General features: G+C 39.3%; 30 protein-coding genes and 3 non-coding genes across 48 annotated transcripts; 13 read left to right on the top strand and 20 right to left on the bottom strand.

Moving 5' to 3' along the window:
- Nucleotides 1-14179: 14179 nt before the first annotated feature.
- Nucleotides 14180-37817, bottom strand: LOC126376513 (uncharacterized). The gene is made up of 12 exons (XM_050023956.1): nt 37565-37817; nt 31208-31395; nt 27918-28008; nt 27375-27485; nt 26376-26479; nt 25266-25459; nt 24484-24604; nt 19034-19169; nt 17687-18293; nt 17222-17353; nt 16481-16662; nt 14180-16105 (listed from the first exon to the last, which is right to left on the bottom strand). The coding sequence occupies exons 1-12, from the start codon at nt 37691-37693 to the stop codon at nt 15923-15925; spliced, it is 2178 nt and encodes a 725-aa protein (XP_049879913.1). The 5' UTR covers nt 37694-37817; the 3' UTR covers nt 14180-15922.
- Nucleotides 37818-61105: 23288 nt separating this feature from the next.
- On the top strand, nt 61106-61178 carry Trnav-aac (transfer RNA valine (anticodon AAC)). Its single transcript has one exon. It is a non-coding gene; the product is annotated as a tRNA-Val (tRNA).
- Nucleotides 61179-101026: 39848 nt separating this feature from the next.
- On the bottom strand, nt 101027-101098 carry Trnas-cga (transfer RNA serine (anticodon CGA)). Its single transcript has one exon. It is a non-coding gene; the product is annotated as a tRNA-Ser (tRNA).
- Nucleotides 101099-104993: 3895 nt separating this feature from the next.
- On the bottom strand, nt 104994-135520 carry LOC126376680 (CCAAT/enhancer-binding protein-like). The gene is made up of 2 exons (XM_050024230.1): nt 134495-135520; nt 104994-107689 (listed from the first exon to the last, which is right to left on the bottom strand). The coding sequence occupies exon 1, from the start codon at nt 135338-135340 to the stop codon at nt 134501-134503; it is 840 nt and encodes a 279-aa protein (XP_049880187.1). The 5' UTR covers nt 135341-135520; the 3' UTR covers nt 104994-107689; nt 134495-134500.
- A 41626-nt stretch (nt 135521-177146) lies between these two features.
- On the top strand, nt 177147-279253 carry LOC126376541 (uncharacterized). Its single transcript, XM_050024007.1, has 11 exons — nt 177147-177194; nt 262890-262960; nt 267941-268137; nt 270664-270827; nt 271665-271815; nt 272606-272828; nt 274558-274729; nt 275498-275612; nt 276221-276395; nt 276459-276685; nt 277492-279253. The coding sequence occupies exons 1-11, from the start codon at nt 177187-177189 to the stop codon at nt 277750-277752; spliced, it is 1764 nt and encodes a 587-aa protein (XP_049879964.1). The 5' UTR covers nt 177147-177186; the 3' UTR covers nt 277753-279253.
- Trnal-caa (transfer RNA leucine (anticodon CAA)) lies at nt 192160-192231 on the top strand. The gene has a single exon. It is a non-coding gene; the product is annotated as a tRNA-Leu (tRNA).
- A 2251-nt stretch (nt 279254-281504) lies between the features above and the next one.
- LOC126376526 (long-chain fatty acid transport protein 1-like) lies at nt 281505-303899 on the bottom strand. 2 transcript variants are annotated; one of them, XM_050023978.1, is made up of 12 exons: nt 303801-303899; nt 299377-299626; nt 288537-288687; nt 288063-288300; nt 287138-287369; nt 286399-286600; nt 285825-286017; nt 284952-285030; nt 284494-284567; nt 283844-284039; nt 283362-283452; nt 281505-283232 (listed from the first exon to the last, which is right to left on the bottom strand). In XM_050023978.1, exons 2-12 carry the CDS (start codon nt 299589-299591, stop codon nt 282921-282923), a joined length of 1983 nt encoding a protein of 660 aa, XP_049879935.1. In that variant the 5' UTR covers nt 299592-299626; nt 303801-303899; the 3' UTR covers nt 281505-282920. The 2 variants fall into 2 exon arrangements, with proteins under 2 accessions (XP_049879935.1, XP_049879934.1); XM_050023977.1 differs by having other exon boundaries at nt 303704-303846.
- A 7476-nt stretch (nt 303900-311375) lies between these two features.
- On the bottom strand, nt 311376-324469 carry LOC126376580 (facilitated trehalose transporter Tret1-1-like). The gene is made up of 9 exons (XM_050024065.1): nt 324389-324469; nt 320967-321196; nt 320282-320432; nt 319460-319629; nt 317986-318094; nt 316169-316255; nt 314494-314711; nt 313929-314111; nt 311376-312071 (listed from the first exon to the last, which is right to left on the bottom strand). The coding sequence occupies exons 1-9, from the start codon at nt 324423-324425 to the stop codon at nt 311838-311840; spliced, it is 1419 nt and encodes a 472-aa protein (XP_049880022.1). The 5' UTR covers nt 324426-324469; the 3' UTR covers nt 311376-311837.
- Nucleotides 324470-332881: 8412 nt separating this feature from the next.
- On the bottom strand, nt 332882-342669 carry LOC126376581 (facilitated trehalose transporter Tret1-like). The gene is made up of 9 exons (XM_050024066.1): nt 342533-342669; nt 340273-340502; nt 339051-339201; nt 338089-338258; nt 337447-337558; nt 335701-335781; nt 334471-334688; nt 333718-333900; nt 332882-333130 (listed from the first exon to the last, which is right to left on the bottom strand). Exons 1-9 carry the CDS (start codon nt 342567-342569, stop codon nt 332906-332908), a joined length of 1407 nt encoding a protein of 468 aa, XP_049880023.1. The 5' UTR covers nt 342570-342669; the 3' UTR covers nt 332882-332905.
- A 4922-nt stretch (nt 342670-347591) lies between these two features.
- Nucleotides 347592-363574, bottom strand: LOC126376563 (facilitated trehalose transporter Tret1-2 homolog). The gene is made up of 9 exons (XM_050024036.1): nt 363245-363574; nt 359543-359772; nt 359251-359425; nt 358845-358990; nt 358046-358157; nt 351321-351413; nt 350102-350319; nt 348982-349164; nt 347592-348451 (listed from the first exon to the last, which is right to left on the bottom strand). Exons 1-9 carry the CDS (start codon nt 363345-363347, stop codon nt 348212-348214), a joined length of 1500 nt encoding a protein of 499 aa, XP_049879993.1. The 5' UTR covers nt 363348-363574; the 3' UTR covers nt 347592-348211.
- Nucleotides 363575-365825: 2251 nt separating this feature from the next.
- Nucleotides 365826-379384, bottom strand: LOC126376506 (glycosylphosphatidylinositol anchor attachment 1 protein). The gene is made up of 12 exons (XM_050023945.1): nt 378989-379384; nt 378211-378330; nt 375922-376081; nt 375046-375336; nt 374449-374563; nt 373231-373321; nt 372352-372595; nt 371163-371576; nt 370431-370594; nt 369263-369381; nt 368310-368490; nt 365826-366042 (listed from the first exon to the last, which is right to left on the bottom strand). The coding sequence occupies exons 1-12, from the start codon at nt 379235-379237 to the stop codon at nt 365947-365949; spliced, it is 2244 nt and encodes a 747-aa protein (XP_049879902.1). The 5' UTR covers nt 379238-379384; the 3' UTR covers nt 365826-365946.
- A 241-nt stretch (nt 379385-379625) lies between these two features.
- LOC126376853 (facilitated trehalose transporter Tret1-2 homolog) lies at nt 379626-393748 on the bottom strand. Its single transcript, XM_050024404.1, has 8 exons — nt 393543-393748; nt 391712-391938; nt 390591-390917; nt 389781-389886; nt 388817-388915; nt 382454-382671; nt 380896-381078; nt 379626-379865 (listed from the first exon to the last, which is right to left on the bottom strand). Exons 1-8 carry the CDS (start codon nt 393580-393582, stop codon nt 379626-379628), a joined length of 1440 nt encoding a protein of 479 aa, XP_049880361.1. The 5' UTR covers nt 393583-393748.
- Nucleotides 393749-397466: 3718 nt separating this feature from the next.
- Nucleotides 397467-401587, bottom strand: LOC126376583 (facilitated trehalose transporter Tret1-like). Its single transcript, XM_050024069.1, has 7 exons — nt 401294-401587; nt 400751-400980; nt 400092-400415; nt 399622-399754; nt 398937-399154; nt 398186-398380; nt 397467-397710 (listed from the first exon to the last, which is right to left on the bottom strand). The coding sequence occupies exons 1-7, from the start codon at nt 401367-401369 to the stop codon at nt 397489-397491; spliced, it is 1398 nt and encodes a 465-aa protein (XP_049880026.1). The 5' UTR covers nt 401370-401587; the 3' UTR covers nt 397467-397488.
- A 784-nt stretch (nt 401588-402371) lies between these two features.
- Nucleotides 402372-420031, top strand: LOC126376852 (trypsin-7-like). The gene is made up of 9 exons (XM_050024403.1): nt 402372-402378; nt 402898-402933; nt 416118-416298; nt 417379-417456; nt 417609-417753; nt 418248-418361; nt 418812-418973; nt 419509-419634; nt 419882-420031. The coding sequence occupies exons 1-9, from the start codon at nt 402372-402374 to the stop codon at nt 419990-419992; spliced, it is 960 nt and encodes a 319-aa protein (XP_049880360.1). The 3' UTR covers nt 419993-420031.
- A 1293-nt stretch (nt 420032-421324) lies between these two features.
- On the top strand, nt 421325-437488 carry LOC126376573 (reticulon-4-interacting protein 1, mitochondrial-like). Its single transcript, XM_050024054.1, has 13 exons — nt 421325-421386; nt 421602-421681; nt 422471-422551; nt 426488-426653; nt 427486-427656; nt 428403-428543; nt 429421-429535; nt 430041-430169; nt 431300-431421; nt 432018-432174; nt 433488-433608; nt 434752-434871; nt 435235-437488. The coding sequence occupies exons 2-13, from the start codon at nt 421634-421636 to the stop codon at nt 435319-435321; spliced, it is 1458 nt and encodes a 485-aa protein (XP_049880011.1). The 5' UTR covers nt 421325-421386; nt 421602-421633; the 3' UTR covers nt 435322-437488.
- Nucleotides 437489-438653: 1165 nt separating this feature from the next.
- Nucleotides 438654-472913, bottom strand: LOC126376495 (protein EFR3 homolog cmp44E). Of its 4 annotated transcripts, none has more exons than XM_050023920.1 (21): nt 469786-469832; nt 466398-466711; nt 463805-464009; nt 462416-462566; nt 461370-461522; nt 460756-460854; nt 459329-459483; nt 458633-458711; nt 456935-457091; nt 456223-456293; nt 455793-455981; nt 454286-454458; nt 452786-452889; nt 452274-452394; nt 451432-451567; nt 449999-450115; nt 449247-449364; nt 447364-447455; nt 445231-445392; nt 444040-444183; nt 438654-442195 (listed from the first exon to the last, which is right to left on the bottom strand). In XM_050023920.1, exons 2-20 carry the CDS (start codon nt 466462-466464, stop codon nt 444040-444042), a joined length of 2493 nt encoding a protein of 830 aa, XP_049879877.1. In that variant the 5' UTR covers nt 466465-466711; nt 469786-469832; the 3' UTR covers nt 438654-442195. The 4 variants fall into 4 exon arrangements, with proteins under 4 accessions (XP_049879877.1, XP_049879878.1, XP_049879879.1 ...); XM_050023921.1 differs by lacking the exon at nt 469786-469832 and adding an exon at nt 467432-467458; XM_050023922.1 differs by lacking the exon at nt 469786-469832 and adding an exon at nt 467347-467365.
- On the bottom strand, nt 471198-472705 carry LOC126376610 (cyclin-L1). Its single transcript, XM_050024105.1, has one exon. The coding sequence runs from the start codon at nt 472496-472498 to the stop codon at nt 471248-471250; it is 1251 nt and encodes a 416-aa protein (XP_049880062.1). The 5' UTR covers nt 472499-472705; the 3' UTR covers nt 471198-471247.
- Nucleotides 472914-475679: 2766 nt separating the features above from the next.
- On the top strand, nt 475680-573697 carry LOC126376462 (uncharacterized). The gene is made up of 13 exons (XM_050023833.1): nt 475680-475974; nt 495662-495686; nt 525159-525242; nt 526146-526409; nt 546180-548932; nt 549328-549455; nt 549966-550319; nt 551233-551413; nt 568109-568246; nt 568560-568861; nt 569840-570061; nt 570598-570701; nt 571084-573697. The coding sequence occupies exons 4-13, from the start codon at nt 526244-526246 to the stop codon at nt 571644-571646; spliced, it is 4911 nt and encodes a 1636-aa protein (XP_049879790.1). The 5' UTR covers nt 475680-475974; nt 495662-495686; nt 525159-525242; nt 526146-526243; the 3' UTR covers nt 571647-573697.
- Nucleotides 573698-574231: 534 nt separating this feature from the next.
- LOC126376663 (DNA polymerase III PolC-type-like) lies at nt 574232-575883 on the top strand. The gene has a single exon (XM_050024210.1). It carries the CDS (start codon nt 574488-574490, stop codon nt 575439-575441), a length of 954 nt encoding a protein of 317 aa, XP_049880167.1. The 5' UTR covers nt 574232-574487; the 3' UTR covers nt 575442-575883.
- A 323-nt stretch (nt 575884-576206) lies between these two features.
- LOC126376499 (NF-X1-type zinc finger protein NFXL1) lies at nt 576207-579569 on the bottom strand. Its single transcript, XM_050023930.1, has one exon. It carries the CDS (start codon nt 579451-579453, stop codon nt 576982-576984), a length of 2472 nt encoding a protein of 823 aa, XP_049879887.1. The 5' UTR covers nt 579454-579569; the 3' UTR covers nt 576207-576981.
- Nucleotides 579570-580098: 529 nt separating this feature from the next.
- On the top strand, nt 580099-581502 carry LOC126376672 (three-prime repair exonuclease 1-like). The gene has a single exon (XM_050024221.1). It carries the CDS (start codon nt 580425-580427, stop codon nt 581322-581324), a length of 900 nt encoding a protein of 299 aa, XP_049880178.1. The 5' UTR covers nt 580099-580424; the 3' UTR covers nt 581325-581502.
- A 3214-nt stretch (nt 581503-584716) lies between these two features.
- LOC126376851 (uncharacterized) lies at nt 584717-590437 on the bottom strand. The gene has a single exon (XM_050024402.1). The coding sequence runs from the start codon at nt 590435-590437 to the stop codon at nt 584717-584719; it is 5721 nt and encodes a 1906-aa protein (XP_049880359.1).
- A 1205-nt stretch (nt 590438-591642) lies between these two features.
- LOC126376850 (transmembrane protein 234 homolog) lies at nt 591643-594957 on the top strand. The gene is made up of 3 exons (XM_050024401.1): nt 591643-591822; nt 593460-593595; nt 594890-594957. The coding sequence occupies exons 1-3, from the start codon at nt 591643-591645 to the stop codon at nt 594955-594957; spliced, it is 384 nt and encodes a 127-aa protein (XP_049880358.1).
- A 2529-nt stretch (nt 594958-597486) lies between these two features.
- On the bottom strand, nt 597487-845977 carry LOC126376756 (uncharacterized). Its single transcript, XM_050024326.1, has 28 exons — nt 845675-845977; nt 770793-770958; nt 763308-763512; nt 752605-752780; nt 751271-751401; nt 750429-750600; nt 740244-740381; nt 714182-714399; nt 712705-712802; nt 711738-711852; nt 710983-711102; nt 709139-709351; nt 708597-708703; nt 707607-707725; nt 706976-707064; nt 706349-706466; nt 704718-704815; nt 702575-702716; nt 701629-701740; nt 623920-624036; nt 621171-621285; nt 619886-619987; nt 619257-619577; nt 618460-618816; nt 601034-603387; nt 600153-600392; nt 599192-599848; nt 597487-597931 (listed from the first exon to the last, which is right to left on the bottom strand). The coding sequence occupies exons 2-28, from the start codon at nt 770946-770948 to the stop codon at nt 597726-597728; spliced, it is 6996 nt and encodes a 2331-aa protein (XP_049880283.1). The 5' UTR covers nt 770949-770958; nt 845675-845977; the 3' UTR covers nt 597487-597725.
- A 2111-nt stretch (nt 845978-848088) lies between these two features.
- On the bottom strand, nt 848089-876742 carry LOC126376567 (E3 ubiquitin-protein ligase MYLIP). Its single transcript, XM_050024045.1, has 6 exons — nt 876411-876742; nt 854695-855455; nt 852805-853021; nt 850583-850765; nt 849639-849763; nt 848089-849110 (listed from the first exon to the last, which is right to left on the bottom strand). Exons 1-6 carry the CDS (start codon nt 876492-876494, stop codon nt 849011-849013), a joined length of 1470 nt encoding a protein of 489 aa, XP_049880002.1. The 5' UTR covers nt 876495-876742; the 3' UTR covers nt 848089-849010.
- Nucleotides 876743-877707: 965 nt separating this feature from the next.
- Nucleotides 877708-882438, top strand: LOC126376737 (V-type proton ATPase subunit G). Its single transcript, XM_050024300.1, has 4 exons — nt 877708-877885; nt 880413-880513; nt 881154-881252; nt 881744-882438. Exons 1-4 carry the CDS (start codon nt 877804-877806, stop codon nt 881813-881815), a joined length of 354 nt encoding a protein of 117 aa, XP_049880257.1. The 5' UTR covers nt 877708-877803; the 3' UTR covers nt 881816-882438.
- Nucleotides 882439-883174: 736 nt separating this feature from the next.
- Nucleotides 883175-889859, bottom strand: LOC126376849 (trypsin-7-like). Its single transcript, XM_050024400.1, has 8 exons — nt 889730-889859; nt 889013-889147; nt 887250-887427; nt 886656-886749; nt 886222-886413; nt 885324-885412; nt 884329-884392; nt 883175-883333 (listed from the first exon to the last, which is right to left on the bottom strand). The coding sequence occupies exons 1-8, from the start codon at nt 889857-889859 to the stop codon at nt 883175-883177; spliced, it is 1041 nt and encodes a 346-aa protein (XP_049880357.1).
- Nucleotides 889860-903226: 13367 nt separating this feature from the next.
- Nucleotides 903227-905363, bottom strand: LOC126376848 (cytochrome c oxidase subunit 4 isoform 2, mitochondrial-like). Its single transcript, XM_050024399.1, has 4 exons — nt 905175-905363; nt 904278-904470; nt 903790-903920; nt 903227-903253 (listed from the first exon to the last, which is right to left on the bottom strand). Exons 1-4 carry the CDS (start codon nt 905361-905363, stop codon nt 903227-903229), a joined length of 540 nt encoding a protein of 179 aa, XP_049880356.1.
- Nucleotides 905364-907375: 2012 nt separating this feature from the next.
- Nucleotides 907376-909860, bottom strand: LOC126376847 (cytochrome c oxidase subunit 4 isoform 1, mitochondrial-like). The gene is made up of 4 exons (XM_050024397.1): nt 909663-909860; nt 909206-909398; nt 908282-908412; nt 907376-907393 (listed from the first exon to the last, which is right to left on the bottom strand). The coding sequence occupies exons 1-4, from the start codon at nt 909858-909860 to the stop codon at nt 907376-907378; spliced, it is 540 nt and encodes a 179-aa protein (XP_049880354.1).
- Nucleotides 909861-910573: 713 nt separating this feature from the next.
- LOC126376846 (cytochrome c oxidase subunit 4 isoform 1, mitochondrial-like) lies at nt 910574-912605 on the top strand. The gene is made up of 3 exons (XM_050024396.1): nt 910574-910759; nt 911607-911799; nt 912457-912605. Exons 1-3 carry the CDS (start codon nt 910574-910576, stop codon nt 912603-912605), a joined length of 528 nt encoding a protein of 175 aa, XP_049880353.1.
- Nucleotides 912606-916403: 3798 nt separating this feature from the next.
- On the top strand, nt 916404-920636 carry LOC126376716 (cytochrome c oxidase subunit 4 isoform 1, mitochondrial-like). The gene is made up of 4 exons (XM_050024271.1): nt 916404-916635; nt 917502-917694; nt 919069-919199; nt 919946-920636. Exons 1-4 carry the CDS (start codon nt 916453-916455, stop codon nt 919946-919948), a joined length of 510 nt encoding a protein of 169 aa, XP_049880228.1. The 5' UTR covers nt 916404-916452; the 3' UTR covers nt 919949-920636.
- A 40233-nt stretch (nt 920637-960869) lies between these two features.
- On the top strand, nt 960870-966135 carry LOC126376713 (cytochrome c oxidase subunit 4 isoform 1, mitochondrial-like). Its single transcript, XM_050024269.1, has 6 exons — nt 960870-960959; nt 962273-962360; nt 962961-963074; nt 964461-964653; nt 965086-965230; nt 966014-966135. The coding sequence occupies exons 2-5, from the start codon at nt 962277-962279 to the stop codon at nt 965217-965219; spliced, it is 525 nt and encodes a 174-aa protein (XP_049880226.1). The 5' UTR covers nt 960870-960959; nt 962273-962276; the 3' UTR covers nt 965220-965230; nt 966014-966135.
- Nucleotides 966136-966997: 862 nt separating this feature from the next.
- On the bottom strand, nt 966998-1114234 carry LOC126376484 (inactive dipeptidyl peptidase 10). Of its 12 annotated transcripts, XR_007567723.1 has the most exons (19): nt 1114046-1114221; nt 1110295-1110799; nt 1042977-1043184; nt 998704-998798; nt 988089-988216; nt 982621-982784; nt 981270-981487; nt 979989-980091; nt 978755-978876; nt 978367-978620; nt 977512-977677; nt 976837-976980; nt 975776-975916; nt 974908-974999; nt 974365-974559; nt 973697-973857; nt 973038-973243; nt 969294-972757; nt 966998-967525 (listed from the first exon to the last, which is right to left on the bottom strand). XR_007567723.1 is itself a non-coding variant. In XM_050023886.1 (18 exons), the coding sequence occupies exons 2-18, from the start codon at nt 1110562-1110564 to the stop codon at nt 972608-972610; spliced, it is 2817 nt and encodes a 938-aa protein (XP_049879843.1). In that variant the 5' UTR covers nt 1110565-1110799; nt 1114046-1114234; the 3' UTR covers nt 966998-972607. The 12 variants fall into 12 exon arrangements, 11 of the variants coding, with proteins under 11 accessions (XP_049879843.1, XP_049879851.1, XP_049879845.1 ...); XM_050023886.1 differs by having other exon boundaries at nt 966998-972757; nt 1114046-1114234; XM_050023894.1 differs by having other exon boundaries at nt 966998-972757; nt 1114157-1114231.
- Between the last annotated feature and the right edge of the window lie 8317 nt (nt 1114235-1122551).

The raw sequence follows: 1122551 nt of genomic DNA, 5'->3' as shown, positions 1-1122551 counted from the left end.
AATTTTATTTTAAGTTATATCCGTCATTTTCATATCCGTCGAAAAGGAAAGGGACGGATGATTCACAGCTCTTAATTTTAGGAAGAATGAGTAAATGAATGTGTCGGGTTATTGACTGATGTAAAATTTTTAGACGGTTGGTTTAGATTTGTGCTTAAAATTGACGTGTGTTCCATAAATTTTATGCTTGTCAATTACCCGTCCCTTTCCTTTTCGGCGGATAAGAAAATGACAGATATAACTTAAAATAAAATTAGATGGTATTTACAGGAATTAGCACCAGTGATAGGTCTTCGTTCGATAGGTCTCCCATAATACCAGCGCCGCGGCCCGTGCTAAGCACGTGTCACGGCATTATGCTGAGGGAGATCCTTTTTTTATTTTGGGCGCCTCCATTGTGTATTTAATGTCTGTATTATTTGTCTTCTTGTCTTTGTTTTCTTTTTTTGTTCTATTTTTTTTTATTTCCTGTAATGTAAGTTTGTAAATGTGGCGTCCAATATGGAAATAAATATTTTCTTTCTTTCTTTCTTTCTTTCTTTCTTTCTTTCTTTCTTTCTTTCTTTCTTTCTTTCTTTCTTTCTTTCTTTCTTTCTTTCTTTCTTTCTTTCTTTCTTTCTTTCTTTCTTTCTTTCTTTCTTTCTTTCTTTCTTGATTTTTACCGTTTTCACTCCTTTTTCTTCTGTCGTATGGGCTGTGAGATCTATGAACGACATCATCAACACTGGTGTCGTAATGCGTGTTAGACGGCTTGCACGTCAATGTCGCCTGGTAGATACAAACCTTTAAAGCTAATGCGTTCCTTTTTTCAGATACTTATTCTGACGCTTGATTTGTTTATTCATCAGCTGATTTACATACAATCTCTCCTTGAATATAGTAAATTTATTGAAAATTTCATGGTAACTATACTGGCAAGAATGTTATGTTTTTTCTAATAGTATAAAAAAATATATTTGATTTCATCTACTTTACAGGCTTTACTGCCAATGATGCAAATAGAAATAATAATAACAGCAAAGATGATTTTCCAGCAAATACAAATTGGTTACGAATGCGAGAGATTCTACACGTCCATGGAAAGTACTCAGGCTGTTTGTTTGCTACTGATAAACCACGGAAAATGCTCAGGTAACCGAGGAACATGGGTATCCAAAATCATAATCAGTTTTATGGACATGTTTTAATGCAGTAACAAATATGGCTCCCTTACGTCCATGTTTTCAAAGAATTGTGAATATTTAAATGGACTTACGAATGTTAACTCTAACATTTATGAAATTAAGTTTTTATTTTTTATTCATTGGGAAGAAAACGTACAAAAAATATATTATAGACAGCGGTGCTCATTTCGACGGAAAGTTACTTATTTTGCGATGTCATTCTTTTCGTGCAAGAAGACAGAACCTGTAATTCTAGAATTGTCAACTTTGTTCCGTAAGATGGCTTTTTCATCTACTCAGAATTGATTCAGTTCAGAGAGAATAAATAAACATATAAAATTAACTGGGAAATAAAAAAATAATAATAATAGTAACTCCAACTGTTTAATAGGCCTGAGATATGGAACAACATAAAAATAATCATCATCATCATCAGCCCATTAACGTCCCCACTGCTGGGGTACGGGCCTTCCCTATGGATGGATAGGGAGATCGCGCCTTAAACCAACGCGGGCCCAGTGCGGATTGATGGTTACTAACGACTGCTAATGCAGCCGGGACCAACGGCTTAACGTGCCTTCCGAAGCACGGAGGAGCTCGAGATGAAAACTTTTTTTTTTGTGGTCACCCATCCTATGACCGGCCTTTGCGAAAGTTGCTTAACTTTAACAATCGCAGACCGAGCGCGTTAACCGCTGCGCCACCGAGCTCCTCACATAATAATACATATAATATATTAATAAGGCAGCAATAAAAATTCTTTATTTATTTTCAGTGGAAATGCGAAGAATTTGCAAGAATCTTCTGCGTCTATATGAAGCGAGATTTAGTAAAGTTTCCGCATGTGGCGTATTTGACGTTGACGTCATTTTGCTTTTGAGATTGATTCAAGAACTTGCTGCGTACACGGTGGTACTGTTACAGTTTGCTCTAGAAAAATAAGGATTTAGAAGAAGGATTAAACTAACGGGCTTGCACCACTTTGAATACCTACGAGCTACCTTGCAAAGGAAAATCAATCCACGTGATACTCCAAAAACAACACAGCCCCAATAGGCTACTTTCCAACTAGTCAAATCAGTTACTTTTTACTAAATGTCAAAACGCGAAATTACAATGGAATTTGTATGAAAAGGCACACTCTGACGTCATAGAAAACCGTGATAAAATGCGTACTTATTATATTACTTTTTCTCGATTAAAGTTCATAAAAAAGTTACATTGAAAAAAGAAAATGTCTTTCGTTAGTTTTAGATCTGTCTTTATTTAGTAATCAGAATGTCATAATTTATCTTGAACCTTGAAAAAATAGGCTATGACGTCTGTCAGCTGCTACAAAAGCCGCACCGACGTGTGGTCGTCGATAAAACCTTCACGCTTATTTGGTTGGGTTAAGTCAAACACTTGGGTTTTTGTTGCCCAAAAAGTGCACAACACACACAACACAGTCAACACAGTCACACACACACACACAGTCACAGTCAGTCGTAATACAGTCAACTCAAAATTGACGAAGGACGTAATATACGATCCCGACGACCTGATTTCTCCAGCCATAGAGGCAGCCAATCAGCTCACGACACCGAACACAGGACCCCGATACCGACCCCACCGGGGCGGCGCGGTCGACGATTTACCTTAATAAGTGCTTATTGACCCACTAGGGTCGATTAATTCTCTCAAATATTTTTCCTCTTAGACGACGCCCTGAGCCGAGGTTCGCGCCCAACTGGGCACCCTCAGGCCTGTTGTCTTAAAAGTTGTAGTGGTGAGAGCCTTTAGCGCTCCCCATTTGTCTGGCCATACTTGGCTTTAACGCCATCTCTGGCAAATCTACGATAAGTCAGGTGAAAAAAAAACTGAAAAATGAGAATCGTTACATCGCATAGCAACATACTTTCAAGAAATTTCATTCCAGTACCTATTATTTAGATACCTACTTAATGACTTGTTTTCCTATTGGGGCAGTATAAAATATTATCTTTACCTACTAACATTAAAGTAAGTAATTGAAATAAGTAATTTTAATTCCTTACTCGAAAAAAATGTTTAGTTTAAAAAAATACTTGATAGAAAACAAACAATTATTATTTTTTACTGATTAATAAATATTTTTATTTTAGAATTTGGAAAAGTCGGTACGGAAAATGAAGACACTAAAAAATAATGAAGTTCTTTTGAGTAACAAATTAGAAAAAGATTTCTTAAATATATTTTTTCCACTTGAAATATTTCAGTTGCTTTTTTTACAAAACAAATATGTGATTCGGGATAATTTTATTACGCCTAAAAGACCATTGGATAATCTTATATTATGTATTGGTGTCGCTTGTGTAATTATTATCTATATGCATACTTATATACGAGTTTTACTTTTAATCTGCCCTAACTTTCAAATGCCATATATATGCACATTTCAATCATTTGATTTATTTTTTTATGCGACCATAGAGATAATTATTTTCATCTATCTATACTATAATAAATCTGTAGAGAGGTCAATTCTGTACATTAAATATATTTTCAAAATAACTATCAGGGGGTGATTAGTGATCGATACTGATGCCAAAAATGCAATCAGTAAAATTTTTGTCTGTCTGTCTGTCTGTCTGTCTGTCTGTCTGTCTGTCTGTCTGTCTGTCTGTCTGTCTGTCTGTCTGTCTGTATGTTCCTTATAGAAACAAAAACTACTGGACGGATTTTAATGAAACTTGGTACAATTATTCTTCATACTCCTGGGCAGGTAATAGTATACTTTTCATCACGCTACAATCAATAGGAGCAGAGTAGTTAAGGGAAATTTTGGGAAAACGGGAGAAGTTACTCTATTTTTTAAGCTTCCGTCGCGTGAGCAGCCTTAATGGTTAAAGTTACATAGAAATCATGTATGACGGAAATATCTTCTAAATATGTAATCTAAATATATAAAAGGAGAAACTGACTGACTGACATATCAAAGCACAGCCTAAATGGCTAAACGTAGGCACTTGAAATTTGGAAGAGACGTAGCTTAGGTACCGTAGAGGTGCACTAAGAAAGGAATTCCCGGAAATTCCACGGGAACGGGAATTAGCGGGAAAATCCTTTTGTATGAAAAATCTAAAACACTCAAATTAGACGTTTGAAATTTGGCATGCAGGTACCTTAGGTACCATAGAGGTGCACTAAGAAAGGAATTCCCAAAATTCCCACGGGAACGGGAATTAGCGGGAAAATCCTTTTGTATGAAAAATCTAAAACACTCAAATTAGACGTTTGAAATTTGGCATGCAGGTACCTTAGGTACCGTAGAGGTGCACTAAGAAAGGAATTCCCGGAAATCCCACGGGAACGGGAATTAGCGGGAAAATCCTTTTGTATGAAAAATCTAAAACACTCAAATTAGACGTTTGAAATTTGGCATGCAGGTACCTTAGGTACCGTAGAGGTGCACTAAGAAAGGAATTCCCGGAAATCCCACGGAAACGGGTATTAGCGGGAAAATCCTTTTGTATGAAAAATCTAAAACACTCAAATTAGACGTTTGAAATTTGGCATGCAGGTACCTTAGGTACCGTAGAGGTGCACTAAGAAAGAAATTCTCGAAATTCCCACGGGAACGGGAATTAGTGGGAAAATTATTTTGTATGGAAAATCTAAACCACTCAAGTTAGACGTTTGAAATTTGGCATGCAGGTACCTTAGGTACCGTAGAGGTGCATTAAGAAAGGAATTCCCGAAATTCCCACGGGAACGGGAATTAGCGGGAAAATCCTTTTGTATGAAACATCTAAAACACTCAAATTAGACGTTTGAAATTTGGCATGCAGGTACCTTAGGTACCTTAGAGGTGCACTAAGAAAAGAATTCTCGAAATTCCCACGGGAACGGGAATTAGCGGGAAAATCCTTTTGTATGAAAAATCTAAACCACTCAAGTTAGACGTTTGAAATTTGACATGCAGGTACCTTAGTAAACTTAAAGCTTAGTTGCAACAAGATATTGCAAAATTCCTAGGGGAACGGGTGTTAGCGGGAAAAAACATTTGTATAAAAAAATCTAATCTAATCTAAACTTCTAAATATATAAAAGGAGAAACTGACTGACTGACATATCCTGACATATCAACGCACAGACTAAACGGCTAAACGTAGGCACTTGAAATTTGGAAGAGACCGCGTAGCTTAGGTACCGTAAAGGTGCACTAAGAAAGGAATTCCCGGAAATCCCATGGGAACAGGAATTAGCGGGGAAATCCTTTTGTATGAAAAATCTAAACCACTCAAGTTAGACGTTTGAAATTTGGCATGCAGGTACCTTAGTAAACTTAAAGCTTAGTTGCAACAAGGTATTGCAAAATTCCCACGGGAACGGGAGTTAGCGGGAAAAAACATTTGTATGAAAAAATCTAAACCGCGTAAGATACGAGTAGATGTTTTTAATCTAGCATGCATGCATACCTAAGTTTAGTTATGGCTGTATTTTGAAAAATGGGAGTTAGCGGGGAAAAAATGTCGTATGAAAAAATCTAAACTGCATAAGTTAGATGCTTGAAATTTGACATACACTCCCACACACACAAAGATCTCTCTTTTATAACACGCTACGCGGACGAAGTCGCGGGCAAAAGCTAGTTTTAAATATACGATTAAGTAGCATGTCTGTTTTATTCATGTTGAAATTACAAGATATTTATAAATTCACAAAACATAAAGATAATGGATTAAATTTTAGAAAATGGAATTGGATTTATTTAATACTGGAAATTACCTATACTACATTTTTAACAGCTTATTATTACTTTTGTTTTAACATTTTTAGCTTAGTTGCTGTATCGACGTTATATTATTATTTAAATATAATATTGCCTCTTCGATTTATTTATTATTTAAGATGTAGAATAGATTTATTGGTGGATATATTAAATGAAGAGTTGAATAGGGAAAACATGACTTCTCAAACGAAATTCAAGGAATGTTTTAAATGCTTTACGGATATTATTAAAGCTTTTAATTTGTGCAAGGCACAGTATCAAACAATTGTAAGTATACTTTAGTCTTATTATTGCATTCGACGCGTTGCTCGGTATTTATGTGTATTAAAATAAAAATGGAATTACCTTATTAGTGGCTACAACATGTGCTGAGGCAAGGATTATTAGTATGGAAATGATTGTGGCCAATAAAAATATTTATCGATAAAATGCATTTTTACCTAATTGTATATTACCTGTTTAAATAAGTATATTTTGTGTAAAGTGCGTGAATATTTTGTCACTATCATAATATTTAAATTTTGTCAGTAATATTATATATCTATTTATATTATAAGTATCAGTGAGTAAGTAAATGAATGGAAATTCAACCAAAGACTCATACTTATTTATTAATTACTTACTTACTTTTACTTTATACTTATTGCCCTTCCCACATAACATGTACCATAACAATTCATCAATACTTACCCAATTCTTTATTATGACAGTTACAGACAAACATAAGTAGCACAAAGGTGACTTTATTGCTATACAGAAATTTCTTCCAAGCAACCAACATAATATATATTTAACAACACACTTGTAATTTAGAAATAGAAATGTTTTATTGCGACCATGTGTTTTAATACGAATAACTTTTTAGGTGTTTATTTTTGCGATGGATATATTTATTCATCACATAATCAACATGCGATCTCTCATTGAGTTTACTGAAAAAATGGGCTTTAGTATGGTAAGAGTTATTTGTAATATCTACTAAGCAGTAATATTCCTTCTCCATCGCCCTCGATGGAAAGTCCCTACTTTCCAGGGTCATCACCACATCATTAACTTAAGCAACGCTTTTGTCGGTGTAGCATTCTCAATTCTTGTCTATCAAAGACCAATTCCTTCACCTCACACCCTTACTTCATAAGACACACACCAAGCGGGTTTTTCCAGGCTACGTTCCCCAAAAATAATATAGATGGCGCTGTAGAGCTTTAACGTGTTGAATACTATTTTCCCGGGTCTCACTAATCATCATCATCAGCCCATTAACGTCTCCATTGCTGGGGCACGGGCCTTCCCTATGGATGGATAGGGAGATCGGGCCTTAAACCATCACGCGGGCCCAGTGCGGATTGATGGTTATTAACGACTGCTAATGCAGCCGGGACCAACGGCTTAACGTGCCTTCCAAAGCACGGAGTAGCTCGAGATGAAAACTTTTTTTTGTGGTCACCCATCCTATGACCGGCCTTTGCGAAAGTTGCTTTACTTCAACAATTGCAGACCCAGCGCGTTAACCGCTGCGCCACCGAGCTCCTCTCACTACTCGGGTACATATTTTTCAAGAAATACAGTGTAATGGCAGAAGTACATTATAAAAATAGTTGTTGCTTAATATTTGGATCATATTATGTATAAGGCCGCCTGTTGTACCACCTAACAGGGGGGTTAATAGCAGGATAATAACAGGATTAAAAAATGCCCATATAAAAGTAAGTGCGCAATGCAAACAAATATCAAATAGCAATATTGCTTTCTCAGATGAATTGCTTCGATGTGGCCATTTTAACCACCCTGTTTATAATTATGTATTTTTAATGTTTGCTTAAAGAGCAATAAATAATTTTTGTATTGTATTACAATAATGTCCGGCAGTGGGCGTCGTACGGCTGATGATGATGTATTTAGAATTATTTTGCTACCTATATTGCTTCTATTTATTTTGATCAGAATAATAATAGGTAGACGATGTAGTTGTGCCTGGGTTTAATATAAAGGGTCATCATTTTATGATATATGAAAATATATGAAAAATGGAAGATGCATAAGTCTGTTATCCATGAAATGGTTAAACGGTTTTTGTATTTATTGTTTTTGAGGAGCTCGGTGGCGCAGCGGTAAACGCGCTCGGTCTGCGATTGTTGAAGTTAAGCAACTTTCGCAAAAGGCCGGTCATAGGATGGGTGACCACAAAAAAAAATTAATCTCGAGTTCATCCGTGCTTCGGAAGGCACGTTAAACCGTTGGTCCCGGCTGCATTAGCAGTCGTTATTAACCATCAATCCGCACTGGGCCCGCGTGACGGTCTAAGTCCCGATCTCCCTATCCATCCATAGGGAAGGCCCGTGCCCCAGCTGTGGGGACGTTAATGGGCTGATGATGATGATGATTGTTTTTGAGGAACGTAGCCTGGATAGTCCCTTGTTATTATTTTGGTTATGAGCTGACGACGTTGTGGATTTTCATCAGTGATTGGATATACGGGTGCTTATTTACCCAGTATGAATAGCAATATTGAATTGAAAAGAACCCGAAGACAGTTCCTCAGCATCCTCGGGTTGGGGATTGACCAAACCGAAAGCTAAAAAATAATAAAAAAAGAAAAAAAAAAGAAATAAAAGAACACCGTTTTCCAGGCATCAACATCAGCAGCACAAATAGGAATATTAATAACTTTGAAGGTTATTTATATGCAAATACAGATTGGATACGAATGCGAGAGATTCTATTTGGCCATGGAAAATGCTCAGACCGCTTGCGTCCTCGTCGCAAACCACGATAACTGTTCAGGTTGGTACTTAATTTTATATGTGGATGATGTTCGATCTACTACATACATTCATAAACTCACGCCTATTTCCCACCGGGGTAACCAGAGACTATAGAATTCCATTTGCTTCGATCCTGACACACTTCTCTTGCTTCCTTTATATTCATCAATCGCTTCATACACGCACGCCGATTCAAAGCCGGCCGGTGTACGGTCTACTAATGACTTACAATTCAAGACTTCAAGTCATAATGTATTGGGGCGTGATTACTTATCTATAGATACATGACAGCGCTTCGGGCGAAGTTGCTATTATGTAACATCAGTCAGACCACAGACCACAGTCAAGAAGATAGCGCTACAATTGGTTTTAGAGAATTACATATCTGATTGTGAGGGTCTTTGTGCGAATCGACTAATACTTTTTTTAATGGGTTGTTTCGCACCACTGTGGTAAAAGCAGTGCGAATTGCCCCAGCGATCTTTTGAAAAGGGTCGATTCGGACCACATCGAACATTTTTTGGGGGTGCCAAACTCAAGAAGAAGAAGAAGAGAAGAAGAGTTCAAGAAGAGTTTTCTTTGTCGATTGCCACCACGGTCCGACCCGATTATGTGTCGATTTTTTTTTTACGAAATTCTTTATTACTTTTTCAGTGGAAATGCGAAGAATTTGCAAGAACATTCGGCGTTTATACAAAAGTAGTTTTAGTAAAATTTCAGCATGTGGACTTTTTGACGTTGACGGCGTTTTTTTGTTAAAATTTTATGAAGAAATCGCTACGTATACTGTGATTCTGTTACAATTTGCTTTAGCAAACAGCATTTGGAACAAAGGGTAGATAAAACCTCATCATTATGAATGTATGTTATATTTTAATACCTGTATAATCATAAATTAACATAAGTATATGTGTTAATTTCACGAGTTTAAAATAATAAATTAGTACTTACTTAATTATTATTTTATTACCGTTTATTTATTATTTTATAGTTTTATCTGGCTTTGTAGTAAAAACAGCATACAGTACTCCTTCCCTTTCTCTTTTGTTTTGTGTTTTTGTATTTCCTGCCTGTACAATAAAGTATTTATTAGTTACCTATGTTATATTTTAATACCTGTATAATCATAAATTAACATAAAAGTATATGTGTTAATTTTACGAGTTTAAAATAATAAATGAGTACTTACTTAATTATTATCTTATTACCGTTTTTAATAACAAACCACCGTTACCGTTTTAAGCTTCATTTTTTTGTTTTTTTTTGGTGGTAATTCACCTCACGACCCTCACGATACAAGAAGAGAATATTACCGTTTTTTAATATAAAATCTATCTTCAAACTCCAATAAAAATATATAATGTTAAAATCCACTAAAGCATTTTCTCAAACATGGTGAACTGTTTACTTTTATTGACTCTTAATTCAATATTTGGTTCACCTGTCATCAGTTTCAATATTTCTCATGTAAATATTAAATACCACAAAAGCTTGGTTCATAAGTTAATTAAATTATCAATTATAGCTCGACCATTTTGATTTATTCTTGCCTTACTGGTCACTACTGTTGATACCTGTTTAAAAATATTATTCGAAATTATTAACTAAGAAAAATATAAAAAAAATATTTGATTTACAAAATTTTATTTAAATTCCAATATGAATTTTCCATTGAATAACGAGGTTCTTCTCAATAACATAATAGAAAAGGATTTCCTAAATATAATATTTCCTCTTGAAGTAATTCAATGGATATTTTTGCAAAATACGTATTTCATACGAGACAATTTTATAACATCAAAAGGATTTAAAGAAAATATATTTTCATTTTTTGGAATTACGTTTGTCCTAATAATATATTTTTATACGTATACGACATACTTACACCAATTTTGTTTCAAATTAAAACTGCCTTCAAATTGTGCAATACACTATTTAACTGATGCAATCTTTTCTTTACTTATTATTATTTACAATTTCTTCGCAAATCTAATAATGAGTAATAAATATGTAATATTTATATTAAAATTACAAAATGTATACAAATTTACAAAAGCCAAAGACAACGGGTATACATTTACTTTAGGAAACTGGTGTTATGTAACAGCTGATTTATTGTTTTATTTTATTATATTAATTATACAATTGCATATTGGTGTTTATCACTTCATACCTTTGGATTGTGTAGTGTATATGTATACAAATATAAATATAATTTTATTGATAAGATTTATAATATATTTGAGAAATAGGGTGGTTTTATGGGCACAAATGTTGAAAGAAGAACACGAGATGGGTGGTATTGAGGCTCTGCGTTGTAAAGAGTTCTATCAATGTTACAAGGATATATTGGAAGCGTATAGCTTGTATAAAAAACTGTATCAAGTAAGGGTGAGTACAAAAAAAAATTTTCTTTTAAAATATTTTATTTAAAGGCTTTTAAACGAAGTGTGTTATGCCAGTTCCTTCGATCAAAATTGTGGAACGCTTCAAGATTTTGCATGTTATCCTTGAAACTTATTAAGTAAATTATACATATTTGTATAATTTACTATAGCTTTGTAGTAAACACAGCATACTCCTTCGCTTTCTCTTTTGTTTTGTGTTATTGTATTTCCTGCCTGTACAATAAAGTATTTATTAGTTACCTATGTTGTATTTTAATACCAGGGGGGTTAAAATGGCCACATCGAAGCAATTTGTCTAAAAAAGCAATATTGCATCAAACTCTTCGTTACGATGTTAACACCCTGTTTTTGATTTGTTTCAGATAATTTTTCACATTGTAATTGTATTCTGCCATCATCTAATACTCTTTCAAACTGCTATAGAATACAGCGGCTACGGGTCACGCCTTGTAGATGTGAGTACTCCATTTTTAAAAATCTTAAATTTTATGACAGCCTCTGTGGTCTAGTGGTTAGAGTATCAGGCTCACGATCTGGATGTCCAGGTTCATTTCCCGAAGAAGACATTGTCGAGATCACTTTGTGAGACTGTACTTTCGGTAATTGCTTGAATCACCTGATTGTCCGAAAAAGTGAAATGCTTCGGAGGGACGTTGGTGCCGGCTATTAGCCGTGAAAACACTTCATCAACCCGCAGTGGAGCGTGTTGGAGTATGCTCCATACTCCGGTTGAGGTGAGGCCCCTGTGCCCAGCAGTGAGACGGTTTAGGACTGCGCTGGTTTCGAACCTGCGACCTCAAAGTGAGAGGCAAGCGTTCTACCAACTGGCTCACTCACTAGCAGGTAACCCATTATAATGGCCCATCATTTTTCAGGTTCTTTTGTCATCACTGTTGCATCTGGATGTATCAGTAACAGTCAAGCTCCTCTTCCAACAGATTAAAATATGTTGCGAATGTGCTGAGTTCTACAGGGGCATAGAACATATTCAGACGCTCTGCTTAGAGTATATCGAACAGGAGAATACTACAGGTAATATAGAGTGTAAGTGACATCTTAACGAAAACTTTGAGGGATTCAAGCCATTATTCTGAGTTGATATCAAGTGGAATTTTCCGTCACAAAAGTATGAAACGGGAAATAATTTAACAATACAATATACTCTCGGCATAACTCCGTCGCCGTCACTTCACTTTATTTCGCGAATCTCGAACACAGCACGAAACACCCTGCACCCTAGCACTACATTAACACTGCGCGTAACACTGCACTTGACACTGCTTAAAACACTGTCCTTGACTTTCACTTTTCCACTTCTTGCTCCGATCACTTTAGAAACTGAACTGGCTCTACTCGCTCTTCCCGCTCTTTATAAACCCTATGGTCTCTAACTAGAATGGTCGACTCTTTTCCCGAATAATCACGGATGGAATCTCCTTTACCATTCTAGTAAAGAAAGACAAGGACGCGGCTATGCGTCAGAAAAGAGAAAGAAGGATTACGGTGACATTCCAGAACTCTCTGCGGGCTTAGCACCGTAAGCGTGCGACTCTTTCTCGCCTCGAGATACGTCACACGTCACTCTCTCACAGTACTGCACAGAAAGAGACAGATGATCTCTGTCGTGGCGAGAAAGAGTCGTGTGCTTACGGTGCTTTTCATCATCCGAACATCCGTTTTGCTTTTTTAGTAATTGTTTTGTGAACATTTTAAATGATGTTATTGTCTTGTTTGTGTGTGTGGTGTCCTTTTATAATAATAAAAAATCTATTAAATTCTATTTTTTTACGCCTATTTCGTAAACAGAGACCACATAATTCCACCTGACACACCACTTTAGCGCCTGCCACTCTCGTATCAAAATCTGCATGCAAAAAATTACTGCTATCTCCCTTTATTTTACAGATGAAATGAAGAGACTGTGTAAGAACATCCGTCGTGTACACAGAGCTAGTTTTGCAAAAGTGAGTGCCTGTGGTTTGTTCAACATAGAAGCGAGTTTACTGCTGAGTATACTGCAGGAACTCACCGTCTATATCGTAGTGTTACTGCAGTGTGCGTTGTTACCTTCTTTAGAAGACACGTAAGTCACAGCCCGGACACGCTATACAGTAAAAATCTTGTCGTCCTGCCTGCTTGTCCTTCTTGTCATCCTTCTTATCACCCTTCTTGTCATCCTTCTCATTCTTGTTCTTCTTGCCCTTATCCTTCTTGTCATCCTTCTCGTTCTTGTTCTTCTTGCCCTTATCCTTCTTGTCATCCTTCTTGTTCTTGTTCTTCTTGCCCTTATCCTTCTTGTCATCCTTCTTGTTCTTGTTCTTCTTGCCCTTATCCTTCTTGTCATCCTTCTTTTCTTGTTCTTCTTGCCCTTATCCTTCTTGTCATCCTTCTTGTTCTTGTCCTTCTTGCCCTTATCCTTCTTGTCATCCTTCTCATTCTTGTTCTTCTTGCCGTTATCCTTCTTGTCATCCTTCTCATTCTTGTTCTTCTTGCCCTTATCCTTCTTGTCATCCTTCTTATCACCCTTCTTGCCTTTATCCTTCTTAGTAACATAATTATACATCATTGATTCTTAACTATGTGCCGCTTATAACGGCGTAAGATCTAGATAGGCTGCTCTTTTTTATATTTAAATTCTCTTTTTTATTTGACGAACCTAGAAATCAACTTGTAACTTAATATTAAAATAAAATTAATACCCGCATTAGATTTGAATTAACGTATACATACATAAACTGCCTATATACGTCCCACTGCTGGGCACAGGCCTCCCCTCAATCAACCGGAGGGGGTATGGAGCATACTCCACCACGCTGATAATTAACGTATATCTAATCTATATTTAGTATTAGTATGTTGTTTTGTACTCTTTATTTGAAGATTGTCAGTCCACGGTTTTCACTGTTCCGCTGTTAGTCCTCTAAACCTCAAAGAACTTTAAGGACATACTTTGACAGGTGTTTTACTGTTGCTGTGGGTGATTGAGCCCATTCGCGCTTGTAAGAACTTTATAAGGTTATTTTAGAGTGTCTTAGAAATAAAAAAAATAAGTATAATAAAAAAATGTTAATGTAAAGAAAAAGCTTTCAATGTTTGCATAGGTACTTTATTACTAATATTTACAACTTATAGTATACCTAATTTTTTTGTACATAGGTACCTACCTAATTATTGTAATTTCAATCACTCTGTCACTTAACGTAATGGACAGTCATGAGCAATATAATGTACCCACTTTAGGACTCTGTCGCACTAACATATTTGACATTTAGTGAGACTTACAGTTCAGTTTGTCAAAAAAGTTAATGTGACATGTTACCAAAGTGTATACATATTAATGCTCGTGACCGTACCAAGGTATATTTTATGACATTTAATAAAAGTAATCGTAAATGCTTAATAAAGATTTACATTATATCTCGTTAGTAAATTAAACGAAAAAAGTGAAATTAAGAAAGCGTTTTTTTTACAAATTTCAACTAAATTTCGATGGCAATAACTAACAAACAAGATGCGGTGGTTCAGAGTGTAGTCGGCTTGCTTCTCAAACGGGGAGCGCCAGTTCGATCCCAGGTACCAGACTTGCACCAATAAATGTTAATTTATCTTAAGTGCAATCACCAAGCCGACCATTGCAGACGGCGATATAGCTCACCATCTATCATTTTGGTCTAATATAAAACTTGGTGAAACTTGGGTACTCATGATCTGGGTTCATCGTGTAATAAATGTACCTCTGACTACAACCTAGACACTTCATACTATAAGAGCGACCATAGTACACCCTAAACTACAAGGCCCTTTGCTTCCCTGCGTGTACGTCTCTTCCCGGTGCGCGGGCGGCAGGGTTCAGCCTACAGCGTTCAGTTCCGCAACGTCGAGCGGCGCTACCGCGTGACCTATTGACATTTTTGTAAATTCTTAAGTTATTCGAAATAAACTAAGTGAATACAAGTTCTCGGTGTTTCTCTTAAAATACAAACAACCTCGTTTTACACAGACACCACACATTGACGTTATCGTATACGCACATCTGTGTGTGTGACGTCTGACACCATACAACTCAAGTTTAAACTATGTTCGAGGGGATGAGGTAAACCTAACTTAGACGGTGTTGGGGCGCGGTGAGTTGCCGTACTACACGTAGTATTATTCCTTATTCTATGCTCTGACTGGACTGTTCTGATTCGCCATTGGGTAATGGCGAATGTAGTCCTGAGCTTATGTTTTGTAATTTTAGTGCTACATTGTTTTTATGCGTGCTCCGAAACAACCGATATCATCTGCTTCAAGTAACATTGTCAAGCAAAATCTTGGATCGTAGACGCGAGGAAAAGCCGAGAATGACATGGTTAGACAAATAAAGGGAACGAAGGTGGCGATGGTTAAAGAGCTATTTCGTATGATCAGGGACAGACATACAGTCCATAAGCTGATTGCCAACCTCTAGTACACAATAAGACACGTCAAGAAGAAGAAGATTACTTTCTATCCTCTCGACTAATTGGTGGCTATTTTGGTAAACAAAACTATATTGTATTCTGATGGTTCACAAAATAATGCTGTTCTTCACTGATGACGGGTGCAGGACAGAGATAAAGCTATTTATAACTAAATTAAAAATTAAGTTGGTGTCTTCAGGAATCAGTAGCATTGGTTAGCCTGCACATTGCGCGGGTTTACTTGGATGAATTGCTTTCTTTCCCCTAAGTGCCCCAAGTGACCGAATTTCCAAATCGCGGTATGGCTTCGCCAGGAACAGACTCAAGATAGGAGTAACTCGTAGAATAAGGAGACGATCTTCGGATTCATCAAGGAACAGCATAGAATGGATCACTTCTCATTTGCCTTCTCAACACAGCTAAGTATTTTGAAGTTTCTCCCGAACATCTCTCCGTCTCCCAAGGTCTGTGGTAGAGGCTGGTTGAGGGTCTCCGGGAGGAAGAGAGAGGTCACTCCCCCCATCATGCTGAGCACGCCCATGATGATCAGGGGGAGAGATCGAGCGTACACCGCCTGTATAAAAAAAATGCGTTGAGAGGAAAAGGATTTAGAGTATGGACTCAATCACTATTACAGAACACATAAGGTAGATTTTTGCTATGTTAATTTTAAAAATCTGATGACGTCATCAGCAAATTTTGGTGGATCACGTCACTGTGTGTGTTATTCGATTTTTTAAATTAAATTGAAAGAAAATCGCCCTTGTCATCTCTGCGACAGTGATTTTAATTCAATATAAAACTGAAAATTCTAACAACGTGGAAGAATTTTGATTTGCCGGCATCTTTAATGTGTGATAGGAGTAGTAACTGCTATTAACGAAGAATGAAATTCAATAAAATCAAAAAATCTTTACATATACTCTGTTAGTAAATTAAAGGAACATACCAAATGCACAATATAAGGGCAAGCCAGCAAGCCAAGCCCGCATATGAACGAGGCTGCTCCCATGGCTTGAGCCCTCACCACAGTTGGCAACAGCTCTCCAATGAACACGTAGAATACTGCAAACGAAGCCGCGGCACATAATCTGCCTAGCATGGCCAGAGTGACTGTCACCCAAGGCATATCTGAAAAGAGATAGGGTTTTTTTATTAGGCTGGATTGTGTCTTCTTCTCCCTTCTTCTCCCTCACTTCTCCCTGTCCTGAGTGATCTCTCTCCTATCTCAAATATAGTGTCCAGGTCGAATAGCGAAGTTATTGGTTAATATTTGAATCATCATCGTCTTCTATCAACTCGCACCATCCTACTGACTGTTGGCTTATGGGCCTCCTCCATTTTGCACCACATTTTCCAACGCTGTAGTCACCTCATCCACAATCTTCCAGATAAGCGTTGAGGTGATCACACTATCTCTCACGGGGTCTGCCATGACCTCTGTACCCATCTTGAGCTTGAGGCACCGAGTGAGTAACTCAAAAGGTATTCATTATATTGTCTAAACGAATGTACTAGTTGAAATCCAAGCACAGGTTTGCGCAATGCAATGCAAATGCTATGTTTTATATTATATATTTGTTATTTGTTTTGTATTTGTTACTGTGGTGTCCCTTTATAATAAACGTTTCTTTCTTTCTTTCTTTCAATGCTACAATAATTCAACAAAATAATAATTGAAATACAATACCTTCAGGAACCAAGGCACAGCTAAGGCAAGCTACACCTCCAATACAGGTGAAGATGCAGAGAACCCATCGTCTGCCAAACCGTTCCATGCATCGCCACGCGATGAAGTAGGATGGAAGCTCTACAATACCTCCTGAGAAGCAGAAAACAATATAATATATTACATTCATTATTGTGGTCAGTTTAAGTACTAGGGCAGAGTCGAAGTGCATCGTAGCGTCCATCCAAATCTTATTATTCCAAATTCTACCTTAAATTTCACAGCGTTCACATTACTTCTGTGTGAATTCGCGCAAACCAATCATCTTCTTCGGAATTCACTTTATTTTTTCTCAAATAGATGGACTAAAAAAGTACCTTGACGATTTAAAGCTTATTTACGATTAACTACTAGGTACATCTTCCACAACCTTCCATTTTCTATGATCTCTTTGTATTTTTATCAAATAATATAAAATAAACTCACCTATAAAGAAAGCTAAATAGTCATTCACACCTAAATTAGAACTGTTGTAACTTAAACTATTATACACAACACCTAATGCAACCCAATCGAAAGTCAATAGTAAAAACTTCCTCCTTATATTCGGGTATCTAAATACATCTAGCGGAGATGCTTTGCAGTCTCCTTCAGAATTCTGATCATCCATTTTCTTATTCTCAATAACATCCTCCCCATCTTCCTTAATAAATATCCTTGTAACTAACTGTATAGATTTTCTTCTTAAAGTATTAGGAGGTGACCTAGAATAAGGTTCAGTTTGAGTAGATTTCTGTTGCAAATCTGAATTCAAATGAGATTCTTCACTAGATACATCTTCTTCTTCTTTATTCTTCAATCTGGATTTCTTATTTACGATTTCGGCTACTTCTAGAGCGAGAATCCTTTCGAGACTCTCTTGTCTGTTGTCCTCGACTTCCGTTATCTTTGTAAGATCCGGCTTAAAAGATATCATGTTGCTTATTCTTCTGTCCATGTATTCGTCTTTCTCTGGCTCTGGGTAACCGGATATATGACCATTTACGTTCAGCATAGTTATTTCAGCTTCTGCATCTTCTTCTTTGATCTTTTTCTGCAAACCAACATTAAATACACTCAAATGAAGTCTTATCCGATTTATATTAACGTAAGTCCAAAATCTGACAAACAAAGTAAAAGTCAAAGTATAAGAGAGGGCAGCAGTGACTGTCAGTACTATTCAGAGGCGGAGGACATTCTTTTTGACGTGACTTGTAGATTTGCCGCAGATGGCATTAACTACTTGGCCGGACAAATGGCGAGGCGGAAGGCAAAAAGGTAACCTCTGCCCTATTATTTTCCTAAAGAAGTAGCATGGATAATTCCACACAGACAAAAAAAATGTGAGGTGGGTTTTAAATTAGTGATGATAAAGTCCAAAATGGTACAAAGGTTATTTAAATTCATTTTACTAACAATATATGATAGAAAAAGACCACAATGAAGATTCTTTTTCAGAAATGATCTAAAACTAATTATCCTTTATAGAAAGGATCATCATAATATAACATAACATAAGCAGCCTATATACATCCCACTGCTGGGTACAGGCGTCCCCTCCATCAATCGGAGGGGGTATGGAGCATACTCCACCACGCTGCTCCAATGCGGGTTGGTGGAGGTGTTTTTACGGCTAATAGCCGGAACCAACGGCTTAACGTGCCCTCCGAAGCACGGAATCATCTTACTTTTTCAGACAATCAGGTGATCATAATATTAACATACAAAAACATTTACCTATATTTACCTATAAATGCAGCCAATTTTGATTTAAAACGCCATAATAAAACTTACATGCAACTCCAGAAGGAATCCTCTGGGCAAATCTATGCCATTCTTCTTGGCAATGTCCCGTAAAACCTTCTCTGCCTCAGCTATCCTGCCTCGACCCACCAACCATCTTGGTGATTCCGGTATCAACCAGTAGTATCTGGAACCATTACATCTGTATCATTGAATTTCTATGACTAAACAATCTATATACGTCCTATATACGTCCCACTACTGGGCACAGGCCTCCCCTCAATCAACCGGAGGGGGGTAAGGAGCATACTCCACCACGCTGCTCCAATGCGGGTTGGTGGAGATGTTTTTATGACTAATAGCCGAGACCAACGGCTTAACGGCTTAACTTCAGTTGCGTCGCGAGCGCGTAAGCAAATGGTTTGTTTTTGTGCGTGACGGTGTGTATCGGGGATTTAAAAATGTCCTCTGTGGTTAAATGTGCGAACTGCAATGTGGTGATTAACGAAGTGTTGGCCTTCGTTCATAATAAAATAGCTGTGATGGATGATGATAGTATAAGCAGGATTTGTGCGAGTGCTTTTTCCGAAAGTGACATTTTAACGGCGAAAAATTTGTTGTTCGAGTCCTTGCCGACAACAAAACGTAAGATAAAGCGTAGAAAAGCGGGGAAAAATATTAGAGATATAGACGACATCATCTGCTTGATCCGCGGCTCCGACCCCGAGGATTTTCCTGTCTTCGTGGCTCGCGACCTCGAGAAGTTACCCCCGGTTTTGTTCGACCATGTCGACGTGACTAGGCTTTTGAAAGATATTGTTAAGCTAAGGCAAGATCTCGATATTATGAAAGAAGATTATGCTACGGTAAAGCAGATGGATCAGTTAAGAAACGAGTTTCATGGTCTTTCATCGGGAAGGTGCAATGTAAACACCAGAAGAAGAGGTGCATTTGTCACTAGTCTTGCAAGCTATGAGTGCGATAGTGGGCCCATGGGATTGCCACAAGCATGCAATGAAGGCTTTAGTGAATGCCACCAACAAACTACATTGGAATCTATGCCAAAATCTAGTAGCATTCCCAATCAAATATCAGAGGGTAGTAACGAAACTTCATCGCAACAAAACACAAGCGATCTAACGGTCGAACGGCGGGACGCGGCTGCGATGACTCACGCCACCGGCCAGCTGATCGAGTCGCTTGCGAATTCTCCGCCCGATGCACCGATAACCGGTCTGGCTGCTTGTACCACAACGCCGCACCGCGCGCGCCCGCTACCACCACCACCACGCGACTCGGTTATGGGACACACGGTCGGCAAGAATGGATCCGGCCCTGCTACACCTAGTCGGAAAACGGTGGCGGAAATTGTTCGGGAAGGAGAATGGAGGACACAGGCTCCGAGTGACCAGTGGGTTACGGTCCAAAAGAAAAGGCTAAGAAACCGTTTTGTTGGAAATCGAGGAAAAGCTATTCCTGAGCCTGGAAATAATTTTGTGGCAGCGGAAACTAAGGTTCCCATGTATATTTATAATGTCGCGAAGGGTGTGTCCGTGTGTGACATCCATAGTTATATTATGAAGAAAAGTAATATCGATGTCAAAGTTGAAAAAATGGATATGAAGCTAGTTAAGGATTACGAATCGTACAAAATATACATACCTAAACGTTCTTTAGAAATTTTCTTAAGTGATGATTTCTGGCCACAAGGGGTAGCCTATCGTCGATTTATAAACGTAAACAGACGTAATAAGGAGAATGTCCGTATGACTGGCGAGAACATAAAAACGCTCAAGTTATGAGTAATATAAATTTGATAAGTTTTAACTGCAAAAACGTGATGAGATCGGTGGAGTGTATACGGAAACTCTGTCGCTCAGCTGATGTTGTGGCGTTGCAAGAGACTTGGCTGTTGCCCCACGACCTTGGGTATCTGGCTACGATAGACGACGACTTCGCTTGCACGGGTACCTCGGCAGTGGACACCACGGCGGGGGTCTTACGCGGTAGGCCCTACGGCGGAGTTGCCCTTCTGTGGAGGAAGGCTGCGCTTCCGACGGTGACGGTAGTGAAGTGCAATAGTGTTCGCCTCCCTCGCTCTCGCCTCGAATACAGCTCAGTGATCGTTCCATTCTGATATTCTCTGTGTATATGCCTACTGACTCTAACGAAAACTTAGTGGAGTTCACTGAGTGTCTTGGTGAAATGACAGCCATAATTGACAGTCATAACGTGGAGTCCGTATTTATGTTAGGGGACTATAATGCGCACCCCGGTGAGTCATTTGCTACTGAACTATTAACTTTTTGTGCGGAACAATCGTGGTCGTGTGTAGACTTGGAACTGTTGCCACCGGATAGTCATACGTTTGTCAGTGACGCGCACGGCAGCCAGCGCTGGCTCGATCACTGCCTTGTGACTAGTGCTGCTCGGCATTCTGTGGCCGCAGCAGAGATATTATATGATACCTATTGGTCTGATCACTACCCTATATCTGTAATATGCAATTTTAACTTAGTAAAGCCTAAGATCAGTATACCTACTGTAAATGTAGACAAAATAATGTGGGGTGATCGCGACTTAAATCAGGTGTCGAAATTTGAAAAGATGTGTCACACTAAACTTCGTGAAATTGATTTTCCCTTAGAGTTAAGTAATTGTTCAGATAAAATGTGTTGCGACAAAAGCCACAAATTACTGTTAGATAACATGTATGATGAAATTATCTGTATACTGTCGGAGGCTGCTGTATGTAGTTGTAATGTAACCGAAAGGCGTGGAAAAAAATACATTACCGGGTGGAATAGGTACGTCCGCGAAGCTCACGGGAAGGCGCGGCTGTGTTTTCAGGTTTGGTTGTATGGGGGTAAGCCCAGGGCTGGCCGGCTTTATAATGATATGTGTGAAACCAGGCGCGTTTTTAAATCCAAATTAAAATGGTGTCAGAATAATGAACGACAGATAAAAATGGATATTATGGCGGAGCTTCACTCAAAAAAGAAATTCGGTCAGTTCTGGAAAAATACTAATAGAATGACTCATAAGCCGGGCCTCCCCGTCAGCGTGGCTGGAATTCATGATTCTGGCGAAATCGCCAATATGTTCTCCCGCCATTTCAGAGTGGACTCGCCCCTTGGTCCGGCGCGGCAGGCGCTCGATGCTGAGGAATGTAGTGTGCGTACTGTTAAATTTACTGCGAAGGAAGTGCGCGCGGTGATTAAAGGCATGGTGAGGGGCAAGTCCCCGGGGCACGATAGCCTCAGCATCGAGCACCTGCAGCACGCAGGTGTTCACCTGCCTAGGGTGCTTTCTATGTTTTTTACCCTGTGTTTAGGTCACTCCCATATGCCCGAGAATCTTATGCGTACTGTAGTTGTACCAATCATCAAAAATAAAACTGGTGATTCATCAGATGTGAACAACTATAGACCGATCTCTCTGGCCACAGTGGTCGCCAAAGTGTTTGACAGTCTGCTTGGTCAGCATCTGAATAAAAACGTGTCGTTAAACGACGCACAGTTTGGCTTTAGACCTGGTCTTTCTACCGAGAGTGCTATACTGTGCCTGAAGCAGACTGTGCAATACTACACGAGTAGAAGGACCCCAGTGTATGCATGCTACCTTGATTTGTCGAAAGCGTTCGACCTCGTGTCATACGATATTCTATGGAGTAAATTAAGGGATGAAACTGGATTACCTGGGGAGATTGTACAATTGTTTATGTATTGGTACAAAAATCAGAGAAACTTTGTAAGATGGGCAGGTTCTCTCTCGGAGGGGTACGTTTTGGAGTGTGGGGTGAGGCAGGGGGGGCTAACCTCTCCCACACTTTTCAGCCTGTATGTCAACCGACTGGTCGATGAACTCAGTAGTACCGGCATAGGGTGTCATATAGACGGAGTATGCGTGAATAATATCAGCTACGCTGACGATATGGTGCTGCTGAGCCCATCGATTGGTGCCCTCCGAAGACTCCTGAAAATTTGCGAGTCCTACGCGGTGGCTCATGGGCTCAAATACAATGCAAAAAAGAGCGAGGTAATGATTTTCAGACCGGATAACAATCGTTACACTTTGAGTCCGAATTTCGTTTTATGTGGTACAGCTCTAAATCATGTTGAGCAATTTAAGTATTTGGGCCACTGGGTCACCCAGGATCTTAAGGATAGGGTGGATATAGAGAGAGAGCGCAGGGCGCTGTCTGTCCGATGCAACATGTTGGCCCGCAGGTTTGCGCGGTGTACGGGGACTGTCAAAACTGCGCTATTTAAAGCGTACTGTCAGTCCTTTTACACCTGTAGCCTGTGGGTTAACTATACGCAGCGGACATACAGCGACCTGCGCGTGCAGTATAATAACGCGTTCCGGGTGCTGATGGGACTGCCGCGCTACTGCAGTGCCTCCGCGATGTTCGCTGCGGCTAACACGGACGGATTTGCAGCCATCATGCGAAAGCGGTGCGCTTCCATCCTGCGCCGCACGCGCGACAGTCCCAACACCATCCTGCGCGCGCTAGTTGACCGGTGGGACTCTCCGATGCTGGCTCGCTGGATTCGGCTGCACGCAGTCGTATGATTGGCCGCCAGCGTCGGGGAGTCCATCCGGACTTGCCATTTTTAATATATTTGTATGTTACTAACACTAGTTTTGTAAGCTTGCAATTTTACTAACAAATATGGATGTAATCAATGTGGATGAGTCCGAAATAAATGATTATTATTATATTATTATTATTAACGTGCCCTCCGAAGCACAAAATCATCTTACTTTTTCGGACAATCAGGTGATTCAAGCCTGAAAAGTCCTTACCAAACAAAGGACAATCTCACAAAGTGATTTCGACAATGTCCCCATCGGGAATCGAACCCGGACCTCCAGATCGTGAGCCTAACGCTCTAACCACTAGACCACGGAGGCTGTTATCATAATGTACTAGGGATCACACCACACCGCATATCACAAAAATCACTTGTGTTTCGAACTCATCATAATAATAGTGTCACATGTTTTCAAAGTTAGTTTATTAGTATAAACAGAAATAACAATTACAATTTATAGTTTGTATTAGGTCATGGCGCAATGGTAAAAATTGACACTCATCATAATCAAAACTAATTAGTGACTGACTCATCTACTCAAATTTAGATAAGACTCATTTCAATTTGTAACATCATAACGAGGATATTTAACAGAAACATGCATGATCGACATAATCATTTTCTATATTGTGGGTTGTGAACCTCATCAACCTTAAGCTTTTCAGGTCAGGGTTATTATTGAGCCGCCAAAGGCCCCTGTAATGACTACGCAGGAACCGGGACCAACGCCTTAACTTCCCTTCTGAATCACGGATCTTCTTACTTTCGGATAATCACGGCTCACAAAGAGATTTTATTGTGATGTCACCACCAGGATTCGAACCCAGGTCTTCCGGATCAAGAGCCCAACGTTCAACCACCGGACCATGGAGGCAGTTATACCGTCTTAATGAAGAAACATACCCATAGAGAAGAATAAAAGGCAAGCTGGTTGCAAGAGACAAGTGGTACCAATCTCTCAGAGCGTACGCCAGCAAGGCGAGCAGGCACATACCAGTCGCAAACAGCATGCCCACTACTATGCCTGAAAATTAAAAAATAATAGATATTTTAGGTACTGATCATTTTAGACTACGGCTTGTCGATGAAAGGTTTGTACCCAATTCTAAAAAAACATGTTCTAGAGACAATTTTAAGATGTAGTATTGTCCATCGATAGTTGTAAAAAAAAAACAACAGTAGTAAACTAACTAAAAGTATCGAACTATTGCAAGGACTAATAGTGAGAATTGTGTGACAATACTGATCTAAATGAGCCTTCGGTAAGACTAAAGGACTAATAAAAAAGAATATAGATGATTTTCAAGGTCTACTATCGATGCTTAGGCAAAACTAATGTAAAATATTTTTTTCTACTACAATTTCAAGCTCCTTACTAGTTCGACCAAGCGAAACACTTGGCACTTGGCCTATAAAGAAGCTCCTTTCTTACATACTTTTATAAAAATATCACACAAAAAACATAAGAAAATAAATGGTACTAACCACAGCCTTACTGCTAAAGTATCAATTGATAATAATAATAATTCTTTATTTACCAATCAAGCATACAAACAACAGTAAAGATGACAACAATCTACAATATAGTGACATTTTGTTGCATCCAGTTGAAAAGAAAAATACGTACAATTTCATCCAAAGAAGCTTTATCTTTACCCAAATATGAAAAGAAAACCTTTACTTACCAGCGTAAGTCCTCTTAGCGGGAGGCATGAGTTCCAAAGCCAATATAAACGGCAGCTGATACAGAGCAGGGAAGAAGAGTCCCCCAGCCACCCTAAACGCAGCGTAGCTCCAATAAGTGGTGGGGAATGACGCTGCAATCGCTAGTGGTACTTCCAAAAGAATCATCAGAAGAATTGTTGGTCTTCGGCCGTAGCTGTAAGAATTAAAGACAAAAATTAAACTGACACTGACAACGAGTCTTTGGTCTTTCATTCGTAACAGGACTTGTACGCAATTGTACGGTCCGTAAAGATATTTATAATATATTTAAATTCTTCTTCTAACAGAACAATACAGCAACCATTAAAATATGGAAAGTACAGGGTTATTTCTCATTATTCTTCTGGCATTCTACTTATCACGTTGGTCTAACAGAAAGTTCAGGTGAAGCATGGGTACTCAAATGGGTTACAGAAGTGTTCATCTTACGATGGATGTACCTCTGAGTAGCCCAATTGGGAGAATAGTCGTAAGATTGTGTTATGTAAATAATCTTTAGGGTCTAACTACACAATTTCCCAATCGAGAAACTTTAACCTGATTGTCAGAAATATCATAATCCGTGCTTCGGAAACTAATTACGGTATGTATGGAGTCCTTAGATGTCCGGACTTCTGGAGCCTTTTGCGGCTTAATAAAAACTTTGGCACCAGGGTTGGTGAGATCGATCACAATAATAATAATAATATGGTCGGAAGGCAAGAGGTAAACCACTGCCCTATTTGAAATATACTAACACATTGACTCTACATTTAGATTAAATTGTCTTAAGGTTTACTTCGGGCCCACGCACTTCTTCCAAAAGTCCGGGTCTCCGTAGTCTCGAGATATGGAAACGACATACAATAATAATAATATAACACTTCTACTGCACTCACATTTACAAGACATTTACAGGACAACTTATAATAAGGTGAGCAAACGCGGCCTTATCGCTTCCAAGCAACCTTCTGCAGGTATAACAGCATCATCTGTTTATTAGGCCTCATCCGTATCATTCAGATCATTATGCGGCAACCAGTGGTCATCTGTAACATGCTGTGAATGAGTATGTTTAAGTAACGTCTTACCGATCTGACATCCAGCCAAAGAACAGGTTCCCGAAGATGGAGCCCACCCAGAAGAGAGTGTTGCTGGTTCGCGGCAGCCACTCCTTATCACAGACCAGGGAGAACTGGAACCAAAAACAAAATCGTTTATTTTGCACGTAATAATAATGAAACACTTCATTGCACACAAGGAACATAAAGTAGATACAACACAAACAACATAAGGAAATGAATGGTACAAAAGGCGGCCGTATTATTTTCAACGTAAGATCCTATATTCTAACATCACTTCGGAACATGACAATATTATGCTGACGAGAATAAGTGACGTGTAAAACTTTTCACCTCATAAGTTTTTTTAAATATATTTTTTTGGGGTGCCCATATTTCTGATACAGTGGTAAGAGCGTTTAGCTCTTGATCGGAAAGTCTTCAGACACTGAGTTCAATAGCTAATGCGCACACTGTTTGTGAGTTTGTCTCTAGCTTAATTATTAGGACATTGTAAGTTAAATCACCTGATTTCGGAATTATGTTAATTATTAAGTACGTCATGTTAATTAATGTTAAGGATGCCGAATAAATACTTTTTCTTTTCTTTCTTTCTGATTGTTTAAAAAAATAAATGTGCCTTGATGATCCCAGGTACTATATAGATTATGTGCATGACCTAATAAAATGAACTGTATTTCCTGCTAGTTAGAAAATCATATTGTCAGTCGCTTCTGTGCAATACCAGACCTGTCAAATAATCAGGTAGACTTAATCATCATCTCCCTAGCGCTATTCCGTTTCCACAGGGTCCGCTTACCGAACCTGAAGATTTGACAGGTCTGGTTTTTTACAGAAAGCGACTGCTTGACTGACTTTCCAACCCGCGGAGCTAAAAACAGCTTAATATAGGTTAGGTCACATACCTCCGAAACGCATTTCTTGGGTATCAGGTGATGTTAGTAGACCATGAAATATACCGGACAAAGGCTAAGGAGACGGTGATGAGAAGACTATAGAAATACTCACTTCAGTAACAAGGGTTCTCGTATAATGTTCAGTGTTGAACCTCCAACCGTGTGCACATGGAGTTGGCTCCGGACTCCTGACCGCCAGTATTGCTTCCTTCACCTTTGAGATCTGAAACATGGAGCATAATCAACTTCTTTGCCAATTAGTTGGTCTTCTTCTATCGTGTGAGTTGTGAATTACTAACATCCTCCTGATGTAAGTAAGTGGTCGTTACATGAGCCATATGGGCCCTTTGGCGGCGCAATAATAACGCTGACACCAGGGTTGATGAGGTTGGTAATTCACCTCACAACCCACACGATAGAAGAAGAAGACACATGGATCTCTAAAGGAGTGGAGAGAGATGTATAGTGTATATACCTACACCCACTCTTCGCCAGCTAGAGAGCGAGCATGTTGCCATTAACCGGGCAAAAAATCTGAAAACCACGTGATATAAATTATCTACTTAAAGCAATACGGGCCTCCGCGGTTGATCATATATGATCCGTCTAAGATCTGAAGTGAAAACCTGAGGGGTTTTCCTTCTAGACTACTAACCTGTTCTTTCCTCTCATTTTCCCCAACAGCCGGCACCAGTTGACGTATCTTCACCATCCGGAGTGCACCACCTTCCCGTACTAACTCTGACCTATGGACAAATTCAAATTCAAAATTCATTCTAGTATTTATAAGCAAAATTAATTCAGTTATTTCGGAAACTATTATGTTCGTAACAGAAAGCTTAAGCTAGTATTGGTAACAGACTCAAAAGACGACAACATAAAAATAAGCTACATGAGACAGGCCCGAATCACCGAAGCCGCGGGTAGCTATTAAACAGCGTGCAATCGCACCCAGCGGCTCAGCAGCGGCAAGTCGTATCCGGGTGAGAGCCTTCAGCGCTCCCCATTTGTCCGGCCAAGCTACAATAAGTCACGTCAAAAAAAAGGCAAGTCGTACCGGTACACCAAAAAAAAATTAAACAAAATTTGGCACAAGCACACACCGATTTGGTCGTTATAGACGGCGATACGGCTCACCATCTAACGCATTGGTAGAACAGAAATCTTGATGAGACGTGGGTACTTTGTTCATTGTGCGATGAATGTAGATTTCACTAGCACATTTGGGAATATAATCGCGAGCTCATATGGCGTTAGTATACTTAGTAGTCATTGGTATCTTCCCGGGATCTCGTGAAAATCCCCCTACTCCCAGTGGTCTTATCGAGAAGTAAGTCTATTGGGATGGAAATTCCTAGTACTTACTTCAACTGGTAAGACTACTCGGTAAGACTACTGGGAATAGGGGTAAAAATCGACATGGATTTTGTCGTCTCTTGATTACCCGTGACTTTGCCCAGATTACGGAGTAATTTATGTATGTATGTGTTATTAAATAGAACGCCTAGTTCAGTATAATTCGAGGTAACAATTAAATCCTGTCAAAGTACGGAAGCCAGTTTGGTGACCATGGAATGGAAGAAAGCGGTTGGATACAAGTACAAGCAAATAATTCAACTTCAATTTTTTACTCCAGTCCACGCAATCTTTACGTTACACGGAGCTCCGCGATAGCATATTGAAATAATAACTTAAAATAAAATTAGATGGTGTATACAGTAATCAGCACCAGTATGTATTTATGTTTGTATGTATGTCAAATACTGAGAATTATTGAGGACAGAAGAGGCAAGATGATTGGACACCTAATAAGACACGACGAATTTATTGAAACATCATAGAAAGAAAGCTAGAAGGAAAGAGAGGAGAGGGGAAGACCAAAAAGAGCTTACATGGAACAGATTAAAGAAAAGGTTAACGTCGTGTCTTATAGGGAAGTCGAGGAATTGGCCTTTGATAGACTGGAATGGAAAATGCTGCACCGACAAGAGTGTGGCTCTTGAATTGGTGATGTACAGGAATCAGCACCAGTATGTATTTATGTTTGTATGTATTTTGCATATATGAGCAAATCTTTGAACATGTGCTGTTGTTTTCAAAAACAAGACTTCATTAGCACCTATCTCCGCACTACATGACGAAAGTGCATTATATGTATGTGTACACAGAACTGGTTTACATTCAACGTGCGTCATTTTGTTCAGTCAATCATGTCTTGGTTCACGTATACAATATCACTAGCGACTGCCCGTGGCTCTGTGCGTGTGTCTTTAATAATTATAAATACATTTTATTAGTATTTATAATTACAACGTTTTTTATTTGCTCCTAGAACAGCATAGAATGACCAGAAAAGCATAGAAGCAACAGAACAGCATAGAATCACCAGAACAGCATAGAAGCGCCAGAACAGCATAGAAGCACAAGCACAGCATAGAATCACCAGCACAGCATGGAATCACCAGAGAAGCATAGAATCACTAGCACAGCATAGAATCACCAAAACAGCATAGAATCACCAAAGCAGCATAGAATCACCAAAGCAGCACAGAAGCACCAGAACAGCACAGAAGTACTAGAACAACATAGAAGCACCAGAACAGCATAGAAGCAATTATTATTTCATACTGAATTATTATTTATTACAGACTAAAAGCAACAGACAAAATTTATTGCCTTTAATGTAGGTCGTTTGATTTTACGTTCCTACACCGAAATGCAATTTACTGATGGATTCTATGAATAGCAACTTGTAATGCGAACGGCCTGCGTGGTTCAGCGGTTGAGCGATGGACTCACGATACGAAGGTCTCGGATTCGAATTCCGGCAGGGACTTATCATAAAAAGTATTTTGTGACACCTAGTTTAGATAGGACATTGCAGTCTGATCACCGGATTGTCCGAAAGTAAGATGATTCATGTTCAGTGAGCACGTTAAATAACTTTTAATTATGTAGTCGTTAAAAGAGCCTTATTATGGGCTTCTGGTGGCTCTATAGTAACCCTGACACCAGAGTTAATGAGGTTGGTCGTTGATATTTTCCATTCCATACTTTTGCGACGGAATATTCCACTTGATATTAACTCAGAATCATGGCCTGAATCATCCACCTCAGTATTCGTTATGATCCGGGTTTCGGAAGATATGTTAAGCAGTCAGTCCTATCTACTATTTACTAAGGTAAGTACGTAGTAGTTACATGAGCCATGTCAGGGGCCTTTGACGGCTCAATAACAAAGCTGACACCAGATTTGATAAGGTCAAACATTAAACCTTTTACCATTTTCTCCAAGAAGATGATTTTGCGGCACGCTGGGTGGTGAGGATCCTTCGTTCTCATAATATTATGGTATCCCGACGTGCCGGCAGAGTAGGGAAATGATTGGTGATGACGATGATAAAGTAGAAGCAACAGCAAGCAGGAATATATACAGTTTATTAAAAACACTTCACAAACAGGATAGGAATATACATAGTTCACAATATTACACATTTCACAAAAGAATCAAGACTTAGGAATTAGAGGGCACGGCCCTAAACAGTATAATATACTTGTTGTTTTAATGAAGGTCGGGGATGCAGTGAGTCAAAAGAGAGTAAAATGAAAGGAAATGCGAATGGAATGGAATGAGAATTTCGTAATTTAAAATGATGATGGACAGAACAAAAGGCCAGTATGTGCAGAGTTTGTACTCTGCTACAATTTCTCTGTGATTCCGACTCTGATTTCTGTATTTTACGACATGCCAGCTGAACATGTTCTATGTGTTTTATTCGCTCCAGTATGGAAGCTTGTTTTATGAGCAAACCAATATTAGCATTATAGACGACGATACGGCTCACCCCCTATCACGTTGGTCTAACAGAAAGCTCGGTAAGGTGTCTTGCGATCGATGTACCTCTGATTACCCCAAATAGGATATAGTCTTATATATTAGCTTACCTTTCATCAACATAATCACTAAGCGCAGCATACAGCGCTCTAGGATCTACAGCGTATGTCAGACATTCTTCATACACTCCATGCGATCCTGGTACCGTCAGGTTGCGTAGAAAGTGGTCAGGGAGCCCTAGGACTTCAAGCTCTGGTGGTGGGGCGCACCAGTGTTCTGGTGTAGCGTTCGTGAAGACCTGAAAGAGTTTAGACAGAAGATATTAGTAAAGACAACATTTTCTTTAACATAACATAAGCTCGTGAGCTTACGAATCTAATCGAGGAAATCCCAATTGTGGTAACCAGAAGTACATCCATCGCAAGATGAACGTTAGGCCAACGTGATAGGCGGTCACAACATAACACGACGAAACATTTTTTTCATGCTTCACAAGGACAGTTCTTCTTGACCATTAATGTGATCCAACCATGAAGCATTTGCAGATTCATGGTTGGATCACAAATGTATGGCATGTGCTCAGCAGACAAGATATGTGTTTTCGGAGGTATGTGACTTAACCTGCATCGGGCTGATATTCCCTTCGTGGGTTGGAAGGTCAGACAAGCATTCGCTTCTGTATTAAACAAGACATGTTTTCTCAAGAACAAGACCTGTCAAATCTTCAGGATAGGTAAGCAGACCCTGTCAAAACGGGATAACGCTAAGGAGATGATGAGTTGATCACCTATTGGCATACGATCCATCGCAACAGTATTAGGTGTCTGCAAGTTGTCATCTGATTACTTATGGCTTTGCCTGCACCATTAAGGATAACGTTAAAACTCTGAGGTGTTTTTTTTTTGACGTGACTTATTGTAGATTTGCCGCAGATGGCATTAACTACTTGGCCGGACAAATGGGGAGCGCTGAAGGCTCTCACCCGGTACAACGTTTATGACAACAGGCCTGAGGGTGCCCAGTTGGGCGCGAGCCTCGACTCAGGACGTCGTCTGGGAGAAAAAATATTTGAAAGAATTAATCAACCCTAGTGGGTCGATAGCGATAAGCGCTGATTGAGGGAAATCGTCGACCACGCTGGCGGTATCGGTATCGGGGTCCTGAAGTGTTTGGTGTCGCGAGCTGATTGGCCGCCTCTATGACTAGAGTAATCGGGTCGTCGGGATCGTATATTACGTCCTTCGAACGCTGATACTTTTCAGCACCGTCCCTAAGCGGGACGTATTCGGAAGCCGCAACTACCTCTCTGAGATGCGTTCTTATATCTTGATACTTGGAGCTCTACCCACGTCGATATGAATTACGGCGTGTTATGTTTGTTTGTATCTTGTCATCATGTTTTATAATAAACAACTCAGATACGAAACAGGATTCTTAAGATTTAAATACGTGTTGGCAATTTCAAAAAAGGAACGTCACGTCACTTTTTAAGAGAAAAACGTTTTGGCGGGTGTTCCGTCTGCGACTTCGAGGAAAGAAAAACAAGTGAAGACGATTATTGTCGAGAGAAGCAAAAACTGAAAGACTTTTTGTTGTATTCTTTAGTATAATATTTCTTATTACAATTTGTAGTAATAATATTTGGTTACCGTAATAAGAGTGATATTTGTGGTACTTAACATTTTACTGATTAAAACTGGGTATGTTACTAATATTTACGTTTTATTGTAGAGTTAGCTAACATACGTAAATTGTTCTATAAAGTATTCTAGTAAACAACAACTTATTCCTTGTCAACTGTCTATCTACCTGCCAAACTGTCATGTTCGCTTACCATGTCTAAAATCATATCGCGTTTGATCTACTTTTTGTTTATCTTAAGACAAATCGTTTACAATTCGAGAATCTTGGCAAGTTTCCCGATTTGTAGAAACTGTTATTAATTTGTTACTTGCTACTCGACCGCGACTTCTGTTGAAGACAAGAAAATTTTACCCGTGGAAAGTGGGTAAGTATTTTAATGTCGTCATTGGAAAGTAGGTAGGTCCTATAATTTCGTCACTAGATAGTAGCTAATAACTCTAATTCCGTTATTGGTAAGTAGTTAGATACTCTAAAGTCGTCACTGGAAAGTAGGTAGGTCCTTTAATTTCGTCACTGGAAGGTAACGGCCTCTGTGGTTCAGAGGTTGAGCGTTGTGCTCACGATCCGGAGGTCCCGGGTTCGAATCCCGGTAGGGACAAATCACAAAAATCACTTTGTGATCCCTAGTTTGGTAAGGACATTACAGGCTGATCACCTGATTGTTCGAAAGGCACGTTAAGCCGATGGTTCCGGTTACTACTTACTGATGTAAGTATGTAGTCGTTACGTGAGTCATGTCAGGGGCCTATGGCGGCTCAATAATAACCCTGACACCAGGGTTGATGGGGTTGGTAATCCACCTCACAACCCACACGATAGAAGAAGACTGGAATGTAGGTAAGTTGTTTAATTTCGTTTCTGGAAGTTCACCTACCCTCTTATGGTCTATAATCACGTCTGTGTCAGGAAAGAGGTAGGTAGAGGTGTATAGAGTACACACCTACTACTCCCCAGCTATGCTTAAGTCCCATAGGGGGCCACCCTATTGCCATAAAAGTTGGGGCATGAAGGAAACGATTATATTTATTTACCTTTATTTATTTAAAAACGTTTTATAATTTTCTACATTTCCTTTTTTAAAACAACCGTCCATTTCCCTGTCATTCCGCAATCCTCTCTTCTCTCTCGCTCACTCCTCACTCTCTTTTTCACACACCTTTGCGTTACGCCTACCATTCCTACGCTCGGCGGGCACATGTTAAAAAAACCACGTGATATCAATTATGTATGATTCCAACATGGTTTCATTCTCATATTTTCTTTTAATCTTTATTTATTTTAGGGGTTTTTATCTATGTAGACATGCCAACCCCATTTAGTGGTTTAAAGCTCGTGCGGGTCTATAATTCTTATGCAATTTTCATCCAAACTGGTAAGTTTGCAGAAGGACAAACATACAGGCACACAATATTCGTACGTAAAGAAACAAAAACGTTAAAATTATAACAGCATTTTTTTATCGGAATTATTTATTGTGAAAATTTTAATAAAGTGGATAGATGTAAAAAATTATAAAGTGAAATCTTTAGAAACAAACTTTTTGAACTGAAGCCAAAGACATAGCAAAGGCAGTCAAAACAAGACGAACAAAGAACTAGCCAAGTGTGTTTCGGACATCTGTGGACGTTATATCCTCGTAAAGCCGAGGTTTCCAGACACAATAGTAAAACAATAAAATAAACAAAATGATCAATATACATAAACTAAATAAACATGACCTTAAAAATCAACTACAAAAGTGGCTACTTAAATCTAAGTTATGATGATACGGAGAAAATAATAACTTTTTAGTCCTGATCCAAATGCCTACAAAACTAACATACAAGTTAAGCAGGCACGCACACACACATACACACACACACTCACACTCACACACACACACAAACATACATACACACATACATACAAACACCCATCCAAACATTTTAACATTTTAACCCAACAACAGCATAAACTTGTAAGTTAATAACAAGCTTACGGATGAACACTGCCTCCTAAGACACAGGTTCCCCTAGTTTAGAAGGCAGGAAAGCATTGACTATGTATAACTTCAACTTATATTGTTTCTTTGTGTAACTTGTTAAAAATGTTTTTTGTAAATAAATATATTTTATTATTATTATTTATTATTATTAATGGAGTTTGGATTTTAAAAGGACTGTCGGCGTTACAACTATAAGATGTGTGTGTGGATCATATGGGACTTAAAGATATCTGCCGAAGAGCTAGTATTTGGTTACTTACGATATTGCAATCTGATCACCCGACTGTCCGAAAGTATGAAGCCACGTGCCTCCGTGGTCTAGTGGTTAGAGCGTTAGGCTCACGATCTGGAGGTCCGGGTTCGATTCCCGATGGGGACATTGTCGAAATCACTTTGTGAGACTGTCCTTTGTTTGGTAAGGACTTTTCAGGCTTGAATCACCTGACTGTCCGAAAAAGTAAGCTGATTCCGTGCTTCGGAGGGCACGTTAAGCCGTTGGTCCCGGCTATTAGCCGTAAAAACACCTCCACCAACCCGCATTGGAGCAGCGTGGTGGAGTATGCTCCATACCACCTCCGGTTGATTGAGGGGAGGCCTGTGCCCAGCAGTGGGACGTATATAGGCTGTTTATGTTGTGTGTTGTGTATCGACGCTAGATCGTCATAGAACCTAAGTAGCATTTTATAGGTTAGGCCGTCCCAGTGAGCTACCCACTACGTTCTGCTAATCCTATCGCTGTTAACGCACGTAAGATACAAATCTCAAATCAGTATTCAATGTCGTGACTATGGGTTCAGCTCAACCTTTTCAATGCATTTCCATTTATTTACATGAATGAAATCTTAGTCAAGAGGCAGAATTTGCATGTCAAAGGGCTATTTAGAACATGTACTTCTGAGAATCAGAAGTCAAGTACAGAAACTGTACGGTACTCAGATCTTTGCCTGCTTTAACATAGAAAAAGAAATAAATATACTGACGGTCGCAAGTCAATATATTTATGAAAACATTATGTATGTACGTAAAATGTATCTCTCCTTCCGAGAAACTGTGAAAGGCATACTTACAAGGAATAAAAATAAAATTGATATTCAAAATTCTAGATTAAGTAAATTAAATTCATCTTCTTTGGGGTTATGTATACGTTTTTACAATAAAGTATCAGATAATATTTTAAATTTGTCAGAAAATAAATTTAAAGCTCATGTGAAGCTTACTTTATATAAAAAAAGTTTATTATAAGATTAATGATTACATAAATGATAAAAATGTCTGGTATTGAATGTGTTCCTCTAGTTATTAAATAACTTGTAATGTATACCCTCATTGATTTAAAAGCTATATTGCTGTTGCAGTTTCTTGTCATTTCTTCTCCTCCGCCATAAAACCTTGCGAAATGACGTTAATTCAAAAATGTTGCATTGACCCGTCGCGTGTTCGAATCACTTTGTGGTCCCTAGTTTGATTAGGACATTACAGGCTGATCACCTGATTGTCCGAAAGTATGACGATCTGTGCTTCGGAAGACACGTTAAGCTGTTGGTCCCGGTTACTATTTATTGATGTAAGTGAGTAAACGTTACATTAGCCATGTCAGGGGCCTTTGGCGGCTCAATCACCAGGGTTGATGAGGCTGGTATTCCACCTCACAACCTACACGATAAGAAGGAGACTGATATAACTAGTTGGAAACTGGAAATTAGCCTATTATTTAAGAAGCTGCAAGTGTAGTCTTTTAATTAATTGGTGCACTCCCCACCCCACTTGGGATTACAGGCGTGATTATATAAGGCACAGATTAATTTGTCTCGAACGAAAATAGTAGACTATAATCCGTTTAACGGAAGATAATTTGATTGATTAACAAAATATTATATTGTGAATAACACCTTACCTATTTCCCATTTTGGATTTAAATCCTTTAATCTCATGAGTCATGGTATTATAATTAATATTTTCATGTAATTATCTCGTACTATCTCTTTATTGGGGGCTCGATCTTCCGTTGAATGATAGATTGTAATGATAACTTATTTGCGTGACTGTTATTAGTAGAATTTCTTTGACCAGCATTCTTTTCTTGGTTGGGTAATGGTGGATCCAGGTCCCTGTTTTATAAAGCTGACAATTCGATATTCAAAAAATTACAAAATTGTAGATTTGTCGCGCTTAGACTGTTTAATAAAGGTAACAAATATGACAAAAATCGCATGTGAAAACGTGACATATTTGTCATTTAAAACCGCGTTAATAAAACTCGACATATGTCAAAAAAAAACAGTCAAATTATTACGTCACGACATTATGTGGACTTGTCGGATTGTCAACTTCGACAGGCCAGAAGGTGCCCAGGTACAGTCATGAGCAATATAATGTACCCACTTTACGACTCTGTCGCACTAACATATTTGACATTTAGTGAGACTTACAGTTCAATTTGTCAATAAAGTTAATGTGACATGGTACTAAAGTGTATACATAATTATTAATGCTCGTGACCGTATGTGCTGTCATTTTATATTCTGAGAGATGTCGGTTGGGACATAGTAGCAAATTCAGTATACAACATACAAAAACATTATTTATTATACTTATAGGATTTTAGTGAGATCGTAACGAATACCGATCGGAATGATTCAGACCATGATTCTGAGTTAATATCGGACAATCCGGTGATCAGCCTGCAATGTCCTAATCAAATTAGGTGTCACAATTTTATTTTTGTGATAAATCGCCGTGGATTCGAAATCGGGACCTCCGGATCGTGACCCCTACACTCAATAACTTGACCACAGAGACCCTTACAACAGAAGTCAAATAAGAAAATAACCAATCTTACCTGAGAAAATACGAGGAAGGAAGTAGGTATGGCAGCCAAACCACAAAGCAGGTAAAAGAGTATAGTATGCCAGTGACCCTTGGAGGTGGCCACAGTAGCCGCCTCATCCAACTCTCTCGTCCAGGTCATGGTCAGATCATATTATGACCACGAATTGACGACTCGATCATCTTCTTATGATCACGAATTTAAAAATCGCTCCAAGATTCATTGGATGTGGTAATGCTGGCTGGTACATTATTCTTTATTTAAAAAGATTGTTGTTGACGCCAAAGAAGAAAAAAAAAATGTTGAATTTATATTGAGAATTATTTAGTTAGTTCACAATTTGAATTCGTTCTGTTTTCGTTTTTTGAAGTATTCGTTTTTCAAGTATTCTTTTGTTTTGCACAGTTCACTATTTAAAATCTTTATAAATTTCTATTTTGACGTCTTCGTTTTTGAAGTTCAAGTTTTGTAGCTTTTCACTTCCACATTCAAACTTCACAAATAATTGTAGTTTCTTAAGTTTGTTCACTTACAATCCACTTGATATAATATTACTAGACTATTAGCCTAGAATAATTAATAGTTTAGTTTTATGATCTCCAATAGTTCACTTTTATGTTAGATATCTATCTACAAAAACATTTAAATTAATCATAATTATAAATAATTAATTTAAATAATTATTTACTATATTTATTAATATACTGTTTATATTTTTCTATTTAATTATATTTTCTATCTAAAAATGTACATATTCAAAATTATATTATATTATATATTCTCCATAAATTTTTAAAAATCGAACACTTTTCAAACTGTCACTTCCCACAAAAGTCACTAAAGCCAAAGGTTTTTTTAAATACCATTTCACTGCCGTTAAAAAATATTATGAAATATTACGAACTGTATTTTTATATTCTGTTATTTACATATAATATACGCGCGTCCGTTCGTAACAATGTCAAATGTATACTGGAGTAACTGGCGTGCCTTCACGCATCCTTTGGGGGTATAACATGGCGAAATTAAATAGCCACTCCATTGGTATCAAATATTATTGTTAGAGTACTTTTCAATTTTGCAGAGTTTGCATGATAAAGTATTCTGTCTGTGTAGCGGTACCGTTGGAGCTCATTTCGAACTCGTTTTAAATATTTTTTTATATTTTTAAACCGACAAAGAGTACTTAAGTTGGTACCTACTTAATAGTATTTTATGCAACAGTTGTATAAGAAGGGTCAAAAAATGCGAGTGGCGTGAGTTGCGATGTGAGCCTTGGCGAACATCGCAATAAGAGACGCCACGAGCATTTTTTGACCTAGTTATACAACGTTGCATACAATACTTTTTCTACGACGACGTTATTTTAAATGAAACAAAAATTATACAAAGAAAAATTTTATTTATAAAAATTATTTTCCAACGCGCGGGAAAATGGCGGCAAATGTATACTTTTTTTTATAGTATATCTATGGCACCAAACAAAGTAAAGGTGCCAGTTTCCAGGTCAAAAAAAAAAAAACAACAACAATGCTTTTTTGGCGACATTATAGTACAGTTACACTTTGTAAACAATGCTTTTATAGGCCATAGAGCGTACACTTTTTCAAAGAGTTTAATTATGTATGTACTTATATTAGACTTTTTGGTTATTTAAATGCCAGATTAAAGTAGAGGAGTAGAAAAATTATATTATCATTTTCCTCACGGCCTCTGTGGTCCAGTGGTTTGAGCGTTGGGCTCACGATCCGGAGGTTCCGGGTTCAAATCCCGGTGGGTACATATCACAAAAATCACTTTGTGATCCCTAGTTTGGTTAGGACATTACTGATTGTCCGAAAGAAAGATGATCCGTGTTTCGGAAGGCACGTTAAGCTGTTGGTCCCGGTTATTACTTACTGATGTAAGTAACTAGTCGTTATATAAGCCATGTCAGGGGCCTTTGGTGGTTCAATAGTAACCCTGACATCAGGGTTGATGAGGCTGGTAATCCACCTAACAACCCACACGATAGGAGATATTTTCCTAGTATCGACCTCCGATCACGCTGCCCTTAGGGACCGAAGTGGGGGATAATTTTAAAGTGACTTCCGAGTGAGATCGAAGTGACTTGCAATAGTTCTAGCCACATTTAATTACTATCAGGTGTATTAACTTTTGGGTGTGTACTTTTACAATTTACATTATATTAGCATAATTATTCATAATGGAATAAATACATAAACATTAATAGATATGTACAGTCATGAGCAATATAATGTACCCACTTTAGGACTCTGTCGCACTAACATATTTGATATTTAGTGAGACTTACAGTTCAATTTGTCAAAAAAGTTAATGTGACATGGTACCAAAGTGTATACATATTAATGCTCGTGACCGTACAATGTGTTACTACCGCGACAGAGTTCGTAATCTCACGACCGTAGGCACAAAACGTAATATGTAATGATTACGTGAAAATTTTGGATGCAACTACGTTTTCGTTTTACCCGACTGCGGTGAAGCAAAAAGGAGGGTTATGTGTTTGACCGCTATCTATATATGTATGTGAGTATGCACGTCTGTTCCACCCTAACTTCTAAACCAACTGTCAGAATTTAACAAATGAGGTGTCATAAGAAGCGTCTAGATTGTCCGGTGGTTATAGGCTATGTGACGTCACGGTAAATTCAAAATGGCGCCCTCTGAAAGACATAAAGTGAAGACGAAAAACATTTCTTTTTTCTAATGGTAGTGTGTTGGTATCAAATGAAAGGGCTTAATTTGCACATTACAAATATGTACATATTAAAAGCTATTACTTGCGGGTTTTCTTGCGGCGCATTTACTCGATAATTATATTGAATTGATAACATGACTGCTCAGACATGTTCCAGGTAGGTTTTATCTCTAAATCTTGCCTATCAAGAGCGAGTTATCTTAATAAATAAGACCCTAAAATAACATAAAAATACAAGTTTCATAATTATTATAATGGTTGAGGACCTCGGTGGCGCAGAGGTAAACGCGCTCGGTCTGCGATTGTTGAAGTTAAGCAACTTTCGCAAAGGCCGGTCATAGGATGGGTGACCACAAAAAAAAAATGTTTTCATCTCGAGCTCCTTCGTGCTTCGGAAGCCACGTTAAGCCGTTGGTCCCGGCTGCATTAGCAGTCGTTAATAACCATCAATCCGCACTGGGCCCGCGTGATGGTTTAGGCCCGATCTCCCTATCCATCCATAGGGAAGGCCCGTGCCCCATTAGTGGGGACGTTACTGGGCTGATGATGGTGATGATGGTGTCCTGGAGACCTATAACACAGGGTACCCTAGTTTAGGCTCCAGCCTCTACAAATATTATTAATGTTCATGTTATAAAATGATTGTAAACTAGTATAAGGACAATGTTATTTGTAGAGGAAATAAATATATTACTTACTTACTATGAGCCACAAGTAATCAAAGACAACTTGCAGCCACTGTTGATACGAAGTCCTAAGACCCACCCCATTTGGATTACGGGCGTGAGTTTATGTATGTATGTATGTACTTACTATGATCTATACTTATAATAAATCTGTAGAGAGGTCAATTCTGTACATTAAATATTTTTTCAAAATAACTATCAGGGGGTGATAAGTGATCGATACTGATGCCAAAAATGCAATCAGTAAAATTTTTGTCTGTCTGTCTGTCTGTCTGTATGTTCCTTATAGAAACAAAAACTACTGGACGGATTTTAATGAAACTTGGTACAATTATTCTTCACACTCCTGGACAGGTTATAGTATACTTTTCATCACGCTACAATCAATAGGAGCAGAGTAGTGAAGGGAAATCCTTTTGTATGAAAAATCTAAACCAATCAAGTTAGACGTTTGAAATTTGGCATGCAGGTACCTTAGATACCGTAGAGGTGCACTAAGAAAGGAATTCCCGAAATTCCTACGGGAACGGGAATTAGCGGGAAAATCCTTTTGTATGAAAAATCTAAACCAATCAAGTTAGACGTTTGAAATTTGGCATGCAGGTACCTTAGATACCGTAGAGGTGCACTAAGAAAGGAATTCCCGAAATTCCCACGGGAACGGGAATTAGCGGAAAAATCCTTTTGTATGAAAAATCTAAACCATTCAAGTTAGATGTTTGAAATTTGTCATGCAGGTACCTTAGATACCGTAGAGGTGTACTAAGAAAGGAATTCCCGAAATTCCCACGGGAACGGGAATTAGCGGGAAAATCCTTTTGTATGAAAAATCTAAACCACTCAAGTTAGACGTTTGAAATTTGGCATGCAGGTACCATAGGTACCGTAGAGGTGCACTAAGAAAGGAATTCCCGAAATTCCTACGGGAACGGGAATTAGCGGGAAAATCCTTTTGTATGAAAAATCTAAACCAATCAAGTTAGACGTTTGAAATTTGGCATGCAGGTACCTTAGATACCGTAGAGGTGCACTAAGAAAGGAATTCCCGAAATTCCTACGGGAACGGGAATTAGCGGGAAAATCCTTTTGTATGAAAAATCTAAACCACTCAAGTTAGACGTTTGAAATTTGTCATGCAGGTACCTTAGGTACCGTGGAGGTGCATTAAGAAAAGAATTCCCGAAATTCCCACGGGAACAGGAATTGACGGGATAATCCTTTTGTATGAAAAATCTAAACCATTCAAGTTAGATGTTTGAAATTTGGCACGCAGGCACCTTAGATACCGTAGAGGTGCACTAAGAAAGGAATTCCCGAAATTCCCACGGGAACGGGAATTAGCGGGAAAATCCTTTTGTATGAAAAATCTAAACCACTCAAGTTAGACGTTTGAAATTTGGCATGCAGGTACTTTAGTAAACTTAAAGCTTAGTTGCAACAGGATATTACTAAATTCCCACGGGAACGGTAGTTAGCGGGAAAAAACATTTGTATGAAAAAATCAAATCTAAATAAAAGGAGAAACTGACTGACTCAGTGACTGACATATCAACGCATAGCCTGAACGGCTAAACGTAGGCATTTGAAATTTGGAAGAGACATAGCTTAGGTACCGTAGAGGTGCACTAAGAAAGGAATTCCCGGAATTCCCACGGGATGGAAATTAGCGGGAAAATCCTTTTGTATGAAAAATCTAAACCGCTTAAGTTAGACGCTTGAAATTTGGCATGCAGGTACCTTAGTTAACTTAAAGCTTAGTTGCAACAGGATATTGCAAAATTCCCACGGAAACGGGAGTTAGCGGGAAAAAAACATTTGTATGAAAAAATCGAAACCGCGTAAGATAGATGTTTTCAATTCAATTAAATTAAATTATTTATTGCATTCCATGTAGTACAATGGGGTGTTACATAGGCATAGGAACTAAAACATGGACCCTGTGGGGCACAGCAACGTTGAAGGGAAGAGAGGAAGTGTGTATTAAAATTAAAACTCAATGAACAATCAATTAAAAAAAAATCAATTCAATCTAGCATGCATGCATACCTTAGTAAATATAAAGTTTATTTTTGGCTGTATTTTGTAAAATGGGAGTTATTGGGAAAAACATTGTATGAAAAAATCTAAACTGCATAAGTTAGATGCTTGAAATTTGATATGCACTCCCACACACACAAAGATCTCTCTCTTATATAACACGCCACGCGGACGAAGTCGCGGGCAAAAGCTAGTGATGAATATAATGGTGGTGGTGTAAAATCGAATAACTACTAACTAACTCGTATAGCTATACGAGTACGTATGGGTGTTAGTGACACCGTAACGATTACTGGAGGGGTTGACTCAGACCATGATTCTGAATTGACATCAAGTGAAATTTCCTGTCTGAAAAATCATGAGAATGTTATTGTTTTTTCTTTAATCCTTTTCAGAATTCTATAGCCTCTGCCTACCCCAGTGGGAAATAGGTGTGAGTTTATGTATGTGTCTCTCTCTCTTAATTTAAGAGCTGCGCTCTTGTCGGTGGAGTAATCGCCATTACTCCATAGATAGGGCGTGTAGAACGGTGGTTGCCCCAATCGCCTTCCGTTCCGCAGTACACCGACCAACTTCTCAATCGGTGATGTTCTAGCTAGAGCCCTACCAGAATCCATTTTCTCGGCCTCCAGCCAGTACAGTAGTATGTATGTGTAGGTAACAAAAAAGTATTATCAGAAAATCGATCGGAAAAGTGATAAGGATTTAACTGGCGCAGATTTTATCGATATTGTCTTGTGATTCTAAATCTTGATTGATATCTAAGGAATTTATTTTGAGTGTTTGTCAGTCTTGCTTATATAGAGGCCTCTTGTAGATAAGTGGATCTGATATTAATATATCGTAATATTCACACTTAGGTACCTTCTTTACATTATTTACGTTATATTTTGTGTTACAATTATTCTTCTTCTATCGTGTGGGTTGTGAGGTGAATTACCAACCTCATCAACCCTGGTGGCAGGGTTATTATTGAGCCAAAGGCCCCTGACATGGCTCATGTAACGGCTACTTACTTACGTCAGTAAGTAGTAACCGGGATCAACGGCTTAACGTGCCTTCCGAAGCACGGATCGTCTTACTTTTTGGACTATCAGGTGATTAGCCTGTAATTTCCTAACCAAACTAGGGATCACAAAGTGATTTTCGTTGTTGTCTTCACCAGTATCCATGGGCAAGGGTTCCACGTCATACCCTGTAGGTCTGGGTCCCTATCCGAACTCAGCCACCATCTCACTCCGGCCTACTATAGAAAGAGGTCACTCCCGCCCTTGTTGCATTGGTACCAACAGTACTGACAGCTACTGCTGCCCTCTGTCAGTGTCCAGGTTACAGTCCCTGTGACTCGTTTTGTAACTATCGCCAACTAATCTTACTCGACACCGGCACAAGAGTGCGGTGACTGTCCACATCCTTACGGACAGACAAGCGAGCAACTCCGGATGTTGAACTATAATTTAGAGGTCCAGCCAATTCACCGACCCTCCATTCATAGGTTACAACACGTACGTAACTATTATTTATTTGCTTAAAGTCGTAAATTCATTTAAATAATATTAGCATTGATTTACCACTACCGTAGATACAGCGCTTGATACAAAAATGCGGCGAAAACTTGACACTTGTTTAACTATACATACATAAACAGCCTATATACGTCCCACTGCTGGGCACAGGCCTCCCCTCAATCAACCGGAGGGGGTACGGAGCATACTCCACCACGCTGCTTCAATGCGGGTTGGTGGTGGTGTTTTTACGGCTAATAGCCGGGACCAACGGCTTAACGTGCCCTCCGAAGCACGGAATAATCTTACTTTTTCGGACAATCAGGTGATTCAAGCCTGAAAAGTCCTTACCAAACAAAGGACAGTCTCACAAAGTGATTTCGACAATGTCCCCATCGGGAATCGAACCCGGACCTCCAGATCGTGAGCCTAACGCTCTAATCAGTAGACCACGGAGGCTGTTTAACTATACATTCGTGTCAAATTAAGAAAGTACGCATCGTCTTATTACGTATATTAGCGCTTGGTGCTTCGTAACGCGGTCGGGTTATATTATACTGCGATTTGCCGGAAGTACTTGTTTTAGTGTATTTTAAATTAAAATAATAATTTTGGTGGGTTTTACCCCGACCCCGCCGGCGTGGTCGACGATTTCCCTCATTCAGCGCTTATCGCTATCGACCTACTAGGGTCGATTAATGCTTTCAAATATTTTTCCTCTCAGACGACCCCCTGAGCCGAGGTTCGCGCCCAAATGGGCACCCTCAGGCCTGTTGTCTTAAACGTTGTACCGGGTGAGAGCCTTCAGCGCTCCCCATTTGTCCGGCCAAGTAGTTAATGCCATCTGCGGCAAATCTACAATAAGTCACGTAAAAAAAAAGGTGGGTTTTACTGCGAAAATTAAAATGTTTATATTGTGATAACATACACAATGTCATTACTTATTAGAAATATGATGTTCCATACTTCTTTTTTCGCTTTGAGCTTCAATTTTTGTAAGTTTTTACCATGCACAACCGCGTGTTGCAAGTTCGGCGCCTAATCGCGCACTGTGGTAAAGTACTGTCAACGTCACTATATTAACAGTAACTTTGCGTCCCACTTTTTGAGCGCTGATGTTCAATCTACGGTTGTAGTAAATCTATGAATATTAAGTTCAAATTAAGATAAATACACACAGTGTGTCGGGAGGTGTGCGGGACGGGGAGAGATAATTCGCAAGAAACTGTGCCGTGCCGGATTTCCATACAAAACAGAAGGTACAGTTTCGAACCATTAAATAAACAATTAATACTACGTATATAAGAGTGACAGCGGTGAAGGAAAACATCGTGAGGAAACCCATATTCCCGAGAAATGCATTCCGGAGTTATGTGACCTAACCTATATTGGGCTGGATTTCTTCGCGGGTTGGAAGGTCAGACAGGTAGTCGCTTCTGTAAAAAAACGGACCTGTCAAATCTTCAGGTTAGGTAAGCGGACCCTGTGAAAAAGTTATAATGCTATGACCCTTAAACAACGAAATATACAATTCAAAACATTTTTTTGCCGCGCAAGAATGCATTAAGCTTGTTATTAAAACCAATATATTATAATAAGATTATAATCTTTAAACTGGTTATAGTCGCCATTACAATCAATAATGTTGTTTATTTTTTTGCCAGAAATAAATTCTTGAACGAGTTTATTCGTATATTTAAGTTCCGTAAACCAGCTAGAATACTTCTAAAAGGTTTGTAAAATAGATATACATAACATAACAAACATAAACACTAAACAGCCTATATACGTCACTGCAGGGCACAGGCCTCCCCTCAATCAACCGGAGGGGGTATGGAGCATACTCCACCACGCTGCTCCACTGCGGGTTGGTGGAGGTGTTTTTACGCCTAATGGCCTGTATGTGATCTAACCTGTATTGTAATGGTTTTCCCTTCGCGAGATGGAAAGTCAGACAGGCAGACGCTTCTGTAAAAAACCGGACCTGTCAAATCTTCAGGTTAGGTAAGCGGACCCTGTGAAAAACGGGATAATGCTAGAGAGATGATGATGTGACAATACATACATACATACATAAACTCACGCCCGTAATCCCAAATGGGGTGGGCAGAGCCACAAGTAATCAAAGACAACTTGCAGCCACTGTTGATACGAAGTCCTAAGATGGATATGATGAACCTTATGGTGATAAGGGATCAGCCTATCGCCCATAACATTAGTCCATCATGTTAGAGGACGCAATCCCTCTGTCGGTTTTTACGACATGCCCGGGAAGAGAAGCAGCTGAACGTGTTCTATGTTTTTTTATTTGCTCCCAGAACAGCATAGAAGCAATGTGACAAAGACGTACATATTTATAGTTGGGCATTAGCCATACTATTAAGAATAATTGAGACATTCTTCTTCTTCTCACTTCAGCCGCCAAAGGCCCCTGACATGACTCATGTAACGACTACGTACCTACGGTCACGAGTACTAATATGTATACACTTTGAAACCATGTCACATTAACTTTTTTGACAAATTCAACCGTAAGTCTCATTAAATATCAAATATGATAGTGCGACAGGGTTCTAAGGTGGGTAAATGATATTGCTCATGACTATACTCACATCAGTAAGTAGTAACCGGGACCAACGGCTTAACGTGCCTTCCAAACACGAATCTGACTTTCGAACTTTCGAACAATCAGGTGATCAGCCTGTGATGTCCTAACCAATCAAAAAGTATTTTTTCTGATATTTCCCACCGGGATTCGAACCCGAGATCTCCGAAACGTGAGCCTAATGCTTAACCACTGGACTGTAGAGGCCGTTGGTTTTGAGACATTGATTAATGTCTATCTATATAAAACAGATTTCGACGCGTGTCAGTACATTTATCATCATTGGGCTGTATCTACTCGTATGTATGACGCAACACCAGTAAACATATTATGTAACATAAACTCACGCCTATATCCCAATTGAGGTAGGCAGAGCTACATCCATCACAAGAAGAACTAAGTACCCACACCTCACCGAGCTTTCTGTTAGACCAACGTGATAGGTGGTGAGCGGTATCGGCGTCTCATCATCATCAGCCCATTAACGTCCCCACTGCTGGGGCACGGGCCTTCCCTATGGATGGATAGGGAGATCGGGCCTTAAAGCATCACGCGGGCCCAGTGCGGATTGATGGTTATTAACGACTGCTAATGCAGCTGGGACCAACGGCTTAACGTGCCTTCCGAAGCACAGAAGAGCTCGAGATGAAAACTTTTTTTTGTGGTCCCCCATCCTATGACCGGCCTTTGCGAAAGTTGCTTAACTTCAACAATCGCAGACCGAGCGCGTTTACCGCTGCGCCAACGAGCTCCTCATAATCGCCGCCCATAATGGTCGAACCAACCGCGGTATTAATAACTCATTGGTACAAGTCCGGTATCGGGATTCGAACCGATACTCTCCGTTTGAGAAGCAAGCCACGACCACAGTTACTAGCATAAACATTAACATAACATAAACTGCCTATATACGTCCCACTGCTGGGCACAGGCCTCCCCTCAATCAACCGGAATATGGAGCATACTCCACCACGCTGCTCCACTGCGGGTTGGTGGAGGTGTTTTTACGGCTAATAGCCGGGACCAACGGCTTAACGTGCCCTCCGAAGCACGGAATCATCTTACTTTTTCGGACAATCAGGTGATTCAAGCCTGAAAAGTCCTTACCAAACAAAGGACAGTCTCACAAAGTGATTTCGACAATGTCCCCATCGGGAATTGAACCCGGACCTCCAGATCGTGAGCCTAACGCTCTAACCACTAGACCACGGAGGCTGTCATATTATGTAGTAATATGAGTATTCGACCTTTGTGCAATGGTTAGACACCTTGACCGCTGCGCTAAGAGGCCCCGGGTTCGATTCCCAGTCGTATCTTCCTCTTCTTTTGTCGTGTGGGTTGTGAGGTGGATTACCAACCCCATCAAGCCAAAAATAGTAAACAATAAAGATACCCCCCCCCCCCCTGTGTACATCCTAGTAGCAATAAGTAGTAGAGGGATTAGGAATGCAAAGAATGAAAGATGACGAATGAAAGTGCGAGAGGCATAAATGCGAGAACTGGTATGGTAATAGAGGACTGGTATGGATGTGTTCGGAGAGTAGGGCCCTATTGCGGGCAAATAGACAATCAGAATTGTCGGTAGATACGTATGCTGATGTAAAATGTCCCTGCCTTTCCTGTACGGTAGGGGGAATAAAAAAAAAACATCAAGCCTGGTGTTAGGGTTACTATTGAGTCGCCAAAGGCCCCTGACATGGCGATGTAACGACTACTAACTTACAACAGTAAGTAGTAACCGGGACCAACGGCCTTGCAATCGAAAAAACAAATCTGACTCGAACGGGACTTGAACTCGCAGCTCTTGTCAAGCCGGGACGAGCGTGTTAACCATTACACCACTGGGTCCTCCTCCTGTCCATGCGAAATTCTTCCGATCTTTTTTTTTTTTTTATTGTTAAATTGGTAAGTACAATTTTATTTCCTACAATATTAACCCGCCAAACTGTTACGTTTGATGGCGATCTATGGATCGTCATTAAGCCGACGCCGACGCCATCTGTCTATAATATTGAGTACTACCATTTCTTTTTTATCATGGAGATGATCGCGGTATGTCTCCGTTGTAAGTAAGTAAAGGTGTAATAAAAACCTCCCCAGCTCCAGTTGATAGTGGTGGCAGGAGAAGCTCAGCCGACAAGGAGCAGCTACCAGTAAATAAGCTGCATCAAAGAGCTGCAAGCTGGTACGGTCCCGAGTGCTAATATGTATACACTTTGAAACCGTGTCACTTTAACTTTTTCGACAAATTAAACCGCAAGTCTCATTAAATGTCAAATATGATAGTGCGACAAGGTTTTAAAGTGGGTACAAGATATTGCTCATGACTGTACAGCATCAAGAAAGCAGCAAAGACGCCGTCCAAAACTGCTATGTGTGCTTACTGGTCTACGTACTTAAACATGATGCTCATGGATGAAGAACAACCTACCTTATGGTAAATATTATAATATTTATTCAAACACAATATTTGTATTGATGTTTGACATGTTTTATACGACCTTAAACAAATAAAACCAAAAAGCTTGTATTGTTTACTTCTTACACATTTTTAGAAGAAGGCCTGGGCTTACATACCGCGGTCATAAACAGCCTATATACGTCCCACTGCTGGGCACAGGCCTTTCTTCAAATAACCGGAGGGGGTATGGAGCATACTCCACCACGCTGCTCCACTGCGGGTTGGTGAAAGTTTTTTTACGGCTAATAGCCGGGACCAACAGGTCAACGTGTCCTCCGAAGCACGGAATCATCTTACTTTTTCACACAATCAGGTGATTCAAGCTTGAAAAGTCCTTACCAAACAAAGGACAGTCTCACAAAGTGATTTCGACAATGTCCCCATCGGGAAACGAACCCGGACCTCCAGATCGTAAGCCTAACGCTCTAACCACTAGACCACTGAGGCTGTGTATGTGTAATAAATAAATTAATAAAAAAAACTCGGGATAATGTGTTATAATATAGGTAAATAATGCAAATAATCTGTAATTCATCGGTGCATTGAATTGTCAGCATATTGGTTCGTAGAGACACGCTTCATCAACTCTGTAAAGGTCTCGTATGCTCCGCTGGTTACCCTACATGGTTCTTCATGACAGGTTGGCTTATTTACACTATTAGCTTATGACACTACGCCCATAATCCTTAATAGGGCAGCCAGAGCCACAAGTAATCAGAAACAACTTGCAGCTACTGATGTCTTCTATCGTGTGGGTTGTGAGGTGAATTACCAACCTCATCAACCCTGGTGTCAGGGTTATTATTGAGCCGCCAAAGGCCCCTGACAGGGCTCATTTAACGACTACTTACATCAGTAAGTAGTACCCGGGACCAACGGCTTAACGTGCCGAAGCACGGATCATCTTACTCGGACAATCAGGTGATTAACCTGTAATGTCCTCACCAAACTAGGGATCACAAAGTGATTTTTGTGATATGTCCCCACCGGGATTCGAACCTGGGACCTCCGGATCGTGAGCCCAACGCTCAACCCCTGGACCACGGAGGCAGTTACAGATGTGAAAGGCTAAGATGGATATGATGAACTTTAAGGTGAAAAGGGATCAGCCTATTGTCCATCATATTAGATAGGACATAATCATTGTGTCGGATTTTACGACATGGCCAGGAAGATAAGCAGCTGAACGTGATCTGTGTTTCTAGTGTAGAAGTTACCTATGACAAGCTTGGTACACGCACGGATTTCACTGTGCAATAAAGTATTTAACACATAAAATAACGGGTTCTTACCGCGGTTAAAGCAGAGATATGATATCGTCACTGGAAAGGCAATATTACGTAAGCGCCAAAAGGCCATTTCGAGAAAAAGCCGTTTAAAGTTTCATTTTTTCGTTTTTTTATCATAACTTTTTACCCAATTATCCAATTTAGATGATGTCAAGGTAAGGTTACATTGTTTTTTAATTTTCTATGTCCAGCAATACATATCATAACAGTTGGATTGCTATTTTAGGATATAGTGGCGCTTACGTAAAAATGACTTCAGTTTACAGTAAAGCAAATTTACTTAACCGCCATCTGGTTAAAATATTAATTGGAAACAAAATTACTTACAGCTCTTACGACAATGCATACGAGAACGACAATATTTCTTTAAATATAACAATACTGTAATGTTAGCGGAGTAAAAGTTACTGTAACGACTTTTACACATCTGCTCTCATTATGTAAAAATTGCCTAAAAAGTGATCGATTGATTATGTCAGTTCACCAAAAATTCTTTAAAGTAAGTTTTTGTAATATCTTACATGGGTAAAAAAAACGTAAGAGACAAATAATTATTCTTAATACCTCCTTAAACTACTTATTACTTCAATTGATTTATAAAAATGGCTATTAAAATACTAAAGTGCCAGAAATAAAGTTACACAAAATATAAATAATAGCGTATAAACCGTTATATGTATGTAAAAGTTTCTTTTTAATCGGTTTTATTTAGCTCAACCCGTACGGTATTTATTTGGGTCAAAAATAGAAATAGAAAAAGTACCCTAGTCAAGTCTCTGGAAGGGCTATGTATTTAGGAATTAGATTGTAATAAATTATCTATAGTTAAACAGTTTTATTTAATGTGCAGTGAAAACTAGAAAATAAATAAATAGTTACTTACCTATCAACCTACGTAGGTGGTCCCGGTCATTACTATCTCTGATGATAGTGGTCGTCATAACATGAACCATGTCAGCGGCCGAAAGGCGGTTCATAAAAGAACACTAACACCAGGGTTTGCTTGGTAGGTAAACTAAGCAGCCCACACCATAACAAGCAGGTATTTTGAACTTCTAGTTCAGGAATATTTTAGTACTAGGCAGAATAGCTTTTAAGCATATTAGACTGAAATAAAAACGTGGGGCCCCTCTTAAATCCTACCTATGGCAGAGCATATCTTTATACTTTGGTAGATCATGAGATAGGCGTTCGTCGGTGAAGCTCCCACGGCTAGTTATTGATTGTCAAAATCTCCAGTTACGATTATAGTAAGTCAATGCAATCCAAACTTAGTATAGTAGAAAGTAGTACAGGAATAGATAATGGGCCCCACGTTTTTATTCTATTAGCTAGCTGTTCTGCCTAGTACTAAAATATTTCTTAACTAGAAATTCAAAATACCTACTTGCGCTATTAAAATATCGGTTATGAAAGCATTAAATCAATACATATTTTAGAAAAGCTTCTACTTTTTACGCAAACGACGTTACTACATAGTATAAGGCACGCCTTTTAAGTTTTGTCGTTTGAAGAAAAAAATCTATCAATCAATTCTTATAGTAAGTACATTTTATTGTTTTTCAAAGAATTTTAATTTACTTTTCCATTCGCTCGAACCAGTTATTCACTCCAAAGTAGAGGTGTTCAAAATGGCTGACTTAAAAGCGTTGGCCGCTTCTTCACCGCACAGGAACCTTCGACCGCGAAGAGTCTTCTTAATTTTAGGAAATGTAAAGAAATCATTGGGGCTTAGGTCAGGACTGTATGGAGGATGGTCAAGAATTTCTACGTTTTCCTGTTTCAAACACTCAATCGTTTGACGAGCGGTGTGTGAGCTTACGTTATCATGGTGCAGGATGATGCATCGCTTTGAGTTTGATTTTTGAAGTTCGGCGATGACTTGTGGTAAACAAATTGTGGTATACCAATCCGCATTAACCGTCCTACGATCTTCAAGTGCAATTGTCACAACATGACCGATTTTCGCCACGAAGGTAGCCACCATCTTATTTGAAGTGCTTCGAGAGCGAACAATTTTAGTCGGCTTTGACTCGTCTTGGAAGGCCCAAACTGTAGATTGTTGTTTGGAATCAGGATCGTAGGCATAAATCCAAGATTCGTCACCACTGATAATGTCGTACACGTGATTTGACTCTCCTCGGTTGCACCTCTGAAGAGTTTTCTTACACCATCTGATGCGGGCCGCCTTATGATCGTCAGAAAGCAAATGCGGGATCCAACGGAAAACTAGTTTTCTTACACCAAGTGCCTCATACAATATCTTTTGAATGGTTGTCTCTGAAATGCCTAATAACGCCTCCATCTCTCGGTATGTCACATGACGATTTTCGAGGATAAGTTGTCTCACAGCGGATTTTGGACGTCCTTCACGAGATTTGTGACTGATTGTGGTATGTCCATGCTCGAATTCTAAAAACCAGCGTTCGATGATCCGCAGACATGGCACTTCATCGCAGAATACAGATGTTAACTCTTCGAATCACTGAAGTCGCGTTAGGCCTCTTCGAAAGTTATAGAAAATTATTGCACGGACATTTTCCTTTGTAAGATTCATTTTCGGACGTGACCTGACAGATTCTAACCAACGCTGTGATTAAACAATTGCATTAATCCTAATGCTTTCAATTGTTTCGATATTCTAAATTCCAACAAATTTTAATTTTGAGTTCTAAATTCAAAATTGGCACCAAATATGCAAACGACAGAATTTAAAATGCATAACAAAGTCGCTTTTTCTCTCCCTATATCCCTATGTACGCTTAAATCTTTAAAATTACGCAACGGATGTTGATGCGGTTTTCTGTAATAGATAGAGTGATTCAAGAGAAAGGTTTATATATGTATAATAACATCCAATAAATAGTGGAGAAATACTATTATTTTTGAGGTTTTTAATGTGATGTCGTAAATAATTTCATTTTTTCCTCAGCATTGCACCCGAGCGAAGCCGGGCGGGTCGCTAATCAATTCTAAAATAGTTTTACTTTTAGAACTATTGTTAAATAATTACTTCATGGGAAACTTACTGCTAGCCCACAAACTTGCTTAATAACAGCATAAAAATGCGAAGGAAAATTTACGTATACGCCTTACTTATTCTAAATACTGTAAGTCAAAATTACTTATACGCCATTCACTGCATAAACATGCTAAGACATTTTTTCTTATACGCCTTACTTATTTTAAAAGCTGTAGATAAAAATGACTTATACATAGTTTAATTTTTATTTTCAGTAGTCCAAAATTACTAATAAAATGACACTTTTCAAACTATAGAATGCCAAATTTACTTAAAGTTAATATGTAGTTATTATATAGGAACACAATATTACTTATACACCAGCCACGAAAAATACACCAAAATCTTGTCGTTTAAGAAACTGGAACTGAAAAAAATCAACTATTTTTAAATTTACGTAAGCGCCAAAAAAGTGCTCGTATCGCAATGCTACCCAGACAGATCGACGCAGCATGAAACGCTGATTCCGAATATATAAAAAACCCAAAATACCTATTTTGGCGCTTACGTAATTTTGCCTTTCCAGTGACGATATAATATCGGGAGTCTCATATGCCTGCTTTAAACGCGGTAAGAACCCGTTATCATGTGTTTTAATTATGATAATAACCGCGTTTACTTAAAACAATGAATAAAGTATTTGTTATGTTATTATAATAAAATCCACTCGTTTACTTAATATGATATTTATTCACCACTTTACCATTCAAAATTCACAAAAGAACAGCATCTGTAATTGCAATAAAACTCTTGTGATTTGATTTGATTTTGTAACAATGCGTCTCCTCACTTTTAAAATGACGACCGCCATATTTTATCCAAACAGTCTTGCCAATTCTTAACTACCAAATGTGCGAATTTTATTTTACCTAGTGTTACCATCTTAAACGTACAATTTCCTTAAAGTGATGTCTATTAAAATAGTTTATTATATTTATGTTTTTTTTATTTACGTAATGAGTAAAGAACCTAACATTATGAATAAATGAATTATGAATGTTGAATTTGAATATGTTAATATTATGATACTGTATTATGTAGATAAGTATTAAATTAAATTAATAACACTTTTTGCTACATTTTTTATTTAAGTTAATATTTACGGCTACGACGTACATACGAGCCCCTGTGAGCCGCTGGGTACGGTCACGAGCATTAATATGTATACACTTTGGTACCATATCACATTAACTTTTTTGACAAATTGAACTGTAAGTCTCACTAAATGTCAAATATGTTAGTGCGACAGAGTCCTAAAGTAGGTACATTATATTGCTCATGACTGTACTTTTGCTCGCGGTTACATAGCTGCCCGCGGCATCGGTAACTCGGGCCTGTCCCAAGTTGCTTTTTTTATGTTAATCTGTTACTAATACTCTTCAGCTTTCTGATACTAACAAAATATAGACTAGATCCCGAAATAAATATTTTGTATTTGATTATTTATTAGTTATTTTTTATCCAGACGACATCGTATCAACAGTGGCTGCAAGTTATCTTTGATTACTTGTGGCTCTGCCCATCCCATTAGGGATTACGGGCGTGAGTTTATGTATGTATGTATGTTATTTTTTAGTTAATTTTAGCTGTCTATAACTATCTGTAAAAAAATAATGTTGCATTCCGAAGCGGTTAGTCAGGTACTATTTAAGATCTGTATATATTCTTATTTTTTTATGCTATTTATAATATTTATCGTGTCAGTGTGCCTTTAATGGTCACAGTTTAAAGACATACTCAAAGTATATTTGTTTTAGGTACGTGCTTGAGTTTGCATTTGTATTTGAGTTTTCAAATCCCAGCACTGACTGACAATGATTTTGCAATTCATGTTAGGGTCATGAATCTCTCTGCGCTCAGCGGTGAAGGAAAACATCGTGAGGAAACCCACATTCCCGGGAAATGCCGGGAGCTGACCTAATCTGTATTGGGCTGGTTTTGAAAGTCAGACAGGCAGTCGCTTCTGTAAAAAACCGGTCTTATCAAATCTTCTGGTTAGTGCGGACCCTGTGAAAAACGTGATAATCTTTTTTTCAGTGATATCTAATTGAGTCGTGTATTATGTTCAAGATACATTAAGAAATTCGTATTACTAAATAAAGACAGATCCGAAACTAACGATTTTTTTTTCTATTTAACTTACTTAAGAATTTTAATCAAGAAAAACGTAATAATAAGTCCGACATTTTGTCACGTTTTTCTATGACGTCACAGTGTGCTTTTTCATACAAATTCCATAGTAAGTAATTTCATGTTTACAGTAAAAAGTAACTGATTTGACTAGTTGGAAATCAGCATGCTTCTTCTGCCTAACCCAACATTCACTAACGTACTTCAGCGTTGGGACAAGTACTGCGTTGCACGTTGTACCCTGTAGTAATATTTTTTAGTAACTTCTGTGCTCCTTCTATCGTGTGGAATTTTATGATTTGACGTTTAGTAAAAAGTAACTGATTTGAGTAGTTAGAAACTAGCCTATTCTTTCCTTTACTGTCAGCCGAGAGAAGCATTGCAAACAGCTCAGGAACCAGAATGCAACGTTGCATCAATTATGATCAATTTGCATCCATTAACCAATCGAACTGCATGCGGAACCATTTGTCTACAATGACGAATGATCGCAAGCGGTCAGCGTTTCATACATACATACAGGACCCCTATTTTCTTTATTTATGTCCCTCGGTAGTTCTATACGAATACAAACGATTTTCTATACAGGTAATACAAAATCGTTTCATGCGGAAAGCCACGGGAGCTCCGTGGTTCCTTCGCAATCAAAATCTGCACATTGACCCTAGGCTGCACATTGAACCATTGCCCAATGGCTCAAGTTAGCTTCAAAACGTTTTTTCGATTATGCTCCTCACCACCCAAATCCCCTGGTTAGTTGCAGCTTCCGAATACATACTGAAAAGTATCGGCGTCCGAAGAACGTAATATACGATCCCGACGACCCGATTACTCTAGCCATAGAGGCGGCCAATCAGCTCGCGACACCAAACACTAAAACACTTTAATGTCGTACGGCATCTTGCTGTGGGGTCATGCTGCAGATATGAACAGCATTTTTGTTCTGCAAAAGCGAGCCATTCGGGCGATTTACAAATTGGGACCCAAGATGTCACTTAGAAATAAATTTAAAGAAATTAATATTTTAACTTTGGCATCACAATATATCTTTGAAAACTTAATATATGTAAAAAAACATATACGATTATTTGCAAAAAATAGCGATCGGCACATTGTTAATACCAGGAATAAAAATAAACTTGCTTTACAAGTCAGTCGATTACATAAGATTACTAAATCTTTTAAGGGGCAATGTATACGTTTTTACAATAAGATTCCCATTGACATTCAGAATTTGCCTTTCAACTGTTTTAAGACAGTAGTTAAACAAAAACTTTACAAAAAAGGTTATTATAAAGTTAGTGATTATTTAGAAGATATGAATGCATGCGATTAACTGTCTGAGAACTGATATTAGGCAGCTAAATTACTCAATTGTATACCAATATTTTATGTTTTATGTTTATTTTTATTTTTTTAAAGAACGTCTAGGGCCCTGTGCCGAGGTTTTTCTTGCAGCTTCTTTTCCCCGGCTATACAGGTTGTGAGAAGCTGCAGTAGTTTTAGGCGGATGAGACGTTCGTTATGTAAAATTGACGATTCAAAGTGTAACTATGTTACCTACTGAATAAAGATATTTTTGAATTTGAATTTGAAAACCCCGATACCGACCCCGCCGGCGTGGTCCCACTAGGGTCGATTAATTCTTTCAAATATTCTTCCTCTCAGACGACGCCCTGAGCCGAGGTTCGCGCCCAGCTGGGCATCCTCAGGCCTGTTGTCTTACATTAATATAAATATGTCACGTAAAATAAATAGGATGACGGGTTAAATGGTACATATCCTATCATTGCCACAAATCACGCAAGGCTCGAATTCAAATCGTTTTATTTGCGTCCTAAATTATGCACGGAATTTGTACACAGGTATTTTTTATTAAAAAATCTTTTTAATTCTGGCCACCACATTGTAGCCAAACGTCAACCTGTTGCTTTGTTATTTACCATTAGGGTGACCATACACATTCTGAAGGTCTAACGATTTCCGGGACAAATAAAAAAGTCTTAGGCGCCTGTACAGTCATGAGCAATATAATGTACACACTTTAGGACTCTGTCGCACTAATATATTAGACATTTAGTGAGACTTACAGTTCAATTTGTCAAAAAAAGTTAATGTGACATGGTACCAAAGTGTATACATATTAATGCTCGTGACCGTACGGGCCGTAGTTTACAGCTCGCACAGTCTTGAAGTTAGTTGTGGTTAAGTTGTAGTTCTATCAGTTTGATAGGGGAGTGCACGGAAGTTAAGTTCAAAGGAAACACATACGTATTGTCACTTTCGATGTTTATTGCACACTAATCACACGATACAAGTAAATGCGCGACCACGGAAAATATGTCGCCGAGTCCGCAGAAATATGTTAAGGTATTGTACCGTACAGTGCCTTAACTCATCATCCCCGTAGCATTATTCCGTGGAGCTTACACATAGTTGGCGAGTGCACTAGACAGCTCTGCCTACCCTTTCAGGAATATAGGCGTTATGCTATGTTATCATCATTATCCCGTTTTTCACAGTGTCCGCTTACCTAAACTGAAGATTTGACAGGTCCGGTTTTTTACAGAAGCAACTGCCTGTGACCTTCCAACCCGCGAGGGGAAAACCAGCCCAATACAGGTTATGTCACTTACCTCCGAGTGCGGTTTGTCGTAGTGAGTTTGGTGCGAGATCAGATGATTCCGAATATTCCGATATCAAATACGTAAACAAGCGGCAAAGAAAGAGGGTAGGCAGATATGTCTGCCCGTAGAAAATTATAGATCTATCTACTCCACTCCAATCTCATCAGTCATCCCGAGATCATGGCACTTGCAACAGTGTCGAAATATCGGGAGTCTCATATCCCTGATTTAAACGCGGTAAGAACCCGTCATTATGTGTTTTAATTGTGATAATAACCGCGTAAACCTAAAACAATTTTAAAATACTTATCAAAAATCTGTGATATAGCGAATTACGGTATTTTTTTAATATAGGTAACTCTTGTAAAGGCTTGGGTGGTACGTTAAATTAATTTATATACCCAGATAGCGGCAAAGACACCACTAATTAAAGACTTAAAGACATCTCTATGAAAATGTCCGGGAAATGTCCCATTGATCTTGAATGTATGGCAACCCTATTCAACGTGCGCAACAGTGGCCGGTGTATCGATCGATCATCCTGTCAGCGATCAAGATAACATGCGTGTACACATACTTACGCGCTGGCCCCTTCGACGGGATGTTAAGGGACCTTATTGCCCCTAGTACTTAACTATAATCGTTACTAAATTTTGTACCGGGTGAGAGCCCTCAGCGCTCCCCATTTGTCCGGCCAAGTAGTTAATGCCATCATAAATCATAAACAGCCTATTATATGTACCACTATTGGGCAACCTTTGGGTTTGGAGCATACTCCGCCACGCTGCTCCACTGCGGGTTGGTGAAGATGTTTATACGGCTAATAGCCAACGGACCAGCGGCTTAACGTGCCTTCTGAAGCACGGATTATCTCACTTTTTTCGGACATTCAGGTGATTCAAGCAAACAAACAAACAAAGTGATATTGACAATGTCCCCATCAGGAATCGAACCCGGCCCTCCAGATCGTGAGCCTAACACTCTAACTACTAGACCACGAGGCTGTTGGTTAATGCCATTTGTGAATCTACAAACGGTTATTAGCCGTAGCATTCACCAACCCGCATTGGAGCTGCGTGGTGGAGTATGCTCCATACCCCTCCGGTCCATTGAGGGGCGGCCTGTGCCCAGCAGTGGGACGTATTAGGCTGCTTATGTGGCTCAGAGTCCAATTAAAATCCAAACCCCATAGATACCTATTGTATATGGAAATCTGGGCCGCAGGCTATGTGAGATAATTATAAGATTACTATGTGGGTCTAGATAGGTCCACATAGTTACGCACCGTCAAAAGGATCTGTCTGACGACAACTGTCACCTTTAACGGCTCGGTAGATGCGCGTGCGCCGGTGACGTCACACACACGTCAGCGGTGCTCATTGCACTTGTAGGGTACTTTAGTCTTATTATAATATACACACATATAAGTTCACGACTATATCCCAATTGGGGTAGGCAAACGTACGATAAGCTGCAAAAGTCCAATCAGTTTCTTGCAAAGTAATAAATTCACTGGTTGCACTTAAGACCTCGGGCCGCGCGCGGCACGAATTATATTGAGCGCTTCAACCAATAAACGATACGAATGCTATCTATCGTCTCTATCTAACTCGATATAATTCGCGCAGCGCGCGGCGCGGTTGTCATACAGACCCGGCTGGTTACATTATCGTCTCTGTAATAGACCAAAACCACCTATAAAAACACAAATTTTATAGTTATGACAATAATGGTTCATAACTTCACCACTGTTTACAAATAATTCGCTGGGCACAGTGACTGAACTTTTACTTTTTGATTGTAGGTACATCCATCGCAAGATGAACTAAGTAACCACACCTCACAGCTTTATCACCACAGATCAGTTAGACCATTGTGATAGGTGGTGAGTGAAAACTGCATTTGCGATGAATTAATAACTCATTGGTGCAATTCATAAAAACCGACAATGGGATTGCTTCGTTTTTTGTCGTGACTTGTGACAGAATATTACCTAGCCGGACAAATATGGAGAGCGCTGAAGGCTCTCACCCGATACAAAATTTAGGACAACAGACTTGAGGGTGCCTAGTTGGGCGCGAACCTCGGCTCAGGGCGTCCGTCGGCGTCCTCTAAGAGGATTTATACTTGAAAGAATTAATCTACCTTAGTGCCGATAGCGATAAGGCAAATACCCGGAATCGACGTTTGGACTAAATGAAGTCGGTTAAAAATAGGAACCTTTTTGTATTTTTATGTTCTCGCAAATAAATTGATTTGATTTGAAAAAAGAACACGATCAGCTGTCTTATAATTGATATCGTAAAAACATCATAAGCATCTTTTTTTTTATTACATTTTGATGCGTATAAAAAACGTAATATGTATTATTTAAATTAATTATAACTGTAACACAACCAACAGCAAGTGAGTTATGTATAATAATGATATCACTGTACTTTAACCATTATTTCAAACAGGCAGGCATCGGTTTCCGTGGTGTAGCGGTTATCACATCTGCCTAACACGCAGAAGGCCCCCGGTTCGATCCCGGGCGGAAACATGGCTTTTTGTAATTTTTTCATTCACTTTTCTTTCATTTTATTTCTATCAACACGCTTTTTCTTCTTGTATCTTCGTTTAATTCAAATTATAATATTTTTATTGTCTTTAATTAAATAATTATGATTTTCAATATTCTGTAATAAGTTATTTACTGCCATCTGTTGACTTTTATGTGAACTACATACACGACATAGGTTGCAGAAACACTACATGACGAGCTTATTTTCTACTCAGCACTAGATGGCGCTACTACATATTATTGTATAGTACATCTACTTGTCACTAGATGGAGGAACTAGTATAATTCCAATGACTTAATTTACCTGTGGCTGTAACTTTTACTTATTAAAATTAATTAAATAGTGTTATGTTTAAACCACCCACGGTTGAGTAATTTAATTTCTATAGTAAAGTAGGAAGAAAAAGAATACGAAAGTGAGACACCACCTTGAGTAAATTATATAATTATTTGCCTATAGTACCCACTAATATATGCTAAATAGCCCAATATACATAAGATCACGCCTATTTACCGTTGGGGTAGGAGAGATGGCTCATCTTATTTGGAAGTTTATTGCGACAAAAAAGAGTGTTTCCGTTGATGTCTTTTATATACATAACAGTAGCTCACAACTGTATAAGCGTTACCCTTATCCTTCCGATGGATGTACCTCTGACTACCCCAATTGGGATGCCGCAAAGGGTAAGCGTATTTCTATTAATAATAAAATTATGTCTCGGGTCTATGGAGTCCCGGACTTTTGGAAGGCGCGCGTGGGGCCGAAGCCAACACGTAGAGACCCCTTAAGACAAATTAAATATAATAAAATGTTTTATTATTAATCAGTCATCATCATCAGCCGTACGACGCCCACTGCTGGGCATAGGCCTCCCCCAAGGATCTCCAAAACGATCGGTCCTGCGCTGCCCGCATCCAGCGTCTTCCCGCGACCTTCACCAGATCGTCGGTCCGCCTTGTAGCGGGCCTACCCACTGAGCGTCGTCCGACACGTGGTCGCCATTCCAGAACCCTTCCGCCCCAGCGGCCATCGGTATCAGTATCATCATCAGGCATTAATCAGTCAATGAATGGAATTAGTTCAGAGACATCGATTTCAGTATCACTGACTTCTCACTTATCGGACAAGCACTTATTTTTATTTTTCAATAAGATTTTCAATGTTAATGTCTGATTGGCGAAGAGCCCTAACATACGTAACATAAACAGGCTATATACGTCCCACTGCTGGGCACAGGCCTCCCCTCAACCGGAGGGTGTATGGAGCATACTCCACCATGCTGCTAATGTCATTATTATTATTATTAGCCCACTTGTTATAAAAATTCGAATCTAATTTAACGTTAATTAATAAGGAATAATACTACGTACGTATGGAACGGCAACTCGCCGCTCCCATCTAGCTTTACCAGCCTCCCCCCCCTCGGTTTAGGTTTGAATCATAATGACGTCAGACATCACACACACACACACACACACACACACACACACACACACACACACACACAGATGCGGTGTAAAACGAGGTATTTTTTATGAAGACGTATCCAATTGACAGACAAAGGTTGCTTTTTTTTTAAAAAAACATTAAAACATCACAAAAACATATCAGATATTAAACTCCCGACTATATCCCAATGGGGTAGTCAGAGGTATATCCATCGTAAGATGAACTAAGTATTCACCTAACACACCAAAAAACAATGAAAAATATACCTAAATTGTCCCCCAAGTACTAGGACTAAATAAATCTCTAATACGTTCACGCTAAGTAGGTACGTTCATGAGCATCATGTACCCTCTTTAGAACCCTGTCGCATTAACATATTTGACATTTAATAAGGCTTACAGTTCAATTTGTCAAAAACGTTAATGTGATATGGTACTAAAGCATGGTCATAATAATGTTTCTGGTTATACCTTCCATCCCTTTTCCTTGCAAATCAAAGGCCTTCGCTTATCAGTCATATGGAGGGGTTCTTTGCTTTTTTATCACTATCAGTCAAAGTAAAGGCTAGATTTAGCACTAGGTACCTAAACAGTGTATTTACCTCTGAATATAAGCGCACGGTAGAGCGGTGACAAACATAACATAACATAACAAATACTTTATTGCACAAACAGGAAAAAACAAAAAACAAAACAAAAGAGAAATAGAATTAGTACAATAGGCGCCCTTATTGCTAAGTAGCAATCTCTTCCAGGCAACCAAACAAAGACAAAGACAAAGTTCTCGAAAACGCAATTCTTTTATTTTATTAATTTGAAAGAAAGAAAGTATTTATTATTATAGGACGCGACAGTAACAATATAAACACAGTAGGAAAAAAAAACTTACACAAAATCACATATTAACAGAAACATAAAAGGAACAGAAAAAAAAATTAATATCTTTTTTTTCGTTATTTGTTACTCGACAAAATCGAGGTGTATGTTTGACCGCTATGTATTTATGTATATGTAAGAAGAAATTAGGTATATTTCTCCGAAATTCTTCCAAATAGCGATACTTAGGAGATAGCCCAGTTGGTAGAACACTTGTCTCTCACTTTGAGGTCGCTGGTTCGAATCCAGCATAGGCCTAATCCAATGATTATCGAATTTAAAGCACATAGTAACGGGTTCTTACCGCGTTTAAATGGGGATACGAGACTCCCGATATTTCGACACTGTTGCAAGTGCCATGATTACGGGATGACTCATGTTATGTGCTTTAATTATGATAATAACCGCGTAAACTTAAATCAATGATTATCGAATTTGTTTTCGAATTTATGTTTGGATCATAAATGATTATCACGTACTTAACATCGTGAGGAAACCCACGTATCCGAGAAATGCATTTTCGGAGGTATGTGACCTATGCTGTATTGGGCTGGTTTTCCCTTCGCGGGTTGAATGGTCAGACAGGCAGTCGCTTCTGTATAAAACCGGACCTGTTAAATCTTTAGGTTAGTTAAGAAGACGGACTCTGTGGAAAACGGGATAAAGCTAGGGAGATGATGATATTGTTAATCCCATACGTTACACCTTCAATAAGTTCAACGACATAATGGTGCTAATTCCTGTAAATACCATCTAATTTTATTTTAAGTTATATCTGTCATTTTCTCTTCTTCTTCTATCGTGTGGATTGTGAGGTGAATTACCAACCCCATCAACCCTGGTGTCAGAGTAATTACTGAGCCGCCATAGCCCCCTGACATGACACCTCCAAATTTTACTTTAAGTTATACCTGTCATTTTCTTATCCACCGAAAAGGAAAGGGACGGGTAATCGACAAGCATAAAATTTATGGAACACACAAATCTAAATCAACCGTCTTTAAATTGGCTAATAACCCGACTAAATTAAGTTTTCATACCGGCGAGATACATTTTTGATTCGCCCGGGTTACTCATTAATTTACTCATTCTTCCTAAAATTAAGAGCTGTCAAGCATCCGTCCCTTTCCTTTTCGGCGGATAAGAAAATGACAGGTATAACTTAAAGTAAATTATGTCTGCAGGAATCGGGGCCATTATACTTATTAGAACTTGTCAACGTGTTTCAACATTCATGTTCGCAATGATTTCTTTATGCACCGTTGCACTTTTATCAGACATTGCATTTTTATCGTCCATTGATCTGCGAGTTTTTTTTCCTGAAAATGCGCGTACGATAACGGATGATAAACATTTGCAATAGCAAAGTTACTCATTTATCATGCAATATATCTTTTTATTTTATTTTTCCTGATTCATAACCTATCATGTTGGTGTAACAGTAAATAAACACATAACATAAAACATACATAAACTGCCTATATACGTCCCACTGCTGGGCACAGGCCTCCCCTCAATCAACCGGAGAGGGTATGGAGCATACTCCACCACGCTGCTCCACTGCGGGTTGGCGTGAAGCTATGTTATGCCCAGCAGTGGGACAGTGTGCTTGTTACCTCAGAAGTAGGTTGGTGACATAACGGTGGCCAGGAAACGCTACAGTATTCTGATTCTTCTCATTTTGCACGGGTTGCGCAAGCGCACTTTTAAGTCTCTATTATACAGCCTGTTCTGTTTTATAATGGTCTTTTATAAGAGTTGAACAATACTAAGAGAAAATATTAAAGAATATAAATATACTTTAAAAAAGTTATTGTTTTGTTTTTGTGTGTGGCGTCCTTTTACAATAAACTACTTCTAAAATTATTTTTGCTTCTACGCTGTTCTGGGAGCAAATAAAAAACATAGAAAACGTTCAGCTGCTTGTCTTCCCGGGCATGTCGTAAAAACCGACAGAGGGATTGTGTCCTCCAACATGATGGACTAATGTTATGGGCGATAGGCTGATCACTTATCACCATAAGGTTCATCATATCCAGCTTACGACATCGTATCAACAGTGGCTGCAAGTTGTCTTTGATTACTTGTGGCTCTGCCCACCCCAGTAGGGATTACGGGCGTGAGTTTATGTATGTATGTATGTAATATTATTTTACTCACACTTTTCACACACATTTCAGTCTTCACACAATCCATCCACACTTTCTTAGCAAATGCTTAAATAAATTTAAACGACCGATAAATTCAACTACACGCCATAATGGTTACCAGGTTGCTAGCCAATTAGACACAATCAACCACCTAAAAAAAGAACGCTAAACATAAAAACCCAATTTAAAATCGCAGCACAATTACATTTTCAATAACAACAACAAAAAAAAGACTATCGCGTGCAATAATCAGCCTGTACATAGCTTAGTTTCGCGTTCCGGTCTACTTCACCACTTATGTAACCCCCTGTAGATGTGGCAACTGGTTTCCATCTGTAACGGTCAAAAAGCGAGGGTTTCTCCACTGGATACCCAGTGGAGAAGGGGTGGAGAATGATGATGGAGTTTGTTTATGTAGTTAATTTTGTTTTACTGCAAATAAATTATTCTCATTATCCCGTTTTTCACAGGGTCCGCTTACCTAAACTGAAGATTTGACAGGTCCGGTTTTTTACAGAAGCGACTGCCTGTCTGACCTTCCAACCCGCCAAGGGAAAACCTGTCCAATACAGGTTAGGTTATCTCCGAAAATGCAATCGGGAATATGGATATCCTCACGATGTTTTCCTTCACCGCTGAGCACGTGATAATCATTTATGAAACATAAATTCGAAAACAAATTCTATAATCATTGGTTTAGGCCTGTGCTGGATTCGAACCTGCGACCTCAAAATGAGAGGCGAGCGTTCTACCAACTGGGCTACCACGGCTCACAAATAACTTATTGAAATTGAAAAATATTATGCCGCAGATGGCATTAACTACTTGGCCGGCCAAATGGGGAGCGCTGAAGGCTCTCACCCGGTACAACGTTTAAGACAACAGGCCTGAGGGTGCCCAGTTGGGCGCGAACCTCGGCTCAGGGCGTCGTCTGAGAGGAAAAATATTTGAAAGAATTAATCAACCCTAGTGGGTCGATAGCGATAAGCGCTGAATGAGGGAAATCGTCGACCACGCCGGCGGGGTCGGTATCGGGGTCCTGAAGTGTTTGGTGTCGCGAGCTGATTGGCTGCCTCTATGGCTAGAGTAATCGGGTCGTAATGAAATTATACGTATCCTATAAAATCCATCCAAATCGTTGGTGGTCAATTTGAATGACTAATTTAAAAGGAAATAATTCTTTAATTACATTGTATTTTACTTGAAACGCTATACGATATCATCATTTTACATCCATTGTCACATGATGTGTCCATAATTATGGAATGTGCTGATTTGGACAAGTGAGTGTTCATTCATGAGAACGTTATTTATGGAACTAGCGACCCGCCCCGGCTTCGCTCGGGTGCAATGCTGAGGAAAAAAAACGAAATTATTTACGACATCGCATTGAAAACCTCAAAAATAACAGTATTTCTCCACTATTTAATGGATGTTAATATACATATAAACCTTCCTCTTGAATCACTCTATCTATTAAAAAAACCGCATCAAAATCTGTTGCGTAGTTTTAAAGATTTAAGCATACATAGGGATATAGGGGCAGAAAAAACGACTTTGTTTTATACTATGTAGTGATATATACGTATATAATTGTGGCCATCTTAGAATTGATCATTCGATCGATTATAATAATCAATCAACTTTTAAATATAATCAACACCAGCGGTATATTACTAATTTTACGATATAATTGCCAACGTTTGGCCATATCATAAAGTAATCATGCATTTAGTTGTTCATATCGTTAAAATATTGTGTTCATTGATTTGGCCAAACTACATCATGATGTGGCCAACGAATGATATTTTATTTCATGAAATATGACCATTTCATAAAATGGTAAGATCTGGCCACGACGTATACACACCAATTCTTCGCCAGCTATGTTCAAGCCCCGTGTAATAGCGGCGAGCCTATTGCTATTAACCAAGCACAAATCCTGAATACCAATGGGGGCTTTCCAGGCCAGGTTCCTTAACAAATATACAGATGGCGCTTTACAACGTTACGTTACATAAGAACGTTTCTTTTATACACGGCTCAACACTAAGTTCTTCTTCTCATCGTATGGGTAGTGACGTGGAATACCAGCCCCATCAACCCTGGTGACAGGGTCATGATTGTAATGATTACTCACTTGCATCAGTAAATAGTAACCAGGACCACGCTTAACGTGCCTTCCGAAGCACGGATCATTTTACTTCCGGACAATCAGGTGATCAGCCTGTAGTGTCCTAACCAAACTAGGGAACACATAGTGATTTTTGTGACATGCCCCAACCGGGATACCGGGGTCATGCAGTTGCAGTTGGTTGGAGAGATTTCCGCGGGAGGCTGCGCCGGCGCCGGTCGGCGACCGCGGCCTTGCACGTGCACTGAGTATACACGCACTGCTATTTGGATATAATTTTCCATCCAAGTAAATAACTTAGACCTAGAAATTTAAAGCTCATGTGAAGGTCACTTTATGATAAATAGCTCACTATAGACTTAATGATTGATCATAAATGATTATCACGTGCTCAGCGGTGAAGGAGACATCGTGAGGAAACCCACATTCCCGAGAAATACATTTTCGTAGGTATGTGACCTAACCTGTATTGGGCTGGATTTCCCTTCGCGGATCGGTAGGTCAGACAGGTACTCGCTTCTGTGAAAAACCGGACCTGTCAAATCTTCAGGTTTGGTAATCGGACTCTGTGAAAAACGGGATAATGCTAGAGAGGTGATGATAAGGTTAATGATAAAAATGCCTGGTATCGAATGTGTTCCTGTAGTTATTAAATAACTTATAATGTATATTGTATACCTACATTGATTTGATAGATGTGTTGCTGTTGCAGTTTCTTGTCACTTCTTCTCCTCAGCATTGGCGTACCGGTAAAAAAAAGAAAAGAAAGGAAAACATGAAACAGTGGGACTAGAGCCCTGTGCTGGGAGGTTTTCTGGCCACGTCTTTCCCTCAGCGTTACAGATTCCGATGTGGTAGTAGTTTTACAGCTAGTTACATAATATGTAATTTAATTTTTTTGACGTTCAAAGCCAATTTTGAAAAATAAATATTTTTCAATTTTTTTTTGACCGGTACGACTCGCCGCTGCTGAACCGCTGGGTGCGATTGCACGCTGTTACATAGCTGCCCGCGGCTTCGGTGATTCGGGCCTGTCCCATGTAGCTTATTTTTATGTTGTCGTCTTTCAAATCTGTTGCTTATACTAGGTTAAGCTTTTTGTTACTAACAAAATATGGATGAGTTTCCGAAATAAATATCTTGAATTAGAATTACTAGAAAAAGATCAATATTCAATCTGCGTCACCCAGTGTCTGTACTTGCGCGTGCGTCGGTCGGTGCGTTGACACCGCGGATGCAGTTTTCGGTGATTGAAGTCGCGTTCAGATCTGACAGGCATTTACCATGAACATTTATGTATCTTTGAATAGAATAGTGGAAATTGACAGTAATATGATTAAACGTGGGTACCAATGGGCCACTGGACATAAAGACCTCCGTGGTCCAGTGGTTAAGCGTTAGGCTCACGATCTGGAGGTTTCGCGTTCGATTCCCGGTGGGGATATATCACAAAAATTACTTTGTGGTCCCTAGTTTGGTTAGGACATTACTGGCTGATCACCGCATTGTCCGAAAGTAAGATGATCCGTGCTTCGGAAGGCACGTTAAGCCATTGGTCCTGGTTACTACTTACTGATGTATTAAGTAAGTAATCGTTACATGAGCCATGTCAGGGGCCTTTGGCGGCTCAATAGTAACCCTGACACCAGGGTTGATGAGGTTGGTACTCCGCCTCACAACCCACACGATAGAAGAAGACTCTCTCCGTTCCCTACCAGCGCTGAGCTAGGTTTACCTCACCCCCTCGGTCTTACTTCACTCTTCAATCGTATAGGCGATTCAGACGTTACACACACAGATGCGCGTGTACGATAACGTCAATGTTTAGTACTCGAGTGGGACAGATATTGGTAGGGGAGCCCTGAAAACCCAAACTCCTCCGATTGATTGAGGGGAGGCCTGTGCCCAGCAGTGGGGCGTATATAGGCTGTTTATGTTTATGTATTCTCATCTGACTGTCTTCCCTCATTTGTCTATATAACCTGTCAGTCAACAGCCAGTGCAAGGACCGGTCCTTCACCTCGGTGAAAGTAAGGCGTTTCGTTCGTTCACTTTTCGGGAACCGGATGGCGTGGAGTCGACCGGGAGTTAGTGTTTGAAAAATATTTGACAACTTTATTTATTTTAATTTTAAAACCATAATTCATCTTAGGTACTTGAATTTCATAAACTCATAATGATAGAATAGTGTTTAGTGGAAGGTGCAATATTTATATACCTTTTTAGAAAAAAATAAATTAATTTCTATTTTAATTCTGTCTAAAAATGTTTCACGGATGTAAATTTATACGATAAAACGCACTAAGTACTTATAATAATATAATATAGTTATAGTACATGGAAGAGTTTTATTTATTTAAAACTAAAAATTTTTTCCTAAAACTAGTGCATGAATAATCTATTTTTTTTCTGTATTTATCTGATAGCATAAAGATTTGAATACAGGTAATAAGGACCTAAAAAAATGGGTTTTATGTGATTTTACATGTATAAAAGCAGTTATGTACAAATCGGCAAACATTTTTTTTTTAAAAAGTAATTTCCTTTTGAAACAAAAAAGTACTAAAGTCATCTCCACGTCATTCCTTGTGCCAAACCTCAAGGTGAGTCGGAAGAAAGCTTGGAAAGCGACAGTGGAATGCCCGCGTCCCATCCCGTGCCTCCAGGGCTTCGGATGAAAATGAATAAAAGATGATACTTTTTTTAGGAAATGCATTCAAATTGGTCGTTACTTTTTTTTTTCAAAGGGAAATTAGAGGGTTTTTTCGCCGTGCGTCTGTTGGTTTTGATTTATGAAGTTGGTAAAGACTATCTGAAGTTTATAAGCGCTAATAGCCATTGTTTTTGAAAACTAATCGTAAGGAGCTCGGTGGCGCAGCGGTAAACGCGCTCGGTCTGCGATTGTTGAAGTTAAGCAACTTTCCGATCTCAAGTCGAGGTTGCATTCCCTAATCGTAAGCCAAAGGCTCTAAGCACTAGACCGCGGATGCTGTATATGTTATGGGATACAATTTATCTGGGCTTAATTACTGTACCTCAGCAATTGCTCATCATTCCGATCCTTGGTTTAGACCATGGTATAAAAAGACCAGGTATGCTCAATCCTGTGACAAGCCGCCGTTGCTAGACCTTGATGACGTAAGTGTTACCATTAAATTGGTATAGATCTCCAACATTCCAAGGACGTAAATTTTATTATTGATAATTAAGAGAATTAAGTACTGACTAAGGTATTTAATGACTACTATTTTTCACATATATAAAAATCATTAAAACTGTGCGTAATTCTTTTACTAGAAGTACAAAATTAAAAACATGGGACGTGGGTAATTTATTTTTTACGAAATGGCAACACGTCAGCTGGGCTAACTTTGAAATGTTAGCTGTCACTTTTGAGCATACCTGGTTTTCTTATACCATGGTTGAGACTACGATAAAACTGTGATGAAACGAATGGCCTCTTGGTTACATCACTAACAATGCACGGAAGATATGAAAATAGGTGTTATTTACCTGAGAAGTAGGGCTATCGATTAGATTCCTGTTTGGTTTCCATGATAACCTTGTTCGGAGAACGCATGCCATCGCCTTGTCACAGGTTCCTATCCCGTCTCTAACTATAAACCACAGAATTTGACTTCTATCGTGTGGGTTGTGAGGTGAATTACCAACCCCGTCAACCCTGGTATCAGGGTTACTATTGAGCCGCCAAAGGCCCCTGATATTGCTCATGTAACGACTACTTACATCAGTAAGTAGTAACCGGGACCAACAGCTTAACGTGCCTTCCGAAGCACGGATCATCTTACTTTCGGACAATCAAGTGATCAGCCTGTAATGTCCTAACCAAACTAGGGATCACAAAGTGATGTTTGTGATATGTCCCCACCGGGATTTGAACCCGGGACCTTCGGATCGTGAGCCCAACGTTAATTTGACTTTAAAAGGTTGAATTCATGTTTGAATCATAGATAATTGATATCAAGAAAAGAAAGAAAGAAAGAAAGAAACATTTATTATTTAACACAGGACAGAAACCACACGGAAATCAATAAGTAGTATCACGGGGTTTTCAGGACTTGTCCCCGGTTAATTGAAATAAGCTCGGCCCAAGAGCCCAACTAAAGATACTTAAACATAGCTGGCGCTGAGTGGGTGTACTTTGCACCTCTGCCTACCCCTTCGGGAGTACAGGCGTGATGCTATGTCGATTTTACGTGATGATTTTTAACGTCATCCATAAATAGGTACTAATTTAATTGATCACTTCCTCTTGTTGAGTATAGCAATTGATTGCTTTAGGTACATAATTTCATTGTTTGTCTTCAATTAGTAATGTAAATGTATGCAAATTGGAATTTTATAGATTACCCGGTCGTTTGTTACCCGACAGGGGCGAAGCAAAAAGGAGGGTTATGTGTTTGACCGCTGTCTCCCCAGACACTTCATACAAAAAGTCTCATTTTCCACAGAGAATACACGTTGACGTTATCGTTAACGCGCATCTTTGTTTGACGTTAGACGCCTTACGATAGAAGACTAAACTATGTCCAAGAGGGGGTGAGGTAAACCTAGCTCAGCTGCTGGTGAGGAGCGGAGAGTTGCCGTTCTATACTTAGCATTATTTCTGATACTAAGATGATCCGTGCTTCGGAAGACACTTAAAGCCGTTGGTCCCGGTTACTACTACTGATGTAAGTGAGTAATCGTTACATGAGCCATGTCAGGGGCCTTTGGCGGCTCCATCATAACCCTGACACCATGGTTGCTGAGGTTGGTAATCCACCTCACAACCCACACGACAGAAGAAAAGATTTCCACGTGATATTAACTCAGAATCATGATCGGAATCATCCATTTTAGTATTCGTTACAATGTCACTAACTTCGCATTGTATTTTTAAAACTTACAAAATATAAGTGATTTATAAATCGTGGTTTTCTTTCATCGTTTCTACCACACCTCGGCCCTTCAGCCCAACAGAAGTTGTACATGGTTACAAAAAAAAATGTGACTCTGGCCACTCCATTAGGGATAACTGTCGTGACTATACTTATGTGTGTATGTATGTAAATTCGCACTCACCGCACTCATACGGCACAGAAGTACCAGGGGCCCATAAACTTAATAGAAATTCTTTAACCAACTCACTGGGAACAATCCCACGAGATCGCTCGCATTGGCTCATTGTGTGACCTACGAACCAATTTCTTGTTATCCCTGTCCCTTTCTCATTGTTGTGCAAAGTATATGTTAGACAGAGACAGCATGTGTGCAATTAATTTCGCTGGGAAGTGTTGACTGACTATTAATTTCAGTTTTTAGGTTTGAGGTTTTTCGTACTTTTAGCTAGAAGGTATTTTTTAAGGGATCGGTTTTATTGCGAAATATTGCGTTACTCCTTTTATAGTTATGTACTTACCATAGGTTCATCTTCTTCTGTCGCGTGGGTTGTGATGTGGAGTACCAACCCCATCAACCCTGGTGTGAAGGTTACTATTGAGCCGCCAAAGGCCCCTGACGTGGCTCATGTAATGACTACTTACTTACATCAGTAAGTAGTAACCGGGACCAGCGGCTTAACGCGCCTTCCGAAGCACGGATCATCTTACTTTCGGACAATCAAGTGATCAGCCTGTAATGACATAACCAAACTAGGGACCATCGGGAATAGAACCCAGGACCTCCGGATCGTGAGCCCAACGCTTAACCACTGAACTCATTGGATCTCATTGTACAACTTCTGTTGGGATGAAGGGCTGGTATGTGGTGGAAACACGATGAAAGAAAACCACGATTTATTGGTAGCATTATCACTTATATTTTACAAGTTTTTATATAAAAAAAAAGATGACAGCTACATAGAAGGTTGTGAACACTTATCCATCCTAGGTCTTCAATACCAAGTTGGGCAAATTTTCTTCTGGTGACCTTTAGCTCTGCCTAGAATAGAATAGAATAGAAATAGTTTATTATGAAATTATGCCTACTAGAGTGAGTCTGTATAAATTTCTAAACAAAGCGTAAAAAGATGTAAACATGGCGAACCAATTCCTTACTTTCTAACCCGCTCCGTTTAAGGCTCGCAAAAATGTTCCACGACCATTTAAAGTTAAAGACCAAACCCATACAGAGATCGTGTCAAAGTGATTTCATAACTAACTTGGATCCATCATAAAGCTCTGAATCTCCAGGCGGAACCTACCAGGACTCCATAAACGAAAGGGTCTCAAGACCAACTAGATTTCAAGCAAAACTATCCTTAAAGCACAACAGAAAAAGTACCAAGATTCCTCAACTGACGACGACACACTTTCGTCTTTAGTCATCTACGATTCTCAAAGAGACACGGTTCTAAACGAAACTTTTCTTTCAGACAAAACTAGTTTTACTTAAAGCCTGTCTAAAGTAGAATTTAGCTTGAAGTGTGTACGGTCGATGAGTAGGTGGCATAGCAACCAGGTTGCCCTACAACGGAAAGTGAAAGTGTGCTCGCGGTGGAGGGGCGTTCGGCGCACGAGTCGAATGTAAATGCGGATTTGGGCGTTTGACAAAACGCTTCGTGTTATTGTCATAGTATAGTGAGGAAGATTATTTTTACAATAGATTAAGACCACGAAATATATAAGAGCGATTATTCTTATTAGAACTAGACAGACATCACGCCCTAAAGTCCTGTAGGGGTCACCAGTGTAACAAGTCGTTCTTCTTCTGTCGTGTGGATTGTGAGGTGAATTACCAACCCCATCAACCCTGGTGACAGGGTTATTACTGAGCCGCCATAGGCCTCTGTCATGACTCATGTAACGACTACGTAGTTACATTAGTAAGTAATAACCGGGACCAACGGCTTAACGTGCCTTCCGAAGCACGGATCTTTTTACTTTTTGGACAGGTGATTTTTGATGAGGTGATCAGCCTGTAATGTCCTAACCAAACTAGGGATCACAAAGTGATTCTTCTGATTTGTCCCCACCGGGATTCACAACGCTTAATCACTGAACCACGGAGGCCGTTAAACCAAGTCGTTAAAAGACTAATTCTTCTGCTTCTTATATCGTTTGGGCAGGAAGGTGGATGACCAGCGTTATATCTCTACCTCACACCCTGATAAGGCTCTCTTTAGTCTACGTAAACAAGTAAGGGAGTTGGAAAATCAGACAGGCAGTCGCATCTGTAAAAAACCGGATTTGTCAAATTTGTAGGTTTGGTAAGCGGTCCCTGCAAAAAACAGGGGGGTTAAAAAGACCACATCGAAGCAATTTATCTCATCATCATCATCATCAGCCCATCAACGTCACCACTGCTGGGGCACGGGCCTTCCCTATAGATGGATAGGGAGATCGGGCCTTAAACCATCACGCGGCGCGGGCCCAGTGCGGATTGATGGTTATTAACGACTGCTAATGCAGCCGGGACCAACGGCTTAACGTGCCATCCGAAGCACGGAGGAGCTCGACATGAAAACTTTTTTTTGTGGTCACCCATCCTATGACCGGCCTTTGCGAAAGTTGCTTAACTTCTACAATCGCACACCGAGCGCGTTTACCGCTGCGCCACCGAGCTCCTCACAATTGGTGGCACAATTTATCTAAAAATGCAATATTACTATTTGACATTTCTTGTCATTGCGCACTTAATTTTATATGCTCAAATGTCAAATTTCAATATTGTTTTTTAGATGAATTGCTTATAAGTGACTTTAGCCCCCGAGAATAATGCTAGGGAGAAGCCTGGTATTAAATGTGTTACTCTAGTTATCAAATAACTTGTGTATACCTATATTGATTTAAAAGATGTGTTGCTGTTGCAGTTTCTTGTCATTTCTTCTCGTTTTGCGAAAAGACGTTAATTCAAAAATGTTAAGTTGACCTTCAACAAGTTTGTCTATGATAATAACGCTTAATAAAATTATTCTGAATTAATTAATGATGATCATGGTACATAGATTTTGCCAAATTTATTAATTTGACAAGTGTGTGTCATTAGCGACCACGCGTGTGTGGTAAGCGGACACAGTGAAAAACGGGATAATGCTAGGGGTGAGGGGTGGGGGGGAGAGTATGTCTCACTCGCACGCCCGAGGTATGGTGGCACATGGTAAGAATAACATTTTTATACGGAGTCACAGCCGGACACTTCATACAAACAACCTCGTTTTACACAGACACTACACATTGACGTTATCGTACACGCGCATCTGTGTGTGTGACGTCTAACGCCGTACGATTCAAATCTAATCTATGTTCGAGGGGGGGGGGTGAGGTAAACCTAGCTCAGACGCTGGTGGGGAGCGGAGAGTTGCCCTTCTATACGTAGTATTGTTCCTTATTCTATGACGTAGTGTCCAAGCTGTGCTAGAAGATAGCTCGAGTATTTCCCTTTTTTTTACTAGTATCAAGAAACTGCATCTCTCTATAATTTACAGTCTAAACTATTCAAATCCATTTGAAAGGAATTAAACACTACACTTCCAATATGCAAATGAATTTCGCGAGCAATCCTCAGAATTTCCCAAAGGAATAAAACTAGAATTCTCAATTAAATGAAGAGGGTCTTAATAACAAAGACGATGTTTTCCGATGTAGGGCTGGCAGAGGAAGACCTAGAAGGACGTACATTCACCAAATTGGAGATGCTAGAAAAGGTTCAGTACGATCTACTCTGAACCGGCGTGCGTGTATGAAACGATCGATGAACGTGGACGAAGCAAGGGAAATGTGTCAGGATCGAAGCAAATAGAATTCCATATCGTCTGCTTATCCCGTCGAGCAATAGTCGTGAGTTTATGTACGTAAGCATGTTTTGCGACGTAAAGAGACTAAATATGAGAACTTAATTCGATTATTTAACGTCTAAATTTACATATACACACTAAATAAAAAGAAGTAGATAAGAGAAAAGGACAAAATGAAAAAAAAGAAAGTTAAAGTATTTTATGTATGATCTATCTAAATACTTAGTTTCAGATTACGATGACCAATCTCGTCAACCCTGGTGTCAGGGTTATTATAGATCCGCCAAAGGCCCCTGACATGGCTACGTACTTACATCAGAGTAAGTGTTAGTAACTTACTGATACTAATACTAGGTTATCCTTCCTTTATTACATGGGCCATGTTAAGGTGTCTTTATCTCATTAATAACTTTGACACCGTGGTTGCTGAAGTTGGTCATCCACCTTACAACCAGAAGAAGAAGTCTCTTAGTCAAAATGAGAAGCATAGTTATCAAATAACAGAAGTACTTAGAAACAATCAAATAAAATTAACAGAGGCTTCAGCTGAAGTTGCAAACGATTACGACAAATTTTAATGACTTACATACATTTTTATCACTGTTACAGTCGATTTTCATAACCGTTGGCAACTTGGCAAATGATATTATTCTTCTTGTCTCAGATCATACACAAATTAGTCATAAATATTTACGACAAGTGCATTATTCTACACACATTTTTTTATGTCGTAACAATTGCCAATATTTCTCTAATACTCTCTCGATGAGTCATCAAAAGAATCATTCCATGATAATAATATATCCATAGCGTTATGTAATGACGTATGCGTTATGGGGTGAGAGCCTTTAGCGCTCCCCATTTGTCCGGCCAAGTAATTAATGCCATCTGCGGCAAATCTACAATAAGTCACGTCATAAAAAAATAATATCTCGTGTTATACAGGGTCCGTTTAATAACCTCAAGATTTGACATGTCCGGTTTTTTTACAAAAGCGACTGCCTGTCTGACCTTCCAACCCGCGAAGGGAAGCCAGCCCCGCCAGCACCGCGCAGCTTAGAGCATAGTATAAGGAATATTACAACTCTCCGCTTTCCACCAGCGGCTTATGCCCCTCGGTCTTATCGTATGGACGTCAGACGTCACACACACAGATGCGTAAAATGAGGTAATTTGTATGAAGTGACCGGGTGAACCTAGAAGTTAGGTCACATACCTCCGAAACGTCATCATTCAATGATAATGATTTACGCAATGTATTCTAAGATCCGCTGGAGATTTTCTGGTCAAGTTTTGGAGGAAAGCCGTGTCCCACTTTGAAGGGGTGAGTCAGATAAAAACCCGTTATGATGGCCGAGTGTCACAACGTGGTGCAATGATTGTGAAGAGGTTCATGGTTGAACTTATTGAAAAGTTAAAAATGCCAAGTGCGAGTCGGTCTCGCGCACCGTACCATTCATTAAGTGAAATCTTTTTTTGATAGGTAACGATCATAGGCCTTAAATATTTGTTTTATTTTAATTTTATTACTTAAAGAATTCTTCTGATGACATCATCAGAAATTTGCAACTTAATAAAACAAAAATCGACCTTATTAAGAAATTATTTAGATACTTAATATTATTATAATCAAGCAGATATTTATTTAATTTATTTATTTTGAGGAAGACTTACGGCCATATACATTTTCTAACATAATAGCCAGACAATAACTAAAGGCTAATTACAAGTCTCCACCTAATAGTGGCTAAGTTATTTAACCTTTTACAATCATAAGAATCAAGAATTAAGTAAGTAAGTTAAAGCAGGTTAAGTAAGGTAGGTACAAACACTTGACGTTCTCAAACTAGGGCTAAAAAGTCAGGGCTAATAAGTCACTTGTGTCTCAAAGAAAGTTTTCGCAATTTTTTGTCGCATCATGGATACTTTGGAACAAAACAAGTCTAGATCTAGATATCAGGTATAGAACTGTAACTCTCCGCTCCCCACCAGCGGCTGAGCTAGGTTTACCTCACCCCGCTCGGTGTTACTGTCTTCATTAGTATGGGCGTCTGATTTCACACACAAAAATTTGCATGTACGATAACATCAGTGTGTGCTGTCTGTGCAAAACGAGTTTTTTTTTGTATGAAGTGTCCGGGGTGTCTCAAAAGCCACTGTATAATAACGGTGTGACACACGCCCATGTCGGCGTCGTGTCATACAAGCCGGATCCAGGATGCGCAAGCGACTGCTCTTGCTTTCGTTCGCTTTCTTCGAAACAACTTTTGAGCCAAAATAAAAATGACCGTGACATCATTTTTTAATATTAATAACTGCGTTTTGGGAATTTGGCGACCACTTGACCAGTGTGTAGGTTCAAAGTATGTTGGTTGCAATCCGTCACTGGAAAACATCTCCCGTAAGACCTGGGGCCTGTTTTATAAAACTTACAATTGTAAATTACAACGACAATTTGATGTTCATTACGTAGCTAATATGAAACTGCAAAATATTTGTGATCACAAACTCCGCAATGTACATCAAATTGTCATTGTAATTTACAATTGTAAGTTTTATTAAACAGGACCCAGCGCTGCGGCCTGCGCGGGTCGTCCTCCACACCTTAATGTTATTAACAGTAAATGTGCAGGTATTCTTGAATAATTACTGCCGGGGAGCCGTAGTAGCTCAGTTGGTAGAACGTTTGCCTCTCACTTTGAGGTCGCAGATTCGAACCCAGCACAGGCCTATACCAATAACTGCAGAATTTATTTTGGAATTCATGTTTGGACCATAAATGATTATCACTTGCTCCCCACAGAGGTATGTGACTTAACCTGTATTGGGCTAGTTTTCCCTTCGCGGGTTGGAAGGTCAGACAGGCAGTCGCTTCTGTAAAAAACCGGACCTGTCAAATCTTCAGGTTAGGTAAGCGGACTCTGTGAAAAACGGGATAATGCTAGGGAGATGATGGTTGTTGATTATTTATTCATGCCTTTTTGTTATGTTTAAGTTTGTATTGAGGAGCTCGGTGGCGCAGCGGTAAACGCGCTCGGTCTGCGATTGTTGAAGTTAAGCAAATCGCAAAGGCCGGTCATAGGATGGGTAACCACAAAAAAAAAGTTTTCATCTCGAGCTCCTCCGTGCTTCGGAAGGCACGTTAAGCCGTTGGTCCTGGCTGCATTAGCAGTCATTAATAACCATCAATCCGCACTGGGCCCGCGTGATGGTTTAAGGCCCGATCTCCCTATCCATCCATAGGGAAGGCTCGTGCCCCAGCAGTGGGGACGTTAATGGGCCGATCATGATGATGATGAAGTTTGTATTATGGCATTCTTAACAGAAAAAATAATTTTCTTTCTCCAAGGTATAGTCCTGTTCGGAGAATGTGTTATGTAATAGGGGACGGGCTTATTGCTATTAACAAGGGACAAATGTTGGAAGTCATATGATATCGCGCAATGATCAAATCAAATACACTGTAATGCATAGAAATTTTAATAATCAGAAATGAATGAAAACAACTTCATCGTCATTGCTAATTGTAGGATCCTCCATTCTTATCTACATACATACATACATAAACAGCCTATATACGTCCCACTGTTGGGCACAGGCCTCCCCTCAATCAACCGGAGGGTGTATGGAGCATACTCCACCACGCTGCTCCACTGCGGGTTGGTGGAGGTGTTTTTACGGCTAATAGCCGGGACCAACGGCTTAACGTGCCCTCCGAAGCACGGAATCATCTTACTTTTTCGGACAATCAGGTGATTAAGCCTGGAAAGTCCTTATCAAACAAACGACAATCTCACAAAGTGATTTCGACAATGCCCCCATCGGGAATCGAACCCGGACCTCCAGATCGTGAGCCTAACGCTCTAACCACTAAACCACGGAGGCTGTTTTCCATTCTTGTCTCTCAAAGGCCAATTCTTTCATTTCTTTATAAGACACGACATTCACCTTCTCTTTAATCTGTTCCATGTTAGCTCTTCTTGGTCTTACCTTTCCTCTCTTTCCTTGTAGCTTCCCTTCTATGATGTTTTTAATAAATTCGTTGTGTCTTATTACATGTCCAATCTTCCAATCCAATCCAACATATCCAATCTTGCCTCTTCTCTCCTCAATAACTCAACTCAAACAAAAAGTACATCTTAGAAAGGCGACCTACACAGCTTCTCAATAAATGTTTCTTGTTTCTTGTTTCTTCTTGTTTCTTGACCTTTCCTCTAGAGCGATTATTTATGATCCAAACATGAAACTAAACTGACAAAGTCGAATTCAGTGGAACCCGAGCTGGAATTCAAAGCAGTGACCTCTCAGTGTGCGTTGTTCCAACTAGGCTCCAACGGCTATAGGTATATCCACCACCATCACCAGCCCATTAACGTCCCCACTGCAGGGGCACGGGCCTTCCCAATGGATGGATAGGGAGATCGGGCCTTAAACCACCACGCGGGCCCAGTGCGGATTGGTGGTTATTAACGACTGCTAATGCAACCGGGACCAACGGCTTAACGTGCCTTCCGAAGCACGGAGGAGCTCGAATGAAAACTTTTTTTTCTTTTTTTTTTTGTGGTCAACCATCCTATGATCGGCCTTTGCGAAAGTTGCTTAACTTCAACAATCGCAGACCGAGCGCGATTACCGCTGCGCCACCGAGCTCCTCATAGGTATATACATTCACCAAACTAAACCTATCAAATCCACCAGAAATTCGGTAACCCCAAACCCCTGAAACGTGGGCCACAAAAACAATTGCGTTACATAACTTTGCAAAGTCGGTCAACTCTTGCGCAAGAGAGAAAGGTTGCATAAGATGCTGCCTTAGAGCGAGACGAGATGACGACTTGCGCCATACCAGTGAGTGGCTTGCGAATTTGTAGACTGGACAGCGTTTTGAGAGGGGAAATGGAGGGAAACTTTTTACCTACATTGATAATGAAAATAGGTGTCTGTAGCTTACATTGATTTTTACCGGCTTAAAAAAGGAAGTTAATACGTTAATGTTTAGAGGGGCACGTAGCATTTATAAAAGAGGGTTTTTCTTTTAGTATAAATAAAATTAAGTGACTAATTTTGTAAATTTGGCCGGACAAATGGAAAAAAAACTCTTTTCTGTCATATTTCAAACACGCTCAGTTAAAATCTCAGCAGTTATAACCATGGTGGTGTAGTCACAGTAGTTCTTTGGTTCACCGGCTTTCTTTACAAATAGTTCGATACCGGACTTGCACCAATGAGTTATTAATTTATCTTAAGTGCAGTTTTCACTAATACAGTTGGCTCGACCGTTATAGACGGCGAGCCTTCAGCGCTCCCCATTTGTCTGGCCAAGTAGTTAATGCCATCTACGGCAAATCTACAATAAGTCACGTAAAAAAAAAGAAACGTTATAGACGGCGATAAGGCTCGCCATCCATTACGTGGAACTAACAGAAAGCTCCGTGAAGAGTAGGTGCTTAGTTCATCTTGTGATGGACGTATCTCTGACTACCCCAATGGTGATATATTCCTGAGTTTATATGTATGTACGATGTTTAGTCTGCAAGGAATACTTACTAAGTTTGTTTAAAATGAAAGAAAAGTGGCTGGAAAATATTGGTTTAAAAATATTATAGATAAGCAGAATCTAGCTAAAAATATTGTCTGGTGAACTTAGGCCTCCCCCTCTCCTGCATGATTCTCGACGAAGCAGTGAGTGTGATGAAAGTAACGAATGATTGATAAAATAATATTCCTACGTGCATTATCTTCGTAACGCAACAAGATAAAACAAATTGAAAATTATGCAATTTATAGAAGTCGATAAATCATGTAGTAAAAAAAAGTTATGTAATTATTTTTTTTATCCATAATTAAAAACAAAATACGAAAAAACGCAATTTAACACGTCAACTCAACAAAGTGCTTTACAGAAACTTTACCTTTTTAACCTACTTTTTTATTTTTCTTATTTAACTTTATTTTAAGGTACAAAAATCAAAAGAGATTTATTGCAATTTTAAAGTACAAAAAAGATGTCATAGGTACATAGGATCAAGGTTTTATAGTTAACTATATGAAATCTTACTTCTCGTATTTTTTTGTTGCTCTCATACATTTTGTCTTTAAAAAAAAAACGAATTTTAATAAAGAAAAATATACCTAATAAAGTCCGATATTTTATCACGTGTTTTGTCTTTTGTCAGTTGCCTGTCTGTTTCAATAACACATCAATCAATTTATATTACATAATATCCACCAAGTAGGTGGCACCAACCTTAAGTCTAAACCACCCTCTGAGAGACAAAAGAACATTGTACCTACTGTCGCGTCTACCTAGCTTAATCTTTTCGATCAAAAGAGGGGATGAATGTAGGTTGCTCAGAGGCTTTGTTCCCCTTACCATTTCCCACCACTGGCATCTGGTTACTGGTTAAGCAGTTTTAACCGGTTACCGTAGTTTGGTCCGATATCCGAAATATACATGTAAAAAAGTAAATCTAGTTTCAGCACGGTTTGTTATTGGATAGGACTTTCGCACTTTCGAATTTCGCACGGGTAGAGTGAGGTGGCGGTATAATGGTTAACACGCTCGTCCCGGCTTGACAACAGCTGTGGGTTCAAGTCCCGTGCGTGTCAAAAAAAATTCGATGCAATTTTATTCACAATTTTTAAAGGAAAAATAATCTACTTAGATGCAAAACATCCGGCTTAAAAATTACACGCGTTAGTCCGTCTGTACAATTATTTTTGACTGGCAAGTAAGTATTTATTAAATGTAATGTTATATATTTGCAGGTCAATTTAAAAATAACCTCACACGAATAGACATACAAAACGTGAGAATATTTATATAACAAGAATAACAACGTTAAAAAAACGGTTGCCATGGTTACGCAATTTTCGCATGGCTTTTTAAGGTCACAGATTAAAAAAGTGGAAAAACGACTTACTATGTCAGTGGGTGAAAGTCAAATTAATTTCTTATCTGTGTTGTTTCATTCTTGTTTTTTATTCCACTTTTCTTTTCATGTTTATGCGGTGTAAGGCACCCGCCAACTCGCTGTGGACCTGGGGAGTATGGATGGATAAACTATTAGCTTAACGTAAAAAAAAGCGGCAACTGATGGAGGAAATATAATAAGAATTATGAACATATACATACATATATAAAATCACGCCTATTTGCCACCGGGGTAAGCAGATAATACATAATATGATGAATGTGGAGGAAGCAAGAGAAGTGTGTCAGGATCGAAGCAAATGGAATTCTATAGTCTCTGCTTACCCCGGTGGGAAATAGGCGTGAGTTTATGTATGTATGTATGTAGTTCAGAAATATTTTAGTACTAGGCAGAATAGCTTTTAAGTATTAGACTAAAATAAAAACGTGGTCAATTTTCAGATCAATCTGACACCAGGAGGGTACATACTTAAATAAAATAATACCGTTTAATAAAAAAAAAATTGTCATCTTTAGATCTGTCTTTATTTATTAATCATAATTTCGTAATTTATCTTCCATTCTATAATATTGGATAGGATACTTAATTTTTTATTTAGAATAATACAATAAAAAGCGATTAGAATAAAATAAAATGTAAAAAAAAAACAGAATATACGCAAAAAATAGAAAGAATATGTGTCGCTGTTGCAGTTTCTTGTCATTTCTTCTCATCGGCCATATACAAGAACACTTTGGAAGTGACAGATTCAAAAATGTTGAATTGACCTTCAACAAGTTTATCCATGATAAAATACGTTACATAATTGATTCTAATTCTAAAGAAAGCGTCGAAAAAAAATGTGATTTATTCCAGCGTCGTGGCCCACGCCGCGACTTCAATCAATCAATCAATAATACTTTATTGCACAACAACATATACAAAGGACATAAAAATACGAATAAAACATAAGCACAATAGGCGGCCTTATTGCTAAATAGCAATTTCTGCCAGGCAACCTTAGGGTGAAAGAAGATTATTCATTGGAGCACGGGCTGGTGCAATAAACATATAATAATACATAACGAAAAAATAAAAATAAAAATATGAATAATAAATAATATATACTTATCTAAAGAAATAATATAAAAAATACATACATATATACATACACGCATACACGCGACTTATGCTGAGCCCTTTTATTCCGAACTCCACCGCAGATGATCGGGCCGTCAGTGCGTTGCATTTAGAATACTTAGTTTTATTATTATTGTTTTTATGATTATGATTTCCTTTTCTTTTTATTTTGGATATTTATTTTTTTGTCTGTGTACTTATTGATTTCCGTGTGGTTTCTGTCCTGTGTTAAATGTAATGTACCTGTCTGTCTGTGTCTGTGATGTCCGGAAGTAATAAATGTTTCTTTCTTTCTTTCTTTCAAAACCAGGGTTTTATTAGATAGGCGTCTTTATTTAGTAATCACAATTTCGTAATTAATCTTTGACCTAGGAAACAACCCAATTGTAAGCACCACTGGCTCTATAACGAAAATAATTAAAAACACCATTACATAATGGTTCTCACCCACTGACACTCAGTTGTATCACTTGCACAGTTTTAGTTTATACTGGGTCGACCTTAATATTGTTATGCATCATTATGTGAGCTAGGGTTTAAGAAAGAAAGAAAGAAAGAAACATTTATTTATTATTTAGGACACCACAGCCACGAATTACATATATATACATTATAATGACATCACATCAGAAGTCAACGCACACACGAAATATTTTCTATATAGAAACATGGAAAACGAACACAGAAACTTATACCTAAATTAAAATGTGACGTCATGTCGGCTTACCCATGTGTAGTGGATGGTATCCCGTATAAAAGGTCCTCACTCAGCTTATGCCGCGGCGCGAGCCGCGACGCTGGTATTCTGTTTAACAGCCTCCGTGGTCTAGTGGTTAGAGCGTTAGGCTCAAGATCTGGAGGTCCGGGTTCGATTCCCGATGGGGACACGGTCGAAATAACTTTGTGAGACTGTCCTTTGTTTGGTAAGGACTTTTCAGGCTTGGATCACCTGATTGTTCGAAGAAGTAAGATGATTCCGTGCTTCGGAGGGCACGTTAAGCCGTTAGTCCCGGCTATTAGCCGTAAAAACACCTCCACCAACCCGCATTGGAGCAGCGTGGTGGAGTATGTTCCATACACCCTCCGGTTGATTGAGGGAAGGCCTGTGCCCAGCAGTGGGGTATATAGGCTGTTTATGTATTATGTGAGCTAGGAACACGAGAGCTTAGTAATTAACCGACTTTGAAAGAAGGAGTTTATGAATTGGAAGCGAATAAAAGAATAGAAAATGTTCCACTGCTTATAATACATAACATTAAATAGTTAATGATACTAATGTTACAATTTGAAAAGCTTCCTTCTCTCTTTTAAATTTCTATTTCGTTGTGCCCGAAAGGGACTGTGATGTGAAAGTCACAAAAAACCGGACCTGTCAATTTTTCAGGTTAGGTAAGCGGACCCTGTGAAACAAGGGGATAATGCTAGGGAAGGCCGGTCATAGGATGGGTGACCACAAAAAAAAAAATAAGTTCATCTCGAGCTCCCCCGTGCTTTGGAAGGCACGTTAAGCCGTTGGTCCCGGCTGCATTAGCAGTCGTTAATAACCACCAATCCGCACTGGGCCCGCGTGGTGGTTTAAGGCCCGATCTCCCTATCCATCCATAGGAAAGGCCCGTGCCCCAGCAGTGGGGACGTTAATGGGCTGATGATGATGATGATCCTAAGTAATAAAGTTCATTCAATTATTTGTGTGGGGTTTTATTCGAATTGTCAGCGCTCCCTACAGGGCCCGCACCTTTATAGACGGCGATACGTCTCACCTATCACGTTGGTCTAACAGAAAGCTCGGTGATGTGTGGGTACTTAGATCATCTTGCGATGGATGGACCCTTGACTACCCCAGTTGGGATAAAGTCATGAGGTTATGTAGGTTAATCCCTATCCATCCATAGGAAAGGCCCGTGCTCCAGCAGTGGGGACGTTAATGGGCTGGTGATGATGCTAGGGAGATAATGAATTCTATAATGCCAAATTTAATGGCCTTTGGCGTAAGATTATGTATGTTATAATGATAGAAGGAACACAGACTGTGTGTCAGTAGGTGAAAGACATTGTGCAATAGTTTTAATTACATGCGCACCCGCACAACAAACTTTGCCACGTTTTTTAGGTTATCACATTATGTAACTTGTTTATTATAAAATGTATATTAAAAGTTCGTATTGGTTTAGTTTTAATTTTCTCGTTTTATTATTGTGATGTGACAGAAATGAAAGGCTTAATTTTTTTATAGTTTTTATAGTTGGATGTGGGTGTCGCCTTCTGTAAATAACCAAGACATCGACCCCGCCGGCGTGGTACGACTTCCCTCAGCGCCGCGCCGGATTTCCATACAAAAGAGAAGGTACAATTTCGAACCATAGAACTTCATCGGTGAAGGAAAACATCGTGAGGAAACCCATATTCCCGAGAAATGCATTTCAGAGGTATGTGAACTCACCTATATTGGGCTAGATTTCCTTTCGCGGGTTGGAAGGTCAGACAGGCAGTCGCTTCTGTAAAAATCCGGACCTGTCAAATTTCCAGGTTAGATAAGCGGACCCTGTGATGGGATAATTCTAGGGAGATGATGCTTATCGATATTGGGTCACTAGGGTTGGATAAATCTTTCAAACATAATCCCCTCAGTCGACGCCCTGAGCCGAGACTCGCGCACATCTTTGCATCCTCAGACCTGAGGAGTTAAAATGGCCACATCGAAGCAATTCATCTAAGAAAACAATATTGCTATTTGACATTTTGCGCATAAAAGTAAGTGCGCATTACAAACAAATGTCCAATAGCAATATTGCTTTCTTAGATGAATTGCTTCGATTTGGCCATTTCAACCCCCCTATTGTTTTAAATTTTGTACCGGGTGAGAGCCCTCAGCGCTCCCCATTTGTCCGGCCAAGTAGTAAAAGACGCGTACGATGCGGAAGAATTTTGGTTGCCTTTAACATAATACTTACCTATAAATTCAATCAACTTCTTCTAGCGTGTGGATTGTAAACCACTTCGATTACCAACCCCAACCCTGACGTCAGGGTTATTACTCAGCCGCAATAAGCGTCTGACATGTCTCATGTAACGACTACTTACACTTATATTACTCCCCTCAATCAACCGGAGGGGGTGTGCAGTATACTCCTTTTTTTGACGTGACTTATTGTAGATTTGCCGCAGATGGCATTAACTACTTGGCCGGACAAATGGCTCCCTAGTTTGCTTAGGATATTACTGGCTGATCACCTGATTGTCCGAAAGTAAGATGATCCGTGCTTCGTAAGGCACGTTAAGCCGTTGGTCCCGGTTACTACTTACTGATGTAAGTAAGTGGTTGTTATATGAGCCATGTCAAGGGCCTTTGGCGGCTCAATAGTAACCCTGACACCAGGGTTGATGGGGTTGGTAATCCACCTCACAACCCACACGATAGAAGAGAAGAATGTTCTCTATCCCGTTCTCGCTCTAACAATATAACAGTGTCGAAGCGTAGATCACTGAAAGTGTATTTTCCCGCGGCGCGGCTGCGCGCACGCGGGTGAACGATCGCGAGCATCATCCGCGCGGGAGTTTATTGCTGTGCGCAAAGGGCTCGGCTGGGTTTAATGAACTTTATTTTTACATACTACTAAGTAGGAAAATTACTACAATAAAAGAAGTAAGTAGACATACCCACTAGGCAGGTACTTCAAAAAGTACTTAGTACAAGTTAGCCATACTTCACCATCAGTTTTAGTTGACAGAACGATTAGTTTTGACAGCTGTCAAAATATGTCATTTTCTCGTTAATTGTTTCTTAATTGCTTTAATACTTCAGTTCTGTTTTCAAATGAATCGTTAAAATGCATTTTTTCTAATCATTGATTGAATAAGTTAAGTTCACATTAAGACATTTCTATCTACCCTGAAAGTACCATAGCGCTATGAAACACAATTTTCAAAAGCACACGAATAAAAGGCCAGCCCTCCAAACACGTGTCCCTCCTATCTCTATGACCTACTTACACACACAAACACACAAAAGTGTGTGAATGTGCGCGTGGGCAGCGTAAGAATACACTGCATTCGTATGCATTCGACCGAAGTTTTTGTGTGTGAATGTGTGTGTGTGTGTGTGAGTAAAATTTGGAGTAAACACTATGCGTGTTTGCGTTTATCTATGATGGTCTAGGATAGGAGATTAGTGATGTTAAGTATTCGTATTTTTTTTTTTGGATTTCACTTTTTTCGGGGATATAAGATGCTACCGGATGTTGCTTTCGAACAATACTCGTAAGCTTATTTGTCATCACTAATTTAAAAGCCACGCTCTTGTCTGTGTAGCATCCGCCATGCTACTTTTTATGGAAAAATAAGGCAGTGGTTTCCCTCTTACCTTCCGCCCCGCAGTACTCTGGCTGACGCGAGTGGAATGGCGCCCAGATTAGTCTATTTCAAAGCCGTACTAGGACCTTGCGCTCTGAATAGTACTGACAGTTACTTACTGCTGCCCTCTGTCAGGTTCCAGGTTACAGTCCCTGTGACGCGCCCCTTCCGTCCTGCATAGCTTCCATCTTTCACCTCTGCAACCTGTAACCTGTAATATACATAATGTAGTCGCTGACGGCGCTAACTGAAATTATGGCGAATCTGATTTGCACCTTTTGCTATTAACATATCAACCGCACCAGGCTAGTTAACACACAAGGGTTGACGGGGTTGGTAATCCACCTCACAACCCACACGACAGAAGAAGAAACCTGGTGTCAGGGTTATTATTGAGCCGCCAAAGGCCCCTGACATGGCATTGCATGGTATGCAATGTTGATTTTAATTTAAATTAAAAGGAATGTACAAATATATCTTCGACCAATAAACGAGATGAATGCTATCTACGTGGATAGACGCCGAACGGCTATTGGTTATCATCTCGATATAATTCGCTCCGCGCGCGGCACGGTTGCTATACCGCCAGGGCTATACTTAACCGGATACTAAACATAATACCTACATCACTATGCTACTTTTGTGCGTATATGTTTTTGGAACTACCAACTCTTTTGATAAAACTTTTTGTGTATGTGTGTGTGTGTTTATGTTTTCCTTTTAATGCGTTGCCGTGGGCGCGACTTTATTAAAAAGTACAAAAGATATATTTATAAGTTAAAAAGATACTACCTATTTATTTACTTTTGGTTAAATAGGTACTCGATTTCCACAGTTATTAAGGGTAACATTACCACGATACGTTGTCAATCTCACCGCCTATCACGCTGGTCTAACAGAAAGCTCGGTGATGTGTGGGTACTTGAACTTGCGATGGATGTACCCCTGACTACCCCAGTTGGGATAAAGTCATGAGGTTATGTTATATCGTTGAAAATAAGAACATATGGTTCAATTTAAATAACTTTCCCGATAAGAGGCGGCTGTAAAATGAACGGCAATAAAATTGGTGTAACCGCAATTTATAGCAAACACAATGACTTCATATTATTATTATAAAAATAATTGAAAATATAATAATAAGTAGGTATTTTATTCCAACTTACACCTGTCATTTTCCTATCCACCGAAGTGGAAAGGGACAGATGATCGACAGGCATAAAATTTATATACTTACGTCAAATTTTATGTAGAAATTTAAACAACCCTTTCAAATTTATACATTGGCCAATAACCCGAGAGAATTCAGTTGCCAGCACATCTCACGGGATGCATATAAGTGAGATGCCTATTTGATTCGATCGGGTTATTCATTCGTTCACTCATTCATTTTTTAATTAACAGTTGTCAAGCATCCATCCCTTTTCTTTTGGATAAGAAAATGAAGGGTATAACTTAAAATAAAACTGCTCACAACCATGTTGCTGCCTTGCTGTCCTATTGCATCGGCTAGATAGGTGGCCCATCCAGTGAGTGGCGAGTCACCGCCTGCTCTTTGTATCTTTGTTATTATCATTGGTCGAGCAGGCGCCATAGTCCCCTATAGCTCCAGTATCCCGGTCCACAAACCCCCAACCCAATAGCCTCTGCCCCACGCACGCCTTATAAGATCACGCGTATATTTGATGATGATGATGATCTCCGACCGATTTCGGCCATGGCGACCCATTCGACTCCCAGTCTGCACGACGCTGATGCGCCCGATGATGGCTTATGTAGGCTATCTTCACAGTGAACTCCCGCGCACAGTGAGGGCATAATATGCCTGTATGCAAAGTAGAAACCTAAACGCATTTGCTCAGAAGCCGTCAAATACATTTCTAATTTAATATCGATGCAATAAATAAACAAACCGGAGTTTCTCTAACCGCGACGTCCCATTTAACCGAGCAGTTAAAAATAACCGCAGCATTCCTGCCAGAGATACTGTTTTGCCAAACATTTAACCCTGATGTTGAATATTTTAAACAGTTCAATTTTACATGGGGTTTAGTAATACCATGAGGAGCTCGGTGGCGAAGCGGTAAACGCGCTCGGTCTGCGATTGTTGAAGTTAAGCAACTTTCGCAAAGGCCGGTCATAGGATGGGTGACCACAAAAAAAAATGTTTTCATCTCGAGCTCCTTCGTGCTTCGGAAGGCACGTTAAGCCGTTGGTCCCGGCTGCATTAGCAGTCGTTAATAACTATCAATCCGCACTGGGCCCGCGTGATGGTTAAAGGCCTCCCTATCCATCCATAGGGAAGGCCCGTGCCCCAGCAGTGGGGACGTTTATGGGCTGATGATGAATACCATAGAGTAAAGAACTAAATAAATAGAACGGAAACTCTTCGCCCCGCACCGATTCGTATCGGAGCTGACCTCACCCCTTTGAATCTTACATGGCTGGAAACTGCTTAGGAGAAAGGGAGAGAGCACGCGCGGACTGTCTCGCTTGCATTTACACGTTAGATGGCACACGGTAAAAAATAGTTTTTTTTTTGGTATGGAGTACCCGGAGTGTGGATTCAACGAGTCAACCTGATGATTTTTGATCTTGGTTTTCTTTTTGTTTTGTTTTTTTTTTTCTTTTTTTCTGTGTATTAATTTCCGTGTGGTGTCTTTCCTGTGTTGAATGTAATGTACCTGTCTGTCTGTGTCTGTGATGTCCCGAAGATAAACGATTTTTTCTTTCTTTCTTTCTTTCTTTAATTAACAGCTGTCAAACATCCGTCCCTTTCTTTTTCAACGGCAGCTATAACATGAAATTAAATTTCGAGTTGGACGCAGCAGCAAGGGCTACATAGAAATATATACGAGAGTACCAGGCGAGCATAGCATAATAGGAGGATATTTTCGAAGTAAATCAATAAAGCTGGTGTGAGCAAAGACGGTATACACTAACATCCATACAGTCAGGTTACGATCGCGGCCCGCTTACTGTAGGTACGTCCGGCGAAACTGTTTATAGGGCTGCTGCGCTGAGAAATCACATTAAAAGTTTATAAATGAGAATCAAACAAGCCAGGAGTTGACATACATAATTAAATTAAAAAAAAATCTGACTCGGGCAGGACTTGTACCCGCAGCTCTTGTCAAGCCGGGACGGCTTGTTAACCACTACACCACCGGATCCTCCTCCTGTCCACGCTCGTCCCAGCTTGACAAGAACTGCGGGTTCAAGTCAATTATTTCGATTTCATTTACTCTTTGTGAGTTTGGCTAAGCACGGGTGCTATAAAAATAAAATTATGAGAATCACCCCAATACCGACCCCGCCGGCGCGGTCGACGATTTCCCTCAATCAGCGCTTATCGCTGTCGACCCTAGCGGGTCGATTAATTCTTTCAAATATTTTTTCCTCTCAGACGACGCCCTGAGCCGAGGTTCGCGCCCAACTGGGCACCCTCAGGCCTGTTGTCTTAAACGTTGTACCGGGTGAGAGCCTTCAGTGGTTTATCAACCTCATCAACCAGGGTTGCTATTGAGCCGCCAAAGGCCCCTGATATGACTCATGTAACGACTACTTACTTAAGTAAGCCATTCTATACGTACGTTGTATTATTCTTAATATGATTCTGTTTCATTAATTACTTAAGACTCAGCCCACCGCTTTAAGACTACAGAAAGTTTTATGTGTGTACGACTAATTTACGAGTATTCAAAACGTAAACTTCTGCAGCCCTGCACGCGGAGTGCAAGTGCAGCGTATATTTATATCGGCCCAAATTCTAAAGTGGGATGCGTTAGTGGGGCAGCCCTGCGCTTCTCCGAGCTTCTGCATTCTATGCGCTCCTGGTAACTACGACTCTGCATAGCTACCTGGTACTTGCTTTATTTCCCTCTCCGTTTGTCCGGACGGGTAGTGAATGTTAACCAAATCAAACCTTTAATGTGTTATGTCAGAAAGAAACAGAAAATGTAGATAAAAGATGAAGTAAAGGAAAGATCTAACAGAAAGCCCGGTGAAGGATGGGTACTTAGTTCATCATCTTGGATATATTCAACTGTTTAATTTTGGCGTAGTACAATACAATACAATACAAAAACTCTTTATTACACTTAAATCATATTAAAAATACATTAGGTATTATAATTAGATTGGTAGTACAACAGGCGGCCTTATTGCTAACGTAGCAATCTCTACCAGGCAACCATTAGGTATAGGAAATGAATTTAATAAAAAGTATAGTGAGATAGACAGTGCAAAATAAAAAGTTAAAAAATAGCGCGTTGCGTAGTAGGTAGGTACAATATAGTTATATATTTTATCATCGTAAAAGTCAAAATGGAAATTGTGTCCGTTCTAGACTGTTCAATCTACTATTGAGCCGCCAAAGGCCCTTGAAGTGACTATGTAGGTACATAATAAATTAAGTAAATAATAGCCGGGACTGCTAAACATGCTCTCAGGAGCACGGAACATCTTACTTATCTTGACAATCGAGTGATCAGCCTACAACGTCCAAACCAACCTAGGGATGTCAAAGTGATAATGTGATAATAGTAAATACCACATTTACGCGGATGATCTACAACTTTACATCCCGGTTGGAAGTGATAACGTTGATGGAGCCATTGAATCTCTTAATCAGGAATTGGACAGAATATTTAGTTGGAGCCAAAAAAACTGCCTGGTTTTAAATGCCACCAAGTCCAAATTTATGATTATAGGTATAAAGCAACAAACTAGTATTATAGAAGCTGCAAAGCCTAATGTATCAATAAAGGGTACATCTCTTGATCACGTATCCGAGGCACGCAATCTCGGTTTAAATTTCGATTCACAGTTGAGATTTCATAGTCATGTGGTCGAAGTGGCACGAAATTGTTTTTATAGGCTAAAAGTTCTGTACCAAATCAGACCATTTGTCAACACGGATATAAGAATTATGCTCTGTGAAACACTGATTTTGTCAAAATTGAACTTCGGTTTCACTGTTTACGGGCCTTGTTTATATGGAAAATCTGAAAAAATCATTCAGCGTGTTCAGAATGCCTGTGCACGTTTCTGTTTTCCGATTCCTCCTCGTACTCATATAACGCCTTTTCTCAACAATTCTAATTTGCTAAATATGCATCATCGTTTAAGTTTATATTTTGCTTGTCAACTGCACGATATTATTAAGTTTCAAGAACCTCAATACCTCTTTAAAAAACTCTTGTGGCGCAAATCTGCGAGGTCTTGCTCAATAGTGATGCATCTGCCGCGACATAGGACTGCCGCTTTTCGTGGAGGTTTCAGTTACCGATCTAATAAATGTTGGAACGATATTCCACCGCCCCTTCGGAAGCTTACTTCCAAAATTACTTTTAAGGTGAAATATAAGGAATATCTTCTTAATATTCAGAAAAACGTCGGTAACTGAACTTTATACTTATTTCATAATTATGTTATATACATCTACTTGTCATATATAATTTATGAATCTCTCTCGTTATCTGTTTATCTGTGGCTTTTATTTTACACATCTGTTTATTTGTCGTATCTATTATGTATACTTTAACCCCTTGGCATACTATCTACCTTTGACTAATACTTTCATATTTTTCGTAACCCCTTAATTCATATATTTTCTTCATAATTAAATTTGCTTATTTTCTTATTTATTGTAAGTAAATCCCGACACTTTTTGTTGGCACGATAGTTCAAAGTATTTATAAGCGTAACTTAGGTACTGGCAGAATATCAGTGTTGCTAAGAGTGGTATTTCTACTATCCTTCGCAACAACATGCTGAGTCAGTCCCTTTTCCCTGGCAGTGTATTTTTGATTTGTATACTTATCTTTATCTTCTCTACTATTGTACTGCACTGTTTTGGGAATAAAGTTATTCTATTCTATTCTATTCTATTATGTTCCCAACGGAATTCGATCCTGGGACCTTCGGATCGTGACACCAACGCTCAATCTTTTCTTCTTTAACAATCATTTTCGATAGAACTTTGTTTTATCTTCATAGGCCATATCTTCGTATCTGTTTGTTTTAGGTTATTTAATATTCAGATTAGTATATGTTAGGTAGCTTTTACTTTAACTCCTAATCTTGTCCATTCTGGTTCAGTCTGGTTATTATTCATACTATCAACTTACGCAAATAACGGTCGCGTTCGCATTTACAAGTACTTTCCCTTTCAGTAGAAGCTCGTCTTGTCTGTTGCCATTACTTAAGCTTCCACTGACTTATGTTACCCTGGTACATCATACCTAGCGTAAAGTAAATACTTACATAGAACATGACTTTAAAAGCCAATTTGTTTACTTTTTATCAATCATATATATCTGTCTTAGAACTACTTATCTACCTAGGGCAAGTCCGGGAGAGGATAACTAGTCGAAAAAAATGCAACCGTTTACGGCCTCAGATCGTGTTTCGAGGTTTTATTTTTTAATCCTACATTAACAAGCACCTATTTAACTTAGGGATAACGGACAGCCCACTTTGCAGAGGCTGTCTGGATGCAGAAGAAACTGCCCCCCATGTAATCCTGGAATGCACGAGAGTGTCAGCACAACGGGTAAAAATCCTCAAAGGAATGGGGTCGCTCCGCGAAGCCTGTGATAACCCCAGGAGGAAGGAGATAGGTTGGCTTACGGAGTCAACAATTACACGCATGATGGGCCACCTTAGAGTCTAAATGCGGAAAACAGAGCCCACTAACAGAACATAACATAACATAACATAACATAACATAACATAACATAACATAACATAACATAACATAACATAACATAACATAACATAACATAACATAACATAACATAACATAACATAACATAACATAACATAACATAACATAACATAACATAACATAACATAACATAACATAACATAACATAACATAACATAACATAACATAACATAACATAACATAACATAACATAACATAACATAACATAACATAACATAACATAACATAACATAACATAACATAACATAACATAACATAACATAACATAACATAACATAACATAACATAACATAACATAACATAACATAACATAACATAACATAACATAACATAACATAACATAACATAACATAACATAATCCTACATTAAAAGGATTGAACATTCATTCCAGCAATTACCAACCACATCAACCCTCTGGTGTCAGGGTTACTATTGAACCACCAAAGGGCCCTGACCCCTGACTCGCATGTATATGTAAGTGCGCACTACAAACAAATGTCAAATAGCAAAATTGCTTTTTAGTTGAATTGCTTCGATGTGGCCATTTTAACCCCCCTGTTGTCTCAGCACTCCCCATTTGTCCGGCCATTCTTCTTCTTCTATCGTATGGGTTGTGATGTAGATTACCAACCTCATCAACCCTAGTGTCAGGGTTATTATTGAGCTGCCAAAGGCCCCTGACATAGCTCATGTAACGACTACTAACTTACATCTTAGTAGTAACCGGGACCAACGTCTAACATGCGCGAAGCACGGATCATCTTACTTTCGGACCAAACTAGGGATCACAAAGTGATTTGTGTGATATGTCTCCCGGGATTCGAACCCGGGACCTTCTCTGATCGTGAGCCCATCGCACAACTACTGAACCACGGATACTATTTGTCATTACTCAATAACTTTATTGCATTATAACAGCTTGACTACCTACACAGTGAAACAGCAACAGAAAAATGTATTCCACAAAATCGTATGCAGGTGTGAGTATAAAGACCACATAGGTAGGTACATACTTACGTTGCACTTTCAATAAAATCGCTTTATCGAGTTATTCGATCTACGTCGTACCAGTATCACATGACTTAGTGTATTTTTGAGGTGTTATACAAATATTTGCCTTTACTTTTGGTTCCATACAACACCATTAACCCGGCCCCAGGGGGACAGAATCACTTTGTGATCCCTAGTTCGGTTAGGACATTACAGGCTGGTCACCTGAGTAAGATGATGGCCGAATGAGGAAGGCATGTTAAGCCGTTGGTTCCGGTTACTATTTGCTGATGTAAGTACGTAGTCGGCTTTTGACGGCTCAATAATAACCCTGACACCAGGGTTGATGAGACTTACTGATGTAAGTAAGTAGTCGTTACATGAGCTTATGTCAGGGGCCTTTGGCGGCTCAATAATAACCCTGACACCAGGGTTAATGAGGTTGGTAATTCACCTCACAACCCACACGATAGAGAAGAAGAAGGCAGAGCCCATGGAATTTCGGTTAATATGATCCTGACGCACTGGTTTCGCTTTTATTCACATCAAAATCTTAACGCATGCTAATAGATACGGGATAGAAGAGTCTATGATGGTCGGGCCAACTGTGTTAGTGAAAACTGCGCTTAAGGTAAATCAATAACTCATTGGTGCAAGTATGATGGTCAAACGTGATCCCTACAATCTATCTATCTACTCAGCCAGTATCCACCCACTGCTGGGTACAGGCCTCCTATCTTTCACGCCATCCTTTCCGGTCCTGTGCAAGTCTCATCCATACATACAATGTGGCAAACGGCCTCCGTGGTCCAGTGGTTGAGCGTTGGGCTCACGATCCGGAGGTCCTGGGTTCGATTCCCGGTGGGGACATATCACAAAAAATACTTTGTGATCCCTAGTTTGGTTAGGACATTACAGGCTGATCACCTGATTGTCCGAAAGTGAAACGATCCGTGCTTCGGAAGGCACGTTAAGCCGTTGGTCCCGGTTACTACTTACTGATGTAAGTACGTAGTCGTTATATGAGTCATGTCAGGGGCCTTTGGTAGCTCAATAGTAACCCTGACACCAGGGTTGATGAGGTTGGTAATTCACGTGACAACCCACACGATAGAAGAAGAATGTGGAAATGGCATACCTCATAATGTCATCCGACCACCGGGCTGGTGGTCTGCCTCGATATCGCATATCCCTTGTCCACCATTCAGTAATCTGTTGTCTTCCCGTCTTGCCAAGTGTCCTGCACATCTCCACTTAAGTCTAGCCCTACAATAACCAAGTAAAAAAAGAAGAAGTTCTTGTCAGGGTCCATCTTGTCTGAGGTCACTAATTAAGTAATCATTAATCAATCACGATAAGCCACATCCAAGGAAGTGAAGAACTAGGAAATGTTCATGACAAACCTTGCTTGCTGCAATAATAGTTCATAAACTAAAACAATGGGTCCTTCAGGTTTTTTCCTCTGCTGCGCACGCGATCGACAAGGTGACGTCACGTGGAAACTTCGATCATCTCGCTATCAGTCGTAGTAACTGAGGTAATTATACGTTGTAGTAAAATAGAATAGAATAGAATATGTTTATTTATCAAAAAACTTAAACATGTATACATTACTGCCGGACCCCGCACCAGGGAAACCCTGTATCGCGGAGGTCCTGAACATTTGTTATTACCAAACACTTTTAAATAAACCGGCGAGCTAGTCTTACATAACAATACTATTATAACATAATAATGTACAATTTAGAATAAACAAAAGTAAGTAATAGAAAACAATAAAAAAGTTATTTTTATATGGCACATTTCACGACAAAGAAGAAGATAAAAGTACAATAAAAAATAATAAAAAAAAAACATGCAAATGCATGTTGACTTCGACTTTATGAGTATGATGATCTGGTTCCCAGGATTTGTGCCCAGGTTCAGGTATTTTTATTTGGACTCTGTTTGATTTTATTATTTATTTATTTGTACACAACAGAAAGAAACACACAACGGAATCAGACGGTAGAGGTAAGCTTATCTCCAAAAAAGAGATTACTTCCAGCTGACCTACGTGATAAGGAGACATGCAGTGTATAATACAAATTTTCATCACAGCACAGTTTTTTGTCAATCAAAATATTTCTCATACAATTAAAGAACACACTACAGTAATAATAAGGTCGATTTTTCTCAACTTCGTCGGCGTGTGACTGAGCTTTGATGACAGTATTTTTTCAATCAGTATCCCCCGTGAGCATTATCCCGTATTTCACAGGGTCCGCTTACCTAACCTGAAGATATGACAGATCCGGTTTTTTACATAAGCGACTGCTTGTCTAACCTTCAATGTTTCCTCACGATATTTTCTTTCACCGCTGAGCACGTGGTAAACTTTTATGATCCAAACATGAATTCGAAAACAAATTCGACAATCATTGGTTTAGACCTGTGCTGGATTCGAACCTGCGACCTCAAAATGAGAGGCAAGCGATCTACGAACTGGGCTATCACGGCTTGAAAATTACGTATCTTAAGGTGATGTAATTATTTTGCACATAAATTGCACAGAAGGGTTTTTGTTTGTTTCCAATTAGGTTTGCGTGCTATAGTAGACCAATGATTACCTATTTATGACTTAAAGATCATGGTTATAAAGTAATTAATATCGAGGAAGTAATGAAAACAAGTAACTAACACCCGTATTCGAAGATCTTAACTCGAAACTTACCTCACTCGACTCGCCTTCTCCGGGTGAGAGCCGTCAACGCTGCCCATTTGTCCGGCCAAGTAGTAAATGCCATTTGCGGCAAATCTACAATAAGTCAATAATAAAAGAGTCGCCTTCAGTTGAGCATATTGGTATTGTAAGTTGACATTTACGTATGTTTCGACTTGAGGGCTTTACTCACTGGAGTCGACCATGTCATACTGCCATCATACACACATACATAAATAGCCTATATTGTCCAACTGCTGGGCACAGACCTCCCCTCAATCAACCGGAGGGGGTATGGAGCATATTCCACCACGCTGCTCCACTGCGAGTTGGTGGATTATTTTTACGGCTAATAGCCGGGACCAACGGCTTAACATAACTTATTTTTTCAGACAATCAGGTGATTCAAGCCTGTAATGTCCTTACCAAACAAAGGACATTCTCACAAAGTGATTTCGACAATGTCCTTATTCGAAATCGAACTCGGACCTCCAGATCGTGAGCATAACGCTCTAACCACTAGACCACGGAGGCTGTTACTGCCAACATAATAGTTCGAAAATAATTACGTCATGCGTAGGCAACCTCACTGGAGTAGACTCGAGTTAAGGTTGAGCCGACGTCTAAGAATACCGAAGTCTTCCTTAAGGTCCCCTCAACTGAGGAAGGGTTCGAGAAAGGTTCCAGTTAACAAGCCAGAATAGGTCAGTCATGATTCCTGAAGACAAGTTTAGACAAGATTTTTTCTATTATAGTAGGTTCTACTGGTTCACGTTTGACCACAATGATTATCTTCTGTTAGCCAGCCCTCGCGGCACAGCAACTCCGCCGCGCGTTATATCGAGAGCTTCGACCAAGCCATACGACGTTTATCTACATGGTAGCATTCGCTATGTCTATTGGTGGAATTACTTGAGGTTATATCTATGCTGCTATGCTGCTATCTATCTGTGCTTCTATGCTGTTCTGGGAGCATATAAAAAACATAGAACACGTTCAGCTGCTTCTCTTCCCGGGCATGTCGTAAAAACCGACAGAGGGATTGTGTCATCTAACATGATGGACTAATGTTATGGGCGATAGGCTGATCCCTTATCACCATAAGGTTCATCATATCCATCTTTGGACTTCGTATCAACAGTGGCTGCAAGTTGTCTTTGATTACTTGTGGCTCTGCCCACCCCATTAGGGATTACGGGCGTGAGTTTATGTATGTATATCTATCAATCTTTCACCAATCATGTCGTGACTCATGCTTCAGAGAAAAATCTACCTTATTATTGCACTGTATTTCTTATTTGTGGGTCACTGTGTCCAAGACTAAGCTATTTTAAGGAAAGAATTGTACCTACTTTTTTGGCAATAAAATTATTATTATTATTATTTATATACTGACTGGTCTTCTTCTTCTATCGTGTGGATTGAGAGGTACATTACCAACCTCATCAACCCTGGTGTCAGGGTTATTATTGAGCCGCCAAAGGCCCCTGACATGGCTCATGTAACGACTACTTACTTAAATCATTAAGTAGTAACCGGGACCAACGGCTTAACGTGCCTTCCGAAGCACGGATCATCTTACTTTTTTGGACAATCAGGTGATCAGCCTGTAATGTCCTAACCAAACTAGGGATCACAAAGTGATTTTTGTGATATGTCCCCACCGGGATTCGAACCCGGGACCTCCGGATCTCGAGCCCAACGCTCAACCACTGGACCACGGAGGTCGTCGTACTGACTGGTAAAATAAACCCATAAAGTCGTGGTAGCCCAGTTGGTAGAACGCTTGCCTCTCTGCATTTGGATCACATAAATGTATGTTGTATAATTATGTTGCTATATTGCTTTTTAATCAGAAAAATAATTAGTGCAAGATGTAATTGTGCCTGGGTGTAATAAAAATGGTTATCATTTATACCAAAAAACAAATTCTGTCTGCTATGAAATTAGAAGGGTAAACAAAGAAAAATCTGTACAGCGCTATCTATATATTATTGTCTTTGAGGGACGTAGCCTGGAAAGTCATTGAATGATGAAAATAGTTTCTACATCAGCACCTCGACCCCACAGCAAAATACCGTAAGACATTATGCCGTGGAAGTAGCTGAAGTAGACAAGTCTAGCAGTGGGTACATCTGTGAGTTGATCCTTCTGACGGCATACGCTGCTGAACTTAGCTTGCCCGCTAGTGATACAATGTGTGGGCCCCATTGAAGTTTTGAAACTACAGTAATTCCTAAGAAAACGTTATGTTAAACAAATACTAGTTTCTCGTCGTTAATTTACAACACATCTGGGAAGGTAAGCAGCTGAACAGGATCTATCTTTTTATCCGTTCCCAGTCTTAGAATGTGACATAATTATAATGAAGAAAAATAATGACGCATATAAATATAAATAACAGCCTCCGTGGTCTAGTAGTTAGAGCGTTAGGCTCACGATCTGGAGGTCCGGGTTCGATTCCCGATGGGGATATTGTCGAAATCACTTTGTGAGACTGTCCTTTGTTTGGTAAGGACTTTTCATGCTTGAATCACCTGATTGTCCGAAAAAGTAAGATGATTCCGTGCTTCGGAGGGCACGTTAATATCACCAACCCGCATTGGAGCAGCGTGGTGGAGTATGTTCCATACCCCCTCCGATTGATTGAGGGGAGGCCTGTGCCCAGCAGTGGGACGTATATGGGCTGTTTATGTATGTATGTAAAGTGAATTACAGCGTCAGAATACATTTCTTTGTCTCTTTCGCGCTAGACTAAACTCTATCTTTCTGTCCTGCTCACACGAAATAGTATTAGTGGGTACGTTTCTATGCGTATAATAGTGCAGATTGATTGTAAGATATAAATAAATGTCTGTCAAGGTGGTCAGGGAGACAATGCTGGTATTTTGAGTGCCATGTCTCTGCCAATCTTCGTCTGCCAATCGTCAGGTGGATGGGCGATGATTCACCAACTGTTGGGCGAGTTGTTTGGCCAATGTGTGTTGGAGTTGGTCGATTGGGCTTGCTGGTTTCAAATAGAACTTGTAGATCAGTTTTTCCAGGAATATCCAGCATTTTGGACTTTTAGAGGCCCTGTGCAACCACAATATACTTAGAAGGGTAGCGATTGTGTTAAGGTGGGTTTAGACCAAACGAACATAGAAACAGATCGTTTTTTTCTAGTTCCTATTCTTGCTACGAAATGGTGTTCCGTTTCTGTTGCTCTTTTTAGTGCTGTTTAGAGTCATACCTCAGGGGGAGAGCCTAACCTTCAGCGCTCCCCATTTGTCCGGCCAAGTAGTTAATGCCATCGTTTTAAGTTTACGCGGTTATTATCATAATTAAAACACATAATAACGGGTTCTTACCGCGTTTAAATGGGGATATGAGACTCTCTGGGAGTCTCACCAACCCGCGTTTAAATGGGGATATGAGACTCATTTCATTTCCCATTTAAACGCGGTAAGAACCCGTTATTATGTGTTTTAATTAAGTTAATGCCATCTGCGGCAAATCTACAATAAACCAAGTCAAAAAAATGTGATTTCCGTCATTCAGCGCGCTCTGTCGCGGGGCCACCACCTCCAATTCAGTTGAAGACGATATAGTTTAAGGTACATACTGGCCCCGATTCCTGCAGACACCTCCTAATTTTACTTTAAGCTATACCTGTCATTTTCTTATCCGCCGAAAAGGAAAGGGACGGATGATTGACAGCTCTTAATTTTAGGAAGAATGAGTAAATGAATAACCCGGGCGCATCAAAAAGGTATCTCGCTGGTATGCAAACCGTTTGACGTGTGCTGTCAAAAATTATGTCTGGTTACTGGCCAATATACATTTTTTAGACGGCTGTTTTAGATTTGTGCTTAAAATTGACGTGTGTTCCATACATTTTATGCTTGTCGATAACCCGTCCCTTTCCTTTTCGGCGGATAAGAAAATGACAGATATAACTTAAAATAAAATTAGATGGTGTTTATAGGAAATAGCACTACTACGTACATAGTGTACGTAAAAAGATTTTATGTGTACGTGCTATAGTATGAAATAAAACAACTACTTAATTAAAGTACCCCGCTATAGAGCATACTTTCCAGCGGAGCAACTCAGTTTGCATACTTCGAGATGTTTTCTTCGAATAAATTGAAGTTTAGATGGATGTACGGTCATGAGTACTAATATATAACCATACAACCATGTCACATTAAGTTTTTTGACAAATTATACCGTAAGTCTCATTAAATGTCAAATATGATAGTGCGACAGGGTTCTAAAGTGGGTACATCATATTGCTCATGACTGTACGTACTACGTACATAGTGTAGGTACGTGAAAATATTTTATGCGTACGTGCTACTAGTAAGAAAGAAAATAACGAATCAAACCAGCCCATTAGGTCGATTAATTCCGTCAAATATAATCCTCTAAGGTGACGCTGTGAGCCGAGGTTTGCATCTAACTAGACACCATCAGATTTGAGGGGCTAAAAAAGCTACATATCGAAGCAATTCATTAAAAAAAGCAATATTGCAATTTGACATTTGCGCATGTGAAAGTAAGTGCGCACTGCAAACAAATGTCAAATAGCAAAATTGCTTTTTTAGATGAATTGCTTCGATGTGGCCTTTTTAACCCCCTGTTGTCTTGTGTACTAGGAAGAGCCCTCAGCGCTCCCCATTTGCCCGGCCAAATTGTGACTGCCACGTGCTGCGAATATACGACAAGTCATCGGAATCGTTTATGTAGGAGATAGTAGACTCATTTTTATTTTATTTTATTTCGTTTAATTTCATTTTTATTAATAATATTAATTTTATTTGACTTTATATATAATTTAATTTTAATTTATCTAATCTAATCTGATGTACTTATACTTATAATTATGGATATTAATCTGAAATAAATAATTTGAATTTGAATTGCAATTAGATATTTCCTCCCAGGCCTACAGATACGAGTATGATTAGAGTAAGTTTTGGCACTGCGCTAGGTTCAGCTTTATAATAATCACGACAGTCATCGACGGAGCATGCAGTTTACATCTTTAATACTGACTCTATTTATATACAGGGTGTTAGTAACACCGTGCCGAATACTGAAGGGGATGATTCAGCTTGTGATTTTGAGTTAATATCAAGTTATTCCTATTTAGTTGGACATTGCAGTTGTACCACGGGTCTGGAGGGATGATAGTTTCCCTTTTTTGAAGTACTTACCTATTTTTTTATTTTTGACATAGCTGGCGGGGAGTCGGTATATACCTCCACCTACCCCTTCGGGAATATATACGTACGTTATGTGTTTTTACATGACTTATTGTAGATTTGACTCAGACAGTATTAACTACGTCTGAGGCAAACATATAATGCCTCAGATGTAGTTAATACAATCTAAGTACAACAAGTCACGTCAAAAAAAGGAAACCTATTATGCTTGAGAAATAGCTGTCTTCGTAATGACAAACACAAAATAAATAAATATATATATCCTAGCCGATTTGGCCACAGCGACTACTGCTTCTCATGGTAACTCCTTTGTTAGGGTTAGGAGCTTTGCTGGAAGGGTATTATGTATATAATAATAATGGAAATGGTAATAAAAAACAAGATTTTTTATATTAAATAGGTATATATTAAATTTAATTGCACCTAAAACATCGGAATAATCGGATGCCTAACCTCTTAGCACTAACATTATTGTCAGAAACGTTTGCAAGGCGTTATTATGAAATATACAGGATTTTCAAGCAAAAATATACATAATGTTACCAAGTTGAAAAATAATACGAGAAACATATCTGAGAACCGACTTGAATTTTCGTTTGTTTACACGTTTGAGTAAAATCTACAATAATTAAATATACAGCTTTGTATATTTTTTTCGGAAGTGTAAATTATAACATTTAATTTTAATATTTTTTTTACATAAATTTTTAACAGTCGGTGTACTAGATAACTTTCTTAGTTTTTTTTTAATAAAACGGCGCAAAATACGCATGTAAGTCTTTGGCTCAGAAATAAGAGAAAGATTTGATCTCATAGCACCATCTGGACGACGTAGAAAAGAAAAAAACAAATATAATTTAATAAAAAACAACAATAAACAAATGCTAAGGAGTTCGAATCTTGAAACTATGTTTCTAATGGCCTATTAAACAGTTCATTTATACAAAATAGTACTTTATTATCATATAAATTGTATACATATTCTTTTACCTTATGATAATAATATGAATGACAAAACGAATATTTTTAGTAAAATATGTATTTTTCTGTATTTTATATTTAAGTAGTGAAAAATATATAAATAGTAGAAATAACAGTATACACTTTTATAAACGCAGGTAAATATGGGACGGAGTATCCAAGCGACTATTTCTCTATATTATGACTTCTACATGTTCAAACGTAAAATATTTTTCAGAACACTTTAAGTTTTGTAAAATGTATTTTTTTTGTAAAATATACACACTTTTATCGTTGTAAATATATTTACCATTTGTAAAGCTGTGCAGAAGTCATTTTCTTATTCTCTATTACAGTGTAGGATTCCATCTGGTAACTATAATGTTTCTTGACCCGTTTTACAATTGCCAGCCCTTAATTAGTTATTTTTATATTTATTGTAAAATAAATCAATTTTAGTATTTATTTCATTTGAATGAGGCGGTATCCACATTATGTTATTTTAACATATTTATTTAGAATGATTATTAACATTTAGCGGTACAATGTACTTAAAAATAAAAAATCCCAATGTGGACTTGGCTTTAACACTTCGTGGCGTGACGGTTGGCACCTTTCTTTTTAAAATAAAATTATTTTTTAAGCAGCCTTAACCCGTGCTTGTAGCTTCCGTATATCAATTAAGTAGCTTTTAACATACATCAATATTTAAACATACTTTTAACATAAATAACTCCTTGTACTTTCCATCCGTTACAATAAAAACAATGATTTTATCATATCTTTTAATTTAAAACTCCTTCTAAACCTTAACATAACGTAGACAAGAAAAATATCTAACAAAAATTAATAAAGGTACTTGTTTAGGAATAAAAATTTTAGAAATCAACAAAAATAATTATTAATTGTAACCCATATCAGTAACACTACGCTTAGCGTTAGAATTAAAGTATTTTTTATTTACATAAATCATATTCTCCATTAAAGAAATAATTAACATTCAACAAAGAATTATTTGATAGTAAAGTCATAAAGTTATATATATAAATATCGGAAAGTTATTTCGAAGTGACAATTTATGAAATACATTTGAAGATGATATTTTAAAATTATTTTGCAGACTTCAAAGAGTATTTCGGAAACATGAGAGAGTAAAAAGAGAGAATTATTTAATTCTAAATCATTCGATTAATAACTGATCCGAAATTATATACAACCAATTTACATTATAATTACAATAAGAACTAATATGTTACGCTATATTTTACAATAACTAAAATAATTATCTTAACAAGAACACGAAATAAAAATGTTGAAAATGTTTAATTTCAGTTATTTTTCTGTATTTTGATATGAATCAGTCAATTTGGCCAATGTGTTTAATGAATATTGAATGGTTCTAGCGTTTTCTATAACATTTACAAAAATAACTTACTGAAAGAGGATGAGAATTTGAATGTATGATAAATTCAAAATGTCATATATAATTTATTTAAAAATGAATTCATGTTATTTTTCATGATTGATCGATGAAAGGTCTTATCTACAGCAGCCTTTTAGTTTAAAGTTAGACCTTATGATGCTTAATTTAAAGGACATTTTCGAGACACAATGGCAGTGACAATGTGAGCTATAGCGATACCAAGCCGCGTCTTTTGAGATCACTTCTTTGCAGCCAGGAGTCGCTTCATCAGATTTCAAAGGTCATCACAAGGGAGTAGAAAAGAGAATGACACTGTCCCATTCTTTCAGTAGCGATTTCGCATACTGCCTTCCTTTTCCCATTTTCCTTTTATAATTAAACACATTTTTATGAAGTACGTATTATCATGTTTCATGAAATATCAATGATTTATTTACTTTAAATGCCATCTTACATTCTTTACATTTTTCCGATGACCATCATTCAAATTAATTCATTCATTTTTCAAATGGTCATCTAACAGTCGCATCCTCTTTTCTACAAATCTGATTCCGTAAATTCAATCTTAACAACTAAACTATCCGTGTATTATTAATATTATAAAAGTAAACTGTAAAAATCACAAAGTAATTTTGCTAACTAAGCTTACTGTACGTAAAGAGGTGTCACTATATTTGATAATGTTAATGCACAGTTATCACTCGCTGACTTCTCAGTGGCTCCATCTGGAACAATAAAAGGAAAAACTTAAAACGATACAAAATATTCCAAATTACACAAAATAATATTACAGGACTTTAATTCTTATCGAAGAAATTAGGCGGAGCCGTGTAAAAACAGTGGACACCTTTACCCAGGCTTCGAGAATAGAATCAAGTAAACTAACTTCAATAAATCAGTTATTATGAACTCACTAGCAACTGAGCTTATATTCAATGCCAAAGAACTAAATGAAGAAATTACGCAAAGGACAAACTCAGTTTTAAAAAAATATGTATTTAACATATATGAAATAAGGAAGCAACAGAATCATATTGTCATGTTTTTATGTTTTAATAGTGGAACGGTAATGATGGAAATGATTAGAAGGTAAACAAATACGAATTTACTCATGCAAGATATTGTACCGAAACAAAAACATTCAAATCAGAAAACCACTAACAACAACTACAGTAGTCCCATTTTACCAACATCTACCGCTCCTAGACCAGACTGTCTAATTTCGCAACAGAGGAGGCACGAACTAAAAAATTCACGGTCCGGCAAACTATGTCAGAGTCTGAGAGCCGTTGCATCACCGCGGAAGCACACCACGACATACTTTCACAGATTATGCAACGCCAAAACGCTGCTTACATAACGGACCCAAAGACCCAATGTCCTACAAATTACGTCATAATTTTTTTGACAGTTGAAGTTGAATGTTAGGTAAGTGGGACGTGCGAAATGTCAGTTAATTGAATCTATTCACGGTTTTGAGGAAAAGATTTTGATGAAAAGACCGGTTGCGGTCAATCGGTAGATTTAAGCACAGCAGCTGTTGCATCTGCCTTTGGCAATCGATAACTGTTAAATGCTGTGGTACTTACTTCACTTATCGAAATCAGTAAGACACAAAAGATTACGAAATACGCCGTTTGACCTTGAAAATTTTAAGTTCGTACGGGTTGAAATATAATAATGACATGTCTGGGCTTTTCTGTTTTTATTTTCGTTACAATAGAAAATTGGTTATTTTACATTTTAAGGCTAAATTGAAGTGGCCTACATGAAATTCATCCAAAAGACTGGAAAACGATATTCGTTTTCAAGAAAGACCGTAAAAGTGATAAAAAATGTATTTTTCATCAGGATGACTTTTCATGAGCAACATGTCGCTTGCACCAATCGCAGATTGTATTTTGACCCAACTGCGGCGAAGCAAACATGAGGGTTATAAATTTATGATTCCCTGACCAGAGACACTTCGAACATGACATTCGAGATATTCGACCCATCGATTTTTACTCTAACCTTAAGGCGATAACATAGATAAGCAATAACAGCCAGATCTGACAAATTCAAAGTAAAATTTGCATCATCTCCCATCATACAAGATTCCTCAATCCGTTGCGGTACATTACGTTAGAGTGGCTTTCGATTTCTTGCGGTAATACTACGATGACCGCATCTAACGTCTGACCTTTACCATCTGCCGATACGATCTAAGAACCTTAAAGAATCAACCATGGATAATAAACGTGCAGAAGAAGTAATTGAAATAAAAGACGATATCGTAAAGGCTAGTTTATGCAAGTTTATGTTGATTCTTTGTAAACTCTAATGCACCTGTACCTACTGTACTTTGGAAAATATCCAAAATCATTTTTTATTTTAATACCTGGTGCAAGATATTTGTGGGAATTGCTTTAGAAGTAGTATAGACATTACCTCCTACTTCAAGGCATTATTGCCACAACACTGTCTCTAGAAGTTTCGAGTGCGTTCGACTGATAACTAGGTTGTAAGACGACCTTAAAACTATCAACATTTTACTTAAGTAAGTAGATTTATTATAAAAACACTATTTATATTCCGAACCATACCAATACCAAAAAAGCCAAAAACACTGCCTATTATTATATGTTCATAACGAGACATTCCTAAAAGTATTTGCAGATTACCTCCTGCCTCTTTAACATGTCCAACAAACAAAAATAAATCTAAGTATTTTGCATCCGACTCAATATTCCCTACAAAAAAAACGAAATCTAAAAAGCTCATTATCATCAGTGCGCGGGAGTGCATTGCCATGCGTTTGGGGTCTAGAGTTCGATGAACTCGGGGCCGAGTGTATTTTTTCTAGTTCTATGATTTCTCTCTCGTTGGAAGTCAAAGCCCTCAGGAGTTTGACTCGCGAGCGTTTAAAACTTTTTGTTTTTTTTTCGTTTTGGGAAAATTTGGTCCACGTGGATGAAAGGAATAATGCGATGATATTTTTAATTATAAGGAAAGGATTTTGTCTAAGTAGTTTAATAAATATAATTTTAAATAAAGGTAAAAGCATTTACGAAAATATTTTTATATTTTATAATGAAAAATGTTATTACACCGTCTTAGTATTTTATTTAAAATTTATTTTATAACTTTTTATAGGTAATTTATTAATCCATAATTTTGAAATTTTCATTTGTTTCATTTATTTAAATTAAATTAAAGTCTCATTTATCCCAAATTATATGTGCCTAATTTTTTTTACATAAAATAAACTTAGCTTAAAAATTAAAGCGACAAAATTTCAATTTAAAAATAAAATGTATAAAAGTACTCTCTTCGACCTCGCCATACAAAAAGTAACGCTCCATAGAATAGGTTCAGTAACCCCGGTGCAGTGTGATTTTTTTATAGCTCCTCTCTACCAAGATAGGTTCATAGTACGATACTCCGACCTTGAAAATGTAATAGCTTGAAATAGATTTTTTTTTTGATCGCAGGAAAAGAAAAAGCTAATTTTAATGGTTTTCTTCTTAATTTGTCGTTATCCAACGAAAATAGATCTACATATAGAATAGGTGATGTATAGACAGTATAGAGTACAAAAAAATATTTAGGTACCTAAATCAATATTCTAAAAATGATATAAAAAATGTTACAAAAAGATTATGCTTATGTATTTTTCATTTGCTAATTGCTATGGAATACTTTGCGAAGTAAGTAAGCAATTCAATATTTCATAGCAAATGAAAACAAATGTTTAATCTAATTTTAAACTATACAAATGTTTTTAATAAATATTACCAAATATAATATACGCTTTAATTATACACCCAAAAGAAAAACTTCGAAAAAGTACCTAAAAAGCTTAATTTTTTCGAAGTTTATTGAAACAGAAGCTACTTTAGTCTATTTGTTAGTTTACTTTCATTTCATTTTTTTTATTTTTTTTTATCTATAACTGAACGTGCATTACTATGTTGTCAATACATTCAACTTTTACATAGAGCTATAAACACGAAAGAAAGTAGAAAAACATTGGATGAGGCTTATAAAGAAAAGAAAGATTTTCAACTTTTATTTTTAACTATAACGAAGATCAGGTAAACCTTTCGAGATCAAAACCTACTTAGACTACCTAGTTTTACTCCTAAAACCGAGATTTGGTATTAATTAGAGCTTTTCCTCCAATAAAATCCCAATTTACAAAACCAGAACTATCAATAAACATACCAATCTCCACAAAATTACAATAAAAAAATAATTAAAAGCAATACTAAATACATTCCCAACATTATACAATTACCGATTGTCATTAACACCAAACAAAACCACTTATGCAACTGAATGTAACTGACATTGGCGCATCGCATACTTCCTACATCCCGATCGGTGCAAGTGCATCGTACGGTGACGTAATAGAATCCCAAATGTGGGCCAAATTAATAAAAAAACGCCACGCCTACTACTACGGCAGCTCACACACACGAGTGCGCAGTGAAAGTGCGTTGAGATCGACGCCTGCGCATGTAGTCCCCGCGATGTTGGCATTCGACGCTCGAACGCCGTAGCGGGCAGACGTCCTTACAAAATTTTATCTCTAATTTCAAAAACTAAAATTTTTTTCAGATCTTTGAATATGGAACGCGTATTTTAAATCTGATGTAACATAATGCTCTGTAGATGTTTTTAATCAAACACATTAATCTGTAGTATAATATTTTTGAAAGTAGAACTAAAAACCGAAATGTAAAGCAAATATGATTTTGCATAGAGAAAGAGTTCAACGCACGTGCAAAATGCTGATTTGATTATCATTTAAAAACAGCATGTGCTTTGTAAGTTTCATATTAGCCTATAAACACATTCGTAGTTATTTTCTGTGACCCCAATTTTACTGATGGAAAGTTATGATAAAAAATAGTTGTCTCTATTCGTTACGTTATACATTTAGCATTGTTAGAGGCCTAAATCGTATGCGCTTTTTCCGCATATTTTAACTGTCTATGCTTATCAGTATATGTTAAAAATAGTTTTAAATATAATCACTCGTTTGCTTGTTTATCAAACATCGCGCTTTTACTCTTTACGGTGTGGAAAAGGAGGAAGTTGTAAAAAGGCAAAGTGGACTTGTGAGGATCGTAGATCGTAGTAAATCAAATTCCGTGGGGTCTGCCTACCCCAATGGTGTTCGTCCTCTGGCCTCCGTGGTCCAGTGGTAGAGCGTTGGGCTCACGATCCGGAGGTCCTGGGTTCGATTCCCGGTCGGAACATATCACAAAAATTACTTTGAGGTCCCTAGTTTGGTTAGGACATTACAGGCTGATCACCTGATTGTCCGAAAGTAAGACGATCCGTGCTTCGGAAGGCACGTTGAGCCGTTGGTCCCGGTTACTACTTACTGATGTAAGTACGTAGTCGTTATATGAGTCATGTCAGGTGCCTTTGGCGGCTCAATAGTTATCCTGACAGCAGGGTTGATGAGGTTGGTAATTCACCTCACAACCCACACGATAGAAGAAGAATGGTGTTCGGTTCTTGGTGTGTGTGGACTGTAGTAGATGGTGAGAGGTCGAGGTTTCTGGTTCCAATAGCAGCAAAACACCAGATTGTTACTTGTCACTATTTAATGCCAGCTATCTGTACAATATTGCCATGCAAAAAATATTATTTACTTTACACTTGTGTTGCCAGCAATAAAGTCATATATATACTTATATATTTTTTAAACGGTTTTATATGTAGATATAATTATTATAATGTATTTAATATATTGCACCTCTTTTTATTCTTCCGCAGTTACTCTAATACTACCTCTGGGTTGGCTGGAAGAGATCTCTCTTAGAGATAAGTCCACCCTTGTAAACGTCCATTTCTTGTTTGTGATGTAACTAGTTGTTAAGTGCAATAAAGTATATATAAATGGATGACAGACAAGATTTTAATGTATGTTAACAAATACATAGGTACATAAACTCACTCCCATAATCCCTTATGGGTTGGGCAGAATCACAAGTAATCAAAGACAACTTGCCACTGTTGATACGAAGTCCTAAGAAGGATACTATGAACTTTATGGTGTCAAGGGATCAGCCTATCGCCCATAACAACGAGAGACTTTCCAGGCTACTTTCACCAAAAACAATATAGATGACTGACTTTCGAAAGTTCCTTTAATGTTTATACAGGGTGTTAGTGACATCGTAACGAAAACTTTGAGGGGTGGTTCAGGCCATGATTCTGAGTTGATATCAAGTAGAAATTTCCGTCGCAAAAGTATGGATTGAAAAATAATTAAAAAGAAAAGAAAAATTTTCATGAATTTTTTGACACGAAATTCCACTTGATATCAACTCAGAATCATGGTCTGAACCATCCCCCTCAGTATTCGTTACGGTGTCACTAACACCCATACCTACTTGTATGGCTACCGTATGTACTTGTGTGGGGTGTAAGTGACATCGTAACGAATACTGAGGGGGATGATTCAGCTGATTATTCTGAGTTAATGTCAAGTGGAATTTTCCATCGCAAAAGTATAGAAATGAAAATAATTTTAAAAAACTAAAAAAAAACATGAATTTTGCGACGGAAAAATCCACTTGATATCGACTCAGAATCATGGTCTGAATCATCCCTCAAAGTTTTCGTTACGATGTCACTAACACCCTGTATAGATGACTGACTTTCGAAAGTTCCTTTAATGTATATTTTGATATCTTTAATTATATGTAGTACCTATGTGATATAAGTTCTCCCTTTTCATAGTAGCCTACCTTTTACCTACCTTATATGACTGTGTAATATTTTAATATCATTAACGGCCTATATACGTTTCTGGAGGGAGTATGGAGCATACTCCACCACGCTGCTCCACTGCGGGTTAGCTTAGGTTTTTAACGGCTAATAGCCGGGAACAATTGCTTTAAGTGTCCTCCTCACAAAATGATTTCGACAATGTCCCCACCGGGAATCGAACCCGGTACTTCAGATCGTGAGCCTAACGCTCTAACCACTAGACCACGGCTGTTGTAATATTGTTCCTACATAATTATATTCACCTATACCCTTTTCTGGTTTTGAAATGGATAGAAAATTCTAGAACGAAATTTTTATTACTAGCCGATTGTATATATTGTAATCACCTAATTATTTTCAAGGAAAAACCGGACCTACATTCAGATATGTCAATATCGTACCCATATATATCAATAGGTACTAGGTACTTCAGATCGATAACAGCAGGTAGGTATGTACTAGGTACAAACGTGGGAAATAACAGAACAAACAACACTGAACGAGATAAAAAGAATGAATCAATCCCTTCTGTTGTCCCATTATCGGTGAATCAACCAGTAGATATTGTCGTACTTTTAAATATAGAACGAAACACGTGTTCAAACTCTGTTCTTTTGATTCCTATAATCTTATGAACGCCTGGTACTTTAGTGTGAAGCTTCAATGGCGTCCCCTTCCCACTTGTCAATAAAATGGCGAGTATCCTACTTAGTTTGACTTCTTACAAACCTATGTGTTCCTAGTACAAATGTATGTACTTGCTAGTACCGTTTTATTTGGTATACGAAGTTATATTCGCCTAGTACTGTTTCAAAGAAACGAGACGGAATCGCTTGGGAGTCGCCTTATATAACTAGAAGTTACGTCTCTTGCGAACTTATGTTCTCCTGGTACTTCTAGTAGGATCGTAGTTGTAGTTCTAGTGAAGTTTGTTAATTGTTATAGAATAACTAGTGAGACAAGAAGTGATTTGCCATGTAAGTACTTAATTAAGAGACTTTTTGTAATTATTTATTTTTAGTTTGGTACAATAAAGTGTATTTGTATTGTATTGTATTGTATTGACTTTTAATCCGTATTTTTTAATCTTTATTTAGGGTACTTTTTAAGTATTTTAGGAAAAAAACTATCGTTTTTACCTACGTTTTTACATATTTGCGAAAAAGCACCAACAGAAAAAACCAAAGTCAATAAAAACTCGTTCGGGGTTCACACGATAGATGACCAAAAAGTTTTTAATTATAATATATATTTTTTTAATGTAATGTGTATTTTGTGAGTGTGTTTCCCTTGGGTAGCTATGCTTATTATTAGTCCATTTTGCGGTAGATGATGGATGGATAGTAACTTTGACTACCCCATTTGGGATATAGGCGTGAGCTTATGTAATATAATTTTACATAAAAAGGAAAGCGGCCTACTTTGTGAATGGGTTACGGAAAACATAAAAAAGATAAAGGAGTTAAGTACTTTCTATAGGCACAGTGTTTCTTTACAATGTTTGTTGAGCACTTGAACAGGAAAGAATGTGAAAAGAAAGATAAGATAAATGATTCGTGTACTCCGAGATAAATTAGAATGAAGTGCTTAGATTAACATCACGGTGGTAGACTTACGGGGTAAGTTGTGGAACTTACGACCCCCAAAGACTTTTAAGTTATTGAAAAAAATCTTAGGTTGAGATCCAAATGCGTCATTTTTTTCTAACATAACATAGCCCACTGGATACAGGCCACCCTTCGATCAACCGGTAGGGGTATGGAGCATACTCCAACAAGCTACTCCACTGCAGGTTAGTGGAGTTTGAGCTATTGTCCGGGAATAACGACTTCATTTGCCTTCCGAAACACGTTGAGCTTTAACCAAGCTCCTATCGTACATAATTGTTGTCTACAAACCAAGCTCAAATCTACAAAATTGCTCTTGCCCAAATATATACATATACATACATGCATAAGATTACGCCTATTTCCCGTTAGGGTAGGCAGAGGCCACGGAGTTCCACTTACTTTTATTTTTTATTTTATTTTATTTGGGGAGCTTTCAGCTAAATTTACAAAGTTACATACTAACTTAATATCTAAAAGCCATTAACAAGCTTCCACAGATTGAAACTACTACTACTATGCTTACATGTTTTTTTTGCATGCTTTTGCTTCTATGTGTTCTCGCAAAGAAATTGATTTGATTTGATTTGATTTACACACCACTTTCGCTTCTTTCTTTTATTTCACTTTCATTAAAACCTTTAAAACATCCTGAATCAAGGGGGTTACAATGGCCACGTCAAAGCAATTCATCTAAGAAAGCAATATTGCTATTTGACATTTGTTTGCCTTGCGCACTTACTTTTATTTGCGCAAATGTCACGATACTGATCGCGGTATGTACGGTCACGAGCATAATGTATACACTTTGGTACCATGTCACATTAACTTTTTTGACAAATTGAACTGTAAGTCTCACTAAATGTCAAATATGTTAGTGCGACAGAGTCCTAATGTGGGTACATTATATTGCTCATGACTGTACACCTAGGCCTTCCTCTTCCAACCCTACTACTTACACCCGCATCACAAATCTTTGCCTACTTGTTTCCAATTAAAAAAAAAATGTATAGACATCTCTCAATCGCTAATATCAGATACGATGTTTGTTTGTTTGTCTACAGATAACAGATTTGTGTCACTGTTATCGCGTCCTACATACTTGAGGGTTTAGAGGGCCTAATCAAGAGTCCTTATCGGAAAAAATATCTATCCGTTCATAGAAAAATAGTAAAGGTTAAAAAATCTGTTTGTATATGCATGGGCCCTGGTTCCTTCAGACACCTCCTAATTTTACTTTAAGTTATACCTGTCATTTTCTTATCCGCCGAAAAGGAAAGAGACGGATGATTGACAGCTCTTAATTTTAGGAAGAATGAGTAAATGACAGAATAACCTGGGCGAATCAAAAAGGTATCTCGCTGGTATGGAAACCGTTTGACGTGTTGTTGTCACCTTAATTCTGTCTAAATTTTTTTCAGGGTTGTTTTAGATTTGTGCTTAAAATTTGCTTAAAATTGACGTGGGTTCCATAAGTTTTATGCCTGACGATTTCCCGTCCTTTTCTTTTTCAGCGGATAAGAAAAAGACAGGTATAACTTAAAATAAAAGCACATGACGCCTGCAGGAATTAGCACCATTAATACGTAAGTGTCGATTAGAACTTTAATAGTTATGGCGTTTATTCGTAAATTAAACTGTTCTAAATTTGATTTTTGTGCTCAGTTGGGCTCAAACCTCAGCACATAAGCTCACGACAATATCCCGTTTGGGGTAGTCAGAGGTACGATAAGGTACAAAAGTCCAATAAGTTTCTTGCAAAATAATAAATTAACTGGTTGCACATAAGACCTCCTGGTTACATATCGTTTTTGTAATAGACCAAAAACACCTACAAAAACATAAATTTTATAATTATGACAACTTATGGTTCATAATTTCACCACTGTTTACAAATAATTCGCTGGGTTCAGTGTCTGCAGTTTTGCTCTTTGATTGTACATTCATCGCAAAATGAACTAAGGGTGGTATTAATAAACTAATCTCAGCTGAGACTGCCCTCAAGATCATGCTCAAGTTCCTGTTTTTATATGAGAACTGTCACATTGACATGATCTTTTGGGCAGTCTCGAAGCTGATATTAGTTTATTAATACCACCCTAAGTACGGTCACGAGCATTAATATGTATACACTTTGGTACCATGTCACATTAACTTTTTTGACAAATTGAACTGTAAGTCTCACTAAATGTCAAATATGTTAGTGCGAAAGAGTCCTAAAGTGGGTACATTATATTGCTCATGACTGTACCCACACCTCACCGAGCTTTCTGTTAGACACACATCCAGAAGATAAATAAAACATAGGAAAACTAAGATAGCAGACCGCGTCAGGGGCGACAACTAATCTATGAAAAAAAAAGATAAAAATGCGACATAGACAGATAATCTGAGGAATTATTTTATGGAGAAATTACGAAAGACCTCAAATGTGATTAGATAAATCAATAACTATTGTTGTAGTGCATTCATTTATTTCTCTAGTAACAACATATTAGCATGACGCGTGTATCCCCAAAGGGGTAGGTAGAGTAGTATAGTAGTATATAATAATATACAGGGTGTTAGTGACATCGTAACGATTACTAAGGGGGATTAAGACCATGATTAGACGTGGAATTGCCTGTCGGAAAATTCATAAAAATGTTAATAGTTTTACTTTCATTATTTTCAGTTCCATACTTTTGCGAACGAAAATTCCACTTGTATCAACTCAGAATCATGCCTGGTCTGAATCATCCCTCAAAGTTTTTGTTACGATATCACTAACACCCTGTATATGTACTATAGTATCGACAGTATTGATTGGTCTTGCAATAGTCAGAAGCAATACTATCCTATCGATATGCAACAGTGCTTGGAACAATTTGACGAAAAAGATGTTTTCTGACGCCCAAGTGACAGAATTTTTCGTTACGATGTCACTAACACTCTGTGTGTGTGTGTATCAGAAATAATTTCAGCGGGCCTAGCCTTCCCGCCGCGACAGAGATCGTCTGTCTCTTTCTGTGCAGTACTGTGAGAGAGTGACGGGTGACGTATGTCGAGGCGAGAAACAGTCGCGCGCTTACGGCGCTAAGCCCGCAGGTAATCTCAACTCAGGCAAGATGACGTAATACGAAAGAGGCCTGTCTTGAAAAGTTGAAACTTTAGAACTCACGTTAAAAACACATTTTATTACTAACCACCGCCCGTCCATGTGACTGGTCAGTCACAGTCACAGTAGCAAGCCAAGTCACATTTAACACGTCAACGTGACAAAAAGCATGGTAACAACGTGTTTTTTACGCAACAAAATCACAAAAGTCGCGGAGACTTCCGTGGTTGTGAAGCTCCAAATATGTCGAAAACAAATGAATAACAAAATTGTTTGCCTAAAAAAAGTTACTGAAGTAAATACGTAATTGAGCGACACAAAAGTTTCGAAAGGGTCCTCATGCCCTTACGTACTCTAGTAATATTAAAGCTGACAATTGATTTGACTTTGCAATAAAGTCTTACGCAATATCCAGCTTTCGGGAATTACCTCACTTTAAATTATACATAAAAATCACACCCACAATTTTTTGGACAGAAAAATAGCAACTTTTTGAACGGCGACATCCCTAGAACCTACCCATATGATATATTTTTAAATACATACATAAATTCACGCTCGCCCTAACGGGGTGGGCAGAGCCGCAAATAATCAAGACAACTTGCAACCAAGTCCTAAGATGAATACGTCGAAACTAGAAGATATTTCGAGTTTTAAATCGACACACCTGATATCATAATTATGTAGGTATATCTTACCAAATAAACCTTTAAAATACCAAAGCAAAATTAGTTTTGTCATTTCACTGAACCAATTTAGGGATTTGTTCAATTCACTAGATTTGTTTAGGGAAAAGATAAAATCGTGTTGTTATTTTAACATCCTCCGTGATTTGATCAAATCCCTTAGGGAATTGATCAAATCCCCGTTTTTATCATATCCCTGCGACATATAAATTATTTACTAAATACTTTACGACATAGTTGAGATTAAAAATAAAGTTTTTATTTTCGGTAGCCATAGTTACAACACTATTTTAAAACTGAACTCGGAAATGCAATGATTTTAATTCGGAAATTGAATATACATATTAATATTCAAATTAGATAAGCAAACAGGTGAGCTATATTATTTATATTCGACCTTGTACTTAATACTGTGTCACTAACCTCAGGTTATTGACCAAGATTTAGTGCCTACACGTAAAATCAGGTTTAGGATTGAATGAAAAAGTGATCCTATAAGGGTTCTTACCTTTTGAGGTTCGGAACCCAAAAAAAATAAATAAAAAGTTCTTGCCCGTAGGTCGGTTATTAGGTATGTGGGCTTGCCACCTAGCCCAAAAAAAGCATTGCTACATACATACATAAACTCACGTCTATTTCCCACCGGAGTAAGCAGAGACTATAGAATTCCATTTGCTTCGATCCTGACACACCTTCTCTTGCTTCCTCCACATCCATCAATCGCTTCATACACGCACGCCGGTTCAGAGTAGATCGTATTAAAACTTTTCTAAGGACATCTCCAATTTGGTCAATGCATGGTTAAAAATATAATTTTATCCTGGTAACCAAAATCGCGGTCACACGATATTGTAAAACATTGTACAAGGTTTGTACTATATCAGTCTTCCTGTACTTTATCAGTTTATTCGAACGCGACATGCTTCTAATTATTTATGAATGAATTACTATTCTGTACGTATTTATTTTAATAACGTAATTATTTGGCATACGATTCGATTTTTAAGTTTAAATAGCTGTCTTAAATAGTTTAACAGCCTCCGTGATTAGAGCGTTAGGCTCACGATCTGGAGGTCCGGGTTCGATTCCCGATGGGAACATTGTCGAAATCACTTTGTGAGACTGTCCTTTGTTTGGTAAGGACTTTTCAGGCTTGAATCGCCTGATTGTCCGAAAAAGTAAGATGATTCCGTGCTTCGGAGGGCACGTTAAGCCGTTGGTCCCGGCTATTAGCCGGAAAAACACCTCCACCAACCCGCAGTGGAGCAGCGTGGTGGAGTATGCTCCATACCCCCTCCGGTTGATTGAGGGGAGGCCTGTGCCCAGCAGTGGGACGTATATAGGCAGTTTATGTATATGTTAGCTGTCTTAAATCTCCGGTTCTACCTGAAGAATAGGCTAGTTTCAAGGGTTAAAAAGGCCACATTGAAGCAATTCATCTAAAAAAGCAATATTGCTATTTGACATCGCGAGTCGGGTGCAATACAGGTAACATATGTAATTTCTCACTTCTGACTTATCAAGGGAAATCGAAAGAAAGGAGGAGGAGAAAAAAAAGTAAGGAAGGGAAGGTGGAGGGGGGATGAAATCGTAATTGTGCACTCTTTATATCCACATCTCCAACGGCCTCAGTGATCGAGTGGTTGAGCGTTAGGCTCACGATCCGGAAGTCCCGGGTTCGAATCACGGTGGGGACTAAAAAAATACTTTGTGGTCCCTAGTTAGGTTAGGACATTACTGGCTGATCACCAGATTGTCCGAAAGTAAGATGATCCGTGCTTCGGAAGGCACGATAAGCCGTTGGTCCCGGTTACTACTTACTGATGTAAGTAAGTAGTCGTTATATAAGCCATGTCAGGGGCCTTTGGCGGCTCAGGCAGTAACACTGACACCAGGGTTAATGAGGTTGGTAATCCACCTCACAACCCACACGATAGAAGAAGATCTCCCTAGCGTTATCCCGTTTCCACAGGGTCCGCTTACCTGACCTGAATATTTGACAGGTCCGGTTTGTAACAGAAGCGACTGCCTGTCTGACCTTTTAACCCGCGAAGGGAAAACCAGCACAATACAGGTTAGGTCACATCGGAGGTAAAACGTATTTCTCAGGCACACATACACGCATATGGCAATGCATGCATGCATGGCATGGCGTTGGCATGGAGTGGTACTGGCATGGAATGGTAATGTGCACTCTTTATGACCACAAAAAACTTTTTACTCGAAAACGCCTGGACCGATTTAGAAAATTCTATATTCAAAAGGGTATAATTTCCAGGTGGTCCCGTTGCCAGCATGTCATGATGTGATGATGGAAGAGAGATCTTTTATTAATGATAGTATCCATTTAGAGATACAGGCGTGGTACTAAGTTTATGATTGTAATAGGAGGTACCTAAAGTGCTTTGGTTGGTTTCCAACTAGTCAAATCAGTTACTTTTTACTAAACGTCAAAACACGAAATTACTATGGAATTTGTATGAAAAAGCACACTGTGACGTCATAGAGAAACGTGATAAAATGTCTGACTTATTTCTTATATTTATTTATTATATTTATTTATTATATTTATTTATTATATTTTTATTGACTTATTTATTATATTTACATATTATATTATTACGTTTTTCTTGATAAAAATCATAAATAATTTAAATAGAAAAAGAAATTGGTTAGGTTTAGATATGTCTTTATTTAGTAATCGGAATTTCATAATTTATCTTGAACTTAATACACGACCCAATTGAATTATTGCGAAATGCTCGCGGCTAAATTCACATGTTTCAAGCGCGAGTAAAAGGTTAAAAAAATCACATGGTAAACAAAAACAACAAAGAATTTCTTTTACTTTGCGAACCTCGCCTACAACCGCGTGATGCCGCCATCTTGGAACCAACGTGACCAAAGCTCCCGCCCCTTGTCAGCATACTCAGTAAGTATAGAAAAAAAAACTCGGAATTTACGTTTGTTAACCCTTGAAACCTTAAAAATGAAGGTTACTTTTTAATAGGAGGACGTACGTTGACCAAATTGGAGATGTCCTTAGAAAAGGTTCAGTAAGATCTACTCTGAACCGGCGTGCGTGTATGAAACGATTGATGAATATGGAGGAAGCAAGAAAAGTGAGGATTGAAGCCAATGGAATTCTATAGTCTCTGCTTACCCCGGAGGGAAAAGGCGTGAGTTTATGTATGTATATAGTAATAGTAACGATTATTTTATTCATACTTCCTTACTTGTTTTTTGAAACTGGTAATCTACGGCATAAGATAAAAAGCTACCCTTGCGCTGGTTAAATCCTTGGTTTACTTAACTTGCAATAAGTATAAAATTATCTTGATTGTGATTAATTGTGGCTCTGCTCGTCCCATTAGGGATCACACGCGCGAGCTGTATGTGTTTAGATGCATATACAGGGTGTTAGTTCAGACCAGGATTCTGAATTCTGAATGAATATCAAGTGGAAAGTGGTTTAGAAAATTTAGTAAAAAAAAATGTTTTTCTTTTTTATTAATTTCAGTTTCATACTTTTGCGATGGAAAATTCCACTTGATATCAAGTCAGAATAATGGTATGAATCATCCCTCGTAGTTTTCGTTACGATGTCACTAACACCCAGTTTATGTGTTAGTACAAATGTATGGAGTACAGTCATGAGCAATATCATGTACCCACTTTAGAACCCTGTCGCATTATCATATTTGACATTTAAAGAGACTTACGATTTAATTTGTCAAAAAAGTAAATGTGACATGGTTTCAAAGTGTATACATATTAGTTCTAGTGACCGTACGTATGTCCGTTAGGCAGTCTAGCAAACCTCTCCAACTTGACCTCTCCCAACAGGGCCGAAACAAAAGAATGTTTTAAAAAAAATAAACAACCAAAGTGTCGTCACAGATTTCCCCGAAACTTTCCAACGGTTGCTCCTGTGGACGGCATTATGCAATGAATAGCCAAACGAAAAAAACAAGAGTCCACTCACGTTGCAGAATAATGAGGCGGAAAGGAGTAAAAAACTTGGGTGGTCCCGTTTTAGTAAAAACTTTTTTTTATTAGCTTATGTTGGATGGCAAAACGAGGTTGAGGTAAATATTACTATGTCAAAAAAGCTTGTTATATAACTCTCTCGATAACAGAAAATGTGTTTTGACAGCTGTCAAATTAATCTTACACTAATATGTATTTTAACAGTTTGCTCTACGGCTATTACGTTGGTCTAACAGAAAGCTAAGCGTTGGTCTAAGGTGAGGTGTGAGTACTTAATTCATCTTGCGATTGATGTACCTCTGACTACCCCAATTTGAAAGTAGTCGTGAGCTTAAGTTATTTTAATGCTTACATTTATCAAACAATTCTCATAGACCCATGAAAACAACAATATATTCGAACCTAGCAGACAATTTGTGTAGACACGTAGACTGAAAGATCATCCGCCAGCCATCACGCAAATCGGCCAAGGTTCAAGTCCGGTACAGACAATTTGAACATGATGACTAGAACTAAGCGATCAACACTGGAATTTCAATAATCTATTATCATTAAGTTAATGGTAGATTTTATAGAAAAATAATAGTGAGGAACAAGAAACCATAAAACCTTATTGGAATTTACTTGAGACCCTAAACTGAACGTTACGAAAACGAACGAAAATAGAATCAGCTTAAATGACCGCGATTCAGTTTTTAACTGTCAATTGGAATCGAAAACTCGCCTTTCACTAACTCAACTCGGGTTAACACCATGAGTCCTCTAAACCCTGAAGTCTAATATACGATTCTACATATAAAGTTATGAAACTTTCTAAGTTCAATTGGACATTGAATTTAGAAAATTGTTATTCCAATGCTGCCAACCATCATGTTGTCATTTCTAATGTCAAATTTTGACAATGAACTTGAAAGTCCGAATCCATTGCGGACTTTTCAAACATTATTTCATTGCATTGTACATCAACTTTTTACATACATTTTACACTTTTATAAATAATTTCAGCAATGTCGTCGAATCGACTTCGAAAAGTAGATAAATTAGTATTTTTTTTTCCAATATTTAAATTGGACATTTAATCCACAAATAAAAGATATGTGTCAACTCATGACTATATACCCTAATGGGTCAGTCAGAGGCTATACGCGCGGAGTATACGTCGACATTCTCTCGCATGACATAAGACTGACTCACATACTGACTTCTTGCGAAACTAGCATTCTACGTTTTTTTTTTTCTCCTAGTCCAGAAAGAAGACATTACCATCATCACAAGGGACTTAAACGTCGTTTAAATAATATACATATTTGTATTCGAGAATACAGGCGTGTTATGTTAAAATGAAATGAAATTTATTCACATGGTATTTAGGTTACAAACAGCTGTTATATAATTTCATTAAGTATCACTTAATACATAAGCATACACACAGATTATTAAAAAACAATAACAAATAATAATATCTATTTTACAAATATTCTACACACTTGTAAAAATGTATATATATTTTACTAAATAAATCTTTCAGTGTAGTCGATATTTTTCTACCTCATTAAAATTCTTGCCGCATATAGTACAACGCCGTCCAAAAAACACAAAAGGCATATTAACGAAAAAGTGAAAGTGACTCGCGCACACACTCACTCCCTTACACACACTTAAACATCACTTTACACACAAACTCACACACATAAAGCTTCTTAAAGTGAATCATTGTTAGTGGGCGTATTATTTATAATGTCCTTGTCAAGATATGTAAATTTTATCTGTCAATGAACGACAGAACGGGAAACTCAAGCTAGTTTTGTTTGTTTATTTTAATTTGTTTCCGCTTGTCTTCTGTTTTAGGGTTCCGTAGTCCGTCGAAGATGTGTATCATATCCTGGTGGAGTGCGTCCGGAACGAATCTTTTAGGAGACAAATTTATAATAATAATTTATTTGTGGAGGTAGGAGGCTGCAATTGTGCTCTGGCAGATCCGCTTAGCGAGGACGCCAGATCACTTTACAAATTGGTAAAATTAGGTATTGGAAATAGAATGGCTACTGAATAAATTGTCAATTATATTAATAAGCTTCTATCATGTAAAATAATTCCTATTTACTGTTTAATTACGAGGACGACATGGTCGTTATTCTTGTACCAAGTCCTTTATTAAATAAAAGATATAAAAAAAGGGTTCCGTAGCTGGGAATCTTTATATTCTGCATTTGTTTGTCACAGTTCCTTTGCTCACTCAATATTACACTTATCGTGACGTCATGTTTACAAAACTTGCTTGTGGAATGAACTTCTGTTAACGCGCGTGGCGTAATTTTCCCCTTTTCATTTGCGGGAAATATGAAAGTATGAATTTATGTATAATGTATTTTATATTATTTTTATTTATATATTTTATGCTAGTAGGTAGTTGTTTGTTTGAGGAGCTCGGTGGCGCAGCGGTAAATGCGCTCGGTCTGCGATTGTTAAAGTTAAGCGACTTTCGCAAAGGCCGGTCATAGGATGGGTGACCACAGAAAAAAAAAGTTTTCATCTCGAGCTCCTCCGTGCTTCGGAAGGCACGTTCAGTCGTTGGTCCCGGCTGCATTAGCAGTCGTTATAACCACCAATCCGCACGGGGCCGCGTGGTGGTTTAAGGCCCGATCTCCCTATCCATCCATAGGGAAGGCCCGTGCCCCAGCAGTGGGGACGTTAATGGGCTGGTGATGATGATGATGAGGTAGTTGTTTGCCTTTTGTAAGTATTTATTTTATACTAGATGTTGCACCGCCGAGCACTCAATTATGATGTTTCTTTTTTTACCACTGGTTACCTGGAAGAAATTGCTGCTTAACAATAAGGGTAAGATTGTACTGTATCTTTCGTGTACGTTTTGAGTAAAACTTGTTTTGTATGTTAAAGTATATTTGTATGAAATTACTTATTAAGTCCAATGTCGAAAATCTTAAAAACAAACCACAGAAGAAAATAGAAAGACTGCCTAGCATTCTATGATTCATAACAGTAATAGGTAGCAATGAATCAATTAGATAATCCCTATAATTAGTGCAAAACCAAATGATTTCTGAGTACTGTTGATTGTACATGCAACTGACGTCAAACGGACATGCTAGTTAGACTAACGATTGTAATATGCATTAAAGAAATTATAAGATTTAAATGTAAACTAGCGACCCGCCCCGGCTTCGCTCGGGGGCAATGCTGAGGAAAAAATGAAATTATTTACGACATCACATTAAAAACCTCAAATATAACAGTATTTCTCCACTATTTAATGGATGTTATGATACATATAAATCTTCCTCTTGAATCACTCTATCTATAAAAAAAACCGCATCAAAATCCATTGCGTAGTTTCAAAGATTTAAGCGTACATAGGGATATAGGGACAGAAAAAGCCTTTGTTTTATACAAAGTAGTGATGAATTGACCAAATTGGTGATGTCCTTAAGGTTCGGTTTCATCATCACCAGCCCATTAACGTCCCCACTGCTGGGGCACGGGCCTTCCCTATGGATGGATAGGGAGATCGGGCCTTAAACCACCACGCGGGCCCAGTGCGGATTGGTGGTTATTAACGACTGCTAATGCAGCCGGGACCAACGGCTTAACGTGCCTTCCGAAGCACGGAGGAGCTCGAGATGAAATTTTTTTTTGTGGTCACCCATCCCATGACCGGCCTTTGCGAAAGTTGCTTAACTTCAACAATCGCAGACCGAGCGCGTTTACCGCTGCGCCACCGAGCTCCTCGAAGGTTCGGTTTATCTATTCCGAACTGCTATGAGTGTATGAAACGATAAAACAATCGAACCGATTCCACCTGCACCTTTCCTCTAACAAACAACACGTCGCATGTAAGGATTCCATCCATAAATGGTGGACATTCCTCCGAACCGCTGGATTCGCTTCCTTCTTCATTTTGCGAACTTCCAAAGGATGGAATTCGCTTCCTGTGTGTTCCTCGATAGATATAATTTGATTTTCAAGGCAAAAGTGAAGGCACTATATGAGTTTGCGTGTTCCACCTTAGACCACATCGCTGCTTTAAACCAGGCTCGTGGATCGGCGTGGATAAATGCACTCAAATCTTTTAATAAAAAGAAATATCCTAGAATATTTTCGACTTTTCTCAAATACAGGTACAACTCATGTGTGTCGACAACTTACTTATGTTTTAACAGAATATCTGTACTGGATACTGGTGGAGAATCCACCCTCACATGTTATAAGTTCAGATAACACTAAAACGAACATAAACACAGTAAAATATGTGCATTTTATCTATCTGTGTTCTAGTACTATAATAGACCATAAAAAGAAAACAAACCTGTCGTAGAAATAAGAAAAGAAGAAAAAAGACAATTACAAAAAGAACCCCAATTGAAAAATAACGTGAATTTAGAAAACAGTAATATCAAAATAGTTCTTAATGAAAGCGAACTATTAAAACCACGTGTTCAAAGGTTTAACGACGCCCCAAATTTAGAAAACCGGTAGCATCGAAAACTCATTGTTAAAAACCAATATATACATACATACATACATAAAACTGCTAATATCAACAATCGGAAACATAAAGTAGGACATCAGAAGCGAAAATTTCGCTGTGGCTGAACCAAAAGAGACTGTAGACACTGACAATAGAGCAGACAATGGTAAGGCTGGAACTGTCGATGAAAATGAAAGTTGCAAACTGACAGTTTGGCGAATGAATTTGAATGCCAATTCGCGATCCGGTTTTGAGAAAAGTTTTTTCGCTATAGAGCCTATACTAAAGTGTTTCGAATGATGATAACGGTGTGGTGATTGAGTGGGTACCTAGTTGATGAATGAAAGGACGTCGTGCTTCAAGTGATGAATGATGTAAATGGATAGATCACGCAGATTTTTTTATCACTGTGAAAATAATTATTTGAATACATAACACATAAACAGCCTATATACGTCAGGCCTATGTACGTATGTGGGCACAGGCCTCCATTCGGAGGGGGTATGGAGCATACTCCACCACGCTCTCCACTGCGGGTTAGTGGAGATGTTTGGATTAGTAGCCCGGGACCAACGGCTTAGCGTGCCTTCCGAAGCACGGAATTAATCAGGTGATACAAGCCTGCAATGTCCTTAGCAAAGAAAGGACAGTCTCACAAAGTGATTTCGACAATGTCCCCATCGGAAATCAAACCCGGACCTCCAGATCGTGAGCCCAATGCTCTAACCACTAGACTACGGAGGCTGTGCATTCATTTGATTAAAATGCAAAATATCTGTTATTCGTTTAAACACTAGCAGTGTTATTACAAAACGAAGAGTAAAAAATAAACTTCACACACATACATAAACTCACGCCTATTTCCCACCGGGGTAAGCAGATAAAAGATAAACTAGGTTTGAAAGAATAATCCACGTTACGGAAAAAATCCCGCAGCCGCGGCGCTACTGTCGCGGATTCTACATAGAATTATTATGACTTGTCAATTAGTTTCACTAAAATCCGTCGAGTTTTTTCGTGGCGTGGATTTTATTATTACAAACTTACTTTGTCTTAGACTAGATTTGTAAATAAAAGGTTTGTAGGTGCCGATGTTTCTTTTTATTCTTCTGTTAGATTTATATGTCAAATCCTAACGCACATGTAATTTTGACACAGACCTGTCTTGGTGATTAGTAACATTTGTAATGTTTGAATACAGAATGCTCGAAGGTCATGGTTACTAGCTGATTTCGCTTTACCATATCCACATCTCGGTTTTTCTTTATCGTTTGTGTATGAGACAAAAATTTTTTTTTTCTCAGCAGTCCCGAAAGGAGTAGGACACGTAATTACGTAACCCTGCGCTGATTCATTTAGAAAACGGCCAACTAGGTCGAGTACCTGAATTCATTTGATTGTAATCATAATCAGTAATAATATAATCAGATTATGCAACCAATTGGTTGTAGGTTCGACAAAGGCAAAGTTCTCATTTATTTCCTCACCCAAAGTTGACTTATAATGACACTGTAAGTTTTTGTGCCAGAATTTATCCATAGTTCTCAACGCCAGCCCATTAACGTCCCCACTGCTGGGGCACGGGCCTTCCCTATGGATGGACAGGGAGATCGGGCCTTAAACCACCACGCGGGCCCAGTGCGGAATGGTGGTTATTAACGACTGCTAATGCAGCCGGTACCAACGGCTTAACGTGCCTTCCGAAGCACGAAGGAGCTCGAGATGGAAACTTTTATTTTTTGTGGTCACCCATCCTATGACCGGCCTTTGCGAAAGTTGCTTAACTTCAACAATCACAGACCGAGTGCGTTTACCGCTGCGCCAGCCACCGAGTTCCTCGATAGTCCTATCAATAGTCCGGTAACAGTCATTATAAGTATAACGTACAAAACCCTAAAAAGCCTTTTTGTTTTAATAATTACAAATTGAATTATTATTTAATTGTTATAATTGGCTGTGTAATAGTGATTATTTTATACAATACAAATACACTTTATTGCACCAAAATAAAAAGAAATAATTACAAAAAGACTCTTAACTAAGTAAATGGCAAATGGCGGCCTTATCGCTTAAAGCGATTTCTTCCAGACAACAATTTTATATTTTTTTTTTTTGTAATTGTTTTAGTGGAAATTTGATATGATGTTGTCTTTTTTTGTGTGTGGCGCCCTTTTATAATTAACTATTTCTATTCTATTCTATTCTGATTATTACAAGAAAAAGGCTTTTAGGGCTTTGTACGTTACATTTGCAATTATTGTTGCCGGACTATCGATAATTTGACTATCAATAGTAAAGTTGACCTTAAAAATCATCTTCTGTCGTGTGGGTTTTGAGGTGGATTACCAATCTTATCAAACCTGGTGTCAGGCTTATTATTGACCCGCCAAAGGCGCCTGACATGACTCATGTAACGACTACTTACTTAAGTACATCAATAAGTAGTAACTAGGGCCAACGGCATAACGTGCCTTCCGAAGCACGGATCATCTTACTTTCGGAAAATCAGATGATCAGCCCATAATGTCCTAACTAAATTAGGGATCACAAGCTGATTTTTGTGATATGTCCCCACTAGGATTCGAACCCGGACCTCCGGATCATGAGTCCAACGCTCAACCACTGTACCACAGAGGCCGTTATACTATCGATAGTATTGCTTCTGACTATCGATAATATTAGTAGTTTAAACCCATTGATTGACAGGGTGTTAGCGACATCGTAACGAATACTGAGGGGAATTTTCCATCGGAAAAGTATAAAATTAAAAGTAATTAAAAAATAATAATAATAATTTGCAACGAAAAATTCCACTTGATATTAACTCAGAACTATGAACTGAATCATCCCCCTCAGTATAATATATATGTACTGCAGTATCGACAGTATTGATTGATCTTGCAATAGTCAGAAGCAATACTATCCTATCGATACGCAACAGTGCTTGAATCAAATTGACGAAAAAGATGTTTTCTGACACCCGAGTGACCATTCTGATCTTATTACGTCACAATTTTTTACTCTTCCTTTCCAATACGGGCTTAGGAACAATTTGCTATCTCGCTCTGTCGGAAAGTCGGTAGCTGCATAAACTTAACGCGGAACGTTTTTCATACGAAAAATAAAAAAAAATCAATTGCGTCTTTTTGGTGAATATTTTTTAAAAATAGATTTTTACTGGACATATTTTCGTCAGCAAATCGTTGCGAGAAGTAGCTAAGTACTGTTATTTATATTTAAGAACCTTTCGATTTAAGTTATTACACTGTTGCCTACAATTCATGGCTCGTAAGTAGCTGTTATAAATATTAAAAGTTGAGCATTACAGATATCCGCTTTACTTTCAATATTGATATCAATAATAATTCAACTAAGTACAACGTTTATTTTCACTTTCTTACACATTACGATATTCCGATCACATCAATCGTAATTCGAAAGTGATAGTGCTCGAATTCGATTGCACGTCGCGTCGTAAACACTTGAAGTCCCACGTTTCATATGAATACCTATGCTAACTACGAGACTTTATGAACTCTCGTTTACTTTTTTTAATTCACTATCTGTTACCAGGTCCCTTACTTTACAAATAGCTTCAGTATTAACGACGGGACTTCGTGAAATGTAGTCGCCGTCAGTAGGAGTTTCACGGTTGTTAATATTAATGAGGTTAATTATAAACCTTATGGTAAGGTAAGAAGGACCAGCGACGACAACTTGGTAAACAAAGGAGCATGCTTCGAGTCACGTTGGCTTCTCTTGAAAAGTTCTGAGAATTTTAACATTCATGCTCACGTAATACAAATTAAATGATTTAAGCCTTTATGGCGAGTACCCGAGGAAAGAAATTTATCTAAAAAACAATCAAGCGGGTGTAAATGACACTGTTAAGGTCGGCAGAGGAAGCACTAGGCAAATATCTATAATGTGATCAATAAACTAAGACTCTAAATCGGAAAGCAATGAAGATTACAATGAGTGAGGTGGTAAAAGTATTGGGTCAGGATCGTAGCAAATAGAATTCCGTGGCCTATGGCTACCCAAAATCAAAATTGGTCATTCGTCATTAATACTGGAGATAATTTCAAAAAACTGTAATAATTTCTGTATTTTGGTCAATTTTCAACTTTAAAAAAATACACATAACGATATAAAACTATCATTGCAGGAAGTAAAGTGACCTACTAAAATTATATAACTTGATTGTGTTACTTAACAGTCGCAACTGGAAATGAATCAAAGTGCTACTAAGTGTAGTCAGTAAGCGCATTGTAGGTATAAGAAGTATAAGAAGCTAAAAAGTAGAAAAAATCAATACACTAGCAAATCTATCTTTCTAAAGATAGGTCAGGTTAAAAGTGAGAGTGAAACTGGCAATGCCTGAAGATGTTGATTAGAGCGAAAGAAGAGTAGAATTCCATCTCAATTGAAAATAGGTAAGCTGATAAATTAAACTAACCGAGGGGACACAATGCAAAAGTGAAACGAAAAATGAGAAAGAAAATCTACATAGAAATGATTATTTACAATGAAATGATTACTAACAATAATTCTAATAATGAGAATGATGAAGTACTTTAACCTAACAATGATAAAAAGAAAAACAGAAAGTACTTCAAAATCTAAACGTGACCGTATTATTGAAAACCACGTGGCAATTGAATCATTAAGTAAAGCAACAATTATAAATTATTATTACAACAATTGCAATTTCATAATACAACATCCGATTCCTTACAACGTGACATTCAGAACTTGTTTCATTACTTGCTGATAAACTGCTTGGTAGCTTAAATGCTAGATAAGTGTTTGATAGTAGTACTGCCTCCGTGGTCCAGTGGTTGAGCCTTGGGCTCACGATCCGGAGGCCCCGGATTCGAATCCCGGTGGCATATCACAAAAGTCACTTTGTGCTCCCTAGTTTGGTTAGGACATTACAGGCTGATCACCTGATTGTCCGAAAGTAAGACGACCCGTGCTTTAGAAGACTTAGAAGTCATTGGTCCCGGTTACCACTTACTAATGTAAGTATGTAGTCGTTATATGAGCCATGTCAGGGGCCTATGGCGCCTCAATAATAACGCCAACGATAACAAAACAACCCACACGATAGAAGAAGAAAAACAGAATACAATAACGAAGTTTAAGTAGATTTGTCTTAGCACGTTTCTTATAGTTAATAGATCCTTAATGTTTGCGGACCCCTAACTAGTTACGTAATTCGTCACAAGCCTGAAGTTAAAGAAGTTGGTACATTTTTTACTATAGGTTCTTATTAAAGCAGAATTTGACTTGATGGTAAATGACGATGCATCATCAGGTATCAGGTAGGACACACATGCAGCAAAGTAAAAGTTCTATGGATTAGGAATAGGTAAAAAATAAAAACCTTCCATGTTGAAAAGCAAAAGAACTGCGTGGGAACAAGGAACTTTAAAAAAAATGTTTTACTTAATGAAGACGGTGATATAATTAGGTATAATGTTAATAAGGTTAAATTGAGGTTCATTAGTACTGGTTTGACGGGACTTTCGAATTGTGACGTCAAGCTCACACTACGCTAGGGTGCTCACTTTAATGTTGAATGGCATAGACAGACAAGCACAATCACGTCTACAATTCCTAACCAGGTAGGCAGAAACACAGGTCACCTGGGTTCAATTTGGAACCACATTTGGTGTTGCAAGTCTAAAGATGAATACGACGACAAGTTAACAGCCCATCGCCAATATGTAAAATCATAGTTAACAGCTTTTTTTCGTGACCTACGACAGTAAATTTACTGCATATGGCATAAAGAAATTGCCCGGCAAAATGAGGAGCGCTAAATGTTGTTACGAATATTTTGATACAAAGCAAAGTTTTAACCTAAATATAAAGAAAAATAACGGAAAGCATACAATTAAGGTGCACTTAAAGCTGAAGCGCAAGATAAGTGAAAATTCTAAAAAAAAGATGACCTAAAATGTTACAGCAATTCCATATCGGATATACTTAAATGAAAAGAAGTCACAGCGTTAGAAAATGCATAGTTTAGCAGAAGGGATATTAAGGACATGGACAGAGAATACAGGAACACAATTTCTACAAAAGTTTCATTTAAACGACCAGAAGAGAACCTAAAGCGAACGTAGGACATTTTTTTTCCTATCATAACAAAATATTGTTACAAACGCTAAATTAACTTACAGAGCTCCTAAATAACAAGATGATGCAACGAATGTCCTTATTAACAAATTCTCTACCTACCCTGATAACGCCACGTGTCTACATTTATATGGCACTGCAGTAAGACTTCATAACGACCTATTTCGTAATATAAAAACTGACTAGTCTCATATGACTTAAAATATTTTTGTATTGTTGCGATCAATTTGAATCGTATTTCTTTCGATTACGAAATAGGTATTTAAAAGAAAAAAACAACCAAATTACCTATTAGTATGTCGACTTGACGCATCTATCTATTTGGGTTACTATTCTTGCTTATATAACTTATAAACAAGATTAAATATTGGACAACAAAATGATAGATGACATGACCCCAGCGTAATTTGAACGCGATGAAGTTTAATTTAAAATCTGTCATTGACGAATTATCAACAGATAATCTACATGAAGTGTCAAACCACTTACGAGGATATGAAGAACAACCGGAATCTATTTAAAACTTAACAAACAAGTGCATTGATCTACTAACCTATAAACAATTTACGAATGTAACGAAAACTCCATCTAAAATAGCAAAAAGGAATCACTTTTCAATTGTCGCTTGCGAATTGCGCAATGGGCTCGTAAAAAACCCTTTTCCACCATGTGATTTACGACTTTCACACACACATATACGGTGCACTACAATGTTGAGTGTGGTGACACACATAGACACTTACCTACAGTCAAAGTGTGTGATCCTGTCCATGCGGCGCTCCAAGTTGCAGCATCGATCGACACAACTCAGTGATCTCCGGATGGTTCAAGTTAATCAGATGCACGTACATCTGCTTATGAAGACTCAGCTCCCCTGACACCGCTTCCAACCTCTTCAACAACGCGTCTTTCTCCCTTAACAACGTTTTTACCTTTTCCTCAACCTCTCTTGAACGCACTTTAGCTTTTTCTCTGGACTTTCGCACCGCTATATTATTGCGCTCGCGTCTTCGTCTGTACTCGTCTGTGCCTTTGTCTATGGCTTTGCCTGAGGATCGCCTCGCTGGAGCGGGTTTGTGTTTCAAAAGCGGAGGAAGTAAGGGAGCACCTAGAGGCGGAAGCGGCGTGAACCCTCCCCCGTAAGGTCCACCGACTCCGACAGGTGGCTGCGGGTTGTACTGGCCTGTGTATTGAGCACATGTGACTGAGCGTCTGAAGTCATGTGGTTCCGGGGGTTCCTCCTTTATCGGTGGCGCCTGCTCGTGTCCTGAGTTTGCAGGGACGGGAGCAGCGTACGACGCTCCAGAATGCACCGGCTGGGGCATGTAGGCTAGCGTCGTGCGCGCAAACGGCCGGGGCTGAGGAGACCGGCCGCCAGGAAGTATCTCCTGGAACAGGGCCATCGTCTCCTCGCCCCTGAATTGATCCTCGATGAGGTGTTGTAAGTCCAAGCTGATCTCCTGTCCATTGAGCTCGTCGAGGTCCGGTGGCGGGAAGGGGGCTCGCTTGTCCTCGGCCGCCTTCTTGAGGTCTGGCTGCGGCGGCGGTGGCGGCGCAGCGGCCGCATCGTACATCTGCGGGGACTCCATTCCGCCGCCCGGGCCGAGAACGGGCCCTGCGGCGCCGCCGGCCCGAGTCTCCACTTCAGAGCACTGAGTCGCCGTCACTTAACACTCGCGCGGTGGCGGGCGGTAGTCTCGCACTGCACTGTACTCGCGTGGTATCACGTGGATGCGTGTGGACAGCGGCGCGCGTGCGCTCGCTTCGGCGGTCGGTCGCGGACTGGCGGCAGCGCGCGCCGCGGCAAGGTTGCCGGAAGGAAGCGCTGAACACTGAAAGTTCACTGGTAAAAGTTTTGTTTTAGGGGCGGATAAGATAAACGCGCAGACGTGTCGGTTGGGGTTTTGTGTTTTGGATTCAGGCATGCTGTATGCTGTAGGTATGTGTTCACGTGTGGACATGTCGCGTGAGGGGATGTCACGTGTTGTCAATTTTGATTTATTATTTTATATGATTTAGGTATTGATCGAATAAAGATTTTGATAAAAGATACACTGCAGTAGGTTAAGTACCTATTTTCCTTTTATAAAGATTAAATTTTTTTTAGAAAATAATAAATATTGGCAGTTAGAATTTTCTTCTTTATTTAATATTTAAAATTCTTTAGAAATATTCAAATTAGATTTGGTTGGTTTTATTTAGTTCAAATATTTTCAGAATAGTATATACTTACCTAATGTAATAAAAAAGTTAAAAAAAAACAGAAAGTATAATAATAATAATATTTTGTTTTTTTTACTAACTATTAGGTAGAAGGTTAGGAACCTATAAGCATCCGTGATAGTACTATTGCCTAATAGTACCTAATAACAGTTTCTAACCTATCTACTCGCACCCTTAAAAAAGTTACTTTTGAATAAAACCAAAAATTCGAAATTCAAAATTTTCCAACACATTCTTTCATCTCCACCAAAAAGGAAAAGGAGCAACAGCGTATGGTTTTCACACGTGACAAATGTGTAAAAAAAATCGATATCGTCACGAACTATGCAATCGATCTTTTAATCGATATTATTATCGATAACAGATTATAAATGTTGAGATGCGGCATGGACAGACGTGAGCAATCAGTCGTGCATGTGACGAAAATTTTTATTTTTTTCAAATATCAAGTATATCACGTGTCTGATTGCCAGATTAGAAAAATAATAAATACTTAAAAGAGTGATTTTGTAATAAGTAGATGTTAGGGTGTTAAGAATGCGAGGAGCTCGGTGGCGCAGCGGTAAACGCGCTCAGTCTGCGATTGTTGAAGTTAAGCAACTTTCGCAAAGGCCGGTCATAGGATGGGTGACCACCAAAAAGTTTTCATCTCGAGCTCCTCCGTGCTTCGGAAGGCACGTTAAGCCGTTGGTCCAGGTTGCATTAGCAGTCGTTAATAACCATCAATCCGCACTGGGCCCGCGTGGTGGTTTAAGGCCCGATCTCCCTATCCATCCATAGAGAAGGCCCGTGCCCCAGCAGTGGGGACGTTAATGGGCTGGTGATGATGATGATTTTGCGACGGAATATTCCACACATCAATTCAGAATCATGAGCTGAATCGTCACTAATACCCTGTATTTATGATATTAATTATGTTGTATGTAGTATTCTTATTGATTTAAGTACACACAACTAATCACAAGAGTAATTCAGACTATACCCCTCTGCCTACCCATTTGGGGATACAGGCGTACAGCTGCTATATTATGATTTATGTTATCCTGTCAATGAACTTTAGACACTTCAAGAATAAATGTTATTGTAAAAATGCGCGTGCAGTTTTATTATTATTTAGTTTGCATTTATTGTTATTTGCTGACTAAACTAAAACATTTTAAAATAAGTGCGTAATTAAAAATGTATGATTTCACTGGAAGTTAAAGTTAGGTAGTGAAATAAATATCTACCTAATCTGCGCCTCCGGTTTATTGAGGGGAGCATCGATAGTTTTCAAACTCTGGAGCATAGCCATACTATCGACAGCATCGATAGTTTTGAAACTATGGAGCGTAGCCATACTATCAAAAACATCAATAGTTTTGAAACTGTGGAGCATGGCCATACTATTGACAGTACCGATAGTTTTGAAACTGTGGAGCATAGCCATACTATCGACAGCATCGATAGTTTTCAAAGTGTGGAGCACAGCCATACTATCGACAGCATCGATAGTACTGAACCCACATTCCCGAGAAATGCATTTTCGGAGGTATGTGACCTAACTTGTAGGGTTTTCCCTTCGCTGTATCATCATCTCCCATTTCTAACAAGGTCCATTTAACCTGAAGATTTGACAGCGACTGCCTGTCTGACCTTCCAACCCGCGAAGGGAAAACCAGCCCAATACAGGTCAATACAGGTCACATACCCTCGAAGCGGGGTCTTCTTGTCGTCGTATTGTCGTATGACGATAGTATTGAATAAACTGAGCTATCGACACCATTACGTACTATGATATCGACATCGATGCTATCGAAAACTTTCAAGGTCAACTATCGAGCAGCAAGCAACACTAGCGATAGTATTGGCTATATGACGATAGTATTGATCTCAAAAGTATCGCTACTATCGATAGGGCTATCAACACTATCGAAAACTTTGAAGGTCAACCTATCAATAGTTAATTTACAAAATATTAAATTATATCCATTATAGACGGCGATACGGCTCACCACCTATGACGATGGTCTAAGAAAGCTCGGTGACGTGTGGGTACTTAGTTCATCTTGCGATGGATGTACCTCTGACTAGACTTATGTCTCATCATCATTAATTTAAGAGCCACGCTCTTGTCGGTGTAGCATTCTCCATTCATGTCTATCAAAGGCCAATTCTTCAACTTCCTTATAATACACGACATTCGCCTTTTCTTAAATCTGTTCCGTGTAAGCTTTTCTTGATCTTCCCCTTCCTCTTTTCCTTCTATCTTCCTTTCTATGATGTTTTTAATAATTTCGTCGTGTCTTATTAAGTGTCCATTATGTATGTAAGTAGCTATGTTGATTTTGTTTTCTTACAAAGTCACATGTAATATAATATTTCCTAAACACGTGCTGGATAGTAACTAATACCATTCAGTAACGAATTATTAGTAAGCTGATTTTGTCACTTGATATGAATCGGATATACCTACATGGTATAGGTACTTGAGTTCAAATTCAAAATCAAAACAATCTATATTCAGTAGGTAACACAGTTACACTTTGAATCGTTATTTTTTACCTAACGAACGCCTCATCCGTCTTTTGTGCGGCGTCTTTTGCGCTGCTTTCTTGATGCTGTACCAGCTTGCAGCTCTTTGATGCAGCTTATTTCCTGGTAGCTGCTCCTTGTCGGCTCAGCTTCCTTCCTGCTACCACTGTCAACCGAGATGGGGAGGTTTTTATTACACCTTTACTTATTTTAAATGCTTAACAAATGAGCAGTGGCCTTGAATCCCTGAAATGAACCCTTACGATTCAAAAAGTTCAAATACCTATTTATACTTCTGTATTACTGATTTACAATAATAATTTATAATAGATTGATATTTATATGCTTTTATGGTTTTGAGATGAATAAATTCCAGTAAAACCTATTACTTACTTTTATTTCACGTTTACTATCGTCTTCTTTATGTTACAACATTACAATATAACTATAGTATCACTCATCGTCACCCTAGCGATATCCCATTTTATACCATTGTTTGAGGTTTACGCAGTTATTATCATAATTAAAACACCAATCCAATTTCATCAGTCGTCCCGTGATCATGGCACTTGCAACAGTGTTGAAATATCGGGAGTCTCATAGCCCTGATTAACGCGGTAAGAACCCTTATGAAGAAGCTATTATGTGTTTTAATTAAACCATTTTCACAGGGTCCGCTTACCTACGACTTTTACAGAAGACTGCCCGTCTGACCTTACTACCCGCGAAGGGACAACCATCCTAATAAAGATTAGATCATTCTTCGGGAATATCCACATTCTTGAGTTTCCTTATAATGTTTTCCTTCGCCTGAATGGTGAAATAAACATTTATGATCCGAAAATGAATTCAAAAATCATTGGTTTCAGGCCCGTGCTGGATTCGTACCTGCGACACAGTGAGTGTCAAACGTTCTTCGAACTAGGCTACTACGGCTTCTTGAGTATTGGCCACTGAAAACTGTTATTTATTTATGGTGATCCTGAACAATGATGAATTTGTTGGCAACCTTATCCCAAACATGTATTGAAAATATATACATACATAGCGGTCAAACACATAACCCACCTTTTTGCTTCGCTTCAGTCGGATTGTAAAAGAAAGAAAGATATTGCTATATAATGCAAGACAAAAAAACGTATAATTTCTTAAGTTGAATAACCTAACACCCAGTCTAATGTACTTAAATGTTTTTTTGAACTAATCGACCAGGAACCCAGAAACAAAATTAGGCTTAACTACCAGGATAGCAGAAGTCAGAAGTAGTCAAGACAAGCCAGACATTCGGTCATAGCGCAGTATAACATCGCGAAGTCGGTGGTACACTTCACAGGCCCTAGTATCGTGGAGGGGGTGCGGTGAGCGGGTGTGACGCAACTCCTGCGCACTATACTGTTGAGTCGGAGAATTGGCGCGCTTTTGCACTTTATTCCAATTTCGCTTTTATTTCAATTTTGCTAAACTAGAAGAAAATAAAGTGAGTTGTTTATGTATGTTTTATATTTACGTTTTATATATTTATAAATTAATTAATTAACATAACATAAGCTCATGACTGTATCCCAATTGAGGTAGTCAGAGGTACAACCATCGCGAGATGAAATAAGTACCAACACAGTTACACCTACAGTTTACAACACAGTCACACCTACAGTTTTGTTAATTGCATAAAGTCACAAAAAATAAAATGATTTTAATTTATTCAGAAATAATAATAATAAATAACAGAATGTAAATCCACTACAGGCTTCGTCAGTACCAACATTCATATTAAAAAAAATAAGGGAAAGCATATTCAAATCACACATAATAAAATCCGCAGAAGTTTCGTCAAAAATGGTTTTTGTTTTTTTTTGTTTCTGTCATCAAAAATGATTTTTGTTTTTGTTTCTGTTGTTGTTTTTGGTGGTGTAATGATTAACACTTCACCAAGATTTCTGTTAAAAGAAATAAAAATACATACATACATACATACATAAACTCACACCTATTTCCCACCGGGGTAAGCAGAGACTATAGAATTCCATTTGCTTCGATCCTGACACACTTCTCATGCTTCCTCCACATTCATTCATCAATCGCTTCATACACGCACGCCGGTTCAGAGTAGATCGTATTAAACCTTTTCTAAGGACATCTCCAATTTGGTCATCGTAAGTCCTTCTCGGTCTTCCTCTGCCAGCCCTACCATCAACTTTTGCTTTATATACAGCTTTTGCAATTCTATTATCCTTCATCCGCTCTACGTGTCCAAACCAACCTAACATTACCTTCTCAATCTTAGTCACTATATCGTTTTTTACACCACATCTCTGTCTTATCACACTGTTTCTCACTCTATCACTCAACTTCACAATCACAACTTCACAAAAGAAATAAAAAAAAAATAATCGAATAATAATCGCGATCAAATCCAGGATGTTTTGAAGAACGCCAGATCAAGAGTACTCTAAACCTGCAAGCGTGTTACGATATAGATACGTATATTTGCAGGACGACATGCATCATTCATCACTCTACCTTTATCCCGTTTTTCACAGGGTCCACTTACCTAACCTGAAGATTTGACAGGTCCGGTTTTTTACAGAAGCGACTGCCTGTCTGACTTTCCAACCCGCGAAAGGAAAACCAGCCCAATACAAGTTAGGTCACATACCTCCGAAAATGCATTTCTCGGGAATGTGGGTTTCTTTACGATGTTTTCCTTCACCACTGAGCACAGGTAACATTGGTTCGCAAAATCCACTTTCGATTTCATTTCGCACTGGCCAATCTTAACCGGTGCTATGTCGCAGTGACTGGGTAAGTAGGTAAGCGACAGCAGAAAGTGGTTGTGATGCAACCGCGCCGCTAACCCAGTCAGCGTGCCGTACCAGACGGTCACCGTCCACCACCACCTACCATCTACCACCACCTACCGTCGGATGGCTACGGAAAATTAGTTCATAGGATTTATAACGTACATTGGTACGAATATCACGTGGTTTTTAACATTTGTGCTTGGTTAATGGCAATAGGCTCGCGCCCTATTCAAGCTTTTCGAATTCAAAAATATCTTTATGCAGTAGGTAACATCTTATAGGCTAGATTAGGTAACACACTTTGACACCACCCCTGTATCTCCAAAGAGGTCTATAGAACGTACATTCACTCATTGTCGCCTATGTTTCATCATCATCATCATTGGCCTTACACGCCTGTTTCAGACGATTTATGACGTCATTGCCTCGAAGAAATGCACTTTGTTAATGCTTATGTTTAAGTCCCATTTAATAGGCTCGATTCAGTAGGTAACATAGTTACAATTTGAATCGTCATTTTTTACATAAATAACGTCTCATCCGCCTAAAACTACTGCAGCTTCTCACAACATGTATAGCCGGGGAAAAGAAGCTGCAAGAAAAACCTCGGCACAGAGCCCTATACGTTCTTTAAAAAAAACGTAAATATTATTATACAATTTTTGTAATTTGGCTTCCTAATATCAATTCCCAGACAGTTAATCCCATGCATTCATTCTTCTGAATAAACACTGCTTAACATTATAATAACCTTTTCCTCATTATAATAATAATCTTAAAGGAGTCCTAGTACGACTTTGAAAGTGACTAGTCTGGGCGTTATTCTCTTCGCGTCAGACAGAGTACTGCGGGGCAGAAGGCAAGAGGGAAACCACTGCCCTATTTTTCCCTAAAAAGTAGCATGGAGAATGCTACACCGACAAGAGCGTGGCTCTTAAATTAGTGATGAAAAAGTAACTGATTTGACTAGTTGAAAACTAGCCTATGCACTACAATACAAACAACGGCTCAAAGGATTTTTCTTTCTCGAAAAATAAATAGAGATATTTGTACAACTGTCAAACTTAATTCGTTATAGCTTAGTAGACTAACTACTAAGACTAAATTAAATACTAAGCTGAGTGAGGACCTTTTATACGGGACACCATCCACTACACATGGGTAAGCCGACATGACGTCACATTTAATTTAGGTATAAGTTTCTGTGTTCTTTTTCCATGTTTCTATATAGAAAATATTTCGTGTGTGCGTTGACTTTTGATCCCGATACCGACCCCGCCGGCGTGGTCGACGATTTCCCTCATTCAGCGCTTATTGCTATCGACCCACTAGGGTCGATTAATTCTTTCAAATATTTTTCCTCTCAGACGACGCCCTGAGCCGAGGTTCGCGCCCAACTGGGCACCCTCAGGCCTGTTGTCTTAAACGTTGTACCGGGTGAGAGCCTTCAGCGCTCCCCATTTGTCCGGCCAAGTAGTTAATGCCATCTGCGGCAAATCTACAATAAGTCACGTCAAAAATAAAAAAGTTGACTTTGATGTGATGTCATTATAATGTATATTATATGTAATCCGTGTCTGTGGTGTCCTAAATAATATGTATCTTTCTTTCTTTCTTACTTACGACGTAGGGTCACAGGTTTGAATCCCGATTCGGGCTCTACTGAATTTGACTACCTATATGAGTTTGTTTTAATTTTTATGTTCATTTTTAAAATAATGTCTAGTGCCTTGTGTCGAGGTTTTTCTTACAGCTTCTTTTCCCCGGCTATACCGGGTGTGAGAAGCTCCAGTAGTTTTAGGCGGATGAAACGTTCGTTATGTAAAAATGTCTTTTCAAAGTGTAACTATGATTTAAACATAGCCGGCAATGAGTGAGTGTACATTCTATACACCTCTATGTCTACTACACCTCTTTGGAGATACAGGGGTGGTGTTGTTATAATTCAAATTCAAAATTCAAATTCAAAAATATCTTTATTCAGTAGGTAACATAGTTACACTTTGAATCGTCAATTTTTACACAACGAACGTCTCATCCGCCTAAAACTACTGCAGCTTCTCACAACCTGTATAGCCGGGGAAAAGAAGCTGCAAGAAAAACCTCGCCACAGGGCCCTAGACGTTCTTAAAAAAATATAATATTATGCCAAACTTAAATAAAACTAAGTTTGATTCTACCAGAATAGGTTGTCGGACAAAATATCCACCTAACTTAACCAAACCAGACTTTAACCATAATTCAAACTCAAAACGTCGGTTTAAACTCGGTATCTAGGCGTCGAGGTACCAGGGCGTCATGAGCTAACGTTACGCAACCGTCCCACTCTCACTTTCGCGAGTTGAGGCCGCGAGCTTTGTGCCGGTCTAATCATCCGTAGTCGGCGACCTACTATATGCTGCTACTAAGCTATGCTTGCCTGGTACTTTCGGATGGCTGGGATTAGTTCCGTGGGCCTTCGCGCTGTGTGGGTTCCGGGATGGGCAGGAACTCAGAATGGCATAGATTGTTCTGCATAACCAAGTTACATTAAAGTATATTTGATGCATAAATATTTAATAAATATTATCTAAAAAGGGAGGGTCTAAAATGCCATATTAATAAAACAATTATTGATATTTGACATTTTTATGTGCTCAAAATGAATTGCTTCTAAAATTTATTTTAAAGCCCCAGATTGTAAATAATAACCCATTTGCAGGGCATAGGCATTTTCTTTTCGATCGGAAGAGTTAGTCCTAAGCTATTCCACAGAATTCCACTGCTGGCTATTACTTTGTTTCATTTTTAAATGGCTTCAAAAACCACGGATTTTCTTTTTATATTCGTTTGTGGGCTGAAATGAAAATAATTTGATCTGTTTATTTTTCAATAAACGGATCAAATTATTTGTTAATGGAATGCCTGTGTGAAGAAATTCAAATTTGGATTAATTTATATCTTTTCTTTATTTAGTGATACCATTTTTGAAATTAATTTATTTTACTCTTAATTCTATCATCGTGTTTTGCCAACCAACTTATTCCAAAATCATCTTCTTTACCTAGGTTAGGTACCTATTTCAGCATTCTAAACTCTACCTTCATACAATGGTTAAGGTACGTAATCCAAAACCCATTTATCCGATTGCATGGAAACACAAAAGGAGTGTTGTTTCAAACTAAACGCTCGACAAATTCTCGTTTCAGAAACATTTCCGACAATGCGACTCCGCGCTAGAAAAGGAAAGGGACATGCCGAGGAATAGACATCCCACGACTGAATAGGACGACGACTTCCGTAGTCCAGTGGTTGAGCGTTCGGCTCACGATCCGAAGGTCCCGGGTTCGAATCCCGGTGGGGACATATCACAAAAAAATCACTTTGTGATCCCTAGTTTGGTTAGGACATTACAGGCTAATCACTTAATTGTCCAAAAAGTAAGATGATCTGTGCTTCGGGAGGCACGTTAATCCGTTGGTCCTGGTTATTACTTAATGATGTAAGTAAGCAGTCGTTACATGAGCCATGTCAGGGGCCTTTGGCGGCCCTAACCCTGACACCATGGTTGATGAAGTTTGTAATTCACCTCACAACCCACACGATAGAAGAAGACTGAATAGGTACTTACATACTACAAAAATATATTTATTATTATCGTACACCATACAAATCGTAATTGGTATCGTAATCGGCATCGTAATCGGTATCGTAATCGATATCGTAATCGGTATTGTAATCGTTATCGTATCGTACATCTTCTCCAAAATATTTATATCAACTTGCAATAGAGAAGAGCTCAATCAATTTCGGACTAACGGAAATGATCCCGGTTATTCATGTCATTGATATTATTTGTCCAATAATTAATTTAATATTAAATTACTTGTGATTTTGGCATTAAACTAAAGCCTAGGTATCAAATTGGAAAGACCGTTTAATATTTTGACTAGTTTATGGTTTCCATCCTTAAGTAATATAATAAAAACGATCGTATGTTCTTTTCCAAGTTCTAATGTATCTAATTTTATTAAAATTGGTTAAGCAGAATGTGAAAGTTATGTACGCCGTAATTGTCATATTCATCATTTATATCCCTAGCATTACCCCGTTTTCCACAGGGTTCGCTTACCTAACCTGAAGATTTGACAGGTCCGGTTTTTACAGAAGCGACAGCCTGTCTGACCTTCCAACCTGCGAAGGGAAAACCAGCCCAATACAGGTTTAGTTACATAACTCCGAAAATGCATTTCTCGGGAACGTGGGTTTCCTCACGATGTTTTAACTTCACCGCTGGGCACATGATAATCTTTTATGATCCAAACATGAATTCGAAAACAAATTCGACAATCATTGGTTTAGACCTGTGCTGGATTTGAACCTGCGACCTCAAAGTGAGAGGCAAGCGTTCTACCAACTGGGCTACCACGGCTCATAGTAATTGTCATATTATACTAGTTAAAATACCGTTAGGTACCTATTGTTTACATAATGTTATTTATATGTGATGTGGTTGTATGTGACTTTAATGAATAAATAAGTAGTTTTAGTGTGAAATCGTATCAAACAGACAGACAGCATTACTTTCGCATTCATGTTTTGTAAGTTTGTATTGTGGTGGCCATCACAGAAATAAATCTTTTTTGTCTTTTAATTTCTTTTTGATGGAGTTAAGTCACTTATAAAACTTACTTTTGCCTATCCACCGCGAACAGATCTCTGTAAAAGGCAGTACTGGGAAATACCATCCCTACCCGCGTGGGCTATCGACACACTTTCGCCGTGCGCCCGCGCCGCGCCGCCGCCGCCGAGTCAAATTTAAATGCTGTTCGAATGATATAACACTGACTAGATGGTTTGAACTGAACTATTTTAAAAGGTTTACTTCAAGGTTTAATATATCCTACACGTAAAGGTAGCTAGAAATAGCTATCTTAGCAATAAGAACGCCTTCTGTTCCAATTGTTTATACGTGATGGCTTAAGTAATGTGTTTTTTTTTTATGTGCAATAACAAGTTATTGTATTGTAAAGTCGCCGGTATGTCGGTATTCGACAGACTTCACTTCGGGGAGTGTGCCCGCGATCTACACGAACTCATTCCACCATCCCACTTTTTATCTTCGGACTTCCAGACGTACGGCCGGGTTCCATCCCTATTTCGTGGATATCCCAACTATTCGCACAAAGCGCTTCGCATCGTCCTTCATTATGCGCACTGCTAGGGAGTAGATTTCTCTGCTATCTTCTGTATTTCCGAATGCATATAACCCGGGTGCTTTCAAGGCCAGAGTGAACAGGCACCTTCTGGGCGAGCTCGCTCCATATTAGGCCTCGTCAATGCCTTCAGGCAAGTCTGGGGCCAAGAGCAAACCCATCAAATGTAAAAAGGGAACCTTTTCTAAACGTAATGGCTAATGGGGTGAACAGAGCCGCAAGTAATCAGAAGACTTCATACCAAGTCCTGAGATGGATATGATATACCATATGGTGTCAAGGGATCATCCTCTCGTTCATTTAACGGCGTCTGTGGTCGAGTGGTTGAGAGTTGGGTTCACGATCCTGAGGTCTCGGGTTCGAATCCCTTTAAGATCCTTAGTATGGTTAGCGAACTATATTCAATACGGGTAAAACTTGAGACCACTGGGGGATAAAAAATCAGTTTGAAATTTCGAACCTGACGTAAGTACTTATTTCTTTTTTAAAAGCAAGAAAGAAAAGTACTAATTTTCGAATTCGTATTTCTAATTTTAAACGTTTTTATTTTATTTTCTTGGATGATGCTCCCGAAATTCAAAATTTCGAATTCTTAAATCTAATTTTAAACGCTTTTCATTTTCTTTATTTTTAAATGCATGAATGTCGTCTTGGAAAAAATCCGAAATTAGAATTTTCGAATTCGAAATTCTAATTTGAATTTTTTATTGTTCTGTTTATTTTTTTTAAGAGCATGGAAGATGATCCGTCGCTCATAATACCTGTAATGTTATGGCGCCTTACGTACTACAAGAGAACTACTTCAAGTTTTGATGTCACTATACTATTCAAGGCCGTTTACAATAGCCGGGTCAGTGGGTACGAACTATTGACCAATTTCTATTCTATACCGCAGTCGTTTAATTCTACAACTATAGTATTGTTCATATGGTAATCAGTGTCTGGTGTTAATAACCCGATTTGACTTTGTTTTTTTTTTTCTCCTACAAGTAAAAGTGATCAATTTAAATTATTAGGCAGATAGAGCGGATGCGTAGCCCAGTTGAAAGAATGCTTGATATTCACAGTGAGGTCGCAGGTTCAAATCTAGAACGGTCTTAGACCAATAATTTTCGGAAAAGTTTTCGTATTCATATTGGACTGTAAATGAATATCACGCGCTCAGCGGTGAAAGAAGACATCGTGAAGAAACCCACATTTCCGAGAAATATGTTTTGTAGGTATCTGGTGGTAAATAATATAGCCTCGCCTTTCGATGTGATCTAGGGTGGTTCACGCTTACCTAGCAAATGCCTATTCACTCGTTGAAGATTTTATCTTCCATAATAACGATAAAATAATCATTTTATTATTGACTAATAGAAAGCTAGGTGAGGTGTGGTTACATAGTTCATACATACATACATAAACTCACGCCTATTACCCACCGGGGTAAGCAGAGACTATGGAATTCCATTTGCTTCGATCCTGACACACTTCTCTTGCTTCATCATCATCAATCGCTTCATACACGCACGCCGGTTCAGAGTAGATCGCACTAAACCTTTTCTAAGGACATCATTTCATCATCATTTTCGTAGCTCCGGATTTACCTGACTACCCCAATTGGGATAGTAGTCGTGAACTTATGTTATGTTATAATACAAAAGAATACGTGTCCGCTTAATGGCAATAGGCTCGCCCTCTATTACACACACTCACACACACACACACACACACACACACACACACACACACACACACACACACACACACACACACACACACACACACACACAAACACACATAAACAGCCTATATACCTCCCACTGCTGGGCACAGGCCTCCCCTCAATCAACCGGAGGGGGTATGGAGCATACTCCACCACGCTGCTCCAATGCGGGTTGGTGGAGGTGTTTTTACGGCTAATAGCCGGGACCAACGGCTTAACGTGCCGAAGCACTCTTTCTTTTCATCATCTTACTTTTTCGGACAATCAGGTGATTCAAGCTTGAAAAGTCCTTACCAAACATAGGACAGTCTCACAAAGTGATTTCGACAATGTCACCTTCGGGAATCGAACCCGGACCTCCAGATCGTGAGCCTAACGCTCTAACTACTAGACCACGGAGGTCCTATATTATATGGGACTTAAACATAGCTGGCGAGGAGTGCGTATACTATACACCTCTGCCTACCCCTCATAGGACACAGGCGTGATGTTATGTTATTGTCTGGTTTTTGTGTGTGGCGTCCTTTTATAATAAACAACTTCTGTTTTGTTCTAAAACTACTTTACTAGCAATAGGCTAGTATCCAACTAGTCAAATCAGTTACTTTTTACTAAACGTCAAAACATAAAATTACTACGGCATAATTTGTATGAAAAACCACACTGTGACGTCATAGAAAAACGTGATAAAATGTCGGAGTTATTATTACTTGAAGAATTTCTTGAAGAAAATATTTTTCATAACTTTTAGACCTGTCCTTATTTAGAAGTCAGAATTACATAATTTATTTTGAACGTAGTAGGTACGGTCACGAGTACTAATACGTATACATTTTGAAACCATGTCACATTAATTTTTTTGACAAATTAATCCGTAAGTCTATTTAAATGTCAAAATATGATAGTGCGACAGGGTTCTAAAGTGGGTAAGTACATCATATTGCTCATGACTGTACACGACCCAATTCTACCCCGAAAGCAAACCTTTATTTAACTACACGATAATATTACGTCATTACCATCAACTTCGCACCTCAACCAAACAGAACCCTGCCATACTCCACTCCGCCATAGAGTTATCAACCAGACATCTCACTCACACACAAGGAGTGTGTGACCTAAAAATTGTAACCAAAAGATGCAAACAATCTTTTAAAGTTTCGATACCAGGGCCGCATTTAGAAGTAAAGATATTTTTCCATTATGTCACACCCCGGACACTTTATACTAACAACCTCGTTTTACACAGAAACCACACATTGACGTTAATGGTGCTAATTCCTGTAAATACCATCTAATTTTATTTTAAGTTATATCTGTCAGTTTCTTATCCGCCGAAAAGGAAAGGGACGGGTAATCTACAAGCATAAAATTTATGGAACACACGTCAATTTTAAGCACAAATCTAAACCAACCGTCTAAAAATTTTACATCCGTCAATAACCCGACACAGTTAAGTAGACAGCACGACAAACGGATTGCATACCAGCGACGTACCTTTTGATTCGCCCGGGTTATTCATTCAGTCACTCATTCTTCCTAAAATTAAGAGCTGTGAATCATCCGTCCCTTTTCTTTTCGATGGATATGAAAATGACGGATATAACTTAAAATAAAATTAGGCGGTGTCTGCAGGAATCGGGGCCATTGTATAAGCGCATCTGTGTGTGTGACGTCTGACACCGTGCGATTCAAGTCTAAACTAAGTTCGAGGGGGGGTGAGGTAAGCCTAGCTCAGACGCTGGTGGGGAGCAGAGAGTTGCCGTTCTATACGTAGTATTATTCTTTTGTAACTGTGACTGAGCGTTGAGCCCTGAAAGATCTGAAGGTTCCGGGTCCGAATCCCTGTGGGGACATATCATCATCACCAGCCCATTAACGTCCCCACTGCTGGGGAACGGGCCTTCCCTATGGATGGATAGGGAGATTGGGCCTTAATCTTTCGAACGCCGGAACGCGGATCTCGACCAGACACAATGTAAAATCTATTGTGTCTGGTATCTCGGCATATGAGAGGTTAAACCACCACGCGGGCCCAGTGCGGATTGGTGGTTATTAACGACTGCTAATGCAGCCGGGACCAACGGCTTAACGTGCCTTCCGAAGCACGGACATATCACAAAACTCATTTTAACAGCCCGTTCTGTTAAGATTACAGGCTGATCATCCACTTATCTGAAATTAAGATGGTTCGTGCTTCGGAAGGCAGTCCCGGTTACTATTTACTGATGTATGTACGTTGTCCTTATAACTCGAAAAATATTTTCATTCAATTGGTAACATATTTGCAAAAATGCACCTAGCTTTGTAAATGAACGGCCTCCGCGGTCCAGTGGTTGAGCGTTGGGCTCACGATCCGGAGGTCCCGGGTTCGAATCCCGGTGGGGACATACCACAAAAATCACTTTGTGATCCCTAGTTTGGTTAGGACATTACAGGCTGATCACCTGATTGTCCGAAAGTAAGACAATCCGTGCTTCGGAAGGCACGTTAAGCCGTTGGTTCCGGTTACTACTTACTGATGTAAGTACGTAGTCGTTACATGAGTCATGTGAGGGGCCTTTAGCGGCTTAATAATAACCCTGACACCAGGGTTGATGAGGTTGGTAAACACGTCACAAACCACACGATTCGGAGTCAAGATAATTCAAATATCCTTTTTTTTATTCTATCTATACCCCACATGTCTTATATCGTTTACAGATTATCATTCCCTATCGCCGTCCCTGTATCTTTCTATAAGTATCTGGCGACCTAAATAAGGGATTGCAACATAGGGCCGGGCACACACTGGCATCTTGTCTATGTGTGTGTCTGTGTGAGTGCGTGTGCGCATTTCTTCAGTTTATAATTGGAAGATCACTGGAAATTCGGCCCTTGAGTGGTATGGTTGTGTTGGTAAAAAGAAACTGCAACTTATCTTCGTAGTTTTACTTATTTCTGAAGGCACGTTAAGTCGTTGGTCCGGTTACTACTTGCTGATGTAAGTACGTATCAAATGGAACGATCCCTAGTTTGGTTAGGACATTACAGGCTGATCACCTGATTGTCCGAAAGTAAGATGATCCGTGTTTAGGAAGGCACGTTAAGCCCTTGGTACCTGTTACTACTTGATGATGTAAGTACGTAGTCGTTACATGAGTTATGTTAGGGTCTTTTGGCGGCTCAATAATAACCCTGACACTAAAGTTGATGAGGTTGGTATTTCCACCTCTTTTTCCCAAGAAGAAAAGTAGAAGAATGAATCACGGATTCCACATATCTTACGCAGAATTTTCAAGATTTATATCAAATGCATTAATTTCATGGTTTCAATCTTAAGTTTAATAAGGTTTTCGACCCGAGATAAACAGACTAAAACAGATTTGGTATTACGTTTGCTTTATAATGAATGTTGAATAATGTTAGATAATTGCTACATACAACTTACGTTATCCATACTATAATTATTCGCCCAACTGGGCACCCTCAGGCCTGTTGTCTTAAACGTTGTACCGGGTGAGAGCCTTCAGCGCTCCCCATTTGTCCGGCCAAGTAGTTAATGCCATCTGCGGCAAATCTACAATAAGTCACGTCAAAAAAAAAAAACTATAATTATTATAAATGGGAAAGTGTATGTGTGTCTGTCTGTTTGTCGGCGAAACGGGGCGACGAACTGACGTGATTTTTTTTATATGGATGTAAATGAAGGGATGGAGAGTGACATAGGCTACTTTTTGTCTCTTTCTAACCCCCCACTTCCCTAAAATGGGAAGTTTGTATTGAGTGTTAATGATCGTGACATATGTCATTTGTGGGACGTGGAACGTCACTACAAGGGGGCAGCGGGAGGCGAGGAACAACGCACCCGGCCGTAACGGGCGCGTGAAAATGACGACTTTATACTCAATTTGTAATTTCTCTCTTATTTAATTCATTATAAATATGTGAAGTTGTTACTGGCGCTTTTACTTTATGAAGAACCCCAAACCACCTGTCTCATCGGCATAAGAAGCTGCGGCAGCGACTCTTCCCTGCGGGACTGGAGCGAGAGGAGAGCGTCGGCAGAGCGGTCGAGGCGGGCCTTAACATTGAGCATTCCTCAATTTTCAAGTTAGAAAGCTAAAATTGGTACGCGGACTATTTGTGACTAACAAAAAAATCGTGTAAGTATATTTTTTTGGAGTTCTACCTAAGTTTTATATGAGACTGTTCGCAGTTTCCAATCACCTTATTTTTGGACTATCATGAGATTCAAGCCTGCAATGTCCTTACCAAAGAAAGGACAGTCTCACAAAGAAATTTCGACAATGTCCGCATCGAGAATCGAAACTGGACCTTTAGATCGTGAGGCCACAGTCTAACCACTAGACCACAGAGACTGTCAAGTTAGGTATTTATATATGTATAACCTAGTTATATAATTATTAAAAAAATACGTATTTTTCTAATGACACATAGACGCTCACTAACGCGTTAATTACCAGGTTAACATAGAATAAAGATGGCTATGGGAAACATTCGTAGCATTCACACTATGCGTTTGTGTAACTGAGAAAATATGTCAAATGGAATCCTATTTATGTGCTCAGTCTATTTATATTCTCCTGGTACTGATGCGGAATTCTGTATGGAAAATGAGAGGTCTTTTAAGCAGTCTCTTTTGTCCGGGCTAGTAGTACTTAAATGTCATAAATCCCGTCAAAAAAGAAAAAATAACAGCTGTTTTTTTTACTAACTAAATTCAAATTCAATAATATTATTCAGTAAGTAACATAGTTACACTTTGAATCGTCAATTTTTACATAATGAATGTCTCATCCACATAAAACTACTGCAGCTTCTCACAACGTGTATAGTCGAGGAAAAGAAGCTGCCAGAAAAACATCCGCGCAGGGCCCTAGATGTTCTTAAAAAAAAAAACACAGAATATACAATCAGTAAATTGGGTTCCTAGACAGTTAATCCCATGCATTCATATTTTTTTTTGATGTGATATATTGTAGATTTGCCGCAGATGGCATTAACTACTTGGCCGGACAAATGGGGAGCGCTGAGGGCTCTCACACGGAACAAAATTTAAGACAACAGGCCTGAGGGTGCCCAGTTGGGTGCGAATCTCGGGCTCAGAGCGTCGTCTGAGAGGAAGAATATTTGAAAGAATTAATCGACTCGAGCGGGTCGATAGCGATAAGCGCTGTATGAGGGACATCGTCGACCACGCCGGCGGGGTCGGTATCGGGGTTCTGAAGTGTTCGGTGTTGCGAGCTGATTGGCCGCCTCTATGGCTAGAGTAAGGGACGCCGATATTTATACTTTTCAGTACCGTATCGACACTTTTCAGCACCGTCCATACAGTTAATCCAATGCATTAATATCTTCTAAATAATATAGTTAGTGACTGGTCATTAGAGCGAATAGGCGAGCTTGTTTGACCATAGTCCACGTAATAACTTACCATCAGGTAAGATTGTGGTCAGACGCAACTTTAAAAAGAATCGTTTTATTTTGCGACGTGTCTTCTATAACAAAGTTGAAATGTTACCGTGTTAATGCATTCCTAAATGCATAAAACGCTACTCACCCATTTGTATCTCATTGACCGACTCAACCGCTCGGAAAGTTTTGTTTAGTCCAATAAAAAGTAAATAAACATTGAAGACAAAAATAGAACCAATCTATGAAGTCATAGATGAATTGGCAGAGATGATAAATTGCTTGTCTACTCAAAATTCAAAAATATCTGTATTCAATTGGTAACACTTTGAAACGTCATTTACATAATTATTTATGTCGATCGTTTCTTACGCCAAACTGTATCTTTATTAACTGAGTTATAGGTTCTAACGCCCTCTGTGGTTCAGTGGTTGAGCGTTATGCTCACGTCCCGGAGGTCCCGGGTTCGAATCCCGGTGGGAACAAATCACAAAAACACTTTTTGATCCCTAGTTAGGTTAGGACACTACAGGCTGATCACCTGATAGTCCAAAAAGTAAGATGATCCGTGCTTCGGAAGGCACGTTAAGCCGTTGGTCACGGTTATTACTTACTGATGTAAGTACGTAGTCTTTACATGAGTCATGTCAGGGGCCTTTGGCGGCTCAGTAATAACCCTGACACCAGGGTTGATAGGGTTGGTAATCCACCTCACAATCCACACGATAGAGAAGAAGGAGATTGGTTCTAACTCCAAATCAACGGGGCAGATATTAAAATTTGACACACATAAAATTTATGAAACGCAATTTTTAGGCGGAAAAAATAACCTTCTCAAAATTTTACAGCGTCCAAAAAATAAGTTGTCAGCACACGCCAAACGGGTTGCATACCAGCGAGATGCCTATTTGATTCACCCGGATTATTCAATCTTTTAACTTCTTCTCTTCGTGTGGGTTGTGAGGTGCATAACCGACCCAAAAAAAGCTAAATTCACGGTAACCCATTCAAAAACTGTTCCTATCATCCTTTGTTTTACATTGTTCAACCACTTTCGATCGAGAAGCCAATCTATCACTTTCAACTGTAACAAATGTGACGTCACACACATAATAAATATATTATTAATTAAATCAAATCAAATATTCTTTATTTATCACAACGACATAATTATAGTGAAATCGTAACTAATATAAGGGGGATGATTCCGCTCATGATTCAAGTTTATATCAAGTGGAATTTTCCGTCGCAAAAGCACTGAACTTGTGGTTTGAATCATTTGTCAAAGTTTCGGTTACGATGTCAATAACAACCTGTATAATGAAAAAATAAAAAACACACATGAATATTACACCACTCTATAGCACTCTCTTCCAGGCGACCAGAGGCAAGCAAAAGCATTCAAAGTTGCAGGAAAATTCAGTTATTTTGTGAATCAATTCGTAAATTATATTGCCCCATGCAGAAAATGGAGCGAAATGGTCATTTGACACAGAAACCGAGGTGCTTACATAATGTATATAAAATTGGTTTGCTTTGCCAGTGGTTCCGGAGGACCGCGTTATGCAAAAATAAATCAAGATAAATTGATAAATATATATACGGTGTTAGTGACACCGTAACGGAAACTTTGGCGGATGATTCAGACCATGATTCTGAGTTAATATCAAGTGGTATTTTCAGTCGCAAAGTATGAAACTGAAAACTTTTCGGCGGATAAGAAAATGACAGATATAACTTAAAATAAAATTAGAGCCAATTACGATGAATGTAGAAGTATAGATAAGCTCTTTAATTTGTATTGAGTGTTTAAGGCAACGGGCGGAAGGCAAGAGGGAAACCACTGCCCTATTTTTCCCTAAAAAAGTAGCATGGAAATGCTGCACCGACAAGAGCGTGGCTCTTAAATTGATGATGATGTTTAAGCTCGCCAACAAACTGTTTTGCAGTTTGGCGAAACATATTTTTTTGTAAAACTGGAGTGTATTTTTTTGAAAAAATTAATGAAATAAAAAAATATTCTGATTTCTGATTTCATAATAATATGACTTAGTCATTACCGCATAACGCCATGCCAATCTACCGCAATACTTACATAATGTTAAAGTTATTTTTGTCAACTAACCGTTCTACTCCACTTGTCCGGTAAAGAATAGAGCCTCAATTGGCGACTTCGAAATGTCCACAAAACATCCAGATGTTTTTTTTATAAAATACAAAGTACAGAAGCCATGGTTGCCCAGTTGGAAGAACGCTCGACTCCCCAAACCGAAACCCAGCACCGAAACCAATGATTTTTGAAATTGTTTTCGTATCCCATCTCAGATTCTAAACCAATGAAGCGACTTTATGAGTTTGAATTCATGTTTAGATCATAGATAATCGATATCAAGGTCTAATGCCCGGTTAATGGGACGACTCAGCAATAACCCTGACACCAGGGTTCATGAGGTTGGTGTTACACCTCACAATCCACTCGATAAGGAGGAGGAGAAGGGAAGACTAGGCCCCAAATACACGGGAATTAAACATAGCCGGTGAGGAGATGGTGTGTGATATAATATACCATCTCTGCCAACGGCCTCCGTGGTCCGGTGGTTGAGCGTTGGTCTCACAATCCGGAGACCCCAGGTTCGTATTCCGGTGGGGACATGTCACAAAAATTACTTTGTCCTCCCTAGTTTGGTTAGGACATTACAGGCTGATCACCTGATTGTCCGAAAGTAAGATGATCCGTGCTTCGGAAGACACGTTAATCCGTTGGTCCCGGTTACGACTTACTGATGTAAGTTAGTAATCCAGGAGTTATGTCAGGGGCCTTTGGTGGCTCAATAATAACCCTGACACCAGGGTTGATGGGGTTGGTAATTGATCTCACAACTCACACGATAGAAGAGAAATAGCTGGCGAGGAGATTGTGTCTGTTATCATGAACTATACATCTCTGCCTACCCCATCGGGGATACAGGCGTGATGCTTTGTGTGAAGAGATTTTTAATAAGGTGTCACGTAACAAGTTTATTTTCCGTGCTATAACGAGGTATCCAAATAGTTCAAGTAAAAAAGGTCCTAAAGGTGATGAAGCGTAACTTTTAGGTAATAGATTATTTTCAGTCTAGATTCAAAATAGTCGTTTCTATTGGTTACGTATGACAAAGAAAAAACACAGTTTTTTTTTAACTGAAAATCAGATTAGAAAAAAAACCACGCATATTTTTAAAAATTAATTTACCGCTTTTTAGCTTCAGTTTGGCAAAACGTTATGTTACGCCTCTATGGTCTAGTGGTTAGAGCATTGGGCTAGCGATCTAGTCCGAGTACGATTCCCGATGGAGACACTGTGTAAAATCACTTTGTGAGTCTGTCTTTTATTTGGCTGGCACATTACAAGCTGACTCACTGATTATTAGTTATCTTATTTTAAAGGTCATTCCGTGCTTCGGAAGGTACGTTAAGCCATTGGTCCCGGGTAATTAGCTAGAGTATGCTGCATATTCCATTCGTCTGATTGAGGAGAGGCCTGTGCCCAGACATGGGACGTTTAAAGACTGTTTATGTATGGCTTTCGATATTTATACAGATAATGAAGAATCTTTTCTTTAAAGATAAGAAATGCATACCTTTGTATGTATACCAGTTAGCTCAAAAATATATTCCAATTGGGGTAGGCAGAGGTCGCTGTTAGACCAACGTGGTGGTGAGCCGTATCGCCGTCTATAATGGTCAATAATTATATTATAATATTCAATATTCATGATTAGCGAGTTACCTATATTATTTTTTTCCTTTGTAAGGTGATGCCGCTGAGTAATATTGTTATTAATTAATTTATTTACCTACGTCAGTACGCACATTCCTAGCATCCTATGAGCGCCTGGTACCTCCATTGCATAACATCAAGTAATTTTAATTAGTACAAGCAATTTTTATAGTTGTTGTCAAGTTATCTATAATAATATCTCATGTTGAATGTCTTGTGGACGTGTTTGGTAGTTTTTTTTTATTCGCATGACCGAATATAGGTTGAAAATGTAGATTAATAAACGCAGTAAAATTGAAATTTGAAATGATGTTTTATACATGTGCTGCCATCTATGGGTGAATAGCTTAACTATGAAAAAACATTTTTAGACGTTGCTGTTGGTGTATTTTTGGTGTAACGTTATTATGTTTTCATAATTATGAAAACATTAAAATGTTTTTCTACTCCTCTACTTTAATCTGGCATTTAAATAACCAAAAAGTCTAATTATAAGTACATACATAATTAAACTCTTTGAAAAAGTGTACGCTCTATGGCCTATAAAAGCATTGTTTACAAAGTGTAACTGTACTATAATGTCGCCAAAAAAGCATTGTTGTTGTTTTTTTTTTATGACCTGGAAACTGGCACCTTTACTTTGTTTGGTGCCATAGATATACTATAAAAAAAAGTATACATTTGCCGCCATTTTCCCGCGCGTTGGAAAATAAATTGGAAAATTTTTGTGTTTCGTTTAAAATTACGTCGTCGTAGAAAAAGTATTGTATGCAACGTTGTATAACTAGGTCAAAAAATGCTCGTGGCGTCTCTTATTGCGATGTTCGCCAAGGCTCACATCGCAACTCACGCCACTCGCATTTTTTGACCCTTCTTATACAACTGTTGCATAAAATACTATTAAAATAGAGAGGTAAAGTATTAAATTAAGAAGTTGAATTCGAGTTTATTGCTTTTCTTACTATTCAAAATGTTTTTTTTTTTACGGCGACATCTATCGTCGAGTAGCAAAAGCGCTTAACGCGATTACACGCGTGTCGAAGCCATAGTTCTTGTATAAATCAGCAGATGGCGCTTATACGACGTGGTTCACATACATTTCAACAGATGGCGCTTTCTTAAATTGAAAGATTGCTTTTGTTATTTTACGTTACTTCAGTTCATAAGTTTTACCTATTTACGGTAGGAGGATTACGACTTCGTACCTAACTACTAATTTATGTTATAAATTAAATAAACTTAGAATTTCGCGTATCCTAAATCTAATGATAAGTAATCTTGGAGCAAAATTAAAATGCAGCAAAGCGAAAACAAGTAAAAAAGAAATTACAAACTGATAATAAATTTATTCAATCCTCGGTTACGTACGCGATTAAAGTGTCGATGCTAATGTCCTTCTCACCACTTCCCTCTACCGTTCGGAAGTCGGGAAACTCTCCGCTGGTCCTTCCCATCATCACCTCTTGGAGGGCAAGTGTCCTTAACAACTTTTCTGACTCGTTATTCTCGCCATCCTCTAAAATCCTCTCGTTTATTTGATTTGAGAGGTTTATCTCATCCATAGTTCTATCGTCTAAGTTACTTTGGCTGCTAATGTTCACTTCTGTACGGCGAAAATTCTTCCTCATGTTAAACCCCGCTTGTTTCAATTTCTTTTTTGCCAATTCTATGAAAGAAGGCGATTTTAAGGTCTCCCGAAGCCAATTCTTGATTTTATTCTTCTTATCTTCTACTCTAGCTTTGAATCTGTTGACGTAATAGATCTAATTAGAACACGCTAGCCTCCAACTAGTCAAATCAGTTACGTGAAAACACGAAATTGTTATGGAATTTGTTTGAAAACGCACACTGTGACGTCATAGAAAAACGTGAAAAGATGTCGGACTTATTTTTACGTATTTCTTGATGAAAATTCAATAATAAGTTAAATAGAAAAAAAAATGAAAATAATGATTGTCGTCAGTTTTAGATCTATCTTTATTTAGTAATTAGGATTTCATCCACCCGACTGCGGCAAAGCAAAAAGAGGGTTATGTATTTGACCGCTATGTGTGTATGTGTATCCACGTCTTTTACAACTTAACTTCTAAACCATTTCACTTCAATCACTTGATTGTAGCTTCTACTCCTATCTCTGCCGCACCATTAAAATGTGGAACGGGTTGCCGGCTCAAGTGTTCCCTCCTTCTTACAATATGGGGTCCTTTAAGCGAAGCGTGAAGAAGCACCTAGTAGGCCAGTATGGTAGTCGCAACTGATTCAAAACTGACTCATGGCGTTGCTTTTCAGTTGCTACTGCACTTAGGGCTTCTTTATGTTTACCATCAGGCATAGTTGAGCCAATATACTTGGCCAATATATATGTGGGATATAGAAATAACACGGGATATTTTAAATACTTTTCTCCTTATATTTTAACAAAATCCTCTAAACCGTCAACGCACCATAGACTAACCTTTCTTACTTTTTAAACTGCCTTACGTCCCATTCATTAACCATCCTCCTTTCATACCATAAACAATCAAATTCCCATTACTCATTCCATTCCATTCCTTCCATAGTATTCTCACTTTCCTACATATACAGGGTGTTAGTGACATCGTAACGAATACTCAGAGGGTAGATTCAGACCATGATTCTGAGTTAATATCAAGTGGAATTTTCCGTCGCAAAATTCATGTTATTTTTTTAGTTTTTTAAAATTATTTTCAATTCTATACTTTTGCGATGGAAAATTCCACTTGATATTAACTCAGAATAATCAGCCGAATCATCCCTCTCAGTATTCGTTACGATGTCACTTACACCCCATACAAGTACATACAGTAGCCATACAAGTAGGTATGGGTGTTAGTGACACTGTAACAAATACTGAAGGGGATGATTCAGACCATGATTCTGAGTCGATATCAAGTGGAATTTCCTGTCGGGGAAGTCATGAAAATTTTAGAGCTTATTCAAATTATTTTCCGTTCCATACTTTTGCGACGGAAAATTCCACTTGATATTAACTCAGAATTATGGCCAGAATCATCCCTCAAAGTTTTCGTTACGATGTTACGAACACCCTGTATATATATAAAAAAAAAACTTACTTCTGCAACTCTCGCTCCCTCAACCTTGCCTTCTGTATCTTCTCTCTCAGTTCCGGGACAGAGTTTGCCTCATTCTTGGTGATGGTGCGTTCCACCCAGTCGGTGACCTCTGAGACCCGGCTGTAGACCCCAGGCGACCGTGGGTCGCCGCACTGCTTACCCCCGAACGAGACTATGCCGAGCAGTACGCCGTCTCTCACAGCCGGGCCGCCAGAATCATGCTGGAAGTGAATAAAAACATCATCGTCATCATCAGCCAATTTACATTTTTTTTTTATTGTTAAATTGGTAAGTACAATTTTATTTCTTACAATATTAACCCGCCAAACTGTTACGTTTGATGGCGAGATGCGCTTATCTAATAAACATAAATTTGCTGGGGCACGGGCCTTCCCTGTGGATGGATAGGGAGATCGGGCCTTAAACCATCACGCGGGCCCAGTGCGGATTAATGGTTATTAACGACTGCTAATGCAGCCGGGACCAACGGCTTAACGTGCCTTCCGAAGCACGGAGGAGCTCGAGATGAAAACTTTTTTTTTGTGGTCACCCATTCTATGACCGGCCTTTGCGAAAGTTGCTTAACTTCAACAATCGCAGACCGAGCGCATTAACCGCTGCGCCACTGAGCTCCTCAGAATAAAAAAATACATCACGCCAATCCCAGATAAAATTTAGGGCACAGCTGAAAATCAGCGTTGTGGTACTCCCTCAATGTCGGAGTGTCACAATATATTGCTGAGCTGACGTCCCTTTTTAGAAATAAGGTTTAATTACTATGTTCACTCCTACTGTGTACCAATACCTACTTATATCCTAATTATATTCTATTCTATTGTATAAACCGGTTCGGAAAACGTGTGACTAATATTTTAGCGAAGGATCGAATCGCGGCTCTTGTCGGTGTAGCATTTTCCATTCCAGTCTATCAAAGGCCAATTCCTTGACTTCCCTATAAGACACGACGTTAACTTTTTCTTTAATCATAATACTAACTTCAAAACCACTAAATTCGACTTTATGATTTTGACTTCATGTTTGGATCTTTTTCTATCATGCGGGTTGTGAGGTGGAGTACCAACCTCATCAACCCTGGTGTCAGGGTTACTATTGAGCCACCAAAGGCCCCTGACATTGCTCATGTAACGACTTACTTACATCAGTAAGTAGTAACCGGGACCAACGGCTTAACGTGCTTTCCGAAACAAGGATCATCTTACTTTCGGACAATCAAGTGATCAGCTTGCAACGTCCTAACCAAACTAGGGACCACAAAGTAATTTTTGTGATATCTCCTCACCGGGAATCGAACCCGGGACCTCCGGAAGTCGAAATCACTTTGTGAGACTGTCCTTTGTTTGGTAAGGACATTGCAGGCTTGAATCACATGATTGTCAGAAAATGTAAGACGATTCCGTGCTGCGGAAGGCACGCTAAGCCGTTGGTTCCGGGCTACTAGCCCAAACATCAACCCGCAGTGGAGCAGCGTGGTGGAGTATGCCCCATACCCCCTCCGGTTGATTGAGGGGAGGCGTGTGCCCAGCAGTGGGACGTATATAGGCTGTTTATGTTATGTTTATATTAGTATTATGATGTCTACTTACATTGCAAGCGTCTTTCCCGCCAGTCGCGTACCCAGCGCATAACATACGAGGCGTGATGTAGAAACGGTACGATTTCTGACAGTCATCCAGCCTCATCACCGGTACGGGTACGAATCGGAGACGATCCGGGATGTGGCCGTACCCGGATTCCTGGAGACATTAAAACATAAATCTACGTTAAGTGGAAATATAGATAAAGGTGCCACTCGCCACTCCTCCGTGCCGTGCACATGCTTAATGCACTCCTTGCATCAGCACCAGAGTGTGATCTGTTTGTGAGTGAGTGGACGTATGTGTGTCGCGAGTGTATGAGGTTCTGCGAGATGATGAATGATGTGTGAAAATTTTCTTCTATCGTGTGGGTTGTGAGGCGAATTACCAACCTCATCAACCCTGGTGTCAGGGTTACGGTTACGGTTACGGTTACGGTTGAGCCGCCAAAGGCCCCTGACATGACTCATTTATAACGACTACGTACTTACACAGTAAGTAGTAACCGGGACCAACGGCTTAACGTGCCTTCCGAAGCACGGATCGTCTTACTTTCGGACAATCAGGTGATCAGCCTGTAATGTCCTAACCAAACTAGGGACCACAAAGTAATTTTTGTGATATGTCCCCACTGGGAATCGAACCCAGGACCTCCAGATCGTGAGCACAACGCTCAACCACTGGACCACGGAGGCCGTTATGACGTTATGTTACGGATGGGATGTGTGAAAATTAAATATGTTTTTACATTGTTTAAACTTAAGTTTCATATGTTTTTTATTATACTGTTTATATTTAAAGTTTCACGGCGCATTGGCGCTTCTGCACTGTAAAGTCGCGAAATGTAAATAAATAAATAAATAATAATGGTGCTAATTCCTGTAGACACCATCTAATTTTATTTTAAGTTATATCTGTCATTTTCTTATCCGCCGAAAAGGAAAGGGACGGGTAATCGACAAGCATACAATTTATGGAACACACGTCAATTTTATGCACAAATCTAAAACAACCGGCTAAAAATTTTATATTGGCCAATAACCCGCATGTTATGCCCGCATTATGTTGACAGCACACGTCAAACGGTTTGCATGCCACCGAGATACCTTTTTGATTCGTCCGGGTTATTAGTTAATTTACTCATTCTTCCTAAATTAAGAGCTGTCAATCATCCGTCCCTTTCCCTTTCGGTGGATAAGAAAATAACAGGTATAACTTTAAGTAAAATAAAGAGGTGTCTGCAGGAATCGGGGCCATTGACTCAGAATCGTGGTCTGAATCATCCCCCTCAGTATTCGTTACAATATCACTATTATGTATATTTTTAGTGGGTACCTACTAGATTTGTTTAATATGGTTTATGTATACGGCCTCCGTGGTCCATTGGTTGAGCGTTGGGCTCACGATCCGGAGGTCCCAGGTTCGAATGCCGGTGGGGACATATCACAAAAATCACTTTGTGACCCCTAGTTTGGTTAGAACGTTACAAGCTGATAACCTGATTGTCCGAAAGTAAGATGACCCGTGTTTCGGAAGGCACGTTAAGCCGTTGGTCCCGGTTACTACTTACTCACTTACTCACTCGTAAGTACCTCGTTACATGAGTCATGTCAGGGGCCTTTGGTGGCTCAATAGTAACCCTGACACCAGGGTTGACGGGGTTAGTAATCCACCTCACAGCTAATTAAAAAGTGATATCCAACTCACATCAGTGCTTCCCCATCCAGTGACGATGAGGATATCATCCTCCTTAATGACGTAGTCCTTAGAGGGTAGGTTGAGAACTGCGATGTTCCTGCCGATGGGCATGGGCCGGTCCAAGCGGAGCAAAGAGAAGTCGAAATCTGCTGACCCTGGGACGTATTCCGTGGGGAAGAATACCTGGTGAACACATAACATAAACTCACTACTTATATCCCTTAACCCCGATACCAATCCCGCAAAAATTATGATTTTTTTGTGCTTTATATAAATTATTTTATGCTCCATATTTTTTCGACGCGACCACTTGATAGTATACTCTTACCTTCATTCATTCCTGACACAAGTATTTTTAAGTACTTAATGGGAAGACTTATTTACATATTGTAATGTTGATTTGGGTTTTTTTTTACCTTGTTGACCCTCGCCTGGTACCCCCCACGGTTGTGGAAGGAGCTGCCAGCTCTAACTATGAAAGGCACCAGCTTCTTCTTATCACCATCTACGGCCCTGAAACATAATTACTGTGGAATTTGATTTGTATTTAAAAATGATACAAAAATGACTTATCTAAAAATATCTGGCAATAAAAAAACAAAAAACCCTTTCTGCTCTCTCCTGGTTTGAATTTGTGTCTTTTTTATTTTAAAGCACTTACCTGTACTTACTTTAAGGAAAGTAATAAAAAGAACCAAAATTACTCACGATTCTAGACAATGTCCAGCGGTGAGCACCCATTGTTCGTCAATGATGGACCCTCCACACCAGTGCTTGCCATTCCTGGATATCGCCACATTGTACGGGTACATGCTGATACTGGTTTCCATGCCTCCAACGATACGGCGGACTGCGTAGGACCTGAATGCCCAGGCGATTTGCTTCTCGTCCTGTGTCTCAGGAAACACTGAAAAGTGTGGATTCATTCGGAAACCTATTAAAGATTAGCAGCTGTTGGTAAACCTATTTGAAGTTTTGTATTTAACCCGTTTTTGCAGGGTCCGTCTAACCTAACCTAACCTTTTGACAAGTCTGGTCTTTTACAGATATGACTGCCTATCTGACCTTTCAATTCGAAGAGAATACCAGCCCAATGCAGATTGGTCTCATACCTCCGAAAAGCATTTCTCGGGAATAAAGGTTTTCTCAAGATTTTTTCCTTCAACGCTCAGCACGTGATAATTAAACATGAAATCGGAAATCTTTGTTTTAGGATCGTGCCGGAAATCGAACCTGCGACCTCACAGTAGTTAATAAGCGTTCTTCCAACTGGTCTACCACGACTTGACCACGACTCTTATGGCATCATCCGGCCGAGTAAGGATGACAAGCGTGAGTTATGTTGTGTATGTTGAATAGGTACATACTGTATTGTCCTATGACATGACTCTTCGGGGGAAAGTCAAGCTCTTCAGGAAATTTAACTTAAATCAGCAAAGTTTTGATAAATTTTATCTATCACTGATCATTACTAACCTGGATATTCTCTCTCGTCATTGGTGATCTTATATCTGGTAGAAGTTTCATCGTTTCTAAACTTGTACTTTTCTTCTAAAAGCAGTTTTATATCTTCTTCATCATGTGCGCCTTTCACGCTTTCTTCTTTCATCTGTCGACCATGAATCCTTATCGGCTTTGGTTGTGGATACACTTGTGCTACAGGCTTATCCAGAGTTTCAATCTTCAACGGTGGTATGTTGTAACCTTTAATTGGCGATAAATTATATCGTCTATTTGTCGCTTCGTCTTCGTCATCTTCTAATGAAGTGTGTACTGCTACTTCTAAGTTATATATCTTAGCACATAAATTCAATAGAACTAACACCTCAGTCCAAAACCTCAGCGCACTTCGACTCTGTATAGACATATCCGGTAAAGTTGAAATTAATATTTTTTATTTCATGTTTCGTGAGAGGTTTTCGGATTTCGTTTCGAATAAAATAGTTTATTGGTGATTTTTATTGGCTCGTAAAGTTAGGATAGGGTTTGCGGAAATCTCGTTTGTTGAACATAAATTGGCAAGATTGCTGTGATAGCAAAATACCGAGCTAAAACTTTAAGGAATCTAATCAGTAACTTCGTAAAAAAAAATCTCGGAATTTATTTTGTTTACGTGACTTTTTGGAGATTTGGCTTAAACGTCATTTTCTATTTGGTCGGACAGATGGTTTAAAGTAATGTGTGGATTGTGGACTCGTCTAGTGGGTTTTGTTAATCTTCTAATTGTTTAAGTCTAAATTTTTTATCTATTATTTGAGGCTAGAGGTGTCATTAAAATTTCAGATTTGTATTAGTGGAGTTCCTTCTCTTGAATGAATTTTCTCTTGATGAATGTGGAATTCCTTATCTTCATGAATCTTCTCCCGATGAATGTGGAGGAAGCAAGAAGTGCGTCGGGATCTAAGCAAAAGGAATTCCATAGTCTCCGCTTATCCCGGTGGAAAAAGGCGTGAGTTTATATAATATGTATGTATGTATTTCCTCATCTTCTATTATGGGTTCATCAGTTTATATAGGCTACTTTCTGAAGACAACTCTACAAATTGGTCGGCGTTGTGCCGGGTGAGAGCTTTCAGTGCTCCCCATGTGTCTGGCCAAGTAGTTAATGCCATCTGCGGCAAATCTACAATAAGTCACGTCAAAAAAAAAAAACGTTGGCGTTGCACGTAACGGTAGACATCATTGGTACATACAGACTACTTGGCCAGAAAAATGAGAAGCACTAATGGCTTTCACAACTTTGACTTTTCCATGATGTATGACGAAGCCTTCGTCATTGATCGAATGGAGTCTAGAAAATCTATTTAAGAGGATGTACTTTTTAACATCTGCATAACCCAGCAGATGCAGAGGACTACTACTGAAAAAAGAAAAAAATGAAGCTCCACTTTCTGTAATTTATGAAGACAAGCAACAGAGACATTCAGCAGCCTTGCCCTTGACGTTGACCAGACTGCACGTGATGGCCAGCATGCTGAAGCTGAGCAGCTTCAGCATGAGATCAGTGAGGATTCCAGGACAGTTGGCCTTCCCGCAGCAGAGGTAGCACACCAGCCACTCGAGGCCTGCATCATCAGATAATTGTACTAGGAACGCATCGGCATTGGTCGATATGTAGCACTGGATGTGCTTCCAAATGTAGCGAAGAGACAGTTCTAGGATGCAGAATGCTACTGGGATCTGAAACAATACATACGCCCAACCAATCAACGGCCTCCGTGGTCCAGTGGTTGAGCGTTGGGCTCACGATCCGGAGGTCCCGGGTTCGAATCCCGGTGAGGACATATCACAAAAAACACTTTGTGATCCCTAGTTTGGTTAGGACATTACTGGCTGATCACCAGATTATCCGAAAGATGATCCGTGCTTCGGAAGGCACGTTAAGCCGTTGGTCCCGGTCGTTACATGAGCCATGTCAGGGGCCTTTGGCGGCTCAATAATAACCCTGACACCAGGGTTGATGAGGTCGGTAGGTACTCCACCTCACAACCCACACGATAGACGAATAAGACTAATCAACAATTATTTATTGCACATATTATTATAACATAGAACAGTGAGAACAGCAGCAGCAATTTCTGCCAGGCAACCTTAGGGTGAAAGAAGACAATGTGAAGTGAAAGAGGAGAATGTATTGGATTGAGGAGTGGAATTCTCTGCCGTTTTCTGTAGTTCCGAATGCATATAACCCGGGTGCTTTCAAGGCCAGAGTGAAGAGACACCTTCTGGGCTGGGACCATCAAAGGTAAAAAAAAGATTATACGTACGTACATAAATTCACGACCGTAATCCCTATCGAGATGGGCAGAGTCACTTACCTCTAGCAGAAGACAGAGTATTGAACACTTTCTCCAAAAAGAGAAAGGGAAGAGGTTCAGTTGACCCACAAGTAGAGATATACTTATAAGGTACACCAGGAGGGCTGCAAGGTTCTTATGGTCAAGGAAACTGCCTGGAAAGGATATAAAAAGGATTTAGTCCACTGCTGGGCACAGACACAGTACACCTACTTCTCGCCTATGTTAGTCCCATTGTAATAGAACGAACCTATTGCTATGTAAAAAAGCATTACCTTCAAGAATTAACGAGATATCATTCACTATTAGCGACAGTGCTATGGCTATTGACTGTAAACTGGTCATGTCTTAGAATAAAATGGTAAAATATAAATAAAAATATTCCAAAGAAAGCAACAACTGGATGTCAGAAACTTACATAGTGTCAAATCGGAATATTTTTCTTTTGCCCTTTTGAGGAGAACATTTTTCTTTCTGATTTGTGGTCAAAGAGAATATACCTACTTTTTTATGGTTTTGGTTTTCCCCGAAGGACAAGGCAAAGGAAACTATGCCCATATAGCCATGTCTTATGTATTTTTTTTCTTGATAATGATTAATGAAATGATGAATGGTGATGACGATGAATGATGAAACCTAAGCCCCCACCCTTGGAGCAGACTCCTACTCCGAACCGCAAACGAATTAACTCAAAATTCCGCATAAACTTTCGAGTTATGAAGCGGCTTGTTGGCACGAAGCGAAAATAGATAGGTACACTTTGTTTATTGAATATTCCGATATAATAACACTATCGCGAATGTTTTCCGACTAACTTACTGCGATCATTAACCACAAAACACCACTTCGTATTAATTATTTAGATTATTCAATGAAGAAAGCAACTATCCCGTTCCCGTTCCCGCCAAAAAGCCGAATATACTTACATTATATATATTTTAAGTCACTCTATGGTCAAATCAGTGTAAAAACTGCCCATTTCTCCCATCAGGTGTTGCTACTGTTGAGTGTTCTCAAATTTTGACAGTTCCTAGTATAGTATGAGTAAACATACATATTTTTTTGATTATATTTTAACACTATATAACCTTTTACGCTGAGTTTAACTGCAAAATCTTCTTTATTAATAATAATCTTCTATTAAATATATATATATGTGGGATGGGGCATGAAGAAAACGATTACTATTTCTAATAAACTTTGTTTATTTTGCAACGTTGTATGAGTTTTTACTTTTCCGTTATTCAAAAACACCCGTTCGCCATATCTCTGTCATTCTGCAACCCTTTTCTCTCTCGCTCACTCGTCGCTCTCTTTCACACACTTTGCGTTACGTTTCATTCAGCCTATCATTCCTACACTCGGCCATCCTGCTCTCAGTCTGTCCTCAGACTGACACATTCTGATATTACATTTAATAACAACTTTTATACACAAATAACTACTACTTGACAAACATCTTTGTTGTAAATGAAATAATAAAATCAATAACTTTTTGAACAAACTTTAGAAATAATTATCTGTTAAACTTAACATCACTACTTACACTATCTTTAAACACACTGTAGAAATAATATGATATCTTAAACTACCCCTTAACATCTTATTACAACATACCTACTAGAAAAAAAAAACAAAATAAGTAACTTAAACACCTGAACCTTGAAATAAAATTAACTAAATAAAGACACTATCAAATAACACCATTCTGGATCATAGTCACTTCGTTTATAGTCTTTTTCAGAGTACCAACCAGGTCTCCTTCTTCAAACATCCGTATTTTCTTTCTCTTTCTGTCAAATGCCCTTTCATTTTCTTCGTGTACCTTTCGTAGTCCTCCTATGTACTTCTGTCTTTTCTTCCTGTTAAATATCTTATTGTCTTCCTCTTGTACTTTTAGTTTTAGCACCTTATCTTGTACACTTTTGTCCATGCATTCTTTCTTGTTATTTTTATCAAACAATTGACAACATTCCAGATTCTGTTTTATCTTCATAGGCCTGTAGTTGTCAGTCACTTCTGGTACTACTGGAACTTCGGTAACCTGTTGCTCATCACGGGCAGGTAGACACCGTAAAGTCAACTTATTATCATGTGGCATAATCTTAATATCACCAGCATCAATCACAACTGTAGTATTAGCCAGAAAAGGTTGTCCTAAAATGGCCTGATACGGTATAGCAGTGTCCGGTATTACGTGGAACACCACATCAAAAGCATACCCGTCCATTTCCATACTAGTTGTCAACTTGCCATGAGAATACACCTTTGTAGAACCAACTCCTGATATTGTCATATTTTCATCTTCACAACACTTTAGTCCGAGCTTAGAATACGTATCACTCGTTATGAGATTAATGTCACTGCCGGTATCGATCAAACATTGTACTTCTTCTTCACAAATGCGCGATAATTTAAGCGATTTATTCGAAAGTCCACTTTTGAAAACACTAAGTACCGTTGCCGCCTTTGACGTCTGATTTGACGTTGACATTTCTTCATTCGTGTCCGCGTGACTTCGTTCATTCCATTCATTCGCGATCGGAGCGCCCTCTTGCGACTGCACGTATAAAGCTTGCCTATGGAATTCACGCCCACCATCATGGCGACTTGTCGAAGCCGTAGAATTTGTCACGTGATTTATCTTGCAATCTCTGCTTATGTGGCCGAAACTATTGCACTTAAAGCACTTCACGCCTTTCGGACACGCAATAGCCCCATGATCTTGATCGCCGCACTTATAACAATGCTGCCCCTTCACAGATTTTTTACTTTCAAATCGATCCATGCTTGTAGACATCCTTTGGTTTCCTTCACCTTCATAACGTTTCTTCATCTTCTCTTTCATAGTTTCATACAACATTAACTTCTCTTTCAATGCACCATACGTAACTACACCGTACAAAATAGCTTTGTTCATTTCATGATCGGTAATTCCGTCAATTATGTACTGAATGGCTACATAATCCGGGAATTTCGCCCTACGGCCCAATTCTTTCATAGTCAGCATGTACTGATAGTATGTCTCGTTCTTGCGCTTTTTCCGTGCACTCATAATCTCGTGCATTTCCTTACAATTTTCTATGGAGTCTGGAAATTCCTTTTGTAACGCATTCTTCAGTTCTTCATATGATTTAAACGGTTTTTCGGACCTCAACCATAGCTCCGCGGTACCAACCAATGATCGTCGCGCTATAATTAACTTCTGCTGCGCGGTCCATGAGAATATCTCGGCGTTATCTTCAATATCCTGCGCCCATTTAGCGGATGAATAGGTTTTATCTTCGGCGCTAAACTTCGGAATAACATCGGCCATTGTACACAAATTCCCCGTACTCATAAATGTAAATTCACCTCTTTCTTCTTTCGTCTTCAACATCTTTCGTCTTATTTCTTCTTTTATTTTCTTATTACTTCGCAAAACACCTTTAATGCTCAGTAAACACCTTTAATACGTCGTAAATCTTCTTTTCATCTTAAATTTTCATAACCTTTTTCCGTCTCGTGCCTGGTAATCTTCTTCAAACTTGGTAATCGTCAACTATATGCCCATCCCGGACGAGCCCCCAAAAATTGTGGGATGGGGCATGAAGAAAACGATTACTATTTCTAATAAACTTTGTTTATTTTGCAACGTTGTATGAGTTTTTACTTTTCCGTTATTCAAAAACACCCGTTCGCCATATCTCTGTCATTCTGCAACCCTTTTCTCTCTCGCTCACTCGTCGCTCTCTTTCACACACTTTGCGTTACGTTTCATTCAGCCTATCATTCCTACATATATATATATATATATATACTAATATTTGTTCCCTAAAGATCGGAAAGAAGAAAACTTAGAAAATCAATGCGAATGAAAAATTAGTGACAGTGAAAGAAGAGCGAAGTATTTTTACAAAAAAAATGGAGATGGAGGACTATACTTTCTTTGACATACATTTACACGGGTTCAATAACCTAATTATCATCCCCCTACCATTATCCTGTTTCTCACAGGGTCCGCTTACTTAAGCTGAAGATTTGACAGGTCCGGTTTTTTACAGAAGCGACTGCCTGTCTGACCTTCCAACCCGCGAAGGGAAAACCAGCCCAGTACAGGTTAGGTCACATACCGAGAATCGGAATGGGAATTGGAATCGGGAACAATAACAAATCATATTGAATGGCCGATATAGTTTTTGTTGTTAGTAGGGTGGTTCCTACTACCGGGCAAGTTACAGTCAGTATATACAGGGTGGCCCAGAAGTTCAGGTTCAAAATAACCGTAAATAATTGATGAACATACATGGGGGTGTTTCTGGTAGCTAATGAGCCCCTCTTTCTAATTTTTCATTTTGAACCTGAACTTCTGGGCCATCCTGTATATAGCATTAAGGCTTGTCATAATGCATGTTTAAACAGTTCCTGACCGTTCCATCCACCTAATTGATGTTTAGAAACCCCCGGAGAGAAATGCCATAGAACAATAATAACAGTATACCACATACAAGATACTAACACTTATAATGCTTAGTCATTAGCTTAGTATAACGACCTCCGTGGTCCAGGCTCACGATCCGGAGGTCCTGGGTTCGATTCCCGATGGGGACATATCACAAAAATTACTTTGTGGTCCCTAGTTTGGTTAGCACATTACTGGCTGATCACCAGATTGTTCGAAAGTAAAATGATCCGTGCTTCGGAAGGCACGTTAAGCCGTTGGTTCCGGTTACTACTTACTGAATCTGTGTGTGTGACGTCTGACGCCATGCGATTCAAGTCGAAACTATGTTCGAGGGGGTGAGGTAAACCTAGCTCAGCTCCTGGTGGGGAGCGGTGTGTTGCCGTTCTAAACGTAGTATTATTCCTTATTCTATGCTACTGTATCGATTACTCTGTGACTTGCCTTCTAATGGATCGCAATTAGCTCTCACTTTTTGCATTAGATAATAAAACAAAACAGCACAGACAAGTTATTTTTGGTATTTTGTAAACGTGATTATTGACCACAGTTATACGGCGATACGCAAGCACAAGTAATAGCCTTAAGAAAGTTATATTAATTGTTGTGTGTTTGTACTGTTGATGTTGCATCATCATCATCAGCCCATTAATATCCCCACTGCTGGGGCACGGGCCTTCCCTATGGATGGATAGAGAGATCGAGCCTTATACCACCACGCGGGCCCAGTGCGGATTGATGGTTATTAACGACTGCTAATGCAGCTGGGACCAACGGCTTAACGTGCCTTCCGAAGCACGGAGGAGCTCGAAATGAAAACTTTTTTTTGTAGTCACCCATCCTATGACCGGCATTTGCGAAAGTTGCTTAACTTCAACAATCGCAGACCGAGCGCGTTTACCGCTACGCCACCGAGCTCCTCGCCAAATCCAATCAAATATACTTTATTGCACACAAACAGGGGGGTTAAAATGGCCACATCTAAAAAAGTACGAATGTCAATCCATGTAAGTGTAAGTAACGGAGGTAAGTGAAGGCCGACGTAGTAGATGGATTGATACTGTCACAAACATCAATATGACACACAACAGCAAGAAAGCTTGGACCACCATTAGGAAGCTCACTAATGAAGCACCGCCACCTATGTCACCCAGCCAAGTCACAGCCGATCAGATTGCTCATCAACTCCTTCTAAATGGCAAACCCCCTCGTCGGCTTAGCAGAGTTCCGAAGGCAAGCCAATCCACAACTCCGAATGATTCCATAAGCAGGCCTTTCCTTTTAGGAGAAATTACAAAAGTCATCAGGGAACTGAAGTGTGGCAAAGCCTCTGGGGTTGACAACATATCTGTCGAACAGATAAAGAACTTAGGCCCTGTTGCTGTGTCGTGGTTGCTTCAGATGTTTAATGAGTGCCTGATCACTGCTAAGATTCCTAGTATCTGGAGGAAATCCAGGATAATAGCAATCCCAAAGCCAGGCAAACCTGCAGACGACCCAAAAAGCTACCGACCCATTTCACTTCTTTGCCACACCTACAAGCTGTTCGAGAGACTTCTTCTGACTCGTCTCTCCGGTTTCGTAGACCCTAAATTGATTCCGGAGCAAGCGGGTTTCAGGCCCGGTAAGTCTTGTTGTAATCAGACTTTGAAACTTACTCAACATATTGAGGATGGTTTCGAGGCTGGAAAGGTAACAGGCGCTGTCTTTGTCGATCTCTCAGCAGCTTATGACACTGTTAATCTTAAGCGCCTGCTTTGGAAGGTAGGAAATATGACCGGGGACCGCGATTTTGTGAGGATCCTTAGCGAGCTCCTCCATAATCGGAGGTATCAGGTCAGCTTACGCTCACATAAAAGTCGCTGGCGCTCTCAGAAGAACGGTCTACCTCAAGGCAGTGTACTCGCCCCGCTGCTGTTCAATATTTATACGAACGACCAGCCTTCAACTGCAAACACATCCCGCTTTCTCTATGCTGACGACTTGGCCCTGACTTCCCAATCACAATCCTTTGAGGAGGTTGAAGCAAACTTGACCACTGCGCTTGGTGTGCTAAGTGGTTACTATGAACAGAACGCTTTGAAGCCAAATCCCTCTAAAACTCAGTCGTGCGCCTTCCATCTCCGCAACAGACAAGCGGGCCGTCAGCTCAACATTTGTTGGCTTGGGACTCCAGTTGCCCACACCAATTTCCCGAAATATCTTGGCGTAACGCTCGATAGATCTCTAACGTTCAAGAAGAATTGTGAAAGCGTTAGGCATAAAGTCACGGCCCGCAACAACCTTCTCCATAAGCTAACATCAACGGAGTGGGGAGCTTCGCCTCAAGTTCTGCGAACAACTGGTCTGGCTTTATGTTTTTCAGCCGGCGAATATGCGTCTCCTGTGTGGAGCCGCTCCGCCCACACAAAGCTAGTGGATGCAGCCTTAAACGAAACATGCCGGATTATCACTGGTTGTCTCAAACCGACCCCGGTACAGATGCTGTATCCACTGGCTGGAATTGCGCCACCAGATGTTCGCAGAACGGTTGCAAGCTCAGTTGAAAGGGCTAAGCTTGAACTGGACTCTCGCCACCCTATGCATAAGTACCCCACAGTGCATCAAAGGCTCAAGAGCCGTAATAGCTTTTTGAAGGCTGTCGAACCGGCTGAGTGTGAGGCTTCCCAAGCCAGATGCAGTCTTTGGCGCAGGACGGCGACGCTACCTACTCCATTTGTCCCCCTCTCGGAGAACCTTCCACCGGGTTATGAGCTGACCAGGCCGACCTGGAAATCTTTAAATAGACTCCGCACACAGGTTGGCCGAAGTAAAGATAACCTGTCCAGGTGGGGTTTTCTCATCGGGTCGGATCTGAGCTGCGTGTGTGGTGTTACGCCACAGACTATGGCTCATCTGATAACTTGCCCCGCGTGCCCTGATACCTGCACGCGAGAGGGGCTGATGAGTGCCACCGAGGATGCTGTTCGAGTGGCGGAATACTGGGCTGAAGAAATCTAATGCCATCGAAACGACAAGAAGAAGAAGAATCCATGTAAGAAAGAAATATTGCTATTTGACACTTAATTAAAACATATAATAACGGGTTCTTACCGCGTTTAAAATAGGGATATGAGACTCCCTAGCTATGCGCGATCTTCGGTTTAGGTCATCGTCTGGGAGGATCATAGTTGAGAGAATCGACCCCTGGTGAGCCGTTACCTAAAATCTCTTCTCCCTAGCATTGACCCATTTTCCACAGAGTCTGCTTACCTAACCTGAAGAATTGACAGGTCCGGTTTTTTACAGAAGCGACTGCCTGTCTGACCTTCCAACCCGCGAAGGGAAAACCAGCCCAATAAAGGTTATCTCCGAAAATGCATTTCTTCGGAATGTGGGTTTCCTCACGATGTTTTTCTTCACCGCTGAGAACGTGATAATAATAAGCCGCATATTATATTATGGATATTTTACAAAAGTATAGTAAGAACGAATATAATTATATTCTCAGTCCGGTTGCAATATCTTAAGTACCTATCCTGTAATACGACTACAATAAAAATACTCATTCTGTGTACGTAAGTGTAATATCTTCTATGAAATTACGTTAGTAGAAGTGTCAACAGAAATAGGTCGGGTAATCGTACGTTTCTCATCTGAAGTGATTGGGGTTGCCAGATTATGAAGAAAAAAATATCAAAAAGAAAAAAAAAATGGCCCTGATTCCTGCAGACACCTTTTAATTTTATTTTAAGTTATACCTGTCATTTTCTTAGTTAAACGCTGCGCAAAGGGTTATTGTGTAAAAATATAACCTAAACAATAAGTTTGTTTACTCAAATAGTACGGGGAACTCTGAAAATTTAAGAACACTCAACAATAGCGACACCTGATGGGAGAAATAGGCAATTTTTATCTTCATTTTACTGCTAGACAAAAGCCTCTTTCCGCTTTTCATAATAAATAAAAATATTATCAATAATCTGGCAACACTGGCTGGGCAACTGTTGCTGGGCGCGACGCGCGGGGGCCAATCGCTGAGTATTGGAAACTGACGGTATCTATATAGAGCTGCTGATGCCTTTACAGGGGAATTATTTTTAGGGGGACATCACAGGCTGATCATCTGATTGTCCGAAAGTAAGATGATCCGTGTTTAGGAAGGCACGTTAAGCCGTTGGTCCGGTTACTACTTACTGATGTAAGTAAGTAGTAGCTACATGCGCCAAGTCAGGGGCCTTTGGTTCAATAGTAACCCTGACACCAGGGTTGATGAGGTTGGTACTCCACCTCACAACCCACACGATAGAAGAAGAGGGGAATTATCCTCGTTACTAGTATCATAATAATCATCAGCCTGATAACTTCTTTGTTCCCATAAGTAAAATAAAAAGGGGTAATATCATTATTGTTATCACTATAACTATGTATATATCAAGACTCAATAATTAAACAATGGTACTAATTACTATGTATAACTATAATACTGTCAAGTGTAGTGAGTTTCACAAAACCTCATTTACTCTATGAAGTGAGTTGTAAAATAATTGTAGAAAATTATTAAATATTTCGAAAAAATAAACATTATATTTCTGTAACATTTTTTTCATTGGTAAAAAAATCCTAATATTGCCGTAAAACATTTTTTTTTTGACGTGACTTATTGTAGATTTGCCGCAGATGGCATTAACTACTTGGCCGGACAAATGAGGAGCGCTAGATAGGAATATGTGTGCATAGTTTATGTAATTATTTTGTTTTACGGCAAAATAATTATTTTGTTTTACGGCAAAATAATTACATAAACTATGCACACATATTCCTATCTTCTTTATATACTAATTATTTCACAATACAACAAAATTTTAATGTGGAAGTGGAACATTAACATTAAGAATTAAAAAAAACAGTATTTTTTTTTGGTAATACCCGCATTTATTATTTTTCTGATAACCCTTTCGATATATGAAATTGCGAAGTGTGTTATAATACCTACGTACATAATTAAGGGTAATTCTTAAATAAGAGTGAAAACTGGTAGGAGCTGTAAATACTTTCTTTCTTCTTCTTATATTCACCAAAAACATATTCTGAAAGTGGTAACAACAGCTCTAGCTCAATCCGTTAAATCCACCCCCGACCAACAGGCGTCAGTCTAATCGGGGCTTTTGCGGCGAAAGCACGCCCGCATCGCGCTATACGCCACGCGGCATGCACAGGTGAGTGTCTTAACACTTACATTAAATTTACCTAATAAATCATTAACTTAATACTTAAAATTCAAAAAATACGAGGATTTTACTGATAGTTTTTACTAAATTGAAGGTGAAAAGTACTAGGCGTCTAGGACACGTAAGGATGTAAGTAATATCCTTTGGAAAGGACGATTTCCCCAATAGAATTTGACGCGAGAACTTTCGGATCGTTTGTGTGAGTTGTTGTGTAGCTCTGCGACCCTGGTAGTTGAATTTGCATCCTTCGAGTCTAAATACAACTGTTGATAGAAGATGAGCGATGTAATTTGGTGTGAAGAAATGATTTTTGTGAAATCAACAAAACATAACATACATTATGCCTGCATCACCGTAGGGGTAGGCAGGTGTATAGTTTATACACCCAGTTCTCGCCACCTATGTTTAAGCCCCGCCTATTGCTATTCAACGAGCACGTGTAATTGTCTTTATGATTATACTTACTTAAATTTAAATTCGTATTAAAATAATTTTATGTTAAAAAATAAAATAAATAAATAAAATGTCTTTATTAATTAAAACAGAGTTACAATTTTATTCTACATGGTGATGACTCCTTTTAGAGTACAAAGTCTGTGTTAAGAGGCATCGCTCTTCACTCCCAGTTAGATCTAATAATCTGAGTGGCATAGTTTTATTTTTACATTTTATTCAGAACTTTTAATAAGTCTTATCTTATCTAATTACTACTGTGTGTGTTTGTGTGAGTGTATGTGTGTGTGTGTGTGTGTGTTGTGGGTGTGTGAGCGCGTGAGTGTGTGCTTGCGTGTGTGTTTAATCCATCACCTACTATTATTGAAGTAAGGATTCGAACTCATCGTGGGTTTGGTTAAATGTGTTAAATGGAGAATAAGATTATTCTATTGCAATTATTTTTTTTGAAATTATACTTAACATAACATAAACAGCCTCTATACGGACTCTCAATCAACCAGAGGGAGTATGGTAAATTATACTTATTTATAATTTGCAAGATAACATTACGGTTCTGGACGTATTCAGCCATTTTTTTATGTCATTATAATCTGAATAGGTACAAAATTGGAAAAGTTGCACGAATAATGTGGTACGCAAGTACTTCATACTAAAAAAAATAAAGTACGTTTTTTAATAGTAAGTAATAATTTTATTATTTTCCAATTTTTGCTCAACAAAACGCGGATTTCATTAAATTTTAAATTAGTTTTTGGAACATTAAATTATAAGAATAAAATACTTCATAAAATGTTTTTTATTTTATTGCTAATACCTACTCGTACTTAATATTTTTCAGTTGAGTTACTTAATCGTTACGAAACATAAATTTACGAGATGTTCCGATTTCAAATGAGAAGTGTATGAACTTGTTATAGACAACAAAATAATGCAATATGTTTGTTTGACTGTGTTTTGTAACACAATATATTCCTCATGCGTGACTCTATTCCCTATAGGTTACTTGACAACCTAGTCAAATGAGATAGACTAAATAATATATAGGTATATATATAGGCGAATTCGAGTCAACTCGCTGGTAAGGATAACTTAGATTTGAATTTCAGAATTGATATCACGTGGTTTCCAAAACTTATGCCCGGTTAATGGCACAAGAAGAGGAAAGAAGAGACAAGGTGATCGGACTCCTAATAAGACACGACGACTTTATTATTATCATCATAAAAGGGAAGATAGAAGGAAAGAGAGAAAGAGGAAAACCAAGATGAATTAACATGGAACAAAAAAAAAGAAGGCGAACGTCGTGTCTTTTGGATTCAAATTCAATTTCAAAAATATCTTTATTCAGTAGATAACATAGTTACACTTTGAATCGTCATTTTTTAAAATAGAATATAAATAATTTATTATAAGAGGATACGCCACACACAAAAACAAGACAATAACATCATTTAAAATTTTCACAAAACAATTACAAAAAAAGGTTTTGTATTTTGTTTTTTCCTGTTTGTGCAATAAAGTATTTGTTATGTTATATTATGTTAAACGGGTGTTCGTCGAAATGAACATAAGGTGGTGGACGTCCTGAGATAAAAGGGCCTCACTCAGCACAAGTCGCGGCGTGAACCACGACGCTGGTATTATGTGGACCCTTTTACATAACGAACGTCTCATCTGCAGCTTCTCACAACCTAATGATGTCAAATAATCGGCTTACGATAGACAAGAATGGAGAATGCTACACCGACAAGAGCATGGCTCTTAAATTAATGATGATGAATGGTAATAGGCTCACTCCCTATTACATGGGACTTAAGCATAGCTGGTGATGAGTTTATTATTATTATTGCGTATGGCAGACAAAAATAAAATATCCTGCGTAGATCAAATATCCAGCTTAAGCTCCCTTAACCAAGTCTCTGCTGCATCCGTCATACAATGCAGCGCGGCTATACCTGGGAACTGGCGCAGAGGGCACTCGTTCACTATGTGAGATATGGTTTGATCCGAGTGACCACCATACCAGACCACCATACGGTCTGAACAATATTTTTTATTCTCTCGTAACAAAACAAGGGAATTTTCTAGCTCTTAAAAAGCAGGAAAAGTCATCTCATTTATTTCCCTCTTAGCGATAAGAGTGTACCATTGTGGTCGGTCGTCAGCTGTCAGAATTCACAAGTCTCTCCTGCTAAGTTTAAGTCAGAAATCTCAGGTCTGCCTACCCCTTCGGGAATATAGGTGTGATGTTTGAATAAATGTTTTCTCTCTCTCTCTCTCTTATGATTTTGTTTAAATGCCAGACTAGGATAACAACCGCGTAGGAGTCATAAAAACACAAATTGCATGCAAAGTATCATTCAGCACATTAGTTTATTAAGTCTCAGAGCAATTATGAAGGTAGTTAACGTTAACTACTAACACCTCTATAGTTTCATCACACCCTGGTGCTCCTGTTAATAACTTAGACAATTTCGTGAGTTTAAAGTGAGGATAAAGTGGGTTTTCAGTGCGATTAACAAAGTACGTGTTTGTTTTATCATTATATTATTTCCTTTGTAAGTCTGGCTATTTTTATATTTTTTAATCTTTCTACAGAATTTGAACTTTTTAAATCCAGTGGTTAATATTACAAGCAATCTACTATCTTCGCCTTAGAAGCATTCTAGCTAAACATTTAGATCACAATTTTTTCGACTCGATTTTTGTAGCCCAGTTGGTAGAACGCTTGCCTTTTACTTTGAGATCGACGTTTTCCCTCATTCGGCGCTTATCGCTATCGGCCCACTAGGGTCGATTAGTTCTTTTAAATATAATCCTCTCATTCTCAGATAACGCCTTGAGGTTCGTGCCCAACTAGGCACCCTCAGGCCTGTTTTTTAAATTTTGTACCGGTTGAGAGCCCTCAGCGCTACCTGTCATGATTTTAACAAATTTAAATTAAACCTGTTATGGTTATAGTAATTTTAATCAAATGTCACGATTTTATGTCACAACGGAATAGCAACGTCAAACGGGATTATTATGAAGTTGGTAACAATTATATGACAGTGGTGCCACCATTCGTTAACGTTCAAGGGTGGTTTCAAAGATTGGATCGGCGGGAAGCGGGTCATTCGGAAGACGACCACCGAAGGAATCAGACGTATGGTGACTTCAAGTTACTGAGTACCGATCTCTAGCAGAGCGGGACTCCACCATATTAGTCGAGACGACATTATTATCACATTCCCAAGTAGTTAATGCCATCTGCGGCAAATTTAATAAGGCACGTCAAAAAAGATTCTCCTGTCATTTGCGTTGTGTGGTGGATTACCAACCTTATTAACCCTGGTGTCAGGGTTATCATTGAGCCGCCAAAGGCCCCTGACATGACTCATGTAACGACTACATACTTACATTAGTAAGTAGTAACCGGGACCAACTGCTTAACGTGCTGTAATGTTCTAACCAACCTAGGGAACATAAAGTGATTTTTGTCATATGTCCCCGCCGAAATTCGAACGCGGGACCCCCGGATCGTGAGCCCAACGCACGACCACTGGACCACAGAGGCCGTTAGGGGGGTAGGTTGATAGATTGGTGCAGAAAAAGCAATATAAGTTTTGCCTGACTTGATTTTGCATTTGGACAGCTAATGTATGTTTGCAGTTCTAAACCTAAACTTTATTCAGAAAGCAATTCCGTTCGCATCTGTCTGAAAGTCTAGGACACTAAATTTAACACAACAACATAAACTTTATATGCACACATAAACTTCTGTCCGCCCTCTACAACCGTGGTTTGTTTAGTATTACATACTCACATATTAGGTATTTATTATACAGTGTGTTAGTGACATCGTAACGAAAACTTTAAGGGTGATTCAGACCATGATTTTTAGTTAATATACAATACAATACATAACATAACATAACATAAATAGCCTATATACGTCCCACTGCTGGGCACAGGCCTCCTCTCAATCAACCGGAGATGGTATGGAGCATACTCCACCACGCTGCTCCACTGCGGGTTGGTGGAGGTGTTTTTACGGCTAATAGCCGGGACCAACGGCTTAACGTGCCCTCCGAAGCACGGAATCAACTTACTTTTTCGGACAATCAGGTGATTCAAGCCTGAAAGTCCTTACCAAACAAAGGACAGTCTCACAAAGTGATTTCCACAATGTCCCCATAGGGAATCGAACCCGGACCTCCAGATCGTGAGCCTAGCGCTCTAACCACTAGACCACCGAGGCAGTCATTACCTTATGTTATGTTATTAATAACCATTATTAGAAATGTTGGTAATTGTATTGGAATTGTTACTATTACAGCTTTTATATTTCTCGTGCTAAAGAGGATTACATTTGTGTCAGCGTTTTAATTAGTAGTTGTTTACAAAGTGTCACTAAACTAAATTAAAGTGGACATAAGCCAACACGAATTTATATAACAACATAACACATACAAACATAACATCATCATCATCACTAGCCCATTAACGTCCCCACTGCTGGGGCACGGGCCTTCCCTATGGATGGATAGGGAGATCGGGCCTTAAACCACCACGCGGGCCCAGTGCGGATTGGTGGTTATTAACGACTGCTAATGCAGCCGGGATCAACGGCTTAACGTGCCTTCCGAAGCACGGAGGAGCTCGAGATGATTTTTTTTTGTGGTCATCCATCCTATGACCGGCCTTTGCGAAAGTTGCTTAACTTCAACAATCGCAGACCGAGCGCGTTAACCGCTGCGCCACCGAGCTCCCAAAAACATAACATACTTAACACAAATAAAGACAATAAAACAACAGAAAAAAGTACTGCAAACAATAATAATATAAATCATATCTTCCACAATGAATTGTCGTAATACCAAAGAAAGGCTCTAAAGGAAAAAGTATCAGGCATTTTTGTCTCGTGGACTTTTATTTAGGAAAATGGACTTTAATTTCAGAAGATAAAGGACGAAATTTTCCGCTTTTAGCGTTATGAAAGGCGAAATGTTTTCTTGCGAAAGCGGAGACCGATTCACAAAGCGAAGATAATGGTGAAGAAGCAATACTGAATTACGTTTGCTGTTTATTGTGGCCCTGTTTGGAGAATGCGTGACCAGTATAAGAAAACCAATGGGCTTAGCACCGTAAGCGCGCGACTCTTTCTCGCCTCGACATACATCACCCGTCACTCTCTCACAGTACTGCACAGAAAGAGATAGATGATCTCTGTCGCGGCGAGAAAGAGTCGCGTGCTTACGGTGCTAAGCCCGCTGGTATACTCAAAACTGACAGCTAGCATTTCAAGGTTAGCCCAGCTGACGTCATCCGACCCTGCGTTGCCATTTCGTAAAAAATAAATTACCCACGTCCAATGTTATTAATTTACTTTTCAAGGAAATTTTGAACTTTTAGTAAAATATTTAGGTACAGTTTTAATGATTTTTATATATGTGACAAATAATAGTCATTAAATACGTTAGTCAGCAATTCTCTTAATTTTCAATAATAAAATTTACGTCCTTGGAATGTTGGAGATACCAATTGAATGGTAACATTTACGTCATCAAAGGGCTAGCAATGGCGGCTTGTCATAGGATTGATTTTTTTTGACGTGACTTATTGTAGATTTGCCGCAGATGGCATTAACTACTTGGCCGGACAAATGGGGAGCGCTGAAGGCTCTCACCCTATACAACGTTTAAGACAACAGGCCTGAGGGTGCCCAGTTGGGCGCGAACCTCGGCTCAGGGCGTCGTCTGAGAGGGAAAATATTTGAAAGAATTAATCGACCCTGGCGGGTCGATAGCGATAAGCGCTGAATGAGAGAAATCGTCGACCACGCCGGCGGGGTCGGTATCGCGGTCCTCATAGGATTCAGCATACCTGGTCTTCTTATAGGTAAATCCCCTCCGGGTTTCAAACCTAGGATCCGCGAATCGTGAGCCCAACGCTCAACCACTAGACCATAGAGGTTTTATGATTTGTTGGTACAATAATCATGAAATGCCGGTTTATATTAGGACTAACTCCATAGAGGGTTGTTTCTGTCATTAAGCAAATTGCCCAAATTTGCGGTCATTTGTTTCCATTTACTAAATTTTATGTGACTACTGATGATTTATGCGTTATTTAGATGTTACATGTACACACATACCTAGGACGAGTTGGTATTTAATTATTTCGAACATCTACAGAGTGTTAGTGACATCGTAAAGAAAACTTTGAGCGATGATTCAGGCCATGATTCTGAGTAAATATGAAGTGGAATTTATCGTCGAGACGTCGGGATTCACACACAAGCGACAGTAAAAAGTTGTTAACTATTTGTTTTATAAATGAATAAGTAAAGTATTTTTGGTGTTTCCCTTGGGTAGCTAGGCTTATTAACTGAAATAAAGAGAAATCCTACAATCAAGCTCATAAAGTCATATGATTGTATCTTGGAGGCCTTTTTATCAGAACCTACGAGCAGAGAATCATATTTGATTTATGCTTTCATTCACAACAGCATCACATCTTAGGCTGTTGTGGGTGGGGGCATGAATTAAATATGATTTTTTATCAGTTTTAGTCAGTCTTGATCGATGGGGCTGGCATAACAAATTTTGTTAAAAGCCCTTAAGTAAATAAAAGACCAAAAAAAAGTCATATGATGAAGATTGTATGAAGAGGTGGAAAAAAGAGATAAATTATGGGAAGAGATCTTATATAGAAAGTAGCAAGTGGCTCAAAAACCTTATTAAAAAAACAAGGTCAAAAATGGCGAACAAAATCTCCTTAGCAATTTCCGGTTACATCACAAAGAGTACCAGGGCGTCAAAGGTTTTAAGAGGTCAGCCGTTCGTACCGCGGCCACTTGAGATTGAGATACTTTCAACTTGAACGCGAGCGCCTGCGGTTTTAGAAAAGCAAGAAGCTTTCAAATCAACTAAGTACTCACGCTTCGCCAATTCTTCGCTATGTTAGACCAACGCGATAGATGGTGAGCCGTATCATCGTTTATAATGGTGGAGACAGCTAGTCTCATGTTACCTATAATGAATAAAGATAATTTTGAGTTTAAGTGCTCAGCAGCGAAGGAAAACATCGTAAGGAAACCCACATTCCCGAGAAATGCATTTTCCGAGGTATGTGACCTAACCTGTCATCATCATCATCAGCCCATTACCGTCCCCACTGCTGGGGCACGGGCCTTCCCTATGGATGGATAGGGAGATCGGGCCTTAAACCACCACGCGGGCCCAGTGCGGATTGGTGGTTATTAACGACTGCTAATGCAGCCGGGATCAACGGCTTAACGTGCCTTCCGAAGCACGGAGGAGCTCGAGATGATTTTTTTTTGTGGTCATCCATCCTATGACCGGCCTTTGCGAAAGTTGCTTAACTTCAACAATCGCAGACCGAGCGCGTTAACCGCTGCGCCACCGAGCTCCCAAAAACATAACATACTTAACACAAATAAAGACAATAAAACAACAGAAAAAAGTACTGCAAACAATAATAATATAAATCATATCTTCCACAATGAATTGTCGTAATACCAAAGAAAGGCTCTAAAGGAAAAAGTATCAGGCATTTTTGTCTCGTGGACTTTTATTTAGGAAAATGGACTTTAATTTCAGAAGATAAAGGACGAAATTTTCCGCTTTTAGCGTTATGAAAGGCGAAATGTTTTCTTGCGAAAGCGGAGACCGATTCACAAAGCGAAGATAATGGTGAAGAAGCAATACTGAATTACGTTTGCTGTTTATTGTGGCCCTGTTTGGAGAATGCGTGACCAGTATAAGAAAACCAATGGGCTTAGCACCGTAAGCGCGCGACTCTTTCTCGCCTCGACATACATCACCCGTCACTCTCTCACAGTACTGCACAGAAAGAGATAGATGATCTCTGTCGCGGCGAGAAAGAGTCGCGTGCTTACGGTGCTAAGCCCGCTGGTATACTCAAAACTGACAGCTAGCATTTCAAGGTTAGCCCAGCTGACGTCATCCGACCCTGCGTTGCCATTTCGTAAAAAATAAATTACCCACGTCCAATGTTATTAATTTACTTTTCAAGGAAATTTTGAACTTTTAGTAAAATATTTAGGTACAGTTTTAATGATTTTTATATATGTGACAAATAATAGTCATTAAATACGTTAGTCAGCAATTCTCTTAATTTTCAATAATAAAATTTACGTCCTTGGAATGTTGGAGATACCAATTGAATGGTAACATTTACGTCATCAAAGGGCTAGCAATGGCGGCTTGTCATAGGATTGATTTTTTTTTTGACGTGACTTATTGTAGATTTGCCGCAGATGGCATTAACTACTTGGCCGGACAAATGGGGAGCGCTGAAGGCTCTCACCCGATACAACGTTTAAGACAACAGGCCTGAGGGTGCCCAGTTGGGCGCGAACCTCGGCTCAGGGCGTCGTCTGAGAGGAAAAATATTTGAAAGAATTAATCGACCCTAGCGGGTCGATAGCGATAAGCGCTGAATGAGGGAAATCGTCGACCACGCCGGCGGGGTCGGTATCGGGGTCCTAATAGGATTGAGCATACCTGGTCTTCTTATAGGTAAATCCCCTCCGGGTTTCAAACCTAGGATCCGCGAATCGTGAGCCCAACGCTCAACCACTAGACCATAGAGGTTTTATGATTTGTTGGTACAATAATCATGAAATGCCGGTTTATATTAGGACTAACTCCATAGAGGGTTATTTCTGTCATTAAGCAAATTTGCCCAAATTTGCGGTCATTTGTTTCTATTTACTAAATTTTATATGACTACTGATGATTTATGCGTTATTTAGATGTTACATGTACACACATACCTAGGACAAGTTGGTATTTAATTATTTCGAACACCTACAGAGTGTTAGTGACATCGTAACGAAAACTTTGAGCGAATTGGGCTGCTTCAGGCCATGATTCTGAGTAAATATGAAGTGGAATTTATCGTCGAGACGTCGGGATTCACACACAAGCGACAGTAAAAAGTTTTTAACTATTTGTTTTTTAAATGAATAAAGTCTTCTTGGTGTGTTTCCCTTGGGTAGCTAGGCTTATTAACTGAAATAAAGAGAAATTCTACAATCAAGCTCATAAAGTCATATAATTGTATCTTGGAGGCCTTTTTATCAGAACCTACGAGCAGAGAATCATATTTGATTTATGCTTTCATTCACAACAGCATCACATCTTAGGCTGTTGTGGGTGGGGGCATGAATTAAATATGATTTTGTATCAGTTTTAGTCAGTCTTGATCGATGGGGCTGGCATAACAAATTTTGTTAAAAGCCCTTAAGTAAATAAAAGACCAAAAAAAAGACATATGATGAAGATTGTATGAAGAGGTGGAAAAAAGAGATAAATTATGGGAAGAGATCTCATATAGAAAGTAGCAAGTGGCTCAAAAATCTTATTAAAAAAACAAGGTCAAAAATGGCGAACAAAATCTCCTTAGCAATTTCCGGTTACATCACAAAGAGTACCAGGGCGTCAAAGGTTTTAAGAGGTCAGCCGTTCGTACCGCGGCCACTTGAGATTGAGATACTTTCAACTTGAACGCGAGCGCCTGCGGTTTTAGAAAAGCAAGAAGCTTTCAAATCAACTAAGTACTCACGCTTCGCCACGCTTTATGTTAGACCAACGCGATAGGTGGTGAGCCGTATCATCGTTTATAATGGTGGAGACAGCTAGTCTCATGTTACCTATAATGAATAAAGATAATTTTGAGTTTAAGTGCTTGGCGGCGAAGGAAAACATCGTAAGGAAACCCACATTCCCGAGAAATGCATTTTCGGAGGTATGTGACCTAACCTGTCATCATCATCATCAGCCCATTACCGTCCCCACTGCTGGGGCACGGGCCTTCCGTATGGATGGATAGGGAGATCGGGCCTTAAACACGCGGGCCCAGTGCGGATTGGTGGTTATTAACGACTGCTAATGCAGCCGGGACCAACGGCTTAACGTGCCTTCCGAAGCATGGAGGAGCTCGATATGAAAACTTTTTTTTGTGGTCACCCACCCATTCAAAAGTTGCTTAACTTCAACAATCGCAGACCGAGCACGTTTACCGCTGCGCCACCGAGCTCTCTGCGCCACCGAGCTCTCTCCTAACCTAACCTGTATTGGGCTGATATTTCCTTCGCGGAAGGTCAGACAGGCAGTCGCTTCTGTAAAAACCCGGACCTGTCAAATCTTCAGGTTAGGTAAACGGACCCCGTGAAAATGGCAGGGAGATAATGAATGTTGGTTCCCGAATGGTTACTCCCATAAGTGACTTATTGTCTAACCAGGCGCCATTACGATTCATTCATCTGTGAGAAAGAAAGAAAGAAAATCATTTATTTTAGAAATAAGTAGGTGGTACACAGAATAGAATAGTGAACAAAATACTGAATTAAACCTTATCTCTAAAAAGGGACGTCAGCTCAGCAAGATGTTGTGACACTCCGACATTGACGGAGTGCCACAACGCTGATTTTCAACTGAGCCACAAAAAATACTAAAATATAATCATCAATATAATGCTTACCCACGGTGGGAAATAGGCGTGAGTTTATGTATGTATGTATGTAATATAATGACGTCATCATTATTATTAAAAGCGGCAAATTGTCTTCTGATTACGTGTAGCTCTGTCAAACCGATTAGGGATTACGGTCGAGAGTTTGTCTAGCATAAAGTGCCTATCACAAACTTAGATTATAAAACAATCTTCGACTAACTTTGAACATTCTAGGTCACCCTCACAGATTATAGAAGCAAGGGAGATATGCCCTCAGTAATAAATTGAACGAGTCCGCATGTCGACTGTTAACTCACGTCGGCGTGTGAAGCGGCCGCACTAAGACATTTCTGGCTGGACACAAGCACTTGTTATGGTTGCGCGATACCAAAGAAGCAATGAATGACGTGGAAAGCCTCTGTGCGGGACTGGACAGATTCGGGATTGAACAGATTCTGCATTCGGCAGATTCTGAATTCGACAGATTAGTGGATTGGGTACTTTCTTGGTTTCGACGGATTAGTACAGTTGTTAAAAAAAAAAACAAATCTGTCCAATCCCGAATCTGCCGCATTTGGAATTAAAAATGTTTTAGAAAGATGTTTTTTTCTTTACTAACTAACAAATTATAGAATTATCTACTTACTCAAGCGTTCTAAGCAATCGAATACCCTGAAACTTATTTTTGAAAACTTGATTTTTTTTTAGTAACTTTAAATCCCGTTGCATCTCTTTACAATAAATTTGTGCTTTTTTTTGTTTTCTGCCTAGGAAACGTTCTCGAGTTGCATAATACGATCGTTGCGTCAGTAAAACGTTTCGTTTTGTGCATATTTTGGCCCCACCGACTCTACTCCCGCGGCAACTCGCTACCTATTAAGAACTCTCTGGTTACCCTCTATACTTGTTCCCCAAGTCTTAAGTGTTTGACACTGAACGATCGCCTGACCTCAGAAACTCTTGACACCCTGGTACCTACTTAGGATGTAACAGGCAATTGCTTACAGAGATAAGCTTCGCAAAAACAGCATCAATACCTATTACATAATAACATAAACCGCCCATATTCGTCCCAATGCTGGGCACACGCCTTTCAAGGTTAGCCCAGCTGACGTTATCCCTCCCTACGTTGCATTTCGTAAAAAATAAATTACCCACGACCAATGTTATTATATTAACATTGCAAGGAAATTTTTAACATTTAATAAAAGAGTTAAATACTTACAGTTTTAATGATTTTTATATATGTGATAAGTAATAGTAATTAAATACATTAGTCAGTAATTCGCTTAATTTTCAATCAATCAATCAAAAAAAAAAAACAGCAGTGATAAAATTTACGTGCTTGGAATGTTGGAGATACCAATGTAATGGTAACACAGTGGTAACACTTACGTCATCAATGGGCTAGTAATTAGTGTTGCCGCTCGATAGTGCCCTATCGATAGTTTTCGATCGAACTATCGATAGTTTACCAAAAAACGATAGTTTCGATAATTAATCGATAGTATCGATAGCTCTTTTTTGGCGATACTATTGATAAGCAACGATAGTATCGATACTATCGATAGTATCGATAGTTAAAAGATGAAAAACTATCGATAGTATCGATAGTATTGATTGTTGAAAAACAAAAAACTATCAATACTATCGATAGTATCGCTCTTCGATATTGCGCAAGCTATCGATACTATCGATAGTATCGATACTATCGTTGCTTATCAATAGTATCGCCAAAAAAGAGGAGATACTATCGATAGGCCTATCGGTTGGGTAGATGATTTTGGCTGTTTACTATCGATAGTAAAACTATCGATTTTTCGGCAACACTACTAGTAATGGCGGCTTGTCATAGGATTGAGCATAACTGGTTTTCTTATAGCATGGTTCCAACACATCATCATCATCACCAGCCCATTAACGTCCCCACTGCTGGGGCACGGGCCTTCCCTATGGATGGATAGGGAGATCGGGCCTTAAACCACCACGCGGGCCCAGTGCGGATTGGTGGTTATTAACGACTGCTAATGCAGCCGGGGCCAACGGCTTAACGTGCCTTCCGAAGCACGGAGGAGCTCGAGATGAAAACTATTTTTTTCACCCATCCTATGACCGGCCTTTGCGAAAGTTGCTTAACTTCAACAATCGCAGACCGAGCGCGTTTACCGCTGCGCCACCGAGCTCCTCATTCCAATTGGCATTGACTCCAGTGAGTAAAGTCCTCAAGTCGAGGACGTAAATGTCATCTTAAAATACCAAAATTCTCAACTGAGGCAAGTCGGGTGAAGGAAGAGTCGAGTTTATATATTAGAATATGGATAACGGCCTCCGTGCTCCAGTGGTTGAGCGTTGGGCTCACGATCCGGAGGTCCTGGGTTCGATTCCCGGTGGGGACATATCACAAGAATTACTTTGTGGTCCCTAGTTTGGTTAGGACATTACAGGCTGATCACCTGGTTGTCCGAAAGTAAGACGATCCGTGCTTCGGAAGGCTCGTTAAGCCGTTGGTCCCGGCTACTACTTATTGATGTAAGAACGTAGTCGTTATATGAGTCATGTCAGGGGCCTTTGCCGGCTCAATAGTAACCCTGACACCAGGGTTGATGAAGTTGGTAATTTACCTCACAACCCACAAGAGAATATGGATGTTAGAATTATTTCACGCAACTTAAAACTGTAATGATATCAGACCAATTTAGATAATTATAAAGAAAAGACATACGTATTTCTCATTTAGACTTATTTTTAAGTCGTAACGACATAACGCAGTTTTTTCATACAAATTACATAAATAAACTTCTCAGTCTAGCAAAGTTTATTTCGAGCGTAAATCTCAAAGCTGTTAAGCCATATATCACTGAGTCAAGCGTGCCCCGTGATACTTAAACTACTTTGTATTCTTTGCTTGCGAAAGTGGAAATCCTCTTTCTTTGTAAAAGAGCTCTTGACTGTATGATGCTGGAATTCAATAGGCTATATGATCTAGTACAATCATAAAAACATTTACTAACGTACAGGATGTTAGTTACATCGTAACGAATACTCAGGGGGATGATTCAGACCACGATTCTGAGTTAATATCAAGTGGAATTTTCCGTTGCAAAATTCATGATTTCTTTTTAGTTTTTTTTTAATTATTTTTAATTAAGTATGTACTTTTGCGATGGAAAATCTCACTTGATATTAACTAAGAATAATGAGGTAAATCATCCCTCTCAGTATTCGTTACGATGTCACTTACACCCCGTACAAGTACATACAGGTAGCCATACAAGTAGGTATGGGTGTTAGTGACATCGTAACAAATATTTAGGGGAATGATTCAAACTATGATTCTGAGTTGTTATGAAATGGAATTTCCTGTCGGAAAATTCATGTACATTTTTAGTGTTTTTTTATTAATTTCAGTTTTATCGTGTAAAGGCTGTTTAATTTTGATATTATATTATCAGTTCTATACTTTTGCGACGGAAAATTCCAATTGATATCAACTCAGAATTATGGCCTGAATCATCCCTCGAAGTTTTCATTACAATGTCAATAACATTAATATGGATGTGATGTGTTTTTGATCTAAAATAAACATTTTTTTTTAAAGATCTCCTATAACACTGATACACTACGTCATAAAAACGTCTTTATCTGAAGAAAAAAAAACGTTTCGTCTCGTCATAAAAGTAGAGTAACAAAAATTGTCCTACGTCATAAAGTATGAGTAGATCCGCAGAACTTGTATGAAGTAGGTACCTTTCCTATAAAGCCGCAGTGTCAAAGCTTTCAAAGCCAAAGCGAAACCCAAAGCGAAAGAAGCGAAAGTTTGCAATCCATTCGTCACTCTTACTTACGAAACAAACAAACATAGAGAGCTACAAACATGTACAAGTACAAATATGTATACACTTTGAAACCATGTCACATTAACTTTTTTGACAAATTAAACCGTAAGTCTCATTAAATGTCAAATACGATAGTGCGACTAGGGTTATAAACTGGGTACCTATATGATATAACAGCCTCCGTGGTCTAGTGGTTAGAGCGTTAGACTCAAGATCTGGAGGTCCGGGTTCGATTCCCGATGGGGACATTGTCGAAATCACTTTGTGAGACTGCCCTTTGTTTGGTAAGGACTTTTCAGGCTTGAATCACCTGATTGTCCGAAAAAGTAAGATGATTCCGTGCTTCGGAAGGCACGTTAAGTCGTTGGTTCCGGCTATTAGCCGTAAAAACACCTCCACCAACCCGCAGTGGAGCAGCGTGGTGGAGTATGCTCCATACCCCCTCCGGTTGATTGAGGGGAGGCCTGTGCCCAGCAGTGGGACGTATATAGGCAGTTTATGTATGTATACAATGTATATGATATTGGTACATGTTATAGACATAATAAAACGTAATTAAAACACATAACATCGGGTTCTTACCGCGTTAAAATCAGGGTAATAACCCTTTTATTAATTATGATACGTCCATAAACTCACGCCTATTTACCACCGGGGTAAGCAGAGACTATGGAATTCCATTTGCTTTGATCCTGACATACTTCTCCTTATTCATCAATCATTTCATACACGCACGCCAGTTTAGAGTAGATTTTACTGAACTTTTTCTAAGGACACCTCCAATTTGGTCATTGTATGTCTTTCTAGGGCTTCCTCTAATTAACTAATAATTAAACAATGTATAATAAAACTTGTATTATAGAAGGTGATACAGCTTGCCTCCTATCACGTAGGTCTAACAGAAAGCTCAGTGAGGTGTGGGTATTTACTTTATCTCTGACTACCCCAATTGGGATGTAGTCGTGGGCTTAGGTATATATGTTACATCAGGTTTTACTGATGATACGTCTGCCCCAACCTTTATCTTTATTCTCCGATCATCTGCAGGATGATATTGGAGCTGGCCCGCACTCTGCGCACCAGAGACGTACCAGGCGGGCGCGCATAATTGGCGCTTTTCTAATCACTTAGTTCATCTTGCGATGGATGTAACTCATACTACCCCAACTAGGATTTTTTGTGCTTATGTTATGTTATGAACCATATAGTTTACAATTTTCCATTGCGAAAAGTAAGAGCTGAAGTGATCGAAAGTGTTTTCAACTTTCGAGATTGGTGTAAGGAGAAAATCCGCCCTTGGGTAGAGGACCACTGTTTTATCCAAACAATCCAATCCAATCTATTTACCCAATTTCCGGACGCCCTTACCAGGGTGCCAGAATCCATAAGAAGGTCTATTGATCAATAGTACTTCTAAACTTTTGATTATACAGGGTGTTAGTGACATCGTAACGAAAACTGTGAGGGATAATTCAGACCATGATTCTGAGTTGATATCAAGTGGAATTTTCCGTCCCAAAAGTAAGGATCTGAAAATAGTTAAAAAACACACTAAAATGTTCATGAATTTTCCACAGGAAATTCCACTTGATATCAACTCAGTATCATGGTCTGAATCATCACCCTCAGTATTCGTTACGATGTCACTAACACCCAAGCTCATTATTCTGAATTAATATCAAGTGGAATTTTCCATCGCAAAATTATTTAAAAAATCATGAATTTTGCGACGGAAAATACCATTTGATATTAATTGAGAATCATGGTTTGAATCATCTCCCTTATAGTATTCGTTACAATGTCACTAAAGGCCTGTATACTACTTAGGTACTTATTATTCGGAGTAAGTATATCCAGGATGTTTTAAAGAAAGGCCTGATCAAAAATTGTGCGTTAGGATCGTTGTTGGAGGCGGTGTTAGCTGCACTTAAATAAAACTTCTTCGTGATGTGGCTATCAGCGGTCTGTATTAGATAAACTAGAATTTAACAAAATTTACGTTAGTTAAAGATGTAAGGAAAACATGATTCGTCGGTAAAGTCTGTGGCGTAAATCCTTTTATATTGCCAGAGAAAATAATGTTATAGTAAAAATTTATTATGACATTAATGTTGCCAACATACGTTTTTTTAGGCGATTGTAGATTTGTTGCAGATGGCATGAACTACTTGGGGACCGCTGAGGACTCTCACCCGGTACGAAATTTAAGACAACAGGCCTGAGGGTGCCCAGTAAACAGTCGTAGTATGTGCATCTTACATTATTTTTCTTTTATTTCCGATCGGCGTGGGTTGAAAATCAGTGTTGCCCTCTGGGTAAATTTTCACTGAACCCTGGCCTTTTTTGGTGAACTGCGGCACCCATATAACCTTTATGTCTTCCAACTACTTAAATATTAATGTTAATGTGTGTATATTTTAATGTTGTAAATGTATATGTGTGTCGTAGATTTTACCTAAATAAACTTTTTTATTATTATTATTATTATTTTTTATTTTATTTTCTATGTCTAGCAAAACTTTAATAACATGAATTGCTAATTTCTTGCACTAAGTTGTTCAAGATACAGGTTGTGAGAAGCTGCAGTAGTTTTAGGCGGATGCGACGTTCGTTATGTAAAAAATAACGATTCGAAGTATAACTATGTTACCTATTGAATAAATATATTTTTGAATTTGATTTTTCTCCTGACTCGTGGCTTTGCCTACCCGTTTGTGTCGAGCCATCACTATAATAGTCACTTAATAAATTACAAGACACACATTCGTTCGTTCCATCAACCTTGTACAACAAAAATAACAGTTACGAGGCCGTAGTAACTAGTAAATTATTCACTAACTAGTATAAGGGTTTGTCCACACCACCACGTTACGATATCATTAACGACGTGACCCGCATGTTGGCATGCCGTGTTCCGTTGTCTTCTTCTTATCGTGTGGGTTGTGAGGTGGAATACCAGCCTCATCAACCCTAGTGTCAGGGTTATGATTGAGCCACTAAAGGCCCCGGACATGGCTCATGTAACAATTATAATTGTATATTGAAATTTTCACGTAAATGCTTCCCTTATATATCCCTCTATAACTGAAAGCAATGATTCGCGGCCGCGCGCCGCTCCGCTCGCATCGCATCGCCTCTGCCTCTGTGGTCCAGTGGTTAAACGTTGGACTCACGATCCGGAGGCCCCGGGTTCGAACCCGGTGGGGAGATATCACCAAAATCACTTTGTGATCCCTATTTTGGTTAGGACATTACAGGCTGATCACCTGATTGTCGGACAGTAAGATGATCCGTGCTTCGGAAGACACGTTAAGCCGTTGGTCCCGGTTACTATTTAGATAGATAAAAACATTTATTTGGTCTACAGACACACATGCATACATAAAGAAAAAGATTAGATACAGACAACCAATCAACAGAGACGAAGCTCTGTATTAAACACGCCAGGTATGCATGTGTGCTGCAGCAGCGCAAATCGGTCATAGCGCAGCGCAAGTTTTTGCTCTCACGAACAAAACGCTGATTTTCAGCTACAACACGGCTGGAGAAATCCTGATTTACTGATGTAAGTGAGTAATCGTTACATGAGCCATGTCAAGGGCCTTTGGCGGCTCAGTCATAACCCTGACACCAGGGTTGACGAGGCTGGTATTCCACCTTACAGCCCAAACGATCGTTGCGACGCCGTAACGCTGTGATATGGCCAAGCCTTTACAACTGTTATTGAATTTTAAAAGGCCAGTTAATTAGGTTTCGGTCTACATATTGTGTTCTTTTTATGAAGTTCTTGGAAAGTTTCTTCGTGTAATGACTCTGCTATGTTTTAATAAGAAATGCCTTAAGTACAGAAAGAAAAAAAAAACATTAATTTGCGTAATTTATTTTCACACCAGTAAGAACATCACTCACAAAAGAACTACTTTCAGCGAGTAAAAGGTTTTTTTTATGAAGACAGGCGCACGTTCGACCGCCATCCGACAAGATGAAAAGTGGCGAGAGGACGCGTGCTCTAAAAAATACCTTTCTTTTTTGGCTGAACAAAAGTTGGCTACTAAGGACCTTATCACACTAGGACACCATGGTTGCGCAACCAAGGTATTTTTTTGGATTTGGCACCCCTAAATTGTCTTAAATTTTGTATCAGGTGAGAGCCCTCAGTGCTCCCCATTTGTCCGGCCAAGTAGTTCATGTTATTTGCGGCAAATCTAGAATAAGTGACGTAAAAAAAGCAACCAAGCTGCTTCGCCTGTATTTTTTCTAATAGGCTAATTTCCAACTAGTCAAATCAGTTACTTTTTACTAAACGTCAAAACACGAAATATTTATGTTATGTTATGTCTGTTTGAATTCGGAACACGGAGTGTGGTTCCAAATTTGAATTCTCTATAACAACCTCTCCCATCTCTCTTGCACGCCGGAACCGGAAGTAACCCGTCATGGAATAATGCAATAACGTCTTTGCCTTTGTTTGTGTTAATATTCCCTTTTGAAAGAACTCTCGCTTCATAACTTTGTATGCAAATGTTTCTCGTTGTGAGTGTATTTGCGAGAGGTTCTGATAGTGTCTTTATGCTCTAGACAGGGAATAAAAATAACATTTATCAATCTCTTGTGAACTCATATTTCTGTACCTTCAGTGAATAGTACTACAAGTCCAAAATTCGTGTTTTGAGAAAATCGAATTTAAAATTAGTTTGCATCCGCAATCTTTGAATGCTTACATATCTTCTCGCCTTGTGGTTGTCTGGAAGAAATCTCTTTAAGCGATAAGGCCGCCATTTTCCGTGTAAGTCTCTTTTGTAATTATTTTATTTTATTTTGGTGCTATAAAGTATCATTACCATCTCCCTAGCATTGTCCCGTTTTTGACAGGGTCGGCTTACCTAACGCGCAATAAAGTATATTTGTATTAAAGATAAAAAATAAAAAAAAATAAAAAAAGAAAAAAAAAGCCTAAAATCATTACAAAAACACAATCTCCACGATTGACTGAGCAAAATACTGTGGAGGCTGATATCCGCACATGGAAATGGCGGCGGATTGGTCATGTCCTTAGAAGACCTGTGGAACACCCGTTCCGACGAGCTCTGACCTGGTGTGCGCGTGGAAGACAGGAGACGGCCCAAAGAGACCTGGCGACGCTCGGTTGACTGGGAATTAAAAACTCGGCATGTCATGGGATCACGCTACAGAGACTTCAAAAGATCGCGAGGAGTGGAAACCTGTCAATCCAGCCCTACATCCCAACAGGGTATAAGAAGATTAGAAGAATAAGGAGACTAGATACGTATTACTATTTACCTAAGAAGACTGTTACTATCGCTTTTCGAAATCGTAAAGCAACTTGGCTAAGGCGCTAAATTTGCTTTCAACTTTAAACGGGTGAATATCAAAATGTGCCAAGTTTGGTGGCGAACTTTCACATTATTTTTTCGTCTTCTTCTTTGCGAGTCGATGGCGATCGAAGCTAAATTTTTGCTGATCAATAATTGGCCACGCTTACGGCATTGTCAGTGGCTTCGTACAGGTCTTTAATAGTGCCGGTGTTAGGGCACTTAGGAAAGAAAGAAAGAAAGAAAAAATTTAGGAAATATAAATATATTTTGTAGGACAGCACAAAAGGTGAGCCATAGTTTGTGGTGATACTCCACACTCGCAATCATCGCAATTGACAACCAAAAATTGGATTCCGACATTAAAAAGATTCAAAAAGATCCTGGGTTCCGAAGAATCCATAAGGATCCTTTCTCATGTCGGAACCCAATTTTGCACGAAAAAAATTATATGAAAGTTCGCCACCAAACTTGACATTTTGATATTCACCCAAACACAGTGTTTCTTGACTTTCAATTGCACAGACGAAAACAACAATGCATTTAACAATAAAATGCAAATTCCCTCCGCTCCAAGTGGACGGAAATGTGAGAGAGAAATGCATACGAAAATATACGTACTTGAAAAATTAAATGAATATTCATATTGAACGAAGAGAAAATCTATGTTCCTGTAACAGCGCTTGAGAGCGAACGTTCTTTTACATAACATAATATAGCATCATCCCATACCCTCGTACCCACTCCTCTTTTTTTTGACGTGACTTATTGTAGATTTGCCGCAGATGGCATTAACTACTTGGCCGGACAAATGGAAAGCGCTGAAGGCTCTCACCCGGTACAACGTGTAAGACAACAGGCCTGAGGGTGCCCAGTTGGGCGCGAACCTCGGCTCAGGGCGTAGTCTGAGAGGAAAAATATTTGAAAGAATTAATCGACCCTAGTGGGTCGATAGCCATAAGCGCTAATTGAGGGAAATCGTCGACCACGCTGGCGGGGTCGGTTATGATTTTGCAGTTAAATGCTGCGGAAAGAATTATTCAATCAATCAATCAAATATACTTTATTGCACAGAACTAAAATTTCAACAAACAGACATAACACATGAATACAGTACAATTTGAGCGGCCTTATTGCTCTAGAGCAATTTCTTCCAGGCAACCAACAAAAGGAAACAAACATTTACAACTTGTAAAAGTAAAACTAAAGTTAATATAATAAATACTCTATACTATACGTACATATATTAATAAATACTCAATTTAATATAATCCATATATACTAAAAATATACCTAACCATAATCTAAAGAAAACTATAATAATAAATAATAGACTATACACACACATACAGGTATTGAAATAAATAAAATACATCATACATAATAGTAATATCCTAAGAATATCCACATAAGGATTCAAAATGAGCTCGCAACTGGTTTTTGAAGCTCTGAAGAGAGTTAGCGACTCTGATGGAAGCAGGTAAGGAGTTCCATAATTATTATGTAAAAATATAACCAAAGTAATTAGTATGGGGAACTCAACATTTAAGAACACTCAACAGTAGCGACACCTGATGGAAGAAATAGGAGTTTTTATCCTCTTAGGGCTATAATGCGCAATGTGATAAAATTTTATCACCGACATTCTTATCGATTCTGACGATATAGTTGTCGTTTTGGCGATAGGTGCTAATATTTGAACCTAAATAAGTCATTTCGTTCTGTCAAAATACGAACAAAATCACGTATACACATGTTAGGGGAAAAAACTTATCGATTTCGATAAAATTTATTGAATCATTATCATGTATTATGTTAGCACTGCTGATCGCGATTATAATAATATTATAAACTTTATTCGTGCTCGCTGGCTCTCAGATTTTAGTCCACAGGGATGATTTATAGCCACCGGGATGATGTCACGTTGTGGACAAAACGGGAGAGAGCTATGTGTTATTTTGTGAAAACTTGTAATGGTTTTAAATACAAGCTACCGTCTGTGACTTTGTCTACGTTTTATTTTTAAAGCTCGAAAGTTTGACAATCAATAGTTGTCATTGAGGGATTTGGGCTTGCTCAAAAAACAGTTTACTTCTGAAACACTTGTTTTATTTTATTTTTCACCGAGCACAATAATTTTACTCTAGCATCGTCTACCAAAATCCGCCATCGTCTCCCTCTCCCCTTACCTTCCCTTCTCACTCCTTCTATCACTCTCTCACTCATTCACACTCCTTCACTCAATAATAACCCTGACACCAAGGTTGATGGGGTTGGTAATACACCTCACAACCCACACGATAGAAGAAGAATAGTTTATCGATAGGCGAGTATGCATGAATCAAATCAAATCAAATCAAATATACTTTGTTGCACAGAACTTAATATCAACAAAATTAAAACACATAATAACGGGTTCTTACCGCGTTTAAATGGGGATATGAGACTCCCGATATTTCGACACTCATATCCCCATTTAAACGCGGTAAGAACCCGTTATTATGTGTTTTAATTATGATAATAACCGCGTAAACTTAAAACAATGTTAATATCAACAATCAGACATAACAAAAAGGCTTTGATGAGAGTGGAAGAAACGAAAGTGGTGTGCCAAGATTGTAGTGAGTGGAATTCCATAGTCTCTGCCGGGCGAAGAGTTACCGTTCTATACGAAGTATGTACTCTATGTCCGTGGACTCGACCGTCCCAAAATGGCCTCGTCATATTAACTGTCACTTTACATTTTCTCCACATAACAACAATATAACAGGCCCTTGTCAAACAACAATATAACAATATACCTAATATATTTTCAGATAACGATCTTTATATAAAGCGAAGGTTGGTGGTAGGGCTGGCAGAGGAATACCTAGAAGGACGTATTGACCTATCAACAAGCATAAAATTTACGGAACACACGTCAATTTTAAGCGCAAATCTAAAACAACCCTATAAAATTTTACATTGGTCAATAACCCGACAGAATTAAGTTAACAGCACACGTCAAACGGTTTGCATACCAGCGAGATACTCAGAGAGGAATCGAACCTGGACCTCCAAAGCGTGAGTCTGGCGGTCTAACCACTAGACTACAGAGGCTTATTAATAGATAACATAAAATTACAGCGAATGTTGCAAATTAATGGACAGTTGCATTTTGTTTCCATCAATTTGCTTGAATAAAGTTTCAAAAGTGATTCGAGCGCCATCTCTTCTTATTGAAGGAGCTAAAATTACTATACCTAATGAAAAGCTCATTTTTGTTAGCTTCTAAATCGCGGCTGAATATTCGTTTATTACGAGTATGTTACTGTAAGAATTCGAACTTCGAACAGTTATAACAAAACATTTTTGATTAATAAGTTTCCTTTCTTTTGTTTCAGGTAAGAATTGAACACAGTTATAATTTATGTACTTAAACAGAATTTCTTAACATCTTTCGTAAAGGTAAGTTGGTATCTACTTGATATAGAACATAAAAAAAACACCTTCAAAATATTGTTTTAACGTATTTGTTACCTACCAGTATAAAGTGTCAATTAAGTACTTAAAAAAAGCGGCCAAGTGGGAGTCGGACTCGCCCATGAAGGGTTCCGTAGCAGCAAGTAACTTAATATTGTTACGGAAGTGGGTATCGGGATTGGAAGGAAACTCACTGAGTCCAAGGAGAAACGAATTTATTCACTATACACACGGTTCAGCTTCCGCACAGCACAGTCACCGTCACTTCACTATATTTCGCGACACTCGAACACAGCACGGAACACGACACTAGTACTGCACCAAAACTGCGCTAAACACTGCACTTAACACTGTACTTTACACTGCTTGAAACACTGTTCTTTCTTCACTTCCACTTTTTCCTTACTTCCACGTTTTCACTTCTTGCTCCGATCGCTTTAGGAACTGAACTGCTCTCCGTGCTCTTTTCACTCCTTATATATCCTATGGTCTTGTACTAGAACTCCTTTATCGAATAATCTCGGGTGGAATCTCCCTGAGCATTCTAGTAAAGAAAAACAAGGACGCTGCTATGCGACAGAAAAGGATGCCGCTAAAAAGAAGAATTTACGATGACATTCCAGAACTCTCTGGTTGCGGTGTTTGTTTATGCGACGTGACATTGTCAATCTGTCACAATATAAAAGTTCTTGTAGTTCGTTGTAACTCTGATCGATGTTTTAATGTAAATTGCGATTTTTGATTTATGACGTTTTAAAAGAAAACTACTTAATAAATCTCGTACAAATAACAAAACTTACTTTAATCTATTTTTGTGTAAAAAATATTAATGCGGTTTACAGAATACATCTACTTCCCAAGTTTTAACAGTATAGAAAAAATAATAATAATAAATAACTTTATGTAAAAAAGCCTTTTATAAGATTAATGATTACCTAAATGATAAATATGTCTGGTATTAAATGTGTTCCTCTAGTTATTAAATAACTTGTAATGTACCCTCATTGATTTAAAAGATGTGTTGCTGTTGCAGTTTCTTGTCATTTCTTCTCCTCAGCCATAACACCTTGCGAAATGACGTAAATTCAAAAATGTTACATTGACCTTCAACAAGTTTATCCATGATAATTACGTTGAATAAATGATTCTGATTCTGATAAAAAAGTTTATTAAGGTAAAATCTACGACACACATAATTATACATTTACAACATAAAGCATAAGCATAGCTCGTAGCTTTAGTATAGCTCGTATAGTTTCGGAAAAAAGTGGCTGTGACATACGGACGGACGGACAGACATGACGAATCCATAAAGGAAAAGTTTTTGCCATTTGGCTACGGAACCCTAAAAACCTCATCTTACAAAGCAACGAATTTGAAAAATTGGATTTTGTTTATCAATCAATGATTATACATTGTTTTAAGTTTACGCGGTTATTATCATAATTAAAACACATAATAACGGGTTCTTACCGCGTTTAAAGCAGGGTTTTGAGACTCCCGATATTTCGACATCGTTGCAAATGCCATGTGTTTCAATCAATGATTGTTTTTTCGTCTCAACACTAAAATAGCCTTTGAAATTCACGCTCTCAAACAAAACTAAATCAATACTTCATCAAAGTACTGAACGTAAAACATTTTAATCGCGTTCAATTCGCTATATTGCAGAGATGAACAACAAAATAAGATAAACTCCCGTAAAGTCCCGTATAACAACCGGCATTCTCTTCAGCTTTACCAAGCGCTAGTGTTGTTCCGTCGGATACACCAAAGTAAAAGATCTGGGGGGTTAAAATGGCGACATCGAAGCAATTCACCTAATGGTGGCCATACACCATCCTTCCTATCGTCCAATCGGCATGACGCGATCGATTGGATCAAATCGAATTGACCGTATGTGGGCGTGGATTGGCATGTCCAATCGCGTCATGCCGATTGGACGATAGGAAGGATGGTGTATGGCCACCATAAGTTATGGAGTAATCTATATTTCTTGATAATTCATTTCTGACTAAATTTCTCTGCGTCCTTAGTGAATGTGGGCGCAAGTTGATATTGAAGTTTATTTTCTGTCGATGCATGTAGTAGTAATAGGATTGTTCGTTCATGTTTTATGCGATTGTTCATGAGGAATGGTGACCACCACCAGGCATAATTATTTTTACTAATTTTTCGTTTGTTTCCTACTTCGATCATAATATACATTATCGAAGGTTTTCTATGTACAATTAATTGTAAACTATGTGATACCTTTACGTTTCATATGTAACCCGAGGCATCTGTAATTGGCTTTCTTGTTACTTAAAATATTATGTCACTACTATGTATACTATATAAGCTGTTGATTACCTGAACAATAAATAAATAAAGCAGTATTTATTGCTATTTGACAGTTGTTAGCATTGCGCACTTACTTTTATATGCGCTATCTTTTTCGTGACTTATTGTAGATTTGCCAATCGTATGACGTCAGACGTCACACACACAGATGCGAGTGTACGATAACGTCAATGTGTAGTGTCTGTGTAAAAGGAGATGTTTTGTATGAAGTATCCGGGGTTGTTACTTGGCGATCTGTTGTTCAACAATGAGCCAATTTGAGGTCTGACTTTTGATAAGTAATACATAAACAAGCGGCCAAGAAAGAGAGTAGACAGATATGTCTGCCCGTAGCAAATTATGGATTACTCCACTCCAATCTCATCAGTCATCCCGTGATCATGGCACTTGAAACAGTGTCGAAATATCGGGAGTCTCATACCCCTGCTTTAAACGCGGTAAGAACCCTTTATTATGTGTTTTAATTTTGATAAGTAATACGAAATTCGTAATAAAACGGGACCCATGCAATGGTCTTTGTAGCGGCGCAGGGTGGATATCTCGTGCATGAGAATTTCCCAGCACTAGTTGTAGCCTAAATCTTTCCATTCCTCTTTCGGATGGAATTTATAAAATCCCTCTCCGAATTCCCGTGAAAAAGATGGCCTTTGACAAACTTTACGGCTTCTAAAGTACTATTTAAAGATGCCTCGAGTTCATATGTTTTGTAGCAAAATAATAGTCATTGTGGTCACCGGCTTGCTTCTCAAACGGTGAGGGCCGGTTCGAACCCCGGTCATGTACCCACTTTAGAACCTTGTCGCACTATCATATTTGACATTTAATGAGATTTGCGGTTTCATTTGCAAAAAAGTTAATGTGACATGGTTTCAAAGTGTATACATATTAGTACTCGTGAGCGTACAGGATTTGCACCAATGAGTTAATTTATCTTGAGCAGTTCACTAACAGTTGGCTTGATGATTATATCCGGCGATACGGCTCACCACCTATCACGCTGGTCTAACAGAAACTTCAGTGAAGTGTGAGTACTTAGTTCATCTTGCGATAGATATTCAGACTACCACAATTGGGATATAGTCACATATCTATATATGTCAAATAACGTAAGCTAGTGTTGTGACGTTTATGAGCATAGTTATGTACATAACATACATAAACTGCCTATATACGTCCCACTGCTGAGCACAGGCCTCCTCTCAATCAACCGGAGAAGGTATGGAGCATACTCCACCACGCTGCTCCACTACGTAACTACGTAGTGGAGCAACGTGTTACTGATACATAACTATGTATCAGTCGTTATTAGATCGAGCGATTCTTTATTAGTAAGTAGTGGTTACATGAGACATCAGGGGCCTTTGGCGGCTCAATAGTAAACCTGACACCAGGGTTGATGAGGTTGGTAATCCACCTCACAACCCACACGATAGGAGAAGACCGGGCTTTTAAATTCTATTCATATTCAAATCGAATAACAAGGATATATTTTATCTGATATTTTATTCAGCGAATGAAAATGAAAATTCACAGCTCCTTTACTTGAAAAGTTTCATAAACGTGTTTTAAGTTTATGATTAGAGTTGTAGTGTAGATGAGTAGTATCGATAGTTTATCGATATCTTCTGTATTTTTAAATAGTTACAATTATAAAGAGATAAAACATATTTAACGTACCTACGTAACTCCCACATCTCACTCGCCTCAGACAGAGTACTGCGAGGCGGAAGGCAAGAGGGAAACCACTGCCCTATTTTTCCCTAAAAAGTAGAATGGAGAATGCTACACCGACAAGAGCGTGACTCTTAAATTAGTGATGACATAAACATAATAGCCTCGGTGGTCTAATGGTTAGAGTATTGGGAAACTGGAGGTTCGGGTTTGATTCTCGACGGGGTCATTGTCAAAATCACTTTGTGGGACTGTCCTTAGTTCAGTAAGAACATTACAGACTTGAATCATCTGATTGTCCGAAAACGTAAGATGATTATCTACGTGCTGGCAAAAGCTAGTAGAATATATATCTATTCTATAAACTATCGATACTTTACCAACTCTAGTTAATACCCTCAAATGACCGGGTATTTCAGTTCGTCTTATTTCTAGGATGGAAAACATTAATTGGAAACTTTCCTTATTCTCTTTCATTGAAAGTTCGAAGAGAAATGAAAGCGTTATCTGAAACATGTTCATTGTTTCTAGTTTCTTCTCTAGGGTTCCATTTCATTGGAGTATTGGATTTCCTTAGAACCCTATCTCACTTGGACACCATGGTTGCGAACCATCGTATAATTGATCAGGATCCGGTTGCTAGAAACCCTTTTTTTCGATGTGATTTATTGTAGATTTGATAGATAGATAGATAAAATCTTTATTTACGTTAGACGTTACATTAACTTCTTAATATTAAAATTTGAACATATATGAAACGTAAGACTTAAAACTAAAAGAGGTACTAGCACATACAGGGTGCATATTATTATAGCATTACCTATTTGGCCGGACAAATGGGGAGCGCTAAGTGCTCTCACGCGGTAAACAAATTTAGACAACAGGCCTGAGGGTGCTCTGTTGAGCGCTTGTACTTGGAATGATAACAAAATGTAGATAAAGCGCGAAATGAGGGTATGCTTTAACCAGAAATTCCCCGCATTTGGCTCGGAGTTCTGTCCACCTCAATCAAAGAACAAACACACATTGCCAGCAATAAAGTTTTCATTACGTTTTGTGTTAGCAGGGCTTTAGAAACGGCGGGAAACTGGAAACTAGACACGTGAAACAAGTGAAATCTAGTTTTTACCCGACTGCGGCGAATCACAAAAGGGTTATGTGTTTGGTTTCATAAGTAAAGGTACATAAAGTAGTAGTAGGCTCAGTACAATCTACTCTGAACCGGCGTGCGTGTATGAAACGATTGATGAACGTGGAAGAGCAAGAGAAGTGTGTCAGGATCGAAGAAATCAGAAATCCGAATCATTTATTCAACGTAACATTTTTAAATTTACGTCATTTCGCAAGGTGTTATGGCTGAGGAGAAGAAATGACAAGAAACTGCAACAGCAACACATCTTTTAAAAAACCAATGGTACACATAGAGGAACATATTCAATACCAGACATTTTTACCATTTAGGTAGTCATTAATCTTATAATAAGCTTTTTTACGTAAAGTAAGCTTCACATGAGCTTTAAATTTATTTTATGTACCGACACTTCACCGACCTTTCTGTTGAACCATTCACTCAGACTGTTTTACGCTGCCATATCACATTCCACATTTATATTTCGAATTAATCAAGGTAATATCTGCTTGGATATTTCTCGAATTGATCACGTTTAGCGAATATATTAATATCCATCGCGTGCGCCATTTGCGAGCATGGATCTAATACAAATGAGCAAGACCAATAAAATATACGGCTTTCATCTGAGATGTATTGAACAGGTTTTATTTGTTATTGGCAATATACAGGGTGCTCGTGACATCGTGACGAAAACTTTGAAGGATAATTCATACCATTATTCTAAGTTATCAAGTGGCATTTTCGCAAAAGTATGGACCTGAAAATTATTTAAAAATACACTTATCGTGAATTTTCCGACAGGAAATTCCACTTGATATCAACACAGAATTATGGTCTGAATTATCCCCCTCAGTTTTCATTACGATGTCACTAACACCCTATAGAATTTAAAGATCCCGATATTGCGCGATCTTGTCTAATTTTTCGGGATCAATCCCGAAGCATAATATTTATGACGAGATCCCATTCGAGATTGACGGGATTGGGCTAATCTCCTTGAGTTATACTTTTTGTTTTAAAAAAATTGAATTATTAAGTTAGTAATATTGCAGAATAAATTACATATATTCTTTAAATTAACCTCACTATCACAAACATGCAGTTTTCATCGTTTTCAGTAGAAGCTCAAATGTAGGCGGCAGCACTGTTGAATATCCTATATTTTGCAGATAAACGCTGCGCAAAGAGTTATAATATAAATACATATATAACCAAAACAATATGTTTATGTACTCATAGATAGTATGGGGAACTGTCAAAATTTGTCAAAAAAGGAAAACTCAACAGTAGCGACACCTGATGGGAGAAATAGGCAGCTTTTAAAACACACACACACATTTACATATACAATGCAAATATACTTTATTGTACACAACATACAAAACAAATGACAATGGGCACTTTTGTATGAAACTTGGTCCAAGAACCTCCACTGATGAGACTTATATGTAATGAAAGCTTATGCTTTCCCTATGATTCTGGCAAAGTTCTATCAGATTCTGTCCCGGGGTTCTTTTTTTACGGCCATGTTTGTCCTGGCTAAAAATGTGATAAAATACAGTGGGAGCTAAAATCGACTCAAGATTTGTTGCTGGATAACTAAGTCTACATAAATAATTATGTATCATATTGTATATCATTTTAAAGAGGATCTTTTCCAAAATCCGAAACATAAAAAAAAAACAAAAAAAAAAACTTTTTGTAAGCGAATTATAGTCAATTTATATCTGCAGCGCCATTGTTTCTCGGTAGCTAAGTTCAAGTTTCATGCCTTTTACCCCTTCCAAAAGTATCTTACCGATTTTTTTTATATTGCTTCCGGAATTTGATCTGAGTGATAATAACAAGAAAAATAAATAAACACCTCTCCGATAGAGACCGGCTAAGCTATTGCCTATTGCAAGAAATCGTCATCATTAGCAAGTCATTACGGTATTGCATATATGCTTATCAGCAACTTGGAACTTGTTCCAAGAACCTCCACTGGTGAGACTTGCAAGTAATGATAGCTTATACTTGTCCTATGATTCTGGCAAAGTTCTATCAAACTCTGTCCTAGGATTTTTTTACGGCCATGTTTGTCCTGAGTGTACAGTAGTGGACTGCAAAATCACCTCAGGATTTGTTGTCGAAAAACTATTTAACTAAGTCTATATACATAATTATATATCATAATGTATATTAATTTTAAAGGGGAAGGTTATCAGAATCAGAAACACAAATAAAAAAAAATGCATTATGTAAACGACTTTTAGCCAACTCACGTCCGTAGCACCATTTTTCTCAGCAGCTACGTACGAGTTTCGCGCCTTCCAAGCTTTCCAAAGGAGCCCAATCATTTTTTCCTTCTTCTGATATTGCATTCTTAACCTGACAAGTGACAACAAAGAAAAAAAATAAAAAAAATAAGAAGAAATAAAATAGATACCATTCCGATAGAGGCCGCGTAAGCTATGGACCTATTGCAAGATAACGTACTTAAAGGCTAGTCATTATAATCCAACAGACATAACATGATTAGAATGCGGCGGGACGGAAATGTAGTACATCGCCTTATGCGAAAGAGAGGAAATATGTGTCTCTTTAACACTAACAGTATACAGCTTAGTACGAGAGAAACAAGAAATAAGTCATTCTAATCAAGATGCAATACAATGACTCTATTGGATACAAAAGAAACACATTTATTAAACAAGTTCAGGCAATAACTGGTGCAAAAGGCGGCTTTATTGCCAAGGTAGCAATTACTACCAGGCAACCTTACATTTACGATACGTTTGTTGTACCATTCGGCATTGTTTATAAGACAAGATATAAGCCTGGATTAATAATAATAATAATAATAATTAATTAATTAATTAATTATTATTATTATTATTATTATAAGCCTGGATTAATAAAACAAGATTGTTGTGAAAGAAAACATACTACATTTGCGTCCTCCCGCATTCTAATCATGTTACGTCTGTTGGATTATAATGACTAGCCTTTGAGTACGTTATCTTGCAATAGGTCCATAGCTTACGCGGCCTCTATCGGAATGGTATCTATTTTATTTCTTGTTGTTGTCACTTGTCAGGTTAAGAATGCAATATCAGAAGAAGGAAAAAATGATTGGGCTTCTTTGGAAAGGTTGGAAGGCGCGAAACTCGTACGTAGCTGCTGAGAAAAATGGTGCTACGGACGTGAGTTGGCGTTTACAAAACGAAAAGTCGTTTACATACTTAATGCATTTTTTTTTATTTGTGTTTCTGATTCTGATAACCTTCCCCTTTAAAATTGATATACATTATGATATATAATTATGTATATAGACTTAGTTAAATAGTTTTTCGACAACAAATCCTGAGGTGATTTTGCAGTCCACTACTGTACACTCAGGACAAACATGGCCGTAAAAAAGCCCTAGGACAGAGTTTGATAGAACTTTGCCAGAATCATAGGACAAGTATAAGCTATCATTACATGCAAGTCTCATCAGTGGAGGTTCTTGGACCAAGTTCCAAGTTGCTGATAAGCTTATAATATGCAATACCGTAATGACTTGCTAATGATGACGATTTCTTGCAATAGGCAATAGCTTAGCCGGTCTCTATCGGAAAGGTGTTTATTTATTTTTCTTGTTATTATCACTCAGATCAAATTCCGGAAGCAATATAAAAAAAATCGGTAAGATACTTTTGGAAGGGGTAAAAGGCATGAAACTTGAACTTAGCTACCGAGAAACAATGGCGCTGCAGATATAAATTGTCTATAATTTCGCTTACAAAAAGTTTTTTTTTGTTTTTTTTTTATGTTTCGGTTTCTGGAAAAGATCCTCTTTAAAATGATATACAATATGATACGTAATTATTTATGTAGACTTAGTTATCCAGCAACAAATCTTGAGCCGATTTTAGCTCCCACTGTATTTTATCACATTTTTAGCCAGGACAAACATGGCCGTAAAAAAAGAACCCCGGGACAGAATCTGATAGAACTTTGCCAGAATCATAGAGAAAGCATAAGCTTTCATTACATATAAGTCTTATCAGTGGAGGTTCTTGGACCAGATTCGCCCATTCTCCTTTACACAGATGATGATATATACATATATTGACTTGTTTCTTGTTTGAGTCAATGCGACGTGGTTTTAATGGACTTAATGTGTTATGTTTTTAATGTTCCTGACCGTACACCGACACGGGTGAAAAAAGACGTCCACTATACTTAGATAGACAGACAGAATTAACCCCTTTGTAACGTTGAGAAGGGTACAAATAAAGCGTTTTCTTTGCGTCCTGTTTTCTTGCAATCAACCTAGCTCAGCCGCTGGAGGGGAGCGGAGAGTTGCCGTTCTGTACGTAGCATAAGTGTACAGGCTGTTAGTGACATCGTAACAAAAACTTTGAGTGGTAATTTTGATCATGCTTCTGAGTTTATATCTGGTCCCAGCTGCATTAGCAGTCGTTAATAACCATCAATCCGCACTGGGCCCGCGTGATGGTTTAAGGCCCGATCTCCCTATCCATCCATAGAGAAGGCCCGTGCCCCAGCAGTGGGGACGTTAATGGGCTGATGATGATGATGTCTGGTATTGAATGTGTTCCTCTAGTTATTAAATAATCTGTAATGTATACCCTCATTGATTTAAAAGATGTGTTGTTGTTGCAGTTTCTTGTCATTTCTTCTCCTGCCATAGCACTTTGTGAAATGACGTGAATTGAAAAATGTTACATTGACTTTCAACAAGTTTAACCAAGATAAATTACATTGAATAAATGTAGGAAAGTGAGCATACTATGTAAGGATAATGAATGGAAATTTGATTGTTTATGGTATGAAAGGAGGATGGTTAATGAATGGGACGTAAGGCAGTTTTAAAAAGTAAGAAAGGGGAGTCTTTGGTGGGATGTTGGTCGGGTGAGAGGATTTTGGTTTTAATATAAGGTGTGAGTAAAATAAAAGGAGTAAAATATCATCATCATCATCATCATCAGCCCATTAACGTCCCCACTGCTGGGGCACGGGCCTTCCATATGGATGGATAGGGAGATCGGGCCTTAAACCACCACGCGGGCCCAGTGCGGATTGGTGGTTATTAACGACTGCTAATGCAGCCGGGACCAACGGCTTAACGTGCCTTCCGAAGCACGGAGGAGCTCGAGATGAAAACTTTTTTTTGTGGTCACCCATCCTATGACCGGCCTTTGCGAAAGTTGCTTAACTTCAACAATCGCAGACCGAGCGCGTTTACCGCTGCGCCAACTAGCTCCTCAAGTAAGGAGTAAAATATATCATGTGTTATTTCTATATCCCACATAAATGATTCTGATTTCTGATATACATATAAAATTAAATCGCTTCCAGTCTAGCAAAGACGGATTGCATGTTTGTGCAATAACTCTGTTATAAACAACGTTGCATGCAATCCAGAGCATATTGGATTACTGCCTGGAGTGTATCCAGGATCTAATAACCTTGATTTTCCTTTGACGATGCAAAATGTACGCTAAAGTCGACATAGGGACTAGTGGTATTGAAAGAGCTTGCATCATGTATCAAAAGAGCTTGCTCTAAGCTTGTTGATTGGAGACTATCGACTATATGGAGCAAAGAAGCTTATTCTTTCAAAGAGTGCGTACTATTAATGTAAACGACAGACGAACATTTTTTATGGATTTTATACTTTTTATAAATTATATACAATCTCCTTAGTTTATAATAATTTCTATGTTTTATTCTTCTTTACGGTAAGATTGTCTTTTGTTTTTTCTCTTGTACTTTCGCTGTCCCCAAGATCAGTCGTTCAGTTTTTATGTTATTTATTTTTGCTTTTCTTTCATGTATTTTCTTTCCTTTTATACACATCATACATAAACTCACGCCTATTTCCCACCGGGGTAAGCAGAGACTATAGAATTCCATTTGCTTCGATCCTGACACTCCCCCAATCCACCTTTCTTTCTTATCCGCCGAAAAGGAAAGGGACGGGTAATCGATAAGCATAAAATTTATGGAACACACGTCAATTTTAAGCATAAATCTTAAACAACCGTCTAAAAAAATTACATTGGCCAATAACCCGATAGAATTATGTTGACAGCACACGTCAAACGGTTTGCATACCAGTGAGATACCTTTTTAATTCGCCCTTTCTAAAATTGAGAGCTGTCAATCATCCGTCAATCAGACAGGTATAACTTAAAGTAAAATTAGGAGGTGTCTGCAGGAATCGGGGCCAATATATCTTTCTATGCGGAATGTCGTGTCGGAATCGCATTGACAATCTCAAGTTTAAGTCGATAGTTTTGAAATATTCAGTAGATAAAAGTAGAGCGACTTCTATGCGTTAAACTGAGCTCTACTTTCCGGGTAACTATGTCGTAAAAACCGAAAAAGCTGCCCACTGTCCTGTGAAAAATCGGCGAATCAGTGATGCATCTAGCCCGTTGGAAGATCGTTTGACTCTCAACTTGAGGTCGCAGTTTCGAATCCCCGCACTGCCACAATGATTTTCGAATTTGACATTGCGTTTGGATCATGAAGAAAAACATCTATATTTCAATATTTCAATATTCTTTATTTACATACTATGATGGTGTACAAGTTTTTAAGTAACATGTATGAGTTTCACATCATAGAACCTTTCAAGCACAACAAAATAGAAGCTTAAAAGAGAGGAGGAAGCTTTTCAAATAGTAACATCAGTATCATTAAGGTATTCACTAGTGCTATAGTAACATTTATTAATGAGAAGTTCTTTTATATTTTTAATAAAGATTTTGTCACTTTTTTCTTCTTTTAATATGTTAGGCAGTTTATTATAAATTTTGATGGACATCACATATGGGCTACAAGAATGTAGGAAATGATGAAACCCACATTAACGAGAAATGCTTCGGACGTATATGACCTAATCTGTATTGGGTTGGTTTCCCTTGGCCGGTCTTCTTCTTATCGTGTCGATGGCAAACTTGACAACAAGTATGGCGCTATCTGCAGCGCTCATCAGATCCTCCTGCGTGCAGGTGTTTGGGCACGCAGGACACGATGTAAGATGTTCCATCGTTTGGGGAACAGTGCCGCACTTGCACTTTAAGTCCGAGCCATCCGAGAAACCCCACCTGAACAAATTGCCCTTACTTCGGCCCACCTGAGTCCGAAGTCTATTTAGAGACTTCCAGGTAAGCCAAGGCAAATCAAAACCTGGCGGAGGTTGAAAATTATGTCATGTTATTGTTCCAGCTTTAGTGGAATCCACAGAGCACGGAAGCACGCGCTGCTTGGCCGATACTACAAAGAAACAGCGTGTAGGAGGCGTAAGCTTGTTATAACAAGACGTTAACCAGATACCTCTGACTCTGTAGTCCAGTGGTTAAGCGTTAGGCTCACGATCCGGAGCCCCCGGGTTCGAATGTCCGGTGGGGATATAACACGAAAATTACTTTGTGATATCTATCTATCTTTGGATAGGACATTACAGGCTGATCACCTGATTATCCGAAAGTAAGATAATCTGTGCTTCGAAAAGCACGTTAAGCCGTTAGTCCCGGTTACTACTCACTGATGTAAGTAAATAGCCGTTACACGATCATCAGCCTCTATTCTCAGTAGTTCCTTTAGCAGTTCCTCTGAAGGAACTACTGAGCATTCTTTGGGGGGGAGCCGGAACAAGGCGAGATGGCGCTGTGTTCAATACTACACAAAAAAGCTATAAAACGGATCCCCTGTAACTAATCCGGAGGCTGAAAGAAACGGCACTACATTGGCGGCTCAATAATAACCCTGACACCAGGACCAACGCCTCCAAACAGAAAAATACAAAATCCTTGGCCGGTTGTAAGGTCAGACAGGCAGTCGCTTCTATAAAAAACCGGACCTGTCAAATTTTTAGGTTATGTAAACGGCCTCTTGAAAACGAGAAAACGCTAGGGAGATGCATAATTTCGTATGAACAGTCATGAGCAATATAATGTACCCACTTTAGGACTCTGTCGCACTAACATATTTGACATTTTGTGAGACTTACAGTTCAATTTGTCAAAAAGTTAATGTGACATGGTACCAAAGTGTATACATATTAATGCTCGTGACCGAACAGTTGCAAGTTCTCATTATTTGTGCATCTGCCTACCCCATTTGTAGTCTGCATAACATATGTACAACAAAGGTACCATTATGGCGACAGGTTAAAATAATATGTCTTTTTTAATCCCCAACATACATACATACACAACTCACGCCCGTAATCCCTAATGGGGTGGGCAGAGCCACAAGTAATCAAAGACAACTTGCAGCCACTGTTGATACGATGTCGTAAGCTGGATAATGATGAACCTTATAGTGATAAGGGATCAGCCTATCGCCTATAACATTAGTCCATCATGTTAGAGGACACAATCTCTTTGTCGGTTTTTACGACATGCCCGGGAAGACAAGCAGCTGAACGTTTTCTATGTTTTTTTATTTGCTCCCAGAGCAGCATAGAAGCTCTCCCCAATGAACATGAAAATATTTAAATACCTACCTACCTAATTCTCAAAACGCAAAGCTAAACTTTGGGCTCTCGCTGTGAAAGTATTTAATTTACCTACACACGGTTACGGCGACTCATACATAACTTGCTACAACTATTAACGTCACAAAACCATGCAGTATATCTGTTGGCAACACTGTACATTTCCAGCATGCGTGTAAAGTAACGTCGTACGTTGCGAGAGAAATTCAATATAGCTGTTGGTTAGCCTCCGTGGTCTAGTGGTTAGAGCGTCAGGCTCACGATTTGGAGCTCCGGGTTCGATTCCCGATGGGGACATGGTCGAAATCACTTTGTGAGACTTTCCTTTGTTTGGTAAGGACTTTTCAGGCTTGAATCACCTGATTGTCTGAAAAAGTAAGATGATTCCGTGCTTCGGAGGGCACGTTAAGCTGTTGGTAAAAACACGTTCACCAACCCGCAGTGGAGCAGCGTGGTGAAGTATGCTTCATATCCCCTCCGGTTTATTGAGGGGAGGCTTGTGCCCAGCAGTGGGACGCATATAGGCTGTTTATGTGAGGTGAGCAGAGACTATGGAATTCCATTTTGCTTCTATCCTGACACACTTCTCTTGCTTCCTCCACATTTTTGGCTGCTCTGTTATAGACTAGACTGTTATAGAAATAGACTGCTCTGTTCACCCCAAATTATAATAAAGGTTTTAAAAGCTAAAACCAAACTACGGAAAAATCAAAGTCAAAAAAGTATGAAATAAGAAAATATTTGTCTGATATTCTTTCGAACAGTGATGTCTGTGATTTTTCCGAAGTCGGGTTTCAGTTTAAAATCTTATATTTTATTTCTCAGTGTGGCCAATAGACTGTATTTTCTCTCGCCGTCATCTATTACATGTCACAGGCACCGAGCGTAATAAACCGGGTAATTGATCGCTTCTTCTTTTAATTAATGGCGGCGCCGCGCTGCGCCCAATTTGCATTTAATGACAAACAGTTACTTTTTTTTAAATAGGCCCGCGTTTGACCACAATCTCACCTAATGGTAAGTGACGATGTGATCTAGGGTAGATCACGCTTACCTATCAAATGCCTATTCACTCTAGCCTTGAAGACTCCCAGATTATAACGAGTTGGAAAATCAGACGACGGCAGACAGTTCCACTATGTTTCCACTGTTCGGTTCAATTTGGTCAATGTACGACCTTCAACAAGTTTATCCATGATAATAACGTTGAATAACTGATTCTGATTTCTGATTTCTCTAGACAGTGCAATTCAAATTCAAATTCAAAAATATCTTTATTCAGTAGGTAACATAGTTACACTTTGAATCGTCAATTTTTACATTACGAACGTCTCATCCGCCTAAAACTACTGCAGCTTCTTACAACCTGTATAGCCGGGGAAAAGAAGCTGCAAGAAAAACCTCGGCACAGGGCCCTAGACGTTCTTTAAAAAATAAATAAATAAGTAAACATAAAATATTGTTATACAATTGAGTAATTTAGCTGCCTAATATCAATTCTCAAGACAGTTAATTCTATCCATTTATATCTTCTAAATGCAAATTCTGAATGTCAATGGGAATCTTATTGTAAAAACGTATACATTGGCCCTTAAAAGATTTAGTAATCTTATGTAATTGACTGACTTGTAAAGCAAGTTTATTTTTATTCCGGGTATTAACAATGTGCCGATCGCTATTTTTTGCAAATAATCCTATATATGTTTTTTACATATATTAAGTTTTCAAAGATATATTGTGATGCCAAAGTTAAAATACTAATTTCTTTAAATTTATTTCTAAGTAACATCTTGGGTCCCAATTTGTAAATGAGGATCGCATTATGTGCCCAAAGAAACTCAAGGCTCTCCTGTCATGTGCTATACTATAGCAGCGTAATATGCATCAACACACCCATAGCTGACAGTATTTCGTCCATAAAATCCTCTGTAACTATTCAGTTGTATTCGAATGAACGGCAAGCGATAAATACGGGGAATTTATTCGACAGAATCCAATAAAATCAATTCGAATCAAATCAATGACCGGCGCTTGTTAGTAATGTTTGAATTCATTTGAATAGACCGAGATTGGATGTCAATATAATTAATTACATACTCTTTTAATTACGAACATTAGTGATTTATTACTTATTGGTCCTTATTTCTGTAAACACTACCTAATTTTATTTTAAGTTATATCTGTCATTTTTTTATCCGCCGAAAAGGAAAGGGACGGGTAATAGACAAGCATAAAGTTTATGGAACACACGTCAATTTTAAGCACAAATCTAAAACAACCGTCTAATAATTTTACACTGGCCAATAACCCGACAGAATTATGTTGACAGCACACGTCAAACGGTTTGCATACCAGCGAGATACCTTTTTGTTTCGCCCGAGTTATTCATTCATTTACTCATTCTTCCTAAAATTAAGAGCTGTTAATCATCCGTTCCTTTCCTTTTCGGCGGATAAGAAATTGACAGGTATAACTTAAAGTAAAATTAGGAGGTGTCTCCAGAAATCGGGGCCATTACCTGTATTACGTGAGGAAACCCAAATTCCCGAGAAATGCGTTTCGGAGGTGTGTGACCTAACCTGTATTGGACTGGTTTTCCCTTCGCGGATTGGAAGGTCAGACAGGCGTTTCTGTAAACACCGGACCTATCAAATTCTCAAGCTACCATGGTGTCCTAGTGAAATAGGGCCCTTAGCTTCGACTTTTGGTAGATATACAGAAACATAAACAACCTATATACGTCCCACTGCTCCCCTCAATCAACCGGAGGGGGTATGGAGCATACTCCACTACGCTGCTCCACTGCGGATTGGTGGAGGTGATTTACGGCTAATAGCCAAGAACACTTTACATGAGACAGCAGGGTTGATGAGGCTGGTATTCCACATCACAACCCATACGATAAGAAGACCATAAGGTTACGATGTAATATTCAGCCCACAATACTTCAGCAACAGAACAAAGAAAACAGATTAAAGAAAAGGTTAACGTCGTGTCTTATAGTGAAGTCAAGGAATTGGCCTTTGATAGACTGGAATGGAAAATGCTGCACCGACAAGAGCGTGGCTCTTAAATTGATGATGATGAATACTTCAACAGACTTAGCTAAGTACGTGTATTGAATAGCATGCAATTATACCGTGACAGGTTGAATGGAAATGAAATTGATGAGATTGTTAAATTGAACGTTGCTACGCTGCATTGAACCTGTTAATTATGAAGCCTCATTAAGGGTTTACGGTCTTTGTTTAATAGGCAAGAGGGAAACCTAGTCAAATGAGACACTTATACGAGACGGTTTTTACGAGACTTATTTTAGATTTGCCGAATTAACATAAAATAACAAATACTTTATTGCACAAACACACACATATAGGTATACACTATATACATACACATATACACATAGATTAATACTTGGCGGGAAATTTTAATAATACAATATTTTTGACTAATTTGATTAATTTATTTTTCCAGCCTATACCCTTTATTCAATTCAATTCAATTCTTTATTCATAATAAATATTACACGTCAACAAATATTACGATGAGTAGGTACGCAATTATAAATTACGTTACAATATTTCAATATTACATCACAATAAAATCATAATAATTATACAAATTACATCGCCATATTGTCGTCATCCTAATTTTATGTTATTGAGAAACTCTGTTAAGTCATAATAGGCTTTAAAATGAACCAAATAATGTTTTAATTTATTTCCGAAGCATGCGTCGCTGGGTGCACCCCTGATATCACTGGGTTATGTTGTGTAATATCGAGGCACAATACGATTAAATTAAATTTCCACGCGAAGTGTGATTTCAGTAATTCTGATTCGTTGAACACAAATATCTAGGTGTAAGTACCTATATGGATATGCCGGTGAATTTAAATTGAATGCGGTAAATTATATTCACTTATTAATTGAAATTCGCGCGCGGGTCGAGCGATCGGCGTTCATACATGGAGCTACAATATTTACGACAGGAATAAAAAATGTTAAAAAAGCGCTCTAACCATCTTTTTCTTATCATGTGGGTTGTGAAGTGGAATACCAACCTCATCAACCCTGGTTTCAGGGTTATTAAAGGTCCCTGACATACTACTTACTGATGTAAGCATGTGTAATACACACGACTACCTTTTTTTTTTTTTTTTTTGACGTGACTTATTGTAGATTTGCCGCAGATGGCATTATTAACTACTTGGCCGGACAAATGGGGAGCGCTGAAGGCTCTCACCCGGTACAACGTTTAAGACAACAGGCCTGAGGGTGCCCAGTTGGGCGCGAACCTCGGCTCAGGGCGTCGTCTGAGAGGAAAAATATTTGAAAGAATTAATCGACCCCAGTGGGTCGATAGCGATAAGCGCTGAATGAGGGAAATCGTCGACCACGCCGGCGGGGTCGGTATCGGGGTCCTAAGTAGTAACCGGGACCAGCGGCTTAACGTGCCTTCTTCACGGATCATCTTATTCTCGGACAATCAGGTGATCACCCTGTAATGTCCTAACCAAACTAGGGACCATAATGTGATTTTTGTGATATGTCCCCACCGGGATTCGAACCCGGAGCCTCCGGATCGTGAGCCCAACGCTCAACCACTGGACTACGGAGTCCAATGTACTTACTTAAATGGTTAATAGATGGCTAGATAAATAAATTAATCAAAATAGTCAAAAATATTTTATAATTATTTTTTCCCGCCAAGTATTAATGTAATGTATATGTATGTATTTATATGTGTGTGTTTTCCTGTTTGTGCCATTTGTATTTGTTATGTCGTGTTATGTCATAATACGGCAAATTTAGAATAAGTCTCGTAAAAACCGTCTCGTAAAAGTGTCTTAAACCCGGGACCTCCGGATCGTGAGTCTAACGCTCAACCATTAGACCACGGAAGTCGTTAGAAGACATTGGCCCCGATTCCTGCAGACATCGCCTAATTTTATTTTAAGTTATATCCGTCATTTTCATATCCGTCGAAAAGGAAAGGGACGGATGATTCACAGCTCTTAATTTTAGGAAGAATAAGTAAATGAATGAATAACCCGGGCGAATCAAAAAGGTACGTCGCTGGTATGCAATCCGTTTGACGTGCTGTCTACTTAACTGTGTCGGGTTATTGAGTGATGTAAAATTTTTAGACGGTTGGTTTAGATTTGTGTTTAAAATTGTCGTGTGTTCCATAAATTTTATGCTTGTCGATTACCCGTCCCTTTCCTTTTCGGGGGATAAGAAAATGACCGATATAACTTAAAATAAAATTAGATGGTATTTACAGGAATTAGCACCATTATAATGATAAGTAATATGATATGTGTGTATGTGTATATTCTTTGTAAATAAATGATTTCTGATTTAATAGTTTATTTAATACAAACTTAGCAGAATCATTTATTTATTGACATGTCATTTTTACCCACGACGGAACGGAGCAGGTAGGTATATGCGTTTAGGGTGAGAGATGTTTGTGTGTGCGTTTGTGCAAAGAATTGTTACTAATTATCTTCTAAACTAATAATCCGATTTTGATGCGGTTTTCAATAACGGGTTTGTTAATAAAGAAATTTCAATTGGTCACGCATTAGGAAAAATTGCGAACGTAAGTTTTACGGCTATGCCACACAGAGAGTACTTTAAACATGGAAGAATACTAAAACTACAATTAGATATATTTTTTTGTATTTTGTAAATATAAAATTTAACTATGACAAATAAACTTTAACTATTTAACTATGACAATAAATTTAATAAAGATGACAATTTAATTAATGTCACAACACTATTAGTTGGGGCTTTTCGGCGGGAAACGGGAACGGGACAGTTGCTTTCTTCATTGAGTAATCTAAATAATTAATACGAAGTGGTGTTTTGTGGTTAATGATCGCATTAAGTTAGTCGGAAGACATTCGCGAGTGTTATTATATTGGAGTATTCAATAAACAAAGTGTATCTGCCTATTTTCGCTTCGTGCCGGGAAGCCGCTTCATAACTCAAAAGTTTATGCGGACTTTTGAGTTAATTCGTTTGGGGTTCGGAGTAGGAGTCTACTCCGAGGGTGGGGGCTTAGGTTTCATCATCATCACCTTTCATCATTTCATTAATCATCAAGAAAAAAAATACGTAAGACATGGCTGTATGGGCATAGTTCCCTTTGCCTTACCCTTCGGGGAAAAACAAAACAAAAAAGCTATTAGTTGGGGGTATCGTTTGATTTTAACAGACCCAGCTAATATGAAACTGCAAAATATTCGTGATCACACACTCCGCAATGTACCTCAAATTGTCATTGTAATTTACAATTGTAAGTTTTATTAAACAGGCCCCTGGAGTATTGCGTGGGTCCGAAGCGGACATGTCTATGGCAATAGATGGAAGTCAGAAGCGCTCAACCTTGGCAACCATTATAACTGTCTGGCCAAACGCAACTTCTAACTTCAACATTGTTATAAAAGTAGAGCAACGATGTGGATAATAGCCATATACCCTTCAACTGGTGAGGGGAACTTTATGCGCGTAGCATTAGGGTGAATTTAGTTTGTACCATAATTATAACGCGGAAAATCAATCGGAGAATTGCCTCTTACTATGCTCACAAAAAAAGCGTCTTCTAAACTTTTTTAGTACTTTACTTACGCATGACGACCACTGTGGTCCAGTGGTTGAGTATTGGGCTCACGTTCCCGAGGTCTTAGTTTCGAATCTCGACAGAGACATAACACATAAATCACTTTGTGATCCCTAGCTTCGTAAGTAGTAGTAAGATTCGTGCTAGGTACTTACTTAAGTAAGTTATTAGAGCCATGTGAGGGGCTTTTGTCGGCCCAACAATAACCCTGACACTAGAGTGGCTGGGGTTGGTCATCCATCATAAAACACAGAAGACGGGCTTCGTTTTCGATTCGCTTCGTGCAACTACACCCCGGACACTCCATACAGAACACTTCGTTTAACACAAACACTACACATTGATGTTACGAGCATCCTACACGCACATGTGTGTGTATAACGTCTGACAAAGACCGCGTGAGGTAAATCTAGCTTAGACACTGCGATGGTGAGCGGAGAGCTGCCGTTCTATACGTAGTATTATTCCTTATTCTATGATATCCGTGGTCTCCGTGGTCTAGTGGTAAGAGCGTTAGGCTCACGATCTGGAGGTCCGGGTTCGATTCCCGATGGGGACATTGTCGAAATCACTTTGTGAGACTGTCCTTTGTTTGGTAAGGACTTTTCAGGCTTGAATCACCTGATTGTCCGAAAAAGTAAATTGATTCCGTGCTTCGGAGGGCACGTTAAGCCGTTGGTCCCGGCTATTAGCCGTAAAAACACCTCCACCAACCCGCAGTGGAGCAGCGTGGTGGAGTATGCTCCATACCCTCTCCGGTTGATTGAGAGGAGGCCTGTGCCCAGCAGTGGGACGTATATAGGCTATTTCTTTTTTCTTTTTTTTTTTCTATGATATGAGCGAGGAGTGAGACAGGGAGACGTCATCTCTCCGAAACTGTTCACTGCTGCATTGGAGGATATCTTCAAGCTTCTGGATCGGAAAGGATTTGGCATTAACATCAACGGCGAGAACCTGACGCACCTTCGATTTGCCGATGATATAGTCCCGATAGCTGAGACCCTGGAAGATCGGAACACCATGCTCGAGCATCTCAGTAACGCATCCCCACGAGTGGGTCTTAGCATGAACATGGCAAAGACAAAAATTATGTCCAACAACAATGTCGCACCCACTCCAGTTCAGGTTGGGAACGTTACACTCGAAGTTGTAGACCAGTACATTTACCTAGGACAAATAGTCCAGTTAGGTAAGATGTAATATAGAAGCAAATAAATACATACATAAACTCACGCCTATTTGCCACCGGGGTCAGCAGAGACCATGGAACTCCTTTGCATTGATCCTAACACGCTTCTATTGCTTCCTCCACATTCATCAATCTCATACACGCACGCCGGTCAAGAGTAGAGATCCTAACCTGTTCTAAGGATGTAATATAGTAAGTAAATGTGTATTTATTTTAATGCCTGGCCATGATTAAGCATTTTACTTTACAAAGAAAATATTAGTTCCAAATGCGGATCTTACAGCCATTCTCGCCAAATAGCCGTCATTAAGTAATCATGGTAATGTGCTTTAAGGTGCAAAGTAATAAGGTACAAAGTAACAAACACAGCGTAGTCGCCACAGATCGTAGAAACAAGGTAGATATGCCCTCAGCACTAAATTGCGCATATCCGCATTTCGCCTGTTTACTCACGTTGGCGTGTGAAGCGGTCGCACCAAGACTGGGTATTAGTGACATCGTAATGAATACTAAGGGGGGAAATTCAGTTCATGATTCTGAGCTAATATCAAGTGGAATTTTCCGTCGCAAAATTCATGTAATTTTTCTGTTATTTTAATCATTTTCAATTCCACAAGTTCCACCTGATATTAACTCAGAATTATGAGCTGAATCATCACCCTCATTATTCGTTACGATGTCACTTACCGTAAAAGTACGGTCACGAGCATTATAGTCCGGCAATCTCGTGCGCGACCCTCCTGCGGGGCAACAGACGGTGGCGGGGACGGGGTAGCTAAGATGTCAGCGGGTAGCAGGTGGTGTAGCGGGGAAGGGAAACGCGTGCATCTGCGCGTCAAGTACGGCAGTCTCGGCCGCGCAGCCGAAGCGGCAACACGTGCTTGATAATCTGTACTACTTTGAGGGCGACGCACACGAGATTAATATCTGAGGATGAGTAAGGCTATCTCAAGACAACTTAAGGAGGTTGTACATAAATAATTAATGAGCAAAACACGGAGAAATCAAAGAGAAGTGACGAAGAATATCAAACGGAGAGTGAAAATGAAAGCGATATGGAAATTGATTTATAATAAAACAATCTATTAATATTTTAGTTTTCCTAATAATTGGTCCTCAAGCATAATAATTATGAGATTAAACGAACTTACCTGTAAGTGAAGTTCTATCTCAATTATACGAAGCTCCTTGTTCGAGAGGTTTTTAACAGTGTAGTCTACGTCTTATGCTCCAGCATCGTCACAATTTTCAAAGCTCATATCCAAAGCTAAAAAAAAAAAAGTTAGTTTCCCGCTTCCTGAACGCAGCTGTCAACTAATGTCATTATGTTTAAAGCATGTTTCATGGACAACTCCATCACCTGTGGAAGCTTTAGGGCGGGATATTAAAATTGAAGGGAGGGAGTCCTCTCGAACAAGGAGCTTCGTATAATTGAGATAGAACTTCACTTACAGGTAAGTTCGTTTAATCTCATAATTATACTCGCTCCTTGTTCGAGAGGTTTTTAACAGTGTAGATGTTCAAAGTTTAGTTGGGAATGAAACATTTAAATTGAAACGAGTACCAATAATATGATTATTCATTAATGAATAAAGTACATTGTTATCACGAAAGCTAATTAAGCTGCCCGTGACTTTAATCCCAATAAAGGCAGTCAGAGGCACAGCCGTCGCCTGATAAACTCAGCGCGGCGTTCCACCAAACGTTTTGATATTATCATGTAAAAAACAATAAGAATAATAACTGTTCGCTAAACAAGTTTCACCAGTTCTCAAGAATGGAATCGATATTATGTATGTTATATATAGTTATACTATACTGTACTAGAATAGATACATAGTTCTAAATAATAAAGTTGAAGTTGAGCAAGTACATTAAATACCTATTTCACATTACTATCAATTTCACAACAAAAGAACTACACAAGAACAAATTTCTGAATGAGCTCAACATCAAGATTGGCTATAAGAGCCTCACAGGGACCTCACCATAGAGCACATTTCCGAAGCTCTTGAACAACAACGATAGTTATAGTCGAAAGGACTGTGAGACTTCATCATATAGTATAACACTCATTTTTCATTGGCATACCAAGGGCTACAATAATTATCAAAGTTACACATTATTTGTTTACATACATAAAAGAAGAAGAAATACATAAAGAAGAACGGGTAATGACGAGGGCACCCAGACACAAGATTGATTGTAACATCCTGTGCTAAGTTGGCAATTGTTGTCGACATTGAGTAGTTAAATGAATCTTAAGACAACATGTCAAATTGATTAGAGAAAATACAAATATAAGTGCAAGTAAGAATTTCGATACATTTATTCAAATGACATTTTTCATTAAAATATTCAGAACCACTGAACTAAACTTTCCTCTTTATTATAAGATATTGTTAAATGAGGCTGAAAGTATAAAGAGGGGAAGTGCATTTACATTATGTACTTGTGTGATAATTATCTTCGGAATAATTAACATTTTGTTTTTATTAAAATAGATTACCTGAGCCCACGTTATTGTGTATTACCTAATATCGACCATATGGGCTTGGTAATAATATTTAGTATATTTATTTATGTGGTAATAATAAATATAACTTGTTGTAGAATTTTTTCCTATTCCTCTACTATGCAACCTTTCACCCACCAATCAGATGATAGAACAACGTACACACAACACATTAACACACGTAACATTGTTTACGCAGCTATCTCTTTAGTGTAATAATTATTGAATTTGTTTTTAGGGCAGTAATAGTAACGTCCTATTATTTACTGGAAAAAATAAATAAATGAATAAAACATATTTTACCTTTAGGTATGCAGTTACATATAAGGATAACATTTATTTATTAATTATCGGTCGTGTAGTTATATTATCATCGTTCGTAAAAATCATCCTTTCCTTTAACCTAACTTAACATGATCCTGTTGTTTGCACAGGGATTCACTTCTCGTACCCATCCTGAAGATTTAATATGTCAGGTTATTTAGTGAAGGGACCTGCCTGATTTACGTTACAACACTAACCGAAAAATAGTATAAACATATATTTATCATGAAAATATTATTGTTACGTCTCCACTGCAGTTTGGTTCCGATTGATTAAGTGGTTATTGTTGTAATTTTTATATTAATTGTAAACTGTGTTTTGGGCTGATCAGCAACAACATAATAAATCTACAACAACATAATTTAGAGAAAACGCTAATGGTGATGTAAGTTATATGTTACTAATGAACTATTTTTCCTTCCTTTTCACCTATGAGTTAATAATAAAAAGGGCAACTATTCTATCTAACCGAACTAGGTATCAATATTTTACAATTTCGAATGTAATCACCCGTTATGTTTAACCCTATTGTCTAAGATGTTTATGTACACTTTGTATCATGATATGTTGTGAAGGAAATAAATATTTTTTTTTTTTTTTTTTTTTTTTTTTTTTTTTTTTTTTTTAATACTTGAAGGAAATTTTCATTGAAGTTATAATATTATCAGGTAGGTACCCCAATTTATACTGAGATTAGTATTGTTATTCCTGATTAACAAAGACAGGATTTGAATCCCATGTCTTAATGATAATGCTAAAACTTTTAGTGATAGACATTCGGAATTAATTTTACCAGAATTTTGAAAAATATATTTGCTTGTGCAAATTTTCACATTATAACTTTATAGGGAATTCTTCCTCCTCATGAGGTACTATTCTTAAACGGCCTTGCTGCCTGGGCCACTGTTGATACTAATGGCTGTGAGACTGCTAATACATCTGGTTGTAGCTCTGCTACTACTGCTGGCTGTAGGGCTGCTGGTACTGCTGGTTGTAGCACTGCTGATCATGACTGGTTGCATCACTGCTTTTATTGCTGGCTGTGGGGCGGCCTGCTGATACTGTTCCTTGTGGGCTTTCTGTTCATGCTGTTGGCTGTGGGGCTGCCTGCTGATACTGTTGTCTCTGTTCCACAGATCCTGTTGCTATCTCGTTTACTCACTCTTCGGGCAATGTTATTCATTATTATTTATGTGCTATTTGAATTTTATGATGTTGGTTGAAAGAATTTAATAGCAGTATTCTCTAACCATGTCTTGTGTACAGTTATCTCTTTTGAAAGTAATCTCTGACATTACATACTATTAATACTTTGATTTCTAGCACAGTTGAGGTTGATTAATAGAACAGAGGCTTTTAGGTTTTGAATTGTCGGTTATTTCTTCAGAATTTGTACTCTCATTATTTTATAATAATCAATTTGACATCTATTAGTCTATTGTTTCTCAGCATTAGTCTAATCTTGAGTTTCAACATGGGTAGGTAAGCCCCGACAATTCAATGGTTTATCTTCGATTCCTCAAGTGACAAACCAAACATGGAAATAAAAGTATAAAAAATAGTTGGTCTATGTTCTAGCTATCTAATAGCGTTTAGCAAAAGGCGATACTTGTAGTGGTAGCTTTATGTTATTTGAGTTGATACCATCAAGTCCATTGTCTATCCTCTAAGTGATAGCTCTAGGTATGGAAATGAGAAATAGGTATATAGCGCTTGCCAATGACGACCATAATCGTGGTAGCTCTTATATTAATAGGGTTCATACCATCAAGTCCATTGTCTATCCTCTAAGTGATAGCTCTAAGTATGGAAATGAGAAATAGGTATGTTAGCGCTTGTCAATGGCGACTTTCTTAGTGGTAGCTCTTACATTCATTGTGTTGATACCTTCGAGTCCATTGTCTATCCTCTAAGTGATAGCTCTAAGTATGGAAATGAGAAATAGGTATATAGCGCTTGCCAATGCCGACCATAATCGTGGTAGCTCTTATGTTAATATGGTTCATACCATCAAGTCCATTGTCTATCCTCTAAGTGATAGCTCTAAGTATGGAAATGAGAAATAGGTATGTTAGCGCTTGTCAATGGCGACTTTCTTAGTGGTAGCTCTTACATTCATTGTGTTGATACCTTCGAGTCCATTGTCTATCCTCTAAGTGATAGCTCTAGGCATGGAAATGATAAATAGGTATATTAGCGCTTGGCAATGGCGACCTTCCTGGTGGTAGATCTTTTGTTAATTAGGTTGATACCATCAAGTCCATTGTCTATCCTCTAAGTGATAGCTCTAAGTATGGAAATGAGAAATAGGTATGTTAGCGCTTGTCAGTGGCGACCTTCCTAGTGGTAGCTCTTATGTTCATTGCATTGATACCTTCAAGTCTATTGTCTATCCTCTAAGTGATAGCTCTAGGTATGGAAATGACAAATAGGTATATTATCGCTTATCAATGGCGACCTTCCTAATGGTAGCTCTTATGTGCATTGTGCCTTTAAGTCCATTGTCTATCCTCTAAGTGATAGCTCTAGGTATGGAAATGTAAAATAGGTATATTAGCGCTTAGAAATGGCAAACTTCCTAGTGATAGCTTTTATGTACATTAAGTTGGTACCATCAAATCCACTGTCCATCCGCTAAATGATAGCTGTATATTTATATTTGTGTATATTTGCGCTTTGCAACAGTCTTAGTGGTTGATTTTTATGTTAATAGGGTTGATACATCAAGTCCATTGTCTATCCTCTATTGTGATAGCTCTAAAAGGAAACAAATAGTCTGTCTATTCTCTAGTCAGACAGTTCACTACTAGTGCTTAACTAGGTGACTCTCCAAGTGGTGTTCTCTTGTTGGTTAGGTTGGTACCAATAATCATCACCCATACGTTGGAAGCTTGAATTATAATAAGATTAGAGTAATTTGGAAGAAATTGCTTACTATAATAAGGCTATCTTTTGCCTGTACTCTCTTAACACTCTTTCTGTTTTTATTGTTAGGGTATATTATCATCATCTTATATTGTAAGTATCATTCGGAGAAGATAACATTATTAACACCACTTAACAGAGACTGTGAGAAGGGATTATGTACTGTTATAATATATATAATATCATTTTTAAGTATGGTTATCTTGTAGTAAACCAATTATAATCCTCTAAATGTTTTAAGTGTTATCTTGAATAAGTTATGTATCTTGTCTACCAATGGTGTAGATGACCTCTGTGATATTGAGTACTACTGTGTCATAGGTACTTCTTGATGAACAGGGTAAACATGAAGTGCTTCTGTCATCTAATTATCTGAACTTGTCAAATTATATCCGAGTTAATTATTTACTTTTATATGCCATTCTGCGGTTATATTTCACTGGTTCTCTTTGTTTTATAATAAAACTGCTCATTTCATTCGCTGATAGTAAGTTATCAACCGCAACATAAGCCAAGAACACGAATTACAAAAAGAAACAAAAAAATTTTTTATTATTTTTTTTTTTTTGACAGATGAAAATAAAAACGCGGCAATCAGGGACTGAAGACAAGGCTTAGGCCTATTTTGATCGTGATTTTCGAATATTAAATTACTAAAGTCAAGACTGTATAGTCCTCAGATCTTTGCCTGCCTTATATAAGGCGAATTTAAACAACATCAACATCGGAATAAAGTATAACTTTTAAATCACTGTTATAACACGAACACGATACAATTTTAATATTATTATTTTTTCTGTTAATAAAACTAGTTACTTTTATTAGTAATAAGTACCAACTTAAGTTACTTCTTCGAATGTTAGGATTATAAAATTATAACCTCAAAAAAAGTAATTTGTTTTCGACAATAAAAGGAATTCAATTGAATTGATCATAATTATATCTTCTCTTGTTTTAGTAGATGGATAATGTTAAGACTTACCAGTTTAATCCACATTTTGTTTTATCAAAAAGAACTTACGCTCGTCTTCATCCACATTTTTTCTTTGGTACTGTTTCTAGCTTTTTTAGAGAAAAAAGCACTTGATTATGTAAGTAACAGATTTTTCGCACTATATCAATCATGTTTTTGTATTAAATATTAGTTTTCAATTAGTTTATTTACGGAGGCGAAGTGACGCGCCGGTGCACAAAAACCGTAATGACATTAGTTGACAGCTGCGTTCAGGAAGCGGGAAACTAACTTTTTTTTTTTAGCTTTGGATATGAGCTTTGAAAATTGTGACGATGCTGGAGCATAAGACGTAGACTACACTGTTAAAAACCTCTCGAACAAGGAGCGAGTATAATAAAAATAAAATAAAATAGTTCTATCTTTTTATTCACTCCTACATATATTACGTCACAAGTAAGTACAACTCTATTTTAATGAGAGACTGACCAAAGAAAGGCGACTGTTATTTCGCGACGCTAGAAACAGAGCCAGTCAACACAACTTTCAATACTGTTGGATCCGAAACGGCGCGATATACGTCCGCAAAGGAGACAAGAAACCTGCTACCCACATTAAAAACGCTGAGGATCTGGACCATAAGGTTGGCCCGCGTGCAGTTGTGTCACCTAATTAGGGTTACTTTTTTACTACTATATGTTCTATTCCAATTATGTCGATTTTTAATTCTTACTATAAACATACTTCACACACACACCTTACAATACACTTCTACAAACTATCCAGCCTTCATTCACCCTAAACGAATACATCATCTTACTCACACATACACACCTCTCAAAATGTACTCAAACTCCACAAAACCCACTTTGTACGCACAGAATGAACAAAATACTTATACAACGCTTTCATTCCCGCTACTACGTCCACGGGTAAGTCATCATTGCACTACTAATCTTCGATTCCCTAGAACCACAACAAGTTTTATTATCAAAGCTTCTATGTATCTGTTATACCTGACATTCTATCACCAACATATCTTTTGTATACGACTTTTTAAACCTCCATAACAAATGGCTAGAATCAACAATGATTTTTTAAACAATATTGATAATCATTTCTCGATTGAATGTCGGGTAATAAATTCACTGGAAGATTGCAAACCAGCTTTGGGGGATAACTATTACTTTAAAGTGTTGACATTTAACGTGCGTAGTATTCAGCGTAACTTTAATCACTTCTTAGTGGCTCTTCATCGCTTAAACATACAGTTTGATGTAATCATTTTAACTGAATGTTGGCTAGCGGGAGGAGCAATTGTCGGTCAAATTCCAGGCTATAAGTCATATGCTACATTGATAAATCAAAATAAGTGTGGAGGAGTGGTCGCGTACATTAGAAATGATTGGAGCGCTATAGTCACAGAGCCAAAATTTGAAGAAGCCGAATGTCTTAATATTAAATTGTCTGAATCTCTAACAATACTAGGCATTTATCGCTCACCGTCATTTAAAGAAACTAAACTCTTCTTTAACTCACTTAGCTCTACATTAAAATCCCTTGAAAACTCCACAGTAATACTAACAGGTGACATTAATATAAATATTTTAAACATAGAGACTCAAAACGATAACGCTGCTCCCGAATACTTATGTTTATTGGCCGAAGCTGGGTTAATTCCAGCTATTACTGAACCGACAAGAAACGCTTCATGCCTTGACCATATTTTTATGACGGACAAGCCATGCAAATCTTTAGGAATCGTGTGTAAAACGGATATAACAGATCACAATTTCGTTATCTTAGGAACAGATAACAGGAACAAAAGGCATAAAAAACTTGACAAAGTCATTCATAGAATTGATTTCTCAGCAGTTGCTTCAGAACTCAATAACACAGACTGGTCTGGTGTGACAGACGCTCAAGAAGTAAATATTGCTGTAGATATTTTCAACGAAACAGTAACGCAATCGATAGCTAAGCACACTACTACAAACCGTCTAAGACGATCTCAAGTCATACTAAAACCCTGGATCACACCTGGTTTAGTTAGGTGCATGCAACATCGTGACAAACTCCACCTAGATTTGAGGAAACATCCAAACGACATAACGCGCAAATTAGTCTATACTAGATATAGAAACTATTTGACAAAACTATTACATAAACTTAAAAACGAATATGAGGCAGGTGAATTAGAGCGAAACAGAAATAATCCGAAAGGCTTATGGAAAGTCATTCAGAACATCAGTCAACGCCCCTCTAAAACCAATGCATCCGTTGATCTCTTATCTGCCAAGCCAAATGCTAAGGAGTCCCTAAACTTTTGTAATGAATATTTCGCTAACGTTGGTAAAACTTTAGCTAGTAAACTACTTCATAAACTTGGTAAAAGTCAAGATTTCCTAGTAAACAGTACTAAAAAGAATAATGTAATCGACGGGTCACTGTTTATGCAACCAACAAACGAAGTTGAAGTTGAGAGCTTAATCCTAAAACTAAGTAATGATAGTGCCCCCGGTATCGATGGACTCAGCCCTGCGCTAATCAAAGCGATCAGGCAAGCCATAATTCCATCACTGACACACATTTTCAATTTAAGCATTTCATCCGGTGTTTTTCCACAAAAATGGAAACTAGCCGCTGTTGTACCCATTCACAAAAACGGCCCAAAGAACTTACCTTCAAATTATAGACCAATTTCTCTCCTTAGCATTATCTCTAAATTACTTGAAAAAATAGTTAACAAGCGCCTCGTCAATTTTCTGGAAAAACACAAAATTATTTCTGACCATCAGTACGGCTTTCGCAGAGGTAGGTCTACCGAGAGTGCTGTCGAGTCCTTGGTTAGATCAATCTGTAAATACCTTGACAGTGGTCAAAAATGCGTGGGAGTGTTTCTCGATCTAGCTAAGGCCTTCGACACCGTATCTGTGCCAATACTTTTAAAAAAATTAGAGCTCGTGGGAATTAGAGGCCATCCACTATCGTGGTTTGAAAGCTATCTTATAGATCGGCGCCAATGTGTGAAAATTTACGAAAACATCAGTAACGAACTCCCGATAGAATTTGGCGTTCCTCAAGGTAGTGTGCTGGGCCCTACTCTTTTTCAGCTCTATATTAACGACATAGTCTCTAGTCATCTTGATTCCAGCGTAGATATTATATGCTATGCCGATGACACTGCTCTTTTATTCCACGGTCAGTCGTGGTCTACTGCTCTCGGAAGCGCTAATCAGGGCCTAGCTAAAGTAAAAAACTGGTTAAATAACAATTTGCTCACCCTAAATACTCAAAAAACTAAATTCATTTGCTTCCATAAGACCAAAGTGACTAATCCAAGCTTAATAACTAACTTAAAAATTCATACTACTTGTTCCGACTCCATACAATGTCACTGTGAAGAAATTGAAAGAGTAGAAAACATCAAATACCTTGGGGTGCATATCGACCAAAACCTATGCTTTAGCCATCATATAACACAATTAGGAGGAAGAGTTAGAAAACAGATTTACGTCATGAAACTCTTAAGAAACTCTGCAGATTTAAAAATACTACGAATGATTTACCAATCCCTGTGCGAATCCGTTATAGCATATTGCAATAGCGTATGGGGTGGAAAGGGTGTCACAAAAATGTTAGAGCTTGAACGAGCGCAGAGATCAGTTCTGAAGGTGATGCTGAAGAAGTCATATCTTTACCCTACAGACATACTATATGCAGAGGCAGGGGTACTAAATGTACGTCAACTTTTTATACTAAAATCTACTCTTACGATGCACCGTAAAGTTATTACTTCTCAAGACTACAATGACCTACTAGATAAACGCACAGTCCGACTCTCATTACCTCAAGTAAAATCCTCGTTCGCAAGACAACTCCCGGAGTTCATGCAGGCTGCTATATACAACAGGGTAGTAAATATATGCAATATTAAACTTTGCAATGCATACCAGGCCAAAACAAGAGTTCGTCAGTGGTTGTCAACGCTATCTTACTTACGAACAGAAGCAATCATAAAGCCTCTATCGTAATACTCATCTCTGTGGTCACCCACACACACACTGACACGCACACACACACACACACACACACACACACACACACACACACACACACACACACACACACAAATGCACACACACACACACACACACACACACACACATACACACACACACACACAAACATACACCTTCTTCACATACCCATACTACACTGTTAAAGTCCCTAATTATACTTATTGTTATATTGTCTTTTGTAATTTTAATTCTTGTTTTTTATTTTGAATTTTATTTCTGATCTCTATAATTGTAAGATTTTAAAGATTCCTAGAGTTTAAGATACTTACATGTTTAATTCCTGATCTCTTTAAATTTAAAATGTATCATTATCATTATGTTCCTATTATTCTTTAATTCAATGTATATAGGTACCTGAGTCTCCACCGGACTTCGTATTTTTAATCTTTACGCAAAAAATTGTTATACCATAGGGCTACTGCGATACAGGGGAAACCCTAGTGCAGGACCCGCTATTAACTTGTGTTAATTTTACTTTATTTGGTAAATAAATATTTTTTAATTTTTTTTTTTTAATTTTTTTTTTTAACTTATTGCAAGATTTATCCTGGCACACTTCTCTACGTGTGCAGCCGTGTTCTAGAATGTCAAAAGGATGACGCGCTACCCCGTCCCCGCCACCGTCTGTCGCCCCGCAGGAGGGTCGCGCACGAGATTGCCGGACTATAATTATGTATACACCTTGGTACCACGTCACATTAACTTTTTTGACAAATTGAACTGTAAGTCTCACTAAATGTCAAATATGTTAGTGCGACAGAGTCCTAAAGTGTGTACATTATATTGCTCATGACTATACGTATGGGTGTTTGTGACACCGTAACGAATACTGAGGGGGATGATTCAGGTCATGACTCTGAGTTGATATCAATAGGAATGTCCAGTCGGAAAAACGAGACAATTTTGTGTTTTTTTTTTCAATTATTTTCAGTTCTATACTTTATTGTAGAATTATGTTGCTACCTATATTATTATTATTATTTGTGTGTCTTTTTCATATCTCGGGCCTATGGAGGCCCGGACTTTTGGAAGGCTTCCGTGGGGCCGAAGTAATTATTATTAATAGCCTTCAATGTCCCACTGCAGGGCAAAGGCCTCTCTTCCCTTCTTCCACTCCTCCCTGTCCCCAGTTTGCTCGCGCCACCGTTTCGAGAAGCGGTCTAGCTCGTCGCGCCATCTTTTCCGTGGCCTCCCCCGACGTCTGATAGCATTTGCAGGAACCCACTCTGTAGCTTTTTACCTATATTGCTTCTCTTAATTTTGATCAGAATAATAATGGGTGGACGATGTGTTGTGCCTGAGTGTAATCACAAGGGTCATTTATAGCTAAAAACAAAGATAAAAAATCCATGAAATTAGAAGGTCAAACCAAGGTGGACCGACGATCTGGTCGAAGGTCGCGGGAAGCCGCTGGATGCGGGCTGCGCAGGACCGATCGTCGTGGAGATCCTTGGGGGAGGCCTATGCCCAGCAGTGGGCGTCGTACGGCTGATGATGATGAGAAGTTCAAACGAAGGCAACTTACTACAGCGCCATCTATATATTTTTTTGGCGAACGTAGCCTGTAAAGTCCTTCATAATTCCGGCACCTACTTACCTCCTCTGTGTGGTATGGTCTTTACTCAAATGCCTCAACACAAAGTTTCGGTCAAACGCCTTCTCTTATCGCCTTCCCTTCCGAGAAACGCCGTTAAGTAATCATACAAATGTCCCATAATAAGTCAGAAGCTAAGTTAAGACATGCCCTACTTAGTAGCGACTTCACGAGCTGAAGTTGTGCTTTGGTAGAGGCTGGGATAAAAATCACGCCTGTATCCCCGAAAGGCTAGGCAGAGAATACAAAGAAAGAAAAAAAAACACATAAGAAACCATGTTATATTTTTCCGTAACCAATAATTATGTTATTTTTATTCGTAATTAAAAACTATAGGCATAGAATAAGAAATACATACGAATGAACGGCAACGAACGAACCGTAACCGTACCATACCACCGTACCGTTGGTTTTACGCACAGAACGGTAACTCTCCGCTCCCCACCAGCGGCTGAGCTAGGTTTACCTCACCCCCCTCGTAGTTATTGCACATAATAAACACAACACTAAAACTATTACAAATGTGACAAGAGAAGTAAAATCGGCGGCCTTATTGCTAAATAGCAATTTCTTCCAGGCAACCATAGGACCTTTTTTTTTTTCCTTACTCTTACTTTAGTTTTCGATGGTATGCGCGTTAAACAGATGATCAGCCTACAATACGATGTTCTAGCCAAACTAAAGATATAAAAACCTTTTTTTTTTAACGGCCTCTGGAGGTTGCCCTGTACGCCGAGTACAGGACCGCCTGCAGTGCCCTCCAGACGGCCATATCACGAGCCAAACAGGATTCCTGGGAGGAGTGGCTTGCCATCCTAAGCCGGGACCCCTGGGGCAGAACATATCGGGCAGTAAGGCGGAAGCTCCGGCCCTGGGCTCCACCACTCACCACAACTCTCGAACCCCAGTTGGTTGAGAGCGTGGTGCAAACGCTGTTTCCAAAGATATAAAACCTAACCTAACTCTCAACCACTGGACCAAGGAGGCGCATCTCATAACACGAAATAACTCACAAAGAGAAAATTAAATCAAATTTAATCTGACTCGGACGGGACTTGAAGCCGCAGCTCCATCAATGCAGACTCAGATTCAAGTCCCTTCCGAGTCAGATTATTTTTCGATTTAATTTTCTCTTTGTGAGTTTCCCTAAGCACGGGTACTTATTTGTTTATTGCGTTCCCCTGTTCCGTGTTTTGTCTTGCTATAAAAAACAAAAATACCCGACATAAATTATCTTCATCATCACCAGCCCATTAACGTCCCCACTGCTGGGGCACGGGCCTTCCCTATGGATGGATAGGGAGATCGGGCTTTAAACCACCACGCGGGCCCAGTGCGGATTGGTGGTTATTAACGACTGCTAATGCAGCCGGGACCAACGACTTAACGTGCCTTCCGAAGCACGGAGGAGCTCGAGATGAAAACTTTTTTTTATGACCGGCATTTGCGAAAGTTGCTTAACTTCAACAATCGCAGACCGAGCGCGTTTACCGCTGCGCCACCGAGCTCCTCTTTTCTTTTTACGAAATAAATTATGTTAAGGGACACAAAATCACACCGAAAAACACCAAGCAAAGTAAACAGTTTAAACAAATATTTGGCCTATTGGGAATAGACCCGGGGCCTTTAAGGAAGGGATAAGTGAAAAACTTCTGTCTCTGTACATATTCAAAATGTTTTATCTGACCTTTTACATTAAAGGCCCCAGATGTATTTGTATAACACTCCTTTTAACGGCTGTTACTGAATAAGTTATTATTTTACAACCCGTGGTTTCCAGTAGACACACTTATTTCAAACAGCCTCCCAGATGTGGTTAAGAGGTTGTGGGTTGAGAAGTGGATTACCAACCTCATCAACTCTGGTGTCCGGGTTACTATTGACCCGCCAAAAGCCCCTGACATGACTCATGTAACGACTACTTACTTACATCAGTAAGTAGTAACCGGGACCAACGGCTTAAGTGCCTTCCGAAGCACGCATCATCTTACTTTCGGACAATCAGGTGATCAGCCTGTAATGTCCTAACCAAACTAGGGATCACAAAGTGATTTTTGTGATATTTCCCCACTTGGATTCGAGCCCGAGACCTACGGATTGTGAGCCTAATTCTTAACCACTGGACCACAGAGGCCGTTATCCAGTGGTTGATACGTCAGCGACGGTTTATCAATCCTGACATACGTTCTCTTAGAAGCGGCTATATACAAGCAATGGTGAATTAGTAATGCCAACGCGATCGATATGCGGTAGCGTAATTATAGATGGCCTATAAATACACTGAGGTTCATAATTATCATGGGTGATACATCGAACGGGCGAACTTTCCGTTACACCAATGTGTAGGTAGTAGTATATAATTTCGTTCATTTAAATACCTGCGACATGCATTTCCGAAGCAAAAGAAAACTAAAAAAGTGGTCCGCGGTTTCAGTATAGAAAAACTTGACTTTTAACTAAAGCCTGAAGTCATGGGAACCATGAATAAATTAGTAATAAGCAACATAATGTACGCGAATAGGAACCATGTTCAGCCGGCATGCAAACTGCATTGCCTACACACATACATTCACCACAAACACATACCACCGATATACAAGCAGTTTCGCAGCTTATACAAGTATTTGCATTCTTCTATCGTGCGGATTTATTTACGGCCTCCGTGGTCCAGTGGCTAAGCGTTGGGCTCACGATTTGGAGGCCCCAGGTTCGAATTCAGGTAGGGACATATCACAAAAATCACTTTGCGATCCCTAGTTTGATTAGGACATTACAGACTGATCACCTGGTTGTCCGAAAGTAAGATGATTCGTGCTTCGGAAGGCACGTTAAGCCGTTGGTCCCGGTTACTACTTACTGATGTAAGCGAGTAATTGTTACATGAGCAATGTCACCTTTGGCGGTTCAATAATAACCCTGTCACCAGAATTGATGAGGCTGGTTTTCCACTTCCAACCCACACGATAAGAAGAATTGTGTGGATTGTGAGGTGAATTAACAATCTCAGCAGCTCTGGTGTCAGGATTAGTACCTTTTGTTTAACGTTGGTAAATGCATTACGCGTACCACTTTTATTTTGTTGTGTACGAAAGGGTCTGTGATGTGAAAGTCATATGTAACTTACAAACTTGTACACCATCATAGTATGCAAATAAAGAGATTTAATATAGATCATCCACCTCATAGCCCACACCTTAGAAGAAGACATCCATCATCATCATTTGATTGATTGATTGATTGAAGACATCATCAGTAATGCAAATTTAAAATAATGAAGACCTACCACACTGTAGTTATATAATGTTCACAATAGCTGCGTACCACTATGGAACCCAGATGTTCTATAGGTTGACCAAGCCAGACAATATGTGACTTTATATAAAAGACCTAAAGTGAATAGTTCTTTGTCTGCAGTCTAGAATGCGTTGTTTCCAGTACCGATAAAACCTTCAGAACATTGTGTGGAAATTGCAATTGCTGTAGCTATTCCAAAGCGAATTGTTTGGTTTTAAACGAAACTTCGTTAGAAGGGTCTTTTTTATTTGACTTTTTCGATTATTGGCGAGGTCGACGGTTTCCTTCCTTCGTAACTTACCGCTATTGGCAAGCTCTGTCTTCCGAATACATCCAACTTAGGGACTGTGCCGAAAAGTATCGGCGCCCGAAGGACGTAATATACGATCCCGATGACCCTATTACTCTAGCCATAGAGGCGGGCAATCAGCTCGCGACAACAAACACTTCAGCACCCCGATACCGATACCCGATACCCCGCCGGCGTGGTCGACGATTTTCCACATTTAACGCTTATAAAAAACTATAGAGAACCGGAGAGGAAATATGATTGGCCACCTGATACGACACGATTCATTTATAACAAACATTATAGAAGGAAAAATTGAAGGGAAGAGAGGAAGGGCTAGACCTAGGATAACATTTATGAAACAAATAAAAGAGAAGGTGCAGGTCGTGTCGTATCCGGAGGTGAAGGTTTTGGCGGGAAGAAGAGAGGAATGGCGATTACTCCACCGACAAGAGCGCAGCTCTTAAATAGAGATAGAGAGAGAGAACGCTTATCGCTATCGATCTTTTAGGGTCGTAATCCTCTCAGACCACGCCCTGAGCCGAGGTTCGAGCCCAACTGGGCGCCCTCTATTGTCTTAAATTTTGTACCGGATGAGAGCCCTCAGCGCTCCCCATTTGTCCGGCCAAGTAGTTAATTCCATTTGCGGCAAGTCACGTCTAAACAAGGTTCAGACATCGTCAACTTCAATCTGCCAGCAAAAATAACCGACTTCTCTCAAAGAATTCAAAATAAGTAAATTCAAGTAACTATACCGACTATCTTTCTCTCTCTAACCTTGAAATAATAGATGAGTCAGTATTCTTAATTTTCCAGGATTTGCTCAAAGACTCCAACCGTGTCCAGAGAGGTAGCATGCTTTTTTTTGACGATACTTATTGTAGATTAACCGCAAATGGCATTAACTACTTGGCCGGACAAATGGGGAGCGCTGAGGGCTCTCACCCGGTACAAAATTTAAGTCAACAGGCCTGAGGGTGCCCAGTAGGGCGCGAGCCTCAGCTCAGGGCGTCTTATTTTTACTGAGTTCGATTCCTCAACGCTCTCGATTCGTCTGGTCTGAAGCAAAATAGACCAATGAAAATAAAGAATTACTATTCCTTTTTTACATTGACACACAAACTGTTCGGTTTAAAACCGAACTTCGTTAGAAAACTCGTCTTTTTGCTGGCACTTTTGATTGGAGTGGTAAAATTGAGTTTGAAGCAAAAACAAGGTGATTAACGCCAACACAGAATGTGGTGGAAAAATGTTACTCGTTATTCAAAAAACTGGTCAAGTACGAGTCGAAATAATGCATCAAAATTATCATACTTACACATAATATTTTTTATGTGTGTCACTCTTCATCTTCTGATGTGGATTGTATTGTACACGGAATAGAAAAAAGAAGAAGGAAAGGCCCTAACACGCATTTTGAATGAGAACCGCTATCGCCGGTTCGATCCTACTCTCTTTTGCTACTACTCCTGCAAACAGATACCAACGATAGCTCTACTGCTTCTCAAATTCCATAGCCACTTTACCATAATGCAAATGCAAATGTTGTGTGCACCTATGGCTTATGTAACAGCCTAATTCCTGATGTACTTAACTTTTATTTTATTTAATGTTTTATCATACAAGCTGTTGGTGTACCATTTTTATAAATACTTAAATGAATAAATAATGTGTATTTTATGTGATAGTATGCAATTTTATCAAAACTTTTCATAAGATACATCCCATATACATCCCACTGCTGGACACAGGCCTTTCCTCAATCAACTGGAGGGGATATACATATAGCATACTCCACCACGCTGCTCTACTGCGGGTTGATGGAAGGCTTCTTCGTAAAGACGTCAAAACAAAGAAGATTTAATAACCAATTCTCAGTAACCGGATTAGAATGGAGATTAATTCGCATTATTTCCGTTAAGAGCTCCGGTCTATTGTCCTTCACGCTATTATTCTATTCGATTTGAGTTGAACCATTCGATTCTGTACCGAAAATGTGCTGGCTCTATGGTTATTGGCATGGAAACTAATGGCCCCGATTCCTGCAGACACCTCCTAATTTTACTTTAAGTTATACCTGACATTTTCTTATCCGCCGAAAAGGATAGGGATGGATGATTCACAGCTCTTAATTTTAGGAAGAATGAGTGAATGAATGAATAACGAAGAAGGCAGACCCCACCATCAGATGGGAATAATAAATGCCAAGGAGAGAGAGAGAGGGAGAGAGTGAATGAATGAATAACCCGGGCGAATCGAAAAGGTATCTCGCTGGTATGCAAACCATTTGACGTGTGCTGTCAACATAATTCTGTCGGGTTATTGGGCAATGTAAAATTTTTAGACAGTTGTTTTAAATTTGTGCTTAAAATTGACGTGTGTTCCATAAATTTTATGCTTGTCGATTGCCGGTCCCTTTCCTTTTCGGCGGATAAGAAAATGACAGATATAACTTAAAATAAAATTAGATTGTGTTTACAGGAATTAGCACCATTGTGCTCCTAGGTGTACAAACAGTTAAAGTTATTTCAATATTAGGACTTCAAAAGAGGCAAATTTTTGAAAAGAGGTGCGTTGAGCTCTACCGCTGTGGGTGGAGGTGGTGGCCCGGAGTCCCGACATGTCGGCAGAGTAGGACGACAGGAGTAGGTAGTAGTAGTGACACAGGAGTCGAACAGCAAACAGTTTATTAATTGGCACTTCACAAACAGGAACTTAGGTCCACAGGATACGGCGTACTTTAAACGCGCAGACGACGCGCAGATTACGCGCGTATACGCGATTCGATCGCAAACTTGTAACCTTGTAACCGCGTATACTGCAGCGATAGAGTTTGTATCGCTTCAAACGCGCGAATACGCAGTTCATGCGCGCGCTTGTATCATCAATGTAAACGCAATAATCAGCGTCTACGGCGCCGAAGACGCGCGTTCCAAAAACGCGTGGCTATTGCGCGTTTAAAATACGCCGTGTGCTATAGGCCTTAAAGTCACAGTTGAACGATAATATATAGAATACAATATAAGAGGTAAGATATAATTACTTTCAAAAAACTAAAACAAAGCAGGAGAATTTTGTAAACCTCATCATCATCAGCCGTATGACGCCCACTGCTGGGCATAGGCCTCCCCCAAGGATCTCCACGACGATCGGTCCTGCGCTGCCCGCATCCAGCGGCTTCCCGCGACCTTCACCAGATCGTCGGTCCACCTTGTAGCGGGCCTACCCACTGAGCGTCGTCCGACACGTGGTCGCCATTCCAGAACCAGAACAGGGGATGTAAGGGGCTCCAAACGACACCTTTCGGAGCCCAAGCCAACCTCTCCTGCACGCGGTACATCCTGCTATTCAACGAAAGAGGTTCTGGCGACCCACCAACACGCACTGGACCAGCGCGGTGGGCTTATGGTCCAAACCCCCCCCCCCCCAACATGACCTCTACACATGTAAACCTAAAATTAATTTATTATTATTTTAATTAATTGTGTTTTGTTAAATGAATTGTATCTTTTTGTTTTTTAATATAGGTAAAAGGTAAGCCTAGCTCAGCCGCTGGTGGGGAGCGGAAAGTTGCTGTTCTGTATTATTCTTTATTCTATGATTACTGTCAGTCTACACACGTAAATAAATCATTGTGAAAAAAATAAAAGTGACTTTAGCGTAGTTTAATATTGCTGCATAATGCAATATGCAGTTTTAATTGTGTTTTGCTAATTAAAAACCTCATTCATAATTTTATGCGCTGCAAGTTATTAATAGCCCCCTAGGCGTTTGGTAACAATATAAAGCTTTCACAGCTTTTATACAAGGTACCTAGTGCAATTTAAGTTGAAACATGGTTACCTATTCTTGTGCAAGTTTTTGTTTCATAATACCGTTATTTATTGTCACATATAAACATAAACAGCCTATAGACGTCCCACAGCTGGGCATAGGTCACCCCTCAAATCAACATGTATGGAGCATACTCCACTGCAGGTTGGTGGAGATGTTTCACAACGTTGTTGTATACCAATGTGTTTTACGCTTAATAGTCGGTATATAGTGTCCTCCGAAACACGAAATCATCTTACTTTTTGGGACAATCACTTGATTCAAGCATGCTATGTACATACTTACCAAATAAAGGACAGTCTCACAATTATCCCCATCGGCAATCGAACCCGGACCTCTAAATCGTGAGCCGAATGCTCTAACCACTAGACCATGGAGGCTGTCTAGTTGTTACTTATTTTTTTAGTGATGTGATTTATTGTGGGTTTCAGATTTTTCGATGTAATTTTCTCTTTGTGGATGTATCATCGATTCGTATCCAGTAAAAGGCATCCAGTCATGTAGTAAACATTGACCAAAAGTCACAAACAAAATATTGCTACCAGCGCGTTCCGCTCTACAAACTTTTATTCGACACAAACCTTACGTACCGCGAAATTAATTTGCGAATAAAATTGCGAATTTTTCAATAACTATAAAATCTTGCAGCTTATGATTAGTTTTCTCGCAAACTTTATATAAGTTGCTATGAAATCTAATCCTCAGAGTGATAATATATATTTTTGAACTAAGTACGGTCACGAGCATTAATAATGTATACACTATGGTACCACGTCACATTAGCTTTTTTGACAAATTGAACTGTAAGTCTCACTAAATGTCAAATATGTTAGTGCGACAGAGTCCTAACTATAAAGAATTCTTTCAAACTTTGAAGTATTGTACAGTCATGAGCAATATAATGTTGGGTACATTATATTGCTCATGACTGTACAATACTTCAAAGTTTGAAAGAATTTTTTTTTCTTTATAGTTGGTTGAAAAATTTTGATACGTATACTTATAAAATTTATTTTCTTACGAGGTACACACCCCGGACAGACTAGGGGCGGAGAGTTACCGTTCTAACGTAGTATTATACTATCAAATTAAAAAATATATCGTCTGGTCATCATCACTAATTTAAGAGCCACAAGTATTTTTCCACCCAAACTTTATAGAACAACACGTGGAAGAATCAAACTTTGATATTCTGTTAATCACCTAGATAAACAAAAATGCTCAGAAATAGAAGATTTATTATGCAACTATAAATAAATCTCTTTAATTTGTTCCATGTAAACTCTTCTCGGTTCCCCTTCCTTTCCTTATGTCATCTGGTATTTTATTGTAAAATTGTATACATAACAGATTTGTGACTCCATCCACACGAGTACCAGGAAACCATAATCTATTAGGAGCGGAACATGCATCTTCACATGGTCCGTGTTAACTGTCAGCTGAATACGGCACGTTGAGTTACGACATTCAATGTAGTTTAGCTGAAGTCAGCTTTAGGTGCTAACACAAAATAGCTTTTCTAAGCTATTAAAAGTTAAACATTTTTGAAATTATATTGTAAATGAAAGTGAGGAAAGTAGTTAAGTTATCATTAATTATGTATTTTCCTTGTTAACCAAGTTTCAAACGATTTCGAAAAGTGATAGTGATAAAAATGTATGGGGTTGGCATAAGATGACGTCAGTTGACTTGGTAATCCCATGTGTTTTTGTACCGTATATATTTTTTTTCGGAACGTCTCGTCCGCCTAAAACTACTGCTTATATGTATACATATTATCTACTTGGTAACAATCACAACTAATAAATCGTTGAAAACTATACAAAGTTATTGTACAAGGATATCGGCACGATCGTGTTATTCTACTGAAATTATAAAGGATTTGACGAGGTGTCTTTACTTAAAAGGTAAGTAACTAGGAAAATAATAAGAGGAAAATCAATTGTAAGTATTTGTCTTTTTAAACCAAATCATAAATAAAAAGAATAGGTCTAACACTACTACTAAAAACAACCAACTGAAAAGTATAAGAAAACAGCAAAACAGTGTTTACCATAACTGTACTATAACATCAAAACTCGCTCGACGTAGAGGGGAAAATAAGGCCACTCGCCGTAAAGAGACACGCTATTAGCAAGGGTCGCCGTTCGGAGAGTCGCTGTCAACGCTACAATTCCGTAGTATAGACGTCTTTTCATAACCTATATAGCCGAGGAAAAAAAGCTGCAAGAAAAACCTAGGTCCTAGATATTCTTGAAAAAAAAAAACGACAGAATAACAACTTAAAACGACCAGCCCTCCTATTTAAGTGAAAAACAGCTCTCACTAAGAAAAAAGGGTCAATAATGTAGATACTGGGATAACATAAATCAAGAGGTAATGTGTCAGGGTAAATCGAGGCCCGGCCGTAAGTCAGGCGTACGTGGCCAAGATACATGTTACTACTGGGAACGAACGGCTCGAGTGATATGAGATCTTCGAGTGGCTCATGTGCGCCTGGTACCTCGAGTTTGTAATTGAAAATTAAACTCGCTTTCACGTCTCATATCCGTAATGGGGTGAGGCAGAACCACTAATTACAAGTTTATCTTGCGACTTTTCATACGAACTCCACTGATGGACCATAAATAATTATGGTGATTGCCTATTGTTATAATGGTCCATTATGGTTATGAGATTAGCCACAATGCTTTACTTTAAGACTTATTTTACGAATTTTATTTATGAAATTAAGTAATAATGAGTTTGACAGGATTTCATTGATGACGTCATAAATCTTACAAGAGCCACACGCTCTTGTCGGTATACGAGTAGCTTTTTTTTGACGTGACTTATTGTAGATTTGCCGCAGATGGCATTAACTACTTGGCCGGACAAATGGGGAGCGCTGAAGGCTCTCACCCGGTACAACGTTTAAGACAACAGGCCTGAGGGTGCCCAGTTGGGCGCGAACCTCGGCTCAGGGCGTCAGGGCATCAGGTCTGAGAGGAAAAATATTTAAAAGAATTAATCGACCCTAGTGGGTCGATAGCGATAAGTGCTGAATGAGGGAAATCGTCGACCACGCCGGCGGGGTCGGTACCGGAGTCCTGAACGAGTAGCATTCTCTATTCATGTCTATCAAAGGCCAATCCTTTCACTTCCTTATAAGACACGACATTCACCTTCTCTTTCATTTGTTCCATGTAAGCTCTTCTTGGCTTAGTTATCACAATGATAAAAAATAAAACCATACACAAAGAACAATAAAGTCGAAGATTTCACCTAATAAATGTATGGCTTAGCAGCGGATTTAGTAAACGGAGCTAAATGCGATTAAGCCAAGTCGTAAGTCAACCCGCCTTAGCGACGAGGCTATTGCTTTGGCAAGCTTCTAAATACTTGTTCGGTTCCTAACAGATTATGGGTTCCTGGTACTTCAATTGAATTAGATTCCAATCGACATGAATTTGAACAGTTTGGGATGAATTGTGGGATAGGGCATGATGGAAACGATTATATTTCTTCATCATCATCATCATCATCATCATCATCAGCCCAATAACGTCCCCACTACTGGGGCACGGGCCTTCCCTATGGATGGATAAGGAGATCGGGCCTTAAACCATCACGTGGGCCCAGTGCGGATTGATGGTTATTAACGACTGCTAATGCAGCCGGGACCAACGGCTTAACGTGCCTTCCGAAGCACGGAGGAGCTCGATATGAAACTTTTTTTTGTGGTCACCCATCCTATGACCGGCCTTTTATTCATATTTCTTTTTTTCTTTATATTTCTTCAATCCTTGTTTATTAAAAACATTTTCCCTTTTAAAACAACCGACCGCCATTTCCCTGTCATTCCGCAATCCTTTCTTTTCTCTCGCTCTCTCTTTCACACACCTTTACGTTACGTTTCGTTCAGCCTACCATTCCTACACTCGGCCATCCTGCTCTCAGTCTGTCCTCAGACTAACACAGTAAAGGAGATAGGAATGCATAGAAATAACCGTCTGGAAACCTAATATTAATCCTCTTCATCTTGATAATCTATCTACTCCTTTTTCTTCCATAGTATATGTAGTAGTTTAAGTAGTGATATTTATTTATTATAACAATTATAATTATGTGTATTATTATTATGTAGTTTATGTAGTCGAAAGTGTATTTATTTTTATATGTACAAGTATTCCCATGCTGCACTATCCCGCTATATTACATAATATTCAATATCTCCTATACTTAAAGGTTGACTGGAAGGGATTGCTACTTAGCAATAAGGCCGCCTATTGTACTAATTCTATTTCTCTTTTGTTTTGTATTTTGTTTTTTCCTGTTTGTGCAATAAAGTATTTGTTATGTTATGTTATTAATTTATAGGCAGCCAAATTACTGAAATTATTTTGAAAACCAAAAACATATTATTAAAAATAAGGAAACGGTTTATTAAATCATATATTTGGAGCATTGCACTCTATGGAAGTGAAACGTGGACTATGACACAGAGAGACAGAGAGAGATTGGAAGCGTTTGAGATGTGGTGTTGGCGAAGGATGGAGGGTATAAGCTGGACTGAAATGGTGTCAAATGAAAAAGTGCTGGAAAGAGTTGAAGAAAAGAGAACCATATTGAAGACTATAGAGAACCGGAGAGGAAATATGATTGGCCACCTGATACGACACGATTCATTTATAACAAACATTATAGAAGGAAAAATTGAAGGGAAGAGAGGAAGGGGTAGACCTAGGATAACATTTATGAAACAAATAAAAGAGAAGGTGCAGGTCGTGTCGTATCGGGAGGTGAAGGTTTTGGCGTGAAGAAGAGAGGAATGGCGGTTACTCCACCGACAAGAGCGCAGCTCTTAAATAGAGAGAGAGATTTTTTAAGTATATCTAAAGTCATGTGCCGAGGTTTTTCTTGCAGCTACTTTTCCTCGGTTGAGAGAAGCTGCAGTAGTTTTAGGCGCATGAGACGTTCGGTAAAAAAATACTTAAACAATAAGTTGATGCCTGTAATATTCTAACCAAACTAGGGATCAGAAAGTGATACATTACCCACCGGAGGCCGTCTTTTCTTCATGGTTATTTTCAAGGTCACACAGCAACTATTGCTTGCGTGTCGTTACATTATTCAAGCTACCACCTACCACTACCCACCACCAGTGCCGCATTTAAGCGCAAATTGAAGTTTAAAAGAGAGAAGGAAGCTTTTCAAATAGTGACATCAGTATCATTAAGGTATTCACTAGTGCTGTAGTAACATTTAATAAAAGTAAGATGATCCGTGCGACGGAAGGCACCTCCGAAAATTGCATTTCTCGGTAATATGGGTTTCCTCACGATGTTTACTTTCACTTCGTGATAATCATTTATGATCCAAACACGACCTAACCGCCATTTAATAAAGAAAATTAATGAGTTTTTGATATTATGTTGACGCAGTAACTAATTTCAATATATTGAATATTAATGGGTTGGGAATTGAAATTATAATTACGATGAAATATTTGGACCGAACTTAATCAAATTACGGCGCTTGATTTAAATGATAATAGGTATTGGGTAAGAGAGGAGAGCTGTACCCAGCAGTAGGTGGATACAGGCTGAGTAGATAGTAGTAGTAGATAGGTATTAGGACTGTGACTGTGTTTATAGGGAGAGAGAAATTTTATTTTAAGACGGGTATACCGTCATTTTCTTATGCGCAGGAAAGGAAAGGGACGGATAATTGACAACTGTTACTGATAATTGTTTTGTTTAAGTTTTTTGTATAATTTTTAGGGGTCTGGCTGAAAATCGGCGTCGTCGGCTCCATGTGGGTCGATACGACATTAGCCGAGCTAGTACCCTTTTTAGTTTTAAGTCTTACATTTCATATTATGTTGAAATTTTAATATTAAGAAGTTAATGTAACGTCTTAAACCTAAATAATGATTTTATATATCTATATGTCAATTTTGAATCAATGAGTGAATGAATGATTAACCGGGATTAAAAGTATTATCGCTACCATTATGTTAATGAGTTATATATTAATTTACTGCCTCCATAGTGGCGTGACAGGCTCACAAACTAGAGGTCCCAAGTCTGAATCCCAGTGGGAAATCTATTACCACATTCATACTCATAACTTTCATCACAATTCAAGCACTAAAAACCAAACATCGGAAAATTGGATAACGATGATCTAAACCCAATAAATCGGGCAAAACGACGTGAAAGATGGATGCTCTGTACGTAAGCAGGACGCATATAGTGAACATGATTAATTTACGAGCGGTGTGGAAAATGTAGCCATAGAAAAAAAAATGCTACGTTCTTCTTATCGTGTGGGTTATGAGGTGGAATACCAAGGCTGATATTAGTGAGAAATCGTTACATGAGCCATGTCAGGGGCCTTAGGCGGCTCACGATCTGGAGGTCCCGGGTTCGACTCCCGGTGGGGATATGTCCCCACAAAAATTACTTTGTGGTCACTAGTTTAGTTAGAAAATTACAGGCTGATCACCAGATTGCCCGAAAGTAAGACGATCCGTGCTTCGGAAGGCACGTTAAGCCGTTGGTCCCGGTTACTACTTACTTATTTAAGTAGTCGTTACATGAGCCATGTCAGGGGCCTTTGGCGGCTCACGATATGGAGGTCCCGGGTTCGACTCCCGGTGGGGACATATCACAAAAATTACTTTGTGGTCACTAGTTTAGTTAGGAAATTTCAGGCTGATCACCTGATTGCCCGAAAGTAAGACGATCCGTGGTTCGGAAGGCACGTTAAGCCGTTGGTCCCGGTTACTACTTACTTATTTAAGTAAGTAGTCGTTACATGAGCTATGTCAGGGGCCTTTGGCGGCTCAATAGTAATCTTTGTATATAGAATAGTAATCGTTGATGAGGTTGGTACTCCACCTCACAACCCACACGATAAAAGAAGGGAGTCAGTCAGTGAGTGACAAAATCGTGGTATAAATCATTAAAATCTGAAGTATAGTAGCTATACATGTGTTTAACAAGACTATTACTATTTATTTTTATTTATAAAAAAGGTACACCAACAGCTTATATAATAAAACATTAAATAAAATAAAAGTTACATCAGGAATTAGACTGTTACATAAGCCAATTATAGGTGCACACAACATTTGCAATGTACATGTTGCAAACATGTTGCATGTTGTTGTTGTTGTTGTTGGTGTTGTTGTGTATGTTGTTGTTGTGTGTGTATGTGTGTTGTATGTGGTGGACTACTGCTATAATGCACTGCAATATATCCTGAGAACTTAGTTTATCTGGTATAATCCAAACCTGAGCTAAAAGGGTTAAAAAAATCGACGAAATGCTTCGAGAAAAGGTAGGTAGTGCCCTGGCGTTGCGCTTCGCTTTGCTCGCCTTGGCGCCCAGATCAGCCCGAAGTTGTAAAATAGCTTATTCTGGGGGTTAAAAATGCCACGTCGAAACAATTCGTTTAAAAAAGCAATATTGCAATTTGACATTTGCGTATATAAAAGTAAGCGCGCAATACCAACAAATGTCAAATAGCCATATTGCTTTTTTAGATGAATTGCTTCGATGTGGCCATTTTAACCCCCCTGATCTCACTGGCTGTCTCTATTCTTGAAATAGATCCCGAAACGAGATATATACCTACCTACGTATAAACAATCCGCCTTACTAGTCATATCTGAAAGTGTTTTCAGATATTCTAGGCTCAGGCTAGCTCAGACTCTATTCCAATCACATTTCAGTGTTACGTACATCGAAACAAGTTTGTTTCCTAATATTTATCAGTACTTTACATGGATTGGTTAGGTTCCACCAGTTTTTATAATGCTCACTTTTTTAGGCAGTTGGTAGAACCCTTGCCTTTGAGGTCGCAGGTTCGAATCCAGCGCAGGGCTAGACCAATGATTGTCGAATTTGTTTTCGAATTCACGTTTGGATCATAAATGATTATCACGTGCTCAGCGGTGAAAAAAATATCTCGAGGAAACCCACATTCCCGAGAAATGCATTATGTGACCTAATCCGTATTTAGGTTGAATTCCACCTTACAACGATAGAAGAAAAAATATCTATGATCCATACATGAATTCAAACTCATAAAGTCGGATTCAGTGGTTCAGAACTCGACCCGGGATTCAAACCTGTAACATTACGATGTAAGTCATACGTTCTCCGAACAGGGCTATTGCGTAAATGTATGTAGGTACCTATGTACATTACATTCCTTTTCATTCCGTGAAGACACTAGTTACAAAACCCTCGCAAGGTTTCACCAAATAAAAACCTTTGCACAAGCGATTAGCACCTAGAAAACAGCGAGTTTCTCTGCTGAGTTATCGCCTCCAAAAATGCATGGTTTCAGCCAAAATTCCAGCAATATATCAGCTAGACAGTGCATGTCTGATGCAGCGATAAAGCCTCATTTAGGCCTGCACGCGCGAACACACGACAGCGTTGTGGGCCTTCACTGTCAGCGAATAGGGACCAAATATCTATACAATTGAGGTAATTAAAACACATAATAACGGGTTCTTACCGCGTTTAAAGTAGGGATATGAGACTCCTGATATTTCGACACTGTTGCAAGTGCCATGATCACGAGATAATAATAACCGCGTAAACTATATCACAATTGAGGTAGTCAGAGGTCAACATTAACCTAGCATTATTTCGTTTTCTACAGGGTCCGCTTAAATAACCTGAACATTTGACAGGTCCGGTTTTTTACAGAAGATAGATAGATAGATAAAATACTTTATTGAGCACAATGGACACAAAATACAGAGATAATGACAACATATACAGAAAAGCACAACAGGCGGCCTTATTGCTCATGCAGCAATTTCTTCCAGGCAACCAACTAAGCGACTAGGCAGTCGAAGTAAAAAACCGGACCTGTCAAATCTTCAGGTTTACGCAAGCGGACTCTGTGAAAAAAGGGATGGCGAATATTGTTAAACCCCGAGAGAGTGTTTATATTTTATTTATTTATTAATTGAGGCATTATACGAATTGAATTATTATGTAAAAGTTGCGTAAGGAAAAGTGCTGACAGAAAATAATGCCATATTGAATTATGGCAACCACTTTGTTTTTCACGATACGAATGATACGACTGCCTTGCCAGTGTTGCAATAAATTATTTATTGCTATCGTAAATATTTAAGTGACAAGAAAGGAGGAAAAGGCGAACTTATGAGATTCGAAGTCATACAGGGTGTTAGAGACACCGTACCGAATATTGAGGGGTACCTACACCTCCACGAGATTTCGCAATTTTATATGCGCAAATGTCAAATTGAAATTTTGTAGTATGTAGCCCTGCATAGCATAAGTTTACGACTAAATTGGGGTAGTCAGGGGTACAACCATCTCAAGATGAACTAAGTACCCACACCTCCCCGAGCTTTCTGTTAGACCAACGTGATAGGCGGTTACCCGTATCGCCGTCTATTTACCAAACTCCGAAGGCGGTATCGATGAGTATTCCCAACTCGCAAGTCAATATGGTACAGAAGTTACGCCAGAGCCCCTAGAGGTCCAGTGAATACTATCGTCAGTAAACACATTACTAAACCAGGCGGTGTTAATACTCTATGGAACTTGCCTACGTGAACGGTTAGGTAGTAAAGTTCGAACTTCATTCCATATTCTGAATAGACAAGAACTTCTCTCGTGCTGGTTGCTAGAACCTTCATTAAACCTGATATCAGGATTACTATTGAGCTGCCAAAGGCCCCTGACATGGGTCAACTTAAATAAGGTTTATTACTTAAGTAAGTAGTAGTCCAACTGCTTAACGTGCCCTCCGAAGCACGGATCGTCTTACATTCGGATAAACAGGTGATAAGCGTGCAAAGTCATAACCAAATTAGGGACCACAAAATGATTTTGTCCCCACCGGGATTCGAACCCGGGACCCCCGAATCGTGAGCCCAATGCTCAACTCAACTGGACCACTGAGAGTGGGCGGGCAGGGCAGAGCCACAAATAATCAGAAGACATGACGTCTTGATATTTATGCATTTATAATATGATGATAAGTAACATTGTGTGTTACACTGTTTCATGAATTATTTTAAAAAGGACAAAATTCTCAAAACCCTAAGCCATTCAATCAAATTCAATCAAATCCAGGACGTTTTAAAGAAAGGCCAGGTCAAGAGTAATATACTCTAAACCGGCGAGCATGCATGAACTCTTTCATCAGGAGAGTCTTTGGTCTCTCTTTTCCCTGTCACGGAAGCATTGACTATTTTGAATGAAGTTTCAAAGTTTGTCAATATAGACCTGTTTTTTCCCCTATAAGTAAATAAAATTGTTCATTCTGCGTATGTGTATTTGACTATGTAGTTAATTTGATGACTAACTTGAATTATGTTACCTACTTTGTTTATTGATCTCTGATTATGTTATTAATATTAATTATAATTTGTTTAGACTGAAATGACTTTGACTAATGTATTAATTTAATAATTTATAGGTAATTGGTTAATTTTTGAATTTTTATTCGTTATTATGTTGACTAAATTGTCTTATATGCAATGATATCGATTTGGGATTGAATCCTGTAATGATACCATTTATTGTAAAATGTAAATGTGAATAAATGAAATATTTAGTATTTAGTATCAGAGTGGAAGAAGAGTGCAGTGTCAGGATCGTGGTAAATGGAATGTCATGGTCTCTGCGTGTTAAATCCCTTGGCTGATTCACGACATGCCCGAGAAGACCACTAAACGCTTCCTAAGTTTCTAAAAAGTTCTAACTTAACAAATTAGGTCTACTTATATAAAATAAAAATGTCCTTAGAAAAGGTTCAGTACGATCTATTCTGAACCCACGTGCGTGTGTGAAACGCTTGATGAATGTGGAGGAAGCAAGAGAAGTGTGTCAGGATCAAAGCAAATGGAGTTCAGCAGTGAGAAATAGGCGTTTTGGATTTGCTTCGGCAAATGGAATTCAGCAGTGGGAAATATGTACGTATAAAATAAAAATTCAATCCGTCTAAATGGATTGTTAAACAAAGACCTTAGTAATAAAATTAAGAATATTAAAACTCGTTTGATCAAACAGAAGTTTTTTCATTAAGTCTGTCCTCTAGGAGGACACAAAGAGGGCGGGCCGAGAGGACAGTTGTTTACAGTACCTAGATCCCTCCCGTTCCCTCTGGCCTCACATGCTCATTAGAGGGTGGCTGTATTGCTCTCTCGTTGCTAATTAACATTATTATGTACTTAGCTGCAGTTGAAAGTCACACTAATAATTTTAAATGTGAAAGTAACTATGTAGTTCTGACTGTTCAAATTCAAATTAACGGCCTCTGTGGTCCAGCGGTTGAGCGCTGAGCTCACGATCCGGAGGCCCTGGGTTCCAATCCCGGCGGGGACATATCACAAAAAATACTTTGTGATCCCTAGTTTGGTTAGAGTCCCTGGTTTGTGAAGAAGAAGTACATAGACCGTTTTTAAAAAAGTACATAGACCGTTGGTGAAAATATGCGAGACCTACGCAGAGGCTCATGGGCTCAGATACAATGCATCCAAAAGCGAGTTCATGGTGTTTAATACAGGTGCTAAAAGCTACCAAAACGTGCCTGATATAACGTTATGTGGCTCTCCATTGAAAAAAGTGGATAAGGTGAGGTACCCAGATACATTGGATCTCTGATAATTTGTCCGATAATGTAGACATAGAAAGGGAGCGCAGGGCGCTGTCTGTTCGCTGTAACATGTTGGTCCGCAGATTTTCGCGTTGTAGTGAACAAGTAAAGGCGACGCTTTTCAAAGCGTTCTGCCAGTCGTTCTATACGTGCGGTCTGTGGGTCAGCTTTACGCAGCGAACTTATGGAGCTCTGCGTGTTCAATATAATAACGCATTCAGGATGCTGTTCGGACTGCTGCGTTATTGCAGCGCCTCATTAATGTTTGCAGAGGCGCAAATTAATTGCTTCTATACCATCATGAGGAAACGTTGCGCCTCCTTACTGCGCCGCGTGCGCGCCAGCTCGAACAGTATCCTGAGTGTGTTAGCAGACCGGTGGGACTCCCCGCTGCTGAAGCGCTGGATGCAGCTGCACGCTGCTGTGCCAAGGGTCGCGCGTGTGTATTAGCTTAAGTTGTATAAGTTGTTACTAACATTAGAATATAAGTTGTTTGTTACTAACATATATGGATACAGTCCGAATTAAATAATTTGAATTTGAATTTAGCCCGGAAATCACCTCCTAAGGGGATGAAAGATAAAAAAATGTTTGTAAGTTCTTTGCAGTATTAGGCTAGTTTCCAACTAGTCAAATCAACAAATCATTTGTATAAAAAAGCACACTGTTCCGTCATAGAAAAACGTGATAAAATGTCTGACTTATTTACATTTTTCTTGATAAAAATCATAAATAAGTTAAATAGAAAAAAGAAAATGTCTGTAATTTCTTTGTGACAGTTTTAGATCTGTCTATGTTTAGTATTAATGAGACTTTCATAATTTAGATTTGGTCTAGGATACTAACGCCGTCTACATTTTATTTAGAAGATTAGGCATATCAGCAAGTATAGAAACAGCTCCTCGGTTACATAATACATAACCTCAATTTCGGGGCATCTATTTGGCTCGTCATTAGAAGACCCAGTCGGCTGGAAACGTCGTTAAATTGAGTAATTTCATTCTCGTTACGTACTTGACTACGCTTTGATTGAGCTCAGTTGACTGAGTTTTGGCCACGTCGATATAAATGTAATTCGGTACAATTTTAGACCAAGAAAGAAAATATCAAGTATTTTATTTTATCAAGAAACAAAATTAGAAATAAATTTCGTTTACATAATGACCATCAATTTAAGAGTCAAGCTTTTGTCGGTGTAGCATTCTCCATTTTTGTCTATTAAGGGCCAATTCTTTGACTTCCTTATAAGACACGACGATCCCCTTTTCTTTAATAAAAAAAACGTAGTCATTAAAACCGTATTAATTTATACATTATAGAAATGTAATTATCGGGATAGCGCTAGGAGAAGATGATAAAATAATTTGATTATCTCCCTAGCGTTATCCCGTTTCTCACAGGGTACGCTTATCTAACCTGAAGATTTGACAGGTCCGGAGTTTTTACTAAAGCGACTGTCTGCCTGACCTTCTAACCCGCGAAGGAAAAGCAGCACAATTCAAGTTAGATCACATACCTCGGACGCATTTCTCGGGAATGTAGGTTTCCTCGCGATGTTTTCCTTCACCGCTTCACTGTCACATTGATGAAAAATAAAACGAAACGCAAAGACGAAGATTTCACCTATTAAAGCCAGCACATACAGGTTCTAGGTAGGTTCGGAACATATTATGACTGAGCAGAAAAAGCGGCGCAAGAAAGTCGTCAAACCCGCGGGTTTCTTTTTAAATTTATTTGATTAAAAAGAAAACCTATAAGTTCACTCCCGAGCTTCAGTCAATTATGTATAGACGGATTTATTCTGTTTGATCATTATAATACAGGGTGTTAGTGACATCGTAACCAAAATTTAGAGGGCTGATGGAGCCCATAACCTCGTAACGTCGAAGCATATTACGATTTCGAAGTAATAAACGACGGTGGTACCTTGAAAAGGACCAAATTTTTGTAGTCGTAAAGGCCGAGCACTTCAAGTACAAATTTTAAAGTGTTAGAGTTATCCGATTGGGTTCAAATTAAGTGGAGACCTATGTAAGGATGAATAGAAGACATTTTTGAAAAAATTACGTTTTTTTTTAGTTCTTCTAGAAGGACTCCCGGTTTAAGTCACTACTTTTAGTAAAATCTGAAAAATATTATTATTATAAAGGGTTATGTATTTTTTCATTAACATACATACCTATTTGTACGTCATAAATATGTGTATATTCTTACATATTTAAATATAAAATAAGTAACGAGTTTTAGTTTTTATGATGTAGTTTGTGATTAGTCCCTCTGGAAGTACATTACGTTTTTATTATTAGGAAAGGAATTAATTCATGGTGTCAGTTTGGATCATCATTAGAAGGCAAAAGGAAATAAAATGAAGACGGTAGTTTTTTTTTTTAATAATAAGATCACGTAAGCAAGTCAGTCTATATCGGTATGATTTAATCACATATAACAATTTAAAAAAGTATTTGAAAAATATCTGGACATGATACCTAAAGTCCCTTGCAAAGGACTAAAAAAGTTTGCTTTTATATTGCTAACGATATAGATACGAAATTGATAAAATAACTAAGTCATGTTGTTGATTATTATATTACCTGCGATTTCTGAAAATAATGTGTGTGAAAAACTACGAAATTCGATTAATAACTTGAGTTGTTTTTGACCTCTTCGCCGTGTGCGCACCATCTTTACCAATAAAATGACAAATTACGACAAGTGATACATATTTCTTTTTTATTAAAGCCACCTATTCACGAAATTGAATGAACTAGTTCATAGACAAAATACTTTTTTTCTCAATCGGCGCAAAGGTTTGAATTAAATTGACAGGCAAAATTTTGGTACTTTTAAAAGTACCTTCGTTGATTATTAGAACAAACTATTTCAAAACCTTCGGCCTTTATGACTACAATTATTTGGTCCTTCTCAGAGGACCCCAGGGCTTACGAGGATAATTCTAAATTGATATCAAGTGGAATTTTCCGTTGCAAAAGTATGGAACTGAAAATAATAAAAAAAAACACAATCAATTTTATGAATTTTCCAAGAAGAAATTACACTTGATATCAACTCAGAATCGTGGTCTGAATCATCCCCTTCAGTATTCGTTACAGTGTCACTAACACCCATACATACTTGTATGGCTACTTGTACGGTCACGAGCATTAATATGTATACACTTTGGCACCATGTCACATTAACTTTTTTGACAAATTGAACTGTAAGTCTCACTAAATGTCAAATATGTTAGTGTGAAAGAGTCCTAAAGTGGGTACATTATATTGCTCATGACTGTACTGGGTGTAAGTGACTTCGTAACGAAAACGAAGAGGGATGATTCAGCTCATTATTCTGAGTTAATATCAAGTGTAATTTTCCATCGCAAATGTAAAGAATTAAAAAAAAAACTCAAAAAAGTAATTAATTTTGCGATGGAAAATTCCACATGATATTAATTATTAACTCAGAATCATGGTCTGAATCATCCCCCTCAGTATTCGTTGCAATGTCACTATCACCCTGTGTACTCAGGAAATCAGAAATCAGAATCATTTATTCAACATAATAAAAGTCAATTAAAAACATTTTTGAATTCACATCATTTGGCAAGGTCTGCCCACCTCATTAAGGATTACCTACGGACGTGTGGTTAGTGACTTCGTAACAAATACCGAGGGGGATGATTCAGACCATGATTCTTAGTTAATATCAAGTGCGGGTTTCTACTTATCGATGTAAGTGGTCGTTACATGGGCCATGTCAGCCTCTGGCGGCTCAACAATAACCCTGACACCATGGTTGAAGGTTTGTAATTCACCTTAAAACCCACACGTTAGAAGAAGAATATCAAGTGGAATTTTCTTGTCGGAAAAATTTATGAAAATTTTGTGTTTTTTTATAACTCTTCTCTTTAATTTCTTTTTTACTTTTTCTTTATAAAATTCTTCTTTTTTTATTATTTATTCTTAAATTAAAACTATTTAATTAAATTTATTCATCTATACTTATAATAAATCTGTAGAGAGGTCAATTCTGTACATTAAATATTTTTTCAAAATAACTATCAGGGGGTGATAAGTGATCGATACTGATGCCAAAAATGCAATCAGTAAAATTTTTGTCTGTCTGTCTGTCTGTCTGTCTGTCTGTCTGTCTGTCTGTCTGTCTGTATGTTCCTTATAGAAACAAAAACTACTGGACGGATTTTAATGAAACTTGGTACAATTATTCTTCACACTCCTGGACAGGTCATAGTATACTTTTCATCACGCTACAATCAATAGGAGCAGAGTAGTGAAGGGAAATCCTTTTGTATGAAAAACCTAAACCACTCAAGTTAGACGTTTGAAATTTGGCATGAAGGTACCTTAGATACCGTAGAGGTGCACTAAGAAAGGAATTCCCGAAATTCCTACGGGAACAGGAATTAGCGGGAAAATCCTTTTGTATGAAAAATCTAAACCACTCAAGTTAGACTTTTGAAATTTGGCATGCAGGTACCTTAGATAACGTAGAGGTGCACTAAGAAAGGAATTCCCGAAATTCCCACGGGAACGGGAATTAGCGGAAAAATATTTTTGTATGAAAAATCTAAACCATTCAAGTTAGATGTTTGAAATTTGTCATGCAGGTACCTTAGATACCGTAGAGGTGTACTAAGAAAGGAATTCCCGAAATTCCCACGGGAACGGGAATTAGCGGGAAAATCCTTTTGTATGAAAAATCTAAACCACTCAAGTTAGACGTTTGAAATTTGGCATGCAGGTACCATAGGTACCGTAGAGGTGCACTAAGAAAGGAATTCCCAAAATTCTCACGGGAACGGGAATTAGCGGGAAATACCTTTTGTATGAAAAATCTAAACCACTCAAGTTAGACATTTGAAATTTAGCATGCAGATACCTTAGGTACCGTGGAGGTGCACTAAGAAAGGAATTCCCGAAATTCTCACGAGAACGGGAATTAGCGGGAAAATCCTTTTGTATGAAAAATCTAAACCATTCAAGTTTTGACGTTTGAAATTTGTCATGCAGGTACCTTAGGTACCGTGGAGGTGCACTAAGAAAGGAATTCCCGAAATTCCCACGGGAACGGGAATTAACGGGAAAATCCTTTTGTATGAAAAATCTAAACCATTCAAGTAAGATGTTTAAAATTTGGCACGCAGGTACCTTAGACACCGTAGAGGTGTACTAAGAAAGGAATTCCCGAAATTCCCACGGGAACGGGAATTAGCGGGTAAATCCTTTTGTATGAAAAATCTAAACCACTCAAGTTAGACGTTTGAAATTTGGCATGCAGGTACCATAGGTACCGTAGAGGTGCACTAAGAAAGGAATTCCCAAAATTCTCACGGGAACGGGAATTAGCGGGAAATACCTTTTGTATGAAAAATCTAAACCACTCAAGTTAGACATTTGAAATTTAGCATGCAGATACCTTAGGTACCGTGGAGGTGCACTAAGAAAGGAATTCCCGAAATTCTCACGAGAACGGGAATTAGCGGGAAAATCCTTTTGTATGAAAAATCTAAACCATTCAAGTTAGACGTTTGAAATTTGTCATGCAGGTACCTTAGGTACCGTGGAGGTGCACTAAGAAAGGAATTCCCGAAATTCCCACGGGAACGGGAATTAACGGGAAAATCCTTTTGTATGAAAAATCTAAACCATTCAAGTAAGATGTTTAAAATTTGGCACGCAGGTACCTTAGACACCGTAGAGGTGTACTAAGAAAGGAATTCCCGAAATTCCCACGGGAACGGGAATTAGCGGGAAAATCCTTTTGTATGAAAAATCTAAACCACTCAAGTTAGACGTTTGAAATTTGGCATGCAGGTACTTTAGAAACTTAAAGCTTAGTTGCAACAGAATATTACAAAATTCCCACGGGAACGGTAGTTAGCGGGAAAAAACATTTGTATGAAAAAATCAAATCTAAATAAAAGGAGAAACTGACTGACTCAGTGACTGACATATCAACGCATAGCCTGAACGGCTAAATGTAGGCATTTGAAATTTGGAAGGGACATAGCTTAGGTACCGTAGAGGTGCACTAAGAAAGGAATTCCCGGAATTCCCACGGGAACGGAAATTAGCGGGAAAATCCTTTTGTATGAAAAATCTAAACCGCTTAAGTTAGACGCTTGAAATTTGGCATGCAGGTACCTTAGTTAACTTAAACCTTAGTTGCAACAGGATATTGCAAAATTCCCACGGAAACGGGAGTTAGCGGGAAAAAAACATTTGTATGAAAAAATCGAAACCGCGTAAGATAGATGTTTTCAATTCAATTCAATTAAATTATTTATTGCATTCCATGTAGTACAATGGGGTGTTACATAGGCATAGGAACTAAAACATGGACCCTGTAGGGCACAGCAACGTTGAAGGGAAGAGAGGAAGTGTGTATTAAAATTAAAACTCAATGAACAATCAATTAAAAAAAAATCAATTCAATCAATTGATTCAATCTAGCATGCATGCATACCTTAGTAAATATAAAGTATATTTTTGGCTGTATTTTGAAAAATGGGAGTTATTGGGAAAAAAATTGTATGAAAAAATCTAAACTGCATAAGTTAGATGCTTGAAATTTGATATGCACTCCCACACACACAAAGATCTCTCTCTTATATAACACGCCACGCGGACGAAGTCGCGGGCAAAAGCTAGTAAATAATAAACAAAACAGAACGTAAATCCACCACAGGCTTGGTCACTCTTTTGTGTTTTTTTTTTTAATTATTAGTAGTATTAGTAGTAGTATTAGTTTTTAAATTATAGTTTGTGTTTTTTAAATTATTTTGCGAAAATTCCACTTGATATCAACTCAGAATTATAGTTTGAATCATCTCTCCAAGTTTTAGTTACGATGTCACTAACACCCTGTATGCGTTTAATGTGGTAAGTAAACCAGTATTTATCGCGTACGTTGTTTACAGAGTAATAATTCGCCTCCGCATAACTCATGAAAATTTAATGAAATCCGTTAAAATGAATGAGAGCCGTTTTGTCTAACTGGTGTTTCTCGTTAGCAATTTGCTGTAATAGAGGTCTGTGCTCTGCCATAAAGGGTCGTTAACTGGATGATGTTGTTTTGGTTGAGATAATAATAAATTTTATTTTTATTTTTTATACGTTTGGCCGTTTAGGCTGTGCGTTGATATGTCAGTCAGTGAGTCAGTCAGTTTCTCCTTTTACACAGGGTGTTAGTGACATCGTAACGAAAACTTTGAGGGATGATTCAGGCCATAATTCTGAGTTGATATCAAGTGGAATTTTCCGTCGCAAAAGTATGGAACGGAAAATAATTTAAATAAGCTCTAAGATTTTTATGACTTCTCCGACAGGAAATTCCATTTGATATCGACTCAGAATCACGGTCTGAATCATCCCCTTCAGTATTCGTTACAGTGTCACTAACACCCATACTTACTTGTATGGCTACTGTATGTTCTTGTATGGGGTGTAAGTGACATCGTAACGAATACTGAGAGGGATGATTCAGCTGATTATTCTGAGTTAATATCAAGTGGAATTTTCCATCGCAAAAGTATAGACTTGAAAATAATAAAAAAAAAACTAAAAAAATAACATGAATTTTGCGACGGAAAATTCCACTTGATATTAATTCAGAATCATGGTCTGAATCATCCCTCTCAGTATTCGTTACGATGTCACTAACACCCTGTATATTTAGATGCCATGGCCGCAGATGGTCGGGCCTTCAGCTCGCCCCATACAAGGTAGAGGACCCAACATTGTCATCTCTCCTCTTAATGCGTAGGTTGTTGTCCTCACAGGAATTCAAAGCCATAACAAAAACAGGATGTGCAACTAAGCAACGGTTGACATTTTAAGAACAGACCGCCTCCGTAGACGAGGCTACCTTTTTAATTAAGCTAGTAATAAGTTCAAATTCTATTGTAGAGCTCCGTCGATCAAACGCACTTATAGGTTAAGTTTAGTTTTTCAAAAAGGTCAACAACTACCACGACATTTGACATACATACATAAACTCACGCCTATTTCCCACCGGGGTAAGCAGAGACTATAGAATTCCATTTGCTTCGATCCTGACACACTTCTCTTGCTTCCTACACATTCATCAATCGCTTCATAGACGCACGCCGGTTCAGGGTAGAAAAACCTTAGAAAAGGTTTAATACGATCTTTTCTAATTATAGGTGACAACGGCATGAAATGGACTTACAGCAAAGATAAACTAGCCTGAATCTAATTGTACAAAAGAAAAGCAAAAAAGTAAAATGTAGCAAATGAATCTATGCTTCTATGCTGTTCAGGGAGCAAATAAAAAACATAGAAAACGTTCAGCTGCTTGTCTTCCCGGGCATGTCGTAAAAACCGCCAGAGGGATTGCGTCCTCTAACATGATGGACTAATGTTATGGGCGATAGGCTGATCCCTTATCACCATAAGGTTCATCATATCCAGCTTACGACATCGTATCAACAGTGGCTGCAAGTTGTCTTTGATTACTTGTGGCTCTGCCCACCCCGTTAGGGATTACGGGCGTGAGTTTATGTATGTATGTATATAGTAAGTGAATGTATATATGTGTGTATTATTTTCGTTAAATGAAGCAGTAAACAAAAAAATTATGTACTACCTTTTTTCTTTTATTTTTCTTCCAATAATCGTACTCCAATAATAACATTACGAGGTATTCACGGTTAATAACAGACACGTGTTACGAAAGCGAAGTGAAGTGTGAACCAATTTGAGGAAGCGTAGGAAGGAATAAGCTTGTATTGCTCTCTGAATCGATAATAGGAAAACAATGGTGCTAATTCCCGTAAACACCATCTAATTTTACCTTAAGTTATACCTATCATTTTCTTATCCGCCGAAAAGGAAAGGGACGGGTAATCGACAAGCATAAAATTTATGGAACACACGTCAATTTTAAGCATAAATCTGAAACAACCGTCTAAAAATTTTACATTCACGAATAACCCGCCAGAATTATGTTGGCAGCACACGTCAAACGGTTTGCATACCAGCGAGATACCTTTTTGATTCGCCCGGGTAATTCATTTTATTAGTCGGGTGACACAGCTGAGTCCTCCTTTTCTTAAAACTCTCTTTAATATCCAATGCAAAGCTTAAGGACCTACCAGGCGCACAGAAATACAAAGGGATTCCAATGTAAATCAGCGCTATTTGTTTCAGGAACCGAATCGAGAGAACCGCGTCCAAGCGATGGCGGGGCTCCGTGAGGCGGATCGTCGCCGCTACCATTTGTGAGTACTGTTTCTTTAACTCTTATTTTATTTATGACAGCCTGGTAATTTTATTTAAGTGTTTGTTACGAATACCCAAATTTAAACGGTTTTCCGATCACATAAAAACTTTTCTCGTTTGAACTCAATATACATCAATGCGGAAAAATTTAAACTCGGGCGGAATTCAAACCCGGGACTTGTCAGACTGTTTATTTAACCTATAGATAAATAAACATGAAGCTGGGTAAATAATCAATAATAATATTATAAAATTATAATTAAGTATGACAAGTAATGGCCTCCGTGGTCCAGTGGTTGAGCGTTGGGCTCACGATCCGGAGACCCCGGGTTCGAATCCCGGTGGGGACATATCATAAAAATCACTTTGTGATCCCTAGTTTGGTAAGAACATTACAGGCTGATCACCCGATTGTGCGAAAGTAAGATGATCCGTACTTCGGAAGGCACTTTAAGCCGTTGTTCCCGGTTACTACTTACTGATGTGTATGTAGTAGTTACATGAGCCATATCAGGGGCCTTTGGGGGCTCAGTAATAACCCTGACACCAAGGTTGATGAGGTTGGTATTCCACCTCACAACCCACACGATAAGAAGAAGATTATGATAAGTGGATGGTTAAATTTAGATATCATATGGCGGGTTTGTGTCGCATTAAAGTTCTTGCACAATATTTCATATTGTTTAGTTTTTCGTAAAACTGTGGTCCTGTGGTAACAGTGACTAGCTTGAACTTATAGCTGAACTTATATAGACGGCAATACGGCTCACCACCTATCACGTTGGTTTAACAGAAGACTTTGGGAAGAAGCTCCAACAGAAGGTGTGGGTACTTAGTTCATCTTACGATAGATGTACCTCTGACTACCCCAATTGGGATGTCATCATCATCATCATCAGCCCATTAACGTCCCCACTGCTGGGGCACGGGTCTTCCCTATGGATGGATAGGAAGATCGGGCCTTAAACCATCACGCGGGCCCAGTGCGGATTGATGGTTATTAACGACTGCTAATGCAGCCGGAATCAACGGCTTAACGTGCCTTCCGAAGCACGGAGGAGGTCGCGATAAAAACTTTTTTTTTTTTGTGGTCACCCATCCTATGACCGGCCTTTGCGAAAGTTGCTTAACTTCAACAATCGCAGACCGAGCGCGTTTACCGCTGCGCCACCGAGCTCCTCAATTGGGATTTAGTCGTCAGCTTATGTTTTATATTAGAAAAAGATGGCAACCATCAGGGCCCATCAAACCGCAAGTACCAGGCTGTCATAACCTAACAAGAAGGCAATGAAGTGTAATAGCCGCAATAAAGTTCCATTCACAGAATAATATCCGACACAAACGGAATTGCTTCGGAACATAAAGATGAATAAAAACGATTTGAATGAGAATTCTGCAGATTCACTCGTAATGTCGGTCTTGAGGTTTCAATTTCTACTTTCGACAGCTGCACTCGAATGGTTAGAAGTTATTGAACGTCATTTGTCATTCCTTTAGAAAGATATATTGTTAGTGACATCGTACCGTTGCGTTGTTTCATTTCCATTCTTCTGTCGTGTGGGTTAATGAGGTTGGTGTTCCACCTCAAAACCTCATCAACCCTGGTGTCAGGGTTATGATTGAGCCGCCAAAGGCCCCTGACATGACTCATGTAACGACTACATATTTATATTGACGGTTTTCAATAAAATATACATTTTTAAATTTAGGTTCTATGCAGCTTCTGAAAATAATTAAAAAACAAGTAAAAAAATATCCAAGAATTTTCCGACAGGAAATTCCACTTGATAATAATTCTAGTTTTTATCCTCATTGTATTTTATATTAGCTTTACTTGAAAAGTAAAACGAATCCATCAGCCGACGATGAACCGCGGGTACCAGGCTTTCATACCCTCACAAGAGGGTAATAAAAAGTAACTGCCTCAATCAAGCTGGATTCACAGATGCTAGCGGATGTAACGACCGCACGATGGTTTAATACAAAGTGATTAAAACGTTGAATAGGAAATTAGGTATGCAAAGGAAAAGACGCTTCCTCAATTTAGCAATGTGGGTAGACACACTCAGAGTAACCTCCATCACAAGATGAACTAAGTACCTTTTATATCAACTCAGAATCATGAGCTGAATTATCCTTTAAAGTTTTCGTTACTATGTCAGTAACACCATGTTTGTATAACTGCTTATACGTCGATCTCCTTTTTAAATTGCTAACGTTGCTAATAGCGAGCAAAACAAAATTCTGCTCCAGAAATTCTGGGTTATGTAGCAAATGTGTAGCAAAATAGAGACATTGTAGCTATAATATCTACGCGAGCGTAGCAAACTGCGTAGCGCTGCTACGACGTTAATGGCTCTGTAAAATGAACAAAGTTGAAATCTTTAATGCTGTTTTCAAAGAAGTTCTGTCAACAAGCTACATGTGAAAAGCAAAAACACATTTTATTTTAAGTATAACATAAATAAAATTTATGAAACAAATAAAAGAAAAGGTGCAGGTCGTGTCGTATCAGGAGATGAAGGATTTGGCGGGAAGAAGAGAGAAATGGCGATTACTCCACCGACATGAGCGCAGCTCTTAAATAAAGAGAGAGAGATAACATAAATATTAAGTTAACATAAATAAATATGAATTCAAACTCAACATTCATTTTATTCTTCTTCTTCTATCGTGCGGGTTGTGAGGTGGATGACGAATCTCATCAACCCTGGTATCAGGAATATTATTGAGCCGCCAAAGGCCCCTGACATGGTGCATGTAACGACTACATACTTACATTAGTAAGTAACTGGGACCAATGCAGAAACACGGAACATCTTACTTTGGGAAATTCGGGTGATCAGCCTGTAATGTCCTAGCCAAACTTGGGATCACAAATAGATTTTTGTGATATATTCCCACCGGGATTCTGGGACCCATTGGACGCGGCCGTTATTTTTTATTTATTTATTTTAATAATATATTTATGTGTATTGTTTTTTGGTCGAAATCATTTTATGAAACTGTCCTTTGTTTGGTAAAGACTTTTCAGGCTTGAATCACCTGATTGTCTGAAAAAGTAAGATGATTCCGTGCTTTGGAAGGCACGTTGAGCCATTAATCCCGGCTATTATCCGTAAAAACATCTCCACCAACCCGCAGTGGAGCAGCCTGGTGGAGTATGTTCTATACCCCGTCCGGTTGATTGATGGGAGGCCTGTGCCCAGCAGTGGGACGTATATAAGCTGTTTATGTATGTGTGTATATAATTAATTATTAAAAAAAACACATAGTCGGTGTGGGTTGAAAATCAGTGTTGCCCTCTGGGTAAATTTTCACTGAACCCTGGCCTTTTTTGGTGAGCTTCGGCACCCATATACCTTTATGTTTTCCAACTAAATATTAATGTGTGTATATTTTAATGTTATAAAAGTATATGTGTGTCGTAGGTTTTACCTAAATAAACTTTTTATAATTATTATTTGTATGTCGTTTCCATATCTCGGGACTATGGAGTCCCGGACTTTTGGAAGGTGTGCGTGGGGCCGAAGCCAACACGTAAAGGCCCCTTAAGACAATTTAATATAATTGTGATGTGACACCAACCGGCGATTATCCCTGTATGCACTATGGGAGTGCACCCAAAGACAATCCCCGGTTCGTGTAGGACTATTGCAGATTATGGGAACAAAGGGAATGGGAAGGAGATGGGGGGATTATGGGGAAGGGGAAGGGTTTATTATTATTATTATTAAAGTCATAGGTGTAGCTTAAAAGTCCAATAAGGAATTCGAACCCGAGACACTACGTGATATCTAAGTCACCCATTATCCGGACTATCACGAATTCTTAAGATTCTTACTTTAACTTTACCTCAATCGAAGAACTAAAATAAATCAAGGTTGAAATCGAGTCGATTGGAAATTCAGGTCGCGTTAAATAAATGTTGGATTCCTTTTGCCTCTCAGTCGCCTTGTATGCTTCGCCGATCAAAGTCATTAAGACTTCAAAAGGGGCTCATCAAACTATGCTGAAACGAGTTATAGCGCTAATTTCGTTTACTAATTTCAGTGGTAGTTAGGATCAGTGATTTCGTATTTAGAATCATACAGAATAAGCTTGGAATAACGGCCTCCGTAGTCCAGTGGTTCAGCGTTGGGCTCACGATCCGGAGGTCCCGGGTTCGAATCCCGGTGGGGAAATATCACTACAATCACTTTGTGATCCCCAATTTGGTTAGGACGTTACAGGCTGATCACCTGATTGTCCGAAAGCAAGATGATCCGTGCTTCGAAAGGCACGTTAAGCCGTTGGTCCCGGTTACTACTTACTGATGTAAGTAAGTAGTCGTTACATGAGTCATGTCAGGGGCCTTTGGCAGTTCAATAGTAACCCTGACACCAGGGTTGATGGAGTTGGTAATCCACCTGATCAACCCACACGAGAGAAGAAACTTGGAATCGGGTTATTGTAGAAAGGTAACCATAGTGTTTATTGCACCTGAAGACTGATGGTCCTGTTGTAAAAACTCTTTAATAGTAAGGACCCTGGCTACTTTTCTTTTTCAATTGTTCTTCCTTGTACTCTAGTCTCATCTGCCTCAAAGTTAAGCAATGGAAAACCATTGCCTACATTCCATTTGCACATATAATATCGCACATATTTTGCCTGCATTACATTCGCGCATATAAAAGTAAGTGTGCAACCTCAACAAACATCAAAAAGCAATATTGCTTTTTAGATGATTTGCTCAAACAAAGAGAAAAATCTGATTCGTTCGGGACTTGAACCCGCAGCTCTTGTCAAGCCGGGAGAAGCGTAATAACCGTTACACCACCGGGTCCTCCTCCTGTGAAATTCTTTTGATCTATGTCTCGTCATCAATCCGAGTGCTATAAAAACAAAAATCATGATAAATACGTTGAATAAATGATTCTGATTTCTCAGAAGAATCTACAGGAAATGATAAGTATTTCGAATTGTGTTCTCTTCTTCAGATAACCTTTCCTGCTTCACACACGGCTGCAGCACTGGCTGGGTGTCCGGGGTACTAGGAGATGAGGCGCTGACTGGAGGCGCGTGGCTGGCCGCGCTGCCGTGTCTGGTGGCTCTACCAGCTGCACCGTTCTTCGCTGTGCTGGCTGACGCTAGAGGCAGGAAGGCTGGCGCTCTGTGCGTGTGTGTAAGCTTTATTGTAAGTATCCGGGAATACCTGGAATGTGACGCTCGAACGACAGATTCCATTTACCCCGATAACAGTCAATGCCAACAAATTGAAGAGCTGAAGTACCAAGTACTAATTGAAGTCCTAGGTCCGACTCCTGATGTGAAAAATCACTTTGTGAAACTATGCCTTGGTCACCAATCACTTTGGTCTAACAAAAATCTTGGTTAATTGCGGGTACCTACTTAAATAATCCAAAATGATGGATGTACCTTTGACTACCGTAATTTGGGAACATAGTCATGTGCTTATGTTATGTGACTAAGAACTATTGTTAAAGCTATCCTTCATAATACTTAATGCTTCGGGAAACACGTTAATCTGTTGTTCCTACAGAATAGAAGAAACAGGTTGAAAAGGCCTTAACGCGTGTGATGCTCCCTGGCCGGACCACTATTTAGTACGCAATTGCGAATGAACTCAATACGCGCTACATAATGTCTACTTTCATCTGCATACCAAGAAAAAAATAGTACGGCAAAGAGTTAAAAGAAAAATGATATTATTTGTGGTGCGGCCAGAGAGCAATGCTCCCCAGCCGGACCACTGTGAATCTCAGAAATTACGTTATGTAGTCAAGCAATGAGGGTATGAAAAAATAGACCTAAAATTCTACTCCTTACGTTTTTACTCTGATCCTCGAATCTTGTCTAGATTAGAGTCAATTAAAAGTTGAATGTGGTCCGGCTGTAGAGGATTCTCTGCAGCCAACAAATTTTATGGTACAAAGCTTACCAGATTTATTTATGCATTGAAATAAAAGTATAACATTTCTACTTTCTACTGACGTCACTTTTTTGGAATAAAAACTAACATTTATTTAATTATGATCAAAAGTAAGGTGTCCGGCCAATGAGTATCTGATTTAAAAACATATTTTTCAGTTTATGAGACGATAAACATGTTTCACGCCTATTATCTGAATCTAAACAAAACATTTTACAATAAAGGTCTTACTACAACCCTTAGAAAGCCTTAGTTTTACTTAAAATAACAATTAATAATGTTAGGATACAAACATGTTCTAAACGCCTGACAAAATATTAATAGCTTTGCATTTTTATTTCGAAGCTTCTGTATAACTGTCTGTTACCGGCCTCTGCAGACCAAACGGTTGCTTTAAAAATTTTACTTTTGCCATGAGAGCGGTTACCATAACACTTATTCTGTAAGTTTAGTCTCCTAGCACTCACCGTTTGGTCTGCAGAGGCCGGTTACAGACAGTTATACAGACAGACGAACAGATATCGGAAGCTTCGAAATAAAAATGCAAAGCTATTAATATTTTGTCAGGCGTTTAGAACATGTTTGTATCCTAACATTATTAATTGTTATTTTAAGTAAAACTAAGGCTTTCTAAGGGTTGTAGTAAGACCTTTATTGTAAAATGTTTTGTTTAGATTCAGATAATACACGTGAAACATGTTTATCGTCTCATAAACTGAAAAATATGTTTTTAAATCAGATACTCATTGGCCGGACACCTTACTTTTGATCATAATTAAATAAATGTTAGGTTTTATTCCAAAAAAGTGACGTCAGTAGAAAGTAGAAATGTTATACTTTTATTTCAATGCATAAATAAATCTGGTAAGCTTTGTACCATAAAATTTGTTGGCTGCAGAGAATCCTCTACAGCCGGACCACATTCAACTTTTAATTGACTCTAATCTAGACAAGATTCGAGGATCAGAGTAAAAACGTAAGGAGTAGAATTTTAGGTCTATTTTTTCATACCCTCATTGCTTGACTACATAACGTAATTTCTGAGATTCACAGTGGTCCGGCTGGGGAGCATTGCTCTCTGGCCGCACCACAAATAATATCATTTTTCTTTTAACTCTTTGCCGTACTATTTTTTTCTTGGTATGCAGATGAAAGTAGACATTATGTAGCGCATATTGAGTTCATTCGCAATTGCGTACTAAATAGTGGTCCGGCCAGGGAGCATCACACCTTAACGCGCATTTTGTATAAGGACCGCTGTCGCCAGTTCAACCCCACTCTCTTTTACTACTACTCCTGCAAACAGATAACTACGATAGCTCTACTGCTTCTCAAATTCCATTGCCACTACCGGCAATTATATATTACATGTTATCACATGTAATTTTTATCATTACTTTTCGTAAGATACTGCATACATAAGCTGTCCTATGATAAGGAGGGATCACCTTGCATGATAGTCGATATTAGATTTTTATCCCTGCAGGTTATAAAGCACAAGACGACATTTTAATATAAGTATCGTGGAACTCCGTGCGTCTTAAAGTTTGAACTATTTGCTCATACTTGTGTAGTAGGCGTTTCGCGCTCTCTTGACCTTTCCAGCCTCATTCTTTTATTCTTTAGTTGTTCCTATTTGTGGAAGATTCATACTAACTAACATTCCTCATAATGTGAGCCGTGTCAGAAACTTTTAGCGTCTCAATAGCTCTTATATCAGGTTCACTCAATTTATCACAGATGAGTTAATACTCCCCATAAACATTCCAGCTGAGCTGTTCCCTCGCAGCATGGTGCGGGCCGCGCGGCGTGTGGGCGGCGCGAGCGGCGGCGGGCGCGGGCGGCGCGGGCGCATTAGCGCTGGCGCCACTCTACTGCGCAGAGATCGCGCCACGGACCCGGGGGCTGGCGGCCATGCCGGCTTTGGCTTGCAGGTTACTTTTTTTGGCAGCCTGTTGTCACACTTCAGACACTACACATTAACGTTATCGTACACGCGCATCTGAGTGTGTGACGTCTGACGCTATACGATTGAATACTTAATTAGAATTGTTACTATTATATTTGTACAAAATTTTCCTACACCTAAAGGTTGCCTAGAAGAAATTGCTGCATGAGCAATAAGGCCGCCTGTTGTGCCTCTCTGTATCTGTTGTCCTTATTTCTGTATCTTGTGTCCATTGTGCTCAATAAAGTATTTTATCTATCTATCTGTCTAATTGTTGCTTGATATTTGAATCAAGAATTATAAAGGGCAGTTCGCGCTATTTATAAGCTGCGTTGTCGGGACTCTTTGAGGGAGCTGTTTAAAGAAATAAATATACTGACGGTTTCGCAGTTTCTTGTCATTTCGTTACATTGACCTTCAACAAGTTTATCCATGATAATTACGTTGAATAAATGATTCTGATTCTGATTCTGAATATTGCTACTCTTTATGTTGTGGTGGAAGATGTTAATTGTTATGTTAACCACGGCTCCTTGGCTGACTTTGAATCATTATCATCTTTGTTATCTATCACCAATACCAGTATCACCATCTCCGAAGCGGCGCCACATTGCGACTTGTTTGCGAGTTGGTGAGAGCGATTGAGTGTGTGATGCTTGCCAGTAGGCCAATATTTGAACCAATAGTTCTGTTATATAATTTGTTTTATTTTTAAGTGTTTTATATTATGTGGAAACTTGTTTAAGACAGTATGGATTTTTGTTTTTGTAATGTAGTAAATGAATAAATAAATTTATAACAAAACATGTTTCCAATTTTACAGCAGTGGCATTCTATTCGCATACGCAGCGGGAGGTATGCTGTCTGCGCATGGTCTTTCGTTGTCGATGGCGGTGCCACCAGCTGTTTTACTGGTGTCTCTGCTCTGGTTGCCCGAGACTCCCTCCTTCCTCATCAGCGTTGGGAGGATGCAGGTTTGTTGTTCTTAAATGAATGAGCGAATTAACGCTTTACTCCATATACGGGGTGTTCGTGACATCGTAACGAAAACTTTTAGGGATGATTCAGACCATGATTCTGAGTTGTCATCGAGTGGAATTTTCGGTCGCAAAAGTATAACACTGAATATAATAATAAAAAAAAAACACTTAAATGCAAGATAGCTGGCGAGGAGTGGATATATACCATACCCCTCTGTCTACCCTTTCGGGAACATAGGTGTGATGTTATGTTATTAAAAGGTTTTCTTTAAAATTAGTTTCAAATTCACGAAAGAAGTAATTTGCAATCTTGATGACTCTAGCCAACTAGAGACGAATTGTTGCGTTGACAGCGACTATCCGAACGGCGATTCCCGCTACGGCGAGTCTGTTTATGGCAAGTCGCTTGACATCTGGTCTGTCATTTACATGTACAGTTCAAAACACAACATATGAGACTGAGCCGTGTGTGCCGATGTTTTTGGTCACTTAGAGTATTACTATAAGGCCACCTTGAATGTCCCTAACCATTGGACATTCTGGATGTTGCTAACTATTTGATTCTAACTGTACCTGATTTTCTGTGTCTTTGATGTTCTGGGGGTCTAAAAAGGCCACATAAAAACAATTCATCTAAAAAAGCAATATTGCTATTTGATATTTGTTTGCATTGCGCACTTACCTTTATGTGCGCAAATGTCAAAGTGCAATATTGTTTTTTTTAGATTACTTTGTGCTGTGTCTTTCAATAATAAACGTTTCTTTCTTTCTTTAAAATTTCCAGGATGCAGCCAAAGTAATGTGCTGGTTCGACGGGTCTGACTTCCAAGAGGACCTGACAGACGTGATTGAGCAGCAGGAGGTCCGTATCAGGACCTCTGACGGCTATGGGAGGAAAGACATGCGGCGGCAGGACTCCGACACCTTCCAACCCATGCTGAAGAGAGTCAGTGGACTTGACTCCACTTCTGATCGGAGGAGTGAGCAGTCCGCTTGCAGGGAACTTTGTAAGTACCTCTACTTCATATTAAGCTTCTGTATTCTAGTGGTTAGAGCGTTGATCTCTCGAGCTGGAAAGCCCAGGTTCGATTCCCGGTGGTGACAGTTCAGAAAAATCACTTTGTGATTCCTAGTCGCGGCCGCGGTCGCGGGAAGCCGCTAGATGCGGGCAGCGCAGGACCGATCGTCGTGGAGATCCATAGGGGAGGCCTATGCCCAGCAGTGGGCGTCGTACGGCTGATGATGATGATTCCTAGGATGGTTAGTACATTACAGGCTGATCACCCTATTGTCCGAAATGTCTTGATTTATTTCCTCATCAACCCAGGATTCAGGGTTATTATTGAGCCGCCAAAGGCCCTGACATGACTCATGTAAACGACTACATACTTACATCAGGAAGAATTAACCAGGAGCAATGCCTTAACGTGCCTTCCGGATCATATTACTTTCTGACGATCAGGTGTCCAGTAGCCTGCAGGGTCCTAACCAAACTAGGGATCACAAAGTGTTATATTATCCCCACCGAGATTCGAACCAGGGTCATCAGGATCATGAGCACAACGCTCAACCTCTGGAGCACGGAGACCGTTATTTTATTTGAATGGGTATATTTTCCCTTCCTCTTTCTATTTTTCGCGGTCCTGAGCGTACTCCGGCCAATTCAGCCTTTGTCCAGCAGTGGGATCTTGTAGGCTAGATTAGATTAGATTAAGTATATTTCATGTACAATGAACATAGAACTCGTATAACAAATAGCAACCGATATCAAAGTGTCCGTGGCACATCTTGTCACAAGCAACGGCGTGTAAAGACTCTGTAGAACCGATATTGCACTTCATTTGAACAGCCATAACATCTTACTTTGAGGGAACGAACTTATACTATCTCATCTCCCTAGCATTATTCCGATTTTTCACAGGGTCCGCTTACCTAGCCTGAAGAATTGACAGGTCCGGTATCTACAAAACCAACCTATCTACCACTAAAACTGAACTTAACTAAACCTGAACCACAGATCATAATAATATAATACTAACGTACAGATGCCTCATGTCATACAACAATACCCTTCTAATTCGGGCAATTATTCAAGCTATTTTACGTTTTCACAATGACCACTAGATGTCGCTAGAACTCGCTAGCCGAACTGAACTTATACTAATTAAAGCACATAATAACGGGTTCTTACCGCGTTTAAATGGGGATATGAGACTCCCGATATTTCGACACTGTTGCAAGTGCCATTATCACGGGATGACTGATGAGATTGGAGTGGAGTAGGTAGATCCATAATTTTCTACGGGCAGACATATCTGTCTACCCTCTTTCTCTGCCGCTTGTTTATGTTTTTGATACCGGAATGTTCGGAACCATCTGAACTCGCACGAAACTCACTACGACAAACCGCACTCACTGTGTCCTCACGTTTTTTCACCACATTAGGCCGTTTCAAGCTTTTTACAACACCTACTACTGGATTCCACATACTCGACAACTTGAACCCGTCTTCCCTATTGAAATTTTTATGTTTTCTGATTTCAATAGCCTCTTTTACGAGTCTGGGGATGTAATGACGTTCTGTCGATAATATTTGTGGATTGTTAAACTCGATCCAGTGGTTAGGGCCCGACATATGTCATACAACAATACCCTTCTAATTCGGGCAATTATTCAAGCTATTTTACGTTTTCACAATGACCACTAGATGTGACAATGAATGTTTGGTTTATCCAGTCCGTCACAGGCGCTCACGCCGCGCGCTGCTGTCGTGCGTGGTGGTGGTGTGTGCGGCGGCCGGCAGCGGCGCGGGCGCAGTCAACAGCTTCGCGGCCGCCGTGCTGCGACACTCCGCGCACACGGTGCCGCATCTCAACCTCACTGTCTATAACTATACTATTTATAACGGGTAAGTAAGTGGGTAGGTGGTAAGTCTTTGATGACAGTGGAATAAGCGATAGTCATGTGTCAGAATCGCAGTAAGTGGAACTCCGTGATCTCTGCCCATCCCAAAGGGAAATAGGCGTAATCTTATGTACGTGTAGGTACATAAGATGACTATACACTATACGTTTATTTATGCCTATCCCTTCGGGGATAGTCTTCTTCTTCTATCGTATGGGTTCTGCGGTGGATGACCAACCTCATCAACCCTGGTGTCAGGGTTATTATTAAGCCGCCAAAGGCCCCTGACGTGACTCAAGTGACGACTACGTACTTACATCACTAAGTAGTAACCTGGACCAACGGTTTAACTTGCCTTCCGAAGGACTGATTATTTATCCTACTTCTGGACAATCAGGTGATCAGCCTGCAATTTCCTAACCATACTAGGGACCACAAAGTGATTTTTCCCCACCGGGATTCGAACCCGGGACCGTCGGATCGTGAGCTCAGCGCTCAACCACTGGACCACAAAGGCCTCTCTTTGTGGACCACGGAGGCCGTTCGGGGATAGTTAGTAGCTATTTTCCGTAATTGTTTTAGGTTTAAGTACGCGGTTATTATCATAATTAAAACACATAATAACGGGTTCTTACCGCGTTTAAATCAGGGATATGAGACTCCCAATATTTCGACACTGTTGCAAGTCACGATCACGGGATGACAGTCTTCCCGTGATCATGGCACTTGCAACCCGTTATTATGTGTTTTAATTATTTTCCGTAATTTGCAGGACTACTCCTCGGGCCCTGTTTGAGACATCAGAAGCTGGCTCCATGTTGTGTGGGACGGCGTTGGTGCTTGGTGCTGCTGTAGCCACTGTTACTGTGGACAAACTTGGCAGAAAGGTACGTAGGTACAGTCAAAAGATATACAGATGCGTAAAAGATATGTTAGTGACCCCGTAACGAATACTGAGGGGGACGATTCAGCTCATGATTCAAGTGATTTCCGTCGCAAAATTCATGTTACACCCCGTACAAATACAGGTAGCCATACGAGTGCGGGCGTACGTATGGGTGGGAGGCCCCAGACTTACCCGAAGGCATTGACAAGGCCTAAGATGGAGCGAGCTAAATAACATAAATATTCTTGCAATTCGCAACATCTTTACGAATTTACGTTTAAATTATACTAAAATATTCGGCTATTAGTTACTACTAAAGACACAATCACAAGTTATCGGATAACATTGTGTGATATTGGCTTTAGAAAAAAAAAATTGCTCGCGAAACTTGCTTTAAAGTCGTAAGACTGAATGTCCTTTTAAAAGTCGGCCCAACGGCTTAACGTGCCTTTCGAAGCACGGAGGAGCTCGAGATGAAAACTCTTTTCTTGCTTAACTTCAACAATCGTAGACCGAGCGCGTTTACCGCTGCGCCACCGAGCTCCTCAACTAACTGTTTAACTATTATGTCTCAAACGCCTGATGAATCAAACATTTTTTTTTCTCCAGATGCTACTCCTGTGGTCTTGCTCAGGCATTGCCTGTTGCCTGGCCATTCTGGGCGTCTACTGCGACCCTCGCCTCCGCCTACAGTCCCTATACTCCCACCGCCTATGGCCTTACAAAAGATCCACCATCAAGGACAGAACTCTTGACAACCTCAACTTGACATACCAGGATACCAGTAACGAAGCAGAGATGCGAAACCTTGCAGGATTCTTGAAGAATGCTTCGGATTATGACTTAGCTAAGAATGTATCTAATGGTGATATTGGAAAGCCGTGGTATAGGATTGGCGTGAAAAATGATAGTTCTGGAGTCAATGATGTTACGATGTCAAAACACGAGAGGAGCGAAGAAGACGACGCGATGATTTGGGCGCCCGTTACGCTACTTTCCATGGTGTTGTTTTTGTACAACATTGGATTGGGATCAGTGCCTTATGTGCTTATATCGGAATTGTTTTCTATCAATGTAAGTATCTGGAATGGTCCGTCTATTGTTTGAGGTTTACGCGGTTATTATCATAATCAAAACACATAATACCGGGAGCGTCATATCCCTGAATCTAACGTGGGAAGAACCCGGTATTGTGTTTTAATTATGGTGCATCCATTCTAGTTCGGTTCATATTTTTGATAGAAGTTTTCTTTGTATTTTAAATTTCCTTAAAACCAGCACCAATTCAAATTAGTGCAAAACTTATCTATTCCTTCAAATGTATATGAAATCTGATGAAAGTGGGAGATACTTTCGATTTGTGGTGGTATTCTCTTGATTGAAATCAGAAATCAGAATCATTTATTCAACGTAATTATCATGGATAAACTTGTTGAAGGTCAATGTAACATTTTTGAATTTACGTCATTTCGCAAGGTGTTATGGCTGAGGAGAAGAAATGACAAGAAACTGCAACAGCAACACATCTTTTAAAAACCAATGAGGATATACATTACAAGTTATTTAATAACTAGAGGAACACATTCAATACCAGACATTTTTATCATTTAGGTAGTCATTAATCTTATAATAAGCTTTTTTACATAAAGTAAGCTTCACGTCAGCTTTAAATTTATTGTCTGACAAATTTAAAATATTATCTGGTATTTTATTGTAAAATTGATTTATGTTATTCTATAAAGATGTTTTATGCAGCGCTTTATTGTACAAGGAAAGGGTTGCTTGCTTCACAATTTTATAATTCAACTTTGGTTTCAAATGTTTTCGAATCTGTTTGACAAAATAAACCAATTGGAATTCCTCATTCCTTTTGCTTCCAGGTCCGCAGTCTAGCCTCAAGCTTACTTATCTCCTGGATGTGGCTCAGCAATTTCCTTCTTCTACGCTACTATGGCCCTATGGCCGTCTCGCTCGGACTTCACAGCGTCTACTATATATCTGCCTCTGTCACACTCCTGGGCGCCGCATACATATACTTCGTAATACCAGAGACAAAAGGAAAATCTCAAGGGCAAATACAGGAAGAGCTAGATAGGCCACTAATAGGCAAGAAAAAGAGGAAGACAGAAGAAACGCGATGACAGTCGTTAGCAGGTATACTGATGGTGTTCATACTGTTTTAAATGTCGACGTGTGAATCGTTTGCCGTGTTCTGTGGCCCTGGGGGTCAAAAAGGCCGCAATGAAGCAATTTACCTAAAAAGCAATATTGCTATTTGTCATTTCTTGAAATTGCACACATACTGTTATATGTGCAAATGTCAAACTACAATTTGAGATGAATTGCCTTTATGTGGCCTATTTAGACACCCTGGTATCTGGTGCCGAGTTACGTAATAAGAGTGTCAAAGAGAACGCCAATTTTTTCTAGTGGAAACCAATATGACAGTTTTGAGTGTGAGGTCTTTTGTCGATATTCTGAAACGGTTACTTTCAGCTGTCACGATTTTAATATAAGCCTTTACTCACTATTGAGTAAACTCCGACAGGAACCCCCCCTTCATTTTTGTGGAAAAAGATTATCGTCGTAAACAGCATATTAGAAATATTTTTGGCATTCCATCATTGGTGATTGTATCATTTAATTTATCTTGGATCCCTTTTTTTGGGTGCATTATCGTAAATACTGATGTTCTGATAAATATTACAATAATATATCTCTATCTCTTTTGCTCCTCTCTATCTTTAAGAATACTAATATCAAAATGAAACTTTGTGACTTAAAGAAATCAATAGAAAAGTATTTATTAAGCAATTGTGTCCATAACATATCGTAACATAAGGACAGAGAGTCTAAAAGGCTACATTGAAGCAATTCATCTAAAAAACCTAAACTGCAATTTTACTTTTCATAAAAGTAAGTGCGCGATGACAACAATTTTCAAATAGCAATTTTGCTTTTTATATGAATTGCTTCTTCAAACCCCCAGATTTATCTTTCGAAAACATTTCAAAAATGCTCAACTTCAGGAGTTTGAAAGAAGAATGATTGTATAACAAAATGAATGTATAGTATATATATTTATATATGTGTTGATATGATAAAATTACGTATTTATAGCCCCAAAATTATAACACCAATAATATTATTCCTAGTTAGTAAAGTATTACCAAAATATGGTAATAAAAAAGAAGAATGGCAACCCTGCGTTGTTAATTTCAAAGAACTACGTAACTGGGTAATAAATGGAAATGATACTAGAGAAAATATTTACATACTTACTTACTTTCTGATGCTGATTTCAATATATCTGTATATCTAATTTTATTTTAAGTTATACCTGTCATTTTCTTATCCACCGAAAGAGAAAGAGACGGACCATTAACACCTGTTAATTTTAAAATTAATAACCCGTGGAATAAAATAGACATCTCGCTAATGTGCAACCCGTTTGACGTGTGCACTTAATTTTGTCGGGTTATTATTAACATGTAGGCGGTCTATCACCCGTCTCTTTCCCTTTCAGCTGATAAGAAAATGACAGGTATAACTTAAAATAAATTTAGATGGTGTATTCTAGAATCAGCACCAATATATTATCAATATTTTCTCTAAACTTTAAATCAAATAGTGACTGCAGAAGATTGGCCTTATTTTTGGTCAGGTTTTAAAAATGAAATGTTAATTAGACTGTTAATAATAAGATTCGAAATACGTGGGTCGATTTATATCAAGTAGATAGTTAATATATTATACCGTATTAAATGCGTATAGGTAGCCATACAAGTAGGTACGGGTGTTAGTGACACCGTAATGAAAACTAAGTTGGATGACTCAGGCCATTATTCTGAGTTGATATCAAGTGGAATTTCCTGTCGGAAAATTCATGAAAATTTTACTGTTGTTTTAATTATTTTCAGTTCCATACTTTGCGACGGAAGATTCTGCTTGATATCAACATACAATCATGGTCTGAATCACCCATCAAAATTTTCGTTACGTTGATATCACGCTGTATTATTATGATCAACGATATTTATTTTTGATTTCTAAATAAGCACAGAAAATCATCATCTTATTTTTGATCTTTTTAATAACAATCGAAATTATATCAATAATATCATGTACCTATTTACCTGCATATTTTTTGAAAATTTTAAATTACTAATGAAAGTTAATAAAGAGCGAATAAATAGACCCACAAAATGAATGTATAAAATGTACCTTGAAAAGTACATTATTTTTTGTGTTATAATGTTACCACAAACTAAGATTTGTATTTAATAGTGTCATAGAATAAAGAGTCTAACTCTAACTTTAGTCTTAAATGGCTAATTCCTGCAGACGCCATCTAATTTTATTTTAAGTTATATCTGTCATTTTATTCATTTCCGTTGGAAAAGAAAGGGGCAGGTAATCGACAGGCATAAAGTTTATGGAACACACGTCAATTTTAAGCACAAATCTAAAACAACCGTCTAAAAATTTTACATTGGCCAATAACCCGATAGAATTAAGTTGACAGTACACGTCAAACGGTTTGCATACCAGCGAGATACCTTTTTGATTCGCCCGGGTTTTTCATTCATTTACTCATTCTTCCTAAAATTAAGAGCCGTCCCTTTCCTTTTTGGCGGATAAGAAAATGACAGGTATAACTTTAAGTAAAATTAGGAGGTGTCTGCAGGAATCGGGGCTATTGTCTTGCTAATTTATGGCAATCTGGGAGATAGTGTGGGATGTGCTCAAGCCGTTTTTGGTTATCTTAATAATGATATAATGGAGTTGGAAGCTGTCGCAGTGATACTTCTGGTGAAGAACTAAATTTTGAAGAAGAAGATTGTGAAGTAACTTGTTAGTCACAACTTTACATTAGTTGCTGCTGCTGCCAATATCACAAACTCAATAAAGATGTGTTCCATTCCTTAGTTGTACCGTAAACTTAAGGTTAATATATTTTTAGAATGTAGTTTGAACAATTTCGATGGAAAAGCTATTTTTGCGAAAGACTATGAACAAATGGATTCTTTTATTAATATTGCACAATTTGGACAATTACTTGTACAAATAGTAAGTACAGAATAGATAGGTTAGATAGTACTTTGTATAGCCAAAGTTACAATTATTGAATGTGTTATGTTTTGTATGGAGAATTACAAAGCTTTAAATGTGAAAATTGTTTGTGTCGTTATTTATTTCCTAAAGTGTTTCACAATTTGAATCTACCACAGACCCAAACCTATGATTTTTAAAATTGTTTTCATGTTCATATTTGGATCATAAATATTCATAAATGATTATCATCATCATCATTAATTTAAGAGCCACGTTCTTGTCGGTGTAGCATTCTCCGTGCAACGTTTTTAGGGCAGTGGTTTCCCTCTGGCCTTCCACTCCAAATAAAAACAATAAGAAAATGATTAATTAAAGTAAAAAATAGTAATAATAATTTTAATATAAATGATTATCATGTTAACCATATACCCGATTTTTTTTTCGTTGTAGTGTTGTAGTTTTAGAGGTAAGTATATGAACTGAAGACCAGACAGACAGTTGATTTTACAGCGGACCCTGCGAGAACGGAATAGCACAACGAAGATGATGATGAGATAGTCCACATTTTGTAAAAAAAACTAACAAAAGAGTAACATGAAATTATGGAAGAGTTGGTAAATCTATTTTAAAGGGTGTCTCTAAATCTTAAAGAAAATAGTGACTTCAAATACTTATCCACCCAATACCGCTAAATGAAAAAAAATGCCTAAGCGATAAGGAAGTATAGGCATGGTACAAAGAGCGATAGTGATAGTGATAAAGCGATAGTGAGTGCGAGCGATCCTTGTTTTAGATTCTAACATCTAATCTTGCTATTTGGAGAACAAAAACACACAAGCCCATTATCAAATGGTTTATTATTTAAACCTAATAAAAATAATATGTTACATTATCCCTAAGTGATATATCACAATTTCATATTGAAATATAGTTACATTTTTCCTTAACAAATATACACAACGACACAGTACTACTTAATGAAAGCATCAAAAAGTGTAGAACTACACATGTTTCTTTCTTCTAACAAAAAAATCTATACAAATGAACATGAATATACCAAATAAAAAAGCGGTCACAGAATACGTCCTTGTGCAACTATGAAATTGATGAATTCGTTTTATTTTAAAATAGATAACAGATTTCACTCATGATACATTTTAATATCCTTTTACTACAAAATAAAAAATCTACATCAATAATTAATCCATAAATGGATATGATTGACAGTTGCAACAATAAAATATCGTTAATATTATCATGAACGATAATTATCCAATATTTTTTTTTATTAAGATCATTTTTATATTTTTACAAAATAAGAATGCGAATTTTTATCTGTGTATTACAAGACTCGAAACACGGGCGGCCATGAGTCTCGTGTGACGTCACATATCACAAAATAAACAAAAAACTATCTGTCAGGTTTCAAGTTATACTGTTTCAGCACATTTTACGTTTTGCGATGTTAATAAACAATTTGCTAAGACATTTACTGGTTGTAATTCTGCACATAGGCAGGGTACATGTCTTTTAGCTTGTCATTTACAAGATACCAGTGAAAAATATAAATAAACCAATATAACTAAACTTTAGTCTCAAATATTAGACAGTTTTCTCGTTTTGAACTGAACTGAACTGTGACGTCACTGGGAAAAATGTCACGTGCCCAACCAATTTGGCGGGAAATTTGAGATAAATAAAGAAAATCATGTTTTTTCTATTATTATTATAAAATAAAAAATTCTAAGAGGTATAAAATACCCATCTGATAACTCAAGTAGCCAGCGTCTAACCATATTCTATCAAATGCATTTGAATGGTTTGATTGGAATCAATTTATTTGAGGGCTTTTTGAGCCCTTTCTTCTCCTCAACCACAACCATGTCTCAAAGCTATAGTAATTGATATCATTCTAGTATTCAGCTAAAAATAGAGCCATGTCAGAGGCCTTTGGCGGCTCAATAATAACCCTGATACCAGGGTTGATGGAGTTGGTATTACACCTCACAACCCACACGATAAGAAGAAGAAGAAGAAGAAGCTAAAAATAGAATCTTACATTTCATTGAGAGTTTTGCTATGACCCTTTTATTTTTTGTTTTCTTTTTCTTCTAAATGTAGCATAGTTTGAATTTGGAATCTATCACGATTTTGTCAATTTCTCCTAGTCTTCGAATTATAACTACTAGTTTGCTGTTGAGTAGCTGCACTCATATTTTTTTCTACCTATCCATCTTTACTTCTTTGGCAAGAATCACAGTCTAATAACACCCTTTGATATATCTTCATATACTTTCTCAGTCAAAGGAACATATTCTCCGGATTTCGGGTCCAAAAAGTACATAGGATCGTTGTGAATGGTTGGATTGAAACCTTGCTCCAGTAGTTCCTTCTTTTTGAGCTTGAATGTGGCAGTTAGTGGCGGTTCTGGGAGGATTCTCACGAAGAGAGGTCTGGCGTATGCCGGGAGGGCGGACCTTAAGCCCTTGGCCAAGACTTGAAGGTCAAGCTTCTTCTCAGGATCAGCTATAGCCGCTGTACCGGCTTTGCCTTCAATGTTTGGTATCTGTATAATACAAACATGTAATTAGAAATATTACAATACTCTCGAAGAACATTTTGTTAAGATTTTCCTTCTTTTAGTTCTTTGGTTGTTTTAGTGAAGAGGAATATACAATACAATCATGAAACTTACCGACACACCGTAGACCACAGCATCTTTGAGTCCTACCAGAGAACTGATAACACCTTCAACTTCCGCTGTCGAAACGTTTTCTCCACGCCATCTGTATAATAAAACATACGTATGAACCAATGCATACAAAATAAATGTATTTTTGGCAAAGTATTATATTACATTAATGTCAAAATAAAATTCAAATTACCGCATTAGAAAGTTTGATAACTTCATATCTTTCTTCTGTTTTATTTACTTTCTTTCTTTCGACTTGAATTACGGAAGTAGATTGAACTTCCTAAGTGCAGATTTCACTAACACAGTTAGATCGACCATTATAGACTTTGGTCTAACAAAGCTCGGTGAAGTGTGGGTACTTAGGTCATCTAATGTACCTATGACCACCCTAAATGGGATGGTTTTATGTTTTTTTTTACCTTTTTTATGTTCTTTCTTTTTCATTGAATTTTCTTTCAAACTACCAGGCAAACATAACACACCTAAATGTATCTCCAGTGCGATCCTTGAAGTAGAAATAACCGAAGTGGTCCATGACGAGAATGTCGCCAGTGTTGAAGTAACAGTCACCTTCGGCCCGAACGTTGCGGACCATCTTCTTCTCGGAAGCAGTTTTGTCAGCGTACCCTGCGAAGGTCAAAATTGCCTTCCTGGCATCGATTTTGCCGAGAAGTAGACCTGCAAGATATGATAATTATCAGAATCAAAACACTTACAAAACTTACTCTTGAAATTTCTGAGTGGGTGGACACATTCTGAAGTCGTTACACAATAGAATTTGTGCATGTACGTTTAATTGATGAATAATTATGACGAACCGTATAGCGACAGGTCAGGTGATCTATTTTATAGTCAATAATCTTAGAGAAAGACTCAATTCCTAAGTCGATGCCTACGATGTTCTCGAGGGCTTATTGCTATCGACCCACTATGATCGTTTAATTCTTTTAAATATAATCCTCGTAGACGATGCCCTAAGCCGAGGTTTGAGCACAACCGGGTACCCTCAGGCCTACCGTTTTGAACTTGTACCGGGCGCAAACCCATTTTTCCGGACAAGTCACTTCAAATATAAATAACTTTCCGAAGTTAAGCGCAGATATAGTAACTTATCAAATTATGTTTAACTTACCTGGTTCCCAAGGTCCGCAAGTGATGCACCTACCGTTACTGTCTCTTAATATTTCACCAGTAACTTCATCACATCTGAAAACAACATTTTAAGAGTAAAGTCTTGTCAATATGTATAGTCGTTTAAACGACCATAACAGTGCTACAACACAGTTGTAGCCAAAATTAACTAGGATGAAAGCCAGGATAACCAGGATAAATCTTTTACAGACAGTCTCTCTAGCAGCTTTCTTTCCTTTTCTCATGTGGGCTGTGAGATCAATAACTGACTTTATCAACCCTGGTGTCAGGGTTATTATTTAGCCGCCAAAAGCCTCAACGGCTGAACGCATTGTACTTTCTTTTTACTCTCGGTCTAGCTCAAAAGGAACAAGTAGATAGTATTTTGATAAAATGTTTTTGTGAACTTATTACTTATGTGGAAAAATATTAGGTAGCGATATGGTGTACGATACTCACTTGACTAGAGTTAGAGGATATATGGACGATACTAATCTACTCAGGAAACCGATGGCACCCACTTTTGAATCCAAATTTACTGTAAAAGAGAAACGCAACATTTAAATAACCAAAACAGTAATTTTAAAACAGTAGATATGATCTTCTGAAGGTCGCGGGAAAACGTTAAACGAGAATAGCAAAGGATTGATCATTGTGGCAAGCCTTAGGGGAGGCCTAAGTGGACGATTTCAGGCTGATGATGATGAGACAACAATGTGAAAATTACATGTTAACGCATGTTAATTACACTGTATTCCAACTGTGATTATAATGAAACCAGCCATCCAACTACTTTTAATGCTTTGATGTACTATTTTTTTTTGGTGTACACGGGAAGGTAGAGATTAGGTAGATTTTAAGAATAAGAATAAGAATAAAATAAATTTGACCTTTATTGATGTAATTAGAAATAGGGTACTGAATAGTGCTTCAGCCAGGGAGAATCAAACGGGTCCTGTAGCTATTGTAGACGATATAGCACATTATATTGCAATTACTATAAATTCGTTAAAGAACAAGTGAAATGCAGACAGACAAATTTCCTTTTGCACATCAACAGAACATAAGGAGCAATTACAAAATGACAGCAGAAGTAAAATCGGCGGCTTTCCTTTTTTCCCTTTAAATTTCTTCTAGCCTTCCGAATGAAAGAGATTTTTTATAACTTTTTTTTTATATCAAAATATGGAAATAGAAACGGGAAGCAACGATAATAAAAATATTACAGAATCTATTTTTGACAGCATAAGTGACTTAAAGAAGACTTAAAATAATTCTATAGACAATTTTAGAATGAATTAAATAAAACCAATCGTCCATAAAAAAACTTACTGAGATTACTATTCCCTTCAGTAGCTCCATAGAACTCAACGACGTTTTTGATTTTGAACCGTTCCACGAACTCTTCCCATATCTGCGGCCTTAGTCCATTGCCCAAAATAGTGTGGACCTTGTGGGCTTTGTCGTTGGCACCAGGTGGCACCGAGAGGAGGTAGCGGCACATTTCGCCGATGTATTGAGTCGCCTGAGAAAATAAAAAGCTTCGATAGGTTATGTCAGCCTGGTACTTCAGAGTTGGGATCCAAAATCATTAAAATATGAATATCCATGCCTGTATGAGGAAAAGGGAGGAACGCCTTTCCAAACGTGTCACTGGTTCGAATCCCAGCTCGGGCTTTGAACCACTGAGTTCGATTATATGAATTAGACTACATGTTTGGATCATAGATTCCAGATCACGTGATTTCTGGGCAATACGAGTAGGCTCGCCTCCTATTACGTTATAAAAACTTCTTTTTGCCTTTCTATGCAGTAACGAATCACTGAAGCAAGTAATGCCGTCTTTTAACACTGAAATATCAGGTACCACAAAGTACCAGGCAAGCATAACCGCTGCAGTACTTACCGTACATTCATACTTCGCCGCGTCGTTCCAATAGTTTGACGCTGAGAACTTCTTCCTCAACACCACAGTGCAGCCCAAAACCAGCGCCTGACCAGCTCCTAAGACTCCTCCAGCTGTGTGGTGGAGGGGTAGTGGATCGTAGATCACGTCCTCCGGGCTTAGTCGCGCTGATGTATGTGCTCCTAGTGGTATCAGGAGGTATCTGGGGAAGGGAATTTGGAAAATCATAAAATATACATCGAAAATATAATCTAATGTAGCCTATAATTATGTCACTGTAAAAGCCTCTTGTTCCTGTTTCCATTTTTCGCGATCCTGTGAGTACTCCGGCCAATCCCTCCGGCAAGCGTCGAAATCGTCACGCCGTCTCTTTCAAGGTTGCACATTATTTCATAAACTTATTTAATTAAGAATAATTCAAGTCTTTTTTGCCGCGGCGAATTGAATCATATATATTTATTATAGCATTAACACAGAACAGTGGAACTTCAAACACCTGTGGTCAATATCATTACCGTGACCGCAAAAATATCCTAGAATCTTTTGTCTTTTTGCAAATATCCAGTTTCAAATTACGCGAGTTGGCGACATGCGGTTCTAAGTGGATATTTGCTAAAAGATTTCTGATGTTCGAAGATTCACCCAGAAGATCTAGTAATACACCTTACGCATCGGTGAACGCCTCGTGAACAAGGTCTAATCTCTATGGTAGGTGATTGGTCTAAACAATGTAACTTACCTGACATTTGGTATAACAGCAGCTTTAGGAAATCCGGTAGTACCACTAGTGTAAATATACATCAAAGTGTCCCTTGATTTCCCTGGAACAACATCAAAATGCTCCGGAGTCATCTCATTGAGTTCCATAGCCAGAGGAGCAGCGTCTTGGATTATCTGTGCTGATGGTCTTTCTGGAGAGTTGAATTGAAACAAAGGTATGTCCGGGATATCTTTCTGGATCTCCTTTATGGCTGGAAAGATAGAAAATAGCATAAGCATGATCTTTTAGATCTTATTAAAACCGTTAAAAATAACAGTGTTAGCATGAAATTCATGATCATATTTTTCACAAGCAGCTGCCAACTGCGTTCTTCCCAACCCCACGGCGCATGAGTTGTGTCTGAAAGTATGCCTCATATTCAATATGCTTCCTATCTAAAGGTTGCCTGGAAGAGAATGCTATTTAGCAATAAGACCTTGTACTCTTTCCGTATCTCCTTTATTTTGTATTTCTGTATTTCCTGAGCGTGCAATAAAGTATTTGTTATGACATGTTATATTCTTGAGTACCTATTCACTAATTACGCTACTTCTGATCAACATATCACACATAACCTGTTGTGGTGGTAGATTATAGTTTTAGAATGAAACTAAAATTGGGTTTTCACTCTCAATAATAGTTTTTCCTTATGCCACACACAAAACCCGGGTTCTTATCGCGTTAAAATCTCTCTACTCCAAGTTCATCAGTCATCCCGTGACCATGGCATTTGTAGCGGTGTTGAAATATCGGGAGTCTCATTGCCTTGATTTTAACGCGGTAAGAAGCCGGTATTGTGTATTTTAATAGTTATCTGGTGATCCTGATCCTACATTGAAAATAAACGATTTCTATAAAATGTAAGAGAAACATCATGCGTTATCATTCAAGACTCTAAACTCACCATCACTCAACTCATCTCCAAAGACAACAGCCTTACACCCAGCGATCCTGAGACAATGAATCAGCTGAGCGCCCCTCAGGTTGGTGTTAACCAAGGCAGTGACAACCCTCAACTTAGCCAGACCTAGCCAGAGGAACACATACTCTGGCTGAGTTTCCATGAAGAGAGCTATAACTTCTCCGCTTTTGAAGCCTTGACGCTTGAAGTAGAGGGCTATTCTGTCGCTGAATTCCTCTCCCTGTAGAAGAAGTAAGAAGGATTATGGTGATTATGTTGGTGCTACTGAATAGAAACGGGCGGAATCAATTTACTTTTTCAGACAATCAGGTGATTCAGCCTGCAATGCCCTAGCCAAACACACAGTCTCACAAACTGTATCGACAATGTCCCCGAATATGAACCCGGACCTCCAGATCGTGAGTCTAACAAATAACACTCTAACCACTAGATTATAGAAGCTGCTTAAGTACCTACCTCTCCAAAAGTCATAGAGCGATCGCCCATGATGAAAGCTTTCTTGTCAGGAGTCATCCTCGCCAGTTCTGCGAACCTGGTGACCACGGTGGTGCCTGTCTTCTCCCACATCCAGATCCGGAACATCGTCTTCAAAAGAACGCGAAGACCTCTGTAAAAGATTTTATAACTTCTTTAAACTGTCTACTTAAACATATTTGAAAGAATTATTTGTCCCTAGTGGACCATTAGCAAAAGCGCCGAATAAGGGAAATAGTCAACCACGCCGGCGGGGTCGGCAATATTTTTCTGAAAATCTTTACGAAACATAAACATGATAAACACGAAGTGGTCGCCTCGAAATCGGTCGGAGATCATCATCATCACCATATATAACCAGCAGTAGTTTTAGATGGATGGAACGTTCGTTATAGAAAAATTGAAATCAGAAATCATTTATTCGCTTAGGATAGGTAGGTACAAAAATTAAAAAGTTCAAAAATTCACTAATACTATAAAAACTATTAGTAACGTCGCTAAACTAAACTAAAATAAATTAAATTAGTAGTATTAGTTGACGATTCAAAGTGTGATTAAAATAGTCCTACCTACTAAGATATTATTGAATTTGAATTTTGAATTACCGTGCGGTTCATCACTTATGTCTTACGCATCATGAAATACGAGTAGGTACGGCAAAAACAATGGGCATTTTATCTACCATAGACATAAATATACTCGTAAGATAATGATTGACCTGTGGAGTTTATCGGTTATTTATGTTTATGATTGTTGTGCCAAGGGTCCTCGTTTGAAATTAACAAAAGATAATATTTTTTTTGTTGTAGGTAATTGTGTAATATGAGAGGAAGGGAAAGACCAAGAAGAGCTTATGGAACAGACTAAAGAGAAGGCGAACGTCGTGTCTTATAAGAAAGTGAAGGAATTGGTCTTTGATAGACAAGAATGGAGAATGCTACACCGACAAGAGCGTGGCTCTTTAATTAGTGATGTGTTATAGGTAATTGTGTGTTAAGACATGTACTGGCTACACTCCTTGAACACAACTCAAACTCAAAAATATCTTTATAAATTTGTTCATGTGTCTATGGTCTCGGGTTTTTCGGCGGGAAACGGGAACGGGACAGTTGCTTTCTTCATTGAGTAATCTAAATAATTAATACGAAGTGGTGTTTTGTGGTTAATGATCGCATTAAGTTAGTCGGAAGACATTCGCGAGTGTTATTATATTGGAGTATTCAATAAACAAAGTGTATCTGCCTATTTTCGCTTCGTGCCGGGAAGCCGCTTCATAACTCAAAAGTTTATGCGGACTTTTGAGTTAATTCGTTTGGGGTTCGGAGTAGGAGTCTACTCCGAGGGTGGGGGCTTAGGTTTCATCATCATCACCTTTCATCATTTCATTAATCATCAAGAAAAAAAATACGTCAGACATGGCTGTATGGGCATAGTTCCCTTTGCCTTACCCTTCGGGGAAAACCAAAACAAAAAAAAATGTCTATGGTCTCACATTATAATTGTAACATGTATGGAAGGCTTTATATTATTTAATAATATTTTTTGACACTGGCAATGCCTTTAAAGACCACAGACAAATTGTCTGCCCTTCCTCTCTCTCTGCTCGACCACCGTCCATGACGGTTACTTCGTCCGTTTACTATACTTTGTGACACTGACTTGTTTGTAACACTGACATTATTATTGTGACAAGTGTACTGTTGTTCTTGAGGAATAAAATATACATTTGGTGTGAATCAGCTGTTTTCAATTCTCTACCGCATTGCTAATGGTGCTAATCACAGCCGCTGCCGATCTACGTCCTCCATCAGTAGTAAGTAGTAGCGGGGCGGAAGGCAAGAGGGAACCCACTGCCCTATTTTTCCCTAAAACAGTAGCATGGGAAATGCTACCGACAGGAGCATAGCTCCATTATGATGAACATAGTAACACTTTGAATCGTTAATTTTTACATAAAACATATTTATCCGCCTAGAACTACTGCAGCTTCTCACAATCCGTATAGCCGAGGAAAAATATTGTCCTTTTTCTTGATGCGACTTGTTATAGATTTGCCGCAAATGGCATTACCTGCTTGGCTGGACAAATGGGGAGCACTAATGACTGTCACCCGGTGCTGTTGTGTTATGTTTGATACTATGGAAGTTTTCTATGATTCGTGTAAATGTAGAGTACTACTATATATACACTTTGAAACCATGTCACATTAACTTTTTTGACAAATTAAACCGTGAGTCTCATTAAATGTCAAATATGATAGTGCGACAGGGTTCTAAAGTGGGTACATAATACTATTATTAAAAAAGCAATATAATGTACCCGCTTTAGGACTCTGTCGCACTAACATATTTGACATTTAGTGAGACTTACAGTTCAATTTGTCAAAAAAGTTAATGTGACATGGTACCAAAGTGTAAACATATTAATGCTCGTACATACTAAGATAAGAACCCATGCAGACACGCGTAGTCCCCTGGTAAACAATTTGCAAGTACCAGGGGACGAGCAAAGGCCAAGGTCTTTAAATAACGACGCCTATATAGAGTGGCGTGATCTGACAATGGGTAATGCGCCGCGTCCTGCCTACGACATGTAGTGTACTAGAGTTGGTACTAGGGCGTTAGAAGAAAGCAAGTGTTTGTAAAATACCTTTGGGAATCCGTGATAGCCCTGTGCTCGTATTTTTGTATCTATTCCTGAAAATATATACCTGTCTCATCTTGCTAATGACTAGTTTTGATGTGCTACGTGAAATGGATATACGAGTACATACATCTAGTTTCACACGCGAATTGAAAACGTACGATTCAAAAATACGGTTCCATATCGGAAAACGCGTGACTTACCTCACATGGTCATGGATTTAAATCCCGAATTAGGCTATAAACTACTGAATTCGACTTTTGAGTGTATAATCACGTTTATATCCCCGAAGGGGTAGGCAGAGGTCTCGCCAGCTATATTTCAGTCCCATGCACGCTATCACAACTATAACGGTTTTATTACATCAAAGGCAATTTTAATTGACCATTTTTCTTTCTCACGTATTTCTAGAAGTTTCTATTGTACCTAGTAAGGTCTAGTATATTTCCATCCAGAATTTACTCCTTGAAAGTTAAACGGTTTCTCATATAAGTGCACCGGACGCGACCCATTGATAACAGGAGATCAGCGACGAGGTGTCGCCGACTGACTGGCAATTGGGATGATTGACTGCCCAGCCTCACCGTTGCATAATGGAGGTTATGTGTATTCATGTTGCCCTGGTACTTTCTGTAAGATTCTATGCGGCAGCCATTACACGTTTCGAAGTAGTTGGCAGGATAATTACAATATAAGAATGTCAATAATGAAACAAATATTTACAAACAACTTGGACGCGGGATGGTGCAACAAGAAATAAATACCTAAAAGTACCTAAAAGTATAAATAAAGAGTTAATACATAATATATATGTCGGAGTTAGTTATGAATTAAGAAGAGAAATTGATCAAATCGGAAAATAAAATGAAGTTACATCACTACCGTCATGAAGTTGCATCGCTCCGACGTCAGGTGGCCTACGGCCAGAGCTGCGTGAAGTCGGAGAGTCACCACAGAGTCGTCGTGTCGAGCGGACGTGCACTGCCGTTCTAGTCAGACAGTCTACCGCGAACCATCGTCATGAGCGGACGTGTCGAATAATTACGAGGAGTGCTATAGTCGCTCACCTATAACTTGTAGGGACGTCAAGAAAGTGTGATCGGAAAAGAGTACCTAGCAAGTACGTTCACATGTCCCGATGATTCGGTCCGAATATAGGAACCATGGGTGGTGGAGGGCAAGTAGAGGGCGAGTAGCCCCTTCGCGCTAACGTCCTTATGCGCGCTAGATAACGAGAGACTGTGTAACCGTTACGAATACCGTGACGTTGCCGTGAGTGTGTACCTTATGCTGTGACTTTATTTAATCGTGATACAAAAACTATGTGGAAGTAAATAAAATGATTGTGATACTGATGACGGCCATTATTGTCTTCTAACGCCCACCCTCCATTCTGATGATGATGTTACGACACCCACTGTTACGACATCAGAAGCGGGATTAGTGGACTTGGATGAAGACAACGTGATGCGACGTTCACAACAAGACAAAGCAAGTTTCGATTATCACAATCAGAAGAAGATTATGATGATTGTCACATTCGTGTGACCACGTGATGAAAATGACATGCCTGAATTTGGAGATGGAACTGACTTTGAATTGAACTGGACCTTGTTAATGATCGGCATCACTACATGCCGTAAGATATGATGGCGTGAACATCACAATATTTCCATAATGTTTGCAGTCGTGTTTGGAAATTATGGTACCTCAACTTGAAAACTGTTATTACGGTGAGTCGTTTTCATACTGGAACCTTATTGTTATTGAATTCATTGCTATGTGAATTTTCGTTTCTAATAATGAGGAAATTGATTTAAAATTAACTTGGAAATTACTATTTCCCTTTGTTTAAAAAGAAAATTTACGAGACATATTGTGTCAATCCGTGTCAGTCATACCGCGTTTTCCAATCTGTTTTCATCATCGTCAAATCAATGTATTTTGGTCCATAAAATATTTCGAATTGGTGTGGACACGTTTAACCTGCGTGGTTAAAGTTGTATTTTCTCACTCCAAGCAAAAAGAAATTAATCATGACATGATAATTAAGTCTCGTTTAATAACGTGTTTTGTAATCTACCGTCATTCATCAAATGTTTCAATATTCTTTATTTGTAATCTTTTAAACCGATTGAAAGAAAGTCATGTGAATACGATAATACAGTGAATTCTTTTGTTTCATGTCATAACTTGCCACGTGGTTCGGCAACTGGTGGATTGCAAGCGGCGATGTAAGTGGTGCGGGCTGAGCTGTAGCCGTGCAAAGTGACGACATCATGGCAGCACGTTGTATACCAGCCGGACTTGCTGTGCTATTGAAGACCTAAACCATGTCACAAGACCAGTGGTTGATCTTTTATTGGAAATTCTTATAAGTCCCGGTGAGTCGTATCTGTTTTACCTGATTTGAAAGATGGGAAATTTTAATAGAATACAAACGAATATAGTGCACAAAGTTCTCTTTTGTTAACTTTAGTTAAATTGGAAATCGTAATGAAGTGAAGTAAACATTGCGAAGTAAAATGATTTGGATTATGATTACTTAAATGAAATAGGCTTAGAAAATGCCCGAAACAATAAATCATTAGTGAGAAAATTGGAGCAAAACATTCTAAATAATGATAATACTGAATTGGTAATTGTTTAAGTGCGGTAATATTTCCTCGAGGTGTTGGTCGCTACATTGGGACTTAATGACTTGTGTGTGTGTGAGAGAGAGAGAGCCAGGGTGCTCTGTCGTTTTGTGGTCGTGGACCATGGTGGCCATCCCGGGAGGGGATGATGTGACTCATGACTGTTTTGTAGCGTAACGGCAGTTTGGGGAGGAATATTACAGCCTGTTGTGCTTTGCAGTAGATGTGTAATGTTGGTTGATTTAATTGAGCAATGAAAGCTATGATTGACCTGTTTCGGAGCAACTCTGATAGGAAGCTGCGCACTTGTAGTGTTCGGGGCTGCAGCCACTTTTGTGCTGCTCGTCTTAGAAACTACAGGTATGCGGTCGAGGCCTGGATGTCGTGTTGACTTTGTATTTGGTCATGACATTGTACCTGAATCTAAGTCAAGTTGACCTCCGGTAGAATTAGTCGAACTGCACAAATTAGAAATTAGTGATATAAAAGAAATTGTGTAACGCATTGACCACTATTCTACCAACTAAAATGTAAAGTTTGTGTGCTAGCTGTGTTGAGATATCGTCACTTGGTATAAGTGGCATGAGTTGCTGTCGCTCGATTTAGGTGGCAGTAACGACTGTGTTGGGATATCGTCACTTGGTGTAAGTGGCATGAGTTGCTGTCGCTCGATTTAGGTGGCAGCAACGACTGTGTTGAGATATCGTCACTTGGTGTAAGTGGCATGAGTTGCTGTCGCTCGATTTAGGTGGCAGTGACGACTGTGTTGAGATATCGTCACTTGGTGTAAGTGGCATGAGTTGCTGTCGCTCGATTTAGGTGGCAGTGACGACTGTGTTGAGATATCGTCACTTGGTGTAAGTGGCATGAGTTGCTGTCGCTCGATTTAGGTGGCAGTGACGACTGTGTTGAGATATCGTCACTTGGTGTAAGTGGCATGAGTTGCTACCGCTCGATTTAGGTGGTAGTGACGCCTGGTTGTGAGATATCGTCACTCAGTAGAGTGGCATGAGTTGCTACCGCTCGATTTAGGTGGTAGTGACGCCTGGTTTTGAGATATCGTCGCTCAGTAGAGTGGCATGAGTTACTATCGCTCGTTTAGGTGATAGTAACGACCGATGTGTAAAGAGTAATTGGATTTTCAAGTTTGGTTGTTTATAGTGTGTGAATACTGGTCAATGGTCCGTGTATTGTTAGTTGATGATTAATCATGATGTAATGTGAGCTCGTGTAGAGTCACAAGTAGAGCTCGTGTAGAGTCACAAGTAGAGCTCGTGTAGAGTCACAAGTAGAGCTCGTGTAGAGTCGCAAGTAGAGCTCATGTAGAGTCCTTTATAGAGTCTCATGTTAGGTCAGGAATGACCGAGCGAACTTGGATACTGTGCTGTGGTATATTGTTTCAGATTAACACACGAGGACGTGTGTCACGCAGGATGGCCGTGTCGGAGTTAGTTATGAATTAAGAAGAGAAATTGATCAAATCGGAAAATAAAATGAAGTTACATCACTACCGTCATGAAGTTGCATCGCTCCGACGTCAGGTGGCCTACGGCCAGAGCTGCGTGAAGTCGGAGAGTCACCACAGAGTCGTCGTGTCGAGCGGACGTGCACTGCCGTTCTAGTCAGACAGTCTACCGCGAACCATCGTCATGAGCGGACGTGTCGAATAATTACGAGGAGTGCTATAGTCGCTCACCTATAACTTGTAGGGACGTCAAGAAAGTGTGATCGGAAAAGAGTACCTAGCAAGTACGTTCACATGTCCCGATGATTCGGTCCGAATATAGGAACCATGGGTGGTGGAGGGCAAGTAGAGGGCGAGTAGCCCCTTCGCGCTAACGTCCTTATGCGCGCTAGATAACGAGAGACTGTGTAACCGTTACGAATACCGTGACGTTGCCGTGAGTGTGTACCTTATGCTGTGACTTTATTTAATCGTGATACAAAAACTATGTGGAAGTAAATAAAATGATTGTGATACTGATGACGGCCATTATTGTCTTCTAACGCCCACCCTCCATTCTGATGATGATGTTACGACACCCACTGTTACGACATATAGTATATAATAAATACTTTATATGTACATATATGTATGTATTATGTGATTTAAATTATGTCATTTATTCCTTATTTATATATAATATCTACTTACGTATGGATTTAATTCGTATTTGCGTTGCAAGTTGCATTGTATTTAAGATGCAAGTGTATGCAGATTCACACTTTGCCATTGACCTTTAAATTCCATTTTTATGAAAAAATAAGCAATAAATATTATGTTGACCTAACAATAACAAAGGTTGCCGAGAATATACGTTATTTGTTTTAGTTTAGGTACAATTTATTCAGAATCAGAATCAGAATCAATTCAACGTAATCATCATGGATAAACTTGTTGAAGGTCAATGTAACATTTTTGAATTTACGTCATTTCGCAAGGTGTTATGGCTGAGGAGAAGAAATGACAAGAAACTACAACAGCAACACATCTTTTAAATCAATAAGGGTACATTACAAGTTATTTAATAACTAGAGGAACACATTCAATACCATTATTATATTACTTGTCTTATCGTTTGTTATGCTTAGTTTTTTTGTATATATCGTTTTTAATCTTTGTAGTAAACACATTTATAAACAGCCTATGATAATATGCCAGTGATATGAAACACACATCAATTTTAGGCAGAACTTTTAAAAACCCTTCCAAATTTATATATTGGCCAATAACCCGACAGAATTACTCACGATCCGGAGGCTCACGATCCGGAGGTCCTGGGTTCGATTGCCGGTGGGGACATATCACAAAAATTACTATGTGGTCCCTAGTTTGGTTAGGACATTACTGGCTGATCACCACATTGTCCGAAAGTAAGATGATCCGTGCTTCGGAAGGCACGTTAAGCCGTTAGTCCCGGTTACTACTTACTGATGTAAGTAAGTAGTCGTTACATGAGCCATGTCAGGGGCCTTTGGCGGCTCAATAGTAACCCTGATACACACGATCTTAGCGAGTCTCAATTTATGTTTAGATCATAGACAAGTAATTGATATCATGTGGTTTCAAGGATTTGTGGTCGGTTAGTAGAAATAGGATCGCGCCCTATTATATGGAACTTATAAATAGCTGACGAGGTGTGGATGTATACAGGGTGTTAGTTACATCGTAACGAATTCTGAGGGGGTTGAGTCAGACTATGATTCTGAGTTAATATCAAGTGGAATTTTCAGTCGTAAAAATCGTGTTGTTTTGTGTATTTTTTTAATTAAGTATTTTCAATTCTTTACTTATGCGATGGAAAATTCCACGTGATATTAAATTTAAGTACACTTTTACTACAACTTTAAGTAACAAAGTACAGAAATGGAAATAATTTAAAAAAACACAAAAACAAAATGATTTTTGCGACGGAAAATTCCATTTGTTATCAACTCAGAATCATGGTCTGAATCATTCCCTTCAATATTCGTTACGATGGCACTAACACCCTGTATAGTCATAGCAACATGGTCACGGTATACTATAGGTACATCTCTGCCCACCCCTAAGTGTACAAATGATAATGGCGGACTTTGCTCTGTTGACATGTACCAGGGCACAATGAACGGCCAGTATGTACGGATATGCGACACCAAGTGACCTTTGCCCGCGAGGAATTCACTCATCGCTCACTACTGTACTCATTCAATAAACATTATTATCTGTATACGCTTGTTGTAGTAAATACGAGTAAGTGGATTGAGATTATGCATAGAGCTAAGGACAGCTCGGTGTTAGGTTTACCGACCACGACGAAGCTGCTTCTATCGTGTGGGTTGAGGCGGCCTCATCAACATCTTAGAGTGGAAGGGGATGTACCTCCTAGTGGTCCACCCTGGGCAACGGCATCACCTGACTCCCCAGTCAGTGATGACGGCTGAATGATCACCCTGCAGAGTGGTAGGGCCCGTAAGGCTTGCTACCACCCTCTCACTAAAGTCCAGCGCCATGTAGCTTGCTGCGTTCCGTCGCGTGTATGAGAGAGCCAGTGCCTTTCTGGGTAAGCTCGTTCCACCGTCCATCTCTTCTTCTTCTCGTGGAAGAATGAATTCAAGAGCAAACCCATCTTAATTAAAAAAAACCCTCAGGGTTACTATTGAGCCACCATAGGTCCCTGACATGGCTCGTTTATCGACTACTCACTTACATCAGTAAGTAGTAACCGGGACCGACAGCTTAACGTGCAATCCGAAGCACGGATCATCTTACTTTAGGACAATCAGGTGATCATCCTGTAATGTCGTAACCAAACTAGGGATCACAAAGTATTTTTTGTGATATGTCCCCACCGAAAATCGAACCCAGGACCGGATCGTGAGCCTCCGGATCGTAAGTAATTCTGTCGGATTATTGACCAATATATAAAGGAAGGGTTTTTAAAAGTCCTGCCTAAAATTAATGTGTGTTTCATAAATTTTATGCCTGTCGATTAGCCGTCCCTCTTCTTTTCAGCGGATAAGAAAATGACAGGTATAACTTAAAATACATAGGTCGCCGGTTCAGATCCTACCAGCCAGATCTCTGCCTGGTGTGTAGAGGATGGTAAAAAATACAGCGACTTTGAGTTAACCACGTTATATTATTAATAATATTACGAAAAAGAAAGGGACGGATGATTGTCAACAAGTTAATTTTAAAACGAATGAATAACCCGAGCGAATAAAATAGGCGAGATCACTGGTATTGTAATCCGTTTGACGTGATGTCTACTTAACTCTGTCAGGTTATTGGTTGATGTAAAAGTTTTAGACGGTTGTATTAGATTTGTGCTTAAAATGGACGTGTGTTCCATAAATTTTATGCTTGTTGATTACCCGTCCCTTTCTTTTCCAAAGGATAAGAAAAGGACAGGTATAACTTAAAATAAGATTGCGTCTGCAGGAATTAGCACCATTGTCATTGTAAATATGCGGAATAGGCATATTTTTCAAATAGTTGCGACAAATCGGAACCCGGTTTCTGTTTCCGACGACTGTTTATTCAACAAAACGAACAATAGTGAACTCTGTATCGTTCACGAGGACTGGCCAATGTTTAGTGTTTTGTGGAATATGTTTTTGTTTAAGTTATTAATGGCCCCGATTCCCGCAGACAACTCCTAATTTTATTTTAAGTTATACCCGTCATTTTCTTATCCGCTAGAAAGGAAAAGGACGGATGATTGGCAACTGTTAATTTTATAACGAATGGGTTAATGAATGAATAACCCGAGCAAATCAAAAGTGCTGTTAACTAAATTCAGTCGGGTTATTGGCCAATGTAAATGTATAGAGCGTTGTTTTATATTTCTGCCTAAAATTGACGCGTTTCGTAAATTTTATGCCTGACGATTACCCGTCCCTTTGCGCTTTGTTTGTTTTGCACACTGACTTTTGTAACGTTTAGCTTTACAAAAGACAAAACTTTGACTAAAATTTGACACAAATTTGACAAAAACTTGGTAAATAGTGATCAGGTCTAGCCTATGGCGCTACCATAGTGATGAGGAACATGTACTCACAGCAAATCCCGTCTAAAGGTCTTCTTCCATATATAAACCCACTGGTATCTGTCTCCGGTCATCAAATAAGCAGCTAGGAGAGCCACGGCGCCCATAAGCGTAGTGGAGCCTCGCGTCAGCCATCCTAGTGCTGCACACGTTACTCCTATGGAGGTCAGTATCGTCCCTCTCTTTCTCTCTGCCTCCTCGAAACGAACTTCTACTTTTCCTGTCATCCTGGTACTTTCAGAGGCGCATACTTTGGGCTAATCTGGAAGAAACATACAAAATAAATCTTCTTCTATCGTGTGGGTTGTGAGGTCCATTGCCAACCTCATCAACCGGTACTACTTACTGTTGTAAGTAAGTAGTCGTTACATGAGTCATGTCAGGGGCCTTTAGCGGCTCAATAGTAACCCCACCAGGGTTGATGAGGTTGGTAATCCACCTTACAACCCACACGAGAGAAGAAGAAGATTAATCGCTTCATACACGCACGCTGGTTCTGAGTAGATCGAGAGAGAAACAGAGTAGTAGTAAGATAACTTATTTCATCATCAGCCCATTAACGTCCCCACTGCTGGGGCACGGGCCTTCCCTATGGATGGATAGGGAGATCGGGCCTTAAACCACCACGCGGGCCCAGTGCGGATAGTGGTTATTAACGACTGCTAATGCAACCGGGACCAACGGCTTAACGTGCCTTCCGAAGCACGGAGGAGCTCGAGATTAAAACTTTTTTTTTGTGGTCACCCATCCTATGACTGGCCATTGCGAAAGTTGCTTAACCTCAACAATCACAGACCGAGCGCGTTTACAGCTGCGTTTCTTATTAACTCACTTGTTTATATTACACTTAACACAAATGTGGCCATTTAAACTGATAACGTAATTGTTATTATATTGATAAAGATGATATAGGCTTTGGAAGAATGAATTACATTTTTACATAATGTTGATAACAGTCTAGTTTTGGTATTTACAATCACTTTAGGTATTATACGCACATTGTTTATAAAAGATAATCGAGTTATTGCTTCTAAGACACGCAGCAAAGTCAAAGAAAGAAGGTGTAGCCAAAAAACTAGTAACTAGTAATACAGGGTGTTAGTGACATCGTAACGAATACTAAAGGGAATGATTCAGACCATGATTCTGAGTTAATATCAAGTGAATTTTCCGTTGTAAAATTCATGTTTTCTTATTAGTTATTAAATAATTCTCAATTCTATAGTTTTGCGTTAGAAAAATTCAATAGACATCAACACAGAATTATGGTCTAAATCATCCCTTAAAATTTTCGTTACGATGTCACTAACCAATCAAGTAACATTCACTTTAGCTCAGCGTTTTCCAAATTTAGTTCCGTGGAGCCCTTAGCAAAGTCACCTATTTTTACAAATAAAAAATTAGAAAGTAACATTGCACACACTTAAGAAACATAAACTCAGGCCTATTTACAATCGGGGTACCTAAGCTTGTATTTCCATTTGATATGGAGTTCCTTAAAATACAAAATGTATGGTGAGGGTTCCATCATCTTAAAAATTTGGGAACCTCCGTTTTAGCTTATATCAAATCCATACATTTTCGTCCGCTTTAGTGTAGCATTGGCCCCGATTCCTGCAGACACCTCCTAATTTTACTTTAAGTTATACCTGTCATTCTCTTATCCGCCGGAAAGGAAAGGGACTCTTAATTTTACGAAGAATGAGTAAATGAATAACCCAGGCGAATCAAAATGGAATCTCGCTAGCATGCAAACCGTTTGACGTGTGCTGTCAACATAAATTCTATGGGGTTACTGGCTAATGTAAAATTTTTAGACGGTTGTTTGGATTTGTGCTTAAAATTGACGTGTGTTCCATAAATTTTATGCTTGTCGTTTACCCGTCCCTTTCCGTTTCGGCGGATAAGAAAATGACAGATATAACTTAAAATAAAATTAGATGGTGTTTACAGGAATTAGCACCGTTAACCATCTAAGCCGTCTGTTCTTGTAACCTCAAGATAAACTTCTATTGCGATTCACTTTAGGACGCCGACGTTAAACGTCAAACATAAATATTTCTCTAGGACTTCGGTAATTATTTAGCCATATTTTTTCATTTTCGACTTTCAAATCAATAGAGGTATACAACACAAGTTATTAAACTAGAGAAACACATTTAATGCCAGGCATTTTTAACATTTAGGTAATCATTAATCTTCTAATAAGCTTTCTTATATAAAGTAAGCTTCACATGAGCTTTAAATTTAATTCTGACTTTAATTCAAATTACTGTCTGGTTGTACAAACATATACATAACCCCAAAAATGATGAATTAAATTGGGTCGTCCCCTACCCCTATATCCATCCACATTCATACTCATAACTTTCCTCGTTACATGTCTTTCATCCCTTCTCATCATCTAAATATATAAAAGGAGACACTGACTGACTCACTGTCTGACATATCAACGCACAGCCTAAACGGCTAAACGTAGGCACTTGAAATTTGGGAGGGCCGTAGCTTAGGTACCGTAGTGATGCACTAAGAAAGGAATTCCCGAAATTCCCACGGGAAAATCCTTTTGTATGAAAAATTGAAACCACTCAAGTTAGACGCTTGAAATTTGGCATGCAGGTACCTTAGGAAACTTAAAGCTTAGTTGCAACAGGACATAGCAAAATTCCCAAGGGAACGGGAGTTAGCGGGAAAAAAATGTCGTATGAAAAAATCTAAACTGCATAAGTTAGATGCTTGAAATTTGACATGCACTCCCACACACACAAAGATCTCTTTTTTATAACACGCCACGCGGACGAAGTCGCGGGCAAAAGCTAGTACCTTATGATGATGATGATCTCTCTACTTGACAACCTAGTCAAATGAGATACTTTTTCTCTCTCTCTCTCTCTCTCTCTTTTTTTAAGAGCTGCGCTCTTGTCAGTGGAGTAATCGCCATTACTCTATAGATAGGGCGTGTAGAACGGGTGTAGGGTGTGTAGATACTTTTTACAATAAGTTTTCTTTGGAGTTTGTATGGAAATACTGTCCTGTGACGTCATCAATAAAAGCGGTCAAACGTACTCATTGTTACTTAATTGATAAGTCATTAAAAATCGAAAATAAGTTGAAGTTTTTGACCATCTTAGACCGGCTTCTATTTCAAATTCAAATATTTATTGCATTCCATGTAGTACAATGGGGTGTTACATAGGCATAGGAACTAAAACATGGACCCTGTAGGGCACTGCAACGTTGAAGGGAAGAGAGGAAGTGTGTATTAAAATTAAAACTTATCATTTAAAAATTCGCATATTCGCTATTTCTAGATTAGCATTTCAAAATTTATCTTTGACCCAGTCAAATACCCTATTATACCATGCTAACCTCAATTTCGCAGTACCCGGTGCTTTTTTAAACTTCCTCTTATATAATTATATTCATCTTGTACATTCTACAAGAAAAAAAATGTTCCAAAAAAAACATAAATATTACAATTGCATTTATAAACATAAATGATCATTACTAACCAATAGACCGTTAAAGGAGGGGTTCTGTGAGAAGGATGCGGGAATGCGGTATGCGGGTTCAATACCATGGCAGGGTTATGTTTAATTAAACACATCTTTGGTGTGATCAGTGAGGTGCAGTTACGGACGGCCTCCGTGGTCCAGTGGTTGAGCGTTGGGCTCACGATCTGGAGGTCCCGGGTTCGATTCCCGGTGGGGATATATCACAAAAATCACTTCGTTATCCCTAGTTTGGTTAGAACATTATAGGCTGATCACCTGATTGTCCAAAAGAAAGATGATCCTTCGGAAGGAACATTAAGCCGTTGGTCCCGGTTACTACTTACTAATGTAAGTAAGTAGTCGTTACATGAGCCATGTCAGGGGCCTTTGGCGGCTCAATAGTAACCACGACACCAGGGTTGATGAGGTTGGTAATTCACCTCACAATCCACACGATAGAAGAAGATAACACACAAAATCAGAACACATACAGAACATATCAAAATCTACAAAAAACCTCGCGATACCAGGATTTTTGTAGATTTTGACATGTTCTGTAACATTGTAGGAAAGTGAGAATACTATGGAAGGATAATGAATCGGAATTTGATTGTTTATGGTATGAATGGAGGATGGTTAATGAATGGGACGTAAGGCAGTTTTAAAAAGTAAGAAAGGCGAGTCTATGGTGGGAGGTCTGTCGGGTTAGAGGAAGGGAAGAATATTGTTTTGATTTTTTTGACCCCCTCAGTAATCGTTACGATGTCACTAACACCCTGTATGTGAATGTCCTTTGCTCTTCCTTATTAAATCAACGACCTAAATAATAAAAAAAAATAACTCACAGAAACATTTACACAACTACCAGGCACACATGAGCTTACAAGACAATCAACCCAAGTCAATACTCAAGTCTGTTAGGAAAAACAACGAAAACTTTACCTTAAAAAGTAACGTTAGAATCAAAACACATAACGTTATAAGTTTACAAACACGGCACACTGTGACTGTACTATGGTAGAGAGGAGACTGAGTGGCAAGGCTAACTAGTTAGTCAATGCAGCCAATCATAAGCTATAGGGATGGGAAGTGGTGTACGTAATAGGTTAGTTAAAATACTATTAGTTCTTTCAGCCTAAGGTTGCTTGGAAAAAATTGCTATTTAGCAATAATGCCGCCGATTGTGCTTCTGTTGTCGGTTTTGTAATTGTTTTTAGTGTTGTGTTCTTTGATGGCATTCAGATTTCTTCAGCCCAGTATTTTGCCACCCGGACAGCATTTTCGGTGGCATTCATCAGCTCCTCTCGCGTACAGGTATCAGGGCACGCGGGGTCAGATGTAAGATGAGCCATAGTCTGTGGCATAACACCACACACGCAGCTCAGGTCCAATCCGTTGAGAAAACCCCACTTGGACAAACCTGTAAAGTAACGGAAGTAAGTAAGAAACGGTTGGCCGAAGTAAGAATCCACCATAACTATCTTTACTTCGGCCAACCATAGTTGTAGTAACAGTGCTGTGTTTATATGTGAAATAAAGCGTGTGTATGTGCGAGCATCTTTTCCAATAAGATTGGCTATATAAGCCACATGCGAGCACATGAACGTCGGAGTTGAAGCAGTCGCCGTAGCCGAAATCGGCTGGATCACATCATCATCATCATCATCATCATCAATCCCTTGATAGTGCTATTCGAAGAACGCGTGACTTACATCGTAATATCACGGGTTCGAATCCCGGTTTGGGGTTTAAACCACTGAATTTGACTTTGGATTATGGATAATCTATATAGTGTTTCCAGGATCTGTGCCCGGTTAATGGCATTAGGCTCGCCCCCTATTACATGGGACTTAAACATAGCTAGTGAGAAGTGGGTGTTTATACTATACACCTCTGCCTACCCCTATGGGGACACAGGCGTGATGTTAAGTTATATTGGTTAAAGTTACGCGTACTGCTACTTTTTCGCTTGACATGACTGTATTCTTTTTTTTTTTTTTTTTGACGTGACTTAAAAAAAAAAAACGTGAAAAAAAAAAAAAAAAAAAAAAAATGACTGTATTCTAATGTCAAGGTTTTATTATGTACTTATTATTGAGCCGCTAAAGACCCCTGACGTGAATCATATAACAAGTACGTCGTCACTTCAGTTTGTTGTTGTGTTGGTTTTTGTCATAACGAGACTCTGATATTTTAACTACTTATAAATTGCTGATTATTTTTTTGTCGTGACCTTTGAGCCCGCATAAATTTATCAATCTAGGTACGTGGTAGCCGAATAACTTAGTATTAAAAAGTAACTATTACAAAAGTAGCAGTGACATATTGCCCATCACTACTCCATCCCTCCTCCAGTGTCACAGTTATTGCCGGCCAACGGCACCGGCGCGTGCGCATATCACCACACTGCACCTTATGCTTACTAAAATAAGGCTTATTTTATATCTTTCTTGTGTATCTGTTTACTATAGTTATCAGTATACTACCTATATGTAGCGTTGTTATTATTTTTTTACTTATGGAGATAAATTCTGTTTGTTTCTATATATAATATAAGATTACGCTCCTAATCGCTAATGGGGTGGGCAGACCACAAGTAATTCAATTCAATTCAATTATTTATTGCATTCATTAATTGAAGACAACTTGCAGCCACTTTTGATACGGAGTCCTAAGGCTGCGTTTCCATTGACGCGGAGCTGTGCGGAGATGAGCGGAGATGTGCAGGAATCGACCAATCACCGTGAGGGAGAGAGTGACAGAGCGTCTTCGTTTTTCGCACTCTCAAACGCTGTGATTGGTCAAATCCGCACATCTCCGCTCTTCTCCGCCTATCTCTGCGTCAGTGGAAACCCGGCCTAAGAAGGATATAAATCGGCCTATCGCCCATGCGTTGCGGAAAATTCCACTTGATATCTAATCAGAATCATGGTCTGAATCATCCCCCTAAGTATTCGTTACGATGTCACTAACACCCTGTATAAAATTTTCTAACGTAGAACCCTTTCCCAGGGATACAGGTAAGCACCTCGACGGTTGCCGAGGTGGAGATGGGAGCCATCCGTACGGAAATACAGGACGGATGGGGCAAATCACAGGGACTGTAACCTGACAGAACGCAGCAGTAACTGTCAGTACTATTCAGAGGCGGAGGACAGGAGCCCTAGTACGGCGTTGAAATAGACTACTCTAGGCGCAATCCCACTCGCGTCTGACAGAGTATTACGGGGCGGAAGGCAAAAGGGAAACCACTGCTTTATTTTTCCCTAAAAAGTAGCATGAAAGAAGAAGAAAGTAGCAGACGTAAGAGCGTGGCTCTTACATTAGTGATGATGATGATGATGATTGATAAGTAGCAATCACATAACAAAACGACACAACACGTTGAAGACGATCTATGTTTTTTTATTTATGTCTATCTTAGTTATGGTTTTATTTTAAGTTTTATCCAAAGCATAAAAAACATTTCACACGGCAAAAACACATAGGTAATTAATTAAAAAAGGAATAAAACACCTAATTGCTAAGAAAATTATAATTATTTAAATAGTAAAAAAAACAATAACAATTATTATTAACAAAACAACTTAATTTGTCTCAACAATATTTACTGCTAAAGTAATATTATTTGTACAATCATAAATACCTACAAAGCAATACAAACTAAGTAATTAATACTTCTCTCTCGTGTGGGTTAATAGGACAATGACCCTCTTCATCAACCCGAAAATAAGTTGCAGTTGCTGAGGTTGGTAATCCACCCCACAACCCACACGATAATAGAAAAGAGAAGAATAATACCTCTGTTCAGGAACATTCTAGATTAACATAGCCGTGACTAATTAAAGGTTGGATTATCTCATGGTATAAGAAAACATGTGGGCTTAGCACCGTAAGCGCGCGACTCTTTCTCGCCTCGACATACGTCACCCGTCACTCTCTCACAGTACTGCTCTAATAGAGACAAATGATCTCTAACCGAATGTGTTCCTCTAGTTATTAAAAACTTGTAATGTATACCCTCATTGGTTTTTAAAAGATGTGTTGCTGTTGCAGTCTCTTGTCATTTCTTCTCCTCATCCATAACACCTTGCGAAATGACGTAAATTCAAAAATGTTACATTGACTTTCAACAAGTTTATCCATGATAATTTTATTACGTTGAATAAATGATTCTGATTTATGATTCATATTTGGATCAGAGTTAAGATCCAAATATGAATTCATAACATAATAATAATGCCCCCACGCACGCCTTCCAAAAGTCCGGGACTCCATAGTCCCGAGATATGGAAAAGACATACAAATAATAATAATAACTACACGAACCGGGGATTGTCTTTGGGTGTACTCACATAGTGTTACAGGGATAATCGCCGGTTGGTGTCACATCACATTTAGATTAAACTGTCTTAAGGGGCCTCTACGTGTTGGCTTCGGCCCCACGCACGCCAAATCCGGCACTCCATAGGCCCGAGATATGGAAACGACACACAAATAATAATAAAAAAGTTTATTTAGGTAAAACCTACGACACACATAACATCAATATATAATAGAATAGAATAGAATAGAGTAGAGTAGAGTAGAGTAGAGTAGAGTAGAGTAGAGTAGAGTAGAGTAGAGTAGAGTAGAGTAGAGTAGAGTAGAATAGAGTAGAATAGAATAGAATAGAATAGAATAGAATAGAATAGAATAGAATAGAATAGAATAGAATAGAATAGAATAGAATAGAATAGAATAGAATAGAATAGAATAGAATAGAATAGAATAGAATAGAATAGAATAGAATAGAATAGAATAGAATAGAATAGAATAGAATAGAATAGAATAGAATAGAATAGAATAGAATAGAATAGAATAGAATAGAATAGAATAGAATAGAATAGAATAGAATAGAATAGAATAGAATAGAATAGAATAGAATAGAATAGAATAGAATAGAATAGAATAGAATAGAATAGAATAGAATAGAATAGAATAGAATAGAATAGAATAGAATAGAATAGAATAGAATAGAATAGAATAGAATAGAATAGAATAGAATAGAATAGAATAGAATAGAATAGAATAGAATAGAATAGAATAGAATAGAATAGAATAGAATAGAATAGAATAGAATAGAATAGAATAGAATAGAATAGAATAGAATAGAATAGAATAGAATAGAATAGAATAGAATAGAATCACTTTATTCCCAAAACAGTGCAGTACAATAGTAGAGAAGATAAAGATAAGTATACAAATCAAAAATACACTGCCAGGGAAAAGGGACTGACTCAACATGTTGTTGCGAAGGATAGTAGCAACACTGATATTCTGCCAGTACCTAAGTTACGCTTAGGTATAAATACTTTGAACTATCGTGCCAACAAAAAGTGTCGGGATTTACTTACAATAAATAAGAAAATAAGCAAATATAATTATGAAGAAAATATATGAATTAAGGGGATTACGAAAAATATGAAAGTATTAGTCAAAGGTAGATAGTATGCCAAGGGGTTAAAGTATACATAATAGATACGACAAATAAACAGATGTGTAAAATAAAAGCCACAGATAAACAGATAACGAGAGAGATTCATAAACAAATATTCATAATATCAATTATCTAATTGATATCAATTATGTGGATTGTCACGTCTTATAATTATTATCATAATAAAGATAATTGATATCACGTGGTTTCTAAGGTTTATGGCAATTGGCTCACTCCCTATTACATTGAAACTTAAACATAGCTGGCGAAGAGTGGGTGTATACTGTTCCTACCCCTCTGCCTACCCCTTCGTGAATACAGGCGTGATGCCAATTTATGTTAGGTTATCTAAAATAAAAAAATATCATCTGCACTTTAAAATACCAGACACAATAACTAAACAATGGAGCTTTGATTTTAAAAGGACATTCGGTTTTAGACTTTAATCTCGCCAAAAATAATTTGACATTGGCCTTAAAATCTCATTGTATGCTAATCTTTTTCTGATTTCTTTTTTTTTAAACTACGTGCATCTTAATAAGTTAATATAATTATCTAAATCTGTTTTTAAACCTTCGCTTGTCACTACGCACAGGTTTCCAAACGTGAGCTTCTAGGAACACAACATCGAATGCTAAACTAGAAATAGAAACCTATAAAAAATAATCAAAAATAAATAATCCAAGTTTTTGCAAATGTTTGTTTCCTTTTGGTGGTTGCCTGGAAGAAATTGCTCTAGAGCAATAAGGCCGCCCAAATTGTACTGTTTTCATGTGTTATGTCTGATTGTTGAAATTTTAGTTCTGTGCAATAAAGTATATTTGATTTGATTTGATTTGAAAAATGGATCTCACATACATACATAAACTCACGCCGATTTCCCACCGGGGTAAGCAGAGACTATAGAATCCCATTTGCTTCGATCCTGACACACTTATCTTGCTTATTTCACATTCATCAATCGCTTCATACACGCACGCCGGAAAATAGAAATGGATCTCAGTTTTCCTTAATTATAACTACTTACCTATTTACGAATTTTAATCTAGAATTTAGTAACAATAAGAAGGATGATAGAGGAGCTCGGTGGCGCAGCGGTAAACGCGCTCGGTCTGCGATTGTTGAAGTAAAGCAACAATCTATCTCTAAATATTCCTTCCCATTCCTCAACTTTCTACTCCAAGTCTTTCACGGTGCAAGCTGTCCGATTGTGGAATTCTCTGCCTGAAAGCATTAGAAGAGCTTCGTCATTGGAGTCCTTTAAACGGCAAGTCAAGGCGCATTTCCTTACCTCTATTTCCTCTTCATCTTCATAATCTATCTACTCCTTTTCTTCCATAGTATATGTAGTAGTTTAAGTAGTGATATTTATTTATTATAACAATTATAATTATGTGTATTATTATTATGTAGTTTATGTAGTCAAAAGTGTATTTATTTTTATATGCACAAGTATTCCCATGCTGCACTATCCCGCTATATTACCTAATATTCAATATCTCCTATACTTAAAGGTTGCCTGGAAGAGATTGCTACTTAGCAATAAGGCCGCCTATTGTACTAATTCTATTTCTCTTTTTGTATTTTGTTTTTTCCTGTTTGTGCAATAAAGTATTTGTTATGTTATGTTATGTTTCGCAGAGGCCGGTCATAGATTGGGTGACCACAAAAAAAAAAGTTTTCGTCGCGAGCTATCCGTGCTTCGGAAGGCACGTTAAGCCGTTGGTCCCGGCTGCATTAGCAGTCGTTAATAACCACCAATCCGCACTGGGCCCGCGTGGTGGTTTAAGCCCCGATCTCCCTATCCATCCATAGGGAAGGCCCGTGCCCCAGCAGTGGGGACGTTAATGGGCTGATGATGATGAAGAAGGATGTTTGTTTGTGTCTATTGATGACGTTGAGACACAATATTTTCATAAAAATCCACAGAAATACACATAATTATCGTTTTTACATAAGTATCATAAAAGGCAATCCAACCACCAAGAACCACGGTCGGTAATCCACCTCACAACCCACACGATAAGAAAAAGAAGATGATAAAAGCTAATAGCCGTGGTGGCTATTAAAGTTTGAATATGTATTTATTCGAATCCCGGTAATAGGCCACTGAACCACTGAATGCGACTTTATGAGTTTGAATTCATGTTTGGATTACTTTTGATCATAATTATTATTATTTAATTTTTTTATGGCAAAAATTCCGTTATTATTCGTATGATTTTAACCTACAACAATCAGTTCACAGATATCGACTTATTTTCTATCAGTATTTGGGCTAAAGTCGCAAGTATTCCAATCATTGAATGCAGGATCAACAGGGTTCAGATTTTAAGGCGGCTGATATTTATGTATATTATATCGTATGTATCTATGTTCATATACTATACATATACATATATATACTTATAGTAGCACACGTAAACACGCATCATGCAAACACACACACACACACACACACACACACACAAACACGCACGCACGCACGCACACACACACACACACACACACGTTACTTTTAGCTTGATAAGTTTATAAAAATTGTTAGCTGTGTTTACCTTTAATTGGTTACGCATTTAGAATAACACCTATGTTTGTTGAATAAGCGTAGTAATAATGTTGTAACTGTTGGCAAACCTAATAAATTAAAAAAATATATAATCGATATCACTTGGTTTCCAGGATTTGTGACCGGTTATTAGCTATACGCTCGCCTTATTACTCGACTTATACATAGCTGGCGAGGACTGGATGTGTGCTACCACCTCTTTAGACGCCATGTTAAGTCATGTTTCTATTTTGACCAAATTAACGGCATTTTGCTGTGGGGTCATGCTGCAGATGTCAACAGCATTTTTGTTCTGCAAAAGCGAGCCATTCGGGCGATTTACAAATTGGGACCCAAGATGTCACTTAGAAATAAATTTAAAGAAATTAGTATGTTAACTTTGGCATCACAATATATCTTTGAAAACTTAATATATGTAAAAAAACATATAGGATTATTTGCAAAAAATAGCACATTGTTAATACCCGGAATAAAAATAAACTTGCTTTACAAGTCAGTCGATTACATAAGATTACTAAATCTTTTAAGGGGCAATGTATACGTTTTTACAATAAGATTCCCATTGACATTCAGAATTTGCCTTTCAACTGTTTTAAGACAGTAGTTAAACAAAAACTTTACAAAAAAGGTTATTATAAAGTTTGTGATTATTTAGAAGATATGAATGCATGGGATTAACTGTCTGAAAACTGATATTAGGCAGCTAAATTACTTAATTGTATACCAATATTTTATGTTTTTTTTTTTTAAAGAACGTCTAGGGCCCTGTGCCGAGGTTTTTCTTGCAGCTTCTTTTCCCCGGCTATACAGGTTGTGAGAAGCTGCAGTAGTTTTAGGCGGATGAGACGTTCGTTATGTAAAATTGACGATTCAAAGTGTAACTATGTTACCTATTGAATAAAGATATTTTTGAATTTGAATATCATCTAGCCTACTTCTCTCCTCGTCTTCTGACTAGTACTAGCTGAACAGCATCAACGGGAAGACCTTTAGTCTCAGGTTGGTAGAAATAAGAGTAGACGGCAGTGAGGAGGCAAAATGCGCCAAACATGTAGAACACTGGGCCCAGCCCGATAATAGACACTAGCGGGTTGAAGATGAACAAGATGATGAAGCAACACAGCCAGCTCCACTGGATGATGAACATCGATAACACGCTCTTAACCTGGAACAAATAATTTCGTGTTATTGAAGTATATAAAGGTTGTTATGTTTACAAGGCATGGTAAATATGATGAAGATATAAAGGGTGTTAGTGACATCGTAACGAAAACTTTGAGGGATGATTCAGACTATAATTCTGAGATGATATCAAATGGAATTTTCCGTCGCAAAAGTATGGAACAGAAAATAATTTTTAAAACACCCATACCTACTAGTACGGCTATCTGTATGCACTTGTATGGGGTGTAAGTGACATCGTAACGAATACTGAGAGGGTTGATTCAGCTGATTATTCCGAGTGATATCAAGTGGAATTTGCCATCGCAAAAGTATAGAATTTAAAAAAACTAAAAATAAACATGAATTTTGCGACGGAAAATTCCACTTGATATTAACTCAGAATCATGGTCTGAATCATCCCCCTCGGTATTCGATACGATGTCACTAACACCCTGTATAAATAAGACTAAAATTGGGTAATTCAGTGAATGGGGCAATGCATGCAGTTGTTAGTAGCCAATGTATCTCAAGATGCGAGGATGGCTGTTCACAATGCAGTACTTGTCCCAACGCTGAAGTACGGTAGTGAATGTTAGGTATGGCAGAAGAAGCGTGAAAGTAGGATTAATGCCGTAGAAATGAAGTCGTTTCGTAGGATCTCCGGTGTCAAATTGAGTGATAGAGTGAGAAACAGTGTGGTAAGAGAGAGGTGTGGTGTAAAAGACGATACAGTGTCTCAGATGGAAAAGGGAATGATAAGCTGGTTTGGACACGTAGAGCGGATGAAGTATAATCGGATTAGGAAAGCAGTATATAAAGCGAAGGTTGGTGGTGGGGCTGGCAGAGGAAGACCTAGAAGGACGTACATTGACATTGATTGAAAAGGTTCAGTACGATCTGCTCTGAACCGGCGTGCGTGTATGAAACGATTGATGAACATGGAGGATACAAGAGAAGTGCGTCAAGATTGATGCAAATGGAATTCCATAGCCTCTGCTTACCCCGGTGGGAAATAGGCGTGAGTTAATGAATGTATGTGTATTTATAAAGGGTATTTGTGGCAGAAACGGAAAAAAGTTTACTTGATTGTACTAAAAACGATGGTTGGTGTTTTTCTCGTCGGAATGTTTGATTAAGATTTTGAGTTTTTGCTGGGCCGCAATGTAAATTTTGGGCGTGGGTGGGATTACATTTTATAATTCTGCTATTGAGTTGAACAAACAGGATGTTAGGATCTCTTTTTTACAAGATTTTATGGTTTAAGTACTAATTTTAATGTTAATTAGGAATAATTTTATACAATGGTTTTAGGTAAACGTATTGTTTTTTCATTCATCAACAAAAACCAGGCCTGGAGAATTAAAATGGCCATATCAAAGCAATTCATCTAAGAGTCAAATAGCAATATTGCTATTTGACATATGTTTGTTTTGCGCACTTACTTTTTTTCTTAGATGAATTGCTTCGATGTGGTCATTTGAACCCCCCTGTTAAGAAGAATACAGAAAGCTGAATCCGTGAGTGTTTTTCTCTTTAATTTCATTTATTTAATATTTGGGAGACCAACAGCTCTTAAAATAACATACTTAAAAACTAAGCCAATAACAGGTTTTCACCTATGTAACCCTTAACCCTTTTTCTTTTCTTTAAATTGGCTGTTTTAAGGATTCTTCCTTTCCTTTCATTTCTTTCTTTCACATATTTGTTTTTTCTTATTTTATATTTTGCAATTAATGTGTATCATACACATATACGATCTACAATAAGGTGAAAAAAAAACCTAACAAAAAAAAGCTTAACAACTTGAGCTCGTCTTCCTATCTAAGTACCAGGCGAGCATAAACACGAAGAGCCTCACCTCAGGAAGAAACACGTCCGTAATGAGGACATACGCGACAGTGCCGGCTCCAAGAGTGTAGGTGACGGTGAACAGATAGAGAAACATTGCGGTGACCCAGTGTGGTGCCCAGTGAAGGTGCAGCTGGGTTCCTAGCATCACGCAGCACAAGCCTGATGCGATTGAGGAGTAGATGACGAGCGGCTGGAAAGAATAAAAATATTATCTTTTGAATACAAATTCAAAATTCATTCTGTGTGAGTTTGAATTCATGTTTGGATGATAGACAATTTATATCACGTGGTTTCCAGTATTTGTGCCCGATTATTGGGAAAGGGCTGGCCTCCTATTATATGGGACTTAAACATAGCTGGCGAAGAGTGGATGTATATACTACACACCTATGCCTACCCCTCTGGGGTTACACGCGTGATGCTATATGTGCGTGACGGAAGAAGATTGTCTGCCCTTCTGTCCTTTCATCAGTTTTTATAGGCATTCACTACTTGGCTAGACAAATGACGAGCGCAGAGCTCACGATTCTGTAATCAAAGTACCAGGAGGGCATAGATTAAAAGAAGCTCACCCGCCGGCCAGCGACATCGCTTAGGTACCCAGCGATCAACCCAGCGGCTCCGGTGACGAACGCTTGCAGCACACTGCAAGCTATCGACGACATAGTCGGTACTGCTTCTTCAAACAACGGAACAGCGTAAACTTGTACCACCAGAAGACCTTGGAAGGTGCTTAACGTGATTATTGCAAGAGTCAGGTATGTGGCTACGCGAGTCGACCGGGATGTTTCTAGAATGTGAAGAGATTAAAGTTAGTCAGTAGTAGGCTGAGCTGTAATCCACCTACGGGGTCCACAGGTGGCGGATAGTGGAACGGCCATCACATATGATGGTTAGCTGCGAATATAAAAACAAGCCGTCTCCGAACAAACATCGACAGGATTAGCAGAACGTAGTAGGTAGTTCACTGGGACGGGCTAACCTATAAAATGCTACTTAGGTTGTAAACGCGGTAAGAACTCGTTATTATGTGCTTTAATTATTCTACTTAGGTTCTATGACGATCTTGTGACGTAGCGAGTAGGCGCTGCTACTTCAAAAGCGCACCCCTGATGCCGGGCAGCAGCGGTATAAGTACTAGTTGGAGGCTGAGGAAATGGATTCTAGTAGGGCTCTACCTAGAACATCACCGATTGAGAAATTGGTCGGTGTGCTGCGAAACGGAAGGCGATTGGGGCAACCACCGTTCTACACGCCCTATCCATGGAGTAATGAAGGCGATTACTCCACCAACAAGAGCGCAGCTCTTAAATAAAGAGAGAGAGAGAAAGTTATTTGGCTTTTTACAAGTTACATAAACGGCCTTTAACGTCCCAATGCTAGGCACGAGCCTCCCCTCAATCAACCGGAGTATGGAGCATAATCCACCACGCTGCTCTACAGCTCGTTGAAAGAGGTATTTTACGGCTAATAACTTAACATGCCTTCCGAAGCACGGAATCATCTTAATTTATCGGACAATCAGGTCAGGTGATTCACGCCTGCAATGTCGTTACAAAATAAAGGACAGTCTTATAAAGTGATTACGACAATATCTCTATCGGGAATCGAACCTGGACCTCCAGATCGAGACCCCAACGGTCTCAGCACTAGACCACGGCGGCTGTTTTTATTTACAGATTACCATAGAATAAAAAATAATACCACAGGTAGAACGGACACTCTCCTGCATTCATCGCTAGATGAACTAAGTCCTCCCAGCTCACCGAGTTTTCTGTTAGACCAACGTGATAGGTGGAGAGCCGTATCGCCGTCTATAATGGTCGAGCCAACTTCCGTGTGTCGGTTTATATTTATTTACCAATATTTTATGTTTATTTTTAATTTTTTTTTAACACTTTCACGGACAGAGACCATGAGTCATTGATGGTTCATATTAGGTAATATGACACGTTCTGTCCTTGAAAGTGTTAAAGAACGTCTAGGGCCCTGTGCCGAGGTTTTTCTTGCAGCTTCTTTTCCCCGGCTATACAGGTTGTGAGAAGCTGCAGTAGTTTTAGGCGGATGAGACGTTCGTTATGTAAAAATTGACGATTCAAAGTGTAACTATGTTACCTACTGAATAAAGATATTTTTGAATTTGAATTTGAATATGCCTTCCTTCTTTTTGTATTATTTCTAATAATAAACACTTTTTTTTAATTATTAATAATGTTATGAAAAATTAAATGATGTTTTCATACGTACTTATGAACTGCCAAAAAGTCAGCTTTTCTGGTGATTTGTCTTCCTCCTTTTCTGCCATTTTCAGTTTTTCCTCTTCAGGACTTACAACTGCAAAACGAAAGTAAACAAGTCTAAAATCTTACGTAGAACACACAAACTCACGCCCGCAACCCCTAATGGGGTGGGCAGAGCCACACATACACTAACTACTTGGCCGGACAAATGGGGAGCGCTGAAGGCTCTCACCCGGTACAACGTTTAAGACAACAGGCCTGAGGATGCCCAAATGGGCGCAAACCTCGGCTCATATTTGAAAGAATTAATCGACCGTAATGGGTCGATAGCGATAAGCGCTAATTGAGGTAAATCGTCGACCACGCCGGCGGGGTCGGTATTGGGGTCCTAATTATATTCCTTATTCTTCTTATCGTGTGGGTTGTGAGGTGGAATACCAGCTCGTCATATTCTATGGTATAGACATTAAAGCTTAAATACTTTGACATTGTGATAAAAAAAATGCATTGCGGCGAGGCCGGCAGGCGTGGGAAAATGTCAAAGTGAGGTGTATAATTCGATTCCGTGATGACTAGTTAAATGAACAATAAATTCTATGAAAAAGTATCAATCGTAAGATATAAATAAAAAACCAGACAAGTGTGAGTCAGAGAGTGCACTGAGGGTTCAGTGTCCAGAAAACTTCATAACTCAGCACCACCCAAAAGTATAATGTCCTATGTACACGACATGATTTCAAGACAGTGCAGAGTGAGAGTACGAGTATCCCTTGGTGGTCTAACCCTAACTCAGTTTGTAGAGAACTAAATTATATACAGGGTGTTAGCGAAATCGTAGCGAATACTCAGAGGAGTGATTCAGACCATGATTCTGAGTTACTATCAAGTGGAATTTTCCATCGCAACATTCATGATTTTTTTTTTATTATTTTCAATTCTATACTTTTGTGATGAAAAATTCCACTTGATATTAACTCAGACTAGTGAGCTGAATCATCACTCTCAGTATTCATTACAATGTCACTTACACCCCATACAACTATATACAGGTAGCCATACAAGTAGGTAGTTGATATCAAGTGGAATTTTTCGTCGCGAAACTATAAAACGAAAATACTTTAAAAACACACTAAAACTTTTAGGAATTTTCCGACAAGAAATTCCACTTGATATCAACTCAGAATTATGGTGTCACTAACACCCATACCTATTTGTATGGCTACCGTATGTACTTGTATGGGGTGTAAGTGACAACATAACGAATACTAAGGGGGACAATTCAGCTGATTATTCTGAGTTAATATCAAGTGGAATTTGTCATCGCAAAAGTATAAAATAGTGTTGTTGAACTTGTGATGTCTTCTAGATTAGATAAAAAGATATGCTAGGTAGGGATATCTATCCATTCTGACCCGGCTATGGTTAGCCTTAAGGTTTGTCTATTTAGTTAAGTATGTACTTGTTACATGAGTCGTGTCAGGGGCCTTTGGCGGCCAAAAATAACATTGAACCAGCTGGGCTAAGGCCCAACGTGGTTAAACTTTATCGGGGTTATTTTCTTCTGACGATATGTCGTTTTGTCGATTTGTGGTAAGATAACTATCCAAAAAGGGCATGTCGTTCTATAAAAATATCATAACGTAATTTTTTTTTATGATTAATGACGTCATCCAATGATCTCACAAGCCACACGAGAAAAGACCATTTTGGCGCGGAACCTTAAAAGTGATCAGCATTGGTTGATTGTGTTCAATTTGTCAGGCAATGGTATCTGAAGCACTTTGTCAACAAAAAGTGTAAATTTACAGTACATAATTATGTTACCTTGCTCCAAATCAGGGTTGAACGCTCGTCGCAACGCCTCCATCTCTTGCATCACTTTTTTCGACTCCACACTCACTCTCCGATAGAATGCTATAGACTTCTTTGCTTCCTGTAAGCGAGAAATTGAAATCACCTAAACAACACTTCTTCTATCGTGTGGGTTGTGAGGTGGAGTACCAACCTCATCAACCCTGGTGTCAGGGTTACTATTGAGCCGCCAAAGGCCCCTGACATGACTCGTGTAACGACTACTAACTTACATCAGTAAGAAATATCGGCACCAAGAGCTTAACGTGCCTTCCGAAGCACGGATCATCTTACTTTCGGACAATCAGGTGATGAGCCTATAATATCCTAACCAAACTATGGATCACAAAGTGATTTTTGTGATATGTCTCCACCGGGATTTGAAACCGGGACCTCCGGATCGTGAGTATAAAGCTCACGACTGCATTGTTTGAGGTTTATTACCGGGTTTAGGAGCCGGGGTAGCCCAGTAGGTAGAACGCTTGCCTCTCACTTTGAGGTCGCAAGTTTGAATCTAGCACAGGCCTAAACCAGTGATTGTCGAATTTGTTTTCAAATTTATGTTTGGATCATAAATGATTATCACGTGCTCAGCGGTGAAGGAAAACAGGCTCATTAATAACCCTGACACCAGAGTTGATGAGGTTGGTAATCCACCTCACAACCCACACGTTAGAAGAGAGAAGATGACACAAATATTATGTAACAGTCTGCAATGTAAGTGTAATGTTATTTAGAACGTCCTAATTTAAACAGTCAGATAAACAAATCGAGGTAAATGACCTAATACTTAAACAAATGGATTTCCCAAACAAACAATTGATGTGTTTTATCATGTTGATTTTGACAGTAGGTAAGCACTTAGGTATCCGTTGCAAATTGTTAAAGGACATTTAATTACGTCTTACATAATTTTGATGAAAATTTGTCCTGTTAGCGAATAAAATACATAGAATGCGTTCAGTGCTTATCTTCTCGAGCAAGTCGTAAAGAGAGAAGAGTAGCGGGTTCAAATCCTATTAAGGTTCCAAAAAAATCAAAATTGTTTCGTATCGTACGCACTGTCAGAATTTTCAGTTTCACTGTTTTTTGTTGTCACTATCACATAAAAGAGAAGGGGGTTTAAAAAGACCACATCAAATCTCCATCATCATCTCCCTAGCATTATCCCGTTTTCACAGGGTCCGCTGACCTAACCTTAAGATTTGACAAGTTCGGTTTTTTACAGCAGCGACTGCCTGTCATTAGGAAAACCGCATTCATTTCGGAGGTATGTGACCTAACCTGTATTGGGCTGACATAAGGGAAAGCCTTCCCTTCGCGGGTTGAAAGGATAGACAGGCAGTCGCTTCGGTAAAAACCGGACCTGTCAAATCTTCAGGTTAGGTAAACGGACCCTGTGAAACACGGGATAATGCTAGGGATATGATGATGATATTATCCTTACCTCTGGCATTCCCCTCTTCAAGAAGTAGGTAGGCGTCTCCTTCAAGAAGCCCAGGATGATCACTCCGACAACTGATATACCCAGACAAGAGTACACCGTCATCTTGTACTCCAGGTTGCCTCCCAGCATGTAGACTATCATCAGACCCGTGGAGTAGAATACTATGGATACTGAAACATCATAATTGATATCATTATCATAGGGTAACAGAAGTAATGGCCATATCTCACTAGAATACCAGAGTGGCCAACATTGACATATACATTTGCATAGCGCAACTTTATTTCTTTCTTTCAACCACCAAGACACCAGGGTCCATAGCGAATTTGCAATCGATTATGACAATCGACAGTGACCTTGATAAAAAAGTATGAGATTAAGGTGAAGTTAATCTTTCGAAATATTTGCAATTTGCCTAAAGCCCCTGATCAACAGTACCAGAAGAGTACTCCAAACCGCCTCGCCGAAACTAAAGCTTTTAAACGGTCTATTACCCCATGTTGGACCTCGAGTTTTCGGTTACATTATTGGGATATTCAAGAAAATTGTATTTTTTTTAAATACGAACGCATCACAAGGCATTCTAAGTTTTTTCTTTCCTATATTTCAGTATAAAAAAACTGATCATAGTACCCGGCTAGCTACAGGTTGGTAGTATGACTAGGGATCGATGATCCAACAGTGTTACTTTGGAACCTCCATAAATGCAGTGCGCTAGCACGTTCTGGGTCACCGCCATCTATTGCATATGGGCGGAACTAGCTGGTCAATTGGTAGAGTCCGCCATGCAACTTTAAAAAAGAAAGCAGTATCACAACTCACCAGTAGTCATGGTGCCTCTAACAGTTTCCTGGCAGAACTCGCTGACGTACACTCGTACAATCAGCATCGAAGAAGCACCAAGGCCTGATATGAAGATTGCTGTCAGGATCATCTCAACTTGTGTGGTGAATGCTATGAAGCCCCAGGCGGTCTGAAATTGTTTTCGTTCTTGTATAAATACCATGTTCATCGTCATGTAGTTGGATCAGTATCTGACGACAAAGATTCTTACCTAAATAAAGAGCCTATACACGTCCCACCCGTCTGTCAGTCTGTCAGTCTGTGAAGACCGTAATTAAGTTGTAAATTAATAAATACTAAACTGCTGCTACTACTGCAGCTGCTGCAATACTTATGTGTTCCCTTGAAGCTGTTAAAAGATTAAGCTTCTAAATCAACACAATCTAAAGATACGATTTCTAACATCTCGCAGGGAATCAGAACCTAGAAGGTACTTCTCATAGTCCAAAATTCATAAAATATGGTATGAAAGAGCTTACAGCATAAGTAAAGAAAAAACCCGAAAAACGGTAAATTGTTGTTCCATCACGAAAATAAGTAGTTTTTTGCAATTACAAACTCGCTCTATCAATATAGAAACTATATTTTCCTTCATAATTTACGTCAATTTGAACGGAACCTTCTGTGCGCGAGTCCGGTGAACTTGACCGGCGATTTTACTTACAGCGTAACTCAAAGCAGAAAGGATCATGCAGTACTTCCTCCCAATCACATCTAGTAGGTATCCAGCTATGGGAGTACTGATGAGAGCCCCGATGGAGGAGAGGCTCCCGAAGAGCGCCAGCTCAGTCTCCGTCATGGGCCGGTGCAGAGTAGTGTTGCCAGACTCGAACAGCTTCAGCGTACAAGATGGCCACCCCATGATCAGGCCCATGTTCAGCGATGTGTAGCATACTGGAATGAGGTGCAGTTGTCAAATACACCACCTCAACCATAGCCTACAACTTTAGCTTTTTTTAGTCTCATCAAAATTTTCATAGCGATATTCTCACCGGTTGGAGCTCTTTTAACCAACTGGCTTTTGAAAACATCTTCAAGTTGCTTGCGGTATGTTCACTTAATAAGACACGACGAATTTATTAAAAAACATCATGGAAGGAAAGAGAGGAAAGGGAAGACTAAGAAGAGTTTACATGGTAAAAAATGAAGAGAAGCGAACATCGTGTCTTATAATTCCTTAAGAGCCAAATATTGAGAGTTACTGAGGTCAGAAGAGGCAAGATTATTGGCGAGTTTATTGAAAAACATTATAGAAGGAAAGAGAGGAAGGGAAAAACCAAGAAGAGGTTACATGGAACAGATTAAAGAGGAGGCGAAGTTGTGTCTTTTAAGGAAGTCAAAGAATTGGTATTTGATAGACAAGAATAGAGAATGCTACACCGACAAGAGCGTGGCTCTTAAATTGATGATGATGATAAACGATTCGGATACTAGCGAAGAAAACTTAATTTGAATTTAGTTTGATTGTTTTAAAAATAGTGCTGGCCTTAACTTACGATAAGTATAAGAATTGTGTCAGTCAGAATTGGCATCGTTTTAGGAAGATTTGGAAAACGAAGGCTTCGGTAAACGTATTATACCGCGGACAAATTAAGGATGTTCTCGTAAGCCAGGTCAAATGAGATTTATCAGGTGACTGTTCCTGGAGGTTCCTGGCTTTTATTCCCAGATGCTTTTTTTGACGCGACGTATTTTAGGTTAGCCTATCGTTAACTACTTGGCCGGACGTATGGGGCGTGCTGAGAGCTCTTACCCAGTCGGGAGACTCTTAAGTACTTTATGAAGGTGACAACCCTGGTTTTGTCTTGAATTTGAACATTGTACCTGTTGGGCTTGTTAGGTTTATTTAAATTCTTGTTAATAAAATGAAAATATTTGCATGAGTATAAAAAAAAAATTGATAAGTAACAAGTTTGGCATCAAAACTAGTTTTGACTGGTTTTGCTGGTAAATGTTCATATTTAGACTTCCATAACTAGGGATGATCAATATTCTTGTTTCTTCAACATCGATTTTTTACATGTCGATGGTACATCGATGTTTACATCCCTAATTTAAGAGCCACGCTCTTGTCGGTGTAGCATTCTCCATTCTTGTCTATCAAAGACCAATTCCTTAACTTCCTTATAAGACACGACGTTCGCCTTCTCTTTAATTTGTTCCATGTAAGCTCTTCGAGCACATCGATGTTTTGAGAATAAAATATCGATACTATTGACAGCCCTTTCGATAGTCGATAACAGTTAAAATTAAAATAGTTAAACTTCTTTTTAATAGTCATTAATCAATATGACTTTTGTCACTTGTCAAAGCTATTTTTTTACAGGGTGTGCCCAAAAATACTGGAAATGTATTTTTTATACTAAGTATTGTATTTTAGATGTCTATAAAGACATTTAATAAATGTAATAAACACTTATTTGCTACCGAAAAAATCTACGTATCATAGATCGATACTTTTGAATCGATGTTTTTCAAATATCGATCACCCCTACTTCCATATTCAAAATAAAAAAAGAAATAGTTATTCACGTCATTATCAAAACAATCCCTACTTAAATTGTTAGAAGTTAATTTCACAGTTATTATTGATTCTATATTCTATGACATTTCGCAGAAATTTGAACTTAACGTAACGTAAACTCACAAGTATATCTCAATGGGGTAATCAGAGGTTCATCCTTTGCAAGATGAAAGTGTTCGTGTGTTCAGAGTTCGCCACAAAGATAATGTTTACATTGTTTTTGTTTGTTTGAAGGTGCAGGTCGTGTCGTATCAGGAGTTGAAGGATTTGGCGGGAAGAAGAGAGGAATGGCGATTACTCCACCGACAAGAGCGCAGCTCTCAAATAAAGAGAGAGGGATATTGTTTACAGAACAGGATATCAAGATTTAACACAACACAACATATAGCATAGAGTATAGGGCTGTATAATACATATATAGTATATATAGTATAGAGGTGTATAAAAATATATAGGATACACACCCACTCTTCGCCAGCTATGTTTAAGTCCCATGTATTAGGGGGGAGCCCTATTGCCATTAACCGGGCACAAATCCTGGAAATCAAGATACATAGCAGATGTCGAAGATGATGGTGTTGTTTCATTTAGTTCATGAAAATATAATGTAATCTTTATCGTTCTGTTATCTTTATTATGCAGTCTGTAGTTTTTAGATAAATAGCCTTAAAAAGAAATAAATAAGACCGTTTTTTAAGTGCTATTAATGGAAACTCTTCCGCATCGTACACGCTCTCCGAATGTTCAGATTTATAATGAATTATAATATCTAACATGGAACAGAGAAAGTCGATTTTTGATTTGTTAATTTGAAAAATTCGGATACCATCTCGATGGACATTACGCGGAAATAGCCTTAAAAAGAAATAAGACCGCTTTTTAAGTGTCATTAATGAAAACTATTCCTCATTCATCCTCCTATAGGAATAGGAGGATTCCATATAAAGAATTATAATCAGTATCATGGAACAGAGAAAGTCGTTTTTCGATTTGTTAATTTGAAAAATTCGGACACCAACCTTAGTGATGATTACGCGCCAGATTCTTCTAATGACGTCACTAGAATTATCAAATGAACAAAACAAAAATCGACCTCTGTTTTTAAAAATGATGCGGACGTATTTTTATCTAAGTACCTACTTTCAGTTTTATAAAATACCTCCTGTTTTTTTTTATTTAATTTTTGTATGTTTGGCTCGCATGGCAAACAGGCTAACGCCAAATAGTTTTTTTTTTTTTAGGTAAACGGGTACGATGACATCTACTGGATCCACTCAAAACCTAAACTTTTTTGACGTGACTTTTTGTAGATTTTCCACAGATCGCATTGACTACTTGGCCGAGCAAATGGGGAGCGTTGAGGGATCTCACCCGGTACAAAATTTAAGACAACAGGCCTGAGGGTGCCCAGTTGGGCGCGAACCTCGGCTCTAACCTAAACCATAAACAGAACCAGTCAAACACACCCGAAAATTTTCATCGAAATCGGTCGAGTAACTTTTTAATTTTTGCGAAGCTGACGCACAGCTGAGTTTTTATTTTAAAATCGATTTAAAACTTACCTATAGACGTACACAAAGCTTGAAAAACCAGACTCATTTTATAATTATTTGATGCTAATTTTAGATTTTAGAAGACGCGTTTCGCCCGTCGATACAATGACGCTACTGATCTACTATCACGCCAGACTATGATAATATAGAGTATAAAACAAACAATGAGGTTTGTGGCTAGTATATCACGACTGATCTGTTAAGGACTGTGACATTTCTTTTTTCATCATTACGTTTTTAGGAATATCATCATCATCATCAACCCATTAACGTCCCCACTGCTGGGGCACGGGCCTTCCCTATGGATGGATAGGGAGATCGGGCCTTAAACCATCACGCGGGCCCAGTGCGAATTGATGGTTATTAACGACTGCTAATGCAGCCGGGACCAACGGCTTAACGTGCCTTCCGAAGCACGGAGACGCTCGAGAATTAACACGCTTTAGGAATATAATATCAATCAATCAATCAATAATACTTTATTGCACAACGACATATACAAAATGACATAAACATACGAATAAAAATAAGCACAATAGGCGGACTTATTGCTAAACAGCGATTTCTGCCAGGCAACCTCAGGGTGAAAGAGGTTTATGTATTGGAGCACGGGATGGTGCAATAAACATATTTTAATTATACCAACATAACTAAAAAAATACCGTTAATAAAAATATATACTTCTATAAATATACACGCATTTATATACACATACTCACATACGGCCGGCCGAAGGGTATTTTTTCCTAAAAAAATAGTAGGACGAAAAATGCTTCACCGACAATTAAATTAGTGATGTGATGTATCGATACACTGTGCAGTATTATTTTACTTTATGTAAAAAAGCTTATTATAAGATTAATGATTACCTAAATGGTAAAATTGTCTGGTATTGAATGTGTTCCTCTAGTTATTAAATAATCTGTAATGTATACCCTCATTGATTTAAAAGATGTGTTGCTGTTGCAGTTTCTTGTCATTTCTTCTCCTCAGCCATAACACCTTGCGAAATGACGTAAATTCAAAAATGTTACATTGACCTTCAACAAGTTTATCCATGATAATTACGTTGAATAAATGATTCTGATTTCTGATTTCCAATCGATAGAGATGATTTTCAAAACCAAAATCAACAATATGTTTCATACCCCCTCCGATTCAATGAGGGGAGGCCTGTGCTCAGTGACTGTTTATGTTTTATTAAAACTAGCTGCAAAATCTTTCGGTTGCGCGTGACTCTGCTCACCCCATTTGGGATTACAGTCGTGAGTTTATTGTACAAGAGTTCTTTCTACACTGGTTGTTATTTTCAATTTTAGATGTGACTTCTTTACCCGTTCAATGTTCTAGACAAATAATTATATTTACTGCCGAAATATTATTACACTTACCTTCTGGCAGATAAAAGCTTGGACACACTAAACGCAAGGCAGAAGCAGCACAGTTTGAATATTTACCTCTCTCTACTTCTTATCTACCTTAGAGTTTATTTTTCTATATTTTATCGTGTAGGTTGTGAGATGAATTACCTACCTCATCAACCCTAGTGTCAGGATTATTGAGCCGTCAAAGGCCCCTGACCTGGTTCATGTAACGATTACTCACTTACATCAGTGAGTAGTAACCGGGACCACCGACTTGACGTGCCTTCCGAAGCACGGATCATCTTACTTTCAGACAAACAGGTGATCAACCTGTAATGTCCTAACCAAACTGGGGTTCACAAAGATGATTTTTGTGATATGTCGCCACCGGGATTCGAACCCGGGACCTCCGGATCGCGAGCTTAACGCTCAATCACTGGACCACAGAGGCCGAACCTTAGACTGAAAACCAGCTTTTTAAAAAACCACCTTCTGATGTGTATACGATTTCTAAATATTATATTTTTGATTTATATTCACTGTAATCTTGTAGACCACTGGAATGCTTCTCAAAAAAAAAGATAATGCGGATCCGCTTACTCAAACCGTATAGCGTCTGAACTGCTTTTGGTGTGCCGAAGCCTTAAGTCAAACAGTAGGAAGTGATACAGGATGTACGAAAGTCATCAAAGATTCCATGGACGCTCGTCGGTTACGATAAGTTACGTAAAATAAAATCAAAGTATTGCTTACTTTGATTTTATTTTACGTAACTTGTCGTAACGTAAAATAAAATCAAAGTATTGCTTACTTTGATTTTATTTTACGTAACTTATCGTAACGTATCGTAATAAAATCAAAGTATTGCTTACTTTGATTTTATTTTACGTAACTTATCGTAACCGACGAGCGTCCATGGAATCTTTGATGACAGTGAAGGAAGCGATGGTGGTGTGTCAAGATACGTAGTAAGGGAAACTCCGTAGACTCTGCCTATCCCGACGGGAAATAGGCGTGATTTTTCCGGCCAAGTAGTTAATGCCATCTGCGGAAAATCTACAATTATTATTATTAAATTCTTTATTCAAGTTACTAGGACTCATAATTTGTTAATAACAAAACTTATATACTAGGTTAGTAGATCAAGGAACTCAAGGAAATTAATACGGGAGAGTTGAGCGCGACTCATCGCCTCGCCACACCCCCAGCAATAGCACAGCAGCGAGACATGTACACACAGTCCAACCTGCTAGCCAACATCGCCAGGATGCTGCTGGAACTAGCCCGTATCCTGCGCACCAGGGACGCGCATCTTTTGCGCATTGTGTCGTAGAAGCAATCAACGCGCGCTTCAGCGAACATCCCTGACGCGCTACGAAAACGAGGCAACCCCAACAGCACCCTGTAGTCACGTCAAAAAAAAGGCGTAATTTATTGTAAATTTTGTCGTATGTAGCATTAACTACTTGGCCGGAGTTACCTATCTATATGGGCAAAAGGTTCTTAACCCTAACCTTACCGTAAAGCAAAGAATACGGATAAGACGGTAACTCTCCGCCCAGCACCAATTTGTAGCGGACGTGACCTCACCCCCTCTGAGTCATACTTTAGTCTAAAAGGCCGTAAGCTGATAAGGAGTAAGGGAGCGCGCGCAGATTGTCTGTCGCTCGCACGGGCCTGGGCACACGATAACAATGAGATTTATTTATGTATGGAGCGTCCGGAGTGAGCTTTCAATAATTATGAGATTAAACGAACTTACCTGTAAGTGAAGTTCTATCTCAATTATTTATTTATTTTATTGGAAGACCAACAGCTAATATTACAAAATAATAGTTCATACTAAAAAACAAACAGCCATTTACAGGTCCTCACCAATAGACACAACTTGACTAAAAAGAAAAATGCTATAAAGAGCACTTACAAAATAGGTAAACAAGAAATAATAATAATAATGTAATTAATATGGTAGAACACAATGCAAAAAGTTATTGATTTATTCAACGAAGAAACTCTGACTTAAGAGACGCCTTGCCGCAGTGCAACTAGTATTAAAAAGGTCAATGTCTAGATCACCTGCCAGTCTGTTGAAATTCCTACTCGCACGCCACATATAGGTAGGTATTATACGAAGCTCCTTGTTCGAGACGGGACTCCCTCCCTTCAATTTTAATATCCCGCCCTAAAGTATCCACAGATACATATAGACAGAGGTGATGGAGTTGTCCATGAAACATGCTTTAAACATAATGACATTAGTTGACAGGTGTGTTCAGGAACCGGGAAACGAATCTATTTTTTTTAGCTTTGGGATATGAGCTTTGAAAATTGTGACGATGCTGGAGCATAGGACGTAGACTAAGTGTAGTGTAGTGTAGTGTAGTTACAGTGGTAAACCGTCTCAAACAAGAAGCGAGTATAATAAGTCACACAGCACCAACACCTTCCCTATTCGGCGGATAAGAAAATGAATATAACTTAAAATAAAATTAGATGTGTAATTTGTGTCTCCGCGCCACGTTAGGCATCCACCTGGTAGATCGTATGCCAAACGTCGAAATTCGGCAACGCACTACAGTCGAAGATGTTGATTACGAATCGCTAGGCTTAAGTGAAGATGGGCAGGACACTTCGCAAGACTTGACAACAGATGGACTAAGGCTGTTACTGTTTTCACCTTCTCAGACGCAGTGATGTCTGAGAAGGAAGCGGCGGAGAGAGAGCGGGAAAACTCCGCTGACTCACTCCCGATGCGCCGCAGACGACCAGGAAGGCGGCGCCAGGCGCACCTGGTCACTATTGACCGTGCGCCGCCTTAACGGGGACCTGTGGGCGGTGGTCGGGGGACCGCCGTCCACAACATAGGTCCCGTGCCGTAGGGCTCCCCAAGTGTTCCGGGCAGCCCTCGGCGGAGGGGGAGGCGCTTGACGCGCTTCCATGGGCGCTGGGCCCGTAAGGGCATCCGCCGGCGGGGACACGGTTGTGTGCAATTGCGTTCCCGTGTCCTCGCCACATGGCGGCAAGGAGGAACACCGTTGGGTTTTAGTGGGTATACAGGGTGGCGACCCCCGGGGAGTCCCACATAACCACGTCGTCCCCCTGGGCGGCGTGGTATGCGTAAAGCATTTCCCAACGTTAAAAAAAAAAGGCTGTTACTGTTTTTTTCTACTCCTCTACTTTAATCTGGCATTTAAATAACCAAAAAGTCTAATATAAGTACATACATAATTAAACTCTTTGAGAAGAAAAAGGGTCCGAAACCGTAATACGAAAGACACTTAGTCGACGAACGCAATATCGAATGAATTCGTAAACGACAGTCTGTAGTTCGAATGGTTGCTTAATCGACGAACGGAATATCGAATGAACATTTCAACGACACATTGCAGTGCGAATGGTTGCTAAGTCGACTAACTGAATATCGAATGAACTACAAATCGAACTACTATCGGCCGATATCACGCATTTTCGATTTATGTAGAAAATGAATGTAATTTTTCTCTCTGTATTCTTCTTTTTTCGTTGGTTTACTTTTTACGTTCATAAATAAAAATACTCATCTGTGGAATAGAAACTAAATAGGTTGGTTTTATTGTAAACTCATTCAATTTATGGTTTAAATATTTAAATGAAAAAGCGTGATATCGGCCGATAGTAGTTCGATTTGTAGTTCATTCGATATTCAGTTAGTCGACTTAGCAACCATTCGCACTGCAATGTGTCGTTGAAATGTTCATTCGATATTCCGTTCGTCGATTAAGCAACCATTCGAACTACAGACTGTCGTTTACGAATTCATTCGATATTGCGTTCGTCGACTAAGTGTCTTTCGTATTACGGTTTCGGACCCACTGTACGCTCTATGGCCTATAAAAGCATTGTTTACAAAGTGTAACTGTACTATAATGTCGCCAAAAAGCATTGTTGTTGTTTTTTTTTTTTTTTTGACCTGGAAACTGGCACCTTTACTTTGTTTGGTGCCATAGATATACTATAAAAAAAAGTATACATTTGCCGCCATTTTCCCGCGCGTTGGAAAATAAATTGGAAATTTTTTGTGTTTCGTTTAAAATTACGTCGTCGTAGAAAAAGTATTGTATGCAACGTTGTATAACTAGGTCAAAAAATGCTCGTGGCGTCTCTTATTGCGATGTTCGCCAAGGCTCACATCGCAACTCACGCCACTCGCATTTTTTGACCCTTCTTATACAACTGTTGCATAAAATACTATAATTACATTTTTGTATGCCAAAAGAAGTCTCCGTTTTGCAATGTTAATTTACAGAATATTTTTTACCGTTGATGGGTTTGCTCTTTTATTTATTTATTTATTTATTTGTTCATATAAAGTATAGTACAGTGCAATACATTGTTTCATAGGCTAATAACATATTTATAACAGGTAAGGTAATAAGCCTCTGCAGCCGAACTAGGTGAAACCTGTATCTCAGCATGCAGCGCCTGTTCCCAACGGATAATAACAACTTAGCCAAATACATTGTCCTTATTTAGTACATACTTGTATAGGTATATAACAATTAAACATTTGAAAAGGAAGATGAAAGGTGTGCGTGTGTGTGAGTGTGTGTGTGTGTGTGTGTGTGTGTGTGTGTGTGTGTGTGTGTGTGTGTGAGGTATATGCTCAATGAACTACAACAGCGCACGAAATTTATAATATACACCATTATCTGGTCAACGAATGACATTGAGCACAGCTTCTGTGCTTTCATAATCCAGGCTTATTAACCACGAAGTAATTTTCTTTTTACATTCTATACTATTCAGGGAGTATATTTGAAGTTCTCTATTAACTCTGTTGTAAAGAAAGGAACCTAGGAAAGCATAAAACTTCTGAATAAAGGAAGTGCGTGCAAAGCATGTTTGCTTACATACAAGATCCTTGCGTCTTTTAGGTGGAACTTTGGGGTCGAAAGTCAGCTCTTGATGCTTTTTCATAATAATATGTAATATAAAAAGCTGCCGAATTGTCAAAACTTCACAACCACTATAAAGCTGATTTGTTGGGAAGAGGTACGGACGAAAGGTTGATACTTTGAGAATAGCCCTTTGGGCCCTTTCCATTCTTATTAAAGTTGTTTTCGGAGCACCTCCCCATGAGCCAATACAGTAGGTGCAAAGAGATTGACAGATCGCATAATAAATTTGTTTCAGAAGAGAAAAGTTCATTACGTGCCTAAGAGTTTTAAAAATGAATATTAATTTGCGAAGTCTACTACTCAAAAGATTAATATGTTCCCTGAAACTGAGGTTGTGGTCCAGAACTACCCCCAGGTATTTAATAGAAGAAGTTTGCATTATAGGTTTACAAGCGCATTGATTTTCAGCAAAACAGGTGTGGGCAAAAATGTTAGTAGCATCTAGTGAAATGGAGGAATATATTGAAAATGTTATGAATTTTGTTTTTTCCGTGTTCAGTGTTAGAGCATTATTGTAAAGCCACTCGGATACTATATGCAAGCCTTGTTGTGCCATTTTTGTAACCTCATTCCATGAACTAGCTGAGAACAATAACGCCGTGTCGTCTGCGTATGCGATAATTTTAGACCTTAATTTTGACCCCAGACTCGAAGGCAAGATTTTCATTTTGATTTCGTATCACACTGTAACACTATAAGTAGTCACTGAAATTAAATATTATTTAAGTACGATGTATTCAGAGTGTGTACATAGATTGATAAAACTATTTTGTAATTGTTGTCGGCTGATAACTATGACATAAGTATAAATAAGATATTATATACACTACATAAGATATATCTACACTACATAAGATATGTCTACACTACTTAAGATATATTTATACTGCTATTATGCCTGCTATTTGTTTACCTATAGTTATACAATTAATTGCATTTTATTTGATTTGATTTCTATTTTTACCAAACCACGTGCAAAATAAATATTAACAACAACATAACATCGCACCTGCAACCCCGAAGGGGTTAGCGGAGATGTATAATAGTATATACACCCAGTGGCTGAGCCAGGCTTACCTCAGCCCCAAAATCTGCGCCGTAATCTAAGTAAAGCCTTAGCCATGGCTTTTGCTGAACTGCAAGCGTTTCTGCATTATTTATTCAATTGGTAATTACTACCACTAAACAAAGTATGTATTTCTTCCGAATATTTTTTTGTCTTTCCTTCTATCTTTATTTCAATGAATTAATTTGGATACTTACAGTGTTTACCAATCTTTCTTTCTTAAATAAATGAAACTGATAACTTTAAGTAACAACACTTTAATATTTACAACAAAATATGATAATATTACCTATTATATACTTAATTATTGTTAGGTACCTAGTAAAGTTCTGTAGTGACCTTTAGGTATTGATAAAGGTCAGATCAGGTAAGGGAATGGGTAATTGATTACCCATTGAAGGACTTACCAGATTGCGTTCCTCAAAAAGAATATAGATTCGTAGATAACAGATATTTGCATCTTTTATCCTTGTTTTTAAGAATAAATGATGACCCTTTTTATTCACAAAAATCATTTTTTGATCCCTAGTTTGGTTAGGACATTACAGGCTGATCACCTGATTGTCCGAAAGTAAGATGATCCGTGCTTCGGAAGGCACGTTAACTGATGACTGATGTTAGTTAGTTAGTAGTCGTTACATGAGCCAGGTCAGGGGCCTTTGGCAGCTTAATAGTAACACTGACACCAGGGTTGATGGGGTTGGTAATCCACCTCACAACCCACACGACATAACAAGAAGACCCTTTTTATTACACCCAGACACAATACACCTTCCACCCATTATTATTCTAATCTAAATAAAGAGAAGCAATATAGGTAGCAACATAATTATTTTTGTCCTTTTGAACCTGGCCTTTTGTGGTGAGCTGCGGCACCCATAAACCTTTATGTTTTCCAACTAAATATTAATGTGTGTATATTTTAATGTCGTAAATGTATGTGTGTGGGTTTTACTTAAATAAACGTTTTTATTACTATTTTTTATTATTAATATTTATTTACCCAAGTAATGAAGGAAATAGGTAATTATCACGTTAAATCTTGACAGAGCTATCTACATTCCTTTTGGGGAACGTAACCTGGAAAATCCCCTTAACACCCCCCCCCCCCCAACCCCCTCCCTTAAACCCCCCCTTAAATCTCAAAATCTCCTTAAAATTATCGTTTCTTGACGAAATGCGCCTGTATCTGGTCGACAGGCAATCCCTTGGTCTCGGGCAAGTATACTACAGAGAAGACTGTGGATATTGCACACACTCCAGCGAACAAGTAGAACACAGGGCCCAGACCGATGGCGGACACCAGCGGGTTGAAGATGAACAAGATGATGAAGTTGCAAAACCACGCCCACTCGATCACGAACATTGACATGAAGCTCTTTACCTGAAAAGGAAAGATTTGTTTTTTTTTTAACTTTTTAATCATTTTTTCGGACAAACACACATTTTCAGGGTATTAGTGAGGGTGATGATTCAGACCATGATTCTGAGTTAATATAAGTATTAATGACGGCCTCCTTGGTCGTCCTAAGTTTTGTTTTTTTAAATATACTTATCACGGTCTGTTGTTTTTTTTTATAAAATGTCAGTTTTCGTTAAATATTAAAATCAGTATATAATATTTCTGGCTTGTCGATCTTTTCAAACATCAAGTGGAATTTTCTGTCAAGGTCATGTATTTCTTGTGTTTTTTTTTTTATTTTGAGTTCCATAATTTTGCGACGAGAAATTCCATTTGATATCAACTCAGAATCATGGTCTGAATCATCCCTCAAAGTTTTCGATACGATGTCACTAACACCCTGTTATGTTATTTACTAAACACAATTTAACAACATTATACTTAACCTAAGAATTAAAAAAAAAAACACAGAATACTCGTATATATAATATAACATACCCGCTGCCCCGCCCAAATGCACAGTCCAGCGTAAAAAGGTACCAGACAACCATAACCGAACAGGAGCTTACCTCAGGCAAGAACACTTCAGCCACCAGCAAGAAAGGCACGGTGCCTGGTCCTAAAGAGTAGACCGTGGTGAACAGGTAGATGACGACTGCGGTGACCCAGTGTGGTGCCCAGTGGAGGTGCAGCTGGGAGCCTAGTACCACGCAGCACAAGCCTGATGCGAAGGAAGAGTAGATCAGCAGAGGCTGGAAATAAAGGGCTGAATTTGTATTGGTCGGAAGATAGCATATATAGCATATACTTGGATCGGATGACATCCAGATTTTCGACCCGACCGGGAATCGAACCTATGTCTGCTCATTACAGGAAGGCGCTATTAGCTCCCACCAACATCGGCATTCACTACTTGGCTCGACAAATGGGGAGCGATGAGGATCTTTCTTCCAGATGAGTTATAAATGCATATAAAAGTACCAGGACATCATAACTGCAAAGGACTTCACCCGTCTTCCAGCGAAGTCAATGAACCCAGCAATCTAATCGTCACTTCTGCCAATAATAATACACTGCATGCTGTCGGCGATGCATTCGACACGCCTCTTTGAACAAGGGTTCAGCGTATACTTGGATTGGATATAACATCCAGATTCGACCCGACCAGGAATCGAATCATATCTAGTCATTACAGGAAGGAGCTATTTAGCTCTCACCAACATCGGCATTCGCTACTTGGCTCGACAAATGGGGAGCGAAAGCCAGATGGGTTATAATCGCATATAAAAGTACCAGGACATCATAACTGCAAAGGACCTCACCCGTCTCCCAGCGAAGTCAGTCAGATACGCGGCAATGAACCCAGCAATAATCGTCACTAATGCCAACAACACACTGCACACAGTCGAAGATATGTTTGGCACTGCCTCTTGGAACAAAGGTTCAGCGTACACTTGGAGTACCACTAAACCCTGGAAGACTGCTGCTGTGATCAGGGTCAGTGTTACGAACATCGCTTGACGAGTAGATCGGGATTTTTCTGGGAAAATACAAACCATAATTATTAAGTCGCCTTAAAATGAAAACCAAGATGCGCTTTTTTGAAAAATGCCATTCGGATGTGATTTTTGTGACAAAACGACTCTATAGATATGTTAGTTAGGTAAAATTCTTGACTCTCAGTTGGTCGCTCGAATCCCAGCATAAGCCTAATCCAATGATTTTCGAATTCATATTTGGATCATAAATTATTATCACGTGCTCAGTGGTGAAGGAAAACATCCGTGATGAAACCCACATTCCCGAGAAATGCATTTCGGAGATATGTGACCTAACCTATTGGGCTGATACGTATTCCCATCGTGGGTTAAAAGATCAGATAGGCAGACACTTCTGTAAAAAAACCGAACGTGTCAAATCTTCAGACATTTTGTTGGCGCACTCACTTTTGTAAGCGCAAATGTCAAATTGCAATATTTTCTTTTTTTAGACGAATAGGCTAGTTTCCAATTGGTTTCCAACTAGTCAAATCAGTTACTTTTTACTAAACGGCTTTTTTTTTTTTGACGTGACTTATTGTAGATTTGCCGCAGATGGCATTAACTACTTGGCCGGACAAATGGGGAGCGCTGAAGGCTCTCACCCGGTACAACGTTTAAGACAACAGGCCTGAGGGTGCCCAGTTGGGCGCGAACCTCGGCTCAGGGCGTCGTCTGAGAGGAAAAATATTTGAAAGAATTAATCGACCCTGATGGGTCGTTACTAAACTCGCTCGTTACTAAACGTCAAAACACGAAATTATTAAGGAAATTGTATGAAAAAGCACACTGTGACGTCACAGAAAAACGTCATAAAATGTCGAACTTATTAGTTTTAGTTTTTTGATTAAAATTGATAAGCTAGTTAAATAGAAAAAGTAAACTATTTTACGTCAGTTTTAGATCTGTCTTTATTTAGTAATCAGAATTTCATAATTTATCTTGAACCTAGTTCATGAGCCAATTGTTTCGATGTGGCCTATTAACGCCCCAGTAATAAAGAAAGCAACTTACTAACGAATTGCCATAAGGATGGCTTTTCAGTCTCGACGGGTTTTTCATCCACTTTCAACTTTTCTTCTTCTGGAGTTGTATCTGTAAAAATAAAAGTTATCATAATAAATTAAACAAAACATAACAGCCTCCGTGGTCTATTAGCCTCCGTGGTCTAAAAGCCTCCGTGGTCTAGTGGTTAGAGCGTTAGGCTCACGATCTGAAGGTCCGGGTTCGATTCCCAATGGGGACATTGTCGAAATCTCTTTGTGAGATTGTCCTTTGTTTGGTAGGTAAGGACTTTTCAGGCTTGAATCACATGATAGTCCGAAAAAGTAAGATGATTCCGTGCTTCGGAGGGCACGTTTAGCCGTTGGTCCCGGCTATTAGCCGTAAAAAACACACCTCCACCAACCCGCAGTGGAGCAGCGTGGTGGAGTATGCTCCATACCCCCTCCGGTTGATTGAGGGGAGGTCTGTGCCCACCAGTGGGACGTATATAGGCTGTTTATGTTATAACAAAAGCTCACGACCGACTATATCTCAATTGGGGTAGGCAGAGGTACATCCATCGCAAAATGAACTAAGTACCTACACCTCACCGAGCTTTATGTTAGACCAATCGCCATCTAATAATGGTCGAACCAACTATGTTAGTGGAAACTGCACATAAGATTAATTAATAACTCATTGGTACAAGTCTAGTACCGAGATTCGAAGCAGCGCTCCCCTGTTGAGAAGCAAGCCATTGTACCACAAGAACATATATTGACTATCAAATAAGACAAATAATTTGAAAAAGAAATCAAATATCAAGTATGTACGCATATATTTCTTTCCTTTAAAACAGGTCTGCCTGCCGTTTTAGTAATAGCAAAAGCGACGCAAGTGCACTTTTCAATACAAATATTTCAGGATATTCCCCACTGACTAATTTAAGATAGATAGTTTTGTTTCACCTTGTTTACAACTTCAACAATTATGTCTTGTCATATCTTTTAATAATTTAATAACCGTGTCTTATAATATATGTATCTATCTACTCTGATCTACTCTCTTTAAAACGATTTAACACAAGATTTAAGTTTTACAGCATCTGATAACACTAAGATCATTACGAAAAATGTTACTTCATCGTTACCGTACAGAATTTATTGTTTTATTGAATCATAAATATTTTATCTTTTTTATTTAGTTTTATCTAATATTTTTTTTGTAACGTATTTTGGCGTTGTAGAATATGCCTTTGGTTTTGTTCCTTTTCAACAGGTCCCTGCCGCGGGAGTGGGTGCCTCTTACTTCAGTAAGCTGGAGTGAGATGGTGGCTGAGTTTGTATAGGGACCCAGACCTACGGGGTATAACGTAGAACCCTTGCCCTTACGGGTGTAGACCTCAACGGATGCAGAGGCGGAGACTAGAACCATCGATACGGCAATGCAGGACGGAAGGGGCAAAATAAATTTGGAACCTGACAGAGGGCTGTAGTAACTGTCAGTACTATTTAGAGGCGGAGGACAGGAGTCCTAGTGCGGGTTTAAAATAGACTACTCTGGACGCCATCCCACTCGCGTCAGACAGAGTAGGTACTGCAGGACGAAAGGCAAGAGGAAAACAACTGCCTTATTTTTCTCTCACAAATTGCAATTTAAGAGCCACACTCCTTTCTGTGTAGCATTATCTGTGCTACTTTTTAGGAAAAAATAGGGCAGTGGTTACCCTCTCGCCTTCCACCCAAAAAAAGCTAGTCATAAGTAAAAAAAACTCACTCTCTTCATCCAAGTCTGGGTTGAAAGCCCGTCGAAGCTTCTCCATCTCCTGAAGGACCTCTTTAGAATCCACCATCGCGTTTCTGTAGAACGCGAACGATTTAGCTGCTTCCTGTGAGAAATAAAGAAATTGTTCATGAATAATTTCTGAGTAGTCTATTGTAAAGCCGTACTAGGACTCATGTCCTCCGCCTCTGAATAGTACTGACAGTTACTGCAGCCCTCCGTCAGGTTCCAGGTTACAGTCCCTGTGAGTCGCCTCTTCCGTCCTGCTTTGTCGTACTGATGGCTCCCATCTCCACCTCTGCAGCCGTTGAGGTCGTCACCCGTATCCCCGAGCGAGGATTCTACGTTATACCCCTTAGATCTGGGTCCCTATCCGAACTCAGCCACCATCTTACTCCGGCCTACTGAAGTAAGAGGCGCCCACCCCCGTGGCCAGGACGCGACGAACAGGAATTGCCCCAGTGGAGGGCAGAGAAGATGACTCTATCCCCACTGGGGCCGGGTTAATGGTCTTCTATGACAACAAAACCAAAAATGTAGAGGGTATCATCATCCATCATTGACTTTATACGTCTGTTTCAGACGATTTATGAGGGTATAAACGCCTTATTTTAGTTACAAAACATCAGAACTCACCTGATCCAATCCTTTAATCATAAGGAACATGGGCGTCTCCTTCAAAGCCGTCAGCAGCAGCAGCCCCACAACTGACAGCGACATGCACACATACACCATGGTCTTGTACTCCAGGATGCCGCCCAGCAGGTAAGACAGGAGCATGCCGATCGCGTAGAAGACCATTGAGCCTGCGAATCATATCATAGGCTAACTATATCCTAAAGTAGTCAGAGTACTAATACACAGTTTGGAACCATGTCACATTTACTTTTTTGACAAATTAAACAGTAAGCCTCATTAAATGTCAAATATGATAGTAAGACAGGGTTCCAAAGTGGGTGTACATCATGACTGTACATCTATCTCAAGATGAACTGAAACCAGTGCAGTGAGGTATTTTGTCTTGCAATGGATGTGTCACTGACTAGCCCTTTAAGTACATTAATTATTTTTTTAACGGGATTTCCAGGATTTGTGCGCGGTTAGTGGCAAAAGGTAGACTCACTCCCAGTTACATACATTCATACATAAACAGCCTGTATACGTCACACTGCTGGGCACAGGCCTCCCCTCAATAAACCTGAGAGGGTATGGAACATAATTATTTCACCACGCTGCTCCAATGCGGGTTGGTGGAGGTATTTTTACGGCTAATAGCCGGGACCAACGGCTTAACGTGCCCTCCGAAGCACGGAATCATCTTACCTTTTCAGACAATCAGGTGATTCAAGCCTGAAAAGTCCTTACCAAACAAAGTCTCACAAAGTGATTTCGACAATGTCCCCATCGGGAATCGAATCCGGACTCCCAGATCGTGAGCCTAAAGCTCTAACCACTAGATCACGGAGGCTGTTACCGCCACCTCCAATTACATGGTACTTAAACATGGGCGAAGAGTGAATACATACTAAATACGAGTACACCTCTGCCAACTCATTCTGGAATACATGATGCTTTTATGTTGTTCTTTTTAAACTTACCTGACGTCATGGCCCCCCGTATAGACTCCTGGCAGATCTCCCCTATAAAGACTGGGACGATGAGAACCACCGCGCCACCGACGCCGCAGAGGAAGATGGAGAATAGTACCACCTCCACTTGACTGCAAAACGCTATCAGACTCCAAGACATCTGTTGAAAAGAAATAAGATAGATAAGAAATCAGGCAAAAAACGAAAGGAAACGAAAAACGAAAGGTTAACATCGTGTCTTATAGGGAAGTCAAGGAATTGGCCTTTGATAGACTGGAATCAAAAATGCTACACCGACAAGAGCGTGGCTCTCAAGAAATCAGAATGATTTCTTCAACGTTATTATCATGGGAGAGTCACTGTGATTTTGTAGTTCACTGGCTTACCGGGTTGCCCAAATCGTTTTCACAAACACAGTTGGCTCGACAATTATAGACGGCGATACGGCTCACTACCTATCACGTTGGTCCAACAGAAATTTCGGTGAGGTGTGGGTACTTAGTTCATCTTGCGATGGATGTAACTCTGAGTACTAATTGAGATATAGTTGTGAGCTTATGTTATGTTATGATCAGTAAGCGTTCTTCTTCTTCTAATTCCCTTCCTTTCTTTCCTTCCTTGGTCCTTTTATGTTGGAATGTAGGGCTCGAATAACAGATTTCCACTCCTTGCGATCTTTTCTAACCTTTCTAGCTCGCTCCCATGATATGCTGAGAGTTTTTAATCCCCGGTCAACCGAGCGTCACCAGGTCTCTTTGGATCGCCTCCTTTTGCGTTTTCCACACGCACTCCAGGCCGGAGCTCGTCGGGACGGGTGATTCACAGGACTTCTAAGGACATGGCCAATCCACCGCCATTTCCGTGTGCGGATATCAGCCTCCACAGCATTTTGCCCAGTCAATCGTGGAGATTGTGTTTTGTGTTTGTAATAATTTTAAGCCAGAAGATCTTTAATACAAATATACTTTATTGCACCAAATAAAAACCGGACCTGTCAAATTTTCAGGATAGGTTAGCAGACCCTGTGCGGATGATAATTTATTGTACCAAAAAAAAAGAACATAACTACAAAAGAGACTAGGTATACGGCAAATGGCGGCCTTATCGCTTAAAGCGATTTCTTCCAGACAACATAAGGTGAGGAGATATGTAATAGTGCGGATATTAGGCTCCGCAGTTAGCTTCTGGATAAAACCAAACTACCAGGGGCACATAGTCCCAGGTTACTCACAACATGAGTAGCAGCGGAGGCAACAGCGCAGTACTTCCTGCCCACCCTGTCCAGCATGAAGCCAGTGAGCGGGGTGCTGATCAGGGCGCCGATGCAGGAGAGGCTGCCGAATAGAGACAACTCCCCATCAGACATGGGCCGCGAGAGTGTCGTGTTGGCTGACTGGAATAAGTTGAGGGTACACGAGGGCCAGGCAAACATGATTCCCATCGTCATGCAGATGTAGCAGGCTGGGGACAAAAAACACAGCATCACATACCGTCACATTTGTATCCCCGAAGGAGTAGACAGATCTGTATAGTACAGGTGTATAACATATCATAAACAGCCTATATACGTTCCACTGAGCACAGGCCTCCCCTCAATCACCCGGAGGGTTTCCGGAGCATATTCCGCCAAGCTGCTCCACTGCGGGTTGGTGGAGGCATTTGGGCTAGCAGCTCGGGACGAACGGCTTAACGTGCCTCCCAATGCACGGTGGTCCATGTCAACTAGGTGTATCAGCCTGCAGTGTCCTTACCAAATAAATTACAGTCTCACAAAGTGATTTACAAATTGCCTTTTTTTGACGTGACTTATTGTAACTGACGAGCAACCATGAAGTTTTTGATGAGAGTCGAAGAAGAGATGGTGCGCTGTGTCCAGATCAAGAGAAAAGAGAGAGATAGAGAGAGAGAGAGAGAGAGGGAGAGGGAGAGTGAGTAAGTAAAATTTCGTGGCCTCTGCCTATCCCAACGGGAAATAGGCGTAATCTAATGATGTGTGTGATTTATAGCAGATTTGTCGCATATGGTATTAACTACTTAACTGGACAAATGGGTAGCGCTGAGGGTTCTCACCCGGTACAAAATTTAAGACAACAGACCTGAGCGCCAGTTGGGCGCGATCCTCGGCTCAGGGTGTCGATAATATCTACATTGTGGAACGGCAACAAAGTTATTGAGTTAGCGGGATTATGTGAGAGACGCCAGTTCATAATACCTTAGTTGACTTTCATACATGCCCTTGATGATAAGGAGATGAACACAATACATGTATTGTCTACCAGTCGTGCAGATAAATTTTAATAAACGGTAGTGTATATATTATAATAAACACTTAATGCACACAGTGTTGGCACAGTTCTTCATGTCACATTGTGATGTCAATGACTGACCTTATCAACCCTGGTGTCAAGGTTCTAGCTATCTATTCAGTGTCCACCCACTGCTGGGTATAGGCCTCCTCTCTTTCACGCCATCCTTTCCGGTCCTGAGCAAGTCTCATCCACTGCTTTCCGGCGTACCTCACAATGTCACCCGACCACCAGGCTGGTGGTCTGCCTCGATATCACATACCATCCCTTGGCCACCATTCAGTAACAAGGCAAAGGCCTCTCCTTCATCCTTCTTCACAGTTTTCAGCGAACTGCCAATCGCGCCATCTTTTTCGGGGTCTACCTCGTTTCCGATATCTATCCAGCTAACATGCGCAACGCGAACGTGATAAAATAATGTCACAGTTATTTTATCGATTCTGACGATATCATCTTCATCATCATCAGCCCATTAACGTCCTCACTGCTGGGGCACGGGCCTTCCCCGTGGATGGATAGGGAGACGATATAGGTATCTCGTTTTGTCGACAGAGGTATCCTTTTTTTTTAGTTTTGTTGTCGTGACTAATTGTAGATTTGCCGCAGATGGCATTAACTACTTGGCCGGACAAATGAGGAGCGCTGAGGGCTTCTCATAAAATTTAAGTCAACAAGCCTGAGGGTGCTCAGTTGGGCGCGAACCTCGGCTCAGGGCGTCGTCTGAGAGGAAGAATATTTGAAAGAATTAATCGTCCCTAGAGGGTCGATAGCGATAAGCGCTGAATGAGAGAAATCGTCGACCACACCGGCGGGGTCGGTATCGGGGTTCTGAAGTGTTTGGTGTCACGAGCTGATTGGCCGCCTCTATGACTAGAGTAATCGGGTCGTCGGGATCGTATATTACGTCCTTCGGACGCCGACAGATACTTTTCAGTACCAGCCCTGAACGGGATGTATTCGGAAGCCGTAACTATCAGGGGATTTGGGTGGCAGCAGAGCAGAATCAAAAACACATAGAGGTATTCACACACAAGGTTTTGTTGAAGAAAATGTGATTTTTCAAAGAGCCGCTTCGTGCTTTCCTTTACCCATCTCTTCTTCTGTCATGTGGGTTGTGAGGTGGAGTATCAACCTCATCAACCCACTACCTACCTGGTTTGGTTTCTACATATTATTATTATTTACCTATTCCAGTCCCGAGCACTTGATTAAGGATCCCCATTTTTGTTCTCTTTTCTTTCTTTTAATTAAAGAAAAGAAACTATCCACTTTTTAATTCACTCTTCCTGGGCCCATGAGATGTCGAAGACAACTGAACTGGTGTTTTCTGATCCACTATCAAGTAGTAAGATAATGTAAAGTACTATACAAACATAATATAATGGTAATATTGCAGTATGTATAAGATTATGATGGCAAACACGGGATTGATACGTACATAATGATTTCTAGTACCGGCACTACCATTTTTATTATATACTACCTGTTCTTTGCGACTCCGTTTGCATACAGCTGGTGTAGGTAACCCCTATAGCACGGGACCCTTTTTTCGCATAATGTTGTTTATCCTATTTTAATTAGGCATAACCGGTTAGGCATATTTTTTTGTCATAATCGTCTTTTGGCATAATGGTTACTTGTCATACTGTTTTACTTAGCATAATGCTTGTTAAGCCTAATGGTGTTTGCCCTATTCTTGTAGGTTTATAGTAGGTTAGGGTGCAACGGGGTGGCCCTTGGGCCACCCCTAGGCCGCCAACATGTTTATTTACATAGGTATGATGCTATTTATGCTTAAAGTGTTTATGCTTTATTATATTATGTGTAAATAGTTATACTCAATGCCTTTTCTGCGTAACGATTATTAGGAATATTAAATATATGTAATGAAAATAAATGACATAAAATATTATGCAACAAAATAGGGAACCCTACAGCACACCCCAAACACTTCACATAAAACACCTTGTTTTACACAGCCACTACATTGACATTAACGTACACGTGCATCTGTGTGTGTGACGTCTGACGCCCGTATGATAGAAGACTAAAGTAAGACCGAGGGGTAAACCTAGCTCAGCAGTTGGTGGGGAGCGGAGAGTTGCCGTTCTATACATAGTATTATTCCTTATTCTTTGTAGTGATGTATTTTTTGGGTTGATTTATTGTAGATTTGCCCCAAAACTCATTGGCCGTAAAGAGATATCGCGTTATTTATTATGTACATATATTTATAAGTAAGTAGGTAGTTAAAAAAATACCAGATTAAGATCTGTTTACCTACTTACTTTTGTGCTAATTTTCATCCAAATTAGTAGAATGGTTTAGCCGTGTTAAGGTTAGTAATCGTTACATGAGCCATGTCAGGGGCCTTTGGCGGCTCAATAATAACCCTGACACCAGGGTTGATGAGGTAGGTAATTCACCACACAAGCCAAACGATAGAAGAGAGTTAAGAATAGACAAATAGACATAAGATAGTCTTTGGCATTTAGATAATTTGGACTTCGCGTGTATTGTTTATTGTGATGCAATGTTTTTTTTTTTATATGAGACGTAAGTACGTACTCTATGTTATATAATAATCTGCTATGGATACCTAATCCTGTCACTAAAAGTTCCATCAAAATTAAGCCACTAGTACCTTTCCATGAGTTTTATACCAGGTACGGTCACGAGTACTAATATGTATACACTTTGAAACCATGTCACATTAAGTTCTTTGACACATTAAAACGTAAGTCGCATTAAATGTCAAATATGATAATGTGACAAGGTTCTAAAGTGTGTACATGATATTGTTCATGACTGTACATGATTGCTGTCGATCTAAACCAGTACATAGGAACGTCTGTCGACTTTATTTTTATTCTTTTTTGGGGAGCTTACAGCTAAATCAACAATGTTACATACTAACTTAATATCTAAAAGCCATTAACAAGCTTCCACAGATTGTAAAAAAAGAAACAATTTTTTACAATAATGATTCTAAGACCTTATGCAAATGGAAAAAAATCATTTAAAATAAGAATATCTAATTAATAGAGGAAACGAAGTCTCTAAACGGCGTCCGTGGTCCAGAAACGGCCTCGTAGTCCAGTGGTTGAGCGTTGGGCTCATGATCCGGTGGTCCCGGGTTCGAATCCCGGTGGGGATATATCACAAAAATCACTTTGTGATCCCTAGTTTGGTTAGGACATTACAGGCGAAGACGGTCCGTGCTTCGGATGGCACGTTATACCGTTGGTCCCGGTTACAACTTACTGATGTAAGTAGTAGTTACATGAGTCATGTCAGGGGCCTTAGGCGGCTCAATAGTAACCCTGACGCCAGGGTTGATGAGGTTGGTAATTCACCTCACAACCCACACGATAGAATAAGAAGAACAATTTCATTTTTAGCACCTCAAATGAGAGAGAAAAATAGGGCAGTGGTTTCCCTCTTGCCTTCCGCCCCGCAGTACTCTGTCTGACGCGAGTGGGATGGCGCTCAGAGTAGTCTATTACAAAGCCGTACTAGGACTCCTGTCCTCCGCCTCTGAATAGTACTGACTGATGATTCAGACCACGATTCTGAATTAATATCAAATGGATTTTCCTGTTGGAAAATTCATTAAATATTAGTGTCTTTTGAATTATTTTCAGTTCCATACTTTTGCGAAAGAAGATTCTAATTGATATCAATTCATAATCATGGTCTAAACCATGTTTGATGACACTAACATCCTGTATAAGTGATTTGCAAATACTTTCACATTGTATGTAAGCAGCATTCTTTAAAGTCAATGTATCTACTTAATTATCTATTATTTGTTTATGCTGTTATAAAGCATGTGTGTTGATAATTAACTTAATATAATAATTTCAGAGAACAGCTCTTGTCAACACTACAGTATGATAAAACTGCGTTTTACAATCCATTTTTTGCAAAGGTATTTCAAACTATTGCACAACTTAATTAAAACACATAATAACGGGTTCTTACCGCGTTTAAATGGGGATATGCGGTAAGAACCCGTTATTATGTGTTTTAATTATGATAATAACCGCGTAAACTTAAAACAATGTATTGCACAACTTACCTACCTAAATAAGCGAATAGTTTAGTGCCCGATTGCGTAAAATTTACGTAATTTATTTTAAGTAATAACGACCTCCGTGGTCTAATGGTTAAGCGCTGGGGTAGGTCAATCCGGAGATCCCGGGTTATATCTCGGTGGGGACATATCACAAAAATTACTTTGTGGTCCCTAGTTTGGGTGATCACCAGATTGTCCGAAAGTAAGATGACCCTTGCTTCGGAAGGCACGTTAACCCGTTGGTCCCGGTTACTACTTACTGTTGTAAGTACTTAAGTAGTCGTTCATGTCAGGGGCCTTTGGCGGCTTAGTACCTCAGACCAGGGTTGATGAGGTTGGTACTCCACGTCACAACCCACACGATAGAAGAAGAAGTAAGTTTGTCATTATTTAATATAGTTAGTATTATCTTAGACCTATGAAGTTTCGAACTTTTGGAAAGCGTGTGTGGGGCCGAAGCCAACACGTAAGGCCCCTTAAGACCACTTAACCAACAAAAACATTTTAATGTAAAATGATGAGAAAACCACTCCAGCACAAATAGCAATCACTGCAGCAATGCAATTCGAATCCAGCACAGACCTAAACCAATGATTGTCGAATTTGTTTTCGAATTCATGTTTGGATCATAAATGATTACTACGTGTTCAATCGTGAGGAAACCCACATTCCCGAGAAATGCATTTTCAAAAAGGTATGTGACCTAACTTGTATTGGGCTAGTTTTCCCTTCGCGGATTGAAAGTTCAGACAGGCAGTCGCTTCTATAAAAAACCGGACGCGTCAAATCTTCAAGTTAGGTAAGCGGACCCTGTGAAAAACATGGGAGATATTCTTTATATGGTTTTGTGTGTGTGGTTAATCTTAAAGGCCTATGTTGAGATGGTTAACTAATCTTAATTTTATTTACAATCACTGATTACTTGTGTTTGTTTGTAGATAAATCAGATATCATCATGTCCCTGATAAGACGAAAATGTCAGGTTGTGGAGTTTGTAAGAGAACGTACATACTTAAAATGTTTTAGCGGAGTTGTGGCGGACCCAACCAGCTGGCCATCTAGTTGGGTCCGCCACAGAGTGTAAGATAGTATGTTCTAACTATATTGGTACGTTTGAACGCGACTTCTGCGATTAGGACTTTATCCTAGTGCAGGAGTTACAGCTAATCTTGTAAGAATGTTGAATAACAGTTGAAATATGTACGGTCACGAGCATTAATATGTATACACTTTGGTACCATGTCACATTAACTTTTTTGACAAATTGTACTGTAAGTCTCACTAAATGTCAAACATGTTAGTGCGACAGAGTCCTAAAGTGGGTACATCATATTGCTCATGACTGTACCAATACTTTGTCTGAAGATGATTGTTTGTAAATAGTTATAAGTAATGTTTCTGAACTTACGATTTTCTATCTAACTCTTAACTCCTCTTTGGTCCAGTGAAGGGTTGATCGTTGGGCTCTCGATTCGGATATCCCAGGTTCAGAACTTGGGGACATATCACAAAAGCTACTTTATGATCCTTAGTTTGGTTAGGACATTGCAGGCTGATCAGCCGATTGTCCGAAAGTAAGATGATCCGTGCTACGGAAGGCACGTTAATCCGTTGCTGCCGGTTACAACTTACTGATGTAAGTATAGTATGGAATCCCCTGCATAGGGATTCCTAAATAAAATAAATAAATAGAAAAAAATAAAAAATATATTATTATTAGTAAATTTTGCATAAATTTGAGACTCCTAGCAGTTGTAGTTTCAGAGATTTCGTGATGAGTGAGTCAGTCAGTTAGTCACTTTTTGCTTTTATTAAGAGATTAATTGACGGCGTCAGTGATCCAGTGGTATCGGGTTCGAATCCTGTTGGCGACATATCACACAAAGCACTTTGTGATCCCTAGTTTGTTTAGGACATTACAGGCTGATCACCCGATTGTCCCAAAATAAGATCATCCGTTCTTCGAAGGACTCGTTGAGCAGTCGGAGCTACGATTTACTTAAGTAAGTATGTAGTCGTTACATGAGCCATGTCTTTGGGCCTTTGGCTGTTCAATAGTAACCTTCACACCAGAGCTGATGAGGTCGGTCATAATCACAACACACAGTAGAGAAGAAGAAGAATAATACAAAGATATACTTAAAACAATATATTTTTATACTTTCACGTAACATACAATTTATTGATTATTAATTTAGCAAATGCATTAAGAGTTTTATTTAATAACATAATATTAAATAATGTACGTAAAACATTTGTGCTGACTCCTGTATTTAAATTTATTTTAAGTTATACCTCTCATTTTCTTATCCACTGAAAAAGAAAGGGACCAGCATAAATTTTATGAAACACACATACAGGCAATCTAAAATTTTACGTAGGCCAATAACCTAATAGAATTAAGTTGACAGACCTATTTGATTCGCCTGGGTTATTCATTCACGAATAAGAAAATTACAGGTATAACTTAAAATAAAATTAGGAGGTGTCTTCAGTAATCGGAGCCATTTTTTATTACCTACTTAATTAAAACATAACCTTAACTCTTCATACATAATTAGACAGTTATCACAATTTATGTACTATTAGTTAAATTATCCTAATAATACAGTTTATTCTTGTGTAGGAATGAATATTCTCTATTCCCCGTTGTAAGTTAGCAACCAAAGGTTAAGACATCATAAACAAACAAAATCATCTTAAATCTAAGTATAATTTCATACATCACAGCGGAAGATAGCCGACTAAAATACCAGGGCACCATAAAAACTTAAGAAGTATTTCTACTAGTACTTCTGTGCTCGTTGCCTCTTAAGAAACAACCCTTGGATGACGTCAACGGGCAGACCATTAGTCTCAGGCAGGTAGAATATGGAGTAGATGGAGGTGAAGAGACAGACTCCAGCGAACAAGTAGAACACTGGGCCCAGACCGATGGCGGACACCAGCGGGGTAAAGATGAACAAGATGACGAAGTTGCAGAACCATGCCCATTCGACTACCATCATTGTCATGAAGCTCTTGACCTGGAATCAAGCAACCTTCATTATGGATCATACTGCACCTGGCTTCTCCGCTGTAGGTTGGTGGAGGTGTTTTACGGCTCATAGCCGAGACCAACAGCATCTCCTTGGCACTGTCTTCTTTTCGTCAATGGAAAGGTAAGGCTGTATGAGATGTACTGTGATGATGGAATGAAATCCATCATCATCATCATGTGATGGTGATGTGGATAGATGAGCTATCGATACTATATATAATACAGGTTGTTAGTGACATCGTAACGGATACTGAGGGGGATCATTCAGCTCATGATTCTGAGGTGATATCAAGTGGAAATTCCTGGCGGCAAATTTTGGTGTCTTTTTAATTACTTTCAGTTCCTTTTATTACGGAAAATTCCACATGATATCGACTCAGAATCATGGTCTGAGCCATCCGTCAAAGCTTTCGTTACGATGTCACTAATAGATATAGTATAGATGATTTTCCAATCAAATATCGATTGTCAAACTATCGATAGTTCGGATACCGTACCATAAAGCATAACTCTTACCTCAGGCAAGAAGATTTCAGCAGTAAACACGTATGGCACGGTACCTCCACCCAGGGTGTAGGTTATAGCAAACATGTATATGGCAACGGCGGTAACCCAGTGTGGAGCCCAGCTAAGGTGTAGCTGTGAGCCCAGGATCACACAGCAGACCATGGCTGCTATCGACGAGTAGATGATGAGGGGCTGGAGGGAAATGCAAATAATTGTTTTAAACACAGACATGTATGCATACATTTGTTAAAAAAAGAATCTGGGTCAACCGATGGAGACTAAGAAAGAAACAGGTGTTGGGACCCTAATAAAAAATAATAATAATAAAAAGTTTATTTAGGTAAAATCTACGACACACATATACATTTACAACATTAAAATATACACACATTCATATTTAGTTGGAAAACATAAAGGTATATGGGTGCCGCAGCTCACCAAAAAAGGCCAGGGTTCAGTGAAAATTTACCCAGAGGGCAACACTGATTTCCCTCGCTATATAATTTTATTTTTTACCTTTGATGGGTTTGCTCTTGGCCCCATACTTGCTAAAAGGCATTGACGAGGCATTAGATGGAGCGAGCTTGCCCAGAAGGCGCCTGTTCGCTCTGACCTTGAAAGCACTCGGGTTATATGCATTTGGAAATACAGAAAACGGCAAAGAATTATCAGCGACAACATTTGGTGATCGAAATGTTTGTTTGTCATAGATAACTTAAGCTAAATGAGCTTTACACCTTTTTGCCACTACTTGAAGGTCTAGAGAACTTACAGACAATAAAAAATATTATAAACCCGTCCTATTTTCTCCAGAAGAAGCAAGAGAAGTGTGTCAGGATCGAAGCAAAGGGAATTCTATAGTCTCTGCTTACCCCGGTGGGAAATAGGCGTGAGTTTATGTATGTATGTATGTATGTATTTTCTCCAGAGTTACTCTGGGTCTGAAGCTATTCACAACTATTAGAAACAAGTGTTTTAAATGATTATTTACGTTTATTTATAGCATAAAATACTCTATACATTCGCTACTTGGCTCGTCAAATGGGGAGCGAAGAGGATCCGTCTGCCAGATGAGTTATAAACACATATAAAAGTACCAGGACATCAAAGCAACTGCAAAGAACCTCACCCGTCTCCCAATGATATCAGTCAGATACGCTCCAAGAAACCCGAAGACAACCGTCACAATAGCCAGTAACACGCTGCACACCGTAGGGGACATATTTGGGACCGCTTCTTCAAATAATGGCTCGGCATACACTTGAACTACCACCAGACCTTGGAATAAGGATGCCGTCATCAGGACCAGGGAAACCACGATTGCTTTGCGTGTTGATTGAGATTTTTCTGAAATATATAGGTATAAATAAGTACATAAAATAATTAAAAATAAATTATCTATACAGGGTGTAAGTGACATCGTAACGAATACTGAGTGGGATGATTCAGACCATGATTCTGAGTTGACATCAAGTGAAATTTCCTGTCGGAATTTTTTTGTCGGAAATCGGAAGAAAATTTTAGTGTTTTTGTTTAATTATTTTCAGTTCCATTCTTTCCCGGTGAAAACTTTGAGGGATAATTCGAAACATGATTCTGAGTTGATATCAAATGTTATTTGTCGTCGTAAAAGTATGGAAGGGAAAATAATTTAATTAAACACTCAAATTTTCATGATTTTTTCGACATGGAATTCCACTTGATATCAACTTCTGAGTCGATAGTCTGAATTATCATCCAACGTTTTCGTTACGATATCACTAACACCCATACGTACCCGTACAGCTACCTGTACGTACTTGTACATGGTGTAAGTGACATCGAAACGAATACTGAGGGGGATGATTCGGCTCATGATTCTGAGTTAATATCAAGTGGAATTTTCCATCACAAAAGTATATACTTAATTGGAAATAATTTTAGAAAACATAAATAAATCATGAATTTTTCGGCGGAAAATTACACTTGATAATGACTCAGAGTCATGAGCTGAATCATACCCCTCAGTATTCGTTACGATGTCACTAACATTTATGATAGAGAAAATTTTCATAAATGGAAGTAAGGGAACATTTCTGCTAGACATTATCCTAAAATATTTCGTGCGCTTTGTCCCCTTCCCCCTTAACAGTTTACGACCGTTCCCCAGTAAGTCCCAGAGGGGGTGAGATCGACGCCCGATACGAATTGGAGCAGGACGGAGAGTCACCGTTCTATACGTAGTATTATTTTATATTCTATGGTCTAATCTTGTTAAATAAATAATCAAAAACAGATTTTTGAAGCGGATGTAACTGGTTCTTCCAATTGGACTACCACGGCTTGGTAAAAAACCGGCAATTACTTACTGATAAAATTGAATAAAGATAATCTTTCTTTTTCCTCTTTCTGTTCTGTATCTTTGAGTTCAGGCTTCAGTTTTTGTTCTTCTGGTGACAGTTCTGAAAGAAAAAACCTTTAATTACCACATAACATAGCCTCATGTATCCTCGAAGGGGTAGAAGGGTATAACGTACACCCAGTCTTCGCCAGCTATGTTTTAAGTCCCATGTAATAGGGGCGAATCTGCTATTAACTCGGCACAAGAATCCTATTGAGGACAAAAACTGCCTATTATTCCCATCAGGTGTCGCCACGGTTGAATGTTCTAAATCCCAATACTATTTGAGTAAACAAACATATTGTTTGGTTTTATTTTTACACTATAACACTTTTGTGCAGCGTTTAACTTCAAAATCATACTTTTTATTTATTCCCTAAAGATCGGAAGGAAGGTATCTTAGAAAAACTCTTAAAACCGCCTTTTTCCAACTGGCTGGTTTTCTTTTTCGTAACTCATTCTTCAGACGGGATACACTCCAAGTTGCTCCACATTTTATAGCAATTTATCACGAAATAGCTGGACTGTATGGAGAACTGTCAAAATTTTGAACACTCAACATTGCTGCCGCCTACATTTAAGCATCTAGTTTTTATTCCCATCATCTACAATCGAAACATGAATTTAAACTCACGAGATTCGAACCCATTTACGATGTAAATGATTCGAAAGCGTTCTGCGAAGGTGCCATCTCGAAACATTAAACTTCTTCATCTTCAAAGAAGTGTTTCTTCTTAGAAGAAACATTAATTGTTGTTCATTAATAGAATGTCCAGCGATATTAATAAATGGATTATTTCCCGTTTGGCTATGATTAGAACAAGGATAAAATCTATGGATAGCCACAAGATAATTTTATGGATTTTCCTATTACGTAGGTACTAGGTATTTTTCTTGTATATCACTTTCTTACGTGCTATAATTAGATATGAATACTATAGTAGTAGTAGTAGGTACATCCCCGATGCGGTTTCATCAACCTTCACAGTGTGACGCGATGCGTGTGATTACCTATACAGTGTCAGTGACATCGTAACGAATACTGAGTGGGATGATTCAGACCATGATTCTGAGTTGATATCAAGTGGAATTTCCTTTCGGAAAATTTTAGTGCTTTTTAAATTATTTTCAGTTCCATTCTTTCCCTGTATTTTCCCTTCTCATCATCATTGGCCACAGCATCTATCGTAGATGATTGTTGCAGCACTTGTGAGTCTACGGGTTCCCGCAGCGCCGCCGATGGCTATAGAGCCCTATAGCAGCGCGGCATTTCTTGCCACATCGTTCGCACACAAAACGCGACCAAGACTTTTTTGCTTCAGGTTTTCCAGCCAGTCATCGTCATGTCTTGAAGTCCCGACGTTAATATCATGGCGCCATTCAGGTCTCATTTCGGCGTGCTTCTCCCACCCATCCGTCTGAATACCGAAGCTGTTCATGTCCCGCTTGCAGGAGTCCTTAAATCGTAAGGATGGACGCCCTACAGGTCTTTTTACGCCCGCTATCTGGCTCAACATTACTTGACGCGGTAGTCTATCAGGGTCCATGCGATGTACGTGACCAAGCCAGCGAAGTCTCCTCTGCTTCAACATCGCAGTCATGCTGCAGCAGCGCGTTTTAGATAAGACTACCTCGTTACTAACTTTATCTTGCCAAGTGACTCCAAGTATAGTTCTCAGGCAGCGCATGTGGAAAGCATTTAGTTTGCGTTCTTGTTTTGCGTATGTAGTCCACGTTTCTGAGGCGTACAGCAATATACTCAGGACGCAGGTCTGATGAACAAGCACTTTGGTGTTAGTAGTAAGCTTACAGTTCCTCCATACACGTGCAAAAAGCTTTCCAAATACAGTTGACGCTTTGCCAATCCGAGTATCTATCTCCTTGTCATTCGGTATTTTCCCTTCTATGGTGTTTTAATTCATTCATCGTGTCTTATTAAATGTCCAATCATCTTGCCCTCAATAACTTCTGTCTTCAATAACTCTCAATATTTGCCTCTTTTCCCTTACTCTTACTGGCAGTTCCTCACTAGTAACCCTATCAGTTCAACTTATTCTTTCCATACTATCCCAATTTTTTTCTAGTATAGTAAATAATAGCCTATGTTACTCAAGGATAATACATAACATAAACAGCCTATACGTCCCACTGCTGGGCACAGGCTTCCCCTCAATCAACCGGAGGGGGTATGGAGCATACTCCACCACGCTGCTCCAATGCGGGTTGGTGGAGGTGTTTTTACGACTAATAGCCGGGACCAACGGCTTAACGTGCTCTCAGAAACACGGAATCATCTTACTTTTTCGGACAATCAGGTGATTCAAGCCTGAAAAGTCCTTACCAAACAAAGGACAGTCTCACAAAGTGATTTCAACAATGTCCCCATCGGCAATTGAACCCGGACCTCCAGATCGTAAGCCTTACGCTCTAACCACTAGACCACGGAGGCTGTTCTGAGTATGTGTGTGTTGGCTCAGGGATAATGTAGCATTCTAATGGTTCGAGAATTTTACAAATCGGTTCTTTGGTTTTGAGTTTATTCAGTATAAACGCAAATACTAATCTTTCCTCTTTATAATAATATTAGCATAAATGGTATCGATTTTCCGCAAAACCCATTAACTACTTGGCCGGAAAAGATTTATCTAACGCACTTAGAAATAATTCCAGCTATGGATGTTCTCCATGATGAAGCAAGAGAACTGTGTCAGGATCGATGTAAAGAGAATCCCATACCCCGGTGGAAAATAGGCGTAAGTTTATGTATGTGTGGATGGATGTTATGTTCTCCTAAAATCAAAATTTTACAGTACTGTCAACTGTTTTAAGACAGTAGTAAAACAAAAACTTTACAAAAAAGGTTATTATAAAGTTAGTGATTATTTAGAAGATATGAATGCATGGGATTAACTGTCTGAGAACTGATATTAGGCAGCTAAATTACTCAATTGTATACCAATATTTTATGTTTATTTTTTTAAAGAACGACTAGGGCCCTGTGCCGAGGTTTTTCTTGCAGCTTCTTTTCCCCGGCTATACAGGTTGTGAGAAGCTGCTGTAGTTTTAGGCGGATGAGACGTTCGTTATGTAAAATTGACGATTCAAAGTGTAACTATGTTACCTATTGAATAAATATATTTTTGAATTTGAATTTGAGCAATAGGTACTGTAAAATTTTGATTGTAGGAGAACATGACAACGTTGTAAAACTTTACACTAGCACAATTTTTATATTTGTTGAGATAATCTTATGTGAGATACATACACTTAAGTAATTTGATAAAGAAATGTTTATTTCGGTGATAAAATGTGTTTCGCATTATATTTTTACTGCAAATCTCTCTATCTTCTACCATTGTTATCATGTTCCGGATTATATGAGACTGTAAATCTTCTAGTTTCCTATGTCCCACTGTTGAGCATGGATCTCCCTCCAATTCTACCACTACTCACAAAATAGATTATGTACGTGTGCGCAAATAATATCACTGCTTTTGTGTGGGTTGTCAGATCAATAACGTCCTCATCAACCCTGGTGTCAGGGTTACTATTGAGTCAATGGCCCCTGACATGGCTCATGTAACGACTACATACTTACTTAAGTAAATAGTAGCCGAGACTGACTGTTTAACGTGTCCTCCGAGTCACGGAATCATATTTTTTCGGATAATCGGGCGATCAGACTGCAGTGTCCTAACCAAGCTAGGGCTTTTTGTGCCCACCGGGAATCGAACCCGGGACCTCGGATCGTGAACCCAACGCTCAACCACTGGACCAAGGAGGTCGTCCACGGAGTGTTACTAATGAGGAAGTGCTAGTGGGGACATATCACAAATATTACTTTGTGGTCCCTAGTCTGGTTAGGACATTACTGGCTGATCACCTGATTGTCCGAAAGTAAGATGATCCATGCTTCGGAAGGCACGTTAAGCCGTTGGTCCCGGTTACTACTTACTGATGTAAGTAAGTAGTCGTTACATGAGTCGTATCAGGGGCCTTTGGCGGCTCAATAGTAACCCTGACACCAGGGTTGATGAGGTTGGTACTCCACCTCACAACACTTTCTATCCATTCAAGAATTACATTAGAAAATATTCTGAACTTTTCAAAGCTGTTTGCGCTAAAGCTAAATCGAATTTTTTGACGAACAAGATTAAAAGCGCAGATAATAAAACTAAAACTACATGGTCAGTGATTAATATTGAAACTTGTAAAGCAAAACCCCGAGATAATGAATTTGTGCTTAACACACCTCGTGGTCTTACTAAGTCTGATGCAGAAGTTGCGCAAGAATTTTTAGATTACTTTAGTAATATTCCAATTGAAACTACAAAATCTCTTAACTCTTCTTCGCTACTTTCAGCTCAGATACTTAAGAAACATGTGCCTCTCTGTGAATTAGAATTTAAATTTAAGTATATAACTCCGCACACTATTGTAAAAACCTTTAGAGAAATCAAAGTAAAAAAAACAGAGGACTTGTTTGGGATGAGTGTGAAAGCCTTTACAGCCGCCATTGATACACTAGCTCCATATCTAGCTGTTACTTTCAATATGTGTATTGACAAGGGTATGTTTCCTGATTTGATGAAGCAAAGTAAAATTGTACCGTTATATAAATCCGGTGACAAAAAAGATCCTGGAAATTATAGACCTGTTGCTATATTACCCGTTTTTAGTAAAATTTTCGAAAAAATTGTACTGCATCAATTGCTCTTACATTTTAACCAAACTAAGGTGCTACACGAGCAACAGTTTGGTTTCACAAAGGGTCGTTCGACAAGTGACGCGGGAGTTGCTCTCATGAGACATATCTTCGCAGCCTGGGAGCAACGCCAAGATGCTATAGGAGTTTTTTGCGACCTCTCAAAAGCTTTTGACTGTGTGGATCATGAAACTTTGCTTCTCAAATTAGAACACTACGGTATTAAAAGTAAAGAATTGGAATTTATGCGATCTTATTTGTCTGGTAGATCACAAAAGGTTCAAATAAATAATACAGAATCTTTCGGCTCTGAAGTCAAGATAGGTGTTCCGCAGGGCTCCATTCTCGGGCCATTTTTGTTTTTAGTTTATGTTAATGACTTGGCCCACATGGTGGAGGGTCAGAACTTGTCAAATATCGTACTTTTTGCGGACGATACTTCCCTTATTTTTAAAACAGACAGACGAAAGCCCAACAATGACCATATAAATCACGCCCTTTGCCAGATCCACCACTGGTTTACAATAAATAACCTAGTTTTGAATGGAAAGAAAACAAAATGTATTAAATTCAGTTTACCTAATGTAAATTCTGCTGATTGTGATATACTTCTAAATAACCAGAAACTAGACTTTGTTAAAAATACAGTTTTTCTGGGATTAAATATTGATGATAGACTCAAATGGGACACACATATTAAATCATTATCAGGTAGACTTAGCTCAGCTGCATTTGCAGTCAAAAGGATTAGAGAACTGACTGACGTGACGACTGCAAGATTGGTATATTTTAGCTACTTCCATAGTATTATGTCGTATGGTATTTTGCTTTGGGGTAGAGCAGCTGATATTGAAACCGTTTTTATTCTACAAAAAAGGGCAATCAGATCTATCTACAAACTGAGATGCCGCGATTCTCTCAGAGAATTTTTTAAAGAGATTTCCATTATGACTGTACCTTGTCAATACATATATATGAACATTATGTATGTTAGGAAAAATTTACACTTATATTTAAGAAACTGTGATAAGCACAAATACAACCTAAGGAATAAGAACAAATTAGTAGTTCCTAGTTCCAGACTATCCAAAATTAGCACATCATTTGTAGCGCTGTGTGTGCGATACTATAATAAGATACCAGAAGATGTACTAGGCCTTTCGGGAAACATGTTTAAGAATGTTATAAAAACTACTTTAATCAGTAAAGCTTATTATAAAGTAGGAGACTATCTTAAAGATAATAATATTAAATGGATTACTTCAGCTCAACACAAGAAAGACAAGAATGTTTGCAATAAAAACTTGGCCCTAAAATACTGAATTTGAAATAACTTTGTAAGTGGATTAAAAAGGATTGTGAAACACTTGATGATATTTGAACAGTAGAGTACTTTTTTTTTATATCCAGGCGGAGGATTTTTGAGCTTCTTTATATAAGTGGTGCATGCTCGCCTCGAAATGTTCGTGTACGCGGTGGCGTCCGGAAGTCGGGTCGCACCTTTCCCTCAAAAATGTGCGAAGGGAGCGATGGCTGGCTTTCGCGTCAACTCGTGATCGGGTGCTGCGTATGTGGACAGGCCTGCTTCTGTCAGGGAGCTCATAGAACACTGTTTCTGTGATAAAGTCACATAAACTCTTTATGTTTCACTTTCCTTCCACCGACTGTAATTGGAATACCATTGTATTTAAGTCTATAAATTATGTAATACAAACTGGATTAAAAGAAAAGAAAGGAAAACATGAAACAGTAGGACTAGGGCCCTGTGCTGGGAGGTTTTCTGGCCACGTCTTTCCCTCAGCGTTACAGATTCCGATGTGGTAGTAGTTTTACAGCTAGTTACATAATATGTAATTTAATTATGTTTGACGTTCAAAAAGCGCCAACTTTGTAAGCCAATTTTGAAAAATAAATATTTTTGAATTTTGAATTTTTTTTATTCTTTCCATCCTCCACTAACTAGTAAATAATATAGTAATTATAACTACCATCCTCTTCTATGATAGGGTTGAAAGCTCGTCGTAACGCGTTCATCTCTTCTAACACCACTTTGGAGTCAACTGCAGCATGGCGGTAGTAAGCGAAGGATTTTGCTGCCTCCTGTAATTGAAACCTTATAATGTTAATCATCATCTTCTTAGCATTATCCCGTTTTTCACAGGGTCCGCTTACAGAAGCTACTGCCTGTCTGACCTTACAACCCGCGAAGGTAAAACCAGCCCCATACGTTAAGTCACATACCTCTGAAAATGCATTCCTCTGGAATTTAGCTTTCCTCATGATGTTTTCCTTCACCGCTGAGCACGTGATAATCATTTATGATCGAAACATGAATGTGAAACCAAATTCGACAATCATTGGTTTAGGCCTGTGCTGGATTCGAACCTGCGACCTCAAAGTGAGAGGCAAGCGTTCTACCAACTGGGCTACCACGGTTCAAATATTATTATATTAATAAATAGATTATATTAATAAGAAACAATTTGAAATTCTCAGTTAACGGAGTGTCACCAGATCTCTTTGACCAGGGTTTTCCACGCACACAGCAGTCACATCAGAAGTCAGCTACTTTTCGGCTAATATAATAGCCTGGACGGGAATCATCTTACTTTTTCGGACAATTAGGTGATTCAAGCCAGCAAAGTCCACAATTCGCAGTGGAAAGTGGTGGAGTATTCTCCATACCCCCTCCTGGTAATTGAGGGGAGACTTGTGCCTCCAGCGGGATGTCTATAGGTCAAGTTATGCTGGTCTTTAACATGACGTGACCAGTACAGATAAACTGACCTCTTCCATTCCCTTCTTCATGTAGTAAAGTGGAGTCTCCCTGATGATACTTAGCAGTACCACTCCCAGCACGCTCATCGATAAACACACGTACACCATCATCTTGTACTCCAGCAGTCCTCCCAGCACATATGAAACCAACATGCCTGGAAAAAGAATCAAGAACGAGTCGAGATAAGTAGTACTTTAGTCTCCAATAGCATGGGCTCCCCACCAGCGGCTGAGCCAGGTTTACCTCACCCCTCGACGGTCTTACTTTAGTCTTCAATCGTATGGGCTTCAAACGCTGCGCTGAGGGTTCTCACCCAGTACAAAATTTATGACAGCAGTTGGGCGCGAACCTCGGCTCAGGGCGTTGTCTGTGGGAAGTATGTTTGAAAGAATTAATCGAAAAGAGAAAACTCACCGAAAGCATAGAAGATCATCATGCCAGCAGTCATGGAGCCCCGGATGGATTCCTGGCAGATCTCGCTGGTCAACATGGGCACTATGAGGAAGCCAGACCCTCCGACACCGGACATGAACACGGCAGTGAGTACCACCTCCACTTGGCTGCTGGCAGCTATCATCGCCCATGCTATCTGGAAGAAGAGATAGGGTAAATGACAATTTATTCAAATATTATCGTAACGTTATCCCGTTTTTCATAGGTTTCTTTTCTTTCTTTTTTCATTTCTTTCTCTAAGTTCTCAACTTACCACTTGAGTCAAAGAAGCAACGATGATGCAGCTCTTTCGGCCGACAATATCGAGCATATAACCGGTGAAAGGAGTGCTGGTGAGCGCCCCGATGGAAGAGAGGCTCCCGAAGAGCGCCAGCTCAGTCTCCGTCATTGGCCGGTGAAGGGTAGTGTTGCCAGACTCGAATATCTTCAGCGTACAAGATGGCCAGGTGAAGATCACACCGATTGTCATGCAGAGGTAGCATGCTGGAAGAAAGCGGATACATTACAGCACTTTACTTTCACACCCGAATTGAGATTGAGATTAAAAAAAAAAGAAAGGAAAACATGAAACAGTAGGACTAGGGCCCTGTGCTGGGAGGTTTTCTGGCCACGTCTTTTCCTCAGCGTTACAGATTCCGATGTGGTAGTAGTTTTACAGCTAGTTAATTATGTAATTTAATTTTTGACGTTCAAAAAGCGCTAACTTAGCCAATTTTGAAAAATACATATTTCTGTTGTTTTTTTTTTTTGAGAATACTCAGGTTCGAATATCCAGTCATCAAATATCGGAATATCAGGTCCGTTTATTTATAAACATAAAAAGTAATAAAAAGTAAGTAAGTAAGTAGTGATTTTATTTAATGTTTTATTATATAAGCTGTTGGTGTACCTTTTTTATAAATAAATAAATAAATAAAAACACAGTCGAGACCCTTTTAGCGGCAAACGAAGAGATCGAGAGAGATAACCGGAGTGACCGAAAGGGAAGAGTAATTCGGATACACAATTGTTATGAAGAAAAAAGAAGAAAAACACAAACAATGCGCGCGGCTTATGTATCGGCACTCAAACCGATCAAAACGTGTCTCAAACGGTTACAGATGATTTTTTATATCGGATATCCGATAGTTTCGGTTACGGTTACGGACCTCCCTAACATCCCTGGTAATAAGCCTTTTCAGGTGCCGATAAGCACTATTAATGTTTCTACGTGCAGATTAACTAGTTAGTTAGCCACATCACTACTCCTTCAGGCTGGAGGGCAATTCATGTCATAAGACAAGTGACAGAGAGTACTTAAAGCGGTTAATCCAAACATTCCACGCATGCGTAGAACGCATGCTACAGAAGATAATTATTAATAATAACTGACGTCATCATGTTACCTTTCCTCCAATAAATAAGTAGTTAGGTACAATTATCCTTGTGGTCTATAAAATAAGTCGGTAAACTTTGCATTTATTTAATTAAGACGATCATTTTCCTTGAATAAATTGTCGAATGAAAACCCATTGTAGAGTAAGTAGATACTTCATCATCATCAACCCATTAACGTCCCCATTGCTGGGGCACGGGCCTTCCCTATGGGTGGATAGGGAGATCGGGCCTTAAACCATCACGCGGGCCTAGTGCGGATTGATGGTTATTAACGACTGCTAATGCAGCCGGGACCAACGGCTAAATGTGCCTTCCCAAGCACGGAGGAGCTCGAGATGAAAACTTTTTTTTGTGGTCACCCATCCTATAACCGGCCTTTGCGAAAGTTGCTTAATTTCAACAATCGCAGACCGAGCGCGTTAACCGATAACCACCGAGCTCCTCAAGTAGATACTTAAGTACCTATAAGTATTACCGCCTGGTCACTACTTCTGTTCCGTGCTTCAGATTCAAAAAATATCTTTCTCTTTTGAATTATTCAGTAGGTAATATAATATATTAAGGAGTCTGCCCACTACACCGTATCATACCATGACCGTAATAGGAATGTGTCAGGCAAAAAAATATTCTTTGTATAGAAAAGCATGATACTATGTCCACTAGACCGTTCCGTTACCGACTCGCACCGTCGCGTGCCATGCACGGAGCGTTGATTATTGTCGGCGAGAATATTTTGCCGGTGCCGATACGCTCCGCGCATGGCACGTGACGTTGCCAGTTAATCTTATAATAGACATACCTATTTTATTATTTTAAAACTTGAAACCACTCCCCAGACGTCCAGGCATTACCGATACACATGCTATAATGAAACGGCTTTCTATGAATAGTCATACAAATTACGGGTGGGCAACATACGGGTTGCATACGGACACCATACCGGCATCATACGGGCATTATTAAACGCCGTCGACTCGTTTCAGTGGGCAAAGCAAGCCGTATCGTATTACCTTCCGTGCTTGATACGTTCATAGCACAGTCATGGTATGATACGGTGTAGTGGGCAGACTCCTTTATATGTTGAATTATCAATAAGGGGCTTTCCAGGCTTAGGTCACCAAAAACAAAAGATCCATATTATTATTATGTCTGTTATCCATAAAATTAGAAGGTTACACGAAGGAAAGTTTGTACAGCTCCATCTATATTGTTTTTGAGGAACATAGACCCGGAAAGGCCCTCTGTTAACGCCTAGCATGTGTGTGTGCCTGCTACGCGTACTACACAGCGCACGCACACCACGACAGCAAGACGACGCGCGGCGCGGCCGCCGTCGATTCCGCACTTCATTCGCGGCGACCTCATATACAACTTGTCTGTTACCTATTTGTAATATTACCGGGTGAGAGCCTTCAGCGCTCCCCATTTGTCCGGCCAAGTAGTTAATGCCATCTGCGGCAAATCTACAATAAGTCACGAGAAAAAAAAAAAAAATATTTGTAATAAATTTGTATGAATTTGAAGAAATTCTTTAACTCAACGATCCTGACCGCCACCACCGCTGCAGCAGACGTCCAGTTCTTAACCTCTCATCTGCCGGAACGCGGATCTCGACCAGACACAATGTAAAATCTATTGTGTCTGGTATCTCGGCAGATGAGAGGTTAAGACCCTCATTTTTACGTACCTAACGAACGCCTCATCCACCTAAAATTACTGCAGCTTCTCATCACAACCTATACTCGTATTTAGCCAAAAGAAGCTGCAAGAAAAGCCCTAAGCGCTTCTTCTTCTATCGTGTGGGTTGTGAGGTGAATTACCAACCTCAACACCCTGGTGTCAGGATTACTCTTGAGCCGTTAATGGCCCCTGACATGACTCATGTAACAACTACGTACTTACATCAATAAGTAGTAACTGAATTGTATAATAATATTTTATGTTTGTTTTTAAGCGCCTAGGTCCCGAGTTCGATTCCCGGTGGGGACAATCACCAAAATTACTTTGTGGTCCCTAGTTTGGTTAGGACATTACTGGCTGATCACTTAATTGTCCGAAAGTAAGATGATCCGTGCTTCGGAAGGCACGTTAAGCCGTTGGTCCCGGCTATTAGCCGTAAAAACACCTCCACTAGCCCGCAGTGGAGCAGCGTGGTGGAGTATGCTCCATACCCCCTCCGGTTGGTTGAGGGGAGGCCTGTGCCCAGCAGTGGGACGTATATACATAGATAGTTTATGTTATGTTATATACAGTACGTGCACCCACTCCTCGTTAACTATGTACCATGTAATAGGAGGTCAAAGTGCCATTAACCGGGCACAAACCTGAAAACTACATGATGTTAAAAGGCTTATAGATCCAAACATGAATTGAAGCTTATAAAGTCGAATTCAGTGGTTTGGAGCTCGAACCAATATGTGCAAAATTTGCACAAAAAATGTTTATGAAGAAATGGTGAAAATTATGTGATGTTAAAAGGCTAGATTACTAGAAGCTTATAAAGTCGAATTCAGTGGTTTGGAGCCAATGTGCAAAATTTGCACAAAAAAGTTTATGAAGAAATGGTATGGGTACTTACCCGCAATAGTGCTGATAACTTGAATGAAAATACCCATTTTAAAACCACACACGTTCACTTGTATGATTGAATTTGTACAATCTTTCACCATGCCTATCCACATTCACACTGAACCATAATTATCTGAATAATTGTAGCAAAACTTAAATAAGATAAACACAATTCGTACCAGGCAAACATAATTATGAAAGAGTTCTTATTTGGATTATATTGTACAAACAGCTATTATAAATGGGTTTTTTTAATTAACTAATTTGCGTTAGTTCTGCTATCCTGGTAGAATTTTTGCTATTTTAGTATTAGTCTCGAAACATGTATGGTCGTATGCATGTTTTGAAACCTTGTGGTGGAATATTCATGTTTTCCTAATGTTAGTGAGTGTGCGGAGACATAGTAAGTACCTATAAGAAGTAAAATGAATCATAGGTATTATGAGATGCCATTTTATTAACAAGTTTTCCCACAATTTCCTTATATTATTAAATAGATGAATACCTACAATATTTACATACATAAATGCATGAACATCCCACGCCCGTATTGCATACAGGGGTGGGCAGATCTACGTTTAATTATAAGCCACACCTGCAGGTGACTCTCACTGTGAGGTCGCAGGTTCGAAACCCAGCACGAGCCTAAACCAACGATTTTCGAATTTGATTTCGTATTCATGTTTGGAATAGGAATGTATACAAGTGATAGAGCGGTAGGAATGTGAATAATAAAAAAACATAACAGGTTCAGCTGCTTGTTTTCTTGGGCAAATTCAAATTCAAAAATATCATTATTCAGTAGGTAACATAGTTACACTTTGAATCGTCAATTTTTACATAACGAACGTCTCATCCGCCTAAAACTACTGCGGCTTCTCACAACCTGTATAGCCGGGGAAAAGAAGCTGCAAGAAAATCCTCGGCACAGGGCCCTAGACGTTCTTCAAAGAACGGGCATGTCGGAAAATACGACATGATGGATAATTTGTTATAGGCTATAGGCTGATCCCTTGCACCTTGTTCATCATATCCATCTTAAGACTTTGTATCAACAGTGTTTGCAAGTTGTCTCTGATTACTTGTGGCTCTGCCCACCCCATTAGGTGTTACGGGCGCGAGTTTGAAATAATGCTATTCAGTGCGGTAATGCGGCGAGCGTTATGGGCACCTTTGCACCACCGGGAATGGTCAGGGCCTGGTTATTTATGGACTAAGATTTTTTAATAATTTTATTGATAAATTGTATATTTATTAAGACTAGCTTTTGCCCGCGACTTCGTCCGCGTGGCGTGTTATAAAAGAGAGATCTTTTGTGTGTGTGGGAGTGCATGTCAAATTTCAAGCATCTAACTTATGCAGTTTAGATTTTTTCATACAACATTTTTTTACTAAGGTATGCATGCAAGCTAGATTGAAAACATCTACTCGTATCTTACGCGGTTTAGATTTTTTTCATACAAATGTTTTTTCCCGATAACTCCCGTTCCCCTGGGAATTTTGCAATACCCTGTTGCAACTAAGCTTTAAGTTTACTAAGGTACTTGCATGCCAAATTTCAAGCGTCTAACTTAAGTGGTTAAGATTTTTCATACAAAAGGATTTTCCCGCTAATTCCCGTTCCCGTGGGAATTCCTTTCTTAGTGCATCACTACGGTACCTAAGCTACGTCCCTTTCAAATTTCAAGTGCCTACGTTTAACCGTTAAGCCTGGGCGTTGATATGTCAGTTTCTCCTTTTATATATTTTGATTTGACTATTAAAAAGTAAAGAAATAGATTGAAATAATGATATAATTATCAACAATGACTTTTGTATAGTTATGTGTGTAAAAAGGTAAATAATACTTATATGTGTAATTAAGATTGTGGTGTGGCTACAGCTTAAGATTATAAGCACAAATTATTTTATTACCCCGAATACATGTGACGAATGAAGTTGTAAAAAATTGCGTATTAAAGATTAGGTGCGCTAATATTACAATAACTCACTCGTCATTTAAATGCCCTGCAAACGTGTTTAGGTATAAAACTATCTTTAGATTTTGCAATTAAGAATCCAAGAAGAATTGTTTTGAGGAACGAATCCTGGAAAGCAAAAATATTCAGTAAGTAGGTAACTTTAAATTGTCATTTTTTACATAACGGTCTCCGTGGTCCAGTGGTTGATCGTTGGGCTCACGATCCGGAGGTCCCGGGTTCGTATCCCGGTGGGGACATATCACAAAAAACACTTTGTGATCCCTAGTTTGGTTAGGACATTACAGGCTGATCACCTGATTGTCCGAAAGTATGATGATCCGTGCTTCGGAAGGCACGTTAAGCCGTTGGTCCCGGCTTACTGATGTAAGTAAGTAGTTGTTACATGAGCGATTACTCCACCGACAAGAGCGCAGCTCTTAAATTAAGAGAGAGAGAGGCGGAAATAAAACTCTTCTAGTTTTTCCAATTTAAAAATCCGACCCCCGCACGTACACTCTTCAACCGCCATCACACTCTTCCCGTCCCTTTCGCACACCCCTCTCTTTCTTCCACGTTCCATTCAACTTACGTTCCATTCCCACATTTATTTATTAAAAAAAGACAACAGCGTAAAAAGTCTTTAATTTATTTGTTCAAGTCTTTGGAATGACACACAAATGCATTAGTCGATAAGTGTTATCGAAATAAAAACATAATCACAACATAAATTAACCAATTTTTGACGCGACGTCTAAGCTTCTACTCTGTTGCACAGGATCTGCCAGAATATAATCCAAGTGGGTAGAAATACTGCCGTCGCTACGTTGAATAACCAGTTGCCGTAGATCTGTAAAAAACATTATCAGTCATTTAAGAGCCACGTTCTTTTCGGTGTAGCAGTCTCCGTGCTACTTTTTAGGGAAAAATACGGCAGTGGTTTCCCTCTTATAATGTATCTCTCCTTTCGAGAAACTGTGAAAGGCATACTTACAATACAAGAAATAAAAATAAAATTGCTATTCAAAATTCTAGATTAAGTAAGTAAATTAAATTCATCTTTTTTGGGGTTATGTATACGTTTTTACAATAAAATACCAGATAATATTTTAAATTTGTCAGAAAATAAATTTAAAGCTCATGTGAAGCTTACTTTATGTAAAAAAGATTATTATAAGATTAATGACTACCTAAATGATAAAAATGTCTGGTATTGAGTGTGTTCCTCTGGTCATTAAATTTTGGTTTTTAAAAGATGTGTTGCTGTTGCAGTTTCTTGTCATTTCTTCTCCTCAGCCATAACACCTTGCGAAATGACGTAAATTCAAAAATGTTACATTGACCTTTTACAAGTTTATCCATGATAATTACGTTGAATAAATGATTCTGATTCTGATTCTTGCCTTCCGCCCCGCAGTACTCTGTCTGACGCGAGTAGGATGGCGTTCAGAGTAGTCTATTTCAAAACCGTATTAGGACTCCTGTCCTCCGTCTCTCAATAGTACTGACAATCACTGCTGCTCTCTGTCAATAAGGCCTACTGAAGTACAAGGCAAGGATGCGCCGAACAGGAATTGCCCCAGTGGAGAGCAGAGAAGATGACTCTATCCCCCCTGAGGCCGGGTTAATCATTCATCAAACAATAGTCATAAATAACCAGCGAGCGACCACTGAGAGGTCCGTACCAACTGTCATAAGTTAACAAAGATAGCAATCATCTCTGGAAGGCTTTGAAAACTTTGCCGTTGAAAAACTATTATCTATATATCGTGATTAGTTTACAAAAAGAAGAAAGAGATATGTGTCAGTATCGAAGTAAAGGGAATTCCATAGTCTCTGCTTACCTCGGTGGGAAATAGGCGTGAGTTTATGAATGTATGTAATTTACAAAAACGAATATTAAAGTGGCTCTAAGAAGTGAAAAAGTGAAAGTAAAGAAAAAGTGGAAGTGAAGGACAGTGTTAAGTGCAGTGTCAAGTGCAGTGTTAAGCGCAGTGTTAAGCGCAGTGTTCGTGCAGTGCTAGTGTAGTGTTTGGAGCTGTGTTCGAATGTCGCAAAATAAAGTGAAGTGACGGAGACGGAGTGTTGTTTTATTTACTCTTGACTTGAGTGAGTCTCTACTCATCACATTAGGGATTCTAGGCATGATTCTATGGTATGTACCCTACGTACGGAAATACTTCGCGAGTCCAACTCACACTTAGCCGTTTTTCACTTCCAAAAACACTGCAAGCATTATGGAAGTACCAGGCGCGCATACCGAGCAGAGAGATGTATATACTCCTATGTACCCGCGCGAGTCCAACTTACACTTGGCCCGTTTTTCCCTTCCAAAAACACTGCAAGCATTATGAAACTACCAGGCGCGCATAGTGACCAGAGAGATGAATGTACCCCTACGTACCCGCGAGTCCAACTCACACTTGACCGTTTTTCCCTTCCAAAAAACACTGCAAGTATTATGAAAGTACCAGGCGCGCATAGTGACCAGAGAGATGTATGTACCCCTACGTACCCGCGAGTCCAACTCACACTTGACCGTTTTTCCCTTCCAAAAAACACTGCAAGTATTATGAAAGTACCAGGCGCGCATAGTGACCAGAGAGATGTATGTACCCCTACGTACCCGCGAGTCCAACTCACACTTGACCGTTTTTCCCTTCCAAAAAACACTGCAAGTATTATGAAAGTACCAGGCGCGCATAGTGACCAGAGAGATGTATGTAACCCTACGTACCCGCGAGTCCAACTCACACTTGGCCCGTTTTTCCCTTCCAAAAACACTGCAAGCATTATGAAACTACCAGGCGCGCATAGTGACCAGAGAGATGAATGTACCCCTACGTACCCGCGACTCCCACTCACACTTGGCCCGTTTTTCCCTTCCAAAAAACACTGCAAGTATTATGAAAGTACCAGGCGCGCATAGTGACCAGAGAGATGTATGTAACCCTACGTACCCGGGAGTCCAAGTCACACTTGGCCTGTTTTTCCAATCCAAAGTATTATGAAAGGACCAGGCGCGCATACTACCCAGAGAGTATGTATGTACTCCTATGTTTTTTCCCTTCCAAAAACACTACAAGCATTATGAAAGTACCAGGCGCGCATACTGACCAGGGAGTCGACGATGGCGAACATGACGGCCTGCATGGCGGCGTCGAGCCCGCGACCGGCGCAGTCCAGCCACTCTTCCTCAGGGAACAACACACGCCCGTACGCCACTAGCGCGATGGTTGTTATACTTAGCGGCTGGAGGAGGAGGCAGAACACGCGCTTCAAGAACAGGATTATTTGGCTGAAACAATATTTAAAAACAACTTTTTTTAAAAAAAAGATCATTTAAAAAACATTTTTTTTTAAATCTAAGTTGACACAGATCATGCGCTCGATTCTGCTGCGTACGTGTAAAATGTGGCATGTGATTTCCTCCGAGGTTGCCCCTCTGCGCTTTGATATGGGATTCTTCAAAAAAGGCTCAAGGTCGGCAAGACGCAGTGGAGCAGCGTGGAGTATGCTCCATAGCCACTCTGGTTGATTCAGGGGAGACTTGTGCCCAGCAGTGGGACGTATATAGGCTGTTTATGACATTATGACAAGGTCGGGAACATGCAGGCCTCTCAACTCTCAGCCTGTTTGCCGTCCCAACCCTACAAAAAGCGTTTGCCAGACAAATTATTAGTGACTACCTGGTGATCCAGTGACTGAGCGTTGGGCTTACCATCCGGAGGCCTGGTTCGCTTCCCTGTACGGGCTCTAAACCACTGAATTCATGACTTTACTTTTGAATTCCTGTCCACCTTTTGGGTATACAGGTGTGATTGCTATTTATATATTTATTAATTACAACATATTCTCACCGCCAATTTACTGTATGTAAATGTATGCTATGATCAAAATCCCAATTCAAAAATATCTTTATTCAGTAGGTAACATAGTTACACTTTGTAAACTACATACTGCAGTTTCTCATAACCTGTATAAGCTGGGAAAAGTAGCTAAAAGAAAAACCTCGGCACATTGCCCTAGACGTTCTTTTCTTATTATGTTTTGTTGTATAGTGATCTCACCTCTTCCTGTCAGTATGCTGTGGTGGCTGTGCCACCAGCGCGAGGGGGGTGTACAGCGCCGCGGCCGCCAGCCCCAGCGGGAAGTTATGCATGCCCACCGTGAGGCACGCGGTCGACACCTGAACACAAACATTTACATTACGACGCCGAAGAACACAGATACATGTAGGATATAGAAATAACACGGGATATTTTCAATATTTTTACTCCTTTTAACAAACAAAATCCTCTAACGCGACCGACATCGCACTGTAGCGGACCCAACTAGTTGGCCACCTAGTTCCGCTCACATGCAACAGATGGCGCCACATTCAATAATGCAGTCTTCAAGCAGTCGTGAAACGCGATATCGAAGTTTACACAGCAAGACGCATATATACAACTTCCAACACAACACTGTTGGATCGTCGATCCCTAGTCACACTACCAACTTGTGGCTAGCGGGGTACTATGCTCAGTTCGGTACCCCGAAAACATCCTTTGGCGGCAGCACACCCTCGCCGCTAAAGCACCATAGACCCCGCCTTTCTTACTTTTTAAAACTGCCTTACGTCCTATTCATTAACCATCCTCCTTTCATACCATAAACAATCAAATTCCCATTCATTATCCTTCCATAGTATTCTCACTTTTCTACATACATTCTGATCAGTCTCATAGAATAAGGAATGATACTACGTATAGAACGGCAACTCTCCGCTCCCCACCAGCGTCTGTACTAAGTTTACATTACCAGCTCCCAAAAAACAGCCCAAAATAAATGGCTCAATAATTTGTAATTAAAGCACATAATAACGGGTTTATTTTTTCGTGAAAAAAACGTGAGGACACAGTGAGTGCGGTTTGTCGTAGTGAGTTTGGTGCGAGTTCAGATGGTTCCGAACATTCCGATATCAAAAACATAAACAAGCGGCAAAGAAAGAGGGTAGACAGATATGTCTGCCCGTAGAAAATTATGGATCTACCTACTCCACTCCAATCTCATCAGTCATCCCGTGATCATGGCACTTGCAACAGTGTCGAAATATCGGGAGTCTCATATCCCCATTTAAACGCGGTAAGAACCCGTTATTATGTGCTTTAATTATGATAATAACCGCGTAAACTTAAAATCAATAATTTGTGGTGGCGTCCTGAAATAAAGGACCTCACTCAGAATAATCCTTACCTCGACTAATACCAAAATGTTCACTAACGCCATCTCCTCGGTACTCATGCGGCCCGCGCGCAGCAGTCTCGGTAGGAACGGAGTAACTATGGCCAACAGTACGGAGATTGCTACCAGACCATAGTACACCGCCACTTCTGAGAGCAGGTCAAAGTATTGGGACCCTGAAAAGGAAATATGCATAATTATTCATAGATAACATTTAGATGAAAAGATGGCGTACCGTTTATATGTTTGAAAAACATTCACACACACCACAGCCTCCGTAGTCTAGTGGTTAGAGCGTTAGGCTCACGATCTGGAGGTCAGACTAACAAAGTGATTTCGACAATATCCCCATCGGGAATCGAACCCGGATCTCTAACCACTAGACCATGGAGGCTGTGGTGTGTGTGAATGTTTTTCAAACATTATAAACGGTACGCCATCTGTACAACATTCGTTCGCGCCCAACTGGACACCCTCAGGCCTGTTGTCTTAAATTTTGCACCGGGTGAGAGCCGTCAGCGCTCCCCATTTGACCGCCCAAGTAGTTAATAACATATGCAGCAAATCTGCGATAAGTCACGTAATAAATTGACTACATAAGCAGGCGTGGCCATAAACCTTCAAAAGAGAACTGGAATTAAAAATTAAAAAGTGACAACTCATTTGTCAAATTCTGACAACTGGCTTAGAAGTTAAAAGGGAACAGACGTACATACATTCATTACACAACAGTAAGCAACTTACCAATTTGGCTCAACAACAGCGGCGAATTCATAACACCATAACCAATCAAATGCACAAGCAGATAATTCGCGCCGATATTAACAATACTCATTCTTGACTCTTCTAACTTCTTTGTTTTCTTATGTTTTTTCTCTTTCTTCGCTTTGTTCGATGCTTCTTTCGCTTCCTTATCGCCTAGTACTTTTGGTTCGGATTTCTTGCGGTGTCTAAGGGTTGTCTCTTGGGTTTGTTCTACAACTTCTTCGTTGTCATTATCCCCTGGTACTTCGGACTCGGAGGTCTTCGCTTTTCGCTTCGGTTGTTCGTCTATCTGTTTGTCCTCTTCATCGGCGTCCTGTTGTATGCTCACCCAAAGAGCTAACGCCCGGATTAACATCGCTACGCAGAGCAAACAGAGAGACGGCATGTATTGGCCTGAAACAGAAAAAAAAACAGGTCAAGTATGAGGCTCGCGCACCGGCCTCCGTGGCCCAGTGGTTGAGCGTTCTGCTCACGATCCTGAGGTCCCGGGTTCGAATCCCGCTGGGAACTAATCACTCCGTGATCCCCAGTTTGGTTAGGACATTGCAGGCTGATCATCTGATTGTCCAGAAGTAAGATGATCCGTGCTTCGGAAGGCACGTTAAGTCGTTGGTCCCGGTTGGTAGTAGGTTACTACTTACGTAGTAAGTAGTAGTAGGTTACTACTTACGTAGTAAGTAGTAACCTACGTGTAAATACGTAGTCGTTACATGAGTCACGTCAGGGACCTTTGGCGGCTCAATAATAACCCTGACACCAGGGTTGATGAGGTTGGTCATCCACCTCACAACCCACACGATAGAAGAAGATCGCGGGTGTCGACGTTTTGCCTTTGCTGTTGAAAAACTATTATCTCCAAACATCGGAATAGGTCCCGATTAGTTTACCAACTGCAAATAAGTTTGTAATCGCAAAAACATATTATACAGGGTGTTAGTGACATCGTAACGAAAACTTAGAGGGATGATTCAGACCATGATTCTGAGTTGATATCAAGTGGAATTTCCTGACAAAAATTCATGAAAATTTTTGGTTTTTTTTTAAATTATTTTCCGATCCATACTTTTGCGACGGAAAATTCCTCTTGATATCAACTCAGAATCATGGTCTGAATCATCCCTCCAAGTTTTCGTTACGATGTCACTAACACCCTGTGTAATAAACTCACCAATAGAAATGAACCTATTAGTAGCCGCTAGCAAATAAAAGAAGTAGCTCTGGTGGAACCGCTCTAATAAGTTGTTCAGACTGCGCAGTATACTCTCCAGCGCGACACCAAGGCGGTAGAAGTTAGCAGGAGAAAGAGAGTTCACTTTAGGAGGTGTCCCAGCCATGTCGTTGGCGCTCCGCCCCTCCAGAGTGACTGCTTCTATACCGAAGCGGTGGAACAATCCGTGGTTGCCGTTTGGTACCTGAAAAAAACTGACTTCATCACATACGGTCACAAGTACTAATATGTTTACACTTTGAAACCATGTCACATTAAGTTTTTTGACAAACTAATCCATAAGTCTCATTAAATGTCAAATATGATAGTGCGACAGGGTTCCAAAGTGGGTACATGATATTGTTCATGACTGTACATGTAGGGTGGTGGAGTAAAAATAAAATGACTTCAACTTTTTCTTTAATTTTCTTTAAAAAACAGAACACCAACAGCCTCCGTGGTCCAGTGGTTGAGCGTTGGGCTCACGATCCGGAGGTCCTAGGTTCGAATCCTGGTGGGGACGTCACATAAATCACTTCGTGATCTCTAGTTTGGTTAGGACATTACAGGCTGATCACCTCGTCCGAAAGTAAGACGATCCGTGCATCGGAAGGCACGTTAAGCCGTTGGTCCCGACTTACTGATGTAAGTACGCGCTCGTTACATGAGTCATGTCTTTGGCGGCTCAATAGTAACCCTGACATCAGGGTTGATGAGGTTGGTAATCCTCACAACGCACACGAAAGAAGAGTGTCTAACCGCCGCCATCTTCCTTCCCCTTCCTCTCTGCCTCTCATACTCCCACAGGACACGTTCATAAAAAAAAGCATGTCCACTTACCCCAGCAATTTGTGTGGACACCATACCCAGCATGGTCCAGATGCCGTTCATCCATTCCTCCATCTTATTGCGGGTTCGAATCCAGGAGTAACTGGAAATAGTACATTATTACTAGTGTTTTTCCGAATATCCGTATACGTATCCGTATCCGCGGATATCCGAGATAAAAGAAAAATCTGTATCCGTATCCGTGTCCGTTACTTTTCACGCGGATCTTTTACGGATCTTTTTCAGGTGATTAAGTAGAATTATTAAATAAAAAACTATAAAATTCCATTCAGATTGTTTTTATTTCCTAAAATCAAATATTTGGCACCTTTATATTGCAAACATTTAGATAGATAGATCTTTATAATGAAAGCAAGATAAAATATCACTTTTGTAACAATGAAATAACTAAAACTTTAATCTTTTTTTTTAAGAAAATAAACATCCGTATCTGTATCCGTATCCGCGGATCTTTACACTAAATATCCGTATTCAGGTCCGTATCCGCGGATATGCATTTTTAACGATCCGGCACATCACTAATTATTACACAAGTGAGCTATGTTGGTACTGAGGGACTCTTCAGGCTATGTTCCTTAAAATAAATATAGATGGAGCTGTACAGATTCCTTCCTTCTAATTTCATGGATAACAAACATATTATTATGCATCTTTGAGGAGAAGAAGAGCTTACATGGAACAGATTAAAGAAAAGGTTAACGTCGTGTCTTATAGGGAAGTCAAGGAATTGGCCTTTGATAGACTGGAATGGAAAATGCTACACCGACAAGAGCGTGGCTCTTAAATTGATGATGATGACAGATATGCGTGTACCATAACGTCAATGTGTAGTGTCTGAGTTAAACGAGGTGGTTTGTATGAAGTATTTGTTTGTAGTAGAGGAGCTCGGTGGCGCAGCGGTAAACGCGCTCGGTCTGCGATTGTTGAAGTTAAGCAACTTTCGCAAAGGCCGGTCACAGGATGGGTGACCACAAAAAAAAAGTTTTCATCTCGAGCTCCTCCGTGCTTCGGAAGGCACGTTAAGCCGTTGGTCCCGGCTGCATTAGCAGTCGTTAATAACCATCAATCCGCACTGGGCCCGCGTGATGGTTTAAGGCCCGATCTCCCTATCCATCCATAGGGAAGGCCCGTGCCCCAGCAGTGGGGACGTTACAAACAACTTACAACTAAATATTAGATATATCCATTTGACAATGGATCACAACATACCTGTTCTTGTAAGAGTGATGGATCCCAGATTTAACACACAGCTTGTGAACTAAGTTGACAAGATCCAAATTGGGTAATTGTCCGTTCAATCCTTCTACTTTCACTTCTATGTACTCTGTAATATTAAGAACAATATACAGGGTGTTAGTGACATTGTAACGAATACTGAGGGGGATGATTCAGACCATGATTCTGTGTTAATTTCAATTGGAAGTTCATGTCCGAAAATTCATGATTTTTTGTATTTTTTAATTATTTTCAGTTTCATACTTTTGCGACGGAAAATTCCACTTTAGGATCATGGTCCGAGTCATCCCTCAAAGTTTTTGTTACGATGTCACTAACACGCTGTATATTACAAAAATCACATCATGTAAAAAGAAAACATATTTCATTATAAATACAAAGACACTTTATTGCACCAAAATAAAAAGAAATAATTACAAAAAGACTCTTAAATGACTCTTTTCTTTTTTTTTTAATTTTTAGGGTTCCAACCTCAAAAGGAGAAACGGAACCCTTATAGGATCATTTTGTTGTCCAAAAATTATTAACATTTAATTATGAAAATTATTTTCCAAGATATAAGAAACTTACTGATTTTAGGATCATGGATCTCCAAATTAATCGCCGCTTGAATAGACCCAGATCTTCCTTTCAATTTGCCAGGATCCAAGCACTTCTGGTGTTCGTTACTCCATCCGAATCCCGCTAACATTTGCTCCAACTTCTTGCCCGTGGTACCAGGCTTCCAGAAGCTGCCAAGGCTAGAGTAGAAGGTTTCCGTGTCGCTCTGCAAGCCGTGGTAAGCTTCCAACCACGCCTGCATTCCTAGTTGTTCGTGTTCCGTTACTAGGAATATTATGTCCTTCGCCCAGTATTTTTGAGCTGTAATCGAAGTAATTCAAAATTCAAATTCAAAAATATCTTTATTCAGTAAGTAACATAGTTACACTTTGAATCGTCGATTTTTACATAACGAACGTCTCATCAGCCTAAAACTACTGCTTTATTTATTAAGGACAATGCTCAAAATGTGTGTATGAAAAACCCATAATCTATGCGCTATAAAATCAGTAAAAGTAACACTGATTAAATCCATGAGGATTAGAAATTATGTGACAAAATGTAAAACAATATACTCGAAATGTATGGACGATATAACCAAATCATCGCCAGTCACGGCATTCAATGGAACACTGACGCAAGATCAAAGATCGAACAAATCCCAAGTTAATGTTCCTGCCTGTAGGCCGGGCCGCCTCGTGGGAAAACAATACAATACAATACAATACAAATACACTTTATTGCACCAAAATAAAAAGAAATAATTACAAAAAGTCTCTTAACTACAACAATACAATAAGTACATTTAGGCCTTCCTCTTCCAACCCTACAACTTACACCCATATCGCAAATCTTCAAAATATCACACTCACAATATGCATAGTAATAAGAAATCCAGTAACTCACGTCTGGCAAACTGCGCAAACGCAAGCATGAGGGCGATGCCGGCAGCGGTGCCCTTCTGGTGTGAGCCGAGGGGCCGGTACGGAGCACTCACTACTAGCGCCTCGAGGGACGAGGTGCGCGGGGCCCGCAGTATTCCGTATACGTTCGTGCCTTTGAACACCTGACGGAGATTTCAAATTGAGAGTTCAAAAATAAATAAATAAATAAATAACGTAACATAGCAACACGCCCAGTCATGAGCCGTTCCCGGAAATGTTCCCAAAGTGAAAATGTTCCCGTTGTAAAAACTCTTTCATAGTAAAGATTGCATTTTTGACTATATCTAGTAAACTTTAACTTGCTTTTCTTTTTCAAATTGTTCTTTCTTGTTATCTAGGGGGTTAAAAAGGCCACATCGAAACGATTCATCTAAAAAACAATATTGCAAAGAAGAAGAAGAAGTAAGTTCGCGATTATGGAATGCAATCCCGACTCGAGATCTCTAATTCGAGATCCCGCGGGATTTCGAAATTTTTGGGATCTCGTCTAGTTCATAAAAAAATATCGTTAGGATAGCTGAACACGATGAAAACTGCTTGTTTGTGATGGTGAGTTTAATTACAACAAAATATTTTTTAAAGAAAACAAAACCTCAATTCTTCAATATTACTAGGAAAATAAATTAGTTTTCTTTGGAAATCAGCATAATCAAAACAAAAAGTATAACTCAAGGAGATTTAATTAAAGCACATAATAACGGGTTCTTACCGCGTTTAAATGGGGATATGAGACTCCCGATATTTCGACACCCGATATATTTTTTATGATAATAACCGCGTAAACTTAAAACAATGTATCAAGGAGATTTGCCCAATCCCGTCAATCTCGAATGGGATCTCGTCATATTATTATGCTTCGGGATTGAATCCGAAAAATTTGACGAGATCTCGCGAGATCGGGATCCCATGCATCCCCATGCACAATGCAAACAAATGTCAAATAGCAATATTGCTTTTTTAGATGAATTGCTTCAATGTGGCCTTTTTAACCCCCTGGTCTTATATACCTAAAGGGTAAGTAATAAAGCTCTTTTTACATAACGACGATATAGTGACTGGGATTGAGAAGGGAATGTTAGGTTGGTTTGGACACGTTGAGCGGATGAAGGATAATAGAATTGCAAAAGCGGTATATAAAGCGAAAGTTGATGGTAGGGCTGGCAGAGGAAGACCGAGAAGCACTTACGATGATCAAATTGGAGATGTCCATAGAAAAGGTTCAATACGATCTACTCTGAACCGGCGTGCGTGTATGAAGCGATTGATGAATGTGGAGGAAGCAAGAGAAGTGTGTCAGGATCGAAGCAAATGGAATTCTATAGTCTCTGCTTACCCCGGTGGGAAATAGGCGTGAGTTTATGTATGTATGTATGTTTTACATAACTTTTGGGAAAATTCCCAGGAACAGCACATCACTGACCATGCATGTATATACACACACACCTCGCCAGCTATGTGTAAGGCCCATGTAATAGGGGAGGAGAGGAAATGAAAAATGACTAATTAAATACACCTTGTTAGTAATCCATATTTGGACAAGCAAAGCCACAAGAATCCAGTGAGTTCTGCACTGATATACTATAGTGTCCACTCAAACAATAGACAAATCATAATAATATGTTATCTTGGTATATAAACGTCACAGCAGTTAGAATTCTAATAACATATAAAACGGAGTGCTCAAATCAATAGTGTGAGCACCTTGGTTCACTCGCACGAACGAACTTCACGAGTACCTTGGAATGAGGAAAGTTAAGCAAGAAATTGCCACCACTACAAGGCTATACAGAGATCGAATTACTCATCACCAAAACAAAATGGCCCGGAGTTTAAGTGACAACCACTATACTATGAGACGCCTCAAAAGGACGCACATATGGGATAACATACAGTAGCACCTTAATGAAGGCAGCCTTCTAATGAGGGGGCCTGTCCTGCATGCTAATAAAACCAAACCATCAAAACTGCTTATGGTCAGTCGATCGATCGCATGCTTGGGCACAAAAATGAAAAAAAAAAAGAATTCTAATAACATATAATATTCTAACAGCTATACACTTTGATTTGCTTCGTATTTTCCTGCTCCTTTTATCTGCAAACTGTTGCAAGACTTTAACTAGATTTTATACATTTGTTAGAAACCCTCCATCACTTTTAGTGCCCAAGAACATTCATTCCCTTGAGCCTCTTCACCCTGTTGCTGGTTTCCAACAGCATGGTTGCTAAAGGGGTACTTTCTGTTGATACATACCTGACCTTGTCCAAGTGGGTAGTTTAGAGTGAAGTTGTGCGTGTAGACCTCCAGATGCAGCTGTGACATCTTGCCCACCAGCCAGGGTATGGGCATCTCATCCATATCATTGTATTTATCCTGGAATTCAATCGCATCATTAGAATTTCAAATAATTTACTCAAAGTATGCTCCATAACCGGAGGGCCGGTTTAGGGGAGGTCTGTGCTCAGCAGTGGGATGTATATATGCCATTTATGCCATTTTACTTGTCATGAGTTTTATTAAAAATGTCAAGTAAGTAAATTGATAAACAAATCTAGCTAGTCTGAAAATTGTTTAAATGTTAAATTCTACAAATGCAAGTGTTTTTTTTTATAGTATCATCATCATTTCCCTAGCATTATCCCGTTTTTCACAGGGTCCGCTTACCTAACCTGAAGATTTGACAGGTCCGGTTTTTTACAGAAGCGACTGCCTGTCTGACCTTCCAACCCGCGAAGGGAAAACCAACCCAATACATGTTAGGTCACATACCACTACAATGTGGGTTTCCTCACAATGTTTTCCTTCACCACTGTGCACAAGATAATCATTTAGCATCCAAACATTAATTCGAAAACAAATTCGACAATCATTCGCTGGATTCGAACCTGGGTTTATTCTACCAACTGGGCTACCACGGTTTTTATTAGTATGTTATACTTAACCAAGCAAAAAAGTGGTAGTTTATCAGTTCAAGGGCAAAACCACTACATTATAATTATATTGTTCACATTGTAATGTTTTCTTAACTTACCTCAAGTTCTTGCAAGAATTCATTGTAAAACTGCTTAGCAGCTTGTTCGCCGTTAAACTCATTCGTTACCAGGCCGGGAAGCAACGCATTTTCAGAGAAATACGTCTCGTTGTTAAACTCTCGATGTCCTAACATAACAAACCATATCAGGGCACCAATATAGCACAGGAAGCAAAGAGGTCCATGTATTTTCTTCAGCACCCGCACCCATTTTACCGATCCGTATTCAGGGTCCGATAAAAGACCCATTTTTGACTATATCTAGTAATCTTTAACTAAAATACTGTTGGAGAAGGTTTTATTGTTTCTTACTCATAGGTTTTTAGCTCATTTTTTATGAAAAACAATGCATTTTCGATAGAAAAATGTGGAAACCGCACCGAATTTTATCTTTGTTTTGACAGCTAAATGTCAAAGTCAAATTGTTTATTTTATTTGGCTTGCTAAGCAAAGAGCATTAGCGCATTCAGCCTTTGAATAACGTTAGTTTTTTTGAATTAGTTTCTTTGAATGTTATTTTTCTGTAATTCACGCATAAACTTCGGTGATTAGCAGTGATCAAAAGCTCTTTTTTTTGACCATTTTTATTTCATCCAAAAATTTAAACACAAGAAAACAATAAAAAATAAATATAATTTCAACCGTTGCAATTAAATAATCCTTTCGCGTACATTTCTTGTATCTCCTCAACAGTTCTTCCTTTAGTTTCCTTCATGGTGAGGAACGCTAAGAGTCCGGTCGCAGCACAAATGAAGGAGAACATGAGGAACGTGCCATCTAGTCCGAGGAGATCCACTGTAGGCGAGAACAAGGCCAGAACCACGAAATTAGCTATGCACATGGCGCTGGACACTATCATCGATGTCAGGCTTTTCATCTGTAACAAGAAACGCAAAAACTTCTTCTTCTTCTATCGTGTGGATTGTGAGGTGGATTACCAACCCCATCAACCCTGGTGTCAGGGTTACTATTGAGCCGCCAAAGGCCCCTGACATGGCTCATGTAACGACTACTAACTTACACCAGTAAGTAGTAACCGGGACCAACGGCTTAACGTGCCTTCCGAAGCGCGGATCATCTTACTTTCGGACAATCGGGTGATCAGCCTGTAATGTCCTAACCAAACTAGGGACCACAAAGTATTTTTTTTGTGATATGTCCCCACCGGGAATCGAACCCGGGACCTCCGGATCGTGAGCCCAACGCTCGAACCACTGGACCACGGAGGCCGTCACGTCACGCAAAAACTACTTAGTACTTAATAAAAATATGAACTGCTTCGCATGGCGTACCTACTGATGCATGGGTTAATGCTTTACCTTTAAACTAAAGACTGCATAATTTTCGCAAAAGCTTAGTACCCAGACCCAGAGTTTTCTGTTAGACCAACTTTAGTGATAGGGTGGGGAGCCGTATCGCCGTCTATTATAATGATTGAGCCAACTGTGTTAGTGGAAACTGCACTTAAGATAAATTTATAACTCATCCTTTTGTAGGCAGGGGCATCAATGAGTGAGTACCTAAAACATACCTAAATAGCCTAATACTTAATATACTTACTTCATTATGTCCCACTGCTGATAAAAATCCTGCGTCAAGTTTTTTTTTTCGTTCATTACGAAGCTTACTTTATGTAAAAAAGCTTACCTACTTGTTATAAGATTAATGATTACTTAAATGATAAAAATGTCTGGTATTGAATGTGTTCCTCTAGTTATTAAATAACTTGTAATGTAATGTCATTGATTTAAAAGATGTGTTGCTGTTGCAGTTTCTTGTCATTTCTTCTCCTCAGCCATAACACCTTGCGAAATGACGTAATTTCAAAAATCTTACATTGACCTACAACAAGTTTATCCACGACAATTACGTTGAATAAATGATTCTGATTTCTGACTGTTTATCACCTTAGGCACAAAGGACTCTGACAACTGCACGAAGGGTACATTAGCCACCCCCAGCTGGAAGCAGCTGCAATAAGCCAGAACGGCGCCCGGCACCATCCACTGCGGACCCCAGGACCAGCGGACGAGAGATGCTAGAACTCCGAGGAATAACGCTGATGTTAGTGCTGAGGTTATCATGAGGATCTGGAATGAAGTCAAGAAAATCAGGGCATATAGGTGCAACTACTTACACACATCTATAAGTATTCATACGCAATCTTGCGCACACACACACCCTTTCCCACAAGCATACATTTCACATTCACTGATAGTCTTTACGTTATTATGTTATTTGTGTTTCCTTCTGATTGTACAAATGAATCATCTAAGTACTAATATTATCTGGTATAAGAGAGGAAACACGTGCCTCGCACACCAGCAGTGCTTATGAACTTTTGATTGTGTAACTGAGTCGCTGTAATATCACTGTACCTAATGCTTAGGTACTTACTGGAAATACTACAACGTTCTACTCCTTTATTTAAGTAGTAATTAGAGGATAGCTGTTATTGGCTTTGGTTTAGTTAGTAACATTGTAAAACATTTAGATTAAGCATATGTTGTTATCCCAAATAAACATAAATAAATAAATAAATTGTAATACCATAGGTTTAGGATGCACAAGATAAATAAATAAAGACAAATTAACGCCGGTACCAAAAAATAAATGAACTTAATCTTCTTTAGATTCCTACCTTGAAAATAATCCTTACCGCCCCCCCCTGCACCCCCTTCCTCTACCCTACCCCTGATGCCGGGCAGCAGCGGTATCAGTACACACATACACATAGGTAGGTACACTTTCCCATTTGTAATATTAGTATGGACGGTGGGGACTGTGGGGACATACCACAAAAATTACTAGTTTGGTTAGGACATAACAGGCTGATCACCTGATTGACCAAAAGTAAGATGATCCGTGCTTCGGAAGGCACGTTAAGCCGTTGGCATCGGTTACTACTTACTCAAGTAAATATGTAGTCGTTAATTATGAGCCATGACAGGGTCCTTTGGCGGCTAAATAGCAACCCTGACACCAGGGTTGATGGGTTAGTAATCCACCTTACAACTCACACGATAGAAGAAGATCTAGTATCCCCATCCCATCTACCACCATATAGGTAGTCAGTCTCGGGCTCTGGGCTTGCAGTCACCCACCAACCCGACCTTGATATCCACCTCAGATATTACCTCAGAGATATTAACCAAGATATTAACTCAGAATCCTATCCTGATATCATAATCATTGTATGAAGTTGTTACATGAGTCATGTCAGGGGCCTTCGGCTCAGTAATAACCCTGACACCAGGGTTGATGAGGTTGGTATTCCACTTCACAACCCACACGATAAGAAGAAGATAGCCTGAATCACCCCCCTTAGGAATCGTTACGATTTCACTAACACCCTGTATATCCCAATGGGGGGGGGGACAATCAGTCAGAGTTATCGTTCTATACGTAGTATTATTATTATTCATCACGTTCGTTCAATGCAGCGGAAGACCTAAATCTACTTGCCCTCCTTTGCAGGAACCCGCCGACTACAGTGGACAGCAGGCTGCCTGCTGCGAAGGCGACGCTCAGTATGATGGAGCACATGTGAGGCGACAGCGCAGGCGCAGCTCTCGTGAACAGCGGGCCCGCGTATGCCTGGACCGCTATCGTACCGCCGAACACCAATAATACAGCATTCGTGGTTGTCAGGAAAACTGCGCGTTGATTTGACTTTGATGTGCCTAGAAATATCATAAGTTCACGACTTCTTGACTTATTGAAGATTTGCCGCAGATGGCATTAACTACTTGGCCGGACAAATGGGGAGCGCTGAAGGCTCTCACCCGGTACAACGTTTAAGACAACAGGCCTGAGGGTGCCCAGTTGGGCGCGAACCTCGGCTCAGGGCGTCGTCTGAGAGGAAAAATATTTGAAAGAATTAATCGACCCTAATGGGTCGATAGCGATAAGCGCTGAATGAGGGAAATCGTCGACTACGCCGGCGGGGTTGGTATCGGGGCCCTATATACTGGGTGTTAGTGACATCGTAACGAATACTGAGAGGGATGATTCAGACCATGATTCTGAGTTAATATCTAGTGGAATTTTCCGTCGCAAAATTCATGAAATTTTGAGTTTTGTTTTTAATTATTTTCAATTCCATATTGTGCTTTTAGCTGCATAGAACCCAAATTTCAATAAAAAAAACAATAATGACAAATTATCGAAAATTTTCGATGTAATGGAGACAACAGCTGCTCGAACGGGTCAACGGCCACACGCACCGCGCCGCGCGCCCCGCTCCGCACGCCCCGCTCCGCGCGCCCCGCGCCGCACGCCAGCGGCGCGGCGGCGGCGCGGCCTACAAAGTAGGCACTACGAACCGATCCTATTTCTTTCTCTGTCTATCGTAAATTATAAATTTATTTTATTCTTATTCTTAACCCAGTTACTCCTGAAACTATTTATGGTCTCCGGATTTCGTAATTTTTCAATACGTGTTTTATTGTGGTGCCAAAGTCTTCGTAAAAATAGTGAATAAAATCTATCTCTTCTGGGAAAGCGGGAAAATCATGGCCGTTTAAACGCCCAGTAGGAATATCCACTACTAACATACACAAGGAACTATAGCTGTATTAAAATACAATTTAAGTTTTCTTGCGCACTTTTATTTGCAATATAAACATTTTAACTGTAATATGATAATATTTCTACTATTCGGCAGTGTGATATGTAAGAAAACATGCTTTGGGGTGCAGAGAAACAGTACATTTTTTACAAAAATAATTAGTTTTTTTCTTGCATACAGCACACCTCAGCTGATTTTCTTTATATTCCACCAGATGGTCCATTCTGTCATAACGGGACGTTTTACGATAATTTCTTGACATTGGACGTGGACCACGCTTTTCCGTTTTTTGATACGTCTCCAGAATTCTCCAGTAAGCTTCTTGCTACCGCCCCGCGATAAGTCAGATGATAATATTCGCCACTATCAGCCTTGTACGACTGCCAAGCATTGTGAACAGCCATGTCGAGGCAATGACACAGCAATGGAAAATACCATTTATCCCCCCTGATGCTGGTCCTATATTTTGGTCAGCTCAATCTCGATTTATTGCCTTTCTGGGAATCTATGTGCATTGTGACGGTTCCTTCACTGATATTTTTGATTACGTGGCACTGTCACGGCTATAAGAGGTGTATCACATTCGGTAGGTGCAGTGACATTTGATATAATCTGTTCCGGGGGATCCGCAGCTTCATCAATAGATACAATGCCTGTACATCTTCTTTTGGCTATCGTAGACAAAGGCAATTCATGTTCAATGTCAAAAGATTCGTCGTCTGAATATATCAGGTCCGCTTGAGCTTTCAGCTGAGAACCTGAAAAACCCAACAATTTGAATCAATATATAAAAACTAATAAATAACTGTGTAATGGTAATAAATGTATTATGAACAAATGTATAACTATTTCGCTTACTAGCTTACCTAGAAGATTATGCCAAGTTACAACTTCTTCGCCTCCAGAATCCTCATCAGTTACATCAGCGTTCGCATTTCAGGTGGTAAAATAGCTACGCCACTTGGCAATTGATCGTTATCGTCAATACACTCCAGATCTTCGATAATTTCAATCAATCTCAACGGTTTCATATATCGCGGCCTGGAAAACATAACAGACGTTGATTCTCCTACTGGGCGTTTAAACGACCATAAACTTTCAAGATCAAAATTGATATAAAAAACTCTTGTAAGATACTTTATTTTCCATTTATTGACTAATATGTACTTACGTCTCAATAAAGCTATAAGTAATAAACAATAATATCTCGAAAAACTAATAAAAACTTACCTCTTAGAAGCCATATTTCGAAATATTTTATTAACTGTCACTTAAAACCGCAAAATTAATTGAAAATAGGCACACAAATAGCATAAACAAGTTACTGTCATGAAGCTTAATTAACACTAAGGAGAATAACGCAGAGATAACTAGGGTAGAAAACATTAATTCTACAAATAATCGAGGGTAGATTTGATAAGTATTGGCGGGCGTTTATAAGGCCAGTAGGGGAATCTGGGTTAAATGGACGGATAATCAACAGGCATAAAATTTATGGAATACACGTCAATTTTAAGCAGAAATCTAAAACAACCGACAGAATTAAGTTACCAGCGAGATACCTTTTTGATTCGACCGGGTTATTCATTCATTTACTCATAGGAATCAGGGCCATTATCTACCTAAAACAGTTGAAACAGTAAATAATTGTATTCTTTGTTGTCGTAGAATAACTAACAACCAACTAACACAACCACCACAGATTAGGTAATTAGTTACCTACTATGTCAACCATCCACCAACTTAGTATGTAAGTACCTACGCAAAACCTCGCTACACAAAAATCGAGCGAGATCGCGTCTAGAATTGGGCGGACACTCCGCCAGAGTGTTGCCTATCGATATTCTATCGATACCTAGTTAAAAAAAAAACTATAGTAGGTACCTATCGATAGATCTTTTAGATCAATACCCATTATTGTTACAAAGCAAGACCTATCGGTACTATCGCTAGTATCGATCTAAATGTACTATCACTACTTTCGATAGTTTAGACAATTTTCAAGTTCAACAATTGATAAATAATCTACCTATCGATAGTTCGGCAACTCCGCCGCGTAGGCAATGTCGGCATGTTCAAAGAAAAAAATTGTCCGAGAGGAGTGATCTTATTTTTCTTGTTACATGTTGGTACCGTACCGAGGTACTAAGTACTAAGTTATTCGTGGTTTTAAGTCTCATTGTTAAATCATCAGTAAAGAACTAATTAAACCTATCCTGTTCTGTGTACAATATTCATGTAACGGCTACGTGCTTACATAAGTACCTAGTAGACGGGAGCAACGACTTAACGTACCTTCCGAAGCACGGATCATTTTACTTTCGGACAATCAGGTGATCAGCCGGTAACGTCCCAACCAAAGGCCTTATAAACAGATTTTTGTGATATGTCCCCACCGGAATACGAACCCGGACCCTCCGCATCCCATCGCTCAACCACTGGACCACATAGGCCAAGAAGGTTCTAAGACATAATTAAACGATCCTGGGACGCAAGACCTCCGAGTTAGGGCTTGTTTGATCTGTCTTGATGGATACTCGGACGTGAATAGCCTCACGGATCAAGGGCAACGCGCGCCAATAAAGTAGGCATTACGAACAGATACTAGGTATTTCTTTGAGTTGATAGGTATCAAGTGAAGTTTCCTGTCGCCAAATTCATAAAAAAAATAGATTTTTTTCAGTCCCATATTGTGTTTTAAGCTGCATAGAACGCACATTTAAAATAAACAAATAAAAATTACTAATTATTAAATTTTATCAATGTCATCAATAATAATAATAACGTATCTACAACTTCAGCTATGCGCAGGTGAATAGCCGGCGCACGGGTCAAGGGCAACGCTCGCCAATAAAGTAGGCATACGAACAGATACTATTTCTTTCTCTGTCACTTGCACCATAAACATACTTCTCTCTCTCTAGTCGTCGCGTCGGCTCGACTCGGCCGCGGCCGGTGCGTCGTCGGCGCCCTTATGGCCTGTCCACATCACCACGGCACGACGTCGTCGCCGTGGAACGGTGCGGTGCCGTGGCGCGGCGCGTTGCCGTAACGTGGGAATTTACGTTGCCGTACCGTAAAAATGTACCTCAGGGCCTGTCCACATCACCACGGCACGACGTCGTCGCCGTGGAACGGTGCGGTGCCGTGGCGCGGCACGTTGCCGTAACGTGGGAATTTACGTTGCCGTACCGTAAAAATGTACCTCACGACACCGCAAAGTTACACACACAACAGAAGCAGAATACGTTTTGTGCGGTCCATATCTACAACGAGACTGTTATTTATTTGGTGAAGAATGTACCGAAAGTTTACAAGGCACGGCAACGTGTAACTTTGCGGTGTCGTGAGGTACATTTTTACGGTACGGCAACGTAAATTCCCACGTTACGGCAACGTGCCGCGCCACGGCACCGCACCGTTCCACGGCGACGACGTCGTGCCGTGGTGATGTGGACAGGCCCTCACGACACCGCAAAGTTACACGTTGCCGTGCCTTGTAAACTTTCGGTACATTCTTCACCAAATAAATAACAGTCTCGTTGTAGATATGACCGCACAAAACGTATTCTGCTTCTGTTGTGTGTGTAACTTTGCGGTGTCGTGAGGTACATTTTTACGGTACGGCAACGTAAATTCCCACGTTACGGCAACGTGCCGCGCCACGGCACCGCACCGTTCCACGGCGACGACGTCGTGCCGTGGTGATGTGGACAGGCCCTTAGTCGGCGCCTTTGATGCTTTGCGCTAACGCCGCCGCCGCGCGCTTCCGCTCAGTCGAATACTAAGCTTGACCCGAATCGCGTGATGTTTTTCGAGGACATTTTTTTCGTGTTTGTGAGTGTTTGTTTCATTCTGTAAATGAGTAGTGTCGACTATGATGATAGATCATAGACCATTTACTGCGCAAAAGTATGGAAGATTGTTGATGTTTATTAAAGAGCAAGGTGTTGTGTTTGTGAGTGCGTGTGATACCTACCTACCGCGGAGGAAACGCGATGTTGCATACCTACGTGACGTGACATGTTCTAGGGTACCTACCTAGGTACTTCATCCGAAGGAATAACAATTAAGGTAAGGCAAGAGTAGGGTTTTTATTGTTAATAAGTTAGGAACGTTTTAATAACTGGTAGGTAGGTACTGTGCGTGAAAAATCGTGGCAGTAGGTGTTCTACTTCAACAAACAACATTTTTAAACGTTGAACCACTACTAAGCATCTAAATACAAGAGAATGAAAACTCCTACCTAGATATCAACATCGTATCTCGCACGCGTAACGTAGCCGCGCGTAAGTTTAGCGTCTGTGTGGTGCGTTGTTCGACTTACATTGCGGCACAGTAAAAATTGAAAATCTTAATTAAACATTTGCGACAAGAAAAACACACACCGTCGTTTTTAGTACAATAAAATAGGCGTTCCATTTTTTTTTTCGTTACGATGTCACTAACACCCTATACCCTAAGCTCACGACTAGGTATACAGGATGTTAGTGACATCGTAACGAAAACTTTGAGGGATGATTCAGCCCATGATTCTGAGTTGATATCAAGTGGAATTTTCCGTCGCAAAACTATGGAACGGAAAATACTTAGGTAATTAAAAAAAACTAAAAAAAAATATTAATTTTGCGACGGAAATTTCCATTTGATATTAACTCAGAATCATGGTCTGAATCACCCCCCTTAGTAGGTAATCGTTACGATGTCACTAACATATACAGATATGATTTTATCTAACAATGCCTAGATTTTATTCAATTATATGTTCAAGCAGTCCTGAATATAAATTGAGACAAAATATGTTTACTTGAGGAGCTCGGTGGCGCAGCGGTAAACGCGCTCGGTCTGCGATTGTTGACGTAAAGCAACTTTCGCAGAGGCCGGTCATAGGATGGGTGACCACAAAAAAAAAAGTTTTCATCTCGAGCTCCTCCGTGCTTCGGAAGGCACGGTAAGCCGTTGGTCCCGGCTGCATTAGCAGTCGTTAATAACCACCAATCCGCACTGGGCCCGCGTGGTGGTTTAAGGCCCGATCTCCCTATCCATCCATAGGGAAGGCCCGTGCCCCAACAGTGGGGACGTTTATGGGCTGATGATGATGATGATGATGTTTACTTAAGTATGTACCTGAATTGAAACTAGCAAATTGATGTTTTGTTAGGTAACAAATATCACATTCAATTTCAGAAACGCGCTTACGTGGTTTTCATTCTTTGACTATATAATGACTGTATTTATGTGTGTTCACAAATACTTACATAGCAACCTCCAAGCACTGATATCTTTTTCATGAGTTTTATATCCTTCGTCAAATTTTTCATCGTTCAGTTTCAATGTTTCTCTAACGGGTCCGGAAACTGAAATTACTTTTTGTCATTAAATAAATATGAATAAAGAATTAAATTAGTAGACTTATGTTAACAAAACGAATCATGCGTCATTTTGTTAACTTGTGTCAATTCTATAACTACTTATTAGGTACTTCCGCCGAGGTCCGTGTTGCTCTATGACTTACTTACATATTTTAATTCCATGTCTTATGTCATAGAATAAGGAATAATACTACTATAGAACGGGAACTCTCCGCTCCCCACCAGCGCTGAACTAGGTATACGTTACCGTCCCTAACCGAACATAGTTTAGGCGATTCTCACACTGCCCCGCATGATGCAGCGTCGCGTGGCTGCATGTTCTTCCGTTGCTTGTAAGTATCTCCGTTATGTATAGAAAACACGCACAGTCTAACACACAGAAAATGCATCCACGCGCGTTCATGCGGATCACGCGCGTACAAGCGGAGAAACATGCACCCCCGCGCGTATGTGCGGGGCGAGACGCAAGGTATGGCACACCGAATCCCGCAGTGCCGCGCGTGATTTTGGAACGGCTTTGAATGAAATGAGAGCCGCCGTGCGTTAATCTACATAACGCCCCTACGCGCGTGAGTGCGTAAAAAACCCGCACGATGATGCAGATCTGCACTCCCGCAGATATGCGCGTAGGTGCGTCGACACGCAACATGCAGCTTGATGCGGGGCAGTGTGAGAATCGCCTTAGACTTGAATTGTTTGGTGTCAGACATCACACACATATGCGCGTGTACGATAACGCCAATGTGTAGGTAGTGTCTGTGTAAAACGAGGTTGTTTGTATGAAGTGTCCGGTGTGTGGTCATGTAACGTGTAAATAAATAATTTATGGCAATATATTGGTTCTACTCACCGGTATTTGTATTGCTATTCTGTCCTTTCAAGTAAGCAAGTTCATCCAAAATATCCGGTGTAGTGTAGGACTCACCACGATAGAACTTCAAAGATTTTAAAGCTTCCTGAAAAGTTTTGAATCACATATACTTATGTATACATGATGTACTAGTGACACCGTAACAAAGACTTTAGGGGATGATTTAGATCATTATCTTCTTCTTTGCGAGTCGATGGCGATCGAAACTAAATTTTTACTGACCAATCGTCAATATCATACCGGGGATGTGAGGTCTTATTTGGGATACGTCGCGGTGTCTCCTGGACGCATAAAATGTCACAGTTATTTGTGAGACAAAGTTCGGACAGGATCTAGATCATTATTATCGAGGTAAATAACTTCTGGTGGTATGCATTGGTGGTGGTAAATGGATGGTGCTCCAAATCTCCTCCGGGACGCATATATGGAGCATACTCCACCAAGCTACTCTGGGAGGGGAGGCCTCCTGTGTTATGTTGTAATAACTTGAGTGGATGAAGCGAAAGTGGATCAAGATTGTAGTAAGTGACATTCCCTAGTCTCTGCCTACCCCAACGGGAAATAGGCGTGATCATTATGTATACAGGGTGTTAGTGACATCGTAATGAATACTGAGGGGGATGATTCAGACCATGATTCTGAATTGACATCAAGTGGAATTTTCCGTCGCAAAAGTATTGAATTGAGAATAATTTAAAAAGAAGAATCATTGTCTGAATCATCCTCCACAGTATTCGTTACGGTGTCACCAACACTGTATGTACTTAATAGTAACTTCGTAATACCAACCTTTTCTCTTCCATGCTGCAGTAAAAACGCCGGAGTCTCCTTCAAGATGGTAACTATTAGCACCACCCACAACACACTCCATGTCAAATTCAGATAATTAATCAGCTGATAACTCAACAACCAGCCAGTGACATAAGATACTAGGGTGCCAAAGCAGTATGTGAACATCAATGTAGTAGTCATAGGTCCTTTTAGGTTGTCTTGACAGATTTCGCTGACAAATGCCAGACAACCTATGAAGTGGGCCCCACCCGCTACGCCGATTATAAATCGGCCTATCAGTAGTAGAATTACATTTTTGGCTGTTGCTTGTATTGACCAGGCTAACTGAAAAAAAATAGTAGTAAGTAGTTTAACAATGGATGAGACTTGCACAGGACCGGTGATCAGAATTAAGTCACAGACGCAGACCGAAGCGGCGATACAGTTCAATCGTGAATCAATCGGCGTGTTCCCACCCTACCTCCGGCAAGCCGGCAACCGAACTACGTCACCACTTCTGTCTAATCCACCGTCCGATATACTGCGTTTTCACATAACGTAGATGTAAATGTCTCATAATTTATTATAACCAGTATTATTGTGAAAAGTTTATTAGAGTGCTTTATATCATACTTGAGCGTTATCATTTATCGCCACCCAGAAGAAGCCCATACATTCGTGATAACCATACACACATACCTACATCTTCAAGCTAAGAATTCATACATTCATTGTTCAGAGGAAGTCAATCCAGCAGATGGTCAGGATTTAAGGAACCACATCCACCAATCAACCGGAAAGGATGGCGTGAAAGAGAGGAGGCCTATACCCAGCAGTGGGTGGATACAGGCTGAGTAGATAGATAGAAGTATCTACTTAATGAAAAATGCAAGTATAATACGGCCAAGTACTTAATGTCATTTGCGGCACGTTAAGCCGTTGGTCCCGGCTACTATTTACCGATGTAAGTAAGTAGTCGTTACATGAGCCATGTCAACGGCCTTTGGCGGCTCAATAATAACCCTGACAACAGGGCTGATGGGATCGGTAATCCACCTCACAACCCACACGATAGAAAAGTATAAGACGTCGATACAGGTATATGCATTTGTGTAAATATGAAAGTTAAAGAAACTTACAACGAAACACAATCCACAGAGTAACTCCGTGTTTTTCCTTCCAATGTGATCGCAGATACATCCAACGACCAGGGTGGACAGAAGGCTTCCTAACATGGGAAGGGATCCGACCAGGTTGCCTTCATACTTGCTGATGGTCCCAATGGGGCTCTGCTCTCCCTCTAACACCGTCAGTGCGTAGGAAGGCCACGCCACACTGTAGCCTGTGAAGAAGTTCCCAACTGATACTGCAATTAAAAAAGTGTTCCTCAATGTCTTGAACAGCTCCGTGGTCTAGTGGTTAGAGCGTTGGGCTTACGATCGGGAGGACCGGTTCGATTCTCGATGGGAATATTGTCGAAATTGCGTTGTGAAACTGTCCTTTATTTGGTAAGGACATTGAAAACTTGAATCTTGATTTTCCCTGAAAACTTTTAAACCAAATGTCAATTACGATAGTGCGACAGGATTCTAAGGTGGTATTGCTCATGACTGTACAATAGCCTGGACTAACGGCTGAACGTATCGCCTCCGCCTTATCTTACTTTTTCGGAAAATAAAGTCTTTATTTTCAGCCGTTAGTCCCGGCTATTGTACAGTCATGAGCAATACCACTTTAGAATCCTGTCGCACTATCGTAATTGACATTTAATGAGACTTACGGTTTAATTTGTCTAAAAAGTTAATGTGACATGGTTTCAAACTGACACTGTACTTATACATAATTTAGTGACCGTACTAACTGACAACAGTTTTGTTTTTGACGTGACTTATTGTAGTTTTGCCGGACAAATGGGTAGGCTAAAGGCTCTCACCCGATACAACGTTCAAGACAACAGGCTTGAGGGTGCCCAGTTGGGCGCGTTCCTCGGCTCAGGGCGTCATCTGAGAGGGAAAATATTTGAAAGAATTAATCGACCCCAGGGGGTCGATAGCGATAAGCGCTGATTGAGGGAAATCGTCGACCACGTGAGAACTATAGAATCGCTTCCTTATCCTAACCTCTCTCAGCGCAGCTACTCATCCTTACTCATCTTTGGTGGAAACGCAACTTAATTCCTTATTCTTAAATGAAAAACCTAGAATGAAGACCTAAAAGGACGTACGATAAGATGCAAAAGTCCAATCAGTTTCTTGTAAAGTAATAAATTAACTGGTAGCACTTGAGACCTCCTGGTTACATGTCGTTTCTGTAATAGACCAAAAGCACCTACAAAAACAATGGTGCATAATTTCACCACTGTTTACATAATTCGCTGAGCTCAGTGACTGCACATTTGCTCTTTGATTGTAAATTGACCAAATTGGAGATGTCCTTAGAAAAGGTTCAGTATGATGTATTCTGAACCGGCGTGCATGAAACGATTGATGAATGCGGAAGAAGCAAGAGAAGTGTGTCAGGACGAAGCAAATGGAATTCTATAGTCTCTGCTTCTGTGAGTTTATGTATTTATCCTTAAATGAGCTTTTTTTTTGACGTGACTTACTGTAGGTTTGCCGCAGATGGCATTAACTACTTGGCCGGACAAATGGGGAGCGCTGAAGGCTCTCACCCGGTACAACGTTTAAGACAACAGGCCTGAGGGTGTCCAGTTGGGCGCGAACCTCGGCTCAGGGCGTCGTCTGAGAGGAAAAATATTTGAAAGAATTAATAGACCCTAGTGGGTCGATAGCGATAAGCGCTGAATGAGGGAAATCGTTGACCAAGCCGGCGGGGTCGGTATCGGGGACCTGAAGTGTTTGGTGTCGCGAGCTGATTGGCTGCCTCTATGGCTAGAGTAATCGGGTCGTCGGGATCGTATATTACGTCCTTCGGACGCGCCTTAAATGAGCAAAGTATTTGTAAACTTACTAATTGTCATAGCCACAAATTGTGTTATTACTCCCTTCATCTTGAAACTGTTATTATAACGTGACTTATTCGCGACTTGTCTCAAACGACATTCACTAATTGGCCGTACAAAACTCGATACCGTTCACGACAGTCATATTTACTAAAAAACTGAAAATCACTAACTGTCGAAATACTGTAAAGAGCGACTGAATCGTAATCTTCGGTTCATGATAATAATTATCTTATTTACTTTTGAGAACAGGAGTCTTAAGTAAATAATGTTGGTACAAATATTATGTGATCTCACTATAAACATACTTACATATATAGCCGTGGTAGCCCAGTTGGTAGAACGCTTGCCTCTCACTTTGAGGTCGCAGGTTCGAATCCAGCACAGGCCTAAACCAATTACTGTCGAATTTGTTTTCGAATTCATGTTTGGATCATAAATGATTATCACGTGCTCAGCGGTGAAGGAAAACATCGTGCGGAAACCCACATTCTCGAGAAATGCATGTTCGGGGTATGTGACCGAACCTGTATTGGGCTAGTTTTCCCTTCGCGGGTTGGAAGGTCAGACAGGCAGTCGCTTCTGTAAAGAACCGGACCTGTCAAATCTTCAGGTTAGGTAAGCGGACCCCTGTGAAAAACGGGATAATGCTAGGGAGACGATGACTATAAATATACCTATGACGATACCAATGATTGGTGTGCGTCAAGCTAGCGGCCTCAAAAAAAAAAAGGGCACGAAAAAATAATTTGACCATACCAAAAATTAGTACTCTTATTGAAAAAAATAGTACCTGTTGTAAAAAAAATAGTACCATCACGGTTCTGGATTTATAGCCATGTTTTATTGCACTTGCTAGCTTGACGGTGAGCGAAATTTGGCGAGAGTTAACGACAAGGTCTTTCGCTTTGATTTAAATAAATATTTTCAAAACGTCAAGCTAGCGGGATCAAAGAACTGCCTTTATAACTTTGGAACCGTTGAAGTACTAATTTCGGTATTTTGCAGGGGGTGAGTACTATTTCGGTACTATTTTTGGCGTTTAAATATCTAAAGTCTAATTTTTGGTATGGTCAAATTATTTTTCGTGCCCATTTTTTTTTTTGAGGCCGCTAGCTTGACGCACACAATGATTGGACATTAATTTTGGCATAATATAAGATGAACATCGTGATATGCGTGATGAGATGGCGGTCCAAAAAGGTCCCATTAATGTAATTCATCTAAACATTGTTTGAGGTTTACGCGGTTTTTATCATAATTAAAACACATAAAGTCTTATATCCCTGATAATAACGCGATAAGAATCCAGTACTATATGCTTTAATTAATTTGTCTAAAAACCAAATTACTTAACTATTTTACAATTGTTGAGATTGCACACTTAAGTATTTTTAAATGTGCGTAAAATGTCAAATTGCTTTGAACTTAAGTACATGAAAAGTGGTTACAAATTGTCTTCTGATTACTTTGTGTCGTGTTTTTGTAGTGTATTGGTATTATGCGCAGGCGCACTAGTCGTGTAGGTACATGTTATGTTACCTACTTATAATTACCTATTCTTTGTTCTGAGCTTCACAGGTTAATATTGCGTTTGCGTTTTAGAGATAGACGTAGACGAAGAGTAGCTTGTCTGTCGTTCTTTTATAGGAAACACTTCGGCATAGAATAAGGAATAATACTACATATAGAACGGCATCTCTCCGCGCCCCTTGGACCCCGATACCGACCCCGCCGGCGTGGTCGACGATTTCCCTCATTCAGCGCTTATCGCTATCGACCCACTAGGGTCGATTAATTCTTTCAAATATTTTTCCTCTCAGACGACGCCCTGAGCCGAGGTTCGCGCCCAACTGGGCACCCTCAGGCCTGTTGTCTTAAACGTTGTACCGGGTGAGAGCCTTCAGCGCTCCCCATTTGTCCGGCCAAGTAGTTAATGCCATCTGCGGCAAATCTACAATAAGTCACGTCAAAAAAAAAAAAAAAATCTCCGCGCCCCACCAGCGTCTGAGCTATTGTTACCCAAACCTCCCTCGAACAGTTTAGTCTTCAATCATATGGCGTAAAACGTCACACATACAGATATGCGTGTACCATAACGTCAATGTGTAGTGTCTGAGTTAAACGAGGTGCTTTGTATGAAGTATTTGTTTGTAGTAGAGGAGCTCGGTGGCGCAGCGGTAAACGCGCTCGGTCTGCGATTGTTGAAGTTAAGCAACTTTCGCAAAGGCCGGTCATAGGATGGGTGACCACAAAAAAAAAGTTTTCATCTCGAGCTCCTCCGTGATTCGGAAGGCACGTTAATCCGTTGGTCCCGGCTGCATTAGCAGTCGTTAATAACCATCAATCCGCACTGGGCCCGCGTGATGGTTTAAGGCCCGATTTCCCTATCCATCCATATGGTAGGCCCGTGCTCCAGCAGTGGGGACGTTAATGGGCTGATGATGATGTTATGTTAAGTGACCGGGGTTGATTTCGGTGAGTGTGCTAAAGAACGCGTGGTAATTCCACCCACTCCATTCCATCTAAGGACAACTAACTAATCATAATCAACTAAGGATATGTTACCACCAATCCGCACTAAACGTTTCGCCTCTTACTTTTTGATGCAAATAAAATCTAAAAAAATAAATAAATTTTAAACAAATAAAAAAAATATAAATAATAAATTAATATAATAAATTAATATTATTATTAATTATTATTATTTTATTTATTTTAAATAAATTTTTGATTTATTTTTGGTGCTATTGTTGATAGCTGATAAAGAGAGACTTTTATGAGCATCCATCTATTAATGTACCCTTTTCAAAAGCAAATAAAGAGTATTTCTATTTCTAATAGTGAAGGCTTGGAACTGCCTGCCGGCGTTTGTTTTTGCAACTCGTTACGAGTATAATCTGGGAGTTTTCAAGGCTAGAGTAAATAGGCATTTGTAGGGTTGTTTATTAGGTAGGCGTGTTCCACCCTAGACCACATTGTCACTTACCATCAGGTGAGATTGTGGTCAAACGCAAGCCTATATTAAAAAAAAAGAAAGGTAAATCGCCTTTCATATTTCATTCTCTATGTTTCAACATTGCTTTTCTATAAAACGATTTATGCGCACGGTAGAGTGCTAGACAAGTTTTAACAATACTTATGTAATATCGGGAGTCTCATATCCCCATTTAAATGCGGTAAGAAGCCGTTATTATGTGCTTTAATTATAATACTTATGTAAGTTTACATATTAATATTAATATTCGCACGCAGTATGGTTGAGTGATGGACTTTTATTGATATAATGTATATTTAAGAACTTTTGTACCACTCTAGAGCGAATAAATTTCATTTCATTTCATTTCATAGAAACCTACCTATCCACTTTTATTTTCTTTAGAAAAAATATATTAATAATAATATAGTTCTTTATTATAGTTCTTTATTGATTTAATTGTTTTTTGTTTTACCCAAATCTTGCCTGGAAGAAATTGCGACCTTAGCAATTAGGCCGCCTTTCTTACTGTTGTTTAGTTTGTACCTCAGTTCATCTAAAAATCAATATTGTAATTTGACATTAAAATTTGGGCGAATAAAAGAAATTGCGCAATAAAATGTCAAATAGCAAATATTGTTTTTTAGGTAAATTGCTTTGATGTGGCCTTCGTAACCCCCCTTGTAGTTCCCGTGTTATATGTTCATTCTGTACAATAAAGTATTGTTATCAAATGTTTGATTACCATCATCGATTTGAAAAAACAAACCATTGATGTCTTGATGATTCTCCCAAGCCATTGATTTTTTTCATAGAACAGGTATTTTGTTAAGATATCATCATCAATCAGCCCGTATTATCCCGCAGGGTATAGGCCTCCTCCATTTTGCTCCACTTTTTCTGGTACTGGATGGTGGTTGTTATAATGCAGGTGATAAAAATTAAACCAACAAAATAGCATGCCAAATAAACTCTATTCATTTATTTCTGAATTTGGCTTCGATTTCTTCAACACTTTTCCCCTTCGTCTCCGGCAGAAGTACCAGGGCAATACAGAAGCCGAGGCAGTTGATTGCGCCGAAGAAGAAGAATGTGGTGTGCATCCCCACAGCATTGGATATAGGTGCATATGCTAGCAACTGGAGGAAATTCACGAACCACGAGTAAGCAACGATGAAACCCAGTACTTGGGCTCTTATCTGGAAAAGATTAAAAAGTTACTTTGATTTATGGCCATGTAGAACATGAAATATGTCGTGATAGGAAAGATTGAGTGTTGGCAACATCCAACAAATTATATTTTTTTTACTTTTTAATGCATAAAATGGCAATAAGTACCTTTTTTCTCTCTTCTTCTTCTATGATCAACCAAATGTAAGAAACGTATAATTTTTATGTGTCTAATTAATTTATAATATTACTTAGTCAACTCAAAGTCGCTGTATTTTTTACCTCTATACACCAGGCAGAGCACATCAACATCTCTGTGCGACAGTGAGATTTCGTGATTTCGTGAGGTTTTTTTATTGACGTGACTTATTGTAGATTTGCCGCAGATGTCATTAACTACTTGGGCGCACAAAAGGATTTCGTGAGTGAGTGAGTGACCTTTCACTTTTATACAGATATAAAGATTGTTGTTAGGCTGTTTGATTATTAAATTATTATATTTACCTGGAAATTAAACATCTCGGACATCATAATATAAGGCACGGGTCCAGCCCCTGCTGCGTACGAAGCTACACTTAACATCATCATTACAACAGGCAACCACCAGAGCACCGTACTGCCCTGGTGCTGCACCAAAATTATGGCACCCATGCCGACCATGGAACACATCATGGATGCCAGACTTAGGGCTAGGAGAGGCTGGAACAAAGAAAATAAGGGGTTTTATAAGACATGTCAGTATGGTAGCTTTGAAGTAAGTGTTTCTTCTGCGTAAACAGACAAATACGCCCCACTGGTGGACACAAGTCTCGCCTCAAATAACCAGAGGATGAATAAGAACAGTATACTCTTCCACGCTAGCCCAGTGCAGGTTATTTGAGGTGTTTGGGCTGATATCAGATATCAACACTTTACACGCCGTCTGAAGCACGTTTAACAATCTGGTTTTTCAGACAATCAGGCGATTTAGACAGTCTTATAAATTAATTTCGTCAATGTTCCTATTAAAACAATCTCAGTCCTCAAGACTAAGAGCCCAATGCTCTCACCACCAAACTACGGAGGCTTATTTGACAAAAATAGGCTAAAAGTTTAATCAGCCACGCGTATAATATAGCCTTTCAGAGATACAATAATTGCTAAGATCACCAACATCATCATCGATGACTGACCTTGGTTTTAGAATTGTTGAGCCACCAAAGGCCTCTGATACAACACCAGTCCTTCGCTAAGTCCAAAAGCAAGTCCGTCTCACCTTTCTCCCAAGCCTCTCCACGCAGCTCATAGACAGAAGAGCCGCTACGATCATGACCGCTGGGAAGCTCAGGGTCTGCATCTCAGGGCTGAAGGTTACCCCTGAAGACGCCAGCAAGGCGTTCGCGTACGTCAAGATGGTGAAGCAGCCGTTAGTGGAACATACGGTCATGATTGCGCCCATCAAGAGGATCTCGCGACGCCATGCTTGGTTTTTAACTGGAAATGAGAAAGGACGATTGAAAATGGGTCAAGCGGCTTGGTCAAATTTCGATTTCGCCACTCGCTATTGTATCTCCCGCAAATCGAGACGTATTACATTGATTCAGATAGGTCGTACGTTACCGATTGCACAGATTTAAACGTTTGGAACTTAGCCAGACCCTCTGGTAACGACACGAAGATAATACCAGAATGGTCTACTTCTTATAACATTGAGCACGGTTCTAAATATGTCAAGAATTATCTATCAAGTGGCAGAAAAGTAGAGCCACAAATCGGGTGATGCAGATTCGAGTTAAACACAACAGATAAAATTTGTGTATTTTAAGAAGTTGTTTTGATTCGTTTTAGTAAAAACATATTAGGCTCTAACATTTCGCAATTCCAAAAGAAGTTATATGTAAGGAAGGAAAGAGTGAAGAAAAATGTCTGACAAAGTTTTCCGGCGCTTAAATGATACTCACACATGCTTAAAAACGAAATACTAGGGAGATCTTGAAAGTAAAGTTTATCATTGTTCATGACTATAACTTCGTTCTGGATAGTTTTGTCGTCCTCGCTGACCCCGCGTAACCAGGATAAAACAAGGGTTGCTTCCTGCAAACAGAATAAATAAGAGATTAAGTATTTTATACTGAAAAAATGAGACTTATAAATACTTTACTGCACATAAAAAAATCAAACTGAATGAAATAGTTTAACTATACCAATTAATATCATTATCGTTAGGTACCTGGAAAGTTTTACAGAAGTTTTGAAAATCAGTGAATTCGAAGAATGTTATGCGCCTTTTCGATTTTTTACTTTGCCGCTTGCTCCAATTATGGCAAGTAAAATTACCATTTTTCAATGTTCCCATGACAATTCCAGATTACGAAATTATTGTACTAACATCTATTACTAAAATATAGCCAAAGGAAAATGAGATGCAAACCTCAGTCCTTCCAACTTTTATCAGGAACGCAGGAGATTCAGGAGCCTTTAACATCAGCACGATTGTCATAATGGGTAGCCAGGACACGATCCACAGCACCTTGAAATACTCCACGTACGCTCCAAGTGCATACATGGTGAGAATGCCAATATTTTGACACATCATGAGTAGAGAGCCTGTGAGGCCCCTGATGTCGTCTTGGCTAATCTCATTGACGTAGATGGGGATGACGATGAAGCAGCCTCCGGCTGCGAGGCCGCTGCAGACACGCGCCGCGATCAGGGTAGCAGTGTTCGCAGACGAGAACTTTATTAGCCAGCATATCTGGAAGATTCAAAATTATTTGTTAGCTGTAGTTTCAGTCAATTAAAAGAAAAAATAGGGGTGAGATGTGCCATCATAATGTAGGATAATTACTGATGCAAGAGAAGACCATCTCTTGATGAATCATGGAAGACAAAGTTTATTTGGACTGAGATACACAACATTACAAGAACATCATAACCTCTAACGCTAAGTAAGTAGTTGGCCTTCGCAGAGCTGTTATATCTACTATACATTTATGTAGCCCTTGGTGGTTTAATAAAATCTCTAACACCCGGAATGGTGATCATCGATCTTACATCCCACATTTCATAAGAAGAAAAGCAAAGACTTACTGCTTGGAACACGGCAATAGCAATCACACTAATCTTTCTGCCAAACTTATCAGTCATGTACGAATATAAGGGCACTCCAGCTACAGCGGCGAGACAGACTATGCTGGCAATCCAAGAGATTTCGGAGTCTTCCAGAGCGTGACCAGTCGGAGAGTCTTCCGATTGCAGGACCTTCGTCATGGGAGACACCCAGCCCGCCTGGAGGCCGTAGGTCATGAGGGTGGTATTGGCTGGAATTGAAAAGAACGTTGTGTTACTCTGGTGAAACAAAAGAATTACCCCAGTCGAAAACAGTTGAGACCCGTTATAATGAATTAAACTTTTCTGATTATTTTAAGTATTTATTTGTTGTCTGGTGGCAACAATTTGCCAGATGTCAAGGTTTTTAATGAAACTAGCGCAAATAAAGAAACAGAACTTGTTTAAGTATTTGAAAAGTTAAATCTTGAATACAATTGAATTTCATTTATGTTCCATATGGTAAATTAAAATCGTAGAGAAATTTTGCAAAAGTGCCCAAAATCATGAAAACATCAAACTCACCTAAAATAGCCACAAACCATTGTCGGTACGTATGCCCTTTTTTAGGCTGGGATAAGTTGCCTTTAGTTGCATTCATATTGCTGTTTTAGTTGCTGTTTTCAACTTTATTAACACTGCACTCAACGACAAAACTATCCAAGAACTCACTTCTTGATCAATCTTAACCACGCATAACTACTATTGATGTATTTTGTATAAGTCCTTGCTTATCCGCGGAAGAACTCTCGCGCTGCAATTGCACGTGTTGCGTTTTTCCCCATTCTTACAGTTACTTTGTGGTGTCTATTGTGTATGTCTTCCCTCTTATATATCTGAGACTGGGAGGTATCAGTAGCATCAGATAGGTATATCAAATATTTAATTTTAATAAGATTTTCTTTAGGGTTAGCGTCTGTGTTTGTTTCTTGATTTGTATCAATGAAGATTCTTTCTGATTCTTCGATTATGTTGGTACCTTCTAGGTTGTTTTTGGCTTTGTTATTTGATAATGATGAACATTCTCCTTCTTCTTTTCTGCGACCCCAGTCAAAGTTATTGTTGACCCTCGAAAAGCCCTCAACTAAAGGTTTTTAGCCGTTGATCCCGGTTACTACTTACTGTTGTAAGTACGTAGTCGTTACATGAGTCATGTCAGGGGCCTATGGCGGCTCAATAATAACCCTGACACCAGGGTTGATGGGGTTAGTAATCCACCTCATAACCCACACGATAGAAGAAGGGTTTTTAATATCTTCCTTAAATTTATATAGAATATTTGATAGTTATGAGCCTAGAAACAAGTTCTCTTATAAGTTTTGAAGCTATTAGAGTATTTTTTTCTGTGAGCTAGATCTTTGACTTTTAGAAAATTTTCGATTGTTGTCTTAGGAAATAGGATCTGATGATGATATTTTGTAGCTTAATATTAATCAGGGATGTAGTTACTACCTATTCCAGCAGGGATTATTCAAATCAAAACGCTTTGTTAATTGTGTATTTTTTAATGAAGTTCAGCCCTAACGAGCAAATACAAATTATTACCTTAAAATAGTAACAACGTGTTTAAGTTTGATAGAAATTTATTTCGTCACGTATTTGCATGGCCGGTACGCAAATAGATATTTGCTCTGCGCAATTATTTTACAAACAGACAATAACTCACAGGGCATAACGCGTCTGTCGACAGAAAATAAACAAACGCTTTTATAGGATTATAATTTGTTTGTATTCCATGAGTGATATAAGATTGCGACGAATCAAATACGCAAAAGTTAAATGTTCACAAATATTTGTTAAAAATAATCTCAAATGTGTCAGACGTGAAGAGTCACGTTACCATTGTAGAAATTGTTTTATTATTCTTCAACCGTTCCATCGCATATTATTTTAAAGGCAAATTACAATAAGTGATTATTTATATAAATACTTACATGCTAAATCGATGCGTTATCAAGGGTCATATCAAATTATGTGCAGAAGGCTTTAGAAATAAGTAAAGGCACACAAAGGCTTGGTTTTATCTTTGCGTTTATAACTTTGATTTGATTAGCTTCTATGTTGATGAAATGTTTTGACTGCACTGTGTCTGGGTCTCATTGTTGTGTGCATCGATTTCCGTGGTCCAGTGGTTGAGTGTTTGGCTCACGACACGGAGGCCCCAGGTTCGAACCCCGATGGGGATATATCACAAAAATCAGTTTGTGAGCCCAGATTTGATTAGGACATCGGCTGATCACCCCATTGTCCAAAAGCAAGGTGATCCATGCTTCGGAAGCCTTTGGTCTCGTTTACTACTTACTGATGTAAGTATGCTGTCGTTACACGAGCCATGTCAGGGCTCTTTGGCGGCTCAGTAATAACCCTGACACCAGTGTTGATGAGGTTGGTATTCCACCTCACAACCCACATGATAAGAAGAAGATTGTTGTGTGTAAGCACATATTGCTAAGTTTCAAAGTACCTATATGGCCGTGTGTGAAAAATATAACATTAAAAATAATTATCATTTACTTACTTACATTAAAAGTGTTAGTGTTCAACTTGGTTGACGACACTACCGTGCCCTTTGCTTATATTTTGCAAATTATACGCATGCGTACTCCCTTCGGTTGAGGGGTGACCCGTGCCCAGCAGTGGGAGGTAGGCACATAGGCTGTTTATGTGTTTTATGTGTGTATGCGGATGGGACGGTTAAGTTACTTACCTAACCTAACCTATCTAATATTAAACCTAAGGGTGGTATTAATAAACTAATCTCAGCTGAGACTGCCCTCAAGATCATGCTCAAGTCCCTGATTTAGAATAGAATAGAATAGAAATTGTTTATTATAAAAGGACGCCACACACAAAGACAAGACAATAATAATAAATAAATAAATAAATAAATAAATAAAATCATTTTATTTCAGGCATGTAACCCATATTTACATTAGAAATTAAATTAAAATTACAATTCAAAAATTAAAATTCCAAAATCAACAAAATACAATGGTAAAATTAAATTAAGTTAAAACTAAATCAAAATTAGAAAAATACTCAATTAAATACAATACAATACAATAATTTTATTTCAGACCATGTGTCCATAATTGTTAGTAACAGTATAAACTTATATACATACTATGTTAGTGGCAAAAAAAAAAAATTACAATAAAATAACCTCACCTCCGTATGTGTAGCTGCACCCAATGACGCAGCATCGGTGAGTCATACCGGCCTGCAAACACATTCAGAAGGCTGTTGGTGCTAGCGCGAAGCCGAAAAAGAAGGGAGGCGCATCGTTTTCTCATAATTGCGTAGAAGTCATCCGTTTGCGCCTCCGCGAACATCCCGGACGCGCTGCAACGCCACGGTAGCCCCAACAGGATCCTGAATGCGTTATTATATTGCACACGCAACTCGCTGTATCTCCGCTGCGTGTAGCTGGCCCATAAGGCGCACGAGTAGAAGGATTGGCAGTAAGCTTTAAAAAGCGTAATCTTCACTGCCTTCCCACATCGCACGAACCTACGGGCCAGCATATTACAGCGGACAGCCAGCGACCTGCGTTCACGCTCTATGTCACTGTTGTCGGAGAGGTCGTCAGTAACCCAATGGCCCAAGTATTTAAATTTAGATACCCTGGAAACGGGGGCGCCACAAAGGAAGACATCAGGGAAATCGTCTCTTGTTTTGGCCTGAGGCTTGAAAACCATCATTTCACTCTTCCTAACATTATACTTGAGCCCCTGGGCCGCCGCGTAAGATTCGCAAATAGTGATAAGTTTCCTGAGGGCCTCAATCGATGGGCTCAACAGCACCATGTCGTCGGCGTAGCTGATGTTATTCAAGCACGTTCCGTCAATGTGACATCCAACATGTGTGCTGCTGAGCTCACCGACCAACCCGTCCATGTAAAGGTTGAACAGCCGGGGCGAGGTCAACCCACCCTGTCGCACCCCGCAATTCAACCTGTACACATCCGACTGCGCCCCTGCCCACCTAACACTATTCTTTTGATTGCCGTACCAAAACCGCAGAAGTGACGTCAGTTCATGAGGCACTGTAGTGTCTTCCCATAGCTTACGCCATAACACATCATAAGAGACTAGATCGAATGCCTTCGACAAGTCCAAAAAGCAGGCAAATACCGGGGTTTTCCTCGCAGTGTAGTACTGTACAGTTTGCTTGAGGCACAATATGGCGGTCTCAGTCGATAAGCCAGGTCGGAAACCAAACTGGGCATCATGCAAAGTAATGTTCTTAGCCAGCTGTTTATCAAGCAAACTGTCCAGAACCTTAGCCACCACGGTAGCAAGCGATATAGGCCTGTAGTTGGACACGTCGGAGGCATCCCCCGTCCTGTCTTTAATGATCGGAACCACTAGTGTGTACATAAGGTCCTGTGGCAGGTAATGGTGACTCAGACACAAATTAAAAAGTAAAGAGAGCACTCTCGGTAAATGCGGCCCAGCATGCCTCAGGTGCTCGATACTAAGGTCGTCGTACCCTGGAGACTTTCCTCGTACCATTTTGCTAATAACAGATGATACTTGATTAGCTGAAAAACGAGTTGTGATTTTGTGTACTTCGACCCCTACATCGAGCCCCCGAGGCACGCCCGGCAATGGAGACTCCACTTTAAAGCGCTGTCGAAACAGATTGGCTATTTCGCCGGGCTCACTTACACCAGCCACACTCACCGGGAGACTCGATTTCACATTTAACTTATTAGTCGACTTCCAAAACTTCCCGAATTGTTTCTTTGAATGATTTTCAGCTAATATGTCCATCCTTATTTGCTGTTCATTATTTTGACAAAATTTTAATTTAGATTTGAAAGTCCTTCTTGTACTACACATGTTTTCGTATAGAGGTCCACAAGTGGGAGCACCATATGTAAGCCAAGTTTGATAGCACAATCTAGCCTCCCTGTGAGCGCCACTGACGTGCTTATTCCAGCCAGTAATGTATTTACGGCGTTTGACATAGTCACTACCGATATACGTACACCGGGCGCCCCCCACCATAACTGACACTATTTCATTATACATTTTATCCAACAACAAACAATGGTCTATACTAGAACACGTATTATAAGAACAGTTCCTACATTCTATCGGAAAGTCTATAAGTCGTAATTTAGAATTACAATATTCATAATATTCTTTAATCTGCACTTTGTCACGTTCACCCCAGCGCACCTTATTACAAGGCAGTCGCGTTGTCGACAATTTAGGATTAATCACATTAACATTACATTCAAACAGAACCGGATAATGATCGGATGTACTCAGACCGTATAACACTGACGCCTTCACAACTAGGTTCTTCGCCGCACTTGTCACTATACAGTGATCTAACCAACGCTTCACACCTCTCGCTTGACACACAAACGTATGGGGGGTACAATAACATCACTTATTTTTTTTACAAAACAATTACAAAAAGCATAGAAGGATGTTCATTACAATGATCATAAGGTGGTGGACGTCCTGAGATAAAAGGGCCTCACTCAGCACAAGTCGCGGCGTGAACCACGACGCTGGTATTATATAAGAATAGGCTAGTTTCCAACTAGTCAAATCAGTTACTTTTTACTAAACGTCAAAACACGAAATTACTATGGAATTTGTATGAAAAAGCACTCTGTGACGTCATAGAAAAACGTGACAAAATGTCGGACTTATTATTACGTTTTTCTTGATTAAAATTCATAAATAAGTTTAATAGAAAAAAGAAAATGTTTTTCGTTAATTTTAGATGTGTCTTTATTTAGTAATCAGAATTTCATAATTTATCTTGAACCTAGTACACGACCCAATTGTCAGATTGACATGATCTTGAGGGCAGTCTCGAATCTGAGATTAGTTTATCAATACCACCCTAAGTTACCTAGGTAATTAGGGAATTTCCAGGCTAAGTTCACGAAAAACAATATAGATGGCGTTGTACAGCTTTAACGCCATAATTACCTATTTTCTCATTTCTCGGGTACATAATTATTCCAAAATACAATTTAATAGCAGAAGCATAATAAAAATAATTGTTGCTTGATATTTGGATCATATTTTCTATTGTATAGAATTATGCTGCTATTATGTTGCTTCTATGCTGTTCTGGGAGCAAATAAAAAACATAGAACACGTTCAGCTGCTTGTCTTCCCGGGCATGTCGTAAAAACCGACAGAGGGATTGCGTCCTCTAACATGATGGACTAATGTTATGGGCGATAGGCTGATCCCTTATCACCATAAGGTTCATCATATCCATCTTAGGACTTCGTATCAACAGTGGCTGCAAGTTGTCTTTGATTACTTGTGGCTCTGCCCACCCCATTTGGGATTACGGGCGTGAGTTTATGTATGTATGTATAGAATTATGCTACAACCTATAAACAAAGATAAAAGATGCATATGTCTGTTATCCATGAAATTAGAAGGTTAAACGAAGGAAATCTGTACAGCGCCATCAATATTAGTTTAGAGAAACGTAACCTACAAAGTCCCTAATTTAAATATTGCAAAGATTTTTACACTTAACAAAGCTCAAATATCCTTGTACATTTTTTTTGTCGTCATTTATTGTAGATTTGCCGTTGGCCGGATTACTCCTTGTTATAAATTATACCCAAATTAAATGTAAGTTAAGTTTTTTTTTATAAAAAGAATATTTACCATAAATCTAAAAAACGTACATAACCTGTATTTTTTTATTCTACATTTTTACATGGAACAGATTAAGAAAAGTTTAACGTCGTGTCTTATAGGGAAGTCAAGGAATTGGCCTTTGATAGACTGGAATGGAAAATGCTATACCGACAAGAGCGTGGCTCTAAAATTGATGATGATGATGATGATGACATTTATACTATATATATTATCTATCATCTTCACAGGGTTGGCAGAATCGTCACGCAACATACTGTAAAAGCACATCCCAGACACTCCATACAAAAAAAAAATGTGTAACCTAACGCGTATGTGTGAGCGAGACACATTCCGCGCGCTGTCTCCCTTACTCTAAAGACTAAAGTAAGACCCAGAGGGGCTGACGGCGCCCGATACGAATTGGTGCGGGGGGAAGAGTTACCATTCTATACGTAAGTATGTAGCATTACTCTTTATTCTGCGGTTAAAGTATATTAAGCAGCTGTGTGTCCAACCAAGCTCTCACGACCAACGAGGATATACGACTGAAGACAGTCGGACTGGGGTTGCTGATGCAATCGCTGGACACCCACCCTGACGTGATGCCCCATAGGCCGTCTTCCGCAACCACAGGTGCTCCGGAGTCCGGCTGAAAGAGACAAAACATAGGTATATACAATCACGCCAGGAATCCCTAATCCGTAAACAATCAAAGACAACCTGCAGCCACGTTGATAGGAAGTCATAAGAAAGATAATGATGAACCTTATGGTCACAATGACAAGGATCAGCCGTCCGAAGGAACCGTCCAGGAGGAAGGAAGGAAGGAAGGTCCGCATTATTAGAAAGAACGCAGTCTCTCTGCCGTATCTTACTTGCCCTGTGACATGCCCGAAAAGAGAAGCAACTGAACGTGTTGTATGCTTCTATTCCTCTCAGTCGCGCCTTCATCTAAATGTTGCTTTTTTTGACTAAACGCCTTCTCACTTCTTTAATCCTATTATCCCCTACTGGACTGGATTAAATTTCTCACAATCGTCAGCACCCTCAGTATCTAGCAGCCTTTTAATTTACTATTCATTTGAGGATCCCTAGGGGTTAAAAAGGCCACACGCAATTGATAGAATGGAACATAAATTGTTTGTTGTAAAAGAACGCCACTATGGTGGATGTTCGTCGGAATGAACACTAATATTTTCATTTAAAAACGAATACTGCCTTTTGATATCATCAGGGGAGCTATTTGACATTTGTTTGCATTGCGCACTTACTTTTATATGCGCAAATATCAAATTGCAATATTGCTTTTTTAGATGAATTTCTTCGATGTGGCCATTTTAACCCCCCAGTGCGCACTTACTTTTAGGTATACCCTAAATTATGTGCACAAATGTCAATGATATTGCTTTTCAGAAGAATTGCTTTAATCCATAAGGTTCATGTAACCGCGGCACCAACTCACCATACAAACGCTGTGATGTGTGACGAACGGCTTCAAGCAGAGAGTAGAGTCGTCCAGAGAGGTGTTCCTCATTTGCATCACGACGAGACATTTGTCCCGGGGGATCAGTCTTTGTGTAGACACCCTCATGCTGTTCTGTTTTATACGCTCCTGGGCTGTTGTCGGTAGGACTTTGCCGTTGACCTAAGGACAGAGAAGAAAAACTATCCAAAATAACTCAGGTACATACAATCACGCCAGGAAACCCTAATCCGTAAACAATCAAAGACAACCTGCAGCCAGGGTTGATACGAAGTCATAAGATGGACATGATGAACCTTATGGTCACAATGAGAAGGGTCATCTCATAGACCCAGTCCGTTATGTTAGAAAGAACACAGTCTCTCTGCCGGATCTTACTTGTCCTGTGACATGCCCGAAAAGAGAAGCAACTGAACGTGTTGTAAGCTTCTATTCCTCTCAGTCGCGCCTTCATCTAAATGTATGCTGTTAACCATGACGCAGGTGAAGTAGCGTTTATACGACTGCAGACGGTCGCGCCACCATAATGTCCTAGTGAGATAGGGCGCTACATTGTATGGACTGTGGAGAGATGGTCAGCCCGTCGCGTTGCTCATAATGGACTTAAAAAGGACTCAATCCTTCGGTCGGCGTTTACGCCATACCCAGGTAGATAAGCAGCTGAACGCATTCTATAATTTTATTCGCGTCTAATCCGGCGAAGGAACCAATTCTCTGTTTCTTCTTCCACCTCTTCGAAAGTCCCATATTTCCCTAGCTTTCAATAAATCAGTAGCACAAGATGTGCACGCCTTAATGAGCTTTTATCTTTCTGTTTTTTTCCAGACTTTATTCGTTAGTTCAGCGACGATAAACATCGTGATACTCGTGTTACGTGATCTAAGCCCCATCGCCTCGCGACGACAAACACTATGTCTGAATGAAGGACGTTTGTTACGATGGTGTTCTTTTTTTTGCGGGTAGGTACATGATATACAATCAGACAGGCAGTCGCTTCTTTAAAAAAGGACCTTTCAAATCTTCAGGAACTTTAGGTTTGTCAGGTTCAGGTTCCTTAGAAACCTTAGATTCCTGAAGATTTGACAGGTCCTTTTTTTTCCTCATGGAAAGCTAGTAGCATAATGTTTCCAATACTCACAATAAGTCTAGGCCAGTAAGTCGTCATAAACTTAGCACTGATGACCCTCGTTCTGATTTTGGACAACCCAATTGGCCTGATGAAGTCTGTATAGTCCACTGGTTGAGCCATCCTTAATAGAGCCAAGTCGAAGTTTGGTTGTCCATAGATGTATGATGGGTGGATCTCCACTCGCTTAAGAGGAACTAACGTGCCTCCTTTCTTGCAATCCACGGAGCCCAGACGTGCTCTCAGGAGTTTTATGGATTCTCTTACGCTGAAATGAATGGAAGGAATGAAAAAAGTGCTTGGAAATAATACGGGATGGAAATACATTGTAAAGGAAGATACTCCACACACGTCCAACTCAAAAAATATTATTATCATGCAACAAATTCGCAACTTATCCCGCCAAAAGGGTGGGGGGGGGGGGGGGGGGGGGTATTGCGGGAACTTGGCCCGCGCACTGCCATGCGCTTAGATACCTATGTAAATGTCCGAACAATCTCAAACTCACTTGAGACAGAATTAAAAACATAAAGTGACCTCCTCCAACCCGCAGTGGAGCAGCGTGGTGGAGTATGCTCCATACCTCCTCCGGCTGATTGAGGGGAGGCCGGTGCCCAGCAGTGGGACGTATATAGGTATGATTTATGATATAGGTATGGTATAGGTGATATAGGTATGGTATACTGTTTATGATATATGATTATGACACTCCATTTCATTCTGTCACTGTCGATTGTCATAATCGTTTGCAACTTGGCTAAGGCTGTTCACTAGCCAAAAAACTCCGTTTTCTTAACGTGACAACAGGCCTGAGGGAGCCCAGTTGGGCGCGGACTCGCTCACGGCGTCGTTTGAGAGGATAATATTTGAAAGATTTAATCGACCATAGTGCGTCGATAGCGATAAGTGCTGAATGAGGGAAACCGCCGACCACGCCGGCGGGGTCGGCATCGGGGTTTTGAAGTGTTTGTTGTCCGTGACTATAATCCTACGAGAGCTAAAAGCAGCTTACTTATAGAACTCTCCAGCAGAGCTAAGAATCCATCTCTTGTCCACCAGGGCACCAGTAGCGTAGTGGGCCCCCTTCCTCTGAATGGAGACAGAGAAGGGATAATTGATGAGGGTTGTGGAGGAGCGGTCCTCTTCACTCTTCTCAGCGTGCGGAGGGTTCCTGCAGGGTATCTTGCCCGTGTAGTTTAGTGCTGTGGATGAAAAACATGATCTTCCTGAAGTCATGGCTTGCATCGTAGTGACTGAATTCGACTTTATGAGTTTGAATTTATGTTTAGATCATATCCCGTTTCAAGGGTTTAAAAAAAAATCTTTTATAAATCTCAGTACAGTGGTTAGAGCGTTAGGCTCACGATCTGGAGGTCCGGGTTCGATTCCCGATGGGGACATTGTAGAAATCACTTTGTGAGACTGTCCTTTGTTTGGTAAGGACTTTTCAGGCTTGAATCACCTGATTGTCTGAAAAAGTAAGATGATTCCGTGCTTCGGAGGGCACGTTAAGCCGTTGGTCCCGGATATTAGCCGTAAAAACACCTCCACCAACCCGCATTGGAGCAGCGTGGTGGAGTATGCTCCATACCCCCTCCGGTTGATTGAGGGGAGGCCTGTGCCCAGCAGTGGGACGTATATGGGCTGTTTATGTTATGTTATGTAAAACTCAGTACAAGCGGCACGGATTCCATGTCCCATGTGTCGCGAATTACAACGAATGATAATCTAAGTGTAGATAAATGTCGTATGGCTATTGGTCGAAGCCCTCGATACATACAATAAATAATAAATAAAAAAATCGCGCAGAATCCGTGCTTATCCTGATGAACTACCAAGATTGTCAAAGAATGTGTGGAGCGCCATCTGCGTTTTTATTTGTACTGCCTATATTCTTTATTTGGAAACCATCAATAAAAATTAGAATAACACTTTAATTATTTTAGTAAATAAGGTTAAGTAAATAAACCAAGAAGCTGGCTCTACCAGGATTTCCTGTGTGCTCATAATAGAAATGAAGACAAACAAACGTAATAGAATCGACATTAGTTACACGCAGTAACAGGTAGCGGAAAAAATACTCAAAACTTGTGTTAAAATAGCTTTAAAGGAGAGTATTTTATTTGAAAGAACTAATCGTCTCTAGTGGGCCCATAGCGATAAACGCTGAATGAAATCGTTGACCACGCCGGCGGGGTCGATATCGGCCGCCTCTATGACTAGAGTAGTTATTATCTTACCATTCTTTTCCATCTCTTTGTATTGTTCTGTGACGTCAGAATCGCTTCTTCCACTAAAAGTGACGGTTGACTCCGTAGCGTTCACGATTGTTGCTTCAATCTTTTTCGAGCACTTTGTCACCACCTCATTGCTAACCGACTCTGAATCTTCGTCACTATATTCATTAGGATCCTTCCCATAATCCTGTTGGCTATTTAATCCGCTAACTAAAACTAAAATATGTATAAAAACAACTAAAAACTGACACATCTTAGCGCTTGACTGTAAAATTACTATCTCAACATTATTTCACTAAAAGAGTATTTCACTCGTAACCATATGGTCAGACTAAAATTGCTTGTAACAAATGCAGGTGTTAAGTATTCGTTTCGAACAATAGAATAATATTACATACCTAAATAGAAGAGTTTGGTATAGAACAATGAAAGAAATGCAGTCGAACAATGAAATTATTGTAGTTCCAACGACACGAAAATAGGAAAAATAAGTGTGTGAAAGAAAATGTTCACACAATTGTTCTATCTTTACACCTATTTTGTTAATGAGAATAAGACAAAATAATATAAGTAAGAATTCATAATATTACCATATTAATCGTAATCCATCTTAGGACTTCGTATCAACAGTGGCATGCGGGGTCAGTGTTCCCAAGAATGTACTCAGGGGGGTTAAATTCAAATTCAATGTCAAATAATAATGTCCATAGAAAAAATAAATAATAATAAACACGAAATAAGTACAAAAATTGTTAAAAAATAAAAGTACAAATACATAAAAATTATAAACAAGAAATTAAAATTAAAAATCATTAATAAAATTTACGTATCAATAAAAAAAAAACAAAAACACAAAATCAACATTAAATTAGATGCCTGATGAACATTTAAAAAAAGGCCGCATCGAAGCAATTCATCTATGCTTTGATGTGACCATTTTAACCCCCCAGTTCAGAGTAGAAAACACAGCATACTACTACACCATCATGGCTAGTTTATAGGTACCTAATATTACATCCGTAACCCCTAACGGGGTGGGCAGAGCCACATGTAATCAGATGCCCGACATCCTGCACAGTGATGCCTGGAATGTTCCCACTTTGGGAATAAATAATATCTTTATTGCAAGTAACCGTTGAATCCCGAAAAAAATTCCCGGTAGTAAAAAAGCGCAAAACTTACATAACAAGAAGTTTATTGCCTAAATTTAAGAAAGCAATCTCTTAATTTTACTTTAAGTTATACCTGTCATTTTCTTATCCGCCGAAAAGGAAAGGGACGGATGATTGACAGCTCTTAATTTTAGGAAGAATGAGTAAATAAATGAATAACCCGGGCGAATTTTTAGACGGTTGTTTTAGATTTGTGCTTAAAATTGACGTGTGTTCCATAAATTTTATGCTTGTCGATTACCCGTCCCTTTCCTTTTCGGCGGATAAGAAAATGACAGATATAACCTAAAATAAAATTAGATGGTATTTACAGGAATTAGCACCAATATCGCTATTTGACATTTGTTTGCATTGCGCACTTACTTTTATACGCGCAAATGTCAAATTGCAATATTGCTTTCTTAGATGAATTGCTTCGATGTGGCCATTTTAAACCCCCTGGTTGCAGGTTTGAAAGGTTGGTGGCCCTTTACCAATGAATAAGATTTTGCGTTCAGAAATGAAATTCAGTCCACTAAAACGAGTATAATAACAACAGTTAATTTAAAAAAAAACTTGACATAACAACATAACATAAGCTCATGACTTTGGGGTAGTCAGAGGTACATCCATCGAAAGATGAACTAAGTACCCACACATCACCGAGCTTTCTATTAGACCAACGCGAAAGGTGGTGAGCCGTATCGCCGTCTATAATGGTCGAGGTCTAGCCATTAGAATTTGCGTTCAAAACATTTCAAAACATTCTATACAAAACAAGTAATAATTATAAATGAAAATATGCGTAGAAAGGGAGCCAAGTTCTATTCCAACAAAAAATACAGGCGTAGAGAAGGTTGGACAAAATCGAATAAAAAAGTACAATACAATACAATACAATACAAAGACTCTTTATTGCACTTGAATCACATTAAAAATACATTAGTATTATAATTAAATTGGTAGTACAACAGGCGGCCTTATTGCTAAGGTAGCAATCTCTTCCAGGCAACCTACTAAAGTACTTATATTTTATTAGACACAAAATTAATTATAAATATAATTTCAGTACAAAGGCAGTTTCTTCAGTTTCAATTTCAGTACAGTCAATAAATTAAAAAAAAAATTTCAGCAATATCATGTACCCACTTTAGGACCCTGTCTCACTATCATATTTGACATTTAATGAGACTTACGGTTTAATTTGTCAAAAAAGTTAATGTGACATGGTTTCAAAGTGTATACATATTAGTACTCGTGACCGTACAAGGGCGCAGTGCTAAGTCAGTTTCTTGCAGGCAATCATCGGCCATAAAAATTTGGGTCGTTTCTTGGTCGATTTTCTAACGAGTATGAGTTATTTCCTGTAGCAATTTAGCATTTCTCTCCAACTCTGATGTAAGTATGTTTTATAAATTACCCCATTGAAATTACACAACAGTATTAAACAATCTTTGCTGCTTTTCCCAAGCGAAAACAAAGATTAGAAACGTATAAGCTTTCCGTCATTTTGAACGTTTTTTCACAAAGTCGACTGCGTTTTTATTTTAACGGAAATAATTATGAACATTTTTAGATGACTCGGCCGAATAATGAGTCGATCCAAAAGTTGTTTAGTCTTTTTTTTATTTTTAACTAGTTTAAGTGTTTATAATGTTGACAGTGGTAAGATTTTCTATTGCAATTTTAAGTAGAACAAACAAAAAACCTAAAATGTCTTCTCTCGTACCTATGGGTTGTGAACTCAATGACCGATCTCATCAACCCAAATCAAATGGTGTCAGGGTTACTATTGACCCGCCACAGCCCTCTGACATGGCTCATGTAACGACTAACGTATTTACACCAGTAGTAACCGGGATCAACAGCTGAACGTGCCTTCTGAAGCACGGATAAGCCTGTAATGTCCTGACCAAACTAGGGATCAGAAAGTGTTTATTTGTAATATGTCCTCACCGGGATTCGAACTCGGGACCTCCAGATCGCGAGCTCAATGCTCAACCATTGAACCACGGAGGTCGGAAGGCGTTACATGACATACATTTATATACTATAACCAGAGTTATACACTCGCCCTGAGTTATTGAGGTTGGTCATCCACCTCACAACCCACACAATAGAAGAAGAAGAATATAAAAGGTGTTAGTAACACCGTAACGAATACTGAGGGGGATGATTCAACTCATAATTGCGAGATAATATCAAATGGAATTGTCCGTCGCGTATTATTATTTTCAATTCTAAAGTTACCTTTACCATAATTAGCTGAATCATCCCCATCAGAATTCGTTACAAGTACGAGTACGTATGGGGGATATTGACATCGTAACGAATACTGAGGGAGAAAATTCTAGACATGATATTGAGTTGGTATTAAGTGGAATTTCCTGTCGGAAAATTCATGAAAAATTTTGTATTTTTTAAATTATTTTAATCTCATACTTTCATACTTTTACGACGGAAAATTGCATTTGATATCAACTCAGAATCATAGTCTGAATGATCCCTCAAAGTTTTCGTTACGATGTCACTAACACCCTGTTTATTTTATGGTTCATTCTTTAACATTTGAATGACGTAATATGACATTTATTGAGGACGTCCACACGTCCCGTACGTCCGTCGGTGAGGATATTTTTTTATCATAATATTTAAGCAAAAAAAAAAACAGCATTAAATCCACCACTAACACCTTGTATTATATTATATCTTATTTACAGCTGGCATAGTAAGTACACCACAACAACATCGGTCGACGTCTGCGACGACGTCCAGAGCGGACCTGGAATGCGAGTTCCCACCTAAAATGGAGGAAGACCTCACTCATATAAGACGAAAGAGATTGACCACCGAGACTGGACTGGTTTGTCTTGAAGACTATCCGTTTACTGTTTCAATAAGGTAACTTCTTTTTAATTACTTAGTCCATTACTTGTTATCTCTGTCTTTGTCTGGATTATGTAAGAAAGAAAGAAAGTATTTATTATTCATAAATTTATTTATAGCATTTAAATACAATTTGTCACTTATAAATTAAAATTACTATTAATTAAAACATTTTAAATTATTGAACAAACACTGCAGGTCAGTCTAAAATACTGCCCCCTCTCGTACCCGGTTCAAAGTTGGCCTTCATTCATTTATTATTAGAGGATGCCACAGTAACAATACAAAAACAGTAGAAAAAAAAACTTACACAATATCACATACACATTTGACGAAACTTTTGTGGATTTATGGTTTATTCTTGTTTTTAGTTCCTTTTTGACGAAGCCTGTGGTGGATTTAATAAATATATGATAAAAAAAATATCACATATTAATAGGAACGGAAAAAAAATGCAAAATATTGGTCGTAACAGTCATGTAGCGGTGGTGGACGTCCTCAATAAATGTATATACAGGTGACATCTTAACGAATACTGAGGGGCATGATTCAGACCATGATTCTGAGTTGATATCAAGTGGAATTTTCTGTCGCAAATATTTTTTTTTTTTAGTTTTTTTTTTTTAATATTTTCAATTCTATAATTTTGCGATAGAAAACTCCACTTGATATCAACTCAGAATTGTAGTCTGAATCATCCCTCAAAGTTTTCGTTACGATGTCACTAACATCTTGTATAATCTTATGGTACATTCCAGACTGACCATGACTGACTGTCCATGTTTTAATTAAGTACGTCGGTCACGAGCATTAATATGTATACACTTTGGTACCATGTCACATTAACTTTTTTGACAAATTGAACCGTAAGTCTCACTAAATTTCAAATATGTTAGTGCGACAGAGTCCTAAATTGGGTACATTATATTTCTCATGACTGTAAGTAATGTATTTTAAACACGAGCCTCCGCGGACCGGATTTTAATTAATTTCAGGTGCATTGTAGCATTTTCGCCAAGTCTAGAAACATAATTTCCTTTCTCGCTGTATGAAAGCTATGAGTTTCTAACAACATTAATATGTTTTTTTTATCAGATTACATGGTAAGCACTGGTGTGGTGGTGCGATAGTTGGAAAGCAATGGGTTTTGACAGCAGCTCAATGCTTTGACTAGTAAGTTATTTTTCTGTCTTTTCAACGACTTGTCGAACACCTAACTTAGCTGATGCTTCTTAAAACTAAAATGTTGTGTAAGTACATTTTTTTAGGACCACATACTTATGTAGCTGTTTAAAACATTTTTTTTTTAATACTTTCTTTCGCAGTGTAACCAAGGAGGAAGTATCCGTGCGCATGGGATCAGTATTTAGAGACTTCGGCGGCAGAATACTCTCTGTGATCGATCTCAAACGACATCCAGATTACAGAATGGATCAGTACTATCCTGAACACAATTTGGCTATGATCAAGGTACAGGGGGGTTAAAATGGCCACATCCAAGCAATTCATCTAAACAAGCAATAATGCTATTTGACATTTGTTTGCATTGCGCACTTTGCGCAAATGTCAAATTTCAAAATTGCTTTTTAAGATGAATTGCTTCGATGTGGCCATTTTAACCTCCCAGTTGTCCACATGTCGCCTGGTATTAGTGAACGAGCCCATAATGTGCAGATGGTCAATTTTTTTTTAACTAGTTGTCGCTCGTTACTGGAAATAGGAATGTCAAAATCACGCCTTATTAATGTTAAATAGCATTTTTTCCCTAAGCTTGCATTATAAAAATGCCACCTCAGCAATAAAACCTGAAAAGTCCTTACCAAACAAAGGACAGTCTCACAAAGCGATTTCGACCATGTCTCCATCGGGAATCGAACCCGGACCTCCAGATCGTGAGCCTGACGCTCTAACCACTAGACCAGAGGCTCCTTTCATATAATATTTGAATTCTAAAATGTCTGCAGGTAAACATCCCTATAACGCCGTCAAGCCGCATGCAGCCTGTAGCAGTGGCAGTAGCTGATGCAGACATGCCACCTGTGTTTGGAGAAACCATTGTTACTGGTTTTGGATCTGTGGTAATGCCAACTGTTTAGCATATATATATACCAACTTTTGCTACTTGTTGTTCTCTAGCCATAGAGGCAGCCAATCAGCTCGCGACACCAAACACTTCAGGACCCCGATACCGACCCCGCCGGCGCGGTCGACGATTTCCCTCATTCAGCGCTTATCGCTATCGATCCACTAGGGTCGATTAATTCTTTCAAATATTTTTCTTCTCAGACAACGCCCTGACCCGAGGTCCGCGCCTAACTGGGCACCCTCAGGCCCTTAAATGTTATACCGGGTGAGAGCCTTCAGCGCTCCCCATTTGTCCGGCCAAGTAGTTAATGCCATCTGCGGCAAATCTACAATAATCACGTCAAAATTGATGTATGCTGAATTTGATGATTAAGGACAACCAATTAACCAGTATGATGTGAATTATGTACTTTTAAAGAGTTTTATACCACTTTCTCCCACAGGTGTCTGGTCAAATTCGTGAGGGTGAGAACCAAGAGCTTCGGCGCATGATCGTCCGAGAAATTCCACGATCCGAATGCAGACTGATCTACGGAAGCGACTACCATCTCCAACACGATCACATGTGCCTTCAGAGCATTGTCAAAGGCATCGCTTTGTGTGCTGTTAGTATTCGATTTATAAATTGGTTAATTATTTATAAAACGATAATTCATCATCAATTTAAGAGCCACGCTCTTGTCGGTGCAGCAGTTTCCATGCTACTTTTTTAGGGAAAAATAAGGCAGTGGTTTCCCTCTTGCCTTCCGCCCCGCAGTTTTCTGTCTGACGCAAGTGGGATGGCGCCCAGAGTAGTCTATTACAAAGCCATACTAGGACTCCTGTCCTCCGCCTCTGAATAGTACTGACAGTTACTGCTGCCCTCTGTCAAGATCCAGGTTACAGTCCCTGTGACGAAAACGATAATTAAGATTAAAAAAATCTATGTAGGTACTTAGTGAAATAAACAGTAGTAATCCAAGTTATGTAGACTGTTTTTAACAACATTGTAATTAGGTACGAACCTCTTTCTATAAATTAAAGCCACAGTATCAAGCTTGGTGTTATATCTACCACATCAGCAGTAGAAAGCAGTGAATTTCGATTATACTATGTTAATATATATTAAATATACCTGATAAAAAAGCACAATATCCACAGGGCGACATTGGCGATCCAGCTGTGCATTTTAGCGGGATGAATCGAGCGGGTACATTATATGGCATCGCTCTTTTCTCTGGAACCGAAGAGTGTGCTTACAAGTCCAAACCAGGGGTTTTTGCTAAGGTATTTACTATACTTTGTCCTATTAGGTATTACTAAAATGAGCTGTGACTTCGAGAAGTGAATTGTTTTTGTATTTATTACGCTTAAAGCTTTCGGTCAAGCTTGAATTTGTCTTATACTCTCCCTTCCTACTCCAAAGTATTTTCCGATTCCTCTTTGCGATATCTTTCTACTCTTTCCCAAAAGCACCCATTTCTTGGCCTGCTTCTACCTTTGCGTATATTTTTAATCTTATCGAAATTTTCAGGTATCATACAGTAGAACGTGGATTGACAAAGTTCTCAACGATAGTGACCACGAAGCGGTGGAGAGTGCAGACAGCGGTGACAATGCTATACCACTGGAATTAGACAAATAAATTGTACACAATGGCAACATTATTACTGTAATATTATAATATAAGACATATAAAAAAAAAATGGTTTATTTTTTGAGAACTTGGTGCATGTCAAATATAGAACATCGTGCACGATTTTCAAAGTATTTCTTTTGTAAGGTCTAATAAGAAACTCTTAAGATATTTTTGTTCCAAACTAAGTAAGTATTAATTACGTTTTTACATAAACAGCCTACACACGTCCCACTGCTGAGCACAGGCCTCCCCTCAATCAACCGGAGGGGGTATGGAGCATACTCCAACACGCTGCTCCACTGCGGGTTGGTGGATGTGTTTTTACGGCTAATAGCCGGTACCAACGGCTTAACGTGCCCTCCGAAGCACGGAATCATCTTACTTTTTCGGACAATCAGGTGATTCAAGCCTGAAAAGTCCTTACTCACAAAGTGATTTCGACAAAGTCCCCATCGGGAATCGAACCCGGACCTCCAGATCGTGAGCCTAACGCTCTAACCACTAGACCACCGAGGCTGTTATGAGGCGATGTCTAAGAATATAATTATCAATTTCACTTCAGTAAGCTAGAGTGAGAAAGTGGCTGAGTTTGGATAGGGACCCAGACCTACGGGGTATAATGTAGAACCAACCATTGCCTTTTTTGAATTGTGAAGACCTCAACGGTTGCCGCAACGAAGCAACGAAGGCGGAGATGGGAGCCATCGGTACGGCAATGTAGGACGGAAGGGGCAAGTCACCGGAACTGTAACCTGGAACCTGACAGAACGCAGCCGTAACTGTCAGTACTACTATTCAGAGGCAGAGGATAGGAGTCCTAATACGGCTTTGAAATAAACTACTCTGGGCACTATCCCACTCGCGTCAGGCAAAGTACTGCGAGGCGGAATGCAAGAGGTAGCATGGAAAATGCTACACCGACAAGAGCGTCGCTGTTGAATTAATGATGATGATGATGTATAGAATTTTGTTGCTACCTATATTGCTTCTCTTTATTTTAATCAATTTAATAATGGGTGGACGATGTGTTGTACCTGGGTCATAGAGCAACACGGATTGAATAACAAGGGTCATCTTTTATACCCAAAACAAAGATGAATATGTCTAATATCCATGCTGTACAGCGCCATCTACATTTTTTTTTTGGGAACGTAGTCTGGAAATTCTAGTATTATGTGTGCGTTATTCACGTGATTTCCAAACAGTGTTTTTTACTTAACATAATAATACTACTTAATAACGACAGTAAATGAAACGTTGACATCAAAATAACGATGTTATATAATTATAACGTTATTTCTACGCCAACATTGCATCAAAAACACACCTAGCAGTCAGCTGACATTTATAAACGTCACTGTCAAAATCGTTCGAACGAAAAGGGGTTATGTTTGGATAAGGTAAAAATGACTTTTATTGTAATATTTCTCAGTATTTTCATACAAAACGCACATAAAATAACCTTTAAATCGTTTCAGCTTAGTATTATTTCCATTGAAAGTTTAATAACCGACTTTGAATGACATATCGGTCTATTTTAGGAGTGCCCGTATTTAGGACGAATTCCGTCCAAAGGTTAAAGTTTTCTTGCGAATTAATTGTCAGTATGGTTTAGGCTGGACCCCTAGTACCTCGTGGTGCCCTGATATGGATGAACTGAAGCTAAGAGCCGGCGAAAAATTCGATGCTTTACAAGTAAGTAACTGCTATTAGGTTATGTTGTCCTAGTACTTTCGCGCGCGCGTTTCGTTCCTTCACATTCGTTTTATTTGACAAAACAAACCTTTTTATATACAAACTGCTTTTTTTCTCATGACCCAAACGTCATTGGCATCATTGCCCTATTTAGTACTGTAATGACCCTGAACTTACATAATAAGTTTAAAATAGTTTCATTACTACTACAACTAAAACTCAAGTGCATCTGTTGCATTGATTTTATGCTTTCAATACATTTGCCAAATAATAAACTTGTCATTATGAATTATGTTTAACAATTCCAATAAGACTTTCCTCAAACCCACACATATCTAAATTAAATTCATGTCCTGGAAATCATGTCGTGATGTGAAGTATCAATAACTCAAACATGAATTCAAAGTCATAAAGTAAAATTCAGTGCTGCATGCAAAAACCTATATCACAGGTTAAATATAAACCAAGTTATAGTATATAAAAGATTGTTTGTCTTCTGTTTGTTTGGGATAATCTGGAGGGTAAGAACTTCTCCGAAAAAACTAAATAGGATAAAAAACATTTCGACAAACCAGTCCTCTATTTAGTCCTCTAGTAGATTTTAATTTCCAAATGACACAAAATTGTCTGTACTGACGGGGTATGTAGTCTTTTGCATAAATATATATATTTTTTTAAATCCTTAATTTTTTTATCTGTCTTTCACTCAGGACAGGCTAAGATCACAGACCATACTGCCGCGTTATCAGTAATTAGGTTAAATTATTTATTATATAATTTTTTTTCAAGGAAGCAGCAAAATCCGCTGCAGGTAGTAGCAAATCCAGAGTCCAGGACATCGTAAACCAAACTGTGGATGCGTTCAGAAAGGTAAATAAAGTTATACCTAACTATACAGGGCATTATTTAATGTCACTAAAGGTGAACGCGCATTTAGACGCACCCCAGTACCCGCACGCGGTGAAGTTATCGCATTTTATAAATCTTTTTATGACATAGTATGCAACATTGCGCACCTACCCGAGCCGCACGACCCGCACGACCCGCATTTTGCCGCAAAATGCTATGATTTCTGCTCCTGTGGCGCGTCTAGGTGCGTGTTCAACTTAACACACCATCACCATCTTAACATTCATTCATAAACAGCCTATACAGGGTGTTAGTGACATCATACCAAATATTGAGGGACACAGGTAGCCAAACGGGTACAGTCATGAGCAATATAGTGTACCCACTTTAGGACTCTGTCGCACTAACATATTTGACATTTAGTGAGACTTACAGTTCAATTTGTCAAAAAAGTTAATGTGACATGGTACCAAAGTGTATACATATTATTGCTCGTGACCGTACGTACTTGTACGCGGTGTAAGTAACGTCGTAACGAATTCTGAGGGTGGGGCGGGGGAGGGGGGATTCAGCTCATGGTCCATCGCAAATGTATAGAATGGAATATAATTAAGCGCAAGCCTCCCCTCAATTAACACACCCTCGTTATATGCAAATAAAGAATATTGAACACAGTTGGTTCATTGTAGACACCGATTCAGCACTTATCACGTTGGTCTAACAGAAATCTTGGTGAAGCGTGGTGTCTTGCGCCGTTTAAACTAAAGTTAGACCCAGCAGAGGGGGTGAGGTAAATCTTGCTCGGCACCAATCCGACTTGGTGCGGAGCGGAGGGTGTCCGTTCTATATCATCGTCTCGTAGGAAAAACCACGTAAGTGCTTTTTTGAAAAGTCATATTCATATAGAATTTTCCTCACAAAAAACCTCAATTTCTGTCAATTAATTTCAATTCGCGTAAAAATTGAGTCCTCAATTTTTTACCTGGATTACCTAAAAGTGGCTTGTCTTTCGCGTGGTTTTGTTAAGAAAAATCACATCTGAAAGTGATTTTTCTAGCAGGCGCTTACGAGGTTATCACTAGAAGGCGACCATACAGTCATCATCATCATCATCATCATTGTCAGCCGTACGACGCCCACTGCTAGGCATAGGCCTCCCCCAAGGATCTCCACAACGATCGGTCCTGCGCTGCCCGCATCCAGCAGCTTCCCGCGACCTTCACCAGATCGTCGGTCCACCATGTAGCGGGCCTACCCACTGAGTCACTGACCATACTGTATTAGGGTGAATATCAAAATGTGCCAAGTTTGGTGGCGAACTGTCATAATTTTTTCGTGAAAAATTGGGATCCAAAAGGATCCTTTTTATGTCGGAACCGAGGATCCTTTAGGATCTATTTCATGTCGGAACCCAATTTTTCACGAAAAAATACTATGAAATTTCGCCACCAGACTTGAAATTTTGATATTCACCCATTACGTAGTAATTACCTAATCTGTGGTATTATTCTTGTTTGTGCCAGAATTACCTGTGCTACAGATTCAAGCTGCGGCAGAACTTTTTCTTTTTGGCTGTACAGGTTACCATTCAATATATTATGTAGTTCGAAACTTTAGGAGTCCAGACAAAAGGCGGAAAAATTTGCACCCGTATTCTAAAATGTTAACTCCAAACTTCCTCCATTCGACTCGGCCTCCGCTGAGCATTTCGGTAATTTAAGTTGACATCTTTTTTTACCTTTGATGGGTTTGCTCTTGGCCCCAGACTTGCCTGAAGGCATTGACGAGGCCTAAGATGGAGAGAACATCTATATCCTCATCATCATGTCCCTAGCATTATCCCGTTTTTCATATGGTCCGCTTACCTAACCTGAAAATATATCAGGCCCGGTTTTTCACAGAAGCGACTGCCTGTCTGACCTTCCAACCCGCGAAAGGAAAACCAGCCCAATACAGGTTAGGTCACATACCTTCGGAAATGCAAAATTCAATTAATTAAAAAAAATATTCTCGGGAATGTGTGTGTTATATAGATGTTTTTGACATAAAATATATATCCTCGTCTATGAGCATGTCATACTGCCAACATAATAATACGGAAATAATGACGTCTTTTCTGCACTCAACCTCACTGAAATAAACTCGAATACCAATTTTGAGCTGAGTTCAAGGTGTTCCTTATGGTTGGCTCAACCGATGGAGTCAAAGAATGTTTGAGTTAACATATTAGAAAACGGGTGTTGATATTTATCCTCGTTCATTAGTTAATATTCAAAAGTATTAGCCCAGTTTTGAATGAAGACGCCGTAATTCGTAGCATAAATCCGTAATTAGGTACTTATCCCATTTATGTAATTATTATACGTAGCTATATCACGTAAAAACCTGGGGGATTAAAAAGGCCATATCTAAGCAATTCGTCTAAAAAAAGCAATATTGCAATTTGACATTTGCGCATATATAAAAGTAAGTGCGCAATGCAGTCAAATGTCATCATCATCATCAATTTAAGAGCCACGCTCTTGTCGGTGTAGCATTTTCCATTCCAGTCTATCAAAGGCCAATTCCTTGACTTCCCTATAAGACACGACGTTAACCTTTTCTTTAATCTGTTCCATGTAAGCTCTTCTTGGTCTTCCCCTTCCTCTCTTTCCTTCTAGCTTTCCTTCTATGATGTTTTTAATGAATTCGTCGTGTCTTATTAGGTGTCCAATCATCTTGCCTCTTCTGTCCTCAATAATTCTCAGTATTTGTCTCTTTTCCCTTACTCTTACTAGCACTACCTCATTTGTAACCCTTTCTGTCCAACTTATTCTTTCCATCCTCCTCCAACACCACATTTCAAAGGCCTCGAGTCTCTCTCTGTCCTCAAATGTCAAGTAGCAATATTGCTTTCTTAGATGAATTGCTTCAATGTGGCCTTTTTAACCCCCTTGTTCAAAATAAAGTAGGTATGTGTTATTAGAAATATAGCTTAGTTTTGTAGAGGTGATGGTTTCAATAACTTGTCATCATCATCATTAATTCAAGAGCCATGCTCTTGTCGGTGTAGTATTCTCCATCCTTGTCTATCAAAGGCCAATTCTTTGACTATAATTTTCTTATAGGACACGACGTTCACCTTCTCTTTAATCTGTTCCATGTAATGTGTTCCTGTTCCCTTCTATGATGTTTTTAATAAATTCATCGTGTCCAATCATCTTGCCTCTTCTCAATAACTTGTAAACTTGTACATATCACAAAAATTACATTTGTGATAGAGATCACAAATGTAATTTTTGTTTTCACAAAATCCTAACAAAACTAGAGAGTTTGGTTAGGATTTTGCAGGCTGATCACCCGATTGTTCGAAAGTAAGATTATCCGTGCTTCGAAAGGCAGATTAAACCGTTGGTCCCGGTTAGTACTTACTAATGTACGTAGTCGTTACATGAGCCAGGACAGCGGCCTTTGGCGGCCTGATAATAACCTTGACACCAAGGTTGCTCAGGTTGGTTATCCACCTCTCAACCCACACGATAGAGGATAGATAACTTGTAAAGTCAATTACCGACTTTACCAATGACAAAGGCTTTTGACATTGCTTGCTCGTGTAATAGACTTTTTAGCGTAAACCTATGTAAGTAAATAATAATATCACAGATAATAAAATATCTACTAATATTCTTCATGACGTCAATTTACCTACTGTCATGTTTGGTTTAATTAAATAATCTTTTGTTCTCATGAAGACTAGGTCATTTAAGTACGTGCGACATAAATGCGTTTGTGCATATTTCGGTCGTACCAGCATTTCTGGCCAAGTAGTTAATTAAAACACATAATAACGGGTTCCTACCGCGTTTAAAGCAGAGATATGTGGGATTTGAACCTGGAGCCTCAGGATCGTCAGATCAACGCTCAACCACTGGACCACAGAGGCCGTTGTACCTAACAGTATGTATGGATAACTTCTAGGTTCGTGAAGCATTCCACGAGATATGGCACCACGAGTTTATAGCGGAGAGTAGGGCGCGGGCGGGGGTGTGGGCGAGAGAGGCTATACGACGGGTGAAGGAAGGCGCGCCGCCATTGTCGCCCGTCCTGCTCTATGAGGAGCTTGTCGCACTGTTCAAGGACCGAGGTAAGCATCCATAGTTAGACTGCCTATTACTACTATTTGCCTATCACGACTATGTCCCACTCACCCACTCTGGCCCACTCTGTGAGACTGCCCCTTGGTAAGGACATTACAGGCTTGAATCACCTGATTGTTCGAAGAAATGAAATGAAATATTCTACACACATAATACATTCTTTCAATTATACACTTAAAACTAAATCCTGTTATTTGTGTATTCAGAGCCAGAGTTTTAACTGCTACGCGAAACTTATTGAGTTCACAGTCTTTGAAAGTATCCGGTAATTTATTAAATATTATTATACACTTTATGTATGTGCGTAAAAATGTATCTCTCCTTCCGAGAAACTGAGAAAGGCATACTTACAATACAAGGAATAAAAATAAAATTGTTGTTCAAAATTCTAGATTAAGTAAATTAAATTCATCTTTTTTGGGGTTATGTATACGTTTTTACAATAAAATACCAGATAATATTTTAAATTTGTCAGAGAACAAATTTAAAGCTCACGTGAAGCTTACTTTATGTAAAAAAGCCTATTATAAGATTAATGATTACCTAAATGATAAAAATGTCTGGTATTAAATGTGTTCCTCTAGTTATTAAATAACTTGTAATGTACCCTCATTGATTTAAAAGATGTGTTGCTGTTGCAGTTTCTTGTCATTTCTTCTCCTCAGCCATAACACCTTGCGAAATGACGTAAATTCAAATATGTTACATTGACCTTCAACAAGTTTATCCATGATAATTACGTTGAATAAATGATTCTGATTCTGATTCTGATTTTGTTTTGTTCTATTGGGATGTAAAGTTGTAATATCCCTTCCGCAGTATGGCGCCGCAGTATGATAATATTCGTGTGCGGCGCGGCGCTGGGCGGCGGCGCGGGGCTGGCGCTGGGGCTGCGGCTGGCGGCGCGGGCGCCCGCGGGGCCGCATGCGCGGGCGCTGCACACGCACGCGGACCACAGCGTCATACTGGTCGAGGACGCCGTGGCGCCGGGTGAGTGCAGGCTGGAGGACGCTCACGTATAGAACGGCAACTCTCCGCTCCCCACCAGCGTCTGAGCTAGATTTACCTCACCCCCTCGGTCTTACTTTAGTCTTCAATCGTATGGCGTCAGACGTCACACATACAGGTGCGCGTGTACGATAACGTCAACTAGTGTCTGTGTATAACGAGGTGATTTCTATGAAGTGACCGGGGTATGACTGGGTACCAGTTGACGAGCTAATTCCGCCTATAACCAACAGATGGCGATTCATTCAATGCAAGCCTAGAACGCGCTAACGAAACTCCAAATTTAAATTCAAAAATATCCTTATTCTGTAGGTAACATAATACACTTTGTATATAACGGACCTCTCATTGGACGTGTATGAAATGATTGAAGAATGTGGGGGCAGCAAGAGAAGTGTCTTACGATCGAAGCAAATGGTGCACTGTGGGACACCAGAGTTGTGGAGTTAAATAAGAGACGTGTTTCTTCTAAGACGGTCGTTTATTGTCTGCCTGTTAATGTGGTATATAACATAGAGAGATATAGAGCACTTGCATATAATATAGGTGTGGAGGTACACACTACAATGGAATTCCATAGTCTCGGCTTACCCCGGTGGGAAATAGGCGTGAGTTTATGTATGTACAGAACTTAACGTACATGTATTTACAGCACGGCTCGGACGCTTTTTGAGTGTGAGTCTGTTTGTTTACGTCAGTGCTCTTACGCATCTTCTCCTTGGTAACAGGTGCGGCAGCGGGGGAAGTCCTAATCCGGGTGCAGGCTTTCAGCGTGTGTCCTGTAGACCGCTGGGTGCTCCGTGGACGGGGGTCCATGCTGCGGTCCTTGCTCACCAGGACACAGCTCACTGTCGGACGGGCCTTCGCTGGTGAGTACACCAGAGATACCATAGGCTGATGACAAATAGTTTTATAAAGAAGGAAGGAAGTCCAGTAGTTAAGCACTGGTCTCAAGATCGGAAGGTCCCAGGTTCGAATCCCGGTGGGGACATATCAGATTATCCACGTTACAACCCGCACTACAGAAAAAGAAGTAAAGAAGATAAGGATGTTGTGTTGTGAAGAGTCAGAAAAACATTCGTCATGCAGCAAAGACGGATCAACGCTGTTGATATTGACTGCCCCCTTTCAACCGTCTCTCTAGCATTATCCCGTTGTTTTATAGATGCGACTGTCTGTCTGACCTTCCAACCCGCGAAGGGAAAACCAGCCAAAACGCATATCTCGGTAGTGCGGGTTTTCTCACTATGTTTTCTTCACCGTTAAACTTGATTACAGCTTTTTATTCCCAACTATCTGAGCTCTACCAGGCAATGGAGCAGCATAGTAGAGTATGCTTCATAACTCCTCCGGTTGATTAAGGGAAGACATGTGCCCAGCAGTTTATTATGCTGCAAAATAAATAAAGGAATCTGATCTGAAATATTGAATTGGAAAAATGTGGTGTAAATGATATAAATGATAATTATTGGAAATGTTTATGTAACAATATTTCCATGCTATTGTTGATAGCTGATAAGGAGAGACTTTTATGAGCATCCATCTATTAATGTACCCTTTTCAAAAGCAAATAAAGAGTATTTCTATTTCTATTTTCTGACCAATGTGATCTGGCTCACCACCTATCACGCTGGTCTAACAGAAAGCTCGGTGGGGTTTGTACTTAGTTCATCTTGCGATGGATGTACCTCTGACTACCTAATTGGGATATAGGCGTGAGCTTATCTGAATCTGGTGTTTCCACAGGAGTGGTCCTGGATGTGGGGCATGGTGTGAGTGAGTTGGAGTTGGGTGACGAGGTGTGGGGATGCGTCAGTGAGTGGAGTGGGGGAGCTGCCAGTGAGCTGCTTACTGTTAGAAGGTGAGTACTCACGGCCACGAGTACTAATATGTATACACTTTGAAACCATGTCACATTAACTTTTTTGACAAATTAAACCGTAAGTATCAACAGTGGCTGCAAGTTGTCTTTGATTACTCGTGGCTCTGCCCAACCCATTAGGGATTACGGGCGTGCGCAGAGCCACAAGACATCTAAGACCTGCAGCCACTGTTGATACGAAATCCTATGATGGATTTAATGAACTTTATGGTGACAAAACACCATAAAAACCAGAAGGGGTATACCCCTTAAGGAAAACTTTTATGAAACAAATAAAAGAGAAGGTCGTCTCGTATCAGGAGGTGAAGGATTTGGCGGAGAGAAGAGAGGAATGACGATTACTCCACCGACAAGAGCACAGCTCTTAAATTAAGAGAGAGATGGTGACAAGGGATCAGACTATCGCCCATAGCAATTAGACACAATTCTTCTGTAGAGATTTTTCAAATATTTTTTTTATTGTTAAGCATCCTTTCCATATTAGCACGCGAGTCAGCAAGCGACCTCGAACGCTGGCAGCGGATAGTGCGGCGTCTTTGCCCTGGGCGGGCACCGTCGCACTGTCAGCGCTCGAACGATTGAAGTTCTCACCTGACTGCTGTAAGGGAAAGAGGTAAGGTTTTTCCCAAATTCCCGAGAAATGCATTTTCGGAGGACCAGCTCGGCGAGGTGTGGGTACAGTTCATGTTGCGAAGATGTACCACTGACTAACCAAATATATGGGTAATCATATTAATTCCAGTTTCCGAGAAATGCATTTTCGGAGGACCTAACCTGTATTGGGCTGGTTTTCCCTTCGCGGATTGGAAGATCAGACAGGCAGTCGCTTCTGTAAAAACCGGACCTATCAAATCTTCAGGTTAGGAAAGCGGACCCTGTGAAAAACGGGATAATGCTAGGAAGTTGATGAAATGCCTACCGTATATACTGTGGAACCCCTCGGGTGTTCATATCACCGCCGTAATGCCAAAGCAGTAGGGACGCCTTCGCATTCTTCCCCGGCTTGGCGGCGATTGCCCATATCTTGGGCACTATTTCGTGGGGGAACTCTCTAGCATAGAACAAGGAATAATACTACGTATAGAACGGCAACTCTCCGCTCCCCACCAGCGGCTGAGACAGGTTTACCTCCTAGCACTCCCACAGTTTAGTCTTCAACCGTACAGCACACAGACGCGCGTGTACGATAACGTCAATGTGTGATGTCTGTGTAAAATGTGGTTGTTTTTATGAAGTGTCAGGGGTGTGTCTATATGTAGCGTCTTCCCGTTTACACAGGGTCCGCTTATCTAACCTGAAGATTTGACAGGTCCGGTTTTTTACAGAATCGACTGCCTGTCTGACCTTCCAACCTGATATTTTGACGAGTAATAATCAGACAAAAAGTTAGTGATTATTTAGAAGATATGAATGCATGGGATTAACTGTCTGAGAACTGATATTAGGCAGCTAAATTACTCAATTGTATAACAATATTTCATGTTTATTTTTTTTAAAAGAACGTCTAGGGCCCTGTGTCGAGGCTTTTCTTGCAGCTTCTTTTCCCCGGCTGTACGGGTTGTGAGAAGCTGCAGTAGTTTTAGGCGGATGAGACGTTCGTTATGTAAAAATTGACGATTCAAAGTGTAACTATGTTACCTACTGAATAAAGATATATTTGCATTTGAGACACAACGCTTCTCCGTCTCATTTCATTAGCTTACCATTACCCTATTACATCATCATCATTGTCTTGTGTGTCAGGGTGGCGATATCAGGTGCGTCCAGCGGCGAGGGCTGCGTGCTCATCCAGCTGCTTAGCTCGTGGGGCGCGCACCTCACCGTACTGGCGCCGAGACACGCTGCACTCACCCTACAAGACTTAGGTATGACAAGGTTTTACAGTTCATTGGCTGTTGCGTTTCGGAAGGCACGTCAAGCCGTTGGTGTCGGCTATTAGCCACAAAACACCTCCACGAACCCGCAGTGTAGCAGCGTGGTGGAGTAAAGAAACAAAGAAACATTTATTATTTTCGGACACCACAAACACAGACAGACAGGTTACATTACAGTTAACATTATATTACATTATTTTTGGACAGCAACCACACGGAAAATAATATAAAAAAAGAACACTGGAAGTCATATCTCTGGCTTAGCCTATCTCTTATCGCCCTGTTTAGCCAAGTGTCCTGCCCATTTATACTTAAATCTTCAACTGTGTTGTGGTGTGTGCACCACCTGTTAAATTGGTCTAATACATAGTTCGGTGAGGTGTGGGTACTTAATTCATCTTGTGATGGATGTACCTCTGACAATCCAAATTGAGATATAGTCTTGAGTTTACGTTATGTTATGTTTCAGCTGTGCACCTTATTACCCCTTTAGAGATTATTAGCAACATCTAAGGACATCGCTTTTAAACTTTCCGTCTGTTAATCCAACTTTTGCCCAAGCCGTCTCATGTTTTGCACGTTCCCAGGTGCGCAGGAGTTCGTGGACATAGACGGCGACGCGGCGCTGTCGTCGTGGTTGCCGCTGGAGGCGCAGGCGGCGCGTGCCGGCCCCTGGGACGCCGTGCTGGCGGCCGGCGCCGCGGGCCCGCCGCACAGCCCGCGCCACACGCAGGCGCTGCTCAAGTTAGTCACATATTACACCCACCCGCATAAACAGATTTGTCGATCCTTAGCAATCCTTCAAGACGTCGGCCATATCTATATCATCATCATCAGCCGTACGACTCCCACTGCTGGGCATAGGCCTCCCCCAAGGATCTCCACGTCGATCGGTCCTGCGCTGCCCGCATCCAGCGACTTCCCGCGACCTTCACCAGATCGTCGGTCCACCTTGTAGCGGGCCTACCCACTGAGCGTCGTCCGACACGTGGTTGCCACATAGCGAGGAGAACCGATGGCCGCTGGGGCGGAAAGGTTCTAGAATGGCGATATTTATATCATCATCACTAATTTAAGAGTCGCGCTCTTTTCGATGTAGCATTTTCCATGCTACTTTTTTAGGGACAAATAGGGCAGTGGTTTCCCTCTTACCTTCCGCCCCGTAGTACTCTGTCTGACGCGAGTGCGATGGCGCCCAGAGTAATCTATTTCAAAGCGGTACTAGGACTCCTGTCCTCCGCCTCTGAATAGTACTGTTACTGCTACCCTCTGTCAGGTTCCAGGTTGCAATCCCTGTGACTTGCCTTTCCTTCCTGCATTGCCGTACCGATGGCTCCCATCTCCGTCTAGGGGCTTATAGTGGCTCAGTCATAAACCCTGACACCAGGGTTGATGAGGTCGATACCTACCTCACAATCTACACGATAGAAGAAGATACTTTATGTTGCTATTTTGAAGACTATTTTCTTTTGTAAGCTGTTGGTTTAGCATGTAATAAGTCTTCTTCTTAACTTGTGGGTTGTTAGGTGCAATACCAGCCTCATCAACCCTGGTGTCAGGGTTATTATTGAACCGCCAAAAGCCCCTGACATGACTCGTGTAACGACTACATACTTACATCAGTAAGTAGTCACCGGGACCAACGGCTTAACGTGTCTTCCGAAGCACAGATCATGTTACTTTCGGACAATCAGGTTATCAGCCTAGTCCTAACCAAACTAGGGATCGCAAAGTGATTTTTGTGACATGTCCCCACCGGGATTCATTCGGGGCCTCGAAGCATCATCATCATCAGCCCATTAACGTCCCCACTGCTGGGGCCTTCCCTATGGATGGATAGGGAGATCGGGCCTTAAACCATCACGCGGGCCCAGTGCGGATTGATGGTTATTAACGACTGCTAATGCAGCCGGGACCACCGGCTTAACGTGCCTTCCGAAGCACGGAGGAGCTCGAGATGAAAACTTTTTTTTTGTGCTCACCCATCCTCTGACCGGCCTTTGCGAAAGTTTTCCTCGCCTCGAAGCATGTAATAAGTAAATTAATATCTTCACCAGAGCAACAGCGCCCCGCAACGCCATCCTGGACCTGAGGCCGCTGGCGCTGGTCTCAGACCGGCTGCCCACACCCTTCGCGTTCATATTCGCCGCCTCCTTCTACACCTACAGGTTGTTGAGGGTAAGTCGATGTCAATTACAATAGGGTAATTTCCAACAGAGGGTGTATAGTGAACAAGCCACACAGCATTGACGGAGCGGTCTGTAACAACAAGATGAGATAGGACAAAAGGTCACACTTAAATTCAAATTCAAATTATTTAATTCGGACTGTATCCATATATGTTAGTAACAAACAACTTATATTCTAATGTTAGTAACAACTTATACAACTTAAGCTAATACACACGCGCGACCCTTGGCACAGTAGCGTGCAGCTGCATCCAGCGCTTCAGCAGCGGGGAGTCCCACCGGTCTGCTAACACACTCAGGATACTGTTCGAGCTGGCGCGCACGCGGCGCAGCAAGGAGGCGCAACGTTTCCTCATGATGGTATAGAAGCAATTAATTTGCGCCTCTGCAAACATTAATGAGGCGCTGCAATAACGCGGCAGTCCGAACAGCATCCTGAATGCGTTATTATATTGAACACGCAGAGCTCCATAAGTTCGCTGCGTAAAGCTGACCCACAGACCGCACGTGTAGAACGACTGGCAGAACGCTTTGAAAAGCGTCGCCTTTACTTGTTCACTACAACGCGAAAATCTGCAACTTAAGCAATACAGTAGTTTCTAACTAGTCAAATCAGTTGCTTTTTACTAAACGTCAAAACACGAAATTACCATGGAGTTTGTACGAAAAAGCAACCTGTGACGTCATAGACTAAATTTATAAATAAGGTAAATAGAAAAAGGAAACGTTTTTTGTCACCTTTAGACGTAAAATATCAAGATATTTCAAAATATCAAGTTTATTTTACAATCCACGCACCACAATGTAAACTTTATAAACGTTCAGGAGGAAGAGGTAGGTCTCAATATTATACGTATGATTATGTAGCAGAATTTAAATTTATTTTAGTCGTATTCTTATATATAGACAATAAAAACGCTGGCTCTGAAAATAGAAAATAACTATTATTTGAAAGAAAGAGAGTTCCATTAGGAATAGAAGAGCGGCGGACAATTTAAGCAAGAGTTAATTAAGCTACAGTGATACTGACGTGTCTTTATTTAGTAATCTGAATTTTATAACTTATCTCTCACCCAGTCAAATACCCTATTTCTCATAATGTATTTTTCGCAAAATGATTTTGCTTGTGCAGTGGGTTGTGGGCGGCGGCACGCATACAGACTGGCTGGAAGACAAATACAGACTGACAGCGGGACTGGATACGCTGCGGCAGCTAGTTGACTCCGGACACGTCGCGCCCGTCTTGGACAAGGTATTTTTTTTTATTTATACTTTGTTTGAGGTTATTATCATTAAATTCGTCAGAAAATAAATTTAAAGCTCATGTGAAGCTTACTTTATGTAAAAAAGCTTATGAGGGTATACCCTCATTGGTTTTTAAAAGATGTGTTGCTGTTGCAGTTTCTTGTCATTGCTTCTCCTCAGCCATAATTAATACCTTACGAAATGACGTAAATTCAAAAATGTTACATTGACCTTTAACAAGTTTATCCATGATAATTATTCTGATTTCTGAAGTCAAACACATAATAACTTTTATGTGGCCTTAACGCTAAAACCGATCTCTTCCAGACAACCTTCGGTAAAGTATTATAATTGTTTCCTATATTTCCAGGTATATCTCCCTCAAGACTTCGAGAGTGCGCTAGCCCACGCGTGCAGCGAAGACGCGATAGGCACTACGGTGATTCGGTTCCCTTAGTATACGATCTAGTCTAAATTAAAGCTCAAATACTAACCTATATCATAGAGTAAGGAATAACACTACGTATAGAGCGGCAACTCTCCACTCCCCACCAGCGGCTGAGCTAGGTTTACCTCACCCCCTCGGTTTTACTTTAGCCTTTAATCGTATGGCGTCAGACGTCACACACTCAGATGCGCGTGTACAGTCATGAGCAATATAATGTACCCACTTTAGGACTCTGTCGCACTACATTTTTGACATTTAGTGAGACTTACAGTTCAAGTTGTCAAAAAAGTTAATGTGACATGGTACCAAAGTGTATACATATTAATGCTCGTGACCGTACGATAACGTCAATGTGTGGTGTTGTGTAAAACGAGGTTGTTTGAATGAAGTGTCCGGGTGTGTTTAAGTCTTAAATGGCCGTAAGGAGTAAGGGAGAGCGTGCGTCTCGCTCGCACTTACGTGTTAGGCAACGCATGGTACAAATGAGATTTTTGTATGGAGTTTCTGGGTATAGTAGTACGGTCACGAGCATTAATATGTATACACTTTGGTACCATGTCATATTAACTTATCTGACATATTGAACTGTAAGTCTCACTAAATGTCAAATATGTTAGTGCGACAGAGTCCTAAAGTGGGTACATTATATTGCTCATGACTGTACGTAGCTATGGGTTTTCAAAACACTATTAGGTAAAATTAAAACTTGACGGCCAGATTATATACTTTATTGAGTAACAAATAAAGTTTGATATATTAAAAAATAATTTGTATCAAATATACAACTTTCTAAGATAATTATCTATCTTCTAATCTGCTAAACATAATAGAAAATGTTTATGTATATTAGGATAAATGAAGTCAAACCTTGTGTAAGAACTTAAGTATTTTCATACATACATAAAACATGAAGAGCCTATATATGTCCCACTGCTGGGCACACGCCTCCCCTCAATCAACCGGAAGGGGTCTGGAGCATACTCCACTACGCTGCTCCAAGCAGTAGCTAAACGGAAACTTAAAAAAAAAATATTTTGTTTATTCTATACAAGGTGTTAGCGACATCGTAACGAAAACTTTGAGGGATGATTCAGAACATGATTCTGAGTTGATATCAAGTGGAATTTTCCGTCGCAAAAATACGGAACAGAAAATAATTAAAAAAAAAAAATGAAGTTTTTGATAGGAAATTTCCACTTGATATTAACTCAAAATTATGGTCTGAATCATCCCCTCTTCGTTACGATGCCACTAACACCCTGTATATAACAGATATTTATTAAATATTTAAATTTTTTTTTGTCAGTTACCACCCATCAGCCGTCACAAATGTAATAAAATCAAAGACTGTACCAAATTAATTGTAAATCCACAGATCTGTAAATAGTGTACATAGATATATTGAACTTTATAAAAAATACTAGCAGTGGCGTAGCATACACGGAACCCAGGGCCCTTAGCTAAGAATAGTTACACAGCAGAGACCACATAATTCCACTTACTACGATCTTGAATCTTGACACATCATTTTCTTCCACTCTCATTAGAACAGCGCAATCTAGCGCATTTCTCTATGAATCTGAAAGTAACCTATGTTATTACTTGTTAGTACCACTAGATGTCGCTGTAACATTTTCATACAACTGAACAATCATAATTAAAACACATAATAACGGGTTCTTACCGCGTTTAAATGGGGATATGAGACTCCCGATATTTCGACACTGTTGCAAGTGCCATGATCACGGGATGACTGATCCCCATTTAAACGCGGTAAGAACCCGTTATTATGTGTTTTAATTATGATAATAACCGCGTAAACTTAAAACAATGTATAAACTGAACAATCACCATCTTGTTACGGCTACGCTACCTTTTATTTTCCGCTCCCGTTTTATTACAACTCCTAGAAAATCTACCCAAAATACAACGAGGTGAAATACCTCATATTGAATGAATTTGAATGGTAGGGGCCTAAATTTTATAGTCCGAAAGCCGTAAATCTCCTAGCTATGCCACTGTTAACTAGGTGCTCATAATATATATGTATAAAAAATGTACATAGTTTAACAAAAAGCAGTGTCACTTGTCCGAACTGTCAGAATATATGTAACTAATGTATAATTGTAGATAGGTAATTATATAGTGTTATTTTAAAATAAATTGTTGTTGTAAATCTTGTTATTTTATTTACATGCCTACAAGAAGTTAAGTCTATATCACTATGTGTGGCCACAAGCTTTGATATGAAGAACTACAGGTTCAAAGGATTGCACTTTCCTATGCTTCTATCCTTTTCCATTATTCAGAACCGTCATTTGCTAGAGCGAGAGAGAGCGACCGTTTCTTAACCTCGTATCCACTAGGCAACAATTAACGCGCAAGTCGCGCAACACGTAATGCTCAACATGAACGGCAACGTTGCACAACAGCGCGCGACGTTGCCAGCTGAAGCGCAACATGTCGCGCGGGTTGTTGTTTGTTTAGAGACAGTGTTGCCAACTTAGTGGATTTTCCATTAGATCTGGTGGTTTAGACATGTGGTTAGACAGGTGGAAAAAATATTAGTTTTAGTGGTTAGTGGATTTTTTAGTGGATCAGAGTCCTTCCAGTTAGCGGTAAGTGACGAATTTAACCACCGAATATGGTTTATGAGTTACTTGAGCGAAAGAACCAATATGATGTTTATTTATTAGTAATACATACAATTAGTTTCATATTGAGTAAGATCAAGATGCTTAAGCCATAAGTACACCCAAAAGTTTCGTGATTGTTGGTTACGTGACCCAGTTTTAAAGGATTGGTTGCAAATAGTCGAAAACACTGGTGGTCCAGTTGCTAAGTGAAAATTATGTGATATATTATTAAGGAATCATTATTAATAATAATTGAATAATTTACCCTGTCTCTAGCACGTCTTTACCTACGACGCGGCGCTAAAGAGGGGGAAAAAACAACCCACGATCTCATTGCACTGATTCGGCTTTGGGTTATCTAGTGAAATTCTGGTGGTTTCAGAGACCACTCAGTTTTAGTGGTTTCTGGTGGTTTGCACGGCCGCATTTGGTGGGCTGGTAAAAATAAAGTTGGCGACACTGTTTAGAGAGCATCGTTAGTTGAGCAGCAGTTGTTGTCGAGTGGAGACGTGACGCACAACAACACTAGTTCCTCTGGCTACATGTTGTCGACAAGGGACTTGTATTAGATGCGTAGACAGACAACGTTGTGAAACAAAAGTTCCGAGCTAAATTTCAACATGTCGCGCGCCAAATGTTGCTATGTGGAAAACGCGGCTGTATTCACTCACACTTCGGCATTTTTATAGAAATAAAATACTCACATCTTCAGAACTACATTTATTAACATTAACCACAACCTAACATAATTATAGATAGAATAACATTAAGTACAACAAAATAACAGGATCGTTTCGATACTATGAAATACATTTAGGTAAGGTATCCATCCCCTTTACATTCATATCCTACCGCGTTTAGGAATGCGACCCAGGCAACGATTAATCGATTTTTATATGGTAAAAACAATCGATTCATTCCCAAAAATGTCACATCCCTAATCGCGTTACCAATAATTAATAAACAAGCAGTTAACGTGTAACAACATAAGTTCACGACTATATCCCAACAGGGTAGATAGAGGTTCAACCATCGCGAGATGAACTAAGTACCCTCACCTCACCGAGCTTTCTGTTAGACCACCGTTTGAGCCAACTGTGTTAGTGAAAACTGTACTTAGGATAAATTAATAACTCATTAGTGCAAGTAAAGGACCAGGATTCGAACCGGCTCTTCCCGTTTGAGAAACAAGCCGGTATACCACAGGACCACAATGGCTAACAAGTAGTTGGGGGCCGTCCGTTAATCATGTGATGTTTTTTTGTCATTTTTAAACCCGCCCCCTGGCGATACATGGTGAGGTTCAAGACTACCCCCCCATACCAATATCACGTGTATTTTTAGTACCTACCAAAATAATTGCACGAGCCGACTTTTCGGTTCGTAAAATAAATACTCGTGATATATTATTACACCCCCCCACCCCCTTATGATATTTCGTGATTTTTTCATAGATTTTCCCCCCCTCTCGAGCCTCGCATGATTAATGGACGGCCCCTTGACAGATAAGTAAAATATTTTCAAATAGTTATACATCTTGTTTATTTTTTATTAGTAAGCCGGAAATTGTATACAAGTATTTATTTGTGTATTTAAATATCAACTTGAATTAACCATCATCCCTCTAACATTATCCCGTTTTTCACAGGGTCTGCTTACCTAAGCTGACGATTTGACAGGTCCGGTTTTTTACAGAAGCGACTGCCTGTCTGACCTTCCAACCCGCGAAGGCAAAACCAGCCCAATGTAGGTTAGGACACACCACATACCTACGAAAATACAGGGGCACTTGAATTAATATGATTACTCATATTAATTGGCTAGTCAGTGGTAATATGAACTAAGTACCCACACCTTCCCGAGCTATCTGTTAGACCGACGTGGTAGTGTGGTAAGCCGTATCGCCGTCTATAATGATTTCCGCAATTAATTTTGATCGCTGAAAGAGTCCATCAGCTGCTATATTTAAAAAAAATACTCCCTTTACACTTTCTATAAATACTTATACACAGTTTACAAAACAATTCAATGATATTTATAACCACCATCCTATATAACAAATATTATCACAATATTAAAGAAAATATCGGTTACATTTTTTTAATATTTATATTTTATTTATTGTATTATATTGAATATTATTGTTGCAATGTCATTTTTAAATGTCTTTAATAATACCATTTTATTATGTATTCTACAAAAGTCAGCAATTTTATTATTGAAGTCAATTGACGAAAAACATTATTTGGAATATCGAATAGGTATGAAGTTTTATATCAATGATGTAGGCTTTTGTCCCGCTGAATTAACAAAAAAACTATTTACCGGTGTTTTATGAGTCGTTAAATTTCAAAACTCGAACTTTTAATTTTTTTAAATTATGGATCGATTTTCTACCTATAATTTTTATGTATTTTTCGGTATTGTAGTATTTTTTTATGTGTAATATTATAGGGGAGGCCTTTGCTTAGCAGTGGGATCACACAGGCTAATAATAATAATTATTATTATTATAGTTTGCTTTTAGACAGTGAGACAAATGCCTTATATATAGTATTAGAAGCTTAAATATTGAAGATATAAATTTTTATCCAGTAAAATAGAATAAACTAGGCGTTTTTCACTACAGATTTCATAAGTATTTTCAACAAACAATATTTTTAAATAGTAATTAATCATAAATGATGCAACATTTAATCAATTGGCCCCTAAATTATTAATACAAAGAGATTCTAACCAAATCGATACCAATAAGTCAATTAAAACATAAGGAATTGGAATGTTTTGTCATTATTCAGCATAACATAACGAAGCATCACGCTTGCATCCCGGAAGGAGTAGGCAGAGGTGTATGTAGTATAGACACCCACTCATCGTCAACTGGGGGTATCTTTAGGGTCAAACCGTGGTATAAGACAACCAGGTATGCTCAAAACTGACAGCTAGCATTTCAAGGTTAGCTCAGCTAACGTCATCCCACCCTGCGTTGCCAAATAAAAAATAAACCCATTGTTAAAAAATAAACCCACGGTCAATGTATTTAATTTACTTTGAAATGAGATTTTGTACTTTTAGTAAAAGATTTACGTACAGTTTTAATGATTTTTATATACGTGACAAATAATAGTAATTAAATACATTAGTCAGTAATTCACTTAATTTTCAATAATAAAATTTACGTCCTTGGAATATTAGAGATACCTATTTAATGGTAACACTTACGTCATCAATGGGCTAGCAATGGCGGCTTGTCATAGGATTGAGCATACCTGGTCTTCTTATACCATGGGTCAAACCACATCGTCGTCACACTTTACTATACTTCTATCCTTTTCTGTTACTCAGAACTGTCATTTGCTAGAGCGAGAGAGAGCGATCGCATAAGGCAGAATGGACGAGGCGATAGCACGCGTATGCAGTATAGATTGCATTGCTTCTTCTTCTATCGTATGGGTTGTGAGGTGAATTATCAACCCTGGTGTCAGGGTTATTATTGATTGCTCAATAAATAATAAATACGTTTATGTCATGAAAAGCACAAATAAGTCTGAATACATCCCGCTTAGAGACGGTTCTGAAAGTATCGGCGCCCGAAGGAAGTAATATACGATCCCGACGACCTGATTACTCTAGCCATAGAGGCGGCCAATCAGCTCGCGACAATGAACACTTCAAGACCGCCGGCGTGGTTGTCGACTATTTCCTCATCCAGCGCGCATCGCTACCGACTATTAGGGTCGATTAATGCTTTCAAATACCATCCTCTCAGACGACGCCTTGAGCCGAGGTTCGCGTTCAACTGGGCACCCTCAAACAACAGTCCTATGTTTTGTACCGAATTAGAGCCCTGAGCGCTCCCCATTTGTCCGGCCAATTAGTTAATGCCATCTGCGGCATGTCTGCATTAAGTCACGTCAAAAAAATCTCACAGTATGGTAGGTATTTGTGTGAAATATGCTTTCTATCAGTACAAGTTTCACCTCTATACCTCTTAAAGTCACACCATCTTGTTAAAAAATGTGCTTTTTTGTTGACAGATGTGATTCGACCCTTAAGCGGTAAGAATGGGGCTGTTACTTGCAGTGTCTCGGGTGTAACAAAATTTTACAGTCAAAGTTAGTACATATAACAGCAAACATTAAGTACTACTGGGATAATATTTAGTAACAATTGCATTAGCGAAGGCAGTTGTGGCGCGCTACTTCCGAATATGGAAGCCTCTACGTGTTTGCGAGTTGAGAGTAAGGCTGGAAAAGAAATAAATAAGTTATCAGTATATACGTAATATGTCGAGGAGCTCGGTGGCGCAGCGGTAAACGCGCTCGGTCTGCGATTGTTGAAGTTAAGCAACTTTCGCAAAGGCCGGTCATAGGATGGGTGACCAAAAAAAAAAGTTTTATCTCGAGCTCCTCCGTGCTTCGGAAGGCACGTTAAGCGGTTGGCCCCGGATGCATTGGCAGTCGTTAATAACCATCAATCCGCACTGGGCCCGCGTGATGGTTTAAGGCCCGATCTCCCTATCCATCCATAGGGAAGGCCCGTGCCAGCAGTGGGGACGGTAATGGGCTGGTGATGATGATATAATATGTTGTGTATGGCCAAAGAAAACGATGCATCAAAACTTTCATATGGAGTACAGTAGTGTTGCCGAATAATCGATGTCTCTTTGTTTTTTTTTTAATAAAATAGGCTCGCGTTTGATCACAATCTCACCTGATGGTAAGTGACGATGTGATCTAGGGTAGATCACGCTTACCTATCAAATGCCTATTCACTCTAGCCTTGAAGACTCCCAGATTATAACGAGTTGGAAAAACAGACAACGGCAGACAGTTCCAGTCCTTTGCTGTTTGCACTAAAAAGGAAGAGGCGAAACGTTTAGTGCGGATTAGTGGTATATCCACAACATAAGGATGGAATGCCTGCTGATGGAATGGAGTTATTATAGATTAATCGATTATTTATACACGTGGTCAAGTTTGGTGGCGACTGTCATATAATTTTTTCGTGAAAAATTGGGAAAATTGGGAATTGAAAAATTCCTTTTTCATGTCGGAACCGAGGATCCTTTTGGATCTTTTTCATCTCGGAACCCAATTTTTCACGAAAAAATAATATGAAATTTCGCCACCAAACTTGACATTTTGATATTCACCCACATACATACATACATAAACTCACGCCCGTATTCCCCGAAGGGGTTGACAGAACTACAAATAATCAACTATTTGCAGCCACTTTTGATACATAGTCCTAAAGTGGATAATGATAAACCGTATGATGATAGGGGATCAGCCTATCGCTCTTACAGATGATCCATCATGTTCGACAGGACGCTGTCCCTTTGTCGCCTTTTACGACATGGACGGGAAGATAGGCAGCTGAACGCATTCTATGTTTTTTTCTTTACTCCCAGTCCAGCAGAGGAGTTCATCGATTATTAATCGATTATTTACCCCATTATGTACTAAAGAACACGCTCTCTCTGCCGCTTTAAAATACAAATATACTTTATTGCACGAAACTGAAAGAAAACAATTACAAAAGAGACTTCACTAGGTACATGGCTAATAGCGACCTTATCGCTTAGAGCAATTTCTTCCAGACAACCATCATCCCGCTAGCATTATCCCGTTTTCACAGGGTCCGCTTACCTAACCTGCAGATTTGACAAGTCCGGTTGTTTACAGAAGCGACCGCCTGTCTGATCTTCCAACCCGCGAAGGGAAAACCAGCAAAATGCAAGTTAGGTCACATGTATGTAGGAAAGTGAGAATACTATGGAAGGATAAAGAATGGGAATTTGATTGTTTATGGTATGAAAGGAGGATGGTTAATGAATGGGACGTAAGGCAGTTTTAAAAAGGAAGAAAGGCGAGTCGATGGTGCGATGTCGGTCGGGTTAGAGAATTTTGCTAAAATATAAAAGGAAGGAGTAAAGATATTTAAAATATCCCGCGTTATTTCTATATCCCACATGTATACCTCCGAAAATGAATTTCTCGGGAATGTGGGTTTCCTCACGATGTTTTCTTTCACCGCTGAGTACGTGATGATCATTTATGATGCAAAACAAAATGAATGAACTCACCTAATAGAGGAAGAGCTCCGGGAAATACTTGGACTGGCTGTGCTGGAAGGGCTTGTGGGATGGCGAGCACGCGCCCGACGCGGGCAGCAGCGGCTCCTCCTGGATCGAGTTGAAGATCTCCTCCAGCTTGTCCTTGATCTCATACTGGAACAGTTGTAATAAAAGTTATTATAAATACATACAAAAACTAACGCCTATTTCCCACCGCGGTAAGCAGACTATAGAATTCCATTTGCTTCGATCCTGACACACTTCTCTTGCTTCCTCCACATTCATCAATCGCTTCACACACGCCGGTTCAGAGTAGATCGTACTAAACCTTTTCTAAGGACATCTCCAGTAAGTCTACATTGACCAAATTGGAGATGTCCTTGTAGGTTATTATAAACTTAGTGATTATTTAGAAGATATGAATGTATGGGCCTCCACCAACCTCCGTGGTCTAATAGTTAGAGCGAGCTCACGATCTGGTGGTCCTGGTTCGATTCTCGATGGGGACATTGTCGAAACCACCTTGTGGGTCTGTCCTTTGGTAAGGACTTTCAGGTTTGTATCGCTTGTCGAAACCACCTTGTGGGACCGTCCTTTGTTTGGTAAGGACTTTCAGGTTTGTATCGCCTGATTGTCTGATGAACTAAGATGATTCTGACGTGACGTGAGTCAATCTGTCAGTGGCTTTTATATACAGGATGTTAGTGACACCGTACTGAATATATAGGTGATGATTCAACTCATGATTCTGAGTTAATATCAAGTGGAATTTTCTACTCAACGGGACGACGTCACTAACACTCGGTATATAGATAAAATCTTTATCTTATCAAATCAAATCAAACTCACTTCATTGCACAGAACACTTGAATATGCTTTATTGCTCTAGAGCAATTCCTCTTCAATATGCCGGTTCCTCAATATGCCAGAATCGTGCCCTAAGCTTCTTCGGACATATTATGCGGTCTCCGAAGCACAGTCTGAAGAAGCAGACCATCGTTGGGCAAATGGATGGCAAACGTGCGCGAGGAAGGGCGCCTACGAGGTGCTCTGACATCCAGAAGAAGACGGTGGGCGATAGCATATAGAGGGCGGTCCACCATACATAAAACCATAACCTGTGGTCGCTATCCTCAGCAGTGAGGGAACGACGAAGAAGATGAGAATATTAATAAGACGTTAGGCAGATAACGAGCTCACCTTGGGCTGCGTGAGGTGCAGCAGCTGGTCGAAGGGCGCGGTCCTGAAGGCGTTGTTGAGCGTGGCGGCGCGGCGCTCGCTCTCGCGGCGCTCCGCCTCGCTGGGGCCCGTGGCCGCGCGCCGCAGCGCCTCCAGGCTCACCGTCTCCGCCTGCGTCTGGTGCTGCACACGGCACGGTGAGCGACACACGGGCAACATTCACGTAGGGGTACAAAACGACAAGATGGGAGAGGAAAAAACCCCACATAAAAAATTGTGAAAGCGATTGGGAATAAACTAAGAGAATGGCTTGTTGAATGTGCTTTTCATGACATAAACGTATTCTATAATCATCAATATAAGTATGTACTAACTATAAGTAAAGAAATGTATAAGAAAGTAATGTAGTCACAGAGACTACATTATATACTTGAATAATAATGTATCCGAGCAATGAGAAAATAGGTAATTATCACGTGAAATCTGTACAGCGCCATCTGTATTTTTTGGGGAACTAAACCTGGAAAATCCCTCATTACACCCAGTATAGCCTCCGTGGTCTAGTGGTTAGAGCGTTAGGCTCACGATCTGGAGGTCCGGGTTCGATTCCCGATGGGGACATTGTCGAAATCACTTTGTGAGACTGTCCTTTGTTTGGTAAGGACTTTTCAGGCTTGAATCACCTGATTGTCCGAAAAAGTAAGATGATTCCGTGCTTCGGAGGGCACGTTAAGCCGTTGGTCCCGGCTATTAGCCGTAAAAACACCTCCACCAACCCGCAGTGGAGCAGCGTGGTGGAGTATGCTCCATACCCCCTCCGGTTGATTGAGGGGAGGCCTGTACCCAGCAGTGGGACGTATATAGGCAGTTTATGTACACCCAGTATAACATACCTAGAGCCTAACTAACCCAGAGCACACTACAAAATCTCTAGTAATTATAAATAGTACCGGAAGAGTCACAGACTTCCTCCGACTGTCATCGACTGTGGTCGGCGAGCGCGCGTCCTGCATGATCAGACCCCACTGCCAGAACTCATTGTCGGTTTTCTAGACAGGATAGGAATGGGATTAAAGGAGGTTTTGGTGAGGAAGGGTTTCATGTTTGTATGAGAGTTTTGGTCTAGTATTATCCCTAAAGCCTTACTCTAATTTTAAAAATAAATAAGCATTTTGTTTCAAAATGCAGTTTTCGATATAAGAATACAAGATGGTAGATTTTGACTATTATTTTTTATTTGATTATACTTATTATGGGGATTTTTTAATTCAAATCATGTAGCTTCATTTAACTGTACTTACATATAGGTAATTGAAATATATATATATGTAATAATTGACTATTCAAAGAGTAACTAACTGTGTTACCAATTGAATAAAGATATTTTTTTAAGTTAATTATATAGACATATTTTTTGTCGAACGTCTCATCCGCCTAAAATTACTGCAGCTTCACATAACTTGTATGGCAGGGGAAAATTAGCAAGAAAAATTTCAGCACAGCCCTAGACGTTCTTAAAAAAAAAACAACAAAAAAGTTTTGACGTGACGACTCTATGGTTACAGATCTACAAGAATAAGAAACAATCATATTACATAGACTGCAAAGTTGTTAGAGGAGGGCCTGTGATTCTTGTTGTATTTCTCAACGAATTTGCGGTACTCTTCGTCTAGATCGTCCAGTTGTACCGCCGGCTAGGATGAAACATGGGGAGGAAAGAGGTTAGGTTAGGGAGAGGCCAAACTATCGCCGCCAAGACACGGACGGATAAAGGTACGAGTTGGCAGCGGACGACATGAGGCAGCAGCGGACGACGTGTCGCAGAGACGTTATGTGGTTGTGTGCTACTTTAAGCCGTTGGTCCCGGTTACTACTTACTGATGTAAGTACGTAGTCGTTACATGAATCATGCCAGGGGCCTATGGCGGCTCAATAGTAACCCTGACACCAGGGTTGATGAGGTTGGTAATCCACCTCACAACCCACACGAGAGAAGAAGAAGAAGAAGACTGTAGCTCACACCTGGTCTTCTTATACCATGCCTTATTGTAGATTTACCGCAAATGATATTAACTATTTGACCGGCCAAAGCCCCCGTAGCGTTCCGTAATACAGTAAAAAATACACCAAATATGATTGTATGTTCCAGCTTACCCTCTGCACCCCCGGGGAGCTGTTAGCGCTGTCGAGCTCAGCGACGGTGCCCTGCGGGATGTCGGCCAAGCTGTCGCGGCCCTGGGTCGCTCCTGCAATGCAAAAAAAAAACATAATTCAATAGATAAACAGAAAGAAAGAAAAATATTCGGCATAACATAAATAAACATAACTTACTTAAAGGTAATTAAATAGGTCACCAAACGAATTGTCCTTTCCAAAGTGAATGTCTTTTTGAACTATTCAAATTACTTATGACATAAAATCAAAAATAAAATTCTTGAAAAATAACAATACGTCACAAATACAAACTTAAAAACTAACCCCCCTCACTGTTCCCGGAGCAAAGGTGCCCACACAACACTAGCAACACTAGCCGCATTTCCGCGCTGAATGGCAATGGCCAGCCTTTGGACCAGGCACGAGCCGGAGCGGGGGTAATTAAATTACTTAATAATTATTATACTTAATGCCGAAACGGCTTCAGCTCAGCAAATGTCACAGCCTAGCTGTAGCTAGACTATGACCACACCCCGGACACTTCATACAAACAACCTCGTTTAACACAGACACCACACAGTTTAGTTAGGTATAAGTATTTATATTTTTGAACTTTTTTTTATTTTGCACTGTCTATCCCGCTACACATTTTATTAAATTCATTTCCTTATACCTAAAGGTTGCCTGGAAGAGATTGCTACCTTAGCAATAAGGCCGCCTGTTGTACTACCTATCTCATTACAATACCTAATGTATTTTTAATATGATTTTAGTGCAATAAAGAGTTTTTGTATTGTATTGTACTGAAGGAATAATACTACGTATAGAACGGCAACTCTCCACTCCCCACCAGCGGCTGAGCTAGGTTTACCTCACCCCCTCGAACATAGTTTAGACTTGAATCGTATGGTGTCAGACGTCACACACACATGCGCGTGTACGATAACGTCAATGTGTGGCGTCTGTTTAAAACGAGGTTGTTTTTATGAAGTGTCCGGGGTGTGACGACAGAAAGAGTTATAGGGTAGGGTTAAGTAAATTAAATTCATCTTTTTTGGGGTAATGTATACGTTTTTATGTAACTTGTCAGAGAATAAATTTAAAGCTCACGTGAAGCTTACTTTAAAAAAGCTTATTATAAGATTAATGATTACCTAAATGATAAAAATGTCCGGTATTGAATGTGTTCCTCTAGTTATTAAATAACTTGTAACCCTCATTGATTTTAAAGATGTGTTGCTGTTGCAGTTTCTTGTCATTTCTTCTCCTCAGCCATAACACCTTGTGAAATGACGTAAATTCAAAAATGTTACATTGACCTTCAACAAAGAAAAGAAAGAAAGAGGATAGACAGATATGTCTGCCCGTAGAAAATTATGGATCCACCTACTCCACTCCAATCTCATCAGTCATCCCGTCACTTGCAACAGTGTCGAAATATCGGGAGTCTCATATCCCTATTTTAAACGCGGTAAGAACCCGTTATTATGTGTTTTAATTATGACCTTCAACAAGTTATCCATGATCATCATCATCATCAGCCCGTTAACGTCCCCACAGCTGGGGCACGGGCCTTCCCTATGGATGGATAGGGAGACCGGGCCTTAAACCACCACGCGGGCCCAGTGCGGATTGATGGTTATTAACGACTGCTAATGCAGCCGGGACAAACGGCTTAACGTGCCTTCCGAAGCACGGAGGGGCTCGAGATAAAAAAACTTTTTTTGTGGGCACCCATCCTATGACCGGCCTTTGCGAAAGTTGCTTAACTTCAACAGTCGCAGACCGAGCGCGTTTACCGCTGCGCCAACGAGCTCCTCTCTTATCCATGATAATTACGTTGAATAAATGATTCTGATTCTGATTGTGTATGTATATCTCACCGGCTTCCACCCAGCTGTGGCGGTGCTGCATCCCCAGCCCGCCGCTGGCGTAGGGCGAGGGCGACTGCAGCCGCGCCGCCTCCACGCCGCTGGCCTTCAGCATCTCACACAGCGCCAGCTGCGGGCGGACAACCATCGTTAAGACAATTGGCTTGTGTACGGTCACGAGCATTTATACACTTTGGTACCATGTCACATTAACTTTTTTGACAAATGGAACTGTAAGTCTCACCAAATGTCAAATATGTTAGTGCGACAGAGTCCTAAAGTGGGTGCATTATATTGCTCATGACTGTACTAGGTTCAAGATAAATTATGAAATTCTGTTTACTAAATAAAGACATATCTAAATCTAACGAAAAACATTTTCTTTTTTCTATTTAACTTATTTATAAATTTTAATCAAGAGCTGGAGTAGCCCAGTTGGTAGGACGCTCGCCTCTCACTTTGAGGTCGCAGGTTCGAATCCAGCACAGGCCTAAACCAATGATTGTCGAATTTGTTTTCGAATTCATATTTGGATCATAAATTATTATCAACTGCTCAGCGATGAAGGAAATCATCGTGAGGAAAGTCACATTCCCGAGAAATGCATTTCCGGAAGTATATGACTTAACTTGGACTGGTTTTCCATTCGCGGGTTGGAAGGTCAGATAGGTAATCTTCAGGCTACGTAAGCGGACCCTGACGAAATAATGCTAGGGAGATGATGGTCTACTGCTAGTCTAGAAGACCCCTCAGCGTATGGTCACCTGATCGATCATGAGGTAGGGCAGCTTGGAGGGCATCTTGGCGGCCGTGACGTGCTCGTAGTCCTCCAGCAGCGGCGGCACCATGTGGCCACCCTCGTCGCGGCGGGCTTGTATTATCTGGAAGGAAACATTTTAGATTAGTACATTAAAGTTTGCTCGGGGAGGAGCTCGTAAGCGCAGCGGCGATTGTTGAAGTTAAGCAACTTTCGCAAAGGCCGGTTTCATTTCATTTCGTGCTTCGGAAGGCACGTTAAGCTGTTGGTCCCGGCTGCATTAGCAGTCGTTAATAACCATCAATCCGCACTGGGCCCGCGTGATGGTTTAATTCCCGATCTCCCTATCCATCCATAGGGAAGGCCCGTGCCCCAGCAGTGGGGACGTTAATGGGCTGATGATGTCGTGCCCGGTGGTCGGATGACATTATGAGGTATGCCGGAAAGCAATGAATGAGACTTGCACAGAACCGGAAAGGATGGCGTGAAAGAGAGGTAGCCTATACCCATCAGTGGGTGGATACAGGCTGAGTAGATAGACATAAAGTTCAGAAGTTAAGTTGGACAAGGGGGTCAGGAGCACTGATGGGCCATTCCCCGGAATGTACCCACTTTGAGAAAACTTATGTAAAATTATTACCTAACCTTTAGACAAATAAGACTAGAGTACAAGAAAGAACAATTTGAAAAAGAAAAGCAGCCAGTGTCTTTACTATTAAAGAGTTTTTACTACAGGAACATTACGTGGTAGCCCATTTGGAAGAACGCTTGCCTCTCACTTTGAGGTCGCAGGTTCGAATCCAGCACAGGCCTAAACCAATGACTGTCGAATTTGTTTTCGAATTCATGTTTACTTTTCATCCCGAGAAACGCATTTTCGGAGGTATGTGATGACACATACATACATACATAAACTCACGCCCGTAATCCCTAATGGGGTGGGCAGAGTCACAAGTAATCAAAGACAACTTGCAGCCACTGTTGATACGATGTCGTAAGCTGGATATGAACCTTATGGTGATAAGGGATCAGCCTATCGCCCATAACATTAGTCCACCATGTTAGATGACACAATCCCTCTGTCGGTTTTTACGACATGCCCGGAAGACAAGCAGCTGAACTTTTCTATGTTTTTTATTTGCTCCCAGAACAGCATAGAAGTATGTGATGACCTAACCTATATTGGGCTGGTTTCCCCTTCGCGGGTTGGAAGGTCAGGCAGACAGACGCTTCTGTAAAAAACCGAATCTGTCAAATCTTCAGGTTAGGTAAGTGGACCCTGTGAAAAACGGGATAATGCTAGGTAGATGATGACTACAGGAACATTCCCACTTTGGGAAAATTCCCGGGAACGGCACATACTGGTCAAGAGCTGTGATACAGTGGAGGTCAAGCTGGATAAAGGGGTCAGGAGTTATGATACCGTGAAGATCTTATTACCTTATGGAAGTAGTCAGCCAGCCTGGGCAGCATGCAGACGTGCGGCAGCAGCGCGGCCAGGGCGATGGCGATGCTGTGCACCTGGCACTGCTGAGCTACTGAGAGCACGGGGTTCGATATCGCTGACTGCTGGATACTGTGGACAAGATGTAACATAACATAAGTAACCACTAAATTCGACTTTATGAGTTTGAATTCATGTTTGGATCATAGATAATTGATATCACGTAGTTTCCAGGTGTTTTTCGTTTTCCAGGTTTTTTTGTTTCCAGGATTGAATTCAGCTCATGTGAAGCTAACTTTATGTATAAAAGGTTATTATAAGATTAATAATTACCTAAATTGCTTCTATGCTGTTCTGGGAGCAAATAAAAAACATAGAACACGTTCAGCTGCTTGTCTTCCTGGGCATGTCGTAAAAACCGACAGAGGGATTGTGTCCTCTAACATGATGGACTAATGTTATGGGCGATAGACTGATCCCTTATCACCATAAGGTTCATCATATCCAGCTTACGACATCGTATCAAGTGGCTGCAAGTTGTCTTTGATTACTTGTGGCTCTGCCTACCCCATTAGGGATTACGGGCGTGAGTTTATGTATGTATATGTATGTATGTAATTACCTAAATGATAAAAATGACAGAACCACACGGCTTTTTTATTGTTATCCGAATCATCAGTGAGAAATATTTTAAAATTAAAAGTGTCAATTCGGCCACTGTATGTGTTTATGTGTGGAATGCGTGTGTGAAATGTGTGTAAAGTGTGTGTAAAATGTGTGTGAAGTGTGTATGAAATGTGTGTGAAGTGTGTGTGAAATGTGTGTGTGTGTAACTTACGCCAGCACCAGCTGCAGCATGTCGCAGACGGTCTCCTCGGAGGCTAGCTCTATGAACAGCAGCGCGAGGGTCGTGTAGATCGCTTCGATGTTTTCAACAGTGTTCGATTCCAGTTGCAGACCTGGAAATGAGTTACATTCAACATGTATCGCTGTTCCACCGTCTAAAAAAACCTGTTGTTTAATATGGAGTTGGCAATAGGCTCGCCCCCTATTACAGGGGACTTAAACATATCTGGCGACGAGTGGGTGTTTACAGGCTGTTAGAGAAATCGCGGAATTTACATCAAGTGGAATTTTCCATCGCAAAAAGTATAGAATTGAAAATAATTTTAAAAAACTAAAAAAAAAACACGATTTTGCGACGGAAAATTCCACTTGATATCAATTCAGAATAATGGTCTCAATCATCCCTCAATGTTTTCGTTACGATGTCACTAACACCCTGTATACTGTACATCTCTGTCTACCTTCGGGGATACAAAAGTGATGCTATATTATGTTATGACTTACCTTCATACAGCGAGCTGAAGATGGCGTATCCATGCTTGCTGATGAATATCAGGTCAGGTCGAGAGCACTTCTCTACCGTCAGGCCAAGCTCGGCGTAGTCCACACTGCAACGGAAATTACGCTATCAAACAATTTATCGTTATAAATATGGTATAAGAAAACCAGGTATGCTCAATCCTATGACAAGCCGCCATTGCTAGCCCATTGATGACGTAAGTGTTACCATTCAATTAGTATCTCCAACATTCCAAGGACGTAAATTTTATTATTGAAAATTAAGTGAATTACTGACTAATGTATTTAATTAATATTATTTGTCACATATATAAAAATCATTAAAACCTTTTACTAAAAGTTTCCTCAAAATTTCCTTGCAAAGTAAATTAAAAACATTGGACGTGGGTAATTTATGGCAACGTAGGGTCGGATGACGTCAGCTGGGCTAACCTCGAAATGCTAGCTGTCAGTTTTGAGCAAACCTGGTCTTTATACCATGTTTATAATCATAACCGAAGTCTACGCGGAGAAAGTCGCGGGCAGAAAGCTAGTGTTTTATCAAAAAAAAAATGAGTTTATTACCAGAAATAATACAAATAGAGAGAAGGCATATGTTTGAAGTAGGGTAATAAATATAAGTTTTACTAAATGAACAGAGGTTCCCAAACTAGGCGGATCTTGTATCTTGGGGTTTCCCAAGTTTCCCGTGGACAATGAGAGTACAAGTAAGTTTGGCGCAAAATTTGCCAACGAAAATAATAACCACAGTAAACTCAAAATATAAAATTTGTTGGGGATGCCGGGATATTTCTTCTATATGTTTCTCATTAAAACTCGATATTACTTATTGTTCTTTTATTATAATACTTCTTCTTAAAAATCTTACAACCACGTTCTATAATATTTTCCAGAGAGAGAGCAAAACCAAAGACAATCACTTTTTTTTATATTATAGAAGTAAAGTGCCATAAAGTACAGCCTATATAATTTAAAGGTTTTGGATGAGTGGACATTGGTCTCAACAAAATTGAATAAGAATAGGTTACATCTCAGTGTTGGAGTGTGGGTATGTAAGTTGTGTGCGTGAGTGAGGTTGCTTATGAAAGTGTGTGAGGGTGAGTGTGTAAGTGTCGTTCATACAAGTGTTGAGAGAGATAAAGATAATTGGAGAACTTAAAGTGTGAGGACGGATAAAAGACTCAGTGAGAATAAAGTCACGATTGTTTTTTATGTATTTGAGAGTGGATTCCCTAGGGTCGACTAATCGTGTTAAATATAATGCCCTCAATCGACCCTGAGTCGACGATCGCGTACAACTGGGCACCCTCAGGCCTGTCTTAAATTTTGTACCTGGTCTTCTTCTTCTATCGTGTGGGTTGTGAGGTGGAGTACCTCATCAACCCTCGCGTACCTGGTGATAGCCCTCAGCGTTTCCCATTTGTTCGGCATATTAATTCCATCTGCGACAATCTGTGTACGAGATATTGCCAAATAATAACTCACGTGGGAGTGGTGAGATGGCAAGCGTTCCCTCGCCTGTCGAGCAAGGTATGCAGGATCCTCTGCAGCAGCAGTCGCGTGCTGGGCTCCCCGGCGCCTGATAAGCGAAGGAGAGACTCCAGGAACGCTGCCGGGAACGCCTTGCTGAGCTCTGTGGTCTTGTAGGTTGTCCCCACCTGGAAAATGAAGGTAGGAATTATTTCATGTCGGCTGTAAGATAGGGGCACATCGTGATCATTAATTTAAGAGCCACGCTCTTGTCAGTGTAGCATTCTCCATTCCTGTCTATCAAAGGCCAATTCTTTCACTTCCTTACAAGACACGACGTTCACCTTCTCTTTAATCTGTTCCATGTAAGCTCTTGGTCTTCCCCTTCCTATCTTTCGTAGTAGCTTCCCTTCTATGATGTTTTTAATAAATTCGTCGTGTCATATTAAGCTTCCTACCAAAAATGATAAATCTATATGGGCGATAGGCTGATCCCCTATCACCATACGGTTCATCATTATCCATCTTAGAACTATGTATCAAAAGTGGCTGCAAATAGTCTTCTGATTATTTGTGGCTCTGCCCATCCCTTCGGGGATCAAGGACGTCCTCAGTAACTCTCAATATTTGCCTCTTTTCCCTTACTCTTACTACTACTCGCAGTTCCTATTAGTAAACCTTTTTAAGGTAAGGGCACATATCACAAAAAATACTTTGTGATTACTAGGATCCCTTACAATTAGGATCGGGAAACCGGTGGGGGGGGATAAGGAATATCTCACTTTGAGTCTAGACTCACAGGTCCAACTACTTACTACTTAGCAATAATGCCGTCTATTGTACTCTGTCTATTTCTCTTTTGTTTTGTATTTTAGTACTTTCCACGTGAGCAAAAAAGTAATTTGTTGTTATGTTGACCGTTGTAATCGGTGACTAGTTTACCGCTCTAATAACTCCACAGATATTAGAATGACACTCCCACCAGTGTTTATGACGTCGGCCATTGACCTTGCAACTTATACGAGAGAAGAATACCTTGAGCAGTGACTAAAGCAAAATGCTCTGCAGGGCGTCGGCTCATTATCTTCTTCTGGCTCATTTATTAGTATAGCACATTTTGTTAAGTGCTGATTTTGAGAAATGCTCGTTTTGAAAAGTGCTCATTTTTAGAAATACGACAAAGGCATTTCAAAAGTACTTGTTTTTAAAGTGCTCATTTTGAAAAGTTCTTTAATTGAAAAATGCCTATTATGAAAAGTATGAATCGCATCCTGAAAAGTACCGAACACACTGTGATATACATACTTATGAATAATAAATGTAATTCCGTTGACCAACGCGCACCCGCCGCTCACTTCTTACCTGACACTCGTGACGTGCGGACGTGCCTTTTGAGCTGAGGGCTTACTTACTGATTACAAATATCTGTCTCATTTACCTACGTGTACCTGCTATGATAGCCTAGTTTATCCAAGTTTTCGTTACGATGTCACTAACACCCTGTATACTATTATAAGCTCACCTTGAGCAATGACTTGAGCAGTATGCTCTGCAGCATGGCGTCGGCTCGCGTTATCTTCTTCTGGCTCGGGATCTTGCTCACGATGAACATCATGATATCTATCTTCTGGAAGTCCGGCAAGTGGTCCGCGAACTCGCCCAGAGCGTTTATCAAAGCTTCCTGGTACAGCTTCTCGTCGGTTTCTTTTTGCTGGAAAGAACAAAGTAAATGAATGACAATCTTAATACCTCTTTACCATGCATAACATAAATGAAAGTGTAACATAAAAGCAGTTTATAAAAAAAAATCTAAGTTAAAATAAAGTTTAGTATCCACTGAAGTAGTTTAGAGATAGTCGAATAAATGTTATAAAACTCTGTACTAGTTTTGTAGATTATTTGGGTTTAAAAAACTCGACAAAAAGCGTTTTAAATTTAAAAAAAATAGTTACCTCGGAATCTCTAGCAACAGATGCCCGTAAGTTGGTCAGCAAGTTGTTGATAATTTCGAGTACTGACGGACCTGAAATGAAAAAAAATATATTAACAACTTTAAACACTGCTATACATCTCTGCCTACCCCTTCAGGGATACAGCCACGATGCTATGTTATGCTGTTTTTATGTATATTAACAATTTAAAATTTAAGTAAATCGTTATTGCTGGGCTTCCGTATATACTTCATAGGTTGATGGATGACAATGCTCCTTTTAAAATGCACGTTTTGTGAGTGCTCATTTCGAGAAATGCTTTTTTCGAAAAGTGCTCATTTTGAGAAATAAAAAGATAATTGCTTATTTGCGAAGTTTTCATTGTGAAATGCTCATTTTGAAAAGTTCTTTATTTGAAAAAAAAAATATATATTTTTTTGTGGTAAGTTCTTATATAACTGTATGCTGTGTGCTATTAATAAATCTAATAACTAGAATGTAAGTTAGAACGTAAGTATTGCAGTGCCTTTGCAGGGTCCATGTGCACTGGATATTACTGTACCTATAAGAACAAAAGTTCTTATGCACATTGGAGCAATAAATCATTTATATGTACGATCACGTATACACTTTGAACCCATGTCACATTAACTTTTTAAATGTCAAATTTGATAGTGCGACAGGGTTCTAAAGTGGGAACTTGATATTGGTCAAGACTCATGAGTGCACCGACCGACGCTGTCCCCCGCGGCGATGGCCACGATGTTGCTGAGCACGGCGGCGCGCGCGGCGCGCACGCGCGTGCGGGCGCGTGCGTCCCCCGCGCCGCCCGCCGCGCCCGCGTCCAGGTGCTGCATCAGCGCCTCCACCACGCTGTACGAGTACTGCGCCTGGGGGGCGCAAACACGCATACATTAAACACACGCCTATTTCATATACATATTCCACAACTATTTGGAAGGTAGTCAGTTGAGCACGAACCTCGGCTCAGCGGGCTTAGCACCGTAAGCACGCGACTCTTTCTCGCCGCGACAGAGATCATCTATCTCTTTCTGTGCAGTACTGTGAGAGAGTGATGGGTGACGTATGTCGAGGCGAGAAAGAATCGCGCGCTTACGGTGCTAAGCCCGCAGGGCGTCGTCCGAGAGTATTATATTTGAAAGAATAAATCGATCCTAGTGGGTCGACAGCGGTTAGTGCTGGCTGAATGAGGGAAATCATCGACCACGCCGACAAGTCGGTATCGGGGTCTAGAAGTGTTTATTGTGGCGAGCTGATTGGTCGCCCGTATAGCTAGAGCTATTTCCTACTTCGATAAACAGAAACTATACAGAATATACAAGGTGTTAGTGACATCGTAACGAATACTAAGAGAGATGATTCACACCATGATTCTGAATTGATATCAAGTGGATATTCCTACCGGAAAATTCATTAAAATTTTAGTGTTTTATTAAATTATTTTCAGTTCCATATTATTGCAATGAAAAATTCCACTTGATATCAACTCAGAATCATGGTCTGAATCCTCCCTCAAAGTTATCGTTACGATGTCACTAACATCCTGAATAGTGCTTTACTTGTTCTTCAAAGCACAGATCATCTTACTTTCGAACAATCGTGTGATCAGCCGGCAATGTCACAAACAAACTAGGGATTGAACTCAGGAAAGTCAGATCAAGAGTCAAGCGCTCTTACCACGAGACAGAGGCCGTTATCACTACATAGTATAAACCAAAGTTGCTTTTTCTGTCCCTATATCCCTCATCATCATCAGCCGTATGACGCCCACTGCTGGGCATAGGCCTCCCCCAAGGATCTCCACGACGATCGGTCCTGCGCTGCCCGCATCCAGCGGCTTCCCGCGACCTTCACCAGATCGTCGGTCCACCTTGTAGCGGGCTTACCCACTGAGCGTCGTCCGACACTTGGTCGCCACTCCAGAACCTTTCCGCCCCATCGGCCATCGGTTCTCCTCGCTATGTGTCCTGCCCACTGCCACTTCAGCTTTGCAATTCTCCGAGCTATGTCGGTGACTTTAGTTCTCCTGCGGATCTCCTCATTTCTGATTCGATCGAGCAGGGAAATACCGAGCATAGCTCTCTCCATTGCCCGCTGAGCGACACCGAGCCTCCTCACGAGACCCATAGTAAGCGGCCACGTCTCACTGCCGTAGGTCATCACTGGCAACACGCACTGGTCAAAGACTATATCCCTATGTACGCTTAAATCTCTAAATCTAAGCAACGGATTTTGACGCGGTTTTTTTTAATAGATAGAGTGATTCAAGAGGAAGGTTTATATGTATCATAACATCCATTAAATAGTGGAGAAATACTTTTAAATAAATAATTTCATTTTATCCTCAGCATTGCACCCGAGCGAAGCCGGGGCGAGTCGCTAGTTAAAGATTAAAATAGTCAATATTTACCTGAATGGAAAACATGATGATCTTAAACACGTGTACGGCAAAATCATTCGGCACCCACAGCTCGTGACGGTCGAAGTGGCTGGAACAATACAATAATACTGATAACATTAACATCATAGTATGCAAATAAAGAATATTGAATATCTATCACAAGATAAACCAACACACACACAAACACACACACACACACACACACACACTTGCAACAGTGTCGAAATATCGGGAGTCTCATATCCCCATTTAAACGCGGTAAGAACCCGTTATTATGTGCTTTAATTAAGATAAACCAAGTACCTACACCTCACCGAGCTCTCTGTAAGACCAACGTGATAGGTGGTGAGCCGCATCGCCGTCATTATAGACGGCCACCACCGAGTCAACGAGTCGAGCCAACTGCGATGACCTCACGTTAACAGCGGCTGTTAAAATATATGTCAAGCAAGTGATACAGACCGTGATACTGAAATGCTGAATTGATATCTCATGAAATATTATAAAACTCATGAAAATTTTAGTTTTCTTTGCACTTGACATTAACTCAGAGTCACGAGCTCTATAACCCCCCCCCCCCCCCCCCCCCCGTTATTCGTTATGACGTCACTTACATCCCACAGCTTCCTGTACGTACTTTTGGTACGTGCGAGTGTTAGTGACAGCATGAAAATGTCCCTTAGTATTCGTCACGGCGTCACTCACGTGAGCACGGGCCGCAGCACGCTGCGGATGTGTCCGAAGGAGGCGCGGCCCACCAGCTCCCGCAGGCAGGCCTCCGCCAGCCGCGGCGGTGCCTCCTCGTCTCCGTCGCGGGCGTCCGCGTCCATACACGACACTGTCTCGTACTTCTCAGCCGTCTGCGATAACAAGGACTAGCTGCACCTCTTTTTTCTATCGTGTGGGGCCAACCTCATCAGACCCTGGTGTCAGTTATTGTGCCGCCAAAGGACCCTGACGTGCCTTCCGAAAGACGGATCATCTTTTGGACAATTAGGTGATCAGCCTATAAAAGTGTAAAACTGGACTATTGGAAAATTGTTGGAGCGATGGTAAATTCTACTGTATTATATTGTTACTGTGGCGTCCTCTAAGAATAAACAAAAAAAAATCTGTTATCCAAATAATGAGGAACTACACTTCCTAGTGTATGAGAATCCATTACTTTGGTAATCCGGCATCAAACTTACAAATATACTGAGCTAAACTATACTTGCTTTTGCCCGCGGCTTCGATCGCGTTAAATTAGGCGTAACACGATTCCCCTTTTCTAAATCCAAAATTGACGTTAGTTGGGACGGAATATAAATCGGAAGTCTTTTCGTGTGTTTGATTGATCGAACTTATGGTAATGAAAGCATTGAGCTGTTTGAGTAGAAGAGAAAAATGATTTTATAAGAATCCGTGGCATGATTTGCATAAAAATAGTTAGGTGACGTTACGTTTCGCATTCGAATGGAAATAAGTATTTAAGTGCACTTCTTTGAATATGGATAATGATTACTCGAGAAATAAATTAAATATGTTAAGCGTAAATTTCAATAACGTTGCAATCGTGCGTGATTAATTAAAATAAAAACAAACAGACTTTCGATGTGGTAAAAAAGTAATTAAGCAAACACACGGATTAATTGGAAATTGAGAAACTCCAACATAGAAAGCAATTTAAACTGTATAAGCGACCCACCTCACACATAACATGTAATTACCTAAACAAGAAAATCAATCTCAACGAAGTAGGTCAACAAATACTTGAAACGGTTGAAAATTTCTTGGTACTTGGTGGTTCGTTTGGTGCTCAGGGAGGCGGAACAAAGACGTGAGAACGAGCCGCTCGCGAGCAGATTGGGTGACTGCGAGCAATAATGTTGGTGGCAAACTGTTTGATCGGGCTGTGTGCTACGACTGTGGCTTACACTTCCTTGGGGAGCGCACACGGGCGATTGGACGATTACAACGTTTTTCTTGCCTCAAGACGTATGAAATAATCATCCCTTCAACAATCTCGACTTAGAAAATCGTGCCAATTCGTCGCTCCGTTTTGCCGTGAAAGACGGACAAACAAACAGACACACACATACCCTTTCGCATTTACAATATTAGTATGGATTGCACTCAAATGTGTAACTTACCTGCATGTTGTAGAGAAGCGAGGGCACTATCTTGTCCATATGCTGCGCTTCCCAGATGTTCTCCACTAGATCATCAGACACCGTCTTTCTGATCACACCCTGAAACAAAATATGAAGAATGTTTTACGTAGGTTTTCGTCCTCTCGTATATTCGTCATTAGGGGGGTTAAAGTGGCCACATCGAAGCAATACATCAAAGATAGCAATATTGCTATTTGAAATTTGTTTGCATTGCGCACTTACTTATGCGCAAATATAGATAATTGATATCACGCGGTTTCCAGGATTTGTGCCCGGTTAATGGCATTAGGCGCGCCACCTATTTATTACATGGTACTTAAACCGTAGTGTAAGGAATAATACTAAGCATAGAAAGACACCCCCCCGATATAGTTTAGACTTCAATCGTATGGGCGTCACACAACAGGCGCGCGTGTAAGATGACGTCAATGTGTGGCGTCTGTGTAAAACGAGGTTGTTTGTATGAAGTTACTCTCAGGAATAAATAATAGACAGAGGAAATAAAGGAATAAACAGAGGTATATTACTATATATCGGGAGATACACGCGTGATGCCTTTTATATTTTAATTTGTAGATAAACTATAAGAATACCTGCAACCCCTGTATCCCGGCCAACCGTATCTTGTCCCTAGTGGCCCTGTCGGCGTGGTTGCTGTGGCACATGGCTGAGAACTTGCTCACGAAGAAGTCGTAGCGGCGGTGGTACGACGGCGTGTCCTCTTCTATGTTCGCGAAACGGACAAACTGGAAGCAGAGTACAATTATTATTTCCCAACACACTTCATTGTCTCCCTAGCGTTACCCCGTATTCACAGTACCTACTGAAGAATAATTATATTGTGGCGGACCCAACTAGTTGACCACCTAGTTCCGCCCAAATGCAACAGATGGCGCCACATTCAATAATGCAGTCTTCAAGCAGTCGTGAAACGCGATATCGAAGTTTACACAGCAAGACGCTTATATACAACTTCCAACATAACACCGTTGGATAGTTGATCCCTAGTCACACTATCAACTTGTGGCTAGCGGGGTGATCAGTTCGGTACCCCGAAAACATCCTTTGGCGGCAGCACACCCTCGCCGCCAAAATAATATTGAATTTTTCGTTTGTTGTTGAAGCCTTTGGTTTTGGTGTCATACTTCTTCTCTGCCCCCCACTGAGGCAATTCCTGTTCAGCTCGGGCGCTTCTTACTTCAGTAGGCCGGTGAAAAATGGTGGCTGAGTTCGAATAGGGACCCAGACCTACGGGGTATAACGTAGAACCCTTGCCCGGGGATACGGGTGAAGACCTCAACGGTTGAGGCGGAGATGGGAGCCATCGGTACTGCCGTACGGATGCATTGCCATGCAGGACGAAAGAGGCGAGTCACAGGGACTGTAACCTGGAAACTGACAGCAGCAGTAACTGTCAGTACTATTCAGAGGTGGAGAACAGGAGTCCTAGTACGGCTTTGAAATAGACTACTCTGGGCGCCATCCCACTCGCGTCAGACTGAGTACTGCAGGGCAGAACGCAAGAGGGAAACCACTGCCCTATTTTTCCCTAATAAGTAGCGTGGAGGATGCTACACCGACAAGAGCCCACGCTCTTAAATTAGTGATAATGTTTGTTGTATGCTTATGTTATACTCACACTCTGGGTGGCAAGGATCTGAAGTTGAGGGTCGGTGGACTCGAGCAGCTTCTGCACCATCTTGAGGAAGCTCTCCACGAACAGGTTGAGGGTCTGCGAGTGGCACGCCAGTAGAAGCTGGTCCATCGCCTCCATTGCTATTATCACAAACCTGAAGAAAGGGGTGTCAGGAGTTACTGGTGCTGACAGACACAAAGCCATGGTAGTCCAATGCGGTACATTGTCAGAACATAACATATGCTTACGACTATATCTATATATTTTCCACTTGATATCAAGTCAGAATTATGGTCTGAATCATTCCCCTCAGTATTCGTTACGATATCACTAACACCCTGTATTATATCATCATGTCGTCCAAACCGTATCCGGCGACGGCGACTCCTTAATATCCATCCTGAGTCGTTGTTGTGGTGGGCTCTGATGTGGCTGGCGAAACCGAACTTCGATTTGAAGATCCGGTCACACGGCACACAATAAAGCTGGCCTAACGAATTGAGTGTGTAGCTATAGAAGGGTTTCGGTATTATTTACATAGCGGTCAAACACATAACCCTCCTTTCTGCTTCGCCGCAGTCGGGTAATAATTTAGGGATTGCGTGCATGACTTTATGTTATCTATACACTATAGATAACTATAAAAGACTGCATTTATTCTACGGTTCCATAGATATGGTATCTTTACGCAATCGATAGTATTAATCTTAAGTGGATACTTATAGGTTTATTACTTCCGTACATGACATATAAGAAAGACTCCTATTAATAAAAATAAAATAAAATGCATTTATTTCAGGTAGGTACCCATATTGTAAGATATAATTATGTCCCATATATTAAAATTAAAAGTTATTACAATGAAAAAAATAATAATAATGAAATAAAGTTAAAAATTATTAAAATCAAAACTTAAAATTAAAATCATATTTATTAAAATAAAAATATAATTAATATTGAGTTAAAAATAAATATAATAATAAAATCTATTACATGGAACTTAGAAATAGCTGATGAGGAGTGGGTGTATGTACCACGGAATAGAATTTGAATCCAGAAGTAAGTTCGATGTTGTTTTGTTTTGATTCTGCTAAAAGTGTTTTCTAACCTCCCAGTAGTCCAATACAGGGTGTTAGTGACAACGTAACGAAAATTTTAGGGATGATTCAGTTACTATCAGGGTTACTATCAAGTGGAATTTTTCGTCGCAAAAGTATGGAACTGACAATAATTAAAAAAGAAGACAACAAAAACCATGAATTTTCCGACAGAAAATTCCACTTGATATCAACTTAGAATCATGGTCTGAATCATCCCCGTCAGCATTCGTTACAATGTCACTAACACCCTGTATATAAATAAGATCGAAATAATGTGCTTATCAACACTTACCCATGCCGTCTCCTGTAAATATCTCTAGAAGCCTTCTGGAAGAGGTATTCTCCAATCCTGTCGAGCTTCTCAGGACTGGAGAGCGAGTAGAAGATGAGCTTCTCCATGTTGGACTTGACCAGGCCATCTTGCGGGGACGCGGGGAAGATGTTGTCCACGAGACGCTTGTAGCGTGGGCGCAGCGCGCTGCAGCAACCGCAACAACCTGGAAGAATGGAGAATATTGTTAAAAACATATTTATTTTATAGTCCATCCACGTATATTCAAACAATAAAGACTATTTGGGTGGATAATATCATCATCATCAGCCCTTTAACGTCCCCACTGCTGGGGCACGGGCCTTCCCTATGGATGGATAGGACGATCGGGCCTTAAACCATCACGCGGGCCCAGTGCGGATTGATGGTTATTAACGACTGCTAATGCACCCGGGACCAACGGCTTAACGTGCCTTCCGAAGCACGGAGGAGCTCGAGATGAAAACTTTTTTTTTCTGGTCACCCATCCTATGACCGGCCGTTGCGAAAGTTGCTTAACTTCAACAATCGCAGACCGACCGCGTTTACCGATGCGCCACCGAGCTCCTCATGGGTGGATAATATATTGCGAGGCGATAGTTGATTGAATTGATACAGATAAATAATGTTTAAGTTCATGTGGTCAGTCATTGGATGGGAGGCCGTTTAGTAAGTAGTACACAAAATTCAGCTTCGTCGTCAATAAGTCCAGTTAGAGGCCTTCAGGAGGCTTAGGGTTCGCACTTTCCTATGCTTCTATCCTTTGCCGTAACTTAGAACCGTCATTTGCCAGAGGTTAGGTTATCCGGAAAAGGTGATGCAGCAGTGGGTTGATGCGGGCTGATTGATAATGTAATCATTATCAATCAGCAACGTGAAGGCACTTTTAATAGGTGCGTATTCAAAACATTATACTACCTCAATATGGTCTAATGATTTCCGTCAATACGCCTCATTGATTGTTTAGGGACCAAATAGGTACATTCGCACTAGAATGATGCTAATAAATTGAAATGGTCTTTCAAAAGTCAACGACTCTATGTGCCACCCAACACGTGTCGAGGGAGCAGCAGATACAAATATACTTTATTGGACCAAAATAAAAGGAAATATTTACAAAAGAGAGGATTTCTTTAGACAACCATAAGGCGAAGAAATATGTAAAAGATATGCATGAAGCAGATATGTGATATGAGGGAGCAACATAACATACTGCTTATATACGTCCCACTGCTGGGCACAGGCCTCCCCTCAATCAACCGGTAGGGGTCTGGAGTATACTCCACCACGCTGCTGTACAGCGGGTTGGTGGAGGTGTTTTTTACAGCTGGGACCAACGGTACACTCCGAAGCACGGAATCATCTTACTTTTTCGGACAATCAGATGATTCAAGCCTGCAATGTCCTTACCAAACAAAGGACAGCCTCACAAAGTGATTTCGATAATTTCCCCATCGGGAATCGAACCCCGACCTCCAATCGTGAGCCCAACGCTCTAGCACTAAGGAGACCGTAACATACCTATCTAAAGCGTGTAACTAACATGGGCCGCCTGAAACATGAACGCTTCTAAGTTTATCTTTCCGTTTTATATCGTTTATGGGTCCAATTATAATTGACGCCGATTAGATACTGCTCTCGTAAACTGAAGTCGTATTGGTCAATTATAAATTACCAGTCATGGGTCAGTTTGGTGGCGCAGAGAGGCAACGTGAAAGTATTCTGTGGACCTCGATGTGGTGAGGAAATTTTTTATTTATAGATTTTTATTATTATTTTCCATACTCCCTCCAGTTAATTAAGAATTCAAATTCAAAAATATCTTTATTCAGTAGGTAACATAGTTACACTTTGAATCGTCAATTTTACATAACGAACGTCTCATCCGCCTAAAACTACTGCATGGTATGTGCCCAGCAGTAGGAAGTATATAGACTGTTTATGTTATGCGACTTGAACACATTTAAGTCGTATCTTGTAAGGGAAGAATTGGCCTTTGGCCTTTGATAGACAAGAATGGAGTATGCTACACCGACAAGAGCGTGGCTTTTAAAGTAGTGAAAATCTGCAAACAAACTAAAAACAAAAAAAAAACACCTTCGTTCGTTTTCGTTTCGTACTAATAAATACTTTCTTTCTTTCAAATCCGTGGTCTCTACCCACCCCAACGGAAAATAGGCGTGTTTTTTTTTTATAATATAGGCTCACGTTTGACCATGATCTCACTTGATGGTAAGTGACGATGTGGTCTAGAGTGGGATCTAGCATTGAAGACTGCAAGATTATAACGAGTTGGAAAAACAGACTACAGCAGGCAGTTCCAATCCTTCGCTGTTCATCAAAAAGGAAGAGCGAAACTACGAGAGGCCCTTATGTTCGTATGTTTGTTTAAAATTCATAAATATCTTTATTCAGTAGGTAAAATAGTTACACTTTGATTTGTCATTTTTTACATAACGAACGTCTCGTCCGCCTAAAACTACTGCAGCTTCTCACAACCTGTATAGCCGGGGAAAAGAAGCTGCAAGCACAGGGCTTAAGACCTTGTTTTAAAAATATTACAAAGTTAACTTACATGTCATGTAAACAGTTTTGCTCATAAAGAAGCAAGCACGATGAGCAACCTTGCTTAGGGGAATCATGGTTCCTTACACTTCACACACACTTCACACATTTACAAGTTTTGATTGTCCTCACTGACTACCCTCTAAGGGATAGTTTAAAAGAGTAACGACTAGACATTTAGAATCGGCAGTTTTTAAACTTATAGTTACTAGAAAGGAACACCATTTTTAACCGACTTCAAAAAGCATAAGGTTCTATGTTTAACTGAATGTTTTTTTTTTCTATTTCTTTCTGCACATCTTCAGTTTCAAAACTTCACTTTATCTATAACATTAATTTGGGTTACATACTTTTTTAATCATGTCACATATTTTACGTAAAAGAATAATTTTAATAAAATACACTATTGTAGAAGTGTATGTTGTTGTATTGTAAAATACACTATTACACTTTTCCTTAAATTGGTAGCATTATCATTAATTAATTAATTAATTAACTAATCTAACACTTAACACATTTTTTTAACAATAGTAAACTCGCTACTCGCTACATCAAACATTACAATATGATAATCATTATATGTGCCATGTTACCAGGGTTGATGAGGCTGGTAATTCACCTCACAATCCACACGATAGAAGAAGAATACTATATGTATTTTCTTTTTATTGTTTTAACTGGACTATGTACGTATAACATTAGTTCTAATAATCAACGTCGATAAGAAATGATACTATTTTATGTACACACGTGTTTCATTTACATCACTTTTTTAATATGTTATTATTTCACTATTCCAACATATTATATTTATATGTACATTTGATTTGAATAATAATAAAAATACTTAACAAGAACGGAGCATAACCATTATTATTTAATGTTACACTTATTTATTGCAAAAAATATTGATTCAACTTCATTAATAATTAATAACTTAACACTTGATCAAACATTACTTCTCAGACTTCAATTGAATTTCACTTTAATAAAACTTATTGTTATTATTAATTTATTAATAATATTTATTATAATAATAACGACATGTTTTGCCGCATAACGTGACGAGATCCGTACGATATGGTGGCATGATGAACACTGGACTCTGATTCTCTGATAAGGAGAAGTATAAAGATAACACTTCACTCGTACTGAAGAAAACAGTGACACACTTTGACTGAGAACAGATACACGCTTAGAAATCTTATCGGGTTGAGCAGAACCACAAGTCATTAGAAGATAGACTAGACTTATAGATAACAAAACTAGCTTCGGCACACTATCCGCGCATGTCGTTATACAAGAAATTATTTTCATATACATAGAAAACAAATTAATTAATTACTACTTTTTTATTTTATTTGGATTCGAATTTGGAATATATATTTTTTTATTTAATTTTCATTATATCCTTAACCTAAATACCTGGTTTGAATGATGCCGGTAAACCACAGAGGTTTGTCTCGGCACCCATTCGTCGCATTAAAACAGAAAAAGAAAAAAATAATAATAATAAATAGAATGCCCAGGCGACATACCGCTATCAAATACGGATGTTTTAAAGTAAGGCATTATAAAAAGTACTTTGATGAGAGCTTCATTATAGTTTCTTGTATTTAGGGATTCGCACACGGATGAGGGTCCTCAGCGCTCCCAATTTGTCCGGCCAAGTAGTGCGGCAAAAAGGACGCGCACTCAAACTGTGCTACTTCTGACTTTCTTTAGATGTCCGAAGCCTTTACAGCCACATTTGGTATTCCGAAATCTTCAGATATACAATTACGAGATATAACAATTCTTCTTCTATCGTGTGGGTTGTGAGGTGAATTACCAACCTCGTCAACCCTGGTGTCAGGGTTATTATTGAGCCGCCTTAGGCCCCTGATGACTCATGTAACGACTACGTACTTACATCAGTAAGTAATAACCGGGGCCAATGGCTTAACTTGCCTTCCGAAGCATGGGTCATCTCACTTTTGGACAATCAGGTGATCAGCCTGTAGTCTAATTGTTTTATATTCTGTTCTGTGTACACTTAACTATTAAATAAATAAATAAATCTAGTCTTGTCTGTTTTAAAAAAAACTAGTGCTGCAATCTAACGAAACATTACTGAACCAAACATAGTTTATTTTTAAATTGTTTTACTTGAATTAAATAGGTTTTTACACAGCCAGTATTTAATTATTTATGGTTCTATCTAAATAAAGCAATGACTGAAATATGAGAACATACCTATTTTAATTATTATTTACTTATCACCAAGTAGGATATTTATATGCTGTTGGTTTTATTTTCCCGTTTAATCTCTAAGTCTCTCTCTACGAACCGGCGTGCGTGTATAAAGCGATTGATGAATGTGGAAGAAGCAAGAGAAGTGTGTCAGGATCGAAGCAAATGGAACTCACTGGAGTTCCTAAATATGACCATATTTTGATGAAATGTTCGAGCATATCATGAAATGATCAATTGTAAGATCTGGCCACGACATGTACATTGAAATAATAATCGTTCTAAATACGAACATTGTTCAATTCAAATATTGTTATTACATTGATGGTTATCAATCTTCGTTGTAAAAAAATAAATAGGTACTTACATACAATAAATCGTTAAAAAACAATGGAATATTACAAATGGATAGTCCATTCCAAAGTGATAAACCATTATTATGGGCGAGTTGTCTTTGATTACTTGTGGCTCTGCCCACCCCATTTGGGATTATGGGCGTGAGTTTATGTATGTATGTATGGGCGATGGGCTTGATTCCCTATCACCATATGGTCCATCATTATCATGATATCTATCATAGGACGTATCAAGCGTCCGCAAGTTACCTTCTAATTACTTGTTGTTCTGCCCACCCCTTTCGGAATCACGCGATTTTATATACGTACGAAGTACCGAATTATATCATGTTTAGATATCTAGGTAGGTATAATCTATCGCCTATATTTACGATATATTGTCTACGTTTATTTCAGTTTCCCTATTTTGTTTTTTTTTACATTATTTTTTTAAACAAATTATTTTTTAAACTGCAACCCCAGAAGCTGCGTGGTCACACTAACAGGAGCATACCAAATTGCTTAGTGGGAGGTCCACAATTTTTGTTATTATAAAATACTGGAGAAATTCTATTGTTTTTTTGTTTACTTCGATTCCTCTATCAACAGTATCTACCAATTTATACTTATCTGTTTACGATGAATCAATATTCATAAACGATATTTACTATGACACAATTAAATATCGAAATATAGATTTAAACTTGGAATTTTTTTAAGTTTACACTTGATAACATCATTATCAAATACCAAACTGCCTAAGCCAACCTAAGCCTTTAAACCCTAAATAAAATAACCAGTATTGATTGGAACAGTTACAAATATAAATACTTTAAAGGGCACAGTGCACTGTCGAGCCACGTAGAACGCTACTGAACGGTTCGCGCGCTAAATATAAACTGGCGTCTGGCACGTCAACTGACTATGCCCACTGGAAAGGAAAAGGGATGAAAATAGATGTGACGTCACAAGGTTGATAATTTTCACTCGAGATAGGTACGTGGTCGCGTTTCTTATACATATTGTCTACCCCAATTAGGATATACATACATACATAAACAGCCTATATACGTCCCACTACTGGGCACAGGCCTCCCCTCAATCAACCGGAGGGGGTATGGAGCATACTCCACCACGCTGCTCCAATGCGAGTTGGTGGAGGTGCTTTTACGGCTAGTAGCCGGGACCAACGGCTTAACGTGCCTGCATCTTACTTTTTCGGACAATCAGGTGATTCAAGCCAGAAAAGTCCTTACCAAACAAAGGACAGTCTTATAAAGTTTTCGACAATGTCCCCATCGGGAATCGAACCCGGACCTCCAGATCGTGAGCCTAACGCTCTAACCACTAGACCACGGATTAGAATATAGCCGTGAGCTTATGTTATATTACAAACCTATATTACTTATAGAAGTCAGTATGTAGTTATACATATATAGGTCACTGGGCAGACCATCAACTGAGCGGCAACTCTCCGCCCCGCACCAATTCGTATCGGGCACTAACCTCACCCCCTCTGCGTCTTACTAAATACATGGTCGTATGCTGCTAAGGGGTAAAGGGTCGCGCGCGAACTTGTCTCGCTCGCATTTACGTGTTAGGCGGCTCACGAATGAGATTTTTGTATGGGAAGGATGGTGCAAAAGGAGGCTATCTAGCAGTGGAATGTTTGAGAATAACCGTCTAAGAACCAATATTGGGCAGCTAACAACAAATTACTGAAATTCTTTTACATATTTTTTTAAGAACAAAATATTTTATTTGTAGTAGTTTAGGTTAAAGATAAATTGCTTACTAGTTTGTAAGCTTATAATATTATGAAGCATATTTTACTCTGCTTCATTTAAATAAAAAAAAATATAATTTAAGAATGTCTTAGCCTGTGTCGTTCGGTCCCCGGTACCAGGGTTGCACCAATGTGTTATTAATTTATATTAAGTGCCATTTTCACTAACATAGTTGTTGGACATCAGCAAGTATTATTCCTTATTCTATGACATTAGTGAAGTTGATCACACGTATCGAACAGCGCGCGGTCTTTTGGACCAACTTACACTGGGCGATGAACAAGTTTGTAGAGTTATCCAGCATAAGTTGGTCGGATCGGCGCGAGATTTGGACGCCCTAGATTCTAATTGGCCATTTGTTTATTTAGGATCTGATATTTGTTATCTACTTATAATAAAGTCAATTTAAAAGTCTTAAAACAATAGTAAAAAAAGTAAATGAAACAATAAAACAAATGAAATATAGCAAAGCATTTATTCATCCAATAAATCACAGATACTTAAAACTAATGTTTTCTTTTCTCATCCCTACTATCTCTGCTAGATTTAGATCTATCATAATCATCATATTTTCTAGAATTCCGTCCTCTTTTGTCGTCGGACCTCCTCTCCCTCGACCGATCCAACTCACGGTCCCTCGAACGAGACTTGTGTCTTTTACTACTGCTACTAGAATATTCCCTTTTACGGTCATAAGGGGACCGAGATCTCCTCTCTCTTTTAGTTTTGTGGGAAGAGTGGTACTTAGAAGAAAGTGGTGGAGTCTTCGGTGATTTCTCTTTCTTAGTTTCTCTTTTTGTATCCTTAGACGTCGATGTTGAAGGCGATTCAGCCTTTTTCTCCTCCGCTTTAGCTGCTTCTCTTTCCTTCTGAGCTTGCATGTGCTTGTTAGCTTGATATATCTTCCGCAGCATGTCTACTTTCGCCTCTAGTTCTTCCGGGTTAACTTTTGGTCGCTTATACAGCTGCAGAATCCTTACACTGACTTCACGGATGTCTTCTTCGGGCACTTTGAAAAGTTGAAACCAGTGCGGGTTATTTGGAAGCGGCAAACCTATTTTACGGGCTGTTAAGTAGATACAGGCACAAGCAATTGTTTCTGGAGGGAATCTCATAAAGACGTCTGTCCTTAGAGCATCATTCATGTAGTTCCAAGCCATCTGCATGAGTTGACGGTTCATTTCTAACTGTAAGAGCTGCAGGTAGACTACAATGAGTTTATGAGGATGTTTCACGTGAACGCAGAAGCCCAACTCTTTAAGAATCCGTCTTTCAGCTTTGATAACCTGGTTCTTCAGTTCTATGTAATTCTGATCAACTATCAATGGTGCTATTGTCTTCTGCGCCCTGACTTGTTTGATGTGATGGAAGACATTGATGACATCCCTAATTCTACACGGTTTTTCCTCAACCTTGGACGCTAAGTAAATACTACCCATTGCCATAGTTTCCATAGGGTATCTGACGAAAGATTTCGAGTAGTAGAATCTTTGGAGGTAGATCTGACCTGTTGCCATGGCGACTTGGGGCAGTTTGAGCAGGATTCCAGCGGTTTGTATCATCTCACAGCCGAGAATACGCAAATCAGTCTCGGTTTCGATGTCAAGCCCATCCGCCTGAGATGGTGTCTCCTTGAAGACATGTTCAGGTAGAAGTAGATTGTGTAACGTCAGAATTATCTTTCCATACGTTTTTTGAGGTTTAGCAGGCGTTGTAATGTTAGTTTTGGTAATCGTCGGCGGGACCGTGGCCGTCATTTTGCAATCACTCACTTTCACTCAATAAAAACGTTTTACTTCTTCGGAATATTGTTCTATTTACACAGATTTATTTAAAAAACTTAAGAATTCAAATATAAATGAGCTGATTCTCATTTCTCGGGAAAACATAACTCAACACGGAAGAAAAATGCTCAGAAATGACAATGACAACCGAGCAAGATGGCGCCACATTACTGTACAGATGTCAAGTCCAACTTCGTAAACAAAATTAATAATAATTAGCAAATTATATAAAGAAATTACAAACACAGGACTCACCCGGCGACATTATTATGTTATAAACTTATCTTATTTCACTTGTAATAAGAAATATCACATAATAACACAATAAATTGGGCGTTGATGTGTGAATCAGTCGATCGATTTTTTTTCGTTGTGCTTATTTGCGAAATTTGATGCAGTTAACATTATGCGGAAAAGAGATAACGCGATGCCAACCAGCGATGCAGAATACTCTTTTGACACATGGACTACAAATATCTTTGAGTAATAAAAACCAATCACATTTCGTTTAATAATAGTGTAAAATAAGAATTGTGGAATTAGGTACTTATTTTCCAGTCATTTCAACTAATATTGGCCATGTTATAAAAATAATCTTCAAACAATAAAATAAAATTAAAATTACTTAAGAAAATTATGTTTCCGAACGAAACCAGGAAGTTGACTGAACTTTGGCGCCAGTTGCTCGCGGTAATCAATAATGCAAATGAAAAATAATAATAGAAAATTTATTTCTGAAACAATGCCAAGAAGAAAACAATATGTTATATGTGCGCCGTAATTAATTCAAGTTTTCTTATTCTTAGGTGTTTATGTAACATTTTTATTTTTACTTACATCCAGGGTCTGTACATTTTTGCACGAAGGAATCCAAAAAATCGTGGCCTTCTCCCGCCTCGAAACAGCACTTTACGAACGACATTGTGAATAATTATTATCCTTTTAATTGACAATAATAAAATTTGAATATAGATTTAACAGTTGTACAGAAATAATTTGAATAAAAAATATTTTTGGGGTTTTATTAAATCTTTGGATAGCACTAACAGTTGTAATCAGGTAGGCCGCTACGGGTGGGAAAAGTAGGTATTAAATACTGTGTAAATGAGAGTTTAATACAAGTTTGAGCTTATTTATAATAAGATTAAGAATATTAGATTTTCTTAACGCGACAGAATAAACGCATTTTATTTTTGACTTTCACTGCACAATTTTCAAAACACATACAACCACTATATTATTGCTACACATAAATTAAATAATTGGTTTGTTAGATCATAAAAATTCGTCCGAGATGTTACATCTCGGATGTAAATGTTTGACGCTAAATATGTCAATGGGATTATAATAATTTATAATCCTGCAAAATTAAAAAGCAATGTCTCACTTATCGCAAACCCACATTTTTCACCTTTTTAAAATAGTAGCATTATGCGCGAAGTCATTCAAATTTCTGGACATAATTATATAGTTTATTTCCCGCTAGATGACGCTACAACATTAGTTTTGCTATTCGACACTAGATGGCCCACTAAGTATTAATTTGATAAAAAATAAAATTGTTTCTTTTAAATCAATCAATGCTAATACCTAAGGGGTAGGCAGAGCCTAATCTGAAGAAATCTTGCATCCAATTTTTTTGTGAAGTCCTAAAATGATATGATGGTGATGAACCATAATAATGACATTCATTAAGAGACTTTTTGTAATTATTTATTTTTAGTTTGGTGCAATAAAGTGTATTTGTATTGTATTGTATTGTATGACAGGGGGGTTTTATATTACAATGCTGCACTTTAAATCTCTCGGTCGGTTTGTACGACAAACCCGCGAAGATAAAAAACTGAACAGGTTTTTCGTTCTCATTCGAATATAATAAACTGATCCTGTTTCCTAATTTACTTATTCAAAATGTAAATTTTCTAATACCTAATCTGTATACCTGGTCTATTTTCTAATCAGCAACATTACATTGAGGACATGCCGTGGGAGGGCCCGGTGACAAAACAGGGCTACGCCCGTTGCTAGTATCGCCAGTGCTGATATTATGGGCAATATTTGTATTAGAAGCGCATTATAATAACATAACAAATACTTTATTAGACACACACAGGGAAACATAGATAAATAAAGCGACCTAATTGCTAAATAGAAATCTTTATTAATTTTACTCAGGTCTTTATGTAAGTAGCGTATGTTAGATACTAAAAGACATATTTAACTGCAATATTTTAAAAATGCACGACTGAATATCTGGCAGCATGGTCTTATGATCGTAGCTTGACCACACCCCAGACACTTCATACAAACAACCTCGTTTTACACAGACACTACACATTGACATTACAGTACACGCGCATCTGTGTGTGTGACGTCTAACGCCATACGATTGAAGACTAAACTATGTCCGAGGGGGGGGGTGAGGTAAACTTAGCTCAGACACTGGTGGGGAGCGGAGAGCGTTCTATATGAAGTATTATTCCTTATTTTTTGGCTTGACAACAAAAAAGTAGCTCTCCGGTCAAACATAAAAAGTTATACCTATTTAAGTAATTTACCTAGTTTTATTTCTTTCCTACTCGAAGGTTTAATCAGGAAAAGTATTGGCGTAACATATTGAATGCCCCGAAAGCCTCCAACTTGGCCTAACACGCGTCAAATAGGTACAACAACTGGCAAAGATATAGAACCTTAAGATAAAGGTCAGCCATAATAAGTGTTTTTTCACTTTCAGAACGTAGTTTCAAACTCAAATCGATAAATATAAATCGATTATGAACACATAGGTATAACAGGATAAAACGAATGATTTATTGTTTTGTATTATTGAATTCTTAAAACTGGTAGAGTCAACTGTACCTAACGATCAGCGTAAATATAACATGTGTCAAACGATTTGTTTTATTTTAAATTTATTCTAGTTCACTATAATTGATAAAGAACGACTAGACCACCTTTCACGTAAGTTGTCGCAAAATTAATCGTCGTAAATACCGTACGGGGCACATTTCAACAGACGCCATAATCGTCCTGATAGGTACTTAATTGCACATGTGACAAAATCCGGCCCAAATAAAATAATCCAAGCCGTTTTCCTTGCGTTAAGGCCTCTTGCCTTTTTAGACCATGTAATTCTCTCTCACTCGCCAATTTTAAACTTGCGATCAGTCGACCTCGGCAACTTGCGGTGAACGGGTGGGCCGCGGCGCCATCTTGTTAAACTTCGAAATACGCGCCAAGTGCAGTGAAAAATAACTTTAAAAATAAAAAAAGTGCTTTTGAAAAGTTCAGTGAGGTTCTTTATCGGGAGAATTTCGAATTTTAGTTTTAAAAAGTTATTCGTTCAAAAATTTGGATTTTATATAAGGTGTGTATCTGATTTAGTTTGATCTTGTGATAAGTGTGTGTTTTTCTCTTCTTTTCGAACTGTCCCGGAAAGGATTAATTCGGTAAGTTCTGTTTCCTACTCTTAATTGGGTTTTAAAAATGGCGCGGAAATAATTTTATTGCGTTGCATTTCCTAATCCGTGTTATAATTTATATTGAACAAAGGATTGAAGTAGCTTCAATTTAATTAGCATCAACTTAAGGATTTCCGCGTGTATACTCTATTTTAAAATTGTGTTACATATTTATGGTTTAATACAATTTCATAGTTTTAAAACTATTTACCTATAACTTCTTAACAATCCGGTACTTAAGTATAATTATATTCACCGAACAGACATAATTTATCTTTAGTTATAGGTACTTATGCACTTATAACTTACCTACCTACTTATTATGTGCAATGTAAATAAATAAAAAAATGTTTATTTCCTGTAAAAGTAGATTTTTACAAAAAAATACTTAAGTAAGTACAATGAAAAATCTTTCCAACATCCGTTTTCGCAAAAAGTAAACTTACTTTTTTACGTTCTCATTTCAAAAGCATTCGCATTTAAAACCAGCAAAGGCCAAGAAAAAAAAATCGTGCCTAATAAAATAAATAACTTAATTCCAAGCTATCCATATCGATACGACGTCCATTCGCATTGTGTAACCTAAGCAAGCGAGTAAGTGTCAGTTATCGCAACTTAGAATGTTACCATCGGCATTTTGCTGCACTATTGTTTTTGCGTAAGACCCTAGCGTATTATAGACCTTAAGTTATCGTGGACATTTTGTTCACGGTCCGTTTATATAGCTCGATTCGTTTGACAGCAGAACAACATAACATAGCTTCACGCCTGTACCACTGAAGGGGTAGGCAGAGGTGTACAGTATACCCATTCTTCGCTAGCTATGTTTAAGTCCCATACAATACATTACCTATGATCCAAACATGAATTCAAACTCATCAGTTGAATTCAGTGGTTTAGAGCCCCAACCGGGATTCAAACCAGAGACACTACATTGTAAAGTCACGCGTTCTTCGAACTGGGCTATCACGGATTGACAACAAAACACTTGCGTGATTCTACGCTCTTCTTAAGCGGGTCTGAAAATGGTAAATACTTTGTTGCACTGTGAGACTCATTTTAAAACATCTACTTACTAATAAATTTGAAATAAGAATTTCCGATTCTGCTTTACTATAATAAATAAAGATTAAAAAAAATAATAATAAATTATTTAATTACTTAAGTATTTTTTTCTTCGTACTTATATTAATAGTCGTTAGACCGTTTGGCCAACATCAACACGCAACATTATGCCACACAGCCTCTAAGCATCCAATTTGCCGCCAAAACGAATGTTTTTTAATACGATCTCGGCATTCGGCAAAGGGCCATAACTCGCAGCCAGAGCAATCAAAGATGAAATCAAATCGTCCTTAATTTGAGACCTTTATGCGAAGCAGTGAACAGTCACGCACAAAAGTTACACTCATGTTGCATAATATTATTTAAGGAAAACGAATAAATTGTACAGTGTTCGAGGAAAGGAGAATTTATAAGTAGATACCTAGATACCTACCTACTTAGATTTATTTCTGATATGCGGCAAATCTACAATAAGTCACAGAAGAAGCTTATTTATAATGCCCACAATATTCAAACACCTTCGGAAAAAAATAATAAAAAAAATAACTGATTTGCATTTTTTGCAATTGTCGATAAGGCATAAATCACTTTAGCAAAAAAAATACAGATACGTCAGTCAGCAAGTCAAGCACGATGTGTTTAGAAGTCCACATAGACTAACATAATAAATATACGAATATTGTGCAATTCCACCAATATTACATCATCATCATCAGCCCATTAACGTCCCCACTGCTGGGGCACGGGCCTTCCCTATGGATGGATAGGGAGATCGGGCCTTAAACTATCACGCGGGCCCAGTGCGGAATGGCTAATGCAGCTGGGACCAACGGCTTGCGAAGCACGGAGGAGCTCGAGATGAAAACTTTAATACTGCAATATTACATAACATAGACAAATTAAAATCCATTTTATTTTTTGACTCGGACTGGGAATGAACCCACAGCTCTTGTCAACGAGGAACCATTACACCTCAGGATCTTCCTCCTATCCATGCGAAATTCTTCGATATCGTCATTAAGCCGAGAAGTGCGGATTCCCGTCCTAGACAGAAAAAATAAAAATCGATTTTCTCTTTGTGAGTTTCCCTAAGCACGAATGAATACTCTAAAAACAAAAATGGTACATTTCATACGTGTGAAATTCAGAACAGTATAAGTCAGTTGACCAAGCTTTTATTGCAGCATTTGTAGCTGACTGTACATACAATAATTATGGCACTTTATGAGTTTAATTTTTTTATTTTAAAGTCAAAAGCCGCCGATGAGTTCACCAATAATTTGGACTCGGTTTTGTTTGTTTAAAAGCCAAAATTTTATTAGGCAGTTTGTAATGTTGGGTCGTGTTTAACGACTTTTTCTTTTGCTCAATTATACTTGACATTAAAACAACCTAACGTCTATACTCACGACTATATCCACGAGTCAAAGATACAGAAATCGCAAGGTTTCTGTTAGACCAACGTGATAGGTTGTGAGCCGTATCGCAGTCTATAGTAGCTCTCTATCTGAATCCCAAGAGATCATTAAAACCAAGAGCGGCCTCCGTGGTCCAGCAGTTGAGCGTTGAGCTCACGATCCGGAGGTCCCGGGTTCGAATCTCGGTGGGGACATATCACAAAAATCACTTTGTGATCCCTAGTTTGGTTAGGACATTAAAGGCTGATCACCTGATTGTCCAAAAAAGTAAGATGATCTGTGCTTCGGAAGGCATGTTAAGCCGTTGTTGGTCCCGGTTACTACTTACTGATGTAAGTAAGTAGTCGTTACATGAGGCATGTCAGGGGCCTTTGGCGGCTCCATAATAACCATGACACTAGGGTTGATGAAGTTGGTAATTCACCTCACGACCCACACGATAGAGGATTAAAACCAAGGAAAGCCAAAGAATCCTATGTGCTAGTTTTACGTGTTTAATCCTTAAAACACAAAAAAATTAATACATATAACATAATAATAGTCTATGAAACACAAAATAAAAAAGACAAAACTTCCCGCCTAAATAATTTTATTTTACCGCCATCTTGTTGAAAATGGTGCTTTTTCATCAAAACCTGTGATCATCGTTTTAGGAAACTAATCGCGCCTAACAAGGACGTAATTTCTTAAAGTCACAGTGCTTTTTTCTTTTTTTGCCGGTGACGTCAGTTCGGTCGGTAGCCTCTGCCTACGTTACGCCCGCACGGTTCCGATAAAAAAGAAGTAAAAAATATCTCTGAACACTTTTAGCAATGTTTGGGTCTGTGTTTTTTGTGTTTTAATGACATTGCTTGATTAAATTTGCGACTAAATTACTTATTACTTGCTGATTTTTTTTTACCTTTGATTAGAAAATAATTTGCTTTCTTCTATAAGTACTTAGAGAAATAATGATTACTCTTATAAAAAATACATCAACGGGTTATTATCTTATTTTGACGTGGCTTATTGTAAATTTACCGCAAATGGTATAGACTATTTGGCCGGAGAAATAAGGAGCACTGAGGGATCTGGCCTAACGGGTTCAGAAGCGTGTAAATAGAACTATAGACAATCAAGAAAAGAGACAGCGCTTTACATTATGTCTCATTTAACAAGAAGGTCAAATATTCAGACTAGAAATATCATTTTACTTTTTTTATGCAAAAACATAACATAGCAGCTTCACGCCTCTATCCCTGTAAGGGTAGGCGGAGGCGTATAGTATAAAATACACCCACTCAAAACAATATAAAACGCTTTATCGCTCATAAACAGAACATAACGGATAACTTAACGGACAAAAAACAATATTATATCGAAGTATGTACGAATACTGAGGGGTATGATTATACCGCGATTCTGAGGTAAGAATGCTTTTTAAAATTATTTTCAATTCTACATTTTTTGGCCTTAACCTCTAACAATTCGGCCATAATGCAAGATGGTTGTATCGGAGCAAAAGCTCAAATTATCCGCGGTGGGATATGAGGTGCGGAGGTATTTACTCAGGTGACTTGTGGTTTTGACGTTAAGGTTAGTGCAGAATAACTAAATTTCTAAAGTTTCTATTTTGCTTATTAGGTACACATATATACGTACCTAATTCCCACTGGGGTAAGCTGTTTGCATCAATCTGACACACTTCTCTTGCTTTAAAAATTGCCTGTTCCTCCCATCCCGTGTCGCTACTGTTGAGTGTTCTTAGTTTTTGTCAGATTCTCATTCATTTATTTGACTAAACAATCATATTGTTTTGGTTATATTTTTACACTATAACCCTTTGCGCGGCGTTTAACTGAAAAATCATAATGTTATATTTAGTCCCTAAATATTGGAAAGAAGAAAAAATTTAAAAGTTTTTGAAAAAAATTTAAAATGAAAAAATAAAGCAATTTATAGCACGCATTTACGAACACTCAACAGTAATGCCGGCTGCACTTATCCTCATTGGCCAATGTAAAATATTTTTTGGCCAACATAGTTTTTTTTTTTTCTTAAAATTGACGTGTGTTCTAGAAATTTTATGCCTGTCTATCACCCGTTCCTTTCCTTTTCTGGGGATAAGAAAATGACAGATACCTAACTTAAAATAAGATTACTTATAAGGTCAATGGTGATGATTCATTAATTTTATTTTAAGTTATACTTACCTGTCATTTTCTTATTTACGTTAAAGGGACGGGTAATCGACAGGCATAAAATTTATGGAACACACGTCAATTTTAGGCTAAAATTTAAAATCCTTCCCAAAATTTTATATGGCCATTAACCCGACATAATTAAGTTGACAGCACACGTCAAACGGGTTGCATATCAGCCGGGTGTCTATTTTATTCGCCTTTCAGACATTCATCATAAAATTAACAGTTGTCAATCATCCGTCCCTTTCCTCTTCGGCGGATAAGAAAATGACAGGTATAACTTAAAATAAAATTAGGAGGAGTCTGCAGGATTCGGGGCAATTGAATACATTGTGCACTACCCTTTATCTGTGAGTGACATGGCCGCGTACACCACACATTCCCACGTCGTTCTACCTGTGACCAGTCATCTTCAGGTTATTGTGGCGTTACGTAATGTCCACTTGATGGCTTTATTAGGGTTCCGTGGATCGATAGTGGAAAGTAATTATATGTAAACGTAGGCCCTAGGCATCTTTTACGTCTTTCATAGATAAGAGAAAACGAAAATAAAAAAAATATATATGTTTATTATCAGAAGTAATAGAAAAAAAGACAGGAGGCATATAATAAGTGAGGTAGGGTACATTATAGTCTTTTATACAAGATGAAAAACAAAACATAATATATATTATGTATGTATGTTACCTAACCTGTATTGGGCTGGTTTTCCCTTTGCGGGTTGGAAGGTCAAACAGGTAGTCACTTCCGTAAAAAACCGGACCTGTCAAATCTTCAGGTTAGGTTAGTGGACCCTGTGAAAACGGAATAATACTAGAAATGAGGATAATACAAGATGAAAAACAAAATCGCATTATAATATTTCCACATTTTATTAGCGCTGGCTTGCATTTCAAATGTAAAAATGTTTTCTACATAACATACTCGTAAGAAACATAATCAGCCTATATGTACACGTCCCACTCCCACTGCTGGGCACAGGTCAGCCTTCAGTCAACCAAACACACACACTACAATTCTTTTCATACTTTGTATAAATTGTCTATTACGTTGACCTTATAAACCTTTGACTGAATATCATTTAGTTAATGTAACGTCTTAAACCTAAATAAAGATTTTATCTAAGTATCTATCTATCATTTTAACCGAAAATTGTGTTTTTTTTTTTACGTAAGATACATAAGTTGATAACTTACCAGTATTTTTTTATTCCTTAATTTTTATGTCATGTAAATATTTGTTCTTTGGAATATGTCTCACTATCGTAGTGAAAGGATTCCGAATGTAACAAGTATAAAGTCTTTAAGAAAGGGACATTCAGAACCCACAATACAACTCGCTCTTAGCCACTTTGTTTTTTATTTCGCGCTCTATGAGTGGTGCGGATGCCGATGAAATGTCGAAACAATTATTTTGTTAATGCTAATGCCCACTACTGAAGAGCTTTTATGGTCTATTGGGAAATTTTACTAATTATGTTGCGCCTTGTCATCTCGGTCTTTTCAAATTGGAATACTATTTTTTTAAACAAATCAGTATTGCTTATCATCCTAAGTCCTTTCGCTATGATGGCCGTTGTGACGTAATAAAGCACAGCAATTCGCTCCATCAAGATATATACATAAAATATAGAGCCGTGGTAACTCAGTTGATAACGCTTGCCTCTCACTTTGAGGTCGCAGGTTCGAATCCAGCACAGGCTTAAACCAATGATCGTTGATTTTTTTTCCAATTCATGTTTGGATCATAAATGATTATCACGTATTCAGCGGTGAAGGAAATCATCGTGAGGAGACCTACATTTCCAAGAAATGCATTTTCGGAGGTGTGTGACCTAATCTGTGCATTGGGCTGGTTTTTCCTTCGCGGGGTGGAAGGTCAGACAGGCAGTCGCTTCTGTAAAAAACCGGGCCTGTCAAATCTTCAGGTTAGATAAGTGGACCCGGTGAAAAACGGGATAATGCTAGGGAGACGATGAATATAGACTTAAATTTTTGTACCGAGTATAAGCCCTCACCGCTCTTCATTTGTCCGGCCAAGTAGTTAATGCCATTTGAGCTACACGTATAAAAATCAAACTTAAAAGCTCCGGTTTTTCACGTGACAACCTCTAACTAAGGGAAAGTGGACGACCTTGTATGTGTCGATACGTGCCGAGTGCTTTGAGAGAAAAAAACATGCGACAGTATCGGCACTTTGGGTTTTTTGTTGGACATTGTTATTTGCCATGTTGTTGTTTGTTAGGTGGTAGTTAGTTTGGTAGAAGAAGTATGTACAGTCATGAGTAATATCATGTACCCACTTCAGAACCCTGTCGCACTATTATATTTGACATTTAATGAGACTTACGGTTTAATTTGTCAAAAAAGTTAATGTGACATGGTATCAAAGTGAATACAAATTAGTACTCATGACCGTACCTAGTAGGTACTACCTACCCATAGTTTTTGTTTACGTTATACAATTGGGTAGTTTCCAACCAGTCAAATCAGGTTGGTTAAAATGGTCACATTTGGCTTTTTGCGAGACGATTTCTTAATGATTTACTGTTTTGTTTTTTCTATTATTATTTTTATTTTTTATGTGATTTTTATTTTTTGTGTAATACTTAGTTTACTTTTTAATTTTAAAATTGTAATTTCTTTTATTGTTTTTCATGTTATTTATAGTCTTATTTTTGTTTTTGTTTCTTTTTTTAAAATTCAATGTTTATTTTTATTGTATTAGTTTGTATATTGTTTTTCTCGTCATACAGCGCATTGGGCCATACTGTAATGTTGTATGTACTTTAATAAATAAATAAGAAGCAATTCATCTCAAAAAGCAATATTGCAATACGCGCATATAAAAGTAAGTGCGCAATGCAAACAAATGTCAAATAGCAATATTTCTTTCTTAGATGAATTGCTTCGATGTGGCCTTTTTAACCTACCTGATCACCTGATTATCCGAAAGTAAGATGTTCCGTGTTTCGGAAGGCACGTTAAGCCGTTGGTCCCGGTTACTACTTACTGATGTAAGTGAGTAATCGTTACATGAGCCATGTCAGGGGCCTTTGGTGGCTCAATAATAACCCTGACACCAGGGTTGATGAGGCTGGTATTCCACCTCAAAACCCACACGATAAGAAGATTAGATAAAATTGCAGTAGCCACCCTTGACCCTTAAAACGGCCAACATAGAGGTGGCCAATCAGCTCGCGGAAACAAACACTTCAGGACCGCGATACCGACCGCGCCGCCGTGGTTGACGATTTCCCTCGATCAGCGCTTATCGCTATCGACCCACAAGGGTCCATTAATTCTTTTAAATATTTTTCCTCTCAGACGCTGCGCCGAGGTTCGCGCCCAACTAGGCACCAAGTCAATAGCATCATTTAAAATCGAGCATCATCGTCATTTAATTTCTTATCGCTATCGATCCACCAGGGTCGATTAATTTACTGACGTCTCGTTGTATTAAGTAGCAATGAAACTAACTGGTTGTAAGTGAAGTCAAGTTGATTCTAGTTACATAATAGAGCCTTTAGGTCGTGAGAAAATGAAGATTCAACTGCTGTTTCTTGTTAGTCGTTATTTAGGAAACCACACCATTAAAATTTATCACGGAGCAATTTTATTATTTATTTATTAAGTACTACTACATCATATATATAAAACATTAACAACTAAGACAATTACTAAAATTAAGACTTATATGACAATTACAGTGTACATAGCATCTACAAATTAGTAATTAAATGAACAAAGCAGTCTCTATTTACCCTTAACTGACAAATATGAAATTAAAGTAGAATAAAAAAAACTATATGAATTTACTTATTACTTACTAGATAGTTTAGAATTTGGACTTAAGTATTTTTAGGACATTTCTCACAAAACTTGAATGAGTGTCATGGAACACATCAAGGTTTTCAGCGCGACCATTGGCGAAATTGTATTGGTTTAAAATTCTAGTCATCGGTGATTGCAAACCCAAGTTTGCTTTAGACGGAGCAATCACGAGTTAAGCATAAATACCATCTTATTCTTCTTCTTCTAATCCTGTTAACCCCTGCTGCTCCTCACGATCTTTTAGCTGCCTTTGTAGCTTGCTCCCATGATATGCTAAAGCATAAAATATCACCACGTGTATGCAGTGTGTTAGTGACATCGTGGCCAACCCACGAACAACGGCCTCCGTGGTCCAGTGGTTGAGCGTTCTGCTCACGATCCGAAGGTCCCGGGTCCGAATCCCGGTGGGGACATATCACAAAAAGTCGCTTTGTGATCCCTAGTTCGGTTAGGACATTACAGGCTGATCACCCGATAGTCCAAAAAGTAAGATGATCCGTGCTGCGGAAGGCACGTTAAGCCGTTCGTTCTGGTTACTACTTACTGATGTATGTAGTCGTTACATGAGTCATGTCAAGGGCCTTTGTGTGCTCAATTATAACCCTGACGCCAGGGTTGATGAGGTTGGTAATTCACCTCCTAACCCATACGATCCTTCTTTATTTATCAAAAAATTAAAACAATCCCTAGAAAATAGGTGTTATTATACGATTTCAGAATTTTATAATGATAAAGAAAATATGTAAAGTTCCTATTATTGATTAATTGTAGAGAAAAATATATATTATAGATAATAGGTACTAACTAACATACTAACACTATATAAATAATTTACTAACATAGAATAGAATACTAATATTATTTATTTTTTATTATATCTTGTAGCCTCTCTACACTTTAAATTGCTGTGCCCTTGCAGGGTGTCACTTGTACGGTCACGAGCATTAGTATGTATGCACTTTGGTACCATGTCGCATTAACTTTTTTGACAAATTGAACTGTAAGTCTCACTAAATGTCAAATATGTTAGTGCGACAGAGTCCTAAAGTGGGTACATTATATTGCTCATGACTGTACTTTATTAATTATGTATTAACACCTTTTATAACCTGTCGCTTTGCAATAAATAAATAAAAAAAAAAACGATAGAAGAAGAAGAAGGGAAGAGTGACATCGTAACGAAAACTTTGATGGATGATTCAGAACATGATTCTGAGTTGATATCAAGTGTAATTTTTATGCTCCACTGCATCGCTGCTTTATACCAGGCTGAATCGTGGCCAAACGCACTCAAATCAATTAATAAAAAAAGAAAACACATGCCTTATTAAATTATGAATGGGCGCTTTACCAACCCATAACGTAACTTGTCCATTAAAGATGGAAACAAGACTACCTTCGTAAGTTATTGATCGTTATTATAAATACATGCCTACATAAGGGTCAAGTTAAAATGGGCCTTGAGAAACTGTGTCATTTTTGCATAATTTCATCGCATGCGCAACTTATACGTGCCAATACACCTCCACGCGATCGCTGTTAATAATATGAGTGGAAAAATATTTTTGCTTTTATAAATTCGGTATTAAGGTACTTAATATAACATGACAACACGCCTGTATCCTTGAAGGGAAGGAGGTCTATAATACACCTCCTCGCCAGCCATAGCTGGGGTCTAAGTCCCATTTAAATAGACAATGCAATACAAATACTTACACTTTATTGCACCAAAATAAAAAGAAATAATTACAAAAAAGACTCTTAAGTAAGTACAGTCATGAATGAGCAATATGATGTACCTACTTTAGGACTCTGTCGCACTAACATATTTGACATTCAATGAGACTTACAGTTCAATTTGTCAAAAAAGTTAATGTGACATGGTACCAAATTGTATACATATTAATGCTCGTGACCGTACATGGCAAATAGAGTAGGGAATTGATTTATTGCCATTAACCGTATATAATTAGTTTAAAATAACATAGTTTAACAGCGTCACTGGTCTAATGTTTAGAGTTGCGCTCGCGATCAGGAGGTCCTGGTTTGATTCCAAATGGAGACATTGTCGAAATCACTTTGTAAGACTGGCCTTTGTTTGGCTAAGACTTTTTTTTAATGAAGCTTTAGAATAAAATATATGTGGAAACCCCAAGAGGCTTCTGAGCTTCTGGAAGGCACGCTTAGCACGCATAACGGGCCATCTTAGAGTCTAAATGCGGAAAACAGAGCCCACTAACTAACTAATTAAGCTACATTGACTATCTTCTTCTCTTCTTATCGTGTGGGTTGTGAGGTGGAATACCAACCTCATCAACCCTGGTGTCAGGGTACACTGAGTAATCCAAAGATATTCCAACAACAAAACAGAATACTCATTTAAATCTCAAACAATCGATCTTATCTAAGTGCTCCCATCTAAGTACACCTGTTCGCTTCCAACCTTGCGTGTCAGTTGACCGGAACACACATTGTTTCTGAACATCTATAGTGGATTAAGAGGTCACTGGATGGCCTCTTTACCAGCCTTTACTCACTACACGTCATATGGTGAATCTTCGTTAGTAGTTCGTTATAAGCTACTACTTGCACTAGAAACCTGCCTTTATTTTAGTATCCTCCTCCAAACGGTTTGCATACCAGCGACATACCTTTTTGATTCGCCCGGGTTATTCATTCATGTACTCATTCTTCCTAAAATTAAGAGCTGTCAATCATCTGTCCCTTTCCTTTTCGGTGGATTAGAAAATGACAGGTATAACTTAAAGTAAAATAAGGTGTCTGCAGGAATCGGGGCCACTATTTAATTTTTGACGTTTAAAAAGCGCTGACTATGTAAGCCAATTTTGAAAAATAAATATTTTTTAATATTCATTAATTAATTTTAAAAACTTAATAATAAAATAATAATATTAATAATATTTTTTGTTGTTTTTTTTTTTTTAATTTTTGAATACAACATTTTCTGCCACTTGGGGAACCCCTGAGTATGTCTTCTTCTTTCCCGTATTGCTCTTTGACCTCCATAGGCTCCATAATGATCATAATTCCAGTACACATTTTAATATTCTTATCCACTGAAGAATAGGGACGGATAAGATAAAATTATTTCAGTACAAAAGATAACACATAACATAAATAGCACTGCTGGGCACAGGCCTCCTCTCAATCAACCGGAGAGGGTATGGAGCATACTCCACCACGCTGCTCCACTGCGGGTTGGTGGAGGTGTTTTTACGGCTAATAGCCGGGACCAACGGCTTAACGTGCCCAAAGACACACGACAACAAACGGCGGCAACGCGGTAACGGCTTAAATATAACTTAAACTTTTAAATACTTACTTTTAATTGTACGTATATAAGTTATGTACGCCGTAATTGTCATATATATTAGTCACAATACCGTAACCTTCTAAATGTAAAATGTTTTAATGTATGTGATGTGGCTATACTTTACAAAAAAAAACGACGTCTTGGAAATGTTTTGTTGGAGGAGGATGGAAAGAATAAGTTGGAAGAGAATTACTAATGAAGGAGCTAGTGTTAGTAAGAGTAAGGGAAAAGAGAGAAATATTTTTTACAGTTATTAAGGACGGAAGAGGCGAGATGATTGGACATTAAATAAGACACGACAAATTTATTAAAAACATCATAGAACAAAAGAGGGGAAGGGGAAGACCAAGAAGAGTTTACATAGAACAGATTCCTTTTATCTCAGGACGTCCACCACCACCTTATGGTCATTTCGACAAACATCCGTCTTGCTTTTTTGTAATTGTTTTAGTGGTTATTTGATATGATGTTGTTGACTTTTTTTTGTGTGTGGCGTCCTTTTATAATAAACTTTTTCTTTTCTATTCTATTCTATAGATTAAAGAGAAGGCGAACGTCGTGTCTTATAAGCAAGTCAAAGAATTGTCACTGATAGACAAGAATGGAGAATGCTGCACCGACAAGAGCGTGGCTCTTAAATTGATGACGATGATGACAAAAGATACAAAATATATAAAAAATGATACTTGAGAGTAGTTTTTGGTGCCTAAACTAGGTAAATAGATCTTAACCTTATCTTAGGCATAAAAACTACTACTGATGCAACATACAACAAATTTTAAAATGAATGAGTGAATCAATGATTAACCTGGGCGAATCAAATAGCACACGTCAAACTCGTTGATATGCAACCCGTCAGACGTTTGCTATCAACTAAATTATATCGGGTTATTGACCATTGTAAATATTGTAAAAACATGAGTTCCATAAATTTTATGCCTGTCGATTACCCGTCCCTTTCCTTTTCGGCGGATAAGAAAGTGACAGGTACTTATAACTTAAAATAAATTTGGATTGTGTGTATATCGGTATCACTAAATTGACATAAGAAAAAAAGAATTGTTTGAAACTCAATAATTCCAAGAACAATTCGCTCGCGATAACCAAAAGGCTGTCATATATTAATGACAATGCTCGCATGGTGTGCAAAGACCCGTTTTTCGCACTAAGGCCGCCTACGCGATGATGTCAAGCTACCCGGAACGACTTCGTATGGTCATAAGGCCAGTTTCATTCATTATCATGACTCATTTACCAATGAAGTCAATGAAGGTAATGAGGGTAGGTAGGTGGTAAGGTCTTCTTCCATCGTGTGGGTTGTGAAGAACCAACCTCATCAACCCTGGTGTCGCCTGTCGAGTACAACTTTTGTATACTGCCATGATTTGGCTCGCCAACTATCACTCTGTAGAGGCAGACCGCCCAGCATCAACGTTGCCAGATATTTTTTTTGCCAAGTCGGGATTTTGGAACTTTTTGAGTGAAAAAAGCGGGATTCTTTCGTCGAAAGCAGGTCATAGTAAAAAAAAACGTACTTATATAATAAAAAGTTTTTGAATATTTATCTTTTAATTTGAGTTAATTTGAACTCAAAAGTTTCTAATATCTATTGTCACGTTTACGTGATAATACCTAGATAGCAAAAATATTCATAGAAAATATATTTTAATAAAAATATGATACCGACCGTGGACCGACGATCTGGTGAAGGTCGCGGGAAGCCGCTGGATGCGGGCAGCGCAGCACCGATCGTCGTGGAGATCCTTGGGGGAGGCCTATGCCCAGCAGTGGGCGTCGTACGACTGATGATGAAAAATATGATATTTTTAATCAGATTTACCCTACCGCCAACCAGACGGCAAGTCCACGCTTGTCTGTGCCATCCGCCCGCGCTTTCTCAGTACGTTGCACGCACGGTCGAGTTATTCCCGAAAAGCGGGACTGAGTCTGTCCCGCGCGGGACATTAAATTTTGATTTAAAAATCGGGACGTCCCGCCAAAATCGGGACGTCTGGCAACGCTGCCCTGCATTGACCGACTGTTTGTCTTATTTATAATTATTTATTTATTTATTTAAGTATATATTTATTTATTTATTTACATTTCGCGACTTTACAGTGCAGAAGCGCCAATGCGCCGTGAGTTGTCTTGCTCTGTATTCAGATGAGGAAAGAGAGGAAGGGGAAAACCAAGAAGAGCTTACATGGAACAGATCAAAGAGAAGGCAAACGTCGTGTCTTATAAGGAAGTGAAGAATTGGTCTTTGATAGACAAGAATGGAGAATGCTGCACCGACAAGAGCGTGACTCTTAAATTAGTGATGAATAGTTTTATTAACCAACTTTTCAAAAGGTTCCCATCTCTATCGCGGATATATTTTTTTTTATTATAAGTGTTTTCCAACTACTTAATCTTCACCTACAATAGTACTGGCCTTGAACGAGTCAGTTTCAGTAGACCGGAACATTGTATTGTTTGCTTTTTTTATTTTTCTGTAATAGCTGGCTTCTGGGTCTATTTGCTTCCTCAAATACGTAGATAGATAGATCGGCAAATACAATTATGGTGAGATGAGCTACTAGTCAGCAAAAACAGTCATTATTCATGGGGGTTAAAAAGGCCATTTCGATGCAATTTGGTATTTGACTGGGGTAAAGATAAATTATGAAATGCTAATCTAGAAAAAGAAGCCAATCTAAGATGATCAAAAATCAATCTCATTTTACTTTTCGACTTATTTTCGAATTTTATTTATGAATCAAGTAACAAGGAGTACGACATTTGACCGCTTTTATTGATGACGTCACAGGACAGTATTTCCATACAAACTCCAAAGAAAACTTTCGTTTTGACGTTTCGTAAAAAGTGTCTCATTTGCCTATGTTGTCAAGAAGCCTATTCATCTAAGAAAGCAATATTGCAATTTGACATTTGCGCATTTAAAAGTAAGTGCGCAATGCAAACAAATGTCAAATAGCATATAATAGCTTTTTAGGAGAATTACTTCGATGATGCCTTATTAAACATAGGAACAAAATGAGTTTAGATTTAGGAGCCCAGTTTGTTCAATTGTTTTTGTTGATAAATCGGCTGCAGCTGTAAATCAGCGCCATAATATTGCTACAGCTGTAAGTATTGTTAATTTTGGTAGTCCACTAAACATGTATTTTGTTTCTTTCTTAAACATTCAAAAATGGAATGCAATAAAATTCTTTTAAAATCATGTTTGAAATTTAAAAATAATGTGCCAGTGACAGAACTTCGGGACCGAGTCCGTATGTATGTTATGTAAACTTAAAGATAAGCATTTTTAAAATGTTTCATCAACGAGAAAAACTTTTGTTTAGCATACACAAACATCAAACAAACTTAGCCGTATACGAACTTCATCATCATCATCAGCCGTACGACGCCCACTGCTGGGCATAGGCCTCCCCCAAGGATCTCCACGACGATCATAACTTCATACAATGAAAAATTCCCTTTCAAACATTGAGAAACTCCCTCGATGGATTCTTGTGGCTCTGCGCACTCTATTTCAGATTACGGGCGTGAGATTATTTATGTATGTGTAAAAACGAAACATTATTATGTAGAAGATATCTTTACGTCCACGTGAATGATCTCAACCGTAGATAATTGTAGAGAACATAAAAAAAATCTACAGAATGGTCTCTATAAATCTCACTAAAAACAGAACACGTTCAGCTGCTTTATCTTCCCGGGCATGTCGTTAAATCCGACAGAGGGAGTGTTCGCCAAGAGACGAACCATTGACTGTATAATCTATAAACAAGCAATCAGCTCTATCTAGAGCTGATTGCTTGTTTCAATCATCATCACCAGCCCATTAACGTCTCCACTGCTGGGGCACGGGCCTTCCCTATGGATGGATAGGGAGATCGGGCCTTAAACCACCACGCGGGCCCAGTGCGGATTGGTGGTTATTAACGACTGCTAATGCAGCCGGGACCAACGGCTTAACGTGCCTTCCGAAGCACGGAGGAGCTCGAGATGAAAACTTTTTTTTTGTGGTCACCCATCCTATGACCGGCCTTGGCCTTATTGCTTGTTGCAATAAGTAGGTTTAATTTATCCATCAAATCGGACACTCCATACAATATCTCGTTCTTACCGTATGCCGTCTAACGGTTAAGTGCGAGAGAGACAGACAAATCGCGCGCGACAGTCATTTAGACTAAAGTGAGACCCAGAGGGGGTGAGGTAAATCTAGCTCGGCGCCCGATACGAATTAGTGCGGGGCGGGGTGTTATCATTGTATGAGTATATTATTCTTTGTTCTAGAACTTCCTGGCTTTACAAGTGGTTGCAAGTTCTTGTTGTAGCTCTACCTGTTCCGTTAGGTTATAGGCGTGAATTTATGTAATATTTTATTTTGTTATGTTGTTAACAGCGTCCGTGGTCTAGTGGTTAGAGCATTAGGCTCACGATCTGGAGGTCTGGGTTCGATTCCCGATGGGGGCATTGTCGAAATCACTATGTGAGACTGTCCTTTGTTTGGTAAGGACTTTTCAGGCTTGATTGTCAGAAAAAGTAGATGTTTCCTTGCTTCCGAGGGCACGTTAAGCCGTTGGTCCCGGCTATTAGCCGTAAAAACACCTCCACCAACCCGCAGTGGAGCAGCGTGGTGGAGTATGCTCCATACCCCCTCCGGTTGATCGAGGGAAGGCCTGTGCCCAGCAGTGGGACGTATATAGGCTGTTTATGTTATGTGTTTTGCTACGAACATAACATAACTTTGTTAAGTGGTACATCCATCGCAAGATGAACTAAGTACCCATACCTCACCGAGCTCACTACAGCCTGGTAAAAATCTCACTGTTTAACCTGCGTGACAGCAGTCGTGATGATCCTTGGTCACAGCAATCACCACATTACATTGGGTTAAGCAACTGTCGTCGTATGTGGTACACTTTTTGTTTGAGCTAATGTGCTTTGTACAACATCACGAATTCGCTATTTGTTCAGTCGAGGTAAGGTGTGGTCTCAGCGAGAGCGGGAAAATATGCTGTGAAAACACTACACACACTCACACACACACACACACACACACACACACACACACACACACACACACACACCCACACACTAACACACACAGTAAACATCTTGCGTGGGATGTACTTGGGCTCGCCCTACCCACATGTGGGGTGTCCCTTAAGTTGCATAAAATTAATAACTCTATTTTGAAAATCCATAACAGACTTGACATAACTGTATTTGCATACCAATTCGAATGAATAACATAAAAATATATATCATTATTAAGCATATTAATGAAAATCCACAACTTTAAAAATTATAACTTTAAAATTCATAACATAAAAAGCAATAAATCTGAAAATCCATAATATTAACATATTATGTAAGTAGTTAATACCTGTCTCTGAACAGAGCATAGCATTAAAGATTTTTATGAATTGAAAGTGGTAATGGTACAATAAACATTTATTTACAAAATCATTTATAATTATTATTTATTTTACGTCGAACTCACAAATCATAATGAGGCTTAAAATAATTTTAAGTTCGCAGCAATAGCTGTTAAAATTCAGTTTTATTTAGTTTTAGTTTTTTTTAGTTTGTTTTGTAGTGTGATTTATTTTATCTGATCTTTAAGTGTATTTTCGTTTCTTTTGTGCTGGAGGGCAACCATTTATAAGTTTTTGCATTTCCATTGAGATGTTTTTATTTCCTGAAATTTATCAGGCATTCACAACTTTTAAATGTGGGTGGTTGCTTTTAACGTTTTGTCAGGCACTTTGTAATTTTATTTGCATTATATTATATTAAGAGTATAGGTTTATGAGTATTAAAATTAAGGGTGTTAGTTATATATTTTTGAATCGTTATTTATATTGAAATTATGTATATTAAAGATATACTTTTTATATATACGTATATATTTTAAAGTTATAGATTTTAATGATGTTTAAATGATTACGGATTTTCAATATAGGCATTTTCAATTATGGATATTAATATAGACCCCACATGTGATTTAAACATAGCTGACGAGGAGTTGCTATATCTGCCTGCCCCTTATACACAGGCGTATTGCATGTTATGTTATGTTAAACAGTGACAGTGATAAAAATACATGGGATTAATTGAGGCTCTGCCCACCCCATAAGCGATTACGAGAGTTAGTTTATGTGTATAAACTGTTTCTTGTCTTGTCTTTAATTTTTATGATAATCCCTTTCTGCTTTCCTGGTGAGAAACATTCCCTATTTATTCAACCAAATAGTGAACACATAAAAAGCTTCCCGCTACAACGCACACCTCACCTTTCTAACGTAGTCCGGTATGCGATGCATGCAACATTCAAATTGTAATGCTAATGAATTCACCTCAACCTGTTCGCCTGATAAATGAGATGATATGCTGATAGCGTACACATGTGCAGGCGCAGACTGCCACTCCTTAAGTACACTCCTTAAGGACAGATGTGACTCACGCCTACAAACCCTATCGTGTTGGGTAGAGTTCTATATGGCTATGCTATGATGCATCATATTTAGGAAAAGTTATTTTCTATCAGTAACATAGGTAACGTATTACATAAGACATAAACAGCATATACATGTATACCTACATCTCGTTACTGGTCACAGGCCTCCCCTTAATCAACTGGAGGGGGTATGGAGCATAGTCCACCACGCAGACCCTATGCGGGTTTACATATTAGTACTCGTGACCGTACCATATTGGCTAAAATCATACTTACATTTTAAAAATTTTGCACATTACCTAGCACCATAAAATCTAAGAATAACAACTTTACTACTTAATGTCCATAGTTCACTTCAATACACATGTTAGTCATCTCAGTTCCATGCGCGAGCGACTGTGACGTCACAAATATAGAGCCATCTGATTGGCTGGAACCGTCACCTTGGCGCGTGTTAGCCCACGCGACTAAAGAAGTTATTTTTTACCTGTGTTTTTTTTTCTTATTTTTCTATTCAATGCAAGCAATCTCCTTTTTGTAATGTGCTTAATATAGGAAATGTTTACACTATCAAGTCCATTTGTGTTTCGTCGTAATAAAAACTTCATGTCCTAGAATTGTTATGAAGCTGTCATTACTTATTGCGTTTTAGTTTTTAGATGTTTGTGTTGAAAATATTCAAATTTATAAAGAATTACTAGCAATTGTGTTCTAAGCAAATTACATCATCTGTGCAATAATTTGTAACGTTATTCGTCATCTCCCTAGCGTTATCCCGTTTCCACAGGGTCGGTCCGCTTACCTAACCTGATTTTTGTCTTGGTTTTCCCCGAAGGGTAAGGCAAAGGGAACTATGCCCATACAGCCATGTCTGACGTATTTTTTTTCTTGATGATTAATGAAATGATGAAAGGTGATGATGATGAAACCTAAGCTCCCACCCTCGGAGTAGACTCCTACTCCGAACCCCAAACGAATTAATTCAAAAGTCCGCATAAACTTTTGAGTTATGAAGCGGCTTCCCGGCACGAAGCGAAAATAGGCAGATACACTTTGTTTATTGAATACTCCAATATAATAACACTCGCGAATGTCTTCCGACTAACTTAATGCGATCATTAACCACAAAACACCACTTCGTATTAATTATTTAGATTACTCAATGAAGAAAGCAACTGTCCCGTTCCCGTTTCCCGCCGAAAAGCCCCTAACCTGATGATTTGACAGATCCGGTTTTTTTCTTTATTTGTAGGGTTTTTACAGAAGCTACTGCCTGTCTGACCTTCCAACAAGCGAAGGGAAAACCAGCCCAATGCAGTATTTTAACGTTATTACAATTGTTATTTATTTTTTCGTTATTGTTTCAGGATCAAAGAAGACAGTGCCTTAGAGGTGAGTCTAGAAAACTTTTTTCTTATTTTTTTTAAGTCACAAGCAATTAGGTGTTACATTTTTTTTACTAAGTATCCACTTTTGTTAGTCTTAAGTGATAGCATAGAATAAGGAATAATACTAGGTAAGACGTATAGAACGGCAACTCTCCGCTCCCCACCAGCGTCTGAGATAGGTTTACCTCCCCCCTTCTCGAACATAGTTTAGACTAGAATAGTATGGCGTCAGACGTCACACACACAGATGCGCGTGTACGATAACGTCAGTGTGTGGTGTCTGTGTAAAACGAGGCTGTTTGTATGAAGTGTCCGGGGTGTGGTGATAGTCTAAAGTTTATTTGACAATGAAAGAACCCGGGGTCTAAGAATTCTTCTAAAATGCATTAATGGTTACAAAAATAAATGCAAACAGGTTTAGTATCAAATAGCAATATTGCCTTTGTAGATCTTCTTCTATCGTGTGGGTTGTGAGGTGGAGTACAACCTCATTCACCCTGGTGTCAGGGTTACTATTGAGCCGCCAAAGGCCCCTGACATGGCTCATGTAACGACTACTTACTTACATCAGTAAGTAGAAACCGGGACCAACGGCTTAACGTACCTTCCGAAGCACGGATCATCTTAATTTCGGACAATCTGGTGATCAGCCAGTTATGTTTTAACCAAACTAGGGAGCACAAAGTAATTTTTGTGCTATGTCCTCATCGGGAATCGAACCCGGGACTTCCGGATCGTGAGCTCAACGCTCAACCACTGCACCACAGAGGTAATTTTTTCCTGTGTAAATGGTTCATTCATCCATAAAACCTTCACATCACCAAGTTACTTCAATGAAACTCCTTTAAAATCTTCAATAATAATACAATTCCAAAGTAAAACACTCACTCGCAATTCAATAAACAGCAATAACAACCGTGCATATGCGTGGGCGCAAGGTGACGCGGTGACGTCATGCAACCTGCGCCAGCGCCGCCATACTATATACCTACATTACTTAATGTTTGTTGTTATATGTATAGTGAGGGTACGTGGGAGAGTAAGGTTGCCATCGATTTGTTTTGGCGTCAATTTCATTTTTTTATTTATTAAATGATGGCTTCTGTCAACAGGGACAATTCTGCCAGCACCAAGGTTGAAAAATATACATTTTCAGTGTACCTACTTACAGGAGATCCGGAAGTATAGGCCAAAAATTTCATATTTAATCATAAGTTGTTTTTCGGTATCATTGCGTTAGTTACAGCGTTATTTTTTTAAAGTATTTATGGCCTGGAAAAGAGTTCTTTTAGCCAATATTAGATTAATATTAATAAATTGAACGAATGTCACCATTGTCACACTTTTTTCAGTTATTCTAATAAGGAACTTTCCAGTCTAAGTTCCACAAGAAACTTATAGATGGCGCTGTAAAAGATTTAACGTGATAATTTACTAGTTTTCCATTGCTCGGGTACGTAATTGTTATTCAGAAATATAATATAAAAATTATTGTTGCTTGATAGTTGGATCAGATATGGTCTTTCTGTTAGACCAAAGTCATATGTGGTGAGCCGTATCGCCGTCTATGACGGTCGAGACAACTGTGTTCAAAAAATAATCAAAATTTTTTTTTTATATCAGAAATAATACTTATATAAAAAAAAGAAAGACGGCATAATTATGTTTGAGGTAGGGTACAATAGTTATAATAACTTCTACAAAATGAACAGAGGTTAGTTGAAACAAAATATATTATGTAGGAAAGTGAACATACTATGGAAGGGTAATGAATGGGGATTTGATTGTTTATGGTATGAAAGGAGGATGGTTAATGAATGGGACGTAAGGCAGTTTATAAAAACTAAGAAAAGCGAGTCTTTGGTGCGATGTCGGTCGGGTTAGAGGCTTCTGTTAAAACATAAGGAGTAAAGATATTTAAAACATCACGTGTTATTTCTATCATCATCATCAATTAAAGAGCCATGCTCTTGTCGGTGCAGCATTTTCCGTGCTACTTTTTAGGGAAAAATAGGGCAGTGGTTTCCCTCTTGCCTTCCGCCCCGCAGTATTCTGTCAGATGCAACACTCTCCATATCCCACATATTCAAATTCAAAAATATCTTTATTCAATAGGTAACATAGTTAAGTACACTTTGAATCGTCAATTTTACATAACGAACGTCTCATCCGCCTAAAACTACTGCAGCTTCTCACAACCTGTCTCAGAACCTGTCTCAGAACCTTCTCAGCCGGGGAAAAGAAGCTGCAAGAAAAACCTCGGCACAGGGCCCTAGACGTTCTTTAAAAAAAGTAAAAATAAACATAAAATATAGATATACAATTGAGTAATTTAGCTGCCTAATATCAGTTCTCAGACAGTTAATCCCATGCATTCATATCTTCTAAATAATCACTAACTTTATAATAACCTTTTTTGTAAAGTTTTTGTTTGACTACTGTCTTAAAACTGTTGAAAGGCAAATTCTGAATGTCAATGTCAACATATATCTATAACTCATTGGTGCATGTCCAGTTTTGGGGTTAGAACCGGCGCTCCCCGTTTGAGAAGCAAGCCGGTGAACCACAATGACTTAAGTAACTGTTGTAGGTATAATTAACAAGTCGCATACTTAGCATTCCTCCATTAGCAATGTAGGAAGCAGTCCTGCATCGTGCATCTGCAAACGACTCATCACATTACAATGACATACAGACAATGAGTTTTGCTTTGTTGCGCGTGATTCACACAGGGGGAAGTCGGACGAAGGTTCGTTCGTGATTAGTGATGTGCCGAAATCAAGCGTTAAATACGGTTCAGAGTAGATCGTATTAAACCTTTTCTAAGGACATCCCCAATTTGGTCATCGTAAGTCCTTCTCGGTCTGAACCGGCGTGCGTGTATGAAGCGATTGATGAATGTGGAGGAAGCAAGAGAAGTGTGTCAGGATCGAAGCAAATGGAATTCTATAGTCTCTGCTTACCCCGGTGGGAAATAGGTGTGATGTATGTATGTATGTTAAATACGGCTCTCTTGCGCCCAGGGTCGAGACATTTTTGTGCACTTAGATTGACGTAATAGCAACTGCCGGGTCTGCATGACAACCGATTCATATCGAGCGCTTGAACCAATAAACGATACGAATGCTATCTACGTAGATGGACGTCAGACGGCTATTGGTCGAAGCGCTCAATATAATTCGCGTCGCGCGCGGCGCGGTTGTCACACCCGGCTGGGCCTTTAATCGGTCGGTCGGTGTGCATCTGGCACAACCCGGCATGGGTGGCGTATGCTTGCATATGCAATGCTACACATTAAACTACCGCATGTAGCACACAACTGGTTCGATTCCTTGTGTGGTAATGAGAGCCTCTTTGGTTATGCTTTCAGGACCACCCCATCGAATGTAAGATTTGTAAATAGATTAAGATTCCCAGTAGAAAGTGTTCTTTTTTTCAAAACAGCACTTTTTTGAGGTTTTCAATATAAAACAACGATATACAGGTTGTGTGACATCGTAACGAATACTCAGGGGGATGATTCAGACCATGATTCTGAGATAATATCAACTGGAATTTTCCGTCGCCGAAGTATGGAAGTGAAGATAATGAAAAAAGACACTATAACTTTCAAATCAAATCAAATCTAAGTACTTTATCACACAGAACTAAATTTCTACAATCAGACGTAACACATGAGTACAAAACTTTCATGAATCATCCCTCAAAGTATTCGTTACGATGTCACTAACACCTTATATTTTTCTATTTAAGAAACTGAACGCATACTAGATCCTTTTTTTGTTTACTCCTAGAGCTTCCTAGCATTATCCTGTTTTTCACAGGGTCCGCGTACCTAACCTGAAGATTTGACAGGTCCGGTTTTTTATAGAAGCGACTGCCTGTTTGACCTTCCAACCCGCGAAGGGAAAACCAGCCCAATACAGGTTAGGTCACATACCTCTGAAAATGCATTTCTCGGGAATATGGGTTTCCTCACGATGACTTCCTTCACCGTTGAGCACGTTGATAATCATTTATGACCTAAACATGAATTCGAAAACAAATTCGACAATTATTGGTTTAGGTTAGGGCTGTGCTGGATTTGAACCTGCGACCTCAAAGTGAGAGGCAAGCGTTCTACCAACTGGGCCACCATGGCTTTTATTTACTTCTAATACAAGAGAAAAAAAGACAATTATCTAAATACTAGATGGAAAATTAAATGAAAAAGTAAACATCCAAAGTCCAACCAAGGCCATTACGAATCCATCTCAAGACGTTACAGTTAGAGATGTGCCGGCCCCAGGAATATTCCTGCTTTGGGAACATTCCCGGCAGTAAAAAGGCGCTTTTTTACTGTAATTAAAACACTTTCTTTCTTTCTTTCTTCTTTAATAACGTGTTCTTACCGCGTTTAAAATGGGGATATGAGACTCCCGATATTTCGACACTGTTGCAAGTGCCATGATCACGGGATGACTGATGAGATTGGAGTGGAGTAGGTAGATCCATAAATAACCGCGTAAACGTAAAACAATGTATAAAATTTTACTGTACCCAAAGGTTGCCTGGAAGAAATTGGTGCATGAGCAATAAGGCCGCTTGTTGTGCTTTTCTCTATCTGTTGTCCTTATTAATGTATCTTGAAACCATTGTGCTCAATAAAGTTTGTTTTATTATTTAAATATTCTACTTTGAAACATTTAATTTTTAAAACAGGTCACAATTTTTTAATAATAAAAAAAATATTATTTATTATATTTTTTATGATATTTATTTTTTGTTATTTAAATATATTTATTGTTTTGTAAATTTGTGTGCAATAAAGTGTTTAATTATTATTATTTATTTGTATACAATAAAACAGAACAAGGAACATACAAAGAAAACAGATAGTACAGGTAAGCTTATCTCTAAACAAAGAGATAAGAGAGTGAGGGATTTTTGTAAGTATCTATCTAAGAACAATTTGAAAAAAGAAAAGCAGCCAGTGCCCTTACTATTAAAGAGTTTACAACGGGAATATTCTGGAAACATTCCCGGGAACGGCACTGGTTACAATTCGTGACTATTTGTCACCTGTTCTGCTTAACCGACTACGATGACCAATAGAGGAAAAACCACAACGGTGTTATATAAACTTGTTTAGTTTAGCTATGTATTGTGACTGCGCCAGTACAAGGTCACTGCGCGACTCTGTCAATACCTGTCAAGTCGGTACGTGCCGCTTTAACAATGTTAATGAATTGTCGATGATTATGTATTGTCTATTGATTGATTTTTAAAAGGTGTTATGTACAGTACGTCTAAAAATATGTTTACAAGTACGTCGGGAAAGGTGCGTAAACATGTACTGTCACGAGTACTAATATGTATACACTTTAAAACCATGCCTCCGCGGTCCAGTGGTTGAGCGTTAGGCTCACGATCCGGAGGTCCCGGGTTCGAATCCCGGTGGGGCATGTCACAAAAATCACTTTGTGATCCCTAGTTTGGTTAGGACATTACAGGCTGATTACCTGATTGTCCAAAAAGTAAGACGATCCGTGCTTCGGAAAGCACGTTAAGCCGTTGGTCCCGGTTACTGGTTACTGATGTAAGTACGTAGTAGTTATATGACTCATGTCAGGGGCCTTTGGTGGCTCAATAGTAACCCTGACACCAGGGTTGATAAGGTTGGTAATCCACCTCACAACCCACACGATAGAAGAACAGACCGCACACACACTTTCCCATTTATATCCATAATATTAGTATGGATATTCCCACAGTCCTGATACTTGTACAGTCATTAGCAATATCATGTAAGTAACCACTTTAGAACCCTGTCGCACTATCATATTTGACATTTAATGAGGCTTACGGTTTCAATTGTCAAAAAAGTTAATGTGACATAGTTGCAAAGTGTATACGCATTAGTACTCGTGACCGTACCACCACCTTCTTACATGCAGATTATAACCTGTACCTGACATCTGAACTCAATTGTTAATCAATACGCTACCAGTTCACCTCGCTATGACCTTGAACCGACGTCCATCTAGACCTAACGTGTCATAGAAACAATTATAAACAATTTGAGGTGACACCAGATGACAAGGTCACTGCGTCGAGTTGACAACGCATGCGTAAACTCACATGCAAAATACTTATGGGGTGGGTAGACAAACATGAATTCGATAACAAATTCGACAATCATTGGTTACTTGAATGTCTTTTAGAAGACACAAAAATAGGTACTTATTCCTTAAACATTTACAATAGGCCAAGATAAAATGAAAAATGACTACAAGGTGTTAATGACATTGTAACGAAAACTTTGAGGGACGATTCAGACCATGATTCTGAGTTGATACCAAGTGGAATTATACGTCGCAAAAGTAAGGAACTGAAATTACTTAATAACGGTAAGAACCCGTTATTATGTGTTTTAATTATGATAATAACCGCGTAAACTTAAAACAATGAAATTACTTAATTTAAAAAAAAAACCAAAAAATTTCATGAATTTTTCGACAGGAAATTCCACATGATTTCAACTCATAATCATGATCTGAATCATCCCCCTCAGTATTTGTTACGGTGTCACTAACACCTATACCTACTTGTATAAACTACTTGTATGTACTTGTATTGGGTGTAATTGACATCGCAGGGAATACTGAGAGGGATGATTCAGCTCATTATTCTGAGTTAATATCAAGTGGAATTTTACATCGCAATAGTAAAGACATCCGCGAATGGACCGGCGTTACAACAGCTGTTTCGTCTTGCTTCTGACAGAGAAGAGTTCTCAAAGCTGACGGCCAACGTCCAGTAATGGACAGGCACTGGAAGAAGAAGAGAAGTAAAGAATTGAAAATTATAATTGAAAAAAAAAAAACATGAATTTTGTGACGAAAAATTCCACTAATATTAACTGAGAATCATGGTCTGAATCATCCCCTCAGTATTCGTTACGATGTCACTAACACCCTGTATTTACTCACCTGCTTTTGAAATAGTTGCCTATGCCAAAATTTCCATAATAGTTAGCATAATATTACTAAACAGCCGACATTTTTGGCCGAATATAAATATATTAAACATGTCGTTAAAATTCTGAAGGATTGAAATACCTTCACGATCCCTACACTACTACTAGCGAAATCTCCTGGCACTGTCTGATTTTAATCTGCTGAAACTCATACTCAGTATTTTCAATCCTATGAAAACCCGCCTTTGCTAGTGTACAACTTCTGTTGGGCTGAAGGGCTGATGTGTGGTGGAAGTACGATGGAAGAAAACAACGATTTGTTACTAGCACTTTCAAGTATAATTTTATAAGTAATTTTTAGTACAATGCGAACGATGTTCGATATATATAGAAAAAATTATGACAGCTATAAAAAAGGAGTTGGTTGTCAAATTGACAGCCAAAATTACGTTGGTAATGTTGGTGTTTCCAACAGCTAGCCGTTTGATGAAGTAAGTGTTACATGAGTGTTACCGTTAGTCCGCATACTAAGATTTAGCATTCTGCCTTAAAAATTGCGGAATGCTCCATACAAACTTCAACCCTCCATTTTAGGGAAGTCCTTCCATCGTGTGGGTTGTGAGATGGAGTAAACTCATCAACCCTGGCGTCAGGGTTACTATTGAGCCGCCAAAGGCCCCAGACATGACCTTACATCAGTAAGTAGTAACCGGGACCATGGATCAACTTACTTTCGGAACATCAGGTGATTAGCTTGTAATGTCCTAACCAAACTAGGGACCACAAAGTAATTTTTGTGATATGTCCCCACCGGAAATCGAACCCAGAACCTCCGGAAGGAAAGTGGGGAAGTGGGGGGTTAGAAAGAGACAAAAAGCAGCTTAGCCTTAAACTTAAAAAGTATCGACTCGCAAAGAAGAAGATCACTCACTAGTTATTTCATCATGAACAGCCTCCGTGGTCTAGTGGTTAGAGCGTTAGGCTCACGATCTGGAGGTCCGGGGTCGATTCCCGATGGGGACATTGTCGAAATCACTTTGTGAGACTATCCTTTGTTTGGTAAGGACTTTTCAGGCTTGAATCACCTGATTGTCCGAATAAGTAAGATGATTCCGTGCTTCGGAGGGCACGTTAAGCCGTCGGTCCCGGCTATTAGCCGTAAAAAACACCTCCACCAACCCGCAGTGGAGCAGCGTGGTGGAGTATGCTCCATACCCCCTCCGGTTGATTGAGGGGAGGCCTGTGCCCAGCAGTGGGACGTATATAGGCAGTTTATGAGTTATTTCATTAGTTACGTCACTATCCATCCCTTCAACTATCTCCATTTAAATAAAACACGTCAATTCGTCGATCCGTTTTGCCGCTGCCGTGAAAGACGGACAAACAAACATTCAGAAACACACATACTCTTTCCCATATATAATATTATTAGTATGGATAATGGATATTCCGAAAAAATAAATAACCTTAGAGTGTGTTGTTACAAAATTCTTGACTGTGGGTGTTGGCGTGTTTGAATGCAGAAGCCTTCAAGTGGCCTTTGAATTACGCCAAAATTCAACAACAGCCTATTAAATATTTTCTTGCTTTAGATTGGTAAGCGACATTCACGTCTTTAAAAAAATATAACAATTAAGTATGAATTCAAACTCGTAAAGTCGAATTTTGTGAGCAGTGGTTGCCCAGTTGGTAGAACGTAGCCTCTCACTTTGAGGCCTAAACCAATGATTGTCGAATTTGTTTTCGAATTCATGTTTGGATTGTAAATGATTATCACGTGCCCGGCGGTGAAGGAAAACATCGTGAGGAAACCCACATTCCCGAGAAATGCATTTTCTGGTATGTGACCTAACCTGTAATGAGCTTAACCTGTTTTTTGCCATTCTGTTACATAGTTCTTGTAGTAACGAAACGGGCCTATATTTTGCCTAACTAAAATTAGAGATTGTATAGTTAGGCCGTGTAGAGCTTGGCTCTACATAAGGTCTGATATCTTTTTGACATTGCGATCATTATAATTTCGTCTTGACTTCATTTTACATGAAAATGTTTATGATGAGATCTATCATCCATAAGTCATTGCCTAAAGTAACTCAACCGGGATCGAACCTAATCACAGTTCACAATATCTTCATCATCAATTTAAGAGCCACGATCTTGTCGGTGTAGTATTTAAAATACTCCCCATGCTACTTTTTTAGGGAAAAATAGGGCAGTGGTTTCCCTCTTGCCTTCCGCCCCGTAGTACTCTGTCTGACGCGAGTGGGATAGCGCCCAGAGTAGAAATAATAAACATAAAAAATAATAACAAATAATAATAATAATATAAATAATAGTAAAATGTAAGTAAATTTTTGCACTATCGCCAACCCAATTTAAGATTTATATCAATTCTGACATCGATTATGTTATTATATTTTGCAATAGTGTAACAGGTAGTCGTACCAACCTTGGGTGGAGACATTCACTAATTTAAGTATTGTTATATTTTTTATTGACTCATAAATCTTATTAAAACCATCTTTGAAAGTCTATAGACTTATTTCAGTGTATAGAAACTAGGGAATGCCATAAATTCGAGATCCCGCGGGATTGGAAACATGTGTATCCAAAATTTTCGGGATCTCGTCTAGTTAAAAAAAAAACCAAAAGTTAGGATGAAATTATGAAAACTGCTTGTGATAGTGAGGCCTTTATTCTTCAATATACTAACCAAAAAAAAAAATAATCAAAACAAAAAGTATAACTCAAGGAGATTCGCCCAATCCAGTCAATCTCGGCTCGTTAAGTTCCTACATGGCATACTATTTTTGTAAATTAACAAAACACATCTACTATCGCTCTTCCATAAGAATTTGAATTCAGAATTAAGTACTTTATTGTTGTTTTTAGTGAACAAAACAACAATTACTTAATTCTGAATTCAAATTGTGATACAAAACACCACAATAAAGTACTTACCTACATAGTTCTGAATTCAAATTCTGATAATAAATGTAATAATTGATGAACATGGAAATTAGCATTCGTTTGTATTCGGAAATTATTTTTATTATTATTATTATACATTGACGTTATCGTACACGCACATCTGTGTGTGTGTCGTCTGACGCCCATACGACTGAGGACTAAAGTAAGACCCAGGAGGGTAACGTGGACCTAACTCAGTCGCTAGTGGGGAGCGGAGAGTTGCCGTTCTATACGTAGTATTATTCTTATGCCTTAAAGGAACTCTGCTACAGCACTATACGGATCATCATATCCTTGCGACTTCAAAACTAAGTGTGGCTGTTCACCGTGGTTCGGACTATGGCCGTTGAGTCTGTAAATGCAGAGGTGAAGGTAATAATGACCTTGAATGGCGCTTTACTAACGATATTATTCGCCCTAGATCTACTAATTTAACACGTGATTGATATTTAACTTTAATATTGATTTAATAGTTGCCAACGATTAGATAATGGATACATACATACATAAACTTACGCCTATTTCCCACAGGGGTAAGCAGAGACTATAGAATTCCATTAGCTCCGATCCTGACACACTTCTCTTGCTTCCTCCACATTCATCAATCGTTTCATACACGCACGCCGCGCCGGTTCAGAGTAGATCGTACTAAACCTTTTTTTAAGGACGTCTCTAATTTGATCAATGTAAGTCCTTCTAGGTCTTCCTCTGCCAGCTCTACCATCAACTTTCGCTTTATATACTGCTTGCAATTCTATTATCCTATAAATAATGATAAATGAATGAATACTTACTTAATTTTAGTTAAGTTGTTCTCGGAAGCAGTGGTTTCCGAGGACGAGGAGTGCTTTGTACTGCATAATATTGATCTTAAGCTCAACAAAGGTGTATTAGGTATGTTTTTAAGAAAGTCTAGGGCCGTGTGCCAAGGTTTTTCTCGCAGCTTCTTTTCCCCGGCTATACAGGTTGTGAGAAGCGGCAGTAGTTTTAGGCGGATGAGACGGTCGTCAAAGTGTAACTATGTTACCTATTGAACAAAGATATTTTTGAATTTGAATTTCTTGCTTAGCGTGCCTTCCGAAGCACGGATCATCTTACTTTCAGACAATCAGGTGATCACCCTGTAATGTCCTAACCAAACTAGGGATTACAAAGTGATTTTTCTGATATGTCGCCAACGGGATTCGAACTCAGGACCTCGGTATCGTGTCGATCGAGGAGGAGGACGAAGGTCGTTGGATTTCCCGACTAAGCAGATCTAATGTAGGTATTGTAGAGTACCTACATAATCCTAAAGTTTATGACTTTACTCAAGTGAACTGGACTGGCCGGCGATCTATAAAAGTCAGGAAGTCTCGGACATTATACTTGCAAAACCGGTCTAATTTATACTCTTGTAACATAAAAATGTCGTGGACTTTGAAATTATACTATATAAGCTCACGACTATTTCCCAATTGGGTTAGCCAGAGCTACATACATCGCAAAATGAACTAAGTACACCTCACTGAGCTTTCTGTTAGACCAACGTGGTGAGCCGTATCGCCGTCTATAATGGTCGAGCCAACAGTGTTAGTGAAAACTGCACTTAAGATAAATAAATAACTCATTGGTGCAAGTCCGGTATTTTAAATTCCAATAAGTAATCTAGAATAAAATGTTTGTATCTCGTAGAATACCAATAAATGACTATAAATTGTATGAAAAAACACACTATGGCGTCATAGAAAAAGAGATAAATTTGTCGCATTTATTACTTTTTTCTTGATTAAAATTCTTAAATATGTTCAATAGAAAAATGAAAAGGTTTTTGTCGCCTTTAGATCTGTCGTTATTTAGTACTTTATCAGAATTTCATAGTTTATCTATGACCTAAGAAACTACCCAATTGTTTGTTATACTTACTATGAAAAGAAATAAATTATCCATTGCCCAGAAGTGCCCACACCATTATAAAATACCAAATGAATTCCCCCTATTCCCAAGTAGTCTTACCAGTTGAACTACTGGGAATTTCCTTCCCTCACTCACTGAATAGTCTCACAAAGAAACAGTTATACTTTCGCGCTTGTATGCATTTTCTTTTCCATAATATTACTATACGACCTTGCGACTTTTAAACCGAAACATTTTATAAATATGAAGCTTAAAACACCCATAAACAAGGCATTCATATTATTTACAACAACCTTTTAAAACTGGTTTCGAACCTATCACACATCGTAATCTAAATTGAAGTTTTAAAACAGAATATATAAGACGCGCGAAAAAATACGCTTTTATAATCTTTTAAAAATGTTGCAAGAAAATTAACTTATAAAGGTTTAAAAGGGCGTGAGATACGAACAGCAGGGCACGAAAATTATTCGATTTAATCAATTTTGTCGTTACCAGCACATGAACTTTGAAAAAACTATTTCGCTATCGCCACCATAGGTAACAAAATTGACTGTTCATTGTCATTCTATTTTTTTTTTTTTAATTTTTTTGAACCATAAAATTATACATTTTTGCACATAACATTCTCTCGCCAAACTGACACCAGTTTGTTGACGAGTACGCTCTAGCAATGTTTGACTATGATCTCTCTCTCTCTCCGACCGATTTCGGCCATGGCGACCACTTCGACTCCTAGTCTGCACGACGCTGAATAGTCTCACAAAGAAACAGTTATACTTTCGCGCTGGTTTGACTATACTATGTACATAAATACCATAATTTTTATCTCTTGGTTACAACATAATTATATTATTATGTATCATCACACTTTACGATGACATTTTAAATCCAAGCAGTGCTTTTACTAATTTTGATTTAATTGCTTGTTTTGGCAGTTTGGGTATTTTCCTTAGAATAGGTTGCTCATTAAAGATTCGAGGTAAGTACTATATATTTATTTAGACGTCGACCATAGTAATTTGTCGCAGTAAGTTGGCTTAGTTTATTTTCTCGTACTCTTTTCGTTCGGTATTTATTGGTTACTCGAATTTTGTACTCATCGCTATAGTAATTGTCCAGTGCGGTTTTATAGGTTGACATTAGATCCACTGGTAGTATCTTTAGGTATGTATACAACTTATTATAGTCACCTTTGCAGTCGTCTTTTATTTTCTTGTTTACCAAGTACTTAATGAGCCTCGTTTGTACCTTCTTGACCTGATCTATGTAAGTTTTAAAAGTTCGTTATAACCGGTCGTTATAACGTGCTTCTTATAGTAACGAAACGGCCAAGCCCCATATTTTGCCTAATGTATAGAGTTTGTGAACTTATAGTTTGTATAATTAGGACGTGTAGAGTTAGAAACTTGGCGCTATGAGATCTGATGACTTTTTGACATTGTGATCGATATGATCTCGCCTTGGCAACATTTTACATGAAAATGTTTTTGTTGGTTTTGATTTACATATTAGAACCAATCGACAAAACGACATAATTATATCGGTTCAATCGATAAAATGACCGTGACAAAATTTTATCACGTTGGGCATGTTAGCCCTACTTGTGAACTTTATCGAACGATGCGCATTATATTAAAATAAATCCTTTTCAGCAACACAGTTGCCTTGACCATTATAATCGGCGATACGGCGATAGGTAGTATGCTCCATATCCTCTCCGGCTGATTGAGGAGAGGCCTGAGTCTAGCAGTGGGACGTACATAGGCTGTTTATTAAAGTTATTACAAATACATAGTATATAGTATACATATACATAACGGCCTCTGTGGTCCAGCGGTTGAGCGTTGGTCTCACGATCCGGAGGTCCCGGATTCGAATCCCGGTAGAGGCATATCACAAAAATCACATGTGATCCCTAGTTTGGTTAGGACATTACAGGCTTATCACCTGATTGTCCGAAAGTAAGATGATCCGTGCTTCGGAAGGCACGTTAAGCCGTTGGTCCCGGTTACTATTTACTGATACAAGTGAGTAATCGTTACATGAGCCACGTCAGGGGCCTTTGGCGGCTCAACTATAACCCTGCCACCAGGGTTGACGTGGTTGGTATTCTACCTCACAACCCACACGATAAAAAGAAGAAGCATATAGTCACTGCGGTCCTGTGATACACCGGCTTGCTTCTCAATCGAACACCGGTACCGAACTTGCACCAATGAGTTATCAATTTATCTTAAGTGCAGTTTCCACTAACACAATTGCTCGAGCATTATAGATGGCGATACGTCTCACCTATCATGTTGGTCTAACAGAAAGCTCGGTGAGGTGTGGGTACTTATTTCATCTTTCCATGGATGTACCTCGACTCCAATTGGGATGTATTCGTAGGCTGATGTTATGTTATGTTTGAGCCTTTTGAAAATTCTTTCACCAATAGAAAGCAACATTATTCCTGAGTGCAAGAGGAGCAAAATTTGATTGCAAAATGTAACCGAACAAATAGTATTTATGTAAATTAATTTAAATGGCAAACAGAAGAAAATACGTCATTAATATGTATACATTTTCTAATGAAAGCTTGGGAATGTATATTGAAACATGCATTTCCATGTTGGCATTGGTATGTGATAATTATAAGTGTGTTTAGAATCACGGAATAATAGAGAGGTAGGGAAGGCCCTAATGCGCATTTTGTATGAGAACCGCTGTCGCCGGTTCAACCCCACTCTCTTTCACTACTCCTGCAAATAGATAACTACGATAGCTCTACAGCTGTCTCGAATTGTAATCAGATCTCGAATTTAAATAATCAAATTCAAAATAATAGTCAAATGCATCATATCGATTTCATTTTTACTCGAGTGAGTAATCGATTTGTAGGTTATTTATGTCATAACAATACTGGCCAGAAAAAAGTTGATACTTTTGGCGGGCTGTCATTACGAAAAAACTAAGTAATTTTCAGAGAACAAATGAAAGTGCATTAGATCAGAGAACAGAAATCAGTCAATATTCAGATTATTCAGAAATAGATCAGAGCAGAAAAAACAGTGTATTTTCAGATATAACAATCAACAACAGTTTTGACTTCCTGTCGATGCGCAGGAAGAATATTCAGTTAAGTCTTATAATACTGATATATTTTCCTAATTACTTAGATATCAGTTATGCTATATTTGTATTATCCGATACAAATCGATAAAGAGAACACCAGACAGTAAACAGTAAATCGGATAGTTAAACAAACAGTAAAACATTGCAGTAGGTAATATCATTGTGGTGATTTACGAGGTAATCAGATGAATTTATCAAAGCAATCAGGTGGACAGGGATGGCTGTAAGGGGCGGTTGGAGGCCATTCGCGGGGTTTCACCCCATATTCTAACATCGTGGGTTTTTTACCCTATATTCACACAGGTATGGACGTTGCCCATTTGTGGGTATTTTGTGTATTTCATATAACTATGACACATTTCAGTTTTGGGATGTGATTCAGAATTCAGATAATTCGTGACCTTACATGATTATGTATGGTTCACGACAACTGCTTCTCAAATTCCATAGCCACTTTACCGACAATGTACATTTTATGTGGTAGGCTGCAATTTAATCATTACTTTTCGTAAGATACCTACTGCATACAAAAGTAATATTTTGATAAACAGCCGATCATACTATTTTTTTTAGCTTTCCTGTGATAAGGAGGGATCTTCGTACATGATAATTATTATATAAAAAATAATTATAAATAATTAATAAAAAAAATATTATTTATTTTTTATTTTTTATTTAATTATTATTTTTATTTTTGTATTTATTCGTATGTTTATGTCCTTTGTATATGTCGTTGTGCAATAAAGTATTATTGATTGATTGATTGATAATTTAGTGTTTTGATTTTTTGGCTTGCACAAAACGATCTTTTGAAAAAAAAAAACAAACAAACAAAGCAACATGTTTAAAAGTAGTAGTAAGTAGCATGGATAATGCTACACCGACAAGAGCGTGGCTCTTATAGTGATAATTATCTTTGACTCAGACATAACCTAACCTAACCATTATATCCATCTTAGGACTTCATATCAGAACTGGCTGCAAGTTGTCTTCTGATTACTCGAGGCTCTGCCCACCCCATTAGGGATTACAGGCGTGCATCGTACCGTATTCTCAGAAGGACGAGATCATTAGTGAGGAGTTGAAGACAATTATTAAAATTAAGTATACAAGTTATGTGGAGTTGCGTGACATAGTCGCATGACTGTGTTGGGAGTGCAATTCGAATAGTAAATGGAGTACAGAAATGGTTTGAAAATAAAGAAAAGAGAGTCCGTTAGAGATTTTTTTTCTTCAAATATATCACATTGTTTTCTAAATCTGAATCTTCACTTTCTTCACTAGCTTCTTCTAGCCATTCAAAGAACTTCACTAGTGCAGGCTGTTTCAAAACAGGGCTTTCATTCTCTTTTAAATCCTTATACCATTCTAGTAATGAGTCTTCATCAACAACATTGGCTTCATACAGTAAATGTATGACCTGACCAGTTTTACCATCCAGCCATTCACATTTAAGCCATTCAAATTTCTTCAACAGCTCTCAAGCAATCCATTATAGATGGTTTAGTTTTAATATAGTTTGCCAACACTGTTCTGAAGTACTTACTTTAAAATGTCTTTCACAGTACTGAGAACATTCTTAGTCTCGGTAAGTACAGACATACTTAACAATGCCCTTACAACAAAAAGTTAACTTCATGAAGTTGTATGTTGTATGCATATCTCGAAATAAAATGTACATACATAAATTCACGCCTATTTTCCTCCGGGGTAAGCAGACTATGGAATTCCTTTTGTATCGATCCTGACACTTCTCTTGCTTCCTCCACATTCATCATTCGTTTCATACACGCACGCCGGTTCAGAGTACAGTCATGAGCAATATAATGTACCCACTTCAGGACTCTGTCGCACTAACATATGTGACATTAGGGAGACTTACAGTGCAATTTGTCGAAAAACATCATGTGACATGGTACCAAAGTGTATGCATATTGATGCTCGTGACCGTACATCGTACTGAACCTTTTCTAAGGACATCTCCAATTTGGTCAATGCGCTAAAAAAATGTAATAAAAATGTATGCTTATAGTGGAAACCCATTAAAGTAATATACTACCAGTATACAAGGTGTTAGTGACACAGAAACGAAAACTTTTGAGGGATGATTGAGACCATGATTATGAGTTGATACCAAGTGGAATTTTCCGTCGCAAAAGTCTGAAATGAAACTGAAAAATTAAAAAAAATTAATAAAACCAAATTAGTTTAGCAAAATATTCCAGATAAGTACGTCAGTTTGCAAAATCAGCCACGATCTTCAAACTGAGTGTTTTTGTATGTGATAACTTTTTGTGGGGAATAAACTTTGCTTAAATTTTTCTACCGGGTGAAAGCCCTTAGCGCTGCCCATTTGTCCGGCCAAGTAATGAATGTCATTTGAGGCAAACGTACAAAAAGCCACAGCAAAAAAAAAACTGCAAACGTAGATTGTAGTTACAAGAATCCCTCTCACATTTTTTTGCAGCACGAATACAGAATGAGACATTTGAATCACAAATGTGCGATAGAATATTTGTTTAACAAGTGACCGTTTTGCTTTCAATTGCGTATGACGATTATAGATTTTTTTTTTGTTAAATGGAAGCCGTGGTAGCCCAGTTGGTAGAACGCTTGCCTCTCACATTGAGGTCGCAGGTTCGAATCCAACCTTAACCAATGATTGTCGAATTTGTTTTCCAATTTATGTTTGAATCATAACTGCTCAGCGGTAAAGGAAAACATCGTGAGGAGACCCACATTTCCGAGAAATGCATTTTCGGAGGTATGTGACCTAACCTGTATTGGGCTGGTTTTCCCTTCGCGGGTTGGAAGGTCCGGAAAAAAACCGGACCTATCAAATCTTCAGGTTAGGTAAGCGGACCCTGTGAAAAATGGAATAATGCTAGGGTGATGATGATGATATTGTTGATTTTAAGTTAAATCGCGGCGTTTGTTCATAATTACTCTTCCTGACTTATTATTTATTCGTAGGGGACACCACAGAACAGATAAAACAAAACACGGAATAACACGTAACCTAACCGCCAACCGAGTTGATGCGCAGTGTCGTATGAGAATAGCCTTAGTTGAAATATTAACCGCTAAGGTTGCTGTTAGCGCCATTATCGATAGTTAATTAAAATTAATTCTGTGTCCATTCAATTGTTTTGTACAGTCAGCATCAAAAGTAAAGCTGTGGCATTCAGCTTTTTATAGGTAACTAACGACCCGCCCCGGCTTTGCTCGGGTGCAATGTTGGGGAAAAAAGAAATTATTTACGACATCACATTAAAAACCTCAAAAATAACGGTATTTTTCCACTATTTAATAGATGTTATTATACATATAAACCTTCCTCTTGTATCACCCTATCTATTAAAAAAAACCTCATCAAAATTCGTTGCGTAGTTTTAAAGATTTGAGCGAACATAGGGATATAGGGACAGAAAAAGCGACTTTGTTTTATTACTAACACCCTTTATGAGATGTATGGATGTGGTATTATATTACCTATAATATAATACATCTCATAAAGGGTGTCAGTAACACCGGCACCGTACCGAATACTTAGGGGCATAATTCAGCTCATGATTCACAGTTAATAGACTTTTCCATCGCAAAATTAATATGGAATTGAAAATAAAATAAGCATAAGCCTCCCCTCAATCAACCGGAGAGGGTATGGAGCATACTCCACCACGCTGCTACACTGCGGGTTGGTTGAGGTATTTTACAGGCCGGGACCAACAGCTTATCGTATCCATTGAAGCAAAGAATCATCTTACTTTTTTCAATGAAATATTAAAAAAAATATTTTTAAGTCCATAGATTTTCTTGTGATTTTTTTCGTTTGCGTTGCTATCTCTACCCGGCTAGTATTATTTAATCTGTAGCCGACCAGTTCGCCTTGGCTGCACGGTTAGCTATTACCTGTGCAAATGATATCGTGCTTATTACAATGACAGGTACTTAGTACTGTGACACAGTTGCAATTGGGGTTTAGCTAAGTTGCAAACGATTTCGAAAAGCGACAGTGTCGTATCAGTGATATTTTCTTTTTAATTTACATTCCTGTGTTGATGTTCAACCCGATTACTCTAGCTAAAGAGGCAGCCAATCAGCTCGCAACACCAAACACTTCAGGACCCCGATTCCGACCCCGCCGGCGTGGTCGACGACTTCCCTCAATCAGCGCTTATCGCTATCGACCCACTATTGTCGATTAATTCTTTCAAATATTTTTTCCTCTCAGACGATACCCTGAGCCGAGGTTCGCGCCCAACTGGGCACCCTCAGCCCTGTTGTCTTAAACGTTGTACCGGGTGAGAGCCTTCAACGCTCCCCATTAGTCCGGCCAAGTAGTCAATGCCACCTGCGGGAAATCTACAATAAGTCACGTCAAAAAAAAAGTTAATGTTCCTTCTGTGCAATAAAGAATTGTGTATTTTGTATAAGGTGACATTAAGTGGCATAACAAACTATTATATTCTTCTTCTATCGTGTGGGTTGTGAGGTAGAGTACAAACCTCATCAACCCTGGTGTCAGCGTTACTATTGAGCCGCCAAAGCCCCCTGACATGACTCATGTAACGACTACTTACTTACATCAGTAAGTAGTACCCAAGACCAACGGCTTAACGTGCCTTCCGAAGCACGGACTATCTTACTTTCGGACAATCAGGTGATCGGCCTGTAATGTTCTAACCAAACTAGGGACCACAAAGTATTTTTTTTTAACTTTAATGTTATATTTGTCTCTGTCTCCGTCTATTTGTTAATGTGGCGTCCAATATGGAAATAAATGTTTTTTCTTTCATTCATTCTATATTATTATCATCGTCACTGTCGACCCGATTACTCTAGCCATCATTATCAGCCCATTAAGTGGATGTGTGGGGACGCACTGCTGGGGCACGGGCCTTCCCTATGGATGGATAGGGAGATCGGGCCTAAAACTATCACGCGGGCCCAGTGCGGATTGATGGTTATTAACGACTGCTAATGCAGCCGCGACCAACGGCTTAACGTGCCTTTCGAAGAACGGAGGAGCTCGAGATGAAAACTTTTTTTTTGTGGACACCCATCCTATGACCGGCCTTTGCGAAAGTCGCTTAACATCAACAATCGCAGACCGAGCGCGTTTACCGCTGCGCCACCGAGCTCCTCAACTCTAGCCATAGAGGCGGCCAATCAGCTGGCGAAACAAACACTTCAGAATCCGGCCCCGTCGGCGCAGTCGGCGATTTGCCTAATTCAGCGTTTATTGCGAGCCAATAGGGTCGAATAATTGTTTCAAATATAATCCACTCAGACGACGCCTTAAGCCGAAGTTGGCGCCCTACTAGGCACTCTCAGGTCTGTTATCGTAAATATTGCACCTGATGTGAGCACTCAGTGCTCCTCATTTGTCCTGCCAAGTACTTGTAGAGGAGCATATTTGAATTAATTAATCAACGCAGTGGGCCGATAGCGATTTATATGAATAAAGGGAAATCGTCGACCGACTTAAGGCTCACCAAATTGGTAATAGTCATACAAAAAGAATGGGTCACCTCCTACAAAAATCCTTCACTTGCCGTCCTCACAAACCGCTTGCATTGGTCGCCATATTTGGTAACCCCACGTCTGTTCCTCGTATGACGTCATAGTGTCACTTCAATGGTTATGACGTCACTCATTCAATATTCGCCGCGACAATGAATCATTTCCATTCCGGTCAGGCAGTCACTATTATTGTCAAACACGCTTGGTAGGTGTGCGGATTATATTAAATATCTAATAGCTATAAAGCATAGCACCCAGAAAGGGTAAGCAGAGGTCATCATCACAGGGTCCGCTTATCTAACCTGAAGATTTGACAGGTTGGGTTTTTACAGAAGCGACTGTCTGACCTCCCAACCCGCGAAGGGAAAACCAGCCCAATATAGATTAAGTCACATACCTCCGAAACGCGCGCATTTCTCGGGTATGTTTCCTCACACATGATCCAAATATGAAATCGAAAACAAATTCGACAATCATTGGTCTGTGCTGACCAAATAGAAGCTTTTCTAAAATTAGCACAATAAAACGATAGGATATACGTTGCAGCACATGCAAACATACACACCTTCACGCACACGCACACGCATACACACACACACACACACTATTACTTATAAAAACATGTTAAAAAAATGTTTAGTAATATTTAAATTATTTTTTTATATCTTATCTAGCTTGTTTGTGTTCAAGTTGCTTTTATGGAAGAGCGGAGTCTCCTGACACAAAAACTTATGTAAAAAAAACCTTTATTTGAAAAATAAAAGCAGCCAGTAACAGTACAGGCTGCAACGCAAGTTATGTCGTATCATGATTTACTTCCCCGACAATTTTAATTTAAAACAAGCGCGACCGCGTTCAAATCGTAAATCATACCAATCAGATCCCGTATCAGTTAGTTAGTTAACAACTAATAGTTAAATGTAACTAGCAGTTTAAATTTATTATATCGCTAACCATCTTGGTTAAGACGTTCTTATTAAAACCGAGAATTTATCGCTCAAGTTCAAATGAACAGATAGTTAGCACAAAATAAAATGCGCGGTTGATAATATATATGTAATGCTTTTAGATAGAAACTCCATCAAATGTGGACCAGCATAAGTTTCCTCCAATAACAACATAAGCTCACGACTATATCCCAATTGGGGTAGACAGAGGTACCGATGTAAATCAACAATAAGTCTACGTCAGAACTAAAAAGAAACAGTTGCTCCTATTTAGGACACACTTGTGTCAGTCTGTATATGTGAAGAGATTCGTTAGTCGAATGTCCTTGCTTCCTTATAAGTACAAACTACAATCTCGCCAGCGACAGATGGACTTATGGTCACATAGGGTGTCAATTTGAAGGGAATACCTTAAAGGGACACTCAAATGACCATTTGGCTTGTATTTGAGTAACATACGCCATAAATGAGTAGTATACGTAAATTTTATCCCATCAAAAATAAAATTAAAGAAAATCAAATAAAATTCCAGACAGTACTTTGAATTTGTCAGAAAATATATTTCAAGCTCATGTGAAGCTTATATGTAAAAAAGCTTATTATAGAGGTAAGATTAATTGATTACCTAAAAATGTCTGTTATGTGTTTCTCTAGTTATTAAATTACTTAAAATGTATACCAACATTGATTTAAAAGATGTGTTGCTGTTGCAATTTCTTGTCATTTCTTCTCCTCAGCCATAACACCTTGCGAAATGACGTAAATTCAAAAATTTTACATTGACCTTCAACAAGTTTATTCATGATAATTACGTTGAATAAATGATTCTGATTCTGATATAGTCACTGTGGCGCTGTAATCCACCGGCTTGTACCAACGGGTTATTAATTCATCTTAAGTGCAATTTTCACTAACATAGTTGGCTCGACCATTATAGCCGGCGCGTGCGACTCACCTATCAAGTTGGTGTATTTGAAAGCTGGGCTGTGGGTACTTAGTTCATCTTGCTATAGATGTCCCACTGACTACCCCAGTTGGGATAAAGCTGTGTACCACAGGACCACAGCGACTTCTCCAACCAATGTCCAGTCAAAGACCTACAGCCTACAAAATAATATAAACAGGTTTTTAAACTGCCAAAAGCGAGAACAGAATGAACAATCCTGATATTTTAATGTTGCCCGGGCGCAGAATTTTAATAGCACGCGACGTCAATAATTCATGAGAAGGTTTTGTGGACGAAAATATCGTATTTATGGCCGAATGTTGGCGAGTAGCGGACAAAGTTTTACGCTATTGGCACTCCCTGGGCGCTGTATACAAATACCTCATCCAACTGATCCAACCAGTTATGTGCTGTTATCGGACTGGTAATGTTCCAGTTGTAAAATCTCTTTGATAGCAAGCACTGGCTGCGTTTTTTTTTAATTGTTCTTTCTTGTACTCTGAATAGGAAATGCAGTCCCGTCTCGAGATCGCAAATTCGAGATATCGCGATTGGAAATATCAATCCGCGAGATCCCGAAATGTTCGGGATCTCGTCCAGCGGGCCTAGCACCGTAAGCACGCGACTCTTTCTCGCCGCGACAGAGATCGTCTGTCTCTTTCTGTGCAGTACTGTGAGAGAGTGACGGGTGACGTAAGAAAGAGTCGCGCGCTTACGATGGTTGAAAACAATGAAAACTGTTTGTTTATGATGGACAGGTTAATAAAAACAAAATACTTTTTGAAAGAAAACGAAAACCTTTATTCTTCAATATTACTAACTAAAGAAATAAGCTTTCTTTAGAAATCAGCATAATCAAAACAAAAATTATAAATCAAGGAGATTCACCCAATCCCATCAATCTCAAATGGTATCTCGTCATATAATCTCGTCATATTATACTTCGGGATTGTTTCGAAAAATTAGACGAAATCTCGCGAGATCGGGCTCGAGATCTTAAAAAAAATAGTAATCGCTACCTAATATCAGTTCCTAGACAGTTAATCTCATGCATTAATATCATCTAAATAATTACTAACATAATCGTTTGCAATTTGGCTAAGGTCTAAAGTTAGGTATCTAAGCAAATTTTTTTAAGAACTTAGGGAGATATAGCTTGAAATTTCTAAGCGATATAATTTCTGTTTATCGCGTTTTCGCTATCAATGGAACCGAAGTATATAATTCTCTTAGTCTCAGTTTGGTTATGATAATGAGTTTGAGAAGATATGAACAGCGATTTAGAAATCTTTGCAAAAAGTTACCTACAAGCGGATGGACTGATCTTAGACTGTTTTTAACCAACTTCAGAAAAAAATACGTTATCAATTTACCCCACGTGTATGTAATCTACAGTAGATAATGGTATCTACGAGTACGTAGATAAATGTCGTACAGCCATTGGACGAAAACCTCGATGTGTCGAAATTGTTTTTTTAATTAAAATTTATTATTTTAGGTAGGCACTTTACAATAGTTGTTTTTGATCAAATCTAATGTATGAGTTTATTACCCCGATGGAAATCCGTCTGTGAAGGGCAAACAGAGAGCAGAATACAAGCGGCCAAGTGCATGTCGAACAATCTTGACCTTAAGGTTCTGTAGATGTCCAATTATCAAAATCATTATCACGGCCTCCGTTGGCCAGTGGTTGAGCGTTGGGCTCACGATCCGGAGGTCCCGGGTTCGATATTATGCCGCTGCTTTTTTCTGCCGCGCGGCGAAAAACTCGTAGTGCGCGCCTGGCCTTAATAGTTAAAATACGTAATTATGATTATGGCTACGGATCCCTAAACACGACTCAAATGTGTTCGTCCTACCTGTAATATTTTTAGAACAGATTAGCACTAACTGATTAATATTTTTTTAAGGTATTATTTTCCTGTTTTGTTATTTTAACAACAAGACAGACACAACTGTTTTGCCTGGCCAGGGACTTAACTGATATACCGAAAAAAAAAAACACAAAAAAGACAGATACTACTCATGACTATAATGCCTTTTGGGGTGGTAAAGCCACAAAGATAACATAACATAAGTTCACGACTTTATAGTCATTGTGGTAATCCCAACGGAAGACAAACCAAGTACCCACACCTCAACGAGCTTTCTGTAAGACCAACGTGATTGGTGGTGAGCCGTATCCCCGTCTGTAATAGTCGAGTCAACTGAGTTACATAAACAGCCTATATACGTCCCACTGCTGGGCACAGGCCTCCCCTCAATCAACCGGAGGGGATATGGAGCATACTCCACCACGCTGCTCCACTGCAGGCTGGTGAAGGTGTTTTTACGGCCGAGACCAACAGCTTAACGTGCCCTCCGAAGCACGTAATCATCTTACTTTTTCACACCATCAGGTGATTCAAGCTTGAAAAGTCCTTACCAAACAAAGGACAGTCTCATAAAGTGATTTCGACCATGTCCCCATCGGGAATCAAACCTGGACCTCCAGATCGTGAGCCTGACGCTCTAACCACTAGACCACGGAGGCTGTTATTTCAACTCTGTTACTGATATACAAATATCTAAACCGAAACATAAAAATGTAATAATTCTTTTTGATGACTTGTGCCCTCACTGATCTACCCAATAAGAGTATGGGCGTGAATTTATGTATGAATGCAATTTCAAGAGTACCAGGAAACTATAACTATTGAAGATATGCGCAATGTAAGGCCAGTGGCACCTTGGTGCGGCCTACGGTGTGAGGCAATCCGCCCACCACCACCAAAATATCAGGTACTTTAAAGCAGTATCGCTCTTATTAATAACCCGCTTGGCTTCGCTCAGGTGCAATGCTAAGGAAACAATTAAATTATTTACGACATCACATTAAAAACCTCAAAAATATCAGTATTTCACCACTATATAATGCATTAAAACACATAATAACGGATTCTTACCGCGTTTAAAATGGGGATATGAGACTCTCGATATTGCAACAGTGTCGAAATATCGGGAGTCTCATATCCCCATTTTAAACGCGGTAAGAACTCGTTATTATGTGTTTTAATTATGATAATAACCGCGTAAACTTAAAACAATGTATTTAATAGATGTTATTATACATACAGGGTGTTAGTGACATCGTAACGAATACTCAGGGGGATGATTCAGACCATGATTCTGAGTTATATCAAGTAAAATTTTCCGTCGCAAAATTCATGTTTTTTTTTTAAATTATTTTCAATTCTATACTTTTGCGATGGAAAATTCCACTTGATATTAACTCAGAATAATCAGATGAACCATCCCTGTCAGTATTCGTTACGATGACACTTACACCCCGTACAAGTACATACGGTAGCCATACAAGTAGGTATGGGTGTTAGTGACACCGTAACGAATACTGAGGGGGACGGTTCAGACCATGATTCTGAGTTGATATCAAGTGGAATTTAATGTCAAAAAATTCATGAAATTTTTTTTTTTAATTATTTTCCGATCCATACTTTTGCGACGGAAAATTCCACTTGATATCAAATCAGAATCATAGCCTGAATCATCCCTCAAAGTTTTCGTTACGATGTCACTAACACCCTGTATAAACCTTCCTCTAAAATCACTCTATCTATCAAAAAAAACCGCATCAAAATCCGTTGCGTAGTTTAAAAGATTTAAGCGTACATAGGGATATAGGGACAGAAAAGCGACTTTCTTTTATACTATATGTATAGTGATAACACTTTAAGTGGATAATCCTTTGAATTAACAGTTTTTAAACCGAGCCTATTTCTTTTTCCTTTTCGTTAAAAACACCTCCACCAACCTCCAATGGAGCAGCGTGGTGGAGTATGCTCCATATGACCATCCCCCTCCCCCTTCTGGCTGATTAAGGTGAGGCCTATTTCCAGCAGTGGGACGTAATCGGTCCCAAGTTCTGTCATAAATTATAATAAAGATAATAACAAAAGCATTAATCAGTTTTTATTTAATTTAAAATACATTTAATAAGGAATCGACCTCCATGGTCCAGTGGTTGAGCGTTAGGCTCACGATCCGGAGGTCTCGTGTTCGATTCCCGGTGGGGACATATCACCTAAAATTACTTTGTGATCTCTAGTTTGGTTAGGACGTTACTGGCTGATCACCAGATTGCCGAAAGTAAGATGATCTGTGCTTCGGAAGGCACGTTAAGCCGGTGGTCCCGGTTACTACTTACTGATGTAAGTAAGCAGTCGTTACATGAGCCACGTTAAGGGTCTAATGCGGCTCAATAGTAACCCAGCTCAAGACTCCAGGGTTGATGAGGTTGGTAATCCACCTCACAACCCACACGATTGAAGAAGACTGAATTGACTAGTTGGAAAGTAGCCTACTAACTACTTATATACGTAAAAGTCACGTATCTTAAGTATTTGTTGACACAAACCATAAATCTATAGTAATGAGGTGTTCAAATCTGTGTTGAGCAAAGCTAAGTATCACTTTTGGTTTGAGTTGGAACATGTCGCGATATGCCTGTTTTTTAAGATGTTAACTCCAGCCCTTCCCGACTTCGTCCTCAGTTAAGACCACGAAATAGAAGAAGATGGAAAGGCCATAACACGCATTTTGTATGAGAACTGCTGTCTCCGGTTCAACCCCACTCGAGTGCCCTCTGTACCGGTTCCCAGGTGGCATAGCCGGGCTGCATTGTGTGACGGATGCGGCAGAGACTTGGTTAGGGGAGCTTAAGCTGAATATATGATCCACGCAGGAAATTTTATTTTTGTGTGTCATGCGCAATAATGCCCCCAACCCCACTCTCTTTCACTACTACTCCTGCAAACAGACTACGATAGCTCTACTGCTTCTCAAATTCCATATATCCACTTTACCGGCAATGTATATTTTATGTGATCGGCTGCAACTTTATCATTTCTTTTCGTAAGAGACTGCATACAATTATTTTTTTTTGATAAATAGACAATCATACTAAGAATTTTAGCTTTTCTGTGATAAGGGATCGCCTTGCATCATAGTCGATTTTGTCGGTTTCGGTTTCATACTAGATTATTAACCCGGCCCCAGGGCGGACAGAGGACAGTCATCTTCTCTGCTCTCCGCTGGGGCAATTCTTGTTCGGCGCGTCCTTGCCGCGTGCGTGGGTGCCTTTTACTTCAGTAGGCCGAGTGATATGGTGGCTGAGTTCGGATAGGGACCCAGACCTACGGGGTATAACGTATAACGTAACGTACCCTTCCCAGGAATACGGGTGAAGACCTCAACGCTTTCAAATGCGGAGATGGGAGACGGAGACGAATGGGGCAAGTCACAAAGATTGTAACTTGGAACCTGACAGAGAGCAGCTGTAACTGTCAGTACTTTTCAAAGGCGGAGAACAGGAGTTCCCGGCTTTGAAATAGACTACTGGGCGGCATCCCACTCGCGTCAGACAGAGTACTGCGGGGCGGAAGACAAGAGGGAAACCACCGCCTTATAATCCCTAAAAAGTAGCATGGAGAATGCTACACCGACAAGAGCGTGGCTCTTAAATTAGTGTGAGGTTACTTTGGCATATTTAATGTTAGTGTGGACTAGGTATAATCCTTTTTATTGAAGAAAAGTTGCGAACACTACATCTTTTAACTTGGACCGTTGTCCAGTAGCGATTACCAGTCGGTGTCGCAATTGGTCCACTTGCGGAATGACCACATGCTCAAAATGTGCTACACTGGTCTACACTTTGCGAAACGCGAAAAATGCGATCTCTCAAGGCCACATTCTTCCGTCGAAATGTTAATTATGCCGATAATTTACTGTCACAATGCGAACTTTATGCAGAATTAGTGTTAAAAGTAAAAGTTTTTTCACAGAATAAATGTCGAATGAAATGGAAAACTTTTTCTGTCACTTTCAGATTTGTCTTTGTTTACTAATCACGATTTCATAATTTATCTTTCACCCTAGGAAACGGCCTCTGTGGTCCAGTGGTTGAGCGAAAAACAAAAGAGAAATAGAATGAGTACAATAGGCGGCCTTATAGCTAAGTAGCAATCTCTTCCAGGCAACTCTTTAAGTCAGGCATCTTGCTTCTGCCATTACATTACATTTGTGAATAATTATGTATGTATGGCTTAGATCCTGACACACTTCTCTTGCTTCCTCCACATTCATCAATCGTTTCATACACGCACGCCGCGCGCCGGTTCAGAGTACCTCTAACAACTATTACTCGTTAGTTTATTTGCGTTACGAAATAATAAATATTAGAATGTCTTAATGAGGTCTGTTAGATCTAGTTAGAGAGATAATTTTGATAAATCTGTTGTTATTATTGAAATTGCTGTGCCTTATTGGGTGTAAGAACTATTAGTTCACGGTCGTAATTCCTGATGATAATTTGATTTGATTTTCGGTTTGATTTTGTAATTTTTTTTGACGTGACTTATTATGACATTACTACTTACTTCATCATCATCATCACCAGCCCATTAACGTCCCCACTGCTGGAGCACGGGCCTTCCCTATGGATGGATAGGGAGATCGGGCCTTAAACCACCACGCGGGCCCAGTGCGGATTGGTGGTTATTAACAACTGCTAATGCAGCCGGGACCAACAGCTTAACGTGCCTTCCGAAGCACGGAGGAGCTCGAGATAAAAACTTTTTGTGGTCACCCATCCTATGACCGGCCTTTGCGAAAGTTGCTTAACTTCAACAATCGCTGACCGAGCGCGTTTACCGTTGCGCCACCGAACTCCTCAACTACTTACTTACTTACTTATTTTTATTATGTTGTTGATTATTTCTAAATGACAGAATTTGTTTGTATTGACCTAAATATTAACTATTATAATTTGTAAAATGTATGGAATTAATTTCTGAAATAAATTATTATTATTATTATGTTTGTCATTTCCATAACTCGGGACTATGGAGTCCCGGACTTTTGGAAGGCGTGCGTGGGGCCAAAGCCAACACGTAGAGGCCCCTTACAATTTAATCTAAATGTTGTGTGACATCAACCGGCGATTATCCCTGTATGCACTATGGGAGTGACCCCCAAAGACAATTCCCGGTTCGTGTAGGACTATTGCAGATTTATTATTATTATTATTATTATATCTAATTTACATTTCCTTTGTTACAGATTCACAAAATGAGACTCTATCAAAGGTGTCTCTGTTGATGGGGAGGAAAACATAGACCTCATGATTTGCAAGTACATAAGAAGGTGAGTGAATTAATTGCCATTCAAAACCCTGTACAAAATTATGAAAAAAAAAGCGGAGAAAATGTATAGGAACAGTTTTTTAAAAGAGTTTGAAACAATGCAGGGTGTCTATAAATGCCACATCGAAGCAATTCATCTGAAAAGCAATATTGCATATTGACATTTGCGCATGTAAAAAAATAATTCATTCATTTTTTCATTCTTCTTCTTATGTGGGTTATGGTTGATTACCAACCTCATCAACCCTGGTGTCAAACATTATTATAAGCAGTGTAAAAAGTAAGTTTTATGGAGTTGCCATGTCCTGTAGGACAAAAACTCCCAAATAAATAAAGATTAAAAAAAAACCCTGGTGTCAGGGTTATTATTGAGCCGCCAAAGGCCCCTGACATGGCTCATGTAACGACTACATACATACATCAGTAAGTAGTAACCGAAACCAACAGCTTATTATTAGTGTTTGAGTGGGCAGTTTTTTCATTAGTGAGAGGGCAGTATGAAGAAATAACGAACTGTAATATTGCCTTTTTAGGTAAATTGTTTAAATGTGGCCGTTTTAAATTGCAAAGCAGGGTCTGCACGATAACCACGCCGCGCGCTGCGCGAATTATATCGAGGGTTTCGACCAATAAACGTAGCGTATGCTATCCACATAGACACACGTCGAATGGCTATTGGTCGAAGCTCTCGATACAATTCGCACCGGTTGCCGAGCCGCGAGGGCTGGTTGTGATTTTGCCTTTCTTACAGGATTTTCTGAGACCACATTTTCTTGACACTGTTAAACAAAGGTTTAAAAAGTACGAGTATATAGGGTCTAACTAGTTAGTTACAAATACTTAGTGGTATTTAGTTACTCAACGAATGTCCAGTGACATTCTAAGTCAACGATACTCTTTCCAGATAAGCCAAAATACCGATGATACCGAAACGCAAACCGCCAAGTTGACGATACCGAAAACCGAAACGAAGGGTACCGAATATCAGGTACCTCGTACCAAATGACCGATGAACTCAAGACCGAAACTGCCGAAGACGGCGATAAGCTGACAAATAACGGTACCAACGAACCTGGTACCGGTACCAAGACCGATAATTCCGGGACCGAAAAGGAACCGAAACCCCGATCGGTGTCTTTCAACAGAGACGTTCACGTCAAACGATTCGGTGAGTCGCCTAATCGGTCTTCTCTCTCACTCACACTAATACAAAACCTTACATGAGTGAAAAAGGCGGAAGATTTAACACACTAATTTGACATTTAAAATATCGGTACCTCGGTCATAATACTCTCATTGACATGAAGTACAGTCATGAGCAATATAATGTACCCACTTTAGGACTCTGTCGCACTAACATATTTGACATTTAGTGAGACTTACAGTTCAATTTGTCAAAAAAGTTAATGTGACATGGTACCAAAGTGTATACATATTAATGCTCGTGTCCGTACTTTTGTATGGTATAAATGTGGTCAAATGACAAACACCCGTATTCTAAGATCTTCCTAGACTCCTGAGGCGACCTCAAGGTCTTCCTCGAAATCAGCTCTAGTATTATTAGACGGCGGCTCAACTCGAATTTACCCCAGTAAAGCATGACGTCATTAATTTCGTATTATTATGTTGGCAATGGTGCTAATTCAAGCGGAGCCATTTTCCATTTCAAGAGCCATCTAATTTTATTTTAAGTCATTTTCTTATCCGCTGAAAAAGAAAGAGATGGGTAATCGACAGGCATAAAATTTATGGAAATCTAAAACTACCGCCTAAAAATTTTACATCAGACAATAACCCGACAGAGTTAAGTAGACAACACGTCAAACGGTTTGTAATACCAGCGTTTTCGTCTATTTTAGCCGCTCGGGTTATTCATTCGTTTTAAAATTAACTTGTTGACAATCATCCGTTCCTTTTCTTTTCGGCGGATAAGAAAATGACAGGTATAACTTAAAATAAAATTAGGATGTGTCTGCAGGAATCGGGGCCATTATGATATGCTTGACTCCAGGGAGTAAAGTCCTCAAGTCGAGGATGTAAATGTCAATTTAAAGTACCAAAATGCTCGGCTGAGGACGAGTCGGGTTGTGGAAGAGTCGAGTAAACATCTTAGACTATGGGTGTAGACCTACTAATTCCAGTAACAAAAATAAAATTGCATTGGTATTTTTCGGTATTAATTGCATAAATCCGGTTATCCTTCATTACGTCACTAATCTGTCAACTGACATTATATTTGTTTATCTTTATTGTAGAACTTAACTTGAATACCTTACAAATAACTTTTCTGTGAATTTTGATTTACTAAGAACTGATTAAATTTATATATATAATTTATTAAATAAATATTTATAATTCTTCCTTCTTGCCTTTAGAAAATACTAATGTATATTGTTTGCAATAATACTAAGCATCCACTGCAAATTATGTAGTTGATTCTACTAAACTTTTTTTCTTTCCTCATGACCAACTGACGAATTATTATTGATTGATAAGTCTAAAAGGTTTGGCCTGAATTTGTTTTCGAATTCATGTTTGGATCATAAATGATTATCACATGCTCAGCGGTAAAGGAAAACATCGTGAGAAAACCCACATTCCCGAGAAATGCATTTTCGGAGGTATGTGACCTAACCTGTATTCGGCTGGTATTCCCTTCGGGTTGGGGGGTCAGACAAGCTGTTGCATCTGTATTCCGGACTTGTCAAATCTTCTAGTTAGATAAACGGACCCTGTGAAAAACGGGATAATGCTAGGAAAATGATGAAATCATGAAGTCTAAAAGATCTATCGCTTTAGTACATTTTTACCGACGGACTGCATTGCCACAAACATTACTTGACAAACTTGTCACAAAAATACAGCTTGGGTGCAGTTTTTGTGCGGTTGACTGACCGAATGCTCTAATTTATTTACTTATCTAATAATTACAACTATAACTTACCTTACAGGCACATGTTGAAGGCGGTAACTTAGACACATAAATATAAACTTAAATTATTATACACATATTTACAGTAGGTAGGCACTTAACTTATCAAATAATCTAATGAGTTTTTATTGTAGTTACTACGTCTATTGTAACTACAATCTATCTAGATTAGAGACTATCGAGCGTCAGCGCCGCGCACGCTCGGCGTTCGGCAGCCAGCCAGCGCTGACGTTGCGTAGACATCGCGTAGACGTCGCTTAGACGCCGCGTAGACGCCGCGTAGATGTCGCGTAGATGTCGCGTAGACGTCGCGTAGATGTCGCGTAGACGTCGCGTAGATGTAGCTTAGACGCCGCGTAGACATCGCGTTATCGTCGCGTAGACGTGGCGTAGACGCCGCGTAGACGTCGCGTAATCGTCGCGTAGACGTCGCTTAGACGCCGCGTAGACGTCGCGTAATCGTCGCGTAGACGTCGCGGAGACGTCGCGTAGACGCCGCGTAGACGTCGCGTAGATGTCGCGTAGATGTTGCGTAGACGTCGCGTAGATGTCGCGTAGATGTCGCGTAGACGTCGCGACGCGTCGCGTAGATGTCGCGTAGACGTCGCGTAGACGTCGCGTAGATGTCGCGTAGATGTCACGCAGACGCCGCGTAGATGTCGCATTGACGTCGCGTAGACGCTGGCACGACGACGGCGCTCGAAAGACGCTAGTGTGGGGGGTCTCTTACACTCGGTACGCAGTTTCAACGCTTTCAGTTATACCATTCGTGCAAAAACTGCAATTTGTCCATACCAAAAAAGTCTCATAAAATCGACCATGTTGACGGGAATCAAATCCGGACCTCTAGATCGCGAGCCTAACTCTCTAACCAATAGGCCGCGAAAGTTGTTTAATGAGAAGAATATACTCGTACTTAATAAGTCTCTACTGAAACTGACTATTGATAAACTCACGCCTATTTCCCACCGGGGTAAGCAGGGACTATAGAATTCCATTTGCTTCGATCCTGACACACTTCTCTTGCATCCTCCACATTCATCAATCGCTTCATACATGCACGTCGGTTCAGAGTAGATCGTACTAAACCTTTTCTAAGGACATATCCAATTTGATAAAAAAGCAGATTTTATCAACAATTTTGTCAACAAAACTTTAAAGTAAGTAAGTATTATTGATAAATACTTAAATATTTCGATGAACGCTTAACGGAACATATAGGTTTCGAGGCCACGTCGACCACGAACCACGAACATGAACTGACAACAAACTAAAAAAAACTTTACAAATGCGATAATAATCGGTAATGCCTTTATTCACTATACCTATTTTCACACTAAGCCACTTAACTAAGGTTTATACCATTATTGCTGCTAATTCCTGTAAACACCATCTAATTTTATTTTAAGTTATATCTGTCATTTTCTCATCCGCCGAAAAGGAAAGGGACGGGTAATCGACAAGCATAAAATTTATGGAATACACGTCAATTTTAAGCACGAATCTAAAACAACCGTCTACAAATTTTACATTGGCCAACCTGACATAATTATGTTGACAGCACACGTCAAACGGTTTGCATACCAGCGAGATACCTTTTTGATTTGCCCGGTTTATTCATTAATTTACTCATTCTTCCTAAAATTAAGAGCTGTAAATCATCCGTCCCTTTCCTTTTCGGTGGATAAGACAATAACTGGTATAACTTAAAGTAAATTAAGGAGGTGTCTGCAGGAATCGGGGCCACTGACTACATTATGAGGACTGGTCTACTGAACTGGGCACCAGAAAGGTCTGCAAGCCAATTGCGTGGCTCGAATCTTCTTCATACCAACCCGAAATATTGAGCCGCCAAAGGCTCCTGACATGCGTCATGTAACGACTACTTACTTACATCAGTAAGTAGTAACCGGGACCAACGGCTTAACGTGCCTTCCGAAGCACGGATCATCTTACTTTCGGACAATCAGGTGATCAGCCTGTAATGTCCTAACCAAAGCCTAGGGATCACAAAGTGATTTTTGTGATTTGTGAGGGTTGATGGGGTTGGTAATCCACCTCACAATCCATACGATATAAGAAGAATATGATATTTAGATTTTCAATATTTCGCTTTTGCGCTATCATATATCTTTTTACGACCCTAGTCAACGTGGTGATTCACTTATTGTTCTTTCAGCAAAAACCCGTGAAAATTATCGACACTCAATTATAATCGTATCACTCTAACAATATAGATCTGTATCAGTTCTCAGCATAGTTCAGTTGATTAGTTTTTATAACTAATTGTTTTGCTGTTATTGTTTTTTGCGATTTACGGAACCGTTCGAGGATGTAGTGTTTTTTTTTTTTTATTTTGTAATTTTTCAATAATCTTCTTTTCAATGTATGTACCATTTCTTTATTTTTTTAATATTCATATTCATTTATTCATTGCAAAGTTACAAGCAGTTAGGTGTTACATACATGGTATTAGGTACATGTGACGCCCTGCAAGGGCACAGCAACGTAAGAGGTAACAGCAGTTTCATTATAACAATATTAGTAAGTAACATAGTTAATTATGAATTAAACAAGTTAAAGGTAACAAAATTATTATACACCTAAAAAAATATTACTTAATAATATACATCACAGTCTAAAATATATATGTTTTTATTATTTATTAACTTATAATATTGAAAACTATACCAAGTTAAATAAAGTACTCAAGTAAATAAACAATACATAATTATATACTTACCACTTTATCCATCAATCAGTTTATCATTAAAAACATACATACATACATAAACTCCCGCCTATTTCCCACCGGGGTAAGCAGAGACTAAAAAACTCATCAATATTATAATAACTTTTATTTAGTAGGAATATTTTTTGTTATAAAAGACTTTAAATTTTCTGTTTTATACCCACGACGGAACGGAGCAGGTATATACGTTTAGGGTGAGAGATGTTTGTGTGTGCCTTTGTGCAAAGTAATGTTACCACCTATCTTCTAAACTAATGATCCTATTTTTTGATAGTATTTGGAATACTGTTGTAGAGATTAATTGTCATACAATGGGGGCCTTCCGTTTCTAGGTTTAATTTTGAGAATTGGGTTTGTAATTTGTTTTCAGTGCGATTATTTCTTTTTATAGTATTTTACCGGATTACCGGAGAGAACAGATTGATATGTTTTATAACAAACTTACAAGATTCTAGAATGTATAGAGAAGTTAAGGTGAGTATGCCATGCTTTCTGAAGTAAGGTCTGCAATGCTCCATTTTATCTATATTTGTTAAAATCTTTTTTTGTAATATGAAGATTTTATCAATATTTGTGCAATTACCCCAAAGAATAATACCATAACTTAGTCTTGAATGAGCATAAGCATAGTAATATTTGTACACCTCTGTCGCCTGCATACAGCGAGAACACATCACAAAATCGTTACTTAAATTATTTAACCGCCTTCTTGTATTTCATGTGTTCTCGCAAATAAATTGATTTGATTTGATTTTTGGTAATCATCCTAATTGGCTACATGGCAGTTCTCTGATAAATAAGTACTTATTTTAAAAACAAAGCCTATGAGCCGTGAGCCGTGGTAGCCTAGTTGGTAGAACGCTTGCCTCTCACTTTGAGGTCGCAGGTTCGAATCCAGCACACACCTAAACCAATGATGGTCGAATTTGTTTTCGAATCCATGTTTCGATTATAAATGATTATCACGTGCTCAGCGGTGAAGGGAAACTTCGCGAGGAAACCCACATTCCCGAGAAATGCATTTTCGGAGGTATGTGACCTAGCCTGCGGGCTGGTGTTACCTTCGCGGGTTGGAAGGTTAGACAGGAAGTCGCTTCTGTAAAAAAACGGACCTGTCAAATCTTCAGGTTAGGTACAAGGGGACCCTGTGGAAATCGGGATAATGCTAGGCGGATGGTGGAAGTATTTTGAAAACAAATTCTTTTTTCTAACTTATTTATGAATTTTAATCAAGAAAAATCTAATAATAAGCCCGACATTTTATCACATTACTCTATGACGTCACAGTGTGCTTTTTCATACAAATTCCATAGTAATTTCGTATTTTGACGTTTCGTAAAAAGTAACTGATTTGACTAGTTTGAAAGTAGCCTATTAATTCATTAGGAAATGAACACATACACCACACTAAGGAAGAAAACACCATGGGAAATATTGAGGAAAAGTTGATCTATAAATAAAAATAGAAACGTAATAATTACTTAGAAAATATGTCGTGAGAATTATTTGCGACAATTGATATGTTATGATAGGAAAACAGAGTGAGGAGCTCGGTGGCGCAGCGGTTAACGCGCTCGGTCTGCGATTGTTGAAGTTAAGCAACTTTCGCAAAGGCCGGTCATAGGATGGGTGACTACAAAAAAAAAAGTTTTCATCTCGAGCTCCTTCGTGCTTCGGAAGGCACGTTAAGCCGTTGGTCCCGGCTGCATTAGCAGTCGTTAATAACCATCAATCCGCACTGGGCCCGCGTGGTGGTTTAAGGCCCGATCTCCCTATCCATCCATAGGGAAGGCCCGTGCCCCAGCAGTGGGGACGTTAATGAGCTGGTGATGATGATAGGAAATCAAGTGTATGGTTAGTTAACATAAGCTGGGATTCGAACCCGTGAGTTACATCGTAGTATCACGATACTACCTACGATGTAGGTAAGTCGCGCATTTTTCGAACGAGACTATCACGGTTATAGTTTAAAGATATAAGTAATTTTATATACTTACCTAAGTATTTTTAATATAAGTAAGTATGTTTCAAAGACTTACTTACCTATATAAGTAGTGTAAAGGTAGGTAGATTCATAAAACGCCAATTGACGGTTAGTGTTTATATTGCAGAACAGTAATACCGACAAATCATACAAGTGTTCCTGAAAATGAGCATCCCTAGCTGGAGGTTACAGGACGGACTGCCTATAGCTATCGTGAACCTGGCCTCAACTTAGGTATAAAAAAATAAGTCTAAAAATTAAAACCCGACTACGGAAAAATCACGCTCTAAAAAGCATGAAACAAGAAAATAGACATTTCACTGAAAGTCTTCCGAAACACGGCTATAGCTCTGGTCGTATGCCCTGGTAAGCAAACTCTTAGAACAGATTGACATACGCCACATAAAAATTATCGTGACGTCACATAGCCTAAGTATATTAACCATCGGATAATCAATACACTTCTAGTGACACCTCATTTCCACCGTTCGTTCATTTCGTCCGTTTGACCACCGTTCTACACGCCCTATCTATGGAGTAATGAAAATGGAGGCGATTACTCCACCGACAAGAGCGTAGCTCTTAAATAAAGAGAGAGACACCTCATTTGTTAAATTCTGACAGGTTGGAGCAGACATGCTTACACACAAATATATACTTACATACGTACATACATACATAGCGGTGAAACACATAACCCTACTTTTTGCTTCGCCACAGTCCAATTATATCCTCCTAAGGCCCGGATTTCCAGACACAATAGTTAAACAATGGGATTAGTACTACTAGTAGGGCCGTGGGCCTTAGGAGGATATAATTAATTATACCTACATCAATGCCTATAAAGACTCCCTCGGCAAACATCGCATTTCCAAATCGTCATTGCCAATTTAAAATCTATTATGTGCAACCGGATCAATTTTACAGATATAAAAAAAAACTTCCACCTGATTTTTTTTGTATGACTGTGTGTTAAAAATATTAAAAGATAATTTATATTTACGTACTTACGTAAGAGTTTGTACTGAATGTTTTAGGAGCAAAATACTATTCGATCCTGACAAAAAATAAATTTTGTGAAGGCGACACACTCTCTCTCTCTATTTAAGAGCTGCGCTCTTGTCGGTGGAGTAATCGCCATTCCTCTCTTCTTCCCGCCAAAACCTTCACCTCCCGATAAGACACGACCTGCACCTTCTCTTTTATTTGTTTCATAAATGTTATCCTAGGTCTACCCCTTCCTCTCTTCCCTTCAATTTTTCCTTCTATAATGTTTGTTATAAGTAAATGAATCGTGTTGTATCAGGTGGCCAATCACAAGAGCTTTTAAATTGGCAACGACTAAATACGAAATTAATGCAAGTTTTCACGTTCATCAGAATTTGAATTCGGAACTGAGTTCTGAATTGCGTTTAAAATAATGATTCTTACGGTAAAAAATGTGTAACCAAACGCCATCGAAAAACAAACCGCGAAATTAATTGAATATAATATTACACGTGATAAAAAACACTCGGCAGACTCATTAGGACCCGGTTCGGTCCCAGTTTTGACTAATTTGGTCAAACTGGTTTTCGCTTGACGGATTGTTTTGATGTCCTGTCGCCACTGCGACGCTTTTTGGCGTGAAGACTAACTTGACAGCTAAAAATTAAAAAAAATCTGTTTTAAGGTAGCGTGGCGACTTTCGGTAATACTCAATGTGGGGTATTTAGCGTTTCATCTAAAAGGCAACTTTGGTGGGGATAAAAACTGCCCATTTCGCCCAACAGGTGTCGCTACTGTTGAGTTATGTTTTAACACTATAACCCTTTGCGCAAAAAATCATATTTATTCCCTAAAGATCGGAAAGAAGAAAAGTGAGAGTTATTGAGGAGAGAAGAAGTAAGATGATTGGACACTTAATAAGACATGAAAAATTTATTAAAAACATCATAGAAGTGAAGCTACCAGGAAAGGGAGGAAAGGGAAGACCAAGAAGAGCTTACATGGAACAGATCAAAGAGAAGGTGAACGTCGTGTCTTATAAGGAAGTGAAAGAATTGGCCTTTGACAAGAGCGTGGCTTTTAAATTAGTGGTGATGATTCATTCACTCATTCTTTTTAAAATTAAGAGCTGTCAGTCATCCGTACCGTCCTTTTCGGTCAAATTTTCGGCGGTTAGGTAAATGACAGGTATAACTTAAAATAAAATTAGGAGGTGGAGGAATCGGCGCCATTATGTATGTTATTTAAACGTTATGATACAACAATTCTGTCACACTACTGATTAAGCCACTCATACATAACACAATAACAGAAATGACCTAACAGTGTGACCAGAAACAAGTATTCATATTGCTAGGGTCAATTTCTTAACCACAACCAGCGGGCATTGCTTAGTGTCGGCAACCAGTTACATAATTATTAAATGTGTTTGCAACTATGTAATGATTTATGTTGCTGATTGTACCAATGGAATACTTAATTTGGTTTTTATTACAATCATACATAAATTTAATAATGGTCAGACGTAAACAAAATATATATGTTTATTTTCTTTAAAAGGTTTCATAATACATTGACAGGATACCGATGTCTCCCTTTAAGCATATAATAGCTTGTGTTGGGAGGCACCGCTCTTCCATGAAGACTAGTTTTAAATGTAATAAAAAATAAACAGAGAAATTAAAACTAAGAATTAACAAAAACAGCGCAATAACAATACTGTAGTGCATTATTACTTAAACTATATACTTAATATTATGAGTGAGCAATGTACTGTATGTGTGTGCGTGCGCGTGTGTGTGTGTGTGTGTGTGTGTGTGTATGTGTTTGTGTGTTTGTGTGTTTGTGTGTGTGTATGTGTGTGTATGTACGTACATAAACCGAAAGACAGACGTTGGTTCTAACCCCAGTACCGGACTTGCACCAATGAGTTTTAACTAACCGTCCCGTCACCGGTCAACACCGTAGCGAGCCTGCACGGACCGGCCAGAATTCCGGGTACATATGCGGATAGAACGGGGTTAATTCGTTCCAGTGGGCATAGTAGGGTCCGGCACGCGCCAGTCCTTGCCTGACACGGTCCTAGCAGGCCTAGTATGATACGGTGTAGTGGGTACAGTCATGAGCAATATCATGTACCCATTTTAGAACCCGGTCGCACTATCATATTTCCCATTTAATAAGACTTACGGTTTAATTTGTCAAAAAGTTAATGTGACATGGTTTCAAAGTGTATACATTAGTACTCGTGACCGTACAGGCCTTAAATTCACAATTCAAATTCAAAATATTTATTTCGGAAACTAGTCCATATTATGTTAGTAACAGAAAGCTTATCCTAATATTAGTAACAGATTCGAAAGACGATAACATAAAAATAAGCTACATGAGACCGGCCCGAGTCACCAAAGCCGCGGGCTGCTTAAAAGGTGTTTACTTCGATATCATACCAGCGGTCAAACTTAAACTGAATGCAAAAAAACCTCAAGATACAGAGATACTATCGAATTCATCTAAAGACATCAAAACCTGCTAAGACATATATGACAAGGTACAAGCACAAGTTACTGCTAATCTCGATGCACGTCCAGTTACAGTAACATGCAGTTATGCAACGGAAGACATCACAGAGCACGGTACCACCCGCCATGGTAGATAGATAGATACTTAGATAAAATACTTTATTGAGTACAATGGACACAAAATACAAAAAAAATCAAAAAAAAAAATTCAAAAATATTTATTTTTCAAAATACAGAGATAAGGACAACATATACAGAAAAGCACAACAGGCAGCCTTATTGCTCATGCAGCAATTTCTTCCAGACAACCTTTGGTAGCTACTAGACGCGGCACAAAAAATATTCATACTTGACAATAGTTCCGGTTGAATCTGCTCATGATTATGAGTTAATATCAGCAAATTTCTTAATTTTGTTGTGATTTGTTTTTAATTATTTTCAATTCCATACTTTTGCAATGGAAAATTTCACTTGATATTAACTCAGAATCATGAGCTGAACCATTCCCCTCATTATTCGTTATGATGTCACTTTCACCCCGTACAAGTACGTACAAGTAGCCGTGCGAGTACGTATGGGTGTTAGTGACAAGTCATACGTTCGCGCCTCTAGTAGCAACTGAGCGTAATGTCGTTTCATACTCTGTGGAAGACATTATAAAAAGTATTTCGTTACTGGCGGTCAATATTGCGTCAAAATCTGACATTTACAATCAAGATGCGACTCCTGCGCATGATGTTGGAATTGCGTATGTTAATAAGAGAGACGACATGATTCATGCTTTGGTAATTTGTTGTTGATGAAATGTAAACAAACCTAACACTGCGAGCTCCCCATTTGTTCGACCATGTAGTGACCATGCGAGCTACTATGTGTAACGTTAAAAATCTTTAGGGGATTTGATATAGCAATTAATAATCATTAATAGTATATAGTACAGACATCCACTCTACGATACATCATACCCACCATGCTACTCCATAGTGGACATAGTTTTGAAAAGTTAGTTTCCTAATTACACCTAACGGAAGAAGTGTCTAAAATGTGAAGTGAGAACTCTTTCAACTTGTATAAAATCCTCTAAACATAAATCCTTCAAATCTTTCAAGACCTTTTTGTTAAACAAACTTTACTTAACCTCACAAAATTTACCTTTTTATAAAATAATATTAATATATTTTTTTTTAGAATAGACTAGATATATTATAAAAGTAAGTATAGATAAACTGCTTAATTTGTATTGGGTGTTTAAACTCGCCAACAAACTGTTTTGCAGTTTGGCAAAACATATTTTTTGTAAAACTGCAGTGTATATTTTTAAATAAATAAATAATAATAATAATTTCTTTCAGGGTTGATGAGGACGATCATTAACCTCACTACCCACACGAAAGAAAAAAAAAACCTTTCTCAGTTTATCTAATTTCGGAAATCAAAATTACCGACACCGATATTCTACAATCATGTACCGTTTTGGACACAACTGCATCGGGCTTAATGAGACACCAATAACCATTATCAATTTACAAATCTCGTATGCAATATAAATACTAGCGGTCCGAGATTGACACCCTGGGGCAGTCATTAGGCCTTCGCGTGGGGGCGGCGAGGAGATACGAATCTGACTTCACTCAGACAGGCCTAAAATGGCGGTCGATGACGATATCAACTTCATACAAGCTTTGTACAAGCCTATTCTGGACCGACATTGACCTGGGACTCGAGCCTTTTGTGATCGACTCTTGCGAAAGCCTCGGCCTGTTCCGAGAAATGTTTTAATTTAAATAAGTTAATCGAGTCCGATTTCTGATTGGGTAAGGTTAATTGATTTATGACTGGAATTGAAACTTTTGGAATCAATGCGTGTTGGTCTAACGTACACAACTATTCTTATAAGTAATTAATAAAAAAAAATGCAAAAACAAATATAGGTGACAATCTTCGGAGACATTCCAATTTGTCCCATTTTGAATAGGAAAATCTATAGATAAGTCTATGACTTCCTCATGGATCTCATCATCACTTATTTAAGAGCCACGCTCCTGTCGGTGTAGCGGTCTCCATGCTACTTTTTTAGGGAAAAATAGGGCAGTGGTTTCTCTCTTGCCTTCTGCCCTATGGATCTCATAATCAGCTTTAAAAAAAAACAATCTTGAAGTACTTATAATCTTTTTAAATATGTAAATAAAGAATGTCCTAAATTTGTTTAAACCACATAGCCATTGGTTTAAGCCCGTACTGGGATTTGAACTTCTACACCGACAAGACCCTGGCTCTCAAATTATATTATTCAATTATGTACAGATAAACACAGCCTACATCACCACCCATCTTATGGGCCCTACAACAGAATTAAACGCTGTGATTGCACGATTATACCACAAGGATGTCACATCATTGAATGCCATAACAGTCTGACATTCATCCCACATAGCAAATTCTTCACACTGACCTTGCTAACAGGTTTCATTTTAAAATGACGTAGAGTAAATTATTGACAGTGTACCTGGTCTATTGAGTTTTGTATTTAGTGTAATGAAGCAATTAAATTCGTCGTTTATTTTTTATAAATTAGGTTCTTTTATTCCGTGTTGATTGATTTTATTGAAGAATTGTTCGTTACCAATTAATTTTAAAATTAAGAGCTGTCTGTCAATCTTCCGTCTCTTTCTTTTTCGGCGGATAAGAATGAGAGGTATAACTTATAATAAAATTATATGACGTGTACTGGGATCAACACTAGTAGTCGGTACCAGTGATGTGCCGTACCCAACAAAACTTGTGTATAAAGAGCTTAGTTACCTAACTTTTAGGTAGATAAGACCAAAGTACAAGAAAGAACAATTTGAAGAAGAAAAGCAGCTAGAGTCCTTACTATTTAAAGAGTTTTTACAACGTAAACATTCCCACTCTGGGAACATTGTGTGAACAATGTCCTCCGAATCAAAATTGGCTGCAAGTTATTTTCCGTTTACTTGTGTCCTCACACCAGTCGTGAGTTCGCATAAGTAGGCTGATCTTATCTCTGTAACCAATAAAGTGGTCATTCTATACCAAATGCTATATCTTAGAAACACTACCGTTATCACCTTTTTTAGCAAAATATTCAAGTTAGCGATCACTTTACATATTACTCACGAGCATAGCGCCCGCGCCGCGACTGCGTTCGCGTTTTGCATATCTATTTTTTTTTTTCATTTGGGATAGCATCAGTCATATTAATTGTACAATGTTTGGTTTCATTTACAATAATATGTGAGACCAGTTACAGCTATCTACATATTACTTGGTAAGATTAACAAGGATCCTGTAAACTCGTAAAAAATACGGAGGTTGCAAAAAGAAAAAAAAAACAACAAAACAAAATTTCAAAGTTCTGTTCCTGTGCGAGTGTGTGTGTGTGTGTGTGTGTGTGTGTGTGTGTGTGTGTGTGTGTGTGTATGTGTGTGTGTGTGTGTGTGTGTATGTGTGTGTGTGTGTGTGTGTGTGTGTGTGTGTGTGTGTATGTGTGTGTGCGAGTCGTCATATTGTTGTCTTATAGTGAATACTACGTACTTAACCGCCTTTTATAAAAATTACATTCTAATGTGATTTTATTCAACAAAATCTCGATTTCATTTCAATTTACTTTCAAAAATTTTGTACTTTTTTCTGAATAAATATTTTCATAATTATTATACTATTGTTATTTCTTTCGATTGATTTCAATTCGGGTAAAATTGAAATCACAGTTTTTTTTCCTACAGAAACTAATTAAAACACATAATAACGGGTTCTTATCGTTTAAATCAGGGATATGAGACTCCCGATATTTCGACACTGTTTCAAGTGCCATGATCACGGGATGACTGATGAACAAGCGGCAAAGAAAGTGGTTAGACACATATGTCTGCCACTCCACTCCAATGTCATCAGTACAACAGTAGTAGTAGTATTCCTACTCCGAAACATAATATTATCTCTTTAATATATCCGCGATAGCCCAGTTCGAAGAACACGTGACTTACATCATGGTATCCCAGGTTTGAATCCCGGCTGGGGCTCTAAACCACTGAAAAGACTAATTATTATTGCTGCTTAGCAATAAGGCCGCCAGATTGTACTGTATCTATCATCATCTGTGTGAATTTGTTTTGTATGTTGTGTGCAATAAAGTATATTTGATTTGATTTCATTTGAAAAGACGCGTGAAAACAGATATTTTAGAGGGTGATTTTCAGGCAAATTTCATCTAAATTGGTTCAGCGGTTAAAAGGTAACAGACAGATATACTTTCGCATTTACAATATTAGTGTAGATAGCCTGAGTCGAAGACCTCGCTTTAAGCACTTGTGTAAACTTCTGATGATGATGTCATCACAGGTCTAAACTTACTAAACAGTATGTTTGTCTATAGCGCCATTATGTATTGAGTTTGTTCCGTGCAATCTGTGTGGGCTCTGAAAATAATGAACGTTTATAGCTATACTCATAAGCATAAAATAAACAGTAATACTTATACCCAGCAACATAATGTACCCACTTTAGGACTCTGTCGCACTAACATAATTTAGTGAGACTTACAGTTCAATTTGTCAAAAAAGTTAATGTGACATGGTACCAAAGTGTAAACATATTAAATGCTCGTGACCGTACGTACTGAGGAGCTCGGTGGCGCAGCGGTAAACGCGCTCGGTCTGCGATTGTTGAAGTTAAGCAACTTTCGCAAAGGCCGGTCATAGGATGGGTGACCACAAAAAAAAAGTTTTCATCTCGAGCTCCTCCGTGCTTCGGAAGGCACGTTAAGCCGTTGGTCCCGGTTGCATTAGCAGTCATTAATAACGATCAATCCGCACTGGGCCCGCGTGGCGGTTTAAGGCCCGATCTCCCTATCCATCCATGGGGAAGGCCCGTGCCCCAGCAGTGGGGACGTTAATGGGCTCATGATGCTGACTATGTATGTACTGAACACTTCATGACGCCGATACCGACCCCGCCGGGTAAACGATTATCGCTATCGGCCCACTAGGTTCGGGACGAAGTTCTCGCTCAACTGGGCACCCTCGGGCCTGTTGTCTTAAATTTTGTACCGGGTGAGAGCCCTCAGTGTCCCCCAGACACCTAATTTTATGTTACGTTATACCTGTCATTTTCTTATCCGCTGAAAAGGAAGCGGTCCGCCGGTTCGATACCCAGCACCGGAAAAAGTATCTTATGTGCAGTTTCCACTATTAATAAATATGGCGACATGAAAAAGTAGGTACTTACTGTATCATGCGATACTGTAGTGAGTTTGTGGTCCTTAGTTTGGTTAGGACATTACAGGCTGATCACCTGATTGTCCGAAAGTAAGATGATCCGTGCTTCGGAAAGCACGTTAAGCCGTTGGTCCCAGTTACTACTTACTGGTGTAAGTAAGTAGTCGTTTACTGATGTAAGTACTTACTTACATGGCATGGCTCATTTATCAACTAAGTATTTGATAAATGAGCCATGTCAGGGGCCTTTGGCGGCTCAATAGTAACCGTCCGTGACACCAGGGTTGATGAGGCTGGTACTCCGCCTCACAACCCACACGATAGAAGAGGGAGACTAAGTAAAGACGTTAAAATCAATGCAATCCTACTTCCAAATTTAAGTACAGAACCTGCGCCCACGCAAGTCAGTCACCTCAGACAGCTCACAAAAACATAATGACTGACGTACTGACGCACTGATGAATGACAATGTGGAGTCATTCTGTTAGTTTCTTTATTATACTTAACGTACAAAAAACTGACGCATATAGACCCCTACTGTGGTGGGCAGAGGTACATCGGGGAACTTGCAACACTTTCGGTGTTGGTGTCATGATAGAGAAACTGTATGATGACATTTTGCCAGTCCACACGTAACATTATCATCACTTTAAGAGCCACGCTCTATTCGGTGTAGCTTTCCATCTCCATGTTACTTTTTAGGGAAAAATGGGACAGTTTCCCTCTTGCCTTCCGCCCCGCAATACTCTGTCTGACGCGAGTGGGATGGCGCCTTAAGTAGTCTATTTCAAAGCCGTACTAGCCCTATCCTACGCCTGTGAATAGTACTGACAGTTACTGCTACCCTCTATCATATTCAAATCAAATCAAATATACTTTATTGCACACAACATACAAAACAAATTAAAACAGATGATGATAGATACAGTACAATCTGGCGGCATATTCCAGGTTACAGTCCCTGTGACTTGCCCCTTCCGTCCTGCATTGCCGAACCGATGGCTCCCATCTCCGCCTCTGCAACCGTTGAGGTTTTCACCCATATACCTGGACAAGGGTTCTACGTTATACCCTGTAGGTCTGGGTCTCTATCCGAATACAGCCACCATCTCACTCCGGCTTACTGAAGTAAGAGGCCCCCACTCCCGCGGCAAGGATGCGCCGAGGAATTGCCCCAGTGGAGGGCAGAGAAGATGTCTCTGTTCCCCTGGGGCCGGGTTAATGGTCTTGTATGAAACCAAAACCAAAGGGAAGCTATACAAGCGAATTTTCATTCTTGCCTTGTGCTGCCTAGCGCGTAAGTGCACGCTACACAATTAGCCGCGCGCTTTCCTTTACTTCTTAACAGGTTATAGCCATTTAAAACTAAAGTAAAACCCAGAGGGGGTGAGGTCATCGCCCAATATGAATTGGTGCGGGGCGGAGAATTTCCGTACCGTTCAATACGTAGTATTTATTCTATGTCTGTGCTAAAACCGTTAAAATCTTTCATTCATCTTTGGCAGTGTCATATCAGAGGGGTTAAAAGGTCACATCAAAGCAATTCATCTAAAAAAGCAATATTGCTATTTGACATCTATGTGCATTGCGCACTTACTTTTATATGCGCAAATGTTAAATTGCAATATTGCTTTTTTAGATGAATTGCTTCGATGTGGTTTTTTTAGCCTCGTAGTACTCACACCGTTCACACACATATCCTTCTTCACACAATCCATCCACAATTGTTTGGGTCATCTCCTACCCCTGGCATCCACATTCATTCTCATGACTTTCCTCGTAATATGCCTTTTACCTCCTCATTAAATGCCGTACCATCTGAAAAATCTTGGCAATGAAAACAAAAATAAATATTTACCTACAATAAATCAGTCGCGTAATAAATTTCTGTCGTTATTTAGCAAAACACGTATTCAAAACGCCGAACCTGTTTGCTAGCGGTTGTTCAAATCACCGTTAATTAGACATTTTATATGCTTTAAAGAACTAGATCCTAATTCTTAGACGACAAGTATTGTACGAGTGTTAGTGAATAAAAATAAAATAAATAAAAAAATAAACAAAAATAGTTTATTTCTTAACAAATATTTTGGTTAATACTCCTTTTAATTAATTCTCAATTCAATTCAAAATTATTTATTGCATTCCATGTAGTACAATGGGGTGTTACATAGGCATAGGAACTAAAACATGGACCCTGTAGGGCACAGCAACGTTGAAGGGAAGAGAGGAAGTGTGTATTAAAATTAAAACTTATCATTTAAAAATTCGTCTACAGTATAATAGCTCTTTTTAATTAGCATTGTTTTTAGATTTTTTATAAATAAATTAGTTTTAGTTTCATCTCTTAAGTCCTTAGGGAGCTTATTATATATTTAAGACTAGGTTTGACAAAATGAAAAATAGGAACAAAAAAAGAAAAGTGAGAAAAGTACCTACTTTAGTTAACACAAGTCATTTTTGTGTGTCACTCTTTCTTCCTATTGTCTATGGATGTGTGTGTGTATGTGTGTGTGAGAGAGAGAGAGGGAGAGAGACTGTGTGTGTATGTGTATAGTATGGTTAGAATGTGTAATGTGTGTGAATGTATCACGTATTAAATTCCATAAGTTTACTGCATTTATAAAATAGGCTGGAAAGTATCCAAAAATATTATAAAACGAAAATGAACCAAAAATGCAATTATTTCAGTGGAAAAAATATTGTATATAGCGTGATTAAATTTGTGTTTCAAAGATCGAAAGAACTTCGCATGGACAAGAAGAGAACCCGGTGGTGTAATGGTTAACAAGCTCGTCCTGGCTTGCCAAGAGCTGCGGATTCAAATCCCGTCCGAGTCAGAAATTTTAAAAACCTATCTTATTTCCGTCAATATACCACACGACCACGGTCATCAAGTACAAAAAAAGGTTCTATCAAGACTCTCTACAATACGACTAAAAATTCGCAACACGAACAAAAAACTTACCAACAAAAAGTTGTTTATTCGAAAGTTGCTAAAAATAAGTATGACCACCGCAACCTGCGGCTGTGACGTCATTTTAAGGCTCCACAGCGACATTTTACACTTTTTTTTGACGTGACTTATTGTAGGTTTGCTGCAGATGGCATTAACTACTTGGCCGGACAAATGCGGAGCGCTGAAGCCTCTCACCCGGTACAATGTTTAAGACAACAGGTCTGAGGGTGCCCAGCGCGAACCTCGGCTCAGGGCGTCGTCTGAGAGAAAAATATTTTAAGGTTTTACGACACATAAACAATAAACATAAGCGACTATATCCCAACTACAGCAGTTAGAGGTACATCCATCGCAAGATGAACTAGGTACCCACACCTCACCGAGCTTTCTGTTAGACCAGCGTGATAGGTTCGTATCGCCGTCTATAAATGTCGAGCCAACTGTGTTAGTGAAAACTGCACTTAAAATGAATTAATAACTCATTGATGCAAATCCGGTACCGGGGTTCGACTGAGCGCCCCCTGTTTGAGAAGCTAATCGGTGTACCACAGGACCACAGTGGCTATAAACATCTCATCATCATCATTATCAGCCGTACGACGCCCACTGCTAGGCATAGGCCTCCCCCAAGGATACCCACGACGATCGGTCCTGCGCTGCCCGCATCCAGTGGCTTCCCGCGACCTTCACCAGATCGTCGGTTCACCTTGTAGCGGGCCTACCCACTGAGCGTCGTCCGATGCGTGGTCGCCATTCTAGAACCTTTCCGCCCCAGCGGCCATCGGTTCTCCTCGCTATGTGTCCTGCCCACTGCCACTTCAGCTTTGCAATTCTCCGAGCTATGTCGGTGACTTTAGTTCTCCTGCGGATCTCCTCATTTCTGATTCGATCGAGCAGGGAAACAGATGACTATAAACATCTACTAAACTCAAAACATATCAAAAGTCTACTTGGTATAGTATTTTATAACGATCAATCATTATGGTTGTCTCAGATACGAATCTGTCTGCAACACCCATAAACTTCCAATGACCCGGAGGTCATTGTGCTCTTACAATAATATTATTTTTTACATTAATATTCTCGTAAAAAATGAAACATCATACACTGACAGATCCTTTTGTTTCGTAAACAAAGCCGGTCAAAAAATTCAGTTTTTTTTTCTTTCAAAACACGTTACGTATTAATATATCGTCTTCCGACACTTTCTTAAGTATCTCCATCCTATTAGGATTTTGTTTTAGCGATAAGGTTGTCTGTTTCTATATTAATATTATGTACAAGTAAAACTTCTATTTGTTGTTAGAATCTAACTAAAACATTTTATTGACTAACAGTATCTAATACCTGTTTCGCTATAACTAAGTATAACAAACATTCTTCGAACACACTATAGCATGGTGACATAATCTTATACTATTAAGGTTGTAACTTCTACTTCTAACGAAAATTTATAAATATATATGCTATCAATGATGTTGATAAGAAAGTTTCCCAATACATAGGTCGTACATTTGCTATACTACCCTCTATCGCACATAATAACTTCAATATTTAACTTACAGGTAAACCGCGAGAGTTGCGAGGAGCCTCAACAGAACCCGCCGTTAGAAAGGAACCCTTCACTCATCTGTCTGAACAGGAACTGATAGAAGAAGCCAACAAAGTCATAGCACAAGCATCTAACATTACCTGCACAGCTGATCACCCTCCCGAGAAGTTCTTCTCCCTCCCACACAGAAGGAAATTGAAAGACGACAGAGACAGAAGAAACAGCGAAGACGCTGGTGTGACAGAGAAGGGAAAAACCCCTCTAGGAAGATCTACGAGTGACGCGAGTCAGAGGAGGAGAGAACGAACGTCTCTTTCTACTCTTTTTAGAAGAGCGCAGAAAAAACCCAGTTCACCGGCTAAGCCAATTGTAGTCACTACTAAACCTGTAGTGACAGTAAAAAGAAGTAAAAGCGATGTCTCAGACTTGAAGTCAAATACGAACCTTAACCCGAACTCCAAGCCAATCAGAAAGAGATCTGGAAGCGAGACTGAAGAGTTTCTCAGGTCATTAAGAAATAAAAAGACACAACTGTCACCCATCATCGAAAGTTCACCAAGAGACGATTATTTTAAGAAAACCCCTCCTCTAGAAATATTTCAGAAACAAAAATTAGCTCAGAAAGAAAGTATAAAATCAGACGATTCTACTACTGACGCAAAAGAAGACAAAAAAAAAGTCAATCCAATAGAAAAACCTCCAAGATTCAAAACTCTTGAAAAACCGGAACCGAAACCACCAACGAGAACAAAAAGAGGGAAATCTTTAGAAAAAGAGAAAGAAAAATCTCCACCCATTGCAGACACTCCAAAACGTAAGACAGATGTCAAAAAGACTCTTTTGGTCGACGAAATCGATTCGAAGGCGAAAGATTTAAACCCAGTTGAAGTAAAAGAAAGAATAAAAGAAAGCATAAGGAAGATTGAGGAGAACGTTTATGGTGACAAAGAGATGATACATAGTAGTCAGCAGCCGCCTGATAAGCCACCGTTGACTAGAGGACACACTGTTGACCAAATCGTTAGAATATTGAAGGAAGACCAGCAGTCTCCACCTCCGAAGGCTCATTTAATATCGCCGCCGAATGGCACAAATGTGAACCAACCTTTCTCATACCTTAAACCCAGTGTAAGTCCTGATCCTAATCTATTTGCGCGAAACACAAGTCCAGATAGAGTGCCGTCTCCTGTAAATAAAATGGCGGATAAAGGAGTCGTCTATGCTCATGTGGTGAGAGATGCCGGTGACACTACATCTAGTCATCTTGGCAAACAGACCGTCCATAAAACTTATTCACCATCCAGAGAAAAATATGGAAATATGTCTGATGAAGATGAAGGCTTAGGCTACGAAGATAGACACAAATATTCAGCTAACAGGTATAATTATAACTACAAAACTGATGACAATTATAACAGTCTTGAAGGACCTAAGATTACTGATTCGCCTATAAGGCCGAAGTTCAGAGAATATAAGCTAACTAGCTTCGATGATTTTGAGCCTACTTATGCCAATGAATATCCCTCGACGAAAGATAAGAGTCATGATTACATTGATACTTTCAGAGGAAGAGCTGATGGAATGGATACTAAGAAAAAACAATTTGAGCCCGAAACCAAACTAGACTTAGATTTCAATGAACTCAGTCATAGACGTCAGCTATTAGAATCTCGATTGAACGCTCGTAAGTTTGACCGAGAAAGAAATGTAGGAGAACCTGTATCCAGGTACTTGGCCGAAACAGACCCAATATATGAAGCAGAAAAGCGCATGAAAGCTACGGAAAAATACGTAAATGAGACAGCACGATACATTCGCCATACACTAGAAAGAGACGGTTTCGCTGAAAACAGCATCACTGAAGATTATAACAGATATGATTCAGACAGTCAAAAAATCAAATACAATACTGAGAGCAGAACTTTCCAGAAGGTTCCCAAAGGAGAACTGGACAGACGTGAATTCATTGACACTTTAGAGCCAAGATACAAAGACAGCAAAGTCTTCCCACCAGAACCAGAATATGAACCTCCAAGCCTTGAGTTTAATACTGCCAAGCACGTGCTAACTCCAGACGAATACAAAGAGAAGAAATACAAAGTGAAGAAACACTTCACTTCTAGTCAAGATGTTCTTCAAACGAATAAATATAAAGGCAAAGACGATTGGTTTGGTAAAAGAAAGGGTCATTACGCTTCTAATCCTGAAATCGCTCAGGAACGTGAAGACGATTATGCCAATATACGATATGATGCAAAGCACGCTGAGTCATATCATAACTCTTTACGTCGTGTGAAGAACAAAGACAGATACAAAGAAGACTACGGTATAAGACGTCACGATTCAGGAGACAGTAGAGATTACTATCGCGATGATAGGTCTCCACGTCGCTTTGATATTGACAATCGTCTAGTCGACTCTGGTATTGAGAATGATTTCCGCAAGGATTCAAGTGGAGAAATACATAGAAAAATCAGGAGGCATGAAAGCGATGATGACGTACGTGATACTTCCTTGTTTTTAGCAAGTGAAAGAAGGCATACAGAAGATAATTATCCAAGTGAGCAGATATACGCCAATGGAGAGTATATGGCAAGATTTAAGGACTTTAATGATGGGTACATGAAGGAATATAACTCAAGGGATAGAAGTGATGATAGGTCAAACTTAGACCCGAAGGGTGACAGATATGATAAGAGTCCAATTGATGACAAAGTTAGTGCGAAACCGCCGAAGGCTACCAAGAAACTTTCTGGGCTTGAGAAGGTAAGTGTGGTTCTAATTTAAAATTGTCCTGATTCCTGGCCGAAAAAAAATTGTTTAACGGGCATGATTATATTAATCGTCTTTGTATTTTAAGAAGTAAACCAACTATACGGTCAGGTATGACACATCAACGTCTTGAAACCAGACAGCTGACGGGGAGTGGGTGTATTACTAATATACCTTCGCCTACTGGGGATCAGGCCTGATGCTACGATGATGTTGTTGTAGTTGTAAAAAGCACACTTTTTAATAACTTCCAGTTAGTAAGCCTTTTTTTGAGGTAACCTATTGTAGATTTGCCGGATATGGCATTAACTACTTGGCCGGACAAATAGTGAGCGCTCAAACAGGGGAATAATGTCTTGAAAAACTCACACTACATTTTTGATCCTCAGGTGAAACAGCTGTTCTCTCGCGACTCTTCTAAGAAGAGCAAGAAAGAGAAGGAAGTAGTTCCGAAGGCTCGCACGCGGGTGCTCAAGAGCCCTGAACATCTTGTTGGAGACGACTCCGATTACAGACGGTGGGTTGCTTTATCTAATATCAATGTTATTATAATTCTCATCAATATCATAGTTGACATCAATAACATCAACAATATTAAATCAAATTAAATCATCTTTATTGCACACAAAACAAAACATAGTTATACAAAAAGAGTCTTCTTTTATTTCATGAAAAAATAATCTAAAAAACAAACTCGCCTAAGGGGTACAGTTTCTTGGCGAAAGAGGTATAGTTTGTTTGAATGCTACACACTAAGCGTCCTTTTTGCAGACATGAAGTATCTTCTTTTGCACTCTTCTTTATTTAATGGGCCATCATTAACAGTCTTGGGTCCTATATCAATAAAGTGGACGAGTGTTTATCAGTACCTATTAACTTGCAAAAAAAGCTCTAAACAAATAAAGTTCAAAGCTTCAACTCTTATTATATCTAGTGGTTTCATTTAACTTCAAGATACATGAAATCTTTTACATATAAATATTCAACAAAAGATACAAATCAAAATAGTTCCTCTCCACTTCTACAGGTACACAGACCCCGAACCAAGCGACATCGACGTGAAGAAGAAAGACTACGACCCTGAAGAACGAAGGCTCAGATCTTCCAGAGAACAAGACAGACACAGAACTCCTAAAGAAGACGATAAATACAGGAGTTCCCGAGAGGACCTAGATAGACACAGGCCTCATGATGATAGATATCGCAATGGTAGAGAAGACAGTAGACATAGAAGTTCTAAGGAAGATCTGAATAGATATCGGAGTTCTAAGGAAGATCTTAATAGGTACAAGAGTTCTCGAGAAGATTTGAGGTATAGGAGTCCGGATCCAAGAGATAGTGATGTGGAGAGGAAGTATAGAGAAACGGATTTCGATAGCAGGTATGTCTCATAGGTGGTGGGAGATACCTACGAGTATTAATAAGATTTTGGTCACATTATTACCTAAATAAGTAAACCAAAACCCATTATTAACCCATTTATTTACCTTAGTAAATAAATAAATAATAAAGTACAGGGGGTTAAAATGAGCACGTCGAAGCAATTCATCTAAGAAAGCAATATTGCTATTTGAAATTTGTTTGCATTGCGCAGTTACTTTTATATGCACATACGTCAAATTGCAATATTGCTTTCTTAGATGAATTGCTTCGATGTGGCCATTTTAACCCCCCAGATATCTGTACAAGTCAATCCTAAAGCACATTGAAGCAATTCACCTAAAAAAGCATTGATGTTATTTGACATCCATCGCAAGACGAAGTATCCACACCGCAAGCCTCACTCAACGAGCTTTCTGTTAGACCAACGTGATAGGTGCAGAGCCGTATCCACGTCTATAATGGTCGACCCAACTGAGTTAGTGAAAACTGCACTTAGGATAAATTAATAACTCATTGGTGAAAAATCCCTCCCGGTTTAAGAAGCAACCCAGTGTACCACATATCACAAAAATCACTTTGTGATCCCTAGTTTAGTTAGGACATTCAAGGCTGATCACCTGATTGTCCGGAAGTAAGATGATCCGTTTCTACTTACTGATGAAGGCACGTTAAGCCGTTGGTCCCGGTTACTACTTACTGATGTAAGGTAGTAGTCGTTACATGCGCCATGTTGGCTTTTGGCGGCTCAATAATAACCCCGACACCAGGGTTGATAAGGTTATAACAATTCATATGATAGAAGAAAAAGTGTATGTCCCACAGGAACACAGTGATTCAGTATTTATTTAAAAAGTATTTTTATTTTAAAGAAGATTTCCAGCCATAAACATGTTAAAACTTATCCCAAACAGATACCACGAAAGGACATTCAAAGAGGATCGTATCCAGGAGCGGACAGCGGTGAGGAAGTACACGACTCCTCTTGGCTCCACGGACCGCGACAGTGAGCCGCGAGGGTCTGACGCTGAGAGTGAGCGGAGAAAGACCAGGTCCAGAACTGCTGGGCCTCGGCCCTTGGATTCTCCAGCTATGGTGAGTGGATTATGGAATGAACTCATTATTCTGAATTAATATCAAGTGGATTTTTTTCATCGCAAAATTATAGGATTGAAAATAATTAAAAAAAAACATGACACTTGACACAGGACATTTGATATTAACTCAGGATCATGGTCTGAATCATCCCTGAGTATTCGTTACGATGTCACTAGCACCCTGTTTATATAAATGAGAAGGCTTTACTTTCCACTTGTATATTGTCACTGAAAAGACAAAATTACGTAATACAGCTCACCACCTATCACGCCGGTCACAAAAGAAAGCTAACGGCCTCCGTGGTCCAGTGGTTGAGCGTTGGGCTCACGATCCTTAAGTCCCGGGTTCGAACCCCGGGACATATTACAAAAATCACTTTGTGATCCCTAGTTTGCTTAGGACATTACTGGCTGATCACCTGATTGTCCAAAAAGTAAGATGATCCATGCTTCGGAAGGCACGTTAAGCCGTTGGTCCAGGTTACTACTTACTGCTGTAAGTTAGTAGTCGTTACATAAGCCATGTCAGGGTCCTTTGACGGCTCAATAATAACCCTGACACCAGGGTTGATGAAGTTGGTAATTCACTTCACAACCCACGCGATAGAAGAAGAAGAAGAAGAATCGAAAGCTCAGTGAGGTGTGGGTACTTAGTTCATCTTGCGATGTACTTCTGACTACTCCGATTGGAATATCGTCCCGAGCTTATGTTTTTTTTATTGTTTCAAATCCATGGTATGAAACCTTCGTTAATAGTGCAGTGGATCAACAAGGAAATGATCTGGTCTGTCTGAGTGACACTCTCACCTCACCTGACCTATTGAGCAAAGGTCGTCGCCGTGGCGTGGTACTTTTGACTCTCGAACCAATTTCGAGTTGAAATCGTATCTGGTGCTACTTTTCATACGAAGTTTTAAGATGTGTACAAAATTGTCCGCCTCAAAACTATGGAATTGAATAATTCATTTAAAAACAAAAAAATGATTCATAAATTTTCCGACGAAAAAATTCCACTTGATATTAACTCAGAGCTGAATCATTCCCCTCAGTATTCTGTACGATGTCACTAACATCTTGTATAGGTGATCAGCCCATAATATAAGGACCACGGGAAAGAGCAAAATAACACCGTCGGTTTTAACGAAAATAGGCGGCTGGACGGCTTTTTTATTTGTTCCCAATTTGTATAAAATTAATTATCTTAAGTTGTAGAAGCCACTTTTAGAACTTATTTACTTATCACATCTCAAGCCTTGATACTCCTAAAAACTTAACTAACTGAACCATTCAGCATAAATAAATAACACATCGAAGTGAAGTCCACCCGATGTCGCAAACACATCGCAACTAGGAAGCTTTTAGCGACTGTAGACTTCAAGATAGGGGTATAAAATATACAATTAAACTGATGCCATGGACTGACAGATAGGCAGACTGACGTCACAACTGTTGTTTTACGCTGTGGTTCAATTATAGAGCGCTGCGAGGAGGATTATTTTGTACGAACACATGGACCCCGATTCCTGCAGACACCTAATTTTATTTTAAGTTATACCCGTCAATTTTCTTATCCGCCGAAAAGGAAAGGGACGGATGATTGTCAACAAGTTAATTTTAAAACGAATGAATAAGCCGGGCGAATAGAATAGGCATCTCGCTTGTATGCAATCCGTTTGACGTGCTGTCTACTTAATTCTGTCGGGTTATTGGCCGATGTACAATTCAGCTGCTTATCCTCCCGGACGTGACGTAATTTCAAGGAAGTAGGTTAGGTAGGTTCTGGATTAGAAGGAAACAAACGTTCCAAGGAGAATGAGTTTTATACACGACACACGCGGTTAGTGCACAGAACTTCGCAGTCCAGCTCCAACACCGTTACTTCACTAAACACTTCACCTAACACTTCACCAAACACTTCACCTAACACTTCACCAAACACTTCACCAAACACTTCACCAAACACTTCACCTGACACTGAACTATTCTCATCTGAAACTAAAATAAGCTTCAATTTCTATTAAGTAGATCGCTCATAACTTGACCGTCCAACCATTTAGGGCCAATACACGAAAGTGAAAGTCGAAGCACGGCCGGCGCTCCTGTTGGCTTTATATCTATAACACCTATAAAATAAATAGCTTTTGCTTTAAAATGGCCTGTGATTTTGTCTTAGTATCTACAAAAATTAAACAGAAAACTTAGGATTTGTGCCCGGTTAATGGCAATATGCTCGCCCTTACTACGGTTACGAGCATTACTTAATATGTATACACTTTGGTACCATGTCACATTAATTTTTTTGACAAATTGAACTGTAAGTCTCACTAAATGTCAAATGTGTAAGTGCGACAGGGTCCTAAAGTGGGTACATTATATTGCTCATGACTGTACGTAGGACTCAAACAGCTGGCGAGGGGAGGGTGTGTATACTATACACCTCTGCCTACCCCTTCAGGGATATAACCGTGATGCTGTGTCATCATCACTAATTTAAGAGTCACGCTCTTGCCGGTGAAGCATGATTGCTACTTTTTAGGGAAAAATAGGGCAGTGGTTTCCCTCTTGCCTTCCGCGCCGCAGTACTCTGTCTGACGCGAGGCGAATGGCTATGTACGGTCACGAGCATTAATATGTAGACACTTTGGTACCATGTCACATTAACTTTTTTGACAAATTGAACTGTAAGTCTCACTAAATGTCAAATATGTTAGTGCGACAGAGTCCTAAAGTGGGTACATTATATTGCTCATGACTGTAAGTAAGTTATGTAAAAATAAGCTTGTTGCTGGCCACCGGGTGAGAGCCGTCATCGCTCCCCATTTGTCCGGTCAAGTAGTTAATGCCGTGTGAGGTAAACTTACAATAAGTAAAAAAACGACATGTCTGTGGTTAGTAGCCCGTTTACGCCAGCGTTAGATATTATAAAAACATCTTTCGCGACCCTGGCCAAATTATTTAACCTTTTGCCGCCTTTTACCCAATTTATAAGTGTTTACAAAACTGCCATAATGATCACCCACTGCCGCCTACTTAGTACTTACCTATAACTTTAAAGTTACGAAAACTTTTTACAAAATAACTCCTGTATAAGGTAAATTATGTAAGAAAATGTAAATTGTATAATACATGTTATGAATAAATAATTTAGCATACGTTTGCCAATGACTCTTGGAGAGTCTTTCATAAGGTACTGGGTATCTAAGCCAACATAATTTATACAAAAAGTCACGCCTGTAATCCGTAATGGGGCGAGCAGAAGGTGTTAAATCAAGTTCGCTTCAATCACGTACCGGTATTGTCATTATTTATTTCACTAACACAGTTGACTCGACCATTGTAGACGGCGATATAGTTTACCACCTATCATTTTAGTCTAAGAGAAAGCTCGGTGAGGTATGGGTACCTCTGACTACCCCAATTGTGATATAGTCGTGAGCTTTTATTATGTGTTGTAATTATTGTATTACATAGAAATGTTACACATTAACAAAACGCTATTCGACCTCATCTCGAAGATATGGGAGCGTGAAATCGTCCCGCAAGATTGGAGGGATGCTTCCATTTGCAAGTTGTACAAAGGCAAAGGTGACATAGCCGATTGCAGTTCGTACAGAGGCATCTCTCTACTCTCAGCAGCTGGGAAGATTTTGGCCCATATTATCAACATCCGTTTATCCCGCCACGCAGAAACTATACTCCCGGAGACCCAATGTGGATTTCGTCCGGGTAGAGGTACGGTGGATGCCATCTTTGTTATTAAACAAATTCAGGAAAAAAGCCTGGAACAATACCGTCCTCTCTACATGTGCTTTGTTGATTTAGAAAAAGCCTTCGACAGAGTACCGCGTGTGGCCTTGTGGATTGTGCTTAAGAAAGCTGGTTGTCCTGAAAAGTTACTAAACTTGATACGCCAATTTCATGACGATATGATAGCGAGAGTTCGCCATGGAAGTGACTTTTCAGACCAATTTCCTGTAACCAGCGGCGTGAAACAAGGCTGTGTCCTGGCTCCTACTCTGTTCTCCTTATATTTTGCCTCTGTTATGCGTGACGCTTCGAGGACTTGCAATGGCTCAATAGAAATCAAGTCCAGAACGGACAAGAGCATTTTCGATCTCTCTCGTCTTAGATCTAAGCGACAGGTAACCAAACTTCCAATTACGGATATCTTGTACGCTGACGACGTTGCTCTTATGGCTGATCTTCTTCTTCTTTGCGAGTCGATGGCGATCGAAGCTAAATTTTTGCTGACCAATAATTGGCCACGCTTACGGCATTGGCTGATTCTATTGAGTCTCTCCAAAGTATCGTAACATCCTTAAGCACTTCATGCCGCAGGTTTGGGTTGGTTATAAGCATCAGCAAAACCCAAGTATTGAAACAACCACCACGAGGATGCCACGGGGATCCTTCCAGTGTTACTTTAGATCGCGCAGTGCTGGAGGAAGTTTCAAACTTCAAATACTTGGACACTAGAATACGTAGTGATAACACCTTGGCATCGGAGATACCGGCCCGGATAGCAAGTGCGGCGGCGGCCTTTGGAAAACTTAGGGCACGTGTTTGGAACTCACACGATATTAAGCTGCAAACTAAAATATTGGTTTACAAAGCAATCATCTTGCCCACATTACTATATGCCGCAGAGACTTGGTGCTGCTATAAGGCAGACATCAGACGATTAGACACCTTCCATCTCAGATGTCTAAGGTCTATTCTGCGCATCAAGTGGCAAGATCGAGTTCCAAATACAGAAGTGCTGCGTCGTGCTGGCCTGTCCGGGATAGAAGCGCTCATTATGAAGCACCAGCTGAGATGGTGTGGGCACGTCTTGCGAATGGATGACAGCAGATTGCCAAAAGCAGTTTTCTATTCCGAGCTTTCTAGCGGGAAACGGAAGCAGGGCGGGCAATACCTGCGTTACAAAGACGTGCTCAAGCGCAACCTTGTGGCTTGTGATATTCCACCTGATAGTTGGGTGGAGCGAGCTCGTCGTAGACCGGAATGGCGTTACACTGTCCACAAAAACGTGGAACTGTACGAAAAGAAGCGTTTAGAAGATCTTGACGTAAAACGCCAAATACGGAAGACTCGACACAAGCCCTCCTACAACTATACATTTAATTCTGCTGGCCAGTTATTCTGTGCGCCATGTGGCCGAACCTTCAAATCGAAGTTCGGTTTTGCTAGCCATATTAGAGCCTATCATAACATCGACCTGGGATAGAGATTTAGGAGTCGCCGTCGCCGGACACGGCTTGGATGATGATGATGATGACATAGAAATGTAAACTGTGGAAATCCATTTGCTTCGATCCTGACACACTTATCTTCAACCGCTTCATACACGCACGCCGCGGCCGGTTCAGAATTCGGATTATTTGATTAGTTCGTCATAATCTTAAATTCAATATTAGACATTGTTTTAAGTTTACGCGGTTATTATCATAATTAAAACACATAATAACGGAAAAAAAAGAAAAAAAATCGGTAGAAAATTATGGATCTACCTACTCTACTCTACTCCAATCTCATCAGTCATCCTGTGATCATGGCACTTGCAACAGTGTCGAAATATCGGGAGTCTCATATTCCTGCTTTAAACGCGGTAAGAACCCGTTATTATGTGTTTTAATTATTTCAATATTAGATATGATTAGTAGTTTAAACAATGTAAAACATGTTAAAACGAGGTGTTAATAACACTTAAATGCATTTTAAAGCAAACAATTACTTATTCTGTATCAAGTCAAAGAGATTTTCTCACGCCGATTGCCAATAAAGACTTAAGTAATTTGTACGTTTTGTTGAATTAAGACTTAATTTTTAGCTGTTCATTTACGTTCTTTAAATAATTAATATACTTACTTACTTAAGTGATTTTTGTAGATTTTTTGCGGGTCTCAATAAAACATAAAATATTCACATATATTTTTTGTTGTTTAGGTAACTAACTTTAAACACATTTTGCATGTCCAAATGTCATGTGAATTAATTTACACTGTATTTTTAATTAATTTTATGTTGAGCTCAGGGCGTCGTCTGAGAGGAAAAATATTTGAAAGAATTAATCGACCCTAGTGGGTCGATAGCGATAAGCGCTGAATGAGGGAAATCGTCGACCACGCCGGCGGGGTCGGTATCGGGGTCCTGAAGTGTTTGGTGTCGCAAGCTGATTGGCTGCCTCTATGGCTAGAGTAATCGGGTCGTCGGGAGTCGGGATCGTATATTACGTCCTTCGGACGCCGATACTCGTCCGATGGTATGCCTATAGTACTACCGTGAACATGCTGTATCTTATTATTGTACTTTTTCTATAGTGTTACAACGCAAATAAAGAATTTTTCAATGACCAAATTGAATCTTATCACGGCCATACAGGAGACTTTGGCGGGTCAATAATTACCCTGACACCAGGGTTGATAAGGCAGGTAATCCACCTCACTCGATAGAAGAAGAAGACAGTGAGTTTATGCGTCTATGGGAACTTTATGCTGTGACGAATATAGTCCACGTGTGGGCGTGGGCGTCGGACAATGTCACTAGTCACTGTTCTAGAGTTATCATTGCGTGACTGTCAATTCACGGGAAGCTCGCCGTATGCGCATGCGCCGGGTACAATCAAAGAGTAAATACTTGTTATTATTTTTAGTAGAACGGCAACTCTCCGCTCCCCACCAGCGTCTGAGCTAGGTTTACCTCACCCCTCTTCGAACACAGTTTAGACTTGAGTCGTATGGTATCAGAACTACTTGGCCGAGCAAATGGGGAACGCTGAAGGCTCTCACCGGGTACAACGTTTAAGACAACAGGCCTGAGGGTGCCCAATTGGGCGCGAACCTCGGCTCAGGGAGTCGTCTGAGAGGAAAAATATTTGAAAGAATTAATCGACCCTAGTGGGTCGATAGCGATAAGCGCTGATTGAGGGAAGCCATCTGAGCAAACCTACAAGAAGTTACGTCAAAAATAGAAGCTTAATTACCATCAGAAAATCTACAAACTACAAGCAAGTCATTCAAAATAAGTGTTGCGCATACGCCGATCCCAAATGGATTACAATTCATACCACGTAACGCTGCGTTGTATCGTTCAATCATACTGCGCATGTCGATACGACATCGCGTCGTGATGCTAACACCTGATATGATATCTGTGAGCTGTCATGTCTGTTCATTGACCCCTAATGACACACAAAAATCCTGTTGTTGCAAATCGGCCACTGAATATATGGCCTGCGGGCCAGTTAACACAGTATTTTGATTTTTTGTAGTCTACTCGCCATGACATGAGAAATGACTAGATTTTATTATATTATTATAACTTTATTGAAAAACTGTTACCATTATATTATGTACAGGGTGTTAGTGACATCGTAACGAATACTGAGGGGCGTGACTCAGACCATGATTCTGAGTTAATATCAAGTGGAATTTCCTGTCGGAAAATTCATGAAATTTTTTTTGGACCAGTTTTCGAACGAAGAATGAAGGGGTAATTTGATTCTAAGTACCCACACATCACCGAGGTTTCTGTTCAATGTGACTTTACTAGTCGCGCTTTATTCGTAAGGTGCGACGTCGAAGCCCATTTGGATCTCCGAGATCGGTGCGTACCGTTTAACGCGTGCATCACGGCTCGGAAGGTTCGAATTTACCTCAGTTCGATGTCGGGGCTCGGAATAGTCTGTAGACGACTTCCGTTCAACGTGATAGGTGGTGAGCCGTATCGCCGTCTATAATGGTCTAGACAACTATAGTGAAAATAAATTAATAACTTATTGGTGCAAGTCCGGTACCGGAGTTCGAACTGGTGCTCCCCGTTTGAGAAGCAAGCCGGTGTAACACAGGCTAGTGACTTGATCCGAAAATGTTGTACTTACATAATATTTTATATATGGATAAGGACCAAATTAGGTACCTGACCATATGGTCCATAATGTCGATAAGAACATCCCTCTGTCGGTTTTTCCGACATGCCCGAGAAGATAAGCAGCTGAACGCGTTCTATGATTTTAATAACAGCAGATAAAGATTATTTCATAAATTGAACCGACCGGGAATCAAACTCGTGATTGATGTCAACGTCCAAAGCAGAAGTAAAACAATAGTTTTTTTTTTTTCAACTGCAACCGCCCATTCATAGCTCATCAAATAATTATACATCTCGACAGCACGTGTCATGTTTTCCATACATTAGCACAGTAAAGATCAAAGATGGTGTAGAAAAAACAAGGTACAGTCATGGTACAGTCAACAGTTCAATGACTTGAGTGATGACAGAATTCGTCATTCACCATCTCCATTATTACGTTTTTCACAGAGTCCTGAAGATTTGACAGGTGGGTGAATCTCAAAATTTCAAGTTTGGTGGCGAAATTTCATATAATTTTTTTGTGAAAAATTGGGTTCCGACATGAAAATGATCCAAAAGGATTCTCGGTTCCGACATGAAAAAGGAATTTTTCAATTCCCAATTTTCCCAATTTTTCACGAAAAAATTATATGACAGTTCGCCACCAAACTTGACACATTTTGATATTCACCCAGGTCCGGTTTTTTACAGAAGCAACTGCCTGTCCGGCCTTCCAACCCGCGAAGGGAAATCCAGCCCAATACAGGTTAGGTCACATACCACCGAAAAAGCATTTCTCGGGAATGTGGGTTTCCTGACGATGTTTTCCTTCCGCTGAGCACGTTCATTCATCATTTATGATCCAAACATGAATTCGAAAACAAATTCGCCAATCATTGGTTTACTGTGACCTCAAAGTGAAAAGCGTTCTACCAACTGGGGTACGCCAATGGACATAACAACGAAAATGGACATAAGTACTACTTTTTAACGGCCTCCGAAGTCCAGTGGTTTATATAAGTCTCTGTGACCCTGCGGCTTGCTTATCAATCGGGGAGCGCCGGTTCGTACCCCGGTACCGGACTTATTAATTTCTCTTAAGCGCAGTTTTCACTAACACAGTTGGCTCGACCATTGTAGACGGCGATACGGCTCACCTATCACGTTGGTCTAACAGAAAGCTCGGTGAGGTGTGGTTACTTTGTTCATCTTGCGATGGATGTACCTCTGACTACTTTTTGGGATATAGTTCGTGAGCTTATGTTAATAATGTTATGGCGGCGAGGGCGTGCTGCCGCCAAAGGATGTTTTCGGGGTACCAAACTACGAGGGGAGGTCAAAAAGTTCGCGGAATGGAGGGGTTGGAGGGGGTTGGTTTGCTCGTACAGGTAGCCGCTAGTTGCACACCTCATTAACAGTATATGTATCAAGTTTGAAGCAAATCGGGTCATTAACGTTTGAACTATCGACCAGCAAACAAGTGAATCGGGAAGAACTCAGCGAATATGGAGAAAATTGAACACCGCGCCGTCATTAAGTTCCTCACCAAGCAAGGAAAATCCGCTCAGACGATTTTTCAAGAGCTGTTAGCAGTTTACGCGGACTCTGCCCCTGGTAAAACCATGGTTTACAAGTGGCATAGTCTTTTCAAGCAAGGAAGAGAGTCGATTGAAGATGACCCCCGCTCCGGACGGCCCAATGAGGCCACCACACCGGAAATCATCGAAAAAGTAGAGAAACTTGTATTAGAAGATACCCGCTTGAAGAAGAAGCAGCTTGCAGCAATGGTCGGTGTATCCGGAACAAGTATTTTAAATATCCTACATCAACATCTTGGGATGACTAAGGTCAGCGCAAGATGGGTTCCAAGAATGCTCACGCCACTTCAAAAAAGCGAGCGTGTCGAGTGTTCTCGCCAGTTTTTAGAGCTCTGTGGAGAGAATAAGGAAGAAGTTATGGCCCGGATTGTTACTGGAGATGAAACCTGGGTTCACCACTATGAACCTGAGTCGAAACAAGAGTCGATGCAGTGGCATAAAAAAGGCACACCTCCTCCAAAGAAGTTTAAGGTGTCACAATCGGCCGGAAAGATCATGGCCACTATTTTTTGGGATACAGAAGGTATTTTGCTGATTGATTATAAAGATCGTGGTGTGACTATAACGGGACATTACTACGCTTCTTTACTGGATAGATTGAAAGAGGCTATCAAGGAAAAAAGAAGAGGAAAGCTGTCAAGAGGTGTGCTCCTTTTGCACGACAACGCACCCGTCCACACGTGCCATGTTGCGACGGCTGCCATTCACCGATGCGGGTTCGAAGAATTAAACCACCCGCCTTACAGTCCAGACTTGGCCCCCAGCGATTATTATTTGTTCCCAAAAATGAAAAAGGAACTGCGTGGACGAAAATTTGGCGATGATGAAGAAGTCAAGTCTGCAATTTCGGCCTATTTTGACAGCAAAGAGAAATCTTTTTTTTATGATGGAATAAACAAATTATTTGATAGATCCGGAAAATGTGTTAAGGTTAAGGGAGAATATATTGAAAAGGAAAAATAGTTTCGTGTTTAATTTCGACCCCCTTCCCCCTCATTCCGCGAACTTTTTGACCTCCCCTCGTAAGCATAGTACCCCGCTAGTCATAAGTTGGTAGTGTGACTAGGGATCGACGATCCAACGGTGTTATTTGGAAGTTGTACATATGCGTCTTGCTGTGTAAACTTCGATATCGCGTTTCACGACTGCTTGAAGACTGCATTATTCAATGTGGCGCCATCTGTTGCATGTGAGCGGAACTAGATGGCCAACTAGTTCGGTCCGCCAGAATGTCTAAGAATATTCAAACGGGTTTTTGTTTACTAAACAGAGACTAGGTATTTAGTTTAAGCATACAAATGTCAGGAAATGGTGACCATCGACCATCACTTAGCGGTCACCATCTAACTGCTCAGCTAATCGGTCTAATCAGGTTTCCGTCGACCAGAGAAATTTATGACAAAACATTTCGGTACTTTTGTACAAATATTATGAAGTTTCGTTATGGTATACGTCAGGATTACTTTTTCAAGTACCATTTTCCTTCGAAAATGATGGTTTCCAATTAGTAAAGACACGTGATTTAACAATGCATACCGTGATTGTGATTCGTGTATGTGTGTCGCGAGTGTTTGAGGTTCTGCGAGATGATGAATGATGTGTGGAAATTAAATATGTTTTATATTATTTACATTTAAGTTTCATAAATATGTCTAATTATATTATGGTTTATATTGAAAGTTTATATCGAAATGTAAATAAATAATAATTACTAATAGGGTGAATTGTAATTTAATGGATAACATATAGGTATGCATATTTTATCTTTGTTTTTGGATATAAATACTGGCCCTTTTTTACACCCAGGCACCCATTATTATTCTAAGCAAAATAAAGAGAAACAATATAGGTAGTGGCAACATAATTCTATACGTATCCGATCCAAATATCAAGCAACAATTATTTTTATATATGCCTAAATACCCGAGCAATGAAAAATAGGTAATTATCACGTTAAAATAATGTGTACATCATCATCATTTTAAGAGCCACGCTCTTGTCGGTGCAGCATTTTCCATGCTACTTTTTTAGGGAAAAATAGGGCAGTGGTTTCCCTCTTGCCTTCCGCCTCAACCCAACTGTGTACAGCGCCATCTATAAGTACATATTTATTTTGGGGAACGTAGTGTAAAAAATCCCTCTTTATTGATATTTAATTTTATCAATATTTTTGTATTTTATGTCGAAACATGAGAGTATCGATCAAAAACCGATTAATTATAGTATGGTGAACAGTCATGAGCAATGTAATGTACCCACTTTAGAACCCTGTCACACTATCCATATTTGACATTTAATGAGACTTGCGGTTTAATGTGTTGAAAAAAGTTAATGTGATATGGTTGCAAAATGTATACATATTAGAACTCGTGACCGAACACATCGTCTGTTCATTTTCTATTGCGACAATGGAGTAAAAAATATCTAAGTTGACAAACAGATGTAGAAACATCCCAAAATCCAAAACCGAGAAATCAAGTCAAAATCAATAAAGGCAATGGCACAAGAACTTACAGCCGGAAAACGTGTTGGCTGCACCGAGCAAGGCCGACCACTAAGCCATATGGTTTGTGACCTTATCGCCATCGGTTCAAGAGATATTTTTGGAAATTAATCATCGTTTGCATCTGTATTTACTTGTCTCCTCGCCTTGGTCCATATAGGGAGGACAGAGGATGCATTTAGGTACTTATACGTTTTAAAGTCGGTTGTTTTTAGCGTGCGATCTTTAGTCCATAGAATAAGGAATAATGCTACGTATAGAACGCCAACTGTGCCCCCCAACAGCGGCTGAGTTAGGTTTACCTCACCCCTCACCCCTCGTTCTTACTTTAGTCTTCAATCGTATGGGCTTCAGACATCACACGCACACACACATACGAGGGGAGGTCAAAAAGTTCGCGGAATGGAGGGGTTGGAGGGGGTTGGTTTGCTCGTACAGGTAGCCGCTAGTTGCACACCTCATTAACAGTATATGTACCAAGTTTGAAGCAAATCGGGTCATTAACGTTTGAACTATCGACCAGCAAACAAGTGAATCGGGAAGAACTCAGCGAATATGGAGAAAATTGAACACCGCGCCGTCATTAAGTTCCTCACCAAGCAAGGAAAATCCGCTCAGACGATTTTTCAAGAGCTGTTAGTAGTTTACGCGGACTCTGCCCCTGGTAAAACCATGGTTTACAAGTGGCATAGTCTTTTCAAGCAAGGAAGAGAGTCGATTGAAGATGACCCCCGCTCCGGACGGCCCATTGAGGCCACCACACCGGAAATCATCGAAAAAGTAGAGAAACTTGTATTAGAAGATACCCGCTTGAAGAAGAAGCAGCTTGCAGCAATGGTCGGTGTATCCGAAACAAGTATTTTAAATATCCTACATCAACATCTTGGGATGACTAAGGTCAGCGCAAGATGGGTTCCAAGAATGCTCACGCCACTTCAAAAAAGCGAGCGTGTCGAGTGTTCTCGCCAGTTTTTAGAGCTCTGTGGAGAGAATAAGGAAGAAGTTATGGCCCGGATTGTTACTGGAGATGAAACCTGGGTTCACCACTATGAACCTGAGTCGAAGCAAGAGTCGATGCAGTGGCATAAAAAAGGCACACCTCCTCCAAAGAAGTTTAAGGTGTCACAATCGGCCGGAAAGATCATGGCCACTATTTTTTGGGATACAGAAGGTATTTTGCTGATTGATTATAAAGATCGTGGTGTGACTATAACGGGACATTACTACGCTTCTTTACTGGATAGATTGAAAGAGGCTATCAAGGAAAAAAGAAGAGGAAAGCTGTCAAGAGGTGTGCTCCTTTTGCACGACAACGCACCCGTCCACACGTGCCATGTTGCGACGGCTGCCATTCACCGATGCGGGTTCGAAGAATTAAACCACCCGCCTTACAGTCCAGACTTGGCCCCCAGCGATTATTATTTGTTCCCAAAAATGAAAAAGGAACTGCGTGGACGAAAATTTGGCGATGATGAAGAAGTCAAGTCTGCAATTTCGGCCTATTTTGACAGCAAAGAGAAATCTTTTTTTTATGATGGAATAAACAAATTATTTGATAGATCCGGAAAATGTGTTAAGGTTAAGGGAGAATATATTGAAAAGGAAAAATAGGTTCGTGTTTAATTTCGACCCCCTTCCCCCTCATTCCGCGAACTTTTTGACCTCCCCTCGTAGATGCGCGTGTACGATAACATCAATGTGTAGCGTCTGAGTAAAACGAGATGTTTTGTATGAAGTGCGGAGTCGGGTAATGCTTTAACTTGCCTCCTGAACGGGGAGCGCTGGTTCGAACCGTGACTTATTGTAGAGTCACGTTAAAAAAAACTTACTTTCATACATCTAGATAGGAGTCCAACCAATCTAATCTACACTACAACATCCCACTGCTGGCCAAAGGCCTCCCATTCCTCTTTCCATTCGCGGTCAGAAATCAGAATCATTTATTCAACGTAATTATCATGGATAAACTTGTTGAAGGTCAATGTAACATTTCTTAATTTACGTCTTTTCGCAAGGTGTTATGGCTGAGGAGAAGAAATGACAAGAAACAGTAAAAAAATAAAAAAATACAATAAAAAAATAATAACAATGGTAACAATGGTGGTATGGTGGGTGGTGGTGGATAATAATGGTAATCAATGGTACATTACAAGTTATTTAATAACTATAGGAACACATTTAATACCAGACATTTTTATCATTTAGGTAATCATTAATTTTATAATTACATTTTGCTTTTTTACATAAAGTAAGCTTCACGCAGTTGAGGAGCTCGGTGGCGCAGCGGTAAACGCGCTCGGTCTGCGATTGTTGAAGTTGAGCAACTTTCGCATAGGATAGGTGACCACAAAAAAAAAGTTTTCATCTCAAGCTCCTCCGTGCTTCGGAAGGCACGTTAAGCCGTTGGTCCCGGCTGCATTAGCAGTCGTTAATAACCACCAATCCGCACTGGGCCCGCGTGGTGGTTTAAGGCCCGATCTCCCTATCCATCCATAGGGAAGGCCCGTGCCCCAGCAGTGGGGACGTTAATGGGCTGATGATGATGAAGCTTCACGTAAGCTTTATATTTATTTTCTGTGGGGGAACTAAAATCAACCAAGACCGGTTCACCCTGTAAACCTTAACTTATGTAAGAATTCCTCCCTCTACTTCATAAAAGGAAAACGTAGTAATAACATTTTATAACGTTGTATTGTAATTTCGTGTTTTGACATTTAGGAAAAAAGTAACCGATTTGACTAGTTGTTAGTCTAACTAGCCTTAGGTATCACTTGCAAAGGACATGTTCGGGAAAAATACAAGTTTTTACCTAAGTTCACTTGAGTTTTATCCTTATGCTAAATTTAGAAATGATCTTATGCTCAACTTTTTAACATGATTATCTGCAAACATCCTCGCTAAGAGGTCGTTGTACTAAGCAAAGATAAAACTGATAAAAAAAGTACTAAAACTTAATATTTTAAAACATTTTTAAGAATTGTGATAATGTTGCTAACTTGTTGACTTTATGTCTTCATAAGTAGATGGTTAAAGTGAGATAGTATACTTACTATGGTTTCACTTTCAAATATTTTTCCTCTCAGACGACGCCCTGAGCCGAGGTTCGCGCCCAACTAGGCACCCTCAGGCCTGTTGTCTTAAACGTTGTACCGGGTGAGAGCCTTCAGCGCTACCCATTTGTCCGGCCAAGTAGTTAATGTCATCTGCGGCAAATCTACAATAAGTCAGGTCGAAAAAAAAAAACTTTCAGTGCCGGTGGTAGCCCAGTTGGTAGAACGCTCGCCTCTCACTTTAAGGTCGCAGGTTCGAATCCAGCACAAGCCTGAACCAATGATTGCCGAATTTGTTTCCGAATTTATGTTTGGGTCATAAATGAGTATCGCGTGCTCAGCGGTGAAGGAAAACATCGTATGGAAACCCATATTCCCGAGAAATGCCTTTTCGGAGGTATGTGACTTAACCTGTATTGGGCTGGTTTTCCCTTCGCGGGTTGGAAGGTCAGACAGGCAGTCGCTTCTGTTATAAACCAGACCTGTCAAATCTTCAGATTAGGTAAGCAGACCCTGTGAAAACGGGATAATGCTAGGGGGATGAGTTGCAGTGCCGGCTCGGGGTGTACACCACTGAATTCGACTATATGAGTTTCAAATTTGAATTTATGTTTGTATCATAGGTAAATGATATAACGTGGTTTCCAGGATTTGTGCCCGGTTAATGGCAATAGGTGAGGAGTAGGCGTATAAAGTATGCGCCTCTGCCTACCCCTTTGGGGATACAGTTATGTTATATTCTGTTGTGTTATGACGGTTATCCTGAAAAAGGGACACGTATGGGTCGAACTTAGTTCTATCACGACTTACTAGTATCACGCCTGTATCCCAAAGGGATAGGCAAAGGTGTATAGTGTATACTCCCACTCCTCGCCAGCTTTGTTTAAGGCCCATGTAATATCTTGTGTGTGTTTCAACTAAGGTTCCCACGAAAGAAGCTAATAAAGGAATTTCTTCAAAAATCAATCATCCACGCTTCATTGACTTTTTACCGAACTTTTTATACTTTTTGCCGCCAAAATAAACTTTCGGGATTTTTTGCGCCCTGTCAGTAGCCGATTAAGACATTTTTTGTTATAGTTTTTTTTCTACTTTCGTAATCTTATACGATGAAACTGATGATACATCATTATATTTTAATATTCAGTCACGCGATATGCTATTTTTTAGTTAACTAGGTTTTAGATTTTTTCTAAGAGTTCCGTTGATGTGTTTGAAGATGACTTGCAGACACGGAATAGAAGAAAAAGGTTGGAAGGGCCAAGTGAGTTCAAAACGCGCGCCATACATGTATGAGCAAATAGTTCATACTTCAACTTTGCACTCCAATCGTCCACAAACTTTACGACACACGGAGCTCCGCGATAGTATATTAAAAGGTCGTGTTATGCATTATGGCCTGTAGGGCAAAGACTATCAGGCAAGAAGACTCTTATCACAGGCACGCTCAAAACCTTAGTATGATCGGCTATTTTGGGTTATGAGGTAAACCTACGTAGCGCAGCGTACGTTCGGGCGGAAGGCAAAAGGGAAACCTGCCATATTTTTCCCTAAAAAAGTAGCATGGAGAATGCTACACCGACAAGAGCGTGGCTCTTAAATTAGTAATGATGATGATTTAGTATTATTCCTCATTCTGTGCCTGTTATTTGTGCAATAAAGAAATTGTCGATTGATTGTATCGTCCCCAGGCGGAGCGCTACCGCGAGCGGCGCCGCCTGGCTACCCCGAGCCCGACGCCTTCGCCCCCGCCGCGCGCCACCGTCGCCGGTAACTGGTTCAAGTCTCTCGACAGGCTCGCCAGGAAGAAGACCAGCAAGGATGTTAAAGTAAGTGTTTTTTTGTAAGACTCCAATTTATAGTACAGTGCAGTGCAGTACAGTTCAGTACAGTGTAGTGCAGTGCAGTATAGTATAGTGTGTTATACAGTTTAAGTTAGGCGTAGCAGGTCATACCAAAGTGGTATTCCAATCCTGAATAAAGATTTTTGTGAATTTGAATTTGATTTTGGACACGTTTATAAGGCATCAAGTAAGTTTAAACTTTAAAAAATAAACTTAGATCTTTCAGCAATCGGTGAAATAAGCTCTAACTTCAAAGCATCACAATTCACATTCAAAATCTTGTTTCAAACTTCCACAGATGGAGAAAGAGAGCATCTTAACATCAGAAGCTGAACCAGTACGAAAGACCTGGTCGAAAACCTCAAAACCTTTGCACTCCCCCGCCAAGAACCTTCGCTTCTTCGGAGATACCGACCAGGATTCAGATATCAACGTCAAACAGACAGTCACGAAGACGAAGAGTCACCCAACACACAGCACCTTGAGGAAAACAGTTTCAAATTCCAGCACAGGACTGGATGAAGTCGACCACGACTTAACTGCCAAGAGCTACTCTTTGACCAACCTGAAGGAATCTCCAAAAACTAAATACTACAAAAGGTAAAATACTTATAGTTCTTCTCCTTGGTATCCGAGTTACTCTTGATCCACGAAAACCTCGAAAGCGTCTTTTTGAAACAACATATTCTGATGTAATGATCTGACGAAACCAGAGTGAACAGGCACCTTCTGGGCGAGTTCCATCTTAGGCCTCGTCAATGCTTTCGGGCAAGTCAAGGGCTAAGAGAAAACCCATCAAAATGGAAGATGTGATTGTGCCTGGGTGTAATAAAAAGGGTCATCATTTTATACCCAAACCCAAAGATAAAAGATGCCTATGTCTGTTATCCATAAAATTAAGTAGAAGGTTAAACGAAGCTCCATCTTTACACACGCCATCTATATCGTTTGTCTTTGCGTAGCATCTGCGGTGTGAAGTTGAGTGATAGAGTGAGAAACAGTGTGATAAGACAGAGATGTGGTGTAAAAGACGATATAGTGACTAGGATTGAGAAGGGAATGTTAGGTTGGTTTGGACACGTACAGCGGATGAAGGATAATAGAATTGCAAAAGCGGTATATAAAGCGAAAGTTGATGGTAGGGCTGGCAGAGGAAGACCGAGAACGACTTACGATGACCAAATTGGAGATGTCCTTAGAAAAGGTTCAATACGATCTACTCTGAACCGGCGTGCGTGTATGAAGCGATTGATGAATGTGGAGGAAGCAAGAGAAGTGTGTCAGGATCGAAGCAAATGGAATTCTATAGTCTCTGTTTACCCCGGTGGGAAATAGGCGTGAGTTTATGTATGTATGTATCTATATTGTTTTTGAGGAAGGTAGCCTGGATAGACCTCATTGAAATCAATAATATTTACTTTATTGTATTTAGGACAGAAAATGCACATTGAAAGCGGCGTCATCTAGGCAGTTTAATTGTTTTCTTTTTTAATTGTCATTTTACGTATTAAATCTAATGTCAATATATTGTTACTGTGATTTCCTTTTATAAAATAAAATTCTTTCTTTCTTTAACAGGAACCTGCAAAACATTTCCGAAATTAATCGAGAAATGAGCAACTCTGAGACGGAAAGTCAGCTGGACAGGAAAGCTTCGAAGCCGCCTATCAGCCCGTATGACAGGTCGCGGAGCCACAGCAGTTCTAAGACTTTAAAGGGGAGTAAGTCTGATCTGAGGAGGAAGGAGCGAGGAAGCTCTTCCGAATTGAGGAGCAGCAAACAGGAGCTCAGGGATTTGAAGTAAGTTCTTAAGTTTTTCATAATGTAATTTTGAATTAGCATTCGTGCTGGTTCCTGCAGACACCAACTTCATTTTAATTTGGTTTACCAGCTTTATCTCTGTCTTGCACTCGTCGTAAGAGAATGACGGCACTATTTTTAAAGTGGTGTAATAAACGTGTGTATGCAACGTAGGAAAAAAAAATATCAATAAATACTACAAAGTATTTTTCATCATTATCGTATCTAATTGGCCGCGATAATCTACGAAGCCAACACTGTGGATTTCGGTCTACTACGATCTACTTCGGTCTACTGCGGTCTACTCCGGTCTACTTCGATCTACTACGGTCTACTACGGTCTACTACGGTCTACTACGGTCTACTACGGTCTACTACGGTCTACTACGGTCTACTACGGTCTACTACGGTCTACTACGGTCTACTACGGTCTACTACGGTCTACTACGGTCTACTACGGTCTACTACGGTCTACTACGGTCTACTCCGGTCTACTCTGGTCTACTGTCGTTCTTAAGTTTGTTTGTTCCTCGCAGACACCGGCGCCGCACGCCTGCCAACCACTCCGGGGAGAGCAGCACGGAGGGCGACTCCAGCCATCAGTCGCAGCGCAGCGTGGTCTACCTCCACGCCACTACTGGTAAATGCATTGTTTATTAAAAATACATTACATAGCATCACATCTAGCCCCTATAGGTAGAGGTAGAGGACGCTATTACCATTAAGTGGGCATATATTCTGGCAACCAATTTTCTATGATCCAAACATAAAGTCGAATACGTTACGATGCGTCACTCGTTTTCCGAACAGCTCATATACAGGGTGAAAAAATCATTAATTTTGCGACGGAAAATTCCACTTGATATCAACTCAGAATCATGGTCTGAATCATCCCTCAAAGTTTTAATTACGATGTCACGAACACCCTGTATTATAACGCATGAAAAAAGCGCGGGGTGACCACCACACTATCCCAAACTAATGGAGCGTAGTTCTAATGCAATTTCTTTCAACAATTCCAGTTGGCGACATCCCCGATCCAGGCCATCTCTCCCGCAACCGCTCTCGGGACGACGTCAGCTCAGTTAACTCCTCCAACCTTCAGGTCAAGAGTACAACGAAGAGCTTCTCAATCTTCGCGCCGTGGACGCCGCGCCTCTACAACGATCGACACGACGTCCATTACGCCCAGCGACCAAGACGACCAACTAAAGAAAGAGACACATTCAAAAAGTCCTCCTCGACCAAGAACTTGGCCGACGACCGGCCAGCAACTCTACAGAAAAATAAATCCTACAGCCAAACGACCTTGACCAGAAAACCACAGAATAATCGGTTGACAAGTAGCAGCACTACTTTGTATAGGAAACCGGAGAAAAGGACGTCAAGTGTGCAAGGGACTACGCTCTCTAGAAAGAGTGGGAGCAGGGAAAAAAAGAGTCAATCGAATGAGGTCTTAAACCGATCGGACAGCGATAGGGAGAGGATCTCAAGGTCAATTTCGATGCCTAAAGACAATAATAAAAAAGCCGGATGGTTCAAATTGTCCAACAAGAAGAAACAAGAGACAACCAGAGTCCGTTAACTTTGACTTTAATTTCATAATTTTTCACTACTTCATACTTTTTAAGTTCTTTATTTTTTTCTATTCTTAGGCTTTGACGAATAGTCTAGTGATCGTAATGTGTTTAAAGATAGTACCGTCGTTAGAAAATACTGATGATTTGAAAAATAAACCTGGGGCACTTGAAACAGTATCAAAAAAAGTTCGAGTGTAATTCAGGAACAAAGATTCCTTGTTCAGGAACGCATAATGTGAAAAAAAGTATATAACATCAAAGTTATTATTGCAAATACCTACTTGCATAAATATGATCTCATAATCGGTAAAAGAATGTTACCGAATAATATTATTATATTATAAATGGGTAACTTACCATGTTTGATACAAATAAATTATTTGATTTCATATTTGTTCTTCTTGAGGAAAAAATCACCCATTTTGTTCTTGAGGAGTAGGTAGGTAATCAAATTATGCGTAAAACATTATTGAGAGAACAAATCATTGTGATCACTAGACGACACAAGATACATTTTAAATAACTTTTTAAATGCCTGAAACGGTGCTAAAATTTACCTTATAAAATACCTAGGGTGGTCTTACGGATCAATAAAATAATTTGTGGGAACTTGAATATCAAAAAAATATTAGAAGTCCCATAAATATCTAATACTTATGCTGTACTTACCTAGTAAGTGCTTAGGCCACTTTGGCCTTAGCCAAGTAGGAAACTTTTCTATTTCTACAATCGCTAAGGAATACATGTAATTATAACCAATGTGCAATATAGGTAAACTGTCTGAATGAGGATTAATAAAACTAGAAGCTCAAATGTAGGTGGCAGCACTGTTGACTGTTTCTAAATATTGACAGTTCTCCATACTGTCCAGGTAAAATTCTTGATAAATTGCTATAAAATGTTGGGCGACGTGGAGTGTATCCCGTCTGAAGGATGAGTTACGAAAAGAAAAGCAGTCATTTATTGGACTAAGGCAGTTTTGATTGAAAATAACCTTTTCTAAGATTTTTTTCTTTCCGATCTTTAGGGAATAAATATGACACTAGTGCAATTGAGTGCAAAGGGTTATAGTGTAAAAATATAACCAAAGAAATATGTTTCTTTACTCAAATAGTATGGGAATCTGTCAAAATGTAGGAACACTCAACAGTAGCGACAGCTGACGAGAGAAATAGGCTGTCTTTATTCTCATTTAGACACATCACTTCAAAAAGGTTGCATACTAGCGCGGTATCTAGTTGATTCGCTCTAGGTTTTATAAAATAACACCCGGCCACTCTAAAGTACCTTTTTTTCTTTGGCCTAAAGGTCTTTGTAACCAGGCCAAAAAATCCAAAAAAAAAACATTTTTACTCTGTGTCGCATATCGTGAATGTGCGAGCGAGACACAGTCTGCGCGCTCTCCCGCTTACTCCTTAGCGGCTTATGGCCATTAAAGACTAAAGTAAGACCCAGGGTATCCCAGGGTTAAGTCGGCGCCCGATACGAATTGGTGCGGGGCGGAGAATTACCGTTCTATACGTAGTACCTAATAATTATTATTTAATTATGATAGAAGTTTTCGATTGTAGAATTAGAAATGTTTGTCACTTGGTTAGAGGCTCGGATAGGTACTAACTCTGAGTGCCATTGATCACTTATAATATCGTTACCAATTAACAATACTTTTTAGTACATATTTTTAATGTAAATTATGGCGGATCAATCTTTTAATTTAATTTGACAGTTACAACACTAGTAGGTACCTATATTCTTTTGAAGCGTGAAGGGTGGAATTTAGAGATATCAAATTAAAAGGTTTGCCCGCCAAAATTTACAATTATTTTAGTTTATTTTCCTTTGTAACTGAAATGCTTTTTAACTAATAAGTGTCAAAAATGTGTATTCTATAAGATACCTACGCTTTGTAATTTCTTGAGAATAGGAAAATACCTACTAAATGCATTTTCGTAACAGTTATTAAATTAATTAATTATGAAGTGAATCCATTGTTGGGTGCGTTTAAATTGATTGTAATAAAGAGTGACTATAAATAAATTTATCTAATTAAAATAAACCTTTTTTCTATTATCCTAACTCATCTATCTCTCCCATCTCAGTGAGCTATTTTGCGTCTAAAAACTGCACACTGTTAATATGCGATTTACACCCGTATTAAAACTCAAGTAATAAAACTGATACCGTATAGTATCTACATAACATAACATAAACAGCCTATATACGTCCCACTACTGGGCACAGGCCTCCCCTCAATCAACCGGAGGGGGTATGGATATACTCCACCACGCTGTTCCACTGCGGGTTGATGGAGGCGTTTTTACGGCTAATAACTTAATAATTAACGTGCCCTCCGAAGCACGGAATCATCTTACTTTTTCGGACAATCGGTATAATATCTAATCTATATTAATAAAAAGTTTCACAAATATAAATAATTTCAAGTTGTAGACATATAGAGACATCTGTTGTTGAATAGATTCACTAATTCTGCATTGCAGTAAGTTAAGCTATCCGGTCATAGATGGCGCAACCGTCTGAAATAGTGTGTTCTATGCAAATAATATGAAATAACATAAAACAATAGGATAACAATATTTTAGAGGTCTTTGTAATCGATGATCGATGCCTTCTGCTTCTGTGTGCTTATGCAAAAGAAAATATTCAGAAGTAAACACCGTTGAGTGAATCACAACAAATTCATCTCGGTGAACTGAAGTCATTGGACTGACGTAACATTTTGCTATAGGTAATTGTAATCTGCTAATGTAACATCAAATAAAAAAAAAGAAATGTCAAAACCGGCTGATCTCATCAGCTGACTGTTCTTGATCAAAACTACAAAAAGAATGGCGAAAGTTGAAAGTTTTGTGTTCTTCGACTTAGAAACCACAGGATTGCCATGGCAAGAGAAAAACCGGACGAAAATTATCGAGTTCAGTTTCGTAGCTGCTCTTAGAAAAGACCTGGAGACTGCTTTATTTGGAGAAATTCCTCCTGTAAGAAAACTTACGTTCCTTCTGAATCCTGAAAGGCCGGTAGATCCGGTGGTTACTCAAATGACCGGGCTTAGTAATGATATGCTACGACACGCTCCTACATTCGGCCAAATGTTAAAAAAATTGGTAGCATTTGTCGAAGATTTACCACCACCGGTATGCTTAGTAGCGCACAATGGGAATGCATTTGACTTCAAAATCTTATTGGCAGAATGCAAAGATATCAATGCCTCTTTACCGGCCCACTTACTATGCGTAGATTCTTTGCTGGGATTCAGAAAACTTTTAAAAGGAACTAACATAAACTACAAAGATCTGCAAAATCAAATTCCTACATCAAGTCTTGATGACTTATTAACTGATGATGATGACGACTGGCCAGATTTGAATCTGAGCAAAGAGGACTGGAGTGAAATTGACGATATATGTCTGTCTATGTCCGACATCTCCTGTGAAGATTTTGAGCAAGACGAACAAGAGGAGAAGAAAATAAAAATCAACAAAACAATTCAGAAGAAACGCAGTGAAGCGATTAAAAATGTGTTTAGTAATAATAGAACACCTAAGAAGGTGTTGAGTAAAAAATCAACTACTATTAAAAATTCTAACACTGTAAAAGATGACTATAAATTGACTACTTTGTATAAAAGACTGTTAAATAAGGAAGAAGTCAATGCCCACAGAGCAGAAGCAGATTGCCTAATGCTGGCTCAATGTGTAGTAGCTTTAAAATATGAGTTTTTGCCTTGGGCTGATAGAAATTCTAAGCCTTTGTCAGAAATTAAACCCCTAATAAGATATTAAGGTTGAATTAATCTTTGCTTAATCATAGTTTAAGGGGGACTTGTTTAGTTTTCCAATTTGCTTTTTGATCTCTATTGAGTACATATTTTTTATAACAGATAATATTTTTGCAAAGGGCATGATAAATATATTATAAATGCTAATAATGAATGTATATTCGATTCTTAGTTATAGAGTTTAATTATTAGTGTGATTTATGAATGATTGTGACTGTTGAGTTGAATACTTTTTATCATCATTTATTTTGTACCTGTAAGGATTGGGAAACAGGACTTATTGTAAAATCATGTAGTTTGTAATGGGCACACATTCATTTTAAGTTTAGTTCGAAACTTAAGTCTGCTCTAAAACTAATTTAAAATTAAGTTCTTTCTATTGACATTTTTTTATAAGTAATAAATTGTACAAGGTGACTGTTAAACTAGTCATGTACCTATATATTTTTTTATTATTATACAAATATATAATACTAGTAAGTAGTACTGGTACTACATAAATAATCAGAAAGAAACTATTATGTTATGAAAAGTAAAACTTTAATTATGTTATGGTAAGTAGGTAGTAGTTTTAAATATATTACTTTTAATAATATTTGAGTAATAATTTACCTACCTACTTTATAATAATATGTTTAATGGGAATATATTTTTTATTGTTACTCAACAAATCTTAAACAGTAATTTGCTTAGTCAGCAGGAGTCTATCCAAGCTTGATTGAGCAGTTTACCTACACTAAACCAAAAGTTAAGAGGAAAATAATTTCTTTTATATCAAAATGTCTTTTATTAAAAATTACAATAGGAATCATAATAAGACTTACAGATAGGACTATAGACTGTTAGGATACACATTGGCCCCGATTCCTGGAGACACCGCCTAATTTTATTTTAAGTTATATCCGTCATTTTCATATCCGTCGAAAAGGAAAGGGACGGATGATTCACAGCTCTTAATTTTAGGAAGAATGAGTAAATGAATGTGTCGGGTTATTGACTGATGTAAAATTTTTAGACGGTTGGTTTCGATTTGTGCTTAAAATTGACGTGTGTTCCATAAATTTTATGCTTGTCGATTACCCGTCCCTTCCCTTTTCGGCGGATAAGAAAATGACAGATATAACTTAAAATAAAATTAGATGGTATTTACAGGAATTAGCACCATTATACAGGCATTATACCTATTTATTTTAAAATCGTATGTGCATTCACAATATGCTTATTACCGTGATTGTTGCTTAAACAAATCAAAGGCGTTACCAGTTAATAAATTACTATTCTAGTTCATGTATAGGTACCTACCAAATAATGGCATGTAGATATTACCAGTCTGCCAATCTACCTCTATGGTATTGAACAATTCTAACACCAATAATAATTCTAATTGTCTAGGCCCTATAAAACATTTAAATAATTGAAATAAACTAGCAACTGGTTTCTAAAATCTTATAATTTTGAATGAAGCCATTTTTAATGACAAGAAAATATCACTCAAAGTATGTCTTCTTCTGTATCGGTTATTTTTACTTAAATAATTTCACAAGTCACACATAAAATACAAAATACAGCGCTGCAAAAATTACAATTAAAATAGATAAAATTTGAATCCAATATTTTTGCAACCAATTTCTGTTATCTTTCACAACTGCAACCTTCTTTTCCTTATACTTCTTTTTCTTTCCACTTAACTTCCACTCATACTCCTCTAACTCTTTTCTATTTCTCTCTTCTTCCAGCTGTTTCAATCTCTGTGCTTCTTTTTCCTTCTCCTGTTTAACTGCTAGTTTCTTTACCTCACAACTTTCATCACATGTTATTGTTACTTCTCCTTTCCTGACAGCATTGCATGGTGCTTCTTTCTTTATGTTACTGCATGGGCAGTAAACTTTTGTCTTTTTGGTACAAACTTGTTTTCCACATGGACCTGAATGGCAGTTATTCTTGCAACGATGTCCACACTCTAGATTCCTTGAACACTGTTGTTTGCAAGACAGAATTTCTTCAGTGGTTTGAGAGAGCTCTCTGCAACGTAAATAAAGTTCTGTGATGCCACAGTGGCAGGGGATACGTTCCAAAATCTCACACGGTGGGCATTCACCTGGGTGACATTCGCGTTTAGGGCATTTATGTGCACATTTTACTGGACGGGGAACTAGGCATTCTCTGTTACATGGCCTACATTTATAAGGCACATTTGGGTAATCTGGATCAGGGTTGTATAAATGACAGAGTAAAGTACATGAATGGTTTCCACAGGCGAGGGGTCGCCCGCACTCGCGCCCGCAAGGGCGACGCCTCGCAGAGTGACAGGGCTGATTTTCTGTCTCATGTTCTCCAAAACAAATGACAGAGACAGGAGTCTCACAAGGGGGGCAATCTAATGCCATTATTTTCGTCTTTGGGGGCTGCACCTCCCATGGTGTTGCTGGTTTCTCAACCTGTTTGAAGACTACAGCTACATATTCATGACATACAGCCTTACACTTATGTTCACACTTTAGATATGACTTATCACAAATAGCTTTACAAGGAGGACAATCTCCAAAATGGCAGGAATGTTTGTTTTCCACTCCATGTCCACATTTGTATTTGAATTTGCAAGGCAGGGTACACTTTGGTGGTTTAACATTCTTCTCTCTACCACAAGGAACAGTGATGTAGGTCTCTTTGCATCTGCAGCTCACTTTTGACTCCCTGGGGCAGGGGTAGCAAGGGCCGTGGTGACAAACTGTGGTGCATTTATGCCTACCACACTGCAGAGGTTTATCACAAATCTTCTCACAAGGTGGACATCTACCATTGCAACATTTACGTGCACAGGGATGTTTACCACATGGCCTAGTGCCCCTGCATTTGGACTCGCATTTAAACTCCTTACTGCATGGCAGGGACCTTGTATGAGCTCCACAGTAACATTTTTTCTGAACCAGGACTTGGCATGGTGGACATGGGCCCTTGTGGCATTTCTCCGGGCAGCTGTGAACACATTCCTCATGTTTCCTACCACAAGTACCAAGACAGGTTTCAATAAAATCTGGACATTGGACAAAGCGCCGATTAGCTCCACATGGACAGGAACGCATGCCGGAATTAGGGCAGGTTCCACAAGTGCCAGAGTGGCATACTTTCTCACATTTGTGGTACCCACAATCAAAGGGCTTGTTACATGGTTTTTGACATTGCCAATTTGGGTCATTACATGGTCTTTTTGCTTTTTCTGTGCCACATTGGCATGGCTGCAAGCTGGTGTAGCTGCAGGGTGGGCAGTCTTCTTCATGACACTCGTTTTCACATCTATGAGACTTGCAAAGTAGTAGTTTCTTACACTGCTGCCTACAGGACCATTTATCTGAGCTACATCTGACCTTCTTCTTTTGTTTTCCACAGTAACAAGTGCCATCAACAGTCTGAGGACAAGGTGGACATGGCCCTGGGTGACAGAGCAACAAACACTTGTGCATACAGTGACTTCCTGTAGACAACCTCTTCATACAAACTTCACCACAAGAATGTGGTATTAACCATGGATGGACGGATGGATCAACAGTCTTACCACAGTAACATTTATACTTCTGCGGTATCTGCTCCTTAGTGTAAGAATGCCGACATTTTGGACAGCACCAGTCTATTTTTTTGGGAACAACCACAGATATGGGGGCTTGGCTCTCCTCAGGTTTAAGACTAACACAGTCGTTGGCCCACTTCTGTATACAGGAAAGGTGAAAATAGGAATAGCAATGGCCACAATTCCATATCGCATCAGCCCTTTTGATAGAACCGATGCAAATAAGGCAGGTGACGGACCGACCGCTTAGTGCTTCTTCTATAAGACATCTCGTGCGATTCAGCAACTGGGAGTCCCCGCCACCGCTCCAGTAACTCCTGAAGACTCCATCAAGCAACTCGGAGTCGTATGGGTCCTCATCATCAGACGAAGAAAGTTCCTTCATGTCTTGCAGGTGACGCTGGATATTTTGCTGCAGTTTTGCTGCAGCGTCGCGGTATCTCCGCGCCATGATGAATCACGGTTCGTAGATTTTTTAAATAAAATACTTTTCCGGGTTTCATTTAAAGAAAAGCCCGGAAAGACAATACAAATCCCACTTCTGCTCCATGTCGACAGCCAGCCGGCGTGACGTTGACGTAAGGTATTTTAAAAGTGCCTCTTTCAAACGAGTAAAATTCGAAATGGATATGTCGTGGCCAGATCTTAAGAATTAAACGTTGACGTTTCAACGATATGGTCAACTTGGCTATTTCATGAAGATCATTTTATGAAATGGTCGAACACATCATGAAATGACCAATTCTACGATCTGGCCACGACAGATATAAATAAACAAAATCAGATAATTGGATTTGTTTATCAATTTTAAACTTTATTGTTAAAGATTTCTTTTTCCTTCTTTGGCTTCATGCGACTTGCATATTTGCATTGGTTTTAAAGCACGTTAGAGTAACTTTTTTAATATAAGTAATATTATTTATGATATTAATTGCAATTTATATATGTTTTATGAAACGTCACTCATAAAAGACCTTTTAACTCTGAACTTTTTTAGTATTTCCAACTTAAAGGCAAAATGTGTGAGGCTATACAGCCAGCCAAGTCAGATCAGTTACGTTTCGTTCATGCACGGCGCGTCAGTGCCGTTGCCGTCTTCAAGAGACGTGCTTTCAGCAACAAAACGCATTCTCTGATAAACACAAATCGGTTCCTTATTTTCATAACTTTTATCTTATTTTTGCCTACTTTATTCAAGTTAACGTTTGCGTGTGATTTGCAAGTGTTCTGTTGTGCTATTAGTTATATAAAAATCTTACAAACATTAAAAGCGGAGTTTTTCAGAGGAAATATAGGTTAAAGACCTAAGGTTGCTTGTCGCTACAAGTTCCAGTTTTCTGGCTTAATTTGATGGGTCACCAGCTATGTTGCAAGCCCTAGGTAAGCGTAATCACTTCACTCAGCCTTTGATTTGTTCGCAAAATGGCGCCAATCGCGACGTACGTGTTTATTGACTTAGAAACTACTGGTATACCAAAAGAAGAATTTAATAAAACGAGAATTACTGAACTTAGTTTGGTGGCGGTGAAAAGGGAACACTTGTTGGCCACTCGCCCCGGGGCGACACCCCGCGTGCTACATAAGTTAACCTTGTGCTTAAACCCTGGACGTCCTATACACCCTGACTGCACAGAAGTAACTGGGCTCTGCAATTTTTTACTCGAAGATGAACCCACTTTTAAGCAAGTATCAGATCCCATCATCAGTTTCATAAACCTGTTTACGAAACCTGTGTGTTTGATAGCACAAAACGGACTCCATTTCGACTTTCCAATCCTCAAGAATCATTTTGAGAAGTTGAATGTATCTCTTTCGGATGATATACTGTGTGCTGATTGCTATCATGGTTTCTACGATATTCTAGAAGAGAAGAAGAAGATAACTTTGCCTGAAGCTACTACAAGTAGTAGTGCAGATGGTGGAAATCAAGTACGAAAACAAAATGGTACTTCTATTGATGATGTAACATTACTAGCTCCTAATACTCTACCTATGAAACTGAGTAATGAGACTACTCCGAAACAATCACCCAAACCAACTGCAATAAGGACTGCTGTAGATCAGAATAGAGTATCAAAAGCAAGAAGACGGTTCCCCTTTTCTAAAGGTGAAAAACCAACAGAAAAATATAAATTAAAAGCTATCTACGAAAGAGTTCTGAACCGTCCAGCTATAGAGGCCCATCGGGCTGAGAATGACTGCATTCTTGCTCTAGAAGTTTCTGCAGCTCTGGCCCAAGAATTCGTCAAGTGGGTTGATGAGAATTATGTGCCATTTTCTATAGTTAAACCAATGACTATAGGTGTTCCTTTGGGAGAATAATTTTGAATAACAGTTTTAGTTATAGACATGTTTTATTTTCATGTTATCAATTGAATTTAGTTAAAGCAAATTACATTTTACCTTAACATTTTTTTCTAGCATACTTAACACTTTTATATTCTCTTATACATAATTGTTTGTAAACATATTTTTAAGTAAAGTCTATTTACATATTTTTTATTGAGAGTTATTTGTAGCAGCAATCCAATAACATAATTACAAATTTCAAAAGTATGTTTTTTATATTATTTTAATTGAATTGTATAATTTTGTTGTAAATTCATTAAAAAAATAAAAAGGGAATTTCAATATTTTGTGGTAGTTTGGTGACGTTTAAATTGATCTTGCATACCTATAAATTGTATTTGTAACTTGGATTAACCAAAGACATTAATTTTAAATTATTTATTAAATTGAAAATTTTGTAAGAATATTAGGTATGATTTTTTTAAACAAAGAACATTTGTGTAAGAATTTTTTTTTGTATTATATAACAAGGAAGAGCCACATATTGATGTTTGTATTTTTTTAAGCACTTAAATTTTTATTTACAATTTAAAATAAAATTTAGAATATATTAGGTAGAAGTGAATAAAATAAAGAATAATTCATAATTTAGTTATTTACTTTCCCATGTCCTGTCCTCATGAGAAGACTTGCCATACGCAATAATAATAATGAGAAGACTGTAAATATAAGAAAAAAGGAGCAAACTTTTGAATGTCTGACGGACCTCAGAAGACAAATCAATAGCCCAAATAGAGAAAATGTGTATGTCCAGGGGCCTGTTTAATAAAACTTACAATTGTAAATTACAATGACAATTTGATGTACATTGCGGAGTGTGTGATCACGAATATTTTGCAGTTTCATATTAGCTACGTAATGAACATCAAATTGTCGTTGTAATTTACAATTGTAAGTTTTATTAAACGAACCTGAAGTTAAAACTGTTTATGCTCAAAAACAATTTGCTAAGTTGTCCACTCATCTTTACAACTATATAAACAAGGAAACAAACATATATCCTAAAACGACACGTGACTGCAAAACTACCCTATACGGCTGGATCAAGAGTAAAACCTACGACGAGATTGAGGCAATGCTAAAGATAGGCGAGTAAGCTCATGTTTGTTTTATTTTATTTAGGTAGGAAGGTAGTTGCTTACTATAGATTGCATAAAATATTAAGCATGGTCACACTCAAACAGTTGTTACCTTACTGGAATAATGTAAATTCACATTTACACTTACACTCTCAACACACTAATACTCTCTCTCTCTCTCACACACACACACACACACACACGCACACGCACACACACACACACACACACACACACACAAACACCACTAATATTATTATATTATATAAAGCTACAAACCCACTGACTGACTGACTGACTGACTGACTGACTGACTGACTCACTGACTCACTGACAGGGTTGTTCTCCCAGAAGGAGTGCCGGGGGGTCAAAATGATGTATGGGGGGTGTGATCAGGACCTTCCGGTGAGTATGGGAAAACTTCCAGATCTTGGAAAACTGCTCCGCATCAGGGAGACACCCTACGGCCTGGCGAAACAATCACACCTGGAACAATTTTTTTTTTCGCAAAACCTATTTAAATCTTGGTCAAATTTTATCGTGGGTGAAAAAAAATCAAAATGGCGGAAAAACAAGATGGCCGCCATACAAAAAATTGTTTTTACAGAAAATGTATCGGGGGTAAAAACTGTGTATGGGAATGTAATCGGAGTGGCTTGTCGAGTTCGGAAAATGTTCTCAATCTTCGAAAACTGCTCCGCATCAGGGAGACACCCTACGGCCTGGCAAAACTATAGCACCTAGAACATTTTGGTTTTCACGAGACATATTTAAACCTTGGTCAAATTCAATTGCCCGTGAAAAAAAATCAAAATGGCGGAAATTCAAGATGGCCGCCATACAAATTTTTCGTTTTTCCTGAAAATGCCTCGGGGGTAAAAATGATGTATAGGAATGTGATCGGATCATCATGTTAAGTATTTCAATACTGCTTGATCTTGAAAAACTGCTCCGCATCAGGGAGACACCCTATGGCCTGGCAAAACTATAGCACCTAGAACTTTTTGGTTTTCACGAGACATATTTAAACCTTGGTCAAATTCAATCGCCCGTGAAAAAAAATCAAAATGGCGGAAATTCAAGATGGCCGCCATACAAATTTTTCGTTTTTCCTGAAAATGCCTCGGGGGTAAAAATGATGTATAGGAATGTGATCGGATCGTCATGTTAAGTATTTCAATACTGCTTGATCTTGAAAAACTGCTCCGCATCAGGGAGACACCCTACGGCCTGGCAAAACTATAGCACCTAGAACTTTTTTGATTTCACGAAAACAAGATGGCCGCCATACAAAGCTTCGAACTAATACAGGACACGCGAGCAGCTTGCTGCGAGCGAACCACGCGACATCTAGTAGATCTTATAAGTTTACACACATACCCACTTGTTTTTAATGTTCCTCTTTTTCTTTTTTTTTATTATTGTTTTTATTTTTTTCTTATTTTTCTTTATTGTTCATTTATTTTGTACTTCTTTATGTTTACTTCATTACCAATACCAATGTATCACATAGAAGAGCGGGGCTACTAACACAAGTAAATATTTGCTTAAAAGTTGTCCCAAACACGAGTATTGTATTGACTTTTGGTAAATAAATAATTTTTGAATTTTTTTGAATTTGAATTAAACAGGCCCCAGGTATCCAGCGTCGGCCGTCGTCAAATCAAATCAGTTTATTTGTGAGAACACATAAAATGCAAAAAGGTGCAAATTAATTTACATAACAATGTTGTGATGTGTTCGGCCTGCATGCAGGCGTAAAAATATAAAAAAAAACTAAATAAATAAATACCTAGTACATTGAAAAGAAGATTACCTATTGTGGCCCCTTCGATCCTTGCCACATAAATCTTATAGACTATACCAGATATCGATGTGATCGATGTTAGTGTTATCGATGTAAGTTGAAACTAGTAGGCGTTGAAATTAGGAGTCGTTGAAATTAAACACCGATTGGAGTTGAATCAGAGCTCCTACCCGTGTGGTGATTCTAATAAGAATGAGAGTCTAGTCCCCGCGCGCGTGTATATATAGGAAAACGCCCACTAAGCGGGGCGGGGCAAGGGCGCGGCGGGGGTGTGTAGCGGTGAAGCCGCGCTCAGTCCCTATCTTTCTCTTTATTTTTAAAAATAAAACTTACAAACTATTTACAATTTCTAGGCAATCATTATACAATCATAATATAATCATAATACAATCATAATTTGCTTCTTGTTGCTTCTACGGCGAACATATTCTCCCGCCGCAGCTGCGCAGCTCGATGACCACGTCGCGCAGCTGGACCATCTACGGTTCGCCGTCCTCGGGTGGCGATGTTGGCAGGATGACCAGCTTCTTCGTTGGCCGCCGCAGGATCCCCTTCGTTGTCCTCACGTCGACCGCCCTCGTCTCGCCGTCTGGTCCGGGGTAGGCAGCCACGACGACACCTCGCGGCCACGAGTTGCGAGGCAGCGTGCCGTCAGCGATCAATACTAAATCGCCCACGGAGATGGAACCCTTGCTGGCTCGGGGCTCCCGCCGGTGTTGGAGTTCAGGTAGGTACTCCCGTACCCATCGCGCCCAGAACATGTCGGCTAGGCGTTGGCTCTTCCTCCAGTCTTTGCGGCCGGCGTCGTCGCCCTCCGTGAAGGCGCCTGGCATCGGCACCCGTGATGGACCTCCCAGGATGAAGTGGTTCGGAGTGAGGGCCTCTGGGTCCTCCGGTGATGTCGACACGTGTGTGAGGGGTCGACTGTTGATGGTGTGCTCGGCCTCCACCAGTAGCGTTGTCAGGACTTCTTCTTTTGGCGCGCGCTCGTGCAGCACCACGGCTAGTGCTGATTTGACGCTGCGGACCAGTCTCTCCCACGCGCCTCCCATGAATGGCGCGCTAGGAGGGATGAACTTCCAGGTGATGAAGCGAGCGGAGGCTTCTTGTTGTATGGCCTCCTCGACGGCGTGCTTCATCTCGACGTCCGCACCGCGCAGGTTGGTACCCTGGTCTGACCAGAGCTCGGTGGGGCACCCGCGGCGGCCTATGAAGCGCCGCAGTGCCATTACTGCAGAGTCGGTGCTGAGGCTCCCGGCGAGTTCCAGGTGCACTGCCCTGGTGGTTAGGCAGGTGAAGAGGACTCCGTACCTCTTCTGACGTGCGCGACCCACGGTGACTGTCATGGGCCCAAAGTAGTCAAGCCCCGTGTAGGTGAAGGGCCGCTGGTGATGGGCTAGACGGCTCCTTGGATGATTGCCTGTCGATGGTTGGGCTGGCGTGGCCCGACGGATGCGGCAGACCTGGCATTTCTTCAGTTCGTTGCGCACGGCGTGGCGGAGGCGCAACACCCAGTAGTGCTGTCGCACCTCATTTGCCGTTGTTTCAAACCCTCCGTGGTGTAATTGCGTGTGCACCCACTTGATGTACAGCCGCGTCCATCGGTGGTCTCCATCCAGGATGACGGGCTCCCGTTGTTCTGTTGTGATGTCGGCGGCGGCGGCGATCCTCGAGCGTAGATGTATTAGTCCCTCTTCGTCAATCATAATCGACAGTTGCTTGAGTCGACTGTCGGCCGGCAGGGGCTTCTTTCTTCTTATAGCTTCTAGCTCCGCGCTGAAGGCCTCTTCCTGCACGGCGCGTATCCATAGTTGCCGTGCGCGATGCAAGTATCGTGCCGCGAGAGGCACGATCTTTCTCTGCTGTCTCGGCGCATGTTTGTGTCCTGTGCCTCGTCCCGTTTCTCTGTGCGCCTGTACCTTCTTCCACGTCGGGTCTTCCTCCGCACGTTTCTTGGTGCGTTTTCTAGCGGCGGCACACCTTTCTCTTCCCTTTAGTTTTTCTATGAATTGTAGGACACGCGCCGTGACACGTAGTAGTTTTGCCCACGATGAAAAACGTGTTATGTCGGGTAGCGCCTTCCCTGTTCTTTCTGCGGCGGTCGTCGCGTGCACTCTCTCCTCGTTTGTGTGTTCAATAGTCTCTGAGATGTCCTCCGCCGGCCAGGTGTCTTCTGGTCGATACAGGAAAGGCGGGCCGCGGAACCAACGATGCTCGGAGGCGAAGTCTTTCGGCGTTCCTCGTGTAGCGTCGTCGGCCGGGTTGTCTCTCGTTGATACCCAACGCCATTCGTTTGTCTTAGTCTCCTCTGCTATCTCGGCGACTCGATGAGCTACGAAGGGCTTGTAGGCTCGTGGTCCCGTTCGCAACCATGATAGGACGGTCCTAGAGTCGCTCCAGAAGTAACGACGTGCAGGCTTGATGTCGTGTTCCTCTTGCGCTGTGCGGGCTAGGCGGCAGCCCATTACGGCCGCTTGGAGCTCCAGTCGTGGTATCGATGTCATCTTGCTGATAGGCGCCACTCTCCCTTTGCCGGCGATGAGCGAGATGTGTATTTTCCCGTCCTCGTCGACGATTCGCCAGTATACCGCAGCGGCGTAGGCAGAGCTGCTTGCGTCCACGAAGGTGTGTAGCTCCACGAACCGGGCGCATGTGAGCGAGGCATAGCACCGAGGTACGGCTAGTTGTGAGAGGCGCCGCGCATGCTCCGTCCATTTTTTCCATGCTTCTGCTTCGGGGGTAGGCAGCGCGTCGTCCCATCCTATTCCGGTGCGCCAGGTGTCCTGAATGATGCGCTTCGCTTGTATGGTCACGGGCGTGGCGATTCCCAGCGGGTCGTAGAGTGACATCGTCGTTCGTAACGCTTCCCTCTTCGTTGGCACGCGCTCGCCGTATAGTATGTCGGTGGGTATCCGGGCTTCATTCATATTGAAGGACAGCGTGTCGCGCTCTGGGTACCATATCATTCCCAGTATCTTTTCGGGAGCAAGCTTGACGATGTCTTCTTTCGCCTCGGGCGCCAATGATGATAGTACGAGTCTGGAGCTCGATGCCCATTTCTGTAGATAGTAGTTGGCGCGGCTATGTATATAGGCCACTTGACTGGAGACTTGTATTGCTTCCTCTTCCGTATCGAAGCTTGCCAAGTAGTCGTCGACGTAGTGATTGTTGATGATTGCCGCCGCCGCCGCCGGATATTCTTCTCTATATTGTTCGGCGTTCCTATTCTTCACGAAGATTGCCGTGCAGGGGGATGAAGTAGCGCCGAATATTACACTCTTCATGCGATACTCGACAGGGGGTCCCTCTCTTCTATTTCCGCGCCAGAGGAAGCGCTGCATGTCTCGATCTTCCGTCCTTATTGAGATCCGCATAAACATGTCCTTTATGTCAGCCGTCACCGCCACTCTTCTTTGCCGGAACTTCATCAGCACTCCTGGTAGGGATCGAAGTAGGTCCGGCCCGGACAGTAACATGTCGTTCAGGCTGACTCCTCGCACCTTTGCGGCCGCATCGTGGACGATCCTCAATTTCTCTGGTTTCTGCGGGTTCATAACTGCAAAGTGTGGTAAGTACCAAATCTTCGTTTTTCCCTTCGGCGGCGTGGGCGCGACTTCTGCATAGCCGTTCTCTATCAGCGTGTTCATCTGCTTCTCGTACCGCCTTTTCATTTCTTCATCGCGATCTAACTTCCTCTCTATGGCTTGAAGTCTTCTCAGGGCGGCTTCGTAGCTATTAGGAGGGTCGTAGTCGTCGCTCCTCCAGAGTAAGCCCGTTTCGTATCCTTCGTTTGTGCGGCGAGTGGTCCTCTCTAGTGTTTCAAGCGCTCTTCTTTCTTCCTCTGTGTGGAAATGTTTCGGTTCCACTCCTAGGACTTCCAATGCGAAGTGGTCTCGAAGCAGTTTTTCTATTGCTTGATCATCTTCTACGATCCTCGCGTGATGTACTCGATGAGCGGGGCCTCCCGCCGGTGTGTGCCGCACTCCGTGCAACACCCATCCTAGGTCCGTGCGCGCGGCGACCAGTTGGCTGTCTTGCTCGCGTCTGACTTCATGTGCCAGGAGTAGCTGCCAGTTGTCTTGTCCTATTAATACGGTTGGCGTTCCCCGGTGATAAGTCAGCTGGTCTTGTAGGTCTTCTAGGTGGCTCTGTCCCGTCACGGCGCACGCCGGCACGCTCTGCGGCGATAACTGCAGGTTCTTCATCGTGCGCGCTGAGATGCTGTAGCTGTGCGTGTCCTCTGGCGCGCTGATGTCGAAGGTAACTCTTCTCGAAGCGCCGGCGTCCACTCGTGCCCCGGCTACTCCTTCTATGTAAAATGGCTCCGGAGGTCCCGATACGCCGATGTGTTCCGCCACCGCCGCCTCTATTAATGTGCACGTTGATCCATCGTCGAGAAGTGCGTACGTGCAGTGAGTCCCCTTAGGTCCACTTACACGAACCGGCAGAATCTTCAATAGTGCTGTAGTATTCTTCCTTTCTCTTGTCGACGCTATAGTGGCTATTACTGGGTCTTCTTCTATGTGAGTTCCCGCGTGGATGGACGCTCGTTGTTCCGGCTCGGAGTGCAGTAGGCGGTGGTGCGAGTACTTGCACCCGCCGACGTCGCACCTCCTCGTGGGACATGTGTGGCCGAACTTCCTCCGTTTCAGGCAGCGGAAACACAACCTATGTTTCTTCGCGGTTTCCCAGCGCTCGTTGACCTCTGTCTTCTTGAAATCTGCACATTCGGTGACGTGGTGTGTTTCCTTTTCGCAGACTGGACATTGTTTCCTATTGTCACCGGCCGTGACGTTTATCTTCTTTTCTTCTATGTGGTGAGTCCTCATTGTCCGCCTCAGTGGAGCGGACGCGTTCTCCCGCCGGTCGACGACTGGTGTGGCTTCCACGGGCGCGAAGCTGCCGCACCGCTCCGCTGTTCTCTCCATGAAACTTGCTAGCTTCATCAAGTCTGGTTCCTCTTCATCTTGTTCGGCCGCAAAATCGTAGTACCTATATCGCAGTGCTGACGGCATCTTCTCCACTACGTGTCGAACTACTTCCGGGTTATGCAGGTAATGTGTCTTCTTCAATGCCCTGATGGTTGCTGTAATGTTTGATATCCTCGTGGCGAAGGTGCAAATGTCCCTCGGTGATTCGGTCAGACGTGGTAGGGCCCGCAGCTTCTCCAGTTCGGCCATGACGAGGGCGTCCGGCCGCCCGAAGCGCGTAGACAGCAATCGCATCACGTCGGCAGTCGTGGTTGCACCGATGAATAAACATTGGGCGGCATCTCTTGCTGCTCCCCGAAGGCTCCGACGTAGTCTTGATAAGTTTTCTTGCTCCGTCAAATATACTGCAGTCTCTTCATAGGCGGTCTTGAAAACTAGCCATTCACTCGACGCTCCGCTGAAGATGGGCAGCTCAGGCACGGAGCGCGGGGCGATGGCGGCTGGTACTGCTCGTGCGGCCGATGCTATCGCTGTCGCTAGTTGACTGTAATCGAAAGTTGTTGGCTTCTCTTCTATACTCCTGTGTTTCGGCTTCTCATGATCCTTTACGGTGGCAGCGGGGAAAACGGCGGCAGCGGGGGGGACGGCGGCGGCGGCGGACGGCTGCGGGGGGGACGGGTCTTCCTCGGCGGCGGGAAGCTGGTCCACCCACGTCTTGGTGCGCTCTTGCATTTCGCTCACGCTGACTATATCCGTATCGTCGTCGTCTGATTCCGCTTCTAATGTGGCGATCTTCGCCGCCGCTAGCTCCACTTCCTTCTTCAACAATTCTTCTTTAGCCTTCAGCAGCGCCAGGCGACGTCCCTTCGACGCTGAGGAACGCGGCGCTGTCGGTGCACGCTTCACCGACTTGGGCCGTAGTGTCGTGTCGTGCGTGCTTTCCCCCGTAGATTCCTCCGTCGTCGTTGCAGTCGTCGTAGTAGTGGCGGTTCCCGTCGTCGTCGTTGCGGTAGTGCCCGAGCTGTCCTCTGTGCTGGTAGCCGTGGCTGTACGGCTTGTGCTGGGTTTCCTGGTCAGCGGGGGGGCGGTGACTGGCGTCGACGCGGCTGTGGTCGGCGCAGTCCTAACGGCGGCCGTGACTGACGTTGACGCGGCGGTGGTCGACGTAGTCGTGACGACGGGGGCGACGGCGGCGGCGGCGGCGGGTGCCGACTCGGCGGCGGTCGGCGTTGGGCGAGTTTCTACGGACTTCATGCTCCTAGTCTTCATATCCGCTGTTTCTTCAATCCGGCTCGAAGGAGAATTTATGTGGCCCCTTCGATCCTTGCCACATAAATCTTATAGACTATACCAGATATCGATGTGATCGATGTTAGTGTTATCGATGTAAGTTGAAACTAGTAGGCGTTGAAATTAGGAGTCGTTGAAATTAAACACCGATTGGAGTTGAATCAGAGCTCCTACCCGTGTGGTGATTCTAATAAGAATGAGAGTCTAGTCCCCGCGCGCGTGTATATATAGGAAAACGCCCACTAAGCGGGGCGGGGCAAGGGCGCGGCGGGGGTGTGTAGCGGTGAAGCCGCGCTCAGTCCCTATCTTTCTCTTTATTTTTAAAAATAAAACTTACAAACTATTTACAATTTCTAGGCAATCATTATACAATCATAATATAATCATAATACAATCATAATTTGCTTCTTGTTGCTTCTACGGCGAACACCTATTGAAAATTATACTTATTACAAAATTAAATTATTTTAATGAATAAAACAATCCTTCAAATTATAATAATATTTGTTCATAAAACATTTCGTTAGGTTAATTTTGAACTTGTATGCAGTCAGTATTTTCAGTCGTCGGCTTCAGTTTCTACACAAAAACAATCGACTTCTCTCAAAGAACTCAAAATACGAAAATTCAAATACCTACTCCTACCATAAAACCATTCCAGTACGACAACTGACTATGGAAATACTCGAGTTTCAGCAAACAGAAACACTGATCCCTGACACCAGGGTCATTTCACAACCCACACTATAGAAGAAGTAAACTAGTGAAAGAATTTTCGAAGCCTTACCTCTTTTATCTAATGTCGTTGTAGGCTGCCTCCGTGGTCTTAGGTTAGAGCGTTAGGCTCACGATCTAGGAGGTCCGGGGTAATCTCTTGATTGTCCGAAAAAGTACGATGATTGATGATGATCATCTATGAGGGCACGTTAAGCCGTTGGTACTTGCTATTAGCCGTAAAAAAACACCTCCACCGATCCGCAGTGGAGCAGCGTGGTGGAGTATGCTCCGTACCACATCTGGTTGATCGACACTGTCTCCCCTGTATGTCGATTGCGTTGGAAGTATATGTTCAAAATTTCAAAAGCCTTTAGGTATTTACTAAAACTCTGTCACTTATTTCGTCCATTTTGTTTTTAGGTGTCTGAGCATGTGGCCTATCCATCTCTATTTCTGGGTCATGACGTATGTATAGGCTGTTCATGTTCTCTGATGTCCCTGTAGGTCTGATAGTGCTGACGGGTGCGCTGTGGGGCTGCACCAACCCGTTCATCCGGCAGGGCACGCGCGGTCTGCGCGACGTGCGCGCCAAGACGCGGCTCGGGCAGGCCTACGCTGAGGTCGCGTTCCTTCTTGGCAATTGGAGAGTAGGTACTTTAAGGGTGGTATTAATAAACTAATCTCAGCTTCGAGACTGCCCTCAAGATCATATCAATGTGACAGTCTTCAGGGCAGTCTCAGATGAGATCTGTTTATTAATACCACCCTTAAAGCCCCATGCCCATGTTAAAATACCATGTTTTAAGCAAATGAATACAGCCTCCGTGGTCTTGTGGTTAGAGCGTTAGGTTCACGATCGGGAGGTCCGGGTTCACGATCGGGAAATCACTTTGTGAGACTGTCCTTTGTTTGGTAAGGACTTTTCAGGCTTGAATCACCTGATTGTCCGAAAAAGTAAGATGATTCCGTGCTTCGGAGGGCACGTCAAGCCGTTGGTCCCGGCTATTAGCCGTAAAAACACCTCCACAAACCCGCATTGGAGCAGCGTGGTGGAGTATGCTCCATACTCCCAACGGTTGATTGAGGAGAGGCCTGTGCCCAGCAGTGGGACGTATATAGGCTGTTTATGTAAGAAAATAAATAATTATGATTATGAATCACGTTGGTCTAACAGAAAGCTCGGTGAGGTGTGGATACTTACCTACTTCATTTTGCAGTGGGTGTACCTCTTGGCCCATGAAGTGTCATGGCGATCATGACCCCCCATTTTATCTAATTCTCTACGGTGATAGGCTGCCTGCTACCTGGTGACCCCGCCACCCTTTGAATAAAAAGCTTATGTGTGAAATCCTCAAGCTCTATACGTTATTAGCCTATGAAACAATGTATTGCACTGTACTATACTTTATATGAACAAATAAATAAATAAATAAAAATAAATAAAATTGTGCAATGCAATGCAATGCAAAAAAAAAAGAAAACCACTGAATTCGACTTTATAAACTTGAATTCATGTTTGGATAATTGATATCACGTCGTTTCCAGGATTTGCGCCCGGTTAATGGCAATAGGCTCACCCACGTCGCCTCGGGTTGTAAACTAAGCAGGCGAGCAGTGGTTGTATACTATTATACCTCAGCCTACCCCTTTAATGATGCAGGCGTGGTGTTGTACATATTGGAGCTATGCAAATTTGTTAAAACATACCCTCACTTTTATTAAAAAAACGAAGTGACTTTCCTACACCGTATTCGCTTCGACACCATGGCAGATTAATGTTGCTAAATTCTAGGCTAAAATTACACGCGACGAGCCCATTAGCAATGTCCATTAAAATAATATTATAAGCTCCCTAAGTACTTACGAGATAAAACTAAAACAATTTTTTTATAAAAAATCTAAAAACAATGCTAATTAAAAAGAGCTATTATACAGTAGACGAATTTTTAAATGATAAGTTTTAATTTTAATACACACTACCTCTCTTCCCTTCAACGTTGCTGTGCCCTACAGGGTCCATGTTTTAGTTCCTATGCCTATATAACACCCCATTGTACTACATGGAATGCAATAAATAATTAAGAATTTACTTATTTAGTAAAATGCGGTCAACGCCGCTGGTGGTACAATTACCAAGTCAAATATTGTAATATTAATTATTAAACCATATTGTATCATTGTTGGTTGATCCAAAAAAAAAAAAAAAGAATTATGTTATGTGTAAATAATACGTAGGTATTTTTCTATTGCATTTCAGTATGTGATACCATGGTGTGTGAATCAGGCCGGGTCGATAGCGTACCTCTTCGCGGTGCGTTGCGCGCCGCTGTCCCTGTGTGTGCCGGCAGCGAATGCGCTGGCGTTCGCCTTCACCGCGCTCACGGGAGCCGCCTTCGGCAAGGAGGAGCCGCTTGATAGAGGTCAGTGGTACTCATCATCATCAGACCTCATACGTCTTTTCCAGATGATTTATGCAGTGCCTAAGAGGCACTTTTTTCAAGACTACCGTCGTCGAATGCAATTAAAAGTGGTAGAACAAAGTGTAAGGTGTCAAGCGGTCAGATTATTTAATTGTCTTCCAAAATAATTTAAAGATAAGATTCTTTATTTAGTGTAAATGCAAATTTAGTAAATGCAGTGTGGTGTGTGTGACAGATGTTACAAAAACATATAAGTAGTTTACCGTGCATTTAAATTACATAAATCATGCAATAAAATTAAAAATATAAAGGTGTCAATTAATTGTTGTACAGATTTAAATAAATGTCATTAAATTAATTCACATAAACCAAATTCAAATTAATAAAAGTCAATAAAAATTATAGAAAACTAATAAAATAAAAATAGAAGTATAACAAAATTATTTTTCATTCAACAACGTTAAGTCAAAGTTCAAATAATAAAACAAAGTGCAAATACGATGCGGGTAGAAATCTCTCAATTATTTTTCTTACTTAGATATTCTTGAACTGAGTAGAAACACTTTTCCGTAAGCCACGAGGACAGTGCGCGTTTAAAATTGTTAAATTGGAGTGATTTAAAGACTCAGGCAGATTATTAAAAATTCTAACGGACATGACATGGCTGTTTCTACTCATAAGCTCAGTTCTCATTTTTGGTAATATCAATCTTTCCGGATACCGTGTATTAAAGTGAATTGTGTCTTTGTGTTTGGTATAAAACTGTGGGTGAAGTTTTACAAAGTTACATACCTCGTATATATAAAACTATTGATATGCTAACTATTGCTGATTTATTTAGTAAAAAACTTGCTGGAGAATCGTTTTTACAGCGTTGAGGAATATATAAACAACATCGACATTGTTTTTAGTGTAAGTTTAAAGTGTAAGATTTTTTATTTTTATTTTGATCTTTGTGTCTGCTATATTTTATGATGATAATGAATATTGTATGTGTTTGTTGTAATAGTTTGTTAGGTATATTGTAAGTAAGTAATAGTCCCACTGTTGTTGGATTGTAATGTAGTTTGAGCTTGTTTTTATTTTTATTTCCAATTTCCAACACAATGTAAAGTTGTTATAAGGAATAGATAGATAGATAGATAAAATACTTTATTAAGCACAATGGACACAAAATATACAGATAAGGACAGCATATACAGAAAATCACAACAGGCGGCCTTATTGCTCATGCAGCAATTTCTTCCAGGCAACCAAAGTTTAACTAATTATTTACAATGAATGCCTGTTTCAGGTTCGATGCTGGGGATAGCACTTATAGTAGCGGGCACGGCGCTGTGCTGTTGGGACAAAACCGAATGAAGTAGGTAAGGTATTCGCCCCGATTCCTGCAGACACCTAATTTTATTTTAAGTTATACCTGTCATTTTCTTATCCGCCGAAAAGGGACGGATGATTGACAACTTAATTTTATGGGTGGGTGAATTAAATGGGTTGTTGGTATGCAAATCGTTTGATGTGTGCTGTCAATTGGGCTGGGTCGGGCGAAAGTATAATTTTTAGGCGGTTGTTTTAGATTTGTGCCTAAAATTGACGTGTGTTCCCTTAAATTTTATGCCTGTCGATTACCCGTCACTTTCCTTTTCAGCGGATAAGAAAATGACAGGTATAACTTATAATAAAATTGGATGGTATGTACTGGAATCAACGCCATTATAAAAGTATTATCCTTACGACTTAAATAAATAAAACAATGTTTTATCAAGTGATTAAGTATTTATTAGTTTACCTTTACGACTATTTCACAATTGCAAAAAAATATTGCACAATATTTTCGAAAATAATTCTAAGTTAGGCACTGAAATCAAAATTCACAGTCAGCAAAGTATAAAAATATGTTAATTTATAAATTAATAGAAACATTTACACTACTAGGTACTTGATACTATGTCTATCACTAAAATATTACTGTGATTATGTACTTAAATTATTTTCTAAATTGATTATTGAATTAAAATCGAGCTGTTTTCTACTGTGTTTACCGATTAAGTAATATTTATTGAAGGAAAACAAATATTTGTACAAAAATGCATTTTTTCACGAGGCAACATGACTTGTTAATTTTAAATTGCACGTCCATCTTGTATTTTGTTTTTCACACAAGTAGGTATATAAACAGATTTAGGTCGATTAGCGCCAAAATAAATTTAAAGTTTAAAAATGGAAAATATAAAATATTACCTGTATTTTCAACATCCAAAAGCTTTTCAAATATAACGAAAGTGTACATACTTATTTTAATTCAGATAAATACAATATAATATGCTTATATTTTAAACATATTTTTGTCAAAGATATGCCATTATTATTTTTAATTTTCTGACAAAGGCCTAATGGCTACGGAATTTTAATTCCTATTTATCGACTATACAACTCGGATATAATAATGTTACATAGTTTTACGAATTATAATAATATAACATATATTTTTTACAAATAAATATGAGCTATATAAATATATGACTAGATTTTTTTATTTATCGTAACAGATTCTGAATTTACACATTAAAAAGAAACTTTTCTTTGGATTAATGTTGTAAGTGTCGACTATATACATTTTTTTTAAATAAAAGTTAAGTAAATGACTTTGTTCACAGTAGTCGCAGTACCTAGACTAAATTAAATACTGATCTGTAGAACCTTTTCGCATTATTTTAACTTATTTTAACTTGCGAGTGTTCTAAAATATGTTTTAGTACATAATTAGCGGTCGTAAAATAGAACAAGTTTTGAAACAATAATTTTCTACAATATCTGCGTCTTAGATGAAATGTTTCACATTTTGTTCAGAATTGACACAGTGTGGCTGGCTTTATAGTACAAGTAGAGTCAGTCAAGAGCCTTTGACAGTTTAAGATTGTGCATTGAAATATGGGATTTTCCAGGCTACGTTCGTCAAAAAAATATAGGTGGCGCAGTCAAAATTTGCCTTCATTTAACCTTTTAATTTCATGAATAACAGACATTATGCATCTTTTATCTTTGTTTTTGGGTGTAAATGATGACCCTTTTTATTACATCCAAGCACATTACAAATCTTCCACCCATTATTATTCTGATCAAAAAAAAGAAAAGCATTACATAGGTGATCCAAATATCAAGCAACAATTATTTTCAAAATGGGGTACGTATTTGAATATCTAAAATTGAAATACTTTACGTAAAAATACCTACGTTCAGAATCCCTAAAATCATTATACCTAATGGTTTATAATACCTTAGCTTATAACGCCGACTTATAAAATACCTAAATTTTAAAAAACTAATGGACTAAATGTCTAATGTAATAAAATATCTACAGTTATAACACCAACGTTTAAAATACCCAGTGGTCAAAATACCTAAATGATGCATCACTCGATAAGTCAATTATCGTATAATTATCATCGGAGTTGTAATTTTTGTTGGTTATTATCGTACTTTAGTGTACTGTATTATTTCTGTACCTTTGTATTACTAAGTAGAAAATTACACTTTTATTTTTGATAACCATTATGTTGATTAAAATTTAATACTGTAATAGGTCGTGTTTCTTTTTGCTTATACCTTTTGATCTTCACATACTAACAGTATTTTGAATTTAGGTCAATAAACTTTGAGGTACATCAATTTAAGGGATTTTAAACGTAGATATTTCAAGTTTTAGCTTTATGAACTTAGGTAGCATAATCCATTTGACATTTTAAACTTGCGGTATTTTGAATTTAATTAGAAAAACCATTAGGTATAATGATTTTAGGGATTCTGAACGTAGGTATTTTTACGTAAAGTATTTCAATTTTAGATATTCAAATACGTACCCTCAAAATGATTCTGCCATAAAATTGTATTTTGGAAAAATTATGTAACCGAGTAATGAGAAAATAGGTAATTATCACGTTTAAACCGAACAACGCCATCTATATTGTTTTTGGTGAACGTACCCTGGAAATTCCCTCGTTGGTGGGGCGTTACCATGGTAACCACGATCTCGAGCTAGGCGATTTTCCCGATCTCGATGTGACCATGATGCATCGGTTTGGGTGGATTTGGTAGTTTAATAATCGTTTTCAGCCCATATAAAAAAAGAATCAATAGTTCCTAACAAGCAGTACGGTGTTTTTAAGTAGCTGCAGCGACCGCCTGACTGCAGCTTCTTCGTTGGCGAGCAGCTGTCGCTCCTGCAGCAGCGCCCGCGCGCGGTCCGAGTCGCGCGACGCGCCGCACGTGATGTGCGCGCCCGCCACGCGCAGCGCCGTGTTGCGGCGGTGGAGCTCGTTCACTTCCTTCTTGCGGGCTGGAAAAATACATCGTTTACTGTCTACAGTTACAGTAAGCAGTAGTGTGAAACCGTGATAGCCCAGTTGGAAAACGCTTCGACTCTCCAATGATTTTCGAACTTGTTTTCGAATTAATGTTTATATCATAAATGATTATTTACATCACAAGCTCAAACACATCAGGTCATGGAAAACATCGTGAAGAAACCCACGTTGTGTGTGTGTGTGTCTTTGTGTTGGAAGTTCGGGTTGGAAGTTCAGACCAGACAGGCAGTCGCTTCTGTAAAAAACCGGACCTGTCAAATCTGCAAGTTAGGTAAGCGGACCATGTGGAAATGGGACAACGCTAGGAAGATGGAGATGGAGGGCTATAAGTAGTTACAGTAAAAATAGGTACGGTCACGAGCATTAATATGTATACACTTTGGTACCATGTCACATTAACTTTTGTGACAAATTGAACTGTAATTCTCACTAAATGTCAGATATGTTAGTGCGACAGAGTCCTAAAGTAGGTACATTATATTGCTCATGACTGTACATATATGATAGGTAAAGCGGGAAATATCGTTACGTATTTTTACAATCGGTTCGTGTTTTGTACTATGCCTTTATAGACGTTGATTTTGCTTTGCGAACTCCCATCTATAATTTGCCGAATGTGTACCAAATATTTCAATTTATCTATCTGCCAATTTTTATTCAAATCGAGCCAAGTGTGAAAAGGTAACAGACAGTTACTTTCTCATTTACATACTTATTTTCTTTTTATGACGCAAATATCTTTGTCATCAATAGGATAGTTTCCAACTAGCCAAATCAGTTACTTTTTACTAAACATCAAAACACGAAATTACTATGGATCTTGTATGAAAAAGCAACCTGTGATGTCACAGAAAAACGTGACAAAATTTAGCACTTATTATTACATACATACATAAACTCACGCCTATTTCCCACCGGGGTAAGCAGAGACTATAGAATTCCATTTGCTTCGATCCTGACACACAACTTGCCACGCCTATTCCCCAGCAGACGCGAACAGCGGGCTGTGGAGAGCCGTTTTGCGACTTATTATTAATTTTTTGTTTATTTCATGAATAATTTAATTAGAAAAAGAAAACTTTGTCATCTTTAGGTCTGTCTTTATCGAGTAATCAGAATTTTATAATTTATGTTTGACCTAGGAAACTCCCCAATTATATTGTCAATTACCCGTGGTTAGTGAGGTCATCGACCTTACCACCTGCACGAAACAAGAAGAGAGGATAACAAACCTGCGTCGTATTTCCGGTAGCTCTTGGCCAAAGCTTCTGGTCCCTGCACACCGGGCCACCAGGGGAAGTCATCTACCTGACAAGCGACATTCCTCCTCCCCTCCCGCGCCTCCTCCGGCCCCACCTCATCCACCCCCGCCGCAGAGTTCACCGGCTCGTCCATAGACGTCGCCTGTGTCGTCGCAGCCGCAGACACCCCGCCGTTCTGACTCTTCAACGATATAATCTTAGAAATATTCGGTATATTTATATGAGAGTAATTCTGAAACGGCTGCTCCACTCTCACTTTAGGGATGTTCTCGCTGTCGAAACCAGGATTTAAGTCTCGTTTTCTCGCGTCTTGTCCTGTGATGAGTTTGACGCTCCGGTCGGCCATTTTGGATAAGCGATTTAGTTCAGAGAAATTCTTTTCGGCTAAAGTATGTATGGTGTCGCCTTCAACGGCGTTTTCGTTGTCTAAAGAATCAATTTTCTTCTTAATGAGGTTGTTGTTTTCGTTGACGGATTTCTTTATTTCAGTCAGTAATTGCAGTTGACTGTTCGGGTCGAATTCTAGATTTTGTGTTACTTTTTTTGATTTTACATTTGGTTTGGATTCCGTTACGCCGTCTCGGCGGTCTCTCTCTTTCAGGATTTCTTGCCATGTTTTTTCATAGTCTGTAACAAAGAAATCGTTTGTCAGTACTGACTGAGCAACTTTAAGGTTTCGGTGGTAATTTGTAGGATCTTAGACGATTATAACCCTAAATCTAGGCATGTTTGTGCAGATACGCGTATAAAAAATAACGTACTTTTAGGAATCGTTTTACCAAAAAGACAAAACAGTTCTAAAATATATGCTGAAGAAACGTAAGAATTGTAATCGAGTCTTTGCGTGGTTATAATATCTTAGTCGTCATGGTGTAAGGTTTCTCTCGTTTTCATAGCATACCTATCTTAAAAAAAAGCATATAAATCTAACCTTCTTTATAATTCGGCGCGACTTTGTTGAGACTCAACTGACTCAGGAACATTTGCTTCCTCTGCAGGACCACTGTGTCCTCTTCTCCGCTGTTCAGCTTGAGTCGCTTCCTCTCAGTCCTCAGGGGTGGAGGCGCCGTAGTATCCTCGTTGGTCAAGCGATCCAGACGCCCTGCAGCTATATATGCCGATGCTATAGAGTCCTTCCTCAGTACCCTCTCCCGGCGGTCCATTTCCTTGTCTGTAAACATTTTGTAGAAAATGTGGTATGATTGTAATTGCCAAGAAAACAGAGACTTGAAATGTAAAAACGCTCATGATCGGCAAGCGAAAACAGAATTTTAAGAGCTTTTTGATAATAATGCTACACATCGGGAAAAATAAATCTATATGGTCATAAGCCTTTACCTTACTAAATATTATAATCACGTATCGACCCCACAAAGAGTTTACTATGTACGATAGGGTGCAAAAGTCCAATCAGTTTCTTGCAAAGTAATAAACTAACTGGTTGCACTTAAGACCTCCTGGTTGCATGCCGTTTCTGTAATAAGACTAAAAACATCTACAAAAACATGAATTTTATAATTATAACAACTAATGGTTAATATTTTCACCACTGTTTACAAATAATTCGCTGGATTCAGTGACTGCACTTTTGCTCTTTGATTGTGAACTTACGAAGTGCGTGAATCTTTATAAGTGAAATAACGTTCCCAATTTTAACCTTCTCGCCTGTAGGTAAATATTTAAACAGTATTGTAAATCTTATTAATGTTGTTATGTCATGTTATATGTGTTCAAACTTTTGCTGAGGGCTTATCACATTAATTTAAAATGTTTAGAAAAACTTACTATAACCATTCTTTAGTTTTCTCTTACCTTTGTAAACCTCTCGTGTTCCCAGATAGAAATTTGCTAAAAACTCCGCTTGCCCGCTGTTGTTCTCCTTAGTTTCTCCGTATTCTTTGATTATAGATTCATATTCTTTAAGTTCTTCTTCATCATAGTCACTCTCACTCTCGCTGCTACCTTCGTCTACATGCATCTTGGTGTTTGAAAACTCTTTACAAATCTCTTCTTTCATTTTATCAGGTGTTATAATATTCCTCGAACTATCTATTTTATCTGGCACTTTCCTTACATCTACTTTTTGATTGTCTTTTGTATCTCGGTTAGATAAATATTTTAACCTGCGCAATCTTTTCCGTTTTTCGTAAATGTCTAAGGAACTTACTTCGTCTAATTTTGTTATCTTTGGTCGAATGTTTGTTATTACGATTTTAGGCTGTAGCTTCGAATCCATTTGGTAAGGGCATGCTATGTAGAGTTTGTCATTGGGTTTTTGGTCAAACTGTTTTGGGTATTCCTTTTTATTTTGTCCTATAAATTTGGGATAGTCTCTGTTCATATAAGGTTGGTTCAACTTATTGTCAGCGTCGACTATCATAGGTACTTGATACACTATTTGAGGATTCATCAAAACCTTTTGATGCGGAGATTGAAACACCAAGTCGGTTTTACTGTTTTTGTTTGATAATGTTTGTAATACGTTATTGCTCGATTTCAATACGTGAATTTCTTTGCTGCTTAAACTTTGTGGTTTGGCGTTTTTTATACTATTGATGTCATTGTTGTTCGTCATTGTGCTGGCTTCATTCGTAAGTTTGTTTTCATTAGAAGTTATTTTGTTTCCTTTATTAGGTTCTGTACCTTGACTTATTTTGGTACCATTTTTAAAAATCGTTAAATTGCCTGGAAACTGCACGTTGCTCAAGTATAAAAAATTTGGTTGTAGAACAACATTTTTACCATTACCATCTTGAGTCGACTTATCAACTTTCTTGTTCTTCAAATCTTGTTCTTGTAGAGTTCCTTGCGATTTCTCCTTCACGACTATCTTGTTACCGTAAATTTGATTTTCAGTAATCAAATTTTCGAAATCATTCTCATCACAGTTCTCCTGATGGAGCCGCTTCAAAGCTACCACCTTGGATGAGGTGCCATTCTCGATGATATCATCTTTGCTTTTCTTACTTTGGCTTGATAGTCGTGAAGGAACTTGCGCGTTTTTTGACTCGAAGTTCGTTCTTTGTAACAATACTTGTGGGTTCTGCTGTTGTATTGTTAACAGCATCTTTGGATTCTGATTTTTATTATTCTGTATGAACAGTATTTGGTTCTTCTGGTCATTTAAATTACCGTCTGACGGTTTTGGTGGGTAATGTCCTTTACTAGTTTCCATATTGGCTGGATTAAATACAGGTCTGGTTGCGCTTGTAGTGGAAGGTGGGTAACCAGGCGGTGGGTCTTTTATTTCATTTATTACATCTATTTTTGGTTCAGGTTTTCGAAATTGTGCATCGTTTTTGTTCACAGCTTCTGCGGCATTGATCAAAGTGTTGATATTACTTGCTGAAGTCGTCATCTGTTTTTCTATTTCAGGTTCTTTATTTGCGCTTTTAATTATAATATTGCTTTGTATTTCGACTTTTGATACATTTTCAGATTTTGTGGTTTGAAATGCTGGGTTGAATGTGGCTGGTTTTTTCGTTGCAGGCGTGGTCACAATTGTGTCAGGTGGGTTGCTAACACATTTCATGTCGATTTTACTAATAGGTATACTGGTTTTCAGACTAAATCGCTCAGGCTGTTTCTTTTTATTGCAATCTTTACTTATTTGTGTTGGAATGGTCACTTGTGCTGGATTGGTCACTTGTGCTGGAATGGTCACTTGTGCCGGAATGGTCACTTGTGCTGGAATGGTCACAGTCGCACCTGATCCTTGTGCCAGAGATGTTATACTCATTTTCGATTCGCTAAGACCTTTATTACTTTCAGGTACAGAGGCGGGTATGATTTCAGGAGTGAACTGATCTTCAAAATCTGTTTGTGCTTTTTGTGTATCAACTTTAGGTGCTTGAGTTTCGTTAGTTTTAGTATCAATAGTTTTGTCTTTTGAGTTCTCTTTAGAAATTGAGGGGAATGGTACGAAGTCGGCGGTTGGGGTTTCTGCTTGGGATATTGGCGGTTGTGGTGGAAGCATACTGGGGTAAGAGACAGGCTGGAATGCAGAATACCCTGGGATATTGTACAGATATCCCCCAAAATTAGGATACCCTGGATCCATGTTATTAGCCGTGACGCTTGGGCTGGGATTGGGGATTGAAGAAGGAGAAATCATCGGCGAATGGGGTATAGGTTTGGGTGGTAAAAAAGCTGGTTTATCGAATAAATTCATATTAGGTTGTAGTTCATCTGTTGGTTTGAAGGTATCTATAAGTTTAGGTGGCAGAACGGGTTCTGTAGCAAGAGGTCTTTCTCCTTCATTCGTTTCCATTGGAACTGGTGCAGTCGGCTTAGCTGTGAACATAAAATGATATGTTAGGACCAGGAATTGTATGATTAAATTACAGAATAGTATTTTTGTAACGTGTTGATGAAACGTATTTTATAACTATTAATTATACGATTACTCGAAATAATGATGGCTTAATGTTCAGTTCTTTCGATTTTCATGCAAAAATAAAAAAAAGAAGCGTAAATATGGTGGCATATAATGAGGTGAGAAAAGCCAAGTTACAATCGTTGGTGTGAATTGTTAGGGTTGATTGATTTTAAAATCTTGTGGCGAAATTTGGGTCATTTTTTTTTTAAATCTTGATGCCATTCTTTCTCTTAAAGAGAGAAAACTTGACTATGATTAGAACATCGAAATTTCGAAAATTTCCATTTTGTTATCAAACAAAGATTTACCGATAGAGACTGGGCGAAAGCTGTTCATAAACGGTATAAATTTGAAAAAAAAATGTGTAGCTAAAACACTCAAGTATACTGCTCAAGTAGAATTGATACTAGATGCTACGGGGAAATATGGAAAATTACATTATCAACTCCACTTGGGCAGTGTATATTTGAGAGATTTTAACTGCCTCTCTCTTCTAATCATTATTATCCGCTGCTGGGTTGTTGGGCTCGAACAATAAATTTCCACTTCTCGTGACTACCTACAGTTTTCTTTTTAATGAGGGACTATCCAATAGGTGTTCCCCAAAAACACGATAGATGGCGTTGTTAAGTTTTTTCTCCGTTAAAACTTCTAATTTCATGGATAACAGACATATGCATCTTTTATCTTTGTTTTTGGGTATAAAAGATGACCCTTTTTATTACACCAAGGTACAATTACAACTTCCACCCATTATTATTCTGATTAAAATAAAGTTAAGCAATATAGGTAGCAACATCATTCTTACATAATGTGATCTAAATATCAAGCAACTAGTTTTATATATGCTTCTGCCATTACATTAAATTTTTGAATAATTATGTACCCCAGCAATGAGAAAATAGGTAATTATCACGTTAAAAGTGAATAACGCCATCTATCGTGTGTTTGGGGAATGTCGATTGGAAATTCCCTTATTGCCGCCGTTTCTCTTGGAACAATTTTAGTTACATCGTGGCCGAGACCTCCCATTAAGTAATCCTAGGATACTTGTGGCGGGAATGTCTCGCAATTCCCAAGGGTTAGGTACAGTTTGTGAGTTAAGAAAAGTAATAACAAGTATGACTTCTATAAACAAAACACATAAGTAAGTAGGTGTAATCTAAAGATTTTCAAAGTAAAATAAAACTAAATATCAAATTTTGCCCATAGCACTATGAGTATATATATATACATACATATGCGCGTGTGTGTGTGTGTGTGTGGGTGTGTGTGTGTGAGTGTGTGGGTTAGTGTGTACCGATATGCCAACAAATTGTAACATGGCTGGTATGTTAGCGTTACTACTAGAAGCAAAGCGTTGTCTAGCTTTTATGTCTTGTTACCTACGCTGATTGCTATTCGGTTACAAAGAGAAATTCAAAACTAAAAATTCTGACTCGGACGGGACGTGAACCCTCTTGTCAAGCCAGGACGAGCGTGTTAACCATTATACCACCGCGTCCTCCTCCTGTCCATGCGATTTTTTTCGATCTATGTATCGTCTAGCCGACGCTTGGTTGCCTGCAGCTTTCTAGAGAGCTATGAACCTTGTTTCTACAGATGGCAACGTCTGAGGTTCGCTTGCGTTTCGGCTTTGGTTTAACCCTGGTATAAGATATACAGTCATGAGCAATATTATGTACCCAACTTAAAACCCTGTCGCACTATGATATTTGTCATTTATTGGGACTTACGGTTTAAATGGACAAAAAATTTAATGTGACATAGTTTTAAAGTGTATATACATATTAATGCCAGTGACCGTACCACGGGTTTAACCACTTCGCTTCGTCGCCTTATAGTAGAAACCACGTAGCGCCATTTTGGAAAATCGCCATTTTGTTTTTTTTTTTTTCGATGTGATCACATCGGAATGTAATGTTTAGGCGCATATTAGGCGACGTCTCCAAAGTGACACCGCGATATGGAATAGGTAGTCAAATGAGATACTTTCTACGAAACGTCAAGACGAAAGTTTTCTATGGAGTTTGTATGGAAATACTGTCCTGTGAGGGTTACTTAATTCATAAATAAAATTCGAAAATAAGTCGAAAAGTAAAATGAGTTTGATGTTAGACTGGCTTCTATTTCTAGATTAGCACTTTATAATTTATCTTTGACCCAGTCAAATACCTTATTGTCAAAATTTTGGGATGCGTTCCAGGTTCGATGGCGTTTCAGTTGACGCTCCCCACCAGCGTCTAAGTTAGGTTTACCTCACCCCCTTCGAACATAGTTTAGAAATGAATCGTATGATTTCTCGAACCTCTTTTGTGCTTTAACCTTCTGTGGTCCGAATTATTTCGTAATGTACGAACATCACGTTTTTCTTCTATGTGGGATCTGAGGTCAACGACCGGCCTCAACAACAATGTCAAGGCTATTAAACATTACGTCACAGTTGCTTTGTATTTATAGTTACATTCGGTTTTGAAGTCTAAAGATGATTGGATATGTTTATCTGTAGTAGTTATTTACCATAATATGTAATCAATCACAGAATTTATTCAGGGCGTTAGTGACATCGTAACGAATACTGAGGGTAATGATTTGATAGCTATCAAGTGGAATTTTCCGTCGCAACATTCATATTATATTGTTTTTGTGTTTTATAAAATTATTTTCAATTCTATACCTTTGCGATGGAAAATTCCACTTGATATTAAGTCAGAATAATGAGCTGAATCATCCCCCTAAGTATTCGATACGATGTCACTTACACTCCGTACAAGTACGTACAGATAGCCATACAAGTACATATGGGTGTTAGTATGCACCGTAACAAATACGAAATCTTTGAGGGTTGATTCAGATCATGAGTCTAAGTTAATATCCAGTGGAATTTCCGGTCGAAATAATCATGAAAATTTTAATGTTTTTTTTATTTATTTTCAGTTCCATACTTTACGACGGAAAATTTCACTTTATATCGACCCAAAATCATGGTCTGAATCGGCTCTCAAAGTTTTCGTAACGACGTCATTAACACCCTGTATACTTAGTACTATCCTACTTACAGAAAGGGTGCTCAACTCCCCCCACCGAAACTAGATACCGCAACAATCTCCACATGCTAAGTACAGTCATGAGCAATATAATGTACCCACTTTAGGACTCTGTCGCACTAACACATTTGACATTTAGTGAGACTTACAGTTCAATTTGTCAAAAAAGTTAATGTGACATGGTACCAAAGTGTATACATATTAATGCTCGTGACCGTACACCGCTATCAGCTTCTCCTTAGCGGCTTACGCCCATTTTAGAATAAAGTAATACCCAGGGGGGTGAGGTAACGTCAACGCCCAGTACGAATTGGTGGGGGGCGAAGAGTAACCATTCTATACGTAGTATAATTGTTTATTCTATGAACAAATGGCTAAATAAATTGTTTGGGTACTCGTCATACTTGATATACATATTTTCGTCATTCAGGCCAGGGTGAACCAGTCTTCTTGGTTGATTTTGCCACTGACTGTTAACTTTGGCAACACTTCCATCTTACGGTCAATATAAAAAAGCTTGCCCAAACCATTACCAATAGATATATACTTTATAGTAAGATGTAGTTCCATGATTTATAGCATTTTTTTAAGAGAAAATTAAATCGAAAGTCTCATTCTTTCGGGGCTTGAACCCGCAAGTTTTTTGTCCCTGTCAAGCCGGGATGAGCGCTTAACAACACCACCGCGTCTTAATCCTGTCATGCGAATTATTCGATCTAAGTATATTGCCAATTCTCTTTTCCATCATTTGTTTTCGCTTAGATATTTTAGATATAACGAAGGTATGGTCTTGGCGGCGAGGATGTGCTGCCGCCGAAGGATTAGTTTCGGGGTACCGAACTGAGAATAGTACCCCGCTAGCCACAAGTTGGTAGTGTGACTAGGGATATACGATCCAACGGTGTTATGCTGGAAGTTGTAATATGCGTCTTGCTGTGTAAACTTCGATATCGCGTTTCACGACTACTTGAAGACTGCATTATTGAATGTGGCGCCAACTGTTGCATGTGGGCGGAACTAGCTGGCCAACTAGTTCCACAACACAGGTCCATTCATTTGAAGTACTTAGCTAAGTTCTTTTGTCAGTTTAATTAAGTATATCAATTTGATTTCGTTATACTTACGCAAACACCTGCTAAGTAGGTAAATACTTACTTATACTTATGTTACAAGACGACTGTAGGTGGGTTCCATTTTTTCTGTTTACGTGAAAGATAAATGTATGTGAACCGTGGTAGCCCAGTTGGTAGAACGCTTGCCTCTCACTTTGAGGTCGCAGGTTCGAATCCAGCATAGGCCTAAACCAATGATTGCGAAATTGTTTTCGAATTCATGTTTGGGTCTTAAATTATTATCACGTTCTCAGCGGTGAAGGAAAACATCGTGAGGAAACCCACATTCCCGAGAAATACATTTTCGGAGGTATGTGACTGAACCTGTATTGGGCTGGTTTTCCCTTCACGGGATGGAAGGTCAGACAGATCATAGAGCAACACGGAGCTTCGATATTGTCCAACCACCCTGGACAGACGTGTGGTCATAATAATCTGCTTTAAATGTGCGCCTTAGATATTGAAATTAGAATTCATCTTATCGGTTGTAAGACCGAGCCTGACCTGGTCTTGACGTCAGTCATAGAATAAAGAATAACTAGCTTTTGCCCGCCACTTCGTCCGCGTGGCGTGTTATAAAAGAGAGATCTTTGTGTGTGTGGGAGTGCATGTCAAATTTCAAGCATCTGACTTATGCAGTTTAGATTTTTTCATACAAATGTTTTTTCCCGTTAACTCCCGTTCCCGTGAGAATTTTACAATATCCTGTCGCAACTAAGCGTTAAGTTTACTAAGGTACCTGCATGCCAAATTTCAAGCGTCTAGTGGTTTAAATTTTTCATACAAAAGGATTTTCCCGCTAATTCCCGTTCCCGTGGGAATTTCGGGAATTCCTTTCATAGTGCACCTCTACGGTACCTAAGCTACGTCCCTTCCAAATTTCAAGTGCCTACGTTTAGCCGTTTAGGCTGTGCGTTGATATGTCTGTCAGTGAGTCAGTCAGTTTCTCCTTTTATATATTTAGATATTATTACAAATACAATGGTAACTCTCCGCCCCGCACCAATTCGTATCAGGCGCCGACCTCACCCCCTCTGGGTCTTAATTCAGTCTTAAATAGGCGTAAGCCGGTAAGGAGCCCGCGGATTGTTTGCCTCGCTCGCACTTACGTGCTATGCGGGCACTATAAAAATGAAATCTTTGTATATTGTTTCAAGAAAACACTGTAATTAGGTGACTTTATCGATTATTTAATAATTTTCATCGTAATTCCACCACCCAATCCACAACCAAAAAAAAAGCCCTAGAAAAGTCGGGGAACCAATCTAATCCCGTTCTTCATTTGTTTTCGTTCGCCGCGTAATTTTCACTTCCGTTCCCGCCTTTTCTGTTTACTTACTTTTTAAATTAATTAATTAGTTGTATAACATTTACAATTATAAATAATTTATAAGCATTCCATTTAATATTTTGAATCATTAAAATACGTTTATATTATAGGCCCATTTGGAAGATAAAAGTGCAGGTAAATTAATAGTCTATATAAATTCCATGGTTTCGCAACTTTTAACTTTAATCTAGTTGATATTCATGTTGGATATTGAGATATCTACTTGCAGATAATTAAACTTCTTTTAAAATACGCGTGATCATGACATGAATTAATATTGATCCACCAGTGCCTGGTTGGCTCAGCCTTAATGAGTATTTTTTATCCCACAACAAGATCCAATCAGAAATAAAACGCTGAAACTACAACAGCATTAAATATAGTTTCGATTTATTATGAATATATTATAACTTCAATATAACCTCACGTCGAAGCGACGCCGAAAAAAAACCCGCCGACAAACCCGACGGAATAACAGCTGTTTTTCTTGACGAACTTCATGATAGTTTCCACCCAATCCTGGCTCTTACTCGCTGCCTCCTTCACTCTGTCCCAATTGACGTGAATATAGCCACACTCGCTCGCAAAGTGCAGCAGTATGATGCCCCCTCCTAGCCCAAATGCTGCCACTTTACCTACTCTAACTAGACCGACGCCTGCTACCCAGCCTGTTAAGGTACCTGCGTGAAGAAACAGTCGATTTTGCAGTTTTCTTTAGTTGAATAATTTAACGGCCTCCGTGGTCCAGTAGTTGAGCGTTGGGCTCACGATGTAGAGGTCCGGGTTCAAATCCCGATGGGGACAAATCACAAATATCACTTTGTGATCTAGAGATCACAATAGACTAGAACTAGAGTTTGGTTAGGACATTACAGGCTGATCACCTGATTGTCCAAAAAGTAAGATGATCCGTGCTTGGGAAGAGACGTTAAGCCGTTGGTCCCGGTTACTACTTACTGATGTAAGTAAGTAGTCGTTAGATGAGCCATGTCAGGGGCCTTTGGCGGGTCAATAATAACCTTGACACCAGGGTTGATGAGGTTGGTTAAACTACCTCGGAACCCACACGATAGAAGATTTAATTGGAAGTTTACTATGTATTAGAGGTATTTCACAGTGGAGCAGCGTGGTTGAGGATGCTCTATACTCCCTCCAATTGATTAAGAAGACCTATGCCAAACCAGGACGTATATAGGTTGTTTATATTTGTTAAGATATCTAGTACCTAATAGATGAACCGAGCGAATATTAACAAAAACTTAAAAATGCATCCTGCTTATCTTCCCGGGGATGTCGGAAAACCCGACAGAGGGATTGTATCGATACTATAGGCATAAGGTGATCGTCTATCATCATAATATATTATGGGCCATTATATCCATCTAAGGACTTCGTATAAGTGACTGCAAATTGCCCTTTCATTAGTTATGGCTCTACCTACCCATTAAGGGATACGGGCGTGAGTTTTTCCGGCCTAGTGCCATGTTATACCTAGCTTTTGTGAATAAGGAATTCTTTGACGTGACTTATTGTAGATTTGCCGCAGAAGGCTTTAACTAAGCCGGAATAAGGCTGCTCTTCCACCAGAGCTGTGCGAGGTAGCAAAGCGGTGTGCGAGGAAAAAATCCACCAATAGAGTCACTTCATTTTCCTAGCCTCGCTCAGCTCAGCTCTGGTGGAAAAGGGTTTAGCGAAGCGAGGTCATTCTACATACAAAACTAGCGAGAAATGTGTGCGAAGGATCGCACATTTGCGCATTTTGACAGAACCGCTACATACACTTCATCGTACGAGACATTTACCTCGCACAGCTCTGGTGGAAACCCCTACTTACACATTTCCACAGCACAGCTACAAATCCTCGTACGACACATTTTACTCGCACAGCTCTGGTGGAAAAGCTACCGCCCTATAAGTCTCCTCAATACCATGGGGAAGATTTATGAGCGGCTCATATTTGCTAGATTACGGGACTACGCCGAATCCAATAGTCTTATTCCACCAGAGCAGTTTGGTTTTAGAACCAAACACTCCTGCGTTCAACAAGTGCACCGTATTGTTGAACATATCTCCAGTAGATTAAACTTAAAAAAACCTGTCGCTACGGGAGCGCTCTTCTTCGATGTGGCGAAAGCGTTCGACAAAGTCTGGCACAACGGCTTGATCTACAAGCTTTATTCACTGGGAGTGCCAGACCGTCTCGTGCACATCATACGAGACTTCCTCTCAAATCGAACCTTTCGCTACCGCGTGGAAGGGACGCTCTCGTCACCGCACCCGATACATGCCGGAGTCCCACAAGGCTCCGTCCTCTCCCCTTTACTATTTTCATTGTATACTAGTGACATTCCCAAATCCCCTAATACCGAATTAGCTTTATTTGCGGATGATACAGCCATCTATTCTTCGTGCCGTGGTCGAGTTATGATGACCGGAATCCTCCAACGCGCGGCCAATGCCTTGGGCAAGTGGTTTCGCAAATGGAGAATCGAGGTAAACCCGGAGAAAAGTGCAGCGGTGTACTTTTCAAAGGGCTATTATAACACGCCACGGTCACGCCGTCAACTTAAAATCATTAAGATGTTTGGCAAGCCGATCCCTTGGGAGGAGCAAGTCAAATATCTCGGCGTAGTCTTAGATAGACGTCTTACTTTCAAGGCCCATATCAAACGTGTGCGCGATCGCGCCGCGTTTGTAATGGGCCGTCTTCACTGTCTCCTTAACAAGCGAAGTAAATTGTCCCTTAGGAATAAGGTCAAAATCTACACGACTTGCATCCGTCCGATCATGACCTATGCAGGGGTAGTTTTCGCTCATGCGAGTCCCTCTCAAATCCACCGTCTACAGGTAATACAAAATCGTTTCATGCGGAAAGCCACGGGAGCTCCGTGGTTCCTTCGCAATGAAAATCTGCACATTGACCTAGGTCTGCCAACCATTGCCCAATGGCTCAAATTAGCTTCCAAACGTTTTTTCGATTCTGCTCCGCACCACCCAAATCCCCTGGTAGTTGCGGCTTCCGATTACATCCCGCTTAGGGACGGTACTGAAAAGTATCGGCGTCCGAAGGACGTAATATACGATCCCGACGACCCGATTACTCTAGCCATAGAGGCAGCCAATCAGCTCGCGACACCAAACACTTCAGGACCCCGATACCGACCCCGCCGGCGTGGTCGACGATTTCCCTCATTCAGCGCTTATCGCTATCGACCCACTAGGGTCGATTAATTCTTTCAAATATTTTTCCTCTCAGACGACGCCCTGAGCTGAGGTTCGCGCCCAACTGGGCACCCTCAGGCCTGTTGTCTTAAACGTTGTACCGGGTGAGAGCCTTCAGCGCTCCCCATTTGTCCGGCCAAGTAGTTAATGCCATCTGCGGCAAATCTACAATAAGTCACGTCAAAAAAAAAAAAAAAAAAAAAAAAAAGGTGGAAAAGCAGCCTTAGGAATGAGAATGATGATTACCATATATCAAATCCTTGCTGTTCCTAGTGGTGATTTTGTCGATTGAGAGGTCTAAGAAGGACTTTTCCCTGGGTTTGATGTCTCCTTCGTTGAGCTGGCTGATGTCACGGTAGTCTACTTTGGCCATTGATTCGCATGACCGCGAGTGAAGAAGCTGTAACGTGAGACTGAATTACACAATTTGTAACCGCCTCAATAGTAACCCTGAACTCAATAGTAACCCTGAAACTAGTGTTGATGGCATCAATCTTTGACTTCAGACCCCACACGAGACAATGTTTGAAAAGATGCTCTAGTCTATACCGACCTTTAGGTACAGAATCGTTGGAGCTATCGTTTTGTGTTTAGCCAGTTGGACTCTTGCAAGCGCGTGGTCCAAACCAATTTATTTATTTAATTGTTTATTGTAGGATTGTTGATTTGTTGTTGTCAAGCGCTTTGTCAAGTTTAGCATTGTCCACAGAATATAAAGACAAATGTTCTCTGCACTGTCAAAGAGTATAGAAAATAAACTATGGTTGAGACACGTCGTCGTCCCTACAGAGGTTGCGTTCTATCGGTATTTTTTATAAACGATTTATGTCTAGTTCATACAAGTATCCCGACGACGCGACAGCAAACTCCAGGACTCTCATTCATTATAGCTTACCGCTATCGACCAGCCAGGGTCGATTAAATCTGTCAAATATAATCGCCCTGAGCTGAGGTTCGCGTCTAACTGGGCGCCCTCAGGCCTGATGTCCTAAATTTTGTAGAGAACCCTCAGCGTTCCCCATTTGTCCGACTAAATAGTTAATGCCATTTGCGGCAAATCTACAATAAGTCACGTCAAAAATGAATAAATAATAACACACGAATTCCGTCTCGCCGCGCGGTACAGTCATGAGCACTATAATGTACCCACTTTAGGGTTAGGCTTAGCCTTTCTTCTGGATGAATGCACTTCCTCATTACAGTGTCCAGTGTGCTTAGCACCGTAAGCACTCGACTCTTTCTCGCCGCGACAGAGATCATCTGTCTCTTTCTGTGCAGCACTGTGAGAGAGTGACGGGTGACGTATGTCGAGGCGAGAAAGAGTCTCACGATTACGGTTCTAAGCCCGCTCATGTGTAATAGCGTGTTCTACTAATGCTAGCAGCTTAGCTCATCAAATGTATTAATGGACATTCTATAAATTTAAAAAAAACTTGTCTGGTCGAAGTCTCAGATCAGCATGACGAACATAAAATATTTCTCAGAGATTATTGGATCAACCTAAAACTTTCTTTCCTCTCTTCTATTCCTCAAAAGTCAGAGCCTCTGTAAATTCACCTTCCTCCTTATATTTATGAGATTCGCTGTCCATAACGTGCTGCTCCCTCGATAGCCCATAGGCAAAGTGGCGGACGTGAGCGTTGAGTCGGTCACAAAATCGGGCATAAGAGTCGGAGGAAAAATCGGCCCGATTATCTGTCATACAAAAAGTCTTAAGGGCCCCATATACGGTACGATTTGTCTGTACGATCCGTCGCTTCAGACCGATCAAAACGACGAATCGATAGTGTATATCGAGATCGTTCATCGAAGACGATATCGGAGATGGCAACAAAAACCCATGCAATCATGAATATCGTAACGATGAATCGACAGTGTGTGGCTCTTTACCACATTTTTCTAGGCTTTCTTTTTTTGTTTTGTAGCCGAATCAAAGTTACCGCCACATAGGTAAGGAAAAGAAGTTCATTTTCCATTTTATTAGGCACGTATTGAATTATTAGAACACGTGTTTATACTTCAGTTTCAAATAAATAAATGATCGATCGTTATGACCAATCGTACCGTATATGGGCCCCTTTAAGGACTCTGTCGCACTAACATATTTGACATTTAGTGAGACTTACAGTTCAATTTGTCAAAAAACATCATATACTTAACATGGTATCAAAGTGTATGCATATTGATGCTAGTGACCGTACACCGGTACAAAATGCGCGTCGTGCAAGAATCAGTATTTCGCTTATACAGGCAGGTCTCTTTATAGTTACTAATGTATTTAATTACTATTATTTGTGACATGAGGAGCTCGGTGGCGCAGCGGTAAACGCGCTCGGTCTGCGATTGTTGAAGTTAAGCAACTTTCGCACAGGCCGGTCATAGGATGGGTGACCACAAAAAAAAAGTTTTCATCTCGAGCTCCTCCGTGCTTCGGAAGGCACGTTAAGCCGTTGGTCCCGACTGCATTAGCAGTCGTTAATAACCATCAATCCGCACTGGGCCCGCGTGATGGTTTAAGGCCCGATCTCCCTATCCATCCATAGGGAAGGCCCGTGCCCCAGCAGTGGGGACGTTAATGGGCCGATGATGATTTGTAACATATACAAAAATCATTAAAACTGTACGTAAATCTTTTACTAAAAGTACAAAATTTACATCTGACGTGGGTATTTTTTTTTATTTGAAATGGCAACGTAGGGTGGGATGACGTCAGCTGGGCTAACCTTGAAATACTAGCTGTCAGTTTTGAGCATATCTGGTTTTCTTATACAATGTTATATTACGTATAGAACAGTATGTATCATGGACCCCCAGGTCATGGAGCTTCCTCCCAAAAGACGCTAAATCTTATCAAACGAAAAGGTCTTTATGAGGAAGGGACTCAATAGATCTCACAAGGCCGCATTCGGGACGCCCTGATCCGAGTAGTTTTTTTTTTTTTTTTTTTTTCAAATAATAAAACGGTAACGGCCCCGCACCGATTTTATTACTTTCGTCTAAATGGCCGTAAGCTGCTAAGGAGTAAGGGAGCGCGCGCAGACTTTATCTCGCTCGCACGCCCGCGGTAAGGAGCATACGGTGACAACGCCTTCCTTTTGTATGCAGTGTACGGTCACGAGCATTAATATGTATACACTTTGGTACCATGTCACATTAATTTTTTTGACAAATTGAACTGTAAGTCTCACTAAATATCAAATATGTTAGTGCGACTGAGTCCTAAAGTGGGTATATTATATTGCTCATTGACTGTACATTATCACGTGTGTCAAAATTATACTTGTGCACTAGGCGTTATTTATTTATTGTTTAATTTTACAAATACAACTTATTCAACTCAGGAGTTTCCCCACCAAAATACAGTGCCCGGTTAATGGCAATAGGCTCGCGCCCATTACGGACTTAAACATAGCTGGCGAAGAGTGGGTGTGTATACTATACACATCTGCCTACCCTATCAGGGATACAGACGTAATGTTATGTTTGATGTATGTATTAATATTTACAGTTACCCTGAAATCGAATATCCGAAGTTGACGAAGATATTCTATATCAAATCGTGTTCATTGATCTGGCCAAACTACATCATGACGAGGCCAACGAGTAATATTCTATTTCATTAAATGATCGAGCACATCATGAAATGATCAATTGTAAGATTTGGCCGCGACGTAAAATTATTTTGGTCATTCATACATTTTCGCGTGAGGACCAATTTTATACGTTATCGTTTTTCGCATGCAAGTTTTATGTCAGTTAAAAATCTCCCTGTAAAGTTTATAACAGCGATAATAGACTTCGAATCGGCTGCTAATTTCTTCCACATCAGAAACATATATCGCATCGTCGAGTCGAAATATCAAACACACAGCGTCTAACTACATGCGCTACTAAGCAAGGGGGCAACAAAAATAAAACGACTACCGCCCGGGCGCGGCGACAAGGTCCCCCGAGGTCCCTCAAGATCTCACAAAGTCCCTCAAGACCCCCAAGGTCCCTCAAGACCCCAAGGTACCTCAAGACCCCAAGGTCCCTCAAGACCCCAAGGTCCCTCAAGACCCCAAGGTCCCTCAAGACCCCCAAGGTCCCTCAAGACCCCCAAGGTCCCTCAAGACCCCCAAGGTCCCTCAAGACCTCCAAGGTCCCCCAAGACCCCCAAGATCCCTTGTCCCCGCGCAAAGGCCTCGCATGCACATACTAATTTCATTGAATGTATTTCAATAAAACCATCATTTTTCACTTGTTAGGTATTGTCCATATCATATCTAACTATTAAATATTATATTTACACGACGATATCGTCCACAAATGCTGCCGAACAGAACCGAACATTATTTAACACCTATTAAGAGCTAAAATTATATGCTAACTATAACGTATAAGAGGTTTTTTGTTATAAAACACGTTTCTATCGCCGGAGCCTCGATACTGCGTCGCATGTTATCACAAGAGTGGGGATATGGTACAATATGATGTCTTAACGGCTACGTGCTGGGCTCCGGACGAACGTACAAACAATACCCTTTCGATATACATCTAGTTTACAGTTCGCTACATCTTTAAGATATCGCACATCAAATAGATAATGTACTATAAATATTAGAATAGAATAGAATAGAAAAAGTTTATTATAAATTAGAAAATAATTCAACAAAATAGTCTTGTATATTACATAGGAAATGAGGTACGCATAATTAAGTCTAGATTGAAATAATATTATTAAATTGATAAGATTACCTATAAGAATTAATTTCGGTTATTCTGAATTCTACACATGTCAAATTGTCTTTTATTTTGATAACAACAATATACATTCTGTTACGTCAAGTATGTTACAAACATTGAAAATTAGTTGTCCTATTATTGAAAATGCAACTGTCTTATAGACGAAGCGAAACTGCATTATATGAGCCAGCAAACGCTTTGGTGTTATGGTAGCTACGTTTTATATATAACCTTTGCAGTGCTTTTATGTCTTTATATCGCTTTTAAGTTATAAAACAGCTGTATACAACACCAGAACGTTAGTTGGTTAGACAATTCCATATATCTATTAGGATAAAATCTAGATATATATCGAGGAATATACATTGGTTACACTTAGAAATTATAAGTTTGAAACAGCCTCGCCGCGCCAGGCGACTTTGATCGCTATTATCAGTAACACAGGGCGATACATAACACTTTTGGCATACTTTTCATAGGCATTTATCTTCCTATATATTATTTATATAGAACTGAGAAAATATATTATATACTTATTCGTAATTAAACATAACAACTGTAGGTAATATATATTGCACGGTGGCGTCAAAGTTTACGTATAAATTGCATCGAGTGAATATAAATTTAAACAATTTCCACGGTTTCTTTTTACGCAATTTTGACGACACAAGCCCAATTTATTATACTATCTGTGGCTATTATGTCTAATCGTTTTAAGATCATTTCTGACCCAAAAATTGAATACCATACATGTGAAGTCACATAATAAAAGTATCTCCATACGGAAGCGAGTATATATCTAAATATATTTGTTACTAAAATACTTATGTACTAGTAATCAAAGTTTTGTACATCACAAGACGATTTTAGGCAGTGTTGTTGCATGTTCTGTATCACCCTGATTAGTGTCGGGTCGTGATAGTCGTTTCTATGCGAATATGTCACCATAAGTCTTTAGTTACATTATTGTACTTTCGTTTCCAACTTTTCGACTTCTGCGAAGCAAAAGTATTTTTACGATGTAGGCCTGGAGAAAAAATGATTCCGGTCAAAAAATTGGAAACGAACGCAGCCTTTTTAATTTTATTTGTATTAAAACTTCAGTCGAAGAATTTACAGAGAACGGGACCGGACCCGCGAATATTTCGTCGCTCCTTCGATTCAAGGACTAGGGAGCACCTTCGTTCAAATCATACTTTACACTTAACGAATACAATAAAAAAATTGATTAAGTCTTGAACTCGTGAATTTGTTAAGAATGTTTCCGTTCGCCCGCGACAGAAGGGGCTCTTTGACGCGGTCGACGGAGAGACGGGTGGGGTCCGCCGGCGGCCCGCGGCGGTCACACGGGCGTGGGCGGCGCGGGCCCGGCCGCGGGGCTGGGCGCGGCGGCCGGCGGCTCACCTTTGTCGTCGGCGGCGTCCGGCGGCGGCGACGCGGGCGCGGCCGGCGCGGCCGGCTCGGGCGGCGGGGCGGCGGCGGGGGGCGCGGGCGCGGGGGGCGGCGTGGCGGGGCGCGGCTGGCTGGGCGGCGGCAGCGCCGCGTCGGGCGGCGGGCCGCGCGGCTCGTAGTAGGGCCGGTAGGGGCGGTACAGCAGCGGCGGCGGCAGCAGCGGGCGCGGCAGCGCGTAGGGCGGCAGCAGGTGCGGCGGCAGCAGCGCGGCGGCCAGCGCGCGCTGCTCGTCCCGCAGCGCCTCGCGCGCGCGGCTCTCCTTCTCGCGCGCCGCGCGCTCGCGCTCGCGCTGCTCTTTCTCGCGCTGCTCGCGCTCCCTCTCCCTCTCCCTGCAATTAGGGACATACATTTTTGACCGTGAGGACAGGACAGGTGAAAAGAGGCCTTTCTTCGGCAATAGGACGATATAGGCGAGAAATAGAATAAAACTATCCCTGACACTATGCCTTTACACGACGTAAAATACCACCAAAGAATATTTTCGGTGTACCAAACAGAGTACAGTACCCCTATAGTCACAAGATATAGTCCAATGATGTTATGTTCGAAGTTGCAGCGCGCTGTACGAACTTCGTTAGCGCGTCTTAGACCATCTGCGCTGAATGATAAGCGCCATCTGTGTAATATAGGCAGAACTAGCTGGTCAACTACTTAGATCCGCCACATGCTTATTATTGCCATTAATGTAAAACACGCGTTCTCCGAACAGAGCTTTAAATTATTTTTAACTTTACTACAAACTAAATAATATACAAAATCATCCACACACATAAACCCGTACCTCTCCCGCTCGCGCTCCCTCTCTCGTTCTCTCTCTCTCTCCCGCTCCCGCTGCAGCGCAATCTCCTTCTCCCTTTCATCGTGCAGCGCATGTGCGGCGTGGGCGTTATGCGCCGCGTGGGCGTTATGCGCGGCGTGGGCGTGTGCATGCGGGGCGTGCGCAGCGTGGGCGGCGTGCGCGGGGTGGCCGGGGTGCACCAGCGGCAGGGGCGGCGCCAGGGGGGGGTATAACGCGTAGGGAGGCAGCCAGCCCACGCCTACGCCACTTCGGAACACTCGTTCTAGGTAGAGTTGCTCCTCTGCTGCTAACCTGAGAAATATGAGAGACGTGGTTTTAGAATTATTCTGTTGGTGAAAAGAAGGATCTTAAGGGACCTTAAGAAATTTAGAAAGACTTTTTTTTATTGTAGTTAACGTGTTCGCTGAAGGCTTTAGACCAATATCGTCACTTACCATCGGGCAAAGTGCGGTTAAACGCGAAAAAAAAAACACCTCTTGATCAGTTTATGGATATTAGTACTTAGTACCTTGTATCAAAAGTGGCTGTATATTATCCCATTAGCGATTACGGGCGAAAGTTTAAGTATATGTGAAATAGTATAACAGGTAAGTGTGTACCTGTACTGCAATGCGGCGCTGGAGTACAGTCCTGGATGCGCGTACGGCGAGTACGCCGCGGGCTCCAGCAGGGGGAACGACGCGGCCGCCGGGTGGGATAACCTGGGGACACACACGAGCAATCACTTTTAATTATTTATATAGAATACAATCACGATCACTCAACTCACGATCTGGAGGTCAGGGTTCGATTCCCGATGGGGACATTGTCGAAATCACTTTGTGAGACTGTCCTTTATTTGGTAAGGACTCTTCGAAAAAGTAAGATGATTCCGTGCTTCGGAGGGCACGTTAAGCCGTTGGTTCTGGCTATTAACCGTAAAAACACCTCCACCAACCCGCATTGATTTGACCCCGGTTCGGTTGATTGATTGAGGGGAGGCCTGTGCCCAGCAGTGGGACGTATATAGGCTGTTTATGTTATGTATAGAATATAATGGTGCTTCGTCTTTCGTGTCGATAACAAATCAAACAACGTAATTTCTAATTTATCAGCCCAAAATTATAATTTGACGGCCTCCGTGGTCCAGTGGTTTGTGCGTTGGTCTCACGAACCTGAGGCCCCGGGTTTGAATCCCGGTGGGAACATATCACAAAAAAAACACTTTGTGATCCCTAGTTTGGTTAGGACACTACAGGCTGATCACCTGATTGTCCGTAAGTAAGACGATCCGTGCTTCGGAAGGCATGTTAAGCCGTTGGTCCCGGTTACTGATTACTGATGTAAGTACGTAGTCGTTACATGAGTCTTGTCAGGGGCCTTTGGCGGCTCAATAGTAATCCTGACACCAGGGTTGATGGGGTTGGTAATCCACCTCACAACCCACACGATGGAACGGATGGATGGATGGTGGTTGATGGAGGAGAGTTATACCCGTCATTTTCTTATTCGCCGAAACAGAAAGGGACGGATAATTGACACCCGCTATATTTAAAATAACGCACGTCAATTTTAATCAGAAATCAAATAAATTACAAAGACAATTTGATGTACATTGCGGAATGTGTTATCACGAATATTTTGCAGTTTCATATTACCTATGTAATGAACACCAAAATTCAAAATTATTTATTTGCTCATAAAACAGGTTTTACAATATATGTGAATCTCATGTTTTGCCGCAATTTGGCATGCAAAAATTATATACCAAGCTAACGCAAAATAATAGTCGATATAATCAAAATGTTGTAATTTACAATTGTACGTTTTATGAAACAGACTCCTGAAATAAAAGAGCCTCACTCAGCAGCAGTAACAATAGTGTGTCGACTATACTATACATACCGGTCATCGGGCCGGTAGGGTTGGAAGCCGCTGGCGGGCAGGTGGTGCGGCGAGGCTCGCTTGGCGGGCGTAGGCGCAGTCTTCTCCTTGTCGCGCTCCGGCGCAGGCGCAGAACCTGCACACTCCACAGTCAGAACGCTCCCCGGCGGGGAAGTGTACACTTGGCTCTTACGCTTTTGACTTTTTGGGTGAGATGTATTGGGAGTGTCGAACTGTTTTGCATTGCGGAAAGTGGAATGGTGTGTGAAACGCTGCCGACCATCATAGATGTGGGTAACATTAAATGGTGTTAGAGCTCTCTGAAGATATTTACTAGCACTTGGCTGGACAAATGGAGAGGGATGGGAACCCTCATACTGGCTTCAGGCAGGAAGCTCAAGGCAATGTCTTCATAGACACTTACCCTCATGGGTCAGAAAGATGCGGTTCGAGGTGGGCCGACCGACCCCCATAACCTCCGAAAGAGGGAAAACACCAGAATTGCTATCGGGGATTTGAAGTCTTTGCGGGGTTAAGAGTAACTAGGCCATGAGAATAAGGTAGTTTTCAACGAAGTACTCAAATCAGTTACTTTTTACTGAACTATGGAATTTATATGAAACCTGTGACGTCATAGAAAAACGTGACAAAATGTTGCACTTATTATATATATGTTGTTGAATAGAAAAAAGAAAAGGTTTTTGTCACCTTTAGATGTGTCTTTATTTAGTAATCAGAATTTCATAATTAATCTTTGACATACCAAACTACGCAATTTTAAATTACACACTTGATCTTATTTATTGAACGGAGCTTAACCCAGAAAGGTAAAACAGAACTATGACAAAAGCATAGTCCTTCGTATAGAACGGTAACTCCCCGCCCCCCACCAATTCGTATCGGGCGCCGAGCTAGATTTACCTCACCCCCTCTGGTGCTCACTTTAGTCTAAATGGCCGTAGACCGTTAAGAAGTAAGGGAGCGCGGATTGTTTGTCTCGCTCGCACTTAAAGAGTTGAATGGCAAGAATGATATCCTTGTACGGAGTGTCCGGGCTGGGGCAACAGTTTAGTGATATTTTGACTGTAATATTATTGTGCTCTATGGGTAGGTCACGCTACAAGGTGGACCGATGATCTGGTGAAGGTCGCGGGAAGCCGCTGGATGCGGGCAGCGCAGGACTGATCGTCGTGGAGATCCTTGGGGATGGCCTATGCCCAGCAGTGGGCGTCTTACGGCTGATGATGATGATTATTGTGTTTTAGGGGACGGGAAAGAGTGGCGCAAAATGGAGGAGGCCTGTACCCGACATTGGAATGATGCGGACTAATTGATGAAGATGATTTTATAAAACATTTTTTCAGAGTAGCCAGAGCCAAATGCACGCTTCAAATAATACAAAATGATAATAATAAACACCATAAAACTAATAACGAACTGAAATATGATTAATATAAATTAGACATTAAATTGTTTAACACATGACAACATTTTTTTTGATTGACCAAAGTTTTCACAACAAGTATTTTTCGTTATCTTTTCAACTTTGATCAATCATTACAAATAGCATACTATATTAAATCTAAATGTTAATTTTCTGAAATATTAACAATATTAAGTACACTGGCGATGGACATCCAACCCAACAAGTGCCTTTTTGGTGGAAATAAAACTTTAAATTGAAGAAAAAAAGAGAAGGAATTCCGCTGCAGTGGGATGAATAATTGAAAATCACGATAATAAAATCTAGAAAAATATTCTGTGATTCTCCAAAAAATATAAACGTACGAATTCGGGCTGTTAAATGTAAATATTTTTTAATTAAGATCATTATTTGCTAATAAACTCGCGCTATTTAAAAATAAATCCATAAAAGTTGATAGTCATTAAAAATAATATTAAAAGTAGCCCATTTTTTTTTCTAGAAGCCGTAAATACTTTAATGCGTTTATTGTAATTTAGAATTATTCACCTCAATATGCAGCTAAGCGTTGCTACAACTAAGGACGCGTTCACGCATACGTGGAGCGTTGAGCGGAGCGGGTAGCGATTAACGTCATTATATCGAGTGCTACAATGTATACTAATGTCAAATTAGGGGCTTTGTATACAATTTGGACCTGTATAATTTGAAATTTTAAAAATAGAATATGATGTGCTTCGAAGTGAGTACGATAAAAGAAATGGACGCATGCGCCGCGGACGTCCCCTAAAGCTTTTGGGAGTCAAGTTTATTTCTATAGTTTTATCTGACTGCTACTTATCAATAAGACCGGCTACTAAACTTTTCTATTTCTCTTGTGCCTGTAATTTTGCATTTTCTATGTGTGCAATAAAGTATTTTGTTATGTTAAGTTTAGGCTGCAGATTATCCACAACATTATAATGTTATGTTATGTTTTATGTTATACTAACATTATTAATTAAGAAGTTTTTGTTACTAACATTATTCGGTCCAAATTATCCGAAATAAAAGTTTATTATTATACACTAATTATAATACATATCTAACGAGTAGCGTGTTGAAGTATTCTCCATACCCGTGCCCAGCAGTGGGACGTATGTAGGCTGTTTATGTTACATAATATTATTAATACTCAAACTGATGTTTTTGTGGATTAAAATAACGATATAAGCTCACGACATACAACTAAATAGTAAATACCCACATCTCACTGTGCGAGACAGGGTTTTTTTTTAAAGTGCGTGGTTACACGCTTCCCGCTCCGCTCGTGGCACGCGTCCGCTAAGCTACGTATACTACACTCACCGTCCTTGCTGTCGGGGCCCGCGTTCTTGGCGAGTGAGCGCAGCGCCGCCGCGAACGGCCCGCCCTTGTTCGGAGTTAGCTCGCGCTTGCCCGAGCTTAGCTTGTTCGCGCTAACCCCTGGAAAGATGGAAAACAATAATTTATTAACAATAAATTATTAGAGACAAACATAACACATCATAACATAGCATCACGCCTGTATCCCTAAAGTAGTAAGCAGAGGTGTATACCTATAGTATATAGGTACAGTCATGAGTCATGAGCAATACAATGTACCCACTTTAGGACTCTGTCGCACTAACATATTTGACATTTAGTGAGACTTGCAGTTCAATTTGTTAAAAAAGTTAATGTGACATGGTACCAAAGTGTATACATATTAATGCTCGTGACCGTACACCTACTCTTCGCCAGGTGAACAACAAATAATAACATCAAAGTTTAATAGATCATACAGACACCAAACCTTCAATCATCATCATTAAACCAGTACCAGGTAAGCGTGTACCACCTTAGCCTACATGATATACTATCGGTGAGTTTGTGGCCAAAAGCAAATCATGAATCAAAAATGTTAAGATATTTTGAATTATTGATATTGTTACTAACCTATATAAATTGCTTATTAAGTACATGGGAGCATAACCCCTTAGTCGAGTTCTAGTCGGAAGTTAACTAACCGAATTGCATGCATGAGTTCTTCTATCGTGTGGGTTGTGAGATGGATTACCAACCCCATCAAACCTGGTGTCAGCGATTATCATTGAGCCGCCATAGGCCCCTGACAGGACTAATGTAACAACTACGTACTTACATCAGTAAGTTATAACCGGGACCAACGGCTCAACGTGCCTTCCGAAGCACGAATCATCTTACTTTGGACAATCGTTTGATCAGCCTGTAATGTCCTAACTAAACTCTCTCTCTCTATTTAAGAGCTGCGCTCTTGTCGGTGGAGTAACCGCCATTCCTCCCTTCTTCCCGCCAAAACCTTCACCTCCCGATACGACACGACCTGCACCTTCTCTTTTATTTGTTTCATAAATGTTATCCTAGGTCTACCCCTTCCTCTCTTCCCTTCAATTTTTCCTTCTATAATGTTTGTTATAAATGAATCGTGTCGTATCAGGTGGCCAATCATATTTCCTCTCCGGTTCTCTATAGTCTTCAATATGGTTCTCTTTTCTTCAACTCTTTCCAGCACTTTTTCATTTGACACCATTTCAGTCCAGCTTATACCCTCCATCCTTCGCCAACACCACATCTCAAACGCTTCCAACCTCTCTCTGTCTCTCTGTGTCATAGTCCACGTTTCACACCTAACCTAACCAAACTAGGGATCACAAAGTGTTTTTTTTTATTTGTCCCCACCGGACAGTTTAAAAAATGAACACATTTTTCAGTTGAACCACATTTTTTTCAACAATGCTCACCGCCCCAGCCCCTATTAGTTCCAGCAACTAATTAAGCGGTGTATCAACCCCCCGATCGTTGCTGCACTGGGCCACAGATTAAATACAACAGTAGAGACACTCCTAAGCCAGTCCAAGTATGTCCAGGACAGCTGTGCTGATTCCAGCATGGCTAACATACGCAACGTGATAAAATTATCGATCGAGTCAATATAATTTTGTCGAAATCGATAAATTTCATTTTTTCCCTAACATGAGTTAGTCAAGTGATTTTGCTCGTATTTTGACAGAACGACATGACTTATTTGGGTTTACATATTAGCAACAATCGACAAAACGACAATTTATCGTCAGACATTTAATAAATTTCAGAAATGATAAAATGACCTTATCCACCGAGAAGAAAAGGAACGGTATCGTACAGGCATAGAATTTAAGGCAGAAATTTAAACAACCCTGTCATAATGTAATATAATAATTAATTGATATATTTATTTAATCACGTTGACATTCCTTAATAATTGACATTGAATGTTATCAATTTAAATAATTGTAATATTGTATATTAATTTCTTTGACATTATTTTTTTAATTATGACTTTCATTGTAATAATTTATGATTATCTCATTTCTTGTAAGTTTTTGCATGCTATACACTTGGTAGATCATGAGATCCTTATACATAAAATTGTGACCATCTTGTTACAACCATGTTTCCAAGCAAATAAAATTATTCTATTCTATTCATAATTGTACATTGGCCAATAACTCGACTGAATTAAGTTGACAGCACACGTCAAGCGGGGTGCATATCAACGAGATGACTATTCGAGGAGAAATAAATGTGTAGTGAGATAGTTTTGTACCCACTGTTCCCTTTTCGCTATTGCTCGTAATTATGTTCACACTTTGTTAAATACGTCAAAAATCGTACACGATCATGACTGTGGCTGACGGGCTGAGGGCGAGGGGGGTACAATGGACTCCCCTCGTTTTAAAAATAACAACATTTGCAGAACTGTAGGTGTCAATTTACCAACTCTATAGTGTCATTTCAGAACTTAATAGTTTAATTTCGTTTGTTCGTTTGAAAACTTTAAACAGAGTAAAATAACCATAAAATAAAATATAAACTATAAGTACAACTTACCAATAAATACATGCACTAAAATAAATAATTTACCTTATATATACTTATATAGTTATTATTGCCATGTGCATATATTTATTGGTAAGTGGTAGTTTATACCCGCAATCTTTTAATTTTACATAATAATATGTAGTGTGTACCCCCACACCTATATTATATGCAAGTGCTCTATATCTCTCTATGTTATATACCACATTAACAGGCAGACAATAAACGACCGTCTTAGAAGTGAACGTCTCTTATTTAACTCCACAATTCCGGCGTCCCACGGTGCACATATTCCTCCATTGTCTGAAAGAAATCGCTTTAAGCGATAAGACCGCCATTTGCATGTAAAAGTCTTTCGTAAATATTTCCTTTTATTTTGGTGCAATAAAGTATATTTGTATTGTCATATTTCGTTGGGACACCACGGTGACGCCACCAATAAAATGTATGCAGTTAAGATTTCAACTGCAGGGTTGGTTGCGCACCACGCAACCGACAAGACACCTAACCCCGCGCCGCGCGCGTCTTGAGGGCTTCGACCAATAGCCGTTCGACGTCTATCTACGTAGCATTCGCTGCTTTTATAAGTTCCCTTCGGATTTATAAACGCAATAAAATCAATTATCTATGATCCAAACATGAACTCAAACTTTAGTCGTTGAGAGCTCGAGCCGGGATTCAAACCCGTGACTTTATGGTGTAAGTCATACATTCTCCGGACAGGGCCAGCACGAAAATTTACCCAGTTCAACATGTGACCAATATAGAGCACCCCTGTCCATGTCACAGGCGGCGCAGCGTGACATAACTCATGTTACGGTCACCTGCACGCTATCAACGTTTACGTAAATATTCCACTGGGCTGACACACGCACCCTCCGCAAACGTGGGACTAGTTACTGCTACAAACAGTGTGGTTACTACTGCAAACAGTGTAGTTACTGCTACAAACAGTGTAGTTACTGCTACAAACAGTGTAGTTACTGCTACAAACAGTGTAGTTACTGCTACAAACAGTGTAGTTACTGCTACAAACAGTGTAGTTACTGCTACAAACAGTGTAGTTACTGCTACAAACAGTGGCGGTCGCGCCGTTTCTTATGAGGTCTACCACGACACCTGTGCCCTGTAATGAGTAAAATAATGAATAACCCGGGCGAATCAAAAAGGTAACTCGCTGGTATGCAAACCGTTTGACGTGTGCCGTCAACTTAATTCTGTCGGGTTATTGGCCAATGTAAAATTTTTAGACGGTTGTTTTAGATTTGTGCTTAAAATTGACGTGTGTTCCATAAATTTTATGCTTGTCGATAAACAACAGCGAACAGCGTCCTGAGGATGGTCGGAGACCGGCTGGACTCCGCGTTGTTGGGCCGGTTCACCGAGCTGCACGTGTTGCGCCCGAGCGCACGATGAGCTTGCGCATTTGTGTAGGGGCTTCTTTCCGCGTTTATTTTATTATCTACATTACTTTATTACCTTGTTACATAGCATGTAAGTTAATCATACTAACCTATGGACTGTAGTCTGAAAATAAATTATTTCTTTTTAATTACCCGTCCCTTTCCTTGTCGGCGGATACATTGTGACATGGTTTCAAAGTACATATAGATACATATACATATTAGTACTCGTGGTCGTACACGTATGACGCGTATTAGAACAGACATGAAATAAGGAGATTGTTATCGACAAACAGTCAGTCGAGCCACCGGATCCGGAAGCGGACGTTACGTCGCAGCTGTCAGGCGGTTGCGCCATAAATAATTCCTCGCGATCGGAATGATTTGCGGTTTGGTCGAACCATCTGTTGGTTGTGTCCAAATGATACGGACACCTCCCGAAGGAAAGGGAGATATGGTAAAAATATCTGTCTTCTTCTATCCTATGGGTTGTGAAAAAGATGACTTGACATGAACCATGTGAAACACCTTTGGCGGCTCAATAATAACCCTGCCACCGATTGGCTCGTGTATGTACTAGGTTCAAGATAAATTATGAAATTCTGATTATTAAATAAAGACAGATCTAAAACTAACAAAAGCATTTTCTTTTTTCTATTTCACAATAAATAGAAAAAATACACGAGCCGATTGGTGGCTCTTTAAACTCAATTTACACAAACAGGAAAACACTTCACTTTATTTTATTTTCACATATGAATTTTACCAAGATTAACGTAATAATAAATCCGACATTTTATCACGTTTTTCTGTGACGTCACAGTGTGCTTTTTCATACAAATTGCATAGTAATTTCGTGTTCAAAACACGTTTAGTAAAAAGTAACTGATTTGACTAGTTGGAAACTAGCGTATTCACGGTGTAATGATGTCAAACTCTCTGGTTGGTCACTAACTCTACGTCCTGGCTGGTTAATATGGCCTGCCTGGTTAACATAAAAAAAAGTTGGCATTCTGAGAAGGTGGCATTTTGCGAAGTTGTCATTAGTATGAGATGAAAGGGTCTCAACGGGCAAGTCATGATCTCAACAAGCATCCAGAGCCGCGATGTTGCAACAGTATCAACATTAATCACAATTAGGACGGCGACAGTCGTAAACCCACTTGCAGGGACCTGGTCAGTGTGCAACCCACAGAGCTGTTAGTAAGAGATGCCGCGCGAGCATAGCCGGTGGTACCGGTATATGCACAAAACGGTCACACAATACACGCTTTATTTCAATCACGGAGGGAACAATCTGCGCTACTTCTTGATCTCGGGTGAAGTCACTCAAATAATATTCCACATCATTTCATTACAATTAAACACATTAAGTGGATAATTTAATAAAAGATTTTGACAACTCACTAGTGTTAAACTGTCATTCACTCGAGACCTTGGAAGCATGCAGTAGCTGTCTGGCTGCCAATTTAAACTTTAAAGCACTTTGTTTTAATATAAGAAGCATTCAATTAAATTTTGACTCTTTTGTGGTGGCTTTAAAACGCCTTGGCATAGATTTTGATGTCATAATACTTACTGAATGTTGGTTGACTGAATATTCCATTATCCCAAATTTACCTGGTTATAACTCTTTCCGCACGCACACATTCATAAACAAAGCTGGTGGAGTAACTGCTTACGTGAGGGACTCCTGGAGTCCTGTAGTTAAGGAATCTTCCTGTACTGATTGCAACTGCCTCGAAATCGAAATAAGTCCTGACTTATTAATGTTTGGCATCTATCGCTCTCCATCTTTTGCTAATGCTAAAGGATTCCTCGATTCTCTTGAGGAGTTGTTACAAGGCGCATGTAATAGAAAGACAGTTATACTTACAGGAGACTTGAACTTAGATTTATGTTCTTCACCTCTTAAAGAACAATGTACTGACTACATAAGTTTGTTGACTGAACATCAGATGCTGCCAGCAATTACAAAACCCACTAGAGGAAGTGGATGTTTAGACCACTTTTTTGTAAAACACTCGGAGCTAGCAGTAGGATATACTTGTAATACAAGCATTACAGATCACAACATCTGTGTATTGGGAATGGCACTCCAAAAGACACATAATCAACGCAAACGTACCCGTTTTAAAACTAATATACCTGCTGTGGTGAGTGCTCTTTCCTCTGCAGATTGGTCTAATGTTTCCGTAGCATCCGATATTCACGAGGCTGTATCTGCATTTTGTTATACTATAGATAATGCAATTACTACTAACACTAAAGAAGTAGTCATAAGTCGCTCTAAATTTAACCTTAAGCCCTGGATTACCCCAGGCTTAATGAAATGCCAGAAGAATCGTGACAGACTACACCTGGTAGCAAAACAAAACCCTTCCAATAAAATTTATCAGCGTACTTATAAAAGATACCGTAACTTCCTAAATAATCTTCTTCACAAATTAAAAACGGACTATGATAGACAAGAGCTTACAGTAAATAAAGATAACCCTAAAAAGCTTTGGCACACTATCAAAGAGATGTGTCACATGAACAAAAAGAATAATGATCCCTCTGAATTGTGTCAAACAGATAGCGACCCCCATTCTTCTTTGAATCTATGTAATAGTTACTTTACTAACATAGGTAAAACATTAGCCAATGAAACCCTGACTAGACTCGGTAGCACCCAAGAATCTTTAGCAGCTGAAGTAGCATCCCAAACATCAACAGTACACTCCTTTTTCATGACGCCTACTAACGAAAGTGAACTTAGCAAGCTCATTAGTGATCTCAAACCCGACAGTGCCCCTGGATTAGATGGATGTACCCCCTTCCTCATAAAACAAATCAAACCTGCTATCCTGACGCCTCTTACTCATATCTGCAACCTAAGTCTTTCATCCGGGATTTTTCCAGAGAACTGGAAATCTGCTATAGTCACACCTATTTTTAAGGCTGGCGATAAGTGTACCCCAAGTAATTACCGTCCAATCTCCTTACTTAGTGTTTTCTCAAAACTACTGGAAAAATTGGTAAACAAAAGACTAGTTGGTTATCTTGAAAATTACAGTCTAATCCCTAACAGACAATTTGGCTTTAGACAAGGTAAATCGACGGAAGATGCAGTTTTGGAGCTCACTGATGTGGTTTCATCGGCTTTAGATCAAAAATTTTGCTGCCTTGGTGTCTTCATGGATCTTGCAAAGGCTTTCGACACAGTATCAATCCCGATTCTCTTGCAAAAATTACACAATGTCGGTATCAGAGGTGTAGCCCATGATTGGTTCCGTAGCTACCTTTCAAATCGCAGACAGTGTGTTAGAGTGGGTGGAGCAGTGAGCGATCAGCTACCGCTTGATTTCGGAGTACCCCAGGGAAGCATCTTAGGTCCAACACTTTTTATTATTTACATGAGTGATATTCTTGAACTTACTCTTAACAGCGCTGACATCTTTTGCTATGCGGACGACACTGTCATTATCTTCAGAGGTTCATCTTGGGACAAGGTTTACAAAACAGCGGAGGAAGGCATGAAGATGATTTTAAATTGGCTAGATAAAAACTTACTTTCCTTAAATGTCTCCAAAACAAAACATGTAGCGTTCTACAAAACACGAGCTTCCAAACCCCCGCTTTCTAAGCCCATAAAATTACTTCAAAATAATTCTAATTTTACTACACTATCGATTGAACGCACAAATAATATTAGGTACTTAGGCATTGTGTTAGATGAAAATCTTACTTTTAAGACACACATCGCGGTATTATCGGGAAGAATAAGGAAAGTCATATTTATAATGAAACGTCTACGAAACGCAGCTCACAAAAAGACTCTGGTATTGGTGTACAAAGCAATATGCCAATCCATTCTCTTGTACTGCATTCGTGTTTGGGGTGGTGCGGACAAATCTTGGATGCTGGAGCTAGAAAGAGCCCAAAGAGCCGTCCTTAAAGTAATGGTCAGAAAACCTTTTAGGTATCCTACGGATGACTTGTATAGTGAAGTTAAGGTACTGCGAGTCCGACAGCTATTTATACTTAGAGCAACTATTAGAACACACTCGCTTACCATCCGGTCTCAGGAATATGATGAACTGATAAAACGTAGAGTTTTTAGTGTTTACGTTCCCTTTGTTAGGACCAGCTTTTCAAAACGTCATCCTTTCTTTTTACATCCATATCTTTACAATAAGGTTTGCAGAGCTCTGCAGTTCGTAAAAACACTTTCCACGTCCAAGGCTAAGAAAGCGATCGAAATTTGGTTACAAGAGCTAAACTATGTCGAAACAGAGGCTCTAATGCCGAAAAACAGCTACTGCTCCCTTTGAACCTCCCACACACACATGCACACACTCACACACATACACACACACACACACACACACACACACACACACACACACACACACACACTCACACACACATACATACACCCACACACTCACACACACACACACACACACACACACACACACACTCACACACACACACATTACTCCATACCTAGAAGTTTTATTTTTGTTAATTTTAAATATTTTTATTATGTTTCATTATTGTGTATTTTGATATAAGCAGTTATAATTTTTCATAGTGCTCTGTATTCTGTCCGTGTGTCCATTTTGTAAATCCTGACAGGAAATCGTACTCTGGCCCCTGCGATACAAGCTGAGCTTAGTGCAGGGACCGCCGCATATCTAAAGTAATTGGTCTTATTATAGTTGTCTATATTTTTATTAATGTAAAATTGTAAGCCTATGTTCAATAAAGAAAGATTTATTATTATTACAATACAATACAAAACTCTTTACTGCACTTAAATCAGAAATCAGAATCATAAATATTCAACGTAATTATCATGGATAAACTTGTTGAAGATCATAGATACATAACATAAACAGCCTATATACGTCCCACTGCTCCCCTCAATCAACCGGAGGGGGTATGGAGCATACTCCACCACGCTGCTCCAATGCGGGTTGGTGGAGGTGTTTTTACGGCTTAACGTGCCCTCCGAAGCACGGAAAACACTAATAACTAGAGGAACAAATCATATTAAAAATACATTAGGTATTATAATTAGATAGGTAGTACAACAGGCGGCCTTACTGCTAAAGTAGCAATCTCTTCCAGGTAACCTTTAGGTGTCATATTACGATAGCGGTCATATTATGAGGGAACGCTCGTATTGTAACCTTCCACATCAATCATTGCTTTTTTGGTATCGCGCGAACACGACTAGCGCTTATGTTAAGTAAAATCTTTATTTCCTCTACAAAAACACATGGATACATAAATACATACAAAAATACAATATTTGTAGAGGCTGGAGCCTTAAACTAGGATACCCTGTGTTTTAGGACTCCAGGCCAGAAAGTCATGGTCAAGAGAAAATAACAAAATAGAAAAAAAAATATATGTTCCTACGCAATTAAGGGCGAGTAAATCGTTGTTGCGGTCCAATTAGAAATGTCTTGGTGCGGCCGCTTCACACGCCGACATGGGTTAACATGCGACATGCGGACTCGCAATTTAGTGCTGAGGGCATATCTACCTTGTTTCTATGATCTGAGGTGCAAAACACGCTTGGACGCGTTGACGGGAAGTCAGGAGGTAAACATATTATATTCTCGTAGGTATATGGTAACGTCTATTTGTGGTGATCGCTAATTATAAAGTCTTTCGAAATGTGTTCTACATGCTCTTCGTCTCAGTTTTACCTGGATAAAAACTAGCGTGTCTAATGCGAGGTGTTATTTACAAAAAATATATCATAACTAGCGACCTGCCCCGGCTTCGCTCGGGTGCAATGCTGAGGAAAAAATTAAATTATTTACGCCATCACATTAAAAACCTCAAAAATAACGGTATTTCTCCACTATTTAATGGATGTTATTATACATATAAACCTTTCTCTTGAATCACTCTATCTATTAAAAAAACCGCGTCAAAATCCGTTGCGTACTTTTAAATATTTAAGCGTTCATAGGGATATAGGGACAGAAAAAGCGACTTTGTTTTATACTATGTAGTGATAATTTGATTTTGCGAAAATGCGCTAAGGTGACGACTTGACGACGCACCTGCGGGTCCCCTAGTGAACAATACAAAACAAAAGTTTTTATTCGGTGTTTTTACTGTATTATTTGAGTTACATTGTAGGGTAGGCAGTGCTTTCATACCTATATGTATATAACTATAATAACCTATAATAACTATCTAATCCCTTATCACCATAAGGTTTATCATGTCCAGCTTACGACATCGTATCAACAGTGGCTGCATGTTGTCTTTAATTACTTGTGGCTCTGTATTATTTACAGTATGTATGTATGTATTTAAAAAAACTACATAGAGCGAGATAATATTCCTTAATTTGTATTTTAAAAATGTCAACAGACTGGCTGTGTTACTGCACTAACTCATCCCGACCAGGCACCCGGGTCAGAGCACACAGTACGTCAATATAAACTCAAAGTCCCGTCATTGAATAACTCGCGTCGCGCACGCCACTTAAACTGAAAGGTCAATCAGTGGCAAGACATCGGTAGTTCTTGTACTATTAAAGACCATACACACTGAACTTAAGATAGATAAAATATTTTTTCTACTCCTCTACTTTAATCTGGCATTTAAATAACCAAAAAGTCTAATATAAGTACATACATAATTAAACTCTTTGAAAAAGTGTACGCTCTATGGCCTAAAAAAGCATTGTTTACAAAGTGTAACTGTACTATAATGTCGCCAAAAAAGCATTGTTGTTGTTTTTTTTTTTTGACCTGGAAACTGGCACCTTTACTTTGTTTGGTGCCATAGATATACTATAATGTAGGAAACTGTAAACACGCGCAGCTCGACTACTCCACCCCAAAAAAAAAAAAAGAAAAATTGGTCTGTTTTAAAAATACTTGTTTTATTTTTCAATTCCATACTTTTGCAACGGAAAATTCCACTTGATAACTACTCAGAATAAAGGTCTGAACCATCAATCAGTTTTCGTTACGATGTCACTAACATGACTAATTTAAGAGCCACGCTCTAGTTGGTTTAGCAAAGTATATGTATCTTATCTTTATTTAAAAAAAAAATAGGTTTGACTAAAGTCCGTTACCTGAAAATTTTGGGAACATTATACGAGCGATGGGCTGTTCACCTGTCATCAAACGGCTCTCATTCTTTCATCAGGACTTCATCACACCACACCGCATACGAATTACGATGCTAAGTTTATCAATGTGCACCTAAGACACTCAAAGGAATACGCTCACTAAACCAGTTACTCACAATGGGCAGGCGACACCACTTGACCTGATGACTCTGTGACTCACGAGTCCAGCATTCTACTTGATCATCAAATCATTGTGTGAGGCAATGGAACTCGCCGGGTGAGGGGTTAAGTGAAAATGTGGGTTGTAATTAAGACAGTGTCGTCGTAGGAAATATTTGGAGATGAGCACGATTGTCTAATTGAGCCGTGGTAGCCCAGTTGGTAGAACGCTTGCCTCTCACTTTGAGGTCGCAGGTTCGAATCCAGCACAGGCCTAAACCAATGATTGTCGAATTTGTTTTCGAATTCATGTTTGGATCATAAATGAATACAGGCATGTATTGGACAGGTTTTCCCTTCGCGGGTTGGAAGTTCAGACAGGCAGTCGCTTCTGTAAAAAACCGGACCTGTCAAATCTTCAGGTTAGATAAACCGACCCTGTGAACAGCAGGATAATGCTGATAAAGGAACCTCGGGGCACCCGTGGCTTTTCGCATGAAACGATTTTGTATTACCTGTAAGCGATGGATTTGAGAGGGATTCGCCTGAGGAGCAACGACCCCTCCATAGGTCTAATATTAGGTATATTTGTTTCATGTAATTGTACGCATATGTAGGTATCTCTATCCTATACACTTCATGTCTCCTTGTCCTGTCAACTAGAAGAAAATGACAGGAGGAACTTAAAATAAAATTAGGACGTATCTGGATCAGGGCCATTATTCGTAACCATTGTTGTTCATAAATTATTAATTTATTATTATTAATATATAAAAAAGTAAGATGATCCGTGCTTCGGAAGGCATGTTATTCCCTTGGTCCCGGTTACTGCTTACTGATGTAAGTAAGTAGTCGTTACATGAGCCATGTCAGGGTCCTTTGGCGGCTTAATAATAACCCTGACACCAGGGTTGATGAGGCTGGTATTCCACCTCACAACCCACACGATAAGAAGAAGAAGAATATAAACGAATTTGAAAACAATTTGTCAACGTTGTTTTTTACGTTACCAGTACTCTGCAAACAAAAGCGCATGTCTTACCTGAAACAAATTAAATATATCATTAGACACATTTTCAAAAATAAGAAATTATTGCAAAGAAATGACAATAGTCAATATTTGAATAATCCCAGTGCCATCTCTAATTAACATAACACAGGATCACGCTTGTATCCCCGAGGGGGTAGGCAGAGGTGAAAACTACACCTACTCTTCGCCAGCTATGTTTAAGCATAGAATAAAGAATAATACTACGTATAGAACGGAAACACTCCGCTCCCCACCAGCGTCTAAGTTAAGTTTACCTCACCCCCATCGCCCCTCGAACATACTTTGATTGGGATGATTAAGACATCAACTGCAATTTTACGTCGGAAAATTCTAGAAAATCTTAGTGTTTTATAAAATTTATTGAAATCTATACTTTTGCGATGGTAAATTCCACTTGATATTAACTCAGAATAAAGTGCTGAATCATCCCCCTAAGTATTCGTTACGATGTCACTTACACCTCGTACAAGTACGGGTGTTACATATGGGTGTTAGTGACATCGTGACGAATACTTTGGGGGATGATTCAGACCACGATTCTGAGTTGATATCAAGTGGATTTTCCTGTAAGAAAACTCCTTCTTGATACATACTTTCCACTTGATATCAACTCATAATCGTGGTCTGAATCATCCCTCACAGTTTTCGTTACCATGCCATTAACACCCACATTGTCAGAGGTTGTCGGTTGACGCCGTAATTGTCACATATATTAGTCACAATACCGTAACCTTTTAAATATAAAAATGTTTTAATGTATGTGATGTGGCTGTGGCTGTACTTTATACATAACTAAATAAACACCCTGTATCAAACAGATTGCCTCAGCACATTAAGGAATTATGTTTGTGCCTATCTCCTACATTGCTAGGTTTATACCTAAGGGGCATTATTGCCCCCTTGTCAGAATCACTAGACGTCAATTATACTAACTAACATCACGAGCCTCCCCTGCGATCTCGTCTAATAGCGTAATGTCATTTGCATGGATTGCCTCGAGATATTTGGTAATTTGTTTGCAATGGTTTTGTATGATATGATGTTCGGTGAGACATTCTTGATGAATTTTGACAGCTACAGCTACAACAAAAGTGCTAAAATGCACTTATTTCAGTAATTTTAGTACAACAAGGCCGCCCACCTGTACTGTTGCTAAATGTTTTATAAAAAAATGTATTGTATGTCAAAATCAACAACAAAGGATGGGCTTAATTAAGACATACATTCCAAACCTTGTATGATAAAAGGAGATTTTTAAACATTGTCAAGATGTTCTTCAATCGTGTGGGTTGTGAGGTGAAATACCAACCCCATCAACCCTGGTGTCAGGATTACTATTGCGCCGCCAAAGGCCCCTGACATGGCTCATGTAACGACTACTAACTTAGCTACGTCAGTAAGTAGTAACCGCGACTAACGGACCGGGAAGCACGGATCATCTTACTTTCAGACAATCAGGTGATCAGTCTGTAATGTCCTAATTAAACTCGGGATCAGAAAGTGCTTTTTGTGATATGTCCCCACCGGAATTTGAACCCGGGACCTCCGGATCGTAAGCCCAATGCTCAAACCACTGGACCACGGAGGCCGTCATTGACAACGTTTTACTTGGATATACAAAGATCAACCTACATTGTAAAGATGACAACTCAATTAGTGGGGAAGTGGAGCTACATGGAGACAATTCCATCAGTTGGGATTAAATTATGGATGTTACGACAGCAACCCTGGGGTGACAACACGCAACGCAATATTTAGTAGGGCTGATGTGATTTGATGTGTCATGTAAATGAGTTGTGATTGAATAATTTTGACAATCGACGCAAGATATGTTTTCCTTTTCCAACCAAATGCTGTTGTGGCAATTTCACTTTAAACAGAAGATTAAAGATTCGAAGCATATTCCTTAGCTGGAATTTGCCGCCTGACACTGTGCGGCACACGATTCATAAATATATTAAATAGACAAAAGAAAATGATTTTTAAATAGTTTTAGACCTATTTACATTTTGTCAGTTTTAGACCTATTTGTATTTAGTAGGTAATCAGAATGTCATTATTATTAATTATTTATTGTTGACCTAGCATACTACCTAATTGTCTTATAGTGGCTTGTGGTTTTGTCTATTCCGATTTTGTAAGTGTTGTGTAATTTCAAAATGTCTCTTTTGCACTCCCAAACGAGTCTTAACAAATCCCAGCCTTAACCCAGCTCGAGAAGCCGCCGAAGCGGCAATCGGTAATTAATTCAGTCTCGAGCGCTAATTTCCCCCTCCCCCGGATTAGAGACTCCGTGGAGTGTCAACCATATTGACAGGGATGTTTGCCGACGCCACCCTTGTTTAGATGCTCTGTACTCAATTTTAAGTGGCATCTTGCTTTGAATTTCTGTTGTTGTTTATACTACCTACACCTCTCCCTTCTTAGCATTACTCCTATATAGTGGTGAGGTCTGTTTATAATAAGTTTATATACATTTTTGGAATCCTGTTTGTGTCAATACTAAAAAACTTTATTGAGGAATAAATGACTTTAATATATTCCCATTTTTCCAGAACACACGATTTCTCCGAGCCAATAAACAAAATCTTTATAAGTCGTTTCTAAGTAAACACTCCATATTCTATAGCACAGGTCGTCGACACCGAGGCTCGTTTTCAGTCTAAACTCCCGGTTGGGCGAGTCGCTAAACTCACTAATCTCCAATTTGCATCAACATTAACCCTCGGTATAATTACTCATATCGACGGCGCCCCGCTGCGAATTTGCCGGCGGATAGGTAATTGGTCGATCGCGCGTTACGGCATGGTTGTGCTACGGTTAGAAACGTATACACTGTTTATACGCTAACACGATAGTTTTGTTTAAGAGACTAGGTTTATACTTAAGTTAGTGTAAATGCAGTTTATTTGTTAAAGCACATTTTTTTTGGGAGAAGATTTCACTCGTCTAAATTTCCAGCAATTTGATATGTACTCTTCTCTTATTATTTATTATTCTTCGAGGTTTCTAACTAAGCAAATACGCAGGTAGCAGTATTTTTATCACACTTAGCTACTAAACCGTGTTAGTGTGAGGGCAGTAACGTGCAAATATTTGTCGCGCCGCTTACCCCATGATTAATTGACTCGCCTGCGACTTGCGAGCGATGACCTGCAGGTACCGCGATAATGAGCGTCGTCAGTTGACAATGAGCGAGCTAATCTAATGTAAACGGGGCTTTCAAAAGATTCGATGTGTAGGTTTGGAGTTGTACAGTTTCTTTTGTTGAAGATTTATATTGCTAAGCTTCTTTGCGTTGATGTTTGTAATCGAATTCTAATTGACACCGGTCTTCATTATCTCTCTAATGAGGCATTTGGATATCTACAGAACGCTATATGCATCTTCTTCTTCTATCGTCTTCTTCTATCATGAGTGTGGGTTGTGAGGTGAATTACCAACCTCATCAACCCTGGTGTCAGGGTTATTATTGAGCCGCCAAAGGCCCCTGACATGGCTAATGTAATGACTACTTACTTACATTGGTAAGTAGTGACCGGGACCAACGGCTTAACGTGCCTTCCGAAGCACGGATAATCTTACTTTCGGACGATCTTGTGATCAGGCAGTAATGTCCTAACGAAACTAGTGACTTTTTGTGATATGTTCCCACCGGGATTCGAGCCCAGGACCTCCGGATCGTGAGTCCAACGCTCAACCACTGGACCACGGAGGCTATATGCGTCGATATTTGGCCACTCATCGTTGGTTAAAATAACAGCGTCAGTAAATCAGGAGGTAATAACCATTTTACAGTCGTTTTCCCGCAACGTTTCCACAGCTCATTTAATATTTATTACGCGGCGGAGCTTTCGTTAATTGTTTTAATGTGACGCCGGCGGTGCATCTGGAAACACTCCCGCGCAGTCTTTAAATAGTTTTATTATGTTTTTTAACGCGCGAGGATGAAATGTAAACACGGATCACGGAGGGTGCGCTAAATATACACTTATTGTGACGTGACGGTCGGCGCAGGAATCGATACGTGGGATAGGGATAAAATGTCACGGCTCTTGTTGATCTCGTGGATAACAGATTCAAAGATATAATATGATCCGTGCTTCGGAAGGCATGTTAAGCCGTTGGTCCCAGTTACCACTTACCGATGTAAGTGAGTAATCTTTACATGAGCCATGTCAGGGGCCTTTGGCGGTTCAATCATAACCCTGACACCAGGGTTGATGAGGCTGGTATTCCACTTCACAACCCACACGATAAGGAGAAGGAGAAAGATATAAGTACTGTGTTATTACGAAGGCTAAAGATAAAGTAGGTTTAAAACGAAAATCCGCGCGATGAAATAAGTGGACAGTCGACGGATTTTATTCAAACTAATTGACAAGTCATAATAATTTTATGCTTGGGATTAACTGTCTGAGAACTGATATTAGGCAGCTAAATTACTCAATTTTATAAAAATATTTTATGTAAATTTTTAAAGAACGTCTAGGGCCCTGTGCCGAGGTTTTTCTTGCAGCTTCTTTTCCCCGGCTATACAGGTTGTGAGAAGCTGCAGTAGTTTTAGGCGGATGAGACGTTCGTTATGTAAAAACTGACAATTCAAAGTGTAACTATGTTACCTACTGAATAAAGATATTTTTGAATTTGAATTCTATGCAGAATCTGCGACACTAGCGCCGCAGCGACGCTAATGGCGCGTGCCCTACGAGTTTATACCAATTGCCGTCAGCTCGAGGACATCAGTTTACGCAGAATGACTAGATTCTTACATTCTTTGGTTGGACAACATTTATGTTCAAATTACAATATATCACGTGTTCTACTGATAAGCTTCCAAGCCGCGGCAATTTGCTGGGTGTATAAAAATATATATGAAGTCGATAAATCCATGAGCAGTGTACAGGTAATATGTACAAATGGTGTGTGTGAAGCGTCGCCCGGTTCAAACGAGCGTGATCGAGTGAGTCGGCGCACTCGGCCTGCGCCGCCGCCGCCGCAACTTAGCAGAGGCTAGCGGCGAACAAGCCAGCTTTTATAAGGGTTGTATTTAGAGCCAGCTGTACGCCCGAGTCTTCGAGTAGGAACATTTGTTCTATAAAACTAACGTCACTGGGATAAATAGGAAAAAATATTTCTCAAGTTTTCCATAGAACTATTAATATCTTGCTTTCTCAAATAGTTCTATAGGACAAGATAACAAGACTCCTTAGTGATTTGATTATCAACTGGCCACTCGAAATGATTTCCTTTTTTTATACATCGATGATAGATAAAATACTATGTTTATTCTTCAATATCCTGACCCTGAGAATCTTCTATAACATCACTTAGATATTGCCTTTTCAGCAGTTTAGATTTATACTTATAATCCATTTTTGCTATTTTTATTAAAAGTCCAGTTTTATTAAAAACTAAACCCTTTTTTAACTCCATGAGTCCCGTCTTAGTGAAAGAATACATGAAAACCACCACCATCTGTGTCATATAAAGTAAATTCCCTTTCACTAGATTTTAGTTTTAATTAGTCCTCTGTACCTCCCACTGATGTATGTATACAGGGGAGGTCTGTTACTTACTTCCTAGTAACTTCCTATCACTTTTTCCTCTTTTAATTTTTTTTTTTCATTTATTTTGGCACAAAACAGTCATTTATACAAATAAGTAAAGAAAAACAATACATAACATAAAGACAACGAGTGCCCAAAAAGTGCTTACAGATAAAATGCAATTAAGAGCTTATTGAGACAGACACAGTTATGCTAAGAGGTAGAACATACATGAAACAAATTATTAGTAGGTACCTACTAATAAGATGGTCACTTAATCTATAAAAAAAAAAAGTGGATTATTCCTATACAATAATTAATAATTTTAAGATATTCCTAGACTTTCGAGTACAAAGGCCTGTTCAAACACAACATTAAAAGAACGACTCTTAGCAACAACCCATCCGGATCGTCAAAGCCATCAATCATCAGATCCAAGGAGGATATATCTAGAAATTCTTCCGAGATTATGAATTCCGGTCGCGCGTTACTCGCACCAACCCCCGGATGCCGTCTGTGGACTTCCATTACAGCCCCCCCTCCTGCCTACCTAGCAAACACCAATCGGCGTCGGCACGCGTGCCTATGCGCTTTATGACTCTGGGAGTGCGCTTGTATTTTTCATGTAGTACCTCCTGTTTTTTCTTTCATTCGAGATTCAGTAAGTCATTGTGGTTCTGTGGCACACCGGCTTGCTTGTCAAACAGGGAGCGCCGGTTCGTACCCCGGTACCAAACTTGCACCAATGAGTTATTAATTAATCTTAAATGCAGTTTTCACAAAAAAGTTGGCTCACCCGTTCTATGCTATCACGTTGTTCTAACAGAAAGCTCGGCGAGGTTACTCTTGACTACCCCCATTGGGATGTGGTCGTGAGATTATCTTATGTTATACGGGTCATTAGGCCCCGTAGTACTCTAGGCTGATGGTAGGGCTGCTACCTCAAAACGTACTGCCACGCTTGATTTGGTGTCAGAGTTTCTTCTCCAAGACGGGTTGCTTCACCCGGGCTGACAAGACCGGTCTCGTCAGAAAGAACTCGAGGAGTGGAAATCTTTTGTTCGAGCCTTAAATCCTAGCAGGGGATAATAGGATTAGAAGAAGAGAGTTTCTGCTTTTGTGGACAAACTGAGAAAGGTTAACATTGTTACGTCCCGTTACTAATTACTTTGAAAAAATTCTGAAATGGAATTTTGTAGAGGCGAAAATTAATCCTGAACAAAAAGAAGTTTGGAACAGCACAAGAATGGAAATTCATTCACGGTCGGTTTCACATGAAAGCTCCTAAAATATCTTCAGAAACGTAAATCGTATCGTAAACCGAGTAATAAAAGCTAAAATTATTTGGAAACACTCGTCCCATCTGTTTAGTGCCTACTCTTCAGGGCAGAGCACTCTGTTACCAACTTCATTGGGATCAAGGCGATTACGAACAGTAATCGTACACCCTCGCCACTTCGGTAGTACTCGTCCGCTCGATACTATAACGAAACATCCACCGCAGAACACAGCGAATCACCAGCATACCCTGACCTGCCCTGATCCCCGCGACCTTTGTCACGTCACACCGCGGCGGGTGGAACAACCATCCGTTGAGGGGTCTATCAAAACTGGGCAAATCGCAAGTGACTTGCGACCTTCCTGTTCGCAGCGAATCAATTTCCATTTGGGCGCCTCGGGCTTCGTGTTCTCGACAGGCGTAAAGAGGAAAAGCTGTCTTTTCGGCGGCGTAATAAAGCATAATTTACTTCGACACGGATTTCGGTGATTTCTTCGGTTATTTGTTGGGGTAATACGTGATTTGCGGCACTGATAGTAGGGTTCATTTTAGTGGCATCCTTGGTTGAAATATACGAGGGTTTACGGCTCGTATTTTCTGGGTCGTAAGATATATTTTGGTGTATTTTCGCGGATGAATTTTGAAGAGGATTTGGGAGCGATAATCCTTGCGGCAGCCGGGGCTGTCTCGTCGACTTTTAATTAAAGTTTTACACTTAGGCGCGAGAGCGACACACGAACCGCCTGCTCTGTCAACATCCTAATTAACTTATTATGTATATTAGATACGACTGACAATGGACCTTTAATTTGCTCGTCCGTCCTTGTTAACTTCCTTAGTTCATTCAAGAGATAGATAAATTACAAAGCAAATAATGTCAAAGCCAGGAGTATCTATCGACCCGTGTGTCAGCGTCTGATACAAGGGTCTCGTTGACAGAAGTGTCTGGGTTCTGGATACAACCGTCTTATTGGGCGCCGATTGTTAAGCCAACGCCGACGCTGCAAGTTCGTTATTAGTTTAATTGTTCCGCTTTTACAATCCTGGTATTTTGAGCATTATTAATTATTTACTTGCAGATTGTTCCCTTGATATCTTCTATATGGCATATTTAGCATTTTAAGAAAAGATTCAAGTTTTGTGAAAAATACTACTTCAATATGATTTCAAAAAATAATCAAAGAGTTGAAAACACACTAATGAATATACCTACACAACTCAAGATATCAGTAATAAATCGCAAATCCCAAATGTATTACAATCAAAGAGGTCAACAGACGCGAAGCCATAACATCAAAACCACTTAGTGCGGGCGAGAGCAAATCATATTTATTCGCAGTTGCCAAACACCATTATCCGACAAACAAAAAAGTAGGAAATCCCGGAGATGTGACTAACAACCTTACGTCGCGGTAAAGTTCCTCCGCTTAGTGGTTCATTTCACCCCCCGGGGGTGAAGCCGAGGTGGGGGTGATTTTTATATCGCCTCCGACGATCCGCGGGATAAGGACATCCGTGCTATTTTATACGGTTATCCGGACGTGGGGATAGGGCGGCCATGTTGTTGAATCAAACTGGGACTAACACAAAAGGGAATCGATTGAGTAGATTTGATGACAAGTGATGGCCCCTTACTGGGCGCCACTTCACGCTTCATGATATAATTGCCCTTTTATAAAAAAAAACTTGATTCGTATTTTTTTGTTTTTTATGATTCTAACATGGTTTATATAATGCCAAAGGAAAACGACTCTTTCGTTCACCTACTCGCTCGGTTAGTGGAGTGTCTAACCTGGAGGTTACGCGTATTCTTGAGCATGCCTTGGCCTAGTTTCAGCTGTACAAACAGCTACAAGTTAGTTACAGGTGTCAGACCAGTCCACCGCCGCCACAACTCGGAGACCGCACATTGGAGTCACCGCCGTCATTTCCCGCCACTCCGCACTTTATTACCTACCCGCATTACGCCGTATTACTTACAACGATGCTTCAACCGCGCCCCGGCGAAACGCAAACATTTTCTAAGCGTATATATATGTTACCGGCCAAACCCGATTTTAGGCCAAACTAGTTTTGCCTAGGCTAAACTAGTTCATCCTATGTGCGATCGGATAAACCGGTACAGACTAGGCCAAACTGGTCTGTCCTAAGGGTGATAGGAGGAACTAGTTTATCCTAGGAGGAACTAGTTGAGCCTAATAAAAATAAGTTCACTTCAGGATAAACTAGTCTGGCCTAGGAGAAACTGGTTGGGCCTTCTATGAATGGGTACACGTCAAGAAAGCTACTCGTAGTTAGCTTAGCCTATTTTATGCTAACAGGGAATAATAAAATACCAGAAATACTAGTTATAAAATCAAGATGTATTTATCATTTGTAATTTGTAAATTAAGTACTTTACTACCTGACTTTACTACCGAACAATCAAAGCTTATTTTGCCATAAGTATGGCTCGACAATGAACACAACGCATTATACACTTTGTGTCTCGTTCGTAAAGACTACTTTAGCTTAAAACATAACTGTCATTCTAGTCCAGGTAAATACGGCGCCGACTTTAAACATTTCTGACTAGGAAATATTAGTATAGACTAGGCCAGACTAGTTTATCCTGAAGTGAACTTATTTTTATTAGGCTCAACTAGTTCCTCCTAGGATAAACTAGTTTCTCCTATCACCCTTAGGACAGACCAGTTTGGCCTAGTCTGTACCGGTTTATCCGATCGCACATAGGATGAACTAGTTTAGCCTAGGCAAAACTAGTTTGGCCTAAAATCGGGTTTGGCCGGTAACATATACATTGTTGGATATATCGTCTTGGGTTGCGCGACTCTGTAAGATTTGGACCTTACTGTACTCTACTTTTATGGACTAAAATAACGCACATTCAAGTCAGAATTCTTTCTAACTCTAGAACTTATATTGTTCTTATATAACGTATAATGAAAGTAACTGTCTATGCGTTCAATAAAAACTATTTTATTTTCAAGAAATCTAATTACCTCTCAGACAGATAAGATCGTTCAACTTCTTAGAAGTTGTGCTTCGAATTTTCTATTGATTGTTTTTCTTGGAACACATAGTCATATATAAATCACAAACAATATTATGCTCAGGAGCAATATCCCAGGGAATGTTTGCACATTTGAGAAACCAGTCTCTGAGCAAAGCTTCGGGAAGACAATTTATGAGGTGAAGCCATCCGAAGCTCCCTTGCGTTATCCCATTTTCACAGGTTCCGCTTACCTAACGTGAAAATGTGACAGGTCCGGTTTTTCACTGACTGTCTGTCTGACGTTCCGTTCCGAAGGTAAAACCAGGATGAATTTATTCATCACCGTCAATTTAATGCTCTCTAATTGAGCACTCGCATTGTCGTAGCTATTTGTTGCTGATGTCAGGTGATTTCATGGAAAATTTCCTGGGAACCGAGTAATGGCGTAGTAAAAGCTACTTTACTATTCTAAGTGGTCTCCACGTCGATATCACCGGGCTTGTAAGTACTGTTGTGAGCTTCGTTGACGACTTGATTTATTTTGTCGATTTTGTTGGTTGCTGTATTAATTTTAGTGTCATCTACTTTTGTATTTTGTTTTCGGCATACTAGTTTGATTGAGTGTTTAACAGACTAGACTCAATCACTTGAGCAGCATGTTGGCATGCCTCGGCGAGACAGTAGGAGTTATCGGGGGTACCTACCAGTTACACATACACCTTCACGAACACACACACATACTTAAACAATTGTATACATCATCTTTTCCCTAGCGTTATCACGAGGTCCGCTTACCTAACCTGAAGATTTGACAGGTCTAGTATTTTACAGAAGTAACTACCTATCCAACCTGCGAACCTGCCCATTACAGGTAAATATGCATGCATACAACATGTTAATTTACTTAATCCCTACGGTCTAGTCATTATATTTACATTACCCTTTCATTTACCATATAGATGTATTAAAATAAATGTAGCTATTTATTTCATTACATTTTACCCTGGCAATTTTATTGCAGTTCTCCGTAAGTGGTATCATGTTCAACCTACGCGACATCTCGTGGGCGTGCTTTCTCGACAGTAATAGAATTACTCGTGTAATAACTACTAACAAGTCATACCTGTATCTATTCAAAATTATTGCCAATTATATGAAAATGTATTACTTCTATTGGAAACGAAGATTTCATTCTTATCGCTGAAATACTGAGTGTCTTCAAGAATAAGCCTTTGTTATTAGATTGATGCTCTGTTATTTTCTTAGAAAGAGATCTTCAAAGGAGTAGATATTTTCGCTTGTATAGACGTCAAAGAAAGTACGTTGTTTCGTTGTATTATCATTATTATTATACTCTTCAATATCAGAAAAATGTTCAGCCGTATAGCATAATTATAAAGATTGCAAGACAATACTCACTACACAGTACTCTTTACATGTCTCTTTTGTTTTGTATTTTGTGTATAATAAAGTATTTGTTATGTTATACCTAATTGTCTCACATTAAAATTATCACCAACCTAAAAACCGAGCGGCTTTAATTCAAATGGCCCGTACACATAACCAACCTCTCCAACCAAGTTTATGATAAAAATATTCCTAATTAACCCTTTATTACCCTTTCAACTCTGCCCGGCATCCCAAACTCGCCGGGTTCGGAGCACGCGGGGTATTGCGGGGAATATGTGACGTCGGCAGTACATATAAATTACGGGGCGGCAGATAGCGGGGGCGGTAATTGGCGGCCGCGGGGCGACAAATCTGACGGCCATTTCCGGCCGGATCCCGTTACACCCCACCCAGCCCCCATCGAGAGCTCTTCCCATTTATAAGCGGCACAAGTGATGAGGAAAAGAATTCATGTAATTAATACCTGCTATCCTTATCTGTGTGAGGGTTGTGCGGAGACTTCCTAATAAGGAAAAACTTAAGGACAGCTTTTAAGAAGAAGAACCAATGTTCACTGTTCTAAACGTAACTCGAGCGGTAGTGTTCTTCCATTAAACAAATCACAAATGAAATGTCATAGATAAAATGTATTTCACACGCAGCGACATTAGAAAGTATCAAGTGAAAAATAGGGAACAGGTCGAGAAAGGTGACATTCAAGAAAGACTTTTCTATCAAATTCAAAAGAATACTGTCACTATAATACGTTAAAAATATATACTATACTAACGGTTTGTACCTACCCAAATCAACAGATCCCCGCTATCCTTTCATACCTCGTTCCGCCGCCAGCAACGCGTCGGGCCGACTAACTGCGCGCGCAACCAGCTAGGGCGACAACGCCGGAGCAACCGGAGACATTCCCGTCGGGGAAATAACCGGACGGGCACTAAGCCCGGGTATAAACCGGGTCTATCTGAGCAACAACGCGTGAAACATTGCATCGGAATCATACTCGAAGTCATTTTTCTTAAAAAGCTGTGACAACTACTTCTGTCTTCAAAGGTCAATATTGCAAATATTTCCTTGTTTTGTTTTGCAAAATGCATTCTTATATTTTCGTGTTACTTGTACAATACACGTTTCTGATGCGAATCAAAATCATTTGTTGTTTATAGGACTTTGGCGACGTAGAATTTGTCCCGAGAGAGTAAATTTTTATTCTGTTTCATCACCATTTCTCTTCTGTCTTTAAAGCTGTATGAGCTTTTGCCTTTGGTTTTGGTTTCATACAAGACCATTAACCCGGCCCCAGGGGGGGACAGAGTCACCTTCTCTGCCACTGGGGCAATTCCTGTTCAGCTCGTCCTTGCCGCGGGGGTGGACGCCTCTTTCTTCAGTAGGCCGGAGTGAGACATAGCTAGGCTGAGTTTGTATAAGGACCTAGACTTACGGGGTATAACGTAGAACCCTTGCCCAGGGATACGGGTGAAGACCTCAACGGTAGCAGAGGCGGAGATGGGAGCCATCGGTACGGCAATGCAGGATGGAAGGGGCGCGTCACAAGGACTGTAACCTGGAATCTGACAGAGGGCAGCAGTAAATGTGAATAATATTCAAAGGCGGAGGACAGGAGTCCTAGTACGGCTTTGAAATAGACTACTCTGGGCGCCAACCCACTCGCGTCAGACAGAGTACTGCGGGGCGGAAGGCAAGAGGGAAACGACTGCCCTATTTTCCCTAAAAAGTAGCATGGAGAATGTTACACCGACAAGAGAGTGGTTCTTAAATTAGTGATGATGATGAGCTTTTATCATGTCACCAGTCACCATGATACATCATAATATAATAAGACTCATGTGCAGCGAATTACATTAGCTGCAAATTGCTTATACAGTTAATAACTTCAACAACCTAAAATATGTCGAGTGCTAATAACATAAAGACACTCTGTATAATGAAAGACATCTGTAAGTGGTATGAGGATCGATGGAGCATCATCGATCATCCTGTCAACTAGAAGATCGCCCCCGTTGCCTCCAATTAACCCGTCGATTTGGGAACTTACCTCGCTGATGTCTCCAGACCTTGGGGTTATGAATGTTATTGTGTTTGTTGGCGATAAGTCTGCTAGTTGTAAGAGGACACATAAGCTCACGACTATATCCCAATTGGGGTAGTCAGATGTACATCCCCATACCTCAACGAGATTTCTTTTACACCAACCGCCGTCAATAATGGTATATTATCTGAACGATGATCATACCTGGATGTGGGAAGTAGGGCGTCCCGACGTTCATAATGGGATTCGGCGCACGATACTCCATCATTACACTACACAACCACCAATATACACTCACTTGTCCCACACATGGTTCACTTTGTTCCAATCACTTTATGTCCACCTCTTAAAGCACAAAATGTACATTTTGACACAATTTATATGGTATTATGTTTGGTTAGGCATGTTGGAGCTAGAACATTAATTTGTAACTGGTAAATTCGTAAATTCTTTGACACATCAGAACTCTTATATGAAAACCAAGATTCCGTTTTACTTTTTATGAACCCACCTAACGCTTACTTCAAGTTATGACAAAAGCTAGAGAGTTTAGATTTTTTGATTTTGGTGTTTTGTTATTATAGTTTTAATATTTTATGAATATGGGTAGCTTAAGGTATTTTATTAATTGTTATTTATTATATAGGCAGAAGTTAACGTTGTAACTTGTACCGTCCGTTCTTTCATTGAGTATGCTTGAAAAAGTAGAATTTGGTGATACCTACTATTTTTATGCACTGTAATCTGCAATGTACCTAACCCGAATTTATGCAATAAACGTTTTATTATTATTATAATTATTTAAGCTGTAAGCTTGACAGTTTGTGGGTCTAGGCGTGGGTTGAAGGTTGGTGCCTAGTGATAAAGCTTTTAAAATCGCCGCTGAAAATACTCGATTACTTAAAAGCTTTCAAACTAGCGATTTTGAATGAATCGAAATTTTACTCTTCGCTAGGAGGATTAAGTCCACATCAGTATCATCGCTAGGTTCAGCTTAACTGGTCACATGGCAACGGTCGTACTGTTACAATGCAAATTAAACCCCGGTCGATGCAGCTTGCAAATTGATACGTGAATTAGCCGGGCCATACATACATAAACAGTCTGTTGGTCCCACTATTGGGTTAACGGCCTCTGTGGTCCAGTGGTTGAGCGTTGAGCTCACGATCCGGAGGTCCCGAGTTCGAATCCCAGTGGGGACATACCACAAAAATTACTTTGTGTGCCCTAGTTTGGTTAGAACATTGCAAGCTGATCGCCTGATTGTCTAAAGATAAAATGATCCTTGCTTCGGAAGGTACATTAAGCCGTTGGTCCCGGTTGATTCTTACAGCCTCAATAATAATGATGAGGTTGGTAATCCACCTCATAGTCCACATGACATAAGAAGACGATTGGGTTCTTCTCTTCATGAATTAAAGATACGGAGCCCACTACAGCAACTCAATTCAGATTGATGTGCATGAGTCGGTCCTTGTGCAACATTGGCAATCCACACTAACACGATAAACGATGGGTAGATCACCTGTAACCACATTGCATAGTGTCTTTTGATTATTTGTCTTTCTTTCTCCACATCCCGTTAGCGACTACGGCGTGAGTTGGAGGTAAGATATTTTTAGAATTTTCTCGAATACGCCTAAAGATTTCTTTGCTTTGACAAAATTGAAAACTGCCAGAAATCCGGAAAACTACTTCAGTGATGATCCACCCTGCGACCTTTCGGATATGAGATATGTTCACACAGAACCATGAATTACCTAGACTATCCATAGCTCGCAAATTGATACGCGAACGCGGCCCAGTATTGACTGAGCCGTCAATATCTGCAGTATTGTGCAATGTTGGCAGTATCCGATATATCAATACAATGTTGCTTTATTTTGGTGTCCAGGGTCGTTTCGTTTGTTCGGGTTTAAATAATTGATTTACTGGTCGCTAGCGCAGCGTCAACGCAAAGGCCAGACAGTTTTCAAATTGGAATGGCTTTATACGATTCGTGTTTTGAGAGTAGATGGTGAAATTAAATTTCCGTATCTAATGTTTGTTAGATTTTTCATGTTCATAATGTTTTTTTTTTCTCCAAAGCATGCTCGCACTCGCGGAACGCATGACTTACATCGTATTGTCACAGGTTCGAATCCTAGCTCGGACTCTAAACCAATGAATTCGACTTTATAAGCTTGAATTTATGTTTGGATGGAGGCCTGTGCACAGCAGTGGGACGTATATAGGCTGTTTATGTTTTGTTTGCTCGATGAGTGATCAATGAAGCAACCTAATTGTTCTCACTGAATCAGATGGCAGAATCCAGTTGTGCAATGTCAACTAGTTTCGTATCGATCAGTCCTGCAACTGCCTTTGTGCGCTTGTTAATTCCGAAGTTAGACTTTTTTTTCGGTTCTCCCGTTGCCTGTGTTTGGTTGAGGCGCAACGTTTTTGATACTGAGTAACTTAGTCTGTTTGTTTTTGTTTACTTGTTTGTTCTTTTCATTCTAACTTTTGCTCAAAACAATAATGTATTTTGCAGCTGCTCTATCATCCAAGAGTAAACCTTCAACCTTTTCTTTTTATTCGTCAACCTTTCTAATATTGCACTAGGTATCTATGTGGACGATGAACAAAGGGGTTAACCTCTCGTCTGCCGGAACGCAGATCTCAACCAGACATAATGTAAAATATATTGTGTCTTGTAATATCGGCAGATTAGAAGTCAAAAAGCTACATTGATGCAATTCATCCAAAAAAAGCAATATTGCAATTTGACATTTGCGCATACAACGTAAGTGAGCAATGTGAACAAATGTCAAATAGCAATATTGCTTTTCTAGATGAGTTGCTTCGGTGTGTCATTTTTAGACCCCTTGGTCTAAATCCAACTGTCTTTAATACCAATTGTAGCTGCAAATCGTATTCTGGTAACTAGTGGCTCTACTCGCTTGATATCATAGGCATGAGTATCTCCTAAAAGAGGGAAATGTTTTTTCTTCTTTTATTTCCCGGGCTTTTTGGCTGGAAACGGGAACGGGACAGTTGCTTTCTTAATTGAATAATCTAAATAATTAATACGAAGTGGTGTTTTGTGGTTAATGATCGCATTAAGTTAGTCGGAAGACATTCGCGAGTGTTATTATATCGGAGTATTCAATAAACAAAGTGTATCTGCCTATTTTCGCTTCGTGCCAAGAAGCCGCTTCATAACTCGAAATTTTATGCGGACTTATGAGTTAATTCGTTTGGGGTTCGGAGTAGGAGTCTACTCCGAGGGTGGGGGCTTAGGTTTCATCATTATCACCTTTCATAATTTCATTAATCATCAAGAAAAAAATTACGTAAGACATGGCTGTATGGGCATAGTTCCCTTTGCCTTACCCTTCGGGGAAAAACAAACAAAAAAAAAATTATTTCCCGTTTAACTTCTTGTTAATTTATTCGTTTGTTTTCTATTTGTCTGCATGATTAGATGACAGCCCCTTGAACATGCAAATGCCGGTTGCTAGTGACTTCACATGCGTATGTCATAAGTGACGTCACGTCTTCGTATTCTCCTTGACTCGACTCGATTATAATCTATTGAGAATCGATACATACCGCTTTGATATCGATAATTGCACCATTATACTCGGATAATGCTTTTGTGAACCCTCGTGTAAAGTACCAGCTGCTTTATTTGAAAAGACAAAGAAAAATTTAATAAAATATTATAATGTATTTTTTCCGTTGCAAAGTAACTTTCCTTTATTAGATATCACAGAGAATACGAAAAATTTCTTAGTAGAATTCATCAACTGCTACGATAGAAGGTATGTGTTGGTACTTTATTATTTTGTCCTAAATATTCCTTCAACGCAACGTCATTGACTACTTAGCTGGACTAATGGCGCAGGCTGGACACCTCATACAAAAATCTCGTTCATACCGTGTGCTGTATTACTCAGTGCGTGCGAGCGAGACACAGTACATGCGCGCTCCTTTACTCCTTAAAGGCTTAAGGCTTACATATACTAAAGTGACTCCCATCGGGGAGTGAAGTTTTAGGTCGCTCCATTGCTATTGGTGCGGGCCGGAGAGTGTGCCATCTATACGTAGAAAGTACCTTTTATTTTTTATTCGCAACGCAAAATTCTCATCCGGTAGACCACATACACGATCAGCCTACTGGTTGACGGGTGGGTAATCTCATAAGCAACTTGATACCAGCTTAAATATTTAACACGGAATCTGTCCGGTCTATTAATAGTGTTAATGATCCCGCTCTTTACCAAGTTAAACGGGGTTCAATCCAAAGGTATTGAGTTATTAAACTTCGACCTTTGCTAAAACCGGCCCGTCTTTGAAAGAACCTGGTTCATACCCAGTTTTAAGGTGTGTGTCTGAATTATATTCTAGAAATTACATATAATAAAAATAATTATGAAGCAGATATGAACCACCAATGACCCGTGGCCTCTGTCCATGAAAGGGTTAATTCCTATGCTGGGCACTAGTTTCCCCTCATCTATTCAGTATATTCCACTAAACCACGCTGCTACGATTTGGAAAAAGACACCTACTGATTCAGTTTCTCAAATTAATTCAAACTAAAATCGTGTCTACGCATCTCTTTTTCGGTGGACACGATTTAATGCGAATAAATGAATAATCAAAGGAATTAGCATTGAATAGACAAACGTGTACATGGAAAATACTACACAGAAACGTTAACGTAAAGCAAATAACAATTTCTGCTTCGACACTCGCGAGCAATCGGCGGAAGGACACGTGCACGACGCCGTGCAGAATTTCACGCTAATTATCTGAAGCTAAACATAAATCGAACACCGACGGCGCACCCCTTTTCTTACATCGTATAAATGTACATTATAAATATGTGTTATGTAACTTTTCCAGAACTGTGGAGATTGACTGAGCAAAATACTGTGGAGGCTGATATCCTCAAACAGGAGTGGCGGTGGATTGGTCATGTCCTTAGAAGACCTGTGGAATACACACGAGCTCTGACCTGGTGTCCGAGTGGAAAACTCAAAAGGGGGCGGCCCAGAGGCCTGGCTACGCTCGGTTGACCGGGAATTAAAAGCTCTCGGCATGCCATGGGAACAAGCTACGAAGGCGGCAAAAATCGCGAGGAGTGAGAATCTGTTATTCGAACAGAGGATAAAAGGATTAGAAGAAGAAAATAAATTTCCATACCGCTGTAGAGAATAGAACTGGGGGGTTAAAATGGCCACACTTTAACCCCCCTTTGTTTGCATTGCGCACCTACTTTTATATGTGCAAATGTCAAATTGCAACATTGCTTTCTTAGATGAATTGCTTCGTTGTGGCCATTTTAACCCCCCTGTACTGTAACTAGTAGTACAGAATAATACTACGTATAAAACGGTAGCGCTAGGACAGATCGAGATACTTTAGGGGGGTTGAAACCATCAACCTCCCCTCCCACACCCCTGGATCCGGTCCTGTTTCAATACATCCCACATGCGTGTATTATGTAGCTTTCAATTACCAAATGTATTGATAAACATTGGAGTTGTCGCAGGGAGCATGTGAATATTTGAATACTTGATTGTATTCGTATGGTCCATATAACATAAAAATCACAATGTGGTTCCTGTTTTCGTCAGGACATTGCAGACTGATAACCCGATTGTCCGAAAGTAAATGATCCATGCTTTCGGAAGGCAAGTTTAGCGGTTGGTCCCGGTTACTACTTACAGAATAAGGATGTAAGTGAGTAAACGTTACATGAGCCATGTCAGGGGCCTTTGGCGGTGTAGTGTATTGATATTGCTATCCTTGTCTCCGGTGCATACCTCATCTGAATACAGAGCAAGACAGCAGGGCGATCTGCCTGTACAGAGTGTTGGTGACTTGGCGAGCCAAATCATGGCTACTATTACTTCTTCTGATGCGTTTGGAAAAAGACACCTACTGATTCAGTTTCTCAAATTAATTCAAACTAAAATCGTGTCTACGCATCTCTTTTTCGGTGGACACGATTTAATGCGAATAAATGAATAATCAAAGGAATTAGCATTGAATAGACAAACGTGTACATGGAAAATACTACACAGAAACGTTAACGTAAAGCAAATAACAATTTCTGCTTCGACACTCGCGAGCAATCGGCGGAAGGACACGTGCACGACGCCGTGCAGAATTTCACGCTAATTATCTGAAGCTAAACATAAATCGAACACCGACGGCGCACCCCTTTTCTTACATCGTATAAATGTACATTATAAATATGTGTTATGTAACTTTTCCAGAACTGTGGAGATTGACTGAGCAAAATACTGTGGAGGCTGATATCCTCAAACAGGAGTGGCGGTGGATTGGTCATGTCCTTAGAAGACCTGTGGAATACACACGAGCTCTGACCTGGTGTCCGAGTGGAAAACTCAAAAGGGGGCGGCCCAGAGGCCTGGCTACGCTCGGTTGACCGGGAATTAAAAGCTCTCGGCATGCCATGGGAACAAGCTACGAAGGCGGCAAAAATCGCGAGGAGTGAGAATCTGTTATTCGAACAGAGGATAAAAGGATTAGAAGAAGAAAATAAATTTCCATACCGCTGTAGAGAATAGAACTGGGGGGTTAAAATGGCCACACTTTAACCCCCCTTTGTTTGCATTGCGCACCTACTTTTATATGTGCAAATGTCAAATTGCAACATTGCTTTCTTAGATGAATTGCTTCGTTGTGGCCATTTTAACCCCCCTGTACTGTAACTAGTAGTACAGAATAATACTACGTATAAAACGGTAGCGCTAGGACAGATCGAGATACTTTAGGGGGGTTGAAACCATCAACCTCCCCTCCCACACCCCTGGATCCGGTCCTGTTTCAATACATCCCACATGCGTGTATTATGTAGCTTTCAATTACCAAATGTATTGATAAACATTGGAGTTGTCGCAGGGAGCATGTGAATATTTGAATACTTGATTGTATTCGTATGGTCCATATAACATAAAAATCACAATGTGGTTCCTGTTTTCGTCAGGACATTGCAGACTGATAACCCGATTGTCCGAAAGTAAATGATCCATGCTTTCGGAAGGCAAGTTTAGCGGTTGGTCCCGGTTACTACTTACAGAATAAGGATGTAAGTGAGTAAACGTTACATGAGCCATGTCAGGGGCCTTTGGCGGTGTAGTGTATTGATATTGCTATCCTTGTCTCCGGTGCATACCTCATCTGAATACAGAGCAAGACAGCAGGGCGATCTGCCTGTACAGAGTGTTGGTGACTTGGCGAGCCAAATCATGGCTACTATTACTTCTTCTGATGCGTTTGGAAGGCACGTTAAGCCGTTAGTTCCGTTACATGAGCCATGTCAGGGGCCTTTGGCGGCTCAATAGTAACCTTCATAGGGTTGATGGGATTAGTAATCCACCTCACAACCCACGCGATAGACGAAACAGTAGCTGCGGGCTATACTTGTTTGTATCTCTGCTCACCACGTTTGTGACTATAGGTGACATATTATTCGACGTCATTATCCTACCACATAGTTACAAGCACCTCTGCCTATCCCTTCGAGGATACAGGCGTGATGGTATTTTAACAATATCCCACCGATTGATAGCATGTTGTTATAACTATAGAGAGCGTAATAAGCCATCGATAGGGAGTGCAGACAGATGACAATCGAATTAATATGTCTGTCTCACTCTATTGTACCGGTGTGTCGGAAACAAAAAGGGTTGCAGTTTCCTGGGGTTGCATCGTCTGATACTTCGGAAGTTATTAAATTATGAGCGTTCGACGTGTGGTCAGGGAAGATAGATATTTTTATAAATGTATTGGCCAAAGAAAGAAAATACTTTTATTTATGAAGACGGCTTAAACACTGGCTCCGATTCCTGCAGACACCTCCTAATTTTATTTTAAGTTATGCCTGTCGATTGCCCGTCCCTTTCCTTTTCGGCGGATAAGAAAATGACAGGTATAACTTAAAATAAACTTAGATGGTGTGTATCGGAATCAACACCACTATCGCAGTATTTATTATTTTTAGAGTTCCAAACGTCAAATCTCTCTAACGAACCTTTGTTCATCTGTCTGTCTTGCAAGATCTTTTTTGACACAGGTAATTGGCGTTACAGTAGGTACATGCTGTTGTCTATATAGCCTATTGCATAGTATATCTATCTATCTATTTTCTTGTTTGTAGCTGCATCGTTCAGAAACGATGATTCTACCAACGTCAAGTTTCAAGAGAAAATACTTAACATTAAAATAATATAATTTTGATCGGTTAAATTAAAATAATCTGTGGATGGCCCGGTAAATATTGAACCTAGAAAATAACAACACAATACAGATTAACACAATTTGTTAGTCTAAGATTACAAAACACAGGGTTTAAGTTTGCGGAACAAGGAATGAACGTTAAGACCAGAGTGCATAGTATAAGAAAACCAAGTATGCTCAAAACTGACAGCTAGCATTTCAAGGTTAGCTCAGCTGACGTCATCCCACCCTGCGTTGCCATTTCGTAAAAAATAATTGACCGCGACCAAAGTTTTGATATTTACTTTGCAAGGAAATTTTGAACTTTTAGTAAAATACAGTGACAAGTAATAGTAATAAAAACATTAGTCAGTAATTCGCTTAATTTTCAATAATAATATTTACATCTTTGGAATGCTGGAGATACCAATTTAATGGTAACACAGTGGTAACACTTACGTCATCAAAGGTCTAGCAATGGCGGCTTGTCATAGGATTGAGCATACCTGGTTTTCTTATAGCATGGTTCATTGTATATCTAGGTACATACAGGCATATTGACCACGGTATCAATTTCCCCGTTTGGAATATTAAATGTGCACTGGTGTGTTGGCGAGCAATAAATGAAACCTTTCATACGCGCCATTAAAATTAATATGCGAGCGTAACTATTGCTGGTACGGGATATACCTAGTGTTTGTAACGTTGTTCGAACTGGATTTTAGTGACGGTAATATTGTGCAAACTGACACTAAAAGGAAGAAAAAAAGTTGAAGCTGTAGTGCAGTAGAAGTAGTAGTGCTGAAAGGATTTGAAGAAAAAATTAACCATAATAGAGACTTTAGAGAACCGGAGAGGAAGAAATACGTGTAAATAATAATGTTGTACCGCACACTGCACGGCCCCTCCAGGAAACCCACAGGCCAGGGAGGCGGGGTCGCAAATTAACAAACACGGGGCCCGCACGCACAAAACACCATAAAACCACGCGCCGCAACCTCTCAGCGGTTGTAGCCCCTTCATACAAGCTCGTGGTGTTAGACGGTACTCGTGATAGATCTTTGTGGATGCCAACTTTTAATTCCTACCGAATGTCTTCGATATGGTTTCACATCACAGAGTAATTTAATTCTAACACACACACACACACAAACTACCTTTTATAAAAACCACTGATCTCATACTATACTCATATACACAAATATGGCATATTTATATCTTAATTTTATTTATGTTACAATTTCTGTTCTTTTATAAATTTTCTTTTTGCAGTAGAAATGTTGCCAAAAAAAGCTTAGCTTAATAGCTTGTTTCACGAATCTATGTCCACAATCTAATAATATCTATAAATGATTGTAACACTAAGATGGTAACAATCTAATAATATCTATAAATGATTGTAACACTAAGATGGAAGCTGATGCCTGTAGCACAGGCTTGAGTCTATTTTAGGCATCGGCTGAAATATTTATTTTGTAACTTGCCCCATACTTATTTTGTAACTTTAAAATTGTTGTTAAATGGCTTTGTGTGGAAAATAAATTTTATTTTTATTATATATATTATTATATAATTACTTTATTGGATTCATATACGCGTTGAGATGCGCGTCGGTATCCGTATGGAATTAAAGTACACTGTGGCATGAAAACGCGCGCAAATCACATTCTGTGGACAAGAACTATCAAGCGCCTATGTTAAAAGTCGTATTGCGAATGAATACCACATAACACAACAACATGAACATAACATAAACTCATCTATCCATCCATAGGGAAGGCCCGTGCCCCAGCAGTGGGGACGTTTAAAGGCCGATGAAAATGATGATGATGAAGCTCATCTATTCAACTGACGTAGTCAGAGGTACATCCATAGCAAGATGAACTACCCACAACTCACCGAGCTTTCTGTTAGACCAATAGGTCGAGCGAGCCAACGGCCATCATGATAATTTTCATACAGATAGTAAACTATTTCACAGACCAATCAAATTAAATCAAAAACATAACAGCAACGTTTATCCAGCCCTTTGAGCCATCAAAAAATGAAAACACGCGATTTCAAATTCAGCCGCTATAGAGAGTGGGTACATAAAAATTTCACGGTTCGCCTCGTTCAGCGCTTAAGGGTATAAAAGCTGTGGCCTGTGTGCATGAGTGGACGAAAGCGGAATGATCAAACTATTCTAGTTAAACTACTAATTCCGAGTGTATATTTTTCCTAAGTCTAATAGTCTGTTTCGTAAGTTTATTTATACTATACCAACTGTAATTAATTTATTATAACATAATATAACAACAGACAGCCTCCGTGGTCTAGTGGTTAGAGCGTTAGGCTCACGATCTGGAGGTCCGGGTTCAATTCCCGATGGGGACATTGTCGAAATCACTTTGTGAGACTGTCCTTTGTTTGGTAAGGACTTTTCAGGCTTGAATCACCTGATTGTCCGAAAAAGTAAGATGATTCCGTGCTTCGGAGGGCACGTTAAGCGTTGGTCCCGGCTATTAGCCGTAAAAACACCTCCACCAACCCACAGTGGAGCAGCGTGGTGGAGTATGCTCCATACCCCCTCCGGTTGATTGAGGGGAGGCCTGTGCCCATCAGTGGGACGTATATAGGCAGTTTATGTAATATAACAAATACTGAATGTGAAGGTCATAATGTTATTTATGGTAGACACACTTCCTTTTTTATTTCTTTCCATTAAACTCGGTAATTTATACATACATAAACTCACACCTATTTCCCACCGGGATAAGCAGAGACTATGGAATTCCATCTGCTTCGATCCTGACTTCTCTTGATTCCTCCACGTTCATCAACCGCTTCACACGCACGCCGGTTCAGAGTAGATCTAACTGAACCTTTTCTAAGGACATTTCCAATGTCATCAATGTACGTCCTTCTAGGTCTTCCTCTGCCAGCCCTACTACCAAGCACATATTTAATTTAAAAGTCGTATATATCCCCGCGCCCGCGCCTCCTATCAATATGGCGGACAGTTAAAATCGTCCGGTGAAAAGCTTTTACTCGGCGTGACGCTGTGACGGCCCGACTGAGGGAAATTAAGAGATTTGGAAACTTTCAGCCAAGTGGTGAGGGACAGGTGTCAAGTTTAAGGGCTGAAATTAACAAAATTTTAAGCGATGATTTATAATGGAAAATACTTTAATTTGACATAAAGCTCGGGGAGGCGAGGTACTTAGTTCATATTGCGATGGACGTAGCTCTGACTAACCCAATTGTTATAATTCTTAGAACACATATAACTTGCGTCGCAATTTTACGGGCTCTAAACTACTGAATGTGTGTAAAATTCATATTTGGATCATCTTCTCCTTCTTCTATCGTGTCGATTGTGAGGTGGATTACCAACCCCATCAACCCTGGTGTCAGGGTTATTACTGAGCCGCCATAGGCCCCTGACATGACTCATGTAACGATTACTAACTTACATCAGTAAGTAATAGCCGGGACCAACAGCTTAACGTGCCTTCCGAAGCATATTTGGATCATAATAAATAATTTATACTTTGATTTGTACCCGTCTACTACCAATCCCTATCACTAACTGATCACCCACCAGACACAATACCCGTTTAATTATATCGGAGACGTCATATCCAAAGGTGTTTCTCATCATCATCAGCCCATTAACGTCTCCACTGCTGGGGCACGGGCCTTCCCTATGGATGGATAGGGAGATCGGACCTTAAACCATCACGCGGGCCCAGTACGGATTGATGGTTATTAACGACTGCTAATGCAGCCGGGACCAACGGCTTAACGTGCCTTCCGAAGCACGGAGGAGCTCGAGATGAAAACTTTTTTGTGGTCACCCATCCTATGACCGGCCTTTGCGCAAGTTGCTTAACTTCAACAATCGCAGACCGAGCGCGTTTACCTGCGCCACCGAGCTCCTCAGGGTGTTTCTAATTAGCTGATAATCCCTAGCTCTGGCCACCACATTTGTGTATGTATATCCCACTGTTACCATATAAACAACGCACACGTTAAAACTATATCTCCCGTCAATAACGCAAAAGCCGAATCTACCGAACATCGTAATTTAATTAACGAATTCCAATAAACGCTTGTAGCACACTGCTTCATGCAGGACCGGACCGGATCGAATCGGATCCAACCGGATATTTCTGGTTACTTGTTAGCCAGATTCTAGGCAACAGACAATCCTGGAGCCAGGCGATTTTCAAAGTTGGTTCCGCGAAACCTACGGGTTACGCAGAATAGCCACTAGGTTTCCTCGAAATATTAGTTGCATTAAATTCCAATTAATGTCCGATAAATACACACATAAGCTCACGACTATATCCCAATTGGGGTAGTCAGAGAAGAATGAAGATGATAATAATCGTATTATCATTCAAATTCAAATATATAATAAAAATAATAATAATAAAAATATTTATTTGACCATAAGAACAACAAACTTAGGACAATAGATTAAAAACTAAAAACATAAGCTTCAAAACATGAACCCTGCTCCTTAAACTAGGTTAGCCTGTATCTTAAGGAGCAGGCATATCTTTATTCAGTAGGTAACATAGTTACACTTTGAATCGTCAATTTTTACATAACGAACGTCTCATCCACCTAAAACTACTGCAGCTTCTCACAACCTGTATAGCCGGGGAAAAGAAGCTGCAAGAAAAACCTCGGCACAGGGCCCTAGACGTTCTTTAAAAAAAATAAAAATAAACAAAATATTGATATACAATTGAGTAATTTAGCTGCCTAATATCAGTTCTCAGACAGTTAAACCCATGTGTACGAGTGCGTACGGGTCCCAAAGCCCAGGATTTGAATAAAACTCCAAAATCCCGGAGAGTATAGACATTTATTGGATGCCACAACTTAGCCTAACAAAATCGTATGCAACTCTTAATACCGCGTTTTAAAATACATGTGGCGCCATCTATGAGCGTTCTTACGAACTAACTTTTTAATTTTATTACAATATTTGGACATTCCGCCCACCAAGGACGTAGTCCTTTAAATAAAACGTAAAACAAAAAAAATACAAAACATAGATTTTTCACAAAATAGTACAGAAACTCTATTTTCGAATTTGCCTTTGCGTGCTTTGCTTAAGTGGACTGTATCAACATAATATAAAAAAAAAGTTCTAACCTTAATGAAAGCTATATAATGTTTTGGGAAAGGATCCCCATAGAAAATAACAAAGATAGGTATATGCAACTTTAACTCTAACTAAACAAACTGAAAATGACACTTCGTCGACAACTTAACCTAAATACAAAAAAAAAAGAACTGGTGGAACTTGAGTACAATAACAAGTCTTCAAAGTAATTTATTCACTAAACTTAGTATTTTCTTAACCTATAACAAATACTTAACCTTTGGTTTTATTTTAAAATATGGCACAATACTTAGGTTTTCTTTTTTTTAAATCAAATAAAACAGACTCATGGAGTTATAGGTAAAATACATAACTTTGAAATTGGACGTTTAATGGTAGTATTTTTGCACCTCAAGGAAACCACTCGCGTAATTCCGTCTGTCCCGGCATGAACCTCTTCAACTCGTCCATAGAGCCATTTAGCAGGCGGTAAGTTAATTTCACGAACCAAAACTATGTCTCCGACGCGCGGTTCAGTAGTTTTTGTGTTCCATTTATAACGCTGAAAGAACTGCGTCAAGTATTCTTGAGACCATCGGTTCCAGAAACTTTGTACCATCCGCTGAGTCATATGCCAGCGGTTTAAACTACTTATTTTGTCGAAATTTTCAGTAACGTCTGGAGCATTAACCAGAGCTTCCCCCACTAAAAAGTGCCCCGGAGTTAAAGAGCTAGCTTCCTTCGGATCCGCACTTGGCGGGGTTATAGGACGCGAATTAAGGCAAGCTTCTATCTGCGAGAGAACTGTCGCCATCTCTTCGTATGTAAGGGTGGATTCACCGATTACTCTTTTGAGGTGGTATTTGGCACTTTTGATCCCTGCTTCCCATAGTCCTCCAAAATGGGGAGCATGGGGAGGGATAAAGTGCCAGGTAGTGCCGTTGTTTGCCAGCGAAGCAGCCACTTCAATAGCCATTGAAGAGTGTTCAGCGGCAAACAAGGCTTTCAGATCCTTTGAAGCACCCACAAAATTGGTGCCGTTATCGCTCCAGAGATGCGAACAACGGCCACGCCTAGCGACAAATCTTTTAAAGGCTGCCAGAAAACCCCGTGAAGTCAGATCCGAAACTGCTTCGATATGGACCGCTCGTGTGGCCATACAAACAAAAAGACAAATGTAGCCTTTGTAAGAGCGTTGACCTCTCCCTTTTGCAAAACGCATCTGGATGGGTCCAGCATAATCCACACCGGAATTAAGGAATGGCTTATTCGCCGTAACGCGACAAGCAGGTAATTGACCCATCAGTTGTGTGGCCACTGCGGAGCTGTGACGTACGCAACGAACACAGCTTCGAGCGTACGATTTAACCAAATGTTTAATTTTAAGTATCCAAAACTGAGTTCTTATGAAATTTATCATTAATTGAGATCCTCCGTGTAAGGTGCGTTCATGAGCGTCAGCAACTATGAGCTTAGCAAGTTTTGAATTTCCTGGAATAATTATGGGATTTCTGCTGTTTTCAGGTAAATCAGAATTGTTTACTCTACCTCCTACTCTTAAAATTCCATCACCGTCAAGAAAAGGACACAGGGTGATTAGACTACTCTTTTTAGGAACTTGATTATCTTTTAAGCACTTAATTTCGTCTAAAAACTCGAGCTGGCACTGCCGTACACAGCACATTAACGAGGATTGGAGCTCAGTTGCGGTAAGATATGGCCTCGGTTTAGCTTTTGATAGTGAACGATCTTTAAAATTTAAAAATCTTCGGCAGTAAGCAACTACCCGCACGAGACGCCCTAACGAAGAAAATCTGGACCACCATTCTGGCTCCAGAGTATCTGCTGCGGTTGTCGCTACATGGACTTTGACCTCTTTCTCCTCAAGCTCTGTTTTAGTGCAAATCGAACTTGGCTTCGTGTAGGTAATAGTTTCTTCGCGTAGCCACTCTGGACCTTGCATCCAAAGTTGATCACTCGTTAAAGTGGACGGGGATACGCCACGAGACGCAGCATCGGCAGGATTGTCTTTGGACTTTACGTACGACCATTGTTGGGAGTCGAGATGAGTTAAAATCTCTGACGTGCGATTGGCGATAAAGGTTTTCCATCGACTCGGATGTGCACACAACCACGCTAGCACTACGGTTGAGTCGGTCCACGCTCTAATATTTTTGATATCGACCTTGAGCACCTCGGCCACTTCCATTAGCAATTTGGTCACCAGAACAGCACCACAAAGTTCAAGTCTGGGAACGGACACTTGCTTTATAGGAGCAACTTTTGTTTTGGCAGTCACCAAATGGGAGGTTATCTTGCCATCAATGCCAATCACACGAACGTACACCACTGCAGCGTAAGCCACATTGGAGGCATCGCTAAAACCATGCAGTTCCAGTCCATCATTTTCGTGGCTACTCAACCAGCGAGGAATGCGAACAGTAGCAAGATCTGTTAACTCACTCCGGTACTTATTCCATTCTTGGAGAAGTTCCGGGGGTACTACTTCATCCCAGCCTAGCCCAGCGATCCACAGCTTCTGAATAAATATTTTTGCCGTTATGATGCAAGGCGCTATCCATCCTAACGGATCATAGAGACGGGAAATTTCTGAAATAATTCCCCTTTTAGTTTCCGGAGGATCTGCCGCCAACTTCACCGTGTAATGGAAGCCATCAGTGCGGCGATTCCAAGTAAGTCCCAAGACTTTGGTAACTTCATCCACCTTTATTTCTAATTTCTTCTCTAGATCTCCTTGTAGACTGTCCAATAGACCCAGTATATTGCTAGACCATTTTTGTAACGTAAAGCCTCCCTTTTGTAACATCTCATTCATCTCTTGATAAATTTTAATCGCTTCCGTTTCAGAGTAGCACCCCGTCATCAGATCATCCATGTAAAAGTCCCTTTTGACTCTTTCGGCAGCCAATGGATAGTTTTGACCTTCGTCTACAGCAGTTTGCTGTAACGCTTTGACTGCCAAATATGGAGCGGAAGCGGTACCAAACGTCACAGTCAGTAAACGGTAGTCCGTTATCTCAGACGCCACGTCGTCCCTCCACACGATTCTCTGAAAGTCTGTGTGTTTATCGGCTACTCTGACTTGCCGATACATTTTTATAATGTCGGCTGTTAAACAGATTGGATACAGACGCCATCGTAACATGATGTGTCTTAAGTCAGGTTGAATGGTCGGTCCTACCATCAGAGAATCGTTTAAAGAGACTCCGTTGGTGCCTTTGGAAGAGGCGTTAAAAACCACTCTCGTTTTGGTAGTGGTCTTGTCCATTCTAACCACAGCGTGGTGTGGTAACCACACTTTATCAGCCTGTTCAGATTTTTCCTCCGGAATCGCCTCCATGTGCCCAAGAGATAAATACTCCTTCAAAACTTGATGATATTGTTCTTGGGACTGTTCGTCTTTACTTAGCCTTTTCTCTAAGCTCAGCAACCTCTTGACAGCGATATCCCTAGAATTCCCATACTTACAGGGTGGATCAGGACAACGGAACGGCAATTCAACTATGTAACGACCAGTACCATCTCTATCGGTGGTGGCGTTAAAATGATCTTCGCAAGCTTGTTCTTCATAAGTCAACAATTTTGTTTTGGAAAGCGTTGGTTCTGCTTCTAATTCCCAAAAGCGTTTAAGTATGTCGACATCTTCCACCTGCACCGTCGTGTTGAGCACAACACTCTGTTGCGAAGTTTGAAAATGCTTGCCGCCCACCGTTCCGGATAGTATCCAACCCAAGTAAGTGTCTTGAGCAATAGCAGTATCAGTGGGGTTTTTCATTAAACCCGGTTTTATGATCTTGCAGTAGATTTCGGCACCTAATAAAGCATGTATTTTATTAGGTTTGTTAAAATGTGGGTCAGCTAGCGGTAGTCCTTTGAGTTCATCCCAATCCGTGATAGCAAACTTCCGTTCAGGAAGAATAGAAGTGACATTGCTAACTACGTGGGCTTGGATGCGCAGTTTGAATTCTGGTGCGTGAAGTGATTGAATGCCGCAGCTCGTCACGTATTTGGACGTCAATCCCTTGCTTCCGCCCAGCCCCGAGATAGTGCTTTTCGCACATATCCTATTTAAGTTCAGTAACTGTACTGCAGCTTCTGAAATAAATGATGCCTGCGATCCTTGGTCAATAAGGACTCGAAGAATTTGTGACTGCCCGTTTCTTGACTCGGCTTTAACTAAAGCCGTTGCTAATAATGTTTGGCTGTAAACATTCCCAGTCAAGAATAACGAATTGATTGCAGGTATGGTCTCCTTCGCCGTGGATGGCGACTCCGGTTGTTTGGTTTCTAATCTAACTTTTCCAGCCGAACTTTCGCTGGAAACAATCTCTGGGCCTTGAGGGTGGAGTAACGTGTGGTGTTTACGGTGACAAACGAGGCACTTCATTGACGAACGACAAGTAGCACTATTATGATTGTTCCCCAAACAATTAAAACATACATTGAGAGATGCGGCTAATTCACGACGTTTATTCACATCTTCTTGGGTAAACCGTTTACATTGGTGTAGTTTATGATTTTCGGAGCAATTCTTACATAACTTTGGTTGAGTAGTGGTATGTAATGATTTAGTACTGACATTGCTGGAAACACTCTTGGGCTTTATTTTGCTAGGTTCAACCATTTCTAACGCGCGGAATCGGGTACATAAAAACTTCTGAAACTGCTCTAAAGACGGAAAGTCGTCGCTTGACTCACTGACATGCAACTCCCATTGTTTTCTAGTCTCAACGTCCAACTTTAAAGAGATGACATAAATCACCATAATATCCCAATCCTTAGTATTAATTCCTAAATTTGACAACTCATGTAAACAATCGTTAGTAGTATCTAAAATTTCTTTAAGAGCAGACGAAGACTCGACAGTAAGCGTGCGTTGACCAAACAATCGTTTTAATATATTATTTGACATATGTCTTTTGTTGTTGTATCTGTTCTTCAACAATTCCCAACATTTATTATAATTCGCTTGTGTTATCGGAATAGATCGAACGAGCTGTTCAGCTTCACCGGACAGTTGCGTTTTTAAATAATGTAGTTTTTGTACATCATCCAGTTGGGAATTATTGTGTACCAGAGAAGTGAATAAATCACGAAAAGATGTCCACTCTGAATATTTGCCACTAAAGGTAGGCAATGTAATTTTTGGCAATCTTACAATATTAACATTACTATTAGAGTTATCGCTACCCTTATCTTTAGGTTTTTTAAACTTCGTTAAAGCACTTTTTAAAGATGTTTTGTAGTCTAAGTATTCTTCATAACTGTTTGCGTATACATCTGCCTCAAGATATCCGTGTTCTTCCAGCGTTCCTTCGTCATATTTCCTTAAAATCGCCTCATGTTTCAATCTAAAACGATCTATAAGTTCTTCCAATCCCTCCAATCTAGTGACAAGATATGGTTCTGTGATTCTGTCTTTCGGTGATTTTTTGAAATTGGTAAATCCTCTCGTAACTTGATTTTTTAAGTCCGCGATTATTCTAATATCCGCGTCAAGGTCTGTTATCTCCTCCTTATTTGCCATTGTAGCCGATAGTAATATGTATAAACTCAAATAACATAGGCGAGATTTGTTTTAAGTTGAAGATTCGAAAATTTCACAAGTTGAAGTCAAAGATCCAAAATTTTTACAAGTCTCAAATATAGTGAGAATTAAAATTTGAAATCGGGCATGGATTCCCCGTCTGTTCACTTTTTGGCGAATTTTTCTAAGTCCCACAACACTTGTAATTTTAACGGAAAATGTACTCACAGTTTGTCCTCGCACTATAACACTATCACCTTACTTGTGGCGCCCTCTGTACCGTCGTCGTTGATCACTTAGCAGTACCACTTGACGCCATCCCAGACGAAGGTGAGGGGGGGGGGGGGGTTAACTTTCCAATATCACAACCAAAGTCTTCTTAAGTCACTGTCACTGCAATTTCTCACACTTTAAATACTCCAATTTTTCATAGGTGCTTATTCAACCAAAAAACCCTCCGGCTCTGAAGGACCAATTTGTACGAGTGCGTACGGGTCCCAAAGCCCAGGATTTGAATAAAACTCCAAAATCCCGGAGAGTATAGACATTTATTGGATGCCACAACTTAGCCTAACAAAATCGTATGCAACTCTTAATACCGCGTTTTAAAATACATGTGGCGCCATCTATGAGCGTTCTTACGAACTAACTTTTTAATTTTATTACAATATTTGGACACCATGCATTCATATCTTCTTAATAATCACTAACTTTATAATAACCTTTTTTGTAAAGTTTTTTGTTTAACTACTGTCTTAAAGCAGTTGAAAGGCAAATTCTGAATGTCAATGGGAATCTTATTGTAAAAACGTATACATTGCCCCTTAAAAGATTTAGTAATCTTATGTAATCGACTGACTTGTAAAGCAAGTTTATTTTTATTCCGGGTATTAACAATGTGCCGATCGCTATTTTTTGCAAATAATCCTATATGTTTTTTTACATATATTAAGTTTTCAAAGATATATTGTGATGCCAAAGTTGAAATAATAATTTCTTTAAATTTATTTCTAAGTGACACATTCCAGTATTTACGTGTAGAGGGCTCAGTGAGTCGTGGGTACTTAATTCCTCTTGCGATGGACGTATCTCTGACTACCCCAATTGGGATATAGTCGTGAGCTTATGCGTGTATTTGTCAGACCCACATAGACTTGACACCCTTCTTCCATCCATTTTCATATCCCGATTACATCCTTTGTCAATTATGATTATAATTCCGTCATTAATCAGAAACCGGAATCATTTATTCAACGTAATTATCATAGATAAACTTGTTGAAGGTTAATTTAACATTTTTGAATCTACGTTATTTCGCAAGATGTTATGGCTGAGGAGAAGAAATAACAAGAAACTGCAACAGCAAAACATCTTTTGAATCAATGTAGGTGTGCATTACAAGTTATTTAATAACTAGAGGAACACATTTAATACCAGGCATTTTTATCATTTAGGTAATCATAAAATCTTACAATAAGCATTTTATACATGAAGTAAGCAAGTCACACAAGCTTTAAATTATTTTTCTGACAAATTCTTGTATTTTAAGGTAAAAACATTATTGTCGAATAAATAAACGTTCCTTATTAATCCTTATCAAATCCGGAGTTACTGTTCTTCTTGGGGCATTTGACAATAGTAACCCTGACACCAGGGTTGATGAGGTTGGTATTCCACCCCACAACCCACACGATAGAAGAAGAAGCAAACAAAAGCTCTCCAACCAGTGGATTATTCGGTACGACTAGCCGGTTAAGTGGGATTAACCCGGGTAAGTGAGATTAACCCGGGTAACTAAAGTTAATTGGTCGTCAATCACCGGAGTTCGGTATTGTGCAGGCAATTGTAACTCAATTTGCTGGAAAATCCTGTTGAATAGTTGATAAATGAGATACAAAGACTGCTAATGTACCTATTTAATTTGTCAGGGTAACAAGCATCCATTGGTCTGTGTGATTCAAACGTTTCGAGCGGCGTTTGTTGCTGCAAGCTTGAACAATTTCCAATGACGAAGTTGAATATTCTTCATCATCCTATGGATTATAATACTTGATTCATTCTACCATTATCCCGTTTATCACAGGGTCGGCTTACCTAACCTAAAGATTTGACAGGTCCGGTTTGTTACAGAAGCGACTGCCTGTCTGACGTTCCAATCCGCGAAGGGAAAACCAGCCCAATACAGGTAAGGTCACATACCGGCGAAAAAGCACTTCTCGGGAATGCGGGTTTCCTTACGATGTTTTCCTTCACCGCTGAGAACGTAATAATACTTGACTGAAATTGCCATTCAATTGTGAATATACAACGATTAGGTCCTTGAGAAGCTTGAAATCAGAACTGGCGCTGGCGGGGTTAAAATTCCACTTTAACTCATAAGGCAATCGATTGCTATGGGCTATAAGCTGGTACCTTGTCACCATATTATGCGAGTTGTCTTGTGATTACTTGTGGCTCTGCCCACCCCATTAAGGATTACATGCGTGAGTTTATGTATGTAAGTATCTAAAAAGCAACCTAGATACTCGCAACCCTCAATGGAGCTACATAATTTCAATTTCCGGACAAGTTGTAAAGGCCTTTCGAGCTAAATCTACACTTATTTATTTATTTACAAGCTTCAAAATACGAATATTCTCTCAGGCGAAATTGTTATGAAAGGCGCGACTTTTGTTTATTTATAGAAAACTCTTCAATTTTATACAAATGCTTTCAACCATACAATCGTAACACCCATAAAGTTTGTCCTCTTATTTCAGGAAGGATTTTTGATGAAAAGCAATAAAGTTATGAATGTAAGTGAAAACCGATTGAAAGCCGCCACAATGTGCGGGAAGCCGTAAAAGCGGCGACAGGGCCGGGTGAATACCTCCATTATTAAAACATAAGCCCGACCACGGATACACTACGACCAGGGCTGCATTAAGTCGCTTTGATGCCCTAAGCATTCATTGGTGCCCCTGGATGCACAATGACCAGTGCCGGAGTAAGTGACTTGGAAGCCCTAAACATATATTTGGTACCCCTGATGCATTATGACAAGTGCCGGACTAAGTGACTTGGAAGCCCTAAACATACATTTAGTGCCCCCGGATGCACTATGACTAATGCCGAAGTAAGTGACTTAGAAGCCTGAAACATACATTTGGTGCCCCTCGATGCATTATGACTATTACCGGACTAAGTGACTTGGAAGCTCTAAACATACATTTGGTACCCCCGGATACACTATGACTAGTGCCGAAGTAAGTGACTTGGAAGTCCTATAGCCTAAACATAGATTTGTTTGGTACCCCTTGATGTGTATCAATGCCGGTAATTGACTCACCCTAAACATACCTTTTGAGCCCCTGATGCACTATGAGCAGTGCCAGACTAAGTGACAGGGATGCCTTTAGCGTTCCCAATTTTTCCCCTTTCCTCTTTCTTGACAATATTATTTTTGCACTCAATAGGCAGGCAGCATTTTCCCTCAACCTTATTATAATGCTCCATTACGCCACAATATACAAAACTGACAAACCGTTAAATCATCTCTTGTTGCAATACAATATCTTTTACAAACTTTTCCAAGAGAAATGGGTTGCCTGGGTTGAAGACTAGGGTACCCCCAGCACCTATGGGTAAATCCGGCACTGACTTGTATTTATATGCCGGTTTAACATAGTATTTTTTTATGTTTGTTTGTTATGTTTTCTAAGAAAGCTTCAAAAAAGAGAGTAGGGTTACTTTCAACGTTCTGTGCCAGCTTGTGCCAAAAACCCGATTGTAGAGATGACGTTTAAAAACACAAGTGTAAACATAAAACATTCAAGATCAGTTTTGCGCATGTCAAGTGTCAAACATAATTATGGTTTGTAAAGTATACATTTTTAAACAAGACAGATTGATTTTCAATAACACTATCGTGCACTTTTCCCAACGCTATATTGTACACATACCACTTAATATTCAACACTACAAAATTCCACTTGTCAAATCACATCACGTCAATCCAAAGTCACCGCGGCGGAGCAATGTTTGGGTACATCACTACAACGCGTCATTGTTCGCGACAGACGTCCACACGCTGCGGCGGTCGACGTTGGACTTACTGTCTCGCAAGCGTCTGTTTGCCGCGCGCATGCGCAAGGGCGTTGACATCGAGTTGTGACTCTATGGAGAGTGCGTTAGGGGTTGTTTTGGGCTGTCGGTGGTACAGACACCTGTACACGGTAGGGTTCGGAAGCGAGTGCAGTGTCATTCCCACTCCTTCCACATTGCTTCCCTAATAAAAATGAGTTTCGCTCGGAGCGGAGTGCAACGGTAACACGATTACGTTTGCATCGAGCGCTTCGGACGTGCTACACCGGGAGCGTACACACGGGCGGTTTATTACCTATTTTATTATTAATAATGTTCTTTGTTGAATTGTAGAAGCTGTATATTATTTCATGTACGTTTATCTGTAATAGCGCTGTTCGGAGAATGTATCACTTGTATCGTAGAGACAGCGACTCCTACGGCTTTGCAATAGACTACTCTGGGCGCCATCCCACTCGCGTCAGACAGGGTACTGCGGGGTGGAAAACTAGAGGGAAAGCATTGCCCTATAAAAATGAGCATGGAGAATGCTACACTGACAAGAGCGTGGCTCTTAAATTAGTGTTAAATTAAAACAGACAATCACCGGTCCATGCCAGCCCATATCCCCCCAAAGTAACTCAACAAAGAGAGGCAAGTTTGTATACATCGCGGTATAAATAAACATGGACATGTGGTTGCGCCTGAGTGGCGTAATATATGACGACGTGCCGCACTCGACAGCCGACGAGCACAATCATTGGACGGTTGTAAAACTTTATGGGCTTCTGTGGTTTAAATACGAGTTGACATATTCTTGTTGCATTTCTTTGCGTGTTTGTTGGCGTACGCGACATTTCCGAAAAGCTACATAAGAGTAGGCTCCGTTATTTGGGCACGTAAAAAGAAGACCTCCAGATTATGTGGGTAACGTTACAGCCAATCTAAACATACCAGGGCCTAGACACTAACCTTATAATTTATTATGACTTTTATTATTTCAAAAGGCATCCAGGTCGCCTTTTCATCTCCCAAAACATATATAAATGACACAGTGGTTGACATAATAACAGTAACGTTGTTCAGACTGGTGTCGCCAACAATAATAAATGAGTCACCGATAACTGAGCTCGACTTCAAATCGTGTCTGTTAATATATTTAAAATTATTCAAAGGGCCAATCAAACGCACGGCTGTAGCGACGGCCAGTCGTCCTGTACGAATAATTTCATATTTAGTATCTGACTCACCCTTGCTAATGCTAGGGCGGATTTCAATCAATGCCACCCTCCCGGGGAAGGTACAATCGTAAGTTTTCATAACATAAACCTGAAGAGTAGTAGGCTGAGCTGTAGGCCATCTACGGGGTCTACAGGTGGCGGATAGTGGAATGGCCATCAGATACTTCAAAAGCACACCCCTGATGCCGGACAGCAGCGGTATCAGTACTGGTTGGAGGCCGAGGAAATGGATTCTGGTAGGGCTCTAGCTAGAACATCACCGATTGCGAAATTGGTCGGTGTACTGCGGAACGGAAGGCGATTGGGGCAACCACCGTTCTACACGCCCTATCTATGGAGTAATGAAGGCGATTACTCCACCGACAAGAGCGCAGCTCTTAAATAAAGAGAGAGAAACCTGAAGACTGGCAGCATAGAATCAAGAATAATAGTGCGTAAGGAACGGTCACTCTCCATCCCGCACCGATTCGTATTAGGCGCTAACTTCACCCCCGCTGGGTCTTACTTTAGTTTGAATGGCCGTAAGGAGTAGGGTGGACGGCGCGCCGACTGTCTATCTCGCTCGCACTTACGCGGTAAGGCGGCACACGATAAAAATGAGATTTTTATATGGAGTGTCTTGCGTCCTATGGTGAGTATGGTGGTTCAATAATAACACTGAGAAGCAGCGTTGATGAGGTGGTCAATGATCTCTCGGCCCACACGAGGGAAGATCGATATTTTTTATAGCATGCCTTATTTTAGATTCACTAGCACAGTTAAATGCATTTTCGGACGTACGTGACCTAACCTGTATTGGGCTGGTTTTCCCTTCGCGGGTTGGAACGTCAGACAGGCAGTCGCTTCTGTAAAAAACCGGACCTGTCAAATCTTCGGGTTAGGTAAGCTGACCCTGTGAAAAACGGGATAATGCTAGGGGGATGAAGCACACAGTTGACTCAGCCACTATAGACGGTAATACGGCTCACCACCTATCACGTTAGTCTAACAGAAAGGTGAGGTGTGGGCACTTAGTACATCTTGCGATGGATGTACCTCCGAATACCCCTAGATTATGCAGTTATGTTATTTTAGATATGCTTGGCCACTACTTCGGAAGACTACTAGTAAGATGATCCGTGCTTCGGAAGCCGTTACACGTTAGGCACGTTAAGCCGTTGGTCCCGGTTACTACTTACTGATGCAAGTTAGTAGTCGTTACGTGACCCATGTCAGGGGCCTATGGCGGTTCAATAGTAAGTAGTAGTAGTTGGTTATCCACCTCACAACCCACACGACAGAAAACTTCGGAGGTATAAATATTGCGCAAGTCCATTGCGTCAGTGTCCAGGTGTTCGTCATTTCCTGCTGATTTACGGCGCGTCTCGTCCCGTCATAGTTCGCCACATGTCGATAAACCGGGATATTTATATCCACTCCCCTTTATAAGCTTCTCACGAAATATACGTCAGTTTTATAATTTATCAAGCAGCGGTTTTTAATCCCGTTGATTTCGTACTTCGGGGGACATTTTAAACTACTACTATCCCTAACACTACCAACCCGTAGTGGAGTAGCGTGGTGGAGTATACACCAAACCCCTTTGGTTGATTGGGGGAGTCCTGTGCCCAGCAATGGGACGTATATAGGACATTTATATTTATGAATCCGTTCAGTTAGAGTGAAGGATATAAATATTATGTATTTTGTACATAAATTATCATCACGCTTGCAACCCCGAAGGGGTAGGCAGAGAAATCCCATGTAATAGGGAGCTTATTGCCATAGCCATAAGGTTTATGTAAGGGGGATAGATTTTGAACGTATCTCCTCTCCGACAGACTATTCAAGACGCCAAGCCCTATTAATTACGTGAGCCATGTCAGGGGCCTATGGCGGCTCAATAATACCCCTGACACCAGGGTCGATGGGATTGGTAATCCACCTCACAACCCACACGATAGAACAAGACCTACTTGCACTGCCCACCCCTTTAGGACTAACGAGTGTGAGTTTATTTATGTGTATGTATGTATGTGAATTGGTATACTTGGTATTTACCAAGCTTTCATAATTAAACAAGGTAGGTAATAAAATTAATATGACGGATAGTACGCGGACGCTCGTAATTATCAGCATTTAAATGCTGAATCAATTATGACATTAATTATCATATTCGTGTAAATATAACCGCAACGAATACTGAGGGGGATGATTCGGTTCATGAATCTGAGTTGATATCAAGACAGTCATAGTCATTTATTAATGATAATAATTACACGTGACAGTTATTGCACAATTCAATTCAATTAAATTTATATTAAATATTACGGATAGTAACGGACGGGCTCCACCAACCCGCAGTGGAGCAGCGTGGTGGAGTATGCTCCATACCCCCTCCGGTTGATTGAGGGGCGGCCTGTGCCCAGCAGTGGGACGTATATAGGCTATTTATGTTATGTATTATTACGGAATTCAATTACATTAAAATACTTATATTATCAATTACAGGTCGTCAAAACTATAATTCTATAGCCTGCTCGATAAGCCATTCAGTCACATGTCGGAATATTCATGAAAATGCTGGTGGTAGGTAGACGAGATAGGTGCCTTCCAATTACAAGCCGTAACTCCCTTGTGTACAGTTTGTGTAGCACAGCACAAAACAGAAACCCAGATAAATTGAAGAAGAAAGTGAATAGATAGGACTATTTTTATTTTTTTAAAGAACGTCTAGGACCCTGTGCCGAGGTTTTTTTTGCAGCTTCTTTTCCCCGGCTATACAGGTTGTGAGATGCTGCAGTAGTTTTAGGCGGATGAGACGTTCGTTATGTAAAAATTGACGATTCAATGTGTAACTATGTTACCAACTGAATAAAGATATTTTTGAATTTGAATTTGACGCGAGAACAGATGGTTAGAATATATGGAAGACGTAAAAAAGCACTTAAAAATCGCAAGTACATCAAGCGAGTAAAATCCGAAGGTGTTTTTTTTTTAATTATTTTTTTCACTTTCAAATTCCACTCGACATCAACTAAAAAAGATTGTCTAAATCATCCTTCAAAGTTTCCGTTACGATTGTACCGGAGTTCGAACCACCACAGGACTAGTGACTTCTAATAGCCCTCACAATCATCATCATCATCAGCCCATTAACGTCCCCACTGCTGGGGCACGGGCCTTCCCTATGGATGATTAGGGAGATCGGGCCTTAAACCACCACGCGGGCCCAGTGCGGATTGGTGGTTATTAACGACTGCTAATGCAGCCGGGACCAACGGCTTAACGTGCCTTCCGAAGCACGGAGGAGCTCGAGATGAAAACTTTTTTTTTGTGGTCACCCATCCTATGACCGGCCTCTGCGAAAGTTGCTTTACTTCAACAATCGCAGACCGAGCGCGTTTACCGCTGCGCCACCGAGCTTCTCACAATATTACGTACAAATGGGTATCAGTGCCGCAGTCACCGTTTGTCCATGTTCAATCAATGACTCAATTAATAAAACGCATTCATTTAACATTCGCAATTTAGATGCATTCATGCGGCACTTGTGAAATTTTGATATTTGTCATGTGACACAAATAACACTGGAGTCTGGTGCTGTGACGTCATCGGTCAGGTCTCTATGAGCGACAAAAAGACATAAAACGCGTTCAGTTATCCTGCTGAGCATCATGCATACTTACAGTCATGAGCAATATAATGTACCCACTTAAGAACTCTGTCGAACTAACATATTTGACATTTAGTAGGTAAGACTTACAAATTTTATTATATATTTTTTTTTGTATGTTGTTAGGGTAGTGATGAACACCAAATTCGATGTGAGAATCTTGAACGTGTGTTCTGGGGACGTTGTCAGCAAGGCAACCAGCCAGGGCGTGAATTTTGTGACCAGGAGCGCTGCCAACCGGGGAGGTTGGCATCATTGCATGTTTTATGAATGTAATCTTTTCAGTGCGGTCTTTCGTAGTCTCGATGGGCTCTGTGGTTCAATCCAATGGTGCCGGTGATCCCTAGATTGGTCAAGACTAGTGATGTGCCGGATCGTTAAAAATGTATTCCACGGATACGGATCTGAATACGGATATTTAGTGTAAAGATCCGCGGATACGGATACGGATCTTTATTTTCTTATTCGATATTATTCGATTGGTGTCGGCGCCCGCGACCTTGAAACGATAGTTGACGTCTTCGCTCGTCGCAACGTCAGGCAGGACACGTTTTAACTTGCATTGCGCGGGTAGTACTTTTGTTTTGGTTATGGTTTAGGCCCTGCGCAGACGACAGACTATCCGTGACGCACTTTTTAGTCTGTGAAAATATAACCTATGCAATTATATGCAGTAACGCGCCGGACTTTTTGCGCGTCGTGTGCGTTACTGCATATAATTGCATAGGTTATATTTTCACAGACTAAAAAGTGCGTCACGGGTAGTCTGTCGTCTGCGCAGGGCCTTAGTGTGACACTGTGGAATTTTATAGTTTTTTATTTAATAATTCTACTTAATCACCTGAAAAAGATCCGTAAAAGATCCGCGTGAAAAGTAACGGATACGGATATTCGGAACACCACTAGTCAAGACATTACATGCTGGTCAGCCTGTCTGAATCACCACATGATAGAAGATAAGTAATAAATACACGGACAGTAGCGCATCACTGAACATAATCGAACCATGTCAAGTCAACCTCGTGCATCTGAGGACGCCTGACACCACTGCAGTTAGCTTCTATATCCGTTACCATTAGGTCTCAAATTAAACCCGTGTTGACGGTAGGGAAGCAAATATGTCTCGTTAGTGAATAGGGCTGCTATGGAAGTATTATTTTGGGTGTAAGTAGGTTTTATTGGTACTTGAATATGTAAGGACGCTCAGGGAAACGGCGAATAGTAATTAATATACTTGATCACAAACATGACATACGAGACGTTTCACAGATCGGCGTGGGTTGAAAACCAGTGTTGCCCTCTGGGTAAATTTTCACTCAACCCTGGCCATTTTTGGTGAGCTGCGGCACCCATACCTTTATGTTTTCCAACTAAATATTAATGTGTGTATATTTTAATGTTATAAATGTATATGTGTGTCGTAGGTTTTACCTGAATAAACTTTTTTTTTTTATATTACATAAACTCCCGACTATTTCCAATTGGACTAGGCAGATGTACATTCATCGCAGGATGAACTGAGTACCCACGCTTCACCGAGGTTAAGTCATCTATACTTTTGTCCCTAGACGTCTCCCAAATCCCTTCACGATCTGCTCACTGTACAGTCATGAGCAATATAATGTACCCACTTTAGGACTCTGTCGCACTAACATATTTGACATTTAGTGAGACTTACAATTCAATTTGTCAAAAAAGTTAATGTGACATGGTACCAAAGTGCATATTAATGCTCGTGACCGTACACATCGTTCCGCCAACCCTACCTGTGTAGCCAGTTAGTACAAACCACTGAGTTTCACGCATGCGCAGTGAGTCGTTGCAGAGCGGAAGATGAATAGAGTCGGCAGCCACGTTAAGACTACACTTACCTGTGAAATAAAGAAAAATATTTTATTAAACAATGTAATTTGAGAAGTTGGTTTGTTTGTCATATTTATGTTTGTCTAGAAAACAGTAACATCTCATAAGTTAAGTGTTATCGCCGTATCTAGTACTATAGCACGTCTGCACGGGTCGTCTATCACACCGTCACACGTCGCCCGCGCCCCTACAACACGCTATATGCTAATCTCGCGTTTGTCGCTCGGAACGACCACTACTATCTGTCTACGCCCATACCACACATTACCTAACAGTTACTACGTCGTGATGTCCTTAATCATCATATTCTATTTCAATTTCTTTATCATTCTATCGTGTGGGTTGTGGGGTGGATCACTAAACTCAGCAACCCTGGTGTCAGGATTATTATTGAGCCGCTAAAGGTCCTTGACATGACTCATGTAACGACGAGGAATAGTAGTAAGTAGATAAGTTATGCATAGCACTAAAATACAAATGAATAAATAGCCTATTAAAAGATTGGCCGAATGACACAGATGTGATAAAATTGTTTCATGTGTTTCGATATGTCTGGCAGGAATATAATCTTGATAGTTTTAACCTCCTTTCTTATATATTCATACTTCGTTACTTCCATATAACGTTAACGTTAGAAAAGAAAAATAACGAAATCACGCGGCGCGTTCAGTCATGACTCATGAGCAATATAATGTACCCACTTTAGGACTCTGTCGCACTAACATATTTGACATTTAGTGAGACTTACAGTTCAATTTGTCAAAAAAGTTAATGTGACATGGTACCAAAGTGTATACATATTAATGCTCGTGACCGTACATACGCGCGTTATACATATAACGCGTACACTCGCAACATTGCTTCAACGTGAAATTGCAAATGTTTGTTACAAAGCATTACTATTTAAAAAATGCTTTATTTCAGATTACAATGATTCATAATTTACACAATAAAACATTCAAATAAATTAAAATAAAATCATAAAATAATTTAAAACAATGACCATAAAATTGGTTACAATTTATATTAGTACCTTCTCACCGGCATTGGTAGAGACACATGTCTGTCGCAGCAGTGTCGAAGATATGGACAGTAAAGGATAAACTAAATCAATAAATCATTAATTAATAATATACCAAGTCGCGTATTGATTTGGAAATTCACTTTGTGCTATTTGGCGTCGTGTTAGGTACTGCTCTACTTGCATTAATTAATCCTAATGCATCGATGTATCCTGCCCAACAGCGGTGTCTGTCAATATTGCATCAGGTGTAGACAAGCTTATAATTATTTATGCAGATAATAGTGCTATTCCCAGTAAATTTCATTTTATTTTATTATAATTACTTAAAATAATATCTGTCATTTTCTTATCCGCCGAAATGGAGAGGGACAGATGATGGACAGCCTACTTTTAAAAGTCTAGCCTACTTTTTAATAACCCGGGCGAATCAAAAAGGCAACTCACTCATAATGTTAATATATTTTACTTTTTAGCACGTTCATTAAAATATATACTTAATTAAATGAGCTTAGACTTCGTGTCATTTTTTTGTGTAATGGTGTTCCCTGATTACCTTACCGGTTCCAACTGAAAATCAGCGCCATAATTGTATTATTTTCTTTTAATATGTGAAAACATTAGTATGTCGAATAAATATTTTTTTCTTTCTTTCTTTATGTTTGGTTCGGACATTACTGGCTGATCACCCGAGTCTCCGAAAATAATATGATCCATGCTTATATCTCCTCGAAACCACCTCGAAATATGCGATCCTTTGATAACAACAACAAAACCATCATCATCATCTAGAACTATTAACAATCTATTTACCTTCTCATCTCTTTATCAAGCAGCCTAATTTCTTTAGCGAATTTTACTTGCTGGTGTAAGTACGTAGTCGTTACGTGGGCCATGTTCGGTGCATTTAGCGGCTCAATAATAACCATAAGTGCTTGGCATCGTCCTTTTTTATCGTCCATTATCCGCACTGCTAGGGAGTGGAATTCTCTGCCGTCTTCTGTATTTCCGAATGCATATCACCCGGGTGCTTTCAATGCCAGAGTGAAGCACCTTCTGGGCGAGCTCGCTCCATCGTAGGCCTCGTCAATGCTTTCGGGCAAGTCTGGGGCCAAGAGCAAACCTATCAAAGGTAAAAAAAACCCCGACACCAGGTTGGTAATCCACCTCACAACCCACATTATAGAAGAACCTGAGTTTTCTGTTAGACCAAGCAACGTTAACAATGATACATGTCGATAACAACGATAGTAGGTGAGCCGTATCGCCGTCTATAACGGTCGTGCCAACTGTGAGAGGAGATTGCACTTAAGAAATGTTGAATTCTTAGGAAATATCAAGTTTATAGATTTTCTTTTATTGCTACAATATTGTATCTAGTTATTTTTACTCGCAAGCAGTCTCCTTCTAAGTCCTGTCTAGTTCTTTCAATAATACCTTGTAAGTTTGCTTTGTACCAGGAATTCATTGTAAGCTGCTTCTCTTTGGTATTTTAAGTATATTTTCTGCAGGTATCTGTTGCTATTGTCACGGGCAATGTAAATAGACAACAGTAGGTACACTACAAGTTAGAATAAGACAACTCGTCACGCGTTCTTAAGTCGATAATGGCCTCCGTGTTCTAGAGCAAAAATCATTTTTTTGTGACTATACCTGGTTTGGTTAGAACATTGCAGGGTTATCAGCACATCGGGGTATGTGGTATCTGCTTACCCCGGTAGGAAGTAGTGCCCTACTTCTACTTATGCTTAAGTATGTATTGTAAGATAGAAAATAATCGATCGGCCTGATCTCGACTGATCATCACTATGCTAATGAACGTCACAGCTCTGGCCTATGTACGTTCTGTTTAATAGTGTGCAGTATTGGAAATCAGAAATCAAAATCATTTATTCAACGTAATTATCATGGATAAACTTCTTGAAGGTCAATATAACATTTTAGAATTTACGTCATTTCGCAAGGTGTTATGGCTGAGGAGAAGAAATGACAAGAAACTGCAACAGCAACACATCTTTTTAAAACCAATGAGGGTATACATTACAAGTTATTTAATAACTAGAGGAACACATTCAAAACCAGACATCAACATCGTTCGGTATAATAGTACCTATACAGTATCTACCTACCGTTCTCTTTAGACTGTGGTACGGGTTCGTCAAAGTAAGGCTGCGATGCGACACTGCTAATCAGTGGGAGTTGGGAACTCGACGTCTGCCGCTGAGGGATGCGCGGTACAGGTTTATCGATATTCACGAGACTGATACATAAATAGTACTTACTCCCTGTTGGTTGTTAGTTTGAATCTCCTTCTGATTCATGACAAAATTTAAAAGAAATTAGAATCGTCGGTTTTTACATAACGAACGTCTGCCTAAAACGGCACAAAGTGCATTTAAGAGAGAAAGGAACAGAGACAGAGAGAGAGAGAGAGAGAGAGAGAACATAGTAATCAATCAAACAAAAAAAAATCAAAAAATCAAACAAAAAAAAACAATCAATCTTGAATCAACCAATCAATCTTTTTTTTTTCTTTCTTTCTTTCAAAAGTTCATTGTGTGATTATTATTAGTCCAGTTACAAACACAGTTATTGAGTGAGGTCCTTAAACACTACACAATAATCAAAATAAAAGTCCAGTAAGAAAAGAAAATCTATCCGCCAATCGTCATATTTTTAGTCCTTTACTACAGAATAAAGAATAATGTATTAAAAATACAACGGTAACTCTCCCCCCCCCCCCCCACACCAATTCGTATCAAGCGCCGACCTCACCCCGTCTGGGTCTTACTTTAGTCTTAAATGGCCGTACTGTCTCGCTCGCACTTACGCGTTAGGCAGCATACGGTAAGAATGATCTTTTGCATGGAGTGTTCTACACGAAACAGAAATTTAAGACTCAATATAACACCAGTCTACCTCCGTGGTCTAGTGGTTAGAGCGTTAGGCTCACGATCTGGAGGTCCGGGTTCGATTCCCGATGGGGACATTGTCGAAACCACTTTGTGAGACTGTCCTTTCTTTGGTAAGGACTTTACAGGCTTAAATCGTCTATTTAATTTATAATTGGCTTGAAACACCTGATTGTCCGAAAAAGTAAGACGATGCCGTGCTTCGGAGGGCACGTTGGTCCCGGCTATTAGCCGTAAAAACACCTCCACCAACCCGCATTGGAGCAGCGTGGTGGAGTATGCTCCATACCCCCTCTGGTTGATTGCGGGGAGGCCTGTGCCCAGCAGTGGGACGTATATGGCCTGTTTATGTTGTAACACCAGTCTATCAACTCGTCGAGGCACCACTCCGTCTCTAGCCTCAAAGTAGTCGGTATAGCGCCGCGACCGTAAATAGTTCCTCATAGCGCCTCGCCTCTAAATAAATGATCCTCGCCACCTTCCTTCAGCCCGAGGCCCGAGGCCGGAACCTATTTGCACCTTATGCTGCTGAATATTTCACGCCACTTGTACTTTGTTTATTTCCCGACTAGATTATTTTCGGAGAAAAGGTCGGCGGGAAAAATACAAAGCCATTTCTTTGGGCTTCGTCGGGAGTTTTCATTTTGAGCGAGTTGGATTGTAAACGTCGTTAGCTGAACTTTTACACCAATTTTCGATTTAGGAAGATATTAGGCTGGTTTTCCTTTCGCGGGTTGGAAGACAGGCAGTCGCTTCTGTAAAAAACCGGACTTGTCAAATTGTCAGGCAAGGTAAGCAAACCCTGTGAAAACACGGGATAATGCTAGGGAGATGATCATGATTATTTTGGCAGATGACAACCGACCAACAACGAAACGTTCGAAACGTTAAATTATTCGAATTAGTCGAGTCAATAAACCAGAAGCTTCCTAACTAACTTCTTATTTGCCTAAGGCTCTTGGTTCCAGCAAAATCAGAGGTGATATAAGGCCCCATTGAACAACACATCTTCTTCTATCGTGTGGGTTGTGAGGTGGATTAACAACCTCAACAAGCAAGGTCAAGGTTATTATTGAGCCGCCAAAGGCCCCTGACGTGACTCATGTAACGACTACTTAATTACGTCAGTAAGTAGTAACCGGGACCAACGGCTTAACGTCCTTTCGAAGCACGGATCATCTTACTTTCGGACAATCAGGCGATTAGCCTGTAATGTCCTAACCAAACTAGGGATCACAAAGTGATTTTTGTGATATATCCCCACCGGGATTGGAACGTGGGACCTCTGGATCGTGAGCCCAACGCCAAATGGAGCCCAAACGTGCACTATTGCTATTGCGTACCTAATATTGCTTTTTCAGATGAATTGCGTGGATCTGACCTTTTGAACCCCCCGGGTCTCATCCACGGCCTTCCATCGTCCAGACATAAACTAGGAAAGTAATTAAAAAATCCTCTTGGCTATGTGAAATCTGATGAGCGGTGAATAATTCCATTAGCGGTGGGGCGGCGTTAAATAAACTCGCCGACCCACTGGCGGGTGGAGATACGGGCTCTTACCACGATTCCACTCACGTTTCCACCAAACACTTTGGCTAACAAAGCCCGACTTTAAAATTTTCCCATTTTAGAGGAACATTTTGCAACTGTCTGTAAAAGAGTATTTTAGTCGAATTTGTGGAGTAATTAACGAGTTCGCGAATCTATTACTAGCTCATAATTAGACAGCAAAATATTGAACAATAGATATTTTTATTTTCTTCTAATTTGGAAATAGAATGATTCCTTTAGAAGTAATAAAATGGCATATAAATGAATACAGAATTCTGTTCATAAACTACTTCAAACATCACAAACTATCTGGAACCCAGTTATCGTCGCATTATCGTCAACAATTTCACAGCATAACGTTACCAATTGGAAATCCTCTACGGCCACAAAAAGGCATATTTCAGAAACCACATCGCCGTACATTCAATAACATTCTCAGAATTTCCGGAATGTGTCGAGATCTGTCGTGGGGTCGGTGGTAGGCGCCGTCGGGTCGGGTCGTGCCGTGGTGTAGCGATGTAGCGGCAACAGAGTGGAGGCCCGCGCCCCTCAGCCCACGGCCGCATTGCTGCCGCGCTTGCGCAGTGCGGTGAACGTCTCCATTGGAACGGACGATACGATTGTGGCAGTGTGGGGTTTGATAAGTACATTATCGAAGTGTAATAGACGCTGACTAAAGCGTTACCCACTTATTTTACAAAAACGTGTAAATACACAAGCTACGAAGTCGAATATAAATTCGGCATCACCTGTTCCAATTCTAAAATTAGACATTGAAGATGTACCAAGAACAATTCTGTCGGGATAACTCCTAAATTGTTCAGAATTCATAAATGGATAGCAACATTCGTCGGCCTTACGTTGACATGTTGACAAGATCCCGTACCGGACCTTCCTACGGACACCCCAGAGCACTACACAGCGACCCGAGGATTAAGCGCTCGTAAAAAGGGGGTAGCTCGGCAATAACGTCTTGATAGCGTCGCTCGGACCTCTCTCCGCTCAATTACCAGCTCTCTCGCCGGTACACAGGGCGGAGAATGGCCTGCCAGGACCTCTGGCTGTATTTCAACTTTACTATGACACATGTCCATTTGAGGGGACCGGGTTCCGCCTGTTCGCATCCCGGTTATACGACGCAGAGTAATGTGCTGCAATGTTGACTTTTCCAGTTTGCGCTTCAAGGTGTATGTGGAAATAGGAGTGTTAAGATGGGACGGATACGCGGCGTTTTACTTTCATAGTTTTTGGTCCAATGTTTTTCGTTGAATATTTGACGTGATGTCTTTTAGAATCTCCGAATTTTCGTCTGTTGGTAGACATTTATGTCCTTTTTTTGGATGCTTATATTAACCAAGAGTTTATATGGAAGTCCTACAAAGGCCCTGAGTCAGATCCGTGAAACTTACTAGCTTTACATTCTAGAATGGTCTTTTTAGCAAAGTTTAAAACAAAAAGACCACATAATTTTCACGTTCCTTTGTACCTTTTTTTTTTTTCGGAAGAAACAATTTCTTTCTTCCACGCGTGCACCCTCAGACAATAAGCTCTAATGGAACGGACCGATTTAGATAGTGGCGTAGTGCGGAGATTACTCGGCTAACTCCTATAATACGGGCGCGGATTAGCGTAATGTGCCGCTCTTACTACTTTGTTCCACGACGTAATAAAGATAGGATTTCTACAGGATAAATACGTTTTGGCAACATGTTAAGATGGTGGATTCAGGGTGTTATAGTTAGTCAAAACTTTTGTAATTAGCTGTGTACAATCAAAGGAGGGAATGGTGGTAAAAGCTCCTATACATTTCATAATTTTTAAAAATGTCTATGGCTGTATTAGCAGTGAACAATTTACTAAAATAACCATCATCTCCCTAACATTATCCCGTTTTTTCACAGGGTCCGCTTACCTAACTTGAAGATTTCACAGGTCCGGTTTTTTACAGAAGCGACTGCCTGTCTGACCTTCCAACCCACGAAGGAAAAACCAGCCCAAAACAGGTTAAGTCACATACCTCCGAAAATGCATTTCTCGGGAATATGGGTTTTCTCACGATGTTTTCCTTCACCGCTGAGCACGTGATAATCATTTATGATCCAAACATGAAACCGAAAACAAATTCGACAATAATTGATTCAAACAAGGCACAAACGAAAAACATAAAAATACCAAGGAATATATCGTAGTTTCTTCAGTGTTCACATTACAGCATTTAAATTGCTGTAGTGTCTTCAAACTGGGCAATAAACCAGCAATCTTGGCGCTATGTGCAACATCAAGAAAGTTGGTTGGCCCCCGCTACAAGGCTTACGCTGTCGTTTCCGACGCGGACTTGGACCTATTAGCCGCGCAACAATTACCGTCTATGTACGTCCGTAGTACGTCTATCGGCTGAAGCTCGCGATATTTGTCGCGTCTCACGCGATGTATAACCCATATTGCAGGCGCTACTCAGTATTCTACCCGCGCCCCCTGTCGCTGTGTTTACGTGCCTGGCTTCGTTGATACATCTACATGTAGCGCTACCTAACAAATGAGGACGCCTGACACTTCAGTACTTGGAAACATTTTCGTAATAGACCACAATTTCATGTGATTAGTGATGACACTGTTCAAGATTAGGTAGTTGTTTTTATAGGATCACTCTAGGATGTGATGGGGATATTAAAAGCAATGTTATAGATTCCATTATATTTTTTTCCTACCATGATAAGGATTAGACATGAAAAACAAACATATACTATACTGTATGAAGATGCTATGTTATGTGCTGATATATCAACAATGAAAAATATCTCCAATTACAAAAGCAACCAATACAGCGATCGTCCTTCAATCTCCCGGCCCCACGTCGGGCGCCACTTTCCCAGCTAAAGTTAAACCCAACGGCTTCTGCCTCAAGCCTACATGATTCACGAACTAGAGCCGAGACTTCTCCCATGAACACTGTGTCGCCTGGTTAATAAATCAACAGCCGGCTCGGTTTGTAGGGGCCACGGTAAAGTCGTAGCGTACAACCTTAGTTTGGACGTCAATTTTGCGTTATTCTATCATTTATATAAAACGTCTTTACATTTTGTTCTCTGGAACTTTAAAGAATCTGGTTACAACCTGGTATTTTAACAATATAATTAGCTATGCGAGCCAAATATATTGCCTCTCAATATCATATCCTGGACCTCAAGGACTAGATGTTACCCTCTAACGCGTACCTCCAAACAACACTTAAGCTAGTTTCTCTAGCCAGTGCCGAATCCAGGATTACGGTCTGGGAGCTTGGCTTGTAACTTTACCGTACAGTACGAGTACTTAGTGGGAGTAGCATAACAAAACCCAGTTTAATTTGCGGTTTGTTATCAGTTCTAGTAGCTTTGGTCCTTAAGCCACTAGATCCACTACTGTATCCACCTACTGTACACCACTGTAGCTCTGCCGCGTTCAGTGGAGCCCCACCCGCTCGTTAAAGGCAAGAGTTCGCAAACTACCCGACACGCGTCGAGTACACAGACAGACACGAACAAACTCCGTTGGAGCGACCGGAGTGAGGGATTTTTAATTCGCCGTTACTGTTTTTTGTTTCCCGCTGCAGGGGAAGTTTCGGAATTTCCGAACGGTATTGGAAAAGTCGCTGTATCGGCGTAATGTGAACTCGAAGGCTTCAGTAATTGAGTGCTGGTGGGAAATATCGATATACCTAATACGATGAAACAAGGCAATATTGGCCCCACATTGGGCGCCACTTTTTTTCTCGTTACATGCATTCGTATAAATAACCAAAATCAGTAACGCAAAGAATTCCTACAATCATCTTATAAAAGATACTATAGTATATATTTACACCAAGTCATGTCAGGGGCCTTTGGCGGCTCAATAGTAACCCTGACACCAAGGTTGATGAGGTTGGTGATCCACCTCACAACCCACACGATAGTAGTAGGAATATCTACACCACCTGATTGTGATTATGATTGAGTACAAACTTAGCATAAGGTGTCGCTTACTCATGTAAACATTTTGACACATTAAAACAACTCAAGATTTCTCTATAAACATCGAAAAACTACAGTTACATTCCCTCCTATATTACAAAAATCCAGCCTATCTTAACTCCCGCAGTGTACCCTCAACTCTGTCTCTCTCTACTGCGCATGCGTCCACTGGGAGGGTTATTTGTCGGCGTAATGCGGCGCCTTGTTTATTTTCACAGGGGTGGCAGCTACTCGGCCAGCCATCCGTCATACACAGTGTCTGCCCGTTATTCATACGTTATTGTTATGAGGTGCTAAGGGAGATTTTTTTTCTATTCAAGGCGTTTAGATCTTTAAGATGTGTTTTCCTGGTGTGACTCTTTTGTTGCTGTTAGATGGAATAAATGGCTCTTAAGTTTTGTTGTTGCGACAACAGGAAAATGGTTGTGAATTGTTTAGGATGTGAACCATTCCGTTACGATATTTTAGCAGACAAAATGTCTGACGCAATTTAAACGTAACTGCTCTATACAAAACTTAAGTACTTTGATGTCATGAATGACAGGAAATACAATAAGTTAGTTGACAAGACTATATAGTAACATAATTAATACATCAATGATGATTACAGTTCCAAAGTAGACGCAACTTGATAGCCAGATGTGAAAACAGAATCGAAATTCGTTAAAAATTAAATAGTTTCCGCCATTCGAAATCAGAAAGTTAGAAAGAAATGGCAATAAGCTACATACAATTGCCGTTTTGTTAGAGCGGGACGGAGGATTCCCCCACCACTGAGAGAGATGAGATATTGAAAAATGGATATCTTGGACAGATATCTTCAGCATGTTCACGTGAGTAGATTCATGATGAGAAAATAAAACAGTCATAAAACGGTAATTAGCGGTCTTGAAGCCATACAAAAGTTGTTCAACTAAATGTTAAATATAGCAATGGGGAATTTAAAACGTTGAGTACTCTCTCGTTGTAACGATTGCAAATAACAACTTTGTTATGAAACGAAAGAAAAGATACATATATTACTGGTGGCTTATGAAACTAGGAAACAAGTCTGCCCTCATTAAAAGAAAAAATGAGGTTGATATAAGCACTGGTGCAATTATCAGGCCGTCTGGCGTCCACATGTGGCGGAGGCGCAACAAAAGCCAGCGTATCGCAACATCGAGAGAGCACTCCGACGAACAAAGGGCAGTGCTCATCCGTGCTCACTCGAAGAGTCTCTAGTGCCGACACACTGCATGCCCTGCCGCCGCGTGCCTCTAGCGCTACTAACGATGGACACATCATATAGGTATACAGTTTACAACCCTGTCGCTTCAACGCATTTGATATTTAGTGAGACATTGTTTCAATCTGTCACATACTGTATAATCTGTGACATGGTTCTAAAGTGGGAACATGTTCATCTGGTTGACGATTTCGAAATTCTCATTGCTATAACATTTATCTGGTAAGTTTTATCTCCATTAATAAGAAATTAATTGTATTGACTAACGTTTGTTTTTTCTTTTAGAAATTTTGTCTTTGTCGTCGAGTGGTCCCAAGTTAATAATAAAGACAAATGTCACAATACTCACTATTCACGATATTTTCTTTGTTCCATGCATAGTTAAAACCCATAAGAAATATCAAGGGCATGGTTCATTACTTACCGATAAAATGTCTTATTCCCTATCTCCCATTCTAGATAGATTAAAACACACGGAAATGGTGAAACTATCATTACCAGCCGACCATCTAATTTCCTTATAATATTACTGTAAGAGCATCAAATGCTCATCATCATCATCAATTTAAGAGCCACGCTCTTTTCGGTGTAGCATTTTCCATTCCAGTCTATCAAAGGCCAATTCCTTGACTTCCCTATAAGATACGACGTTAACCTTTTCTTTAATCTGTTCCATGTAAGCTCTTCTTGGTCTTCCCCTTCCTCTCTTTCCTTCTAGCTTTCCTTCTATGATGTTTTTAATAAATTCGTCGTGTCTTATAATGAGTATAGAGAAAGACAATTTGGTCACTAAGGATTAAAGTACCGGGTGAGAGCCCTCAACGCTCCTCACTTGTCCGCTCAAGTAGTTAATGCCATCAAATCTACAATAAGTCACGCCAAATAATGTCTTCCAATACGATACGTTTCAAATTTCAACACACAGAAAAATAATTCACCAGAAATAGCGAAATGTTATTTCAAAACGATTGAATTATCCTCCCCCGCCTCGTTTCATCAACAATTGTGGCGATATTTCAACTCCGTCGTAATGGCATCAGTCGCGAGTCGGCCCCAGTTTGGGCGCCAATATCGAGTCATTTTCATCTTCCAATATCTCCGTCGCAACTGCTACAGGTCTCGCTTTATTAATTCCGCTTCCAGCCCGCTCGGGCCCTACTACCCTCTAGCTTGCAATACTCCAAAGTTTGCCCGTATTCTGTAAGGGTGATCTCACATGAAGATTTGTGTTTGCATACTCAATAAATGCCTATATCTTAACTTCCCAGGCACTTTTATGATTATATCTTACTCATGTTCTTAATTCAATTCGTTATTTAAATCTACTAATGTATTTAATACCAGGGAGGAGTGGAAGAATGGAAGAGAGACCTTTGCCTGCAGTCGGACATTGAGGGCATGTAATATTAATAAAAATAATGTATTTAATTCGATTAAGGGGTCGAAGGAAATATGAAAACATATCTATTTAGACGCAAATAGGTAGGTAACGTGTCTGTAAGTAGTGATGAAAACTCAAGATTTCCATAAAGTTTATATAAGGACCACCTCACACAATAAACCGCATAGCGCCTGTCTGTGTAGAGTAAAAACATATTACAAGTGATGTGCTTAAGGTTAACATAACATAGCATCACTCTTGTAACACCAAAGGCAGATGCAGACCCTAAGGCTGCCTGAAATAAATTGTTGTTTAGCAATAAGGCCCCCTATTGTGCTTCTTCTGTCCGCGTGTAATCCTATTATGTTGTGTTGTATAAACAGCTATTGATTCACGGATGTTACGTGTGAAGATACGCTACTAAAAGGAGTTGCGAGTTATTATCACCGCACACGTATGTGTGAGAAGCCTTCGCATAATAGTAGCCTAATACTTGTAGACGACCCTACAGTCGGTAAAACTCGTCGACAGTTAGGTAACAACGTTGCCACTACCGCGCCCCGCCAACAGTCCGCCAATTGACTCCGTTTCAACAACCGTATTTACACCGTGCCGCAACATACTGTCTTTTATCCAGTTTCAGGGTGGATCTCAGATCATCGGAAATCATTTTTTTTTTTTAAAAGAATGTCTAGGGCCCTTTGCCAAGGTTTTTCTTGCAGCTTCTTTTCCCCGGCTATACAGGTTGTGAGAAGCTGCAACTAGTTTTAGGAGGATGAGACGTTCGTTATGAAAAATTAACGATTGAAAGTGTAACTATGTTACCTATTGAATAAAGATATTTCTGAATTTTGAATTGTTTTGAATATTTTCATATAGTTATAACAACCAAGTTTAATGGAATGTGTAATGCTTTATTGACATGTGTATTAGTGTATTAGTGACACATTACAACCCGATGTTTGCACTTAGAAGAAAAGAACCCTCGACCTCTCACCATCTACATTACCTACAGTCTACAGAATAGCCGAAAATATTAATCGTGTCAACGCAAATATATCCTAGAATCCATTGTCTTTTTACAGTACAGAACAAACAGTACAATTCATCTAAGAAAGCAATATTGCTATTTGACATTTGTTTGTATTGCGCACTTACTTTTATATGCGCAAATGTCAAATTGCAATATTGCTTTCTTAGATGAATTGCTTCGATGTGGCCATTTTAACCCCCCTGTTCTGAATTCAAAACTGACACACTCTTTTGTTTTGAACAAAGCAACCATAACGTAGTTCTCAATTCAAATTCTATTATACATGGAAACTCTAATTGATGAACATGAAAATGTTTATTATTCGTTTATATTTGGCATGCATTGATTGCCAAGGAACATTAAAACTAGAAGGTGATTTTCCACGCCCGATTCACTAGGTGTCACTAAGCTTCTCTGCGGATTATGGAGATCCCTGACAGGGATATTGCGAGCACGAATTGTGTCTCTGTACATCTGACTGTAAACCGCGTTACACCACTGTCTACAGACCCCTCGTAGCAAGCAGATTAACAAAGCCAGCACAGTGTAAGTTCTGCGTTCACCAACTAATATTCCAGCCTCGACTCTGGCTGGCTGCCTCGAATGGATTATAGAAGCGTAGACAATGAGATAAGGAAACGAATAAACGTTTTATGCGTCCTCTACACTATCGACGATTACGCCCAAGCACGATCTAACCCACAGTTCTTATTTATAGAGAGATGCTCGGAAGCATAGCCGGTGCGACCGAAATATGTACAAAACGAGCATATTATATGATATATGAAACAACAATTGCGCTTTTTTTCCCTTAATAAAAGACAAAAAAAAATAATAAAAAAAAATTGCGCAACCAAAACTAACGCTTGTGTTACTACGCAATTATAAGTATAACTATTAGCTTGGATAGGACATTACAGGCTGATCACCTGATTGTCCGAAAGTACGACTATTCCTCGAAGGCACGTTAAGCTGTTGGTTGCGGTTACTTCTCAGTACGTAGTCGTTACTTGAGTCAGGGGCCTTTGGCGGCTCAATAATAACCCTGATACCAAAGTTGCCTGTGCTGGCCATCTACCTCACAACATACATGAGAGAAAAGTTGGAAAATTAATCAAATCATGAGAGTCAATATTTGTAAATAAAATATGAGTTAAAATCAGCCCACTCTAGTTTTAAATAACCATTTCGAGCCTAGCTTTGCGCAAAGAGTTCCAAACTTCCAATTAAAAACAAATCAATAGTCCCGTTTGGGTAGCAATTAGCAAAATCCCTTAATCCGTCCTAACAAATTGATGGCGGGCGACAAAAATACCGCCCGAGTACGTTCGTCTGCGGCTCAACCGAGTGTAAAGGGTGGAACGAGGTCTCTATGGCAGCGAGGAGTCAATACAGGGTGTCAGTGACATCGTACCGAATACTGAGGGGGATGATTCAGCTCATGACCCTGAGTCAATATCAAGTGAAATTTTCCGATGCACAGTTCATTTCTTTTTAGATTTAACATAAATAGCCTATATACGTCCCACTGCTGGGAACAGGCCTCCCCTCAATCAACCGGAGGGGGTATGGAGCATACTCCACCACGCTGCTCCACTGAGGATTGGTGAAGATATGTTTAACGTGCCCTCCGAAGCACGGAATCAACTATTTTTTTCAGACAATCAGGTGATTCAAGCCTGTAAAGTCCTTACCAAACACGGGACATTTTTTTTAATTACTTTCAATTCCATAGTTTTACGATGATCACTACTTGATATTCACTTAGAATCATCCCCCTCAGTATTCGTTACGGTGTCACCTCTAGCGTGTACAAGTACATACGGGCAGCCGTACGGGTACGTGTATGGGTGTTAGTGACACCATGCCGACAACTGAGAGGAATGATTCAGATCATCATTCTGAGTTAATATCAACTGGAATTTCCTGTCGCAAAACCCATGAATTGTTTTATTTTTTGCGACGGAAAATTTCACTTGATACTAACTCAGAAACACGAGCTGAATCATTCCCCTGTGTTCAGTACAGTGTCTCTGACAACTATATAACCTTCATAAACAAACAAAGGTATATAACTGAAGCCCATAATCCCTAAGTATTTACGACGCACCACCACCTATCGATACGTTGGTCTAACATGAAGCTCGGTGAAGGTTTTTTGTACGTGTATAGCCGGACAAATGGGGGATGATGAATGTGCGGAACTAGTTGGTCCACCACAAACTGTCGCCCGCTGTGAGTGGGCCGCGCCTCGTGTGACGCCGCAAATGGCTTTCCAATAATCCGGGCTTTGCGTCGCCCCCGCCTGACGGCACCAGCCTGCTTATTGTGGCACCATTGCCGCGCTTTGATTTCATTTGAGTGACTACTGTCGTCTTCGAAGTACGTACTACACATTACTTCTGACACTTTAAAATAAAAATAAGTCAATGTCATCGTCTGACGGGATGACGCTAGATCCCGTTTTCACAGTGTCCGCTTACCTAACCTAAAGATTTGACAGGTTCTGTGCTTACAGATGCGATTGCCTGCTTTACCTTTCAATCTTTTTTTTTTTTGATGTGACTTATTGTAAATTTGCCGCAGATGGCATTAACTACTTGGCCGGACAAATGGGAAGCGCTGAAGGCTCTCACCCGGTACAACGTTTAAGACAACAGGCCTGAGGGTGCCCAGTTGGGCGCGAACCTCGGCTCAGGGCGTCGTCTGAGAGGAAAAATGTTTGAAAGAATTCGCCCTAGTGCGTCAATGCGATAAGCGCTGGTTGAGGGAAATCGTCGACCACGCCGGCGGGGTCGGTATCGGGGTCCTGAAGTGACCTTTCAATCCGAAAGGAAAAACAACTAACAAAAATTGTAGTACCGCACAACAGACACATTAAAACAATGCATAAAGAAAGAAGAAAGAATGAATGAATGAATGAATGTGTAATGTATGCATTTTTTAATACAACGTATTTATGTCTAATATGTCGTATTTATAAAAAAACAACGACGTTTAATACCGTTATTAAATCACTGAAAGGTTTATAACAAACCGTTTGAAATAAAAAAAAGGTTTAAACCAAAATGTTTAAATCCTTTTTACGTCTATATCCAAGACTGATTGGGCTGGTTTTCCTTTCGCGGGTTGGAAGGCCAGTCAAACATGCAGTCGCTTCTGTAATAAACCAGCTCTATCAAATCTTCAGGTTAGGTAGGCGGGCGATTTGAAACAAAAAAGGGATAACGCTAGTGAGATGGAGATAGACCCATGTGAGTATGTGCCTCAGACTTGATTTACGTCAGTGTGTCTGTGAGAGTTGTAATCCAGTAGAGCAGACAAAGCCCCAATGATGAAATAGAAACGGTCACGAGTACTAATATGTATACACTTTGCAACCATGTCACATTAACATGTTTGACAATTTAAACCGTAAGTCTCATTAAATGTCAAATATGATGGGCGATAGGGTTCTAAAGTGGGTACATGATATTGCTCATGACTGTACACAGACCAGACAGACAACAACGGCGAGGACAGGGTCATTCGACAACGACACTACGGCGCAAAATCAATGCGAATCAATTCGAACGGTGTAACGAGAGTGTATACATACGATGTGGGTGTACGTAGCGTAGAGCGGGACGTATTTATCGATGGTGTACTAGTGTATCGATAGTAATATGATGCAATAGAGCTCACCACCTCACACGTTGGTCTAACAAAAAGCAGTGAGGCGTGAGTACTTAGTTCATCTTGCGATGGATATACCCGACATGTAGCCGACCAACAATTCAAAATACATAACACAAACGTCAACGGCAATAAGGCCGCCTATTGTACTTATGTTTTTATTCGTATGTTTATGTCCTTTGTATATGTCGTTGTGCAATAAAGTATTATTGATTGATTGATTGATTGAAACGTTTCCACAGACTCGCAGTGGAGCAGCGTGGTGGAGTGAGCTCCATACCCCGGTTGTTTTTTATGTATTTTAACACCAAAAACGTTGCGTAAAAAACGGAGTTTATTTATTTATTTAAACAGCACAGCAAAGTAATGTTTGCATATGTGTCCCAGTTACTATATAGCAACAAAACGTACACAGGGTGTTAGTAACATCGTAATGAAAACTTGGAGAGATGATTCAGACTACGATTCCGAGTTGATATGAAGTGGAATTTTCCGTTGCAAAAGGACAGAAAATAATTTTAAAAAAATCATCATTTTTCAGACGGAAAATTGCACTTGATATCAACTTAGAATCTCCGGTCTGAATCATACCACTCAGTATTCGTTACGATGTCACTAACTTTCTGTAAGGTACGTTTGGTTTTCATGGAAATTATCGCCTGTACCTACTCTCTGTGGAGCACATTTTGTACAAAGTAAAACAACAGAACAGTTGCATATAAAACTTTATCGGAATACAGTTTATGTATCTGGTTACGGGCAACAATTCGCGCGGGTAACGCGAGCGTGGTAGCGAGATGCGATACGCGAGCGAGGGGATGTTACCGTCGACGGGAGGCAGCGGAATGATTTGACGACCTTCACAGTCACTACACCATGTATTGGTGGTGGTGGAGCGTTTCAAACTAAACTTGCTTTATACATTGTTTTAAGTTTACGCGGTTATTATCATAATTAAAACACATAATAACGGGTTCTATAACAGATATGTCTGCCCGTAGAAAATTATGGATCTAACTACTCCACTCCAATCTCATCAGTCATCCCGTGATCATGGCACTTGCAACAGTGTCGAAATAACGGGAGTCTTATATCCCTATTTTAAACGCGGTAAGAACCCGTTATTATGTGTTTTAAAATTGCTTTACCTGACAGTGACTGCATAACATCACTAAATCTTTTAACGGGCAATGTATTACAAGGTGACAGTGACAACGTAACGAAAACTTTGAGGGATGATTTAGACCACAATTCTCAGTTGATATCAAGAAGAATTTTCCGTCGTAAAAGTATAGAATTGAAAATAATTTAAATGAATTTTGCGACGGAAAATTCCACTTCACATTAACTCAGAATCATGGGTCTGGATCATCCCCCTCAGTATTCGTTACGATGTCACTAACACAATGTATATAAAGTGAAGTTCGCGCCGATTCAAAGTAGTCTTAAACGTCTCTAATTTAGTTTGTTTTATTTGTATCAGAAACCAACGAAGACGAGAAAGGCTGGGATGCTCCCAGGGTCACGAGGATTTTGACACATGACTTCCCTCAGTACTTCGCCGTCATATCGCGCATACGTCAAGAGGTCCATGCCATTGGACCTGAAGGTAAAGTGAAACAGTTTAAACATACTAAGACCGTTTCCAAAGACAATAGTTAAACAATGGGGTTTGGAATTTAAATACCAAAAAATAAAATTAAAAAAAATATATCATTACATTCAGAATTTACCTTTGCAACAGTTTTAAGACAGTAACTAAACAGAAACTTTGTAAAAAAGGTCATTATAAGGTTAGTGATTATCAGGGAAAAGATATTAGGCAGCCAAATTAATATTTTGTGTTTCTTGCAGCTTCTTCTCCCAAACTATACAGGTTGGGAGAAGCTGCAGTAGTTTTAGGCAGATGAGACGTTCGTTATTTAAAAATGTCCGACTCGTGTAACTATGTTACTTACTGAATAAGGATATTTTTGAATTTGAATTTCTCAGATATTTGTATGTAGTGTCTGAGGTGTGGCTTTACATTATTTCACTCACATAATATAATAATATAGACGAGATATATATTGATAGACGGCGATACGGCTCACTACGCGTTGGTCTAACAGAAATCTCGGTGAGGTGTACGGTCACGAGTACTAATATGTAAACACTTTGCAACCATACACATAACATAACATAAACAGCCTACATACGTCCCACTGCTGGGCACTTTGCAACCATGTCACATTAACTTTTTTGACAATTTAAACCGTAAGCCTCATTAAATGTCAAATATGATAGTGCGACAGGGTTTTAAAGTGGGTACATGATATTGCTCAAATTCAAATTCAATTCAAAAATATCTTTATTCAGTAGGTAACATAGTTACACTTTGAATCGTCAATTTTACATAACGAACGTCTCATCCGCCTAAAACTACTGTAGCTTCTCACAACCTGTATAGCCGGGGAAAAGAAGCTGCAAGAAAAACCTCGGCACAGGGCCCTCGACGTTCTTTAAAAAAATAAAAATAAACATAAAATATTGGTATACAATTGAGTAATTTAGCTGTCTAATATCAGTTCTCAGACAGTTAATCCCATTCATTCATATCTTCTAAATAATCACTAACTTTATAATAACCTTTTTTGTAAAGTTTTTGTTTAACTACTGTCTTAAAACAGTTGAAAGGCAAATTCTGAATGTCAATGGGAATCTTATTGTAAAAACGTATACATTGCCCCTTAAAAGATTTAGTAATCTTATGTAATCGACTGACTTGTAAAGCAAGTTTATTTTCTCAGGGCGTCCACCACCACCTTATGATCATTGTAATGAACATCCTTCTATGCTTTTTGTAATTGTTTTGTAAAAAAAATAAGTGATGTTATTGTCTTGTCTTTGTGTGTGGCGTCCTTTTATAATAAACAATTTCTATTCTATTCTATTTAATAGAAAAAAAAAACATATATTTCTTCATTAATATCTTTCCCGCCAAAACGGTTGGTCACGTGACATTTTGCCCAGTGACGTCATATTGTTAGAGGGTAAGACATTTAAAAAACGTCTAAAAAATTGGCTAGTTGATATGGAATTTTATGACTTGAATGAATATTTTCAACAACAATGATATTTAAAATTGACAAATGTTTACAATGTGACTAATTATTAGGTACTTACTTAATTCCTTGATGCTTAATGCTGACATTATTTGTAATATTGTACGTCCGACATGGACATGCTGTTGAGACATATCCGATCGCTATTTTTTGCAAATAATCCTATATGTTTTTTTTTTTTTTTTGCTCATGACTGTAGATACCTCTGGAGGTAGGATGTATGTCTGACTACCCCAATTGATATGTAGCCGTGAGCTTATGTTATATTATGTTACATGGAATAATTTCAAAATTGACAATTTCCTATACTTTGCACCCCAAGCGAACAATCTATGTGAAACGCCAATATGTTGCGATATCCCCGCTACCTCCCATCTCATTTCGAAACAGCCAAACCGACAATCCGTGTCTATCAATCACCAACTCTATCATCCGGCAATAAGGGAGATTTTAGCTTGAATTGTGTGTATTATTGGTTTTTATAATAAAGGATTTGACGACAACATAATTCAACAAATTTAATTTAGTTAGGTTTTATTTTAAGCTTCAATACGTTATTACGTAGAAGGCAATATTTGTGTGTGTGTGCGTATGTGTGAATATAAAGGTAGGGGACGACCCGTGTAGTATTGATGCAGAACTCCTCTCCTCGCCCACCCTCTTCGGGGATACAGGCGTGATGCCATGTTATGAACGCTATTTTTTTCTTTACTGCCAAGTCCAATAGAGAACTAAGAACGGTTTAGCGTTAGACTCACGATTCGGAGGTCCTAGGTTCGAATCCCGGTGGGGACATATCACAAAAATCACTTTGTGATCCCTAGTTTGGTTAAGGTGGTCAGCCTGTAATGTCCTTACAGGCTGACCACCTGATTGTCCGAAAGTAAGACGATCCGTGCTTCGGAAGGCACGTTAAGCCTTTGGTCCCGGTTACTTCTTACTGATGTAGGTATGTAGTCGTTATATGAGTCATGTCACCAGGGTTGATGAGGTTGGTAATCCACCTCACAACCCACACGATAGAAGAAGATAGAGAACTAAGCATGAGCACAATGAAGAAGACTTCTTAGTATTATAATATGGAAATGAAAGTGCAATGTCCCTGTCTAACCCAAAAGGAAGATAGCGCGGTTGAGTAACTGAGGCTAACAGTAGACTGTAGGAGCCGCGGTCTTAAGTGCGCAGAGTCGAGTTACGAGGGGTGAAAGAGTAGGTCATACAGAGTGGTCATAGCATTGTACAGAAATTACAGTAATATATACCTACAACCTACATACAAACAAACTCACGCATATGATCCCAACTTCTTGTCAAGAGCTGCAAAACGTCAGAATAGAAAAAAAATGCAGTCATCATCATCTTCCTAGCGTTATCTCGTTGTCACGGTTTTGCCCGCTTTTTTACAGAAGCGACAGCCTGTTTGACTTTCCAACCCGCGAAAGGAAAACTAGCCCAATATAAGGTTAGGTCACATATCTCCGAAACGCATTTCTCGGTAATATGGGTTTACGTTTTCCTTTACCGCTGAACGCGTGATAATCATTTTTGATCTAAACATGAATTAGAAACCAAATCTGAGGGTCTCATGGCTCTCCCGGTACAAAGTTTTTTCTTTTAATACATGTACAAAGTTTTTTCTTTTAATATATGTTCCTAAAAATAACCTAGCCTCTGACAGACATAAACGTAGGCATAATCTCTTCTATACCTATTCTCCGCTAAGCTAATCTTTGCCCTGGTTCCCCGGGTGGCACTTACACTTCCACAGGTTGGAGGAGGCATAGTCGTGGACTGTTTACGTTTTAAGTACTCCAGCGGTGCTTAGCGAGACTGGGGATGAGAATTAACTGGAATATACTTAGAATTATTTTTAAATATGCAGGTAATGAACATCGCTCTATAGTCACTGGGGTCATGCGGTTCACCGGCTTGCTTCTCAAACGAGGAGTAATACGGTCACGAGTACTAATATGTATACACTTTGCAACTATGTCGCATTAACTTTTTTAACAATTTAAACCGTAAGCCTCATTATATGTCAAATATGATAGTGCGACAGGGTTCTAGAGTGGGTACATGATATTGCTCATGACTGTACCGGACTTCACCGATGAGTTAGTAATTTATCTTAAGTGCAGTTTTCACTAATGCAGTTGGCTCGACCGTTATAGGCGGCGATACGGCTCACCTCCCACGCTACCGTCCACTGTGGGCAACTAGATGTTGGCTATGTTTCTCACGAAATGTTGGTATAGAATAATACAGATGGACAATGTTATTGACGGCAATTTTATAATATTAAATCAATTTAATACACGTTATGCAGATCTTGCTGGAGAAGAGGGGTAAGTCTTGCTATACTTAAAATATAAAATAATATTTTGTTGGGGATGCCAACAGTTACACCTGTATACAGTTCGTCGCTGACGTCACAAACTGGCGTATCTGAAGTTTCTAGCGAATCTGATATGCACCTTTAGTTTTTTTTTATTAATTATTAAAAAAAAATATGCAGATAATCAGTTTGCAGAGCCGGCCACGAGTTAAAAAGTAGCAAAGCGTAATTCCACTGACCTTGATCTGGCTTGTCGACCTTGGCGGGCGGCAGGCGGCGGTCAGGGTGCGCGGACGCCTTCGGGCTGTTGCGCTTGGACGAGCCGCGCGGCAGCACCAGCGACTGCGGGATCTGGTGGGGGGGGGGAGGCATGGTACTTCTCTTACTAAATACATTCAATACTCAATAACTTTATTGCTATTCCACAAATATAAAATAAGAATCATTACGGACCCTGGAGCCCCTAAAAATTCAGGTTAGGTTAGCAGACCCCGCGCAAACGGGAATTATTCCTGCAGGGAGATGATGATTTTTTTGTCCGGTGTGTGGTTGCAAGTTACAAGTGGTGGTAAAACTTCTTTTTTGTGGTCACCCATCCTATGACCGGCCTATGCGAAAGTTGCTTAACTTCAACAATCGCAGACCGAGCGCGTTTACCGCTGCGCCACCGAGCTCTTCCGATTAAGAATTTTTAATAACAATTAAAATATGTACCAATACTTTGTCTGAAGATGATTGTTTGAAAATATTTGTAAGTACTTAATGTATTTCCTGAATAAATGTTTATTATATATTGTTAACAGCCTTCATGGTCTAGTGGTTAGAGCGTTAGGCTCACGATCTGGAGGTCCGGGTTCGATTCCCGATGGGGACATTGTCGAAATCACTTTGTGAGACTGTCCTGTGTTTGGTAAGGATTTTTCAGGCTTGAATCACCTGATTGTCCGGAAATGTAAGATGATTCCGTGCCTCGGAGGGCACGTTAAGCCGTTGGTCCCGGCTATTAGCCGTAAAAACACCTCCACCAACCCGCATTGGAGCAACGTGGTGGAGTATGCTCCATACCCCCTCCGGTTGATTGAGGGGAGGCCTGTGCCCAGCAGTGGGACGTATATAGGCAGTTTATGTATATATTGTTATTTAAGTTTCCGGGGGTGTGTGGTTGCAAGTTACAAGTGGTGGTACCAGTTTGTCGGAGCGGTCCCCGGAGGGCAGCCGCGCGATGGTGACGTCGGCGCTGTCCTCGGGCGGCGGCGGCTGCTGCAGCCAGTTGTACTCGCGCTTCTCCACCGGCACGCCGCGCCGCTCGTAGTCCTGCGCCTGCGTTCTGGAAAGGCTCCATATTGTTAGGAAATCATTTAGAAAAAGAAAATACCGACCTCCGTGGCCCAGTGGTTGAGCGTTGGGCGAACTATATTTACGTTCAGTTACGCGGATTAATCCGGTAACCGGAACGGACCCGGTTGTTGGAAATGTGATACAGACGTTTATTGAACTATGATTTTAACGGCCTCCGTGGTTTGAGCGTTGGGCTTACGATCCGGAGGTCCCGGGTTGGATTCCCGGAAGGGGCATATCACAAAAATTACTTTGTGGTCCCTAGTTTGGTTAGGGCTTTACTGCCTGATGACCAGATCGTCCGAAAATAAGATGATCCGTGCTTCGGAAAGGCACGTTAAGCCGTTGCTCCCGGTTACTACACACTGATGTAAGTGAGTAGTCGTTACATGAGCCATGTCGGGGGCCTTTGGCGGCTCAGTAGTAACCCTGACACTAGGGTTGATGAGATTGGTACTCCACCTCACAACCCACACAATAAGAAGATTAAGAAAAAGTTACAATGTTACAAACGCTTTAAAAACCAGCATCACGACCGAAACTCGGTGAGGTGTAAGTGCTTACCACACCTCACCGAGTTTATGTTTATCTTGCGATGGATGTACCTCTGACCACCCCAATTGGGATACAGACTTGAGCTTATGTTATGTGTGAAGGTGAAACCGCATTCAACTCGCAAGGGAAGGATTCTACCAAAACGGAAAGGAGAGAAACAAACGTATGCCGGGAATCGTGCAGTCAGTGACGATACATTCCCGTGAATGTTCCCAAAAGGGAATGTTGTCGTTGTAAAAGCTCTTTAATAGTAAGGTCACTGGCTGCTTTTCATTTTTTTATGAATTGTGAAAAGAAGTGACTGCGATGGCGACTGATTCCCTCATTCAGCGCTTATCGCTATCGACCCACTAGGGTCGATTAATTCTTTCAAATATTTTTCCTCTCAGACGACGCCCTGAGCCGAGGTTCGCGCCCAACTGGGCACCCTCAGGCCTGTTGTCTTAAACGTTGTACCGGGTGAGAGCCTTCAACGCTCCCCATTTGTCCGGCCAAGTAGTTAATGCCATCTGCGGCAAATCTACAATAAGTCACGTCAAAAAAAAAAAGATGGCGACTGACAGAAATGAATGGAAGAGAAATACATGTTGTGCCGACCACACCTAGAGTGGGAAAAGGACAGGAGGATGCATGTTAGTTGTATATACTTACATTTTTATGGAGCATAATCTGAACGCCGAAATTCGGCAACGCACTAAAGTCGAAGATGTAGATACCTACGTATACGAATCGCTAGGCTTAAGTGGAGATGGGCAGGACACTTGGCAAGACGAGAAGACAACAGATGGACTAAGGCTGTTACTGAATGGTGGCCAAGGGATGTTATGCGATATGGAGGCAGACCACCAGCCCGATGCTCGGATGACATTGTGAGGTAATAAATGATTTATCTATATATTTTTATTTATACTATCAATTACGATTTAAGCCCTTGGCATACTACTGATTTTCATTTAGTACTTTGTTAACCTTACATATTTATATATTTTTTCGTTTAAACAATTCACGGCACGGTTTTTTGTTGGCACGTTCAATTCATTTATTACTAATTATAAGCGTAATATGGGTACTGGCAGAATGTCAGTGTTGGTGAGAGTACTCGTACCATACTCTTAGCAACAATATGCTGAGTCAGTCCCATTTCCCTGGGCAGTGTTAGCTACTAGTCACAAATTGTTAAACTTAATTTATGTAAATGCTTTTGTAACCTTCACTGTTTTGGGAATAAAGTTATTCTATTCTATTTCTATTCTATTCTATCTATCTAGGTATGCCGGAAAGCAATGGATGAGACTTGCACAGGACCGGAAAAGGATGGCGTGAAAGAGAGGAGGCTTATACCCAGCAGTGGGTGGATGGATACAGGCTGAGTAGATAGATAGAATCTGAAATAAATGTAATAATAAATAAATAAAAAGAAACCAATTCCACTCACCTTAAACTTTCATAACAGTCTAAACATACTACGGCGTAGTCGCCATTTTCTAATAGTAACGAGTTTTCGTTCCGCCTTTGCATTAAGAACGGGAATTCCTGAAACAAAACCACATTGCTCTATTATGTTTTTACTAAAAAATATGTTAGTTTAGTTAGTAATATGAAAATATTAGCTACAAATTACGTTTTTCTACTCCTCTACTTTAATCTGGCATTTAAATAACCAAAAAGTCTAATATAAGTACATATATAATTAAACTCTTTGAAAAAGTGTACGCTCTATGGCCTATAAAAGCATTGTTTACAAAGTGTAACTGTACTATAATGTCGCCAAAAAAGCATTGTTATTGTTTTTTTTTTTTGACCTGGAAACTGGCACCTTTACTTTGTTTGGTGCCATAGATATACTATAAAAAAAAAGTATACATTTGCCGCCATTTTCCCGCGCGTTGGAAAATAAATTGGAAAATTTTTGTGTTTCGTTTCAAAACACTAAAAAGTATAAAATAAAAAGGAAAAATGGATGAAGAACTATTGATTACCATATCACACAATACCATTCAAAATTTACATCTTCATTTTTATAAATAAAATTTTTCTTTGTATAATTTTTGTTTCATTTAAAATTACGTCGTCGTAGAAAAAGTATTGTATGCAACGTTGTATAACTAGGTCAAAAAATGCTCGTGGCGTCTCTTATTGCGATGTTCGCCAAGGCTCACATCGCAACTCACGCCACTCGCATTTTTTGACCCTTCTTATACAACTGTTGTATAAAATACTATTATATGGGACATCGAATAACTACATTATTAAGGTTAAGGGATAAATTCGGGTGGTTATAAGAGTGAGTGAATGTGTATGTGTGTGTGTGTGTGTGTGAAAGAGAAATACATAAATACATTGAAAGAATTTCGCATGGACCCGGTGGTGTAATGATTAAAACGCTCGTCCCGGCTTGACAAGAGCTGCGGGTTCAAGTCCCGTCCGAGTCAAAAAATATTTCGATTTTCTCTTTGTACATACACACATACCTAAATTCACGCCCGTAATCCACTGGGCAGAGCCACAAGTAATCAAAGATAACTTGCAGCCACTGTTGATACGATGTCGTAAGCTGGATATGATAAACCTAGATCAGCCTATCGCCCATAACATTAGTCCATCATGTGAGAGGACACAATCCCTCTGTCGGTTTTTACGTCCAGGCACACAAACAGCTGACCGTTTTCTATGTTTTTTATTTGCTCCCAGAACAGCATAGAAGCACAGCCTATATACGTCCCACAGCTGATCGCAGGCCTCCCTAATAAGTATCATCATCATCAGCCCATTAACGTTCCCATTGCTGGGGCACGGGCCTTCCCTATGGATGGATAGGGAGATCGGGCCTTCAACCATCACGTGGGCCCAGTGCGGATTGATGGTTATTAACGACTGCTAATGCAGCCGGGACCAACGGCTTAACGTGCCTTCCGAAGCACGGAGGAGCTCGAGATGAAAACTTTTTTTTTGTGGTCACCCATCCTATGACCGGCCTTTGCGAAAGTGGCTTAACTTCAACAATCGCAGACCGAGCGCGTTTACCGCTGCGCCATCGAGCTCTTCGCCTAATAAGTATAGTCTCACCTTAATGGGCAGCGCGCGCACCCGCTTGCGGTACGTCTTGATGCCGCACAGGTGGCAGTGGTAGTCGTGCGTGTTGTACATGCGCCGCTCCGCTGGACACCCGCCTAGGGCTTCGTATCTGCGAAACATTAATAGTATTATAACCATACCTTGTAAAATCATACCTTGCTTTTTACCTAGCTTATTAGCAGAGTAATAAACCAGAGAAACACGTTTAAAACTAGACAAATTTTATAATTTAGGATATCATTAATCTTATGAGAGCCGTGGTAGCCCAGTTGGTAGAACGCTTGCCTCTCACTTTGAGGTCGCAGGTTCGAAACCAGCAAAGGCCTAAACCAATGATTTTCGAATTCTTCTTCTAAAGGCTACTTGCTTACTTCAGAATTCATTCGAATTCATTTTTGGATCATTAATGATTATCAGTTGCTAGGCGGTGAAGGAAAACATCGTGTGGAAACCCAGATTCCCGAGAAATGCATTTTCGGGGGAATAAGCTGGTTTTCGCGAGTTGGAAGGACAGACAGGCAGTCTCTTTTGTAATAACCGGTCCTGTCAAATCTTCAGGTTAGGTTAGCGGACCCTATGAAAAACGGGATAATGCTAGGTAAATGACGAAGGACTCACCTTCTCCACTGACTGAGCAGCGAATGGTAACAGAATGTGCAGACTAGGGCCGAGCCGTTGTCTCGTAACTGCTCCGCGTTTGGATGACTCTAGGACCATAAAAACATTTATTAGTTGTTGTTGGCACTTTTGCTGGAAAATTATGTGGTTGGGCAGGAAATACGGGGGGTACAAATCCTAAGCATACGCTTTGAAGAACTGTATGATGGGATTTTATAAAAAGTGTAATGAAAAAGCACTAGTGCGGTAATGTGACATTACAGCACCGATGCGATGTTTTAATAGAGTTCTTTATGTACCTATGTATTACTAAAACATAATTATGTATTTTGTAATTTTGATTTTATGTATGGTTAAACAGTTAAGATACTTTTAATCGATGTTTAGGTTCTACTTAGGGTGTCAGTGACGTCATTCAATCAATAATAACATATTTTTTTCGGAAAATTCAACATATGTTTATGGTATGAAAGGAGGATGGTTAAGGAATGGGACGTAAGGCGGTTTTAAAAAGTAAGAAAGGGGGGTCGATGGTGCGATGTCGGTCGGGTTAGAGGATTTTGTAAAATATAAGGGGAAAAGATATTTAAAATATCCCGTGCTATTTCTATATGCCACATTTATATATTACCTGGTGTGTGAGCAAACAGGGGAAGTATGGTGCGTTCCCCTGCGGCTGCCCGTACAGTATTCTCGCCAGCGTGAGGTCCGAGTGGAGCCCGCACAGGAAACAGTATATTGATGTACACGCTGCAACAAACACATGGCAATTACCATTACATTGCTACAGGAGGAACAGCCTCTATGGTCTGGTGGTTAAAACGTCGGAATCACCATCTGGAGGTCCGTGTTCGATTCCCGATGGGACATCATCTAAATCACTTTGTGAGACTGTCCTTAATTTGGCAAAGATATTGCGCGCAGAGTCACCTGATTGTCGGAAAAGTAAGATGATCCCGTGCTTCGGAAGGCACGTTAAGCCGTTGATACTTGATACTACTAACCCAAACACCACCACCAATCCGCAGCGGAGCAGCGTCGTAGTGGAGTATGCTCCATACAGGCCTGTACCTAGCAGTAGGACGTATATAGGCTGATTATGTTATTACAGGATTACATTTACATTTCACGATGGACCCAAGTACGTGACTAGCTAGTTCTGCCCATAACACACAGATGGCGTTAATCATTCAACGCAGATAGCCCGAAACGCGCTATCGAAGTTTACACAGCGCGACGCATATATACAATTTCCAACATTACACCGTTGAATCGTCGATCTCTAGTCACACTAATATATTGTGATCGGTACCCCAAATCATCCTTTGGTGGCAACAACTCGCTGTCGAACTGGTGAACCTGGTGGTGACTTTATAACGCTGTTACATCTTTCAATCATGACTTACGATTCAAACAAAAATTGACCTTATTATAACTGTACTGTGGTCGTAATTTGTAGGGGTCAAATGCTGTTTGCCAAAATATTGACCACTTATTCTTCTCTCGTATGGGCTGTGAGATCAATGACCGATCTCATTAACCCTGGGGCAGGATTACTATGACATACTTACGTAAATAATCTTTACAAGTGAAATAATAGAAAATATATGTGTGTACGCACCGCTATTGCTGGCGACGGTGCGGTCGGAGGTGGTGGAGGGCGGCGTGGGGATCACGCGCTCGCCGTTGGCCGCGCCGCCCGCCGGTAGCGGGGACGGCACGTTGTACCTGGGGGGGGGGGGACTTGTTAATCACCTGTTTATAACAGTTACTGTTTAATATACTTAATTATCTCTGTCTCGGTCGACAGACAGTTCGCGCTCCTTACACCTTAGCCGCTTACTGCCATTCTTCTTCTATCGTGTGGGTTGTGAGGTGGATTAACCTCGTTATGGATCGTGAGTCTAAGGAATAATACTCTCCGCTCCCCACCAGATTTCCGAGCTAGGATTACCTCATCCCTCCTCGAATATAGTTTAGACTTGAATCGTATGGTGTCAGACGTCACACACACAGGTGCGCGTGTACGGTAACGTCAATGTGTAGTGTCTGTGTAAAACGAGGTTGTTTGTATGAAGTGACCGGGGTGTGCCCGAAGATGCGAATGGTACGGGCGGTTAGTTACGGTAACGAATGATGGCGTGTAGCATGGTGGGGGCGTACCTGCGGTGCTCCAGCGGCACGCGCTCGGCGTCCAGCAGGTCCCACTGGCGCGCCAGGTGGCGCACGCAGCGGCTGCACGCCAGCACGCGGCCGCCGCGGGCGCCGCCGCCCGCCAGGCACGGGAAGTGCATCGCGTGCGAGTTCATGTACTCCGCGCTCGTCGACAGCCACTCCATGGCCTGCTGCGAGAACAACCCGCAGCACACGTAGCACCTGCGGGGCGGGGGGGACATTACTCGGGTTACACATTTTAAGATTCTTTATTCGATTAATTATGTTAGTGTGCAAGTTAGTAAGTACGACAAAATAAAAATCTAAAACAAGAAAAAAGGAAGAAGTCGCTGAATAGTGATTAAACCATTCAGCTATTAACGAAACGTATTCAACCGTTTTTTTTTTCAGTATCGCGCTTCGACTCAATAAACCATTTATATAAGTAACCACAATAACCAGTGAAGTTCTATTCATTCATACACCTTCGAAATGTGTAAAAATTGATTGTTTGACCACAACCTCGCTTGACGCGTTGTGAATATGGCGTAAGTTGGTACAAAATATTTTTCAAAGCGGCAGCACTGTTGAGTGTACCTAAGTTATAGCGTAAAAATATAACCAACACAATATGTTTGTTTACTCAAATAGTATGCAGAACTGTCATAAGAACACTCAACAGTAGCGACACCTGATGGAGAGAAATGGACAGTTTTTATCCTCATAATATTCGGCACATCTCTAAAGGTAAACGCCCGCTCGAGCGAAATAGGAGCGGACAGACTACACGAAACATTGCGTTCTTGAATTGTCACAGCAACATCCGGTACCGATTTGTCGATCTTCTTTGTCTTACAGAGTACTTCCCGCGCCGGGCTTAGCATTGATACGTGTATCGCACAAAATCACGTGTAAAAAACTAGTAAACATTACTCCAAGGTCACGCGATAAGATGTCTAGCCGTCGCGATAACGATCTATATCGATGCGAACAGTAATAAACACTGAAGACTTAAAGCCGGAAACTTAAAAGCCGATCGCACTATGCACGTGTTTTCGTACGAATTTCAATCGTGTGTAGGGTAATCGACCTTATCAACCCAGTCAGGGTTACTATTGAGCCGTCAAGGGCTCCTGACATGGCTCATGTAACGACTACATGCTATTCAAAATTCTCGATTCATCATCATCAGCCCATTAACGTCCCCACTACTGGGGCACGGGCCTTCCCTATGGATGGATAGGGAGATCGGGCCTTAAACCATCACGCGGGCCCAGTGCGGATTGATGGTTATTAACGACTGCTAATGCAGCCGGGACCAACGGCTTAACGTGCCTTCCGAAGCACGAAGGAGCTCGAAATGAAAACTTTTTTTTTGTGGTCACCCATCCTATGACCGGCCTTTGCGAAAGTTGCTTAACTTCGACAATCGCAGACCGAGCGCGTTTACCGCTGCGCCACCGAGCTCCTCAATTCAATTCAAAATTCTCGATTAAGTAAATTAAATTCATCTTTTTTGGGGTTGTGTATACGTTTTTACAATAAAATACCTTCCAGTCCTTTTTGTGTGATGCACGTACAAACCCGGAAAAGTTAGTCTCATTATGTGTAAATAGAAGTACACTCCACACTATATTGTCCCACTAGCAGTAATAACTCTTGTCCGTCTGTTGCCTTTCACGGTGAAACCGCTGAATCGATTTAGATGAAATGTGGTATGGAAATTGTATGAGACCTAAGGAAGAACATAGGATATCTTTCATCCCGAAAATCACCTGTTAAGAGGACGAAAAGGGGGTGGTAAAAAGTCCTCGCGGACCCAGTCGCGGGCCAGTTAAAACCAAGACACTCACCTATACAATCCCATTCCATTTTCACCGGAGACTATTTGGTTCTGTGGACTACTTGATAACGCGTTCGACGACCGTTTGTTTGATTGGCTTGAACTAGATTTTATGTCGTAAGGTTTAAATCTGAAAAAAAAAAATTATCAGTTAGATTATTGCGTATACGTATAATGAAAATCCGTTCTCTCTACTTTCCTCTGCTTTACAACGTAGCATCATTAGAGTGGTATATCTCTCGTCTCTTTCGTACTAAGCTGTATGCCGTTAGTGCGAAAGAGACATATGAATGTGTTATGCAATGAACGACGTGTAAATCGTTGTAGCGGTCCAGCCATAAATCTCCTGGTGCGGCCGCTTCACATGCTGACGTGAGTTAACAGGCGACATTACACGACGGACTCGTGTAATTTAGTGCTTTTTCTTCTTCTATCGCCCACAGGATGTGAGGTGGATTACCAACCTCATCAACCATGGTATCAGAATTATTATTGAGCCGCCAAAGACCCCTGACATTTCTTATGTAACGACTACGTACTTACATCAGTAAGTAGTAACCGGGACCAAAAGCTTCCGAAGCACGGATCACCTTGCTTTTGAACAATGGCACCGCATTGTCCTAACCAAACCAGGGTTCACAAGGTGATTTTTGTGATATGTCCCCACCGGGGTTCGAACCCGGGGCGTCCGGGCAATTAATTTAGTGTTGAGGTCATATCTCCCTTATTTCTATGATCTGTAATGATAACAATTGTTTCCTTTACCTGATATTATTGGTATGAGAGGAGTTGTGCGCGGCGTGGGGCTCCGCCCCGTCTTCGTACGAGGGGTACTTGTGCGGGATGCTCTTGTAGCACGCCGAGCATATCTGCACCATACCTGCAACAGATAACATATGGCGTCAACTTAATGATAATACACAGATCGAAAGAATTTCAGGACAAGAGGACCTGGTGATGTAACGGTTAACACGCTCGTCCCGGCTTGACAAGAGCTGCGGGTTCAAGTAAATTCTCTTAGTGATGTAACATACAATGTGAGTAATTTACGTAGGCAAACCCTAGATAATAGCAGCCATGTTTTATAACTAGTAAGTCAGTGTCACAAGCGGTATCCATGGTCTAGTGGTTGAGCGTTAGGCTTACGATCCGGAGGTGCAGAATTCAAGTTCCGGTGGAGACATTACAAAAATCACATCTCTAGCTTGGTTAGAAAATTGCAAGTTGATCAGACGATTGTTCGAAAGTAAGATCGGAGGGGACGTTAAGATTTCGAAAACAATATCAATTGAAATAACTGGTTTAGGACCGTGCTGGGATTCGAACCTGCGACCTCACGAGAATCAGGCGTTCTTCCAACTAGGCCACGACGGCAACGTACATCTTATGTCGCAAACTCATTATCATGACCACAATAACTACACGTTAGCCGTTGTGGGAGTGTCTGTGACGTCAGACGGGCGTGGCTTGTGACGACTGTGTCACCACAGTCGCTATACGGAACTGTCGAGCTCATGCTAACTACATAATGGTGCTGATTTCAGCAGATACCGCCAAATTGTCAAATTGCCAAAAAGTCTCCCTAGCATTGTCCGTTTTTCACAGGGTCCTTTCTTTCTTGTAATCTGGTATCTCTATGTAGCTAGGTAATAAAGCTGTTTTACATAACTTTTGCTCCATTTTACTGCTGGAAACGTTCTCATTCTAGGAAATACCACTGAGTGGCACTCACCTTGTGGACTAATAGGGCTGGCGTCAGGATGTTTCTTCAGCGTGGTGATGAAGGGGTAGTAAGGCTCTCTCTCGGGATTGGCGCAGCAATACACTAGCCTGCAACAGACATGTTTTTTTTTTACATAATATAGGGGGCAAACACCTTTGGTTTTCGTTTCATACAAGGCTATTAATAAATAAATCTCTGCCCTCCACTGGGGCAATTCCTGTTCGGCGCGTCCTTGCCGCGGGGGTGGGCGCATTTTACTTCAGTAGGCCGGAGTGAAATAGTGGCTGAGTTTGGATAGGGACCCAGACCTACGGGGTATAACGTAGAACCCATGCCCAGGGATACGGGTGAAACCCCGACGGTTGTAGAGGCGGAGATGGTAGTCATCGGTACGGCAATGCAGGACGGAAGAGGCGAGTCACAGGGACTGTAACCTGGATCCTGACAGAGGACGGCAGTAACTATCAGTGCTATTCAGAGGCGGAGGACAGAAGTCCTAGTGCGGCTTTGAAATAGACAGCTTTGGGCGCCATCTCTCTCGCGTCAGACAAAGTACTGCGGGCGGAAGGCAAGAGGGAAACCACTGCCCTATTTTTCCCTAAAAAAGTAGCATGGAGAATGCTACACCGACAAGAGCATGGCTCTTAAATTAGTGATGAGGAGGCAAACTAGCAGACGGATCGCCTGATGGTAAGTAATTACCGTCGCCCATAGACACTCGCAACACCAGGTTGCCAAGTACGTTGCCTTTCAGTTTGGACCGGTAATACAGCAGTGACCTGTTTATCAAAACTACACATGTAAATTACATGTTACAAGTGTTAATATTTATTTCACATGTTTTTTTTTACATGTATATTTTACAATTCCTCTAGTTTTCTAATAAACGTAATTTACACGTACTTGTGAGTAACTTGTAGCTTGTGAGCGTGTAGACTTGTAAGTTTTGATAAACACGGAACTGGCGACAATTCATTCCACACACGCTGGCTGTGGCTGGTGGCTGCGAAGCCTGGCTAGCGAAGGCGAGTGTGGGTGTAGGTGTGGGAACATCGCAGGGACTAGTCTCCAGAAGATGCGACGAACTGCGGCAAGTGTCAGCAGGGATGTATGTTTATAGGAGCATAGATATCTTAGTTGAGAGGAGGGCGCGCTGACGCCGCACACGTAGCAGAAACTGGCTGTAGCTGGTGGTTGCGAAGCCAGGCGTTCTAGCGAAGACGAGTGTGGGTGTAGGGACCTCGCAGGGAGTAGTCTCCAGACGATGCGAAGGACTGCGGCAACAATGACGGCAGGGATGTATATTTATAGGAGCATAGATATCTTAGTTGAGAGGGCGCGCTGGCGCCGCACACTGGCTGGTTAGCTAGCTGGTGGTTGCGAAGCCGGGTAGGTGTGGGCACGTCGCAGGGACTAGTCTCCAGAAGATGCGACGAATTGGGGCGACAGTGGCAGTACTAATGCATGTATGTAGGAGGATAAATACCTTAGTTGAGAAGAAGGCGCGCTGACACCGCACACGTAGCAGACGAAGCTGGCTGTAGCCGGTGGTTGACTCGCTGGTCGCTCTAGAGAAGGGGAGTGCGTGTGCGCCGCGAGGGACTTGTCTCCGGAAGATGCGAGGGATAGTGGCGACGGTGGTAGTAGAGGCGGCGGCCGCGTGCGCAGAGTGTAAACGCGCTCGTTCGCCGCCACGCCGCGCATCTGTGGGGGAAGAGAGAGATTGGTTAATACTATTATTTATTTATTTCATAACAGCCTTTGGGGTCTAGTGGTTAGAACATTAGGCTCACGATCTGGAGATCCGGGTTCGATTCCCGATGGGAATATTGTCGAAATCACTTTGTGACTGTCCTTTGTAGTAGGTAGTTTAATAACTACATACATACATAAACTCACGCCCGTAATCCCTAATGGGGTGGGCAGAGCCACAAGTAATCAAAGACAACTTGCAGCCATTGTTTAATAACTATTTTCCACAAAAAAGTAGTATATGTATGTAGGCTCTACTGCTTACTACTCAACAATTCCTCCCAAACAACCTTAATGTCCAAAAATTGTAGTAGAAAGTTACCGTCGAAAACCATATTTAAAAAACAATTACATCATGCAACGTAGGACGCATAGTCAAATCTTGCAAGTAAATATTATTTAAGTAATATTATTTAATTTTATCACCTATCTTTGATTCGAGATTTTAATGTGATACGGCTTGACGCAATCTTGACGCAGATAATAAAAAAGAGATTGTTTTTTTTTTTATTGCAACTGTTCTTCAATGAGGGCCTTTACAGGCTACGTTCCCCAAAAATAATATAGATGGCGCTGTCGAGATATATAATTACCTACTTCCTCATTACTCGGGTACATAATTATTCAAAAATACTATGGAATGTAATGGCAGAAACCAAATCTAAAAATAATTGTTGCTTTATATTTGGATTAGATTATGTATACAATTATGTTGCTACCTATATTGCTTCCCTATTTTGATCAGAATAATACGGGTGGAAAATGTGTAATAACAAGGGTTATCATTGACAATTACTTCCGCACAATATCCCAGGAAGAGGGAATGACTGAAAACCAGCGCTGGATGGCGCCATAGCATGGCTCCAACACAGCACAAGCTGAGCCATTTCCTTCTGCCCGTATTCGTAATATTCATAATTACCTAGCCCTTATGCCAAAATGTAAATTGTTACTGGCAATAAATTTATTTTATTCTTATTCTTATAGCTAAAAATAAACAAAAAATACATAAATGATGGTGCTAATTCCTGTAAATACCATATAATTTTATTTTAAGTTATATCTGTCATTTTCTTATCCGCCGAAAAGGAAAGGGACGGGTAATCGACAAGCATAAAATTTATGGAACACACGTCAATTTTAAGCACAAATCTAAACCAACCGTCTAAAAATTTTACATCCGTCAATAACCCGACACAGTTAAGTAGACAGCAAGTCAAACGGATTGCATACCAGCGACGTACCTTTTGATTCGCCCGGGTTATTCATTCATTTACTCATTCTTCCTAAAATTAAGAGCTGTGAATCATCCGTCCCTTTCCTTTTCGACGGATATGAAAATGACGGATATAACTTAAAATAAAATTAGGCGGTGTCTGCAGGAATCGGGGCCATTATGTCTGTTATCCATGAAATTAGAAGGTTATACGAAGGCAACTCTGTACAGAGCCATCTGTATTTATTTTGGGTAACGTAACCAGGAAAGTCCTTCATTACCTAAATTTAAAACTGTCGATTTTGTCTTTTGATGAGAAGCATACGTAGATGTTCTGCCAGTATTCGTATACGGAGCCGAGACCATGACCCTAACTGAGAAATCCGCAGAGAATCTCCGTGTTGCTAAGAGAGCAATGAAAAGAGCTATGCTCGGCATTTCCTTACGGGACCGGAAGATAAATACTTGAGTTCGATGTAAAACCAAGGTTAGGGATGTGGTAAAAGTAATTGCCGGACGCAAGTGGAGATGGGCGGGACACATTGCTCGAATGAGCAAAGAAAGATGGACTCGGAGATTGATAGAGTGGCGCCCACGAGCATTCACAAGACCGAGAGGAAGACCACCAATGAGATGGAAGGACGACATTGTGCGGCACGCAGGATATGGCTGGATGTCGATAGCCCAGGATCGTCGGAAGTGGAAAAACATGGAAGAGGCCTACGTCCAAAATTGGATATAAATTTAGGCTGATATATATAGATAGATAGAGATGTAAGGTAGACGCTTAGCAGGACGGATATAAGCTAATATTGTGGTAAAATCATTAATCCTTTTATCCGTGTGCTGATAAAACACTTGCACATTGACAGCTTAATGCAGAGACTTCAGTCTTAGTAATAAGATAATATTATCTCTAGATAACGAAGCAGCGTGGTTACTTCGGACTTTGTACCGGCTTAACATAGTATGGCCATTACTTCTTTCTTTGGCAAACAAGGCGAACGTTGTTGGTCTTCTACTGTGTGGGTTGTGAAGTGGATTACCAACCCCATCAACCCTGGTGTCAGGGTTACTATTGAGCCGCCATAGGCCCCTGACATGACTCATGTAATGAACATACATACATACTTACATCAGTAAGTAGTAACCGGGACCAACGGCTTAACGTGCCATCCGAAGCACGGATCATCTTACTTTTGGACAGTCAGGTCATCAGCCTGTAATGTCCTAACAAAACTAGGAGTTACATTTTTGTGATTTGTCCCCATCGGCATTCGAACCCAGGACCTCCGGATCGTGAGCACAACGCTCAACTACTGGACCACTGTTGGTAAGGCTGGCAGAGAAGACCTAGAAGGACGTACATTGACCAAATTGGAGATGGCCTTAGAAAACGTTCAGTGCGATCTACTCTGAACTGATGAATGTGGAGGAAGCAAGAGAAGTGTGTCAGGATCGAAGCGTGAGTTTGTGTATGTAAGTATGCCATCTCTTTCTGACACTATACGTGAGTGAAGTGGGCATTATTTTAGAGCTATCAGAGTAAAATATACCTATGATTTGTCCATATATCGGCCCCGATGACCTATTCCTAGCCTTGATTAGTACTGCTAACGAAATAATGAGTAACCCAGAGATAGCATTATACTATAAGCTACTGTAAACACAAGTTCAGTGCGGGTCAAATAACATCTTACAAACAAATGTTGCCATTACTAGTTTACCCTACGGTTATATTCAGCAGATATCCACGCAGCTAGTGAAGTGGGCACCGCGAGTATGTAAACACGAGTAGTATGTTATTGGGCATTCTAGACCATCGAAGTGAAGGGATTCGCGAAAATGTTCTTGGGCATTCTAGACCATCTTCGTTCAGTCGGATCGCTCGAGCGCCAACGCGCTATCGCGCGCGCTCTCGCGGATCCCTTCACTTCGATGGTCTAGAATGCCCAAGAACATTTTCGCGAATCCCTTCACTTCGATGGTCTAGAAATACCCAATAACATCGAGTGTGGTTCTTAATATTACGATCAATCGGTTAGCAACTACAACACTCACCAGTATAGCACGAGTCGATTTCATATCACATTTTTTTGAGTCTAGATTTTTGTCCTGGCTTTCTAGTCGTTTTTATCGTTAAAACACAAAACTTCACTTCGTTCGCTTGCGTTCACTCCGTTCCGTGTGGGGTTTTAACAATAAACTCGTCTAGAATGTTCAATTCACAAATTGAAAGTAGGTATATTCACACAACAATAAACTGTTTTAAAATAATTATCTAATCGACAACGTAAAACAGTATTACCACCGTTTGTGGTTGTCACAATTTCGAATTAGAATGCTCATAACCTACGGGACAGCATATCACATCAATATTTAAGTTTAAATAACATTGCGTCAAGAAATACATTTCATTGCTGTAAAAGCTATAACACGCAATAGACAAATTGTCATCGCTTTATACTTATAATGAAATTTGTGAAACAGAAACATGCTTTGAAACTACCTGAAATCTGTCCTATATCGAGCTCTGACACTCGACGTCATGGAAAACTATTGCCGAATACAATAAGGTGCATTATTTGTGGGCCATCTAATTGCGGCAAAACTAATTTAATGATTGGACTTTTATTGCATAAAAATGGTCTTCGTTATAGAAATTTATATGTATATTCCAAGTCTCTTTGTCAACCAAAGTATGAATATTTAGAAAATGTGTTAAAAATGGTACCGGGTGTATCATTTTATAAATTTCATGAAAAAGATGAAGTTCTAAGCCCGCAGGAGGCTCGTTCGAATTCTATAATTATATTCGACGACGTCGCCTGTGAAAATCAAAACAACATGCGGGATTATTTTGCTATGGGGAGACATAGAAATATAGAATAAAGAATAATACACCCATTCCGACGAGCTTTGACCTGGTGTGCGCGTGGAAAACGCAAAAGGGGGCGGCACAAAGAGACCTGGCGACGCTTGAAAACTCTTGGCATGTCATTGGAGCAAGGTAGAGACGCTGCAAAAGATCGCGAGGAGTGGAAATATGTTCATCTCTCTTCTATCGTGTGGGTTGTGACGTGATTACTAACCCCATCAACCCAAAAAAGAAAGAATTCACCCTGAAAAAGAAAGAAAAGAAAGGAAAGAAATCTGTTATTCGAGCTCTACATCCCAACAGGGGATAAATGGATTAAAAGATAGAACGGTAACTAGAAAAATAGAAGAAGGGGAAGACCAAGAAGAGCTTACATGGAACAAATTATGGAGAAAGCGATCGTCGTGTCTTATAAGGAAGTCATAAATTGGCCCTTGATAGACAAGAGCGGAGGATGCTACACCGACAGGAGCGTAGCTCTTAAATTAATGATGACGAGGACGGGAACTCTCCGTCCCGCACTAATTCTGAATCTTACTTTAGTACTTAATGGTCGCAAGCCACTAAGGAGTAAAGGGGAGAACGCAGCGCGCGGACTATTCCTCGCTCGCATTTACGATTTCGTGGTACACGGTAAGAACGAAATTTTTTGCATGGGATGTCCGGCGTGTGCCTTTGCTGTCCATACAGTTCTCCTATCTTATTGTGGACTCCATAATCGACCTTGATATCAGGGTGTTAATGTGTTCATTAACACCCTGATATCACCCTGAAACAAGCCATGTTAGGGTGTTCCCTAACATGGCTTATTTGACAAATATTTAACGTGCCTTCCGACGAAATCCTCATATTCTCGCAACGTCCTAACCAAAACTAGTATTTTTTATATCCCCAAAATGGAACCTAGGACTTCCGCATCGGGAGACTAACACTCTTAACCACTAGATCACAGAGGCCGTGCAAGGTATAAGAAATTTCCGCTCTATCAGCTCTCACCTCTATAATCTTGGCTCGTTATAATCAAGTCTAGAACGTTCACATTGCCATGTGCTCGGCTCACATGGCCCCCGGGTTATCAGGGGTCCTGACCCCTGGGCTATCGGGGGGGTCAGTTATGTAGATACGCACAGACAAACACTTGTATTGCTGATTAACGGCTTCAGCGAATAAGGTTACGACGAAGTTTACCGTGACGTCACTGGGTAGTGTGTGGTGCTGATAAGTTTCGCCGCGATTCGGTTTATGGTGACCGCGTTGCTTTGTTTGTTATGAAGTACGATTTTTTTTGTTACTCAAAAATAGTCCGCATACCAATTTTTAGCTTTCTACATTGCGGAACGGTTCTCTATTTTTACGCATAAATTTTTATGTAATAATTTACCTTGGCATAATGTTACTTGTCCTATTATTAGTTACGCATAGTATTAATTTGTCATAACTTTTTAAGCATAATTTTGAAACTCATAATTACTATAAGCATAATAATTAATGACAATAATGATATATAAGCATAATTATTATAAGCATAAAAACTATACTCCGAATAAGAAAAGTTTTGGCACAACTTTGAACATTTCCGAAACTTACTTTTTCCTTGGCTGCATTTGGTTCATGATAGTGACTTTTTATATTTTTTGACTCTATTTCATGCTGTTGGTCATCATTCAGCATACTTTTCGTGTGAAAGATAAATATTAGGGTTAGAAAGTGACAAAATACATGTCACTCTCCATCTCTTTAACTATCTCACGTCAATTCGTCGCTCCGTTTTGCCTTTCCCACTTATAATATTAGTATGGATTAGTCTGTTAACGTAAGTAATAGGCTGGTTTCCAACTAGTCAAAACAGTTAGGTACTTTTTACTAAACGTCAAAACACGAAATTACTATGGAATTTGTATGAAAAAACACACTGTAACGTCATAGAAAAACGTAATAAATTGTCTGACTTATTACGTTTTTCTTGATTAAAATTCTTAAATAATTTAAATAGAAAAAAAAATGTATTTCGTTTGATTTAGTTCTGTCTTAATTTAGTAATCACAATTTCATAATTTATCTTGAACCTGGTACACGACCCAATTGTCTTGTTTATGGTGTAAATACATTATTTACTGTGCAGGTTCTATTTTTAGTGCTAACACCAATAATGACCGCAAGATGTTCCTCTACGATTTTATCTGTACTTTGTAAGTAAGACAACATGCTGTCGTCACCTACCTATTGTAGCCATCATGAACCACTCACGAGTTGATATTTATACATCAACTTATTTGATAAGCAGATTGACACCTATTAAAATAATCTTATCTTAAGTAAGTGTGCTTATCACGGTGAAAATATCATAGTGATAATTTGATATATATACGTTTATGGTAGAAAAGTGTACATTTTGCGAAAGGGTCGTTTTGTGAAGCGTACATTTTGCGAAAGGATCGTTTTGTGAAGTGTACTTTAGCGAGGTCGTTTTGTGAAGTGTACATTTTGCGAAAGGGTTGTTTTGTGAAGTGTACTTTAGCGAAAGGGTCGTTTTGTGAAGTGTACATTAAGCGAAAGGATTGCTTTGTGAAGTGTACTTTAGCGAAAGGGTCGTTTTGTGAAGTGTACATTTTGCGAAAGGATTGCTTTGTGAAGTGTACTTTAGCGAAAGGGTCGTTTTGTGAAGCGTACATTTTGCGAAAGGTACGATTCGCACATGGGGTACATTTTGCGAAGGGTAAATTCTGAAAGATAAAAGATGTTTTCAGTTTTTGATATAACATAACATAAGCAATAACATAAGCTCACGACTACATCTCAATTGGCACAGTCAGAGGTACATCCATCGCAAGATGAACTGAGGTTACCTAGTACAGTGACAGTCAGAACACTTCAATGACCTTTCTGTTAGACCTACGTCATAGGTGGGTCGTATCGCCGTCTATAATGGTCGAGCCAACTGTGAAAAAAATATTTTAAAATCTACATACGAGCATTATGCGCACAAAGCTTCTAAAACACAAACCGTGGACACCTGTGTAAACCAGAACTATAGATAGGTACATCTATGATGCAACTGAGCCAAACACTAAGAAGAATGCACATTTATTATTTTATTTAATATAATAACTACAAACGTCGCAATTGTCCTTCTCTACAACAATTATCTTTTAAACACAAGGTAGGTCCTTAGTTATTATGCAAACGTTGATATTTTTTAATATCGCTTATTAGTCATGCGTTTTATACAACACTCGAGAAAGGTCAGTAATGATTTACTTTAAAGCTGGATCTTAACGACCTCCGTGGTCCAGTCGAGCGTTGGGCTCACGATCCGGAGGTCCCGGGTTCGAATCCCGGTAGCGACATATCACAAAAATTACTTTGTGGTCCCTAGTTTGGTTAGGACATTATTGGCTGATGACCTGACTGTAAGTAGTCGTTACATGAGCCATGTTAGGGGCCTTTGGGGGCTCAATAGTAACCGACACCAGGGTTGATGAGGTTGGTACTTCACCTCAAAACCCACACCATAGAAGAAGAAGCTGGACAGGGCAATAATAACCCTAACACCAAGGTTGATCAGGTCGGTCATTGATCTGAGAACTTACACGACTGCCTGTCTGACCTTCCAACCCGCGATGGGGAAACCAGCCCAATACAGGCTAGGTAACATCATACCTCCGAAACGCATTTGTCGGAAATGTAGGTTTCCTCACGATGTTTTCCTTCACCGTTGAGCACGTGATACACAATTTATGATCCAAACATGAATTCGAAATACATAAATTTAGTCCCATGCTGGCATTCAAATCTGAGACCTCACAGTGAAATACCCTACGTATCCACGAGGATACCCCGTGACCTGTATTTGGACTATCTTATCAATATATCTATTCAGTGATAGCTCAGCTCGTATTGCCCTCGGCTTGCATGCATCATATTATCGCGAATTCGATAAATGATTTCACAAAAAAAATATTGAAGAAATAATTCATTTAGAAATAATTTATATGACAGACAAACAGATACTGAATGAAAGGAAAAATTTGCCACTAAGAATTTTTTTTTTAAATTAAAAATAGGTTTACCTTTAACCACAATTTCACCTGATGGCAAATGAAGATGTGGTATAAAGTCGTAAGGCCGAATGTCCTTTTTAAATCCAAACTCCATTGTTTAACTATTGTGTCTGGCAACCTCGGCCTTAAGAGGCTAAGGTGGTACACGCTTACCTAGAAAATGCCTATACACCGACTTCAGAATTATAAATTAATTAACTAATTGAAAATACGTACTAATTACTTTGTGCGAAGTAAATTTATTTATTGCTTTTTAGTTTTGCGTTTGAAGTCGGTTTTTTTTTTGTTAAAAATTTTATTTTATTTTACGATTTTAAGTGATGGTTAGACCGAGCAAGGATGCAGACAGACAGATTTTCTGATTTATATTCATATATAATAATATAATATATTATTAGTAGTGATCACAATTATTATTGATGAACATGTTTACACACACACACTCACACACGCGCTAACGCACACGAGCACACGCGCACGTACACACGCACACACACAGATACACGCACACACACAGACACACGCACACACACACACACACACACACACACACACACACACACACACACACACACACGCGCGCGCGCGCACACACACGCACACACACACACACATGTGTATGTGTACATACACACATGTGGTTGTCAGTGGAAGCTGCTATCATACACACTCACGCATACATATAGATACAGTAGATTTCGCGTGGTTCGCTCGCTGCTAAAGCAGCTCGCGTGTCCTGTTTATTCGAAACTGTCCCTCTTCGTATGGCGGCCATCTTGTTTTTCCGCCATTTTGTTTTTTTTCACCGGCGACAGAATTTGACCAAGATTTAAATGGGTGTCGTGGAAACAAACAAAATCCAGGTGCAATAGGTTTGCCAGACCGTAGGATGTCTCCCTGATTGGGAGCAGTTTTCAAAGATGACGTTCCGATCACACCCCTATACATCATTTTTACCCCCAAGACATTTTCTGGAAAAACAAAATTTTGTATGGCGGCCATCTTGTTTTTTCGCCATTTTGTATTTTTTTCACCGGCCATTAAATTCGACCAAGATTTAAATAGGTTTCGTGAAAGAAAAATTGGTTCAGGTGTGATAGTTTCGCCAGGCCGTAGGGTGTCACCCTGATGCGGAGCAGTTTTCGAAAATCGGGAAGTATTTCCATACTTAACATGACGATCCGATCACAACCCCGATATATATTTTATATCCCGAGACATTTTCTGAAAAAACAAAATTGTGTATGGCGGCCATCTTGTTTTTCCGCCATTTTGTTTTTTTTTTACGCGCTATGGAATTTGACCAAGATTTAAATAAGTGCTCTGAAAGAAATATTGGTTCACGTGCGATAGTTTTGCCAGGCCGTAGAGTATCTCTCTGATGCGGAGCAGTTTTTGGTGACCAGAAAGTATTTCCGTACTCTACATGACGTTTTGAGTAAGCGCCCCATACATTATTTTTACCCAAACGGGCTTCTTCCAAAATCGACAAAATTTTGTATGGCGGCCATCTTTTTTTTCCGCCATTTTGTTTTTTTGCACCGGCGATTGAATTTGATCAAGATTTAAATACGTTTCGTGAAAGAAAAATTGCTCCAGGTTGTATAGTTTTGCCAGGCCATAGGGTATCTCCCTGATGCTGACCAGTTTTCGAAGGTCGGGAAGTTTTCCCGAAGCCTAAAGATCGATCCGATCAATATGACTTTACAAACGCACTAGTCGCTCCTACGATTTTTGAAAATTCCCCTCGATTTCTCTGGTCTTCCATCATCAGATCCTGACTTCCTTGACATGGGACCCCCTTGGGTATATCTCCTTTCAAACAAAAAAAGAATTATCAAAATCGGTTCATATACGACGAAGATATGCCCGAACAAACATAAAAAAAAAAAAAAAAAAAAAAAAAAAAAAAATATACGGTCGAATTGAGAACCTCCTCCTTTTTTGAAGTCGGTAAAAATGCCTATACACTATAGTTTTGACAAAGAGTGAATATATTCAACCATAATAGATACTTTAGAGAACCGGAGAGGGATTATGATTGGCCACCTGATATCAGGAGGTGAGGAATTGGCGGAGAGAAGAGAGGAATGGCGATTACTCTACTGACAAGAGCGTAGCTCTTAAATAATATGAGAGAGAGAGAGAGAGAGAGAGAGAGATAATGTATTCAATGTCTAACTATATTACCTACTGAATAAAAATATGTTTGAATTTGAATATGTATAAATATTAAGTATATCGTGTTATTGTGGTAAATGAATTGAAACTAATCGTTTATTTTTAATAAAAACGACACAGGTGTAAAACATTCGCGAAACATTCAATTTGTCTCGTATTATAATTTTGTTCACAAACTTCGACACATTCATTGTTAGATAAATGGAAACGAATTGGAATAATTTCAAAGTATACTCGGTATTAGTATAAGGTATCTACCTTTATATGTCCATGTTTAGACTTTTGGGAATTGAACACGGATCTCCAGACCGTGAGCCCGACGATCTCACTAGATCGACCACCGAGGATGTTATTACTAGATAGGCCTCATTATCATCCTACTGCCCTTATCCCACTTTCTGTGGGGTTGGCACAACATGTGTTCTTTTGATTGCCTAATGACGATAGCAAGAAAGGAAGACAGTAGTAAAAAAAAATCAAACAAAAAATTCAATCAATCACAGATCAAAAGAATATCGCAAGGATGGGAGGACGCCCCGGTGGTGTAATGGTTACCACGCACGTCCCGGCTTGACAAGAGCTGCGGGTTCACGTTCCGACCAAGTAAGATATTTTTCGATTTAATTTTCTCTTTGTGAGTTTCCTCAAGCACGGATGAATGCTATTAAAAAACAAAAATTATGTATTCTTCTTTCATTCATTTCTGTCAGTCGGAGTACTAACACAATCAATCGACTCGTCATCAATTTAAGAACCACTCTTTTCGGTGTAGCAATCTCCTTTCTTGTCTATCAAGGGCCAATTCTTTGACTTCCTTATAAGACATGACGTCAGTATGTCAATGTTCAATTAACTAAATAGACAAAAAAAAAAACATTTTTTTATTAATTTTGCGTAGGGCTCATTGGTTGCTTACACGCGTTTATAGTTATACTAATAAATGAAAAAAAAATGGAAAAAGAATATTTTTTATTAGTACAGTCATGAGCAATGTCATGTACCCACTTTAGTACCCTGTCGCACTATCATATTTGACATTTAGTGAGACTTACCTACAGTTCAATTTGTCAAAAAAGTTAATGTGACATGGTACCAAAGTGTATACATATTAATGCTCGTGACCGTACCCACTTTAGAACCCTGCCGCACTGTCATATTTGACATTTAAGGAGGTTTATGGTTTAATTTGTCAGAAAACTTAACCACAGGGAAAGAGTGTGCTTTACACGTGTTTATACTGTCACGAGTACTAATATGTATAAACTTTGCAACCATGTCACATTAACTTTCCTGACAAATTAAACCATAAGCCTCATTAAATGTCAAATATGATAGTGCGACAGGGTTCTAAAGTGGGTACATGATATTGCTCATGACTGTAAGTACGTAGTCGTTTCCTGACACCAGGGTTACAGTGTTTGGCAATCAACCTTATAACCCATACGATAGAAGTAGAGTCCTTTGTAGTAGACAAAGAGTGGGTACACAGACAGACAGACAGCTGGTCAAACATGCGGGTAGTGGCATAAAACTACGCGCGCCACGTCACATTATAATCACCTGTGTACATATTGTATTGTACAAGAAGTTTTGTCAAGTTACAAGTTTCAATTGTTACAGTTACAGACGCGTAACCAATTGGAATATAAAGACAAACAAGACACGCACAACGTGGTGGTTAAGTCGCAAGTCGCAAGAAGCGTAAATTAATAATACATTATGATACAAGTGGACTTCAACCTGAGCCTTCCCCGCTGTTGGTTTGCACTGTAAAATATAATAATAGGGTACTTGCCAACTAGTCAAATCAGTTACTTTTTACTAAACGTCAAAACACGAGATTGCTACGGAATTTGTTTGAAAAAGCAACGTGAACCTTTTTATTTATTAAAATTCATAAATAAATTAAATGACTTGATTGACTTGAGTATCATTGCTCGTTCGCGAAATTCACAGACGTCACTATAAGATATCTAAGTAATTGTTAATAGTTAGTTAGTTATGATGTTTCTTTTTTTACTTATCTTTATCATTGTTAGTATTTATAAAGAAAAGGGATTGTTTTTATGTTTTTGTTAATATGTGGTTCAGATTACAAAGTTTATTATAGAAATTTATTGTAGAAATAGGTATTGTTTATATATGTCGCAATAGGCATGTACCTGTAATGACTATGTGTATTGAATACTTTAGTAAATAAATATATAAAAGACTTTTTATTAGTAATCAGAATTTCATAATTTATCTTTGACCTACGAAACTACCCAATTAATTCTGGTAAACTCGTCTTTCCATCATCTTCACAGACCACAACTTTCACTCGCTAATAATTTTGGCGAGAGCGTAATAGAACCGAGGTGTGTCCAAAGCAAGATTGAGCAAGCGACGTATATTTCTTGCAATAAATGATTTCTGATTTCAAGTATGTTGAAAAATATATTTTTCAAAGCAATGTAGCTCTTTTAAGTACATAAACCAGTACAGTTTTGTTTTTAATCTAACTGTGGAGTCCTTACGTCCAGAAAATAAGGAACGCAGATAGTAAATATTTCTGTGAAGAAATAAACTGTTATTAGTAAAATATTTATTTATTTATTTATTTTATTTTATTTTATTCGGGTAGCTTACAGCCTCTTTTACAAAGTAGATATTTATATGTGTAAACAAATGCCAATTACAAAGCTACCACAGGTGAACTTAAAACATTTTACATGTCAAACGGGCTCAGTTACACAATTGTGTCCGTTGTTCTTAATAAAGATTATTCCATCTCATCTTTCATTTCATGAAATTAATTATTTTCGTTAACAAATTAACATTACAAATTCCATAATTGTACTCGTACATTTTTAATATCATCATCACTAATTTAAGAGCCACACTCTTGTCGGCGTAGCACTCTCCATTCTTGTCTCATCATCAGCCCATTAACGTCCTCACTGCTGGGGCACGGGCCTTCCCTATGGATGGATAGGGAGATCGGGCCTTAAACCATCACGCGGGCCCAGTGCGGATTGATGGTTATTAACGACCGCTAATGCAGCCGGGACCAACGGCTTAACGTGCCTTCCGAAGCACGGAGGAGCTCGAGATGAAAACTTTTTTTTGTGGTCACCCATCCTATGACCGGCCTTTGCGAAAGTTGCTTAACTTCAACAATCGCAGACCGAGCGCGTTTACCGCTGCGCCAACGAGCTCATCGTTGTAACGTCGTTGTGGTGGTCTCCGATGTGGCTGGCGAAACCGAACTTCGACTTGAAGGTCCGGTCACACGGCACACAATACAGCTGGCCTGACGAATTGAGTGTGTAGTTATAGGAGGGTTTCGGTCGAGTCTTCCGTATTTGGCGCTTTGCGTCGAGATCTTGTAAACGATTCTCTTCAAATAAATTCACGGTCTAAGAGGAGCACGATACTCGCAACTAACAGTTGGTATCTCACATGCCACGAGATTGCACGTCTTAGTGTAAGTGGTATAAAAGTCACGAATACTTCACAAGTAGTTGAGTAATGTCCATATCTTATCTGCGCGTGAGGCGCCGGTAGCTACGCACACCAGTTTTGAGGTTAAGTCAACGTTCAACGTCTGTATTGATCTTACTATTGACTGTCAGCTAGCCAATACTTAGGAGTTTAGGTCTTGTTTCCTTATTGCTAGATGTAACGGCCTCCGTGGTCCAATGGTTCGAGCGTTCGGCTTACGATCCGGAGGTCCCGGGTTCAAATCCCGGTGGGGACATATCACGAAAATCCCTAGTTTGGTTAGAACATTACAGGCTGATCACCTGACTGACCGAAAGTAAGATGGTTCGTGTTTCGGAAGGCACGTTAAGCCGTTGGTCCCGGTTACTACTTACTGATGAAAGTACGTAGTCGTTGCATGACCCATGTCAGAGGCCTTTGTCGGCTCAATATTATTATTGAGCCAGGATTAATCCTGACACCAGGGTTTTGAGTTCACAGATAGAAGCAGATTGGCAATAAGCTGACAAACGCCATACGCTTTATAATAAAAATATATGCGTCTTAGGATTTCTCATTACTCGTAACTGTGTCTACCCTGTTAGGGAATACAGGCGTGACATTTTGTGTGCGTATATGTTTGATTGGGGGGCGCAAGGCAAGAGGGAAACCACTGCTCTATTTTTCCCTAAAAATATGGAGAATGCTACACCGACAAGTGCGTGGCTCTTAAATTAGTGATGACAATATGTTTGATTATGTTCCACGTCTTCATACAATAATGTTCTAAACTCTATTATTTCGGACGAATAATCTATTGAATGTTTAATTTGTTTAAACATAACAGTTTTATCGCTGTCCAAATAGATACACGATGACGCTACGTGCTTCCTTGTATATGGTTAGGCAATATTTACTTATTATTATTTACACTTACTAATGTCATAGTTATATAAACTTCTGTAATCTCTATTGGGGTAGACAGAGATGGGAGATAACAGAGTAGCGTCGATTCATTTGAGTAAAATCGGAGCGAACGGACCGGGTGAGAGCCGTCCGCGCTGCCTATTTGCCCGACCATGTAGCTAATGCCTTTTACGGCAAATCTACAATAAGTCACGTCAAAAAAGATCTACTCTCAGGATTTCATGCTTTGGATTTGTAATTTCTATAACACTGCTCACCCTTATAGGGATACCGTGCGTGATTGACGAAATCACATCCGAATATGATTTTTCAAACTCACGCCTATTTCCCACCGGGGTAAGGAGCGACTATGGAATTCCATTTGCTTCGATCCTGACACACTTTTTTTTACCTTTGATGGGTTTGCTCTTGGCCCCAGAATTGCTCGAAGACTTGACTTACACACTCACGCTTCGATCCTGAGACACTCCTATTGCACCCTCCACATTCATCAATCGTTTGATAGACGTACGCCGTTCAGAGTAGATCGTACTAAACCTAAATACATCCCCAATTTGGTCAGTATACGGTTTTCACTCTAAGGCGGCGTATTCGTGTCAAAAGTGGCTGCAAATTGTTTCCTCAATACTTGGAGCTCTACCCACCCCATTAGAGGATTACGGGCGTGGGTGTCTCTATGTATGCAAAGAGAACCGAATCAAAATTGCAAACTCTGCGGCAGGCCGCGTAACGACCTTAGCAAGTCGAATGAACCCCGGGTCAATTATGTTATACACATAGTAGTTTTAGCAAACGGACATAATACATTAATTTACATAAGTAAATATTACGACGATACCTGTGGTACAATGGCTAGGAGCCTTGACCGCCAAACAAGAGGTCGCGAATTCCGTGAAGGCAATAGCATAGAATAAGGAACAATACTACGTATAGAACAGCAGCTCTCCGCTCCCCACCTGCGGCTTAGCTAGGTTTACCCCACCCCCCTCGAACATAGTTTAGACTTGGATCGTATGGCGTCAGACGTAACACACACAGATGCGCGTGTACGATAACGTCAATGTGTGGTGTCTGTGTAAAACGAGGTTGTTTGTATAAAGTGTCCGGGATGTGACAATAGGCAAGCGGACCACCTAGTCAATTGGAATATACTTTTTACGAAACATTAAAACGCTATACTTTTATGGAATTTGTATAGAAATATACACACAATATAACAAAGCATCACGTCTATATCACCGAAGCTCGGTAAGATGTGGGTGCTTAGTTCATCTTGCGATGGATGTACAGTCATAAGCAAATAGTTAGACAATCAAGGTATACACATAGTTAGCAACATCCAGAATGTCCAATAATTAGGGACGTTCAAGGTGGCCGTATAGATAGTAACACTCTAAGTGACGAAAAACATCGGCACAACCTGCGCGACAAAGAGCTGGTAACAACCTAATCCTCCAGATTCGCGAGATGCTTACAATGTCAAATAGTTTGGATCAATTATGTTGACAGCCTCCGTGGTCTAGTGGTTAGAGCGATAGGCTCAAGATCTGGAGGTCCGGGTTCGATTCCCGATGGGGACATTGTCGAAATCACTTTGTGAGACTGTCCTTTGTTTGGTAAGGACTTTTCAGGCTTGAATCACTTGATTGTCCGAAAAAGTAAGATGATTCCGTGCTTCGGAAGGCACGTTAAGCCGTTGGTCCCGGCTATTAGCCGTAAAAACACCTCCACCAACCCGCAGTGGAGCAGCGTGGTAGAATATGCTCCATACCCCCTCCGGTTGATTGAGGGGAGGCCTGTGCCCAGCAGTGGGACGTATATAGGCAGTTTATGTTATGTTATGTAGTCGTAAATATGACAACACTCTTTGCGCCAATGGTATTCAAGCAGTCTAGATGTTCAAAAATATGTGGAGGATTAGGTTGTTACCAACTTTTTGAACACGCAGGTTGTGCCGATGTTTTTGGTCACTTAGAGTGTTACTATCTATACGGCCACCTTGAACGTACCTAATTATTGGACATTCTGGATGTTGCTAACTATGTGTATACATTGATTGTCTAACTATTTGCTTATGACTGCACCTCTGACTACCCCAATTGGGATATAGTAGTTTAGAAATGCTACGTTAAAGGAGAATATGATACTTCGCAATTTAATCAGTTTTATCTGTTCATAGCATGTGGGTTTCCAATTTTTTAATGAATGGCGTAATACGAAGCGTAAAGATAATGCCTAGTAAGCGGGTCTTGACGTAAATTGCTATTCTAACGAAATAATGTGAAATTATTATTATAAATATTACACTAATAATGGCCACTGTGATCCAGTGGTTTGAGCGTTGGGTTCAAATCCCGGTGGGGACATATCACAAAAATCACTTTGTGATTCCTAGTTTTGTTAAGTAATGTCCTAATGAAATGTCAACCTAACCAGCTGTCAACATAATTCATATACAGCTGTCAACATAAATTAAAATTTTTAGACGGTTGTTTTAGATTTGTGCTTAAAATTGACGTGTGTTCTATAAATTTTATGCTTGTCGATTTCCCGTCCCTTTCCTTTTCGGCGGATAAGAAAATGACAGATAGAACTTGAAATAAAATTAGATAGTGTTTACAGGAATTAGCACCATTATCTATCTTTAAACGGATAGTAGGATATGTTGAGATATTTTTTGTCTCTGCCCACCCTTATAGGAACGCGAGGGTGACTATATTTTTGTATGAATGGTAACATAAGAAATATTTTGATGCACACGCAGGAAATACAAAATTACAAACAAATGAGAAATAGAGGAGTAAAACAGGCGGTCTTATTGCTAAGTGGTAATCCACTACACCTGTAGGGCTAACATGCGCAACGTGATAAAATTTTGTCACGGTAATTTTATCGATTCTGACGATATAATTATGTCTTTTGTCGATTAGTGTTAATATGGTGCTAATTCCTGTAAATACCATCTAATTTTATTTTAAGTTATATCTGTCATTTTCTTATCCGCCGAAAAGGAAAGGGACGGGTAATCGACAAGCATAAAATTTATGGAACACACGTCAATTTTAAGCACAAATATAAACCAACCGTCTAAAAATTTTACGTCAGTCAATAACCCGACACATTAATTTACTCATTCTTCCTAAAATTAAGAGCTATGAATCATCCGTCCCTTTCCTTTTCGACGGATATGAAAATGACGGATATTTAAAATAAAATTAGGCGGTGTCTGCAGGAATCGGGCCTATGTAAACCTAAATAAGTCATGTCGTTCTGTCAAAATACTCGCTAAGTTTTTTACGTTCTGTAAAAAACTTAGCGAGTTCATCAAAATTTAATGAATCGATCGATAAGTTTTTCACGTGGCCCATGTTAGCTCTGCTTGTGGTGGTGGTATTATATATACCTTAAGATTCATCGGCGCCTTGTCCTCCGTTTTGCACATCCGATCCAACATCCCATATCCTTTCGCCACCACTTTAGGACACTGCAATCCTTCACTTACAAGACTACTCGCACAAACCTCTGACATTCACACATTATCACTGCACTCTTTTTTTTAACGATACTACAATAAGTCACGTAACAAAAAAAAATCTGCACTAAAATATGTTTTCGTGTGTATGTGATCACTGTCTCGTTTTCGAGGTATTTACAAATTGTATAGATAAATAAACGGTGTGAATACGTGCGTGCGTACGCGCCGACGGTTAGGTTAGAATGACACGGCGCACTTCGCGATATCGTTTCTGGGTCAAACCGGTGGCACCACAGACAATAATCACTTTGGCAAACATATCGTGTGTACACTATTTACATTTGCGACATTACTGTGAAAGTTTGGGAGTCCTGAGAAGCGGTTCGCGTAATTTGGGAGTTAATTCGATACACGTTTTTATTATCCGTTGGCCACTGTGGGCTCGCGATCCAGAGGTACGTCTCGGGTTCAAAACCCGGTGGGGACATATCACAAAATCACTTTGTGACCGCTAGTTCGGTTATGACATTGCAGGCTGATCACTCGATTGTGCGAAAGTAAGATTCGTGTTTTGGAAGGCATGTTCTTCTGTCGTGTGGGTTGTGAGGTGACTTACCAACCTCATCAACCCTGGTGCCAGGGTTATTACTGAGCCGCCAAAGGCCCCTAACACGGCTCAAGGAAGGAACGGAAGGCATGTTAAGCAGCTACTATTTAGTAAGTAAGTATAAAAACGTTGCGTAGGCCATGTCAGGGGCCTTTGGCGGCCCAATGGCAATAGGCTCGCCCCTATTATATGGGACTTCAACATAGCTAGCGAGCAGTGTATCTACACAATATACATACATAACATAAACTGCCTATATACGTCCCACTGCTGGGCACAGGCCTCCCCTCAATCAACCGGAGGGGGTATGGAGCATATTCCACCACGCTGCTCCACTGCGGGTTGGTGGAGGTGTTTTTACGGCTAATAGCCGGGACCAACGCTTAACGTGCCCTCCGAAGCACGGAATCATCTTACTTTTTCGGACAATCAGGTGATTCAAGCCTGAAAAGTCCTTACCAAACAAAGGACAGTCTCACAAAGTGATTTTGACAATGTCCCCATCGGGAATCGAACCCGGACCTCCAGATCGTGAGCCTAACGCTCTAACCACTAGACCACGGAGGCTGGTATACTATAATATACACGTGTTGTTAATTATTATCGTCCTGTTATAAATTTTATTTACAAATACACTTAACGCGGAGGTAATTAAACATAACTATTATAAAAAACATTTTATCATTTGAACCGAAGTTGATGTGCGTAGAAAAGGCTAGTTTCCAACTAATCAAATCAGTTACTTTTTATTAAACGTCAAAACACGAAATTACTATGGAATTTGTATGAAAAAGCACACTGTGACGTCATAGAAAATAGTGAAAAAATGTCGCAATTATTGTTACATTTTTCTTAATGAAAATTAAAAAAAATATATTATTAATAAAATTATTAATTATTATTATTATTAATTATTATTTTAAAATTGATATATAAAGTTAAATAGAAAAAATACTCAGTAGTCAGAATTTTATAATTTATCTTTTAGGTGCTATCTGTATATGTATTTAAATATATTTTAGACTATGTATTTTTTACAAAAATAATATAAAAATTTAACATTACAAATAATTAAAACTATTCTATTTTTAATTAATTCTATTATTATATTTTTTATTTCTAATTTTAATTCTATTTTTCTGTGAAAATATTAATGCGATTCACAGAATACATCTACCAAGTTTCAACAGTATAGCTCTTATACATAGTTTAAGAAAAAAGTGGCTGTGACATACGGACGGACGGACAGACAGACATGACGAATCCATAAGGGTTCCGTTTTTGCCATTTGGCTACATCATCATCATCAATTTAAGAACAACGCTCTTGTCGGTGTAGCATTTTCCATTCCAGTCTATCAAAGGCCAATTCCTTGACATTTCTTTAAAATAAAAAAAATAATAATCAAAAAGAGTAATCTGTTCCACGTAAGCTCTTCTTGGTCTTCCCCTTACTCTCTTTCCTTCTATGATGTTTTTAATAAGTTCGTCGTGTCATTCAATATTCTTTATTTGCATACTATGATGGTGTACAAGTTTGTAAGTTACATAATGAGTTTCACATCACAGACCCTTGCGGGCACAACAAAATAGAAGTTTAAAAGAGAGGAGGAAGCTTTTCAAATAGTAACATCAGTATCATTAAGGTATTCACTAGTGCTATAGTAACATTTATTAATGAGAAGTTCTTTTATATTTTTAATAAAGATTTTGTCACCTTTTTCTTTTTTTAATATGTTAGGCAGTTTATTATAAATTTTGATGGCCATCACATATGGGCTAGAAGAATGTAGGACGAGTCTAGATATAGGTAAATTTAATCTTTTTCCATGACGCAATGGTGCTAATTCCTGTAAATACCATCTAATTTTATATTAAGTTATATCTGTCATTTTCTTATCCGCCGAAAAGGAAAGGGACGGGTAATCGACAAGCATAAATTTTATGGAACACACGTCAATTTTAAGCACAAATCTAAACCAACCGTCTAAAAATTTTACATCCGTCAATAACCCGACACAGTTAAGTAGACAGCACGTCAAACGGATTGCATACCAGCGACGTACCTTTTTGATTCGCCCGGGTTATTCATTCATTTACTCATTCTTCCTAAAATTTAGAGCTGTGAATCATCCGTCCCTTTCCTTTTCGACGGATATGAAAATGACGGATATAACTTAAAATAAAATTAGGCGGTGTCTGCAGGAATCGGGGCCATTGTGTCATTAGACTACGGAACCCTAAAAATGGAACAAAAGTACAGTAAAAGTAAGTAAGTAAAAATGCTCTCTTTTACCACCTCTACACCGAATGTGCCCATCACGCTCACAGAGTCACCCCGTTGGAAGCCGAGGGCAATATGCTGCGATAGGTAATGCCCGGCCCGGGAGTCGCCACCTTGCTCCCTTAGCCGTAAAAAAACTACACAATAATTTATGAATAACAATAATAATCATAAACACACAACTTTACTGTTGTAGTATCGTAAAACACGAAATAAAACCGAGTTGAAGGATTCACCTCGACCGATATCAGTGGACAGACATACAAAATACACAAACTCACGACTGTATCAGTTGGGGTAGTCAGAGGTACATCCATCGCATCGCATCATGAACTAAGTACCTACGCCTCACCGAGCTTTCTGTTAGACGTGATAGGTTAGGTGAGACATTGAAAACGGATTTCAGATTAATAAGAGAATAATGTTCAAGTAGATACATAAAATACTTTATTGAGGACAATGGACACAAAATACAGAGCTTAGGACAACATGTACAGAAAAGCACAACAGGCGGCCTTATTGCATGCAGCAATTTCTTCCAGGCAAACTTTGGGTACAGGAAAATTTTGTACAAATATAATGATAGCAATCAAGTAAGTTGATGAAAAGAAAACGAAGTAACTACCCTATTAAATTTATTTCATAAACCATCATAAGCAGCTTATATACGCCACTGCTGGGCACAGGCCTCCCTTCAATCAACCGGAGGGGGTATGGAGCATACTCCACCACGCTGTTTCACTGCAGCTGGACGGTGGAGGTATCAAGTAAATAAATAAATTAATTTACTTGACATAAAAAAATATTGCACTCAACAACACTATTTTCAACAACTTTCTTGCGATACCGTTGTGGTCCGTTTACTTAATAAATCAAGCAACCCAGACATTTATTGAGTCAGTAAGTATTATAAAGTATATTCCTGTTTATCGCAAAAGTTGTGTATCGTAAACATGGTCGGTGTTATCTGCTAACTAGATGGCCCGGCCCTGCCTACCGCGGCCTAAGACCTTTGATAAGGGGGCCAATTATAAAAAATAAAACAATATAATACATTTATATGATAGTGGGGCGATTGTGTTTGACGTGGACACTGGATAATGGATATGTGCTTTCATTGGGGGCGTGATTGTCACGTAACCAATAGTGACTAGTAGAGATGTGCCGACTAGTTGGCCAATATCATAGTCGGTGATACGGCGACTATATTCGGTCCTGAATCTCTCTCTCTTTATTTAAGAGCTGCGCTCTTGTCGGTGGAGTAATCGCCATTCATCTCTTCTTCCCGCCAAATCCTTCACCTTCTGATACGACACGACCTGCACCTTCTCTTTTGTTTCATAAATGTCCTCCTAGGTCTACCCCTTCCTCTCTCCTGAATATGTCAGCTTTAAACTGTTGAAGATACTTTTTCATTGAATTCGCCCACCATGTCAAGAACAAAGTTTCAAAGTTTTTAAAAGAACTCGTTTACCATGTACAGTCATGAGCAATAACATGTACCCAATTTAGAACCTCGTCGCACTACCATATTTGACATTTAATAAGACTTGCGGTTTCATTTGCAAAAAAGTTAATGTGACATGGTTTCAAAATGTATACATATTAGTACTCGTGACCGTACTAAATAGGTAATGGCCCCGATTCCTGCAGACACCTAATTTTACTTTAAGTTATACTTCTGCCGGGTGATACAATATTAACATAAATTGAGGAGCAGCAGGTTAGCATGGTATGGGTATGTAATGAGGGATGAAAGGCATATTACGAGGAGAGTTAGTTTTATAATTCTGCCGGGTTATAAGCCAATGTAAAAATGTTATAGGGTAGTTTTGGATTTGTGCTTAAAATTGACGTGTGTTCCATAAATTTTATGCTTGTCGATTACCCGTCCCTTTGCTTTTCGGCGGATAAGAAAATGACAGGTACAACTTAAAATAAGGACCGATGACCTATAATACAGGTTTCCACCTAGTATAGGCATCGGCCCTCCACAAAGAGATGCTGTACTCTTAACTATAAGTCAATTGTTACTGTATTTGTCTTTTTGTGGATTCTAATAATAAACTTTACTTTACTTTAATATTGCCCAACTTAACAGAGATGACTAAGCAGTGTCATAGTACAACTTACCTACTAGCTAACTAGTTAATATGTGCTAATACGCTATGCAACACGTTAATATCTGCCAACTCAGACGTCAGGCGCCGAGTGGATTATATTACGCTAATCGTGATTATATGGATTTGATTACAATGCCATAATTATGTTTAGGTATACACCGTCTGAGCGTATTTGCGAATAATATACTGGGTGTTAGTGACATAGTAACGAATACTGAGGGGGATGATTCAGACCATGATTCTGAGTTGATATCAAGTGGAATTTCCCGTCGCAAAATTCATGGCGATTCTTGCGTTTTTTAAATTATTTTCAATTTTGTACTTTTGCGATGGAAAAATCATATTAACTCGGAATAATGAGCTAAATCATCCTCCTCAGTATTCGTTACGGTGTCACTAACACCCACACGTACTTGTTTGGGGTGACCATGATTTGGAGTTGATGTCAAGTGGAATTTCCTGTCGGAAAATTCATGAAAAGTTAAGTGTTTTTTTTTTTTTTCAAATTATTTTTCAGTTTTATTTTTATGCTTTTGCGACGGAAAATTCCACTAGATATCAACTCAGAATCATGAGCCGAATCACCCCCCTCAGTATTCGTTACGATGTCACTAACACCTTTTATAATATGTATTTAATCTAGTTTTATTTTCTTTATTGTGGAATTATCACTTCTCCGCAAGACTGGGAGTGTCTCGGAGCAAAAGATAATTACATTTCTTGATAATTGGGCAGTTTCCTAGGTCAAAGATAAATTACGAAATTCTGATTACTAAATAAAAACAGGGCGGTTAAAATGACCACATCGAAGCAATTAATCTAAGAAAGCAATATTGCAATTTGACGTTTGGGCATATAAAGGTAAGTGCGCAATGCAAACAAATGCGAGATAAATTGCTTCGATGTGGCCATTTTAACCCCCCTGATCTGAAGATGACAAAAAGCGTTTTCTTTTTCTATTTAACCTGTTTATGAATTTTAATAAACAAAAATATAATAATAAGTGCGACATTTTGTCACGTTTTTCGATGACGTCACAGGTTGCTTATTCATACACATTCCGTAGTAATTTCGTGTTTTGACGTTTAGTAAAATTAACTGATTTGACTAGTTCGAAACTTCCCTATTATCGGACAATTATCACTAGTGTAAGCCATTATTCATAAATTTTTTGCATAATAATTTGGATAACTCTATGAAAAAAAAAACCCACGACAAACAAAGCACAAAGTCACGTAAAACAGGTTCAAGTCGTTAGTTCAGCCGGTAAAGCGCAAATAGAGTTGTCCAAAGCGCAAACCGAGTAGCACAATAAGTGACGTCAAATAGATATAGCAAGCAAGTGATAATAATAAATTAACAAGTCCTTCTATCGCAGTCAAATTGTGTATGCACGAATATGTAGGGCAAAGTCGAACTTGTTCCGTTTCCAAAGAGACACACCCACCAGCATACCTACCTATACGTAACGTCAGGATAATATAAGTTAATACAAATATTGTGTCATATATTTATGTGGGTATACATAAACAGGCTATATACGCCCCACAGCCGGGCACAGGCCTCCCCTCAATCAACCGGAGGGGGTATGGAGCATACTCCACCACGCTGCTCCAATGCGGGTTGGTGGAGGTGTTTTTACGGCTAATAGCCGGGACCAACGGCTTAACGTGCCCTCCGAAGCACGGAATCATCTTACTTTTTCGGACAATCAGGTGATTCAAACCTGAAAAGTCCTTACCAAACAAAGGACAGTCTCACAAAGTGATTTCGACAATGTTCCCATCGGGAATCGAACCCGGACCTCCAGATCGTGAGCCTAACGCTGTAACCACTAGACCACGGAGGCTGTTATGTGGGTATAAAGTGCCCGAAATGATCGCGCGATAGAACGGTAACTCCCCGCCCCGCACCAATTTGTATCGGGCGCCGAGCTAGATTTACCTCACCCCCTCTGGGTCTTTAGTCTAAATGGCCGTAAGCCGCTAAGGAGTAAGGAGCGCATGCGTCTGACATGCACTTGTGTGGTAAGTTGACACACGGTAAGTCGCCCATCCAATGACAGATGACACCCGACGTTGTTCAACTGTCCTATACAACTTAATCGCAACTTGTTTCATAAACAAACTCGAGGGCACAATAAATGTCGAACTAGAGTATATATTATGGAAACAAGATATACGTAATATATAGAATATCACACATGAAAATGTCATTAAGCTCCTTTAAGAACGTTAAAAAGAACCAGTTACAATTAATAAAAATGACGAAGTTTCCTTAAAATTTATCTGCCATGCAATCTTTGACGACCAATAACTTGATGTTTCTAAAAACATCCCAAAAAAGTAGGTAGGACAGGAGTAGGATCCATGACTGATATATTTTTATTCCTCGACGAAGTTTTCACAAAAAATTCACACTTTGACTTCCAAATAAATCTTTGATTTGACTGTTTTCACTTTTTCAACTAGCGGTCCACTTTCTTGGCAATAGGTATGAAGTAAATAATATAAGAGAATTATCACGAAAGATATAGCAGCCGAGGCGTTTATCTCGGCACTGATGACGAAATTGAGGACTAACCTGGTAGGTATTCCACTGCTGTAGTAGGTGATGGTGGCAGGCGGTGCAGGCTCGTACGGTGCCCTGCGCGTCCTTGGGTCGCGAGCGCGGCGGCCGCGGGTGCTGCTCGTCGAAGATCGGGAAGTACGCTTGCTTATTCTGGAAACAATAAGAATATGAGGTCAGATATCAGTTTCTGAATCAGACGGGACTTCAAGCCGGAACAAGGGTGTTCATCACACCACCGAGTCCTCCTCCGCTAGTCCCGGCTTGACATGAGCTGCGGGTTCAAGTCCCGTCCATCATCCTCCTGTCCGTATCCCACTCTAGGTGTGGTCAGCACAACATGTATTCCTCATCCATTAATTTCTGTCAGTCTGAGATGACTAGGATGACTACTCACACCTTTCACATACATAATATCCTTCTTTACACAATCCATCCACACTTTCTTGGGTCGTCCCAAAATGTTCTCTTTGTGATGTAATGAGTAACACTATTCTATGTTTTTTTTTTTTAAGAACGTCTAAGGCCCTGTGCCAAGGTCTTTTTTTTTACTTTTCCCCGGCTATACAGGATGTGAAAAGCTGCAGAAGTTTTAGGCGGATGAGACGTTTGTTATGTAAAAGCTGACGATTCAAATTGTAACTATGTTAGCTACTGCATAAAGATATTTTTTAATTTGAATGGTAACCCATTAGTAATGCTCAATAGTAACCCTGACGCCAGGGTTGATGTCGGTTTTTGACGTCACAGGCCAGACGAGAGAAGAAGACGAGTTACTTAGGATTTTCAGAGTCACCATCAGTAACTTAAGAGCCGCGCTCTTGTTGGTGTAGCGTTCTCTAAGGCAGATTTTTCTACTTAAACCTTACATTACATATAAATAAGATAATATTTTAATTGCTCTGAATATTGGTTACACAGCCTCCGTGGTCTAGTGGTTAGAGCGTAAGGCTCACGATCTGGAGGTCCGGGTTCGATTCCCGATGGGGACATTATCGAAATCACTTTGTGAGACTGTCCTTTGTTTGGTAAGGGCTTTTCAGGCTTGAATCACCTGATTGTCCGAAAAAGTAAGATGATTCCGTACTTCGGAGGGCACGTTAAGCCGTTGGTCCCGACTATTAGCCGTAAAAACACCTCCACCAACCCGCATTGGAGCAGCGTGGTGGAGTATGCTCCATACCCCCTCCGGTTGATTAAGGGGAGGCCTGTGCCCAGCAGTGGGACGTATATAGGCTGTTTATGTATGTATGTATTGGTTACACATTGTCATTTCAGCTTTATGTAGCTCTTCAACCATTTTAATAACCCTCCTTGATTATGTAATTTTCAATGTTTTGTTAAACATTATCAGTCCAGTATTTTGCCATCCGAACAAATGTTTATCAGGAAAAAATATCGACGTCAAATGTTTACAAACAGTACATGTATTTAAAACAAAGTTTTTTTTTTAATTTTCTGGCCCGGTTATGAGATTTTTAAGCCAATTCTCATTGACCCCACATAGAAGCAATTCACCTAAAAAAGCAATATTGCTTTTGGCTTTTTGGCGGGAAACGGGAACGGGACAGTTGCTTTCTTTGTTGAATAATCTAAATAATTAATACGAAGTGGTGTTTTGTGGTTAATGATCGCATTAAGTTAGTCGGAAGACATTCGCGAGTGTTATTATATCGGAGTATTCAATAAACAAAGTGTATCTGCCTATTTTCGCTTCGTGCCAGGAAGCCGCTTCATAACTCGAAAGTTTATGCGGACTTTTGAGTTAATTCGTTTGGGGTTCGGAGTAGGAGTCTACTCAGAGGGTGGGGGCTTAGGTTTCATCATCATCATTCATCACCTTTCATTATTTCATTAATCATCAAGAAAGAAAAAATACTTAAGACATGGCTGTATGGGCATAGTTCCTTTTGCCTTACCCTTCGGGGAAAACAAAAAAAAAAAGCAATATTGCTTTTTGACATTTGTTGGCATTGCGCACTTAATTTTACAGGCGCAAATGTCAAAATTCAATATCGCTTTTTAGATGGATTGCTTCCAAGTGGTCTTTTTAACACCCCCAGTTGACTATGATATGATCTAACAGAGTTGAATCAAAAACAAAAAAGTCATTCAAGTTCAAGAGCCAATGACACAGGGCGGGATAAGTTACATAAACATAAATTACGTAAATAAAGTTATTGGCACGAATATTTCGATATCTTGATAGTGCTAATGTGTGTTAGCGAGTTGCATCGTGTGATTTCAGTTTAGTTTGTTATTATTATTGTTAAGTAATGGTGTGGATGATAATTGGTAAATAAATACTGGGAAAAAATATCTAAGCGCCAGGATACTATTACTATAGAGTTACAAATATTCTACGTAAAAAAGAGGGTTCTACGCCATAAACTGAATAAATATGTTTTTTTTTTGGAGGATGGAAAGGATAAGTTTGACTGAAAGAGTTACTAATAAGGAAGTGCTAGTAAGAGTAAGGGAAAAGAGACAATTATTCAGAGTTACTGAGGACAGAAGAGGCAAGATGATTGGACACTTAATAAGACACGGCGAATTTATTAAAAAAACATCATAGAAGGGAAGCTACAAGGAAAGAGAGGAAGGGGAAGACCACAAACAGTGAACGTCGTGTTTTATAATGAAGGAATTGGCCTTTGATAGACAAGAATGCAGAATGCTACACCAATAAGAGCGTGGCTCTTAAATTAGTGATGTGATGTCTTTTCATAGACATACTGTATTTACCAAGATTTAAATGTATTATTCAAGTCCTCAGCTAATTTCTTTATTTTGTATAATTTGTTACCTTTTTTCAACATCTAAACAAAATTGAAAATTAATACGTTTATACTGGATAATGTGGTTGATTGTACATGTACTTATGTGGAAATATCTTACACGTATTATTAACATATCGTGTATAATTCATTGTAATCTTATGAAAATCAATAAATATGTAATAAAAGTTGGGGCTAAATCGCGCGCGTACGCAGCGCCGTTGGCGAGCACTAATATTGTTCATAATGATCACACGCCGTCACTAGATGGCACTTATTACCACATGTAAGCTCATACACGGAAATAGAGTAATATCACACCCGGACACTTCATACAAACAACCTCGTTTTACACAGACACTACACATTGACGTTATCGTACACGCGCATCTGTGTGTGTGACTTCTGACGCCGATACGATTGAAGACTAAACTATGTCATGGGGGGGGAGGTGTTTAAACCTTTACCGTCCTATACGTAGTACTATCCCTTATTCTATGGTAATATAGCATCCAAACTACAAGACGTCGCCAGTGGCGAGCATTGGTACTAAATCTGAAATGTATAGGACTATAGATATACTAAATCACATAATAGGTAAGCGACATATCAGAGATAAGCAACTCAATGCTTTATACTGAGGGGGATGATTCATGATTCTGTCTAAATATCAAGTAGAATTGAAAATTCATGTTCTTTTTGTGTTTTTTTATTGTTTTAAATTCCATAGTTACGCGATGGAAGATTTCACTTCATAAAACTTTTGAGTTTAATAAAAATATATTAAAATATTAGAGTTGAATCATTCCCCTCTGTATTCGGTACGGTGTCACAAAAATCCTTATAAAATGGATAGACATCAACACGAAACTCATGCGCAGTTACCAAATCAGATACGCAGTTTTCATAACATTTGTTTATTTACTTCATATTATATCGAATGTGACGTCACAGCACACAGTCGATACTCGTACACAACAACATACGGCACGCGTGTTTATTTGAAAATATCACGACTTGTGATGTCGACGTTGTGTTCAACCAGTTTATATCCTGTAGAGCTAATATGCGCAACGCGATAAAATTTTAGTCGTTTTATCGACTGTCAGTACTGTTCAAAGGCGGAGGACAGGAGTCTCAGGGTGGTATTAATAAACTAATCTCAGCTGAGACGCCCTCAAGACCATGCTCAAGTTCCTGTATATAAGAACTGTCACATTGACACGATCTTGACAGCAGTCTCGAAGCTGAGGTTAGTTTATTAATACAACCCCTAGTATGGCTTTGAAAAAGACTACTCTGGGCGCCATCCCACTCGCGTCAGACAGAGTACTGCGAAGCGGAAGGCAAGAGGGAAACCACTGCCTTATTTTTTCCTAAAAAAGTAGCGTGAAAGATGCTGCACCGACAAGAGCGTGGCTCTTAAATTGATGATGATGAGCGATTGGTGCTAATATGTGAACCCAAATAAGTTATTTCGTTCTGTCAAAATACAAACAAAATCACGTGTCACGCACGCTCGTGTTAGGGAAATCGCAAACTTATCGATTTCGACAAAATTTATTGAATCGATCGATAATATTACATAATTTCATGTTGATGTTTGTTTGACAATTGTCGTGTCGTTGGTAACCCACCTTAGACCCCGATGCCGACCCCGCCGGCGTGGTCGACGACTTCCCTCAATCAGCGCTTATGCACTAGGGTCGATTAATTCTTTCAAATATTTTTCCTCTCGGACCCAACTGGGCACACTCAGGCCTGCGCTCCTCATTTGTCAAATCTACAATAAGTCATGTCAAAAAAAAAGGTAATCCACCTCACACGATAGAAGTAGAAACGAAAGCCTATTTTACCGCGCTAGACGCGATAGAGCAACGCGTGCAGATTTCACTGCTCAGTGTCCATATCAGCGTATACGCAGGGTGACCTTACGTCCCCAGTGAGTGTTCCACAATCTTGGGGTCGCGGCCCCTTGTCCCACCGTATCACCCGGGGTGTCACCCCCACCTTCGACACCCGATAGCGCTCGGTAGACGTACAAACAGATGAGATCAGGCGGACTTCAACTGCTGATAAACATGTCATTATGGAGGATATTGTAACGTTATTATTTTTGTGTGAATTCGTGATTGCCCTGTTCCGTGAACGCGTGACTTACATCTCTCTCTCTCTCCTTGGCATTTATTATTCCCACCTGATGGTGGGGTCTGCCTTCTTCGTACTTCTCTTCCACTTCTCTCTATCGGACGTGTCGTTCTCGGAGACATTGCACAAGCACAGGTCCTTTTTGACCACATCCGCCCATCTTGTTACATCGTCGGGTTCAAAAGCACTGAATTCGATTTTACGACTTTGGATTCATGTTTGGATCACAGATAATTAATATGACGTGGTTTCCAGGATTTGTGCCCGGTTAATGGGAATATGCTCGCCGCTATTACATGGGACTTAAACATAACTGGCGAGGGGTTTGACTACTTGAGCATTAACTACTTGGCCGGACAAATGGGAAGCGCTGAAGGCTCTCACCCGGTACAACATTTAAGACAACAGGCCTGAGGGTGCCCAGTTTGGCGCGAATCAGGGCGTCGTCTGAGAGGCAAAAAAATTTGAAAGAATTAATCGACCCCAGTGGGTCGATAGCTTCTTCTTATCGTGTGGGTTATGAGGTGGAATACCAGCCCCATCAACCCTGATGTCGGGGTTATGATTGAGCCGCCAAAGGCCCCTGACATGGCTCATGTAACGATTACTCACTTACATCAGTAAATAGTAACCAGGTCGATAGCGATAAGCGCTGATTGAGGGAAATCGTCGACCACGCCGGCGGGGTCGGTATCGGGGTCCTACTGGCGAGGAGTGCGTGTATGTAGTATACACCTCTGCCGACCTTCGAGGTTACAGGCGTGACGCTGTTATCTTAACAATTTCTGATATAAGTAACGTGCGGGAGCGAGAAAGTGGTATATCGCTCTCTCCCTCTAACTAATGGGGTTTACGCCTTCCTAAAACGTGATACTCACACAACACGCGATATGTCTATTAATAAACAAATAAAACTCTCTAATTTGACGACTGTTCTTTAACTGGTCTTTATTATAAGAAGTAATTATATATAATTGATAAAGTACAATGTCTTTAATGAGGCAATATCAACCACTAATTGCGCTATTTTGAGAGAAATACTATAATTAATACATTATTGCATATTATATCAGTTAGTCAGAGCCCTCGCCTGTGATCCCCAATAGGGTAGACAGAGTTGGGTCTTCACAAGTACTTGCAAGTTGGAAGGTTAAACGCGTACGACTATTTCCCTGTGTTCCCACTTTGGAAACATTCCCGCAAGTAAAAAGTTATGTAAAATAGAACATTACCACTTTGCCTTCAAGCAGATATTCTCAGAACATAAGAAAGAACAATTTGAAAGTGAGTGTCTTACTATTGAAGTTTTAAAAAAATGGTAACATTCCCGGGAATGGCACATCACTAGTTCCGAAGCACGTATGTTGTAGATACAATAAACATCAGCATATACACTCACGCCGCAACACAGTCACGCCGGGTAAACAGTGACTATGGAATTCCATTTGCTTCGATCCTGACACACTTCTCTTGCTTCCTCCACATCATCAATTGTTTCATACACGCACGCTGTGAAGTAGATCGTACTGAACCTGTTCTAAGGACATCTCCAATTTGGTCAATATACGTCCTTCTAGGTCTTCCTCTGCCAGCCCTACTATCAATCTTCGCTTTATATACCGCTTTCGTAATCCTATTATCCTTCATCCGCTCTACGCGTCCAAACCAACTTAACAGTCCCTTCTCAATCTTAGTCACTATATCGTCTTTTACGCCATATCTCCATCATCATTATCTCATTAGGTACAATAAACTTATACATATACAGCCTATATACGTCCCACTGCTAGGCACAGGCCTCCCGTCAATCAACCGGAGGGGATATGGAGCATACTCCACCACGCTGCTGCACTGCGGGTTGGTCGAGGTGTTTTATTAATAGCTGGGACCAACGGCGTAACGTGCCTTCCGAAGCACGGAATCATCCTACTTTTTCAAACAATCAGGTGATTCAAGCCTGAAAAGTCCTTACCAAACAAAGGACAGTCTCACAAAGTGATTTCGACCATGTCCCCATCGGGAATCGAACCCGGACCTCCAAATCGTGAGCCTGACTCTAACCACTAGACCACGGAGGCTGTTACGTGGCACGGTATAATATAAATAATTAAAAATCTTCCGAAATATGTTATCATCTATTTGTCTATAATATCAATATGATAGCAAGAGTAAAGGTTAAGGGAAAAATTAGTGTAGAATCTGTATCCGGTGGCGTGCTAAGAATACCTATCTAGCGGTCACCAGGCGATAGCCAGGCGACTCCTGATAGCCTGCCGACCCCAGATAGCGGCACTCTCGACAGAATCAATTTATTGCCTACTTGTATCGCTGTGACGTCACAGTCTTATACTATTATGTTGGGCGATAATTGGAAAAATAAAGTTGATATCGGCCCGGATTCCTGCAGACACCTCTTAATTTAATTTTAAGGTATACCTACCCGCCATCTTATCCGCCGAAAACGGAAAGAGACGGATGATTGGCAACTGTTTATTTTAAAATGAATAAATAACCCAGGCATATAAAATAGGCATCTCACTGGTATCCAACCCGTTTGACGTGTGCTCGCAACCTTCTGTCGGGTTATTGGTAAAATTGACGAGTGTTCCATGAATTTTATGCCCGTCGATTACCCGTCCCTTTCTTCTTCGGCGGATAAGAAAATGACAGATATAACTTAAAATAAAATTAGATGGTGTGTAGAGGAACCAGCACCATTGTTTAAATTATATATTTTTTAAACCAGTTATAACCAGTATCCACCATCCGTTGTCTCGCGTGAACAGGACGCGCCCCGACCGCCCAATTAGAGACAGAGTTCACATTAAGATAACTATAAAATATAATTAACATATAATATGCTTTTTGAAACAATCTTAAATTATTGCGTCATTTCATGAAAAAGCGTTATTAAATTATTTATGCTGGAGCGAATAAGAATTTAGAACACTTTATTATTTTATTTTCGAATAAATAACCCGGGCGAATAAAATAGGCATCTCGCTGGTATGTAATCCGTTTGACGCGCTGTCTGCTTAATTCTGTCGGGTTATTGGCTGATGTAAAATTTTTAGACTGTTGTCATATATTTCTGCTTAAAATTGACGTGTTTTCCATAAATTTTATGCCTGTCGATTACCCGTCCCTGTCTTTTTCAGCGGATACGAAAATGTTAGGTATAAATTTAAATAAAATTAGATGGTGTCTGCAGGAATTAGCACCATTTTATAATTTGTCTTTCAAATACCTATTTCGTTTTGATCGAGCGAAAGATTAACGGTTGTTCGGTTTATTCGTGATAACCCTGGTCGGACTTTAGAACCCGTGACTTACATCGTAGTCACGGGTTCGAATTCGAGTTTGAATGTATGTTTGGATCTTAGATAATTAACATCACGTGGTTTCAAGTATTTGTGTACGGTTTAATTGCAATAGGCTCACCACTATTACATGTGACTTAGACATGGCTGGCGAGGAGTGGGTGTGTAGACTGTACAGTCATGAGCTATATTATGAACCCACTTTAGAACCTTGTCGCACTATTATATTTGACATTTAATGAGACTTACGGTTTAATTTGCAAAAAAGTTAATGTGACATGGTTTCAAACTGTATACATATTAGTACTCGTGACCGTACACCTCTGCCTAACCCCAATGACAGATTAATAAAATGTCGTAAAATTAATGAAGGGATTCTATTATAACGTTTAAATCGACTCTGGAATGTTCTGGAATTTCTTTTATACATAGATATATTACACTTTGTATTGCAAACAACGAAACAACTAGCGCCATCTATCATTTCAGTCTCGAACTAAAAGAACAGGATTGCGGCAAGGTTCGAATAATTCGAAACTTTGCGTGCGCAGTGCTTATATTCCATACGATTCAAATACCTATGTTTAAAATACATAACAGACTTGCCATAACGTCAATTCATATAATTATTAGTAAGTATAATATGAAATCGTATACCTTATAAAATGTGACTTGCCTTAATTATGAAAATCGATAATTTTATAAACCGGAAAAAAAATCCCATAATTTGAAATATAAGTAGCTAAAGTCAAAAGCAGCCACATACCCGAGTGGGTTAGGTTGCTTGTGACCATCGAGGCTCTAAAGGGCCGAAAAACGGCGAAGCAGACTTGCTTTTATGCAAATTAAAAATTAGACGATATAAAAAAAATATGCTAAAACTCAAAAATCCTATTTTTTGAACTGTCTTTATAAACCAAGTTATACACTTCATGTCCTGGAGGGTTATAAGGGCTCATCGAAGATTAATCTAAAACGCAATATTGCAATTTGACATTTTCGTATATAAAATTCCGCAATGCAAACAAAAAAGTCAAATAGATATCTTATCACAACAAAAAAGAAAAACGAATCCAACGGATCCGATTCGAATTTATCCCGTTTTTCACAGGGTGCCGCTTACCTAACCTGAAGATTGGACAGGTCCGAATATCCGGCCATATCGAAGCAATTCATCTAAAACGCAATATTGCAATTTGACATTTGCGTATATAAAATTGCGCAATGCAAACAAAAGTCAAATAGATATTTTTTTTATTAACCCTCCAGGGGTTTAAAAAGGCCACATCAAATCAATTCATCTCATCACAACAAAAAAAACGAATCCACCGATCCGATTCGAATTTATCCCGTTTTTCACAGGGTCCGCTTACCAAACCTAAAGGTAGGACGGGTTCGGTTATATCCGGCCATATCGAAGCAATTCATCTAAAAAGCAATATTGCTATTTGGCATTCGCAATGCCAACAAATATCAAAAAGCAATATTGCTTTTTTAGATGAATGGCTTCATCACATCCATCCACACACATCTGTCTTGCTTTTTTTTGTAATTGTTTAGTGGAAATTTGATGTGATGTTATTGTCTTTTTGTGTGTGTGTGTGGAGCCCTTTTAAAAGAAAACTATTTCTATTCTATTGTACTGAATATACACCCGCTCCTCGCCAGCTATGTTTAGTCCCATGTGGTGGCCCATGTGATGGTGAGTCTATCATCATTTACCGGGCACAGATACTGGAATTTTATAATAAACAATTTCTATTCTATTATTCGATGTGGCCTTTTCAATCCCCCCTGTACGGTCACGAGCATTAATATGTATACACTTTGGTACCATGTCACATTATCTTTTTTGACAAATTGAACTGTAAGTCTCACTAAATGTCAAATATGTTAGTGCGACAGAGTTCTAAAGTGGGTACATTATATTGCTCATGACTTTACACTGTACTCACACTCTTGTCCTTGGGCTCCTTGGTGTGCAGGTTGAGCAGCGTGCCGCGCTTGTACTCGTCGCCGCACACGTAGCACACCTCCGTCATCGAGTTCTTGTCTGGCATGGACAGGTCCAGGATGTCGCGGTCCGACGACGAGTTCGAGTTGCCCGAGTACACTGACACTGTTGACCTGGAAAGTAATTCACATTAATAATAATTTACTTAGAACACAGGTCAGTTGACCCGTCGTCCCGTGATCATGGCACTTGCAACAGTGTTAAAATATCGGGAGTCTCATATCTCTGATTAACACGGTAAGAACCCGGTATTTATTCAAGTAACAAGACTCATTGGGCTAGTCTTCTCTTCTATAGTGTGGGTTGTCAGGTAGATTAACCAACCTCATCAACCCTGGTGTCAGGGTTGTTATTGAGCCGCAAAGGCCCCTGACATGGCTCATGTAACAACTACTAACTTATAAATAAAATAGATAAATATAAATTCATACATACATAAATAAGTTATTTATTTATTTATTTTTATTTCACATATACATAGTCATTACAGATAAACCAAATCGACAATGTATGCAAGCTATTTACTAAAAAACTAGACTAATATTAGTGAATTCCGCCAACGAACATGTATATAAATCTGTATCCGGGTTTTCTTGAGCTATTTCGTTAATCGCGCGAGTAGCCCGGGCAATAGGTAATAATATTATTGTTTAATAATATTAATAATGTATCTGATTGTGGTATTTATAAAAACAATGCTGGTGATGCATAGACGTCTTCTCATCTATGTTCATCGTTTAGTCTACTACATAATATTATATTATGTAAAGTTAAAGTCCTCACCGAACACATCTCGTGTCGAGGTACCCCGCGGGTTCCGACGTGCCGGAATGTTGTGAGCCCACGGAGATGACGGAGGGATCTCTCGCGCGGAGGTCTAACACGCCCTCCTCCTCGTTCGCTGGAAACCGCTGCTGGAAAGTTGAAAAAAAGGCTTGAAATGTTATATATGGTCGTAAGGCCCAAATGCCTTTTAAAATCCAAATCCCATTGTTTAACTATTGTGTCTGGAAATCCGGGCGTTACGAGGATATAGCTGGCTTCTATACCATACATTTTATAGCGTCAAAGAATTCTTATTCCAAAATATTGATTAGAAAATGGGTTGATAAAGTGTGTTGATGATTCCTTTAATTTTGTTGTAATGAATGACTCAATTATGTAAATAACAAAATTAATTGATTTGACTATTATAATTATATATTGTAATGATTATTTATGGTTGTTAATTTGATAAATTAAGTTATTTGCACTTTGTTAGTAACTAGTAATTCTAATTACTAACAAAGGCTTGGCGGAGCCAAAAGGCTCAGCCAAGTTCAGACACCAGTAACCTACCTTGTACCTTATTTCTAATGCTTTAAAGACTCGTATCCACTAGGCAACAATTAACGCGCAACACGTAACGCTCAACATGTACGGCAACATTGCACAACAGCGCGCGACGTTGCCAGCTGAAGCGCAACATGTGGCGCGGCTTCTTGTTTGTTTAAGGACATCGTTAGTTGAGCATCAATTGTTGTTGAGTGGAGACGTGACGCGCAACAACACTAGTTCCTCTGGCGATATGTTGTCGACCACGGACGTATAATAGATGCGTAGACAGACAACGTTGGGCAACATGTTGTGCAATGTGGCGGACCCAACTAGTTGGCCACCTAGTTCCACTCACATGCAACAGATGGCGCCACATTCAATAATGCAGTCATCAAGCAGCCGTGAAACGCGATATCGAAGTTTACACAGCAAGACGCATATATACAACTTCCAACACAACACTGTCGGATCGTCGATCCCTAGTCACACTGCCAACTTATGGCTAGCGGGGTACTACGCTCAGTTCGGTACCCCGAAAACATCCTTTGGCGGCAGCACGCCCTCGCCGCCAAACTGGTGACCCCGACGTGGTCCACCATGGCTCTGCCAGGCTGCATGGCTTCACGTTGCGGTGTGATTCAGAGTAGATTCACACCCTATTCTACTTCCCTGAGTAGAAACGGACTCCCCCGACTCCTCCGCCAAATGCAACATGTCGCGCGCCATATGTTGCCACGTGGAAACGCGGCTTAATGTATTCAACTTTGTACACAATAAATAAATGAAATTAGAATACTCACATTATTAACATTATTGAACTTGGCTTGATGATTGTCCTTGTTGGGCGGGGCGGGGTGTGGGACGTCGGCGGGGGGCGCGCGGGGCGTGGGCTCGGGCCGCGGCGAGCCCTCCCGGCCTTCGCCCGACAGCCCTAGGACTTGCGCCGCGTACTCTCCCTGAAACGACATGTCGGCACCTGGAATTGCAGATACATGGAGGTTAGTTGTGTTAAAGCTTTATTCATTGTAGTGTCACAGGTTCGTTCGATCGCGAACTTATGAGAACAATCAAGACTGACGGTCGGACGTCTTGAGTGGATGCGTCTTAGATGGAATCGCAAAAGATCGCTCAGAAAACGCAAAGTTGAAAGACAAAAAGCAGTGCAAGGTATTTGTTTACGAATAAGGACAAAAATAACATCTTTCTTAGATTCGTCTTATCATGGCGTGAACGATTATTTACAAATAAAAACAAAACGGAAAATACGTTACAGATGTGGTAGATTGAACAGTTATATAAAACATAACATGTATTCTCTGTTACTGATTTTGCAATAAACTTTCAAAGTCTCCCACACTATGCCATATTTGCATATTTATATGCTTATCTATCACTCTGGGTATGTCTTACGACTAAAACGTCTTGATGACCTCTTTACTATCTGACTATCTTCCGACAAAGAGTTGTCGTTCTATCCACGCTAAATAAAGGAGGAAAATCATTTCAAAAAAGGAACAGCAAACAGTATGACAACAACAAGACATTAAGACATTACAGTCGAGTACACAAATCATAAGCGGACAGTCAACGATTTGGTCGTTCTCGCTGCCGTGCCGAGACCAAACGTTTTATTGGTCAAACCGTGGAATCTCGGTTTAATGCAGCTGCATACTCTTTGATGTGTATTTTTAGATCGCCGCTTAAGATTGTCGTTACCACGGGTTTGGCACGTCACATTTTATTCGATGTAAATTATATCGAATAAAAAGTGACTTACTACGACTTCTTGGTCTAACAGAAGGCTCGGTGAGGTGTGGGTACTTAGCTCATCTTGCGATGGATGTACAACTGCCTACCCCAATTGGGATATAGTTGTGACCTTATGTATTACTACGACATGTCTGATCCCTTCCATATAAAGGATCTGTAGTTCATCATGTTGGATATTCACCATTAATATGACACAACATGCCCGGAATGACAAGCAGCTGTGTGCAATGACAAGACCGTACCTATTCCACATTTTCCTGCACGCCCAGTCCAGGAAAGAGGTATAAAATAATAGTTAGATTAGTAAACTACACGCCATACAGAAGTTTTACTTCTTTTTGGGTCTTTACATAAAGCTTTTTTTTTTAATAAAATAGGCTCGCGTTTGACCACAATCTCACCTGATGGTAAGTGACGATGGATGGATGGAAAAAAATACAATAAAAATAATTATGACACATTTTTTAGCACACAAACAAAAAGTTAAGTTAAAGTATTTATTACTATTCATATAGACTCAGAAAAACATGTCTTTATACTGTGAAATGACGATGCTGTTAACACCGTCCATATTAATATTACTTCAACTTCAACTTTATGGTTGTATGGCAACCGGTCACACATATTAATATTATAAATGCGAAAGTAACTATGTGTGTCTGTTTGTTGTATTTTGATGTGAAAGTGTACTTGTGTAGTTTTAATTTTGATTTATAAGGAAGCCGTGGTATCCCAGTTGGTAGAACGCTTGTCTTCGAATTCAGCACAGACCTAAACCAATGATTGTCGACTTTGTTTTCACATCGATGTTTGGATCATAAATGATTATCACGTGGTCAACGGTGAAGGAAAACATCGTGAGGAAACCCACATTCCCGAGAAATGCATTTTCGGAGGTATGTGCCTGTATTGGGCTGGTTTTCCCTTCGCGGGTTGGAAGGTCAGACAGGCAGTCGCTTCTGTAAAAAACCGGAGCTATCAAATCTTCAGATTAGGTAAGCGGACCCTGGGAAAAACGGGATAATGCTAGTTGGAAATGATGATGAAAGAAATATAACCGTGTAGTTGAAGAGTTTCTTCTGCCGCTTCTCCTCAGCAATAATACGTTTCGAAGTGGTAGTAGATTATTGTAGGATAAAATTAAAATATAAATACGACGATCAATAAGCGTTTTTGATGAACACACACTATTTTTTTTATTACCTTTTCACGCTTAAACCGCTAAGCCAATTTAGATGAAATTCTGTATGAAGATAGTTTGGGACTCATGAAAGAATGTAGTCCCGTTCCCGTTTTTGTTTTTGGTTTGGCGAAATCACCCCTTAAGTAGACGTAAGAAGAGGTTAAAATTACAACTAAATCCTTCCTTTCCAATACGCACAACGTGATAAAATCAGACGAAGTCACAGGCGAAAAGTTAGTTTGTCTATATTTTTTACGATCACTAACACTATTCGCTACTGGTTTTGTAATAAGTATACCAGTTTATCGATAGGCAAATAAAAGTGTTATTAGCATTAATGTGGTAGATTTTATACTTATGATATTAACTTGATCGAATAATTAGCATATTAGATTGGAATTGATTATAACGAGTTTGTAGCATGACATGTGTTTTTGATAATTAAAACACATAATAACGGGTTCTTGCCGCGTTTAAAGCAGGGATATAAGGCTCCCGATATAACTTAAAAAAATGTGTTTTTGATCCCGGCCTAGACGTATAGATATCCGTGTAAAAGTCGACCAAGAATCGTGTTGTGCCACTTTGTGTGAGAACGCGATGAGAACACGCAGTAGCGTGCGTTATGATTGCAGTCGAATTAGACGCGCCGTAAATAGCAAGTCGAGCTTCCACTTTGAAAGCACAGATTTATTGCCAGGGGTAATAATAATAATAATCTATTATTTTCGACCCGTGACGTGACTATGTGTTTGTAATAATAATTTGGAAAATATTGATATTAGCGCTTATCTTCTTCTATCGTGTGGGTTGTGAAGTGGAGTACCAACCCCATCAACCCTAGTGTCGGGGTTACTATTGAGCCGCCAAAGACCCCTGCCATGGCTCATGTAACGACTACTTACTTACTTACATCAGTAAGTAGTAAGTAACCGGGACCAACAATTTAACGTGCCTTCCGAAGCACGGATAATCTTACTTTCGGACAATCAGGTGATCAGCCTATAATGTCCTAACCAAACTAGGGTTCACAAAGTGATTTTGTGACATGTCCCCACCGGATCGTGAGCCCAACGCTCATACATGATTTTGAACTTACGGGACATGGTCAGTCCAGTACCAGAATGTTACAACTTACAAGGCTGTATTTACAATATAATGATTGCGAGCTCTGACCTGATGAGCGCGTGGAAGACGCAAATAGGGCCCAGAGACCTGGCAACGCTCGGTTGCCCTGACCGACAGCTAAAAACTTTCGGCATGTCATGGGAGCAAGCTGCAGAGATCGCGAGGAGTGGAAATCTGTTATTAGAGCTCTACATCCAAGCAAGGGATAATATGATTAAATGAAGAAGAGTCTGCCCGCGCAGACTTCGGATTTGCGCTCGCTTCGTTCTTCCGTTCCCCTTAGTATCCCGGGATAAAAACTCCATTGAAAAATAAAAAGAAAGTGACCTAGGTAGTCCTAGAGGGGAACATGTCTAGCTGGGCTAATCATCGCCAATCATTCTTCACTAGACAAGGTATGAGAATCGAACGAGTGGTCGAGGTACCGACAACAGACCAATCAACATGAAAGGCCGTGCTTCGAATAGCGGAGCGGTCAGCTGTCGCGCTATTTTCTGTGACTGATGTTCGTACTATAAAAGAAAACATCTAGCTCGATATATAGCAATTGGGGGGTATCCAGAGGTATATCCATCGCAAGATAAACTAAGCACCACACCTTACCGAGCCCCTCTGTTAGACCAACGTGATATGTGGTGAGCCGTACCTCCGCCTATAATGGCCGAACGAACTATGTTAGCGAAAACTGAAAAATAAATTAATTACTCATTGATGCAAGTTCGGTACCGGGGTAGGAACCGGTGCTCTCCGTTTGAAAACACAGCTACAATTAGTAATTATTCCTTATTCTATGATATATTGTTTTAAGTTTACGCGGTTATTATCATAATTAAAACACGTAATAACGGATTCTTACCGCATTTAAATCAAGGATATGAGACTCCCGATATGTCGACACTGTTGCAAGTGCTATGATCACGGGATGACTGATGAGATTGGAGTGGAGTAGATAGATCCATGATTTTCTACGGGCAGACACATCTGTCTACCCTCTTTCTTTGCCGCTTGTTTATGTATTTGATATCAGAGTTTTAGGAACCATCTGAAATATCGGGAGTCTCATATCCCTGATTTAAAGGCGGTAAGAACCCGTTATTATGTGTTTCAATTCTATGATACCTATAGGTCGAAATTGTGTTATGTTTATGTCGGTATAAAAACGTTGCGCCTTATGCTCGTAAGGCCGGGATGTCTTGAAACAGTTGGGTTTGGATTTGCGACTTTAAAGCATTCTCGATAGATCTTCCAACGTAGCAAATTTTGCACAATAAAATGTAGACTATTCGACTAATTGCAGTGAAGTTTGTCTGCTATAAATACACAGCCGGTCAACGGCGGTCGCAACCAGTGTCGAGATCGGCTTTCGATAGCAATGGCTTCGTAGATAGATGAACGCGTTCCAGTGGTAAAAGGTTGGTAACATTGGTGAGTTGGTAACATTGGTACTACTCACCGGAGTAACACATAACGTAACGTAAGCTCACTACTATATTCCCAATTGGGGTAGTCAGAGGTACATTGCATCGAAGATGAACTAAGTACCCACTCCTCGCCGAGCTTTATAGACCAACGTGATAGGTGGTGAGCCGTATCGCAAATTCAAATTCAGAAATATCTTTATTCAGTAGGTAACATAGTTGACACACCAGGGACTCTTCAGAGGCGGAGGACAGGAGACCTAGTATGGCTTTGTAATAGACTACTCTGGGCGCCATCCCACTTGCGTCAGACAGAGTACTGCGGGGCGGAAGGCAAGAGGGAAACCACTGCCCTTTTTTCCCTAAAAAGTCCCTAAAAAGGACAAGAGCGTGGCTCTTAAATTGATGATGATGAACATAGTTACACTTTGAATCGTCAATTTTTACATAACGAACGTCTCATCCGCCTAAAACTACTGCAACTTCTCACAACCTGTATAGCCGGGGAAAAGAAGCTACAAGAAAAACCTCGGCACAGGGCCCTAGACGTTCTTTAAAAAATAAACATAAAATATTGGTATACAATTGAGTAATTTAGCTGCCTAATATCAGTTCTCAGACAGTTAATCCCATGCATTCATATCTTCTAAATAATCACTAACTTTATAATAACCTTTTTTGGAAAGTTTCTCTTTAACTACTGTCTTAAAACAGTTGAAAGGCAAATTCTGAATGTCAATGGGAAATCGCCGATAGACATAATCATATCAAATCATAGAAATCTGTGATAGCCCTGTTTGGAGAACGCGTGGCTTACAACGTAGTGTTACAGGTTCGAATCCCAGGTCGGGCTCTAAACCACTGAATTCGACTTTGAGTCTGAACTCATGTTTGCTTCATAGATAATAAATATGGCGTGGTTTCCATGATTTGTCTCCGGTTAACGGTAATAGGCTCGCCCCTATTACATAGGACTGAATGCCTACCACATAACCTAACCCATTATCATGAGATAATGATTATGATGGTGTGAAAGCACATAATTTATTGAATCTAGAATTTCATTTACGTTTAGAACATTCTAATGTACAATTCTTGGAACAAGTAATATTACTGAGCAGTTAGGATATCTAGTTTGGTTAGGACATTACAGGCTGATCACCTGATGGTCCGAAAGCAAGATGATCCGTGCTTTGGAAGGCACGCTAAGCCATTGGTCATATGATATTTTACTTTAGTCTAAGTGGCCGTAAGGAGTGAGAGGGAGCGCGCACGTTCTGTCTGTCTTGTTCGCATTTACGCGGTAATGTGCGCACGGTAAGTATGAGATTTTTGTATGTAGTATCCGGGGTGTGGGGGGTAAGGGGAGAATGGAAATAACATGTTAACCGGCCCAAATGTCAACCTCACCTGCACGCGTCGGTTGTTCGTGAGAACGTATGGCGGCGGCGGCCACAAGCCGTCGCGGTGCTCCCTGCTAGATAACGGACGAGGCTCTAGCGACCGAGCAATGGCAGTATAACCATACACCTGGCCGGCAAATCGGACGGAAGAGGCTTCAGCGGCCTTGAGGTTTAAATTACCACTAAAATTACTGGTGCAGAAAGCAACGGGAGACTACTGCACTATTTTTCCGAATAAAACCGCATGGTTATGAGTTCCCTTTGGGCGGTCCACGCAGCATATAGCCGTACCTAGTGGAAAACCGTAACCTGTGGTCGCGATCCTCGGCAGTGAGGGAACGACGAAGAAGATCCGGGGTGTGACGTCACGTAACTACAAAAGCTGTCTGCTTTTATAAACTTAGCACATACATGTCATTGATTGACATTTGCCCCCGTCTATCTCGCTTCCTCATCAGGGCAGATATATCTGGTTGTCGCGTAAGCTTGTTACACAGCCAATGAGTTGGTTCACACATCGCTCTTATGTCATTGTTGAACTTTGAACCGTAAGTTATTTTTGCAGAGTTACATTTGCGTTGAGTCGAGGCGTGTGCCTAGCAGTCGGACGTATAGATATAGGCTAATAGGGTATTATGGTACAATTTTTTTTTCTTTATACCAGTAGAAACAGCTGCTCTTATCACGAATCTCATGCCATAAAACATGACCCCTGCACGAACCCTAACACAAAGGAGTCTATCTACCTCATCTAGTTTAACGTAAAAATAAAAAAGAACCATCAGCTGATCGCCCTCGACCTGACGAACCTGACCTCTTGATTGAGTCAATTGGATTGTACGTATTGTGCATATCACAAGGGAAGTGATAATAGCATCCAGTGGTTTCCCTCTTGCCTACTACTTCTACTTCTGATACACTACACTACTACACTATACTATTAGTCCTGTCAAATTAAATTAAAAATTAATTCGGTGGTTGCCCAAATCGGTACCATTGTCTAATACCAACGAGTAAACTGGTAGGTACGGTTGGCGACGCAACCGGTACAGTCAGTCACTTTCACTGGGCCTGTGGGTCGAGGCCGCGACCTACGAGCCGCGTGAGGCAACCGTCACCTACTTTGACTCAGACAATCTGCTAGACATCACTGCATCTTGCATAGAGATAATGGTTTGAATTGAATTAGTGGTTGCGAATGCTATTGTTAGTTTCTGTCGATATTAGACGGGAATAATTGGTTTGTAATGAGGTTAAAAGAATTTTCATGTTGCTGTATCATCTGCTTGTGCCCAGCAGTGGGACGTATTAGGATACTTTGCACTCGATGACGTATCTCTCCTTATTTAAGAACTACGCTCTAGTCGGTGGAGTAATCGCCATTTCTCTCTTCTTCCCGCCAAATCCTTCACCTCCTGATACGACACGACTTGCACTTTCTCTTTTATTTGTTTCATAAATGTTCTCCTAGGTCTACCCCTTCTTCTCTTCCCTTCAATTTTTCCTTCTATGATGACGTACCAACATTCTAAATTTATAGATAAAAAAACGTGTAGGTAGTGTTTGTGTGTTGTTCATGTGAAATGACTAACGCAGCCGTAATATGAATTAAACCGAAATAGAGAGAAAATGAAATCAATTATTAATTATTAGTATTTTTATTTATGTATTTAATTATAAATGTATGTTATCTACATATATTTATTCTAAATAAGTCTAAATTTATGTTTTCTAGCTCGTGCTTTAATTGTAACTCTTTTTATAATTCCCACGGAATAGGAGAGGTCAGAAACGCCCCAACGCGCATTTTGTATGGGAACCGCTGTTGCCGGTTCAACCCCACTTTTACTACTATTACTAAGTACTACTGCAAACAGATAACTACGATAGCTCTTCTGCTTCTCAAATTCCATAGCTAATTTACCGGCAATGTATATATATTGTATGTATAGGCTGCAATTTTATCATTACTTTTCGTAAGATACTGCATATAAAAGTATTATTTTGATAAACAGCCGATCATACCAAGGTTTTTAGCTTTCCTGTGATAAGGAGGGCTTTCCTCGTATGACAATCAATATATTTAGATTTTTGCAATTCACGAGACTACCTTTTGATATACTATCGCGGTGCTCCGTGGGTTTGGGGACGAGTGGAGAGCAAAGTTGAAGTGCGAACTATTTGCTCATACTTGTATGGCGCGCGTTTCCCGCTCACTTGGGCCTTCCAACTTCTTTCTTTTATTCCGTAATTATTCCAATTAACTATTACAGTAACATATACTAAAAAATCGCTCCCGGAACAGTTACATTACCTCTGTATGTTCAGGCTTTACAATGTTTACATAACACTTCTTATAAACGATTGAACGTTAGCGAACAATGCGCGTTCCATGAATCGGTGCGAATATCGACACTGGAGTACTAGAAGACTCTATAGCTTTGACAACAAAGAATATGATGGAGTGACAATGTTGTGGAGTCTAGATGTCACAAAACGTAACGATAACATAGCATCACGCCTGTATCCCGAGGGTAGGCAGAGGTGTATAATGTATACACCCACTCCTCGCGAACAATGTTTAAATATAGCATACTCCACCACGCTGCTCGACTGCGGGTTGGTAGAGGTGTATTTTACGGCTAACAGCCGGGACCAGCGACTTAACGTGCCTTCCGAAGCACGGATCATCTTACTTTAGGACAATCAGGTGATCAGCCGGTAATGTCCTAACCGAACTCATGTTTATGGAACACGATGTTCGTGCGTCACCCAATAGGGTCTACATAATATCAGCGTCGTGGTTCACGCCGCGACTTGTGCTGAGTGAGGCCCTTTTATCTCAGGACGTCCACCACCACCTTATGATCATTTCGACCAACATCCGTCTTGCTTTTTTGTAATTTTTTGGAAATTTGATATGTTGTTGTCTTTTTTTTTGTGTGTGTGGCGTCCTTTCATAATAAACTATTTCTATTCTATTCTATACTTGGGATCACAAAGTAATTTTTGTTATATTTCCCCGCAGGGATTCGTATCCGAGACCTCCGGATCGTGAGCCTAACGCTCAACCACTGGACCACGAAGGCCGTTAATCATTCATTGGTAACTTGAACCAAGAAAGGGAAGCCGTACTTAATCTTACACTAGAGGTGTATAAAGCATAGATTACACTGGCGCCATTTTGCCGCGAAATTCAACACTCGATCCACTTTTGTTTACCTTCCAATAATATTTGAACTATTGCAACACATCCGCCATTATTATGCTACAAAAAAAAATTCGCTAATGGATGCCAGTTGTGTAACTTGAGATCGTTTGTTTGTTTAATAAAGTATTGTAGTTTTTGGTAGGTATTTACTGCTATGAATGCTTGTTTTTGAATGTGGTTCAATACTCTGCGTAAACAAGTTCTAAGATGGTGTGTAATAAAAGTGAAATTGAATAACTATACATCATCATCAGCCGTACGACGCCCACTGCTGGGCATAGGCCTCCCCCAAGGATCTCCACGACAATACACAATACAGATCCCTGTTACAAGTGCTATGATCACGGGATGACTGATGAGATCGAAGTAGAGTAGGTAAATCCATAATTTTCTACATGCAGACATATCTGTCTACCATCTGATTAAGTATTGTTAAAAAAAAATTATTCACAGCAATCATTTAAAGACGGATGTTATAAACAGGAAATACTTATTTATCGAAATAACAAACGATTCAAATTTATATTTCCATATCTAAACAGCGGGTCATGAGTTCAAGTCCTGGTCAGGATAATTATTTGTGTGATGATAAAATAATGACTAACTACCGTGTAGATTCTAAATATAAAAAGTAAAACAAAGATTAAATAGAATTGAGTTATTTGTTTGTAATTGTTAACATAATAATTATGTTTCTTCTGTGTGCAACAAAGGGGTTTTTATAATTATATTGTAACTATACAGAGTGTTAGTGACATCGTAACGAAAACTTTGAGAGATCATTCATACCATGAGTCTGAGTTGATATCGAGTGGAATTTTCCGTCGCATAACTATAGAACTCAAAATAATTATAAAAAATACAAAAAAAAAACATGACTTTTCCGAAATTAAATTTTACTTGATATCGACTCAGAATCATGGTCTGAATCATCCCCCTCACTATTCGTTACGGTGTCACTAACACTCTGTTTAATATGTATAATTAACGCTCTCACTTTTGGCACATGTTTGTATAAAGTCTTTATATCAGGCCATTAAAAGCCATGGAAAGTCAAACCATCACCTACATAAATTTGGCTTAAAGGAGTCGCCATACTGTGAATGTGGTCACCCGGATCAAACCATATCTCACATAGTGAACGAGTGCCATCTACACCGGTTCCCAGGTGGCATAGCCGAGCTGCATGGTGTGACGGATGCGGCAGAGACTTGGTTAGGGGAGCTTAAGCTGGATATATGATCCACGCAGGATATTTTATTTTTGTCTGCCATACACAATAATAATCAGGCCATACAAAAACGCTACGACAAGCGAGTAGACATGTCAGTCCAACCTGTCAGACACACACACAGATATAAAATGTTTCCAAAAGTAACAGTAGACTCACCAATGAAAGGCTTGCCATCGAGCCGCTTCATCCAGTAGAAGCGTTGGCTGTGCGGCTTGTTCTCGCGGTCGTACTGCTCCCACTGCTGGCGCAGGAAGGTGTAGCACACGCAGCAGCAGCGGACGGTGCCGTCCTCCTCGCCGTCGTTCCGGTACCCGCTCGGCGGCGCGTGCGCACCCAGGAACGGGAAGTATGGCTCGGAGCTCTGTGGACGAGAGAGATAAGAGTTCATAGGTACATCTACAAAGGTCTATGTTACCTGGTATAAATAAATAAAAAAATAGCCACATCCATCGCAAGATGAACTAAGTACCCACACCTTAGCTCTCTGTTAGACCAACGTGATAGGTGATGAGCCGTATCGCCGTCTATGATGGTCGAGCCAACTGTGTTAGTGAAAACTGCACAGAGACAAACTTAATAAATCAAAGAATAATTCCTTATTTCTTCTTTTTTTCTTTATTTAATACTTAGAACATACATGAAAGAAACGTTTATTTTAAAAATAGACTAAAGACCCAGAGGGGGTGAGGTAAATCTAGCTCGGCGCTCGATACGAATTGGTGCGGGGAATTATTGCTATGATTTCTTTACTCATGTATTGCCATCATACGTCTCAACAATGTAACATGGAAAATATCCCCCATACACGACATAATAACAGAATGTAGTATGGTATGAAAACAACATAATCAGGTTAAACTATGGGAAATGTTTATGGGAAACTCCAATCACCGTCTTACTTTACGTGTTTTTTCAATGTTTTTTAGGGTTCCATAATTATTTAAAACTGAATACGGAAAACCCTTATAAGGTCGCTCTAGCATCTGTCGTCTGCCACATTCTAAATCCTGTGTAAGGTCACGAGTACTCACTTACATATATATACTATGTATACACTTTGAAACCATGTCATCATCATCAGCCCATTAACGTCCCCACTGCTGGGGCACGGGCCTTCCCTAAGGATGGATAGGGAGATCGGGCCTTAAACCACCACGCGGGCCCAGTGCGGATAGATGGTTATTAACGACTGCTAATGCAGCCGGGACCAACGGCTTAACGTGCCATCCGAAGCACGGAGGAGCTCGAGATGAAAACTTTTTTTTGTGGTCACCCATCCTATGACCGGCCTTTGCGAAAGTTGCTTAACTTCTACAATCGCAGACCGAGCGCGTTTACCGCTGCGCCACCGAGCTCCTCATCCATCTCCATCCAGCACCGAAACCATGTCACATTAACTTTTTTGACAAATTAAACCGTAAGCCTCATTAAATGTCAATTATGATAGTGCAACAGGGTTCTAAAGTGAGTACATGATATTGCTCATGACTGTACCAGCGGCAAGCTATGATGGCCGTTTTGACAAAACACAACAATAGGCTAGTTTCCAACTAGTCAAATCAGTTACTTTTTACTAAACGTCAAAACACGAAGTTTACAATTTGTATGAAAAAGCACACTGTGACGTCATAGAAAAACATGACAAAACGTCGGCTTATATAGCTACTTATACTTATAGGACTTATACTTATATTACTCTTTTCTTGATTAAAATTCATAAATAAAAATAAAAATAGGAAATTTTTTTCGTACGTTTTAGATGTCTTATGTCCTCCAGCATAATACACTTCTCATCAAAAAAATCGAAACACCTTGCAAGTTTACGTTTTGTCAGGATTATCAGAAAAATGTGTACATTTAGGAATAAATGTTAAATGTCGTTTAATAGTGAGTAATATGAGCTTATCAAATCTAAATGTTAATGTTCTAAATTTAAATGAATTTTTCATAGGTTTCGTATTTTGTTAAATGAGTCATTTTTATTCCGTATGGAGTATAAAGGAAATGGATAAAACAACACACGTAAATGAAAAAAAAAGCTAAAAAACGTTTATTTAATAACTTGTATTCCCTCCCCGAGCTCTAATTACTGCTTCCATACGGTTCTTCATCGATCGGATGAGAGTCACGATCACATGCTGTGGTATATTGTCCCATTCCTCTTGGATTGCATCTTGCAGCTGGCTAAGTATTTCTGGGGCAGGATCTCTTGCTCGAATTCGTCTCTTTAATTCATCCCACAGATGTTCAATGGGATTCATGTCCGGGCTTCTTGCTGGCCATTCCATAATAGAGATATCGACTTCGTTAAGATAATCTCGTACGACGCCCGCGGTGTGAGCCCTAGCATTGTCGTGCATGAATATGAAGCCGTTGCCAATAAAATGTGCATAGGGCATCACATGAGGCTCGAGACACTCTTCGACGTACCGATGACAGTTTAGTGCAGGCAGACGTGGCCCAGACACGAAAGCAAGCTCTGTCTTACCGTCGGCGCTGATTCCTCCCCAAACCGTCCACGAACCGCCACCATAGCTGACCTTTTCTTCAATGCAGCATTGTGCATAGCGTTCTCCGTCTCTTCTGTAGACCTTGTTCCTTCCGTCGTTACCATACAGCATAATTTTACACTCATCAGAAAAGAGAACTTTGCTCCACTGTAGGTATGACCAATTTAGGTGCTCACGTGCAAAGTTAAGGCGCGCTCTTCGATGGTCTGCAGTTAATTTCGGCCCATTTGCTGGCTTATGCGGTACCAGTCCACGATCCTTCAACCTTCTTCTAATTGTAGAGTCACTTACAGCCACCCTTCGTACAACACGAAGCCGCTGCTGCAGTTGAAAAGCGTTAAGGCGTCGATTTCTTAAAGAAGTTGTTACAATAAATCGATCATCTCGCTCAGAAGTGACCCGATTCCTGCCAGATCCTGAACGGCGCGTGAACAAACCAGTCTCCCGATAACGTTTATAGACTCTATGAACAGATGACAGGCTTAGATGCAGTCTTGCAGCCACAACACGCTGACTAAGGCCAGAATCCAGCAATGCCACAACTTGGGCGGCTTCTGTGGGCGAAGTATCCATACGTTTTAGAAAAAAAACCTTTTTTCAGACGTCCCAAAGTCACAGTATTGAAATAAAAAACAAAAAGTTTAAGGATAGGCGCCAATTTTTAGTTTTTAAACGCTAAATGTACTCCAACCCTAAACACACATTTGTCTCAAAACAGTGATTCATTTCGTTTATAAGATAAACAAATGAAATTCTAATTTTGAATTTAGAATTTTCGCTTATTACTGTAATGGCCAAACTGCCAGCTATACATTTATGTATTTTTTTTCATCGTATGAATTCTTTTTTGTGTTAAATTCGGACAGAAACAATGAAAACGGAAGTGTTTCGATTTTTTTGATGAGAAGTGTATATATTTTACTTTTTTATGTATTTTTTTAATTATCTGTTTTTTAAATTTTATTATTTAGTTATCTAATAAACGATTACGTTGTCCTACTTTGCAAATGTTGTGTGCACCTATAATTGGCTTATGTAACAGTCTAATTCCTGATGTAACTTTTATTTTATTTAATGTTTTATTATATAAGCTGTTGGTGTACCTTTTTTATAAATAAAATAAAATAAATGTCTTTATTTAGTAATCTGAATTTCTTAATTTATCTTTAAGCTAATACACGACCCAATTTGCTCCATTCACAGATCGTAGAGAAACAAGGAAGATGCCCTCAGCACCAAATTACTCGAGTCTGCACGTCGCCTGTTAACCCACGTTGGCGTGTGAAGCGGCTGCACCAAGACATTTCTGGCTGGACCGCTACATCGATTTACCTCATTTATTTATTTAATTCATTGCATAGTAACACAAACGCTAGTTATGTAGTACTAAAGAAAAAAAAATGAAAAATGAAAAGAAATGATAAATGATGTGAAAAGTTTTATAATACAATCGTTGCCTCGTATAATATGCTCGTTTTGTGCATACTTCGTCCCTCCGGCTGTGCTCCCGCGCCATCTCGTTGTTGATAAGAACTATGTGGTTAGCTACAGTTAAGATAAAGATATTTTAGACCTCAATTTTATCAGAAAACTGTATATCTCCACAAAAATACATTTTTAAGACCTAATGAACTTATAATTCCCCATTTGTCTGGCCAAATAGTTAATGCCATCTGCGGCAAATCTACAATAAGTCACGTCAATATATTCAATATTCGTCAAAAAATAAATAATAATCATAAACTGCCTATATACGTGCCACTGCTGGGCACAGGCCTCCCCTCAATCAATCGGAGGGGGTATGGAGCATACTCCACCACGCTGCTCCACTGCGGGTTGGTGGAGGTGTTTTTTACGGCTAATAGCCGGGACCGACGGCTTAACGTGCCCTCCGAAGCACGGAATCATCTAAAAAATAAACAACTTATATTGACTAGAAATGTAATTCGGTCTCTAACTGCTCTCTTTGTAATATTGACGCAGAACCCAACAGTGCGCAACCGACTCACTCTTGGCTGTTATTTCATGGGAACTGGTGTACAATGGTGTATTGGTCCCACGACACAGTGTATGGGTTAGACATTTGTTGTATGATTAGATATACAAGCGTGTATGTATGGTGAGTTATGATTTGGGAAACTGGTAAAGTGATATGACAATATGGGTATAGCTCTGCACCTCAGCGGTCCCCATTTGTCCGGCCAAGTAGTTAACGCCATCGGCAGCTAACTTTGACCCAAGTAAGACGTGACCCAAGTAACATACATACAACATAAATAGCCTATATACGTCCCACTGCTGGGCACAGGCCTCCAGTCAATCAACCGGACGGGGTATGGAGCATACTCCACCACGCTGCTCCACTGCGGATTGGTGGAGGTATTTTTTACGACTAATAGCCGGGACCAACGGCTCAACGTGCCCTGAGTAACATAGGTTATATAACCACTTTTTTTACTAGATAAAAATAGGGATCCTTACTAAAATTTACTATTAAAAATGTCCAACCGTGCGGTACGGGACGCTAGTTTTAAAATAAAATTAGGAGGTGTCTGCAGTCATTGTGTCTGCAGTCTAAGTTATGTATGAATAATAATCAAAGAACGCAGTGAACAATATCTATTCATTGTAACGTAAACAAATATCTCTGACGCAACGTACCTATTGAGTACTTATCCAATAAAATTATTGTTTTTAATACATTATGTAATATCACGGTGAGCAGAATATAATTACTATTCATAATTTAAATGCCTATTGGTTTTAAACTAATGTGATTTCTTCTTCTAATCCTTTTATCCCTGGGATGTAAGGCTCGAGTAACAGATTTCCACTCCTCACTAGCCTCTGTAGCTTGCTCCCATGATATGCAGTTTTTAATTCTCGGTCAACCGAACACCATGTTTCTTTGAGCCGCCCCTTTTTACGTTTTCTACGCTCACACCAGGTCCGAGCTCTCGGGACGGGTGTTCCACAGGTCGCCTAAGGACATGACCTTTCCACCGCCATTTCCGTTTTTATTTATTTAATTCTCCAACGTGAATTAAATAAATAAAATCAATTTATTTCAGGCATGTAACCCATATTTACATTAGCAATTATAAAATTAAAATTTAAAAATAAAATTCCAAAATCAATAAAATAGTAAAATTAAATTAAAATTGAGTCAAGTTATAAAAATACTCAAATAAAGATGATATGATTATATGAAGTACATATTTAGTCAGTCACTACTAATAACATCATTATAAGCTTAGCCTATTGCCCTACTGCTCCGACCGTACATAACACCACTCTTATATATAGTATCATGCACAGCCGAACAATAGGGCTGGTCGAGGAGTCTAGCCGTCCGTGGAAGTTATTCCTTGTTTTATTTAATACTTTTTATTACATTTTGTAATTATACTTACCATGTGACTTACAAAAATAAATAAATACATAATTATTTAATAATTATAATAAACAATTTCCATTTTATTCTATCAATTAACCTACAAAAAAAAAATACTGCCAAGCAATAAAGTCGCAAATTGAACTATAATTTTTCAGGTGCATTCCAGGATTACATGGGGGGTAGTTTCTTCTGCATCCAAACAGCCTCTACATGTCACGTGGTGTCCAGGATTTATATACGATCCAAGGCACACTGCATATAAATCTTCCTATGACGTATTCAATTATTGATGGACGTCAGAGCCCCCACGCAGATACAAACATCCGATGACGTCACAGGCACATCCGAAGTCAACCATGAGCAAAACAAATCAATTTTTCACGTATTCGTGTCATAGTCGGAATATTACTCTACTGGACTGGGAGCGAAAGATCTCCGTGGTCCAGTGGTTGAGCGTTGGACTCACGATCCGGAGGTCCCCCGGTTCGAATCCGGTGACATAATCACAAAATCACTTTGTGATCCCTAGTTAGAGACATTACAGGCTGATCACCTGATTGTCCGAAAGTAAGATGATCGGTGTTTAAGCTGTTGGTCCCGGCTACTATTTACTTAAGTAAGTAGGTAGTTGTTACATTTGATTTCACAACCCAAAAAAATCCTGCATAGTAGCATAATATATCTACAAAGTCACAACCCACAGCCATCAAGAATGATCAAAACAAATCAATTTCACTCTCAGCGACGAGTGACGACTGGAGAGTGGAGACAAAATTGGCGCGTGTCGAATGTCAATCGTTTTACGCGCTCCTTCAATTGGCAGCCAGATGTAACCGGTTCTTAGCCAGTTACTATAATTAGAGACAAATTGGGTGGTAATGCCGGGTCGTAAAGTTGAATTTGTTTAGACTTTAGACAGTGTTGAATTAGGTTGTCTATTAGTAGTTAGGTTTTGATGTCTTATTAGGTTTTGAGGTGCAATGGCTGACTTGATAACCACACTATAGGCACAGAATAAGGAATAATACTACGTATAGAACGGGAGCTCTCCGCTACCCACCAGCGTCTGAGCTAGCTTTACCTCATTTCTAATTCAACTCTGTACCAAATTTCATCGAAGTCGGTGTAGTAGTTTTATCGTTAAAGCATAACAGAGTTACTTTTGCATTTGTAATATAAGTACGACCTCCGTGGTCCAGTGGTTGAGCGTTGGGCTCACGATCCGGAGGTCCCGGGTTCGAATCCCGGTGGGGACATAAAAAATCACTTTGTGATCCTTAGTTTAGTTAGGACTTTACAGGCTGATCACCTGATTGTCCAAAAAGTAAGATGATCCTTGCACGTCAAGCCGTTGGTCCCGGTTACTACTTACTGATATGCGCTCTTATATGGCTAACGTAACCGAATGTACGGCCACATTCACTGCACGTCAGCACACCTGCGACATAATTGTCTAATCTAATCTAGCCTACAAGATCCCACTGCTGGGCAAAGGCCTCTCCTTCCTCTTTCCATTTTTCGCGGTCCTGTGCGTACTCCGGCCAGTCCCTTCGGCAAGCGGCATAATTGTCATCATCATCATCATCACCAGCCCATTAACGTACCCACTGCTGGGGCACGGGCCTTCCCTATGGATAGGGAGATCGGGCCTTAAACCATCACGCGGACCCAGTGTGGATTGATTGTTGGCATAATTGTAAGTTATAAAAATAAATAAATAATTAGGATGTATACCTGAGGGTCGGGCTTGTGCCGCACGGTGTAGTAGTCGCTGAAGCCCGTGCCGCCGCAGACGAAGCATATCCGCGCATCCGCGACAGGCTTGTCGCGCGGCGACGCGGGCCGCGACGCGCCCAGCGAGCTCTTTATATAGGCCTTCGCCTTCTCCATCCCGCCCGGACTGTTGGCAAAACAGAACAATTCATTAGCTAGAAGAAGAAGAAGAAGATTAGATCGATGAATCTATTGCTGCTTAGCAATAAGGCCGCCGATTGTGCTTCTGCTGTCATTTTGTAATCCTATATGTTGTGTTTACGTGCAATAAAGTGTATTGAATTGAATCAATTTATAAATATAAGTTTATTTTATATACATGAATAGCCAAATACATCCCACTGAAGGCCTCCTCTCCGTCAACCAGAGGAGGTATGGAGCATATTCCACCATGCTGCTCCACTGCGGGTAGGAGTGTTTTTACGGCTTAACGTGCCTTCCGAAGCACGGAATCATCTTACTCTTTCAGACTATCAGGTGATTCAGCATCAGCCTACAAAGTCCTAGCCAAACAAAGGACAGTCTCACGTAGAGATAAATATATTTTAGCGCACAAAAATACATGATTCTGACATCATCAACACGATTTCAACATGATTTGCACCCTCAGGCCTATTGTCTTAAACGTTGTACCGGGTGAGAGCCTTCAGTGCTCCCCATTTCAAATCAAAAATAAGGCACGTCAAAAAAAAACGCTGGTAAGGTTTCTACTGTACTCATTGTATACATTGGTATAATACGAAAGTATAAATACCAAGTACGGCGAAAACCGCGAACTCTGTAGGTAGACTAAGCCTTTCAACCATCGACGATACAACCAGGTAGACGCATAATGTTTAATGTTACACATAAAATTCATTTTGTCAACTAGCTGATGTAAGGAGGGCGAGGGAAGAGATGCTGCATTCTGGGGCCTGTTTTATAAAACTTACAATTGTAAATTACAATGACAATTTGATATACATTGCGGAGTATGTGATCACAGTGATCACAAATATTTTGCAGTTTCAAATTAGCTACGTAATGAACACCAAATTGTCATTGTAATTTACAATTGTAAGTTTTATAAAACAGGCCCCTGATTGGCTCAACCAAAATCCAAAACGTCCAAAGGTCACCGAAGTGGTCGCATTTAGTCGGCGACACGGAACAGGTTGTGAGAAGCTGCGGTAGTTTTAGGCGTATGAGACGTTCGTTATGTAAAAATTGACGATTTAAGTAACTATGTTACCTACTGAATAAAGATATTTTTGAATTTTAATAGAAGAAAGAGGTTGGAAAGGCCCTAACACACATTTTGTATGATGTTTTTTTGACGTGACTTATTGTTGATTTGCCGCAGATGGCATTAACTACTTGGCCGGCTTTTGTATGAGATCTAATCATGTTACGTTATAAGGAGTTGAGGCCTTGTAGGGCTCTAATGGGTAGCATCGTCGATTCTTTCAACGTAAAACGGTCGGGGAAAACTCAAGCCTAAAGTTAAAGTTTTAAGCTCAAGGCTTTGTGAAGTTCTGAGAGCGGACTGAAGCCTAGATTGTACTGAGTGGGCAGTCACAAAGGAACTACAAGAATACGAAATACATTTTACTCGACAGCAGCACTCTTTGAGGGCGTATAGAATATTCCTCAATCGCATTGAACTCAGAAATCACAACTTCACTATAGTATAGTTAGGTGGGGTTTTTCGGTTGGCTCGGACTTAAAGTGCAAGTGCGGCACTGTTCCCCAAACGATGGAACATCTTACATCGTGTCCTGCGTGCCCGCACACCTGCACGCATGAGGATCTGATGAGCGCTGCAGATAGCGCCATACTTGTTGCCAAGTTTTGATTTGGGACTATTTAGTTTGCCATCGACACGATAAGAAGAAGACTATAGTATAGACTCCCAATCGGAATATTTAGAGGTGGTAGTATAATGGCAAGATGGGTTCATCTTGCGATGGATGTACCTCTGACACCGTGTAACGGGTACTTAGTTAAGTACCCACACCTCACCGAGCTTTCTAGACCAACGATATAGGAGTACGTGATCGTAACCGCGTATTCCAAATACTTGTAAATAAAGTAAACCTTTATACATACATGCATACATAAACTCACGCCTATATTCTACCGAGGTAAGCAGAGACTATGGAATTCCATGAATTGAATGTGGAGGAAGTAAGGGAAGCGTGTCGGGATCGAAGCAAATGGAATTCCATAGTCTCTTCTTAGCCCGGTAAACCGTTTTAACATAAGTTAAGCAACATGAACTAAGTACCCACACCTCACCGAGCTTTCTATTAGACCAACGTGATAGGTGGTGAGCCGTATCGCCGCCTATAATGGTCGAGCCAACTGTGTAAGTGAAAACTGCACTTAAGATAAATTAATTCATTGGTGCAGGTCCAGTAACGGGGTAAATGTAACATACATACATAAACTCACACCTATTTCCCACCGGGGTAAGCAGTGACTATGGAATAAATAAAGTAAATCCTTTTAAAATGCAAAAAGACCCAAATATCCGTGCGAAACAGTAGCGTGACATTTCCTACACGACGTCAGCGTCCATTACCCGTGGCTGCCTTTGTTTCTGACGAATCAATGTACTATGAGTCAGCCGGTAACGGTACAACGCGAATACAGGCCGACAGTTGCGCAGCTTCATGATGGTTTAACCTACTAAGGCCGAGATTTCCAGACATAAAAGGGTTTAGATTTTAAAAGGACACTCAGCCTTACGACATTAAATAAAATGTAGACGAATGAAAGAAGCAAGTATTGCTAACTTTTATTTTCCAAGCTCACTAAAAGCGGCTACCACACATCCCCCTAGCATTATCCTGTTTTTCACAGGGTCCGCTTACCTAACTCGGAGATTTGACAGGTCCGGTTTTTACAGAAACGACTGCCCGCGAAGGGTAAACCAGCCCAACACAGGTTAGGTCACATACCTGCAAAAATGCATTTCTCGGGACTAAAAGCGGCTAACATTACACTTTTTTTTTACCGTCGGTATAATATTGTTCGTTCTTACGTTAAATATGAAGCTGCTGCACTGGTTACCATGTATATTACGCTAACGGTACACTGCAAAAGCTACATAAACACCCACCCGTTAATGGGCCGGCGTTTCGCATTTTTTGAAACATTTTTACAAGTTCACTTTAAGTGCCTTATCACCACATGTAATGTGAATACATAATACATACATTTATACTCACGCCCGTAAACAAAACACACACGCAATATCACGCCTATTTCCCAATGGGGTAACCAGAGACCACGGAATTCCACTACGCTACCGACACACCACTTTCGCTTCCTCCACTCTTATCAAAGTTCCAACGAAACACGAGTACCTATAATTAAATTTGAATTTGGAACATTAACATTAAGAATTAAAAACCTTACCCACTGTAAAATTACATTAAATTTATTTTTTATCCTTAATATTTAATATTTTTCCGATATTCTTAAAAAACATAAGCGAGGCGTTACGATTCTGATTTTGAAAAGTGTATGTGTGTGTGTGTGTTTGCGTAGCTGTGTGTGTGTGAGTGAAATCTAGCTAGGCAACACCGATACGAATTGATGGAGAGCGGACTGTCCATTCTAAACGTAAAATATTGTATACCTCAGCTATACATCGAAACAGCCATGAGCCATCCATCAATAACTCCCCGTCATATCGGCGTATCGATTTATAATCTATATTTCTACCGACGAGACGAACACGTCCGGCTATAATTATACATAGATAGATAAATGCGTGCGATGACTGAACTGTTTGTAATCACTTCCGAAATGATAATGTTACGTACAATCAAAGAGTAAAATTGCAGTCACTGAGCCCAGCGAATTATTTGTAAACAGTGGTGAAATTATGTACCGTATAGTTGTCATGATTATAAAATTTATGTTTTTGTGTTTGGTCTATTACAGAAACGACATGTAACCAGGAGGTCTTAAGTGCAACTAGTTAATTTGACAGGTCTTGTTTTTTACAAACGCGACTGCCTGTTTGACCTTCCAACCCACGAAGGGAAAACCAGCCCAATACAGGTTAAGTCACACACCTCCGAAAATGCATTTCTGGGGAATGTGGGTGTCCTCACGATGTTTTCTTCACCGCTGAGCACGTGATAACCATTTAAGATCCAAACATGGAATCGTAAACAAATTCGAATATGACACCCTATTGGGTAATCCAATTACCCATCACTCCAATTAGCAAACCTTTTCTGCCCTCACGCCCTAAAACAACTAGCTACATCGTTCTTAAAAGCGCCGGCGGAGTACGGACCAATCTATCAAATTAGCATTAAGCCCCCCTCCGACCGGCCCCCACAAATCTGTATACATACAGGACATGACGGATGGACAAACTATAGTACAGTTGCGATCAGAACCTTTATAAAGAGGATAAAAACTAAAAACTCAAATGTAGGTGGCAGCACTGTTGAGTGTTCCTAAATATTGGCAGTTCTCCATTCTGTCCAGGTAAAATTCGTGATAAACTGCTATAAAATGTGGAGCAACGTGGAGTGTATCCCGTCTGAAGGATTAGTTACGAAAAAGAAACGCAACCAGTCGGAAAAGGCAGAAAATATTTTTTTCTAAGTTTTCTTCTTTCCGATCTTTAGGGATGTCCTTAGAAAAGGTTCAATACGATCTACTCTGAACCGGCGTGCGTGTATGAAGCGATTGATGAATGTGGATGAAGCAAGAGAAGTGTGTCTGGATCGAAGCAAATGGAATTCTATAGTCTCTGCTTACCCCGGTGGGAAATAGGCGTGAGTTTATGTATGTATGTATGTATCTTTAGGGAGAAATATAACACTATAATTACAGTTGAAAGCTGCGCAAAGGGTTATAGTGTAAAAATATAGCCGTACCTATTTTACCACCTGCGTACCTATTTTAAAATAAAAGATGTATTAATGGGTCTACTTAGAAGTAATATATAAATCTCGGAGTTAACTAGTGTGAAGGTTGAAATTGCTTTGCATTCGCAAGTTCGACAATATTAGGTTCGGTTTCACTCAACGCGCATCTCATGTCATGCTCAACATTGAGACGGTTTCTGGCTTTTGTTTTTAATGTAACAAGAGTTATAATACTATTTCGTGCCATCCCGTGTTACCCCCCTAGAATCTCCGTTTTACGGGTAATTACCCCTAGGTTAGGAACCACTGGCCTACCCTTTCGGGAATACAGTCGTGATGTTATGTTCAAAATCCTTTATACATTTCCCGACCTTGGTTGTACCCGACGATACAATTGTAGGCTTTAATTGAATGAGGTGTAGGTACGCAGGTATGTAGTAGGTATACTATATCTATTGATAAACGCATGAGCACAACTGAACACAACCAAATGCGAATTAAATCCCTCTTTGTACCGGACCCCTACGCGCCAACCCGGATATATTAAGCATAGTGTGGCAGCCGCGACATATCTGGAAATTTTTCGATTATTTATTTTGCAAGCCACATGGTATTAACATACATACATACATAAACTCACGCCTATTTCCCACCGGGGTAAGCAGAGACTTTAGAATTCCATTTGTTTCGATCCTGACACACTTCTCTTGCTTCCTCCACATTCATCAATCGCTTCATACACGCACGCCGGTTCAGAGTAGATCGTATTAAACCTTTTTTAAGGACATCTCCAATTTGGTCAATGTAAGTCCTTCTCGGTCTTCCTCTGCCAGCCCTACCAACAACTTTCGCTTTATATACCGCTTTTGCAATTCTAATATCATTCATCCGCTCTACGTGTCCAAACCAACCTAACATTCCTTTCTTAATCTTAGTCACTATATCATCTTTTACACCTCATCTCTGTCTTATCAAATGGTATTAAAGTTGTTTTAATATTAATACGTACATGCATGTGCCACCCAGTAAGGGCAATATAATAGACAGCAGTAGGTGAAAATCGGATGTATGCGATAAGCACAAAGCTTTCACTTTTTTTACCACGAGAGTGCTAGTGAGTAAATATATATCAAAACAATGTCCCTTGATAACAGCCTTCATAATCTAGCGGACAGAGGTACTGGGTTAAGAAGAGGTACATTGTCAAAATATCCTTAGTTTACAAATTGAGTAGGTCAGTATAGTCTCTGCTAACCTCGGTGGGAAATAGACCCGAATTTATATACACATATAACATACACGGGTAGGTTTCTTTAGTTTATCTTGGCTTACACATCAGGGGGGTTAAAAAGGCCGCATTGAAGCAATTCATCTAAAAAAGCAATATTGCTATTTGACATGTGTGTGCATTGCGCACTTACTTGTATATGCGCAAATGTCAAATTGCAATATTGCTTTTTTAGATGAATTGCTTCGATGCGGCCTTTTTAACCGCCTAGTACTGTTTTACTTTGTTTAATTATGTCCTAACTAAATGTTACAATGTTCATAGCTGTATGTGATCCATTAAATAAATAAATTACCTCGGACATTGCACGCCTAACTTGTTTGTCCGAAACGTAATTTGTCATTTTGCGTCGTATGTCGCGTCGCGCCTGCCATGCTACTGGTGTATATAAACGACATGACGAACGGACAATCGATACCCAAGAGATAGCGTTTCGGTTAGTGACGTATAGTTACGGGTGACATTATAGATAGATATCTAACATAGTGGGAATATGTGGAAGTTAAATGAGACGGAATTGTCAGAAGATATAATATATTGAGCTATGTATGTGCTGTCAGTACTCTTATGTCATGTTATGTAGGCAACATAAATAAGCACAAAGAAGAAAAATAAGAATAAGAATAAATTTATTGCCAGTAACAATTTACATAGACAAAAGCTTACTATAACAAAGAGACGATGGATTCGATTTTTTTGATATTATATTATTACAACACCAACTTAACATAGCATAACGACTGTATCCCCGAAGGGGTAGGTGGGGGAGGGTTGAGTTATATTTTAATATATTTTTTATCCTATAATTGGGTCGTTTCCTAGGTCAAGGATAAGTTATAAAATTCGGATTACTAAATAAAGACCGATCTAAAGGTGAAAAAAAAATTATTTCTTTTTCTGTTTAACTTATACATGAATATTAATAAAGAAAAATGTAATAAGTACGATATTTTGGCACGTTTTTCTATGACGTCCTAGGTTGCTTTTTCATACAAATTCCATAGTAATTTCGTGTATTGACGTTTAGTAAAAAGTAACTGATTTGACTAGTTCGAAACTACCCTATTATATTTTATGAAAACGCGCGTAAACCGCGCCCTGTAGACAAGAGCTTGGTAGAGGCTATACATATATCTTATATTCAAATTTCAAATACAACAATATCTTTATTCAATAGGTAACATAGTTACACTTTGAATCGTCAATTTTTACATAACGAACGTCACATCCGCCTAAAACTACTGCAGCTTCTCACAACCTGTATACCCGTATATATTCTACCTAACCTGTATATATTCAACACATTCATACATACATAATTGTTAGGGTTATTCTAATTTAAAAAAAACAACAACAATTTTATTATTTCAATTTCATTATAAGTTCTATTTTTTTCTTAAAATGGCAACTCTAATTTAAAATGGAATCTTCATTCTTTAAAACGATTGGTTAACGTTGATCGATACGTTGACCAATCGTAGCTCGGGGTTTTCGCGGGAAATGGACGTACGGAATTGTAGAAGGGACGAGTTGCACGGCAGTCTGGCAGGAGGAGTGAAAGGTGTAGGACGAAAAACAATACTAATACGAAAGTGTAAATAAAGTTAATAAAAGATTTACTAGCTTACTCTTGGTTTTCAATTCGTGAGTGCCGTCAAGAAATAGTGAGTTTATATTTCAGAAGTGGGATCAACAGTGTTATTTTAACACGTAAGTACCCGCCCAATTTTATATAATTTATACATAATCTCCGCTTACTATAGTGAATACATAACGGTTGTCTTCATGATCTAGTATATAAAATGTGTGCCATGTGATTCTAAGGTCATGGGTTCGATTCCCCAGGTAAAGCATGCGGATCGGAAGTAAATGCTTACTGTATTAGAATGTGACTCGGTTCTAATCTAGGGAGTATAACAACGTTCTAGGTTTCATGAAGGTTAAAACGAGACATATACGTACAGAATAATGTCTTCCCTCAAGCCATCATAGTATAGTTTGGATAACCTGTTACTACAATATAGTTATGGCTTATTGTGGGGAATGGATTGCGTCTGTCCTCCCCTACAGGGATTAGGTTTATGGGATATGCCTGTATGTATTACCAACGGAAACAGGGTATTTTAGAGGGGATGACATTTTATTCTTTTGGTCTACGACCTACCGTTTTCGAGATAATCGCCATTTTGATATTACTGATGTCTGATCGGTAGTTATTAACATTGAATGGATTTATTTTAAAGAGGTTGGATTTATTTATCCCAGTGTTTTTTTTAATATATATAAAATGTATTTTCTTTTCTCTAAAACTGAATAATTTTATTGTGAATCATTGTATAGACAACTACTCGCCTTCTGACTATATTTCTTCTAGTCCGCTGTCATCATCATCATGATGTGTCTGTGTGTGTGTGTCGTGTTGGTCATTGATTATTCACACTTGATTTTATTTGCGAGTTCTAGATCATGGAGCCACCAGACCGCCATCAGAGTCGACACTCCGACGGCCGGAGAGTGGAGACTCCGACCTCTAGACGGGATGCAGCTTCACGAAGTCGGAGTCGACTACGTGATGACGCTCGAAGTCCCCCTAGAGAGAGGAGCCGAAGCCAGCGGACTTTACGAAGTCCAGCCAGGCAAAATGAAGACTTGGAGCAAGACCGTGCGCGAATCAAAGCTTTAGAAGCTGAACTGCTGAGGGAACGCGAGCGTTTACTTCGTTCGGAGCGGTGTCGATCCACTTCTATGCGACGCGACATGCATGAGCGTGAAGAGGTGCCGAGACGCCGCGATCACCACAGTCTACGCCCTGCCACATCGAGCCAGTGCGGTGATGACAACAAGGCGCGGTTGGCAACGAGGGCAAGCAGAGCGCCGGAACGACGACGACGGATATACAAGGTCACGTAGCCCCTCTATTTCAAAAAAAGATTTGATTGATATTTTCAATTGCCTGAAAGAAGGTCTGACGTCTCATCCGTCTACCAGTGAAGCGCGGCCTACATCTAAAATTGATCACACTAATATGTTGCCAAATTTTGATCCCTCCGCGAAAAATCAACGCATTGAGGTCTGGCTGAAAAAGGTCAACGAGTGCGCCACTGTTTACGGATGGGACGACAGGACTATTATTCACTTTGCAACGCAAAAACTCCAAGGTTTGGCCAAAACCTGGTATGAGGGGTTAAATTCTGTTTTATTCACATGGAAAGAGTGGCAAGACAATCTCATGGCTGCATTTCCCTTCGAACAGAATTATGGTCAAGCCTTGGAGGAAATGCTTAGAAGGAAGAGCCGATTTAATGAACCAATTGAAGTTTATTTTTATGAGAAGCTAGCGCTGCTCAATCAATGTGATATTGTGGGTAAACGAGCGGTGGACTGTTTGATTCACGGTATAAGCGATAGGACACTTAGGTCCGGAGCCTGTTCACTACGTTGTTCCCATCCTAACGAGTTGTTGCAATATTTGATGAGCAGCAAAGACACTAATCATTCTATTGATCGAAATCAGTTTAAAAACAAGACCGATAGTACCAACAATAACAGTCAGCATGGGTCTAACTCAAAACCAGGTACTAAACCTGGCCCAGCATCAGGATGTTATAACTGTAAGGAAAGAGGGCATAGTTTTCTTCACTGTCCTAAACCTATAATGAAATGCACTAAATGTAACTTACTTGGCCACTTAGCAGAAAATTGTTATGCAAGTGCTAAAACTGATAGGACTTCTAAACCCAACAACGTGCAGAAAACGATGTGTATTGGTGGTACTATTGATCAGTGTAACGAATCTAATCGAGCTTCCAAATTCCTCAAGAAGGTTTTTATCAATAATGTAACTTTCGAAGCTTTCGTAGATTTTGGGAGCGAGGCGACACTCGTAAGGGAGTCACTTGGTTGCAACTTGGGTTTGTCTCACGATGGTGTTCGGAGTCACTTGAAAGGATTCGGCAACAGTATTGTTCAAACACTTGGAGAGCTACGTCTTACCCTCAATGTTGACGGAGTAGAGGCTGAGGTACTTTGTAAGGTGGTGGCTGATAGCTTGCTGGAAAAAACAGTGTTGATAGGCCAGTCTTATACCGAGCTAGCCCACATCATTGTATACAAGGACGCGACCAAACTCCAGTTCATCGATGTTGGCAAGGAACTACCTTCCCCAGATCTAAAGATAAATGTGGTATCGCCTCTCGCTGTTAGGTCGACGGACGTGATTGAAGTCTACGGGCCCGCCTCGGTTAGAGCTAGGATTGAACCTCCCTTTAGTGGCGATGTTCTTTTGAAAAGTGTCATGGCTGGCAAGCCTAATAATGAATATCTCATTTGCGGAGGATTTCACCATTCCAACGATAGCCAAGTCGTGGTCACTGTTCTCCCATGTTCTGGTTCCTGTGTCGTCTCTGGCGATACGGTGTTATGCAGGGCTGAAAAGGTTGATGTGGTTAATAGAGTTATCATGGAGCCAACTGCAGTTGAGGATAGAGGACTGGATAAGAATGAAATCCGCGTGGGTGATAGCGTATCGGACGACATGAAGGAGAGTCTTGTTCATTTATTAAATAGATATAATCATTGCTTTGCAACTTCGCTTAAGGACTTAGGCTGCACAAATGCAGCTGAAATGAACATAGAACTAAATAGCGAGCGTCCGATTGTCTATCGCCCATACAGATTGTCTCACCATGAGCGAGAACGGGTGCGCTCAATGATAGCGGAGATGTTAGATGCAGGAATCGTAAGGGAATCCGTCTCTCAATACGCTAGCCCGATACTTCTAGTTCGAAAAAAGGATGGTTCACTCAGGCTTTGCATAGATTACCGAATGCTGAACTCTGTTACCGTTAAGGAGCGGTACCCGATGCCGATAATAGAGGATGAGATAGCTCGTCTGAGTGGACAAGCTTGTTTTATAACACTTGACCTTGCTTCAGGTTATTACCAGGTGCCGATTAGTGAACAGTGCAAACACTTAACATCCTTCGTTACGCCGGACGGTCAATACGAGTTTAATCGCATGCCGTTCGGCCTAGCGAACGCCCCCGCTGTGTTCCAGCGGATGATGAATTCGATACTGGGGGCAGCACGTTTCACGAATGCTACGGCCTACATTGATGACATCCTCATATTTGGCAAGGACGCAACAGAGTGTTTGCTGCGGTTGGAGGAAGTGTTACAGGTGATCGAGAAGGCAAAGCTCACCCTGAATCTTTCGAAGTGCGAATTTTTGCGAGATAAGATAGACTATCTTGGATACGAAATTAGTGCAGCCGGAGTGCGCCCAGGCGAGAAAAAGATATCGAGTGTTATGAACTTTCCTCGACCCCAAAGTGTCCACAACATCCGTCAATTTCTTGGATTGGCTAGTTATTTTAGGAAATTTATCCAAGGTTTTGCTAGTATTGCTTTTCCACTTAGTAGATTGCTAAAAAAGGACTCTACATGGGAGTGGGGTGACGAACAGGAGGGGGCTTTCCAGACTCTCAAAAGTCGTTTGGTTGATAGGCCAATTCTTGCGATATATGACCCCGATGCCGAGACGGAGTTGCACACCGACGCCAGTCGACAAGGTATAGGGGCCATATTATTGCAGCGCTCTAACACAGATGACCATTTTCGTCCAGTAGCATACTACAGCCGACAAACTTCACCTGAAGAGAAAAATTTCCACTCGTACGAGCTGGAAACTTTGGCAGTAGTATGCTCGTTGCGAAAATTTAGGGTCTATTTGCTGGGAAAACAATTTAAAATTGTAACAGACTGTAGCGCGCTTCGCTCTACCTTCATAAAGAGGGATCTAATACCCCGTATAGCGCGCTGGTGGCTGTTGCTACAAGAATTCGACTCCTCAGTCGAGTACAGGGCAGGTGTCAAGATGGGTCACGTCGATGCTCTGTCGAGGAATCCTATAGATAGCGATGACAATACCACTGATCAATTTCCCACAGTAATGTCGATCACTGGCGACGATTGGCTGCATACGCTCCAGCTTGGTGACGGAGAATTACGCCGGATCTGCGACATACTGAGTACTGACCTTGATGTTAAGGGACTTCAATATATCAAGGATAATTACGTGTTGAAGGGCAATAAACTGTATCGGTACATAGACGGTGACAAAAACAACTTACGTTGGGTGGTTCCGAAGGGTGCAAGGTGGCAACTTTGCCGGATGAACCACGATGACATCGGCCATTTTGGTGTGGAGAAAACCCTCGAGAGAATAAAGAAAAATTATTGGTTCGCCAAAATGACCAAATTTGTTAAAAAATACGTTAACTCCTGTATTGAATGCGCTTTTGCTAAAAACAATACAGATAATCGCGAGGGTCTACTCCACCCCATTACAAAAGTCGATCAGCCTTTTCACACTGTGCATGTTGATCACCTTGGACCCTTCGTTAAGTCGAAGAGAGGATATACTCACTTACTCGTCGTCGTGGATGGGTTTACTAAATTCTGTTTCATTAAACCCGTCAGGAACACCAACAGTCAGAACGCTATTAGGGTTCTCGATGATATTTTCTGTACCTTTAAGAGTCCCAATCGTCTTGTGAGTGATCGTGGCAGTTGTTTTACCTCGCACAGTTTTAGGGCTTTCTGTCTTGATAAAGGAATTAAACACATCCTCAACGCTGTAGCGAGCCCACGATCAAACGGACAAGTTGAGAGGTACAATCGTACCATTCTCGATTCAATGAGAGCAGCGGCTATAAAACATGGTGATAAGGATTGGGATAGTCATATTGGTACCATTCAGTGGGGAATGAATAACACAATTCAAAAGACGATCGATAAAACTCCATCCGAGGTGTTGTTTGGTCCTTGTATGAGTGGCGAAAAGAATCCAATTCTTGACGAAATAGCGACGGAGACACGAGGTGATTGCGACGTTTCAGAAATGCGGGCGGAAGTCAAAAAGAGAATTGATAGCCAACAAATTAAACAAAAGCTGGCATATGACAAAGGTAGGAAACCGGCATATACATATAGCATAGGGGATCTTGTCAAAATTATTAAAACTTCTTTCAGCAATGACGGGCAGAGCAAAAAGCTAATGCCAACGTTCGTGGGGCCTTATCGTGTTGCCGAGGTCTTAGGTAGAGACAGATATAAATTAGTCCCTATTCCAGGCATGAGTAACAGTCGAAATAGGCGTCCCACTATAGTCGCGGCTGACCGCATGAAGCCGTGGATACACATATCGGCATTAGAACTGAATGACCAGGAAACCGATCATGAATCAAATTCGGATGGTGTTAACGACGATAATGAATGAGCGAATGTTTTTACTTTAAACGAAAATTGTAATTATTGTAATTTATGCTTGTATGGTCCCTTATAAGAGGCATATAACTACAGATTGGTATTTTGTTACAGATCAGACGCGAGGATCGATCGGTTCGCGTTTGATTCAACCTACTCAAGCACTGTCACAAGTAATCGAGTTCTTGGACGACAGCATTAATGTATTTACAACAATCGAGCAGTATACATGATAGTATTTTTCGATAATCGAGTAATCGAAAAATCTATATTCCTCATAATCGAGTTTGGGGTAATTTAATCGAGCTAATACTATGTTTGTGAGTCTGATTTTTCTCTGTAATCGAGTATTAGAAATGTTAAGACTTAACTCTATAATTGATCGTTTGAGCGAAAATTTAATCGAGCAGCTATCTCATATTGTTAATCGATGCTCTTCCTATCAAGCATATTTATTTTGTATCTTGTAGAATTTGTTTTAACACTTATTTATTACTATGATTTATTCATTCGTTAGTTAGTAGAATATAAATATATATAATATTGTGAGTAGAATGGCTCTTTACTTAACATATAAGATTATAATTGATTTTCTTAAATGCAATATGTTTATATAAATTTCTTTTTTAAATAGCATAAGTATACAGTTATTCTGATATGTGTACCTTCAATCATTATTTATGTTAATGAACATATTGTATGTAAAGGCTGTGCAACTGGTCTTAACTCCGATTGTTAGGGTGCCTCCCGGGGTCGTATGCGGGGACGCTTACGATGTCAGGACGGTCGATTGTTAGGGTTATTCTAATTTAAAAAAAACAACAACAATTTTATTATTTCAATTTCATTATAAGTTCTATTTTTTTCTTAAAATGGCAACTCTAATTTAAAATGGAATCTTCATTCTTTAAAACGATTGGTTAACGTTGATCGATACGTTGACCAATCGTAGCTCGGGGTTTTCGCGGGAAATGGACGTACGGAATTGTAGAAGGGACGAGTTGCACGGCAGTCTGGCAGGAGGAGTGAAAGGTGTAGGACGAAAAACAATACTAATACGAAAGTGTAAATAAAGTTAATAAAAGATTTACTAGCTTACTCTTGGTTTTCAATTCGTGAGTGCCGTCAAGAAATAGTGAGTTTATATAATGTACACAAACGTTTAGCCAGACGACTGACAACGTCCAAATTCGGACCCCTTTCCGACACATGTACACAACATATAGAAAGGACATGATGGACATACAATCGATATGTAGATAGTGACGTGGACACTAATTGGTGTGCCTTTGTTGGAGGGGGTCGGGGAAGGGGGGACGTGTGGCAGACAGCTGACTGACGAAGGGGGATTTCCATATGAGCACTGTACAGATACATACGTAAATTAAAGCCCGTAATCCATTGACGTCCTAGAAACAAATTACTTATACAAGGTCTATACCGTAATCCTACAAAAAACAGAACACATTCAGCTGCTTGACTCCCGGGCATGTCGTAAAATCCTACAAAGTGTCCTTTCCAACATGATGGACAATAATGGGGTATTTGACTGGGTCAATGATAAATTCTAAAATGCTAATCTAGAAATAGAAGCCAATCTAAGACTTATTTTCGAATTCCATTTATGAATAGGGATAAAAACTAGAAACTCAAATAAAAATAAATTACAGTTTTATGTTATTATTATTAAATCTACTTAATCACACAGATATGTGCTAAGTTTGCACTGCAAACAATATAATTTCACTATGCAAAACAGCACACTAAACAGAGCATGATGGCACATAGCAACCAAAATATAAAGGTGAAACTTTATGTGAAGCCATTGTGACGTAGGTACTTACAAAAAAAAGATAATATATGGATGTAGTATCAGGTATAGCCCATTATAGACGGCGATACGGTTTACCACCTATCACGTTGGTTTAAGAGAAAGCTTGGTGAGGTGTGGGTACTTAGTTCATCTTGCGATAGATGTACAGTCATGAGCGATATGATGTACATTTAATGAGACTTACAGTGCAATTTGTCAAAAAAATCATGTGACATGGAACCAAAATGTATGCATATTTACGCTCCTAACCATACCTCTAACTACTCCAATAACGGCCTCCGTGGTCCAGTGGTTGAGCGTTGGGCTCACGATTCGGAGGTCCCGGGTTCGATTCCCGGTGGGGACATATCACAAAAATTACTTTGTGGTCCCTAGTTTGGTTAGGACATTACTGGCTGATCACCTGATTGTCCAAAAAGTAAGATGATCCGTGCTTCGGAAGGCACGTTAAGCCGTTGGTCTCGGTTACTGCTTACTGATGTAAGTAAGTAGTCGTTACATGAGCCGTGTCAGGGGCCTGTGGCGGCTCAATAATAACCCTGACACCAGGGTTGATGAGGTTGGTAATTCACCTCACAACCCACACGATAGAACAGAGAACTACTCCAATTGGGATATATTCGTGTGCTTATGTTATGTTATGATAATAGGTGTCAATAAAATTGATAGTAGGAGAGGTGAAGTCAAAAGTAGGTAGTGCGAAAAATAGCAAGTACTTCAGATATTAATGAAAAATATTAAAAAAAAATTGTATTAATTAGATTGTATAATCCGCCGTATTACTTTACGGCTAGTCGTTTCAAAAACAGCGCCATTTGGTAAAACGGCGGGTCAACAATTAATCATGGATCGCCATATTGTAGTTGTTGCAATACATAATATGTTGCAATGACAATCCGGCTAATTGTTGACTCGTCGTATTACAAATCGAAAACGTCGAACTCGTCGTCGTTTTTGAAAACGGCTAGCCGTAATGTAATACAATGTGTTATTTAAACAAGATAATATAATATGTGACTTATATTGTAACAGTAACAGTTTTATTGATTTTATTTCATTTTAATTTAATTTATTGTATTGAAATGTAATGTATAATTTGTAATGCTATGGGATTTGTACCTGAAATAAACGATATAATATTATTATTATACAATCCGACAAGCCGGCGACATACACAGTATGTTCCGACCAAAATCGACAACTACACAATAATCCGCATCCCAAACTAATATAAGTAAACCTATTAAATGATCTATTAGATAACTATTCTCTCAGTAAATAACTATACTCCAAGGTTAAGTAATACTTCAAGAAGCAAATAAAAAAAAAACAACATGTGATCCCGACCTGACCTAACGCAACCGTCGCGTGGCCGAGAATTATTCAATTAAAGAACCGGCTCAGCTGACCGACTGCGCGACGCCTCTACACTTAACTAAACATTACATAAGCGTACGACTACAAATAGGGGATATTCCCAATAGGGGTAGTCAGAGGTACGTCTACCTCGTAGGTAGATTTAATATAATATAACAGAGGAGTATAGTATACAGGATGTAAGTGACATAATTACGAGAACTTTGAGGGGTGATTTAAACCGTGATTCTGAGTTGATATTTAGTGGATTTTTCCGTCGCAAAAGTATAAGACTGAAAATAATTTAAAAAAACTCTAATATTTTCATGAATTTTCCGACAGGAAATTCCACTTGATATCAACTCAGAATCATGGCCTGAATCATCCCCCCGAGTATTCGTTACGATGTCACTAACACCCTGTCTGTGTACACCCGCTCCTCACCATTTATGTTTAAGTCCCATGTAATAGGGAGCGACTGTATGGTCATTAACCGGGCACAAATCCTGGAAACCACGTGATATCAATTATCTATGATCCAAATATGAATTCAAACTCATAAATCGAATTCAGTGATTTAGAGTACAAAAAAAAATACAAAATCTAAATTAGAAATTTGGATGATACGCGAACATGTGTGAACGATGGATTATATAATAGACAACAAATTCAAAAATATCTTCATTCAGTAGGTAACATAGTTACACTTTGAATCGACAATTTTTAAATAACGAACGTCTCATCCGCCTAAAACTACTGCAGCTTCTCACAACCTGTATAGCCGGGGAAAAGAAGCCGCAAGAAAAACCTCGGCACAGGGCCCTGGACGTTCTTTAAAAAAAGTAAAAAAATAATAAAATAACATACATAGATAGGAAAACATAGTCATAGTCATTTATTGATAATAATAATTACACGTCACAGATATTACAAAATTCAATTAAATTAAATATTATTACGAAATTCATACATAGGAAAGCACTTCTTAGAGACAATTTGAAGAGATCATGTCTCGAGTGTACCGGCCATTGACGACGGAAGAGGGGGTCTCAAGTGCTTACCCCTGCTATAAGACTGTCACTACACAGTGCACACTCTACCACGGACTTCTTCTCGTCGTGTGGATTGTGAGGTGGATTACCAGCCTCATCAACCGTTGTCTTTATATAATTTGGTGATTTTTATATAAGAACTCTCACATTGACATGTCTTGAGTGCAGTTCCGAAGCTGAAATTAGTTTATTATAGAATACGGGTGGTTAGTCTTGCTTTTTCTTCTTCTATCGTGTGGGTTGTGAGGTGGAATACCAACCTCATCAACCCTGGTGTCAGGGTTACTATTGACCCTTGACATGACTCATGTAACGACTACATACTTACATCAGTAAGTAGTAACCAGGACCAACGGCTTAGCGTGCCTTCCCAAGCACGGATCATCTTACTTTCGGACAATTAAGTGATCAGCCTGTAATGTTCTAACCGAACTAGGGATCACAAAGTGATTTTTGTGATATGTCCCCACCGGGATTCGAACGGGGGTCTGCGGATCGTGAGCCCAACGCTCAACCACTGGACCACGGAGGCCGTTACCACGGACTAATTGAAATCATCTTGATATTTATGTCGATGACTATAGTTTAAGGGTGGTATTAATAAACTAATCTCAGCTGAGACTGTCCTCAAGATCATGCTCAAGTCCCTGTTTTTATATGAGAACTGTCACATTGACATGATCTTGAGGGCAGTCTCGAAGCTGAGATTAGTTTATTAATACCACCTTAAGTACCTACACACACATAACAACATAACATGAGCTCACAACTCAATCAATTCAATTGCTCAATTGGGGTAGTCAGAGGTACATCCAGCGCAAGAAGAACCAAGTACCCACACCTCACCGAGCTTTAAGTTACAACAACGTGATAGGTCGCGAGCCGTACCGCCGTCTATAATGGTGAACCAGAGGGGTTAAAATGGCCACATCGAAGCAATTCATCTAAGAAAGCAATATTGCAATTTGACATTTGCGCATATTAAAGTGAGTGCCCAATGCAAACAACTGTCAAATAGCAATATTGCTTTCTTAGATGAATTGCTTCGATTTGGCCATTTTAACCCCCCAGCTGTGTTAGTGAAAACTGCAGTTAAGATAAATAAAAAAACACATTACCATTCTTTCATTTACATACGGGTAAAATTGGTAACCGACTTTAAAAAAGAAAGCGGTTACCACTTTGACCCGTATGTAGGTAATTAATTCTATTTTTTTTGTTGCTTTTTTCGAAATATTACAGTTGTACCTACAACTTATAGCATAGTCTTTCCCGCACGACGCCTCCAAAAAAAGCATTACCTATTAATCAAATCTAAAAGTCAATGCTGCATATTATTTGATCAATGCAGCGCACGCGCATCTATTACGGTCACCGGCGTTAGGATGCTTTTCCACCAGATACGTGCTATGCACCTATGTTGCGACGACGTGAAAGCTAAGCTACGACATTATGTGACCGTTTCCACTGGTGCTAAAGTACAGAACGAGATATAAAATAACGTACTATAGGTACGGTCACGAGCAATAATATGTATGTATACACTTCGGTACCATGTCACATTAACTTTTTTGACAAATTGAACTGTAAGTCTCACTAAATGTCAAATATGTTAGTGCGACAGAGTCCTAAAGTGGGTACATTATATTGCTCATGAAGTCATGACTGTACCAGTGATGTGCCGCTCCCAATATGGGAACATTCCCGGCAGTAAAAAGGCGCAAAAGTTATGTAAAAAGAGTTTTATTTTATTACTTTAAGCGCATAGTTTTTTTTTTCTTTTTTTTTTTTAATTTACGACCACGCAATTCCAACTCGGGGCGCGGATTTATACCCGTCCACGTTGATCTTGGCAAATAAAATCCGCGTTGAAGGGAAAACCAACCCAATACGGGTTAGGTCACATACAAAAGCATTTCTCGAGAATGTGGGTTTCTTACGATGTTTTCCTTCACCGCTGAACACGTGGTAATCATTTATGATCCAAACATGAATTCGACAACAAATTCGCCAATCATTGGTTCAGGCCTGTGCTGGATTTGAACCTGCCACCTAAAAATGACGGCAAGCGTGCTACCTACTAGGCTACCACGGCTCACAAAGAAAGATATGTTTGAATTTGAATATTATTGGTGGATATCAAACGCATCCATATTGTAATAAAATCCAGAATTATAACTCGCTAATCATTTATTCATGAGGAGCTCGGTGGCGCAGCGGTTAATGCGCTCGGTCTGCGATTGTTGAAGTTAAGCAACTTTCGCAAAGGCCGGTCGTAGGATACCCATCCTGAACATAAAAAAAATAAAAAATAAAGTTTTCATCACGAGCTCCTCCGTGCTTTGGAAGGCACGTTAAGCCGTTGGTCCCGGCTGCATTAGCAGTCGTTAATAACCATCAATCCGCACTGGGCCCGCGTGATGGTTTAAGGCCCGATCTCCCTATCCATCCATAGGGAAGGCCCGTCCCCAGCAGTGGAGACGTAAATGGGCTGATGATGAATCATTTATTCACTTTGGCTACACAGGTTCTTCTAACAACCTTCCCTAATGCTAGCCTTCAGCGAACTGCCGAACGTTACTCTGCACCTTCCAACGACACCTCGCATCCCCACCTCTTTCCTCTTGAAAGTGTTGCCATTTTTATATCTTAAATTAACCACAAAAACAATTAAATCGTAACAATAGCAACGCATAGCACATCTCTGATGGAAAGACACCCTTACGGTCACCGGCGTTATTACGGTTAATTCAGTGTTGGGTCACACGGCTAGACGTAACAAACCGGTACAGACTGGTTTCCCTCTCGATGCCACGCGGTACGCTTTGTGTAGGCACGCGTAATGTGTAGGCGGCTACGTGTTAAAAACGTGTTATTTGATGTTGGGAATCTAGTGCTAAATGGGCTGTGGTCAGTGACGTGCCGTTCCCGGGAATATTTCCACATGGGGAGAATTCCCGACAGCAAAAGGTGCAATACTTATGTAAAAAGAGCTTTATTACCTAACCTTCATGACTCAGAGTACAAGAAAGAACAATTTGAAAGAGAAAAGCAGCCAAAGGCTTTTCTTTTAACACGTTGAGTGCCATAACGGACACCATGTGTCTGACAGCATACTTTCCCCTGACGCTTCACTAATAAATCGAGAATTATCCAAAAAACGTTGAGGAGTTTTTTCGCAAATATTGTCAGGAAATAACTCAAAAATTACGGGCGCCTTACAGAAACGACGATTTACTTATTATTTTCCGAGATGTCATATGGCAGACACCAGTGTCCGTCGCGGCCTGCGCGAACGTCCAACCGTATGTTCTTGCGCCGACGCCGCGCGGACAACGCTGTCGGTCCCTCTGATATACTATTTACAAGTAGTTAAAATAAAATAAGTAATGTTTTATTATCCATTTAACAGAGTAGACCTTAGAATTTTTCGTGAAAAAGTATTTTCTAAACTAAATAATTACCTACAGAACCCATTACTTACTTGCTACGTACTTGACTGAAATGGATTTTAATTATTACAACTTCACAGTGCCCTGTAAAGACCAAAAAATAATGTCTAACTAACTATAACCTCATACTATTGAACGATATAAAATACTTTCTTTATGTACCTACAACATTTTTGAAAACATCTTGAAATGTCCATAAATTCTAAGTCACTTAGTTTTTTTTTGTGCCAAGGGGTCAGATTGTACAGTGAGGCCACGCGGGTCACTTGCCGTAGTAAAAACAGTCGAAACGCTGGCCGACGGCCGCCTAGAGGCTTTCGAAGTGATTGTGGGCATGCGGACACACCGTGGCCGACGCGGCCTCCTGGACCCGACATACTGGCGGTCACATGGTGTCCGCTGCGGCTCACTGGACTAAACATGGTTTCTAGTATGGCACTCAACGTGTTAAAGATCTTTTACAACGGGAACATTCCTACTTTGGGAACGTTCCCGGGAGCGGCTCGTCACTGGCTGTGGCGTAGGGAGTTCTGCCTCGCCTTTTTAGTAGCTAACATAACATAGCATCACTTCTGTATCCCCGAAGGAGTTGGCAAATGTGTGTAGTACATACACCCACTCCGAGCATCATATTATGTAACTTCTTTAGAACTTTGTCTTACAATTCAATTTGTCAATATAGTTAATGAGACACGGTACTAAAGATGCTCGTGACCGTAAATATTATAAATTTAGATATGACCTTACTAAAAGTATGAAAAGGTAAGATAAGTATGCACGTATGACAAAGCTACTATGAATATAGTAGCGTATAATATAATAATACTGAATTACGTAGGCGACGCCAGAAATAGCCTGGAAGCCAAAAGGAGATTAGCAAGGGATCAGGGTAGAGGGGAACAGAGCGGTATTAAATTACCACGCCTATGTTTAGATATAAATTGTTACATAAGAAGCGATTGCCTGTGAAAATATTAAATTCAATTTTGATGAAAGAAAAAAAAGGAAATAAATCTTAATAACTTATGATATCGGTAATTTTAGCTCGGTGGCGCAGCGGTAAACGCGCTCGGTCTGCGATTGTTGAAGTTAAGCAACTTTCGCAAAGGCCGGTCATAGGATGGGTGACCACAAAAAAAAGTTTTCATCTCGAGCTCCTCCGTGCTTCGGAAGGCACGTTAAGCCGTTGGTCCCGGCTGCATTAGCAGTCGTTAATAACCATCAATCCGCACTGGGCCCGCGTGATGGTTTAAGGCCCGATCTCCCTATCAATTCATAGGGAAGGCCCGTGCCCCAGCAGTGGGGACGTTAATGGGCTGATGATGATCCGTAATACCTCTGTTCGGAGAACGCGTAACTTACATCGTCGTGGGGTCTAAGCCACTGAATTCGACATTTTTATCATAGATAATTAGGTCGTGTACGGTCACGAGTACTAATATGTACACAGTTTCATACCATGTCACATTAACTTTTTTGACAAATTGAACTGTAAGTCTCACTAAATGTCAAATATGTTAGTGCGACAGAGTCCTAAAGTGGGTACATTATATTGCTCATGACTGAACACAGTGACTATCAAATAATTTCAATGATATTTTATCACTTGTTTCAGCAGACCAGCCGCCATTTGGCATCTATTTACACAAAGATAAGTTCGATAACAGTGTTGGTTCTAGCTATCGCGATTCCGAAGCAATCCCTATTGATTTCTACTTATACTTCCCAAGTTGGGGCGCGCTTTAGGAAAAATTGACGTCAAATATTTTTACGTCCATAAAATAACCGAAGCGGCCCATTTTCTCTTACATTTTATACTAGAAAATGTTTTATGTGTGTTCAGTTCGGAGAATTGAACGTGAATATAAATATAACATTACGTAGAAATTCAAGTTAAAGGTGAAGGCGGCCTTCGGGGAGAACATAAGAACATCCTCCTCCTGAAATAATAAATGCATCTTTCTTTCTTTCTATCTTTCTTAGATGGAAAGCAAAAATCTGGCTACCGTAGAACTAAATTAGAGACGTTTAAGACTACTTTGAATCGGCGCGAACGTCACTTTATATACAGGGTGTTAGTGACATCGTTACGAATACTGAGGGGAATGATTCAGACCATGATTCTGAGTTAATATCTAGTGGAATTTTCCGTCGAACTAGAGAGATCACAAAGTGATTTTTGTGATATGTCCGGGATTCGAACCTGGAGCCTCGTGGGGGATCGTGAGTCCAACGCTCAACAACTGGACCACAAAGGCCGTACTTTAGTCTAAATGGCCGTGAGTTGCTAAGGAGAAAGGAGAACTCTCTCCACCATCTCGCTCGCACTAACGTGTTAGGTTTTAGTATGGAGTGTCCAGTGTGTGCACCCAGCACCGCCAATACTGATCCATCAATTAGGAAGGCTTCAACATTTACAACAAGCTCAGAACACGCTCTGAAGCGTCGTAAGTGGGTGGCCAATAATGATAAAGCTGAAGTAGGTATCTAACTAGTAACTTGGTCAATGGATGATATCGGCGTTGTGTTGTATATTCAGTATTCACAAGAGATATGGCAGTAGGTATATCTGTGACGTAACGTATATTTAAAAAATACATATGCGACAATAGCTTAATTTTTCCATTTTAAACTCTTTTACGGTCACGAGTACTAATATGTATACACTTTGAAACCCATTAACTTTTTTGACAAATTGAACCGTAAGTCTCATTTAATATCAAATATGATAGTGCGACATAGTTCTAGATTGGGTACATGATATTGCTCATGTCTGAACACTCTCAATAAGAGTGTTCAATGTTAGTTCTTTTAATTACGAAAAATAAACTATTATCGTAAAGTCAATAAGGTCGCCTCTGCAACCTTACTACACCTGTAAGGTTGCAGAGGCGGAGATGGGAGCCATCGGTGCGGCAATGCAGGACGGAAGAGGCGAGTCACAGGGACTGTAACCAGCAACTTGACTGAGGGCAGCAGTAACTGTCAGTACTATTCAGAGGCGGGGGACTGGAGTCTTGGTACGGATTTGAAATAGACTACGGGCCAAGAGGGAAACTACTGCCCTATTTTTCCAGAAAGTTTGAAAGTATCATGGAGAATGCTACTCCGACAAGAACGTGGTTCTCAAATTAGTGATAAACGTATATTTGTGTATGTAGGTTTGGTTTATTCTCTGTTTAACTGGAAGTAAAGAAAAAGAGAATGAGTTATCTGCTTATCATCCCGGTTTTTATGATTCCATACCTCAAAAGGGAAACGGGACCCTTACAGGATCACTTTGTCCTGTTTCTCAGGAACGCGGGGAGGTATCAAGATAAAGTTTACATCTAATTCTTCCGTCGGCGTTCCCATGAAGGTGCACAAAACCTATGGGGCGCTGACGGCTCTCACGTTGTACAGAATATAACTCAGACGGTAAATACAGACCACGGGGGTTCTTCTTCTATCGTGTGGGTTGTGAGGTGAATTACCAACCTCATCAACCCTGGTGTCAGGGTTACTATTGAGCCGCCAAAGGCCCCTGACATGACTCATATAACGACTACGTACTTACATCAGTAAGTAGTAACCGGGACCAACGGCTTAACGTGCCTTCCGAAGCACGGATCGTCTTACTATCGGACAATCAGGTGATTAGCCTGTAATGTCCTAACCAAACTAGGGACCACAAAGTAATTTTTATGATATGTCCCCACCGGGAATCGAACCCAGGACCTCCGGATCGTGAGCCCAACGCTCAACCACTGGACCACGGAGGCCGTTTTACCACGGGGGTTAAAAAGGCCACATCGAATTCATCTAAAGAAGCAATATTATTTGACATTTGTTTGCATTGCGCACTTAATTTTATACGCGCAATTGCTTTTTTTTTAGATGAATTGCTTTGTGGCCTTTTTAACCCCCCAGAACAGTACAGAATTACGTTTGTGGAATATTACTACGCATTATCTGAGGGCAAACATTCATTGTGAGCTATCTCATGACCTGGCTCGACTCCGCTTAATTGTTACTTTATTGACGAAATGTAATTATAAATCCATTGTAAGACGTAGTCTTCAGATCTAGGTTAGTTAGTAGTGAATGGAGCTCGTTCGTTCGCGAGCCGCGCTCTATCCACTCCGAGTCTTTTCTTCTATCATGAAATAAAGAATAAACACTACTGTTCTTGCTTAAAGCTAATATATAAAAATATAATAGGTAAATAAAGTAAAATTAAATTCATACACATTGAGGAGCTCGGTGGCGCAGCGGTAAACGCGCTCGGTCATAGGATGGGTGACTACAAAAAAAAAAGTTTTCATCTCGAGCTCCTCCGTGCTTCGGAAGGCACGATAAGCCGTTGGTCCCGGCTGCATTAGCAGTCGTTAATAACCATCACTCCGCACTGGGCCTGCGTGATGGTTTAAGGCCCAATTTCCCTATCCATCCATAGGGAAGGCCCGTGCCCCAGCAGTGGGGACGTTAATGGTTACATTAGTAATTAGTAACCGGGACCAACGGATTAACGTGCCTTCCGAAGCACGGATCGTCTTACTTTCGGACAATCAGGTGGTCAGCCTGTAATGTCCTAAGCAAACTAGGGATCGCAAAGTGAGTGATTGGTCACAAAGTGAGTGAGCGAAATCCTTGATCATAATATTATTTGAGTCAATGCCATCCGTGATGAGTTTGTTTTTGCAACAGACAGACAAAAATGTTGGAAGCACTTAGCATAGCAAATACAAGGGGGGAGGTACTCATACCTCGAATTGAGTTGGGGGTTGATAAACAGACATCGCTTTTAATCGTCAGAAGGCAAATACGAATTGGTGCGGGGCAGAGAGTTACCGTTCTATACGTAGTATTGTTCTTTATTTTATTGAATTACTATATACTCGAGGAGCTCGATGGCGCAGCGGTAAACGCGCTCGGTCTGCGATTGTTGAAGTTAAGCAACTTTCGCAAAGGCCGGTCATAGGATGGGTGACCACAAAAATAAAAGTTTTCATCTCGAGCTCCTCCATGCTTATGAAGCCCGTTAAGCCGTTGGTCCCGGCTGCATTAGCAGTCGTTAATAACCACCAATCCGCACTGGGCCCGCGTGGTGGTTTAAGGCCCGATCTCCCTATCCATCCATAGGGAAGGCCCGTGCCCTAGCAGTGGGGACGTTAATGGGCTGGTGATGATGACTATATACTTATTGCACTCAAAAAATAACTATTAAAATACTAGTTTTATTGCTAGATTTCAATTTAATTTGGTTGGAACAGAAACAGGTGGTCCTTGTGCATTATTTGATGGCCTGTCGATCCTCGATGGTCGATGACGTTCATTAATGTCTACCATTTTGTATTCTCCCTGTTAAGGCGTGTACACACGGATGGATGTTGTTGGCTGATCACCTGATTGTCCGAAAGTACGACGATCCGTGCTTCGGAAGGCACGTTAAGCCGTTGGTCCCGGTTACTACTTACTGATGTAAGTACGTAGTCGTTACATGAGTCATGTCAGGGGCCTTTGGCGGCTCCATAGTGAATTAGTGACCCTGACACCAGGGTTGATGAGGTTGGTAATCCACCTGACAACCCACACGATAGAAGAAGAATGCTGCGTTACTCGATTCGCAAGAGCTTTATTTCCTCTACATATAACTGTCATCAAAAATGTACGACGCGATCCAATGCGCGTGTTCTGGAAGGAATTGTTCGGCGAACTTTAATAAACTATAGTTTCTTCCAACGGCGACAGAGCTGTGGTTTCTCATACTGTGAGTACAGGATGGTTATGTCACGAAGTCCATATGTAAAATAACCAGTTCGAGTTCGATGTTTCGTATACTAAATTCTTAACTTTTGATACATAATTTTATTTTAAAAATGAGTTGTTTTACCGAATCAGCGATAGCCCTGTTCGGAGACCGCGCAGTTTACATCGTAGTCTGACGGGTTCGAATCCTGAATCTGACTTTAAATCACTCAATGATTTTGAAATCGCGTTTTAATCATAGTTAATTGATAACAATCAATGATTCCTGTTCGTGGTGTTCGTGGAATCCAAGATTTGTGCCCCGGTTAATGGCATAAGGCTCGCCTTCTATTACGTGGGACTACAACATAGCTGGCGAGGATTGGGTGCATATTGGTGCTAATTCCTGTAAATACCATCTAATTTTATTTTAAGTTATATCTGTCATTTTCTTATCCGCCGAAAAGGAAAGGGACGGGTAATCGACAAGCATAAAATTTATGGAACACACGTCAATTTTAAGCACAAATCTAAACCAACCGTCTAAAAATTTTACACCCGTCAATAACCCGACATAGTTAAGTAGACAGCACGACAAACGGATTGCATACCAGCGACGTACCTTTTGATTCGCCCGGGTTATTCATTCATTTACTCATTCTTCCTAAAATGTGAATCATCCGTCCCTTTCCTTTTCGACGGATATGAAAATGACGGATATAACTTAAAATAAAATTAGGCGGTGTCTGCAGGAATCGGGGCCATTATTTATACTACAAAATAATAATTGGCAATGTCCTTACCACGTCGTTACAAAAGTTTCAATACGATTTACTCTGAACCGGCGTGTATGAAACGATTGATGAATGTAGAGGAAGCAAGAGAAGCGTGTCAGGATCGAAGCAAATGGAATTTCATATACTCTGCTTACCCCGGTGGAAAATAGGCGTGGGTTTATGTATGTATGTATATGTACTAAACGCCTCACCTTTGGGGATATATGCGTCACATGTTACATATTTCCCGTCGTCTGCGAGAAATGTTTCCTGTCGGTCAAATCAGTTTGACTTGGTAGTCCATCTGAACTATTCCACTACGAAACGTATCCGAAGGAAGGGCAGGAGGGGGGAGGGGTGTACGCGATATCCGTGTCCGCGATGTTAGTGTGTAAACACCTTTACTCAGCCAAGCGGCCGGCGCATGTCGTGAATAAATGACGAGGTAAGCGTTCTTGCTAAATTTACATAACATCTAAAGTATGGTTTCCGAAATTTCAATTTGTATCATGTATTGGAGTGGAACATGTTCGACGGCACAAATTCGGCCCTTATTCGGGATCCCACGCGGAGGGTCCCTGGCTTTGACTCCGAACGAAAAATCTGGACCCGACTGAACCGGTGTAGGACCAACCATGGAAAGTCGAACCATCACTTACATAAATGGGGCTTAAAGGAGTCGCCATACTATGAATGTGGTCACCCGAATCAAACCCTATTTCAAAGGAGATGTTTCAAATCCGGCCTGCACTGTGTACACTTTATGAAAAATAGAAAAAAAAACCAAGGATTACATAAAAAATACTAAAATAAGAATTATTATAGTATTTTTTTTGTACATGAGCAAAATCTTATTTGAATAAAGGACACAATTGGCAACACAAACCAACACTACAAGTTCGTTCAGAAGTATGTAACTGAACGTCAAGTTCAGTTTTGTAATAAATATATTGTAATATCAAAATAAACAAATAACCATAAAATCAAAAGTGTTAAACCCTTCTACCAACTGCTTTTACTATTATTATTGAACTTTTATTATTCCGTTATCTAAAACTGTTAAAATCATCTTTGGAAAATGGTGTGGAGTTATAGTTTCTAAACGTACCTACTTTGTGTCATGTCATTGTCAATCAACAGCGCGCGCCGCGCTTTAAGTTTGTTTTCGCCGTTTTGAACTTAAACCTAATATAATAAATACTTTTAACTAACAATACAAATACTTAGAATTGCAGCTGTATTTGTAACCGGTCAAAGATAACGGTCTTTCATTAACAAAGAAAGTGCATCACACACACTTACTAACAGGTCCAGAGAGGGATGAAGTGGCTGCAAGGATTTATCCCAGTGAGGTAAATAATATATGTATTAACTTTTTTAACTTTTTTTAGTATGACAGTTCCTCTATTAGGTACAGATTGCCACAATAGGCACTGTTAGCCAGTGGAAGATATTGTCCGCCTCGAGATCGCAGTACATTGCTTACTCCTTCATAGAGAGGTCATTAAAGACATTTAGGGAGCACTCACTTTGAATTTATCTCTCTTTCATAATACAATACAAATATACTTTTAAAAAAGAATCAAATATTTCATAGGTAGCTATATAATAATGGATGTAACATAAAAAAATTAACAAAAAATTGACATTTGTTACAGTTGCCACAGCGAGCCCTGGTCTGCACAAACTGTTTGGCTCAAGCACGAGAAGATCATCGAATAGAACAAGGCCATAGTAACATAGGTCAAGTGACATCATATTATGCAACAATGACTTGGACAACTTCCAGCATACTACAAATTCCAGTGGCCGTTGTTTTGTACCGGGGTGTCAAAATCCAGAATGTTTTATAGTTCCTGACTATTTAAACGCAAGAATATTAAAAAGCCAAAAAAATACTTGTTATGGAAAATTCAAGAATTTGCGTGGAGCATAAATCTGTATATAATTGGGAATTTCTGGACCAGTACTAATTTTCAAAAACATTCACTAATTTAGAAATATATTGTTGATGAGACAAGGTGTGACCTGGAATGAAATTATAGTAGGATACTACTGTAATTGTGTTTGTAGTCTCCGCGCTGTTGGTTGCTGTGCTCATGTGATGCCATTGTATGGTATTTAGGTTGGGCTCGGCACCAAGAAAGTGTAGAAGCACCGGCACCTTTGTTGGATGGTATTTTAATAAGAGAGGATGTGGAAAACTAATAAATAATTAAATAAAGAGTATTATTGTTTTATTTTTACAAGTCAGAATCCCATATTATCATTAATATTGAACGAGAGGTGTAAGTAGTTCTAGCAATCACAATCATCTTGCATCTTAGATGTTGGTTAGATATACCTACAAGAGCACCTGCTAGGTATCTTTACAGATGTTTGTCCTGACTGCAACATCTTGGACTGTAGCGCCGTCTAGCTACAGTTTAAAAAGCAGTTGGAAATTGATCTGTTTCCAATTAGTCACCGATTTAACTAATCACAAATTCCCCGTTGTACACACGTCCAATACGGGGCATCCAGCTGTGTGGCCGACAGCCGTGTTAGTACGTCGCCAAGTCCACGTTGCGTCGGGAGTCGTGGAGACTGGTGATGACCAGGAAGCGCAGCATCCATTACGTGGTAACTGCGATGTTTAGGCCGCCGATGACGTAGTTGCGCGTTGTCATCCTTTCTAGATTTTAGCGCAAAACTAGGTACTCCGCGAACTTCCAAGCATTGGTTTATTCTATTGGTTAGTTTTTTGCATCGAAATAGAAAATGCTGTATTTATTGTTATTTTTGTACTAACAAAAACATATGAAATGTCACTGTCACAAATGACAGCTGACTGACGCTAGGGTTTTTTTTTTTTGTTATGACTGTCATTACTTGTATTTTATAATTTTGTACAAAAAAACTAGGCCAAAATATGGCAAAATAACAATTAAAACACTTATAGATAATAATGACGTATTTAAATTATAAGTGTACACAGTCCAGGCCTGGGCGCCATACATTCTTGAAACGTCTCCTTTCTAAAAATAATGTAGAAGCTAAATATATAAATAATTAAACTATTGGTACGCACACACACACACACAAACACGCACATACAATATCACTTATGTTTTTCAAATTTTGTCTATGTGTCATCAAATCTCATCTCTTCTAATTTGTGTTATATAAACATAAAATAAGTAGCTATAGACACTAATCACCCGAGGGGGGAGCCTGGGGTTCTGTACTACAAGCTAACGCATCTCACAGACCCCAGTCTCTCTCACCAACAACTGTATCTTAACCTTGTTTTATTGTTAATCACCAATTATCGTGTTGATGACATAGTAATAAACATTTTTTTTATAGCGAAAGCCCTCTACACCGGTCCCCAGGTGGCATAGCCGAGCTGCATAGTGTGACGGATGCGGCAGAGACTTGGTTAAGGGAGCTTAAGATGGATATATGATCCACGCAGGATATTTTATTTTTGTTTGCACTCATCATCATCAGCCCATTAACGTCCCCACTGCTGGGGCACGGGCCTTCCCTATGGATGGATAGGGAGATCGGGCCTGAAACCATCACGCGGGCCCAGTGCGGATTGATGGTTATTAACGACTGCTAATGCAGTCGGGACCAACGGCTTAACGTGCCTTCCGAAGCACGGAAGAGCTCGAGGTGAATTTTTTTTTGTGGTCACCCATCCTATGACCGGCCTTTGCGAAAGTTGCTTAACTTCAACAATCGCAGACCGAGCGCGTTTACCGCTGCGCCACCGAGCTCCTCCTTGTTAGCACTACGCAATAATAATAAGTAAGTAACAGCCTCCGTGGTCTAGTGGTTAGAGCATTAGGCTCACGATCTGGAGGTCCGGGTTCGATTCCCGATGGGGACATTGTCGAAATCACTTTGTGAGACTGTCCTTTGTTTGGTAAGGACTTTTCAGGCTTGAATCACCTGATTGTCCGAAAAAGTAAGATGATTCCGTGCTTCGGAGGGCACTTTAAGCCGTTGGTCCCGGTTATTAGCCGTAAAAACACCTCCACCAACCCGCATTGGAGCAGCGTGGTGGAGTATGCTCCATACCCCCTCCGGTTGACTGAGGGGAGGCCTGTGCCCAGCAGTGGGACGTATATAGGCAGTTTATAAGTAACAGGATGAAAGTCCGTATTTATTCCCGAAAGTAGCTACAGAAGTATGACGTCAAGCCACGTGCCACTCTAAATGTCACATCAAACGACCGCAGCAGCCAGGCCAGCATTGTTCAGCCAACGTGGGATCAACTAACATTTCAAACGGAAAAGTTACGACGGCCCTTTTCGACAATTGGAATTTTCCGCTCTGTGGCTTCAAACTTTCAGTTAAAGGTCAAATTTTGCAATGGTTAACAGGAGAAATAGAACGTAATTGGGTAGTTAACATAACGTAAGCACACGATTGTATCCCAATGGGGTAGTCAGAGGTAAAAAAAGGCGTGGTAGACCTTGGAGGTCGCAGGTTCGAATTCAGCACAGGCCTAAACCAATGATTGTGGAATTTGTTTTCGAACATGAATTCGAAAATAATAGATTTAGGCCCATGATGGATTCACACCTGTGACCTTACAACGAAAGTCCAGCAGTCTTTCAACTGGGCTACCACGGCCCTCAAATTGCTTGTTCTCCCTTTAACATATTTCTTATACCAAAAAAAACCTTTTCGAAAAGATGAAAAAAAACCAAACGATTTCGATAATTAATTTCTTTTGCCTGTTATTATTATCAACCTTTGACTGCTGAAATTGTTATTCCTTAGAGAAAATGTGTTTTAATAAATTTATATTTGTCTTTGATTATAGAAGCAATTAGGGCAACAATAACAATATCGTGTCGTTGTTTTTTTTTTTAAATAATTCTTATTTTTTCTTAATTCAAATTGGTAAATAAGTAAAAAAAGGAGAATTAGATTGTATTTATTCATTTCAGAGTGCTTCTATTTCTTAATTCTTCATAATAATGTCCCCAGCGTCTTTTCATTTTTCATGGGGTCTCTCTTTAGCCGGGACGAACATGTTGTGTGCACCATTGCCGGGTTCTCATCCTGTCCGTGCGAAGTTTTCGGTCTATATCGTCATTATATCATCACGTTATGTTGTCGCGTTGGTCTAACAGAAAGCTCGGTGAGGTGGGGGTACTTAGTTCATCTTGCGATGGATGTATCTCATGGTGGCCATACACCATCCTTCCTATCGTCCAATCGGCATGACGCGATCGATCGCGTCATGCCGATTGGACGATAGGAAGGATGGTGTATGGCCACCATAAGACTACCTCAATTGGCTACTTGTCAATTCTCAGATAAATATTTAAAAAAATACAGACAATTATTTTATACCTCCTAAAATATTTTATTTTCTGGAAAAAGCTTTATATAATTCAATAAAACATATTTTTCTTCAATTATTTTAATTTTGGAACGTAAACGGTTGGCCACGTGACATTTTGCCCAGTGTTGTCGCATTTCAACAAACAAAGTAACTCATACAGTAATAACTTGAAACCAGACAGATAGTTTTTGTTTGTTTTGTGAAATGTGACGTCACACGAAGCTCAATCATGGCCGCCCGTGTTACGGGTCTTGGAATACATGGACGAAAAAAACGCATGTTTATTTTGTGAAAATGAAATAATTTAAAATGATCTTAATAACAGCCTCCGTGGTCTAGTGGTTAGAGCGTTAGGCTCACGATCTGGAGGTCCGGGTTCGATTCCCGATGGGGACATTGTCGAAATCACTTTGTGAGACTGTCCTTTGTTTGGTAAGGACTTTTCAGGCTTGAATCACCTGATTGTCCGAAAAAGTAAGATGATTCCGTGCTTCGGAGGGCACGATAAGCCGTTGGTCCCGGTTATTAGCCGTAAAAACACCTCCACCAACCCGCAGTGGAGCAGCGTGGTGGAGTATGCTGCATACCCCCTCCGGTTGATTGAGGGGAGGCCTGTGCCCAACAGTGGGACGTATATAGGCTGTTTATGTTTTTATGTATGTATGATCTTAAAAAAGAAAACTATTGGATAATTATTGTTAAATGATGACCTTCCATATACGACATATTTTATACTTTATTGTTACTGTCAAGTTTTAGTTGCGATATAGTCATGAGCTTATTCAAAAAATATATATATATATTGTTCAAATTTGCCTTACATAGTTAGCGCTTTTTGAACGTCAAAAAATATGTTATGTCATTCGTCATTATTGTTTGCGAGTTACCCTAAGCACGGCTGAGTGCTGTTAAACGTAAAATACTAACTTACTGATGAACTTTTTACTGATGTAAGTGAGTGATCGTTATATTATGAGCCATGTCAGGGGCCTTTGGCGGCTCAATCATAACCCTGACACCAGGGTTGATGAGGTTGGTATTCCACCTCACAACCCACACGATAAGAAGAAGAACCTAAAATCTTTTAGCATTCATCCACATGCCAGTGCCTACGTGACACCTGCCTCATCACTCATCGACCTACAATGCTCTGACACTCCTCACAGAAAAGTTTTTACACCTAAAATGTGGTATTTTCCTTAAAGAAACATGCAATATGTAATGTCAGTCTGAAGGAAAGTGTGTGTCATCGTCAGACATACGACGAAATAATATTAGGCATTTAATATCGCTTGTTACAGTTGTTATTATAAGTAAGTTTTATTTATTCATTTTGCATATATATTTTTGATAGGAATATATATCTATAATATCAAGTATAAGTAATGCATTATAATCTATGTAAGTATCATAGTATGTTTTCTTTATTGTATATAAGTAGGTACGTAATTGAGTTTGGTGTGTCCGTGGCTCACGTTCGATAGGTCTCCCATAATACCAACGCCGCGGCCCGTGCTAAGCACGTGTCACGGCATTATGCTGAGGGAGATCCTTTTTTTATTTTGGGCGCCTCCATTGTGTATTTAATGTCTGTATTATTTTTCTTTTTGTCTTTGTTTTTTTTTTCTATTTTTTTCATTTCTGTAATGTAAGTTTGTAAATGTGGCGTCCAATATGGAAATAAATATTTTCTTTCTTTCTTTCTTTCATAAAGTACTTCAACTTTTTCTTTATTATTTGGCTTTATCGGCCAGAAACATCGACTCTGCCAACGTCACATAACATAACATAAGCTCACAGCTATATCCCAGTTTTTTTTTTAGTTGGAGTAGTCAGAGATACCATCGCAAGACGAACTAAGTAGCCACACACCTCACCGAGCTTCCTGTTAGACCAACGTGATAGGTGGTGAGCCGTATCGCCGTCTATAATGGTCGAGTCAACTATGTTACTGAAAACTGCACTTAAGAAGGTACTTAGTTCATCTTGCGATAGATGTACATCTGGATATTCCAAATGGCACTAGACCTCAAAGTGACACCTCTCAAAAATAAATAGGTAAATTTATTTATTTTATTAGGGCAGCCCTTAAATTACAAAATTTTTGATCAGTTTACGGCCAACGAAATTTACCTATTTTTTTATGTTAACGTCGTGTCTTACAGGGAAGTCAAGGAATTGGCCTTTGATAGACTGGAATGGAAAATGCTAGACCGACAAGAGCGTGGCTCTTAAATCGTTGATGATGATTTTTGTTAAATTTTGTTTACGGCCACGCGGTATGAGTTTTATGTGGCCGCAATCTAACCCGATGAAGGTTTAGTTCCCGGATGTAAGCTTCGAAGAGATTCCCTTCCATACAAAAGCCTTCATATGCGGACGTCGCTCGTTCGCTCTTCTCTCCGGCCCCAAAAACACCGCAACCAGCTAGGTCCTCTGCCAATGTTGTGACGCCCCAACGAGCAGTAAGTTCCAGACGCACAATTTTTACTCCCGCTCGTCCCCGCGCTCCACTTTCTCCTGGTTATGACAGTGCTTCCCATCAGGCTCTTATCTCCCAACGTGATCCGCCCCCTCCCCAGAATGGTGCTGCCCTTAGGGGTTCCTCTCCCAATCCTGGTGAGGATAACCTCATCGAACTCATTTTTTTACGACAACCAGTCTTGGTTGATTTTGGCGCTCCCCCCCCCCCCCTCATTTCGGCGCCCGGTGCGGTGGAACACCCTAGCGGCCTTAGGGCGGCCACTGCCAATTGGGATATAGTCCTGAGCTTATACATTGTTATCCCTGTTAAAACCCAGCACGGGATGATAGATAGCTACATTTCCTCATTACGATTCCCGCTTGACGCCGTAATAACAAAATAAAAAATAGCCACAGTTGAAATAATGAACGAATCAGAAATTACTCCATAAAAACAACAGTCTGCATAATTCTTGTTAGAGATGCGCCGAATATTCGGTATATCCGGCATCAAAAGTGAATATGCAACATTCAGTGTCGCATACGAAGTTACAGGTTGTGAGAAGCTGCACTAGTTTTAGGCGGATGAGACGATCGTTATGTAAAAAATGCCGATTCAAAGTGTAACTATGAACCTACTGAATAAAGATATTTATGTATTTAAATATAATTATAATAACGCAACGTATTTCAGGGAAACATTACAATGATGAAATCTTAAAAATTATAGTGAATAGACGATTACTAGGTAAGCATGTTGAGGAGCTCGGTGGCGCAGCGATACATGCGCTCGGTCTGCGATTGTTGAAGTTAAGCAACTTTCGCAAAGGCTGGTCATAGGATGGGTGATCACAAAAAAAAAGTTTTCATCTCGAGCTCCTCCGTGCATCGGAAGGCACGTTAAGCCGTTGGGCTGCATTAGCAGTCGTTAATAACCATCAATCCGCACTGGGCCCGCGCGATGGTTTAAGGCCCGTTCTCCCTCTATCCATCCACAGGGAAGGCCCGTGTCCCAGCAGTGGGGACGTTAATGGGCTGATGATGATGAGGTAAGCATGTACCATCTTAGGCCACATCTTCACTTACCATCAGGTGTGATTGTGGTCAAGCACAAACCTAATTAATAAAAAAACGCGATGTATGAATAGATAGATCTAGTTGTTTTGGTTACTTACTTCCTCAGTTGGCTTCAGGAGAACTACTTCATTCAATCACCGCACTCTTTAGAGTTCTGCCGAATATTCGTATCGGTAATAGTCAGAGTAAAACAACCCTACATAACCGTCCCACTACTGGGCACAGGCGTCCCTTCAACCAACCGGAGGAGGTATGCAGTATACTCCACCACGCTGCGTCAAACTACGTGAGTGGTTAGTTGAGTCAAACAGAGTATTCGATATTCGGTCAAATCACTATTCGGCACATCTCTAATTCTTGTCCTTTGTATTTTCAAAGCTCTCCGCAATTCTCCTTCGGCCGTTATTTTCTGTCTACACAGAAATCCGAGAACGTAACCGGGGGGCGATTCTGCGAACGGAACGGAGGGTTTTATTTTTGTAAAATTGTTTCTGTCGATACTGTGATTGTTGGCCGAATCGAATTTCTTGGAGTTGAATTTACGTTGGCTTCATAGGGCCGGTCGGGGGTGCACTGAACTCACGTTTGGGTAAAGATGTTCAATCTCTTCACGTCACGAAAACTGTCGTGTATACAGTTTAGAACCCGATCGAATTAATTATTTACAAAAGACCCGTGAAGGAGAAGGGGGTGAGGTAAATCAAGCTCGGCGCCCGACACGAATTGGTGCGGGGCGGGGAGTTACTGTTGTATACGTAGTATTATTCTCTGTTAGAGCCATCTACTCCAGGGGGTTAATCGGGTACTTTTCAATGAAGCTGCTTGTTATTCAATTTAAAGATGTATTTTTACTAGTGATGTGCCGGATCGTTAAAAATGTATATCCGCGGACACGGATCTTTATTTCCTTATTCGATATTATTCGATTGGTGTCGGCGCCCGCGACCTTGAAACGATAATTGACGTTTTCGCTCGCCGCAACGTCAGGCAGGACACGTTTTAACTTGTATTGCGCGGGTAGTACTTTTGTTTTGGTTATGGTTTAGTGTGACACTGTGCCGCGTACATAACGTTTGTGTATTATTGTGATACAAATTGAAAATAATGTCTATTAATCACCTGAAAAAGATCCGTAAAAGATCCGCGTGAAAAGTAACGGACACGGATACGGATTTTTCTTTTATCTCGGATATCCGCGGATACGGATATTCGGAACATCACTAATTTTTACTAATTTAAGATTTTATATAACAGAAGAAGTTGAATAAAAAGTTAGGTACAATAAAAATGCGTCTACGTCTCAAGATGAAGATTCAAAGTTTTTTCTTTTATATCTGTCAAACTCGAATGACATGTATTGCCTTGAGCGCCAATATTCTTTATTTTATGTTTTAGTGATAAATAAATTGCTGCCATAAGGCGAGGGAGCGCACGCGGTCTGTCTGTCTCACTCGCAATTACGCGCCGGTGATTTTTGTATGAAGTATCCGGGGTTTGGTATAGGTTATGTACTCTATTAAAATAAATCTGAATCCTAATATCAATTCTCCTTCGCTTGATTCTTTTTCAAAGAAACGAAAACCGAAACGTAATTAGTTTTCTTAGAAAACTCCCTTTTCATGTCATTTAAATGTTGCCATTACTCTCGAGCCACGTGTAAGGGTTTACCTAACATTCTCATTGTGTTGCCAGCTAAACTTTCTATATTATATTATGCTGTTTACCTTTGGTTTCGTTTGCTTTTCCGCTTGCTTTCACGGCCAAGTAATTGATTCCATTTGCGGCAAATCTACAATAAGTCACGTCAAAAAAATGTTTCACACGACATCTCACAAGTATATACCAATTGGGGTAGTCAGAGATACATCCATCACAAGTTTTAGTGGCCACACCTCACCGAGCTTTCTGTTAGATTAACGTGATATGTGAGCCGTATTGCCGTCTATGATGGTCGAGCCAACAGTCACAACTGTGCTAGTGAAAATTGGACTTAAGATAAATTAATAACTCATTGGCACAAGTCCGGTACCAGGGTTCGGACTGGCGCTTTGAGAAGCAAGCCAAGACTATGTAAAGAAAGTTTCACTTGCGTTGGCATTTGGGATTATTAAGTAGGAATAGAGGAGCTCGGTGGCGCAGCGGTAAACGCGCTCGGTCTGCGATTGTTGAAGTTAAGTAACTTTCGCAAAGGCCGGTCATAGGATGGGTGACCACAAAAAAAAAAAGTTTTCATCTCGAGCTCCTCCGTGCTTCGGAAAGCACGTTAAGCCGTTGGTCCCGGCTGCATTAGCAGTCGTTAATAACCACCAATCCGCACTGGGCCCGCGAAGGCCCGTGCCCCAGCAGTGGGGACGTTAATGGGCTGGTGATGATGAAGTAGGAATAGCTTTCCGCTCCCGACTTCTCCCATATTACTACATTACATATAAACACACGTCTATTTCCCACCGGGGGGTAAGCAGACACTATGGAAGTCCATTTTCTTCGATCCAGATGCGCTTCTCTTGCTTCCTCCATATTCATCAATCGTTTCATACTCGCATATTGCATTTATGCAGGGTGTTAGTGACATCTTAACGAATACTGAGGGGATGACTCAGACCATGATCCCGAGTTGATATCAAGTGGAATTTTCCGTCGCAAAATTAATGAAAATCTTTATTATTATTTTTTTTTTCAAAATATTCTCAGTTTCATACTTTTCCGACGGAAAATTCCATTTGACAACTACTTAGAGTCATGGTCTGAATCATCCCTTATTTTCGTTACGATGTCACTAACACCCTGTAAATATTTTTTCTGGGTCCGTATCATGCGCGTAATATACTAACAGCTACAGACTATGCATGAACGATAGATATGACAAATCCCTTCAAATACTTGAAATAACACATTAAATCGATGAGACAACCCGGTCCCTACATTGGTTTTTAATTAAAGACCTATAAATAAACGAATCAACCTTTATAGTGCTGTACAAATGTCCGGATTAATTGTGAAATAGGTCCGGTGCGGACGCATTACGAGACACGGTATAAAAACACGTTCTTCTATCGTGTGGGTTGTGAGGTGAATTACCAACCCCATCAACCCTGGTCGTTGACGGAGCGTTGGGCTCACGATCCGGAGGTCCCGGGTTCGAATCCCGGTGGGGACATATCACAAAAAATCACTTTGTGATCTCTAGTTTGGTTAAGACATTACAGGCTGATCACCTCATTGTCCGAAAGTAAGATGATCCATGCTTCGGAAGGCACGTTAAGCCGTTGGTCCCGGTTACTACTTACTGATGTAATTACGTTGTCGTTATATGAGTAAGTATGTAAACGTTACATGAGCCATGTCAGGGGCCTTTGGCGGCTCAATAGTAACCACTTCACAACCTACACGATAGAAGAAGACTAAACGACATTTATCGACAAAATCGATAAAATTGCCGTGATACCGTATGGGTAGCTTAAGATATTTTATTAATTGTTATTTTATTATATAGGCAGTAGTTAACGTAATGTAACTTGTACCGTCCGTTCTTTCATTGTGTATGCTTGAAAAAGTAGAATTTGGTGATACTATTTTTATGCACTGTAATCTGCAATGTACCTAACCTGAATTGATGCAATAAACGTTATTATTATTATAAATTTTTATCATGTTGCACTCTCATCTGCACACAGATTATAGGTATGCCAATTGCCATGCAGCCTATCAGATCTCGTACCTTTGTAATTACATACATACACAAACTCACGCCTATAATCCCTACTGGGGTGGGCAGACACATAACATAAGCTCAATATATCCCAAATGGAGTAGTAAGATGTGCATCCACTGCAAGATGAACTAAGTACCCACACTTCACCAAGGTTTTTGTGAGACCAACGTGACGTGGGGTGGGCAGAGCCACAAATAATCAGGGACAACTTACAGCCACTGCTGATACGAAGTCCTATAATAGATATATGGTGTCAAGGGACCTCATCGCCCATAACATTAGTCCATAAGGTTATAAATGGCGATAGGTCTCTAGGCAAAGTTATATTCATAGTCCTCTGAAAGTATGTCAATCAATAGCGTAGAAGTAAATAATAAAAACGCCATAGTGCAATAAACTCAGCAGACGCGATAAAATACAAAAGTCGTTATACTGTTCCTGATGTCCGATGTTTTATCGCCTCTTGCCTCGTGGCACGAGGACTGCTAGAATGACACTGTTAACGACGACCTCCTTAGTCGTCTTAAGCTGTTTTTTTTTTTTTCGGTTTTCCCCGAAGGGTAAGACAAAAGGAACTATGCCCATACAGCCATGTCTTACGTATTTTTTTTCTTGATGATTAATGAAATGATGAAAGGTGACAGACAAAAAAATCAAATCAAATATACTTTCTGGTTCTCCACAAATCTAACTACTTACGTGTAAAACACAAACTCAGCCTTAGAACACAACGTACCTGTAAACAAATAACACAAACATAAGAATAATAATATAGATATAATCTTTTTCGTTATGTTATAGGTATACAAAAAAATAGTAGCTGAGAAAAAAAATATTAAGGAAAAGTTTTCTAAGCCTCCTCTCTTTCACGCCATCCTTTCCGGTCCTGTGCAAGTCTCATCCATTGCTTTCCGGCATACCTCACAATGTCATCCGACCACCGAGCTGGTGGTCTGCCTCGATATCGCATACCATCCCTTGGCCACCATTCAATAACAGCCTTAGTCCATCTGTTGAGAACTAATTGCTCTGTCTCCCTTTAACACCCACATTTTATAAGGAAGTCCTCTACAAAAGCACAAACGCTTTTTACACTTGTAAGTAATCACGGGCTATAGTGCCAATAGAATAGACCTATTCAAGTAGAACCCCATCGCAAGAAGCCATTAGTTCGACCGCAAATTACTAGACCAGAGGGCCCCAGCTACTCACTACCTACCAAATCGAATAGCTACATTTTTAGGGTTCTGCTCACTATTTTGATTTTGTAAAAAAATGTTCAATTGCAGTGGGGCGTTATTAACAAAAAGTCACTTTTATAAACACTTGTTATTTATTAAATTGTTAGAAATAGTTACAAAACATCACGCGTATTGACGCTGCGGAGGGCGAGCGAACAGAGAGAATGAAGATAAGAATGAATTTAGTATGAATACCTGTGAATGACACCTACCTACCTGTGTGTGTGTACCTGTTAACATCATAGAAGGAAAGAGAGGAAGGGGAAGACCAAGAAGAGCTTACATGGAACAGATTAAAGAAAAGGTTAACGTCGTGTCTTATAGGGAAGTCAAGGAATTGGCCTTTGATAGACTGGAATGGAAAATGCTACACCGACAAGAGCGTGGCTCTTAAATTGATGATGATGACCTGTGAATGAATACTAAGCAGGTTCCATACATAGAAAATATCAGAATCAAAAACATTAATTATTCAACGAAATAATCATGGATACACTTTTTGATGGTCAATTTAACATTTTCGAATCTACGTCATTTGACAAGGTGTTATGTAGTATGGCTAATGAGAAGAAATGACAAGAAAATGCAATATCAACCGACACATATTTTAGACCTTTTAACGCAAGCTCATGAGTATATTCCCAATTGGGCTAGTCAGAGGTACATCTACAGCAAGATGATCATCAACGTGGGTGATCAGATCACCCACGCACCATCAAACTTTCTGTTCGACAGACGTGATAGGTGAGCCGTATCGTGGTTACCATGGTTACGCTCACCTATTTACTATTAGACTACACATTTCCGATCGCCTCATACGGGGAGGGCTTATTATTACAATGTCGAGACTGCGCAAGTGAAAATTGCACTTAAGATAAATTAATAACTCTTTGGTGGAAGTTAGGTACCGGGGTTCAAATAAGCCCTCCCCGTATGAGGCGATCGGAAATGTATAGTCTAATAGTAAATAGGTGAGCGTAACCATGGTAACCACGATCTCGAGCGATTCTAACAGCGATTTTTCCGATCTCAATGCTCAAGCAGGTGCTTTAAGCATCAAACTACGTAGATTGGCCAGTATGAAAGCTTAAGGATGAAAGGCCACAAGAATAGGCGAATTATCGGATGCCAGATTGTAAGGGAATCCGCATTAATTTAACAACCTCCGTGGTCTAGTGGTTAGAGCGTTAGGCTCACGATCTGGAGGTCCGGGTTCGATTCCCGATGGGGACATTGTCGAAATCACTTTGTGAGACTGTCCTTTGTTTGGTAAGGACTTTTCAGGCTTGAATCACCTGATTGTCCGAAAAAGTAAGATGATTCCGTGCTTCGGAGGGCACGTTAAGCCGTTGGTCCCGGCTTTTCGCCGTAAAAACACCTCCACCAACCCGCATTGGAGCAGCGTGGTGGAGTATGCTCCATACCCCCTCCGGTTGATTGAGGGGAGGCCTGTGCCCATCAGTGGGACGTATATAGGCTGCTTATGTCCGCATTAATATAGCAACAATCTCACCTGATGGTAAGTGACGATGTAGTCTAGAGTGGATCACGCTTACCTAGCAGTTTAATAAATACTGAAAATAAAATCGTTCCATAAAGTTTCCAGATGTAAGATACGGAACTCCAATTGCGTGGACCCGACTCGCTTTTTTTTCCCCGCCATCTTACTTATTTTTTTGCCTATTGTGTAGTTTTCGCAAACCAAGGTCAGTTGCCAAACTTCGATTGCGTGTGTTTGACTAGCTGATTAGCGGTCGACACACCTTCTGGGTAGGCTGGTGTTGATGTACTGTGTACATTAGTATCACGAGTTTATTGTTTGCTAGCCTATGGTCGTTCGAGGGACTTTACTTAAGTGATATAACATGATGGAGGCTATATCTATCTGGGTAAACAGTGCTACAAGTCGTTAAAGGACAATTTGCAACTACACTTGGCATTGAAGTCCTAAGATGGATACGATGAACCTTATTAAGATCTTATTCTTCTTCTATCGTGCGTATGTGGTCATTTATTAGTAAACAAAATATTTTTACATGTCATCTTACATAAACAGTAAATAAGGTACATATGTAAAAAAAACCTACCGTAATATCATTGTAACAAGAAATATCGAAATTAAATCACTCAAATGAAAACTTGAACTTCTTTATACCTGGATTGAAACTAGGGATGGTATTAATAAATTGATCTCAGCTGAGACTGCCCTCAAGATCATGCCCCTGTTTTTATATAAGCTTGTTTTTAATAGAGTGAGAAACAGTGTGATAAGACAGAGATGTGGTGTAAAAGACGATATAGTGACTAGGATTGAGAAGGGAATGTTAGGTTGGTTTGGACACGTTGAGCGGATTAAGGATAATAGAATTGCAAAAGCGGTATATAAAGCGAAAGTTGATGGTAGGGCTGGCAGAGGAAGACCGAGAAGGACTTACAATGATCAAATTGGAGATGTCCTTAGAAAAGGTTCAATACGATCTACTCTGAACCGGCGTGCGTCTATGAAGCGATTGATGAATGTGGAGGAAGCAAGAGAAGTGTGTCAGGATCGAAGCAAATGGAATTCTATAGTCTCTGCTTACCCCGGTGGGAAATAGGCGTGAGTTTATGTATGTATGTTGTTTTTAATAATCTTGAGGGCAGTCTCAAAGCTGAGATTAATTTATTACTACCACCCTAGGTGTATATTGTGGGGTTTTGTGAACAAAAAATACACACGAATGTGATCAGTGGCGGCCCTACCAAAATATTTTGGTGGTGCGAGACCTCACAGTGGCGCCCCCCAAAATAGTTTGTTTCGATTAGTTTACGACCACCGAAATATACCTAATCAAAACTTTTAAAAATGTCGTTTACGGCCACCCATTAAATGTATGAGTTTTATGTGGCCACTAAGAGGTCTAATTCACAGGGCAGGTGTGCCCAATCCAGTTAATCCCCTGTAGATCAGGGGCTGCCTGCCAGGGTGGTCCCGTCATGGCTGATTAACGCCCCCCCCCAAAAAAAAAAAACGGGCCACCGGTTCGCACCGCACTAGGGTCGCCACTGAAAATGATATTTCAAGACGCATACTTGGTTTTCACTATCAAGTCCAAAGACCGAATGTCTTTTAATATCCTAACTCCATTGTTTAACTATTATGTCTGAAAATCTCGGCCTTAGGAGGATAAGCCAACGATATTGAGAATACAAAAAGTAATTTGCAACACACCGGTGCTTTCTGTTACCAACCTGAGCGATGTAAACTACTTACGTTTGCCATCATAAGCATCCGCAGAAAAAAAAAACATAACCAAATAAACCAGGCTGAGGCCGCGTTCGAACCTTAAAAGTATAATCAAATATCGCACATATATTTTTTTTTCTCCGTTAGAAATTACATTTCCGCCTAATCTAACGTCTAAGAACCACTCTGGGACAAAGAAGTCTTAATGGAGACCGATGTAATATGTCTCCTGGAGGCCATTGCTCTTTTACCTGTTTTCTTTCCACTGTAAAAACTCGCCCAAGGGAACTCTAAGTTAAGGTTGCTGTAACCTACTTTCTGATAAAAATGAATAAAAATGTTTTATGGCTTCACAGAATGTTCGCTTTGCATTGGGTTTTGTTAATATTATTTTTTCTTTTACATCTGAAATAGAAAATAGAGATCTGAAATTGAAGGAAAGAGAGGAAGGGGTAGACCTAGGAGAACATTTATGGAACAAATAAAAGAGACTCTATAAAAGAGAGAAAGTGCTGGTCGTGTCGTATCAGGAGGTGAAGGATTTGGCAGGAAGAAGAGAGGAATGGCGATTGGAAGGTCAGACAGGACCTGTCAAAATTGGCCCGATCAAATCTTCAGGTTAGATAAGCGAACACCGTGAGAAACGGGATAACGCTAGGGAGATAATGATGTCCTGCCTTTACTTTATTATTCACAAAAGCCACTATCTGACAATAATGACTAAATTAACAATTGTCACGACCGGGAAACCGTTCGTAGATAGTGGAAATTGTGTTTTAAATGTTTTTACTATAATATTTATCTTCACTGCCTTAGCTTAGCTTGATTAATTTGATAGTGGGACATTCTTATATGTACAATGTAATGCAAAAGAGCCACACATTCATGTCATATACATATTTAAGACATGAAACTATTTATAAAACGAATATTCTGAATATTCAACAAAATAGCAGCTCGAAAATTCGACAGCAATTTCATAACTGAAGCAGACATATTTCTAAAATCAAATTTTCTCCTACATTCATCGCTAAAATTCCAGTACATTCTGGAATCTTTTTTTGAATCTAAATGGCTGCACAAATACAATCCCTGCAATCCGCAGTGTGCATACAAAACATCGACCGTTTCAATTTTATACTGTGACCCAAATTTTAACTACGCAGGCCCGCTGTGATTGGTTATTGATTTATTTTATACATTGTTTCAGCGTTTGTGCTGATTGATACAATATTGTGACGCGCCGTTAATCGGACGGAGCGATATTGATGAGATGGCGGATGGGGTTGCGAAATCGAAGCGTTCGGATTTCGAAAGCCATATTTGAATATAAAATATGAATGTTGTAGGGATGGATTACTGTTTGATTTGTATTTGAATCGATGAGATTATTCACAGAACTGTTTATTTTTAAGAAGATTATTTCACGAAACTAGTAGGGTTGAACTATAGATGTATTAGGGAATACGAATTTATTTAAATTGTATTACGCTGTGTACAGTGCAAAATTAGTTTCCATTTATCCTATCAGAAATATCGTTTGATAAAAAAGAGTGTAGTTTCATTTATTTGGAATTGAGGTTCTATAAAGTTTATCTACTCCAAAAGAAAAGACGAAAGACTCAAACAGGATAGTAAATAACAAAACAAACTTTTTATGTAAAGAACAACATAAGTAACTTGGGAATTCCTATTTTATACGCGTCATATTGTTATGATTTAGTTAGATAGATAAACGTAGTAGTAGGTAGTCGTAGATAAATATTATTGTGGTGTGACGTAAGCATTTTGAACGTCATTCTGATAATTCTAAGCAAACGGGTTGACGGTAACAAATGTTTGGGAATTAATTTCGCTAATCTTATCTCTTCGCGATAAGATCTCAAATAAGAACACGAAATCTTAGGCACACACATATCGCGCGCGATGCGATAAATTAACCGACTCCTTTCGCGATAAAAGAAAACAATTCAATTGGCCCACAAAGATTTACAGAATCTGGGATGACATTGAGAATGGCGATTGGAGAAGTCTTATTGTTTTTTATTTAATGTGTTACCTGATCACCTTACCGGTTTCAACTGAAAACCAGCGTCATAGTCTAGGCTATGGCATTATGCTGAGGTGGAACCGTTTCGGCATACATTCATAACTGTTTTATTTTATGTTAATTATGTTAAAACAATAAGTATGTCGAATAAATATTTTTTCTTCCTTTCTTTCTTTCTTTCTTTATTGGCTATTCATGTACAAGGAGTGGAATTCTCTGCCGTCTTCTGTATTTCCGAATGCATATAACCCGGGTGCTTTCAAGGCGAGAGTGAACAGGCACTTTCTGGGCGAGCTCGCTCCATCTTAGGCCTCGTCTATGCCTTAGGGCAAGTCTGGGGAGCAAATCCATCAAAGGTGAAAAAAAGAAGGAAACCATGAAGATATCTACGTTGAAAAAATAAAAAGTAAGTACACAAGCAAGCTATATTTATCGATGTGACGTAAAACGCCGGAGCAGTCGTAAAAATATCGCAGTCAACGGGATATCCTTAATTACCGACCGCATTAGGTCAGCATAACGGAGAAAGGCGGTCCAGTTTCGTATTAATTTAACGACCTGCAAAACCTACCGACCTGCAAGACCTATAAAACTGCAAGAACATGCAATCAGTGATGTGTTGTTCCCGGGATTATTCCCAAAGTCGGAATGTTTCTTTTTTAAAAAACTCTTTAATAGCAAGGAGACTGGTTGCTTGTTTTTCAAATTGTTCTTTCTTGTACTCTGTTCCTGGCTGCCTAAAGGCTATGTAATAAAGCTCTATTCACGTAACGTTTGCTCTTATTCCTTTGGCAAACTATGCGCCAACATCACATTTACCCCTTTTTACGGTTTCCCAAGAAACAGGCTCCGCCTAGTTTGGGAACCTCTGTTCATTTGGTTATATTTTTAATATTAAATACCCATCCTACAGACTACATATGTCCTACGACAATCATACATTCATCATCAATTTAAGAGCCGCGCTCGTGTCGGTGTAGCATTCTCCATGCTACTTTTTAGGGAAAAATAGGGCAGTGGTTTCCCTCTTGCCTTCCGCCCCGCAGTACTCTGTCTGACGCGAGTGGGATGGCGCCCAGAGTAGTCTATTACAAAGCCATACTAGGACTCCTGTCCTCTGCCTCTGAATAGTACTGACAGTTACTGCTGCCCTCTGTCAGGTTCCAGGTTACAGTCCCTGTGACATGCCCCTTCCGTCCTGCATTGCCGTACCGATGGCTCCCATCTCCGCCTCTGCAGCCGTTGAGGTCTTCACCCGTATCCCTGGGCAAGGGTTCTACGTTATACCCCGTAGGTCTGGGTCCCTATTCGAACTCAGCCACCATCTTACTCCGGCCTACTGAAGTAAGAGGCGCCCACCCCCGCGGCAAGGACACGCCGAACAGGAATTGCCCCAGTGGAGGGCAGAGAAGATGACTCTGTCCCCCCTGGGGCCGGGTTAATGGTCTTGTATGGAACCAAGACACCAGATACATTATGTCATAATATATGTATGTTGTCATATGTGTCTATAGACTACTCTGGGCGCCATACCACTTGCGTCAGACAGAGTACTGCGGGGCGGAACTCAAGAGGGAAACCATTGCCCTATTTTTCCCTAAAAAGTAGCATGGAAAATGCTGCACCGACAAGAGCGTGGCTCTTAAATTGATGATGATGACCCATCGTACTTCATATGCCTTATTGTATTGTTTTCCGATACTAAAAACATTTTTTTTTTATTTACTGCCGGGAATTTTATTAACGGCCTCCGTGGTCCAGTGGTTGAGCGTTGGGCTCACGATCCGGAGGTCCTGGGTTCGATTCCCGGTGGGGACATATCACAAAAATTACTTTGTGGTCCCTAGTTTGGTTAGGACGTTACAGGCTGATCACCTGATTGTCCGAAAGTAAGACGATCCGTGCTTCGGAAGGCACGTTAAGCCGTTGGTCCCGGTTACTACTTACTGATATAAGTACGTAGTCGTTATATGAGTCATGTCAGGGGCCTTCGGCGGCTCAATAGTAACCCTGACACCAGGGTTGATGAGGTTGGTAATTCACCTCACAACCCACACGATACAAGAACAAGCCGGGAATATTCCCCGGAACGGCAAACCACTGAATGCAATGTGTTTACCACATGATAACTGTGCTTCAGGCTGTCAAGAAACATGTCTAGTATGTCATGTACAAATAAACTAGAGGCACGCAATAACAGCCGTTTTGGCGTTCGTCCCGCTCACCAAGTGTCGTATTGATTAATGACTATTATTATATTCGACTTTATGAGTTTTCTTTTGTCGTGTGGGTTGTGAGGTGGATTACCCATCAACCCTGGTGTCAGAGTTACTATAGAGCCGCCAAAGGCCCCTGACATGGCTCATGCAACCACTACTAACTTACAATACAATACAATACAAATACACTTTATTGCACCAAAATAAAAAGAAATAATTAGAAAAAGTCTCTTAATTAAGTACATGGCAAATGGCGGCCTTATCGCTTAAAGCGATTTCTTCCAGGCAACCATAACGTGAGGAAAAATGTAAAAAAATAATAATTGAAAGATTGCGGGTACAAACTATAAGTACAACTTACATCAGTAAGTAGTAACCGGGACTAACAGCTTAACGTGCCTTCCGAAGCACGGATGTCCTGCTGTCCAGCTGTCCGTCTGCCACAGTTTTATCTCAGTAACTACTAATGGAATCGAATTGTTCTTTGGAATAGCTTTAGATAGTGGTTGCTTTAATAATAGGCCGATAAACAAACTACATAGTTTCAATTTGGACAATACAGCAGGGGTACCCAAACCTTGAAAATAATGGAACATCCATTAAATAACATTCATTTAATGGAACCCCGTTTCATTTGATTGCAAGTCTAAAACTATGTAACAAATTTAAGTAAGAAGGTAAAGTTTTATTAAGAAATATTTTTATAATCAGAAATCAGAAATCAGAATCATTTATTCAACGTAATTATCATGGATAAACTTGTTGAAGGTCAATACATTACATAAACAGCCTCCGTGGTCTAGTGGTTAGAGCGTTAGGCTCACGATCTGGAGGTCCGGGTTCGATTCCCGATGGGGACATTGTCGAAATCACTTTGTGAGACTGTCCTTTGTTTGGTAAGGACTTTTCAGGCTTGAATCACCTGATTGTCCCAAAAAGTAAGATGATTCCGTGCTTCGGAGGGCACGTTAAGTCGTTAGTCGTTGGTCCCAGCTATTAGCCGTAAAAACACCTCCACCAACCCGCATTGGAGCAGCGTGGTGGAGTATGCTCCATACCCCCTACGGTTGATTGAGGGGAGGCTTGTGCCCAGCAGTGGGACGTATATAGGCAGTTAAAAAAAACCAACCTATATACGTCTAAGATTTTTCATTAGGTACTTGATACAATTAATTAAATTTCGGCCGTGGTAACTTTTCTGAATCTAGAACCCACTTTTCGGAATCGCTGTAATACAGCACTAACAGTTATTTAGGTATTAATCCACGAAACAATAAGACAAATACTCATACACAATCAAAAACAAATTTAGATTATTCAAGATCGTAATGACTAATGAAATGACTACATCCGACAAGCGGCGTGGTTAGCTCTATAGTACACTTAGTGCTAAAAGTAAATTATTATGGCATTATAATATGAAAGCATACATAATTTTTTGTTTCGTTTTTGCCGCCTTACCGCGTAAGTGCGAGCGAGACAAACTGTCCGTGCTCGCTCCCGAAATATCCAGAAAATCATGGGTGATTTTATTATGAAAAAGGGACGAAAAAAAGTGCCAGGCGCAACGCTAAAATAATAAATTTACATTTTTTTACAGTAGCTACTTCTTCTTATCGTGTGGGTTGAGAGGTGGACGACCAATCTCATCAACCGTGGTGTCAGGATTATTATTGAGCCGTCAAAGGCCCCGACATGACTCAAGTAACGACTACGTACTTACGTCAGTAAGTAGTAACCTGGACCAACAGCTTAACGTGCCTTCCGAAGCACGGATCATCTTACTTCTGGGCAATCAGGTGATAAGCCTGCAATGTCCTAACCAAACTAGGGATCACAAAGAGATTTTTGTAATTTTCCCCACCAGGATTCGAACCCGGGACCTCCGGATCCTGAGCACACGCTTGAGCGACTAGACCACGGAAGCCGTTACTGCAGCTACTGAAATGTGACGTCACAAGCACGTGCACGACCAAACCCAAGGCTTGTTCAGTCAGTTTTAGTAAAGTAATAGGTCAGAGTTGTGGTATCGCCAGTACGGTCGATACCGTTGGTCAGAGCTCAGAGGTCGGATGCGGCTGTCGATAATATCCAATATTTATGTGCAGAAAAACAACAATATTATTCATGCGGGGGCGGTGTCTATGTCGATGTAAAAGCCAGATAGTCTTTATTATCGTAAATCTTCCACGGCTGGCTATAATGGGTCGGTGTTATGGAATTTGCTCTATACTCTTGACGAGGCTCGTCTCTTACCACCTTACCTTACCAAATAAAAAATAAACCAGGGATGAACGTGGGTTTAAGTATTCGACAGCCAAGAAAAGTTCATTCGAATTGTATGATAATTGAATTTAATTTTACTTGGCTGGTTTATTTTTTATTTGTAAGGTGGTTAGTGCTTAGCGTGTGAAGCATGAGAGGTTTTAGATAGATGCTTCTATGCTGTTCTGGGAGCATATAAAAAACATAGAACACGTTCAGCTGCTTCTCTTCCCGGGCATGTCGTAAAAACCGACAGAGGGATTGTGTCCTCTAACATGATGCACTAATGTTATGGGCGATAGGCTGATCCCCTATCACCATAAGGTTCATCATATCCATCTTTGGACTTCGTATCAACAGTGGCTGCAAGTTGTCTTTGATTACTTGTGGCTCTGCCCACCCCATTAGGGATTACGGGCGTGAGTTTATGTATGTATGTATGTATGTAAAAAAACATATCTATATTAAAGATAAAGATAATTATTTATGTTATTTGTAATGTTATTTTCATATAGCTTATGTTATTATTATTTATTAACAAATCAAATAAAACATTATGTACGGCCACGAGTACTAATATGTATACACTTGGAAACCATGTCACATTAACTTTTTTGACAACTTAAACCGAAGTCTCACTAAATGTCAAATATGATAGTGCGACAGGGTTCTAAAGTGGGTGCATGATATTGCTTATGACTGTACATGGTTCTCTATTGTATTCCCTAAAATTTCTTATCCTACTTTTTATTTTCCTTCACATTTTAGTCCTAAGTATCGAATGTCCTAATGATCCTAGTCCAATTTTGTTAACTCCTAGTGTTCATTGCCCTATTTTTTTTCATCCTAATGATGGTAAGCCCTAATGTCCATAGTTACAATCGTTTATATTCCTAAAATGTATAGTCCTAAATAAAATGTGAAGGAAAATAAAAAGTAGGATAAGAAATTTTAGGGAATACAATAGAGAACCTTCACCGCCGCCTCTCGGCCCTACGGGCCTCAATGGTCACAAGTAACCTAACCCACTCGGCTATATGGCAGGGGGCTCGCTTTGCTCGCCCCCTGCCATACAGCCTTCGTAACCTATATCTACAGTGTCGGGGTGCCGCGAATTTCCGTGCTCGCTTCGCTCGCACCCGTGACTGCTGTCGTTACGAAACAAATCTTCACCGCCGCCTCTCGGCCCTTCGGGCCTCGATGGTCACAACTAACCAAAATATGTCAAATAGATCATATAGGGAATGAAAAATTCGGAATTTCAAACTTTAGGGACATTATATTAGAACTAAAGAATATTAGGACAAGTATTACGGTAGGATAATCAATATTTAGGATGATCGAACATTAGTACAATTAAACATTAGGAAATACAACAGGCCCCCCTGTACATTACACGCAAAAAAGGGTTCTCAGCATAAAACTCTTGAGACCCAAGAGAGCGCTGATTTTTAGCTGAACCCTAATTTATATATTATGTCATATGTTCGATATAATGTCATTTTACACGTTTGAGTGGTTTTCACTTCACGTCAAAAATTAAAACATTTTTGGTGAAAATATGTGACAAGACCAGCGCTCACATAGTTTTCCATCGTGTTAAAAAAGGACACAATACTTCCGCCGGTTTTAATCACATGGCTGGGAAGTGGGAACAGAAGATGAACTGAAAATCATATTATAATAAACGTTTCTTTCTTTCTTTCTTATTTTCTGAGAATTTTATCAAAGCAAAACGTAAGACACAATGACTAAACATACAAAGTTGCAGCTTCTCATCTATCGGGTGAGTTATGAGGTGGGTGACCAACTTCATCAACCTTGGCGTCAGGGTTATTATTAAACCGCCAAAGGCCCCTGACATGGAATATGTCACGGAACTCACCATACAGTTCGTCAGATCCTTACAGGTCTTCATATCAGAAGTGGCTGCAAGCAGACTTGTGGCTCTGCCTGGGTAGGTATGTGAGTGTTTAATGTATTACCCTAGTATTTAATAATTAATGTAGTTACTCATTAGTAAGTAGGTCAAAATTCATGACGATAAATTTTGTGGATTAATTACATCCACAAACTGATTGAAAAGATTAATCAAAATGACAAATTAATATTTAAAAAGCGTTACACATAACCTATTTAATATGTTCTGTAGTCTTTTGAAGTTAGTCTCAACAGACTAGATGTTGTTTTCTTTTTATGGTGAATGTTGTGTTCACTTGTAATAGGCTTACACATAAGTACTGTTTTACTTTGTTTAATTATGTACTAACTAAATGTTATAATGTGCATAGCTGTAAGTGATCCATAAATAAATAAATATATAAGTTTTCTAGAACTGGCAGATAGTACTTAATTTTTTTCTTTGCTTTTCGAATGACGAATAACATTTAAAAAGATATCCATTATTACTGAATCCTAAAAGCGATAAAACCGCGCTTATTAGTCGGCTCCAAAAAAAATATTACCATAATTACATATTTTATTGTTTACATAACTAAATTACCGGTAATAAATAAACCCCGTTAAATAAAATGTTAACAATCCTGATGTTTTATAATATATGACCAATACGGTAATCAGATAATAATTTATATGCTTATTGGCTGGGCAACTAAGTTTTAATATTGTAGAATAGTGTATAAGTTAGTCATTTACATAAAGATAGCAAGATAATAAATATATCAGTCTGAAACACCAGCGGTCGATTAATATGAAATGGACATGCTGGCAGATATTTTTATATTATTTACCACACTATACACAATCCGGACACAAATCTCAGCCTTACTGTGTGCTCACTTGGCCTTTCCAACCGCTTTCTTCTTTTCCGTGAACAAAACCTAGTCAGAACTGACACATAAAGTTCAAATTCAAATTCAAAAATATCTTTATTCAGTAGGTAACATAGTTACACTTTGAATCGTCAATTTTTACATAACGAACGTCTCATCCGCCTAAAATTACTGCAGCTTCTCACAACCTGTATATCCAGGGAAAAGAAGCTGCAAGAAAAACCTCGGAACAGGGCCCTAGACGTTCTTTAAAAAATAAATAAAAAAAAAAACATAAAATATTGGTATACAATTGAGTAATTTAGCTGCTTAATGTCAGTTCTCAGACAGTTAATCCCATGCATTCATATCTTCTAAATAATCACTAACTAAAAGTATCTATTACAAGATATTCTCAATCAAAATCTAACACAACTTTTTGACAGGCAGAATTACAAGCGGTTGTTTTACAAAACATGTTTGCCTATCATTGTATAGCCAAATCAATTACGTCATGTTATTATGAGAGTTATATGACGGAGATAAATGCTCGAATCATCGTAGTGAATGGTTCCGCTCGTCGCAGTGAATGAATGGTCGTTTATAAGTTAAGAAACGGTTTGGTGGGTGGGCTGGAAGCATAGAATAAAGAGTAATACTACGTATAGAATGGTAAGTCTCCGCCCCGCACCAATTCGTCAAGCTAGGTTTACCTCACCCCCTCTAGGCCTTACTTTAGTCTAAATGACTTTAAGCCGCTAAGGAGATAGGGGAGCGCGCGGGACCTCTCTGTCTCTCTCGCGCTTACGCGACAAGGCGGCACACGTTAAGAATGAGATTTTTTGTATGGAATGTCCGTAGCATGCTTTAGCACCATATCACATTAACTTTTATGACAAATGGAACTGTATGTCTCATTAAATGTCAAATATGTTAGTGCAACAGGGTTCTTAAGTGGGTACATGAAACGTGTATAATATTTCTGCTCATTAATGTATGTGTTATATTATAAAGAGAAGACAAATGCTCAAATTATGGTCTTCTTCTATCGTGTGGATTGTGAGATGGATTACCAACCTCAACAACCCTGGTGTCAGGGTTAGTATTGAGCCGCCAAAAACCCATGACATGGCTCACGTAAACACTACTTACTTACATCAGTAAGTTATAACCGGGACCAACGGCTTAACGTGCATTCCGAAGCACAGATCATGTTACTTTCGGACAATCAGGTGATCAGTCTGTAATGTCCTAACCTAACTAGGGATCACAAAGTGTTATTTGCGATATGCCACCAGGATTCGAACCCGGGGCCTCCGGATTGTGAGCCCAACGCTCAACCACTGGCCGACAGAGACAAATTATGGTAGTGAATGGCTTTACTAGTCTCGGATGAATGGACAGTTATAAAGCTTAGAAGTGGTTAGGTGGGTTCTCGATGTTATGGCTGTGATGGGTATATCATACCTACATACTTAATTAGAAACTTGTTTTAGTTGTTTATATAATTACACGAAGAGCTCGGTGGCGCAGCGGTAAACGCGCTCAGTCTGCGATTGCTGAAGTTAAGCAACATTCGCAAAGGCCGGTCATAGGATGGGTGACCACAAAAAAAAAGTTTTCATCTCGAGCTTTTTTGTTGGTCCCGGCTGTATTAGCAGTCGTTAACACTGAGCCCGCGTGATGGTTTAAGGCCCGATCTCCCTATCCATCCATAGGGAAGGCCCGTGCCCCAGCAGTGGGGACGTTAATGGGTTGATGATGATAATTACACGTTGTAGGCATAGTTCGGCTTGGAAAGAAAAACTTAGCTTAGTTGATCATGTTTACGACCAAATTAACCAAATTAGACGAGTTGGTTTATGACCACTTGGGCTAACATGCGCAATGTGATAACATATTGTTTTGTCGATTGGTGCCATATAAGTCATGTCGTCCTGTCAAAATACAAACAAAATCGGGTGCCACGCATGTTAGGAAATAATAAAATTAAGCAAAATTAAAAAAATCGAAAAACCCACGACGGTAAAAATCTCATCGAAATAGTATTTTATGCAACAGTTGTATAAGAAGGGTCAAAAAATGCGAGTGGCGTGAGTTGCGATGTGAGCCTTGGCGAACATCGCAATAAGAGAGGCCACGAGCATTTTTTGACCTAGTTATACAACGTTGCATACAATACTTTTTCTACGACGACGTAATTTTAAATGAAACAAAAATTTTCCAATTTATTTTCCAACGCGCGGGAAAATGGCGGCAAATGTATACTTTTTTTATAGTATATCTATGGCACCAAACAAAGTAAAGGTGCCAGTTTCCAGGTCAAAAAAAAAAAAACAACAACAATGCTTTTTTGGCGACATTATAGTACAGTTACACTTTGTAAACAATGCTTTTATAGGCCATAGAGCGTACACTTTTTCAAAGAGTTTAATTATGTATGTACTTATATTAGACTTTTTGGTTATTTAAATGCCAGATTAAAGTAGAGGAGTAGAAAAAAGAATAAAATAACTAACTTAAAGACGTAATTTTTATTATTTGGGAACATGCATTAAGCCACCACGTACACATGGCTGAAAACGGAATTGTAATCGGACATTTCGTTTTGATTATATTACAACATTGTTTTGCACTAATATTGTGGCGCCCCCTAGTAAGTTACAGCCATCACACCTGTATCATAACATGAACTCATCAAACACAAACCCGTTATTGAAAACCGCATCAAAATCGGATCATTAGTTTAGAAGATAGGTACATTACTTTTGCACAAGCGCACACACAAACAAACATCTCTCACCCTAAACGCTACCTGCTCCGTTCCGTCGTGGGTGAAAACATAACATAACATAAACTGCCTATATACGTCCCACTGCTGGGCACAGGCCTCCCCTGAATCAACCGGAGGGGGTATGGAGCATACTCCACCACGCTGCTCCACTGCGGGTTGGTGGAGGTGTTTTTACGGCTAATAGCCGGGACCAACGGCTTAACGTGCCCTCCGAAACACGGAATCATCTTACTTTTTCAGACAATCAGGTGATTCAAGCCTGAAAAGTCCTTACCAAACAAAGGACAGTCTCACAAAGTGATTACGACAATGTCCCCATCGGGAATCGAACCCGGACCTCCAGATCGTGAGCCTAACACTCTAACCACTAGACCAGGGAGGCTGCTGTAAAAACAAACTTATCGAATTCGACCAAAGGGTATAGCGAGGTAAGGAAGACGAAATGGCCCCCATGGCCCATGACGGAATTATCATTTGTACTGGTATTGGCACTTTAAAAGAATACGAAATGTAAGGTCGTTGACCCCTGACCTTGACCTGTCTTTGAGATATTCGAGAAAGTTCGTACGCGCGCCGAGTTTTTTCAAAATTTTTTTTCCGAAAAACTATAAAAGCTAGAAGGATGGGACCAATTGCGTATAATTAGGGATACTTTGAAAAATATTCTGAATTTTTTTCAGAGTTCTGGTGAAATGACAACTGTGCAAAATAATTAAACAAAATATAAATATATTTTTTTAGTACTGTTCTATTATGTTTACCGCGCCAAAAAAAATATATAATACTCTTTGATTTATATACTTACACCACACAAAAACTGATTAAAATCAAAGAGGCGCTTCTTGAGTAATTATGAATTTACTTAGTGTGCGTACGGCTGGTAGGAACTAATTAAAGAGGTCGTTTTTAGATTAATTATTATAATTACATGTTAAACATAATTTTAATCATCATCATCACTGTTTTCATTTATTACAACATTGACTGCATCATTTGAAAATATTTTCGACAGAATTTCAGCAGGACGTAAAATGCGAGATAGATATCTCGCATGAGCTAAGTAATATAATTATTACACTTGCGGCATATGAAAATCGACTTGCGAAAATCGTATTTTGGGCAAAAGAAAACCCATTTATGCAAACCGTTTACAATTTGTACTACGAACTAGAGTTTTAAGTTTAGCATCCTGTAGCACTTTCTTCATAATAGTGGCATCATTTTCCGTACCATAAATTGGCCCAGCAAAATCAACTATAAACCCGTTCGTAGTACAGATTGTAAACAGTTTGCATAAATGGGTTTTCTTTTGCCCAAAATACGATTTTCGCAAGTCGATTTTCATATATCGCAAGTGTAATAATTATATTATTTAGCTCATGCGAGATATCTATCTCGCATTTTACGTCCTGCTGAAATTCTGTCGAAAATATTTTCAAATGATGCAATCAATGTTGTAATAAATGAAAATAGTGATGATGATGATTAAAATTCTGTTTAACATGTAATTATAATAATTAATCTAAAAACGACCTCTTTAATTAGTTCCTACCAGCCGTACGCACACTAAGTAAATTCATAATTACTCAAGAAGCGCCTCTTTGATTTTAATCAGTTTTTGTGTGGTGTAAGTATATAAATCAAAGAGTATTATATATTTTTTTTGGCGCGGTAAACATAATAGAACAGTACTAAAAAAATATATTTATATTTTGTTTAATTATTTTGCACAGTTGTCATTTCACCAGAACTCTGAAAAAAATTCAGAATATTTTTCAAAGTATCCCTAATTATACGCAATTGGTCCCATCCTTCTAGCTTTTATAGTTTTTCGGAAAAAAAATTTTGAAAAAACTCGGCGCGCGTACGAACTTTCTCGAATATCTCAAAGACAGGTCAAGGTCAGGGGTCAACGACCTTACATTTCGTATTCTTTTAGAGTGCCAATACCAATACAAATGATAATTCCGTCATGGGCCATGGGGGCCATTTCGTCTTCCTTACCTCGCTATACCCTTTATTGAATCGATCGATAATTTTATCACGTTGTGCACGTTAGCACTGCAAGGGCTGCAAGTCAACCAAAGATATGTATACTGTATGGGTGTTAGTGACATCGTAACGGATATCAAGTAGAATTTTCCGTCATGAAAATGTTGATGTTTTTTTTGAATTATTTTCAATTCCATACTTTTGCGAAGGAAAATTCCACTTGATATCAACCCAAAATCATGGTCTGAATCATCTCTCAAAGTTTTCGTTACGATGTCACTAACACCCTGTATTATATTTTACATGGCAATACTAGATTTTGCAGTCTCATCATCCTCCTGTCCTTTTCCCACTCTACGTGTGGCCGGCCTCCTGTCCTTTTCCCACTCAACATGTACTCCTCTTCCATTCATTTCTGTCAGTCGTCATCTCACTCACACTTTTCACTCGCATATCATTCTTCACACAATCCATCCACACTTTATTGGATCGTCCCCTACCCTTATATTTTATCCACATTCATACTTATATGCCTTTCATCCGTCCTCATTACATGCCAATACCACGATAACTACATTTTGTAGTCTATAACTAGTTAATATTTAAAAATCACATTCGGAAGTAATTTTTGCTAATAAAACCTCTCAATAGACACGCTAGTTTCAATCCAGGTACAATTCATGGTCTAATTTACCGGGATTGTCCTTACCAAAGGACGGTCTCACTAAGTGATTTCGGTAATGTCCCCATCGGGAATCGAACTTGAACCTTCAGATCGTGAGGCTAACGCAATCACTAGACTACAGAGGCTGTTCTTTTGGATTTGTTTTATTATACCATGCAATAGGCAACGACCGCAACTGGCAGCCCGTTCCGGACCATGCGTGCAATCCGTCAGTGTCAACGTGTGACGAATCGCCACGTTTTCGCTTTACTGACCAGTCATCCAGCAGGACCGCATCCTACCTTATTGATCAAATTCAAAAATATCCATTTCGCTGGCAATCCAGCGCGGAATCGCCCCCAGCGTAATGAGCGTTTTCCCACCGAGTGCGATTCGGAGCGGCCTTTTGGACTATTCATAAATTAAAAAATATTTGTTCACATAACGAACGTGTCATCCGCCTAAAACAACTGAAGCTCTTCACAACCTGTATAGCCGGGGAAAAGAAGCTGCAAGAAAAACCTCGGCCCAGGGTCCTAGACGTTCATTAAAAAAATAAACATAAAATATTGTTATACAATTGAGTAATTGAGATCATTGGTGTATGTGGAATATCATATACTGGAAGCTACTGGAATTCCAATTATAAATATACAGGAGCTCACAACACGGTAGAAAGTAACTTCTTCTTATCGTGTGGATTGCGAGGTGGAATACCAATCTCATCAACCCAGGTGTCAGGGTTATTATTGAGCCGCCAAAGGCCCCTGACATGGCTCATGTAACGACTACGTACTTACATCAGTAAGTAATAACCGGGACCAATGACCTAATCAGGTGATCAGCCTGTAATGTCCTAACCAAACTAGGGATCATAAAGAGATTTTTGTGATTTGTCGCCACCGGGATTCGAACCCGGGACCTCCGGATCGTGAGCACAACGCTCAACCACTGGATCACGAAGGCCGTTAAGATCCAACGGCATAACGTGCTTGGTAACCACTATAGGCATAGTCATGTTCAGATCATAGATAATTTCTATCACGTAGTTCACAAAAAAATGTGCCGTTACAATAGGTTCGCCCCTTATTTGGGACTTAAACATAGCTGACGAGGAGTAGGTGTACGGTCACGAGCATCAATATGTATACACTTTGGTACCATGTCACATTAACTTTTTTGACAAATTAAACCGTAAGTCTCACTAAATGTTAAATATGTTAGTGCGACAGAGTCCTAAAGTGGGTACATTATATTGCTCATGACTGTACTATTAATTTATTTATCACTGCATAGTATAAAACAAACTCGCTTTTTCTGTCCCTATATCCCTATGTACGCTTAAATCTTTAAAACTACGCAACGGATTTTGATGCGGTTTTTTTAATAGATAAATAGTGTATATGTATATAACAACATCCATTAAATAGTGGAGAAATACTGTTATCTTTGAGGTTTTTAATGTGATGTCGTAAATAATTTCATTTTTTCCTCAGCATTGCACCCGAGCGAAGCCGGGGCGGGTCGTTAGTTTATTTATAAAGTACAGCCACATCACATACATAAAACATTTTTACATTTAGAAGGTAACGGTATTGTGACTCATATGTATGACAATTACGGCGTACATAACTAATACAATTAAGGATAAATATTTAAAAATAAAGAAAAATAAAAATTACCAGCAAACTCAAAATTTTGAAAAATAATAGGTAGATATAAGTATAAGCAAATATAAATAATTAACATTTGTTGAGCTTTATATAATCTAGCAAGTGGAGATGGGCGGGACACATTGCTCGAATGAGCAAGGAAAGATGGACCCGGAGATTGTTAGAGTGGCGCCCACGAGCATTCACAAGACCGAGAGGAAGACCACCAATGAGATGGAAGGACGACATTGTGCGGCACGCAGAATATGGCTGGATGTCGATAGCCCAGGATCGTCGGAAATGGAAAAACATGGAAGAGGCCTACGTCTAAAATAGATATTAAATTCTTTATTAAAATTCATAAATAACTATAAAAACTTAGTCTAATTACACATAGATAAAAAATGATAATACCGTCTAAAATTGGATATAAATTTAGGCTGATATAGATAGATAGATAGATATAATCTAGATTTTTTCTCATATATAAATATGTATTCAGCGGATCATGGAACACATCAAGGTCTAAGATTTTGTAACAAAAATAATTATATTCTTTAAAAGTTCTGGCTAGCGGGGCTCGAAGACCAAGATTCGTTTTACAGCGGGGATAAATATATTTGTTATATTATATCTGGAACACTTATATGGCATGATACGTCTGATAGAGCGAAGTGGAAAAGAAGTACGAAGAAGGCAGACCCCAGCATCAGATGGGAATAATAAATGCCAAGGAGAGAGAGAGATACTTATATGGCACGCTGAGTGAGACGCTCTCGTGAAGGTGATAGCATTGCATAACTCCATTCACAAGTTTTTGCAAGTTTGTACTATACATATCTGTCGATCTTTTCTTTATGTAAGTATTTATATGTATTATATTCTATAGGAAACACAGAGTTATTTATGCAAATACCCGAGTCGAAACGGCAGTACAATCCTATCAGTTGTCCCGTCACAATCCTTCAATGTCGGAGTTTGATAAATCGGTACATCCACGCGTAACATGTACACCCGCAGATGTAGTAGGTATTTATACCACAGGATCGGATCCTAACGGCCTCCGTGAACCAGTGGTTGAGCGTTGGGCTCACGATCCGGAGGCCCCAGGTACGAATCCCGGTGGGGACATATCACAATAAATCACCTTGTGATCATTAGTTTGGTTAGGACATTACAGGCTGATCACCTGATTGTCCGAAAGTAAGATGATCTGTGATTCGAAAGGCACGTTAAGCCGTTGGTCCCGGTTATTAGAATCAGATTCATTTATTCAACGTAATTATCAAGGATAAACTTGTTGAACGTCAATGTAACATTTTTGAATTTACGTCATTTCGCAAGGTGTTATGGCTGAGGAGAAGAAATGACAAGAAACTGCAACAGCAACACATCTTTTAAATCAATGAGGGTACATTACAAGTTATTTAATAACTAGAGGAACACATTCAATGTCATTCAATTACTTACTGATGTAAGTACGTAGTCGTTACATGAGCTATATATCAGGGGCCTTTGGCGGCTCAGTAATAACCCTGTCACCAGAATTGATGAGGTTGGTTTTCCATCTCCTGTCCTGGAAACCAACTGATATTAATTACCTATGATCCAAACATGAATTCAAACTCATAAGGTTGAATTCAGTGGTTTAGAGCCTGAGCCACGATTCGAACCACGTACATTACGATGTAAGTCTCCGAGACAAGGCTATCGCGAATTAACGAAATGATTTAGTTCTAGTTAAGTAATATTTAGTACTGCTGTTTTGCTCGCAACTCCGACCTCGTGTGCTGCATATTAAAGTCCTTTTTCATCTCTTTAATAATCTTCTCTTGAATAAAAAATATTCTACATTCATCGTAACTACAACACATAGTACCGGGTTCTTACCGCGTCTCATATCCAAGATTAACGCGCTAAGAACCCGGTATTATGAGTTTGAAAAAAAATATATTCTGTCTTTTAGGTTATGTGTTTAAAAAAGAAATCTGTCCTTTTGGGTCTCAAACTATCTCCATAGCGTCGTTTTATAGTGAAAACCATATAAGCGCCTTTTTCTTTGGACTTCGTATCAACAGTGGCTGCAAGTTGTCTTTGATTACTTGTGGCTCTGCCCACCCCATTAGGGATTACGGGCGTGAGTTTATGTATGTATGTATGTATATAAGCGCCTTTTTGAAAAATCACATTCTGACGTGTGTTTCTTTTCGTTTCTGAATCCGTCTCTGCAGCCTACACTCATATAGCAGAATTCGCATAGCCTGTTAATAACACCATAACTTATGTCGACTCATTCACTATAGAACAATGACAACCCGTTTTTTGGTATTGTATATAATCTACCTATCTATCTGTCTGTCTGTTTAGCCTACATAACCTACATTGTGGCGTAAAATCGTGATATTTAAACCCATATTTTTTCCAACAACAAAAGTTTTTGATCGCCAATCTTTTTAAACGGTCGCCAAACTTTATATTGTTAATAGATATATTATATAAGAGCGCGGCCACCTGACACAGGTATCTTACATACCTACTAGGTAGATCTTAGCCCTTGTCTATAGATTACTTTGTAAGTAACTGAAATAAACATTTTGAATTTTATATTTTTTATGTATATGTTTTTTAATCTTTTCTTCTACAAGGATATTTCGAAAATATTATTTCTTTAACCTCTTGCGGCGAGATTGCCAGACACAATAGTTAAACAATAGGGTTTGTAATCCCTCCTCTATCGTGTGGATTGTGAGGTGAATTACCAACCCCATCAACCCTGGTGTCAGGGTTATTGCTGAGCCGCCCTAGGCCCCTGACAAGACTCATGTAACGACTACGTACTTACATCATTAAGTAATAACCGGGACCAACGGCTTAACGTGCCTTCCGAAGCGCGGATCTTTTTACTTTTTGGACAATCAGGTGATCAGCCTGTAATGTCCTAACCAAACTGGGGATCACAAAGTGATGTGATTTGTCCCCACCGGGATTCGAACCCGGGACCTCCAGATCGTGAGCACAACGCTCAACCACTGGACCACGGAGGCCGTTAATAATTTAAAATAATAATTGTAATTTAAAAGGACATTCGATCTTACGACTTTAAGACATTTTATTAAAGTAATTCCCAATTATTTATAGAAAAAAATGTATATAATAAACTCACGACCACATCCGCCGAGGTACGGTCACGAATACTAATGTATACACTTTGAAACCATATCACATTAACTTTTTAGACAAATTAAACCGTAAGTCTCATTAAATGTCAAATGCGATAGTGCGACAGGGTTCTAAAGTGGGTACATGATATTGATCATGACTGTATGTTACAGCATCGCGAGATGAACTTATCACCAAAACGAGTGAATCCGGTTATTTGTAGAGTTATTTCAATATTCGTTTAAAATGAAGTACACCTTCATAATTTTGCATAAATGTTTGGTACGCGTCATATCGTGCTTATTCAATTCAGCTGTTAAAATAGGCAATCAAAACTTTACAACTTAACGCAAATATCAATTTCGGGCATTAACTCTTTACACATAAGAATTATAATACATTTTTTAACACTAACCCTAAGCCCACTAGCCCTTAGTAGGAATCAATAAATAATTTGGACAAAAAACCTAACCACAAATTGGTTGTCGACCCTTCCCCTAGCTTCTAACCATACGGCGTACATTATATACAAAACGTAGCGCAACTAAATTAGGATAAGGGGGGTTAAAATGGCCACATCGAAGCAATTCATCTAAGAAAACAATATTGCAATTTGACATTTGCGCATATAAAAGTAAGTGCGCAATGTAAACAAATGTCAAATAGCAATATTGCTTTCTTAGATGAATTGCTTCGATGTGGCCATTTTAACCCCCAAGATCGCCGAAGGGGAAAATACACATTAAAAAATATATTTGTAATTGTGTACGGCGATTCATTCCAATAGGTTAGTAAATATGAACACATACATACATAAACTCACGCCTAAGAGAAAAGAAAAAAAAAGAAAAAGAAAGTGTGTCAGGATCGAAGCAAATGGAATTCTATAGTTTCTGCTTACCCCGGTGGTAAATATGAAAAACTTTACATTTTGCAATTATAACATAAAAGGGTTCCAATATAATTTATAACGTCATTATGGGCTACGAAACTGAGTAAAAGACACCACAATAAAATAATTAAATTACATCGTGCCTTGACCGACTTATAAAGCAATCAATTTTAAAAAGAAAGCACTTCTCTTTTCGTAATTTTTGTCGTTCGTAATTCAAACCGGTTCTGAACACAGCACCCTTATAAACATACTTCTGTGTTCGTGTATCGAAACAAACATTTCAAACGAAGCTACCTTACTGCTTGTCATCGCACTATGCGTGCATAGGGTCGTCACAATAGTGACCAATAAAGGGCGTCATAAAAGGGTATTAAGAGCCAGGTGTAAGCCGCAGGTGTAACATGAACCCTACATTATGTAGCCATGTCACACCACGTGGCGGGGTATATAGTCTTTTGTTTTTTTACCCGGCTGTCTCAAAAGGGAGGTTAGTGTTTTTGTTATGGGTTTTCTACACTACTAAGCGGCAAGTCACGGGGACTGTAACCTGGAACCTGACAGAGGGCAGCAGTAACTGTCAGTACTATTCAGAGGCGGAGGACAGGAGTCCTAGTATGGCTTTGTAATAGACTACTCTGGGCGCCATCCCACTTGCGTCAGACAGAGTACTGTGGGGCGGAAGGCAAGAGGGAAACCACTGCCCTATTTTTCCCCAAAAAAGTAGCATGGAAAATGCTGCACTGACAAGAGCGTGGCTCTTAAATTGATGATGATGATGATGACACTACTAATAAATAATCTATAAAAATACTTGCAAGCTTCAAATAATTTGGAATGTAATAAAAACTAAATGATTATTCCTGCCCAGTGACTTTTTTTAGCGTATAGTAAGCGATATTTTTAACTCTTTACTAAATTTAAATTCTTGTTTACGCACTCAATATAAAAGTAATACATTTTGACTTTGAAATGTCACTTACGGTTTATAAAACATTGCGCAATGTTTGCGTGCCATAAAACACATTATATTGCAGTTTCATTAAAAATAAATTTATCTTAATCTTAAAGCTCGTCATTTTATAGTCGAGTTCTGAACCGAGAACCTTGTTTTCGTTTTTTGGCATGATTTAGCAAGATTTTTTAAATATTTTACTAACGAACGTACTGTCTGCACTTGGGACCGACACACACAACAGCAGTTTATATGTGACTTGATTAATAAAATTGTTGCTCCTTACTTCAGAAGACATATAAAATCTTATCATTTCTTCTCCTCAAAACCAAACCAAAACCAAATTGGAGATGAACTTTAGAAAAGATTCAGTACGATCTACTCTGAACCGGCGTGCGTGTATGAAACGATTGATGGATGAGGAGGAAGCAAGAGACGTAGATATATCACGTTCGAAGCAAATGGAATTCCATAGTCTCTGCTAACCCCGGTGGGAAATAGGCGTGAGTTTATGTATGTATCTACTTAGTTAGATAATGGCCCCGATTCCTGCACACACATCCTAATTTTATTTTGAATTATACCTGTAATTTTCTTATCCGCCGCAAAGGAAAGGATTAAGGATAATTAAGAACTGTTAATTTAAATAGGCATCTCGCTCACATGCAACCCGTATGACGTGCGCTGTCAACTCAATTTTGTCGGGTTATTGGCCAATATAAAATTTTGGAAGGGTTTTTAAATTTCTGCGTAAAATTGACGTGTGGTCCGTAAATTTTATGCCTGTCGATTATCTGTCCCTTTCTTTTTCAGCAAAATTAGATGTTGTGTAAAGAATCGGCAACATTATGATATAATATTATTATGATAAGGTTTCTATGTTTTTCTCCTCAGCCATAACACCATGCGAAATGATATAACATAACATAAGCTTACGTTATAGTCGCACAAACCACTTCATCGACTATATTATGCGAATCGACGTAGATTCAAAAATGTTAAATTAGCCTTCAAGATTATTCGCGTTCAATAACATACACTCATGCCTATTTCCCACCGGGGTAAGCAGAGACTGGTATAAATACGGTGAACAAATGATTTTGATTCTGGAGATCGACGGTCACGGTTTTATTGATGCTGTCCATAAGCTATATCGAAGTCCAAGGTCTGTAAACCGCATGGAAAACTCTGGAAAATGGGTTGGCGTGGTTGGCTACTAGCACAAACATATCCACCAGTCATAGAACAGCGTGATTGAGTATGCTTCATACCCCCACCCATTCGATTCAGAATCAGAATCATTTTATTCAACGTAATTATCAATCAATCAATCAAACATCATAGATAACTTGTTGAAAGTGAATTTAACATTTTTGAATCTACGTCATTTCGCAAGGTGTTATGGCCGAGGAGAAGAAATGACAAGAAACTGCAACAGCAACACGCATTTTAAATCAATGTAGGTATACATTATAAGTTATTTAATAACTAGAAAAACACATTTCATACCAGGCATTTTTATCATTTAAGCATGTACCCATCACTATACAGTATAAAACAAAGCCGCTTTTTCTGTCCCTATATCCCTATGTACGCTTAAATCTTTAAAACTGCGCAACGGATTTTGATGCGGTTTTTTAAATAGATAGAGTGATTCAAGAGGAAGGTTTATACTGTTATTTTTGAGGATTTAACGTGATGTCGTAAATAATTTCATTTTTTCCTCAGCATTGCACCCGAGCGAAGCCGGAGCGGGTCGCTAGTAATATATAAAACAAAGAGATAAAATTATTTCAGTATTTTTTATTATTTTAGACGTTTGTACTCGGTAACTTAAACTGTGGATGTAGTATGTAGGTAAACATTGAACATGACTTGACATAAAGTAATAGCATTTTGAACAGACAATAAAAAAAACTAATGTCCCAGACATGTTCAAATCAAATGTACATTAGGGACCGTTTTTGCTTTGCTTAAGCCCGTCTTTGCACGATTTTATTCGGTAGCTAGGAGATAGATCATATTTTTCGTATTTTTTGGCCATGCATTCGTTATTTTATAGAATACAGACAACATAACAAGACGCTGAAGGGTGTCATGGGTGTCACGATGAAAAGGGATTGTGCGAGCAAAATATGAAGAATATTTCAGATTTGATTCCTTCCCCTAAGTAACTAAAGAATGAAAAGATCGCAAAAACATGGTATTTTTTGGGATGGAATAACAAATTAACGTTTCTAGTGTTGTAAGAGGTTATTTATTGCCAAATTTCATAATTCTAGGTCTATGGGAAGTACCTGAGAAATGTTAGAATAGAAGTTAGAGTTTTTTTTTAAAACTTCAAGGGACAGTATTAGATGTCAATTTCAACTTGATGTCTTGACGCGTTCCCGAGAAATTAAGTGTTTTTGTACAGTGTTTGTTATGTCTTTACAGACATAGGGACAGACAACAAAGTGGTCCTATAAGGGTTTTAACGGCCTCCGTGATCCAGTGGTTGAGCGTTGGGCTCACGATCCAGAGGCCCCTGTTCGAGTCACGGTGGGGGCATGTCACAAAAATCACTTTGTGATCCCTAGTTTGGTTAGGACATTACAGGCTAATCACCTGATTGTCCGAAAGTAAGATGATCCGTGCTTCGGAAGGCACGTTAAGCCGATGGTCCCGGTTACTACTTACTGGTGTAAATATGTAGTCGTTACACGAGTCATGTCAGGGGCCTTTGGCGGCTCAATAATAACCCTTACACCAGGGTTGATGAAGTTGGTATTCCACCTCACAACTCACAGGACAAGAAGAGGGTTTGCTTTTTCCTTTTGAGGTCGGGAACCCTAAAAAGGGTACATATTATATTTACAAAAAAAAATCTGATTTCCTTCAACCTTGAAGAGGCCCAGATTGAGATTCTCGAGGACACTACAACAGGGAAATCTATACCTTAGCAGTCCGAATAATGTATGAATAAGCGAGTCGCTTCGCGAGAGTGATGGAATATTGACAACACAGGAGCATAAAATATGAAATGCCACAGTGCAGTTACGAATGTTTTGTTCACGACAGCAATATTATTATTTTTAAGTTATATAATAATTTTTATACGATCCCGAAAGCCTTACAAAACATCACCAATTTACAAAACTGTACATAATTGACAAAACTGTTTAATACTCTGCTGCGGGAGTTTTTAGTGACAAGTACCTAGTGTTTAATTTTTTTTCTTAATTGTATGGATTACCTACTTATGTATTATATTCAAGGCTAATAATATACGAAACGGTAACTCTCTTCAGAAATAGTTGTGTCCAATCCGGGTCCATATATGTGTCATCATCATCATCATCAGCCCATTAACGTCCCTACTGCTGGGGCACGGGCCTTCCCTATGGATGGATAGTGAGATCGGGCCTTAAACCATCACGCGGGCCCAGTGCGGATTGATGGTTATTAACGACTGCTAATGCAGCCGGCACCAACGGCTTAACGTGCCTTCCGAAGCACGGAGTAGCTCGAGATGAAAACTTTTTTTTGTGGTCACCCATCCTATGACCGGCCTTTTGCGAAAGTTGCTTTACTTCAACAATCGCAGACCGAGCGCGTTAACCGCTGCGCCACCGAGCTCCTCATCCATATATGTGTAATACTAATCTAAAGTGCAGTTTTCACTAGACGGGGATACGGCTCACCACCTATCACGTTGGTCTAACAGAAAGTTCGGCGAGGCGTGGGTACTTAGTTTATCTTACGATGGATGTACCTCTGACTATCCCAATTAGGATATAGTCTTGACCTTATTTTATGTTACCAACATGCATCAAATGTACCATATCCTTTGCCGAAGGTTGGCTGGAAGAGATCGCTCTTAGCGATAAGGCCGCCTTTTCCCACCTTAGAATGAGTTTATCCTGTAATTTTTTTGTGAATTTGTGTGCAATAAAGTGTTTTATTATTATTATTTGTATGTCTTTTTCATATCTCGGGCCTATGGAGGCCCGGACTTTTGGAAGGCGTGGGTAGGGCCGAAGCCAACACTTATTATTATTATGCATCATAATATAAACTCAAGCCTATTTCCCATTGGGGTAAGCAGATACTATGGATTTCTATAACGATACCAACATCTTACCATAATTATGGGACACAATAAATAATGTGATTAAGTCGCGGGTAACGACTAGTCTACAATAAATCACGTCCTAATATAAGTTTAATTCAATCAAGATCGAGATCTCAGAACAAAACTCTAGTTCTCGAACATTCCACCTTATTTGCTCTTCTGTATGAAACAATTTCCTCCAATTCATGCTCCACAATAGGATATTTGTCCATCATCAATTCTAAGCAACGAACAGATCTTTAAACACCCGTACGAGACCTGTTTTACAATCAAACACAGCGTGTTGATGTTAAAAATACCTGCCCAGTGTTATTAGCAAACTTTAGAGGCACCTTAGACAATATTTACCCACTTTTGTAATACTTTTTTAAGTCAAGGTCTATTCTACAAATTAGCAGTGCCATTAATTTTGTCTATTTTAAATATTATAACATAACTTTAGTCAGATGTACATCTATCGCAAGATGAACTAAGTACCCACACAACACCAAACTTTGTGCTAGACCAACGTGATACGTGGTGAGCCGTATCGCCATCTATAATGGTCGAGCCAACTGTGTTAGTAAAAACAATATTTATGCACTAAAGTCAAGACAAGAAAGCAAGATGGAAACAACTGCCCTTTTTTTCCCTAAAAAGTAGCATGAAGAATGCTACACCGACAAGAGCGTGGCTCTTAAATTAGTGATGTGATACCGTAAGTCAATCTCTATTCTGCAAATTAGCAGTGGCATTAATACATTCTGTTGTTTAAATAATATGATTCAAGTATTTCAAAATATTACTACGATCTTCTTCTATCGTGTGGGTTGTAAGGTGGATTACCAACCCCATCAACCCTCAGGGTTATTATTGAGCCGCCATAGGCCCCTGACATGAGTCATGTAACGACTACGTACTTACATCAGTAAGTAATAACCGGGACTAACGGCGTAACATGCCTTTCGAAGCACGGATCATCTTACTTTTGGACAATTAGGTGATCAGCCTGTAATGTCCTAACCAAACTAGGGATCAGAAAGTAGAAGTAGTTACTACGATAGAAGCGTAAGAGTGAATTACATTATAACATTATATTTCATTATAGGTTTCCGTGTTTATCATCCCCGAGAACGAGCTGCAGCCCTGCTCCAACACCGCGCACTTAAACATCATAGTGTCATGGGTTCGGATTCTAAATCACTAACATACATACATAAACAGCCTATATACTCCCACTGCTGGGCCTCCCCTCAATCAACCGGAGGGGTATGGAGCATACTCCACCACGCTGCTCCAATGCGGGTTGGTGGAGGTGTTTTTACGGTTAATAGCCGGGACCAACGGCTTAACGTGCACTCCGAAGCACGGAGTCATCTTACTTTTTCGGAAAATCAGGTGATTCAAGCCTGAAAAGTCCTTACCAAACAAAGGACAGTCTCACAAAGTGATTTCGACAATGTCCCCATCGGAAATCGAACCCGGACCTCCAGATCGTGAGTCTAACGCTCTAACCACTAGACCACGGAGGCTGTCTGAATCACTAAATTCAACTTTATTACTGTGAATTCATGTATGGACTGAAACATAGCTGGCGATGAGTGGGTGTATGTAATATACACTTTTGCCTACCCCTTTGGAGATACAGGCCATCTTTAGCTATAGGCCTACAGTGATTGGGGCTATTATCAAAGATTCCCATTTAGACATAAAGAATCGATCCCCGGACATTTTGAGCGACAGCCAACTACACTACTAACTGAGCTACCAGTTCATGCCAAGTTACTAAGTTGTTTTACAGCTCAGTCCCAACTATGATGGCATAGTATGCATGACTGTTGCCAACTGGTACTGGTAACAAAATAACATTCTCCAACTTGCTACAATGGATCTATGGCTGCGCTTTGTACAAGCCTTAGTCACTTTTAACTGTCTTTTGTTAATGCATACTTGGCTTACCACGCCATATAATTAAGAACAAGTTGCCATGTTATTTAACATGTAAACAGGAGTATACTGTATTATTTTTTCAAAAATCACAACTGAAAAGTACCACCAACATAACATGAAGTCAAGCTTATAGTCTTCTTTATTCATGTAGATTGTGCGATCAATCCTACTTCATCTACCCTGGTGTCAGAGTTAATATTGAACAGCCAAAATCTAACTTAAGTTGTAGCCAGAACAGTCTCATCATATTTCCAATCAGATGATTACAGCCTGCAATGTCCTGACTAAATCAGGGACAGTCTCACAAAGTGTTTTTTCGTTAGACATATACCCACCAAGAAGCAAACCCAGGACCATGAGCCCAACCACTGGACCACAGAGGCCATTGCTGGTCGGAACTAGTATCTTAAAAAGGAAACCACAGATTATCATAACTACCATCTATTGGTTATGATATGAACTATACGGCGATAAGTTATTTATAATGTGTATATGCCTGCAAAGGCAAAATTTAGTGAGACGTAATTTGCAACTATAACTGCAAATATTATCTATAACTGTACCTAAATTTATGCACAATAAAAATCTTTATCTTTTTATCTTTAAGCCTACTGGCATAAAATAAACAAAAATAATACGTATAGAACGGCAACTCTCCGCCCCGCACCAATTCGTACCGGGCGCCGAGCCAGATTTACCTCACCCCCTCTGGGTCTTACTTTAGTCTAAATGGCCGTAAGCCATTAAGGAGTAAAGGAAAGCGCAGGTCACGCGGGCTGTCGGTTTCGCTCGCACTTACGCGGTAAGGCAGCACATGGTATGAATGATAGGTATTTTTATTATTTTCTATATGGTGTCTGGAGTGGCCCGCAGCCAATTTCCCAAATGTAATTTAATAAGTAATAGTAGCATGTAATGTAATTAAGTCACCATATGGTGACAGGTTAAATACCTATTCGCTAAACAGATAATAGGTACATCATTTTTGAAAGGACATTGTTGCCACACTTTAGGACTCCATAGTCCTAACATGATTATTACAATAAATAATACCATCTCCCTAGCATTATCCCATTTTTCACAGGGTCCGCTTATCTAACCTGAAAATTTGACAAGCAACTGCCACTATTTATTACAATAAATAATAATGGCAACAAAATACCAGTTTTACCAACCATGCAGATATTCAATAATTTAATGATTCATAATTTATTAATTTAATAAAGAATTTAATAGTGCTGTAGGTAAGTAGGTATGAATAGATAGCTAACTCATCAAATTAAATAGCAATATGATACTATCTTTGATATAATCTGTGGCAATGTGGCCTGGATTACAACGGCAATTTAGTAATCTAATTACTATGTAATTAAAATCAGCATTTTTTACATTGAGGAATTTTGTACAATCATTTTGTAATTTTATAATTTTAAATAATTAAAGGTTTTCATTGCAAATAATGTGGTAATTTATGAATTAAATAATATAACTGAAGTAGTGTGGTGTGGTTACAGAAAACTCTGTGAGGTGTGGTGTATGTGGTACTGGCAAAATTGTGGTCACACAGAAGTTTGAATTTAGATATTTTAACCGAAACATCAAAACGGTTCATTAAACGGAGTTCCTACGAGAATAGAGTAGCTTCTATTTCTAGTTTTTATTTTTATAATTTGTTGTTACCTCACCACCACACCTACCTTATTTTATTACAGTATACAAGAATTTCTACACCAGAATAAAAATGAAAAATGTTGTGGATTGTACAAGTACCTAACAACAGTAATCTTACACTTTATATCAACAAATGTGAAATAATAAATAATTTTATTTAATTGATGCTTTGTATTAATCTTGTACAAACCACGGTTGACAATCTTCACTTATTGAAACCTATTATTAATTTTATGGTTTCTTAGTACAATCTAGGTATGTCCTTATTACAAACAGTTAGGTAGGTAAGTAGTTAGTTACATAAGTATTGTAATGAGTGTTAGCAGCATTATACTGCATAATAACACTACATAATAGCTATTTCTATATTATGTTTGTTTGCATTAATTTCGTAGCAAAAAAATCTATGTAGGAACCTACCAACGTCATACGAATTTAACACTGACATACCAGAATTGCTTCTGCTAGGTACCATGGTAGAGGAAACTTGAGTAGAATTCTCTCTACAATTCACTTGTGAATGTATTATATTATTTGAATGGCATATTGATAGAGTAGCTAACAAAACAAGGCATTGTATTTATGCTTTATGCTGTCAATCAGGCACAATCTGCCCATATACACACGTCATTTTTCAATGTTCGAAAATAAATCGAATTTTGGAGAATTAATGTCAATCTACAGTCGATTTATGAGCCATAGCGAGTGAATTATGTCGAGCCTCGATAGGAAAATACCAGGGGACGCTCACAAAGACATACGACGCTGCACAAACATCTGTTAGACGAAAACAATACTTAAACCTAAAACTATGTGGTTATATGGTATTTTATGGAAAGAACGAGTTGGTGGGCGCGTGAGAACCGCACAGCTGGTCCAGAGACAGCCCAGTCACCAAGCCGGCGACTTCACACGCCACGCCACGGCAAAAAACCCGATATAGTCAAATAGGTTAACACAACTCTTATGACACCCGAAACGATAAAGCTCACTTCTAAAGTTCAAATGTTATTTCTACTCACCAGAAAACACCAGTATCATCCAATAACAGCCATCATTGCGATCCAAAAACGACTATCACTGCATAAATAATCACTTTTCAACACTGAACATTTTTTTATTCCAACGAAGTATTGCACATAAGACGTTATAACCATGGATAACTCATAACAAATTGCACGAAAACATTTGTAAAGCACATACACGAGCACAGGGTAACATTTATAAAGTTATTATCACAATTATAAACGAAGTATCACTACAAATAACGGATATCACTTTTCAACTTGTCCTTGCGTTCACATAAATTGGCGGCCATCTTGCGTTTGGACCATGGACGATTTCAAAGATGTGTTGCCATATTTTGAATTAAATTACCCCTAAAATAAATTAAGGAATAAAGTGAAACTACATCCGCAAAACATTTTCTTGGTTTCCTATCACAAGCAAAATTACATTTATAGCCTGGCGTCGACTACTATAGACATGCCTCGAACTGATTACAGCCGCATTTATTCCTTGTGCGTCCATCTATGAGATCTAATTGAATTGTTAACTTATTGCAACTCTTCATCAAAGTTGCCTATTTGCGTCATATTTACTTGCGTTGCTAATACAGCTTGGATGAAAAATGATATGATTTTATTTCAAATAATTTACGACGAAGAAGAGGAGACTAATAAGAAAAAAGACAACATAAAGAAATAGGTGGACTCTAATTTTTTTCCGCACCGCATAACCGAGGGAGGCGCGCTGCCCCGGGTCGACCGAATAGCATCGGTGAAGAAATTTGCTTGTCGAGCAAAGCGTGCGGTCAATTCGATGCGACTCGCCTTATCGAGTCTAGTAGAGGCGAGACTTTTATTCGTATTCCAAAATGTTCACTCGAACCCTCCTCGACGCCGTTCTCAGTTGAGGTGACCCCAAGGTTTTCCTCGAACTCAGTTCAAACGGTATTCTTACACGGCGCCTCAACCTTAACTCGAGTTTACTTCAGTAAGACATGACTTCATTAATTTTGTATTATTTTGTTGGCAGCAAGATATGCTCGATTCCAGTAAATAACGTCCTCAAGCAAGTGGAAGAAGAGGCAAGTTAAGATCACGAATACGGATGTTAAAACGATTAAGATAAAGAATATTATTATTTATAAATATTATTAGGTTGAGCGATTGAGCTTAGTTAGGTGTTAAACGATTTAATCGACTCCGAAATATAACACTACGTTCAAGAACTGGAATCGCCGATGTTGGACATAAAGTCACCAGACTTAAATGGAATTGGGCCGGACATGTTTGTCACATGGACCTTGAACAGTGAGCATGGATCGCATTTGGTGCTTCATGACGGGTATAGGCGTCATGTTAGACCTCGAAAGAGATGGTCTGACAACTTGGACGCTTGCCGGACGCTAGGCCGTAGTGCGCACAGAACCGCGAAAAATGGAAAGAGGAAGTTGAAGCCTTTGCCAAGCTGTGGGGACTTTTAGGCTAGATTAGATTAGTTTTTCGCCCACGACTCCTCAAGATCAAATGTAGAACATTAAAAATAAATACATATTCTAAAGTTCTACACGCAATTCTTAAATTATTTTTTTGCACAAAATAAGGTATTTTTTTATTAATGACAATACTGCAAAATGTCATAGACACCAGTTTGTTTTTTGTTTATAGGCATTGGCCATATAATATTCCGCCTCATTTACAAATTCCTATTTCATATTTAAAAATAATAAAGTTAAACGATTTTGTTAATTTTAATATCATTTATTTGTGTAAGTCTCAGTAATAAATACCTTGTCAAGTTTGTTCCATGTCCTAACTTATTAATTGAAATCTTGAAATCGCATTGACAGTGTTACCAACATTATAGTCAACAAGGTGCAACGCCATCTAGTAGTTTTTTTATAATAACCTAATTTAAAAAATAATAGTGCAAAACAAGTGCAAAAAGAAAATGGGAGGCCTTTGTTTGGTTTGGGTCACGAATTGGGCCAAATTTGGGCACAGTGTAACAAATAGTGGACCATGCATGACCCACCAACTTAATTGAAATCATAGATAACGTCAGGAATCTATTGGGAGGCCTGAATTTGGAGATATGTCGTTGACATTATCGCAAACAGCAAGATAATACTATTCATTTCAAATAACATAATTTTACTACAGTTGTTCAGTCCGTATTCTAAAGAGATTATATGTATGTTAAAAAATACTCAAACCCTCAGTCAGTTTTCACGATGTAGAACAAAATGTAGGTTTATTCCATGTTTGTTAGTCGCTCCCAATCCAGGGTTTCTGGAAAGTTATTTTCTTTAATGAAGTTGTATGTAGGTAAGTATGTAAATATAATGTAGTGATAGCGTTTGCCATTTTTATTTTTAATAAAACTAGAAAGGATAATAAAAAAGTCGGTTAATAATAACGAAACAACAAAATAAGTTGATATCTTTTATATTTCTCATTTTCAATATTTTTTCTTTCTTCTTTGTTAATAATTAATAACTTATAGACCACAGGTCTTACTTTAAACTTAAATAATTAAACTGTTAACATTATGTTGAACAAGGAAATAAATTTCCAACACAGTAATTAATTAAGATAAAGGCAATATTAAGAAAATGCGGGTTTAAACTTATAAAGATGTTTAATAACATGGCATAGTCATTTTTTATTCTTTCGTGCTTATAAAGAAATATCAATTTGTCAATAACATACCTACTTAATAGATTTTACGAAGTTTTTTTTGATGTTTTTTTTTATGTTCCACGCCCGTTTTTTAAAGGCAATGCTCATGTTTACAAATCAATAAAAAAAAGAAGACGCTTTACCTCACCTCACCACCCGTCAAGTCATATTATGAGTGTTTATCACAAAAGTAACTTACTAAAGCGCCTTCTAAAACGAAGGAAGATAACTTAAACATAACGTAAAAACTAGGGTACTTTGATTTTTATTCTTTTTTTTTCAGATTTCATTACACTTAGAAAAAACTTATTACGAATCTAAGTAAGTACCAATTAAACTTTACATTCTTTCCAAATTTTGGAATGGGATTTAAATTTTCGAACATACGTAGAATATATTGGTTATATAAAATAGAAAAATGCACTTTTTTAACACGTAAGTCAAATTGTTCTGACTAGACATTCACACACACACTTTTATAGTCGGTTAAGGCCACCTTTTTCTCGTCTCTTGGACATGGGCACTTGTTTATTCAGCCACTGACAATCCGTTCTGCCAACATGGCGGATTGCGTGGGAATTTCGAATCGAATCACATTTTTGACATTTTGTTTTTAAAATGTTGTAATTTCGATATGTCGTCGGTTTCAGCGATCCTTTGAACGTGGATTGTTCACTTGACTATGACGCCTGTAGTTTTCTGGTATTCCACCGGGAGGAAGATATGCATTAGCTTCTCGATCTCGCCGCGACATAGCGGGCAGCGTTCACAGCTGTAACAATGGAAAATATAACGTTAGATATTGTTTGATTGATGTGAATCGTGTAGGTATACATACCTACTTATTATGCACCCAATATGGTATAAAGGAATATCGTGAGATTTTTCGCAGAATACTTGCAAGAAGAAAGAAAAATATTTATTCGGCAAAAAATACATAATTGTATTTAACAATTGAATCATAAATAATGCCGAAACGGCTGCAGCTAAAATATGGCGCTAATTTGAAGTACTTCGATTGTACTTCAAATAAAAAAAAACAAACAATCATCTGGATTGTCAATCACTATAAAAAGGTATGAAAAACAGTGTGCTTTTTAATTCGAATCCAAACTTTACGGCATGTTTAGGAGGATGGTAAGTCATTTTTTTGACCAATAAAGCTTATAAAAGGTCTAACCCAACCGTATTGGAAATTTCGAACTTTCAAATTCAGAGTGAATAGGCATTTACTAGGCAGGCGCGTTGCACTTCTGGCCATATTTCGCTTAAAAAAATAACGTAAGAAAAAAGTCCGTACCGTGGCGCGCAGTGTTCGCAGCAGACGACATGCCGGCAGGGCAGGAACAGCGTGTCCATAGGCTGGTCCATGCACACGCGACACGCCAGCGCGTCGCCGCCGCTACGAGACCGCGAGCGGGGCTCCTGTGGGCGAAAGACGGGTTTGGTAAATGACATGTGCATTAAAGATACTCTAAATAGAACTGGTACTTGCAAGATGAACTAAGTATCCACACCTCACTAGGCTTTCTGTTAGATCAACGTGATAGTAGCCGCCCTCTATAATGGTCGACCCAACTATGATAGTGAAAACTGCACTGCACCGTTTGAGAAGCAAACTGGTGAACTACGGTACACTGTGACTCATCATCTCCCTAGTATTACCGTCTTTCACAGGGTCCGCTTACCTAGTCTGAAGATTTGACAGGTCCGATTTTTTACAGAAGCGACTGCTTGTCTCGCTTCTGTCTTACATACATCCGAAAATGCATTTCTCAGGAATGTGGGTTTCTTCACGATGTTTTCCTTTACCGCTGAGCACGTGATAATCATTTATGATCCAAATGTGATTTCGAAAAACGAATTTTTCAGGTTTAAGCCTGTGTTGGATTCGAACCTGCGACCTCAAAGTGAGAGGCAAGCGTTCTACCAACTGGGCTACCAAGGCTTCCACTTCACGGGACCGCAGTGACTATTGAATGAAAATAATAGCTGAACCGTAAGCACGCGACTCTTTCTCGCCGCGACAGAGATCGTCTGTCTCTTTCTGTGCAGTACTGTGTGAGAGTGACGGGTGACGTAAGTCGAGGCGAGAAAGAGTCGCGCGCTTACGGTGCTAAGCTCGCTGGTTCCATTATAAGCAGAGAGAGAGGCTTGTGGCTTGTTTCCAACGAAACAAAGAGATGGCGTGTGGAGCGAATCCCACCACCTAAAGGGTAAGGAGGATTATTAGAAAACGCTTACGTCGTGGTCGCCCCCCCCGCGCGACCCCCTCCGTGCGCGCGGCTCGTGCGCGTGCGCGGCGGCGGCGTGCGCGTGCGCGGCGCGGCGCGCGCGGTCGTGCAGCTCGCGGCACGTGCGGCGGATGTCGAACACGTAGCGCCGGCCCAGCGTCGTCGAGTCGTTGAAGATGGACGCTATCGTGCCCTGCAGACAAACATCACCCACCGTTACATATATGCCACACATTTCTTTTTTATTGCCTGGATTGTCCCACTGCTGGGCAGAGGAAACACTCAAAGCAGTGAGAAGCGGAAGCTCAGACAGGTTCATCTATTACTTCACGAGACTCTGAGCTTTTGAAGCCTGTTATATATGGCTAATATGTTGAAGTTGTGAACACTCTGAACTACTTTGAAGTAAATAAGGAAAATCCAAAGGTTGAGAATAAAACATAATTTTAAAAATAACAGTAGACTTGCAGACCACAAACTATTAGCTATAAGAACATAACAATGCCGTATACTTTTATCGCTATTTAGGGGAGCAGAGAGTTGCCGTTCCATGCGTAGTATTATTCCTTGTAAGTGCTATGATAATACTTAAGACCACTGCGTAGACCGATCTTTGCACGATTACGTCGATTTATTTCATTTGCATTGAATTTACTTTGTAACCGGCACTGAATTGTTTTTTTTTTTTCATTAAATTGATTACTCGGGTAAATAATTGGACTTTGAATTAACAAGTCATTGTGGCTTCAATGAGTTCCTATATGCTTCAAATCACGTACGCTTATGTTAATTTCAATAAAAGTTTCTAAAGCTATATTTTGTACTAAATCTGAAAAGTCGCGTTTTCACATGGCAACATTTCGAGCGCGACATGTTGCACAACTTGTTGGCCAAAATGTTGCAAGTTAGCGCGGAACTTTTGTTAAACAACGTTGTCTGTCTACGCATCTAATACACGTCCGTCGTCGACAACATGTCGCCAGAGGAACTAGCGTTGTTGCGCGTCACGTCTCCACTCGACAACAATTGATGCTCAACTAACGATGTCCTTAAACCAGTGTTGCCGTTGAGGATAATAAAAAGTCCCCAGACCTATATGAAAAAGTCGCTAGATTTCGAAAAATATATAATTAAAAAATCCGCTAGAAGTCGCTAAATATTTCAAAATGTTATTTCTATTCCCTTAAGTGTTTATAATAAATAAGTAAAAGAGAAAGATATCTGAAGTATCGTTTGATAGAGTGGAGGGGTTTTATTTTTCATTAAGTTAGGGGATTCCTCTAAAGCCAATAGTAGTCCCTTCTTATCGCGTGGGTAGTAAGGTCGATTATCCCACGGAAAAAACTTGTTCTTCATAGTTTGAAAGGTTTCTTTATTCAAATAGCAGTCCTTGAGTGTGTTGTCAGTATAACTAGATTTAAATTAGTAGTAAAAGAATTTTGTATCGTAAAAATATTCTTATCAGGGAGATTTATATAGTTTTACTATGAATTCTTGAAAAAGTCGCTAAAAGTCGCCAATTTTTTTAAAGTCGCTAGATCGAAAAAAAAAGTCGCTAAACACACCAAAAATCCGCTAGATCTAGCGACAACGTCGCTAAAACGGCAACACTGCCTTAAACAAACAACAAGCAGCGCGACATATTGCGCTCCAGCTGGCAACGTCGCGCGCTGTTGTGCAACGTTGCCGTACATGTTGCGCGTTTATTGTTGTCTAGTGGATACGACACTTTAAGCTAGTAGGGGTGGCTTGTAGATATCACATTGACATGGACAACTATATCCTCTTACGGCTGAGATTTCCAGCCACAATATTTAAACAATGAGGTAAGTATTTTAAAAGGACGTTTCGTCTTACGACTTAAATCAACGCTGTAGGGTAGTTTTTCGAACACCGGAAATATTGTTACCGTTATCGTATTTTTGCGTTAACGGTAATGACTTTAACCACCGCGTGTTTGAAGATCTACCCTGTACCACTATAGATTATCAGATTCCAATATCAAGAATGTCGGGTGCAAATCCTTCTCTGACGAAATGGGGTGGGTTTCGTCCATTCCAATACAGATTATTATCATGTTTATAGCGTGCACCTACAAAATAGTAACATAAGCTCATAACATAACTATATCCCGATTGGGGTAGTTAGAGTACCTACACCTCATCGAACTTTCAGTTAGACCAACGTGATATGTGATGAGCCGAAATAAAAAAAAATATAAATAATACCAACCTTCAAATCCCTAATAAACTGCTCCGTGACATCACTCCTGACGGTTTCGCAGCAGTAGAACGCATGTTTCTCTGTCACTGCGCGGTATAAAGCGGCCGCTTGTCCTGAAGTCGCCATTTTGACGTGCAAAGTTGCCTCGTGGCCTTCCCCTGTGACGTATGACAGCTGGAAGATACGGCGAAGAGGCTGAGCTCGGTGGATTGCTGTGTACGGGATGCTGGAAAAAAAATGGTTGTTTATTAGAAATTATAAATGGCTGTATGAGATTATTCCGTTGCCAGTTTATTGGAATAAGAAAATGTAAAAAGGAAAAATATTCAGTAGAGAACTCTTATGTTGGCAGCATTGACGTTACAAAGCAAAAAACTTGAGATAAAGATTTTCCTTAGTAACTCGTTAGGTTTTCAAATTAGAAACCAAATCTCAAATGTATGATGTGATGATGAATAAGTAGATAAGCAACCAAGTGATGGGAAGAATAATTTAAAATTCAGAAATGGCCGTGGCCGAATATGTTAAGATCCTTTAGCGGTCCCCATTTGTCCAGTACTGAATGTCAAAATGAAAAAAGGATAGTCTAGGCTCTTCTAACGTTCATTTTCACTGTTATTGTTGCTAACAAGTGATTATTTTTATCCGCCCAATTAATGCAGACTGCCCAAGGTTTTGTTTTCAAAATTAGCCTATTTGATAGTACAATGATATTTGCGTCACCTTGAGTTTATTAAACACGATAAAGGGATTCAAATGTTTGCGAAAAGAGATGGGCGAACACACCTATCTTATCTATCACGCGCAAATAGAAATGATCTGAAAACAAGACATCTTGTTTACAATCCTGAAGTGTTATTCACTCGCAAAGATAATTTGACTGAAAATAACGCTGTGGAGATAATAACATTTTATAATAGCAGTTACGAAAATTATACAAAAACACAATAGATGCAGATTATATTATCTATAGCGGCCCTAATCGATACAATCTTAATGTTTTTCGAAGAAAATAGAACGTAATAAGCGAGCTACGAGGTTATTTTCATTTTACAAACTAGATTTTGCGTTTGTTTTGTGTCAGTTAGTGATATTTTTTAGGATTTGGGATGGCGCCAGAGGTGAATGTCAGATAGTATGCTACCAACGCAACAGCACACCCCAGACATTCCATACATTATAAATCTCATTCTCACCGTGTGCTGTATAACGCGTAAGTGCGAGCGAGAGAGATAATCCACGCGCTCCCCCTTTCTCCTCAAGGCTTATGGCCATTTAGGACTATAGTAAGACCCAGAGGGGGTGAGATCAGCGACCGACACGTATTGGTGCGGGGCGGAGGGTTACCGTCCATTACGTAGTATTATTCGTCATTATATGACTAGTCATTGCTATACAAAAAATAATGCAAAACTCTTATAAACACTACAATTTGTTTTCATATTCATACCCCATTGTTACAGCTCTGAACCAGATGGCCAGGATTTTCTAAAGCATGAGTCGATATGAGAATATTTTCACATAATCTAAATATTATTGCTTCTATGCTGGACTGGGAGTCAGAAACAAAGACCGCGTTCAGCTTTTTCCCCGGGCAAATTGTAAAATCCAACTGAAAGGATTCTGTCCTTTCCACCATAATCAACCAATGAATACTTATTGGCGATAGACTGATAGCTACAGCTATTGCCATAAGGTTCTTCATATCTATTTAACGACTTCATAACATAAGCTTGCTGCCGCAAATTTTCGTCTGATTACTTGAGACTACGCACGGGACCACGAAAAATGGAAGGAGGAGGGGGAGGCCTTTGCCCAGCAGTGGGATATTGTAGGCTAGATTAGATTAGACTTGAGACTCTGCCCACAGTTACCTAGTAACAATATTATGATACAAACCTTTGTTTTTCAACTCCAATGTCCTGTTCGCCGTTGCACGCGGGCCGGTATACCACGATGCCGTGTGGGCCCACTCCAACGCACGTGCTGAGCCTACAGCCGCAGCCGCCGACATTCTGTCCGGACGTCAAGCAGCCGACTGTGGCGCCACCATCGATCTCTTGCTCATCTCTCGCCCTAGGCTCTTCCACCTGTTGTCTATGGTATTGCAAGTGGCTATACAAGTTGTGCGCGTTATTACTCAATGTCACTGGCTTACAGAAGAATAATTCCTCTCCAAACGATTCCAATTTCGAAATTTCTTTCAAAAGTCTGTACTCAGCTTGCGACGCGCGCATACCAGCGATCTCGCAGTGATAATCAATGATCTTCTCGATGTGGTCTTCTGGTTTCTCACCCTGTGGACCTATTCTGTCGCATTCGTCATAGATGTTAACTGGAGGTAGATCAGGATCGCAGTCGCCAGTTTCAGCTTGCGCTATGTAAGCTATGATTCTTCTTGCTACTTCTATGTCTGCGACGACTAGTCTTCCTTCTGTAAGATCAAGTTTCGCGTGAAGGTAGAACTGGTGGCGGGTGGGTTCGTTGATCAGGAGATGTGGGGGCACCCAGAACTTGACTCGCAAGTCCAGACGGCCGCCGGGGATGCGGTGAGGGTCGAGGGGGTTCCGCAAGTTAAGCCACCTTCCGGGTCCTGACCCTGGGCAGACACGGAGCCCGAAGTAATCCGCCTCCGCGCCTATCTCCAATTTCTCGCATACCTGAAACAATTTTAAAAGACAATCAGTACGGGTTTCAAATTGAGTATTTGACAGTTGGCAGCCCTGTTTCGAATCTAACCTAAAATACAATACGTGGAGTATTTAATGAAATCCTCGAAAAATAATTGTCGATTTCAAATTGCCTACAACCGTGCCATTACTAAACTCTCCTTTCAAATCCAAAAATAGTGTTAGATTCAAGTTTGGCAATTTTGTCTCGAAGGTGAAAGTCGTCTCCTCATACTATAACCTATTATTAGTCCTCATTTTCGGCGCCATAATTGCCATGATTGATGAAACAGCTAACTATAACCGTTTATTAGAACTTCTCAATCAGACTATAAAACGTTTACTATGGAACAAACTGTTATGTTGGCAATTACGCTAGAATGCATTGACTGAAACACACAGATGTAAGTACTTATTTAATAATTATTGACAGCATATTGAAAATACGAGAAAATAGCAAATCTAGACTGAAATGGTTTTCGGATGCTATTTTCTAAAACACATACTCGCAGAGTCGTAGGTTATCATAAAAATAATACATACTTAATGAATTAAAGCAAAATAGCTAGAGTCGATTACAATAAAAATGGTCGGAAACCTATTTTTTCTTGGATCTGGAATGATCATCTATAAGCTAATAGAATAAAATAGTAAAGGTTATATGAAGTTTTAAGCTTCAGCCAGTTTGCGATAAAAAAAAAAGTGTAAACATACAAGATGGCTCGCATGACAAATATTTACTACAGACTACCAGGCTTCCATATATGCGAAGAGGTTATCCGATATACGACGATTAGGTGTCAATGGAGGGATTATATTCCGTCCTTATTATATACCTACACCTAAGGTCAATTAAGGCAATCGGTACAACCCAAAAGCTGTTAGATATTTACATTGTAAAGTAGGCAAAATTGGAGTTAGGTTATTTCAGGTCAAACGTGTCGTTCGCGCCAATTTTAAAAGACGCCATTTTGTTAAATGAATCATGCTGAGGTCAGAAATGGTAAGTAACTTTTACGCGTTTATTATGGCAAGTCCAAAACTTTGACACACTTAGAATTACAATTGCTAAAGTATGTTCTCGTATATAATTACAAACTTGTTTTGCAGTAAAAGCAAACAGAGCAGAGCAGTAACAGAAACAGCAAATATTGTCTATGTTTACTTTAGATCTCGTGAAAACATCTTAACAGATTTTTCTCAAATCTTTGGGTAAGAATTAGCAAGTACGCATATGTAAAGTGAGCAATTACGACGTATGAACATTATCGGCCATTTTGTCGTGACGTCATAATTAAAATCAATCAATTATTATTCACGCGAGAGCGCGGGAATTTACGGGATGCACTTATTTATCCATTCGGAGAGAACCTGCAATTATGACTGGCAATGCGACCTATTATTACTACCACGCGGCATACTCATGTTTTTCGAATGACTTCTATTGGCTTTACTAAGTTGCATCGGTGCACGATGTTGTTGCGTGTTATTTAATCTGTGGTGCAGTGTAACACGCTTCTACATCGATAAGGTTGTCCTTTAGAATAATTAGAACTTAGATGAAGTTCTTTAAGTATAAGTTTAAGTATATTATTATGTAACTTACATTTGACGGTTTTAGTCGCAGTTAGGAAAATTGTATAAGTAGGTAGAGCGTTTTGGAACTATGTTTACTAACATAATAAATATAGGTAGAAATCTTATAAGCTTTAGATACATCAGAGTGCGTCTTATATTCATTGCATTGGCATAATCTTCTTCGTATACCTACACAGATAGATAAAATACTTTATTGAGCTCAATGGCCACAAGAAATACAAATAAGGACAACAGACACAGAAAGACACAACAGGCTACATAATGTATTATCTTAATTAATTTTCTGAAAGTCAATCTAAATTCCTCAGAAAAAAGCACGCTCCGTTACACGTGACATCCGCTGAAAAGCATGCAAATGTACATTTTCCAAGAATTTAATATTTAATTGGCTCTACCCTCGATAATACCACAAAAAGACGGATGTCTGCATCCCATGGAGCATGATCTAAGCTTCTATTTTATGACTAAAAGTAGGTTAATTTTGGTTCTGGTATTAAAAGTAACGCTTGTTTATTAATATTCTTACATATGACATCTGTCATTTGTGTTATGTTTCAAAAGTAGCGCCATCTAGCGATGTATGTCGAGTTCCTATTTTTTATGTCATAGGTACTACTCGTAACATAGTTCTGCGTAGGTAAGTAATTGATAAATATAAATGAGCAAACAGCGCGTATAAATAGATAATAAATATTTGCATTATGTTTCCTGTTTTTCTGGAATGTCGTTGCATATATTCTATATCGACGTCGCCAAGTGGGTACAATATTTTTATACCCTTTTATACACTACATGTACGTGCATACTTAGCGACAAGTCGTAAGTGTGTTCTAAATGCGGCTTGTCCTAAATATAGTGCGATTTGGACTGCAACTTCTTTACACTTCATTATTGTTGCTCTATTAATGAATCGAAAGAGTGTTGTTCGGCAAGATCCTAATTGCTTTAGATTTTTACCGAAAATTCGCAGTCTCTTGCAAATGAATAGTTTGAAAACTTTGAAAAAAGTTCGATTAAAACAAAGCTGTCATTATCGAAAAAACATGGCGCTGTCAAGTTGTCAACTTACGACGTAACAATACGTTTGATATGCCATTCAAACTTAAAAGAGAAACTTCGTGTATCTTTTGTCTCATGTCGAAACCGACTCACGCGCAATGCATCCTGAGGAAAGTTCACTGCCCCCGTCCTACATGGCTCCTGCATGGTTGTGTGAAAATAAACATGTAGTTTGTCTCTTGCTCATCCTCATGACTTTGCTACCGGATTGCTTCGGACACAAAATCACGCGTGCAAAAACCTAATTGTATAACCATCACGCAACGATGGACATTTATCTATGTCATTTCTACACATACCTATTAGTAAAACATACGTGTTGTGGCAGGTTTGTTTTAAAGGTCTTATTTATGCGATTCAACGGGTACCATGTGGCGGGTGTAGGCATCAGTTCCAATAGGTAGCATAATGTTATTACATTATGCTCCATTATGCGTTCTTATTAGGCCTTACAATCCATCAGCATCGTAATAATATTGCCGCTTGTAAACATTGTTCTTCCCCTCTTCTACCTACATCAAACAAGTGCTTATCTGTAAACGTTGTTCTAAAAAGATAGTCTTTAAATTAAGGTGATGACTATACTGTTGGGTAGATATGTAATCCTCCTGCGGCCCAGATTTCCAGACAATATTTAAATAAAGAGGTGCAGATTTTAATAGGACTTTGAGCTTAAGGCTACAACAGAGCTAATGTAAATCTCTGGGTTTTGCACAATTTCGGTATAAAACACAGAAGATTACGACGATGTAAATAAAATAACACTAAATGTTGTCTTTCTTTCTGAAATGCGTAGTGGCAGTGCATAATGGCAAAAACATGTTGACTTTAAACTAAGTACTTGTGTATCTAATCGGTTGGTGACCAAATAACACCAAAGTCAATAAAGGTAATCTCCTAAGGTGGAACGCCCTCAGGCCTAACGACATTTTGATTTAAACTTAATGCTTTTCAAATCGAACGTCTACTTAACATTTGTGTTATTCGTATGCAAGTATGTTGTTGTATGCAACAGAAATAGACTCCAATAGACCCAGTTCTACAAAAAGAATACCAAATCACAGAAAAGCAACCCAGATGTTTTCTCTGCGTCCTTTTCTAACGTATGTTGGCGTTTCTTTCTATCTTGGGATCGCAGAGGCAAGCCACGCACACGACGCGTGATCGCGTGCAAACGATTTATCGAGCGACTGGTCTTAGTTTTACTTTGAACATCTCAAGGGGTTTTGGCCGTTCGCTGGATTGGTCCGCAGACTGCGTTGATAAATCTGAAGCATGGTTCGTTGAGTATCAACGTAATCCTCTGCCAAATATAAAACGCTTGAGTTCGCCTTCCTGGGACTGATAAACGGTCTTTGTGAGCTTAGTAAAAACATCGCGTATTAGTGCTATTCAGTGAAATATAAACGGGTAATAAACATTACGACTTACCATTAAAGGGATGACGTAAATAAGACATTATAATTAGGTACTTTAGCTGTAAGTCATTGATGCGGCAAATAATTATAAGATCTAATGGTCGTAGCACGTTTATATGATTGATTACAATGTATTGGGAATAGGGAATACGTAAATCTAAGATGACGTATCAAAGACTGAGTTTAAAGCACTAATTGGGAAATCATCAGATTGATGTTTGATGTTGCCCCTTTACTAGGCTATTATCATACTTAAGTTGGTGTCAAATGATTAACACGTGACTTTAAGCAAATAAAATGTCCAAAACTCCATCTTAGAGTCTAAATGCGGAAAACAGAGCCCACTAACATAACATATGTCCAAAACTCAACGTTCGTCGTCGCAGTTACCTAAACAAGATCTTAACCAATTAAAAAAAAGATGAAAATACCCAATATTTTTCCTTGATTCTTATCCTTATAAAAAATCTAAAGCTAAATTTAGTTTTAAAAGGCTGTAAAACGACCGCGTTTCAAGACACAAGTGTTTTACGAAGACAAAGCAAAGATGTCCCTTTATCACGATGAGTGGGGTGATCGCACTGCAAAGAACTAGATTAAAATAAACTAGGATACGACAATAACGTGGAGAAGTCTGTTCTACTTTTAAATATCTTTTAACCAACAATTTTTGTACAAATAAGTATTCTGTGTTCAGACTCTAGATACCTATCTCGGATACTTTTTATTTCTACGTAGGTTTTAGGACTCAATGCTTTTGTAAATGTGGTGTTGGAGGAGGATGGAACGAATTAATTGGACTGAAAGAAATACTAATGAGGAAGTGCTAGTAAGAGTAAGGAAAAAGAGGCAAAATTGAGAGTTATTGAAGACAGTAAAGGCAAGATGATTGGACACTTAATAACGACGAATTTATTAAAAACATCATAGAAGGAAAGCTACAAGGAAAGAGAGGACGGGGAAGATCACGAAGAGCTTACAAGGAACAGATCTAAGAGAAGGTGAACGTCGTGTATTATAAGGAAGTGAAGGAATTGGCCTTTGATAGACAAGAATCGAGAATGCTACACCGAGAAGAGCGTGGCTCTTATTAGTGATGAGGTTTAAGTTCAGAGAAATTATAGACGGTAGTTGCTATACATTTATTTTTTGCTGCCTATCTATAAAATTAAATCGCACGTTTCCAAACTATGCAATTAACTGTAAGCATGTTGTTTTTCTATTCGAAGTGCGATTAAGCACAAAAATTGCACGGGTGACAAGGAAAAATAGGACAATGTAGGTAAGTGCCTGAGTTTTGCAACGCGTGGACTGAAATTTTGTAATACCATGATCAACAATATTTATTTCAACATATTATTATGCTATAATTTAGCCAAGTCAGGCCTACTTTTGTCCTAATTCCACTAACAAGCGTTTTCAATAATCTATCTATCAATGGTTTATATCAAATGCTAAAAAACATGGTGCACAGAAACGGCAGTAATTTACTAAGATATTAATTAAGCTCATCAACCTCCAGCAACCCACAGTTTATTATGTTCATCATAGTTTTTAACTGGTTCGAAATTATTTGCGTCAGCAATTTTGAAAACCTGTTGCTTTTCGATATCCGCCATTTTGTTTAGTTATGTTTTTATTTCTAACCTTGAAAACGTCAAATTAATTTAAAAGTTTTGGCCAAAACAACATCGTAAGCTACACAAAACTAATTAAAAATATACATATTACCTAGTTTTGTCTATTTTGGCGCTGTTACTATGATTAAGTAGTAGCGTAAGTTGCGAGCTATAATTTTGCAATTTGATATTAGTTCAAGTTTAATGCATTCGGTATCTAAACCTTGGCATAGTTCTTAAATCTTAAGTTTAATTCTTTCTTACAGATGTTGGATGAATTAAACTAAATATAGAGTTAATCTCTTAAAGTATGAATTAAAAAATTAATGAAGAGACGCCATATTTTTCACTTGCCGCGAATATTTTATTTCTAATAGTCTTTGGCAAAATAACTACAAACATTCAGCCTATTACTCCAGGCATACTGAAAAAATCTTTGGTTATTGTTTACAAAAAAAATATTTATCTAAGTTTATCATTTTGTTAACTATAAACAGTTTTGTTATTAATAGTAATCACTACGAGTATTACAATAACACATAGTCAATATTTTTTTTGTAAACAATAGTATAGTGCAAGGACTTATAAAAATAATAATATTCTTATAACAATTTTACTGCGTAATTTGCGACTTAAGCAGGTTTGTATAAAATACCTAACTTAGCTACACCTAGTGGGGACTAATATGATCTAACGTTTGCATAATCAGTTTGCGTATGTTACGCTTATAGCAACATTTACTACATTAACTGCGATTTTGTCTGTGTTGGTAATCAGGCAAGGAGCCGAGGTAAATCTACAATATAATTCAGTATGTATAACGTCTAAAATACACTTCCGTGTAACAAATATACGTTACTAAATTGATGGACAATATTGTTTTTTCCATCAGCGCATTGAGTGCGCTTGTAATAGTGATGTGATTGTATTGTTAGAATAAAAAACTTTGAAGCGCAAAGGTTTTGATTGACAGTTCTTTGTGATAATGGACGCGAAACTGATTGTTATTAACGAAGAGTCATTAAAACAGGATAACAAGTCTATTATTTTGATAAGGTTCATCATAATCCATCTTAGGACTGCGTGTCAGTGGCTGCAGGTTGTCTTTGATTAAGTACTTGTGGCTCTGCCCTCCCCGTTAGGGATTACGGGCGTGAGTTTTTGTACATATTTAATAATAATATCTTCGTTTTCATTATGTAGGTAAAAAGATACATTTACGTTTAGAAATTTTCTGTTAGACTATAATTAAAATAAGTACCTATTCTAAATAAGAGTTAAGGATGTAATGAAATTATCATTACAGTGTTTGTTAGAAATTAATCAAGTAAATAACAAATTAATGATGAATGCCGTGGATCATTACCACTATGTAACTAACTGTTATTTAGTATAAAGTAAATAAATGGAACAAAAGTCAAAATACATTAACGTCTGTTATTTAGGTATACTTAATATAATTTATCACGCTGTAAGTAGGTAAACATGCAATTAATATTATACCTATACCTGCGCCCGAGTTTGATAAGTTCACGTTTGTATACCTCATCGGCCTGTTTTTGTTATTACCTATATTGCTACTGCGCAGTTGAAAATCGATTGATTTCGGTGAGTCGTGTTTTTCATGTGGGTGTGTCGGTATTTGTATTTTGAATTGAATGCGGCGGTCGCCATTTGGGTCACGTTGGTTTGAGATTACCATTACGGTCATGACACGAGCATCAATATCATCAATACACTTTGGAACCATGTCACATTAACTTTTTGACCAATTGAACTGTAGTCTCACTAAATGTCAAATATATTAGTGTGACAGGGTTCTAAAGAGATTACATGTATAGCCCGTTTAGAACGTTTTAAGCTAAGTACGTGCATTAGGATATAGTTATATGTTTTTTGAATATTATCTATGTATATAAATTACATTATTTATACATTTCTGTTTCTGTATATTGTTTATTAAATTTTATATTAATGTTTACTAGGTTTCTTATAGGAACCTCGTTTTTTCCATCAGCGCATTGAGTTCGCTTGTAATAGTGATGTGATTGTATTGTTAAAACTTTGAAGCGCAAAGATTTTGATTGACAGTTCTTTGTGTTAACGGACGCGAAACTGATTGTTATTAACGCAGAGTCGTTAAAACAGGATAACTAGTCTATTATTTTGAGTGATCACGAATCAATCTTACCTAACCAGGTAAACATTACCAGTTAGTGAAAATGCTGAAAATTATCCGTTGAAACGTAACTTGATGCAAAAGAAAAATAAACATATCTATCAAACCCGTGTTCTTCTTCTATCGTGTGGGTTGTGAGGTGGATTATCAACCCCATCAACCCTGGTGACAGGGTTATTATGAGCCGCCATAGGCTCCTGACATGACTCATGTAACGACTACATACTGATATCAGTAAGTAAATAGTAAACGGGACCAATGGCTTAACGTGTTCAAAACTAGCTCTGCCACTATAGAATATACGTATATAATATAAAAATATAGCAACATGATGGGCATGTATTAATTAAAAACAATGGTAACTACTTACATAAAATGTCATAACAGACAGAAAAACCTTGATGACTGAGGTGGATGAATTAAAAATAACAAACTTATTTTAACCTTCCAACCGTTCAAGTAGAGATTTATAAAAATAAGATAAGTTTTTTTCTCACTGAACTATTTTTAAAGTGCCTCGACTTTATTATTTATTATCTGCTATTGTTTCTGTGACAGGTAAGCGTAAAATGAAAAATGTTATTGTAAATTAATAACTGTCTTTTTCTTCTATCGTGTGAGTTGTGAGGTGTGTGGAGGCATATAGCAGCATACCGAATCAAGAAACACAAAACATTATTTAAAAAAAAAATACTGATACGGTTGTAACTTATAAAAAATAATGTTTTCAAAACGTTCTCTTAAAACATACCATCATGACTCTAGCCATGGCAACCGTTATTATTATTATAAAAGTAGGATAGGTAATGTGGGGGCTAGCCAAGTTGCAAGCAGTGATAAAAATGATGCGCGAGTCCCTTAATATTTTCATCATTGTCACTCTACTGTCACTGTCATTTTTCGTAATCGTTTGCAACTTGTCTATGGCCGAGTAATCAAACATGAATCGATTCATTAAAATAGATGTGACATCTACAGAATGTGCAATTGTGGCTACAGTATTTTGTAGCCACATAATAGAGTGAGTAGTTCTCCAGTACAATGCATAGTAGTGAGTACCGCACAGGGCATAGTCCACTAGTTAGAGTTGAGAGTCAGTCAACTCGAGGCGTTCAAGTTTAAAAGGTAAACAGCCATTGCTGCCAAAGGTAAATAATTTTCAAGTGAACAGCGCATGAATCTGAGTCACTGTTTACTTTTCACTGAAACTAAGAAACGCGTAGTGGTTCTTCAGAATGCTCTCAATAGACAATACAGACAAACCTACTCCAACATTTTATAGCATAACAAATCTCTTAGTGTAACCGGCTTTAAGAATGTTCGAGAAGTTTCAGCTAATAAGGATTAAGTAAGATTTACAGACAGCATAGTTTACGGGCTGCTTTGACCAACAATAATATATGTAAGGTGTTAATATGACCAGGAGGCTCAAACATTTATTAGGTCTAAACAGAAAACAATATTAAAAAAAATAAGTTTAATTGCGGTAAAAAAGCGTTCCGTAGAGGTGATTGCTTTTGTGTTGATAAAATTGTCATTGACTTGGGTATCTATATTGACGATTCTGTTTTTACACTCATTATAATTCCGCAATCTTACAACGTGAATTGGACACACCTACGATTGTTTTTCGAGTTCGTCGCCATTAAACGATATATAGCGCAACAAAATGGCGTCTAAGGTTCGAAAAGGTTTAAACAGATTCGAGTTTTATTAATTAACACTTTAGATTACAACTTGTATAAACATGTGTGTATGTAAATTAAATTTTATTGCTGTCCTTCGACGTATTGACTTGGGCCCCGTCCACTGGTTTTAATATGCGCATATGATTTTCGCATGCAAACAATGGCCGCCATCTTTATGTTGTTGAAAGAGTTTTCTTTGCCTAATTTCGTATGTAATTTCACAATTGTTCTTTTTTTGTCTAGATTGTGTGATTGATGAGTTAAACTTTGAATACATGACAGATAATGAAATGATTTTGAATATCGATTTCCTTTTAGAAATTGATCAATCTTCTTTGCCTTGTTTCTAGAAATGTATAATATTTAATTATGATTACTTTAGTAGGTCATTACAAAAACTTTGTTATTTAGTATTGAGGAATTACCTTACAATCAGCTCGTTATTAATTCCGTGACAAATAACTGATAAAGAGGTTATCATTTGACCTCAAATGCGGTGTGCAACTGGTGATAGTAAGTATATTATTATTATGATTACGAGTACCTATTCCTTCGATTTAAAAGGCGAATATTGTACGTTAAAACACCTCTTATCAATGCACTTCTAAATGTCATAGCTTTATCTCAGAACGAGCTGTTTCTCTTTTTTGCAAGAGGTTATTTAAAATTACGGACTAAATGCTGTAATTTGAGTTGTTTGAAGTAAAACCACGTGCTCGAAAGGACAACGAAGCTTCGCGTCACAATCGTGAAAGGTAACTAAGTATCAATACCGATTAGAAAACATTAAGGTACTTTCCTACCTATGTTTTATTAATCCTCATTACCCGTCTCCAGAAGACAAGAGTACAATGAATTATCTTAGATATTTGACAGTGTGAATTAGCCCCAGCACAACAATTTGTCAATAAAATCTAAGCCGCAAGTATGTAAACATTTAAGCACACAGAAACAAGAATAATGACATTCATTTTATTCCGGGTGATGACAGTACTGGTACAAAGTACAATAAAATGGAGAACAGGTTTTTTTGTCAACTTAATTTACTTTTTTGATCCAAAGTTTTTCATAGTAAGTATTACCTATAACAGTCGAAATAAGACAATGTACCTATATGTCTAGTGTTAAAATGGGATTTATTACTTCTAGAATAAAGAGCAACACCGGAAGGCCCCTGTTGCTCTATGATTTATATCTTTACTTGTATCGCAGGGAGAGGCAGAACATATATTGTATTTGCTATTGCCAAAAAGAAATCAATTTCACTGACTCCGTTTTTTAACACAAGTTGACTTCTGAACGCAATTTGCATTGAATTCAGCGGAACGGAAATAAAATAATAACAGGAAGTTATTTAAAGTCAAATTACAAAAATGTTTAACCTTGCCGACCAAAATTTGCAGTCAAATGATTTGATTTTAATTTGAGAAAAAGCCGGTTTATAAATATATTTAGGATAACATCATAGAATAACACATACAGGACGGGAACTCCCCGCTCCGCACCAAATCGTATCGGGCGCGACCTCACCCCCGTTGTCCTACTTTAGTTTTAAATGGCGGTAAGCCGTTAAGGAGTGTGATGACACGTGAAGTAGGTATGACAGTAATGTAGATATAGATTATTGGCGGCATAAATTTTACAACATCTAAAATGGGAAACATCTTAATTGGCCGATGCGGTGGTCGGTGCCAGAAAAGCTTTGCATGCACGTAAAGGGCGCGTGGCATGTGGATGCAAAATCCTTGCCATTTCTTTCTTGATGTGATGCCAATTTGGGCGCGTGGTTTAGTTATAAAGGTCAATAGCTTCTAAGGAATAGAAAGACAGGAAAAATCTGTAGGTATTACTGAAAACAGTGATGCAATAGTAAATCTACGTAAAACAGCCCTGTTTCGTCATACTACCTTTGTTTCTACAATCGGTTTTTAGGCAACATGTTATGCAAAATACTGTATTGTCGATAGAGAAAATATTTTGCATTCAATTGTACCGTATTGGGTAGGCACTTTATTCGAAAAAAAGAAGAAATATTTTTATAATCTAGAAGACTTGGTGACGTGTGGGTACTCAGTTCATCTCGCAATGGATGTATAACTTGAGCATATGTTATGCTAAGTTTTTGCTAGAACGTCATAAATTCCGGTTTAATATGTAAATATTCTTACTAGAGATCACGAACAGTCATTTTTTGCCACAATTTTGATCACAGTTTGATAAGTTTTTATAAGTTTCTATATAACTCATTCTTGAATCTTAATATTAGGTTTCTGACCTTCTCCGATACCTTTTGTTACAATCAACGACGTGACGTAAGTGCTTTTTGTTGCAATCAAATGTCATTTTGAATTCAAGTACCTAGACTTTTGCTAGATGTGAACTGTGACCATTTACTTTTGTATTGTCCGGAGCTTTTTTTTTCATGTATGTTGCTAAGTTGGAGATGGTTGGTATTTTAGTTTGGAATGTCCTGGCAAAATTCTTAAGTTCATTTTAGCAGAGATACAAGGTATTGACTTTTGTACTAAAATCTATTTCCATCCACGGCTGTGGGCAGCGCAGTTTCATAACTCGACTTTTAAAAAATTCCTAAAGTATTCCAAAGAAACTGGTCGATGACATTTCTCTTCCATTAATTTTGGAGAGCATCCAAACTTTCACGTGGTACTCGCGTGGCGGGGCAGACAGGCGTGGGCAAGACTTCCCCAACCATTACCTTTGCCATGACGACTAAATTTGTGACGTCACATTTCATAATTGTATGCTTATTTTTAAATTGGTGACGAATCTTTACCGTCTCCTTGGTTTATTTGAACACAAGTTTATTTGATTATTCATTGTCGCGTGACAGTTATTAGAGATCGCTGATGGTGTGGTTTTGGTGGTTTAAACTGTTTTTTCTGCGGTTTTCGGTGTCGGAGCTATTTTAATTATTCTGTGTCTTTTAACATTTGTAATGCGAACCGCGATTGTGCACTTTCGAGGTAATTTCAGAGGTTTTATTTATTTTTCACATGGTACAAACTTTTTTGTATGTACTGGTTATGTAGTGTAACGGTCCTATAGAAGACGGTGATATTTGAATAAATTGAGAGTGTTTGAACAGCACAACTGGTGTCCCACTTCCTACAGACTTTTGATTCTCAAAATAAAGCTCCCAGGCTAATAGAAATGTAGCGTCTGTATGTTATGTAGCAATGGAAAAACCAATGTTCTTCATGACTTGGTCGACAGCATAACGTCGCTTTATAGTGGAAGCCTTCGTACATAAGCGCATTTATGCAAAATCAGTTTGGGATGCGAATTTTGTTAACAAAACCTGGCAACAGACACTCATGTTTCATTCCAGGTAAAAAAAAATGTAGTGTCAATTTTTACATGCAATGAAATTAGCGAGTTTGTCAAGGTTGAAAAAATGCACTTACAAGGTATCGCTGGCGACGTTAATCAGTTAAAAAAATTTGAAGTAAGATGTTATCAAGTTTCCTTGACATCGGAAGGGGAGTCTGAGGTTGTCTCCAAGTAACGCTTTTTAATTAGAGATAAACTTGCGTAATATTAAGTGATGACTTCCTGACTTGTTACTTAACAGGCCAAGCGATAAGTGTCCATTGTAATGGGTGCATAACTTTTATTATCTTGTCGCCAACAAGCAAATACTCGTATAACTTTTTATCAAAGATTTTTTGAAATAATTGAATCAAATATCATACTAACGTCATTATTGACTCATCAATGAGTGAAAGAGGTTAAAATGTCATACGAACTGTTTATTTGATCGGTCGTCAAGTGATATTGCATGTAATGTTAAGTAATAAATAAACCAACAGCTTGGTAATGAATCGGACAAAAAGTAAAAATATGAAACTTAAATATGATGATCATAGCATTTCTCAAGAAACATAATTATAACTACTTTAGAAGTGTATTCTGCTGGCTAATTATAGTACAGGCATACAATAAGGAATAATACTAGTATAGGTACCTCTTTTACTACCAAAATACCAGTTTTTCTTTCAAGAAACATTGCACCGATACATGAATGCGTTTACCCCCTCAATTAGAAGTTAAGTGGGCGGACAGGTAAGCGGCTTACGTGACCGACCGAACGCACACCAACCGCAGCCGCTTAATTTTGTATAACGGCGCGTGCGCAACCGTCGAGATAACGCGTATTACACATTACATTACTGTCTGGCAACAAATACCCCGATTCAGAGGCCCTTCTAAACGACCGATGTAAATCAAATTGATATTAACATTGACTGGGATCGTTCAGTATTGACCTGGCCCGCATACAACGCAATGCCCTTACAAAGTTTCCACTGGCCTTCTTTCTTATAAACAACGATAATAAGGGCGCCCTGCTGGGACTCCCCACTTGTCCTTCAATTGGCTTTTTATATGAAATACTGCTTCTGACGCATCTTGTGGACTTCGACCGTAAGGAGGAAAAATGTTAATTTCATACTGTGGTTGTAGAAACATGAATGTTATTAACCCTCCGAATCTGAAGGTTAATTAAGTCAATCAAATTTTCTTTTGGGGCATCTCTGACACACGATTTGCATCAATTGAGGGTAGTTTTTAATTCAACTTAAGTGTAACTTGTTATTGTATCAGGCATATGCGATGCAGTTCCACGAATCGAGTTACGAAGTATCATAGAAAGTACTTCAAGCTAGGAATGTGCATAGTTATTTGTTTCTTTTTACAACATCACTCCTTAATATAAACTTACAATAACATAGATTAGCCATGTTAACATGAGATGCACGTCTCATCTGTTTATAGATGCCATCATCACATGCCATAACAGCCTACTTAAACTCAACTATGTTATTATTATCATTTTGTTTATAGTATACATATATATTGGGTTGAATAAATATCCAAATGAATGACAAATAAAGCGTGTGATCGTTACCGATTGTCTATTCCAAATGATGTATTTCATAAATTAATAGCCGTTTAAGAGTTCACAAAAAGCGTAAATTGTGATGCCTAAAACGGTGGTGCTGATAATTTATATACCTACACACGTTTTCCTGGCTTATTAACCTTTCTCTCTCTTTCTCTTAGAGCTGCGCTCTTGTCGGAGTAATCGCCATTCCTCTCTTCTTCCCGCCAAAACCTTCACCTCTCGATACGACACGACCTGCACCTTCTCTTTTATTTGTTTCATAAATGTTATCCTAGGTCTACCCCGTCCTCTCTTCCCTTCAATAACCTTATTAACCTTTACAAAGTCAAAATTGAACGCAGAAGTTTTCTTAGAAAAAATATTTTCATACTTATTCCCATCATTTTGTTTCGTGTTGACACACGTGTTGCTGCTTGAAAATGCTTTCAAGTTAATACAATGAATGTGTCATAGCAATAAGAGTTAAATTGAGTCTCATTTTTCAAGTAAACACGTGTTTTCGTTGTTTTTGAGTACATAACTTAAACAACCTATTAACGCCCTCATCAACCCTCAATGGAGCAGCGTGGTGGTGGTCTTTACTCCTTGGGTTGTGTGCAGAAACTAAAAAGTCTATTGCATTTTAATAATTTTAATAATGCAAGGCATAATATTATGTGATTGCGTTTGCAAATGGAGTCTTGAATATTATTAGATTTGCGACGATCTCTGCAAACTAGCTTGGCCTCTAAAACAAGCCATGCGGGTTTTTTTCACCGCTCTACTAGTTGGACTTTGATTTATATTCTCGTATCCTTATTAGTCATATAATACACTTATGACATTTGCGGTAAAATGCTTCGTTACGATACGTTTTAAAATTACCGTGTGAGCTGTTTAACGGAAAAACATGACTAGGTGTTTCATTCGTTTCACTATAAGTGTAATTGTAATATAACCTTTGTACCGATACGATCAATAATTGCATTATAATGTGCCTACATGAGTGTGATTAACAATCACAATGGGTTTTAAAATCAAGTAGGTACCTAATCGAATTGATTTCTTGGAAACACGACGATGGATAATAACTTAACAATTTTGATAGTACTTTTCATTCCAAATATTGTTCATCATACTATTTTAATCTGATATCTTAGATCCGGTTCCAACTCCTATTCATATCTTATACTTATCGATGTTTTATCGCGTTTTTAATACTTAGTTGTATTTTTCATAGATAACATAAGCTCATTTACACGAAGATGGCAGATATATTATTTACCTAATGCCTGAAACAATCAGTTAATAACCAATTAATGCACATAGAAACAAGTCTAGCCGGCTTTTGTTTTTTTAGCTTCATATCCCTAAAATGATACGAAGCAAAAACCCTAACACGTGTATTAAAATCAAAATGACGCAATATTACTTGTGATTTATTTTGGACTAATGATAGGTGGGCGCGAGGAGTGGAAATTTATTGTTCGAACCCTACACATCAGCAAGGGATTATAGTATTAAAAGAAGAAAATGTTGATAGATATGACGTGAGAATCTCCCTAATCTTTTAAAGTTGCAATTACTAAGCACATATCATTTTATGACGCAAGACGCAACTATGAAAACAATATGTAAAAAAGTAAACAATTTGGTAATATAACTAGGTAATCTTTATAGTTTATCGTTTCCGTTGACCTTTTCCTGACCTATTATCACAAGAGGCACTCTCGTACTATACTTGTATCACAGTCAAGGTGTGAGCACTATCATCTCTGGTGTTTGTTTATCTTATTATTCCGGGCTTCTCTTAACTAACCTGAATTTATTGACAGGTCCGGTTTTCGAGGCGATTGCCCATTTGACCTTTCAACTCGGAAAGGAAAATCGGCACAGTCCAGGTTAAGTCATATCATCATAATAATAATATGCCTGTGGCTCTGGAAACCCGCCTTATTTTCCTTTTTTTACCTTCTTAACGATGTTTTATGCACTATTATTATTAGATTCAATACATAGATTCGAAAACAAAACCGGATTTAGTACTATGAGGCCAGATTATGGATTCAAACCAACAACCTTCCTAATTGCAGGCGCACGTTCTAACCACTAGACCATCACAGCAAGGCGTGTTAAATGGTTATCTCAGTTCAAAGTTGCGACGGGTTTTATCAGCTTGACAACTAGTGTCGTCATAGCTATTAGTGTACAAACAGATTAACGTAAACTGTACTTTGGTCTTCCAGATGTAACGATTAGTTTAATCAGTATCGCTCTTTTTGCCGGCGATAATTGTAATGATACAACATTAAGACGTCAGATATTTTACTAGGTATCTGAAGTGGAGTAGGAAAAAGCACATTTTGTTTCTATGCGTTTATTTCGACCTTGTTCTGAATTACTTTCAGAGTTACCATCCAAGTAACAAAGGAAATAACCACAAAACAGATAAGGTCGGAAATAACATTCATAATTTTTCGCAAAAGAACACAAAAAATAAGAAAGTATTCGACTTGCTGCATTACCGAAGGTCACGAAACACGGCGTATTCTAATTAAAAAAGTAGATAAGGTTTTTGTTGTTGAAAATATTGTTATTAAGGCTTCAATAGTCGATCTGCGAGGTAAGGCTGCAGATAATAGTGCCGATGTAAGCCAAGGTTCCACAATCACGCCGCGATGTGGTGTTAGTCACGTACTCTAGCGGTGCAGTCGCAGTAACCACTTGCAGGAAACAGTTTTCAATCGAATGACCAATTATATCCTGCTCGAAGGACCAAAGCTTTCAAGAATCAATTAAGTGCTATCTACGTACTTAACTGAAGCTAATCTGAATCTAATCTAAAACTATTATGAGCTACAAATCTACAATCCGCCTTGTATAGTTTAACTGCAGAGCTATGAGTAGGCGGTACCCATGTGGTACTACTACTAGTGAGTAGTGACGTTCTTCCGCCTAACGACATGTAATTTTCTAATTGATCTAATCGGAACAGTACATGAGATTTAACAAGCAACCCAGATGTAATAAAGTACATTTCCGGTAGTACTTTAAGTATACAATTACGATCCATCAAGCTTCGTGCGGGCCGCACTTCGGTTTGCGAAATACTCGCGTTTCAACATTGACTTTACCTTTTACTAAATATACTTTAGTGGGCTCGAGAACATTCTGTATTTTGGCATTAGGTGTTTTATTCGAATAAGATATTGATTATGATTTTACGATTGAAACCTCTGGCAACATCTGCAGCTAATCTAAAGGGAAAGTCTATGTGCTAATTGCATTGCGATGTTTCTTATTTGTTTGTTAAGAACTTAAAAGAAGCTTTGAGTGATGAATGATCGACATTTGAATTCGTTTGAACTGAATGAGAGCGTAGTATACCTACCGCGAAAGCGCTTTTTGTCTGTCCGATGGTGACGTAAGTGAAAGTTTAAGACAGACGCTTTAGGACGGAGGAACTCTGGTTTTTAAACTCGTCAGATTTCATCCTAGCTCGCAAAACATTGTTGCGTGAGGCTGTAAACATATCTCGTTTGTACGAGGCAAGCATAAACTGGAATTTGATACAATGTGTGAGACAGTTATTAATAATGGCTCATCCCATATAAGTAATCAAGGAAGCGTCAATAACAATGCCAGGCGTACCACGGGCAAACATAAACGGTACGGAGGATATTGTGACAAACAATGAGGCGGCCGTTACCCAATGATGGCCACAAGTTGACGTCACGGCGCAAAGTCCACAGCACCAATTGGAAAGTTCAATAGAGGCAAAAAATGTTTTCGGTGGCAATTGTCGGAATTATTTATCGGCAGACAAATTAGTGTCTACAATCAACAGTAATATGATAGTAGATTTCCGTCCGATGCAAAAGATAAATCGGCAATTTTGATAATGTTGCAATGGAACTGCAGTCAAACCTATTTGTTATTATTTCGCAATCGCAATACCAATTTAGCAAAATATATTGATGATTACAAAAGTACCAGGACAGTATGAGTGGTGCGAACGTGGGAGAATTCAGAGATGATCGTATTAACCTCCTTACGCTAATAAACCCTGACACGTCTCTATTGAGTTAAATATACGGTTGGACTCTGGACTCGCGCGGACGACCTACAGCAATCGAAACCCTATCACAAGGCTGCAACGATGTTATTTTAAACGCTTTCCTTGTTTCCAAGTCGTTCTCAGAAAGAATTGTTTGGCATCAGGAGTTCTTTACGATTAAATCGTACTACTATTAGTAACCGTGCTAATACTAATAGGTGCCTGTGAATGACTAGGTTTTTCAGAATGTTGACTAAACGAAAACGAATCCGGAAAAGTTAAATGAACTTCGCCATACTTGGTTGTTACCAGGAAAACGCAGACTTTGCCCTGTATACTAAAATGAAAGTTGAACAATGAGTTTGTTTTGCGAGTGTCAATTTATTCGAAGTTCATGCATAGCGGTTTCGGTTCTTATCGATTATACGCGAACTGGTAAACAACATGAGATCTTGTAAAGATTTCAATTAATCCACTCCAGAGAGTTAAAATGTTTCAAAGCTAGGTAAACAGTAAAAACCAGGGAAGCATAAGCAGGCTGGTCAAAACTTAACCAAGGAGATTCTACGTATGTGTAGAGAGTACTAGTATAAAAAAATGCGTTGTGTTGCGCGATCACGCAGCGAGCACGTGTTCTGTAGAGAGTTCACAGCTGTTGTTGTTGGACTTTGGACCCGAGTTACAATCACCGGTGTGACGGTGCGCGTGAATAGACCGCCTTGGCGCGCCCCGATTCTGTTATTTAGGTGTTTTATCGTGCACATTTTATGGTACCACTGGTAATTACAATATTATTTTGGTTTCTGGAAGTTACTATAAATAAATTTTATCTTCTGTCCTTGTTGTAAACGGCAGGTTAATTTCCATATTTCTAAATTTATGATAAACAATTGTGAAATATTCAAAGAACAACATTTATGTTACTCGGCAGGATAGAATGTAAACAAATAAATCGACCGTTTTATGGAAAGTGTTAAAACAGGTTAAGCGAGTCGCACCTTTTCAATTAGCTCTAAATTATGTTGTTTATAGGGAGTTGCTATAGTCTCCATAGTATTTGCAGTGCTATTAAAGGGAATGGCTAGGTTGTTAATAAAGAAATTACTGGTTAAGTTATGTTAAGAGGTGTCATAAAACATCTTTGCTAGGCCTGTCCTCTAGTTTATCCAGTTGTAAATATACCAACATAACATAGCATCACGCCTGTATCCCCAAAGGGGTAGGCAGAGGTGTATAGTATTCATTCGTCGCCAGCTATGGTTAAGTCCAAATTGTAATAGGCACAAATGTACATCAAACCACGTAATATCCATTATCTATGATACAAATATGAATTTATACTCATAAAAGTCGAATTCAGTGGTTACCTAAAACCGATTTCGTGAGTGTAGTCCCCTACACTGTTTGTAAATATAGGTAGGAAACTGAAAATAATCCTTCGGATTGTCCTAGATTCATTTGGTACGGATTTGGGCGGGTGCCAGTGATGGCGGTGAAATCTTTTGGCGCCCAAAACATACAGCGAGATTCTTGTGAAATATTTGCAATCGCAAAATCATTACCAATATCAACCCTTTATTGATAAATGAGTTTATGATTAAGATACAAAGAATGTTTTTTGTTTACTTTAACATATATATTTAAGTAAATGTTGCTATTAATATCATAGGTAGATACCTAGGTACCTTTAGAGGTACCTAGATAAAGTTGCACATAACACAAAGATAGTAGGTACCTACCTATAAATATGATATCTCATAATAAGAGGATTGTTAAAACATCAATTAGGTACAGACAAACAAACCAGGAAATCCTATAAGGAAAAGAACGTAACTTGTATGTAAGGTTGCATTTCAGCCTTCTATACTTAAAACTAGGTATAATACATTGATGTAATATTTTAGTGGCAGGACGTTTCTATTGAAATCTAGCCATGTCGAAGTAGAAAGAAAAACGCAATTTAATAGTGATTGCATTTGAATTTCGAATACCTCACGAAGTACTAGCGTGAACACGCCGAGTCCAAAGTCCGCAAGGTAAGCTGTGACGTAGCCGCGAACGTGTCTTCACAATGCTTTTGTAATTCTAACATTATCTTTGTTGAACTAGACACTACACAACTATAAGACAAAGAACTGGACAGAATGAACCCTATTTGGCACTTCAATTCTAAATTTAAGGAAATTTATAAAAAATACAGAAAGCATGGGATTCAATATCTGTTGCTCCGAAGGTTTCTATGCTAAATAACATAATAAATAGAAAGCATTTAAACTAGGTATATGCTGGCAGTGTTATAAAACTAGATAAAAATATACATTATTAAGTAGCAAACACAACCATATTGAATTATTAACATTTAATGAACATGCAAGAAATAGGTATAAACATTTCATAAAACAAACATCTGCGATGCTCGCTTACCTTTTCGAGGCACTCCTGTCCAATGGCATTGGGGTCCACCTTGACTTCCAAAATCACAGAATTCGGCTGACTAACTAACCACATCTTGGACAAAATTTTTGTACTTCAAAATTATTTTTTGAAACGAAAAAGGTCGCAGGTTATTTCTTCGAATTCAACCGAACACTTGTTTATTGTTTATCTCACTCGCGTCAAAAATTTGTTTAAAAATGTCTTTCTTAATTCGCTCTGTGCAATGTTTATCGCGTATTCTTTGTGGAAGTAAAACTGTGAATACTTCACGACGGCCATACTATGATAAGTTTGCCACCGAAATGATAAAGAAAACAGTGACGTGACGCTGTACGGGGGGCGCGGACTCAGCTGCGTCGGTCGCGTTCTACAACGCAAATAACTCGTGTTATACAATCTCCATTGCCTTATGAACAAAGTGTTTCAATATTGTCTCCGCGCAAATACGTCAATGTAAAACGATTGAAGCGATTGCAATATTATTTGCATAGGGAGCGCCGTACGCAGGTAGATCCTTCGTTTCATTTTTTCGCATGATAGAGAAAAGGATGGAATGAAACTTGTAGTAACGGCTCCCAAATCCCCCTTCCCCTTAGGTCACGGAGTTAATCCATTTGATGTTTGTTATTATTAACAGTTCGAATTGATTTTATAATATATTGATTTTATATATTAAAGGAATTTTGAATGATGTCAGAAAATAATAAAAAGACATTTTCTATGTTAGACAATATATTTAACCGTCTTTGATCTCATTTTGCACATTTTAATTTTCGCGCATTTTCTATGCGTTTTGTTATTGTAAAACAGTCGTTTGATGTCATTAAGTACTTTCGTTATAAGATTATTAAAAATGTGTTTTATTTGTGAAATAGATTTATTTAATACACATTAATTATTATATTTATGCAACTAAATATTGATGAAGTCGGTAAAAAAGGAATAATTATAAAAGGATTTGTGCCATTGCGTAAATTAAAAACATTTTATGACATTTATCAAGCGCCATCTATTAGCAATTCTAGATATTAAAAACACTTCAGTATTCCGATTCACACAGACATTTCAATATAATTAGATTTTGAACTCGCCACTACTTATAATAGCAAATAAATCATCCGTAATTTTACGTACCAAATACTGTGAAAAGCTACGTATAACGTTATTTAATGACAAAATTTGTAAGAAAAAATGTTACTTAGTTTGTCATTTCGTTTCTTTTTACGCAGACTTTCGAAGCACGAGCCGACGACAGCGGCAATCGTGACAACATGGCGGTACTAAACTAATCATATGACTTTCGTCACATCGCACTTCTTCGTTTATTGATTCGTGTCTTGGGCTCGATTCTCGCTTGACATAGTTTTTGTGTTTCTCAATTATGGCGAGTCAGACACAGGGGATCCAGCAGCTTTTGGCTGCTGAAAAGCGCGCGGCCGAGAAAGTAGCAGAGGCGAGAAAGCGTAAGTGAAAAAATTCCAATTTTTACTGCGTAGGTACTCCTCCCTTCCTCCCATGCACATATTATGTATCTTCGTTTTTCACCATTTAGTTTTTAGAAACAGTTTCCAAAGAGCCTTATTAGTGTAAGATTTTACAAAGGCCAATGAAAGTTCTAAGATTTCTTGTAAAATTCTCCCAATTTTCAATGGTCACATGATGTTACTTGCTTGACCCTGGTATATTGCTGAAACTGCAGATAACCAGTTTTGATGCTATATCTCCCCTCCATAGTGGGAGATCCAGTAAAACAGCTCTAAATAACTCAGTATGCAGTACTAACATCTCTATTTGGTAGATACTTATGACAATTAGTGTGATATGTACAAAGATGAACTAAGTACCTACTTGTAGCAATAAAATTATCTCCTTATCAATGCTAGGAGTCTCCCTTTTAAGAGTTTGCAACTATTATTATATAATCTGGGTATAAGTACTGTAAGGTGTGCGCTTTAAACTTTCCTGTAGGAAAATTAATTGATAAGTATCTTACTTCTGACAGCACATACTTTAATTATATGTCTTTTGAAATTGCAATCTAGTAATCTTATTAGCAGATCGCTTGATTGGCGTGATACAAATTGTAGTATAAAAGATACCTATTCGTTCAAGTAAATATCCTATTATCTCCTTTCGTATTTGCATAATGGATCGAATAAGAAACTCCCATTGTACCACCCTATTGTAACTTGAAAATATAGTAACTTGTCACATGACTTCATGCACTGATTACTGTAATTGTGACAGAAGTTTTGGGTATCCAAAATCTTTCTTTTCTTTAGTATTGCCTATAGTTATGACTATATTTAATACCATTCCCTTTGTCATGCTTTATGCTTTTTTAATCTGGTTTGGATGACTCAACAATAAATTGTATGTATAAAAAGATTGTACAAATGTATTTTATATGACAATCAGCTGATTTACCTGTCCCTATGCAGTGTATCTATAAATATACTTTACATGTTCATTCCATAGGTTATTTTACAACCTAGTCAAATGAGATACTTTCTATGAAATGTGAAATTGAAAATTGTCTATTGAATTTGTATGGAAAAGTCAATAAAAGGGGTCAATGACCATACTCATTATTACTTTTGAAAATAAAATTAGAATAGGTATCTTGTTCTTTCTCTACTTCTTTTACTTTTTTTATTATAGAACTTGTAAAAGTATAATGGACAGTATGAAACCCAATTTTATTTAATTCCGAAAGGGTTAATTATTTGTGTTCAAAGAAAAGCAATTTCAATACAAAATTTGAATCTTGGCTCGGGTTCTAACACCACTAAAATCAAACTCATAAGTCTGAGCCATGTTTGGATCATAAATAATAGATATCATGTTGTTTCTAGGATTTGTGCCCTATTAATAGAAATAGGTTTGCCCCCTATTACGCTGGTGAGGATTGGATGTATATACTATATAGATGTATATACTATACGAGGGAGCTCGGTGGCGCAGCGGTTAACGCGCTCGGTCTGCGATTGTTGAAGTAAAGCAACTTTCGCAGAGGCCGGTCATAGGATGGGTGACCACAAAAAAAGTTTTCATCTCGAGCTCCTCCGTGCTTCGGAAGGCACGTTAAGCCGTTGGTCCCGGCTGCATTAGCAGTCGTTAATAACCATCAATCCGCACTGGGCCCGCGTGATGGTTTAAGGCCCGATCTCCCTATCCATCCATAGGGAAGGCCCGTGCCCCAGTAGTGGGGACGTTAATGGGCTGATGATGATGACTATACATAGAGATGTATAGTAGTAACCTAGTTATGTAAAAAAAAAAAGATAATTAGTTAAACATATTCTTATATTATACACTGTCAGTTCACTATACATATGTAAAAACTTGTCAGAAATAAAGGTTTATATTATTATTAACCTTATGTTACCTTGGTAAATAAATATACGTAGGTTATCCTCCTGTCCTTTTCCCACTCTAGGTGTGGTCGGCAATGTATTTGTTTCTGTGAGTCGTCATTTCAGTACTCACACCTTTCACACACATATCCTTTACAAAATCCTTCCACATTCATACTCATAACTTTCCTCATTATATATGCCTTTCATCCGTCCTCATTACATGCCCATACTTGCTCAACAATTTCTCAGTGATCAGCATAACTTTCAGTTATTTTTTTTTATTTATATATTTATTATTATTACAAGTTCTTATAGCTAATTTACACCACTATCCAAAACAGACCCAAAAGAGCGTGTTAACGCGATAAATTGTTTTTAATGCAGTGTTACAGTAGCAACCCAAAAAGACCGAAGCCTGTGATAGGGTTAGCTACAAATTTCGTCTTAAAACAATGACATAAATATACATATTCAGTAGGTAGACAGCGCGGCGTAATTTTAATACAAATTAAATATAGGTATTTTTAAAAAACGATATGTTATTTGCTTTCTCATCTTATCTAGCCTATTCAATCCCACTGTTGGGCAAAGGCATCCCCTTCATTTATTTATTTTGCTTTCTTTATTTCAGGAAAAGCGAAACGCCTAAAGCAGGCCAAGGAGGAGGCTCAGGATGAGGTGGAGAAGTACAGACAGGAGCGCGAGAGGCAGTTCAAGGAGTTCGAGGCCAAGGTTGGTGCAGGGGCATTGCACTCTCAAATACTCATGTTTTCCAGTACTCCATACCACACTTTAAAATAGAAAAGTCTTCAAAGTTCCATGATATCCTCTTAAGACCGAGATATCCAGACGCAATAGTTAAACAATGGGGTTTGGATTTATAAAGAACATTCGGTCTTAGGAGGATAAAGTAATAATAGTCACTGTGGTCCTGAGGTACACTGGCTTCCTTCTGAAGCGGAGGGCGCTGGTTCGAACCTTGGTACTGGACTTGCATCACTCATTTATTCATATAAGTGCAGTTGTCACTAATAACTCCATTGTCTCAACCATTATAGACGGCCATTAGGCTCACTACCTATCACGTTGGTCAACGCGAAGCATGCTAGTCTAGCATTGGGATGATGAAACAAATAAGTTTTGATGAAGCACTTGCCTATTGTCATGCCTATCTTTCACATCATCGAAAAGGCACATTGCTTGCAGGGTGGTAATCATATAAAGCTATGTATTACATAACTTCATTATTATACCCTCTCCTTGCCAGCTATGTCTAAGTCCCCATTTTTTTAACGGATCGAGGGGGGGAGTGTAAATTTCATTGTTAAAGGTTTTTACGTTCAGTTTCTCATGTGTTATTGTTTCCCATCAGCACATGGGTACGAGGGAAGGCGTGGCAGCCAAGATCGAAGCCGAGACCAAGGTCAAGATTGAGGAGATGAACAGAATGGTCCAGCAACAACAGGAGGGAGTAAGTTGATACATTACCATTATTAACAGCCTCCATGGTCCTGCGGTTGACCGTCGGGTACACAATCCGGCTGTGGGTTCGAACCCCGGTAGGGACTATCACAAAAAGCACTTTGTGAGCCCTAGTTTGATTAGGACATTCCAGGCTGATCACTTGATTGTCCGAAAGTTAAACTTGCCGATGTAAGTACGTTGTAATTACGAGTTTAATTACATTTCAAATTTGAATTTGGAACATTATTTAAAACCGTTTATGAACCATACTACGAAACATAAACTTGCGAGGTGTGAATCTTCACACCTCGAAAAATCTTTTTTTCATGAGAAGTTTAGGTATATGGTGACAGGCCCAGATCACTCATAGTTCATGTTCATAGTTCTAGATAGTTCATGTTGGAAAGAATGCAATCACTTTGTTGGCTTAGTTGATATAGTCTACAAGGAATATTAGAAGTACTAACTGAACTCACTAACAATATCTTCTTTTTCTAGGTGATCAAAGATATCCTCAACCTGGTATACGACATCAAGCCCGAGCTGCACATCAACTACCGCATCAAGTAAACTCAACGCCAGTTACTAAGTCGTCGCGTTACTCCATAAGATGGCGTGACTATAGCGTTTATTGTTATGGTTATAACCTTAAAATATTCGGTAGGCTTAGCGCGGCAATTGTTAGTTAGCGCCTTGAGAACATACCTGTGTCCGCGCTCACATTGCTTCTATACACATCTTGAATAAACTTAAACAATTTGTTTATTATCGAACTTTGAAGCTTTTCCACGTGACGCCATTTTCCTCTCACGTTTGTTTTCAAGGCGCGAACCGACGCCATTTTGTCAATTTGACAACAAAAAACGCGGGAATAACAGCTGTAAATATAAGAACGCTTGATTTTTGCCCTATTTTAATTGAAATATTTAAATAATCAACGACGAATTGTTAGAGAATCAGCTCGATATCATTCCATTTGATAACACCTGAAGATCCGCTTGAGAACACAATTAAAAATAAATAAACTATACTCTAAAATTGTACGTTATATTCAGTGTTGTATGTTGAATAGAAATACATAATGTTTGAGAAATGATATTTTTAATGTTTTTATTTTATCTTGTTACAAAGTAGTCAGATGGAAGTTGGTCTGTACAGTATTAGAGGAAATATATTATTGATGTAATTCCAAACTATTGTTTCATTGTGTAGATGATAGTAGAAGCTTCTGAGGTGAGGGTTGGACGGATGAAACTGCTACGATCAGCCAGTTTCACTTTATACTGTTTTTAATCTGTAAAATAATTGTTAGTAAACAAATAGTTAAATTACTATATTTTTTACAAATTAAGTGCAGTTTTCGCTAACACAGTTGCCTCGACCATTATAGACGGCGATGCGTATGGCTCACCAGCTATCATGTTGGTCTATTAGAAAGATAGATGAAGCGTGGGTACTTGATTCATCTTGCGATGGATGTAAGTTCAGTACAGTAAAGTTTAAAGTTTCATTGTACGTAATCTATTGTATAATTTATTTATCAATATTCTATAACTATCTAATAGATACAGGACAATGGTGCTAATTCCTGTAGACACCATCTAATTTAAATTTAAGATCTGTTATTTTCTTATCCGCCGAAAAGGAAAGAGACGGGTAATCGACAAGCATACAATTTATGGAACACACGTCAATTTTAGGCACAAATCTAAAACAACCCTATAAAAAAATTACATTGGCTAATAACCGCACTGGGCCCGCGTGGTGGTTTAAGGCCCGATCTCCCTATCTATCCATAGGGAAGGCCCGTGCCCCAGCAGTGGGGTCTTTAATGGTCTGGTTATATGATGGCTAATAACCCGACAGAATTAATAGCACACATCAAACGGTTTGGTCAGCTGATAGGCAACACTACAAGGGCTTGCTGCCTCACCGTGGTTTGGGCTCGTTGAGGTCGTCGAGCCAGGGCGACAGCGCTCCAACAGACGTGAAGACGGCGGGCTGGTCCGGCTGGTCGCAGCGCTTGGACGAATACGACAGGATGCCCACCAGCACGCCATCCAGGATCGCCGGGCCGCCCGCGTCGTGCTGAAGGTCCACAATGCATTTGTCGACTTTGCTATACAGGGTGTTAGTGACACCCTAACGAATACTGAGGGGGATGATTCTGAGTTGATATCAAGTGGAATTTTTCGTCGCAAAAGTATGTAACGGAATATAATTAAAAACAAAACACTAACATTTTCATGAATTTTCCGACAGGAAAATCCACTTGATATCAACTCAGAATCATGGTCTGAATTATCCCCCTCAGTATTCGTTACAGTGTGACTAACTATCCTGTAGGTAAGTATAGTAGTTTTAGGAGTCCAGACACGTACGCAGTATTCTATGATGCAGGCCTCCACCTCATAGTCATGGTCAAAATAACGAAATAGAAATCAGTTGAAAAGTAATAATTAAGTAACGGAATAAAATAACTATATATTTTTTTTCAAATGATTATTAAGTATTAAATTTATATGTGAGTGAGTGCGTGCGTGCGTGAGGGTATGTGTGTGTGTGTGTGTGAATGTACCTACACCTACGAATGTAACTACCTTTTTTTGAGTGTTTGAGCTATGTTTTTTTTTTATTACTAGCCTGGATTTTCCCAGCCGCCAGCCAGCGGGCAAAGGCCTCCCCTCTGAGCTTCTATTTCTTGAGCTTATGTTACGTAAATTCTCACATAATAGGTAATTGAGAATATGTCACAAGTAGATAGGTATATATATCAAGTTTTTACCGGTGGTTTCCCCTTATACGGCAGGACTAGTAGAGGCAGGTGTGATTTCCTTTTCTGCAAAGGCATACTTACGTCGAATATCTACTAGATAACTATATCTTCATCACTAATTTAAGGGCCATGCTCTTCTCGATGTAGCATTGTCCATGCTACTTTCTTAGAGAAAAATAGGGCAGTGGTTTCTTTCTTGCCTTCCACCTCGCAGTATGTCGGACGCGAGTGGGATGGCGCCCAGAGTAGTCTATCTCAAAGCCCAACTACATTTTTCATTAATAGCTCGACGAAGAACCAGACTTACATTGCAGACGTTCTTAGGTAGAGTTATGTATCCAGCACAGAAGTTAGTGCGTGTCAGGAGAACTCTGTGAAAGAAACATTGAGTTCTGCGTGGTTAAAAAGGCCACATTGAAGCATTTTTTTTTTAAATTATGCAATGTGATATTAGCGCATATAAAAGTAAATGCGCAAATTCCGATCCGAGTCCGTTAAATGATGGATCCGAACTTAGGTACTAAGTACTTATATTTACACTAAGTAAGTAATTTTCTACTGTCCGTCATTCTCGGACTAGAATCGGATAAACAATCAGAAATAATTTATTCGCTTAGGATAGGTAGGTACAGAGTCACAATTATTGCTCAGTATAGTAATCATGACACCAGGGGTGATGAGATCGATCGGTGAATTGCTTCGACACGAGAGAAGATGTCAATTATGCTTAAAATGGGTGAATTTAATCGTAGCAACCGAACTCGTCGAGACTATTGTAGCGGAACTAGTTGGCCACCTAGTTCCGCTCACATGCAACAGATGGCGCCACATTCTTCAAGCGGTCGTGAAACGCGGTATCGAAGTTTACACAGCAAGACGCATATATACAACTTCCAACACAACACTGTCGGATCGTCGATCCCTAGTCACACTACCAACTTGTGACTAGCGGGGTACTATGCTCAGTTCGGTACCCCGAAAACATCCTTTGGCGGCAGCACACCCTCGCCGCCAAACTATCATGTATGTACAGTGACGTTTAATTAAGTAGGTTAATAAATCTTCTTCTAGTAACCCTGGTTTCAGTTACTAGAAGTAATTTTTGTTATATTTCCTCCGGGATTCGAACCCGGCACCTCCGGATCGTGAGCCTAACGCTCAACCACTGGACCACGGAGGCCGTTAAATGGGTTAATTTAATCGTAGCAACCGACCTTGCCAACACCAATGTAGGTGCAGTGACTTTTAATAAGTAGGTTAATTATATAGTTTGAAATTATAATAAACAAACAATAAACATACTTTCCATAGATCTGCTGGCAGTCGGAGAAGTCATACACCGGCAATTCCACCTTTTGTAACAGCACAGACCCACCTGTGCCTCCTCCACCCTGGGTGAATATTTATATGTTATATTGAGTATTGAGAATACATTTTAGATTTAAGTCAATTTCTGTGGTGTCTATGTGAATGAGGTTGAAACACATAATACCGGGTTCTTACCGCGTATCTAAATATATAAAAGGAGAAACTGACTGACTCACTGACTGACATATCAACGCACAGCCTAAACGGCTAAACGTAGGCACTTGAACTTTGGAAGGGACGTAGCTTAGGTACCGTAGAGGTGCACTAAGAAAGAAATTCCTGAAATTCCCACGGGAACGAGAATTAGCGGGAAAATCCTTTTGTATGAAAAATCTAAACCACTTAAGTTAGACGCTTGAAATTTGGCATGCAGGTACCTTAGTAAACTTAAAGCTTAGTTGCAACAGGATATTGCAAAATTCCCACGGGAACGGGAGTTAGCGGGAAAAAACATTTGTATGAAAAATCTAAACTGCGTAAAATATGAGTAGATGTTTTCAATCTAGCATGCATGCATACCTTAGTAAATATAAAGTTTAGTTATAGCTGTATTTTGAAAAATGGGCGTTAGCGGGAAAAAATGTTGTATCATAAAATCTAAACTGCATAAGTTAGATGCTTGACATGCACTCCGACACACAAAAGCTAGCTAGGGTCAACAATTAGTCGGATTGTCATTCAATCTATGATTCTTGATCGTTTTTGATTGATATCATTTGTGGTTTCAGCAATATGCTCGTCCCTTATTACATAGCTGGCTAGGACTGGGTATATAGTATACACGTCTGCCTACCCCATCAGAGATACAGGCGTGATTCCATGTGATCCTTACCAGCACAGAGCCCCATCCAAGGAATACGACGGTATTATCAACAGCAATGGCATTTTCTCGGGCGTACGGTGTCTTGGTTACGAAGTAGGGCTCCCGAGTCTCGAAGGTCAGGTTTTTATGGAGCTGCAGCACGGCTGCGTTGAACTCCAGGGTCGACGGCTTGTAGTTTGGATGGAAGGTGATGCCCACTACCTGAAAACATCGTCAAAAATCAAATCAAAGATGATCAGATAACACTTTTTGAAAGCACACCCCGAAAAATCCTACGTAGCGCATTTCTTGGGAATGTGGGTTTCTTCATGATGTTTTCCTTTGTTCCTTCATCACTGAGCACGTGATAATATTCAAACATAAGTTCGAAAAATTCGTATATTTAAATTTTATTCTAAAATAAAAATAAATAAATCTACCCTATTATATGATGTAGTAGGTACCTTCAACACTTCCCCTCCAGCAGTAGCGTTGGTGGATCCTACTCTGACGGTAAGCATCTTGACATACTCGCGGAAGAAGCGGTTGTTGTATTGCCTGCCGAGAAGAATATCATAGAAGAACATCTAAAAGTAGTAACCAGGAGCAACTGCATAACGTGGCTTCTGAAGCAGCCAAACTAAGGATAGTCGCACATAGTGATTTTTTGTAAGACGTGTCCGATTTCTATCTGTCAAGATGACGCCTCCGCACTACAGCTCCTTGATGAGCACTGCAATCAGGGAAGTATTCAGGATGTGAACTCGTTTTTATAATTCGTAAAATGTATCTCATTTAGCTAGAGGTCTAATCGTGTCTCTCCAGAAACTCTCGAAATATCTCAAATGTCAATCTTTAAAAATTTCGAAATCTCTAAAATATCGAAATCTAATATCTTGAAATCTATAAAATCTTGAAATCTTTAACATCTCGAAATCTCTATAATCTCGAAATCTCTAAAATCTCGATAGGTTAAAATTAAGTCTAAACTGAGTTATACGAACACCTCCAGGGTTGTCAATTATCATCTAGCCTAATTGTAAGAAGCCAGTACTAACAGTTGCAGACAATGCGCAGCGGTGAGGACTCTATCGCGGTCGATGATGACGCCGCCGCACCACAGCTCCTTGTTGACGAGCACCGCAGCCAGAAATGGGTACTCGTCGATGGACGCGCGCTCGTCAGGGTTGTAGATGCGTCGGAAGCGAGGGTTGAGAGGAGGGTAGACTGCTGTTGCTGTTGGTATGGGATGGATCTAAGTAGACTGAACAGATAAGGTAGATTTTTCATAAAAACAAACGGTCAAAAGGAGGTCAAGAGTACTCTAAAGCCTCGAAACCGACAAGCATGACGTCTTTGATGAGAGTGGAAGAACCGAAGGTGGTGTATCAGAATTCCGTGTTTTTGCTTACTCCAACGGGAAATACACGCGATCTTATGTGGATGTGTGGTGTATGCGCACATCAACAGTTTATCGTATCCACTGTTGAAGACAGGCCTCCTCACAATTCAACCGGAGTATGTAGTATAGTCCACTACTTTGTCCACTACGCTTAAATTTGCGATATTTTATTTAAATTCATAGTTTATCCGGTTCGGTTTATTAGGGATTTAGTCAAGTACTTACTAAAATAAAAATAAGTTTGTAAATGCATCACATGTTTAATTTCCAAAAAGAAAAATACAAAATATAAGTGTCTAATTATAAAGTTATGCAGAATAAACAATTCCAAATATAAAGTAATAATTTTTCTTTTTCGAAATTAACATTTCTTTTTAGCTAATCTACTTAAAATATTTACTTAAAACATTTTTTAGCTGTTGTAGTTAAGTTTTAAAGATTATGCACAGGACCGAGAATGGTGTAAAATAGAGGACTATTGATAGCCTGCAGTCGATAGATGATCTTAATCAGGTAAGGTGATTCTCACAACGACCATGTATGTGGTTGGCGGTGAAGCGGGTGGCAAGGGCGTATTGACATGTGTGTAATCTGCTGATGCCTAACATATGAACATCGCCTCAATGCGCGGTGCTACACTATAAAACGCGTGTGAGAATCGCCTAAGTTCCGAAGGTTTAACTTCTATTCTTTAATCAATCGACTTACCTACCTGAATCTTCCTCAAATTAGCAGCCAATTTGAAGAAATTTAGCACATCGTTGAGATTATTCAATTTTATAACATGTGATTTATCATCACTTTGGGGTTGAGTATAGGCCCCTGTGGTATAGGTTCCTATTGAGACGGCGATTTGAGGTATGCCTTTACCCATTCCTTGGGTAGTAGGTTTCATGTAGAAATAGCTTGTAGACGAAGAACTGATTCCTGTCAAATTAGTCACGGAATTATTTGCGCGGATTTTCGAATTCTTCGAGGCAATTGACTTTATTGTCGTACTCATCGGACGCGAATATTTCGGTGTTCCCGTCAAGTCATAATATTTTTTATTTTTACGTTTCTTCATCAGCATCTTATTTTTTTTGTTAATAAGACTCTTTTTCTTAGGTTTATCTTTGAGTTTTATCGTTGTGACTTCTTCAGTAATATCGGATATATCTACATTAGGGATGGCGCTAAAATTAGCCGGACCTTTTACGGAAGTTTGTACAGATGTTGATAATTGTTTAGGAGTAGTTTTTTTAGATTTAGCGAATTGCTTGGGAGCTACATTTTTCACTGCAGGGTCTGGATTAAGAGGATCATCGGGTATATCGATGAAGAAGATGGTAGACCTGGCAATTGTGGTGGGTTTTGGGTATATATTAATTTTGGTGCTTGAAGACGTGGGAACGTGGGGTGGGACTGAGTTATCCTTACTGGTGGTAGTTGGAGTCGTGGTAGTGGTGGTGGTGGGGGGATCAGCTCTGCGCTTCGGAATGTCGATCGGGAGTCCTTCGTACTGCCATTCTTTCTTCTGACTGCGCCGGCCGTTTCGCGTCCTGTCTGGTACGGCTGAGGAAGATTGAAATATTATTTTGAGAGCGTTATTTTATTACAAACTTCGGCACCAGAAATGCTGTTATAGTGACATCTCTATTTTTTGTCACGGAAAGTAGGTAGATGTATAAAATGAACTTTCGTTAACTGTGAGCTTTGATGTAGGTATAATTATGTTACTAGAAGTATAGTCATTGATTGTAGGTGTTTTTTCAGTGGTTTAAGATGATTTCATATAATGCGGTATAAAACAGTAAATTATTTATTTTGTGATAATATTAATTTTATTGTTTTTGTGGTGGGACATAAAAAGACGTTTATCATAGCCTGATGAATTATACCTGTCAGAATGAGTCTGGTTACTAATGTCAAAATATGGTCTAATGTGAGCGAGCTCACAAGAAAATTCGAAGTTAAGTATGTAAATTCAGTCTTATTGCCGCTTATGTAACTAAGTAACTTTGCCAACTCCTGTAATCAATTTCTGATTTGCCGTCCATGTATTTTCACAGGTTGAGATAATTTCCACTTGATGTGAGTTGCGAAATACGTTGGAACTATCGAGCAATCGAAACTAGGTCTTATCAGAATAGTTACCTGTAAAATCAGCATGCTCACTAGATGTAGAATCAGATGAGGCATCACTGGCATCATCTCTGTGGCAATTTACAAATAGTAATGCATTCAGGAACAATATCACAGCGGCCATTTTGTGAACTCCCGCCATCTTGTTAAACTTTTAAAAAAGTAATTTGAATAAACAATGTTGCGGGAGATTGAGAATTATAATGCGAATAACATATTTTATTTGTGTAAGTAAGTAACAAATAAAAACACCGATAACGGAAGTAATAGAAAATTTATTTTGAAATTGTAAAAGTACAAATATATAACATTACGTACCTACAGGGGAAAGGTATTTTATCGTACACAATGAGGTGGGTATTTTAATGTAAAGACTTTGAGAATATCACAGAGATTTCAAAGAGTTTTTAGCGTTGGAAGGTCCGTGGTTTTAATGCCATCCTTTGCCTAAGGCGAGACTGTTCCACCCCCAGCCGCCCCAGGAAGGCCAGGCTGAGACCCTGGTGACCACGGGGGCATGGATCACGGGGGCATGGACCACGGGGGCTACGACCACATGCGGGACGACCACGCGTGGGATGGTCACGCCATGGTTGACCACGCTCGAGCTCACTGATACTGCTGAAGGGAGCAGCAGAGGGGACGCTGCAAAATAAAAAAGAAATGTTTAATATAAATCGAAGAACAGTAACTTTACTATCAGCTTTTTTTATTTTTACGTTTCTTCATCAGCATCTTATTTTTTTTGTTAATAAGATTCCTTTTCTTAGGTTTATCTTTGAGTTTTATCGTTGTGACTTCTTCAGTAATATCGGATATATCTACATTAGGGATGGCGCTAAAATTGGCCGGACCTTTTACGGAAGAGAGTGCAGACTGTCAGCACATGATAAGAATGAGATTTTTTTATGGAGTGTCCGGTAAATGACAAGATACCTACTAGGCTGTATAAGGCCGTAGCATGTTGGCAACATCAAAGTCATAATATATTTTTACTGTAATATTATTTGCTCTGGCAATATTACGGGACTTACGCCATTGACTTTAATCATTCTTAGTTTAAATACAATACAGTCCGCTTATCACCATTTAGAAGGAATTTTATTTATAGCGGAGCTAACATCGCCTCCAACATTGTGTCTTTTAGATATAAGTAAATAAATTAAAATACTTAGACTATTATCGTTCTACTGCTGGGCACAGGTATTAACCGGCATGGAGCATATTCCACCACGCTGCTCCACTGCGCGTTGGTTAAGGCGTTTGGTCTAGTAACCCGGGACCAACAGTGCCTTCCGAAACATGGAATCATCTTACTTATTGAACAAACAAGGAATAATCTCTCAAAATGATGACGATAATGCCCCCATCGGGGATCGAACCCGGACCTCGAGATCTACCTTAATCCACAATGACAGTTTAATCTTTTATTAAGATGACCTTTAGGGAAAAACAGGGCAGTGATTTCCCTCTTGCCATCCGCCCCGCAGTACTCTGTCTGACGCGAGTGGGATGGCGCCCAGAATAGCATGGAGAATGCTACACCGACAAGAGCGTGGGCCTTAAATTAGTGATGATGAGTTGACCTTTAGGTAAAATGTAAATAGGTATTTACCAATAGAGACGTGGCCAAGTGGTGCGATGGGGTTGGTCACCACCATGCCGATTAAGGCCAGAACAATAGCCACCTGTAGGGTAAAAAAGAACATTATACGTACTTATTGCTAGGTTAAGGTTAGTGACGCCGTAACGAAAGCGTCACTAAACGTCACTAATTGTCCGTGGTGTAAGTGACATCGTAACGAAGACTGAGGGATGGTGGCCATGATTCTGAGTTGATATCAAGTGGAATGTTCCATTGCAAAAGTATATAGAATTGGAAATAATTTAAAAATCAGTACACAGAAACAATCAGGAATTTAGCGGCGGAAAATTTTACTTGATTAAATCAAGTGAAATTGAAAAGACTCAGAATCATGAGGTGTATGATCTCCCTCAGTATTCGGTACCATGTCACTAACATCCTGTAAATTAGTTCCAAGATGGATGTCATATGATATGATGATGATGATGCGATCCAGCCGATTTCGGCTACGGCGACTGCTTCAACTCCGACGTTCATGTGCTCGCATGTGGCTTATATAGCCAATCTTATTGGAAAAGATCCTCGCACATAGTGGGCATGTGAGTACACCATTTAAATATGCATAATTGATCGCCGTAGGTGGTCGGGCTTTCAATTCATCGCGCTTGGCGTCAAGCTCTAAGCGCCGTCGATGTTCAACTTATAATTAGACAGTTAAACGGCTTTTACTATATTAAGTACTTTTATATACTTAGCTGCTATAAATTAGAACGTACTGTACTCTCATATTAACTAATCTACATTCATATAAACTGTCGCTGTGTGATATAAGTTGGCTATGTGAGTATTATTAATACTCCATTCCAGATTGATAATACCAACATAGTTAACTTTTAAAATAGTTCTCAATGTATGTGTCATAAATTTCTGTTCTGTATGTGTTCATGGCTGGCGAATTATTTGTACTAAATTAATTTTTGTAAGTATTGTTAGACTGTGTCCGTAATACTGTAATTTCTTTATGTATAATAAAAAAAAAATCTTTTGAAATCAATCAAATCAATCACTATATTAAGTAGGTAGCTCCTGACACACTTCTCTTGCTTCCTCCACATTCATCAAACGTTTCATACACGCACGCCGGTTCAGAGTAGATCGTACTGAACCTTTTCTAAGGACAGCTCCAATTTGGTCAATGTGGCAACCAACCTTCGCTTTATATGTATACTTATCGCTTTAGTGTGTCAGGATCGAAGCAAATGGAATTCCATAGTCTCTGTTTACCCCGGTGGGAAATAGGCGTGAGTTCATGTATGTATGTACACCGTACATTTAATTCCGGACTCATTTGACATGTAAACTCATGACTACATCCTAATGGGGTAGTTAGAGGTACATCCATCGCAAGATGATCTAAGTACCCACATCTCATCGAGCTTTCTGTTAGACCAACGTGATAGGTGGTGAGCCGAATCGCCGTCTATAATGGTCGAGCCAACTGTGTTAGTGAAAACTGCACTTAAGATAAATTAATAACTCATTGGTGCAAGTCCGGTACCAGGTTTGGAACCGCTTCAAACGTTTTTCAAGTTTTCCGTTGGTTCCCTGTTCAGTTGAGACGTCTTGAAGACACTTTCACTAAACTAAGACTCGCCTGCCAACACCACCACCTTCAGTTACTACACTGGCCTACAAAACTACACTTTTATTTTTTATATAAATGAAATATTAAAAATGAATAACGCTTAAAAATAGATAATTTTATCATATTTCTTTGTAACTATTAAACTGTAAGTACAGTATTAACATTTAAAAAAAGATAAAGCAACAAAAATAGTCAGTTTAAGCTTAGTGTCAAATATCTCACTTAAGTTTATAAGTAACGTATGTTTTACTTGATTACGTACATATTTAATTTTTAATAACTGGTATGCTTTCTCGAGCTTCTGGACTAGGTGTACTGGCGCCCGAGAAGACGGATATGGTTTCGAAGGTGTTGAGAAATTGGCACCTAAAATACAATTGAAGTCTACTCACAGCTTCTTCAGACCAGGGGTGGTTATAAAGGTAATATTGCAATTTGACATTTGCGCAAACAAAAGTAAGTGCGCAATGTTGTTGTTTCAGATGTATGGCTTCAATGTGGCCTTTTAACCCCCCCCCCCCCAAACATTACATTTAATCATTAGTTTAGAAATAAAATACTTTAAAGCGCTATTTATTTTAAATCTCTAATTTCTATACTTAGCTAAAAATGCAAAGAGGAAGGGGAGGCCTTTGCCCAGCAGTGGGATCTAGTAGGCTAGATTAGATTAGATTAGATTAGAATTTCTATAGATTAGAAAATAATTGCAAAAAAGTAAAATGGAAGTTAAGTTCTGTGCAATAAAGTTTATTTGATTTGATTTTAAATAATTGTAAAGTGTAGTATTTAGTTTTACAGGCAGTGTAGCACCAGTTTGTATGAACTTACCGCACACTTCATGTTTTTTAAGTAAGGATAATTCGCACCGTTCACTGTTGAACTGAGTTGCAAAAAACGTACCGAATCATTTATATAGTGCGTTGCGCACGCGTCGATCCTTGGTCACGCATCGGCGCATCACACATCCTGGTAATATTAGATTTTCTTATGTAAATTGTTTCAGGATCAAAGGTTGTCTAACCTTTTCACGCGTGGTTTCTAAAATATTTTAAGGGGTCATTTTGCACTTCGACACCGACCCCGCCGGCGTGGTCGACGATCCTCTTTTAGCACTTATCGCTATCGGCCCATGAGGGTTAATTAATTCTTTCAAATAATCCTCTTAAACGACGTCCTGAGCCGAAGTTATCCAACTGAACACTTTTTTTTGACGTGACTTATTGTAGATTTGTCGCAGATGGCATTAACTAATTGGCGGGACAAATGGGGAGCGCTGAAGGCTCCCACCCGGTACAACGTTTAAGACAAAGGGCCTGAGGGTGCCCGGTCGGGCGCGAACCTCGGCTCAGGGCGTCGTCTGAGAGGAAGAATATTTGAAAGGAATAATCGACCCTAGCGGGTCGATAGCGATAAGCGCTGAAGTGTTTGGTGTCGCGAGCTGATTGGCCGCCTCTATGGCTAGAGTAATCGGGTCGTCGGGATCGTATATTACGTCCTTCGGACGCCGATACTTTTCAGTACCGTCCCTAAGCGGGATGTATTTGGAAGGTAAGCGGGATGTATTCAGAAGACCAACTGGGCACCCTGTTGATAAACAGTGGCTCCAAGTTGTCTTTGATTACTTGCAGCTCTGCCCACCCCATTAGGGATTACGGGCGTGAGTTTATGTGTGTATATTTGCTTGTAATATACAGTGATTCACATATTTTCAACATCTCGTAGAAGCGTCAAGTTAAAACGGATACACCCGTCACAGAGCCGTGGTTACTTAAGCGATTACAAAATTAATAAATATCAAACAGTTTATCAACTTAAAGGCATATTTAAGTACTTACATGGTCATAAGCAGGGATGTTATGGATATGAAATTTCGGGTACGGATTGGATACGGATATAAGAATGATTATTATACCGGATACGGTTACGGATACGCATAATAAATTATTTCGGATTAATCCGTTAGTTTCGGATAATTTCGGTAACGGATATTATTTTTTTAAGGAATTTCAAAAGTAAAATACAAATAGGTAGCTAATAAAGTGGTTTTATTTATAACGACAAGTTATATTATGTTATGACGGCAAAAGAAGAAAAAACAAACAATGCTCACGGCTTGTGTGTCGGCACTGGCAGCGGCCAGCCGATCAAACTTGTCATAACGTGTCTCAATTAGGCTCCGCTCCTATTCGATATTATCCAAATATTTATTTCGGATGATTTTTTATATTGGATAACCGATAGTTTCGGTTACGGTTACGGAGCTCCCTAACATCCATGGTCATAGGGTAGACCGGGGGCTGTGATAGCCTATTAGGACGGATATTCTCTTATATTAGGTATGTTAAGTCAATAACAGTCTCCGTGGTCTAGTGGTCGTCTTACAAAGTGATTTCGTCAATCACTTTGTGAGACTGTCCTTGGTTTGGTTAGGACTTTTCAGCCTTGAATCACCTGATTGTCCGAAAAAGTAAGATGATTCCGTGCTTCGGAGGGCACGTTAAGCCGTTGGTCCCGGCTATTAGCCGTAAAAACACCTCCACCAACCCGTAGTGGAGCACCGTGGTGGAGTATGCTCCATACCCCCTCCGGTTGATTGAGGGGAGGCCTGTGCCCAGCAGTGGGACGTATAAAGGTATTTATGTATGTTAAGTCAATATTATTTATTCTTTATTCGCTCCCAGTCATAGAGCAACACGGACCTCCACGATTTCCAGTCCAGAAGTAACCTTTTATAATGTCACTTATTGTACGTACAAAAGAATAAAGAAAAGGGAAACAAGGAAAACCCGTGGTAGCCCAGTTTGTAGAACGCCTGCCTCTCACTTTGAGGTCGCAGGGTCGAATCCAGCACAATGATTGACGAATTGGTTTTTGAATTCATGTTTCGATCATAAATGATAATCACATGCTCAGTGGTGAAGGAAAACATCGTGAGGAAACCCACATTTCTGAGAAATGCGTTTCGGAGGTATGTGACCTAACCTGTAACGGGATGGTTTTCCCTTCGCACGTTTGAAGGTCAGACAGGCAGCCGCTTCTGTAAAAATACCGGACCTGTAAAATCTTCAGGTTAGGTAAGCGGACTCTGTAGAAAACGGGATAATGCTATGGAGATGATGATTGTACAAAAGGGGAGCGTTGAGGGTTCTATAAAATTAACCACCTATCACACTGCTTGTATATCAATGTAATAAACGTTGCTTCAACTATGAGTAATGTATCTATATTCAGTTATTTTCAGCGGAATAAATTATTTCAGTAATTGTCTCTAATTGCTGGAACCTAGTTACACGTAGTTGTGAAGTCAATGCTTCTTACTGCATACATTAACGTAGGTATCGACATAAATAATATTAGCTATACTGCGATTATACGTTGTTATGCAACACGCATTTTGATGTGTTGCTTTTGGGGTAGACAGGGACATAAGTGTCGGTATGAATCGACTAGGTAGGTACTTCGAAAATGTGACCTTTAGTTCATCATCATCAATTTAAGAGCCACGCTCTTGTCGGTGTAGCATTTTCCATTCCAGTCTATCAAAGGCCAATTCCTTGACTTCCCTATAAGACACGACGTTAACCTTTAACCCCTACCTACCTTTGACCTTTAGTTAAGTAAATTAAAAGTTATTGCAATATATTTTTTAATGTAATATTATTTGCTCTGGCAATATCACGGGAGTTACGCCATGGAGGCGTGTTTTTCTTCTGTCTTTTAACTTAATTTATATCAATTATTACTAGTTATTTCAATACAGTTCGTTTATAACCATCTCGAAGGAGCCTAGAGTAACTGCAAACTTCAGAATAATACGCCGCTCTGCTTACCCCGGTGAGAAATTGGCGTGAGTTTATTTACAATATGTATTTATGTTCAGAATAATACTTAAGTAGGATTCTAGAATTACACAGGAAGTTTACTCACTAAAATAAAACGGGCATAATATCGATAAATTCAATTTAATTTATGTAACCACTTCTTTCCCAATATTTACTGCTGGATAAAAATGAAACAACGAACATAAAACGAAATCATTTATTGCGGTAACAAGTCCAATTGTTTCTTCTATATATTTTATTCCTAAAGTTATATTAAAGTTTCAATTTGTTTCGATATATTTGTTCAATAGTTTATATGATGGGCGTGTTTGTAATGAGGCTTGTGGTGAGCGGGCTAGCGTGGTGGGCTATGGGCGTGGCACTGTGTGGCGGCGCCGGCGCACTGCAGCCGCTGGCGGCGCGCGAAGACAACGACATCCTGACGACGGAGGAGCAGCTGCGCGTCGCCACCAACACGCTGTTCTCCCTGCTTCGGCTGCGGGGCGCGAAGCACCGTCCCCGCCTCCAGCAGTACTCCCTCGTCCATAACTACTTCATCACTCTCACGCTCCAAGACTACAACGCTCTCCGCGTAATCGCCAAAGCTACAAGAGTCGATAACACGGAAAATAACAATAACATTATATCGACGTTTATAGCCCTGTTAAACGAAATCTTAGACGATGAAAACTTAGGCAATTTACTTGTTGAAGTGAAGAAAAGTTACGATTTAGATGATGAGATAAACGAACTCATGTTTCTGAAGCATCATTATATAGATCCTGTTTACACAATGAATATTAATAAGGATGTACTGAAGTTATTGGAAGATGACGGCCCTCCAGATAAAACTGCTTCAATAAAAACCAACGGAACTTTGAGTCTAGATAAACTCATTGATATAGATAGCGAGATGCTAAGAATAATGCATGATGATTATTTCGTTTTCAACAATGTGTCGGATACAACCGAAGGAGATTTAGTGGAAAATATCAATGTATCCAATAAAGATGTAGTCGATGACGGCATATGGCGTCAGTATAATTTATATTACTAATAGATTATTAATTTAAAAGTGACCAATTATAAAATTTTGGATTTTGGATCGGACGAAAATTTTTTTGTATATCAGGCAGAAGATTTGTCGCCAAATACTTATTTCCTTTGATGCTGTCATTGTATCGTTATTGTTTAAGGTGAAACAGACATGTTGCCCACACGCCGCATCTTCGGCGGCCAGAAGACTAAGATCCACCACTACCCCTTCATGGTCACTGTGCAGATGTTCAACAAGTTCCAGTGTGGCGGCTCCATCATCAAGGATGACCTTGTCATCACTGCTGCCTCCTGCCTTCAGTTGTAAGTGAACGAAAGGTTGATCACGCAAGGAATCGTCTCTTTGCAGTTTTTTTTGGAACAGGTGGATCAGCTGGAATTTTGGAATATAATATTATTTTAGTTAGGAACTTATTTCATCCTACTTAGCTTCTTTATGGTGGCAGCTTGAGGTGACAACGAAGTTTTAAAAATCGTCTAAAGCTAACTGCGTGTTTTTAATACATACAAAAACTGACGCTCGTAATCCCTAAAGGGGTGGGCAGAGCCACACGTAATCAAAGACAACTTGCAGTCACTGATACCAGGCCCAAAGGTGGATATAATGAATCTTATGGCGATAAGGGATCAGCCTATCGCCCATAGCATTAGACAATCATGTAAGAAAGGACGTGGATGCATTATCTGAAGGATATGTGTGTGAGTAAAGTACTGAGATGCGGATTGACAAAGATGAATGGAAGAACAGAATATGTTGTGTCGACCGTACTTAGAGTGGGTTAAGGGTAGGAGCATGATGATTTTATGCTGTAAGTTCCCACAAAATAAAGTTAAACACAAACTTACCAATGCTAAGGGAAAAGATCGAATTGGTTTTTTTGTCACTCATTTCACTCGTTATACTAGTTTGGTATAAATTATATTAACTTAAACCGACAGGGCATGGAACAATCGTTTCTACCGCGAGAATCCAGCGTTCCTCTCAGTTCGCATTGGAAGCTCCTTCTACGAGAGTGGAGGTGAGGTCGTGCCAATTTTGGAAGTCTACTTCTACCCGAGTTACGATCCTCAGACTTTGCACCACAATATAGCAGTTATGAGAATGTTCAGGAGGATCCGTTGGCACAGACGGGTGAAGAAGATTCCGTTAGATCAGCTTGAGAGTCCTCTGCCGTTTAATACGGATGGGATAATGGTTTTAGGATGGGGTTCCCAACTTGTAAGTATGCTAGTTATGATTTGCACCTTAGTGGGTAGTTCTTTGATTACCGGAAGTCAAAATCATTAGCGTGAACGCAAAGATATCTTAGAATCTTTTATCTTTTTCCAAATATCCAGCTATAAATTATGTAGGTTAGCGACATTATAAGTTCTTACTGGATATATGTAAGAAGATAAAACAGATTCTACAATATTTTTGCCTTCACGGTAGTGATATTAACTTCTTGATTTTTTTTGGAATAGTTTCGCTCACGGGCACGGATAACCATTTAGTATTTGTAATTTCTTCCGTGTCTCGAAGGTTAATCGTCGCTGTGGTGGCCATTAACACCAAGTTTATATTAACTAACTTTTACTCATTTCATTCTTCTTGTCGTGCTTATCCAGCTGGAGGTTGGCGCTCAGCTCATGGATTGTGTGTCTCTCCCTCCCTGACCATACGCAATAGCTCTAAGCTCGTCGCCACCTTCGTCCACTTCTTGACCTTGTCTAATCATTTCATCCTTGGCCTTCCCTCGCGTCTACGACCCAAGATTTATTTCATTTATTGTTTTTATCATTTCTTTCAGAGCAGTAATGTTATATTGAACCCAATGGTGAATAAAATGAAGTATTCTGTTCTGGATTACTACCCATTGGAGGAATGCCAGGTCATATACTCCAAGTATGTAGCAACTTCTTCATCATTCCATACACACTGACTGGTAGTAGATTCTACTCATCACTCTTATTTAAGAGCCACGCTCTTGTTGGTGTAGCATTTTCTATGCTACTTTTTTTTTGTAATAAATAGAGCAGTGATTTCCCTCTTGCCTTCTGCCCCGCAGTACTCTGTCTGACGCGAGTTGGATGGCGTCCAGAGTAGTCTATTTCAAAGCCGTATTAGGACATTATACTACAGGAGATTCTACTGTGTAGATAAAATAAAATTATGTTGTTTATAGAAAATACGTGACGAAGAAACATTTCTGTGCTGGTTTCATGTCAGTTGGCGGTGGAGCTTGTAACGTACGTACCCTCAAGTGTATTATTGAAGTTATAAAGAAGAGAAACTTAGAGAGATTCTGCACTATATGTCCCTTATAATATGAAAGAAACGAGGAATAAAAAAAGAGAGAGAGAGAGAGAGACTCCTCTCGTCGATCGTATTGATCTTCCAAAAAAATCTGAATTGATTCTCTGTCTACCAAACAGCAGTCACATCCCGGACAATCCATTTGAAAATCTCGTTCTTACACAGATGATACACATGTTTAATATATGCAGCTTCGTACACGTGCAACTGTGTATGCGACTCTGGTCGTACGTTTTGGTCACGCAAGCGGTCGCAAAACCGGCGGCGTGGTCTACTTAAATACGTATGGATAGGAGTCTTAGCGGCGCTGCAATCTCGCGACAAAAACATCTATGTGTAAAAGCGCTCTAAATGTTACCAGCGCGACGTGGGCGGTCCTGGCGTGGTGTCCGGTTACCTCACTGGCATCATCAGCTTCGGAACCCCCGTGTGCGGCAGGCCGGACTCACCCACCGTCTTCACTAAGGTCGGGTACTATTACGACTGGATTGAGGAAATTATGGATCAGGTAACGAATATCGTACTATCATCGTTTTGAGTCCTTAAGCCAACTCTTGTAAATTCAAGGTTGACTACTAACCAGTCCACAGTGAAGCTGTATAGTGGAATATGCTTCATATCCCTCTGGTTAATTGCGATACCTGCGCCCAGCAGTAAGACGTATATGTATGCCATTTAAAATCATCATCATCATTTCCAGCCCGTAGACAATTTTATTTCTGCCTAGAAATCTGTTAATAGAGCTGTTGTTGCAACAGATAATAGTATTAAGAACAGAAGTAGATATTCCGTTTTTAAACATGAGCCTCGTTTACGTCGACATGATCCTTTAATGGCCTGGAATACTTATTAAATCTACTTTTGTTGCATTACTTTACTCATACTTACCTTTACCTACATAAAGCATAACATTATTGAATGAGTTCTTTGCATTTATATCACACTAAAAATTGCCTATCTTTCAGGACGTCCCTAATATTAAAAGTCGAACAACATTACTCACCGATAGACCTATGTCATTTATGGATAGGGGATTCACCACTTTGCCTTGGACTGTAACACCAATAATGAAATCTAAGAAAACTACCGCTTATACTACCACAACCGGTCCTGAACAAGATGTAATTAATAATAACGACAGAGTGGGCTTCAAAGACTTTCTTAAAACAATGTTCAATAGCAAAGAAATTGAGGATTATTTTGATAGTATTAGAAAACAACCCAAAAAATCAGCAATGCAAAATAACAATGGTGATAAAAAGCTTTCGAGTCGGCATCGGCTACGAATGAATAAGTTGGAAACCACTACTGAGTCATCTGATGGTGAAGAATCAATTATGACAACTCAATTAGTTTTTGACCCCACATGGACTACTTCTCCCATTTCAGATTCAGATAAAGACGATGATACGGATGATATTAATGATTTTGATCTGGATGAAGATGGTAATGACGATGATTATGACACTTTATCATTACCAAAAGACAGTGACATGACTACATCTCCAGATCTAGAAATGTTCGAAATGGTTGATCAAGATTCCGTTGATGAGGACAAAGAGTTAGAAGGTCGTATATTGAAGCTAGTCAGTGAGGCAGAGATTAGTCCACTTACAAAACCCACACCAACCTACCCAAAAAAGAATGGAAAACACAATGAAAGAACTGAAAAAGAAAAAATTGATAAGATGATTATGGCGATGTTGTATGGTGGTTCATCTGAAACCGACAAAACCAGTACTACAACTGCTAAACCGGATATAAAAAAGCATATTGTAGAGCCGAACATAGAAAACAATGTTATTCGTGAGATAGAAAATTCTCCTGTAGAGAAATCTAAGGAATCTGAGGAGATTAACATTACTTTAGAGAACTTAAAACAAGATAGAAAACGTAAAAAGAAGAGGCAATCAAAGAAGAAAGCTAGTGAAGATGGAGGTAGTGAAACGTTTAGTCGCGATGGTATAATTGAAGCATTTAATCGTGATGGCGCTGACAAGCATCAGTATAATCTCAGTGAATCGCAATTCAACGACACGGAAATGAACGACGGGGACAATGACACGGTGAAAGATGTCGGACTTGATGATTTTCTATCTGGAAACATTTTATTTGAAATATTCCAGGACGCCATTGCCGAGATTAATAGCACCTTAAACACATCTGATTAAAAAGAGGAGGGGGTACATAATATGCTATAAATACCCACGGTAGTAATTACTACGTTTCAGTGATACCTGTGCACTGAAATTTCCAAGAGACTTTTGCAATTTGGAACGAGTTGAATGGATTTTATAGATATAATACATTAACTGTAGGGGTGGTATTAATAAACTAATCTCAGCTGAGACTGCCCTCAAGATCATGCTCAAGTCCCTGTTTTTATATGAGAACTGTTACATTGACATGATCTTGAGGGCAGTTTCGAAGCTGAGATTAGTTTATTAATACCACCCTAAGTGTCTGTGAGTCTAAAGTCAGTCATTATTAAAATTACTTACACCAATATTAAAACTTCGTGTATTATCAGTAAAACGCTGAAATTCGACAAAAATGCTTTAATTGAATAAATACTTAAGTACCAAATATACACAACACCTTTATACAACTGTGATTGCTTTGGGAAATTTTGTACATTGATACAAATAATAAATGTATCAGCATGATGAAGATATTGAAGAATTGGGATACAAAGTAAGTCTTATTTGTATGTTGTTAAAGAGGACCATTTGAAATATGTGTTAGTTACCTGTAGACTAGATGCTATTGTAGATCTAGGAGTAAAGGTTTCATTCAGTGCAGGAATTTCGTATCTTCAAAATGACAGAGTTAAACACCAAAACCAGGGTTACAATATGCTAAGATTTCTAAGGATATCTAAACAAGAACCAAAGGTGTGGTTGCAGTTTAATCTCAAAGTGAAAGAATCAATTCCGTTCCCCATTGTTCAAAATCTTCACTGACGTAGCTTGTATATTTTTTATTATTTCTTTATGATCTAGTCATCTGCATTATCTCCAAACAGTACTGTAAAGCTTCTAACGGAAGATACAACGTAGAAAAAAAATAAAAATATGGTATTCCTTAGCTGTATTAGGTTGCTACCTCATTTTGCTTCTTTCTCACTTTGGTGCTGAAAAGAAACAAAGTATTCTCTTTAGTAATGTTATTAATTTATAAACAAAACATGTTTTACTGGTGTAAAAAATTTGTAAGTAAAATTAATTCAAAATTTCAGTGGCAGCCATGTTTTTTCTCGAATATCTTTGCTGTCTTGTGAGGAAATTGAAAGCAGACCATCATCGTGTTTCCCTCTTGTTTCCCATTTGGTTGAAATTTTATGCTTCCATATAAATCTTTAAATTTATTTTTATGTTGGAATGCGAACGAATAAACAACATGGAACGCTATAGTCGGTATCAGGGTCCTGAAATGATTATTGTCGCGAGCTGATTGGCCGCGTCTATGGCTAGAGAAATCGGATCGTCAGGATCGTATATTACGTGCTTCGGTTACTTTCCAATATTTTCTTTGAAGAGTCTCAGATGGCGCCCTCAAACAAACGGGCCCAACTGGATACCCTCAGGCCTGTTATCTTAAATTTATTCGGAAGCCGCAACTACCAGAGGATAGGTTTATCTTTCTCTGTAATACTATGTATTGGCTCACCTTCCACCTGTCGTGTTCATAGTCCCACAGCGACGAGATGCCGTCGACAGGATTGGTGTGAAGCTCTAACATTCTTCGTAACTGTGCCTTCTGCGGCTCCTTGGCCAGGGTTATCGGTAGCGGCTCATTTACTGCATTAACATCATCAATTATAGTAATGACAACATTACTAGTCGTTAGAAAAAAAAAAAATTAGTGTTGTGAGGTAGATTACCATCCCCATCAACTCTGGTATCGTGAGGGTTATTAGTCTCCATACCACCATAGCCTTATGACATCACTCATGTGCTTTCCGATCATCTTACTTTCGGACAATCGGGTGATCAGTCTGCAATGTAACCAAACCAGGGCATACAAAGCGATTTTTGTAATATGTGACGTAAGACCAAGGGCGGGGGGGGGGGGGGGCTGTTCTATACGTAGTATTATTCCTTCTTCTATGACGCAACGTAATAAGCATGTACCACAAAAAACGCTGAAAATCATACCGTAGTAGTGGTAGAACATCATCGTCCAGAATCCAAAAGAGGTAGTGAGGAAGACCCATCCGAGGATGAACTTCCACGCGCCGGTGAAGGCCTGGAACTCGGCGAAGGTCTGGCAGAATGACGCGCGGTACAGAGCCTTTTTCTCCTCGCAACAGAGCAGTTTCCAGTCACCTACCTCTTTCTGTCGTAGTGCCTGATATAAAAAAAAAACAATGCAGGATCATCAGACACAAAATTCCATTTTCAAAATTTTAATTACTAATAATAATTCCATATAAATGAATCAATGAGTAAATAATTATTTATTATTAATATGGATTAATTAATTGTTTCTTTCGTAATATGGTGTAAAAATATACTTATAAAAAATGATAAATACAATTATTACTTTTCTTTGGGTGTGTAAGGTCACGAGCATCAATATGCATACATTTTGGTACCATGTCACATGATTTTTTTTGACAAATTGCACTGTGACTCTCACTAAATGTCAAATATGTTAGGGCGACAGGGTCCTAAAGTGGGTACATTATATTGCTCATGAAATAAAAATCATAGCATATTAGTCCGGTGTAAAAAAAAATCTCTCTCTTTATTTAAGAGCTGCGCTCTTGTCGGTGGAGTAGTCGCCTCCATAGATAGGGCGTGTAGAACGGTGGTTGCCCCAATCGCCTTCCGTTCCGCAGCACACCGACCAATTTCTCAATCGGTGATGTGTCATTTTTTTATAACTCTTCATAAATTACACATTAGTTACAAGTAAGTACATTGGTTAACAAACATCGCTAAACCTAAACAGGTTTGTCTCGATGTCTTCTTCTTCGGCATAGGTCACTTTAATAGCACGCTTTCTCATAATCACATTCAAAGTACACAAAATGATGAAGTAATACTTACAACGATATCTTTGGTGTTTTCTTTAAACCTAATGGCAGGGAAGGGAAAATGTGGGTCATCCTTATAAGCGTTGATGCCGTTCATACCGTGTCCAACTACATCTCTGTTTCCCGAACGACATCTCCCGTAGATAGATCTTGTGATCACGACATTTGGTCCCAAAACCTTCAGCCTTCGGACCACAAGCATTGTAGGCCGATATGTTACATATAAATAAACTTGGGAGTCTGCTGTATATTAGGTATACTATTTTATATTATATTATAAATATATATAATTACGTCTATACATATAAAATCTGGTGTTGTGGATTCTTGACAGATTTGAAAAGCTAATATTGTCTAAGGCCTCTAATTCCTGTAATGTTTCAAGTATAAACTCATAATTTGTCTCCGTCATTGGTCAGTTTTATGTCTATCTCGTATTTGATTGGCTCAGAGATGGACAATGTATCATTGGATCATAGAATGAGTCAATGTAGAGGGGTCTGGTAATTCTGGATGTCATCTATGACAATTTTAAATGTTGTTATGCTTGACTTTTGTCAGCCAGGTGCAAAATTTTGGTGAGGTTTTTTATTTTATCTCTGCTATTTTTTTCCATGGACTTTGCCTACCATAGAGCAACACTATACTGTTGCCGAACTAACTATAGTTTGGCAATGGATAGTTGACCTCGAAAATCATCCATACTATTGATAGTCCTATCGATCAGTTATAATAAGGGTCTGTGTCTAGTAGTCGGAGAGCGGACCGTGATATACGACATCGACTACCACGATGGGACCAATTTATAAATGTCACTGTTTGAATAGGCTTCCTAAAAATATAGGGTTGCCTCACCTAATACTGGAGCATTTTCCTTACCGACTCATAGTCACACCAAGTTATCACACCAGTGTTACAAACATTTCTGTAGGAGGCAATTAAAATATGTGACATTTTTTTTGTGAAAATTACGTCAGCGAATACGACCTGGAGACCTGGCCCATTGGACAACGGTTATCAAGAAGAGCAAGAATATTCTCCTGGATAAGGTAAGGCAAGGCAACCCTATATTTTTAGAAAGCCAACTATAAACTGGTCCCATCGTTACGTGGTGGTCGATGACGTAGTAGGATATTATATCACGGTCTGCTCTCGTACTATGGAACTTATTGGATAAACCATAAATAAATCAGTGATAGCCCTATTCGAAGAAGGCGTGATTTCCAACGTAGTGTCACGAGTCGAAACCTGGTACGGTTTCTGAACTACTGAATTCAACTTTATGGTTTTATATTCATGTTTGAATCGTAGCATGGTAGATTTGTGTCCGATTAATGGTAATAGGTTCGACCCCTATTAACTTAAACATAGCTGGCGAGGAGTGGGTGTACAGTCATGAGCAATATAATGTACTTACCCACTTTAGGACTCTGTCGTACTAACATATTTGACATTTAGTGAGACTTACAGTTCAAAATTGTCAAAAAAGTGAATGTGACACGGTACCAAAGTGTATACATATTAATGCTCGTGACCGTACAGTACACACTATAACACGTACCCCATTATATTACACGCGTCATGATATGTTATATTATATAATTTAGTTTATCGGATTGTGAAAAAAGAACAAAATTTAAAATATAGCATTTTAATAAAATTTCGTGTAAAAAAAAAACAACAATAGACTTCTAAACAGTACATCGATTAAACAAGACTGAGGATTCTTTAAAAAAAAAACTTCTTCAAAATTACAAATTACATTTAAAAAACGTAAACAAAGAAATAATATAATGATTTCGATTAGAAAAATAAATTCTTAGAAATATATGTATAAACAAATCTGTAAAGGTACTATATACAAAACACTGGAGAATCCTTCGCTTATTGACACAATAAGAAAATAAAAGTAGTCATGAATGATTTATACGATTAAAAGTACAATATTTGATTCGTAAATAGATAAAAATTACAGTTGATATTCATATCAGGAACCACGTGTTCATTATAGACGATATTTAAATATTTGTATCTACATAAAAACATGGTTTCCGATAAAACATCACTCTTCTATAATTACGATTTATTTTCACTCTATCGTATAACACAGCGCGTTCCAAATCATGAAACCGTTAATTATCATAAGTGTCAATAACAAGAAGGAAATTAAAGTAACTCTAAGATTAATATTTCCAGTCTTCGAAGTAACTAACTTTATGATTCGAAGGTACCCTGCAATAATGAGAAACAGGGGGGTTAAAAAGGTCACATAAAGGCAATTCATCTAAAAAAGCAATATTGCTATTTGACATTGCGTTTCCATTGACGCGGAGCTGTGCGGAGATGAGCGGAGATGTGCAGGAATCGACCAATCACCGTGAGGGAGAGAGTGACAGAGCGTCTTCGTTTTTCGTTCTCTCGAACGCTGTGATTGGTCAAATCCGCACATCTCCGCTCTTCTCCGCCCATCTCCGCGTCGGTGGAAACCCGGAGTTAGACTGCCTGTCCACCGGAGCGGAGCGAGACAGCGGAGCCAGTAGGATTGCACAAACTAGTTCGCAACTCCGTATCTTGGTTAATATTTCTCTGTTTATCCGCTCCGCTGACTCGCTCCGCTCCGCTGACTCGCTCCGCTCCGGTGTTTTATAGCTTTATAGTGAAAACCTCGTTTAAGCACTTTTTTCAAATCACACGTGATTTTTATGGATTATACAAAAACATTTTAAAATATACACAAGGAAAAAGAACGATTATTGCTCTATAGAAATAACTTTCCAGGCTATTTATTTCTTTCAAGAATGTTTATTCTGCTAGTGGGATTTAAATATCTATACAGACTATCTGTTTAGTGTAGTTTATGAAGATATAGTAAATACAAATAGCTACTAATAAATAAAAAATCTTGAATACCTTCCACCACACCGGAGCAGGTCTGTGCCCAGCAGTGGGACGCATGCAGGTTTATGTTAACATAAACAGCCTACCCATGGCTAGCCTAGATCCCTAGCCTAGCCTAAGCTCACGATCTCGAGGTCCGGGTTCGATTCCCGATGGAGATATTGTCGAAATCACTTTGTGAGCCTGTCCTTTTTTTGGTATTATGTTATGTTATATAAATACCTTCCAACGGCCTTTGTTGTAGTCCCACCGCGAAGAGAGACCATCAACATTATTTATCTTCAAGTCCAATATTCTTTTCAGCTGAGCCTTCTGGTTTTCCTCCTTCAGGCTGTCTGGTAAAGGTTCGTCCACTGGAGAAGAGAGATTCCTTCTCAATTAATAAGATTTGTATGAATCAATGTGGTCCGTGGTGCACCCAAATAACTACACTACAAATTATTGGTGTGAAGCAATTTCTTCCACTCATCCATTACCAAGTATCAGCGATAAAAACTTGGATGTGGGACAGGCAAAACCGGATATAGAGTACCAGTTTGTGTAAGGGGAACTAAAATGGCCACATCGAAGCAATTCATCTAAAAAAGCAATATTGCAATTTGACACCTGCGCATAATATAAAAGTAAGTGTGCAATGCAAACATATATTATGTCAAATAGCAATATTGCTTTTTTAGATGAATTGCTTCCATGTGGCCATTTTAGCCCCCCTGTATTTGTTTGTTTAGTTTGGTTACTATTTTTTTAAAATTGCTAGACTGCAAATTTAGTCAGACATAATTGGATTAGTCTCACCAAGTTCTCTATAAATGACAACATTTAATTACTCATCTGGGAGCAAATAAAAAACAGAAAACGTTCAGCTGCTTGTCTTCCCGGGCATGTCGTAAAAACCGACAGAGGGATTGTGCTAACATGATGGACTAATGTTATGGGCGATAGGCTGATCCCTTATCACCATAAGGTTCATCATATCCAGCTTACGACATCGTATCAACAGTGGCTGCAAGTTGTCTTTGATTACTTCTGGCTCTGCCCACCCCATTAGGGATTACGGGCGTGAGTTTATGTATGTATGTATGTTAATTACTCATCAGTAGGTGGATACAGGTCGAATATATAGCACATGCACAAAAACATACTTACCATAAAAGTGTTTGAACATCATCGCCCAAAAGCCGAAGGAGGTGAAGAATAAGCCCCAGCCAAGGATGAACTTCCATTGGCCGGTGGGGTGCTGGAACTCGGCGAAGGTCTGGCAGAACGACGCGCGGTATAGAGCCTTCTTATCTTCGAGCGACAGGAACTTCCAGTCACCTTTCTCTTTCTCGCGAAGAGCCTGAACAAAAGATAGTGCTGGTTTATCAAAAAAAACTAAAAGTTTCCTCACAAAATGAATACCTGATTTTTAACCATGGGCCTTTGGCGGCTCAATAGTAACCCTGACACCAAGGTTGATGAGGTTAGTACTCCACCTCACAACCCACACGATAGAAGAAGAACCATGAAAAGATTCTCGAAAATTTGGAGACAGGATTACCGCAGCCTCATTTTATTTTGCCAATTATCTGGCATTCTGTTTCAACCTGAAGAAAGTACTCACTTGAATTTGCGATGTGTTTTCTTGGAACCTGATCGCTGGGAAAGGAAAATGAGCATCGTCCTTGTAATTACAAGAACCATTGTGCCCATGACCTACGACCTCTCTGGTGCCAATCCTGCTATTCCCATGGACATTTCTTGTAAGAGAAGACGTATTTTTCGATAAGAAGGCCCCACTAATGGTTTTTAAGCTGAACATTATAAAAGTTTTATAAGTATCCAAATCATGGAAATATATGCACGAGTTATAGTTAATTATAATTAACTATTATTTACATAAAAACGTACCCATCAACAGACGTCAAAAATACAAATAAACAGAAAACCAGAGGGTCTGGATATTTTATTTTTTATAGCATAAGGAAAAAAGATTTTATCTCAACATGTATAATAAAGTTGTACAGTTATGAGCAATATAATGTACCCATTTTAGGACTCTGTCGCACTAACATATTTGACATTTAGTGAGACTTACAGTTCAATTTGTCAAAAAAGTTAATGTGACATGGCACCAAAGTGTACAGTCATGAGCAATATATGTACCCACTTTAGGACTCTGTCACACTAACATATTTGACATTTAGTGAGACTTACAGTTCAATTTGTCAAAAAAGTTAAAGTTAAGTTATATTGCTGCTTAAGACCAGGCTGAATCCAGGTCAAATGCACTCAAATCTTTTAATAAAAAAATCTTGCTGGTCTGTCTTCCCTACTTTCACTTTGTCCATCTCTAAACCAGTATTCTTCTTTCAGTCTTCAGGCATCCATCCATAGATAAAAAAGTTATAGAACGTCAATCTGACTGTGACAGAGTTTTATTGATGGATGACCATTTCAAACAGCTGTCAGCTGACCGTAGCTGAACAGTTTCTCAATTTCAAAATCTCTTGACTCATTTCTTATCCGAGGAAAATGTTCGCGAACCGCCACATATCTTTGATCCCGAAGAAGAGCGGTGTAAGGACAGTCTATAATGTCACCAGGATAGGCAGAAGGGACGTCGTTGGTCATGGATGCAACGGGAGCTATGTGTACAAAGACGATGCTCATTTCCCCTTCCCTGCAATTAGGTTTATGGACAACACACGCCACATAATGGTGAGTTCTAAACATTGACTTGTCTTTCTTAAATTTTAGGATCGTAAAATAGCAGAGCTGCCAAATCTTCAAGTTAGGTAAGCGGTGCCTGTGGGACACGGAATAACGCGAGGAAGATCCCTTGTGGTGTTCGCTTATGGTTCATCATCTGCTGAGCCTGTAGTGCAACAACGTGGCGAAGTAAGCTCCGCACCCCGCCGGAGGCCTGTACCCAGCAGTGGAACAGTGTGTTATGAAATTATTTAATCATCACTGCCACAGAGCCACGCTCTTGTCGGTGTAGCACTCTCCATGGTACATTTTAGGGAAAAATAGGACAGTGGTTTCCCTCTTGCCTATGAAATCCCTGTCAATCTCTTGCCTCTTGTTTATGAAATTATTTATATACCACATAATACAAGAAACTGTATCAAGTGTGTCACACCAAAAGCATAGTAGCTCAGCCATGATGTGCAGCGCAGTTCAGCGTCATGGATTTACACGAAAAAAATATCAAATAAGTGCGTAAAAATACTTAAATATTATGGTTTCAAACATAAATATTACAGAAACACAACGCTGTAGGAGAATATTGTAGGGAATTGAATGAAAACTGAACGCAGTTGTAACGCGGACTGACGCTGCTTCCCACTTGTGCTGAAACCTGATACTACGTCCTTACGTTCCTTTGCTTCTCATCTTAGTAAAAGTAAACTCAAGGCTCCCTAAGATGATGTGGTTTCAAGTTGTTTTCAGTCGAATCAAACTCATCCGAAAAGTCGTCGAAAAGTCAAACTCGTCGAGTCAAATTCGTCCGAAAACGCGTCAAAAATGCGACTGTCCTCATATTTCTTGACTTCATCTACAGGCGCTTCGACAAAAAGAAAAAGGCGACTGGCGGATGCTCTGTTGCGAGGACAAGAAGGCTCTATACCGCGCGTCGTTTTGCCAGACCTTCGCCGAGTTCCAGCACCCCACCGGCCAATGGAAGTTCATCGTCGGATGGGGACTATTCTTCATCTCCTTCGGCTTCTGGATCGCGATATTCTATAAAAGCTTTGGTACTTAAATTATTATTTTGGTAAATGTGTTCTTGTAAGTCAATGTGGTTGCGATTCACCGGCTTGCTTCTCAAACGGAGACCGCCGGTACCAATAAGTACGCAGTTGGCTCGATCATCTTCTTCTTCTATCGTGTGGATTGTGAAGTGAATTACCAACCCCATCAACCCTGGTGTCAGGGCTCGATCATTATAGACGGCGATTCGGCCCAACAATTATCACGTTGGTCTAACAAAAAGCTCGGTGAGCTGTGGGTATTTAGTTCATCTTGCGATGGATGTTTTTTAGCTCTGGTGATTGGGTTGGCTGCGCGTCCCTTTTCCAGCGATTCGCTGCGGAGCTGCGAAGATTTTTTTCGCGTGGGCTGCTTACCATGACGTCGCTCTTATAGACGCGCCCAATTCATGTCCTATGTTCAATGTTTATGTTCAGAAACCAATGAGGGAATTCGTCGCTGAAGCCGTGGTGTCAGGGTCCTGAAGTGTTTGTTGTCGCGTTGATTGATTGGTCATCTCTATGGCTTGGGTGATCGGGTCGTGAAGTCAATAAACGTGTTAAACATACATGAGATCACGCCTATTTCCCATTGGGGTAGGCACAGAAACCATGGAAAGTGTTAATTTCTGAGTATTATCCTGATGATGATCCTTTTTCCAGTTTGTGAACCGCTCCCAGAACATCTAAACAAAGAGAATCAAAAGGCTCAACTTAGAAGGATGTTGGAGATACGCGCCAACCCAATAGACGGTATATCGTCCCTTTGGAACTATGATGAAGACAATTGGAAGGTAAAGCTAATTTCTTGACATCACATAATAACCTTCCTTTTTGTTTCTTCGCAGTCGGGTTAAAATATAAACAGCGTATGTATCTAAGTTTAACAGCCTCCGTGGTCTAGTGGTTAGAGCGTTAGGCTCACGATCTGGAGGTCCGGGTTCGATTCCCGATGGGGACATTGCATTGTCGAAATCACTTTGTGAGACTGTCCTTTGTTTGATAAAGAAAGTAAGATGATTCCGTGCTTCGGAGGGCACGTTAAGCCGTTGGTCCCGGCTATTAGCCGTAAAAATACCTCCACCAACCCGCAGTGGAGCAGCGAGGTGGAGTATGTTCCATACCCCCTCCGCCTGATTGAGGGGAGGCCTGTGCCCAGCAGTGGGACGTATATAGGTTATTTATGTTATGTATGTATCTAACTTTACGTTTGGTATTTATAATATGAGTCAGTAACAGCCTCCGTGGTCTAGTGGTTAGAGAGTTAGGCTCACGATCTGGAGGACCAGGTTCGATTCCCGATGGGGACATTGTCGAAATCACTTTGTGAGACTGTTCTTAGTTTTAGACCTGTCACGCTTGAATCATCTGATTGTCTGAAAAAGTAAGATGATTCCGTGCTTCGGAGGGCACGTTAAGCCGTTGGTCCCGGCTATTAGCCGTAAAAACACCTCCACCAACCCGCAGTGGAGCAGCGTGGTGGAGTATGCTCCATACTCTCTCCGCTTGATTGAGGGGAGGCCTGTGCCCAGCAGTGGGATAGGCTGTTTATGATGATGAATATGAGTCAATGTGGTCCTGTGGTACACCGGCTTGATTATCAAACGAAGAGCGTCGGTTCGAATCCAGGTACCGGACTGGCACCAATACGTTATCAATTTATCTTAAGTGCAGTTTTCACTAATACAGTTGACTCGACCATTGTAGACGGCGATACGGCTCACCACCTATCACGTTGGTCAAACAGAAAGCACCGTGAGGTGTGGGCACTTAGTTCATCAAGCGAAGGATGGATGTGATTGGGTAGTTTCCTCATCATCATCAGCCCATTAACGTCCCCACTGCTGGGGCACGGGCCTTCTCTAAGGATGGATAGGGAGATCGGGCCTTAAACCACCACGCGGGCCCAGTGCGGATTGGTGGTTATTAACGACTGCTAATGCAGCCGGGACCAACGGCTTAACGTGCCTTCCGAAGCACGGAGGAGCTCGAGATGAAAACTTTTTTTTTTGTGGTCACCCATCCTATGACCGGCCTTTGCGAAAGTTGCTTAACTTCAACAATCGCAGACCGAGCGCGTTTACCGCTGCGCCACCGAGCTCCTCAAGGGTAGTTTCCTAGGTCAAAGATAAATTATGAAATTCTGATTACTAAATAAAGACAGATCTGAAGGTGACAAAAAAACGTTTTGTTTTTCTATCTTATTTATGAATTTTAATAAAGTAAAATCTAATAATAAGTGCGACATTTTGTCACGTTTTTTCACGGTTGCTTTTTCATAGAAATGCCATACTAATTTAGTGTTTTGACGTTTAGTAAAAAACTAGCTTTTGCCCGAGACTACGCGATTTAGATTTTTTCATACAAATGTTTTTTCCCGCTAACTCCCGTTCCCGTGGGAATTTTGCAATATCCTGTTGCAACTAAGCTTTAAGTTTACTAAGGTACCTGCATGCCAAATTTCAAGTGTCTAACTTAAGCGGTTTAGATTTTTCATACAAAAGGATTTTCCCGCTAATTCCCGTTCCCGTGGGAATTTCGGGAATTCCTTTCTTAGTCCACCTCTACGGTACCTAAGCTACGTCCCTTCCAAATTTCAAGTGCCTACGTTTAGCCGTTTAGGCTGTGTGTTGATATGTCAGTCAGTCAGTTGATATTTAGATAACAGATTTGACTAGTTGGAAACTACCAGTGAGCTTTTTTATTTTGTTTTTCCCCGAAGGGCAAGGCACCTATGCCCATACAGCCATGTCTTATGTATATTTTTTCTTGATGATAATTAATGAAATGATGAAATGTGATAACGATGAATGATGAAACCCTCACCCTCGGAGCAGGCTCCTACTCCGAACCCCATGCGAATTAACTCAAAAGTCCGCATAAACTTTTGAGTTATGAAGCGGCTTGTTGGCACGAATCGAAAATGGATAGGTTCACTTTGTTTATTGAATATTCCGATATAATAACACTGTCGCGAATGTTTTCCGACTAAATGCGATCATTAATCACAAAACACCACTTCGTATTAATTTAGATTAATCAATGAAAAAAGCAACCGTCCCGTTTCCGTTCCCGCCAAAAAGTCCCTACCAGTGAGCATAAATTTAATGTTATGTTATGTTCTTTTTTATTTATTTTATGTAATAAGTACGTTTTTGTTGCAGTATCTGGTACCTGGAATGGTCACGAAAGATCCCGCACCCGCAATAGAAAAACCTCCTAAGAAAAAGGCTTAAGTAATTAAAAGGGTTTAGGGAGTATTGTAGGGTAGTTGTACATTAGTGATGATACCGACCTTGGGAATTAAAAAAATATATCTACAGCTCCTTAGGTAACGTGATTTACATCATAGAATAAAGAATTATATACTACGTACAGAACGGTAACTCCCCCGCCCCGCAGAAATTCGCGGGCGCTGGCCTCACCCCCTCTGGGTCTTACTTTAGTCGTGAATATTCTAGATAGATGGCACCGGCGTCGGTTTAATGACGATACATAGATCGAAAAATTTCACTTGGGCAGGAGGAGGACAAGGTGGTGTAATGGTTTACACGCTCGTCCCGACTTAACAAGAGCTGCGGGTTCAACTCCCGTCCGAGTCAGTAATTTTGTCGATTACATTTTTCTCTAATTTGACAGAAATGCATATCATAAGCTCTTACGTTTTCGAAAAAGGAAGAAAAGGGTCGAGTTATTTTAACAACATCGGGCTTAGCACCGTAGGCACGCGACTCTTTCTCGCCGCGACAGAGATCATCTGTCTCTTTCTGTGCAGTACTGTGAGAGAGTGACGGGTGACGTATGTCGAGGCGAGAAAGAGTTGCACGCTTACGGTGCCGCAGGATATTATAATATTTTTTTATACAAAACTATCGGAAAATAGTTTTTTAAAAAGTATTTCTTTACTGTTTATGATTCTAGTTTTTATATTTAGTTTTTGTTTTTGATTATTATCAATAATACAGCTCACTATGAATCATTGTGTTGTTGTGATAAATAAATAGATTATATTTTTTAGGTTTTGTTTTTTTCCTTGACAACACTGCTGTTACAAAATATAAAGTTTATATATGGAATCTGCGTCGCCGAGTAGGTATTGGAGTGTGCGGTTTCTATTACACCTCTGCTATTTAATTATATTTTTGAATAATTATGTAAGTACCCGAGCAATGAGGAAATCTATATCAGAATTATTTAATCAGAATTATTTATTCAACGTAATTATCATGGATAAACTTGTTGAAGGTCAATGTAACATTTTTGAATTTACGTCATTTCGCAAGGTGTTATGGCTGAGGAGAAGAAATGACAAGAAACTGCAACAGCAATGACACATCTTTTAAAAACCAATAAGGGTATACATTACAAGTTATTTAATAACTAGAGGAACACATTAAATACCAGACATTTTTATCATTTAGGTAGTCATTAATCTTATAATAACCTTTTTTATATATATAATAAGTCTCGTTAAAAAAAAAAGCTGGAGCGGAGCGGAGAGTTGCCGTTCTATACGTAGCATTATTCCTTAATCTATGGTAATGGTCATCTATTCTATGACGGCTGGTTGCCATAAACTATAAAAGTGAAGAATAGACTCGTAAATAGAAGTCAAAATATAGTATATAATTGTTTCGCTGTTGTGTTAGAAGGTGGAAAATGTTGAGGTTATTGAGACCGCGAGTCCCTTTATTGGTTCATACTAGGGGTACACATGGGACAAGTCGTATTGGCAATCGTGACGTAGTGGGCCATGGGCCTAATGGGATGAATGTATACAAAGACGACTGCCATTTCCCCTTCCCTGCTATCAGGTTTATGGAAAATGACGCCGAGGTTTGTGTAAGTATGGAAAAGCTATGTATTTTTTTCCCATTTGAGCTTTGAAGTCGATGACCTGCTTCTTCTTAAATTTTGTACCGGATGAGAGCCTTCCTCATCTGACCGGCCAAGTACAAAAGAGGACAAATCTTCTTTGCGAGTCGATCCTAAATATTTGCTGACCAATAGTTGGCCACGCTTACGGCATTATCAGTGGCTTCGTAAAGGTCTTTAATAGTGCAGGTGTTAGGGCATTTAGGACAGCACAAAAGGTGAGCCATAGTTTGTGGTGATACTCCACACTCGCGCTCATCACAACCAACATCCAGGTATCCCCACCTGCAGAAATTATCCTTGCAGCGGCCGACCTGTGCCCGCTATTATAGAGTGCATACATACATACATAAACTCACGCCTATTTCCCACCTGGGAAACGCAGAGACTATAGAATTCCATTTGCTTCGATCCTCACACACTTCTCTTGCTTCCTCCACATTCATCAATCGCTTCATACACGGACGCCAGGTCGTTTGCAATTTATTATTTCTTTGTAAATTGCCTACCTTTTACCCGCAGTTGAACAACTGATTGCTAACTGATGTTTTAGTTTAGATTATATTTTGCATTGAGACCAACCCATGTCGGGTTTAACAATGCTTCTTAGCGTTTTAGGTAGGTTACGTTAACCCGTTGGTCCCGGTTACTACTTACTGATGTAAGTAAGCAGTCGTTACGTGTGCCATGTTAGGGGCCTTTGGCGGTTCAATAGGAACCCTGGCACCAGGGTTGATGAGGTTGGTCATGTTTTTATCAATAAAAAGAAAAATTGTCAATGTGTTTGTGTATGTGGTGGAGTTAGATATTGAACTTCCCTTCTTTTCCTTCAGCGCCTGCGAGAGAGGGAGAAAGGGGATTGGAAGATGCTTTGCTGCGAGGAGAAGAAGGCTCTATACCGCGCGTCGTTCTGCCAGACCTTCGCTGAGTTCCAGCACCCCACCGGTGCGTGGAAGTTTGTCGTCGGATGGGGATTGATAATGACTTCCTTTGGCTTCTGGACGACGATGTTCTATCATTTCTTCGGTATGTACAAACATTCGCCCGCGCGATAGGACCCATGGCAGCTCAGTTGGTAGAACGCTTGGCTCTCACTTTGAGGTAGCAAGTTCGAATCCAGAACAGGCCTAAACCAATGATTGCCGAATTTGTTTTCAAATTCATGTTTGGACCTAAATGATTATCACGTGCTCAGCGGCGAAGGAAAACATCGTGAGGAAACCCACATTCCTGAGAAATGCACCTGTATTGGGCTGGTTTTCCATTCGCGGGTTGGAAGGTCAGACAGGCAGTCGCTTCTGTAAAAAACCGGATATGTCAAATCTTCAGGTTAGGTAAGCGGACCCTGTGAAAAACGGGATAACGCTAGGGAGATGATGTAATGTACATAAATTCGCCCGTAATCTCTAATAGTGTGGGGAGCGCAAGTATTCGAAGATAATTTGCAGCTGCAGCCACTGTTGATACGAAATCCTAAGACACTCTCTATACAAAAATGTCATTTTTGTTATCTGATAAGTCGCAAGACCGAATGTTCTTTTAAAATCTATTGTGTCTAGAAGTCTCGGCGGCAGGTTGAACCGCCTAACGCGCAGAAGCGAGCTACAGTCGCCCTTCCCCCTCCTCACTCCCGTCCCCTCTCCTTCCTTCTCTTACTCCTGAGCGACTAGCGTTGTGCTTTTCTGTATAATTGTTGTCCTAATCTCTGTATTTTGTGTCCATTGTGCTCAATAAAGTATTTTATCTATCTATCTATCTTACGTTTGATCGATGAAACACCTAACGAAAGGGGATCTTTCCATTTCATTAAAGCGAAACCTCATCGACATGTTTATTCTGCCCATCCTAACCTACGGTGGCCAGACCTGGTCATTGACGTAACGTCAAAGTCCAAGCTCAAGGTCTGCCAAAGAGCGATTGAGCGTAGTGTTTTAGGTGTCAAACGAATTGATCGAGTCCGAAACACAACACTGCGTTCAAAAACGGGTATCGCTGATGTGGGACGAAAAGCCGCCAAACTCAAATGGGATTGGGCCGGACATGTTTGGCGCATGCACCCTGAGCGGTGGGCACGGATCGTCACGCATTGGGTGCCTCATGACGGGTACAGGCGTCGTGGCAGACCTCGAAAGAGATGGCGTGACGACTTGGACGCTTGCCGGAGGGACTGGCCGGAGTACGCACAGGACCGCGAAAAATGGAAAGAGGAAGGGGAGGCCTTTGCCCAGCAGTGGGATCTTGTAGGCTAGATTAGATTAGATCTATCTTACGGCCACTTAAGACTAAAGTAAGGCCCAGAGGGGTGAGGTCGGCGCTTGATACAAATAGATAGGGAGGGGGGGTTTACCATCCTACGTTCTAGGTAATGTTCTTTATTCCATAGTAATACTCTACTTGCAGTTAATGAACCATTGCCAGAGTCGTTCAGTGACGAGTGTCAAGAAGCACAGCTCCGTAGAATGTTGGAGATAAGAACGAACCCCATAGATGGAATCTCCTCCAAGTGGGATTACCACAACGATAGATGGAAGGTGAGATGAGATTATATTTTATTTTGGATTCGGACCACTATCGAACTGGGCACCCTCAGGCCTGTTGTCTTAAACGTTGTACCGGGTGAGAACCTTCAGCGCTCCCCATTCGTCCGGCCAAGTAGTTAATGCCATCTACGGCAAATCAACAATAAGTCAGGTAAAAAAAAGCGTGAAGAAGCACTTAATATGCCAGTGTGGTAGTCGCAACTGATTCGAAATTGACTCACTGCGTTGTTTATCAATTGCTGCTTCTTCTTCTACCGTCTTCTTCTTCTGGTGTCTGGGTTATTATTGAGCCACTAAAGGCCCCTGACATGACTCATGTAACGACTACATACTTACATCAGTAACTAGTCATCGGGACCAACGGCTTAATGTGCCTTCCGAAGCACGGATCATCTTACTTTTTGGACAATCAGGTGATCAGCCTGTAATGTCCTAACCAATCTAGGGCTCACAAAGTGATTTTTGTGATTTGTTCCCGCCGGGATTCGAACCCGGGACCTCCGGATCGTGAGCACAACGCTCAACCACTGGCCCACGGAGGCTGTTGCTTACCATCAGGCATACATAGTCGAGCAAACATACATGTCAACTAAAAAAAGTGCGTTTTCCATCTATATGGTCGTAAGGCCGAAAGTCCTTTTAAAATCCAAATCCCATTGTTTAACTATTGTGTCTGGAAATCCGGGCCTTACGAGGATATTACAACTATTCAAAATGTATTCTGCTTTTTGTTTCAGTAATAATTGAAAACGAATGAAAGATGTTAATTTATGAATTTAATTAATAAAAGGAAGTATTCGACGGGTATTGTACTAACTACTATTAGAATTACTTTTATGTCCGATAGCCAACGGGATCAAGGTTTTGTTTATTTGAAAGATGATGTAGTATACTTACCTAACATTATGGTTGATGTCTTTAGTTAGTTATTTATACAGTTTAATAATACTGTTTTTGAGTTACCGTTATTAAGTTATGATTTCCTTTTAATGTTTAAAAGTACCGTGCGCCAGTCTTGTATGTAAAGGTTAGGTTACACAGTGCGAGCAGCTGATGTGACAATAGACAGCTACTGTATGACAGTAGCTCGACTCGCTTCGCACGGTCACACTATGCAAACTGCTGGCGTCGCAGAAGACAGCTACTGCTACTATACCAGTGTACTCTGTGTGTGGCGTGGGCCCGAGCGTACGAGCTACTGTCATTTCGCAAAATCGTGCGAGTTGACGACCGAGCGGCGTGCGAGTGGTGTGGTGGGGGAAGGCAAGTAGCGAGTAAAAACAAAAATGTTGAAGTAACTCGAACGCGAGCAACTGTCCCACTCGCACATGACAGTAACTCGTATGATGCGGTCACACGTGCGTAGTAGCTGCACCTCAATAACTGACTCGGTCAGCTTGCATGTTAGCTCACACTGTGTAACCTAGGCTTAAGGCTGTTTTACTTACTGTAATAAATATTATTTACTAATTACCTAATTTATTATTTATTTTTCATTTGCGTTACTCAGCAAATCCGCATGGTCAACAGAATGTCAGCGTCGTGGTTCACGCCGCGACTTGTGCTGAGTAATGCCCAAGCCCTTTTATGTTTCAGGGGGAAACAGAGAAGTAATAGGCCACATTGAAGCAACTCATCTATTGCTTTAATATCAGTTTTTAGATGAAAAACTTACAATAGGCGTTTTTAAAGACGTCCATTTCTTATGATCATTTCGACGAACATCTTTTCTCGTTTTTTTTATTCTTCTTCTCCTTCTAACACTTTTGTTCCCTGTTGGGACTTGGGATGCAGGGTTCGAATAACAGATTTCCACCTCTCGCGATCTTTTGCAGCCTCTGTAGCTTGCTCCCATGACATGACGAGAGTTTACAACTCTTGGCAACCGAGCGTCGCCAGGTCTATGCGCCGGCGCTATTTTTTGTGTGGGTCAGGATGGCGGGTGTATGGTTATAAATGGTGATGATTTCGATACGAGAGGAATGTACAAGCAATGTACTGAATGTACCTAAAAAAGTAATGTACCTTTTTGGAACAAAAATTATTTCAAAAATAAGTGAACAGCCTCCGTGGTCTAGTGGTTAGAGCGTTAGGCTCAAGATCTGGAGGTCCGGGTTCGATTCCCGATGGGGACATTGTCGAAATCACTTTGTGAGACTGTCCTTTGTTTGGTAAGGACTTTTCAGGCTTGAATCACCTGATTGTCCGAAAAAGTAAGATGATTCCGTGCTTCGGAAGGCACGTTAAGCCGTTGGTCCCGGCTATTAGCCGTAAAAACACTTCCACCAACCCGCAGTGGAGCAGCGTGGTGGAGTATGCTCCATACCCCCTCCGGTTGATTGAGGGGAGGCCTGTGCCCAGCAGTGGGACGTATATAGGCAGTTTATGTTATTTGTTTATTTTTTATGTTGGTGATTGCTAATAAAAATAATCAGGCGTTGAAATTTTCGAGAATTTTTATTTTCAAATTACTCTTAAACCTTTTGTTGCATTTTGATGATTTTTCAACATGTACATTGCTCGTACATTGCTGTCATACTAATAACAATCTTGAATTGTTAGTAATGTGCTAAGATTTAAGAATATGTTTGAAACATTAAAATATTAATCGACAATACTATATGTAAGTCGTAACATAAGTTTTTTTTTATGGCAATACTGCCCTACCGGAGCGTCACGAGACACGCATATTTTTGTAACAATTATATAAAACTAAGAAAACCCCAATAAATAGTGAAATAAATCAAGGAGTTTAAGTTTTCATCACCGCCAGCACCACGCCACGACAGGAGACACCTCCACTTATAGTGCGGCATGGGCCGTACAGAATACACTCTCCATTCTGACAGTCAGGTTAGCGGTTCACTTATTTTTGAAATAAACCTTTGTTCCAAAAAGGTACATTACTTTTAATTTTAGGTACATTCAGTACATTGCTTGTACATTCCTCTCGTATCGAAATCATCACCATTTATAACCATACACCCGCCATCCTGACCCACACAATTTTTTTTGTTACTTTGTGAAAGTTTTAAATAATGTCTTGTTCTTGTCGTGTAGCGTCCTTTTATAAATATAATTTATACTCTATTCTATTTTCAGGCATATAGATTTGTATGCTTGATTTCAGTCCATAGTTATGTACGTTCAATAGCCAGTTGAAAGGTATTTCTTAATGACAATAGCGGTTTGATTAATGAAAATTTTATTTGAACGAAACTAATTTCAGGGTAAGCAATTGTTGTAATAAGTAGCGTAAAAAATGGTGATTTTATACATTTGTTTTATCTGAATGTAAAAACAACAATAGTATTATAAAAGAAGTAATTAAGTACAGTACTAACATAGTTGAATCTAGACCAGAAGTATAAAATTCCTTAACGTATAAAGTAAAAAGACATTTTTTAATGATTACTACAGCAGAGGTATATCGGGATAGAAACCCATGGAGCATAGTGTCTGCTTACTCCGTTGGGAAATTGGTGTGGGCTTATGTAGTATGTATGTACGATAAAGATTACAAAACCAAAAAAAAATACAATGCTAGCACAGTTTCCAATACGATTAGATACCTTACTAAGCCTATCTTTCCTGTAGCTGGCATCACCGTCATCTTTACCAGGTAAATGAGTGGGAACTTTCTGGTCAGATTTTCACGTCAAATAAAATCGCGAGTGCTAGCCATGAAAGTATCAATTTTGACCATAAGATCGTCGAGGCCAGCAGATTCGTTCAAGATAGCAGCAAACTCGGAGGAAGCCACGTCTTCGCCAGTCTCTTCCATGGCTCTTAAGAAAGGATTGATGTCCTCTCTATCTGGTTGACGCACGTTTTTAAAAACATGCTTCCGCGTGAGCCGCTTACCAGTTGCCAACTTTAGTCGCCTCTTCGATACCCTGTTATAGTATCTTTGTGCCACCGGTTCACGCGGACCCTTACGTAACATTTTCTTCATTTCTTCGTTCTTCGTTACCACAAATCTGTACCTATTCATCCTTGTGGTTACCTCTGTCGTAGTTTCCATGCGTAGTGGTTGTTGGTCACGTACAAAATTGTTGCTCAAGACGTCTGCGGCTCTGTTATCTATCGCGTCTACGTACCTATATGGATTCCTTTTTTTGGTTGGTGGATACGTAGGGCGACGTTTCGGTCGATATTTTACCCCGAAAGGATAAGTAATCTCCATTGGGGTAGTACTGACTAACTGGTGTGAGTACGGTTTTGTTGGTTCTGTGGTGTACGAATACATCCTGAGAGGTTGCGGCGGCATCTGGGCTGGTTCAGTAGCTTCGTTTTCTAAGGACACTGCTGGGTATTTTACATACGACTCCGGGATTTCAATGCTAAGTCCTTCAGCTTCTTCGGATTTTGATTCCGAACCTGATTTTGACTGGCTTTCATTGTTGTCAGAGTCACTGGACTCCGGACCTTTTGTGCCCATTTCTTCATACATCTGAACCTGTCCATTATGAGCATCCCTCGCGATGTATGAGAGCGGCACTCCCGCATTCACAGGTAGAGGAGGTAAAGACGATTCAAACAACTCTGCTTTAGTTGATTCTTGTTGTGACGTAATTTTTGCATTGGTTGAAAAGTCAAAAAAAGTATGGTCTTCAGTAATTTCTTTGACCTCTTCTGAGGCCATTCCAAGCACGCTGAGATTAAACAAAGGATGCTTGTAAGGGTCAAATTTCGTTGTTGCCCATAGATGAGAATCAGGATTGGTGACTAATTCATCTTCATCGTATCCGTAGTCCATGATCTCGCTCATTAGAATTCTTAGTAAATGTACAGCTTTGGGATATATTCGTGGTTTCTTTCCGGGTTGTTTGATTCTTTTTGGTTTCGGAAGACGAGATGTAGGAACAATTGTAATTGTACTTCTAGGAGTTGTTGGATGAGTTCTGGCAATCCTGATCTTAAATCTTTTAGATGTTTGGGTTGATCTCACAGAAGTAGTTCTTCGTGGTTTTGATTTAAACGTAATTTTTCCCTTTGTCGTTGGAGCTGGTACCAGTACCCTCAGGGGATTCTGAAAAACAATGTTCAATAGTGTTTGTGATTAATGAGATTGGCTAAACATTCAACTTACAACTATTCACAGTAATTGGTTAAGAAATTTTAGAGAAAGTAAATAACTGCATTGAGAGCCATTTTGTAGGTTGTGTAAGTTAGCTACTTGAAGCGTTCGTTAACAATATTTTGATACAAATAACCGTTTTGTTTTATAAGTTGCAACCGAAGTCGCTACTCTAGTCTACAATAAGAAGAAAAAAAAGCTATCAATGTTTTCATACCCCTTTGAGAATACTATCGATCCACTCGATGAAGTATCCGATATTGGTAAAGACGGTAGGAGCGTCAGGAGTGCCACAGACTGGAGGTCCGAAGCTGATCACTCCCATCAGAGTACTCCCTACAACGCCGGGGCCACCGATGTCTCTCTGCAAGTAATTTGTTTGAGGGGTTTTTCTGTGATAAAACGCTGACAGATTTTAAAATTGCAAAGAAAAATGTAGAAAAAAGGAAAAACAAAACAAACTTGGCAAGTTCCCGAACGTTTCGTAGTGAACCCGGCGCAGAAGTTTTTGTCTGACACGAATTTCCTGGAAAATTCAAATATGATTTTATTACGCGGATATTTCTTTGCTGTAGGTGAAAGGATTTTTCATCAATCAGCTCAAATCATCTAACAGCTTTCCCCTTAGCGCTTTACTTGTTAACGAAATCTTGCAATGGATACGCTAGTTTTAGTTCTCGTAAAAATTGTGGTCTCAATTTTTATCCGGATGGAAATTAGTTAAAAGAACTCAAGGTTTTGTTAAAGGAAATCATGTGAGAATGTGATTTTTTTAAAAAGGCACGTATATGGCTTTCATTATGGCGACGATATAGGAGAAGGAGCAGCTCATCGATTATAGCGACCTCTTATTACTGGCAATACTATTCTTCTTTTTATACCTAATGGTTATGTATAACTTACTCGGTATAGATAGTCATGCAATCGTTTAAATCATAGATATCCAAACGCGTGTACGACAGCGACATTTCATTTACTTTTTCTTCGCCCTGAAAAGTAGCAAGATTAAGTTTATCCAAGTCAATTTCACAATACTCAGTTATCATATTGAATTGCTGGGTGATTTACAAAATAGCAAATATAATGATATTGTTTTTTTTTTAACAGCCCATCCAATACATTTTAGTGACGCAATGTAATGGTGGTAGAATGGTTGATTGTCACTGTGACGTCGAAGGTTCTGGCACAGGCCTAAACCAATTATGTTCGAATTCATGTTTGGATCACAATAATTATCACATACGCAGCAATGAAGGAACACATCGTAAAGAAACCCGGCACATTTCCGAGAAATACAAAAGTAGCTTTAAAATCAACCTTAGTCCCCCATCCAAGCACGAAAATATCTCGTATTGTAGCCGGAATTTGGCCTTCCATCCTTTGAAAGCTGATCCTTTTGATTTTCTTATTCTTCTTCAAGTGTAGGCGTTTGTTGATTCTCATGATGGCCAGGTTGCATCGAAGCGAGGAGGGATCGTAACCAGGGTGGAAGAAAACTTTATCGATGAGGATCATGCCACCCATTCGGTCAGCGTAGTCGCTGCCGATGCGAACGGTTACCCCTTCGGGGTTGTATTGCAGGAACGATATGTTGTTGAATACTCTGCAAGATGAATTGTAGAAGAGTTCAAAAAGAAATTGGTGTTCATTTGTTGCTCGCCAGATTAATTTCACTCACTCTAATCATCTTTTTAAACAAATCTATTCTGCTTCATCTTAGATCGAACTAACGACTTTGTCGATGATTCGATTGTCAAGTAAATATTATATGTACGAAAAAGAAGACTTATTAGAAAAGTCTGAAATAAAGTATTTTAGATCTAATTATGAGACTTTAAAATTATTTGTAGAGAATAAAAAATAGGAAATAGTAAAACAATCCAAAACTTACACCTGCAAGCAGGAGGCGGCGGTGATGATCATGTCGTCGCTGAGGATGCAGCCGGTGCACACGAACTCGCCCTGCACATGAACACTCGCTACGAAGGGATACTTCTTAATCTTCACCTGCTTCCCGTCGAAGAGGCGCCTAGTCTCGTTGGGAGCCTCTAAGGAGCAAGCGAAAGGACTTTGATTTCGAAGAACAATGCAGTTCCTGATGTTTATGCTACCCTGGTACTTTCCACGACTTCGTACAGGAGCAAAATGTAAATTATGATATGAAATAAAAATATGCATTATGAATGAACTATAGACGTAAACAGATAGACCAGTAGACAACTTGCAGTCATAGTTAGCAGAATCAAAGGATGGGATGATGATTGCGTCTAACGTGTACATAGGCCTAAAGTCCATCATGTTGGAGAGAATATTAGCCTTACATCGACCGTTGCGACATGTTTGGTAAAATAGTCGACTGCAAAATAACTTTTTTCTTATGTTTGGCATTCATAGCCACTTAACGCCGAGATTTCCAGACACAATAGTTAAACAATGGGTTTTGGATTTTAAAAGAATATTCGGTCTTACGACTTTAAAGTAGTGAGAAAAGAGGGTAAGTGTAAATGCTTGTATTCGTATTAGATATTTGTCATAATATTCGGTTTAGCATAGTGTAATTAAAATACTTACTCCATAACTTCAAATGATGATGATGATTTCTTTTTCTTTTCACATGATGCTTCATCACCGTTTTCATTTTTCTATATTGCTGAATTTGATGAGTCATTGGATATTTAGTCGTCGCAGCAATATCACCAATGTCGATATTTTTTACATTATTCAAATATTCCCTTAACAACATGAACGAATCTTCGACGCTTTCGGGAATTTCTAGTAATTTGCTTCCTAAAAGAAGTTTGTTAATTGTTCCTCGAATAATGTGTTCAACGTCTGGTGGAGTGTGGTTTTTTAACACACTCTCGAGTGGTTCATCGAGGTTGAAAAGATGATCTTTAGTCTTCTTTGGAACGTCCACTTTACTGGATTCATTAACATTTTTCAGAATGTCATAGTTGTTTTCCGCAATGTTTTTCATACTTGCGTGCATGGCTAGGAGCATTCTGTTCTTATACTCAGTTGCAAACCGTTTGTCCAGCTTCATTAATATGAACACTTTATTAACTGTATCCTGCAGTCGAATGTTTATTTTGTAGAAATCATTTTCTTGCAATTCTGGCATGCTTTCGTTGTAGTTCATTTGAAAAACTATATCGAAAAATGAAACAAAGATTATAGCTCCGATTTTGTTCATGGTGAAATTAATATACTTGATACCTATTTAAAACTATCGAATGAATTATCTATAAAACAATGTTATTTTTTAAATAAAAAAAAACGTTTATTTGAGACGAAAAATGAGATTCAATTGAATTCGTTTTTCATTTTTAATAAGCAAACGGCGTAAAAATTGCGGTGGTTACGAAATTTGCATTTGTTTTTATTTTCATTGATTTTATTATAGCTTGTACTATTACGAAATATGTCGTCTAGTTGAGTATTTCATGCTTTACTTTTGCTAAAGTTGTATGTTTTATATTATTTATTGATACATGACTTATTATATATTTGCATTATATTTGCCTCGGATCGCATTTACATTTGGCCGGATGAGATGCTTAGTAGTTTTAGTACCATCATCAGCATCAATATACTCTCGTACCACGAATTTTAAAGACTAAAGATCGCTATCGATTAGTTGTAACCGTATATTATGTTGTTGGGTAGATTGTTAATTATGGGGCGAGCTTAAAAATAAACAACCTTAATAAATAAAGGAAATAATATTACAGGTACAATATTTTATTTATCAATTGTATACATAATAAAGACGTGGGAGCGAATATTTGAATGAAATAAAAAACAAGTAGTTCGTAGAAAATCACGTGCATATTTCACCGGACAGCTACTTAAACTAAACTCATGGTGACATTAACGAGGGTTATTCCTTCAATTGATATTTATATAGTTCAGGAGATTTTTTTCTTCGCTCGTTTCTTGGCTACTTGTACTGGACTTCGCTAAAACAACATCATCAGAAGTATTACTGTCGGGTGAACGTTGTGCTTTGTCCACTTTTTCTTTTTCTTGACTATTATTTTCCATCATTTGTTGTATTTCTTCTTCTTTCGAATTAGAAGTGGAAGTCTCATTAGTTTTCAAAGATACAATGTTATCCACTGCATTTGGTTCGTGTTCGTGTTTAGAGGCAGATAAATCGTCATCATCATTGACATTATTAGTTACTTCTTCATGATTTAGTGTGGTTGTTTCTGCCTCTAGCTTTATTACTTCGTCCATTTCTTTTTGTACTTTTTGAATACGTTTAGGAGAATGATGTTTTAATATAATCCTTTGAATTTTTGGAGTTACATTTGTACTGAAATAGTTTGGTTCATTGTTGTCAATATTAAATGGCCCCTCTCTAATAATGTGTTTGGGATTGGCGTTCTCGTTCGAAACATAAACGTGTTCAACTATTGTTTTAGTATCATTAGTTTCTATCATTAGTGTCTGGAAACCATCTTCTTCTTTAGATGTCTCTGCATCGGAAATTAAATGTTTTATATTATTTTTTAACCTTTCTAATTCGCTGTTCAATTTGGGAGCTACTTCTCTGTAATCTTCAAATATCGTGTCATTTGACGTCATTGCAAGAGTTTTATTAGTTAATGCCTCCATCGAATCCGTTATCGGCGGAATTTTAGGAAAGTCAAGGTCATCGTAACTTGTTTCACCATCAGGTAGTATTCTTGATAAATTGTTCTCTGTGTTTAGTGTAGGTTTGACTTGCTTAGTTGCTTTGCTTTGAGTTGTTTTTTTGTTCTTAATAGTTACTTTGGGTTGCAGCGTGATTCTTATTGGTTTTTTCACAATCTTTTTGTTTGGTTTCGAAATAGATGCAATTCTCTTATCTTTATGGTGTACAGAAGTTGTGGTTTGGATTGCATCTGAATGAGATAGTATTTTCTTTTTTGATTCTTTTTTATTTATAAGAGGTTTGACTTTAGCTTTGACTGCACGTGACGGTTTCTTCAGCTGTGGAATTCTTTTGTTTGTATGAGTTGCGATGTTGATTGCATTTGTAGTAAATGGTGTTTTCTTTTTTAAAACTTTCTTGTTAAAATGAGTTGTGGTGTCGATTGCTTCTGTACTAACTGGTGTCGTCTTTATCCGTTTCTAAAGAGAAAAATATAATTTTATTTAATAGTAATAATAACAAACTATTTCTTTATGATTACCTATTTAAAAAAAAATCTTATCTTATCTTATTTAGCCTATTCGATCCCACTGCTGAGCAAACACCTCCCCTTGATTTAAAAAAAAACAATTAAAAAATAATTTCATAGATTTTAAATTGTTGACGATTGGAGTTCATCGACAAATAGACTGGTATATGAATTCCAATTTACTTGTCGATGAACTATATTTAGTATTGTTGGGCAATAGGGTGCCACTAATGATAAATTTTGTTATTTACCTGCTTCGTAGTTGTACTTAGGAGTTTTTTGGGAGTTTTGCCATGGACCTTGCTCGGAATTTCTACACTGAACACTTCTTCAGATTTGCTTTCGTAATTATCACTTTCACTCTCTTTTAATTCTTTCTTATCTTCTACTTCGATCTTTTCTTTTAATAAATTTGCTGAAGGGTGCTTTTTGGAATTTTCTGTAGTGTGTTCGTGTTTATATTCTGGTACTTTTATTGTGCCTGTAACCAATTACATTTATTGAACTCTAAAGTACATCTCACTTTGATGTGTTCGTCAGTGGAAAACATAGATATGACAAAAAATATATTTACATTCTAATCTTAAATTCTTTCTAATTACTTACCTTTTGTGTTAGCATTGTTATGTTTTTGTCTTTTGATGTGTTTATGTATTTCAGATTTATCTGTGGTTGCCTTGTGTTTTTTAGTAGTACTATTTATCGTTTTATTATTGTGATTTTTGTGTATCTGCTTTATAGAGCTATGTGTTGTCTTCGAAGATTGTTTAGGTATTATTTTCTTATGTTTAGTTAATTTTTGTTTCTGACTTTCTAAATATTTCTGAGGAAGTTTCTTTTCTACGTCTTTTATTAACTTTTTATAGTGTTTTATTAATTCTCTGTTAGCATCGTTAACTTCTGTATCGTCATCAAAATTTAAGTTAGAAGTTCGAGCAATATCCTTAAGTGATAGTTGTTTAATTTTTGGTAATTTTGTCGTGACCGAGACCATATCAATGCCAGAATGAGTAGTATGTTTTGTCGATTCAGTAGAGTCAACGCCAAGAAGGGTTGATTTAAATTGCCCATGTTGTCTCTTTTCAAATACAATTGTATTCGCTTTTGTTTGGTTATGTTTCTCTGCTTTATATCCTTTTTGTTGTTTATCATTCGTGTCCATATTAGTTAAAAGTTTTTCCATGTCATCCTTTTCTTCTGAACTTGATTCGTATTTGTTAACTTTCCTAATTCCGTCGTCATCATCTTTATCATAATCTTCTATTCTAATACTAAGATTATGAACTGCTACTAGTGGAGGTATTTTAAGTTCAGCGGCAGATGGAACCGGTTGTATCGTCCATCTTGTTTTGTGAACTTGTGGTGATGGTTTGATATAGTCAGATACGGGTTTTAAAGTAGTCCTTGCTTTTGTTTCTGGTACGTCCTAAAAATAAATAATAAGAATATATTGACTCATTTTCTACAGACAACAGGTAAAAATACGTCTACCTACACTCTACATATAATCCTCTTCTTGTGGGTTGTAAGTTCATCATCCTTATTACCAAGGCCCTTGAATCCTGAAGGGTCCTGTCACATACTAATTAAACACTTAAATAGTTGTCACACTTTGTGTGAAAGTTCTAAATTAAAGAAGAATAATGCTACTTGACCACGAGCCTGATATTGATTCAAATACCTGTTCCATGATTTCTTCAATCCAGTCGTAGTAGAAGCCGATCTTGGTGAAGACGGTGGGTGCGTCAGGGGTGCCACACACGGGAGCACCAAAACTGATTACTCCGGCTAACATGCCGGAGATTATGCCCGGACCACCCACGTCACGCTGGGAGTCAAAGAGATTTTAGACAGGAATAATAAATTACTGACGTAAGTGAAACTTATCTAGGAATGCATAAACGGCGCAGCTCGAATGACAAGTGCTATATAGAAATATAATAATACACTTGGGCGTCTAAAAAGGCCGCATTTGTTTGCATTGCGCACCTACTTTTAAATGCGCCAACCTAAAATTGCAATATTATTTTTTTAGATGAATTGCAACAATATGGCCCCCTGTATTCAGTAGTTGGTGAGCAAAAGGCTGAGAATGATGATGATGATTTTAGTGTAAAAACTTACGTTACAAGCGCCGCTACCAATGGATATGTATCCCGCACAGAAGTTTTTAATTGTGACGTATTCTCTGAAAGATAGAACATTATTTAAAACAGTCTCCCTCGAGAGCTTCTGAAAAAGACCACAATTCATCTAAAAGTAATATTGCAATTTGACATTTGCGCATTTAATGTAAGTGCGCAATGTCAACAAGCAAATAGTTCAATGAGCGTAACTCTTCAGCCAAGTACAAATAGCATCCAAAGCACAGACATACTATCCGAGTCATCTAAGTATAATATTTATGCAATAAGTCATGGTAAAACAATCCTAATTCAGCAAAGTGTGTTACTAAAAACTCTCACTTTATCTAAAAAGTAAAATCGAACTTACTTAGAGTATATTTCTTGACAATCTCTGAGAGGGTAAAAACTGAGTACGGAGTATTGAATTTTATCTGTAAATGCGTTATGCAAAACGTTGCTAGCCTGAAAGAAGCAATAAACTTTTTAACTATACCACATACTACAAAAAAGGAAAATGATTATTTGAGTATTTTTTTTTTACGCTGAAATAAACGGCTCTAAAACTATATGATGCTACTGAGGTACTTGACGAATTTGAAATATTCTTAAGTAGTTAAGGATGTTTCTCTTCTCCAATATCAACTGACTTTTTTTTCTTAGATACTTCAATTTGTGGTTTTTATGTATGTATAAAAAAAGCCGAAGCCGTGGTAGCCCAGTTGGTACGAGGGGAGGTCAAAAAGTTCGCGGAATGGAGGGGTTGGAGGGGGTTGGTTTGCTCGTACAGGTAGCCGCTAGTTGCACACCTCATTAACAGTATATGCACCAAGTTTGAAGCAAATCGGGTCATTAACGTTTGAACTATCGACCAGCAAACAAGTGAATCGGGAAGAACTCAGCGAATATGGAGAAAATTGAACACCGCGCCGTCATTAAGTTCCTCACCAAGCAAGGAAAATCCGCTCAGACGATTTTTCAAGAGCTGTTAGCAGTTTACGCGGACTCTGCCCCTGGTAAAACCATGGTTTACAAGTGGCATAGTCTTTTCAAGCAAGGAAGAGAGTCGATTGAAGATGACCCCCGCTCCGGACGGCCCATTGAGGCCACCACACCGGAAATCATCGAAAAAGTAGAGAAACTTGTATTAGAAGATACCCGCTTGAAGAAGAAGCAGCTTGCAGCAATGGTCGGTGTATCCGAAACAAGTATTTTAAATATCCTACATCAACATCTTGGGATGACTAAGGTCAGCGCAAGATGGGTTCCAAGAATGCTCACGCCACTTCAAAAAAGCGAGCGTGTCGAGTGTTCTCGCCAGTTTTTAGAGCTCTGTGGAGAGAATAAGGAAGAAGTTATGGCCCGGATTGTTACTGGAGATGAAACCTGGGTTCACCACTATGAACCTGAGTCGAAGCAAGAGTCGATGCAGTGGCATAAAAAAGGCACACCTCCTCCAAAGAAGTTTAAGGTGTCACAATCGGCCGGAAAGATCATGGCCACTATTTTTTGGGATACAGAAGGTATTTTGCTGATTGATTATAAAGATCGTGGTGTGACTATAACGGGACATTACTACGCTTCTTTACTGGATAGATTGAAAGAGGCTATCAAGGAAAAAAGAAGAGGAAAGCTGTCAAGAGGTGTGCTCCTTTTGCACGACAACGCACCCGTCCACACGTGCCATGTTGCGACGGCTGCCATTCACCGATGCGGGTTCGAAAAATTAAACCACCCGCCTTACAGTCCAGACTTGGCCCCCAGCGATTATTATTTGTTCCCAAAAATGAAAAAGGAACTGCGTGGACGAAAATTTGGCGATGATGAAGAAGTCAAGTCTGCAATTTCGGCCTATTTTGACAGCAAAGAGAAATCTTTTTTTTATGATGGAATAAACAAATTATTTGATAGATCCGGAAAATGTGTTAAGGTTAAGGGAGAATATATTGAAAAGGAAAAATAGTTTCGTGTTTAATTTCGACCCCCTTCCCCCTCATTCCGCGAACTTTTTGACCTCCCCTCGTAGAACGCTTGCCTCTCACTTTGAGGTGGCAGGTTCGAATCTAGCACAGGCCTAAACCAATGAGTGTCGAATTTGTCTTCGAATTCATGTTTGGATCGTAAATGATTATCACGTGCTCAGCGGTGTAGGAAAACCCACATTTCCACATCGTGACTTAACCTGTATTGGACTGGTTTTCCCTACGCGAGTTGGAAGGGCAGACAGGCAGTCGCTTCTGTAAAAAACCGGACCTGTCAAATCTTTCAAAACACGAGATAATGCTAGGTAAATGATGATGATGTATATACAAAAAATTGTGAGTGGCGACTTTTACTGCTTTTATCATAACATGGTTTTGCTACACTAGCAGATACGGTTGAAGGATTAAGCGAACCATTGCCATAACCTGAAACGTGGTTTTGCAATCAAAAGGACGACTTACACTTCTCGCTCCCCATCCGACCACGATGACCTCATTAGTATTATCCGGTAGAGAATGTTCTTCAGTATCCAATGCAATCTTCTTCACGTTCTTATGCCACTTAACTTTCCTAAACAGCCTCATGACAGCTAGGTTGTTGTGTAAGTTCCGAGGGTTGTAGCTCGGGTAGAAGAAGATCTCCAGAACTGGGATGTTGTCGCCACCACCCTCGTAGAAGGATGAGCCGATGCGAACGGTGAGAAATGATGGGTTCTCGCGGTAGAAACGGTTATTCCATGCCCTGTTGGGGTATTTGATGAGTTAGAGATGAAATAGGTTAAGAAAAAGAACATAACATAAATAGTCTATACATACACGTTCTACTGCTAAGCACAGTCCTCCACTCTGTCTACCGGAGGGGGTAAAAAAAAGAACTCTACACGTTTCTAAGATCGGCAAGTAAAATTTAATCACCATTGAGAATTCTGAACTGTCCTCTTGACGGAAAGATGATTACTCTCGTAAAACCCATATTTCGAAACGAAATAGTTAAAAAATGGGGCTTAGATATTAAAAGAACATTGGACCTTAAGAATTTAAAACAAAAAATAAACATTAAAATGTTAAAAAAAAAATAAGTTAAAAAATATTTATTAGATTTAATTTAGCACGTACCTATTTCGTATTTTTTGTAATTTAACCATGTGAGTGAGACTGTTATCCTGCAGTCAAATTGCTTATGCAATTTTGCAGGACATTGCATTTATACTAGTGTTACTTAAGGCTTAATAATAATAGATAATAATAAGAATAATAATAATATCAGAATGTTGAACATAGAACAGAATATTAATGCATCAGTGCTTCGTTTTCATAAAGAGGTAGCGCGCAAAACAATTGAAATTATATGTTTTGACTACATTTTCTTTTTCAAAGTGACTGACTTTCTAAAATTAAAAAAGCATTTGTGAAACATATCGACATAGTCGTATATCGATCGATCCGTCGAAATACGAAAACTTTTCTATCGAATTCCACTTACAATTGAAGACAGGAGGCAGCAGTGATGACGAGGTCGTTCTTAATGATGTTTCCGGCACACTGGAACTTGTTGAAGATCTGAACACTGGCCATGAAGGGAAAGTGCTTGATCTTTGTCTTTTTTCCGTTGTAGATTCGACGACCGCTGGGAAAGACGTCGTCTATACCTGGGAGAAAATGTAAGTATGTTGTCATGTATTCAATTAAACTAGATTTGAATTTATTGAATTTTTACACAAAATTGGATGAAAGGTCAAAAACTACTTACGCCACAACGCCTTTTCATGTGGAATGGTTTCATTATGTAGATACATCGAAGAATTAACCGTTCTTAAAGTATCCGTACCATCGAAATCCAACCGAAAATAATTATTTTCCAATAGTTTCAATATGCTTGTAGTTACATCGCCTGTTAAAATTTGATTAGGGTCTAGTAAAGGAGCTTCTGTAGTTGTTGAAGTAATATTGTTCGGCTGAATATCTGCAACTCTACTTATTTTATACAACTGCTTTAGTATCTCACTGTTAATATCTGTGACGTAACCCGGGTCGTGGTATCTCTTTAAATATTCAAGCTTCTCCAGCTCTGCATTCACGTCGAATCCTTCACCTATTATGTCGTTGACTATAGATTTCGATTTTGTTGCCTGTTCCTCCTCCAAGATGTCGTTTAATAAAGTAATAAAATCTGTCATTACGTTTCCAATATTTCCCTTATCGACTCTTGTAACTTTGGCGATTTCGCGGAGAGCGTTGTAATCTTGGAGCGTGAGAGTGATGAAGTAGTTATGGACGAGGGAGTACTGCTGGAGGCGGGGCCGGTGCTTCGCGCCCCGCAGTCGCATCAGGGAGAATAGCGTGTTAGTGGCGGCGCGCAGCTGCTCCTCCGTTGTCAGGATGTCGTTGTCCTCGCGCGCCGCCAGCGGCTGCAGTGCGCCGGCGCTGCCACACAGTACCAGGCTAATAACCCACCACGCTAGCCCGCTCATTACAAACCTCATTACAAACATGATTATCATATAAAACTTCAAAACTCTTCGGATCAAATTAAAGCCTTAAATAAAAACTAAGCGTATAGTTTACAGGAATAAGTAAATATAATGAAACTGTTACCGCAATAAACGGAAAAGTTTTTATGGTATTTGTTTTATTTATATCAATAACGTTGGTTATTCTTTTGGTTATGTAAAGCACACATCTTAATTGAAAGTTTCGAAATTTGCAACTCGTGTAACTGTTGCGAAAGACAAAATCGAAAATTGAGTTTTTATGTTCCTGTTTTATTACATGGAAATAGGTATTTTATTAGTCATGCTTTTGTAAATTTTATACCTATTTCTTAATCTGTTTATTTCTTACAAACTTCAACACATGTTATATTCACTTAATAGTTATGTATGGTTTACCATATCTACTATCTTCATCATGATTATTAACCAGCCCGCATTATTCCACTGCTAGGCCTCCTTCATTTTGCACCATCCATTCCGGTCCTGCGCTTATCTCATCCACAACTCCTGTCCTTATAAATATGTCATCTGACCTCCGGCTTGCCAGTCTTCCCACTGACTTGTGTCACTGACCTTTTCTTTTCCCATGGCCACTATCCTGTGCCGGACTCTGTCTACCGATCATCTTCACATCTAGCCAAGGTGTCCGGCCCACTTACAGTTGAAACTCATGATTCGTCTACACACGTCACAGACAATTTCAAATTTTTAACTTCATTTAAGAATATGATATGTATAAGAACTTAGGTTCCCTTGTCACTTACAATGATACTTATTTGAAAACTATGTTAGTCATCGAATTTAAAAAGTAGTTAGGACAGGACAGTTACTTATAATTCATTTATTTGCAATTAAAATAAACGAATAATTAGAAAACATCCAGTCATGATATTTATTATTAAAAAAGTTTAAATTACAACACCTAAAATTATGACTAAAATATTACCTACGTCATTCTATTTTTGAATTGATTTTTCTAAACAGCCAGCATTTCGTTATAACAAACATTATTAATATTGTCATGATAGACATTTTTATATGTATTGTATTTGGTTGTTTTCATGTTGCTGGCTCAGCAAAGTATCTCCTGAATTCTATTGGTATACCTTCTTCGGATTCTAAGGATTCATTGTGAACGGCAGCAATTTCTGAAGATGACAATAATTCGTCACTTTTGGCAGCCATTCCTTTAAATTCACTGTCAACACTTTCTTCTGAACTATCCACATTATTGGGCTTTGGTGGAAAATCTTCATTAGTATCTTGGGAGGACGTATGCATGTTTCTGTATACAGGAGTTGAAAGTCTTTTACTTTTTGTGCGTTTTATAAACTCAAGCGGAATATCTTCCAAGGAGATCTCCCAGTTACTAGTAATTACTAGTTTAGCCTGTTCGCTATAAGGAGTCGCTGTAAAAAGCATCTTAAACAACTCAGCGATGCTCGGCTGATCTGTCATTTTAATCTCCGATGATTCATTTTTGAAGTTCTTATTTAGGATATCGTGTGCTCTGTCTACGAAAACGTTCCAATTTCGCTTTGTAGGCGGGTAGGTGCGCAATTGTACTCGCTGCGTTGGTCTCCACTTCAATTTTGGCATTGTTGCTACCGTCGGTTCAGTTTGCTCAAAATATTCAGTTTCGTCATCATTGGAGTATACTTCACCATTAGTGGTGCGTTCTGTATAGTCGAAATGTAAGCCGTTGCTTAGAGCATCACGTAGTCGTCCTGTGGGACGGGGCGGGGGGGCGGAAGGAACAGGGGGCAATTTGGGAAATGTATATTTAAAACGGCTCTCCGTCGTTGGTTCTGTTGTCCTACTCGTCGTTTGGTCCCATCGTAGAGTCGTGGTAGTGTATTGGTACAGAGGATGAGTGCGTGGATCAAACGGTGTCGTCGTCCACATATGATGTACAGGATCGGTTGTTACTTCATAATCTGGGAAATCATAATCGTTGATGTCACCGCTTAAGAATTTTGTGATTACGAATGCTAGCAGTTTGATAGTTTCTATATACGATGAGCTCCCTGTTCTTTTTAAAGGCTTTTGTTTCAGCATTGCAGGCTTGATTCGCGAGAGCCTGTGATCTCGAGGTCTTTTCTGGCGTGGATAGATATATCGCATATCTGGTGGTATGTCTTGGTGACTGCGAACCACTGCAGATGAGTTGCCCATGAAAGATGTTCTCATTGGCAAGTGGACTTTGTTTGAGTTCTGTAAAAGATTAAAATAAATACTTAGCAAATCATCTTACTATCCATATACTATCTTTTTTTGTTGCTCGGGTTGACTTTGTTTACCAAATTCTCTGAGATTTTTCTATGACGTGGCTTCTTGCAGATTTGTCGTAAGTAAGTATAAATAACATGGACGGTTAAATGGGGAGCGCAAAGGGAATTTCAGGTCGATCATCAAATTCAAAAACTTTGGTGGCATTAAAAGAACTCTAATTAAATAGCACTAATTCGATAATGTTACATTACAGCACTGGTGTCTTAATAAGGTGCTTCCTCTTCTATCGTGTGGGTTGTGAGGTGGATTACCAACCCCATCAACCCTCGTGTCAGGGTTACTATAGAGCCGCCAAAGGCCCCTCACATAGCTCTTGTAACGATTCCTTCCTTACATGAGCAAGTAGTAACCGGGACCAATAGCTTAACGTGCCATCCGAATCAAGGATCATCTTACTTTTGGACAATCAGGTGATCGGCCTGCAATGTCCTAACCAAACTAAGAATCACAAAGTGATGCTTTATGTGCTTAAAAGCGGTGGAATATGAGCTACTTTACGAGCAAGTGTGTTGAAATATGGTATTTACCCCTTTGATGACGGAATCGATCCAGCTTGCGTAGTAGCCAATGTTGGTGAAAACCGTGGGCGCGTCAGGAGTGCCGCAGACCGGAGGGCCGAAGCTGACCACACCGAACAGTTTGTCCTCCACAACCGCCGGGCCGCCCACGTCTCTCTGGCATACATACATACATAAATAAAACAATATACGTCCCTTTGCTGGGTACAGGGTTCCCCTCAATCAACCGGAGGGGGAATGGAGCATAGGTAGGCTCTACCACACAGGTATTGTAAACTCAGTCATATAATTTATAGGATTGTAATTGTAAGTTGTATTTGACGGGTCGATACGTGATTTAACTTAATAGGTTAAATTCGGGAAACCTCACCTTTTAAAAAAGTGCGTTAATCCTTAAAAGTGACTAATTGGTTATTGTAATTGTGTTAACAGAAAACTTAAAATTTTATTGCAAAAGTGCCTAAATCTGTTCAAGAAAATGTTTGTGCTAACCTTACAGGCTCCTGAGCGTTCATTCGAGTATCCAGCGCAAAAATGCTTATCTGATACGAATTTGCTGAAAAATAAGCACATATTTTAGGTATGTGGTAAAAAATCCTTCGAGGTCAATTTCCGGGGGTCTAAAAAGGCCATATTGAAGCAATTCGTCCAAAAATCAACGTTGCAATTTAACATTTGTGTACTTATGTAAAAGTAAGTGCGCAATGTCAACAAATGTCGAATAGCATATTGCTTTTTTAGGTGAATTGCTTTAATGTGGCCCTCTATTTGTAGAAAAAGTCGAAAAAACAAAAAGATATCCAAAATCGAGGAGCTCGGTGGCGCAACGGTAAACGCGCTCGGTCTGCGATTGTTGAAGTTAAGCTACTTTCGCAAAGGCCGGTCATAGGATGGGTGACCACAAAAAAAAAGTTTTCATCTCGAGCTCCTCCGTGCTTCGGAAGGCACGTTAAGCCGTTGGTCCCGGCTGCATTAGCAGTCGTTAATAACCATCAATCCGCACTGGGCCCGCGTGATGGTTTAAGGCCCGATCTCCCTATCCATCCATAGGAAAGGCCCGTGCCCCAGCAGTGGGGATGTTAATGGGCTGATGATGATGATGATTCAAAATCAGAAAATTTTCGTACATTTGATTAGGAGTAGTGCACTAGTTAAGCATTAGGCTAATAGCTGGGACCAAAAGCTTAACAGCGAATCATCTTCCTTTGTTTTTGGACAAACAAGTGATTCAAGCCTGCAAAGTCCTTACAGTGATTTCGAAAATGTTCTCATCGAGAATCGAACCTGGACCTGCAGATTGTTTGGCTAACGCTCTAGCCACTGGACTAGGGAGGTGAGCACTTACTTGGAGTAAATAATCGTACATTCATTAAAGTCGTATAGAGGTATGCGGGAAAACTTCAATGGCGTTTCAATATTCTCTTGTAACTCCTGAAACAATGGAGTAGAAAAGTGTTTTGCATATATTCTTTACCACCAAAGAATGATAATCACACATATTAGTTATATTCACATATTATTTTTAGCATATCTATGCTTAGTTGATGTAAGTATGTTAAATTATGCTGGTTTGTTCTAGTTGCGGCTTAGGGACGGTACTGAAAACTTCACCCACCACAGACTTTAACTGTTGATATCTCCGATACGGAATCAAATTAATCTTTGAGTAGATTGATGAAAACACATAACCCTCCTTTTGCTTCGTCGCAGTCGGGTAAAACAGTTTTCTACTTTATGGGTTGGGATCCTTGTTACCTTATTTATATCTCCCCAGCCTAACATCACAATGGTATTAATACTGGGTCGAGGGAATCCCTCGCTTCTTTGATAACCGATCCTCTTAACTCTTCTGTTCTTTTTCTTCAAGTGGAGAAGACTACTGGTTCTCATGATGGCGAGGTTGCCTGTCAAGGTTGTCGGGTTGTAGGTGGGGTTGAAGAAGACCTTGTCGATGTAGACCCACAACCCGTCTTTGTCCACAAACTCGCTGCCAACACGGACGCCGACGCTTTCTGGGTTGAGGTGGAGGTACAGTTTGTTCTTGAATAATCTGAAAGAATTAACAATTTTACAGTTTATAACACAAGAGTTACTAAGTTCACGATAGGTCTCCCATAACACCAGCGCCGCTTTATGCTATATTAAAAAAAGAAAAGAAAGGAAAACATGAAATAGTAGGGCCCTGTGCTTGGAGGTTTTATGGCCACATCTTTCCCTCAGCGTTACAGATTCCGATGTGGTAGTAGTTTTACAGCTAGTTACATAATGGTGCTATTTCCTGTAAACACCATCTAATTTTATTTTAAGTTATATATCAGTCATTTTCTAATTTGCCGAAAAGGAAAGGGACGGATGATTGAGAGACGGTTGATTTAATATCGTGGTAGACCCACCAATACCATGGTAGATCTTGACTGTTATTGAAGGCACTGGACGGAGCTCGCACGGGACCGAGACTTGGGGAAACACATAGGGAGGGCTTTGCCCAGCAGTGGGATCAAGTGGGCTAGTAATTATAACCGGGAACTGCCTTTGGGTGCACTCCCATAGTGCATAGGTATAATCACCGATCTCCGTGGTCCAGTGGTTGAGCGCTGGGCTCACGACCCGGAGGTCCTGGGTTCGATTCCCGGTGGGGACATATCACAAAAATGACTTTGTGGCCCCTTATTTGGTTAGGACATTACAGACTGATCACCTGATTGTCCGAAAGTAAGATGATCCGTGCTTCGGAAGGCACGTTAAGTCGTTGGTCCCGGTTACTACTTACTGATGTAAGTAAGTAGTCGTTACATGAGCCATGTCAGGAGCTTTTGGCTTTTGGGCTTTTGGATAGTAATCCTGACACCAGGGTTGATGAGGTTGGTACTCCACCTCACAACCCACACGATAGAAGAAAAAGATCACCGGTTGGTGTCACACCACATTTAGACTAAATTATCTTAAGGAGCCTCTACGTGCTGGCTTCGGCCCCACGCATGCCTTCCAAAAGTACGGGACTCCATAGAAACGACATACAAATAATAATAAAAAATAATATACCTAATAATAAATAATATAAAATAGTATAAGTCAAAGCAGCAACTGCCTCGCGAAAATTGATTTATTGACTACGCGGCTGGTGGGGATTGCAATGATTCTGAGGACTTACTCGTGTAAGCATGAGGCGGCGGTGATGACCATCTCGGTGCTGAGGATGCTGCCCGTGCAGATGAAGTTGTTCCGCAGGTGGACGCTCACGACGAACGGATAGCTCTTGATCCTCGTCCGTCTACCGTTGTACAGTCTTCTAGTTTCATGAATGTCGAATTCCGAAAGATTTCGCGGTTCTAAATAACAAAAAGTAAATATCAAAGCAACGTTTACTGTGGGCTCGACCATTATAGACGGCTTTAGGGACACCATCTATTACGTTGGTCTAACTGAAAGCTCGGTGAGGTTTCGGTATTATATATTCATCATGTGATGTATGTTTCCCTGACTACCCAATTGGAATAAAGTCGTAAACTTATATTATGTTGTTGTTGTATTAAAACTACCATGAGTAAATCTGTATGTGGCTAAACTGAACATATTGTCGTCAAAAACTACAAAACAAAAAAAAAACAATCTAAAATGGATGATCAAATCTAAGAATACAAAAAGGGAGTCCTCAACTTATGTCTTTTAGTTAATAAAAGAGTTTTTAAAAAAGCATTTGTTGTACCATGCCGTACTGAAATCAATTATTTGTACTTCTACTTACTCCACAGTGACAATTCCATCTTCCTTCTTGTACGATTTCTAGACTTGGTCAGATTTAAAAATATTTTATGTATGTGTTCAGATGGTGCTGCCAAATCTCCCAAATTCAGGTGTTTGATGGTACTCAAATACTCTCTTAAAAACAAAACCGGATCTGTTGATTTCTCACGAAATGTGAACTTTGTACTTTTTGCGAAAAGATTCGGCAATTTCTTTATAAATCTATTAGTGTAGTTTAAAGTTGATTCTTTTTTCAGCAGTTCATCAAGTGTTTCATCTAAATTGAAGAGAGTTTTGTTAGGTTTGAAGTTAAGCTCCATTCTGCTAGATGAGTTTGCTTTTCTGAGACTAACATAGTACTTTTCAGCAATACTTTTCATGCTAGCGTGCATAGTTAGATGCATTCGGTTCGTGAAGTCCATCGCAAAGGTTTTGTTTAGTTTCGTCAATATGAATAATTTATTAACTGTATCCTGAAGACGGGTGTTGATTGCGTAGAAGAAGTTTTCCTCGCGATTTGTCCTTTTGCTGTTGCTCATTTCGAGAATCGTGTACATGATGAATATTAAACATAATAATATGACTCTCATTTTGTTCTAGCAATCAGGTGTTAGTTGCTTTTTCTCTTCACTTTGGTTCACTTAAATAGTTAATAAGTCATAATTTATTTATTGATTGTCTTCTAACGGGATGGAATTATGATGGACGGAACCATGACGTGTATTTCATAAATGGTTGTCCAAAGGGTATAGCGAGGTAAGGAAGACGAAATGGCCCCCATGGCCCATGACGGAATTATAATTTGTACTGGTATTGGCACTCTAAAAGAATACGAAATGTAAGGTCGTTGACCCCTGACCTTGACCTGTCTTTGAGATATTCGAGAAAGTTCGTACGCGCGCCGAGTTTTTTCAAATTTTTTTTTCCGAAAAACTATAAAAGCTAGAAGGATGGGACCAATTGCGTATAATTAGGGATACTTTGAAAAATATTCTGTATTTTTTTCAGAGTTCTGGTGAAATGACAACTGTGCAAAATAATTAAACAAAATATAAATATATTCTTTTAGTACTGTTCTATTATGTTTACCGCGCCAAAAAATATATATAATACTCTTTGATTTATATACTTACACCACACAAAAACTGATCAAAATCAAAGAGGCGCTTCTTGAGTAATTATGAATTTACTTAGCGTGCGTACGGCTGGTAGGAACTAATTAAAGAGGTCGTTTTTAGATTAATTATTATAATTACATGTTAAACATAATTTTAATCATCCTCATCACTATTTTCATTTATTACAACATTGACTGCATCATTTGAAAATATTTTCGACAGAATTTCAGAAGGGCGTAAAATGCGAGATAGATATCTCGCATGAGCTAAGTAGTATAATTATTACACTTGTGACATATGAAAATCGACTTGCGAAAATCGTATTCTGGGCAAAAGAAAACCCATTTATGCAAACCGTTTACAATCTGTACTACGAACGGGTTTATAGTTGATTTTGCTGGGCCACGATTTCGACGTAATAGAGTTTTAAGTTTAGCATCCTGTAACACTTTCTTCATAATAGTGGCATCATTTTCCGTACCATAAATTGGCCCAGCAAAATCAACTATAAACCCGTTCGTAGTACAGATTGTAAACGGTTTGCATAAATGGGTTTTCTTTTGCCCAGAATACGATTTTCGCAAGTCGATTTTCATATGTCACAAGTGTAATAATTATATTACTTAGCTCATGCGAGATATCTATCTCGCATTTTACGCCCTTCTGAAATTCTGTCGAAAATATTTTCAAATGATGCAGTCAATGTTGTAATAAATGAAAATAGTGATGAGGATGATTAAAATTATGTTTAACATGTAATTATAATAATTAATCTAAAAACGACCTCTTTAATTAGTTCCTACCAGCCGTACGCACACTAAGTAAATTCATAATTACTCAAGAAGCGCCTCTTTGATTTTGATCAGTTTTTGTGTGGTGTAAGTATATAAATCAAAGAGTATTATATATATTTTTTGGCGCGGTAAACATAATAGAACAGTACTAAAAGAATATATTTATATTTTGTTTAATTATTTTGCACAGTTGTCATTTCACCAGAACTCTGAAAAAAATACAGAATATTTTTCAAAGTATCCCTAATTATACGCAATTGGTCCCATCCTTCTAGCTTTTATAGTTTTTCGGAAAAAAAAATTTGAAAAAACTCGGCGCGCGTACGAACTTTCTCGAATATCTCAAAGACAGGTCAAGGTCAGGGGTCGACGACCTTACATTTCGTATTCTTTTAGAGTGCCAATACCAGTACAAATGATAATTCCGTCATGGGCCATGGGGGCCATTTCGTCTTCCTTACCTCGCTATACCCTTTACAGCAAAACCTGATTCAGAAACATGTTTAAAATTATACTTACTTAAACTTAGTGTTAGTTAATTATAATTATTATGTTTTATAATCTAGACTCGAATTCAAAAAAATGTTTCTACCTTTCCAAACTGAAATATTTCGCAAGCAATAAACTATTTTCTGTTGTAGTTTCGAAATTTTCAATTGCTAATTCAAACGACTCAGTGCTTTTATTTATTGTTGCCATAAAATATTTCGAAATAATTTCAATATAATATTCAGATAAAAAAAAACACAGGTTTTTATTGGGTATTTGTTGAACTGCACTAGTATGAACACTTTATTAACTGTGTCCTGCTGTTGGGAATATATTTTAAACCAAGTATTTTCCAAGTAAACCAAGTAAAGTCATGTGAAGCAAAAACAAAATGGTGGAACGAAGAAGGGCTGTGATGATAACTATGATCAAATTAAATTATACGATGCTAACTTCGAAGACGTCGAATGCAAGTCTTTAAAACGATGTAGTAGAAGAAATGTTTATTTGTAATAAAATTTGAGATTCAATTCAAAAATGTGTTTTTAATTTGGTTAGTTTTGACATTTTAATTTGTGTCGTAGTGGTACCCTCTGGGTGAGAAGAACCACCATATTTCGATATGTTTCGTGGTTGTGTATTATTACTAAAACGTTCTATCTTGAGGACTTCTTCCTTTATTATTAACAAGCATGAACCAAAACGGTGGTGGTGGTGGTGGGTGAACCGTGTTTATTAATGATATCTACGGCCGTGATACCGCATCTCCTATATCCTCATAATAATATAATAATAGTTCATTTATTTCAAGAAATATGTCTCATAATATGTGTATGCTGTTCTGGGAGCATATAAAAAACATAGAACACGTTCAGCTGCTTCTCTTCCCGGGCATGTCGTAAAAACCGACAGAGGGATTGTGTCCTCTAACATGATGGACTAATGTTATGGGCGATAGGCTGATCCCTTATCACCATAAGGTTCATCATATCCATCTTTGGACTTCGTATCAACAGTGGCTGCAAGTTGTCTTTGATTACTTGTGGCTCTGCCCACCCCATTAGGGATTACGGGCGTGAGTTTATGTGTGTATGTATGTGTGTAATATGTCTCATATGTGTTAGTAAACTTATTCTAGATGTTAGTAGCCTTATCTAATATTAGATGCTATGATATGCAAGTCACAGTATCTGGGCAATCGAGTCGCGCACTCATCATCGCCAGGGCGGGGTTGCAGCTGCCCCGCACCCTGCGTACCAGAGACGCGCATCGCTTCCTCATAGTCTCATAAAAGTAGTCAACGCGAGCTTCAGCGAACATGCCCGAGGCGCTACAGAAGCGAGGCAGCTGCAACAATACCCTAAAAGCGATATTGAACTGGACGCGGATGGTGCTGTAACGCTACAAATCTTTTAATAAAAAATGTAAGTAAGTACGTTCAAATTCACGCCTCTGGAAATTATACCCTGGTCGCATCGTCAAATCATTTAGTTATAATGATGACTAAGATAGTGGCCAAACCAGCTCAATTTGCAAAACATATTGTCAAACATTGAAGGAGGTATGTTTCTAGGTGCAAACTATACAAGCTGAAACTGTTACTAATAATGGTAAATAAAACAATTGTTTACAGTTTTGTAACCCTTTGTGGTTCATCTCTTGTGGTTTTATTAAACTCGATCATAGCGTCCTGCAAAATATCAAAGATATCTGTATTTTGAGACAGGAAAGTTTTTAGAGCCTTGCCGTCGCCTCTATATGTGAAATCTTTAAAAGTTTCTAATTTTAGATTCGTTTTCGGCATCTTTGGACTGCTTGCATTCGCTGATTTATCTTTCGGTTTTCCCTTTTTGTTCCTTTTTTTTTCGTTGTCAGTACTTTCTGGAGCCATGTTTTTATTAGTTAGTGTTTTAGCAAGACTATCTACATTCCCTTTTTCATTATCAGATAAATAAAGCAAAGTGAGAATTGCTTCATCAATTAATTTATCTTCTTGTGCTGTAGTTAACTGTGGCTCTTTGGACACAGTGACCGTAGTTGTTGTGACTGTCGAATCCAATTCACTAGCCACTTGTAGAAAATTCTCTAATTCTTTATCTTCATTTGAGTCCTTGTTTTCAAGTAAATTAAAATATTCTAACATTGTGGAATTAGAAACTACTATTGATCTATCGGTACTTGCTAGGTTTTGCATGGCCGTTTGACTCTCAATATTTTCTTCACTCTGAATGTTTGCCTGATTTTCGATGTAAGGTACACTCTCAACGTTCTCCTGACTCTCAACATTAGCTTGGCCCTCAACATTTGCTGGGCTCTCAACATCTATTAAACCCTGAGTAGTTTTTGGACCCTTAGTATTTTCAGCTACAGAGATAATGGTAAAGTTTTTCATAAATTCGTCGCTATCGGAAGAGGAATCTGGTTCTGGAGTAGGTTCCGCGCCATCGATTCTAGTGGCCTTAACAATGTAACGGTTGGCAACTTCCAGAGCTAAACTTTGCGGAGGTTGCTTTATTGGTAATGAGTTAGCTTCTGAGACTAACACCTTTTCTGTTACACTTGTTGTTACATTTGATGATAGCGATTTCGACTTCTTAATAGGTTTTGCTGTTTGTTTCATCGTGTCTAGATACTCTTGGATTTCCAAGCTGTTGAACATTGTTTTCAGGAAATCCTTGAACAGTGTCCTGTCTAAGTGTCTGAGGTCGTTTGGAGAACCAGTAGTATGTATAGGTACCACAAATGGCGTCGTCTCCTTATTAACTGGTGAAAGAGTCCATCTTGTCTTAGGGGTAGTCGGTTTTGGTTTCATTTGAAACAAAGTTAAGTTTAGTTTCAGCGTTGTTCGTCGCTTTCTCCAGGGGGCGTCCTATAAAAATAATAATATAATTATTATTTAATTTAGTAATTAACTTAATCTTGAATTTTGGATAACAATTTTATTTTTGGTCCTTGCATTCATAGAACTTGTATAAGAAATAGACAGCAGCAGCTATGAGGAACTCGGTGGCGCAGCGGTAAACGCGCTCGGTCTGCGATTGTTGAAGTTAAGCAACTTTCGCAAAGGCCGGTCATAGGATAGATGACCACAAAAAAAAAAGTTTTCATCTCGAGCTCCTCCGAGCTTCGGAAGGCACGTGAAGCCGTTGGTCCCGGCTGCATTAGCAGTCGTTAATAACCATCAATCCACACTGGGCCCGCGTGATGGTTTAAGGCCCGATCTCTCTATCCATCCATAGGGAAGGCCCGTGCCCCAGCAGTGGGGACGTTAATGGGCTGATGATGATGATAGAAATTTGGATAACAATTTTAATTTTGATCCTTGTATTCATAGACCTCGTTTAAGAAATAGACAACCAATTTCTGGAAAAAGTGTCCGCGGCGCATCTTGTCACAAGCGACGTGTAACGACACTGTACAGTCATGAGCAATATAATGTACCCACTTTAGGACTCTGTCGCATTAACATATTTGACATTTAGTGAGACTTACAGTTCAATTTCTCAAGTTAATGTGACATGGTACCAAAGTGTATACATATTAATGCTCGTGACCGTACAATCTCTATTGCACTTTTTTTGAACAGGCATAACATTTTAATTTGAGGGGACGAACTTATCTTCTTCTTCTATCATGTGGGTTGTGAGGTGGAGTACCAACGTCATCAACCCTGGTGTCAGGGTTACTATTGAGCCGTCAAAGGCTCCTGATATGGGTCATGTATCGACTACTTACTTACATCAGTAAATAATAACCGGGACCAACGTCTTAACGTGCCTTCCGAAGCACGGATCATCTTACTTTCGGACAATTAGGTGATCAGCCTGTAATGTCCTAAGTCCTAACCGAACATGGGACCACAAAGTAATTTTTGTGATGAGTCCCCACCGGGAATCGAACCCAGGACCACGGGATCGTGAGTCCAACGCTCAACCGCTGGACCACGGAGGTCGTCACGGACGAACTTATACTATCTCCATAACCATGTTTAGAAAAAACTCCTTAGCGCATAAGAGTCTATTTGTTCATAAGAAGCCACATTACCTGTTCCATGATCTCTTCAATCCAGTCATAGTAGTGGCCGAGCTTGGTGAATACCGTGGGGGCATCAGGGGTGCCACACACGGGGGCTCCGAAGCTGATGACCCCTCTCAGGACTCCAGACGTTATACCTGGCCCGCCGACGTCTCGCTGAAAACAATTCTTTGCATCACAAGGTTTTCCTGGTACAGGGTCTGTTTTTTTGCCGCAGATGACATTAACTACTTGGCCGGACAAATGGGGAGCGCTGAGGGCTCTCACCCGGTGTACCAACACATTTTTAAGTTTTTTATTAAGTAAATAAAATAATTAAAACATATAATATAACACCGGGTTATTACCGCGTTAAAATCAGGGATATGAGACTCCCGATGTTTCGACACTGTTGCAAGTGACTGATGAAATTGGAGTGGAGAAGGTAGATCCATAATTGAAAAATCGTTGAAATATTTTATTGATATTTAGGTTAGTTTTTTGTATTTGGTTAGGACATTACAGGCTGATCACCTGATTGTCCGAAAGTAAGCTGGCCCGTGCTTTAGTAGGCACGTTAAGCTGTTGGTCCCGGTTACTACTTACTGATGTAAGTTAGAAGTCGTTACAAGAGCCATATCAGGGGCCTTTGGCGGCGTAGTAGTAACCCTGACATCAGGGTTGATGGGTTGGTAATCCACCTCACAACCCACACGATAGAAGAAGAGTATTATGATAAGATGTCTTTGGAAGTGTTGAGGTACTTACGTTACAAGCCCCGGTTCCAGACGTGATGTATCCAGCACAAAAGTTATGTTCTGTTACGTATTCCCTATAAACAACAATTTAAGCATTTAATAGTTTATTGTTTCTGTTCTGTACAAACACAATTGCACAAGAATAAAAGAGACAAAAATCACAACGAAAACGGGATTATATGTAGACATTTTTTTTTCACGTGACTTAAGGTAGATTTGCCGCAGATGGCGCTTACGGACGGTACTGAAAAGTATCGGCGTCCGAAGGACGTAATATACGATCCCGACGACCCGATTACTCTAGCCATAGAGGCAGCCAATCAACTCGCGACACCAAACACTTTAGGACCCTGATACCGACCCCACCGGCGTGGTCGACGATTTCCCTCATTCAGCGCTTATCGCTATCGACCCACTAGGGTCGATTAATTCTTTCAAATATTTTTCCTCTCAGACGACGCCCTGAGCCGAGGTTAAAAGCCGCAGATGGCATTAAATACTAGGCCGGACAAATGGAGAGCGCTGAAGGCTGTCATCCGGTACAACTTTTAAGACAACAGGCTTGAGGGTGCTCAGTTGGGCGCGAACCTCGGCTCAGGGCGTCGTCTGAGAAACGCAGGCGTACGGTCACGGTACTTTGGTACCATGTCACACTAACTTTTTTGACTAATTGAACTGTAAGTCTCACTAAATGTCAGATATGTTAGTGCGACAGAGTCCTAAAGTGGGTACATTATATTGCTCATGACTGTACCCAGTGCGGGCGATTTACTGTGAGTTCAAATATTCGAAGCCGACGAAAGAACATCGGCTTCCAATTTCAAAATTCGAACATATAAACTAAACTGATAAAGAATAAATACAACGGTCCGCGCGCAGCCTTCACGATTCAAGTCAAAACTGTGTTTGAGAGGGTTCGGTCGAGGTAAACGTAGCTCAGACGCTGGTGGGGAGCGGAGAGTTGACGTTCTATACCTAGTATTATTCCTTATTCTATGATTATACGTACTTTGAGTAGATTTCTTGACAATCGGCCAGAGGGTATACGTCGACGATTGCATATCTCATTCTGCTGATAAATGGGTTATGTAAGATGTTGCCACGCTGAAATATAGAATCATTATTGGTGGGTTACATAACATAACATAAACAGCCTATGTACGTCCCATTGCTGGGCACAGGCCTCTCAATCAACCTGAGGGGGTATGGTGTGGAGAACACTGCAGGTTAATAGAGGTGTTTTTCGATCGGGACCAACGCCTAAACGTGCCCTCCGAAGTACGGAATCATCTTATTTTTTCAGACAATCAGGTGATTCAAGCCTGTTCAGTCCTTACCAAACAAAGGACAGCCTCACCAAGTGATTTCGACAAAGTTCCCATCGGGATTCGAACCCGGACCTCCAGATCGTGAGCCTAACGCTCTAACCACTAGACCACAGTGGCTGGTAGGTTACACAAATGAAAATAATTTCAAAATGATTATACATAAGATAGATAGCCTTTATTGTCCTACCGCTGAGCAATGCGTCACTTACATAAACTGCCTATATACGTCCCACTGCTGGGCACAGGCCTCCCCTCAATGAACCGGAGGGGGTATGGAGCATACTCCACCACGCTGCTCCACTGCGGGTTGGTGGAGGTGTTTTTACGGCTAATAGCCGGGACCGACGGCTTAACGTGCCCTCCGAAGCACGGAATGCGTCACTTACGTCGTAGTATCCTTGGTTCGAATCGCGGCTTGGGCTCGGGGAGTTTAAACTCATGTTTGGATCATAATTATAATTGACATCCCGTGGTTTACATGGCACTTAAACATAGTTGGCGAGGAGCGAGTGTACTATACAGGGTGTTAGTGACGTCGTAACGAAAACTTTGAGGGATGATTGAGACCATGATTCTGAGTTAATATGAAGTGGAATTTTTCATCGCAAAAGTATAGAATTGAAAATAATTTTAAAAACTAAAAAAAATCATGAATTTCGCGACGGAAAATTCCACTTGATATCAACTCAAAATCATGGTCTGAATCATCCCCCTCAGTATTCGTTACGATGTCACTAACACCCTGTATACTTCTGTCTACCCCTTCTAGAATACAGGCGTGATGCTACGTTATAAATAAACTTACCATACCTACCTCACATAGTGAACGACTGCCCTTTTGTACCGGTTCCCAGGTGGCATAGCCGACTTACATTGTATGACGGATGCGGCAGAGACTTGGTTAGGGGAGCTTAAGCTGGATATATGATCCACGCAGGATATTTTATTTTCGTCTGCCATACGCAATCATCAACATCATCAGCCGTACGACGCCCACTGCTGGGCATAGGCTTCCCCCAAGGATCTCCACGACGATCGGTCCATGCGCAATAATAATAAACTTACTTGTGTAGCACCCCAGCCGACAATAGTGATACCATCAGTATTAATCGGCAGGGGAGCTGCTTCTCTATCTATCTCAATCTTCTTCGCTCTTTTTCCAAACTTGATCCTTCTAACCACGCGCAGAACAGCTAGGTTATGACGTAGGTTGTGAGGATCGTAACCAGGGTAGAAGTAAAGCTCCAACACTGGTATGTGGTCGCCACCACTCTCGAAGAATTGGGTCCCAATTCGGATGGAAAGGAAAGACGGATTCTCTCGGTAGAAACGGTTGTTGTAAGCGCTGTTGAAGAGAATTTTAGAATGTCATAGTTAATTCTGAAGAGGAGATTGCACGGTTCGAACCCTGGTAGCGAACTTGCACCAATGAGTTATTAATTTGATTTATCTTAAGTGCTTTCACTAACACAGTTGGCTCCACCATCTTCTTCTCACGTGTGGGTTGAGAGGTAGATAACCAACCTCATCAAACCTGGTGTCAGGGTTACTATTGAGCCGCCAAAGGCCCCTGACATGACTCATATAACGACTACTTACTTACATCAGTAAGTAGTAACCGGGACCAATGACTTAACGTACCTTCCGAAGCACGGATCATCTTACTTTCGGACAGTCAGGTGATCAGCCTGTAATGTCCCAACCAAACTAGGGATCACAAAGTATTTTTTGTGATATTTCCCCACCGGGATTCAAACCCGGGACCTACGGATCGTGAGCCTAACGCTCAACCTACTGGATCACGGTGGCCGTTGGCTCGACCATTATAGACGGCGATATGGCTCACCACCTATCCCGTTGGTCTAACAAAAAGCTCGGTGAGATGAGGGTACTTAGTTCATCTTGCGATGGATGTAATTGGGATATAGAAGAAATAAAGCTTGTTCAATACACTCAACACGTTATTGTAGAGTAATCGAGTCTTGTCAGAGCTCTTTGGTGGCTCCAACAATAACCCTGAGACGCCAGGGTTGCTGAGTTTGGTAACCCACCTCCTAACCCACGCGATAGAAGAAGACTGTTGAGTAATAGGGCTTACTCAATACTTCTCCTTTTTCCAGCATTATCATCACCTTATTGATTGTATTATGGTTAAAAAAAATTACAACCAACGCGTTTGAAACATATAAAGTCTTAGAAGTGGTGACTTACATTTGGAGACAGGATGCAGCCGTAACAATCAAGTCCTCACTGATGATGGAGCCACCACACTGGAACTTCTTGAAGATCTGGATACTGGCCATGAATGGGAAGTGTCTGGAGCGCGCCTTCCTGCCCTTGTAGATACGCCGCCCGCTAATAGGCATGTCACTTTCATCTAAAACACATCATCATCATCATCTCCTTAGCATTATCCCGTTTTTCAAAGGGTCCGCTTACTTAACCTGAAGATTTGACAGGCCCGGTTTTTTACAGAGGCGACTGCCTGTCTGACCTTCCAACCTGCGAAGGGAAAACCAGCCCAATACTGGTTAGGTCACATACATACGAAAATGCATTTCTCGGGAATGTGGGTTTCCTCACGATGTTTTCCTTTACCGCTGAGCACGTGATAATCATTTATGATCCAAACAAGAATTCGACATTCATTGGTTTAGGTCTGTACTGGATTCGAACCTGCGACCTCAAAGTGAGAGGCAAGCGTTCTACCAACTGGGCTACCACGGCCCCCATTCATCATTATCACCACACATTATCTAAAAAAATCTTCTAAACACACGTCGCGAATCTCCAATGGGTGTGCAGAGCAACTAGTAAGAAGTCGAAAAACAACTTGCAGTCACATGACGTTCTAAGATGGATTGCTGAAACATGACAACCCTCATATATTGGTCTTGACGACATACCGGGGAGAAAAATCAGCGTCATCATTTTGCATCTAGTATTTACATGAAAAAAATCCACATACAAAAAGCGTACCTATTTATAAGCAGCACAAATTTTCTCTTAGCATTCAATCAGTACTCATAGAAAGACATCAGAAACTGAAAAACCAACCGGAAGATCAAGGTGATTTACTAGGTACTCACGCCAATACGGATCGACATCTGAATCATTGTGGTCATCTTCATCCATCGTAAACTTAGTGTCATCACCATACTCGTCAATATCTATCAATGACTGGAGTATGTCATTGTTTATAACATTTTTTGTATCTAGTTCAGCGAAAGTTGCATCTACTGGTAACGATGTGTTGAAATTACTTCCTAAACTAGCGTCCCCGTCTAAAACTCTCAGAATATCTTTATTTATGTTGTTGTACGGCCCTAAGTAATAGGTCCTCAGTAATTCAAATTTCTGCACCTCATCTACAATATCGTAATCTTTCTTTACATCATTATTCCCAATAACATTTTGCAATTCTAAAAAATTTTCTTCATCTAAAATTTCGTTTAATAAGGCTATAAAATCTGTGGTTATGTTTCCGATATTGTTCTTATCGAGTCTCGTTAGCTTGGCGATTTCTTTTAGGCTGTGGTAGTCTTGCAGCGTCAGTGACATCAAATAGTTATGGACGCGAGAATATTGCTTCATCTTTGTCGTTGTTCGTGCCATCCTCAGTTGGAGTGTGGAGAACAATTTGTTCGTCGTGACCCGAATTGCTGCTTCACTCGTCATAATGTCGTTATCTTCAACCGTCGGTAGTTGTACCAGCAGCAGCGCTTCGTCGAAGATGTTCAGAACCAATGCAATGAAGACGTAGTTGGCTGCAGACTTAATCATCTTTATGAAACGTTGAACAATAATTTTGAAACAAATTAGAAACTTAGAACACTACTTGTATGGTTATGGATTTGAAATAACTTGGGACTGTTATTTCAATAAACTAAACTGTTTTTACGATCCTTGTTTTATTCGAAAAAAACTTTATTGCTGTGAAAACGATTGCAAAACAGCAATTGTTATGCAAAATAAATTGGAAATTTCGAAATCTATGTTTTGATTTCGAATTGCGAAACCTTATTTTTGTAAAAAAATATCAAATTGGAATATTTCAATTGAATCTCAAATTTTATAACGCATATACGTATCTTTTTTATTTGCATTTGATAAAGATCACATTGTTTTTGCAGACGCGTGTTCGATTGCTTTAAGTTTGCTTTTAAGTATCTACTTATTTATTTATTTCTTCAATGTTAAAGATGAGCATGAACAAGTTTGTGGCGATGTTGATTTTGGTCTTTTATACGTCGCAACCGCAGATGTGTTACTCAAGAAAAGTTTTGATGTTGAAAGGGAACATGTTCCAAAAGTTAAACGTCTTAATTCAAAACATGGTCAACAAAATATTCACCACATTGAAATTGAACAAAAATTTTACTCTTGAATACAAGCACCGGTTGCTTCTGTCCATGCACGCTAGTATGAAGAGTATTGCCGAAGAGAACTTTCGACTTTACAAGAGTATTAAAAGAATTTGTAGATTTAATCAAACAAAAAGACCAAGAGAAGGTCTTTTTAATCTCGATACGCTCGTTGAAGTGATCGTAGACGATCATCTCAATCCTACCATAGACAATTCCAAGAATAATACCAAAAAAGCTGGTTTTAAATTGAAGATAACTTCACTAGAGATTCCAGCTAAATCAGAAGAATCAATAGTATTTCTGAGAGAATACCTGAATAATGTGGAAAATATGCAATTAGTGGGTTTCGAAACACCTTCGCAGAGGATAAAAGAAATGTACGAAAAGAATGCAAAGATCAGAGTTATTAAAAGAAAAAATCTTAAGGCTTGGCGTTAGTATGTTGATAATCTTTTATTTTAAATCGCAGTTTAATAAAGGTGAGGTCTTTCATTCATCTGGAATCTGGTAATAAATGAAAATTAAATGGCGTTCTGCACGGCGCACTGAGTAATCTGTGAATATCTGTTGAGAGGATATATGTAAATCTGCACACAGATACATACCTTTACACCGGAAAAGAACCAGCGTGCTTGTAAGAAACGATTGATGAATGTGGAGGAAGCAAGAGAAGTGTGTAAGGATCGAAGCTAATGGAATTTCATAGTGATTGCTTGCCCCGGTGGGAAAAGAAAATTCTCTACTAGCTCTTTAACTCACATTTTCTCTTGTCTCAACTTCAAACCCGACAGGAGCACCAAACGTCACGGAGTCTACCAACGGAACGATGAAGCTTGCCAACAGAAGACTGTTCCAGGGTCTGAACACGAAGATCATGAAGTTCCCGTTCGTGGCCAGCATCCACGTGATGGGCGACTTCGTGTGCACTGGCTCCATCGTCAGTGCTGACATGGTCATCACTGCTGGGACTTGCATGCAGGTGTAAGTGTCATAAGGTCTCAATAGTCTCATACATTTATTCCAAAAGATTTATGCAGTGTCTAGGAGGCACTTTTTTAGTATTTATGCAATGGCATTGGAGCAGCATGGTGGATGCATATTCCTTGGTTGATTGAGGGGAGGCTTGTGGTCATCAGTTGGACATAAATAGGGTATTTTATTTGATTAATTTTAAGACATTTACAGGAAAACTTATAAGTTGGCAGTAAGGTGGGCAAGGACGGAATCTTTAATATTATAGTCGATAATGTTTGGCTTTTTCTTCGGGTTAATTTAATTCAAGTACTTAATCTTTTAATCTGGCCATTTTCCATAATTCAATTCAATCAATCAATTGTAATCAAATTAGTTTTATAATAATTTCACAACGGTGAAAGAAATCATCGTAAGGATTAACTTTATCGTACGGAAACCCACATTCCCGAGAAATGCACTTCGGAGGTATGTGACCTAACCTGTATTGGGCTGGTTATCCCTTCGCGGGTTGAAAAGTCAGATTGGCAGTCGCTTACGTATAAAACTGGATCTGCCAAATGTTTATGTTATGTTAGCGGATTCTTTGAAAAGCGGAATAACGCTAACGAGATAATGATGATTACTTACATGGTGATGGTTACAAGCGAATCGTACATATAGATATTATCAAATAGTTCATCAAGTTAAAAGTATTAACGTTATAAGATTCGGAAACAGTAAGTATAGGTTTTAAATATTTTTTTCTTTTACAGCGCGTTTAGCAACCCAAAGTTTCTCGACAGTCATCCGAAGAGTATTTTCGTGCGTGTCGGAAGCGAGTTCACAGACAAAGACGGCGAATTGTGCTATGTCTCCAAAATCTTCTTCCACCCATCTTTTGACCCTGTTACCCTGAGAAATAACCTAGCCATAGTAAAGATAAAGAAACGCCTCAACTTCCGGAAGAAAAATAAGAAGATAAGAAGGATCGTGTACAAGAAAAATAATGATACGCTTATGGAGAATGTTAAGGCAGTTATGTTGTTGGGATGGGGTGAAAAGGTAATAAGAACTTTTTTTTGTTTGTAAGCAATTTGGAATCTCTGGCGTGATCGACGATATTCACTGCTTATCGTAAGTATCTCCATCTGTTTTTCTCTTAATGAAAATAATAGAAATGAGCGCACGTCGATGCGCTTTCTGCCTGAAGCTGACTGACAGACGCTACTGTTATCAAGTTATTCTTCTTCTATCGTGTGGGTTGTGAAGTGGATTACCAACCCCGTCAACCCTGGTGTCAGGATTACTATTGAGGCGCCAATGGCCCTTGACATGGCTCTTACATCATTAAGTTTTTTACTTACATCAGTAAGTAGTAACCGGGACCAACTAACTACTTACGGGAGGTACTTATTTATATCCTTTTATTTGTTACCAAAGTGTATATTATTTCAGCAGGATCTGACCTCTGGAGCCAATCCATTGTCATACTCAAATTTAGACATCTACGGCATTGAAAAATGTACAACTACGTATTCCAAGTAAGTTTTAGGAATTCAACAAGTCCAGGCTTATTGTGTCCACACACTCCGGCCAACTCGGGACCTCCGGATCGTGAGCCCACAGGACGACAGAATGAATGAATGAATTTGTATTTATTCGCATAAAAATTACAGAAATTTTGTTCGAAATACTGAAATAGACAGAATATTAGTAAAAAAATAAGTTCAACAAAGCAAATCTCAATTATAGAAAATAAATGAATACAGCATAAAAAAATTGTTAATGAATTATGAAAAAAATATAAAAGAATAAAAAATAAAATAAAAAAGTCACAAGATAAGTAACGCTAAAATTTTAGGTCACACTACCATCAAACGTAAAGAAATGGCAAATATCCAATTGGAACTTAAGTACGTCTTCAATTTATCTAAGTTCTAACTGTAACCCATTGATGCGTTACGCACAAAATCTGGGTCGTGGTAAAGAAAAATACGCCATCCTGTGCAGAAGTTCTTGTATTATTTCAACATCCGCTAATTACATAATAACGTGTCTGATGCGTTTTTAAAAAGCTATTACATTTTTCAGGAGATACGTTACTAACATGAACTATTGCGCCGGATTCTCTACAAAAGGTTCTGGAGCTTGTCAGGTTGGTAATTGGTAAACGATCGTTAAATACAGATTTTTTATAGATCACAAACTGAACAATAATTTAAGAAAACGAAATTTTATCGCATCGCTGAACCTACCTAAGAATCTTTTTCATGAACTAAATTAAGATTTATTACTTATTTTCAACAGCAAATTTTGCTGTATGCATTTTATTATTGTTTCACAGAAGAATATATTTGCAGAGAGACGTCGGGGGTCCAGCTATCCTGAACAGTACCCTGGTAGGAGTGGTTAGTTTCGGACCACCGATTTGCGGCACTCCAGATGCACCCACTGTCTTCACTGACATCAAATATTACACGGACTGGATTGAGTCAGTCATCAAAGGGGTGAAACTATATTTAAATGTATCTTTCTGAAATAACAATTGACCTTTCCTTAATCTTGCTAATGTTTCTAATGCCAATATTCCAGATTCCATCGAAGACCAAACTAAAAAAGCCAAGCAAAATCTTAGCGAAACTAAAAACGAAGATCGAACAGCAGTTACGTAAAATCAAACCCGAACTACAAATGAAAATAAGAACTAGTAGTGGTAAAAAACATATGAGGGCTCAAACAGGAGAGTATCCCCAAGCGATACAAGTCATATCGTATCTGTTAAATAAACTCTTAGGTGGCAATCTCAGACTAGATTCGGATGACGACGACGAAGAAGATAGTAGTGACGAAAAAAGTGATACTAATACCACTACTGAAGCAACAGATAAACATACAACTGAAATTACAACATTTAAAACTTATGACAAAAGTGACGTGAGAAATATGCCACCTACAGATACTACTCCAGCCAACGATCCTGAACCGCTCTACGATGATCGGCACGTTCTAGTGACAACTACAAAACCAGATAAAGGATATACAGATATTATTATGACAGAAGTGCCGGAAGCACACCGACAAGGTCTAGAAACTGAGGCTCAAAAGCCTAACGTTAATGAGAATATACCATTTCAGAACTATTCAGATTTCACAGAAGGACTTATAATTGGCGCAGTCCGTATTCTGCAAGAATATTTAGGTCTAAACGTATCTGTGACTCCAATGGATGAAAACGTCGATAACTCAGCGGTAATGGTTGATTCTTCAGAGGACCAGCTAGGCAAATCTAATAAAAAATATTTAAATAATATGATGAGCAGTGAAGAAAACGGAAACACTGCAGAGAAAATGAAAAACATTCAACGATATAAAGTGTCACAAATTGAAGGGAGTATCGAAAAAACTAACGATGTATCCACCTCGGAAGAAGGGATAAGCATTGAATTGCCTTCTAAGACAACGACGTCATCGTCGAGGTACCCATCCCTATTTTTTTCAAGAAAAACAACAACTGAAAGAACGACACAATTTGACAGCGAAGATCCGATGGCGGAAAATGGTGGCTCAGACTTAATGTCAGAAGAAGAAGAAAAGAAATTTTTAAGCAAAAACTTTAAACCGGACAATTCATTGAACATGCTGAATGAAGACGATTTGGTGGTTCTGCTTCTTCAAGATAAAATTACTACTCGGCGGCGAAGAACCACAACCACGAATAAACCGGTCTCCTATCACGATTTTGGTCTTTTGGCAACACAATACATGAGTGAGGACGATGAAAGGAAAACTGTCACGGATTCCGATGAAGAAGCAAGTGAAACGCCACAACTGCGGAATAAGTCGGTACGTTCTACTGTCCTGAGTATAACTAAAATCACGTCAACCACTCAAATGACATCAGATGAAGACGATGACGATGAAGATAGTGAGAAAGACGGCAGACGTCATATACTGGATTATATTAACGTAGATTAAAAAATAAAAGGAGTATGCATCTTATATATCTGTCTTTTCGTTATTCGAGGTGAGGCCTGCGAGCCGCAGTGTAACATATATTATTATACATATACTATAGGTTGTTTATGATAATGAATATATATATAATCCACCACAATAATTGTAAAGAAATGTTATTTCAAACTTTTAACACGTTTTGGTGTGAAAATATTACAATTTTAAATATAATAATAATAATAAATAATTAGTTATTATAATATGTAATCTACTTATTAAATAAATAATTTTATTTATAATTTTGTGTGTTTGAAATCTATCGACAGACTTTTTTATTCCAAGATAAAAAAGTGTTTGAATTAGCATATTGATTGTCCTGTCCATAAGATTCTAACAATATTATATTAATGAACTTACTCTAAAACTGAATTAAGACATAAAATTAAAAACTCTGCGTAGAATGGAACGTATTGAATAGTTTTGGTATTCGTCGCAAGGTGGCGCCGTCACCGAATTGTTTTACGTCATTTTAGTCGGGTGGTGATAACATTTCCCGAGACTAAAGTCGAATTAGAGGTAAAAATACTCATCGATTTCCTTTATTTTAGTGATTATTACGTATATATTTGTTATAATTTTGATTCAATAGTGATTAAAACATGCGTTTGTATAAATTAAGTGCAGAAGAGTCAAGTGGTGTGCCCAAAAAAATTGAGTTCGAATTTCAAATAAAATTGATTTTCTTTCTAAATAAGGGTTGATTTTGTTTTTATAGGTATTTTATACGTTATAAATGCCGTTCAGTTTTGTTTTTAAGCATTTAGTGTAAATGTAATGACATTTTCAGTAAAATACCTGTTATGTAACTGGTATTGATTGTCCGAATGGCTTAGGTAACCTCTTACTTATCATAATACGATTGGCTTGTGATCTACCTATTTGTCATTTTATTTTCTTTTTTAATATTTGTTCAAATTAATAAAGGTGAGGTGAAATTTCTTTATCATAAATCCATTTTCAAATATAGCATTTTTGCCGCATGATGCGACTACTATATGAAAATGCGGTTTGGAAAATATCCTGTAATGAACATACAATTCTTGACAATGCAGTACGGTGTAATATATAACAGATAAATCATGACAAACATAACTCCTTAACCGTAAGTCCATCTGTGATACTGTAAACATTCAATGTATTTCAAAACAATGGCCAATAAGGAGTGTTAGCAACACCATTGATTCCAACAAATGAATACACCAAAAATGTTATAAAATAAACATTTTATTTACTTTACATTTTCAAGTTAGACATATGCATAAAACTGAAGTTTGGTACATTGCCAGTTTTTGCCAAAAAATGTCTATAAATAGTCAAATCAGTATGTTACTGATAAATATGTTTTTGCAATTTAGGTTATTGAGATATGATTAATTACATCTGTGAATGTAGTACAGTGAAAACTACATTCTATTTCTTTATTTATAGTTTTATTACATAGAACACAATATGCATATGGACAACAAAACTAGACTAACTTTAAAGTAGTATTTTATCCTGATTAATTAAAAAATCAACCCGCACTGTAGCAGCATAGTGGAGTATGCACTATACTCTTGAGTCCGCCCTAGGACATATAGGCTATTTATGTTCTTGAATTAAACATAAAGATTTTAGTATGCTATTTTTGGTGTAAATATAGTTTTTTGTTCATTTTGCTTTTTTTTTTTAAATGTGATGTTTTGTTATTTATTCTCTTCAACCATAATACATTTAATTTTCTAATCTAGTTTTGTAAATTTCAAGAAAAAAAATACTTTTAGTCATGTTGAATAAATGTTTTTCGTTATGTTTTTTAATTCTAATAATTAAAACAATTTTATTTCCAGTAAAATGGCCAACTACATCCTACGCCGTGCGCTGTTAGATGCAGTCCGCGTACCCGCCGGCACTCGCTCAGTCAGCGAGCTCGCCAAGGTAAAGCCCTCTTAAATATATTTTATTTTTATTTAAAAAGGAAAAGCTCCTGAAACCTTCATTATAAAGAAAGATGGATGTACCTCTGACTACCCCATTACGAATAGTAGTGAGGTTGTGTTACGTTATGTATTTTTATTATTTCCTTTGATTTTGACTTTAGGGTAGCTGACAAGGTCATAGACAAATTAAAAAAAAGATTGTGAAATGTTTGAAAATAATCTGTTCAATATTAATTAAGTAGTAAATTAAAACAGTTTTATTTTGTGTTGTATTTATTTTTTATTATGTATTTATTATTATATTATTTATTTATTATAAATAAATATAAAAATAAATATTATATATTAATTATATTATAATTATAATAAATATTATTATGTTAAAAAATAAATACAACACAAAATTAATTTATTTATTTATTAATTACAAAAGATATTATAAAATTCTTACATTACGACACTAAAACCCATAATGGGTTTTTATATTGTATTTTTTTAGTGGTGCTGTGTGTGTGCTGTCCTTTAATACTAAATTATTATTATTTTAGTTTTTAATATAGCAATTCAGATAATAACTCCAACGTTATGTAATCCTCAGGTGGGCAACAGGGAGTGGGTGGGCTTTGGTTACAATGGGCAGCCCAACTATGTTGACAGAACCGACTTCCCCATGCCAGCTGTTCGGTTCCAGCCTGACACTCCTGACATCAAGGTACGGATGGTTTTCATATTTTCCGTACTAATTTATGGAGGTTAATTCGCATTACCTAAGCATACATCGAAAAAGACCGCGTTTAGTTTACCAACTAGAAATAAGTTTGTAATAGGGTATTTAACTGGGTCAAAGATAAGGTATAAAATGGCCCCGATTTCTGCAGACACCTCCTAATTTTACTTTAAGTTATACCTGTCATTTTCTTATCCGCCGAAAAGGAAAGTGACGGATGATTGACAGCTCTTAATTTTAGGAAGAATGAGTAAATAAATGGATTACCCGGGCGAATCAAAAAAGGTATCTCGCTGGTATGCAAACCATTTCACGTGTGCTGTCAATATAATTCTGGCGGGTTATGGGCGAATGTAAAATTTTTAGCCGGTTCTTTTAGATTTATGCTTAAAATTGATGTGTGTTCTATAAATTTTATGCTTGTCGATTACCCGTCCCTTTCCTTTTCGGCGGATAAGAAAATGACGGATATAACTTAAAATACAATTAGATGGTATTTACAGGAATTAGTACCATTGCTAATTTAAAAATAGAAGGCAATCTAAGATGATCATAATGCAATATTATTTTACTTTATCACTTATTTTACAATTTTAGTTATGAATTAAGTAACAATGAGTACGACGTTCGCTTCTATTGATGACGTCACAGGATAGTATTTCCATAGAAACTCCAAAGAAAACTTTCGTTTTGACGTTTCGGAAAAGTATCTCATTTGACTAGGTTGTCAAGTAGCCTATTGTAAGCAAAAAAACGTGTTTTTGCCATTGAAAAAATGTTGCGTCAACATCGACATAGGTCGCGATTAGTTTACCAGCTGTAAATAGGTTTGTAAATACGAAAACATTTTTTTTTATGATGGAACATCAAATAAACTACTGAGTACTGTGCAATAAAGTATACTTGATTTGATTAGATTAAACTAGTGTTCTTTTTAAGATTTATTTCTCTGTTGTTTCTTTATTTTATGTAGATTGTCGTCCTTTGTAGCGTTTATTTATTTATTTATTAGCGTTAATAAAGTAGCATGTTGTGTTTGCCTATAATTGGACGAGCACTAGTCCAGTATTTGTAAATAGGTTAAGTTACATGTAAAAGTGTTTTTGTCTGTTGGCAAACCTAATAAAATAAATAAATAAACTAAATGATTATCCATAAAGTAATCCGTGCTTCGGAAGGCACTGATGTAAGTAAGTAGTCGTTACATAAGCCATGTCAGTTGCCTTTGGCGGCTCAATAGTAACCCTGACACCAGGGTTGATGGGGTTGGTAATCGCATCTCACAACCCACACGATAGAAGACTCTTACGGTGACAATAGCTACTGCGCCGGAACGTAAAATTAATCTGAACTAACACCTTTACCTCCCAGGTCCTCCGCCAGAAAGAGAAGGGTGACTGGAAGAAGCTGACCCTTGAGGAGAAGAAGGCTCTATACCGCGCGTCCTTCTGCCAGACCTTCGCCGAGTTCCAGGCGCCCACGGGCGAGTGGAAGGGAGCCTTCGGCTGGGCGCTCGTGATCGGGTCGCTGTCTGTGTGGATCTATTTCGGCATGAAGCTGTTCGGTGAGTCTTGAGATTCTCAGAATTACTACCAATTCCCAGAATTACTACCAATTCCCAGAATTACTACCAATTTTCAAAATTACTACCAATTCTCTTACTTACTTCTTCCTACATGTGCGTTATGAGCTAGATGGTAATCTAGCTACCCTGGTAACCTCAGCAACCCTGGTGTCAGGGTCATTATTGAGACGTCAAAAGCCCCTGACATGACTAATGTAACGACTACATACTTACATCAGTAAGTAGTAACCGGGACCGACGAATTACTAACAATGATTACTATAACTAGTATGATTATTTTAATTTATTTTGTGTTTTTGTTCAATTTTATTACCAGAATACCCAAACTATCGTTTAACAGTGTTTGGGCATCACGAACTTACGAGGTTTTATTTATGTACTTACTAAATTATCTTTTATATCCCATTACAGTGTACAGTCCTCTGCCAGAGTCTCTGTCTGAAGAGAGACAGAAGGCCCAACTGAAACGCATGCTGGACCTGAAGGTTAACCCAGTAGACGGACTCGCCTCCAACTGGGACTACGAGAACAACCGCTGGAAGTAAACTTTACCACGGTATGTACACACTGTCAACAGTCTATACAGTGTAGATGTAGATATTTCGTTTTTTCTTTTTGTTTTTCTTTTTTGTTGATGTATAGCTTAAACAGTGTTTGAATTCGCAAATAACTCATTATCTCCCTAGCGTTATCCCGTTTACACAGGGTCCGCTTACCTAACCTGAAGATTTGACATGTCCGGTTTTTACAGAAGCGTCATATACCCCCGAAACGCATTTCTCGGGAATGTGGGTTTCCTTACGATGTTTTCTTTCACCGCTGAGCAAGTATATAAAACTAATTTGATTACAATTGATTGATTGAATTGAAATATGTCTTCTTGAAAATCGATTAAAAGAATACTTTGAATGAACCCTTTTCGTTGTTGCCTCAATGATTATTTTCTGTAATACTCTTTCTCTCTCCCCCCCCCCCACACACAAGAGTATCATTCTATAATTGTATGTACCAACTGGCAATTTATTTATTTTGGTTGGTAATTTATTTTATTCTAACTCTTTAAAAATCCTCAGGGTTGCCAAGTTTTATCACAAATTTTTATTTTTAAGTTGTTTCCTAGTTACGAAGTAATCAGCTGTTTTTTGCATCGGTTCTTTGAGAATGATTTTAGAACTGTGTACGTTTTCAATACAGTAAGTGTAGCCGTCTATAATGGTCGAGCCATCTGTGTTAGTTAGTTTTTGATTAAAGGATTCTAAAACTTATAAAAGCGCCTTCCATTTTCATTTAGCAAAAGTAAGTGACGAAATAAACTGAATTGCTCTTGTTTTATTCGCAGGCGCTATGGAGGTGCTACTCCGGTCAACATACGCGTACTTCGGTGATAGAGTAGACAATGTAATTTATAAGCGAATAACTCTGTAAGATAATTAAATTGTGATTCCAATCAATCAGTTACAACATTAGTCTTTTATTGCTTGTAATGACCTTCAGTATATTTTTATTTATTCATGATTACGTACATAATTGAATGTTACAAATACCGTTAAAATATTAGTAAGTATATTGGTTATGACGTTATTAGAGCATAGGCTCGATCAAATATGCTCCCATTTATCATCTCCCGACCGAATGCGTGCGTGCGTGCATGCAACATGCGTGCGTGCATGCATGTGTATGTTTGTTTTATTTAAAAAAAATTATAGTGATCTTGGTTTTCAAGTCTTCATTTGGTACATAGTGACTATTGATGAGTAGGATGTCTATTGATGATGTCATAGGTCAGGTCTATTGTCTTTACATTTTGTATAGGGTGAGAGCTCTCAGCGCTCCCCATTTGCCCGGCCAAGTAGTTAATGTCATATGCGGCAAATCTACAATAAGTAAAAAAAGACGTTTGGCAAAAACTATTTCCTTTGACTAGGTTTTCGTCATGCCTTATTAAACGGAGTAGATGGGTTAGGCACCTCATCGTACTTTCCTATGTTTCTATCTTTGTCTATCACTCGGAGCCGTCATATCTAGAGCGGGAGTGCCAGAGTCATTATCTCGCTCTAGCAAATGACGATTCTAAGTGATAGAAAAGGATAGACGCGTAGAAAATGAATAGTTAAACTGCGGGCTTAGCATCGTAAGCACACGACTCTTTCTCGCCGCGACAGAGATCGCCTGTCTCTTTCTGTGCAATACTGTGAAAGAGTGACGGGTGGTGATGTAGAGGCGAGAAAGAGTCGCGCGCTTACGGTGCTAAGCCCGCAGTTGGATCATCATCATACCTATATTGTCAGTACCAACTAAAGGTTCATTTAAATGAAACGACACATTGGGAACAACTTTTTTAATGTTTATTTTTTTTTATAAAAAACAACATCTCAACATAATTTTATTAAACATAGTATCCACTGAATCATGTCAAACAATACATTTATGAACGTTTAAGGATTACCGCAATTTCGTACGGACAGACAAAACTCCTTTCATAATCATAAATTAGTCTTCTTTCGTGTGGATTGTCAGATCAATAACTGACCTCATCAACCCTGGTGTCAGGGTACTGTTGAGCCGCCAAAAGCCTCTTGTAATGACTACGTACTTACTGAAGGAAATAGTAACCGCGACCGATAGCTTAACGTGTATTCCGAAGCATGGATAATCTTACTAAAAACCGATATAGGTACATATGAGAGTCCCGATATTTCAACACTGTTGCAAGTGCCATGATTACGGGACGACTGTCGACTGTGGACAACAGATATCTGATTACCGTGGTAAGAACCCGGTATTATGTGTTTTAATTATGATATTGTCCCCGATTCCTGCAGACACCTCGTAATTTTACTTTAAGTTATACCTGTCATTTTCTTATCCGCCGAAAAGGGACGGATGATTGACAGCTCTTAATTTTAGGAAGAATGAATGAATGTATAACCCGGGCGAATCAAAAAGGTATCTCGCTCGTATGCAAACAGTTTGACGTGTTCTGTCAACTTAATTCTGTCGGGTTATTGGCCAATGTAAAATTTTTAGACGGTTGTTTTAGATTTGTGCTTAAAATTACCCGTCCCTTTCCTTTTCGGCGTATAAGAAAATGACAGATATAACTTTAAATAAAATTAGATGGTGTTTACAGGAATTAGCACCAATAACAGCGTAAAGATTTAGAAATTTCTGAGCGGATCGTAAGTATGGAATAGGCGCTAATTTATTATGGAGAGAGTTTTGCCACGCCAATGAGGTTTTGCCACATCTGGTGTCGCTACTGTTGAGTGTTCTTAAATTTTGATAGTTCCCCATACTATTTGAGTAAACAAACATATTATTATTGTTTTGGTTGATATTTTTTGTACACTATAACGCTTTGCGCTGCGTTTAATTGCAAAATCATAGTGTTTTTCACTAAAGATCGGAAAGAAACTTAAAACTTATTTTCAATCAAAATTGTCTATTTCCAACTGTTGGCTGCTTTCCTTTTTCGTAACTCATCTTACAGATGGGATACACTCTGGTTTGCTCCACATTTTTGAATGTTGCTACACAGTTGGACAGCATGGAGAACTGTCAAAATTTAGGACATTCAACAGTGCTGCCACCTATATTTGAGCTTCTAGTTTTTATGCTCATTACTTAGAATTAGGATTCTGGAAAATAATGAAATCGAATAGCATCTACTTACGTGTAACAAGTAATACATACACTATTATTTATTACTCAATACTTTTACACCGTTTGGCATAATCATACATCTCATTACATTTACTTTAAAGAAAAAACTATTTATAATACAAAAATACAGTAAAACTGACATTTTTACACAATTTTTCCAATGTTTTATGCCTCAAACATTTAAATGGTCAATTTTATTTAAACAAGTAAATAAACACCTATCACATTTTTAATATTTTAGTCTTAACATCGAATGAACAATTTTTAACAACTTTTAGGGGTGGAGGTAAGTAGGAGGGTGATTAAAAATTGAGAAGAAATCCAGAAATAGGAGTAATCATTAAGACAGTTTTCTCAATAAAATTAACAGTCACCCATCACCCTAAATAGCTTGATTTTGACAAGACAAAATATGGTATGTCATGTGTGAAACCACTGCCCTATATTTCCCTAAAAAGTAGCATAGAGAATGTTCCACCGACAAAAGCGTGGCTCTTAAGGGTGTTGGGACCTTTAGTATATAATTTTCGGCGACAATAGATGGCGTAAGTGTATTCACAACCGGTGGTGATCGAAATATTTTTTTATGTCATAAATAAACTAAGCCAAATGAGCTCTACACCTTTTTGCCACTACTTGAAGGACTAGAGAACCTACAAACAAAAAAAATATTATATAAACCCTTCTATAAACCCTTCCTAATTTCTTCAGGTTTAGGTTCTTTAGGTTGGTTCTGAAGCTATTGATATTTTTTCCTAATTAAATGTTATTTTTATTACTTATTATTAGAAAATACATATTTTCGTTTATTTATAACATAAAATACAGAAAATTAGTAAATTAAATTAGTTTTGTATGGGAATGTATAATATATTATTTAATCAATGATTTAAAGAAAATACATTGTTATATTGGCCCTGATTCCTGCAGACACCTTATTTTATTTTAAGTTATACCCGTCATTTTCTTATCCGCCGAAAAGGAAAGGGACGGATGATTGTCAACAAGTTAATTGTAAAACGAATGAATAACCAGGGCTAATAAAATAGGCATCTCGCTGGTATGTAATCCGTTTGACGTGCTGACTACTTAACTCTGTTGGGTTATTAGCTGATGTAAAATATTTAGACGGTTGTTTTAGATTTCTGCTTAAAATTGACGTGTATTCCATAAATTTTATGCCTGTCGATTACCCGTCCCTTTCTTTTTCAACGGATAAGAAAATGACAGGTATAACTTAAAATAAAATTAGATGGCGTCTACAGGAATTAGCACCATTACCTCTTGTGGCACAAATAAAATTAAGCCTCAGAAATAAGGTTAAATGAGAAAAAGACTAATTTATTTACGTTTTACACTGAATATGCTATACGTACGCCATCTAGGTAACGGGTAGGAACTAGACTGGGGTCCCTACACCCTTAAAATGAGGATGATGTGCGAAAGACACATCAGGGAAAATAATTATTCTGTAAACAAAACAAGCTATAAGTATTATAGTGAAAACGCCTTACCGACTGTTAATTTGATTATAAATCTAGACTCCTGTAAAGCTGCTTGTAAATATGAGTTACAAACTAAATATTTTATAATAAAATAGATAAATAAATAAATTTTAGGCTTTTTGAAATAACTCCAAAGATTTAGTTTATTAAAACTAATTAAATTTCTTTATCAGCAAATAATTTCCATTTAATACTGTATATTTTATTTTACATTTAAGCATTTTCTTCTATTGTCATTGGATATTTTTATTTCTATTCTCAACTTAATATACAAAATGACTAGAATTAAGATGATTTAGAAATTAATTAGATTTAGGTACACTTAGGTATAGAAGAGATCTAGAGTGGACAAAATATAGAGTTTTTGATAAGTAGAAGTTTTATGACAAGAAAGGTCTTAAACGCAAATACAGCGTAACTTCATCTATGTAGGTCTCATCCAATATCCAATAGCAACATCACGCGTGTATCCCCAAAGTGGTAGGTAGAGGTGTATAGTATAATATACCACTATTCCTTGTCTTGCATATAAAAAGTTACGCTGTACCGGTCTCCAAATATACTACGAAAAGGGGACATATACAGTTAGTTAAAGCTAGACTGACACCGAAAGCGAGTACAGGGGTGCTAAAAAGGCCACATTGGAGCAATTTATCTAAAAAAGCAAAATTGATATTTGACATTCGTTGACATGTCACGCTGACTTTTATATGACGAAGTCTCAAATTGAATTTTAGATGAATTGCTTCAATGTGGCCGTTTTAGACCCCCCAAATAGAGTGATACGATACACTAAAATAGAGCTTCTCTTATCTTAATCATAAGAAAACGTCAGGAGTATACTCCCTAAAGTGACGGAATTGGTGAACAACTCTTTGCAATTAGTGACTAGGTTTATTTTTTGCCTCAATTAAACATTCAATATGTCTAAAGGCCACATTGAAGCAATTCCTCTGAAACCAATATTGCAATTTGACAGTTACGCATGTAGAAGTAAGTGCGCAATGACTACAAATTCCAAAAAGCAATATTGCTTTTTAAGATGAATTGCTTCAATATGGCCTTTTTAGACCCCCTCATTGAAAAGCAAATATGAGTAGAGTGACTAGTTAATACGGAATGTTGTCAAAATCCCTAACTACAGGTTGTCGGTTTACACGACATGACTGGGATATCAAGTAGCTGAGCGTGTTCTAATTTTTTTTAAGCATCATGCCTGTATCCTCGAAGGGATAGGCAGTGGTGTATAATAATGTACACCCACTCGTCGCTACCTATGTTCAAGCTCTATTTAATAGGAGGCGAGCTTGTTACCGTTGAAATTATTATTTTTAATTTATTAAGACCTGTGAATGTAGCGGAATAAACGAATATGTTTTTTTTTATAATACACCGAGCCACTAATTGAATAAACCTTTTCAAATTTATTTACTCTAGGAAGACTAATACATCAAATAACTAAATAATTATCTTTTATTTTTACATATTGTTCACCAATAACGTCTACACATCAAAAGATCTTAAACACCAACGGTTTGACAATAAAGTTTTTTTTAATATAGCAATTTGTTTAGGCTTACTAATAACTATAATAATCTGTCCATCCGTATGTATACCTCTACTATGCACCATTATGATTAAATATTTTCATCCCTTTCTATAAATCCACTCCAGATTATAATTTTCAATACAATTGGTCGTATTAGAGTTTTTTTTTGCTATTTACTGGCAACATTACACGGAATAAACCAATCAGAGAGAAGAGTTGCTGTGAATGTTGCCAGTTTTTGATAAAATTGTCGACTTATTTATTTCTGTGACATGATGTTTTTAATGCTTTATTTTGGTGATTATTTTTTTAACTCACTCATAATAACCATTTTGGAAGTCAAATTTTGGCAATTCTTCTAATAGTTTTTCGTTCAATTTATCCTAATAAATGTCATCAATTAACAATATATTTTAAAAGGTTTACTGGAAATTTACATGAGATATTAAAAAAAAATGATAATGTCGTTTTGGACTGAAAAATTAAAAATAAATAATAATATTCTATTTTATTACATACAATATTAACAACATACCCAATTAATAATGTCTGTTACCATTTTCGCAATTTTTGAGTTGAAAAAGAATCCTTTCAATCATCAATGGTAAGTAAATTAAAAAATTTGGTCGATTTTGATAATGATACTTATTTTGTTCTTGATAAATACAGTTTTTCAGGAGATTATTTGTTTTAATCCTGTTAAATAAAATGTCAAATATTCGTTTTAATTGGGTATTTTCAAGATCCCAAATTTTAGGGAAGAATTACGAATTATTAGTACGCCAAGATATTTGACACGTTGCATTGTCAAGACTACCTACTCCTCTACACAAAGCTCTCTTGCCAAGACGCACGGCCAAGCTAATAAATAATCATTTCACCAAGAGCTTGTCATTTATAGAAGCCTAGTTCTTATTACACTTTTCTTCTTGTCAAGATCATCAAATGGCCAAGATTCTGCACATTATCACATAAGTTTCATAACAAAGGTCCCATTGCCAAGAACACGAAAAGACTGCACCTTGCCAAGATCACACATAGCAAGAATCACGAAAAGTCTTCAAGGCCAAGTAGGCCAAGTACTGGTAAACACCGTCCCAGTTAGCCAAGTACCGGTAACCACTCGCCAATTACCGGTAACGACTCGCCAAGTACCGGTAAAAACCGGTAACCTTCGGCCAAATCCCGGCTATGTTTACCAGCAGTCACATTCTAGCTAGTCCCGGAAGGGGAACAGCCCCCCTACCCCACCGGCGTCCCAATCTGCCACCTCCACTGGGCCGAAACATTCGTCGAAGAACTGCTCCATCGATTTGTAAAGGTGGATATGAGAACGCTCGAAGTTGTGGCCTTCGTCTGGGTACACCTGGAATAGAAAGGTAGGTTTTATAATTCTCTCCTCTCAGCTCATCGTGACTGGCAAAGTGCTTAGATGAGAAAAGGCATCGTGGAGATAGCCCAATGTGTAGGTCTTGACTCTCCAGTTCATAACGCCCTCTCGGAGACAGAAACAGATGGATTAAGCTCGTACGAGAGGAAATGATGCAACACGGATGGATTGGTATGCCTAAAGGTTGTCTATGCTCACTTTTGGACCTATTTAAATCCTTATAGGGGTTGCAGGCGTGTGATGTCTGTCAAATTACCTGATGCGTATAAACAGCATTAGCCTTGATGAGAGCCCTTGCGAGGGCTAATGCTTGGTGTGGTGGGGCCACAACGTCAGCGGTAGCATGCGCCAGCAGCAGGCGGCGTGGCGGCAGGTTGCCCGCTTTCCGCCACACCGCGCTCACGCTCAACGCCCCCGCCCATGACGAGCCGTAGCCGCTGTAGCGCTCCGTCCAGTAGGAATCTAAACGAAAGACATTAGGTTTAATCGCGAGGGTGGAATTTTGGAGATTCGTGGGATCCTTTTAATTTAAATTTTATGTACTGGATACATTCTGGATATACTCCAGACACAGTTCTCAGCAATTGGTGAAACAGCCGTTCAGTTCAGGTAGCTATTTATTTATTAACAATTAAACACGGCGGCGTAATAGCATAGAATAAGGAATAATACTTATACGTATAGAACGGCAATTCTCATCTCCCCACCAGCGGCTGAGCTAGGTTTATCTCACCCCCCTTTCCAAATCGTATGGGCGTCAGACGTCATACACACACATGCGCGTGACAGAAACACCACGTAGGTATAAATATTCACGTCAGCAGACATTTGGTGAAGTTTCAGGCATCGTTAGCATCCAGCGCAGTAGCCGCTCCGTCATTTTTGCCCCAGAATAGAATATATGGGAAGTCTTACTATAATGCCTGAGGTCAGTAAGCGGTGCGACGACCGCCAGACATCTAGTGACATTTCTGACATCATCTGCTGCGAGCGCCGTGGCCGCGCCGCCGCCGTACCCCTGCCCCCACACGCCCACGCGGCTGCCGTCGACCATCTTCAGGTTGTCTCGGAGGTAGCTGGAATATGGGAGAAGAATCCATCGTTACAAAAATCTTCCTCATCTGTAAATATGCAAAGAAATGGAGCTGACGTGGCATTAAATGGCTTAATGCCCACATCAATCTGAAAGGAAAAGTTCCACCTCAGGAGTCTTCCGACAGAGAGACAACAGACGATTCAGAGGAACAGAAGAGGACAACATCTTTAATGCATGTTATGATATCCGCTGCTAACACTGCCATTTTCAAATTACGCAATTATCCTCATTTTGAGCTGAAAATTGTTGTTCATATTCACGATTTCCTGATTATATCATGAGTGTAACAAATCAGCTGATTATTTTTTTTTATCCTGACCAGGTAGACAGGTCAAAATATCCATCTTAGCATTTCAAGTGTCCTCCATGAACACAAAGCTGTTTATCACATTTCATTACAAAGGCGTTTGTCATATCCACTCGCGTTCTTGCTGATAGTTTGGAAACATGGTATAGTACCGGTATTTGAAGATCTGATGACACTTACGAGAGCACAGCGATCTGGTCCTCCACATCGACAGTGAGCAGCTTGTGGTAGATCTCCGTCCGCAACTCCTCGCCCTGTCCGCCGGCGCCTCTTGCGTCGATCTCTGCCACGATGAAGTTCCTTGCCGCCGCCAGGTACCAACCCCAGTCTGGCTTCCATTTCTCTGTCACCAGCTGGCCTCCTGGTTTTGCGGAGCTGAATTGCAAAAAGGATAAAATTCAATAACATAATATGGCGTTACATTTGTAATACTATATTTTTTTATATAAGATCTATCGTCAATAAATCGCTCTGCCTAAAAGAGATAACTATCAAATATATGGAAAGCGTATATTTTTTCTCGCTTCTTTACGTTGACATCCTAATGTGGTCCTAAAGGGGTGCGCTTTTGAAGTAGCGGCGCCTACTCGCTACGTCACAAGATCGTCATAGAACCTAAGTAGCTAAATAAATAAAATAGGAAACAAAAACTCAAAGGACAAAACATACTACAATCACATTGTTATGTGCTCGAACCCCCCGGGGTTTTGCCCTGATACTTACACATGCAGTACAAGTGGCAGCGGCAAGTCGTCAGTTTCTCTAAACCCTGGTGGTAGCAACAGACGGACGCGAGCTTCACGATCCGCTTGTACCTGGGCATAGATTGGATAATAACATATAATAATATATAAAAATAATATAATAATAAAAAAAATATAACATAAAATCGGTAATATATTGTTACGAATAGCCATAATTTCTGCAGACACCTTATCCGCCGAAAAGAAAAGCGACGGGTAGTCGACAGGCATAAAAGTTAGGTATATAATCAAGAAAAAAAAATATAAAAAATAATAATTTAAGTGATATAATTTAATAATAATATATTTTTTTAAAAAAAGAACTTATATTATTATTTTTTTTGTTAAAAAAATTATATTGGCCAATAACCCGTCAGAATTAAGTTGACAGCACACGTTAAACGGGGGGTAGTTTCCAACTAGTCAAATCAGTTACTTTTCACTAAACGTCAACATATGAAATTACTATGGAATTTGTATCAAAAAATTCTGTGACGTCACAGAAAACGTGACAAAATGTCGAAGTTATTATTATTTTTTTCTTTATTAAAATTAAAAAATAAGTTAAATAGAAAAAAAGAAACGTTTTTGTCAGTTTTAGATCTGCCTTTATTTAGTAATCAGTATTTCTTAATTTATCTTTGGAAACTACCAAATTACCTATTTAAATACTTTTGTTAAGAAGAAAAAAAAAAGGAAACTAAGAAGATTGGTTTGGTCGAATTGATTGTATTTTTTATTTTCTTTCATACTTTAAGCTCACTTCTTCTCGTGATAGACTGAGAATAGTTCGCAATCGACCCGCTTTTTAGACTTACCATAGATATTTTAACATATAATATACTGACCTCGACTCTAAACACTTTGGACTGCGGCGCGGCGAGGCCGGCGTATTTCTGTCTCAGGGGCTGTCCGTCCCACAGTACAGCGCGCCGCTCACCAGTTGCTGTGCACAGCAGGTACACCGGCGGGCCAGGGCCCAGGCACTCCTGGGGAGGGGGGGACAACGTAAGTTCACAAATATAATATAATTATAGTCGTGTTGTAGTTATGGGCAGTCAGGGTACATAGGTAGAAAATCGGAAAAGATTTGTGATGCAAGAAAATCTTAGAAAATCCAATGAGGCTGATTTCTATGAAAATCTATATTTGTCGTGTTTATTTTTTTGTTTATCCTAATAAGGTAATGTACATAATTTTGTGTTGTTATTACTATAAAATCCTGCTTAGTAGAACATGCCAATAAAGTCTATGCCATTTACCACATGGCTCATGTAACGACTACTAACTTACATCAGTAAGTAGTAACCGGGACCAACGGCTTAACGTGCCTTCCGAAGCACGGATCATCTTACTTTCGTACAATCAGGTGATCATTCTGTAATGTCCTAACCAAACTAGGGATCACATCATGATATATCCTCACCGGGATTTGAACCAGGGACCTCCGGATCATGAGCCCAACGCTCAAACCACTGAACCACGGAGGCCGTTAGGCTGACTTTTGATGATTAAAAGAGTTTTAGAAGATTTTTTTAATGGTAAGTTTTCATACACACTTCCTCTTCCCTTCAACGTTGCTGTGCCTAGCACCCATTTTACTACACGGAATGAAATAAATGTTGCGTACTTATTGAGTATCAATACTGTTGGAAACATTAAAATATTCATTGACAATAGACCTAATTAGTAAAATAAGTTTTTTCGTATGGCAATACTGCCCTACCGGAGCGTCACGAGGCACGCATATTTTGTAACGAATTTATAAAAACTAAGAAAAACCCAATAAATATTAGTAAACAAAGGAGTTTAAGTTTCCACCACCACCAGCACCACGCCACGTCAGGAGACACCTCCACTTATAGTACGGCATGGGCCGTACAAATACCCTTTCAAAAATCTTCCTTACCTGTACGAAGTAAGAGAAGTTCTTGCTAAAGATGACTCTGTTGTAGAGGCACTCCGTCGGCAGGGAGTCATTCTCATCAGACACGTGGGGCAGCACTGTCGACGTCGGCCACGCCGGCAGCGGGGACGTGGAGTTCTCTTGATCCTGGAGATAATAACAATAATCATCATCATCAGCCCATTAACATCCCCACTGCTGGGGCACGGGCCTTCCCTATGGATGGATAGGGAGATCGGGCCTTAAACCACCACGCGGGCCCAGTGCGGATTGATGGTTATTAACGACTGCTAATGCAGCCGGGACCAACGGCTTAACGTGCCTTCCGAAGTATGGAGGAGCTCGAGATGAAAACTTTTTTTTGTGGTCACCCATCCTATGACCGGCCTTTGCGAAAGTTGCTTAACTTCAACAATCGCAGCCCGAGCGCGTTTACCGCTGCGCCGCCACAATGTTCTGTCTAGCCGACAAGCGCGAGAGGCGACACAGAAATGAGGGGGCCGATTTACCACCTTTGCCAACTAATAACCCTCAACTACAATGCCAGTCGTGCGGCCGCTACTGTCGCTCTCGCATCGGACTTTATAGCCATTTTAAAAGCTGCCACAGAAACGCTGCTTGAATCATCTGATAAAGATGTAAAGGCCTGAGATGATGATTCGTACTGCGAGTACTAACCGGGTCTTCGCTAGTAGGTTCAACAGTGGAATCAGGTGGCAGAGGGTCCATATCGGGGCACGTGACGCAGTGGGCTGGTTCAGGCCAGGTTGCGGAGTCAGCAGGCACCGATACCCGGTATAGATGACGCTCGCCAGCCTTCTCTGGAGCTGTGCCGATCAGGTACCTGGAACGAGATTTAATGTTGGTACTGTGGTGTGTAAGACCAGTAATACTGTCTCCGAGCACCAGACATTATTCCACGGTGTTCGTTAACGAAATTCAGTTCAGTCATTTTAATTGTAATACTCTGTAGTTTATAATAAATAAGTAAATAGGTAAATAAGTAAATAAGTGAGTTTATAATAAATAATAACATAACATAAACAGCCTATATACGTCCCAATGCTGGGCACAGGCGTCCCCTCAATCAACCGGAGGGGGTATAGAGCATACTCCACCACGTTGCTCCAATGCTGGTTGGCGGAGGTGTTTATGCCAACAAACGGCTTAACGCGCCCTCCGAAGCACGGAATCATTTTACATTTTCGGACAATCAGGGGCCTGTTTAATAAAACTTACAATTGTAAATTACAACGACAATTTGATGTTCATTCCGTAGCTAATATGAAACTGCAAAATATTCGTGATCACACACTCCGCAATGTACATCAAATTGTCATTGTAATTTACAATTGTAAGTTTTATTAAACAGGCCCCTGGTGATTCAAGCCTGAAAAGTCCTTACCAAACAAAGGACAGTCTCACAAAGTGATTTCGACAATGTACCCATCGGGAATCGAACCCGAATAAATAATAATAATTTAGTGAGTTTATAATATTAGTTTAGAAGCAGAAGATCCAGACTATACTTACAGCAGCCGCCTCCGCTCATCCCACCCAACCAACTGCGTGATCTCAAACATCCCTTGTGTCAGAGTAGTCTTCGCATCCTGGGAGACCCTGACAGCGTGCCTCCAGGTGCCAGGCTGGTCCGCCACCGGCGCCGTGGTGAAGACTCCGCCCTTACCGCCGAGCAGGGCTCCGCCCCCGCACCAGCCGCAGTCGTCGTCTACAGGGTCGGAGCCGAGGCCAGACCAGCGCGAGCCGTCGGATTCGTCGCGGTAGATCTGGGGATGTTAATGTATTTTTTTGGTTAGGTAGTTAGTAGTGTCAATATATGTATAACCCTGACACCAGGGTTGTTGAGGTTGGTAATCCACTTCACAACCCACACGATAGAAGAAGAAGTGTCAATACTCACATCCTGGCAGTTGTAAGTGTTGGCGTTGCAGATGCTGATGATGGAGACATTCTGCGGTCGGTTGAGCAGCAGGACAGCAATTTGTTTCTCCGAAATCCACGTCGTCCAGCGCACGTACCATTCTGTCGAGGTGATGTTACGAACACTTACAAATCAGAATCATTTATTCAACGTAATTAACAAAAATCAGAGTCATTTATTCAACGTAAATATCAGAAATCAGAACCATTTATTCGACGTATTTATCAGAAATCAGAATCATTTATTCAACGTAATTAACAGATACCAGAGTCATTTATTCAACGTAAATATCAGAAATCAGAATCGTTTATTAAATGTAAGTATCAGAAATCAGAATAATTTTTATTCAACGTAATTATCAGAAATCAGAGTCATTATTCAACGTAAATATCAGAAATCAGAATCGTTTATTAAATGTAAGTATCAGAAATCAGAATCATTTTTATTCAACGTAAATATCGGAAATCAGAAATCAGAATCATTTATTCAACGTAATTATCATGATTATTGGATTTACTTATAAGGTCAATCTCATCTCATGAAAAAAAAATCAATCTCATTTCGTGAAGGAGAATATCATGAACTAATTAATGTAATTAACTTGTTGTAAGTTGTCAATTGTCAGTTTTTTTTTCAATCAAGCCACGTGATTTTGCAAGGTGTTATGTCTGACGAGAAGAAATGAGAAGAAACTACAACAGCAATAACAGGATGACATTGATGATTATTTTGTAATTTTAAATGCATAATGACAGTTTCAAAATTGTCATAAAAACTTATTGTTGGTGATGCAAACGATATTTGGCACGGAAAAGAGAAGGCTCACAGTCGAGTGTTTTCGCATCTCGGTGTGGGGACCCGGTATTGTAAATCTTAGTTTGGTTAAGAGAATGCATGCTGGTGACCTGATTGTCCGAAAGTAAGACGATCCGTGTTTCATAAGTCCGGTTCATGAGCCATGTCAGGGGACTTTGGCGGCTGAATAATAACCCTGACACCAGGGTTGCTATGGTTGATAATCCACCACATTCGCCCACACGATCGAAGTTTTTTTATAATGGCCAAGTATGAGATCATATTTTTGAAATTATATTTTTTTATTATTTTGTTTTTATTAAATAATGTGATTATTTTAAAATTTAGTTAGACGTGTTTACCTAAATTTATATACAAGAAAATAAATTCTTTATCTTTTTTTCGTTTGTATACTTACCTTTATCAACTTGTGAGGTGAACTGTATAGCGTGCGGGAACAGGAACTTTGGGGTTTTAAGGCTCACTACGTACACCGTCGCCACCGGGTTGTTGGTGTTAACCTGGAATATATTTATTCTTTCTATTTACGATGTATTTAACCTTTGTTTAATTTTCAAATATACGATCGAACAGCGAACTCCAAACCGAAATATTTTACAGCAAACTTTCTGGAAAGTTTTAGAAAGTTCAACAAATTCTACAACTATGTAAGTTGGAAGGGATGAGCTAACAATAAACACGTCCATTATCTCCGTTGTACCCGGATGAGATTCCACAACCAACAAACTTTCTCGAAGGAAGCCTGAATTAATATTTGTATTAGGATTGATGATAAGCATGGCAAATAATGGATTAATGAAGACTGGTGGACTACTGTTGTCTTTCGATAGGCCATTATTGGTAGTCTTTCGATAGACTATCGACACGATTGATAGTAAAGTTAGTCACTATCTATAGATATAACTATAGTTCAAAACTATCGACACTAAATCAGTGGTTCCTAACCTTCTTAATGTCACTACCCCTGTGAACAACCAAAACACAACACAACACAATGTCCATAAATGGAGCTTACCCCTAATTTAAAATAATTAAAACCACACAAATTCGAACGAAATGTTTATTATGTAAGTAAGAAAATGCACGTTTAGGTAACTAGTAAAGTAATATATATAATAAATCTCGGAGTTAACTAGTGGGAAGGTTGAAATTACTTTGCATTCGCAAGTTTGACAATATTAGGTTCGGTTTCACTCAACGCGCATCTCATGTCATGCTCAACATTCAGACAGTTTCTGGCTTTTGTTTTTAATGTAACAAGAGTTAATACTATTTCGTGCCATCCCGTGTTACCCCCATAGAATCTCCGTTTTACCCCTGAGGGGGTAATTATCCCCAGGTTAAGAACCACTGTTATAGATGGTGTTGCTTCTGAGTTTTGTAGAAACAATCGATACTATACAAATTCAAAAATATCTATATTCAGTAAAAATTGTACCCTTTTTTCTGAATAAACATTTTTATTATTATTATTTATTATGTACGTCGTTTCCATATAATAATAAATTTTGTCGAATAAAAATAAAAAATAAAGTATACGAACAGACTTACAAGAATTACGTATAGAATATCATGTCATAATAAGGATTGAAAGTCAAGTAAGTAGAACTAAATAATTATAATTTGTCATCAAAATAATCACTTGGAGAATAATACGCTAATGCCATAAAAGTCTCACCTTGGGATACCAGAGCGTGAGTATGCTCGGATAGGCTGGCGGCTCCTGCAAGTCCAGGCCGTACCAGGAATACCTGTGCTTCTGCACCAGGCTGTCGTTGTAGGTGACGTACATGAGGTTCTGACCGTCTGGGCTGAACCACAACGCCCGGTCCAGGCGCAACACTTCAGTCTCGTAAAGGAAGTCTGGCACGCCGTTCCAGATCACTCCAGGAACACCTGGAAATATTGTTAGTGATAACTAACAAGAATCCTGGGTTCAAATCCCGGTGGCGACATCTCAGGAAAATCACTTTGTGACTACTTTGGTTAGGACATTACAGGCTGATCACCTGATTGTCCGAAAGTAAGATGATCCGTGCTTCGGAAGGTACGTTAAGCCGTTCGTCCCGGTTACTACTTACTGATGCAAGTTAGTAGACACCAGGGTTGTTGGGTTGGTAATCCACCTTACAACCCACACGATAGAAGAAGAACAAGTGACAATTCTCAACACTTCTTTAAGCCTCTCTGCTATTGTTGTTTTCACTAACACAGTTGACTCGACCATTATAAAAAAATAAAAAATAAAAAAAAATGCATTTATTTCAGGTAGGTACCCATATTGTAAGATATAATTATGTCTCTTTAAATTTAAAAGTTATTACAATGAAAAAATAATAATAATAATGAAATAAAGTTAAAAATTATTAAAATCAAAACTTAAAATTAAAATTATATTTATTAAAATGAAAAATTAATTAATATTGAGTTAAAAATAAATATAAAATAATAAATACGGCTCACCACCTATCACGTTGGTCTAACAGAAAGCTCAGGTGAGGCGTGGGTCTGGTGATGGACGTACCTTTCACTACCTCAATGAGGGTCTTTCCAGGCTACTTTCCTCAAAACCAATATAGATGGCGCTGTACAGATTTTACTTCGTTTCCTTTTGATGGATATCAGACATATGCACTTTTTATCTTTGTTTTTAGGTATAAATATTGATCCTCTTTATTACACCCAGGCAAAATTACATCTTCCAGCCATTATTCTGATCAATATACATAACATTAATATAGGTAGCGACATAATTATATACATAATGTTATCATCAGCCCATTAACGTCTCCAGTGCTGGGGCACGGGCCTTCCCTATGGATGGATAGGGAGATCGGGCCTTAAACCATCACGCGGGCCCAGTGCGGATTGATGGTTATTAATGTAGCCGGCACCAACACGGCTTAACGTGCCTTCCGAAGCACGGAGGAGCTCGAGATGAAAACTTTTTTTTTGTGGTCACCCATTCTATGACCGGCCTTACACTTAATTAACACTTAACATCACACTGCACTTCACGCCAAACTCACCAGTGTTGGTGATCCTGCAGATGAGCCTCTTGAGCACCCAGGGCTTGTAGTAGATGTCATTGTCGTGCACGAAGACGAGGCTGCTGCCGGTGGGTGACCACTCGGCGTACTGCAGCAGCGGCGCTGATCGGTCGTCCTCTACGTGCGAGATCGGGATCTTGTTCCTTGACATGACAATAATAAAATAATAATAATAAAAATCGTGTATTACCTCCACAACATAACAATAATAAGTTACATTTTGACTTAATTAACTTATGTTTGTAGAGGCTGGAGACTAAACTAGGTTACCCTGTACTATAGGCTCCAGGCCTCCACCTCCAGAATAAATATGGACACTGGGGAGTATGTTTGTACATAGAATAATTATGGTTAGTAAACTGAGTAATAAACGCGAAAAAGAAAGAAAAAAATAATATTAATAACAATTTTTCAGTTTGAGTTCAAGTAAAATAGACTAAGCCGTAAAGTAAGTGTGTGTGTGTGTGTGTGTGTGTGTGTGTGTGTGTGTGTGTGTGAGTGTGTGTGAGTGTGTGTGTGTGTGTGAGTGTGAGTTTGTGTGTGTGTGTGTGCGTGCGTGCGTGCGTGCGTGCGTGTGTGTGTGTGTGTCTATCTGCAACATTAGCAACAGCAACAACAGGTTTGTAGGTGACATGTGACCCCTATATACTTTTTTATCACCGTCACTGTCGAGTGCTGTTATCCTGTACAACTTGGCTAAGGCTACCAAATACTCGTACAGGGCTAAAATTAAACGCTTTAGAAAATAGTGCCATTTTCTATCCTCAACATCGGTTATCTTCAAGATTCAAAATGTCTACTTCTTATCGTGTGGGTTGTGAGGTGGAATACCAATCTCATCAACCCTGGTGTCAGGAATAATCACTGAGCCGCCAAAGGCCCCTGACATGGCTCACGTAACGACTACGTACTTACATCAGTATGTTTACGTAGTAACCAGGACCAACGGCTTAACGTGCCTTCTGAACCACGAATCGTCTTACTTTCGGACAATCAGGTGATCAGCCTGTAATGTCCTAACCAAACTAGGGATCACAAAGTGACTTGTCCCCACCGGGATTCGAACCCGGGACCTTCGGATCGTGAGCCCAACTCTCAACCACTGGACCACGGAGGCCGTTAAACGTGTCTTTCTAAGCACGGATCATCTTTTTTTGGACAATCAGGTGATCAGCTTATAATGTCCTAACCAAACTAGGGATCACAAAGTGATTTTTGCGATATTTTCCCACCGGGATTCGAACCCAGGACCTTCGGATCGTGAGCTCAACGCTCAACCACTGGACCACAGAGGCCGTTATTCTAAATGTTTTTTTTTTTTTTTTTTGTCTTTAATTTACTTAAGGGCTTTTAACAAAATTTGTTATGCCAGCCCCATCGATCAAGACTGACTAAAACTGATAAAAAATCATATTTAATTCATGCCTCCACCCACAACAGCCTAAGATGTGATGCTGTTGTGAATGAAAGCATAAATCAAATATGATTCTCTGCTCGTAGGTTCTGATAAAAAGGCCTCCAAGACACCTATATCACTATTCTGACTCCTAATTTTAAGATGTTTAAATAAAAACAGCCTTTGTGAGGCATTCCGAGTACATTCATATAAGATATGGTACGTATCTTCTCTCTTCCCACAAACTTCGCAGTTTGGGGAAGAGGTTTTTTTCATTAAGTAAGCAAAGCTCTTTAAAGGAATATGCCCAGATCTTAACCTAAAAGCAATTTTGAGAAGTTTCCTCCCGAACTTAACATCGACGAACCATGGTATTCGAGGAGGCTGACACGCAATAGTCCTGTACCAGACACCCTTCTCCTTGGATCTTACGTCGAAATACTCTTTCCAGGAGGAGCGCCACGACTTTATATATGAATGAAAAATATCGGAATATTCAGGGATTATAAATACCTCACTGCCATCAGTACAGGCGCACTTTGCCAAATTGTCAGCCTCCTCGTTACCGCTCAAGCCTACATGAGAAGGAACCCATTGCAACCTCAGAGTCACCCCAACAGGCAAACCATATACCATATCTAATATTTTATAAGAAAGCGCTGTACCTCTGTAGCCCATAGCGGAACGAGCCACATGTTGCAAAGCACTTTTACTGTCCGTGAAAATAACAATTCTTTTAGATGATAAGGTATATGAATAGGAGATGGCCTCTGAAATAGCAAATAGCTCCGCAGACATAATACATATATTGCTAGTAATTTTGTAGCGAGTTCTAAAATTTGTATTCTGATCAAAAAAGGCAGCTCCCATACCATCTTTTGATTTAGAAGCATCTGTAAAAATCCTATGAAATCCTCTATATTTAAAATTAACTTCTTGAATTATATTGAATTTAAGGGAATTCAGTTCATACAAATTTTTAGAACGCTGTACACTGTCTAAATTAGTAAAAATAACATCAATAATATTTGCCTTCGACATCCAAAAACTTAGAGTAAACATTAACAACGGATTAGAGGAAAATATCCTTTCATGCTTAACTTGATTATAAACAAATGGCAGCAGCGGCTTCTTTTTATTGTGCCAATACCTATTCTCAGAAGCAGTTCCAAGTTCACATAGTAATTTGACCGTAGGGTTATATGACCACGAACGACATTTTAGACCATATTTTAATGCTAGATACTGCCTTCTCAAAGATAACGGCGGGATACAAAGTTCAGCTTCCATTACGTGTATAGGGGTTGTTTTTATAAACCCTCCAATGACCCTCAGAGCCTGATTCTGTATCCTATCTAATTTCGAGACATGGTTTTGTGCACTGTGGTGATATAGGAAACAACCATAATCCACACGACTCCTTACCAAAGCAATGTACAACCTTCGCAGGTGCTTTGGGTGTACCCCCCATGAAGGGCCTACTAAAATTTTAAGAATGTTCAGGAATTTGGATGTCTTTTCACATATTTCATTAATGTGCTTACCGAAACGCAGACTTTTATCCAACCATAAACCTAAGTATTTGAAGTTATCTACCAACTGTAGCGGAATATTTTTAGCATTTATAGTAACATTAAAATGTCTCCTGCCTCTAGAAAATAAACAAACTTTAGATTTTTGTGCTGAAATATCCAAACCAACCTTTTCTAATAATTGAATCATCACATTGAGCGAATTTTGAATTTTCACCACACTGTAATTAATAGATTTATTCTTAATATACAGGACAAAATCATCAGCATATTGTGCTACTATAACCTCATTTAGAGTTTTGCAGATTTCATGGGTGACTATATTAAAAATAAGGGGAGACATGGGGTCACCTTGAGCTAAGCCCCTATTAGTATATCTTACAAGATCCTGAATACCATTTTCACACTTAATTTTGAGTTTCCGCTCAATTAAAAAAGACCATAAATATTTACAAATAGTGGAACCAACAGATAAACTATCAAGTATAGATTCTAAATGTTATGTTCCCATTTTTCCACACACACACAAACACACACTTAAATAGAAAATTGTCCTTTCTTTTCCCAGTTAACGCGAAACAGCCGTACATTCCGGTGGACAGTGACAAACTTAGTGTGGTGGTCTTGTAGGTGTTGGTGTCGTGTGATTTATATTGTACCTGCAGTGTGGGGACTGCGTTAGACTGCATTCACTTCACTTCACACACTTCACTTTTATTTTGGAACTTCTTTTGAACTGAGGTGTTGTAATTACAGGGAATTGTTTGAGGAGTTCGGTGGCGCAGCGGTAAACGCGCTCGGTCTGCGATTGTTGAAGTTAAGCAACTTTCGCAAAGGCTGGTCTTAGGATGGGTGACCCCAAAAAAAAAAGTTTTCATCTCAAGCTCCTCCGTGCTTCGGAAGGCACGTTAAGCCGTTGGTCCCGGCTGCATTAGTAGTCGTTAATAACCACCAATGGTTAGGTCCGGTTGGGTCCGCGTGGTGGTTTAAGGCCCGATCTCCCTATCCATCCATAGGGAAGGCCCGTGCCCCAGCAGTGGGGATGTTAATGGGCCGGTGATGATGATGATGTAATTTTTCTTGAATCTTAGGAGTTCATTGACACTTACGAACGGAGCCTGGAAAGTCCCTTCTTGGTAACACGTGGTTTCCAAGATTTTTTCCTGGTTAATGGCAATAGACTCACCCCCTATTACATGGGACTTAAGCATAGCTAATCTAAAAGCTAACAGCCTCCATGGTCTAGTGGTTAGAGCGTTAGGCTCACGATCTGGAGGTCCAAGTTCGATTCCCGATGGGGACATTGTCGAAATCACTTTGTGAGACTGTCCTTTGTTTGGTAAGGACTTTTCGGGCTTGAATCACCTGATTGTCCGAAAAAGTAAGATGATTCCGTGCTTCGGAGGGCACGTTAAGCCGTTGGTCCCGGCTATTAGCCGTAAAAAACACCTCCACCAAACCGCAGTGGAGCAGCGTGGTGGAGTATGCTCCATACCCCTTCCGGTTGATTGAGGGGAGGCCTGTGCCCAGCAGTGGGACGTATATAGGCAGTTTATAAGCATAGCTGGCGAAGAGTGAGTGTGTATACAATACACGTCTGCCTCTGCTCTGTGTCATGTCAGGGGCCTTTGGCGGCTCAATAATAACCCTAACAGCAGGGTTGCTGAGGTTGATATTCCACCTCACAACCCGCACGACAGAAAAAGACCTGCCTATACCTTATGGGAAACAGACGTGATGCTATGTTATGTGTTCAACTTCAATTCGATACCGGAATCTCGACCTCTTTTCTCAACACTACGCTATTTTAATCTGTAGATCTCACCCGTTTCTTGAAATAAAAGTGTCAAAGAATAAAATGTATGTGTGAATGCAGCGCAGACTGCAGGTGTGTTATATTATAGATCAAAAAATATATTTATTTACCTACTTAGGGCTTTTTAGGAAATACTTATTAGGAAATTGTTATTTATTTAGATTAAGATAGAAATTGTTTATTATAAAAGGACGCCTCGCACAAGAACAAGAAAATAACATTCTTTTTTTCACAACACAATAACAAAAATACAAAAAGGTGTTGGTCGATACGATCATAAGGTGGTGGTGGATGGCTTGAAATAAAAGGGCCTCACTCAGCACAAGTCGCGGCGTGAACCACGACGCTAATATTATGTGGACCCTGTTGGGTGACGCACGAACATCGTTTTTGTCGACAACGCCATACACATGCGAGCACACCCCGGAAACTTCATACAAACAACCTTGTTTTACACAGACACCATCTATTGACGTTATCGTACACGCGCATCTGCGTCTGTGACGTCGAACGCCATACAATTCAAGTCTAAACTATGTTCGAGGGTTGAGCTAAATCTAGCTCAGTCGCTGGTGGGGAGCGGAGAGTTGCCGCTCAAGAATATTATTCCTTATTCTATAGCGCGAGGCGCACGGTCGCACGGATATCAGCAGCACGAATTTCCAGATACCAACAGCACGAACTTAAGATATCTGTTACATACCTGTTGATAATGTCATATACGTGGTACCGTGCCATTCGCACGTGCCTCCACCCTGGTAGCACATCAGATATTAACAGCACGAATTTGAGATCTGGTGACACCTTGAAGTCGACTGCGTTTAGCTCCCTCTGTGGACAACAATACGAGTTGCTATTGAAAAATGACACTGTCAGATTGATTGAATTCGTGCGGTAGCCCTGTTCGAAGAATGCGTGACTCATATTGTTTTGCTATGGGTTCGAACCCAGGATGGGGCCCTAAACCATTGAATTGAATTTTCCGAGTTTGAATTCATGTGTGAATCATGTATAATTGATATCACGTGGTTTCTGTTGTTTCTGTAGTGTAGTTAAAATTCAAATTCAAAAATATCTTTATTCAACAGGTTACATAGTTACACTTTCAATCGTCAATTTTTACACAACGAACGTCTCATCCGCCTAAAACTACTGCAGCTTCTCATAACCGGAGAAAAAAAGCTGCAAGAAAAACCTCGCCACAGGGCCCTAGACATTATTTAAAAAAAAAAGTTGTTTGGGCGTTCACAGGTCCATGCCTCTCCGGTTGATAGAGGGGAGGCCTGTGCCCAGCAGCGGGCCGTATATACTTAGGCTGTTTATGTTTTATGTTATAATACGAAAAATAACTAAATAACATAGCGTTATGTTACACTCTTGAAGCTTCGTATTTCTCAGTTTCTCATCACTTTGTAAACGCCCACGGGACATGCTAGAAGCCTCTCGTTACACTTTCCATCGATTCGCATGAGAAATATTCTCGTAGAGAGGATACAGAGCGCTAAATGTGAACTTTACGGACCGACACAATTTCATGAAATCGTAACCCATGACGGTAAGATGTAGGTAATTCAAGAGTTCTGATACTTGTATCACGGATTCATCTTAGAGGTATTTTTCGGACAATTAGGTGAATTCAGGATGCAATGTCCTGGCCAAACAAGGCACAGTCACACAAACTGTATTTTTTCTTCTTAAACGTGTCTATACTGGCAATCGAACCCAGAACCTCCGGCTCGTGAGCCCAACGCTCTGTCACTGTACCACCGAGTCAGTCGCTCTATTTGTACTGTCTACTTTTCAATAAGAATAAGAATAAAAAAGTTTGAAACATCTTGGAAAATTATAGGGGAGAAAAGAAACTGTTCAATAGTGGTTCAATCAGATGGTACAAAAGACGTTGGTTCCCTCAAAAGGGTTTAAAATTGGAATGGTTCAATCAAAAAGAAATACAATACAATTTGCCTGATTGAAGTGAAAAGGCAATATATTTAAAAGACAAGAGAAATGTATTATTTATTATTTTTCTTTTCAACGAAAATTATTAACAACGATTATTTGTTCTTCTTTCTTCTTCTATCGTGTGGGTTGTGAGGTGGATTACCAACCCCATCAACCCTGGTATTAGGGTTACTATTGAGCCGCCAAAGGCCCCTGACAGGGCACATGTAACGACTACTAACTTACATCAATAAGTAGTTCCGAAGCACGGTTCATCTTTCTATCGGACAATCAGGTGATCAGCCTGTAATGTCCTATAACCAAACTAGGGATCACAAAGTGATATTCGTGATGTGTCCCAACCGGGATTTGAACCCGGGACCTCCGGATCGTGAGCCCAACGCTCATACTACTGGACCACGGAGTCAGAGACCAGGACCCGAATTAATTTCGATAAGTATTTCCTAAATTAACCAACTTGGAATCGAGCCGTGGACTTTGGTTTGGTAGCAAAATATCTAGCCATTACTCCACCATGCTTCTCGAAGTATAAGGTTATAATTTTGTAAACTTCAATATCTTTTGATATTGAATCCATTCGGACAAGTCCTTTGGGGATCCAAAGCACACCCAATCAGCGTATGAAATCACAGTTCGCTATTGGATCTATATCTAAGGGTACAATCCAGCTGAAATTGGACTCTGGAGAGATGACGTCTTGCTGGAGACAAAGTGAAATGGGTACTTACATGATTTTTTTTCACGTAACCAAAGTTTCTAGGTTTGCCTTGCCTCAGATGGCAGGAACTTAGTAACTAGTAACTCAGTAACTTGGCCTGACATTTTGACCCCATTTGGGGAGCACGAAGTTTGACCACGTGTAAGGATAAAGTCATACTTACCTCAATGACTAGAGATACGTAAGTAGGGAATGCAATCACGACTCGAGATCGCAAAATCGAGATCCCGCGGGATTGGAAATATCAATCCCGCGAAATCCGGAAAATTACGGAATCCTCAAATTTTTCCAGAATTTTTCGAGATCTCGTCAAGTTCATAAAAAAATGTAAAGTTAGAATGGCCGAAAACGATAAAAACTGGTTGTTGGTGATAGAGAGGTTACACCATTGTTCCGAACACTTTTGTCCCGAACGCTTGTGGTCCGAACACTTGGGATCGGAACACTGGATCCGAACACTTTTGGTCCGAACACTTGGTCGAACGCTTATGGTCCGAAAACTTTGAGTTTGAATGCATATGGTCCGAACATCATTGTTCCGAACACTTTTGGCCCGAACGCTTTTGGTCCGAACACTTTGGGAGGGAACACACGTGGTCCGAACACTGTTCCGAACACTATGATCCGAACACTTATGGCCCGAACACTTTCGTCCCAACACTGGTTCGAACACTTTGGTCCGAATACTTTGGTCTGAACACTATGATCCGCACACATTGGTCCGAACACTGGTCCAAACACTTTAGTCCGAACACATGGTCCGAACACGTATGGTCGGAATACGTTTGGTCCGAAAACTTGGTCGATCACTTTTGGTCCGAACGCCTGTGTTTCGTCAACCGTCATATACGTATTATGCTTCGTGATTGATCCCTTGACACTTTCGGTACAAGCACTTTTGGTCCGAACACCATTGTTCCGAACGCTTTTGATCCGAACGCTTGTGGTCCGAACACTTGTGATCCGAACACTTGATACGAACACTTTTGGTCCGAAAACTTTTAATCCGAACACTTTTGGTCCGAATACTTATGGTCCGAACACTTTGAATCCAAACACTTATGGTCCGAACACTTTCGTCCGAACACTGGTCCGAACACTGGTCCGAACACTGGTCCGAACACTGGTCCGAACACTTTGGTCCGAACACTTTGGTCCAAACACTATGATCCTAACACTTTGGTCCGAACACTTTGGTCCGAACACTGGTCAGAACACTTTGGTCCGAACACTTATGGTCCGAACACTGAATCCGAATACATTGTCCGAATACGTATGGACGGAATACTTTTGGATCGAACACATTCCGAACGCATTTGGTACGAACACTTTGGTCACACGTATGGTTGGAACAATTTTGGTCCGAACACTTGGTGCGAACACTTGTGGTCCAAACTCTTTGAATCCGAACACTAATGATCCGAACACATTTGGTTCGAACAGTTTGGTCCGAACACTTTTGGTCTGAACGCTTGTGGTCCGAATCTAACATTTTTAGTCCGAACACATGTCGCCCGAAAGGTTTCCGAACACGTGTGGTCCGAACTCTAGTGGTGATTATTTGTGGTCCCAATACATGTGGTTCGGAATGACTTAATACTAAGGACTTGTGGGGACGAGATTGACTGAAGTCATAAAGCTACCTATAGTATCTCCTTACTTTAAAATTCGCGAAATGAGTACAACTTGAGTCACTTTCACATTTCCCCCGGGTTAAGAAGCGGGAAATGAAGAGTGGTGTAAAATATCGCCTTTGATCGGAGTCGTTCGGAGCTAACGGCTTAAAGGAGCCACGGTGTCAAGGGAACAGGGGGTCAACTCCTTACAAATGATTATACAATATTAATAATACCTAGGTACAACATAGAACCGCGAAATGTTACGACAGACCTGTTAAGCGTGCGGTTTCACGGCGTGATTTTCGTACATGGACAAAATGTATACAGGGTGTTAGTGACATCGTAACGAATACTCAGGGAGATGATTCAGATCATGATTCTGAGTTAATATCAAGTGGAATTTTCCATCGCAAAAGTCATGTTTTTTTTTTAGTTTTTTTAAATTATTTTCAATTGTATACTTTTGAGATGGAAAATTCCAATTGATATTAACTCAAAATAATTAGCTGAATCATCCCCCTCAGTATTCGTTACGATGTCACTTACACCCCGCACAAGTACATACGGTAGCCATACAAGTAGGTATGGGTGGTAGTGACACCGTAACGAATACTGAGAGGGATGATTCAGACCATGATTCTGAGTTGATATCAAGTGGAATTTTCAGTCGGAAAATTCATATTTTTTTTGTGTTTTTTAAAATTATTTTCAGTTCCATACTTTTGCGACGGAAAATTCCACTTGATATCAACTCAGAATCATGGTCTCAATTATCCCTCAAAGTATTTGTTACGATGTCACTAACACCCTGTATTAATTAAGTACTGTTTTACTCAGCTAAGGTTGTACTGGTTGGACCTTTAAATTGTGCTACTAATGATCTCTTTATACTGTGGTTGGGGTCGGAAAAGGTTTATTTTAATTCAATTTGGGTTTAGATTATTTCATGGAAAAGAAACAAAGTTTGTTGTTTTATTATTATCATGTGAGAGTGTTTGATAACATACTGTAGACACAAGAAACATGCCTATAGTCGTCCATCACGTTAGACATACGTTTACGTCATTTTATCTTTTTATTTGATATCATTATAACTCTTCTTTTTAGACATGATCGTTTTTTCTTCCCGTCTAATCATTAAAGTGATTTATAAACTTGTATTGTTCTTTTCAACAACACAGGTTGGCATATCTGGTCAAAATACAGGATGTTAGTGACGTCGTAACCAAAATTTTGAGGGATGATTACCATAAACATTTTCTAAGGGAAATACCCAAACTGCCAAAACAAGCAATTAAATCAAAATTAGTAAAAGCACTGCTTGAATTTAAAATGTCATCGTAAAGTGTGATACATAATATGTTGTAACCAAGAGATAAATGGCATTTATGTACATAGTATAATCAAACATTGCTAAACCGTACTCGCCAACAAACTGGTGTCAGTTTGGCGAGAGAATGTTATGTGCAAAAATGTATAATTTATGGTTCAAATAAATAAAAATGAAATAAAAATAATAGTTCTGGGTAGATATCAAGTGGACTTTTCCGTTGTTCCACGGTAAAATCAAAGCCTAGAAACTAGATCGGCTGATTTTAAACTTCTCATTCTATAAGATACACGTGTGCGTATTATTGGCGTGTCCCTACCCAACCAACTAAAAATAAAAAGGGGCATTTTTCCTCCTTGAAGTATCGTAAGGGAGGTGCAGACCAGCAAATGGCCCATTAACCCGGTCTCCAGGGACCCGTACAGAGGTGATAGTCTTCAAGTTGCTGATCTTGCACGGCCGGCCGACTGTTACACCGATGTAAGTCGCAAATATTTTTATTTTATTTTAAATAAAGCATTTTAGAACCACGCGGTCGGTGTAGCATTCTCCATGCTACTTTTTAGGGAAAAATAGGGCAGTGGCCTCTTGCTTTCCGCCCTAAATCAAAATTTAAAAATACTTAAATGAAAACCTAACCTAACCTACGAGGCTATTTAGCAAATAAACATACATACGTACATAAAATAATATACATAAAAGGAGGTATTATGTAACCTAACCTGTATTGCGCTGGTTTTCCTTTCGCAGGTTGGAAGGTCAGACAGGCAGACACTTCTGTAAAAACCGGATCTGTCAAATCTTCAGGTTATGTAAGCGGGCCTTACGGAAAACGGGATAACGGGGGATAATGAGTTTAAAATGCACATTTCTCTTCTTTCACCTGAAAGAAATCGGCCTGTAACCGGCTTGGCAAGTAAATAGTGACGTCAGATGTTACCTTCAGGCTTACAGCTGAGTCGTAAATCTAGCCAGACGTTATTTGAACACGATAAATCTGGATAACGCATTCAATAGGTGACGTGTATTTGTTAAGATTAGGGCTGAACTGTAAATGTATGTACATAAAAATGAATCTCTCCTTCCGAGAAAATGTGAAAGGCATACTTACAATACAAGGAATAAAAATGAAATTGCGATTCAAAATTCTAGATTAAGTAAATAAAAAATCATCTTTTTCGGGGTTATGTACACGTTTTCACAAAAAATACCAGATAATATTTTAAATTTGACAGAAAATTTATTTTAAGTTCATGTGAAGCTTACTTTATATAAAAAAAGCTTATAAGATTAATGATTACCTAAATGTTAAAAATGTCTGGTATTGAATGTGTTCCTCTAGTTATTAAATAACTTGTAATGTATACCCTCATTGATTAAAAAGATGCGTTGCTGTAGCAGTTTCTTGTCATTTCTTCTCCTCAGCCATAACACCTTGCGAAATGACGTAAATTCAAAAATATTACATTGACCTTCAATAAGTTTATCCATGATAATTATGTTGAATAAATGATTCTGATTTCTCATTACTACATCTGCCCGCCCCTCGTCGCACTTTCTTGTCATCATCACCAGCCCATTAACGTCCCCACTGTTGGGGCACGGGCCTTCCCTATGGATGGATAAACCATCACGCGGGCCCAGTGCGGATTGGTGGTTATCAACGACTGCTAATGCAGCCGAGACCAACGGCTTAACGTGCCTTCCGAAGCACGGAGGAGCTCGAGATGTAAACTTTTTTTTTGTGGTCACCCATCCTATGACCGGCCTTTCAGAGAATTGCTGAACTTCAACAATCGCAGACCGAGCGCGTTTACCGCTGCGCCACCGAGCTGCTCACACGCACTTCCTTGTGCTTCTATCCTTTTCTGACACTCAGAACCGTTAATTGTTAGAGCGAGATAAAGCGCGGGAGTGCGACCGCACTCCGACCGCCTCGTCTTTTCCATGTGGTCGCATTATCCCGCTCTAGGAAATGACGGTTTTGAGTGATAGACAAGGATAGAAGCTTTATGATGCAGTGTGGATAGATGTACCCTTTACCCCGTTCAAACTTCATGTTTTTGAAGTAAAAAGGAAAGGTAAAGAAACGATTTTTTTGAAACAGATTTCTTGAAGATTGTTGTTGGAACATAGCTGTGATAGCGCAGTTATAAGAACGCTCGACTCTCACTGTGAGGTCACAGGTTCAAATTCGAACATAATTCATAGCTTTTTAAGTGTTCAGCGGTGAAGGAAAACATTGTGAGGAAACCCACATTCCTAAGCAATAAGTTTCGGAGGTGGCTGGTCTCCCGCGGGTTGGAAGGTCAGACAGACAACTTCAGAAAAGAAAGAGGTTATTTGATCTTGTATCAATCCTTACCCTCCACCTTCTTCCTTTTTTGTGCCTTTTTTGTTATATCTCTACTCCAAAAAAGAGAAAGAGTTTGTCAAGAGAATTTCGATTATGATTAAACGGCCTCAGTGGTCCAGTGGTTGAGCGTTGTGCTCACGATCCGGAGGTCCCGGGTTCGAATTCCGGTGGGGACAAATCACAAAAATCACTTTGTGATCCCCAGTTTGGTTAGGACATTACAGGCTGATCACCTGATTGTCCAAAAGTAAGATGATCCGTGCTTCGGAAGGCACGTTAAGCCGTTGGTCCCGGTTACTACTTACTGATGTAAGTGCGTAGTCGTTACATGAGTCATGTCAGGGGCTTATGGCGGCTCAGTAATAACCCTGAGGGTTGATGGGGTTGGTAATCCACCTCTTAACCCACACGATAGAAGAAGAATTTCGATTATACTTTCAGTAAAGGAATAAAAGTAAGGAAATAAGTAAAAAAATGCGCGTCGGTGTGACAACATGACCTCTGCGATATTTCACGTGATATACGGTCTGCGCGGCGGGCAGCCGTGAATACTGAAACGTAACCCACTTGAGACGTTACCACGTGAACGTGTGGCTATTATAACAGCTTTTAGGGCTTAGGAACTGATATTAGGCAGTCAAATTACTAAATTGTCTTCACTAATTTACCGATACCGACCCCGCCGGCGTGGTCGACGATTTCCCTCATTTAGCGCTTATCGCTATCGATCCACTAGGGTCGATTAATCCTTTCAAATATTCTTTCTCTCAGACGACGCGCCCAACTGGGCACCCTCAGGCCTGTTGTCTTAAACGTTGTACCGGGTGAGAGCCTTCAGCGCTCCCCATTTGTCTGACTAAGTAGTTAATGCCATCTGCGGCAAATCTACAATAAGTCACGACAAAAAAAAAATCTTCACTAATTTAAAAACTACGCTCTGGTCGGTGTAGCATTCCTCTCAATACTACTTTTTAGGGAAAAATTGGGACTAAATTGTATAACAATATCTTATATTATTTTTTTTTTAAGAAAGTCTAGGGCCCTTTGACGGGGTTTTTCTCGCAGCTTCTTTTCCCCGGCCATACAGGTTGTGAGAAGCTGCAGTAATTTTAGGCGGATGAGACGTTCGTTATGTAAAAATTGACGATTCAAAGTGTAGTGTAATGTTACCTACAGAATAGAGATATTTGTGAATTTGAATTGAATTTTGAATATTGCTAGTAACCGGGTACAAATCCTGAAAACGACGTGACATCAATTATTTATGATTTAAACATAAATTCAAAAATCGACTTGAGTGGTTTAAGGTGGTATTAATACACTAATCTCAGCTGAGACTGCCCTCAAGACTATGCTCAAATCCCTGTTTTTATATAAGAACTGTCACATTGACATGATCTTGAGGGTCTCAAAGCTGAGATTAGTTTATTAATACCAACCTTTCAATTCATTTTGGGACAGATTGGGCTGCTCTGATAATAGCATGCTTAAAGTTGTTAGCCGAGACCTGACAAGCCCGATGATACGGTACTGGATCAAAGTACAGCGGGAATCAAATAAAAAATGATCGCACCACATTTATTATCTGTTGTTCTATTTTTTTTTGTGTTATAGACGGTAGGTACTACTGTACCTTTGAGTAATTTGTATTATATTATGTTTTACAGTTATATTTATAATAAAATATAATTATTAATCATTGTACATATTTGGTTTTTACCTTCAATAAAAACTTTTATTATTTATATATTACAGTCCGATTCAGGATTCAAACCTATGACACTACGATCTTATCTACTCGTACAATGACGACTACGAAGTGTGTTCCTTATATAATACTCGAAACCCATTCCGTTTGAAGATAAGACGATTTAACAGGAAATTGCTTTGTATATTGCTTGTATTTGGATTTATCTAGTTATTACTGGATATAACTGGATATTTCCAGATTAATGGCATAGATAAGAAACTCGTTTGCTTTGCGACTGTTGGTTGCAACCTGAGCTTTGCATACTCATGAAACCGAGATAATAAGATATTCTATTATCATACTTGTTATATTTTTTAAATGTTATTTTCGGAGAGTACCACGGCCCAGGTGGAAGAATGCTTAACTTTCATTGTGAGGTCGTAGGTTCGAATAACACCGCCGAATTATTTTTACATGAAAAACTTATTAGTTAGTCTAACTTCGTTTCATTTAGTTTAGGTTAGTGTTTAAATATTATCTTTGTCTCAATAAAATACTGATACAGATTGTCAAAAAACTCCTTTAGCATGTTAAACGTAGATATTCTTTATTGCCATTTTGAATAGATGTGAATTCCCAATTTAAATTATGTACTAGGTATAATTATATATCCGCCCCAATCGCGCTTAGACCATTTTAATATAGCAATACAAATATTTTATTCCAAACAGTTGTATTTTATTTTTAATGTTAACCTCACGATTTTCAGTAATAACTCAACCGTTACGAAAACGCCGGGCACGTAGCTGCGCTACGTACGCTACGACGTAGTAACCCGCTACGCCGTAGCACATTCGTGAAATTAACCCGACCATTTTGAATTTCAATTCCATTTACAAAGAGAAGGGAAGGTTAACTGACCGTTAAAGCAGAGAGGATTTTGGAGGCAATTTCGAAACGGACAAACGGTTTTTCACTGCTTCGTCGGTTAAAATGCGTGTATTGATGATATTCTATACTCGGCTTCCGTGGTTCAGTGGTTGAGCGTTGGCCCCATGATTCGGAGGTCCCGGGTTTGATTCCTGGTGGGAACATATCACAAGAATCAATTTGTGATCTTAGTTTGGTTAGGACATTGCAGGGTGACCACCCGATCGTCCCGGTTATTAGCCGTAAAGCCGACATCCACCACCAGTGCTGAGTGTCCTCTCTGCTTGACTGACGAGAAGCCTGTGCCCAGGGACGTATATAGGCTGTTTATGTTATGTGTTAAACCTCTCCAAACGTAAGCGGAAAGGCGGCGGCAACGAAACCACTTTGCAAACATTATCTATTCAGACAAAAAGAAACTGTATTCTTATCTGAAGGTACTCTAGAGATTATCTTAAGCCGAAGACATGTGAACACATCCATCCGGATTTGAGGGCTTTAGGAAAAAGGAAAAGGGAAGGGAAAAATAGACAGTTCTTATTGTAAGAATAGCAAGAATCATATAATGACATGATAGACACATCAAATAAGAGCCACGCTCTTGTCGATGCACCATTTAAATACTCTCCATGCCACTTTTTTAGGGAAAATCAATCAACTAGGGTTGATGAGGTCGGTCATTGACCTCAACTCAGACGAGAGACAGTACTTACAAAGGTGGAGTTGTTCATAAGCAGCCTGGTGGTGTAGTTGCGTACATTGAACAGCGTGAGCCCGCCCCAGCGGTCGCGGAACACCAGCTCCTCGTCTGCAACAAAACATTACAATAAATACAATACAATAAATAGAATAAAATATAAAAATAGTCGTGTTAGCGCAGTTGAAAGAACGCTTGACTCTCACCATACCACGGACACTTCATACAAAAAAACCTCTTTTTACACAAACACAAAACATTGACGTCACAGTTCACGTGCATCTGTGTGTCTTCTGATGTCCATACGATTGGAGACTAAAGTAAGACCGAGGGGGTGAAGTAAACCTACCTCAGCCGCTGGTGGGGAGCGGAAAGTTGCCGTTCTGTACGTATATTTTGTTTGAGGCTTACGTGGTTATTATCATAATTAAAACACACAATACCGACAAATACAATAGACTCCTAGTCTCATATCCCGGATTTTAACGCGGTGAGAACCCGGTATTATGTGTTTTAATTATACGTATTGTCGTATATTATTCCTTATTCCTTGTATTATTCCTTATTCTAGAAACGCTGTTTGAATCATCTGATAAAGATGTAAAGGCCTGAGATGATGCATTCACTGTGACATGATGTCGCAGGTGACCAATGAATTTTCAATTTGTCAAAATCAATTTGTAATTGACTCCTTTTATAATTTAGAAGTTGATAAGGGAAAACACTAGTTCTCTAACGATAAATATGGGCGTGTGTATACGTCGACGCGAGAGTCGATCGCTCGGCCGGCGATCCTCTATCAATCACACGAGAGCTACACAAGTACGCTTTTACTGGCTTATTCACTGTACACAATGCTAGGAACGATGGCGAATTAAAAAAAGAAAAAGGTCTTGAAAAATATAACCCTAACCCATCCTACCAACAAAATACAAATATAAAATATATACTTTATTGTACCAAAATAAAAATAAACAATCAACCTAACCAACCAACCAACCTTTCGGTCCTAAGGACCGAATCACGGGTGATTCGAGTGGTACTTGCTCGGGACTCTTTCCCACCCACACTTCTTGACTTGAAATTCTTGTCCTATACCCTGGAATTTTTTTTATTAAGATGGGTTTGCTCTTGACTTCGTTCTTCCACGAGGAGAAGAAGAGGTTGACGGTGAAACGAGCTTACCCAGAAGATGCCTATTCACCCGTGATTTAAAGGACCTCAGGCTGTAAGATACAGGAAACAGGCTGTCAGGCATTATGAAAGATGAAGCGGAGCGCTTGGTGCGGATTAGTGGTATGTCAACCAAGTAAGGATGGCAACCCGTCGTACGTCTGGATGTCCTCAGATGGAATGGACTTGGTGGAAAGAGCTGACGTCCCTTCTACAGATTGGCGGACAGACGGACGGACAAGAAAGTGATGCTGTAAGGGTTCCGTTTTACCTTTTGAAGTTCGGAACCCTAAGAAACAACCAAACTAAAAAGTCTACCGCCACATCTTTACTTGTCATCAGGGTGGTTAGCCAAGTTGCAAGGCGTTCGATTGCGATTCTTTAGCGTTGAATCGAGACGTCTCGCAAGTACGCATCGATTCTACGTCAGACGTTCATTATTTGGGCGGGTTATACCTACGCCTGCATTATCGTTGCGCGCTCGAAATGTTATTCTGTTAATCTTTAATAATGTTCAAATGCGGTTCGTAATAGATTGAAATAAAAAACGCCTGTCAAATACGAGATCGACGCGCGCAGCTAGGGTTCTGTACAAATTGTCGTAAGTTAATCAAAGATAATCTAAGCTCTGAGACAGACGGACAGATAGACAGACAACAAAGTGATCCTTATAAGGATTCTGTTTTTCCTTTTGAGATTCGAAACCCTAAAAGTAAATGAATAAAAATAATTGTTGGGGCATTTTTAAAATAAATTCGACACATAGCTCGAGGTTCTTCGTAACCGTGTGTAGGGGGTACGACCGGGGATATCGCAAAGACAGATGGAGGCTTAATCGAGATTAAACTGCAAAAAAATATCGGAACGGTAGGCCATGACAGTTCTTTTTTCAGTTAATACATTACTTATTTAGAAAATATTTTGAATGGTAAGTTTTATTTGGAAACTGCCCTATTTTTCCCTAAAAAAGTAGCATGGAAAATGCTGCATTTTCTGCATTCATCATCATTAATTTAAGAGCCACGCCCTTGTACCCACAAGATGATGATGATGATGAAGATTTTTTTTTGTAAAATACTGGAAAAATAAATATAATAAAAAACACAATTTTTTTTTATTTCTATCTTATGAACAAACAGAATTTATGGAACAGAACAATAATACAAATTATTATGTTGCTGTGTCTATGTTTAATATTTTAAAAGTAAATACAATAATAAATATATTATCATAAATAATAATTTATAGTTATTGTATTGGTCTAGTGGTTAGAGCGCTGGGCTCACGATCTTGACAATAGTGATTTCGACAATGTCCCCATCGAGATTCGAACCCGGGATCTACGGATCGTGAGCCTAACGCTCAACCACTGGACCACGGAGGCCGTTACCTACTAGTCACCACTTACTAGTTTAACATAAATCACGCAGAGTTTGTTTAAATATTTTGCGTAAATAATTGCCACATATTTGCTTCATTTTGCCCAAGCGAAGCCAAGTCGTGTTGCTAGTCCGCAGTGACCTATATCAATCAACAGTTGCCACTAATCCCGCCGCTAGGGATGTCCGCTGAGTTATTTCCGCATTATATCTTAATTAGGACGTCATCACTCTTGGGGGACTACGAGAAACAAATGTTTATTATTTAAGGACACCACATAACATAAACGGCTTATATACAGGGTGTCAGTGACATAGTAACGAAAACATTGATGGATAATTGATACCATGATTCTGAGTTGATAATATTTGAGAACTGATAATATTTTAAAAATACACAAAAAATTCATGAATTTTCTCACTGAAAATTCCACTTGATATCAACTCAGAATCACGATCCAAACCATCCCCCTCAGTATTCGTTACGGTGTCACTAACACTCATACCTACTTGTATACCTGTATGTACTTGTGCGGGGTGTTAGTGACATCGTAAAGAATACTGAGAGGGACGATTCAGCTCATTATTCTGAGTTAATATCTAGTAGAATTGTCTATCGCAAAAGTATAGAATTGAAATAATTTAAAAAATCTAAAAAAAAACATTAATTTTGCGACGGAAAATTTCGCTTGATATTAACTCAGAATCATGGTCTGAATCATCCCCCTGAGTATTCGTTAAAATGTCACTAACATCATGTACGTCCGCTGCTGGGACAGATCTACCTTCTATCAACCGGAGGGGGTATGAAGCATACCCATATATACCTCAGGTTGATATGCCCTACTGCTGGGCACAGGGGAACGTACTCCACCACGCTGCTCCACTGCGGGTTGGTGGAGGTGTTTAACAGCATACGGGTTTCGAGCCCAGTACAGACTCCAGCTCTCTCAAAGCTATTCTTTCAAAACATTTTGTACCCATTAGTTATTAACTGATCCTTTGAAGAGAGAGAAATAAATAAATAAAAGCTAATAGTCGGGACCACGGCTTAACGTGTCTGAGGCACGGAATCATCTTACTTTTTTCGGACAATCAGGTGATTCAGGCCTGCAATGTCTTTACCAAACAAAGGGTAGACTAGCAAAGTGATTTCGACAATATCCCATCGGGAATCGCACCCGGACCTTCAGATCATAAGCTTAACTGTCTAACCACTAGACTATAGAGGCTGTTGTTAGTTATTCACATAAGACAACCAATATTCGCATGAGAACACGTCCGTAAAAGCCTATAAAAATAGTTTTCCGATCACAGGACTCCATTTCACTTCAGCAGGGAGGCATTTAGGCAATATGGCGGTATTTCCGGTCCGGACGCGGCCGCGCACCGGAAGTCAATTTGTCGACTGCGCGACTCGCATATTTACTGGAGGTATTTCAGTTTGATTGTGAATAGCTGAAAGGGGGAATATATATGTATTTAAGTAACAGGAGCGGTGGAAAATCTGTTAAACTTGATACGCACAGAGCTGGTCAATGGGACCAAGTAGGCCCGGGCACATCCAACAACGGAACATGCCGCTTATATTTCGCTTTGGAACATTCTTCTTCTTCTGTCGTGTGGGTTGTGAGGTTGATTACCAAACCAATGAACCTTAGTATCAGGGTTACTATTCAGCCGCCAAAGACCCCTGACATGGCTCATTCATTGGTACATTTGGAAACCACGAAATTCTACTTACTAAGATCCGGATACCTGATCCTGAGTTAAAAACTCTCCGCATGAGTTAAAAGCTACAGAGGCTGCAAACGATCGCGAGGAGTGGAAATCTCTCTCAAATCTCAAAATCTCATTCTGACTTTGTTCCACCTTACCGCGTAAGTGTAAGCGAGACAGTACGTCTGCGCTATCTCTTTCTCCTTAGCGGCTTATGGCCATTTAGACTAAAGTAAGACCCAGAGGGGGTGAGGTTGGCGCCCGATACATATAGGTGCGGGGCGGAGAATTACCGTTCTATTCTTTATACGCTAACAAAAATATTTTTCACATAACATAGCATCACACCTGTGTCCCCGAAGGGATAGGAAGACGATATATTTAAAATGCATACAAATCATATTTTGATACTATTTGTATTAACTATTAGTATTAAGATGATTCCGTGCTTCGGAGGGCACGTTAAGCCATTGGTCCCGGCTATTAGCCGTAAAAACCACCGCAGCGTGGTGGAGTATGCTCCATACCCCCTCCGGTTGATTGAGGGGTGGCCTGTGCCCAGCAGTGGGACGTATATAGGCTGTTTATGTATGTATGTATGTATTAACTATTAGCAGATTGAAAATTAAGGTGATTCGTTTTCCATACAAAAGTTGATGCAGTGCTACAGGAAAACGGATAGAGGAATATTGTTATAAAACCGATAAATAGTAATATTTTGGTGTATTATTTTCGCAAACTAACAAAAATTTAGGGTCCGAATACGAGAAGTACCATATTTCAGACCCTCAATTTTGATCAATTCTACATTTGTAGTGGTGCAGATTACAGTGTATTTGCTGAGCGTGTAGTGGTGTCAATGTTAGTGTGTGTGCGTGATAGTTTTTTTTTTTTCTCTAAAGGCTTTGACTACTTGACAAGTGTAATAGAATGTCAGTGACAATTTATAAAGAGATTTTGTATGAATAAATAAAAAACTAAAAATATTACAATCTGAGAAAAGGAATATTGGAAAAATATTTTTGGTTTAACGCATATTTTTTAAACATTTTTAAATAATGGGTAAGTACCGTGTTTTAAAAGAGGACATATATTATAATAAAAAATCAATACATAAAATGACATGGCTGTATGGGCATAGTTCCCTTTGCCTTACCCTTCGGGGAAAACCAAATCAAAAAGAAAGTTGTTGCATTTGCCGGCCTAAATAGTAGTCATTTATAATTAATTGTTTTTCCATCCAACATACAGATTTATTTATATTCTCTTTGCCGCGGACTTTTTGGTGGGAACGGGAACGGGAATGTTGCTTTCTTCATTGAATAATCTAAATAATAAATACGAAGTGGTGTTTTGTGGTTAATGATCACATTAAGTTAGTCGGAAAACATTCCCGATAGTATTATTAAATCGGAATATTCAATAAACAAAGTGTACCTATCTATTTTCGCTTTGCGCCAACAAGCCGCTTACTTCGTTTGGGGTTTGGAGTAAGAGTCTGTGTGGGGGCTTAGGTTTCATCATTTCATTAATCATCATCAAGAAAAAAAAACACAAGACATGGCTGTATGGGCATAGTTCCCTTTGCCTTGCCCTTTGGGAAAAAAAATAAGATAAATTTTGAAATTCTTATGTATAATAAACAAACATCACAGACATCATGACAGATCTAAAACTAACGAAAATCTTTTTTTTTTTTTATTTGACTTATTTATGAATTTTAATCAAGAAAACGTGATAATAAGTTCGACAGCAACCAGTTCAGGTCCCCGAAACAGCCCATTTCAGGCCGCGTATATATGGAAATACTACTTCAACACGTCCCAGCCTCGTCATTTTTTAACGTCCTCGTTAAAAAAAACGTCCTAACCTGAACTAATTAACCTAACAATAAACACCACGCGTAAATATAAGTCCAGAAATGCGCTGCAAGTCGTCTGGACTGGGCGCGAAAACAACATAAAATTCGATTAGCTGCTAAGTGTCCCGCATGCTATCACCAGCTGTCACTGACATACGTATGAAGTCCCGCGGATTTTATTGGAACTAAATGACAAGTCATAATAATTATATGCGGATACTGCGACATCAGCGCCGTGCTTGCGGGACGTCCTGAAGCGCTATTACATCTTTCAAACGCGATGCGTCAAAGTTTGAACCGACGCAATTTAGGAAAAATCTACCTTATTATTACTGTACTGCGATCGTTATTTGTAAAATCATACAATACATATACACAATTCTTTATACACAATATAATTATTATGACATATTGTGGACTTTCCGGTAGACCTACAAAAATGGAACAATTCAACCATACGTTGTTTTGTTATATCTCAATGGGCTCAGGCAGCGTTTTCGCCGAAAGCTCCAAGTCGGCTATATTTGTAACGATAATTATGTTTGATATTCATCATCATTTTTGAACCATTTTATACAAACAAAAAATACTTGTATAAATTATATACCCTAAAGCACGCCCATGAATCACTACTCATTGGTGAAAACCGTATGAAAATCCGTTCAGTAGTTTTTTAAAAAATACGGAAATTACGGAAGGTACTTTAGTGCAAAGTACATTATTGTATAATTATAATATTACTGGTAAAAGTGATACTTTTTGAAAATTCCGTAACAAATAAACGGGTTCGCCAAATTCAATTGTAAAAAAAATACAAAAAGTAAAAACAATTAAAACATGCACTTGGGGTTTGAACCGTGAAACTTAAGAATGGCGGCGACTGCTTTACCAAATGCGCCATTTAGACGTTAGAAGTAGACTTCAAATTATGCATCTCTTTTAATAGCTAACCTAGTTCGCATGTGTGTGTGACAGCTTCGTGTTTGTACACAAATTGAAATGACACCAACTTTTGATGCAATGTTTTAATATGATATCTGCAGTAAATACTTCAAAATTGTAGCTTAACTTAAAGATAATGTATGTAAGATTTCGCCACCTAACGTTTCACTGGGTCAGAACTCAACACTAAACGAATAAATGGAAAAAAATACGAAAAATGCAGAAGTAACGCCATCTGCTGACGCAGCGTTACCTAGCTGACTGACACGCATCACCTTAAAGATGTTTGTGTTAAGTACAGCGTAGCACGTAGCAAATTGCTACGACGTAGCTATAAAATATAAATATAAATAATATCAGATATTTGGTCTACCCAGTTCAATTCATTGAAACATTGACAAAGTTTACAACTGATCTTTGATCCTCTTTATCTTAACCCTATCGTTCGTATAACTCGTAGAAGGCTTTCAGCCCTCTGACCGCAGAGGGTAAGGTCCTCTAAATTGGGTACAAAACATTATGTGACCTCCGGAAACTGGGACAGATAAACGTTTATAGGCGGCCATTATGCTTGACAAATAATGGTGCTAATTCCTGTACCTACATCTAATTTTATTTTAAGTTATATCTGTCATTTTCTTATCCGCCGAAAAGGACGAAAAGTAAAGTTAGGAGGTGTCTGCAGGAATTGTGTTTGCAAAAGTAAGTAACACTGACATAGTCTTTAAGTCATTACTATACTAACAAAATGGACCCCCGGGAAAATTACACTTGATATTAACTCAGAATCTGAATCTGAATCATCCCCCTCAGTATTCGTTACGATGTCACTAATACCCTGTATACATCCCACTGCTGGGCACATACCTCCCGCAATCAACCAGGAGGGGTATGGAGCATACTCCACCATGCTCCACGTAAACATCTTACTTTTTTAATAATCAGGCGGTTCTGTATATTGTCAAAATGAATACAACCAGAATCTTCTCCATAAACCCGGGTATCAACTAATATTTAATTTCCCATTTTAATTTAAACTTCAGTCTTTAATCCTGGTTGGCAAAAACCGTGTGATGAACAAAATCTGTGTGACAAGCGGACCAGGTTCAAACCCGGGTATAACAGGGTAAAACCAGGTTAACCGTGTACGAGGAGTGACATGGTTGTAATCTGTTACTCGGATGTAGGGTAACCCTCAATTATAAATTAATTAAAAGTAGATTAAAATGAAATGGGTAACTGAACGTTCCCTTTATTCTCTGTTGTGGATATTTGGTTTTGCCAATATCATTTAAATTATTGGGCTCATTTAAATTAAATCAATGGAATTGAATGCAAGCGATATTCCTCACGGTACGATGCGATTCATGCGTTATCGAAACAAGTGACGACTTAGGTAGGTATAGAGTAAAGAGTAGATTACAACAAACATACGTTTTAATAATTTTTTTAATAAAAAAAAATATATGCTTGTGTAGAAACATGTGCTATGAAGCCGTCAAAATACTAATCTCTAATCTAAAACGAACGCAAAAGCAAACTTACTTTAATATTGCACATCCATGACCACACCCCTTTGGGAATACGCGTTATATTAAGTTATGTGTTCCTATGATCGCGCCTCCATTTATCAAGGACGGAAAGTTCCCATTTATTAATAATGAAAGAAAATGATTTCAATAGCGATTCCATTCAAAAAGACCTACATCCGAAAGAACACAAACTATCCTAAACTTTCAGAAAACAAAACAATATTTCAGGTCTGTCCTAAAGCGCGAAAACTCATGGTCATTCTACTAACGTAAGTATCCGGAGTTTATCCACGGACAGAGCTAATATATGGATTTCATAGCGGTTCGGTTACGCGGCGCTGCGAACGGTACGGTACCGCTTTGTAATAATGAATGAATGAATGAATGAATGAAATATTTATTTCAGATATTTATCCATATTTTGTTAGTAATAGAAGATAAGGCTCAGTTGCTAAAAAGTGGCAGTAATTAAAGGTGGAGTACCAATTTATAGGTAAGTAAATCACATACATTTCTTATTCCGCAAAAAAAGTTCACAGAAAACAGTAATAGGTACTTACTTACTTGATTAATAAAATTTTCACACAGACAGATACAGACATGAAAGAGTATCCAGGCTACGTTCACCAAAAACAATATAGATGGCGTTGTACAGATTTAACGCGATAAACAATACAATACAATACAATACAATACAAATACACTTTATTGCACCAAAATAAAAAGAAATAATTACAAAAAATCAAGCCTAAAACCTACCTATAAACCTATTTTCTTATAACATAATTATTTCAAAATACAATGTAATAGTAGAAGCATACATAAAAATAATCGTTGCTTGATATTTGGATCACATTATGCATAGAATTATATTGCTGTCTATATTGCTTTTCTTTATTTTGATTAGAATAATAATGGTGGATGATGTAATCGTGGCTGGGTGTATAAAAAGGGTCAATAATAATAATACAATAGGCGGCCTTATTGCTGAGTAGCAATCTCTGCCAGACAACCTTTGAGTATAGATGTAAAAAAGAAAAATAAAAAATAACAAAGGTATTAGGATTTTTTTTCCTTTTTCATCTCTAATAAAAGAATGAAGTGGAAGTAAAAGACGTTTCATTTCTAGAAGCCAGGGCAAATGATTGCAATCTAAAAATAACCAGGTCACCACTGTAAGAGCATTATCTTAACCGGATTGCTCCTGGCGCTATTGCAGAACGAACCGACGGGCGGTTGAAACGCGCAGCGCCGCGATTGGAACGTTCTTTACATCTATACCCCTATTAACAAAAAAACTGACTCATAATTGTGCAATCTTATTTACAGCCATAATCACTACATACTCGTAGTATAAAACAAAATCGCTTTTTCTGTCCCTATGTACCCTTAAATCTTTAAAACTACGCAACGGATTTTGATGCGTTTTTTTAATAGATAGAGTGATTCAAGAGGAAGGTTTATATGTATAATGTTGGGAAAACTATAGTTCAAATGGGTACAACAATAATTTCCGTTACACAAAGTACTTAGCACAAGTAATCACACAGTCACTGCTCTGAGCACGTAATAATTCGAATGAATAACTGAACTCGTTTTACCGCCTTCGCCCCTTTTTATCAAACGTCGTAAACAACTTTGACGGGTGAGAAGGTGGCGATATTTTCTGGCTTGACACCTTGCTATTTTGCGCCAACTATCGATTATCGATGATGTTGCCAACAATAATAACATCCGTTAAATAGTGGAGAGATACTGATTTTATTGAGGTTTTTATGTGATGTCATAATTTTATTCTTTCGCGAAGCCGGGGCGGGTCGCTTGTTGGATATAAAACATAGTTGTATTTTAATTAGAATTTAAAGAAAGTAAGAAAAAAATATTGTGTAGGGCATCACAGTAACAAGTATAAAACAAAATACGGTATAAGACATAACTTAGAATCAATTTAAGTAACTGTACCTTATTAATTTTATAAATAAGGTTGTAAGCTACCCTAAGGTTGTAGCTAAAATTAAGTTATAAGTTCTGTGGAATAAAGTTTATTTGATTAAACATAAAATAAATGAAAAATAATAATAATAATGTATAGTTAAAGGATCGGAACGATCGTCGTGGAGATCCTTGGGGGAGGCCTATGCCCAGCAGTGGGCGTCATACGGCTGATGATGATGATGATAGTTGATGAGGATTATAATATCAAATCCTCTTTACAACAAACCTTCCAGCTGATTGAGGGGAGGCTTGTGCCCAGTAGCGGGACGTATATAAGACGTGTAATTAAATAGGCCACATCGAAGCAATTCATCTAAGAAACCAATATTCCTATTTGACATTTGTCGACATTGCAACTTAATGTTATAACACTTTTAGATGAATCCTTTCAATGTGGCCTTTTTAATCCCTAAGTTCTTCTATTAATTTGCTTAACCGGAAATCAAACTTCTTCTTCTTCTTCTTTTCCACTCGCTCATCTACCTAGTATTATCCCGTTTATCACGGGGTTCGCTTACGTAACCTAAAGATTTGACAGGTCCGGTTTTTTACAGAAGCGATTGCCTGCCTAACCTTTAACCCGCGAAGGGAAAACCAGTCCAATACAGGTTAGGTCTCATGCCTCCGGAAATGCACTCACGATGTTTTCCTTCACTGCTGAGTACGTGAAAATCATTTATACAAACATGAATTCGGAAACAAATTCGACAATCATTGGTTTAGGCCTGTGCTGGATTCCAACCTGCGATTTCAAAGTGAGAGGTTTCCACTCGTTAAATGCTCAAAAAACCGCTCGTCTGCAATCACTGAAAGCATTACACTAATGAGATAGACCGGCGCACCCTACACCACACTACACTACTCTATACTACTCTATACCACCACCACGTTATACTGGTCTACGGACTAATGTCACCTATTACCTACACTTGGGTATTCTAGGCATTTTATTAGAAACGGAAGGTCGGGAAAAAGTAGATTATTTAATTTCAGTCCTAATAGACTGCGTCTGTCGTAGAACTGAATAGATCAGGGGGCTAAAAAGACCGCATTAAAGCGATTGAAGAAAAAGCAAAATTGTTATTTGACATTTGTTGCACTTACTTTTAGGCTCTAGACAGACGGACCGCATTTCAACTACAATCCAACCGCAAATTGCAGTTCAGGTGCAGTTTTAATACAGTTGACACGACTGCAATAGAACTGCAAACCAACTGTGCAGCACAACTGCACGCCGACTGCAATTGAACTGCAATCGGACTGCCCGTTTGGTTTGCAGTTCTATTGCAGTCGTGTCAACTGCATTCAAACTGCATCGGAACTGCAATTTGGCAGTCGGATTGCAGTTGAAATGCGGTCCATCTGTCTAGAGCCTTATATGCGCAAATGACGAATAGCAATATTGCTTTTTTTAATGAATTAATTACTCACGCTTTATTCTTTGCTGCAAAAGATCGCGAGGAGTGGAAATCTGTTATTGGAGCCCTTCATCCCAACAGGGGATAGAAGGATTAGAAGAAGATGAATTGCATCAGTGTGAGTTTTTTCATCACCCGGGAGCTCGGTGGCGCAGCGGTTAACGCGCTTGGTCTGCGATTGTTGAAGTAAAGCAACTTTCGCAAAGGCCGGTCATAGAATGGGTGACCACGAAAAAAAAAAAGTTTTCATCTCGAGCTCCTCTGTGCTTCGGAAGGCACGTTAAGCCGTTGGTCCCGGCTGCATTAGCAGTCGTTAATAACCATCAATCCGCAGTGGGCCCGCGTGATGGTTTAAGGCCCGATCTCCCTATCCATCCATAGGGAAGGCCCGTGACCCAGCAGTGGGGACGTTAATGGGCTGATGATGATGATGAGTTTTTTCATCACCCAGTAAGTAGTATTAGACTTAGTTTTTATAAACCGACTTCATAAAAGAAGGAGCTTTTCAAATTGACTTAGAATTGGATAAAATTCGAAATGATAGTCTATGACTGCTTGTAAACACGTGTTCTAAATATAATATTACTGCTATTAGGTTGTAAATAGGTTTTACTATCAAATTTGCACTCTCTCCAACTACCCCAATAAAACGCCCCAAAAATTGTTACCCCATAAATTTTCCAAGCAACTATTAGGCACTAAAAGCCTCTTTATTTCCTTCCAACACAAATCCATTGTACTAATTACGACTCTGCCCGTTAATCCTATTACAAAGTATACAGAACAAACAGTATGGCAGCTTCATATAAACCGAACTAAGTTGAGTTTATTTATTTTATTAAGGTTTACAGCATTAAGTTTCTAAGACCGAGATTTCCAGACACAATAGTTAAATAATGGGATTCGGATTTTAAAAAGACAATCGAATATATTTTTTTTTTATAGCTTTTACTAATAATAATGGTGTAATGTAATGGTGAAGGCACGTGAAGCCGTTGGTCCCGGTTACTACTTACTGATGTAATTACGTAGTCGTTATATGAGTCATGTCAGGGGCCTTTGGCGGCTCAGTAGTAACCCTGACAACAGGGTTGATGAGGTTGGTAATTCACCTAACAACCCACACGACAGAGGAGAAGATGGTGTAATGGTTAATACGCTTATTTGGGCTTGACAAGAGCTGTGGGTTCAAGTTCTTCCCGAGTTAGATTTTTCGACTTTATTTCCTCTTGACAGCATTAGTTACTATAACACGTGTGTGTGTATATATGTGTGTGTGTGTGTGTGTGACTGTGTTGAGGAGCCTTTATTAATTTTATTTATAGATTAAAAAATGAAGAAAGAGTGGGATTGTGGACATCAATCCACCATTAATTATAGTAGGCTCTCTCCCTATTCCTCGTACATATGACTTACTTAAACAAACTTGGTGATGAGTAGGTGTACAATTGTACATACTATATACAACTATGCACTACTCCTTCAGGTATATAGGCGTGATACTGTGTTATGTTATAATCTGTAACCATAAATTTTATACAAGTTACCGCACTGCTTACTTGTATTTATAACGTATATCTCGTCACTTTCAGAGCTACTTGAGGTCATTTAGTATTCTGGGGGTCATCAAACGGCCACAATAGGTCGTTAACACGTCTGCAATAAATGGAATTGCAGTTTTAAAGTCTTAAGTGAATTAGGTGAGGAGAATAATGTATTTTAGGAGTTTGTTTGTTTGTTTGTTTGTATACTCTTTATTGCTTTGGAATACAAAGAAAATTTACATATAATTTATCATTAGATAAAGCATAGGCGAGCTTATCCCTAATTGGGATTTCTTCCAGCTAACCTTGGACAGCCTGAAAGAAACTCAGTGGGCCGGTATTATCACGCAATAAATGAGCTAATATCTATGAAAAAGCAAGTAAACTAAATGTATACTTATTACTAATATTACTAAATACGTATATAGACTACTTATTGATAATTACATAAATAAGTATATTAGGGAGTTTTAAACGAATACGAGATATTATTAAAGGTTGGTAAGTAGTTCCTTTCTTTCTATTACATGGGAAGTGGGACTTTGAACGAACCCGTCTTGAAGATCTTGACGCTAAACGCCAGATCCGAAAAACTCGACCCAAGCCCTCCTACCACTACACTTATAACTCAAATGGGACTCTCTACTGTGCTTCTTGCAACAGAACTTTCAAAACTAAATTTGGTTTTGCTAGTCACGCCCGCGCCCATGCAAGAGCCCAGGCTAACACCAGCTGAGGGTGTCGCCGTCGACGGGTACGTCTGGGAGGACATCATCATCATCTTCATCATTACATGGGACTCAAACATAGCTGGTGTATATACTACAAAACTCTGCCTACCCCTTCAGGGATACAGACTTGGTGCCAGTTCGTAAAATACAAACTAATTTCGAACCTACTTTCAATCTTCTTTTACTATAGTGTGGGTTGTGAAGTGGATTACCAACCAACCTCATCAACCCTCATCAACCCTGGTGCTAGCGTTGGGATTCTCTTAAAATGCATAAATGGTTTTGTCATAATTTTAATTATCATAATCCTTTTCGCATAACGTTTTTAAGCATAATAATACTTTCTCATAATAACACCTAAGAATACTGGTTTGTTAGGTATAACTTATTTTTGGACTAATATTTGTTGGTATAAATTTGATTCGCATATAAATAGGTATCCATAATTCTTTTTTAGAATAATAGTGTTTTGTCATAATTTTTACAAGGCATAACAGTAGGTTAGGGTGCGGCGGGGGTGGCCCTCGGGCCACCCCTACGCCGCCAGTATGTCTATCTTACACACGAAAAGTATACTGAATGATCACCAACAGCATGAAATAGAGTCAAAAAATTTTAAAAGTCACAATCATGAATCAAATGCAACCATGGAAAAAGTAAGTTTCGGAAATGTTCAAAGTTGTGCCAAAACTTTTCTTATTCGGAGTATAGTTTTTATGCTTATAATACTTATGATTATATGTCATTATTGACATTAATTATTATGCCTATGGTAGTTATGAGTTTCAAAATTATGCTTAAAAAGTTATGACAAATTAATATTATGCGTAACTAATAATAGGACAAGTAACATTATGCCATGGTAAATTATTACATAAAAAATTATGCGTAAAAATAGAGAACCGCTAGCGTTACCATTGAGCCGCCTTTTTTTTTGTTTTTTGACGTGACTTATTGTAGATTTGCCGCAGATGGCATTAACTACTTGGCCGCACTTTGAGCCGCCAAAGGCCCCTGACATGGTAGAATAGAGAAGTAGGTATAATTATTTTAATATATCTACGATTAAACTTTTCTTTACTACTTTATCAACCAGATGTTACTTTGCTTAAAGTTTGATATAAGACGGTTACGAAGAAAATTTTCTAACTTTAAGTTAGTCTTAAGTAAACATAACTCATCTTAATTGTCACAATATTGTAACTAATTGTTTTAAAAATATAGCCTCCCACTGGGTAAATCCAACATGGGTTGGTGGAAAAAAAAACTTACCAAGAGTAGATATCCCAGACAGTAAATTATAATATCAGTTAGGAAAAATTATACAGTATACAATACACCCACTCCTTGCCAACTATGTTGAAGTTCCAGGTTTAAGTTAAGAATATGAATCTTGCTTTATTGGGCACATATCCTGAAAACCACGCAATAACAATTATATATTATCCAGATGTGAAGTTGATAATAAATTTACATTAATTATTAATTTATTTAAGTCAATCTTAAACAAAATCCAGCCTAATTATTATTATTTTTTATTAAACTGTAATATTTACCATTTTTATTGCGAATAACCTTAAAACCCTTTTAAAACAAATTGAAACAAGAAACAACCCAAAACATTTTTCTCAAAAACATTCCTATCCGTAATTCAAAGTACCTAACCGGCGGAACAAACTTTGCCAAGATAAACTTGTGTGAAAGTTGTTTAAGTAAAATAAACATGTTGCGACATGTTTGCTCCAGTCTAAACATGTTTGGGCTTAGAAATAACGATGGCTGGCGAGGCAGCTCGTGCGAGCTTTAATATTTATGGAAATATAAGGAACTTATTTCCTGGACAAAGGTTTACGTGGCTATTGAAAATAGTATACTAAATGCATACATACATGCATGCATGAACAGCCCATACAGGCACATCATACAAACAACCTCGTTTAAAGTAACTGATAGACAGTGGCCCCGATTTCTGCAGATACCTAATTTTACTTTAAGTTATACCTGTCATTTTCTTATCCGCCGAAAAGGAAAGGGACGGATGATTGACAGCTCTTAATTTTAGGAAGAATGAGTAAATGAATGGATTACCCAGGCGAATCAAAAAGTTATCTCGCTGGTATGCAAACCGTTTTACGTGTGCTGTCAACATAATTCTGGCGGGTTATTGGCGAATGTAAAATTTTTAGAAGGTTGTTTTAGATTTGTGCTTAAAATTGACGTGTGTTCCATAAATTTTATGCTTGTCGATTACCCCTCCCGTTCCTTTTCGGCGGATAAGAAAATGACAGATATAACTTAAAATAAAATTAAATGGTGTTTACAATTAGCACTAGTAGTTTATTAAATCTAAGATGTGGAAAATCAAGTCACGTCAGAAAAGAAATATTCTGCAATTTCCCAAATCCACACTCAATTTCAACATCAATAATGAGTCGATAAAAATGCTATTCTTCTACATAAGTAATATATTATCATTGTTGTTGCCCTCATATTGTGTTTCAAAGGTTCTACCAAATCCCCCTTTATACCCTCTTCCATCCATTTAACTCGAAGAAAATCTCCTCAATTCCTTGCAATCTAAACTTGCAGCTACCACGGTTTCTCAAGGATTTGTCTGGCTTATTTGTAATGCAATACAGTACAATAATAATGCAACATAAGGTGCTGGCTTCAGCCAGCTATTATCAATAATTCCAGAGATCTTTCATATAATACCTATACAGGGTGTTAGTGACATCGTAACGAAAACTTTGAGGGATGATTCAGGCCATAATTCTGAGTTGATATCAAGTAGAATTTTCCGTCGCACGAACACATAACAACAATGTTATTTGAATTATTTTACCACCTTTTTGTATTTTATGTGTTCTCGCAAATAAATTGATTTGATTTTTTTGATTTGATTTTATTTTATTTACGTAATAATTTTAAAATGTAATCCAAATAGAAATGAACGTTTTGATCCTTCAAAATTGCTGACTAACCCTCAAATAGCTATCAAATTTTCGCTTAAATGAAGTTAAATATTCAATCCAGCCTATACCCAGCAATTTACCTATTGGCCAGTGTAACTTAGACCCTTCGTTTCGCCAGTCATTTAAAAATTGGTTGCAGTTTTGGCAATATCATGGCTCCACAGAGGTCAAGTTAAATTGGGCGTCAGTGCTCACCTACGATGATAGAGTTGAGCCAACTTCGTAATTGGATTCGCAACTTTGGTTGCCTTCTGAAACTTTTTAGGTTCGACCACGTTAAGTAGGTTACAACGTAGCATAATATAGCATCACGCCTATATCTCCAAAGTAGTAGGCAGAACCAGCTATGTTTAAGTCCCATGTAATAGGCAGCGACACCACGGAATAGAGGAAAAAGGATGGAAAAGCCCTAATGCGCATTTTGTATGAGAACCGTTATCGCCGGTTCAACCGCATTATCTTTCACTACTACTCTTGCAAACAGATAACTACGATAGTTCTACTGCTTCTCAGATTCACATAGCCACTTTACCGGCAATGTATATTCTATGTGACAAGCTGCAATTTTGTCATTACTTTTCGTAAGATACTGCATACAAAAGTATTTTTTTGATAAATAGCCTATTATTCTAAAGTTTTTAGCGTTCCTGTGATAAGGAGGAATGTCCTTGTTAGTCGATATTTGATATTTTGGCCTGCAGGTAATAATGCACAATACGACCTTTTAATATACTATCGCGGAGCTCCGTCCGTACGTCGTAAAGTTTGCGGATGAGTGGAGTGCAAAGTTGAAGTCAACTATTTGCTCATACTTGTATGGCACGCGTTGCCATTAATCGGGCACATGATATAATTTATCTATGAACATAAATTCAAACTCACAAAAGTTGGAAAAACGTTTGAATCTCGCTGTGGGGTCGCTGGTTATAATCCAGAACGGCCTATACTTGATTTTACCAATGATTTTCGAATTTACGTTTGGATCCAGTGAAGGAAAGCATCGTGAGAAATACAATACAATACAAAAAGAAGTTATCAGTCTAGTCGGCTCGACTTTACGGCTCATCATATATCACGTCTAACAGAATGCTCGATGAGGTATGGGTACTTAGTTCATCAGAATCAGAATTAACAGAGTCAGAATCAATTATGCAACGTAATTATCGAAGATAAACTTGGTGAAGGTCAGTTTAACATTTTTGAATCTATATTATTTCGGGGTTACGGCTGAGGGAAGATATGACAAGAAACTGCAACAGCAACACAGCTTTTAAATCATTATCTTGCAATGAATGTACCTCTGACTACCCCATTGGGATATAGTCGTGAGCTTATGTTGTTATTATATATGTAACAAAATTGAAGAGACCTAAATTTCTAAGACAGCTCAAACTTAGGACGTAAATATGCCCTAAAGTTGTAGGACTAAAAGTATTCGTCAGTTAACTTAGTACCTAAACTTGAAGACTTCAAACTGAACTCCTGAGACTCCGAATCACGTCTCAAATTAATACGAGCGCCTAAGAACTCCAAAACGACATTACAACTTCGCCAGAGAAGTTTGAAAATTTCAATAAAAACAATTTTCAAGGAATCTGTTATTGTAAGGTGTTGGGTCGTTATTGAAAAGTAGCGATTAGCGATTTCATGAGCAGTAGCGGTAGTGATGCAATTTTCTTCTTCTTCTATTCTATCGTGTAGGTCGTGAGGTGGATGACCACCAAGGCTCTTGACATGGCTCATGTGACAATTATGTACTCACATCAGTAAGTAGTAAACGGGACAGTCGGTGTCTGCTCTCTCCCTAGCGTTATCCCGTTTTCATTGGGTCCACTTACCTAACCTGAACATTTGACAGAATGTGAGGAAACCCACATTACCGAGAAATGAATTTTCGGAGATATGTGACCTAACATGTATTAGGCTGGTTTTTCCTTCGCGGGTTGGAGGATCAGACAGGCAGTCGCTTTGGAAAAACCAGACCTGTCAAATCTTCGGGTTAGGTGACGGACCATTGAAAAATAGGAAAATAGAAGGCAAATGATGAAAAATAAAATTAAAAAAGACACCACTTCTGCATGAACGCTACAATGCATAGCCATACGTTTGAATTTACCGCGCGTTTCGCCGCTCAACGCTTCTCCAAAAACCTAGTCTTATACTTGACGAGAAGTGTCACAATAGCTTTAATTAGAAACTTTTGACTTTTGACTGGAAATAATGTAAATTTGAGAATAATGCCAATTGGAATAGATACTACAGTATTATTGAGTTTGAAATTAATTTCCATTCTGCGTATTTCAGATTGAAATAGAGGTCTCAATTCGATTCCACATTAGCCATTGTCATTGCAGAGTATAGTGGCAAGTGGTGTGGTAACAAACACAATATTTGGAATTCCTTGTACAATATTAGGCTTGTGTATTTTGTGGAGCCCAGTTGTTGGAACGCTTGCCTCTCACTTTGAGGTCGCAGGTTCAGGAAATCATTTTGACATGATTTCCTTCACCGCTGAACAAGTGATAATCATTTATGATCCAAACATGAATTCGATAACAAATTCGACAATCATTGGTTTAGGTCTATGCTGGATTCGGACCTGCGACCTCAAAGTGAGAGGCAGGCGTTCTACCAACTGGGCTTCCACGGCTCTTTTACGAAATGCCTTTAAAGATAAAAATTACAAAAATGTCTTTAGTTGCCTTTAGTCTGCGCTCAGCCGAATTAATTGGAGAATTTAACAAATAATAAGGCTCTATATTTTTAAAGGAATGGAATGTTATCGAAAAGGTCGAAATATCAAAACTATTCCTCTAGGCAAATTCCAGAAGTGCCTTTTGAGGTATGATTATCTTAGATCTGGAGAATGGGTCGAGCACCACTTACATTGCTGAGCGGGCGCGTTATTACATACAGGGTGTTAGCGACTCTTTCAAATATTTTTCCTCTCAGACGACGCCCTGAGCCGAGGTTCGCGCCCAACTGGGCACCCTCAGGCTTGTTGTCTTAAACGTTGTACCGGGTGAGAGCCTTCAGCGCTCCCCATTTGTCCGGCCAAGTAGTTAATGCCATCTGCGGCAAATCTACAATAACTCACGACAAAAAAAAAGGTGTTAGTGGTGCTAATTCCTGTAAATACCATCTAATTTTATTTTAGGTTATATCTGTCATTTTCTTATCCGCCGAAAAGGAAAGGGACGGGTAATCGACAAGCATAAAATTTATGGAACACACGTCAATTTTAAGCACAAATCTAAAACAACCGTCTAAAAATTCGCCCGGGTTATTCATTTATTTACGCATTCTTCCTAAAATTAAGAGCTGTCAATCATCCGTCCCTTTCCTTTTCGGCGGATAAGAAAATGACAGGTATAACTTAAAGTAAAATTAAGAGATGTCTGCAGGAATCGGGGCCATTGACACCGTAACTACTAACGTAAGTTATAATAAACAATTTGTATTCTATTCTATTGTAACGAATACTAAGGAGGATGATTCAGAACATGATTCTGAGTTAATATCAAGTGGAATTTTCCGTCGCAAAATTCATGTTTTTTTTTAATTACTTATTTTTAATTCTATATTTTTGCGGTGGAAAATACCACTTGATATTAACTCAGAATAATGAGCTGAATCATCCCTCTCAATATTAGTTACGATGTCACTAACACCCTGTATATGTCGTGGCCAGATCTTAGAATTTTTTATTACTTTTTTATTAATATTAATTGTGTTTTTAGAAACATAATAGCACTGGTTAGCCACATCATGATGTAGTTTGGCCAAATCAATGAACACAAAACGTTTAACGACATGAGCAACTAAATGCATGATTACTTCATGATATGGTCATACTTTGGCAATCATAATCGTAAAATTAGTAACATTATCCACCGGCAGTGAATGTTGGTACTGACGAAGCCTGTGGTGGATTTACATTCTGTTTTTTTTTATTATTATTCTCTCTCTCTTTATTTAAGAGCTGCGCTCTTGTCGGAGTAATCGCCATTCCTCTCTTCTTCCCGCCAAATCCTTCACCTCCTGATACGACACGACCTGCACCTTCTCTTTTATTTGTTTCATAAATTTTCTCCTAGGTCTACCCTTTCCTCTTTTATTATTATTATTTTTTATATAATTAACTACATTATGAGTTCTATTTCTATTCTACTATTACTACAGAAATAAATATTATAAATTACGAAAGAATGAATGAAACTTTTCTCTTTTACTCCGAATGTAAACCCAAAAAGGGTCCAGAGTAAAATAGAATAATATTTTAAACTCAATACTAATTCCATCTAATTAGAATTTAGTAACGACGCCTATATATTTGCAAGAACGTTTATAAACGGGACAAAAATTGCTTTTGGTTTATTACTTCCTCAATTTAAAGTGATTTACTCTTTTAAGGAACCCTTCTGTACCCCTTGGGACGGTGGAAAATTGCTTCTAAATGGGAAGTCATAAGATTGGAAATATGAGTGAATGGAAATTATGTAGTAAGTGAAAATTGCAAGCAATCATTTTATTTTATAGGTAACCTACTTAATGGTGCTGATCCCACTTCCGGCCAAGTAGTTAATGCCAAAAAAAGTCGATTCCACCAGACACCCAATTTTATTTTAAATTATAAGTAAGTACATGACTTACCTTTGATTTTCTTATCCGCCGAAAAGGAAAGGGACGGATAATTGAAACAATAAACCGGACGAATCAAATTGGTATCGCGCTGGTATGCAACCCGCTTAACGTGTGCCGTCAACTTAATTCTGTTGGGTTATGTGCCAACGTTTCAGGATTTAGTTTGAATATCATCATCATCTCAGGCCTTTACATCATTATCAGATGATTCAAACAGCGTTTCTGTGGCAGCTTTTAAAATGGCTGTAAAGTCCGATGCGAGAGCGACAGTAGCGGCCGCACGACTGGCATTGCAGTTGAAGGTTATTATTAGATAGAATAAGGAATAATACTGCGTTTAGAACGGCAACTCTCCGCTCCCCACCAGCGGCTGAGCTACGCTTACATCACCCCTCTCGGTCTTACTTCAGTCTTCAATCGTATGGGGTCAGACGTTACACACCCAGATGCGCGTATACGATAACGTCAATAATAATAAATAATAAAAATATATATTTCAAACAGCCTAGTACACAGGTGGCTGAATAATAAATTTTACACAAAGTAATAACCTCTGAACTTCCAAACTTGAGTGAATCTGTATTATGGGAGTCAGTGTTCTTCCGTGCAAGTATAACAATATATACAACCATTTACAAGGACTCTGTTGTAACTGAGATTAATTGGCTACAAGATCAGCAATGCATAAAAAATTTTGTTAAAAGCCCTTAAGTAAAATAAAGACAAAAAAAAAAAAAGGTCAGCAATTTGAATAAATGAAAGAGAAAATTAAAATTAACAAAAATAGTTTATGCCTGAGTGAGATAAGTGAGTACATACGTGTGAGTTGTGCGTATGAGTGTGTGTGTGTGTGTGTGTGTGTGTGCGTTAGCGTGTGCGTTTGTGTGTATGTGCGTATGCGTGTGCGTGTGTGTATGTAGGTATATGTACATGCGCTTAATGTGTAGTGTCTGTGTACAAAGAGGTATTTGATCTATAGCAGTGTCCTATTCAGGATAACAGCCCTGTAAATAACTGCAAGTGCAGTCTATTGAAGGCACGTTGAAAGAAGGTAAGTACTTGAAGTCAATTAAAAGTGCTGTTGCTGTGGCTCCGAAAAGCGCAGCTTGACAAGCAGTCTTCTATAGATTGGGTTATGACGTGGATTACCAATTTTATCAGGGTTATTATTGATCCGCCAAAGGCCCCTGACATGGCTCATTTAACGACTTCGTACGGTCACGAGTACTAATATTATGTATACACTTTGGTACCATGTCACATTAACTGTTTTGACAAATTTAACTGTAAGTCTCACTAAATGTCAAATATGTTAGTGTGACAGGGTTCTAAAGTGGGTATATGATACTGCTCATGACTGTACTTACATTTGTAAGTAATAGCCAACGACTTAACGAACCTTCTGAGACACGGATCATCTTATTAACGGACAATTCTCGGACAAAAGTCCAAATTTTAATACCATGTTGTATTTAGCTTTTGAAGGCAAAACAACGGCCTCCGTGGTCCAGTGGTTGAGCGTTGTACTCACGATCCGGAGGTCCCAGGTTCGAAACCCGGTGGGGAAAAATCACAAAAATCAGTTTGTGATCCCTAGTTTGGTTAGGACATTACAGGCTGATCACCTGATTGTCCAAAAGTATGATGATCCGTGCTTCGGAAGGCACGTTAAGCTGTTGGTCCCGGTTACTACTTACTGATAAGTACGTAGTTGTTACATGAGTCATGTCAGGGGCCTATGGCGACTCAATAATAATCCTGACACCAGGGTTGATGAGGTTCGTAATCCACCTTACAACCCACACGATAGAAGAAGAATACTAAATTTTCTTTTAATTATGTGTGACACTGCCCACCCCGTTAAGGATGACGGGCATGTTTATGTGTGTAAAGATGTATAATTATTCCCGAAACATTCACCTTCTAAAGTGTACCCATCAGGTGGTTTGACAAATGTTGCCATTTAAGGTACAAATGATGTGACGGGATTATGTAAGGCGGGTTAATGTTGCCGTTTGTACCTTGGAGGGTTGCCAGGTGGCCGTAAAATACGAGCGGACAAACAATCGCACCCCCCGTGGAAAAACGCAGTAAGTGGACTAGCGACATTTTTTTTTTATTGCACCATTCAATTCAGCGTACACGAATACACCTTCTCACAAATTTTCATTAAGATATCAGTAAAAATGAAGAAATTATTACAAAAACAATGAAATTGTGCAACATTGATAAAAATATTTTTCCCCCATAATAAGAAAGTAAATATAAATACGTGATTTTTTTTTGGTATTTTCCCATATAGTAAAGTCATAATAACACTTACGTCGATTTTACACGAAAGTTTTTTAGGATGGTCGAGTCGTAAGTAAACGTACTGACATGTTTCACGACATTATACGACACGACAGTGGTTGTACGTCTAGTTACTTCGTTATTCCACGAATGTTGTAGCGTTACTATTTGGTGTAACTCCAGCTACTTGCCTATTCTGCGAATCTTTTAGTGTAACGGTTTGGTGTAAATATAATCACGTAGTTTTTTCCAAGCAAGGTTTGATATTACTATTACGTTATTTTATTTAACTTCATTTTTCGATGACATATTTTACACTATACTCTTCGTAAATATGAATACAACTCTTTTAAAGACAATAATTTGAATCATTTGTCGTGTTATTCTAATTACCTACAAATATAGACTACTTATTAATGTCCTAAATAAATATACTTACTTATCACTAGCGTAAATCCCTACGTTTTATTTGGTTACTGTACTTACGCCGTGCCAGCGGCGGCGGGCTGCACACTCAAAGAGTGGTATTAGAAAGATATTAGAGAGGTATTACATCTATCCACCAATTTTTCGTCAATTTCGACTTTTTATTCAACCAAAAATCGACCCTATTATTACTGTAGTGTGATCTTTATTTGTAGGGTCGTATGCTGATTGTGGTTTTACCACGGTAAAACCAAGATCACCCAGAGACAAAATTATTGCCGACGTAGCGGTAGTGATGCAATTTTCTTCTTCTTCTATTCTATCGTGTAGGTCGTGAGGTGGATGACCACCAAGGCTCTTGACATGGCTCATGTGACAATTATGTACTCACATCAGTAAGTAGTAAACGGGACAGTCGGTGTCTGCTCTCTCCCTAGCGTTATCCCGTTTTCATTGGGTCCACTTACCTAACCTGAACATTTGACAGAATGTGAGGAAACCCACATTACCGAGAAATGAATTTTCGGAGATATGTGACCTAACATGTATTAGGCTGGTTTTTCCTTCGCGGGTTGGAGGATCAGACAGGCAGTCGCTTTGGAAAAACCAGACCTGTCAAATCTTCGGGTTAGGTGACGGACCATTGAAAAATAGGAAAATAGAAGGCAAATGATGAAAAATAAAATTAAAAAAGACACCACTTCTGCATGAACGCTACAATGCATAGCCATACGTTTGAATTTACCGCGCGTTTCGCCGCTCAACGCTTCTCCAAAAACCTAGTCTTATACTTGACGAGAAGTGTCACAATAGCTTTAATTAGAAACTTTTGACTTTTGACTGGAAATAATGTAAATTTGAGAATAATGCCAATTGGAATAGATACTACAGTATTATTGAGTTTGAAATTAATTTCCATTCTGCGTATTTCAGATTGAAATAGAGGTCTCAATTCGATTCCACATTAGCCATTGTCATTGCAGAGTATAGTGGTAAGTTGTGTGGTAACAAACACAATATTTGGAATTCCTTGTACAATACAACATAGAACACGTTCAGCTGCTTCTCTTCCCGGGCATGTCGTAAAAACCGACAGAGGGATTGTGTCATCTAACATGATGGACTAATGTTATGGGCGATAGGCTGATCCCTTATCACCATAAGGTTCATCATATCCATCTTTGGACTTCGTATCAACAGTGGCTGCAAGTTGTCTTTGATTACTTGTGGCTCTGCCCACCCCATTAGGGATTACGGGCGTGAGTTTATGTATGTATGTATGTATGTACAATATTAGGCTCGTGTATTTTGTGGAGCCGTGATAGCCCAGTTGGTGGAACGCTTGCCTCTCACTTTAAGGTCGAAGGTTCAGGAAAACATTTTGACATGATTTCCTTCAACGCTGAATAAGTGATAATTATTTACGATTCAAACATGAATTCGATAACAAATTCGACAATCATTGGTTTAGGTCTATGCTGGATTCGGACCTGCGACCTCAAAGTGAGAGGCAAGCGTTCTACCAACTGGGCTTCCACGGCTCTTTTACGAAATGCCTTTAAAGATAAAAATTACAAAAATGTCTTTAGTTGCCTTTAGTCCGCGCTCAGCCGAATTAATTGAAGAATTCAACAAATAATAAGGCTCTATATTTTTAAAGGAATGGAATGTTATCGAAAAGGTCGAAATATCAAAACTATTCCTCTAGGTGAACTCCAGAAGTGCCTATTGAGGCATGATTATCTTAGATCTGGAGAATGGGTCGAGCCCCACTTACATTGCTGAGCGGGCGCGTTATTGCACACATGCATAATACAGGGTGTTAGCGACTCTTTCAAATATTTTTCCTCTCAGACGACGCCCTGAGCCGAGGTTCGCGCCCAACTGGGCACCCTCAGGCTTGTTGTCTTAAACGTTGTACCGGGTGAGAGCCTTCAGCCCCATTTGTCCGGCCAAGTAGTTAATGCCATCTGCGGCAAATCTACAATAACTCACGACAAAAAAAGGTGTTAGTGACACCGTAACTACTAACGTAAGTTATAATAAACAATTTCTATTCTATTCTATTGTAACGAATACTAAGGAGGATGATTCAGAACATGATTTTGAGTTAATATCAAGTGGAATTTTACGCAACATTCATGTATTTTTTAAATTATTTTAAATTCTATATTTTTGCGGTGGAAAATACCACTTGATATTAACTCAGAATAATGAGCTGAATCATCCCTCTCAATATTAGTTACGATGTCACTAACACCCTGTATATGTCGTGGCCAGATCTTAGAATTTTTTATTATTTTTTTATTAATATTAATTGTTTTTTTAGACACTGACCACATCATGATGTAGTTTGGCCAAATCAATGAACACAAAATGTTTAACGACATGAGCAACTAAATGCATGATTACTTCATGATATGGCCAAACGTTGGCAATTATATTGTAAATAAACTAAGTAACATCATCCACGGGTAGTGGCGCTGGTGTCGATTATATTTAAAACTTGATTGATACTATAATCGATTAATTAATATAATTGTACAATTTTCCGCACCGAAGCAATTCATCTAAGAAAGCAATTTTGTCATTTGACATTTGCGCATATAAAAGTAAGTGCGCAATGCACACAAACTTGATTGAGCAGAAGCGTGTGCCCAGCAATGGGAAATAATTATATAGTCTGTTTATGGATTTTACCCAGTGTGTTGTGTTTGACGTTACGCGCAGAATTGATGATTCGTCATTCAAATTATTTCGACTTTACAAACAAAGATTTATAGAACAAAGTAAAAAACGTAGTAGTTTTTTTTGAATATGAATTTTGGTACTGACGAAGCCTGTGGTGGATTTACATTCTGTTTTTTTTTATTATTATTCTCTCTCTCTTTATTTAAGAGCTGCGCTCTTATCAGTGGAGTAATCGCCATTCCTCTCTTCTTCCCGCCTGCACCTTCTCTTTTATTTGTTTCATAAATGTTCTCCCAGGTCTACCCCTTCCTATTTTATTATTATTATTTTTTATATAATTAACTACATTATAGAGTTCTATTTCTATTCTACTATTACTACAGAAATAAATATTATAAATTACGAAAGAATGAATGAAACTTTTCTCTTTTACTCCGAATGTAAACCCAAAAAGGGTCCAGAGTAAAATAGAATAATATTTTAAACTCAATACTAATTCCATCTAATTAGAATTTAGTAACGACGCCTATATATATTTGCAAGAACGTTTATAAACGGGACAAAAATTGCTTTTGGTTTATTACTTCCTCAATTTAAAGTGATTTACTCTTTTAAGGAACCCTTCTGTACCCCTTGGGACGGTGGAAAATTGCTTCTAAATGGGAAGTGATGAGATTGGAAATATGAGTGAATGGGAGTTATGTAGTAAGTGAAAATTGCAAGTAATCATTTTATTTTATAGATAACCTACTTAATGGTGCTGATCCCACTTCCGGCCAAGTAGTTAATGCCAAAAAAAAGTCGATTCCACCAGACACCCAATTTTATTTTAAATTATAAGTAAGTACATGACTTACCTTTGATTTTCTTATCCGCCGAAAAGGAAAGGGACGGATAATTGAAACAATAAACCGGACGAATCAAATTGGTATCGCGCTGGTATGCAACCCGCTTAACGTGTGCCGTCAACTTAATTCTGTTGGGTTATGTGCCAACGTTTCAGGATTTAGTTTGAATATCATCATCATCTCAGGCCTTTACATCATTATCAGATGATTCAAACAGCGTTTCTGTGGCAGCTTTTAAAATGGCTGTAAAGTCCGATGCGAGAGCGACAGTAGCGGCCGCACGACTGGCATTGTAGTTGAGGGTTGTTAGATAGAATAAGGAATAATACTGTGTTTAGAATGGCAACTCTCCGCTCCCCACCAGCGGCTGAGCTAGGTCTACCTCACCCCTCTCGGTCTTACTTCAGTCTTCAATCGTATGGCGTCAGACGCACACACACAGATGCGCGTGTACGATAACGTCAATGTGTAGTGTCTGTGTACAAAGAGGTATTTGATCTATCGCAGTATACCTATTCAGGATAACAGCCCTGTAAATAACTGCAAGTGCAGTCTATTGAAGGCACGTTGAAAGAAGGTACTTGAAGTCAATTAAAAGTGCTGTTGCTGTGGCTCCGAAAAGCGCAGCTTGACAAGCAGTCTTCTTTAGATTGGGTTATGACGTGGATTACCAATTTTATCAGGGTTATTATTGATCCGCCAAAGGCCCCTGACATGGCTCATTTAACGACTACGTACGGTCACGAGTACTAATATGTATACACTTTGGTACCATGTCACATTAACTGTTTTGACAAATTGAACTGTAAGTCTCACTAAATGTCAAATATGCTAGTGCGACAGGGTTCTAAAGTGGTTACATGATATTGCTCATGACTGTACTTACATTTGTAAGTAATAGCCAACGACTTAACGAACCTTCTGAGACACGGATCATCTTATTAACGGACAATTCTCGGACAAAAGTCCAAATTTTAATACCATGTTGTATTTAGCTTTTGAAGGCAAAACAACGGCCTCCGTGGTCCAGTGGTTGAGCGTTGTACTCACGATCCGGAGGTCCCAGGTTCGAAACCCGGTGGGGACAAATCACAAAAATCACTTTGTGATCCCTAGTTTGTTTAGAACATTACAGGCTGATCACCTGATTGTCCAAAAGTATGATGATCCGTGCTTCGGAAGGCACGTTAAGCTGTTGGTCCCGGTTACTACTTACTGATAAGTACGTAGTTGTAACATGAGTCATGTCAGGAGCCTATGGCGACTCAATAATAATCCTGACACCAGGGTTGATGAGGTTCGTAATGCACCTTACAACTCATACGATAGAATAAAAATACAAAATCTTTTATTTACGTGTGACACTGCCCACCCCGTTAAGGATGACGGGCGTGTTTATGTGTGTAAAGATGTATAATTAATCCCGAAACATTCACCTTCTAAAGTGTACCCATCAGGTGGTTTGACAAATGTTGCCATTTAAGGTACAAATGATGTGACGGGATTATGTAAGGCGGGTTAATGTTGCCGTTTGTACCTTGGAGGGTTGCCAGGTGGCCGTAAAATACGAGCGGACAAACAATAATATACGGGGTTGCCAGTTAAGAGGCGATTATCCTGTGCTATAATGAATTTGGGACGGTTATAACTTTATTTTTGTGTTTTGTTAGGAGTGAAGTGATGTGATGATGTCGTGTCGTTTGCTGGACTGAGAATCAACATAACGTGGCATCACGCTTGTATCCCTGAAGGGGTAGACAAAGGTGGACGGTCACGAGCATTATTAATATGTATACACTTTGGTACCAATTCAAATTCAATTCAAAACAATTTATTTCGGATAATACGTATACATTCATAATTTGTTAGTAACAATGCACTTACTTACTAGGTTAGTTAACAATCAAATTAAATATTAAATATTAAAGTGTTAGTAACAATGACACTTAATTCTATGTTAGTAGTACAACACCTATATATAACACACTATCATTATTTATCATAGGCACCAGAATCAGGCATTATTAGTGCCTTCATCCAGCGCCTAACCATAGGTGCCGTACCATGTCACATTAACTTTTTAGGCAAATTGAACTGTAAGTCTCACTAAATGTCAAATGTGTTAGTGCGACAGAATCCAAAAAAAAAAAAAAAAAATAAGTATGAAACACAATGTCCATGCCTCACTCGTCTGGGCCCGCAGAATACCAGGGTCGTGGCTCACGCCGCGGCTTATGCTGAGTGAGGTCCATTTATTGAGGACGTCCACCACCGCCACATGACTGTTACGACCAATATTTTGTATTTTATTATTATTTTTCTGTTTCTTTTACGTTTTTGTTAATAATTGTGATTTTGTGTATTTTTTTTCCCCCTACTGTGTTTGTATTGTACCATAAATGCAAGCGGTGTCCATGCTATGTGGTGTAATAAAAATGCGAATTGTCGATTAATTTCTTAGGTTCAACATTATGTACCTATTCGATATGGAAAATTGTACACTAACATTGATTCATCTGATCACTCCGGTTTGACCTATCACTACATTGTATAAAACAAAGTCGCTTATTCTGTCCCGATATCCTTATGTACGTTAAAATCTTTAAAACTACGCAACGGATTTTGATGCGGTTTTTTTAATAGATACAGTGATTCAAGAGGAAGGTTTATTATGTGTATAATAACATTCATTAAATAGTGGGGAAATATTGTTATTTTTGAGGTTTTTATGTGATGTCATAATTTCATTTTTTCCTCAGCATTGCACCCGAGCGAAGCCGGGGCGGGTCGCTAGCAGGTAATAAATTACATTTCTTTCAAGTTTTCGAATTTACTTCAGCGTGCAGAAGGCTTTGACGGCGTTAAGAGCGTAGACGCTATAACTTTATTTCACATAGATTTAATACATTTCTTACATTAAGTAAATGTTTTTTCTTTTCACACCATTTCAATTATTCAAGTTCACTTTTCATTACTTAACTTTACAAATGTATTTTATTTAAGTAATTGTAGCTTTTTGCTTCTTTTATCGTGTGGGTCGTGAGGTGAATTAATCAACCCTGGTGTCAGGGTTATTATTGAGCCTTCAAAAGCCCCTGACATGGCTCGTGTCACCATTCCTCTTTACGTGCCTTCCGAAACACGGATCATCTTACTTTCGGACAATTAGGCGACCAGTCTGTAATGTCTTAACCAACTAGACTTTACAAAGTGATTTTTGTGATATGTGTCCTCACTGGGATTCGAACCCAGGAGCTCCGGATCGTGAGTCCAACGCTCAACAACTGGACTACAGAGGGCGTTAGCTTTTTGTTGAATCTAATGTCCAATATCCAAGAAAAAATAATTTGTTTACATTTTTTATTTAGTAGAACAAAACTCGCAATTATTTTACCAAATGACTATCGAATAAATTAGAAGTTAGCGCATATAGTTATCCGTATGAATGTAGGAAAGTGAGAATGCTATGTAAGGACAATGAATGGGAATTTGATTGTTTATGGTATGAAAGGAGGATGGTTAATGAATGGGACGTAAGGCAGTTTTAAAAAGTAAGAAAGAGGAGTCTTTGGTGCGATGACGGTCGGGTGAGAGGATTTGGTTTTAATATAAGGTGTGTGTAAAATAAAAGGAGTTAATTTATTTTTTAATAAGTACAGAATATATTTATTTTCCTTAAAATAAAACAGCCTAACAGATAATTCCTTACTAAACGTAAGCTTTATGAACTATATTTATAAAATGAAAACTAGTGCAAAAATAACTTAGTAAATGAATACATACCTACCTAAAATGAAGACTTAATAAGAATATGTAATTGACAATATCTCAAATATTTGTACCGTCATCTTTAGAATATATATATTTTTATATATATTCTAAACTCAACATATCCGTTGATATGTATTTTAATAATATATATTTATTCTAGGCATAATCATTTCAATTTTATAATAATAAGGAAATAATGTATTGTATGTATTCGTACGGCTGATGATGATGAATGTATATTCTATTGTAAGCAACTTGTGCATTTTGCACTATAAGTTTCAAAATATTTGTATTCAATATATCCAAGAAAAACGTAATAACAAGTCCGACATTTTATCAAGTTTTTCTATGACGTCACAGATTGCTTTTTCATACACGTTCCATACTAATATATCCTGTGTTATTTATATATCTCACATGAATTCATCCAAAGAAGCTGAATTCGACCAATAACAGGGAATCAGTTAGTGCGCAGTCTTTAAGAACGGTGTTAGAGGCGGTCTACGTGACGTGAATACGTGAACGTAAAGCCAATGAAAAAGGAAAGAAACGGATAAACTCAAAGTCCTTCCTCTCACTGCGACGCGATATGGCAGATGCCATATATCCATATAATAAAATTATTATAGCGCAACACGGTAAAAATCGCATGGTTGATGCATGCATAATCTCTTCTTCTTATCGTGTGGGTTGTGAGGTGAAATACCAACCTCATCAACCCTGCTGTCAGGGTTTTTATTGAGCCGCCAAACGCCCCTGACATGACTCATGTAAGCACTACGTACTTACATCAGTAAGTACTAACCGGGACCAATGGCTTAATGTGCCTTAATAACTGTATCTAAATTTATGCACAATAAACATCTTTATTTCTCTCTTTATCTCTTCTAAAACACGGAATTCTTATAAAAAAATCTTATAAAAAACAAAGGTATACCAAATATCTAAAACTAAGCAATAATTTTATTAAAATCAAGCAGGAGTCAGGACTGATACAAAATGTAGCGACTTTTCGACTTTCGTTATTCTGGCGGCCATATTGAAAAATTGCTCAGAGAAAACAAATGGCCGACGTCGGGTTGACCGGTTGGAAAATTGAAAAATACCTAAACAAGGAGATTGGGGCCAACCCACTCATGTGCGAACTTGGTGCTTTTTTACATAAAATGAAGGGTGAAAAGGGATCTCTCTACAACACAATATAGGCATAAATAAGTAGGTTTTTAAGAGTTTACTATGGACGAAGCGGGTATTGCAATTTTGTAGTCATCATTACTAATTTAAGAACCACGCTCTTGTCGGTGTATCATTCTCCATTCTTGTCTATCAGAGGCCAATTCCTTCACTTCCTTATAGGACACGACGTTCACCTTCTCTTTGATCTGTTCCATGTAAGCTCTTCTTGGTCTTCTCCATTCTGTCTTTCCTTGTATTCTGGCGGGAGCGCCGGTTCCATCCCCGGTAGCGGATTTGCACCAATGAGTTATTAATCTATCTCAAGTGCAATTTTCACTAACACATTATAGACGCATTAGAGACATTATACCCGCCGCATTACAAAACGGCCCTGTTTTTTAAAACAGCTAGCCGTAATGTAATACAGCGGATTACACAATCCGACTGCGACATATCTACCCACAATCTTTCTCATCTAATATGTATTTATACATCATCATCGTCAGCCCATTAACGTCCCCACTGCTGGGGCACGGGCCTTCCCTATGGATGGATAGGGAGATCGGGCCTTAAACCATCACGCGGGCCCAGTGCGGATTGATGGTTATTAACGACTGCTTATGCAGCCGGGACCAACGGCTTAACGTGCCTTCCGAAGCACGGAGGAGGTCGGCGGTTGTATTTATACAACTACCTTACATATCCTACATAACACATCACATTAAGTACAAGCTTTTATCATGGATTCAGGCAGTATCGCGCTCAAATAGGAACATTGTATCCTCCGGTATTCGTTTATTAAGTCACGGTGGAAATACGCCGAATTCCAGCAAATTTCAGGAATATCAGCCTGCGATCGAAATATTCCAGGAAATGTTTACTCGAACATTCCATCATGTTATTCTGGCAAAATAGGTACTTTGCTAAATAGCAATGCCTGGCATCCAAGACATATACCGGGTGACTCTATATGTACTCAGCACTCCCCATTTGTCCGGCCAAGTAGTTAATGCTGTTTGTGGCAAATTTACTATAAGTCGCGTCAAAAAATAACCTAGCCGTTATATTTTAGATACGATAACTTTAAGAACACATCACAATATAACAGTATCAAGCAGTGGGAAGTATACAGGGTGTCCTAGACGTATCCGAATCACCCCCATGTATGTTCATCGATTATTTATTAGATATATACTTACATACACTCACGTCTCTATTCGCGTTATATCTCTGGTCTTGACACTATTTTTTGGAACACTCTGTATAGGCTGTATTTATTTATGTTATAGAATCATCATCTTTCCAAAGACATGTAGAAATAATCCGAAATATAACACATATCTTTATTAAAAAAATAAAAGAACTTCTCATTAATAAATGTTACTACAGCACTAGTGAATACCTTAATGATACTGATGTTACTATTTGAAAAGATTCCTCCTCTCTTTTAAACTTCTATTTTGTTGTGCCCGAAAGGGTCTATGAAGTGAAACTCATACATGTAACTTACAAACTTGTACACCATCATAGTATGCAAATAAAGAATATTGAATATTGAACGTAATCTAACGACTAAATCCCAATTGGGGTAGTCAGAGGTACATCCATCGCAAGTTGAACTAAGTACCCACACTTCACCGAGCTTTCTATTAGGCCAACGTGATAGCTGGTGAGCCGTATCGCCGTCTATGTGTGAAAACTGCACTTAAAATAAATTAATAACTCAAACATATCCGAAACGCGTATTAAATAAATCGAATCTTTTCATAACTTATGGAGATACAAAAGCGACACAATTTGCTTTCTTCTCGTTACTTGATAAAATAAAATGTATTTTATTTTTTGCACAAGATGAGGACCGAATTTCAATATAGACGTGTCAGTTCGCGAGTGATATACTGGTAGTGATAAGTTCGGAAAAGCTTTTTGAAGTTCCATTAAAATTGAGAATTTGAATAAGATATTTTAAAAATAAATAATTTATTCACATTATAAAGTCTTGAACAGCGAATTCAGAGGCTTGACGGCCACTATGGTCCAGTGGTCGAGCGTTCTGCTCACGATCCGCAGGCCCCGGGTTCGAATCCCGGTGGGGACATATCACAAAAATCACTTTGTGATGCCCACTTTAGTCAGGACATTACAAGATCCGTGCTTCGGAAGGCACGTTAAGCTGTTGGTCCCGGTTACTACTTACTGATGTAAGTACGTAGTCGTTACTTCTCGTCGGCTCAATAATAACCCTGACACCAGGGTTGATGAGGTTGGTCATCCGCATCACAACCCACTGAATCGTAGCTAATTTCAGTCAATTATTCAGAAGCCTCCAGGTTTGTCACAGATTAAAAACCTCCCCCCCATCATTTGTCGGATCTTATTCAAGTTAATTCATCGGACGTTATATGAATTATTGAAACGAGAAACTTCTTAGTTAATAACAACTTTTTTATTACATTACCGCTGGACATTTCTTTTTAAAATTGTTTTCGTTCTAATTACGAATTTCTTTTCTTTTATTTGATTTTCGGAATGTATTCAATCAAGCTAGACTGTAGTTATTTTAAATCGACAGAGGGATTGTGTGCTCTAACATGATGGACTAATGTTATGGGCGATAGGCTGATCCCTTATCATCATAAGGTTCATCATATCCAGCTTACGACATCGTATCAACAGTGGCTGCAAGTTGTCTTTGATTACTTGTGGCTCTGCCCACCCCATTAGGGATTACGGGCGTGAGTTTATGTATGTATGTATGTATGTATTTTGCTATCGTGTTTTAGTAGAGATCAATATAAGATATAGATGACAGTAGTATCTTCCGCATGATTTTGAGAATTGTTTACATTACGACAAAGTAATCATCGCAAAAATGTCATTACGAATATTTAGGTAAGTACGTAAGAATAGTAACAACGTTATCGCAAAGTTATGGTTATATGGGGACATTGTCGCAATCACTTTGTGAGACTGTCCTTTGTTTGGTAAGGACTTTTCAGGCTTGAGTTACCTGATTGTCCGAAAAAGTAAGTTGATTCCGTGCTTCGGAGGGCACGTTAAGCCATTGGTCCCGGCTATTGGCCGTAAAAACACCTCCACCAACCCGCAGTGGAGCAGCGTGGTGGAGTATGCTCCATACCCTCTCCGGTTGATTGAGAGGAGGCCTGTGTCCACCTGTGGGACGTATATAAGCTATTTATGTTTATGTATGTATGGTAACTATTAAAGTAGTGTTTATCTAACATGTTTTTTCTGAGTAGTCGTTTTACGATATAGTCATTAATGTAGTTAATCATATTGCTATCTAGAATAACTGAGACCAACCTTATCAGTGAGATGAAGTCGTGACATGAGTCGTGTCAGGGACCTTTGGCGGCTCAATTATAACCCTGACAAAAGAGTTGATGAGGTTGGTTATCCACCTAACAACCTATACCAGTCCAACACATAAGCAAAATACAATTTCAATAGTCTTAACAAATTCCAACATTAAAATTAAATGCCTTTTATCCAAATTACAAACAGAAATTTAACAACCATTATCACACGTGTCTGCTTAAAAATCTAATTAGTGAAATAAACTCCCAGATGCCGAGCATTCCCCGGAATCCCTCCCGGGAATCGAACCGGTAACCATTGGAGCTGTCCAATTAAATTCTACTCTCTAACCCAAGCCACGAGGAAGAATCGCAAAATTGTTAATCTCATTTGGAGAGGCAAAATAAATTAAAAATAAAGTAGGTGCTTTTTGCGCCTAGGAATGTTTTAAATCGATTTAGTTTAGGGTTTTTTGCGCTGGACTGAGAAGAAACCAGGATGCGTTAAATTGCTTATTATCTAGCAAAAGTCGGGTAAGGAATTCTATGCTAATTCAAATTCAAAAATATCTTCATTTAGTAGGTAACATAGTTACACTTTGAATCGTCATTTTTTACATAACGAACGTCTCATCCGCCTAAAACTACTGCAGCTTCTCAGAACCTGTATAGACGGGGAAAAGAAGCTGCAAGAAAAACCTCGGCACAGGGCCCTAGACGTTCTTTAAAAAAAAAAAACAACATAAAATATTATTATACAAGGCCACTCGCCGTAAAGAGAGTCGCCGTAGCGCGGGTCGCCGTTCGGAAAGTCGCTGTCAACGCTACAATTCGAGTAATTTAGCTGCCTAATATCAGTTCTCAGACAGTTTAATCGATTCACACAGGAAAACAAAGCAACAATAAAGTGCTGTACGGTCACGAGCATTAATATGTATACACTTTGGTACCATGTCACATTAACTTTTTTGACAAATTGAACTGTAAGTCTCACTAAATGTCAAATATGTTAGTGCGACAGAGTCCTAAAGTGGATACATTATATTGCTCATGACTGTTCAAGTTTAGCAGGGCTAACATGCGCAATCATAAATGTGCGCAGTGATAAAATCATCGATCGATTCAATACATTTTATCTCTTCTTCTATCGTGTGGGTTGTGAGGTGCATTACCAACCTCATTAACCCTGGTGTCAGGGTTATTATTGAGCCGCCAAAGGCCCCTGACATGGCTCATGTGACGACTACTTACATCAGTAAGTAGTAGCCGGGGCCAACCGCTTAACGTGCCTTCCGAAGCACGGATCATCTTACTTAATAAATTTTATCGAAATCTATACGTTTGTTTTTTTCCCTAACATGCGTGGCACGTGATTTTGTTCGTATTTTGACAAAACGACATGACTTATTTGAGTTTGATATTAGCACCAATCGACATAACTACATAATTATATCGTCAGAATCGATAAAATGACCGTGACAAAATTTTATCACGGTGCGCGTGAGCCCTACTGAATTCAAATTCTGATATTCAATAAATTTACATTTATCGTATTTGGAAATTAGCATTCGTTCATTTCGGAAATGCGATAAGTGACGTGAAATAAAAAAAAAAAAGAAAGAAAAATAATATTTAAAAAAATATTTTAAGAAATAAAATAGGTAATTTAATTAAAAATTTTTGGAAATGTTACTAAAATTTAATCATCTAAGCAATGATTACTCAACCCCGTAAGTTGACATTAGCTAACTTATCGATGAGACATCCAAAATATTAGTATAGTTTAAGTTTAATATGGAGTTTTTCCTGACACAGGCAATTTGTTGCTTAAAAGGAAACTCCAATAAACTAATGTACGACTGAATTTATAACTATACATTTTTGATTTTTTTTAATTTATTTTTTTGATATATTATTCTTAATTAGGTACACAATTCATTCTTAAAACGTTAAAGGATATCTATTACTAGCGCTTCTCTTGTAAATGAATCAATCTTCCAATTTTTCTTGCAAGGCAAGTGACCAAAACGGAGATTTTTCACCCTATATTATTGAGTCCCAAATGGGCGAAATTTCCCCCCACTTTCTCCCCCTGAAGGGGTGTGGTAGGGGGGAAAACGTCCACGTTGGTAAGAAGAAAAATATTTGTTGAGTAGTTTCATGTTACAGGTGTAACGTTATATTGTATTGTTGGGTTTATCGAGAGTCACGTAGATTTGGGCTGTTGAGGGCAGTGACTTATGTTACAAAGATATATTGTGTCTGTTATTTTTACATTGGATTGGGGAGTCATATCATATAACGAAACATTTTTTTGCATGCTACTTTAAGCGAAATGTGAGAAACTATATTTTTTATTACCTTTACTACCATATATGTACCACATTGTTTTGCAATGAACGAATTTGAATTTAGAATTTGAATTTAATAAATTGACTGGTTGCACATAAAACCTCCTGGGGCCTGTTTAATAAAACTTACAATTGTAAATTACAATGACAATTAGATGTACATTGCGGAGTGTGTGATCACGAATATTTTGCAGTTTCATATTAGCTACGTAATGTACATCAAATTGTCGTTGTAATTTACAATTGTAAGTTTTATTAAACAGGCCCCTGGTTACATGTCGTTTCTGTAGTAGACCAAAAACGTCTACAAAAACATAAATTTTATAATTATGACAACTAATGGTTCATAATTTCACCACTGTTTACAAATAATTCGCTGGGCTCAGTGACTGAACTTTTGCTCTTTGATTGTACATATTGTTATATCAGGTACACACCATCTTATTTTATTTTAAGTTATAACTGCCATTTTCTGATCTGCCGACAGGCATAAAATTTACGAAACACATGTCATTTTTAGGCAGAAATTTAAAAATACCCAATAACCCGACAGAATCAAGTTGACAGCACACATCAAACGAGTTGCATACCAGCGAGATGCCTATTTTATTCGCTCGGGTTATTCATTCAGTCATTTCCAATTAACAGTTGACAATCATCTGTCTCTTTTCGAAGAAAAGAAAGAGTATAGATTTGAAAAATTCTCAGAAAAAGTGCAACAAAACATAACTGGCAACACTCAGGTAGGTTTACCGCGAAACTGAGCAGCCTTATCTGGCTGCCGGCCAAGATGCGAAGGTCAGGACGGCGATAGATGTGCAGTGTGACAACTGGTATAGCGGCAGTTGTGTAGCTTCCTGCCTTCCATAGCTTATTTTAGTTTTTCGTTCTAACATAACCTGTATCGGGCTGGTTTTCCCTTCAGGTTGCAAGGTCAGACGGGCAGTAGCTTCTGTTAAAAACCAGACCTGTTAAACCTTCAGGTTAAGTATGTAAGTGGACCCTGTGAAAACGGGATAACGATTGATTTTAGTTTTTAAGTTATAACATTTAAAAAACAAATTCACAAACTTACAAGCCCAAACAACTACATGAACCCACGTTTGACTAGCATGGTGGAGTATGCTCCATAACCCTTCCGGTTGGGGAGAGGGCTGTGCCCAGGAGTGGCATACTTTGTACGTCCCAACGTATGAAGGCTATTTATGTTATGCTATTTTAGTCTTGCCTTAGACTAAAACAAATGGAGTTCATTTAGGGTTTTCACGTAGTAAAAATTTTAACACCACATGAGCCAGCAAACGCGGTGTGAGTTACGAATAGATAGATATTTGATAGTCATTAAAACGGCCACATTGAAACATTTCATCTTCTTTTTTCTATCGTGTGGGTTGTGAGTTGCATTACCAACCTCATCAACCCTGGTGTCAGGGTTATTATTGAACCGCCAAAGGCCTCTGATATGACTCATGATTCATATAACGACTACACACTTATAACAGTAAGTAGTAACCGGGACCAACGGCTTAACGTGCCTTCCGAAGAATGGAACATTTCATCTAAAAAGTAAGATTGTATATGAACTATATAAAAGTAAAGAGGGTTAGAATCTGTCCAAATTGAAGCTATGCCACCATTTATATAGCTGGTGCGCGGGAAGTTTGGTGCAACGGGAATATTTATGAATAAGATGTGCCTCTAGTTTGCTTCCCTTGGCTTCAGCTGTCCACAACTTTGTTGGCAACACCGGCTAATAATTCAAGTTTTGCATTTTTGAAGCTGAGTGTAATACTTTGTACGTGAGAGGTTGTAAAAAAAGAAGAAGAAATACGCTTCTTCTGTGAAATACTCAATTTGTCGTTCTACACTAAACTACATAGTTTGAGATAGATAGATAAAATACTTACTTTAATGTGCACAATGGACACAAGATACAGATATAAGGACAACAGATACAGAAAGGCACAACAGGCGGCCTTATTGCTCATGAAGCAATTTCTTCTAGGCAACTTTGAACAATAAATATTTTTGAATTTTGCAGCAACACTGGTGTCAGGGTTGTTATTGTGCCCCGACATGTGGACAAGCTCATGTAACGATTACGTGCTGTTAGATAGAACAGAATCGATCAGCCTAATCTCGACTGACACGTCACTACGCTAATGAACCTCACAACAGTGGTAGCGTTTCTGTACTTTGACAGATATAATTCGTACCGCGCAGTAAAATGTTACCGTAAATGTATGTAATCCGTCATTGTATAACTATTCCTAGGAAATGTATGTAATTTCTAAAATCGCACGGAAATGTGTGAAATAAATTGTATTATACTTACACTTTACACATTTCCTAAATAGCAAACGGAAATGTAAAACATTTTAGATATTGGTGGGTACGCGGGGACGCATTTATAATTATTTAATTATCAGACTGATTACTTGCAAAATGAAAATTTGATTTTATAAGAATAAAATATAAGTTGAATTTGTGATACTTACGTTAAAAGTTAATAGATAGTTGATTTTAGAAGTTTTAATTAGTAAGATAATATGAACATATTATTATTATGTTACGGTATGACTGTTACCCGATTGTCTCAATAAGTGCTATACTTAACAAATAATATTATTAACAACGTGTTTTATTACAGAAAGCATTTACTTTATTATATACAAGGATAACTATGCATTAAATAGTCTTTCAAACAATATTTTATACATTTCCTAAATAGTATCGGAATTGTACACAGTTCCTAGGATTTATGTTTAAACACCATTCCTTGATTTCATACATTTCCGGTAACATCTTTATTGAATATTATAAAAAAAATCTATCCTATTCTATAATCACTAATTGTACTGAATTAGTCGTTCTAACTAATTTTGATGTTACACAGGGTGTTAGTGACGTCATAACGAAAATTTTGTGGGATGATACAGGCCATGATTCTGAGTTGACATCTAGTTGAATTTTCCATCGTAAAATTATGGATCGGAAAATAAATAAAAAACAAAAAGATTTTCATTCATTTTTTGACAGGAAATTCCACTTGATGGCCTGAATCATCCCTCTCAGTATTTGTTACGATGTCACTAACACTCTATCTACTTGTATGGCAACTTGTATGTTCTTGTACAGGGTGTAAGTTAATATCAAGTGGATTTTCCATTGAAATAATATCATCATCATCATCAGCCCATTAACGTCCCCACTGCCGGGGCACGGGCCTTCCCTATGGATGGATAGGGAGATCGGGCCTTAAACCATCACGCGGGCCCAGTGCGGATTGATGGTTATTAACGACTGCTAATGCAGCCGGGACCAACGGCTTAACGTGCCTTCCGAAGCACGGAGGAGGAAATAGTATAAAACTGAAAATAATTAAAAAAAAACAAAAATAATACATGAATTTTGCGACGGAAAATTCCACTTTATATCAAGTCAGAATCAGAATCTGAATCATCCCTCAAAGTTTTCGTTACGATGTCACTAACACCCTGTATATACATCTGCCATTCATAGAACTTATTAACAAGAGTATGTCACCTTTATCTTAAGCAAAATGTTTCCTGGATTTAACAAAGATTTCCTTCTAATACATAATTTAAGACGCTCTGACAGGGCCGTACACGTTCGTGAATAGTTAATTTGAATATCAAAGTGTGAAACGTTTCCGCTGTCACTCAGAGAGGACCCAGTAAGAGAGGGAGATAGGGAGCGAAGGACGGAGGGAGGGAGAGAGAAAATATTTATTCTTTTAAATAGGCCTTGAAATTTGAGAAGCTGTAGAGCTATCGTAGTTATCTGTTTGAGTAGTAGTGTCCCTTTATAATAAACGTTTCTTTCTTTCTTCTTCTAAAAGAGAGTGGGGTTGAACCGGCGACAGCTGTTCTCATACAAAATGCGCGTTAGTTTCCAACATCTTTCTTCCATTCCGTGGATTGAATATACACAAACAATATTGTAACAAAATTGGAATCGGAATACAATACGAGGAAGAGAAAGAATGAAAATAAATTCATAACTCACAATAGAGATGGTTATTTTTGTTTTCCCCGAACGGCAAGGCAAACGGAACTATGGCTATATAGCCATGTCTTATTTATTTGTTTTCTTAATGATGATAAATGAAATGATGAAAGGTGATGACGATGAATGATGAAACTTAAGCCCTCACCCTCGGAGCAGACTCCTACTCCGAACCCCAAACGAATTAACTCAAAAGTTCGCATAAACTTTAATAAGCTTAAGCGAAAATAGATAGGTACACTTTGTTTATTGAACATTTCGATATAATAACACTATCGCGAATGTTTTCCGACTAAATTAATGCGATCATTAACCACAAAACATTACTTCGTATTAATTATTTAGATTATTCAATGAAGAAAGCAACCGTCCCGTTTCCGTTCAAGTCAAAAAGTCCTCACAATAGAGAGTTGGAGATATATCAATCAAACGAACAAAAGTTGGCAGTTTACCAAGAGGCTTCTCTTTAGACATGAAATTGATATTATTGTTATAGGAATATTGATATTACTTCGCTACTACAAGTACAGTACGAGACCTACCTAGCGTTTTTATTATTTTTAATATGCCTTATCGTAGATTTGCCGCATATGGCAGTAGTGGCTTGGTTTACTTTAAGTTTACTTAGATTACTCTTGACATGTACCCTGTTTATCAAAACTTACAAGTCTACACGTTCATAAGCTACAAGTTACTCACAAGTACGTGTAAATTACGTTTACTTAAAAAAATATAGGGTTTGTAAAATGTAATTGCGAAATAAATATTGACACTTGTAACATACACAAACTCACAAACTCGCGCTCATAAACCCTAATGGGGTGGGCAGAGCCACAAGTAATCAAAGCCAACTTGCAGCCACTGTTGATACGATGTCGTAAGTTGGATATGATGAACCTTATGGTGATAAGGGATCAGCCTATCGCCTATAACATTAGTCCATCATGTTAGAGGACACAATTCCTCTGTCGGTTTTTACGACATGCCCGGGAAGACAAGCAGCTGAACGTGTTCTGTTTTTTATTTGCTCCCAGAACAGCATAGAAGCATAATTATAATTATAAAAAAATACAAGACAATTTCTTGTAATACAGAGCTTGTACGTTTTGAAAAACACGGCACTGACCTTTCTTTAAATCATCATAGATCTCTGCCCTGTTTACCAAAAACTTACAAACCCTGTATGTATTATAAACATTTTTTTTGTAAAAAAAAAATAATTATTACAAGAATGTGTTTATCAAAAATACACTTGTAAATTACATGTTACAAGTGTCAATATTTATTTCACAAGTATATATTAATATCCCTGAATGTTTTTGATTTTAACGTAATTTACATGTACTTGTAAGTAACTTGTAGCTTGTCAACGTGTAGACTTGTAAGTTTTGATAAATACGGCACTGATCACAGTGTGTACCATAAACTAGAATAGAATATGTATATTTACAACTAAAGGTGTCAAAAATCCGTACCTGTTAGCCAACTGCCATTGAAGGGTTTATATATTAGCTGCGTGAGCGATTGCAGCGTGGGTCTGCGCCCGCGCACGCGGCCTCCGTCGCCGGCAGGGGTGAGCAGCGCGATGCTGAACACGATCAACGCCAGCACCGCCGCTATCACCAGCAGCGCTATGAGGATCCCGCGCCAGTTGCGCTGCGTAGGAGTTGATGCTGCCAGTTCCTGGGGGAGAGAGAGGATGATCATTATACTTAGATTTATCATTTATTGAACTTCACTCCCACAGTCAAACCGTGCAATTGGTTGCCCGAGGCTTGTCTTTTTGAAAAATAATCATTTTATTCTATTCTACATACGTAAATTATCGCCTGTAATCCCTAGTGGGGTGAGCAGAGCCATAAGTAATCAAAGACAACTTGCAGTCACTGTTGATACGAAGACCTAAAATCATAATAATATGATGTACCACCTTCAATATTATTCGACGAAAAATTCCACTTGATATTAACTCAGAATCATCGTCTGAATCATCCCACTCAATATTCGATACGATGTTGCCAACACCCTGTATAGTCTAAATTATTCATAATCAAAATAATACCTTCACTAACGCTGCGATGCAATTATTTCATTAAAATTATTTGATTGGTGTCGGTTTGTCTAGATAGCAATATGTATAACTAAATGCATTATGTCAGAAGCCTATGGTGGCTCAGTAATAACCCTGACACCAGGGTTGATGGGGTTAGTAATCCTCCTCACAATCCATACGATAGAAGAGATAATCCATTAAAGAGTATTTTTTATCGCAGGTAACAATGCGGTTCAAAATTCCTTTCAATCCTATTCCACCTGGGAATCTCGATCCCAAGTGTCCATGTGTCAATGGCATACGAGGTCAGTAAAAAACAATAAAACTCAAACTTTTTAATACAACAGACTATAGCACTAACCTGTGGTTGTTACTAGCTTTAATAGTAAAGCCAACTTATACAGGTGAGGTCATTAAACGTGTTTATGTTGGTACTAAACAAGTTATATGACCTTACGAGAGGGCAAGTTATGAGGGGAGAATTGCTTGGCACTTTAGGGCATAATTGACCTCTATAGGGCACTTACACTGAGGGCAGTGGTACACTGAACTGTACTATTGTAAGCATTAATTGCTTTTTTCCTTGATTCTACTCATTTGGTAGACTAATTGAGTTATATTTTGATTGAAAGGTTTTAGAATGAATTGGTTGCGGTCGAAGATTTGTTATTACTTAAGCGATCAAATTCAGCGATATGGTCCAGTGGTTGAGTGTTGGGCTCACGATCCGAAGGCCCCGGGTTCGAATCCCGGTGGGGACATATCACAAAAATCACTTTGTGATCCCTAGTTTGGTCAGGACATAATTAAAGCACATAATAACGGGTTCTTACTTTCGGACATTTTCTTACCGCGTTTAAATGGGGATATGAGACTCCCGATATTTCGACACTGTTGCAAGTGCCATGATCACGGGATGACTGATGAGATTGGTCAGGACATTACAGGCTGATCACCTGATTGTCCGAAAGTAAGATGATCCGTGCTTCGGAAGGCACGTTAAGCCGTTGGTCAACTAGGTCTGGTACAAGTTTGTCCAATCTTATGCCACATCATCTTACCATCAGGTGAGATTGTGGTCAAACGAGAACTTGTAAAAGAAGTTACTTTGTGAGACTGTCCTTTGTTTAGCTAGGACATTGTAGGCTGAATCATCTGATTATCCGAAAAAGTAAAATTAATTCAATATATGTAATTGTATTAAATGAATTCAAATTGGAGATGTCCTTAGAAAAGGTTTAGTACGATCTACTCTGAACCGGCGTGCGTGTATGAAGCGATTGATGAATGTGGAGGAAGCAAGAGAAGTGTGTCAGGATCGAAGCAAATGGAATTCTATAGTCTCTGCTTACCCTGGTGGGAAATAGGCGTGAGTTTATGTATGTATGTATGTAAAATGAATTCGTGCTTCGAAAAGCACGTTAAGCAGTTGGTCCCGGGCTACTCGCCCAAACGCCTCTACCAATCAGCCCTGGTGCAGCATGGTGGAGTATGCTCCATTCCCTCTCCTATTGGTTGAGGGCAGGCCTGTGCCCAGCAGTGGGACGTATATAGGCTGTGTATGTTGATGTGTTGTATGGAATCGACGAAAATTCAGGTCTCGGTGTACCCCAGTAAGACCCTTAATGTCCCTAATTAATATTCAGCATATACCAGCCCCGTCTATCGCTGTGAGTGACAAGTCAATTATAGCCAGACAAATTGCGAAGCTCTCTCGACACTTCACTCGTGGTCGGACGTGGGCGTGTTTGATTTAGCCGGGTTATGTCTAGTTGGTTGGTGGGTGGTATGTAGCTATGTAGTGATGTGGTTTGAGTGGTTGCGTTTTGATGGTTATGAACAATTTATGGATCTAAAAGGTTATTACAGTCAGAAGAAAATAATTAGTGACAGTCAAGTTATACATATAGTTAGCAACATCCAGAATGTCTAATAATTAGGGACGTTCAAGGTAGCCGTATAGATAGTAACACTCTAAGTGACGAAAAACATCGGCACAACCTGCGTGTCCAAAAAGTTGGTAAAAGTAGTTCAAATTCCGGTGGGGACACATCACAAAAATCACTTTGTGATCCCTAGTTTGGTTATAGGTCACTTGATTGTCCGAAAGAGAGCTGATCCGCGCTTCGGAAGACACGTTAAGCCATTGGTCCCGGTTACTATTTACTGTAGTTATTAGTCGTTACATGAGCCATGTCAGGGGCCTATGGCGGCTCAATAGCAACCCTGTTACCAGGGTTGATGGGGTTGGTAATCCGCCTCACAACCCACACGATAGAAGAAGACCGAGCTTTCTGTTAGGCCAACGTGATAGGTAGTGAGCCGTATTGCCGTCTATAATGATCGAGATAACTGTTCTGGTTAAATTAAGAAGACAGTTATAGGTTTCTTTTTTTATATTTATTCGTTTGTATTTATTCGTGTTTGTGGTTTACAGCCTCCATGGTCTAGTGGTTAGAGCGTTAGGCTCACGATCTGGAGGTCCGGGTTTGATTCCCGATGGGGACACCCCGCAGTGGAGCAGCGTGGTGGAGTATGCTCCATACCCCCTCCGGTTGATTGAGGGGAGGCCTGTGCCCAGCAGTGGGACGTATATAGGTAGGTTGTTTATGTAAGTACGTATATATTTATTCGTCAAAGCCAACACGAATTAAAACAAAAGTGCAAAATCACCGAGAGATATCGCTTTTCAAATAAAATAACTTGATTTAAAGAAACACTCGAGTGGAAGAAAAAACAACCTTCATCTACCCTTATCTATGTCTGGTCAAGTAAATGCTGATTGACATGAAAAAGAAAAGGAAACCGCGGGGTTTTGCTTTATTCCCTGGGTATTTTCAGACAATTTCTTTTATTTACAATGACAGTGATCGTTATTATATTTTACCCATTTTACGATGGATGTACTCAGATGTACATCATCATCATCATCATCAGCCCATTAACGTCCCCAATGCTGGGGCACGGGCCTTCCCTATGGATAGATAGGGAGATCGGGCCTTAAACCATCACGCGGGCCCAGTGCGGATTGATGGTTATTAACGACTGCTAATGCAGCCAGGACCAACGGCTTAACGTGCCTTCCCAAAGTTGCTTAACTTCAACAATCGCAGACCGAGCGCGTTAACCGCTGCGCCACCGAGCTCCTCAGATGTACATCCATCGCAAAATGAACTAATTACCCACATCTCACCGAGCTCTCTGTCAGACCAACGTGATAGTACAGCCGTATCGCAGTTTATAATGTTCAAGCCAACTGTGTTAGTGAAAACTGCACTTGAGATAAATTAATTACTCATTGGTGCAAGTTGATGCAAGTTGTTGCTGATGGCCGATGGGGCGGAAAGGTCCTAGAATGGCGACCACGTGTCGGACGACGCTCAGTGGGTAGGCCCGCTACAAGGTGGACCGAGACGATCTGGTGAAGGTCGCGGGAAGCCGCTGGATGCGGGCAGCGCAGGACCGATCGTCGTGGAGATCCTTGGGGGAGGCGTATGCCCAGCAGTGGGCGTCGTACGGCTGATGATGATGGTGCAAGTTGGCGGGATTCGAATGGGCGATCTCCGACTATTCTAGGTATATGTTTAGTTTTTATGAGGGAGACTAACTTATCTCGCATCTTCAGTCATAACAGTTGACATAATTTAGGAAAGCATTCCTTCGCTGGATAATATCTTAATTTATATTAATTTAAATTTTTTTTTAATTTTTTTTTACTGTTCTTAATTTATATTAATGAATTTCCATTTATAATAGATCACTTACGGAATGATTTTTTGGGGCAATTCTGTAAACGTCAAATCAATATTTATTTTGCAGAAGCGATGTATACGGATAATTTATAGAAAGTACCAAATTGAATCACTCAGAAATGTATTTAAGACTAACAACTTACTAACCTTGATATGTATTTACATTTTGGAAATTTGTACATTTGTAAAAAAACATAAGGAATATTTTATAGAGAAATGTTCTTGATGCTTAATACTGACATTATTTGTAATAATGTACGTCCGACATGGACATGCTGTTGAGACAATTTCATAATGTTTGACACCTGCATGTATGTACCTACACAGCTTCTCAATAAATGTTTCTTGTTTCATATGATTACGACTCTTGGAATGGTACGTAAATACATATTTCGACTGGAGTTTTTAAATATTCTCACTTGTTTTCTTTTATTTCTTCTTTTATGAGAGCCGTGGTAGCTCAGATGGTAGAACGCTTGCCTCTCTTGTTAGAATCCAGTCGAATTTGTTTTCGAATTCATGTTTCGATCATAAATGATTATCACGTACTCAGCGGTGAAGGAAAACATCGTGAGGAGACCCACATTCCCGAGAAATACATTTTCGAAGGTATGTGACTTAACCTGTATTAACCTATATAAATTAGCGTCAACTGTTATGTAATGATCAACATAGCTCTCTTGTATCATAATGCGTTATTTCAGTTTTATCTATCTACTCAGCCTGTATCCACCCACTGCTGGGTATAAGCCTCCTCTCTTTCACGCCATCCTTTCCGGTCCTGTGCAAGTCACATCCATTGCTTTCCGGCGTACCTCACAATGTCATCCGACCACCGCTGGTGGTCTGCCTCGATATCGCATACCATCACTTGGTCATGCTTCAGTCTATTTCAGTTGCTTTAAAAGAAAAATTGGTTTGGTCTCTGTTGCGTTACAGCGCGATTGAGACAAAATTGCAAATCGTAAGCTATTAAACCCTGAATATGCATATTCTTACGAGAATTGAGTCCATTTTTCTCCATTGAAAGTTTCCGATCGCAATGGAAACGTTTCCGAGCCGAACTTATCAATATGCAAGGTCTTCTGGGAGCTGGGAGTCACAATATCTTTATTTCCCGATCTAGTTTACTCTAGCTTCGGAGAATAACTGAACTATCCTTGTCTACTGGACTGGGAGTAAAGGGCCTATCTCACTCGGACACGTATTCGTATTTGTATACGAATACGATTCGTATCAGCCGCAGATCCCACCTCCTCTGGGTCTTACTTTCACCAAGGAGTAAGAGGGAGCGTGCGAACTCTTTGTCTCACTCGAGTTAGGCTCTATGCCGTTAGGCTTGCGCCAAAACAATAATATAAGAGTTAGTTCTGAATTCAAATTCTATTACGCGATAAATCTAATTCAAATTCAAGGACATCTTTATCGGTAGGTAACATAGTTACACTTTGAATCGTCATTTTTTGCATAAGGAACGTTTCATCCGTCTAAAACTACTGCAGCTTCTCATTTATATCCTGTAGGTATAGTAGGTATATACGGAACCTAAAAATTATGAACATGAAAATTAGCATTAATTTGTATTTGGAAATGCAATAATTGGAAAATAGAAGCACTGTACCTACATTTAGGAGTAAGCAGAGAGAGATCCTGACACACTTCTCTTGCTTCCTCCAAATTCAATAGATAATTGATACAAATACACTTTAATACACACTAACACATACACACACACACACACACACCCACACACGCCCCCACACACACACACACACACACACACACACACACACACACACACACACACACACACACGCCCACACACACACACACACACACACACACACACACACACACACACACACACACACACACACACACACACACACACACACACTACACTTACACTTTAATTGATGTGACGTGGTTTCCAGGATTTCTGCCCGGTTAATATGGCAATATGGTATGGCCATAGACTCGCCCCTATTACATGGGACTTAAAGTACAATGTTTGTTATATTAAAAGTATCTTATGACCAGTGACCCAGCTAAGTAAGTAGTAACCTCCTTATAACAAGTGTCCAAAAATAGCACTTTTCCACACCCTTGAGGCTTTCATACAAAACCATTCCATTACGACACAAAGACTTGCAGGGTGAATGACGGTGGACAGCTGTGGACCCTGGCATGAATATTCAATCCAGTCTGTTAGGTGCGCGGTACACTGCCTGCGAGAAGCTATAGTGAGCTAATGACAGATAGATAGATATATTAAATTTTTATTTAGATTTAAGACGTTACAATAACTTCTTAATATTAACATATATGAAATGACTTTTCAGGCTTGAATCACCTGATTGTCCGAAAAAGTAAGATGATTCCGTGCTTCGGAGGGCACGTTAAGCCGTTGGTCCCGGCTATTAGCCGTAAAAACACCTCCACCAACCCGCAGTGGAGCAGCGTGGTGGAGTATGCTTCATACCCCCTCCGGTTGATTGAGGGGACGCCTGTGCCCAGCAGTGGGACGTATATAGGCTGTTTATATTAATATATATGAAATGTAAGACTTAAAACTAAAAAGGGTACTAGCTTGGCTAATGTCGTATCGACCCACATGGAGCCGACGACGCCGATTTTCAGCCAGACCCCTAAAAAATTATACAAAAAACTTAAACTAATAACAAAACAATTATCAGCAACTGACTCTGTGCTATTAAAATAGAAAAATTATGCGCATTATTTATACGTATACTTAAGTAATTTTGAGTTGTTCGTAGGTAGATGTGTGCCTAAGAGCGCTGATATGCATACTTAATACTTATATCGCAACCCCTTTCGACTTGTTCTTTACAAATAGTTTCGCATTTGACCAATCTCTTTCGTTAGTAAGTGACTAATTTAAAGACACGCTCTTATCGGTGTAGCATTCTCCATGCTACGTTTTTAGGGAAAAATAGGGCAGTGGTTTCCCGCTTGCCTTCCGCCGCGCAGTACTCTGTTTGACGCGAGTGGGATGGCGTCCAGAGTAGTCTATTTCAAAGCCGTTTTAGGACTCCTGTCCTTCGCCTGTGAATAGTACTGACAGTTACTGCTGCCCTCTGTCAGGACTTATAACTATTATTGTCATAAAAGTAAACTTTAAAAACTAAAACCCAACTAAGGGAAAAATCTAAGAGTTGTGTCTAAGAGTTTGCTTACGACCGCGTCTCCTATACATCACTATTCGGACGAATTTTAGAGGAATGTTCCGTAGTCAGGTTTTAGTACATACATAATCTCACGCCCGTAATCCCTAATGGGGTGGGCAGAGCCACAAGTAGTCAAAGACAACTTGCAACCACTGTTGATATGAAGTCCTAAGATGGGTATGATGAACCTAACCTACGTAACCTACGTATGATGGGTATAAGGTAGTTAAACTTATATTTTATTTAAATAATTTTGTTTGAATGCAATAAAGTATATTTGATATAATTTTGATCATAAGGATTAAATAAAATATTCCATCGCTTTTAGATTTAAAGCTGACAGTGGTTGCAAATCTTTGGTACGGGCATAAAGCGTTTCAAAGAGCTGTTCCAAATATATGGAATGTTGACTCGGTCTAGTGGTGACAGAGGGGTGTTGGTTTTGAGGTCCGTGTAAAGACACGGACATTAACATGTACACATTTGTTAATGTAATATGGTACATGTAATGCTTGTAACTATTTATTATTAAATAACTTGTAATGTACCCTCATTGATTTAAAAGATGTGTTTGCAGTTTCTTGTCATTTCTTCTCCTCAGCCATAACACCTTGCGAAATGACGTAAATTCAAAAAAGTTACATTGACCTTCAACAAGTTTATCTATGATAATTACGTTGAATAAATGATTCTGATTCTGATTATTCAATAGAAGGCCCCCATAGTCCAGTGGTTGAGCGTTGGGCTCACGACGAGGTCCCGGGTTCGAATCTCGGTGGCGATAAATCACAAAAATCACTTTGTGATCCCTAGTTTGATTAGGACATTGCAGGCTGATCACCTGATTGCCCAAAAGTAAGATGAACCGTGTCTCGGCGGGCTCGTTAAACCGTTGTTCCCGGTTACTACTTACTGATGTAAGTACGTAGTCGTTACATGAGCCATGTCAGAGGTCTTTGGCGGCTGAATAGTAACCCTGACACCAGGGTTGAAGAGGTCGGTAATCCACCTCACAACCCACACGATAGAAGAGTATACTTACTTGTACTTCACATTTGCTTTATACAATTCTCAATTCCTTTCTCCTGATGAATGTCTATGTCGTAGTGAAAGCAGGAAAGCGAGGAATAGAATACAATTTTTAATTAAAATGCATTTACCTTAAGTGCAGTTTTCACTAACACAGTTGGCTCGACCATTATAGACGGCGATACGGCTCACCACCTATCACGTTGGTCTAACAGAGTCTCGGTGAGATGTGGGTACTTAGTTCACCTTGCGATAGATGTACCTCTGTCTATCCCAATTGGGATATAGTCGTGCTTGTAAGCTTGCAAAGGACAATGGCGAGAAAATATTTAAAAAAAAAGTTAGCGTCTAGAAATGCGACATTTACTAATCTTCATGAAATAATTTTGGCCAATTTTTCAATCTATCGTAATAAATAGTAAAACCCGGGTATGAAACTTATATTTAATTAGATCCACGATTGATTAAAATATTTTCACTTTATTTATTCACAAAATGTTTCCTTACATCCTTCTTGAGTTATTATGACAGTGACAATGACGCTAGTTTTACTTCACTCACAGACTCACTGCGTCCGTTGTTGCGTCTTGTGCGTTTCTCAGGTGACTTTCTCTGTACTTTTTCGACCCGACCTAGCTACTGACTCCGTTATCTATCTTCTGTGTGACTTCTGCGTGCCCTAGGATTCCGAATCTGCTTCATTTAACGATTATTGCTACTGTTTACTGGACTACGACTGTGCCTCATTGTTCTGATTTGTCTGCTGCTGTTTTACGCCGTGGTTATGATGGGAAGTCGTGAGAAAACAACACGAGTACTTTGTGTTAATTGTAACATAGTTGTCAATAATCTACGACGGTATCCTGTACTACATTTGGATACAAGAGTTACTTCTTTAATCTGTAGTTGGGTTTATCCATATATCGTAAGTGCATATCTACAAATACAAATAATAAGTACCTACATACTTGCTGCCTACTATATTTATTCAAGATTTCGAAGTTTAGGTTTAAGTTGGTTACCTAACTAGTATTCATCATCACGATTTCAGTAAGGGAGAAGTCCACAACATATGCCTCCCATAATTGTAGGGTTTTCTTTTTGTCACTATGCTAAGCAGATGAATTGGTAATTGGTAGGTAGTAGGTGATGTAGGCAGTCGCTTAGAATAATATGCAGTAGATGCTGTCAAGCATGTCCCGTTAACCACCATCGGAAAAGATGCTGTGCCCTATTTGAAGCAGAGTTTACACGGTACCTACAGTTGCTTACCCACTAAGTAGAGAGTTACCTACCAATCACTTTTCTTACCCACCCAAGCCCTATATATCTTCTTTCTCTTTCACATACCTAATTAGGTATTATTACTGAAGATAAAGATGATGGCTTGTTAACATAACCTCAAAACAAAACTAATAATAATGTCTGTCCTAGGGTTTCCCGTGCGTTTATTTTAAGACTAATATGTTTAAGAACACATATAGACTCATTTCAGATATTTTTGATGAATAGACGCTGTAATTTGGACTTAAATAAAAACTTGTATGGGCGCTCGCCATTGTTCTTTGTGTGCAATAAAGTATTTTATCATTATTATTTTAAATTTGGATTCTGTGCGACTCAAAGCACAATATTGGACTGAAAATAATGAAAAAAAAAAGATTCTTTCGATAGGATTCCCCGCTATTCCCAGTAGTTTTACTAATTGAACTATTGGGAATTTCCTTCCCAATAGACTTACTGGTAGGACCACTGCGAATTTCGTACCCAGTAGACTTGCCATCAACCCAGAATCAAAGTCTGAATCATCCCCCAAAGTTTTCGTTACGGTGTCACTAAGACCTTGTATGGTCGTAAATTCAAATTCAAATTCAAAAATATCTTTATTCAGTAGGTAACATAGTTACACTTTGAATCGTCAATTTTACATAATGAACGTCTCATCCGCCTAAAACTACTGCAGCTTCTCACAACCTGTATAGTAATAAACAGATATATCGCTACCCGCTTCTCGTCTCCACTGGGACCCAACCCTGTCGAGGGGATGCTATCAAAGAGTCTCTATTATTAGACTTACCCCTCTCTCCCCGCAGCCCGCTTACAGGAAGATCGATAGCTGCGTTGGTTTTAAATAAATACCTATTTATAAGCTGTTTATAGTCAAAGCCATGCTGAGCAGGAGGAGAATAAAAAAATAACCCGGTCAGCTGCATATCTTCCCGGGCATGCTGATAAAAAAAGGAGAAAGATTGTGTCCTTTCGTTACCTATAGGTTTTTTTTTTGTCACAACACAGTTGGCTCAACCATTACAGACGGCGATACGGCTCATCACCTATCACGTTGGTATAACAGAAAGCTCGGTGAGGTGCGGATACTTAGTTCACCTTGAGATGGATCCCGAGTGGGATGTAATTGTGATCTTATGTTATAAAAAAACATTCGATACGAATTGGTGCGGGGTAAAGAGTTACCGTTCTCTACGTAGTATTATTCTTTATCAGACTACATGTGTACTGTCCCGAGCATTAATATGTATACACTATGGTACCATGTCACATTAACTTTTTTGACAAATTGAACTGTAAGTCTCACTAAATGTCAAATATGTTTGTGCGACAGAGTCCTAAAGTGGGTACATTATATTGCTTATGACTGTACAAGTTCAGCAGGGCTAACATGCGCAACGTGACAAAAATGGTCAGTCTACATCCCAAACAGGGTGCGTTGACAGCATGCAAAATCATATAGCAACTAAAAAGTGGTAAAGAAAAAAAAAGATTTCAATTCAAAAAACATAGCGACTTCAGTTTTCGACTGATTTTAGACTTTTGATAATTTGTGTTCTAAATTTTCCAAAATTATTAAAAATATACAAGTTTTTATTTATGGAGGCTACATTATTATAAAACCGACACATGCGCGTGATAGGATTGTTTGAGTCCCGAAGTTACGCAGCCGAGATTGAAGGCTAAATTAGGGGGGTGAGGTAAACCTAGCTCAACCGCTGGTGGGGAGCGGAGAGTTGCCGTTCTTTACGCAGTGTAATTCCTTAATCTATGCCTGCCACACCTTGTTTACCCAACCGCCGCCACCTGTTGAATACTACCAATTTCACGACCCGCTGGACCTTAGGGTCTGTTCCAACCGAGCATAACGCTGAATAAGCTCTTAAACACACATAATAACAAAAATACACACATAAATTGCCGTATATAATGGTCGAGCCAACTGTGTTAGTGAAAACTACACTTAAGCACACAGTCTAAACGATTGAAGACTACACTAAGGACTAGGGCATAGAATAAAAAATAATACTACATATAAACACTTCGGGTAGGTACCCATATTGTAAGATACAATTATGTCACTTTAAAATTAAAAATTATAACAATTATAATTTTTAAAATAATAATGAAATAAATTTAAAAAATATTAAAATCAAAACTAAATGTACTTAAAATTAAAATCATAATTATTAAAATGAAACTTCTCTCTCTTTCTCTCTCTCTATTTAAGAGCTGGGCTCTTGTCGGTGGAGTAATCGCCATTCCTCTCTTCTTCCCGCCAAAACCTTCACCTCCCGATACGACACGACCTGCACCTTCTCTTTTATTTGTTTCATAAATGTTATCCTAGGTCTACCCCTTCCTCTCTTCCCTTCAATTTTTCCTTCTATAATGTTTGTTATAAATGAATCGTGTCGTATCAGGTGGCCAATCATATTTCCTCTCCGGTTCTCTATAGTCAAAAAAAAAGTAAGAACTAGGGCATATAATAAAAAAATACTATGTATAGAACGGTATCTCTCCGCTCCCCACCAGCAGCTGAGCTAAGTTTACCTCACCCCTCTCAGACATAGTTTAGTATACAATAACGCGCGTACGATAAGGTCAATGTGTAGTTTATGTAAAACGAGGCTTTTTGTATAAAGTGTCCGGGGTGTGACTTAAGCCTACTTTACTGTTTTTAAATTCGCTTCGTAAATAAGTACAAATTAGTACTCGTATTTATATGTGGCTGCAAGTTGTCTTCTGTTTATGTGTGGGTCTTTCCACCCTTTTAAGGCTCCTATTTCACAATAGGGTGTCACAAGGATGTATATATTCCATCTCTGCCTACCCCTTTGGGGATAAAGATTCTTCGGTCTTCTTCTATTGTGTGAGTTATGAGGTGAATGACCAACCTTATCAACCCTGGTATTCATGTCATGATTCTTCGGTAGTTTACCGGATGAAGTAGGTAAACAGGATAAGCGCTAAGTAGAACTGGGAACTAATTCTTAAACTGACTTTGTTCTAAACTATCAGAGAGTAGTAACTTGTCTCATAAACCGACAAAGTAGCTCTAGCTTGTCTCTGCCCGTCGCTAGATAGAACCCATTCAGACTTTATTACCACGAATGTTACGTTTAACGACTTTAAACTTTATTATTATATCCTATTTTTACAATCCAGAGATAATCCAGAAAACACAGAGGTGAAGGAAAACATCGTGAGGAAACCTATATTTGTCCTTTTACACGTGCAGTCTGTGGGTGGATTACACGCGTCGAGCATACAGCGATCTGCGCGTCTAGTATAATAACGCTTTCAGGATATTGTTGAGGTTGCCGCGATATTGCAGCCCCTCTAGAATGTTCGCTGAGGCCCACACAGATGGTTTTGCAGCAATCATGCGGAAACGTTGTGCGTCGCTTCTCACGCCGATTCGAGCCAGCCCCAACAGTATCCTGACGACGTTATGTGATAGGTGGGACTCCCCCCTTCTAAAGAGGTGGATGGAGCTTCACACCCTATAATTTGTACTTATGATCGCCCGAATAATGTCCTACTAATACTAGTTTATAAGTCGTTTGTAAGTATACTAACATTCTATGGACTTTGTCCGAAATAAACGATTTTAATTTATTTTATTTTATTTATTTATATTCCCGACAAATGTGTTTTTGAGATAGTGATCTAATAAAGAAAGAAAAATTGAAGGGAAGAGAGGAAGGGGTAGACCTAGGATAACATTCATGAAACAAATAAAAGAGAAGGTGCAGGTCGTGTCGTATCGGGAGGTGAAGGTTTTGGCGGGAAGAAGAGAGGAATGGCGGTTACTCCACCGACAAGAGCGCAGCTCTTAAATAGAGAGAGAGATGGAGATCTAATAAAGATAACATAATGTTGGCGTTATCCGAGATACATACATCGCAAGACAAACTAAGTATCCACACCACACCAAGCTTTCTGTTAGACCAACGTGATAAGTGAGCCATATCGCCGTCTATGATAGTCGAGGCAACTGTATTGATGAAAACTACACATAAATTAATAACACATCGGTGCAAGTTCGGTACCGGGGTTCAAACCCGCGCTTCCCATTTGAGAAGCAAGCCAGTGAACCACAGGACCACAGTGACTATTAGTCAACTATTTGGCCGGACAAGTATTGAGGCCTTAAAGACATTCATCATCATCAGCCCATTAACGTCCCCACTGCTGGGGCACGGGCCTTCCCTATGGATGGATAGGGAGATCGGGCCTTAAACCACCACGCGGGCCCAGTGCGGATTGATGGTTATTAACGACTGCTAATGCATCCGGGACCAACGGCTTAACGTGCCTTCCGACGCACGGAGGAGCTCGAGATGAAAACTTTTTTTTTGTGGTCACCCATCCTATGACCGGCCTTTGCGAAAGTTGCTTAACAATCGCAGACCGAGCGCGTTTAACGCTGCGCCACCGAGCTCCTCATTATAGACTTTGTCCTTCAGTAAATAGGTCATAAAACCACTTGGAACAAGTTTGCCATTCCATTTTTTATGACCTCTCGAATGTTCAGATTAACGACTTTAAACTTAAAACTATGAAAGCTACAGTTTTATCTGTTTCTAAGTTTCTGGACACTGAAAGGAGTGCACTTTCTTTGCTTTATTTTAACTCCTTTTTTGAGGTGACTTTTTGTCATTATTATTAGATTTATACAGCGTCCAGGAGGCAACTTTTTGGTTTTAGTTTTTACACGAGACTATTAATCCGAACCCAGGGGGACAGAGTCATCTTCTCTGCCCTCCACTGGGGCAATTCCTGTATGGCGCGTCCGACTGAGTTCGGATAGAGACCCAGACCTCCTTTACCCTTGCCCAGGGATATAGGTGAAGACCTTAACGGTTGCAGAGGCGGCTACCTCCGCTATAGCCATCGGTACGGCAATGCAGGACGGAAGGGGCAAGTCGCAGGGACTGTAATCTAGAACTTGACAGAGAGCAGCAGTAACTGTCAGTACTATTCAGAGGCGGATAACAGGAGTCCTAGTACGGCTTTGAAATAGACTACTCTGGACGCCATCTCACTCGCGTCAGACAGAGTAATGCGGGGTTGAGGTCAAAATGGAAACCACTGCCTTATTTTTCCCTAAAAAAGTAGCATAAAAAGTAGAATGTTACACCGACAAGAGCGTGGCTCTTTAAATTAGTTATGATGAATAATTAAGCCAAATGTGATAGTAATAACTGCACTTCTTCACTTATTGACGCCTTTTTGAAAAAATACATTCTAAACTTAACAAAACGAAACTTAAGAAATCTTTCTCCTCCATTTTTTCAATGAATTTCGTTAAACAAATATACTCAACAGAAAGATTTGACAGACTTGGTGTGTATGGCCTGGATTGGCCAGGATTTAACACATGTAAGTACTTAAGTAATTATATTTTATATTGTAGCAAGAGCACCAGTAATAACCGAACGAAAGATTTCCACAAATATTCTAAGCGGTCCCACCCCACCCCATCGACAATTTAACCTGCTCTACCCCGCTAATGCCTTAACTGTGCTATGTTTTATCCTACCTTCAGGTCACAGAGAATAGAAGTTATCAACCTAAAATTAAAAGCCCGGAAACTTTAAAAGGCCATAGATTAAGCGACGTCTCACAGACTCGACATAATGGCAGAAAGCTGGCGCCATCGAGGGTCGGGTCTATTGTTAGCGATGTGATGATGAATATTATTTATACACAACACAATACTGAGAGATACAATGCAGCATGCATTAGAGACTAATGGATGAGAGTACATGACACAGACAGATCATGTGTGTAGGTAGTCGCTATTGGATTGGTAAAATTATAAGCTAGCTAACCGAATATAATTAATAGGCAACGACGATATTAAATGATGTACCTACGGTCACGAGCATTAATATGTATACGTATACACTTTGGTACCCTGTCACATTAACTTTTTTGACAAATTGAACCGTAAGTCTCACTAAATGTCAAATATATTAGTGCGACAGGGTACATTATATTGCTCATGACTGTACATTGCATAATGATGCCTTTGCTCTAATTGCGTGTTTAGTCATGATGTTTAACTTATAAGTTTAGTAGTTTCGGCATAACGACCTCTGTGGTCTAGTGGTTGAGCGTTGGGCTCACGATCCAGAGGTCGAGGGTTCGAATCCCGGTGGGGACATATAAAATCAAAATCAAATCAAATCAATTTATTTGCGAGAACACATAGATACAATAAAGGTGGTAAAATAATTTAAATAACAATGTTGTGATGTGTTCGGCCTGCATGCAGGCGTACAAATATACATAAGAAAATAAAAAATAAAGAAATGGTACATTGAAAGAAAATTATTGAAAATATACTTATTATTAAAAAATTAATTAATCACAAAAATAACTTTGTGGTCCCTAGTTTGGTTAGGACATTACAGGCTGATCACCGGATTGTCCGAAAGTAAGATGGTCCGTGCTTCGGAAGGCACGTTAAGCCGTTGGTCCCGGTTACTATTTACTGATGTAAGTGAGTAATCGTCACATGAGCCATGTCAGGGGCCTTGCTACCAACTCCGCTCTCCGCCCCGCTCTCACACGCGTCTGACCCTGTCACAGCTGACAGTGAACCAGCGGGTTAAGATTTAAGATTGATGATCACCGACTCCATTACAGATTTGTTACGCCATTTTGACTTTATACTGTGTTTTGGATGTCGCTCGTGAGTTCCAGCGTTATTATGGTTCCATACCTTAGGCTGCGTTTCCATTGACGCGCAGCGTCTTCGTTTTTCGCTCTCTCGAACGCTGTGATTGGTCAAATCCGCACATCTCCGCTCTTCTCCGCCCATCTCCGCGTCAATAGAAACCCGGCCTTAAGGGGAAAAACGGTACCCTATTACTAAGACTTCGCTGTCTGTCTGCCACCAGGTATCTCAAGTACCGCGACAGGTAGATAGTTGATAATAATTTATGTATTTCTATTGCCACTATGACAACACATACTGCCTCCGTGGTCCAGTGGCCGAGCGTTGTGCTCACGATCCAGAGGTCCAGAGTTCGAATCCCGGTAGGGACAGATCACGAAAATCACTTTGTGATCCCTAGTTTGGTTATAGGACATTATAGGCTGGTCACCTGATTGTCCGAAAGTAAGATGATCCGTGTTTCGGAAGGCACGTTAAGTCGTTGGTCCCGGTTACTACTTACTGGTGTAAGTACATACATTTACATGAGTCATGTCAGGGGCCTATGGCGGCTCAATAATAACCCTGGCACTAGGGTTGATGGGGTTGGTAATCCCCTCACAACCCACACGATAGAAGAAGAAGAACAAATACTAAAAATAAAATAAAATAAATATTAAACGGGGGCACATTACATTTTTGAATCATTATGTACCCCATGTGGTTAGAGCGTTAGGCTCAAGATCTGGAGGTCCGGGTTCGATTCCCGATGGGGACATTGTCGAAATCACTTTGTGAGACTGTCCTTTGTTTGATAAGGACTTTTCAGGCTTGAATCACCTGATTGTCCGAAAAAGTAAGATGATTCCGTGCTTCGGAAGGCACGTTAAGCCGTTGGTCCCGGCCATTAGCCGTAAAAACACCTCCACCAACCCGCAGTGGAGCAGTGTGGTGAAGTATGCTCCATACCACCTCCGGTTGATTGAGGGGAGGCCTGTGCCCAGCAGTGGGACGTATATAGGCAGTTTATGTTATGTTATGTATGTACTCCAGCAATGAGAAAATAGGTAATTATCACGTTAAAAGTGAACAACGCCATCTATCGTGTGTTTGGGGAAGTCGATTGGGATGTCACTCATTAAGACCACTTTTTATTTATTCAGTGCAATCTCTTTCAATTTATAAATAAATAAAGAACTAATTGGTCATCATCATCAATTTAAGAGCCACGCTCTTGTCGGTGTAACATTTTCCATTCCAGTCTATCAAAGGCCAATTCCTTGACTTCCCTATAAGACACGACGTTAACCTTTTCTTTAATCTGTTTCATGTAAGCTCTTCTTGGTCTTCCCCTTCCTCTCTTTCCTTCTAGCTTTCCTTCTATGATGTTTTAATGAATTTGTTTTTGTTGTGTTTTGTTTTGAACTAATTGGTATGGAGCCAAATCTTTATTCAGTCGCGATTGGTTCCCAGAACGGTAATTTATTAATGAGACGGACTGTTCCTATAAAAAAAAAATTCATGGTGTGTCAGGTTTCCGGCCAAGTATTGAATGCCATCTGCGGCAAATTCAAAAAAGAAAAAAAAGGTGTGACAGGATCAGATAGTAAGTGGTGGTTTTTATGATTATGGACGGCGATACGTTTTCATTTTGTTTTCTTTTTTCTGTGTATTGATTTCCGTGTGGTTTCTGTCTTGTGTTGAATTTAAGTAACCTGTCTGTCTGTGTCTGTGGTGTCCGGAAGTAATAAATGTTTCTTTCTTTCTTTGTTTCTTTAAAAGTTCCGATATGCCTGCCAATTATAGACGCACACAACACTGATAATGCAAGAGAAGTGTGTCAGGATCGAAGCAAATATGGAATTCTATAGTCTCTGCTTACCCCGGTGGGAAATAGGTGTGAGTTTAAGTATGTATGTATGAATGTACAACACTGATAATAATAAAGTAAAAACTAAAGTTAACAAATTAAAAATAACAATAATTGAAAATAAAATTTAAAAAAAAGAAAAACATAGATCGTTTAAACTTTCTTTAAACTAAGTTTAAATGGTAATTTGATCGGCGAACCTTATGCAATGTACAAATATCTAATATAACGTACACGCGTAATTGTAATAATTTATATTATACTATTAACAAAACAAATCAAGTAATGAATCAATTCATTAATTAAGCAAACATAATCATGTAGGCTTCGTAACTATTACAATTAATTTTCTAAAGCCACGTTCACAAGAGCACAAGAAATACGGGTTAAGATTAATGATTAAACGTTTTGTGAACACACGACCTGACGTTGTGAGGGATTGGTTTTTTATGGCCCTGAGTGAGGTCTGGGAGGGAAAAACTTGGTAATGGACAGACAAGTGGGCCAAACACCTAATTTCCTATATGTCTAAGGTTTCTTAAGGTCTCCTGGAACAAAAACTTAAGAAGATAAGCAGGTAGATAGGCTATGAAGTCACTTGCCTTGGAGACGGATTGGAGGACGAACGCTACTCAAAATCAATATACCTATATCAAACACTTTATTGTATTTAAAGAACGAATATAAGTTTTAAAAAAGTAACAAATAAATCCGTCATTGTCTCGGCTACCACCCTTCATCAAGCTCATAGTTTCCCATTTGGTTTAGAATTTGCAGTGTGAATTTGCAGCCACACATGATATTAAGGCCTATGTTAGATACGATAAACCATACAGTGATAGCGTACTAGTTTGTCCATGCAAATATCGATATTTCATCACGTTGGAGACATCAAGGACAATCCCAAAATCGATTTTTATGAAATGAAATGATGTGAAGTGAAGAGAGGTGAGGTGAAGTGAAGTGAAGTGAAATGTTTATTGTAGTAAATATGATGTACATTGTGATGGAAGTAAGTATTAAAATCGCTCGACACACATTAGTCACATTCTATCATACAATAATAATTATTACATTAAATTACTTAATCGAAATGAAATATGGGTTTTAAAAGGGTATACATCTACTAGAATGGTATTTGTGGGTTTTCGCATATCTGTGAATGTGTGGGTTATTTATTACGTGTTGTTATCACCAAACCCTTCGTTGTAATGTAAGTCCTTGTTCTTCTGGTGTCAGGGTTATTATTGAGCCGCCGAAGGCCCCTGACATGACTCGTGTAACGACTACATACTTACATCAGTAAGTAGTGACCGGGACCAATGGCTTAACGTGCCTTTCGAAACACGGATTATCTAACCTTCGGACAATCAGGTGATCAGCCTGTAATGTCCTAACAAAACTAGGGATCACAAAGTGATTTTTATGATATGGCCCCACCGGGTTTCGAAGCTGGCTGGGGCCTCCGGATTGTGATCCCAACGCTCAACTACTGGACCACGGAGACTTTATGCAATGGTGCTAATTCCTGTAAATACCATCTAATTTTTTTTCTTATCCGCCGAAAAGGAAAGGGACGGGTAATCGACAAGCATAAAATTTATGGAACACACGTCAATTTTAAGCACAAATCTAAACCAACCGTCTAAAAATTTTACATCCGTCAATAACCCGACACAGTTAAGTAGACAGCACGTCAAACGGATTGCATACCAGCGACGTACCTTTTGATTCGCCCGGGTTATTCATTCATTTACTCATTCTTCCTAAAATTAAGAGCTGTGAATCATCCGTCCCTTTCCTTTTCGACGGATACGAAAATGACGGATATAACCTAAAATAAAATTAGGCGGTGTCTGCAGGAATCGGGGCCAATATCTTCCCTTCCAAAACTAAAATAACTACATCAGTACTCATGTCAACTCTAGTACGAATGTAACAGGTTGACATGGACATATTAATAAATTATTCGTTAGAACATCGAGGTTCGGTGTAGTCTATTTCTGACTTATTCCCTGGCTTGTTATTGACCGGGATATAGGGCGACTTCACCCGAATACTCTAGCCATAGACGCGACCAATCAATTCGCGACACCAAACACTTCAGGACCCCGATACCGACCTCACCAGCGTGGTCAACGATTTACCTCAATCAGCGCTTATCGCTACCGACCAACTAGGGTCGATTAATTCTTTCAAATATTTTTCCTCTCAGACGACGTCCTGAGCTGAGGTTCCCAGACCCATGTCAGGGGCCTTTGGCGGCTCAATAGTAACCCTTGATGAGGTTGGTATTCCACCTCACAACCCACACGATAGAAGAAGACTAACGTTGGTTTAATAGAAATGTTGGTGAGGTGTTGGTACTTAGTTCATCTTGCGATGGATGTACCTCTGCCTACCCCAATTGGGATATAGTCGTGAGCTTATGTTACGTTATATGAAAACGCGATGAGTGTCGATAGAAGCACTATTAATAGCTTAAAAAAAAGCACGGGTCATCTTACTCTCGGACAATCAGGTCAGCCTGTAATGTCCTTACCAAATTAGGGATCACAAAGGGATTTTTGTGATATGTACCCACCGGGATTCGAACCCGGGGCCTCCGGATCGTGAGCCCAACGCTCAACCACTGGACCACGGGGGCCCGTTGCCTTGACACGTGGAGACTGAAGGTATGAGGCGGGGGCTGCCTCCACTGGCCGTGCGCGACCGCTGTCTCAGCACCTTCATGGCATTAACCACTTGGCCGGACAAATGGGGAGCGCTGAGTGCGCCACCCAGGAACGGTAATTATCTTCTATAATCGATACTGCTTATAGCTTCATCGCTTCTAGTAGAGCCTTCTATATGACCTTTATACAGCCTTGAAATAATATTAGCAAAAGTTTAATACGAGATTGTTATTGTAACATTATAAACCTCCATAAATCTGATGGCTTTATGAAAATCCATGTTGTGGGTTTATCTGTTTGTATTTTAGGATATTGTAAACACTCTTGAAAAGGTATTGAATATTTACTAATTAATAATTAAGATATATTGCCTCAAACTATGTGAAAATACTGTGGTCCAGACAACCTGACGACAGAATGTCTGGCAACTTTATATGTTTTTTTGCTACTTGTTAAGAATACATCCCGCTTAGAGACAGTACTGAAAAGTATCGGCTATGTCGTAGGAAATGTGTAATGTGTAAGTATTATTTAATTTATTTCACACATATTCGTGCGATTTTAGGAATTACATACATTTCCTAGGAATTGTATACAATGACGGATTACATACATTTCCGTTAACATATATAATAATAATAATAATATAATAATAATATTTATTGTCAAAAATATCGGTACATAGTTTTCCTTAAGTTAAGCATAATTGACATGAATATAATTGAGTAGGTACCATAGCCGACTAAGTATATAAATACTTGTATTTCAGTCTATGATGAGACTGAAATATATAAGATATATAATATGTATCAGATAAACCGGATCTAAAGGAATACATAATGTACAAAAACAGCCTATATATGTCCCACTTGACTGCTGGGCACAGGCCTCCCCTCAGTCAACCGGAGGGGGTATGGAGCATACTCCATCACGCTGCTCCACTGCGGGTTGGTGGAGGTATTTGGGCTAGTAGCCCGGGATAAACGGCTTAAAAGAATACCTGAAATTGGATTCGTAGCCACAATCCTCGAATGCGAGTCGCACGTTTTTATCACTGAACCGTTACGGCCTACTTACCTGTGCTAATTAGTTTAGACACGGAACACTGAAGCTTGGGCAGAAATAATTGCTTTACTCCCGAGAAAAGAAAAAAAAATAAAAACCTTTTTCTTTTTAAAAGGTTCTTTGTAGGTGACGTTCTGTTATTAAGTAGGTACTTACTTTGTTAAAAGGATAATGCAGGTAATTGCTGTTAGTAATTAATTTGATTTTCCTTTCGGGCCAACGGCCTCTGTGACAGGTACATTAATATTTTTAAGCACATATTATGCATACTTTATGTAAAAAAAGTTACTATCGTCTATCGTGTGGGTTGTGAGATGGATGACCAATCTTATCAACTCTGGTGTCAGGGTTACTATTGAGCCACCAAAGGCCGCTGACATGGTTCACGTAACGACTTAACTCAACAAACTACGGTTGTAGTTTGGCGATAGTATTAAAGTGTATATTATATGGATGTAATTTTGTTTATAAATAAATTTTATAATTTTCTACGTTTTCCTCTTTAATAACATTAAATTAAAAATAAATGTAAAATAAATAAGTCATTGTAGATATTAATATAACAATACGTCACAAAAACAACCTTAAAAACTATAAATAAATAAATTAAAAAAAAAAAAAAAAAATTAAAAAAAAAGATTACTTGTTTACATAGTAACCAGGACAAAGGACTTAACGTGCCTTCCGAAGCAGGACCGGAACGGAACTCAAACTCATATTAAGTCGAGTTGTTTAAAGGCCGAGCCGAGATTCGACCCAAGGACACTGCGATGTAAGTCACCCATTCTCCGAACAGTGCTACTACGGATTCTTAGGAGAAGTCGACATAAAATTAATAGCACAGTTCTAATTATGCAATGTTCATTATGGGTGAGTTGGTTTTTGCCTTCCAGCAAATTTACCTCTTTACTTGCAGGTTTATCTCCAAAAGCCGGAACCGGGGGTCCAGTTGGTAGAACGCTTGCCTCTCACTTTGAGGATGCAGGTACGAATCTAGCACAGGCCTAAACCGATGATGCTCGAATTCATTTTCGAATTCATGTTTGGATCATAAATGATTATCACGTGCTCAGCGGTGAACGAAAAACATCGTGAGGAAACCCACATTCCCGAGAAATGCATTTTCATGCATGTGACCTAACCTGTATTGGGCTGGTTTTCCCTTCGCGGGTTGAAAGGTCCGAGGCAGTCGCTTCTGTAAAAACCGGACCTGTCATATCTTCAGGTTAGGTAAGCGGACCCTGAAAAAAACGGGATAATGCTAGCATTATCACCAAAAATGGTTGGGCGGGTGTAGAAACAAAATATTAATGGACTGTATATGCGGTTACGATAAATTCGAAATTCAACTGGTATGTCACGCTGGTGGACTAGGGCAAACTGCTGCGGATATGGAACAAATGAAATACAGTTTGCAAGGGTAAGGAAAGGCACAGTACCTGGTGGCGGCGCGTCTGACCTCAGCCGGCGGGTTCATAAAACACTGATTGATGATAATACACTTCGATCAAGCACACAAACACAGTGCGGCGAGGTAAACCTTATAACAGCGAATTTGTCGAATTAATCACCAGGACATGTCCTTTTACGCGAAATTTGAGTTTTATTTTTACCAGCGCGTGCGTGTTGACAAGGGATTTTTCAGGAGATGATGATGACTTGCAAGTTTATCTCTATAGAGATAAACTATATCGCGCCTGTGTTTAACGTTATCTTGCGTAGAAATCGCTTGTCTGATTTGGCTTGTAGCTAGTAGGTACTTAACCTTGTATGGATACAGTACAAAAATTTGGCTAAATGCCCTAATTGCTTTTAACATAAGCTACAATCACGCCTCACAAATTTCCCTTCTTTCCAGTGGCTTGCGCAGGTTTTGCCCACTCCGTTAGTGCCTACGGGCGTAAATAAATAATGTATTTCTCTCTCTCTCTTTATTTAAGAGCTGCGCTCTTGTCGGTGGAGTATAGGGCGTATAGAACGGTGGTTGCCCCAATCGCCTTCCATTCCGCAGCACACCGACCAATTTCTCAATCGGTGATGTTCTAGCTAGGGCCCTACCAGAATACATTTCCTCGGCCTCCAACTAGTACTGATACCGCTGCTGCCCGGCATCAGGGGTGCGCTTTTGAAGTAGCGGCGCCTACTCGCTACGTCACAAGATCGTCATAGAACCTAAGTAGCATTTTATAGGTTAATTAATGTATTAATGTGCGTCTATTAATACATTTGAATTACTGCATTCTCACAACGTCATGCTTGTTGGTAACCTCGAGATGACGTTAACAAATGTTATTTTCAAACTCGGCAAAAACACTGATTAATTGTTGTAGAGTCAGCGAAGTTGGCGGCCCTTTGTTATTCTCGATTGCCGCCATTTTCTTCGCTAATTTATAAAGGAAGGGGTTTTTGGTCAAAAGTTAGAGAATCGTCTTAATATACATAAACTCCATACATACATATTGTACAAGCTTCGTGTTGGAAAGAAAACAGTTCTGAAGCTTTAATGTACTTTTTACTTTATTCTTTTTAAATTTACAAAATTATGTATGATGTCTCTAAGACAAACGGGATTTAGCGAATGACCACTTGGTTGGGGCTGACGTCGATCAACTTGCGTATTGCCCGCGCGCCTCTCTCTCATCGTCCATGCTTAGACACATGTATGTATGTTCATTTTTATTATATTTTAAAGAACGTCTAGGGCCTTGTGCCGAGGTTTTTCTTGCAGCTTCTTTTCCCTGGCTATACAGGTTGTGAGAAGCTGCAGTAGTTTTAGGCGGATGAGACGTTCGTTATGTAAAAATTGACGATTGACAGTGTATGTTACCTACTGGATAAATATATTTTTGAATTTGAATTTGAATATAATACAGACGGCGATACGGCTCACTACCTACTACGTTGGTCTAACAGAAAGCTCTGATGAAGCATACTTCACTTCTATCTAAGAACCCACTGGTTCTTAGATTATCTAACGATGGATGTACCTCTGACTACCCCATAGGGATATAGTAGTAAGCTTATTTTATGTTGTTATACATAAACTAACGCCTATTTCCAACCGAGGTAAGCAGAGACTATCGGCTTCCATTTGCAAACACAACAAGCTATGTTATGTTTGGATGGCCTTTACAACTTACATAAATCCTTGATAGTCCGGTTCGGTGAACGCGTAACTTACATCGTAGTCTCACGGGTTTGAATCCTGCTTCGAGCTCTAAATTGAATAGGACTTTTTGAGTTTGAATTCCAAGTCAAAAAAAAATTCGATTTAAATTTTCTCTTTTTGAAATCTACAATACGCCACGTCAAAAAAGAAAAAAAAAACCTTCTCGGGATACCGACGTGATACTATGTACTTATATATTATAATTATTTTGCTTTTCTATATTTTTTTCTTTTGTCCCATCCATATAAGCTTTTAACAACGACCTTCGTGGTCCAGTGGTTGAGCGTTAGGCTCACGATCCGGAGGTCCTGAGTTCGATTCCCGGTGGCGACATATCACAAAAATTACTTTGTGGTCCCTAGTTTGGTTAGGACATTACAGTTTGATCACCTGATTATCCGAAAGTAAGATGATCCGTGCGTTGGAAGACACGTCAAGCCGTTGGTCCCGGTTACTACTTGCTGGTGTAAGTAAGTAGTCGCTACATGAGTCATGTCAGGGGCCTTTGGCGGCTCTATAGTAACCCTGACACCAGGGTTGATGAGGTTAGTACTCCACCTCACAACCCACACGATAGAAGTAGAAGAAGCTTTTAACGAAAGTATTTTGACTTAATTTCTTTATTAAACAACAAAAATGTACGTCAGTAACGAGCCGCGGGAGTTCGCATAATTTGCGCATAAAACGCAGACACTGGCACATTACTGTCATCACGCGCACTCGCCTCTACGATGAGGCAAACAATACTTACTTATTGGGATATACTCATGAGCTTATGTTATACATGAAAAGAAAAACAAAAGCACTATGCATCAACGTCGTCAAAAATTGAATTGAAAAAAAGAAAAAACATACACATTATTATTATTATTTGTCACGTAGGGCAGCTGAAAGAAATCTCTTTTTTTAGAGATAAGCTTACCTGTACTAATTTTGTTTTCTTTGTATGTTCCTTGTGTCTGTTTTATTGTGTACAAATAAATAAAAAAAAACCTTCGATTTACCTATAACAAAATACTACTTAATACCTCACACTTACATTCCTAAAACAAAAGCAAACAGCCAGCGGTACGTAAAAATTAGCACACTCTGTATACAGGTCGGTTCATAATCAGCACCAGCCTGTATAATACCGCAATAAACCGCTGTGGTGGAATCTGGACGTGACAGCTGCTATTACTGTCTACGATTTAGCATTTATTCAGGGAATATTGTTGTTCGTTTGGAATATAAAAATGTAATGGTTAAATAAACAAATAAATGCAACGTATGTATGTAATTACTAACGAGCTGTGGTAGCCCAGTTGGTAGAACGTTTGCCTCTCACTTTGAGGGCGCAGGTTCGAATCCAGCACAGACCTAAACCAATGATTGTCGCATTTGTTTTTGAATTCATGTTTGCAACATAAATGATTATCACGTGCTCAGCGGTGAAGGAAAACATCGTGAGGAAACCCACATTCCCGAGAAATACATTTTCGGAGGTATGTGACCTAATCTGTATTGGGCTGGTTTTCCCTTCGCGGGTTGGAACGTCAGACAGGCAGTCGCTTCTGTACAAAACTGGTCCTGTCAAATCTTCAGGTTAGGTAAGCGGATCCTGTGAGAAACGGAATAATGTTAGGGAGATGATGTATGTATGTAATTACTTAATTTTATAATACTTATTTACATAACTAACACAACACACATAACAGCCTCCGTGGTCTAGTGGTTAGAGCGTTAGGATCTGGAGGTCCGGGTTCGATTCCCGATGGGGACATTGTCGAAATCACTTTGTGAGACTGTCCTTTGTTTGGTAAGGACTTTTCAGGCTTGAATCACCTGATTGTCCGAAAAAGTAAGTTGATTCCGTGCTTCGGAGGGCACGTTAAGCCGTTGGTCCCGGCTATTAGCCGTAAAAAAACACCTCCACCAACCCGCAGTGGAGCAGCGTGGTGGAGTATGCTCCATACCCCTTCCGGTTGATTGAGGGGAGGCCTGTGCCCAGCAGTGGGACGTATATAGGCTGTTTATGTATATGTTATTTACATAACTAATTGTGTTGATTCCGGTACAAACCATCAAAATTTATTTTAAGTTATACCTATCATTGTCTTATCCGCCGAAAAGGAAAGGGACGGGTAATCGACAGGCATGAAATTTATGGAATACACATCAATTTTAGGCAGGTATTTAAAAGGAATAGTAGCATATTCTAGTAGCGTATGGTCCATACCCTTTCCAGTTGACTCAGGGGAGGCCTGTGCCCAGCAAATGACTTATGTAGGCTGTTTATGTCATGTTACGATAATAAACTTTTCTACCTTCACTTTTATTTCAATCAGCCGGGACTGCGTGACCACCGCGCCGCGAGCGGCGCGAATTATATTGAGCGCTTCGACCAATAGCCGTTTGACGTCCATCTACGTAGATATCATTCGTATCGTTTATTGGTTCAAGCGCTCGATATAGTATATCGCGCCGAACGCGGCGCGGTCATCTTGTAGACGCTTTATGCAACTGCATACTTTTGCATACATACACTGCATACATACAAAAAAAACTTGATACTTTTGAAATACTATCATTAACAAAAAAAATCTATACTTGCTGTCCACCACCTTATTTTATTCAGTTAAGGTCAATTTCGGTCTTCATCCATTAAACGTACTAAACCCCATACAAATAAGATTAAAGTACTTCGAAACTACTACGGCGTAGCAACTGGCTACGGTCCGTCACGTAGCAGCTACAACGGTTGATCTATGGCTACGGCGTAGTTGTGACGTCACTGTTGAAATATATCCTTAGGAATTGAGCTGGATATTTTGGGAGGATTTACGAGAGAAGGTATAAATGGGAGTTTTATTTGATAACCTAGTTTATTGCTGTTCTTCATTCAAGTATCACGTAAGGGACATAAAATATTTCTGTTTCATGCATTGTCTGGGTGGTCTGGATTAAAAAAAAAACCGGTCAAGTGCGAGTCCGATTTGGGCACGGAGAGTTCCGTATATAGGTCGCGATCTATTTATCAACTACAAATAAGTTTTTAATAGCATTTTTTTATGTTGGCTCAATAATTTAGCAGCATCCCGATTTTTTACTTTACTTCATCTTGTAAAAATTGGGAAGTACGCCTTAGGTTTAAGTGATATGTGTATGGCACCGTGTCCATAGTTTTTGAATCATAAAAGAATGTTGAAATTTTATTCTTTTCGTTCAACATTCCTTTTCATATAAATGCTATACAAAGGATACAAAAGATAACAGATAAAAGATAAAATCTCAGTGCGAACGCATCCTCATAACTTTGAAAGGGTCCTGTCACAAACAGAATCTGTTTACATACATTTTGTTTGTATTGTGAAATCCTGTTTAGGGTTCCGCAGTCGACCGTTGAACGTGGTTTAAGTAGAAAAAGTTAGTAATTATTCAGAAGATATGAATGCATGGGATTAACTGTCTGAGAACTGATATTAGGCAGCTACATCACTCAATTGTATACCAATATTTTATGTTTATTTTTTTAAAGAACGTCTAGGGCCCTGTGCCGAGGTTTTTCTTGCAGCTTCTTTTCCCCGGCTATACAGGTTGTGAGAAGCTGCAGTAGTTTTAGGCGGATGAGACGTTCGTTATGTAAAAATTGACGATTCAAAATGTAACTATGTTACCTATTGAATAAAGATATTTTTGAATTTGAATAAACAAGCCGGGTCGCGAAATTTTTGATTGCAGTTTTGTTTACATAAAATAATGTTACGAGTACATCCCAATGGGGTACTCAAGGTGAACTAAGTACCCACACCTCACCAAGCTGTTCGTTAGACCAAATATATATATATATATATAAACATACACACATATACACACGCAACACATATATATACATAATCGACATCGCGCTTAGCGATATGGCCGCTTTCTCCCACCTTAGAATAAGTTTCTGCTGTAAATGTCTTGTAAATTCGTGTGCAATAAATTGTTTTGCTTATTTTTATTACGTGTTTGTCGTTTCCATATCTCGAGCCTATGGAGTCCCGGATTGCATTATTACTGTGTAGCGTCCTGAAATAAAAAATATGTTTTTTGCGACATATCTTTTATATCACGTTAAAAACGGTCCACTCGTAAATTCACTGTCATACGACGCAATCACAAAATGGCCGTAGAATATTCCAGAGAAAACCAGGGTATAAACAAAATGTTGAGCTGTAGTTTTGGCGCGAATAATACATAACCTCTCAAATGTACAGGCTGGCCGTCATATATTATTAAAGGCGTCCCAACCCGCGTATTAAGGCCTTTGATTTTGCAAAGAGGTGTAAGTTCTTGAGAGTTATGACACCCTGGTATTTTTCATCTCGTATACCTGCCTGCTTGAGGAGCTCGGTGGCGCAACGGTTAAAGCGCTCGGCCTGCGATTGTTGAAGTAAAGCAACTTTCGCAAAGGCCGGTCATAGGATGGGTGACCACAAAAAAAAAAGTTTTCAGATCGAGCTCCTCCGTGCTTCGGAAGGCACGTTAAGCCCTTGGTCCCGGCTGCATTAGCAGTCGTTAATGACCATCAATCCGCACTGGGCCCGCGTGATGGTTTAAGGCCCGATCTCCCTATCCATCCATAGGGAAGGCCCGTGCCCCAGCAGTGGGGACGTTAATGGGCTGATGATGATGATGATACCTGCACTTTGCCTTTGTGCGTCATCATCTCCGTAGCGTTACTACCCCGATACCCCGACTTGACTCGCTGACGTGATCAACAATTTCCCCCATTCAGCACTCATCGCTATTGGCTTACTAGAATCCATTAATTCTTTTGAAATATATGCCAAAGTTCGCGCCCAACTGGGCACTTTCGGCGCTCCCTATTTGTCTGGCCAAGTAGTTTATGCTATCTCAGGCAAAAGTACAATAAGTCATGTCAAAAAACAACCCGGAATTGTTTCGTTTTCATGGGATCCGGTTACCGAATCTGACGATTTGACAGGTCCGGTTTTTTACAGAACCGACTGCCTGTCTGACCTTCCGTTTTGACCTGTCATTTTTTATTTATATAATCATTGACCAAATTGGAGATGTCCTTCTATCGTATAGATTAGATTACCAACTACTACATAATACTTTGAACATGTGGGCGTGTATGAAACTATTGATGAATGTGGAGTAAGCAAGAGAAGTGTGTCAGGATCGAAGCATATAGAATTCACTAGTCTCTGCTTACCCCTATGGGAAATAATCATGAGTTTGTTGTACATGTACGTATGTGTATGTAGGTAATCTAATAATAAGCTAAGTACTTGTAATGTATACCTACATTGATTTAAAAGTTGTGTTGCTGTTGCAGTTTCTTGTCATTTCTTCTCCTCATTACGAAATGGCGTTTCAAAAAATGTTAAATTGACCTTCATCAAGTTTATCCATGATAATTCGTTGAATTACAGACAAATTCTGGGCGAGCTCGCTCCATCTTTGGCCTTCGGGCAAGTCTGGGACCAAGAGCAAACCCATTAAAAGTAAAAAAAAATCTCGAATTCATATCGACTGGTACGTTATTTACTTAATACATACATACATAAACTCACGCCTATTTCCCACCGCGGTAAGCATAGACTATAGAATTCCATTTGTTTCGATCCTGACACACTTTTCTCGCTTCCTCCACAACCATCAGTCGCTTCATAGACGCACGCCGGTTCAGAGTAGATCGTACTAAACCTTTTCTAAGGCCATCTCCAATTTGGTCATCGTAAGTCCTTCTCGGTCTTCCTCTGCCAGCCCTGCCATCAACTTTCGCTTTATATACCGCTTTTACAATTCTATTATCCTTCATCCGCTCTACGTGTCCAAACCAACCTAACATTTCCTTGTCAATTTTAGTCACTATATCGTCTATTTCGTCGTATTTACTTAATACGTATATTATATTATTAATGTCAATACGGCATGCCGATATTTCTTACGAACAACACCGGCTAGACGACTAGACAGGGTCAACAACCGTTAATTTATTCCTCTATTTATAAAAACAACGTACAGTAAGTTTTGAACGACTTGTAGGTAAGACAGTGACGTCAGAAGTTAGGCTTTCTGTCGCGTCTGGTGGGCGCCATCATTTATTTTATTTATCAAGCTTATATCAACTTACGCCATTGTGTTCCTTGCACGAGTACATATCGAGGATATTTTACAATTAAAGCAATAATAAAACCATATATTTGTTAAATAATTATATATAAAATATATAAGCATGTGGCAGAGTGAGCGATAGGTGAGTTGAGATGATTGAGTGAGAAGATGAGTGACATGAGTCGTACAGGTGCAGAAGAGATGATGGGCAAATGATAGATTGAGTAAAGGAGTGTGAATGAGTTAAAGAGTGATAGAAAAAGTGCCAAGAAAGGAGAGGGGATCGATAGCCGATGCGGATTAAGAAGGTCCCATAGGTTGCTTTTTATCTCAAGACGTTCACCACCACCTTATGATCATGTCGACGAAAATCCGTTGTTGATTTTTTTGTAATTGTTTTGTGAAAAAGTTTAATGTTATTGTCTTGTTTTGTTGTCTTGTCTTGTGTCGATGTACTCTGAACCTTCGTGCGTATATGAAGCGATTGATGAATGTGGAGGAAGCAAGAGAAGTGTGTCAGGATCGAAGCAAATGGAATTCTATAGTCTCTGCTTACCCCGGTGGGAATTAGGCGTGAGTTTATGTATGAATGTATGTAGTGTCTTGTTTTTTTTTGTGTTGCGTCCTTTTATAATAAACAAATTATATTCCATTCTAGTCTATTTTAGAAATCTTGGTGTAATAACTCAATGTAGCAAAGTTATTGCCCCTTGAGGATACGAGGCCCTAGTCGGAGACAGGACGGAAGTGCCACCATTCGTTTTCGACACCATCCGATAACTAAAGACATTTTTTTTGTGACCTCGTGCTATGCCTAGAATATTTTCCAACAAAGTGATAGTAACGGATAGTTATCGCGTAATAACATCATTTAATTTTTTATTAAAATTATTTACTTATAATATTTTAATATAAAAATAGTTTGGAAATATCAAAATGGCGGAAAAACAAGATGGCCGCCATACAACATCTTATTTGTCCAGAAAAAAGCCTCGGCGGTAAAATTTATGTATGGGGGTCTGATCAGAATGTTGATTATAAAATACTTCCCGATCTTTAGAAACTTCTCTGCATCAGAGAGACACCCTACGGCCCGGCAAAACTATACAACCTGGGTCGAGTTATTCGCACAACTGATTTAATCCTTGGTCAAATTCTGGTTGGTAATTACAATGGCGGAAAAACAAGATGGCCAAAAACAATCCTCAAAAAAAAAATCTAAAATATTTTATTCTTCAAAATTGGCTTATAAGTATATAGCGCTTTTTGAAATTAGATATATTATGTAACTAGCTGTAAAACTACTACCACATCGGAAGCTGTTCTTTCTTCTAAACTCCTGCTCTTAAATCTCTCTGAGTGGGGTCGGCGCAACATGTATTCCTTTTCCATCCATCTCTGTCAGTGGTCATCTCAGTACTCACACCTTTCACTCACATATCCTTCTTCACACAATCTATCCACACTCTTGCGTCGTCCCCTAAACCTTAATATCGACCCACATTTATACTCATCACTTTCCTCGTAATAATCTCCTTTAAACCAAACCCTTCAGTAATCAATACACACTTGAATTCTCAAACTTTTAACGACTCAAACACAAAAGGTCAAAGTTTCGTGGAACATTTTGCAGGAGAATCGAGGAACTTCACTAACGCGAGTTTGGGAAATATTTTTTGTGTAACTTCCATCTCGATTTCGTTCAACGGCGTGACTTGGAATGTGAAAGTCATTGTTTTGTTGAAGTTCCACGGCGCTTCAGAGATTTTGGTTAGGTATTTATCTTACAAAGATAAATTTACATAAAAAATGTCTGACTCAGATCGGACTTGGCCCCGCAGCTCCTGTGAAGCCAAGACTAGCGTGTTAACTACAATAATTTAAATTTTACAAAAAATTTACAATAATTTAATGAATAATTATTTATTCCACATCCATCATTTCCCTCACATTATCCCGTTTTTCACGGGTGCTGCTTATTATACCAAACCTGAAGATTTGACAGGTCCGGTTTTTAAGGAAGCGACTGCCTGTTTGACCTTCCAACCCGCGGAGGGAAAACCAGCCCAATACAGGTTAGGTCACATACCTTCGAAAATGTATTTTCGCGAATGTGGGCTTCCTCATGATTATTTTCCTTCACCGCTGAACACGTGATAATCATTTATGATCCAAATATTAATTATAAAACAAATTCGACAATCACTGGTTTAGGCCTGTACTGGATTCGAACCTGCGACCTCAAAGTGTCCCTCCGCGTTTTTCCAGGGCTACCACGGCTCCACATAGGACAATTACAAACTGTTAAAATAAGCGCAATAGGCGGCCTTGTAGCCTAAATAGAAATTTCTGCCATGCAACCTTAGCGCCGATTGGACCATTACACCATTGGGTCCTCATCCTGTCGAATTCAATATCGTCAAAATTACGCCGAGTTATTTAGCTTAATTTTGGAGCAAAGGTGGTGTATACTGCAGACCCCTCTGGTTGATTGAGGGGAGGCCTGTGCCCAGCAGTGGGACGTATATAGGCTGTATATAGCCTAGTGCATTGCAGACGGGTAATAATATTATCAACTCTCTGACCCTCTGCAACATCGTTTAAAATATACACGACCCTTTTAACGCATCACTCAAAAATCCCTTTTAGCGTTGACATTTTAATGAAAACCTGTGGTCTCTCTCCCTCCTTCTGATAAGCCTCTGTCTGTCTCTTTCACTCTCACTGGTTATCACTGACATGCTCCATTTGAGATGCGATTGAGGGGCCTGATAATAATAAAGTACGTGTTTTATCTTTTCGGCGTTTAATTTCACAGTGAAATCTTTTTCATTTAAGTACTTTGGAAGATGATAAAACGTGATTGTTGGAACTTTTGGCATTGTTTTATTTTTTGAGTGGATTGTCTCATTAAATGGGAATAGATTTAATAATTTGAGGAGCTCGGTGGCGCAGCGGTAAACGCGCTCAGTCTGCGATTGTTGAAGTTAAGCAACTTTCGCAAAGGCCGGTCATAGGATGGGTGACCACAAAAACAGTTTTCATCTCGAGCTCCTCCGTGCTTCGGAAGGTACGTTAAGCCGTTGGTCCCGGCTGCATTAGCAGTCATTAATAACCATCAATCCGCACTGGGCCCGCGTGATGGTTTAAGGCCCGATCTCCCTATCCACCCATAGGGAAGGCCCGTGCCCCAGCAGTGGGGACGTTAATGGGCTGATGATGATGAGATTTTATAAAAAAAATGGTGTCTGTCATGGTACTCAGATATTCCTTTTATTGTAACATTTTTAAAAGGGGCTTTTTTCCGTTAAGAATTTGTCGCCCTCATAGGGCTAACATTGAGCCCTTAGAATAAACGTAATAAACGCTAGGACAAAGTAAATAACTATTACAGAGTTTTGCAAAAAAAGTTGAGGTTTTCCCAGTGTTAAATAGTGATGGGTAGTGAGTGAGTCACTTAAAAGAGCTAGTTCTTTTTCAGTAACTCTTTCGCTCACTAGCTCACCGCTCATCGACAGAGAGCTCAATAAGTACGCGCATAAGAGTAAGCGAGATCGATAGCTACGCTCGGTGTTGTTTGTAAGAAAAACCTACTCTGTATTTTATAACGTATGCTAAGACCATACCCGACCCCAGGGGCGTCAGAATTATCTTCTCTGCCCTCCACTGGGGCAATTCTGGTGGCTGAGTTCGAATAGGGACCCAGACCTACGGGGTATAACGTAGAACCCTTGCCCAGGGATACGGGTGAAGACCTCAACGGTTGCAGAGGCGAAGATGGGAGCCATCGGTACGGCAATGTAGGACGGAAAAGGCAAGTCACAGGGACTGTAACCTGGAACCTGACAGAGGGCAGCAGTAAATGTCAGTACTATTCAGATGCGGAGGACAGGAGTGGCTTTGTAATAGAATACTCTGGGCGCCATCCCACTTGCGTCAGACAGAGTACTACGGCGCGGAAGGCAAGAGGGAAACCACTGCCCTATTTTTCCCTAAAAAGTAGCATGGAAAATGCTGTACCGACACGAGCGTGGCTTTTAAATTGATGATGATGCTAAGACCATATTGTTAAGGCTTACATTTTTTTGCAGAACTACAGAGAGCGACGTACTCAGATGAAAGTTACTGAGCTTAAAGAGTGATTCGAATCTTTCGATTCGAATCACTCTTTTCAATCACTCGATTCGAATCGAAAGATTCGAATTACTCTTCTCGTTTATGAGAGGTATATTTCACACAGCTAGCGCTAATCAAAAGTAGAGGTTAATATATATTTTTTTCAGATACAAACAACAAACAAATGTGCCAAAGATTCTGTACTTTGTATGAGAAATCATTACGTAGTTACCTAATTACATAGTTGACGGAAAGTGGGTGTTTCTACTATATAGATCTGCCTGCCCCTTTGGGGATACAGGCGTGTCGCTATGATAAATACAAAACAGTTAACGTTTCAGATAAAACTGTAATTTAATGAGTTTAAATTTTTTTTTAAATTCAAAAACGTAATTTCCGTCATTAAAATAAAGTAAGAAATATTGAACGAAATAATTCATAAGCTAATAAATTACTAGCTTGACGTTATCTGCGCGTTGGGGTCCGACAGTCCCTAAGATATGGACAGACCCTTGGATTAACCGTTTGGGATATGGCCCTGTATAATGAGAGTGTTTTAGTATACGAGGTTAATTAATTTAAACGATTTACGTATAGAATGGTAACTCTCCGTCCTGCACCTATTCGTATCGGGCGCTGGCCTCACCCAATTATTTGCAAAAAATAGCGATCGGCACATAGTTAATACCCGGAATAAAAATAAACTTGCTTTACAAGTCAGTCGATTACACAAGGTTACTAAATCTTTCAAGGGGCAATGTATACGTTTTTACAATAAGATTCCCATTGACATTCAGAATTTGCCTTTCAACTGTTTTAAGACAGTAGTTAAACAAAAACTTTACAAAAAAGGTTATTATAAAGTTAGTGATTATTTAGAAGATATGAATGCATGGGATTAACTGTCTGAGAACTGATACTAGGCAGCTAAATTACTCAATTGTATACCAATATTTTATGTTTATTTTTATTTTTTTAAAGAACGTCTAGGGCCCTGTGCCGAGGTTTTTCTTGCAGCTTCTTTTCCCCGGCTATACAGGTTGTGAGAAGCTGCAGTAGTTTTAGGCGGATGAGACGTTCGTTATGTAAAATTGACGATTCAAAGTGTAACTATGTTACCTATTGAATAAAGATATTTTTGAATTTGAATTTGAATTAACTGGAACCAACGGCTTAACGTGCCTTCCGAAGCACGGATCATCTTTCTTTCGGAAAATCAGGTGGTCAGTCTGTAATATCCTATACTATACTACAATACAAAGTGATTTTCGTGATGTGTCCCCATCGGGATTTGAACCTGGGACCTCCGGATCGTGAGCCCAACGCTCATACCACTAGACCATGGAGGCCGTGAAACATTGTTTCATTGGTTTAGTCAAATATTATTATGAGAGTTATTAAATAATAGTTCCAACTTTACATACAAGGTGTTAGTGACATCGTAACGAAAACTTTGAGGGATGATTCAGACCATGATTCTGAGTTGAAAACAAGTGAAATTTTCCGTCGCAAATTTATTGTTTTTTTTTTACATACATACATAATCTCACGCCCATATTCCCCGAAGGGGTAGGCAGACCTACAAATAATCAAGAAACTATTTGCAGCCACTTTTGATACATAGTCCTAAGGTGGATAATGATAAACCGTATGATGATAGGGGATCAGCCTATCGCTCTTACAGATGATCCATCATGTTCGACAGGACGCTGTCCCTTTGTCGCCTTTTACGACATGCACGGGAAGATAGGCTAGGCGAGGGTAAGATTTTTTAAATTATTTTCAATTAAGTATGAATTCATTTATTTATTCATTTACCTACTGTACTATTCAGAGGCGGAGGACAGGAGTCCTAGTATGGCTTTGTAATAGACTACTCTGGGCGCCATCCCACTTGCGTCAGACAGAGTACTGCGGGGCGGAAGCCAAGAGGGAAACAACTGCCCTATTTTTCCCTAAAAAAGTAGCAATCATGCTTCACCGACAAGAGCGTGGCTCTTAAATTAGTGATGATGATTCATTTATGAAACAAATAAAAGAGATGGTGCAGGTCGTGTCGTATCTGGAGGTGAAGGATTTGGCGCGAAGAAGAGAGGTATGGCGATTACTCCACCGACAAGAGCACAGCTCTTAAATAAATAGAGAGAGAAGTATATACTTTTGCGATGGAAAATTCTTGAAATTTTGGATGGATTCTTTATGTGTGTCGTAGATTTTACCTAAATAAACTTTTTTATTATAATTTTTTTAACAACCCCGAACAACTGTATGTAACATTTTTCTTATTAAGTAACTTAATGTTTCCAACAAGATAGTTTAACATAGAAGCCATATACGTAGGTATATTCTACGACTTCGCTGCAGCTCACGTGTCGCTGAGTTGCCGACTGTCTTGCCTCTAGAGAAAGTTTCCATTCAATTTGCATCTACTTGTGATTTTACTTCGAAGTTACAAAGTTATCTATGCACAGCTGTCGAGGCGATTTAACAACATACATACATAACATAACCAGCCTATATAAGTCCCACTGCTGGGCACATGCCTCCCCTCAAACAACCGGAAGGGGTATGGAGCATACTCCACCACGCTGCTCCAATTCGGGTTGGTGGAGGTGTTTTTACGGCTAATAGCTTATAGCTGGGACCAACGGCTTAACGTGCCCTCCGAAGCACGGAATCATCTTAATTTTTCGGACAATCAGGTGATTCAAGCCTGAAAATTCCTTACCAAAGGCCAGTCTCACAAAGTGATTTCGAATGTCCCCATCGGGAATCGAACCCGGACCTCCAGATCGTGAGCCTAACGCTCTAACCACTAGACCACGGAGGCGATTTAGTACATATAAATTGTAGAGTGAGAAAGTTAACTTCTTATACTTGTTCTGCGTAGCGTCTTCTGGACCCCGATAGCGACCCCGCCGGCGTGGTCGACGATTTCCCTCAATCAGCGCTTATCGCTATCGACCTACTTGGGTCGATTAATTCTTTCAAATATTTTTCCTCTCTCACGACGCCCAGAGCCGAGGTTTGCGCCCAACTGGGCACCCTCAGGCCTGTTGTCTTAAACATTGTACCGGATGAGAGATCCCCGCTCCCTATTTGTCCGGCCAAGTAGTTAATGCCATCTGCGGCAAATCTACAATAAGTCACGTCAAAAAAAAAGATCATAGTGTTAGTACATTTATGTATCTTATTAACTAAAAACCAGTTCACAATAACGTCTAATTCCGCCAGTCTGTCTGTCCGCAACTATCTAACTGGGTTAATTGTTATCGTTCTGTTTAGTGATGGGATTGCATGATTGATTCATTTTGTGAGTTGACTCTGAATTCGTGAACTAATGTTTAGGCATTTAGGAAGGGGAAGCCTTTGCCCAGCAGTGGCATCTAGTAGGCTAGATTAAATTAGATTAGAAACAGAAGTATCTATCTAAGATTCAAAATCACTTTCTAGTTTCGCACATTCTACTATTCTGATTATTACCTGAACTTAGGTAAGTATATATTTTTAGTTTTAGTTAAGTATTTTTAATAAGTTTTAGTTTTATAAATAATTTTACATTGTTGAGTTACTAAATGTGAATATTTTTACTATACCATGTTTAGGAAGCAAATAAATAGGTATCTTTTTATTTTTCAATATGTGTTCTTTTTTACAAGATTCAATTGAGCTAACTCACTGAGTCACTTAACAGCTCCACAGACAGGATCATCGTCGCGTCGTGCAAAGTCGATGATAATAATTATTCGCAGCCATGTTGTCATTAAAGGCATTAACTTTCTCATCGTAGATATTAAAGTTTATCGATTCTTTGCCATTAAGGTCGAAACTTCGTTATTGCTCGATGCAGAGTTTTTGCTAGGTCGATATAAAGTTATACTGCATCCGTGCCAATTGAAATGCTTTCTAAATCGATTATGTAGTCAATTCGTTTGGACTGTTTAATAAAAATGATACGGTGAGTAATTAAGGTCGCAGGTTTGAATCCAGCACGGGCCTGAACCTATGATTTTCGAAACCGTTTTTCGAATTCATGTTTGGATCATAAATGATCATCAAGTGCTCAGCGGTGAAGGAAAACATCGTGAGGAAACCCACATTCCCGATAAATGCGTTTCGGAGGTATGTGACATAACCTGTGTTGGGTTGGTTTTCCCTTCGCGGGTTAGTGAGTCAGACAAGTTAAGGGGACCCTGTGAAAAACAGGATAACACTAGGGAGATAGATTATGATACGGTGAGAAATTGTTTTAAGTTGTATAATTGCAAAATCAGACAGAGTACTGCGGGGCGGAAGGCACGACGGAAACCACTGCCCTATTTTTCCCTAAAAAAGTAGCATGGAAAATGCTGCACCGACAAGAGCGTGGCTCTTAAATTGATGATGAATTGCAAAATGTGGAATAGTTATCAAAAGTTGTGGCCAATTGTATACGATGATAAGTGAAGATGTGGAAGGTACATGCTTATTGCTTACTTAGTAGAATAGTGAATAGGCAGGAAGAAATATGTATTTGTATAGAATATTAAAAAAAAAAGTTTACATCTCGAGCTCCTCCGTGCTTCGGAAGGCACGTTAAGCCGTTGGTCCCGGCTGCATTAGCAGTCGTTAATAACCATCAATCCGCACTGGGCCCGCGTGATGGTTTAAGGCCCGATCTCCCTATCCATCCATAGGGAAGGCCCGTGCCCCAGCAGTGGGGACGTTAATGGGCTGATGATGATGATGATAGAATATTAACTATAGTTATAATATATTAACCGTTGTTGTTGCACCGCCCCGCATCCAAGTTTTTTATGTCTGTTTTCTAGTAGTGGTTGGCTGGAAGAAATTGCTTCAGAGCGGTAAGGCCGCCCATTACTGTTGCTAAATGTTTGTTTGTTTAGATTGTGTGCAATAAAGGATGATTGATTGATTGAAGAAAGCAGTGCGTACACCAGGGCACTGTGATCGGCATATGCATAGTAGAACTGTCTGGACTTTTCTCCCCTAGCAGTTTCGTCAGACATCATGCCTGAGCACGAGTTGCGTTGCTTAGCGAAATTCGTCTTTAAGCTTTATCTGGAGGGGTAACCCGCCACGGCTCACAACCGGTAAATATGTCTTACAATTAGCACCATCTAGGGGTCATGTGTATGGTCTAGAAGGTAAACACACAGACGTGAGCGACTCTAATCCCCTGCCTTCATTCTTCAGCTCATCATCAATTTAAGAGCCACGCTCTTGTCGGTGTAGCATTTTCCATTCCAGTCTATCAAAGGCCAATTCCTTGACTTCCCTATAAGACACGACGTTAACCACAGACCACACATAGATTCACAGATTCTTCAGCTAGACCACATTAGTTGGATAATCTCCTTTCTCGCACCCCATTTACAACCACAGGAATAGATATTTATAGCGCATTAAGAACAACATTGTAATAAACCGACAACCATGCAAAACAAATTTTTGCGCTTAACACTAGCAAGCACACATTGCTATGCGCTATTAATGCACTTCAAACGCTTTATTGACGCATAAACCTTTACAGCGAACAATAGTGCGCGTTTGATGCGCACTAAACGCTAGTGCGCATCGCCGCGCGCATGGTGTCTTTATGACTTCCGTGGAAGCGGGATAATGTGTAATTTGCACTAACACAGTTCGCTCGACCATTATAGACGGCGATACGGCTCACCACCCATCATGTTTGTCTAACAGTAACCTCGGTGAGGTGTGGGCGCTTAGTTCATTTTGGAAATTCATCTTTTTTGGGGTTATGTATACGTTTTAACAATAAAATACCAGATAATATTTTAAATTTCTCAGAAAATAAATTTAAAGCTTACTTTATGTAAAAAAGCTTATTATAAGATTAGTGACTAACCTAAATGATAAAAATGTCTGGTATTGAATGTGTTCCTCTAGTTATTAAATAACTTGTAATGTGTACCATTGGTTTTTAAAAGATGTGTTGCTGTTGCAGTTTCTTGTCATTTCTTCTCCTCAGCCATACCACCTTGCGAAACGACGTAAATTCAAAAATGTTACATTGACCTTCAACAAGTTTATCCATGATAATTACGTTGAATAAATGATTCTGATTTCTGATTTCGATGGATGTACCTCTGACTACTCCAGTTGGAAAAAAGTCGTGAGTTCTCACAATCTACATAGCCGGTATAACTTTTATAGTCACTTCATCAACCTTGGTGTCAGGTATACTGATGTTACTATTTGAAAAGCTTCCTCCTCTCTTTTAAACTTCTATTTTGTTGTGCCCGAAAGGGTCTATGATGTGAACCTCATACATGTAACTTACAAACTTGTACACCATCATAGTATGCAAATAAAGAATATTGAATATATATATACTATTGATTCATTCTAGTTACAGAATCCTAGTTCGCAAACAAGACTTTAGTGGAAATTCCTATTTTTCTTACCCAGTTTCAGTACGAGCATCCCAACTACGAAAATAGTGAATACGGTAAAAAAAATATGAATTATTATTATTAATGATGATATTGTAACATAACATGCAATAAATAAATAAATAAATAAATAAATAAATAAAATAAAAAAGTAAAACTCATCTAAACGTGGTGTTGAAGCTACATTCGCGCACTTTCAAAAATACCGTAGTTCATTCGTCTCAGTCTGGCTTTTCAGGTGAAGAGTAAACATGCACTTTAAACAGCATAGAATAAAGAATAATACTACGTATAGAACGGTAACTGTAGGCCCCGTACTCATTTATATCAGCCGTTGAACTCACCCCCTCTGTCTGGTCTTAATAACATAAAACATAAACTGCCTATATACGTCCCACTGCTGGGCACATACCTCCCCTCAATCAACCGGAGGGGGTATGGAGCATACTAATTTTATGTTATTTATTAGGACATTGATAATTTGAATTTTATTTGATTTTATAATATATAATTTAATTTAATTTTAATTTATCTAATCTAATGACCTTTTAATTATGGATATTAATCTGAAATAAATAATTTGAATTGAATTGAATTGAATAATCCTTATCAAGAAAAAAATAAAAAAATACTTATTTCTATGATGCGGCAAAACAACAGATTCTTCTAAACTTAAATATTTAATATATTTATTGTAGCATGTTTTAATAAGCAATTAAATAATTGAATTTGATGGACGTCACAATACAAACATTTTACTTACACATACAGTTTTTCAATAATACAAGGTTTGGTCGGCGTCTCAAAAAAAGTAGGTATATCTCTATCAGCATTAAGTCATGGCACGGGCCAGAGTAAACCGGACCTTAATAAACGGCATCAACATGTAACATTTTATTTTGATATATGACATTTTACAGTTTTAAAACCAATACACTACCGCTCATTCATACATTACGGATTGGTGACGACACCACGTGATAAACAACCCACACACAGATACGCGAAAACCCACAAATAACATTTCAGTAGATTTATAACCCTTTTAAAACCCATCCGATAGTCGGGGTTTTATTTCAATTCGCAAGTCGGTGTGGTTTTCATTATTTGTTGGATTTTATTGCCGTATTTGCATTGCGATAAATTTAAATTAAATTCTTTTTATTCGAATTTTAAAACTCTTGTTATATTTTATTTTATGATAGCTTAAATTTTATTTTATTATTCGTTGAAAAACTTTAGGTTTTACTGTTTATTATATTTTATTGCTGTTTTTATTTTACATTGCGGTAAATTAAAATAAAATATTTTTCATTGGAGTTTATAGTTTTTTTAGTGTGTATTTTCTCGCCGTTTTACATGATTTTTTTACAACGAGATACAAACTTCGTAGACTGACTTACCTGAAACAAAAAGAAATAAATAAATTGTTTGAATTTACAATCAGTACGAAACAGAACAAACAATTTGGGAACTTATTCCATAATATACAAAACATAAATAGCCCGTCACTTTAAAATACCTAATGACACCACGTTTTTAAGCTCATTTTGAAAAATCACATTCTCATATGGTTTTCTTTACCAAAACCTCAATTTCTTTCAGTTACTTTCATTCCAAGTAAAAATTGACACCACAAGTTTGTTTATTGCAAGCTTTTATCAAAAAAAGTCCCGTGGGGACACATCACAAAAATCACTTTGTGATGCCTAGGACATTACAGGCTGATCACCTGATTGGCCGAAGGTAAGATGATGAAGTCACGTTAAGCTATTGGTCCCGGTTACTACTTACTGATGTACTTAAGTGAGAAGTCGTTACATGAGCCATGATAGGGCCTTTGGCGACTCAATAGTAACCCTGACACCAGGCTTAATGGAGTTGGTAATCCACCTCACATCCCACACGATAGAAGAATAAGATCAAAAAAAACACATTGAAAAAAGGCGCTAATGGTCTTGTTTCCCTATAAGGTGACGATATAAGAATACAATGAAGTAATATTACGCATAGAACAATTAACTTTCCGCCCCGCACCTTTTCATATCCGGTGCTGACTTCACCCCCTCTGAGTCTTACTTTAGTCATAAATGGACGGCTAAGGAGTAAAGGAGAGCGCGGGACTTTCTCAGTCTCACTTATGCGGTAGGCGGCTCACGGTAAGAATTAGTTTTTTTTTTATTGTTTATATTGAAAGTTTCACGGCGTATTGGCGCTTCTGCATTGTAAAGTCGTGAAATTTAAATAATAAATAAATAAAATAAATTGCTAAATAAATAAAAATATTATTTATTATAAATAAATCAAATTTATTTATAAAAATGAAATCAGGAAATGAAATCACAATCATTTTAATTTATTTATTTATTTTTAATAAATAATACATTTTGTAAGGAGTATCCAGGGTGTGGATATACTCGTAAGTAAACAATAATCCCTCAGTCGTAATTACTTCTCTTTCCCAAAACAGGGGCTTTATCCATTTATTAAAGGCTCATGCATACACAAGCGGTAGAAAAATACGACGACATTACGACCTAGCCGAACACAAACATAATAATGCGTAACTTTATTAATATTTCGCCGCGTTTGTATAACGCGACGACGACAAACAAAGTACAGCTGGTGGAGACAACGGAGAAATGTTATTTGGTAACAATACTTCCTTTATTTTTGTAAATGGCAAGTTTTCTTCCCCTTCTAGTCGTTTCGATAGCATTCAGATTTTTTCAGCCCAGTATTTTGCTACCAGGTCAGCATTTTCGGCAGCATTCATCAGGGCACGCGGGGCAGAACGTCATTAAAGTACTTATTTGAGTAAAAGCAATTCAACGTAACTTATAATCGTTCGTGAAATAGACTAGTTTTCAACCAGTCAAACAAGTTACTTTTAACTAAACGTCAAAACACGAAGTTACTATGGAATTTGTATGAAAAAGCACACTGTGACGTTATAGAAAAACGTGATAAAGTGTCGGCCTTACTATTTACGTTTTTCTTGATAAAAGTTAAATTGAAAAAAGAATTTTTTTTTTCGTTAGTGTTCGGACTGTTTTTATTTAGTAATCAGAATTTTATAATTTATCTTGAACCTAGTACACGACCCAATTATGTAAGAGTCTTACTTGATATCATTTTATTTTGTCCTTCCTTTTTCTTTTTTTAGTTAAAATATCTTCTATCTATGTCCTTATTCACTATGTCACCAATGAGTTAATAATTTATGTTTTTTGACGTGACTTATTGTAGATTTGCCGCAGATGGCATTAACTACTTGGCCGGACAAATGGGGAGCGCTGAAGGCTACACCCGGTACAACGTTTAAGACAACAGGCCTGAGAGTGCCCAGTTGGGCGCGAACCTCGGCTCAGGGCGTCGTCTGAGGAAAAATATTTGAAAGAATTAATCGACCCTAGTGGGTCGATAGCGATAAGCGCTGAATGAGGGAATATTGGTCCAACAGAAACCTCGATGAGATGTGGGTACTTAGTTCATCTTACGAGGGATGTGCCTGTGACAACTCCAATTCAAACTGTCTGCCGTCGTCTGTTTTTCCGACTCGTTATAATCTGGGAGTCTTCAAGGCTAAAGTGAATAGGCATTTGCTAGGTAAGACTGATCCACCCTAGACCATATCGTCACTTAACATCAGGTGAGATTGTGGTGAAACGCGAACCTGTAATATTAAAAAAAAATTCACGAGCTTATGTTTTCTATGAGCCTCAATCAAGTTCCTTAAGAATTTATCCGCTTACTAGGTACCGACAATATTCAATGTATCCATGAGCAACTGCGTATTTCCACAGTAGTAGAAAACCCGTTTTATCAAACAAACAAGGTTTTCCTTGTGTAAGCTTTAAGGTTTACTTTCATAAACTAAGATTTCCAGCTTTACACAAACAACTAAAGGCGAGTTAAGTAATTTTAATCCGTTGGTAAGCTAGTAAATAAGGTGCGCTGTGAAAATATTTGCCTTGTTTGCTTGAAATAAAAACATTTTTACCTCTTTTTTTAGTCTTACGTACTTATTATTCTTCTTCTTTTCGTGGAATCATAAACTTATTTAACCTCCTAAGACCGAATGTTCTTTATAAATCCAAACCCCATTGTTTAACTATTGTGTCTGGAAATCTCGGTCTTAAGAGGTTAAATTTAATCAGCCTGTTGGGGTGTCTTCCGTAGAAGGAAATTTTGAATTATAATATACTTAATATAGAATTTGCGAGAAAATATCACAGCACGGTAATATTCTTTTCCTGTGACAAAACATTTTTTGTGTGTCATTAAAACTCAGAAATCTACTTTTAATATTTATTTATTTTATTTTATTCTGGGAGCTTACAGCATTATGTACACATTCAAAATTCTAATAACAAATAAAAGCTAATTACAAGCTACCACAGACAAAAAAACACTTTACGAGAAGTGAGAGGAGACAAATATCTAAAAATATACCGAATTATGTGCTAAGTACATTATTCATTAAGTCACGCCTTTTTCCATAGAGGTAAGCAATTATTTTACTCATAATAAAAACAATTATTTTAAAAAGTCCCGCGTCTGTGGCGCTGGTGTTGCAAATTCTGCATGGAAATATTAAGACTTGTCAACTAGGTCCATTAAAATCCGTGGACATCTTTGGTAGCGCGGAATATATTTTTAACTTTGTATTATCTTTCTTCATAGCTTTGAACAAATAAAACGGTTAACGTTAAAAAAAAACAATTTTTTTTCTTTGGTTACCATGACAACACCTTAACATAAGGACCCTACCCAAAGTGGTCGTGTAATAAAAACACCGTGTTGTGGCTAAATTAATAAAGACGCAGGTTATGTCACTAATTTATCTTATGAGGCGGCCTTATTGCTCGCGGCTCATTTCGCGGTATTTGTTGCGGGGTGTCACAGCTAGGGGAATAATTAAGGTGATTTTTAAGGTACTTCGTTTTTGTTTTTACGGGGCTCGCAACGGGAATTTTCTCCTCTTTGTAGACGTGTTAGAGATCTTATGAGTTTTTATAATAGCATTTTGCGGTCTTGTGTTTTTTTTTGTTCAATATGTTTTATGTAAACATAGCATAACATAAAGAGCCTATATCCTCAATCAACGGGAGGGCGAATGGAGCATACTCCACCACACTGCTCCACTGTGGGTTGGTGGAGGTGATTTTATGGTTAATAGCCGGGAATAAAGGCTTAACGAAACACGGAAACATATTTTTTCAAACAAAGGACAGTCTCATAAATTGATTTCGACAATGTCCCCATTGGGAATCGAACACGGACTTCCAGATCGTGAGCCTACAGCTCTAACCCCTAGACCATGGAGGCTGTTTTATATCATCATCAATTTAAGAGCCACGCTCTTGTCGGTGCAGCATTTTCCATTCCAGTCTATCAAAGGCCAATTCCTTGACTTCCCTATAAGACACGACGTTAACTTTCTCTTTAATCTGTTCCATGTAAGCTCTTCTTGGTCTTCCCCTTCCTCTCTTTCCTTCTACCTTTCCTTCTATAATGTTTTTAATAAATTTGTCGTGTCTGTTTTATATTTGGTACTTAAATTAATCTGATAGAAATCTGTTACTCATATTAAAAGTCTCTTCGTACCCCTTTAGAGATACAAACGTAACGCTATTAGTAAGCGATGTACCTTAAGTGTCACTCGAGTGTCTCCATTTCGACACAATAGAGTAATTATTCTTGTCTCATTATGTCTAAGGAGGGTAGGGGGGCTGGAGGGGATCTCCCCTCTAGGTGGGGTTTACGCGCTTTTGATGTAAGAAAGCATGAACGGTATTGCGTTAAGTACTTACTGGGGATTGAAATCCCGACACGAGATCGCAAATTCGAGATTGGAAATCGCGGGATTCCAAATATCAATCTCGCGAGATCCCGAATATTTCGAGAGTCAAGCGTTATTTCAAACATAAATGTCACTTAGAAATAAATTTAAAGAAATTAATATTTTAACTTTGGCATCACAATATATCTTTGAAAACTTAATATATGTAAAAAAAACATATAGGATTATTTGCGAAAAATAGCGATCGGCACATTGTTAATATCAGGAATAAAAAAAAATAAACTTGCTTTACAAGTCAGTCGATTACATAAGATTACTAAATCTTTTAAGGGGCAATGTATACGTTTTTACAATAAGATTCCCATTGACATTCAGAAAATTTGCCTTTCAACTGTTTTAAGACAGTAGTTAAACAAAAACTTTACAAAAAAGGTTATTATAAAGTTAGTGATTATTTAGAAGATATGAATGCATGGGATTAACTGTCTGAGAACTGATATTAGGCAGCTAAGTTGGGCTACTACGGGTCTAAAACCATATAAGACTATAATTGTTTTAATTGAAACTATGTCACCTACATTTTTGAATTTTTGATTGAGGCATAAGTCATCATCATCATCTCCATAGCTTTATCCCGTTTTCCACAGGGTCCTCTTACCTAACCTGAAGAATTGACTGGTCCGGTTTTTTACAGAAGCGGCTGCCTGTCTGACCTTCCAGCATGCACTTCTCGGGAATGTGGGCTTCCTTACGATGTTTTCCTTCACCGCTAAGCACGTGATTATATAAAAGACTATGTCCGTGAAATTAGAAGGTTGAATGGAGGAAAATCTTTGCAGCGCCATCTGTATATGCGCAGGCAAGTACAGATGGATTTCATGCCATCATTAGAAAAAAAACTGCCTCTTTACTGCACCGGGTCCGGACTAGCTCCAACAGTCTCTTAAACGTGGTGGCGGACAGAATTGACTGTCCCATTGTGAGGCATTGGATTGACATCCATGTCTCACACTAGGTTTGTGTCGACGTAATTTAATATGTGCTTACTTCCCTCCCTTACTAACCATTATGGATGTACAAAAGTCCGAAATAAAGTTTAAAAATGTTTGTATATCTTTTACATATCTCGGGCCTATGGAGGCCCGGACTTTTGGAAGGCGTGCGTGGGGCCGAAGCCAACACGTAGAGGCCCCTTATTAATCTAAATGTGGTGTGACACCAACCGGCGATTATCCCTGTATGCACTATGGGAGTGCACCCAAAGACAATCCCCGGTTCGTGTAGGACTATTGCAAATTATGGGAACAAAGGGAACTGGGCTATTGGGTTGGGGGTTAGTGGACCGGGATACTGTATTATTATTATTATTGTTTTTGAGGAACGTAGCCTGGAAAGACCCTTATTAACAACAGCAGGTGTGCAGCTATGCAGGCAGTACCTCGTGGGAAGTTGCCTTCTGTGTTTAAGTGCCGGCCTGCTCGCAGGTAACTTCGCCAGGGACGTATTAGGTAAAAGGACTGGTTGCCAATAAAAACATATTAATTACATATAAAATACATCATCACAAGAGAGGCAGGGGAAGACCAAGTGTAGGGAGCGCTGGAATTACAAGATCCAAACATAAAGACGCGTTGGCTTGCTCGCGCTAGAGATGTGACTGACCATAAATGGTAGACTATTAGGTATGTCCCATACACCAAGAAGAGCTTACATGGAACAGATTAAAGAGAAGGCGAACGTCGTGTCTTATAAGGAAGTGAAGGAATTGGTTTTTGATAGAGTTTGATAGACAAGAATGGAGAATGCTACACCGACAAGAGCGTGTCTCTTAAATTAGTGATAAAATAGTTATTTATGATAAATAAAATCATGAATAAAAAAAATGTAATTTCTGAATAGCTTAAATCTAACGACTATGACCAAATCGAAGCTAAATATAGTTCAATAAAATGATACACACACTACGCCCACACACACATAGCATACACTAATACTTTCAGAGAATCTCTCTCTCTCCTTGGAATTTATTATTCCCATCTGGTTGCGGGTTCTGCCTTCTTCACTTCGTTCCATCGGACGTGGCGTTCTCGGAGACTTTGCACATGCACAAGTGCTTTTTGACCACATCCATAATACTTTCACAGAATACATAACATACATAACATAAATAGCCTATATACGTCCCACTGCTGGGCACAGGCCTCCTCTCAATCAACCGGAGAGGGTATGGAGCATACTCCACCACGCTGCTCCACTGCGGGTTGGTGGAGGTGTTTTTACGGCCAATAGCCGGGACCAACGGCTTAACGTGCCCTCCGAAGCACGGAATCAACTTACTTTTTCGGACAATCAGGTGATTCAAGCCTGAAAAGTCCTTACCTAACAAAGGACGGTCTCACAAAGTGATTTCGACAATGTCCCCATCGGGAATCGAACCCGGACCTCCAGATCGTGAGCCTAACGCTCTTACCACTAGACCACGGAGGCTGTTCACTTTCACAGAATATATGATAAAAAAAATGTTTAGTATTTAACCTCTTTTTTATGTTTTTTATTAAACCCACTTCATGGAAACGAGGTGGTTCTCAATTCTTTGGTATCTCAGTTTTATGAGCCATGTCATGAGCAATATTATGTACCCACTTTAGGATTCTGTCGCACTAACATATTTGACATTTAGTGAGACTTACAGTTCAATTTGTTAAAAAAGTTAATGTGACATGGTACCAAAGTGTATACATATTAATGCTCGAGACCGTACGTTCTCCGATTAATCGAAGAAGCCTGGACCGATTCAGAAAATCCTTTTTAAGTTCTTTTGTTCGTTTTATCTTGTTAATGTACTTACAACTTGCTTTTATGGAAGAGCGGAGTCCCCTGGCACTACGCTTAAGAAGAGAGTCCAATCACCTTTATTACTGTAAATTGTTTCTACCAGATAAAGAGAGCTTAGAGCCGTGGTAGCCTAGTTGGTAGAACGCTTGCCTCTTACTTTGAGGTCGCAGCTTCGAATCTAGCACAGGCCTAAACCAATGATTGTCGAATTTATTTTCGAATTTATGTTTGGGTCATAAATGATTAGACAGTTTCCTGTTTTTAATAATGGATCAGATACAGAATCATAGCAGAAGTATTTATTAATTTTCTAAAACTGTGACATCGACAGACACGCAAAACTTCAAACAATTACACATACATTTACACTCACCAATTCGCACATACTTACATTCATTTGTGCAACAGTAGCAGGTTTCTTACTTTCTTTCTTTGCAATTAAATGCTAGTTATTATTATTATAATTATTCTAATTAATATTTCATTAATTTATATTTCACTTTCCGCTTTATAAAATTTAATTTGTCAAACTTTGTAATTGGCTAGTATAAGATTTTTAACATCGCAACTTTAATTAAGATTATTACAAGCTGTAAAGTTTGCAATCAACGATTAAATCAAAAAAGTCCCTAGGATTCGAACCTGCGACTTCATAATGATAGTCAAGCGTTCTTCCAACTGGGCTAATACGGGTCTGAAACCATGTAAGACAATGTAATTTTAATTGAAATTATGTTACCTACATTTTTGAATTTGTGTTAAAAGCATAAGTCATCATCATCCTCCCTAGCACTATCCCGTTTTTGACAGGGTCCGCTAACCTAACCTGAAGATTTGACAGGTCCGGTTTTTTTACAGAAGCGACTGCCTGTCTGCCTGTCTGTTTGAGGCATAAGTATTCCAAAGGTTGCCTGATAGAAATTGCTGCATAAACAATATTCTGTATATGTTGTCCTTATCTCTGTATTTTATGTCAATTGTGCTCAATAAAGTATTTTATCTATCTATTTTAGCTAAAACCGGATCTGCACAAGGTAATCGCTACACAGAATTACGCAATGTGCATTAATAGTGTACAGGTATTGAACATGTGAACCAGACAGATCAATAGATAGACAAACAGTTTGGTATAATGCCTGCACAGGGACAAAGGTCGATAGATAAGTACGTAAATTGATCTAGGTAGACTATGCACGTCGGTTTTGCGGAATCGAATATAATAGAATAGAAATAGTTTATTACAAAAGGACGCCACACAAAAAAGACAACAATATCATATCAAATTTCCCCTCCGGACTCGTGGTCACACCAGGTTGTCACACCAGTATGACAAACAGGAATTTTATTCTTGTTTGTCACACCGCTAACAATACAACACCTTTTATCACACCATTGTTAGTGCGGAGAATATCCCTATGATAAAAAATATATCGATATTTGCCATGAGGCATAATATTTGTGCAAAGAGATTAATTATGTTTAATAGCACATTCTTTTTGTTTATTCCTATCTTCTATCACTGGGGACCTAATGGATTTTTCCATAATTACCAGATTATTTGTTTGATTTGATAATAAGTCATATTATCGCATTAACTACTTGGCCGGACAAAAGGGGAGCGCTGAAGGCTCTAATCCGGTACAACATTTAAGACAACAGGCCTGAGGGTGCCCAATTGGGCGCGAACCTCGGCTCAAGGCGTCGTCTGAGAGGAAAAATGTTTGAAAGAATTAATCGACCCGATAACGATAAGTTTCTGTTAAATAAAGTATAATTTCGTAAATAAAATCAATTTTAATTTATACGCCGATAAACACAGCACTACTTATAATGACAAGTCAGGTAAAAGGTGTTGTATTGTTAGCGGTGTGACATACATACATACATACATAAACTCACGCCCGTAATCCCTAATGGGGTGGGCAGAGCCACAAGTCATCAAAGACAACTTGCAGCCACTGTTGATACGAAGTCCAAAGATGGATATGATGAACCTTATGGTGATAAGGGATCAGCCTATCGCCCATAACATTAGTCCATCATGTTAGAGGACACAATCCCTCTGTCGGTTTTTACGACATGCCCGGGAAGAGAAGCAGCTGAACGTGTTCTATGTTTTTTATTTGCTCCCAGAACAGCATAGAAGAAGGAGAAGCGGTGTGACAAACAAGAAAAAAAATCCTGTTTGTCATACTGGTGTGACAACCTGGTGTGACCACGAGTCCGGACGGCAAATTTCCACTAAAACAATTACAAAAAAGCAAGACGGATGTTTGTGGAAATGATCATAAGGTGGTGGTGGACGTCCTGAAATAAAAGGGCCTCAGCACAAGTCTCGGCGTGAACCACGACGCTGATATTTTGTGGACCCTGTTGGGTGACGCACGAACATCATGTTCAATGAACATGTGTTAATGGTGTACATACATTATAATATACTACCAAATTACTTTAATAGAATTAGAGTGTACATAAACAAATATTATCGCAAAGATGTATTACGTAAATACTTAATTGCAGTAGGTTGCTAGTAATGGCATCCGTGGTTGAGCTTTGGGCTCACGCTCTGGTCTTGAATTCGATTCCCGCTAAGGACATAGTTAATAAAAAAATCACTTTGTAAGGCTGTCCCTGGTTTGGTCCGGACATGGCACGATGTGATCACCTGATTGTTCAAAACTAAGAATGATTCCGTGCTTCGGAGGGCTTGTTAAGCAGTCTGTCCCGGATATTACTTACATAAGTATACTGCAGTCGTTAATGTTCATGAGCCATGAGGCAGCTCGATAGTCACCCTGACACCAGGGTTGAAGAGGTCTGTCTTCTTGTCGTGTGGGATGTGTAACGACTACATACTTACATCACACACCTCTGCTTACCCCTTTGGGGATACGGGCGTGATGCCTTGCTATGTTATGCGTTATGTTATTTTATTCAACCCCGTAACCTTTAACTAAAGCAATCAGAAATAAACGCGAATAAAAATAAACGTAGGCATATAAAAAACAACGTTACTGTTTGTTTGTTTTGCGGTCGTGGGTTCGATTCCCGGCAGTAAAATAGCAATCAACGTCTACTAACACACCTGCGATTTGCGTAAATCCATCAAAGTCCCCGCTAAAATTAGGTGGAGATAAACTGTGGAACAAATTGGGTGGAGGAAGATGCTTTGACATGGGATAGCGTTGATGTGTTTTATAACATAACATCGCGCCTGTATCCCTGAAGGGGAAGGCAGAATATATAGCAGAATTCAGAATTTGAATATTTCTACCCCTCTCGGCAGCGCCCCCGCTGACGTCACTATACCTGAAGTTGGTCGATTACTTACTTCATGTATAGTTATGTGTTTTTCACAGGGTCCGCTTAGCTAACCTGAAGATTTGACCTGTCTGACCTTCCAACCCGCGAAGGGAAATCCAGCCCAATACAGATTAAGTCACATACCTCCGAAAATGCATTTCTCGGGAATGTGGGCTTCGTCACGATGTTTTCCTTCACCGCCGAGCAAGTGGTAACCGGGCAAAATTATTTGAAAGAATTAATCGACCCTAGTGGGTAGATAGCGACATGCGCTGATTGAGGGAAATCGTTGACTACGCCGGCGGGGTCGGAATCTGGGTCCTGAACTAGTCTGTATGGAGTGACAGGGGTGTAATACATAAAAGCAACCTAATTCTTATTTACAAAGGACCTTCACCTCCCTAACTTTGTTTAATGGAGAATTGCATTCAGAAACCATTAAACTCCATTACATTTAACCAGCATCCCATAACAATGACGATAAACGGTTATCTCAAGTGGCATCTTGAAACTTGAAACATCGGCCGTGCCATGAATATTGATTTGCGATAAAATAAATTGAACGACCTCCGTAACAGTTCAATAGAAATGTTTTTGAAAAAATACGGCATTCTTTTTTCAAAAGTTGAAATAATAAGGACATTTTTTTCAAATGATAAAATTACAAGGTTTTCTTTTTTCAAAATTTAAAAAACATTGTGTACTAAATTCTTTTTTCAAAAGTTGAAATACTAAATATAATAATTACAAATGCTTGAAAGTGCACACTACAAATGTAAAATAAAGACATTTCATTTCAAATATATTCTGTGCATTTATTTTGTATTATTTCTAGTTGTTATGCAATGTAAGGGTGACTGAGTTCATATTTTATGTTACGTACAATTTTCACTATTTTACTCGACCATTATAGACGGCGGCGATACAGACTTTCACAGAAGTCCTATATTGTTGAAATGACAATGGGCACTTTTGTATGAAACTTGGTCCAAGAACCTCCACTGATGAGACTTATATGTAATGAAAGCTTATGCTTTCCCTATGATTCTGGCAAAGTTCTATCAGATTCTGTCCCGGGGTTCTTTTTTTACGGCCATGTTTGTCCTGGCTAAAAATGTGATAAAATACAGTGGGAGCTAAAATCGACTCAAGATTTGTTGCTGGATAACTAAGTCTACATAAATAATTATGTATCATATTGTATATCATTTTAAAGAGGATCTTTTCCAAAATCCGAAACATAAAAAAAAACAAAAGAAATCTTTTTGTAAGCGAATTATAGTCAATTTATATCTGCAGCGCCATTGTTTCTCGGTAGCTAAGTTCAAGTTTCATGCATTTTACCCCTTCCAAAAGTATCTTACCGATTTTTTTTATATTGCTTCCGGAATTTGATCTGAGTGATAATAACAAGAAAAATAAATAGACACCTCTCCAATAGAGACCGCCTAAGCTATTGCCTATTGCAAGAAATCGTCATCATTAGCAAGTCATTACGGTATTGCATATAAGCTTATCAGCAACTTGGAACTTGGTCCAAGAACCTCCACTGGTGAAACTTGCATGTAATGATAGCTTATACTTGTCCTATGATTCTGGCAAAGTTCTATCAAACTCTGTCCTAGGGTTTTTTTACGGCCATGTTTGTCCTGAGTGTACAGTAGTGGACTGCAAAATCACCTCAGGATTTGTTGTCGAAAAACTATTTAACTAAGTCTATATACATAATTATATATCATAATGTATATCAATTTTAAAGGGGAAGGTTATCAGAATCAGAAACACAAATAAAAAAAATGCATTATGTAAACGACTTTTAGCCAACTCACGTCCGTAGCACCATTTTTCTCAGCAGAGCTACGTACGAGTTTCGCGCCTTCCAACCTTTCCAAAGGAGCCCAATCATTTTTTCCTTCTTTTGATATTACATTCTTAACCTGACAAGTGACAACAAAGAAAAAAAAATAAAAAAAATAAGAAGAAATAAAATAGATACCATTCCGATAGAGGCCGCGTAAGCTATGGACCTATTGCAAGATAACGTACTCAAAGGCTAGTCATTATAATCCAACAGACGTAACATGATTAGAATGCGGCGGGACGGAAATGTAGTACATCGCCTTATGCGAAAGAGACGAAATATGTGTCTCTTTAACACTAACAGTATACAGCTTAGTACGAGAGAAACAAGAAATAAGTCATTCTAATCAAGATGCAATACAATGACTCTATTGTATACAAAAGAAACACATTTATTAAACAAGTTCAGGAAATAACTGGTGCAAAAGGCGGCTTTATTGCCAAGGTAGCAATTACTACCAGGCAACCTTACGTTTACGATACGTTTGTTGTACCATTCGGCATTGTTTATAAGACAAGATATAAGCCTGGATTAATAAAACAAGATTGTGGTGAAAGAAAACATACTACATTTGCGTCCTCCCGCATTCTAATCATGTTACGTCTGTTGGATTATAATGACTAGCCTTTGAGTACGTTGTCTTGCAATAGGTCCATAGCTTACGCGGCCTCTATCGGAATGGTATCTATTTTATTTCTTGTTGTTGTCACTTGTCAGGTTAAGAATGCAATATCAGAAGAAGGAAAAAATGATTGGGCTTCTTTGGAAAGGTTGGAAGGCGCGAAACTCGTACGTAGCTGCTGAGAAAAATGGTGCTACGGACGTGAGTTGGCTAAAAGTCGTTTACATACTTAATGCATTTTTTTTTATTTGTGTTTCTGATTCTGATAACCTTCCCCTTTAAAATTGATATACATTATGATATATAATTATGTATATAGACTTAGTTAAATAGTTTTTCGACAACAAATCCTGAGGTGATTTTGCAGTCCACTACTGTACACTCAGGACAAACATGGCCGTAAAAAAACCCTAGGACAGAGTTTGATAGAACTTTGCCAGAATCATAGGACAAGTATAAGCTATCATTACATGCAAGTCTCACCAGTGGAGGTTCTTGGACCAAGTTCCAAGTTACTGATAAGCTTATAATATGCAATACCGTAATGACTTGCTAATGATGACGATTTCTTGCAATAGGCAATAGCTTAGGCGGTCTCTATTGGAGAGGTGTCTATTTATTTTTCTTGTTATTATCACTCAGATCAAATTCCGGAAGCAATATAAAAAAAATCGGTAAGATACTTTTGGAAGGGATAAAAGGCATGAAACTTGAACTTAGCTACCGAGAAACAATGGCGCTGCAGATATAAATTGACTATAATTCGCTTACAAAAAGATTTCTTTTGTTTTTTTTTATGTTTCGGATTTTGGAAAAGATCCTCTTTAAAATGATATACAATATGATACATAATTATTTATGTAGACTTAGTTATCCAGCAACAAATCTTGAGCCGATTTTAGCTCCCACTGCATTTTAATCACATTTTTAGCCAGGACAAACATGGCCGTAAAAAAAGAACCCCGGGACAGAATCTGATAGAACTTTGCCAGATTCATAGAGAAAGCATAAGCTTTCATTACATATAAGTCTCATCAGTGGAGGTTCTTGGACCAGATTCGCCCATTCTCCTTTATTTGATCACAAATAAATCTATAGAAAGCAAAAGTCACTGACTGAATCACTACTCGCAAAATCTCAGATATTTCAGGTGCCAGGAGCTTCTTTTAGGACGTAGGTGTTAACTAAGACGGGATTTTGCCGAATTCAGCCCCTAAAGTGGTTAAAAAGGAGTGACAAATAATATATGAAATGTCTATAGTACTGATAGTAATATTTAACGCGATCGAAGTCGCGGGTAACAGATAGTAAATGTTGTAAACAAAATACTGGAATGTGTGTACATTTACAATAGAATATAACACACCAATTACTCATAACGTAACAAAGTATCCCTTGATCAATATTACTTCTAACATAACAAAGTAACCATTCAATATCAATATCACATATCTAAAGTCCTGTAGAAAACAAAGCTCCGTCTTTTATTAATATTCACTCATTCATTCATTCACTCAACGTTTAGTGGACTCTACGAGGACAAAGGACGACAGTCGGGCCAGAAAAGAAGCGGACTGTGTGTTTATGGTTCTACTAAAAACTCCGCTCGAACAAAGAAACAGATATAAATAAATAATAATAAAATATATTTACTTATTTCAGATATTCACCTATACATGTCTTAGTAAAAGACTTTTAGTCTATGTTAGTCATATAATTATAATATGAAATGAAAATTACATTTCGCTGATTAGTTCCGTGTGTCGCTTTTTCTCTTCAGCAATAATACGGTCCAAACTGATGGTAGTAGGATAGATAGGTACCTTAGATTTTTTCATCATCATCATCTCCCTAATGTTATTTCGTTTTCACGGGGTCATTATTAGACTCCCTAAGAAGCTGTTTAAAGATATTAATATACTGAATGTTGCAAGTCAAAATATATTATAAAAACATTATACATGTCCGTAAAAATGTGTCTCTTCTTCCGAGAGACTGTGAAAGACGTACTTACAATACAAGGAATAAAAATAAAATTGCTGTCCAAAATTCTAGACTAAGGTGATGAAATTAATCTTTTTTGGAGTTATGTATACGTTTTTACAATTAAATATTAGACAGTATTCTGAATTTGTCAGAAAATATACATTTAAAGCTCATGTGAAGCTTACTTTCTGTAAAAAAGCTAATTATAAGATTAATGATTACCTAAATGATAAAAATGCCTGGTACGAAATGTGTTCCTCTACTTATTAAATAACTTGTAATTGATTTAAAAGATGTGTTGCTGTTGCAGTTTCTTGACATTTCTTCTCTTTACCTTGCAAAGTGACGTAGAATAAAAAATGGTAAATTGATCTTCAACAAGTTTAATCTATGATAATTACATTGAATACATGATTCTGATTTCTGATATCTAACAACCGTAGTAAGTGAATGCCATCGTCATATATGTATATAAAAGGTAAAAACTCTAACTTTCTGGCCCCACATCGTAGAGATTGACACTCGGCAGCACATTTACTAGCAAAATGGCCGCTTTGTGCTATTCGCTGATGGATGGTTGCACATACATTTACTTAGCTGTTAATAATAGTTCGCCCCGGTCACTCCTCACAAAAATCCTGTCCTTATCCTCCTGTAAGACTGTGCGGGAGTCCATTGGTTCAAGTTGAACGTTTTAAGTACCTGGGCCACTGGGTCACCGAGACTCAATGTGACAACTCGGACATTGAGAGGGAGCGTAGGGCGCTGGCTGTCCGATGCAACATGTTGGCACGCAGATTTGCACGTTGTGGCAAGCAGGTTAAGGCGACGCTTTTCAAAGCTTACTGCCAATCTTTCTACACGTGCGGCCTGTGGGTCAACTATACGCAGAAGGCATACAGCGCGCTACGTGTGCAGTACAATGATGCGCTCAGGATACTGTTTGGACTTCCGCGATTCTGTAGCGCTTCTCTAATGTTTGCTGAAGCGAGGATAGACTGCTTCTATACAATAATGAGGAAGAGAGGCGCCTCGACCCTAAATCGAATGTGTACGAGTTCGAACAGTATCCTGGGTGTGCTGGTCGGCAGGTGGGACGCGCCTATGTTCGCGCGGTGGATGCGATTGCACACATCTAGCAATCGTTAAAATAATGTATCAATATCGTTAATTTATTTTGTGTCTTCTACTAACAATAGGTTAAGACTGCATTTTTTACTAACAACTATGGATTGTAAATCTGAAAATAAATGATTATTATTATTATATTATTATTATTTATCGTGTGCCGCTTTACCCCATGCGTGCGGATGAGACAGATATATAGCGCGCGCTCTCCTACTTCTTAACAGCTTACGGCTTATAGAAATCCCCACGGGGCTGAGGTAAATCAAAGTCGCTCCAAACTGGTATCGGTGCGGGGCGGAGATTGTCCCTTCCATACGTAGTATTGCGTGCTCGCTCGCACTTACAGCGAAATGTGGAATGAGATTTTTGTATGGCGTGTGTGCAGGATGTGCCGTCGTCGCCCAAATACTTACCAAAAAAATATTTTTTTATTTTATTTATTTCTTTTCTAAAAAAAAATAACCACACACAAGAGTGAGAGAAAATGAATGAAAGCGTCATGCATAAACTCAAGTGTCAAAGAGATAAAAAGAGATTGAACCATATTGAAGACTATAGAGAACCAGAGAGGAAATATGATTGGCCACCTGATACGACACGATTCATTTAAAACAAACATTATAGAAGGAAAAATTGAAGGGAAGAGAGGAAGGGGTAGACCTAGGATAACATTTATGAAACAAATAAAAGAGAAGATGAAATATAATAAAAACCAAATAGGAATTACCTAATGAAAGTATAACTATGAAAAAGAAACAGATTCCCCAAACAGACCTTGAAAAATAAATACTAAAAGGTACATACACTGTGGATACTTATCTATACTTATAATAAATCTGTAGAGAGGTCAATTCTGTACATTAAATATATTTTCAAAATAACTATCAGGGGGTGATTAGTGATCGATACTGATGCCAAAAATGCAATCAGTAAAATTTTTGTCTGTCTGTCTGTCTGTCTGTCTGTATGTTCCTTATAGAAACAAAAACTACTGGACGGATTTTAATGAAACTTGGTACAATTATTCTTCATACTCCTGGGCAGGTTATAGTATACTTTTCATCACGCTACAATCAAAAGGAGCAGAGTAGTGAAGGGAAATTTTGGGAAAACGGGCGAAGTTACTCCATTTTTTAAGCTTCCGTCGCGTGAGCAGCCTTAATGGTTAAAGTTACATAGAAATCATGTATGACGGAAATATCTAAATATATAAAAGGAGAAACTGACTGACTGAATGACTGACATATCAACGCACAGCCTAAACGGCTAAACGTAGGCACTTGAAATTAGGAAGGGACATAGCTTAGGTACCGTAGAGGTGCACTAAGAAAGGAATTCCCGAAATTCCCACGGGAACAGGAATTAGCGGGAAAACCCTTTTGTATAAAAATTCTAAACCGCTAAAGTTAGACGCTTGAAATTTGGCATGCAGGTACCATAGTTAACTTAAAGCTTAGTTGCAACTGGATATTGCAAAATTCCCACGGGAACGGGAGTTAGCGGGAAAAAACATTTGTATGATAAAATCTAAACCGCGTAAGATAGATGTTTTCAATCTAGCATGCATGCTACGAATAAAAGCATGCATGCATACCTTAGTAAATATAAATTTTAGTTATGGCTGTATTTTGAAAAATGGGAATTGGCGGGTAAAAAAAATTGTATGAAAAAATCTAAACTGCATAAGTTAGATGCTTGAAATTTGACATGCATATATTAATTAAATAAATACCTTAGTGAATGCAAAGTTAAAAATTTCCCTGGGAACGGGAAGCGAGTAAGAGGCTTGAAATTTATAGCTCGCGGTAGTGGCAACCAAGAAACGTCGCGGCCGCGGCGGCGTTTGTGAGGCGGCGACAGCGGTGGCGAGGCGCGGAGGGGGGCAGATACCCGAGTGAGCAACCGGAACGCGGCAGACGCGTGAGGGCAGACGTCGTTGATGGTCGTGTCAAATATTAAATTTTGCGGGCGAACTTTTCACTATTCTTGGATGGTTCAAATCTTTCGTAGGTAGTTTTCTGTTGAATTATCCAGGCGGACGTTTCACGGCGTATTTCTGTTGTAATTTTTTAAATTTTGTTTAAATTTTCGAAACTGATTGTATTTTCCTAAAATATCAACCCAAATCATAAACTAATAATCTAGAAATTAATAACAATTCATTATTTAACTGAGCTACTTATACTGTAACCTCATTTAAAAATAATAAAATTAAGCATTTTTTAACCTTTCTCCCACACACACAAAGATATTTCTTTTATAACACGCCACGCGGACGGAGTCGCGGGCAAAAGCTAGTAAATAATAAAAATAAACATTGTTGCAGCCAATACTGATCTAAATCTTTTCGACACAAAATGCAATGTTCATTGGCTATGCTGGTCCATTACTTTCCAAGGCCCAGGTTCATTATCGTGGACAAACAAACCCACGGAAGAATATCAATGAATGCAGACCAAGCTGTATTGACTTCTGGACTTTTAAAACTGTATATAAAATTAAACAAACAACCTATATACGCCGTCCGGCTGGAGAAGGATCTCTCAATCAATAGGAGGGTCTGTGGAGCATACTCCACCACGCTGCTCCTCTAGTTAGTGGTACAACTAATTAGTCCGTTATCAACTGCTCCACGTGCCTTCCGAAGTACGGAATACCTACATATATAAACTCACGCCTATTTCACACCGGGGTAAGCAGAGACTATAGAATTCCATTTGCTTCGATCCTGACACACTTCTCTTGCTACCTCCACATTCATCAATCGCTTCATACACGCACGCCGGTTCGGAGTAGATCGTACTGAACCTCTTCTAAGGACATCTGCAATTTGGTCAATTTAAGTCCTTCCAAGTCTTTCTCTGCCAACCCTATCATCAACTTTTGCTTTGTATACCGCTTTCGCAATTCTATTATCCTTCATCCGCTCTACGTGACCAAACCAACCTAAATTCCATTGTTATTCCGTGTTTAGACGTTTAGTAAAACGTAATTGATTTGACTAGTTGGAAACTAGCCTAATCTGTAATGTACTAACAAACTAGGAATCACTAAGTTTTTCGCAAACTCTGCCTAGCCTTTTAGGGATATAGGCGTGGTGTTAAAAAACTACACCGTCTGCAGATACTTAACAGAATGAAGTGAAACAATCCATTTAAACGTAATTTATAAAGTATCAAGATCTATTGTCATAGTTATAATGCTAGCAGTAGTCAATACAAAGTCCTTCAGACACTATGAGTACCACAGAGCAGTGAAGCAATTTACGCTTTGTTGAAACATAAAAAAATATTTAATTTAAATATTAATGTTTAATATTTTCACTGACATTTCTCGTTAGGTCAGGTCATTGACCCATTGACTACTACGTATTTACTTAGAAGTAAGTAGATATTATGTAGTGAGTATGTAAGCAGTGATGTGCCGTTCCTGGGAATATTCCCAAAGTGGGAATGTTCCCGTTGTAAAAAATATTTAATAATAAAGACACTGCGTACTTTTAATTTTCAAATTGTTCTTTCTTATACTTTGGTCTTATCTGCCCAAAGGTTAGGTTAGGCTCTTTTTACATCCCAAAGTCCGGGAACAGCACATAACTGTGTGTATAGCGTAAAGTAAGATAATTCCGGGCTCCGGAAGGCACGTTAAAACGTTGGTCCGGACTATCAGCACAAACACCTTCACAAATCGCAACCAGGCTTGATGAGGTGGGCCACACGATAGAGGAAGGTGACGAGTACTTAAAATAATAATAATAAAACACTTTATTGCACACAAATTTAGAAAAAAAATACAGGATAAACTTATTCTAAGGTGGGCAAAGGCAGCCTATTTTAGTTACTGTAGCACCAATCTCTTATTTGGGCTGTAATGGGATGAACCGACAATGCCGCCTCTATGAAACCGACATTATTTGGTTCCATGCTCTGTACTGGGAATCTACCGAGTGGTCTGACCACTCAAGAATCTGAACTAAACTAGTTGAAGCAACGAGTAGTTAGTTTAGTTGCGGTATTCAACCAGGAATAACTATTGCGCTATTCCTCGCTACTTCTAGAGAAACTTGCATTGTGTGTGCATTCTAGAGAAGACAGTTGCAATTGCAAGTTAGAAATGCATAGCCTTCGAACACATAACCCTCTTTTTTGGCTTAACGTGCCTTCCGAAGCACGGAGGAGCTCGAGATGAAAACTTTTTTTTGTGGTCACCCATCCTATGACAGGCCTTTGCGAAAGTTGCTTAACTTCAACAATCGCAGACCGAGCGCGTTTACCGCTGCGCCACCGAGCTCCTCACTATAGTCGGGTTAAAAACAAGTGAACTCTGCAGTTTTTACACAGTTGGCTCGACCATTATAGACGCCGATACGGCTCACGTATCAAGTTGCTCTAACAGAAAGCTAAGTAACGCGTGGGTACTTAGTTCTTCTTGTGATAAATGTGCCTCTAACTACCCCAAATGGAATTGGGAATGAGTTTTAGTTATGTAGGTGAGCCCATTGTCAGTAACTAGCAAATGGATAAGTTTCCACTGGACCACCGAATTCCCTTCCCATTTAATTTAATTTAAATGTTTGTGTTACTAAGAATTTCAAGTTTTTAACGGCCTCCGCCGTCGTCCAGGGGTTAAGCGTTGGGTTCTCTATCCGGAGGTCGGGCTCAAATCCCGGTGGGGACATATCACAAATTATCACTTTGTAAGCCCTGACATTTCTCTTGCTTCCTCCATCTATCGTTTCATACACGCCGGTTCAGAGTAGATCTTACTGAACCTTACAAACATCTCCAATTTGGTTAATGCTCAACGGTAATGGTAACGAAATTATAGGCTTAAGTTGCAAATACCTTCAATTTTCTCCACATATTTCTTATTCATGTAATCCACAAGATCCCACATTATTCTGGTACCACATATTCCCCAACCAATATGTCTCCTGTCTTCTTCTTTATTAGAAAAGTTTCGCGCGCAAAAAATATCCTTACGCTTTGAACCTACGCCCTTTGTTCGAAGTTTTCGAATACTTTAGCAATTTATTCTTCAAACTCATTATCGATGACCAATCGGGAAACTTCGACCGAGTTCGAACTTTGGTAAGTTCCAACCCTAAGGGACATTTCGTCCCTAGACCCGAAAGGTGAAGTCATTTTGCAGCGTGAAGCGGTCGTGATAAGTATACAGGGTACTTCGGGGAGTGTGCCCGCGATCTATACGAGCTCATTCCACCGTCCCCCTTTTTATCTTCGGACTTCCAGACGTACGGCCGGGTTCCTTCGATCCCGACGACCCGATTACTCTAGCCATAGAGGCAGCCAATCAGCTCGCGACACCAAACACTTCAGGACCCCGATACCGACCCCGCCGGCGTGGTCGACGATTTCTCTCAATCAGCGCTTATCGCTATCGACCCGCTAGGGTCGATTAATTCTTTCAAATAGACAGAGGTTCGCGCTCCCTCTGGGCACCCTCAGCCCTGTTGTCTTAAACGTTGTACCGGGTGAGAGCCTTCAGCGCTCGCCATTTGTCTGGCCAAGTAGTTAATGCCATCTGCGGCAAATCTACAATAGATCACGTGAAAAGGAAAGACCTGGCCACGACATATACAATGAATGTAAGGCTTGATCCCGTTCTCTAGCTGTCTCTCTCTGGACTCCCATGGCTTTGTATTCTCTCTTGAATACAACAAAGAGTACATTTCTCTTCATGTTCATCATCGGATCAAAGATGTTTGTTTCACGGTATGTCAAATATTTATAAGGGACAAAGGATTCCCTCGGAACATAGTGCCTTTGCACTTGAATTTGGTTTAACAAGGTGGAAATATTGCTTGAGCGGTAAACGTTTTGTTTTGTTGTTAACGCATTACTGGTTCCGTCCATGCATTTAGATTTAGGGATAGAAAGAAAATGTCAGCTACAGTAAAATACCTTACGGCGGCGAGGGTGAGCTGCCGCCAAAGGATGTTTTCGGGGTACCGAACTGAGCATAGTACTCCGCTAGCCACAAGTTGATAGTGTGACTAGGGATCGACGATCCAACAGTGTTGTGTTGGAAGTTGTATATAATATATGCATCTTGCTGTGTAAACTTCGATATCGCGTTTCACGACTGCTTGAATGAATGTAGCGCCATCTGTTGCATGTGGGCGGAACTAGGTGGCCAACTAGTTGGGTCCGCCACATACCAATTACAAGAGCTAGGTTTTCTTCACCCCCCCCCCCTCCCCATATAACTGATTATTATAAAAGCATCTTTCGTAAGAAAGTTACAAGTTACGTACCTACCTAAGTTTGTCATCACCAGCCCATTAACGTCCCTACTGCTGGGGCACGAGCCTTCCCTATGGATGGATAGGGAGACTACCTAAGTTGTGACGGCTAAGTTAGGTATTGTAATTGGCAGCCCTCAGACGTCACACACACAGTTGCGCGTGTTGATAATGTCAATGTGTGGTGCCTGTGTAAAACGAGGTTGTTTGTATAAAGTTTTTTTTTACTTATACTTACTTACTTATTTTCAATCAAAACTGCCTTTTTCCAACTAAATGCTTTTCTTTTCGTAACTCGTCCTTTAGACGAGATTCACTCCACGATGCTCCACATTTTATAGCAATTTATCACGAATTTTACCTGGACAGTATGGAGAACTGTCAAAATTTAGGAACACTCAACAGTGCTGCCACCTACACGAGTACTAATACACTTTCAAACCATGTCACATTAACATTTTTGACAAATTAAACCGTAAGGCTCATTAAATGTCAAATATGATAGTGCGACAGGGTTCTAAAGTGGGTACATGATATTGCTCATGACCGTACAATTGAGCTTCTGGTATTTTTACGGCGCAAAGTTGTTCTTCGTGAGCCAAATTGCCGGCTTATAAAAACCACAATACGACTTCGAAACTATACTGATAAAGTGGTTGCAAATAATAAACAATGTTTTATAGTGGAAGTTTTGGTCGTAAACGCGAAGGATGGCATGCAGTTGAGAAGTTTTTAGCCTTCGATATAATACGCGCCGCGCGCAGGCCTGGCAACTTTTGTTGATCGAAATGTTCATCAAAATGATTTTACTGCCGCTTTAAAATAACGTCTAGTGGCAAAATAAATGAAACGATTCCCAAGCCTGTAATTACTGTTCATTGCCTAATTAAGGAAATTAACGAATACAGAGAGATCGCAAATTGTTTAAAATTGATGAATTACGTCGAGTCAGCCGTCCATTCGTTTCGTAACTTAAATATGGCGGAGTAAGTGGTGGAGCGATAACGATGTTTGTATGTACGTAAATTCACGACCAATAAGTACGTTGATCAAAATAATATCCTCTAAAAACAAAGTAATTTTTCTCGTCGGCGAGAAAAACAAAAAAATGTAATTTGTTGATATCCTGCAAACGGCAAATCAATAAGGTTGATCTCAAATATATAGTTCTATGCTTGGTTGAAACTGCTTTCTAACAATAATGATTACTTTTGTTCAAATATGTGAATGTTGTTTTCCTTGTGTTTTTTGTACAATAGTTATTGTATTGTATCTCTACGATTCTCGTTGTTATCATAATACCGCTTTACCCGTGTGAGCGAGACAAACAGTCCGCATGCGCTAGAAGAGATTATTATTTAAAAAAAAAAAACTTTCTGATGTGACTATTTGCAACAAAAACTACGATTTTCTTTCAATGAATTTCAATCCGGGTAAGAGTTGAAGAGCAGTTGATTGAAACAAGCTTGTCTTATTGCGAGGTTTTGTTAACAATAATCACAATGCTATTTTTCAAAATGGCGGTTACCTATTTACGTGGTTTTCACTTTCAGCGACCATAGAAGTTCTTTCCCTACTAAATATCTTACCTCAGGGTTGATGGTTGGTGGCATGACGATCTTTTTCTGCGGTGGTGACTTGAGTAGCACGTTGTCATCTCTGATGATGACCTGTGGTTCCATGCCCAACAGCTTCTTCTTACATTCCTGCATCTGCATGGACTCCTTTTCCTTCTTCGATAGCACTGACTCCGATGACGCATGTTTTGACGAGTTCCTTGACGTATTCTTGCTTGACAACTTCAAACTGTCAACAGACGTCGTCATTTTCGAACTATCTTTGCCGTTCGACGACGCCATTTTGGATTTAGTTGATTCTACTCAGTTTTTGTATTGAGTACCACAGGGTGATGTTTTTGGTCCTATGTTTTTCCTTCGTGTTTTGACATTATTTTTTAATGTTTTAGTTAATTAATTGTTTACTGTTTTTCGTCTTTAAAACAGTATATAGTGTACCGCACTATTTCTTACGTTTATTGTTTATTACAGTAAAGAGTTTTCTGTATACATTTTATTGTCTTCAAGTTGATAGCTACTGGAGTTTATAGCTGATATTTTAATGATGTTGTAAGTGATAATAAACTTGCAATAAGTAAAGTAAGTAGCTTCATAAAATTTTAAATATGAACGCTGTATTTCAGTCCTGTAGCCGTGGTACGACAGCCGCGTTGCGACAAATCCCACGGGCTGCGACTAATAAACACAGTTTTTGTTTCTGGCGTCGCGTTTGATCAAGAGACTTATTTTGATTTTTTTGATGTGACCTGCTTCGGATGGCGTTCATTACCTATCTGGACAAATGGCATGAGGGTACCTAAGCGTGAGGACTGTGTTTGATGGTTGATAGCGATAAGTCTACCACACCACCGGCGTCGGTATCGGAGTCCTGAAGCGCTTGCTGTCGTATGACTAAAATAGACATCAATAATCCAGGTAGATTAATGTCTTAGGTCTGTTGGCCGAAAGACAAAACCTACGCTATTTTGTGGCGTCGCGCCTACCATATTACGGCTTATGGGATGAAATACATTTATTTTGCCTTACAAGGAGACTTTAAATTGGATTGGAAGTGTTGTTGAGGAGATCGTGTCACGTCTTCGGAATAATGAATATTTTGTATTGAATTGTGAAGGCAGAATTAATTTTATGGATGATTGATTTCATACCTAATAAGAAACTTAGTGGAGTCGAAAAAGGCTTTCACTCCGCAATCCGCAGAATCTCCAATACAATTTTTATATTTTTTTATTTCTTAGATGTGGGTATTTTATTTACACATATTATTGAAAGAGTGATAGCCCTGTTTGGAAAACGCGTGACTTACATTGTAGTGTCTCGGGTTCGAATCCCAACTGGCACTCTAAGGGTGGCCAGATCGTAAAATTGACCATTTCATGATGTGTTCGACCATTTCATGAAATGGTCATATTTCATGAAATGGCCAGCTTAAGTTGACCATAATCGTTGAAACGTCAACGTTTAATGATATATCAATCAACGTTTGGCCAAATCGTTAATGTAGGCGGTATCCATGCTATGTGGTGTAATAAAAATGCGAATAGTCGATTAATTTCTTAGGTTCAAAATTATTTACCTATTCGATATGGAAAATTGTACAATTACATTGATTCATCGATTATAATATCAATCAAGTTTTAAATATAATCGACACCAGCGCCACTATCGGAGGATAATGCTACTAATTTTACGATATGATTGCCAACGTTTGGCCATATCATGAAGTAATCATGCATTTAGTTGCTCATATCGTTAAACGTTTTGTGCTCATTGATCTGGCCAAACTATATCATGATGTGGTCAACGAATGATATTCTATGTCATGAAATGATCGAGCACATCATGAAATTATCAATTCTATGATCTGGCCACGACATATACATAAGCTCACAATATTTCCCACCGGCGTAAGGTTTTTTTTTACTACTTAGCCAGTGACAAATACTACAGCGCCAAATAGAGAGTGCTGAAGGCTCTCACCCGGTACCAGCGTAAGCAGAGACTATGGAATTCCATTTACGTCGATCCTGACACACTTCTTATATTTCCTCCACATTCATCAATCGCTTCATTCTCGCACTCCGGTTTTAGAGAAGATTGCACCTACTTACTAAACCGTTTTCACTCTTTTTTTGTATATCGTGCTTTGTCAAATAAAAAAAAAGTAAAATATTAATGAATTACAAAGAGAATCTCAAACTTAATTTATATTAAGTAACCAATAATATTTAATGAAGAAAGTTTGCACTTTCGTAAATTAATATTACATGAGGAATATTAAACTTGGTATATTAATATTCGTAAATAGAATTCCATGATCTCTTCACACCTGAGAGTGCAATATAATAATGCTTTTAGAGGCATGATGCGATTACCGTGGCGGTGTAGCGCGTCTGGCATGTTTGCTGAGCATAGGGTCAACGATTTTATGCGGTACTAAGAAATCTGAGGGCCTCCTTCGAACAGAGAGCACGTGCATCCCCGAACAAGATAGTAGTATCTATATACTACGGCTTTTATATACATGACACGAATTTTAACAAGATTATTTATATGTGACATAATGTATATCCTGTTGACATGTTTAACCATTTAATTTAATTTATTTTATTGCATGGTATTTTATTTTATTTTGTTTTATTTTATTTTTTATTGTATTGAAATGTAATTTGTAATGCTATGGGACTAGTACCTGAAATAAACGATAAATAAATAAATAAATAAAAGGCAAATAGGCGTGATCTTCTCTTCTTTATCGCGTGGGTTGTCAGGGTTATTATTGAGCCGCCAAAGGCCCCTGACATGGCTCATGTAACGGCTACTTACTTACATCAGTAAGTAGTAACCGGGACCGACGGCTTAACGTGCCTTTCGAAGCACGGATTATCTTATTTTTTGGACAATCAGGTGATCAGCCTATAATGTCCTACCCCAACTAGGGATTTTTTGTTAAATGTCCCCACCGGGATTCGAACCCGGGACCTCCGGATCGTGAGCCCAACGCTCAACCACTGGACCACGGAGGCGTGATTATATAATTAAATATTCTTCTCACTAGGAAGACTACTTCCAGAGTCTAAAATTGACGCGTGTCCTATTATTTTAAGCCTGTCAGTTGCCCGTCCCTTTCCTTTTCTGTGAATAAGAAAACGACAGGTATAACTTTGAATAGAATTAAATGGTTTGCAGGAATCAGAATTAATAACTATTTCATTTATGTCTTGAACAGTGTTTTTTGATTTTAATTATAATTAATTAAAATTATGCTTGTAGTTACGTACCTACATGCACGATGGATTAATATCGCATATTTATAACTCAATATTTTTTTGTTTTTGATATTAAAATTACATATTAGATTTCTAAATTATTATTTAATATATCTCTATTTATGTACTTACACATTGATACAAAATGCCTAATCAAAAAATATTTAAATTAAAAATTGTTGCAGAGATTCTTTCAACACTAATTAAAAAAACATAATGAAGTCTCAAGTCTCTGATTTAAACGCGGTAAGAACCCGTTATTATGTGTTTTAATTATGAAAATAACCGCGTAAACCTAAAACAATTTATCTTTCAACATTATTGTGACAAATTGACATTAAATAATTTTAATTTTGATTCGGATTTTTTTAAATGAGCTACGTTATTACAATTCAATTTGTTATTTGGTTAATTCTGTGGCAATATTAAAATATTGTTTACTAAAAAGGAATACTTTATAAGTAGGCAGTTATAATGTTGCGTAGTTGAGTTACCTCTGATAATTATTCTATGAAAATAACATTAGAAATATCAGCTATATACCCACAAAATCCTACATTACTAATTAAAACCACATCACATTGAATAAATTCCAATCTACATACATTTAAGCACTACACTTCATTACTAACTACACACATATTATTACACAATATTTGAGATCATATTTGGTATATTTTTTGTTAATACACTTCTCATCAAAAAAATCGAAACACTTCCGTTTTCATTGTTTCTGTCCGAATTTAACACAAAAAAGAATTCATACGATGAAAAAAAATACATAAATGTATAGCTGGCAGTTTGGCCATTACAGTAATAAGCGAAAATTCTAAATTCAAAATTAGAATTTCATTTGTTTATCTTATAAACGAAATGAATCACTGTTTTGAGACAAATGTGTGTTTAGGGTTGGAGTACATTTAGCGTTTAAAAACTAAAAATTGGCGCCTATCCTTAAACTTTTTGTTTTTTATTTCAATACTGTGACTTTGGGACGTCTGAAAAAAGGTTTTTTTTCTAAAACGTATGGATACTTCGCCAACAGAAGCCGCCCAAGTTGTGGCATTGCTGGATTCTGGCCTTAGTCAGCGTGTTGTGGCTGCAAGACTGCATCTAAGCCTGTCATCTGTTCATAGAGTCTATAAACGTTATCGGGAGACTGGTTTGTTCACGCGCCGTTCAGGATCTGGCAGGAATCGGGTCACTTCTGAGCGAGATGATCGATTTATTGTAACAACTTCTTTAAGAAATCGACGCCTTAACGCTTTTCAACTGCAGCAGCGGCTTCGCGTTGTACGAAGGGTGGCTGTAAGTGACTCTACAATTAGAAGAAGGTTGAAGGATCGTGGACTGGTACCGCATAAGCCAGCAAATGGGCCGAAATTAACTGCAGACCATCGAAGAGCGCGCTTTAACTTTGCACGTGAGCACCTAAATTGGTCATACCTACAGTGGAGCAAAGTTCTCTTTTCTGATGAGTGTAAAATTATGCTGTATGGTAACGACGGAAGGAACAAGGTCTACAGAAGAGACGGAGAACGCTATGCACAATGCTGCATTGAAGAAAAGGTCAGCTATGGTGGCGGTTCGTGGACGGTTTTTGGAGGAATCAGCGCCGACGGTAAGACAGAGCTTGCTTTCGTGTCTGGGCCACGTCTGCCTGCACTAAACTGTCATCGGTACGTCGAAGAGTGTCTCGAGCCTCATGTGATGCCCTATGCACATTTTATTGGCAACGGCTTCATATTCATGCACGACAATGCTAGGGCTCACACCGCGGGCGTCGTACGAGATTATCTTAACGAAGTCGATATCTCTATTATGGAATGGCCAGCAAGAAGCCCGGACATGAATCCCATTGAACATCTGTGGGATGAATTAAAGAGACGAATTCGAGCAAGAGATCCTGCCCCAGAAACACTTAGCCAGCTGCAAGATGCAATCCAAGAGGAATGGGACAATATACCACAGCATGTGATCGTGACTCTCATCCGATCGATGAAGAACCGTATGGAAGCAGTAATTAGAGCTCGGGGAGGGAATACAAGTTATTAAATAAACGTTTTTTAGCTTTTTTTTCATTTACGTGTGTTGTTTTATCCATTTCCTTTATACTCCATACGGAATAAAAATGACTCATTTAACAAAATACGAAACCTATGAAAAATTCATTTAAATTTAGAACATTAACATTAAGATTTGATAAGCTCATATTACTCACTATTAAACGACATTTAACATTTATTCCTAAATGTACACATTTTTCTGATAATCCTGACAAAACGTAAACTTGCAAGGTGTTTCGATTTTTTTGATGAGAAGTGTATTTGAATATATATCGCGAGTATGGAGCTAGGGCGGCGTACGTCCCGCCCGCCCCACGGTTCGCGTCAAACTGACGCCGTCCCGGCCGCCCTAGATCACCGTCAGCAAATTACGTAGGGAAACCCTGGATTATTTTTTTTATAAGTAACTGAAATGGAACAAAGCATCACGCCTGTATCCCCGCGGGGGTAGGCAGAGTAGTACACCCACTCCTCGACAGCTGTGTTTAAGTCCAATGTAATACCCAATAGGAGGCGAGCATATTGCCATTAACGGAAACCACGTGATATGAATTGTCTATGATCCAAACATTAAAGCCTAAACCGGGCTTCGAACCCGTAACACTAAGGTGTAAGGTGTAAGTCACGCGTTCTCCGAACTGTGCTATCTCGGATTTAAAAAAAGAACAAAAAAAGTGTATTCAGGTAAAACCTACGACACACATATACATTTACAACATTAAAATATACACACATTAACATTAATATTTAAGTAGTTGGAAAACATAAAGGTATATGGGTGTCGCAGCTCACCAAAAAGGCCAGGTTTTCATAAGAAACAGCTTTTTTTCTTTTCATTAATATGAATATCTGTCGCGTTTTTTAGTAAGACCTTTTATTTTTTCCAATTTTAATTTTAATTTATTTTTTTGATTTGATTTGTTTTTTATGTATGTATATGAGTATAGTATGGCCCCGATTCCTGCAGACAGCGCCTAATTTTATTTTAAGTTATATCCGTCATTTTCATATCCGTGGAAAAGGAAAAGGACGGATGATTCACAGCTCTTAATTTTAGGAAGAATGAGTAAATGAATGAATAACCCGGGCGAATCAAAAGGTACGTCGCTGGTATGCAATCCGTTTGACGTGCTGTCTACTTAACCGTGTCGGGTTATTGACTGATGTAAAATTTTTAGACGGTTGGTTTAGATTTGTGCTTAAAATTGACGTGTGTTCCATAAATTTTATGCTTGTCGATTACTCGTCCCTTTCCTTTTCGGCGGATAAGAAAATGACAGATATAACTTAAAATAAAATTAGATGGTGTTTACAGGAATTAGCACCTATGTATTATGTGACTACTAACATAGTATGTATCTAACAATTATGGACACATGGTCTGAAATAAAATTATTGATTTGATTTGATTGATTTATTATTCTGGATGAGCTTTTATCTTGAGTGCAATTTTCACTAACACAGTTGGCTCGACCATTATAGAAGGCGATACGGCTCACCACAACATTGGTCTAACCGAAAGCTCGGTGATGTGTTGGTACTTAGTTCATCTTGCGATGGATGTACCTCTGTCCCATCCCAATTAGAAATATAGTCGTGAGCTTTACTATGAATATAAAGGGATTCTTACCTCCGTGGTTGAGTGGTTGAGCGCTGGGCTCTCGATCCGGAGGTCCCGGGTTCGATTCCCGATGGGGACAAATCACAAAAATTATTTTGTGGTCCCTAGTTTGGTTAGGACATTACTGTCTTTCAGATTGTCCGAAAGTAAGATGATCTGTGCTTCGGAAGTCACGTTAAGGCGTTGGTCCTGATAACTACTTACTGATGTAAGTAATCATTACATGAGCCATGTCAGGGGCCTTTGGCGGCTCAATAGTAACCCTGACACCAGGGTTGATGAAGTTGGTACTCGACCTCACAACCCACACGATAGAAGGGATTCTTAATTCAAATTTATTGACTTGTCTCTGGAGATCGTTCAGACAAAATAAGATGGGTTTGAAAGCCTAATAATTGAATTAGTGAAAGCATTTGGGATTAAAAGGCCTATTGTGTAGTCCCAATCAGATTTTTAGTCGACAAGGCAGAAAATAAGAACTTAGGGCCATATTACACTAGGACACTAAAGATTCCCGCATCCGCAGCACTAGTGTCGCAGATTCCATTATAGAATTATTATCACTTGTTAATTAATTCCATTAAATCCGTAGACTTCTTTCGTGTTTCGAAGGGTTCCAAACCGAAGGGTTCTAAACCGAAGAGTCCGATTCCCGGTCGGATCTAATTCGAAGACAAACTTTTCCAGACCCAAATAATAAAGAGAAGATGTTATTTAAAAAGTTTTTAAGTACCGTAGCTCAAAGTTCTTTTGTTTTAGTAAATTGGTTTTAGATTGTTGCAATGCCGACTGCCTGTGACATTATTGTTTTCATATTTTTCCTGCCAGTGAGCTTTATTGACCGTCGGTCCATTCAAAACAGTTACTGTTGGTTTCAACGCAATTTTTCTTTATAAATGTAGTAAGTATACATTTTGTACTTACGGTTTTAATGCAGCCGATAGCTTGCGTTCTTACTTACCTGCAAAACAAAAATTTATTCTTATTAATTATCATTGCGGAGAATCTGTAACACATTCAAAATAATAGTTATAAAATATTTAATCGACATGCTAATTTCCATGTTCATCAAATTTTAAAATATATCGTGTATCAGAATTTGAATTCGGAACTAAATATCTACTTTATCGTTTTTTATTTCACGCGGGAATTAAAACTAAAGAACGATATTTAAAGTACTTATTTCTAAATTCAATTTATTTCTAAATTCAAATTCTGATACATGATGAATGGAAATTAGCATTCGTTTGTATTCGGAAGTACGATGATTGCCGAGAGACGTTATGTATTTTATTTTATTTATTTTCATTTTCTCTGCTATCTCTCCTCTCACGTTACAGACTGGCAATGACATGTGACTCTGCCGTATTATATATCCAGTTTAACTATGTATGGTTACACGGAGACTTGTTTTAAGGATTGGTGGATTTTTAAACTTGCTTCTTAGTTTGTTAATACTGCTTTGGGCAGAGGTCAATGGCCTTATATTTCAAAAAAGAAGGTAAATCACATTTACAAAATCAAAATCAGGATCGTAATTAGTGGAACTCCATGATCTCTGCCTCCCCGAACAGGAAATAGGCGTCATCAAAAGACAGCGTATCATCACTGAGCTCTTGGTACAGGCGTTCTATGTCAAATACGATGATCGGTGTAATAGTAGGGTCATCCTGCATGATGGATAGGCCATCATGGGAAACTGACTGAGAGAACTGTGTAATTTTATCTACATACATACATACATAAACTCACGCCCGTAATCCCTAATGGGGTGGGCAGAGCCACAAGTAATCAAAGACAACTTGCAGCCACTGTTGATACGATGTCGTAAGCTGGATATAATAAACCCTATGGTGACTTATCACCTTTACGACATGCCCGGGAAGACAAGCAGCAGAACTTTATCTAATCTAATCTAGCCTACAAGATCCCACTGCTGGGCAACGGCCTCCCCTTCCTCTTAAAGGAGAAAATTTTATACAGAATCATAATTCCGCGACTAAATTCCCAATAAACAGAATAGAATAGGTCTTGCAGTTCAGAGGGGAAATGCTGCCAGCGATTTAGGCGCGCCGCCTCAGTGGGCGCGCTGGAAAAAGTATTCTATATGTATAATATAATAAGTTGGTGTTGTTGTGACAACCTGGTGTGACCACGAGTCCGGAGGGGTCTTATTATTATTTTTTCCGAATATTTTATTATTTAGAAATAAAATATATTATTATTTTATTACTTCGTTTAGTTTTCATGTTTAGCTACACTTGTTAAAACTATATAGGTAGCAATGCTTTACCATATCTGATCCAAATATCGAGAAACATATATTTTTATGCCATTACATTATGTAACCGAATAATTTCAAAATAGGTAATAGTCACGTTAAATCTGTGCATAACATAATATAAACAGCCTATATACGTCCCACTGCTGGGCACAGGCCTCCCCTCAAGAGGAGGGGGTATGGAGCATACTCCACCACGCTGCTCCAATGCGGGTTTTTACTGCTAATAGCCGGGACAAACGGCTTAACGTGCCCTCCGAAGCACGGAATCATCTTACGTTTTCGGACAATCAGATGATTCAAGCCTGGAAAGTCCTTACCAAACAAAGGACAGTCTGACAAGGTAATTTCGACAATGTCCCCATCGGGAATCGAACCCGGGCCTCTAGATCGTGAGCCTAACGCTCTAACCACTAGACCACGGAGGCTGTTAAATCCGTGCATCGCCATCTACAGTGAAACCTGGTTAAGTGAGACATCAAGGGACCTGCAATGTCGTTTCACTTATAGAGGTATTCCACTTACCCAGTGTCTCGATTCCACTTACCCAGATAACGATTGTAGCTTTCGTTTTGGCATTTTTCAAATAAACATCTGTATGATAGTAAAGCGAAACTAAAAATGAAGGTAATTGAAGCTCAAAATTTGTACTTACGTACTTGGAATTACGTGTGGAATTTGTGGGTAGAATAAGAATGAGTTAACAAACAATGTTATCTCAGTTACAGAGGTTTATGAATAAAAAAATTACTCGCTGTCTCAGTTATAGAGATAACTATGATGATAAATCGAAAGAACGAATCCCAGATATAGAGGCTTACCTCGTCCCACTAACAGAGGTAATTCAGTGCCAAAGTGTTGGGACCTCAGCATGAGTTCCAGTTATGGAGGTTTCTCACTTATCCAGGTCCCACTTAACCAAGTTTCACTGTATATTGTTTTTGGGGAATGTAGCCTGTTAAGGCCGTCATTAGGCTAGTCAAATATACATCCATCGCCAAATGAACTAACTACCCACGTTTCACCTGAGCTTTCTGTAACTTCATACAACTTTATTATTCGTACACAATGCGTTGTTTGCACGCATATATTGGCTCCCTTGGCAACGCACCAGGAAGGGATGGTATACCAACGCCTATTCGTATTTCCCTCGCCATAGAATATACAATAATACAAATTATAGAACAGACACTCACCGCACCCCGCACCAATTCGTGTCAGTGCCGAGCCAGATTTATAAATAATAATTTATAATAAATTATATATAATTAAAAATAATAATTATATATATTTACAATTTAATAATTATAATTTTTATATTTTTTTTTTTATTATTTTTTTTAGTTATGTTGGTATCATTATAATGTGTATTGCACCGGCCCGTGCTCCAATGCATAAACTTCTTTCACCCTAAGGTTGCCTGGCAGAAATTGCTGTTTAGCAATGTTTTTATTCGTATATACGAATATTTGGATTATGCCTTACCTTTGGATTATGACGTTGTACAATAAAGTATTATTGATTGATTGATTTCCGCTCACTAGTCTAAATGGCTAAGAGATCTCCTACACGACAGTCTTTCGAGTGTCGGCGTCGTGCCTGCGTGTGCGTGACGTTTACGTGACGTAGACGCCACAGCGACGCGACGCCGGCGCTGGCCGGCTGCCGAACGCCGACCACGCTCGAAAGACGCTAGTTTGGGGGGTCTCTAAACAGCCGTAAGTCGTTAATGAGTAAAGGAGTGCGAACGGTTTTACTGTCTCGCTTACACTTACACGGTAAGAAATATTTTTTTGTATGGAGTGTCTGAGCTGTAGCCTCGCATAAATAATCCATATTGGGCTGATCAATCTCTGTCTTATTTATACTTCCCTCTGTTCGTTGTCGAGTTATTGCGTAGCGTTTGTTTTATTGTTTACCTTTTTGGAGGGAATTCTGAACAATTTCTTTCAATAACGTACTTACATAAAGTAATATTATTTTATCCATTTCCACCCACCACCATCAATTTAAGAGCCACGCTCTTGTCGGTGCAGCGTTTTCCATGCTACTTTTTTAGGGAAAAATAAGGAAGTGGTTTCCCTCTTGCCTTCCGCCCCGCAGTACTCTGTCTGACGCAAGTGGAATGGCACCCAGATTAGTCTATTACAAATGTCCTCCGCCTCTGAATAGTACTGACAGTTACTGCTGCCGTCTGTCAGGTTCCAGGTTACAGTCCCTGTGACTTGCCCCTTCCGCCCTGCATTGCCGTACCGATGGCTCCCATCTTCGCCTCTGCTACCGTTGAGGTCTTCACCCGTATCCCTGGGCAAGGGTTCTACGTTATACCCCGTTTATCCATTTAAGGCCTGAATTTCTAATAATTTATGAATCTAAGTATTTTACGATCACAGAGCACATAATTGTACTTAAGTATGCAAGTGGAGGTGGATAATTCAAAGTAGAATTATATTATTATGAAAACGTTTCACTGTACGGTGACAGGCGACCATTATAATGGTCCATTATGTTGGAAAGGACACAATTCCTCTGTCGGTTTTTACGACATGCCTGGGAAGACAAACAGCTGAACGCGTTCTGTTTTAGGTACATTCACTTCTAGTGTCCTAGTGTTCTAGTTTGCAACTTGGCTAAGGCCCTAGCACCAAAGCATGCATTACATTCATGTTTTTTGTGTTATATATAAAGAATTACTGATTGACTTACTAAATTGACTGTATTTTTATCACTGTCACTGTACATACAGGTCCGCGTAATAAATGCAATGTTCCCTCTTTTATTTCTATATACTCTGCTCAGTAAGGCTACAAACAGCAATTTTATTGAAACAAAGCTTCAGCTGAGCGAAGCCAAATAATAGTAGCTGTTGAATCATGATTGCACAAACAAATATACGTTTAAATTGCTTTCCAATGCTGTTTTAATGGTATACACTGTAGGGACTGTTTGTGGGAGTGACTTACAGCGTAATGTCACTATAAACAACTGAATCCGACTTTATGACTTTGAATTCATGTTTGGATCATATAATT

Source organism: Pectinophora gossypiella, chromosome 21 (assembly GCF_024362695.1).
Source record: "Pectinophora gossypiella chromosome 21, ilPecGoss1.1, whole genome shotgun sequence".
In the NCBI taxonomy this organism is placed as follows: Eukaryota; Metazoa; Arthropoda; class Insecta; order Lepidoptera; family Gelechiidae; genus Pectinophora; species Pectinophora gossypiella.
The sequence above is the reverse complement of the archived record's forward strand: the minus strand, read 5'-3'. Positions and strand labels throughout refer to the sequence as shown.

Coding starts and splice junctions, on each gene's coding strand:
- LOC126376513 (XM_050023956.1), bottom strand. CDS start 37,693: ATGACCTGGACGAGAGAGTTGGATGAGGCGGCTACTGTGGCCACCTCC. Junction 28,009..31,207: donor AGTGATTATGTTGATGAAAG/GTAAGCTAATAT, acceptor ATTTGTCCATAG/GTCAGAGTTAGTACGGGAAG. Junction 16,106..16,480: donor GCCCTTATATTGTGCATTTG/GTATGTTCCTTT, acceptor TTTTTTATACAG/GCGGTGTACGCTCGATCTCT.
- LOC126376680 (XM_050024230.1), bottom strand. CDS start 135,340: ATGGAGTCCCCGCAGATGTACGATGCGGCCGCTGCGCCGCCACCGCCG.
- LOC126376541 (XM_050024007.1), top strand. Junction 270,828..271,664: donor ATGCCGGCTTTGGCTTGCAG/GTTACTTTTTTT, acceptor CCAATTTTACAG/CAGTGGCATTCTATTCGCAT. Junction 275,613..276,220: donor TGGACAAACTTGGCAGAAAG/GTACGTAGGTAC, acceptor TTTTTTCTCCAG/ATGCTACTCCTGTGGTCTTG.
- LOC126376526 (XM_050023978.1), bottom strand. CDS start 299,591: ATGACAGGAAAAGTAGAAGTTCGTTTCGAGGAGGCAGAGAGAAAGAGA. Junction 283,453..283,843: donor CGCACTGGAGATACATTTAG/GTGTGTTATGTT, acceptor TTTATTATACAG/ATGGCGTGGAGAAAACGTTT. Junction 283,233..283,361: donor CTGTGGTCTACGGTGTGTCG/GTAAGTTTCATG, acceptor TGTATTATACAG/ATACCAAACATTGAAGGCAA.
- LOC126376580 (XM_050024065.1), bottom strand. CDS start 324,425: ATGAGTCTGGTTTTTCAAGCTTTGTGTACGTCTATAG. Junction 314,112..314,493: donor GCGATGTCGCTGGCCGGCGG/GTGAGCTTCTTT, acceptor TATTCTTTCCAG/CCGCTCGTCATCTACTCCTC. Junction 312,072..313,928: donor CGGACGTGTTTCTTCCTGAG/GTGAGGCTCTTC, acceptor TATTTGTTCCAG/GTTAAGAGCGTGTTATCGAT.
- LOC126376581 (XM_050024066.1), bottom strand. CDS start 342,569: ATGGGGATCCTTAATCAAGTGCTCGGGACTGGAATAG. Junction 335,782..337,446: donor CCCAGACTTGGATGAAGAGA/GTGAGTTTTTTT, acceptor TTATTTTTACAG/ATACAACTCCAGAAGAAGAA. Junction 333,901..334,470: donor CTGACTTCGCTGGGAGACGG/GTGAGGTCCTTT, acceptor CTTTATTTCCAG/CCTCTGCTGATCTACTCTTC.
- LOC126376563 (XM_050024036.1), bottom strand. CDS start 363,347: ATGTGGATAGGCATGGTGAAAGATTGTACAAATTCAATCATACAAGTG. Junction 350,320..351,320: donor ATCTTTATTCAATTTTATCA/GTAAGTAATTGC, acceptor TATATATTTCAG/AAAAATCTCAATCAACACGC. Junction 348,452..348,981: donor CTGAAATCTTCTTGCCTGAG/GTAAGAGTTATG, acceptor GCTTGATTCCAG/GTCAAGAGCTTCATGACAAT.
- LOC126376506 (XM_050023945.1), bottom strand. CDS start 379,237: ATGGGTCTTTTATCGGACCCTGAATACGGATCGGTAAAATGGGTGCGG. Junction 371,577..372,351: donor TAATAGGTTCATTTCTATTG/GTGAGTTTATTA, acceptor TTTCTGTTTCAG/GCCAATACATGCCGTCTCTC. Junction 366,043..368,309: donor TCGCCATCGTCGACTCCCTG/GTCAGTATGCGC, acceptor TGTTTTTTACAG/ATCTACGGCAACTGGTTATT.
- LOC126376853 (XM_050024404.1), bottom strand. CDS start 393,582: ATGAAGGGAGTAATAACACAATTTGTGGCTATGACAATTA. Junction 389,887..390,590: donor TGCAGCATGGAAGAGAAAAG/GTTGGTATTACG, acceptor AAAACTTTTCAG/GAAGCTTTAAAATCTTTGAA. Junction 382,672..388,816: donor CAGTGCTTGGAGGTTGCTAT/GTAAGTATTTGT, acceptor TGATATTTCTAG/GCACATCAAAGTCAAATCAA.
- LOC126376583 (XM_050024069.1), bottom strand. CDS start 401,369: ATGAATGCAACTAAAGGCAACTTATCCCAGCCTAAAAAAGGGCATACG. Junction 400,981..401,293: donor ATGGTTTGTGGCTATTTTAG/GTGAGTTTGATG, acceptor TTTCAATTCCAG/CCAATACCACCCTCATGACC. Junction 398,381..398,936: donor TGGAGAGGCTTGGGAGAAAG/GTGAGACGGACT, acceptor TCTTTGTTCCAG/CCTCTCCTAGCCCTAAGTCT.
- LOC126376852 (XM_050024403.1), top strand. Junction 417,457..417,608: donor GCAGCTCAATGCTTTGACTA/GTAAGTTATTTT, acceptor TTTCTTTCGCAG/TGTAACCAAGGAGGAAGTAT. Junction 419,635..419,881: donor AACCAGGGGTTTTTGCTAAG/GTATTTACTATA, acceptor CGAAATTTTCAG/GTATCATACAGTAGAACGTG.
- LOC126376573 (XM_050024054.1), top strand. CDS start 421,634: ATGGATGAACTGAAGCTAAGAGCCGGCGAAAAATTCGATGCTTTACAA. Junction 429,536..430,040: donor GAGCTGCTTACTGTTAGAAG/GTGAGTACTCAC, acceptor TTTCCATATTAG/CACGCGAGTCAGCAAGCGAC. Junction 430,170..431,299: donor GACTGCTGTAAGGGAAAGAG/GTAAGGTTTTTC, acceptor CTTGTGTGTCAG/GGTGGCGATATCAGGTGCGT.
- LOC126376495 (XM_050023920.1), bottom strand. CDS start 466,464: ATGATTCCCCTAAGCAAGGTTGCTCATCGTGCTTGCTTCTTTATGAGC. Junction 464,010..466,397: donor CAAAACTGTTTACATGACAT/GTAAGTTAACTT, acceptor CCATTCTTCCAG/GTTGTTGCGGTTGCTGCAGC. Junction 452,395..452,785: donor CTTCAGCTCGCTGTATGAAG/GTAAGTCATAAC, acceptor ACTCATTTCCAG/GTCTGCAACTGGAATCGAAC.
- LOC126376610 (XM_050024105.1), bottom strand. CDS start 472,498: ATGACGGCCACGGTCCCGCCGACGATTACCAAAACTAACATTACAACG.
- LOC126376462 (XM_050023833.1), top strand. CDS start 526,244: ATGACCGATGAACTCAAGACCGAAACTGCCGAAGACGGCGATAAGCTG. Junction 550,320..551,232: donor GAAACGGATTTCGATAGCAG/GTATGTCTCATA, acceptor TATCCCAAACAG/ATACCACGAAAGGACATTCA. Junction 551,414..568,108: donor CCTTGGATTCTCCAGCTATG/GTGAGTGGATTA, acceptor TATCGTCCCCAG/GCGGAGCGCTACCGCGAGCG.
- LOC126376663 (XM_050024210.1), top strand. CDS start 574,488: ATGGCGAAAGTTGAAAGTTTTGTGTTCTTCGACTTAGAAACCACAGGA.
- LOC126376499 (XM_050023930.1), bottom strand. CDS start 579,453: ATGGCGCGGAGATACCGCGACGCTGCAGCAAAACTGCAGCAAAATATC.
- LOC126376672 (XM_050024221.1), top strand. CDS start 580,425: ATGGCGCCAATCGCGACGTACGTGTTTATTGACTTAGAAACTACTGGT.
- LOC126376851 (XM_050024402.1), bottom strand. CDS start 590,437: ATGAAGACTAGGAGCATGAAGTCCGTAGAAACTCGCCCAACGCCGACC.
- LOC126376850 (XM_050024401.1), top strand. CDS start 591,643: ATGTATAGGCTGTTCATGTTCTCTGATGTCCCTGTAGGTCTGATAGTG. Junction 591,823..593,459: donor TCCTTCTTGGCAATTGGAGA/GTAGGTACTTTA, acceptor TGTGTGAATCAG/GCCGGGTCGATAGCGTACCT. Junction 593,596..594,889: donor GGAGGAGCCGCTTGATAGAG/GTCAGTGGTACT, acceptor TGCCTGTTTCAG/GTTCGATGCTGGGGATAGCA.
- LOC126376756 (XM_050024326.1), bottom strand. CDS start 770,948: ATGGAGAAGGCGAAGGCCTATATAAAGAGCTCGCTGGGCGCGTCGCGG. Junction 751,402..752,604: donor AGTTCAATAATGTTAATAAT/GTGAGTATTCTA, acceptor TCAACTTTCCAG/CAGCGGTTTCCAGCGAACGA. Junction 750,601..751,270: donor CTCGACACGAGATGTGTTCG/GTGAGGACTTTA, acceptor ATTACTTTCCAG/GTCAACAGTGTCAGTGTACT.
- LOC126376567 (XM_050024045.1), bottom strand. CDS start 876,494: ATGTGGTTAGTTAGTCAGCCGAATTCTGTGATTTTGGAAGTCAAGGTG. Junction 855,456..876,410: donor GACAGGAGTGCCTCGAAAAG/GTAAGCGAGCAT, acceptor AAATTGTTTCAG/GTATGCGAGAAATTGGAGAT. Junction 853,022..854,694: donor ATTGGAGTTGAAAAACAAAG/GTTTGTATCATA, acceptor TTTTTTTTCCAG/CATCCCGTACACAGCAATCC.
- LOC126376737 (XM_050024300.1), top strand. CDS start 877,804: ATGGCGAGTCAGACACAGGGGATCCAGCAGCTTTTGGCTGCTGAAAAG. Junction 880,514..881,153: donor TCAAGGAGTTCGAGGCCAAG/GTTGGTGCAGGG, acceptor GTTTCCCATCAG/CACATGGGTACGAGGGAAGG. Junction 881,253..881,743: donor TCCAGCAACAACAGGAGGGA/GTAAGTTGATAC, acceptor TTCTTTTTCTAG/GTGATCAAAGATATCCTCAA.
- LOC126376849 (XM_050024400.1), bottom strand. CDS start 889,859: ATGGCGGGAGTTCACAAAATGGCCGCTGTGATATTGTTCCTGAATGCA. Junction 886,750..887,249: donor GCTGCGCATTGTCTGCAACT/GTTAGTACTGGC, acceptor TCTTCTCGGCAG/GCAATACAACAACCGCTTCT. Junction 886,414..886,655: donor CTGGAGGGGAAGTGTTGAAG/GTACCTACTACA, acceptor CGATGTTTTCAG/GTAGTGGGCATCACCTTCCA.
- LOC126376848 (XM_050024399.1), bottom strand. CDS start 905,363: ATGCTTGTGGTCCGAAGGCTGAAGGTTTTGGGACCAAATGTCGTGATC. Junction 903,921..904,277: donor GATGTTCTACCACTACTACG/GTATGATTTTCA, acceptor ATGTTAATGCAG/TAAATGAGCCGCTACCGATA. Junction 903,254..903,789: donor ATGAACACGACAGGTGGAAG/GTGAGCCAATAC, acceptor GTTTCTTTTCAG/CACCAAAGTGAGAAAGAAGC.
- LOC126376847 (XM_050024397.1), bottom strand. CDS start 909,860: ATGTTCAGCTTAAAAACCATTAGTGGGGCCTTCTTATCGAAAAATACG. Junction 909,399..909,662: donor AAAACACATCGCAAATTCAA/GTGAGTACTTTC, acceptor TCTTTTGTTCAG/GCTCTTCGCGAGAAAGAGAA. Junction 908,413..909,205: donor GATGTTCAAACACTTTTATG/GTAAGTATGTTT, acceptor TCTCTTCTCCAG/TGGACGAACCTTTACCAGAC.
- LOC126376846 (XM_050024396.1), top strand. CDS start 910,574: ATGTTCGCGAACCGCCACATATCTTTGATCCCGAAGAAGAGCGGTGTA. Junction 910,760..911,606: donor ACAACACACGCCACATAATG/GTGAGTTCTAAA, acceptor CTTCATCTACAG/GCGCTTCGACAAAAAGAAAA. Junction 911,800..912,456: donor GATATTCTATAAAAGCTTTG/GTACTTAAATTA, acceptor TCCTTTTTCCAG/TTTGTGAACCGCTCCCAGAA.
- LOC126376716 (XM_050024271.1), top strand. CDS start 916,453: ATGTTGAGGTTATTGAGACCGCGAGTCCCTTTATTGGTTCATACTAGG. Junction 916,636..917,501: donor AAAATGACGCCGAGGTTTGT/GTAAGTATGGAA, acceptor CTTTTCCTTCAG/CGCCTGCGAGAGAGGGAGAA. Junction 917,695..919,068: donor GATGTTCTATCATTTCTTCG/GTATGTACAAAC, acceptor CTCTACTTGCAG/TTAATGAACCATTGCCAGAG.
- LOC126376713 (XM_050024269.1), top strand. CDS start 962,277: ATGGCCAACTACATCCTACGCCGTGCGCTGTTAGATGCAGTCCGCGTA. Junction 962,361..962,960: donor CAGTCAGCGAGCTCGCCAAG/GTAAAGCCCTCT, acceptor TGTAATCCTCAG/GTGGGCAACAGGGAGTGGGT. Junction 963,075..964,460: donor CTGACACTCCTGACATCAAG/GTACGGATGGTT, acceptor TTTACCTCCCAG/GTCCTCCGCCAGAAAGAGAA.
- LOC126376484 (XM_050023886.1), bottom strand. CDS start 1,110,564: ATGGCGTCGTCGAACGGCAAAGATAGTTCGAAAATGACGACGTCTGTT. Junction 1,043,185..1,110,294: donor CACCAACCATCAACCCTGAG/GTAAGATATTTA, acceptor TCTCTCCCCCAG/GAACTGGCAGCATCAACTCC. Junction 973,858..974,364: donor GACCAGATCGCTGTGCTCTC/GTAAGTGTCATC, acceptor CCCATATTCCAG/CTACCTCCGAGACAACCTGA.